At 42.1% G+C, this 1,153,433-nt stretch overlaps 1 protein-coding gene, 1 non-coding gene and 1 pseudogene across 2 annotated transcripts; 1 reads left to right on the forward strand and 2 right to left on the reverse strand.

Annotated features, from left to right (window-relative positions):
• The first annotated feature begins 263,786 nt into the window (after window positions 1-263,786).
• LOC126272875 (probable G-protein coupled receptor CG31760) lies at window positions 263,787-908,489 on the forward strand. The gene is made up of 11 exons (XM_049976099.1): window positions 263,787-263,962; window positions 478,839-478,962; window positions 573,247-573,390; window positions 640,160-640,360; window positions 739,100-739,168; window positions 779,692-779,801; window positions 788,498-788,712; window positions 826,622-826,760; window positions 838,762-838,867; window positions 872,758-872,934; window positions 904,564-908,489. Exons 1-11 carry the CDS (start codon window positions 263,910-263,912, stop codon window positions 905,122-905,124), a joined length of 1,899 nt encoding a protein of 632 aa, XP_049832056.1. The 5' UTR covers window positions 263,787-263,909; the 3' UTR covers window positions 905,125-908,489.
• LOC126274941 (U6 spliceosomal RNA) lies at window positions 366,509-366,615 on the reverse strand. Its single transcript, XR_007550485.1, has one exon. It is a non-coding gene; the product is annotated as a U6 spliceosomal RNA (small nuclear RNA).
• LOC126274376 (5S ribosomal RNA) lies at window positions 719,808-719,925 on the reverse strand (annotated as a pseudogene).
• Window positions 908,490-1,153,433: the final 244,944 nt, after the last annotated feature.

A 1,153,433-nucleotide genomic window follows, 5' to 3' on the forward strand; every position in this document is an offset into this window, starting at 1 on the left:
ACACTAGAGACACCCTCGAATTTTGAAGTTGCCTGTTACACTGACAAATGAAACTGCAGATACATTTGGCACTGGACCTATTCATGGAACGATAGACGGTCATATGGGCCTTTAATTTTTGAAACCATGTACGTTGTACTTGTTCTTCGATGACGGTTCTTATAACATTCTATAAACATACGAGGGGCATTCAATAACTAACGCAACACGTTTTGTCTCTCACAGCAGACTGCTTTTCTTCAGGGTTCAAATGTATCACATTATTTGCCACAAAACCTTATTTTCCAACATCATCTCCGTTGAATGCGGCGGCCTTACGCCACCTTACTGGGATGGCCTCTTTGCCCATGTGGACTCTAGTGGTCGCCGTCGGAGCCAACATATTGCTGCATCAATAACCTCCCAGTCATCACGTACTGCTTTCATTCGCTCAAACAGATGAAACTCTGAAGGTGCGAGGTCCAGGCTGCAGTCCACCGAACTATTCTGAGCTCTTCTCGGTTCTGCAGGCATGCGTGAGGCCTTGCGTTGTCACGGAGAAGTTCGTTGCACTGTTGGAGTCGTTTCTTCAGTTTCCTGAGCGTAGCCTAATACACTTCAGAGTTTATCGTTGCACCGTAAGGGAGGACATGAAACAGAATAACTCCTTCAGAGTTCCAGTAAACCGTCTCCACGACTTTACTGGCTGAGGATGCTGCTTTGCATTTCTTCGTGAGATAGGTGGTGTGGCACCACTCAACGGATTGCCGTTTTCTTTCCGGTTCGAAGTGATGAATCCACGTTACGTCGTCTGTGACGATCAGCTTGGTAACGCGCAAGCAATTCCACACAGATGGTTCTTCGTTGTTGTTTATGGTCTTCTGTTAGGTTACGAGGCGTCTAGAGGGTACACACATTTGAATACTCCAGTTGTTGGACGAGTGTGTCACCACTACTTACAGACACATCAAAGGTGTTTGATGGTGATCCATCGATCACCCTAGATGAGAGAGTCCGGACGTTCCAACATTGTAGGAGTCACAGCTGTGTGCGGGCAGCCGGCTCTGGAGACATCGGAATGGTTTGCGTGACCTTCGGCGATGAGGACAGACGCCTCGTCCAACGACTCACCGTGCGTTTGTTCACTGCCAAGTCTCTATAGATATTCTGTAGTGGCTGATGCATATCTGGCATGCTGTTCTTTTCCACTGAATGAATCTCAGTGACAGCTGTATGCCTGGAATGAACCTCCACTACAGATGCTTTTTTGAAGACTACATGTAACGCCGCTACCCTTCGGAACTTCATGAAGATATTGGGCCTGAAGGGGGAAAATCACACAGCAGCTTCCGCATTTTTTTAAATCTGAATTGGCCGAGATAAAAAATGTATTGCATTAGTTATGGAACCCCCCTCGTAAATACACTCCTGGAAGTGGAAAAAAGAACACATTGACACCGGTGTGTCAGACCCACCATACTTGCTCCGGACACTGCGAGAGGGCTGTACAAGCAATGATCACACGCACGGCACAGCAGACACACCAGGAACACTGGTAGCATGCCGCGACAACGTGGACGTGAACCGTATGTGCAGATGACGGACTTTGAGCGAGGGCGTATAGTGGGCATGCGGGAGGCCGGGTGGACGTACCGCCGAATTGCTCAACACGTGGGGCGTGAGGTCTCCACAGTACATCGATGTTGTCGCCAGTGGATGCACGCCAAGACCGTAGGATCCTACGCAGTGCCGTACCGCACCGCCACTTCCCAGAAATTTAGGGACACTGTTGCTCCTGGGGTATCGGCGAGGACCATTCGCAAACGTCTCCATGAAGCTGGGCTACGGTCCCGCACACCGTTAGGCCGTCTTCCGCTCACGATCCAACATCGTGCAGCCCGCCTCCAGTGGTGTCACGACAGGCGTGAATGGAGGGACGAATGGAGACGTTTCGTCTTCAGCGATGAGAGTCGCTTCTGCCTTGGTGCCAATGATGGTCGTATGCGTGTTTGGCGCCGTGCAGGTGAGCGCCACAATCAGGACTGCATACGACCGAGGCACACAGGGTCAACACCCGGCATCATGGTGTGGGGAGCGATCTCCTACACTGGCCGTACACCTCTGGTGATCGTCGAGGGGACACTGACTAGTGCACGGTACATGCAAACCGTCATCGAACCCATCGTTCTACCATTCCTTGACTGGCAAGGGAACTTGCTGTTCCAACAGGACAATGCACGTCCGCATGTATCCCGTGCCACCCAACGTGCTCTAGAAGGTGTAAGTCAATTACCCTGGCCAGCAAGATCTCCGGATCTGTGCCCCATTGAGCATGTTTGGGACTGGATGAAGCGTCGTCTCACGCGGTCTGCACGTCCAGCACGAACGCTGGTCCAACTGAGGCGCCAGGTGGAAATGGCATGGCAAGCCGTTCCACAGGACTACATCCAGCATCTCTACGATCGTCTCCATGGGAGAATAGCAACCTACATTGCTGCGAAAGGTGGATATACACTGTACTAGTGCCGACATTGTGCATGCTCTGTTGCCTGTGTCTATGTGCCTGTGGTTCTATCAGTGTGATCATGTGATGTATCTTACCCCAGGAATGTGTCAATAAAGTTTCCCCTTCCTGGGACAATGAATTCACGGTGTTCTCATTTCAATTTGCAGGAGTGTACAATGTCCTCGTCGATAAGGCAGGCATCACAGTCTGAATGGTGAATGAATTCTAACAAATGTTTCGTTTTACTGGTATTCATATGACCTACTCTTAGGTAAGAGTCACAATTTCTCTACTCGTCAGGGCCAAGCTGAGAAACCAAGTCTAGCGTGACGTTTTTGGATAGATCTGACAGAATTTATCTCTATAAATACTTTTGGCAAACGGCATCAATCCATTGGAAATACTCTTCTGCTGCTTGGTAGCACTATCCAAAGTAGAAAGAGGTTAAGCTCACTGTTTGTGTAATTATTGTGGAATATCGGACCTCATGTCACTGAAGTAAAGAAGTATTGTCTTCTTCGTAAGATCATTTCGTAAGCAAAAAATTATGTAATGTGAAAAATACTAGAAGAATATGATGTGTAATGAGAAGATGGTGATAATGATGTGATGAAGACGTTTCCTGCCCGTTAGGCAGATCCATTACTGCAGGTACAGCATTTCCACTCCTTCCGGTTTTCCACCACCTTTTACGTTCTTGTTTTAGATCCATTTATCTTAAAGCCGTAAGGAAGCTCTTATCTTCTTCACCCTTTGGTCCACTTTTGTTTCGGTCTTCAGCGTCGTGAGTGCTCAGACCGAGTCACTACACGGAGGTGTTGTTTGGTAAATGGTGGTTTCCAGGCTGCAATTAAATACGCTATACAGGGTTGTAGGGTGTAACTGGTGATATTGTAATCGTTGTTGATACTTAATATGTACCCACTTCAAGTGAATTTGCTTTTTTCTCTTCATCTAACTGTCTTCTCACAAACATGTAACATAGTTTACTACCTGATATTTCCTCCACGCTCGAAACTGCACCAGTAAGTGTACTTCGTCTTCCTGTACAGACTAAACGTATTGTGTATATTTGTCCACAGTTCAACGCCTGCCCTGCTGCGCAGAGTAACATAGATCCTAATGGCTTTCTCTCGGTTGATGTTTTCGGATATACTAACAAACCTAACAGCATACTAATCCTAAAAACTATAATTATTAGTCTCAGATGAAACAAATACTGATGCAGCGTTGTTGAATACACTGTCTCTAGTCACCAATAAACATATCTGCCCTTACACCCGTAACCTCCTCTACTAACAATGTGTAGTTTACAAAGATGTTTGCTTTTGGATAACAAGAGAAATGTTGTTCTTGATCACATAACAGCCAGAGAAACAAAGTTTCTTCTCATATTACCTGTCCAGCTGCACAGTCTCCTCCTGGGTGGCTGTTGGAGCTACGTCCGTAATGCAGAGCATTGCGGCGTGGGATAGTGCATCGGGGGACACAGCGGCGTTGTAAATGAGAGTTAAAATGGTTAGGCTAAGCTGTGACTTGAGGGTGCAGCTGGCGCCTGGCATGAACAAGTGCTAGCGATGTATTGCTGTCTGCTGGATTTTTACCCACGACTTAAGTATTCAGCATACAGAAGGACATCAGCGGAAATTCACGGGCACATGCCAAGCGGATGGAAACTGTTCTTTCGATGGCGACGCCGCTGTTACTGGTGGGGCGCTGCTCGTTAGCGTGGTTGGTGCCTCATTGTGGCGCCTTTAACGACCAGTGTGTCTACAGGCTATGTGCAATCAGTACAGTGTCCATAACATGCGATGCGCTTGTGATATCTGTAAACAGTCGCTGTGGGAGAAACGCCTGATCGTTGATGTTAGGCAAACCCGCAGGACGAAGTCGTTGTGCAGGATGCGTAGCTTCTAGGCGTACGGTCGATATGCAGCACAGCCTGTGAAGCAAAACCTGATATCTACTAAAGAGTAAAGTGTAACGAAAAAGTTACAGGTGAGTGCACCACGTTTGAAGATTTAGACGTCAGTACGCCAAAGCAACATTACGCCTCCACATACCAAAATGTATAGAACACCAAAGAGATCATGTTGGACAATGTTCCTTGGTACATTCTCATCTCTCACCACATGAGGATACGTGCAGAATTCTATAATATGAAGTCTTTGATCATTAGGTATTACGGAGCGGGGAAGCATAATGCTGCACGAACGCAATACTTACGTCCAATACTACCAAATCTTCGAAGACAGTGCATTCATAAGTCTATCTTACCGTGAAATTGCACTTCCCCTCATGTGTGTCTTTTCGGTGTGTTGTGGTGTGTGGAGCCAGCGTTTCTACATCTACATGATTACTCTGTAATTCACATTTAAGTGCTTGGCAGAGGGTTCATCGAACCACAAGCATACTATCTCTCTATCTCTCCACTCCCGGACAGCGTGCGGGAGAAACGAACACCTAGACCTTTCTTTTCGAGCTCTGATTTCTCCTATTTTATTTTGATGATCATTCCTACCTATATAGGTTGGGCTCAACAAATTAATGTCGCATTCGGAAGACATAGTTGGTGACTGAAATTTCGTAAATAGAGCTCACCGTGACATAAAACGTCTTTGCTTTAATGACTTCCATCCCAACTCGCGTATCACATCTGCCACACTCTCTCCTATTACGTCATAATACAAAACGAGCTGCCCTTTTTTCCACCCTTTCGATGTTCTCCGTCAATACCACCTGGTAAGGATCCCACAATGCGCAGCAATATTCTAACAGAGGACGAACCAGTGTAGTGTAAGCTATCTCTTTAGTGCACTTGTAGCATCTTGTAAGTGTCCTGCCAATGAAAGGCCCCCTTTGGCTCGCCTTCCCCACAGTATTATCTTATGTGGTCTTTCCAACTGAATTTGATCGTAATTTTAACCCCCAGGTACTTAGTTGAATTGACAGCCTCGATAATTGTACTATTCATCGAGTAATCGAATTGCAACGGATTTCTTTTGGTACTCATGTGGATCACCTCACACTTTTCGTTATTTAGCGTCAACTGCCACCTTCCACATCATACAGTAATCTTTTCTAAATCGCTTTGCAACTGATACTGGTCTTCGGGTGACTTTACTAGACGGTAAATTACAGCATCATCTGCGAACAACCTAAGAGAACTCCTCAGATTGTCACCCAGGTGATTTATATAAATCAGGAATAGCAGATTTCCCAGGACGCTTCCCTGGGAAACACCTGATATCACTTCAGTTTTACTCCTTATTTCATTCTTATGGATGATAATACGCTATCACATCGGGCGGTGCAGGTGGAGGAGCTTTTAGAATGAAAAGACACTCGTCGAATGGTCTGGCCTGCACGTTGCCCCGACTTAAATTCCACCGAGTATATGTGGGATGCATTGGCAACATATATAGCACCACGTCCGTTTGTACCAACGACTATCCAGGAGTTTTCAACAAAGCTGGTGGACGAATCGTACACCCTACAACAGGAACTCCTTACCGACCCTGTAGCCAGCATGTTAGCATGTCAGAGATCACGCAATGTCACCTGTCGTGGTCACACCGAATTAACAGTCAAGTCTTGCCGTAGTTAATGTCCAAGGGATCATTATGAATCATGATGACTTGAGTATAAATATTGTCTTCGAATAAAAGTGTCATTTATCTTGGTCTCATTGCGTATGTCTTTAAGTTTCCTCCTGCAGTGTTATGCAGAAATTCTGTCTGTTCATGTTCCAAGTTTCATTGAGCTTTGTCACTTGTCAGAGAAACATCACTCGAAAGTAACTTTCTTCTTTACGTTTTTCACGGCAGTGTTTAATGTCACGTTGTAACAAACATCTTAACCCCGATATACGTCGCAGCAGTCAAACAGCAGCCGAGCAAACGATCAACTCAAGCACAAAAAGTACTTTGGCAAGTACCATTGCCATATAAATAGATACATTGGAGGACATCGAACAACACGTAGGTGTGTTTTTACTATGTTCGCTGTGGAAAGGCAAACAAGATGAGTCATTGACAATTATTATGTGTCATATGTCAACCAATATAACCGTTCTATTCAAGCCAGTAAACCGCAGATGTTTACAGTTGACCTCTGGGATGACGGCCACCGCCATATCGTGGACGAGGCCTCTCTTCGACACTTCTTAGCCATTCTCCGTCACCATACGGAGGTACCAGCACTCACCTACCCGCATAACTGACGGAAACTAAGCGAGGCAACCATCTACGGGGTTGAGGGCGTCACGAAAGACAAAAGTCTATGGGGAATATCGTCATAGAAATTTCAGGAAATATCATTAGTGTCGTCTTTGATGGCCAGCCTTTCCATATGCTGGTTGACTTATGGGCTTCCTTTTCTGTAATGGCGAATGCTACCGTTGTCAGATAAAGAAGACTATGCTCCGTGACAGAAAAGAAATTGTACTGAAAATCACAAGTGGGATAGACGTCCTGATGACAGGAACATGTACTGCAAGAGTAACGTTCAGTGGTAGAACAGAGCCGCATGACTTTGTCGTTTCAATAAAAAGTTGTAACGTTATTCTCGGATGGCGTTTCCGGCAGGCATCACAAGCAAACTCAGGCTGTGGAAAATCAGAGTTGGAGCCTGCGAATCTGTACCACCAAGTACACATAACGAGTCTGCTCTTGGCGGTTGTTTTCCGTTGAAAACGATGGTATCCGGCCATCATCAACGAGACAAGATCCAGTCCTCAATCTAGATGCTCATTTAAACTATGACACTTTTGTAGATTGCAAAAAAGCCTTCTCAGAATCAGAAAATAAATTTGCGTGTCAGTGACGGCCTCAAGCAGTGTAGGTGTTAAGGTGAACTTCGGATCGTGAAATATCACGATTAGTCGGCAAACGCATCGCTGAAGATACGTGAGTAGTGACAGCCGAACCAGTCCTGGAAGTGAAGCAGAGCGTGACTGACGAAGGATCGTCCTATGCTTCCATAGCTTGCAGCAGTCATAAAGCACTATCAAATATTATCTTACTATCTGATAATAACCAGGTGATTATAACGATCAGGGTATGGTTTGCAAAAGTTAGTCGAGAAACCATATATGATAACAAAAACATGCAACTTTCTGTAGATGCAGTTCATCGTGGTGCATGCCTTGGAAGGGTCCGCCGGTACGTAATTTATTCTGTAACTGTTTGGCGGCACCTTTTCCTCAACAAACTGAAAACTTATGGTTCCGAAATGTAGTTACAGAAAATAAGATACGAACTAGGTAAACGTTAACTAGAGCAAACACACAAGTGTGTGACAAATTTGTGGTGCTGTTCAGTGTTTATGGGTAACTGCGGTACTGTTTAAATGTAGATAGTCCCAGTTACACAGAATCACAATCTAATTTGCGCATTATACTCAGAAGAACCTTGATGGGACTGACTCTGTACACTCAACCATAAAAGTTAGTAGGAGTAAGGGAGCGTATAATTTTAAAAGATGTAACGGAACGTCAGTTCCATTGTTTCGCCATCTCCATTCATAAATATTTGATTTAACTAGATTTGTTAGACAGGATAATGAAGGTGGCATTAAAAAATTTGAATATTTACTTTGTCCCGAAAATGTAACATTATGAAATAAACTCGCTCACACGTGTCATCAGTTTATATTTTGTGAGTACATTTTTTAGAGGATTCCAGATCCTTCTCTGCTATACCTTTATGAGCAAACGAATGCTTTAATATAACTACTTTGATATAATACTGATTAAAGTACATCCTTTTAATTGAATTGGAGTGCATGACTTCGTGTCGTCTGTCGTAGCACATTTACTTTGATGTGTAATGTGGACAAAAGTTTGCAACACGACATTCGCACCACAGATGTGATATGTCAGTGGAACAGAACATACGCCAACAGAACTTTCACCATACAACTGTCAAACGTAAATTAGATTGACTTATAGATTCATATAGGTATATGTAGTCCAGTATCAAATAAATCGATTAATTACTAGTGAAACCTGCACCAATCTCGTCCTCTCCGTAGAGCACTCAATGCTTTCCAAAAACTACTTTCCACATCAGTTCAGCGGGTAACCTGATCCCTTACCCCGTGTGTCTTTAAAGCAGTCATCTCCAAAATTTCATTCTCAAATAAGGATTAGTTCCTGCTATACTCCAGTATTGGAATCAAGGGAAACAACAGTTCCTCCACCTCCGCTAATTTTCTTGTCAAGTCCTTGTCTCGTCTCTCGTAAACTATCTTGTTTTTTTTGTGTCTATTACATAAGCTACAGTTTTTGCATTAAATGTATCGCTTATGCCATTACCGTTGCTCCTAAATACGTCAGTCATAAGATGGTGTACTCTGTGCTTGTTGGACTGTTCGGTCCATTCACCAAGTTCAGTAGCGATTCGATGTTTTCACTCAGGACAGAAACGTCATCATTGAATCTTATCATTGCCATTCAGCCAACTCTAATCTCAGTCAACTTTCTTTGGCGTCCTTCAACGCTCCTCTGAGACAGAGGTTGAGAAATCGCTAATATACCACGTTCGGTAAGACGACTTGTGACACAGTGTTTACACTACATAATATGTAAAGGGACCAATTATTGTGATAGTCCCCATGGAACATGCCAGTTTTAGTTAAGCTTCTTATAAACGGAAAAAGCTGCTTTACGCAATTAGGAGAGCGTGCAATAATAATAGATTTTCCCCAATCCGATTTATCCGTTTATCCTTTTCATTTAAAGCAGCTTTTCGACAGTCGCTTCACCTACATCGACAAATACAGGCACGCACTGCCAGTAAATGGGTAAAATAACTTCACGCTTATTAGCTAGTGACGGGAAGGAAACAGTAAAAGTTTATATTTCACCTTATGGACGGTAGGATATTGGGACGAACGCAGAGTTTAAGGATGAAGGAATAGATAAAATTTTATAGTTTAACCAGTGAAGTTTTATTTCTCTTAAGGACGTCTAAGGGCGTCAAAGATAGGTTGGATGGAATGGAAAATATTTTGTTAGATGAAAATGAAATTGAAGCGAGTGTAATCGAGGGTAGTTAAATGAAATAAGATGGCATTAGGAAAATTAGATTAAGAAAAGAGACGCTGAAAGCAGTAGGCAAGATTCTTTACTGCACCAGCAAAAGTAATGAATACGATTGAAGTAAAGAGAACTGTTGAGTGGTATTAACGGGAAAAGTTTGTTTGAAGATGAAACACATAGGGAGTTAGGGGTATACGAAAATATAATATGATAATTGCTATCTGTATATGTACCGCTTAAGTAATGATGATTGCTATCTGTATATGTATCACTTATGCGTGTTAGATGTTTTTCTCTTCGTCTAACACTCTTTACACATCACATAATTAATTACCTGATGTTTCCTACACGAGAAGACCACTCTCGTCAGTGTAGACTACCCGTTTTGCGTCCACATGTCTCACTTCAATGCCTGAAGTGCTACAAGATCGAAAATAGCACTAGTGACTTCTTTGTCGAGCGGTCTAAGGCGCTGCAGTCATGGACTCGTGCCGGAGGTTCGAGTTCTCCCTCGGGCATGGGTGTGTGTGTGTTTGTCCTTAGGATAACACACACACACATACACACACACACACACACACACACACACAGACACTTCTTTGTGCCACGTGTACTTGGAGGCGCAAACCATCCTAAAACATACTATCCACGATATGTACAATTATTAGTCTGCAAATGAAGTTGATACTCATCTAATGTGCCTTAGTACATTGTTATTAGGCACCAGTAGAGACATGTGCACTTATCCACCTGACACTCAGCATGTGATGTCCAATATAAATTTAAGTACTAGGATGCCTTAAGTGTAGCCTTTTGTGGAAGTGAAGTCAGCACGATTAGGAAGGCTGACTGGAAGAGAACAGAAGCTATTGAAATTTCTTTACACACAAGAGAGCTTAGGAGAATATGGATAGATATAATGAGGAATGGGTAAGTACTAAATCGAATTGGGAGAAAGGTCCTTCATCGCATAACTGACTAAAAGATGGGGTATGCTGGTAGGTCATACTCGTATGCTGAAGAATCAAGGGACTATTGCTTTGGAAATGAAGGTATGTTTTTTGTTTACAGATTGCAAAAAGTGACCAAATCTTTCATACTGGAAGCTGATTCACATAGATGTACGATCTGGAGATAGCAAGGGACTACCGCAGGGAGTTGCATCAAACTAGTCTTCGGCCTGATGAACACAATGATAATAACAACGTGGCGTTTTTACAGAAATGGTTAACGCTGCAGGAAATACAACACAGAAACGACTTGCAGTATTTCCTAAAGAATGTTCATGGAAGAAGACAACTGTACAGTTTTTAACCACGCTGCCATGCTGTAAAAGTTTTCTTAATGAAGGAGTTAAAATAATGCAGTACTAAAAGACTACACTGCTTAAAGAGAGAGATACTCATTACCATATCAACGCACAGACCACTGCAGAGCAAAAATTTCATTCTGTGTGCTCATTACCAGCCCCAAAGGAAACAAAACGAGATGTTAATCGTGCAAAGGAACAATCTGGCTCTAGTAGTGAATGTATATACATGGAAAAATTAGTCGTTCTCAGATCTTTAAGGAGAAAGGAATAATCATATATTTTGGAAAGATTTTGACTTAGTTCCAATAAAACCTGAACACAAAATCCTTGACTAACAAATCATAATGTCAGCGTGACTTAGTATGCTGGGGAATATAAACGTTAATGTACAGCGTCCACAATGTGTGACGTAGATAGTGAGACATTCAGAATAGAAAATGAAGACAGGCATCGATGTCCCAGATCGAAAATACTTTACTAGTAAGCTGCGGACGAAAATTTCAGCTCTGTAAATTAGGAAATCGATAAAGGAGTACAGCTTAACGGAAAATATGTGAACCACCTCGTGTTTATGATGACACTGCACTGGCTCCTATGCAATTACATTTCCTAAGTGAGTGGAAGAACGTAACGGAGATAATCTGAAAATGGACCTAAAATCACAAAATGGTTCAAATGGCTCTAAGCACTATGGGACATAACATCTGAGGTCACCAGTCCCCTAGTCTTAGAACTACTTAAACCAAACTAACCTAAGGACATCTCACACATCCACGCCCGAGGCAGGATTCGAACCTACGACCGTAGCAGCTGCGCGGTTCCGCACTGGAGTGCCTAGAACCGCTCGGCCACAACGGCTCGCAGACCTGAGTCATAAAACCAGTTGATGACTTTCTGAATTTGGGCCGGTTGTGAACAATAAGGTAGGACGTTACGATTATAGCTGTAGACCGAGATACGCCAGAGTACAAAACTAAGGTGTAAGTAACTCCTGCATGAAGTGCCACTACCAGGTAAATAGTACGATGCAAATTGGACCAGGCAAAAAAAAAAAAAGAACTGCTGCACAATATTACAGCAGGTAGCTGAAAGAAATATGCAATGACAATTTTATTCTAATACAGTAGTTACACAGATGTCGCAACGATTTATGATGGTCACTTGGATATTACAAAAGGTCTGACATGGTTCTTAATACAATGTGAGAACGTGCTCTCGTGTTAGTCAGTAGGTTGGCAAGGAGTTTTTGTGGTATGGCGTTCCATCCCTCCGCCGGCTGCTGTGGCCGAACTGGTCTAGGCGCTGCAGTCTGGAACAGAGCGACTGCTACGGTGGCATTCTCGAATCCTGCATCATGTATGGATGTGTGTGATGTCCTTAGGTTAGTTACGTTTAAGTGGTTCTAAGTTCTAGGGGACTGATGACCTCAGATGTTAAGTCCCATAGTGCTCAGAGCCATTTGAACCACGCATCCCTCCACCAGTGTGGTTGATAACTGCTGGATGGTAGTTGGAGCAGCATCATGTGCTGAAATACGTCCCCTAACGCATCCCACACGTGACAGACGGGCGTAAGTCGGAGGAACGGACAGGCCAGCCCACTGGCCGAATATCGCTCCAAAAGCTCCTCCGCCTGTCTTCTTCAATGTGGTTGTGCATTTTCATCTACAAAAATAAAATCAGGGGAAGATGTGCCCCAGGAAAGACGGACATAGACAAGGGGTACAATGTCACAATAACATTTACTGGTAAGTGTACCGAGTTCAAAGATTAGGAGATCAGTACGTACATGCAAACACACTAAAGGGACAATAGTCATACGATACCTCCTAATATTGTTTTGAACCTCTGTTTGCTAGGGGTAGTGCAGCAGCTCAACGTGACACGGATTCAACAAGTCGTTGGAAGTCCCTTGCAGAAATATTGAACCGTGTTGCTTCTATTGCTGTCCACAATTTTGAAAGTGTTGACTGTACAGGATGTTATGCACGAACTGATCTCTCCACTACATCCCATAATTGTTCGATGGGAATCATGTAGAGAGATCTGGACGGCAAACTCTTTATTCGAATTGTCCAGAATATTCTTTAAACAAATCACGAACAGTTGGGGCCTGGTCACATGTCATTGTTGTTTGGGAACATGAAGTCCATCACTTGCGGCAAACAGTTCTGCACAAGCCGAATATAACAGTTTCCGGTCAATAATTGGTTCAGTTGGAGCAGGGACCCACTTCACTCCACGTGCACGCAACCCACAGCATTGTGGAGCCACGATCATCTTGCACAACGCTTTGTTGACAACTTTGGCAGTGGGCTGGTGGAGGCTTGGAAACTTCTGATAAACAACTATGGGACCAAACTGATAACGTCATCGGTCCCTAGGCTTTCACACTACTTAATCTAACTTCATGTAAGTTAGGATAACACACACACCCATGCCCGAGCGAAGACTCAAACCTCCCAAGACCGCACGGCTACACCGCGCGGCCTCGGGGGTCTGTGCCATACTCGAACCCTACGAAGACCTCTTAGCAACTGAATTCGGTAGTCATTGAACAGAGCCTCGATTTTCCGGTCGTATTGTGTCCAACAGATGTCTTGCTGTTATTAGCTTAACGCGATGTCTTGCTGTTATTAGCAAACGCACTCGCTCCGGTCGCCTGATGCCACAGCTCATTAACGACAGATTTGGATGCACTCTCCTAACAGATACGTTCGCCTTATGTCCGACATTGATATCTGTGGCTATTTCAATCACAGTTTTTTCTCTATTAGCAATGGCAAGTCTAGGCAAACACTGCTGCTCTCGGTAGATGAAGGGAAGTCCGTCGGCCACTGCGTTGTTCGTCGTGAGGGGTAATTCCTGAAATTTTATATTCCCGGACACACCTGACACTGTGTGTCTCGAAATACTCAGTTCCCTAAAAATTCCACACTCAAAATCTGTTACTTTCCGTGGTGCAGCCATAGTAACGTGGATCATCTGAGTACAAATATTTCCACCAATGCACCGCCCTTTTATACATCGTGTACGCGATGTCATCTCTGATAGTATATGGGCCTAGTGTAATACCTCCACACACTACAACACATGGATCACCAAGACGATTATGTTCGACAATGTTCCTGAGTGAATTACAGGTTCCCACGCCTCGCCGTATGAGGGTATCACCAGAACAGCTACTATGACTGAATCTGGCATTATCCGAGAAGAGCACTCCACCCGACTCCTCGCTTGTTCAGTCTCTACGCCCTCTGCACCACCGTAAACGATACCGCAGATGTACGAGTGTCAACGGAACACATAGTACTGGTCGTCGAGCAAAGAACATCTGTTTGCAGTAGCTGTGCCGCTGTGGAGCGTGAGATGGCTTGCTTTGCTGTAAGTATTGCTCCAGCTACAGCCTTTGTTTGATGTGGGTTCCCTCTCCCCTCCCCCCCTCAACACCACACTTGCACAAAACAGTCCTGCCTCTGTTGCACAAGTTGGCGCTCATCCGCTACTGCTGTTGACCGTGGTCGCCAACATCCTCTCCTTCGGCACCAGTGCCAGTGGTCCGGTACGCTCCTCGCACATGTAAAACAATGTTGCGAGCAACACCAAACTCCAGGGCTACACTTGTCACACTTCGTCCTCCTTCCTCTTTACTGGTGACTCTTTTCTACATCTGCATCTACATCTACATACATACTCCGCAATCCACCATACGGTGCGTGGTGGAGGGTACCCCGTACCGCAACTAGCATCTTCTCTCCCTTTTCCACTCCCAAACAGAACGAGGGAAAAATGACTGCCTATATGCCTCTGTACGAGCCCTAATCTCTCTTATCTTATCTTTGTGGTCTTTCTGCAAAATATGAGTTTGCGGCAGTAAAACTGTACTGCAGTCAGCCAAAATGCTGGTTCTCTAAATTATCTCAGTAGCGATTCACGAAAAGAACGCCTGCTTTCCTCTAGGGACTCCCACCCGAGTTCCTCAAGCATTTCCGTAACACTCGCGTGATGATCAAACCTACCAGTAACAAATCTAGCAGCCCGCCTCTGAATTTCTTCTGTGTCCTCACTCAATCCGACCTGATAGTGATCCCAAACGCGCGAGCAGTAATCAAGAATAGGTCGTATTAGTGTTTTATAAGCTGTCTCCTTTACAGATGAACCACATCTTCCCAAAATTCTACCAATGAACCGAAGACGACCATCCGCCTTCCCCACAACTGCCATTACATGCTTGTCCCGCTTCATATCGCTCTGCAATGTTACGCCCAAATATTTAATCGACATGACTGTGTCAAGCGATACACTACTATTGAAGTATTCAAACCTTACGGGATTCTTTTCCCTATTCACCTGCATTAATTTACATTTATCTATATTTAGAGTTAGCTGACATTCCTTACACCAATCACAAATGCTGTCCAAGTCATCTTGTATCCTCCTATAGTCACTCAACGACGACACCTTCCCGTACACCAAAGCATCATCAGCAAATAGCCGCACATTGCTATCCACCCTATCCAAAAGATCATTAATGTAGATAGAAAACAACAGCGGACCTACCATACTTCCCTGGGGCACTCCAGATGATACCCTCACTTCCGATGAACACTCACCATCGAGGACAACGTACTGGGTTCTATTATTTAAGAAGTCTTCGAGCCACTCACATACTTGGGAACCAATCCCATATGCTCGTACCTTACTTAGGAGTCTGCAGTGGGGCACCGAGTCAAACGCTTTCCGGAAGTCAAGGAATATGGCATCCGGCTGATACCCGTCAATCATGGTTTGCAAGATATCATTTGAAAAAAGCGCGAGTGGCGTTTCGCAGGAGCGATGCTTTCTAAAGCAGTGCTGATGCACGGACAGCAACTTCTCTGTCTCAAGGAAATTCATTACATTCGAACTTAGAATACGTTCGAGAATCTTGCAACAAACCGATGTTATGGATATTGGTCTGTAATTTTTAGGATCCGTCCCTCTACCCTTCTTATATACTGGCGTCACCTGCGCTTTTTTCCAGTCGCTCGGAATTTTACGTTGGCCAAGAGATTCGCGATAAGTGCAAGTTAAGTAAGGAGCCATTGCAGTAGAGTACTCTCTGTAAAGGTGAACTGGAATCCCATCAGGACCTGGCGATTTATTTATTTTCAACCGATTCAGCTGATTCACAACCCCAGGGATGTCTATCACTATGTCCTCCATAAGGTAATCTGTACGAGACGTGTGAAGTCATCCAAACGCTGTCTCCGGGCCACGTTGAAACAGTGAACACCACCAATACAGTATACTGTAACTGCCCTCTTATTGGCAAGCACTGTCTCTTCCCGTTCCTCGTCGCTAGTGCTGATTGGCGTTACAGTCATGCTTGCATGGCTAACATCCTATGACGTCCAGGTTTCTGAGCACGACTGGGAGAAGTCTGGAAACATGCACCGGCTCTTTGATTCATTTCTACGGAGTAGTTAATATTGTCGCCGAAGAACCTCAGCAGGTCAGTCACCTTGGTGTAGTGGTTATGATACCAGAATGTTGCATGGAGGGTCGTGAGTTCACAGCTCACCTGAAATGTAAAATCTTAATTTCTATATGCGGTTCGAGTCCGTTACTAAAGTATCCACAAATGTCAAGAATCATTGTACTGGAATTTTCGCTCCACGCTCTTGTATGTCAATGTGCTGAATAAACCTTCGTTAAGTGAAGTTATTGTTCGTCATTCATCTAATTACACCTTCTTCTACGTGACAATATGTTATGTAGCTTTATCTATCTCGTCCTCAAATTTTGCAGAGCAGTATACTTGGATCACTGAAGTAAGCCATTACCCAACAGCAGCTGAGTGCGATGATGGTAGTGTTCGTGAGAGAAGATTTTTGGCTCTGCTTGCTCTCGGCTGCAAATAGTATGGATGACTGTGTGGAGTGCTTGAATTATCCAGTAACATATTTGTTACGTTACGGGATATGTGTGGAAGAGCTGGGCATGCAGAAGGAATATCTGGTTGGCGAGATTACTGGAGGCAGAGCACAAGTTGTAATTGGATAAGTACGGACAAGGAAACCGACTGTACGATTTCTTAAGATAGGAGGCCAGAAATTGTCTCAATTACGTGAAGAAGTTAACGGAAAACTAGTCGTCAAAATATGACATCAATTCCAACGTTTACGAATTAGAGTCCTGTATACACCTGTACTTGGATACCACCCATGTCATATTTCATTACTCATTGAAATGAGGAAAAGCATTGTTGAACCAATCTCGAGACACTATGTCGATCTTAATTTTAAGCTCTTCTAGACATAGAGTACTGACGCTTCTTCATTTCACAACCAAGACTTCAATTGTTGCAAAGGGCAGGCATGTCGCAATCTTGCCACCTTCTACAGAACTGGATATTAAAATTCAAGGGAAATGAGTGCGGACCCCTGTGTGGCGATAGAGACGCATGTTTCCACTGGTTTCCCTAATTCACTTATAGGAAATTCGGCGATGGTTTCTTTGAGCAGGAGGTAGCCAACTTCTCGATTTTTGCTCAGTTTTTGTATGTGCTCCATCTGTTGTAACGTCGTCGTAGCTAGACCTCAGCCTCTCTCATTCCTCACCGCAAAATAGCTAAGCAGTTCTCTGTTATAACCAGACGTTAACGTACCTAACGCCCTCTACAAACGGTATTTTGAAAACCTTTTGTGCCCAATGTATTAGTTAGTTTATGAAGTGCCTGAACGTTAGGCATTACTATCAGACATGTGACCTGTGGTTATAACAGCGGCATGTTCTTTATGAACCTGACGATTTGTAACAATTTAAACTGTTAGTAATGTCAATAAAGAGTTTTCTTAGCAGCTAATAATTGTCTAATACGATTTTTCGACTAATAAGCTGTTTTAGGTATTTGTTTATGTGTGTAAGGTGGGATCGCTACCGTTTCATGTCAAATCCTGTCGTTTATACAGTGAGGGCCTGGTTCGATGTATAATGATCAGGACATGTCTTATTACAATTTTTGGATATATTTACACTCACTTGGAATTATCAACGAAAGTAGTCCGCAACAAACATAATTTTCATACAGGTAGCTCGTTTGCTAAAGGCGGATATATTTCTTTGCAGTGAAGTTGTGCATCATATAATATATGAAAATATTAGTGGCGAATACATTTGTTGTTTACGAGGAACGACAGATATTAAAACAATAGAAATGTGACATAAATTCTCATATTAGGCTAGTGACCATTATAGTAAATATACGTGGATATCTACTTAATGTGGCTGGGTTGCATAAAAGGTCATACAGCAGATGAGGAATAACTTTATTGATAAAAAAGTATGCTTGACGCGTTTAGATATTATTTCCAACTTCTGAAATCCAGGTGCAACTATAGGACTAACACAAGATCATTGCCAGTTGTTTACGTAATCTGTTATGTTCATGTTACGTACATAAGTCGTAATAATCTTGTCCTTATCCTACATTTGCACTTGGACTCCTGAAGATGGAAAAAATTCTGAAACGCGTCATGCATACTAAATGACCAAAAAAGTCATTCATCACTTACAGTTTCACATTTTGTGCTTAACTTCAGATATTATAACGTTCCAGAATTGTGATTTCACTACGATCTAAGTCTGCCAGCAGCGTTTCTGCAACTCTGCCGCTAAAGAATGGCGGACTGTCTGTTCCTGCTGCACGGAGAAGAAATATATGCGCCAATTTCGTGACTGGGAGCAGGTTCTAGTACGAGGAACCTCATTTCTTGCATTTACATAAATGCTGTTCCCAAGCAGGATAATGTGAAGCCAGGTGCGTCGGTTCCCACGCCATAGGGCAATAACGAGCTAGGATTTCAGGAATGTTCCCCGCCAGCAAGGCAATATGCTGTGTGTTGTCCGCGTCGGACATTTGCATTTCTTCGATGCCTAATACTGGAAGCTGATACACTGGTATAAGCTTCTATAAATTTAAACTGCAAACCAACGTGACAGACTTTGCAAGAATTAGTGTTTATACAGCACAAGAAACGTTAGTATTCTTTCTACTAATGTTAAGAATTATTACATTTACCTTCAACGAACTCTTGAACACGCCTGTATTTACAGGGTGGTCCACTGATTGTGACCGGGCCAAATATCTGACGAAATAAGCGTCAAATGAAGAAACCTACAAAGAACGAAACTTGTCTAGCTTGAAGGGTCAAAACCAGATGACGCTATGGTTGGCCCTCTAGATGCCGCTGCCATAGGTCAAACAGATATCAACTGCGTTTTTTAAAAATAGGAACCCCCATTCTTTATTACATATTTATGTAGTACGTAAAGAAATGTGAATGTTTTAGTTTCTACCACATTTTTCGCTTTGGGATATATGGCGCTGTTATAGTCACAAACGTATAAGTACGTGGTATCACGTAACATTCCGCCAGTGTGGAGGGTATTTGCTTCTTGGTACATTACCCGTGTTAAAACTGACCGTTTACCAATTGCGGAAAAGGTCGATATCGTGTTGATGTATGGCTATTGTGATGAAAATGCCCACGGGCGTGTGCTATGTACGCTGCTTGGTATCCTGGACGACATCTTCCAAGTGTCCGGACTGTTCGCCGGATAGTTACGTTATTTAAGGAAACATGAAGTGTTCAGCCACACGTGATACGTCAACCACGACCTGCAACAAATGATGATGCCCAAGTAGGTGTTTTAGCTGCTGTTGCGGCTAATCCGCACATAAGTAGCAGACAAATTGCGCTAGAATCGGGAACCTCAAAAACGTCGGTGTTGAGAATGCTACATCAACATCGATTGCATCCGTATCACATTTCTGTGCACCAGGAATTGCGTGCATAGTCTGCCACTGGGCACAAGAGAAATCACTGGACGATGACAGATTTTTTGCACGCGTCCTGTTTAGAAGCGTCATTCACCAACAGCGGTAACGTAAACCGGAATAATAAGCACTATTGGGCAACGGAAAATCCACGATGGCTGCGACAAGTGGAACATCCGCGACCTTGACGGGTTAATGTATGGTGCGGCGCCGTGGCAGGAGGGATAATTGGCCTCCATTTTATCGGTGGCAATCTAAATGGTGCGACGTATGCTAATATCCTACGTAATGTCCTACAGATGTTACTACAAGATGTTTCACTGCATGACAGAATGGCGTTGTCCGGCACATAGCTTGCGTGTGGTTTAAGCGTTATTGAATAGCATATTTCATGACAGGTGGATTGGTCGTCGAAGCACCACACCATGGCCCGCGAGTTCACCGGATCTGACGTCCCTGGATTTCTTTCTGTGGGGAAAGTTGAAGCATATTTGCTATCGTGATCCACCGACGACACCTGACAACATGTATCAGAGCATTGTCAATGCATGTGCGAACATTACGGTAGGCGAACTACTCGCTGTTGTGAGGAATGTCGTTACAATCATTGCCAAATGCATTGAGGTTGACGGACATTATTTTGAAAATTTACTGCATTAATGTGGTATTTACAGGTAATCATTCTGTAACAGAATGCGTTCTCAGAAATGATAAGTTCATAATGCTACATGTATCACATTGGAACAACCGAAATAAAATGTTCAAACGTACCTACGTTCTATATTTTAATTTAAAAGTAACCTGTCTTTTTAGCTATTTTATCCTCCGCTGCTTTGGCTATTTCATCTCTTAAGGCAACCCATTCGTCTTCTACTATATTCCTTCAACTGTTCTAGACAATCGTTTCCAAATGTTCTCTCTGAAACTCCCATACTCTGGGCATTTATTCATACCCAATTCCCATATCCTTAATTTCCAACCTTTTTACAATCATTTGGGTTTTAGTCTACAGTTCATAGCCAATAAATTACGCCCAGCCTCCACATCTGCCCTGAATATGTCTCACGATTTGAAAAATGGTTCCTAAATCTTTGCCTTACCATATGTAACCAGACCTTCCATGTATACAGCCTTCTTTTATAATACTACCAACTATTAGCGATGACTGAATCATGTTCCGTGCCAAATTCTACCAGGCGGCTTCCTCTTTCATTCATTTCCCCCTGTCCATATTCACCCCTTATTTTTCTTCTCTTCCTTTTCCTATTGTCGAGTTACAGTCCCTCTTCACAATTAAATTTTCGACTCCTTCAGCTACCTGAGTAATTTTGCTTTCACCTGATCATAGATTTCTTCAATCTCTTTGTCATCTATAGAGGTGGTTGGCATATAAACATGTACCACCGTCGTGGGTGTTTGCATTGTGTCCATCTTGGCTACAGCAGTGCTTTCACTGATCTGTTCTTAGTATCTTACGCGAATTACTATTTAATAATTAATTATTGGAGATATTTCTGCACTAACCCTAATTGACTTTGTATACACACTCCTGGAAATTGAAATAAGAACACCGTGAATTCATTGTCCCAGGAAGGGGAAACTTTATTGACACATTCCTGGGGTCAGATACATCACATGACCACACTGACAGAACCACAGGCACATAGACACAGGCAACAGAGCATGCACAATGTCGGCACTAGTACAGTGTATATCCACCTTTCGCAGCAATGCAGGCTGCTATTCTCCCATGGAGACGATCGTAGAGATGCTGGATGTAGTCCTGTGGAACGGCTTGCCATGCCATTTCCACCTAGCGCCTCATTTGGACCAGCGTTCGTGCTGGACGTGCAGACCGCGTGAGACGACACTTCATCCAGTCCCAAACATGCTCAATGGGGCACAGATCCGGAGATCTTGCTGGCCAGGGTAGTTGACTTACACCTTCTAGAGCACGTTGGGTGGCACGGGATACATGCGGACGTGCATTGTCCTGTTAGAACAGCCAGTTCCCTTGCCGGTCTAGGAATGGTAGAACGATGGGTTCGATGACGGTTTGGATGTACCGTGCACTATTCAGTGTACCCTCGACGATCACCAGAGGTGTACGGACAGTGTAGGAGATCGCTCCCCACACCATGATGCCGGGTGTTGGCCCAGTGTGCCTCGGTCGTATGCAGTCCTGATTGTGGCGCTCACCTGCACGGCGCCAAAAACGCATACGACCATCATTGGCACCAAGGCAGAAGCGACTCTCATCGCTGAAGACGACACGTCTCCATTCGTCCCTCCATTCACGCCTGTCGCGACACCACTGGAGGCGGGCTGCACGGTGTTGGGGCGTGAGCTGAAGACGGCCTAACGGTGTGCGGGACCGTAGCCCAGCTTCATGGATACGGTTGCGAATACCCCAGGAGCAACAGTGTCCCTAATTTGCGGCGAAGTGGCGGTGAGGTCTCCTACGGCACTGCGTTGGATCCTACGGTCTTGGCGTACATCCGTGCGTCGCTGCGGTCCGGTCCCAGGTCGACGGGCACGTGCACGTGCACCACTGGCGACAACATCGATGTACTGTGGAGACCTCACGCCCCACGTGTTGAGCAATTCGGCGGTACGTCCACCCGGCCTCCCGCTTGCCCACTATACCACTCGCTCAAAGTCCGTCAACTACACATACGGTTCACATCCACGCTGTCGTGGCATGCTACCAGTGTTAAAGACTGCGATGGAGCTCCGTGTGCCACGGCAAACTGGCTGACAGTGACGGCGGCGGTGCACAAATGCTGCGCAGCTAGCGCCATTCGACGGCCAACATCGCGGTTCCTGGTGTGACCGCTGTGCCGTGCGTGTGGTCATTTCTTGTACAGCCCTCTCGCAGTGTCCGGAGCAAGTATGGTGGGTCTGACACACCGGTGTTAACGTGTTCTTTTTTCCATTTCCAGGAGTGGATAACTCTGTATTTCCCTGAGGAAGACTCCTGTTCCTCCTGCCACCGAACTTCACTAATTCCCACTGTATCTACTTCAACTTATCCATTCCAATTTTTAAATTATCGAACTTATCTTCCCACAATTACGGACCTACAACTCCCCTCTCCGATGTGCAGATCGCCAGTTTTATTTCTTCAGATGCCGACACCATCCTGAATAGTCCTAGCCCGATGATCCGATTGAGAGACTATTTTAACACCGAAATATTTCACCCAAGAGGACGCCTTATCAATTAATTATACAGCAGAGCGGCACACTGTCGGGAAAATTACGGTGTAGTTTCCCCGTGCTTTGAGCCGTTCGAAGTATCACCACAGCTAGGCCATTTTGGTTGATGTTACAATGGGAGATTTGTAAATTATTCAGACTGTTTCTCCTAGAACTACTGAAAAAGCTGCTGCCCGCCTTCAGGAACCACGCGTTTGTCTGGTCTGTCAACAGATACCCCTCTGTTGTGGTTGCGCCTGGCGGTTTGTATCGGTGAGGCGCGCAAGCCACCCCCACGGACCGCAATGTCCATGGTTCATATTATACAATAAATGTGTAACACATACTGCGAAAACCAGCTGTAAATTTTCACTTGACATTAGCACCTGTATCCAGTAATTTGATATGACCCATTTCTATAGTAATCCTCTACGACCTAGAGTGGAGAAATAAAACAAAATAAAATTTTTAAAAAGTTTAAAAAAACATGTTGCAACAAGGTGCGCAAAAGAGCGAATTCGCGACGCTGGTCGCTTTACCGCCTGTTCGGTTTGAGTGCCTGTGCGCTAAAAGACATATACACTCCTGGAAATGGAAAAAAGAACACATTGACACCGGTGTGTCAGACCCACCATACTTGCTCCGGACACTGCGAGAGGGCTGTACAAGCAATGATCACACGCACGGCACAGCGGACACACCAGGAACCGAGGTGTTGGCCGTCGAATGGCGCTAGCTACGCAGCATTTGTGCACCGCAACCGTCAGTGTCAGCCAGTTTGCCGTGGCATACGGAGCTCCATCGCAGTCTTTAACACTGGTAGCATGCCGCGACAGCGTGGACGGGAACCGTATGTGCAGTTGACGGACTTTGAGCGAGGGCGTATAGTGGGCATGCGGGAGGCCGGGTGGACGTACCACCGAATTGCTCAAAACGTGGCGCGTGAAGTCTCCACAGTACATCGATGTTGTCGCCAGTGGTCGGCGGAAGGTGCACGTGCCCTTCGACCTGGGACCGGACCGCAGCGACGCACGGATGCACGCCAAGACCGTAGGATCCTACCCAGTGCTGTAGGGGACCGCATCGCCACTTCCCAGTAAATTAGGGACACTGTTGCTCCTGGGGTATCGGCGAGGACCATTCACAACCGTCTCCATGAAGCTGGGCTACGGTCCCGCACACCGTTAGGCCGTCTTCCGCTCACGCCCCAACATCGTGCAGCCCGCCTCCAGTGGTGTCGCGACAGGCGTGAATGGAGGGACGAATGGAGACGTGTCGTCTTCAGCGATGAGAGTCGCTTCTGCCTTGGTGCCAATGATGGTCGTATGCGTGTTTGGCGCCGTGCAGGTGAGCACCACAATCAGGACTGCATACGACCGAGGCACATACGGCCAACACCCGGCATCATGGTGTGGGGAGCGATCTCCTACACTGGCCGTACACCTCTGGTGATCGTCGAGGGGACACTGAATAGTGCACGGTACATCCAAACCGTCATCGAACCCAACGTTCTACCATTCCTAGACCAGCAAGGGAACTTGCTGTTCCAACAGGACAATGCACGTCCGCACGTATCCCGTGCCACCCAACGTGCTCTAGAAGGTGTAAGGCAACTACCCTGGCCAGAAAGATCTCCGGATCTGTCCCCCATTGAGCATGTTTCGGACTGGATTAAGCGTCGTCTCACGCGGTCTGCACGTCCAGCACGAACGGTGGTCCAACTGAGGCGCCAGGTGGAAATGGCATGGCAAGCCGTTCCACAGGACTACATCCAGCATCTGTACGATCGTCTCCATGGGAGAATAGCAGCCTGCATTGCTGCGAAAAGTGGATATACACTGTACTAGTGCCGACATTGTGCATGCTCTGTTGCCTGTGTCTATGTGCCTGTGGTTCTGTCAGTGTGATCATGTGATGTATCTGACCCCAGGAATGTGTCAATAAAGTTTCCCCTTCCTGGGACAATGAATTCACGGTGTTCTTATTTCAAATTCCAGGAGTGTACATTACGGCGAAACATTGGCCTTCGTTTTCTCAGAAACGGTTGAATATCTGCGGATACGGCATTCATAGAAGTTACCGGGACCGCCGGTAGCGACACTTTCCATGTTCTCCTCTTAAGATTTAATGGAAGTTGCTGTTTCGTGTGATTTGTCACCAATATGACAGAAAAATAAAGGACTTGTCCCCTGTTTATGGGCAAAACCTGGAATTACTTACGCTCTGGATTAACTACTAGTTCCGACACCATCACTACAGCCTTCTCGCGTGGTTACCATCCTCTTGACAACGGCATCATCTGCGAACAGCCTTATGGTACTTTCGACATTATCCACAAGATCGTTTATACATACTGAACATAACATCGGCGTTATCACACTACGTTAGGGTATTCCTAATACGTCTCTATGGGAGCAGTTGTTCTCTTAATTTTATCTGTACCATCTCTGTAAGATAGATGATTGGAAGCTCCCAAGGTTTGTGATCCAAAAGATGAGTACTGACAACTAATAAGCAGGTATTCGCCATATGTACTGTAGCATTCACAGTACGACATTGCTGATACACTCTGCCTTAATTTAAACAGTAATGTCACCAAACAGACTGCCTTTATTTGTATACACTTCAGGTCTCCTGTAAGTTCGGTCCGATACGGATAGCACTTACAAATCAATACACCTGACCGGCTCATTCTGTATGTTTACTGGGATCCTGAAATCTGTATATAATGAAAATGTGTTGGTTTATTTGAGAAAACAACGATGGCTTTCCTTAAACTAGTTAGAATTGAGCATGAATTCATTTTGAAATGACTTCCTTTTCTGCCGTACATGTGAACCTGGACGGCCACTACAAAGATAATGTTTTTATGACAACCTACTGATTGAACACAAAGTTTGTTCTAGAAACATGTAGGAGTTACATGAGTCCAGGTAATTGAGAAATTACTTAGTTGTATTAGCCCAGTATTCCATCCAACAGCTCTTAGTTCATCTGTGCACCTGACGAGGACATCGTGGTCGTTTGCCGGATCACTGACATTGTAGGAGTGTCAGTGTTCCGGCAAGCGACCACGATGTCATCGTCAGGTGCACAGATGAACTAAGTGCTGTTGGGCAGCGTTCCAGCGGACACGCTGCTAATTTACTGTGCCTGTGGGCACGAACCTCGCATCGTGCACTGCACAAACTCCAGGGCACGAATCACAGACATGGAATTATCCATGGTTTAGAATGTCCATCACACCAACTATTGAGCTTCCGCATGACTGTTTCATCTTCTTTTTGTGCAAAGGATTTCTTCTTGTTCGTTTTCTTCTTCTTCTTTTTCACTTCGTGTCTTAGGCAAATTGTGTGTTATGGTACTCCATCTCCTGCATGGACTTTGTACATTTCTTCTTCCTGTGCATTTATAATTTAACCGGGAATTATTCTCTCCCGACACGATTTACATGTTCATTTAATTATGTCCTAGTTCCCATTATTTATGAGTTCAGGTTGCATATACCTAAATCTTCCCTTAGATCTGAATTTTTTTTCGTTCTTCCCTTGTACAATCTCCCACTCTTCTTAGAAACCTCATTCCTTGAGCCTGCATTCTACTTTCTCTGCAACTCCCATCTGAAGGTCATTTTCTGTTACCAGAAATAGGTTTTCTACATATAAAGTTACATTTAGTCCAGTGCAATGGTTTCCAAGGTTTCTTAGACAATCACCCTTAATGCAATTCGGCATTAACTGAAACCCCGCCCACCACTTCTCTCCCAGCTGTCTGTTGCTCCCTCCAAATCCCTCACCGCTCCCACATTGTCACCAATCATAGCACCTACTAAACCGTAGAATGAAAGACTTTTCTTGAAATACTTTTTGTTTTGAAGTGATGGAAGTTGATTGATATTTAGTTTGCGTGTTTGGGAGCGGGGCAGGGGAGGGGGGAGGGGCGTGTGAGACTGAATAATGAAGGAATTCGCGATGCATCGCTAGCGCTATTCGCAATTTCTTCTTAGACAAGAAAGCTAATTATCCACTGTAAGGATAGACTCTTGTTACAAAACATTCTTTCCCCTGCATTACCCCTCTCCATTGGAACACTTATTTCACCTGCACACTGTAACCCCATCTGAACCCAAGTAAGTTAAAATGAGTGCACTTCACTTACTCTTCGTAAATCACTTGATCATTGCACTCCTTACTTTTGAAAATGCAGGAAGACTTGAGGCTGTCGATGCTTTTTATCTAATCACAGCAGCAATAATAATCATAATAATAATACTGTGGTCGGCAGCATCGTAGCCCTTATGTAGTTTCTGCTGTGTTATTCTGTCAATTAATTCATTTCACTGCTTCGAAGCGAGTAATAAAGCAAGTTCCAGACTGCTACAAGCACTATTTACTACTTGGAGAAGATATTTTCTTGTGGTAATGCATTTGTAATGTATATGTCTAACTTTCATCGTCAGACATGTACACGACAGATCACAACATATGTGTGCCGTGGTGGGACTACACGAAGAACCCGTAACCTCCACCGTATTAATGCTACTAGCTGAAGAAAATTAGTTATTGATAACTTAAGTAATTAATATTAGTCTTACAAAAAATTCTGATGCTGGTAATGATCATATGAGAGTAACGTATTTTCATGGACACAGAATCGTATCGTTTAGCTTTTACACCTCTGAAAATTTCATTTTATCCCTCAGGGCGTAGGTTGGGAACCACTGTTCTAGTGTCAAGATCTATAAATACTCCATTTATATTCCACGTTTCCCATTTGCTGATAACTTTATTGAACTGTGTTGGAGAAACACAGCATCCTTGTCCTCCTCCATAGTTAGAGTTCACTGGTTGGCTTTTTGTTATGTTTCCCATATCTATAACAATTTCGGAGATTATGAATAGATTATTAATAGCATTTATGAGCTGAGATGCTTAGCCTCGTTCCGCCATGGTATTTCATAGATTTTCTCTGCACACATTATCGAATGTTTCCTCGAAATAGACAGAAACATGACGGTTTTCTTATTGAGCTCTCGTTTCATTTCTATATCTTGTTACAGTGCAAATAAGTTGTCAATAGTTTAGCGCCCTTTCCTAAAACTTGATTTTTCTTCAGATGATAGATTTTTCATGATATTCTAAGTATTGCATTCCGGATTTTGCCGTATAATTTGTGAGCTAAATCCAGGAGGCTTATTCCTTGATAGTTCCTGCATTTATTTTAATCGCCTTTGTAACGATAGGTATTACTTTGACTTACAGCCAGTCTTCAGTTCAGGTAACGTCTAAATTGAAGTATCACCATGCCACAACTTTTTATATTGACTTATTCATTCATTCGTTCCCATATTGTTAGCAAAGAAACAATCAGTTTATTGTGTGTTGAGTGATTACATTACTTTACAAGAGATGGTTGGCTGCCATATAGGTATAGTTTATATTGGAGGTAAAGCGTTGCGGTGATTCTGCGGGAGCTTTCCTATTTGTGTACTTCGTATATTCCTCGTCTCTTTATATTCGTTATACTTTCATTAGTGGGATTATTAATATACGTCATGAAAGGGTCCTGTTTTTCCTTAAAAGCTTTTTCCACCTCTTGCGTCTAAATCCTCACGCTTCTCTCTTTCCTGCATTTCCATTTATTGCCTAGAGTCTCAATAGCAACTTTTGATGCAGTTTTTTTTTATATTTCCCTATTTTTGTTCCACGTCTTCTACCGTTATAAATTTGGTAATGTTCGTGTCGTCTGCTTTTGGTAGAGACCTTTTATGCTGCCATATTCTAAAAGTTAAATTTTGAGAACTTGTTATTCTTTTTAATGCTTAACTGGCTTCTTCGGATTTCTCCATTTGGTATAGCTGTCAATTATTTACACCATGAGGAAGTGATCTGATCCAATATCCACTCCTCGATAATCTCTGGTACCTCTAACCTGCCCAGGAAAAACCTCACTTATAGTTATGTAATCTATACTAGGTCTACATCCTCTTGCTGACCAAGTAAATTTTTATATAGCTTTCTTACTAAGGAAACTTAGAAGAAAGATTAAGAAAAGGCAAACCTATGTTTCTAGCATTTGTAGACTTAGAGAAAGCTTTTGACAATGTTGACTGGAATACTCTTTTTCAAATTCTAAAGGTGGCAGGTGTAAAATACAGGGAGCGAAAGGCTATTTATAATTTGTACAGAAACCAGATGGCAGTAATAAGAGTTGAGGGGCATGAAAGGGAAGCAGTGGTTGGGAAAGGAGTGAGACAGGGTTGTAGCCTCTCCCCGATGTTATTCAATCTGTATATTGAGCAAGCAGTAAAGGAAACAAAAGAAAAATTTGGAGCAGGTATTAAAATTCATGGAGATGAAGTAAAAACTTTGAGGTTCGCCGATGACATTGTAATTCTGTCAGAGACGGCAAAGGACTTGGAAGAGCAGTTGAACGGAATGGACAGTGTCTTGAAAGGAGGATATAAGATGAACATTAACAAAAGCAAAACGAGGATAATGGAATGTAGTCAAATTAAATCGGGTGATGCTGAGGGAATTAGATTAGGAAATGAGACACTTAAAGTAGTAAAGGAGTTTTGCTATTTAGGAAGTAAAATAACTGATGATGGTCGAAGTAGAGAGGATATAAAATGTAGACTGGCAATGGCAAGGAAAGCGTTTCTGAAGAAGAGAAATTTGTTAACATCGAATATAGATTTATGTATCAGGAAGTCGTTTCTGAAAGTATTTGTTTGGAGTGTAGCCATGTATGGAAGTGAAACATGGACGATAACTAGTTTGGACAAGAAGAGAATAGAAGCTTTCGAAATGTGGTGCTACAGAAGAATACTGAAGATAAGGTGGATAGATCACGTAACTAATGAGGAGGTATTGAATAGGATTGGGGAGAAGAGAAGTTTGTGGCACAACTTGACTAGAAGAAGGGATCGGTTGGTAGGACATGTTTTGAGGCATCAAGGGATCACAAATGTAGCATTGGAGGGCAGCGTGGAGGGTAAAAATCGTAGAGGGAGACCGAGAGATGAGTACACTAAGCAGATTCAGAAGGATGTAGGTTGCAGTAGGTACTGGGAGATGAAGCAGCTTGCACAGGATAGAGTAGCATGGAGAGCTGCATCAAACCAGTCTCAGGACTGATGACAACAACAACAACTAAGGAAACTACTGGTAATATTTAAATGACTAAAGGTTTCAAAATCTTTGAGCATTTTCCCGTTATATTACACACGTCTTCTCCAAATGTGCCTATAGTTTTGGAGTGGATATGTTTCCATTTATACCATTGAGATCTCCCATAAGTAAAACCAGACTGTAATTTCATCTGTTTATGTTCTCTTGTAAGTGTTTGCAGATGGCCTTACACTAGTAAATTTTTACTTCATCTGGGGCATAAGTTGCTATTATTCTTACAATTTTCTTTGACCTTTATTTCCTACTATTATTATCCTTTCATTTACATATTTATACTCCAGTATTTTTATCTTTCAAATTCCTATCAATGTATATGCCAACACCTTTGCTTGTTCCTTGTTCCTGCTTTATTCCAAAGGATTTCTTAAATATGAAATTAGCAACGGTGCCTTCTTTATGAACAGGAAATTCCCCTGAGTACTGATGAACGGTTGTGAAGACACTGTACGCTGATAAACAATCATGTATACTGGACACTGATTAGTAATGTGCCTAACTAAGGATATGATTAACAGACTTCTGGAGACTTTGACCAGAGTAAGATAGTCGACACCTCTATATTCGTAGAATACAGAATTGTTCGTGATCATATTTCAGTATGTAACTCTTCAGCGTCGGAGAGTGTGTAGCAACAAAAAATTGTTTAGATTGAGACATAGGGCTAATAGGACGTTACATCCTACAGACCACATACTGCTTCCAGCCCTCACAACAGAATACAACTCACCACTACAAAAAATTATCATACAGGTAAATTTTATGTGAAGCCTTTTACACTGTGAATAATATGTACAGCAAAGGTATGAATAAGGACCGCGACTTGATTTTTTATCGTAAATAATGATACGTTTGTTCAATAATTTTCGACAAAGGACAACTATACCAGATGAAGAAAATTATTACTACTAATGTGCCTTCTCCAGTTACTGTACTTCAGTTTTATATATTTCCTGTTGTTGGTCCAACAGGTTTAGGAGGTAATTGCTTTCCTTTCATTATCGTTGAAAGAAGGTGTAATACAGCTCAGGCTGACAAGAACCCACCTTCTCGATGGACGTTTTCTAGTCTTGCGACGTTTCAGGTAACAAGAAGTTTCAAGATGAGGGAACGAAGTCCTCATAGAATCACGCACCAACGAAGCTGCCTCGGGCATGGATGTGTGTGATATCCTTAGGTTAGTTAGGTTTAAGTAGTTCTAAGTTCTAGGGGACTGATGACCTCAGATGTTAAGTCCCATAGTGCTCAGAGCCATTTCAACTATTTTTCCAAGCAAGCCGTACATCGCCGCTAACATGAATACGTTTGGTGGATAATCACTGTGGCTCGAATAAGGATGGTTTTTATTCCCTGCTTAAATCTTTGGACGTAGACTGATTTGTAACAGTAAAAAGTCAGTGGTGGTATATAATTTTTTTACAAAATTGTCACAGGGTGTTTTAAGGTGAACAATTTATGGTTTTGGGCAGTTCTCATTCGTTTGGACGTGCAGAGACACTGTACATCAGATGCATATCTGAATGGTGCAAAAATTGTCAGTTGACTCTCTATAACGAAATCTGTGACGTCATCCATATGACTCCTAAGAGGAATCCGTCAAACACAGGTTACACGATAAATCAGTCAAATCTAACGACCGTAAATTCAACTAAATACCGAGGAATTACAATTACGAACAACTTAAATTGGAAATAACACACAGAAAATGTTGTGGGGAAGGCAAAACAAAGATTCCGCTTTGTTGGCAGGACACTTAGAAAATGTAACGGATATGCTATAGAGACTGCGCACACTACTCTTGTCGGTCATCTTTCATAACACTGCTGCGCGGTGTGGTATACTTACGAGATAGGATTGACGGAGTATATCGAAAAAGTTCACAGAAGGGCAGCGTTTTTTTATTCTCAGAATATAGGTGAGAGGGTATCAGTGAAATGATACAGGATTTGGGATGGACATTATTCAAACAAAGGTGTTTTTCGTCGCGGCGGAACTTCTCACGAAAAACAGGTTTCTCCTTCGAATGCGAAAATATTTGTTGACGCCGGCCTACGTATGGAGAAACGCTCATCGTAATAAAATAAGAGAAATCAAACCCCCACGAAACGATATAGGTGCTCGTTCTTTCGTGATTTATTGTGAAGGTGGTTCGATAAACTTTCTGCCAGGTACTTAAATGTGATTTGCAGATTAGCCATGTAGATAGTGGGGGAATGTACAGTGCACGAAAACTTAAAAAACTTAATCTGGTCCTCTATAATAAAAGGCCCATGTTCTAAACTATGTGACAGTGACGATCGAACATCCACATCAGACAACCGTACCCTGCCGTCGTGAAAGAAAATATTTAGTGTAGAAATCCTTCACAGACCGCTGAAAAGTATTTTTCAAATGATCGTTTCACTTTGTAGACGAATGTGTGATGTATCTGTAATTCCTGACATTTAAAAACTGTTTACAAGACTTAAATTCAATCCCAAACATTTGCAATTCGCAGATACTGTTCTTACCGATTCATCTTCACATTTTCCACCTCTAGTAACCTCGTCGGCCACGAACGGTAAATTTTAATCTTGTTTCCTTCCTTTGGGCAGTACATCTGCCGTACTTTCTACCATTCCAATACATACATAAGAAATTTTGCGAGGTTTGAAAACCAGGAGAGAGGCAATGGGAAATTTGATGGTGTGAGAACGGTCCGTGAGTGGCACGTGGGTAGCTGAATTGTGAAAGACAGGCGTCTCCCTCCGAATCCCACTTGCATAAAATAGTCGTACTCAATCTGGAATTTTCATAGCAGCTCATACTGCTCTGCACAATTTTTGAATCGTTATGATAACACTACCATCGCTTTCTCTCTCTCATCTTTGTGACATTATTCCAGCAGTGAGGAAACTGAACAGAACTGAATGGTGACAGGAATATTTGACATCATGCACGTGGAGAACGATACAACGAACAGACGAATCCACTTCTAAAGTGGAGGTCAAACAACAAACACAAACACACACAAAAACACACACACAAAAAAACACAAACACACACACACACAAAATTACACACACACAAAAACTCACACGCACAAAAACACACACACACAAACACACATGCAACAACGTGGTATGAGAGATAATACTATAATAATTCTGAGAGAATATTTCACATAGTGGATAGTACTACAAATGACATTCAGTCAAGAAGACATGAAAATGTGTAAGTTAAATGTAAATGATATATTAAAAACAGATGCTTTATGCAAATATACAGTCTCCTTATCAAGCAGTGAAAAAATCGTTTTGGTCACCCAGGTAGGCACTCAAGTTGCACGCCTCGACAATGTACCGGATGGTCTAGTTTGAAGCTCCGCAAACATAGTCTGGGCTGCGGTGCTAGCCTCTTTTGTGTAGTGCAGGATATGTGCACCCACTTCGTGATTTGATCTGATGCGATATGTATTATTCCACTCATGCATCCTTGGCAATTCAAAGCCCTCGGCTCTCTGTAGAGGGTCAATAAAATGTCGCACGTAGGTGGACCACCCGTATTATGAACTTCACGCCTTTTGCTGTCAGAGATGAATTTGCTATCAGGAAGCTGTTGGGCCAGTCGCAGGGGCTGATTCCTGAACCGAAGTGGGTTTCTTGTCAGTTCTGGGATATCTTAGTTTAACAGAAGTTGTAGATATTTCTTTGTTTTGACTGTACTTTCAGCAGATCTTCTTGCCTTCTTAAAAGCATTCTCAGATAATTTGTGTGACTCTGGTAGTGAAGCACTGTCTCATTAGTACGGACTTGCAGTTTATAGTCTATTTCTCTGTTGTTTAAGCTGTGGCCGAGTGGTCCTAGTTGCTTCAATCAGGAAGCGCGCAGCTGCTACGGTCACAGGTTCGAACCCGCCTCGTACATATATGTGTGTGATGTCCTTTGTTTAGTCAGGTTGAAGCAGTTCTAAGTCCAGTGGAGTGATTGCCTCAGATGTTACGTCCCATAGTGCTTAGAGTCATTTGAACCATTTTTGTTGTTTAAATTGTAACTTCTGACTTCAGGTTCGGAAAGACTGGGTATGAGGCATCACACTGTGAAATATTTATATTTCCAAAAACAGACATAATGTGTGCAGGTATACCGCAACCACTTTTTGTACATTGTTACATATAATTCGTCTTGATTGAAAAAATGTTTATTCACATGGCTGGTTTCGGTTTCCCTAGAACCATCTTCAGATCTGAAATGACAATGACATTAATTTACTATTTCACAAAAGCGAGCCTATTTCATCCTACCCGATAAACATCAAATGTACCACAGAACGTACCCGCAATTTCGGTGACAGGAGTAACCAGTCCGCACTCAGCAATCTTCACGTACTGCATCACATTAAACTGGTTGGCAGAATGCACATTATTTATATTAGTTATAAAACTCTTACCGACAGGTTGCGTCTGGTAAATTTGTTACAATTTATATGCATATACGGTATTAAGTAGATTTTTCTAATTTGCTTTTATCTCTAAAAATACTTAGTTAAGATCTATAGTTGTCAATGTTAAAATCTGTACTTGCCAAAGAAATTAAAACACAAAATAAAATTATGGTTTTTGTACGATCGAAAACAAAGGGCGATTTCGGTATCCATGGCGCTGGTATAGACTTGTTTTCCTCCATGGTCTGCTTCTGTGGTTCCCACTATTTCGGTGTTGTGCCGCGAGCAGTTCAGTCGTCTGATGTCCATCGCCGAGGGTAAGAGGGCCATGCAGGAGGGCCCTGTCAACGACCCTAGGCACTGCACGCATCTTCCAGCTGTTTCACACTGTACCATCTCTCATCTTTCGACTTGGACTTCTATATGCAATAGTGACCATTTCAGTAAGTCGTCATAAATACTAAAATAGGCATAATGATTGACCTCGCTTTGCTCGTTGAGGATTAAATCCGGGTCTTTCTTTTTGTGGGAGTATATTTCAACTTCTTCTAAAATGTGAAGAAACCGCCTTTATCAGGTCTATCTAGGGTTTCTAAGTTTTGTTTAATGTTCGTGACTCAGTGCTTTTAGGCAGCCATATATGCCCCAAACGTTGTTTTGTTTTGAGAGTATACGTGTTTCCTGAATCAGAATTTAATGTGACGCAGAATGTGAAAGTTGCTGAGTGTGGACGGGTTACTTCTGTAACCGAAATTCCAGATACGTTCTGTGGTACATTTGATGTTGATCCGGTAGGACGAAATAGACTTGTATTTGTAAAATAGTAAATTAGTATCATTGTCATTTCATATCTGAAATGGTTCTAGAGGAACCAAAATCGGTCATGTGGATAAACATATTTACAATCAAGACGGATTGTAAGTAACAGGAAATATTTACATAGTGTGCTGAGATCATCAGAGTTTTACAAGCACCTTGGCAGTCCTTATACTGAACCGCAAGTGCTATATTTCAGGCATGTCAGGAATATAATGGCCGAAAATATCGGGGATAATGCTTTCCTCTGACGTAGACCATTATTACGATGTTACGATGGACTAGTTTCTAGAGCTTGTCTGAGTGCAGGTAATTGATTAATCTCAATGTGATTTGTAATGCTTCGCTCAAAATGTACATCCTCAGAAACTTCTTCCTCAAACCTAGGCCTATGTTTGTTACCAGTGAACTTCTTTAGGACAGGAATCCTCTTTTTACCTCTGCTAGCCTGCTTTTTTGACCGCCTTGCTTCGTGCACCGTGGATTGTTTTACTTCGTGACCAAAAATTCTATTGTTAAGTTTCTCGCTATTCTCATTTCTGCTACATTTCATAGTTGATAATCTGATTCTGCGATAGTTTTAGCATTGTCTGTCCTTCCTATTTCAGGATTTGTGCTGATGATTATTTTCCGAAAATTGGATGGGACGATGTTATCCGATTAGTTGTACACATCAGCATTATAGACGTTCGTTAGCCATAGCCTCAATGGTTTTATTTCAGATGAAATATTATGAATCCCTTCTGTCTTGTTTGATCTCGTGGCTTCCTGAGCTCCTTTAAATACTGAATTTACGACTATTACTGTTACTTCTGTGTCAACTTCAATTTCTTCTTCTGTCACGTCGTCGGACAAGTCCTCCTCCTCATAGAAACGGTCAGTGTACTCCGTCCACTGTCTATTTTCCCTTTAAAAGTAGAATACTCATTGCACTCTTAATTTTACCATTGTTGCGTTTATTTCAAGTACTATTCTTTCTACATTATCTCAAGGTGTCTTCTGTTTCAGGACAGCGATAAGTTTAGTAATTAAGATGGACGGAAAAAAATTGGCATGCTGTAACCTAGTGCTCTCCCCACAGTGAACAGTGAATCAAAATCCCTGACTGTATCCCATCAAAACCAGTTGCCTTGTCTGTCTTTACATCCTGGAGAGTTGTTTCTAGTTCCTTCAGTGTAAAATCCTGAGACAACTGTGTATCAGCAGGTGTTATTTGCCGAATATCACTAAGCTCGTTTTCTGTTTTTCGTGTTTGTTTTTTGTTTTGTGAGGCTTTGGAAGTGAAACAATTATGTTTGAGAGTTGATCTGGTGTCAGCGAGTAATCTATCGGAGTCTCGACGAAATTCTTCAATGATCTCTACAGCTGGCGACACGATTTCATGAAACCTAACTTCTTTACTTGGTGATCCATTACAACCTTCTTGTTTTATTCAGTTTTCTCATTAGTTTTTGAACTAGATCAGGATCAGTATCAATCATATACTATTCATCATGTTCTTCGCATTCACGGTTCTACCCTGGAATACTTTTCTTGTGGTTCCCCTTTGGTACACATTTCTTGTAGTCGAGATTAAAGCACCAACAAATTTGCCATAATTTTCAGGACAGACTAGCATCCATTCGACAGCTTTAAGTTCCTTTGAAAACTTTTCCCACATTTCCCTTTGAAAGTCCCAGCTTCGTCTATAATTCATTGAATAACTGGAGTCTGTCATCTTACTTCGTACATGACTTCTAGGCGTTGGCTGCTTGGAATGTCACCTCTAACTCTTGCAGATACATTTAGGTGTTGGTTTCGAGAATTTTTTAACGAGAAGCAAAGAGATGGTTTGCAATCTCTGTTCCATGCTGCAGACCTGAATATACTTTAATATTTTGCATAAAATTTTGGGTTAAGCCGTTTTCTTCAGCTCTTCCTGTAACTGAAGTACTACTCTGATCACTGATAAACTGAAGTGTCACTCTGATCACTGATACTACATTTTCAGGTTTTATCATGGCTGCGTCTGTATAGATAGGAGGGTGAGGAAGTGATGTCAGAATCTGAGACGGCCCATATATTTGTGGCGTGTACCTTAGCTACTCTAATTTATTAAACTTCAATGCTCATATTTTGAATGACATTTTCGTTTTGGATGCTTAATAGCCCACGTTTTCTATATTACTGCGGCAAAAGTGGCGTAGTTGTATATATGCTGGTATGTTGCACCAAGGATTTAGTATCCAGGTATCATGCCTCTTGATCGAAGATTATTTGCACTACACTATAATAAGAGCAATGTCTACATTATTTCATCTCAATATCTTGGAGAGAATCTTACCCTTCGATCTATCGGTTTCTTCTGTATTCAGCTGGCATATTCGGAGATTAGGTCCAATGAATGAAATTAGTATATACACAAATAAAGACTCAAACTGAAATTATTGAATCGTCTTTGTTATGCGTGACGTCCTTTAGAATTGGCAATGAGAATAATAATTATATATTTCATCTGGTCTTTGCGAATGAAAGATTTTTGGTAGACGTCCCGATTTCCGGATCGATGTAAAAAATTTTGCCGGCCATACGCTACTACTGCCTTACAGCGAACTAAATATAAATCCGTTTCTGACGGTACTTTATGTACTCATACGAACAACAGTAATGTGTACTGCAAAAAGCCGGTAAGTTCCGAATGACATTTACCGCAGTATTTCACGTAACATGTTTCAGAGATGGATGATCACTCTCTGCATTACATTTCAGTTTTCATCCGCAAAGTCTCCTACAAAATTCAGAAGAGACAGGTAATCTTCGTCTTCCAGTTGTTTCGCATTTGCCTTAATGAGAGGGTCAGTACCCGCTCTAAAACGAAAGCAGTTCATCAGAGGAGTGAAACAAGTGTTTTCTTCAGCCGCGCTTCTTATCATTCCTCTGAAAGATTGTGGTGAGAAACTGTCCACAGGAGGCTGTTCCCTCGTTTCACTCTGGATAAGACTCGATGTCCTCTAGACAGTTGAACGGTGTAAATTTTACGTTAGTTATAATTGACATGGATTTTACTACCTATTTCAAATTTTTCCTTTGTTTCCTTCACTGCTTGCTCAATATACAGATTGAATAATATCAGGGAGAGGCTACAACCCTGTCTCCCTCCCTTCCAAACCACTGCTTCCATTTCATGTCCCTCGACGCTTATAACTGCCATCTGGTTTCTGTAAATAAGAAGAAATGAAAACTTTGAGGTTCGGCGATGACATTGTAATTCTGTCAGAGACAGCAGGGGACTTAGAAGAGCAATTGAACGGAACGGACAGTGTCATGAAAGGAGGATGTAAGATAAACATCAACAAAAGCAAAACGACGGTAATGGAATGCAGTTGAATTCAGTCGGGTGATGCTGAGGGAATTAGATTAGGAAATGAGACACTTATAGTAGTAAAGGAGTTCTAATATTTGGGGAGCAAAATAACTGATGATGGTCGAAGTAGAGAGGATATAAAATGTAGACTGCCAATGGCAAGGAAAGCGTATCAGAAGAAGAGAAATTTGTTAACATCGACTACAGATTTAAGTGTCAGGAAGTCGTTTCTGAAAATATCTGTATGGAGTGTAGCCATGTATGGAAGTGAAACATGGATGATAACTAGTTTGGACAAGAAGAGAATAGAAGCTTTCGAAATGTGGTGTTACAGAAGAATGCTGAAGATTAGACGAGTAGATCATATAACTAATGAGGAGGTAGTGAATATGATTGGAGAGAAGAGGAGTTTGTGACACAACTTGACTAGAAGAAGGGATCGGTTGGAAGGAGATGTTCTGAGGCATCAAGGGATCACCAATTTAGTATTTGAGGGCAGTGTGGAGACTAAAAATTTTAGAGGGAGACCAAGAGATGAATACACTAAGCACATGCAGAAGGCTGTAGGTTGCAGTAGGTATTGAGAAGCTTGCACAGGATAGAGTAGCATGGAGAGCTGCATCAACCCAGTCTCAGGACTGAAGACCACAACAACAACATAATTTATATCCTCTTTTCTAGAGGAAATTCTTGGGACGATTTTCACCATCATCGTCATTAAATTCATCGGTCCCAGATAATTCGTTCTTTTTGGTTCGATTATATTTTATTTTTGTGTTTTTTTTACGTTCCCCAATTGTTTAGTTGCCTATCTATTTTCACTCAGATATGCTTTGATGTCAAAGATGGTAAAAACTGATGATCTGTTAGCGTAATATTAGTTTGCCGCCAAATTCTTTATTTGTATGGTCATTGGGTAAAATTTCAGTAAATTTGATAATAATCGCGAGGTTTTCATTTTTACACTCTCTAACGTATTAATACGGTTTTATTACTTGGATGTTAAGCACTACAGCAAAGCCGTACCATTTCTGTGGATCACATAATTTACAAATCAGACTCTGCAAGTGAATATGCAGCAAGCATCGATTTGTATCCGTGGTTTCTCCTACTTAAGCTGTAGAAAAAACAGGTGTAGGTCTCACATATAAAATTCAAGCATGCACTGAACAGAGGGAGAAGCGAGCAGTAAATATTTCTATAAGTTAGATTCCATTTTAGATTTGCCTAGACGGTATATATTTATTTTTTATCAAATAGGGTCACCAGTACCATAAGAAAGTTCGCTGACAAGCTCTAGTGTAAATGAATGTTCATTGACGGACGATCGTAAAAAAAATACAGAAAGGACTTTCAAAAGATTACTTCTGCTGTAGTAACGCGTAGCTGTCTCCATATATTAACAGGTGCCACATAATCCTACACTGATGAACCAAAACATTAATAGCACCTACTTACTACACTTCTGGAAATGGAAAAAAAGAACACATTGACACCGGTGTGTCAGACCCACCATACTTGTCCGGGCACTGCGAGAGGGCTGTAAAAGCAATGACCACACGCACGGCACAGCGGACACAACAGGAACCGCGGTGTTGGCCGTCGAATGGCGCTAGCTGCGCAGCATTTGTGCCCCGCCGCCGTCAGTGTCAGCCAGTTTGCCGTGGCATACGGAGCTCCATCGCAGTCTTTAACACTGGTAGCATGCCGCGATGTGAACCGTATGTGCAGTTGACGGACTTTGAGCGAGGGCGTATAGTGGGCATGCGGGAGGCCGGGTGGACGTACCGCCGAATTGCTCAACACGTGGGGCGTGAGGTCTCCACAGTACATCGATGTTGTCGCCAGTGGTCGGCGGAAGGTGCACGTACCCGTCGACCTGGGACCGGACCGCAGCGACGCACGGATGCACGCCAAGACCGTAGGATCTTACGCAGTGCCGTAGCGGACCGCACCGCCACTTCCCAGCAAATTAGGGATACTGTTGCTCCTGGGGTATCGGCGAGGACCATTCGCAACCGTCTCCATGAAGCTAGGCTACGGTCCCGCACACCGTTAGGCCGTCTTCCGCTCACGCCCCAACATCGTGCAGCCCGCCTCCAGTGGAGTCACGACAGGCGTGAATGGAGGGACGAATGGAGACGTGTCGTCTTCAGCGATGAGAGTCGCTTCTGCCTTGGTGCCAATGATGGTCGTATGCGTGTTTGGCGCCGTGCAGGTGAGCGCCACAAACAGGACTGCATACGACCGAGGCACACAGGGCCAACACCCGGCATCAAGGTGTGGGGAGTGATCTCCTACACTGGCCGTACACCTCTGGTGATCGTCGAGAGGACACTGCACAGTGCACGGTACATCCAAACCGTCATCGAACTAGTCGTTCTACCATTCCTAGACCGGCAAGGGAACTTGCTGTTCCAACAGGACAATGCACGTCCGCATGTATCCCGTGCCACCCAACGTGCTCTAGAAGGTGTAAGTCAACTACCCTGGCCAGCAAGATCTCCGCATCTGTCCCCCATTGAGCATGTTTCGGACTGGATGAAGCGTCGTCTCACGCGTTCTGCACGTCCAGCACGAACGCTGGTCCAACTGAGGCGCCAGGTGGAAATGGCATGGCAAGCCGTTCCACAGGACTACATCCAGCATCTGTACGATCGTCTCCATGGGAGAATAGCAGCCTGCATTGCTGCGAAAGGTGGATATACACTGTACTAGTGCCGACATTGTGCATGCTCTGTTGCCTGTGTCTATGTGCCTGTGATTCTGTCAGTGTGATCATGAGATGTATCTGACCCCAGGAATGTGTCAATAAAGTTTCCCCTTCCTGGGACAATGAATTCACGGTGTTCTTATTTCAATTTCCAGGAGTGTATTACATCGAGTCATTCCATTCTCTGCTCTGTGCTTGGTGGTGGTACACTACGTCCTACACTCTCCATCGTGGCGTTTGGGATCGTAGCGCAAAGTTATGGACGCGTAGTAGACTGAAACTCGTCGTGGTCTATGCAGTGAAAAATAAGAAAGTCTTACAACTGAATAGTATTTCAAGTCAATTCACAGACAGCATCCACATGTACCACGAAATGTAACTGCAGAATTAGAAGTATATCTATGTATGACAGACAGTACAAGAGATTTGACGCAATAAACATTTAGATGTGTCAAAAACTAATTTTTACTCAAAAGAGGGTACAAATCCCGAGTTTTTGGTCATCCAATCGTTAAGCATAAATTCTAACTTTTCCAAAAATATTATTCTCTCTTACATTCTTAAAGACGAGTATTTGATGCATTAACTCATTTTTAAAGTAATCAGACGTTTGAAGCTGTTCCTTTAAAGAATCGAAGGTTTACTGGTTTTAACTTAATTGAGAGAAACTCTATGTATTTATAATGGTTTACTGCATATTTATTCGTGACACACGTAATGCTACATGAAAGTACAAATATCGTCAAAGATTAATTATTACCAAAATACTCTCAACTGCCGTGGACCTCTTGTGTACATAGACAGCACTCTATTAAATCAGTTGGTGGACTGACTTATTGCGCAACCACGAGCCTCGTACTCCAAAACTCACATTGTCGGTCGGTGACAATGTCCAAATTTGCATTAGCCTTGCGGAAGCTTAAAGATAGCCAGTGTAGGGAAGGAGGAAAATAGTCCTTCTGAGACCCATGCAGGTATTTTTTCATTTTTTAATTATTAAGTATACCTTGTTCAAAAAAACTAGAGCATTTATTACTCGTAAAATTTTCATCGGTTTGAAGTTTTCCGTTATTACAGAAAATGGGAAAAATGATCAGTGATAGTTTAATAACAATGCCGGCAGAAACGAGCAACAAACTCGTGGCATAAAACTTGCTACTGCTTTGCTGAGACGATAACGTCGCTTTTTCGTGTGTCGTGGCTGAAGATACACGTGTACATGCAATGTGCAAGACTTGGTAGTTGCTCGCTGTCGTCGCCGGACATCCACTGTGTTGCAGAATGCTACCAACCCTAGAGTGGAAGTATATTTGAGAAGTACCGTTGCAGTAAAGTAAATGCTTCATTTGCTCTAAAGAGAATAAAGAGATGTCTGCCACTTCTATGAAACAATAAAAGAAGAAGGAAAGTATGGTAACAATAATAAATCAAAACCTGAACAACAATGTAAATAGGTAGCAGCTGATACTTTACCAGTGTCTGCATGATATGTCTTTATTTGCTTGTAGCATTCCCAAAAGTGCAAATTAATGAGGAAAAACCAGGTTTTGAACCTCGGTTTCCACCTGTGCCCTAATAGTGGTATGATCCCTGACTACACCATTATTAGAGAGCAGTGTTTCAAAAAAATACGGCCAGTAGGAGAATACTGCCGAATTTGTTGCGGTATACGACCAATTACCACTTTGCAAGGAATGCAGCGAAAAGTGGATGGACTACATTTCCTTTTATTTGCCATTTTAAGGTAATTTTTTTTTATTCTACGTGTCTTGAAACTGAGAGACTCAAACATTTTCAGTCATTTCTCGATTTTTTTATTACTGAAAATAATAGAAGTAAAACACCGGCAATGGTCAATTCAGAAACTGTTTATTTTCATGGGTTTTAACAGCCAGGTTAAATTGGCGCGAAAAGAAAACGATATACTGAGAACCGGTCATTTCAGCTATAACTGCCATCCCTATATTACTGTCGAGAGAGAAGATACACCTCATCGGCTTTGCATTAGCATATAGGGTGCACTTACGTCACTAGCACTGGTGCGAAGTTACTCTCCACCGCGATCTCTAGAGTGGTTCGGGTATTACAAATGCAGATGGAGAGAAATTTACGAGATTAAACGTCTAACCTCTCTCCTAGGTACACAGATGTGCGAATACTGTGAAACAAGCGTGCGGGAGAGCCTCTCATCTCTGTCCAGAGGCCGCTTCTGATCCCCTGGAAAGCCGACTGTACCGCAGTGCGCACGCTCCGCCGTTTGCCAGAGTGCCGGTGGTGGCTCTCTGCGAGGCGATTTCTGCGCCGCACACAGGCAACAGGGCCTCCAAGGCTGCGGCCCCTCCAGGCGCAGACGGCGCCCGCAAGCCCCTGGTTTCCAGCTGCGGTTGCGCCCGCTGTTCGCGCAGAACGCTTCAATGTCCTCTCCCTCCTCCCTGACTCCCTCCCTCCAGCACCTCTCCCTCCCACCTCCCTCCCACCCTGTCTGCTAGCGAGGCTGCAGCCACGGGCGCGGTAGGTTTTGCTTTTGCCCGGAATTGTTCGGAGCTACGCCAGGGGACCGTAAAGACTTGGCAGAGTACTTCTTCCCATCGCCTCGCAGTGCTCCCTGCAGTCACGTTGCGACTTCATAAGATAGTCAACAGCAATCGCCATTCGCTCTTAACGACTACCTTGGCCACGGAAACTCTTTTCTTCCTCCTTTGCTGGTCACACGACATAGATGGGGTGAAGGTAAGCGATACATTTAATTGTAGCTATTGTCTTAGCTCATTTCCTAAAAACGTTTCCTTTGCTTTTTTTTTTTATATCTTACAAACACGATACGTAGAAGTAACTAGATCCAAGGCGAAACCAATAAACTGTCAAGCTCTGTATTCGGCAAATGTTAAGATTGGACGGGAGAGATTGGGAACCGGTACGGGCGCTGATGCCTTCGATTTTGAGCCACATCATTATTAGGCTCTGTACATGTGATTCTTCAGTTTTGTTGGTCGAACAGTCCACGGGTATACTGCCGGTTCGTAGTGTCCAACGGGCAAAATATTTCGGCGATCAGACATGTCGCCATTGTCAGGCGCGCTGACGAACTGATCGCCGAAATATTGTGTCCGTTGGACACTGTGAACCGGCAGTATACACGTGGACTGTTCAAGCAAGCAGTGTACAGTTTGTACAAAAGAATTATAGATCCACAGAACTTCCGGTCAGAGCACCTTATATTTAGTCGTAGCAGAATAACAGAAAACTTTCGTAGCTCAACTCTTAGGACACACCTGAAACAAAAATAATATTCTCCAAAGAAATCTATTATGCGAGAGTCAGCTGACTCTCTTCGCACATAGCACGCAATGTGTCCTTATTGCCACGGATGGAAGAGACCAGGTTGATTCGGTGCTTCTATATATTCGAAAAGCTTTTGATTTTGCGAAGTTTCGAGGACTTCAAAGGACGTTCCTTTTTTATCTCCAGCTAGCTTTGAAACTGTATCACAATTACCTCCTAACAGTGTGTCACTCTAAATGGAAAGTTATATCTGACGTGCCCCATTGGATTGCAATTGAACCATCTCTGTGGATGTCACAAAATTGTGGCTTAGTAGACAGTGGCGCTCTGAGGTTGCAAGGAAGACTAGAACAATAGTCTCCCACCAACTTTGAAGTGCTTGGTGTCACTCTATTTGTTAATGTGATGGATTCCCCAGCCGGCCGCGGTGGTCTCGCGGTTCTAGGCGCGCAGTCCGGAACCGTTCGACTGCTACGGTCGCAGGTTCCAGTCCTGCCTCGGGCATGGATGTGTGTGATGTCCTTCAGAAAAGTACAGCAGTGCTTCAGGAATCCGGCTGCCAGCGAAGGAAGCGTGTTTCAGCCGATAATCTTGTCCAGCGAGTGGAACAGGCGAATCGAGAATATCGTCTGCGAAGGACACCTCGGAGATAGCGGAGAGGAATGTTGTCATCACGCAGTGTCCTTCTTCGTGAAAATCCTCGTCCGTGTACTGCAACTGCAACAAATGTAATGCTGCAGCGTTTCCTATGGGAACTGATTGATTCCCCTGCACACAGCACGGACTTGATTCCCTCAGAGGTCAGAATGTTGGTGAAGACAATGAGCTGTAGACGAGCGTAGGGAATTGATTGAATTTAAAATGTTCAGATGTGTGTGAAATCTTATGGGACATACCTGCTAATGTTATCAGTCCCTAAGGTTACACAATACTTAGCCAGCCGGAGTGACCGAGCGGTTCAAGGCACCACAGTCTGGAACCGCGCGACAGCCACGGCCGCAGGTTCGAATCCTGCCTCGGGCATGGATGTGTGTGACGTCCTTAGGTTAGTTAGGTTTATGTAGTTCTAAGTTCTAGGGGACTGATGACATCCGAAGTTAAGTCCCATAGTGCTCAGAGCCATTTTAACCACCAAACACACACACCCATGCCCGAGGGAGGACTCGAACCTCCACCGGGACCTGCCAATTGGGTGAATTCACATGTGGCTGCGCTGCCTTCTACACTATCCACTCTCATTAGAGTATCCACTTGTCGAAAGCCAGAATATACACCTTTGGCAACGTTTACCGCTGCAAAACACGCAAAAAGAGTGTCTATAAGATTCTGGAAGGAACCGACAGGGATGTGGAGCTGTGATGTGGTAGCTCTGCTGGGTTTCTCGGTTCAGGACCCAGTTCGATGGAGGTGATCTCGCCGGCCGGAGTGGCCGAGCGTTTCTAGGCGATACAGTCTGGTACCGCGCAACCGCTATGGTCGCAGGTTCGAATCCTGCCTCGGACATTGATGTGTGTCATGTCCTTAGGTTAGTTAGGTTTAAGTAGTTCTAGGAGACTGATGACCTCAGAAGTTAAGTCTCATAGTGCTCAGAGTCATTGGAACCATTTTGAGGTGATCTCACAAAATCACGATTGGCTTAAAATTTTGAGCTATTGGTGACCTGGAGAGTACAGTAAGCTCGTCCTAGTGATCTTTGAGCCCCGCACTATGACACTTTGCATTGTCCATCTGGCAGATTCCATTGTGCTGAAGAAAAACATACTTCATGGAGGAGTGGACGTGGTCCCCAAAGATATGGGGGTGTATGTTGAGCCGGCCGGGGTGGCCGAGCGCTTCTAGGCGCTACAGTCCGGAACCGCGCGACCGCTATGATCGCAGGTTCGAATCCTGCCTCGGGTATGGATGTGTGTGATGTCCATAGGTTAGTTAGGTTTAAGAACTAAGTTTTAGGGCACTGATGACCTCAGCAGTTACGTCCCACAGCGCTCAGAGCCATTTGAACCATTTTTTGTGTATGTTGGCCCAATGTGCTCTGCAAAAGATGAGATTACCAAGGGAGTGACAGAAAAAAATTCCCCAGACCATATCGATGCTTCGATTATTGCTGGTGTTTGCTTTGTACACACCAACGGCCATCTGCCCGATGGAGCATATAACGTGGTTCATCAGAAAAATGGTTCAAATGCCTCCGAGCACTATTGGACTTAATATCTGAGGTCATCAGTTCCATAGAACTGAGAACTACTTAAACCTAACTAATCTAAGGGCATCACACACATCCATGATCGAGGCAGGATTCGAACCAGCGACGGTAGCGGTCGCGCGTTTCCAGACCGAAGCGGTTAGAAAGACTCGGCCACAGGGTCCGGCAGTTCATTTGAAAAGGCCATCTATATCACTCCTTAGCCGTCCGCTTCCCGTACTGGAGTGTGAATTCCAGCCTTCGTCACCGATGAGCTGCAGCCAACTGTCAGCGCACGAATAAGACCCCTGCTGCTGAGGCAGGTTGCGTTTCATTGGCAGGACACTTAGAAGATGCAACAAGTCCACTAAAGAGACAGCTTACACTACACTCGTTCGTCCTCTGTTAGAATATTGCTGCGCGGTGTGGGATCCTTACCAGGTGGGATTGACGGAGGACATCGAAAGGGTGCAAAAAAGGGCAGCTCGTTTTGTATTATCACGTTATAGGGGAGAGAATGTGGCAGATATGATACACGATTTGGGATGGAAGTCATTACAGCATTGACGTTTTTCGTCGCGGCGAGACCTTTTTACGAAATTTCAGTCACCAACTTTCTCTTCCGAATGCGAAAATATTTCGTTGAGCCCAACCTACATAGGTAGGAATGATCATCAAAATAAAATAAGAGAAATCAGAGCTCGAACAGAAAGGTTTAGGTGTTCGTTTTTCCCGCTCGCTGTTCGGGAGTGGAATAGTAGAGAGATAGTATGATTGTGGATCGATGAACCCTCTGCCAAGCACTTAAATGTGAATTGCAGAGTAGTCATGTAGATGTTGATGAGGCCCATAAGCCACAGCTTCCGCCGAACCGACGTTTAGGAGGCGCGCTTGGTAACCATTTCGTCCATTTGGCTAGTCAGTTGCTCAACAGTTGCACGTCTATTCGTCCGTACACTGCTCCACACTCATCGTCCACCTCTATCTTCCATGACCCGAGGTGCACCACTGCTGCCTCAGCACAGATTTTGGATAGCAGAATTTTATTACGCATGGCATACACGGAGGCACGAGAACAGTTTACAAACTTAGCTCTCCCCGCAATGCTTCTGTCGTTACCCCTAAACCCAATGATAATGCCTTTCTTTCGGACGACAGATAGACCTCTCCGTTTTCACAATCGTCAACGTGTGCACTGTAGTCCTCGTCCCAACGACATGCTCTGACGTCTGGTGGTGTAACCAGCCCTCTGCGGGTGACCATTGCACCTTGCCGTCGAACATAGGCAGTGGTATCAGTAATGTGCCAGCACCGTATATAACAAGATAATATCAGGCTACAATTAATATCCAAGTCAGTGTGGCGACTACGTAGAGATGTCCACTACTGGCCATTCAAATTGCTACACCAAGAAGAAATGCAGATGATAAACCGGTATTCATTCGTCAAATATATTACACTAGAACTGACATGTAATTACATTTTCACGCAATTTGGGTACATAGATGCTGAGAAATCAGTACCCAGAACAACCACCTCTGGCCGTAATAACGGCCTTGAAAAGCCTGGGCATTAAGTCAAACGGGGGCTTAGATGGCGTGTACAGGTACAGCTGCATGTGCAGCTTCAACCCGATACCACAGTTTATCAAGAGTAGTGAATGGCGTATTGTGACGAGGCAGTTGCTCGGCCACCATTGACCACACGTTTCCAATTGGTGACAGATCTGGAGAATGTGCTGGTCAGGGCAGCAATCAAACATTTTCTGTCTCCAGAAAGACCTGTTCAGGACCTAAAACATGCGGTCGTGCGTTATCCACATGAAACGTTGGGTTTTGCAGGGATCGATTTAAGGGTAGAGCCACGGGTCGTAACACATCTGAAATGTAACGTCCACTGTTCAAAGTGCCGTCAATGCGAACAAGAGGTGACCGAGATGTGTAACCAACAGCACCCCATACCATCACGCCAGGTGATACGCCAGTATGGCGATGACGAATACATGTTTTCAATATGCGTTCACCGCAATGTCGCCAAACACGGATGCGACCATCGTGATGCTGTCAACAGAACCTGGATTCATTAGAAACAATGACGTTTTGCCATTGGTGCATCCAGGTTCGTCGTTGAGTACACCATGGCAGGCGCTCCTGTCTGTGATGCAGCGTCAAAGGTTACCGCAGCCATGGTCTCCGAGCTGATAGTCCGTGCTGCTGCAAACGTCGTCACTCTGTTCGTGCAGATGGTTGTTGTCTTTCAAACGTCCCCATCTGTTGACTCAGGTATCGAGATATGGCTGTACGATCTGTTACAGCCATGCGGATATGATGCCTGTCATGTCGACTGCTAGTGATACGAGGCCCTTGGGATCCAACACGGCGTTCCGTATTACCCTCCTGAACCCACCGATTCCATATCCTGCTAACAGACATTGGATCTCGACCAACGCGAGCAGCAATGTCGCGATACGATAAACCACAATCTCGATAGGCTACAATCCGACCTTTATCAAAGTCGGAAACGTGATGGTACTCGTTCCTCCTCCTTACACGAGGCATCACAACAACGTTTCACCAGTCAACGCCGATCAACTGCTGTTGTATGAGATGTTGTTGTTTCTTTTGGGAGGGGAGGGGGGAAGGATACCAGACAGCGAGGTCATCGGTCTCATCGGATTAGGGAAGGACGGGGAAGGAAGTCGGCCGTGCCCTTTGAAAGGAACCATCCATGGCATTTGCCTGAGCGATTTAGGGAAATCACGGGAAACCTATATGAGGATGGCCGGACTCGGGATTGAACCGTCGTGCTCCCGAATGCGAGTCCAACACCTCGATCGGTGTTGTATGAGAAATCGGTTGTAAACTTTCCTCATGTCAGCACGTTGTAGGAGTCGCCACCGACGCCAACCTTGTGTGAATGATCTGTAAAGCTAATCATTTGCATATTACAGCATCTTCTTTCTGTCGGTTACATTTCGCGTCTGTAGAACGTCATCTTCGTGGTGTAGCAATTTAAATGGCCAGTAGTGTAGTGGGAAAGTGTAGCTAAATGTCGCCTTTTCCTTCTTTTCTTTTACTGTGTGTTCCACTTCGAGACAGATTGGACCATGAAAGAAAAGAGTCCTCTTATAGTTAGGCAACTCATGCTTTCTGTGGACGGTACAGTCATCTACGACGAAATGTTATACGACAGTCAAAGGAGACCACGCTGTTGTGTGTTAATTGGTAACAAATACAGTCATTAACATAGGTCAGAAAAGACAATGTACAGAAGTCTGAAGTGGACGACCGACATCGGCTCAGTCGAAAACTGTAGACAATAATTCGTTGGTAGCAAACTGAGAAGGTGCCATTTCTCTACAAAAGAGATTGCATAGAAAACACTTGCATGTTCGATACTTGATTAATGCTCAAGTATGTTTGATTCATATCGACTTCATCTATCAAGGGACATCGAACTAGTATAATTAAGGGTGATAACAACAATCATTGGCTTGATTCATCAGTGAAAAGTCGTAGCTGGTGAATTCTCGAAGGAACACCGTATCAGTCTCAGGATAGACTGATTAAAAGATTGCAAGAAGTTTTTCAGACAGAAGCTACAAATGTTCTTCAGCTCTGTGAGTATTTTCTACGTAGAGATTGTGTAAATATAATTAGTCGCATACTGGTATACATAAAGTCATTTTGCTCACGCTCCATCCGTTAATAGGCCGACAAGACACTTTTATGTGAGATGTGATGTAAAATAGTCCTTTCTCTGCACAGTTATGGAGAGAGAGAGAGAGTGTGAGAGTGAGAGAGGAAATGCACACACGTGTTTATAATTCTGCCTGCTTGAAAATGGAGTAGCGCTCGTTGTAGCAAGCTTTTATGCAGAGCTACTAAGTTAATTAATTAATTTGCAGAACCTTCAGTGGCATGTGCGAGTAATCGGAATATGCGATAACTGTGGTAATGTAGCATCTCAGCCATCTGTTGGGTAATTTGCAGCAGGTGCTCACTGTAAACAGTATAAAACGGAATAAACATTTCGTTCTTTGCGAGCTAATGATGAGCGCTTGAACTGTTTTCATGCCACACGCAGCTGTGTATCCACCACAGAGTGACGATGGGGAAACACATCGATGCATTGATCGGACAGCGGGTTTTGTACGTACTTCACTACTGTGGGCTGAGTTGGCTTGATTTGATATAAGAGGCCAAACAGTTGGGTCAGCGGTCTCACTGGAGTAGGAAAGGATGGGGAAGGAGGTCGGCCGTACCATTACAAAGCAACAATCTCGGTATTTACCTGAAGCGATCTAACAAAAAAACCTAAATCATGATGGTCGGACGCGGGATTGATCCGTCGTCCTTCCAAAGGTGAGTCTAGTGTGCTAACCACTAAGCCACTTTGTTCGGTAGTGCGGGCTGCTTACCCAACACACGTAACGCACTCTTCACACGTATTTTAACCATTTACAACACTTTCAAGTTATTTAAAAACGACTGCGTTCCTCTTTTCCGAATTTACCATCGCTTATTCTGAACATATGAATAATTGTAATTACGGCTTATTATAGAGTCCCCAATAGCGTTTTTCTATCTCCATGCACAGGCCAATTTCAGGAACAAATGCAGGTATTTTGACATTGGTTCCACTAATAGACTAACTTACGTGGGAAGTCTGAGTATGTGGCTTATCACCAAGGTGTGAATTTGTAGCAAGTACGGGACTTCGACAACGGTATAGCTTATCACCCATTCACAGAAATTGCTACTACAGCCTGGAATTCCAGAGCTCTTCTAGTTGTAGATGATCAATGATTCTGTTAAGTTATGCACAGTTCCATCTAGATCCACGTACATTTTAAATAATCTACATTAATGTGTAAATTTTTAAATCTCTCTTAATAAAACGAGAGTTACGGCTTTTTGAGGAAGGGACCCACTTATTTCAAAGATGGTGCTAGGAAATAACATTTTAGAAGAGGTATCAAATTTTAAATATCTTGGTTGTGAAGTGTTTTTTTGTTTTCCTTTTTTTTTAATGGCAAGTACATTGAGAAAAATGATCGAAAATTTCAAACTTTATTTGGGACCATTCAGAGAACTGGAGAACTGTCAAAAGTAAAGTAAGGAAGGAAAGGGAATAAAATTTAATTTTAAGCACATTTATTTATGGCAACGAAACCTGGGCGCAGAATTTGAGATTTGCAAGGAGTGTTAAGGAATGATCGAGGATGGATAGGATACGAAACAAAGACACTAGAAAAGAATTACGTATAGAATCAATACATAAAAAAATATTGAATAATAGAACTGTACCGATTATCTGCAAACGTTGCGAAATACCTAGCGGTATAATTAAACGGACGGTGTTCAGATTCTGGTTGGGCGTGCTGTGTTCTTTGCAGGATGTTGAAATATAGTAGGTATGTTCATTAACCGGTGTTCTCGAAGAGTATGATGAAAAAATTAATAGTTATATTTAAGAGCTGTTTGCAGTTAGAGTGATGTGGATGCTAGTAAAGGGGTGAAACAGGTGATAACTGTGGTTCTGGGACTTTTATTAGGATATGATCAAAAGTTACAATATATGTTTCATATGGTCTCCCGACTCAGCCTTCGTAACACGAAACGGTTAAGAGGTGCTTGTATCATATCCGGAGTAATCATAGCGATATGACATGATATGCTATCCTTCAGACAACAAAGTGGCCGGATACAGTCATGATAGACAAGTTCTTGTAGATAAGTCAAGTGGATTTCGGCCGGGAGGCCTACAGATTATACGGTCGTGACCGAAGGGCAACCAAGGATTCGTTGCGGACAACTGTGAGAAATTAGCGGGCAAAAACGGCTACTCAATGAAGTATAGATGATGCAGAAGAGGAATTGCTACAACAGACAAGTGCTCTGGCCGTAAGTGTCCGAATGACGCTGGATTGGGTCGCTATTTGCACTATACTTATACGAAGAAGAATGTTGACGACCTAGCCATAAGTCAAGAATGGTCGAGATATTTCTGTTGCAAGTGATTCAGAATATTTCAGACATCCCCGCACACAAATGGAATCATTCTCCTCTTACGTTTACTCACTCACTGTATTATGAGTTCTGCGAGTACATCTTTCATGCCAGGTCTGCAACACAATGGCTTTTATGTAACCAGCCGAAACGGCCTCTGTTCAGGAAGCGAACAGATCCATTATTCATAAGGGTGAGCAGATGTAATCCCGTTGCCATTATATTGTCAATTTTTCAACAGCCACATTATTCATACCGATGAAATGCCAGGGAAATTTCTCCGGAATTTTAATGTGTAGTATTCAACTGTGAAGAGCTAAAATTTGGCGACTCACAAAGATTGATACGGGCCCGTCAGCGAATACTACATAAATAAAACTTGACACATTAAGGTCGAGAGGAAATGGGTTTTTTAGGGTTAGCATGCCACTCTTATTTAGAGATTTTACATGCATATACGTTACCATGTTTCAATATAACATTCACCGAAATGCACGATGAATGGTGGCGCCTGTCGTACTACAACTGTAAGTAAACTCTGTCTTAAAGTGCCCCGAATACGTTTTGCATTGCGCGCTTGATTTTGGATGAGTTCGAGCTCATTTTCAAGAGATCATGAAATGAAGGATTGAAGCTTACGAAAAGCACGAAATGAAGGATTAAAGCTTGCGAAAAGCATGAAATTTACTGAAAAAAAAAGAAACAATAATATGAAAGGGAATCTGTTACAAGATAGACGCCTGTGAAATCAAAATTTGCCGCTGGATATCATGAAATATGATGAGAGTTCCTGTCATGGTGCACAGCAAGTGTCATCTGCTCTCAGGCGTGCTAAATCGAAGCCTTATCTGGAGATACCGCAGGAGAATTCTTGCCTCCAAGAAGAGTGTTTTCGCGAGCTCGGTGCGATATTGTCGTACATTTATCTTGCAGGAGATAATTCTTTTCTAGAGAAAAATCATTTCACTTGTTGCTATTAGTACGAACCTAGCACCAAAGGACAAGATGCTGTAATTCACATGAAGGGTCAACGCGTTGATGACGTAACTGACATTCAAGGTCATGTGATCTGGGAGTTGAACAACATCGCAAATAAGTACTCTTATGCCAGTTTCACATGGTTGTGTGAACGATCTGTGCGATATCCTCAAGTGGGTCGAGTGGTGGGAGGGGGGGGGGGGGTGATATGTGAACACCTGAGGCATAAAACAAAATGGTTCAAATGGCTTTAACCACTATGGGACTTAACTTCTCAGGTCATTAGTCCCCTAGAACATAGAACTGCTTAAACCTAACTAACCTAAGGACATCCCACACATCCATGCCCGAGGCAGGATTCGAACCTGCAACCGTAGCGGTCGCGCGGTTCCACACTGTAGCGCCTAGAACCGCTCGGCCACTCCGGCCGGCTGAGGCATAAAAACTACAGTCCTATCGTTCCTCTATGAGTATTAATAATCATAATTCTCCAGAGGTTCCAGAGATGGCCATAATGGAGCAAAATTAGTAGGCATTTGTAGCAAGTGTGTGACGGTTAAATAACGAAATTCTGTACTAACTGTATTCGTTAGCTGTCTATGGCGCAGACGATTACGTCAGTGCTCGTAATTGTGAAACAGCACTGAGAAGCAAACTGTCTTTAGGAAATCTAAGCGAGCGAGGTGGTGCAGTGGTGAGACACTGGACTCGCATTCGGGAGGACGACGGTTCAATCCCAAATCCGGCCATCCTGATTTAGGTTTTCCGTGATTTCCCTAAATCGCTCCAGGCAAATGCCGGGATGGTTCCTTTCAAAGGGCACGGCCGTCTATCTTCCCCGTCCTTCCCTGATCCGATGAGACCGATGACCTCGCTGTCTGGTCTCCTTCCCCAAAACCAACCCAAGGAAATCTACTTTATTTTACGGGACATCAAATCTAGGTTTCCTAGTTGAAATGAAACAGCAGGCAACTGAAGACTTCGAGAAGGTACTTGATCTGGTAACAGTTAGTGCTACTCTCGAGACGCCCTGACAGATTAACACTGCATGCTGGTGTGGGACTTGAAGCCGCAGCATTGCCTCGAGGGCGCTATGATTTTACCGTCAGATCTACCTTAGATCTACCTTAGCAACAATGTGTACACTCCTCTGCAGGGATTTGTTCGGGAACAGAAATCTTGGTTATGGCTAAACCTTATCTTCGCTATCCCCTTTCTTCGAGAACTGCTGATCCAGCGATGTATACAGCACAACTTCTGTAAAGCTGGAAAGAAATAGGTACTGTCAGATTTGAAGCTTAAAAGTGTGTTGTGAATCGTATCCGCAGCATTACTACTCAAAGGGCAAATCCCAGGAGGTTCAAAAAACATCACACGCTCCGAAACATACGCAAATTTCACTCGGTTCATATCAGTTGTTTCTTTCTGTCAATAAAGAGGCTTAAAGCTATGTAGTATCTTCGTTTTTGCTTTTGTTGCCGGCCGCGGTGGTTTCGCGCTTCTAGGCGCTCAGTCCGGAACCGCGCGACTGCTACGGTCGCAGGTTCGAATCCTGCCTTGGGCATGGATGTGTGTGATGTCCTTAGGTTTGTTAGGTTTAAGTAGTTCTAAGTTCTAGAGGACTGATGACCATACATGTTAAGTCCCAAAGTGCTCTGAGCCATTTGAAGCATTTTTGCTTTTGTTGATGTAGAAGCGAGTTGTAGAGGTTAGATATCATTTTAAGCCGCTCATAAAAAATGACTACACCCAGAAAGCAGAGCTATTCCTCCGTTATTATGTTGGTCAGAGGAATAACGTAGTACGAGTCTAACAAGTCCCATTACGCCAGAGCTGCGGAAAGCGCCGATGAAAGAGCACAGTTTCTATACGTCCTCCCTGACTATATTCCCTTCTCCTCCCTGTGACCTTTCACTTGTGCTAACCACTGGAAGTCGCTCCCGGATCTCATAAAATGAGCAGCGATTTTTCCGGCAGCTGCACGAGGAGAGAGAGGAATGTCTTGAATTGGACTGTCCAAGTCCGTGACTCGCGAGCAGCTGCTCGTTACTGCCATGAATAGCACGCGAGTCTTTCGCTGAAAGTAACCAGTCACGCTGCTTTTACATTATTTTTAAGTGGGTGAATAACCTTGGCAAAAACTCGCGGAGTGGCGTTCGTTGTGGTGCTTGTGGAAAAGCCTTTCTTTTGCAGTTGACGATTGCAGGGAAAGGGAAGAAAACACAGACCAAAATTACAACTATACTTTACAGTTTGCTGATATCCGCCCCCGGTAGCTGAGTAGTCAGCACGACAGACTATCACTGTCAATCCTAAGGGCCCCCGATTCGGTTCCCGGCTGGGTCGGAGATTTTCTTCCCTCAGGGACTGGGTGTTGTGTTCTCCTAATCATCATCATCGCATCCCCATCGACGCACAAGTCGCCGAAGTGGCGTCAAATCGAAAGACTTGCACCCCGGTGAACGGTCTGCCTGACGGGAGGTCCTAGCAACACAACATTTTTTTTTTTTTGTTTACTGATACGGTTCTCCTGAAATATAATCACAGAATATGGTTTACACTACAGCGTTGACATTGTAAAGGAACACTACATGATAACGGACTCCTGTATACGTTTTCATGCTTTCCAGTCTCCAGCGATGCGCATCCATGTTATCTTTTACGTGGTACTCTTGCTCATGAATTCTAGAAAAGAAATTCCTTCATCCGTTCACATTGTATTTACGTAGCACTTACTTCTATAATATTCCAGTCCACATAAACTTACCTCTTCATCTGTACTCTGTTTGTCTGTAATTTTGTTTAACTTTGGTGTTTCTAGTAGTAGTCCCATATTCCGTCTCGTCATTTCTTGTTGAGTATCCTTCAGATTTTGTAAGGGTTAAGCACAAAAAAGTCCACGATTCACCGCTTAAACTCAAAACGTATTAAACAAACTAATGGTATACTTTCCTTTTGAGAAATAGCGCATGGTTAATGTTGAAAACCCGATTCCATTTACCATCAGCACTTTAATTTTGCTGATTTTTCTTACTGTCCAGCCGGCTGTCTTCGTCTACTGCTGTACTATTTGAAAATCATATGCGTAGTTCTTAATTTTCCACATATTGGTTACACATTATGTTAGTCTAATTGAAACTGCAGCCAAGTGAAATCGTGTCGCCAGGGAAACGAGTGACCTGTTTTATGATTTTAGAAACAAATCACAATCTGAGTCAGGCAGTTTATTGATGTATCTGACATCGGCCGAACTGAGGGCATTTTGCCATTTTAGTATCTAAAGTATGTCGATCAGCATAGCTCCTATCCAGATATCTGGCGATAGAGTTAATGCACGTATGACTATTTTATTCAGAATACTTTGCAGCAGAAGACGGGTAAGTTTGATTGAAACAGGATCACTCACTAACATTCGTGAATTAGGCTGTGATACGTTTAAAAAGTAATCAAAACTGACTTTCACGCCTGCTTTATAATTACTGTAGTAAGTTCTACTACTGATTGTAAGTTTTAAGTCGATCAACTCAGGAATCGTTGTGACACTAGGTATATCCTTGCAGCACTCATTTTCCGATGCTGCATTATATTGCTGTGGGATGGTGGCCAATAATTCTAACACACACACACACACACACACACACACACACACACACACACACACAGTGTGAGAATGGTTCGTTCATTGCCAAGAGAACAGAATGATAAAATGCTTTTGACGCTATTGCAGACATTCATTTACTCGTTAAGGAAACTTCTGTGCCTTTACTGTGATATAGAATGTATTAAACCTACCAGTAAAATAATAATTATCACTTGTGATACGACATAATGTTACAATACATTAATTTATTATATATATGTGAGACAGTGTTCTGTATGTGGGCGAAGCCTAGTTCGAGATCGTAGTTTTAAAGTCCTTCGATAAACATTAGCCAAGATCAGACTGTTCGAGGCTTATTGCTCATTTCCCATATGCCTTCAAATTCTACTATACTCTGGATTTTCTTTCTGTCCTAGTTTTGTCTCTTCATATGCCTTTGATATTTAGCACCTTCTTATTCACTGTCGACGTGAACACACGTCCTGTTACACCGTTCACCGGTGCTGTGTATACACGCTCCCTTCGGTTTCCGTACGCTATGGACGTCTGTATGCATCCTGATCCACTGAACTCTCACTGCTGCGGGCGAGCAAATACCGTATCTCGGAGCACAGAAACATTTCTACTAACATAGAACGTAAGTGCCTCATTGCGTGCTACCGTTTGCAAAAACCGTCGTTCAGGTATCTTAAATTCTTTATGAGATACGACAATCGTCTTGACCAAATCATTTGCGATCAGCAAGGACGTGAATGGGGGTGTGGTACTCACCGTTCATCGTATAGAATACCCAACAACTCGAGAACGAAATGAGATTACGGTCTGCTCTCATTTTTAAATAAAATTTAGATATCTTATCTACATTTCATTGACTGTAATATATGATCTAAAACCAATAATATGCAAAGTTTTCGCAGTGTGTTTCACTTCGGCAAACTCTTTAAAATTTCGTGCAATGTTGCATTTAAGTTGATGCTGCGCATTTAGTCTGACGTATAACAAAAAGAAATTAAGTTCTTTATCGAGTGAATATATCAGACTATAAGATATGCAAAAGTCCACTTTTTAAGTAATACTTTTCAGAACATCGGATGTTATGTATAGCAAATCGGCAAGATCGCCATCTTTCAGCTTTGGCACCAGCGTATATTAGCCGTACTGACATAACAAAAGCCACCCTCTGCACAGAATGCAGAAAGGGAGTTTGTAACAGCGTAAGGGTTAAATACCCACTAGGTGTTTTCCAACAACATATTCGCCCATCTTTCAATTAAACAGTATACTGCAAGTTTGAAACCGTCACTTGGCCAGCCTGAAATATAACGCGCGGAAATTAACAGAATAACTAATGGAAGGATGAAAAGAGCTGTATATGAGCCAGTGGACGAAGACGAACGTAGATTTGTAAAAAAAAAAAAGTAAAAGCACACTCAATGGAATTCGGAGATTATTAATAGAAAGGGCAAAGAAAAGTAGCTTTGTGTCGCATATGGAAATAGAGTGGGCTAAGGACAGTTAACGTCTACCATATCTGACCTTCAGAAACGAGCAGGACAAAATCCAGTGACCAACGAATAATCTAAATCTAAAAAATTGCAAGTGAGGGTAATATAAAAAAGTCAAGAGAGGAAGAAAAATGGAAGAGGAATAAATCCTAACGATAAAGTTTTAAACACTACTTGGCCATTCGAAACTAAGGCATTTTTGAGAGTTATATAGGATATGTCATAAACGAATGAAAGACGAAAGCAACAAAGGGTAGCGGGAAGAAGAATATACATTTGCTAAATGTCAAAATGGAAGAAAAAACAGAGAACAACAAGGTAATATTCTATTTTGGAAACCAAATTCCTAGACTTAGGAATGTCAGAGAAATTATTTCAAATCTTATACAGATTGAAGCATTCTTAAAGAAAAATTTATGAAGTTGACAAAGATTACGATAAGCAAAGCAGACAATCAACACTGTGGCGTGAAGTACAGAGACGGTGACTAAAGTTTATTGTACGATGAGAAGAGATGCAGGCTTTTATTAAAACCGGCAGTTATAAAAACGAAAACAGCTTACATCCTTCCTCTGTTATCACCTAACTCATCACATTCATTTGTCTTAGCTCCGCTGAATACATTCCACAGCTAACAGTCTTATTTATAAACCAATTGCGAAAATTGGTCTGAACTTTATGCCACTACCCAACTCCTTCTGAATGTAGAACTCATGTTCAGGAATATGTTTTGCCTACAATGATTTAGACGACGAAGCAAATGTTCTGAACCGTACACGATTTCGCTATGGTAAAAAAAGAGGATACATTTGATAGCTCATAAACAATAATGAAATGTAAGGTCAACCTAGAATCGCTGACGTAGGTGGCATCGTAACAAGACAATGAAATCGCATCGCTTCAAATTCCTGTCCGAAAAATATAGATAAGGTTTACCGTAATTATCCTGAATTGCTTAACGTGAAAGCCTCATTTCTTGCTTTGAAACGGATAGAGGTGTTCCGTCTGTGATGACCTTGTGTGATCCTCTCTTCCTTCATGCTCGAACTAACTTACCACGTGCGCTTGCTTTCCAAATTGGAACGGTAGTTTCTGTTTAGAGTGTGAAACGTTTCGAAAAACGCAACAAATAACGGTAAAATAAGTAATTAGTTTGAGCCTCTCCATTACACAATCCTGTAAACACGATATATCTAGAACTAATAGTTTTACCTGGCGTCTCAGAGGAATGATCACTATTTAGGGGTATTACAGGAACTCTCATTCGAAGCAAAAACGTCTAGTAAACATGAGCTCTAAAATGCATACTCTTTTGGTTTTCGTTGCTGTGAAGCACTTGCTTCTACTGGACAGGTACTTGTAACTCTTTAAGGCATGCGTTTTAGAGCCCATATTTATTGGATAATTTTTTCATGCTTTGCTCGATACTACCAACTTTCAAAATGTGTGTCATACAATCGCTGTTCATACATCATTTAATCTGATTGTCGATAAAGGAAGTCATATAAAATCGCAGTAAATCTTAGGTGAAAATCTGTATTTAAGATAATCACACACACACACACACACACACACACACACACACACACACACACACATATATATATATATATATATATATATATATATATATATATATATATATATGTGTGTGTGTGTGTTTGTAAATAACTAACAATTGCTGCTTTTGCTTATGAGTACATGATAGCCTAGGGGTGTCGTTTTTATTGTTTGTAACTAGGCAGAAATACTCCTCTAGTCTTACGGAACTACTATTCGCAATTAAATTTTGAAGTGTTATGCGCAGTCAACTTTCCGTTAGAGCTCTTAAATATCATCCCGCCTCTCCCAGTAATGTCAGCCGTCCATCATGTAAAATTTGTTTGCGAATGCGTAACATTGAGAGTCACAATGGCTCCTCACGAAAGGAAGTCCGATCAGGTTTTATTTCCTTAATACCATGTACTCGCAAGAGAGGTATTAATTTAATGTTCCTTTTAGCTTCTAAGATAAATTAATGTAGGCTTTCTTTCTACAAAATATTATTCACTGTGAACGTTTTTTGTGCTTTGTTCCGTGTGACACATACGTCAGAATATTTTTGTCGTGTCAACAGCAAGGTTTATTCAGGAGCTGAGTTACGCAAACACTCCCTGACAATTATACATTCGATTCGCTCCTGTCATATATCATATATAAAATAAATGTTTTCCTGCGAAAGGTCGCCTAAAGCGACAGTCGTCATGTCAAAATGTTTGACATTAACATTCCCCATTTCCATGTATGAAACGTGACAACCGTTTAAACAGGGTGGCTTTATACAGTTGAAAGACCAATACTGTACACGTTTCAGGTAAACGTTTATATTAAAATGCAAACTAATCTGTGTATTCAGATACTGTCATTAAAGAGCTAGCATCATCTCCATATGTCTAACTAAAAACTCGGCTCAAATTTCTGTTTCCCTTTTCCATCGGTTCTTGCTGGAAGGGTGCACTCAGCTTTTTGGAATTACAGAGGCCTACCTAGAAAGCGTTGAAAATAAAATAAAATATTAACGCGAGTTTTCGTACTGCAAAAAATTTAAGTCTCGCCAAATTTCGAGTCTCGCAGCACTTTTGCCACAAGACAGTGGAGATATATTCACGTGTATCTAATTACAATTGTTTCTGACCTGCCTCGCTAGAGTGACAATTAATTCTAAGCCACGCGTCATTCCCCTTCACTTTAACGTACACTGATCCTCGGAGGAAACACAAATCTATCATTATACTGTAATGGTTACGAGCCAGTTATCTTGGCTGAATGTCATCAAACCATTCACATCTAAATGCCGCAGGCTACATTGCAGTGTGTAATGGGAGGGATCTGCGGTATCTCTAATGGTGCTCAGGAAGAGCCAATGACAGTTGGCTCGGTGTCAGCTCGACTTCTTTGGTTTTCTCGTCATGGTCTTTTCACAAGACGTATGTATACAGGCGAAAGCCCTGCAGATTCCTCTTCACACGCATTCTCTCGAAATATTAACAGTGAACTTTATCCACTATGCGTAACACCTTTCTTGTATTGTCTGCCATTAATCATTAATGATTGTTGCTGTGATCCTAGCCCTTACCAAGAACACATCTGATGAAATTTTCTGATTTCCTTTGAATCTTTTCTATGAGTCCTACAGTGCAAGGATCCTAGTCCGGTGAGCGGCACTCATAAACTGATTCGATGACAGCTCTTTATGTGTGAATTGCTTTTTCTTACGGTCCTTCACATGGGTCTAAGTCTCTCATCTGCTTCCAGTAACGCAACTTTCTTTCCACTTGTGCTCGCTCCGAATGGTTACATCCTGAATTGTTACGATGTTACATCGTATTATCGACAAACAGTGCTTCTGTCACTTTTTTTATAGTCACATACACTGATGTTACAAAAATCATGAGATACCTTCTAATATCACTTCCGATCTCCATTTTAAAGGCATATTGCAATAACTCGACGTGGCGTCAACTCAACGAGTGCTTGTAAGACCCATGCAGAGATAGTGAGCCATGCTGCCTCTATAACCATCCATATTGGCGAGTGAAGAATTTTGTGCACGAACTGACGCTCAGAAACTGACTCTTCGATTACGTCCCATAAATGTTCGATGGAATTTACGTGGGCGACCTTGGTAGCCAAATGATTCGTTCAAGTAGTCCAGAGACCAGAATGTTCGTCAAACCAGTCCCGAACAATTGTGGCTCACTGATATAACATCATTGTTTGGGAACATCTACATCTACGTGATTACTCTGCTATTCACAACAAAGTGCCTGGCAGAGGGTTGCATGAACCACCTTCAAGCTGTCTCTCTGCCGTTCCACTCTCGAAGGTCACGCGGGAAAAACCAGCACTTACATTTTTCTGTGCGAGCCCTGATTTCTCTTATTTTATCCTGATGATCATTTCTCCCTATGCAGGTGGGTGGCAACAGAATGTTTTCGCAATCGGAGGGGAAAACTGGTGATTGAAATTTCATGAGAAGATCCCGTCGCAACGTAAAACCCTTTCTTTTAATGACTGCCACTCCGATTCACGTATAATGTCTGTGACACTATCTCCTTTATTTCGCGACAAAACAAAATGAGCTGCCCTTCTTTGTACTTTTTCGATATCATCCGTCAGTCCCACCTGATGCTGATCACACATAGCACGGCAATATTCCAGAATAGGGCGGACAAGCGTGGTGTAAGCACTCTCTTTAGTAGACCTGTTGCACCTTTTAAGTGTTCTGCCAACGAATCTCAGTCTTTAGATTGCTCTACCCGTAATATTATCTATGCGATCGTTCCAATTTAGGTTATTTGTAATTGTAATCCTTACGTATTTAGTTGAATTTATTGCCTTCAGATTTGTGTGGCTTACCGCGTAATTGAAATTTAGCTGATTTCTTTAAGTATTCATGTGAATAATTCCACACTTTTCTTTATTCAATGTCCATTGCCACTTTTCGCACCATACAGATATCTTATCTGAATCATTTTGCAAGTCGACTTGATCATCTAATACTTTACAAGACGGTACAGTACAGAATCATCTGCAAACAATCGAAGACGGCCACTAACATTGTGCCCACATCTCGTGGACGTGCGGTAGCGTTGTCGCTTCCCACGCCCGGGTTTCCGGGTTCGATTCCCGGCGGGGTCAGGGATTTTCTCTGCCTCGTGATGGCTGGGTGTTGTGTGATGTCCTTAGGTTAGTTAGGTTTAAGTAGTTCTAAGTTCTAGTGGACTGATGACCTAAGATGTTAAGTCCCATAGTGCTCAGAGCCATTTGAACCACTAACATTGTTTCCAATGTCGTTAATATAGATCAGAAACAACAGAGGGCCTATAACACTTCCTTGGGGAGCGTTAGATATTACTTTTGTTTTACTCGTCGGTGACTTTCCGTCTATTTCTACGAACTGTGACCTTTCTGACAGGAAATCACGAATCAAATCGCACAACTGAGGCTGTACTCCGTAGACACGCAGTTTGGTTAGAGGACGCTTGTGAAGAACGGTGTCGAAAGCCTACTGGAAATCTAAAAATATGGAATAAATTTGAAATCCCCTATCGATATCACTTATTACATCATGAGTATAAAGAACTAGTTGTGTTTCACAAGAACGATATTTTCTGAATTTGTGCTGACTATGGTTCTATAAATTGCTCTCTTCGCGGTACTTCTTAATGTTCGAACACAATATAAGTTCCGAAACCTTACTGCAAATCGGCGTTAGTAATATGGGCCAGTAATTACTCCTACTGCCCTTTTTGGGTATTGATGTGACTAGAGCAATTTTCCAGTCTTTAGGTACGTATCATTCTGTGAGCGAGTGATAGTATATAATTGCTAAAAATGGAGCTATTTTATCATCATACTCTGACAGGAACGTGTCTGGTATACAATCTGGACCGGAGGCCTTGCCTTTATTGATTTAAGGTGCTTTGTTACACCGAGGATATCTACTTGTATGTTTCTCATCTTGGCAGTAGTTCTTGATTGGAATTCAGGAGTATTTACTTCGTCTCCTTTGGTGAAGGAGCTTCGTAAAAACGTGTTTAATAACTCCCCCCATGAACCATGGACCTTGCCGTTGGTGGGGAGGCTTGCGTCCCTCAGCGATACAGATAGCCGTACCGTACGTACAACCACAACGGAGGGGTATCTGTTGAGAGGCCAGACAAACGTGTGGTTCCTGAACAGGGGCAGCAGCCATTTTAGTGGTTGCAAGGGCAACAGTCTGGATGATTGACTGATCTGGCCTTGTAACAATAACCAAAACGGCCTTGCTGTGCTGGTACTGCGAACGGCTGAAAGCAAGGGGAAACTACGGCCGTAATATCCCGAGGGCATGCAGCTTTACTGTATGATTAAATGATGATGGCGTCCTCTTGGGTAAGATATTCCGGAGGTAAAATAGTCCCCCATTCGGATCTCCGGGCAGGGACTACTCAAGAGGATGTCGTTATCAGCAGAAAGAAAACTGGCGTTCTACGGATCGGAGCGTGGAATGTCAGATCCCTTAATCGGGCAGGTAGGTTAGAATGGATAGGGTAAAGTTAGAAATAATGGGAATTAGTGAAGTTCGGTGGCAGGAGGAACAAGACTTCTGGTCAGGTGACTACCGGGATATAAAAACAAAATCAAATAGGGGTAATGCAGGAGTAGGTTTAATATTGAGTAGGAAATCAGGAATGCGGGTAAGCTACTACAAACAGCATAGTGAACGCATTATTGTGGCCAAGATAGACATGAAACCCACACCTACTGTAGTAGTACAAGTTTATATGCCAACTAGCTCTGCAGATGACGAAGAGATTGAAGAAATGTATAATGAAATAAAAGAAATTATTTAGATAGTGAAGGGTGACGAAAATTTAATAGTCATGGGTGACTGGAATTCTGCAGTAGGAAAAGGGAGAGAAGGAAAATTAGTAGGTGAATATGGATTGGGGCTAAGAAATGAAAGAGGAACCCGCCTGGTAGAATTTTGCACAGAGCACAACTTAATCAATGCTAACACATGGTTTAAGAATCATGAAAGAAGGTTGTATACATGGAAGACCCCTGGAGATACTAAAAGGTATCAAATAGATAATATAATGATAAGACAGAGATTTAGGAACCAGGTTTTAAATTGTAAGACATTTCGAGGGGCAGATGTGGACTCTGACCATAATATATTGGTTATGATCTGTAGATTAAAACTGAAGAAACTGCAAGAAGGAGGGAACTTAAGGAGATATGACCTGGATAAACTGAAAGAACCAGAGGCTGTACAGAGTTTCAGGGAGAGCGTAAGGGAACAATTGACAGGAATGGGGGAAACAAATCCAGTAGAAGAAGAATGGGTAGCTTTGAGGGATGAAGTAGTGAAGGCAGCAGATAATCAATTAGGTAAAAAGACGAGGGCTAGTAGAAAACCTTGGGTAACAGAAGAAATATTGAATTTAATTGATGAAAGGAGAAAATATAAAAATGCAGTAAATCAAGCACGCCAAAAGGAATACAAACTTCTCAAAAATGAGATCGACAGGAAGTGCAAAATGGCTAAGCAGAGAGTGCTAGAGGACAAATGTAAGGATGTAGAGGCTTATCTCACTAGGGGTGAGATAGATACTGCCTACAGGAAAATTCAAGGAACCTTTGGAGAGAAGAGAACCACTTGTATGAAAATCAACAGCTCAGATGGAAACCCAGTTCTAAGCAAAGAAGGGAAAGCAGAAAGGTGGAAGGAGTATATAGAGGGTCTATACAAGGGTGATGTACTTGAGGACAATATTATGGAAATGGAAGAGGATGTGGATGAAGATGAAATGGAAGACACGATACTGCGTGAAGAGTTTGACAGAGCACTGAAAGACCTGAGTCGAAACCGGCCCCCGGAGTAGACAACATTCCATTGGAACTACTGACGGCCTTGGGAGAGCCAGTCCTGACAAAGCTCTACCATCTGGTGAACAAGATATATGAAACAGGCGAAATACCCGCAGACTTCAAGAAGAATATAATAATTCCAATCCCAAAGAAAGCAGGTGTTGACAGATGTGAAAATTACCGAACAATCAGTTTAATAAGCCACAGCTGCAAAATACTAACACGAATTCTTTACAGACGAATGGAAAAACTAATAGAAGCCGACCTCGGCAAAGATCAGTTTGGATTCCGTCGAAATGTTGGAACACGTGAGGCAATACTGACCTTACGACTTATCTTAGAAGAAAGATTAAGGAAAGGCAAACCTACGTTTCTAGCATTCGTAGACTTAGAAAAAGCTTTTGACAATGTTGACTGGAATACTCTCTTTCAAATTCTAAAGGCGGCAGGGGTAAAATACAGGGAGCGAAAGGCTATTTACAATTTGAACAGAAATCAGATGGCAGTTATAAGAGTCGAGGGACATGAAAGGGAAGCAGTTGTTGGGAGGGGAGTAAGACAGGGTTGTAGCCTCTCCCTGATGTTATTCAATCTGTATATTGAGCAGGCAGTAAAGGAAACAAAAGAAAAATTCGGGGTAGGTATTAAAATCCATGGAGAAGAAATAAAAACTCTGAGGTTCGCCGATGACATCGTAATTCTGTCAGAGACGGCAAAGGACTTGGAAGAGCAGTTCAATGGAATGGATAGTGTATTGAAAGGAGGATATAAGATGAACATCAACAAAAGCAAAACGAGGATAATGGAATGTAGTCGAATTATGTCGGGGGCTGCTGAGGGAATTAGATTAGGATATGAGACACATAAAGTAGTAAAGGAGTTTTGCTATTTGGGGAGCTAAATAACTGATGATGGTCGAAGTAGAGAGGATATAAAAAGTAGGCTGGCAATAGGAAAGAAAGCGTTTCTGAAGAAGAGAAATTTGTTAACATCGAGTATAGATTTGTCAGGAAGTCATTTCTGAAAGTGTTTGTATGGAGTGTAGCCATGTATGGAAGTGAAACATGGACGATAAATAGTTTGGACCAGAAGAGAAATAATCTTTCGAAATGTGGTGCTACAGAAGAATGCTGAAGATTAGATGGGTAGATGACATAACTAATGAGGAAGTATTGAATAGGATTGAGGAGAAGAAAAGTTTGTGGCACAACTTGACCAGAAGAAGGGATCGGTTGGTAGGACATGTTCTGAGGCATCAAGGGATCACCAATTTAGTACTGGAGGGCAGTGTGCAGGTTAAAAATCGTAGACGGAGACCAAGAAATGAATACACTAAACATATTCAGAAGGATGTAGGTTGCAGTAGGTACTGGGAGATGAAGAAACTTGCACAGGATAGAGTAGCATGCAAAGCTGCATCAAACCAGCCTCAGGACTGAAGACCACAACAACAACTGTAGTGACACTCTCATAAGTGATTTCACCTTTGTTATCGCTCAGTCAAGGTACTGATAGCGTCTTGCCACTGGTGTGCTTTATGTATGACCAGAATCTCTTTGGGTTTTCTGATAGATTTCGAGACAGAACTTCATTTATTTCGTTGTGGTAATTATTAAAAGCCTCTCGATTGAAGTACACGCTATAATTCGAACTTGTGTAAAAGATTGCCAATCTTGGGGATTTCTGAAGTTCATGAATGGATGAAAATGATCTCCAACTAGCCGAACATAATCATTTCCAGCCCATTCATGTAACCACAGTAGGGAGCCAGAATGCCTTGTTGAGAACTTGGCTCCATGGCGTCGTAGAGTCTACGATGCACTCGAACGCTAACATCAGCTCTTGCCAACTGAACTCGGGACTCATCAGAGCACGCCACGGTTTTCCAGTCGTCCAGGGTCAAATCGCCCTGGAGAGTCTCTGCAGGCGATGTTTTGCTGTTATCAAAAGCATGCACGTAGGTCATCTGCTGCTACACCCCATTAATGTCATATTTCCTCGCACAGTTCTAACGGATCGTTCGTCGTAGGTGCCACGTTGATTTGTGCGGTTATTTCCCGCCATGTTGCTTGTGTGTTAGCTCTACTGAAACGCCACTGCTTTTGGTTGTTAAGTGAAGACCGTCGGCCACTGCTTTGTCCAAGGTGAGACGTAATGCCTGAAATGAGGTATTCTCCGCACACTCTTGACACTGTGGACCTCGGAATATTGAATTCCCCAAAGCTGAAAAAAAATGTCCCCTTTGTCAGGCTGTCCAGAGTCTTAATTTCCGTTGTGCGGCCACAGCCACATCAGGAACCTTTCCACACGAGTCGCCTCAGTACAGATCTTAGTTCCGCCAACGCACTGTCCTGTTATACCTTGTTGTACGCAATACCACCGCCATATGATAAGAGTACATTGCTATCCCCCGACTTTTATCACCTCAGAGTTAGCATTTCAAATACATTTGTGCTAATTAACACAACACTTCGAACGAGGACAGTAGCGGCTGGCAGTCACATATTCATATCTATCACTCAAACAACTTGTTTACTTGCACATATTTAACGGAAATTTTTTCTGCTGTATCATACTTCAGTTTCTATTACTTTTCACTAATAATTATGGCACATATTACACTACTGGGCGTTAAAATTTCTACACCACCAAGATGACGTGCTACAGACGCGAAATTTATCCGATAGGAAGAAGATGCTCTGATATGCAAATGATTAGCTTTTCAGAGCATTCACATAAGGTTGGCGCCGGTGGTGACACCTACAACGTGCCGGCATGAGGAAAGTTTCCAACCGATTTCTCATACACAAACAGCAGTTGACGGCGTTGCCTGGTGAAGCACTGATGTGATGCCACGTGTAAGGAGGAGAAATGCGTAAAATTACCTTTACCACTTTGATAAAGGTCGGATTGTAGCCTATCACGACTGCGGTTTATCGTATCGCGACATTACTGCTCGCGTTGGTCGAGATCGAGTGACTATTAGCAGGATATGGAATCGGTGGCTTCGGGAGGGTAATACGGAACGCCGTGCAGGATTCCAACGGCCTCGTATCACTAGCAGTCGAGATGACAAGCATCTTATCCGGATGACTGTAACGGATCGTGCAGCCACGTCTCGATCCCTGAGTCAACAGATGTGGACGTTTGTAAGACAACAACCATCTGCACGAACAGTTCGACGACATTCACAGCAGCATGGAGTATCAGCTCGGAGACCGTGGCTGCGGTTACCCTTGACGCTGCATCACAGACAGGAGCGCCTGAGATGGTGTACTCAACGACGAAGCTGGGTGCTCGAATGGAAAAAACGTAATCCTTTCGGATGAATCCAGGTTCTGTTTACAGCATCATGACGGTAGCATCTGTGTTTGGCGACACTGCGATGAACGCAGATTTGAAGCGCGTATTCGTTATCGCCATACTTGCGTATCACCCGGCGTAATGGTGTGGGGTGCCTTTGGTCATACGTCTCGGTCACCTCTTGTTCGCATTGACGGCACTTCGAAAGTGGACGTTACATTTCAAATGTGTTACGACCCGTGGCTCTACCTTGCATTCGACCCCTGGGAAACCCTACATTTCAGCAGAATAATGCACTACCGCATGTTGCATGTCCTGTGCGGGCCTTTCTGGATACAGAAAAAGTTCGACTGCTGCCCTGGCCAGCACATTCTCCATATCTGTCACCAATTGAAAACGTCTAGTTAATGGTGGCCGAGCAACTGGCTCGTCACAATGTACCAGTCACTACTCATGATGATCTGTCGTATCGTGTTGAAGCTGCATTGGCAGCTGTACCTCTACACGCCATCCAAGCTCTGTTTGACTCAATGCCCAGGCATTTCAAACCATTATTACGGCGAGAGGTAGTTGTTTTGGGTACTGATTTCTCAGGATATATGAACCCAAATTGCGTGAAAACGTAATCACATGTCAGCTCCAGTATAATATATTTGTCCAGTGAATACCCGTTTATCATCTGCATTTCTTCTTGGTGCAGCAATTGTAATGTCTAATAGCGTATATACACGACTACATTTCTGTACGACGTCGGGTTCTTGTATTAGAATGAATATGCACACATGGGTCTGGTTTCCCTTTCCACCTACAGGAGATGGACGAAAATATGGAAACACATCGAGAAGTACATGTTTTGATGCCCCCCCCACCCCGCCTCCTCCCTTAGTGTAGGTTGCGCCGTTGTAATTGACCACGAACGGAGCCTGTCATATGTCCTCAAACGTTTCAGGTGTCAATCGTGCTCATAAAAGCAGGACGATATGGTAATGGAAGTAAGTCATTTGGTCGGATGACTCGTGCGTCACCCTGTTTCCTATTCCTAGCCGAGTTTACGTGTGGCGTACGCCGTCCACACCCACGGTGCACGCTGCTTGCTGCCAAGCATGAATCATGGCAAGCTTTCGGTGATGATTTTCGAAGCCATATCATGTTATTCGAAATATCCCATTCTTGCTAACCCCCCCCCCCCCCTTCCCGGTGCCCTCCAAGGTCTCATGGCTGCAGAGTATTATGTTCCCGTTCCGGGTAATTAGGTCCTCCCCATGGAAGGAAGTCCGTTCCACAGTCGTGATGCATTGTCCCAAGACAAGTGGAGCCGTTTTCACACAGCTCGTATCGCCCAGGGCCAGTTTTGTTAGCACGAGGATCAATTGTCACCAACCCCATGCACATCAGTCACCTGATCTCAGTCATAATGAGGCTTTGTGGTGTAATTTGGAAACAAGTAAAGCATTTATTATGAAAAGGCGATTTATTCTTTTTTTTAACGAAGACACTTTCAATGTTTGGATACTCAGGTCTCACGAGTAATTTACATAAAAATAATGATTAACTAATAGATGTTAATGAAAAAATCGAATACTGTATGTATGAAACGTAAACAAGGAAACCTCTGTTTGAAAAACTACGGTCATTTTTCTAAAGAAATAAATGGTTTTGGTACGAAATGGAGACTCCCTTTTCTTAAGATTTTGTTCTGTTTTGACATTCGACGTACTATGAAGTATGTTGTCGATAGCACTGTAGTACAGACTTTTTAATGGAATAAATAGATTTTAATTGTTGAATATTGCAGTGTACCAGTTATCATCACCATGTTGTATTTGTTTAATAATTTAATATTTTTTGGTAAGCGTATCAGAAAACTATGCTCACATTGTTTGAAGACAAAGCAACCGATTGCTTATCGCATTGTGTCGTTTAGATACTCTGTTCTCCACAAGCAGAACCTGTAACTTTGTTTCTACGAAGTCCAATAGAGTATATATTGCCACCTTTACATGGAAGTTACAATGGTATTTCTACCCCTAACGATCCTTCAGCGATGAGTCTCAGTAGCCACAAGTCATGATACGTCGAGGGAATATAAGAGCGATGACTTAAAGTTTTAAAAGCAGTAATTGTTCAGTATTCTGAAGGGATTAATTATATAATGTTGTTTGTGTGTAGTTAACAGTCGCATCATGCCATCGCATTTGTAATTTGTCTCTCACAAGGCAAACACATATTCACGCACAGCATATTTTCTTATTAATTTAAATTTTTATCTGAAAGCATGGAAAGATACCTTGCAAAAGGAACTGTATTGCTACCTGCCTCGGTCATCATTACCTACACTTGATACTATATTGCAGGAAATTATATAAGCTTCCCTTGAAACTCCGTATTTATTCATTGGGAGACTACTGGATGCTAATAAGAATGACAAAGGTTTTCCCATACAACATTAGGTATGATAATATGTTGTCCCTTTTTGTGTTTAAAATTTTTTTCCACCTACTTTATATGCCAATGCTCTTCCTGAGTGATTGTCTGTTTATTACAGTTCACTGAATAGGGAGTCCACACGTTTTATAAAAATAATGTGTGTGTGTGTGTTTATGTGTGTGTGTGTTTGGGTGGTGTGTGTGTGTGTGTGTGTGTGATGGGAAGGAGGCCTTTATGTTCCACATCTCCTCCTAAACCACGGAACCGATTACAACCAAAGTTGGTACACATACCCATTACTGTTAGGCATCAATTTCTGTGATGATAAGAACCACCTATGTATCATAGTTCAGGAGAAGTGTCGTCATAAACAATGAGGTGAGTGAAAAACTGTCGCAACATGCATGACGCTTAAATGTATTACTTATGTGCTACTAACCGTAATAGCAATAACTTTCGCAGGTAGTACTTACATATTCCAATGAATATGCCCATAAAACTATATAATTTTTATGACACATAACTCGGGAGAGGTGTGATAGACACTAATATGACTGATAAATTGCCACATCATGACTGACGTTAAAAATTTATTACTCCTTTCCCACTAACTCTATTCGCAACATATCTGGCTGACTGTATTCACATATGCAGCTGTATGTACCTGCAGATATATATCTTACACTGACATATATATCTTACACTGACACTGACATATGTGAAAAAACGTCGCATCATCCATGACATTTTTATACATTTATTCATTACTACTAAGACACTCCTACAGTCGAGAGAACTAAAGGAAATAGGTGACATCTGGCAGCGCTTTTGATACCTTTTAACTACGAAGCGCAAACAGCTGCAGGCGAAATCTATAGTTGCCTATAGAGCCCTGTACGGGCATTACCGTAAATACGTTTGGGAATCCTAGCTGTAGACACACAGAGCAGCTGCGCCCAGCGCACACAAACCCTGTACGGTATCATGTTTATTAATTTGGATGCGGCACTCTTAAAGTTGCACGTCATGCGTATTTCTTTGTACGAGTGGTTCATAATTGCAAATGTGTTTCCACAAATACGTGAAAATGAAATTTTATCGATACTTCATTCCTTGTTTTAGTTTCATATACAAAATTGACAGAATTAATACTCTGAAAATAGCGGCTCATTTAGCTACTGTCTTAAATATTGTGCCATGCTTTATATTCTATTTCGCCTGCCGTTGGTATAGCGTGGAAAATTTCTATCTCTGGAGATCTGCTCTTGGCAGTGTATTGTATACTTTTGATCGACTTACTGGACTTCTTCAGCTTGGAGTTTTCCGTTTTTGGCCAAAATATCGTAATACGATAATATTTTAACTCTGAGTAACTGGTAACGTACGAAACACAAATTAGGCAGGTATAGGCGTATAAAACTGCGTGCGAATGTATAGACTTTTTTTTTACTATATATACCCAACCCTTCCAATTCTCGCAATTATATTTCCAAATAATGACCCATTCCAAAGCCATTTATGAATTCGAGTGAATTCGCCATCTTTGATGATCTCAAAACCTGTGTTTTTAATCCGTAGCTTTCCGTTAGTAGTATATTCCTCTTGCCTGTAACCTCCCTGCATTGGCGAACCTTGATCAACGTCGTCCTTTTACTGCTGGGCCTTTTCCACTGCAGTTACTGCAACACTTTCAGATATACTATTTTGATAGAAGCTGGCGATAGCTACAGTTCCGCACACACGAATTTTACTGCACTGATCACATTACTCTTTTGCTAACTCCGTATCGTGTATTTCGGCCAACTAATCATCTTCCTATAGCTACTGAGAGCATCAGAATCCTGATCAGTATACTGTTGGCATTGACAGACGTATCATGTCAATAAGTTTAAAGTGAGGATTCCGATCCTCCTAAACGCTATACCAAAATGGATGGCTGTCCGAACGAGTCATGTACTAGTAATAAAATTGTATTTCAGTCAGAACACAATAATTCAACACTGCTCATCTCGAGCTGTAAAACGCTAGTAAGATAATTCTCATTTATGTTTCCGTCTCAGTTGCACATTTTTAATTACATTACGTGTTTCGAACACTCAGAATAAAAGTAGGTGCGTCAACAACACTTCTTTCTTTCTCAGAATCAATTATCAACGTACTGTGGTTCTGTGCAGACAAGCCAGGTTGCTGATACAACTGCTTGGATCTGAAGATTATCCTGAGTAATGTAATGTAATTAAAAAATGGCAGCTGAGACGGAGAAATAAACGAGAATTATCTTAATTATTATTAAAGTTGCTGATTCTCGCTAGACGAATATGTCGGCTATATTGAAAACACTACTTCATCGATTTATATTGTCGGTTATCGAGAACGTTATACAGACAGAGCGTGGTTACGGAGTGCAAAGACACACTCTCTCAAAAAAGGCGGTTACCCAACTGTTGAGCTATGCCGGTTTCCCTAAAACATTTATTAAACTTTCGATATTACAGTACGAGTGTAAGTCTCTACAGACAGCAGTATGAATTTATTTTGGGGACGCGTTCACAAACAATGATCATATAGTCTCACCATTAGGAAGCAGGTGTGCCCCAAGATCGAATGCCGTAAATAAAATTTCCAATTTGACTTCGTGCTGCTGTGGATAAACGTTCGTGTTTAGAGGCTGAGGCACCTTGAACCAGATACTAAATTTCTTCATTATATTGACATGTTTCGGAACATACTCACGGTAGTTACTTCTTCCCCCCCCCTCCCCCCATTAACCATGGACCTTGTCGTTGGTGGGGAGGCTTGCGTGCCTCAACGGTACCGATAGCCGTACCATAGGTGCAACCACAACGGAGGGGTATCTGTTGAGAAGCCAGATAAACATGTGGTTCCTGAAGAGGGGCGGCAATCTTTTCAGTAGTTGGAGAGGCAACCGTCTGGATGATTGACTGATATGACCTTGTAACACTAACCAAAACGGCCTTGCTGTGCTGGTACTGCGAACGGCTTGAAGCAAGGAGAAACGACAGCCGTAATTTTTCCCGAGGGCATGCAGCTTTACTGTATGGTTAAATGATGATGGCGTCCTCTTGGGTAAAATATTCTGGAGGTAAAATAGTCCCCCATTCGTATCTCCGGGCGGGGACTACTCAAGAGGACGTTGTTATCAGGAAAAAGAAAACTGGCGTTCTACGGATCGGAGCGTGGAATGTCAGATCCCTTAATCGGGCAGGTAGGTTAGAAAATTGAAAACGGGAAATGGATAGGTTAAAGTTAGATATGGTGGGAATTGATGAAGTTGGGTGGCAGGAGGAACAAGACTTCTGTTCAGGTGAATGAATACAAGATTATAAATACAAAATCAAAAAGGGGTATTGCAGGAGTAGGTTTAATAATGAATAAAAAAATAAGAGTGCGGGTAAGCTACAACAAACAGCATAGTGAACGTATTATAGAGGCCAAGATAGACACGAAGCCCTCGCCTACTACAATAGCACAAGATTATATGCCAACTACCTCTGCAGATGACGAAGAAATTGATAAAATGTATGATGAGATAAAAGAAATTATTCAGGTAGTGAAGGGAGACGAAAATTTAATAGTCATAGGTAACTGGAATTCGAGAGTAGGAAAAGGGAGAGAAGGAAACATAGTAGGTGAATATGGATTCGGGGTAAGAAATGAAAGAGGAAGCCGTCTGGTAGAATTTTGCACAGAGCATAACTTAATCATAGCTACCACTATCAGATAGGTTATATAATGGTAAGACAGAGATTTAGGAACCAGGTTTTAAATTGTAAGACATTTCCAGGGGCAGATGTGGACTCTGACCACAATCTATTGGTTATGAACTGTAGATTAAAACTGAAGAAATTGCAAAAAGGTGGGAATTTAAGGAAATGAGACCTGGATAAACTGACTAAACCAGATGTTGTACAGAGTATCAGGAAGAGGATAAGGGAGCAATTGACAGGAATGGGGGAAAGAAATACAGTAGAAGAAGAATGGGTATCTTTGAGGGATGAAGTAGTGAAGGCAGCAGAGGATCAAGTAGGTAACAAGAAGAAGGTTAGTCGAAATCCTTGGGTAACAGAAGAAATATTGAATTTAATTGATGAAAGGAGAAAATATAAAAATGCAGCAAATGAAGAAGGCAAAAAGGAATGCAAACGTCTCAAAAATGAGATCGACAGGAAGTGCAAAATGGCTAGGCAGGGATGGCTAAATCACTAGGGATAAGATAGATACTGCCTACAGGAAAATTAAAGAGACCTTTGGAGAGAAGAGAACCATGTGTATGAATATCAAGAGCTCAGATGACAACCCAGTTCTAAGCAAAGAAGGGAAGGCAGATAGGTGGATGGAGTATATAGAAGGTTTATACAAGGGCGATGTACTTGAGGACAATATTGTGGAAATGGAAGAGGATGTAGATGAAGACGAAATGGGAGATACGATACTGCGTGAAGAGTTTGACAGAGCACTGAAAGACCTGAGTCGAAACAAGGCCCTGGGAGTAGACAACATTCCATTAGAACTACTGACGGCCTTGGGAGAGCCAGTCCTGATAAAACTGTACCATCTGGTGTGCAAGATTTACGTGACAGGCGAAATACCCTCAGATTTCAAGAAGAATATAATAATTCCAATCCCAAAGGAAGCAAGTGTTGACATATGCTAAAACCATTGAACTATCAGTTTAATAAGTCACGGATGGAAAATACTAACTCGAATTCTTCACAGACGAATGGGAAAACTAGTAGGAAACCGACCTCGGGGAAGGTCAGTTTGGATTCCCCAGAAATAAGGGAACAAGTGAGGCAATACTGAGCCTACGACTTATCTTGGAAGCTAGATTAAGGAAAGGCAAACCTACGGTTCAAGAATTTGTAGACATAGAGAAAGCTTTTGACTATGTTGATTGGAATATTCTCTTTCAAATTCTGAATGTGGTTGGCGTAAAATACATGGAGTGAAAGGCTGTTTACAATTTGTACAGAAACCAGATGGCAGTTATAAGGGTCGAGGGACACGAAAGGGAAGCAGTGGTTGGGAAGGGAGTGAGACAGGGTTGTAGCCCCTCCCCGATGTTATTCAATCTATATATTGAGCAAGCAGTAAAGGAAACAAAAGAAAAATTGGGAGTAGGTATTAAAATCCAGGGAGAGGAAATAAAACTGTGAGGCTCGCCAATGACACTGTAATCTTGGTCAGAGAGCAAAGGACTTGGAAGAGCAGTTGAACGGAATGGTCAATGTCTTGAAAGGAGGATATAAGATGAACATCAACAAAAGCAAAACGAGGATAATGGAATGAGGTCGAATTAAGTCGGGTGATGCTGAGGGAATTAGATTGGGAAATGAGACACTTAAAGTAGTAAAGGAGTTTTGCTATTTGGAGAGCAAAATAAGTGATGATGGTCGAAGTAGTGAGGCTGTAAAATGTAGACTGGCAATGGCAAGGAAAACGTTTCTGAAGAAGAGGAATTTGTTAACGTCGAGTATAGATTTAAGTTCAGGAAGTCGTTTCTGAAAGCATTTGTGTGGAGTGTAGCCCTGTATGGAAGTGAAACATGGACAATAAATAGCTTAGACAAGAAGAGAATAGAAGCTTTCGAAATGTGGTGCAACAGAAGAATGTTGAAGATCAGGTGGGTTCATCACATAACTATTGAGGAGGTATTGAATAGGATTCGGAAGAAGTTTGTAGCACAACTTGACTAGAAGAAGGGATCGGTTTGTAGGACATGTCATGAGGCATCAAGGGCAGCGTGGAGGGTAAGAATCGTAGAGGGAGACCATGAGATGAATACACTAAGCAGATTCAGAAGGATGTAGGTTGCAGTAGGTACTGGGAGATGGAGCTTGCACAGGATAGAGTTTCAATGAGAGTTGCATCAAACCAGTCTCAGGACTGAAGACCACAACAACAACAGTTACATCTTAATGTTTGCGAGGTTTTAAGGGGATAAGGAAAGAAAATGAACTCTGATTCGCCTGTATGGATTTACTGAAATCATTACTAGACTAAAATAAAGAACACAGAAAATTCCTTTTGGATGTGTCGTAAGCAAAGCACTCCGAGAAAACAAATATGGCTGTGGATGATTCGTAATTGAAGTAGCCCAAGTGGAACAAAAGATTGAAATTTCTCTGGCTGATTACATCTTTTCTAGTAGCACGAGATGGTCTAATAGTAAGAGAAGATTGAATTAGATTTACGAAGATGGCCGTGCATGGCTGATTCCCCTGAAATTTATGATTCTAGGGATTATGCAGAAATTGTGTCAACAGATGACAGAAAAAGTTACATGAGGCCACGGTTATTATGTCACTAGGTAATGAAATTTTCTGCCTTCATCGCTACTTGTTCAATTTTATTTATACCTGTAACCTTTGCGAATTGAGCCATGGTCAGTCACATTAACAGAACGCCGATACAAAACATCTTGAATGATTGTTCCATACAAATTTCCAATTCACCAAGCTGGTGTTCTGTCACCAACGACCTACTCGTTGACTGGTCGTTAAAACTTAAAGTTCTTCTTCTTCTATAGCAATATTTTTCTTATTTGGGTGATATGTGTGGGAAATAAGTGGTTGGAAACCTTTATGACTAACAGCATTCATTTAAATTATTATTCACTGGTTGGGCGAATGAACTGATAGCCAGGGCGTCACGTAGCACTGTTCTCGTGGTGTTCGATGGTGGTTTGTCAACACGGAGCGTTGTGTGCTCCTGCACACCACGTTTACTGTCGCTCCCGATGCACCAGTGGGCATAGCGCTGTCGACGCGAGCTTCTGTCTGCTACTGCGATTCATGATGGCCGGTTGACCTACAATCTCGATCAGCTCTCGCATTTTCCTGCTGAACGTATTTGATAATCTGTCTACTACGCGAGCATCAGTTATCAAAATGTTAATCTACTGACTTCCTGTGTTGTAAGAAAGGTACATAATAACAATATTATTGCAAGTGGGAGAAAAGGTGCTTGAAAATATCATCAGAACGTGCTCAGCTCTTATAAGGCCCAGACAACCGGCCGTGAAACTATTCAGAATTCCACAAATGTAAGACAGTCGAAAAAATGTATATAGTGTTTTGCCTACTGTGAAGTCACCGCCTGTTTCCGATATCAGCCACAGGTTATCAAAGGCAAAATATTGTGGTTCCACTATGCGTACAACTCGTAGTACACTCTTACTGATGTGTACAATGCTGCACTCGAAACTGCGTCATTGATTCAACGTGTGCGCAGTTTGTTGACATCTTTTATATATCTGAATTTATTGCTGCCTCGGTAGATCACCTTCCTTTGTTCTCGATGGAGACTTTCTGCACGAACGCCGTAAGTTCAGTCTGCAGTTGCCCCATCTCATCGTATCCTTTAATTTCCTGTTGGAACAGTCTTAGTATTACCCTTTTATAGTGGCAGTTGGCTCTGAGAGAAAGACGTAGTTTCGGAAGTACACCGTTGTCGAGCCCTTGTGTTACTGTTCCGATGTATCGTCTTGGTTATTGTGTACAGTATGTTTGCGTATTTTGGGGCATGATGACATATGTGCTCATAAGAAGCGAAGTGACACTGGCCAACTGGTCATCACTCCTGTTAGGGAGGCCACTCATTCCGGTGGAGTGGTGAGTATCTCGAAAACAAATGGTTCAAAAGGCACTGAGCACTATTTGACCTAACATCTGAGGTCATCAGTCCCCTAGAACATAAAACTACCTAAACCTAACTAACCTTAGGACATCAAACACATACGTGTGCGAGGCAGGATTCGAACCTGCGACTGTAGCGGTCGCGCGGTTCCAGACTGATGTCTCGAAATGACGACGCCATCAGTTATACGGTAAAACTTAATGAAAAGCATCAATGACCACGGAAACGACATATTTTCCTTTGAAATCTATTTTCCGATAGACGAATACGCAGTGGCGTCAACCTGTTCTTCAGATAACTAGTTTCTAAATCAGATGTTACATTACGACTTAAAAATTTTAGAAACATTAGATTTGGGGTTCACACGTTTAATTCTAACCTCTTTATGGAGAGGGCTCAACTGATCCTCATTGGCGGATTGTGATCCTGCAGTTAAGTGAGCCGCAGGATGTGATTAACTGCCCATGACCATGTTTGTGAGCAGAGTGTGGACATCGACAATGCGAGCCACGTTTTGTTATTATTGACGTCCAGACTTACAAATTATTATTCGCACATACCAGGGTCACCAATCGATAGCGCAGCTCCATACGATATGAGATGGAGTAACAGGTGTATAGAGCTAAATACAAAATACGACATAACAAGTTTTTCCGTTAGTTTGCAATGCATTACTAAGTCGTTATATTAGTAGTGTATCTCTGTCATACTATACGTTGCTCCCCAAGTGCGGTTCCCATTTTCAATTATTCATTTACTCGTTCCTACACGAGAATGCACAATTCCTTAGTCAATAACCCTCAATAAACCACTTCAACGGAGAGAAGTATTTCCTAGAAACAAGGAGCGTGGAAGATGCATAGTGAGTTTCTGACATCGGTAACCGCTGATGAGCTATTGCTCTGATGACATTTAGTGAATGTTCGGAACGGGTAAATTGAGGAATGGTGTTTTGCTGACTGCTGAAATACAGATACCTACTTGTAATTTGTACCATATGGTCAACTGATATTGAAATGAAGTTATAAAAACATTCGCTCAATGCTTACGAAACAATTGACCGGAAAAATACATTAATGTCAAATTTAAAATAATCAGTAATAAAGGAAAATGATAATTTGATAGAAGAGCTTGCAATAGTTCGAAATTCCGGACAGACCTGGGACAGAAACGAAACCCTCTAGTTCAGCAGGGCAGGGAGAATGATAAATTAAACAGGCTTCCTGGGTGTAGGCTAATAGTCAGACTGTGCTCACAATATTTGCCCCTCTCAGCTAGCACCCGTCTCGACAGCGAAATTAGTGTGACGGGAATTACACATGCAGATGTCCATGGTAAAGTAGCTGCGGTAAAATCTGTTTAAAGGGGATGTATGAGAAGCATCCTATGCAACTCTTCAGTGGTAGAAAGAAACCAACTGGGCTATCGACCAATGAAAAGACGTTTAGTGACGCGACTTTTCTATGCTGTTCTTTATTACATTCTTTTAAGAAAGAGTATGGTGGACATTACACACAGACGGTAAAAGATATCACCTTAATTCTCTCACAATCCAACGGAGGCATCCATTGCCCTTCATGCAAAGTATTCAAAACATTACTTTACTTTAAATTTTTGACTGACGTACATCAGTTGAGCTTACGCAACGCGCTTACCAAAGATGTTTGATGGTTCATGGATGAAAGTTAAGAATGGATTCTGCCGGAGGATAATGATACGAAGCACCGTAGCACTTTATACAACGACGGGAAGAAGGAGAAAGGTGTGCAATTACTGGATTGGCCCTGACAGTCACCTAACACCAATCTGATAGAACATGTATTGTCTTATATTAAAACAAAGTTGCAAGTAAGAAAGATCTTCACTCCCAAACAGGTATCAACACTAATTCGACGCATTTGGAGCTCTCTTCCACGTGAATACGCAGTAAACGTGGTCTCAAACGAGCCTCGGACATGACATGCAGTTACCGACGCTGCAAGTGACTACACGTATTATTAATTATAGTTGCGTTTCTCTTTTGTTAATATAAGTATGTATATGTTCTTATACGCTGTTCTTATACTCTGTAAAAAAAGCTATTATATTAAATAACTCAATGTTAGAAGGAAGATTTGACCTGTGCTTTCCTGTGGCTGAGTGCTTCTTAGAAGTAGTATACATGCTGTCGGACAACTGTCTCTACCTAGACTGCTCTAAACATTTTTTATATATATATATATATATATATAAAAATACTTTGGTGACCACCTATACACTGTAGAATAAGTATTCTTCTTAAAGAAACATCGTCTGATAGTGAACGTAAGAGCGTAGTGAAGTGCTACCAGCTACATTCAGTACAAGGTGACGTCTTACCTGGTATTTCAATGTACTTTTTTTACACACAAAGTGAAATAAACAATTTACTGACATTGGTCTGGTAACCACACAAATAAAATAAATTTTGTCTTCCAAAAATATAACTTTACTGTTTATTTAACCATGTTTTAAAACTGTTGACCGTGGACTGAAGGCACATTTGCAATCATCGTTAGAAAGAGCGATGAACAGTTGTAATTACAGTGGATGATATGGCTGAGAATGTACTTGCGATTCTACTACACACCATCTGGCGTAGCTGTGGTTTCGTCATAGACTACTACTTTAGTGTTCCCCAAAGGAATAAGTTGAGAGCAGTCAAATCGGGGGGCCTCGTAGACCATTTGACAACAGAATTTCGTCGTATCCAACGCCCAAGATATTTTTCATCCAGTATCTGCGTTCCAACACGGGACGCATCAGCTGGACAACCGTCGTGTTCCAGCCACATACTCTCTCGATTATCCAGTGCTACGTGTTCTAGAAGAACTTGCAAAATGTTCGTCAGAACATCATTATCGTGAGATGAAGTTAGGTCGCATAATGTAATTTCCTATGATGCCGCATCATACGTTTACTCTCCGCGGCCGTTGGTGTTGCACCTGACGAGGCCAGTGTGGATTTTCGGCAGGCCAACAGTGCGTGTTATGTAAATTTACATTAGCATGGTTAGTGAGCGTTCCTTCATCGATATATAGCACACGTTGGAATAAAGTACGGTACTCTCTAAGCTGATCAAGGGTAAACCCACAACATTCTGTACAACGTTCGATATCATGGTCGTTGAGTGCCTGATGTAGTCTCAGATGATATGGATAGGAATTCTGTCGATGCAGGATGCGAATGACACATGCCTGACTGATTCCACATTCCTTGGCACTATGTCTCGTACAACTGTGCGGATTCATTAGCGTCGTAGCCAGAACAGCTTCTTCGCGTTCTCTGTCAGTTGCAGTCTCCTTGAGTTTAACCAGCCTGTCCGCACCGGCATCTAAATGAATCGTGCAATTGCCTGGCGCATCAGACATAGGCGATATTGATGGACAGATCTATACCACTGCGCTACTCTTACGGCATGAAAGTAGTATATTCAACTTCCCTCGTTGGTGTACATGTCTGCACGCAACGAATGTTCAAGCAGAACTGAGCGGTCCGCAGTGGAGACAATTAACAGGCAGAAGTGTTGACATTCTGCCACAGCCCAGCATGAGAGCTCTGCTGGGCTGTGTTTGCATTGCGAATGCCGATTCCGACCGCAGTGTTCTCACACTCTACGACATTTCTCGATTTTCGAATTACAGGGTTCAACGTCAACATTAACGAACCTTGTACCACCGTAACTGTCTTATCAAGAGCTGTCGAATACAGTTATAAAAAGTATACGGTTCCATAGAAAAAAGTACTTGCATCAATATCTCCGTTGATATCAGCGCTAAATCATTAACCAAACAAAAATATAATGCCTCTCGACGCTCTAATACTTGCAGAAAACTGAGCTTCGATATGTGAGACCGTTCACGAAATCAAATAGGTGTTACGTCTTACATGACGCATCCTGTATATTTAAACAAGAAGAAGTCCAAATGTTAATTAGAGTATCGTGTAGAAATTTGAAATAAGTTGTTCAATCGCTTTTAGAGTTTTTCCTAATATTGTTTTCCCTTTATGTATTATGTAGCTGTATGTACTGTAAAATTAAAAATATATGTAGGGTGTGCCAGTAACAACGTTTATTAAAGTTTCGTGTAAAATTTTAATAAAGCGTTCAAGAAATTTTCGAAACTTCTTACAGCAACATTCTACGTTTACATTTTATACGTGCATTTATGTATCGTACAAAAATACAGCTTATGTCCATCTGATAGTTTATTAGAGGATCGTATAAGAATTTCAAATAAACTGGTCAACAACGTTTCGAAGATTTTGGCAACAACGTTAAACAGCGATCTGTTGTAAAAAATTAATTTATTTGTGCAAAAGTTGTGATTGGGGCAGTGGAATTAGCGTATGACTTCTTTCACTTATGTACCATCGGTCTGGGTCCTCGCAACCACCAAAGAGTACTGAAATATGAAACAAAAATCAGATAATGGTCCCATCTCCACACATAAATCGAAGAAACAGCACATTCTATAACATTGAACAACAAATTTTAAGTTAAAAATTGTAAATTGCATGATTTTGAGTTATTTAGGTTTATTTCAGTATAAAATGATGCGAAACCATCATCTTCATAAATATTTAGCTCTAGTTTTTTTAAGTAATCTACATTTTTGTGTAAATAACTCACTAACTAAATATGCGTTCACATTACAAGATTCAGCATAACAAATTTTAAGTGAATAATTTCTTGAAATATGTTATGTGTTATGCATTGATAAATTTCAGTGCCATTCTGGAAGTACAAACATAATATTGAGAAAAAATGAAGATAACACTACACAAATGAAAATACTTTCTAAGTCTACTTTTCACCAGCACTTTGTAAAGCATAAAAAGAAAATATATAAATTAAATGGTCACAAATGTATTTAAAGGATTACAAATCTTAAATGTCCATATGTGCAGTATATACAAATACATATTTTGTTCAGAGATAAATTCAGAAGATGACCGTTTTTTCTTGGCTTGGCGTTTATACATATACTCGGGAATACCCCTCACGACAGTCCACCAGTAATCTGCTAAAGTAGTAGGCCTCCACTTTCCGGCATACCTCTTCTCAATTCTGGCAATATATTGATGAAATCGCTCACCATTCACTTACTGCAACACAATGTTTGGGGAAGAAGTCAAGATGACTATGTAAGAAATGCATTTTCAATGACATGTTGCTACCAAGTTTTTCATAAGGTGGCAACATGGTATCTAATTTCCTTGTAATTATTGCTCGTTTGTTCCGTAAGCACTGTAAACAGACTGTCTTAATACATTCCCTTGCATGCTTCTCATCACCTTGTATGATTTTATGATTCCATCAGAAGTATCGTCCCCAAAAAGCTCTAGAATCTGTGGGCCTACGAAGATGCCCCCCTTTACTTTGCACCATTTAAGTAAGGGAATTTTTGCCTGAAGTACTTAAAAGCGTCACCATCTTCGTCCATTACGTTAACAAAGTTTTTCTTGAGACCCAACCTGATGTGCAAGGGCGGGAGCAGGATCTTCTTAGGGCCTACTAGAGGTTCACTCTTGATGTTGTTTATACCTGGTTGAAGAGATTTTCTGGTGGGCCATTCATATTTACTGTAATGAGATACACCAGCTCGGCTATCCCATTCACAGAGAAAGCAGCAATAATTAGTATACCGTTACTGCATACATAATAGTAGTACAGCCACTTTCAAGTCACAACAGATCTGCTACTGAGAGTCATTTTACCCGATGGCTTGTAGTAAGATTTTCATGTTTCAGTATGACTCTTTCATAAGCACACTACGCCCAACCGGAATAGAAGTAAGCTCGTTACCACTATGTCAATGCACTATATTTAAGCTCAACTTTGACGAATCAAAAAAGAGCCTCTGCTCATCAGGGTTGTAAATAATTCTGAGAGCCTTAATTATACCATTTATGTCTGCACATGCCACAAGACTATCTTGCATGTTAAAAAAAAGTAGTGTATTGTTGCTCTCTTCTACGGTATAATGAAATAGTCACACTGCTTTCCAGAAAATTGCGCTACTGGAATCTTGATGCTAAAATCTCGACCTTAGCTTTAGAGAGCTCCAAATCTCTAATGAGATCATTTAACTCATTTTGAGACAATTTTTGTGGATCATCAGTTGATGATATATTTGGAAGAAACTCTGGATCTTGTGATGTACATGGTTAAGGACATTCAGAATCCCCATCAGAGGTAATCTCGTACTCTGTCGGTACTTCACGTATTGGCACTCCTTCCCCATGTAGAACTGGACGTATGGCAGATGGAGTGTCAGGATAGATCACTGTTGGATTCTTGTACTTACATTCTCCCTTCTTGATATGAGGAACCACACAAAACTAGCAGTCACTGACATGGTTAGCTGACCCACCCCAGATAATGGGCACTGTAAAAGGGCATTGAACGTCCTTTCCCATGCATCCAGTTCCTGAGTTTCCTGGCACAAGTGTTGCTGATCACACTTGGAGCCCCGGGTTTATCCTGATCTCCTCTTTTGCACCCAAAGTAACAACTGTAAGGTTTTTTTATTCAATGGAGTTATTTGCTATTTTTGTGAAACAAATGTTCCTTCTCCTCACTCAGCAAAATGTGTCAGCACTGTTAACACAAACTTGTGTCATTTTTGTTGACTTCAATAGCAGTAACTGGTAGTTAATCTGGAAACAGAAGTGCAAACATTATATACATGTATTAATAAAGTCAATGAAGTAGAAGAGTAGGGAGACAAAAGATCACTAAAATTGCTATCAAAATGTCTATATGCAAAATATTGCACACAAGTAAGACCAAGGACAAGAATATAATTCCATTATAATGTTTGATTTTAAACTTAACATAAAAACCCATACATAATTATCTCACCGTAATAAAACAGTATAAAATAAAAACTGGAGCTAATCTTGAATTGCCTTTGTGATATTCGCAATGAGCACATTAGAACTGATAGGAACTGGCTATTTTCATTCGATTTATATTTTGTATTTATATTTATAAGTGTAATTGATTACAAAAAAGTAAGCACACTAACATGCTTCTTCACTCAGTTAAATAAATGAAACAATCTGACATGGTGAAACACACCCCGAAATTTTTATTGGTGGAATAATACGATGTAAAAAATGCACTGTCAAGATTTTAGCTGTTAAGATGCACTGCAACATTTTCCCTTTTCGTTGTTGAAGTTACTTAATCACATGAAGAACAGCCTATGCTAGCGGTTTGTTCAGCCTTTCCTTGTTAGCCATCGATCGGTCGTGAAGAGAGACCACAGCGCCGCAAAGTCCAAATGTCCGGAGTGACACAAGCTAATTTAAAGCATCTAAAGCATAGAAAAAAATCACGAATGACTTATTTGTACAAAAGTAGCAGATCATGTCGACAACTATACTGCCACATATTTAGTTCTTACAAAGGTGACCAGCAGTGGAAAATTAATCGACGCAGAGTTTGATGTTATATTGTAGACGACTTCTATCAACCGTAACTTTAACTTATAGGAAAGAAACTTCCTTAGATTACATTTTATAATATTTCTTACACATCATTTTATAAGAATTCTTGTACCAAAGTATATATGATAATTTTTGAATAATAACTGTTTTAGTAACAATGAGTGGCTTGTTTATTCTCCATACTCGTCACAGTAAACCGAAGTGTTCTTTGAATGGTGAAAACAAACTTTTTCCTTACACCAGACACACGTAACTGTCGAAATTACTAGTTTTATTTTGACAGATTTTCTATACTCTATGACTTCTTGAATCTGCTTAAAGAGGTCGGAAAAGACTTGAAATACGTCACGTTCATCACAATTACGATTCGGAGGGCCCAGTCTCATATATTCTAGCCCACTAAAGAGACAGCCTACACTACATTTGTCCGTCCTCTGCTAGAATATTGCTGCACGGTATGGGATCCTTACCAGACAGGGTTGGCGGAGGACATCGAAATAGTCCAAAGAAGGGCATCTCGTTTCTTGTTATCGCGCAATAGGGGAGACAGTGTCACTGAAATGATATCCGAGTTGGGGTAGCAGTAACTGAAGCGAAGGAGGTTTTCTTTGCGGCGAGATCTATTTACGAAATTTCAATCAGCAACTTTCTCTTCCGAATGCGTAAATATTTTGTTGACACCCACCTAGGTAGAGATGAATGATCATCATAATAAAATAAGAGAAATCAGAGCTCGATAGGAAAATTTTAGGTGTTACTTTTTCCCACGTGCCATTCAAGAGTGGAATGATTGAGAAGTAGTACGAAAATGGTTCGATGAACCCTCTGCCAGGCACTTAAGTTGAACTGCAGAGTAACCATGTAGATGTAGATGTAAATGTAGATACTCATCATTAACAGCTCATTGCCTCTCACAAGCAGCTGTACATGATTCATATCTCAAGAAAACTCCTTTAAAGAACTGTCGTTCTCGTTATTTATTTAAGTTTAGGAGTTTATTAATGGATGTTGTAGTACTTTGTGGCTAACCTGTACAATAAAATTTTTAGATTAGTTTTTTTTTTCATTGTTTGGCAGTCCTACTTTGACGTGTATTTATTACTTTGTGTTGGTCATTCTTCTTGCGATTTACTCAGTTCATGTTCAGATCTTACGAAGCAAAAACTTCAAAAGCCAAGCTTGTGCAAGACAGCTGTTGATGACCATGTTTTGGGATATGAAATTCCACTAAGGGTTCATTACACCCCCCTAATTGTCAAACAGACTATTGTGATAGCTACTGAGGCTACTACGAGATCAGACAACCAACATTTAGAAGAAGAAGAAGAGAAGATAGTCTTCAAAGGGATGATTTTGTTTCAGGTCACCGCCCGCCGACACTGTGCTTTCTTTCAGGATTCTAGTTTCGAACTGCCGAAGCAACCACCACGGAGTACAGACATAGCTCGTAGTTATTTATACGGTTTTGGTCTCATGGAAGCGTACCTGCGTGAATCGAATTTTTTATCTAATGGCGAGATTGTGGAATCGGTATAAGTTAGGACGTACGTGATTCCTCACAGATTCTTCCATGACAGACCTGAAAAGCCTATCAGGAAGTGGTAAGTGTTTAGAGCTTCAGGGCTATTATGTTGACAACTATTTTTCCTTGCACTGGCGTTTTCCTTTTTTACCATTAAATACTGCATTCACTTTTTGACTTTCGCCAATATGCGTTCTTCGTCTCTAAATGTAAAAATGTGACTGCTTATATGGTTCATGTAGAAAGAATTCAGCTGCTATCTTCCTCCACGTTTGTCTTACCCGTGCTTGTGTTCTGTCTCTGATGGCCCCGTCATAAATGGGATTGTTTCTGGAAAAGATACACACTATTCCTTAAACAATCCATATGAACCATATTGAAAAAATTAGACAATGCTTTCTCTCCCATATTGTTAGGGTGTCTTAATAATAATCACTTCCTCGTTTAATATTATTCCATCCAAAACTACCAAAACTAACCACCCAAATTGCACACAATCCTGAACTCTAACGTCCACCTTGTAGCAATTCAGTGCTTCTGCAAAAAAAAAAAAAAAAAAAAAAAAAAAAAAAAAAAAAAAAAAAATCTAGTAATGGGAAATGCTGGTGTGAAGTGATTTGATATGGGTGTCAGTCTGTTTCATTATGGTGGACTCATTCCACAACAGCAGTTCGTGACTGGAGAATAGTTTATTACTGTCAACATGTAGGTTCCCTCAAAGCGTTTCGTTAGATGTTTGCTGACAGAGAGCCTCGAATATACGCTGTCTGGTCAGAAGTTCTTGGAAACCTGTTATTCCACATTAATATGAAATGTATCCACACTTTACCAATATTACGACTTGGTCACTGCTGTGGTTACTTTCAATTAGTTTAACCTATGTGGGATTATGTGCCACGGTTTACACGTGTATTTTACATAACTACCTCTGTAGACGAAACTTCCTGGCAGATTAAAACTGTGTTCCGGAACGAGACTAGAATTCGGGACCTTCGCCTTTCGCGGGCAAGTGCTCTACCAAATGAGCTTCCGAAGCATGACTCACGTCCCTTCCACACAGCTTTACTTCTGAACCTCGTCTACTACCTTCTATTGACCTTAATTTTACTTTTTACATACTTTTACTCTGATAAGCCAAAACATTATGACCGCTGCACACCACGGTGTTCGATGCCACCGAGTGGTATTGCGGGCACGTGATGTGGCAACAAAAGTGTGTACAGCGGAGCAGACATGGGCGTGGAATCTCCCTAGCGAAGATACGGTCCGCAAATGGAGAAATCCAGTAGAATGACTGAATTTTACAAGGGGCAGATTATTATTACGCAGAGACTATGAACGAGTATCTCAAAAACGGCAAAGCTGGTCGAATGTTCACGTGGTACTGTCGTGAGAATCTACCCAGAAGGGAAGGATAATGAAAACGGCACTAGGCGAAATATTGTTTGACGTCCACCACTCTTCTCAGAACGTGGGGGCTGGAAGCGTGTCGACACTGTAAAGTAGGATAGTTAGAGAATCAACCCTTGAGGGTAACATCTTAGACCTCTTGGCTACAAATAGACCTGAACTTACCGAATTAGTTAACGTAAATGAAGGTATCAGTGTTCGGAATGCTGTGACACCAGCTACGACAACGAGTCCTACAAGGAACGTTAAGAAAGGTAGGAAGATATATATGCTCAACAAGGGTGACAGGATACAAATTTCAGAATGACTCAGTAGTCAACATCAAATATTCTGCGATGGGGACGAATATGTGGAGAACAAATGGTAAACATTCAAAGGATCGTTCAATATGCCCTAGACAGGTATGTTCCCAATACTGTTATAAGGGATAGGAAAAGATCAACCATGGTTTAATAACCGTGTTAGAAAAGCGCTACGTAAACAAAGAGCACTTCATCTCAGATTCAAGACAAGTGCAAACCTAACTGACAAACAGAAGCTGAAAGAACCAAAAATGAGCGTAAGGAGAGCAATGAGAGAAGCGTTAAATGAAGTTAAAAAAGATGTTTTCAATAGATCTGACTAAAAAACCGTAAGAGATTTTGGTCGTACGTAAAGTCAGTAAGTGGGTCAAACTTATCTATTCATTCTCTCAGCTAGACGCGGACACCGAAACGGAATATACAAGACAAAAGGCCGAAATACTCAATTCTGTCTTCCGAAGTTATTTCACAGCGAAAGGTCGTAACACAGTCCCTCCTTAAAATCCTGGTACGCACATCGAAATGGCAGACATTGAGTTACAAGATCGCGGAACTGAAAAGCAGCTACAATAGCTTAGTAGTGGAAAGGCTTCAAGAACAGTTGAGATATCTATAAGATTCTATAAAGACTACGCGAAAGAACTTACTCCCCTTCCAGTAGTAATTTATCTAGATCGCTTGGGCAACGAAAGGTACCTAACGACTGGGAAAAAGAACAGATCATTTCCGTTTTTAAGAAAGGGTTTAAGACCGTTCCGCACAACTATAGACCTATCGTTGATGTCAATCTGTGATAGAATTATGTAATATGTTTTATACTCAAGAATTATGACGTCGGAAAATGAACATGTTCTTTATATAAGTCAGTATGGATTCCGGAAACAGAGATCTTGCGTAACTAAGACGTTACAAGATGGACGTTTTGCCTCACGGAGAGATTTACTGTTAAAATTTTGGGTCAGCACTTTTCAGGAGGAGTCGGACAACATATTACATGCCCCCCACATACGTCTGGCGTATTGACCACGAGAAGAAAATTCGAGAAATTAGAGCCAATACTGAGGATTACCGACAATCATTCTTCCCACGCACTATTCACGAGTGGAACATAGCTGGAAGGGTCAGATAGTGGTACCGAAAGTACCCTTCATCACACACCATTAAGTGGCTTGCGGAGTATGATGTAGACGTAGATTTCGCTACAGCTTCGCGGGAGGCACAGCAGCATGGAGTTACTGGCAGCAAGAACAGCACAATTCACTTCTTCGTATACATAAATGATCTGATGGACAGAGTGAGCGTCGATCTGTGGCTGTTTGCTGATGATGCTGCAGTGTATGAGAAGGCGTCGACGTTGAGTTCCTATAGGAGGATAGGAGATGACTTAGGGATAATTTCTAGTTCATGTGATGAACGGTAGATTGCTCGACTGTAGGAAAATGTAAGTTAATGCAGATGTACAAGTAATACAATTTTTTAATGTCCGAATACAGCACTGGTGGTGCACTGCTTGAAAAACTCACATCGATTACATATTATGATGTAACGTGGCCAAGTGATATGAAATGAAACGACCACGTAAGGACGGAAGTAGAGAAGGCGGCTGGTCGACTTTTGTTTACTGGAAGGCTTTTAGGAGAGTGTGGTTCATATGAAAAACGGACAGCGAAAAGAACACATGAGACCTATTCTTAAACCCTGCTCGAGTTTTTTGACTTCCCATCAGGTCGAATTGATGGATGACAACAACGTAATTCACACGACAGTACGTAAATGACGACAAGCAGGGCCTAGTAGAGATGCGTGCATCTGTGTAAAGATCTATCTGCAAAGAATACAACCGCTACCACCATCATACATCAGCGAAAGATTTGGCATAGAATTCTAGAAAATTCTGGTCGTATGTAAAATCGTTAAGTGGGTCTAAGGCCTCCGTCCAGTCATTTGTTGATCAGTCTGGTGTCGCTCTTGAAGAAGGCAAACAGAAACCTAGGTTTAAAATTTGTGTTTAACCATATGCTACCTTTATATTTTAAACCCAAATTTCGACCTGTTTCAGTCAGACCATCTTCAGGGATTCAGTCCAAAGATACAAAAATTGAAGTGGTTTACAGGACATGATACAGAATATTTTCCAAGGAAGTCTAAAATATACAGTAATATCAGCAGGTTTAAAACTATTTAGACCACAAAATCACAACTTTCATAACTTAACTAAAGACAACCCTCTCGCATGTGGATCACTCCGTGAATTCCAAAGTAACACACAGGAGATTTAAAGCAAACATACTGATAACATATGTAAACAAAACAGTACTGAAGAGAACATAAGTGATATGAGTGATAAAATCGTACCAATTATTGAGGAATTGGTGACAGATTTTAAAAAGAATTTTTATGATGTGGTACAAAAATAACTCGATGACAAGTTTCTTGCTGGATACAGGGGACAGACTATATTTTTCAAATATCTTTCGTATAGTTTTACATGTAAATAGAGAAACGAAATTGCTGTCCGCAAATATAGGATAACAACTGTCTTACAATAAAAGGTAGAAATCACTATAAACCTCAAATGTTAAACTGTACTTTAATCACTGCATATACTGCATAAAATTTATACCTACAAAAATCAATTATATCGTTAACATTGTAAAAACAGTACCCATAACATAAAAATAAGTTAAAGTACAGTGTTCAAACATAGGTTTAAATGTCACCCAGGGTTAATATGCACCTAAGTCTAATTAATGAACCATTATTTTAAAATATCAACTACCTATCATGTGTAGGTAACCTTTAGTTAAAGTGCTCAATTAGGAGCCTACTAAATCAGTAATACTAATACCATAAAGAAGCGGGGGGGGGGGGGGGGGTGAGGGGGTGAGCAAATAAGCACAGTGTATCTGACAATGTGCCCAAATTTGGCATTAAAGAATGCTGGTAACAAATGTACACTCCTGGAAATGGAAAAAAGAACACATTTACACCGGTGTGTCAGACCCACCATACTTGCTCCGGACACTGCGAGAGGGCTGTACAAGCAATGATCACACGCACGGCACAGCGGACACACCAGGAACCGCGGTGTTAGCCGTCGAATGGCGCTAGCTGCGCAGCATTTGTGCACCGCCTCCGTCAGTGTCAGCCAGTTTGCCGTGGCATACGGAGCTCCATCGCAGTCTTTAACACTGGTAGCATGCCGCCGCGACAGTGTGGACGTGAACCGTATGTGCAGTTGACGGACTTTGAGCGAGGGCGTATAGTGGGCATGCGGGAGGCCGGGTGGACGTACCGCCGAATTGCTCAACACGTGGGGCGTGAGGTCTCCACAGTACATCGATGTGGTCGCCAGTGGTCGGCGGAAGGTGCACGTGCCCGTCGACCTGGGACCGGACCGCAGCGACGCACGGATGCACGCCAAGACGGTAGGATCCTACGCAGTGCCGTAAGGGACCGCACCGCCACTTCCCAGCACGTTATGCACACTGTTGCTCCTGGGGTATCGGCGAGGACCATTCGCAAGCGTCTCCATGAAGCTGGGCTACGGTCCCGCACACCGTTAGGCCGTCTTCCGCTCACGCCCCAACATCGTGCAGCCCGCCTCCAGTGGTGTCGCGACAGGCGCACGAATGGAGACGTGTCGTCTTCAGCGATGAGAGTCGCTTCCGCCTTGGTGCCAATGATGGTCGTATGCGGTTTTGGCGCCGTGCAGGTGAGCGCCACAATCAGGACTGCATACGACCGAGGCACACAGGACCAACATCCGGCATCATGGTGTAGGGAGCGATCTCCTACACTGGCAATACACCTCTGGTAATCGTCGAGGGGACACTGAATAGTGCACGGTACATCCAAACCGTCATCGAACCCATCGTTCTACCATTCCTAGACCGGCAAGGGAACTTGCTGTTTCAACAGGACAATGCACGTCCGCATGTATCCCGTGCCACCCAACATGCTCTAGAAGGTGTAAGTCAACTACCCTGGCCAGCAAGATCTCCGGATCTGTCCCCCATTGAGCATGTTTGGGACTGGATGAAGCGTCGTCTCACGCGGTCTGCACGTCCAGCACGAACGCTGGTCCAACTGAGGCACCAGGTGGAAATGGCATGGCAAGCCGTTCCACAGGACTACATCCAGCATCTCTACGATCGTCTCCATGGGAGAATAGCAGCCTGCATTGCTGCGAAAGGTGGATATACACTGTACTAGTGCCGACATTGTGCATGCTCTGTTGCCTGTGTCTATGTGCCTGTGGTTCTGTCAGTGTGATCATGTGATGTATCTGACCCCAGGAATGTGTCAATAAAGTTTCCACTTCCTGGGACAATGAATTCACGGTGTTCTTATTTCAATTTCCAGGAGTGTATATAAATGAGGTACTGATGAATAACTTTCTTTATCAAAGTCAAAATTCAGCGAAAAGGCTTTAGAGGCTCAGACAAAATGAATGCATTTCGAGAGGATAGTAGAAAATTTTTTTCGCCTAGTCCAGGTAGGTAATTGCTAAACAAAATAGTACTTGTGTGTGTGTAGGGAGCTAAAAACATTAAGCGGAATGTAGACCTAGGGCTACAGATGACTTATCTAACACATCACACGAAATGTAGACATCAGGCTAACAGGTGACATATCCAACATATATCACGTAATGCCCATGTTAAGGATTTGTTATACAACGACAAACAATGTTATGTACGATATCCAACTGCCAAATTAACATATTGTCTAGAATGAACACTTTTTCACGTGATGTTATGTGTATATGTTAGTGAAGTCAATACATGAAAGTTATGGAGATAATATAATTTTTCAGGAAAAACTTTAATTCAAAAATAAACGTATGATACATTGCTCATTAAAATGAGAGCTATATCATGAGAATAAGGACATACTTCACACAAAAGGCTACTTATTCATCAGAATTTCATGTCAAATGTAATAAAAGTTAAAAATAGAATTGTTAAGTGTTTAGCATACTAGATGTAAAATAACAGTGACGAAGTTACAAACACACTACAAAACATCATCTAAGCAAATGCAAGCTACTGTAGATTTAATGAAGCTTGGAATCGGAAGAGTTATGTTATAAACGTTCCAATAAGACAATGTTTCATTGACGGTACAAATTTATAGTAGCTTCCATTAGAATAGGTAATGGCGACAGGCACATTCCATACCTCTAGATTTCCGGAAAGTGGGTTTCAACGTGCCCCATTGCTGGCTGCTAAAGAAGGTAAGATCATATGGAAGAAGTTCATTGATATGTGATTGGCTCCAAGGCTTTTTAAGTAACAGGAATCAGTACGTTATGATCGACCGCGAGTGTTCATCAGAGAAAAGAGTATCGTAAGTACTGCCCCAGGCAAGTGTGATATGACTACTATTATTCACTATATACATAAATGAATTTGCGGACAGGGTGAGCAGCAATCTGAAGATGTTTACTGATTTTGCTATTGTGTTCGGTAAGATGGCGCAGTTGAACGACTGTGAGAGGATAGATGACTTAGATACAGTTTCTAGTTGGTACGAAGAACGGCAGTTAGTCCCAAATATAGGAAAATGTAAATTAACTCGGATAAGCAGGAATAACAAACTCATAACGTTTGGATATAGCATTAGAAGTGTCCTGGTCATTCAAGTATCTTGGGGGTAACGTTGCCAAGCGATATGAAATGGAACTAGCAGATGAGAACTGTGGCAGGTAAGGCGAATGGTCGTCTTCGATGTATAGAGAGACTTCTCGGAAAGTGTAATTCACGTGTAAAGAAGACAGCAAATAGGACGCTTGTGCGACCTATTGTTGGCTACTGCGCGAGCGTTTCAGTTCTGCACAAAATCAGATTAAAGGATGATACCAAAGCAGTTCAGAGGGGGCCTACCAGATTTCTTACCGGTAGGTACGAACAACACGCAAGTATTACGCACATGCTTCGGGAACTCAAATGGGATTCCCTGTAAGGAAAGCGACATATTTTTCGAGGAATAGTATTGAGAAACTCTGACCAAGCGTGACTTGGAGCTGACTGAGGGACGACCCTGATTCCTGCAACGTACACTGCGCTTTAGGACCACGAAGATGAGGTACGCAAAATTAAGGCTCATACCGAGACATGTAGACAGTCTCCTTCGTTCTATTTGCGAGTGAGACAGGAAAGGAAATGACCAGTAGTGGAACGGTGGACCTTCAGATTCATAAATATCGATGTAGCTGTAGATATAGAGACGAGTTGTTGGATTTGTTGCCGGTACGTTCGATCAACCCTCTAGTATTACGGAGATAGTTCGTGAATTCAAGTGGGAAGCAGTGGAGGGAAGATTGCGTTCTTTTCACGGGAGACAATTGAGGAAATTTAGAGAACAAATGTTTCAAACTGACTGTTGAAAGGTTCTACGACTACCAACCAAAATTTCATGTAGGGACCATGGTGACGAGAGAAATTTGGGCTCCTTCTGAGGCATATAGAAAGTCGATTTTCTCTCGTTTCATTTGCGAGTGCTACAAGAGAGGAAAAGGCTCGTAGTGGTACAAGGTACACTCCGCCGCGCACAGGAGACACGGAGAAGTAGATGTAGGTGAAAATATACGTGTGGCGCGGTGGGGCTCTACTTGCTACCCGCCAGCCAGCGCGCAGACCAGTCGGCCGTCTGCAGTGACGCCGTCGTACTTCCGGCGCGGCGCCTTCCTGGCTCCCTGGCCGCGCAAACGCTCTCCGATATCCGACGTGGGTGCCCCGTGACGTCAGAGGGCGCCGCGACAGCCAGGCGGTCGCTAGGGGAGGTACTAGTAGACAGCTGTATTGTAGTGGGAATTCGGATCGCCCCTTCGGGCATATCTGGGCGCTACTACAGATAAGAGCTAACACGAACACGGTTCCGATTTGTGGCATGTTGGTCAATAAACATGGAAATTCGAAGAGAATATATTATGATATTTTTGAATCTCGGCTCCAAGCCAGATATCGATATTAACATACAAATATCACTGAGTTGCAGCGCAGACCAAGCTAGCAGTCGCTCGCACGCCACCACTCTCAATCCACAAAGCGGTGCCCTCAACTATGGAGTAACTATTGGGAAAATGGAAAGTGCTCGTGATGTGCGGTTTCCACATAATGGACTGATAGTCAGGGGCTCGTACTACAGCCAATGAATGGATTGTCATAATACTTAGAAGATGTATCCGTTCTGTACAAACATACACTTTTTCAATAGAACAATACCTACGAACATTACCAGACAAAAAGTAACGTAAATTAGTAAACCGCGAATTTACTTTCAAATCATTTTCTTAAGAATTTACTTTATTTACTAGCGATTCATGAAGAACATTAACACATGTAATGACACTATGTGAGCGTGAAAGTAAATGCCAGGGAGTAACTGATGAAATAAAAATGAATTTTTTTTAACAAATAGGAATTTTATTTCTAAAAGCTATTTTTTAAAGAAACAGATTTAAAATGAGGACAAACAGCCTCTAAATACCAAGTTACAATTTATTCAGAGGCAGAAAGAAACAAATTTTTGAGTGTATGAGCTTTCGGGCTAAGAACCTTGCCGCTCCCTTTTGACACAGCCGTAGTCACGACTCCTCACAACATCTTCTGAAAGACTTCACAGGTGCAAATCTGCAACACACAAGATTACCTTAAAGTAAAAGTTCTAACAATTTACACAAGCACAAAAACTATGCACCCCGTAGGAGGGATGGAAACGGTACTAACAATAAAATGAAGATATTAACTTGCCAACGAAGCTGCAGCTTGATTTTAACCTCTAAGAAAGTCATACGGTGGAAGGGTGGCAGCTTTATATACTAAAATTACCATTTAAATACAGCCCATGAAATGCAGTCTTACATAAAATTATACAAGGTTGGCCAAACATGCTCTACAGTACACATATTCCGCCTCTCAAGATGATAGGCAAGATAAAAACGAATGTCAAGAATTCAGCCTTTACACTTCAAGCAATAAATTCGTTAACACACCGAATCCGACAAAGATGACAGAGGCAGCTATTAACCTACGGCAGATTGATAGAGAGATTACCGAACAACCCAAACCGCAGGTAGCTCTAACCCGCCCCTACTACACAAGCAAAAAAAAAACGGGCCACCCAATTCATAAATAACCACTTTCCCGCGAGTGGGCAAACGGTGGAACGACCCCATAACAAAGCGGCTGGTGACCTCACCAAGACAACAAGTATAATTTAACAAGTAAATGAAACAACATATCACCAATCACTTAATTTCTAATAAACTGCGATTTCTGGCGAAGACCTGGGGCAGCACCCCCATCGTTCTCCCGAACCGTCCGCTGCCAGCCGCTTCAACGGACGCAGGAAGGCGCGCCGATCTCCCGTCTCACGGCGTCGCAGCTCGCACCGGCCAGACCGATGTCGTAGGTTGATTCCTGTTGCTCTTATGTCGACCACGAAGCCACTATCACTAGCTATACGGCGCGGCCCACTGGGCTCACGTGGCGACCTCACACGTGCCAACGCTCAAGGCGAACAAGTCATCTTGTGTCTCAGTGCGCGACCGACCAACCGACCGATCCAACCGTCAATGACCCTTGCCTGAGCAACTCAAGCTCACTGGCGACCTAACGCGCAGACTGAGATGCAGGAACTAAGCCCCCGACCGGGAGACCATTCGTTGATTTCTCTCACTGCGCCACAAATTCGGACGAGAGACAGGCTAGCAAGTTGGGGACGAGAGACTGACCCCAGACTGACTCTATACTCACCCAGACAGACCAACTAGCGAGCTCATAGCGCCCCTTAAATGCACGTGAACAGGCAACCTTTTCCCTGTCACACCAGAGGGAGACCCCACAGCAGCAGTTGCCACAGCAGCAGTTGCCACAGCAGCGCCACCGCCAGAAACGTAGGGCGACTGCTTCACACTACGCGCTGTGGCGCGCTCTTAGAAACAACATTTTTTACTACGGCTCTATTAGTATGTCAGTGGTGCTTGTTGCAGGCTTCTAATGCGTGTCGCTTACGAGATATAGTATTCTGTAAAGTTCTCACACCGACTGTGGTAGCGTACACTAAAGAACAACACACTACATACGTGGATTTTGACCAATAAGGAGACAAACGACTATCACAGGTTGTGTTCAAAGTGACGACCGGCAGCGACAATACACGCTTACAACGTGGTATTGATCGACTGCTGCACACTTGCTAGCATTTCAGTGGAGATTTTGTATGTTGATACTTCTGACTGAAGGTTTTAGGGACTTCGGCCGTTCACTTATGTAAGCAAATGGAACACCTACCGCCATCGTAAGGACAGCTGTAGGTGTTCCATTTTATTAGATATCGGTGGAGATATCCGAGCAGGGTGTAGAAATATGTCGTTTCTTATCATCGGGTGTAGTTAGTATGTCCTAGTAGACGCGTCTTCCTGTTTTCCTCGCAGAAATAATTCTGCAGGAGTCAAATCTGGGGAACGGGCCAGCAAGCTGCCGGTGCTTGGCGTCCATTCGAGCGATTTGGAAACCATTCGTGAAGACATGTTGTAGTACTTCGAGCACAATGGGCTGGATAGGCAATAACGTGGTAGCACAGGTTTCTCCTAGTGTGCAGAGGAACGTCTTCTAACATCCGAAGAAGATGGTTAGGAGGCCACAATACTTGTACGCGTTCAGAGTTCTGTCTACAAAAAATAGGCCTATGAGCTGGTCGTTCACTATCCCATACCAAACGTTTCATCCCCATGGATACAGACATTCCACGTGACGAAGGTAACGGGGATTGTCAACAAACGAACAGTGCAATTTTCGTTAGTTTACCTAGCGATGATTAGTAAATGTCGCTTTGTCACTGAACGAGATACAAGATACATCTGGAATATCCTACCTTAGTGGACATGTAGGCACGTTAACACGATTGTCATGATCGATTCCATGCAGCTCATGATGGAGAGAGATATGATTCTGAAAGGACTTACGTCGATGGCGTATGCGTGGACACTTGCTTATCTCATGCGACTTTGTCGGGCGATAGCGCGGGAAGTAAGGTGCTGTGGGGCGGCAGGTGGAAAAATTTGCTATAAATAATAAATGTGGAATGTCTTGTAGAAAAGATGCATTTCCCAGCCGATGCACCATATCTGGGGCGGCGGGTGAAATTATTGTTATTAAAATGTGGAATGTCTTTCTAGGCACATGCACAATTTATGGGGCGGCAAATGGAATTACTTTTGTTTAATATATGGAATGTTCCTACGATTTATTTAATGCTGTTGTTGGCCGTTCTCAACACTGGCTCTCTAACTACAATATTGGCAACCAGAAAGTGATTAGAAAAACGTGAAGCCTGTAATTAGAATTCCTAGTGCCCACTTCATCTGAGAAACACACTTATAGCTACAGCTTATAGCTCTGAGAAATTAGGAGATTGTCTGGGATTCATAATCAAAAACGATTCACTCTAAAATGTTCACAATATTCTGAAAGTCACAGAGCAAAAAGAATCCACACAATCCAACTACCAGAGCAGTTCAAAGTCTAATGCACTAATGCAATTATAACTGTTCGAATTAAATGTTTAAGTGAATGCTCGCCACAATTTGATGATAATATTCATCAAACGCCACGCTAAATAATGGTTGAATGTCTGTCCCGTTGCGGCATGTGAAAATACGACATATGCAAACTGAAGTTAGGTCATTAAGGTCATCTCAGAATTAACACTTCAGTCGAAAACGATTTCATGGTTACGCGTATCCCGAGTAACTTATTACAGCATCCGAGGCTGTTTATAGCAATGATACCGACACGACACGACTCCCGGCACAGATGGTGCGCTAATCGGCGTCTGGAGAGAACTGGAGCCTTTTCTATTGGGCAGCGTTCTTATATATAAAGCCGCGGTGCAGACGGCTAAGGGAACGTGTGATTAAATCCGCTGTCTCGACTAGCCGCTGGGCTAGTAATGCACCACTTTAAGTTATTAAATAAATCATTGCTTCCTTTGCTGATGGCCGATGAAGCTCTCAATTTAAATGTGGAATCAGCATACAGGTAAGTAATCATAATAAAAGTCTGACGTGGCGAAGTCAAATATTTTGGGAGAGAGAATTAATTTAATTACACTATACGCAGTAGATGAGCTCTGAACTTCTCCTTTATAGATACGCTATCGCCATAGTTTTGAAGTTATTCTGTTGAAACTTCTCACATCTTTATTATTGTACCGAATCTCCCTTCTACTTAAAGTTAAACATCCTAGCCTTATTTATTCGCCTACTTAATCTATCTTGCTTCCTTAATTTTTAAGACAAAAACCAGAAAATCATGAATTTCAACAAAAATTTTAATTTGTGAGATCCAGAACACTGTTTCTACTAAATTGTTATGCAAAACGAATCTAAATATAAATTTCTAAGTTTCTAGCTCTTTTCTGTTGCGCCAATGATTTTTACAGAAAAAGTCAAAATTTCGAAAGTGGTTAAAGTTATTGAACGGATATTCAACACATACTGATTTAGTATTACTCCTGACATGCTACAAACGTTTCAGGTTATTTACCTGATTTTTAAATTATTGCGCAGTCCATCATGAACAATATTGTTTTGTGACATTGGCCTCAGTGGAGTCCAGTATAAGGAGATGGTATCCAGCAGTCTCACATTTTTTTCTCTGTGCGTGCATTTCGGACAGCCATTTACATAGTGGTTTGTCTAAAAGTAGCAAATTTATTTAGTGAGACTTAATGACATACTTCTTAACGAAGACTTGCGATTTAAGATGTGTCACACCTAAGCAAGCTAAAGATAGCTACTAAGAAGAAGATTGTTAATTAACATATGGTTAGTTAGCTTTGTGCGTACTATATAGCATCGAAAAACTACTATTGTGTTCTCTGTGACTTATTAACTGCGGAAGCTGTAGTTACTAAGAAGTTACTCCTTTTATGCTACTATTAATAAATTGTTCGCTTTTAATTGTGTACCTGGGAACCTGTTGTTTCTGTGTGAGGCAATAACTGGATGTATCAAGGTGGGCTTCAGCATCTTGAAATGATTTCCCTTCACTTGCTACCGCAAAATCACCGCCATAAAGAAAGCTCTTTGCGTTCACCACAAGTCGTTTGTCATTTGTATAGTCGTTAGTTAGTTCTTTTCATGTCCCATGTATCGTTTTGCGCAAAAGATTGCAATGATGTGGAACGAGACACTTTATTCTCTCATCATAAATTAATTTGTACTTACGCCATACGTCTGCATTCTGAACATTACTGAGTATCTGATTTTTCCCAAAGAAGGAAAAATATCTACAGATGTCGTGAGTTAGTTAGTCATAGACCCCACATTTTACACATTAGGTAACGGAAATTCTTCTACAGAACAGAAGGAGTTGTCAAGGGTAAACTTAGTTAATTTGTTTTCAGATTTTATTTGAATAACTTTGGTGAAATAACACTTTCTTGTGGTAAGCCATTTCTCTGACATCTCCATCCAGCACGCTGACAATGAAAGACCACTCAATCCCCTGCTTTGGAGCAAGTTAGATGGTACCATCGCCTTTCGTTACCCCGTAGGTCTCCTGCAACAATCCACGGTGACTATCATAATCAGCCGTCGGATCCACGAAAGCTACTCCCGTAAATGTCGGGGTTTCAGAGCATTTATGACTGGAATAATCACTTTCAAATTCTGAAGGTGGCAGGGGTAAAATACAGCGAGCGAAAAGCTATTTACAATTTGTACAGAAACCAAATAGCAGTTATAAGAGTCGAGGGACATGAAAGGGAAACAGTGATTGGGAAGGGAATGAGAAAGGGCTGTACCCTCTCCGCGACATAATTCAATCTGTATATTGACCAAGTAGTAAAGGAAACAAAAGAAATATTCGGAATCGATATTAAAATCCATAGCAAAGAAATAAAAACTTCTAGGATCGCCGATGGTATTGTAATTCTGTCAGAGACTGCAAAGGACTTGGAAGATTAGTTGAACGGCATGGGCAGTATATTGAAAGGAGGATATGAGATTAACATCAACAAAAGCAAAGCGAGGATAATGGAATGTAGTCGAATTAAATCGGGTGATGCTGAGGGATTTAGATTAAGAAATGAGACACTTAAAGTAGTAAAGGAGTTTTGCTAAAAACGTGGATAATGGAATGTAGTCGAATTAAATCGGGTGATGCTGATGGACTGAGATGAGGAAATGAGAAGCTTAAGGTAGTAGGGGAGTTTTAATATTTGGGGAGCAAAATAACTAATGATGGTAGAAGTAGATAGAATATAAAATGTAGACTGACAATGGGGAGGAAAGCGTTTCTGAAGAAGAGAAATTTGTTAATATCGTGTATAGATTTAAGTGTCAGGAAAGTCGTTTCTGAAAGTATTTGTATGTAGTGTTGCCATATATGGAAGTGAAACATGGACGATAAATAGTTTCGATAAGAAGAGAATAGAAGCTTTTCAAATGTGGTGCTACAGGAGAATGCTGAAGAATATATGGGTAGATCACATAACTAAGGAGGAGGTAATGAATAGAATTTGGGAGAAGAGGAGTTTGTGGCACAACTTGACTAGAAGACAGTTTCGGTTGGTAGGAAATAATCTGAGGCAACAAAGGATCACCAATTTAGTATTGGAGAGCAGCGTGGAGGCCAAAAATGGTAGAGGGAGACCAAGAGATGAATTCACTAAGCAGATTCAGAAGGACGTAGGCTGCAGTACGTACTTGGAGATGAAGAAGCTTTCACGGGATAGAGTAGCATGGAGAGCTGCATCAAACCAGTCTCGGGACTGAAGACCACAACAACAACAACATGAGATGTGGCTCACCAGGCGTTCTAACGACGACGTTGAGGACTACTAAATTAGAAGAAGCTGCCTCAGTGAAACTGGAGAGTGTCCAGAACAGGTAAGTTATAGTGTGTACCATAATTTGACGCGAATGGATTAGTGTGAAATTTAACGGTGACAACTCTGATTTCTGTGGTCTTGAAATCTCAGCCAATATCAGTATTTGCAAGTTTCTGACGAGCACGTGATAAAGAAACAATATTACACACAAAAGCTGTCGACTTGCTCATCTAGAAGGAACAGTCTGAAAGAATTACATGATTGTTCACGGTAGTCGTGGAACTGCGGTTACAGCTTTATGTTCATGGCGGTTCGATCCTCGTCAGTGAATCGTAGGAAGATGGCAAGTTAGAGATATCTCAACAGTCATAATTACCTCTCGCTGCCCAAACATCGGAGCTGGAACACAATCGGTCCGGTCGTTACTACAGGGAGCAACGGCACATCTGATACGGTACCACGGCGCTGTTAGTGCCGGGGCTGTCTGTGGCCTGCTGAAATGCCCGTGTTCTGCGTTAGCGGCAACCGTACCTGTGGATCGCTTGGCTACAGTCCAACCTAATTCGCACAACGTCCGCCGAGAGGTTCCGCCGTCCTCACAAAGGCCTCTATCTGCATGCACGTGGCACTGGCGTCCGGGCAGCAGGCGTTGTCGGATAACCGAGTCGACACGTTGTAATGCGGTGCGCCGACAACAAGGCAGAGTGAAATATAGCAGGCTGCTGGGCGGGGCCTGCGACAGGGGTTTCAACGAGCTGCCTGGCTGGCTTCGCCTTTCGCAGCTGTATCTACCTCTTCCACCGGTAGGTCATCCGGGTCTCAGGTCACAGCTCGTACTGGTTCCACAACACTGGTTCACTGCACGTCCAAAGCCCTCAGTTATCAGCAATCAGAAAGTGTTAAAACATTGCAAAACTGTGATGTACTAAAATCCGCATGCATGAGGCCTCACGAGTACCAAATCTCTCGCATGAACTAGATTTTCCGGTGCTCATACTTCGGCATCTATTTGTGATAAAAAGGCAGGGCAAAGTGTTTTGGATAGCCCTTGGACTAGAGACGATTTGCATACCCAAAGAAGGATCGGCGCTGTCGTTCAGTACGGGGTCTGCTCAAAAAAGTTTCGGAACAGTCCTACATCTACATCTACATATATACTCGGCAAGTGTTAAAAAATTGCAAAAAATTAATGTACTAAAATTAGTAGCCATGAGGCCGCATGTGTACCAAATGCCTCGAATGAAAACGTCATTTTCGTGTACTCATATTGAGGCGTAGCGCCATATGACGATCCTGCTTTGGAGGCGGTTAAGTGGGAGATGTGTCTCAGAGCTGGATAGTGACAGATGGTGACGCGAGAGTGGACGCGCACGTAGTTTATGTATCAGACGATAGAGGACAGCATTGGATAGGGGAGACTGTGATTTTAATTTAGATTGTGTCTACTAGAATGCACTAAAGTAACAGAATGTTATTCATAAACTGTTCTAGTATTATCATAAAGTGTTATTATGTCTTTTTCTCTATGTAAAATGTTATAAATGTGTTTTAGCAGTATGAATGATGCGTGAGTGTGGTTTAAGGTTAATATGAAGATAATTGTTTAACGACTTGTGTAGTAGGAGTTAATGTGGGAAAATTTGGAAGAAGTATGGATATGGACAAAGGGGATTTTTGTAGAATAGATTTGTAAAGTAAGTTTATGGTAAAGGGAAAGTTAATTCAGGTATAAATAACTATAGTAAATAGATTTATGCATAAGCAAACCTTCAGCATTTAAAAAATGACAACGGTAAAACTACAGTCGTTAAGTTTACTACTTTGCAATTGGCTATGGGTGAGAAGCGCGGACTGACGCGGGAGAATGTTGTTTTGCTATTGTCTGTTGAGTAAACTAACTAATGGCAAAGCAATATTCTTCGCTCGTCTTTGTTGTTAGAGAGGTCTTAGAGTATTCTAGAGAAGAGTCGAAGCCTAGCCATGCAAGAGATCAGACGTGTGCAGTAGTAGTTCCGATGGAAATGATAAGTTGCCGGATCTAGCAGTGATTCATACATCAAAAGTGTAGGAAAGTGACGGCATAATTATTCCGAAGAGTGTGTAGAAATTTCGGAATTTTTAAGTGAATTTTGTGACAAGACATATATTCCGCGTGGCGTACTGAGCACGTCTGTGGCTAAAAACTGTGACTGCATTTGGTACCGACAAAGTTAATATTTGGCAATGATTATCGATCTAAAACAATCAGTATTTTTGTACCTATTACGTTTTCTGGAATTGCAACAACATAAACTTGCTGACGTGAGTGAAAGGGATAATAAGTGACATGGGCTTGGCAGTGATACTTGTTCACCTAAGTTTCAGAATATATTAATTGAGGACAAAATTTCCAAACTTTCATTTCATATGAAAATATTCTCCCGTAACGTAGATTAGTGACAAATTGCAGCCTGGTTCACGTCGAAGTACAGTAGGTTTCACTCGGCTTTCCTACTGATGATCTGCTGAGACATTGTTCACAGGTAGGAACAGGTCCGCCGTAAAGGGATGGAAGGAACCGCGCCGCCGCAATATTTCAGCGAGTATTTGTGATAAAAAGGTAGGGTCAAGTGTTTAGTACAGCCCTTGGACAACGGACAATTTGTGTATCCAACAGAAGGATGGCCGCTGTCGTACAGTACGAGGTCTGTTAAAAAAATTTTCGGAACAGTCCTAGTCTGGGGCCAATGATGAATTGAAGAGAAATATGGTTGGCATCCCTGCATACTGTCTGAAGTTTCATTCCTGTATCTCTTTCAGTTATTGCTCAATGCTGTGTTGAGTAGAAGATTGTGTGTCACACTGTTTGAGAATTTCGAGGTGGCAGAGCTAGAGTAGCAATACATCTGACCCTCAAGAACACCTCTAGAGAGACACGCCAAATGATGCAGAATACCAGTGGTGACGAGTTCTTAGGCCGTACTGGTTGTTACGAATGGTTCACACTGTTGAAAAACGTCCGGACGGAAGTTAAAGATGACCATCGTTTAGGACGCCTTTTGACGTCTATCGAAGCCTGTCATGTGAGGAACGTCAACGAAAATCGAAGACTGACTGTCAGAGAGGTTGAAGAAGAATGTTATATTTCAGATGAATTATGTCTTGAAAACCTGACACAACGTCTTGCAATCCAACATGTTGCCTCCAAGTTCGTCCCATGGCTCATGCGTCAAGACCAGAAAGACCTTCTCTTCGCCATTTGTGAAGAGCTTTTGGATCACGAAAATGTGAACGAGATGTTCCTTAACAGAATTGTAACTGGTGATAAGAGGTGCGTCTACGGTTATGATGTTGAGACTAAAGTTCAGTTCTCACAAAGGGTCAGGAAAGATTCTCCTAGACCACGAAAGCCCTCATGTATGTTTTCAGGTGGGAATATCCAGTCGCTAAATAATTGTTGACATTCATGGTGAATCCTTCAGCTATCGTTTACTTAGCATAGTCTTGCTACTAGTTTCGGTTAATGAACATTATCAGGCTTCGCTGGCACAAACGGCATGAAAAGTTATACCATAATTTGAACAGAAGTAATTTGCTCTTTTAAGCCCACTATAGTATGTACAAAATCCCTGAAAACAGTAATTATGTACGATAATTTTCATGAAGAAGCAAGTCCACATCGACAGCTAATAATAGACTCTATTGTCAATGTGGATCCTACACAGTTATTATTTTGAGAAACTTTTTACATCCTATGATGGGCTTAAGAGAACAAATTACTTTTGTTCAAAGTATGGTATAACTTTCCGGCCAGTTATACCAGCTAAGCCTGATAGTGGTCATTGACTGAAACTAGTAGCGACTAGTGCAAAATATATATGACAGCTCAAGGTTTCAACATGAGTTTTAACTAAAAAAGCTCGTCTGATCAGATCCAATGTCAAAGCCATCCTGATAGATTTCTTCGACTTTGAAGGATTAGTTCATCATGAACTCGTGCTGCAATGAAAAACTGTTAATCGATGGTACTATACGGACATGTACGGCCCCGCGAGAAAATGTGAGAACGAAACGGCCTCAAATGTGGCGGAACGGTTCACGGTTCTTGCATCACGATAACAAACCTTCACAATCTTCCCCGTTACGGGTGCCTATTGCACAAAAGATCGAAATCACTGAGCTGCCGCATCTTCCGTACTCTCTAGACCTGGCCCCTGTGGACTTTCTTTATTTCCAGAATTGAAAACACCGTCTACGATCTGCAACGATACACGAGATAAAAGAAAATTCGCAGACGGTGGTTCGCGCGATTCAGCAACAGGCTTGCCAAGACTGCTTCTGGAAAAGTAAACGGCCTTGAAACCGGTGTACGACTTTTGGAGGTGGGTATTTCGTAGGAGATGATGCAGAATACGTATAATGTAGGCGCAGAAAAATTATGTGGACAAAGATCCCGAATTTTTGAACAGACCTCGTACAGGACCAAGTTATGAATACTACGGACTTCTTCCTTCGCAGGTAAATGCAGTAACTCGGTTGGTTCTTTTTGCATTTGATGTGATCTACGATGGGCTTGACGAGACTTACGGAAGCACCATTAGTTCATGGGAAAGGCCTCAAAAAACAGCGGTCACCTGTGGTAAAACCAAGCCAAGAATTCCAAGATTGCTATGTACAGCTGAATTTCTTACGGTATATTCCAAGATCCCGATTTAGAACTCCCTTGAAAATTTACTTCATATATATATCCTAAATTACGTAAATTACTCACGTAAAATCCGGCATAAAGCGAAACGTAGTTTATAAAGTGCCGTAGAACGGAGAAATATGCTCTGAAGTGTCTCTGGTGTCAGTGGGGAATCCCATGATGTAGTACTGAAATATATGCATTATATTTTTTAATTTTTTTTGCGCGTAAAATCTGGTCTGAGGTGTAAAATAGATAGTGGAAGGAAGTGTGGGAAATGTTGTGTTACAGAAAGAGAGAATAGCAGTGTGAAAGAAGAGATTGACTCAGTAACAGTGAAACATAGTTGACAGAGACAGAACATTGCTAGAAGAACAGTGAAAGAGACAATAGTCGGCGGGGGAGGGGGGGGGAGGAGGAATAAAAAGAAAGAGAAAGTGAAAGCGGATGAGTGCCAGTGAAAACGATAACTTCACAATGACAATGAGGAAGAGAGAGATGGCGACGATACAAAGAGACAGCAACAGTAGGAAGGAAGGAATGTGATAGTAGTAGAAAGAAAGAGAGGGAGAGCAATGGGGAGACAGTGACAGTGAGAGAAGAGTGTAGTAGTAAGACACTACGAAGATGGCTGTGGCTGTGATACAGGATACAACGACAGAACTTCGTAAAGAGATAATGGGTTCAATGAGTGAGTGATAAAGGGCAACTGGATGTGGAATAGGTATGAGAGACTTAAATCGATAAATTATTGGGTGTGAATTACTTACAGTTAGGAGAGTTTCTGGGAGTTTAAGGTGAGCTGCATGTTAAAAACTATATTGAATATGTTCGCATGTCAAAATTATGTGGAAAATTTTTTAAGGTGCTTAGGAAGGTAGAATGAGGCATCTCCTATCCCTTTTCAGTCAGATTCTTTTAAATAAACAGGAATGTATTCACATTTTTTGTCTTCCACTGTTAATACCTGTATTATATTTTGCTAGGCCGACATCAGACAAATTACGACTCAACAGACGGTCGTCACAAAATCAGTGATTCTCCCATCTTTCGGATAGCATAGGAATCCCGTGGCGCAAGAACTGGGCGTCTTTTATGTGGATCAATGAATCGATTCAATTTTGCACTTATTCATATGATAGGAAGTGCTGGTCAGCCAGACTGTATGCCACTGATCGAAAAAGGTGGTAGACCGAGAGAGAAACGTTTGGAGAATTAAGCGGGAGGGATAGGACGTCTCATTTCAATGTTTCCACGTATATTTTGACGGGTTTGCGACAGGAGGTCGAGTACTGACCTGCTGCAAATTACCTTTACCTGTCTATCGCTGTATTGTGGCCGTTTTTATTTCAGTGCTGGGCTCGAACGCATCATTGCTTTCGATAATTATGGCCTGTAACTGTCTTCGTCTGTTTCAGTAGCTACGAAAACGTGGTGTCTTATACTGCCATGTTGGTCTTCGACATCAAAATCATCGTTCTTAAGGCGTTGAGTACATTCTCCGCACATTCTTATGAGCCAAAGCAGCACATTTCTTCGTGATAAAGCAGAAAATTAAAACTCCCCACAATTGGCGATAAATGAGTACCTAAGTTGACGTACTTAATCGAGAATAACCTTATGATGCAATCACAATCACATTTTTATGGCTTTATGTTTAGAGATGCCTAAGCTTAATGTATTACACCTATGACCAACCACCTGAACTCCACTTGCCGTTACTGCCGTCTATTGCAAAGCGACGGAAGCAAAGTTGTAGACCTAATAGATGGACAAATACTGACATTTAAAATGGTATGTGACTACTCGGAAATAATGCATGTATACTAGGATTTCAAAATTGTAATCTTTCAATCTGAACTGGTTTCAAAAAAAGAAATATCGCATATTGGTTTACTGAATGTTTTTGAATCTAAAGGTCTGAGCATAAATCTATAAATGCAATCTTTCGCTGACTTAAACGCACTATAATACACAAGTTATTAAGATATCCGTTAACGTGTCTAAATGACATACAATGTTGTTGTTTTTGTTGTGGTCTTCAGTCCTGAGACTGGTTTGATGCAGCTCTCCATGCTACCCTATCTTGTGCAAGATTCTTTTATCTCTCAGTACCTACTGCAACCTACATCCTTCTGAATCTGCTTAGTGTATTCATCTCTTGGTCTCTCTCTATGATTTTTACCGTCCACGCCGCCCTCCAATGCTAAATTTGTGATCCCTTGATGCCTCAGAACATGTTCTACTAACCGTTCCCTTCTTCATGTCAAGTTGTGCCACAAACTCCTCTTCTCCCCTATTCTATTCAATACCTCCTCATTAGTTATGTGATCTACCCATCTAATCTTCAGCATTGTTCTGTAGCACCACATTTCAAAAGCTTCTAATCTCTTCCTGTCCAAACTATTTATCGTCCATGTTTCACTTCCATACATGGCTACACTCCATACAAACACTTTCAGAAACGACTTCCTGACACTGACTCGATGTTAACAAATTCCTCTTCTTCAGAAACTCTTTCCTTGCCATTGCCAGTCTACATTTTATATCTTCTCTGCTTCTACCATCATCAGTTATTTTGCTCCCCAAATAGCAAAACTGCTTTACTACTTTAAGTGTCTCATTTCCTAATCTAATTCAAGACATACCTACAAATCTGTAAACTGTCCAGTTTTTACAAAAATATATGTTACCTGCCTTAATAACTGTCTGAGTTCACCATTATTCGATATCTAAATGCTCCGCAACGTTTTTTTCTTTCGTTCAATTACTCACACGTGCTAGTAAAAATGATTGTGGTCAGTGCTGACAAATTTTTTTTAGGTCAAAGATCTTTTCTTAGCTCTGGCACACATTCATTTGTCAATGACTCCGGAATAGGATTGCTATACTTCCCGATTAACGGTAGTGTATCGATTATTCAGTCTTTCTGACGGTGACCCAAGAAGGCTGAGTCGTGGTGCTAAATGTTCCCACATACAAGTAAGAGAATGTAAGATTTATATTCTACTGGTCCCATGTACTGGTATGTGAATAATCTCCAAAAGACAAATATATAGGAGACGCACACCATATGATCACGCATTTCAAACTGAACTAAACTGTAACGGACTTGTAGCAAAATTAACATCAACGATCATAGGCAAGGTGCTATGAACCTCCGACAATTCTCGTAAGAGAGTGTCTGTAGCTGTAACATCGATAATGTATACATATCACAGGCGCATGTTTGTTCTTTGGAGTATTTTAGATTACATCGATTTGAGAACGATGTTAACAGTGAAGTGGCGTAACGAAAAACGTACTTAACAAGCGATATCACCAAAACGAAACCATGAAACCGCGTACAGTGAAGTGACACGTTTGGTGAAGGAAAGCGTTACAAAACATGCAATGTCAAATTAATAAAAATTAAATAATAAAACATCGAATTAAGCTCCTTGAAGGTTATGTGTCAAACAAAAGTGAAAATGAGAGTACTAGTGGCTTTTATCGTGTAAATCAAACGAGCATGTAAACAGTGGAGCCTCAATACGTAATACATATCATTAGAGATGTAATGTGGGTTGGGGTTGTTTTGTGGAAGGAGACCAAACAGCGAGGTCATTGGTCTCATCGGATTAGGAAAGGACGGGGAAGCAAGTCAGCCGTGCCATTTGAAAGGAACCATTCCGGCATTTGCCTGGCGCGATTTAGGGAAATCACGGAAAACCTATATCAGGATGGTCGGACGCGGGATTGAACCGTCGCTCTCCCGAATGCGAGTCCAGTGTTTAACCACTGCGCCACCTCGCTCGGTAGAAATATAATTAACCGCCAGTGGCTTACTGTACTTAAGTTTGACACATCGTTAACCATTGCGTTGCATATGCTTGCTCTCATAGTGTGTGAGTCCTCATTGTGTCATGCCAAAAGCGAAACGTAAGTGCTCTGTCAGTGGCGAATATACAGAAGCATGTCCTGATACAAAACGATGCACCACACATGGGGATCATTCTGCCTACCTTGTTCCAGTAAGTTTTCAAGTGAGCATCGTGTGAAATCTGATGTCAGTCATCATTCAAAAGCGCAAAACAAATACTCAAAATACGAGTCTAGTTCAAAACCCCCAACTTGTTCTGTAAAACTGGATACAGGAGAGCAAGCTGGTACCAATGAACTGTCAACAGCATATAAAACTATAAAATATCACAATTTTTGTAAGTCACTTCAATGCACGACTGAGTTCAGTTACATATCCCTATTCTGTGTTTGCTAAAAAGCAAAGAATCGCAAGGGTAAAAGCCACGGAATCAATCAAACCTATCTTGCTCCACAATCTGTCTCCGTTCCCACTTTGGATATAAATAGACACCGTTCTATGGACAAGAAAACGATGGGGGCGATTACAAATCAATATTTAATACAGTTGTTCAGTATTTTGATACAGGCGGGAGGGCCAAAACTAAAGTATTTATGATGGTTCTATACAAAAGGTAACATCGGATACTATTTCCTACTTATGCAGCGCTGGCAGACCTTAAAAGTAATTTCGACAGTTGCTATACCAACATCGGAGGTTTGAGCCGTAGTGGTGAAAACAACATATCTGGTCACTTAAAAATCAAACTTGCGAGGAAAGTGTAAGCAGTAGACTGTCCTGCACACATTTTACATTACGCTACTTCAGCTGATACACATATTTTATGTGTTGATATTTTAACTGTGACAGGACTACACAATCAGAAGCTCGAGATTTCTGACTTTTGTGAATTTGTGGATACCTGCAAAAGAGAACTTTTGTCACATCCTATAACTAGATGGGTGTCTTTAATGACTATAGCCACGAGTACCCTAAAATTGTGGAATTTCTTAAGTCTTTTTTGCCTGAAGGAACATCGCGATAAATAACATCTGGGTAGAATTTTTCTCTGCTGTTTTAAGTGAGGGTTACTTTTGACTTATTCACTATCAGCTGAGGTTGTTTAGTAAGCAAATAAGGGAAATTTAGTGTAGCAACGTACCTATTGTTGAAGGTCAGTATTGAGAATACTATAATTTCTTTACGAGAGAAAGGACAGTGATGTTATTTGGATGTGAAATGATTAGAAATTTAGAAAACGATGGTCAGTTCTCAGAATTGACCATCGAAAAATTTTACAGTAACGTAGAAATTTCTTATGAAACTGTCATTACTTGTTTTACAAAATGGTCTCGCCAAATGCCAGGTTTTGACGATTATGAGACAATGTCCTTCTTTAAATTAGTGGATGGGGAAACACAGAAAGTACATTGGATTATTTTAAAGGAAAAGAAGTAGGTATTTGTGGGTCAAGAATGTTTGATCTATACGGCTCACAACAAGGCGGGGAAAGGTATGCTAATATATGTTTTCAATTATAGTTCATAATTCGACAGTCGAATGGAGTGAGGATGTATCAACAACTGAGAGCATCGCACAGTGTATTTATAACTTTCGGATGAGCTGTGCCGAGTGGCCACGTAGCACTACCGAAATGGATGATGTGGCGTGTACAGTATTCGTGACTTGATTATGTGTTGTGCTATTACAGCAAAAGCACCAGTAAAACCAGTTACCCATTATCAACGTAACAAATCATTTGATCTCATCATTGCTTTTCCCGGCTAATAACGTCACTTTGCTAAGGAAATCTCCACCTGGGATTTTTGTAGCAATGTTGTCTGTAAAGTAGTGTAAATGGCACTAAATTGGAGATCGTTTATCAAATTTAATACCACTGTTATATTTTAGCACCTTTTTTTGCAAAATGAACGGTTTGTCACAGAATACTACACGCGCATCACACTGGCGTATTTTTCCGGTTAAAATATTTCATGAAAGTAGTGCGAAATAATTAGGCTTCATACATGAGCAGATAAGAATTTCATAACGTAACGTGCTATCTGCACTGTATTCAAAGATTCAATCTAAGTTGAATGCGTCTTTTCAAAGTAGGTACTGGGCCACCAATCAACAATAATTATAGTAATTACTTATAACCAACACCATTTGTGTCTGATAAAATATGTTTTCAGAACCGCAGCTGCAATACTTCACTAAGATGGCGGCTGATATGAGACAATCACTTATCAGTTGTTGCTTCAGATCCTATTTTACCACAAACCAGTAATATATATTAAATCATTTTGCTTTAGCCTCATTATAAATTAACATTTGGAAACGTCCTCAATGAAACTCGCTTATTACTTTTCTACCATTTACTAATAAACTGCACTGTAAATCACTAACGCTAATGCCTGCGCTCCTTAGTAGCTGAGAGGAAAAATTAACACTTATGTAGGATGTGAATTACAATGGACTAATCTCTGAAATAATTAAAAATCTTTTCACATCCAAAGTAAGTCTATTTTGCAAATATCAATTACCAACACATTACAGTTACTTACAGACCTCATTGTTACATAAATCGCGTCCAGTCAGTTCAATGGTAAGAAGGAGAAGCGCCCTTGATCTACAATTATCACGGATAACAAAGATGATTTGCATTGTCTATTTTCCATGACATTGTCTGAAACACTGACAAAGAAAATATAGTGTCGATGAAGTCCTTTTGATTGATAACACGATAATACTCGATCAAATTCCACACACAATTCTGCCGTGAAAATTATTCTGAGTGAATTATAGTTGTGGATATTACAAAGACCACCGTGTTTGACGTGGGGTTTTGGCACATCGCAAAACATCTGCAGCAGTAACTTGAGTAACAGCAGTTGGCACCATTGTGACACAACGAAATGCTACATGAAGGACAGCTTCGAACAAGGCACCTTATATCATGCCTTTCACTGATCACAAATCTCCGTAATTTGTGGTTTCAGTACTGTCAAGCTAGAATTCATTGGAGTGAAGAGCGTAGGTCTGTTGTGTTTCTTATGAAAACTGGTTGTGCCTCGTGCCAGTGACGACCATGTGTTGATTATAAGGAGGTCAGGTGAGAATCTGTAACCAACCTGTCTGCATGCTAGACACACTGGAGCTATGATAGCATTATTGTTCGGGGCGCGATTTCATGGAAGCAGGGGCACTCTTGTGGTTGCCTCACGCCACTCTCACTGGAAATTCGTACATCAGTCTGGCAATTCCCATGTTGTGCTGCCGTTGATGAACTCCATTCCAGACAGTGTCATAGAATAGGATAATGCTAACTGTTGCAACTCATCATAATCTAAAGACTGTCGAAATTTTGACTTCGTTTGTTCGACCACCAGATCTGTCTCTAATCAAGCACATGCAGAACATCTTCGGACTACAACTCCAGTTTCATCGACAAACAGCATTAACCGCCCTGTATTCACCGGCCAAGTCCTACTATGCCTTGATCTCCATTCCAAAAACTAACATTCGGCTTCTGTGCAGCACAACGCAAACTCATTTGCAATCCTGGATTCAGCATCCTGGCAGCTACACCGGCTATCAAAGTACCAGCACTTCACATCCGCCATGTCTTACCTCGCGCTTTCATTAACCTGTTGTCTTCCAATGTAAATCACTTAAAATACGTTGCGTAGATAAATGTACTCCCGAAAGATCATAACACTATATTAAATCAGAGTAGTAGGATCGGAGAACAGGGCCAAATGAGACGATGTCTAATCTAAAGTTTGCGGGTACTTGTAAAGAAACTGGTTCTCTACTTCTAAAAAAAAAAAAAAAAAAACTTTTACGTAATAAAACATGACCTATACAAGGAATCTGATTACCCCTGTTCTTATTGATGCACACGTAAATTGTTCTCACTGAGCGCTTTCGATTCGTCACTGAACAATTTACGTGTGCAACAATAAGAATGCAGCGGGAATGCATTTACAACTGTTGGGCGAATTTTAAGGAAACAAACACTCCAAACCGACGTTTCACGTACGTCACATGCAACGAAAATCTGTAACGCCACCATCTGTGTGTGGCGTGTTTATAATTACGTATTATTTATATTTTAGGACAATTAATCTGTAAAAATCACACCACATGTCATAAAGAAAGCGTGTGACCCGTCTGAGGATGAATCACAACGATTCGAAAACGGTAACGGTTCCCTTTCAATAAAGGAACTCAAAGTACATTTTTGGCTGGTTGCTGTCCTAACACCATGAAGCACTTCACCTTTTCCTGCTCCTACTCACTTCCTACATTCAGCCTCCCTTCAGTTTACAGGAGCAGATCCACGCGCCGCCTTCCAGGCGGGATACAAAAGAGAATAGGAAAAAATTCTAGTCCCACGTAAAGTCTCTAAGCGGGTCTAAAGCTTCCATCCAGTGACTCGTTAACGAGTCTGGTTTGTCCGTAGAAGATCGCAGAAGCAACGCCGATGTTTCAAATTCCACGTTTAAGAAATCTTTTACCCAGGAGAATCATAGAAACGCACTGTCGTTTGGCCATTGCACTGAGTCTCGTATGGATGACATAGTAACAATAATCCGTGGCAGAGAGAAACAACTGAAAAGGTTGAAACCAAAGAAGCTGCCAGGTCTGGATGAAATTCCAATTCGGGTTTAGAAAGAGTTCTCTACCTCATTCGCTCTTTATTTAGTTTACATTTCAAGTTACCCTGCAATCAGAGGCTGTTGCAAGGAGCGACCGTTATTTTAATTTGTAAATAATAGATTTCAGCTATCAGTCGTCATTTGGAATTTTTATTGGCAGATCTTGATTTCAGCTAGCAACTAGCCATTCTCAATGCACTATCCTGCTTTGGTCAATGCATGTAATGCCTGTTGGTCTGTTCAATGAACTGTGTACAAAGCCCGACCAACAGGCATTACATGCATTGACCAAAGAAGGATAGTGAATTGAGAGTGGCTAGTTGCTAGCTGAAATCGAGATCAGCCAATAAAAATTCCAAATGACGACTGATAGCTGAAATCTATTATTTACAAATCAAAATAGTTTACATTTATCGTGAATCTCTCGAAGAGTGCAAAGTGCCAATCCACTGGAAAAAAGCGCAGCTGACTCCTGTACATAAGAAGGGTAAAAGAACGGAGCCGCTAAATTACCGACCAATATTTTTAACATCGGTTTGCTGCAGAATTGTAGAGCATATTCGGAGTTCCGGCATAATAAATTTTCTATAGACAGAATATCTCATGTCCACCAATCATCAGTGCCTTAGAAATATCGTTCTTGCGAAACACAAATTGCTTTTTTCTTGCATGTAATATTGTGAAGTATGGATGAAGAGCAACAGGCAGATCCCATACTTCTAGGTCTCCGAAAAGCACTCGACAAGGTACCCCACTGTAGGCTTCTTACGAAGGTACCTCTACACGGAATAGGCTCTCTAAGCTTCTTAAGTAAAAAAAAAAAAAAAAAAAAAAAAAAAAAACAGTATGTTGTCCTCGACGGCGATTGTTCATCGGAGACATTAGGAGCGACCCAGGGAAGTGTGACCTGACAGTTGCTGTTATCTATATACATAAATGATCTGGCAGACTGGGTGGGTACCAATTTACGTTTGTTCGCTGACGATTCTGTGGAGTACAGGAAGATGTAGAAGATAAGTGACTGTAGGTTGATACAAGATGACCTAGACCTAATTTCTAGATGGTGTGATGAATGGCAGCTGGCTCTTAATGCAGACAAATGGAAGTTAATACAGATGGGTAGGATATCAAACCCTTAATGTTCAGATACAGCATTAGATACTGCTTGACACAGTCACGTATTTTAAATATCTGGGGATAACGCTGCGAAGAGATACGACGTAGAACGAGTATGTGAGGATTGTCGTAAGGAATGCGAATGATCAACTTTGCTTTATAGAAACGTGTTTCATCTGTAAAGGGGACCGCACATAGGACGTTCGTGCGACCTACTCTCGAGTATTGCTCAAGTGTTTGGGATCCATACCACTTAGGGCTGAAAGAAGACTTCGAAGCAAGTCAGAGGCGAGCTGCCACATTTGTTAGCGGTAAGTTCGATCAGCATGCAAGTGTTACAGATGTTCTTTGGGAGCTCAATTGGGAATCCCTGGATGGAAGAAGACATTCATTTCGACGAACACCACTGAGAAACTTCAGAGAACCGGTATTTGAAGTTGACAGCAGAACAATTCTAGTAGGTATCACGGAGACAAGATACGAGAAATTTGGGCTGACGCGGAGTTGTACATACGATTGTCTTTCCCTCGCTCTTTCTTCGAATGGAAAAAGAAAAGAAACGACTAGTTGCTGTGAAGGGTACCCTCCACCACACACCGTACGGTCGTTTGTGGAATATATATGTAGATGCAGTTGTAGACATAGACATACTAGCACAGGTAGGGGGTTACTTTCGTCTGAGACAAAGGGTCCTACAGGAAGGCGTCCAAGGAGGAAACGGGATGTGAGGATGACATCTGGAGTGGTGGTGCTGCTTTCCATGCCAGGGTATGAAGACGGGTGAACACAGAGTAGACATTGTTGTGGGAGTAAGTGGCATGAGTGTTTAGGTAGAAGACAAGGGACAGCAGGGGAAATTAACTGCAGAGTATATGACGACTGGAGTGCGCAGACGTTTCGAAGGACTTTGGTGATTAAACTTAAGATGCCGTCAGCTGTGGAAAACGATAGAGAGATAATAATATAAGGAACCCTGTTTGCTCAACAGTCTGAAGAAAGTATTTCTGTTGGAAGCATTTCGGCGACTTTCGTTTCACTAATGTTACTCAGTAATCCTAACCGGGGAAAGGGGCCTACAGTTTAATGTGCAATCCGAACCATGCGTTGCTCCTGGCGAATCTCTACATAACTGAGAATTGGAGATTACAGGCAGGCCGAAATATTCCGAGGTCCGGCTGGGATCCGATTCCGCTCTCTCAGTGTGCACGCTTCACAGCTAGTTCTTCAGGAGCGACGACTGAAAGGGAAGAGTAGTTTTTTGATTACAGCAACAACATAGGTTCCGTTTAGAACATGGTTCACACCCGTTATTTTCAGCTCTGTTAACCAGATTCTGCAAATCATTCTTGAGGAAACTGTTGAAATGGATAATGTTTATTTTATTCTCCTTTATTTCTTTGTTGTTTTTTTTTTGTTCCTTGAGGAACGTCAACGTACCCACTCGTGTGAAGATTGTCGTTTACATTAAACTGTTGTCATCAACTTCTAATAAATCCAAATAAAAGTTTAAAACAAAATGCAAAGTTATGTAACCTAGAGAAGAGTGAAGTTTCAGTAACAGCAAGTGACATAACGCACATCACGTACTCGTTATGGCTTTCGTACAGCGTAGACGTCTTCGTGTTATTATTATCAGGCTCGAACAGCCTTTCAAAGAAAAGATAACTTGACAAGCTTTGTGTTAATCGGGGTTAATCCCGAAGTAAGAACTAAACTATCTCTGATAATTACTAACCGTGTACAGACGATCCTCGCAGCAAGGATCGTCGAGTATTGGACGGAAACTAGCGGAACCCCTCGACCAGCTTCCGACGGAGGGAACTTTGCTAATTAACTGTAGTTGTCAGATGATCCTCAGGGCAGGGGTCTGATGACATAGCTTTCACAAGAATGCTGGCTTCGAATCTGTACATAGGGCAGTTCAAGAGTATCACTCACTAATTGAGACGATATAATCTCGATATCCACTACCATTGCATATCACGTCTTATGTGTTCATATATTTACCCTAAGCCATTCTCATCCCACCAACCTAAGACAGATTCAGACAAATTCTAGAATCTAGTCCAATCTCATCTTGTGCACTTTTTTGTAAGTGTAAGGTCGATCCTAGATTTTTTTAGATTTGTCACTCCTTGTTCCTCCAGTTTTCCATTCCATTTTGGTAGCTATCCCACCACTGAGCCAGAAAACGAAGAGCTGCTTTCAGTGGCGTCAATGACAGTATATAGTATCATGTCGAACCCTATATTGGTAACTCCGACAAAATAGTCACACTGATGTTCCTGGTATAAAGAGAGTGCCCAGTACCATACGTCTTCACACACAAGCTGGAGAACGAGTAGCGCCTTTCTTATCTTGACAAGAAGGGTAAATCAAATTTAAAGGGCGCCTTACCCTATCGATGAGCCGAGTGTGACAGGACTTTCCTTTTTACTGTTACGTCACCAGTGAAAGCTTATTGACAACAGTTTGAGGGTTTAGTTGTCCATTTTCGTCCAGTGGTCAGATATCGTCATTTGTGTATAGCAGTTCTAAACATTTTCACTGAATTCTTTAGTAGAAATGTAAACATGCTACTACTGTTTATCTCTGTACGTGCACGCATGTGTGTATGTGTGTGTGTGTGTGTGTGTGTGTGTGTGTGTGTGTGTGTGTGTGTGTGTGTGTGTATGTGTCTGCTTGTATGATGGAGAAACATAGATTGGAACCTTATATTTCGGTGTGTATGCAATGTTCGTATGGTTATGTTTTATTTGCATTTAAATTATTATTATATTATCACTTTTAACCAAACTGGTAAGAAATTTATCACGGACGGACCCGCCTGTCTCTTGCCAAAACCAAAACCCACATTAATATTATCACGTCATTCAAAAATATGGAAGTCTACAGGTTGTACCAATTCTACGATTGGAAGACCCGTGTGCGTCACACTGAAATTACCAATGCATAAAATACGGACGGAGTACGAATAAAGTGGAAAAAGTTTATTACGTAGCCTAATTTCGACCACGATAACACAATTTTTTGTGGGCAAGAACTCTAGACCACGATTTTATTCAACTACTATAGTTAAATACAAACGGGTGTTCTGTTTCATTCATAAAGTAATGCAAAATGATCACTGCTATCTCGTATGAAGCAGTGCGCCATTTGTAAGAATGAAATTGATATTTACACCCTAGGCAGCATGAATGACATCGAGATTAAACTAGAACAAACAGTAAGACTTTAAGGGTATAAAGAGAAGTGTAGCGACTCAGATAAGGAAACGTGCCCGTCCTACTACTGTATAGAGTTGGCACTTCATTTGTCCTGTGGGAGAAGTTGTGATCCCCTCCTGAATACAGTCTTATCGGGAAACAGCACAGACGTGGTGCCGTAGTCACATCAAAATGTCAGCATCAGCAATATGAGCGTACAAGATGCGCTCCTCCACTGTCTGGAAAACACCGTCAGCATCATCACATGTAATAATACGAGTCAAACGATTTTGTGAAAATGCATGTGTTCTATTTTCTGTTTGAGACTTATGATACAGGAACAGAGTTTTCGAGATCTGTAATTTTAAATGTCCCTTTTTTTCTTCCCTTCATAGTTGCGGTCGAACTAAAGAGTTTTCCAGTCATAGTCGGTTAGAGATTATATTATTAATGTGAAAATGAAATGCTGATTTCAATCTCTAAGATATGTTAGTATTTAATGCAAACTTGTAGCTCGCTTACTGTCTACACAGCAGCGTTATCTTTAATGGTGTCGGTTTATGTATAACATTCTTACATCCTTCCATGTCCATTTTAGTATCTCAGTTTACAACAGGTTAGGCTCTGTCTTGGGTTAGTATCTCGTTGAAGATGGACGTACCGCCAGACACCAGTTCAGCAGCAGTGCAAATGCGTATTGACATTATACAGCTACAGTCAATATTAATCTTCTCCTTCAGCATTTTCGATTGACTGATCGATCTCCATAGAGGTCTATTACAAACTAACCCCTTCATTTCTGCATACTTACTGAATTATTTATGATTTGTCTTAATAATACTAACGTAGGCTTTTAGGTATCATTCGTTGCACTGCTTCCTGTAGAATATTTACCGGGAATTGGCTGTGGCGTATTTTGTTATTTATTAGATTACATTGACTTCAGATTTCATTGTTGTAAGGAAATTTTCCCAGTAATTATTTGAAGGGCCTCCGTCCGTTTTGTCTGTAACAGGCGGCATCACCATACCCCAAACGTATATATATATATATATATATATATATATATATATATATATATATATATATATATATAGTTGACTTCGTCGTTGTTGAGTCTTCCCGTCCATTTTAACAGGCGTCACCAACACCATACCTCAAACGCTACAGGAAATTTTTCTTTAAGAATCTTCACATGACTTGTAGATTGGGGACTGCAACAGCACACTACAGCCGCAGGCGCACGGATGCCGGATACTGTTTCACGAGCTTGAGACTTTATCCCCCTCTATAGAATATTACAACAGGTGAGGATAACGGAGATACTACCTGCTCGTCCTCTGTCTACGCCACGTCAAAATCGAATGATTAAATCAATGAGATTAACGGTCGCTAGTCTTGTCATTTGGTGCATCGTTCTGAACATATAAAAGAAAATTAGCGGATCTCCTTCCTGGTCAAGCTGAAAGCCGCAGTTACGATTAATGAGATCTACTAATTACAGTTAAAGTAAATTCGGACGCCATCGCTGGCAGCCAGACGCGTAAAGTCGTCGGCACAAGGGAAGAGGCAGCTAACGCTGACGTGCACGCCAACATGATATCCCATGTCACGACAGACAGCGAAATCGGCACACGGTACGAGCTGGTTAACGAGATTTTGCACTCTCAGCAGCAGTTGTCGGCTTTATTTGGCTCGCGAACTAATCGGTTTGTCCCTTTTTTTTTACGAAAATGCAAGTGCCTAGAATTCCTTCTTCAGGTATTTCAAAACTCACACGTCTTTTCTCGACCACATACAATTTATTTTGTTCTGTCTATGCTATATGTATATTGAGTAAGCAGTAAAGGAAACAAAGATGAAATTCGGAGTAGGTATTAAAATCCACGGGAAGAAATAGAAACTTTGAGGTTCACCGATGACATTGTAATTCTTTCAGAGACAGCAAACGACTTGGAAGAGCAGTTGAACGGAATGAACAATGTCTTGAAACGAGGGTATAAGATGAACATCAACAAAAGCAAAAAAACAATAATGGAAAGTACTCGAATTAAGTCGGGTGATGCTGAGGGAATTAGATTAGGAAATGAGACACTTAAAGTAGTACAGGAGTTTTGCTATTTGGGGAGCAAAATAACTGATGATGATCGAAGTAGAGAGGATATGAAATGTAGACTGTCAATGGCAAGAAAAGCGTTTCTGAAGAAGAGAAATTTGTTAACATTGAGTGCCAGGAAGTCGTTTCAGAAAGTATTTCTCTGGAGTGTAGCCATGTATGGAAGTGAAACAGAACAATGCTGAAAATTAGATGGGTAGATCACATAACTATTGGGGAGCTATCGAATAGAATTGGAGAGGAGTTTGTGGCACAGCTTGACCAGAAGAAGCGATCGGTTGGTGCGACATGTTCTGAGATATCAAGGGATCACAAATTTAGTACTGGAGGGTAGCGTGGAACTTAAAAATTGTAGTGGGAGACCAAGAGATGAATACACTAAGCAGATTCAGAAGCATGTAGGCTGCAGTACGTACTGGGCGATGAAGAAGCTTGCACAGGATAGAGTAGCATAGAGAGCTGCATCAAACCAGTCTCAGGACTGAAGACCACAACGACATGCTATACGTAACAAGAATTTCAATATTCGTAAACGTATAATGACACAGAAATGGAAGATACGTGTCCACTCAATATGGGCACAGTCTTATAAAACTCGTTCCTGACAGAGAGCGCATTTATGTTTATGTAACACCGAATATTACAGAAATTATTTTTATTTATTAGAAAGGAAAGTCTGAAAGCGTTCTAAAAGACGCGAAGTTAAATAAAAAAAGTGGTATATTGTAGCATACGAACCCGCTACCGATCCACCTCGTTCCATAACGTGGTACCTCCACCGAGTACACTCGCTGGAAACCTGGTTCCAGTAAGCTCAGATACTATGTTACTGTTGTCTACAGTTTTTAATGACTCAAATGTTATTAACTGACCTGTAAATATAACAACTCCTAAGAAAAACGACCGTACCGAGCTGTTGAGCGTCTCTCCTGCAGAGTCTTCCACTGGAGATTACCACCTCCGTAACGCTTTCTCGAGTACTAAACGATCCTGTAACGAAGCGCGCTGCTCTCCGTTGGATCTTCTCTATCTCTTCTATCAACCCTATCTGGTACGGATCCCACACTGCTGAGCAGTATTCAAGCAGTGGGCGAACAAGCGTACTGTAACCTACTTCCTTTGTTTTCGGATTGCAATTCTTTACGATTCTTCCAATGAAACTCAGTCTGACATCTGCTTTACCGATGATCAACCTTATATGATCATTCCATTTTAAATCACTCCTAATGCGTACTCCCAGATAATTTATGGAATTAACTGCTTCCAGTTGCTGACCTGCTATTTTGTAGCTAAATGATAAGGGACCTATCTTTCTATGTATTCGCATCACATTACACTTGTCTACATTGAGATTCAGTTGCCATTCCGTGCACCATGCGTCAATTCGCTGCAGATCCTCCTGCATTTCAGTACAATTTTCCATTGTTGCAACCTCTCGATACACCACAGCATCATCTGCAAAAAGCCTCAGTGAACTTCCGATGTCATCCACCAGGTTATTTATGTATATTGTGAATAGCAATTGTCCTATGCCACTCCCCTGCGGCACAACTGAAATCACTCTTACTTCGGAAGAACGTGAAAATAGCTAAATATGAAAATTCTTAAACAACCTATATGACCTATCCCATCTTTTATTATAGCAAATCGTACCTATAAAGATTCGTTCTCAAGACATTCAGTGTGCTGGTGCTTATAAGCGGCATATAATCATAGAGAATAGCGCATAGCCTTAAACCCCGGAATGTGAGCTTCTTCTGACCACGATAGATACAGTATGGCGTATTGTTTCCTGCGTGTGACGTATAGAGTGTTTTGATTCCTGTTGGTCATACTCTATGTGGCACGTTGAAACATCGCAGAACTTATTTTGTGTTTCATTTGACGAAATGCTTCTTCAACGTGAACTAACCGGTTATGACATCACAAAACTCGTGAGCGACGCGTCAACGATAGCTAACTGCGGTCGTGTGCCGATGGCTTAACTTGTAGGTTTGGTGCCTAGTCAGAATGGGTTTCCTTCTGCCTCTCGCAAATACCACTTCATTGCGAACAGGTGAGAGGTGTGTCATACGTGTATCTGTCGACTGCAGATGATTGTAATGCGCGCATGTATAGTTTGACGTTATTTTGACTTTACATCATGATGACAAGAGAATTCAGAGGATGAAATCTGAAGCCGACAAGTAGTTCACTTTGTTAGAATAGCAAACAGGCGGCCGCCGAGAGTAATACATCCTTATGCGACCGATGGATCACCATCAGCAACGCCTCACGCTCTCACGTTACAAGGCATTTGCATTGAGACAGACTGGTGAACGAGAACATCACGTCACTACCTGTCCAAGCCTGGCTGGCCAAATACTGGCAGTGAAATTTTAATCCCTTCCAGCGACTGGAACAGACTTACTTCGGAGTCGAGTGACACCGTACAGGTCTACGTTAGTGACCATGGCTGCAGAGGTGGCAGCAGGATTTGGTGCCAAACGCGTTTCCATGAATATCTCGACAGCTGAATCCCAAAAGGGATCCCGTCGTGACCAATGTTTCTACTGCAGAATAGTTCATTCGCTGCTCTGCTGATTTACTCGGCTGCAAACGACGGGTATGCCAACCACGTTCCATGTACCTCGCATGTATTGTGCTTGTGGTTTGGCCATTGTGGCAAGCCATTGGTATTTGTAGACTCAGCAAATCCAGGTCATCCTTTATTGGAAAATTCATTCGCAGTTATGAATATGAATTACCTTCGGCTGTGTATTGGAATGAAGTCAATGAAAATATCGGCCAGACCCTAGAACCAGGATTTCCTGCTTATTAAACGTTTGCCTTAACCGATTCGGCTACCGGACCACGAATCACAGCCAGACTCAAACTTCCATATATCGTCGTCCACATGTTACAATTAGCACCTATAGGTTAGCTACACTACTGGCCATTAAAATTGCTACACCACGAAGATGACGTGCTGCACACGATAAATTTAACCGACAGGAACAAGATGCAGTGATATGCAAATGATTACTTTTCAGAGCGTTCACACAAGACTGACGCCGGTGGCGACACCTACATTGTGCTGACATGAGGAAAGTTTACAACCGATTTCTCATACACAAACAGCAGTTGACCGGTGTTGCCTGGTGTAACGTTGTTGTGATGCCTCGTGTAAGGAGGAGAAATGTGTACCATCACGTTTCCGACTTTGATAAAGGTCCGATTCTAGCCTATCGTCATTGCGGTTAATCATATCGCGATATTGTTGCTCACGTACATCGACATCCAATGACTGTTAGCAGAATATGGAATCAGTGGGTTCAGGAGGGTAATACGGAACGCCGTGCTGGATCCCAGCGCCATCGTATCAATAGCAGTCGAAATGACAAGAATCTCATCCGTATGGCTGTAACCGATCGTGCAACCACGTCTCGATCCCTGAGTCAACAGATGGGGACGTTTTCAAGACAACAACCATCTGCACGAACAGTTCGACGACGTTTTCAGCAGCATGGACTATCAGCAAGGAGACAATCGCTGGGCTACCCTTGACGCTGCATCAGAGACGGGAGTGCCTGCGATGGTGTACTGAACGACGAATCTGGGTGCACGAATTTCAAAACGTCATTTTTAAGATGAATCCATGTTCTGTTTACAGCATCATGACTGTCGCATCCTTGTTTAGCGACATCGCGGTGTACGCACTTTGGAAGCGGCTATTTGTCATCACCATACTTGCGTATCACCCGGCGTGAAAGTATTGGGTGTCATTGGTTACACGTCTCGGTCACCTCTTGTTCGCATTGACGGCACATTGAAGAATGGACGCTACATTTCAGATGTGCTACGACCAGTGGCTCTACCCTTCATTCGATCCCTGCGAAAGCCTACATTTCAGCAGGATAATGCATGACGGTATGTTGTAGGTCGTGTATTGGCCTTTCTGGATACAGAAAATGTTCGACTGCTACCCTGGGCAGCACATTCTCCAGATATCTCACCAACTTAAAACGTCTGGTCAATGGTGGCCCAGCAACTAGCTCGGCACAATACGCCAGTCACTACTCGTGATGAACTGTAGTATCGTGTTGAAGCTGCATGCTCTTTTTGACTCAATGCCCAGGCGTATCAAGGCCGCTATTACGGCCAGAGGTGGTTGTTCTGGATATTGATTTCAAATGGCTCTGAGCACTATGGGACTCAACTGCTGTGGTCATTAGTCCCCTAGAACTTAGAACTACTTAAACCTAACCAACCTATGGACATCACACACATCCATGCCCGAGGCAGGATTCGAACCTGCGACCGTAGAACCGCGAGACCACCACGGCCGGCTGGATATTGATTTCTCTGGATCTATGCACTCAGACTGCGTAAAAATGTAATCAAATTTCAGTTCTAGTATAATATATTTGTCCAATGAACACCCGTTTATCATCTGCATCTCTTCTTGGTGTAGCAATTTTATAGGCCACTAGAGAATTTTCCCTGTGACGGAAAGACCTATTTATTGACGTCGACGGTCTGCTAATGGTGAATAAATACAAAATAGCAATGCCTCTCTCACCAAGAAGAATGATTCTATTTTCCGTCAGACATACGTGCATGTTCGGAAGAAGGTTGCATCGTACTTCTTACTAACGAAGCTGCTCGCAGGAGCAGCGCTCTGGATTTGAGAATCATTTTTTTACAAATCTATTTCCGTAGCACCAAACTGAGGAGCAAATCTCCAAGGTTATGGAATGTGTCAGTGCATTAAATTACAACATAAAAGAAATAACAGATAAAATAAAATGTTAATGAACCAAAATGAAGACAAGCCATACGTTTATGTAAACGCAATCAACGTTGTAACACAGAAAGCACTTCAATTTTCTAAGAAACCATGAGGAAACTTATCGGCTTCGATTTTAACGTGTTTGTATTACCGCTAAGATCTTTAAATTCAATTGATAGCTTATTGAAAATGGATGCAGCAGTATACTACACATCTTTCGGCACAAGAGTCAAGGAAGTTCGATCCAAATGAACGTTGGGTTTCTGCCTAGTTTTAACTGAGTGAAAGCTGCCAGTTCCTGGGAATAAGCTGATATTCCTAACAAGAAATGACAGTGAGGAATATATATGTTGAGAAGCCAATGTCACAATACTCAGACTAATGAACCGCCCATTCCTGAGCCAAAAATATCATTTGAGATTGGGGAGAGTTACCCCAAAATAAAATGCCATACGTTGTAAGCGAATGAAAATAAGCAAAGTACCTACTTTATGTGTCAAACTATCACTTACTTCAGATACCGTTTAAATAGTAAAAATAGGATCCTGAAAGTAGGCTTTTCACGGTAGTTTATTATGTATTTGAACACCCATAAATTTTGAGCTGTTCACTAATCATACACTCATTCTGTGAAATTAAAACATCTTTTGTTGAACTGTGTGTTATAAACTGTAAAAGCTGAGTTTTACTATTATTTCGCGTTACCTCATTTTCTACAACCCACGAACTTATGACATGGACTGCACATGTAGAAACTACCAAGCTAGGGTCATCAGAATACAGAATCATTTTAGAATCACCTTTAATAGTAGAGGACATAACATATATATAGATAAGGAATAGGAGTAAACCCAGCACTGATCCCTGGGGCACCCCCACCCCTATTTTGACTGTGGTTCACTCAGACTGGTCATCATAGCCATTGTTAGCACTATGGATAATGACCTTTTGCTCTCTGTCGCTAAAGTAATAGGTGAACCAACTGTAAGCTACTCCAAATATTCCACAATTGTCCTACATTTGGAGGAATATTTCGTTGTCAAAACAATCAAATGCCTTAGTTAAATCAAAACGATGCCTAGCTTTCAAAACTTTTGTTTAATCCGTCCAGTACCTCACAGAGAGAAGAGAACATAGCATTTTCAGATGTCGAACCACTTCTAAAACCGAACTGTACGTTTCGTAGCAAACTATGTGAAATAAAATACCTATCCTAATATAAAAAGCCTTTCCAATAACTTTTAGTGAACACTGATGGCATAGAAATAGCTCTATACATTATCCCCTTCTCCCATTTTATACAGCGGCTTTACTACTGGGAACTTTAATCGTTCAGGAAACCGACCGTTCTTGAGGGAAATATTATAAATATGACTAATTACAGGGCTTTAACGTGAAACACTGTACATGAATATTCTGATAGGCCCTCCATCATAGCCGTGAGAGTTAGTCTTCAGTGATTTATTTACTGACTCAGTCTCCCCCTTTACAGTATACAGAGGAGTATTTCAGTTTCGGAAAGGGATTTTCCTGGAGAGTTAGATAACTCCCAGTAGAAACTAAGTTTTTATTTAATTCGCAACAATGCTCAGGAAGTGATTACTAAACAATGTACGTATATCTTCAAACTATGTCTTCAATTATTTTTGTTTTACACTAACCTACCAAATTTTCTGTGACAAAGAAAACTCAAACTTAACCTATTCATATATTACCCACAATATACAAGCCCAACGCAGTCAGACTGCTATACATTGACAACATGACTAGCAATAAGAATATCCCTAACAATAATACAAATCCAAAAAATATGAAATTAAAGAAATATGAAAGTACCTCCAACTCTGTTATTTGCCTAAACTCATTTCAGTCAACAATCCCTATAGTGGAAACAACAATTCATATTTTTGTAAGTCACTTACCTGACAGAAAATTTTCACTGTATGAACTACAGCAATTATAGCAAGTAGCACAAAAGCTAGCTAAATAAAAGGTTTCTAACTACTATAAACTCTAACTACTGGGAGGCAAATGGTTAGCAAAACAAAGTTTTTGTTGTAGGGCAAACAACGTATTTACAAAACTTTACTCGCCAACTGCTAACCGCTAACTGTAAGTCCGTTCAACCACCGAGTCTCTTACCGAGGGCGCAGGGTGCTGTCAGTGATATTAATACAGTCTATAGTGCTGCCAATATACAAACATACAAACAAGCGAGTCACAATCTGACCTGTCAGTAAAAGAAATATTTTTACTGCGAGCTGACTTCATATCGTCCACATTGTGCTGATGATCAGACAATTCCTTCGAGACTGACCATATGGTTTTAGCTGTATTATGTGAAGTAGCTATTCTATTTACGTGCTACATACTCTTTGCCTTCCTAATAACATTTTTAAGAACCTTGCACTTCGGTTTGAAATGGGCTACCGTTTGTTGTTGTTGTGGTCTTCAGTCCTGAGACTGGTTTGATGCAGCTCTCCATGCTACTCTATCATGTGCAACCTTCTTCATCCCCCAGTACCTACTGCAACCTACATCCTTCTGAATTTGCTTAGTGTATTCATCTCTTGGTCTCCCTCTACGATTTTTACCCTGCACGCTGCCCTCCCGCCTCCCCCCAATGCTAAATTTGTGATCCCTTGACGCCTCCTACCAATTCATCCCCTTTTCTTGTCAAGTTGTGCCACAAACTCCTCTTCTCCTCAATTCTATTCTACTGTAGCTTAATTATTACTACCCCCAACACTTGGATAAAATTCCCACTTTATTCCGGATGATATCCTTGTCCCACTAATCAGTCGTATAGGCTGCCTTTTACTGTTAACACCTTGTTTTGAACGGTCTTCTCTTTATCTTGTAGGCCATCGCATTCACTACTCGCTGTCAGATGTCTGCACGCAGAACTCCAGTCCCGGAGCTGACAGTGACGTCAGAAGGTCTGTCGCGGTCCCGGGCGGCGTGCCGTATCGTGCCATCTGCTATCAGCGCGGCACGGTCGGCGGTGCATGGCCGACCCACGTAATCACGGCGCTATCCCCTCGAGAACTCAGCCGCTACTCCCTGGGAGCCTCTAGCACAAGCCAAGGGAGCCTGCCCTAACTGCCTGGCTCCTCCAGACGACGCGTTTCCTCTCAAACTACTCCCGCAGTCTCGTAGCTCCATCAGTGTTCATACGCGAATAATGTGTGTGACATCTGTCCCATCACACACCAAGAACGAATTATGAGTAGCCTACAAAATGTAGGTCTTTTAGCTGAAAGGTATGACGGGAGTAATTTGTCGATCTATCGACTTGACCTTCAGTGTTACACATATTTCGTCATGGAGAACTGTAGGGAGTTACTAGATATTTTTGCTTTTTTGTTTTGATTCTCTTTAGGCAGAAAAAGAAAACAAGGTGAGCAATAGAATCGTAGCAAGGGACTATACTATTCTCTCCATAAGAAAATACTTCGCAGGTGACTTCCTGAATCTACTGCGGTATGGATGCAATTTTCCATCGTGAGTCCAAAGTACCTTTCCTGAGATAATAACATATGTGTGTTATATACACCAATGGCCATTAAAATTGCTGCACCAGGAAGATGGCGAGCTGCAGACGTGAAATCTAAGCGACTGGAAGAAGATGCTGTGATGCTGTGATACGCAAGGTTGGCGCTGGTGGTGACACCTACAACGTGCTGACATGAGGAAAGTTTCCAACCGATATCTCGTACACAAACAGCAGTTGACAGGCGTTGACTGGTGAAGCATTGTTGTGATGCCTCGTATAAGGAGGAGAAATGTGTACCATCACGTTTCCGACTTTGATAATAATTGGATTGTAGCATATCGCAATAGCGGTTTATCGTATCGCGACATTGCTGCTCGTGTTGTTCGAGATCCAATGACGGTTAGCAAAACATGGAATCGGTGGGTTCAGGAGGGAACTACCGAACGCCTTGCTGGAACCCAACAGTATCGTATCACTAGCAGTCGAGATAACAGGCATCTTATCCACATGGCTGTAACGGATCATGCAGCCACGTCTCAATCCCTGAGTCAACAGATGTTTATGTTTGCAAGACCACAACCATCTGCACGAACAGTTCTTCGACGTTTACAGCTGCATGGGCTATCAGCTCGGAGGTCATGGCTGCGGTTAACGTTGACGCTCCATCACAGACAGGAGCGCCAGCGATGGTGCACTCAATGACGAACCAGGGTGTACGAATGACAAAACGTCATTTTTTCGGTTGAATCCAGGTTATGTTTACAGCATCATGATAGTCGCATCCGTGTTTGGAGACATCGTGGTGAATGCACATTGGAAGCGAGTATTCGTCGTCGCCATACTGGCGTATCACCCGGCTTGATGGTGTGGGGTGCCATTGGTTACACGTCTCGGTCACCTCTTGTTCGCATGGGCGGCACTTTGAACAGTGGGCGTTACATTTCATATGTGTTAAGACCCGTGGCTCTACCCTTCATTTGATCGCTGAAAAACCCTATATTTCAGCATGATGATGTACGACTTTATGTTGCAGGTCCTGTAGGGCCTTTCTGATAACCGAAAATGTTCCACTGCTGTTCTGGCCAGCACATTCTCCACATCTATCACCAACGGAAACCGTCTGGTCAATGGTGGCCGAGCAACTGGTTTGTCACAATACGGCAGTCACTACTCTTGATGAACAGGGGTATCGTTGTTGAAGCTGCATGGGCAGCTGTACCTGTACACGCCATCCAAGCTCTGTTTCATTTAATGCCCAGGCGTATCAAGGCTGGGCAGTACGGCCAGAGGTGGTTGTCCTGCATACTGATTTCTTAGGTTCTATGCACCCAAACTGCGTGAAAATGTGATCACAGATAAGTTGTAGTATAATATATTTGTCCAATGAATACCCGTTTATCATCTGCATTTCTTCTTGGTGTAGCAATTTTAATGGCCAGTAGTGTATATTTCGCTGAAATTTATCAATGCATTGCTGAATTATGCTTACCTGCTACCCACCTTCCCTCACCACCCCCACTGAAGTCCCTTTACTTGGAACTGTTAGAGTCAGCACATAATTTGATGAAGTAATATGAATTATGCTTGGTGAAAAATTTATAAGCGGTCTGGTGTTTCTCAATACAGGTAACCCTCTTCTACCGCCATCACCATTCTGTGAAGTCAAATGTCATGTACATGATCATCAGTTAGTCCCTGAACACAGCTAAAGTGATTTGAGGTTACTTTTGCACGTGTGGTCATTCACAGCCCTAACCTACCTCTAAGAGAGGCTAAAAATGCATTTTTTTACACTAACAAACTTGGTTCAAATTAATTCATTATTTCCAGAACCATCCTGCAACACACACTCTAACAGAGAAGTCAAAGCACGGGAAGGAGTGTTGAAAAGGGGCAACACGCTCCAGTAGACTGTTGGTCGTGACGCGCTACTGTGGAGCTATGGCCATAAAACGACAGATAATCAACGACGAGTGCTGCAAACTGTGAACATTTAAACGAATTCGCCGCAGCTAATACCTGTTGTAATAATTGCACATTTATATTTCAGTTACCCTAAGCTGACTGGCAGCCACGAGCAGGGCGGTGAAACTTAATAGTTAGTTTTCATGTTGCGTTGGTCATTTTGCAGCCGCGCGGGATTAGCCGAGAGGTCTTAGGCACTGCAGTCATGGACTGTGCGGCTGATCCCGGTGGAGGCTCGAGTCATCCCTCGGGCATGGGTCTGTGTGCGTGTTTGTTCTTATGATAATTTAGGTTACGTGGTGTGTAAGCTTAAGGACTGATGACCTTAGGAGTTCTGTATGATTTCACACACATTTCAACATTTTTGGGTAATTTTGGTTGATAAATCGTAATGGTGTGCAACGAGACGATTTACATTCAAATCGCTAAACAAACATGGCTACATGCTCAATATTTATACCTTTTTCACTAAAAAAAAGGATACTGATGGAAGTTAGTAATACGTACCCATCACCCCTTACACATTACAATAGTGCAATATCTGCTACGGAACAGAAAGAGTTGTCAAGGAGAAACTTTTTCAGTTTGTTTCAAAATTTACTTTGCTGTCGGTCACACATTTTACATCACTGGGTAAGTGATGAAAAAATTTTGATGCAGCATCATGCAACTCATTTTGTACTAAACAAAACCCAAACGTGGCGTAATGAATGTCATCTTTCCTTCTAATATTCTAATAATGAACCTAAATTTTTCTTTTGAACTGCTATGGACTATTCACAACTACGTTTATGCGGAAATAATTATAATGTGAAGCAGTGGACAGACTGCACAACTCTTTAGACAGTTGTCTACAAGGCGTATGTGGGTGAGCAACACATATTATTCTTTCAGCACGGTTCTTAACTATGAAAACTTTCTTTATTAAAGATGAGTTACCCCCGAACATTATTCCAAATGACCTGATTGAAGGAGAATATGCAAAATAAATCAAACTACTGATTTGTGTCTCCCCAAGTTTGCAGTTACTCTAAGGGCAAATGTGGCTGAACCCAGTTATCTTAAGATTTCCAAAATGTCCTTTCCTCAATTAAATTTCTTATCATTATAGACACATACAATATCTGAAGGTTCTAACTCCTTTACTATTTCTTCACTATGTGTCCCGTTACCATTGGTGTAGAGCCCCTAGAAGGGCAGAACTGAATATATTGTTTCTTTTTCAAATTAAGAGTAAGACCATTCCCAAAAGACCAATCAGTGATAGTTTTAGGAAACTTTGGTTACCATTTGTTGTGTATGTATGTATTCCTGGACTGATTACAAAACTAGTGTCATCTAAAAAGAATGCTTGCTTTGTATTACACAGAAGACCGTTTACACATATGAGGCACAATAGCGAACTTAAGATTGAACCTGGAGCAACCCCATAGGTGATTTCTCCCAAGTCAGAATAACGTTCCCTGACTATACTAGCTGAATCACAAATTAAAACTTCCAGCATTTTGATGGATATATATGGCAGTATCCACTGTCTGGCTATACCATCAAACATATAAAACTTCAGTTTATCTAGGAAAATACTGTGATTCACACAGAGCAATCCCTGTCCGCCCCAGGTAGCTGAGTGGTCAGCGGGACAGAATGTCAATCCTAAGGGCCCGGATTCGATTCCAGGCTGGGTCGGAGATTTTCTCCGCTCAGGGACTGGGTGATGTGTTGTCCTAATCATCATCAATTCATCCTCCCTGACGCACAAGTCGCCGAAGTGGCGTCAAATCAAAAGACTTGCAGCCGGCGAACGGTCTACCAGACGGGAGGCCCTAGTCACATGACATTCGTTCATTCACAGAGCGATCCCTTATATAGGTCACAGAAAAAACTAGCCCGTGCTATTTTATGATTTAATGCTTTTTAAAATATGGAAAATGTGCGTGTTAATGGTATTTTCAGCAGAGAAACTCTTCTTAGAGCCAAAGTGGGATTTGCTGCGGGTGTTATTGTTGTTCAGGTGAGATACTATTCTAGAATACATCACATTCTCAAAAATTTTGAAAAGTGATGTCAGCTATGAAACAGATCAGCAGTCATTGACATTTCTCCTACCACATTCCTTAAATAGAAAGGTATTTGAAAATGGCATACTACTGTCTCTCTGGAAAAATGCTTTGAGTCAGCGATGCATTTAGTTAGGACTAGGGTTACTGTATGGGAATGAATCCTTAGAACTCTACTGCAAACACTGTCAAAACCAGATGAGCTGCTGTTCTTTAGAAATTGTATAATTTTCTTAACTTCACAAGTAGAAGTAGGTGATACATTCATAACATTACTTTTCTGTTAGGTTTTTTTAACATAGTGCTGTGATGTTTCTCTTCAAGTGCTTGTCTTTATACTTTGTATTTTGATACCTGTGACTCATCACTTATAGCCCTTCTATTAACTTTAGTAATGATGTTATCCTGTTGTGTGGATGGTTGTCTCGTCTCTCGTTTCACTACATTCCACATTGCCTGTAGTCTGTAGTCAGTATTGACGCTTCCTGACATTTTGTGCATGTTCTATGATTTTTAATAACTTTTTCAGTAATCTTAAGCAGGTTTTGCAATTTGCAACTACTACGGGATCTCTACTTGTCCTTCCCACGAGATACATTTCCCTTTTCGTTTCACTGTATATGGCAGTTTCTCTAGTGATCAATGGGTGTCTTTTTGTAATTAGCTTATGCGGAAAGCTAATTTCAAATAATGATTTGAATATATCATGGAATAGATTAAATTTTATGTTAGCATTGGTCCGTTATAAATTTCATCCCAAGGTATCTCTTGTAAATAGTTTTTCCTGGAATCATGAATAATATTGATTTCAGTTGAGGAGTATCTTTAACTGAGGGGTATCCATACTGTAAATCACTGTGTTACTTATCCTAACCAGCTTTAGATCAAGAACACAGAGAACATTTGTTTGTTTGCTTTTAGCTTCACAGAAAAAATGTTTTTAATTTGTTTTCTACCATCTTTTTTCAAACGTACTATAAAGTTAATCACCAAGATGAAATTGTAAGATCCAAGTAACGATTCTACATCATGTTTCCTACCAGAATCCTTTAGACTGTGACTGTCATATATCTCAAATTATTGGAATTGTCATATCATAACCAGCCCAGTTTTTCTAGTCATTATTATAAATGATCTTTCCTGAACGGCGAACAATTTCTGCAATAGAGAATGTATTGGTTTTAGCTGCTACGTTGGGAATTCTAAAGCGGATTAATGGCACACAGTTTCAGCTGTTCGCTGTTATTATACTCGTAATTTTGAAATAACCTTAATTCCGTTAGACGGCAGTATTTACCTTTCGAGAGGAATTTCAAATATCACACAGAAAGGATAACAGCGTCGCTGCTCGGCTAACACTGTATGATACTGGAGCGAAAGTGAGAGGGCGTTAACATTCCGCTGGTGCGAGAGAAATTATCTTTTGCTCAGATGTTTCTTGGGGCGGGGAACAGAGTCAGTGGTGTCGCAGAAAATTTGACGTCTACTGTATCTGTTGCGGAAGGGTTGGAATTATTTTTTCACGCAGTTTATTGCGACATTATAATGGTCACAATATTAATCGGTAACATTGTAACCTCGTTAGTCACTTTCCGTTTTCTCTACCCCAAGAAATTTCTCACTGCGTCGTGCTGTATCCATGCTCCAAGTTTGTGCCAGTTTAGCGCTTGTGACCGAAAAGAAAAAACGTGCCAACCGTGAATGTGAACCGTCAAGGCTGTTTCCTTTCGTGAGGCTAAAGTGTTTATAGAGTTACAGATTTCAAGACAACAAGAGGTTATATTTCTGAGAAGCAGTGTTTGAACAACACATACTGGTGACATGCTGTGACAGTGTTTTCTGAGTGGTATGAGAGCTATGGCAGACTGTTATGAAGAAAGCTTCCAATTTTATTGAAATATCTGTGAAGCTTTTTACTCAGTCCATATTTTTTTCACTTTAACTGGAATCATTAATTTCCAGCCCCAGATGAACTTCACCAGTGCTTGAAATTATGTAAAATCTGGATCAACTTAAAGTTCGTCTCTAGTTTCCAGTTCTGTTGCGTTTCACACATTTACGTTGGAAATAGCCAGTCTCATAATTTCACGTCTTAGGTATTACATCTTCACAAGCTTTGTGTACAAAAGAGGACAGTGCAAATGATGACAAACACGTTCACCGGCCTGGAAAAACTCATTTGGCAGATATTCCGAGGCAGAAAATGGTGGAGCAGGGAGTGAAGGGGCTAGACCAAGAAAGAAGTACTGCAACGTAACAACCTCGCTTATTTGTAAAGACAGTGAATATCTAGAAAATTCAAAAGTGCACCGATTTATGACCTTGAGGATTAACAATAAAAACAAGGAATAAATCATACGCCAAATCAATACCTATAGATTTGTAACAAAGGGTTTTTAAGCAAGCAAATGTAATCCCGAGGAGGCCTCTGTCACCAAGGCTCGTGGCGCAATCCACCTGGGCGACTTGACTATTTCACTCAGTAAACTGGATATTTGTTCTTCTGACGGAATTACAACCGTGTTTGGGTTGTAGCCTCACCACCGAATTTCCTCCATTGTGCCATCTCCAGTGCGGTTCTCCGCCATCCGCGGACTCTGAGAGATTTTATGTCTTTTTCCACATCAGCAATCCACCGTTTTCGTGGCCTTCCTCTCTGTCTTCTTGCGGTTGACCTCCATTAAAAAATCTTACCAGTTGTTCTTCCAGTTTTCATCCTGAAGGCATGTCCAAGCAATTGCTATTCTTCTACTTTTTCCTATTCGTGCTATGTCAGCTTCTTGTATGCGGCGCTCCAGCTCAGCATTCGTCATAGATGGCTCTGAGCACTATGGGACTTAACATCTATGGTCATCAGTCCCCTAGAACTTAGAACTACTTCAACCTAACTAACCTAAGGACATCACACAACACCCAGTCATCACGAGGCAGAGTAAATTCCTGACCACGCCGGGAACTGAACCCGGCAACCTGGGCGCGGGAAGCGAGAACGCTACCGCACGACAACGAGCTGCGGACATTCGTCATAGATCTCCAGTAACCATTATTATCCTGAACCGCCTCATAGATCTTGTGCATCACTCAACGTTCAAATATCTTGAGCTGCTGCTCATCAACACAATTTACCGTCCATCTTTCGCATCAGTAGGTTACAACTGGCCTTATGTTGCAGTTGCAGCTACTTGATAATCTAGAGGCCAACAATTTCTCAAACGTGTGAAAGCATGTATTACCACCTACGATGCAAATTTTTTTTTCAGTTGACATGGAGTTTGTGATTTTAATATTAGAGCCCAAATAGTCAAAGTTGTGCACATGTTAAAAACTGAAACATAAACTGGACTTACTCAGATCTCAATGGAACTCGCTAATAAAGATAGACATAAAATAAGATATGGAAACTAAAAGCTTTAGATTTCATAAAGCACGAGTAAACAACAAAATTTTTCAGACTTGTGAATAATTTTTTATGAAAACATGAGTGCATTAAGTATAAGATGTATAGCTTTTCTAGAAAGAAGAACAACAAAGGCATTAATGCCGATTTCACAACGCCGCTAATATAACAAATACCCATCCAGTGGCAGTGGTTTCCATTTTTTACAGTTGTATTGGGAACATTACTAGTGGTAGATTGCACTGCGGAAGACCATATAAAGCCTGCCTACTTTCGTTAAGCTCCATCTGGTACAAGGACTGCAGTCACTGAATGTGTGAAATTGAAATGCTAGAAGCGGGCGTTTGAAGTGCCTCCTCAAAAAATGAATCGTCCTCGATGGTCCACTGGCGAAGCAGTGGACGATGTCGACAACAGCTACTCGCTTCGGTGCAGCCGGCTTCGGTCCGTCACTAGCTCGACGCTTCTTCTCAAATGCAGTCCAGCGAGTAGTCTCCTCCAAAGGGCATGAACAGCCTGTCGCACCGCAGGCGCCGTCTCCAGTGATCAGTCACAACGCCAGACTCAAAAGTACGGGGACAGGGCGCCTCCACGGACAGTACACTAAGTCGGCACTCAGGACCAGTTATGCGCTGTAATGGTACGCCACAGCATACGTCGCTTGGCGGCGTTGTTGAAGATACGATGAGGGAAAACCTGTAATAGGAGCAGGCGCATCGCTCAAAGATGTCTAATATGACGTGATAATCTATTGAAAGTGCTCCAAGGACTTTAGTTGACGATGCTACCTGTTAATATTTTTTGGGGCTCCACACCCCAACCAGATGAAATTGTTGACCATGTTACTGTCTGCCTGTCTGTCCTACTTTCAACACCCCTTTTTCAAAGTAACGGCTAGAGCTGTCGAATTGCAATTTATGTCACACATTAAGGTCAAAGATCCCTTGGCGATGTGAAAAATTTAAGCTTCTAAGTGAATGTAATAAATAAACGTGGCAATTTTTTTTTGTGCTCACAGACTTACTTATCAAAACCAATGGGATATTTCCCAATGACCTAGAATGATTACATTTGGCGAGAATCAAGGTTTTACAGTATAAGTAAAGGATTCCTAAAAGTATTCATTTGTAATTGTATGACACACACACACACACACACACACACAAACACACACACACACACACACACACACACACACAGACAAACACACACACATCAAGTGTCTGGCGCACTTATTACATATGTTACTGTTGCTACAATGGTGGTGGTGGTTAGTGTTTAACGTCCCGTCGACAATGCTACAATGGTACGTTACCAAGTCTGAGTGAGTTTTAACGTAGTGTTATAGTTGGCGCACGAGGAATGAGTCACAGCATCTCCGATGTGGCGATGAAGTGTGTTTGGACTCAGCTACTTATTACATATGTTATTGTCGCAACAATGCCACGTTATCAAGATCTGAGTGAGTTTTAACGTAGTGTTATAGTTGGCGCACGAGGAATGAGACACAGCATCTCCGAGGTGGCGATGAAGTGTGTTTGGACTCAGCTACTTATTACATATGTTACTGTTGCTACAATGCCACGTTATCAAGATCTGAGTGAGTTTTAACGTAGTGTTATAGTTGGCGCACGAGGAATGAGTCACAGCATCTCCGAGGTGGCGATGAAGTGTGTTTGGACTCAGCTACTCACTCCAACTGCCATCTAGTGGCAGCTTCAAACTGGCCAGGTCAGACTGTCCATTATAGTCTGCTCCCTGTTGGAAGAGTTTGCAACGTACGTGCGGAAGTGGACCTCTCAAGTCCTTTGTGCGCGCAGGTAGGATTCCCCGCTGTAACGGCCGAGCAGGTAACTGCGAGACCCCGTAGCGGACGGGCGCGTATGTCTTCCAGCTAAGCCAGGAGCCGCAGTTGGCGCGCTGCCTATGCCAGTTGTAACGTTTAATGTAATACACACTTATATCATACAACTTGTTCCGTCTAGTTATTGTGAATGGAAATAAGGGGAGGACAGTAAGTCCTCTCGCACTATACATTCACACTCCAATGTGCCACCACGAGAAGAAGAGCCCGCGTGCACAAAGTGAATATCAGGAATCCGGTAAATCATCAAACCTCTGACATCGCTGCGGCCGCACAAACATCGTGCCAGAACGCGACCAACGACAATTGAAGAGAATCGTTCAACGTGAGCAATCCTTCCGCAAATCGCCGCAGATTTCAATGCTGGGGCGTCAGTGTCAGCGACAGTTTGCGAAACATTCAAAGGCACACCTTGATATGGGCTTTCAGAGCCGAAGGACCATTCGTTCATGACACAAAGCTTTGCTCGTTGCCTGCGTTCTTCAAAAGTGTCATTGCACTGTTGATGAGTGGAAACACGTTGCCTGGTCGGACGAGTCTCGTTTAAAATTCTATCGAGCGGATGGACGTGTACGCGTATGGGGATAACCTCACGAATCCATGGACCCTGGACGTGAACAGGATACTGTTCAAGGTGGTAGACGCTCTGTAACAGTGTGAGCCGTGTGCACTTTGAGTGATACGGGACCCCTGATACGTCTAGACACGACTCTGGCGGATGACGCGTACGAAAGCATCCTGTCTGACCAACTACATCCATTCATGTTCATTCTGCATTCCGACGGACGTGGGCCAATCTAGCAGGGTAATGCGACACCTGACCCGCCCAGAATTGCTACAGAGTGGCTTCCTGAACACTACTCTGAGTTTTAACGTTTCCACTGGCCACCAAACTGTCCGTAAATGAACCTTATTGAGCAAATATATGGGATGGCATGGCAATGTGCTCTTCAGAAGAGATTTGTACACCCTCGTTCTCTTTCGTATTTATAAACAACCTTGCAAGATTCATGGTGTCAATGGCCTCCAGCACTACTTCTGACATTAGTCGAGTTCATGCCACGTCGCGTTATGGCACTTACGCGTGCTCTCGGGGGGCCTACACGATATGAGCCTGGTGTACCAGTTCCTTTGGCTCTTCAGTGTATATTGCCGTTACAAACTTAGTTTGCATTCGTGTTGAGTCAGAAACCTCAGGAACTGCTGTACAGATTTAGATCTAGTTTTCAGTAATAGGCACAGTGATTCACGGGGTAGGTCTCTGTAAACAACATACAAATATTTCGTGTTGTTTGAGAGAGCTATTAAGAAGTGGATTCCGACGCCGCTGGGAAAACCATGCCTTCGACATCGGGTAGTAGTAAGTGTATGGGTGCCCGAATATCGATCTAAACTGGCTCTAGCATCACAGGTCCTTTACGAACTGCTCATTATAAACACAAAAATTTCCTGACAGTATCTGACTGAGACACATAGATCATCTGTAACGTTTCAGAGCTAAGTAATACTGCTAACTGATGAAGCGTTGCACTTCCATTGTTTGACATGGGGTTTCAATACCTCATAAAATGTACGTAAAAATATCTCACAAGACGAATAGACATCATCGTAACATTAGCCTTATGGCAGTCTATAACATTTTCTACTGTGTAGACTTCAATCAAATATTATGGGTAATAACAAAAGGGACGATGGCAGACGAAGTCAACGCATCAGCTATGGGCAATTAGTGTAGCATGTTAATATAACTCCAAAATCAAGGAAATAAATAAAGAAATTGCCATAGAGAATGAAAAATTAAGCAAAAAATTTCTCCTTAAAATTGTAACGTTCTCGATATTTTGGAATTCTCGGGACAGATACCTTGCTGGTACCGATATCAACAGCAGGCAAAAATCGTCGAGATTTTCGTTTCCCGGCATAGAGGGACCATTTATATACATAATTCAGCTGTGCAAAACCCTAGTAGTTCAAGTCCTAAGAGCACTTGCCAGTGTTTTTATTTTTAATTTATTTAACTTTCTTAGCTTTTACTTTATTTAACTTTCTTAGCTTTAGCTGCCATAGAGACTGTGTACATTACACTAATTAACAACGTGCACAGAAACATATAAGTATTCCTCAGATGCCCCATCCCCGAATGTAACTCTGGGATAACGCTGTTACACGATACAAAATTAACCATCCCCCTTCTATTATGTGTTCTGGAGAGTGCAGACCATAGAAGTATCGTGCTTCACTCAGAATAACCCTTTGATATACTTTCAGGCTGTGGTCGCAGTGGCACCAAGGCCGGGGATTCTACCGACGACGGATATCACCCGACGACGGCCGATTTTTTCAAATCCTTACGGCAGTACGTTCACGGTCATTATGAAGCTGATTTCATCACCCGAACGTACAGTTTTCGGAAGAAAATCGATAAAATTTAAGGCAGCTTGTTTTCTTTGGTTATTACGAAGTAAGACCGTAAATTCAACTAAATACCTAGGAGTTACAGTTACGAACAACTGAAATTGGATAGAACACATGGGAAATGTTGTGGGGAAGTCAAATCAGAGACAGGGTTTTATTGTCAGAACGCTTATATTATACAACAGATCTTCTACAGAGACTGCTTACACTACGTTTGTCTGTCCTCTTTTGGAGAACTGTTGCGTGGTGTGGGATCCTTACCAGATACGATTAACAGTGTACATCGAGAAAGTTCAAAGAAGGGCAGCACGTTATGTGTTATCGAGACATACAGGAGAGATTATTACGGACTGATACAGGATTTGGGGTGGACATCATTAAAACAGATACATTTATCATTGCGGCGAAATGTTTTCACGAAATTTCAATAATATCAAATCTCTCCTTTAAACACGAAAATATTTCGTTGACGTCATCCTGTATGCGAAGACTGTATGGCACTGTAAGTTTTAGACCACACCACGGAATTGGTGTAGAGAAGTCAAAAGCATGCCGCAGGAAAGTGGAGAGAGTGGATAAACTGTTCCTAGTGGCTAACTAAAAGGAAGAGGCGAAATAGTTACTGGAAAGAGGAAACGTGGGCATCATTGTATGCTTTTGATCGAGTGTAGTAATAGTTTAGTAATATATGAAACGTCATAAATACGCTTCGTGAAGAAAATATAACTGGCGACATGCACGTAATATGTATGAAATACATACAATAAATTTCACTAGCTGGCTGTGAATGACTGAAAGTGCTTATTAACCATAAACATTACTTGTAACTGTAGAGTATCTGTAACTTTAAGAATAGAATGTCTGTAGTCCATTGTTTGCATAGAGGTAACCAACTGTACCAAAAATAAACCACCGCCCGTAGGTTGTAGATGGTTTAGTATCTGCATTGACAAATGCTCAAATACTTGCAAATGTAAGTTGCTAACCACATAAACCTGAAATGCTCCACTATTTGGAACTGTGATACCTAATAACCTGTAACTGTACATGATAAGCTTTCTAAAAATCTGTGTAAAAAGTTAAAAAACTAACCACATGTAACAAAGATACCATTAGTAACAGGTGGACCAACTGTATCTATGAGCTGCTGTTTAAATGTTACTGTATACCTCCAGTTAACAGCAGCTAAAAGCAGCAGTGTATGGACAAGGTATAGTGTATAAAATACTGCTATAAATTTGCTGGTTACAAACTGCAAATCAGCGATCATACGAAAATAGCAACGTACTGCATATTAAAACTAGCGTACTAATCACGATCTGATGACTGCTACTTACTCAATGTAATTTCTGACATGCAGTTGGAGTACCGACTGTAGATACGGGCCAAATCGATCGTCATCTAGCTCATCCACAATTATCTTTTCCATTCTTCTCTATATTATTGTTGTAAGCAACATGGATGCATGAGCTGTTAAGCTGACTGTGCGCAAGTTGTCAGCTCTTGTCGTCTTCGGAATAGTATGGATGACGCTTTTCCGGAAGTCAGATGATATGTCACCAGACCCATACATTCTGCACACCAACGTGTCACTTCCCCCAACGATTTTAAAAATTATGGTGGAATATTGTCTACCCCTTCTGCCTCAACTGATATTAAGTCCTCCAAAGCACTTTTGAATTCTGATTCCAATAGTGGGTTCCCTATCTCTTCTAAATCGACTCCTGTTTCTTTTTCTATCACATCAGAAAAATCATCCCCTCATAGAGGCGTTAAATGTGTTCTTTTCACCTATTCGCTCTCTCCTCTCCATTTAACACTGCAATTTCCGTTGCATGTTACCGAAGGTTGTTTTGAGTCTGTCCGTCGGACAATCATTTCTTGTTCGATGTCTTCATATTTTTCCTGCAACTATTTCGTCTTATCTTTCCTGCTTTTCCTATATATTTCATTCCTCAAGAACTTGTGTTTCTGTATTTCTGAGTTTCCCGAAACATTTCTGTACTTCCTCTTTCATCGATCAATTGAAGCATTTCTTCTGTTACCCATGGTTTCTTCGCAGTTAACTTATTTTGCACCTACGTTTTCCTTCCCAACTTCTGTGATAGGCCTTTAGAGAGATGTCCATTCCTCTTCAGCTTTACAGCCTATTGAGCTATTCCTTATTTCTGTATCTATAGCCTTAGAGAACTTCAACCACATCTCGTCATTCCTTAGTACTTCCGTATCCCACCTCTTTGTGCATTGATTCTTCCTGACTAATGTCTCAAACTTCAGGCTACTCTTCATCATTACTATTTTTTGATCTGAGTCTGTGTTTGTTCCTGGGTACGCCTTAGAATCTAGTATCTGATATCGGTATCTCAGTCTGACCATGATATAATCTAACTGAAATCTTCCCATATCGCCCGGCCTTTCCCAAGTATACCTCATCCTCTTCTTATTCTTGAACAGGATATTCGCTATTAATAGCTGAAACTTGTTACAGAACTCAGTTAGTCTTTCTCCTCACTCATTCCTTGTCCCAAGCCTATATTCTCCTGTAATCTTTTTTTTTCTATTCATTACCCTGCAACTGCGTTCCAGTTTCCCATGACTATTACATTTTCATTTCCCTTTAAATACAGCATTACCCTTTCAATGTCCTCATACATGGTCTCTATATATTCATCTCCAGCTTGCGACGTCGGCATATATACCTGAACTATCGTTGTCGGTGTTGGTTTGCTGTCGATTCTGGTAAAAACAGCCCTTTCACAGGACTGTTCGCAGTGACTCACTCTGTACCCTACCTTCCTATTCATAACATATCCTACTCCTGTTATACCATTTTCTGCTGCTGTAGATATTACCCTATACTCGTCCGACAAGAAAACCTTGTCCTCTTTCCACCTCACGTCGCTGCCCCACACTGAACATTTGCATTTTCCTTTTCAGATGTTCTGGCTCGCCTACCACATTCCACGCCTCGACTGGTAGAATGTTGTCTTTCTGGTGATTGTTCAGTCTTTTTCTCAAGGTAACCTCCCCCTTGGCAGACCTCTCCGGAAGACACTAATGGGGGACTATTCCGGAATCTTTTGCCAAAGGTGAGATGATCGTGACACTTCTTCAATTACAGACCACTTGAACTGTGCATACCGGACTTTAATGCTGTGGTTTCCATTGTTTTCTGCATCCTCATGCAGTTGATCACTGTTGATTCTTCCGCCTTTAGCGGCAGTATCCCACCCGTACGACAAGGGAGTTTCCTGAACCTCTGGCAGCTTCTCCACCCTCTTTTACAAGGCTGTTGGCAGAATGAGGGTGATCTCTTATGCCGGAAGTCTTCAGCCGCCAATGCTGATTATTAATCAAAATTTAAGCAGCGGTGCGATTCGAACCCGGGACCAATGAAGTTTTGATTATAAATCATAGACGTTAACCGCCTCCCCCCCACCCCCGCCCCCTTTTTTAATTTTTGTCCGTTGCCTTAATCTCCTTTTTTGTTTTTTGTTTCTTTTTCCTTTCTTTTATTTTTTACGATATATATCTCCCACTTCAGGCGTTATCACCCATACTCCCCAGTCCATCAAGTGCCCATGTGCAAACTCTCAGTCTCTCTCTCACACCTGCTACATCGCAACGACACAGCCTAGACCACAGGTGCAATGCTTCTACCAGACGCGTTGGAAGGACTAGTTAGTGGAGGAGATTAAGAAGAAAAAGGACATGAAGACAATAGAAGACAAAACTGGAAAGGGAAACTACCCGAACTAGGAAAGTATGACAGCAAACGGGAGAGCATGGAGAGCCAACATCTGAAAACGTGTCTTTGAGCAGAATGGCAACGAGGATGACGATGACTGGATAGATCCTAAGCTAACCTAGCCTCCCTGATGCTGCCTAAAAACCTGACGCACTGATAACAAGCTGTCCGTTTATGTTATGGAGTCACCCCTGGAGACGGCGCCTGGCGTCCATTGTCAGACCAATGTGAACGCAGTCATAGTGTTCAAGCTAACATGAAGCGCGACTAATACTGGAAATATAACATTGTGTAAGAGAACGAAATTATCTTCACAGAATGGGGAGTCCCACGCACCAGCGAGGAGGCTGTCAGAGTTAATAGACGTAGCGACGGTGAGAGACGGCACTTGACGTCGCCCTGACGTCTCGTGGCCCAAGGGGTAGAGGCTGTGATCTCCCACTGAGTAGAACTCCACAGAGTAGCAACGTTCCGGCGGAGCAGCGAGCAGGCAATCCCGTCCCGCTTCTTGGCTCGTTTAATTATGGCGCTGTTTTGGGGACCAGCTGCGTCTAATTAGATCCCAGGTGGGTGCCGAGGTGGGGATTTACCTCGGCGCGTCTCTTCTTCCTCGGTTCCATGCTCACCCTCATACCGTTTCGTGATTTCAGGCTAACCCTGCTTGGCGAAGAACGCAGCAACTGAGAGTTTATGTCTAGTCTCCTTTGGTACTCCACCCACAATTATACAGCAATTATATTATATATAAGCTACGTGTTTCATCACAGATATGGTGAGTTCGAAGAGAAGTGCCTAATGTGTTGACATACCTTTCAAAACAGTATGAAAATATATTTATATCCTGCGTTTAACCTAAAAAGGATAACAAAAATGGTTCAACAGAGACATATTTAATTTTAGAGCAAAGCATAAGTATGCAAGGTAGCTCAGGAAAGGTTTTCGCTTCCCATATCTTTGGGAGAATTGCAAATAGGATACTTGCGTTTTCACCCAGATTACTTTTAAGAAACTCCTTGCTAATTAATTACAGATCAATATGAGCTACGTTTTTTCATCTCACATTTAATTAATTTCTTCCTCTGGCATCGTAGCTTTCAACGAGATCAGTTTAACCGCGTTTCACTCTCGGAAACCAAGTGAGTAGTCTCGGAGGAATTTTAATATATATAATATGGAATTAAAAACCTATGGATGTGGCCATCCTACCATCCAGAGGGAAATCTCGATTATCACACACTGTAGTTTTGCTGGAGATGCCATATCTGCTACAATAGTTTCACTGCTCTATTAAAATCGTCATAGTTGTTGTGGACAACTAACGGTGAACCAAGAAAATTTCGTTTTATAGAGAACTGAAATAAATGAGTGAGAAAGACAGTGAGACAAAAAAATGTGTTTTTGAAATCTTATGGACTGCTAAGGTCATCAGTCCCTAAGCTTACACACTACTTAAACTTAATTATCGTAAGGATAGACACATCCATGCCCGAGGGAGGACTCGAACATCCGCCGGGATCAGCAGCAAGAGTGAGACACAGAGAGAGAGGGGGCGGGAGACAGAGAGAGAGAGAGAGAGAGAGAGAATGGGATTGAGGGAGAGAGAGAGAGAGAGAGAGAGGGAGAGAGAGAGAGAATGATTACTTTACGTGAGGGAGATAACTTGTTTATAAAGGGTACAGAATTTTCTGTATCAAATATAGAGCGAAAGTATTACTTTGAGAGATAGAGATCAGATGTATGTATTTAAGGAGAGTAGTATTTTTAGTATGAAATACAGAGAGATCACTTGTTTATACTGATTGAAGAATTTCACGTGTCATATCCATAGAAACGTATGAGTTTTATGTGTGTCTGTGTGGCATTTTATGTATATAACAGATACCTTTGTTCTCTATAAAACACTATTAAACATAAAAAATGTGCACCATCAAAGAATTATCCGAATGGGACGGAAACCGGTGGATGTGATGTAAAAGTACAGATGAATAAATGATTATAATAATTTATTGATATACACTCCTGGAAATTGAAATAAGAACACCGTGAATTCATTGTCCCAGGAAGGGGAAACTTTATTGACACATTCCTGGGGTCAGATACATCACATGATCACACTGACAGAACCACAGGCACATAGACACAGGCAACAGAGCATGCACAATGTCGGCACTAGTACAGTGTATATCCACCTTTCGCAGCAATGCAGGCTGCTATTCTCCCATGGAGACGATCGTAGAGATGCTGGATGTAGTCCTGTGGAACGGCTTGCCATGACATTTGCACCTGGCGCCTCAGTTGGACCAGCGTTCGTGCTGGACGTGCAGACCGCGTGAGACGACGCTTCATCCAGTCGCAAACATGCTCAATGGGGGACAGATCCGGAGATCTTGCTGGCCAGGGTAGTTGACTTACACCTTCTAGAGCACGTTGGGTGGCACGGGATACATGCGGACGTGCATTGTCCTGTTGGAACAGCAAGTTCCCTTGCCGGTCTAGGAATGGTAGAACGATGGGTTCGATGACGGTTTGGATGTACCGTGCACTATTCAGTGTCCCCTCGACGATCACCAGAGGTGTACGGCTAGTGTAGGAGATCGCTCCCCACACCATGATGCCGGGTGTTGGCCCTGTGTGCCTCGGTCGTATGCAGTCCTGATTGTGGCGCTCACCTGAACGGTGCCAAACACGCATACGACCATCATTGGTACCAAGGCAGAAGCGACTCTCATCGCTGAAGACGACACGTCCCCATTCGTCCCTCCATTCACGCCTGTCGGGTCACCACTGGAGGCGGCCTGAACGATGTTGGGGCGTGAGCGGAAGACGGCCTAACGGTGTGCGGGAGCGTAGCCCAGCTTCATGGAGACGGTTGCGAATGGTCCTCGCCGATACCCCAGGAGCAACAGTGTCCCTAATTTGCTGGGAAGTGGCGGTGCGGTCCCCTACGGCACTGCGTAGGATCCTACGCTCTTGGCGTGCATCCGTGCGTCGCTGCGGTCCGGTCCCAGGTCGACGGGCACGTGCACCTTCCGCCGACCACTGGTGACAACATCGATGTACTGTGGAGACCTCACGCCCCACGTGTTGAGCAATTCGGCGGTACGTCCACCCGGCCTCCCGCATGCCCACTATACGCCCTCGCTCAAAGTCCGTCAACTGCACATACGGTTCACGTCCACGCTGTTGCGGCTTGCTACCAGCGTTAAAGACTGCGATGGAGCTCCGTATGCCACGGCAAACTGGCTGACACTGACGGCGGCGGTGCACAAATGCTGCGCAGCTAGCGCCATTCGATGGCCAACACCGCGGTTCCTGGTGTGTCCGCTGTGCCGTGCGTGTGCTCATTGTACAGCTCTCTCGCAGTGTCCGGAGAAAGTATGGTGCGTCTGACACACCGGTGTCAATGTGTTCTTTTTTCCATTTCCAGGAGTGTATTAAAAAAAAGAGCTTCACTAACAGAACAAGTCAGCAATGTGTTCGTCCACTTCTGGCCCTTATGCCACCTGTTATTCGGACTTTTATTCATTTTCAGTGTTGTTACATGTGTTATTGAGGGATATCGTGCCAAAATCTGTCCAATTGTCGCTTTGGATCATCTAAATCCCGAGCTGGTTGGGGGACCTGCCCATAATGATCCAAGCGTTTTCAATTGCGGAGAGATCCCGGGAATTCATTGGAAAAGGTACGGTTTCGATATCACGAAGAAAAACAGTAGAAACCCTCAACATGTGCAGGCAGCCATCATGTTGTTGACATGTAAGCCCTTGATGGTTTGCCTTGAAGGGCAGCACAAGGGGGCGTAGAAAATAATAGGTATACCGCTGTGCTATAGTGGTGCCATGGACTACAACCAAAAGAGTCTTGCTATGACAGCGGATACCATTTGTTCTCCTTGTCGAGCCCGATCATGGGCGACATTCAGATTGGTATCCCGCCGCTGTTCGGGCGGTTCCAGACATGTCTTCGTTACTCCTCGTGGTTGAATTCGAAGTGTAAGTCGTCGCAGACGACGATTCTACTCCAGTCAGTGAGAGTCCAGGCCACATTTGCTCGACAGCACTGCAAACCGGCATATCAGTGTAGATATATCAATGGTGGTCGGCGCAAGAGGCGCCGTGTGCTCAGCTCCCTTTGTGTGAGCCACCTATGAACTATTCTTGTGGTCGCTGAATCACCAGTTCCACGTAGGATCGACGATAATTCTCAGCCCGGGGATCTCTGTGTCTCTGAAGATAACTTGGTCTTCACTCTCTGTCCCTTCTCTTAGTCAACCGTTCCTTTTCGACGCTATGTTAGGCCTTGGTTCACCTATTCTTGCCACCGTCGTCGTGTAGTGGCATCATTCTCAATGGAGAGAAGTCTTCCGAAGTAAGAGTGATTTCAGGTGTGCCGCAGGGGAGTGTCATAGGACCGTTGCTATTCACAATATACATAAATAACCTGGTGGATGACATCGGAAGTTCACTGAGGCTTTTTGCAGATGATGCTGTGGTGTATCGAGAGGTTGCAACAATGGAAAATTGTACTGAAATGCAGGAGTATCTGCAGCGAATTGACGCATGGTGCACGGAATGGCAACTGAATCTCAATGTAGACAAGTGTAATGTGATGCGAATACATAGAAAGATAGGTCCCTTATCATTTAGCTACAAAATAGAAGGTCAGCAACTGGAAGCAATTAATTCCATAAATTATCTGGGAGTACGCATTAGGAGTGATTTAAAATGGAATGATAATATAAAGTTGATCGTCGGAAAAGCAGATGCCAGACTGAGATTCATTGGAAGAATCCAATGGAAATGCAATCCGACAACAAAGGAAGTAGGTTACAGTACGCTTGTTCGCCCACTGCTTGAATACTGCTCAACAGTGTGGGATCCGCACCAGATAGGGTTGATAGAAGAGATAGAGAAGATCCAACGGAGAGCAGCGCGCTTCGTTACAGGATCGTTTAGTAATCGCGAAAGCGTTACGGAGATGATAGATAAACTCCAGTGGAAGACTCAGCAGGAGAGACACTCAGTAGCTCGGTACGGGCATTTATTAAAATTTCGAGAACATACCTTCACCGAAGAGTCAAGCAGTATATTGCTCCCTCCTACGTATATCTCGCGAAGAGACCAGGAGGATAAAATTAGAGAGATTACAGCCCACACAGAAGCATACCGACAATCCTTCTTTCCACGTACAATACGAGACTGGAATAGAGGAGAGAACCGATAGAGGTACTCAGGGTACCCTCCGCCACACACGGTCAGGTGGCTTGCGGAGTATGGATGTAGATGTAGATGTAGATCGAATGGGTGAAACCTTCCTATTTAAAACTCAAGTGATTCGCCGGTTAATGTAACCGAATTCTTTGAGCCCAACTACGTCTTCTCTCAAATGCTGACATATGTGTATATTACTTTTTCTTCAGAGTACTACGCCATATGTTTGTGGCTTTCGCAGAAGTATTACAAAGCACTGACTTTAAACTGAGGGTTTTGCAATTTCTTCCAACATATCTGGCACCACATTTACTTATAATTTTCGTATTGCACTTAGACAGGTTAGAGAGAGAAGGGAGAAGGGAGCGTAGAGAACAATTGAGTTACCTGATGTTTAGTAAAATGTATTGTTTAACGGCGGGAAATGTCACAGTTACTAAAGTGTTATGCTGTGGTTGAATGAATTTCACCTTAAAACCGCAGATGGGACGAAATGTCGGGTTTAAGGCGCAGTCCATTCGACCACGACGTAATAACCCGGAACAATTTATTAACTGTGAGTTGCTTTTTTGTGATTGGTTGGAAATATGGGAAAAGATTGGGGCTGGGAGGGGGGGGGGGGGGAAAGGAAGGAGTGTGGCTTCCGGAAATAACGTAATTTGAAACCAATTTTAACCATCATTTTAATACTATATTCTGACTGGATAGAAAGTGCCAAAAGTGTACAACTAACACAGTTGAGCCTCGTGTCCCGCTTCGGTTCTTTTAATTGGTCTATGATCGGCTGGGGTAAAATACAGGGAGCGAAAGGATATTTACAATTTGTACAGAAATCAGATGACAGTTATAAGAGTCGAGGGACATGAAAGGGAAGCAGTGGTTGGGAAGCGAGTGAGAGAGGGTTGTAGTCTCTCCCCAATGTTATTCAATCTGTATATTGAGCAAGCAGTAAAGGCAACAAATGAAAAATTAGGAGTAGGTATTAAAATCTATGGAGAAGAAATAAAAACTCTAAGGTTCGCCGATGACATCGTAATTCTGTCAGAGACAGCAAAAGACTTTGAAGAGCAGTTAAATGGAATGGATAGTGTCTTGAAAGGAGGATATAAGATAAACATCAACAAAAGCAAAACGAGGATAATGGAATGTAGTCCTATTAAGTCGGGTGATGCTGAGGGAATTAGATTAGGAAATGAGACACTTAAATTAATTAAGAAATTTTGCTATTTGGGGAGCAAAATAACTGATGATGGTCGAAGTAGAGAGGATATAAAACGCAGACTGGCAATGGCAAGGAAAGCGTTTCTGAAGAAGAGAAATTTGTTAACATCGAATATAGATTTGTATGGAGTGTAGCCATGTATGGAAATGAAACATGGACGATAAATAGTTTGGACAAGAAGAGAATAGAAGCTTTCGAAATGTGGTGCTACAGAAGAATGCTGAAGATTAGATTGGTAGATCACATAACTAATGAGGAAGTACTGAATAGGATTGGGGAGAAGAGAAGTTTGTGGCACAACTTGACCAGAAGAAGGGATCGGTTGGTAGAACATGTTCTGAGGCATCAAGGGGTCACCAATTTAGTATTGGAGGGTAGCGTGGAGGATAAAAATCGTAGAGGGAGACCAAGAGATGACTACACTAAGGAGGTTCAGAAGGATGTACGTTGCAGTGGGTACTGGGAGATGAAGAGGCTTGTACAGGATAGAGTAGCTTGGAGAGCTGCATCAAACCAGTCTCTGGACTGAAGACCACATCAACAACATGATCGGCTGGAGATAAGGAGAGCGGGGAGGTGGAGGGAGAGGGAAGGGAGATGGTTTCAAATTTTCGCCTAACACAATTGAGCTGGATCCACCATTTTAAATTTTTGATTTCGCTCTTTCGTTTTAATACTGTGCTAAGATTGGCCAGAGGAGGTCGGGAGGATATAGAAGGAGGAAGGGCTGGGGGTATGAGTACATTGAGTGTTCAAGGCGGGGGTGAAGGTCAAGGACAAAGTTCATTGACTTTGATGCTATGGGGAAGTTGGTGCACTTGGCAGTTTTCAAGGCCATTCAGGTGCAATGTTGATAGGATAGTCATTTATAATGACGCGACTTCGTCTATTCAGAGACGTTTTAGATGATCTGTAGATACTTATTTTAAAGAACAATTGTAGGAAGTGAGTCTGCTTTAGGGCTTGCTGGTACAAAAATTCCTTATAACGAAAAATTTTAGTAACAGTGTTGGTAGGACCTGTACCGGTTGGTTCACGTTGTTTAAAAGTTGAGACTAACTTTTTTGGCGCATTAACCTTTATGGATTACCGTAACGATTTACGTGGCAGTCTTGGTTAGCAATAAGCCGAGCCCCAGCAAGGGTATGCATTTCATTGAACATTTGTCGGTAGAACCATCGACAGTTCGGTGTAACTTTGGCACCAGTGAGAAACACGGAAGTAATGTGGTAGTAGAAGACCGCTAACCAAGTGCCCGCCGCTTACAGCACCGTCCCGATGGCCTTCATCGGTGAGCGACCTGGACGTTATTCATTGGTAGCGAAGTTCACAGCGCCCGTAGGAATCATCGCGGCTCCGGCTCCGTCAGTATCGATAAGCTACGATACTACAATTTATGAACGTCCGTAATACGGTTACCTGTGAAATTTCAATCTAATGGAAATGGCAAATAAGAATATGTTTGCACCAGACCCAATTTTACCTTCCGAACAATGTATATATTCCAGAATGAGATTTACACTCTGCTGCGGAGTGTGCGCTGATGTGAAACTTCCAGGCAGGTTCAAACTGTGTGGTGGACCGAGACTCGGACTCGGGACCATTGCCAACTCTCTGGCAAGTGCTTTACCATCTGAGCTATCCAAGCACGACTCACAACCCACCTTCCAGCTTCAAGGTCCGGAGTTCGATTCAAGGTCCGGCACACAGTTTAAATCATCCAAGAAGTTTCAATGTATATATTCCTAACCAGTACCTCTTCTATGCATATACACTTACTCTTTCTTTCTAGTATGCTATGTGTCACAGATAAGAAATCAATTAAATAAATTACACAATTGCCCATAGATAAATTTTGTACATAACAATTATCTTCCGTCATCATTTGAGAAATACGAGTAGGTCCCAGAACACAGATCAGGTACGTAACTGATCAGATACGTAACTGATCAAGTACTTACATATCATCAAAGAATCATTTTTCTGGGCAGTCATCTAGTTGGTTGACTGCACATTGCTGCGAATTTGCATGTCATTCATAGGTGCTTGAAAATCGTATTCAGAGCAGCACCGGATAGGTTAGACTCACAATATCCTCCCTCGGTAGCCACCTAGAACGCTGTCAATTGGACTTCATGCTTATAAGCCTTTGTCTCTAAACATTCCCCAACGTAGTCCTCCTACCACTCAAACATATCTTCAGAGAACCCATTCTCTCTCTCATTGGCTTCCGTTGCTCAATAAGTAACGCATAAAGGATTTCCATTCGTTCATAAGCAAAGTTACATTTAAAGTGGTCTGCCGGTTAGTTTTAGCGACTGGTTGAAGGACAATGGTGAATGCTGCGCACATAGTCTGAAAAGTTCTCCACGTAGCTGCACATCAGTCTTGTAAGTATTCCCTGCCGCTCTGACGGAAATCGGAGCTAGGCAAAGCATGGATACATCCTCTTCCCCGTCCCAGCCGAATTTATTATCAAGCAGTAACCCAAAGAATACAGCATGTTGTATTTCTTAGGAGCTCTTTGCAACAAAAAACTAAACTTCTCCCGAACAGACCATAAAGACCCAAGGGTACTGACCGGATGCCGTGTCATCATCACCCCACAGGCGTCACTGGGTGTGAATATGGAGGGGCATGTGGTCAGTACACCGCTCTCCCAGCCGTATGTCAGTTTATGAGATCGGAGCCGCTACTTCTTGATCAAGTAGTTTCTCAGTTTGCCTCACAAGGGCTGAGTAGAAATGGTAGGTGCCGGCACCTGCACAGTATTTATTTCAGATAACATATAATGGAGTCCATGATTCGTTGAAACCTCTCCAAGCGTTTCATCCAACGATAAAACACACACACACACACACACACACACACACACACACACACACACACACACACACACACACACACGTACACACAAATACACAACTAAACATTAGTATGCATAGAAAACAGATTCAATGGACCCTAGTAACTAATTCTCATTCAACAGCGAAAGGCTAAGGAGCGCTACTCTTACGGACAGCTTGATGTTCTGGTGAGCTGGGCATAACTGTGTACAACAAAGTTGCAAGAGATAATATTCAGCAGCTGACGTCATACAATCTCTTGGGTAACACCAGAAATTTGGAGGAAGTTTTATGGCAGCCATGGGAACCCGGCGAGAATGCCGGGTGCGACTCGGCGCTCCAGAATCGAATTACGCGGTTTTCGCGCTGGCTGTAAACAAAAGAGAAAATTGCGGCACTTTTTGGAGCTGGTTAATTCAATTAAAATTTTTCCTTGAAACAACAGAGTTGAGAAGGGCCGAGGCGGAGAAAAAGGGGCAGTGGCTGCCATTGAGCCGTGTGGCGGGTAGGGGGTAGAAGACAGTGAGAACATTAGTGGTGGCATTTGTCCAAGCTGTCGCCCGCACGCGTCCAGCCATCTCTTCCGCTGCGGAATGAGTTTTAGAATCTGCGCTGGCTTTGTGGCCTTTCTTCTGCGCGCTTTGGCGTCTTGCGTATCGTTCATTCTCTAGATGCTTTCGAAGAAGTTTTAGCGTGAACTTCGTTAACTCACTAAATCTTTTTTTCCCACAATTTTGGTACATACTAGGAAGGAAAGAAATGTTTTCAGTTGCTAATTTAATATGTATGTATCCGTCAAGTGTACCAGAATACACATAAGTATCTCGTGCGTTCTTGCTGTGAACAGAGGTGTCAATCTCGTGCGTTTTTGCTCTGAACAGATGCGTCAACACTGACCCGTTCACTTCACAGTACCACAAAGAAGTTTATAATAAACCCGTTCAATTCATACAACATTCTAAATACAAACGTTATTTCCCATGAAATACTCTATTATTGTTCACAAAAACGGATTTATTACTGAAATAAATAAATCTGACTGTATTTAAAAGTTTCCCCGCTATAAATAATCGTTTAGCAAACTTGCAGAAGGTTGCTTGCTTTTTAAAAATTTGTGTTGACTGTGTATCCCAAGACCCTATCGGCCTAGGATGATGCGGTGGACGGAGCAAGGAGGTCTTAAAAAATAGACTAGCCATGGGAGACCGATTATTTCCGCCCAAGAGTAGTCTACTAGAATAAAAAATAAACCAATATTTTAAGGAAGAAGTATCTCAGGATTTACGTTTAGAGCACGGCATTGGACTGGACCTCGGAAAAACCGGAAGGGAGAGAATATAAGCATTGAGATGTGGTGCTACAGACGGATGTTGAGAATTAGGTAGGCTAGTAAAGTAAGAATTGCAAAGATCCTCGGGGGAATCGGCTCGAAAAGGAGTATATGGAAAAAACTTATAAGAAGGAGGGACAGGATAATAGGACATCAGGAATATGCTGGACGGAGCTATAGCTGGTAAAAAGTGTAGAGGAAGACAAAGATTAGAATACATCCAGCAAATAATTGAGAGCGTACGTTGCAAATGCTACTGTGAGATGAAAAGTTTAGCGTAGAAAATGAATTTGGGGCCGATCGCATCAAACCAGTCACAAAACTGATGACCCGGGGAAAAAAACCCTATACTATGCGATCAAAAGTATCTGGACACCCCCAAAAACATATGTGTTTCATATTAGGCGCATTGTGCTAACATCAGAGAGCAGAAGGGGGCCCTCCGCGGAACTCATGGTCTTCAGGTGATTGAGTGTCACTTGTGTCATACGTCTGTACATGAGATTTCCACACTCCTAAACATCCCTAGATTCACTGTTTCCCATGTGATAGTAAAGTGGAAACGTGAAGGGACACGTACAGCACAGAAGGTTACAGGCCGACCTTGTCTGTTGACTGACCGCCGACGGTTGAAGATGGTCTAAAGTGTAATAGGCAGACATCTATCCAGACCAACACACAGGAATTCCAAAGAGCATCAGGATCCATTGCAGGTACTATGACAGGCGAGAGGTGATAAAACATCGATCGAGCTGCTGCTCATGAGCCACACATCACGCCGGGAAGTGTCAAACGAGGCCTGGCTTGGTGTAAGGAGTGTAAACATTCGACGATTGAACAACGGAAAAGCGTTGTGTGGAGTGGCGAATCACGATACACACAGTGACGATTCGATGGCACATGCCTACATTGATGTTTTAAGCATCTTCTTGCTTCCCACTGTTGAAGAGGGACTCGGGGATGACTACTGCATATTTCAACACGAGCGAACACCTGTAACTAATACACGGCCTGTGGTGGAGTGGTTACACGTCAATAACATTTCAGCAATAAACTGACCTGCACAGAGTCCTGTCCTAAATCCTACAGAACAACTTTGAGATGTTCTGGAACACCGACTTCGTGCCACGCCACACCGACCGACATCGATACCTCTCCTCAGTGCAGCACTCCTGAAGAATGGGCTGCCATTCCCCAAGAAAACTTCCAGCACCTTACTGAACGCAAGCCTGGGAGAGTGGAAGCTGTCATCAAGGCTAAGGGTGGGTCAACATCAGATTGAATTCCAGCTTTACCTATGAAAGGCGCCACGAACATTTAAGTAATTTTCGGCCAGGTTTCCGGATACTGGTAATCATGTAGTATATTTATTCGACCGTCTCAAATGTCCCAGTTGCTAATAATAAACGATTTTCAAAAGTGGTCTTGCGTTTTTTTTTTTTAACAGCCTCCGGAAGCATTTCACCGAGCACAGAAAATACTGCGTCAGAACAGGTCTCGGAAGCTATTTAGAAGCCAGGTAGCCAATTTCCTTAACATCATCTACTTCGTTATCACAAATGACGATGATAATGTCTTGCTGTTTTAATTTCTACTACTTCTCATTACTTACGTTTTTCTTAGACACGCTGTTCATTCAACGTATCACGTTATTTTTCTTCGCTTTCACCGAGGAAAGCCCTTTCATTAACTAATTTTGTCATTGATATTCTTTCACCATGAATTTTAATCCCCTCTAGAACCTTTCTCTTATTTCTGTCATTGATCCTTCGATATTGGAATAGGGGCAAAAAGCTACATCCCTGTCTTACACCCTTTTTTATCGGAGCACTTTTTCCTGTTATACCGGTGTTATTTTTACTTCAAGGGTCTTGTGCTAATGTATATTACCCGTCTTCCCCTATAGTTTATCCCTATCCTCCTCAGAACTTTGAACGTTGTACCATCTTCCATTGTCGAACGTACTATTGAGGTCGACAAAGCCTATGAATGTGTCTTGAATTTTCTTCAGTTTTCCGTCTGTTATTAATCGCAACGTCAGAATTGCCTCTGCGGTACCTTTAGCTTTCCTAAAGCCAAACTAATCGGCAACCAACAGATCCTCAGTTTACCTTCTCAATTCTTTTGTGTGCTTTCCTGTCAGCAACTCGGATGAGTGAGCTGTGAGGCGAATGCCGCGATAATTGTCTCACTTGTCGGCTAGTTCTGTCTTCGGAATTGTGTGTTTGTTGTTTGTCACACTTCTTATGGTATATCGTCAGTACTACAAACTCTACGCAAAAACTAAAATATTCGTTTTGTTGTCACATCCCCCAATGATTCTAGATATTCCGATGGTATGTTATCAGTCCATTCTGCCTTCTTTGGTATTAAGTCTTCCAAAGAGCTTTTAAAATCTAATGCCTTATCACGTACCTCTTCCCTGTCGAATTCTGATTCCTCTTCTATCATGTCATGAGGCAAGTCTTCCCCTTCATACAAGACTTGAGCGTATTCTTTCCATTTATATGCTCTGATTTTCTCTCTCTTTCTTTCTCTCTCTCTCTCTCTCTCTCTCTTTCTCTCTCTCTCATTCCTTAGTTGTTTCGTATCCCTTTTATTTGCCCATATATTCTTCCGGATTAGCCTCATGAACTTTGGCCTAATCTTTATCATTACAAATTGTAATCAGAGTCTATGTCTCCTCCTAGGTCTGCATCAAAAATCCTTTATCTAAGTTCCGAATCTCTTTCTAACGATGATGTAATCTAAATGGAACCTTCCCGAATCTCCAGAGCCGCGTGGAGAGGCCGCGTGGTTTGCGGCGCTATGTAACGGATTGCGCCCCCCCCCCCCCCCCCCCCCTCTCCACCGTTGGAGGTTCGAGTTCTCGATCAGGCATGGGTGTGTGTGTTGTTCTTGGGATAAGTTAGTTTAAACAGTGCGTAAGTATAGGGACCGTAGACTTCAGCTGTTTGGTCTCTTAGGAATTCACACTCATTTGAACGTTTGAATCTCCCCGTCTTTCCAAGTATACCTCCTTCTTCGTGATTCGCTATTACCAGCAGAAAGATTATTGCAAGACTCAATTATCCTTTCTCCTCTCTCGTCCCTATTATGAAGAGCATTTTCTCCTGTAACGCATTTTTCAACTCCTTCCCGTACATCAGCATCCCTGTCTCCCATGACTGTATAATTCACGTACTGTGTTACCCTTGCAACATCCTCATACACTTGATCTGTTTCGGTATCTCTTGCTACGGTCGTCGGAATTTACATCTGAATTATTGTTGGTGTTGGTTAGATGTCGTTATTAATGAGAACGATCCTATCACTGAGCTGTTCACAGTAACTCAATGTCTGACTACCTACTCCCATCATCTGCTGCTTCTGATGTCACGCTCTACTTGTCTGATGACAAAATTCTTCGTTCCATTTCACTTCACTGACGCCCTCTGTATCTAGATTTAGACTTAGCTTTACCCTTTTCAGAATCTTTAGCTTCCTTATCTCGTTTCAACCTCTTTTCCTTTTTTTCTGTAATTTGTGCCTGTTGACTCAAACGGGAATTGCCACATCTACTGCTCTGTTTGTTTTCAAGTGTAGTACTTTCTCGGCCATTACTTTATTTTCATTATGACACCTTCACTTATGTGCACCAGTATTTCTTCCATTATTAGGATCATTGGTACCCCAAGTAATGTGTGAGTAAGAGAGATATAGAACTGTAACTCTATCAGGTTTCAAAGTGCGTTTCTGGGGGACATTTAACGGTTCAATTACAAAATCTATTATTTTTCATAACACGAATCAGCAAACTGTGTTAAAAACAGCCGATCGTTGTGGCCGAGCACATCTAGGCACTTTAGTCCATAACCGCACTGATGCTACGGTCGCAGGTTCGAATCCTGCCTCACCCATGGATATATGTGATGTGATTGGGTTGGTTAGGCTTAATTAGTTCTATGTCTATAGGACTGGTGACCTCAGATGTTAAGTCTGAAATTGCTCAGAGCCATTTGAACTATATGTTAAAAATAAACAAGCACTAGCATCTGTAACGAACACTGATGTATGGGAGAACTTTTCCATTTCTGGTCTAAACATTCATGGTGGTGTCTGTTTGTTCTATATCGTGTCTCCCTACCACTTTCGCGCAACGACGCTCTGAGCGTGTTTTTTAGAGAATTAACTAGTTTGAACCTGGGACCTGTTGCTGGTAAGGAGACGCCAGACCACACATGACATGTAGAATTCAGAAGAGTTCAGTGAGGTGAGACTAGCGATTATATAACCAAATACTAAATGATCTCAGCGTCAGCTCCACTACACTCCCTGTAAAAGAATGTTAATACTAACTAAATCTAGTGGAAGGGGTTTAAGGCTTTCCTATTTTTAGTTAGCTAGTAAAATAACGTTGAAAAAGCAGTTAAGTTTACCATTGGAAACTTTATTCTACTCACAAAACATTGTTTATAAATTGCACTATAGATAAAAGGAAGTGATTTAATACAGGATGGTAAAAACCAACTGCGTTCAACATAAATGTGAACGAATATTCCCTGAATAGGTTTCCAAGTTCTACAATGGATCGAAGGATGACCTATGCCATATCACATCTATAATATAGGTTTAATTTAAGTTTCACAAAAGAGAAAACTATCAAAATGGTCTACAGTGACCCTCAATTATCTTTAATTACTTAACTAACTTGTCGTAAATTACAGTGGCTTCTAAATAACTATATAAAAGAAAAATCATCGAGTTTCAGATGTGTTCTTCAAGTGGCTAATGTGAACACCATGAGTTTTAATTAACGATCGACACTAGTATTACGCAAAAAGGACGTGTAACAGATGAGACTTCTGCAGTTCTGAGTGAAGCTTTATGCGCTCAAAAAATGCGGCATCGCATGCGTTCATTACCTTGTCGGTGTTTAGGCAGCGACAGGGCGACGGCGGGCAGCACAGCTCCGCTCACCTCGCCATCTCGGAAGCAACTCTCCCCTAACTTCTCCTAACTTCTCCTTACTACAATTTACCGAAGTTGGTTAAAAAAAACTATCTGGCTGTTTTCATCTCGACCAGTCAGGGTCTCAATGTTAACCTTAAGCTCCGCCTACAAAAATTCTGTCTATCCAATGAGAAACGTTATATTTTTCATGTTGGGGCAATGTTTTTAAAGTCTGCAACGTAACAGAGACGCTAAAAAGTCTCACACTAAAACCTGCAGCTGGTGTGGTCCTTTTAGCGTTATCGTAAGATCTATATTGTTCTTCTGGAGGGCTCTATCTTTTAACATGGGCGGGGGGGGGGGGGGTGTTCTAATGTAAGAGACACACCAAAAGGCTCACGCTAAAACTTGCGGGTGGTTGTGGCCCTTTTTGTGTTATCGTAAGATCTATACTGGTTTTCTGGAGGGCTCTAGCTTTTAACATGGGCTGGGGGGTGGTCCTTGACATAACAGAGACGCGAAAAAGTCTCACGGTAAAACGTGCGGGTGGCAGTCTTAGAGGTAGGCTGGCAACGTGGGTGTCCTGTCCGCCCCATATCGTAGGGCCTTCTAGCTTAACACGGTTCTGCTCTCGGCTTCTGTTCTCGTTTCTCCCCTCGGAACTGCGTCGGTCTCATAGTGGGAAGGTACGACATGCATTTAGGCATTCATGTGTTAGTCTGTGGTATTCCATTTGCTCACTCGTTACTCGTATTACTTTGGTTAATTTAATGTCACGATTTATTTGGAGCTATGTGATATACTACTGGATTTGCTTATCATGTCTGGGTTTTCATGGAAGGTGTTGGATTTGCCTGACACCTTGCACTGGTGGTTATCATTGTTCTTAGGGTATACTTAACAACCCTTTTCTACCTTTTTTGTTGTTTTCAGTGGTTAGTAAAACTCGTAATTGCAAGCAAGCTATTAATGTTACTGAAAAAAAATTCAAAACACACTCTCAGATTGTTCAACACACTGACTGCTGTAACGTAGCTCTACATTTAGTTGTCAATCACCGTTAAGAAATCAAATTGTATACACAATTTAGTATTCACTCAAAAAAAAAGTTCAAATTTGTGTGAAATCTTATGGGACTTAACTGCTAAGGTCATTAGTCCCTAAACTTACACACTACTTAACCTAAATTATCCTAAGGACAAACAGACACACCCATGCCCAACGAAGGACTCGAACCTCCACCGGGACCAGCCGCATAGTCCATGACTGCAGCGCCTAAGACCGCTCAGCTTATCCCACACGCCAACAAATCACTTCTGATCACTTTACTCTGCTAATAAAAAAAAGGTTCAAATGGCTCTGAGCACTACGGGACTTAACTTCTGAGGTCATCATTCCCTAGAACTTAGAACTACTTAAACCTAACTAACCTAAGGACATCGCACACACCTATGCCCGAGGCAGGATTCGAACCTGCGACCGTAGCAGTCGAGCGGTTCCGGACTGAAACGCGTAGAACCGCTCGGCCACCGCGGCCGGCCTCGGCTAATCCAGAGCGGCCAGTATTCACTCAGAAACGCATTGGCAACACTGTAGGTTATGGCATGGCGGGCTACTCAGGAGTGGCAGGATGTTGTCAGCGGTCCACCGTGTTGTTGCGGACACACCCTATGATCTGTACCTTTGACTCTAATAACTGTGGTACCAGAGATGCACATTGTAATAATATTTTTCTCTCTTACTTCATTTTAGTAATTACTAAACATTTTACGGAGGTGTACATTAGATATAATTCAAAACACTGTTATAGTAATAAATATGATGGAATATGTTTAGAATTACTGATTAAACTCTCTGGAATAGCCATGTGCGTTAGCAGGTCACTTCTTGGACGAGGACTGGTGTGCTGGATAGGCCCGGTGTGGTTCATAGACGGTTTTCTACTAGGTGAATAAGGGGTTGGTACACACGTCACCCATCAGTTATGCGGTTCGAAACTAATTCGAAGGCAGAGGTTGGAGTGGTGGCAGGAGGGCTGGTGGAAGAAGATAATGTGGTCTGTCTTCTCCACTGACAATTCCAAATTGACAGTAAGGTGCTGACTCTGTGACGACCCTACATACAGCCAGGAAAGGAAAGAAAGGAGAAAAATGTCTGGTTAGATTTAATAGTGTGCCTGACGGCACTAGCCTTGCCAGGTTATCTCAGTCAGCGTGTCGCTACTAACATGGTCTGTTATTTTAATGTGATTAGTTTTACTGATGTGACTACCCTTCATTCCAGTGGCATTAGTTGTTTCATATGCACCTACAGACCGTTGCCAGCTTATGTCATATGGAGACAAATCTTACTGAATGAATTCCTAAAGTGAAGTTTGTCAGTCCTTCTGAAGAAGATGGGTTTAAATCTGTCTAAACTGTGTTGACGGTTATTTCAAAACCACCATTTATTACAAATGGTTGGCTTTTATTCTTGCTGTTCTACAATCGATGCTGTGGTGAAGCGATGTTCAGATTAGTAACTGAATCAGTGAATAAGTAAATATGTTAGGATGGCAAATGATAATCTCAAAGATTTACACGGTGCCATCTCTTACTTTACATAATGTATTTCTGTGTTGCCACCTTGTTATGTTACATTCAATTTCTGTTGTCACTGAGTTGCTGTTTTGTCTGCCTGTTACTGGCAGCAGCAGCGCCTGTCGATATAGGCCTCACATGTTGTCTCTGCTGCGCTGCTATTACTTACCGGTTGTCGTCTGTAGTGGAATCAGTTCGCACGTGCCAGGAGGGCAGGTCGGACCTGCCAGTCGTGGAGTTGGAACGCAGCACTAGTTCAGTTGGGTTGGAGCAGCAGTGAGACTTGGATGCCCATGGCTCGCCATACCGTTGCCACCACGCATCACTTGAGCCAGAAATGGTCTTCATGGATCGTCGGTCGGTCGTCCTACTGGACAACGTGAATGGGCTAGCCGATCGCTTGTGGGTCGGCGGTGTGCGTGTATCTATTCCTGGCAGTTCGGAACTGCCAGTCGTAGAGTTGGAATGTAGCACTAGTTCAGTCGGGTTGGAGCAGCAGTGAGGTCTGGATGTCCATGGCTCGCCAGAATGTTGCCGCCACACATCACTTGACCCGGGAATGGTCTTCATGGATCGGGGATCGGTCGTCCTACTGGACAACGTGAATTGGCTAGCCTATCGCTTGTGGGTCGGCTGTGTGTGTGCATCGGCTCCTGGCAATTTGGACCAGCCAGTCGTGGAGTTGGAATGGAGCACTATTTCAGTAGAGTTGGAGCAGCAGTGAGGCTTGGATGCCCATGGCTCGCCAGATCGTTGCCGCCATGCATCACTTTAGACGGGATTGGTCTTCATGGATCGTCGTTCAGTCGTCCTAGTGGACAACGTGAATTGGCTAGCCTAGCGCTTTTGGGTCGGATGTGTATGTGTATCGACTTCCGGCAGTTCGGACCTGCCAGTTGTGGTGTTGGAATGAAGTGCAAGTTCAGTTGGGTTGGAGCAACAGTGAGGTGTGGATGTCCATGGCTCGCCAGACCGTTGCTACCACGCATCATTTGAGCTGGGAATGGTCTTCATGGATCGTGGGTCTATCGTCGTACTGGAAAACATGAATTGGCTCGGCGATCGCTTATGTGTTGGCTGTGTGCGTCTATCGACTCCCAGCAGTTCGGATCTGCCAGTCGTGGAGTTGAAATGCAGCACTAATTCAGTCGAGTTGGAGCAGCAGTGAGGTCTGGATGTCCATGGCTCGCCAGAATGTTGCCGCCACTCATCACTTGAGCCGGGAATGGTCTTCATGGATCGTGGGTCGGTCGTCCTACTGGACAACGTGGACAATGTGATTTGGCTAGCCGATTGCTTATGGGTTGGCTGTGTGCGTGTATCGACTTTCGATTTGTCCTTGTGATTGCACAGCCACTGCTGAGGGTCGTTCAAGTCTTCATGCAAATGTTTGTCAAACTGTGTGTGTAGTTGGTGTCATTTCCACTGACCACTTGTTTTAAAGGTTGTCGGCGTACTGGCAGTGATTCGGTCGGTTGCAGTGGATCAGCAAGAAAGTCTCCGTGTGGCGCAGTCGGCCAGGCCTGCTGGCGGTCTCTACGCGGTGTCGGGGCGTGTGGGGGTTGTTCCGAGTGCTGGAAGGTTCGTGGCTCACCGTCCCAGGACATGAAGGTTGACTGGTGATTTTACTACCGAAGCCGTATCTGTTCACGTTGTCCCCTTGGCTGGTGGTTCGCTGTTGGCGGTATTCCTGAGAGCAAAAGCAAGAGTTCGAGTTGCTGAAGATTTAGCCGCTGTGTGGTGAAATTAACTATATTTGTCGGTTTGAAATTCAAGTGCACCAGCAGAATTTTCTGCCTTGTGGCTGTTGGTGTTCCCGTTACATGCCTTGGTCGTTGACCTAAATTCAGGTGTCCTTTCCTCACCTGATGTCGCTGTCCAACATGGTGTGTAGTTTTTGAAAGCTTAATGTATTTTTGGTTGTGGGCGGCTATGTATGTAAAGTTTTGTCTTTGGAATTCTCGTATACTAGTCGGTGGTTAGCAAGTCGTCTTGTCGGTGTGTCCCTGGTTGGTTGTGTTGGCGGCGGATCGAGTATAGTCGGGCTGAGTTCTGGTCTCACCTAAGTGAACGTTAAGATTTCAAGGGCAGACCAAGCGCCCTTGAAACTTTCTAGCACCGTTACCTATATTGCTTTCTTATTAGCGTTTGATTGTGTATTTTAATTGCTCATAGCCGATGTTTGGAATTTGTGTGCTTGTAATTGCGATTTTTAAAAACAAAGGCCTTCAGCCGTTTTAAAAGCAAGTGTTTCTAAATTGGGCCAGTCTTACGTTGTCTGAAGATACAGCTTGGGCATTCTGCCTGTTAAAAAATTATTATAATGTTTTTAAATGCATCGGTCTTCAGCCTCTTTAAGTCTTAAGGATCTTACTTATCAAGAATTACCTTTTGGAGGATAAAGCTGTGAGCTTTCTGCCTGCTGAAAATTTATTGTAGTGTATTGCTTCTAAAAGCATCTACCTGCAGCCGCTTTAAGTTTTAAGGATCCTACTTATGAAGTATTACACATTTGAGCATAAAGCTATGGGCTTTCTACCTGTAGAAAATTAGTGTCGTTGTACTGTTTTTAAAAGGCATTGGCCTTCAGCCGCTTTATTTTATAAGGTTCTTATTTATCAAGTATTTCATTCTTTCAAGATAAAGCTGTGGGCCTTCTGCCTTTTAAACGTTGTTGTAGTTATGTTATTTTAAATTAATGGGCCTTAAACCGCTTTTAAAAACCTAATCTATCTGACTAGTCAAGTCTTACATAGCTTCGCCTTAAATACTATTGAAGGTCATAGCCTAGAGCATTCTTTCTCAAAAAAAAAAAAATTATAGCAGTTGCATTTAATTCATGGGCCTTCAGCCGTTTTAGAGTTAAATACGTTTTCTGTCAATACTCAGCCTTAGAAGTTGCGCTGTAATGTTTGGACAATTAAATAAAGTGCTATGTTTGGAGTGTAACTGACAGCCGCTCATTCTGGCCCACTTCCACAATTCCTACTATTTGTCCGGTTCTACGGGTTTACCAGGGCGTATCACACCGGATGTTGCAACAATATTCATCGCTTATCAAGACTGCTACCGTTCAGTTACGAAAATTGTGATAGTCGCTAGATAATCAAGACTTAACATTATTGTATTCCATATACACCACTTCATTATCCCGATAGCACAGCGACAAAGTGTCAGCAGTGCTAGCAAGTCAGAATTATTGTTCTCTAAATTGCAGAGAGGCGCGTAAAATTGATTACAGTTATTTTCATTTGCAAAGTAAACGTCACTGAAGTAACATTCTAAGACAAATCCATGAAAGTACTAACAATACAATGTAAATTTTTAATTTAGACTAATATTCGGGGTTGCAGTGAGTAGATCTATGTCTACCAAAGCAGTCCATAATGAGAAGGACCACACATCATAAGAAAAACTCTGTAAAGTAACTTCTAAGGCAGTGGCAAACAAAACGTAGCCTACAGAGAAGTGCTAAGTGAAACACGCTCATCTTTTGGCAGGACAATGTGTGAAGTCTTCAGTGATTATCGTAACAGAATGTCAGCGAAAACTCTCTCAAAACGAAAATAAATTCGGGTCGTACGTGAAGACTGTTAGTAACACCAATCAACACGTGTCGTGTATGCGGAATGGTGCTCCATACGTGAATGTTTTGTAGTTGGCAGGAGAGCCAACACCGTGTTACTAGAGGAGGCCGAAAGGCACGCGATTTAGCTCACGCAAGCTGGCGTGAGGTCTGGAACAGGACAAGGAAATTAGAATTTAGAACAACGGACATAGCTGGTGGAATACTTAACTTTAATCCATTAATGATGAACGTCGCTCTTGACGGTACATAGTTCACAATATCAATAGTAACTGATAATGGCGCCTTGCTAGGTCGTAGCAAATGACGTAGCTGAAGACTATGCTAAACTATTTTCTCGGCAAATGAGAACGTAAGTAGGGAGTGAACCATCGCTATCAAAGTCGGCTGTACAACTGGGGCGAGTGCTAGGATGTCTCTCTAGACCTGACGTGTGGCGCCGCTCGGTCTGCAATCACTGATAGTGGCGACACGCGGGTCCGACGTATACTACCGGACCGCGGCCCATTTAAAAGCTACCACCTAGCAAATGTGGTGTCTGGCGGTGACACCACAGAATGGAACGTGGAAGAGTCCTTAAAAATCTGTACAGCTGGAGGTGTTCGCTGCCAGGCACTTCACTCTAGTTTGCGGAACATACATATGGATTTAGTGGACGTGCCCATTACTTGTGGATGTAGATCTCAATGCAGCTGATGTTTTCGTTCTAAACACTGAAAATGGAATTCCTCATAAGTGAGTGAATTCAAAGCGTGACAGCAAACTGACTTGAGACGCATCAACAGTAATCGGTAACGAAATAAGCGCCTCGTGGAACGCGACAGTTGAGGGACACTTGGCACCTTGTTAGAAGAGACACGTGGACGCCAGTGATTCTCGTAGGCGGCGCAGCTCGACGTAAGTAAATTACAACTCTCTGCTAACTGCGTTACGCTCACTTTACAACTTTAACATGTTTATCCTGAAGTCACGCCTCGCAGCATCCGCCCCAACATGTTAGCCGGAACTCTACCTCCGATATCGCAGGAACTGCATCACGTGGCGAAACAGAAGAAGTGTGGCGTTGAAGTAATTTATTTATTACTGCAACTGTTTATTTAATTGTAGTTCATTTTCAGTTATTCCGTAAGCCTTCGAAGTATGCTACCTAATTTAAAAGGACATACGAGTAAGATACAAAACACTACGCCTATCAAGAAGATGTGTTTGCGTTATTTGTATGTTTCTAGAAATTACGAAAAACAGTTGAATAAACCAGCAAATAAGTTACAAGGCTCCCCGACACGGAACTGGTTGTGAGTAGTGGACTACAAGTAGAAATTGTAGACACGACGCTGCAGTTAATTACCCGTCACGACTCATCACATTACAGTCGGAGATGGTAGGCGTACCAAGTTATATGCAGGACAACAGCACTACCCCGATGCCTGTGCCAAAGTAAGCGTTTTATAAGGAGGACTCTGTCTCATTCCCGTGAGACACTGACTTAGGTAATAGTGTAACTTCAGTTGTTCTGCGAAGTTGTTGGTAACTTCAGTTGTTCTGTGAAGTTGTTGTTCCCAGCACGTCAGAAGATAACTATTAACCAATCACTTCGAGAAAACCTAAGAGGTAACTGACTCAGACAATACAGTACCACAATTATTGGGTATCTTTGTCCATGCGTAAAATAATAGATACAAGAGGTGCAGTCTGCAACTATCTCTGTCAGTGATCCTATACATATGGTTCTGATAAGACTATGAATGGGTAGTGGCATAGTGCTCGTAGATAGGGGGACAGTGTCCATATATTTCATAATGGCAAATAGAACGAGTCAGAGACAGTACCTGTCTCTTGTGGCTAGAAACCAATGTTGTCGAAGCAATCAAAAGAGTTTGTTGTAACAAAGTGAAGGCAGAAATATTGAATTCGGTCTTCCGAAGTTGTTTCACCGCAGAAGATCGTAACACTGTACCTCCTTTCAATCGTCGTACGAACGTCGAAATAGCGGAGATTGAGATAACCGATCGCGGAATTGAAAAGCAGCTACAGTAGCGTAGTAGTGGAAAGGCATCAGCACCAAATGAGATATCTATAAGATTCTAGAAAGAGCTTGCGAAAGAGCCTTCCCTTCTTGCAGTAATTCATCTAGATCGCTTGAGCAACGAAAGGTAGCGAACGACTGGAAGAAGAGTAGATCATTTCCGTTTTTAAGAAATGCAGTACGACCGATTAACATAATTATAAACCCATCGCTGACGCCAATCTGTGGTAGAATTGTGGAACACGTTTTATGCTCAACAATTATGACGTTTTTGGAAAATGAACATCTCCTCTGTAAAACTTAACATGGATTCCACGCACAGAGATCCTGCGAAACTCAGCTCGCTCTGTTCCTCCATGAGATCCACAGTGCATTGGACAACGGTAATAACACCAGAAACCCAAACGACGAAATGAAGCACCTGTCCTTTCAGTAAATGCGCCGTCTTTACGCAGAAGCCAGGTGGTCCCAAAATTTATCATAATGGAAGCGAGCATGGAACATTATTAGTAACATAATTCGATCGTGGGTAACAGAAACATTTCATAGTATAGTTATCATAAGTACTTCGCAGTGATGATCACATGGAACTGGCGCACCATCATCTGTGGTGTGACTGATGTCTAAAAGTGAGCACTGCTCGTGATTGCACCCTAACTCAGATTCTCGGTTTAACCTTAGGTTATACTGCAACGGGCTGGGTTTACTGGATGTCAGGCCCTAAGAAGGAGAGTAGTTTTCGTCTGCTATGAGAAGCCGGCCGGAGTAGTCGTGCGGTTCTAGGCGCTACAGTCTGGAGCCGAGCGACCGCTACGGTCGCAGGTTCGACTCCTGCCTCGGGCCAGAATGTGTGTGGTGTCCTTAGGTTAGTTAGGTTTAATTAGTTTAAGTTCTAGGCGACTGGTGACCTCAGAAGTTTAGTCGCATAGTGCTCAGAGCCATTTGAACCTTTTTCTACGAGAAAGGGTCTAATAAAGCCCCGTGGGATTCATGCCAGCCTTGAGTAGCTTCCAGTTTTGACAATTATTTGGAATATTTTCGGCTCATCAACAAAAATACACTGGGACAATTAATGTCAGTCGAACGATAAATTTACACGACCGATTACACTTCATCTTGTACCACCTTGACGCAAAGATTCACTGTCCGAAAGACAACAGCAACTTATTTCAGCGGCGTGCTTAGTGCAGTTGATGTGTTCCGTTTGTTACTGTTTTGCTAGAGTACTGCATATCGTACGTTCGTAGTTCCATCCCCTGGGTCATTTTGTGTTATAGAAAACATGCCTCCGAACTTTTTTTTCTTATAACGTTGTATCACTCGGGAACAATGATGGAACTGATCTGTAGAGGAGGAGGAGGTGGAGGAGGAGATAAGTGTTTAACGTCCCGTCGACAACGAGGTCATTAGAGATGGAACAAGCTCGGATTAAAGAGGGATTGGAAAGGAAATCGGCAGTGCCCTTTCAAAGGAACCATCCCGGCATTTACCTGAAACGATTTCGGTGATCTGTAGATTAGGTGTGATGCATGGGCGTACAGATTCCCGAAGCCTGATACACGATGCACTCACCGGGCAACGATACTACTCCTTTCCTATGTGCCTATTCTCAAACTTAGACCTGAATCCAATTTTGCGGATGACAGTAAGCGACCGCGTAGAACAGTCCAGGCGCTGGAGCTTTTAGAAGGAGAGAATAACAGGCGAATTGACTGGCTTTCCCCTTCACCCGACTTAAACCCCATCGAACACGTGTGGTATGCAATGGGGAAAAGTATTACAGCATGCCCACAAGCAGAAGCGACCATACAGCAGTTGGCGACCACGCTGGTGAGGAACGTAGAGTCCAACCACAGAAACTCGTTACCAAGCTTGTGGCCAGCATGGAGGAACGTTGCAGAGCGTGCGTGGTGATCACATACCCTATTAAGAAGGCTTGTGGCCAGCATGGAGGAACGTTGCAGAGCGTGCGTGGTGATCACATACCCTATTAAGAACCATTTCCTGCTTTTCGTAATGGTGATCAGACCATCATAAACCATGGTGACTTCAGTGCACTTGTTGTCTTTCAACAAAAGTGTAATTTATGTTCGTGGTGACATCTCATGCGTACTTTTGTCCTAAAGTTTTGCGCATCAATGTATCTTTCGCTAATAACTCTAAAATACTAAGCCTAGGCCTCTTAATTTCAAGTACCGAGAGTCTGTGCTGTTCCACACATCTATGCCTCCGAACACATGCCTACTTCTCATATCACACCCTCACGATCATTACATGAACATTTACTCACGACAGTTTCGCGAAAACGTCTAATTTACTCCAATGACTCCATTTTAAATTCGTCAATCATCTCTGCAAAATTCTCCAGTAAGCTGTGCCGACTGTTACGATGGTAATTTCACATTTCTCAATTTGATGTATCTTCTCAAGCGCACTTGATACAAAATTCAGGTGCTGGATGTACACCACAGAATTCATTGCATTAGAACCTTGTACACGAACTCCTTTATAGATGCACCGCACATTTCCTGAAGGCCTCCCACAAATTCAAGTCGTTTTTGTTAATGATGTTTAAATGATCTCTTGATAGTTTTTCTTTCACTTTCGCTTGTGCCTTTGTCCCGTATTTTTTCGCAGTGTCGGCATTGCTACAATTGGATTTGGTATGGTTAATCTGAAGGGGTGATCGGATGCCCTTCCTGCCACAGCCCCTCACCCCTCTGGGACAGAATCAGTGTACCCCAGCTGTCTGCATCTAGAGTAAACGATGAGATAGTGCGAACGTGTATCAAATGTCTGAGTTGTGTAACTGAGGCGCGACGTGGGGACCAGCCCAGTATTCACTTCGTGGGATGTGGAAAACAACCAAAAAACCACGTCCAGGCTGGTCGGCACACCGGACCTCGTCGTTAATCCGCCAGGCGGATTCGATGCGGGGCTGGTGCGCCTACCCGAGTCCAAAAAGCAGCGCATTAGCGCTCTCGGCTAACGTGCGGGCAAAATAATATCTTGATAGTATTACCCATAAATTTTTAACCAATATGACGCGTCCAAAATGTTCACCAGTAATCTTATAACGAGATACGTATTACGTGGTATTTATCCATGTTTTAAAAGATCTTTTATTTTACAAAGTGGTAAATTTCACAAAGTTTCCTGTCATCACACTCGTCCAACCACAAACTTCGAGGTCGTCACCATCTTCGTCATGAGAGGACGTAATTGTTGAGAACCTTGCTGTTCCGACTGAATAAGTTAGCCGCCTAATTTGTGATTAATCCTGTTTGATAAAACGCTCATTTTACAGGTGAATTTACCTTAACTTGTGACGGGCCGGATGTTACTCCCGTTTATAAACAAGAATCACAAACCATTAATCCAATTAAGAGTGTTGATCTCTATTAACAAAATATTCACCAATCAGTAGGATGTGTAATGGAACTGCCTGCAGAAATGTCCAGGAATCTTTTACAGCAACCACAAGCAAGACTGTCTTGCTTTGATGATCAATGGGTCTATTATTAATAAGACAACTTCCTCAATAACCTTTTACATTCCCGTTTAAATTTTGATTTTTACGACTGAATAATCTAGCAGCCAAACTTTTGATTCAAATGTTTGTGAACTAATGGTTGAAGCTTATCAGTCTTGCATTATGGGAACTATCACAACGAAACTTTTTGCTGTGAATAATATGAAATTCACTAAATGATACTGAAAGACAGTCACTGCCTTCCTCTTACTGATCAATTTACGTCTCTCCCATCACAGGTAAAATACATCGAGACTTTGTCACACACTGTTTCTCGTTATACTTCCACGTAATTCACACTGAAGGCCGTCACCTGGTGTGTCTGAGGCGAACACTGACTATTCGGTTGATACTCACTTTTATTGAATTAAATGGTTTTCCTCACTACTTGGAAATAAGGCTACCGACTTGCTGACGGTGGAATCCGTGGTCGATGAGGTAGCACTCAGCCGCTGCTCCTGACGACTCAACTCACACAACACACACTACTCTCCACTCAATAACAGCAATGTAACCGACCCGTCGTAACTGATACATGATAATCGATCTTACCCCGTGTGACCCGGGTGGGTACATTATGTTTCTCACTGTATGAACGATACTGAATCTCTTGAAAACTACAAAAGAGAACAGTGTCGTTGACCTGATTCGTTGTTCTGGTTTTGTCTAGAAAGCGGGTAGTATTACGAGCGATGTGGCATTTCACAGTAGTAAGCTTAAGCTCTATGTCGCAGTTGTCCTCGATAACTGTTACAAGGAAAAAGAGTGTCCATATTTATAACTATACAATGTGTCACAGACTCACTTTGACAGTTCGTAATCAAAACCATATACATATGACTCTTGGATTAAGTGTATGTTTGAATGAATATTCGCACTTTTTCCTTAATATATTGATGCATCTTCCATATCGTGACACACAAACGCTCTTATATTTCAGTAGAGCCCTTTCAGCTACCAAAATACGATATTTTAAACTCATGATATCATCACACATCACTGATGTCACCTCACATTTTTATTAATATTTCACTTTGTTTTGTCAAAAAATACTGCAAAAAAAAACAAATCATTGAGCAAAATACTGTGGTCGATCAGCACGTGAGAGACTGTTTTACTACTGCGAACGTTGTGTTCACGTTCTCAAGGCGTGGCATACTGATTGAGACATCATGACAATGGAACGCCAGCGATGCAGGTCCGCAGTCTGGAGGGATCTGGAGGTAGCGATGGTCATAAATGGACGGAATACTGAATGGGCCGGCTGGTGTGGCAGTTCTAGGAGCTACAGTCTGGAACCGCGCGACCGCTACGGTCGCAGGTTGCAATCCTGCCTCGGGCATGGTTGTGTGTGATGTCCTTGGGTTAGCTGTAAGTTCTAGAAGACTGATGATTTCAGATGTTCAGTCCCATAGTGCTCAGAGCCATTTGAACCATTTTTTGAACGCAGAATGGCACTTGGTCGGTGTCTTGAGTGTGTGTGTGTGTGTGGAATTGATAATTTTTATTTTTAAATAATGTAAAATTCCCGCTGAGGATGCAAGAAAAGAAGCGATAACTACTACTGAGTGATAAGCAAAGTACTGCATTCCTGTTTTCAGTGCTGATGTTTAACGTGATAGACGAATATCATGCAATCGCTACTTGCTCTGTGTCTTAACAGTTGGTGAAGAGAGCGCAATTGATTAAGAATTATTGGTAAGTCTAGAATGAATATAGTTGTCAGCTTCTTATTCATCGCCTTCTCACAAATGACAGTGACGTGACAATATTGCCTGCGGCTCCTTCAACTAGGGCTCTCCGTCAACAAACAACTAACACATACAACATTACTCGCATGCACCATGACTCTCTGCACAGAGGGAACACTTTCAACCTGAAGACAAAAGATTCAATATTCAGAAATAACACTGCATGTCACGGATTCATTTATTAATTGACAGGAAGGTCAGAGCTGGTCGTAATGTTGATGTTTTACTGATAGCAGAATCGATTTTCGATCACATAGTGATCATCTTCTGTGCTGTACACATTAAACTCAGACACTGGTGTGAAGTTATCAATAACCAAAACTGAGAAGCGATCACAATCACAACCAGTGTCTGAGTTTAATATGTACAGCACCGAAGATGATCACAATCTGCTCGAAAAACGATTCTGCTATCAATAAAACATCAATATTACGACCAACGCTGCCCTTCATTTTAATTGAACATACATGGTGGTTGTGCACACAGCACTCCATGGAGTCGCCAATCATTTATTAATATTATTCAGTCAGAATTTGCAAGAATAATACAGTTACTCAACAAATGGTTAAATTGTAATTCTGTCTCATCATAGTGCCACACATAAAATTGATATCTAACCCTTCGTTGATCAACGGCATACTTTCATTACTGCTTCTAAACAGAAAGTTTTATAATACATACTTGATATCCATCAGTAACACAACTGATTTTTGTTCTTGGCTTTTAGCGAGGGAATATAATGAGCAGTTTAATTTCAGTACAGTTCTTCAGGTGTTTCCACGTATTTTCATTTTGTGTGGCTGTAAAAGATCAGATGAAGGGGAAAAAGACTTGTTAGAATTAAAATGTAGGCTGGCGCTTCCTGGCAACACTAGACAACCTTCTATATTCATAGGACTAGGAACGACGGGATATCACTGGCCTATCAGGATCTACGAACTGGGTGTGTACTACCAATCCCAGCAAGATGATAGAGTGAGAAAGAGATATTATAGAAAAGAATCAAAAACGTTAAATGTTGCTGGGCATTCCCCCTTTCATACTAAGCAGATGAGCGGATTTTAGGCAACGTGCAGGGCATGGTCCTACGGACTCTGCAGAATGCCTATAACATGCTGCCTCTCGGGAGAATAACCAATGAAAGGACACTTAACGTCACTGGGAAGCATATTCGAACATTTTGCCCCATAACGTGATGTATCACCGCTAGTAGTTTGACGCAAACGCTTCGAAACACAACGTGTAAATAGTTCTTACCGCCCAGCTTCCTAACCCACCAAAAAAATTCTTATTAGAGTTGAGCCGTGGTAAAATTTGCTGGTTTGAAGAGCGCGTCGCAACACATAGTGTAAAGCAACCGCCCTCCGTTTCTCGGGGTGGCGCCCCTGTGGCAATCGCAGCTTTGTTGTCTCCCTCTGCTGTGAAAGGGGAAAAGGTAGCCTGTCCATCTGCATTTAAGGCTTGCAATGAGCTTGCTAGGCGGCGAGTCCGGTCAGTTGGTTAGCCGGGTCAGTGTGGGGCAGTCAGTGTCTGTCTGTCGTCCGGAGTGGTAGTATGTGAGAGGCTGCCGGTCTGCTCGAGTTTGTTTAGGCAATGAGTCATTGGCGGTTGGATCGATCGGTTGGTCGCTCGCGCACTGAGGCACGAGATGACTTGTCCGCCTTGAGCGTCGGCGCATCTGAGGTCGCCAAAGAGTCCAGTGGGCCGCGCCGTATGGCGAGGGGTAGTGGCTTCGCGGCCGACACGAGAGCAACAGGAGTGAACCGACGACATCGGTCTCGACGGGGCGAGCTGCGACACCGTGAAACGGGAGATCGGCGCGCCTTCTTGCGTCCGTTGAAGCGGCTGGCAGCGGACGGTTCGGCAGAGCATTTGGGGGTGCGGCACCAGGTCTTCGCCAGACATCGTAGTTTATTAAAAGTTAAGTGATTCGTGATATGTTGTTTCATTTACTTGCTAAGTTCTACTTGTTTTCTTGGCCAGTCTCTCGTCCCCGGCCTCCTCGTCTATCTCCCGTCAGCATTCGTTAGGCAGTTAGTGTCTGTCTGTCTGTCGGTCTGCCGTACGTTAATAGCTGCCTCTGTCACATTTGTCGGATTCGGTGTTAACGATTTTATTGCTTATAGTGTAACGGCTGAATTCCTGAAATAAGTTTTTATCTTGCCCATCATTTTGAGAGGAGGTATATGTGTAATATAGAGAATGTTTATATACTTTATGTAAGACTGCATTTCATGGGTTTTTATTTAAATGGCCATTTTAGTATATAAAGTTGCCACCCTTCCACCGTAAGAGATTTTTTTTTAAAATCTAGTTGCACCTTCGGTGGCAAGTCAATTTATTTTAATGCTAGTGTTTTGTACCACTTCTATCACTACTACGGGGTGCATAGTTTATGTGCTTGTATGAGTTGTTAAAATATTTAGTTTAAAGTAATCTGGTGTGTTACAGATTTGCACCAGTGTCGTCTTTCAGCGGTTCTTATGAGCGGTCGTGACCACGGCCGTGTCAAAAGGCAGAAGCAAGGTTCTCAGTCCGAAAGCTCACACTGTCAAAATTTGTTCTTTCTGCCTCTGAATAAATTGTAACTTGGTATTTAGAGGGTGCTTTCTGATTATAATATTAAATCTGTTTAAAGAAAAAAGGGGCTTTTAGGAAGAAAATTTCTATATGTTGAAAGAAATTTAATTTGTTTTCATCAGCTACCCACTGGCATCTACTTCCACGTTCACATAGTGTGATTAAATGTGTTAATGTTCTTGATGAAACGCTAGTAAATAAAATAAATTCTTCAAGAAAAGGTTTTGAAAGTAAATTGACGTTTGAAGAGTAGAAAGAGTTCTTGTTGCAGTTGAGTGTGCATGCGTATGTGTTTTGGGCAACCCGGCCTTGCTGTGCGTCGCTTCGTGATGCCCGGGTCCCTGGCTGCCCCGCTTCGCACGGCTCCCGCGCCTTGGAGAGGCCGGTCGGCCTCGCTCTGCTTTCTGCTGACGGCGCGCTCCCTGCTATAGACCGACGCCGCCGCCACAGACCCTCCACACCAGAGCGCGCTCCCCCTCCCCCTCCCTGCATCATCCTCCCCCCCCCCCCTCCCAACTCCTGGCCGACGATCTGGCCGCCAGTGCTGCCATCTGGCACCATCCCACCTCCTCCTATGCCGGGGAGCGTACCGAAAAAGTCATGCTCACGCAACGGGCCATTTTGCATTGTACACTACTGGCCATTAAAATTGCCATTCCACGAAGACGCGAAATGTCACCGGCAGGAAAATGATGCTGTGATATGCAAATCATTAGCTTTTCAGAGTATTCACACAAGGTTGGCGCCGGTGGCGACACCTATAACGTGCCTACACGAGGAAAGTTTCCAACCGATTTCTCACACACAAACAGCAATTGACCTGCGTTGCCTGGTGAAACGTTGTTGTGATGCCTCGTGTCAGTAGGAAAAATGTGTAACATCACGTTCCCGACTTTTATAAAGGTCGAATTGTAGCCTATCGCGATTGCGGTTTATCGTATCGCGACACTGCTGCTCGCGTTGATCGAGATCCAATGACTGTTAGCAAATTATCGAATCGGTGGGTTCAGGAGGGTAATACGGAACGCCGTGTTGGATCCCAACGGCCTCGTATCACTAGCAGTCGAGATGACAGGCATCTTATCCGCATGGCTGTAACAGACGTGCATCCACGTCTCGATCCCTGAGTCAACAGATGGGGACGTTCGCAAGATAGCAACCATCTGCACGAACAGTTCCACGGCGTTTGCAAAGCAGCATGGACTATCAAATCGGACGCCATGGCTGCGGCTACCCGTGACGCTGCAACACAGACAGGAGCGCCTGCTATGGTGTACTCAACGACGAACCAGGGTGTATGAATGGCAAAACGTCATTTTATCGGATGAATCCAGGTTCTGTTTACAGCATCATGATGGTCGCATCCGTCTGTGGCGACAGCGCTGTGAACGCACATTCGAAGCGTGTATTCGTCATCGCCATACTGACGCATCACCCGGCATGATGTATGGATTGCCGGTGGTTACACGCCTCGGTCACCTCCTGTTCATATTGACGGCACTTTGAGCAGTGGACGTTACATTTCAGATGTGTTACGACCCGTAGCTCTACCCTTAATTCGATCTCTGCGAAACCCTACATTTCAGCAGGATAACGCACGGCCGCATGTTGTACGTCCTGTACGGGCCTTTCTGGACACAGAAAATGTTCGACTGCTGCCCTGACGATCGCGTTGTCCAGATCTGTCACCAATTGAAAACGCCTGGTCAATGGCTCTTCACAATACGCCAGTCACTACTCTTTATCTGTGGTGTCGTGTTGACGCTGTACCTGTACACGCCATCCAAGCTCTGTTTGACTCAATGCCCAGGCGTATCAAGGCCGTTATTACGGCCAGAGGTGGTTGTTTTGAGTACTGATTTCTCAGGATCTATGCACCCAAATTTCGTAAAAATGTAATCACACGTCATTTCTAGTATTATGTATTTGTCCACTGAATGCCCGTTTACCATCTGCATTTCTTCTTGGTGTAGCAATTTTAATGGTCAGTGGTGTATTACCTCTCGTTCCATACTGATTATCAGATTCAGAGTCTCATCGGTTGCAGAAAGCTTGAAGCTATTGATGTATCAGGTATAACAACAATCGAAAATCGATTTGGAGGACAAAAGGTATCCAATATCAGAGTCAACGTATGGCAGCGCTTTGCGTGACTTGCGACCTAAGGAGCCAGAATCGGTTGCTAAATTTCCCTCTGAACCTCTAAGGCCTTTGGAAGAAATGCCAACTAAACGACAAATCGAGCTAGTTATGTGGAGACAACGGGCCATGGGCACAACACAGAACTTAGGAAAAAAAATCACGCATATAGTTCCGATTATTTCAAGGACACATGAAAACGGTCCTAACGTTCAGTCTGCTTGGTACCTCATTCATCCAAATTATTGATCAGAATCATTTCTACAACACACAAAAGGAAAATGGAGGATCTTCTAGGCAACAATTTGTTTGGCTTGGGGAAACGGACACTAGAGAGGCAATTCTGGCACGGCTGATAATGGATGATGCCCTTACTATAAATCAAGTCCCAGTCAGGTGCCTTTTACACAGAGAAAACTTACAATAACCTTAATAACCTGAGGCGAAACAAGGCCCCTGGAGTAGACAACATTCCATTGGAACTACTGACGGCCTTGGGAGAGCAGTCCTGACAAAACTCTACCATCTGGTGATCAAGATGTATGAGACAGGGGAAATACCCTCAGACTTCAAGAAGAATATAATAATTCAAATCCCAAAGAAAGCAGGTTGTTGACAGGTGTGAAAATTACCGAACTAACAGTTTAATAAGTCACAGCTGCAAAATACTAACACGAGTTCTTTACAGACGAATGGAAAAACTAGTAGAAGCCGACCTCGGGGAAGATCAGTTTGGATTCCGTAGAAATGTTGGAACACGTGAGGCAATACTGACTCTACAACTTATCTTCGAAGCTAGATTAAGGAAGCGCAAACCTACGTTTCTAGCATTTGTAGACTTAGAGAAAGCTTTTGACAATGTTGACTGGAATACTCTCTTTCAAATTCTGAAGATGGCAGGGGTAAAATACAGGGAGCGAAAGGCTATTTACAATTTGTACATAAACCAGATGGCAGTTATAAGAGTCGGGGGACATGAAAGGGAAGCAGTGGTTTGGAAGGGAGTGAGACAGGGCTGTAGTCTATCCCCGCTGTTATTCAATCTGTATTTTGAGCAAGCAGTAAAGGAAACAAAAGAAAAGTTCGGAGTAGGTATTAAAGTCCATGGAGAAGAAATAAAAACTTTGAGGTTCGCCGATGACATCGTAATTCTGTGAGAGACAGCAAAGGACTTGGAAGAGCAGTTGAAACGAATGGATAGTGTCTTGAAAGGAGGATATAAGATGAACATCAACAAAAGCAAAACGAAGATAATGGAATGTAGTCGAATTAAGTCGGGTGCTGCTGAGGGAATTAGATTAGGAAGTGAGACACTTAAAGTGGTAAGGGAGTTTTGCTATTTGGGGAACAAAATAACTGATGATGGTCGAAGTAGAGAGGATATAAAATGTAGACTGGCAATGGCAAGGAAAGCGTTTGTGAAGAAGAGAAATCTGTTACATCGAGCATAGATTTAAGTGTCAGGAAGTCATTTCTGAAAGTATTTGTATGGAGTGTAGCCATGTATGGAAGTGAATCTTGGACGATAAATAGTTTGGACAAGAAGAGAATAGAAGCTTTCGAAATGTGATGCTACAGAAGAATGCTGAAGATTAGATAGGTAGATCACATAACTAATGAGGAAGTATTGAATCGGATTGGGGAGAAGAGAAGTTTGTGGCACAACTTGACTAGAAGAAGGGATCTGTTGGTAGGACATGTTCTGAGACATCAAGGGATCACCAATTTAGTATTGGAGGGCAGCGTGGAGGGTAAAAATCGTAGAGGGAGACCGAGAGATGACTACACTAAGCAGATTCAGAAGGATGTAGGTTGCAGTAAGTACTGGGAGATGAAGAAGCTTGCACAGGATAGAGTTGCATGGAGAGCTGCATAAACCAGTTTCAGAACTGAAGACCACAACAACAACAACAACAACCTTAAGAGGTGCGAGATATCCGAACCCTTCAGATAACAACTATGCGTTACAGGAAAATACGAGTAACATGCAAGCTGTACAACAAAAACTTAAAATGTGAATGGAAGAGGCACAAAAAAGGCAGTAAAATATTTTTTAACAGTTTGCCTGAGGGTACGAAACAAAATGGTTTGGGGAAAAGTTTACTGCCTTGAATGACGCTGGAAATCATGTTACAGGTAATGAGTCCGTGTAGGTTGCATAATACGCCAGACAAATGACCTCTGGTACCATTCTCTGTACGTCCACTTCCTTATCTTCCGTGTGGTGGACCCGGATTCGACAACTGGTACCGGCAGATAATTTTCCTTCCTGTGAAGACTGGATAGGGGTGCATTTTGCCTCATGATGACAACTGAGGAGCTACTTGACAGATTAATAACGGTTACATGCCACGAGAAACTGACAATAGTGGGGAATGCGTTGTAAATATTGCATCCAGTGATGCAATTGGAGGAGCATGGCGATCGGTCGGTGCTGATGGGCCAGCCAGAGCGTGCACACAGCGTTTACTGGCGAACCGAATTCTTAAATTCCTTAACTAGCTGCAGCTGTTCATAAAATAATTTAATTTTCCTAATAATCGATAATACATGTATTCTTAACTATTCCGGTTGCTTTCAGGTAGTTTTTTCACTTAATTGTTTTGTGGTGAAAGTAGAACTTTATAATTGGTCCATTACGCACTCTTCGTTTTGTTATGAAACTTCGGAAAATATCTTTGTTACAATTTTTCTTCAAATAAGTAACTTTGTGTTAATTACCTTGATTTCTCTAAAGTAACTGAATATTTTGGTTGCAAACTAGAGCCCACTCTGGCAAATTTGATAACCCATTTCTCAATTTCTCATTCTTAGTCTGGCTATGAAAATTCCAACAATTAATTATCCATTTCGGAAATAAGAGACAGTCTTGTTTTCACTCCACTCAAAAGTCTGACTGAAAAGGTCCATTCATTGAACAAGTGATGACGGTAAAACAGAATCATTCAGAAACGCGTTTGAAAATCACACCACCTAGATATCACTGATAAGAAGCGAAGGAGAAAAAAATAATAAAATAAAAAAAATAAAATGAAAAAATAAAAAAAGGGAAACCACTTACAGATTCGGTAGTCGTGAGACGGTGACTGCAAATTTACGAAATCTCTGAAGGAAACCAAGGTTCCGTCAACGATAGTATATACACTCCTGGAAATTGAAATAAGAACACCGTCAATTCATTGTCCCAGGAAGGGGAGACTTTATTGACACATTCCTGGGGTCAGATACATCACATGATCACACTGACAGAACCACACGCACATAGACACAGGCTACAGAGCATGCACAATGTCGGCGCTAGTACAGTGTATATCCACCTTTCGCAGCAATGCAGGCTGCTATTCTCCCATGGAGACGATCGTAGAGATGCTGGATGTAGTTCTGTGGAACGGCTTGCCATGCCATTTTCACCTGGCGCTTCAGTTGGACCAGCGTTCGTGCTGGACGTGCAGACCGCGTGAGACGACGCTGCATCCAGTCCCAAACATGCTCAATGGGGGACAGATCCGGAGATCTTCCTGGCCAGGGTAGTTGACTTACACCTTCTAGAGCACGTTGAGTGGCACTAGATACATGCGGACGTGCATTGTCGTGTTGGAACAGCAAGTTCCCTTGCCGGTCTAGGAATGGTAGAACAATGGGTTCGATGACGGTTTGGATGTACCTTGCACTATTCAGTGTCCCCTCGACGATCACCAGAGGTGTACGGCCAGTGTAGGAGATCGCTCCCCACACCATAATGCCGGGTGTTGGCCCTGTGTGCCTCGGTCGTATGCAGTCCTGATTGTGGCGCTCACCTGCACGGCGCCAAACACGCATACGACCATCATTGGCACCAAGGCAGAAGCGACTCTCATCGCTGAAGACGACACGTCTCCATTCGTCCCTCCATTCACGCCTGTCGCGACACCACTGGAGGCGGGCTGCACGATGTTGGGGCGTGAGCGGAAGACGGCCTAACGGTGTGCGGGACCGTAGCCCAGCTTCATGGAGACGGTTGCGAATGGTCCTCGCTGATACCTCAGGAGCAACAGTGTCCCTAATTTGCTGGGAAGTGGCGGTGCGGTCCCCTACGGCACTGCGTAGGATCCTACGGTCTTGGCGTGCATCCGTGCGTCGCTGCGGTCCGGTCCCAGGTCGACGGGCACGTGCACCTTCCGCCGACCACTGGCGACAACATCGATGTACTGTGGAGACCTCACGCCCCACTTGTTCAGCAATTCGGCGGTACGTCCACCCGGCCTCCTGTATGCCCACTATACGCCCTCGCTCAAAGTCCGTCAACTGCACATACGGTTCACGTCCACGCTGTCGCGGCATGCTACCAGTGTTAAAGACTGCGATGGAGCTCCGTATGCCACGGCAAACTGGCTGACACTGACGGCGGCGGTGCACAAATGCTGCGCAGCTAGCGCCATTCGACACCGCGGTTCCTGGTGTGTCCACTGTGCCGTGCGTGTGATCATTGCTTGTACAGCCCTCTCGCAGTGTCCGGAGCAAGTATGGTGAGTCTGACACACCGGTGTCAATGTGTTCTTTTTTCCATTTCCAAGAGTGTAGAAAACTGCTTAACTACATTTGTAAAGATTTTGTTACAAGACATAACAAACTTCATATCACCTGATTCCTCTGTCAAAGTGGTTTCGTATACCATATAGCAAGTTTTTTGTTCCTAACCCTAATTTGTCAGATATTTATTTGTATGTCAAGAACTATTTACGAAACGTCGCTATTACTTAGTTACGAGGTTTCCGTACATCTTCTGCTTCACACTGCGATTGTCTATTACGTCACTTTGAATACGTCGTGGAGAGAAATTGTTATAAAAATTGTGAGGAGCAATCTAAACATGTAACAATATATAGCCTACCGACTTTCAAAGTCGAAATCTCCAAATCGATAGCCAATTGGAATTTGAACGATATCCATTACAGACGTAGGTAGGATTAAAATATGGTAGGTATTTCCTTAACCTCTGTGCTGCCAAAAGTCAAACATGAGCTAATGCGTCACAATTGACAGTAACTGCTTCTCTTATTGATTCTTGGAAGAGTATGTTTGGATCAATTACAAAATAGCGCTGTACATGTATACGAAATGTATACTCATTATATGTTGCGAAAAGCTTCATTTGTAATGTTAAAAATTTTTTTATATATTCGGCAGTTACACAAAGCTCTCCAGCAGTGATCAGGAAGATGTCATTTCAATTTAAAAAATACAGCTTCTTCACAGTCGATGTTAACAATATTTTTATTTGTCAACAATAAAAACGAGGACACAAACTACTGATCCTTTAGATGCCACTACGTATAACTGTTGCAGTACTGACGTCTTCATCTTCTTTTAAGATAATATAATGGCTAACTTCGAGTTCTACGGATTTTGTATCATGCGTTGTTTGAAAATGAAGCCACTGAGTAGTATAGCAATGTGGAGGATTTTCTGCAGCTCCTGCAAATCAAACCATACTACCGATTTACGTTAATGATACTGCCTATTTCCCTTCCAGTGTGTTACGAATCCATACAGAAATGCATTACATGATGTCATTTGTGGAAGAATTTGTAGAACAGAGTTTAAAAAACATTTGCAGCCCGTCCTTACGTCCAGCAGAATCTCATTTCGAGGGCTGTTTATCGCAGAATCGTCTGGAAAAAGATACCAGAGGGTATCATTTCTTTCCCCCATCGAAAAAGAACCAATTTAATCAAGTTTTCTGTGCTTTCGCAGAGAATTACCAACTCCCCTGTCCGTATTTTTCCGGTACTGCGGGTCGTTCCGGAAAGAAGAGAAGAACAAAGGGAAATGCTCTCTCATTAATGGACTTTCGGCCGCCATGGGCCAAATTGCAGCCTTCGGCCGTGGGTAGTGAAACCAGACGCCGCGGAAACACCTGCTCCTGGCTGGCAGGCAACCCTGCGAGGCAGGGGAGCTCCGTCTAGCTATTGTCCCACCGGCTGTCCCATTCTTTATACTCGTAGAAAAAGCAATACGCTGCACTCCTTGCGTCTGGTAATGAACAGAACAAAAGACAAATGAGATGCAACACAAATGAGTTCATTTGTGATAAGTGTTTTGTGTATTTATCAACATTTATAACGACTTCATCGCTGTCTTGTACAAAGACTTAATATTTTAATTGGAAACATAAAATCTGTTCGTGTTCTACAATGTTTATTTACGTCGTAAACTGATTTTCGGCATGCGAGACCAATAAATGTGGAAACGTATTTCTTCTGTCATTTATTACATCAATTCCCTGGTTTGCTACCTGTTCATTTATTAAATCCTTTCCCTCGTTTGCTGCCTTGAAAAAAACACAAACCGTACACCAGACATTACAGTTATAGACATGAGAAGAAAGAAGGAAAAGTTACATTAATTACGTAACGAAATTAATTAGGGCAACTAAAGTGAATTAAAGGAAACGCTCAAAACGTTCCTCCTCAAAAATACTGTAACTTACTTGATGACGATAGTAACACTCGCATGCTGGTCTTGTAAGGTGAGAAACGTTAATTTAACGCTATAAGACATCTATATTCTTGTTCATCTCATTGAACGGATTATTGATTTTGGCATCTCCTTTTTTCCAGTATTCTATAATCTAACCGTGTTGCCTTCTTCTAGCTTTAGTAGACTTCTCTGTTGAGGATCTTAGTTCTACAACAGCTTATGTATTTTATAGGTGACCCTTTGATAGCACTTGCTTCTGGCTCCTTTCTTACGTACTCTAAGTTACCGATGAATACTTTTTTCAGACACTTTGACAGCTGCGAAACAATTGCATCCCTTCATACTTGATGTCTTTCCCGACGTTGATGTCATCTCTCAGCAGTATACTTGTTCTTGTTTCGGAACCAGAACCGTGCTACAGTGAAATAATACTGATCTCACTTTGATGTCTTGCCGACCAATTTCGCCTTACGTAAATGTTATGGAACACATCTGGGTCCTATCGTTAGTATAGTCTTGTATACACACCAGCGGCCTGTTGATCACGCGAATTGCATAAACTGTCCATTAACATCCAGTGCCAGAAACCTCCATAAACATACCAACAAACTCCCGGAACCCCTTTACGTAGGATCAGAGATGCATTTCGTCCCATAGATGGACAAGCAAGCTGTTAAACAGGTATTCGTTGTGTTTTGGCTCTTCAATCTATAAAGGTAAGGCTTCTTGCGATATCAGTAACGTGTTATCAAACTATATGCGAATTACTAGCCGGCCGCTGTGGCCGAGTGGTTCTAGGCGCTTCAGTCCGGAACCGCGCTGCTGCTAAGGTCGCAGGTTCAAATCCTGCCTCGGGCATGAATGTGTGTAATGTCTTTAGGTTAGTTAGGTTTAAGTAGTTCTAAGTCTAGGGGACTGATGATCTCAAATATTTAGTCCCATAGTGATTAGAGCCATTTGCACTATTTTTTTTTTAATTTACTCCTTCCTGGTTTCTATCTGGCTTGCTTGACATTTGTGACTTTCCTCCACTCTAGTGTTACGAGGCAATGGAAATCGTTTGTGTGTTGATGCTTGGCTCTGTTTGGCTGATTTTCTGGATACACATTCGCAATTTGTGTCAAAAGTGTATTACATTTCTAATTTAATTGTCTACCCCCCACATCACTAAGGTATGTGACTGGCTTGTTGTGGACACAATATGTGCTTTCTTTAATTTCATTCTATATATTTTCTGCCCTGATTCTTTTTATCCCATTGTTGCCAACCTGTTTTAAAGTGTTTCATATTTTATTAATGTACAGCTGCATCTATATCCACAACTTTACTCTGCAGTTCACACTTACGTGCCTTTCAGAGTATCCTTCGATTCACCTTCAGACCATTTCTTGGCCGTTGCACTTCCTAACAGAGTTCAAGACACTTTCTATTAAGTTTAACTGTAAACTACCTCGGTAATATATTATTTAGTGTCTTGTATTTTGTGATAATATGTTTGTCGAAGGTACGCCAGCGTTTAATTCATTGGTATTTTTGTCAGTTTCACATTTAGCGCTTAGTGCTAGCGGAATTAGCTTTATGTAGTGGCCTCCTGTAATTTGCTATACTCTTCAACGCTTTCAGTGCTTGCAAACTTATTTTATGCATGAGCTTTATAACTGACTAGAATAATGTTTGCTTGTGCGCATATGCTAGCGTTAAAGGACGAATTATCTATAATTAATGCATTATTTATCAGGCACCTCATTATATGCTTTGGTTGATCTGGTGACATTCACCAAACGATTCAATAATACTCCTGTGAAAAGAAATTGTGTATTTTGCTATGGCGGATGGCGAGCGGATTACGTGAAGCCGGCATTACTTTTCACTTACTATTAGACGACTAGTCGACTGTGTAGCAATTACCTTGTCATCTGTTTACTCACCGTTACTGCCCATTGGGGTCTGTTGACTCTGTAACGTTTATGGGTTATTTTCGCTATTTGTTATCCTGTGTGACCTCTGAAATAATCGCTTGGCTTGCATTGGTGTTTTATATGTCAATTGTAGATGATTTGACGCGACAGATTCTTTTTTAAAATTGTGTTTGGGTGTATCTAAGTGACGCTGTCTAGGGCTACTGTTGCGTTTAACAAAATGTTTTCTTCAGCCATTGAGCACTAAACCTCTCTATGTTTAAAATCATCCAAAACAGATGTTAATTTTGGGAAATAATAAAGCACGTTCATCAACTGCAAACTTTTTACATGGCTCTCGGTATTTAATTGTGTTACCACTGTATTTGATGTTAATGCTCTTAAGACACCTTCGCGTGTAATTCTGTGGAATTCAGTTTGATCGCCGTTAACACTAAGCTATCTTTTTGATAGAGATGTTCAATCCCTTACTGAAAACTGTATGCTAAATTGTTTTCCTTGAAATGGGTTCGCCATGATAGACACTTACCATTGGACTTAAGACGTTTGTGCAGTTGCTAAGAAAAAGTTTGGATTGTTCTTGTCCTGTAACTCCTTGATAAATACTTGTACCTGAGCCACATCAAAATTTTAATTTGTTTGGCATCGCCGTGGAAGACACCTTTCATTAGGCCTTAAGCCGCTTGTGCTGTTGTTAAGTAGCGGTATGGTCAATTCAGGGTCTTCAATATTTTGTCCACGAGCAGCGCCGTAGGGCGACTAACAATTTTGTAGTAACTGTTTAGTACTTGCATTACTTGATTATTTAATTTTGGTCGTCGAATTAGTTGCTCTTAATTTTAAACCCCGTGTGTCCATACCTAAAGTTAGAGTTTCAATATGCTGTAGCAAGAAAACCACTCCTCAGAATGAGGTCAAACTTGAACAGCAAATCATTGACACAGGGGGAAACACCACGGAAAGAAGAAAATAACTAGTTAGAAATCTGACCAGTAACTGACTCAGTAACCGTCTGAACATACGCATGAAGAGACGGGCAGCTCACGCTGTTCCTCTGTTTTCGTCTCAAACGCTCAACATGACTCTCTATACAAAGGACCGCACGTCGCTCGTAAAGCTCTTTTTCAAGAACGGTGAGTGTGCGACAGTAGCCCCGCAGGGGCTCCGGACACATAAGGCTGTAAAAAAAAGTCATTGCTCTGTTGTCTGCTAAGGGTCTGGAAAAAATTGTAACAACAATCGAAAAAAAGTTTCTTTTCAAGCTCAGTGTGCAGAGAGAGGAAAAAAAATGATTTGACGTCTGTCGAAAATGAGGCCACAGCTTTGAAAGAGGGTCCAACGGTGGTATGCAAACATTCTGTGCACGTGGCACTGCCCGGACCTTGGAGATTCCTGCGAGCACTGTGCATAAAATCCTACGAAACATCGTGCATTGCTAGCCATACAAAATCTCTCTTGTACAGGAGTTGCTTCTTAGTGACCTGCCAGTAAGACAGACGTAGGTCCTGGAATTTGTCACTAGCATGGAAGTGGTTAATGAATGACCAACGAACATTCTATGGGGATAGGATACCCACGTCCATACTTCCATATGCAGGGACATGATAATATTCATAATTGCAGAATATGGGAAAAGTAAGGCCCTCACGTGCATCATTTGGTACGTCTTCCTTCTGGAAAGGTGACTGCGTGGGGCTTGTTAACGGTATCGTTTATCGTAAGGCCGCATTTTTATTTATTTATTTATTTATTTATTTTTAAGAGATATGAGTCCTGTGGGTACTGTTATCTGTAATGTGACTAGTAACGATATTAGAGTCTATTGTGCACCGAAGTCATTCCAATCCTTCAACAGCGTAAGTGTGTGGGTACGATCTTTTGTGTACAAGTTGATCGTCCTCCGCACGTTGCAAAGCCAGTAAAGGAGTTTGCTGCTGAGGTATGTCGGAAATGCTAGAATTATCAGCCGTCATTTCCCTACAACCTGTCTGTCCATGTCATCTGATCTTATTCCGTTTGACTTCAGGTTGTGGGGCTGTCTGAAACATGTTGTGTTCAGCTCTATAATTAGCAACCTAACTGATCTGCAGGCAAGCATTAAGCAACGCATTCAGAACGATACCGCCAAGACACTCCGATCTCTAGTGGAACATACAATCTCTCGATTTAAAATTGTGGCAGAACATAGTGTACAGCATACTGAACATGTCTTGTGCCGGTCTCACGACAATTGAAAATCGACATCATTTTAATTTTGATGACCACTTGAGAATCGGTTTTTTCCATCCCATGCGGTATAACCTTGCCGTGGTGATCAGCTTACCTAACTAATAGAGCCAAAACTTTTGACTGCCGAACTTTTGCAGTGATGTACATTGAACAGTAGGAATGGTGTAATCTGCAACTCAGACTATAGCCGTCGTATTGCGATTCAACTTTGCTTTGTAGCCGACCCCATTTACGTTAAGACGCTTACAGCGTGATACACTGGTAAAATTTCCCTTAAATTCCTTTCTTCCATGATGTTTCCACCTGCATGAGTAATATGCAGTTAAAATTTGACGTCATTTTGAGCAGTGGTTTCTTTCCACGGCGTTTTGAAAGTGGAATTTCAAATACAGATACCATATATTATCTTACTCTCCCGTTTTCATGTGTGTACTTTCTCACTGTAAAAATTTTAATTTGGTGTGTCTAAAATTTTGTTCTCTTATACTTTATTCTGTGATACCAGTACCTCTCGCTCCCTGGCCACTTTCACTGCGCTTCCAGTCGGTGCATAGATATTGTTACATATAATCGCTGAAGACTAATGAATTCTTGTGTGAATAATTTTTTAGAATTGAAACACAATGGCAACGATTTAATATGAATCCAGAAGATGAGTAAATAAAGGATTATTGTTCTCGATTTATCTAGATCCCCGTAAGTAGCCATTTGCTGACAGCCTCTAAATCAGTCCTTATTGCCCATCGCACAGTGGAACCCTTCTACGTTGCATCACTTTCCGCAACCAGTGACCTCCTCGCATTGAGCCAAGCTTTGGCCTTGGCCTCTGGTGTTGCGGGACTGCGTAGCAAGGAGGGGAAAAACCGACCTTGTTAGACTGATACCTGTATTTTGGTTTTGCATGTGCGGTACTTTTCAGTATTTGTTTGGTTCGGTTATAACAGGTGTTTCCTTATCTTTTACTAATAAGCGAGTAAAAAAACCGAATTATTCTATTAGCCATAGCGGCGGTGCAAAAACCTTTCCTTTTTACGAGGGTGAGTTAAATGAAAATAAAATTTGTAATAACAAACCGAAATTTTGCACCCTTATCCTGTAAGTTTGTAAACGTGCTACAAACAGGGTGCAGAATGGCCTGTAGGTGGCAGCATAGTGCAGATGCACACATACCGTCGCAGTATCAGTATAAAGATGGCCGCCCAACTTGGGACTTGCACCAGGGAAGAACAGTGTTCTGTTATTCGGTTCTTGAATAGTGAAATTGTGAAACCCGTAGAAATTCATCGACGGTTGAAGGTTCAGTACGGTGATGCATGTTTGTCACAGCAGCAGGTCTACGAATGGAGTAGGAAGTTCGCAAATGGTATGATGTCAGTGGAAGATGCTTCTCGCCCAGGTCAGGCACAGCGAGTTGTAACTCGACAGAACATTGCAGCAGTTGAAGCCATAGTGAAGGAAAACCGCCGATTGACACTGAATGACATTGCAGTATGTTTACAGATTAGTCATGGGTCAGCACACCACATAGAGCATAATGTTCTCCAGTTTCACAAAGTGTCTGCAAGATGGGTGCCACAGCAGCTGACTCCTGAAATGAGAGAGCGATTTGTTGATGCTTGTGCAGACTTTCTTCGGCGCTTTGAACGAGAAGTTAATGGCATCATTGCAAGAATCGGTACTGGGGACGAAACCCGGGTTCACTTCCACCAACCGGGAACGAAGAGAGCGAGCAAGGAATGGCGCCATTCCTCATCACCAAAACCAAAGTAGTTTCGAACAGAACCATCAGCAGGGATGGCTATGCTGAATCTCTTTTGGGAGGAAAAAGGCGTCATTTTGGAGCACTACATGAATAGATTCACCACTGTCACCAGTGCATCCTACACAGATTTCCTAAAAAATCATCTGCGGCCTGCAATCAAATCAAAGCGACGTGGATTGCTGTCAGCAGGTGTCCTTTTGCAACATGACAATGCAAGGCCCCACACTGCCCGTACAACAGTTGCAACAATCACTGACCTTCACTTTGAGTGTCTTCCTCATCCACCATATACACCATACTCACCAGACCTTGCCCCAAGTGATTTCCACATGTTTGGACCACTCAAAGACGCAATGGGAGGGAAGAAATTCCGTTCTGATGAAGAGGTACGCCTCGTGGTGCATAATTGGTTGCGCGGACTACGAAAAGAATTTTTTCTAAAGTAATTTAGTAACCACTGTAGCACTTGGATTGAGCGTGGGGGGGTGGGGTGGGGATTATGTTGAGAGTTATACAGCTTTGTACCACTTCTGCACAATAAATAATATTTAATAATGTAATTAAGGTTTTCATTTGACTAACCCTCGTAAATTATTTTTAAGGAGTAAATATTATTCATAAAATCTGCATTGGTTTCAAATATTGGGTTTTAGTAAAAAATGGGAAAAGTTATTAGTGCTGTTTTAAAAACAATGCCAACAGAAACGAGCAACAAACACATGGCTATGAACTGGTACGCATTGCTCCGACAGTACTGTCCGTATTGCCGTGTGACATTACGTAAAGTACATGTCTCTCTGAAGTGTGCGAGACTGGCCACACCTACTGTATGCAGTAGTTTCTCGCTGTCGTCGCAGGACATCTGTTGTATTGCTAAATGACAGCAACCCTAGTCTTTAAGTATTTTTACGAAGTCACGTAGTGATGAAGTACAATCTACATCTACATCTCCATTTATACTCCGCAAGCCACCCAACGGTGTATGGCGGAGGGCACTTTACGTGCCACTGTCATTACCTCCCTTTCCTTTTCCAGTCGCGAATGGTTCGCGGGAAGAACGACTGCCGGAAAGCCTCCAACTGCCGGAAAGCCTCCGTGCGCGCCCGAATGTCTCTAATTTTACATTCGTGATCTCCTCGAGTGGTATAAGTAGGGGGGAAGCAATATATTCGATACCTCATCCAGAAACGCACCCTCTCGAAACATTGACAGCAAGCTACACCGCGATGCAGGGCTCCTCTCTTGCAGAGGCTGCCACTTGAGTTTGTTAAACATCTCCGTAACGCTATCACGCTTACCAGATAACCCTGTTACGAAACGCGCCGCTCTTCTTTGGATCTTCTCTATCTCCTCTGTCAACCCGACCTGGTACGGATCCCACAGTGATGAGCAACACTCGAGTATAGGTCGAACGAGTGTTTTGTAAGCCACCTCCTTTGTTGACGTACTTCATTTTCTAAGGATTCTCCCGATGAATCTCAACCTGGCACGCGCCTTACCAAGAATTAATTTTATATGATCATTCCACTTCAAATCGTTCCGCGCGTATACTGCCAGATATTTTACAGAAGTAACTGCTACCAGTGTTTGTTCCGCTATCATATAATCATACAGTAAAGGAGCTTTCATTCTATGTATTCGCAAGTTGCCACTCCCTGCAGCAAGTGCCTATCCGCTGCCGATCTTCTTGCATTTCGCACGGAGGCTTTCAGACAGTCGTTCTTCCCGCGAACCATACGCGACTGGAACAGAAAATGGAGGTAATGACAGTGGCACGTAAAGTGCCCTCCGCCACACACCGTTGGGTGGCTTGCAGAGTATAAATGTAGATGCAGATGTAGGAGACTGGGACTATCAGTGCTCTTTTCCAGTCATTTGGAGCCTTCCGTTGCTCTAGAGACTAGCGGTACACGGCTGTTAGAAGGGGGACAAGTTCTTTCGCGCACTCTGTGTAGAATCGATGCGTTCATTTGCTTTCAAAGAGTAAACATTTTTATATCATTTCTGTTAATAATGAAAGAGGAAGGAAATTTTGGCAAGACGAACAAATTAAAAAAAACAATCCGGAGTATACAGTAAAAATAGGAAGTAGCTAACCTACTGCCTGTTTTTACATAATATGCCTTTATTTGCTTGTAGCCATTTAACGAAAATCATTCTTCAGCCTCAGTTTTCTTTCTTTAGCACTGACTATTCTAAATGCCCAAATAGTATAATGATACCCGATTACAAGATGATACTTGAGAAACTTTAAAAGAAATTAATAATAATTGTAATGCTAATAATTTGGACTCGGAGAAGCACAATGGTGATTTTTCTTTTGTTGTAGTATTCAGCCACTTATCGCTTTTCGAGAAAAGCAGCGGGCGGTGGACGGGTTCATTTTTCTTTCAGTTGCTAATTTAATCTAACATTTCGATTGTACACGTCTTGAAACTGAGAGATTCAAAACTTTCCAGTATTGATAGAACTCTACTTTTATTACAGTAAGTAATAGGGATAAAAAAAACGAAGAAAGGTTATTTTAGTAACCGGTTATTTTGAGTGGTCGTATCAGTCGGGTTAAACTGGGGTAAAAACCCGTCTCCTTCAGTGAAAGCTGCCGCCCCTGGTCCGCAACGTCAGAGCACTGCGTCAGTCCACCAGCTGACGGCGTGCCACCACCCCGCTGTGGTCAGCCCGTGCAGACCGCCTGCCTTCTGCAGACTCTCCGACGTCCCGCACTCCCCGTCTCTTCGCCTGGCAGCCCGCCACAGCCTGTGTCGTCCAAGAACCGGAAACTCTGCCAGCTGCACCCTGCTGGCCGTCGCCTTTAGAAGATATTACTCTCTCTTCCCCTTGTGCCTACCGCTTTCTCAACTTGTCCACCTCCCACTCCCTCACTGCCCCTTTCCCTCCCTCCCTCTCTCCCTCTCTGTCTCTCGCTCTCTGTCGAAACACGAGGCACTTGCAAGCCTTGTCATCGTATTTCCTGAGAAGTGCAGCGCCACACACCGCTATCACTACTGCAGGACTCAGGCCAAGGTCTGGAAGTGACGGTCAAATTAGTTGCCTCTAAGTTACCATGTTTTCTGAGGGTGATATTGAAACATTGTTCACACATAACAGTGCTATAAAACGTTACTTAATCCATAAAAATTAAAAGAAATGAAGTTACTTGTGTGCGTACATTACTGGCCATTAAAATAGCTACACCACGAAGATGACGTTCTACAGACGAGAAATATAACCGACACGAAGAAGATGCTGGGATATGAAAATGATTAGCTTTTCAGAGCATTCACACAAGGTTGGCGCCTGGGCGATACCTACAACGTGCTGACATGAGGAAAGTTTCCAACCGATTTCTCATACACAAACAGCAGTTGACCGGCGTTGCTGGTGAAACGTTGTTTTGATGCCTCGTATAAGGAGGAGAAATGCGTATCGTCACGTTTCCGACTTTGATAATAATCGGATTGTAGCCTAGCGCGACTGCGCTTTATCTTATCGCGACATTGCTGCTTGCGTTTGTCGATATCCAGTGACCGTTAGCAGAATACGGAATCAGTGTGTTCAGGAGGGTAATACGGAACGCCGTGCTGGATCCCAACGGCCTCGTATCACTAGCAGTCGAGATGACAGGCATCTAATCCGCAAGGCGGTAACGGATCATGCAGCCACGTCTCGATCCCTGAGTCAACAGATGGCGACGTTTGCAAGACAGCAACCATCTGCACGGACAGTTCGACGACGTTTGCAGCAACATGGACTATCAGCTCGGATACGCTACGTCACAGACAGAAGCGTCTGCGATGGTGTACTCAACGACGAACCTATAGGTGCACGAAGGGGAAACGTCATTGTCTTCGGATGAATCCAGATTCTGTTTACAGCATCTTCGTGGTCGCATCCGTGTTCTTGCCGACATCGCGGTGAATGCACTTTGGAAGCGGGTATTTATCATCGCCATACTGGCGTTATCACCTGGCGTGATGGTATGGGGTGCCATTGGTTACACGTCTCGCTCACCTCTTGTTCGCACTGACGGCGCTTTGAACAGTGGACGTTACAGATATGTTACGACTCACTGCTCCACCCTTCCTCCGATCCCTGCGAAACCCTACATTTCAGCAGGTTAATGCACGACCATATCTTGCAGGTCCTGTACGGGCTTTTCTGGGTACAGAAATTTTCGACTGCTGCCCTGGCCAGCACATTCTCCACATCTCTCATCAATTTAAAACGTCTGGTCAATGGTGTCCGAGCAACTAACTCGTCTCAATACGGCAATTACTACTCGTGATTAACTGTGGTATCGTGTTGAAGCTGATTGGGCAGCTGTACCTGTATATGCCATCCACGCTCTGTTTGACTTAATGCCCAGGCGTATCAAGGCCGTTATTACGGCCAGAGGTGGTTATTCTGGATACTGATTTCTCAGGATCTATGCACCCAAATTGAGTGAAAATGTAATCACATGTCAGTTCTAGTACAATATATTTGTCCAATGAATACCCGTTTATCATCTGCATTTATTCATAGTGTAGCAATTGTAATGACCAGTAGCGTATCTATGTACGTAAATTTCACATCGTCTCCTAAACAACTGTATTTAATTTAAGTAAACTTCGTGCACTGTCTGGAAAGAATCACTGCAAGTGGTAAGAATTACCCACCTATCTAAGGTATGAGTGTAAGAGTGGAAAAGAATGTAGCCATCCTGTCTTTGAGAATAAGATACATAGAGATTTGCAACAAACTTTACACAATTTTAAAGATTTAAGGAACTTTTTCGCACCAACTTTTCCAACAAATCGATGAAAGGAAGAAGTTAATCTCTTACTACATTTTCGCCGTCCATGCAGTAAAACTGCCTTATGCAGCACAACGATTTTATTTATTACTTCTCACCTAGTAACTATATTCTTGACCATTTTGCAGACGGTGTTCATGTATACATTTCGGTATATATTTGTACAATAGATTGTTTACAAGATATGTAATGATAAACATAGAGCTGCCTGGAAATGAAACAGCTTGGGGAAATTCACTTATTCTAGAGGTGAAATATACGTACAGAACGCATGAAATATGTTAAATATGTGTGAAATATGAACGTGTGTATGTGGACAATGTCATGGGTAAAAATCCCATTATAAACCAATGGAACGATACACCAATTACATTTGATACACATTCTGGAATGAAATACTGTAGGGTTGAGAACCACCAGACTTAATGTAGAGAGAGAAGGGAGTGCGAGGAGATTGACATACAGTAAGGGGGATGGAGGAGATAGGTACAGGTAAGACGAGGAGGAGATGGATAGTGATGCCGAGTGGGAGTGGAGTGACAGAGGGGGAGGAGGAGTTGAAGAGAGAAAAGAAAGAGGATGATGTGGACGAAGAAAAGGGAAGGAAGATGTAGGACGAGAGATGAAGAGGGGGAGGCAGAAGCGGATAGAGAAAAGAAAGGAGATGAACAGAAAGAAGGGGAAAATGAAAGGGGGCGATGAACTGTAAGAGGGGATGGAGCAGATAGACATGGAAACGAAAGGGTAGGAGATGACCAGGGAGAAAGGGAGGAGGGGATGAAGGGAAAGAAGGGAAGGGGGAAATGGACAGAGAGTGGGGAGAAGAACTGAAGAGAAGAAGGGAGATCCCAGCGGGGTCAGGAATTTTCTCTGCCTCGTGATGACTGGGTGTTGTGTGATGTCCTTAGGTTACTTAGGTTTAAGTAGTTCTAAGTTCTAGGGGACTGATGACCAAATATGTTAAGTCCCATAGGGCTCAGAGCCATTTGCCAAGAGTAGGGGAGATGGAGGGTGACAAAGAGAGCGCGAGGAAGAGAGAGAATTAGAGGGCTGAAGAGCAGACTGACAAGCAGAGAGTGGTGGAAAGGACTGACAGAGAGTGGTTGAAGGAGATAGACAGAGGGAAAGACAGGCAAAAGTCGTCAGAGGATAGCGATTGATGGAAGTGTACAGAGAGAGTGAGAGGGATGGATATGGACTAATAGAAAACTGGAATGCATCATACTCGGACAATTCTGGGAACTCAGCTAATTGAATTGTAAGATTCGATGTCATAAATTTTATATTTGTATACTTTTTGATATATTTTCCACGTCCTCGTTTTCCATGTTTTAAATTTTTGGAGAGTTGTATCAGACATGAAACCATAACGTGTATAAAAGTAATTACTGTTGATAAATACTTTCAATAGACTTGTAAATGCTTATAAACTTGAACTTGTCCAACAGCTAACCTAGGATGTTAGTCTGGCAGTTTGATTCTTGCTCATACCTGATGTTCGCTATAAACTGGTGGAGTTGGCAATCCTCAGCCTTAAGTATTCATGTCTTGTCATATAAACACAGTACAAGTCTTCACCCACTTCCGTTTTCGTCTCATTCAATTGATGTTATGTTTTCAGTTGTCCTGTATATTTGTACACTAGCTTTAAGAACTTACCTTTACTCAAAGGTAAATGCTGCCTAAATTTTTAACATTGCCATAGATTATTGTTCCCTGCTCATCACTGAACGATAGCGAAAAATGAGGTTTCATGCCCATCTCTTGATTTTCCGTACAGATGTACTACACAATATACTTCTGGAAACTGCAGATTTCACATTCGTTTCTTGGAGGCCATTTAAAGAACTCAGAATGTTGTACAGCTTTTTTCGCGGTATTTTCATACCACATGTCCCTACTCTTTCACATCTGTCTATTTAACAAAATTCATTCATCATTCACGCGATCAGGCCCAGAGGACCGAGCGCCACCACAGTTAGAGCTCTCCATCCGTCTCTGTCTTCTGCTATTTCTCTCCAGTTTTCTGTGACTCCCAGCTGCTACAGGTCTTCTCTCACTCCATCGATCCACCTCTTTCTAGGTCTTCCCACTGGTCGGTCTGCTGCCTCACGGGATCCAGTCCATTGTGATTTTGGGCCATCTTGTTACCTCCATTCTAACAACATGTCCAGCCCATTGCAGTCTTTTTTGCTTCTCATCACTTCCAAGATGTTAGGCTCCTTGTACAGCTCTTCTAATTCAGTGTTATGGCTTCTTCTCCATTCTCCTGTAGTCTGATCTCTGATGTTCCAAATATTTTTCAAATGTTAGCAGTCGCTTAAGGTCTTGTTTTCGAGTGCTCCAGAGAACCATAAAGTACTGCTGGCATTATTAATGTCTTATACAACCGTAGCTTTAGTTGTTGAGAGACACTTCTACATTTTAATATAGGGTCTAGAGAGTGATAGTATCTGTTTCCCGCCTGCAGTCGTGCTTTTATCTCTGCTTCAGTTGATGTTACTTCTGTAAAAAATGATCCAAGGTATTTGAACTCTTTCACATGTTTATACCTGGTGTTGTTCACAATTAAATCTTGAGAGTTCTGGATCTTTCTTCCTATGGTCATATACTCTGTCTTTTTCAGAGCTAATTTGTAGACTGATCCTAGCTGCCAATAAGTCCAAGGTCGGGATATTTCTCTTCAGATCTTCTTGTGTGCATGCTAATAGGGCAATGTCGTCTACATAGGCCAGGTATGTAATGTGTTCATTACCAATTTGAATGCCCTTGATGTTTTCTTTGTTGAAATCCCGCATTACCTTCTCAAGTGCCAGGTTGAAGAGGACACGTGATAGCCCATCTCCTTGGCGTAATCCAGTTATAACTTGGTAGCTTTCTGTCATTTGATTGCCTACCTTAACCTTAAGTTTTGTCTCATTTAGGCATACCTCTATCAGTTTGACCAACTTCTTTGGTATACCAAACTCTGTTAAAGTTCTAATCAGGCTAGGTCTATGTATACTGTTGTAGGCCTTCTTCAACTCTACAAACAGGAGGTGTATCTCTCGTCCGTATTCGTACATTTTTTCACAGACCTGTTTTAGGACAAAAATCTAGTCTGTGATTGATCGCCCTGCCTGGAAACCTCCTTGGTTTTCTCCAATTATGTCTGTTGCTAGAGGTTTTATTCGTTCTAGTAGGCAGTTGGAGAAGATATTATAACAGGTGTTGACTAGCACTATGCCGCTGTAGTAGTCACATACGGATTTGTCTTTCTTTTTATATATGGGGCATATCACAGCTACCTTCCATTCCTCTGGTATTTCATGTTTTACCCAAATTTGCTCGATTAGCTTGTGGATTTGGAAACAGAGTATTTCGTCTCCAGCCTTGAGAAGTTCAGGAGGAATACCGTCCTCACCTGAACTTTTACCATGCTTAAGGTTTTTAATCTGGTTCCTTATCTCTTCAATGGTGCGTGGAGGATATTCTGGGTCTACTGTTACTGGTTCATCAAACTCAAGTAGTTCGGTTGGTTCATCAGAGTTTAGTAATTCTCTGAAGTATTCCATCCATCTTCTTCCAATTTTTTGATCTTCTGTTAACATTCTTCCATTGGCAACTTTTCTATAAAGTTCTTTATACCTATTTCCGTGAAAGTCTTGTTCAGCTTCCTTCATTATACTTTTTACATATTTTCTCTTTGCTTTCCTCAAAGTGACTTGGGTCTGCCGTCGTGTTTCTTCAAGCTTCGATTTTTCTTCTTCTTGCATATTGCTTTGTATCCACAGTAGTTTGGCCCGTTGTGTCTCCCTGATAGCTCCCTCACACTCTTTTTCCCCTAGTTCGCTTTGGGATTACTTCTTGGGCTGTTTCTTTAATGGTCTCTGCAATCGCCTTCCAGTTCTGATCTACCACAGTATCTCCTTCCCCTTCATTCAAAGCCTCAAAACGGTTTGTTAGTGCTATCTTGAATGTTCTTCTTATATTATCTTCAGTCAGACTCTCATGGTCATATCGAGTGACTCTTTGCATTCTTTTGTGCTTCCTGGCTCTACATATTGCTTTCATCCTTCCTCTGACAAGGAAGTGGTCTGGTCCACATTCCGCACCTCGTGCCGTTCTAACATTTTGCATCCACTTCTTTATTCTCTTTCTTCAATTACATGGTCAATTTGGTTCACTGTTTTCCCATCTGGAGACACCCAGGTTCCTTTATATATTCTCTTTCTGTCGAAATCAGTACTACTTATAAACAAGCCTTTTGCAGTCGCAAAGCTAACCAGCCTAGTGCCGTTACCACTGCTTACATCATGTAAACTGTGCTTTCCTATGGTCCCCATGAAGGCTGCTTCTTTCCCTATTTCCGCATTAACATCTCCAAGGATAATTTTGTAATGTTCACTTGTTACATTGACTAAAACCGTTTCTAATTCCTCGTAGAAAATATCTTTTTTGAATCATCGCTTTCTTCGGTTGGGGCATAACAATTTATATATGTGAGTTTGTGTTTTCCCGTGTCTATGGTAAGGAGTGAGATTCTGGGGTTGATTGATTTAAAATCTATGAGAGTGGTACAGAGTGATTTCTTCACTGCAAAACTAGTTCCTAGTGAGTGGTTTGTTTCTGAGGCTCCATGGAATATGACATAGTTTTCCATTTCTGTAGCTCCGGTTTCTCTCCACCTTATTTCTTGCAGGGTCAATAGATCAATTTGATACTTATCGCCTCCCTTACTACACATTTTGCTGCCCCAGGTTGGTATAGGCTTCTGACATTCCAGGTCCCTAGTTGTATTTCCTTCCGTAGTCCTTGTTCTTGCTTAGGTCGTTTTACAGAGATCAGTCCTATCCGAGGCTCTTCTGTGATGCTAGTACCGGTGATTATTTTTTCCTGGACGGGTTGGTAGCCCGTCGCCAACCCCCAACCTGGAGGACCAGGATTTTTCATTCGCGGTTTTCTCCCGTAGAAATATTGGCTTCTCCACGCCTATAGAGGTCTTTCTGCCCTTTGTACATATACCAGGGAATGACAGGAAAAGGAAATGGTGAGGACAGGTTTGGGATAGGAAAGGGGAGCGATAGATCGTTGTGGGACACACTTTGTCTGGCTCCTCCCCTTTGGCCTGTCCAGCATGGGTGACTCTGCTGGTAGCTACGCTACCGGCGGCATAGCCCTCCGGAACCGGAGCACGCAAACCTCCTCGCCCGCACGTACGGTGCTACGTTATTTAAGAAAATAACTATAAAAATTCAAGTTTTTATTCTATCTGTTTTATCCATTAAAACACGAAATTGGTAAGCCATACACAACCTGAACATACCGCTGCGGTAGTTTAACATTCCCATCGTCATTAATTGGTTTAGGCTTCGTCGCATCTTGCACAGTACACAATAGTGCAGTTGTACCTAAGGTTACAAAGAAATTATGTATTACTTAGTTTAAAAGAAAACAAAACTCGCCAAAGGTAAATTCGTGCACAGCAGAACTCCCTGGGCGGAAAACCATTTGCCATTCCGAGATACATCTTTGTTTTGATTAAAAATCGAGTGAGATGTTTTTTTTCTGTGTAGTTCACATTACAGTAGCGCGACAGGTGCTCTCACTAGTGCTATAGTTTAGAAACAGCTCTTTTCAATTTAATCTGCGTTTAGATACTTCCCGACATGAGCCTGCTCACTACAGGAAAATGTCACATACACATTTATATATATAAACACAGAAGCGCTGTAACAAGTAAGTCGATGTGCAGAGAATGGTAGGCTATTCGAATGTTTGTCTTCCTGAAAACATCTGAACGACGAACAGAAGCCGGTGCGTGGGTAGATTGTTCGAATCGATGAATTTCTTTCGCAAACCACTTACAGTACGCTGAAATTAACGCCACGTCAATGGTACCATTTTTGGGTGTAGCGTTCTGTTTTTACGTGCAAATACATCCAATAAACACGTTCTTCTGAGAGGGTTCTGAGGCGTGCCACTTCTATACCTCAAAACTGAACGACTCAGCTCAAAATTCACATGTAGATGTATAAATGAATAAAGTAAAAAATTATTTTTTTTCTAGAAATGATAAAAATTTGGTTCTTAATCTATTCATTTACCTATCGTAGTGCAATTTTTGTAACGAATAGTAAAAGTTTAAAATATGTAAATGGCGCGCTTTAGAAACTTTCCTAAGAGAAGCTGTTTTGAGCGTAAAAATATGTGCGCAAAATAAAACTCATAGAAAACTTGGTTTTTGCTCGTAAATTCCTTATGAAACTAAATTTTTGAAAGCGAGTTTTCCATTTCATCGTGAGAATGCATTTCTTATTCATTTGATCGTTTCGACGATGTAATCCTCGGCAAAGCTACTTTCACATGCTATATTTAGCTCCACTTCAAACCATCATATCTCTACAACGTTTAAAATCTGATTCCCTTCTTTTACATCTTTAACTCCTCCCACTATATATTCGCGTTCTTTTTTTTTTATGATAGGGGCACATTTTATTCTGACACATGCAGGTACACACGCTCACTCATTCTCTCTCCCTCACACACACACACACACACACACACACACACACACACACACACATATATATATATATATATATATATATATATATATATATATATATATATATATATATACGATTACGTAAACAAATAAATAAACATGGCTAGGAAAGCCCTTAGTTAAAAGAAAGGAATTACAATCGTCATTTCAGTGAGTTTCCTGCAACGAATTCTTTCGACTGAAATTTGAATATTTTTTCCCTTCACAAACTTTTACTTACAATCTATTGGAAGGCTTTTAGAAAGTAACTGAGACGGAAGTCGTGACAAACGACGTGTTATCTATGTTCAAATTTCTTTGCGTTATACAACTTAACTTAAAACAAAAATTAGTGTGCAGTTATTATATATTATTAACCAATAATCTCGTGGCAGATATGGCCGAGTCTCTATATACCCAAGCAAAAAATTGTATGCATTACTCCTCCAAAATCAATAAACTGATGACTTACCATGGATTAATATTTTCATGGTAAGTCACAGGTATTTATGTTTGTCATTAAATTATATGCTCTGAAGCAGACTGGGCCCAATATGGTTGTAAGATATCCGATTTACACAGCAGAGATTTGGTTTTGGCTGAATTTTATTCTTCAGGTTTAACTAATCCCAATAAAAACTATATACATTATGCGAAAAATGATCTTAATGCATCACATCAAGATAACAGACCTCCACTCGGTGTTTCGATGTCAGATAATAAATAGGTGGAATGATGATCGGTAGTTGCAAGTATAGCAAAGTGAAAACAGTTACGCGAGGAAGAGTGAAGACAAAAAATCCTCGTATTGGCCTGGGTGGTTTAAAACACCTGTATCAAGAACATTATGTGATAGTCTAATCTTCGTCACAACACGGAGTTCGTGAATACCCTTCTGGTATTCCCAGAAATATTATCATTCTGCCTCAGAATGTACACTCCCACAGTTTAAAAAAAGGTCACATACACACAGTATATTATGTTCTGTACATCAAATACAATAAAACCATAGATTAATGTAGCGCATGAATAGGCGTCAATAATTACACAGGAAAAGCTAAGAATTTTTATGGTATCTGATCCTTGTGTCTCTTCTTGTTAGCACAGCCTAACAACTATGAATAAAAAGCTAAATATTGTGTATTACAGCACCTGTTTGTGATGTGAATTCGTCAGGCAGCAATAAAGCCAAATACGCACCTCAGTCGTTGTAGAACAAGGAACCGGTAGTATCATACATTGTCCTCTTCATTCACTCAGCTTCCAAATCGCATCGAATACTGACACAAGACCTGACTACAGATATGAAAGCCTATGTCACACCAACCGCTCCTGGAAAATGGTCTTTACCAGTTCTGAAAATTCCCCCGCCACGACTATGGAAATATGTTATTATTTATTTTAACAGTATCACTAGCATATTGTCAGAAATGATAACTTTTACTTTCCATTATTGTATGATCATCTTGCGATCTATAAATAATAATAAAATATTTGAATAAATAACACAGATTGGAAATTACAGGTTTTAAAATTACATCAATAATTCCAGAGTGCTTAATATAAAGAAGAACTGTAAAGAAACTCAGTCGGAAGCTACATAACAAGTAGGTAACACTACAGTACTCTTAAATACGTTGTGTGGTATCCCACATTTTACTAATCTCCCAACATCCCTTCCTATCATCCATGACACATGGATCTGTATGACACACAGTCGAACTAGAAAAATGTTACATACTACTTAATGTTGATGCAAGTATCCTATAAGCTTCTTCTTGTCCTCTACGCGAATAGTTTTGCTGTCACAGGAGCAGAAGGGCTTTGGCAGCAAAGTCAGCGTGTGCGGTCATGGAAATGGCCAACAACTGTAATGGAAGTAACTGAGTGAAGTAAAGAAGTAGCAGAATCGTTAGGTTTCAGCTACTGGTAGCAACAGATGAAGGGTTTGGCGACATGCTGGTGAAATCCCCCAAGGTCGTGGATCACTCTTCGATTGCCTCGTAGGAAGCAGTCAGTAGCAGGAATGGGTCTGATGCCTAATCTGTGAGCAGTGTTTACTTATTTTATTTACCTATGAAAATTTTCGACTCTTAAAAGCTTGTCATCAAAAAGATATAATTTTATGAATTTTAAACGGTAAAAGTTTTAATCTTGTCTGTGTAAATAATTTAGTTTCTCAGAGTCGAAAAATAAGTGTGGAAGCATTAAAAATTATAAGAGATACCAGTATGTATGGCGTGGTATTGACAAAGGAGCAAGGCCTAAGGATGGAGTAAATACTTTGGTAAGGAACTAATTTAAAGAAAGAATAAAGAATTGGAAGGAGATTAACGAGAGTTTCTTGAAGTTGGTTACTGAAATGAAGTGATTATGTTAGCAATAAATGCTCTCGCTGACAGTACAACCGGCGTTAATAAATAGGAATATTTTAAATAATTCAGGGACATTACTAGGGCAACTTCTCCACGTGAGTAATGTTTCTTCTGGGGAGGGATCACAAAACAGAGTTGGGTCCCGTTCAAATAATAGTATGGTTGGGATATGATTACATGCAATGTCAAATTATGAATGGATTTTGACAGCATACATATATAACTATAAATGAATTCTACCAACTAGGAATTTATTGCCCGTTATAGCAACTGTTAAGGAGGATAGATGATCCATAGCTCAGGATCTGAGAGCTTTTCGAGATCCAGAATTTGATGACTCGAAGACTTCCGAAGTAATAATAATTGAAAAGCACCAGTTTGCTTTTGTTCTACAATATTACTTTTATTGCTAACCGGTTTTAGGCTTACAAGGTCAACTTCAGACATTTACTGAGTATTATCACCAAAGAAGTTAAATGTCAGCAGACAACAATGGAAGAGAAGTAACACATCTAGAGTGAAGTAGAAACATACAGTAAGGAAGAGAAAGTTGTCAATGTAAATACAGAATACATACGGAACATCTTTTTTAATTGGTTGTGTATCATTCTCCATGTTAAATACCTCTTGATGCAGCCTTCTCTAGTACTAATTTTATCTTCATTTATTAGTTTTGTTTATTAATAGAATCTGTTATTTAGGCGTGCCATTCCTATTTTGTACTAAAGGTTTTCCTGTCAACTCCATTGATATTTATGTACTGTTCAGTTTTTACTATTTCAATGCAAAGATGTTACTTACTGTATGTTAATACTTCACTCTTGATGTGTTACTTCTCTTCCATTGTTGTCTGCTAACATTTAACTTCTTTGGTGATAATAGTAAATGTCTGAAGGTAGCCTTGTAAGCTGAAAATCGGTTAGCAATAAAAGTAATATTGTAGAACCAAAGCAAACTGGTTCTTTTCATTTATTATTATAATGTTGTTCTACCAAGAACCGACGGAAGATTCTGTTAATATGACTTCTGAAGTGATGAAACCAAGACGTTGTCCTTGATAGTGAGTTTTCGAGGCAGACAATTATTCTACCAGAAGTGCCGCAGGAAGTGTGATAGGTTCGTTGTTATTCTCTGTACACCCCATACCTATAAATGACCTGAGCTACAGGGTGAGCAATAATCTGCGATTACATTTTCTCATAATTTATCTTTCAAGTTTTCTTGTTACCATAAGGATAGAGATCTTTTGATAGAGGTCTTTAGCAGGGAAGCGATATTTTATAGAACAATCTACGATTATGTATCGTTTTGGTACGAATTGCGAGCTAGAAACGGCACTCGACAAAAGACGCAACAATTCAACGTGTGTTACTGTAGTGGAGACTATACACGTAAATTCCTTTAGACTTTATGAAGATAGTGGAAACTTCATAAATGGAAGAGAAGATAAGTAGGAAAACTCTGTAGTGCCAGGACTGTTACCAGTAGTCCTATAGAAACTTTTGAGATCCCTGAAAAACTAAGGCCGAGTTAATTTTAATGGACCAAATAGTTTTTGCCGCTTTAGGTTTGTTGATAAAGTGGTACTGTGGAAATGCACACAAAGCATGAACAATAAACTTGGGGCACCAAATTTGAAGGCAGGCAGAAAAATCTTTTGTAATCCAACTAAAATAAAGTAGACGGAGGTTGAAGAACCAAGTGATGTTTACGCTTCAAGTAAATGAATACATCGATTAGACTGACTGCAAAAGAAACTAATACAGGAGTGTAATACTTCTGACAGTGTACATCCAGGGTGTACTGATAGTTTTGCCTTTTCACCATAATTGATGTAGCATCGTCCGTTTTAGCCAAGACCTACCTGAAAATGACGGTCATGACGGTAATTAATAGTAATTTGAACAAACGGAATTATTAAATCCTAATGATTGCACGGAAGTTGAGGGATGTCAAACATCACTTACTTGCTGTGGATTAAACTGCGCAGAAGATTCATATGCATTCCTCCGAATGTTCTGGTAGTGGATATTCTGATAATAAAGACAGGAATAAATTTAATGTTTCATCCCCAAAGAATCAACAGTGCATACACAACTTTGAATCTTTAATCTGGGATTGCTCTTTTACTCAGTATGTAGATAATAGTACTTGTTTTATATTTCACGTTAATACACATTCTCTTCCTGATAACGCACCAAATAATTGATCCAGGCACTTAAAAATGTTAACCATTCATGAGGGCCGTAAAAACAGTTTTGTCCTGAACGCAGTTTATTGACTTTATTACCCCTTATGCGCGTCGGCGTAGCGTAATTTTCAAAGGATCTACAGTGAAATCTACAGGGAAATGTGATGGCATCAGATAATAGCAAATATACCGTGACAAGCAAATTATAATTAACGCTTACCAGATATATGACACACATTATTTTATGGATCAAAAAATAGCAAAAATTAACCTATCCAGCATTATCTCGTCAGTGTAAATGTCGCGAGATTTAAGTGCAAACTGATTAGAGAGTACTCACGAAAGTCTTAAGGGAAGAAGCCCGCGAGGTGGCACTTAACGCAAGGCAGTTTTGTATAACATCCTGGCGTTATAATGAAATTTACTTTTTTTCATAATCGAACTATATTTACTAACCATGTTCAGATATCAAACTTGTGTAAGAAAAAAATTATAGTTTAAACCTAAAGCTTGTTCCAAACTAGATGGTGCTGGTTTATATATAATGATTTCTGTACTAGTGGTAGTAGAACTGTTAAAAATTCTGAAAAATTTCTGCTATGAAATGTATTTTTTTGTGAGAAACTCCTACCATTTCGTAAAAGAGACAAAGAATGTGTTATTACCGAGGAAACCATGTCTTGCTTCCTTTGATGATGTTCATTCTTATACAAGTATACCGTTTCAAGAATGCTTCTAATCATTAAACATGATTTGTTGAAATATTATCAATCAAGGTGAAATCACTGAACTAACAGAAGTTTTACAATTTTCCTAATAATTTTATTATTTTAAATTCAGTGTTAAATATATTTACCAACCGTATGGCCTAGCGACGGGTGATAGCATATCAGACACGCTGGCTGAAATTCTCGTGAATCACCTTCAAAACAATTTCATTAGGAAATATCCTGAAGCATGGGACATGGTGATCATCTAATACAGGTATGTCGATAACACCTTTCTGTTACTTAAGGGTAACTTCATCTACTTAATGATATGGCAAAAAAAAACTTGAGGTAATGTACACAGATACTCAGTTTACTTTAGACTGTGAGATGAAACGTTCTTCGTTTGTATCTAACTGTTCACTGTGGGACAGGGGTCTACATTGTGATATTTTAAGAATGGTGACATATACTGAAACGATCATGGGGCTCATTCATGTCATCCTAGAACTCACAAAGTTGCCTGTTTACTATCTATGTTACAGATATCAATAAAGTTGCCTTTAAATTCCAAAGATATAGATACCTAATCGAACATCCTCGAACTGCTCTGTTGATTCAGGGGAAATCGGCTCGTTATGTAATTATCAATATCAATGAAACTTTCCAACTTCTGTGTTACTGAGGTGGTTATTTTATTTTATTTTAATGGATATCGGTTTCAGCATTCCACTATGCCATCTTCAGGCCCCATATGCATATCTCGAAATGAATGATAATGTCTTATAGTGGCATGTATCTCTGTGCTTTCGAGTCTTCGAATGAAGCGCTAATGATACAGTTGATCTCAAGGCAGCTACAGATATATGGCACCATATGACATTATAGTGTATTTAGGGAGATGCATATTAGGCCTGAAGATGACATTGTGGAACGCCGAAACTGCTAGCCGTCAAAATAAAATAAAATACTGACAATTCTCGAACTTGTCGCTAGACCCAACAGGTACGAGGACAATGAGGTAAGATTCTATTACTGTAGATTACACATTAAAGTTACTCATTAGAGTAAAGATAATGAGAAAATAGTGGTTACCATGAAATATAATGGCGCCTTTGTCAACGGAACCGCGAACTGACTCAAAAAAAGAACTGAATGTATGAGAAGGGTTTCAAAGTTTTGATAAATTTGGCAATAGGTAGTCCCAATCAGTTCCAAACAGTGTGACAAATACACGTGCACAGGCGTTTATGTAACTGTGTGTAGCAATCGTGACCATTTTTACTTCGGACGAAGTGGTAAATGTTTCAGGAAACGATCTCGTGAACTTACATACGGCAGTGGCGAGGGTACACAAAAATCACACTTTTGCTGCAGCTTATGAAAATCTAAAAATTATATACTTTGTTGAACAGCTTAGAATTTATGATAATAAGAGCAAAATCCTTAAGGTACATTGAATGGCTAACTAGATTTTTTTTCGAATATCTCATTGTTAGGTCTTTTGATGTTATGTGTCTCGATAGCAAGCAGCAAATCACGATTCGCCAGTCAGGCTATTCTGTAACTAGCGGCACTGCCATTGTACCACAATTGGTAACACAACTGGGATTACCAGACACGGAGAATGAGACTTCAGAAGCGGTCAACGAGACAAATCGTCCTCGTGGCTGGCGATATGGTCGTTTGTACGCATTATCCAGAGGTCGGAGTGGACTTGTCCCCACCATGGTGTTTCAAATAACGTCCGTTCCCAGTGCCTTCATACTTTCCCTCCGTACCAGAACGCCGGGAAGCGGCTGGGCAAGAAGGTTACCAGTTATGGCCCCGTAGTTCTAGGTCTCAAAATGAGATGCTAGGTGCTGTCATACGGAACCGTTTGTTATTCTTGATTACAGCACGCCTAAGTGTATCCATGTGTTACTAGTAGCTCTCTGCTTTTGAAACATAGCTCTCCCGACGTGCTACAGACACCAGGTGAGACTCACGGTATAAGTTGGACCTGATTCCCTATCGTCCGCGCCAGATAATAACTTCAGAAATGGATATGCACGCCTGGGAATCGAATTTATATCCACACACCAAAAGATTGTAGAAAGCTGAAAGCTATTTTCCATAACCGTCTAGAACACCAAGAGAGAAGAGTGTGTACCCCTGCCAATAAAAAAGGTTGAGATGAGAAGTACTTGTTCAAGATGCCATCGAGAAACTACTCACGTACCCTTAATACGAATATCCAATAACCAAATTTTGTTGGATATTGTTTGGTGAATAAAATGTACAACACCTCGGAGGTGCTTCGTGGGCCCATCGCTCGGCCCGTGGTCCAGCTTCTCGTAAAATACGCTACGCAATTGAATTTGTAGCGAAGAGGAAGCAAGGTTGCTGCAGCACATTGCTATGCATGAGCGAGGCCCGCAGCGGTGCTACGAGAGATCGTGTATCGCGGATCTGGTGGGCGACAGCGATAGGCCTCCCTGAAGCGGTCCCTCCTGCGGAGGTGGGGCAACACGTCTCACGTGCGATGTACTGCGACGTCGCCCCTTTTTGTTTCAACTCCCTTCTCCAGGCGTTCCAATCAGGGGAGAAAGCTTTTCGCTCAAAGTACAGGCAAAAACATAGTTAGCGGAAGGAGGTGACGAGGAAATAGGTGGATAGGAAGTACACCTTGTTACAACAGTGTCACTCTTTGGAATAAGGAAAATAAAGGACAACATCTATCCATTACAGTGGTGGCTAGAAATCTCCCAGATGGTATGAGAAAATGTTAATATTACTCTAGAGAGGTGTAAGAATACCCACGGTAAGATCACAAACATTGAATCGCTTAGTAAAAGTAATTATACCCACATCACATTACGAACGGAGAGTGAGGCGTAGCGTCGTATACCGATCCTGCCTTGTAGGCGGTTAAGAAGGAGATGTGACTCAGAGCTGGAGAGTGACAGATGGTGACGCGAGACTGGACGCGCACGTAGTTTATGTATCAGCCGGTAGAGGACAGTATTGGATAGGGAAACTGTGATTTTAGTTTCCGTTGTGTCCACTAGAGTGCACTAAAGTAATAGAATGGTTTTCATAAACTGTTCTAGTATTTTCATAAAGTGTTAGTATGTCTTTTTGTGTATTTAAATGTTATGAATGTGTTTTAACAGTATGGATGACGCGTGAGTGTGGATTAAGGTTAATATGAAGATAATTGTTTAACGAGTTACGTAGTTGGATTCAGCGTGGCAATATTTCAGAGTAGTATGGATATGGATAAAGGGGATTTTTGTAGAACAGATTTGTAAAGTAAGTTTATGGTACAAGGAAAAGTACAAGATATAAATAACAATAGTAAATAACTTTATGAATAAGCAAAACATCAGCGTATTAGATAATAACGCCGGTAAAAAGTGTAGTCGTTAGGTTTACTATTTTGCCATTGGTTATTGATGAAAAGCGCGGACTGACGCATGAGAATGTTGTTATGCTATTGGCTGTTGAGTAAACTGACCAATGGTAAAGCAATATTCTTCGCGCGCCTTTCTCTGCTGCTAGAGAAGACATAAAGTATTATAGGGAAGAGTGGAAGCCTAGCCATGAAACGGATCGGACGTGTGTAGTAGTAGTTCCGATGGAAATGATAAGTTGCCGGATCTAGCTGTGTTTCATATATCAAAAGTGTGGTAAAGTGACGGCATAATTATTCCAATGGGCGTGTAGAAATTTCAGGAATTTAACTGAATTTTGTAACGAAAAAAGACATAAATTTCGCGTGGCGTATTGAGCAGGTCGATGGCTAAAACTGTGACTGCATTTGGTACTGACATACTTAATATTTGGCGAGCATTCTCAATCAGAAACAATCAGTATTTTTGTAGCTATTACGTTTTCGGAAAATGCAACACCATATACCTGCTAACGTTAGTGAAAGGGATTGTGAGTGACTGTGTTAAGACTAGCACGGGCTTGGCAGTGATACTTGTTCAACCAAGTTCCAAAATATATTCATTGAGGACAAAGTTTCCAACCTTTCATTTGAGTGAAAACTTTATCCCAAAACGTACATTAGTGACTTAAATTGAAGCCTGGTTCACGTCGAAGTACAGTAGCTTCCACTCGGCTTTCCTACTGATGATCTGTTAAGACATTGTTCACAGGTAGGTGCAGGTCCGTCGTAAAGGGGAGGAAAGAACAGCGCCGCCGCAAGAGGTGGCTGAAAGCAGAACCGAATAAGGAGAAAATTCTTGATTCAGATTGGAGTAAGTCGCCATGGTGGCGGCATACTTATTTGCGCAAAGTGCTCAGTAATATCCAGTGAGGTGACAAGAGAATCCAAAATACTCTTGTAATGTTAGGCACCAAATGTGGGTGAATCATGGCACGCGGATTTTCTACAGACCACCTACCTTAGGGGCGGTAGCGGCAGAGCGGTTGAGAGAAAACTCAACAGAATACCGAAAATGCATCCTTCACAGCACTATATGATGGGCGTTCAATAATTGATGCAACAATTTATTTTCTCGGCACGTTTCGATTGAAAAACATAGACTTTGTAGCGGGACATGGTCTAATGTTCCCTCTTCTACCCGTATAGTATCATCAAGTTATAATAGGTGGCGGGGCTGTACAGTGAGCTGACAAAAGTCATTCGGTAATTCCTAATGTAGTGCAGGAGCTGTAAGTGGTATGGATTCACCAAGTTGTTGGAAGAAGGCCCCTGCAGAAATATTGAGCTATGATACCTGTATAGCCATAATTGACGAAGTGTTTCCAGTGAAGGCTTTAGTGCACAAACTTACCTCTGAACCGTATTTCATAAATATTCGATAGGATTCATTCCTGGCAATGGGTGCCCAAATCATTCTCCCGAACTGTCCAGAATGTTCTTGAAACCAATTGCAAACGCTTCGGGTTCGATGATGGCTCATTTTCATCCATAAAAAATCCGTCTTTCTTTGCGAACGTGACGTCTGTATACGGCAGCAAATGGTCTCCAAGTACCAGAACATCCAGAGCATCCAGTCTATTCCATTATGGAGCTACCACTGGCTTGCTTGCTAACAACCTGAGTCCACGTGTTATTAAGTACTGCAGCCGGCCGGTGTGGCCGTGCCGTTCTAGGCGCTTCAGTGTGGAACAGCGTGACCACTACGGTCGCAGGTTCGAATCCTGCCTCGGACGTGGATGTGTGTGATGTCCTTAGGTTAGGTAGGTTTAAGTAGTTCAAAGTTCTGGGGGACTGATGACCTCAGATTTAAGTCCCATAGTGCTCAGAGCCATTTGATTTTGTTAAGTACTACGCCACACTCGAACCCTGCCATCAGCTCTTACCAACTGAAATCGCGACTCATCTGACAGAACCACGGTTCTCCAGTCGTCTAGGATCCAAGCGATTTGGTCACGAGCCCAGCAGAGGAGCTGCTGGTGATAAAGTGCTGATAACAAAACCAGTAACGGCAGTCGTGTGCTACCATAACCCATTAACATCAATGTTCGCCGCAATGTCTTCTAACGAATAAGTTCATAGTATGTCCCCCATTTCCGCGGTTATTTCGCACAGTGTTGCAAGCACAGAGTACAAAGATGTGGGACAAATACAGACAAAATTAAAGCAGCTGTTCAATTTGCCTTTGACACGTTGATGCCGAGCAAGGCTGTGAATGACGGTAAGGTCCCACCGTGTTACAAGGGCCGTGTACTTTACTACTAAAGCAAAGAGACCTTCATCAAGATTTAAACCACGTTTAACTGCCAAACACAAGCCGAAAGGAAACTACCAAACGATAGGAAAAAGAAGTGCATGTCAGTCCAGAAGTCAACAATGGTTGTTCAACTGATTCACATAATTATAGACTGATGTCAATCCGTTGTAGAGCTATGGCACATGTTCTGCACGCACGCATTGTGACTTATCTGCAGAATTGAAATCCACATTATAGAAATCAACGTAAATTTCTTAGAGATGTGGCGCTACACAGTTCGCGCTGATCTTCCATGACATCGAGAGTGCCGTAGAGGAAAGCGTTCAGCTTGAGGCTATGTTCCTTTTTCTCCGGAATGCATTTGCTGCAGTTCCATACTGTACATTAGTGAGCAAAGTAAGAACTTACCGAGCACTAGTTCTCATATGTGACTCTACTCAGGAGTTTCCAAGAGATGGAACTCTGTACGTTTCTCTTAAAGGGACGAAACCGACAGAGGTAAAGCTGATTTCTGCAGTAGACGAAGAGAGTGTTATAGTGCCATACCTGTTTACAATGCGTATAGTAATGAAAAATTGATTCCACTCCACTCAGGGCTCCTGGTACAGCAAGGGATTATGAATTTTCTCAAAGATATAACGGCCATTTGACTGTAGAATAAGTTTTAATCCACAATCTAGGATTCGGCCTAATCCTTTTTCAAGTTTTATAAAAATCGAGAATCATTGGACTAGAGTAGAACAGAAGTCATCGGGAAAATAGGTAGCTTTGGATACATAAACCGATATTGTCAGAAGTTAATGCGAGAACATTTGTGTAATAGGCTAACTTACTGTCAATTGGCATGGCTTATTCACGTGATATGGTTGTGGAATAAAGTAGATGACAAAATCACAGGTTTAAACTATGCTCCACTGAGTGTAAGCAGTCTCTGACAAACATAAGTGAAACGATCGTCAGAGACCTGAATGATGAATTTCTTGCGATAAGACAGTATTGGCTGCAAATTACTTTTACCTGTTTACTGGCAATAACGCGTTTCGCTGTTGTGGGTCATCTTCAGGTAAACGTAAGAAGTTACGTGGTGAGGCGACATCCGTCCTTTGGTACTAGAAGGTGGCAAGAGAGAAAAATTATAAGGAAACGTCGTCCTAACGTTATGAGGCAAATAAAAGCTTAATGGGCATAAAATGCAGCCAACCGCGTTCCGTCGTTCAGAGCACGGAACGTTACGTGCAGTGGAAGAAATGTAGCACAGAATACGTCAGACCTCGCAGCCGGCCGTACAAACATGATGTTATGGATAACACAGGAAGCTCCGTGGGGTTTTGCGGACGATGGTGTTGTTTACAGGAAGACTGGCGAAACGCAAGAAGACTTGAGAGAAATCGGTGACTGGTGCTAACACCGACATTTGACCCTCACTGTCAATACATGAAACATACTGCCCGTAAGCAGACTGTTACTGGGAGCAATACAAAGCGCAAAACACCGAGGAGTGACCGTCCGGAGTACATAAGTGAAATGACCACAAAGAAAAATGCAAAGCGGATGCAAGGCTGAAATTCATTCAAAGTTTCTTAAGGAAATGTAATCCGCCACGAAAAAAGTCGACTACAAAACACTTTTTGGACAGATTCTTGAGAATAGTTCATCAGTCAGAAACTCTAACTACGTAGACGACAGTAGAGATACATAAAATTCAAAGAACTACACATTTCGTCACAGCATAGTTTAGTCTCCGCGAGAATACTACACAAGTTCCCAGCAAACTCAAACGGCAGTCTTTATACCGAGGGGGTTGCTGTTGTACGTTGGAAAAATCGGGAAACATATTACTTTCATCCGTAAAAGTCTCCCAAAATGACCACGACCAAAAAATCAAAGAAATTGGAGCTGAAACAAAAGTTCGCAGGCAGTCGGCTTTCCCACGCAGTATTCGCTGTATGATGATACGGAGTGCACAAAGAAACACTGTGGAGCATGGTCGTATTGGAGCTCGACGTGTTATGGTGAGGGGAGGCATAATGTTATACAGGCGTACGGACCTCCAAATCTTTAAATACGGTACACACAATGTTACTGTAACACCATACTCTTTCCCGCGTTCTTCTTTTCAGCGTACATTCGCACCTGATTTCCTTTTTATTCATGACACTATGCGATCATATCGAACATGAGGACGAACTCTTGCAACTAGAGGATATTCAGCCAATGGTTTGGTCTTCTCCTTCATCCGACTAATATCACATGTCGGATGCGTTCGAGAGACGTATTGTAGCTCCTTTTTGCGGACCAACGAACATCTAGCAGATGTTAACGGTACTGGTGAGGGAATGGAACCCCTTACCACAGTTTATCCTTACATACTTGTGGCTAGCACGTGATCACTTAACATAGGACCACTGTCTACCATGCTGATCACATATCCTATTAAAATCCAGGTCTCGACTTTTGTGACGTCCACGGGATAGTCATTACGCGCTGTTACATTAGTATCATTATTGTCTCTTATGTATTAAAAGCTGATGTTACTCTGGACCACTGTATTTATTTGTCTTATACTGTTTTATACTTTTCGACTTCACGCAGTTCTCAATCGCTCTGCAAGAGAAATACGTGAAAGGTTGTCAGTAAAAATGCATCATCGTAATTACGTAAATAGTACTTGAATAAACGGATGAACCAAACAATCAGTGAAAAACGTCGATAAGACACATGGACTACACATCGTAAAAAATAATTATAGAACTCACCAAAATATCCACAAAACATTCTTAGGTAAAACTAAACTGAATATTCCACACATGGATGGAAAGTACTTGGTCTACATTATTTGATGATATCTAAGTGCAAACTGACTGACTGTTCATTAGGAAGGATTAGATAAAGAGCTTGCAGTACTATATGGCGTCAAAGAAAGTTTTATGTTTTGCAACAGAGTAATGTTGGTACAGATGATTGATACAATGTAGTTATAAATGCCACGCAACATCAGTTTGTATGTATTACATCATCCATTTTATTATACAACAAATACCTATCTTGTATAAGAAGAATTATCACCGCATGATTGCTTCAATGCATAGAAATGTAATCAAAATTAATAAATGTCAAAGTTTCAATAAAATAATATGTGGCAATAAATGTATAATTTAGTATCCACTAAAGCATACATAAAAACGTTAAAATCGGCATACTACTTCACCAAAAATAAAGCACTCCGTCTTCAGGCCACAAGTGGTCCATCGGGACCATCCGACCGCCGTGTCATCCTCAGCTGAGGATGCGGGTAAGAGGGGGTGTGGTCAGCACACCGCTCTCCCGGTCGTTATGATGGTTTTCTTTGACCGGAGCCGCTACTACTCGGTCGAGTAGCTCCTCAATTGGCATCACGAGGCTGAGTGCGCGCCGAAAAATGGCAACAGCGCAAGGCCGCTGCAGGGTCACCCATCCCACCGTAAGGTAAAAACAAAATTTACTTAATTATGAACATAATGACATGAAGTTTATTTGGTATGTATCAGTTTTGTAGAGATGAGCACAAGTGTAATACATCTAACGATAACAATGCACCACATTAATGTGTATTTAATATACAGCTTAAGATAAATAGTAAAATCAATACCTTTCAAATCTTGTGATCATGCAAAATATGCAATCTGAAAAGATTGTAAGGTATAGTACATGCCTGCGTAACATTAAAAATCTAGCAGCATTGTGCAGCAATATTCCACTTCTGATAGAACCAGCGATACACAGAAACTGAGGTAACAGTATGTAAAAGCAGGATGCAATATAAGAACAATGTGACATACAGAACTGCACGGTGGCAAATGCATATATCATATGTCGTCAATATCTCGTAATGAATAATCTAGGCGTTGGCTTACTCCAAACTAACCCTGAAAAAATATGTTGTTGTCGTGCATGATATTAACTGTCAGGTACAATGACAGAAACATGCTAGCTGCCTTATAACGAGTGAATGATAAAGAAAATTGTAGTCAAAACACCGTAATGACCCATAGGTCCTTTCAGCAATATTACATCATTAAGACGAATCATTGACGTGCAAGTTGCTCGCTGTCATCTGACAGAAGAAGTACGCAGTAGCAGTTATCTTCTATGCTTCAATGAGTACAGTGAGTCAGTATGCATTCAAATGTCACCAAACAATGTAGGCCAATACTTTGTATCCATATGTGGTAGATTCATTTTCGTTATACCTAAGAATGTGTTATAGATATTTTGATTAGTTCTGTATTTCTTTTTTATGATGTGCATTCCATGTATTTTAGCAATGCTTTTCACTGAGTGCTTGTTTGTTCTTTTCGTGCGAAGTACGTTTTATGTAATTGTACGAATAAACTGTCACGTATTTCTCTTGTAGACCTTTTCAGAATGGCATGAAGCCGAAATACGTATGGCAGTATAAAAGTAATAGATACAGTGGTTCAAAACAAATGTCAGTTTTTGATTGCACTTGAAAATTGCCGCAAAATCTAACAAAGCTTACATGCATTTTGCTGCTGATGTTTTCTTTGAATGAAATCGTAAATTCTGTCTCCTCATAGCATATTTCAATCTATTACCTTCTGCACTATACTGTAGCAGTTGTTTCTATGTATGCCCCAAGTTCCAACGTGCCGAGTAACTCAGCAGTGACTCTTCATACAAAAGGTAATTTCCTTTACCTACTTGAGATAAATTCTAATTGCTATTATTATTAGATTCTTATACGTCCTTCGGTCACCGTTCGCTGACTGACTCATTCATCTGGCTTATGGAGGTGGTATCCCCCTGAGAAAATGTAAGCATTTGTATGTTGTGAGGGAGACGCTGTTGTAGTTGCGATGGGAAAGCTGGAATTCCGTTGGGAGAGAAGATGGAGCATGTGTACTGGTCGGATAGGGATGTGCTTGTGTTGGTTTGTAAGCAGAGCAGGCTGCCTTGTTAACGTTTAAGAGATGTATAGGCTAAACGGAGAGGGAGCAGATTTTGATAAGATCTAAAGGATCGGCGACTACATAGGCTTTCCTAACTTTTATGATTCGTGATATTCGTGCAGGTTTGCCGTCTAATCTTAAACCAAGATTAGATTGTGTCTGATTGCCCAACTATGAGCTACTATCGGATGTTGCTAAGTCCACATTTCAGAGGGTACTTTAGAAGCCGTCTGCCTTGCTCTGACCCAATATATGCACGTGCTTTTTGTTTTTACGATTAGTTCCATGGGTCTATCGACAAAGCCACTACATAGTTCACATACAGATTATTGGAAAATTTAAATACAAAAAAGATGTTAAGCGGAAAACAAAACCCGATTTACAACAATACACAAACACATAATGTGTTACAGTACAATGTTTTAAATGGCTGCGGAGATCTACTTTACACGAATAAAATATGGCCACGAGGAAACGTATCAGTTCTGATATGAATATCTCTATTTCAGTACTCGAATTTTCTATTCTTCTGTAATTTTATTGAAATTTAAAATTCGAAGTTAGTGCAAAGCTTTCTGTACCAGATTTAAAGAAGCGTTAGTTAAGGGAAATTTCATTCTCAATGTGGCGTTCACTAGATGAGTGTGAGAGATGGTTAAAAGTTGCTCCACATTATTAATCACAGAAATGGCAAAGTTATAACTTACAGAAGTTTGAACAACATCCTGTGCGATGTCCGCAAAATGGCACCGTAGACAGTATTGCCTACTCTTCATATTAATGTCATTGAATAGAGTTGATGATATTTATTGTAACAGAGTGAGAGCATACAAAATAAAGAAGCTTTACAGTTTCATTGACGCAGGTGTAGAAGTTAAAATCTATATTAGAATTAGCAACAATTTGTTTCTTCACAAAATCCTGACTATAGTACTCCCAGGAGACCTTCCAAGTGTCTTCAGTACTATGAATTTAGAATATGCTTCACTGATTAAATGCTCAACTTGTGAGCACAACACGTCGCTTCCATACGACTTTCGTTTCGGGAAATGGGTACTCCTTGTTTTCTTAAAGATAAAAATCAATTTATTTTCTGTAGTACAGTATCTAATTTTATTCACCATACTATCTGCTGAGTAATTCAAAATGTTCAAATGTGTGTGAAATCTTATGGGACTTAACTGCTAAGGTCATCAGTCCCTAAGCTTACACACAACTTAACCTAAATTATCTTAAGGACAAAAACACACCCATGCTGGAGGGAGGACTCGAACCTCCACCGGGTCCAGCCGTAAAGGCCATTACTGCAGCGTCCTAGACCGCGCTGCTGAGTGATTCACATTTCACTGCAAATCGTTCTTCTGCGCATGAAAGATAAGTTACAATTACTTGCTAAGCTCTTTGCCAAATCAGTCATAATAGACTACGTAACAATACATTTGTGCTTGTGTGTCTCGCATAAGAAGCACTAAAAAATGGGAGAATTAAAAAAGCACGTTGTATCGCGAGAGCCGTCCGCGGTGTCCGAGCGGTACGAGGCGCTTCAGCCTGGAACCATCCGACTGCTACGGTCGTAGGTTCGAATCCTGCCTCGGGCTTGGATGTGTGTAATGTCCTTATTTAGGTCAAAAGTAGTTCTAAGTTGTAGGGGCTGATAACCTCAGATGTTAATTCCGATAGTGCTCAGAGCCATTTGAACCATTTTTTTGTATCGCGAGGCTACGTTCCCTTTATCAGTCATTATCCACAGCTATATTGTTTTCTTTTCAATATTGAGACACACATAGTTGTGTGACACTATGGAAATTCGTGAACTGTCCAGAATATTAATTCTGATGCAAACATGCATGTGGAACTTCGTCGTCACGCAAGGCTGTATAAAAGAGGTAGGGAAAAATATGGAAACCCCAAAACACAATATAATACCGTGTCAAACGTAATGTACGAAAACTGTTGACATTCCGAACAGTTTCCAGCGGTGTTGGGTAGAATAAGTACAGGTCCTGTGTTGTTTTCAATTGAATCTGATACCCTTCTTCCTGCAAAACAGTGGTAAGTTCAGGTAACAAGGAGAGGGAATAGATCATGCACCCTACTCTCCAAAGTAGACCACAGACTTTCAAAAATATTGTGATCTGGTGACTGAGTTGGTAGGGGAGATGCGACAACTTATCTCCATGCTCAAGAAACCTTTTCTGGACGACGCGAGCTGTGTAAACAGGGCACCTATAATCTTGATAGGAAGCTTCAACACTTAGGAAGAAAAATTGCATCATGACGTGGCCCTGATCAGTTGAAATGATCACGTAATCTTTGGCAGTAATGAAACCTTGCAGAGAAACTATGGGACTTATTAATACCACAAATGGCCGTCCAAATCATCATGGAATCCCCAGCATGTGTCCACTCTTGGGATATAAACTCGACGAGAAGTTGGCAACAATAAGAAACAAGACTCATTCGATCGAATGACATTCTTCTATTCCTCAACATTTCAGGTTTTATGGCTTCGGAACCACGTTTTCCTGTTACTGACATTTGAATAATTGATAATTGGTTTTGGGATTCCAGGTCTCTCCGTAGTTCTCTGCGTATAATTGTCCCTTTTTTGTGCTGATAGGGATTGAGAGTACGACATTCAGTTTTTCAGTGACTTTTACAGTTGTCTTCGTCTTATCTTTCGTTGCAGACCTCTTCAGTGAACGTCTGTCATAATCACACAACTCACACTCTAGTCCTTCTTGTGTCTTCGTTACGGTGCCTGTTGAAATACCAAACACGTGGCCTAACTTGGTTACGGAAGCACCCATCACAACTAACCGCAACAACTGACCCCCATTCGAAAGCACTGAGCTTCGACATAATCCCCTCATCCAAACAGAATCATGTTATGAACATGGAACTTAATGCTCAATGCGGTCCAGGGTTAAATACAACAGCGCAAATGCGGGCTTGTCTAGCATCTGCATTTATGTTCAAGCAAGGATTTCTCGTGACGTTTCCATGTTTTTGACCTCCCACTGTGTCTCAGAAATTCGTATTATGTGCGTAACTCTTAAAGTGCTTTGAAATAAGATGTCAGGCAGTTAGACGCTGCAGGGGCTCGGAGATACGACCGAGTAGTTTAGGTATTGATGAAAAATCCATTGCCACAGACCACTGCCAACAAAACCATAGGTTCTCATAAAAGTAAGAGTTTTAAATCTATTTTAATCAGAATCGGAGCAAAGAGTGCTCTTGTTCGGTTCACGGTAAATATTAGTAGCCAATTCAAGTGACTCACAAAAGTTCTTAGTCACTGTTAAGTACTTCGCTTCTTGTAGATTTTGCGTTAGGGCAGCGCTGGCAATTTATGCTAAATCCTATTAGGACTAAGCATAAAATGGGACTATATTCTGCTTGTAAACGTTGGTTTTCTGATGTTTTGGAAGCAAATTTATCAAACCGCAATCATTAAAAGCAAATAAGGAAATTATTACTATTCTGTTCATTATTTTCTCGCCACCCCATCGTTATATTCAGTTACTTTATACGCCAACTTCAACTGATTCCGTGCGTTGAATGTTCACTGTTGACTTTCGTCTGCTCATTCTACCTTATTTAAGTTACATTATTATCGATTTTCAAGGAGACTTTTAAATTTCAAGTATTATGTTTTTCACTTTGTTTTTTATACGTACTTGGCTATAGTAATACGGCACAGTAACATCAACAAAACGAAAGCGGTTCAGAAGATATGGTTCATTAAAACGTACCGATAACACGTATTCCGTCTACTCCGGTTTGAGAGTCTCGAGATTCCTCTTCGACTGCTCATTACAGTTTTGGTAATACGCAATTTCCTTGTGTACAAATACTTTTAAAATGGGAATTATTGTGCTGCTGACGCAGACGTTTGAAGAAATATATAAATTACTGTAGTCAGAAGCACATTTGTAAATTCTTCTGGACTTTATCAGATTAGTGGGGAATTCAAAAAGGATTCCCTTCCATTTATGAATTTCCTATTTATATGATAAAATCTAATAGACATTACTTACGTACTCTTCACTAAAACTAACATTGGTCGAATAACTGTATTATTATTCAGATGGTGGCAACCGTAGCAATTAGGAAATGATTCTACTCTTTATATTCTAATCAGATTTACAAATAGCTATGTCACTGAATTTCATTAACAAAAATATGCAATTCGGGTATCCCCCCCCCCACCTATAAGAAACTTAATTTTAAAAATTCTCGCAAATATAAAATTTTTTAGAATATGGTAGTAAATTCAATTTCAGTAGTGCAAGCAGACGGGTCTGTTTAAAGTAATTATTTCTCTGAAGCAATTTCCTGTCACAAGAAAAATATAGAACTTTTTGACAGGAAATTGTTGCAGAGGAATATTTGCTTTGAGCAATATTAGCTTACATAATCCGTATCCTGCCTTCGTAACAGCTTCAGTGCAATTACGTTCTGGATAAACAAAAGGAGCATGGATGTTACTATTGGCCCCTGGGTCTGTCACGACTGACACATACGGTTGACATCATTGTGGACAAATGAGTTAGCTTCCGCGATTGGCGGTGGACATCCGTTGCTATGTGATGTCACATTCCTGCCTTACTTTGTGCGCTAGAACCCGAGTCGTACCAGACTAATTACTGCGCGTTGCTGATTTTAGCTGGTCACATAGCGACTCTATTAAGGTTCCACTATTTGCACGTTGTGACTTTGTGTGGCTGTACTAACCTAAATTTCCCTTTGAGACACACCAGTACTTTTACGCTAAAGTTTCAATTAATGTCGTGTGACTAGGGCCTCCCGTCGGATAGACCGTTCGCTAGGTGCAAGTCTTCCGATTTGATGCGACTTGCTCTTCGATGGGGCGAAATGATGACGATTAGGACATTACAACACCCAGACCCTGAGCGGAGAAAACCTCCGACCCAGCCGGGAATCGAACCCGGGGCCTTAGGACTCACAGTCGGTCGCGCTGACCACTGAGCTACAGGCAGCGGACTACACTAAAGTCATATAAAAGCTTTTGCTTGCCTCTTCTCATTCATACATTGGTATGGTTGTATATTCACGCAAGTACAGCAGTTGAATAGCACAGTGTTCACTTACCATTTGTCTCACATAAACTGTATTCAGAGAGAGAGGCATTACGCATCATAAAATTTGACTTAATATTGTTTATCAACATTACTCCTTTTGTATATTGCATAAAGATGGTCTCATTTTCTCCGCAAAACCTTCCACCGGAAAATTATTTTCATATGTATGAATCAACGTGAAGTTCTAATACCTTTATCAGTTATCCCTTTCCTTTGCCGTCACAATTGTAATCGTATAAAGGTCAGTTACACTGACATAATATGGAAATACCGAGAGCAGTATTTCTTTCAAGATAGCGAGAAACCTCCAGAAATTTCTGTTTTTTTTTTTCAGCCTTCCCTGCTGGGCTCGGTAAAGGGAAGTTTTATAGGGAAGACTGGAATGTACATAATACGTGACCAGTGTGGTATATCTCTCATTTGGCAAGACAGTGCCCACCATGCAAGCACGCAGTATAGAAAATCAGTGCTGCTATCTCCTTTTGCAACAAACGAAGAATGCTCCTTGTAAACAGTGTATCTAGATCGCACATACACTTGGATGACTAGCCTATGCAGATGACAGTAGTATCGAAGACGCAAGGTATAAAAGCGCAGTGGGCTGGTGGTGCTGTTATTTGTAATCAGGAGGCTCACTTGAAATACTTTCCGACGTGATTACGGCCGCACGACGACAATTAATAGACTTTGAAAGCGGAATCGTAGTTGGAGCTCGACACTTGGGACACATGGGACGTAAGACGAACGAACCAGTTAGGACAGTGCTGTGAAATCTGGAGTTCATAGGCTATGGCAGCAGACGACCGACGTGGGTGTCTTTACTAACAGCCGTGCGGGATTAGCCGAGCGGTCTAGGGCGCTGCTGGTCCCGGCGGAGGTTCGAGGCCTCCCTCGGGCATGGGTGTGTGTGTTTGTCCTTAGGATAACTTATGTTAAGTAGTGTGTAAGCTTAGGGACTGATGACCTCAGCAGTTAAGTCCCATAAGATTACACACACACACACACACACACACATATACACACACACACACACACACACACACACATACAAACACACACTTTACTAACAGCTTGATGTCGCCTGCGCAGCCATTCCTGACATGGTAACCATATTGTTGGAACCCTAGACTGCTCGAAAACAGTAGCCTGGTCAGACGAGTACCCATTTAAGTTGGTAAGAGCTGATGGTAGGGATCGTGTGTGACGAATATCCTACGTTGCTATGAACCTAAGTTGTAAACAACGCACTGCGCGAGCTAGTAGTGGGCTCTGCTTACATGAAATGAACTGGATCCCCCGGCCCAATGTGGTACAATTAAACTGATCACTGACTGGAAAAAGTTGTGGTCTGCTAATTGGAGACCATCTGCAGTCATTCATGGACTCATGTTCCCAAGCAACGATGGAGTTGTCAAAGGGTCACAGTTGTCCACGATTTGTTTCACGAACGTTGTCGACAACTCGAGCGAATTATTTTCCAGTCAGATCGCCCGACATGAACCCCATCGAACATTTATGGAACGTACTCGAGAGGTAAGTTTGTGCACAAAATCCTGTGGAATGCACCGTGATACTCATCACACAACTTTAAATTCTGATTCAATAAACGTATTGGCCAGCCTTTAGTATCTGTTTCGTTAAGTAAAAAAATTCAAGTACTACAGCAATGATGGCTCATGCATGCTACTGTTGTTTATGCAAGAAGAACTATTTGTTGGCAGGAACAGAATAATTTACACTGGTCTGTAATGTTCTGCAATACAAGAAGGAGCTACTGGTTGACTATAGTCTATACCACAGTACTGCTCCAACATGGCACATAAGCTGCTTTTGTAGCTCAGTCGTATCTCAGCTTCCGTCATGCTGTCATTGGCATCTTCCTCGCATTAATATCACCACTGATCATGCCTGTTCTTAATTAGAAGCAGATTTTGACGGAATCTCAAATCGGTACTATGGACGACCAGGAACGTTGTCATTGTCCACAAGCCTTTGGCTCTTCCGGAAACAATCATCAATCTCAAACGATGACATCATAACGCGGCAAAATGTGTAGTTTACAAGGTTTTCATTGAGAAATTACAGAGCTCTTTCAACATTCTCACGATAAATATTGTTTGGAATTAATGTTGTGAAATTAAAAGAGAAACCTTACACATTAAGTATTTAACAATTTACCTTTTTCTCACAGTCATAAGAAATGAAGTGGACGTGTGTCGTCTAATGTGTACAACACTATACTCCAGCCCTGGAGGTTCACCGTTCAGTGCCGGATAAGGGTGTGGAGTTTTCCTTTTTCCAGTCTTTTCAGGACACGCAAGATCCACTTAACCTCCTATCAGTCTAGTACAAGGGATGTTTCCTGCGGTTAAAGGGCGGTCGGGATTACGGGCCCGCAAACCCCATCCCCCCTTCTATTGGCGCCGCGAAGAAAGGCTGCACTTTGCCTGCAGTCAGCTCCCGGTCACGGGCTGTGCATTACAGACCGAAAGGGACTACGTATCAGTCATGGATCGCTTATGCATTACAGTATCAAATTTAAAGTATATCAAGTAGAAAAAAACATGAAATGATAATTATATCGACACCCTAGCTGCAGACAAGCGTTGATATACATCATTGGAGACATTTTGTATATCAACACCTGTTAGCAGTTAGGGTATCGATTTAATTATCATTTCATTCTAGAGAAGCTGCACGGGTATCTGTTCGTTCGGGAACACATACTACCGTGATATATAGAAAAAAATATCGTATGCATCTAGGACTATATTATTACAAGATGTACGATCTGGAGAGTTAGTGGTAAAACTTTATTTTCAAGTTTACAGCACTGGATTTGTCACTTTTAATATCGATTCTCATTCCGATAGCTTGAGCAATAGTTGTTTGCGGACTTCCGGATCTAAGTTGCCATGGAGTGGTTTACAAAGGCGGTCAGCATTGTCATTGTGAAAACCCATTATGAAACAGGTAAGTGCTATGCAGACACTTTTCGTAGACATCGCGGGACCTTCCGAGATAATAATACTCCTACAGCATCAATAATTCCGCTGCTGATGAAGTAATTAGAGGAAACTGGATCCGTTGTAACCATAAAAACGCCTGAACGAAACCGCACGGTTTCTACGGAACAAAACATTGCCTTTCTGCAGGATAGAGTTGCTGTGAGCCCTCGAAAGTCGCTTCAACATCGTTTTCATCAATCAGGAATTTCGACATTCTCTTTCCAAAGAATTTTGAAAAGGAATCTTCGCATGTTCCCATACAAAATTCACTGGACAAAATTAAATATTTTAAAGTAACAGATCCTTTGAAACGAAGAAATTTCGTGGAGTGGATTCTCACAAAACAAAAAAATGACAACAATATAGCAAAAAATAGTCTTCAGCAACGAGGGTACATTAATCACCAACACTGTCTTATTTGGGGACAAGAAAACCATAGGGCGCTCCTAGGGAGCCACATGCCCTCACTTTGTTCCACAGCGGATTAGGGGCAGATGCTGTGATCAGCGTCTTCTGTTCCGAAGATTTCGACGATAACTCCATGTGTCTTCTTTTTGTTGGGTTATGTGAAACCCAAGTTCTACGAGAATAAACCGAAAACAGTTGTCCAACTTAAAAATAAAATAGAACATGTAATTAATGACAACAAGGGTCATGACGAATTTCATAAACAGAGTAACTGTCTGCCGGAACAACCTAATTATATCGAAATAATATAGTATACAAAGACCCCAATGCTGACATTAGACCATTCTTGTATAGACCACCAAATAACCCACAAGGCGAAACAACAATAACAACTATCAACACAATCATACACAACAAAATAAATGAAAATATAACTATGGAAGAGTTACCACTACTGGTTTATATAGGAGCACTCACTACACTAAATATACACACTAGGCAGAGATCAGAACGAACCAACACACAGAAGAAACCCACAAAACGACCATGGCAACACAGGCTACAGATCAGTATAGAAAAAGTGACAAAAGACATCAGACAGTTAACACAATTTATAAGAAATGAAATATCAGACAAAAAATGAAAAAGGTTAGGTAACATCTCACAACAAGAAGCGATAGCGCAATTAGATGTAAGAAGCAAAAATTACAAGCATTGGCCAAACGACTTAGAAGATGCAGAAAAAAGTGATAATAGAAGGAGACATTAGATAAGACACACATTAAAATAGAAAATACACCAAACATAACAGACATGGAACATTTCTGGAACAACACATGGTCAAACCCAGTACAACATAACAGTCATGCACGGTGGATACAAGCAGAAACAGACACATACAAGATGATACCACAAATGCCTGAAGTGATAATTTAGAACATGAAATCACCCGAGCCATTAATTCTACTCACAGTTGGAAAGTCCCTGGAAAAGATAAAATAGCAAATTTCTGGCTGAAGAAGTTCACAGCAACACATTCAAATTTAACTATATTATTTAACAGTTACGTTGCAGAGCTATACACATTCCCTGATACACTTACACATGGAATAACGTATCTGAAACCTAAAGATCAAGCAAAGACAGCAAACCAGCAAAATATCACCCCATAACATGCCTACCAACAATATACAAAACATTAACTACAGTCATTACACTAAAATTAATGACACATACAACACAGAACAAAATTGTGAATGAAGAACAGAAAGTCTGTTGCAGAGGAGCCCCAGGAGGTAAATAGCAACTGATAATAGATTGAAAGGTTACATGTTCTTGTTGTTGTCTTCAGTCCTGAGACTGGTTTGATGCAGCTCTCCATGCTACTTTACCCTGTGCAAGCTTCTTCGTCACCCAGTACTTACTGCAACCTACATCCTTCTGAATCTGCATAGTGTATTCATTTCTTGATTTCCCTCTTCGATTTTTACCCACCACACTGCCCACCAATGCTAAATTGGTGATTCCTTGATGCCTCAGAGCTTGTCCTACCAACCGGTCCCCTCTTCTAGTCAAGTTGTACCACAAACTGCCCTTCTCCCCAATTCTATTCAATACCTCCTCATTAGTTATGTGATCTACCCATCTAATCTTCAGCATTCTTCTGTAGCAACACATTTTAAAAGCTTCTATTCTCTTCTTGTCCAAACTATTTATCGTCCATGTTTCTTTTCCATACATGGCTACACTCCTTACAAATACTTTCAGAAAAGACTTCCTAACACTTAAATCTATACTCGATGTTAATAAATTTCTCTTCTTCAGAAACGCTTTCTTCGCCATTGCCAGTCTACATTTCATATCCTCTCTACTTCGACCATCATCAGTTATTTTGCACCCCAAATAGCAAACATCCTTCACTACTTTAAGTGTCTCATTTCCTAATCTAATTCCCTTAGCATAACCCGACTTAATTCGACTACATTCCATTATTCTCGTTTTGCTTTTGTTGATGTTCATCTTATATCTTCCTTTCAAGACACTGCCCATTCTGTTCATCTGCTCTTCCAAGTCCTTTGCTGTCTCTGACAGAATTACAATGTCATCGGCGAACCACATCATTTTTACTACTTCTCCATGGATTTTACTACCTACTCCGAATTTTTCTTTTGTTTCCTTTACTGATTACTCAATATACAGATTAAATAATATCGGGGAGAGCCTACAACCCTTTCTCACTCCCTTCCCAACGGCTGCTTCCCTCTCATGACCCTCGACTCTTATAAGTGCCATCTGGTAATTGTAACTAGCCTTTCGCTCCCTGTATTTTACCCCTGCCATCTTTAGAATTTAAAAGAGAGTATTCCAATCAACATTGTCAAAAGCTTTCTCTATGTCTACAAATGATAGAAACGTATGTTTGCCTTTCCTTAATGTAGTTTCTAAGATAAATCGTTGGGTCAGAATTGCCTCACATGTTCCAACATTTCTGCGGAATCCAAACTGATCTTTCCCGCGGTCGGTTTCTACCAGTTTTGCCATTCGTCTGTAAAGAATTGGCGTTAGTATTTTGCAGCTGTGACTTATTAAACTCATACTTCTGTACGTTTCACATCTGCCAACACCTGCTTTCTTTTGGATTGGAATTACTATATTCTTCTTGAAGTCTGAGGGTATTTCACCTCTGTCATACATCTTGGTCACCATATGGTAGAGTTTTGTCAGGACTGGCTCTCCCAAGGTCGTCAGTAGTCCCAATGGAATGTTGTCTACTCCTGGGGCCTTGTTTCGACTAAGGTCTTTCATTGCTCTGACAAACCCTTCACGCAGTATCGTATCTCCCATTTCATCTTCATCTACACCCTCTTCAATTTCCATAATATTGTCCTCAAGTACATCGCCCTTGTATAGACCCTCTATATACTGCTTCCTCCTTTCTGCTTTCCCTTCTTTGCTTAGAACCGGGTTTCCATCTGAGCTCTTGATATTCATACAAGTGGCCCTCTTTTCTCCAAAGGTCTCTTTCATTTTCCTGTAGGCACTATCTATATTACCCTTAGTGAGATAAGCCTCTACATCCTTACATTTGTCCTCTAGCCATCCCTGCTTAGCCATTTTGCACGTCCTGTCGATCTCATTCTTGAGACCTTTACACTCCTTTTTGCCTGCTTCATTTTTGCATTTTTGTATTTTCCCCTTTCATCAATTAAATTCAATATTTCTTCTGTTACCCGAGGATTTCTACTAGCCCTTGTATTTTTACCTACTTGATCCTCTGCCACCTTCACTACTTCATCCCTCAGACCTACCCATTCTTCTTCTACAGTATTTCTTATCCCCAATCCGGTCAATTGTTCCCTTTTGCTCTGCCTGAAACTCTGTGCAACCTCTGGTTTACTCAGTTTATCCATGTCCCATCTCCTTAAATTCCCACCTTTTTCATTTTCTTCAGTTGTAATCTACAGGTCATAACCAATAGATTGTGGTCAGAGTCTACATCTGCCTCTGGAAATGTCTTACAATTTAAAACCTGGTTCCTAAATCTCTGTCTTACCATTATATAATCTATCTGATACCTTCTAGTCTCTCCAGGATTCTTCCATGTATACAACTTTCTTTTATGATTCTTCAACCAAATGTTAGCTATGATCAAGTTATGCTCTGTGCAAAACACTACGAGACGGCTTCCCCTTTCATTTCTCTCCCCCAATCCATATTCACCCACTATGTTTCCTTCTCTCCCTTTTCCTACTCTCGAATTCCAGTCGCCAATGATTATTAAATTTTCGCCTCCCTTCACATATCAAGCTAAAACTATCAATCTAAAACTAAACAAAGGTCGCTACACTACGTATACATTGATTAGCAAAAAGCTTTTGATAGTGTACCCCACTCATGGGTACTACAAATATTGGAAATATACAGAGCAGATCCTAAATTGATACAGTTTATAAACATAGTAATGAAATATAGGTAAACCTAATTTAATATCCAAACAAATTCAAATAATATCAAATCACAGCCAATACAGATTAAGTGTGGAATATAGCAAGGAGACTCATTAAGTCCTTTCAGGTTCTGCCTTGCTCTGAACCCACTATCCAACATGCTAAATAGTACAAATTATGGATACAATATTACTGGAACATACCAACACAAAATCACGCATTGGCTATACGTGGATGGCTAATAGTACTGGCAGCAACAGATCAGCAACTCAACCAATTACTAAAGCTATAAATATCTAGGATACAGACAAAAATAGGAATACGTAATACAAATATTAAAGAAGAACTAAAAGAAAAATATAGAAAAAGACTAACAAAAATACTGAAAACAGAATTGGCAGCAAGAAACCAGACAAAAGCTATAAATACTTATGCTAAACCAATGTTGATCTACTTATTTGGAGTAGTGAAATGGAGTAACACAGAACTTGAAGCACTCAATAAACTTACACGATCAAAATGACACAAATATAGAATACATCACATACATTCAGCAACAGAAAGATTCATATTAAGCAGAAAGGAAGGGGATTTATCTACATAAAACACCTACATCACGGTTCAAATGGTTCAAATGGCTCTGAGCACTATGGGACTTAACATCTGAGGTCATTAGTCCCCTAGAACTTAGAAATTCCTAAACCTAACTAACCTAAGGGCATCACACACATCCATGCCCGAGGCAGGATTCGAACCTGCGACTGTAGTGGCCATGCAGTTCCAGACTGAAGCGCCTAGAACCTCTCGGTCACACCGTCGGCCCTACATTATGGACAGTTAGATTACTTAAGAAAATTCTTTATAGAACGAGCAGAAACTAGCAAAATACACAAAGCAATCACTCATATGATTACATTGGCTACACCACTGCGATTTAATAACCACTTCTACAACCCTTTAGATCGCATAACATCAACAGATACAAAGAAAGTAAATTGGAAAAAGAAAAACTACATGGCAAGCACCGGTATCATCTAAGTCAGCCACATATTGATCAAGACGCATCCAACACATGGCTAAGAAAAGGCAACAGTACAGTGAGACAGAAGGATTCATGATTGCAATACAGAATCAAACAATAAACACCAGATATTATAGCAAGCATATTATTAAATATCCCAATATCACAACAGATAAATACAAACTTTGCTAACAACAAATAGAAACAGTAGATCACACCACAAGCGAATGTACAATACTAGCAAATACAGACTACCCCAGAAGACACGACAATGTAGCAAAAATAATACATCAACAACGTGCCATACAACATAAACTAATAAAACAACACGTTCCCACATACAAGTATGCACCGCAAAATGTGCTGGAAAATGATGAATACAAATTATCCTTGAACAGAACCATTATAACAGGTAAAATAACACCACATAACAAACCTGACATCATACTCACCAATAAAAAGAAGAAATTAACACAATTAATCGAAATATCCATACCCAGTACAACAAATATACACAAGAAAATAGGAGAAAAAATTGAAAAATACATCCAACTGGCTGAGGAAGTCAAGGACATGTGGCATCAGGATAAAGTTGACATTGTACCCATTTCACTATCAAGTAGAGGAGTCACACCAAACAATATCCACAAGTACATCAACGCAATACAGCTACATCCAAACATATATATACAACTACTAAAATCTGTAATTATTGATATATGTTCAATTATCCGAAAGTTCCTAAATGCAATCTAACATATACCGCACAATTAAAGGGAAGTCACGCTTTATGAAGGTCCACGTCACTTTCCAATTTTAACCAGACATAACGTCTGAGAAAGGAAAGAAATAATAATAATAATAAAACAGTTTCTAATTTCGATGAATTTTTGGCTTTATTATTGCATTTCTAAAATTACGTGGTATATGAAATACCCTATACCACATATATAATGTTGTCGCAATGCTGAATCAAGAATGAGACATTATACCGCTGCCAAGTTTAGTAGCCAGGCTATGAGCGTATATATCCCAGTCTCAATTAACAGTACTTTAGCCATCCTTGACAGTTAAGCAGTCGTCTGTAGACACCGAGGTTTCAAAACCTTGAGTTGATAAACATGACTAGTGGAGAAAATACCTAGCTTTTCAAAGCAAAAGCTTTGTAAAGAGCCAGTACATGCACATCGCCAATGGAGCATTTTTGTGGGTTTTATGGAACATGGCACTACAAGCAGTTCCGAGGTCTACTAAGAAATTTTAAGGAAACTGAGAGATATTCAAATCAATTGACTGTTGAAAAAAAGTGTGGTATTTCCACAATGGCAGTGCGCTTCCCATCTTTACCCTAAAAGGCAGGAATCGTTACGTCATGTCATCAAGTTTTATTGGACATCATGAAAATCAACTGTACCCTTCCTCTCTTTACACTAAAAGGCATGGATCATTACGTCATGTCGTATTATTGGACATTCATGAACATAAACCCTATTTACAAAGACTTTACCCTGGTCCTCGAACTATTGCGCAATACATACGGTAGTTGCTAAATGAACGGAACGTTTATGAAAATCCTCCTCACTCCTTTCCTATCCTCGACCTTTGTTTAAATGATTTACAGGTTTCCACGCACATCAAACAGTGGCTCAGTTCCAACAGCTTTCAGTTTTGCGTGACATGCTATCCTTGGTTGGTTGCAAGCCTTTTCGGCAGAACTTTATGGGAAGGGAACAAGATTCCCTAGCCCCATATACGTGAAAATATGGGACAGTACTTGGAATGTCAGGACGACATTCATGAGCAGACGAGTCTTTCGACAGAGCAGAGAGGGACCATGTCCTGTCCCTCCTTGCCGTTCTCGTCCGCTCAGAAATATGCGGTGTCTAAGTAGTTCTGTGTGAGGGTTGGGTTGTTTGGGGGAGGAGACAGACAGCGATGTCATCGGTCTCATCGGATTAGGGAAGGACAAGGAAGGAACTCGGCAGTGCCCTTTGAAAGGAACCATCCCGACACAGTTATGTGTGAAGAATAGTAACAGGTACCTCCACAATCTCCTCAGTCACCATATAGTACTAAGGAAGAGCAGTGTTTAAAGACACTACTCTATCGAGCTAAATCAGCGTTTGAGACATCGAAAATCTCCCATACGATATATGCCACCTATGAAATGTACTTTTATAGAACGGCTACCATCACCGTCAAATTTTGGAAGCCATTATTAGTGACGAGTTCATGTATCAGACTACTGAAGAACAGACAGATTACTTTTATTTGTTGTCACTTGTGTACAAGTGTCAGAAAAAATTAATCGCATCATGAAGAGACAACATTAAATCTGTCTTCAGGAATTGAGGAAAGGTGCAGCAGTTTTTTAAGTCTGTGAAAGGTGATATCCGACTTACAACGCTCGTCATACGGAAGACACCTCGTAAATATACGTATTACTACGTCGGACAAACTTTGCGCTATGTAGAACAATAACAAAAGGAAAGTGTTTACGCTAGCATATGATACCATCAGAAATCAACCACAGTTACATACACTGTAGAAAATGGACTCCCTTTTCTATTCGTCGACACCTCTGTTATTACGAGAACCACCCATTTCTGGGTGGAATAGGACGTTAAAAGAATTTTTTGAAATTTAAGTCACTGAAAAGGTCACCAATCAAGGCGGCGACGTGACTGGTGTAGGAGGGTTTGTTATGTCGGTCACTGCCTTTTCAAAAGTTTTTCTGCGTATATAAAAGTTCCACAGAGGCTCTTCGTCTTTATTATATATGTGATAGTAGTATCTATATGAAAGAACCAACTTCATATGATTCATAAATATTGCTTTGTTGTGAAAAACTGTTGTGTTTAGTACAATCGATTTGAAGTCTTTTGCAGGTCATATAAACGCGCCACAAATATGTACATTCCGTCATCGTAGGAATGTGTGAAACATTTAAACAATACTTGCTTTGTAAAAATTGTCTTAATACCGCTCGTTTTTAAGTTTTTTTCACAAACTAATTATTTGGTTAGGATATGTAAAATATTTGTATACTGAGTTAAGAATTCTTAAATAAATCCACTAATTTCAAGATTCTCGAATTTCTCTTTACTAAAATCTTAAAAACTTTTCGCAGATTGTCTCCAGACGAGTGATAATGTTGCCTGAGACGGTCGAAGAAAAATTTTAATTCTACCTTTCATCATCAGAAGTCAGTCCTGTTCGCTCGGTTGATCGGAGGCAATCACGTAGGTATCAAACATCTGCAGTCTTTTTGCTGCGTGACTCGCCACTCGCAGTCACCGAGTAGGTGCGTGTTAGCTGACTCTGTCGGAGTTATCAACAAAAATACATACATTACTAACGTATTTCAAGCAACTTCATTCTTTGAAAAATCAAGATGAATCATGGTGGAAATAATCCAGTATTTCATGGGGAGTACAAAGAAAATTGCAGTAAAATTTTCTACAGACCAATCTCGAGTAACAGGTATGACGCTGTATTGGTTTCGAATCACTACTTCTTTTCAACAGGACATCGGTCGTGCGGTAGTGTTCTCGCTTCCCATGCCCGGGTTCCCGGAATCGATTCCCGGCGGGGTCAGTAATTTTCTCTGCCTCGTGATGGCCGGGTGTTGTGTGATGTCCTTAGGTTAGTTAGGTTCAAGTATTTCTAAGTTCTAGAGGACTGATGACCTAAGAAGTTAAGTTCCATAGTGCTCAGAGCCCTTTGAACCATTTGAGCCAACAGGACATCGGCTGGCCTCTGGTCTATGGATAGCTCATAATATGTCGAGCGTTGCCTTCCATGGCGGGGTACCCCTCCAGCAAATAGGTTAAAATTTTGCTCCACGTTGTTGTACGCCTAGCGTGCCAAGCATGATCCCAAAATATTATCTGGTCTGGAATTTCAACCCAACAGTTCCAGGAATTGTGGTCTAGTATCTTATTGTTTCTCACTAACTCAGTTTAGAGTAATAGCAATAAAGAGCAACAGGTAATACGCCAGTAGGCAATGTGTTTCTATCAACTTCATTCGCACGAAATCTAGTGTGCTACTATCCAAACGTAGTCAGCAAGTATCATATCCTATTCTGAGAAGGAACGAAAGCTGATAAAAGAGATTCTTCTTATGCGACACACACACACACACACACACACACACACACACACACACACACACACACACCAGGTGGCTTAATCTTACTCCGTCTCTGAGAGCGGGGAGAGTGATGTAAGTGTAACGTCATTCATTGTTGGAATGAATACAGGGTGTCCCAGGATGGACGGTCAATACTCATGGATGTACAGGAACGATCATTCGAACCAAAAAGTCAATAAACATGGTCGATAAAATGCGTATATTACGAGCTATGAGACGTTCGTTAGTCGTCAGTACTGTGAAACAAATCTCTTCTACTTTAAGCTCTTTGCCTTCGAAATTTTTTGGAGTAGGTAGTATGGATCAACCAAGGTAAAATCGTCAAATACCTACCTTAACAGCCGGCCGGTGTGGCCGAACGGTTCTCGGCGCTTAGGTCTGGAACCGCGCGACTGGTACGGTTGCAAGTTCGAACCCTGTCTCGGGCATGGACGTGTGTGATGTACTTACGTAAGTTCGGTTTAAATAGTTCTAAGTTCTAGGGGACAAATGACCTCCGATGTTAAGCCCCATAGTGCTCAGAGCCATTTGAACCTACCTTAAGGCTATGAGCAGTTCCTCGGTAGAAGAGACGTCTTAAAGTGTACAAGCGGTCGTACCTATTAAGGTATGCACTAGAGACTTCATTGCAAAAATTCTGTTAATGAGTATCGTCCAGAGTTTCGAATGCTAGAAAAAGAACGGTTTGAAATGTGACGTTAGAAAGTACCAGAACGGGTGATTCGATGGCGTCATGCCTCACAGGCAGTCACTAAATGCAGCCATCATTAGATCTTATTCATCTCCTTTTTCTCCTGCTGTGCCCCATTAAGACAAAGTACTCGGAACATACAATCATTCATAAACAGAAACAGACACGCTCAAAAAGTACTGCGCAAACTGGGAACACTTGCTGTACCCTTCCTCCCCTTCCCTGTGTCATATAACTGTGTCCTATTCTGCGCATTTGAGATTTCGAAAGAAAGAATTCAATTACAAAACAGTGAAATCTGAGAGACATTTTTGGTTAATATTTTTTCATGACCATGGATTATGGACAGCTGAAGAGTACGTTAGTTGATCAAATGGAAACGACGAAAGAGTTACTCACCAGCATGATTCCCTCTGCTGATTTTCAGCAGTGTATATCCGTTAAACACTGAGAGAGACAAAAACAGAATTCAAGAAATATATAAATAATTTTTGTAATACTATTGTTAAAGAGACACAGAATTCCTTAAAAATGTCTGATTACGTTTACGAGGTTAGCCTAAATTAGTTTCAAAAAACTGTTGTCACATACATTAGATAAGGAATGCAACTATGTTGAAGCATCCTAAAAGAAAGTTGAGAACGTAGAGACACAGTCGTGGTATTCGACCGTGAAATTTAACAGATGTGTCCTCTTTAATCGCATATTGTGTAACTGTTAATTGATTACAAAGAGGGTTTTATCTTATTAAGGTTACTTGTCATGAAACTCTCACTTACTGAGAGTTCTTCTTTCTCTTCAGGAGTTACATGCACGAGATCAGAAGTTACAAACTACGCATGATTTGCTTCCTGCTATAAAAGGAAATGAAAGATCATCCTACTGGGTATGATGACACGTGCAAACTCAAGGTAACAGGGTAACAATGTACACCATGTGGTAAAATCTGTCACTCGTTGCAACACTCTTTGTGACATGTTGGTCGGTGCGGAGGGGGGAAGAGTGGCTCGAAGCAGTGGGTATGTCACGGCTTTCCTCAGTCGGATCACTGCTGTGTCATTACGATGTTAACGCGCATCTATACAGCCCTTTGTTCCATTGTCCTATGAAAAAAAGAGTTCCTGCTGCATTGTGTAGCCCATGTTATGTACTTGTATCTGTGCACCACAGTCCAACAAAACGTCTTGTGTATCTCAACAAGGGGCCTGGAAGCTATGTTTCAATTAATGTGTCCTCCATTTCTGGTGACATTGACATGAAACTGAAATTTTATAAAGGGCTTGTCGTATATCTGGCCCACTTAAATTTTTAGGTGAAAGATAGTAGTTTACATGCGAGGTGAATGGATCAACCATTTTTTCAAGCTATCTACCTAACTTGATATTTTAGCCTGTTCTGTTGTACATTTTGTTTCCTAATGTCACTTTTAAATATAGTTGTGCTTATAATTGAACCTCAGTTTGTAACTTTTTGATAATGCTCTTATCGTCTGAGCTATCCAGCCACATTTAGCTGTTCGTACTTTTTCCTTAACAAAAGTGCGCTAATTTTTTAACTTCTTCTCAGCTGACATACCAGCTGATCACGTATCCTTGAGAGTTCACACAGACCCGACTGTTTCATCTTTCAGAATTCTGCCTTTTTATTTGTGGCTGCGTCACTGGCGTTTTTATATACCTGCAGTGTGTCACCGTACCGCTTTAGAAAAGTACGACGGTGAATGCTGTTTCATTTGCTGTTGTAGAATTACATATAACAATGAAAAAACGAAACCTGTGTCCAAGGAAAACACAGGAATAACAGCTCTCCACTGTTACTTGTTCTTTTATTTAGTCTCACCGCCAGAAATACGTGCAGGTGCAATATTGGTTTGATCAAGAGTCTAAAAAATTGAGTTGTCAGAGTTCATATCAGAGGAGCTCTTTGAATCACATGCCCGATGGTTTAAATATAGTATGGCCACACGACCTGCCTGGAATACGGCATGTACGTTTCGAATTCTAACATCTCACAATCCATTGTTGCATAACTGTAATGTCTCCTAAAAGTTATAACAAATAAATTTTACTATTACAGTAACTGTACAACATAGTAAAATTTCCGTTTTATCGTATCCTAGGTTAATTCTACTATCCTCCTGACACCACGTGAACTGTCGTTTGAATGGTCGTTTTGGATTTGCTAGTAATTACCACCGAATATCGATTATCGATGTAACTGGCGAATTTTACAGTATATATCATAAAATAATTGCTTATTTCCTTTAAAATCAAATGTTACTAACAAATCGTGGTACTAATATAACTGTAATAAACAGTGCTCTAGATTTATTTGGTCATCGAACGAAAGAGGAGAAAGGAAAGAGAAACGAGGAAAAAGGCAGCTATTCGCTGATGAAGAACATCCACTAAAATCTGAACTACTTGAGTGACGTCGCTTTATAGACTACTTGAACCAATTATTACAGTAAATTCACTGTTGCATTTGAACGTTTTGGGCATCAATGAGTCAAACGTCCCATATCAAAGTTAATGAATGGTTTAAGACAACCAGCAGTTTACTACACATATTTCTACATGAGCCCCTCACTGTCTGTTATGTTGTGTAAATCAAACGAACTTTCAGACTCTACCTTTAGATGTTAAAAACCAGCGCAGTAGGTTGTATGATGTGCACCTTCACTCCCGACGTCCATGACGAGCTCCATCTTTGCAACGACATCCAGAATCGCGGTACAGGTGGGCCCAACAACGTGCCGCATGGACCGCCAAGGATTAGCATCACATTCTCTTCACCGATGAATGTCCCATGTGCCTTTAACCAGACGATCGGCAGAGACGTGTTTGGAGGCCACTCGGTGAGGGTGAACTCCTTAGACACACTGTGCAGCGAGTGCAGCAAGGTGGAGGTTCCCTGCTGCTTTTGGGTGGCATTTGTGGGGCCGACGTACGCTGCTGATGGTCTTGGAACGCGCCGTAACGGCTGTACGATACGCGAATGCTATCCTGCGACCGATTGTGCAACCATATCGTCACCATATTGGCGAGGCATTCTTCTCATGGGCGACAATTCGTGCCACCATCGTCCACATCTTGTGAATGACTTCCTTCCGGATAACGAAATAGCTCGACTAGAGTGGCCAGCATGTTATTCAAACACATACCCTATCGACTATGCCTGCGATAGATTGAAAAGGACTGTTTATGGATGACGTGACCCACCAACCACTCTGAGGAATCTACGACGAATCGACGTTGAGGAGTTGGACAGTCTGGACCAGCAGTAACTTGGTCGATAGTACGCCACGACGGAAACAGGCTTGCATCAATGCAAGAGGACGTGCTACTGGGTATTAGGGGTACCGGTGTGAAGAGCAATCTGGACTACCACCACTGACGTTCTCGCTGTATGGTAGTACAACATGCAATGTGTGGTTTTCTTGAACAATAAAAAGGCCGGAAATGGTGTTTTGTTGATCTCCATTCCCATATTCTGTACAGGTTCCGGAACTCTCGGAACGGAGGTGATGAAAAACTTGTTTTGATGTGTATCATTTCCGTCTTTGCTTCTTCAGTGTACAGACAGAACAGCAGACGCGAAATACTGTATATCTGTGTTACACCGTTTTTATTCCAAGCCCTTCTTTCTTGGTCTTCCAGTCTTATTGTTCACCCTTATTTCTTGTACGTACTGGACATCATCCGCCTTTCCCTGTAGCTCGCATGTATTATTCTCAGAATTTTGAAAATCTTGCACCATTTCGCATTAATACTTTTTATAGATCAACAAATCCTATGAGCGTGTGTTGAGTGTTCTTAAGAGTTGCTTCCATTATCAAGCCTGCATCTATAATATTAGGCACTCTATGGGCAGCATCTTTGAGTGACCATCAAAGCGGCCGGATACCAGTTTCGCTACCAGACGTTTTTTAACGTGGCCGAGGCTTCCAATACATTGATGTACGAGGGTGGTTTGAAGAGTTCTCGGAACGGAATAGAAAAACTTTTTTTTGTTTTCCAATGTAGTCTCCTCGTAGATTAACGCCCTCGGTCCAGCGATGTTGCAGTGCCTTGATCCCATCTCGAAAATGACTTTCCTCCAGGCCTATAAAATAGTTGTCAACTCCTGCTATCAATTCTTCGTTTGAAGTGAATCTTCGTCCACCAAGAAAAATTTTCAATTTGGGAAGAGATGGAAGTCTGTCGGAGCCATATCAGGTGAATGAGGTCGCTGTAGCAACACTTTATATCTTAGTTCGTGTAATTTTGCCATGGCGACGGGACATATTTTTGATCCAGCGTCAAGAATTGCGGCACCAATCGTGCAGATAATTTTTTCATTCATAATTTTTCAGTTAAAATTTGATATATCCTTTCAGATAACATCTGGCATGCATGAAATATTTCACGCACATTCAATCGGCGATCGTCCATGACCATTTTGGGCACTTTTGCAAATATTTCTGAAGTAGTGACACATCTTGGCTTACCACTGCGCGAATCATCAACTAAGTTCTCCTGATCAAATCAGAATTCATTTGTTCACTTGGCAACAGTTGAATATGAAGGAGCGGACTCCCCCAATGTAGTCTGGAAATCAGCTTGAATGTCATTTGCTTTTATACCTTTCTTTACAAAGTCCTTAATCACTCCTCGAATCTCGATTTCTTTCCATCTTCGAAAATCACTACGTGGGAAAAACAACAGATCCACGTCATCGCCACAGCACTCCTCCAAGAGCACTGACGTCGCACGTTCTTACAGGCAGCAGCCCAATGAATATCACGTGAACAACCCGGTAAGCTAGAGCTGGCCTGTCTTGGTTATTACGAGAACTTTTCAAACCACCCTCGTACTTTCGTTCTGCCAACCGCCGAGGAGTGGACAGATATTTGGAGCACCCTCTTGCTTCTGTGATAGAAAACCGCCCCTAAGAGGTAGAAGAATCAGCAATGACGAACGACATGAGGATGCAGATGGTCATAAAAACCACTTTATTAGAGAGGCATATGTGTGTACAGAGGAGATGTGTGTTACTGGCGGGCCGCATGAAACAAGTTACAGGACTAATAATACAACACAACACTTCATCCTACCACTCTAGGAGCTTTTACCAAATATTTATGAATTGTCTAAAATACAGTTATAATCTTTTTAAAAGATGTCTTGCAGCCTTCAGCTGCTATTCTCTTTCGTTCCTGTACGATTGTACAATTTCGGTCTTAGGCCATTTTCAAGTATTTTACGGGCGATTTTTTAGTAGCAAATAATACAATGTACTTCGTTGCTCCTATGATATCATGTTATGCTCATACAATAATAGGTGCTCCTAAGACAACGTGAACATTTCCGATTTATTTTATGAGCGTAATATGACGTCATAGGAACAACGAAGTATATGATATAAAATACTAGAAAATGGCCTAAGGCCGAAATTATACAATCGTACAGGAAATAAAGCGATCGGCAGCTGAGGGCTTCAAGATTTCTTTCAAAAAATTCATCGCAACTGCAGACCCTATCGCAATGATAATTATACAGTTATAGCCTTTAGCAATATTCATGGAAATGCTCCAATGGCGATATCAAAGGAAATAAACCAACCTGAATTGGTATTGAAGCTTTGAACGATATACCATCATCAGTCTACATGTGAAGACGACCAGAAGACTATGCCGTAGTATCGTGGCAAGGTGTTACTAACATGTAGGATGTCTCCAATATTAGAAAGCTTTATGTATTACACATACCGATTGTTAATTTTTCGTAACTAATCTCTTGCTACTATCAAAACCTCGAACCACACAATGGACCTTATTTCTCCATTCCGAGAATCATTTGCTTCTAATGCGGGTGTTAGCACATTTATTGTTATAGTTATCATTCTTACGAATCGTTCGATGTTACTCTCTAACTTTTACCGTCTTGTACACTACTTATCATCACTGCGGAGCATCACGCCTTATGAAAATTCTAGACTTTGTCTACATGTAATGAAAATTGTCTCTGTCTACATATATAATTTTTTTGCCGCTAAATCTCCAAGCAACTCTTAATGAACTATTAATGGATGGTGCAGGAGATGTCCCACTAACCAGTGCCTTCCGCTGGTTGAGTCGTACATAATCTTCATTTTTCCGCTATGGTTCTTAGTGCACGTATATCTTATATGTCTATTTACAATGCTTACAGTTTCTGCCTATCCGGATTTATGATGGTCAACTTCCACTTCCATGCAGTGCAGTAAACCAAAAGTACTCTTCCAGAAACTTCTTGTTTCGATGTAAATGTGTGATAAGGATTGTGCTGTTTTACTAAATAATGCTTTCTCCGCCTGGACCAGACTACTTGTGATCCCTTCCTTAATTCGCATTTCCTTTGAGAAGGAGAGTACTTTCACTAATTCCAATAATGTGCAGTTCCCAATTTTTTATTACTCCACATAACCTTCACCGTATCTTCGTACCAGCTTCGCCACGTTAAAAGCCTTATGGTAAATATATGGTTCTTAAACAGCCGTCCTTCCATAAGACGAAACTATCTTGGTAAACAAAAAGAGGTGAAAATAAACATAAGGATTTCCAAGCGTGCTCAACGATACACCAAGTGAAAAGGTAGCTAACGATCTGACTAAACATCCTAAGAAATTATGGTCTTTAACTTAAAACGAGCGAGGTCATCAGTCCAGTCACTCAGATCTCAATGCTTTATTCCATTAATGGCATTTCACTGAATTTTCTGATGGTACATTTTACATTAGTCTCACGAACACCAAATAAAAGATACAGAGGCAAGTTCCTCCGGGCAGGAAATCAACTACACTCACTCAAGGGTGGAAAACCAACTGGATGAATTAGGATGCCTATCGAGTATGTCATATGAAATACACTGTAGCACTCTATTATACGTCACTGGAGGAAAGGAGGATCCCAACTGAGTAAAAAATACCAGGCCAGGCCATTCCGTTTTTAAGAATGGCTAGTACAAAAATTCAAATGATTCTGAGCACTATGGGACTTAACATCTGAGGTCATCAGATCCCTACAACTTAGAACAACTTAAACCTAACTAACATAAGGATATCACACACATCCATGCCCGAGGAAGGATTCGAACCTGCGACAGTAGCGGTCACGCGGTTCCACACAGAAGCTTCTAGAACTGCTCGGCCACAACGGCCGTCCAATGGGTAGTCGCACAGATGCATACATCTCTAGTCATGTAGTGCGACGCCATCCTGATGCAGAATTTTACCAATTTTTTTAATGTTAGAGAATCATTACCTTTCAGGAGATATTCACAGAAATCAGAAATGGGTCATCAAACAACTATCTCGTGAAACGCACCAAGCACCTTTCGTTCACGAAACCAAGAATGTGGTAGATACAAGTTCCCAGCTGGATCATGAGTTCTTACACTTCTCAGTGGTTTACCTATAGGGTCTCGAAGACGAGTAATGCACAGAAATTTTGCTTATCTAGTAGAAGAGCTGTGCGAATTGACCGAGCCAGGTGACGCAGTGGTTAGCACACTGGACTCGGGTTTGGGAGGACAACGGATCACACCCCCTTTCCAGCAATCCAGATATAGCTTCCAGTGATTTCCCTAAATTGCTACAGTCAAATGTCGGAATGATTACTTTGAGAGTAGCACGGCCAATTTCCTTCCCTATACCTGACAAAGTCCGAACTTGAGCTCCTCTTCGAACGATCTCGATGTTGACGGGACGTTGAACCCAATCTTCCTTCTTTTCTTTCATGCTACGGAACTAAATAGTTCCTGGAAAATGGAACCTATCGACGCAACAGTCACTTCAGATGCACCCCAACAGAGTGTTAGAGGATCATGACTGACAACAGATGGGAACATCAGTTGAAACATCCAAACCGACTAAAATGGATGACGTGCAGGAAATGGAACGTGGGATCTTTGCCTTTTTCGGCAAAGGGTTAACTGATTCAGTAACCAGAGCACGTTACCATTTTGGAAACAATACTCCAGTTTCCAGAATGAGATTTTCACTTTGCAGCGGAGTGTGCACTGATATGAAATACTCCAGTATGTCGCTAAACTATGTATCTGTAATAGTTTTTCTTCCAGGCGTCTTAGCCTCGCATGTAACTCAGAACGATTTCTGTTAAATTTGGAAGATAGAAGAGGATTTACTGTTAGATGTAAAGCTGCGAGGACAGGTCATGAGTCGTGCACGGGTAGCACAGTTAGTAGACCTCTGGTCCATGAACAGTAAGTGTCATAGGTTTGACTTCAGGTCTGACAGATAGGTTTAATCTTGCAGCAAGTTTCGTACCAGGCTACACTCCACCTTAGAGTGAGAATTTCATTGTGGAGACAGTCCACTAGGCTGTGGCTAAGCAGTGTCTCCGCAACACCATCTCTTCCATAAATGTAAGTTCCGCTCGTTACACAGACCAACTTCACTGAACTATGGAAGGTAGGAGATGAGGTACTGACGGAAGAAAATTTGTGAGGACGAGTCGTGAATCGAGCTTTGGTAACTAATTTAATGGAGCTGTTGCCTAAGATCCAGGGTTCGAGACCCAGTCTGGCACACAGTTTTATTCTGACAGGAATTTTCATATCAGCGTACACTGCAGATCACTTGATTACAGAGATTTGGAAGATATGTCCGAGATGGTATGTGAAACGGCTAATGTCTTCCAAACAGTGTTCTATAACTTTTTACTTCAAGACAGGAACAAAGCAATCCTGCAAAAACTTGTAATGCTATATTGCCCGGCCAAAGATATTTTACTTGTGACGAGACTTGTAAATTTACCTCCGAAACAGATACGAAACGTAAGATTTTCTCGTAACTCAATGAAAGTTTCCGCGTCCAGGAAACTTGCACTTTCAAACGTCAAGTTGTGAGGTATGTTGATCATGATACTCTACTGCACTGGCGTCGGTCGGGAAGAAGACTGAAAGCATAACCGAGAACCGAAGTTTTCACTTGATTAGGGAGTTCCTGAAAGTTATGACCAACAATCTACAGACATTTGTGGAAGAAGTAATCTTTAAGATTGTGAAAGATCGTAAGAAGTGGATTTGTAGGAAAGTTTCTGGGAATGTACACGTGTATCTGCAAACGAGACCACATGCAAGATCGTAGTGTGATATTGCTTCAGCGTTCGTAATCGTTTTCAATTATAGACAGCAAAGGATTTGGAAGAGCAGCTGAATGGAATGGACAGTGTCTTGAAATGAGGATATAAGATGAACATCAACAGAAGCAAAACGAGGATAATCGAATGTAGTCGAATTAAATCGGATGATGCTGCGGGAATTAGATTAGGAAATGAGAGGCTTAAAGTAGTAAATCAGTTTTGCTATTTGGGGAGCAAAGTAACTGATGATGTTCGAAGTAGAGAGGATGTAAAATGTAGACTGGCAATGGCAAGAAAAGCGTTTCTGAAGAAGAGAAATCTGTTAACATCGAATATAGATTTCAGTGTGAGGAAGACGTTTCAGAAAGTATTTGGATGGAGTGTAGCCATGTATGGAAGTGAAAAGTGGACGATAAATAGTTTGGACAATAAGAGAATATAAGCTTTCGAAATGTGATGCTACAGAAGAACGCTGAAGATTAGATGGATAGACCACGTAACTAATGAGGAGTTATTGAATAGAATTGGAGAGAAGAGAAATTTGTGGCACAACTTCACTAGAAGAGTGGATCGGTTGGCAGGGCATATTCTGAGGTATCAAGGGATCACCCATTTAGTATTGGAGGGCAACGTGGAGGGTAAAAATCGTAGAGGGAAACTAAGAGATGAATACACTAAACAGATTCAGAAGGATGTAGGTTGCAGTAGGTACTGGGAGATGAAGAAGCTTGCACAAGATAGAGTAACATGAGGAGCTGCATCAAACCAGTCTCTGGACTGAAGACTTCAACAACAGTCAATTAGCCATGGGCGGAGACACAGGGCTCAAGAATTCAGAGCCGCGCTCTTAGGATTTTCACAAATCGGAATAGCCCAACCAAAATAGGAACTGCGATGCTCATGGAAATAAAATGTGATTTTTCGGAACAAAAGCGACGCAGTCTCCTCGAACCCCTGTTGGGTAAATTTAATGGTATGGTGTCCGTTTAAGGCTATGTGGAAAATCTTCCGTCTTCACCGTATATATCTTTTGGAGGCCATCTTAATGAGTGGTTATGCGGTGTACAGTGGCATATGGACAGGCATTTTTCCCTTGCTCAATGCGCGAATACAATATAGTACACGAAATCGTTAATATTGGTGCGATGTAGCTTCAACCAGACACAGTACAATTTTTTACAGTTTTTTATAATCTAAAAAATGGCTCTGAACACTATGAGACTTAGAACTACTTAAACCTGACTAACCTAAAGACATCACACACATCCATGACCGAGGCAGCATTCGAATCTGCGACCGTAGCGATCGCGCAGGTCCAGACTGAAGCGCCTCGAATCGATCTGCCACTCCAGCCGGCTTTTATATTCTGAGGCCATTCAGAAATTGATTTTCCCTGTTTCTTAATAACTAAACATATTTAGCCGTAAATATAGCACATGACGTAATAGTCATATGACGATCGGACAAGTCTCTTAATATCGTCAGTAACGCTGCAGCTGTGGCCGAAACTGGCGGGTCTCATGGTTTCCCCCACTGAGTGCGACGTTCGCTATATAATAACGCTTCTTAAGGTAAAAATCATATCGCCGATAGTGATTCATTGCCAGCAGTGACAGGTATACTGGTTGAAGGTAATGAGCAAACAGATGGTACATAAACGAGAATCAACACTCAACGATTTTGAATCTCAGCAACCGCTTTGGGTGGATATATACACCCTTGCTGCATGAAACACTCACGAAGAATGCATTGTTCAAAGCAGTGTGTCCCAATTAAGTACCGAAAAACCTGACACTCGAGCACGAAATAAATTGCTTAAGTGCAGCACCGACATCTACACAACGGTGGTATCATGACAGTGACAAGTTCCTCAACTGGATGGTCAACAGCGTTGAGACGCGAACTGCTAATACACCCCGGAACCAAAGAGCAGTCAGTGCGTGGCGGCAGCAGGAAATCCTGGCGATAGGAAGTTAAAACTGAGTGTCGGTGCACAAGTGATGTGCACAGTCTTCGTTGACTCCCTTCAGCCGCTCCCACGCCTCACTCTGCCCCTCCCCTCTCACCCCCGCCACCACCCACAGCGATGAACCAGCGAACGGTGATCCTGTGAAACACTGTGGAAATTTCGACAGGCCATTCAAAGCAATACTTGTGGAATGCTCACTGTAGGTGACGTGCGGTCCCTTGATGTAGTTGCGTAGCGCGCTCTTTCACTATCCACCTTTCGGTCGCGCTCTTGCTTACGCGTTAGCTTTTTCTCTGGCACCCCAAAAAGCATTATCCCTCCCTTTCAGTATATTCGCAATGACGAAGAGCCAACGGCGACTATCCATCCCAAAGTGACAGACGTGTACGACACAGAAATAGAAATGTTAATACCACGTAATGACCGGTATCTCAGTTCTGCTGCTGATTATGAGGAAAAATAGCTGAAATGTTACCATGTTACGAATGAAGTTTTCCATGCAACTACGATTTCTTGCCTCATTTTCTTTTTTTTTTTTTTAAATTGCTGCTTGATGAACAGTCGAGAACTGACGCTTAACTAAAGTCACTAACAAAAGGGCCCAAAGCATAGGTGCAAAGCACGGACGGTGAGATGAATATGAAACTGCTGACACAGATTTTCACGAATGTTAATATACAGGGTATTCGGAAACAGTCTGATAAGTTTGTACGGGTTTGCAGGGTAGGTTTTGCTGAGCAATAATTGTTAGGGAAAAGAGTCGATATGATGAGCCGTTTCCGAGTTAGCCAATCAGACAGTTGCGCGCTGGTTCAAGCGGACCGCCACGTACAAGTAATTTCACCTGTTCTGATAGTGCAGATGATGTCACACGAGACTCATCAGCTTTTGTCTAATGTTCGATTCTAACGTCCCATGTCCAGTATTTGGATAGCTCTCTTGTTCAGTTTTAGATAAGCAGCACAAGAACGAGTTTGCTGACGCCCACTCTAAAGGATCATTTGAACCTACGCAACCAGTTGCCTGGTTGGCAATACTAGTTAACGTCAACAGATATCAGATACATACATACATGTTATAGTCTCAGAATTGACGAAGGTGTGCTCTAGGCCTGTATGGTTCTCAGCACATCGCATGTATTGTTTCATACGACCAATATTTCATACGACCGCACTGAATAAAAAAAAATGTGTGTTCTGCAATGTAGATGTTTCCAATACTTAACGTAGCTCCTTATCTAATAACGAAAGTAATTTTCAGACGAAATGTGCAACGGAACCTAGTAGGCTGATACAGATAATTTCATATTTTCATCAGTGGAACATATTTTTCAAGCTACAACTTTAGAGACATATTCAACGGGACATTTAACCCTAATCATTCTTCTTCTTTTCTCTTTTGGAGACATACTACTAATAAAATCGTATTTGTTACGAGATACGACAAAGGAACAAAGCAGTGGCATACAGAAACATACTGTTGTTCATCGGACAGAACGGTGTGTTGCGTATTTTTAACTGTTTTGGGCTCTTGCGTAGTTAATGTAAGGCTTCTGACGGATCAGTTAGAAATAATGCGTACTTGCTGTGCAGCTCAACTATTCGTAAAAATATACGAGTGTTGGAATTTTAATAGTGGTAACAATTTATTTACAGCTTGCACAAAATAGATACGTGTTTCAAAGTTTTACTGACCTTCAAAGTAGTCACTAGCATTCTGTATAACCCCGTTGTCAGCAATGTGGCAGTCGTAGTATACTCTTAGCTGTGCCAGTTGTGATGACAGTTCGAGTGGCGCAATCTATTGCCCGACGAATTCGTAGCAGTGCTGAAGCGAATGCCGTGAAGTGTGTCGTTCAGTATAGAAATGGAGCTGAACTCACCAGGGCTTAAGTTACGGGTATGGCATACCACTTAGCAAACCCATCATTCAAACAAATCAGTAACAGCTTGCACTGTACGTGCTTGAGCATTGTCCTGCAAAATGATGGTCAAGTCATGCAGAAAGTGTCATCACTTCTGTCTCTAAGCATGTCCTAGGTTGTGTTCAAAAAAGAACAGCATAGAGACAGAAGTGGTGACAGTTTCTACAGGACCTGAGCATCATTTTGTAGGACACTGCTCAAGCGTGTACAGTGCAAGCTGTTAATGATTTGTTTGACTGATGGGGCTGCTAAGTGCTATACCACCCACTGCACTCCCCTGACTTAAGCCCTCGTAAGTTCAACTCGATTTCTAAACTGAAGGAAACACTTCACTGCATTCGCTTGAGAAGTGCTACTAATATGTCGGGCAACAGACCGCGCCACTCGAACTGTCAACACAACTGTCAATGCTAAGATTATCTTACGACTTCCACATCGCTGGCAACGGGTTATACACAGTGCTGGTGGCTACTTTGAAGGTCAGTAAAACTTTGAAACGCATATCTATTTTGAGCGAGCTGTAAATAAATAGTTGCCACTATTAAAGTTTCAACCCTCGTATTATGGGTTTTCGTGTTTTGATCTGCATCATTATTTTCCGCGTAGCTTGATGCAGCCCGCAACGATCAACTCTCCTTTAGCGGAAATGAGTACTTACCCAACGGCCTCAATTAATTATTGTTTACATTCCAACGGCACTCATACAAGAGGAACTTTTAGCCATGTGGGTCCCTACAGTCCCATGGAAGTTACAGCCTGACGTCTTACGACACATCATACACTGAGGTGACAAAAGTCATGACACCTCTTAATATCGCGTTAGACCGCCTTTTTCCTCGCGTAGTGCAACAACCCGACGTGGCATGGGCCCAACAAGTCGTCGGAAGTCACCTACAGAAATACTGGAGGACGCTACGTCCATAGCTGTCCAAAATTCCGAAAATGTCACCAGTGCACGATTTTTTGTGCGAACAGGCCGCTCAGTAACATCTAGGTGGCCAAACCAGTTTCTCTAATTGTCCAGAAAGTTTATTAACCAGTCACTAACAACTGTGGCCGGGCTATATTGCACATTGTCATCCATAAAAATTTCGTCTTTCGCTGGCAAATGAAGTCCATGAATGTTTTCAAAGTACTTTGCAGCTGTTCCCGGCGGAGGTTCGAGTCCACCCTCGGGCACGGCTGTGTGTGTTTGTCCCTAGGATAATTTAGGTTAATTAATGTATAAGCTTAGGGACTGATGACATTGACAGTTAAGTCACCGACCATTTCACTCATTAATTGTGATACACCCTATGCATATATCATTTGCACATGCTCAGCTGATTTGATGATGATGATAATGATGTTATGTTCGTAGCGCTGAGAAGCACTATTATAAGCACTCATACTGGGTGTCAAGTGGTTCAAGTGGCTCTGAGCAATATGGGACTCAACTGCTGTGGTCATCAGTGCCCTAGAACTTAGAACTACTTAAACCTAACTAACCTAAGGACATCACACACATCCATGCCCGAGGCAGGATTCGCACCTGCGACCGTAGCAGTTGCACGGTTCCGGACTGCGCGCCTAGAACCGCGAGACCACCGCGGCCGGCGTACTGGGTGTCAGCTTGCTCGTTAGAAGGGGATGGGGTGGACGGTGACTGTCGCGTAATATCCACCAATCAGTGATAGAAACCGTCTTTTTGTGACAGTGGTACTTGCGTTTGAAACTGACGACGTGTGTACGCTTGGAACGTCGGCGAAGCTCGCCATCGGTGACAGTGTGGCCGCCGCATCCTATTCTTGGGACGAGGTGGCCTCGCGTTTCATGAATATGCATGCAGGCTCCCTGACCGGAGCCCCCGGCCTGCCCTGGGTGGCTCTGTAGGCCTCATTTGAGACTTCTGCTACACGGCACTGTGTAGGTATACTGCGAAAGCACATGCGAGCTCTACTCAAGGCCGAGTGACAGCGTATAGCGGAGGACGCAAAGGAGCAAGGGCAGACGTTCATTTCGAAATGAGTCGTGTACCGTTGAAGACCACCACTGTATCTATCGCACAGGGTGGCCTCTCCAAGAGAGCAAGTACTTTTCAATATTTCGTTCTAACTGTAGTTTTACGCGTTGATTAGTTGACGCTCTCCCCTTATGGTTCTGCCACTATCTTAATTTAGACAGCTGGACGAACACAGTGCTTGCATCGTATAAAAATGAATTTTAATAGATACTCATATTAATAAAGGCACAGTACAGTGATTGAACTATAAAGTAAAACATAAACTCCGTCCACAGGCCATGGTGAAGCCATCGGAGCCGACAGACCGCCACGTCATCCTCTGTCAGTGGTGTCATTGGTAAGGAGGGCTGTCAAGTCAACACAACGCTATCCAGGCCGTTACCATTTTTTGTGACGAGGAGCCACTGATACTCTGTCTCGCAACTGCTCATTTGGTAAAACGAGACTAATTGCAACATCTTCCAGGCTTCGCAACAAGTTTCCATTCCTAGCACTAACGGGACTTCAACCAGAGTCCTATTCATGGTAGTCAGTCGCACTGCACACTCCCCAACGGAGGCAGACATATGAATTATAAAGTACAACGTTTTAAACACATATTTCAATGAAAATTTATATAAGAGCTTAACTATAGACCTAAAGCGATTTAGTTCTACAGTGGATCTGAACAAACTTTTACTTTCACCCTGAGGTGCTGTAATAAATACGTTAGTTGCTGACTCAACGTCTGAGCAAGCAGAAGCAGTTAATGCTTATTATCTCATCTCCTTTTAGCATGGCCTACATGTAGTAGGAATGTGCCGTGAGAACTATCAGCGTTCAATTTAGATTCTACCCTTATATTATTTGATATCAATTATTTTTACATGTGCCCAGCCCACAGTTCAAATGGATCAAGTAGCTCTGAGCACAATGGGATATAACATCTGAGGTCATCAGTCCCTTTAGAACGTAGGTCTACTTAAACCTAACTAACCTAAGGACATCACACACATCCATTCCCGAGGCAGGATTTGAACCTGCGACCGTAGCGGTTGCGCGGTTCGAGACTGAAGCGCCTAGAACCGCTCGGCCAGCCCATAGTGAATGATAAGGGTATCACATAGGAACAATGTTCTTTGTGATATAAAGATATAAACGTGTCAATATTGACTGAGGTTGTAGCACGATTTCCATAGCTAGTCTTGCATGTTACCACTGCTCCACAGTTATATCGAACAATCTTGACATCTTGTGCAAGAGGTTCAGCGTAAAATGAACATGTTTCACTACAAAAAATCTTTAAGACATTAAGGTGACAGCTAAGACTCCTGAAATCGGTTGTCTTGAAATATTTTTTGCGATCTTGGCTTTTGAATAGCTTTTAACAGTAGGGAACCTATGACTATCTGATATTTAATGCTATCTAGTAAACTATGAACAGTGAGAACCAGAAGTCCACCGACTCAAGAGATGTTTCACGAGTAAAGTGTTACAAGGAACCTACGGTCTTCGGCTGCTCTTTGCGGTGTAGTAATGTAATTATGATTTATTCTCTACGTTAGCTCAAACACCCTTGATTTTGTGAAAATAACTGCACAACAGCAAAGAATTCGGTTATATGCAATTACTGAAACGTAAAACACAACATACAGGTTAGGTCCTGCAATATCCTCAGACAAATGCATCGATGCGGGGACAGCTCAGCGTAGCGCCGCTCGGACGCTCTTCGATTGCATTTGGTGAACCCATACAAGGAGTGAGCTCTTCCACAGTAAACCTGTAAGCGTACTGCTTTGTATCACTGATAATTCACATGTAACAACGCCGAGAACAAAACCCTAGACTGAACTGAGCAGTTTGCGAGGTGCTGGGGCGGAGAAGAGTTTGTACCTCTTTCATTTTGCATGGAACGAGACGTGCACTCGACCCCCTCCTTACCTAGCAGCTAATTAATTAAGAGCACAACTGTAACGGAAAGGAATGATGGTGGACCCTAGTTGGTAAAATAAGGAGTGCACACGCACAATAATTTAATAAAAATTGTAATCTACTCAAAAAAATGAACTTTATCATAATAAACAACAGGAAGCGGGATTCTGCGTATATCTACGAAATGATATGCGGATTAAATATTACAATGAGATTTATTACACATAAGGACATAAATGAACATGACAGTCGACACACACAGTAAGTTAAAGGACAGGGTATACAGAAATGTTATGAGAATAAGAGTTAGCTTGAGAACAAGGGGCTCCTACTCACTGTGAGGCAATAGATTGGCGATAATGATTGGAGGTCGTAATGAATCAAATATTAATCTCTCGACTATATAGCAGTATCGCAATTAGTAGTGAGAGCTCAAATGGGATCACATGGAGAAACGAGCAAAGTGGACTCGTAGCAAAGCGAGCGTGCGTGCTGCTGATCGATTCAGTATACAATTGATAAGGTCCTACAACGCTGGAGCCACGAAATACTGTACCAGTACTGAAACCTGCTGCACATCGTCGGTAGGCAGCCTCCTGATGATGTAGGCGCCGACTTTTGCCGTGCAGCAAATCTGTGTCAACCCCTGGCCGCGACGGCTGTCCAAAAATCAAAGTTCTTCCGAAAAACTAGCAAACAAGTCGCAAGATCGTCCGACCCTTCGTGGAAGATCAGATCACTAATCCCTGCCCACGCAAATCAAGAGTGAAGCCAACATTGCTCTACTCCCTACTCTCCTCGAAAAACCGCGACCAAAATTCCCCCACACTGTCTCAGAACACCATTCGCGCCAATAGCGACCGTTTCCTCCAATTTCAAGTAAGGCTTTATGATGTCAACTATTCTCAGTTTCAGTTGACCAGTCATGCCTCTGCTATTCAGCTGAGGGCACTGAAGTTGCCGTTTGAGCGGTTACGGAAACAACCTGCCTAGACCACCGGCCATACGGCGCCAGACAGTCGCATCCAGCAGGGCACAGTCCATAAGTGTTCTCAGAATGAAGAGGACAATGCAGTAAGTCGATGCCAGGAATCTTCGTTCCGGACACACACCGGAACGGTAAACACATAAACTGCGGTGACACTCAGACGTCTCGCAGGTCTTTTCGCCCCGCATACAATAGGCGAAACTCGATCGATGTCAGTCGTTCCGCCAGGCCTATTGCACGAACCCCTCAGAATTCAGGGAAGTGCAGCCCCCAACCAGAAACGCATTGTGCCGCATCCTCCAATGCTCATCTCACACAGGCCACCCAAGGAACTAACCCAACATGTTTAGGAAACAAGTGAAAAGTATTGTTTGATTTCTCAGTACAAATACTCTCATTCCCGTAACCTTATTCGGTCTGTTATTACAGTTCAATGACATAGAACATTAATAAAATTGATGAAAATGACAGGCGACATGCAAAAGAGGGCATGGAACCTCTCAAGTTGTGAATGCAATCCTGAAGGCAATTAAGTAATGAAGTCACTACTGATCTCAGCAGCAGATAATATGAGCGGGAGGAAACCAGACGCATAGCTCACGCCCTCGATATTTGCGCCGTTGAGCACTATTTGAATGCAATGGAGATACAGTGCTAAGTGGGCCAAGAAACCTAAAGAGCCATCGGATCTCGTAGGTCCCTTATTCCAGAATACTCACGTGGTATCCCCGAACAACCTTTGATAGTCTGTCGTAGAGTTCTGGATCACTATGTACAAGCGAAGTTCGAAACATACATGGAATTTCATAGTCATGCCATACCATTCGCCACGCTCCCACATCTACGAATCTCCTGCACTCATCCAACAGTACCTTGTTTCCCAGACTGTAATTCACGTATGTACCACATCCGGTAGAAAATACTGCTAAATAATGCTTATATATCGCCTATGCAAGTATTGACAGGAGTAAAAATTACCGAACTATCTGTTTAATAAGTGATGGCTGCAAAATACTATCACGAATTCTTTACAGATTAATGGAAAAACCGGTACAAGCCGACCAAGGGGAGTACCAGGTTGGATTCCTTAGAAATGATCGAGGTGCCGGGGTTGAGAAGAGTTTGTACCTCTTTAACTCAAATGTTGGAACACGTGAGGCAATTCTGAACCTACGACTTATCTTAGAACATAGGTTAAGGAAAGGCAAACCTACGTTTCACATATTTGTAGACCTAGAGAAAGCTTTTGACAATGTCGAATGCAATACTCTCTTCCAAATTCTGAATGCGACAGGGGTAAAATACAGAGAGCGAAAGGCTATTTACAATTTGTACAGAGACCAGATGGCAGTTATAAGAGTCGAGGGGCATAAAAGGGAAGCAGTGGTTGGGAAGGGAGTGAGACAGGATTGTAGCCTCTCCCAGATGTTATTCAATCTGTATATTGAGCAGCAGTAAAGGAAACTAAAGAAAAATTCTGAGTAGGTATTAAAGTCCATGGAGAAGAAATAAAAACGTTGAGGTTCCCCGACGACATTGTAATACAGCAAAAGACCTGGAAAAGTAGTTGAACGGAATGGACAGTGTCTTGAAAGCAGGATATAAGATGAACATCAGTAAAAGCAAAGCAAAGATAATTGAATGTAGCCGAATTATATCACTTGATCCGGAGGGAATTAGATTATAAAATGAGACGCTTAAAGTAGTACACGAAATTTTCTATTTGGAGAGGAAAATAATTAATAATGCACGAAGTAGAGAGCATGTAAAATGTAGACTGCGAAAGCAAGGGAAACGTTTCTGGAGAAGAGATATTTGCTAACATAGAGTACAGATGTGTCACGAAGTCTTTTCTGAAAGTATGGAGTGTAGTCACGTATGGAAGTGAAACATGGACGATAAAATACTGTAGACAAGAAGAGAACAGAAACTTTAGAAATGTTGTGCTACAGGAGAATACTGAAGATTAGATGGACAGATCACATAACTAATGAGGAGGTATTGAATAGAACTGGGGAGAAGCGGAACATGTGGCTCAAGGGAAACATGGACGATAAATAGTTTGGACAATAAATGAATAGAAGCTTTTGAAACGTGGTACTACAGAAGAATGCTGAAGATTAGATGGGTAGATCACGTAACTAATGAGAAAGTATTGAATAGGATTGGGGAGAAGAGAAGTTTGTGGCACAACGTAACCAAAAGAAGGGATCGATTGGTAGGACATGTTCTGAGGCATCAAGGGATCACCAATTTAGTGTTAGAGGGCAGCGTGGTTGGTAAACTTGGTAGAGGGAGACCTAGAGATGACTAGACTAAGCAGATTAAGTAGAGTGTAGGTTGCAGTAGGTACTTAGAGATGAAGAAACTCGCACAGGATGGATTAGCATGGAGAGTTGCATCAAACCGGTGTCGTGACTGAAGACCACAACAACAACATCACCTACTTATGTCTCCCATCTCCTCAAATATGGAGGCTAGTAGTGTCCTGCATCACATGGATCTGCGCACCGATTTTGCCTGAAATTGCTCCAGGCAATCCACAGCTAGATCTAGACTTTTCTGTAGATCACAGGCAACCAGTGGAAGAAAGAGAAAATTACTGATATTATACGCAAATTATTATATCATCAATATTTATTATATGAAAAACGTTAGTTTGTCTTGCTTCTATAGTATTAGTTTGGTGTATTAATCGTTTTTCGGCTTAAAAAGCGATTATCAGACATTTACTGACTACTGTCGCAATGAAAGTTACAATACTTGTATGTGACTCTGGAAGAGAGATTCCACATCGACATTGTAGAATTAATGTTCTTTGACAGTGTGAATGTAATGCAATGTAGAAAGTAATAAGTTGAACAATAAGTACATGCAAAGGGAATAAACAGGGAAAACTTAACTCAAACCTGGAAAAGTATGCCTTCACAACAGTTTATATCAATGAACAAAACATCCAAATAAATAAATTAGTATCTGAAAAGGCTGCATCAAGAGGTGTACAACATGGAGAGTGACACCCAAACCAATTAAAAAAAGAATTATCAACTGTATCTACACAATGTACTAAGAGCTTAGGGAATATTAATAAAACAAACGGAAATGAATAAACCTATGAAAATGAAGGAGTGTTAGAGAACATACCGTAATTGCCATCTTTCATTACTTCTCACACTGTCTATTCGTTTATATTACTCCATTTCCTGTATTGACTGAGTTCCTTTATTTCACTGAAACTAGCTACTTATTCATATTGTTAAGACATTCTTTTAAATGGTATTGGTATTACCTTCGATGTTTAATACATCTTGAAGTTGTCTCGCCAATGCCTGCCCTTACAGGGAGTATTTGAGCAAATTGTTATGTATCCACAGCTTCTGAATATAGTGTTAATGTTTTTCGTGATCGCTCCCCTTATATTTGTATATTGTTCAGATTTTACTTTTTAAAACGCAGCGATACCACCTAGATAACAGAACGCAGCACGTCATTCTCAATGGAGAGAAGTCTTCCGAAGTAAGAGTGATTTCAGGTGTGCCGCAGGGGAGTGTCATAGGACCGTTGCTATTCACAATATACATAAATGACCTGGTGGATGACATCGGAAGTTCACTCAGGCTTTTTGCAGATGATGCTGTGGTGTATCGAAAGGTTGCAACAATGGAAAATTGTACTGAAATGCAGGAGGATCTGCAGCGAATTGACTCATGGTGCACGGAATGGCAATTGAATCTCGATGTAGACAAGTGAAATGTGATGCGAATACATAGAAAGATAGGTCCCTTATCATTTAGCTAAAAAATAGCAGGTCAGCAACTGGAAGCAGTTAATTCCATAAATTATCTGGTAGTACGCATTAGGAGTGATTTAAAATGGAATGATCATATAAAGTTGATCGTCGGTAAAGCAGATGCCAGATTGAGATTCATTGGAAGAATCCTAAGGAAATGCAATCCGACAACAAAGGAAGTAGGTTACAGTACGCTTGTTCGCCCACTGCTTGAATACTGCTTAGCAGTGTGGGATCCGCACCAGATAGGGTTGATAGAAGAGATAGAGAAGATCGAACGGAGAGCAGCGCGCTTCGTTACAGGATCGTTTAGTATTCGCGAAAGCGTTACGGAGATGAAAGATAAACTCCAGGGGAAGACTCTGCAGGAGAGACGCTCAGTAGCTCGGTACGGGCTTTTGTTAAAGTTTCGAGAACATACCTTCACCGAAGAGTCAAGCAGTATATTGCTCCCTCCTACGTATATCTCGCGAAGAGACCATGAGGATAAAATCAGAGAGATTAGAGCCCACAGAGAAGCATACCGACAATCCTTCTTTCCACGTACAATACGAGACTGGAATAGAAGGGAGACCCGATAGAGGTACTCAGCGTACCCTCCGCCACACACCGTCAGGTGGCTTGCGGAGTATGGATGTAGATGTAGATGTAGATTGTCAAAGATGTAATTTTTCTACTGTGCGTCACTTCTTCAATCTACATGGATACTTATTCTCCATAGTTGTATACAAACATTGTAAGTTCTTTGGCGACAATAGTTAGTAACTGTCTGATGATGACCTCGCAAGCCGAAAACCCGTTAATACACTAAATTAATATCGTAGAACCAAACCAGACTAGCGCTTTTTCAACCAAAAACCGACGGAAGAGTCAGTTAACACCATATATATTTCGTTGGGCTGCATCGTCCAGACGAAGAAAGTTGGTCAGTTGGCTATAATATGCACGACACATTTCATTAGTGAGCGAACCGAACGTAAGTGCTAAGTCTGGACCATCCATACCTCCCGTCGGCTTGTCCGGTAGCACTACTTGGCCATTGTGTTCAAGTGAACGTGGGATACCTTTTCGCATCCACCACTTATTACCAACACGAGCCTGAAAGCTACCCTGTCCCACTGCTCATTCTGACAGTCATGTCTGCCTGCCTGTTCTTCCACAGGTTATCCATATAAACAAAAAACATTCGACGTGATTTATTGAATATATAACCTTCCTCAAACAGGAATACGAAGAGCAATCCCTCTCAACCAATTACATTTGTGTACGAGATGTTTCCCTATGTTTCTTGAAGTCACAATGAATGCACATTTAACGGCCGTGTATCAAACCCCTACTCATTTACGAGTTCGAGAGTGATGACGTCTTTTTATTTGATTAAATTATGTTCCTCTCAGATGTGTCATTTATTCCAACTTTCGTTTTATTCTGCAATCAATTACTGATTCTAAATCTTCGAACTTACGACAGCTGTAAATGTAAATTTAGTAATCAAGAGTCTGTACGGTAAAATTCTCTGCATAGGTAGAAGATGAAAGCATCTATCTATTCTGCGTGCACCAGTATCAGCAACGGGTGTTGTAACTACTGACATATATACTAATGCCATGAAAGTCAGATACTAACTTTAATTGGCAGAATTTTATATTATTCTACTACACAAAGTATTGTACATTAAAAAGTAGAGGAAATAACGAAAATAAAGAATGAGATTTCTCTAGTTTTATGATGGAAGTGTCTTCATTCCACTGACTTGGCTGGCTGGAGTGGCCGTGCGGTTCTAGGCGTTACAGTCTGGAACCGAGGGACCACTACGGTCGCAGGTTCGAATCCTGCCTCGGGCATAGATATGTGTAATGTCCTTAGGTTGGTTAGGTTTAATTAGTTCTATGGTCTAGGCGACTGATGACCGCAGAAGTTAAGTCGCATAGTGCTCAGAGCCATTTGAATTACTGATTTGTGCCCCGGCCTGGTGACTGACTACACAATCTTTTCCATTATATGCCCTGTAGTTCCTTAAGCGGTTTTGTGTTACGTTGTTACCATAATCGACAAACTCAAGTTAGCAGGACTAGGTAAAAATAACTTCATTAAATCTAATTGTTATTGGTGGTACTATCGTCGGTATTATTAATTGTGACACACAAATTTTTATAATGTTTCGCCTCAGTTTGGAAATTGACGATTTTCTGTTATTCACATCAAAGCTAGTTCTGACCTAAGTAGTGTCTTTCGTTCATTATGAATTGAAGTGAACTAAAGCATTTGTAAAAAAGTGACTAGATAGAATGCCATTTTTGAGTAATGCTTCGTTTACCAGTATTCGCATACCTGGCGTCAAGCTGATTGATAAATTTCCATTGCGGAAACAGCCCTGACAAATCACAGTTGCTGATCCTAGGAATCCATCTGGATTTCAAATTGTTAAAATCACTCTAAGCACTATGGGACGTTTGAGGTCATCAGTCCCCTAGACCAACAGCTACTTAAACCTAACTAACCTAAGGACATTACGCATACCCATGCCAGTGGCAGTATTCGAACCTGCGACAGGAGCAGCAGCGTGGATCCGGACTGAAGCGCCTAGAACCACTCGGCCTCGGCGGCCGGCCTTCTGGAATTCACTACCTGGCAAAATAATTTTATTTCTCTTTATAGGCCGGGTCAGGAGCTCATGTTTTTTATTACCATCGTTCGAAGGATACTAGTTGATAACAAAAATGTTCTACCATCTTACTTCTTTTTCAACGCAACCAAAATATGTCACCTGCTTCACTATTGTCCGTTGCTGTGTGCGCCGAGACCCTCGAGTACACTCTGCGCCGCCGTGTGTGTTTCAGGCTTCAACACGTACACGTTCAACGAGACGGCTCACACGCCGCGGGAGCCAGACGAGATCCTGAGCGTGACCTACGAGGACGGCAAGTGGAGCAAGCCGTACTATGACTGCGGCGGCGGCAACATCTGGATGCTCACCTACACCGTGCCCTTCTTCGGCTACAACGGGTCCTACTTCTTCAAGTAAGTCTCGCCGCGGCCACCTGGGACCACGTAGTAGTGTTCGTGTGCAAATGCCGTCACGATAGAATACTACTAGTGGTATTGCTCGAAGTGAACCTCATTGTTTTATAGCTAGAAAATGTATTCACTTCTCGATGCAGTTCCTTCTGAGACCAGTGCACTTCGTCCAGTTTCTCTGTTGGCGTGAAGGCGACGTTCTTGGAGTAAAATTCCGAAAAAAATGGCATTTGTAGATAGTTAGTTGCCATGATCGCTCAATGTGAGAGGAGGATGCGATAGGTGCAATTTGTAATAGGTCAGCTACGTCCCTGCAAAGACTGAATACATGTCTTGTATTTTTTGTCTTTGCAATCCACACCTCATGCCGGTCGTTATTTATCCCTCATGATTTTGGCCCTCTGGAACTGGCGTTGCTTTAGTAAGCCTTTAGATTTTAATCAATAAGAGGAATCCGTATTCAGCTCAGGCAACACATTTCAAACACATCTGGCAGACAAAACCGACTTCTCAGTCTTATTTTCTTGACCACAGACCTCGTAAACGCATCCTTTGTGGTTCTGTATCCATATCGTCAATACGTACAATATCCGTTCGCCATGCTGAAGCGTTTGCTGGCTGGATTTGTGGTCCAGTACATTTCGCTCTGGTTCCTTACTATCGATTTGTAACAGGCGGAATGAAGTCTTTCCATTTTAAAATCACTTCCTTCTCAGTTTTCTGCTGATATCCGCAGTCTGTCAGCACCTGAAATAATTCTCTTAGTATTATATGGGGACTTGCGGCTTTACTAAATAATTGAGTCATTGCGGAAGTTAACCTTCTTAATTTATTTAAAAAAAAACAGTCCTGAATATACGTGGATGTTCCAATATTAGTTGTTAACAACCTTCATTATAACTACCAAGTATAAAGTCGACTGTTATTTTCGTGTCTGGAATGGCTTCCAGAATTCTATCGCTCATCTAGGATAGTTATATACCTCCATGACTGTGTCGTCAATTCTTTTATAATTTAGTGCTTTCACTTTGAAACTTCATTAAAAACTTTTGTTAACGCATATAGCCCAGAGTTTATCCCAACGCAAGTTCAAAGCCTCTATGTACTGCAACCATGGACAAGGAATAGCGCCAGAAGTCGAACTAGCGGAAATCGAAACTGATAATTCTATCATGCCTAGAAAGGCAGTCAGTACATGCAACCACCATTAGACTACGTTTAATCCTTTCTACATCCACTATTCCCCATTAAGACGAAGTACCTGCAACATCATTCCTAAACGGAAACAGACACGCTCGATGAGTACTGAGAAACTAGAAACATTTGTTGCCAGTCGCCCCTCCCTCCCTGATTAATAGAACTGTTCCCTATTCTACGTATTGAAGACGCTGTCGAAATGTAACATGCATGACAAATCTCGGAGATCTCAAAGACGTTTTAAGCAGCATAACCTTCTTTTTATTTACTGTAGACTTTAATATAAAATCTGTATTCAATTTTTAATTTGTCACTAAGAAACTTCTTGGCAGATTGGAAGTGTACCGGAGCTGGACTCGAATTTGGGACCTTAACGTTCCGCGGACAAGCACACTCCTGACTGAGCTATCCACTCGTGACCCTCACCACCGCTTTACTTCCATCAGCAACTCCGCTACAACTCAGCTACCTTAAAAACGTCGGAGATGTTATCCCACAACTTGCTCTCCTGGGGGGGGGGGGGAGATATTGCGGACACAACTAGCGGTAGTAAGGCTATGACAGCGGGTCATGAGACATACTTGGACTGCTGAGTAGATAGACTTGTTTCCAAATGTTTCGAATCCCGATATAGCAAACAGTTTAATTCTGCCAGTTTCAAGTCAGCGCCCACTTCGCTGCAGAGTTATAATTCATTCTAGCAGTGTTCTCTTTACTTTCAACTTATAAACACAAATATTCGTAACATACTAATCCCCCCCCCTCCGCCCCTACTTCAGTTCACAACAGCGACATTTACGGTGTTAATTATAATAGTATCTTTTGCATCTGATTTGTGGATCTTCCATATGTGATAAGTGCTACGTCGTCTACGCTTCTCACGCTGAACAATATTCTCAAACCCCTGTTTGACCCCTTCCAACGCTGCAAATTGCTATTAAATACATCGCATGTAGTGCACGTCACCTCCCATATGATGACTCCCAGCCTACGAACTTTAGTACAGTTCTTGCAATAGATATCTAATGGTGCTGATTGCAGAGTCCTAGTGACAAGTTTCAGAAAAGTTTGGGAGTAAAGATAACCCTGTTTAATGAGGTATGCGTTTTAATTTTCTTATGACTATGCACTTTATAGACGGAAGAGTTTCAGTTACAAGTCATGGATAGTTACTTATTGGCACAGAAAATCAGCTACATAATCTATTAGACATTCGTATTCACATTCACTTTGGGTCATCATTCAATAATACTCCTCAAAGCTCTCTTATAACTAACTCTTCACATAAAAGATGCGAATTACACTGTTCCAATCGCCGGGAGTCAAACATGGTTCCTTCCAGCCCTCTTCTTCTACCCCTCCTTGGTCCCTCCCTCGCTTGCGGCTTTGCTTCGATTTGTCCTGCGACTCCAAGCCCTGCGTTCCACCTGCCAGTCTTCGTCAACAATTCGTGGTTCTTCTTGCCTCGTTTCGCGATGCAGATGTAGTCTACACCGACGGTTCTGTGGTCGATGGACGCACTGGGTTTGCTTTCATCCACGGCGACTACATTGAGCAGCGTCCCCTACCTTGTGGGAGCAGTGTTTTCACTGCGGAGCTGGTTGCTCTTTATCGTACACTCGCTCACCTTTCCACCTGCCCGAGGGAGTCATTTTCCATATGCAGTGACTCCCTGAGCGGATTGCAAGCAATCGACCAGTGTTTTTCTCGGGACCCTTTGGAGCGCGGTATTCAAGATGCTGTTTCTGCTCTCGCCGAGTGTGGTCGTTCAGTGACGTTTGTGTGGACCGCGGGCCACATCGGCATTCCAGGAAACGAACGTGTGGATCGGTTGGTCAAGCAGGCCACCACTTCGCCACCCCTGGAGCTTGGTCTCGTTGAAAGAGACGTCCGGTCAGCCCTACATCGTAAGGTCCGCGATGTCTGGAGCTCTGAATGGTCTGTCTTGAAACGCCAAATAAGCTCCGCATGGTCTAGTCGCCAAGGTCGTATGGAACTCATCCTTGAGGGTCAAGCGTAGTGACTAAGTTGTTCTCTGCCGTCTCCGAATTGGGCATACGCGGTTGACCCACAGCTATCTCCTTCGTCGAGAGAACCCGCTCAAGTGTCGCTGTGATACAGGGCTGACAGTGGTCCATGTTCTGATGGACTGCCCCCTTTTAGCCCCCTTGCGGCAGTCCTTTAACTTACCAGCTACACTTCCTTTAATTCTCGCTGACGGTGCCTCTATAGCTCACTCAGTTTTACGTTTTATCAGTGCATCTACGATTTATCACTCACTCTAGTGTGTCCGCTCTCGCATGATTTCTCTGGCTACCCCCTCTCCAGCGACTTTTAACTGTGACGTGGATAACCAAACGCTCTCCAGCTGCAAAGTTGAGTGGCTGACCTTTTACCTTATTCATCAACCACTGTAGTCTGTTTGGTCAACTATTTGCTCTGCTCCTTTTAAGTGTCCTCTATTTTGTGCCACTGCGGTGTTCATTTTAGCTCTGTACCCCTTGGTGTTCCCTTCCTCTTAGCGCAGAGGTAACGCTTTTACTTTACAGGCCTTTTATAAGTATGTCTGTTTTTAACTAGGGACTGATGACCTCGATGTTTAGCCCCCATCAAACCTCAAAAACCAACCAACCAACCAAACATGTTACTGTACATGTATTTAGTCACTTAAGTTGCGCATTCTGGCTCCAGACGAGCGAATCGGACCCGACCAGCTGTCATGACATCCTGCGATCGTTTAATGATGTTTGGTTTGTATGCTCTAGCTGTAGGGTCACTGGGTGCGGTGTGGAGTGTCTCACTATCGGCTCACCGCTCTCCCGGTCTTTAACAGGTGTCTTGATGTTGGAATCGATACTAGTTGGTCGAGTAACTCCTCAGTTGGCGGCACGAGACTTAGTGCACTCTTTGATACTTCGTTGTTTAATTAATTGAGACACCGCCGCGCGGGATTAGCCGAGCGGTCTTGGGCGCTGCAGTCATGGACTGTGCAGATGGTCCCGGCAGAAGTTCGAGTCCTCCCTCTGGCATGGGTGTGTGTGTTTGTCCTTAGGATAATTTAGGTTGTGTGTAGGCTTAGAGACTGATGACCTTAGCAGTTATGTCCCATAAGATTTCACACACATTTGAACATTTTATTGACACACCTGGAAGGATTTTAAGCGACCCGACTGGAACGATTACAAGAACTGATAAACTGATATATATCTTCAGCAGGAAAGAGTAATAGATTAAATTAGTTGAAGTGTTGAGGTTCTTATTACGTAAAACAGATACAGCTTCTTACCTACAGGTCGAACACCCATACTGTCTCGATTCAGATGCTATTTGTCTGCAAGTTGTACAACGTTAATACGGCGATGCCGTGGTGCCGATACGAACAACGTGTAAAAGCATTTCTTATTATTGTCACCATAAGCCAGTTGGTACGAGATACTGAGTCACGTATTTACACAGCTTCTGAGGACGTGTCAAGAAGTAAGGGAGCTAAATGTAAGGCAGGATAAATTAATGATACACCATTGCCAACTGTTACATAATTACGTGTATACAAAGTGGTCCTGTTTTTCTGACACGATTAAATAATTGCCCTTGAAAACAATGACCAAGGAATTCGATACATACCGAACTAAATAACAGTCGAAGTTAACTCATTTCATTGTATTGAAATGCATCATAAATGACTTGACAAACACTGAAAAGGGGTAATTAATGTTTTTACAAGCCTGTATTTGGAATCTGCAATATTATGCAGGTAAACGTATGTCAGGGTGAAACAATTAAATTGCTTGAGTCATACTGTATTTGTCAGAAGGTTGGTGTTAAAGATAGAAAACGTTACAGAAACGTATGAGCTTGCACCTAAGGCCGGAGCTGAATGAAGACAGAAATTACTGAATCTTGATGAAAATGTCTCTGCGGCCCCTACAGTTTACCCACGGTTGCGGCACGATTTCTCCATGTTGATCCGCAGATGGAGGCAGAGATGGTTGCAAATTCAGTTAGTGGTTTCGTAACAAAGATTTGTACCTGCGACCGAGCGAGGTGGAGCAGTGGCTAGCACAATGGACTCGCATTCGGCAGGACGACGGTTCCATCCCGCGTCCGGCCATCTTGATTTAGGTTTTCTGTGATTTCCCTTAATCGCTCCTGGCAAATGCAGGGATGGTTCCTTTGAAATGGCACGGCCGACTTCCTTCCCCCTCCTTCCCTTATTCAATGAGACCGATGAGCCCGCTATTTGGTCTCTTCCCCCAAACCCAACCCAAGTTATACCCGCCGCAAAGTTCACATCAGCTGGAAAAATGCGCTAATCCCCAGGTAATCAAGTCTGCTTCTTCTCGAAGAGATACCTCGCAGCATTTCGGCGCCTTCTCCTTCCTACAAGGAAGCAGTATGTCTCTTCTGTTACCACACCACCTTTATTGGCAGAGCGATAAATATTCCTAGTGCCAACCTGTGAAAAGTTGTCGTAATATCAATTAGTCTCCTCTCAAGTGAGTCAGTTAAAGAGTAACAAGACGTCCAACATTTGTAACTGAAAGCTAGTCCCGCTCTCTCCATGCCCCCCCCCCCCCTCTCTCTCTCTTTCTCTCTCTCTATCTCTCTCTCGGTCTTTGGCCAATGACGGTGTCCCACTGTAGCATAGCCACATATCTCTCTCCCACCTCTGGATTATTTATGCTGCCCAGTTGAGGTGGTTTCATCCTTTGTATTACGCACGTTGGATATGAATGTTGTTTTGTTTTGTGAAAAATATGCACTAAGGCGGAAAATTTAAAATGTTGTCTGAAGATATTCTGGGACATTCCCTCTCACTCACACTCAGTATTTCATACAGAACGCCGAAAGGCATATGCCTGAAGATGTCAGGTCTGCTACTTTGTTGCCGTTAGGTGCTACTGAGTGCAGAATGTACCTATATCCAGCATTAAGTTTACTGAGGGAGAGGTAATTCAACGTAAGTGTCATATACCATTCGTTACGTTTCACGTAGCGCAAAAACAATTGGATCATATTTTGGGATATAGAGAAGCCTCTGCGTCATTAAGAGGCCTCGTTATTTATAGTTTTTCCGGCTACATCAGAAAACAACTTTTCAGTTATGCTACATTCGAATGCAAAAAATGGCTCTGAGCACTATGGGACTTAACATCTGAGGTCGTCAGTCCCCTATAATTTAGAACTACTTAAACCTAAGGATATCGCACACATCCAAGCAAGCGCCAGGATTCGAACCTGGGACCGTAGAGGTCGAGCAGTTCCAGCCTGAAGCGTCTAGAACCGCTCGGCCACTGCGGTCGGCAATTCTGATGCAGGCTGTCTTACAATAGTTTTCCTTGTTGTGACAATTTTGATATATAGAACACTGGCGGTTTTCATTAGCGTTCATTGTTGTACAGGAAAAACTTTACTTAATTTCTCAAGTTCTTTATTAGTAACGTAAAATTTGATGTCCCATTCAGCATTCGTGTGGCAGTAGGTGGGCCACCGTACCAAGTGGAAGGGCAATATATCCACTTTCAGGCTCAGATATTTTTTTTATATTTAAGTAACGATACACTAGAAGAAAAGCACGGCAGCAGCGGAGTAGACACTCCCGGGGAAGGGGAGAACGTAACAATAAAGTAAATTTAGTGGACAAAATGGAAGGAAAAAATTAAACTGAGTTGAACCGAGTTGAACTACGACAGTGTTGACAATATAATAGGAACTGGAACCTCCTTTCCTATTTATTTTCTGCTCTTGATCATGTCAACAGCTTAGGCTGCGGCGATCGGACATGGGTAATGGAGGGTTTACAGGGAGAATACGAAAATACGATGGAAATTGGAACCTGTCTTCCTCTATATTTTTGCTCACGCTTCATGTCAACACCTTAGGTTGCGTCAAACGGATATGGGTAAGGATGGAAGGATCTGGGGGGAAGTAACCAAACAGCGAGGTCATTGGTCTCATCGGTTTATGGAAGGATGAGGAAGGAAATCAGCCGCGCCCTTTCAAAGGAACCTTCTCGTCATTTTCCTGAAACAATTTAGGGTTTTTCACGGAAAACCTAAATCAGGATGGTCGGACGCGGGATTGAACCGTCGTCCTCCTGAATATGGATAAGGGATGGTTTACAGGGAGAACACGCTTCGTTGAGAAAACTGAGTGTGTTCCCTAAACGAAAGTGTGTTTCTTTGCTCTACTAATACTGAAGCTCCTCAGGTTTAAGTCGCAATATGTGCTTTGGAAGGATAACGCCTAGTACCATTTTCGTTATTCGGGGTGTGGATAAATTCTGATGTCCGATACCTCCCGTTGGCAAAGATGCTGCAATGGACAATCTATGAATGGATCATACTCTTGAACAAACGAATGTAGCATGCCTCAATACATTTAACGTTACTGTTATTTACGCGAGAATTTCATTTAAACGGGTTGAATATGACTGAAATAAATAAGAACACGAGAGCAATTACGAGTGCATATATTATATTATATTTTCCACACCTACTACAAAACCGTCGAATAGTTGGAATCGGTAAGTAGAAGCAACCTATGTAGGAGGTCATTTCTAGTTACCGATTCCAACACTACTGTTTGTTGCGCAAAAAACTTATAACATATCAGAAAATGCTTAAAAAATTATCTTTTTGATCAACTACAGAATACGACCAAACTTTCAAAAAATGGAAATCTTTACACACATTACTGCACGCCCTCTTTTGTAGTTTCTCTTTTTCAAAATGTGATTCATCTACTTCAACTATAACCCCCCCCCCCCCCCCCCAGTTACCCGCTATACTTTATAAATTCCCCGAAGACTTCTCTACAAAACGAGAACCACTCTACTACAATGCCACACGAAACCCCTGCTTCGTGCACGACAGATTAACAAGAATATTCATAGCAAAAATAGTAGGTTAGCATGACAATTACTTCTAAATTGAGACTCGATCTTTCGAACCACGTCCCCCTGCGTATGGATCTCCATGTTATTTTTTTTGCTCCTCCACATGAGTGCGACGGAAGTTCGCGGGCACACAACCTTCGTCAAACCCATATAATTTGCACAGACACTGCACTTGAAAAATTCAAAAATGATGTCCAATGACTGCAAAACTTTTATGGTTGATTTACTGTGACTCATTTCCTGAAGCAGAATTTCCGCAGTAAAAACAACTGACTCATCCATAACAAACAGCGTCAGAAATCAAGATCTTATTAACAAAAAATGCCGAAAACAAATTAATAGATGAAAACAAAACTATCTACATCGAATTTTTAATATACGTGGGTAACGAGGAAACCCAGGGAAATCATTTTATGTTCATCGACAGCAATCTGCGGCACAAACAAAACATCACACATTACGTCATTGGTCAAAACCGACGGGTGGCATCGGACATTAGAATTGACCCCGGGGGTTTTACTCTAAATGTGAACGGAAGCTCCAATAGTTAATTTTGGAGATACGGTCCTAAAATAACATTCAGCCGAAGCGAATTTTCAAGATTGCTTCAAATCTGGCCATATGACTTTACAGTGTCGGCCATACTGCATTAATGCAAGTGACAAATACCCATCAAATCAAAATCGGCGATGAGATGGGCCGATTCTGTGAAGAGAGAGAGCTGGGCGGCGGTGCGTTCACCGACAAAAAAGGAATCGAGGACGAAAATGATGGCTCATCAGGTCAAAGTAGCACTAAGCGACCATCCACTAACCGGAGCGATAATTGTTATGCACCAGACATCGATGATATCCCATAAATTTGAAGCTTTGTTCCTTTTTTATATCATATATATTTATCAAACTAGAAACGCGTTACCCTTAAAACCATGGTAACCCTGGTTGTAGTTGCCCACGCTAAAATTTTCATCCAATTTTAATGATTTTGGTCTCGCTTGAAGCAAACTGAATTCTCTTCAGTTCATGTGAGACGATTTTTTTTATGTTGACATTCTCTACATTTTCCGACCAGAAACAGATGAGTCCCAAAAATACCATTTAACTTTTCTAGCAAATCCCTGGGACGAACTAAAATTACATCTGTAAGGGTCAGTATGATACGTTAATTTCAGGTTTGGGGTAAAGAGAGATAGGGCCCCTCCACGCCCGCACCAACGTGGTGACCAGACCAAAAGTTCTTCTGTCACCTCTGTCAACATGTTGGTTGTCTAATCAGTGGATCACAGGATGCTGGGCTATGATGTTATCCGTGCGTCTGGGTAAGATTACGCATTGAAATGGTCCAACAGGTGATAGATTGTGGAAGAAACGTCAATGAGGGTAGCGATTTGAAGAGCAGAGGGGAAAAAAGTGTCAAGGCTCGTTTCGAGGAAAAAACCTCTGCGTCAGTGGGATAGGTAGTAGGAGCAGTAGTGTTTGACTGGCTACGATATTTCATGTAAGGTTGGGTTTGTTAGTGTGCGTATCAAGTATCTATACCGTGGCAGGCGATGGCGATGTATCCCGGTCTGATGCAGCCGCTGCATTCCTGGAACAGTCAAGATCGTTATACAGGCTGTTACAAAAAGTTAGGGCCAAACTTTCAGAAAACGTTCCTCACACATAAAGAAAGAAAATATGTTATGTGGACATGTGTCCGGAAACGCTTACTTTCCATGTTAGACTTAGAGCTAATTTTATTACTTCTCTTCGAATCACATCGGTCATGGAATGGAAACACACAGCAACAGAACGTACCAGCGTGACTTCAAACATTTTGTTACAGTAAATGTTCAAAATGTCCTCCGTTAGCGAGGATACAAGCATCCATCCTCCGTCGCATGGAATCCCCGATGCTCTGATGCAGCCCTGGAGAATGGCGTATTGTATCACAGCTGCCCACAATACGAGCACGAAGAGTCTCTACATTTGGTACCGGGGTTGCCCCCGTAAATGAAAGTCAAGAGGGTTGAGGTCAGGAGAGCGTGGAGGCCGTGGAATAGGTCTGCCTCTACCAATCCATCGGTCACCGAATCTGTTGTTAAGAAGCGTACGATCACTCCTACTGAAATGTGCAGGAGCTCTGTCGTGCATGAACCGCATGTTGTGTCGTACTTGTAAACGCACATGTTCTAGCAGCACAGGTAGACTATCCCGTATGATATCATAATAACTTGCTCCATTGAGCGTAGGAGGAAGAACATGGGGCCAATCGAGACATCACCAACAATGCCTGCCCAAACGGTCACAGAAAATCTGTGTTGATGACGTGATTGCACAATTGCCTGAGGATTCTCGTCAGCCCGCACATGTTGATTGTGAAAATTTACAATTTGATCACGTTGGAATGAAGCCTCATCCGTAAAGAGAACATGTGCACTCAAATTAGGATTGACACACTGTTGGATTAACCATTCGCAGAAGTGTACCCGTGGAGGCCAATTAGCTGCTGATCGTGCCTGCACACGCTGTACATGGTACGGAAACAACTGATTCTCCCGTATCACTCTCCATACAGTGACGTGGTTAACGTTACCTTGTACAGCAGCAATTTCTCGGACGCTGACATTAGGTTTATCGTCAACTGCACGAAGAATTGTGATGTTGCTCACGCTGCTGAATACTACATTTTCGGGCAACAACATAGTTATTACGTGGCAGTTGCCATTAGAGCACAGTTAATAAAGTCATTTCATGTAATAATAAATAAACTAGCATCTCATTTTTTCGTGTTTCCAACGCTGGTCTCGTTGTGAAATCATGGCTCAATTGTCGAAAATGTAGGTGGTGATGATTCCAAGCTCGGATGCAAAGAGGCCTATGTTTTATTCTGGTATATTCAAAAGTTTTGTAGATGCGCTTCCCAAAACATTCTTGAAGATTAAACCTTTCAAAGTTAGCACAATGGTAACGTAAAAGAATAATCAGCACTTCGAATTTTAAGTTACACTTCTTTTTTTATTGCTTTTGTGGCAATATCACGTAACACACAAAACATCACTTCACAATACAAAACATACTTGAAAACATCTTCCTCACTGTTAAATTTCACATTTTATAAGCTGACTACAATATGCGTCTTCTAAGCCACGAAACATCACTTCACAATACAAAACATACTTGAAAACATCTTCCTCACTGTTGAAGTTCACATTTTATAAGCTGACTACAATATGTGTCTTTCCAACATGACGTCCAAGACTTGACTTTTTCAAGGTTAGACTCTCTAAAAACTATCTAACAATCGTTTACGCGCCCAAAAATCAGAGTTAGAAGTACGACAAAGATCATAGTGGCAAAAGAAAGGATACACCTAAGAATAATATCATTGCAATATAAACATATCGATGTACCAAAGTACCTCTACATTAATCAAATCAAACCTGAATGTTGTCTCTGAAATATGTTAACTACTTAACAGGAACACAGCAGAATATTGCTGGTATCGAGAGGTTGAGTTGAAGTGCCGCAATGGTTGCATAATTCTAGTACCATTACACTCGGAAAAATTCAGACTGCACAGTGAAGATAAAAATATTTTTGAATAAGAAGTTTAATATATGATTTATTCATTGCAGCAAGCCCTCATTGTCTACTATATTCAAGTACGGAGAAAAAAAAAATCCTGCATTTGAGCAATATTTTCATCTCTCGCCCTGTCGTTCCCGGCTAATTGTAACCACACAGTATTCAGCCACGGAATCCTTCTCGTCGGTTGAAGCTCAGCCGTCTGAATAAAGAGAGACGAGAGTCCAGGTCCGAGCATCAAGCAGTTTGTGAATTAACTGCGAGCGGTTCTGGAGATGAAGGTTACTGGTCTCTCGGTTGACAGCAGCTCCGGCCCGAAAGCGGAGAGCGAAAACCTCTGTAGCCTGCGGCTGGCAGCAGGTGTGCGCGGACGTGTGGTTCGCGCAGAAGGGCGGCCTTTGCCCCGCGCCCCGGACAGAGGGCGTGGACGGACAGCTGTCTGCAGTCGGCGTGTGTCAGAGCGATCACAGCGGCGCCAATCCGCTAATGGCGGACATGCCGTGTGCGGCTTTCAGCGTCGGAACCCGCGATGCGCGGGGCAACCCGCCGACCCAGCGGGTCGCAGCACGTGTCCGGCGGCCGCATCGCTCTGTCAGCAGCCAGTCGGGGCCTGAAAGGCCGCTCGGCTAGGTTGCACTTCACTGCAAAGAGCTCACCTCCCGCCTACACGTCCAGTGCCACCTCATTTTCGCACAGTACAGAGCGCACGATAACAAGCGTTTCATTTGGCATCAGGCAGTTGAGATTCAAACAACCTCACAACCTTTCTTTAATCAAATACTAGTGTTCCCTGAAGTTAAATGAAAGACCTACGGAATGAAAAACGGTACTGTTGTATATGGCTTCGCACACAATGGTTAAGGACAGGTGGAATGCAGAGCGGAGTGGCAGCTGTCGTCATAGGAATGCTGTACAACAGCACAAATGATAACCGAACAAGGAACAAGTTAACAATGAGAACATTTACTTGCTTTTGTACGAAGACTCATTACAGATAATGCAGCAAGAAATACGGTCAAACTTTCACAGTAACAAATACACTAGTGGCCATTAAAATTGCTACACCACGAAGATGAAGTGCTACAGACGCGAAATTTAACTGACAGGAAGAAGACGCTGTCATATGCAAATGATTAGCTTTTCAGAGCATTCACAGAAGGTTGGCGCCGGTGGCTACACTTACGACGTACTGACATGGGGAAAGTTTACAACAGATTTCCCATACACAAACAGCAGTTGACCGGCGTTGCCTGGTGAAAAATTGTTGTGATACCTCGTGTAAGTATGGAAGAAATGCGTACCATCACGTTTCTGACTTGGATTAAGGTCGGATTGTAGGTTATCGCGATTGCGGTTTATTGCTGCTCGCGTTGGTAGAGATCCAATGACTGTTACTACCATATGGAATCGATGGGTTCAGGAGGGTAACACGGAACGCCGTGTTGGATCCCAACGGCCTCGTATCACTAGCAGTCGGGATAACAGCCATCTTATCCGCATGGCTGTAATGGATCGTGCAGCCACGTCTCGAGCCCTGAGTCAACAGATGGTGACGTTTGCAAGACAACAACCATCTGCACGAACAGTTCGACGACGTTTGCAGCAACATGGACTATCAGCTCAGAGACCATGGCTGTGGTTGCCCCTGACGCTGCATCACAGACAAGAGCGCCTGCGATGGTGTACTCAACGACGAATCTGGGTGCACGAATGGCAAAACGTCATTTTTTTCGGATGAATCCAGGTTCTGTGTACAGCATCATAATGTTAGCATCAGTGTATGGCGACGTCGCGGTTAACGCACATTGGAAGCGTGTATTTGTCATCGCCACACTGGCACATCACCCGGCGTGACGGTATGGGATGCCATTGGTTACACGCCTCGGTCACCTCGTCTTCGCACTGACGGCACATGTTACAGGTCCTGTACGGGTCTTTCTGGATACAGATAATGTTCGACTGGTGCCCTGGCCAGCACATTCTCCACATCCCTCACCAATTGAAAAGTCTAGTCAATGATGGCCCAGCAGCTGGCTCGTCACAATACGCCAGTCACTACTCTTGATGAAGTGTGGTATCGTGCTGAAGCTGCATGGGAAGCTGTACCTGTACACGCCGTCCAAGCACTGTTTGACTTAAATCAACAGTAAGTCTAAGAGTTACATTCAGACTCTCAGTTTGCCGGTGGTCTTCTCCGCGTAGCATAGTCTTTTAACTAACACATAATTTTTCGGCTTTTGTAAACTAGGCTACAGGAGAATGCTGAAGATTAGGAGGGTTGATCACGTATATAATGAGGAGGTATTGAATAGGATTGGGGAGAAGAGAAGTTTGTGGCACAACTTGACTAGAAGAAGGGATCGGTTGGTAGGACATCTCCTGAGGCATCCAGGGATCACAAATTTAGCCTTGGAGGGCAGTGTGGAGGGTAAAAATCGTTGAGGGAGACGAATACACTAAGCAGATTCAGACGGATGTAGGTTGCAGTAGGTACTGGGAGATGAAGGAGCTTTCACAGGTTAGATTGGCATAGAGAGCTGCATCAAACCAGTCTCAGGACTGAAGACCACAACAACAACAACAAACCAGGCCAGGTCAGTTTTATGTCATCAGTTTCGCAGTTATATCTTGTAAAACATTATTTGTTATTAGCCATGAAAAACCTGCATTGGAGCACATATTTTAGAACTTTTGAGACTATTTTGGCAACTAAGTGTACCTGTGTAAATTAACATTATGACCTTTTTGCTTTCTCTACGCTGCAGACGTATTTTTGCAGAAAGTTTAGAATATTGTGACACGTGACGATCATCATTGATGCATAGTATAGCTGGAAGGGTTATTGTGGCATTTGACAAGCGGGAAAAAATAATTGAGGATTTTGCTGCGTCATAGACTAAGCACTCTTCATAGAACGAAGTGATATTGTTTTTTTACCAGTGCAGTACTTGTTTTTTACAGTGCAGCCATCTGCTGGTGACAGTAAGAAACTCATGCTACAACAAATGAACTGTGCACATTTTCCACACTGTAGCTATCTATTGGTGGCACTAAGAAATTTCTGGTAGAAAGATGGAAATAAGCTCCTTTTCTACATTGCAGCCGTCTGTTGGTGACAAGGGAACTGGGATGTAAGACAGCAATTAACTTTATTTCACCTCTTTCAAGATGGGTAGGGAAGTATTTAAGATGAAACTCACTCTCGACAACTGCATATTCCTAATTTGTTACTTTATTCTTGATGAAAGTGTTAGTTTTTAATCACTTACAGAGAAACATTCTATCTATTTGTTCCATCAATCCATGGGAAATTATATATAGCTCACAGTGAAATTTACCTATGTGACTGGGGAGCCTATGCTTGAAAAGGTTTTTGAAGCCAATAATGCAAATACAGTTGACAAAATTTTCGACATGTAGTGCAAATCAGATACTTTATCCTGATTGATATTTATGTCAGCATTATATGTTTTATGTAGTGGGAAATTTTTATCACACACAATTGGTTAATGGTTTGTGGTGCCGGGAGATGAGGCTGGATAGTACTCCTGTAATGATAAGAAATTCTGATGCTGATGTCAGCGAGATATGACACGAGCAATATGCGCAATATGACTGTGATACAACTGCCAACAAGAAAGTACTGATGCTGAGATCATTTGTCGTGGAAATCTTGACCAGATACCGCACTGGGTACCTACTAACATATATTTGCCAAACCCTTGTGTGCAGTGGAGCACATACGAGATGGTAAAAACACTATGTGAAAGAAGGAGAAGATCAAATGTGGACTGATAAGATGAAGAACGCTTTCAATTAGATATCTTCATTGGTGTCAGATAATGACAGGTAATTCAGTAAGAAACTCTTGTATGTTTACATCTTATGAAAGTGGACACCTAAACAAGAAGGAACTGGAACTATTTAAAAGTAGTGTTTTAAACTTATTATTCAAAGTTGACAGGTAAAGTATGAAAAGAAGAACCAAACAGAATCATTGAGGAATGACGTATACGGGAGACTCATATCACAAGATAGGATAGGAATAGTAAACTTGGTGTCGGAAGAAGCACTACTCATGAAACAACAGGTTTGGATGAATAAGTGTAGAATACGCGAACAGATTGTAGAGGATGCTGCACACAAGATGGAGAACATTATCAGACTTGTTGCGCAACAAATTCCGTAAATAAACATATACTTTAAACAGATGTAACATAGGAAACTCACTGCAATGAAAGAATCCACAGCGATTATAACAACACAGAATATGAACGCGTTACCCGAAGACAGGAATGAAACCCGTCTCACATTCTCATTCATCTTTTAAAGCTGCCGTTATATTACAGAGCTGAAAGCAGCTCATAACAGGAAACATACACTAAAATGAACGCGCAGTTGCCCATGTGACTTTCTAAATTAGTTTCAAACTCGCTAACAGAGAGACTGCGAGTAGAGAAACTCGTTTAAAATTTTTCGTCCGTGGAGACAACTGGCTGTGCGCCTGACCCCTCGGTCTGAAACCACGCTCAAACAGACTTGCGTAAACAATGAGGCCTACATACTATGGGTTTCTGAAAGCAGTTTGATCCAAGGTATCGCCTACAATCTCAAATGGTTAATGTTTTGATCGATTCGAAACTTGAATTGGTGTATACAATGCACCATACATATTGGATGACACTCATTCTTCGTAAACGTTTCACTAGCGTAGGAAGATTCCTTTGAAAGGGCAACGTAATTTTCATTGTTTGGTAAAATTTTATCTTTGATATCTACCGAGTGACTGAAGCAACTACATCCTTTTCAATGAAGCAATGTAGCCTCTTTTGATACATTTAGAACCTTATAAAAAGGGAGTTAATCGTTGACTTTTTGTCAAGGTTCCCAGTGAAGTTTTCGCAAAGGTAATAAGATAAATTTACAAATACATGTGGCTGGAAATGCTGCCAGACACTGTCCCTGTTTCTGTGAAAGTGCAAACATCTTACATGAAACATTTTCTGATCTGAATAGGAAATACAAAGAAGCGCATATTTAAGAATTTGTATGATGTTAGGTTAACGATATCCTCTTCATTCACTTTAATACATCACCTATTGTACAGAATATATCAAAGCTTATCGCTTTATCACATTTAATCAGTAGCGTTAGCTTTCTCGCTTCCCTCGCACGGGGTGACGTGTTCGATTTCCGGCAGGATCAGGGATTTCCCCTCCCAGGAGATGACTGGGTCTTGTTGTGTCGTCTTCAACATCATCATTCATTCCCATTACGGTCGGAGGAAGGCAATGGCAGGCCACCTCCTCTAGGACTTTACCTAGTCGGCGGTGCGAGTCTACCGCATCGTCCCCTACGCTCCTCAGAGTATAGGACCTCATTATCATCATCATCATAGTATCATTAGAACACATTTCTTTGAACAACACGTAACTGTTACTAAAATTCATTTGATGACGAAGCCACAGGCTTGTGTAACAATTAATATATAAAAGTGACTGAAGAAGAATTTACTAACCCAAATATATCAACAATGAAGAAACTCAAACTTACATACGTAACTGGGACGGGACCTCCCTGTCTGTACTTTTCAGATTAGTAACTTTTCTATTTGTCGCTTACGTCACCGTTGTATAAGCGTCGTCACTTAGCAAGACGCTTTTTTGTCATGTAAATATTAAATATAATCTCGCACAGGGATGAAATTCTAGTCAACGTATTCATTAGACTTGAAAATACTAGAGTTGCAGTTTGGTAGCCTTCGGTGAATATGTTTATGATGGAGCACCTGCCAATTCAAGAATGTATCTGGGATGTCCTGTGTTTGGTACCACAGTCCATATAACTGATCTTCCGGATAGTTTCTAAATCCGTGTGAAACCTCAGGCGATGGATTTGTAAACAGGTTTATAAATACGCTATTAAATGTGCCACCACGTTCTGATTCTTTGAGCTTGATGGACTGTTTGCCATCATATTTTAACACAAAGAAATGTAATACAGTGCACGTAAGCACACTGTCCAGTCACTTTATGTGACCACGTGTCAATAGCCTGAATAATCAAACACATTTTTCAGAACGGACCGCTGCGAGGCATCCACGAAGTGAATGAGTGATGTAGGGAAGGTAGCGACAACGATACGGATTAAAATTATATATATATATATATATATATATATATATATATATATATATATATATATATATATATATATATATATATATATATATATATATACAGACGCAGTGACATTCTCATGACATAGTCATAACCGGTTTCGGGCATAAAATGACCATCTTCAGATTCTAAAGACGGCATACACTGAACACAGGTTCATGAGGTCATGAGTCTGACAACGTATTAATCTGTCTTCAGTGTATCCCGCCTTTAGAGTCTGAAGTTGGTCATTTTATGGCCGATACCGCTTATGACTGTGTCATATGAACGTGACTGCGCCTATATATAAACAAAAGAATTTATACAAAATAAAGTCACTCACTCGATTGACAAAATTTGGTTTTCTTCCTAAAGGATATGGAGCCATGCCGAATGCATATCCGAGGCTAGCTGCGCCAGGTCAATTTTCTATCTGGCCTGCGCCGAGGTAGATGTCTTCTCGCGATATTGTAATCACAGTATTCAACTAGAATGCTGCAATAATTGATGTTGTTTCATTGCTTCAGATTGTAGAGTAGCAATAGGCCTGTTTCAGCTCTATGGAGATCCTCAGGCTATCTGCAGGTATATACGTTTTGTTAACAAAAGCCAAATTACAACTATTAACAATTATGTTCAATTGTGTGTTGGTGCTATATCCATATTTCATCGTCTCGTTGGTACTTCCATTGCAGTACAATTTTATTTGTTAATTATTTTATATAATTTGCTGTTGTTGGGAAACGTCAGCTTAGGTCTTTAATCGATGGTATACACTGTTCCAGTTTTGGCAGCTACGACTGACAACTAATCAAGAGATGCTGTAGCGTTACAATTTGTTTACTTATTCGTCTATGTATCGTAATGATTTATGGTGTGCCGTATAATTTTTGTTATGTTTTTGTAGTGTTTATATCAATGCTTTATATTGTTTTCATTATCCATCATCGAGCTGAACGATTTAAGTAATGTTATCAATATAATACGAATCCGAAACATAAAAATTATATAGACAACTTTATTGAAATCGTAAAGCTCGGTTCCGGATAGTCAAAACAAAATAAAACAAAGATATACACACTACGAAAACATAAGAAAAGTTGTGCTAGACGCCATAGATTATTAGCATTCACAAACAAATAAATAAATTCTAACCATACTGCATTGCCGGATTAGCTGTTAATCGTAGTTGGCTAAAAGTTGGCTAGCTGGTTCATTTGGGGCAGGGGTCCAAACTGGGAGGTCATCGATTCCACAGGGTTATGTAAGGACTGTGGAGGATATTCACCGTGCCCTTTCAAAGAACCCATCCCGGAAGTAGCCTGAAGCGATTTAGGGAAATCACAGATAACCTACATCAGGATGACCGGACGTGAGTTTCAACCGTTGTACTCGCGATTGCGAATCCATTGTGGTAGACACTGTGTCACCCCGCTCGGTGCTTGAGAAAACTACAACTGTATATACCATCGATAAAAGACCTAAGGTGTCATATTCCAGTAAGAGCACTCATAGGAGAGTAAATGATTAAGAAGTCAAATTAGGTTGCTACCGAAGTTATTTATACAGCAATAAGTTTATAAGGTAGCGTCAGCATTACGATGGAATAAGGATGTAAGTACCAACACAAAATCAAACATAATTGCAATTAGCTTTGCCGGCCGCTGTGGCCGAGCTGTTCTAGGCGCTTCAGTCTGGAACCGCTCGACCGCTACGGTCTCAGGTTCGACTACTATCTCGGGCATGGGTGTTTGTAATGTTCATAGGTTAGTTAGGTTTAAGTAGTTCTAAGTTCTAGGGGACTGATGACCTCAGATGTTAAGTCCCATAGTGCTCAGAGCCATGTGAACCATTTGTCGGTTGAGGAGTTTCTGCGCGAATATCCAAATCTGGTGGTCCTAAACATTCTAGTTTCGTCTTAACTCCAGGGAGTTTAATGTCTAGAAGAGTAGGGGAAACTCATCCCTGTGCTCTCGGAACGAGCTCTGTGACACGTGCATTGTCGTCCTGGTAGATGACGTCTTGCCGAGGAAAAAGAAATTGCTTGTATGGGTGTGCATGGCCCTCCAAGGATGGATACATACAAAGGTTCATCCCTTGTGCCACTTCTGTGCATTTATGACGTAAAATTCGCATAGGTTCGATTGCGTGTCAGGTTAACGTAAATCTAAACTTCAATATCCCCACTGATGTCCTTGACTTTGTGTGTGTGTGTTATCTGCAGATTTCCAAAAAATAAAATAGTGGAATGGGGTCAAAGTATGAACGTATAATGGAGTAGAAGTCGTCGTGACATATTTTTGTTCCATCAAAAAATTGGTTGCGAGTTTATAGCTTGTAACGAGTACTTTGAATAGAGTAATCACACACAGTTTGTTCAGGCATGTATTGTTAGTGTTTATTTACCTTATATGGCTCTTCATTCATCTTACCAACTTAATACAATTTTTCCTTCTTGTAGTTTTTCTTTAGCGGGGATTAATTTAGTTTTTTTTTTTGAAGAAATGGGTACTGCTTACTCTCAGTGGTTTTTCAAACACACCTACCTCATAGACACACTTCGAATATGGTCACGTCTTAAATAGTGGCATTTCCTTTCCAACAAATCAACCCAGAACAACAACTCAACGGCCATTAAGCCAAACACTCTACCATAAAGCTGTTGCTCTTATTGAAAATGGAAGCTCATTACGGTATGCATTCGAAGCTAGCAAGTTTTCAGATGCTGCCTCAAGAAAAGATCTTGAAACCGGAAAAGGTAGTGAGCATCGCGGCAACAAAAATAATTTATTAGAGGAAGAATAAGCAATCGAGGAGCACTGTATTTCCCTACACAAACGTTTTTTTTTTCGTTAATCTTGCAGCATTACGACATTTATTTTTGTGAATCACCGAAAAGTGAAGACTTCCTTACTGTTTTACACGTGTTTATTAGTAATCCATTTCATTTTATTCTGCTAGGGTGGACGTATACACAGCGTGCCCTTGCCCCAGGGCCACGTTCTCTTAACACACACCATGGCTTAAGATTACGCAAAATTATTTTTTGGAAAACTTATACCGCTGCTTAGTACTAACTGTATGACACTGATACTTTTACACTTTACAAAGATGTCAAAATAGGTGTTGCATGTATAGTCGATATAAAATTTCAGCCATTTTTAAAGTCAAATAAAAGAAGTTGTACTTTTACACCTATCCTATCCAGATAGCATTCTGTCCGACACTTCGTAGCAGTGTCTTCACTAATTTATTTACAACCGATCAATCATTGTCTCTGCACAGCACCAGTCAGAAAATAAAGTTTTTACTCAAAAATAGCAGCATTGCGCGTTGTAAGTAGTTCGTCTAGGGTCCAACGTCCAATTCTTTCTCAGTCACTTACCATAATTTCGCGAGCATGACTGCAAGGTCGAAAACGTTGGTTATGTAAGTCACATATTTATGTTCTTTGCCCCTTCACTACACACGAGTGCGAAATAAACTGCGTCCAAAATAAATTATGCACGCATGACCCTTTCGGAACAGTTTTACGCAAAAATGAACTACCTTTCTTCTGAATTACTTAACCGAAAATAGTGATGATATCGAAAAAATTATACTAGCTGGATACAAGCCACAATTAGCTTTAGTAATAAGCACAGCAAGTGTCATTGGTACTCTGGCAATGACACAGTGTCCCTGAGAAGCCAGCATGGTATTGGGAAGACTTTCCTCCCGGCTTGTTTGCTATACATTAGTGGTGTTTGAATGCCACTTCATCAAGTAATTGCCCCACCTGGGTAGAGCGAACGTCACAGCCACCCTCCCTGCTGGTGCGTATCGCAGCTTGTACAGTGCCTTCCCTGCTCTGCCTACAGGCCGTTTGCTCTCCATATATACACGCTAACTTGGCAGTAAGCAGAGGACGACAGCAGCAGTTTGATATACGCTGATTAAACGAATTATGCTCCATGAGAAATGCAGAACAGCGTGCATAGCAAACTGCAGGCTATGTATCTGCCTCACTGAATATGGATGGTAAACACAAAACTTGAGAAGGACAGTGACACATAACAAGCAACTGAGCCTAAACACACACACACTCACACACACACACACACACACACACACACACACAAACACACACATACGCCCATGTCCACGCCGACGTATTCCGGTAAGGAAATCCGGTATTTCGATTATTCGCGTTATGTGAAAACTCTAATATCTCTCCCGACGTCGTAATATTGGAAATCCTTTTGACAGTTACTTTAAATATTTGTCGGTCGTGCGGTTCTAGCGCTGCAGTCCCGAACCGCGGGACTGTTACGGTCGCAGGTTCGAATCCTGCCTCGGGCATGGATGTGTGTGATGTCCTTAGGTTAGTTATGTTTTAGTAGTTCTAAGTTCTAGGGGACTGATGACCTAAGATGTTAAGTTCCATAGTGCTCAGAGCCATTTGAACCATTTTTTAAATATTTGCCAACAAAGATGGTTTGTTAGTACGAGAGAGTTTTCACAGACCCCGATGAATTTCATAGATGGCTGTGGAGTGAAGAATTTGCAGCATTTAATAATCAACCGGCCATCCAGAACTATTTTGAACATCATATACTGGAATCACTGGACAGTTTTAGGTTTCGTGTGTGGCACCATGTACAGCAGTATGTAGCAGAAGGTCAATAGATGGAATGACTAGATCGATAACGCGGGTATTATGAACGTAGTGGTCTACGATACGATTAAGTCGCGAGTAAGACGTAGTTTCCCACTGGTGCGCCAACTTCATTGTGATAGGAGGCAATGAGGAAGTGGAAGAGAAGCATTTACATGCATGAAAAAGGATGAAGATTGCTGCTGTGTGCTCCTGCCTACTTTAAGTGCCTTACAAAGGAACCGGTTTGTTGAAGTATAAAGAGACTCACAAATTCCAACCTGCTATGGTAATATATATATATATATATATATGAACATGCGTATGCATATATACGACATCCATCCATGTCCGAAAGAACATAGTATTGTTCAATTTACAAGCATAGTCACTGGAATGACGTTGTTATAAAAGACGCTTGACATCGCCGGGAAGCGAAAGCGAGAATCTTGTCTGAGTTGTTCCCGAAGACGTTATGTATTGCCCCTGAATGTAGTGTGATGCAGAGACTTTGAAAAACACTATATAAATATATGAAATTACATAAGTATTTGTTTGTGTCTCTGAGTACGCGACTTATGGACACAACTACCTAATATCTGCAGGAAGATGCATTAAAATAAAAATATAGTAATACAACTTCTGTATAGTTAGTTGGCATGATGAGATGCGTATACCGTTACTGCATGAATCTCTGGTACAGCCAACTGACCGTCGTAGTATATTTACTTAACACACCAGTTGGAATTGTTTGTTCTGTCTCTTAATGTTTATGATTGTGTAACTACCAGTTTTTACTTTTATTGCACATTGTTTTTAATTATTGTATTATGAAATCTGACTCTTAAAGGAAACTTGTAAGTAGGCTGTTTAGGTTTTCTTGTTGGTAACGCTACGTAGCGCTCTGTATGAAAATGGCTAGCTGTGCTGTGTGCAGTCTGTGGCTAGTTTGCATTGTTGTCTGCCATTGTAGTGTTGGGCAGCTGGATGTTAACAGCGCGTAGCATTGCGCAGTTGGAGGTCAGCCGCCAGCAGTGGTGGATGTGGGGAGAGAGATGGCGGAGTTTTGAAATCTGTAAGAGTGCATGTCATGAACTGCTATATACATTGTGACTTTTGAACATTATTGAGTTTGAATCTTTTATTTAGCTGGCAGTAGTGGCGCTCGCTGTATTCCAGTGGTTCGAGTAACCAAGATTTTTCTGAGGTAAGTGATTTGTGAAACGTATAGGTTAATCTTAGTCAGGGCCATTCTTTTGTAGGGATTTTTGAAAGTCAGATTGCGTTGCGCTAAAAAATATTGTGTGTCAGATTAAGCACAGTCTTGCACAATTTTTCTAAGGGGACGTTTCATATGTCGAACTTTAGCCGAGGATACCTCACTGGAATCTCCCGATTTTTTTCTTGTAGTTTGTGTAATTAGTGTAGATTTTGGTTATTGCTTGCGCGTAATTATAGAGAGAATTTCCTTTGTAGTTGTAGTTTTTCATTATTGTACAGTAAAACAGTTGTGTCATGCATGTAGATTTGCACCAAGTCTTACGCAGCTGCGCTTCCAGTTAACTAGATATTATTTTCAGTGCTATGTTAATGTTTTCTCATATTTTTGCTCTTCAAATTGTGTTTTTCTGTGTTGTCGTATGAAATATTGTGACAAAATTGGCGTGTGAAAAACGTAATACTAGGCTCCAAAGTAAACTGAGAAATGATAGTGAAGGCGAAAGCTGTATGTTAGCGCCACCGAGTAATGAATTAACTAATGTTCAAAGTAGTAATTTGGTAATTGTACATAGGGAAAGGGAGCAGGCTCAAACAATGGTGTAAAAAGTGAAACAAATAGTGAACAGGCAAGCATTATCGATCGATCGGTCGGCAACAGCTCGCCTCAGGAATCCGAAATGACAGGACACAATCTTGCAAATACTGTACATACAGGTTTTGCGTCCTCACCGTTTTCTCAAATAAGTCAAGACACATTTTCTGCTTTTCAAAATACTAATATTGTCGGTTCAAATGCACTGCCGAATAGCACTGACGAACATGTTTCAGACACCAGTGCACTGTTATTACAGTTAATGCAACAAATGGGACAAATGCTACAAAAGATAGACACAACGCTTCAACAAAATCAGAAACAAATGGGACAAAGGCTTCAAAAGTTAGACACAATGGAACAACACCAGAGAAAAACACAGCAACAGTTAGATCCAATGGAACAAAAGCTTCAAAAGTTAGACTCAGTGGAACATACACTTGAACAAACACGTGGAGATTTAACTACTCAGTTACATAAAATCGAATCGAAATGTCAAAAGATCTGTAATGACGAAAAAACACAAATTTGTGAGCATTTTCAACTTATTTTTTTGCGGCATGAAAATGCATTGCAGAATCACGAATCAGCCATAAAAGAACTGCAAACTGTTGTTCATGAAAATTATGATACCTTGCAAGCTAAAATTGACACAGTTGCATCTACCGATTCGGTTACGCAACTTGCAAAAACTCAGGAAAACTTGAAGGACACAGTAGATACTCTGAAAATTGGTTCAGAAAGACACATGGAGGAAATCAGTTGATTGTCAGAGAAAGTAGTTGAACTTTCGGATCAGCTAAATAATTTACTTACGAAGGTAGATGATAATCTGAATGACACAAAACCGGTAGTCTTTAATGACACAGAAGAGTTAGAACAAATTAGGAAATTCAAATAAAATCAGAGTCAAATTAATACACAATACAAAAGAGAAATCCGGGAAGTACAGGATCAGTTGACGCAGGTAATACAAAAATTACATATTTCAGAGGACACTCGAGCTCCAACACTAGAAGAAGAACTTATAAATACGGAAAAGCCACAAAATAATAACACAGGGCATTTCGGTAATTATGAAAGAAGTTGGAAACGTGCACCGAATTTTGAGATGGAACCGCCGACACGACGTAACAATGACCGATATGCTACTCGCCGACATAATGATTTTGACTATAAGCTGTTCATTACTGCACGTAAATTCAAAACTTTTAAGAATTCTGGAACGACATTCATCCACAAGCGTGACTCCATCAATTCTCTCATTGTTTTCCACCTAACTGGTAATTAAGGCACAGATTAGAATTTATGTGTGGCTACTTAGAGAATGGACCAGCTGTAAGAATGCGATCGGTCATTCACGATTGTCACAGTGATGGAGAATTTAATCATGCCTTCCTCTCACCATATTGCTCTCAAGCTACACAAGACCGAGTAAAACATAGCGTAATTATGATGTAACATTTCGAACAATCTGAATTTTCCCGCCTTGTGAAATATTTTGAAGACATGTTACATAAGAATCAGTATCTTTCAAACCCATACAGCCCTTCAGAACTCATCCGCATTTGTTTAATCAAATTGCCTGAAGATTTACGACATATTATTTTGGCAGGACGTTGCAAAGAGGACATTGATGCTTTTCAGAGACTGTTACAAGAATTGGAAATTGACACTGACAATCGCGGAACGCGGAAAACAGGAACACAACAATTACAGGTCACATCCGTCACAATTCCGCGATGAAACAAATAATAATTGGACACGACAAGGCTATTCTCACAATACAAATCGTGACCAAAACAGACACCAGCCGTATGACAACCGTTGGCAGAGTAGTAATAATTACAGGGATAGATCACCTCTCCGCGGTAGTGACTATCACAGAGACAATCAGAGAAACAGACAATATGGGAACCAAAATAATTATTATCAAGGGAGACAGAATAACTTTAGACGCAATGGTCCTGCGCGCTGTTACGATTCAGGGAGAAATTCTCCACCACGTGACCGACAAGAAAGAAACTATGGAATCTACCGACATGACGACAGACGATATGATCGTAACGACAGACCTGAATTGCATCAGAACTGGCGGTATTCAAACAGAACAGGGCATTCTCGACAACGTGAATTTGTGGAAGTTAGGTCTCCTAATCCCAATATCGAAGCGCGCCAACAAAGAGATAGCAGACAATGACTCGCACCGCAGGCAGCCACCTACGCCGGCTGGCTCAGGGAAAAATAGCATACACGCTAACCTTGAGGAAAATTTTAGCATTCCTTACTGACGTATACATGATAATTGCTTTGAAGTTGAAACTCTGCGCACTATAAAGGGTAAAATATTGCACCACATTTCACATGTAAAACCTTTTATTGAAAGATAATCTGCTTTTTAACTTTGTCTTTGCCATAAACCATTTCACTTCACATTTCTAGTATGCTTTGTCACACTGAGAAACTGTTAACGTACGACAATGTGTTGAAGTTAACTAACCAGTCTAGAACCTAGGAAACATTATTAAACAGGAATTACGAATGCATTGTTTTAGTGAACAGACGACACAGTGTTGTTATTTGTACATTCTTGCTTGTTAGTGGCACGATTACGTAACGACTATAAGGCTAAGTTTGTGGTATAGCTACAATGAGACAGCCTTTTCTGTAGCACAACAATACGTTATAGTACAGTACTTACTTCATCACGGCAATAAGCGCAGTAACTACGATATCTATACGCAAAGCATTTCACTTTTGTTTATCATGAGGCAAGTATATTGACTTCTGTAGAACTTAGCTTTCGGAGGACGATAACTACGACACTTCCACAGAGATTATCTTACAACAAGACACACAGTTTAGCACTACGGTACACGTATTTGAGTGATCAGTTTTGTACTTAAAACATTTATTTTTAAAGATATTTGAAGTACAATGATACAAAGGTTTTCCATGATACATTTCATTTCATTGCTGTAATCTGTAATTACATTATTCCTCAGAGGGTACACGTGTACTTTGTGTACCATGTGTATGGCAAGCACAAGGAGCCCTAGCTAATATGGTATTTGCTTATACAACTTTACACATCATTACCATATTTCTCTAACACAGAATTACACAGCTATCTGATCATTTAACTGAGAGAGACAAATATTTATTTTACTTCGTCAGTGACAGATGTTTACATAATTACACCGTTGGATAACTTCACACTTACAAAATTATATTTTGTTTGTACTTTGTGAAATTTTCATATTTTTTCGGAACCATTATGATACTATGAGAGCTTTGAATGATGTATTTGGTATGGGATCATGATTTTTAAAGGACGTTTGAGGCAGATGACACTTTTGACATGAGCAGAGAATTTTTTTGGGGGTTTTGAAATTACAGAAGGAAACTACGACGACTTTGAGAGTGGACTGAGGTGTTATGATGTTATTATTACGATGACAATGTGTATTATGCTGTTGCGTTATGTTCATGATCAATAAGCTGATGCTATATGAGTTATTTGATTATGCTACGTATCTGTTATGATGAAATATTGAAGGAGTGTCGACGAATGAGGTAAGGAATAATGAGTAGTGGTTAGGGACTCTGGATTGTAAAAAAATGTTGTGGGAAATCAAGAATCTTACTTTAAGAATTATGAAATGTATGTAAATGCGTGAATGTATTTCTATGCCGGCGAAAATGTTTTCGACACTGTTATATCAATAGGATTTTGTTTCTACAGATGAATAACGCAAATTCTTGACCTGTGAAATTTTTTATATGAGACTGCCACTGTAGCGGTAACTGGTGTCTTAAATATTTCGGTAAGACATTTAAGTGACCACCTGCACGTAATGCGTCGTGGGTACCCAGCTGCGCGACAGCCACCTGACAAAAGAAAGCCATTAGCTGAAAAAAAAGAGGCCGTTATCCTCGCTATGGACATTCCTTTGTAGAAAGCATCGCAGAAACGACACGCTCATTACTTGGAAAGATACTTTCTTACATCTGCACACCTGATAATGACAAGCGTCTATCTACGAGAGTTGAGAGAATTTTTACTAACTTATGAAATGTCACATGACTATTGAATGATCTCTTTATGTTTTGCCTTTCATAGTTGCTTATTTCATTTGATATCTGGTTTCCAGCTGTGTTGCATCATTGGTTTTATATAATATAATTAAATGCATTTGCTAAAGTGAACACTTTCTTTCTACAGATCTATTAAATAATCATTTTATGATCCATGTTCTTCGAAAAAGGAGCACTTGGAAAGGAAAGAACAATAAGAAGGGATTAATAACAGTTACTGCATACTTAATTTTCTTGGTAATATCTTTTGTAGAATTAGTTTTGTGCTGAATCACTTTAATGACATAGATATTAATATGTGAATAGACATTTCCCTTTTGTGCATTGTTGTCTTTACTGTAATATTTTTTCTGCTTGAGCTTTGTCATGTTTAGATATAACTTATTGCATTTGCTGCTCCTGTTTGCCAGGCATAGTGTTACTGAATTTCACTTTGTATTACTCTTTTAAGCTAGTTTTAGTACTGATTTATTTTTCTTGTTGCTGTTCATTGCTTCATATTAGTTGTAATGTTGCATTTGCTTTCCTAAGTCCTATATTGCTGCCTCTTTTAGCCAATTTGCATTTTTTTTTCATTGCTGTTTGTGTTAATTGTTTTGTTCTGCTGCATTGCGTCGTCCCTTAGTTTAGCATCTGAGCTCAGTAGATTTAAGATCGCTTAAGAGGGGGTAGCCTATATAAAAGAATGAGTTGCTATGAATTGGAAGAAATGCACTGAGAAGCTATAAGAAAATGGTTTGGCCAAAAAAGAATTTTGAAAGAGGATATGAACAAAAAAGTAGGGTTTAGGGGCTACAGGTTCAGGTAGGATTTTCTTGGAAATAAATAATGAGTTAAGAAATATGTGAACATATAAATACAGAAAGCATGCTTGCATAGGATTTTTTTGGTGGAAATAAATGTTGAAATAAGATGAAAGATCTATGGAATGACGTTTTATGGTGGACTGCAGTACCAAATGTCACACTGAAAACAAACCCTATCCTGTCTTTTTGTATCATTCCGCTATGTGTTTGTGTACCCTTGTTTGTTTGTGTTCTTCCTGTCTTTATATGTTTATCTGATGGGAGTTACATTGTAGAGTTTTTCTGATAATATGTTATTTATTTTGTAAAGATGTTTAGACATTATTAATGCTATTCTGTTTTAATGCTTATGTGTGAAATTAATGTTTCGAAAGTTATTAACATTATTTTATATATTTACTTATATCATAATTCCTGTAACATTGATGTACATGTCTATTTCTGTTCTTTTGTAAAGTGTGTATTACAACAAATGTTATCTGTATTATTATGTTTTCATGATGTTCTGTATCTCTGTAATTGTATTCTCATGTTATAAAATTGTAATGGCGCCAGTTCATCAAATTAAGTACCTTGTAAGCATTCATTTCACTGCACGTATTTCTGTTGGTCATTGTATATGCACAATATGTGGAAAAAGAAAGAGGACTGTTAGTGTTTGCACGTGTGTTAATAATTCAGCAAGGGACTGGTTAACAGCATTACTGGTTCTAAGGACATTTAAAAAAAAAAAAAGTGGTCGTTCATGGACCTGCTATATTGTCCGCAAGACACTTTGATGGTGATTGCTTGTCTGCACAGTCGCAACAGATGGCTGCTGGCCATTTCTACAAGGACTACAGTGGGTCTGCATCTTTTATTGCCCACCAATACCATTATTTCTTCAAGGACTACAGTGGGTCTACACCTTTGTTGACTCACCAATACCATTATTTCTACAAGGACTGCAGTGGGTCTGCACCTCTGGGGCCTCCAATACCATAATCTCTAACAGGACTACAGTGGGCCTACTCTGTGACGACCTACCTACCAATATTTTTCAAAACTTCGACTGAATCTGTTGTGGGTTTGCTCTGTTGTGGACCATTACCTGTCTGCATGTGAAGAGTCAGTATTGTCTTTCCGTTAGAAGGACCACATTACTTCTTCAAGATTGTATGGAAATCCACTACTTCCGTGTGCATTTTCTTTTACTGCTCAGACTTTGAGAAAAACACTGCAATTTTACTGTGATGGACGATCAGGACTGTCTTTATGGACTGTGAGAAAATTTTAGCTTCTGACCAACATTGTATCAATAAGTATGTGCATTTGATTTCTTTGTAATGGTAATTATGAAACTTTTTTTCAAATGTGTATTGGCCACCGCCCAAAACAATTTGTAAAATTTTTGTGGGGAGCATGGGGGCTATGTAAGTAGGCTGTTTAGGTTTTCTTATTGGTAACGCACGTAGCGCTCTGTATGAAAATCACTAGCTGTGCTGTGTGCAGTCTGTGGCTGGTTTGCATTGTTGTCTGCCATTGTAGTGTTGGGCACCTGGATGTTAACAGCGCATAGCATTGCGCAGTTGGAGGTGAGCCGTCAGCAGTGGTGGATGTGGGGACAGAGATGGCGGAGTTTTGAAATCTGTAAGACGGCATGTCATGAACTTCTATATACATTATGACTTTTGAACACTATTAAGTTTGAATTTTTTATGTATCTGGCAGTAGTGGCGCTCGCTGTGTTGCAGTAGTTCGAGTAACCAACATTTTAGTGAGGTAAGTGATTTGTGAAACGTATAGGTTACTGTCAGTGAGGGCCATTCTTTTGTAGGGATTTTTGTAAGTCAGATTCCGCTAAAAAATATTGTGTGTCAGTTTAAGCACATTCGTGTATAATTGTTCAAAGGGGACGTTTCAAACTTAATGAAGCAAATTGTGACATGCAGGACTTATACGTGATCGTTCACCTTCGTAGTCTTTATATTACAAGTGTGTTGTAATCCATCTCCAGTGCTTGAAAAGCTGGTTTGCGGAAAATGCAAATTGTGTGGTTTGTTTTAAGTTAGAAACGGCCGTGAGCTCTGGCTGAATATGCCGTTCCTTGCGTTGTGACGTTATGTGGGAAGCTGATTAAACGAGACACAAACCGACAGTAATTCGTTTCGGACTATAAATTTGCCAATTTGTCGCCACCAACTATTAATATACACAGCCTGACAAAAAGAAAGCGACACACCTAAATGCGAGAACCCTAGAAGATATGATCGGATATTAAAGTAACTAAGTAACTTTGTACACGAACTCACCATTGGCAAGTATGTAAGTGATTAGGATTTCAACTGCCTCTGACAGGAAGATTGGTCACCAGTGTGCATTAGAGTGGTTTGTGCTTCGTTTCGTTATCATGGCATAGTGATAAAGTAAACAAGGGGCGTGAGCAGATTGAGGCGTAGAGTGATCACTAGCAAGCGAATGCAGATGCCGCGTACTCGTTTAAGACTGCGTCATCAGTACCTGGAAAGTTTAAAAAGCGCCTCATTGTTAGTCTCCTTTTGTGCAGCTGTTCGAATCGTGTAAAATCCAGGTTTATGGGGTATCTGAATCTGACATTCGTCCGATGATGGACTGCATGGAAATGTGAGCAGATATTCTTGTGAAACTTCAGGGTGACAATATTTCACCAACACAGGGTAGAATCGGCGTAATGTGGAAAACGTACGTGGTAACTCTCTCTCATCGGCGTCTGCAACAGTCTATGTAATACCGCACCCTTGGTCAGAGACTAACAGCAGCCATAGTAGGTAATTACGGCACCATGCGTAGGCTACCGTTAGCTCCACAGCACAAACGTTGTGTCGTGACCGGGATCCATGGACTGCTGATAATTAACTTCACACTGAAATCATAGATGTATCATGGCTCTGCACTACCCCAAATGACAATTTGAGGTTGAGTGGCGACCTGAGCTGATGTCCCATTTTGGAGAGGCGTGGCAGAGTTACCCCGGTATCACAGCATGAGGATTCATCAGATATAATTTCTGGTTTCAGCCGGTGTTTATTGCCGGAATAAAAAAAACGCATGGTACATCACGGTCATCCTTCACACCCATGTTTTGCCTCTCACGCTACGTAAACGTGGATCCATTTTTCAATAGGATAATTCCCGTGAACACCTGCGTCTATGAAATGCCTGATTGATGTTGAGGTACTTGCGTGGTAAGCAAGACCTTGAGCTCTTTCTCTGTAGAACATCTGTGAGACGAGCTCGGATGAAAACTCCGTCCTGGTACCCGTATCCTGGATATCGAGCACCAGCTACAAAGTTGCGGGACAGTATGCTTCAGGAGAGAACACAATGGCTATATGAAGCACTTCCAAACTTAATCTGTGCATGCATCCAGGTCGTAGCGGGTACAGCGTCACAGAGATAAGTGGGTTCATAAACCCAAGTTCACTCTAAACTTTTATTAACCTTGTAATCTGAAACTATATCATGTTCGCTCTCAACGGTGAAATTTAATTTCGTTTCCCATTCCCTTTTGCACGATTCACTTTTTTCACCAGGAAGTGTATAAAAGTAACACCGATTGCATCATTTTGATTAATGTATCAGAAATTTCGTCAAAACATTTGTTTCGTTTTGACAATATTTGCGTCTGACCTGTACACCCAATAATCTAACCCAAATGTTAATGATATCCATGTTTTTGGGCACTCTCCCACGTCATCCATCGTCCATCTGCTTACCTCTCTCACCCACAATGAGTTGGCACCGCTTCCCTCGTCTACATCTACCTGCGTCACGAACGTAACCACGTGAACAGCCTGCAGCGATCGACATGAGCAAAGCAAGTAAACTCTCCTCTTGCTGATGATCATCGGGAGAATGTAACACTTTTCTGGACTATATCTTTTCTTTACGTGACTTTTGTAATCAAATAGCTGCATCAAAACAGTACAGAATACGGGGCTAACTTATTTTTCTTTACACGTAAATAATTTTAACTATTGTGTCTCTGCATTCATAAAATTGTAACATGACATATGAGGTCCCCGAGGAAACTCCCACCTTACAATATACGTCAAGTCAAGTGGTCTGATGTTGTTCTACGTGGGATTAATGATCTACCACCAGGGGTTTTAAGCTTCATTCCAAAATAAAGAGCTACATCGAGTTAGGAGGTATTTGGTTAATTATGTATTGCGCTCTGAAGATTTGAATGAATTATTTAATCTCTGTTGTCCATAAAATGTCTACAGTGGCGAGTAATTGTTAGTTAGTAAATGTATTAGTCATTAAAAAATTTACATCAGTAACGGTTTCTAACAAAACTGAGATAATGAAAAGAAGCAGGGAAATGAAAAATGAGAGATGTATGTTGCAATGAAAAACTTTGTGAAGAACTATGCTTTCAGGTCAGGAGGAAGGAAGATAACTAGGAAAGCAAAAATCAAGGTAAAAATATCTTCAAAGACAGAAAATTGATAAAAATTTTATTATTCTATATCAGACGTAATGAGGAGTTGGTAAACGAATTCGCAACAAAATATTAAGGTAAAATATCATTATTTAACAGTTTCAATCTATGAGTGAGAATGGCGGACATGGACCAATAAATATCTGAGTAAAATGCAAGCGATTTCTATGGATAAGACGAGAAGGGGCAGGATAAGAAGCTAAACAATAGGAAACACGCTTCACCTCTTCTAAAAGTAACCTTGGAGATGAATTGGCTGGAATGGTTTCGTCGCCTTAAACAAAAGAGAAATGAGAGACTTCGAAGAAAAGCCCTGTAAGAGAATCTGGAATACTGTGAACAGGATGGTTCCTATTGCAAGAAACGCTGATAGACAGTGGCTGAAAAAGAGATTAGCAGAAGCCTTGTAGTCGATCTGCATAGATAGAAACATATCAGCTAGAAGAAAAATTGACCGGCACAGTATTAAGCAATGAAATACGTAGTGAGCAATGTAGCTGATTTAAAAATGCTGTACTGAGACAAAGAAGCAATCAGATTTCGGTTGAAAAGACAAATTTTGTACCTGCAAGTACGTGTTCAATACACTTATTAAAAGATACTATTTGTTATTTTATGAACTCACTGTAACAATTCACCAAATTTAAATTAAATTATTAACATCTTAAGTGTATCAGAAAGAACGTGAACTGAAAGAGAGTTTGAGGAAGCGGAGCTACGCCGAGGTCAAAGACATCACCTGTTTTACACGGCGGCGATCCCTCTTCAACTGAATGTGACTGAAATGTTCGGTCAGAGGGATGCGTGCTCTCTGTAATAATAAAACTGAGTCAAGGAACCAACGATCAATTTGAATGGATGTCTTGTGACGTCCGCCCAGACGAAACGCAACGAACAATATCGAACAAAAAAATTCCGGTACAGTACTCAATATGTTCGGTCAGAGAGCTGGCTCGGCTCTGTAATAAAAAACTGAGTGACAAGATCAACAATGGACTTCAACGGTTGTCATCTGGCGTCCGCTACGGCGAAACAGAACGAACCATAACGAATAAAAAAAAGTAGAAAATGTATATAGCGCTGCTACCTCTGGATAACGGGGTGCCGGTTTCAGTTCCCGGCAGGGTTGAGGATTTTGCTACCTGCGAACTGGATGTTTCTATTGTCCCCATCATTTTATCATCATTCGTGGAAGCGGCTAGATTGGACTGTGTAAAGTGTGGGCATTCACACAGGCGGTGATGGCCATGCAGTTGTGCACCCCACAAACGAAACATCATCATCAATGTGCTTTAATGTCTTCTGGGAAGCATCTTAGTTGTATATTTTCACGGCCACAATTCTATGGTGTAATTCTACTCTTGCCTTCAGAGGCGAGACAGTATGCAGTGTCGGCAACACCACAGGTAACAGAGTCACCGTCTCCAGCAGCCACGAGCTGTGCGCCTGTCTGTCAATGTTTGTTCCCAATTACTATTCAGCTGTGGCACTTGTACGTAGTTTCCTCACTTTCTAGTGCTCTTGGGAAATGCTACTTACGTTTGTGCATGTTGTCATGTGTTCCTAGTGAAGATTGTTTTCAGTTGTGTTCCTTAAGGTGCTGTCTTCTCTTTAGAAAAATGCTGGTGAAAGAAATTTTTTCCAGTTTGTTGGTAACCCAAAACCCATGTTTCATGTATACTTAGAAGATGATACAATATTCTCATTCCTTCCTTACTGAGTGACAGTACCACATTATTCATTTGTTGGAAACAGGTCTGAAGTGCTTTGAAGTGTAAATCAGAGGTATTGAAAGAAAACCACGTATTAAGATTCCAGTTACACGTCACAGGGATAAGCTGCTTGGGGTAGGCGACAGAGAAAGTATGCGCCACACAAAAGTGAAAGCAAGTATCAGTGGTGAAGAAACGGATGAGACTCATATTAGAAAATACTTTCAATACAAATACATTTTGCCACCATTCCATTTAAAAATCTAACTGAAAATGCAACATGCAACGTTTCAAAAATTCAAGAAATATTGTATGTAGTAGGTCGAGAAGAGATGAAGGCAATTAAGTAAGTAGATGATAAAGCAGTGTTGACAGAGTTAGATGAATAAGTAATTGTAATGAGTGAAGAAATCGTAAGATAGAGAAAAAGGAAGTTGAATTATGAGTAGTTTAGCAAGACCAAAAGTGATGAGAATCGGAAAGCATGAAGGTTCTGCCAAAGCATCATCGGAAAGAAAGGCGTTGGACATTTAAAGCGCTTTAAGTATTTAGTATATTTGGTGACAGAGAATAGAAGTTGTGGTGATAAACGCTTGGAATGTAGTAGTTTGACAGAAAATAAGGAATGAAGAAATGCTTGTAAGAGTTTGAGGAGAATGAAAGCCAGCAATATGATACGAACTGCTTACAATGGAAGCGTCAAGTTACTTTGGAATTCAATATGTAAATTCAACATTTATCGAATTAATACTTATAGTTACAACAGCTGATGACTTACGTACTGTGCGCGTGCATGTATTTATACGATGCTCTAAGCCATTCGCATGTATGTGCGCACATCCAGATAACACGCAACATCACTGAATAATGTTTTGACATACGGCTGCTACTGTCACGGTCCGACACAACTGATAATGTACACCCTAGGTCCATCGTTTTCATAACACCATAATGATATGGATAAATGGAGGGCTCTCCAAACCGTAAGTCGAGTGTTGCATTCCAGTTCATTATCATGATGGCGACATTAGCGCCAAGTGTGACTGTGTCTGCAGATGGAGAATGAGATGGATCACCCTTTGTTACCACCTGAGCATCGATGTACGGTATTTCACGACGTAGCTCATCCCACGCCGTCTGCTGAAACTGCAATTAAGCACCATGTCTGCCCATCTGGATTTCTATTACTACCTGACATTGCTTTGGCTACATTCACACGCTTTAATCCACCGACAGACTAATTACTTATTGTGGCAAAGAATAGTACACTTACGTGCAGCTTGATGAACAGTTTTGTGTCATGATCAGATATATCTGCTAGCCCTTACACGCACTGCTGGGGCTGAACGAGTGGTGACAGTGCGATCAATACATATGTTTGATGTTTAAGCATGACATCTAATACTGCATGAGGATGCATGCGCACTGCTGAGGAAATGGTGAAATAGGAGCACTGTGGAACCACCTTTGGAAATTGGCCGACCAGAGTAGCCGAGTGGTTCTAGGCGCTTCAGTCTGGAACCACGCGACCGCTACAGTCACAGGTTCGAATCCTGCGTCGGGCATGGATGTGTGTGATGTCCTTAGGTTAGTTAGGTTTAACTAGTTCTACGTTCTATGGGACTGATGACCTCAGATGTTAAGTCCAATAGTGCTCAGAGCCATTTGAACCATTTTTCTTTGGAAACTGGGAAGTGGAGTGGTGTTCAGTAGGCAAGAAGTTGCTATGATCACTAGTTGCTGATGAAGTCTGAGGCTTACTTAGTAGTACATGAGAGATGTAGTTTTAGGTGCAGAGAAATCAGGTTCAAAGTTGCTACAAGAAGCTGAGAAGAAACGAATAATGGGAGAAATATGGGAGTAGCGTACTTCAGACTGCGCATATCTTAAAGGTGTTCATGGGGACAATTGTAACAACCATCACAAGATGCCACAATCTCTGAGCACCATCTTGTTTGGTGTACATAGTTGAGAGCAGAGCATGTAGGCACAGGACATGCGTTTGCCTAAGGGACCGCAGTCTGCCAGCACCAACCTCGAGGTGTGGTTTATGCCAACTACCTGGGTGACATAGCTTTACAACTGTCACCATGAGACGTTGGCTGCATCACGAAGATGATATCTGGTTCTATATCCACTCCACTTGATTCCTACCAGCAAGGGGCTGCCTTTGGGCTCACTTCAGCTGCATTGTCTTGGAGGGCAGCTGTTCTTGTATGGAGTGATATTGCCGCAGATCTTCGTGTGCTTGGTAAGGCAAACTGATGCGCTACACTCCTGTTCACATGGGCAGAAACCGCCATTGGGGGCTGCCATCCTCTGCAAGAAACATGGAGATTTCCATGTCTGCAGTTGCACCCTGCCCTAGGTTGCGGAGTCGCAGTGGGGTGGTACATGTGCTGCCACATGTGTTCAGCATCAGTATGCGAGCCTAGCTGCCAGTGGGCGCTGACCGCTTTTTGCATCAGCACCACCAGTGTTGTGCTGTCAGCGCGTGCCAAATGATTGCTGCAATGATAGAATGGTACTATGAATGCTGTAGCTTGTTTTAAAATAAAATGAGTGACATAATGACAGCACCCTGAGGTCAACCCATCACCACAACCCTGCCAATGATCAGGATACTCATAATGCTCCAGAATGCATCTAAATGATGTCACTGGCAGTGTATGACGTCGTAACCGATCGGCATCGTGTGGCCCTCTGTGGATGATCGAGGAACTGCTCAAGAAGTCACTGGGAAAGCAATTACTTGTTTTTAAATCAAAAGTTTAATTCATACTTGCTTTCATAATGCCGAAAACCAGCGTATCACCAGGGACAGCGTCACCAGTTTCGCCGAATCCCAGGAAACCGATGGGAATATTTAAAGAACAGAAACCACATTAAGGAGTACAGAGGGAACCAACATTGATTGATGTGACTCGCATTAGACTGACTTCATCTCAGAACTGGATGGCAGACGCGATTGTCTTGAACGAATTTTAGAAATAGTGAACAGTACATTTTTGTGGGCTTCACTCCAAAAACGGGTTTGATAATATTCTCCAAGTTTGTCTATCCGATGAAACCTTCATCCATTTCAATATGTTTATTGTACTCGAGCTTTGGTTTCCATCTACAAGTTTTACACCCCCTAAACTCCTCTATAACCAATCTGAAAATACCATGACATGTCAGGATGTTTCCTATCAACCGATACCTAATTTATAATGGGGTTGTGAAGTAATTCCTCTATGATGGGAGTCAAAACCTGCTCATTAGCTATTTAATCTACCTGTATAATGTTCAACATTCGTTTGAAGCACCACATTACAAAATTTTCTATCCTGTTAATGTATGAACTGTTTATCACTCGTGTGTCATTTCTGTACTAAGATGTACTACAGATAAACACTTTCAGTAAAGACTTCATATGACTTGCACTTACGTTAGATATTAGTATTTCCCAGACAAAGATTTGTCGATAATGCTAGTCTGCACATTTTATACTATATAATTTGACTTAAAGAAAGCTCTCGACAATGTTGACTGGAATACTCTTTTTGAAATGTTGAAAGTAGCAGTGTTAAAATACAGGGACCTAAAGGCTATTTACGACAGAAACGAAATGGCACTTATGAGAGTCAAGGGGCATGAAAGGGAAGCAGCTGTTAAGAACGGAGTGAGACAGGGGTGCAGCCCATCCCCGACGTTATCTGTACATTGAACTAGCAGTAAAGTAAACCAAAGGAAAATTTGGTGTATGAATTAATGTTCAGCATCATCATCATCATCATTTAAGACTGATTATTTCTTTCAGCGTTCAATCTGGAGCATAGCCCCCTTACAAAATTCCTCCATGTTCCCCTATTCAGTGCTAACATTGGTGCCTCTTCAGATGTTAAACCTATTACTTCAAAATCATTCTTAACCGAATCCAGGTACCTTCTACTTGATCTGCCCTGACTCCTCCTACCCTCTACTGCTGAACCCATGACTCTCTTGGGTAACCTTGCTTCCCCATGCGTGTAACATGACCCCACCATCTAAGCCTGTTCACCCTGACTGCTACGTCTATAGAGTTCATTCCCAGTTTTTCTTTGATTTCCTCATTGTGGACACCCTCCTGCCATTATTCCCATCTACTAGTACCTGCAATCATCCTAGCTACTTTCATATCCGTAACCTCAACCTTGTTGATAAAGTAACCTGAATCCACCCAGCTTTCGCTCCAATACAACAAAGTTGGTCGAAAGATTGAACGGTGCACAGATAACTTAGTTTTGGTACTGACTTCCTTCTTACAGAAGAGAGTAGATCGTAGCTGAGCGCTCACTGCATTGGTTTTGCTACACCTTGCTTCCAGTTCTTTCACTATGTTGCCATCCTGTGAGAATATGCATCCAAAGTACTGGAAACCGTCCACCTGCTCTCACTTTGTTCCCTTCTATTTGGCACTCAATCCGTTTATATTTCTTTCCCACTGACATTACTTTCGTTTTGGAGATGCTAATATTCATACCATAGTCATTAGCTCTGAGATATTACTTTGCTAACTTTCAATCGAATCTGCCATCACAACTAAGTCAGCTGCATATGCCAGACTGCTTATTTTATGTCCACATATCTTAATCTCACCAAGCCAGTCTATTATTTTCAACATATGATCCATAAATAATATGAACAATAGTGGAGACTGGTAGCAGCCTTGTCTTACCCCTGAAACTACTCCGAACCATGAACTCAATTTACCGTCAACTCTAACTGCTGCCTGACTATTCATGTAAAGACCTTTAATTGCTTGCAAAAGTTTGCCTCCTATTCCATAAACTCGTAGAATAGACAATAACTTCCTCCAAGGAACCCGGTCATATGCCTTTTCTAGATCTATAAAGCATAGATACAATTCCCTGTTCCACTCATAACACTTCTCCATTATTGCCGTAAGCTAAAGGTCTGGTCCTGACAACCTCTAAGAGGCTTAAACCCACACTGATTTTCATCCAATTGGTCCTCAACTAATACTCGCACTTTCCTTTCAACAAACCTGAGAAGATTTTACCCACAACACCGACTAAAGAGATACCTCTGTAGTTGTTACAATATTTTCTGTTTCCATGTTTAAAGATTGGTGTGATTACTGCTTTTGTCCAGTCTGATGGAACCTTTCCCAACTCCCACGCCATTTCAGTTATCCCGTGTAGCCATTTAAGACCTGCCATTCCATTGTATTTGATGAGTTCTGACTTAATTTCATCCACCCCAGCTGCTTTATTGCACTGCAATCTATTGACCGTTTTCTCCTCTTCCTCAAATGTGATCCTATTTCCATCATCATTCCTATCCCATTCTACCTGGAAATCTGAAACATTACTGATAGTATTTTCACATACATTGAGCAACTCTTCAAAATATTCCCTCCATCTGCCCAAGGCATCCACAGGATTCACTAGCAGTTTTCCTGGCCTGTCCAAAATACTTGTCATTTCCTTCTTACGTCCCTTTCGAAGATTGCTAATTACACTCCAGAATGGTTTTCCAGCAGCTTGACCCATAGTCTCCAACCTGTTTCCAAAGTTTTCCCAAGATTTCTTCTTGGATGCTGCTATTATCTGTTTGGCTTTGTTTCTTTCTTCAACGTAACTTTCTCTGTCTACCTGAGCTCTAGTATGTAGCCATTTTTGATACGCCTTCTTTTTCCTTTTACAGGCTTCCTTGACTGTGTCTTTCCACCAAGCTGTTTGCTTCAGCCTACTTTTACACACTACTGTTCCAAGACATTCTTTAGCCACTTCTAGTACTGTGTCCCTGTACCTTGTCCATTTCTTTTGCAATGACTGTAATTGACTACATTCAACTAACTGGTACCTTTCTGAGATAGCTGTCATGATCTTGTGTCTGATTTCCTTATCCTGAAGTTTCTCCACTCTTATCCTCCTACATATGGACTTGACCTCCTGCGCTTTCGGTCTCACAATCCCAATTTCACTGCAGTTTATATAATGATCAGTGTAATCAAAGAATCCCCTGAATACACGTGTGTCCCTCACAGCCTTCCTGAATTCCTGATCTTTTATTATACAGTCAACGACAGATCTGGTTCCCCTGCCTTCCCAAGTATACCGGCGAATGCCCTTATGTTTAAAAAAGGAGTTTGTGATTACTAAGCCCATACTGGAACAGAAATCCAGGAGTTGTTTACCGTTCCTGTTGGCGTCCATATTCTGTCCAAACTTATCCATAACCATTTCATACCCTTCGGTTCGATTTCCAATCCTGGCATTAAAATCCCCCATGAGCAGAACACTGTCCTTGTCCATTACTCTAACTACATCACTGAGTGCCTCCTAAAAACTATCCATCTTATCTTGATCTGTCCCTTCACAATGCGAATATACTGACACAATCCAAATTTTCTTGCTAGACACTGTCAAATCTATCCACATCAGTCGTTCGTTTACATACCTCATTGCAACTACGCTGGGTTTCATTTCTTTCCTGATGTAAAGCCCTTCACCCAATTGTGCTATTCCTGCTTTGACTCCTGACAGATAGACCTTGTATTCTCCCACTTCCTCTTATTTCTGACCCCCTTAACCGAATGTCACTAACAGCTAAAACTTCCAGCCCCATCCTACTTGCAGCCTCTGCCAGCTCTACCTTCTTTCCTGAGTAGCCCCTATTGATATTAGTAGCTCCCCATCTCATTACCATTTGTTTGCCAAGTCGTATCTTAGGAGTCCCTGGTTTGTCAGTTAGAGGTGGGACTCCATCACCTCCAAAGGTCCGTGGCATTTTGCTTTGATTGTTGCCTGCCTCATATTTAAAGTACCAGGGAAGCAGGTTGCTAGCCCTACTTGCCCCGAGTCTCATTGGGTTTTACTCCTAACAGTTGAGGGACTAACTGGTGGATTTGGTAGTCCTTGCCGTATGAGCACAAAGGTGACCACGACTCAGAATATGTCCGAGATGCCCAGCCTTCTTCCAAAGTAACTGGTATCCCGACTGTCAGGACCACTTTCTTGGCCACTAATACATTGCCAATGGTTCATGGACTAGGACATGACTACAGGAACCCACACCATGAACCACGAATTAATGTTCAAGTAGAAGAAATAAAACCTTCGTAATTTTGTCAGCGACAGCAATGGGTGTCGAAGAGCAGTTAAACAGAATGGACAGTGTCTCGAAAGGGGAATATAAGATGAACGTCAACAAAAGCAAGACAAAATTGATGGAATGTAGTCGTACTAAATCAGGTGATGCTGAGGGAATTAGATTAGGAAGTGGGACACTTAAAGAAGTACATGTGTATTGCTCTGGAGCAGCAAAATAAATAACGATGGTAGCACTAGGATGTAACATTTAGACTGACAATGGCTCGAAAAATATTTTTGTAAAAGGTAAGACTGTTAACATCTTTTTCTTAATGTATTTGCCTGTAGTGTAGCCATGTATAGCAGTGAAACGTAGACAGTAAACGGTTAAGACAGGAAGAAGCTTCTGAAATGCAGTGCTACAGAAGAATGCTGAAGATTAGATGGTTACAACATATAACTAATGACGAGATACTGAATAGAACTGAAGATAGAACAAAATGTGACACAACCTGATTAGAGGAAGGGAACGGTTGATAGAACACTGACTGTGAAATTAAGAGATCACGAAGATAGTATTGCAGGGAAGTGCATGGGGTAAAAATCGTAGAGGGACACCAAGAGATGAATACAGTAACCAGATTCGGAAAGGTGTAGGTCTGCAGCAGTTATTTGGAGATGTAAGACGGGCTTGCTCAGGATAGAGTAGCATGGAGAGATCAATGAAAACAAACTTCGGACTGAAGACCACAACAACACAATTTGGATTACATCACTTACTTTTCTGTCCAAACTGCGTAATGCATCAGTTGTTTTTACTGCCTCATTTGCATCTTTCTCCTCGATAATCGCGCTATTTAATCTGACCGCTTAGCCATGTTTCACTTGTGTTTATATTAATCTGGTAAGATCTTAGGAAGGCATCATCGATTCTCTTCATCTGATCTTCCAAGTGCTTTACAATTTCATGAGGAATTCCAGTTACTTTTGGAAAACCTCATTGGCTTAATGTTTTCTTCCTGAATGTCATTTGCAAATTTCGTTTTGGTTTCCCTTGTATTACGCGCTGAACAGATTGGAATACACGAGGTATAGGGTAGAACTGCGTCATACTCCCTATTAGCTTCAAGTACAATCACGTTTATTTGGTACGTATAGATGCGACCAGTTTTGTGTACAAGTTCTGAAAAGCCTTTGGCTCACTGTCTTTTATCCCTGCTACCTCATAATTTTAAACGATATGTTCCAGTCAATCATATCATAATCTTTCTCCCAAACTAAAATTGTTATAAATATTGGTTTGCCTTTCTACAGCCTACCTACTTTGTCTTATTGTCAGTATTCGTCCATGTTTCTCTACATTACTCTTACTTCCAAAAATCGGTTTCTGTCAATCGTTAGTTCTTTCACTCTCTGTCAAATACTTTTTGTAACATTATACTATCCATCTTATACTATTGTACATAATCTTCTTTTCCCGTCACATTGCCATGAAGTAAGTTTACTTTGGACAGATCTTCGAAAATTCCCTTCCATCCTTTCATTTCTTTAATACATCTCTCCCGAGCTCTTGATATTTACAAACCTTCAAAGATTTAATTGATTTTCCAATAGTTTTCAAAATCTTTCCCATTGTCATGATTACTTCTAAAGCAGTGCATCTCTCCTCTGTCTCTCCTTTGCTATTTGGCACTTCATCTTAATTTCATTCTTAACACCTCTGTATTCCTATACAATGATGGACAAAAATCATTTGACAATAAATTTTACCACATCACCAGAGCTAACAATTACAGACATTTTACGAAGTGTTTCGTAAATAACTGTGATACTTGAAAGGTCCCCTTAGAAATATTTATGAATGACTGTGCTTATAAACCTGTTACATTATTTGATTTTCAAACAGCTCAGCAGAACTGAATGTACTCAGACATTTCGCTCTTTACGTATTCTGATCAACAGTAAACTGACACACAATATCTTTAGCGCAACGCAGTCTGACTTTCAAAAATCCCTACAAAGGAATGCCCCTGACTAACAATAAGCTATAACTTTCATGAATCACTTACCTCACAAAAATCTTCGGTACTCGAACTCGCAATACAGCGAGCGCCATTACTGCCAGCTAAATAAAAGATTCTAACCACTGAAGGCACTAACCACTGATAGACATAGGTAGCAAATGAAAGATTTTGATAGAGAACAAACAATGTATTTACCTTAATAGTGTTCAAAAGTCATTAATTATATATATATATATATATATATATATATATATATATATATATATATATATATATATATATATATATATATATATAATCAGTCGATGATGTCCAGTATTACAAATTTACTCTTTCTGGTGGAAACACATCCAGATCGTCCGCTCTTAAAATTCTGCTATCTCTTTCCACACATCCAACACTGCTGGCGGCTCACCTTCAACTGCGCAACGCTACGCGCTGTTTACATTCAACTGCCCAACACTACAATGGCGAATATCCCAACAATGCCAACCAGCCACAGACGGCACACAGCACAGCCAGTTATTTTCATACAGAGCGCTAGGTGACGTTACCAACGTAAAAACCTAAACAGCCTACTTACATACTTCATGACAAGTCTACAACTGTAACGTCCGATAATGTGGTAAAATATATTATTAGACAATGTTCTCTGTGGCATCATCCACAGATCATGTTGCCACTCCAAAGTCGGCAACACGAATCAATGTCACAGACATTAGCGAGGGCTCGCTCCTATCCACAATGGAATGTGAGAGGCCCTCGTGAATACCACGCCTCCCCTCTCAGCGTGGCAGCGATCTCACACCAAGGTCAGTACCGTGTCGAGCAAGAAGGAGCTCTGCTCCAGTACGAGATATCAGCTACAGCAGCCAAGATCATCGTCTAGGATCGACGCATAGTTAACGTTTCAGATGAGTTTGTAGGGGTTACTGTTGCGCACTGTACCTCAAGAGAAAAGACTGTTAAATAGTGATGTTTTGCTAGTGAATGGAAGTTGCAGATTATCTAGTGCTCCTGTGGCAAAGAAGGGTGTCAAAGATAAGTAAATCTTTTATTCGTTGACGTAAGGAAGTAAACCAATACTTCCAGTGTTCCAGTTTGACGTGCCACTTCACTGAGCAATGAGAGGGCCCACAGTTGTGGCCAGATGAAAGTAGGTTTACCTGGACAAAACACAGCAGTGTGTATGGCTACAACACTAGGAGAAAGGATGATCTTCACTACTCAAGGTTAAATCTAGCTTTGGCTCAGTAGGGGGTAAACTATGCTGTCACGAAAGTCGTTGATCACTTACCTAATAGCATCAAAAGTCTGCCAGATAGCCATATAGCATTTAAAAGGACATTAAATGAATTTCTTAATAGCAACTGCTTCTACTCATTAGATGAATTTTTGGATATAATAATTGGGTAATTTCCCCAACCCCCCTCCCCCCCAAAAAATTAAAAATATTAAGTATCATGTAATATTTTGTGTAATGTAATATCTTGTATAGACACCTTTTATTAACCTGACACGTTCCACATCATTACCAAGTGTCGTATTCATGATGTATGGAACAAGTACTAATCTAATCTAATCTAATCTACCTTATAGAGTTTTTAATTCTAAGTATCACGTGTTTGGTTTTAATGCGTGATAGGGCAAAGCCTTACTTATTCCACTGTTGTGTGACCTGACAAACTTTGTGACTATAAACATTGCATTTGATTTTGACGCGCTACATGATATAAGCTCTCTTTTTATTCGTTCGAATAAACATATTTGTTGTTTATTTCGTAGTTCAGTAGTGTAACATTTGGTACTTGTTTTAGAAAACCAACTGAAAATCTCAGCACCACCACAACTGTATAATTGTAGAGATTGTCAAATAAAACAATATTTTATCGAACCATATCATTCAGAAAATTGTTTTTCTGTGAGTACTACAGAAAAATACCTCAAGTTATCACATTTTTTTTAAACAGAAGGAACTACGTTCTGCCTATACACAGTTCTTTACGAGAGCTGCTTAGTGTCAGTAGCAAGCGAGAATAGTTCTACGCCCTTACCGTAAGAACTTCAGCAATTTACTGCAAAAGTATATTTTTAATTTCTTCCTCTGACCGCATGGACGTATATTTACACAAAATTATCCTGTTAAGCCTATCGAGTGGTTTTTCACTATCTTTAAACTTGTTCACTCTTACGTCACACACCTTTCTCATTAAATTCCTGCAAAATGGATCTAAATTTAGCGAATCCATAAATCAGAATGATAAACACGGTTCTACTTACTTCTGACAAATGAGCCCCTGCTATCAAGGAGAGTTAATGGTGCTGGCATGTGAAGCTGCTGCAAGGGTCTGTGAGATGGATGTTAAAGGAGCCCGACACATTTATCAACAACGCCTGCAGGTGATAGGCCGTTAGCGCGCCCCCTCACGCTGTATCGGAATTAAGTTTGAAGGTCTCTTTTCTAGGCTAGCCGCGGCGTCCCACTAACATTTTTCTGCAGACTTGACGCTGGCTCAGCCCGCTACGACCGATGTCTTCAGCCCCGCGCCTTTGTCCACTGTAGACGCGCATCCTCTTGTGTGTGCTTTTCGCTTCCACTGCCACCTCCACGCTAGAGCGCACTTTAACTTTGTTGCAACAAGCACGACCTTCGAACCGAGAGAGGTGACGCAGTGATCAGATATCGAACTCTTTCTACAGCATCCTGGTACAGTATTCGTTGAGGCCATGTCGCATTGCTCTCTTCACAGCTAAACGAGTTTCGCTTAGTATCTCTCAATCCACAGCACTATGCTTTGTTCTACACCCGCTATGCACTAATTTCATGCTTTGACAGATTAAAAAAATTAAGTTGAGCTGTGCAGTTACAGATGTCTTGCTCGGATTAGCATGTGGACGTTAACTTGACAGAAGATAATGCAAATAAGTGGTTGTACTTCTTCTTCGTCTCCTTGTGCCTTTGTTCTGCATCGGCGCTGGGTCATCATGTTCGAAGGGGTTTCTGGGAAACCCTGCCGATGATATTCCAAATGTTCTCAATTGGGGACAGATCTGGTGATTTTACTGGCACTTTTATGGTTTGGCTAACTAGAGGAACAGCAGTAATGTATCCCTCCTTCCCATTTGTAGCTATTGTCAACATTCATCTTTTATGTAGATTTGACAGAAGCGAAGATTACAATAAACTTTCTAGTTTACTTATCTTTCCACATAGTGCTGCCTACAGTTCACCTTGTCTAGGGGTCTGTTCGTTGAAGCTGAAATTCTCACATTTCAGGCCCTCATGGTTGGATTGATCTGAATAAATTTCAAGATTTTTGCCGCAGAATTGTGTTGTTGTTAGGTTTCTGTATTTTGTCACATATTAGTGTATCATACAATGTTGTTATTTTAAACATTAACAAAGCCGAAATGACATTGTTTGCACAAAATACAAGAATACGTCTTATCTCTTCAGAGACCGGCTTGCTTACTGTCTCGCTCAGTGGAAATAACAATATTTCAGAGGGTTTACAATTTTTCTTGACAAATGTATTTCTATTAGTTTCGATTATTATTTAATAAATGGATCCTGGAATAAATATGGTTAACAGTAATACGTTGCGTAATTATTAATAGAAATTTTAAGGGTGTCAAATAATTCGTAATTTCAAACGGTTCTAAAAAAAATAATTTTAACTGTACATTCAGAGCTGGTACTTACCGATTATAACATCCAAATGAAATAATTCCTTTTCATAAATTTTAGTTTGGAAGATAACAAACTGTATATTAAAGTATATGAAAGTTTTCAGAAAAGCAGCTAATACTGACCTGTCCGAAATTCAAAAAAATAATACTGGTATCGGCAACTGCTGTTGAGGAAAAGTAATGCTGGAGGAGGAACAAGCTCTAGCCATGTGCAGGCGGGCATTACCTTCCTGGAATGTACGCCCAGGATGGGTTGCCACGTAGGGCAACGAAACTATGCGTAGGATACCTTCGACTCTCAGGTCTCCTGTAAGGGGGCAGCGGATGGCAACCATACGAGTCTTGTTAAGAAAAAGTACCCTCAAACATGACTGTTGGTGTTCGGGACGTGTGACGGATGACAATCAGTTTGGTATCCCATAGCAGTTCGTGGCGTATCCAACACTTCTTTGGTGGTCATTGATGCTCATTTCGAAGTGGGACTGATCACTGAGAACAAACCTACTACAGTTAATGAAATTCCAAGCCCAAATGGTCATCCTGGGCTTATTTATCAGCAACATAATGCCCACCCACATAGGGTTTCGAGTGTCATCGAATCTCTCTCAAATTGATAATGTTTCCAGGATTATGGGGAGGGTCCTCCAACCAGCTCAGGATTTCGACGATCCACGATACCTCTCAGGTGAGGCTCTTTCTCTTGTATCAGTCATCCAATATTTCTGAAATAGTCATTATTGGTTTCTCTACACATGTACATCTTATCTATTGATTTCCGTCAATTAAGATAATTCGTTCATAGTGAGTTTTTTTTGTCTTAGATTCTACACTACTGGCTATTAAAATTGCTACACCACGAAGATGACGTGCTACAGACGCGAAATTTAACCGACAGGATGAAGTTGCTGTGATATGCAAATGATTAGCTTTACAGAGCATTCGCACAAGTCTGGCGCCGGTGGCGACACCTACAACGTAATGATAAGAGGAAAGTTTCCAACCGATTTCTTATACACAAACAGCAATTGACTAGTTTTGCCTGGTGAAACGTTGTTGTGATGCCTCGTGTACGGACTAGAAATGCGAACCATCACGTTTCCGACTTTGATAAAGGTCGGATTGTAGCCTATCGCGATTGCGGTTTATCGTATCGCGACATTGCTGCTAGCGTTGGTCGAGATCCAATGACTGTTAGCAGAATACGGAATCGGTGGGTCAGGAGGGTAATAAGGAATGCCGTGCAGGATCCCAACGGCCTCGTATCACTAGCAATCGAGATGACAGACAACTTATCCACATGGCTGTAACGGATCGTGCAGCCACGTCTCCATCCCTGAGTCAACAAGGCAACAACCATCTGCACGAACAGTTCGACGACGTTTGAAGCAGCATGGACTATCAGCTCCGAGACCGTGGCTGTGGTTACCCTTAACGCTGCAATGACAGATAGGAACGCCTGCGTTGATGTACTCAACGACAAACCTGGGTGCACGAATGGCAAAACGTCATTTTCCCCATGTACACAGGTTCCGTTTACAGCATCATGATGGTTGCATCCGTGTTTGGCGGCACCCCGGTGAACGCACATTGGAAGCGTGTATTCGTCATCGACATACTGGCGTATCTCCCGGCGTAATGGTAAGGGGTGCCATTTGTTACACGTCTCGGTCACCTCTTGTCCGCGTTGACGGCACTTTGAACAGTGGATGATACATTTCAGATGTGTTACGACCCGTGGTTCTACCCTTCATTCGATCCCTGCGAAACCCTACATTTCAGCAGGATAATCCACGACCGCATGTTGCAGGTCTTGTACAGGCCGTTCTGGATAGAGTAAATGTTCAACTGCTGCGCTGGCCAGCACATTCTCCAGATGATGCACCAATTGAAACTTTCTGATCAGATGTGGCTGAGCAACTGGCTCGTCACAATACGCCAGTCACTACTCTTGATGAACTGTGGTGTGTTGAAGCTGCTACATGGGAGCTGTACCTGTACACGAAATCCAAGCTCTGTTTGACTCAATGGCGTATCAAGGCCGTTATTACGGCCAGAGGTGGTTGTTCTGGGTACTGATTTCTCAGCATCTATGCACCCAAACTGCGTGAAAATGTAATCACATGTCAGTTCTAGTATAATATATTTGTCCAATGCCCAGCGGTTGTAGGCGCTTCAGTCTGGAACTGCGCGACCGCTACGGTCGCAGGCTCCAATCCTGCCTCGGGCATGGATGTGTGTGATGTCCTTAGGTTATTTAGGTTTAAGTAGTTCTAAGTTCTAGGGGACTGATGACCTCAGATGTTTAGTCTCATAGTGCTCAGAGCCATTTGACGCATTTTTTGCCCAATAAATACCCGTTTATCATCTGCATTTCTTCTTGGTGTTGCAAGTAGTGTACAAGTAAAACGTCCGATACTTGATGAAAAGAACGATGTTAAGAAATTTCTATGACGTGACTGTTATGCTACATAGGAATCATCTGTCTTCTTATGAGTATTCGCGTTATGGTCAAAAATCGGCCTTACATTGATGAGACCAGTGGATAATCGAAGAGCTTTAAACGCTTTTCGGAGGGCAAGAAAGACTACATTCACATTATTGTCTTTATCCACAGTTTGCGGTATCCTATGTGGCTGACACGCCTGTTGTATTTGGCGGTTCCCATATTTCCGTAATCTAAGCTGACATGTATGGAACATCTCGTTCTGTTCTATCTATCTCATTACGTTTCAGACGACGTAATATCCATCTTACTAAAATAGCCTAAAGGAAAGAAAAAACTGTTTAACAAGTCCTGTAAGGAGAAATTTATATATAAAATTCCAATAAGCAAATAAATAATTATACTATGATATTCTGGTAGGTTAACGATCAGTACCTCCGGAATCAAAACGCTTTGACGTCGGTGAAACACTGCCTGTGATCTCTGTTTACTTGTCAGGTGTCACCATCAATAACAGAGTGTAACTTCCGTATATATAAACTGGAGGCGCAACAAATATATATATATTTTTCCTATTTTTTTTTTATATCTGCTGGCTTTCGCACTGATTCGCGCTCTAACCTTTCTGGTGCCGCTTTGTGAAAATGGATTGGACCAGGCAACAGCTTGTCGCGCGCACGGGTGGAGATGTTACTCAGCTAATGGAAGCCGCCGTGGGGTTGTGAGAAATGATCAGCTCGGCCGGGAGGTCGGTTAAATGGCGGCGGCGGCGGCCGCAGCTGCTCCCTGTTCCGCGCTGCTCTGTTACACAGCCTTTGATGCGCGCCACGGGCCGACAAACGCGCTCATTGTTCCCAAGTTCCGCCCACAGTCCGATAATTTACAGCTTTGTGCGACGTACCAGCTGCCCGCCAGCTGGAGGGCTCCAACTAACGTCATGGCTCCCACTAATTCTCACTGACAGCTTCTCTCATTCTAGCGCACCACTAAAAATGGTTCCCAAAGTAAAAATAAATAGTGGCGTTTCATAAACAGAAATACAAACTTATATGCACCGACGCTATAAATTTATCGTAAGAGCCTTAAAAGAAATTCTTCAGATATATTTTGAATAAATGGACAGATATTAAGATTAAACAAATGCAGTTGATTCAGCCGTCTGTATCTTCGGGTTTTATTCAATCTGCAACCCCTTTAAACACCACGAGCGAGATCTCCATAATTTCTCACTCGCTCCCTGCGAACTAGAAACTCTACAGAAAAAAAAAAATAACAGGACCTTTTTGTAGGAAATTGAATGTGGCTAACATTTTTATTGTTTTACGTTTTCGCTGGAGGCCACACTTTCCAAGTTATTCAAGAAACGCATTTAGCATCACTTTTGTACATTTTTGTCGAATAATTCGAAAACAGTGGCTTCTAGCGAAAGCATACCCAGTGTTAAATTTAACTCCATTACATTTCCTGTAAAAACGTCCCCTTAACTGTTTCTGTAGGACTAATTGTTTGCATGTAGTGAGCGAGATAATATGAAAATATTGTAGACTGTATTTGCAGTGTCCGTAGTTCGTGGTCTTGCGGTCGCGTTCTCGCTTCCCGAACACGGGGTCTCGGGTTCGATTCCTGGCGTGGTCATCTCGAGATGACTGGGTGTTGTCCTCATCATTTCACCTTCATTCATGAATGCAACGAGTTTGGACTGAGCAAAGGGTTGGAATTTGTACGGGCGCTGATAACGGCACAACCGGCTGGTCTGGCAGAGCAGTTCTAGGCGCTACAGTCTGGAACCGCGCGACCGCTATGATCGCAGGTTCGAATCCTGCCTCAGGTATGGATGTGTGTAATGTCCTTAGGTTAGTTAGGTTTAATTAGTTCTAAGTTCTAGGCGACTGATGACCTCAGAAGTGAAGTCACATAGGGCTCAAAGCCATTTTTGATAAATGCACAGTTGAATTCACTGCAAACCAATCATCATAACCATGGTATTTGCAGGTGTTACAGGTTGCATTAAACTCATAGGCAAAGGCTGCTGAATAATTCTGTGTAATATGAAATCTGATTTCATCATCATTTCCCTTGGGCATTTTACGTGCTTCAAAGCAGCGTCGCCTGTATTACTACGTATTTCGCCCTGTTAGTTGCAGAGGGTGGCGTTATACCCTTCCTGTCAGCACCCCAAACCCCCCAGGAGCGAATGAGTGTAACCCAGCTGTCTGCATCTAGTGTAACCCATAAGATAGTTTAAACGTTGCCAAATGTCTGCGAGTTACGTAACTGAGGTGGAACGTGGAAACCAGCCCAGTATTCACCTAGTAGGATGTGGAAAACAGCCTAAAAACCACATCGAGGCTGGCCGGCCTACTGGCCCTCTACCTCGATCTGCTGGCGGACTGTATCCAGGGCCACCACGCCTACTAGACTCCAGGAAGCAGCACATTAGCGCTCTCGGCTACCCTGGCGGGTTAATACGATATCTGTCGTAGGTATTAATAAACTGTTCATGATGGGTCGAAATAGCTACAGGAAAAATTTGAAGACATCGAAAAAGATATGATTGTCGGAAGGACAGCCTCAGCATACAGGAAAGTCAAAACAAACTTTGGTGACATTAAAAGCAACGGTGGTAACATTAAGAGTGTAACGGGAATACCACTGTTAAATGCAGAGGACAGAGCAGATAGGTGGAAAGAATACATTGAAAGTATCTATGAGGGGAAAGATTTGTCTGAAGTGATAGAAGAAGAAACAGGAGTCGATTTAGAAGAGATAGGGGATCCAGTATTAGAATCGGAAATTAAAAGAGATTTGGAGGACCTTCGGTCAAATAAGGCAGAAGGGATAGATAACATTCCATCAGAATTTCTAAAATCATTAGGGGAAGTGGCAACAAAACGACTATTCACGTTGGTGTGTAGAATATATGAGTCTGGCGACATACCATCTGACTTTCGGAAAAGCATCATCCACACAATTCCGAAGATGGCAAGAGCTGACAAGTGCGATAATTATCGCACAATCAGCTTAACAGCTCATGCATCGAAGCTGCTTACAAGAACAATATACAGAATAATGGAAAATAAAATTGAGAATGCGCTAGGTGACGATCAGTTTGGCTTTATGAAAAGTAAAGGCACGAGAGAGGCAATTCTGACGTTACGGCTAATAATTGAAGAAAGGCTAAAGAAAAATCAAGACACGTTCATAGGATTTGTCGACCTGGAAAAAGCGTTCGACAATATAAAATCGTGCAAGCTGTTCAAGATTCGGAAAAAAGTATGGGTAAGCTATAGGGAGAGACGGGCCATATACAATATGTACAACAACCAAGAGGGAATAATAAGAGTGAACGATCAAGAACGAAGTGCTCGTATTAAGAAGGGAGTAAGACAAGGCTGTAGCCTTTCGCCCCAACTCTTCAATCTGTACATTGAGGAAGCAATGATGGAAATAAAAGAAAGGTTCAGGAGTGCAATTAAAATACAAGGTGAAAGGATATCAATGATTCGATTCGCTGATGACATTGCTATCCTGAGTGAAAGTGAAGAAGAATTAAATGATCTGCTGAACGGAATGAGCAGTCTAATGAGTACACAGTATGGTTTGAGAGTAAATCGGAGAAAGACGAGGGTAATGAGCAGTAGTAGAAATGAGAACAGCGTGGAACTTAACATCAGGATTGATGGTCACGAAGTCAATGAAGTTGAGGAATTTTGCTACCTAGGCAGTAAAATAACCAATGACGGACAGAGCAAGGAGGACACCAAAAGCAGACTCGCTATGGCAGCAAAAGGCATTTCTGGCCAAGAGAAGTCTACTAATATCAAATACCGGGCTTAATTTGAGGAAGAAATTTCTGAGGCTGTACTTCTGGAGTACAGCATTGTATGGTAGTGAAACATGGACTGTGGGAATACCGGAACAGAAGAGAATCGATGCATTTGAGATTGTTGCTATAGACGAATGTTGAAAATTAGGTGGACTGATAAGGTAAGGAATGAAGAGGTTCTACACAGAATCGGAGAGGAAAAGAATATTGATTGGAGAAGGGACAAGGTGATAGGACATGTGCTAAGACATAAGGGAATGACTTCCATGGTACTAGAGGGAGCTGTAGAGGGCAAAAACTGTAGAGGAAGACAGAGATTGGAATACGTCAAGCAAATAATTGAGGACGTAGGTTGCAAGTGCTACTCTGAGATGAAGAGCTTAGCACAGAAAAGGAATTTCGTGGCGGTCGCATCAAACCAGTCAGTAGACTGACGACCAAACAAAAAAAACAAAAAACAAAAAAAAAAACAAAAAAAAGATGGCTCATGATTAAATTTTTAATTTACACTCACAGAAATTGAATTATGTATATTTTGCAGTTGTTTATTATTCATTTCTTTATCTATTTATTTTTGTAGGTATAGAGGATGCAACTACCTTTCCCTTAGTTGCGCAGACGTCATAGCAGTACAGTAGGAAAATGATGTGTTGGGATTTCTCTTGCGGAAAGGACACAGCAATAAAAGAGGAGTCGTAAGGGAGAGGACACTGATTGTGGTAGGAGATTCCTTGCGGACAGGACAGCATGGTAGGGATGGTATATCGCTACAGCTTAATGTTTCACGCAAACACCTATCTCACAGAACTCCTAAGCTAAGCTACAGCTAGGGAGTCTGCAAACGATCGTATTAACAGCTTATGCCAGTAAATCCAATTAGTTTACAGTCCAATCGCTTATTATCATAAAACGCAATGGGTTACAGGATTACGCCGAGGTTGCAAATGGACGAGCAAATTTATTTCTCCTTTTACAATGTTAAAATTAGCCTCTTTTGACGAAACATGTAGGGGCTTGGACAATTTCACATGAAAAACAAGATAATGCAGTTGCAAATGCGACAGAATCTGGAATACTCTATTAGCAAACGTCTGAGGACAACTCAGGTCAACAGCTTATGAAAATCTCAATCTCTGCATTTAAATGCAGAAGCGATCTCTTCACTTACGTTTTTACAAATCCACGTTAATTCTCGTTTCTTCAGCTACTGGTGGCCTTAAAGTATTTACATTACCACATTCAAAAAAATCTGTAGCTACTGATAAGTCGTAGTAGATAAGGGAATCCTAGAAGTTGACTATATGACAAAATATTTAGAAATGTTTGTGGAGGCCCAGCAGTGATTACATTAGCTGATATAGAAGACTCTGTGGGTCAGAGGCTCATCTCTCCTCTTCATAAATTCAATATGGGTGCTAAATTTGGTATGCAGCAATGAATGACCTGAAGAGCATTAAATGTCCATTTACAACAAACCCCAGTTTTCATTGGAAACTATATGAATTTCACGCAGTACCGCACTTAATGTCAAACTATTGCAGTCAGTATGACCTTAGCGAAATGGTAAGCAATTTAATTTGGAGCTGATTTATGGAAGTGTAAAGATACGAGAGAATGAAATTTATTTAACAAATAAATTGTTTAAAATTATTTGAGAAACCTTTCTGAGCAGTTGGCGTGTGCACTCCTCTGTAATTACAAGATAGCTAAAGAGGCCACAGAATGTTTCGTTCTTAATGGGTAAAGCACACTGTTCTACAGCCGGTCGTTTGGAATAGAGTGTCGTGCTCGCCCAGTCCTGAGAACGAGAATATGTTTTCTGCCTATAGGTAAAGTTATTACATGAGAGATCCACATGTCTGCAGGCCTGTCATACATTCAGGTGCCTGCACCATCATACGACAACATGCCACTGCAGGACCCGAAAGAAAATACTGTATCTGAGTGATAAGGTTGAGATGGGCAACGACATTCCAGTATGATTTGTCTCGCGGCATGTAAAAACCAGAATATTTAACTCCATTCTTCTTGGTGTGAAAAGTAAAACTTCATGACTGCCTCACGTAATGGTAACAGCATTCTGGTAAGAGCATTTTAACTGTAAGTTTCGTACCGGTATACATTAAAAATTTCAGAGTTGGTGGAAAAGAAGGTGTTTTTATATTTTTTTGTAAATACTAGCCCAGTTTCGCTATTGTGAACGTGACTGTATTCAATACACAGACAGTTTGAATAAAAAGGCCTTCGGTCATATATTTTTCATTTTTTATTAAATTACACGATTCATTTACGGCCCTGTGACTCAGTCTTCAGTGCAAATTGTCTACTAAATAATTTACATTTTCTCTTAGTCAGGTGATTTGCAGCTTTCCTGTTGTTAGGAAGTTCGACGTTAGATTTCGTTCTTCGTGAATCGAGTGCGAAAATGTGTGAGAATCAGTGGGAAATAATTGCCAAAAAAAAAAGAAAGAAAAGAAGAAAGCAAAATAAAGATGAAGGACATTTTTAAACTTTTGAGGTCCACATGTGTTGGTTTGTTCATACTACTGTCGCACATATCATCACTCAAGGTGCACATTTGTTTACAAGCCCCTAAAACCATTTCACAGTTGCAGTTTAACGTGATCTGTTCAAACGAGCTGTTTATCATATAGTTTCTGATCTCCGAACTCTAAGAAGTTGATTTATGCAACGAATAAAAACATGTAATACCATAAAATTACTAAAATAACTATGGCTATTGAAATCTGTTTGTTAACTTTATAGATATTTAGGCTTTTTGATTTTTTTAAAAGTATATTTCCAATTGTTCTAACAGATTGTTGCTCACAAGTTTAGTTTATACCATATACTGTGCAATAAATAATATTTCAGAGTGGTTGGGTCTGAAAGCATTAATTGTTTTTGAAAACAGGTTTTGAAACTTCTGTCTGTTTTCCCTACATAGTAGGCAGGACAACAGTGACATGGTACCTTATATGTTCCACTGCTATTGATTTTTTGGTTATGTGTTTTTATGTTTGAACTAGTAAGGCTCCTAACTTATAATTAGTGGATAATGCCACTCTTACACAGCTCTTTTTTAAGGTTAGCTACTTTTTGTGATATGTGAATTTCTGTGTTCAAAATATCAATTGTTTTACCATGTGTCCTTTGCTTATGACAATACTTTTTATCGCTTTCAGTTATGTGCTAAGGCTGCATTCTTGTAAGTCATGTCAGTGTGCTCTGTGCAGTATGGATGGAAAGACATGATTTTATGTATGTATGTATGTATGTATTTGTGTACAGTGGAATGGCATGATGAGTTATCAATTATTTGTTTTCTTTGTATGTTGAACTTAAGTTTTAAGTCGCTAACCTATTAGCAAATGCACCAGCTGAAGAAACAATAATCATTAAAACGTAATAATACATGAAACCTTATCAGTTGCCATAATATCACAGGTTACCGACATGTTGCAGCTAATATTATCACATAATTACTTTACCTTTAATGGGAAAGTACACCAATACCGAGAGGCCATAGTATGTGAAATTTCTTTCAGATATATTTCTCGAACATCAGGAAAATAATTTCTCAATAAAACAGTCAGCTCAAAAGTAAAATAGTATATTACAAGTGATCTGTTTGTGATAGATTGTTACTACATGATTGCACAAAAGAGAAGATTCAGGAACTACAAAATCATGAAATTTACAGTAGAGCATGAAGAAAAGAAAGCACATATTTCCTGGATGTTAGAATTGCCAACCTTACTAGTAGACATAAGTTCAGCATACTCAGGAAAGACACATATACATATATAAGAAATGACAACTAATCGTGCCATCCCAAGGCACACAAACATATTGTCTTAAGCTCCTTGGGGCATAGAGCACACTCACTTGAGTTAGAAGAAAAAAGCCTTAGGACTGAGCTGGACACAGTAACATTTATTGCCATAGACAATGGGTACACAGCTAAAACAACGGATAATTTGGACACACAAGTACACAAAAATAAGGCATCAGAGTGCCACACTGAGAAAGAGGGAACAAGTATTAGCCAGCATCCAACGACAAGGCACCGTATCACAAAAGAAAACTGCAAACGTTTAAAACAATAACAAGTCAGGACAATAACTAGTCCAGAGCCTCCAGTCATATAACCAAATAGTCTAGAAACGAAACATGTGGTTATCAAGATACGAAGAAATTTAGTAATACCACACTACGATGACAATGGTAACCGAGTAAATCTGTTAGAACAGTTGAAAATATACCTCCACAAAATCAAAAACCCTCAGTCTATGTTAAATTAACAACTAGATTTCGCTAGCCAAACCTATTTTAGTAATTTTAAAGACTTATATTAAATTTACTCGTTGCGTATATGAACTTTTTAAAATTCATCTTTGATCACATCGGCTTATACTGCATCTAAGAAGTGTTATTAAATTGCTGTAAACAAAAGAGCGCCTTGTGTGACGTGAAGTGCTAGGACAGTGTGAGTAAAGTAAAGTATGCTAATCTCAAAAGGTTAAATACGTTCTTCTTTTTTCGTTCTGTACGACTTGTGAGACATTTTTCACTGTATCTCAGGCTCAATTCGATAAATACGAAACCTAACAGGAAAGTGCGTTTCACCTCACTCAAGAGCGAAAGAAATTTATGTATCAGACGATATGCACCAGAAGAGTGTCCTATTGGGTCCGAAATATATCGCTTCAGTTAATAAAACATGAAAACAGTTGTGACTGAAGGCGCTTTATTTCAAAAGAGAAGTTGCTCTCTCAGTGGCAAGTGCAAGCGTGCAAATGAAAGTAGAAAGAATGTGAGAATACAACAGGTGAAACACAGATAAGCACTGTAACGCTGAGAATATTTGTCATACAGTCATAAGAGTGCTGTGTAACACATTTTTCGTAGTGGAGTAACTCTATGTGAAGTGTTAATTTCGACAAGAAAAGGCACTTCTTACAAGAACCACTTTTAATAGCAATCGTATTTCACAGAATCGGTCAAGCTAATAAATTGAGGCAGTAATCACTTTTATAGAAAGAAGTGACACCAAATGAAATTTATCTTCAAAAGTCCATTAAAAGCAAATTGTCAGATTAGTTCTCACAATGTTTTATGCTTTGCTGCTCGATGAAGCAAATGCTCTGTATTTTTATCTATTAATGTATTGAATCACCAACCTGACTAATCTTCTCGAATATAATAGGAAACTTGTATGAAGTCGAGTTTCTTTCAAAAACAATTAGGGGCCCATTGAGGAGAATATGTGTAGGTTCTTCAGAAGCACAATTGCTATGCTTCTCGACTGGAGTATAGGAAAGTAAGTTAAATCTCTCTGTCTCCAACCTTGGCCTGCGATTTACTTGAACGACCTTCCTACACAAAATTCCTGACACACATAGGTGTAGGCAGACATAATTTGCAGCATGAAATAAACCTTCATGCAGCACTGCCTACTCTTTATGCAATTACATATGAGAAAGTCATACATCGGCATCATCTATGGAATGCATAGTTCCATCACATGATATACATTACGGGATAGAACAGGAAAATTAATTCCCCACGTGACAACATCAAAATTTCGAGAGTGACATTGATAGACAAGTGGGTTTTGACCTCAAATGGTAATCAAAAGAAAAACGTCCAACGCAAGATCTTTTCTTTATTAGTCAACTGTTCAGTAAGCTTACAAATAATTTGGTTTTCAAATGACCGAACACGGTATTATTTGATATACTGCAATTGAGAAAACTGTAAGCATCTTTCGCTTTCTATAAAGCAAATTACTTGGTTTCCGTTAGATTATCATTGCTGAATATGTGGTAATAGGAACACACACTAATGGGGAGTCTGTAACACAGTAAGTTACTACGAGATAACATTCGTTGCAGTAAGGCACACAGCCTTCTAGAACAGTGGCTACAGGATTAGTGTTTTTTGTTTTTCGCTCTAATCACAGCACAGCTGACGCTGCCTGCGGTGAGAACTGCATGGCATAACATTCAGTCTATATGATGATTCCTAATCTCTACGAATCATCCATATTAGTTATTATCCGAGTTTCTTCAAACCTGGTACGCAGCCTTTTGTTATTAATGGAATGATGCTGCCAAAATTTTGAGATTTTCATTTATTATGGTTCCAGAGATAAAGAGAATTACCTAAAAGTCCTAAAACCTACGCTTGTTTTCTTAAAACCGAGTTAGGACCACTAACAGATTGATTTTCATTATCATTTGATGCCATTACGAAATCAATTAATTAGAATTTTTTTTAAACTTTAGTCACTATCAGTCAAAATTTGTATTTGATTATATTTTGTTGTGTGAGTGCGTGAGAATGAGAGTGTACGTGGGACATACGTCAAAATATAGTCTTTCATTTTAGGAGAAACCTTGTACAAACCAACAGTGGGAAAGTTGTGTTGCAACCACCATTCAGGTAAAGTATGTCTATGTGAGCATGCTTATGTAAAAAAGCAGCCAGAGTGGAAGATAATGGTGGAATAAAATTATTTATCAATTTGAAGAAAATTTCGCACTTTGCTTCTTATGATTGAACACAATACAGGAAATTGAAATTTTGCTGACTTAACTTACTGTGAAATTAGTGATTGGATGAGGCACGATTTGCCACGATAGTGATCAGGAAGGAACATTCTGACTGGTCTTTTAGTTCAACAGCTAATCAGAATTAAGCTGTTTCATAGCGAATAGAAGAGTGGGCAGAGAGGAGAGTACCTCGGGGGAGTCACTTGCTAGCCGGCCTACAGAAAACACGATGTTAGATCGCTACTCAAAAATACTCTGTAAGATGAAGAAATAGTGAGCTAATTTCGGTTCGAACATATCGTCACTGAAGCTACTGGACTTACGAACATTTTAATGTAAGTTTGGTGTTTCTAAGTTAAATGTGTTGATAAATATGAGCGTGTGAGCTTTCTGGTCGTAGTAACAACTCCACACTGCGTGTTTCGTGCTCTGTACGGAATATTTTGGTGAGCACTTCTTAACGAAGAAGATAACTGAAACGACCGAATATGTAACTCGCGAATAGTTGTCGTTCTTAGACTGGTGTTGTTGTTGCGGTCTTCAGTCCTGAGACTGATCTGATGCAGCTCTCCATGGTAGTCTAACTTGAGCAAGATTCTTCATCTCCCAGTACCTGTTGCAGCCTACATCCCTCAGAATCTACTTAGTGTATTCATCACTTTGTCTCCTTCTACGATTTTTACCCTCCACGCTGCCCTCCAATACCAAACTGGTGATCCCTTGATGCCTGAGAACATGTCCTACTAACCGATCTCTTCTTCTAGTCAAGTTGTGCCACAAACTTCTCTTCTTCCCAATTCTATTCAATACTTCGTCATTAGTTATGTGATCTACCCATCTAATCTTCAGCATTCTTCTGTAGCACCACATTTCGAAAGCTTCTATTCTCTTCCTGTCTAAACTATTTATTGTCCATGTTTTACTTCCATACATGGCTACACACCACACAAATACTTTCAGAAACGACTTCCTGACATTTAAATCTATACTCGATGTTAACAAATTTCTCTTCTTCATAAACGCTTTCCTTGCCATTGCCAATCTACATATTATATCCTCTCCTACCATCATCAGTTAATTTGCTCCCCAAATAGCAAAACTCCTTTACTACTTTAAGTGTCTCATTTTCTAATCTAATTCCCTCAGCATCACCAGACTTAATTCGAATACATTCCATTATCCTCGTTTTGCTTTTGTTGATGTTCATCTTATACCCTCCTTTCACGACGTTCTCCATTCCGTTCAACTGCTCTTCCAAGTCCTTTGCTGTCTATGATAGAATTAGAATGTCATCAGAGAATCTCAAAGTTTCCTTCTCCATAAATTTTAATACCTACTCCGAACTTTTCTTTTGTTTCCTTTATTGCTTGCTCAATAAACAGATTGAATAACATCGGAGAGAGGCTACAGCCCTGTCTCACTCCCTTCCAAACCACTGTTCCCTTTCATAGCACTCGACTCGTATGACTGCCATACGCCTTCTGTACAAATTGTAAATAGCCTTTCGCTCCCTATATTTTACCCCTGCAACCTTCAGAATTCGAAAAAGAGTATTCCAATCAACATTGTCAAAAGTTTTCTCTAAGTCTACAAATGCTAGAAGCGTAAGTTTGCCTTTCCTCAGTCTTTCTTCTGAGATAAGTCGTAGGGTCAGTATTGCCTCACGTGTTCCAATATTTCTACGGAATCCAAACTGATCTACCCCGAGGTCGGCTTCTATCAGTTTTTCCATTCGTCTGTAAAGAATTCGCGTTAGTATTTTGCTGCTGTGACTTCGGTAATTTTCACATCTGTCAACACCTGCTTTCTTTGGGATTGGAATTATTATTTTCTTCTTGAGGTCTGAGGGTATTTCACCTGTCTCATACATCTTGCTCACCAGATGGTTGAGTTTTGTCAGGACTGGCTCTCCCAAGGTCGTCAGTAGTTCCAATAGAATGTTTTCTACTCCAGCGGCCTTGTTTCGACTAAGGTATTTCAGTGATCTGTCAAACTCTTCACGCAGTATCGTATCTCCGTTTTCAACTTCATCTACATCCTCTTCCATTTCCATAATATTGTCGTCAAGTACATCGCCCTTGTATAGACCCTCTATATACTCCTTCCACCTTTCTGCTTTCCCTTCTTTGCTTAGAACTGGGTTGCCATGTGAGCTCTTGATATTCATGCTAGTGGTTCCACTTTCTCCAAAGGTCTCTTTAATTTACCTGTAGGCAGTATCTATCTTACCCTTAGTGAGGTAAGCCTCTACATTCTTACATTTGTCCTCTAGCCATCCCTGCTTAGCCAGTTGGCACTTCCTGTCAATGTCATTTTTCTGGTCACCTAGCTGCACATGACAATCTGAGACTGGTAGAATATGAAAATTCGTCAGGTCGGACTTGATATAATTATGGCTAGTTTTCGAGTGAATATTTGTTATACAGACAGCGTGAACTTTCAATGATAATGTCTCACCATGATAGCCCATTCATGTGTTTCAATATAAATGAAAGAGTTATTTCGATTTTAAACGCTTTTCTGCAAGTAGACAGTAGACTAAATATCCTGATCGCCCAATATTTTGATAATGAACATTCTGGAACTGACTTTCAAGTAGAGTTACGTGGACTCTGTGTGGTAGGTATTAGGTAGTGGTTTCATCATTGCTCCTTTACACAGTCGAGCAGTATCTGTTACCTAAGAGTGAAGGGACATTGACAAGAATCAAATGGTTCAAATGGCTCTGAGCACTATGGGACTCAACATCTGTGGTCATAAGTCCTCTAGAACTTAGAACTACTTAAACCTAACTATCCTAAGGACATCACACACATCCATGCCCGAGGCAGGATTCGAACCTGCGACCGTAGCGGTCGCGCGGTTCCGGACTGAGCGCCTAGAACAGCTAGACCACCGCGGCCGGCAGACAAGAATCCTATCGATGTAGGTGGACTGATTAACAGTGTTAACAACAACACAAACGACCGAACCTACCCCGCCACAGGTCCTAGCCGTGACAGCTGACGTGTTCGGGAGAAGCTCCTGTTATCACTAAGCTAAGCAGAGGACTCGTGCGTGCCTTGCGGCCAAGCAAATCACAGTTGTCCAGGACATCTGGTCGTGCAGAAGGGAAAGTTCCAGTACGTGGAAGACCAGTCTTGACCGGCGGATGGTCGTACATACTCCAGTACAAACATGGAGGCAATATACATAACTTTTGATGATATCTTATTAAAAAACCAAGCTGGTCAAATTGAAATCCTTACTCTTAATGTCGAATTCATATAGGCGGTATTATTTATTACAGAAAAGCTTCGGAGGATAAACAACTGAATCTAATTAACGTGACAAATTTTGGCGGAAATGGCCTATCTGTGACTGATAGGTGAGGGAGTGCTACGTGCAGTCACTGAGTAATCTTGTTCTGTGCTCGGCTATGTTAACATTTTAGTACGAGTACTGCAAAATTTCTGTATTGGCCATCAAATACACTCCTGGAAATGGAAAAAAGAACACATTGACACCGGTGTGTCAGACCCACCATACTTGCTCCGGACACTGCGAGAGGGCTGTACAAGCAATTATCACACGCACGGCACAGCGGACACACCAGGAACCGCGATGTTGGCTGTCGAATGGCGCTAGCTGCGCAGCATTTGAGCACCGCCGCCGTCAGTGTCAGCCAGTTTGCCGTGGCATACGGAGCTCCATCGCAGTCTTTAACACTGGTAGCATGCCGCGACAGCGTGGACGTGAACCGTATGTGGAGTTGACGGACTCTGAGCGACGGCGTATAGTGGGCATGCGGGAGGCCGTGGGGACGTACCGCCGAATTGCTCAACACGTGGGGCGTGAGGTCTCCACAGTACATCGATGTTGTCGCCAGTGGTCGGCGGAAGGTGCACGTGCCCGTCGACCTGGGACTGGACCTCAGCGACGCACGGATGCACGCCAAGACCGTAGGATCCTACGCAGTGCCGTAGGGGACCACACCGCCACTTCCCAGCAAATTAGGGACACTGTTGCTCCTGGGGTATCGGCGAGGACCATTCGCAACCTTCTCCATGAAGCTGGGCTACGGTCCCGCACAGCGTTAGGCCGTCTTCCGCTCACGCCCCAACATCGTGCAGCCCGCCTCCAGTGGTGTCGCGACAGGCGTGAATGGAGGGACGAATGGAGACGTGTCCTCTTCAGCGATGAGAGTCGCTTCTGCCTTGGTGCCAATGATGGTGGTATGCGTGTTTGGCGCCGTGCAGATGAGCGCCACAATCAGGACTTCATACGACCGAGGCACACAGGGCCAACACCCGGCATCAGGGTGTGGGGAGCGATCTCCTACATTGGCCGTACACCTCTGGTGATCGTCGAGGGGACACTGAATAGTGCACGGTACATCCAAACCGTCATCCAACCCATCGTTCTACCATTCCTAGACCGGCAAGGGAACTTGTTGTTCCAACAGGACAATGCACGTCCGCATGTATCCCGTGCCGCCCAACGTGCTCTAGAAGGTGTAAGTCAACTACCCTGCCCAGCAAGATCTCCGGATCTGTCCCCCATTGGGCATGTTTGGGACTGGATGAAGCGTCGTCTCACGCGGTCTGCAGGTCCAGCACGAATACTGGTCCAACTGAGGCGCCAGGTGGAAATGGCATGGCAAGCCGTTCCACAGGACTACATCCAGCATCTCTACGATCTTCTCCATGGAAGAATAGCAGCCTGCATTGCTGCGAATGGTGGATATACACTGTACAAGTGCCGACATTGTGCATGCTCTGTTGCCTGTGTCTCTGTGCCTGTGGTTCTGTCAGTGTGATCATGTGGTGTATCTGACCCCAGGAATGTGTCAATAAAGTTTCCCCTTCCTGGGACAATGAATTCACAGTGTTCTTTTTTCAATTTCCAGGAGTGTAGTATAAAAATCTGAGTGAAGTACACACAAATTAACTTTTGCGTGGGATATCGTACTACCTCTTGAACTTCCACCATCTGTTATGCGCATATTTCAGCAAACAGTTTCAAAACGCAATTTTCACCTCTCATTCATTCAGTACCTGTCGAACAAATTATTCAACTCCGTTATCCGGAGTGGTATCCGGAAATCGTTATGAACCTCATGGAATGCGAATACACACACATAAAATATGCAAGAGCTCCTGTATGTGATCAAGAGTACCACTCGTGTGAATTAAGGGTATCTGAATGAACAGCCCAAAACATACGTTGCGCACCACTGATAACCCGATATAAAATTCGGTACCGAAGGAAAAAGAACATTCCATCTTCCCGCCATATTCGAGAAAGTAATATAAGGTGTCAGGGTGGCGACTAGATTACAAAGCAAAAGCGTCCCGTTCTGTATTATTCGAGATTTTCTCATTCGTTCGGAAACGTACGAAACTAGACATATCATTTTATTTTTCTATAGCTCTGGTCTTAATTTGCATTATATTACTGTTACATTGCCTCCCTCCAGCAAATCTCAATAGTGATTCTCGATACATTTTCTGTCCTTTTATTCAGGCGACAGTTAACACAGTTTCTATATTTGGAGCAATCCACAACGTAGTGCTGCCTTGTGATTAATATTTACTAGCGAACCTGGCTGTGATTCGCAGTTACCAAAAGTGTTTGGGAATCACACAGACGTCCTAATTTCCGTTTCCTTCGTCTATCGTTCCATCCTCTCTTCCCCCTTCTCTTTACCCAGTTAATGCTCTTTTCCCTCTCCCTGTCCATCTCCTCCTTGTCCATCAATCTCCTTCTCCACCTATATACCTGTATATCCATCTCTTCCTTCCACTCTGTCTGTCTCCTCTTCCTCCAATCAATAACATTTCATACTTCTTCCATCCTCCGTCCATCTCCTCTTCTACGTTCTCTCTGACCGTGAGCTTAGTTCAATGGGTAAATCATATGTATGGTAGGACACATATGCCTTGTTGCTGCATCTGTGACGACAGGAGAGTAAGAAAGTGAAAACACACATATTACTCTGTCTGATAATGTCCTTGTCCTTTTATCTATCTCCACCTACTCCTCCATCTGTGTCCATCTCCTCTTGCCCCCAATCAATCCCCAATTTCTCCCTCTCCCTCCTCCCCATCCATCATCTTTTCACCATTCTTTCTCACCTTTAGCTTTGTTTTTTGCTACTACCTACGAATTCTTGAGTGAGAAGTGAAATAGTGACACACCACCTTTCCTGCTGCATCTGTATGAGTAGAAGGGAAAGAATTTGAAGGCGCATATTTCCACAGCACAGAATAGTACATTTTCTTTTTTATAGCAAGTGGACAGTGTTGTTTATAACAATACACTGAAGAGCCAAAGAAACTGGTATACTTGCCTAATGTCATGTAGTGCCCCCGCGAGCACGCAGAATTGCCGTAGCACGACGTGGCACGCACTCGAATAATGTTTGTAGTAATGCTGCAGGGATCTGATACCATGAAACGTGCTGGGCTGCCAATAAACTCGCCGGAGTACAAGAGGATAGAGATCTCTTCTTGCAAGGAGTCCCAGATACACTACAGAATGTTCATGTTTAAACACACAAGAGTGTTCCTGGAGCCCCTCTGTAGCAATGATGGACGTGTAAGGTGTCGAACTGTCATGGGGACACTGCCCATGGACGTCGGAATGCACAATGGGCATGAATGGATGCAAGTGATCAGTTAGGATGCCGACGTACCTGTGATCAGTCAGAATCATATCTAGACTATCAGGTATCCCTTATCACTCCAACTGCACACACCCGGTACCATTACAGAGCCTCCACCATCTTGAACAGTCTCCTGCTGACATGCAGGGTCCATGGATTCATGAGGTTGTCTCCATACCTGTACACTTCCATCGCCTCGATACGGTATGACATGACTCTCGTCCTCTAGGGCAACATGTTTCCAGTCATCAACATTCCAATGTAGGTGTTGACGGGCCCAGGCGAGGCGTAAAGCTTTCTGCTTGCAGTGATCAAGGGTACACGAGTAGGCCTTCGGCTCCGAAAGCCCATATCGATGATGTTTCGTAGAACGCTTCACACGCTGACACTTGTTGATGGCCTAGGACTGAAATTTGCAGCAATTGCACTTCTGTCACTATGAACGGCTATCTTCATTCGTCATTAGTCGCGTTCTTGAGGGACCTTTTCCCAGCTGCAGTGATGTCGGAGATCAGATGTTTTACTGAATTCCTTATATTCACGGTACACTCGTGAAACATTCGTACGGGAAAATCCCCACTTCCTCATGCTAATAAATGGTACGGTTTGTAACATGGTGGGAACAATATTTTGCCATCTAGGCGCAATTAGTGGCATAACAATGAGGGAGTTGACACACTCTACGGCATTTTGCCCAGAGAAGGCAATAGGGGTACTGCCTGAATAAACCTAACATTTCTAAATAATATCAACCCGGATATCCTTCACCAGTTGGACCATCTAACGTCACAGAAGGTGCAGATTTCTGCAAAATAGATGTTGCAACACATCTGAAAGCACAGTGAGAAGCAGCGTAAACAGAATATGAACATAAGCATTTGCGATACCGGAACTGTAACCATTATGGTCTCCACCTGTGTAATTTACGCTTACTACAAACGAAGAACAGAACAACATCCAGAATTACGTATGCATCAGTTACTTGTTGCCAGATTTAGCATTATGACAGGCGGAACCACAAAGTAATAAAGTTGAATTGTAGAGCTAAGCATTATTAATTACGAGTGAAGAATTTATTATAAGTTGGTGTGATAAAATAACGGGATCCTGACATACGGAATTAGCTTCGATTTATAAGGACGTATACTGCATAAACGGTGTCTTAATAGTAAATACACACCACATCAGTTAGTAGAATCAAAATTTCCGGGACGAATTTTGTAAGGGACGGGGGACACTGAGTAGCAGATTAGTAGTTAAGTGAGGGATTAAAATTTATTGAAACTACGTGGAGTATGCCCTCCAAGTAGCAACGATGGCATAACCTATGTTAACACTCGTAAGAGCCACAGTATAAACAATCATTGAGCTCATTGCCTTACACCGTGCAAGAGAGAACATACAAGAACACCGCCGTTTTGGTCTCAGACGAGCTAATTGGACAGGCGTATCGCGTTGTCATCCTCAGTCCTTGGCGTTAGTTTGATGGGCTATGGATGGGCGCGAGGCCATCGTACCGCTCCTCAGAGGCATAACAAGGTAGAGTGTATTCCATTACAACACTACCACCAACGAAAGATCTCAGGCAGTACCAGGAATCAAACCAGGTCTTCCGCACGATATTTATCCACGTTGACTACTCACCTAGAGACCCGGATAACATACTTGACATAATAACGCTCCCGTTTCTTTATTTTCGATCATCCGTAGGTTAGTGTGAAAATTCAGATATTACTGAGAAGCGCTTATGAGTTTTGCGACGGGAATTATGGTGCGGAAGCTACTGCGTTGGAAGTGGTGACAATGCGCTATTCTCCACTTACGCGTCCGTCTGTTGACGACGATAAAAAGCTAGATACATGCATTTTCGCGCCTCCACCAGGTTGTACATCCAAAAAATGTGTTCGAATAATTCCTGCCAAAGCGGATCCGGTGAACAAACTATAAATTAATTACAAAACGTGACATCCTATTGCTATCCACCACTCAGAAATCGACTGCCGAAAGTGTTCGCTATAATTTGATGATGTTCGCTTTATAGGATGCCCAACTGCGCTGTCATCAGTGCCCGTACAAATACCCAATTTTTACACAATTCGGTCTAGTCACAGTCACGGATGATATTGATCATTATGAGAAGAGATGATTATGAGAAGAGGAGGACAACACAAACACCCAGTCCCCGGGCAGAGAAAGACACCAACCCGGCCGGGAATCGAAGCCGGGACCTCGTGATCCAGAGGCAGCAACGCTATGCACGTATACAGGGTGTTACAAAAAGGTACGGCCCAACATTCAAGAAACATTCCTCACACACAAATAAAGAAAAAATGTTATGTGGACATTTGTCCGGAAACGCTTAATTTCCATGTTGGAGCTCATTTTAGTTTCGTCAGTATGTACTGTACTTCCTCGATTCACCGCCAGTTGGCCCAATTGAAGGAAGGCAATGTTGACTTCGGTGCTTGTGTTGACATGCGACTCATTGCTCTACAGCATCTAGCACATCAGTACGTAGCATCAACAGGTTAGTGTTTATCACGAACGTGGTTTTGCAGTCAGTGCATTGTTTACAAATGCGGAGTTGGCAGATGCCCATTTGATGTATGGATTAGCACGGGGCAATAACCGTCGCGCGGTACATTTGTATCGAGACAGATTTCCAGAACGAAGGTGTCCCGACAGGAAGACGTTCGAAGCAAATGATCAGTGTCATAGGGAGCACGGATCATTCCAGCCTATGACTCACGACTGGGGAAGACCTAGAACGACGAGGACACCTGCAATGGACGAGGCAATTCTTCGTGCAGTTGACGATAACCCCAATGACAGCGTCAGAGAAGTTGCTGCTGTACAAGGTAACGTTGACCACGTCACTGTATGGAGAGTGCTTCGGGAGAACCAGTTGTTTCCGTACCATGTACAGCGTGTGCCGGCACTATCAGCAGCTGATTGGCCTCCACGGGTACACTTCTGCGAATGGTTCATCCAACAATGTGTCAATCCTCATTTCAGTGCATATGTTCTCTTTACGGATGAGGCTTCATTCCAACGTGATCAAAGTGTAAATTTTCACAATCAACATGTGAATTGTGCAATCACGTCAAAAACACAGATTTTCTGTGAACGTTTGGGCAGGCATTGTATGTGATGTCTTGATGGGGCCCCATGTTCTTCCACCTACTCTAAATGGAGCACGTCATCATGTCATGCTGCTAGAACAATTGCCTTTACAAGTACGACACAACATGTGGTTCATGCACAATGGAGCTCCTGCACATTTCAGTCGAAGTGTTCGAACAATTCCCAACAACAGTTTCCGTGACCGATGGATTGGTAGAGGCGGACTAATGCCATGCCCTCCACACTCTCCTGACCTCAACCCTCTTGACTTTCATTTATGGGGGCATTTGAAAGCTCCTGTCTACGCAACCCCGGTACCAAATGTAGAGACTCTTCGTGCTCGTATTGTGGACGGCTGTGATACAATACGCCATTCTCCGGGGCTGCATGAGCGCAGTAGAGATTCCATGCGATGGAGGGTGGATGTATGTATCCTCGCTAACGAAGGACATTTTGAACATTTCCTGTAACAAAGTGTTTGAAGTCAAGCTGGTACGTTATGTTGCTGTGTGTTTCCATTCCATGATTAATGTGATTTGAAGAGAAGTAAAAAAAATGAGCTCTAACATGGAAAGGAAATCGTTTCCGGACGCATGTCAACATAACATATTTTGTTTCTTTGTGTGTGAGGAATGTTTCCTGAAAGTTTGGCCGTACCTTTTTGTAACATCCTGTATAATTTAAAAATACATACGTGATCGAGTTTTCTTACATATAGTATTTTACTGACATAAAGCATCATCGACCAAATTGCTTTTAACGACATATTTATTTCAGTCAAATCACTAAAGGTGATTTTACTGATGAAACACTGTCAGCACCTCACGTTAAGAAGAAATGCGGTAATGGATCCCACAACCACTGATGAACCTATTGCACATGCGACTCTATCAGAAATATCCTTACTAAAAGTTCACTCCAAGCATTTTATGATGCAGCCTTCGACCAAAAAGTTGTTTAGCTTATCACAGTAATAATTTAAGTGTAATGTGTCAAATTTTATATTTTTTCTTGTTTAATTATCGACATTGATAAACGAGCTACCAGCGCAGTCGCCGAGCGTGGTAACCAAGCAGTCTAAAGCGCTTTGTCACGGTCCACGCGTCTCTCTCCGTCAGAGGTTCGAATCCTCCCTCCGGCATTGGTGTTGTCTTTAGTGCAAGTTTAAGTTAGATTAAGTAGTGTGTAAGCCTAGAGACCGATGACCTCAGCAATTTGGTCCTTTAAGATCGTACCACAAATTTCCAATTTCCAGCGCAGTCATTAAAAAATTTACGTTTTATAAGTCCAGTCGACGTTTCTTGCAACAAATACCGTGAAGTAATGTTGGAAGTGCCTCTGTAAGAAACATACTGTTCAGTTAACCTAGAAGATGCAAATACGAGGCTATTAACCTGTTAACAAGCTGTCGAGTATGGGTGACATATACTACCGTCCGAAACACAAACAACGATGTGTGAATGGTTGCTAGCGCTTGACTGAAGTGGGAAAGATGGACAGCTCTGTTTTGGAAAAAATCATCATCAGTGACGGGACTTGCTGCTATCAGTGTGAACCTAGCACAAAACAGCAAAGCGCAGAATGGCCCTCTGATGGGTCGCCAAGGGAGAAAGAGTTGCGAATGTAGTTACACCATAGCTCTAATGCTGTACGGATTTATTTTGCTTTTTGCTTTGGTTTAATGTTATAACATTGAGTATCTGTAAATGAGTTTGAATCGATAACATAAAATTATATACTCCTTTCTTTGTTAAATCTTTGTTGTCATGGTTTGATTCTAGGCAGTGTAGTATATCTGTCATTTAAATTCTTTGTCCCATTTGGAGGGAACTAAACTTACTATGTATAATTGTAATTTCTGTGTGATAATTTGCTGTAGAAATGTCAATATGGGCAAATGATCTGTTTTATTTAAAATGTTTGTTTGCTGTTATGTAAACTGCTGACCTTCAATTAGCGTTCTTAATTATCCTGTATGTAAAAGGTAGTGTGGTTCCCCTCGGGAACGGAACTTAGTAGCGCGCGCAAATGTGGTTGGCTTAGGTAGAAAAGGTGGTACAAAGAGTCAGTCGGGGACGAGCTACCAAACTGTGCACTGCCATGTAAAAGTTGTAAATTGTGCTGGTTCCGAGAGAGGCTTTTTCTGCCACTGTCCAATTCCTCGGATGGATGGATAAATAGCTGGAACGATTTTGGAATTCGTATCTATCATCGCCACCAAGAAGGGACAGAGTCCAGCAATTCTGCCTGCAAATCCACCTATCAACATGTAGTTGCCACCACATTGCGCAATCATTGTAACGGAATACCATAATGATGTACAGTGAAGGATCAGCTTATTGGGTCTGTTAGTGTGCTCATATATAAGGTAACTTATAATTGAATTCATGTACCTACCTTGATTTTTTTCCCTATCACAACACCTCTCAGGTTCCTCTCCATTTAAATTATGATTACCGAGTGTCCTAGTTTGTGGAGAATATGAAAGCCTCAGAACATTAAATAATGTTGTTTGATCTTTGGTAAGAAGGTAGTGTTCAGATTTACTGTGGATTTAGTGAAATTGTGGGGGGTAGTAAATGTAGTCTTGTGAAAGCCTCCCAGGGAAGTAAAAAGTCTAATTTAAAGTTTTGTCGAGTTTCTAAGTCACCTATTTCATCATTTACGTGAAGGTAGAAAACTGTGGTAATAAAGAAAATTTGCAGTTTCTTTTAAAGATTCAAATCTCTTAAAACTTAGGCTTATAAAGTGTTGCTTAGTTAATGATCATAGTGCTGCCTGTAGTATATTTTAAAAGTTGAGTCAGTTTCTTTAAAATTTGTCAACATTTTGTTTCACTGTAGTAAAAGTGGAAAACTGCAATAGTGGATAGTTATATATTCATGTTTGCTAAGTGTTTGTATCTCTTGTGTATTGGAAGTGCATATTAATACTATGATAGGATTCACAATTTGTCTATGGTGCTAATGCCAGGTAACAAGTAACGGGAAGACCACTATTTCAAAAAAATGGCTCTGAGCACTATGGGACTAAACTGCTGTGGTCATCAGTCCCCTAGAACTTAGAACTACTTAAACCTAACTAACCTAAGGACATCACACACATCCATGCCCGAGGCAGGATTCGAACCTGCGACCGTAGCAAAGACCACTATTTATGAAAACCTTAATTTATTTATTCAAAAGACAGTTAGAAGTAACTTGTTAGTGAATTTCAACTAACTTTCATTTTAAAAAGTAAAGTATTTAACTGAGAGAGACTTAACCTGTGACCAGCTCATAATTTTGCAGTACATTACATTTAAAATTTTATGTCAGCTAGGAAAATGCGTGAAAAGTAATACTGAACTTATGTCCAATTAATGATTCTGCAATGAATATTAATAACAATGTTATAAAGACCATTCAGTTTAGATAAACCCTGAACGTAATAGTGTGTTTCATTATCTGTTATATCTATACAGATAGTCTGTCCTGCTCCGTGAGCTTCCAATCTTAACCGAGAACATATGCAAGTGTCAAAGTTCATTGGACTCCCGTGTGGTAAAGAATAGGTTGCGTTTGTCGGTTAAAGCTGCTAGTAACTTTATTCTTGATCAAGAATGTTAATCATTCTCTTGCCTAATTAGGCTGGCGACCGTTTTCCTTATTCTTTAAACGGTGTAGCTAGGTAAAACATTATTTGTTACTGTTTGAATATTTATGTAATTCTGACTTTCACATCCGATAAGCCACCTCTGTTAGGTACAACATGGTCAACATTACAAAATTCCTCTCAGAGGGTAACACTGCTCTGATGCTTTATACCATAATTGCTTTAATAAAATACACTCCTGGAAATTGAAATAAGAACACCTTGAATTCATTGTCCCAGGAAGGGGAAACTTTATTGACACGTTCCTGGGGTCAGATACATCACATGATCACACTGACAGAACCACAGGCACATAGACACAGGCAACAGAGCATGCACAATGTCAGCTCTAGTAAAGTGTATATCCACCTTCAGCAGCAATGCAGGCTGCTATTCTCCCATGGAGACGATCGTAGAGATGCTGGATGTAGTCCTGTGGAACGGCTTGCCATGCCATTTCCACCTGGCGCCTCAGTTGGACCAGCGTTCGTGCTCGACGTGCAGACCGCGTGAGACGACGCTTCATCCAGTCCCAAACATGCTCAATGGGGGACAGATCCGGAGATCTTGCTGGCCAGGGTAGTTGACTTACACCTTCTAGAGCACGTTGGGTGGCACGGGATACACGCGGACGTGCATTGTCCTGTTGGAACAGCAAGTTCCCTTGCCGGTCTAGGAATGGTAGAACGATGGGTTCGATGACGGTTTGGATGTACCGTGCACTATTCAGTGTCCCCTCGACGATCACCAGTGGTGTACGGCCGGTGTAGGAGATCGCTCCCCACACCATGATGCCGGGTGTTGGCCCTGTGTGCCTCGGTCGTATGCAGTCCTGATTGTGGCGCTCACCTGCACGGCGCCAAACACGCATACGACCATCATTGGCACCAAGGCAGAAGCGACTCTCATCGCTGAAGACGACACGTCTCCATTCGTCCCTCCATTCACGCCTGTCGCGACACCACTGGAGGCGGGCTGCACGATGATGGGGCGTGAGCGGAAGACGGCCTAACGGTGTGCGGGACCGTAGCCCAGCTTCATGGAGACGGTTGCGAATGGTCCTCGCCGATACCCCAGGTGCAGCAGTGTCCCTAATTTGCTGGGAAGTGGCGGTGCGGTCCCCTACGGCACTGCGTAGGATCCTACGGTCTTGGCGTGCATCCGTGCGTCGCTGCGGTCCCGTCCCAGGTCGACGGGCACGTGCACCTTCCGCCGACCACTGGCGACAACATCGATGTACTGTGGGGACCTCACGCCCCACGTGTTGAGCAATTCAGCGGTACGTCCACTCGGCCTCCCGCATGCCCACTATACGCCCACGCTCAAAGTCCATCAACTGCACATACGGTTCACGTCCACGCTGTCGCGGCATGCTACCAGTGTTAAAGACTGCGATGGAGCTCCGTATGCCACGGCAAACTGGCTGACACTGACGGCGGCGGTGCACAAATGCTGCACAGCTAGCGCCATTCCACGCCCAACACCTCGGTTCCTGGAGTGTCCGCTGTGCCGTGCGTGTGATCATTGCTTGTACAGCCCTCTCGCAGTGTCCGGAGCAAGTATGGTGGGTCTGACACACCGGTGTCAATGTGTTCTTTTTTCCATTTCCAGGAGTGTAGTTTTATTTCACAAACTGCCTCCAGCTTTAAAGGTTATGGTAAAGCAGTAGCAGATGGTAATGTTATACTTCGCTTTTCCGTGACAGGACTTTGTTCTGTTGTGGCATATTACGTAATAAGCCAGACTTGGTATTTGATTGTACAAGCTATTTAAATGCTGTTGCAGTGTTGTAACGTGTTACGCGACCTGAACAAGAGAGACATTTCTGATACCTCATGTACTTGTTTGAAATATCTGTGCGTTGTACTCAATTAGGGGGAAGCTGTATATAACAGCCTTTAAACTTTTTGTCTGATTTATTATTCACTAGAAACCGGTGTTCCTCGATAATAAAAACTGTAGCATTTTAATTTTCATCTACCGGCCCGTCTGTTATATATCGGAACTAGGTAGCACTTCTGAAGAAAGAGACTTCACGTGAGCAAAATACGTCCGCAAGGATTTATGGAGCGATTATGCAGTGTTGTGATATCCAGTAACTCATGTGGTTGCAAACTAGCTCCGGCCGTAGTTGCCGAGCGGTTCTAGGCGCTACAGTCTGGAATCGCTTGGCCGCTACGTGCGCAGGTTCGACTACTGCCTCGGGCATGGATGTGTGTGATGTCCTTAGGTTAGTTAGGTTTAAGTAGTTCTAGGTTCTAGGGGACTGATGACCTCAGCCATTAAATCCCATAGTGCTCAGAGCCATTATGCAAAGAAGCACTAGATAGACGTGGCTCTTTATGCCAAGAGTAGAGGAGTGGCTGCTTATCCTCTGTTAATTTCCACTAAGTTTATTATGTGTGACATTTTATACGATTCTTATAGAGTGTTCATGAACGGCTCCTCATCCACTGTTCCTTTAACAAGTGCGTTCCCACCTCGGTCGTTCCATTATTGTCTCAGTTTCACCGTTTCTCATAACCGTTGGATCAGTCTTGGCAATTTGGTGTGCACCTAACGTCTCCTAGCTAGATATTTGGCCCGATGATATGTGGAAGCTTTACTACAGTTTGCAGAGTCAAGACTGTGCACAGTGTAACCAGAAACACGCCGTTTCACTAGGATTGCATTCTTGAAGATCTCAACATCATTAATAACCATTCTAGTTTGACTTCACTCTAGCAAGCACGTTCAAATGTATGTACATTCTAAAGGTGCACCAAAATAAAGTGATAAGCAATCACACGACGAGAATCAGAACTCACCAACCCAGCAGCGGCAGGTGCAGTACTATCATTTCGTACAAAGGCAATTGTAAACCAGCCTTTACCGTGACTGAACGTATAATTATTAATAATACTAAAATTCAAATTATATCCAACAAATGTACATGATCAGTCAAGAACAGAGGTAGAAGCAACTCGTTTCAGTTCATTTTTTGCGACATATGATGCAGTACCACTCATCGTTTCTATGTTTATAATTGTCTTGAAGACAGTGGCGCGATGACGTCTACGACACCCATAGTAAAGCCTTCGGCACACGGACCGTGTAGTCGAACGTTAACGTTGAGCGTGCCAAGTTCAACGTGCTGCTGAACGCTCAAGAACGATGCGACTCGTGCATACGGTACGTGGGACCAACGTGGTACACGCGATCGGAAAGCACTCCAGCGGCACTTGATGGATGTTTCTAGTTCGTAAAACACACTACTTACTCAACGGACGAGCGCAAAATTCGCACGTTACTTCTATTAAAACGCACATTTCCTCCATCGTCTACGAAAAGGAAAGTACCATGTCCAATCAATAAGGAGACAGACTTATAAAAGTTCCATTACAAACAGTCCGGTACAAATTTGGAATACTTATCCGCATAAGATAAACATTATTTCACCATTCCCACATTTTAGTAACACCCCAAGGTCAGTCTTACTTGATCACTGTTCCTATCCAGTAGCAGAATCTTTGCAACATGTGATTAACGGAGCGTAAAAGAAAAAGGAGCAAAATAACTTTATACAAGCAGCGTAAGCTGTCTAGATTAAGCCAATCGAACAAAGTAATCCCTAAACAAAAGGTAAACTTATATTTACAGAACATCAACTATTATAGTATATACTCATATTAAACTAATAATGAAGTATAACAACCTAATAACAACGCGAATGTTAGGAAAATAATTTAGGAGTGTCAAGACGGGAACCACCGCCCCATCAGGTCAGTAACGCTATTCATTAGTTTTTTCAATTTTTTTATTGTTCTCATTTTGTTCCATTTTGTTCATTGCATTTGGTCGGTGCAGATGTCCCAGGACACCCGTTCAAGTTCAGTAATGAGCCGTTGGTTCAGTTTTTTATTACAGAGGGCTGCTAACACCCTGACCGAACACGCTGGCAAACTAAACCAACACCACATCACTTGTCTCTAATCATACTGTGATATCGCTTTCAGAAAACCTTAATCGTAGATATGTTACCAATTGAAATTTTATTACAACAGTTTGTACGAAGAACAATGCATTTTAGGTGGATCTTCGGTGTGTCGCTGACTAACCTACTCACATAATACTCAAGTTGCAATAATTCTATTGCCACGAAAATGGTGTTTCTCATTATTTTATTGGAACGATTTACACAGTTAACAACGGGTTTTCCAGTGATTCTCAATTTGCTGGTGCTCAGAAACGGCGTATACCCATATTGGCTACAAATGAATGCCAACATGGCGCCTCACAACTCTGAACTGAAAGGAGTTGGCGTCCGTGTGGAGTTGGTGGCGTTGTGCCATCTCATTGGTCAACGCTCAGACGCACGCTCAGAATATCTGACATGCCAGATATTGCTCTGCACGTTCAGAAAAACTCCCAAATGTGCTATTCCACGTTATGGCGTCGGAAACTCGGCACGCTCAATGCTCAACGTTCGGATGTACAGTCAGTGTGCCGACGGCTTAAAGCATGGCTCAGTAGCTCTGTTCCATGAAGTTGCCTGGGCAGGAACGCTTTTCGATCCAGACTGGCAGTGAAACCGGTTTGGTCAGTATGGACTAACGTCGAAAGCATCAAATCTCATTTGGACTGGAAACAAAAACCAGTAGGCTGAAGTTACCCCTCATTTTTTATATACGTCATATAGATGATATAGTTTTGTCGACTAGGATGAGTTATATTGGCCCACCCTGGTGCTTAGAAAGCATTTCTCATTATATTCCGTTCATCACTGCTGCTGCCCTAGACACAACAGCAAGATGAATTTTCTTGCGTGTCACCACCATCCAGCAAATTAACAGCTTCTGAAACTTCCTGGCAGATCAAAACTGTGTGCCGGACTGAGACTCGAACTCGGGACCTTTGCCTTTCGCGGGCAAGTGCTCTACCAACTGAGTTACCCAAGCACGACTCTCAACCCGTCCTCACAGCTTTACTTCTGCCAGTACCTCGTCTCCTACCTTCCAAACTTTACAGAAGCTCTCCTGCGAACCTTGCAGAACTAGCACTCCTGAAAGAAAGGATATTGCGGAGACATGACTGAGCCACAGCCTGGGGGATGTTTCCAGAATGACATTTTCAGTCTGCAGCAGGGTGTGCGCTGATATGAACTTCACTTGGTAGAGAACTTGCCAGCGAAAGGCAATGGTCCCGAGTTCGAGCCTCGGTTCGACACACAGTTTTGATCCGCCAGGAAGTTTCATATCAGCGAAAACTCCGCTGCAGAGTGAAAAATCTCATTCTGGAACAGCTTCTGAAAGTCGTAGCTTCTCAAAGCCGCCGCTACGTGATACCCTTGTACTCTCCACACATGAGCTGTGACTGTGGCGCTCCTAGCGGCTGCTCGCTGCAGCTGGCGCACGTCAGCCGCGCATTGCATATTGGGGCGAGGCCCGCGTGGGAACGTGACATGGCCGTAATTGCAAATTAACCGCTGTGTGCGCACACGCGGTTTAAAACGGTCTGCGATAATTGCTGCGTGCACGCACGTGGTCTGGTCTGTGCGGGAACAGCTCCACCTGGCGTCCAAGCCAGCAGGCAACCTGGTGTGCTGCTTGCCTCCACTTCTAAATCATTCACAACTCACTTACGCTAGACTGTGTACAGTTACTTCCACTTCGACGCACGTAGATCGAAAGGGAACGAAGTAAGTTATTGTCAAAAAAAAACAGAAGGTGGATGAATTTAGGTCAGTGGCTGCTAGTATATGATACTAACAGCACACTGTGATGCGGTTGTCTGAAGGCTGAATGATCGCAACAACGTGTTAACTACATCGTCTACCGTAATTTTAGCAACCTGTCACGTTGACTGTTTAAGAACTGAGTTTAGCGAAACTAACCATGACTCGGACAGGATTTCTGTTTGATGTGACGAGTGACTGCTTGCTTGCAATGTGAATAAATGTACATTAGTAAAATCTTAAATACACATAGTTGGTGTTTCACAATAACATTTGTTTTATTTTTCTTGGTGATCTGTTTTCGGCTTTCTAGGCCAGCCTTAGACAACTTACGTCTACGCAGGCAGTCCACATTGTATCAACGAGAGTTTGTAGCAGTGCAAAGACTACTTTTAGAAAGATATGTGACCTTTTACAACTATATATCTATACAAAAGCACAAGCTTAATAAGGAGCACAAAAAAGCTAGGAACAACTAAACGTTATATTAATTTAAACTCAAAAATTAAAAGTATGAGAACGTACAGGCTACACTTGGTACACTGGTTACTACTAGCACAGAATACTATTTTATATTGACAAAATAAGTGGTTAATGAAATTAGCAGGCCAAAAATATGGAGGACTGAAAAGGAAGTAGTCAATGGAACGTGGGTATAGAACGTTCATACAGTTTGCAAGAACCATATTATGATGATGAAATTTTTAACAGGATGCTGTTATGTTAGTTTGGGTGAACACTAAAATTGTATTAGATCAATGAGGATTAAGCCTGCATTCTTTGATTAGTGTTTACTTATAGCCAGCATCTCGAGTAGTGTTAGTGTTCTGCGTATAGTTTCTCTGTGAAGTACATCACATTTAATATCATAAGAATGATGTTCTTTGAGAGCATATTCAGGGGTGGTGAAGTCTTCCTTTTATAGACACCAACTCCTTTCACACTCAGTCTAGTAGTTACAGGTTATAGCCCCACCTAATTCACCCATATATACTTTGCCGCAAAAATTGTGGAAAATACTATAAATTCCACTCTGTTGTAAAAGTGGGATATTTTCTTTATCGTCGAATAGAATGTGGACAACTGTTTTCTCAGTTAAAAAAATCTGACGTATGCTTCCCGGATTTTAGTTTTCTGCAGGTATCTAAGTATATGTGGAATCCTACCAACGTGTAGCATAGGGCTCCATTTGCCATAGTGTGATTTAGTCCCTTCTTAGGAGGATATAGAAGTGCTGTTACGTTCCGTCTCTTATTTCTACCATCTATTTTACGAGTTTTGGGAGAAGCGGACAATTATTGTACCTGACACAGGCGCAGTGTTTAAAGAGGAGCCGGAATATGGTGACCAGAAACTTTTTATATTACATGCAAAATGGTTCAAATGGTTCTGAGCACTATGGGACTTAACATCGGAGGTCATCAGTCCTCTAGAACTTAGAACTGGTTAAACCTAACTAACCTAAGGACGTAACACACATTCATAAACGAGGCAGGATTCGAACCTGCGACCATGGCAGTCACGCGGTTCCGGACTGAAGCGCCAAGAGCCGCTCAGCCACCGCGGCCTGCAGTTCCCTGGTTGATAGCATTCTTAACAACGGCGTCGGAAATTTCGTTGCCCCTGATGCCATGATGCCTCTTTACTCACGTCGTAGTGGTTTTCATGTAACGACCGCTGTATTTATTCACAACTTCTGTTATCTGATACACCAAGCGAATGGTAGTATTACTGACAAAATTATGCCGTATGAGCAGCACTCCTGATAGGAGTCTGTCAGAATGTTTGCTGTTTCTTTATCTAAGCCGTTAGTAATTTTACAGTGGCCACTGCTGTAAGTACAGCACATTCTGGAGGAACTCGGTTCCGTCCACTATGACGTGCCTATTATTCATAGTAATGTGCTGCCATATTGTGATATGAAGAGTATGATCCATCTGTATACAGATGGTACTCGTGTTCTCATAAAATTAAGAAGTCCTGTAAACGCTTAACATAGACAGATATATTAAAAGTCTAGGCATTGTTGTTTTCCTCGTTTCCAGTCTAAAGACTAGTTTTATTCAGATTTCCCCGATAGTCTGTCCTATGCAAGCCTCTTCAACTCTTGCTACGGACTTGATTAGTGCTGTTAGCTTTCATCTTCCTCCACAGTTTTTACCACCCAAAATTCCCCTTCCCCTGCCCGTATGGTCAGGTCTGTTTCAATAAATTGTACACAGAAGTACTTCAGGAGCGTGCTTTTGGGCTTTGTACCTCCACGTTCTATCTGTACGATAATTTACGAAAATTTTCCGTTAGCCAAAATGTAAATCCCGAAAGATAGGCGACCTTTTCGGTTGTTGTTGTTGTGGTCTTCAGTCCAGATACTGATTTGATGCAGCTCTCCATGCTACTCTATCCTGTGCAAGCTTCTTCATCTCCCAGTAACTACTGCAACCTACATCCTTCTGAATCTGCTTAGTGTATTCATCTCTTGGTCTCCCTCTACCATTTTTACCCTCCACGCTTCCCTCCAATACTAAATTGGTGATCCCTTGAAGCCTCAGAACATGTCCTACCAAGCGATCCCTTTACCTTTTCGGTAAAGGTTGTTAAAGAACTAGGAGAATCAGAATTTTCAGAGTAATTCTGAACACAGCTATAAATAACTGCGAGAACTAAATAAGAGATTTTTCGAACAGAGTCATACAGGCAGTCGTTTTTCCCTACTTCCTTTTACGATTACAACAGAAAGGAGAGTGATTAACTGTGGTGCGAAGTGCACTCGGGCGTGACTTCCAGTGTTACTATTATAGTAATTTGAGAACATGGGCAAAAGTACCAACTACGTAATGTGACCTGGGCTCCCATGAGACCGAGGCCAGTGTATCCGCGTTACAATAATTTGGTTGTTACTTATACGGTTGACCATGGTCTCTGCATACTGGCAGGTGAATCGTACCGGATAAGATATTAGATTAATGAAAATAATGCAACATAAATGTATACATGTTAATGACGGTTGAGCTTCGTGTCTGTTTTTTGTGTTTCTTGAAGAAACACACCATGCAGATGATGTTTACATAACTTTTTTTTCGTTATTGGAAAAAGCTGCTACGAGCTCTTGTTGTTGCTGCAGAGGGCACGTTGTCAAAGTCAATTAAAAAAAATCACTTCCATTCACTGGTTTCTTATTTCAAATTACTTAGTTTCGAATCATCTTCAGTAGGTATACTCTAGCTTCTAATATATGAATATCCTGTCTTGTGAGCGCTGAACATGAAATACAATCAAGTGAGAGAAAAGCTTCTTGCTTATGACGTTTACAGTGGAAGGGAGGAGTAGTTGCAGAGAATTTTATATTTAGAATTTGGAAGAACGTAAGTGCTTGGATTCGGAACGACCTACTCAGCTATTTGACTGGCATAGTACGAACAGAACATAATTACTTTGGAACAACAAAGAAGGAAGGGCTCTACTGTGCGAGTTAGTCCATGCGTCAATGGTATAGTGGGTGCCATATTACCAGGTTTCTGATGTCGGTATTCTTCTGCCCCAGCTGTTGGCTTCATTTCCTCTTTGACATACCTTAACGCCCTCGAAATTAATTAACTGCTGAATACTACGGTATTAGAGATGAAAGGACTACTACGTCTGTTTTTGACGTTGGGTGTCCACAATAAGACAGAACATGGTGTCAATGAAGTACACGGCAGAGAAGCGTGTGGGTGTCTTAAAAGACTCTGAAATGAACTTAACATAATCAAAGAGAGCGGAAGAGACCCTTATATAATCACGGTGACAGCTGTTAACAGGATACAAACTCAGGTGGTAGTGGTCTTTGCTTGTTTCTTATCGCCGTGAGGCAATACAATATTTTTCTTGCATGGTCATGCATTATTCTGTAACATTGAGACAGAATAATATCAACATTGCACTACTGAAATGACCGTACTGAGAGAAACCCTGAAATATATATGCTGTTTCTCCTTCAAATATTTCCTGAACTACTGTATTGTTTACGTACGTTAGCAGCTGCTAACAGGAATTAGTGTTCCAGCAGATCTGTAGAGTGTATACTAAGCTGGGTGTCTTGAGAGTTTTTCCAATGGCTACTTCAACATTATAAAAACCTAAAAATTATTTATGTAACCAGTTACAGTACAATACAGCAGTTCCATCGTTGAGGATTAATTTATTGTTACCAGACACATATCCCCAAGTACATGAAAATGGGGGATACAGTTCCGTAAACAAGACTGTGGCACGGTACGTTTTCTTCATAAATCTGCAGCAAAACGAGCTTGTTGACGTTATCTGAAGTTCTTGACACAGACATTACGTTATGTCTAATAGCCCTCTTTTCTCTTTAGAAAGTTGAAGTAAATCATGAGCCTTCAACAAAGCTAATGCGAAAGAGTTATTTTGCGGAACATCTGTTACTATCGCACTGTTGTTTTTGCTTGTTTCATGTCGTCCTGAGTCATTACAATATCGTTTTCATATATTATGCGTTACTCCCCAACAATTTACACAGGACCATATTAATATTGTATTTTCTTTATTTACAGAATGCACGTCTTTGTAAATAGAGTTCAATTGTGAGTTGATTGACGTTATACTCTCTGATATTTGTCCTGCACCTGTGAGATTATTTCGATTGTGATTCATAGTCACAGAACTCAAAGATATACACTGTCTCTGTAACTTAGTTTAGTTCTCATTAAACATGTCTGCTACACTGCCTTACCGGTAGCATGTGCTCTTTATTAATGTGTAATAATTGAGTTTTATCTAAATATTACTTCTTTGGCATTATTATATGCCCACATACTCTTTAAGAAATCGTAACTTTTTAATTTCTCAATAACAGAGATATTCACGCTTCCAACGAACGAGAACAGTATTTTCATTGAGGTCGTGGACATTCCCATTTAATGTTGCCGCAAGGGTGGCCATTTGCTTTGCGACCCGCGAAAGGCAAAGGTCCCGAATTCGAGTCTCGGTCGGGCACACAGTTTTAATCTCCCAGGAAGTGTGATATCAGAAACTCCGCTGCAGAGTGAAAATCTCATTCTAGAAGATGGTGTTTGTCATTACAAATATTTAAGTATGGCTTTTACGACCTTCGAAGGAAACCACAAAATTTTTTTGTTTAATTTGTTACCCATATAGCCACCTCAAAAGAGGAATGCCATTTCTGACGATAGGAATGTAATTAAAACACAACACTAAGTCCTCGAACGGAAAATCTCATACCCGGCCGGGTATCGAACTCCGGCCCCTCTGGTTAGAAATAGTGACGGAGCAGCTACCGAGAGGGATGTTGGAGCAGTTGGGGAGGCTGTAGTCGGGAATACCAAGGTGCAAAACTGTCTGGAGTCAGCCGGGGTTTTTCCGGTCGTTTTATAATAACATCCCCTCATATTTTATCCAGGCATACGACAGACTTTGTACATAGTACATACATATGTTCATAGTTTTTTGTGTTTAATTTTAAGTCGGGTTATAAACTGCAAGATTAAATTTTGCTGGTGAAAAAAAGGAGTATTGCAATTTGTAATCTTGCTTTTCACAAACATTTGGCGTTTTTTCGGAACATGTCACGATATCCAAGGCTACAGGTAGGCAGGAACCTATAATGCTGCTGCATCTACAAAACGGTCGGAAACTACACAGACGAATGTCCATGGAGACTAAAGCGCAGTGTTCTGAAGGCACTATAAAGTTTTATTGACCCGCTCTACGCATCCTGGGCTTTATTCTCTTTAAGAAGCAGGTACTGCACATAGCATTCATCCACGGATACACTTGCGGAAATGGCAACTACATCACGAAACATGCTCTGGGTATGCCCAAATTCGATAAAACGTCATGCAACGTAGCAATTTCTCATGAATTTGTTACACCCGAAAAAGGGAGACACCAAAAAAGAAGAATGCAGTGGCAGTGTGTAATTTGGTCATACACCAACTTGCATAATACAACGCCCGAAGTCTGTCCAGGAAGATTAAAAGGACTACGTGGAAATAGAATTCATTAGAGAAATACAGCATACCTAGTACGATGAAACATAAGGCAAATGAATGAAACTAATCTGGTGATAGATGGTAGGAGAGAAAGTGAAGAGCTGCAAAGAATTTTCGGGAGAAAAAGAAAGTGTCCACTTGAGTCGTCTTCCGTTTAATTTTTATAATTTTTAATGTTTCTATACATTTTAAAAATGTTTATATAATTACTATTTTAAGCTTGCAGCAATTAAATCAGAATAAATGTAATACAGTGACTGTGTCCAGCGTTACCGCTGAGCATACTATATCGGCACGACTCTCACTTCTACCGAGTCAAAGGAAGAGGCAGTCGTGGTCAGTTAGGACTGAAGTCGTAGAACGTGCCGAGCCTTTTACTTCTACACAGCATATAACAAAAATTCTGTGTTATATTTGCAAATGTAAGGTTTTGATGGTAGTATTATTATATACGACAGCTTGTATAGTTGTCAATAAGTTACACACGAAGACCATATACTCTCAGTCGACATTTAAGCTGCCAATATATATCTTGTCAACATTTCTCGCATATGAGACGGTTGCGGGATACTCAATATCCGGGCCAAAGTTGCACCTCACAGAATACGAGTATATGCCAAATCTGTTTTGCGAGGTTTAGGTATTTCTAATTCACCAGTTCTCAAACTATCAAGTGCTTATGAGGAATTGTCAGATCATAATGTGAACACTGAGTAACAACGGTTTTATAAAATACATAAAATACTATTAGAGCATCAAATACAAATTTGCAGCATTTAACGAGCTAATTATCCACCTAGCATAGAACTGATAAACCTTTAGGTTCATAATGGAACATTATTGAACTAGAATTTGAGCGCAAACTCTTCCCCTATGTATCCAAATTATAATATATAATTCATTACTGAGATCTGTTAACAGCCAACTTGTTCTACTCGTAAGTGAGGTTAATGCTTCTGGCTGCAAGCTGCTTTGTACAATGGCAACTGTTACACTGAAAGTGGGGACTTTAAGCAGGTAACATCCTTGGTACTATTCGAAGGGAGTACGCTAAGTGCCGCCACTGGATTTCAGCCTCTCCCTTCTCTCATGATCATCTAACAGGTTGATGACTCCACACTACACACACCGACTACAGTCCTCCACAAATATCAGGTATGCTTAAACACAAACTCTCACATAGCGAAGGAAATGTGGCACTGTGCGCGAGGGACAGTAAGACCTTCCCAATGAAGACGCTGTACCTGCCCTTCTATATCTGTGATACAAATATCAACAGTCAACGTCTATCTTCAGAAGTTCTGGGAACTGGGGTGATGAAAAACGTATATATAATACCACTTCAGGATGTGAATTTGCAGTAATAATGAACTAAAAATGTGAGAGAAATGGGGAAAGAGGGTATAGACAGGAGACAGGAGAAAATGGACATAGAAAACGAGAAGGAGGAGATAGAAGGGGACAGCAGAAAATGAAGAGAGAGGGGGGAGGAGAAGATGTAGAAGAGGGGGGCGGAAAGAGCAGGAGATAGTGGAAGAAAGGAGGAGGGGAAGATAGAGAGAGGTAGGATAGAGAATTAGATTAGGACGTTTACCCAGTTCCTAACTCACCACGTCCATTTCATCACGCATTCATTAAGCAGTCTAAGTACAACCGTCGTCTGTCCTGTTACTGCTATGGCGATGAAAAATCGCTGTATAATGAGGCACGTAAAATATAAATGAAGATAATTCTGTTCTCACGTCAGTTTGTTGGGCATTGGGAAATGAAATGATGCCTAAATTGACTAGCGTTCGTTGGAGCAATTGGTGAGCATTCGCAAAAGATACTGAAGTACAGATCTTCGTACTGTCCAGCTGGCAGATGCGGTCTCTGTAAACACTAAATCGTAATTCTGACCAATTAGTTTATCAGGGACGTAGAGTTTCTGGTCGGTCTATATCACACAGCTCACTTCTCACCTCATAAAAATGAACTTCCAATTTTCGGTGTTCACATTACTTTCGAACTTCTAAAGCGAGAGCGGCAGTGGCCAATGTGACTAACTGAGAGTGCCCATACTTTAATTGAGCGAAGATCAACTGCAATCAAAATAGATGTCACGTGAAGTTCACTTCATGCACTTTCGACAGTTGTAAGGTCCCTAGGTGTGCTATTGGCTGAAACCGACAATTGTAATGTTTTATCACTTACGGGACATTGGTGTACCATTAGCCTAGAATCTCTCTTTGGTACCAGGGATTACAATACAATAGGCTGTTTTGCTATGTTAAAAATATGATTTGGATTTTTTATTCTGATTAATTATAACATTCAAAGCAACTTTTATGATGAATATTTTAACAAAATATCTGTCATTTTTTTGTAATTAAAGCCTAAAAATCATTAAACATCAAGATTTGATCACGTGAGCGGAAACACTCTGTTATTGGCTGAAGTTCTTGTGGCATCACGGACTATTAGTAACATGTAGCTTTCGTGTTTTATAGGGAGTGTTACCCGACGTTTTTCTGCAAACAGATTAGCTGTTTAGTGATTAACAATGCAAATACGACTTTTAAGTAACAATAGAAAGGAGTCCTGTAATCGCTGGTAGTGGAAACCTTGCCAAACTAGATAAATTTATGATCTACCCATTTAGAATGCCGATTTTGTGCGATGACGGACATTCGTGTCTCTGCTCCCTGCAACATAATTAAACTCCCTGTAAACTAAGGAACAGCAGAACTTTCGAAAATGGGTCTGCATATTATAACAACATTGTCGACAATCAGTCGTGAACTATGACTCAAAGTACAATTAAATTATTCTTCGCAAATCTGTGTGCTTACTTTCTGTCTACAATGCATTTAGCTGTGATAACGCATTGAGCACTCGCTGTGTGCCGTAACGTAGAGCTCACCTCACTGTGGACAAAGAAGTCAGTCTGCAATCGTCAGGAGAGCAGCAAGGACGTCTTGTTTGTGTCCCGTCCACAGAGTCGCGAGCTTAGGTACTTTGTTTATTCCTCGACACAGCTAGTGCTCTCGTCCGTTAACTTTGCAGCATTATTGCTCATCTCTACAGAAAAGCTACCGTCAACGTTAGCTTCCTGCCTGAGCACAAAAGGTCGCAAGCGTTTGAAATCGAATGCTTCATCCATGATTACGTTCAAATAGCACCACAGCACATCGCCAGTATTGACCCGTCCGTCACAAGTAGCGTCGTCTACGTGAAGATGGTCGATGTCGAGTTATGCCAAGCTGTTGTGTGGAGATGTGACAAATCTCTCAATTCCCAACACTCCAGTGGTTATATTGGGGCAGTTACCATTGAGCACGAAGGACTAGGGTTAACAAAATTCCTTTCTCTTCTTACTTAAAAGTTGTAATTGGGTCTTCCATCATTAAATAGCAAAACTGTTTGCAGAAAATGTGTGTAAAAACCTCCCACCTTCGGATAACACTTCCTATAACACACTACGAGTCCTTGAATTCCCATTCAAATCACCTCAATTAAAAGAAAAGAAGAGTGCCATCCCATCTAGGCATAGGTGGATATTGAGCAATCACGATGTACGACGGACAGCCTCACACTTGTTCTGGTTATCGCCAAGAGGATTATGTACATTCAGCGTGTATTCAACGCTGGGTTACACAAATCCTGTTAGATGACATGGCGCCACTCCTTTCGGTAACGGCCATCCACCTCAACTATCCTGGAGTGACACAGTTCACCATCATGGCAAATGGAAGACCATTTGGAAGACATGGAACATTAAACTGCACGCTCGTAGCATTTCCAGGATTGATTAACACCATTGCTCAACCCTCCGCCACACACCGTCATGTGGCTTGCGGAGTATCGATGTAGATCCAGATGTAGATGTAGATTGCTGAGTCAACAGAGATTGGAGGAGGTCACCCGTCGGCTCCACAGGGAGATTCGGACGGAAGAACGGAACTCGACAATAGAGTTCTACCGACCTTCACTTTCTCACTGAGGGGAATGTGGTGTGGCAACCATACACTATGACTAAAATGGAAAGTCGCATCTGGAAACAGAGGTCGCCAAGGAAACATAGCAAGCTACTACGCACACCCTCAGACGATTGCTTCTGCAAACGTCTTCTCCACTTGACGACCAGACAGCCGACAAGACGAGTAAAGGATGATACAGAGTCTCTCTCGCCTGTTGCTTTCCCTAACTTCGACATAGCCGTTTTCGCTCTCTCTAGCGAATGAAGACCAGCGGCTGCCTGAGGAACACAGTCAGAAAGAACTGCGGATTGACCCTTGGTCACTCACATTGGAAGAGTCCTACTGCAGCCACTGTTAACTTACGGACCTTCGGCGGACGTCATAGAAGACGATTTTACGCTGGATGATAAAGGGATTTCTCCTCACACATCAGATGAGAGCGCGGCGCTACCTGCAGATCACGGACACCAGCATTTAAGGGGAATCTGACGGCGGCCCCCATTGTAGGAAACGGTCTATGGACCTATCCTTCAGCGACCATCAACGTTAACATATTCGAACACGTACGAAGTTGTTGCTGCCACAGGACAAGCTCAGTGCAGCAGATATTGACAATGCCTTTCTCTAAAAGGTCTTAGTTGACGATTTCTCGTGAATGTGTGTTCGTATGGCTCATGTTTCACACGCTTCGCTAACTAACAGCGGTGTCACAGTTCTCCTGAGAGAGTGCCTCGTGGCGGACAAAGTACGATATGTCCAAGATGCTAGAGGAACGGCCGTAACGGCGGTAGACGTCCAGTTTAGTACCGTGTACACCCCTTCTGGAACGAATCGCCAATGCGACCGATCGCTCTTCTTTCCCGGAAAGAGCAGCAACTTGTTATCATGGCTGGATAGTGGTTCAAATGGCTCTGAGCAGTATGGGACTTAACATCTGAGGTCATCAGTCCCTTACACTTAGAACTACTTAAACCTAAATAACCTAAGCACATCACACACATCCATGCACAAGGCAGGATTCGAACCTGCGACCGTAGCTGCCACGCGGTTCCAGACTGAAGCGCTTAGAACCGCTCGACCACAAAGGCCGGCTCAGGGCCGTCACTACTACTTAGTTTTAGGGGGCAATTTCAAGAGCACGGAAGCATCTAAAAATCAGCTGCTACTCCATTCACCAAGGCTCGAACTTGCAACACTTTTCAGCTATATCCAGGTGGTAGATACATGGGAACACGTCCAATGGAATCGACCGCTTTTCACTCATTTCATGAGTCACTCGTCTACTCACGTAGATAGAATTTACGTCTCCCGTTCACTATCGACAATAGTGACCGACACGGAGCTGTGGTCAGTAGCTTTTCTGATCAAGAATCTTGTATATGTGTTGACACGCTTCGTCGCGAATGGGTGTGGCGCAGCCAACACCCTTGGAAGTTAAACCTCGCTCTCCTCGCCTCTCCGGATTCTCGGCGCTCGATCGAAGTCACGTGGAGTTCCTGCGTCCGCCGCCTCCCAACGTATCCTACAACGGTCAGTTCGTGATGAAACTGCACCAAGCCAGCCCTACGAACAACCTGGATTACGTTCGGCCGTGAGACCGCTGCTTGGAGGCGACGCACCCTTGATTTTTATTTCACCGTCCTTTGCAAATGTACTTCCTTGCCACCCACACCGGAACGACATATGACAGTACAGTATGTTAAGCCACAGATCGTAGCACATGTGCGCCGAAGGCACGATCGTCCGTGCGCGAACACATGGCAGACTAGCAACGAACTGTCCACCAAGCACCACGTGATTCGATACCGTAAACAGAAGTTGGAAGGGAAACATAGGTACAAAGAAGGTAGCTGCGAAGAAACCATGGGTAACAGAAGAAATACTTCAGTTGATTGATGAAAGGAGGAAGTACAAACATGTTCCGCGAAAATCAGGAATACAGAGATACAAGTCGCTGAGGAATGAAATAAATAGGAAGTGCAGGGAAGCTAAGACGAAATGGCTGCATGAAAAATGTGAAGACATCGAAAAAGATATGATTGTCGGAAGGACAGACTCAGCATACAGGAAATTCAAAACCACCTTTGGTGACATTAAAAGCAACAGTGGTAACATTAAGAGCGCAACAGGAATTCCACTGTTAAATGCAGAGGAGAGATCAGATAGGTGGAAAGAATACATTGAAAACCTCAATGAGGGGGAAGATTTGTCTGATGTGATAGAAGAAGAAACAAGAGTCGATTTAGAAGAGATAGGGGATCCAGTATTAGAATCGGAATTTAAAAGAGCTTTGGAGCACTTAGGGTCAAATAATGCAGAAGGGATAGATAACATTCCATCAGAGTTTCTAAAATCATTAGGGGAAGTGGCAACAAAACGACTATTCACATTGGTGTGTAGAATATATGAGTCTGGCGACATATCATCTGACTTTCGGAAAAGCATCATCCTCAAAATTCCGAGGATGGCAAGAGCTGACAAGTGCAAGAATTATCGCACAATCAGCTTAACAGCTCGTGCATCGAAGCTGCTTACAAGAATAATATACAGAAGAATGGAAAAGAAAATTGAGAATGCACTAGGTGACGATCAGTTTGGCTTTAGGAAAAGTAAAGGCACGAGAGAGGCAATTCTGACGTTACGGCTAATAATGGAAGGAAGGCTAATGAAAAATCAAGACACGTTCATAGGGTTTGTCGACATGTAAAAAGCGTTCGACAATATAAAATGGTGCAAGCTGTTCAAGATTCTGAAAAAAGTTGGGGTAAGCTATAGGGAGAAAAGGGTCATATACAATATTTACAACAGCCAAGAGGGAAAAATAAGAGTGTACGATCAAAAACGAAGTGCTCGTATTAAGAAGGGAGTAAGACAAGGCTGTAGCCTTTCGCGCCTACTCTTCAATCTGTACATCGAGGAAGCAATGACGGAAATAAAAGAAAGGTTCAGGAGTGGAATTAAAATACAAGGTGAAAGGATATCAATGATTCGATTCGCTGATGACATTGCTATCCTGAGTGAAAGTGAAGGAGAATTAAATGATCTGCTGAACGGAATGAACAGTCTAATGAATACACAGTATGGTTTGAGAGTAAATCGGAGAAAGACGAAGGTAATGAGAAGTAGTAGAAATGAGAACAGCGAGAAACTTAACATCAGGATTGATGGTCACGAAGTCAATGAAGTTAAGGAATTCTGCTACCTAGCAGTAAAATAAGCAATGACGGACGGAGCAAGGAGGACATCAAAAGCAGACTCGCTATGGCAAAAAAGGCACTTCTGGCCAAGAGAAGTCTACTAATACTAAATACCGGCCTTAATTTCAGGAAGAAATTTCTGAGGCTCTACGTCTGGAGTACAGCATTGTATGGTAGTGAAACATGGACTCTGGGAATACCGGAACTGAAGAGAATCGAAGCATTTGAGATGTGGTGCTATAGACGAATGTTTAAAATTAGGTGGACTGATAAGGTGAGGAATGCGGAGGTTCTACGCAGAATCGGAGAGGAAAGGAATATGTGGAAAACACTGAGAAGGAGAAGTGACAGGATGATAGGATATCTGCTAAGACATGAGGGAATGACTTCCATTGTACTATAAGGAGCTGTAGAGGGCAAAAATTGTAGAGGAAGACAGAGATTGGAATACGTCAAGCAAATAAATGAGGACATAGGTTCCAAGTGCTACTCTGAGATGAAGAGGTTAGCTCATGAAAGGAATTCGTGGCGGCCCGCATCCAACCAGTAAGTAGACTGATGACCAAAAAAAACCTGTGAAGACGGGCACTGATACAGGCCATCACCACTGCGGACGGCTGTAGCCTCACCACATAACGCGGTACTGGTGCTACCTTATTCGACCATTACCCACGACTTTATTTTGCTCAACGTTGCGACCCGTCGACGGTGACAGGAGTCTCACGACTGGTTTACGGCATTGTTCCACAAGACTTACAAACTGAATTATTGAACCAAAATACGGAAGACGAAGTTATCGACATCACAGGTAAAGGAGATTTGAACACTACTCCTTGTGGAGTTTTATAGTGTTCAGTATTTGCTGGCCTCCAAGCTGACGGACATCTATCGGCAGCTTATGTCCCCCGTTGTGTCACTTTCCACAGACTTCGCTGAAAGAACGATTATATCGGTTCACAAAGTGATAGGTGGCACTGGAATGCATTATTACCGCCGGTATACAATCGTCAGCTGTGACAGGAAGATATTCATCAGACTACACTCCTGGAAATTGAAATAAGAACACCGTGAATTCAGTGTCCCAGGAAGGGGAAACTTTATTGACACATTCCTGGGGTCCGATACATCACATGATCACACTGACAGAACCACAGGCACATAGACAGAGGCAACAGAGCATGCACAATGTCGGCACTAGTACAGTGTATATCCACCTTTCACAGCAATGCAGGCTGCTATTCTCCCATGGAGACGATCGTAGAGATGCTGGATGTAGTCCTGTGGAACGGCTTGCCATGCCATATCCACCTGGCGCCTCAGTTGGACCAGTATTCGTGCTGGACGTGCAGACCGCGTGAGACGACGCTTCATCCAGTCCCAAACATGCTCAATGGGGGACAGATCCGGAGATCTTGCTGGCCAGGGTAGTTGACGTACACCTTCTGGAGCACGTTGGGTGGCACGGGATACATGCGGACGTGCATTGTCCTGTTGCAACAACAAGTTCCCTTGCCGGTCTAGGAATGGTAGAACGATGGGTTCGATGACGGTTTGGATGTACCGTGCACTATTCAGTGGCCCCTCGACGATCACCAGAGGTGTACGGCCAGTGTAGGAGATCGCTCCCCACACCATGATGTCGGGTGTTGGCCCTGTGTGCCTCGGTCGTATGCAGTCCTGATTGTGGCGCTCACCTGCAGGGCGCCAAACACGCATACCACCATCATTGGCACCAAGGCAGAAGCGACTCCCATCGCTGAAGACGACACGTCTCCATTCGTCCCTCCATTCACCCCTGTCGCGACACCACTGGAGGCGGGCTGCACGATGTTGGGGCGTGAGCGGAAGACGGCCTAACGGTGTGCGGGACCGTAGCCCAGCTTCATGGAGACGGTTGCGAATGGTCCTCGCCTATACCCCAGGAGCAATAGTGTCCCTAATTTGCTGGGAATGGCGGTGCGTTCCCCTACGGCACTGCGTAGGATCCTACGGTCTTGGCGTGCATCCGTGCGTCGCTGCGGTCCGGTCCCAGGTCGACGGGCACGTGCACCTTCCGCCGACCACTGGCGACAACATCGATGAACTGTGGAGACCTCACGCCCCACGTGTTGAGCAATTCGGCGGTACGTCCACCCGGCCTCCCGCATGCCCACTATACGCCCTCGCTCAAAGTCCGTCAACTGCACATACGGTTCACGTCCACGCTGTCGCGGCATGCTACCAGTGTTAAAGACTGCGATGGAGCTCCGTATGCCACGGCAAATTGGCTGACACTGACGGCGGCGCTGCTCAAATGCTGCGCAGCTAGCGCCATTCGACGGCCAACACCGCGGTTCCTGGTGTGTCCGCTGTGCCGTGCGTGTGATCATTGCTTGTACAGCCCTCTCGCAGTGTCCGGAGCAAGTATGGTGGGTCTGACACACCGGTGTCAATGTGTTCTTTTTTCCATTTCCAGGAGCGTATTAGAAAACCATATTCGACAAACCCTACCTCACATCATCTCACCAGATCTGGCTTCCTTATTGATATCAATAACACCCACAAAGCATTGTGTCTATACCGTGCCCTAGAGAGCATTCCGAGAGCGCAGGCACCAACAGATTTCTGTCAAGCTTTGGATCGAGTAGATCACTCGTACCTGATGACCGTTCTCCAACACATGCAGCACCTACAGCAGCTCATCGATGTTGTGATGCGCCCTCTGAAAGGGGCGACCTCGAATGTGCTCGTCAACGGGCGTCTCACGCAGTCCCACTTTCCGGATTGGTACGTCAAGGCTGCCGCTGTAGCTCTTTCTCTACGTTCTGGCACTGGATCCGCTCCTCTGTGGCCTTCGTCAGCGCCGCATCGGGATCCCCTTACGTGAAGTCACATTTCGCTCTACAGCTTAAGTACACAGCATGACCCTTATACTCCGCAGCCGCAACTATATAAACAGAGCAGTAGAATAAATTACCACAAACTGTGTGGCTTCGGGCAGCTGTCTTAGCGTCACCAAATCGGTCGCCATGAACATAGGTGATGGGTTTATCTCGACATGTGTCAACCCAATACAGCTTTGTGGTACTACCAAATGTCTGAGAGCAGTGTTTCACGACAACATACGGAATACTGCGGCCCTCAGTTATCGCCGCTTATTACAACAAATTCGAGTCCAGATTTCCAACCTTCGTCATCGGAATCTCGACATTCTCCAAGGGACACGCTTCCTCAATGTTTACCTAGCGTCACGCCTTCCACATATGGCGCGTGTACTTCCAATACCGTTACTGATGGCTCGACATGTATTAGCGGCATTCGGAGCCTGCGTCAGTACAGACATTCTCTTCGAAGTCATTTATGAACGGCTGACCCTTCCCCCAGACACTGGTGTTGGCCTAGTCCACGTCAACGATGGAGCTCGCACATCACGCTGTGACGCCACCGCTTGGTAAGTCTGACGGGTTTGTTGCTGGTGTCCTTAGCTCCACCCTTCCTTACGCCCCCACTGGCGACGTATCCCCACCTTCGGTCACTTTTACCCCGAACACAGTTACGTCAATATCGCAGTACCACCGACGAAGCAAGCAACGACCCGATAGATGTATCGCGTCCTCCAACAGAGGCGTGTATCAAACTTCGTGGAGGCCAAGAACCCATACATTAGCTGGAAGATCGTGTGGCGGACGATACACGTGGATACAATGGATACAAAAATCCAGTCAACATGGTACATCACCGTCAACGGTAAACAGATCACCCGGTCGTTACTCCACAAGATAAAAATGTCTCACTCACGTGTATGCTAGTACTTCGGGGTTCAAGACAGGAACGAGCACCGTCTCAGATGTTGCGCGGCAGAAGACGTATGGCGCTCGGTGCGGCAAATTTTGTTGTGCTTCTAGGGTGACCCGGAACATATCGCACCTAGGCTTCTACGTTTTTCGGGCGAACTGGTATTTTTCTCGCGCAGCAAAGGCAACGCTGTGGCGTGGATCCGTGGGACACCCTATGCAATATTTATTCCACTGTGGACCTAAAGATTCATTGAACTTTAGTAACTGCCTACGAGACCTTCAAATGAGGGTTGGACTGAACCGAAAACCAAGGCAATATTTTTCTAATAGGCGTGGAGGTTGCCGACGCGACCCTCAACGTAGCTGGATCATCAACAGGCAGAAGAAGATACCCATCGACTGAGCTTTGAAGAAACGTCCGATTATCGGTGGAATAACATTCAACATGACTAAAAATATACCTCGATTATGGCGACCTTGGAAGAGAACTCATTCTTCCATTGTTTTGAGGATCACAGCGATGTTACTCCCTCGTCATGGCGCGAGGGGACGTCGGGAGTACCTTCAGGCCACGGAGTGCCCGTTTCGAACAGTACCGAGCTCGTCCACCCACGTCCCGTGTCTCTGCAAACTTTCTCGGTGCTGCCGAGATAATCCCTTGGTCAGCAAGATCCCCGTATCTGACCCGATACAACACGCGTTTAACAGCGCACTCACGTGAACTCCATCTACTTGTCAGTATTCAGAGTACCAAGAACCAGTTACAACAGCTCTGAGACAGTTTCCTTCAGATGTATTACACACTTACCAATACAACCAGTCCTTATATCCGGCATCTAAGAAGGGGAATGTCACAAAAGTGGGCTCATATTCTCAGTTTCTCTGTAAACGTGACTCGATTTTGCAATCACTGAAACTGCATCACACACCCTCTCAAGGCGTGAAGTTCCGTTTCGTTTTCTACTCAATTTTGAGTGCTTCACTGATATTTGTCAGGCAGTGTAGTATCGGTAATTCAGGCACCACTGGAGTTAACGACCATGTCTTCATCACAGAAGATATTGTTTAAGGTGACTGGTTTTCCACAGTGCTGTACATGAATCTATAGACTGACTGTGAATCAGCATTTCTAAGCAGCTGTAATCGACACGCTGACTTTGGTGTGTAGTAGCCGCCCATGGACTAATGATGGTAATCAAGCGCAAAATGTTCCGTCGATACGACATCGCGCACGCACACAGCTCTGGACGCCCGCATTGACTGCACTCCTGCGGGCTCTGCGAGCAGCAGAATAAACCTCAGGCGTTATCTGGCTCTCTTCATTTTTTCCAACAGATCTTGCAAACAAAACAACAGAAGTTTGTTCCAATAATGAAGCATTTGCATCTACTATTTATTACGTAGCAGATTTCATTATAATCATCGTGGATAGCGATTTATGTAGATATGAGGCGCAATCACATACTTTAAGAATTCGTTACGAATTTTTGTACGATTTGTAATGCTTTCGGGCCACCGTAGGCTGATCATTTGACATTACAGAAACATTATGTTCTGGATCATGGGCAGCTAGACGTTAGGGTCGGTGCTGGCGATATTAATGGATACGTAACGTGCACGAAACAAAAGAATGTTTATTAGCATACCTACATTGCATTGCGTTATCGATGCTAAGGTGTAAAACAATGTAGGTTCCTGGAGTGACTCGTAAACTAGTTCTGGTGCGGTAGTTAGTATCAAATTCAGAAACGAGCTGCTTGCATATCTCACTCACATGAGTCACCATTTCGTAAGAAGTATTGTAAGTAGGCTGTTTAGGTTTTCTTATTGGTAACGCCACATAGCGCTCTGTATGAAAAATCACTGGCTGTGCTGTGCGCAGTCTGTGGCTAGTTTGCATTGTTGTCTGCCATTCTAGTGTTGGGCAGCGGCAGCTGGATGCTAACAGGGCGTAGGGTTGCGCAGTTGGAGGTGAGGCGCCAACAGTGGTGGACGTGGGGAGAGAGATGGAGGAGTTTTGAAATTTGTAAGACTGGATGTCATGAACTGCTATACATAGTATGACTATTAAGGTAAATACATTGTTTGTTCTGTATTAAAATCTTTCATTTGCTAACTATGCCTATCAGTAGTTAGTGCCTTCCATAGTTTGAATCTTTTATTTAGCTGGCAGTAGTGGCGCTCGCTGTATTGCAGTATCTTGGGTAACAAAGATTTTTGTGAGGTAAGTGATTTGTGAAACGTATAGGTTAATGTTAGGGCCATTCTTTCGTAGGGATTTTTGGAAGTCAGATTGCGTTGCGCAAAAAATATTGTGTGTCAGTTTAAGCATAGTCTTGTATAATTTTTCTAAGGGAACGTTTCAGTATTTCCGTATCACACATTATCAGGTAACTCTTTATTAAGTTATTTGACTTAAGAATTATTACATGTCATCTGCAATTTAATTTTATCACCTACGGGTGATTTATCTTGCCTAACAACAGGTTAATATAACCATATACCGTGGAACGAGAAAATTAGGTTCCAACCTGACTTGTAACTAGGTTGTCCTGCTTCCTGATGACACTATTCTTAACCTCTTTTATCAAGCACTCAGACCTTCGATATCACTCATGTTGTTGTGCTACTACTGTAGAATAGTGCTACCTCAGTTTGTCTCACGGTGTGTGTGGGAATAGCACCACTCATAATGTCCTTAAGCTGGGTATGTCGCATGCAAAGTCATACAACAGGTTATTGATCACAGAGTGACGTGTTTCGGAATTAGTTCCAACTTCAGAAATCTAACATAGAAATACAACAAACAAATTGGTATACAAGAAATAAACAACATTTTAAATATTAATAATTACTCAATATTAAGTAAAAATGAAAACGGTCCACTACTAATTACCCAGGTGCAAAGGTAGCGCACAAGGACAAGAGAGTAATGAGATGAGTTCTCAGAAACCAAGATAGGAAGATAAACTTGCCATTTAGTGGCAGCAGAGAAAATGTAGAGTAGCTGTGGCCAATGTACTATGTTAGTAAATTACATAGTACTACAGTGTCGGATAAACCGTCACTGAAGAGCAATTCGAGTTCCTGCGGCTAATAAGACGAGTATATAGTTGGTTTGTTATGTATTTTTACGAGCTTCCAACAGGAGCGATTTATATTTACAGATATCTGTTTATTTACTAGTTTATTTTTGTAATTTCTTGCGTGTTTGAGTGCTTATTAGGTACAAACTTTTATTTCAATAACAGTGTAGCGTTGAGTACCACCGTTGCTATCGCCCTTGTATCGAATCTCGTATCGTACAGGCCTTTGTTTGTTTTTGTTAGTACGCTCAGTCTCGGTTATACCGTCAGTGAGACAGCACCATAAGTTCCCGCCGCTGAAAAACGAGAACACCTTTCGTTTATTAGATATTTTTACGAACTTAAAACAGGAGCGTCTTCAGTATTGGATAGGGACTGTGATTGTTGTGTACAGATGCGAGCTGTTGACCCTTGGCTCACAGCCTCAGGCTGTGTTGGCTTTCGTCGCACAGCTTGCGGCTGCTGCCATGGGGCATCATTTTGCGGGATCAGACGTGGGGATGCGAGGGACGTCGAGCACGTCCCACGACTCACCCTATCGGTCCACTGCTGTGGCCGCACAGGGTACTGCCAGTACTGAGGTTAACCCCTCACTCGTGGTCGAGTGGGAGATCAATCCAAAGTGTGGCAAGCACAAATAGACTTTCCGAGAGGCAGATCGTAGGGCCTTCCCAGTTCGTTTGACGAACAGGTTTCCGGCGTTATCTGTGGCTGACGAAGTCTCTAAGTCGGATACCGTCGTCCACCCTGTTCTAGAGGAAGCTTCTCTGCCCGCAAGGTCTGGGCATTCAGGGAGGGTGGATTTGCTGGTAGTTGGGCGCTCCAGAGTAAGGCGCGTAATGAGGGCCCTTAGGAACATGGCTGCCAAGGATTGGCATCCATACTCCGCGAACCACCTGATGGTGTGTGGTGGAGGGTACCTTGAGTACCTCTATCGGTACTCCCTTCTATTCCTGTCTCTTATTGTTCGTGGAAAGAAAGACTGTCGGTATGCCTCTGTGTGGCTCTAATCTCTCTGATTTTATCCTCATGGTCTCTTCGCGAGAGCCGGCCGATGTGGCCGTGCGGTTCTGGCGCTGCAGTCCGTAACCGCCGGGCTGCTACGGTCGCAGGTTCGAATCCTGCCTCGGGCATGGGTGTGTGTGATGTCCTTAGGTTAGTTAGGTTTAAGTAGTTCTAAGTTCTAGGGGACTTATAACCTAAGATGTTGAGTCCCATAGTGCTCAGAGCCATATGAACCATTTTTCTTCGCGAGATATACGTAGGAGGGAGCCATATACTGCTTGACTCTTCGGTCAAGGTATGTTCTCGAAACTTTAACAAAAGCCCGTACCGCTACTGAGCGTCTCTCCTGCAGAGTCTTCCACTGGAGTTTATCTATCATCTCCGTAACGCTTTCGCGATTACTAAATGATCCTGTAACGAAGCGCACTGCTCTCCGTTGGATCTTCTCTGTCTCTTCTGTCAACCCTATCTGGTACACATCCCACACTGCTGAGCAGTATTCAAGCAGTAGGCGAACAAGCATACTGTAACCTACTTCCTTTGTTTTCGGATTGCATTTCCTTAGGATTCTTCCAATGAATCTCAATCTGGCATCTGCTTTACCGACGATCAACTTTATATGATCATTCCATTTTAAATCACTCCTAATGCGTACTCCCAGATAATTTATGGAATTAACTGCTTCCAGTTGCTGACCTCCTATTTTGTAGCTAAATGATAAGGGATCTATCTTTCTATGTATTCGCCGCACATTACACTTGTCTACATTGAGATTCAATTGCCACTCCCAGCACCAGGCGTCAATTCGCTGCAGATCTTCCTACATTTCAGTACAATTTTCCATTGTTACAACCTCTCGATACGCCACAGCATCATATGCAAAAAGCCTCAGTGGACTTTCGATGTCATCCACAAGGTCATTTATGTATACTGTGAAAAGCAATGGTCCTATGACACTCCCCTGCGGCACACCTGAAATCACTCTTACTTCGGAAGGCTCCTCTCCATTGAGAATGACATGCTGCGCTCTGTTATCTATTAACTCTTCAATCCAATCCCACAATTGATCTGATAGTCCATATGCTCTTACGTTGTTCATTAAACGACTGTGGGGAACTGTATCCAACGCCTTGCGGAAGTCAAGAAACACGGCATCTACCTGTGAACCCGTGTCTAAGGCCCTCTGAGCCTCGTGGACGAATAGCGCGAGCTGGGTTTCACACGACCGTCTTTTTCGAAACCCATGCTGATTCCTACAGAGTAGATTTCTAGTCTCCAGAAGAAACATTATACTCGAACATAATACGTGATCCAAAATTCTACAACTGATCGACGTTAGAGATATAGGTCTATAGTTTTGCACATCTGTTCGACGTCCCTTCTTGAAAACGGGGATGACCTGTGCTCTTTTCCAATATTTTGGAACGGAAATAAAAATGTGGAACGCTACAAGACTTTGCGTGTCATCCTTGCGCAGTGGCCATGCTAATCTTCTCTGTCTCGTTCCTACTTTCGTATGTGTACCGTAGAAGCGAGTACCCTCGGGACGTGGCAAGGTTACTTCCGGATGCCATGAAGAGTACAGGATGCAACCAACTGCAGGTGGTAGCTAATGTCGGTAACAATGACGTGTGTCGCTTTGGATTGGAGGAAATTCTCTCTGGTTTCTTCCAATCTTCTGTGACTGCCCTTTCTAGAGATGTCAATTTCGCTTCAACTGAACTGCTTAGTACGCTATTCCTTGCCGCAGTACCTGTAGTCTTAGAGAACTTCAAGCATATCTCTTCACACTTTATTACTTCCGTATTCCGCTTCTTTGAGCATATATTCTTCCTGAACAGTCGCAGCCTTTAGCCTACTCGTAAACACTACTAAACTGTTATGTGAACCTGTATCTGCTCCTGGGTATGCCTTATAAACCAGTATCTCATTCCAGAATCTCTGCCTGACAATGATGTAATCTACGTCAAATCTTATCGTATCTCCCCGCATTTTCCAAATGTACCTACTCCGCTTGTGATTTTTGAACAGATCATTCATTATTACTAGTTGAAATTTACTGTAGAATTCAATTAGTCTTTCTCCTCTTTCAGTCCTAGTACAAAGCCTTTATTCTCCCGAATTCCTTTCTGCTTCTCCTTTCCTTACAAACGAATTCTATTCCCTCATGGTATTAGATTTTCATCTCCCTTTATGTACTGAATTACCCGTTCAGTACCTTCCTATATTTACCCCATGTCTTCACCTTCGGCTTGCGACGTTGGCATTTATATCTGATGTACCGTTATCGGTATTAGTTTCCTGGTGATTCTGACGATAAACTGTTCACAGTAACATACTCTCTGTCCTACCATCCTATTCATAACGATCCCTACTCCCATTTTACCATTTTCTGCTGCTACTCATACAACTCTAAATTCATCTGACCAGTATTTCTGTCTTCTTTCCATATCACTTCATTGACCTCCACTCTATCTACATTGATCTCCTGCATTTACCTTTCCAGATTTTTAGCATTCCTAACATGTTTACAATTTTGACATTGCTCGCCACGACTCGTAGAATGTTACCATTTAGTTTATTACTCAATCTTTTTCTCATGGTCACCTCCCAATTGGCATTCCTCTCCCAGTATCCGAATGGATAATTAATCCCGAACTTTATTGCCAATGGAGAGACCATGAAGACATTTTTTCAATTACAGTCTGCATATCCTGTCGATACACATCATGATTCTTTATTGTAGCGGTTTTCATTGTCTTCTGCGTCCTCGTGACGTTGATCACTGCTGATTCTTCCAAAGTTGGTGGGAGCACATCCTCTACATGTTTAACTTGTGGTCACTCTTCCTCACTTTAAAAATAGAAAGCTAATTTCGGTCATGCTTGTGCTCTAAGTCGAGCACTCTACTCGGCGTACTTTCTGGTTCACACTGAACTATTCAGGTGGGCTGCAGTTCGCTTCATTCGTTCGCAATCAAGTGGAGTACTGGAGAATCATCAAGCAAAGTGCAAGGCGACACGGCTGTAATAATAGAATCTATGATGAAGTAAATGTAGTTCAATGTACGTATTGGGATAGTTGTCCACCTCTTTTGTACTTCAGTATATTTGTAAACAGAATTACACACTGTTTCGGGTAGAACAATATCGGCACAGAATGTGTTGCATTATTCATTATATGTTGTATTGTTATGTGGTTAAAACTCCAACGAGGAAAACGTATAATCGTGCGGTATCTGTTACTGGTTGCTCCATTTACTATAGACACGTTGTACATAGTAACCGACTTTATCTATTCATACAGGAATTTGAATTTCGCCTTTTAACCAAAGTTTACTCAATTCCTTCTTGGTTGGAACCGTACCTTGGGACTAACATCAAGCCTACAGCACGTGTTGTAACCGCAGAATAGGGCACTGACTATATGTTATACATTGGTATTTTTAAACATACTGTTAATGATGGATAATTTGAAAATGCTCTGAAGCTGGATGGACTTTTATGGATATTAACTTTGAACAATTGTCTTCCCTTCTTAACAGCTGTGAGTGGTAGTTCAAGTTCAATTTTAAAAAAACTGTGTCTCTTTAACCAGTTAGTTTCATTGTCAGTGAGTTCGAAATAATGAACCTTGACCTCTGCAGTCATAGACAGAGTGTATGAGAATGAATGTGGAAAGATGAGATGGATAGTAGAGAGGTTCATAACAAGCCCATGTCAGCCACCCTTAGCGAACTGCTCTTGGCGTCGTCGAACAGAGTCGCGCGCCGCCAAGATGGTAGGCACACAACGTGCCATCCGAGTCGTCACGGTAAAATGTATGCAGGGCAGCATTTTCAATATGTTTGTGGCTTCAAGGTAAACAAGAAGACTGATGAAGTTTTATATCCCTTATTTGAAAACTGTTACAAAAAGTGCTCGAAATGCTTGAATGCACGTCGTTTAACGATATTGGAGTGACTGTCACACTCTTTCAAACACTTCTAGTAAAGCTGAAATTTTGTCTGAGGCTGCCAAAATGCGAACAATCAGCTCTCCATCAATCTCAGTTGGTGTTTCATCGACAACAGATTTCAGGTGGCCCTAGAAGAAAAAATCAGGAGACTCGGTAATGAGACATCCTCCTCTTACATTAATTTTATTATAGAAATAACCGATACCATTTGTACTGTCGATTCTTGTATAGGTGAACATTAACTCAGCTGTTTAACTAAAAGGATTTCATTTGATTTTGTGTACGATGTACAATATTTCAGGCATTCATGTATCAAAAAATTTTATTAGTTAAAATCGATATGTACAGCTAAAACTACTCTTCTCTTATAAATATTTGAAATTACGAAATATCTGGCATACTTGAAATACATATTATTAATTGAACAATCTAATACTGATTATTAAATTCGTTTCTGGATTCATTTACAAAATCATGGTACATTTTAGCGAAGATTCTTCTTTTGTCAAGAAAGTTTGTAAACACTTTTCCTTTGTAAACTCTTTTGGAATATGGTTAGTACTGCAAAATGTTAGGAGTACTGGGCATGTTTCTGATGGAGACAGATATCTATATGATCGACACTAGCAATGTAATTTGGAACATTATTTGTAAATTATCAATACCGTGTCATACTTATTAATGTGACAAAGAATAACATTCAACAAATATACAGACAAATCTTCATCAGTTATTCAGTCTTTAGGAACCAACAACGTTAAATCAAAATTTCAGCCTCAAGAATGGACCCATAGTCGCAATAACTGGAGCCAACAACAACAACGAGGTGATGAAGATATGTAAAATATTTTACCTTTTTTCTATCTTACGCCTCTCGAAGCCTTCTAAACTTATGTACTGACAAAGAATTTTAAAAGTGATATGTGGGAGGGTAAGATTACAACGTGAAGTGGGGGGAATGTGCAGGCTATACTACCGGTTCGCCATGCCATATCCAGTTCTCACCAAAGGAGTCAACCGAATGAATTCGCACGGCACGTGCGAAGTGTCCACAATTGTGTTGGTACCATATTCGCTGTTCCACTTTGAGTTCCAACAACTCTAGCAAATGTTCTCGTAAAATGATTAAGTATCTCTTTGAGTTCAGTCGCCGCGGGAACATGTACGGACTGAGCAGATTATAGCCTACCAAACCGGCCCCAATGTTGACTGTGAAAGGATTTTGGGACCACGCACAAAGGCCCTAATATGGGTTGGATGCAAGTTCTGCAAAATTCTGGATTTAAATAAAATAAACCTATTTGTCAATCAATGATATGCAGTGATTTCGTTTATGTGAGAATTACATCCACAATGTATCCGATACTACGGGCGCAGTGCTCTAAATCAAGATAAACGAATGTATAATGCATCATTAAGATTCGCATGAGCGTTGAATTGGATGGTTGTATATATAGCAGTTTAGAAAAACTAATCAATTTCTACTTATCACTTCATTACACAATGGCAGCATGTAGTTTCGCTGATGTAAGTCCGCCTCTTAATATCAGAAAATTACATGGCTCTACCTTTCTGTAGCAGAGTACCTCTAACCATAAGAAATGCACACAGAAAGATACACATGGATTCCAAAGGCCTTACAACATCACCATCTGAAAAGAAATGTCACACACACACGTCCAACACTATGAATAGGGAGAGAATACATAATTAAATATTTGAAAGTACATAAATGGAAATGTACAAGACACACTGTTGAACATACATAGATTATTTGATAATGATATTGATAAATCAGTTTCCAATATATTTCTTTACGTACAACACGAATATGTAATAAAAAATGGGGGTTCTTATTTTAAAAAAAGCAGTTGATATCTGTTTGACCTACAGCAGCGCCATCTATTGGACTAATCATAGCGCCATCTGGGTTCCCCCTTCATACTACACAGGTTTCGTTCCTTGCAGTTTTTTCGTTTGACGCTTATTTCGTGAGATAATTGGCTCGGTCACGATCAATGGACCACCCGGTATATATATCACGTTCAAATGGTGATCTATATTCTCTGTCATTAATAAATTTTTTATAGAGTAGATGTGTTCCAATAATTTATCATAAAATTCATTGGAGGTTTTGAATTGATTGTAGCTACATGCATGGATTTGGTTACAAAGGGCAATTACTGCACTTTAATTTCTATGGTTAACAATAGAAGAGAGCAAATCATCTACTGATACTGACTTATTTACCCTCAGTGCTGTTGCTACAGGTTTCCTACACACAACAAATGAGGAAATGTAGAGGGTACATTACCACAAGCATTTACGTGTCCACAAGAATGGCATATTAAATTCATATTATCCTGGAATCAAATTTTCCACAGATGCGACCTCTGAACCATATGCTGTTCTGTTGGCTCAGATTTTTTCGTGATACCTTCAGTAAGTTTAATATTAGACACATCCTTTGCTGTATTTTTTGTTAGACAGATATTATCCACAAAATCAGTCCCTTTTATGAGGATCAGGAATGCGCATTTGGAGAACAACAGAGCCTGTGCTGTCTCGAGTCATCCATGCCATGCCAATGTTTCAAAGCTCCATCACAATGAAAGTACTTTGTTTCATCACTGTTACGTGTATAAAAGTACCCAGTCTCACTTATTACATCCCCTTGCCACTACGTAGCGATTGGCCCCTCGTCAAACGATGCTAATCTTCCTCCTGCGTGTTGCATTTGGGCTGTGCTGGTCCCGGCACGATTTCAGCGAAAGTGTATGATGTCGTCAAATCTGTAAATGAATATGGATATATTTCTCTTCTGCAAAGGAATGGAGAGAATAGGAAGAACACTTCAATGACGAATGTTTACCTCCTACACATCTTGCATGTTTACATTGAATATTCGATCCCTGTGAATGTGTGTTAGCAGTTGGTAAGATCTTGTAATGTATGTGGCAGTTGTAATGCGTTGATTAGATGACAGAAAGTCTGAACTGAAAGTCTATGCCTCTCAGGTCTTGTCTATGTGAAACTGCAATGTGTAAACTAATGTCAATGACTAGATGGCCCTAGCCACAGCATAATGCTATAGAACGACCAGTCCAGGATATAAGTGTATGTGCATACACACAGCAGAATTTGACTGCACACATTCCATAAGCTCGTTATTCTGGAAGCCTATCTGATGCCTGTGTCAAAACATGGGCCCAGAATGGACAGTGTACCAAAACGTTAGACGAGTCTTTCGAGGAATGACATGCATTCATCCTAAGTATAAACTGATTTCCTCGCCAAGCATCACCACCTCTGTATATAGCCTGAACTGAAGTATTACTGATTATATGAGACTATCTTGTTGTATTGATTCATTTCATAGACTACCCGCTTGTCTACACTATGGATTTAGTGTGAGCACCATCTCCTCCACACACTACACCTCCACTTGAAGCATTCATGTGAACTATTAACCGATAGCTACTTCAACATTAAAAGTAGGAGGACGCGAGTAAATCTGGTGCTTGAGTGTTCTGCACATGCTTATTTATAGATCTGGACAGTTCAGCCACCCCAGGAATCGTAATTCTCCACGATTATTGCCTGTTATTGACATGATACTGGCAGGAAATCAGTCCCAGAAATTTTCAGACCAAAGAGATTGTTTTAAGACTGAAGTGGGATGACAAATGACAAAAACAGACTTTTTGTTCGTGTGACGTAACTACAAATTAACATTTTTTAATTTCATTTACTTTATTTATGTTGGGAATCCTTGCTTGTCCAAATACCACAATTCCACGCTGATAAGTGAGTTCGACTGCAAAAATTACATAAATGGCCGTTTGTTTTGATTGCATTGACTTAGAAGCTTAACTATTTTACACCACCAAGGGACGATAAACCTTGGTATTTGAGGAATTTATACTTCATACATCTAACCGTCCCTGAAAAGGTGAGTTGCAATAGGTGGATAGAGAGGCAGATGGATAACACATGACACAAAAACTTTTTTTCGTGTGATGTAATTGGAAATTAAAAATTTTTGGTTTCTTTCCTTTATTTCTACTGTATAGTGTTGCTTCTTTCCAAATATCACTATTATAGGTCAACAGGAATTACTCTATGCAGATAAGTAAGTTTGTAACTGTTAAGGTATGTGCTATAAATGGCCGTATCTTGCGTCAATTTAAGGAATAACAAAATGTGACGGTAGCCAGAGTGCTTCAAGAGCTTTATGATTAACAGTGGTTAACGCTAAATTCAGCCAAGAGCAACTCCATTTTGTCTAGGTGTTGACATGAAAAACTAATCAATTGGGCTCTTTATTTAGGGATACCCTCCCAGTGAAGGACCGCTGAATGTGACTGTTGTGTGAGTTACGTCTCGTTGGAAAGAAAATTTTCTGAGCTCCGTTGACACCGATGCTGGAGCAATATTACTAACTGGTACACTTGGGGGTCCCAAGACAGAAAAACTTCTTTTCAGATGCCTATTGTTGACTTATGCATTTACCCCTTAACTGGCCATTAACCAAATAAAACACTGAGTGGCTTCCGCAGCTGCAAAAATATCGCCCCTTGGGTGCAAGGCAACGGCCCAGCATCATCAATGAACAGGCGATCCATGCCACGTCTGGGACAGGTGGACTGGAAAAGCCTCCAGTGACTGTTAGGATTGTGTTTGGCGATATCGTAAGGGTGGCACTTGCCTACCAACCACCGGATATCCCTGGGTGAGCATGGTTACGTAATACTTTCTTTGATCTTATAGACAGTTTGATAGGCTTACAGGTGTCCCGCCGCATATGAGCAGAGCTATTCCTTCTCCAGCTCGTAGCCCCTCTTCTGCTGTTACCCTGTACTTTATTGGTCCAAAGTCACAGTCTTGTCGCTCTAGCAGATCCGTGAATATGGGCAGTATTTCTGTTAACACTGAGGATACACCAAGGAGGTGGTCTGAAATTTCAGAATGGAGTCATTCCGATATTCTTCAGACATCCAACTAATGGTGTTGGGGAGTACATTTCTGAGACCACTAAGGTGCCTGACCAAAAATTAGAATACCAAGATTCGTACCGCCTAGTGTTTTCTGGACGCGCCAACTCCCTATTAAGAGCCCGGTTGTCCATTTCGAACACAATCTCCTCGTATTTCAAGCAGAATCTACATTTCTAGAGCGCGAAAAGCCGGCCGCTGTGACCGAGCGGCTCTAGCCGCTTCAGTCCGGAACCGCGCTGCTGCATCGTTCGCAAGTTCGAATCTTGTCTCGGGCATGGATGTGTATGCTGTCCATAGGTTAGTTAGGTTTAAGTAGTTTTAAGTCTAGGGGACCGATGAACTCAGGATTTAATTCCCATAGTGCTTAGAGCAGTTTGAACCATTTAGCGTGAAAAGCACTGCCTGAGCCTCCAACTCATAAAGCAAATACCTTGCCTCAGTTTGGACAGTGACCTCGATGCGTTACCCTCCTGGTGAAGGTCACTGTCCTACACCTGCTGCAGAACGGCAGCAACAAAGGAGTTCGAAGCCTCCGTTTGATCAATAAATAGCCACTCAATGACTGGAACTGCCAAGACAGAGACATTACTCAATGCCAATTTCAAGGCGTCGAAACCAACTTTTGGCTCTCGCACCATGTAAATATCTCGCTCTTCACGTGCAACTGTATTGAGGAAGTAGAATGTTGTACAAACGTGAGGATAAATTCCCAAGCAGTTGCTCACGCCGACAAAGCGAGCTCTGTGCCTCTTCGTCGTGGGCGTTCAGAAACTGTGGATTGTGCGAGTGCATGGGTAATCAGTCTTATTACCAGTGGCACGGTCTTGGTTACCTAAAAGGGAATTTCCTCCAGAGCTAGATTGTTTGACGGTAAATCTGGTCTCCCGTAAACGCGAGATGTCCTTCTGCAGGCATTCAAGGTGTTCAGAGGATAATCTACTATGGATTGCCAAGTCATCACGACAGTTGTACACATACTTGAACCTGACATCACGCGAAACAAAATACAGAAGCCTGGACAAAACCATGGGGCCTGTCGAGAACCTCAATGACACTCTATTAAAATCATACAAATATTAGTCAACCGAAAATGCCATCACCTCCTCCCAGTCTTCCTCAAGAAGGATCTGACAATATGCCTAATTTAAATCAGACTTGGTAAAACGCCGCGCCTCGCAAACCATCATAAATAACTTAACATCTGAGGTCATCAGTCCCCTAGACTTAGAACTACTTCAACTTAACTAACCTGAGGACATCACACACATCCAAGCCCGAAGCAGGATTCGAACCTGCGACTGTGGCATCAGCGCGGTTCCCGACTGGAGCCCCTAGAACCGCTAGGCCACAGCGGCATGACAAAAATAACTGAGCAAATTAGGCAGAGATACTGCTTGCACAGTAGGGATTTTATCTTTCAGAAGGTATTGAGTACGGCTATTGCCGAAAGGTGAATACGGTACTCTATGCTACTAGTCATTCGCAGCTTACTGGTTATGACATCAGGAAATTCCTGCAAAATACGAAGCGAAACGTGCGCCTCGCTGGCCGATAAGTGGGGACCTCTGTAGCCACACCACACACACCAGTTACGCGACAATGCTTGCGCAACCTAAATCGTTGCAGAAGAGAAAACTTAAAATGGTGATATTCCTAATCCAAGACTAAGCCTGCGTTCTGATTCAGGCGACCCAACATCAGATTAGTGTTTAAATATGTGATTACAATGAGATCAGAAGCCAAGAGAAATTGCCATTTCTACAATATACGATTAACAGACTAACTAAGGGTAATGGATGACTACTGAGAAGCCTCAAAACATGAGTATCGTAACGCAAGTCAGAATTTTTCCACACAGCACTGATCGCAATTTAATAAGGAAACACTACTGGCCAGATCCAGCTAGGCACAGGCCGACACACTGGTAAGAAAGGCCAGCTGTCGAGAAAGAGGCCATTGATGTAAGGAGCATGTGGGTTAGGCACAGCAAGAATGGTCCAGAGTGATGTTCTTCAGTGAATCCCAGTTCACTGTGTCATGTGCCCCTCAGTTGGTATGTAGAGAGAGAGAGAAGCACACGCTATATACCACAGAATGTTCATGAATGTCATCAGTATGGCCTATGTTATGATATGCGCAGGCACCATGCACAGTGGCCAAACAGTGATATATATATTGGTGCAAAGTACTGTTACACCACAGCGGTATTGCAGGGAAATTTTTCTGGAATAATTATCACCTTATAACATATCTGCCTAGGGCACGATAGGAGCCACGCCATATCATCTTCCAGCGTCAGTTGCTAACAGATCTCTTCTGCTCTGCGTGGCACTGACGAGAAAAATCTCTCGGTAAGCCACAACGATGGCAACTTACCTAAGCTAATGTTCCATGTCGGAGCACCTTCACCGGTCACCTCTCTCTAAACTGGCTGCGTGGCCGTTCGCCAAATGGAGAAACTCTTGTTTCGGTTGAAAAACGCTGATGGCCGGGTCTTTCGTTCCCGTACTGCTCCACTTGACCCACGGCACTCCGCTATTTCGCGTTCCGCACGAATAGCGTGCTCGCGGAATTGAGCAGCAACCACCCGACCCTTGAAGACGAATTGGCCTCGGACTCTTCTTTTAGTGTGCTTGTCCTACCCTGTCCTACCTCACAGAGACTGCCTCCTCGGACACCCGTCACACTAAAGGCACGGTTATACCTAAGTGCCTTGCGCCTAGTCGCCTTTCGGCTGTAGAGTAGAGGCACCCAGTGTGAACACAGGCGTGAATGAAAACACCCACACTCACGTTGTTCAAGAAGAGGCATGCCCCTACATGCTTTTCTCTGTTTGAGTGTAGGGGAAGCACAGTCGCACTACTGCAAGGCGCAAGGCGCACATGTTTAAATGCACCCTAAGGCAGCGCCTCCTAGAGACGGACTCCCAGTAGGGTTAAGTTGGTGATCGCCTGTTGAGAAATATATATACATGTGGTTTTAAGTGTTCTTGATAGATATGCTATAGTTACAGAGTTCTCTGTAAAAAATGTGAACGATTCTATAGATTTTCGGAAAGATAACTCATGACTGATTCCATGCAGGTAACTTTGGACGTTTTTCAGGTGCTGAATGATCAAGAACTGGTTATCTTTTTCGACAAAAGAGATCTTAAAACCAATGACGTATGTTATGATGTCAAAGTTTTGAAAAAAGTTTGTTTTCTTTTTATGTGTCAAATTTCTACGATCTTCCGGCATATTTATGTGGATGTCGCCGTTGCCGATACAAATCTTCTAATCTTAGTATGCAGTTTCTCAGCTCCAATGTCACAGGCTTTAATTTTACTAATACACTTTCACTTCACATACATTACGACATCTTGATGCTTTGTAAATTTACACAGTCACAAACAGGAAAATTAATTGGTGAAGATGGTTTGGCCGATGATAGTCTACTTACAGTTATGTCATACTATTAATGCCCACAAGTGTATAAATGATTTTCTGTACACGATCTGAAAACCAAGAGATTGTACTTACTATGACCGCAAGTAAATCGAAGGACAACGAAAGTAATGAGACGTAGCAGATATGAGAACAGTGAGAAACGTATTACGAAATGGATGAAGTTAAAGAATTCCGCTATCTACGCAGAAAAATAACGCATGACGAACGGAGCAAGGAGGACATAAAGAAATGACAGGGCATTCCTGGCGAAGAGAATTCTCCTAGTATCAAACCCGGGCCTCAGATTGTGGAAGAAATCTCTGAGAAAGTGCGTTTGGAGCACAGAATTGTATGACAGTGAGACATAGATTGTGAGGAAACCGGAAACAAGTGAACAGAAACATTTAAGACGTGATGCTACAGAGGAATGTTGAAAATTTGGTGTACTGATAAGGTAAGGAACGAGGAGGTTCTCCAGAGAATCGGCGAGGAAAAGCATATATGGAAAACACTGACAAGATGAAGGTATAAGATGGTAGGACAGCAAGTAATACATCACGGAATTACTTCCATAGTACTACAGAGATCCACGGAGAGTAAAAACTGTAGAGGAAACCAGAGACTAGAAAAAAACCAACAAATTAATGAATACGTACATTGCAAGTGTTACTCTGAGACGAAGAGGTTGGCACAAGAGAGTAATTCGCGATGGCCGACATCGACCCGTCAAAATGATCCCTCGAAAGTGAATCACATTCGGGGTTAACCACTCTACGTCGTAAACAAATTCCGTAATCATGACTTTCGTTGAGCTTGTTCTGGCCTCTTTCTGCTTGATATGCGGTCACTGGCCCTTCACAGCAACCAACTAATATGATAATTCCTGCGAATATAATCAGCTACGAAAAATGGAGGTAATGAACTCACCTACATCACGTAATCAATGAATTTACCATGCATAAGTAATACTTTTGCACAGTTGATAATTTTATGGAAATGTATTTGAAATACATGAAGGATGCACAGTTACATAATAAGAAGAACAGTGCAAGATTAAAAACTAACGGTTCCCAAAAAGGAGCAATCACAGGTGAACTAGTTCCGAAAGGTGAATGAGTTTGCCCTTCTCTAAAAACAGCTATTTAGCTATTCAGAACATCGATGATAATTTTTTCCTCGAAATTGTAGGGAACTCTTCACAATTTGTAATGATAATTCCAGATCTATATCAAATCTATCAACAACTACGAAAAAAGTGTGTTTCTCGAAAGTTGGGTGTCAGTTTCACACGTAGTGAATATGGGTCCCTCGTTATTGCAGTTATCTGATAAACTATTAATTATCTGCAGAAAAATATGTCATTAGGGTAGAACGATCGCTGAGCTGTTCAGAATTGTAATCATTCTCTTTTGTCGCTAATTTGGCAAAATTTTATAAACTTTTCTCCTGTACTCTTTCATTTTGTTCGTGAAATATTTCAGAAAAAATCCAATTTTGTACAGAGAACACTAGAGCTGCTACATATGTATAAAAAAATTTGTGAATATTTATGTAAATTTCCTGAAAGCTGGGGGCCAACTTTCTGTGGCTTGTACACTTTCGGGAGTAAAATCTGTGGACCCTAAGAGTGTGGCGCGAGCTATCGATCCTCGTGACACATCTCAACTAGTGTGTATACAACCAGCAGAAACAGCAGGAATCTTTATGATGATGCTCTGAATGCGTCGTTTTTTGTGAACCTTTATCCGGAAAAACAGGATTAATTCTCTGGAGAAACCAAGTGAAGATAGTTTTCTTCCCATCAGTCAAAATACGGGAACGCCGTGATACTGGCAAAGATGACCTCGGACTACGGAAATCCGCGGTGTATGAGAAATCCTGTCAGTGTGACAAGACACATGATGGGTGTATAGCCTAACTTAGGGTCAGTATAGTCCGCCTGTGTTGTCGACGTGGCTTTTTCTGTTCATTTGTAGTGATTGTTTCTTTTAGGGTTGCCTTGTCCTTATTTCGTTTTATTTTTATGGCAAGTTTAAGTGAACGAAGTGCATGTGTGGTATTTTGTTTTCTACAGGGTAAAAGTACTGCTGAAACTGTTTTTAATGTTGAAAACAGCTTACCTAGGTGACGTTATGGGAAAAAACTCAAGTGTGCGAATGGTTTGCTCGATACGTCACACGGTACAACCTGTCGAAAATCTTTGCCGAGAACAACAATGGAATACCGTATTGCAGTAGCCCAACAAGTCGGCTGTCATGGAACTCTTCCTATGGTAATCTGGCGAAACATGTTACACAAAAGCAAGGATTGCAATCAGGCATCTAATTTCTGTGACTATGTACTTAAATCACAAGCTGACAGTGAATGAGGGGGCCGATGAACAATCGCGATAGTGCATGAAGGCCTCGGAGTTTGCAGTTAAACTGATAAGAAGGAGAAGGAGATATCCCACAACGAAACGAGTTCGGGAGCAGGTAGACTAACTGCAGCGGCGCTGCCACCACGCTTACCTGGTCGCGAACCGAAGATGGAGCATCGCATCGGTGAGAGGAGTGGCAGCACTGATGGAGGGCGTTGATGGCGGACAGAGCGGCAAGAGATACAAGCGTTGCGCCGACTTCTGATCAGTCAGTTCATCAGTGCCCCTGATGATGGCACTGCGATCGCCTGCTGAAATGCTGTGCCCGTTGCACACAGACGTCCAGCCATTAACACGGAACTATTTCGTCATTGGGTACACCGGAAGAAGTTGATGGATCACGTGAAGCAAGCTGATGATGGAATTTAGAGAACGCTGAAATCGATCGTATTTCAGTTCAAGATAATTATGACGACATGTATTCATTTTGAAAAAAAACACTTTCCGGTTACGTTTACGTGAATGTAATGTATATTTTCCTGAATGATGTATTGTTTCTCGGTAAACATTGCGGCAAACCATACTTAGCCTTAAATAATGACGGTTTTGTGATTGGTAATGACTTTGTGTGAAATAAAGGTTATACTGTTTGGTTCAAAATGGCTCTGAGCACTATGGGACTTAACTTCTGAGGTCATAAGTCCCCTAGAACTTAGAACTACTTTAACCTAACTAATCTAAGGACGTCACACCCATCCATGCCCGAGGCAGGATTCGAACCTGTGGTCGCGCGGTTCCAGACTGTAGCGCCTAGAACCGCTCGGCCATATATTGTTTGGGCCGACGCAGTTATCATAAATGAATGCACGTTTCTGTGAAAAGTAGCGTGGCAATGTCAAAAAGAATGTAACTCTGATCTTACATGCAATATAATCATAATTATCAGTTGTATAGGCGGTCTCGTTTTACGCACAGCAATCAGTGACACTGTTGAGGATAACTACTGTTTCAACATTAATTCACGGACGACATGATTTTAGCCGCTAGTGCTCATAACAATTCACTTAAATTTAATCACGTTATTGGTACTACGAATTAGACTATTGCCAGGCTATTCATTCAGCCCAGGGCGTAAGCCTGCTTTCAGAGAACTGGAAAGTATACTGTGTTTCTTGGGACGAATGGGAGTGGGGTTGAATAGGAAGGCTTGCGGTCGTAAGTGTTGGCGATCAACACACTCGAAGTACACGAAGAGTGAATTTAGATTTCCTTCGTATACAAGATGCGTTTTTAGGACACTTGCTCTTAATAAAATTAGAAGAATGGTTTCGGTTGCACTGGGACCCTCTGCCAACTTAATATATTTGAAGGAAAACGTTGTACAAAAGGCTGTATATGTACCGTACCTTTATTCCCCATTTCGGAATAATTTCCTCCATTACGCTCGTTTCAAATATCCCAAAAACGCCTAAGAAATGTGGGACTGTCTTTCAAGTTTCTGATGATTCTTTCAGGATGTTCTTACGGTCTTTGGAGAAAGACAACAATAGCTGGACGGTTAAGCACCACTTCTCTATCATAATGCAGAGGAAATGACGGATAAAAACAAAGAGTTGCGTAAAAACTTCCGGCTTCATGTATGACATTTAAATTTATTATGTCTGTGCTGTTGACTGTATTCGCAAGAGATTTCGCAGGCGGAGTGTACATGAATCACGGACCTGGCCGTCGGTGGCGTGGCTTGCGTGTCTCACCGATATAGATAGCCGTTCTGCAGGAAGAACCAAACCGGAGAGGTATTTGTTGACAGGCCAGAGAAACGTTTGTTTCGTAAAAAGGGACAACAGTGTTTTCGTTAGTTGCAGGGGCAACAGCCTGGAAATTTGACTGATCTGGCCTTGTGACATAAACCACAACGGCTGCGCTGGTACGGCGAACGGCTGAAAGAAAGGGTAAACTATAGCCGTAATTTGTGTGCTCTATTCTATGGTTAAATGAGACCTGTTGGTTAAAATATTTAGCATGTAAAACAGTATCCCGTTCGGACATCAGGGCGGGAATCACTCAGGATGATTTAGTCATCAGGAGGAACAAATCTGGCATTCTACGGATTTGAACGTGGAGTGTTAGGTCAATCGGGCAGATATGTTAGAGAATTTAAAAAGAGGAAACGGAGTGCTGTAAATAAGATGTGGCGGGAGTTAATGTCGTTTGTCAGACGGAAGGACAGGACATTTGATCAATTGGATACAGGCTTATAAGTACCAAATGAAATGGAGTACTGCAGGAGTGGGTTTAATAATAATTCAGAAAATAGAAATGCAGGTAAGCAACTATAAACAGTATAGTGAACACATTATATTAACCATGACAGATGAAGAGCCTGCATCGACCATAGTCGTATGCCAACTACTTCCGTACCTGATTAAAAGTTTGCAGAGTTTTATGATGATGTGAAAGAAATTATTCTGGTGGTTAAGGGAGAAAAAAAATTAATTTTGATGGGGAATCGCAATTCGATAGTTGCAAAAGGAATAGAAGGAAAAACAGTGGGTGAGTGTGGACTGGGGAAAGGAATGAATGAGGGAGACGACTGGTAGACTTTTCCACAAGGCATAATTTAATTATCGTCAACACTTGGTTTAAGAATCACGATAGAAGGTTGTATACGTGAAAGAGACATGGAGATACCGGAAGGTTACGGATTGATTACTTAATTATAAGTGGTGGTTCAAGTAGCTCTGAGCACTTAACTTCTGAGGTCATCAGTCCCCTAGAACTATGAACTACTTAAACCTAACGCGTGGTTCCAGACTGTAGCGCCTAGAACCGCTCGGTCACCCAAACCGGCACTTAATGGTAAGACAGAGATTTGGCAGATGTGGATTCTCACCACAATTTATTGGTTATTAACTGCAGATTAAAACTGGAGACACTGGAAAAGATATTAAATGAAGGACATGGGGCTTGGATAAGTCGAAAGAACTGGAGACCGTTGAGAGTTTCAGAGGGAGCTTCAGGCAACGGTTGACTAGAAAAGGGGAAAAGGAATACAGTAGAAGACGAATGGGTAGCTTTAGGAGATGAAATAGTGAGGGCAGCAGCGTATCAAATAGCTAACAAGACGATAGCTAGTGGGAATCCTTGATTAACACAAGATACTGAATTTACCTGACGACAGGAGAAATTTAAAAAAAATACAGTAAATGAATCACGTAAAAGGTAACGTCTAAAGCGTGACATTGACAGGAAATGCAAAAATGCAAAGCAGAAATGCTACAGTAGAAATGCAAAGATTTAGAACCTTCTTTCATTAGGGGAAAGCTAGATACCGCTTACAGGAAAATTAGAGACTCTTTTGGGGTGAAGAGACACAGCTATGTGAATATCATGAGCACAGGTGGTGAAACAGTCCTAAGAAAAGAAGGGAAATCTGTAGGGTGGAACGAGAATATAGAGGGTCAGTAAAATCGAGAAGAACTTGATAGCAACATTCTAGAAAGGGAAGTGGACATAGATGAAGATGGGATGGGAGACATGATACCGCTAGAAGAATTCGACAAGGCTTTGAACGATCTAAGTCGAAAGAAGGCCCCGGGAGTAACGACATCCCGTCAGAATTAATGAGAGCCTTGGGAAAGCTAGCCATAACAAAACCCTTCCATCTGGTTTGCAAGATGTATGATACAGACGACATACTCTCAGACATCGATAATAATGTGGTAAATCCAATTCCAAAGAAAGCAGTTGCTGACAGGCGTGAAAATGAGCAAAGTACAAGTTTAATAAGTCATGGTTGCGAGGTACTAACACGAGTTCCTTATGGAAAATGGGAAAACTGGTAGAAGCAGACTTCGGGGAAGATCGGTCTGCATTCCGGAGAAATCTAGGAACACGAGAGGAAATACTGACCCTAATACTTACCTTATAAGGTAGGTTAAGGAAAGGGAACGTACATTTATATCATTTGTAGACTTAGAGAAAGCTTTTAACAGTGTTTGGTGGAATACCCTCGTTGAAATTCTAGAGGTAGCAGGGGTAAAATAAAGGAAGCGAAATTATTTTTCACAACTTGTACATGAACAAAACTGTAGTAATATGAGTCGAGGGACATGAAAGGGAAGCAGTGGTTGAGAAGGTAGTGAGATAGGTTCGTACCCTATCCCCGCTGTTATTGAATCTGTACATTGATCAAGCAGTAAAGAAACGTAAAGAAAGATTTGGAGTAAGAATTAAAGTACAGGGAAAAGAAGTAAAAACTTTGAGGTTTACCGAAGAGGCGGTAACACAATCACAGGCAGTAAACAACTTGGAAGAGTAGTTGAAGGGGACAGTGTTTTGAAAGGAGGATAGAAGATGAACACCAACAAGAACAAAAGGGGGATAACGAAATGTAGTCCAATTAAATCAGGTGATGCTAAAGGAATAAGATTAGGAAACGACACACATAAAGTAGTAGACGGGATTTAGATATTTACTGTTTAGGAAGCAAAATGAGTGATAATGGCCAGAGTAGAGAGTATATATAATGTAGACTGGCAGTGGCAAGAAAAGCATTTCTGAGAGAGACAAATCTGTTAACACCAAATAGAAGTTAAAAATCGTAGAGACAGACCAAGAGATGAAAACAGTAAACAAATTCAGAAAGATTATTCGCAGATGTAGGGGCTCACACGGGATGCAGTAGCATGGACAGTTCCATCAGACTACTCTTCGGACTAAAGTAGCATAAGAAAACATTGCGCATGTACATGCCATGACTACAAAACTACATCATAAACACTGAGATGCGTGAAAAAAATGCCGTATCCTGCAAGATGTTTTAATACACACATCAAAATAAGTTTTGCATCAACCCAGTTAGCAGAAATCCTGAAGACACACGTTGACTGTGGATATTATATCACAAACACAGGTCCTTTGACTCTTCAGAGATGTCACAACAACCACCCAAAGATCTAAACAACTATGCATGAGCAGCGCCTATTAGACGGAGAGGTCCGACAGCCCACCGGGAAGGAGGTACACGGTTCGTGTCGTCTGTAGTTCAACCATGCCTAGATGGTCGTTACCGCGATTCCACTCGTCCGCATTGTTACTTTGTGCCAAGAAGGGCTCTCAACAAGGGAAGTGTCCAGGCGCCTCGGAGTAAACCAAAGTGATGTTGTTCGGACGTGGAAGAGATACAGAGAGACAGGAACTGTCGACGGATGCCACGGTCAGGCAGCCCAAGTGCTACTATTGCAGTGGGCGACCGCTACGTATTGATTATGACTCGGAGGAACCCTGACAGGCGTGGCACAATGTTCAATATTGCTTTTTTTGCAGCCACAGGACGTCCTGCTAGAACAAAAACTGTCCGCAATAGGCTGCATGATACACAATTTCACTCTCAACGTCCAGGGCGAAGTCCATCTTCGCAACCAAGACACCCTGCAGCACGATACAGATGGCCCCAACAACATGCCGAAAGGACCTCTCAGGATTGGCATCCCATTCTCTTCACCGATGAATGTCACTTATGCCTTCAACCAGACAATCATCGGAGACGTGTTTGAATGCATCCCGGTCAGGCTGAACGCCTTAGAGACAGTGCCCAGTTAGTTCAGCAAGGTTCTTGCTGTCTTGGGGTGGCGTTATGTGGGGCCGACGTACGCCTTTGGTGGACATGGAAGGCGCCGTAACGGCTGTGCGTTACGTAAATTCCATCCTCCGACCAATAGTGCAAACCATATCGACAGCATATTGGCGAGGCATTCATATTCATGGACGACACTTCACGCGCCCCTCGTACACATCTGGGGAATGACTTCCTTCACAATAACGACATCACCGAGCGAGGTGGCGCAGTGGTTAGCACACTGGACTCGCATTCGGGAGGACGACGGTTCAATCCCGTCTCCGGCCATCCTGATTTAGGTTTTCCGTGATTTCACTAAATCGTTTCAGGCGAATGCCGGGATGGTTCCCTTGAAAGGGCACGGCCGATTTCCTTCCCCATCCTTCCCTAACCCGAGCTTGCGCTCCGTCTATAACGACCACGTTGTCGACGGGACGTTAAACACCACTAACCTAACCTAACTAACCACAATAACGACATCGCTCGACTAGAGATGCCAGCATGTTCTCAACTCACGAACCCTATCGACAATGCCTGGGATAGATTGAAAAGGGCTGTTTATGGACGACGGGACCCACCAGCCACTCTTAGGGACCTACGCCCAATTGTCGTTGAGAAGTGGGACAATATGGACGAACAGTGCCTTGATGAACTTGTGGAGCCGGCCGCGGTGGTCTCGCGGTTCTAGGCGCTCCGTCCGGAACCACGCGACTGCTACGGTCGCAGGTTCGAATCCTGCCTCGGGCTTGGATGTGTGTGATGTCCTTAAGTTAGTTAGGTTTAAGTAGTTCTAAGTTCTAGGGGACTGATGACCTAAGATGTTAAGTCCCATAGTGCTCCAAGCCATTTGAACAATTTTTTTAACTTGTGGATAGCATGCAACGACGAATACAGGCATGCATCAGTGCAAGAGGAAGTGCTACTGGGTATTAGAAGTACCGGTTTGTACAGAAATCTGGACTACCACGTTTGAAGGTCTTGCTATATGGTGGCAGAACATGCAATGTGTGATTTTCATAATCAATAAAAGGGTCGAATTGATGTTTATGTTGATCTGTATTCCTATCTTCTGCACAGGTTCCGGAACTCTTGGAACCGAGGCGATGCAAAACTTTTTGGATGTGTGTACATTTAATCTTTGCTGCTTAGGCACTCCTTCCACCGAACCAACTTAAGAAAATCCATGACACTTAGCAACGATTTGACAGCTTTCAGCTGGGCACTGCAGACGGCTGCAGAAGAAATCAGTTACCTTCTATACAGCTATGAAGAGACGTTGCCTCAGAAACGTTTTCAAAACCGAGTTGTATAGATGCGTAACAGCTTCGCTCACGGTACAAAAACTGACCATGATATTACATTATAGAGCTCAATATTTGTTTCCGTTTGTGATAGAAAATTGGAAAAATGAAAAGTTGGGTAATACCGGGTTCGTCAGCTAGTATGAATGAAAAGGATATCTCATTAAAGCTATACAGTGTAATATACAATTAACTTTAAAGTGAAATGTGAAACATAATAAACCGAAGTTACCAACTAATAAAACATAAGGAACGTACTGAACACTACATATTTTTGACATCAGTTCAGAAGCCGTACAAAGACACCGACTATAGTATACACTCCTGGAAATTGAAATAAGAACACCGTGAATTCATTGTCCCAGAAAGGGGAAACTTTATTGACACATTCCTGCGGTCAGATACATCACATGATCACACTGACAGAACCACAGGCACATAGACACAGGCAACAGAGCATGCACAATGTCGGCACTAGTACAGTGTATATCCACCTTTCGCAACAATGCAGGCTGCTATTCTCCCATGGAGACGATCGTAGAGATGCTGGATGTAGTCCTGTGGAACGGCTAGCCATGCCATTTCCACCTGGCGGCTCAATTGGACCAGCGTTCGTGCTGGACGTGCAGACAGCGTGAGACGACGTTTCATCCAGTCCCAAACATGCTCAATGTGGGACAGATCCGGAGATCTTGTTGGTCAGGGTAATTGACTTACACCTTCTAGAGCACGTTGGGTGGCACGGGATACATGCGGACGTGCATTGTCCTGTTGGAACAGCAAGTTCCCTTGCCGGTCTAGGAATGGTAGAACGATGGGTTAGATGACGGTTTGGATGTACCGTGCACTATTCAGTGTCCCCTCGACGATCACCAGAGGTGTACGGCCAGTGTAGGAGATCGCTCCCCACACCATGATGCCGGGTGTTGGCCCTGTGTGCCTCGGTCGTATGCAATCCTGATTGTGGCGCTCACCTGCACGGCGCTAAACACGCATACGACCATCATTGGCACCAAGGCAGAAGCAACTCTCATCGCTGAAGACGACACGTCTCCATTCGTCCCTCCATTCACGCCTGTCGCGACACCACTGGAGGCGGGCTGCACGATGTTGGGGCGTGAGCGGAAGACAGCCTAACGGTGTGCGGGACCGTAGCCCTGCTTCATGGAGACGGTTGCGAATGGTCCTCGCCGATACCCCAGGAGCAACAGTGTCCCTAATTTGCTGGGAATTGGCGGTGCGGTCCCCTACGGCACTGCGTAGGATCCTACGGTCTTGGCGTGCATCCGTGCGTCGCTGCGGTCCGGTCCCAGGTCGACGGGCACGTGCACCTTCCGTCGACCACTGGCGACAACATCGATGTACTGTGGAGACCTCACGCCCCACGTGTTGAGCAATTCGGCGGTACGTCCACCCGGCCTCCCGCATGCCCACTATACGCCCTCGCTCAAAGTCCGTCAACTGCACATACGGTTCACGTCCACGCTGTCGCGGCATGCTACCAGTGTTAAAGACTGCGATGGAGCTCCGTATGCCACGGCAAACTGGCTGACACTGACGGCGGCGGTGCACAAATGCTGCGCTGCTAGCGCCATTCGACGGCCAACACCGCGGTTCCTGGTGTGTCCGCTGTGCCGTGCGTGTGATCATTGCTTGTACAGCCCTCTCGCAGTGTCCGGAGCAAGAATGGTGGGTCTGACACACCGGTGTCAATGTGTTCTTTTTTCCATTTCCAGGAGTGTACATGTCTCGCGTATACCGGCTTCACCTGACGATACAAACCCATGAGCTAGTAGGCCACTCCGTTTCGAATATTATATCGCAACTAACGCTGCCTTTGATATAATATATCATGGAAACTATGGCAACGGGGACCTGGGTATCATTCAAAGCATAAAACTGCATCACTTCAGAGGGCCGCTCGTAAATTAATGAAAGAGTCGTCCACTTGTACGCCCCGGGCGCAAATAACCTGCGACGCAGATTAAAATTATGGCAGGCAAATTGGCCGTTGCATCGACCTCAAAGAGCAGCGCTTTGAAGAGAGTGACCGTAATTTCGACTTGTAAACTGGCGCGTTCTCTTTCTCATCGAATTTCAAAAGGGCGGGCCCTCTGCCGGCAGTTCGTGGTGTGTGTGTGTGGCTGGCAGTGTGTGCGGTAACCCGACACACACCACAAACACCACGTGGCCCGCGCGCCTGGTCGTTGCGGTCGGCAAACTGGACGTGCGTGCGGAAATGGAAGTCACGCCTCGCTGGAACGGCTGCTTGTTCACCTAGCCCTCATTCTGCGAGTTAAATGAAATTTCTCAATGACAGGTTTTAATTTAGGAACCGTTTAGAACGTCACCCTAGGCCGTGCAGGTAATACAGTTGCTTGGTGACAGGCTGTCCAACGAATTTTAATTTACTTTTAAGTACTGTTCTAATTACATTTAATTAAGTGCACTCGCGTGTATTAGAGCCAAGCATTCCATAATTATATAACTAGTGCAACAAAAAAACAGTTTTGTTGATTGGTGACTCCATGCCGTGTTCTGTGCACCGCGACCAAATAGTGGATTGAATTGGAAGGAAAATCAGCATTGGCCGTATTTTATTGTAAGCAAAATTCATTTTCGGTCACTTAGTGACCATCCTCAGTGCTGTAATATACAATTAAAATTGGTAGGCATTGCTAACAAGCTATAACCACAAGCTTGGAACGATCACACAAACCGATGTGATCGCTCTAAGCTTGTGGTTCTAGCTTGATACCAGTGCCCACCAATTTTAATTGTATATTACAGCACTGAGGATGGTCACTAAGTGACCGAATATCGATTTTGCTTTCGATAAAACAGCAAAATACGGCCAATGCTGATTTTTCTTCCAAAACAGTTTTCTCTTGTGATGAGCCGTGCTAAGGTAATACTACTGTTCCCTGTAATATACAGAAGGGTCCAAAAATGTGTATCCACTGTTTAAAAGTCCATAACTTGCAAACTAATTCAGGGAGTTGTCTCACTTTTTATGAAAGTGTAGCTTAAAGCCCAACTTAAAGACATCACTGTAGGTGTTCGAAATGGTCACCATTAACATCCACACACAAACAGTGCCGCCGAACTGCAGCACGAACTACTGACTGCACCGTGTTCAGTTGGATATTTGCACATGAATGTACGATGGATTCTCGAAGTTCATCCAGTGTGCATAGCTTTTGACGATAAAGTCCAGAGGAGTTAGGTCTGCGGAAGATGGTGGATACTGACAGCACCTCTACGGCCTACCCATCTTCCCGGTAGATTTTCCCCCCAGATACGCCCTAACACGAATTTGGTAGTGGCCTAGGGTACTATCTTGTTGAAAGTAAACTCTTCCGTCTCCATACAAGTCTCGGATGGCAGGTAAAATTTATGTCTCAAGCTTGTGAAGGTACACCTCACCGGTAACTGTGCCGTCAAAGAAGAATGGCCCAATCAAGCCCCGGTAAGGCAACCCACATCACACATTTACTCCTGGCAGATTCACCGCTTTGTCTACATGGACTTTCTGATTTTCAGCAGCCCAGTAGATGCAGTTGCGGCGATTTACTGTACCATTGAGTTTGAACTGTGCCTCATCACCACACAATCATCTCTGCAAACTCTTCATCGCAGCGCACCATGTTAGTAAACCACTCGCAGTACTCCATTCTCCGATCTGGGTCGTCCTCGTTCATTACGTGTAGCAATCGTGTGATGTAGCACTTCCAGTTTGCTGTCTTCAAAATTCGCCGAACACTTGAGCGACTCACTTCTGTTTGACGGGCACACTGTCTCACAGATTTCTGTGGTGAGCGAGTGAGTTCTTGCAACACACGACCGGAGTTAGCTGGACTTGTTACTGTTACAGGTCGCCCAGATCGTTGTTTCTGTACCACTTTAACACAGCCTTCGGCTTCAAATTTGTCTCGAATGCAACGAATCGTTAATCGTGTCGGTGGCTCTGTTTGATACTCATTTCGCCATTGCCGATGAACCTCATTAATGCTTTCGTACTTAAAATACCACTTCAAAACTGACTTCCTTTCATCGAATGTAAGCCTTGCGCCAGCCATGTTTACACGAGTAATTAGGAGCTAATAAGAACAAAACACTGACTATCTGGCGACTGTCATCTGACAAAACAAAACAAGGCAATACAACGCTTGTGTGGCGATTCCCGGAACTTCAAACTATTATACTGCCAAAGATGAGACAACTCCGTCAATTGGTTTGCCAGTTATGGACTTTTAAACAGTGGATACATTTTTTTGGACCCCTCTGTGTTTATGGGTCTGGCAACTGGTCGGTGGGGTAATGTGTGACTACTGCGACTATTTTCCCTGAAACTGTTTGTATACAGCTATGCATGTTGCAGTCTAAAACACTGGTGAAATGTTCACATTTAGGATACGATGATAATTTATTTGTTCTACTGCAATTCACGGAGGTAACGCAAATAAGTGCTACATATTCATACTGATGGGCGCGTAATTTTTGGCACAGAATTTAATAAATACGAAATCTATTGCGAGGAACTACATCACCATTAATCCCAATCTTGGCTTAAGAATACACTGATTTCTAGTTTATACTGAGTCACATGACATTATGAACTAAGTACAGCACCTGTCGGCAACGCCTCAGCAAACACGCTGAATGCTTGGAGTGAGCATCCAAACATAATCCAAGTCTGTTAACGATGCCCTACACCGTAGAAAACCCAAACTCTCAACGAACTCGGCCTCGAGTCAGACACTGTCGGCCCGAAAATTTCACTCGATAGATGTACTAAGTATTAATTATTACTTAGCTGAAATGCCTATGTTTTTATATTTCACGACGAAGATTCGCTCAAAGTGCAGCTAAATTATGTGGCTTTACCACCTCCCAAACTGTCACCGATTTCTCGATGCAGCAATTGTGATACTAAAGTGGCTCATTATGCCTCTACGAAACCCTATAGTTTCAAACTACACGAATAAGGAGTTTGTATCATAACTTTTTAATACGAACATAACATTTCATTTACATTCACCAAAACGAGCACTCTGATATTCTGATAAAAACTGCAGATGGTTAATTACTAATTGTTACTTACCATGATTGTTATATAATAACAGAAACTAGTTTTTAATCCACATCAGATAAGTATCAGCATAATATTCTGAAAACATTTTTCGTTACATTTCATTATCCAGAATATACCTACCTTACACTACTTGCCTGTAGTTAATGTATTCAGCATCATCAAATGTATGGAGTCAACAATTACCAGCAAAGCACACTATATTGGAATCCTGGCGTATACAGCTATGTCTGTTTGTATTTTTATTTGTTAATTACTGTATTTTATTAGCATTAATACATTCACGATTTTTTGAAACAATGTACTGGAGGTAACTCTACGTATTGTGATAGCCTCTACGAATTGTAATCGGTCGACACCTTACGGATCATTGTATTAATTTTTATTTTGAGGATTTTTTCGCTCTTTTTCGTACTTATGAATTTTAAACTCTGTATGGGACATAATATGGTAGCTCGAGTAGTAGAAGAGGAAACTGAATGGGTGGTTATTGGAAGAAGTGTGAGGAAGGGCTGCCATATCTGAATAGCAATTACAAGACTGATGCTGAAAAGGTAAGCAACGATGCTTTAGTAAAATTAAAAGGACTTATAGTGGGAATAGAGACAATACAAACAATCAAGATAGCTGGATATTTGACTGTGCTTGTAGAGACGGAGAGAGAGCTTCAGGTGGTAATGGAGAATATTGTAAGTGCGGGTAAAGAGTTTGAAACGAAATTTAGCGTTGTCAAGATCAAAGTGACGAGAATCGGAAACAAGATGACATCATCAATATATCAGTAGATGGAACGGTATTACAACAGGTTCAATCATTCCAGTATTTCGGAAGCAGAGTAACTTCAAGTGGAAGCTGTACAAGGGAAGGGTAATACAAAATCTCCATGGGAAAGAAAGCTTTCGTGAGAATCAAAGGCTTTCTGACCGCTAGAAGCATACCTATCACACGTAGAAAGTGGTTCGCCGAATGTTGTAAGTGGCGTGTGGTGTCTTGTGGTTGTGAAGCAAGGGCTGTTATGCAGAATGAACAAAAATATTTAGAAAGTTTTGAAATATGGTTATGGAGAAGAATGGAAAAAGTAAAATGGATCGAGAAAATGAGAAGGTGCTGAGCTGTGTAGGAGAGGAGAGGAAGTTAATGAGGATGATATAGACGAGGAAAACATCTTGCATTCGGCATATATTATGTAGGAATTGTCTACCACAGAAATTCATAGAGGGAAAAATAATAAAAACAGGAGGGAAAAGAAGAGGAAGGTTTGGAATCTTACAGGTGTGAAGAGAGGAAGAAGTTACAAGTAAACGAAGAAGGATGTTCGGAATAGAGAGATAAGGAGGAGGTCTAGTTAACACCTGTTTGAGGACAGATTTATTGAAAAAAGAAGAATATCGAAACGAGAATTGCCTCCTCATCAAATCTATTAACGTATTACACTAGCAGTTCTAGTTTCAAACTTACTTTTCCGACGTTTTTGTCCATATTGTAGCTTATGTGATACTCATGGGTTTATGCACGTACAATCAATAATGATATCTCTCATTACGCTATCATTAAACCATTGTTCTATTCTGGGAGTACATATGTTTCGGGGGAATACCTAATTTATCCTTCTCATTTACAGACGTTTACTACATTTTATCGTGATTAAAATATTCAATTTCTCTTTTGATGTTGCAGGACTAGCAAGTGGCTCAAAGTTATCCTCTAGCATAAGCATATTATTTCGTCGATCTCAGCTAAATGTGAGTGCAGGAGGAGCTTTATTCCCTAATCAGACTACACTAATGTAGTTCAGTCGTTGAAAACATTACCTGTACGAAACCTAGGTGACATTGGGACGTCTTTCCACGAATTTAGTTTTGATGCATCACGGCGTTATATTAGAAATATTTGCTCCATTGCAAAGACTCATTCCGTGCCGTAGTTCATATACAACAAGAAAAAATTTAAAGAACTTCGCCACACACTTTTACTTGCTGAATTACATGATACGTATCGAAGGTAAGCAATCCATGACCAAAATTCAACAAAGCATGAAATTACGTATCCAATTTGGTCCTCCTTATTACATGTTAGAGATGTACATAATGGATGTGTTTGTTTTAAAACAGAATTTGGTTACTCCACGAGGCGAAAGAGAATGTGCGAGGACGAGGACATAAGGTGCTATTGATTATGCTGTCTAGGCTCACTTAGTACTACAGTAGGCTGATGAGACGGTCTGCAAGTAACGGTAACTATCCTTAAGAACTGGAACATATCGGAGTGAATTCCCGACAGTGGGGGCTGCTTCAATACAGATGAGGACATATGAAAATGAAAATGAAGAACATCAGCGCGTATTTAAAATATACTGCCTAAAATTACTTCTCATAACGACAACTTCCATCTAGCGCGTGTTCTGTATTGACAGAAGGTATCAAAGTCCTAGAACATCTGCGACGCATTTTTAGCGCGGCCATGGGTTTTATCGGTGCGGTGGGCGTTTCAACCACAGGCAGCATTCTATTGTTGTCTGGATTTCTTGTCGATGACTACGGGTGCGGAGGCTCTATTATAGACGAGTAAATATTATATTATTTGGACGTTGGTTTCTGTAACTCATTCTCAGGCCACTAGTTACAAATTTATGGTGAGATTCAAGGTTGTATTGCGCAGCTTAGCATATTATTAATTGCAGTAAATTCGTACTTTAATATGCTTTCATTTATGAACCAATTTATCGTTCGTTGCAATTAATGCTATCAGTATACACATTGTAAGACCTGCAATCAACAGAACAGTTTGACATTCTCTGAAGGGCGTCATGGGTCAGAAGGAAGCTCAGGGCGTGAAAATTCCGTGAGAGCTGACCGCTTATCATATTATGTTCGGTGCAGTTGCTGTGCACGTTTATGTTTCAGTTAGTTTAGAATATGCTCACTATACGCGACTCACATAGAAGGTATGTTATCAACACATTCTTGCAATCAGATTATGAGCTTGTTACAAGTGCGTATGGTTATAAAATTCACCTTTCAGGCATGTTCGCTATTCATTCGTTGCTCAAAGAAGGCAGAAACCTCCCATAAATATGTTTGGAATACAGACACATTGCGTTATAAGTCATAAATAAAAATGGGTATTTTTTCAGGGAATGTGTCTCAAGGTATATTTACATGTGGTCAGATAAGAAATCAAAACACATACAGGGGGCGTCTTCCGAGCGTATTCCTTTCACGTATCTCCACTTCAGCATCTAAATTCTCTAATTCACACTGAAGTACATCACAGAGGGTAGTTGTCGTCGTATCATGTATTCATATATTTTGATTTCTTCCAGTTGTATTCACGGATAGAACGTTGGATGAATGACAGTATGCACAAATGTTTGTTGGCGCTCCTTTACAAGACCGTGCGTGCACGGTTTTCATGAGATAGCTACTTACATGCGGAAGAGTATTCGTGTAATACTCTGCCCTGAAAGAACGTTCTTAGAGATTCTTAAGCATGTTCTTGCAACTACTAACGCATCTATCTTAGGGTGTCCCACAATTACATTTTAATAATTCAAATACACTCCTTCACCATTTAAAAAAACTTTTACGTCTGCACCATCTTTCGTAGTGAAATCGCTGTTTCGCTAATGAATCGAAATCATCCGTTTGCTTTAACTACAACTCACTCTCTTTTGATCATTTGTCCCTTCGTATGGGCTGTATTGTTTCATTGATATCGCTAATTTATTTTATGTGGTCGTATGCACTTCCTTTCGCCACAGTCGTTCCTCTACCCTAATAGAAGGAAGTCATATGCGCCATTGCATTAAGTGAAAATAAAAGCGACAGACACGTATACAGATGGCGATAGTATCTCGTAAGCGAAAAGGGCAGTGCATTGTCAGAGCGGTCATTTCTGCTCAGAAGATTCATGTGAAAATTTTCCCGACGTTATTACGGCCGCACAACGGGTATTAACAGACTTTCAAAGCGGAGTGGTAGTTGTAACTAGACGCATGGGCATTCCATTCTGATATTGTTAGGGAATTCAGTATTCCAATATCCTCAGAGTCAAGTGTGCGCCGAGAATACAAAATAGCTAGCATTAGCTGTCAATAAGGACAACAAAGTGGCCGGTGGCCTTCAATTAACTACCGACAGCAGCAGGGTTTGCGTAGAATTGTCAATGCTAACGGACAAGCAACACGGCATGAAATAGCCTAAGAAATCAATGTGGGGCGTGCAACGAATGTATTGATTTGGATTTTAATGGGTCTTGGAAACAGACGACTGAGGAGACAGCCTTTGCTAACAGCACGACACCGCCAGCAGCGCCTCTCCTGGGCTCGTGACCATATCTGTTGGAACCTAGAACACTGAGAAGACGTGGTCTGGTCAGTTGGTAAAAACTGGGAGGCTTCGAGTGTTGCTCAGACCCCACCAAGTGATGGACCCAAGTTGTCAACAAAGCACTGTGCAATCTGGCAGGAGCTCCGTAATGGTGTTGGATGGACTGGGTCCTCTGGTGCATCTGAGCAAACTGGGACAATTTGCCGCCATTCATGGACTACTTGTTCCCGAACAACGATGGAATTACATGGAAGGCAGTGGATCCTGCTCAAGGCTACTGTTATTATCGATTGATTTTAAGAACATTCTGGCCGAGAGAATGATTTGGCCACACAGATCGGTGCACATGAATCTCACCGAGCATTTATGGGACCTAATCGAGAGGCCAATTCGTGTACAAAATGCTTCAGCCGAGCGGGGCGTCGCAGTGGTTAGCACACTGGACTAGAATTCGGGCGGTTAAAGATCCAAACCCGCTTCCGGCCAACCAGATTTACGTTTTCCATTATTTCCCTAGATCGCTTCAGGAAAAGGCTGGGACGGTTGCTTTGAAAGGGCAGTTCCGACTTCCTTCCCCACACTTCCCTAATCCTATGGGAGCGATGAAATTTGGTCCCCTCCCACAACCAACCAACCAACCAAAATCATTCACCGGCAACGCTTTCGCAATTATGGACAGCGTGGCTCAATATTTGTGCAGGGAACTTCCAATGGCTTGTTAAGTCCACGTTACGTCGAGGTATTGCGCTCGCAGGACAAAAGGAGGTCAGACACGATATTACAAGGTATACCATGACCTTTATTACTCATTGTACTATGCGAATAGTGTGAAGATTGTTGGTCGCCTTATATTCTGAACAGGGATTGGAGACCAGACCAGCGTTTGCCTAAACCTGGGTGAAAAACTGCCGGAGAATCAGACTGTTCTCTGTAAGTGCATCAGAAATATTCTAAAATGCGAATATGGACAACTATTAGCGATATAATGGAATGACGATAGTAAAAATTAGTGTCGAACAAGGATTTGAACCCAGATTTCCCGCTTATCGGGAGGGATCGCCTTATTATTTGGCTATCTGTGAACGCGTCACAGCCACTCCCACACGTCCATATATCGTCAACCATGCGTCCACAACCTGCACTGGTGCACTTGTTATGTATATTCAGGTACAGGTGAGACATTTTACATGAAAGTCGCCTGCCCGTTATCGGTGGACAAGACGACGTTCCGGTGCTTGTGTCATTCTGAACTACGGTACAAAGCAGCCACGGACAAGCAAGCAATACCGTTTCGATACATAAGTGGAGCGCCGCCCCGCCTGAGTAGCTAGCGCGTTGAAAATACAAAATGAACAGGAATCTCTACATACAACCGAGCCTTCTTAAGGAGCCGGTTTGTCAATCAAACGATCCTGTAAGCCGTCTCTGCGAAAGGTGAAATGAGACTCTATAGTATGGAGATCAATCCTCCATTGATATAAGGGTGGTCAGAAAATGTGTGAAATGCTTGTAGGGAAGTTACAGGGCTGGTCGTACTGAGGCATAAATGTTAAGAAAAAATTCGATACGTTGCGCCGTTTCCGAGTTATTTAGCATTGAAGTTAGACAATCAGATCGTCGCGCGCGTAATTTCAACTTTCAGCTAACGAGACAAAGTACTCGTTGGGCAACACCGCCCCTGGCAGGCCGCTTGAATACGAGCGCGCGACCCCCCAATTGGCTAAATTCTATGCTAAATAACTCGGAAACGGAGCTACGTGTCGAATTTCTTCCTTAACATTTATGTCTCAGTACAACCTGCCCTGTAACATCCCTACAAGCATTCCATACATTTTCTGACCATCCTGTATTTGGGAGTGTGTAATCTCGACAAGTTCTACCAGTGATAAACAGTGAGCGTTACAAGTGTTTCTGCCATCTCCGAATGCTGTATTCCAGGGAGTAAAGACTTGCTAATAAAACAGGCAGAAAATTCCCCACAGTGACTACATAATGGCCAGCAGCTTGAAAAATAGTAGCGTGGCTTGATAACTTATTATTCGGAATTGTGTTCTCTCTGCCCCTGTGCTAGTTAGGCAGGGCAAAAAATAACAAAGTTCTGCAAGTACCCTCCATCCCTTTCCGGAGGGAATGAAAGATGGGTAGAAAAAGGTACAAGAATGCAAGAAGGAACAATGAGAGTCGGGCCTCCAGGTGAACAATGAGGGGCTGGATGTGAACCACGCACTGCCGTCTCTGCACCCTTGCTGTACACTGTCGTAAGACTTGCTCTGTACAGTATTCTATATCAGTGTCGCAGTGGCCGCAGCAAAGACATGCTGTGTAAGGAATGTGATTGTGGTTATGTTCTTCAGTTTCATTACAGGTGTCTATCCAGGGTGGAGAGAAAAACAACAAATATGACCAGAGAAGATTAGGGGTCCTCATATCGAGTCAGCATTGTTACAGACTTGCGGGCAGCCAGCTCTGCCCTGCCTGGCTTTCTCAAGCATAGACCACATGACTGAATTCCCACGGAAGGTTGAAATTTATCGTTTGAAAAATTCGTAATCATTCAACTTGGAAGAGAGAAGACAAATATGTGCAGATGTGCGGAACCATTTGGAACTAGAGACGCATTCAGTTCACTGGTGCGATAACACTGGCTGTTTTTCAACAGATAATCATTTTTGAAAGGTTCACTACAGCCAAACGGAGGAAACATAGATCATTTCAGAAGGAAACTGTGCTGAAGTTTTTGCAAAAGCAAACATTCCACTCAAGAAGTTCCCAGTCAGCACGTTTTTTAACAGTCAATTTTAAAGAACTGAGGCTCGCTTTTTCTTCAATCATGTAGCAATACAACCTCTTAAATTTGTACGTCTACTCATTTATAATTACATACAAAACAATTGTTAATTTTTGACAGAAACAGACAAGAATCTTGCCATAAACAGGCGCAAATTTTGCCAGAAGTAGATGCTAAAATTTTCAGTTCCTAAAAGTGACCTGTTGACGAGATCTCAGATGTTTGTTAACTTGACCTAAATTGTTCAGGTTAATATTTGTCATGCTATGTAGTTTAGTTATTGGTTACCCTATTTATTTATTTAATCGTGTCTGAGCTACATCTGTAATTAATAATTCGCTATATATACTAGATTACAAATACAAGTAAATGATAGTTATACATTCATATATACAGTCATGATCTTCACATATTGTGAGTCGTCATTATTGTCTAAAGCAAGGCTCACCTCTCTCTCCAGTGTTCGGCACACTTCACTGCAGCGTCGTTGGCCAACCACAGGTCTTGAAAAGTGCATGGGGCCAGCAAAGATGGACAGGTCAGCATGGTTTGCTTTCCTCCACATTGGCAGGGCTCTTCTTCGGCGTATCCCCAGTTGATCAGGTTATCCTGTGATCTTCCCATTTGACATCTAAGTCTATTTAGGCTCTTCCAGACTCTCCATTCCAATTGTGATCCAGCAGGAAGTTTTTCTTTAATGTTCCAACTTTTGAGACTGCCTTTATCCAATTTCTGTTTCCACATTAATTCTCTAGTTGTAGACTGACTTTCGGTTAGTGGACGTTCAACTTTTATGAAGTCTTTCCTAGATTTAAGTCTTGCCTCCGCTGGCTGATGTGCGTACAGGGGATGTCTTCTATCTTCGCACTGCCTGCTTCGTTCGGCCATCGCCAATGTTTGCCGTCTGATCTGTGGGGGGGGGGGGGGGGGGGGGCAATTCCAGAACACATATAAAGGAGATCACGGTTTGTAGGCTTCAGGCATCCCGTGATTAATCGACATGAGTCATTACTACCCTATTACTAGGCTAACTATAAATGCTTTGGGATTCTAGAATCGATTACATCTTGCTCTTATTTGTGTCTGGCCGATTACTGCGATACCAGAGGACGCTTGGCCGTAAGATTGCGCTGGTGGCAGCAGCGGAAGTGGATACGCGGCCTCCCATGGCTAGCGATGTGGGAGTGACTTCCTGGGAGCAGTAGGCAGTGGAGACCTTCATTTACCGAGGAGGACGTGTCAGCGCTCTGTTTGGCCAAACATTACTGGAAGGTGGTGGCCTGGCCTGTGGAGTGTTTTCGGCGCTATAGCGCTTATTGAGAGTTTTCTGCTACCCGACCATTGAAGGTAGCAACGCCGCTTGGAGAACTGTGGCCTGCCCATATTGTGGATTATAGTGTGGTCGTTTGGTAACAGGCATTAGATTTTTCTTAAATTTCGGGTGAAAAACGTTATCCCGGTTTATTTTGTACCTGCCTGATACCTGTGTCTTTATCCTAGTCTGATGTTGTGAGCTAAAGGTTTCCGTTAGAATTTTTTTGCTACACGCGTGGTTGCTATTTGCGGCGAACGTACATTAAATTTCAACTTCTGCTAGCTACTGGCCCCGTTACTGAGCAACGTGGTTGGTATGCAGTGTGCACGTGAGATAATTCCGGTTACGTCATTTTGTAGATTACCTGACCTCTTCTTGTGTGTTACGTTCCCAATTACCTTTCACGTGGTTTATATTTTATTAAAACGGTGTTCAAGGTATAGGACATTAAGATTAACTATAATGTACTTACCTTACGTAATTCCTAGTGTTTTGTGTTTAATGAAAATAATATTTATTTAATGTTCATCAGCTGTCTGGTGCTTTTAGCATTTCATTATAATACGTTTTGGGGTTTTGCGCTTGCCCAGTTATCTTGATATTGGTAGTATACTGTTAAATGGTTTCCGTGATTGTCAAAGCATGGGTTTCAAATTTAACCAGAGTAGTGTTTAATTATGTACATCCTCTGTGTTGTAGGACAGAATAATCATTACTTAATTTGTTATTTATCAGTGACCTCGGAGTACGCCTCAGTCGATTCGGTGATATTCACCAAACAGATATCATTATCGTCTATGCTAAAGGTATCCATTTTGGTAGGGCAGATTGCCAGCTGATTACATCAAGTCTGCATTTCTTTTCAGTTGATATTAGATCAATTGGCAGCCTGTGTAGTTGATACTTCTTGAACTGGCAGCCTATGTGATAATTATTTCGTTTTCTTTGGTTTTTATATTACGCTGCTCGCCGGGAGTCGCCCATTCCGTCTGTGTATTTGATCGGCTACTGCCGTTGTTCCCTAATCTGTTACCCTTCACGTTAAGCAATTGCATCACAGTTTTAAAGTTATTTAAACTGTATGTGGCTTGATGCAAATGGTCTGCCTTAAATTAACCTCCGTTCCCTTTTAAGTAAATCCGGGCAACACCGCCTAGAGGCTACAGTAGTTTCAGCCTACTGTTTTGTTTTGCCATTGTGCTGTATAGGTCACTATATACGCATTCATGGACTTCTTAAGTGTCAACCAAATACCTGGAAAATACTATATCACTTTTACCAACTGTGAAACTTGCATGAGTGCCAGTCGTTTATTCAGTTATCCCCATAAATTTTCTTTTTAAAGTGCTATTCAAATTCCTTGTATTTGAAATTTTAGCACCTTAAAGTTTTGTTAGCTTTGCATCATGTGGCCTTAATCCATATGTGTAGTTCTTAGGTGTAACTATTGACTCCATCAATTGATGTCCTTGACCTGCTGTTGTCTGTTGTACTTCCACCGCAACTGCTTGGTACCATTAAATTATTTTTGGGTTGGCTTCCATAATCCACTATTATTGGGCCGTAAGCCATTTGTGAAATCGCTAAAAATAATTATTTGATATGTTCCTTGCGTTTAACTCTTTGTTAACCAATTGTACTGCTACTGCATATACTTTAAATTTTTAGGTTTTTGAAGTAGAAGACATTTTCCAGTGGTCCTTAAGTAGTATGTGCAGTAGCTAAAAATAACTGTGTGAATGACCTTTCACCTGAAACTCCTTAGAAGCCACCCTTAATGATGCTGCTTAATTCGTTAAGTAATTTTGGACTTCACTTTGGAGGACATTTATCATTGGTTCTTAAACCGTTTGTGTACTTGCTAAGTACTGTTAAGTGATGATCATTCTATAATTTTACTGTCATTTATTTTAAAGATTGTTTGTGATCTGAGAATATGAGCACTGTGAAAGGTTTGATTTTGTTAGTAAATAGTTGTTGTAGTGTACTTTATTTTCTGGGCTTAGTATACTTCCAGACTCCAATAACCTACTTATCGCTTCAAGATGGTTTCGTTAGACTCAGTTTTTCTCTAATACTTACATATTAAAGCTTACCTATTTAATCAGCTGTGCTGTTTGCACTGTATCTACATACAAGGCGGCAATTATTCAGCTATATGAAATAATATCATCATAGCTCCTGAACGATTTGCTTTAGGACGTCCAAACTCCACGGTTTGTCACCGGGCATGATTGGAATTTTATGGTTTGGTTTAGCCACAAAGCCCTCTTTCATCTGGATGGACACGTGAATGGACACAATTTTCGCATTTGGGCGACTGAGAATCGGCATTTCGCGATCTAGAGGCCTCTCCACCCTCAGCAGATTACTGCGTGGTGTGCACTAGCCAGTCACGGATCAATCGCTGCTATATTCCGTGATGGCACGGTGAATACCGAACGGTACGTGAAGGTTTTGGAAGATGATTTTATCGCTATTATCCAAAGTTTCACTAGGTGTGACATGGTCGCGAATTAAACAGTGACCGGAATATAGAAGAAATTTTCTTTATGTCTGTGCTCATATATATTTTTGTCATCGGACTACCGCTTTTAGTCTATAATTATCATCTTCAGACATGTTTTTATAGAACAGATATGAAGATGGTCATTATAGACGGAAACCGGTAGCCTCATGAAAAAAAAAAAAAAATGTGGCCGCAGACGTGAAATAAAGGAAATTTATTATCTAAACTGAGCCTGATTTCAACAACATGTGGTTCATACGAGACAGAGATCGACCCTACCGAAGAGAGAGACTCCTGGAGGAGCACTTTGGGAACCGCATTCTGGCTCTGGGGTACCCAGATGCCACTGGCATGAGCCTCGATTGACCACCATATTCTTTGGATCTGAAAGCATGTGACTCATTTTGTGTTGCTGTATTAAAGATAAGTTGTACAACAATAGAGGAAAGGCAGCTGGTCCTGATGGGATACCAGTTCGATTCTACACAGAGTACGCGAAGGAACTTGCCCCCCTTCTTGCAGCGGTGTACCGTAGGTCTCTAGAAGAGCGAAGCGTTCCAAAGGATTGGAAAAGGGCACAGGTCATCCCCGTTTTCAAGAAGGGACGTCGAACAGATGTGCACAACTATAGACCTATATCTCTAACGTCGATCAGTTGCAGAATTTTAGAACACGTATATGTTCGAGTATAATGTCTCTTCTGGAGACTAGAAATCTACTCTGTAGGAATCAGCATGGGTTTCGAAAAAGACGGTAGTGTGAAACCCAGCTCGCGCTATTAGTCCACGAGACTCAGAGGGCCTTAGACAAGGGTTCACATGTAGATGCCGTGTTTCTTGACTTCCGCAAGGCGTTCGATACAGTTCCCCACAGTCGTTTAATAAACAAAGTAAGAGCATACGGACTATCAGATCAATTGTGTGATTGGATTGAGGAGTTCCTAGATAACAGAACGCAGCATGTCATTCTCAATGCAGAGAAGTAAGAGTGATTTCAGGTGTGCCGCAGGGGAGTGTCATAGGACCGTTGCTATTCACAAATACAAAAAATTACCTTGTGGATGAAATAGAAAGTTCAATGAGGCTTCTTGCAGATGATTCTGTGGTGTATCGAGAGGTTGCAACAATGGAAAATTGTACTGAAATGCAGGAGGATCTGCAGCGAATTGACGCATGGTGCACGGAATGGCAATTGAATCTCAATGTAGACAAGTGTAATGAGATGCGAATACATAGAAAGATAGGTCCCTTATCAATTAGCTACAAAATAGCAGGTCAGCAACTGGAAGCAGTTAATTCCATATATTATCTGGTAGTACGCATTAGGAGATATATAAAATGGAATTATCATATAAAGTTGATCGTCGGTAAAGCAGATGCCAAACTGAGATTCATTGGAAGAATCCTAAGGTAATGCAATCCGACAACAAAGGAAGTAGGTTACAGTACGCTTGTTCGCCCACTGCTTGAATAGTGCTCAGCAGTGTGGGATCCGCACCAGATAGGGTTGATAGAAGAGATAGAGAAGATCAAACGGAGAGAAGCGCGCTTCGTTACAGGATCATTTAGTAATCGTGAAAGCGTTAAGTAGATGATAGATAAACTCCAGTGGAAGACTCTGCAGGACAGACGCTCAGTAGCTCTGTACGGGCTTTTGTTAAAGTTTGGTGAACATACCTTCACCGAAGAGTCAAGCAGTATATTGCTCCCTCCTACGTATATCTCGCGAAGAGACCATGAGGATAAAATCAGAGAGATTAGAGCCCACACAGAAGCATACCGACAATCCTTCTTTCCACATACAATACGAGACTGGAATAGAAGAGAAAACCGATAGAGGTACTCAGGGTACCCTCCGCCACACACCGTCAGGTGGCTTGCGGAGTATGGATGTAGATTTAGAATAGCCCCAAAACCGTTGCTGAGCTGAAAATAGCCATTCACTAGTTCATCGACTGCATCGATGTTCCGACACTTCCGCGAGTCATGTAGAATGTCGCTGTTCGTATGCGCCACGTCATTGCCAACGATGGCAGGTACATCGAATGTGTCATAACCTACATCCGAATATCTTTAGTGACGGCTAGGCCTACATATTTATTAAAGGGTGTGCACGCTGTAGTTCGTAATTAATTTACTTTTTTTCCATATTATTCAATAATTCTGTGCTGTAGATTACTCGACATGCTGTAGTGGAATAAGCAACTATTTTAAACCTGAAATCTAAAATTTGTGTGTTTATGTTTTCGAGTCTGTACGGAGACAAAGGTTCATCTTTTATAATAACATAAACTAACTGCATGCGAAGAGAGTGGTAAAAAAGGAAGACAGAATTAAACACAAGCCTCTTCTTCTAGATTTTTAATGCTGTAAATTGTACCTCCATCACCACCACAAACTTAACATCCTCGTAGAACATATCGCCAAGGCCCCCTCAGAATTTCCTGGCGCTTTCTATTATTCTCTTCAAGGACGTTGACTTTCGAACACTCGTCCCTGATGAAGTGCCTTTATTTTCGACTGTAGCTCTACGAAGGTGCGTATGTGAACTCTGCTTACTTGGAGAATTATGCTAGATACTACGTCCCCTACCCTGAGCCATTATTTGTCGACACAGTCTTTCAGTCACATTTAAGCTCCATGGTGTAAATATTCCACCGAAAAACTTCCGGTATACAGTGCGCCGACTCTGTTCGTCCACACTAATCTCAATGACTGAAAAAAGGTGGATGAAAGTGGCCCTAGCAGCGCCCCTAGGAGCATGCAAATCAGGTTTGCTATAAATATATGCAGCAACGGTCGAGAGCGTTAATTAACTTTGAAAGTAGAGGTGTGAGTAGATTATAAGAACGTCTTTAAGGGGACAAGGACGCCATTGTCAACACCTTACTGAGTTTGAGAGATGTCGTATAACACCGCTACGAGTAGTTGTGTGTTCCGTCAGCGATACTGCAGGAATGTAGCCACTTTATATGATTGCTGGCAGCGACGCTGACGAGAATGATCAGTCGCAGGGGACCGGTTCCTGGAGGTCCGCGGAGCGCTACCGTGGGGGATGACCACCGTTTTCGGCCTATGGATCTGGGACATCGTACCACATCGGCAGCAGTAATCCGAGCAGCAGTTGGCACTACAGTGACACAACGAAATCTTAGAAATCGCTAAATTCAGGAAGAGCTCTGAGCCGGACGCCCAGTAGCATGCATACCACCGACCCCAAAGCACCGCCAGTTGCGATTTCACTGGTGTCAAGCCGGAAGTCATTGAAGGAGACACACCAACGATTGTTGTGTGCTGGTTAGAGGGAGACAAGCTGAGGGTCTGCAAATAACCCCTCTGCGTGATAGACAAACTAGATCTCCAACTGGAGTTATGGTTTGGGGTGCGTTTCGTATGACATCAGGAGAACTTTCGAGGTTATCCTACGCACTGTGACTGCAAAATTGTACTCCATTCTGGTGACTCGACCTGTTGCGATGCCATTCATCAACAGCATTCCAGAGGGTGGTTTCCAATTGAATAAAACTTGCCTATATACCGCTGTTGTGACCCAACATGGTCTATAGAGTGTCGATATCTTGCGCTGGCCTGCTCGATCAGTAGATCTGACCCCAGACGAGCTCGTATGTGACATCATCGGACGACAACTTCAGCATCATCCACAAATGGCATTACCCGTCCCTTTATTGAACACCGAAGTGCACCCGACTGTTGTTGTGGTCTTGAGTCCAGAGACTGGTTTGATGCAGCTCTCCATGCTACTCTGTCCTGTGCAAGCTTCTTCATCTCCCAGTAACTAGTGCAACCTACATCCTTCTGAATCTGTGTATTGATGTCTTGCTCTCCCTCTACGATTTTTACCCTCCACGCTGCCCTCCAATACTAAATTGGTGATCCCTCGATGCCTCTGGACATGTCCTACCAACCGATCCCTTCTTCAAGTCAAGTTGTGCCACACATTTCTCTTCTCCGCAATTCTATTCAATACCTCCACATTAGTTATGTGATCCACCCACCTAATCTTCAGCATTCTTCTGTAGCACCGCATTTCAAAATCTTCTATTCTCTTTTTGTCCAAACTATTTATCGCCTATGTTTCTTTTCCATACATTGCTACACTCCGTACAAATACTTTGAGAAACGACTTCCTGACACTTAAATCTATACTCGATGTTAACAAATATCTCTTCTTCAGAAACGCTATCCTTGCCATTGCCAGTCTACATTTTATATCCCCTCTACTTCGACCACCATCAGTTATTTTCCTCCCAAAAGAGCAAAACGCCTTTACTAGTTTACGTGCCTCATTTCCTAATCTAATTCCCTCAGTGCACCCGGCATGGAACTCAAACTGACAACCGCTAACTGTACAACAAAATGCATGCACATTTGCATTGAAAAGTGTGGCGGCTATACCGGTTATTAATTCACATTTGGTGTGGCTTACTCACGCTTACATAGCATGTCATCTAGCAATGTTAATCACTTAAATATGGTACCTAGACTAATGAATTCCCGAATATTCATTTCACTAACATTACTTACTTTTTAGCACTGCAATTTTTTCTTTAAGTTTCATAGTTCTTGGCACCTTGAACAGTCACAATACCAACTACTTCCCTTCATATAGTCACAGAGTGACACATTGTTGTTTATTATTACAGTGACGCCAGTGGACTGTCGAACAATAACTGGTGTGAATACTTTGGTTCAGCAGAAGAGTTGAAACGACTCTTTCTTCTTTGAGAGCTATTCCTCCTCTGATGGCATTTCCATCTTACAGTGAAATGAATACCATTAGCTGCATACAGGCGTTGATATATTTCAAGGGGGGCAGTTGAAAATGTGAGCCCGACCATGACTCGAAGCTAGGATTTCATCTTTACATGACAGACGCTCTATCCATCTGAGCCACCGAGGACACAAGGGATAGTGCGACTGCCGGGACGTATCTCTGGTATGCCTCCAGTGAGGCCCACATTCGCAACTTATTGTCCCGCACTACATTCATAGTGCCCCTCTCCATCGTACTCATTACTCGCGGCTCTACCGCCGACTCCTGTAGGAGTTCGGGCACTGTTTCTGCATGCGCACAGAAGAAGATGGTCAAGTGGCCGGTGAGCCTTTGGTCCATTGATCAGGACCGTGCCAAATATCTCATGAAATAAGCGTCAAACGAAAAACCTACAAAGAACACAACTTGTCTAGCTTGAAGGGGGGAACCAGATAGTGCTATGGTTGGCCAGCTAGATGGCACTGCCATAGGTCCAACGGATATCAAAGGCGTTTTTTTTTTTCAATAGGAACCCCCATTTTTATTACATTTTCGTATAGTATGTAAAGAAATATGAATGTTTCAGTTGGACCACTTTTTTTTGCCTTGTGATAGATGGCTCACAATTTTAGACGAACAGTTGATAACAGGTAGTTTTTTTTTTAATTAAAACACAGAACATAGGTACGTTTGAACATTTTATATCGGTTGTTCCAATGTGATACATGTACCTTTGTGAACTTATCATTTCTGAGAACGCATGCTGTTACTGTGTGATTACCTGTAAATACCACATTAATGCAATAAATTCCCTAAATGATGTCCGTCAAACTCATTGCATTTGTCAATACGTTTAACGACTGTCCTCTCAACAGCAAGTAGTTCGCCTTCCGTAATGTTCGCATATGCATTGACAATGCTCTGACGCATGTTGTCAAGCGCTGTGGGTGGATCACGATGGCAAATATCCTTCAATTTTCTTCACAGAAAGAAATCCGTGGACCTCAGATCCAGTGTACGTGCGGGCCATCGTATGGTGCTTCGACGACCGATCCCCCTGTCGTGAAATATCCTATTCAATACCGCTTCAACAGCACGTGAGGTATGTGCCGCACATCCATCATGTTGGAAGTACATCGCCATTCTGTCATGCAGTGATATATCTTGTAGTAACATCGGTAGAACATTACGTAGGAAATCAGCATACATTGCACCATTTAGATTGCCATCGATAAAATGGGGGCCAATTATTCTTCCTCCCCATAATGCCGCACCATACATTAACGCGCCAAGGTCGCTGATGTTCCACTTGTCGCAGCCATCATGGATTTTCCGTTGCCCAATAGTGCATATTATGCCAGTCTGCGTTACCGCTGTTGGAAAATGACGTTTCGTCGCTAAAAAGAACGCGTGCAAAAAAATCTGTCATCGTCCCTTAATTTCTCTTGTGCCCAGTGGTAGAACTGTACACGACGTTCAAAGTCGTCGCCATGCAATTCCTGGTTCATAGAAATTTGGTACGGGTCCTATCGATATTGATGTAGCATTCTCAACACCGACGTTTTGGAGATTCCCGATTCTAGCGCAATTTGTCTGCTACTGATGTGCGGATTAGCCGCGACAGTAGCTAAAACACCTACTTGGGCATCATCATTGTTGCAGGTCGTTGTTGACGTTTCACATGTGGCTGAACACTTCCTGTTCCGTTAAATAACGTAACTATCCGGCCAACGGTCCGGACACTTGGATGATGTCGTCCAGGATACCGAGCAGCATACATAGCACACGGCCATTGGGCATTTTGATCACAACAGCCAGACATCAACACGATATCAACCTTTTACGCAGTTGGTAAACGATCCATTTTAACACGGGTAATGTATCACGAAGCAAGTACCGTCCGCACTGGCGAATTGTTATGTGATACTCCGTACTTGTACGTTTGTGACTATTACAGCGCCATCTATCAGAAAGCGAAAAAGTGGTCCAACTAAGACATTCGTATTTCTTTACGAACTACATGTATATGTTATAAAAATGGAGGTTTCTATTTTTTAAAAAACGCTATTGATATGGCAGAGCCATCTAGCGGCCAATCATAGCGGCATCTGGTATCCCCGTTTCCATCTAGACGAGTTTCGTTCCTTGTAGTTTTTTCGTTTGATGCTTATGTCGTGAGATATTTGGCTCGGTCACTATCAATGGACCACCCTGTATATATGAAGACGGTATCTGTTCTTTCGGTCATCTCCGAAAGAACAGATATCATCTTCATATATGTATGTAATTCTATCTTGGTCACTCCAGTTTAGAGCATAATGTGTTTTTGTTTCCGAGCTCATGTGAAATTGCACCCTAGCGAGTCGAGAGGCTCATTAGCTGCTCACGAATATGTTGCCTGAAAAGTATTTCTTCCTACAAAACAGTTAATAATCTCCTTATATCTGGCGTAACGCGTGGCTTCGCAGGTGTGGTCGGAACAGCTTATGGACTTGTTTCAACTGAGATGAGAGGGCACAGCGACGGGGATACATCGGAACAGCGAAGCCCCAATCACAAACCTCAACTGTGATCCCGCTGTGGAGAGAGTTAACAGCGTCAAGGTGACACGTAACGAAAAATGTATACATTTATTTTAAAAAATCTTAACAGCCAGATTTATTAATGCACAAATCTACAATTTTGTATGTGTAAAGCAAAAGAGCTGTGTTGTAACGGGAAAATATTATAAAATATGCAGCATTAACATTTTGGCATCTATTTTAATTTTTAATTTTTTAGTTGTCTCGTTTTATAAAAAGCCATAACTCAAATCTTCATCAGGCAGTTGTTGTGAAAATTTCATTGTAGTGTCCTGTGAATGTTATAAGACCACTGAACTACAGTTCTTAATTTATGGTACAAATAGTATCATTCACAGAGATTTTGATTTTCCCCAATCAATAATAAAGTTTTTCTTCTAAATACAACCGTCTAAAAATGAGAATGTAATTGCAGGACCTCGTATACTTTAGTTTCAAGGAGACAGCAACTCATTGCGAACAGTTCCTGAAAATTTCATAGCATTAGCGCAAATACCTTTTTACAAAAGGCTTCTTATAACGTAAAAAAAAATTGAAACAGAGTAACTGAGGTTCAAAGATTTTCTCCTCATACTTCTACATGTAATAAGCTTACCTCAATTTTAAAATCCTCCGTACTGATACTCCTCATCCTCCAGAATTCTCTTCTCTTCAACTTTGCCGGGCCTGTATTTGCGGGAAAGACACTGATCCATTAGCTTTCTTAACCGTGCTATTGTCGATGGAATAATATGTTTTTATTGTAAACACACCAATATCTATACCAACTCTCTTCATTACTTCGATTCTGCCATTATTTCCGTTATTGTAACATAAAACTTGATCATGGACCCCTATTATGAGTACTTAAAGTACACAGAATGTCCTTACTGTGCATCTAATCCAAACTGAATTATTAAGGCTTCCATATGCATTTTGTTTCTTTCCTTGACAACGCTTCTTCAATAAACCAGGGTTTGCAATAAACCTGAATATGGGCTTAATTGTATTCATAACAGGTTCTGGTAACGTGAATACGCCTCATTTCTGTAGATGCACTTACACCAACCTCATTTCGGACAAAGACTGCGCATTGGTGTTTGGTCAGCGGATAGTTCGTTAAAACAAATTTCCCACAAAATAAATTACGTCCTTCCCTGCCCTGTCCAAGGGATCTAAGAGCATGTGCTAACCTAAAACTGCTTTCAAAGCTTTTTTGGAGGAGAAAAATGAAAATTCATAGTCACATGAATTGCAATTTAATTTAAAGTCACAAGCTATTCTCACTCTTCTTTCTTCATGCAATCCGTATTTTTACAGCTAACAGATGAACACCAAAACTTTATAGCCTAACAGAGAAGCTCTAAATCAAGAAGTCTGAATCCAGTGAAATATCTATCAACATCATTCGCGCACCTGTACAATTCTCCTGTCCCAAGTTTCGACCCTGAAACTCAGAGTTTACGTTCTTCATTTCGGGTTGCTCCCTCTTTTTTGTTGGTAAACCGATTTCCTTTAAACCTCTATTCCCTAAACACAGTTTTTCCACCATCCATTGTAAATAAATCTTGACTTCTACATAAAGGTTTGCGAATTCAACCTTCCACCTACTGATATGTGTTAGTATTGTCAAAACGTAAGTAAACCACATGCAAGGAAGTTTTCCAGAAAAGGTATAGATTTCTGCCAAAGATATCAAAAGAAATTAGCCTTCACACTGACAAAAATTGCGCTGATGTAAGCAGTTACCCAAATATCGCAAAAGGTGGAAGTAGCTGCCAGGACAGAGTTAATCAGTTTAACAATTTAAAGGCATTTCTAAAACTGCTATCACGATAAAATTTACGCACAACGTAGATTAAACTGACTAGACCAGGACAATAATATTTTGGAAAAGTCAATTTTTTGGACCAAATTCCATTACATCCCCCGTCAAAGCAGGAAACGCTGCGTACATGTCTCCAGCGCTTTCTGGTTTACTGGCGCTGTAGTCCATAACATATTTAATATTTTTTTCATTTTTAAGTCATACTAGAACGACAGCGATCTCGTTAAGAGGTAACGCAAAAACAGGTACTCTTTATCTCAACCCATATAAATTTATTCTGAAAACCGTTTCCGGTCAAATGTTACCGTCTTCAGAGCATTTGGGGGTCCGAAAAGCACTAGTCAAGAACCAAATGGTGACTTCACTAAAGGTGCTACGTTATTGCTTGCCGACCACGGCGTATCAACACATTGTGGTTTCGGAAACTACATAATGCTTCGGAAAACTAACAGATTAGATTTTGCTCAAATAGCCTACATGTTACGATTGTAAACTGTTTTTAAAAAAAGTGCGGTACTCAAGAAAAATACAGAAGATCATGGGATAGTGTTATGCAACGATGTTGGGAATATCCCATTTAGAAGTATAGGCAGTATACTGAGATTTATAATCATTTATGCCAGTTTCGCTAATTCTCAATTAATTGGTTCATTACCGAGTGAGTGGTGTCATTCAACACAATATATTTAGAGTGACCAAAGTATTGCGTAAAACTTGGAATCTAATACGTACAATGGTTAAATCTTCAATCGAAAATCTGGGAATGTTAGAACTTCAGTATTAGTTATCGATTTACTTACTTGGTTTTAGTAAAGTAATAGTACGCCTCTGAAATGTGGGCATCAAGTCTTTCCAGTGAATCTCTTTACTAACTCAAAACGCTTTGGCCGTTACATGTAGCATTTTCAGTGAAGCATTACTTTTAATAAACATGACTTTAAACAAACGTAATTGTACCTTTTCAGTCGGATGATCTGAGGTTCTAAATGAAGGAATAAAATTCATTGGAATCTGGTCTAAATAATGGTTGGATAGATTCGTGTCTACATTACAGATACATGTCATAGCAAATCGGAATCAAACAGCAATTTAAGGAAAAAGGATTGTTAGCATTTGTGTAATGGGATCAGACGGAAGATTCCAGCTTGCTACGTCTCACTGTCTTCGATCCTGCAACCTATTTGAAGCAGCACTCCATGCGAGACTGCCCTGTGCAAGCTTCTTTATCTCGGGATAACTGTTGCAACCTACACCTACAATGTTCTCCACATACTTAATCCATTACTAAATTAACAATACCTTGATGCCTCCGGAGTTGTCATATAAACCGATCCCTTCATTTACTCACGTTTACCCATTAATTTTTTTGTTCGTAAATAGATTCAGTACCACGTCACTCAGTATTCAATTATCTATCAAATCTTCAGCATTCTCCTATCAGGTCACATTCCAAAGTAACATTAACTTTATATACGATACGAAAAAAATCTTATTGGGAAATGATTTTCTTGCTACTGCCAATCTGCATTTTACCTCTTCTTTCCTTCAGCCATCACCAGTTGCTTCGCTGTCCAAATTTCTAAACTCCTGTTACTGCGTCATTACTGTTCCCTCATAAACAAATTGAGTTACACCAGGGACATACAACCAAACTGTGTCACTCTCCCCTAAACTACTGCTTTGTAGTCACATCATTTGACTTATAACAGTAGTTTACGTACAAACTGTAAAGAACATTTTGTTCCATGCTTTTGGTCCTTACAATCTACCAAATGTCCCTGAGTGTAGTGTACTTAACATTGGCAAACGCTTTCTCCAAATCTAAAACTCCTGTTCTAGTTGGTATGCTTTCCTCAGCCTATGTTGAAAGGTAAGACGTAAGGTCAATATTGCTTTGCGTGTTTCTCTGTCTCCTGTAAAACTAAAATGAAGATCGTACAAGGTGTTAACTGCCTTTTTTTCATTGTTACGTAAATCATTGATGTCAGTGTTTCGTATGAAAACTTATTAAACTGATGCTTCGTAGCTTTCACGTCTGCCACCGCCTGCCTTATTTGGCTTCGGAATTATGAGCCTCACCCCAAATTCTTAGTGAGTCTTTATTGTTTCTTAAACACCATGTGATAATATTTTGCCATGGGTTGCTCTCCCAAGCATCTCAATAATTCTGCAAGGCTGACTTCTACTCCAGGGTCATTGTTTCAGCTTAGGTCTATCAGTGTTTTATCAAATTCTTCTCATTCTATAATATTTCCCTTACATAGACTACATATACTCCTTCCACAATTTGTGTTTTCTGCCAATCTCGTTTTTAGATATCTGTATCCGTTTCAGCTTGCACTATGTACTGCATAAAGTATTATCTCCTGTGGTCAGTTGAATATATCTTGCGTTATCCAAGGATTCTTACTGTCACTCTCTGTTGCCTTGACTTCTCCATCACATTAAGCTACACATTCGTCTACTGTTTTATTACTTTCCTCAGTTGTAGTCCAACGTTGCCTAAATGTCCCACTTAAATTTTCCACAACCTCTAACTATTTTAATTTATCTGGTCCCATCTTCATTCTCTATCTTTTTGCTACATCTTCAGTTTTAGTTTACAGTTTATAAACAATAAATTATTGTCAGAGTCGGCATCTGCTCCTTGAAATATATTACAGTTTAAAGTCAGATTGTGGTATCTCTTATTTAGCATAGTATAATGAGTCTGAAACCTTCTAGTGACCTGAAGTCTCGTCCACGTTTACAAGCTTCTTTCATGATTTTTTACATCGCATTTTAGCAGCGATTAAAGTATGATCTGTGCACAATCCACCCACACATCTTCTTCTTTACTCCATCCATGTTCTCCTAGTACTTTGCATCTTATTCCTTCTCCTAGTATCGAATTCGAGCAATTCGTTCACAATTGTTTCCCTTAACCATCTGAGTAATTTCCTTTCTCTCATCACACTTTGCTTCAAATCCTTCTTCATGTGCAGAGATATCTGAGATGAAACTACTGCTGCTGTAGTTCGTGTTTCCTTTGAGTCTATTTGGACTACGATGAATCGTTCACTATACTGTTCTTAGCTGCGTACACACTTTCGTAGTCCTGCTTCACCTGTTGCAGCTTGACTGGTTACAACTGCTTAATCCAGGACTAAAGAATTAAAGCTTCACTGAGGTAATGCTAACACACAAATATAATGAAACCAGTAGTCAGTGAATGCAATTTGTTACTGCCTTATCGCTACAGGGGCAGTTCACCGTCCTAAAAATGGTTCAAATGGCTCTGAGCACTATGGGACTTAACATCTGTGGTCATCAGTCCCCTAGAACGTAGAACTACTTAAACCTAAGGACATCACGCACATCCATGCTCGAGGCAGGATTAGAACCTATGACCGTAGCAGTCGCGCTGTTCCGGACTGAGCGCCTAGAACCGCTATACCAAAGCGGCCGGCTCACCGTCCTAAATTTGCATATGGCTCGTATACAAAATTGGAGGCTGTGCACCGTTGTATTAAGGCCTTATGGAAGCATCAGTTGTTCGTATTACCTGCTTAATGAACAATCAGTGAATATTTTGGAAAACCTCATAATTAAATGAATAGACTGTTTAGCAAGGAGATAAGGCAGGGATAACCCCACAGGAAAATGCTGTCGCTTAACCACAGGATTAATTTTCACTATCAACTTATTCAGATATGAAACAAGTAGGGTGACCTTATACAGGCTAATAATTATGCTCAGAATGCAATTAGACGTGAATTAAAGGAAAATAGCAGAGCAATTCGCAGGCATCAACGAATGTAAGCCAATGACGATGTGCAGTGCAGCCTAATCAGTCAAACTGAATTAAATTCGGTGAACCCTGACGTGGTTAGGGGTAAAGACGGCGGTATTAATGCGATTTATTAAATAAAGAAATTTCGTTATAAAAATCCTTTACTACCTAGATCCCAATTTATCTATTACAATTACAGTTCAATATCTATTTTCGGTTGTTATTTGAAACCATTTTCAGGTCGTCAGATCGTTCAGAATACGAAAATGGACTGAATAACCATTGGAAAACATTGTTAGTTGTATTCATGCGACAACATTGATAGTAATTACCAAAACAGTGACAGTACGTAGTTGAGAATATCACTGTGAGCAAGTTAGGATGTAGACGGTAATTTCGCAGGTTAACGGTGAAATAGGAAACTCTTCAGCTGCATGAATAGGAATTGGATCAACGTGGTTTAAGGTAGCAAACCGAATGTAGCTATCGAGCTTTAATTGTGAAAGGAAAATTGCGGTCTAGGCATTCAGAGTTCTTACCTTTAAAAATATTTATTTAATGAATTCTATTCCTGAAGTCCCATAAGTTTATTCAAGGATATATGCAATAACGAAATCACCTTGACAACCTCTGATGTCCACAGCAGCACTAACCGTTCGAAATATTGCTGTTACGCTGAAAGAAAATGCCTAAATAATTCTCCGAGCTACCACTTGAACATATGCGGTTCGCTAAACACTCAGACCTTACCAGCGACCTTATGCACCCAGACACCGATATGAAAAGATCTTGAACCGTGTTGTACTTACCTTTTTAATACTTTCATGTGAGCAACTACTATGGTCAAGTGAGAATCCCGCAGTTAGACCACCACTCTAATGAGTACACATTTTACAATCTTTACGTATATCAAATGTATCTAAAATACATGTTTAGGCATTTTGCCCACAGATAATAGTTTATTGCACGTGAAAAACTGTAGAATAATGAACTGTGATATATATTTTATACATCGCAGAAGAACAAGAGCAAAGCGAACTAACAACTTTAAGCAGCATTCTGGTGACATACTATGCTACTAAAACATCCGTCTTGTAAACACTCACTTGTTGAAATTCCTATTAAAGAGACATAAAAAAACTGGAGTAATGTGTAACATCATGACTATCGTTTGCCTCTAAATAATGCAACTCTTTTTGTCTTCGTTCCAATGGTTCAGTTGGCTCTGAGCACTATGAGACTTAACTGCTGAGATCAACAGTCCCCTATAACTTAGAACTACTTAAACCTAACTGATCTAAGGACATCACAGACATCCATGCCCGAGGCAGGATTCGAAACCGCGACAGAAGCGGTCGCGCGGTTCCAGACTGTAGTGCCTAGAACCGCTCGGCCACACCAGCCCGCTTTTGTCTTTATCCTGAGTATTAAGATAAAGTTGACCATTTCATAGCTTACTTTAAAAACTATTCATTGGAGTGTTGTACGCATTTGTAGTGTTTCCATAACTTTCCTTAATGTTCCTGTAAACAAATTGTTTGGTGTCTGTCAAGCTGGATGAGACCTCTCTAGTATCAGTGGATATACGACATTGCCGTGATGAAAGACGTCTCCTTTAGGGTGTCCTAAGGATCTAATACTGGAATCGCAATCTGGCTAGGTTTAAGAACAATTCTTCACAGATATGCATAGGTAACGCAACGGAAATACACGACATTGCCGTGATGAAAGACGTCTCCTTTAGGGTGTCCTAAGGATCTAATACTGGAATCGCAATCTGGCTAGGTTTAAGAATAATTCTTCACAGATATGCATAGGTAACGCAACGGAAATTCACTTGCATTCTGAAATGATCTAATATAAATTGTAAGGACGTTTGCTGGCCATAACGTTGTAGAAGAACGCAGTGATGACATGACAAGAAAACTGCTGCTCAGAAACTCTCGTGGGACACTTACGTTCCGTAATGTGATAATGAAGGCTTGTTCCTGAATATTGATTATCAGAAGAAATGATGCAAAGTGAAAAGATAGTTGAATTAACCTCATAAATAGTTACCTTAGATACTTCTGTAAACGCCAAGGCGCGTGGCCTTCAAGTTCCTCACATCTATCAAGTGACAGAACAGCACCTGATTTATCTGAATGTGTGAATAGTATCAATTTGAAATAATGATATAGCTTTTGAATTAAGTTAGATTATTATTCTGCTTCAATCAAACAAAATTCTTTGTAGGAAACCCAGAATAAAATTATATAGAGCACTTGCTGTTCTTAGAACACACGTACAGAGATCAGTTCCTTGACGAGCATTTCTAAATCTTGTAAGACACAAGCTGCTGTGGACATCAGAGATTGCCAATGTGATTTCGTTATTGCATATACAATTCATTAAGCAAATATTTTTAACGGTAAGAACTCTTAATGCCTAGACCGCTACTTTCCTTTCCGTATTAAAGTTCGATAACTACTTTCGGTTTGCTACCTGAAACCACATTGATCGAATTCGTATTCATGCAACTGAACAGTTTCCTATTTAACCGTTAACCTGCAAAATTACCATCTACATCTTAACTTGCTCACTGGGACATTCTCAACTACGTATTGTCATTCATTTGATAATTACTATTCATGTTCTCACATGACTACAACTAACGCAGAACAGAGAATCAGCGATCATAAAGCGGTTACTGCATCGACGATTTCAGCCGTAAATAGAAATGTTAAAAAAAGTAGGAAGATTTTATACTGTTTAGCAAAAGCGACAAAAAGCAAATTTCAGAGTACCTGACGGCTAAACTCCAAAGTTTTGTCTCAAGTACAGATAGTGTTGAGGATCAGTGGACAAAGTCAAAACCATCGTACAATATGCGTTAGATGAGTATGTGCCAAGCAAGATCGTAAAAGAGGGAAAAGAGCCACCGTGGTACAACAACCGAATTAGAAAACTGCTGCGAAAGGAAAGAGAACTTCACAGCACACATAAACATAGCCAAAGCCTTGCAGACAAACAAAAATTACGCGAAGCGAAATGTAGTGTGAGGAGGGCTATGCGAGAGGCGTTCAATGAGTTCGAAAGTAATGTTCGATGTGTTGACTTGGCACAAAATCGTAAGAAATTTTAGTCTTATGTCAAAGCGGTAGGTGGATCAAAACAAAATGTTCAAACACTCTGTCACCAAAATGGTACTGAAACAGAGGATGATCGACTGAAGACCGAAATACTAAATGCCATTTTCCAAAGCTGTTTCACAGGGGAAGACTGGACTGTAGTTCCTTCTCTAGATTGTCGCACAGGTGACAAAATGGTAGATATCGAAATAGACGACAGAGGGATAGACAGACAATTAAAATTGCTCAAAAGAGGAAAGGCCGCTGCACCATATGGGATACCATTTCGATTTTACGCAGAGTACGCGAAGGAACTTGCCCCCCTTCTTGCAGCGGTGTACCGTAGGTCTCTAGAAGAGCGTAGCGTTCCAAATGATTGTAAGAAGGCACAGGTCATCCCCGTTTTCAAGAAAGGCCATCGAACAGATGTGCAGAACTATAGACCTATATCTCTAACGTTGATCAGTTGTAGAATTTTGGAACACGTATTATGTTCGAGTATAATGACTTTTCTGGAGACTAGAAATCTACTCTGCAGGAATCAGCATGGCTTTCTAAAATGACGATCGTATGAAACCCAGCTCGAGCTATTTGGCCACGAGACTCAGTGGGCCATAATCATGGGTTCCCAGGTAGATGCCTTGTTACTTGACTTCCGCAAGGTGTTCGATACAGTTCCCTACAGTCTTTTAATGAACAAAGTAAGAGCATATGGACTATCAGACCAATTGTGTCGTGGGATTGAAGAGCTCCTAGATAACAGAACGCTGCATGTCATTCTCAATGGAGAGAAGTCTTCCGAAGTAAGAGTGATTTCAGGTGTGCCGCAGGGGAGTGCGGTAGGACCGTTGCTATTCACAATAAACATAAATGACCTGGTGGATGACATCGGAAGTTCACTGAGGCTTTTTGCAGATGATGCTGTGGTATATAGAGAGGTTGCAACAATGGAAAAATGTACTGAAATGCAGGAGAATCTGGAGCGAATTGACGCTTGTTGCACGGAATGAAAATTGAATACAATGTAGACAAGTGTAATGTACTGCGAATACATAGTAAGAAAGATCCCTTATCATTTAGCTACAATATAGCAGGTCAGCAACTGTAAGCAGTTAAGTCCATAAATCATCTGGGAGTACGCATTAGGAGTGATTTAAAATGGAATGGTCATATAAAGTTGATCGTCGGTAAAGCAGATCCAAGACTGAGATTCATTGGATGAATCCTAAGGAAATGCAATCCGACAACAAAGGAAGTAGGTTACAGTACGCTTGTTCGCCCACTGCTTGAATACTGCTCAGCAGTGTGGGATCCGCACCAGATAGGGTTGATAGAAGAGATAGAGAAGATCCAACGGAGAGCAGCGCGCTTCGTTACAGGATCATTTAGTAATCGCGAAAGCGTTACGGAGATGATAGATAAACTCCAGTGGAAGACTCTGCAGGAGAGACGCTCAATAGCTCAGTACGGGCTTTTGTTAAAGTCTCGAGAACATACCTTCACCGAAGAGTCAAGCAGTATATTGCTCCCTCCTACGTATATCTCGCGAAGAGACCATGAGGATAAAATCAGAGAGATTAGAGCCCACACAGAAGCATACCGACAATCCTTCTTTCCACGTGCAATACGAGACTGGAATAGAAGGGAGAACCGATAGAGGTACTCAGGGCACCCTCCGCCACACACCGTCAGGTGGCTTGCGAAGTGTGGATGTAGATGTATATGTAGATGTAGATGTAGAAGGGAGAACCGATAGAGGTACTCAAGGTACGCTCAGCGACACACAATCAGGTGGCTTGCGGAGTCTGTACGTAGATGTAGAATGAAATAGCAGATTGGTAAATCTGCTCATGAATTAAACAGAAAAGCTAAATCTGCCCGACATCTATCGTAACCATAACTCTCACGCTGCTAATCACTCGATAACATAGCCTAAGTAACTACCCTTCCAATATACCTCGACATGTCGTAAACTAAGGAAACACTCCGTCCTTGGTCCACTACTCTTCTCACTGTACATTAATGATATTTCTTCAGTGATTCACTCCTGCAATTACCATCTTTATGCCGACGACATCCAACTGTACATAAGTGCAAGCCCCAAAAACATTGCTGGCGCAGTAGCGAGTATGAACGCAGATCTTTGCTCTGTTTCTCGATGGGCACAGAACCTAGGTCTGAAACTAAACCCCAAGAAATCCCAGGTCATACTTATATCTCATCCAAAGTTAATCAGCCGGTACTTTCGCGAAACAGTCCCTAAAATACTCCTCAATGGTACCCAACTACCATACCAAAAAACAGTAAAAGGCCTTGGAATAATCTTGGATGAACACCTAAACTGGGAAGAACAAACAGCCACAGCTTGCCGGAAATCGCTCTCCTCCCTACATGCAATTCAAAAATTTAGAAAAATATTTCCAACCCATGTTAAACAAAAATTAGTCCAAACACTAGTCTTGCCTAATCTTTACTACTGCGATGTAGTTCAACACGGCACAAATAGTGAAAATTCAAGATGCCTCGAGCTAGTGATGAATGCTTGCGTTAGATACGTGTGCAATATTCGGTTGTATGATCATATCAGTCCTGCATACTCCCAGCTAGGTTGGATACGCCCACATAAGGCACGCGATCTCCACACGATGTGCTTACTTCATCGATTTCTTAGCCACTGGTGCCCCCAATACTTATCTTCTCACATTAAACACCTATCATCATTCCACAATCGCAACACCAGATCGGATACGTCTATCATCTTGGCTGTACCTTTTACATAACACAAAATCTTTCTCCGTGTCATTCTCCATCTCAGCCATACGACTATGGAACGCGCTCCCCTGTGATCTGCGTCTTATCCAGAACTACTCAACATTCAAGAGGGAACTTAAAACTTACATATTAGGGACGGTATAGCCACCATTCTTGTGCCCCTCCCATCTCTTACTTTCTCCTCTCCATCACAGCTTCGAATTTTACCGTTCTATTTCTCTTCCTCTAACCTATCTACCTCTTATATATCTCTTTCACCCCATTCTATCGTCTTATGTCTCTGCTCGATGAGAATAACTCACAAGCTGCAAGAACATAACGAGAAAATTCCCAACTAACAATGGGACTGACATTCAGAAAAGAAAAGTATGTTGACTTTCATACACATAATCATTATTATTATTATTATTACTACTACTACTATTATTATTATTACTATTATTATTATTATTATTGTTGTTGATTGTTATAATTATTTTTATTGTTATAATTATCATTGTACTACAGTTATAATATCGATTTTTTTCTTTAACATCAATACTGCATAATAGGCTATATGTCCTTAATGTTAAGTAGAAACTGTAACTCGTTCAATCTGAGTATGCCTGGTTAGGTGTAAGAGAGGGCCTGAAGGCCCTAATCTTGCCAGGTAAAATAAATGCATAAATAAATAAATAATAAATAAATAAATCACCTCGTGTTGCAGAACAGGGAGGTGCTGTGTACGAGGTGTCATCAAAAGTAACGGGATTTTTGTAATTTAGCGGGCTTGATAAACCCTATTCTCAAAACATTTTTGTCTTATTGGCGTATATGTTCCCGACGTACTGTATGTTTGCATTTTCCAGTCCTTTGAATGGATAGTTTATTGCTGAGCGTTGAAAAGTGTTTTTGAGTGCAAGGCGAATTTTTATTTTGGAAAAAGGTGAATCAAAGAATTAAATTTTGTTTGAAAAATTGGATAAAGTTTCTAAATATTGACTGTGGCTTTCGGTGAATCTGGTACTTGTAAGATTAGAACTTACTAGTGGTATAAACAATTCGAAGAGGATCGAAAAGACGTCAAAGTTGAAGACCGCCCTGGACGCCGTAGCACATTAACTGCTGATAATTAAGTGGAAAAAGTAAAAAAAAAAATGCGACCAGGGACAATGTCATTTAGACATCGCACAGGAATTGTTGAATGAAGTCGACAACGATCCAAAATTTCTAAAGAAGGCTATTACAGGTGACGAAACATGGTCACGAAACGAAGGCACAGTCGTAGCAATGGAAGGTGCCTAAAGAACCAAGACCGAGAAAAGTCATATAGTTCACAATCTGAATATTTGTTTCACCTCGTCTACCACAATTCACAGGTAGAAAAGTGATAATAACAGTAGTCATCCTTAAAATAAAAGAACATAAAAATCCTGACATCATACAGCTGAGGCATTCACACTCGTTCTCGTTAATAAAACCCTACGGTGGCACATATCGGAAACAGAGCGTCCTGCGAACACAGTCAAAGACAAAAGTAAACGACGCACCATAAAGATATTATGCAGTTATTCACACAGTAACGATGGAAAATAGAAAATAGTAAACTTTGGTGGCCGATGGATGAATGTGTTAGTCTGCAGTGAAATTGTACCGAGGAGCTGTCACGAATAGTATATAGGGGACATGTCGATATCAGGGCGTACCCTTTGCGAATTTTATTCCGTGTACTCAGTTGGACAGTACTTACACCTCGCAGACAGCGAGTAATATACACAGATGACAGCATTTGAGAGAGGACGTGTAGTTGCTCTGAAAGAAGCCCATTGCAGTAATAGTCGATTCGCTCGACGTTTGAATAGGAGCGATACCACTACTCGATTACGTTTGGCGGGGATGGGTGGAAGATGGCCGACCCAGTCGATTCGTACCTCTTGATCATCATTGAGCGAATGCACAAACAGTGCCCGAACTCTTACCGGAGTCGACAACGCGCCGCGAGTAATGAGTATAATGGGGTGGGGCACTACGAATGTAGTACGGGACAATACGTTGGCAAAGTGGGTTTCGCGGGAGGCGTGCCAGAGATAAATCCCTGCAGTCGCACTATTCTCTGTGTCCTCGGTGGCTCAGATGGATAGAGCGTCTGCCATGTAACCAGGAGATCCGGAGTTCGAGTCCCAGTCGGGGCACACGTTTTCATCTGTCCCCGTTGACGTATGCCAACGCCTGTAAGCAGCTAAGGGTGTTCATTTGATTGTAATTTCATTCTTGATCATTCTCGACACCGCAGTTGGAGAAAGAGGGCTCCTCTGTATTGCTTTCAGCCGGCGATATTGTGAAGGAACACCTGAAGCATTACTGTTGTTTTGATAATACAGTTTCACCAACAATGTCGTGCGCCTTTTGTCCAAGCTCATGTTGACACATCAAGGCGTGGGAGTCACGACGACTGATCATGGCACCTGGTGGTCGTAGTTGTAGCTGGACGGTTGCGCTCTGACGAATGGAAATCACGAACCCCATACTTTGGACATTACTGCTACCAAGTCTGGTATTCGTTCGTTAATTATATTCCATTTTATAACGTTTTAAATAGGGAATATTTAATTATAACCAGCCGGTACTTGCTTTTATCCTCCTAGTACGTGGTATGGCTAGTCTCGCCACACATCCGGCCTTCGGCGTTAGGTCGCAAAGGGCATGTGGTTGCCTAGCCCATATACGAGACGGTTATCCGAATCCCTCGCCGCCGCATGGAATCACCCTACAGAGAGCTGTAATCTTTCTCGGAGGGTCGATATTCCAGCGACCTGGTGAAGCTTCCACGACAGAAACTATGGCCTTCACTGCCTCACTCTACTTCACTCGCTGATACATTCTAAGACAAAAACAAAGCGGCAAACCACGGAGGAATAGTCAGAATGTGACAGAAATCGGTAGATGTGATAGATAAAGTAAAGACAGAAGCTTCACAAACTGAGCAAGTCAAGATCGCGTTGATGTAACCTGACTCTTATGCAACCACTTACTGCGCTTGACACTGATTGAAAGAGATGTCGCATGTCCCCTTGAGGAATGTCGTGCCAAATTCTGTCCGACTGGCGAGCTAAATCAACAAAATCCCGAGCTGGTTGGAGGAGCCTTGTTAAAACGCTGCAGAGATTCTCTTGCGGGCCAAGGTAGGGTTTCTTAAGCACGAACAAAAGCAACAGAAACTGTCGACGTGTGCGGGAGGGCATTATCTTGCTGACATGTAAGCTCTTATACTCAGTTGGACAGTACTTAAACCTCGGAGACAGCCGCATGAGCAATGTAAGCAGATGTCAGCATTTGAGCGAGGACGTGTAGGTGGGCTGAAATAAGCCCGTTGCAGTAGTAGCCGATTCGCTCGACATTGGAGTAGGAGCGACCCCACTACTCGATTATGTTTGGCGCGAATGGGTGAACCATGGCCGAAGATGAAATCGCTGTTGCTATGGCAGACAACGCTGCACGCAATTCCTCATCGTCAATTAATATACGTGCGGTGTCAAGACAGATGAACAACCCATGGTCCACGGTACGGAAGGTGGATCGAACCATTCTCAAATGGTATCCGTAAAAGACCCATATCGTACAGCAGATTGCACCACAGGAAGTACAACGACGTGTTGACTTCGTTCTCCACTTTCTCGCAAGGACTGAAGTTGATGAGGGCTGGCCCTTTAGCACCATATGGACAGACGAAGCTCATGTTTTTCTGACATGTGAGTGTGCCGATCTTCACTTCCAGTCACTGTGCATGAAGTTCCTCTGTGTGGTGAACGTGTCACCATATGGTGTGGCTTCACGGCTACATTCATCATTAGCCCATCCTTTGTTGTACAGGTTGGCGCTCAAGGACCAAAGACGTGCAGTGTGACTTGCCAGATTTACTGCGATATGCTTCACCAGCATATCATACCCACAATATAGGAGAGAGAAGCATTGAACTCAAAAGTTTTCATGCAAGATGGGTGCTCACCGTACATCGCTCCTGAAGTTCACCTGCTTCTACGGAACACTTTCTGGAAACGATCAAATTATCAGCCGATCACTTGCAAATGCTTGGCCGGCACGATCTCCTGATCTCACTCCCAGTGATTTCTCTCTGTTGGGCTTCCTGAAGGACAGGGTTTACCAGGGAAACATTCACATATGTGCTGATCTGAAGAACAGCTGTCAAGAGACGTAGCGAGCAAACCTGCTGGCATGCTTCATTTTGCTCTGAAGAAAGCAATCCTGCTCTTTCAAACTCTTCTGGACACCGGTGAGACCTATTTGTAGCAGTAATATCAGTGATATGTAATGGTATGATATACCGTAGCAGCACATAAAAAGTGTTTCAATGGAATTGATTCTGTAATATTTATCTTCTCCATGCCCTTGATATTAACAATACCAAGTTTGATCCTCGTACGGTAGTTTCTTCCCGTGTTATAACGTGTTAAACAGGAAATTTTTAATTATAACCACGAGGTATGTAACAAGGATAGTGTGAAACGAACACTGAGAGGCCGCACAACATCCATCCAAGGCATAAATCAGGAACAACATACAATAGCTAAACTACTGCAAGACAAGTCAGGAAGCCTCGTCGATGTTTCTCGGCACGTAGAAGCGTTCTGTGTACAGCTGTCAGCTCAGGTATCTTAATCGTTGCTTACTAAAGAGCTCACATGTACAACCGTAAGCTCACATGTTGCTATCGTTCCATTCTACACAGCTGACTGTCTATTATCTTACATAGCAATTATGGTTTGACGAATTTGCTGTTTCTTTGCGATTTCAAAATGTAATGCCTTGACGTTTCCATTCTTCCCTCCGTATTTTCGTCTTTCGTTTTCTGTTAGCTGTTTCCTAGACAATTTGTAAGTTAATGTATATGTTTTCAATGGTTTTCACACCACTGAATGCTGCTGTATTGTGATTAGACAGGTGCTTGTACTCTGTTACATATTTACGTGTCATGAGTTAAGACTGGTGCATAGTAAAGTAAATCTCCAAGGAAAAATAAGTTAAAGTAGTTTACATTCATGCAGAAACCGTTAAACAGCATCCATTTTTGAAGTTACTATTTAGAAATTCGAAAACTCTCACTGTAGTACTCTCAGCATGACTATAGCGCTACAATAGAAAATAGATTATGAGATTAATTTTATATGCGGACACCGTCATCCAATCTCTCGTAAAACTTTTATCTCAAGAATTGAGGTAAAGAGTGTTTTGCTTTTACAATTTAATGCAGTATTGCATGATAAAGGGTGGTGGAACTACTTTTCGGATACCAGAAACTGGGGGTACTCATTCCTTCGGTGAATTAACGCATGTCACGTACTGCAGTGAGAAGAAAACCTGAGCTCCCAAAGTGCGTGATCGTAAAAACATTCAAACAATTTCGTCAGTTCGTTGAAGACATCATGACGCGGCAAAGAGAGACAGACTAAAAAGAAAATTGCATTTCTCTTTCTTACTATGTTCCCTTAATTTCCATGCAGATTAAGGGCGCCGAGAGAGTTTTGGCGTGATCCCAAGTTACATATCAACTCCTCTGACAGTCGACGCATTGTTTTCATTATAACTCCATTTCAACAGAAGAGAAAAAGCTGCCGTATTAACGAGGTTACTAAAGTTTCATCCGTTCTGAAAACGTGAAAGCTGACGGTAGCTTTTTGTCTGAAGCATATAGTTTCTTTAGTTTTGTTCTGATATACCCTGAAATGAAAGTCTTTGTCAACGACGAGGAATTTTCCTGGAAATTCATTTGCGCAATACCGTTAATTTTTTTTGCTTGGGATATTAGTTAAATGGGTTTATTTAAAAAAACTATACGACGCTGACATTTAAAAAAACTAGGTCGATATACCTCCTCCTCTGTTACTATGGCTTATTAATTCTAGTATCGTAAGGTTTGACACGGAGGTAGAAAGTACAATTCCTATTGCCAAAGATATATGTTTTTGTCTCTGATCACTGTCTATGAAAAATTCTGTTTTATTATTCAGTTGCCGGCCGCGGTGGTCTAGCGGTTCTAGGCGCTCAGTCCGGAACCGCGCGACTGCTACGGTCGTAGTTTCGAATCCTGCCTCGGACATGGATGTGTGTGATGTCCTTAGGTTAGTTAGGTTTAAGTATTTCTTAGTTCTAGGGGACTGATGACCACAGATGTTAAGTCCCATAGTGCTCAGAGCCATTTGAACCATTTGAACCATTACTCAGTTATTACCAGAAAGAGCCACATAAAAACAAACTCTCTCACTCTGTTAAGGATTTCTTTGGGTCATTAATCTTTGAACTGATTTGCTACGTCCTTCCACGATTTCCTCTGTTAATCTTAAAGTACTAGTAACACACCCTGTTACCACAATCTTCATTGAATATATTCCAAACTCTTCTTTCCCTACTTTATTATCGTCTACGCTCCCTTCAAGCGTGTCTTTGATGTCTTAGCACTTGTCCTGACATCCTGTCCTTTCGTCTAGTCAGTGTTTTCCAAATACTTCTATGTTGTCCGATTTAATGGAGGACCTATTCTCTTATCACTACAATTCATTTTCTGCATCCTTCTCTAACAGCACATCGCAAGTCTAGTAATTCGGTTTCCTTCATTCCTAGTTTCCCCTAGTCCTAGATTCATTCAATATAATATCGACTCCAGAAGAATGTTTTCACACATTTCTTCTCAGATTGAAGTATCTATTTTAAAGTCGCAGACTTTTTGCGTAGATTACTTTCTTCGTCGGAGCTAGCCTACTGCTAACGACCTACCACCGATCGTTTGGTTTCAAGGCAGCAGATTTCTTCACCTCTTCTACTATGTGGTCTTCAATTTTGATATATTCATTGCTTAACTCATTGCTCTTACTCCTCACTACTATCCTAACATTTTTATTTATTCTTAGCCAATATTATGTGCTCAGTAAGCGACGATACGCAAAGTCTTTATACTGAGCAGTACTTCTCTAATCATCAGTCAGTATGAGCAGATCAGTTGCTACTTTATCTGAAGTTGTTCGTAATTATGGTAATTGTGCAGTGCACGACTCTAGCTACTTTATCTGAAGTTGCTCGTACCTTAGGTAATTGGGCAGTGCACGACTCTAGCTACTTTATCTGAAGTTGCTCGTACCTTAGGTAATTGGGCAGTGCACGACTCTAGATACTTTATCTGAAGTTGCTCGTACCTTAGGTAATTGGGCAGTGCACGACTCTAGCTACTTTATCTGAAGTTGCTCGTACCGTAGGTAATTGGGCAGTGCACGACTCTAGCTACTTTATCTGAAGTTGCTCGTACCTTACCTAGTTGGGCAGTGCACTACTCTAGCTACTATATCTGAAGTTGCTCGTACCTTAGGTAATTGGGCAGTGCACGACTCCAGCTACTTTATCTGAAGTTGCTCGTACCTTAGGTAATTGGGCAGTGCACGACTCTAGCTACTTTATCTGAAGTTGCTCGTACCTTAGGTAATTGGGCATTGCACGACTCTAGCTACTTTATCTAAAGTTGCTCGTACCTTAGGTAATTGGGCAGTGCACGACTCTAAAAATAATGTCTCAAGTTAGTCATTGAGTCGAGGCGCTCACGTGTGCTTTCGCGCCCAGCAGGCTACTCGCTGCAAGTAATACTCTGTAGATATGATCCGGCAGTCAAATATTCTGTGCATTGGCTAGAATTGCGAATTAATAAAATACACGGAATTATTAAATAGGACTTAAATGAATAATTTATTCTCTTCTAACATAAGTAACTGACTTAATGCAGAGATTTATGTTGAATAATATTTATTCTACGAAGTATTTCCAAATAAGTGGGACCGAGCGAGGTGTCGCAGTGGCTAGCACACTCGACTCGCATTCGGGAGGAAGACGGTTGAATCCCGCGTCCGGCCATCCTGATTTAGATTTTACGTGATTTCCCTAAAACGCTGCAGGCAGATCCCGGGATGGTTCCTTTGAAAGGACACGGCCGACTTCCTTCCCCATTCTTCCCTTATCCGATGAGACCGATGACCTCTCTGTCCTCCTTCCCCAAACAACCCAACGCAACGCCAAATAAATGAAAAGCGGCCCCACGATACCTAGTTACAATACAGATAGAAAGAAAACGTATCAAACGCAATGATGTTGCGTCGAGAGTCTCACAAGAACGGTAGCAAAATCCCCAAGCTAAATGGGCACACAAATGCGATATAATAAGTTCATTTCCCAACATGATAATCTACAAATTAACACCCTCTAAATAAGGAGTGAAAACTCATACTTTGTCTACCCTCAAATCTGTAATACAGTCGGAAAAGGTAGACTATCGTAGTGGTCGTTGAAGCACTAGAATCTGTCACCTACATGATCAAATAAACGCACTATGACATCATCTGGTCTGCCTTCTTCAACAACCAACGTTGTAGTAGTAGCTTTATTCCTCTGTAGTTCTCTTTTTACAAGGATATAGGACTTGTCAAAATATTTACAAGTTGAGACCAGTTTAAAATAAGGTAATTTGTATACACATATATTTACAGATGTCTAGTTAGAGGCAATCATTAAATTTTACTCCTGGTATACAATACTTTTTTTACAAATAACTTAAAAATAATGTAAAGCCACACTGTTCACTCATATCTCACTGTCAGTCTCTGCACACACTATACACACATTGTTTCATAACACTCCACTCACTACACACACACACACACACACACACACACACACACACACACACACACACTAGTGATCTCTGAACCATTTTCTGTACCGCAACTTCCCATTGCTATTCTGCAAAACTGAGTCAGCATCTCTCAATAATGAGTGAGATGTTGAGCTCAGAAAGAGGTGTTCGTATTGTGCTATGCATAGCTTGAGGGGACATTGCTTCAAGAAAGGAATAAACAGAGAGTGAAGGTGTTATGCAAAATGTTGGATGTTTTATAATCATTATTATTATTATTTATTTGTGTAAATTTTTTTATCAAATCCCTACTCTATATTATCTAAGTAATCCTTCAATGTATAAAATGCATTGCATAACAGCTACTTTTTTGCTGCCTTTTTAACAAAGTGTATTTTTTTCGATTTTTTTAATCTACACTTCTGGAAATTGAAATAAGAACACCGTGAATTCATTGTCCCAGGAAGGGGAAACTTTATTGACACATTCCTGGGGTCAGATACATCACATGATCACACTGATAGAACCACAGGCACACAGAAACAGGCAACAGAGCATGCACAATGTCGGCACTAGTACAGTGTATATCCTCCTTTCGCAGCAATGCAGGCTGCTATTCTCCTATGGAGACGATCGTAGAGATGCTGCATGTAGTCCTGTGGAACGGCTCGCCACGCCATTTCCACCTGGCGCCTCAGTTGGACCAGCGTTCGTGCTGGACGTGCAGACCGCGTGAGATGACGCTTCATCCAGTCCCAAACATGTTCAATGGGGGACAGATCCGGAGATCTTGCTGGCCAGGGTAGTTGACTTACACCTTCTAGAGCACGTTGGGTGACACGGGATACATGCGGACGTGCATTATCCTGTTGGAACAGCAAGTTCCCTTGCCGGTCTAGGAATGGTAGAACGATGGGTTCGATGACGGTTTGGATGTACCGTGCACTATTCAGTGTCCCCTCGACGATCACCAGAGGTGTACGGCCAGTGTAGGAGATCGCTCCCCACACCATGATGCCGGGTGTTGGCCCTGTGTGCCTCGGTCGCATGCAGTGCTTATTGTGGCGCTCACCCGCACGGCGCCAAAGACGCATACGACCATCATTGGCACCAAGGCAGAAGCGACTCTCATCGCTGAAGACGACACGTCTCCATTCGTCCCTCCATTCACGCCTGTCGCGACACCACTGGAGGCGGGCTGCACGATGTTGGGGCGTGAGCGGAAGACGGCGTAACGGTGTGCGGAACCGTAGCCCAGCTTCGTGGAGACGCTTACGAATGGTCCTCGCCGATACCCTAGGAGCAACAGTGTCCCTAATTTGCTGGGAAGTGGCGGTGCGTTCCCCTACTGCACTGCGTAGGATCCTACGGTCTTGGCGCGCATCCGTGCGTCGCTGCGGTCCGGTCCCAGGTCGACGGGCACGTGCACCTTCCGCCGACCACTGGCGACAACATCGATGTACTGTGGAGACCTCACGCCCCACGTGTTGAGCAATTCGGCGGTACGTCCACCCGGCCTCCCGTATCCCCACTATACGCCCTCGCTCAAAGTCCGTCAACTGCATATACGGTTCACGTAAACGCTGTCGCGGCATGCTACCAGACTGCGATGGAGCTCCGTATGCCACGGCAAACTGGCTGACACTGACGGCGCCGGTGCACAAATGCTGCGCAGCTAGCGCCATTCGACAGCCAACACCGCGGTTCCTGGTGTGTCCGCTGCGCCGTGCGTGTGATCATTGCTTGTGCAGCCCTCTCGCAGTGTCCGGAGCAAGTATGGTGGGTCTGACACACCGGTGTCAATGCGTTCTTTTTTCCATTTCCAGGAGTGTATTTTGGTAATTGGTTGTTAAGTTTTTTCATTGGTAGAAAATGCTGCTTCGAGTTTTATGTTTACTTTTTCTTGGTAAATGTACATTGAGTCTATATCTCGTATCATGGTCATGGACAGAGCTGTTTGTGCAGTAATTACCAATGTTATTTTTAATGTGTACAACTGATTGGTAAATGTATTTATGTGGACAAGTTAAAATCCTCAGTGTTTTGAACAGATCTTTATAATGAGCTGGACTAGTATATTTGGATATTATTCTTATGGCTCTTCTTAAAGATACTACAGTTAAGAATTGAGTGTTCATATGAATATTGGGTAACTAAAAGACACTGCATTTTACACAGTGATGATAGGATTCTAAGGACATAACTTGCTGATGACATTCTGTTTCAAGTACCTTTCCGCGTTCACACCACTTCAACTGACAATCAATCTTCATTCCTAGAAATATTGCATATGTTACACAGTCTATAGAGGTGCCATCTACATTTCATTTAATATTGTCACTTTTCCTCTTCAAACTGAAATTAATGACATAAGTTTTCTTTATGTTCAATGACACTTTATTGCTTATTGACCAATCATAAACTTCCTTGAGAGTCTCATTTGCTTTCTCGGCTGAAGAAACATGTAATCTGTTGGCTGAACACCCCTGAGTGGGGACTCCTGGTTGCAAGTACCATACAACCATGTAATTTTTCATTTCATTTCAGGATTTCATTAATTGAAAAACTATTTAAAATAATGTTCCCATACAACTTTCGCTAATTAAAGCACTTAGTCCGTCTTTCTCACGTGGTTCCCGTAATAGGATACGTCTTGAACAAAATGGTAGGGCAGAGAGTGATTTACTGTATACAGTTCAGTGACCAAATTTTTCTCATCAAAATCGACAATACCCCAAAGCCTACAGCAAAAGTTTAGGCATATGAACAGACATCATAGTCTGACAATGACATACAGAAAGTACATGAGAGATTGGAACAAAAAAATCGAATAACAGATCTAGTTAAAATGAAGGATCAGTGGACTAGGAACATACAGTCAAACATCAGGTAAATATCATCCACGATAATCAAGATGGCAAGGGCAGATAAGTACGTCAGTCGTACAATGTGTTCGAGAGCTCACGTATGCAAGGTTATGACAAGAAACGTATATGGAAATATCATGAAGAAAATTGAGGTACTATTAGAAAATCATCAGTCTCTCTCTATAAATGACAAAAAGAAAAGAGAGGCCGTCCGGGTGTTGTGGTTGATAGTGGATGCATGACTTAACAAAATGCAAGATACTTGAACTGTCAACCCAGAAGGAGGATTCGACAATTTATAACACTGCAAACGTTCTGAATGATGAAGTGAATATGTGTAAGACAAGTAGAAAGACGTATATTAACCATAAGCACAATAAGAAATAGGTTATGGTAATAACGGAAAACCAAGAATGAAGTAAAGTGAAAACAGAAGTACGTCAGATATACATTCTTCTGCCCTACTGTTCAATGAACACCTTGGAAAGCAATGTAGGAAACGGAAGAAAGATGTCAGTGATAAGTTTCGGTGATAGAATTGTTACCTCAGTGAAAGTGAGGTAGATTTGCAGGGCCCATTGAATGTAATGTGCAGTCAACTGGATTAATAGTAAACTGAAGAAAGATGTAGTAGGAACGAATAGAAGAAATGAAATTGGTGATCAACTTGATGTCAGAATTAAGGACCACAAAGTGAATGAATTTTTCTTCGCTCGATGCAAAATAATCCACTACTGATAAACCGAGGAGGTTATAGCAAGCAGCTTCAACAGATAGAAAGGCAATTCTTGGCCAACGGAAATCTGTGAGTATCAAATACTGAATTCAATTTGGAGGATAAATTTCTAAGAAGGTAAGTATGGAATGTAGTGTCGTATGGAAAGTATATATTGGCAGCTGGGATGACCTGAAGAGAAGAGATTCGAAACATTTGAAATGTGGTGCTGTATACCATAGAGATGAAAATTATGTGGACTAAAAAGAAAGGGGGAGATTCTTCACATAATCAGCGAGTAGAGTAACATTCAGAAAATACTAACAAGAACTAGGGAGAGGATCACTGGACGTGCAGAAAGTAGTATATCTAAGCTTAAGCTGATACATCATCAGTGGCATTATTACTGAGGTGCAAACGTTGACAGTGGTGGCAAATTCAGAAAACCAATATGGCCCATGGAGGGCTATTTAGAGATGCAAGAGGGTATCGTGGCAAATTCAAAACTGCCGTATAATGTGAAATTAAAATAAATCTAAAAATATGAAAAAACTTTCCAAAAACTCAAAAATCCAGGAAGGCGTAACTAGCCCAGTTCTGCTGTGTACCCTGTCCGTCTCCAGCATTCCAACTCCTCAGCTCTCTTCTAGTAACGTCCCAGTACTCTCCAGTCCAGTAAATAAAATAGCCATTGACAGTGGAGACCATGCTCTGAATTCAGCACACCATATATACACACTCACACACATACAGTTACAAAAAATTCTTTACATTACACACTGTATTGTTTTGTCAGTAAATTCCCGTTTGACATCTGTAAATTTCATTCTAAAGTGTGTAGCATTCACTACGGAATATGAGAAAAAGTGTAAAATATCCTTTCAATAAATAGTTAAAAATCAGCACTCACATATGAATGTAATTAACGAAATAGCGGTATCAAAGAGTGTTGTACCCTGATACACTTTTCTGACATTCGCCGCTGGCTAGCCCTGTAGTTTTACTGTTGGTAATCACTTTTGTAGGTTTGCAGTATTTTCCTCAAATTACGAAAATTGTAAAAATGTGTTCCCAAGTTCAAGATGGTCCTGTACCATGGAATAAGTGTGAATGTTCTACTGACATTCTAAAGTAGCGCAGCCAGGAAAGTTTTCTTAATATTGGCTTCAACGTGCACCTGTTACATTATTACTGTGCTATATTTCAAAAATCTGTGAGGAAAATCAAGTTACGCCAAACTATTCTCAACATTTGGAAACCAATTCAAATTTCCATTTTTAAGGCAGGTAAAACTATTAAACAAACTTCATTCGATTATGCAATGTGGGTTTTCAGGGCCAATATTATCTTCACTTCAAACTTCCATGCTAATAGGGCGTGGTCGATATATAAAATCTCAGGATAGAGTCTTATACATCGACCATGGTCTATCAGCCCGAAAGTCTGAAGTGAAGAAACTTTGTTCGTTTGAAATAGTATGCATTCCGTGGTAAAACACCTTCTCCTGTTTCAAGATAAAGATGTTGAATGATGGTTCAAGTATGGCTTTACCATTCACATCATCATCATCATCATCAGCCACTTCAATTTGGAAACCAATTCAAATTTCCATTTTTAAGGCAGGTAAAACTATTAAAGAAACTTCATTCGATTATGCAATGAGGGTTTTCAGGGCCAATATTATCTTCACTTCAAACTTCCATGCTAATAGGGTGTGTTCGATATATAAAATCTCAGCACCGAGTCTTATACATCGACCATGGTCTATCAGCCCGAAAGTCTGAAGTGAAGAAACTTTGTTCGTTTGAAATAGTATCCATTCCATGGTAAAACACCTGCTAGTTCATGGCATAAGCATTGTAAGCATTGTGTGTGTGTGTGTGTGTGTGTGTGTGTGTGTGTGTGTGTGGTGTGTGTGTGTGAGTGTGTCTAATAGTGATTCAAGTAAAACTCATCTCTGTCAACTGTGTAGGAAAGCAGCTATGAGCAAATGATTTTTTTTAATCCTTCAATCAAGTGACACACAAAATGATGAGACCTCTTCTAGTTTTACCAGCCTAAAAAATGGAAATTTGAATTGCTTTCCAAATTCTGAGAATAGTTTGGCGTAACTTGATTTTCCTCACTGATTTTTGAAGTATAGCACAGTAATAATGTAACAGGCGCACATTGAAGGACAATTCACGTATTATAGCTCTAAAATACGTAAATTACCATTAAATTCTACACTTGAATAATTAAAGCGAATTTCAAATTGGTTTCTAATATAACATTTACAAATAGAAATATTTACAAATGTTGCAGAAATCACAGCCTCATGTCTAAAAACAAAAACTGTAGGTATGACAAAGTGTTTATGGTGGTCCCTTGCGTTCCTTGATATGGCTCTGAAAACAGTCACTTGATTGAAGGATTTAAAAAAATGATTTGTTCATAGCTGCTTTCCTACACAGTTGACAGAGATGAGTTTTACTTGAATCACTATTAGACACACACATACACACACACACACACACACACACACACACACACACACACACACACACACGCACACATAATGCTTACAATGCTTATGCAAAGAACTAGCAGGTTTAGCTGTAGAAGAGAACTTTCAGAGTTAGATCTCTGCACCATACATGGAGCAGGCACCAAAGAGTTTCGAATTAATTATTTTTCAATTATACTTTTCTGTAGTCCTTTGAAGTGTCACAATGTAATTGAACCCTTAAATTTTTTGTGAGAAATATGTCATCAGTGCAACAAAGTGAAGTAAATATCTCTGTCACAATATTATTACACACACACACACACACACACACACACACACACACACACACAATGTAATCAAACCAAACACGTTAGTGAATATGATAGGATGGAGGGAAGAAGGCGTTTTCACGAGACGTTATTTTATCTCTCTGGAATACTGGAACCCCAAAATCCCATAACACACATTGAGAACTTCTGTTATGTTTACATTCATTCATCATAAAAATGATAGTGGGGCACCAAGACAGAGAAGAAAAATCAGTGTTTCAAAAGTAAAATAATGGCTACCAAAATAAACTAATTTAATATTTATGGAGTCCAAAACACATGCAGGTTGCTCATCGTATTACGCAAGTAAAATTACAAATTCAGGATCACCAACTAAAATCTATACTTCACCGCAAATAAAATCATATCATTTCTCAAAGTGTATAAGATTTGTGGGAAAAAACTCATGTGATACTACTAACTTAAACGAAACTAATTCAAGAGTTGCAACCAAAATTGATTTTCAAATTAAATATTCCAACATCTACACTGACTGTACAAACTTATTAAAATCCACACTGCTTGCTTATTGATGCTACTGAAATAAATTATTCTTTTTAATGAACACACCGCCATTTGACTGTATGTTGTTTATTTAATTATGACCCAGGTTTCGGCATTTCATGCCACTTTGAAGGACATCAAGCTCAAAATGGGCCATTAGTTCGAGGTTGATGATTTTACATCTGGCATTTTGCGGGGAGCGAAACTATTTCTTAACTTAAGGCCAATTTTGAGCTTCATGTCCTGCACTACATGCCAAAGACCTAAACTCAGTCAATTGAAAATACAAAATTGTTAAGACTTTCGTGGCCACTTGTTGACAAACTGCTTATTTGCTTCTGTCTCGGGTTCTTCGGCCGACGTTCGTGTGATGTTTGTCAATTGAAAATAGTATGAAAGGCCAATACCTACGTCGTAATAAAATAAGCAACAGTACAGTCCAATGGTGGCGTGGTCATTTGAAAATTATTGTATGACTGTTACTCAGAAACATTGAAAACATGTTGCAGTTTAGTCAACGACCATAGTTCGATCTTAGTGTCATGTATTAAGCTCATCTGAACATTTACTTCTACAGTGTTGCAATATACCCTTTGAGTAACTATTGCTGGTAACATGTACAGCTTAACGTATACTTATGGATGAGAGTTAGGAATGTAAACAATATTGTTATTACTTTTCAGGTAGTCTGATATAGAAGAAAATCAAACAGTATAGTGACCCTACGCTGTGGTATTATCATCATTTTGCAGATCTAAACTTTCTCTTTTTCTGTTGTTCCCCATTGGAAATAAATGGTTCAAATGCTTCAAATGGCTCTAAGCACAATGGGACATCACATACATCCATACCCAAGGAAGGATTCGAACTTGCGACCGTAGCAGCAGTGAGTTTTTGGCCTGAAGCACCTAGGACCGCTCGGCCACAGCGGCCGGCTCCACAGTGGAAACCTGGGGGAAGTATTATAATGTTGTCGCCTCTTTAAGACAAACAGTACAGAGAGAGATAAAATATACAGAGATGTGTAATTCAGAGATGACATCAGTTACTGCTGATAGTAACTACTGGGGTAACTATTCCTTTCATTACCTGTATATATGATACAATACTTTTGCATGGAAATTCACAGTGTTGTTAGATCAGAGAGATGATGTCAGCTGCTGGAGATACTGTATTCCTTTTACTCCATCTGTAACAAATTGTAGTGTTGTAACCTCTATGAAGGAAGAATTATTGAAGGAGAGGAAACATAACCGTTTATGAAGATGGTGATGAGCCAGATGTGGAAATATGGTATGTAACACACGTGTAGGTGAACTTTAAAGATGAGCCAGTATGGTATATTACGCAGATGAGGAAGTATATGTCCACCATAATCCTGCATACTATTGGGTAGGTCAATGACAGACAGTATGGGAGAAGAGTAATGGTCGGTTTACATGGTGGGAAGTAAAGGTCACTTTACAGCATGGTGAATAATGGCCAATTTACAGGGTGGAGATTTATGTTCAATTTACAGGGATGAGGCTGATAATTGCTTTACGGGGTAGAAAATGGTGGTCAGTTGGAAGGATGGATAATGATGGTATAACGACGTTTATATGCGATCTGAGGAAAGGAGACATTACGGATATATTTTAGTTGAAACAGTGTCCAATATTGAATTCAAGAAAATCCATGCTCTCATTTGTGCGTGGAAATGGTTGCGGATAAATAAAAAATAGTTATTTACGTCGTAAATTTTGATTCGCTAGAACTAAAACTCTCCCCATGGGGTGGGGTTTGAGAGAGAGGACTTAGAGTTTTATAAACGTTGACCCAAGTATTTTATATTTATACATAACCATTTTCCATCCAAAAATGACAACAGTGATTTTCTTGAATTACAGTGCCAACTACCAAGAATCAAAACAAATGTTTAAGGAAAAATTTACGTAGTTTATGTAGAATCTGATTCAGCGATAATAAATGGGGATTCCTATTTGAAATTTTAAAATTAGCCCACGACTTCAGCCTCCTGGAGGCGGGGCGGGAGCGCCCCACCTCCAGGGGGCTGAGGTTGCGACCTAATTTTAGCAACACCCTATGTCTCCGTCAAAAACTATCATCTTTGGATTCTACACATTTTTTTCGTGTGAAGATTATGTTTAGAATTACTCTGGTTTGTCAACTTAAAAACTACACCTTGTATTTTGGAAGTGGAGATACCGTTTCAACACTTGATAACCACCTCAGAACAATTAAAATGTGGGTGGAATATAATGGCTTTGTTACTTCGCCGTGCAACACCTTGCATGGTGGAGGGATCAGACTTTCAACGTTCACCTGTATAACTTAGTTCATGGTATAACTGTTGGTTCTGTCTGTCTGTGTGTCTGTGTATGTGTGTGTGTGTGTGTGTGTGTGTGTGTGCTTATGTGTGTCACCTTTTATAGGTATGGAAATACAGCACGTGATATGTTGCGTAAATAATGAAGAATGTTCTGAGACTCTAGAGCACAGCCAAGATGGTTACTACGGAGTTATATTGTGATTCGCTGTTTTATTTTACTGGACTATAGAATACTGAAATGTGATTGGAGGTGAGTGGAGAGGAAGGGAGGAGTGGGTCGCAGGGGAATACGAAGCACAACTTAGCTCATTCCTCCATGTAGTATTTCTTCCACTTTTTAAAATATTTTTACCTTTTTTGAAATATGTACTTTTTCCAGTTTCCTGCATTCGGGCTTTTCTTCCAGTAAAATCTTGGTTTTCAAATATCCCACTATCCGCCATCATGGTGGTTTTAATTTCATGTGACCATAAACTACTGGAGTATCGTAAATATGGCACTGACTAGAAGAATGAGATATGCACCAGTTTTGACAAGAGTATGCAATTGTTAGGATATCAAGGAATAATTCTCATGGTAATACAATACTGTAGTGTGTAAGTTTGTAAAATGTCAAACAAATAGTATTGGATGTTGAGTGCTCCTCTGAAAATAAGAGGTTCGCACAACAGAGGAATTCTTGGCAGGAAGCATCAAGCCATGCAATGACTGATCATCCAAGGAAGGAGAATAGAAAGGGGACTGCGGAAAGGATGTGGAAGGGAGGAATCGCTATGGCTGACGTAGGAATGAGTAAGTAAGGAAGAACGTCGATGATGTGGAATGCTGCAGTTATCCTTTAACGATTATTAGTGCCGGCCAGTTCTCATGGGTCTAAAGTTTTCATAGCGTCCATGCAGATAAGAAATTTGACATTCTTCATTTGATAGGTATCAGATATTTTGGTGTCATATTTTCTACCGACCAGCAGCAGAAATTTTGAAGGAATTGCGAAAAATTTTTATTACTCGTTGCTTTAGTGTAGCCCTAAATGATATATAGGATGTGTGTCCTGGAAGCCATCAATCGTTTTTTCCTCTCTTGTTTCGGAATATATTTAAATTTCGTTTTTAAAATGAATAGATAGAGTCCGTCCAAACGAGTACTGCTCATTGGATGTTTCATTTAATGGTTAATATCAACGGAAAGTGTCGGTTTGCTTCCTGTCACAAACAAAATGATTTTTTAAAGTCGAATTTAAGGGGCCATGTTACAAACTGCGCCCAAATTAGTTTACTGTATTATTCGCTTCGTTGATTTGCATTAAAAGCTGCAGTAAAATAACAACAATAACCATACTCCAGTAGCGACCGAGTAGCGCTGCTGCAAAGAGTTTGCAGGGAAGGGCGGCTAGTGGTTCGATGCTACAGTACTGGTTATTCCAGTTGGTTCACTCTCCCCGTTAACAGATACTGTGAGAGTTGGCAATACTCTCTTAGGATTTAAAGATTGGGTACAGCCCGCATACACAAGCTCTGGAATCTAAGATATTGTTGTCGCGCTTCGCAGTGTACGGATTAACTAGTGGCAGTTTTGAAGTCAGTGTGGAAGCCCGACTGCTGTGGCGCGCACGTATGTTGGGCGAGGGGTCGTCGCCGAGCTGCCGTACTGCCGTGTCCGCCAGCAGCGACACAGGATTTGGTATTGATTTGATATTTTTTATAATTTGCAGTGCGCTTGTTAATTTAAAGAAAAGGGTTTGTGTGTATGTGCGTAGGAGCAGACCGTAATTTTGATAATGATAATAGTTGTATTCTTAAGGGAAACCATTGTTAGGCGGATAGGTTAAGTATTGATTTTGGTCAATTATTTCTTTTGTAACTGTCAGGGAATTGTTTCACTACGTATTTAATTGAGAAGTATTTCAGACTGTCTCAAGAGTTTGATTAATTTGTAGTATTGTTTTAATGCCACTGGAGGCAGATTTACATACGAAGCCATTGTTGAAAGATCGACTAGCGTTTTGTCAATTGATAGAATCGCATTCAGAATATAGTTTTTGAAAAAAGGAATTACTTTTTTGGGTTATCATTTATCGAGTTTAGATCTGACCAAACCCTTTCTCTCGAATTACATGTATTTGTAGTATGGAGCAGCAGCCGCAGCAACAGCAGGAACCGCCATACAGACCATGCATTGCACTCAGCGTGAATAATTGTTTTTTTTTTCGTTTTTGTTAAATAATGGAATGCAACAGATCAAGCAGTGGCAGCAGAAAGACAAAGTAAGATATTTGTTGCGCATAGTACCAATAAAAATATTAAGTTTAGGAGCTCCCTGTAATAGTAAAGTTAACAAGAGTACAAGCACGAGATTTTCAGTAGAAAACACGAGATAAGAAGAGAGAGCTCGCGGCTTTCAACGGATAAAACGAATATCGCAGAAGAATAATTTTGGCCAGCCCTAATCTAACAGGATGTTAATATTCCACTTAACAAGTCATGTTGTTTGTAATGAGAAACAAATTGACACTTTCATCTGACGCTGGGCGTCCATGAGAGACGTGAGGAGACATGTTTGTTTGGACCGAGTCCAGATACACATTACAAAAACAAAATTGCAAATGTCTGCCGAAAGACGAGAAATATGCGCTTGACGACTCGTAGGAGAGGGTAAAGGAACACATGTCTATAGGGGTAGAGATTCACAAGGTGTACTTTTACCCCAGCAGAAAACTAAATGCGAACCTTAAATTCACAGCCAGCAAACTGACTTGTGTAGTCCTTTTTAGCTTCGTTGGGTAGGGGTTTCTTCAAATATATCTACTTCAAAAACACATTTCGAATATAATCATGTCTTCTATACAGATATTTTTTTCCAGAAACGTACTAGTTTTCGAGGCTGCCTAAAGGATGCGTCTTAAAACCAACGAAGGTGCTGAGCATCTCGGCGGATTCACAAAAACTATGAGTATTTCATTATACGAAGAACAACCAATAGAGCACCATTGAAATTCCCTCGATAAACGTTTATCTCTCACATCATAAGGGTGGTTGCTTTCTGAATTCATAGAGAAGTTAAGAGTTCCTAATCTATCTTTTTATGTACTTATTTGCAATGCTTTTGGGAGGTCAAAGTAAGCACTGCATGCTCTTGATACAGGCCTACGTACTCTTAATCCACAGCGTGGACTGTGTGTAAGCTAAATTACTTTTTGGCATTGCTTTTATTACTCCCTGATAAGAATTGGACTACAAAGGAAATTACATATTCTTAACAAGGAATCAAACGAGATGTCGCGTGACTATATGGTATTACCGCAAATCTTCGATACTTTTAGTTAAACAAAAAATGCGTACTTATACACCAACATACCCTAATTGTTATCCATAAATTTCCAACCATAGTTTTATTTATTTATGATAGATGCTTAACATAGTTTTTTTATGTGTGTTCAGACTTGGCAGCCATTGAGCCTCTAGAACTGTCAAGTGTTTTACAGTACTGCCTACATGGTACCAACCCAGGCACTAGTATTGTCACAAGCTAAATACGAGAATTCCTTGTTGCTATGAATGAATATATATATATATATATATATATATATATATATATATATATATATATATATATGTGTGTGTGTGTGTGTGTGTGTGTGTGTGTGTGTGTGTGTGTCTAACAATTCAATTCCATTTCTGAATTCAGTAAACCCTTATGACGTATTTTCTTAAAACATTTTAATAGATGTTTATTCTAAATAGGGTTGATTAACTAGCCCTTCATTGCGTCAGAATGGTGAAGAAACTATAAGTTTCGAATTTCGCTTAACTGTCTTCAGTATTCATTCTAGTGGGAGCAAACATGAAACTAAAGACTGAAGAATTGAACAACACATATAAGGATGTCTACCTGCCACAGCATTTACAATTCGGTTTTCTATTTTCGAGAGCCACAGAACTAGCAGAGGTGCGGTACCTAGCCTGTATCAGTGATTCAAATATACAGGTAGCCATACCGTAGGTGCACTCACAAAGGGGCAGGTGGAAGGTGTTTGTGAAGAGGCCAGACTAACCAGTGTTTCTTGCAGACCAGAACTCTTTCAATAGTTGCAAGCGTAAAAGTCTCGGTGACTGACTGATCTGGCCGTATAAGTCAATAAGGCCTTGCTGTTCTTCTATTGTAAATACCCAGAGCAAGGACTAACTACAGCTGTTAAGTTTTTCATGAGTACATGTAGGTTTCCTGCAGGACTTAATGATGATGGTGATCTCTTGACTAAAATATTTCGGATGTAAAATAGCCCCCCCTCCTGCCCCTTTCTATTCGCCAGACGGTGATTACTGAACAGGACGTTGGCATCAAGTAGTGTAGACCGTTATACCCTTTAATTGGGAGGGTAAATTAGATTATTTAAAAAGGAAAGTGGATACGTTGAAGTTAGATATAATGGGAAATAAGTGAAGTGTGTTGTCAGAATGAACATCGCTTCTGGTTAGATGAGTACAGTGTTATTCACACATTCTCAAATAACGGTGATGAAGGAGCGTGCCTGATTATTAAAATATAAATGTCGATAAGATATTATGTACACAGCAGTCAACACGTTATAGTGGCCGAGACAGGCATGCAGCCAACACCCGACACAGCACTGCAAGTGTATATGCTAACTTGCTCCGCAGATGACGAAGAGCTTGAAGTAATGTGTAACGAGGTAAAGGAAATTATTCAGATAGTTAACCAAGAGGAAAATTTGATTGTGATGGATGAGAGGAATAAGGTAGAAGTTAAAGGAAAGCCTGAAAAATGGGTAGGAGAATGTGGACTGGAAGAAAGTAAAGGAAGAGAAACCCGCCTGGCAGAGTTTTGCATGGAGAGTAATTTAATCATCGCTAATATTTGCTTTCAGAATCAAGAATGAAGGTTGTATACGAGGAAGAGATCTGTGGACACTAGATGTTTTTAGATTGATTATGTAATGGTGAGGCCGACAATTCGGATCCTCGTTTTCAGGGGTACAAGTAATCTCTGACCACAGCTTAGTTTCTACTAAGAGCAGTTTTACTGTGAAGAAACAGGAAAAAGAGAGAAAGTTAATAAAATTGAAAGTGGATAAATTCAAGCAACGTACTTCACTTGAGAGTTTCAGAGGGAGCCTTAGGTAACGATGGACGTAAGAAGATAAGGAATACGTTGGGGGACGAATATATAGCTCTGCCAGATGAAATAAAGAAGGCAGCAGTGGATCACAAATGTAAAACGACAAGGCGTAGAAGAAATCCCTGAATAACGCAGGAGCTATTGAATTTCAACGACTGTTGGAGAAAATATAGAAATGAAGCAAATAAAGTAAAGGGAATGCAAAAAATGAAATTGGTACAAAGTGCTAAATGCCAGAGCGGGAATGGATAGAAGACAAAAATATAAGGCTGTAGAATCACGTGTAAAGAGGGAAGGATAGATGCCAGCTACAGGAAAATTAAATAGAACCTTGGAGTAAATATAAGTAGCTGTATGAATATCAATTGTTCAGATGGCAAGCCAGTAGCCAGGAAGAAAGGGAAGGGTGAAAGGTAGAAGGAATACATAGAGGATCTATTGAAGAACAGCAAACCACATTTACAACGCTTATAGATTTAAGATACTTTTTGATTATCTTTACTGTACTATACCTTTTAAAATTTTGAAGTTAGCATGTACAAAATACAGAGCCAAAGTTAATTTAATACTTGTATAGCAACCACACATCAATTATAGCAGCTGAAGGACACGAAAGGGAAGTCATAGTTGAGAATGGAGTGACTCAGGTTTGTAACCGATCCCTATTGTTCTATAGCTACTTCAATTTGCATGCTGTGAGAGAAACCAAGGCTACAAAATTAATGTCCAGCAAGAGAAAAAATTTAATTCTTCCGCTGACATAGTAATTCTGTCATAGACGGCAAACGACTTTGACGAGCAGTTGAAGGTAATGGACCAGTGCCTTGCAGACGGATTGGAGGATGAGCAGCAACATAGGAAAAATAAACGTTATAGGATATAGACAAATTTAATCACGTGATGGTGAGTGGGTTTGATTAGGAGATCAGAAATCAAAAATGGCAGATGCGTTTAGTTTTCTGCGCATCAAGATGAGAGGTATCTCCCAAAGTTGAGAAGATATAAAATTCAGACTGACAATAACAACAAATTAATTTTTGATGAACCGAAATTTTTATAACATAGTGTAAAGATAAGAGGTAGAAAGACTGTTCTGTTTTTCTGTAAGTTTTTGTCTGGAGTGAGATTTTGTATGAAAGTGAGACATGGGCTATAAGCAGTTCAGACAAGAAAAGAATAAAAGCTTTTGAAATGTGCTCCTGTAGTAGAATGATTAAGATAGAAGGATAGCTCGAATAAAAATGAAGAAGTGCTGAATGGAACTGGAGAAGGAAGATATTTATGGCACAGCTTTAGTAATAGAAAGAATCTGTTGACAGGATGCTTCCTAAGGCATCAAGGAATTTTCAACTTTTTGGCGGACAGAAGCATCATCAGTAAAATTTGTGAAGTGACACAAAGTCTTGAATACACTAAACAGTGTCAAATGGTTGTAGGTTGCAGTAATGCAAAGAGGTAGAAGCGTAAAGAGCTGCATGAAACCACCTTCGGACTGAAGATATAAGATAATATTTAGACAGATTTCTTGGTGCACATCATATCCTCCTATGTTAATGTGTCAAAGTATTTATACAACGTTTCTTGTTCATTTCTGTCAAAAAGAACCGAAGTGTCTTTGTGTCAACTCAAGACTGAATCACAAACCACTCGAATTTTACTCAGACTTTTTCTCGTTCGCAGTAGCACCCAGGTCCTGTTACCGCAAAGAAAGGTACATTTCCCGTTGTATGAACCAGAAATAAAGCTCACTTTGATTTGAAAAATGTATTAATTAACGGATTTTCTAATCGACACTAAACGTTATCTACAGACTCCGCTGGTGTTGTTCCTGTAGGTTCCTCTCTCTCTCTCTCTCTCTCTCTCTCTCTGTCTGTCTCTCTCTCTCTCTCTCTCTCCCTTTTTTTCTTTACAAAACAGTGACTATTTGCTATCGAATGAGTGCCCATTTTCGTGCTCCATCTGACAGTTGCACCTTATACGTCTAACATCTGCAGCTCTCACCGGTGCAACGGCGAAAAAATGCAAATGAAATTGGCGTTGCTGTTATTTTTCATGGAAGGAGAATTGAATTATGACACCGTTGGCGTGCTTAATGAAAGTACCAACGGGCAATTTAACCACTTTATGCAAATGTGTTCTCCTGTTGCCTCGCGCAAGAGCACCTGAAGCTATAACACTGGAATTATGGAAGTGTTTCGAGAATTGTTCTCTTCTTTATTCAATTTTTGCTCCTCGCAGTCGTCGTAAGTTATGAAGGCCACATTAACTAATTTATTGACGACTCGTATTGATATTTGTACTACTGTAAGGAGAAAAAATTTACTTAAGATTATTTTTCATTTGTCGGAATTTTCTCACAGGACAATAAATCTGCGTGTTTCGCAAAAATGCACAGTTTTCATACTTACAGGTTATTAACTGCTGCTCAGTTTCCACAAATTTTATCTCTGAAGACTGCAACGTATTCTAAGATTATAGAATTCACGGTTATGTAAAGTAAATCGTGTCGAATATGCTGATTATTCGCTTTGCCCTCGTACAATTTTGTTTGTATTCTCGTTCGATAAATGTTCCTCTCAGCTAAGTATAATAATTTAGTGAATCAGGATTAACTTCAAAAATATGCCGCTTCTAAAATCTACGTCCTGTGAAATAAACAGTAAATTCTTTCGTAAGGGACATTTATTAAATCATTTACACAACTTCCATTTTCGGAAATAGGAAATGGTGGGGAATTCGAATACCTGCTAAATTTCTTTCAGATGCTCTGCTTTTTATGCACTTTCTCCACCATCCCCTAACCCCTCTCGAACACATTCAGCAAATTACTTTATTTTTCTGTCTGTTGTGCAACTTCTTATAAATTTCATTCTCCCCATGCGTGTAACCAACTCCCTTCTCATCTCTTCGCCACAATAGCTTATCCTCTCGTCTGGTAAAGATCTATCTATGACATAGTTTCTCTTACTATTTCTGAAATCTCTTCATTACAACTTTATTTCTAAGCTCCACTCTTGATAAAATTCTATGCATTTCATTTCATATGCTTTAATTTTCTTCTACCTTGCTTTTAGAAACAGTGTGTAAAGGAATTTTTTTCGCTTATCGGCATCCGCAGTACGTTCATAGAATTCCATTCCACAATAACTTCCTCTAACCATTTGACTGTTGTCTACCTTCATGAGAAGTGGATACATTCTGCCAGAATCATGCACTTGGTGTCAAGCAAGGAGCAGACTGTGGTATCCAGTCCTGCCAGATTGTTACCCATATGAGTAGTCCATAAGAAACTTCCGTTTCATTGTTCCCGGATTTTTAGTATGTTCCCTGATACTGCTACGTTCATGATACAAACTATAGACACTGAAAAACCTGTAACGTCCGACTTGTAAGCAAGATAGCGTCTCAGCTACGCCAGCGTCACCAGTCACGACGTGACAATTCCGGGGTTCAGGTGAAGTTGATGACACAATTCGATACGATGAGTCTTCTGTGTGATAATCTGCCGCCATAACGAATTGCCTATGCCCTTACTGCCAGCTTGGTACACAATATTTTCACGAATACTGAGCTAATAAATGTATATAACACTTTGTTTCACTAGTGACACACGAATTCAGAGGAACTGTGAAAACATGTACCTCCATTAAATTATTTTTCACTTGTTGGATTTTGATACAGGCCAATGACCGTAGGTTCATCGTAAAACTAAAGAAAATTTCTACCTAGACATTGTTTCAGTTTCGCCATACCTTGCCTACAGAAATTTCTGAGCTCAGCTCAGTTAAAAGTAAAACCGCTGACCTTGGCTCAAGACTGGTATTTGCGTTGAGCCTGACGAGAGAAAATTCTTTGTGTTCCATTTCATATTTTGCTAGTGATACATTTTGTTGTCTTAGTAGGAACATGGTACTTGCTATTAAAACTCTTTTATGCTTGACGAAATGACCATCATGTCCTCGTCGTCATTAACTAATAATTTGTGACTAAAAAACATCGATGGACGAACTCACATTCGAATCTAGCAATACAGTATGCTGCTGCTACCAAACAGAAAATATAATAGGGGATATATATTATCACAATAAAGCCACTAACATAACGCGAACTGGATCATATTTTTCACTAATGTTTGTACTTTGGTTCATACTATTAATGAAATTTCTTTTGCTGACACATTACCACTAGCAGTTTTTCATTACCTGTAGCAACGATATCGAACAATATCCTTCACAGCTAACGTCCGAGAAACAACAACGTTCTTGTAGTAGAAGCTTTTCATTATTATCAACATCGAACTAGAAAATAATACAAATATAATACCTCTATAGGTAGACATTTCTTTGTATTTTAATAATTTTTGGATTTAGTGTTATTGTTTGGCACTCACATAAACAGAGTTTCTTATTTGTTTCATTATATTTAGCTCTGAGAATAATAAATCAAATGGCTTCTTCCCCATTTGGAAAAAAACTTAAATTAATGTGGTAAGTTTTATAATATCTAAAATAGACAGCAGCACGTAGAAAGCGAATGTCATCATTCATAAGGAAAACAAAACTTACATTACATGGCTAGTTAGGGGCGACATTCTGAAAAGAGCAGCAAGGAACAAGACTCTCCCCTAACGTAAAATGTGATCTTGTAGGTTCTTCAGCATTAAACAGGGAGGACTAACAGAGTGGAAGGATGCATTCACGCAGGTACTACTCGTCTTAAATGAATAGAAGTAAAGTTTAAAAGCGACGACAGAACCCAGTTACCTCTTAAGCTTCTTCTGTGTAAAATACACTCCTGGAAATGGAAAAAAGAACACATTGACACCGGTGTGTCAGACCCACCATACTTGCTCCGGACACTGCGAGAGGGCTGTACAAGCAATGATCACACGCACGGCACAGCGGACACACCAGGAACCGCGGTGTTGGCCGTCGAATGGCGCTAGCTGCGCAGCATTTGTGCACCGCCGCCGTCAGTGTCAGCCACTTTGCCGTGGCATACGGAGCTCCATCGCAGTCTTTAACACTGGTAGCATGCCGCGACAGCGTGGACGTGAACCGTATGTGCAGTTGACGGACTTTGAGCGAGGGCGTATAGTGGGTATGCGGGAGGCCGGGTGGACGTACCGCCGAATTGCTCAACACGTGGGGAGTGAGGTCTCCACAGTACATCGATGTTGTCGCCAGTGGTCGGCAGAAGATGCACGTGCCCGTCGACCTGGGACCGGACCGCAGCGACGCACGGATGCACGCCAAGACTGTAGGGTACTACGCAGTGCCTTAGGGGACCGCACCGCCACTTCCCAGCAAATTGGGGACACTGTTGCTCCTGGGATATCAGCGAGGACCATTCGTAACCGTCTCCATGAAGCTGGGCTACGGTCCCGCACACCGTTAGGCCGTCTTCCACTCACGCCCCAACATCGTGCAGCCCGCCTCCAGTGGTGTCGCGACAGGCGTGAATGGAGGGACGAATGGAGACGTGTCGTCTTCAGCGATGAGAGTCGCTTCTGCCTTCGTGCCAATGATGGTCGTATGCGTGTTTGGCGCCATGCAGGTGAGCGCCACAATCAGGACTGCATACGACCGAGGCACACAGGGCCAACACCCAGCATCATGGTGTGGGGAGCGATCTCCTACACTGGCCGTACCCTCTGGTGATCGTCGAGGGGACACTGAATAGTGCACGGTTCATCCAAACCCTCATTGAACCCATCGTTCTACCATTCCTAGACCGGCAAGGGAACTTGCTGTTCCAACAGGACAATGCACGTCCGCATGTATCCCGTGCCACCCAACGTGCTCTAGAAGGTGTAAGTCAACTACCCTGGCCAGCAACATCTCCGGATCTGTCCCCCATTGAGCTTGTATGGGACTGGATGAAGCGTCGTCTGACGCGGTCTGCACGTCCAGCACGAACGCTGGTCCAACTGCGGCGCCAGGTGGAAATGGCATGGCAAGCCGTTCCACAGGACTACATCCAGCATCTCTACGATCGTCTCCATGGGAGAATAGCAGCCTGCATTGCTGCGAAAGGTGGATATACACTGTACTAGTGCCGACATTGTGCATGCTCTGTTGCTTGTGTCTATGTGCCTGTGGTTCTGTCAGTGTGATCATGTGATGTATCTGACCCCAGGAATGTGTCAATGAAGTTTCCCCTTCCTGGGACAACGAATTCACGGTGTTCTTATTTCAATTTCCAGGAGTGTATATTAGCTGAAGACGGTATGTTACAGTCGACACATTTCTGACGCAAAGATGACTTTCAGGGGCAGCCACAAACGAAGAAATAATTATAACGTATCTCTTCCACGATCGAGGTCGATAGTTATGTTAAAAGGTTTAGCCATGTGGAACCTCAGCAGCATAAGGACTCCTCATTGCCAGATTTCGTCGAGAATGGTGAGTGGAAATGAGGTAGTAAAGTCTGCCACCCCTAAATGGTGCCACAACGACCGGGTTTATATCCGGAAACCTCCGCAGCGTCTCGTGAAGCGAGGACATCAGACGCAGTTGATGGTGATGCGTCCTCCGGATGGAGGTCTTAAACTGGACGCCGCCATTATCGTGAGGAGCGTCGTTCACCGTCACCCTTCTGTTCTTTCCGTTGTCATTCTGAATGATGAAATACGCTCACTATGTTGTTACGTATTATATCGTAATTGATAATTCTTACTTAGCACTGATTTATCATGAGATATATACAGGGTGAGTCACCTAACGTTACCGCTGGATGTATTTCGTAAACCACATCATATACTGACGAACCGATTCCACAGACCGAACGTGAGGAGAGGAGCTAGTGTAATTGTTTAATACAAACCATACAAAAATACACGGAAGTATGTTTTTTAACACAAACCTACGTTTTTTTTAAAATAGAATCACGTTAGTTTTGCTAGCACATCTGAACATATAAACAAATACGTAATCAATGCCGTTTGTTGCATTGTAAAATGTTAATGACATCAGCAGATATTGTAACCTATAGTTGACGCTTGAAACTTCCGACGTTCAGTTGTGTGTTGTAAGAAATTCGGGCCACGGTCGGCGTGTAGGACGTATAAATTGACCAGCCCGTTCTCCTGATCTTACACCTCTGGACTTCTTTCTGTGGGGTACGTTAAAGGAGAATGTGTACCGTGATGCGCGTACAACCCCAGAGGATATGAAACAACTTATTGTGGCAGCCTGCGGCGACATTGAACCAGATGTACTGCGGCGTGTACGACATTCATTACGCTAGAGATTTTAATTGTGTGGAGTAAATGATGGCCATCACATTGAACATCAATGGGCGTGATGTGTCGGGACACACTCTATTCTACTCCGTAATTGAAAACGGGAACCACGTGTGTACGTGTACCTCATCCCTCATGGTAATGTACATGTGCGTCAGTGAAAAAGACCAATAAAAAGGTGTTAGCATGTGGACGTAATGCGCTCTTCCAGTCTCTTCTGTACCTAAGGTCTATCACCGTTTCCTTTGGATCCCTACGTAATTCGGAGATCTCCGATACACACGATCGAACAGCGGAGGAGTGGTACTCAAGCGTCAACTTTAGGTTACAATATCTGCGGATGTAATTAACTTTTTACAATGAATCAAACGCCACTGATTACGTATTTGTTTATATGTTCAGATGTGCTAACAAAACAAACGGGGTTACATTTGAAAAAACGTAGGTTTGTGTTAAAAAACATACTTCCATGCATTTGTTTATGGTTTGTATTAACCAATTACACTAGCCCCTTTCCTCACGTTCGGTCTGTGGAATCGATTCGTCAGTATTTGATGTGGTTTACGTAATATATACAGCGGTAACGTTAGGTGACTCACCCTGTATAAACAGTAGTTATAGACAGGTATTTTAACCATATATGGAACGTAAGGAACAGAGCTGACCTCTCACTCTGTCTCACTGCAATATACATACATAGTGGAAATTTTTACAAACACAAAGTTTTCTGAAAATTTGGTGAAACATAATCAGCATCTTCGGTCACAGTGGCCCAGCTTTCACTGCTGCACATGTGACAAAATGCAGACCATCTACAATAATGGAAACCATTCAAACAGACTTTGATGATACACGACATATTCACTCGGAGGTTTGCAGCGATCATGAAAGCTTATTTATTTCTTGTCTTGATTGCAGGCTACAGCACAGATAGCCTGCTTTTGTCAGTGATGTATCTCCTGATGCTATAACGCCAGTTTACATTAACGTTAACATTGCTGCAAAAATAATATAGCTAAACAGTGTCATGGTCTAGGAATTTCGAAAATAGCCTATGACAAGTTATATGTGCCTTTTTGTAGAGCTGCTACTAGTACAAAAATGGTTCAAACGGTTTTGAGCACTATGCTATCTGAGGTCAACGGTCGCCTAGAACTTAGAACTAATTAAACCTAACTAACCTAAGGACATCTCACACATCCATGTCCGAGGCAGGATTCGAACCTGCGACCGTAGCGGGCCCGCGGTTCCAGACTGAAGCGCCTAGAACTGCTACTAGTACAGATTTCCTACAGATGACGCTATTCAGAATGATTTTAACATTCATCATCAATATCATCTTCTTCCTCTTTTTCTTCTTCTTCTTCTTCTACTTTTCTTCTTCTGCGGACTTATGGTTCATTGTGAACCTTGGCCTCTTCAACCATTTTCCTTCAGTTATCACTACTCTCCGGGCGACCTTTGCGTGTCCTACAGCGAATTTTCGGGTGGTCCTAAATAACTCCATCTGGTTCTCTGTCAACCCCGTCCCTTTTGACCCCATGTATTTCCGTTAACCGGCATTTAGATATTTCTGTATCACTCATCTGTGAATTGTGAAATTCTTATTTTAGTATGGATGATTTTACTATTCTTACAATATTTAGGGTGAATATTAAAAAAACCGCTAACTTCATGGGCGCATTCCTGATTGGAAATGGAGGAAAATGGGTCCCATGAACATTTTGCCGGATAAGCATTGTATCCACTATAGATGGCGCTGAGGAATGACAGCTCCTCTGACTACACGCCGTGTGATCCTGGTGTGTTGCAGGCTGTGTGACTGAAGCAGCGTAGGCCTACTGTAAGCAGGAGAACTGTCCGGTATTCTTGCGGGACCAAACTGAGATGGTGTTTGTGTACGGCCATACAGACGTGTGATCACGAGTGCCTTCAGATAGATGAACATCCAGGGAGGCGTCCGACTGTACATACACCAAATTTGGAGCTTGTACAAGGTTTCCTCTCAATGTCCTGTAGAACCTGGTCCTCCAAATGTAGGATACGCTCAGTCCACTGCCTTCCTGCAGGATCGTCCGTCTCAAAGGATCCATTATCATACAGATGCCCAGAAATTGCTTGAAAAGTTGTGTGATGTGGCTGGTATCAGTGAGAGCTTGTCTGGAACCCATGTACAATAGGGAACTTTAGCTAGCAGACCTTTACTCTCCGCTAAACTCCACGTGCAAGCCAAAATGTTTTCATCGGGAAACGCTTCAGGACCACCATAGTCTGCATGGTTTCCCCAAAGAATAGTCAAGGTCAACCATGTACTGCCTCCAAAGACAGCTGATACACCACAGTGGACAGCATTCTTAATCCACGAAAGACATTTGGACCACCAGTAAGCTGCTTCTTATTGATATATCGTTCAAGGTCAATGTTAATTGCTTTCAATGACTTGTACATTGGAACACTGCACCGAAAAATGGCGGTGGTATGAAAATGGTGCCTCGCGACCATTAAATCTCCCTGGTCGTACACAAACCTCATCTCATCTTGTTCTCACCATGTATACTGGACCATTCTATGCTGTGTAACAACACCAACGCTGTACTATTGTACAAATAAGTAATTTTTTTGTCTTTATTTTTCGATAAACTTGTGTAATTAATGTTCTGCTTTCATATCCTTTTTTTTTTCATGCCATTGTGTTAAGGAAACTGTAAACAAATTTCCATGTGAAGATTAATGTTTATGTCAAATGTCAAGTAATATTGTGATAGAATTGAAATGTAACGAATTTTGAAACTGTTGTAAGATGTTTAAAATTGTCAATTTGCGTCTGGTCCATACGTAGCCAATATGTTAGGATATGTAGAATGCAAAACCTCTGGTGAATACCCGGTCTGTCAGGGAGCCGTAAAAGGTGGATGGCAGGTGAGCGCGGGAAAATGCGCACGGACATTGTACAGCACAACGGGCTCAGCAGTAGTAGTTGGAGTTTGGCATTGGTCTGAGCAACACCTTCTGGAGCAAGGAGGCTCTTCTGGAAGACGTAGTTTCACTGAGTCTCGGGTATGCTGTTCCAATGCCCTCACAGAAAGGCAAAATTCCGTTGGCACTAAATGGAAAAGTACTGCGACGCTAAGAAGAATTAAAAGTGCCGATACGTCAAGAGCCACAGCTGTGGTTGTATGTGTTCTCTGTGCCTCGCCATCTCGCCGCTCGCCAACCGCCGCATCGATAGAAGCAGGTTGAAACTCTTTGTACTGTATTCGAATGGACCATAGAGTGAACTGTTCAACGATAACCTAAATTTTACCAGAACTTCCCCTCATTTAATTATCCTCACAACTAACCTAGACAGGATCCTTTCCAAGTGTTGTGCAATCCGAGTGTCCCGAAACGAAAAATTAAATTTTGTGTTAATAATAATTACTTGCAGACCTAGTTATGTTAGAATGGTGTTTAAAGAACTGTTTTGTTAATGAAACAGTGAATGAATAACGGAGGTCTGACGAAGTTGAAAGATAACTGTAATATTGATATAGTAATGAAGTTTAATTATTTCGAGACAGATATAAAGGTATTTAAATGAGAAGTAAATGAGATAAAAAGAGTAGTAACTCACATACTGGAAATCTTGAACGCATGACAATTTCAGTAATAATTTTTTTTTTAATATAGCGATCATAACCGTTTCAGGGCCCCCCCCCTTTTTTCATTTGAATTCTGAAGTGTTCCACACTGGTTTGACCAGCAAAACTTAGTCAATATATAAGTCAAAATTTATCAGTTTTTTATGTTTATCAAAATTAACATTTTGTGTGTAGCTCGAAAGTGCTACTTCTAGGGTAACCTATGCCCCATTTCAATCCGATCAATAGACAGTACGAAGTTTTGTAGTATACATTATAGTGTAGTGTTATGCATTCATGGTTTTTCCATATCAGTACAGAACGTGAAACCACCAATTCAATAGATTTTCTGGTTCTAAAATTTTACTATGTTATGCAGTGTTACTACGTGTTGTTTTGCGTGAATATTCACCAACTTGTATAGGGAAGAAACTCAGTTAATGCCTAATTAGGCTGGCGACCGTATTATTATCAAATTGGTAGCATCTTCGGTGTTGCTTTTGGTACACACTGACATATAATTGCATTTTGAGCTTTCTTGACGTATCATTGTTATGACAGAGTGGGTGTAAGTCTGATCTGGCAACATTCAGGTACACGCGGTCTATATCTGTAAGAAAATCCTTTCTCATAAGGTGAAACCCGCTTAGTTACCATTGCACAGGCTTTAAAGAGTATTTTGTGCCCCACGCTCACGTTACAGCTGCTACAATCACAAAGCCTTCAACACACAAGAAACACACGGCATGTCGACAGAGGAACAGCCATTCATCATCTCCCTATTCAGTCGCAAAGATACATTTCTGGACACAGATTCACGAGACCTTTTTCACTCCATTGCCCCTCATAAATAGGGCCCTGAAGTTTGCAGTTTTCTTAATGTTTACCATGCATATATACAGTGTACTGCTTAGGACTGTACCTCCTTATTTACGTCCTTCTTTCAGAGACCGGGCCAACATTTCATCGAATTACCGGTACCTTTCTCTCAAATTCATCTAGCATTCTAGTATCTTTTTATGTTAATTATCAAGTTTGCGAAGATTTATTAGCACTGATTTTGTGACTGTTTTGAAAAGCATTGATTTAGTGATACTTGATTAGAACAACGGGCAAAACGGCTTTTTAATGTAAAGTAGGTTCTGTTGGCTGTTATCTCTTTTTATTTTCATGTGAGCTTTCATTAATGTTGGCGACTGACGATTTCCGATATTTAAAATACTCATTATTGCAATCACTCACTGTTATATTCTCCTGCATGACTTCCCTGTCCCCATATAATTTGATTTCTATTGGCTGGCATTCCCACTGTATTCCCAATGGCCTGCTTAATTGCAATGAATGTCTCTTCCTAGTTCTTGCAACTATATGTCATCGGTATCTGCCTTGATTTGTAAATGATCGTCTCCTGCTCAACAGTTTACGTCCTGCATAAGCTTTTCCTAGCCACAATTAAAAAAGAGACACGGCAGAGGACCTATTTACCTTACATCGTCTTTTATACTTTATACCTTGTGGATTTGAAGTCTGAAAGAGGGCGTTTTGTATGCTCATACTCGCTCGAGTCCACAGCGATCGGACATACCTTGCCTGGGTTCAAGTGTTTGAATTATAAACAATGGACTGGTTTGTCCGCAGCTCGTGGTCGTGCGGTAGCGTTCTCGCTTCCTGCGCCCGGGTTCCCCGGTTCGATTCCCGGCGGGGTCAGGGATTTTCTATGCCTTGTGATGACTGGGTGTTGTGTGATGTCCTTAGGTTAGTTAGGTTTAAGTAGGTCTAAGTTCTAGGGGACTGATGTTCATAGATGTCAAGTCCCATAGTGCCACAGAGCCATTTGAACCATTTTTTGGACTGGTTTCTGATCAAGTCTGCTCCGTCCATCTTGCGTAAAATTCCATGCCGCACTGAAATTTCTCCCCCAAGGCGTATTTGAGAGTGTAACGTGAAACATTATTCCCGCTGAATTAGAGACTAATGTTACGCTTCCATCCCTGCCGTCCAGGGCGGCCGAGGGGTTCTAGGCGCTTCAGTGTGGAACCGAGAGACCGCTACGGTCGCAGGTCCAAATCCTGCCTCGGGCATGGATGTGTGTGATGTCCTTAGGTTGGTTAGGTTTAAGTAGTTCTACGTTCTAGGGGACTGATGACCACGCATGTCAAGTCCCATAGTGCTCAGAGCCATTTGAATTGCTTTCATCTCTCAAGTCGATTATCGTCACTACTATCCATCAGGCTTAGACAGAAGTTAGCCTCACACGTAGACATGACCCACAGTGCACTGAATTTTTTGGTCTTCTGACCCCAGCTGACATTCGGTCTACGGCCTTAAATAAGTATCACAAAAACAGGATAAAACGTTAATGGAAAATTATAATTTTGTTCTAGCTTAACAGGAAAAGGTACGCCATCACATATATGTCGCGCAGTATTTAACATCTCATCTCCATGACACAGACATTTTCAGTGACAGGAAGGCCAACCACATAAAAATTAGAAATATTACCATTTTGTGCAAGGTCCGATGTTCGTCCTCTATGAGACGGAGACTCCGCGCATATCTCTAAAGTTGATGAGTGCTAACTCTACAGTTAACCTGTAATGCGAAAATACTTGTAAAACTGAAACTGGCGTATTGAAGTTCAGAGAAATTTTCATTTTCTGGACTCATAGAGTGCATTAAACAAGAAAACGTGGTCTACAGTAATTTAAGCGTACGTCTGTAGCTTCGTGCTCCGTCTTACAATGACGTTCCAGTTTGTGCACCCATAACAAAAACTGAATTGTCGGACACATATCGCCTTCCAGTACCCCTAATGCATAACCGAATGGCTCTAAACACAAGTTCTTTTGGAGTTTTGCTGTCGTTGGCAGTAACCTTTTCAGAAACACCTCTCTCCGGAAATATTTCCATGATTTTGTCGTACTGGCCAACTACAAGCTGTAGCACACTAAATAAACTGTTCCACCTACTCTCCGTTTCTTGCTTCAGCCTTATCTATATCGATTCACATCATAAGTTTTCTTCATGAAATTGGCAGTATGATGTGCAGCGTAAGTCGTGGAATAAACCACTTAACTTCAGTTATCAAACAATCGTCACTAAAAGCGCATTTAAGGATTGCGTTCGAAACATTTGTAATGCATGCAAAATGCTGAAAGGACGCAGTGCCTTCACATACCATCGCCTTGGTCAGTGACAAATGAAATTTTATTAAAATGCTTGAGATTTATTCCTTAATATAGTTTTTAAAAGTTCTCCAGATTCCTTTATTCTCAGAAATGATGATGGGGATGGTGCTTGGTTTGTAGAGCGCTCAAAGACGAGCCGGCCGAGGTGGCCGAGCGGTTCTAGGTGCTACAATCTGGAACCGCGCGACCGCTGCGGACGCAGGTTCGAATCCTGCCTCGGGCATGGTTATGGTTGTGTATGATGTCCTTTTGTTAGTTGCGTTTAAGCAGTGCTAGGTTCTAGGGGACTGATGGTCTCAGAAGTTAAGTCCCGTAGTGCTCAGAGCCATTTGAACCATTTTTGAGCTAAAGACGTGGTTATCAGCGCACGTACGTATCCTCATTCTGTCCGCTGTCCAATCTCGCCATTTTCCCGAATGGTGATGAAATGATGAGGACAATACGAACACCAAGTCAGCGGGCGGATAAAATCCCCGATCCGGCCGGAAACAGGAACCGGGTCTCCGTGGTCCAGACCCACGAAGAAATGAACTTTGTTAACAGTGTCATATTTCGCAGGGACTAGTCTTGATCAAGTTCACAGTAACAGATATGTAACTTTTTCTGTTATTTACCTATCCACATATCCGCTGTACATCCATAGGTTTCATGAGTATGGCCTGAATAATGTTGGGCTCATATTCGCCCGTATTTCATCGGCTTATCTTTCATTGTTTCGTTATACTGTCGTAGAATGACGCAAAATGCTTGAGGCGTCTACATGAGCCAGGTTTAGGCCGACGTTTAGAATCTCCTGCCACATAGCGCGAAATCCTAAATATAATACGTATTACAGTAAATGAAATGTAATCTCTGGCACATGTTCACCCTTTTTTAACTACCGTAGCTTTCAGTGAAACTAGAAATGCTTCAGAACATATACTTTGTCGTGTTCTGCAGACCTTGCCTTCGCACATGTGGTGGCGAATCCGTAAGGAGCGCACAGCACTTCCTACTGTAGATGCAGCGGACAGCCTCATCAGTCACTACTGAAGGTGCCTCCCGACCATTGTTACATCCATTGCTTCCTCTAGCGGACAGCCTCATCAGTTACTACTGAAGATGTCTCCCGACCATTGTTACATCCATTGTCTCCTTTACGTACACTTCACGTTTCAGGACCACAGCGTTCTAGCTCTACAGATGCAGGAAAAAGAATCTGTGGGTCGCGTAAGCCATTACTCTACCGAACATCGGTCCCCTCTAGTTGTAGCGAACGCTCCAAACGACTCGCGCTGCGTAGGAATGCTAGCATCAGACTTGTATGTACGTATGTATGTACGTGGCACTTTTGTTTGATCGAGCCAGTTCTTCTTAGGCTCAGTTAGCCAGGAATACTACCTGCCAAACAACGTGATTTTAATTTATTCTGCTTTCTTCACCTGTTACTTAGTCTCTGGACTTCTCAACACATCGTTTCAACTGCCATCCTAAATCCATAAATACAATACTAGATGTGCTAAGTCCAACATCGAAGCAGTACTTATATGTCATTGTAAATCTATATACATTTCCGTTACTTCTGCATGCCAACGGAGCATATTTCTTATCAACCACCCTGAACCGCCCCAAATCCTACATGAGAATAAACCTTTCCCTCTTATCATCAGTGTACCTTTGCTGCCAGCCATTTCCTGTTGTTTTCTTTGCATCCAACAGCAATCCAGTATTTACCTCGTTTAGTAGACACAATATGTGCTTTCCTCCTCACTATCCCTTTTCCTCTCTACATTTCTCTTCCATTCAGTACGTTTTATTCAAATTTACCGCTATTATTTATCTTTCTTCTATCGACTTATTATTTTTTTCTCCACGTCACGATATTCCGTAAATACCGAAATGCCTTACTGTTTCTATATCAATGCGCCTGTTTCACAGGGACGAAATGGTCTTAACACAATGTCAGCTTCGTAAATAGGACCTGATTTTCAGTCATAATATCGTTCATTAATATATTATTATAACATTTTGTATTATTATCGTAAAAGGCAGCAGCAGACTGAATTATTACGCCATCTGTAATATTTTATCACCATTTGTACACGTCCTTAAACTGTGTGATGTAACGACTGCAGGTATTATAATAGTGGGTATTTGTAGTTACGCCGGCCGCGGTGGTCTCGCGGTTCTAGGCGCGCAGTCCGGAACCGTGCGACTGCTACGGTCGCAGGTTCGAATCCTGCCTCGGGCATGGATGTGTGTGATGTCCTTAGGTTAGTTAGGTTTAAGTAGTTCTAAGTTCTAGGGGACTAATAACCACAGCAGTTGAGTCCCATAGTGCTCAGAGCCATTTGAACCATTTGTAGTTACCTTGTAGGCATTGTATCTATGTCAACAATTATCGATAACCCTCACATTTAATTATCATTAAGAAGAGTAGTAATTCTGTTATGTACAAGTCATGAAGTATGCGTATCGTAATGTTACTTTTGAAAATAACCTTTGTGGACACCTGATTAGCTACTGGAAACCTGAGTACCGACCTGTCTGTACTATCCTCGATCCATGCAAAATCCAGACGGTACTGGTTGGTTATTCCAGGCTCATCAGCCGAAGTTATTGGGAATCCTTACCATCTTTAAACGTAAACTGGACAAATACCAACTTCTCTCCTTCAACAAAGAGTCTAGGAGCAATAATAGATGAATACCTGAATTGCACTGAAAATGTAACTGTAATGCTGCCCTTGAAATCTCCTTTCCACAGAACTCGTCATATCAGAAAACATCCGTTTCGTTCACCGACAAATTCATTTTATATCTGCCACTATCGTTATTGCTATTATTGACACCATGTCTGTTATTACAATTACTATTATTATTATTGTCAATGTGAGTGGCAGCAGCTGTAGCGCAGGCTGTGCCAAACAAAAGCGCCCCGGTCATGCGGAGCAGTATTAATGAAGGAGGGAAAGACCTACAGTTACTTCCAACACGGTACAGCTATTGCCCACACAGTCGGTTGAAACTTGGAGCTCCTTTACGCCATCTTCACGTCTGACAGAGTTTACAGCACAAGTCAGCCTGGTAGCGGCCGTAGGTGACCTCCCAGGTCACCTGATCTGTCACTGTGCGATTTCTTCGTTTGTGGGAGCCCCTAAGTCTGAGATGGATCGCAACAACCCTCACAATCTTCAAGAACTTCAGCAGAACATTTCGTTCGAAAATGCAGCAATTCCAGAATCTAGCTTTAATATGTCTTCATCGGCTTTTTGACCAGAGCCCATAAATGCCAAAACATGAATGGCGGTCACTTTCAACATCTGCTATAGTCGGGTTAGCACTATAGTTGTTTCCCTCAGCTATGTTTCTTTGTACCCTGGGACTCAGTTCCCCTGACCACTTTTATTTGTCCCACCCTGTGGAAATACTGCATTAACTCTATTACCTCATAGACAGCATTACTTACAATGCTCGAATATACATGCAGATCTCTTTAACACTCTTTCTCATTTTTAAGCTGTTACTGCTTAGGTAACCGTATAGTGAAAAAGGTACTGTTTGTTTGAAACCCGGATTAGGTTAAATGAATAAATAATTAAATAGAAATGACTTATAAAGCGTACCCTGAGGCCTTAATATTGGTATTAAAAAATTATACTAAGTAAATTAAAATAAACAGTAGTAACCGACTTAAGAGTTTCCAGAATTTTCTACTGTTTTTGTTGTTGTGAGACGTGAGGTTGTGTATGATGCAGCTATTATAAGCAAAAAATGTCTGACGTATTACGTATGCGTAGGCTTCGCCGATTTCGGTCAGCGGGAGTATAGAGGTTTTTCTGACGTTTTATCAGCACGAGTAGTCTCCGCCACCAGCAATGGGGCCTGCATCTTTAACACTGCCAGGCACTCGAACTCACGAAACGTCCGAAAAAGTACTAAATGACCGTCGGCCGGGCACCCCTAGACGATAGCCTACAGGTAGCAAGTAATGACGGGACCGCGAAAGATCCAATCACTTAAGAACTAAAACGCGACCTTCGAATGCTAATATGAAAATCGTCGTGGAAACAGATGGTACTTTTTCCAGTGAGTGACTGAAATATTCACGCAGTACCCTTCTCCCTGGGGTAATAAGAGATTTCGGGTAGAGGAGTGTGTTGTATCTGGAGTTCAGTGTATCTAGAAACCTCAGTTTCTCCCGGCGTATACATTGTTCAAATAACTTAGGAGAGCGCAGCCCGCTGACTTCGTCGGCAGCAGCCGACGTTTCGACAGCAGCACACCCTGACATTTTCTAGGGAAAATTGCGGCAAGTAAGCTAACACATGATGTTTCCTGATCGGTGTTTCCATGTGGTGAATAATTTTAGAATCACATGGAGGAATGCACAGTAGAAACCGACTAAACAGTTTCCAGCATTTTCTACTATTTTTATTGCTGTAAGACATGAAGTTGTCTATAAGCAGCTATTGTTAATATTGCGAGTTCTATATATTTAAGTACTTATGTAATATTAGAGCTTTGTGGAGGATGTTGTTAATTCCTCAGTTACAGCATTTTGTGGCTAGGAAAATTCCTAATACTCTTAAAATTATTTACATACTTCGTCGGCTGTGTACCATCTGGTCCCTTGCAACGGGAAAAGGTCTTATTCAATTGAATACGTCTTACCTGCTGATGCACTGTGTTTCTCTGATGTCGTAACAATTTTCGCTGATCTGAAATTGGAAATTATTGTTACTGACCATTAGCTTCTATTTCAAGTTTTTCTTACTTGTAACTACTTTTTGATAATGCTTCCTCCTAATTTGACTTCGCTTACCAATTTTTCGTGCGTAGCACAGTAACAAGATAAAACAGATTTTAAATACAGAATTTAAACGATTTTCTCGACTGCAACAATTTTAAAAATATGTATAGAATATTTGTTCTGGATGCATGAAAATTTTGTACCTCGGAAGAGTGTACCACATTTCGAGAACCTATTTCTCCGGAATAATATTTGATGTTTCACAAAAGGACTGCAGCATACATAAATTAAATGTTATCATTTGAAATGGAATAAGAAAACTGTTGAAACTTCTGTTACAGCCCTGCCGATATGTGAAAGTTTGGAAATTGTAGCTAGTTACAACATTCGACCCTACCAAAGGTTCGGGTAAGGTAACATGCTCCTTACACATACTGCTTTATAACATGGTGAAATCAGCCACATTATTTTTCTGAAATGTGTATGTCTGGGACATCTCATTCACATCCCACTATTTCAATTACTGAAAAACTCGTTTCAAACCCAGCACGGGATGAGGTAATGAGACGCTGGCAAGAATGTGGAAAAGTCCGCGAAGGGGAGGCTGGTGGTTTGAGGGGTGAAGTGAGGTGGGGGGTGGGGGAGGGAGTGGGGATGGCGGTGGTATGTTATTCGGCGGTAAATTATTCAAACCGGTGACAGTCCTGAAAGTCCAGCACAAACTCAGTTCGCAAAACAAACTTTATCTCCACTGCGTTTCCATGGCGGCGGACACAAATTCCCCCCCCCCCCCTGGGGCAGACTTTGCACAAACAGTTTCCGTCCTCTGCAGTATTTATGCAGCTTCCTCGTTCACCGAATGTTCCCTAATGAAGGAGAAGATCCTCTAACAGCTGCGAAAATGTAAAAGGAACCCCAGGACGCTATGAGACAACAGGAAAGTAGAGGAGAGTGGTGTATGTTGGCACACTTCCCACACTTTAACCTTTACTCACTCCATAGTAGACGTTTCACCGATTTCCTTATTCCATTTTTAAACGATGGCACTCAATTTTAAGTGTTACAGTCATTATTTGAAATTAATATAGAAAATAAAAAAGTTTTCCTAATGCGAAAACATGTTACGAGGTACAACACGGTCATGTACCTAGGACTTAATACTGTGTCGAAATTTAAAAGCGTTGCAATCGAGAAAATCTTATCAATACTCTTTTCAGTCTCCCCTTTGTTACCTTATTACTCTACTTCACACCAATAATCATTAAGTGAAACCAGATTAAGGAGCAGTCTTATCAATTACCTTTACAAGTCAAGACGCTATCGCATTCTAAAACGAGTTCCCGTTTTGAAGGCAATTAAAATTATTAAATACATTAAATAAACTTATAAGGGCAGCTTAACAACTCCTTCCACTCATTTGATTCATATTGACCTTACGCATATGGGCATGGTTCTGACTTCAACGAATGTAAACAGGACGATGCATCTCCGAATCGTTCTCAAGAAAATAAAGCTGGAAGATTTACTTGTATTTATACATTTCGTATGATCGTTAGAACTCCGCAGTCAAGAGAGTAAGGGCTGCGTTTCATAAGCTCGATGTGTGTGGATCGTATCTGGATTTCGGTGCACTTTTATTTTATTTCATACACACGTAGTTCACGCCAATATATATGTTTGGCGCGCCGCGAAATTGTGCGATGACCGAGCACCATTTACCAAAGTAACAGAAATTTTGTTTTGCAATGACGAGATTGAAGAACCCATGCACATGCAAAGATTAGTCGTTTATCGCAAGTGCTGTATGTCACAATAAACGTTTCCATTACTTCTACTATCGGTACCATCCTGATTCGTACAGTGCTCGATAAATAACACATTATAATTATCACACATGCAGATCAGACAATGTAAGTGAAACTAATCGCTTAACAACCTCGTCTGCGGCCTCGTTGAGCACTGGCGACCACACTAAAAACAAAAGTACGTGTAAAATTTCCAACTCGAACATAGTTGGGAGTTGTGTCTTCTCGTTTCCCGTTTACATTTGTTGAAGTTGTATTCGTGATCCACACGCCCTGTCGATATGAATCAATTCGTTAAGGTGAAGTTCATACAGTCCCCTTCTTAGTACATTTGCAAGTATCGTTTTTCTCTATGGTGAGAAGACCGTCTTCTGTTTTGGAGTTACAAGATGTTGCACACCTGATATACTATGGCTTAACTTTCCACATGTTGTATAAATAGTTCGAAAAATACGTGGCATCTTACTTACCATAAAATTCTGTGCTTGAAGAATTACCAATATATTCCACGTATTATACAGATACTAGCATAAACATGTAAAACGATAAATGTATACAAATGCTAAATAAAACGTATTTTCACGTCTGACAACAACAGAGACTGCGTAAAAGGGATGAATCTGCCTTTGGTGGTCTCTAGTGCACTTTCCTTCATATGATTGTAAAACCAGTCATAGCACTGAATCCCGTACCAAAATCATAAAGTGTCCCTATTCACACTATACTCTAGGCACCAAACTGTCCTCTACTTGTGTAAAAGTAAGATTTCTCGCTCAGAGTCACATTTTGTTTTATTTAAACATGTTACAATTTTCGTAATATGGGCACCACCTGATTAATTACAGATCAACAAAGGTTATGGCACTTTAGTATTTGTGAAATGTGAACTTGAACCTCTTACACACACGAAAAGTAAATAAGCGAATTATCTTACTAAGAACAGGAAAGCACATGAGGCGTGGATATAAACATAACTAGTTAATAGGACGCGTGACTCTTAAGGAATGAGTAAGAAGTCTGACAGACATTTCTTAGGACCTTTAATTTACACCAGCCGCCCCGAGGGAAGGCCACTGACTAGCAAGTGTGGAGCATTGTCACAGCACACGTTCCTGGTTTTACACAGACAGAATTCTTCCGTGGTAGAGAAATCATGCAAATCGCAGTCTGCAACTGAAATGGCGCGACAATCGCAAACATACTCCAAAACTGCAAGCAAGCCTTTATGATTATTGTGGGCAAAACGTCTAAATTTCAGACAGATTCGTCGTGAACACAAAAGGCGGTATATGAAACAAATCCAGTGTCACGACGAACAGTAAAGAAGTGACTCTACCTGGCAGATTAATACTGTGTGTCGGACCGAGACTCGAACTCGGGAACTTGTCCTTTCACGGGCAAGTGCTCTACCATCTGAGCTTCCCAAACTCGTCTCACGCCCCGTCCTCACAGCTTTACTTCCGCAAGTACCTCGTCTCCTACCTTCGCAACTTCACAGAAACACTCCTGCGAACTTTGCAGAACTAGCACTCCTCGAAGAAGGAAGTAAAGCTGTGAGGACGGGTCATGAGCCGAGCTTGGGTAGTTCAGATGAAAGAGCACTTGCCTGCGAAAGGTAAAGGTCACGAGTTCGAGTCTCGGTCCGGCACACAGTTTTAATCTGCCAGGAAGTTTCATATCAGCTCACACTCCGGTGCAGAGTGAAAATCTCGTTCACTAAAGAAGTGATTCCAGTAATTTGAACAGTGCCATACACATTTGGGTGATTCTGTTCGGGAATCAAGGCCATGTCCAGGCGATCGTGAAATTAATTTTCAGCGACAGCAGAATGACGGCCGAGGACACGACAATCCTCATTCCTTCGTCAGAAATCATCTCCACTGTCGAAAATTGCGCTCACTCTGCGTACCGTGGACACTGCTGCCTAAACACAAGCCGAGCGAGATGGCGCAGTGGTTAGCACACTGGACTCGCATTCGGGAGGACGACGGTTCAATTCCGTCTCCGGCCATCCTGATTTAGGTTTCCCGTGATTTCTATAAGTCCTTTCAGGCAAATGCCGGGGTGGTTCCTTTGAAAGGGTACGGCAGATTTCCTTCCCCGTCCTTCCCTAACCCGATCTTGCGCTCCGCCTCTAATGACCTCGTTGTCGACGGAACGTTAAACACGAATCTCCTCCTCTCCCTAAACACAAAAGGCGGCATGTTGATAATAATAATGAAGGAAAGGCGTGAAACAATAAGCAAAGACATTGTTTTCCGGCGCGACAGTGCAACAAACTCTCACGACGTACGCAACGTAAGTTAAGCTGTAACGTTTCCGATGGGATGTCAGAAAGCATCTAACATACAGTTCGGATCTTGTAGCACGCTGTTTCCATCTTTTCGACAGACAAAAACATCGTGAGTTATTGAATGGCCTCCTGTGAAAGGGATGACTTCCTACCGTCGAAGAATTAAACAATTGGTAAACAACTGGAACATATATTGTGTTCGTGCATTATGAACTACCTCGAGCAGAACGGTCAATTGACACACAGACAACAAGTACATAGAAAATAACGTTCTTGTGAAACACGAGTAGCTCCTTACACACACGAACTGTTAAGTTATATTAAAAAGCGACTTGTAGTGATATTTCGTGTTTATTTAATATCGTCTCAGTTATGTGACTGAATTTGTAATTTCCTGTGAGAGAGGTCACACAGTTCGCAGTAACAGACGGAAAGTCATCGAATGAAATAGAAGTGATTTCCAGCGTTTCCCATTGTAGCGTTACAGCTCATCTGCGGTTCTTTATCTACACAAACGATTTAGGAGACGACCTGAACAGTCGTGTTAGTTTGTTTTTTTTAGATGATGCTGTTTTTACCGTCTAGTAAAGTCATCAGAAGATGAAAACTAATTGCAAAATGATTTAAAACGGTATCAGTATGGTGCAAACATAGGCAATTGACTTTAAATAATAAGTTTGAGTCATCCACATGAGTGCTAAAAGGAATTCCTTTAACTTCGGTTACACGATAAATTAGACAAATGTAAAGACCTAAATTCAGCCAACTGCCTAGGAATTACAATTACGCACAACTTAAATTGGAAAGAACACATAGTAAATGTTGTATGGAAGACAAATGAAAGACTGCGTTCTATTGGCACAGAACTTAGAAAATGTAACAGGGAGAATATCGGGCTGCGGGCGGCAACGCCTATATAAGACAATGAGTGTCTAGCGCAGTTATTACATCAGCTTCTGCTGCTACAATGGTAGGATATCTTCATTTATGTGAGTTTGAACGAGATGTTATAGTTGGCGCCAGAGAAATGGGACACAGCATCTCCAAAGTAACGATGAAGTGGGGACTTTCCCGTACGACTATTTCACGAGTGTGCCATGAGTATCAGGAATCCGTAAACATCAGATCTCCGACATTTCTGTGACGGAAAAAACATCCTCCAATAACGAATGAAGAAAATCGTTCGGCGCGACAGTAGTGCAGCCCTTCCGCTAAATGCTGCGAATTTCAGTGCTGGGCCATCGACAAGGCAGCGCGCGAACCGTTCAACGAAACATCATCGACATGGGCTTTCCCAGGCGAGAGTCCACTCTTACCCTTGAAGACTGCACTACAAAATGCTTTACGCCTCGCCTGATCACGCCATCAGCGACGTTGGACTCTTGATGAGTGAAAACATGTTTTCCTCATCGGATGAGTCTCGTTCCAAATGGTAAAAATGTGTCGAGCTAATGGACGTGTACGGGTATGGAGACAACCTCATGGATCCAAGGACACTGCATGTCAGCAGGAGACGGTTCAAGCTGGTGGATGTCCTATAATGGAGTGGGGAGTGTGCAGCTGGAATGATATGGTTCTCCTGACACGTCTATATCTGACGTACATAAGAATCCTGTCTGATCACCTGCGTCGATTCGTGTCCATTGTGGATTCAGACAGACTTGCTCAAATCCAGCAGGACAATCGGACACCCCGTACGTCCAAAATTACTACAGAGTGACTCCAGGAACATTCTTCTGAGTTTAAACACTTTCGATGGCCGGCATACTCGCCAGATACGGAAATTAATTAGCGTATTTGGGATGCCTTGCAATATGATGTTCAGAAGAGATCTCCACCCTTCGTGCTCTTACGGAACTATCGACAGTCCTGCAGGTTCATGGTGTTGATTCCATTCAGCACTACTTCAGACATTAGTCGAGTTCATGCCATGTCGTGTTGCGGCACTTCTGCGGGGGTCCTGCACGATATTAAGCCGGTGTACCAGTTTCTTTGGCTCTTCGGTGTAATAATTAATTACCGTGTGACTAGAGCTCACGTATCGGTTACCCATCGTCTTAATTCTGCAATCACCAACTGCAATTTAAACCTGTACTTAATGAATTCGCTTGCACCATGGGGGAGCAACCACATAAATAAATGCTAAATAAATAACATTCATCGATTAAGGGAAGTGGTATGGAGATGCGGTCTATGGGAAGCATCTTTAACCAGCCATAGATACGAAGTTCGAACGAAGCTGCTGCTTAAAGTTTTAAATAAATAACATGACCAATGGTGGCCGAAGACTTCCGGGGTCAGAAGTCAAAGAGGTTCAGGCGAGTTTTTTGCCCTAGAGGGTAGGGAACTACATCTAAAAATCGGAAGAATCGGCAGTGATCAAAAGCACGATGATACAGAGGGCAATGCAAACTACTGTATTAAAGGAGCATAATGTGTGGCCACAGGACATGGGGCAGATTACTGAGAGATAGTTATGATTAACTCTCCATTGGAGCTCATTCACTGAGCGTCACTTAAGGCTTCAAAATGTAGTATTGAGTCCCCGAAACTGGCTGCTATATAATAAATAATATCTAAAGGACGAGCGCAGGTGTTACGTTGTACTACATTGGTAAAAGATTTCGAATGAGGCCCCCATTCGGAAACGATATGCATGCAAACCGCAAGCGGAAGATGAAGAAAAAGAGAAAGTATGCGGGGGTAACTCAGTATATAAAACACGATGGAAGTATAATAATTATGGGAGATTGGAAAGTGGTTTGAAGGGAAGGAGTAGAAGGAAAGGGTACGAGAGAATATGATCTAGGCGGTACGAATGATAGATGAGTAAGCCTAGTTGAGATCTGTAATAAATTTCAGACGATAATGGCGGGTACATCGTTCACAAATCACAAGAAGAGATTTATGCTTGGAAAAGACATGGAGGCACGGGAAGAGTCCTGCAGAATTATAGAGCGATCAGACTAGTTCCAAATAGGTATATTGGGTTCTGAGACTTACCCATGTGGAAATACAGCCAGATCACAATTTTGTATTGATGAAAGAGCGAAAGTTTACGAGACTCATTTTCAAGAATCAGTGTGGAAGAAAGCTTAAGTAAGGAGGAACGATGAGATGCATTTGAAGTTCGCTAACGAAGTAAATATTGTGATAAGGAATATCACAAAAAGGCAGTTCATTCTAAGAGAAGGTGGATATCTCTAATAAACAGGGCAAACACAAATGTTGCGCAGACAAACATAGGTACAAGGAAGCTACTGCTATGAAACCTTTTGTAACAGAAGAAATGTCTAAGTTCCAGCATCTGATGGCCAACGTGTTTTTACTAGAAAGCTAACAAAATTGTTTCACCTGATAGGTTTAAACGTCTTCAATTTTTACATTGGTTTTTATTTCTACCTATTTTTTCGAGCTACCGTTACTTTTGTTTACCATTTTTTAACTTTTATTACCATAATTTAAGAGTGTCTCATGGTACCGGCAGCATCCTGATAAACTCTTTCTCGGATTCTGCAACTATCACGGTGTCTTCAGAAAATCTGATATGATGTATCCTTTCGCCTTTGGACTTTGGCCTCTTTCACGGTATGAGAAGATCAATTTTATATAGAGGCAGGGTACAATTATGTCCAGCTCCTTTTCTAAGCCTGTCCTCTTCTTATACCTTTATTGATGCTAATTTTTGTCCTTTGGTTCTGAAATATCAGATTAACCATTTCTTAGTTTTACAGTCATATGCGTTCATTCACTGTCACATCGGTTCTTGGTAGACTATGAATGAAACACGCACAACTGTATTGTAATATTCTACACTGTTTACTATTTGTTACACAAAACACTTATCGGCTGTTACCACATCAGCAGGTACAAACATAAGTATGTGGTGCTGTCAGATTTTGTTGGATCAAAGATTATAAACTAATGCGTATACGGAGTATCTCCAATCCTGTGGATTAAGTTGGAATTACGAATAATGCAAGAGGGATTATTTCAGTGTAAATACGATGTGAGAGTACCGAATTAAGATCAAGTACGTTACACATTAACTAATTAACTATAGCCATATTACAATAGCTGTACATAGAAGAAAGTCAGTGAACAATGAACTTCTGAGACATATTCCAAAGATGAGGCTGAACAAAACAGTCTTGTCCTTAACACGTCCTAAATTGCAAACGAATAGGATATAATAGTGATATTAATCAGGTTAGTGAAGCAGTTGTGATTATACAAATTAGAAATTTATAACACAATTAGGGAAATTATAGTAACAGAAATAAAGGAAATGGGACACGTAAGAGGAGTAATTTATAATATGAACCGGATGGGGTTATGAGCAGTATCTGCAATTAGAAGTGTCGAGTATGGAAACTGTGTCTGGTCTCTCAGTACTAAGCTTGGATGGAAAGACATATGTTTATAAATTTCCATTACTCCAAGATATTTCAACTTTGTCTTGTGGATGCGATGTAATACTTCATGTCTCACTTTGTAACTAAGGCCTCCTTGATGCAGGTTGTCAGCAAATGTAGTGTCCACTTTTCTAAGCTTCCAACTTGTGTAGTGTTCTTTGAAGCCGGTACATATTGCCCTACCAGTCTGATCTGTAGAGAATATGCCACAATTACAAATAATATTATATATATCACTCTTTTACAAAGCTGGAGTGTTGTCTTTACAATTGACCAGAAAGAGTCCAACAGTATTGTGCACACTAAATAATGTTTTTACGTTCCTGGGTTTACTCTTTCTGCCTACACCCAGTGAGACTTTTCCAAAGTATGGAACTATCGACCATGTATTGCATCTTGAGATGTAGGGTCAAGGGCAGGTGTTGCTTCTACTTTTTGTACAATATCGAGTCCACTAAGGTAGGAGAATAGCCGTTGTTTGAGGCTATTTGTTTGACTACATTCAAATCAATTTGGAAGTTCTTTATTCATGGGGATGGATATTAGGCGACGTATCATAAAGCGAAAAGCAACATGTTTATGTGTCACTGGATGTTGAGAATTGGCCAGTTTTACTATATCTGTGATGGGACAGTTCCTATAAATCTTGACTGTATGAATGGAGTCACTGATGCCTATGAATATATCTAAATAATTTATGCAGTTACCCAAAAGACGAAAATGTAATACTGGCTAGTTCTCAATATAAAGTGACCCTTAATCATGCTGCCTTTCAATCTGTGATACATCGCTTAATATCCGTACTCATAAGTGAGAGCAACTTTCAAATATAATTAAATGCAATCAAGTAGCATCAAACAATGGCTATCCTCCTACCTTAGTAGACTCCACAATTCGCAAGAAGCAGACACAATAGTTATACTCCCTTCTTTACCCTCTCCTTGACCTCCCACCTCAAGAATGCAATAAATGGCTCACTACTTCATACTTAGGAAAAATGTGACTGGATGTAGCCGGAAAGATTAAATCCAGGAACGTCAAAACATCGTTTCCTGTGCACAACACTCTTGAACACTTTTTGCCTAATGGTAAAGATAGCACTTCACCTGTGGAAAGCTTTGGAATATATAAACTTACTTATAGTTATGCAAATTCTATACAGGTCGTTCTGGTAGGGCAATATGTACCCGCCTGAAGTGTCACCACAGAAGCTGGAAACTTAGAAAAGATCATGCTACATTCGCTGACCACCTGCATAAAGAGGGCTTTAGATAGAAAGTGAAACATGAAGTATTATACCACACCCATAAAGGAAGGATGATGAACTACTTTGAAGTAGTCGATATTTAAGAAATACATGGCTATCAAACCAAGCTGAGTACTGAAAGACTAGACATGGTTCCGATACTCGCCATTTCCAACTGCAGATATTACTCATAATAGCATCGATACCATCTGGTAAATTACTGCTCTTACTCACACGGTCCTTTCCCTTTACTTCAGTTACTGTAATACCTAGTTTTGTCAAAAAAAAATAAAGTTTTACTATCACCGTTGCTTAATGTCATTGCCGTATCCTATCTGTAATTTAGGACCTTCTAAAACAAGAATATTTTCTTCAGTCTCATCTTCAGAATATTTTCGCAAAGTTCATTGTTCAGTTATTTTCTTCTATGTGGGACTGCTTTAGTTTGTCTACATGCCACATATTTTATCTTAGTTAAGTAATATTACATCGCACTTACACTGAAATAATCTGTCACGTTTTATTCTAGCTTCATCTACGGAAATGGAGATCCGGGCTACAAGCCTAGTTTAAAATCTCTGATGCCTCGTGTAAAGAGGAGAAATGCGTACCATCACGTTTCCGACTTTGATAAAGGTGGAATTGTAGCCCATCGCGATTGCGGTTCACCGTATTGCGACGTTGCTGCTCGCGTTGGTCGAGGTCCAATGACTGTTAGCCAAACATGGAATCGGTAGGTTCAGGAGGGTAATACGGAACACCGTGCTCGATCCCAACGGCTTCGTATCACTGGCAGTCGAGATGACAGGCATTTTATCCTCATTGCTGTAAAGGATCGTGCAGCCTCGTCTCGATCACGGAGTCAACTGATGGGGACGTTTGCAAGACAACAACCATGTGCACGAACAGTTCGACGACCTTTCCAGCAGCATGGACTATCAGCTCGGAGACCATGGCTGCGGTTACCCTTGACGCTGCATCACATACAGGAGCGCCTGCGATGGTGTACTCAACGACGAACCTTGGTGAACGAATGGCAAAACGTCATTTTTTCGGATGAATCCAGGTTCTGTTTACAGCATCAAGATGGTCAAATCCGTGTTTGGCGACATCGCGGTGAGTACACATTGGAAGCTTGTATTCGTCATCGCCATACTTGCGTATCACCCGGCGTGGTGGTATGGGGTGCCATCAGTTACACGTCTCGGTCACCTCTTGCTCACACTGACGGCACTTTGAACAGCGGACGTTACATTTCAGATGTTTTACGACCCGTGGCTCTACCCTTCATTCGATCCATCCGAAACCCTACATTTCAGCAGGATAATGCACGACTGCATGTTTCAGGTCCTGTACAGGCCTTTCTGGATACATAAAATGTTCGACTGCTGCCCTGGCCAGCACTTTCTCCAGATCTCTCACCAACTTGAAACGTCTGGTCAATGGCGGCCGAGAAACTGGCTCGGCACAATACGCCAGTCACTACTCTTGCTATGGTTTCGTGTTGAAGCTGCATGGACTGCTGTACCTGTACACGCCATCCTAGCTCTGTTTGACTCAATGCCCAGGCGTATCAAGGCCGTTATTAAGGCCAGAGATGGTTGTTCTGGGTAGTGATTTCTCATGATCTATGCACCCAAATTGCGTGGAAATGTAATCACATGTCAGTTCTAGTATAATACATCTGTCCAATATATACCCGTTTATCATCAGCATTTCTTCTTGGTGTAGCAATTTTAATGGCCAGTAGTGTACTTGTTTTTGTACCTGATGATGAAGTAATAGCCGATAAGCGGCTTGTGTGACAAATAATAAATATTGTAGAATATTACAGTGGTAGTGTGTTTTGCAGTCAGGCTCTAATCTTTTGTATTGCTAAAGAGTAGGTCACATAACTATGTAATCAAAATATACCTTAATACAAATAAAAAACAAAAGAAAACAAAAAACCGACGCAACCATGGGCCAGAAATCGTCAGATATAATGTGCCTATACAGACAAACGTGGCAATACTGACCTTACGACTTATCTTAGAAGAAAGAATAAGGAAAGGCAAACCTACGTTTCTAGCATTCGTAGACTTAGAGAAAGCTTTTGACAATGTTGACTGGATTACTCTCTTCCAAATTCTAAAGGTGGCAGGGGTAAAATACAGGGAGCGAAAGGCTATTTACAGTTTGTACAGAAACCAGATGGCAGTTATATGAGTCGAAGGACATGAAAGGGAAGCAGTTGTTGGGAAGGGAGTAAGACAGGGTTGTAGACTGTCCCCGATGTTATTCAATCTCTATATAGAGCAAGCAGTAAAGGAAACAAAAGAAAAATTCGTGGTAGGCATTAAAATCCATGGAGAAGAAATAAAAACTTTGAGGTTCGCCGATGACATCGTAATTCTGTCAGAGACAGCAAAGGACTTGCAAGAGCAGTTGAATGGAATGGATAGTGTCTTGAAAGGAGGATATAAGATGAACATCAATAAAATCAAACGAGGATAATGGAATGTAGTCGAATTACGTCGGGTGCTGCTGAGGGAATTAGATTAGGAAATGAGGCACTGAAAGTAGTGAAGGAGTTTTGCTACTTTGGGAGCAAAATAACTGATGATGGTCGAAGTAGAAAGGATATAAAATGTAGACTGGAAATGGCAAGGAAAGCGTTTCTGAAGAAGAGAAATTTGTTAACATCAAGTATAGATTTAAGTGTCAGGAAGTCATTTCTGAAAGTATTTGTATGGAGTGTAGCCATGTATGGAAGTGAAACATGGACGATAAATAGTTTGGACAAGAAGAGAATAGAAGCTTTCGAAATGTGGTGCTACAGAAGAATGCTGAAGATTAGATGGGTAGATCACATTATTAATGAGGAAGTATTGAATAGGATGGGGGAGAAGAGAAGTTTGTGGCACAACTTGACCAGAAGAAGGGATCGGTTGGTAGGACATGTTCTGAGGCATCAAGGGATCACCAATTTAGTATTGGAGGGCAGTGTGGAGGGTAAAAATCGTAGAGGAAGACCAAGAGATGAATACACTAAGCAGATTCAGAAGGATGTAGGTTGCATAAGGTACTAGGAGATAAAGAAGCTTGTACAGGATAGAGTAACATGGAGAGCTGCATCAAACCAGTCTCAGGACTGAAGGCCACAACAACAACAACAACATACAGACAAACAAATGATGACAGTTTCAGTAAAATTGAATGATTTATTCAAGAGAAGGAGTTTCACAAAATGAGCAAGTCATAACTCGTCGATTCAACTCTGGCCCTTACGCGAACAGTTTCTCTGCTTAGCACTGATTGAAGGAGTTGTTGGATTTCCTCGTAGAGGACATAGTGCCAAATTTTGTCTAGTCTGGGTGTCAGATCGCCAAAATGTCTGGTTGGTCGTAAGTCTTTATCTTTTTTCTTTTCTTTTTCTTCATTTTTTTGTCTTCGAGAGTAGATTCGCAGAAGACGCTAACATACTGATTTAAATACAATCGTAAGAATTTATTTTCCTCGGCGTCTATTCGGAACGTGTGCTATAAAATAACGGTTTAAACAATCCTGTAATGAACACAATATATTTGTACATCTGTCTGAGTAACATTGTATGATCCTTCCTCATCTCATTTATTCAGATGTCCCGCTTGGAACAACGTTACATCAGGAGCGTGGTATAGGCACAATGTCCAACAGATAGAGCACATATCTTTGATTTTCACTACAAAAAGACAGTAGTGTGTTAATCTCTCAATGTCGGGCCTCCTGCCATGTAGAAGTTTTTGGAGGACATCGTATTCACCTTCGACTGTAGAAATTATTTATTTATTTCACAGTTGCCGTTCCGACCTTAAGCTATTATTAGGTGGTACTGCAAACGCCAGAAAGAAATATACAATATTGAAGCGCAGCGTTTGTGTACAGAACTGAGTAGACATGTTATGTAGACAGCTGTACGTCACAAAAACGATGAAAGTATTCAATCACTCAAGTTTTGCTTAACAGCATGATAAACGTTAATATTCTCCAACATGCATACATGTCAACGTCAAGACAAAGCCTTTTCACAGTAGAAATACAGCAACATCAGACGAAAGCGAAACTCTGCATATAGTGAAAGAGGTAAACCACGCGAGCTTTTACAAGTGTTAGTATCCTTCGCATTAATTGCTACAAATCAATATTCTAACATATTGTTTACATATGAACTGAGACCGTTGCCGCGAAAATATATTCACATGTCAGACTGTCTGTGCACGTACCAGAGATAGCACATTCCAGAGATAACAACTGTAAGCCTGATATCATAGAAAGCTATAGGTTGAAAACAGGCACAAAAATATTTTGTGAGACATACACTTAAATGTGTTATTTTGTGAGAAATACACGGACAGTCTCACTTGTGAATTTGTTTTCGTGCCGGTCACAAGCAAGTGGTCTGTTGAACATTGATTAGTAGCGATTTACGTGAATGATGTTAATATTGGAGCTGGTCACCTAATTTACATTATTTCACGATATGCCGAAGCTTCGATCTTGTTTGGTGTCATTGTGTTTCTCCAGTGAAAAACCTTGTTAATGACGATGTTACAGGGTTTTAAAGTTTGGCATATAGTGAAACAAAATGTTTCTGTTTATACACTTTTAGCTTCATTTTTGTTTTTCTTTAGCTTTTGCAGTAGCGTTTGATAAAGCCTCAGAGACCGAAATTTGAATTGTGAAATGAGTAGCCAATCTCTACAGTTAAAGGTGAATACGATATCAGTCAATTAAATAAGTATATTGTACTTGGAAAGAATTTGTCTAATGCTTGCTATCATTTTCTCCAGAAACCTTGTACTTTTAGCTTAGTACATTTTTGCAACACTAGTATTTATAGGATTATATAATATTTTAAGATTCATTGTAGCTGCGTTTAAAGAGCAAATCTTCACAGAAGAACTCAAATATCCATTACGTACGGTCACACGTTGTAGACGAACGCTGCATCGAAAACAAACACCATCGTCTGCTGAATAAATCTATGCTCGCTGAACTTGTTTGTTTGCATACACCATTTTGCAAATAGAGAAAACTTTCTCGTACTGGTCAGAAACTTGTTCTTTTGGGAATCTCTGTTGAAAGCGAACTGAAAATGCGAATGTTGGACAACCTTTTCAACCGCGACGGGAGCCTGTGTTCTAGAGAGTTTATCGAAACCTTTCACCTCAAAAGGATTTCTGGTCAGAGTCGTTAAAGCCTGGCATTCTGCTACCTACACTCATTACCACATTTCACGAAATTCTCTTAGATTTTCTTTTATCATCGAAAATGATAAATGAAGATGGATAACAGCCCTGGATCACCCACCATACTCGCCGGGTCTGGCCCCAGCCGACGTTTTGTTTTTCGCCAGACTGAAGATGTCAGTGAAAGGACATCGTTATGAAGCAATTGAGAGCAGCCAAAAAGCTGTACTGCAGTACTAAAGCGAAATACAGTGACTGTTGTAAAACATAATACGAATTCAGCAATGTTTTCATTTTGGAGAAGATTATTTTGAACATAATCCATGACTTTTATTGCTCATAGCCCACGAAACTGGGACATTCTGTATAACACGGCCTGTACCACTGCTGCTACCCGGAAATTGTTTCATACTGTGCGACCGAGACCTGTAGCCTGCTGATGAGACACCGCGCTGTGTGTTGCAGGGGCACCAGCGGTATCGATATCGACCTGAGGCGAGTCGACATCGACCAGTGCCCCCTTCCGCCTGGCAGCACTCAGCTCAACATCTTCGCCGCGTCTGACAAGTGCAAGGAACGGACCACTCAGGTACGAAGCCATTCTCTTTACTATTGTTGTTTTACTGCTTTCCGGGTTTCCAAAAATGTCCGTGGTTTGAGAATATTATGGCTGTCGATTTTTTTTTTTAATTCCAGACCAAAAGGCATACTTTGAGAAAATTTTTTTGAGGCCTCTTCCAGCCTATCTTGGAACGAATGCTGACGTCGCTGCCAAGGCGGTTCCACCACGACTCCCCATTTAGTTAGTTGGCAACGCAGTGGGGCAAATTTGTTTGTTTATCTCATTTCCCTGTTGGGAATAACTCGTCTACACGTTTTTCATATTTCCAGGTTTTTGTCGCATTGTAGGAAAAACAGGCAATCAGCACACATAAGCAATTTTTCAAAACTAAATGTGAGAATAAGATTGATCTGAAGTGTGCTGCTAAAGATGCGACGTTTCCATATCACATTAATAAATTGCAATACATCAAACTGTATCTCTCAACTGATCAGATAGTTATACTATCAAAACGTTTCGAATTCTAGAACGAAAACCATGGCATTTATTGTTAACGTTATATTCCATTGTATATTTGAAATGTGTTACTGGGAAAACATTAATTATGTAACAGTAACGATTCATAGTCAAATAGAAATGAAAAGGAACTGGTTGTGATTCTTGTAAGATATTTAGACTGAGTATCAGAGGAAACTGTCCAAACTTTTACTCAGCATGGTTCAAATGGTTCTGAGCACTATGGGACTCAACTGCTGTGGTCATTAGTCCCCTAGAACTTAGAACTACTTAAACCTAACTAACCTAAGGACATCACACACATCCATGCCCGAGGCAGGATTCGAACCTGTGACCGTAGCAGTCGCACGGTTCCGGACTGCGCGCCTAGAACCGCGAGACCACCGCGGCCGGCTTACTCAGCATGTTTAGCTGCTTGTGAGAAGAACACAAACGTGAAGAAAAGTTGGTTTATTATACTTATGACGATACTAATGTGTAGGACAATAGGAATAAAAAAATATTCAGGAAAGTTCAATGTGATTTAGAGAGACCTATGTACTCATCGTGCAGCCCACATTGTACACTATTTAGTACAAATTCAAAACAGTTGCCTGATTCTTTACCCCTGATTGGCTGTTATTATTATAATCATTTATGAATGTTTTCATACACAGGGTGTAAATTTTAAGTTGACAAAAGTAAGCTTTACACGAAAAAATGTGTAGAATCCAAAGGTGATTATTTTAGAAGGAGACATCTGCTTGTGCTAAAATTAGCCCGCCACACCATCCCCTAGCGGTGGGGTGGGAAGCAACTTTAAAATTCCAAATGGGAACCAACATTTTCTGTTGCAGAATAAGATTCTACATTGAAAACTACGTACATTTTGTCTTAAACATTTGTTTTGATTCTTGGTAGTTGGCGCTGTAATTCAAGACAATAGATTTTCTCATTTTGAGTCTTTTACTTTGTTTAATCTTATAGTTAATTATTTCACTCGTTAGTCAGTAGGAGTTTTGGTTGGTTAGCTAGTCAGGTGATTTGTTTCATAATTAAAAGTTGTGTAGCCTCATGACCACGAAACAAACAAAACTTATCCGAATCTGCGGAAAAAATTAATATTTTGGTCAACATTTGGAAAATTCTAATTCCTCTCTCTCAAACCCCACCTTGTGGGGAGAGAGGGAGAGTTTTAGTTTTAGCGAATCAAAATTTACAAAGTAAATAAGTATTTTTATTTATTCGTAACCATTTTTCACGTAAAAAAGAGAACATGCATTCCTTGAATTACAGCGCCAACTGCCAAGAATCAAAATAACTCTTTAAGACAAATTGTACGTAGAATCTTATTCTGCAATAAAAAAATTGGTGTTCCCATTTGAAATTCAAAATTTTCCTCCCGACCCATCCCCAGGGTGCTGGGTAGTGGGCTAATTTTAGAGCCAGCAGATGTCCTCCTCGATAATAATCAGCTTTCGGTTCTATACGTTTTTTCGTGTGGAGATTATTTTTCGAGTTATTCTGGTTTGTTAACTTAAAATTTACACCCTGTATATGCAGTTACAATGACGAAACTTAATGAATTTCGTGAATTTGTGGAAACAGGTTGTAAAAATGCAGTACCTCACTGCAGTACAATGTTTCATATTTCGTTATCTTAAATACAAGTAATCGCTTCCATTCTGGATGGCCTAAAATCGTACTTTTAACTTGTCAGAAATGACATGAGTTATTATTCAGGGAGACATAGACGAGAACGAGCTATTGAAAATATCTAAAGGACGTGTATTTCACGCGCGAAATGGGGTTTCTTAAAAAATCAACGTTCGAATTGCTGTCGAGTATTATTGGACTTAGGACAAAAACAGCTATTAAAAAAAAGATTGAACGAGGAAATGCACGTCTGTTTAGTCAGATCACGATCACGCCACCGCACGTATCGACAACACACGTACGGCAGTTTGTAAAGGGCTTGCCCAGGTCTGCAGTGGATACAAAATTAACATGCTGTTGGGATCCGAATTAGTTCTCTGCTCACTCCAAGTCGTAGAGAGCATCGGCTTCGTAACTACTAGCGGGTGAGAGAGGTCCGTGATTAGTTAGGAGACTGAAGCAGACGCGTGAGCTGCCTTCACTGACTATTTATCAGTGCGGTGGCACAGGATGCAATGATAAAGGCCCTGACCAGAGACTGTTAGTATCTATATAGAATTATACAATGTTATGCCTGGGAAAGAATCCATGACTACTATCGGATTTTTTACTGTAGAGTAACTACAAGCCAATCAATAGGCCTAAACCCATATTTTTCCTGTTTTCTTCAGCGTTATGCTATGTGGAGAAATTTCATATTAAAAATCAATATAGTCTTTCCATTTTAGTTTCTATTAAAAATTGTCACGGTATCGGCGTCTTCGCTGTGAACTGCTCACTTGAAAACTACCTAAATGAAATTTTTTTTCTAGTGTCAATGAAATTTTAATAGGATACAGGCACACGTATTGTTAGTGTGAATCTCGGAATTTTCAATGAGCCACAAAACACTTCTTACGAATTTTCCAAAGTTACTTCTTCTGAGCGCAAGATAAACATGGAGGAGAAAGCGTGGATTCGGTTCCAATGTATCTTTTGTAGTTGTAGCGTACAGCGCGATATGGATATTATAAACAATGGTGCTTGAGACTGGCTCTGTGCGTGCTGCACCCCCCGATTTACAACGTGCATGTCTGTGCAAATGAATGCATCGTTGATACCGAGCCCCGGGCTATTGGAAAATATTTGCCTGTGACTGACAATGTAGCGCCTGATTCCTCCACAGCAGCTATTGTTATTTCCACGGTCCATCACCCATAAACCAGTCTTACGTGTCACTCGTTATAAAATTCTTATCACACTGTCCGATCAAATAGATTGTAGCTCCTTACAGTTACAAAAAATACCCTCACAACAATGCCACGCTTTCTATTTCATGGTTATCCTTGGCTGAGAAAAATTTACTTTAGGAAAACCGAACTGGATAACTTTATTACCAATGAGTGTGCCAATAGCATATTACAATTTCATTAACATTAGACGAGTAAATTTCTAGCTACATAGATTTGATGTGAACAGTTCGTAGCGAAGACGCCGAAAATCGAACAATCCTTACTACAATGTAAAAGAAAATGTGTATATTAACTTTAAAACCAAATTGGTGGATATAGTCACAGTGAAACAGGGAAAATATATTGTACCTCATTTTGCGGTAGACCTATTGGTTCACTAATAATCAAAGCTTAAGCTCGAGTCCCCATAATAAAAAGAAACCATTGTACATCCCATAATGTAGGATAGAGATTACTGAACCCAAGGAATCACGAACGAGGTGACAAGATGGCGGTTGTGAAAATTTCTTAACTCATCTCATTTTTGGTGTTCGGTTGAGATGCGATCAGTGGCGACTCGTGCAAAATTTCACCGATGTGCTATGATGTGGTGACTGCGACATAGCGCACTCTTTCGCACATCGACGGTGGTGTTGCAACATAACTGCTGCAAATCTGCACACGTAACTCCTGACTGCAGCTACTTAAGAGATCTGGGAAAAGCAGTGTAGAAGAAACTGAGATAACATAACTACAAGTCGGAGGCCGCTATAAGTACAAAGAGCTGAAAACAGAAATTTGAACAGCAAGCCGTTTCCGATTTATTCTTTAGAGTTCACAAGGCTAAGTTCAAAGGTAATTTAAAACGTGCATTATGATTTTTTTATTGCTATCAAGCAACATCATCAGCCGACATGTGTTCAAATAATTAAAGTTCCTGTTCACTGTCCTCATCACACTCAAACAGCCAGAACTTTTCCTATCCAATTCCGAAATCATTTACGAGGGTAAAACAGCCAATAAACAGCTACTTTTGCACTCGGCATTCAGTAGTTGTCTTTAAATAAAGTATTTTTTTGTGTTCGCCATAAATACTCAGTAAAAAAAAATTTACTTAGTACCGCCACGCATTTAGTTCAAAGTTTACTCACATGATTTCCTCCAGAACAAAATATCTCTCGACTCTTAAAATTTCACAAATAGTTAATGGTAAACACCAGCTAAATTTATCACTGTACCGAAACGCGGAAGTCACAACATCACTTCATTTTACACATAATGCATTCGGACACTTTCAGCATGACCGGCTCCTTCGAAAGCTAGTCCACCACTGCCTTCTTCTCTCTGTCCTTACAAGCACCTCTATCTCATGCGATAGGTGGCAAACCGTCTCACGTCTTATTGGCTCTACAGAACAGACTTTCAGGTTGGGGCCTTTCGCCAAAATCTAGCTAGAACCAACCACTGCTCTCAGCTCATTGACGTCATTAAAATAAGCAACTCAAAACTCTCTTGTTGAACAAATAAAATCAAATAAACTTTAAGCGGTACTTAGCATCTGGAATTTAACTATATAGTCGCGGATGTTCTGGCTGTCTCTTACATATTCAAACATGCTTGGACATCCGTCATCCACTAGTAGGGTAACCACTGGTGGATTCGCTCCCACGATACAAACCTGGAACACCTGCATGTTCCAATAGAGAATTACAAACTGAAGATTTAATATTGGCAAATATCCCACATGCACTCAAACAAGTACTCTCTTTCACACTCTCCCTAACACAAAACCTAAATATCTACTTGAAATCTCAAAGTTATTGCTACAGTAAAAAATACGAAAAGTTCTCTAAATTGAGAACTCTCCAAATTTGAATCTAAACACTGAAGTTGTTATCTTTTCATATATTCAGTTTGTGATATATATATATATATATATATATATATATATATATATATATATATATATATATATATATATATATATATATATATATATAATTTTTTACGTGTCTGACTTTTGGGGGGGGGGGGGTAACATCCAAATTACCTCAGTTATTTACTTCAGATTTTGACAGATTGTTGCTTTACATAATAGAAGATTATGTACCTAATATGAAGTTCCCCAATCTGTTTCTAGATCAGTCATTAATTTTTATAGTTCCAGAGAATGTAAGTACTCTATAAGCACCTCTCTGCAGCTTTCACACGCTGCAGTCACGCCACATGGTCATAACGCACGCCTGCGAGACACAGCTCGCCCCTTGCAGATCGTGTAAGATTCTGACTGCTTACACTGGAAACCGCATACATTCATACAAGAAAGCCTTAATAGACGCCTCATGACCTAAGGCGCCGTAATAATAGATATAGCAAAAATACTAAATATATGCAATTTATTTAATTTTAAAATGAATTGTTAAAAAACTCGAGGAATAAAATAAAATGAGTAAAGAAGTGTTAGTAGCAACAGGAATCAAACCCAGACCTAGAACTACCAAACAATGCTGCTATCCACTGGCCCAAAAAGCCCTTATTTCACAGATTCCTAGTAGATCCCTCTTAATCTAAGCTTGGAGAACACGCTACACCCAATTTCAATGAAATATATTCACCTAGTACTCTGAACAGGTAGCACTCGTAGTGCCCGAAGTGATGACAACTGCGTCCCTCCTCTGACGTCATTGTAGCGCGACTGGCCACCATTTCAACACTCAGCATCGGTTTCTAATTATCGAAGACACAGCGCTACGAAATGCGATTTCGTCTGCCTCATTTGCATACTAGTACGCATTCAAAGAGGCATGGCGTGATTTTAGTGCGACTTTAACTCGCATTCGAAGAGAAATGGCGTAATTGTAGTGTGATATTTACAGTGCGCTGTACATGATAACCGGTCGCCGTTGGTTGCAACACTATTTCACATGCTGACACAAAACAGTGTCGTCTCCTTGCGCGCGACATTACTACGGTTTGCTCAAAGTAATGAATTAGTGAAATTAACTTTCTGCAAAGCGGCAAGTGCCAAGAGCAGAGCTTGTTTACTTCAGTCTCTGCCCACTGTGGTCGTTGGTATCGACGCCACCTCACAGAAAAGGGAGTGGTGTGGCTATACTTCGTGTTTATATAACCTCAGAGTAACTGCACTGCCAATTGCAGAGACGAGCGCAGAAAAAAGAACTTACAACCTTTTTTGCTGATACAGGTTTTACATTCTGCATCAGTTTCAACCATATAAAAACGGTGTTCACTGTACCCTGTGCCTCCACGAGCAATTTTCACCGAGGGCATGCAGCTTTACTGTATGATTAAATGATGATGGCGTCCTCTTGAGTAAAATATTCCGGAGATAAAGTAGTCCCCCATTCGGATCTCCGGGCGGGGATTACTCAAGAGGACGTCGTTATCAGGAGTAAGAAAACTGGCCTTCTACGGATCGGAGCGTGGAACGTGGGATCCCTTAATCGGGCAGGTGGATTAGAAAATTTAAAAAGGGGAATGGATACGTTAAAGTTACATATAGTGGAATTAGTGAAGTTCGGTGGCTGGAGGATCAAGACTTTTGGTCAGGTGAATACAGCGTTATAAATACAAAATCAAATAGGGGTCATGCAGAAGTATGTTTAAGACTGAATAAAAAAGTAGGAGTGCGGGTAAGCTACTACAAACAGCATAGTAAACGTATTATTGTGGCCAAGATGGACACGAAGCCCACGCCTACTACAGGAGTACAGGTTTATATGCCAACTAGCTCTGCACATGATGAAGGAATTGATGAAATGTATCATGAGATAAAAGAAATTATTCAGGTGGTGAAGGGAGACGAAAATTTGTCATGGGTGACTGGAATTCGACAGTAGGAAAAGGAAGTGAAGGAAATGTAGTAGGTGAATATGGATTGGAAAGAGGAAAATAAAAGAGCAAGCCGCCTGGTAGAATTTTGCACAGAGCACAACTTAACCATAGCTATCATGTGGCTCAAGAATCATGAAAGAAGGTTGTATACATGGAAGAACCTAGAGATACTATAAGGTTTAGGATAGATTACATAATCGTAAGACAGAGATTTATGAAGCAGATTTTAAATTGTAAGACATTTCCAAGGGCAGATGTGGACTCTGACCACAATCTATAGGTTATGAACTGTAGATTAAAACTGAAGAAACTGCAAAAAGGTAGAAATTAAAGGAGATGGGACCTGGATAAACTGAGAGAATCAGAGGTTGTACTGAGTTTCAGGGAGAGCATAAGGGAACAATTGACAGGAATCGGGGAAAGAAATACAGCTGAAGAAGAATGGGTCGGTTTGAGGAATGAAATAGTTAAGACATCAGAGGATCAAGTAGGTAAAAAGACGAGGGCTAGTAGAAATCCTTGGGTAACAGGAGAGATACTGAATTTAACTGAGGAAAGGAGAAAATACAAATATGCAGTAAGTGAAGCAGGCTAAAAGGAATACAAACGTCTCAGAAATGAGATCGACAGGGAGTGCAAAATGGCTAAGCAGGGATGCCTAGAGGACAAATGTAAGGATGTGGAGGCTTATTTCACTAGGGGTAAGATAGATACTGCCTATAGGAAAATTAAAGGGACCTTCGGAGAAAAGAGAACCACTGACATGAATATCAAGAGCTCAGATGGAAACCTAATTCTAAGCAAAGAAGAGAAAGCAGAAAGGTGGAAGGAGTATATAGAAGGTGTATACAGGGCGACGTTCTTGAGGACAATATTATGGAAATGGTAGAACAAGTAGGTTAAGATTAAATGCGAGATATGATACTAAGTGAAGAGTTTGACAGAGCAGGGAAAAACCTAAGTCGAAACAAGGCCCCGGGACTAGACAACATTCCATTAGAACTACTAACAGCCGTCGGAGAGCCAGTCCTGACGAAACTCTACCATCTGGTGAGCAAGATGTATGGGACAGGCGAAATTCCCTCAGACTTCAAGAAGGAGATAATATTTCCAATCCCAAAGAAAGCGGGTGTTGACAGATGTGAAAATTACTAACCATCGGTTTAATAAATCACAGCTGCAAAATACTAAAGCGAATTCTTTACAGACGAATGGAAAAACTGGTACAAGCTGACTTCGGGGAAAATCAGTTTCGATTCCGTAGAAACACTGGAACACGTGAGGCAGTACTGACCCTACGACTTATCTTAGAAGAAAGATTAAGGAAAGGAAAACCTACGTTTCTAGCATTTGTAGACTTAGAGAAAGTTTTTGACGCTGTTGACTGGAATACTCTCTTTCAAATTCTACAGGTGGCAGGGGTAAAATACAGGGAGCGAAAGGCTATTTACAATTTGTACAGAAGCAGATGGCAGTTATAAGAGTCGAGGGACGTTAAAGGGAAGCAGTGGTGGGGAAGGGAGTGAGACAGGGTTGTAGTCTCTCCCCGATGTTATTCAGTCTGTATATTGAGCGAGCAGTAAAGGAAACAAAAGAAGAGTTCGGAGTAGGTATTAAAATCCATGGAGAAGAAATAAAAACATTGAGGTTCGCCGAAGACATTGTAATTCTGTCACAAACAGCAAAGAATTTGGAAGAACAATTGAACGGAGTGGACAGTGTCTTGAAAGGAGGATATAAGATGAACATCAACAAAAGGAAAAAGAGGATAATGGAATGTAGTTTAGTTAACCTGGGTGATGCTGAGAGAATTAGATTAGGAAATGAGACACTTATAGTAGTAAAGGAGTTCTGCAATTTGAGGTGGAAAATAACTTATGATGGTCGGGGTAGAGAGGATATAAAATGTAGACTGGCAATGGCAAGGAAAGCGTTTCTGAAGAAGAGAAATTTGTTAACATCGAGTATAGATTTAAGTGTCAGGAAGTCGTTTCTGAAAGTATTTGTTTGGAGTGTAGCCATGTATGGAAGTGAAACATGGACGATAAATAGTTTAGACAAGAAGAGAATAGAAGGTTTCGAATTGTGGTGCTACAGAAGAATGCGCAAAATTAGATTAGTAAATCACATAACTACTGAGGAGGTATTGAATAGAATTGGGGAGAAGAGGAATTTGTGGCACAACTTGACTAGAAGAAGGGATCGGTTGGTAGGACGTGTTCTGAGGCATCAAGGGATCACCAATTCAGTACTGGAGGGCAGCGTGGGGGATAAAAATCGTAGAGGGAGGCCAAGAGATGAATACACTAAGCAGATTCAGAAGGATGTAACCTGCAGCGAGATGAAGAAACGTGCAGAGGATAAGGTAGAATGGAGAGCTGCATCAAACCAGTCTCAGCACTGAAGACCACAACAACCACAACATCAGTTTCAACCATATAAAAACGGTCTTCACTCTACCCTGTGCCTCCACGAGTAATAAGATGGTGGCATACCTGACACCAAAGCGATTTATTTTAAAGGAGGGCTGCCTGCATCCTACATAGGATCACTCTCATTAAGATGGATCCGAGGCGTGACAAGACCAGTAATCAAGAGCGCGTCCTGTCTTCCAGATCCAGAATAACTACCACTAGCTCGATCTGACCGAGGAAAGCTTGCTAGTCACGTGGGAAATGCCACACCAACAGTACTGACACAGACCCGTCAGCACTGGTGTTTCGTCTTGTGGGCCCTCGCCTTTGCTGCCCATGCCTCTGAAGGAGAATCAGACATATCGATGATACTATATACAGGCATGTATGCCCAATGGAACATTATATCGTGACTCGGAATAACACAGGCACTCCAATATCGTATTTATGGCCGACAACGGGAAAAAACTTCCAAGTAAAAAGTCTTGTCTTTGTACGAATATACGTAGTGGATGCACTTGTATAGGTTGTAGATACATGGTTGACGGCATATGGAGGTTTGTAGTTGGCCCTGAGTCGCCCTCGCATAGCCTAATTACTGAGCCGACCGCTCGCAATAAGCGGGAAATGCGGGATCGAGTTTTCGTGGTCGTCATTCCATTCTTCAGCTGATGGTTGTCCCCTAATCGCAATTATGAATACATTCAATGTATTTCAAAACGTCTCTAGTCGCCGCAGTCAGTGTTCCTTTGGACACGCATGTATCAACGAAGGAACATTGTATATTAATTCTGAATAGCACAGGCACTACGTTATCGAATTCGCATATGATTGGCTCGAGAGAACAGTCCTTTGGATTTATGGAATTATATGGATTCACTATTAATTATTAGATGTTTCTTCCTTCACAAGTATGCGTGACTAGTCTGGGGAGAGACGTTGTCTTACACATTGCAGAACGTTTTACTTCCAAACTTCTTGGAGTTCACTTTCCAAAATGTGTCAGGAGACGTGAAAATTACCCCAACATGCATCTCGCGGAAAGATTTCAACGCTAAAATGCTAACAAAAGGAGGTGAACAAACGATCTCTCTTTGAACCGATGTGCAGCTAGGTATGGATTAGTAAGGTACTGGGACACAAAACTGTGTAATATTCAACAGCTGTTTATTAACGAAACAATTAAATCTGTACATCTAGAAACTACACAATTTAATAGTGGGAGCACTGGTATCAAGTGAATAAGGCAGTTAAAGCCAAGACTCACCACAGCAGTAAACAAATTGCTGGAAATGCACGAAATTAAGGTGAAGAAAAATGAAAGTAAAGTAAAATTTAAAATAATAATAAAATAATAATATTTTACTTTGAACTGAAAGACGTTGCAGGCGACGAGTTGGCAAGCGTCAATTTGCTGAAGTTAAGACCTTGTGGGTTTCCAGAATGAGATTTTCACTCTGCAGCGGAGTTTGCGCTGATATAAAACTTCCTGGCAGATTAAAACTGTATGCCCGAACGAGTCTCGAAATCGGGACCTTTGACTTTCGCGGGCGAGTGCTCTACCATCTGAGCTACCGAAGCATGACTCACGGCCGGTACTTACAGCTTTACTTCTGCCAGTACCTAGTCTCCTACCTTCCAAACTTTACAGAAGCTCTCCTGCGAACCTTGCAGAACTAGCACTCCTGAAAGAAAGGATATTGCGGAGACATGGCTTAGCCACAGCCTGTGGGATGTTTCCAGAATGAGATTTTCGCTCTGCAGCGGAGTGTGCGCTGATATGAAACTTCTGCTAGTTCTGCAAGGTTCGCAGGAGAGCTTCTGTAAAGTTTGGAAGGTAGGAGACGAGTTACTGGCAGAAGTAAAGCTGTGAGTACCGGGGTAGGTCGTGCTTCGGTAGCTCAGATGGTAGAGTACTTGCTCGCGAAAGGCAAAGGTCCCGAGTTCGAGTCTCGGACGGGAACACAATCTTAATCCCCCTGGAAGTTTCCTTGTGGGTTGTTACGCAGCGTCATATTTCTTCTAAACGATCGAGGTTTCACCCTTCCGCTGCTATCTTCTTCAGCTTCGTCTGATGTCCACTGGTGTTTGAGCTTCAGTGACAACAGTCACGAAAACCTGCAGACTTACGTAAGTGTGTAGTCGACGGGGATCCGGTGTGATCTGTTAAGTCTGTAGGAGAATTAAAAACGATCATTCAGTCAACTAAGTCTGGCAGCCAATCTATGACATACGCTCCTGGAAATTGAAATAAGAACACCGTGAATTCATTGTCCCAGGAAGGGGAAACTTTATTGACACATTACTGGGGTCAGATACATGATCATACTGACAGAACCACAGGCACATAGGCACAGGCAACAGAGCATGCACAATGTCGGCACTAGTACAGTGTATATCCACCTTTCGCAGCTATGCAGGCTGCTATTCTCCCATGGAGACGATCGTAGAGATGCTGGATGTAGTCCTGTGGAACGGCTTGCCATGCCATATCCACCTGGCGCCTCAGTTGGACCAGCGTTCGTGCTGGACGTGCAGACCGCGTGAGACGACGCTTCATCCAGTTCCAAACATGCTCAATGGGGGACAGATCCGGAGATCTTGCTGGCCAGGGTAGTTGACTTACACCTTCTAGAGCACGTTGGGTGGCACGGGATACATGCGGACGTGGATTGTCCTGTTGGAACAGCAAGTTCCCTTGCCGGTCTAGGAATGGTAGAACGATGGGTTCGATGACGGTTTGGATGTACCGTGCACTATTCAGTGTCCCCTCGACGATCACCAGAGGTGTACGACCAGTGTAGGAGATCGCTCCCCACACCATGATGCCGGGTGTTGGCCCTGTGTGCCTCGGTCGTATGCAGTCCTGATTGTAGCGCTCACCTGCGCGGCGCCAAACACGCATACGACCATCATTGGCACCAAGGCAGAAGCGACTCTCATCGCTGATGACGACACGTCTCCATTCGTCCCTCCATTCACGCCTGTCACGACACAACTGGAGGCGGGCTGCACGATGTTGGGGCGTGAGCGGAAGACGGCCTAACGGTGTGCGGGACCGTAGCCCAGCTTCATGGAGACGGTTGCGAATGGTCCTCGCCGTTACCCCAGGAGCAACAGTGTCCCTAATTTGCTGGGAAGTGGCGGTGCGGTCCCCTACGGCACTGCGTAGGATCCTACGGTCTTGGCGTGCATCCGTGCGTCGCTGCGGTCCGGTCCCAGGTCGACGGGCACGTGCACCTTCCGCCGACCACTGTCGACAACATCGATGTACTGTGGAGACCTCACGCCCCACGTGTTGAGCAATTCGGCGGTACGTCCAACCGGCCTCTCGCATGCCCACTATACGCCCTCGCTCAAAGTCCGTCAACTGCACATACGTTTCACGTCCACGCTGTCGCGGCATGCTACCAGTGTTAAAGACTGCGGTGGAGCTCCGTATGCCACGGCAAACTGGCTGACACTGACGGCGGCGGTGCACAAATGCTGCGCAGCTAGCGCCATTCGACTGCCAACACCGCGGTTCCTGGTGTGTCCGCTGTGCCGTGCGTGTGATCATTGCTTGTACAGCCCTCTCGCAGTGTCCGGAGCAAGTATGGTGGGTCTGACATGGTGTCAATGTGTTCTTTTTTCCATTTCCAGGAGTGTATAAAGGATGATAATTTAGAGGTACACTATGTGATTATAATTATCCGGACACCCCCCTAAAACTGACGTTTTTTATATTACGTGAGTTTTGCAGCCACGTACTCCATATGAGCGACTTGAGTAGTCATTAGACATAGAGAGAGACCAGAACGGGGCGCTCCGCAGAACTCATGGATTTTGAACGTGGTGACTTGTGTAACACGGCTGTGCGCGTCATTTCCACTCTCCTAAAGCTACATAGGACCACTGTTTCTGATGTGATAGTGACGTGGAAACGTGATGGGACGCATACAGAACAAAAGCGTACGGGCCTCCCTTGTCTGTTGACTGACAGAGACTGCCGACAGTTGAAGAGAGTCATATTGTGTGATAGGCAGACATCTATCCAGACCATCTCACAGAAATTATAAACTGCATCAGGATCCACTGCAAGCACTATGATAGTTAGGCGGTAGGTGAGATAACTTCGATTTCATGGTCGAGAGGCTGCTCATAAGCCACACATGACGCCGGTAAATGCCAAATGACACCTCGCTTGGTGTAAGTAGCGTAAACATTGGACTATTGAACAGTGGAAAAACGTTGTGTGGAGTGACGAATCAGGGTACATAATGTGGCGATCCGATGGCACAGTGTGGGTATGGCGAATGACTCGTGAACGTCAGCTGCCAGAGTGTGTAGCGACAACAGTAATATTCGGAGCGACTGGTATTACGTTTTTCATGGAGGGGCATGCACGCTTTATTGCTTTGAGTGGCACTATCACAGCGCAGGCGTACATCGATGTTTTAAGAATCTTCTGGCTTCTCACTGTCGAAGAGCAATTCGGAGATGGCGAATGCATCTTTTAACACGATCGAGCACCTGTTCATAATGCACGGCGTGTGGGAGAGTGGATACACGACTTCGGTATAATAGACTGGTCTGCACAGAGACTTCACCTGAATTTTATGGAGCACCTTTGGGATATTTCAGAACGCCGACTTCGTGCCAGGCCTCACCGACCGACATCGATACCTCTCCTGAGTGCAGCACTCCGTGAAGAATAGGCTTTTATTCCCGATGAATTCTTCCAGCACGTGATTGAACGTATGCCTGCAGAGTGGAAGCTGTCATCAAGGCTAATCGTGGGCCAATACCATATTGCATTCCTGCATTACCGATGGAGGGCGCCACGAACTTGTAAGCCACTTTCAGCCAGGTGCCCGTGTACTATTGATCATATAGAATATGCATCAAAGTCTTTGAAGATGTAGGGGAGAAAACAAAACTGTGAAAAGGCAGGAGAAATCTGTGGTGGAAAGGAGGAGAAATTAGTGGAGGTGAAAGAAGAGTCCTATAATTTATGATTTAGCCATGGGCTTGATGGATGCTGTAGAACAGACAGAATCTTCTAGAGGAATAGAAACGAGTATCTTCACTCAACGCAGAATGTCGGAGGAATGAGCTCAAATATCAGCTAGGCCAAAAAGGAACCAGACGGCAGTGAGTAACACATCAGTTAAGGTCAGCATTACTGCACATTACAAATATGTGTGACCATATAGTCCACAAAATGTGCCCACAACAGTCTCGACGAGGCTGGCATTTTCTGATGTTAGCGTAGCTGCGTTAAACTCCAACCGAGATCACAGCGCCAGCTGCACTCCCTAGGCCAGGTCGTCACCTCCCAACTGCAGTCCGCTCTACAGAGTGCTCACCAATCCTACGGAAAACTTTATCTGCCTATCTCCACGTCGCTGACAGGATGTCACTTTCAACTTGTTAGCCGATCAATCCTTTATACCCCCATCCACTGGTACTCCAGCGCCCTCTTGTACGCAGGTCTCTCTTTTTTTTATTTCTGGTAAGCTCCTATGGGACCAAGCTGCTAAGGTCTTCCTTCCCTAGGGTTACAGCCTACTTAATCTTACTTAACCTAACCTGAATTAAGGACAACACATGCCCCAGGGAGGACTCGAACACCGACGGGGGGAACAGCGTTGCAAGCCGGGAGGCATGTTTCCTCCGGTAACCTAGTAATGGCACGGAGACGTACACAAAGCAGATATAATCGCTTACTGAGCGCCATGGATGTCTCGGGACCATGGCAGCCTCTTCTTACTCACCATCCACGAATGACGCAGGTAGGGATGACCAGGGAGTGGAGGGGGGGGGGGGCGATATGGGGGTTAGGGGATAACCTTCTTCCGTATCTTTTACACTCCGTCATAGTCAGTATGGTACCTTGTAGAGTACGTATGTAAATGTGGAGTGCTATAATTTTAGCGCTCTTCTTAGAGGCTTCTTCCTCTACGTCCTGCCTCCATTGATACCACACCCCTCTCTCACTTCCGTCATTTTGCCGCGAAAAAACTGACGCCATCACGCTGCCCTGTGAAGGGCTCTCCACCGACCCCAGCAGAAGGTCACGTACAAGTGAACGAATGCCTTCTGCCGGCCGGCATTGTTCTGCTCTAATAACGCGAATATCGTTGCGCGATTTTTCCCGGAACGCGACTAGTCTGAACACGGAGCACTGCGAGATTTTTCTGGCTTGTTTGCAGCCGGCGGGCGGGGTATTTATGAAATATTTAATAAAGGCCACGGTCCTAATCCTCGCTGCATCCGCAGCCTCAGCCGCTTTAACGAAGCCGCACGCAGTTCATTTCCCAGCGGGCCGCCCTAATAGGCAGAAAGAGAAAGCCGCCATGTCGATAGGGCCCGGCCGGCCTTATTAGCGACGTCGCTTCCGCCAGCCCCTAGTAGTTAACATGCTGTGTACTTAGTGTAAGAACAAAAGGAAAAGGCAGTACTGCCACACGAAAAAACCACACCCGATAGTTCGCTTCTCCTGTGGACATAAAAAATTATAACATTACTAAAGACTATATTTTCGTCGCAGTTCGTAGTAAAGCACTCGTTTCGTTGCATAGCAATGATAGAAAATATTCTGAATCGAAACTCATTCTTTAAGCATTTTCGGTAAAGAATGGTATCGAAATGTTGGCAATAAACGATTATTCTCTTAATATTAGACGAATCGAAGCGTTTTATTGAATGGAGTAATAGCAAGTAGCCGAAATGAGAATATCGAGAAACTTAACAACAAAACTGGCGATCACAGACTAGACAAAGTTAAGGGATTCTTCTACATCGTCCAACAAGCCTACTACAACAAAGGTCAAAAATTAATAACGATTGTAGTGTTGCTCACGCTGGTCTCGTTGTTAACTCATGGCTCAATCGTCCAAAATCTAGGTAGTGATGATTCCAAGCTCGGATGCTAGGAGGCCTAAGTATTATTCTGCGATATTCAAAAATTTTATAGATGCGCTTCACAAACCATTCTTGAAGATTAAACCTTTTGCAAGTTACGACAATGGTGATGTAATATAGTAATCAGCACTCCGAATTTAAGTTACACTTCCTTCCTATTATTTTTGTTGCCCAAAATTCTGAGTTACAAGTACGTCAAAGATCATAGTGACAAAAGAAAGAATACACATAAGAATAATATCATTGCAATATAAACATATCGATGTATCAAAGTACCTCTATATTAATGAAATCAAATCTGAATATTGTGACAGAAATGTGTTAACAATTTTACAGAAACACAGTAGAATATTGCTGGTATCGAGAGGTTGAGGTGACGTGTCGTAATAGTTACGTAATTCAAGCACCATTACAATCGGAAACAAATAATCATGTCGGACGATGCAAGGAGAGCATAAAACGCACACTACCACAGATAAATTCGGCGTTTTGAAAATTAGTTGGACTGACAAAATAAGGAATGAAGAGGTTCTGCGTTAAATCGGTAAGGAAAGGAATATATGCAGAGCACTTAAAAGGAGAAGGAACTGCATGATGGGACACATAATAAGGGCTTATCCTCCATGGTACTAGAGAGAGATGTAGACGCTAAAGACTGTAGGGAAAGAAAGAGATGGAAACGTAGGGTGGAAGAGTTACTCCGACATGAAGAGATTAGCGCAGGAGAGGAATTTGTGGTGGACCGCATCGAAACAGTCAGAAAACCAATGACTCAATATAAATAAATAAATACACAAATAAAGAAAATAGTAAATATATAAAGTACTTGGATAGGCGATTGGGAAAGTATATAAAAGCTCTGCTAGTGTATTTTTGAATTATTTGTATGAACTTTAGCCTCGTGTTTATGTGAAACGAGAACTGTAGGCAATACAGAAAAGAAATGGAATATGCTGAGCACTAAAACGGCAGCGCGGATTACTAGAGAGGAAGGAATGAATTAAACAGGACGGAAAATAAATTTATGGTAGAACTCGACTGAGGGATGGGGTCAATTGATGGAAGGCATCAAATAATAGTCAATTTGATAAAGGGAATGTTAAGTCTGATAGTGTTCTAGAGTGACGCCAGGACTTGACGACTGAAAACATGTTCGAGTAGATGTAGGTGGCAGATATTATTACGATGAAGACGCTTGCACAGGACAGTCTTGCATGGAGAGGTCGATGAAATTTGTCTTAGGGTTACTACAACAACATGTTAGCCAACAAAAGAGCTTCTAAGTCTTATCAGTCGTGAAGTTAATCATCATACTCCAATACATAAATAAACTGACGGAAAAATATCACAACACCAAAAAGCAATTAATCTAGGGTAATGAAATCTCTTGAGTGAATTTGTCTAGGTAACATATGTAAGTGATTTACACTACTAGATCACAGGTTAATGTAAGCACGAGACAAGGCATGTGTCAATGTGAAAATGTGATACGATAATAATAACCAGTGAAACCACCAGAATGTTGAATGAAAGCATTCAAATGTGCATGAACTGTACTGTACTGATGCCGGCTGTCAGTGTGTGGGTTGGAGCTCCGTGACTGATGAACGTGGTGGGTCAAAGACAGTGTGTGGGTGAGCGTTATCCTGTTGGAAAACTGTCCTTTGAATGCTATTCATGACTGGCTGCACAGCGGGTCGAATCACCAGATCAACGTACAAATTTGCAGTCAAGTTGCGACGAATAATAACGGCAGTGCTCCTGATGTACGAGGGGCGTTTTTTAAGTAAGTACCATTTTGAAATTAAAAAAAGACGTTCAAAGATATCTCAATAATTTTAATTTTACATGGAAGCCTCTACCTTAATCTACGCATTGACGCCATTAAAGTCTGATTCTTCCGTGTTTACGTTGTGTACTGAGTATTTAAGGTGCCTCTGATAATCATGAGACCCGTCGACTATGAAGTACGGGCTGTTACAAGATTCCTTAGTGCCATAGGCCTAAAAGCGATCGATATTCATAGTGAGATCTGTGCAGTTTACGGAGAAAACATTATGAGTGACGGAGTGGTAAGGAAGTGAGTGAGAGCATTTAAAGATGGCCGTTCAAATGTGCATGATGAACAACACAGTGGGCGTCCTTCGGTCGTTAACGAGAGTTTGGTGCAGGAAGTGGACAATAAGGTGAGAAGAAACAGATGATTTACGATTTCCTCCTTGCGGGATGACTTTCCTAATGTTTCTCGTAGTCTTTTTGTATGGCATTGTAACCGAGCACTTTAATTACCGACAATTGTGCGCACGTTGGGTACCGAAAATGTTGACGGATGTGCACAAAACCAAACGTTTAGATGGTGCATCGACTTTCCTTGAGCGGTACCACAACGACTGTGATAATTTCCTAAGCCAAATTGTTACGGGCGATGGAACATGGGTGGCCTACTTCACACAAGAATCAAAGCAACATTACATGGAAGTTGAGCAACGGCATCGTTTTGCTGCAAGACAATGCCCGTCCGCATGTGGCGAACCAGACTAAAGATCTCATCACATCTTTTCGATGGGAAACTCTAGATCATCCTCCGTACAGCCCCGATCTTGCGCCCAGTAACTACCATCTGTTTCTGCAATTGAAGAAACGCATAGGCGGTCAGCGTCTTCAAGACGATGACGAAGTCAAACCAATGGTGATGCAGTGGTTAACAAGTCAGGCGGCAGACGTCTATCGGGAGGGTATTCAAAAACTAGTACAACGTAATGACAAGTGCCTCAATATTGACGGAAATTGTGTAGAAAAGTAGATTAAGGTACAGCCTTTCATGTAAAAATAAAATTCTTGCGATATCTTAGCATGTGTTTTTTTAATCTGACTTCTGAAATTTTTCCGGCGTGTTTCTTCTTCTAATAATATCCGGGTATCCAGCCGGATCCCGTCCACATTCTGCCACGATATTTCGGCCCAGAGACGTCCGGCCATCATCAGTTGCGTACACAGCTACTGAAGAGCCCAGGTGCAGTCGCGCTATTTATGCCGAATCTCGCGCATGCGAAATGTACTGGCATCCTACAGGGCATGCGTCAGGTGTTGACATGCGCAGCGTAGCCGAGTCGTACGTGCTGCCCTCGGTGGTGAAAATAAAGATCATCTAGCCAATCACAGCGGAATCGACAGCGTCATTCGAGACTCATAGACTAGATGATCTTTCATTTTGACCTCCGAGGGCAGCACGTACAACTCGGCTATGCTGCGCATGTCAACACCTGACGCATGCGCTGTTGGATGCCAGTTCATTTCGCATGCGCGAGATTCGGCATAAATACCGTGACTGCACCTGGGCTCTTGAGTAGTTGTGTGCTCACCTGATGATGGCCGGACGTCTCTGGGCCGAAATATCGTGGCAGAATGTCGACGGGATCCGGCTGCATACCCGGAAACTCTTTGAAGAAAAAGAAAGTTTTTTTTTAATTTCAAAACGGTACTTACTTAGAAATCGCACCCCAGATCATAACTCCAGGTGCCGGTCAAGTGTATCTAGCTCGCAGACAGGTTGGTTTCAGGCCCTCGGCTGACTGCCCTGTAACCACATCACTGGCACCGAGGCAGAAACAGAATTCATCAGAAAATACAACTGACCAACACCTGCCCTCCAGTGAACTCTGGCTTGACGCCACTGAAAACGTAAAGGGTGGTGGTTTGAGGTCAGTGGAATGCAAGCTACAGGGCGTCTGGCTCGTAGCTGTCCTTGAAGTAAGGCATGTGTAATAGTTCGTTGCGTCACTGTGGTACCAACTGATGTGTATGGGTTGTCTGGGTAGAACAGATGACCGTATTAGGTTCAAGTCCTACGATGTGCACGGAGGAGATGCGACAGTGCAAACAAATTACTGAAATAGAAAAATACACTTTACTACATTGCAGTACTTAACTAATGTTGTACGGCAAAGCACTGGAAGTGCTTGCGGACAGATACAACTAAGTAGTAGCCTGTTAAGGCGAATGTTGCTGAATACAGTGTCGACAATGCTATCGACGCACTGTCGACCACTGTAGGAAACACTTGTATGAAAGCGAACGATATAGTCGACTCCCCATGTAGACTAAGTCTCGCAGTCCGATCTTCAGTATGAACTGTAGCTTCGAACTGCAACCCAGGAAATCCGTACTAGGAGTGTCGTACGCCAACCGTGAAAGCTATCAGTCCCTTGCTGCCTGTGGCTGCCGCTTATCACAATGCGGAAGTCCATCTCCTTGATGACGGCACCGATATTGCTGACGCCGCCGCTCTTGTGACGGCCAGCGAACATGAAAGCGCTGCCCTGGGCCAAAGTCGGAAACTGTCTCAGTGTGCCAGCTCCGGTTGCGTCCATTGGCGAGGACACAACACTACCTGCTGCTCGGATTGCTGCTGCAGACGTAATACGATACGCCAGAGCCGTGGTCTTCCCTCTAGGTAGAGCCACTTGGCCATCCGGAGCTCGGCCTTCTTGCGACTGTACATTCTTGTTTCGCCACTGCTGCCAGCAACCATCTACACTGGCTACATTCCTGCCAAGAGTTTCTGCACAATCTCACAAGGACCGTCCACACTTATGTAGCTCTGTTTCACGAGCTCGTTGATAAATGGTAACTGACGCTCACAACATTCAGAGCGTATTAAGCAAATGTGACTTACATCCTCGCAGTGGCGCTACTACCGAATCTTTTATGCGAGAGGTGCGAAATTCTGAAAAGCATCACCTTCCAGATGTAGAAACACGGCTACCAACTTTCGCTGACGTCGCACAACTCCTCCTTGGTGTAGCGATGCTTTTTGTTCACGGTAAACGATAACAGACAAACAGTTGCCGGATAAAGAGTTAGTGAAATCCTTGACTGCGGTTTTGGTATATCTAAATATATCTTCATCAGAAGCAAAAATACATCTGAACAGGAAGACACCTTCATTGGCCAAAAACTTAGCAACATAAATGAGAGCCGGCAGCGGTGGTCTCGCGGTTCTAGGCGCGCAGTCCGGAACCGTGCGACTGCTACGGTCGCAGGTTCGAATCCTGCCTCGGGCATCGATGTGTCTGATGTCCTTAGGTTAGTTAGGTTTAACTAGTTCTAAGTTCTAGGGGACTAATGACCACAGCAGTTGAGTCCCATAGTGCTCAGAGCCATTTGAACCATTTTTTGAACATAAATGAGATAGAAGAAGAAAAATTTTTCTTCCTTTATTGGATTTCGATTCCCCGGCCTGGCACCAGCTTAATATGATGCTCTTCAGCCTATAGAATTTTTAAAATATAAGAAGATAAGAAACAATAAACAATAAAAGCAGGCGATAAAACGGTGACGTAAATTGTAAAACGTCGGAAAATCGTGGGAAGTTAATACATAAAACAAACGGTGGGCGATGATATTAAAATGAACGGGAGGCAGACAGGGAAAATAGTAGACAGACAACGAAAGAAAACACGGTGACAGTCTGGTTTCTGTTCGAGCAGGAGCTAAAGACTGCACTCTTGAGCGCCCATAACACCATATCCATCCATCCACGGTTTCTGTTCGCCAGAGATATGAAAATCACACCCAGCGACAGTATGATGTTCGTTCGCAACACTTCTACATCTACATCCACCTGACGGTGTGTGGCGGAGGGTACCCTGAGTACCTCTATCGGTTCTCCCTTCTATTCCAGGCTCGTATTATACGTGGAAAGAAGGATTGTCGGTATGCTTCTGTGTGGGCTCTAATTTCTCTGATTTTATTGTCATGGTCTCTTCGCGAGTTATACGTAGGAGGGAACAATATAGTGCTTGACTCTTCGGTGAAGGTATGTTTTTGAAACATTAACAAAAGCCCGTACCGAGCTACTGAGCGTCTCTCGCGCATAGTCTTTCACTGGAGTTTATCTATCATCTCCGTAACGCTTTCGCAATTACTAAATGATCCTGTAACGAAGCGCGCTGCTCTCCGTTGGATCTTCTCTATCTCTTCTATCAACCCTACCTGGTGCGGATCCCACACTGCTGAGCAGTATTCAAGCACTGGGCGAACAAGCGTACTGTAACCTACTTCTTTTGTTGTCGGATTGCATTTCCTTAGGATTCTTCCAATGAATCTCAGTCTGGCATCTGCTTTACCGACGATCAACTTTATATGATCATTCCATTTTAAATCACTCCTAATGCGTACTCCCAGATAATTTATGGAATTAACTGCTTCCAGTTGCTGACCTGCTATTTTGTAGCTAAATGATAAGGGACCTATCTTTCTATGTATTCGCATCACATTACACTTGTCTACATTGAGATTCAATTGCCATTCCGTGCACCATGCGTCAGTTCGCTGCAGATCCTCCTGCATTTCAGTACAACACTTCGGAAAAGACGAACGACACTTTACAATCACTGGAAACACTGCACTAAAAAGTCTGCACGAAGAATACACACCACTGGCAAGGGCAGAAGGGGAGGAGGGGAGCTGGACAGTTGAGGAGGAAGAAAAAGGGCGGAACAGACGAAGGGAGAGGACTCAGCGGGTGCGAGTAGGGCATACGCGAGAGGAAATGGGGAAAGGCGGAGGAAGGAAACGCAAAAGGACACGGGGAACGGAAGGGAGGCAGAGAGAGGGCAGGTGGAAAAAAAAACAGGATGCAAAGGAGCGGGGAGGGGGACAGACGCTTATAGCTTCAAGTAACCAAGAAAATTACCGAAGTATTACAGGCACAAAAGCTTTTAGTCACTTACTAAAATCACATCCTGCAGTGCAGACGCATAAAACAATAGTGCCAAAGGCGGCACCAGTAGTTAAAATTAAATTACCATCTCCATCTGTACAGCATACTTATGAAGATATGGTCGATGCGAACAGCATATTATCAGTACTTACCTTGTGAATTAGCGTGAAGAGGGTGTGTAAGCACTAGGGCAGATAGTTTCACAGAGAGAGGGCTCTTGTGGTATACGCGAGACACTCCCCCACATTAAAACATGGTATACATACTCATGCGAGTCAAAATTTTAAAGGTTGTGCTAATTCAATCCCTCTGTTGTAATAAATAAAACATATCAGAACCATTTAAAACACCTGCATACAGTAGAAAATATGAACACGAATTTGCCTGTGTCAAGCTATTAAAGCGTGCGCTAAGGAACATATCCAACGAGAGAGGGCAATAGTGTTATGTACGAGAATCTCGCGCAAAATTAAAGGGTAGCGAAAACAAACAATGTTGTAGAAAATCGAAACCATTTCTCATCGTAAATACAATACATAACAGAATCATTTAAGCCACACATACACATCGAAAACAGCGAACAACAATCATCAAAAATACGTAAAATCCCAAGAAGACAGGAAAGGCCCATCACACCAGCATCAACAGACAAGAAAATTAGCTTCAGCCAAACTGTATTACGTTAGAGCAACTTTGAAACCATTCACAAAATTTTTGTTACTAAGCTACACCTGTTCGTTAATCATAAATCCATCTTTTTGTGATAGATGTTTAAAAATCTCTAATTCCTCGAACAGGTCCAGTTTGCAACCCTTACTCTCTTCGTGTAGCAATTCTACGCCGTCCAGTTTACATAGTGTATGTTGTAACAGCAGTAGATGTTCAGTAAACGTGGAACTGCACACGTTTTCCCCATTTTTACCTAGCATGCGTTCTTTGTCTCTTACTTTAATGGGTCTACCTGTCTGTCCAACGTAATAGTTGGGGAAGTCGTTACAAGTAAATTTGGAAACTCTGGATTTAATGCCAAGTTCTTCCCGTGCCCCAATAGTATGAATCACTCTCTATTTTAAGCTATTGTTTGCGGAAAAGGCAACTCTGCAACCGTATCCCTTCAGTTGAAGTCTACTTATTTTGTATGATACGTTCCCCAAAAATGTAGTAGGAGTAAAGTTATTACCCTCATTATCGCCCTGTTATCTCCTAAGGTTGAACATTTTACAGCTGTTTCTTGCTAACAATTTGGTCTATTAACATAGAGTCGTATCCATTGTTAATAGCTATGGATTTTAATAAAAATATTTCTATTTCTACACAGTCCTGTTCTAAAGGTGTGTTCACGGCACAATAAACTACAGAATGAGATAACGCTATTTTGTGAGATTGTGGATGACAAGAATCTGCTGGGATAATATTATAAGGAAGAGTATTTTTACGAAAAATGTCGAAGCTAATTGTTCTGTCAAATAACTTAAGCTTCAAGTCAATACAATTGAGTTCTCTCTAATCGTGTTGCATGTCTTTTGTGAAATTAGGTTTTTCACGAAAACTGTTAAAAACATGATACATTAGCTGCATATCTTGGTCACTCTCTTGAAATATTAATAGTATGTCATCAACGTAACTACCATAGAAAGAAATCATATTACCCAGTGCAGGTTTATTTTTGAAAAAAATTCGTTCTAAATTATTCACAAAGATGTGAGCTAAAATACCAGCTAAGTGGCAACCCATTATTTTCAATAATTTATAGAGTGATATATACAGGGACATTAGTGTATAAAGTTACAACAATCGAACGAAACCAACCGGGAGGAGGTAGTGCAATCTACCTCAGGGTAAATGGATTAAGTACGCAGCTACTGAGAATGTCTACTCACAAAGTTAATGTGTATAGCAAAAGGATGGGGCACAACAGTGTTGGGCGTAGACCTTCTGACTGCCTGTTATTTCCTGTCTTCTGAATGTTCCGCGGTATTCCACAATTTTGTAGTCAGTTTGTAAGTGATTAGGCATTCTTTTCTTATTTCTGGTTACTGAAGATATGTTACTCACTACCAGAGGACCAGAAGCAGGGAACTCTCTTCTCATCACAGTATTACTATACTTGCTTATAAGAACTCCACACAACCAGAGAATAGTTACGTACATTGACTAATTGCTTAAAAAACTATAACGTAGCGATCAGAATGTTAACGTATCTTTCAATCGTCAGTTGGTCGCCTTACAGATTACGCTGAATCCACGGATTTTTCGTTCTTTGACTTCATTTTTAGGCACATGAAACGGAAGTTAGGACATAACAAAACTTTTCAAATTGGGAGGCTTGCATAGTAACCAGAAGCGAGTGACTTGTCTTCATATTGTAGCTAGATTTAGAATGAAACATAAGACTTTAAAGAAGCATTTTGATACCTAACATCCTAAATGCAAAGACTGGTAAAAACTATTTTGTAAATAAGGAAATTAAAAGGAAGAAAGTGGGCGATAGCTTACCATCTCCCTGAAATACTGACAGCCGTTCCTGTGCCATTTTGTAACTTTTGTAACAGAAAGTGAATAGTGATAGACAGTTCTCCATCCACAATGATAGTTCAAAAATGCGCTAGATTGTAGTCTGCCTTATGGTTTCCTTTTCTATGCAGTCATTTAAATTTCGTTCACTGAAACGCAATAAACGGAGATGAAATTAATGAACATGCATGTCCTGAATCTACCACCCTCTAAGTGTGTTGTGAAAAACTGTGTTGTCTTCAGTCTTCGGAGACTCTTGGCTTGTGTTTCAGAACTGATCACACCCCGGTGCAGTGTGTTCCAGTTCTATGTTAAATTAAGCAATAAGTATTGAGAAACTGGCAGGTGAGTGTCAAAAGCGGTAGCCCAGACTGATAGGTTTGTGCGAATAGTTCATTTTATTCTGTTAGAGTAACCTCCCCCTAGTATTAATGTGGCGAAGAGCGACATTAAATTTGGGAAATGTGGAAGCTTGTCTAACTCATTGTAAGAAGTGATCGATCAACGAAATAATCTGTAACTGAAAACCAGCTGATTTTATGTAAGTGTCTTTTGGCCAGTTTTGCACAAGTCTAACTATACTCGAAACAGATTCAAAGTTCTTCGAGAACTATCGCAAACATGTCAAGTTTGGCATAGCAGCTCAGTGAATTCTACTACAAGCCCTGACTGCGGCCTGTATATTCTAGGTACGTCGTCACCGACAATTGGAAAAGTAAATGTTTTCCAATTCGCAGCTTGGCGAAATTTTCTAAGCATTACAGCAGCGCATGCGCCAGCTTGGTCGGCTCAAATAAATAATTACATTAAGTTACTTATTGTCAATAGAACTTGACATAGAATGCTAATTTGGAGAGCGACTATATGATATATATGATACTTTTATTTAATTGGTTTGATCGCAAAATTTCTCTGCAAGTATTACTGGTTTCGCTAATACAATAGTCACCTTCAGAAACCGGCCGCTAGGGTCGAGCGGCTCTAGGCGCTGCTGCTACGGTCGCCGGTTCGAATGCTACCTGGGGCATGGATGTGAGTGATATCCTTAGGTTTGTTAGGTTTTTAGTAGTTTTAAGTCTAGGGGACTGATGATCTCAGATTTTAAATCCTATAGTGCTTAGAGCCGTTTGAATCACCTTCAGAATATCTCATTGTGCAGCACTGCATTAAGTTTTAACCATGTAACTATAATATGGGAGAAAATATATAACGTGAATCTCAACTCACATTTTTGGTGTATGTTTCTTTCTGGTTGCAGAGCAGCAGAATGAGAGATTCTGAAGAGGGCTGTTGTATAGTCGAAATAATAGTTTTCTTCAAAAACGTTTCAGTAAAGACAACAAAATAATCAGTTATGTATACTGTATACTCTCATTAAACTGTGACCCTTCAGTGGTATCCTTTGATTTGACTCAGGCTTTACTATATTAATTATTTTGTGCACGATTATTTTTTTTTATAATTATAGGAATGTATTGTTCTGAACAACTACTTGATCTCATTCAGATTATCATTTTGTGTTTGATTGTTGTTTTACATCCTACATTACTCAGCTGGCGCGTACATGGTTTTTATGAGTATCGTATTCGCGAGTTAAAAAAATTATGTTATTTCCGACCTTTTGGTACTGCTCACATGACGGAAATCAGACGTGAGTGTCTACATTACGCATTTAGATACCCAACGTTCAAATAGCAACCGAAGATATCAGCGTTCCTTAAAGCTCGTTGAGGCGCGTTAATGCAGCGTTTACGCAAAAAGTCAACAGACGCAGACAAACGCGTGTTGCTGCGCAGTCAGAATGAGAGGTAGCGCCCTCGTGGTGTTCGGTTGACCGCGTGTTTGCGTTGAGGTCAGATGTTTATATTATTTTTCTTTGTTGGATGTTGCGAAAAAGTAATCCAAGGCGCAAACACTGACATCGAGCTACTATCTGCCGAAGCAGAAAAAAAATCTGTATTTTGGAATACTGTGTCGTAACTACACAAAAATAATGCATTGAGGCGGTGAACTTGGTATGGCGTAACTTTTTTTTAAAGAGAATATTCTGATAATTGAATGAAATGTTTTGTTAAAAATTCTCTATTCTGTTTGTTAAAAGCATCGACTAATTTTTCTCGGGGCACTTTCGCCAGAAATATACGTATTCCAACATAAAGACATGCGTCTTACGATGGCTTTAAAAAAAATATTTCTTCAATATTACACGATAAGCCAATTAAACGCAATAATTAATTATTTTTTGTGTGAGCCTTGATGCTCCAGGATAGCTGCCTATGTGGAATGGCAGCGTACACATTTATAGAAACTACTCTTAATAAAACCGTACTTCTGGCCTAAAATGAAATGGAAAATATTACAACACGCCGTTTCGTATTTATTGAAATTATTCTTTTCAATACCTTTTGCACTATATGATTATTAAAAGAGTTTTTCTCATTTTATCATTAACGGCGCCGACACAACAATGACCTTACACAAAATGGCCAGGGCAACATTTAATTATTACAGTAACTAAATCATGGCTAGGGAAGGTACTTGCTACTAACAAGAAACACATTCTACAATAATTACTTGCATATATACACTCCTGGGAATGGAAAAAAGAACACACTGACACCGGTGTGTCAGACCCACCATACTTGCTCCGGACACTGCGAGAGGGCTGTACAAGCAATGATCACACGCACGGCACAGCAGACACACCAGGAACCGCGGTGTTGGCCGTCGAATGGCGCTAGCTGCGCAGCATTTGTGCACCGCCTCCGTCAGTGACAGCCAGATTGCCGTGGCATACGGAGCTCCATCGCAGTCTTTAACACTGGTAGAATGCCGCGACAGCGTGGACGTGAACCGTTTGTGCAGTTGACGGACTTTGAGCGAGGGCGTATAGTGGGCATGCGGAAGGCCGGGAGGACGTACAGCCGAATTGCTCAACACGTGGGGCGTGAGGTCTCCACAGTACATCGATGTTGTCGCCAGTGGTCGGCGGAAGGTGCACGTGCCCGTCGACCTGGGACCGGACCACAGCGACGCACGGATGCACGCCAAGGCCGTAGGATCCTACGCAGTGCCGTAGGGGACCGCACCGCCACTTCCCAGCAAATTAGGGACACTGCTGCTCCTGGGGTATCGGCGAGGACCATTTGCAACCGTCTCCATGCAGCTGGGCTACGGTCCCGCACACCGTTAGGCCGTCTTCCGCTCACGCCCCAACATCGTGCAGCCCGCCTCCAGTGGTGTCGCGACAGGCGTGAATGGAGGGACGAATGGAGACGTGTCGTCTTCAGCGATGAGAGTCGCTTCGCCTTGGTGCCAATGATGGTCGCATGCGTGTTTGGCGCCGTGCAGGTGAGCGCCACAATCAGGACTGCCTACGACCGAGGCACACAGGGCCAACACCCGGCATCATGGTGTGGGGAGCGATCTCCTACACTGGCCGTACACCTCTGGTGATCGTCGAGGGGACACTGAATAGTGCACGGTACATCCAAACCGTCATCGAACCCATCGTTCTACCATTCCTAGACCGGCAAGGGAACTTGCTGATCCAATAGGACAATGCTCGTCCGCATGTATCCCGTGCCACCCAACGTGCTCTAGAAGGTCTAAGTCAACTACCCTGGCCAGGAAGATCTCCGGATCTGTCCCCAATTGAGCATGTTTGGGACTGGATGAAGCGTCTTCTCACGCGGTCTGCACGTCCCGCACGAACGCTGGTCCAACTGAGGCGCCAGGTGGAAATGGCATGGCTAGCCGTTCCACAGGACTACATCCAGCATCTCTACGATCGTCTCCATGGGAGAATAGCAGCCTGCATTGCTGCGAAAGGTGGATATACACTGTACTAGTGCCGACATTGTGCATGCTCTGTTGCCTGTGTCTATGTGCCTGTGGTTCTGTCAGTGTGATCATGTGATGTATCTGACCCCAGGAATGTGTCAATAAAGTTTCCCCTTCTTGGGACTCTGAATTCACGGTGTTCTTGTTTAAAATTCCAGGAGTGTATTTAACACAAATTATAATAATGCTATAGATAATTGCATTATTTACAGAACGTGATCTATATGCCGCCGTCAGCTAGAAAATCAGAACCAAGAACACAAGAATAAAAACAAGTTCTTCCTTTTTATACCACGAGACAGAGATCACAATTATTACGACTCTAAGAACTCAAATAGCGCTTCTTTAATGTCGAATATCGGTAAGTTAATTTTATAATTCTTTTCATTATTAAGCTATTCTGTATTGGGAAGAATTGTTTCTGATCTTCTGTGAGGGAAATAAGTAAGAAAAGACGAAATCAGTAAATACGAAAAAAATGTTTTATTAACACTCTGACCTACCTTCATATCATACAATCTGTATATTCAAGTCTTTCTACATTAACAGTACAGTTGGGCCGGCCGTGGTGGCCTAGCAGTTCCAGGCGCTTCAGTCCGGAACCGCGCGACTGCTAGAGTCGCAGGTTCGAATCCTGCCTCGAACATGGATGTGTGTGCTGTCCTTAGATTAGTTAGTTCTAGGAGACAGACGACCTCAGATGTTAAGTCCCATAGTGCTCAGAGCCATTTCAACAGTACATTTAATAGGTTTAGCTAGAGTGTTTTCTGCTAATAAAATGGGTCGTGAATTTATATCTCTGGCTTGTGTTAGTGTTTAAATTCATCTTTCATTTGAAAGCAAGTGATTGTCTTTAAACTGTTTACGCCTCAATTCGCGGTGGCGTCTAATGGGCCATGTAGTGTCGTCTCCTTATTACACGCTATACCAAAAGTGAGCTCGACATACCTACGTGCTGAAGCTAGCCGACAGTGAAATATATATTTTTATAAGGCGGTAGCATTCCGCCGTAGGTTCTCGTTAAATTTTCGATCTGCCCAAATGCTTCATCACCTACACCTACATTCGGAAGTACCATCTCGTGATTTTCTGATAAAGGCATTTGTTTTGGTTCGTCAATTGATCTTCCGAATAATTTTTCATATAGGACGGAATCCTTGATAATTCCTGAGTCGCTGTCTTCTCCGTAAGCGCTAAGTTTTATCCAGGTAAGACGATAGAATAATGTAGTGCCAACCACACTGGAGAACAAAATGTTTTTAAGTCGAGTATTGTAAATTTTATATTCTGACATGTGCACCATCTAGGGTTCCGAAGCAATGAGGAAACACAGCGTTCTGTTCAAATTATTGAGATATTTTAGACCATTTTTTGTTATCTCGAATTCGCATCCACATGTCTTTTAAAATTTTAGGAAGCATTATTTCACTGGAGGGTGAACAGCGGATTAAAATTCAGTAAAAGTGTGCTGATAGCAAATGATGTTAATTTTGGTTGGTATCACAGTTTAGACCATCTTTGGACCGTACGCGTCATGAAAGCGGCTGGTAGCGGTGGACGCAGCAAGGTCCTTAGAAACAAGTACGTCAGCTGCACCATTGGACATCAGTGTTCTTAATGATTTTGGTCTGTCCTCCGCTACTCACTTCATCTTAGGGGCCAGATAAATAGTTGGCTGGTAGGTATTTATTTACTGTAAGATTCTGTAACTGTGTGGTGCATGTGCTAGGGACACCACATATTAGACATTCTTGTGAAATATTCTTGAATAATATTTTAGATCGCGCGGTTCAGTATGAAACGTTCATAAAGGGGATGGCAAAGTCAGAGCGTTAAAAGGAGGAATTTAGCCACACTGAAATTCTCAGGGGACGTAAAGGGGAATCGCATGAAAAATACAGAGATGGTTGCGTCGAGACGCTAGGGCGTAAGTAAAGGTAGAGAGTAGATCAATTGTACCCTGACACAATTCTATTGTCTCTGTAATATGCTTTGCTCCAAAACGATACGAAACTGAATAGAGAGATCAGGAAGAGTGCAGACGGGTGAAGAGCAAAAGCCTGCTCTCTGACACGCTCACACTCTATCGAGGATGCAAAGGAACAACATCCCGGTTTAATTAGGTGTGAGAATCGCTCGAAATGAATTTTGCTTCTCGTTTCTTTGGCCAGGTGATTCACAGTTCTGCATCCTATTTCTCCAGAGTCACAGCATAATAAACGACAAATAAAACACTCACTGGGAGCTCTGAGGCTGATGAAATTTACTTCTTGGTGGCCTGTGTGAAATTAGCCCAGCTGGTGCGCGAAATCGGTAATTCAGTTAGCGGTTCCGCTGGCATTAGTTACGGGCTCTGGGGATTATCCTGCAACACGGCCCTGATAACTCGGCAAGCCGAGGCAAACCAAACGCCTCCGATGTCCCTTACCACCCACCCCCTTAGCCAAACGTCATCCACTGTGCACCGTTTCACTCTCACTGCCTCACTCTCACTCACTCATTTACTCCACCTTTCCCTTCTCAGTCATCATCATCTCTCTCACTCTCTCTCTCTCACTCTCTCCCTCCCCCTCATGCACACACTAAACGTTCGCATCTCTCTCTCTCTCTCTTTCGCTCATACAAACGTTCGCAAGCACCGTCCCTCTCCCCCCCCCCCCCCCCCCCCCCCGAGACTGCTGAAAATTATATTCAGGAACGTTTATTTGGCCTTTCGTTCTAGCGCCTTTAAAAGTTTAGTGACATTATAACAGTCTCCCCATAGGTTCCATGACTTGTACCCGCTATTCTTCGTTGGTATCCACATATGTAAAATATACAGAAAAACTACCTGTATTGTATTGAATAATATTTTTGCTATATTTCCTGAGTCGAGGGGCAGGAGAGGGAAGCATCTGTTGGGAAGGGAGTGAGACAGGGTTGTAGCCTATCCCCGATGTTATCTAATCTGTATATTGAGCAAGCAGTAGTGGAAAAAAAAAGAAAAATTCGGAGTAGGTATTAAAATCCATGGAGAAGAAATAAAAACGTAGAGGTTCGCAGATGACATCGTAATACTGTCAGAGACAGCAAAGGACTTGGAAGAGCAGTTGAACGGAATGGACAGTGTCTTGAAAGGAGGATATAAGATGAACATCAATATAAGCAAGACGAGGATAATGGAATGTAGTCGAATTAAGTCAGGTGATGCTGAGCGATTTAGATTAGGAAATGAGACACTTAAAGTAGTAAAGGAATTTTGCTATTTGGAGAAGTAGAGAGGATATAAAATGTAGACAGGCAGTGGCAAGGAAAGCGTTTCTGAAGAAGAGAAATTTGATAACATCGAGTATAGATTCAAGTGTCAGGAAGTCGTTTCTAAAAGTATTTGTATGGAGTGTAGCCATTTATGGAAGTTGGACAAGAAGAGAATAGAAGCCTTCGAAATGTGGTGCTACAGAAGAATGCTTAAGATTAGATGGGTAGATCACATAACTAATGAGGAAGTGTTGAGGATTGGGGAGAAGAGATGTTTATGGCACAACTTGACAAGAAGGAGGGACCGGTTGGTAGGACATGTTCTCAGGCATCGAGGGATCACAAATTTAGCATTGGAGGCGAGCGTGGAGGGTAAAAATCGTAGAGGAAGACCAAGAGATGAATACACTAAGCAGATTCAGAAGGATGTAGGTTGCAATAAGTACTGGGAGATGTAGAAGATAGCACCGGATAGAGTGGCATGGAGAGTTGCATCAAACCAGTCTCAGTACTGAAGACAGCATCAACAACATCTTTACTGAAGTTTCCGAACATGAAAGTATTTGAGAGTATCTTTGTATCCAGATGACTATGTCATCTGGAATATGAATGTTAACCTAGAAGGGAGAATCTGTATTTGTCGAAGTGAGTCCACATCAAAACTGTAACACCAAGTAATTAAACGAAAAATCTCCACACAAAAGTAATTTGGAAAAGTGTTTTTAGGAACCGGACGCTCTTTTCTCTAACAGAGTCACTTTTTAATAGCCATATTTATTTTTCCTGTTCAAAGTAATTAACATGAGATGTAGGTCTACTACGCTGAGTGGTTACGTGCTGGCATTCCATGCAGCGGGCCCGCGTTTGATTCCCGGCCGGCTTGGAAATTTTCTTCTGTCGTGGACTGGGTGTTGTGTTGTCCTCATTATCAGTTCATCGTCGTCACCGACTTGCGATTCGCCCAAAGTGACGTCGACTGAAGTAAGACTTGCACTCGGCGGTCGAACTTCCCCGGATGAGACCTCCTAGCCAGCAACGCCATAAGATCTTTTTTGTTTTTGTTTTTTTCTTCAGCATGAGATGAGGTTCGTTTGTGAATCTGCTAATTCGAATCTTTGGAGCACTTTGGAAGGCAGTTTGTGGTTCTGCGGCTAAATTACCTGAGCTGTTCGGTATTATTATCAATAAAGCGTTGGTCTCGCCCATTCATATTATTTACAGTTCGTGGTGTTGCAGGAAGCCATGAATACAGATGCTGAGTCATCATATCAGTGTTGATTTTGGTGAATTATTAAGGAAAAAGCAGGTACCTTTAAGCAGTTAGTAATTGTAAAACTTCTCATTCTTATTAGAAGTTTCCCAAAAAGCAACCATTTGCTTTCCTAATCCAGAGGTGCACTGCATTCCCGTCCTACGTTTGTATCTCAAACAATTCCTTTGTTGTGCGTCTTTATATTTGTTTCGGAGCTATGATTGTTCCATTAAATTTCGGGCGTGCAGCAGCATATATCACACTTTGTGAAATTTACGTAAAATTCACTCGCTTACATTCCAGAAATTTTATGGAACAATTCCTTTGTTGCTTTCAACAAAGTGTGATCTTAATCCAAAAATATGTACCACTCCTGACAATCTACAAACAAGTAAATACCTAGTACGCCTATGAGTGACAAAATCTGTCAGCTGCAATTACAGAAATACGGAAAACTTTCTATCAACTGGCCGTAGTACAGTAAAAAAAATTGATAATGTGCACACGTCCAAATGCTGTCCATTTATGGCGTAAATCGAAATCCATCTGAGCATTTACAGAAACGGCGATTATCGGTCACTTGCAACCCACACCACAATGAACAAGGTCCAATAGTTATACATCCTAATTTAGATCTATGTCAAGTCGTAAATCTGATGCTCACAATCAGTTTTACAACAGACAACGTATTTAAAAAATGTCCATAATTTTACACGAGATAGTACTGGTCTAAACAAGAAAGGCGACCTACAAACAGTGACCCAAGTAGCAATAATTGTTTGCGTCCGAGTATACTGTTATAAACAACTATTTCGTAGCTTTCGAAAGTGCCATCGCCCGTGAGAATAAAGGACATTAGCCTCCCAGATGTCAAAGAGCGTCAAAGCACCGCTTACGGTACCGGAGGAGGCAAGCCTCCACCCGACTGAATCCGCCGCACAGATTAATGACGAGTGTTGGTAAGCCGGCCAGCTTGAACTGAGTTTTTAGGTGGTTTATCAGATCCGATAAGATAAATAACTTGCGGGAACTCACTTCCCGCCTCCGATACATGACATACAGAAACATTTCGAGAATGTTCATGCAGCTGTAGATGAGATTTACTATGAAGCATAAAGATGGGCTACATAAATTTCGGAACGGAAGAATGGTGGTACCAACAGCAGTTACTAAAATTGCAGCAACCGACATACATTGATTTAAATCCACGGGTAAAATTGAAAATTTGTGCTGGACCGCGATTCGAACAAAGGTCTCCTGCTTACTCCGCAAATGCGCCTACTGCTACGTCATCCCCACATGGTGATCATCGCAACCCCATATACTACCGCAGTAAGCGTTCCTTCACACACAAATTCTCAACTCATCCACACTCTAATAATGTAGTGTCCTTTTCCCATTATCATCATAACTCGCGGCACTCGCCGGATCGCGAACGAGTTCGTGTTTGGTGCGCATCTGCATGGAAGTGATGACTGGCCGTCCTTGTGTTAGTTATATATATGATGCCTTATTCTGAGGATACTGGTCAAGGGGCGCTGCCCTAGTAGTTTGTGAATGAGTTGAGAATTTAATTTGACAGGAGGCGTGGTAGGATAATCAATGTAGGTGCGATGACACCGTGCCTACTAATTAGGAAACCTCGGTTCGAATCATGGCCCAGCGCCAATTTAAAACTCTCCTCATTAAGATAAATCAATGTCTTTAATCCATTTCAGTCTTGGTTCATGCTGGCTGTACGATAAAAACGGTGTCTCTTTTCTCGGACATGTCCGAAAGAACAGACATCACCTAAATAATTAATGGAAGTTGGCCAATGACCCTATCATTGCAGATCAACAACAAGATGGAACTCTTATGGGAACCAGAGAAATTCTGTGAGTAATAAATACATTAGAAATGTAGCACTGCGTTAATAGTGTTTGTATAAGTTGAGAATTTTGATCTGAGGTCAGGTCTGCCGGATAATCACTGCACTTGCGACGACCACTGTGTCTGGATGGTGTAGTGGCCGGCGCATCTACCTAGTAAGCACGAGACCCAGATTAGAATGCCGATCCAGCACAAGTTTTCAACTTTCGCTGTTTATTTATACCAATGCCCACTTGCAGAAAATGTCTGTAATTCTTTTATATCTTGATTCAAAGTAGCTGCATGATCAAAAATGTTGTGTGTTGTTTTGGATATGTCTGAAAGAAAGGACATCATAGATCTAATTTTGAATATAGTTGGTAATAATCAAAGATCATAAACTGAAAAGGGCAGAATACAATTGACTGATGAGAGCGGAAAAAATCAGAGTAGCTGGTGGTAACCTTTCGCTCGTTTATTAGGCAATGTGTGACCGTGATAAGACGATTAAATAATTCAATGTCAGTATTGACCTTGTAGAAAAAAGACTCTTCCAAATAATATTTGACTTCGTAGAAAAACTTTACCTGATGTCAGGTTCTGACACCGATCTCGCGATATGCAATTAAAGATACTACAATGGCGGCTTATCAATGGCATCATCGTATTATCAAATCCGACATGATTCACACTTTCCAACATTAAATTCTGAAATAAATTAGAAAAACAAATTAGAACAAGGAAATGTTAAAATTAATAAATAAGAGTTACACGCATCTCATAATATTTACAATCACCATAAAATATATAAAAATAAGAATGAAACCACTTTCTGCCTAGTTTGCAGCCAGTAGGAGCGCCAAGAGAGGGGAGACAGTAACATATACTGACGCTCTAGTATTGGTTTTCAAGCAAAATACAGCTGGAAAGCTATCTCACAATAACTTCAAAGGGCACCACTCATTTCACAACAAACGTAACTACATTTTGGCTCCACGTGCGTTGTTGATGACCGCGAGAATTGCTATCGACTTTGGTCAGAGTTCGATACAGGTCTCTCACAAGACTTCATGCACGTTTATTGGAGATTTATAAAAAAAATAGTCATTCTTGGAATGATTTGTTATGATTGTATTTACAATTAAAGATAACATAATGATCTGTCGACTGTTAATGCCTTCATATAAGAGCGCCTTCTCAGGAGTGAGCTCTTATCGTCAGTAATTTACAAATCAAGCATGAAACACGCTTGTTTTATAATTTTGAGTGTGATGTTTCAAAATAACGGGACGCTGAAAATTTATAACCAACATGTCAGCATTATCATGACATTTCAGATAATTACGAATCAACGATATAAGCCTTCAAGAGACGCATTCGGGAGGACGACGGTTCAATCCCGCGTCCCGCCATCCTGATTTAAGTTTTCCGTGATCTCCCTAAATCGCTCCAGGCAAATGCCCGGATGGTGACCTCGCTGTCTGGTCTCCTTCCCCAAAAAAACAACCAACAACAACCTTCCAGAGATACATACTATGATCATCAGGACAGGGGACAAATACGACTACCGTAAGTGCTAGTGTAAAGGATACAGTCGTGGTTCCTGGAGTCGAAAGTCGTAGGTTCGCTTCTCGCCACATATAGAGTTTTGTATTTTTTATTTTAGCGTTAACGTTCTGAGACTTTCTTATTAATGTATTACAGTTATGTTCTGCCGCATTAGATGTTATTTACGTTTCCGTCCGATTAGAGAACGAAAGACGAAATAAATATTCAGCGAATCCCGAGGGTGCGGTTAGGCTGGAACCTAAGAGGACAGCTGAAACTGCAGCGACCTAAAGGAGCTGCAATAAAATTAATATTATTCTTTTCCCAAAATATTTAATTATTTATTTCCGAATATGTGGCGATTTCTGAGTGAGTCGTTAGGTATGAATCTAGGAGGACAGTTTACATTGATGCCAAGGAAACGAGGAGCGATCATGCTGTTCCATTTCACAAAGTCGATAGCAGATTGTTTGGTCTTCGATATTGCGCATGAAGTCGAAATGGCATGATGTTTGCAAGAAGTGCTGTGAAATGAGCGTTACTTAACTTAAACCACCTAAATTTTGGATAACGTCATCTCTGGGTACAGAAAGCTGTCAGTTTTTCCCTGAATGTTTTATCATAGCAAGTTAAATACAAATTAGAAAGTATCATGGCCGAGCGGTTCTAGGCGCTACAGCCTCTAACAGCGCGACCGATACTGTTGCAGGTTCGAATCCTGCCTCGGTCATCGATGTGTGTGATGCCCTTAGGTTAGTTAGGTTCAAGTAGTCCTTAAGTTCCAGGGGACTGATGACATCAGAAGTTAAGTCCTATAGTGCTCAGGACCATTTGAACCATTTTGTGAAAGTATTAAGGGACACAACGAACAAAAATTTGATAGTACCCAGTAGGCAGTTGCCTCGCATCAGAGGCCTTTTGAGGCTATAACTTTTTTCTTTATGCGCGACAAAATCTATATCATTCAAGAGCTTCAGGCAACTTAGAAACATAATGGGTCACATAACATTCCAACATCTTAACACTGTCAGCAATACTTGTGAAATTACATATACGTCTCCTTCTCCTATCTTGACCACTTCATATGTCCAAAAATGACTATTTGTCAAATACTGCATTAAATGATGCAGATCAAGTTTCTTCAACGAGGAATTGCGCAACTGAAGGTTCAGAAATCCACCATTGTTATACACTGTAGTTGGAGATTCTTTTTACAAGTGGACGAAATATTATTTACGTAGTAGCTACCAAATCATAGAGTTTATTTTACATCATTATATGGTCACAAGCCGAAAGCAATTTTTCTGAAACAAATTTATGCCAAGAGTAACTTCGATCGTATTACTAATCATCTTTGATTATGATTAAAGATTAATCATTTCGTTTCTTTACATGTACCGTTTGTTTAATTTCCTCAACCGGTAACTGGCAGTTTGCTTAATCTGAATGTGTAACATGCTACACAAGTTTCCCATAGTGCTGCAATTTGCACGGAATGATTGTTGTCGATCAAATGCCTGGTTGATGCGGCTCTCCACGCTAGGCTACACACTACCTCTCACTTCATCTCAGTGTTACAGCTGCACAGTACATCCATTTGAGCCTACTTACTGTTTTCAAGCCTTGGTCTCCCTCTACAATTTTTCTCCCATACCTTCTTTAGCTAGAAAATTCACTAATACTAAGTGTTTCAAGATCAAAGTACTCCTTACTTTTGTCAGGTTGTCCCAAAAGGCACCAATATCCACCATTCCGTACCATTCAGTACCAGTTCATTAGTTATTTGATCTAATCTTTGGTGCCTCTAATAGAATTACAATTTCACTGAGCAACCTTAATATTATTTATTTTTCCTCCTGAAATTTGATTCCGTTTCCAAATTTATCCCATTAATTTTCTTTACCACTTCCTCCACGTACACAATGATTAACATTTGAGTGGTCCGCAATACTAACTCCCTGTTCTAAATCTGTCTTCTGTTCATAAGCCCGACTGTTATAACGGCCTACAGGTAACGTAAAGGGAGTATTTTTGCATTGAAGAATATATGTAAAACTCATTAAGAGCGTTCTCCAGCGCACTGACAAACTTTCCCATTTTTGTTTACCCCGAAGGTAGATACGCAGTATTGTACTTCACAGTGTTTCGCAGGAAATTAAATTCTTTACTGTCCATATTGGTCCCTTGTTCTCTTTGGTGTGGACTCTACGGTTTGATTTTGCTGTGTGATGTAAATAGTCTCATTGTAAGGCTGCAGGAGCGTTAGAAGATCACAGATTGGAAACAAATTGCGACCAATATATCTGGGACAGTGCCACTTTGGTGGCACAGACAGGGGTGTGACTGGCTGGCGACCATTGATCGCGCACCCCCAGGAGAGATAGGGATGCGTGGCCCGCATCTTACGCCGTCAAGGGTGGTTACTGCGGTGCGTTTGGCGATAAGCTTTCCGAACAACGTGGAATTTATGAAACGCTGATGAGGCAAACTTAAACTAGAAGTAGGCCACTGTGGTCGTTGTTAGTAGGCGGGTGGCTCGGAGAAGGTGCGAGATCGATATTGAGGATGAATGCACGACACCAGTTATCCTATCACCTTCTCTCACTGTGTGTTTCGGTTTGAATGTACGGAATATGTGCTAGGGAAATACGTGGTTATGTGCTTCGTAATGACTGGGTGTTGCGTGCTGTCCTTAGGTTAGTCAGGTTTAAGTACACCACTGGAATTGGAAAAATGAACACATTGACACCGGTGTGTCAGACCCACCATACTTGCTCCTGACACTGCGAGAGGGCTGTACAAGCAATGATAACAACCACGGCACAGCGGACACACCAGGAACCGCCGTGTTGGCCGTCGAATGGCGCTAGCTGCTCAGCATTTGTGCACCGCCGCCGTCAGTGTCAGCCAGTTTGCCGTGGCATACGGAGCTCCATCGCTGTCTTTAACACTGGTAGCATGCCGCGACTGCGTGGACGTGAACCGTATGTGCAGTTGACGTACTTTGAGCGAGGGCGTATAGTGGGCATGCGGGAGGCCGGGTGGACGTACCGCCGAATTGCTCAACACGTGGGGCGTGAGTTCTCCACAGTACATCGATGTTTTCGCCAGTGGTCGGCGGAAGGTGCACGTGCCCGTCGACCTGGGACCGGACCGCAGCGACGCACGGATGCACGCCAAGACCGTAGGATCCTACGCAGTGCCGTAGGGGACCGCACCGCCACTTCCCAGCAAATTAGGGACACTGTTGCTCCTGGGGTATCGGCGAGGACCATTCTCAACCGTCTCCATGAAGCTGGGGTACGGTCCCGCACACCGTTAGGCCGTCTTCCGCTCACGCCCCAACATCGTGCAGCCCGCCTCCAGTGGTGTCGTGACAGGCGTGAATGGAGGGACGAATGGAGACGTGTCGTCTTCAGCGATGAGAGTCGCTTCTGCCTTGGTGCCAATGATGGTCGTATGCGTGTTTGGCGCCGTGCAGGTGAGTGCCACAATCAGGACTGCATACGACCGAGGCACACAGGGCCAACACCCGGCATCATGGTGTGGGGAGCGATCTCCTACACTGGCCGTACACCTCTGGTGATCGTCGAGGGGACACTGAATAGTGCACGGTACATCCAAACCGTCATCGAACCCATCGTTCTACCATTCCTAGACCGGCAAAGGAACTTGCTGTTCCAACAGGACAATGCACGTCCGCATGTATCCCGTGCCACCCAACGTGCTCTAGAAGGTGTAAGTCAACTACCCTGGCTAGCAAGATCTCCGGATCTGTCCCCCATTGAGCATGTTTGGGACTGGATGAAGCGTCGTCTCACGCGGTCTGCACGTCCAGCACGAACGCTGGTCTAACTGAGGCGCCAGGTGGATATGGCATGGCAAGCCGTTCCACAGGACTACATCCAGCATTTCTACGATCGTCTCCATGGGACAATAGCAGCCTGCATTGCTGCGAAAGGTGGATATACAGTGTACTAGTGCCGACATTGTGCATGCTCTGTTGCCTGTGTCTATGTGCCTGTGGTTCTGTCAGTGTGATCATGTGATGTATCTGACCGCATGAATGTGTCAATAAAGTTTCCCCTTCCTGGGACAATGAATTCACGGTGTTCTTATTTCAATTTCCAGGAGTGTAGTTCTAAGTTCTAGGGGACTGATGACCATAGATGTTAAGTCCCATAGTGCTCAGAGCCATTTGACCCATTTGAAATATGTGGTATGTTCTTTGTCGAGCAGTCAAATAAAGGTAAACAAAGCAAGTCAAAGAGAAAGTAGTTGTCATTATATGTGAAACTGCCTCGCAAAGTACAGCTCCGAAACATGTCTACCTCTGTACTGTGTAGTGTTGGAGTGCACTTCTCGTAGCCAATCATCCACCCTTCCGTCACCCTCTTCCTCCCCCACCACCTTCTCAGTTCCACTTCAATATGATGAGTGGGAATAAAAACTATAAATTCCAGCATAAGATCGAATTTCTCAGGCACTTTCGCGATATGTACTTGTCAGGAAGTAATATGTTTCTCTGTTCTTCTCGAAATGTGCGACCTCGGAAATTTGATAGCAATTTTCGTCGCGAATAAGAGAGCTTCTCTTGTAGCGTCAAGAACTAAGATTAGGCGAGCATCTTGGTAACTGTGTCGAGCTGCCACAATGAACTAAAGAGGAAATGAGAATAATCTGCTTCCATGTGCTACCTCCTCTGCTAATCATATCTGACAAATGTTACAAAATGACGATAAGTATTCAAAATTCGGACTAACGAGTGTTTTAAAAACCCCTTCTTACGTGCATGAAACACAATTCATTACGATTCGTCCTATAAATCTGACTACGACATCTCCATTCCATAGAGTAACTTTTGTTTCCTCGTTGCACTTACGTTGCTGTCATTAGATACGCCAAAATGTTTCACGTTAGTCACAGTCTTCTTTAAGCTATAGCAGTGATATTATAATTCGTCGATTTTCATCAAGTAAGTTAAATTTATTTTCGTAATTGGTGAACTAAGAAATCTCAAATATTCGTTGACCTCTTGCATGTCGTTCTGCTTTTAGTAATAATTATATGACTGTATAAAGATCCAATACAAAAGAACATCTTCATTAAAACATTTATAAAAGAATCGAAACGTTTAATTAAGGAATACACATTCAAATGTTTTGTTATATCCAAGCCAACTTTCCAAAACTCTTCCGTTACCCCTTTTAGTGAGTTGAATTTGTAAGGTGAATCGACACAATAGTTAGTTAAATGAATCAATGAAATATAGAAAGAGGAAGGAACAGCAGGATAAATATAATGTGACAGTGAATATCCAATGGAAAACCGGGGTTTGCGAGGCCACTGTTTTGAGCTACAAAAATATTCTGTGTGCTTCTGTAAATCCGTCTATCCATATAATCTGCAAATACAAGGGCAATGATTATGAGTTGATTCAGGTCGCTTTGTACTTCGCACTGTACCACATATTACGGTTACTTCCATTTCCAATAGCTGCATAGATCGCGGAAAAATGACAATTTAAATGCCCTTGAGCGCAATATAATTACTCTTAATTGCCTTCGACTCATTATTGGTGTGATAGCAGTCCGCTCTATCTTCTTCAAACTGTGTAAGTACGGTTTCCCGGGAAATCTCTCCCCTACCCTGAAGCTTCATCCAACGCAGGTCTTCTATAGTTCAGCAATACTCTCCCATGAATGAAAGAAATCTGCGAGCATTCGTGCTACCCTTCTTTGCTTGAGATCAGTTTTTCCTGTAAGTCCTATTTGGTATTGGTCCCACACCCTTCAGTAATATTTTAGAATGGGTCGGACGAGAGTTTGTAAGCGTGCTACCAGCAATCTGCTTTGCCTACGATTGAGCCTACCTAAATATTCCATTTTTCATACAATCACAAATTATTACGAGTACAACACAATCGGAAAAAGAAGCTCCCTGGTAGTTGCAGCTGCTTCAAGTGTCCACCTCAACCAATCACCACATAAATCGGTTTTCTGTACATCTCTGTGGCAACGCCTCACTGTTGCCGTAGCTCTATGCACATCTATTTCTTTTCGTTTGCATCCGACTACACTGCCAATTTTCAGAGATCTCTCTCGTTGACTGTAATATATTTATTTGTATAATTTAACTGTTTCCACTTGCGATACATTGATATTGGAGTTATAGCCACTACTTTTTTGCACATTTGAATGTATAGTCTTACGTTTCTGAAAAACTGAAGAAAGTTGCAGAATTTAACGCCACTTTTATACCGTGTCAACATTTGTCTTAGCACTTTTGCAGACTTTTTTATTACAGATAACAGTATTATCTGTAAAAATCCTGATGTTACTATTAATTTTTTCTCTCGAGTTATTAATATATAAGATGTGTAGCAATGATTCCAACACACTTCCCTGGGGCATGCACTTCATCCTTCCAAAACTATCCGTCCAACTGAAAATGCAGTCTTTCCTTCCAAAACATTCTTACTTAAGTATTTAACCTCCATTTGCAATGCACATGTTCACACTTTCATTGATGTACGTTGATGTGTTACTGAGTCAAATGTTTTTCCAAATCAATAAAAACTTTGTTCATGGTTCTCATGATGTCTCATAAGCAAAGAACTTGTTGGGTTTCTCAAAGCCGATTTTTTAGGAATCCTTGCTGATTGTTGCGTCAGCATATCGAGAAGTTTGACTTAGTTAATCTTGCTTCGTGGTTTCAACAATATCAGTTTCTCTTCATTTGTATCCTAAAAATGTTTTGCGTTTTAAATCGCTTTCATTCTAGAAAATGCCATAGAGTGCACATAGTTCAGTAGATTGTGTGTGTAATTTTGATCATTTTGTTTGCGGCCGAAAGAATAAAGGGAACTTTCAGACAAATATTTAATAAGGCTGTTTTGTAGATCTGATTGTTGCTAGCATCATATTTAAAGTACATAGATAGTCAGGCAGCAGTTAGAGTTGACGATAAATTGAGTTCATGGTTCAGAGTAGTTTCAGGGGTAAGACACGGCTGTCTCCACTGTTGTTCATATTATTTGTGGGTCATATGTTGAAAACAATAGACCGGCAGAGATATGTGAACACAAAATAAGCAGTCTTACATATGCGGATGATTCAGTTGTGATGGCAGATTCGATTGAAAGTTTGCAAAGTAATTTTTCAGAGCTAGAGCAGAAATGAAAGGACTATGGTATGAAGATTAGCATCTCCAAAACCAATGTAAAGTCAGTGGGAAAGAGATATAAACGGATTGAGTGCCAAATAGCAGGAACAAAGTTAGAACAGGTGGATGGTTTAAAGTACTTAGGATGCATATTCTCACAGTATGGCAACATAGTGAAAGAACTGGAAGCGAAGTGTTGCAAAGTTAATGCAGTGAGCGCTCAGCTACGATCTACTGTCTTCTGCGAGAAGGAAGTCAGAACCAAGACTAAGTTATCTGTGCACATTTCAACAATTCGACCAACTTTGTTGTATGGGAGCGAAAGCTGGGTGGATTCAGGTTACCTTATCAATAAGGTTGAGCTTACGGATATGAAAGTAGATAGGATGATTGCAGGTACTAGTAGATGGGAACAATGGCAGGAGGGTGTCCACAACGAGGAAATCAAAGAAAAACTGGGAATGAACTCTGTAGATGTAGCAGTCAGGGCGAACAGGCTTAGATGGTGCGGTCATGTTACACGCATTAGAGAAGCAAGGTTACCCAAGAGACTCATGGTTTCAGCAGTAGAGGGTAGGAGGAGTCGGGGTAGACCAAGGAGAACGTACCTGGATTCGGTTAAGAATGATTTTGAAGTAATAGGCTTAACATCAGAAGAGGTACCGATGTTAGCACTGAATAGGGGATCATGGAGGAATTTTATAAGCGGGACTATGCTCCAGACAATGCTTAAAGGCATAATCAGTTTTAAATTATGATGATGATGATGATGATGATGATGATGAGTTTTGTAGATAATTCCTTTTAACTTCAATTATTCAATGATACGCCGTCTGTGGGTCCAGAAATAGGAAAATGTTTTACTGTTTGAGTGGAAAACTGTGCCTTTACATCGCGCTCGTATAGTTCTCTGGGTTGGAGATGTGATATCGAGCTACTGGGACATGAAAGTGAGACAGATTTGGTTCCAATATGTGGACTGATTTAACGAATCTCGGTCTTTCAAACCGTCTTTCAGGCGTTTTACCTAACCCGTTTAGGTCAGTGCTGGTCTACTCGAAATCTCTGCGTGAGCAAACATATTATAAAATATTTACAATGTCAATAATGTAATAACATACACAATACAGTTTAAACGTACTGCAGAACGATGGTGCATCGTACCTCCCTCCTGAAGTTAACTCCACGCCATCAGCCTATGAAATTAATATAAATTACTGGTAAATCATGAAAACGATAACACAGACCTAAGATTAAGGGCAAGATTTGGCAACAGAAGAAAGAGAATAAACATACTCGTTATCATGAGGATCAGATGTTTAATTTCTTTACCTAGCTTGATATTTAATTTCTCCATTCAGAAGACTGCTCTGATTCCGTTCTCCATAACAATCTGTCCAATGCAATGTTCTTCGTCTCTGCATAACAAAACTACTGCAACCTACATCCATATGAACCTGGTACCACTAATGAAGACTCTTTCTCCATACGTTTACGCCCCACACTATCCTTCATTACGAAAGTGACAATGTCTTGGTAGTACATGAAGTATCATATTAAGGGATTTCTTCTTTTAGTGGAATAGTGTCTGATACTCAATTTCTCCTTCATTCGATTCAGTACCTCATCATTACTAATCCAATTTAGTCACCTCGTCTTCATCATTCTAGTGAAACAATACATTCCTAAAGCTTCTATTTTCATCATGTCAGGACTGTTACTAGTCTACATTTCAGATCTGCACATACTATCCTTGAGACCAGTACCCCAGTAAATACTTGCTAACACCTAAATTTCGAATCGATGTAACAAATTCCTCTATTTCAGAAACACTTAACTTGCTGTTGCCAATCTTCGTGTTATATCATCTGCTGTCTGATATCGCCACTGATTTTACTACCCACTATTATTATGTCTCATTTTCCAGTCTTATTTCGCCACCTAACGTAATTCTACCACATTCGAATATCTTTCTTTACTTTCCTAAATAATGATCCTATACGTGCTTTTCAAAACATTAACCATCCCATTCTGTTGTTTCCCGAGTCTGTCACACGTAGAGTGAAATCGGCAAACTTTAATTTGAAATTTAATTCCCTTTCTAAATTTCTATTTTGTTATTCATTATCTCTTTTCCCTGTTAATTTAACGCATATTTAGATCTATTAAGAAAGTTATTGATCGTTTATCTTTTAGTTCTCCGAAACAAAATTTCCCCCTACCCAAACCTTACGACACCCGGAACTGAATTATCGAAAACAAATTCGGGCTACTCTTACCACAGATTCAAGAATGCAGACGACAGATTTGTTTCGTTCCGTACACTGCTTGCTCTACCGCACGCAACTGTGCCGTGGCATGTCAGAAGAGAGCAAATCACGAAGACGCGTTCTATATAGGCGGAGACAGCCGCTGCTGAGCTGTCAGCTGCAGTATGACAGTCGACATTGGGAATTCCTCTCTCGAAATTGCATTTTTCAGTCTACATCTGTGCCGAAGCTACTGCACCCTTAGCAGAAGATAAAAAAGGTTTCGACTTCTCGTTAATGACAAGCTAAAAGTTTGATATCTAATCACGATGCGCGTATGTTGGAAACAAAAATAAAACACTTAACATGTCGGCCCCTAATGGCATTGTTAAGAAGACACCACTTAATCCAGTGTTTCAGTATTAATATGTTGTAATGGTGAAGTATGAGATTACAGGTCAATAAAATACTCGTTGTTTCAAAAAGAATATATGTATTAGGAAGTATTATTTTGTCCAAACAATCGATCACAGCGCTTCGGCTCGGCTATTGGAGAAACGAATACTTAGTCTAGCCGCTAGATATCAATTGTCTTCTGTTTGGCTTGGTAACCGTCAAATGTTTAAAATGGCTGCGCCGGCCATGGTGGCCGAGCGGTTCTAGGCGCTTCAGTCCGGAACTGCGCTGCTGCTACGGTCGCAGGTTCGAATCCTGCCTCGGGCATGGATGTGTGTGATGTCCTTAAGTTAGTTAGGTTTAAGTAGTTCTAAGTCTAGGGGACTGATGGCCTCAGATGTTAATTCCCATAGTGCTCAGAACCGTTTGAAAATGGCTACCTCGCAGTAGAAATCATTTTTTGCTCTCTAGTTTGTGAAGTGAAATTCTGTGATTACAGAGCAAAGGCGTTTCAGATTCAGGTAACAAATTGATTCTCCGAATGGGTGGAACATTCGCAGATGGTATCGACAGTTTCTAGATACAGGATGTGTGTGTGAAGGAAAGTGTCCTGGCCGTCCTCGTGTTCCTGAGGAAAATGTTGCACGAATTCAAACTGCTTTCCAACATAGTCCTTAAAAATCAACTCGTCGTGCCAGTCGCGAGTTACAGCTGCCTACAACAGTAATTTGGCATGTTTTTAGACGTCGGTTGGTTATGAAGCCGTGCAAGCTACAGCTCCGTCCTGATGACAAACAAAACCGTGTGGCATTTTGTAACGAGATTATTGATGCTATTGACGATGATAAAACTTTCGCACAACGCATCGTGTTCAGTGATAAAGCGAATTTCCATGTGAGTGGTCAGGTAAATAAACACAATGTTCGAATTTGGTGCCTACAGAACCGACATGCAACCATGGAACATCTACGAGATTGGCCCAAAGACAATATATGTTGTGCGGTATCCCGATCATCTGTTTAAAGCCCATTTTTCTTTCATGAAAACACGGTTAACGGTCAGCAGTATCGCGCTATGTCACAAAAATGGTTGTTTCCGAAGCTGCACAAAGACGACTTCATTTTTCAAGGCGGATAACCCCCTCACTGGAGTCGACAAGTAGCGAATATCTGAATAATAAACTCTACGGAACCGTTGGGTTGGCCGTCAAGGAGCTGGCGACCTCAGAGGTCTCAGTTGGGCTCCACGGTCACCAGACTTGACATCCTCTGACATTACTGTGGGGTTTCCTTAAAGACAACATTTATGTACCACCACTCCCACAGAACCTGGAAGAGTTGAAGAACCGGATCCATACTGCCATAACACCAGTGATGAAGGACATGCTTGCCCGAGTATGGGTGAAATTTGAGTGTCGATGTGATATTGTTCGTGTCGCTGATGGAGGACGTATTCAACATCTATAATCTGAACTTGAGACGTTTCATATTCCTATATCTTACATTATAATAAATATATGAATTCAAAATACGTATATTCTTTCTGAAACACACTGTATACCTACTTTTGTGTCACATTAGTTACGGAGATGGACCCACTGAATTTGTTCAGGCAATTTAGCATTAATAACAACTCCAGAAGACGCTATCCCAAAACGTCTTTTTAGCTTATAAGTACTTCATGTGAATATCCTACGGAAATATCGTCTGAGAATACCAAAATAATTGTCTTATCTGCTAAATACCCCATGTGGAACAGAAGTCTCTAAACAAGAAAATCTTAGATTGAAAGGAAGAGTTTCAATACACTTGTCCTAAACTACATGTCCCGTAAGTAGACATTTAAGGGAGAATGTGTACCTTATACACCTCTTCTAAAATAAGAAAGGAAAATACTGAAACTAGAACATAAAAGCAACCGCTAGCATCAGTCCATACCAAACCTTGGCAAGGCCTTTTCTTCTTTTTTTGATAGTAAGGCTTGTGCTTCACATAATAGAGCTGAGGACGTGAGACGAAAATCATCCACTGAGCAACAGGGTCAAAATAAGGAGGAAAAAAATGAACAATCAAACTTTGACTACTTATATATGTACCCAGACAAGTGGGTACTATATGTCATAAACTAACTCCTTACCTTGTGGTGTGAAGACGTAAGCCTCTGTATGACTGATCACACTACTCTTAATATATTAGGCAGCGGAAAAGTACACCTATTACTTCTACCTTGTTCAGGTCGAAATTGGGAGATCACAACAAATTTCCATAATATGTCACAGTCTAATAGAATACTGTGATTTAATACAACTACAAAAGCAGTTAGGATTAAGACTGTTATAAATAACATCCTGATACGCAGAAGTGACCACATAAGTTGTTTATGTAAAATGAAAGCTCTCCAGCCCAATTTCGACATATGCTGGTATTGACCATTTGGGTTCTTAATGTTGCATAAGCAGTGGTCCTATCACCAATAAATAAAAGTGCCTTACTTCTTATTCACTTATTAAATGAATTTCTTCCAAGTGGCAGTTTCGAACATGCAGAAAACAGTGATGAAACATGTCCTGACACTGACTTACAATTATTAAAATCGTTTGTGCTATGACTGTGCAGAGCCTAACAGTAATCTTAATATACACAATTTCAACACAGTTTCAATAACGCTGACTGGAAAAATATGCAGTAACAAATAAACAGTAACATTACACAAAAACACATACATTAATACTTATACGTAAACTTGGACTGAGAGACATCATGAAGCAATAACTACCTTTGAACAGTGAGTTTTTCAGCACAGCCTTTCATATCTTTGTCGTTAACACTATCGAAAAAGGAGCCTAAGCAATGTACCTGCACTGTCAGTTACAAATTAACGACATTTTTCTTTTTAAAATTTACTGGAAAATGAAAAATCACCATACGTGTGCAGTGCATATATGACTCTCAGTTGAACAGGATTTTTAAAAAAATTTTGAATATTTTGAGAGGTGACAGTAGCGATAAAAACAATAAGAAAATCCAATTATAATGGGTCTAGAAATGCATAATTTCTGATGTATGTATACCCGTCAATAGTGGCTGAAGACATTTAGTTGAAATTATGTAGGCGTCCTTGACACATAGGGTAAGCATCCAAGAATCAAAGACTGTATGGGCACAGTAGTTGCCTTGGTGATCCATCAACAGGGCTCGCTAGTATACGTATCTCTCTTTATCGATGCACTCTAGTGTACCCATCACTCAGACCATTGGCTAGTCTACAGGCGGTACTTTTATTTTCTCTTCCACATGTCATCAATGGAAGCGTGCCTTGTCACAAGTATTATGGCGGATATTATTTTCTGCAATCAGTTAACAATTGGAAGACGTAGTTTGCGAACCTATGCCCTCTACGCTGAAAAATATCCACGTCGCAGAATACCATTCGACAACCAGTTCGGCCGACTTTTTCAGCATCTTAAGGACACCGGTTCACATGGTGAACGATGGATGGCCTCGGTCAGTCTGCACACCTCAGATCCAGAAGCATGTTCTGCATTTACTGGGCCGGCAGGGGTGCCCGAATAGTTCTAGGCGCTCCAATCTGGCACCGCCACCACTACTGTCACACGTTCGAATCTTCCCTCGGGCATGGATGTGTGTGATGTCCTTAGGTTAGTTAGGTTTACGTAGTTCTAAGTTCTAGGGTACTGATGACCTCAGAAGTTAAGTCCCATAGTGCTCAGAGCCATATATTTACTGGACGAAGGACCTGGAATCAGTGTGCTGCAATTGGCAGAAGCAGAACGCATGAGTCATCTAATTGTATGCGCGATACTACATGAAAAAGTTTTGTATCCGTAACATCTCAAGCCCATGCAGGCACTAAGCCCAGAAGATCACTTTTCCAAGAGTGTGCAGCACGTCCACTGTTTTCGTCAAAGATTACATTTACTGACAAGGCGGGCTTGACAAGAGATGGCAGTATTAACTTTCATAACCAGCATGTGTGGGCTAATAAAAACCCTATGGAGTTGCAGAAAGAGGGCATCAACATCGATTCTTCATCAACGTCTGGGCAGTCGTTTTGCCTTACATCCTCCCACAAATAATAAATAGGGTTCATTCCCATCCGTTTTTTGCATACCTGTTTGATGTGCCATGTCAGCAAAGAGTACATGTATGGTTTATGTACGACGTAGCACCTGCATATTTCCTGTGCAATGTGTGGACGTAGGACGCTGACATTGCAGGATTACTGCTTTGGTCGCAGAGGACCAATAACTATGCTTCCCCGTTCCCCAGACTTCAACACCCTAGTATCTTGGTTATGGCGACGCTTGAAGGTGTTCGACGTTGCCATCCCAGTCAGAGATATACAGACACTAAACGACTTACAATAACAACCGGTTGTATTTCAAAGAGAGTGTGATTCCATTCGCGAGATGGAGCGTTGCGTTGCCATGGACGGAAGTCATATTGAGTGTCATTAGTGCATGTCACGTTCAACCTCTAATGTCAAGAAGTTCACATGTCACCGAAATTATGCGTATCTTGACTCATATTTATTGAGCTTCTTTTTCTCTTTGTGATGGGAACCACCACTTCTGAAAACAGTACACACTTTTTCAACTCCATGTACACAAAGATGTAGATGTCTAGTAAATTGAATTTCATTGCAATATGGTAGTAACAATAACATTATCGATCTTACATTCATTGTTGAGTAGAGACCTACTTTATGTTTGGTCTTCAACTCTTCGCATCTACACCGCACTTGCATATTCTCCAACATCTACATATCTTACATTGGACAGTTTTTTCGTTATTTTTTATCATATAGAACCAAGCACAACAGTTCTTTGTTGAATTTGTGATCCTGTCGCTTCGGTACATCTGGCGTGTATGTCGTTTCATCTCATTGCAGTGATAAATACATAATCTCTTCACTCTTCTGCATTATCTATTTGTTTATGTCTTTCCTGAACGTCCAGTTCCTATTGCAAGGAAAAAAAAGTGTCTTCTAAAGGAAAGCTTCTTGTTCGTGAATAATTGATACAAAGGACCACATAACTTGTGGCAGAAGTTTTGCATAAGTCTTTAAGTTCCCGCTAAATATGTACGGTGCATAGGTAACTCATTGTTGAAGCATCCCATTGTCATGGAGATTAGTTGCGATCAGGTTTCGTTTGCCGTTGTTCGCAAAGTAGCAAGTTCCTCCCGTACACCGCACCTTGTTATTGGATGCAGGGCACAGCAACTTGTGACCACAACACGGCGCTGATAAGCTCTGCTGTCCCACGGAGCACAGGAGAGGCGTAACAAAACAACGGAGCTTCCCGCAATCCGCAAGATTTGAAAAGCGCTTCATCACCGCAGTCTCACGTTACTTGCTGAGTCGTGCGTGACGGTGTAGATGTTGCAGCATGCAGCACGTGTATATGTGTGTGTGTCCGTGTGTGTGTGTGTGTGTGTGTGTGTGTGTGTGTGTGTGTGTGTGTTTGTGTAGTATGGAGTTCGAGATAATAATGAGATTACGTTATGTTACAACACACACTCACACACATGCTCACACACACAAACACACACACACACACACACACACACACATATATATATATATATATATATATATATATATATATATATATATAGTGTTACAACAAGGTACGCCAAACGTTCAGGAAAAATTACTCACACACCAATAAAGAAAAGATGTTAGGTGTACATGTGTCCGGAAACGCTTAATTTCCATGTTACAGCTCAGTTTAGTTTCTTCCACCTACGCTCAATGGAGCACATTATCATGATTTCATACGGGATACTCTACCTGTACTGCTAGAACATGTGCCTTTACAAGTACGATAAAACATGTGGTTCATGCACGATGGAGCTCCAGCACCTTCCGTCGAAGTGTTTGTACGCGTCTCAACAACAGATTCGGTGACCGATGGATTGGTGGAGGCGGACCAATTCCATGACCTCCACGCTCTCCTAACCTTAACCCTCTTGACTTTCATTAATGGGGGCATTTGAAAGCTCTTGCCTACGCAACCCCGGTACCAAATGTAGAGACTCGTCGCGCTCGTATTGTGGACGGCTGTGATACAATACGTCATTCTCCAAGGCTGCATCAGCGCATCAGGGATTCCATACGACGGAGTGTGGATGCATGTATCCTCGCTAACGTAGGACATTTTGAACATTTCTTGTAACAAAGTGTTTGAAGTCACACTGGTACTTTCTGTTGCTGTATGTTTCCATTCCATGATTAATGTAATTTGAAGAGAAGTAATAAAATGAGCTCTATCATGGAAAGTAAGCGTTTCCGGGCAGATGTCCACATAACATATTTTCTTTCTTTGTGTGTGAGGAATGATTCCAGAAAGTTCGGCCTATTTGTAACACCCTGTCTATATATATGTCCAGTTCTTTATCCTATTAAAAACATTCATGATTGAGGAAGAAGAGTACAGGTATCAGTATGAGGTAAAGGACCCTCATACGGAAACGACTGAGTCGGAAGTTGTAAGCGAAAATCATTTTCATACCTCAGTGGAATACTTATACCGGTAGTGCTGTTGCTAAGACTGGTGGTGGTAGTACCGACCAAAACGGAAACCAAGTGCCTAACAAACATGGGCTTTAGAATGCATACCTTAAGAGCCGTGAACAATTGTTCAGCAGAAGAGGTATGTTTTACAGTAGCTAAAATAAAGAAGTGCTCATAGCTCTTAAGGTATATGTCTTAGAGCTAATCTGTACTGCAGAGTTTTTCCTTGTTTCCGTTCATGCCACCGCCTCTGAAAGTTTCCCACCCTACAATCTTTGCAAAAACAGTACCAGTACATGTATTCCACTGTTAGCGGCATCAGAACGATTTTCTCATATAACTTTTCGACTCTGTCGTATCTGGACCTGGATCCCTCACCTCACATCAATAGATTTTACCTTCTCCATCGCTGAAAGTCCGTAACAACACCATAAAATCTTCTTGCATATTGTAAACTTCACCTCATCCCTTCTATTTCTGCTCATTTCCTCCTCGCCTCTCTATCTGTTCATGTACTCTTCCACACTCTGTCCATTTCTTTCTCCCCCTCCCGGTGTCCATCACTTCCTAACCTCTCTGTGCATCTCCTCCTCTACTCACTCGTCCATCTCCTCCTTCTCCTCTTTCTGTCTGACACCTTAACCCCTCTTTTCATCAACCTCCTCTTACAACCTCTACATTTTCTACCCCTCCTTCATATCCATCTCTTCCTCCCATTAATAGCAGTCCATTTTCTCCTTTGCCCTTTCTCCCTCTCTTTTTTCATCTTTTCCTTCTTCATCATTGTCTATAGCCTCCTCTCCCCTCTCCTATCTATCTCCTGTTCCACTTATCAGACCGAGCAAGGTTGTGGCGTCGTTAGCACATTGGACTCGCATATTGGAGGAGGATGGTTCAGAACTATATTCGACCATCCTGATTTAAGTTTTCTGCGATTTCCCTGAATCGCTTAAGGCACATACTAGGATGATTCTATATCTACATCTACAACTACATCTACGTGATTACTCTGCTACTCACAATAAAGTGCCTGGCAGAGCGTTCAATGAACCACCTTCATGCTGTCTCTCTACCGATCCACTCTCGAACGGAACACGGGAAAAACGAGCACTTAAATTTTTCCGTGTGAGGCCTGATTTCTCTTATTTTATCGTGATGATTATTTTTCCCTATGTAGGTGGGTGCCAACAGAATGTTTTCGCAACCGGAGGAGAAAACTGGTGATTGAAATTTCATGAGAAGATTCGGTCGCAACGAGAAAGGCCTTTGTTTCAATGATAGCCACTCCAATTCTCGTATCATGTCTGTGAGACTATCTTCCCTATTTCGCGATAATACAAAACGAGCTGCCCTTCTTTGTACTTTTTCAATATCCTCCGTCAGTCCTACCTGATGCGGATCACACACCGCACATCCAGAATGGGGCGGACAAGCGTGGTGTCAGCAGTCTCTTTGCTAGACCTGCTGCACCTTCTAAGTGTTCCACCAATGAATCGCAGCCTTTGGTTTGCTCTACCCACAACATTATCTATGTGATTTTTTCAATTTAGGTTATTTGCAATTGTAATCCCTAAGTATTTAGTTGAATTTACTGCCCTCAGATTTGTGTAACTTATCGCGTAATCGAAATTTAGCTGAACTCTTTTAGTACTCATGTGAATAACTTCACACTTTTCTTTATTCAGGGTCAAATGCCACTTTTCGCACCATACTGATATCGTATCTAAGACATTTTGCAAGTCGTTTAGATCATCTGATGACTTTAATAGACGGCGAAGCGATACTCCGTTGGCACGCAGGTTGATTAGAAGACGCTTGTGAGGAACGGTGTCGAAAAACTTCTGGAAATCTAAAAATATGGACTTAATTTGAAATCCCCAATCGATAGCACTTATTACTTCATGAGTATAAAGAGCTAGTTGTGTTTCACAACAACGATATTTTCTGAATCCGTGCTGACTATATGTCAAAATATCGTTTTCTTCGAGGTACTTCATCATGTTTGAATACAGTATATGTTGTAAAACCCTACTTCTAATCGACGTTAGTGATGTAGGCCTATAATTCAGTGGATTACTCCTAATTCCCTTGTTCAGTATTGTTGTGACTTGAGCAATTTTCCAGTCTTTAGGTACGTATCTTTCTGTGTGCAAGTGGTTGTACGTAATTGCTAATTATGGAGCTACTTCATCAGCATACTCTGAGAGGTACCTGACCGGTATACAGTCTGGACCGGAGGCCTTGCCTTTATTAAATGATTTAAGCTGCTTTGTTACACCGATGATATCTACTGCTATGTTTCTCATTTAGGCAGTTGTTCTTGATTGAAATTCAGGAATATTTACTACGTTTTCTTTAGTGAAGGAGTTTCGGAAAACCGTGTTTAATAACTCTGCTTTAGTGGCACTGTCAACAGTGACTTCACCGTTTTTATCGCGCAGTAATGGTATTGATTGTGTCTTGCCACTGGTGTGCTTTTTGTACGACCAGAACGTCTTTGGGTTTTCTGCCAGATTTCGAGAGAGAATTTCGTTTTGGAGATTACTACAAGCATCTCACATTGAAGTACGCGCCATAACTTCTGTAAAACTTTCAAAGTCTTGGGGGTTTTGCGTTCTTTTAAATTTGGCATGATTTTTTTCTATGCTTCTGCAAAAGCGTTCTGACCCGTTTTCTGTACCATGGGGGATCAGTACCATCACTTATTAATATATATATATATATATATATATATATATATATATATATATATATATATATATATATATATATCAATTGCTGTTGATACTGTTGTTGTTGTTGTTGTCTTCAGTCCTGAGACTGGTTTGATGCAGGTCTCCATGCTACTCTATCTTGTGCAAGCTTCTTCATCTCCCAGTACTTACTGCAACCTATATCCTTCTGAATCTGCGTAATGTATTCATGTCTTGGTCTCCCTCAAAGATTTTTACCCTCAACGCTGCCCTCCAATGCTAAATTTGTGATCCCTTGATGCCTCAGAACATGTCCTACCAACCGGAACTGTCTTCTTGTCAAGTTGTGCTACAAACTCCTCTTCACCCCAATTCTATTCAATACCTCCTCATTAGTTAAGTGATCTACCCATCTAATCTTCAGCATTCTTCTGTAGCACCACATTTCGAAAGCTTCTATTCTCTTCTTGTCCAAACTATTTATCGTCCATGATTCACTTCCATACATGGCTACACTCCATACAAATACTTTCAGAAAAGACTTCCTGACACTTAAATCTATACTCGATGTTAACAAACTTCTCTTTTTCAGAAACGCTTTTCTTGACATTGCCAGTCTACATTTTATATCCTCTCTACTCCGACCATCATCCATTATTTTTCTCCCCAAATAGCAAAACTCCTTTACTACTTTAAGTATCTCACTTCCTAATCTAATTCCCTCAGCATCACCCGACTTAATTCGACTACATTCCATTATCCTCGTTTTGCTTTTGTTGATGGTCATCTTATATCCTCCTTTCAAGACACTACCCATTCCGTTCAACTGCTCTTACAAGTCCTTTGCTGTCTCTGACCGAATTACGATGTCATCGGTGAACCACCACGTTTTTATTTCTTCTCCGTGAACTTTAATAGCTACTCCGAATTTTTCTTTTGTTGCCTTTACTGCTTGCTCAATATACAAATTGAATAACATCGGGGACAGGCTACAACCCTGTCTCACTCCCTTCCCAACCACTGCTTCCCTTTCATGTCCCTCGACTCTTATAACTGCCATCTGGTTTCTGTACAAATTGCAAATAGCCTTTCGCTCCCTGTATTTTACCCCTTCCACCTTTAGAATTTGAAAGTGAGTAATCCAGTCAAGATTGTCAAAAGCTTTCTCTACGTCTACATATGCTAAGAGTGTAGTTTTGCCTTTTCTTAATATATTTTGTTAGATAAGTCGTAGAGTTAGTATTGCCTCACGTGTTCCAACATCTCTTCGGAATCCAAACTGATCTTCCCCGAGATCGGCTTCTATTAGTTTTTCCATTCGTTTGTAAAGAATTTGCGTTAGTATTTTGCAGCTGTGACTTATTAAACTGATAGTTCGGTAATTTTCACATCTATCAACACCTGCTTTCTTTGGGATTGGAATTATTATATTCTTCTTGAAGTCTAACGGTATTTTACCTGTCTCATACATCTTGCTCACCAGATGGTAGAGTTTTGTCAGGACTGGCTCTCCCAAGGTCATCAGTAGTTCCAACGGAATGTTGTCTACTCCCGGGGCCTTGTTTCGACTCATGTCTTTCAGTGCTCTGTCGAACTCATCACGCAGTATCGTATCTCCCATTTTATCTTCATCTACATCCTCTTCCTTTTCCATAATATTGTCCTCAAGTACATCGCCCTTTCATAGACCCTCTATATACTCCTTCCACCTTTCTGCTTTCCCTTCTTTGCTTAGAACTGGGATTCCATCTCAGCTCTTGATGTTCATGCAAGTGGTTCTCTTATCTCCAAAGGTCTCTTTAATTTTCCTGTAGGCAGTATCTATCTTACCCCTAGTGAGATAAGCCTCTACATCCATACATTTGTCTTCTAGCCATTCCTGCTTAGCCATTTTGCACTTCCCGTCGAACTCATTTTTGAGACGTTTGTATTGCCTTTTCGTGCTTCATTTACTGCGTTTTTATGTTTTCTCCTTTCATCAATTAAATTCAATATTTCTTCTGTTAGCCAAGGATTTCTACTAGCCCTTGTCTTTTTACCTACTTGATCTTCTGCTGCCTTCACTACTTCATCCCTCAGAGCAACCCATTATTCTTCTACTGTATTTCTTTCCCGCATTCCAGTCAATTGTTCTCTTAAGCTCTCCCTGAAACTCTATACAACCTCTGGTTCTTTCAGTTTATCCAGGTCCCATCTCCTTAAACTCCCACCTTTTTGCAGATCATTCAGTTGATACTATCTCTTTGAAAACATTCCCCAACATATCTACACTTACATGATCAGATCGGAAGGAGTGAACACTGTCTCTTAAAAAGGAGTTAAGAACATTTTTCCAGCTTCTTTAAAATAAATATACTTTGCGTTTCTTTTTGATGGTTGTAGTTGTTAAGTTATTCAGCCTAGCAGCAACTACCTTGTGGTCGCTAATCCTTGTATTCGTCAGAACTCTCACTATTTGTCCAGGATTATCGGTTGCTAAAAGGTCAAGTATTCTTTCGCAATCATTTACCCTTCGAGTGGGCTCATGAACTAACTGTTGAAAATAATTTTCTGAGAAAGCACTGAGAACAATTTCGGATGATGTTTTATGCCTGCCGCCGGATTTAAACGTATAATATTTCCAACATATCGAGGGTAGATTGAAGTCACAACCGACTATAATTGTAACAGCGGAGTACTTATTTGAAATGAGACTCACGTTTTCTTTGAAGTGCTCAGCAACTATGTCTTCTGAGTCTGGGAGTCGGTAAAACCATCACATTAATAGTTTAGACCTATTGTCAGGTATATCCTCTACCCATAACATTTCACATGAACTATTTACTTCAACGTCGCTACAAGGCAAAATACCTCGGACAGCAATAAATACTCCACCACCAACTGTATTTAATGTATCGTTTCTGAACGCTGTTAGACCGTCTGAAAAAATTTCGGCTTAACTTATTTCCGGCTTTAGCCAGCTCTCTGTACCTACAATTAATTTATCTTCAGTGTTTTTTACAGGGCTTGGAGCTCTGGTTCTTTCCCAACACAGCTACGACAATTTACAACTACAATACCAATAGTTTCTACAACTACCTTGCCGTGTTTTATCTGCCCACTTTTAGACGGACGTCCCATCTGTGGTTCCCTGAGACCCTCTAACTTAAGAAAGAAAAACAAACAAAAACCGCCCATCCCTTCCATAGAGCCTCCGCTACTCGTGTAGCCGCCTCCTGTGTGTAGTTGACTCCTGACCTATTAAGAGGAACCCGGAAACCCATGAACCTATGGTGCAAGTCATGGAATCTGCAGCTTTCACGGTCACAGAACCGCCTGAACCTCTGATGCACACCCTCCACTCGGTTCTGCACCAAAGGACCACTGTTTTATCGACGATGCTGAAGATGGTGAGCTCCGCCTTAATCTCGGAAGCAAGACTGGCACTCTTTACCATCTCCGCTAGCCGCCCGAAACCAGACAGAATCTGCTCCGATCCAAAGCGACACATGTCATTGGTACCGACATGAGCCACCACCTGCAGTTGGCTGCACCATGTACTCTTCATGGCATCCGGAAGCACCGTTTCCACATCCAGAATGACTCGCCCCGGAGTGCGCACTGGCTCCCTTCCCCTCCTTGGCAGCCATATTCCTAAGGGGCCTCATTAGGCTCCTAACGTTGGAGCTCCCAACTACGAGCAAACCCACCCTCTCTGAATGCTCAGAGGCATCGTCAGCCACAGATAACGTCTGAAACCTGTTCGTCAAACGAACCGGGGAGGCCATACAATCGGCCCCTCGGAAACTTTTTCGCTGTCTGCCAAACTTCGGAATGATCTCCCACTCAACCACGGGTGAGAGGGCTCAACCGCAGTACAGGCAGTACCCAGGGAGATCACAGCAGTGGACTGATCGGAGGACACGTCCCTCGCATCGCTGCGTCCGATCCTCCACAGTGACGCCCCCTGGCAGCAGCCTCAAGCTGTGTGACTGAAGCCAACGCAACCTAAAGCTGTGAGCGAAGGGTCGCCAGCTTTGCTCGCATCTGTACACAACAATCACACTCCCTATCCGTTACTGCACTCCTCCTGTTTGAAGCTCGTAAAAATATGTAACAAGCGAACAGTGTACTCACCTTAGTAGTAGCAGGAACTAGCGATGCCCTGTCTCTGACGGTCTAAGTGATTCCTTCGAAATGACACCGCCTCGTTACTTCTCCATCCGTCTTTAATCCAAGTTTGTGCACAGTCTCCAATGACCACATTGTCCACAGGACATGAAACATTAACTTCTTCCTAGTCCTCTCACTATTCATCCACTTGAACCCATGTGTAGTCCTTAAACATATTAAAATACTGCCCACACAACATACTTGTCCCTCAGGGCATCCTAGATGTCAAGTGTTATGAAGTCATATCACCCACACCTATGACAGATACGTGGTTCTGTGGTTCTTAACCCCAAGTATTTATTTCCAGGTAGTAAGTAACAAGAGTACCCAAGTTTGGTTGAAGCCGATCCAGTGGTTTAGGAAGAGATATGTAACAAATATACATCCATATACTACATTATATATATATATATATATATATATATATATATATATATATATATATATATATATATATATACTCCTGGAAATTGAAATAAGAACACCGTGAATTCATTGTCCCAGGAAGGGGAAACTTTATTGACACATTCCTGGGGTCAGATACATCACATGATCACACTGACAGAACCACAGGCACATAGACACAGGCAACAGAGCATGCACAATGTCGCCACTAGTACAGTGTATATCCACCTTTCGCAGCAATGCAGGCTGCTATTATCCCATGGAGACGATCGTAGAGATGCTGGATGTAGTCCTGTGGAACGGCTTGCCATGCCATTTCCACCTGGCGCCTAAGTTGGACCAGCGTTCGTGCTGGACGTGCAGACCGCGTGAGACGACGCTTCATCCAGTCCCAAACATGCTTAATGGGGGACAGATCCGGAGATCTTGCTGGCCAGGGTAGTTGACTTACACCTTCTATAGCACGTTGGGTGGCACGGGATACATGCGGACGTGCATTGTCCTGTTGGAACAGCAAGTTCCCTTGCCGGTCTAGGAATGGTAGAACGATGGGTTCGATGACGGTTTGGATGTACCGTGCACTATTCAGTGTCCCCTCGACGATCACCAGAGGTGTACGGCCAGTGTAGGAGATCGCTCCCCACACCATGATGTCGGGTGTTGGCCCTGTGTGCCTCGGTCGTATGCAGTCCTGATTGTGGCGCTCACCTGCACGGCGCTAAACACGCATACGACCATCATTGGCACCAAGGCAAAAGCGACTCTCATCTCTGAAGCCGACACGTCTCCATTCGTCCCTCCATTCACGCCTGTCGCGACACCACTGGAGGCGGGCTGCACGATGTTGGGGCGTGAGCGGAAGACGGCCTAACGGTGTGCGGGACCGTAGCCCAGCTTCATGGAGACGGTTGAGAATGGTCCTCGCCGATACCCCAGGAGCAACAGTGTCCCTAATTTGCTGGGAAGTGGCTGTGCGGTCGCCTACGGCACTGCGTAGGATCCTACGGTCTTGGCGTGCATCCGTGCGTCGCTGCGGTCCGGTCCCAGGTCGACGGGCACGTGCACCTTCCGCCGAACACTGGCGACAACATTGATGTACTGTGGAGACTTCACGCCCCACGTGTTGAGCAATTCGGCGGTACGTCCATCCAGCCTCCCGCATGCCCACTATACGCCCTCGCTCAAAGTCCGTCAACTGCACATACAGTTCACGTCCACGCTGTCGCGGCATGCTACCAGTGTTAAAGACTGCGATGGAGCTCCGTATACCACGGCAAACTGGCTGACACTGACGGCGGCGGTGCACAAATGCTGCGCAGCTAGCGCCATTCGACGGCCAACACCGCGGTTCCTGGTGTGTCCGCTGTGCCGTGCGTGTGATCATTGCTTTGACAGCCCTCTCGCAGTGTCCGGAGCAAGTATGGTGGGTCTGACACACCGGTGTCAATGTGTTCTTTTTTCCATTTCCAGGAGTATATATATATATATATATATATATATGTGTGTGTGTGTGTGTGTGTGTGTGTGTGTGTGTGTGTGTGGTTCAGACATTCGTAGCTAAAGCTTGCAGATATTACAATGAAGCCAACAACCAATATACTCTGCAAACATATAGAGAGTGAGCACAAATAATGCCTGAGTACATCAGTTATGGAAGAGATCTGTAAATACACCGCAAACCATTCCCTGCATGAAGGTGTCCACATTATCACACATTTAGTGCTATCTACAAACCAGTAGGGAATATCGTCACATTGTTGGTACGCAGGCCCAACGTGTCAGACCTCAGATGTAGTGTACGCTTGTGAATGGGTCCAATGCAAGTATAAGTGTCATTGTCCCTGAGTTCAGTGGTCTTCATAACTTAGTACGAAAAGTGCTAGTGGAAGAGACGCGTCCTCCTTTTCGTCCTACCAGAAAACAGACAATGGGACTGGATGATTATTTACCTCAGATTGAGTTCGTATGCTGGCTTCTGTAACAGGCTAACAAAGAGCCATAATTTAAATTGTTCTCTTGACAAATAAAGGCAGCTCTAATTGTCCTAACTCGTGCCTGTGCATAACAGTTATTTGAGATCATCAGAGATAATTTGCAGCAACTACACAGGCCACTATCTTGCGCGACTACTTGTTTCGGACATACATATTGCCTTCTTGAGTCAGGTGGCCAATGTAATAACTGTTATTATAAGAACACCTGCTGATGTTATTGGAAGAAGTGGCACTATTTTTCACAGGTAGGATATGACTTTAACAATATATTCCTCCAGCGTATTTTTTAAAACCAGTACACGTAGCACTAAGCTTTAGTTTCGACAGTTAGTGGACCAGCCTGTGAGGACCTGTATGTTGGCCAGTAAAATCCGTCGACTGCAGTCCACCCCATTACACTTCTTTCTCAGGGTAATATGGAAGCCGACGCATATTCTGCCGTCTGGACTTAGATGGGGTATTATTTTATGGAATTCATGTACCAGCCACATATTATGCACAGAACCTGAGACGCCAGCACTGCGTTGAAGTCCATGGAACTCAGTTAAGCATTTATTGTAACACTGGTTCGAACAACAGAAAGCAGAAGCACATTTAACATGGTTTTGTTCTCAACAACTCGGTGTGACCTCTTTGATCGGCCATTCTGATGCAATAAGCATGTTCGATGACTAGTTGGTAAAGGATACATATTTGTTGTGGTGAAAAGATACCATATTACACCTCCCAAATGCCATGCAGCGTATGTATGCATAGATGCAAAGATAGCAGGGGATTAGAGTAATCCTATGAAACTAATGAAGAAATATGTTGTAAAACAGAAACAAAATGAAATCCAACTTTATTGTCATCCAGCTGCTAGTAAATGTCAGAAACGATTCAACGGAAACTCAGTGAGAATCGATGAACCGACCTGGAGTTGTCAACAGAGGACTGCCAAGTATTTACAGACAGACAAAGAAACACGATATGGCTTGCTTGTATGAGAAAATTAGAATAATAATTCACTATTCAAAACAAACCTTTGCAGCTTTTGTAAGTTGCGGCGAGAGGTGGGGAGTCGATAAATAACACGTTGCATTAAAAGAGCTGGATCCTTCTTCGTGTAACAAGTTTCCGAACTATTTCACCAGCTCCTGTAAAAAGTGGCATTTGTTTAAGGCACTGAAGATTTGTATCACGTAGTTTAGCAACTAGTGTGCAAAAGTGTAGCTGGTGTTCGTGATGCGAGACGCCCTTGGCAAAGGGATATAAGCCGGGAAAGCTGTAACGTACCGCAGGCCATGTTCAAATATGGGTAAACTGCCACACTTTGGCTTTCACCAGCGACGAGTTGAATTTTCTCTTCTAGGTAGTTAGTGCAGGTGGGTGAGGATATAATTAACTGTTCCAGGTCTGTCTGTGGAAAACTGTAGCAGTGGTCGATATTCCAAAGCCTGGCACTTGTATTTGTTTAAGCCGATGTTCTGCTATTCCTGAGCCATAGATATTTGCAAATAGGCATCGGCAAGTTGATCTCAGAAAAATACTGTTCTCCTACCAACTCTATGAGGTGATCTTCTGGACATGGTACATGAAAGGTTTCTAAACATGCTTAGTGTTTCTTGAACTAAAATCTCGGCTTATCCAGAGGAAGTCTTTGGGTTTCTGGTCTACTGCTAGGGGCTTAGCCCAAGCGTTTGTTTTAACTGACTCACTCACCACAGCCCCGTGCAGTCAATAGAATTCCTGCCGTACGTAAGGATACTGAAATGGGCTGTGATTGATAAAAACGGGCCACAGCGTCTGGTCGCAAAGGGATATAAGCCGGGAAAGCTGTAACGTACCGCAGGCCATGTTCAAATATAGGTAAACTGCCACACTTTGGCTTTCACCAGCGACGAGTTGAATTTTCTCTTTCATAGACCTAAAAAATGAGAAGGTATCAATATCGAAAATGTTTCCGGCTCAGTGACTTGAGAAGAATTAGCGTTATCACCTATATAACCTTCTCGAAGATAGGAGCGATTGTAAATCAACCCTGGAGCGCAACTGAATTGTTATTATACGGTGCGAACGTTAAGGAAGTTGGAGCCAATTCTGGGGTACCTAAACGAGCATACGTTTGGAAGTGTGCCAAAGCAATAGCTACTCCTTAGTACTAATGGAGCAGGAAGTCTTTGTTCACAGTTGTGAGGTGTATAAATAGGCTGGTATTGAGAGAACAGGCTGGGGAAACTATTGCCTGAAGTTCGCTCACCGTCCATTAATACAGCAGTGAATGGAATCTGCTCTCACTGACGATTAATGGCAGAATATTCGGATGTATTCATCTTTTCCCACAACATATGAAATCTGCCCAGCGATCGGAACACTGCATACTCGTTTGCTGTTAAGCAGTGTATGTATGCCTCTCTACATAGCGACGGGGTATGATGGGCTATTTGCAGGCAATTGGCACATCTCGTATTACTGGAGAACGACGCTACGGTCATGGATTTAGTTTATGAGTGTTTACCGTTCTGAGGCGTAATGTGGGTTTTGGACTAACGCTACTTGCGGCTGGCCACGACTCCCTCATTTGTCACCTGCATGAATTTTAAATAGTGCATGCTTCTCAAACATACGGGGGGCCGTTTAGTAAGTAACCCAATTTTTTTTATATGGTGAGTTTCAGATGAGAAAATGCAGCATTTGTTGTGGAACATGTGGAGCATTACCGTATCTTAGCTATATGTTTACGAAATTATGATTGGTGGTTGCTCCGTAAGTAGCTTTCTAAACGTCATCTGTTCGGTGGTGAGTACCAAGCAGGAAGCTTACCCTGACTTTCTTCTGACGGGGAACCAGAACATTGCATATCTTCATAGGACCTTGCTGAATCTCTACGGTGGTCTGGTAGTAAACAACACCACGGTGAGTCGTTGGGCGAGGCATGTGCAATTATCGCAACAACCTCACGAAAACCTGTACGTTCTCGTGCGTTCCGGCTGGCCGCACACGGCTTTGAAACTGAAGAAACGACTTTATCGTTTTCATTGCCACAAAAATTCTAACGAGCTTGTACTTCTCCGCGACAACGTAAGCCCCCGCCCAAGTCAACGAACTCGAGAGGAGCTCACAAAACTGCATAGGACTCTTCTTCCTCATCCAGCCTACAGCCCACATGTTGCACCTTCCGCCTTCTATCCGCCTGGGCCAATGAAGCATGTACTCTGCGGGAAGCTATACGTGCCTAATGGGGAGGTTGTTGATGCAGCAAGACGTTGACTTCGACGTCGACTAGAAGAGTGGTACCATGCGGGCATAAAGGCCCTCCCAGTAATGCGGTATAGGACCTTTTGTAGCCAAAAGAGTGCGGAATAATTGGTGGATTGGGATATTGAATAAAACCAACCTGCTTTCAGAAATAAATGCGGCATTGCTTACTAAACGCACCTCGTATCTTACATTGATGTGTTGCCTATTTTGATGGCTGATGTGCGTACTTCGGGACAGGAAGAAAACTGGCCCACTATATCTCTGAGAGGAGCTGTGGTGGGAGAGTCAGTTAAACTAAACACTTAGGCCACGCCCCTTGCAGCAGTCAAGCAACCCAAAGGCTTATGTAGTTTACTGCTGCACAAAATTCGTATCAACGAATTGATACTTGTAGGTCAGTCACCCAGTAGATATACGACTGATTGCGTTATCTATGAAATTCGATGAATTATGTGATCGTGCTTGGATGTGCCCATGACCACATCGTGAATGAAGGTTGCTAATGTTTTGGTGTATCAAAGCGGACCACGGACTGTTCAATAGGACCACTAGCAGGCAACAAGACTTATGGGAAGTAGTTGTTGAACGATTTTATTCGCCAGTCACCGGAGACTTGTCAAACTACTTTTCAATAAGTAACTCCTTCAAACTCCCCAGAAACACTTACAGCTAATAACTGATGACATTCATAACCAGTTTGCTGAGGACACTGCAAAGAGAGCTGCATACCCTTTTACATCTGGAATCTACTGCTTCGTGGAACATCTTTGCTCCGAGCGGAATAACAGCAAAATTGCACAGTAGTTGGCTGGGATCGTGTAATGTGGCCCGACGAGTCGCAATTTCACCTCGTGTTAAATAGTAATAGGCCTGGAGAGCACTGACGATACAATGGCGTGTTCATCCCATAGTGCGTGGAGGATGTAGTTCAAGCTAGAACTGATTACATGTTTCAGTGGTGTTTTTCATTCGTCGACTTGGACCCACTCACTCATGTTACCGTGAACAAAAATCAGGCTGTTTACTGCAACAGTGTCTGTGACCAAGTGCTGCCCTGTCTTCTGTATTTTAGATATGTACGAGGGGCTGTCAGTAAGTAATGAAAAACATCTTTTTTTCTTGAAGCTTTATTTTTGCATCAGTAACCTTCCCATAATTCATGTAAAGCTTCCCACGGAGTTCATCCTTCATTGGTACAAGTCGAAATAGAGATTCGGGCTATCATAGTCGTGCTTCATTATGACCCTTCGATCCCTAGGGAATGAGATGTCCGCACGATCCAACACTGCAGGAGTCACATCTGTATGCAGCCGGCCGACACGCGGTATATCGAAGAGATTTTCACGACCTTGTTGTGTCGATGATACACACTTCTCCAAACGACCCACCGTGCTTTTGTTCACTACCACGCCTCCGTAGACATTCCGCAACCGCCTATGAGCACCTGCAATGTTTTGGTTTTCCACCAAAAGAAACTAAGTTATAGCTCTGTGGTTCGATCGTACCTCCGCTTCACACCTCTTTTGAAGGCTAAGTATAGCACCACCATTTATAATAATTGTTATGACTGAAGCGGGAATATTACATGATGCACCACAAAAAACTTCCCACTTTTCAACCGAAACTGACTTGCCTTACTTATTGAACGACCCTTACCGTGCAACTGTGTCCAGAGTTGCACGCATAAGGTGCTGGTTTGACGAACACTGAGGCAGGACGATTGGGAACAGCGAGTGAAACCTAATAGTCAGCATTCCCGAGATTTGTAGCTCTTTCCATCAGTGTCTTCAACTTGACTTGGCATACGTGAAGAAACTTGTGGCGTCTCTGAAACCAATGTCAACCCCATAGACGATGTTAGTCGGTGTCACCATCATATCACGTAAGATAACAAATTGTGTGTCCGGTGTGCTTATCTACGAAGCCTATTTAACTAAGACAAAGAAAGGATGCTAGAATTACTACATTGTGACAGTCTAACAGAGTATTTGGTCTAGAACTTTGCTACCGCTGTTTAGCAACAGATAGCTGTAGCGGTAAGTGCCTGTGCAGTATGTGGGTCAGAAGTATCATACATTAAGCGTCAGAATTTATAAAATGGCGCCACCGAAATACTAACCGAATTTTGAGTGCATCATGAAGTTATTTTCGACTGAATATGGCGAATTATGAAGCCCAGTCCTCCTCATTTGCAGGAAGCTTAAATTTTCTGCTTTAACATGAAGAAATCTGCGAAAGAGGCTCTTAAAATACTGGGTAAAGCCTACTATGAGGTATCTTTTAATGAGAGCACGGCCAGAGAGTGGTTTCAACGCTTCAGTAACGGTGGTTTCGACTTCAAAGACCGCCAAGGCAGTCGAAGAAGGCAGGTTTTCGAAGCTGCTGGAACCGATGGTAACAATTACAGGAAGCGATTCTCACAACTAATGCGTTTTAACCGTGAAGTGGAAGACAAATGGCCACAATATATCGACAGACCCGAAATTGTGACTTTGTTGCATCACGATGCTCGACCGCATGTCACAAAACTCGTCAAAACATAGGATGAAGTGGGAAGTACTACCCCAACCCACCGCATTCTCCAGACTTTGCTCCGCTGACTGCCAACTTTATCGATTGATGTCACGCGGCCTGGCTGGCCAGAACTTCCTGTCATATGAGGAAGTGCAACATTGTATCGAATCATGGATCCCGCTCAAAGATGCCCATATCTTCCAACACGGAATACCAATGGGGGAAAGTAGTGGCCAACGATGGCTAATACGTTGAATTGTAAAATTTTCGTAAATTTTCCACAAAAAAGCGTCGAATTAAAAACAATACCGTTAAATTTTCGTATCAGTGGTGCTATATGGATAAGAGCCAATTTTCAAAAAACGCACAAATTGACGGAAATTACCTTGATTTTAGAACAATTTATTGATGTGATCTCCTGGGAGTAGGAGTACTATTGCAGACTTGACTCAATCTGTTTGCGTTGGTGAATTCACTTCAGCAGTTCAGTGCCTTACCCATTATGTCATTATACACGAAATTCTATTAGAGGGATCAATTAAAAAGTCCAACTGGGATGAAGGAATGAAGCTTAAATATTAAATGCTCTGAATTCCTTTTTGCACCATGTTCACAAGCATCAATCTAACAAGTTACGTAAAGGATGTAGCTCGCAGTATTTTCGTATCTAAAAGTCATTTAAAGACGATTAAAACGAAATGTTTGAAATTACTTATGCAAAAAAAAAAAAGAAAAAAAACCTAAACCACAACGTGTGTACGTGCAAAGTCGATTTCTCTAGAATAGATGGCTACATGTACAATGGATCCAATTATTTTCCGCACCTAAATACTCCAATGATGCTTGTCAAGCGTCAGAACGAAGACAGGTAGACACCAGTAAGACCGTATTTGCTCTCAGCGTGTTTCTTGCTCCGAAAAGTCATTGTCTTGTTGGCGTGCAATGAATTTTGCTTCTGGATTAGTGTAATATGACTAGCATGCCACATTTGCAAAGCACGTGTGGGAACTACTACCGGTACTATTTTAACTTGTTCCTTTAAGTACACTAAAATATAAAATCAAAACACCTTCAGCTATCTATATTTGAAAAGTAATTTATTTATGCGACCAAATTCGACATTTCACAACTCCATCTTCAGACCCCCTGTCTGACGTGTAGAGGGAATCCAGCCTGATGTACAATCGAAATAGGAGACAGTATTCAGTAACCGGTACCCATGGACTTCATTGATCGTCAGAAGACAGAGTTAATAGGCAAAGGCTGGGTTGGTCACCACATTACGCCTCGGTGAATACGAACCACATACAGGTAAAATAACACATACAATAAAGTATGCACGACTCACAGACGGATGGCACGTACGGCTTTCCGCCTCATGTTACCTTGGCGATTCTTCCGTCGTGAAGAGCGCCGACGACAAAGATAAATTATGAAATAAGATTTGCTAAGCCCTTAAAAAGCCGATTCGTCACTAGATTGCATAGGCGCTAGGAGAAGAAAGTCGTGTGCACTACCTGTTATCTGACGCTGGACAGATTTTGACCACCTTTATTATCACTTTCTCCCTGAAAATGGGTGCACTGATTGAATATCACGAAGAACATATCAGGACTCTCGTTGTGCAGTCTGTTGCGAGAGTAATCAAATTTGAAGTGTCAGGTGCCCCTCTGGGAATTTAATTACACTAACAGTCTAGCTCATTTCAACATTCTGCAACACCGTGATCCTTATCAGTAAGTAAATTTTAGACAAATACACAGGTTATAAGATACGTACACACTTTGGCATAAAACATGAAAGAGGCCAACCACTGCAAAGACGAAATCCACTATGATCGCGACGTGTGACAAGTAACATGAGTGTCCTGATGATTCATTAAGTCCATCTGTGTAAAGGTAATGTGGCAACGCTATAAGTTGCGGCAATCTCTGGAGGAAGTCTTCTCTTCTGTTCCAGCAGTTCTGTGACGTGGATGGCCGCAGGTAGCGTATAGACCACGTGTCATCTCAGTGCAGCGTCTGGCAGTCGAGACCGCTGGTTGTCGAAAATTTTTTAGGGCCTTGATCGAATGCTGATTTGATGAGCATGATGGTTCCGCAGGTGCCACGTATTTCACTCTCTCACACACGGGTGATAACAGTTCCGTCCAATATCATTTTGGAGACATTTCTTGGTATGCTCTCTGCCAGAGCTCTGGAGGACCCATTTGCTGGCACCCCTCAACGGCTGTGGCGGCACCTCTCCACTCCCTCGTTCTTCTTCGAAAGATCCAGCCACCGTTTATTGCTTCGGAGAATATAAAATGCCTCAGAGTCGTTTAGTGCTGTTCCGCAAAACATGTCTGTGACTTGCATTTCACTGGCGGTAGTAATAGAGGGAGACGACCCGTTTTAATATGCGGAGTATTTTATCATACTAATACACAGGACACGGGTGTGGCTCAAACGTAATTTTATAGTTAAAGATCGAATGAAAAGACGTCACTATATTGCTTAATATTATTCTTTGCGGTTTATCACTCGTTTCCTTCCCTTATAAAGATGCTACTTTTTTAAAGGTTTTGTATGTTTGTAGTCAATAACAGTCGTGTAATATGTTTTACTGTCGTTGTTCGATTCCTTACAATAAATGAGTGCGATAAATTCTGTGAATACTTTGCATTACATGCTCTATAGTAACGCAGCCACACTGTACATTTTGAGGACTGTGAATGAATTCCTGGAGCATTTCATGTAGTCCGAAAGCGATACTGAAGCTATTCGATAGATTTAAATCAACAAACTTGTGATTTTTGAAGCTATCCATGGTGAAATGGATTTACTAACGTCGATGTTACTACAGTGGGTAACTACATGTTATTATAGGGATTTATCAGAGAGGAACTATATTAATCAGTATTTTCACTACATAGCTATCCCTCTGACGCGAGAATCCTACGTGATAAACAAAACTCAAATTCGTTTCCCTGACGGTTTATTCGAATCCCTTCAGAGACCCTCTGTAACGAAGCGTATAGGTGTCCACAAAGAGGATAATTATGTCCATTAATGCTGCTTACAGTGTGCAGCTAGGGACAAGTCTAAATGTGGAAAGGTTTCCTGAGGATTTCTTAAAAATTATTTTTATAGCAAATTTGCAACACCATTACATACAACATAGAACATAAGAACATTGCGTGCAATCGCTTTCATTCCACTTAGAAATGACATGTCACACCGGCATTGCATTGTAGGACATGGGTGTAACCACTGAGCTAAAGAGAAACTGATACCATTCGTTGTCTATCATTATAACATTAGCCGCTCAGAGTGATAACGCAACTATAATAATAAAAGCAGTTGTTACTTACGTGAAGAACACAATTCATGGAGACCTGTCATATATAAGGGGATTATATAATTTGAGTTATGGAAGTGGAAAACGAATGTGAAGTAAACTTAGCACGGGAATTCTGGACTACATTCAAAGGAAATGCAATGTCACGAAGTTGCCAAATATTTGCAACGATGTTACTTACGTTGCTAGCGGCTGCTCTGCAGCTAAATGCTGGTCAGCACATCTTAGAGAGGGTTTCAGAAGGAAGTCGGGAGAGAAAAAATGGCTCTGAGCACTATGGGACTCAACTGCTGTGGTCATTAGTCCCCTAGAACTTAGAACTACTTAAACCTAACTAACCTAAGGACATCACACACATCCATGCCCGAAGCAGGATTCGAACCTGCGACCGTAGCAGTCGCACGGTTCCGGACTGCGTGCCTAGAACCGCGAGACCACCGCGGCCGGCGGCGGGAGAGCATTTGGTTTTTATGCACCATTATCACGATTACCCTTTCCCCAAAATATACAACATATAACACTTTGGCTGTCTGTAATGAAATCTTACTTCAGTGGAATAAAAAGTAATTGCAAATCGACCTTGCTTCACACGTCAATAGTAAGATATCGAACAATTTGCACCTTGAAATCGAATGTATCTACACACATCTTGGGTTAAACACTGGACTCGCATTCGGGAGGACGATGATTCAATCCCGCGTCCAGCCATTCTGACTTAGGTTTTCCGTGATTTCCCTAAATCGCTCCAGGCAAATGCCGGGATGGTTCCTTTCAAAGGGCACTGCCGACTTCCTTCCCCGTCGTCCCCTAATCCGATGATACCGATGACCTAGCTGTCTGGTCTCCTTCCCCAAACAACCAACCAACCAACACGCATCTTGTGCTACATACAAACAGAAATTCACAGTTATTAACAGAATTCAGAAATATGTTGGTGGCGATGGAAGCAAGGAAGACACAGTCAACTAATTATTCGATGCCACGCAGTAGTCAATTTATATTAGGGCCTCGCAAGAGAAGAAACTGAAAATTATGCTCATAAACATAGAAGGTAAACTGAATATGTGCAAAACGTGTAGTTCTATGCCTCAATACGTTTTTCACCATGAGATCCATTTATTTAATTTACACTGCCTAGCCTCCTAAAGAATTTCGTTATGTTCCCCTCTTGTTTGCCCCCTAAACGATGGAGAGAGTCTATATCTATTTCACCGTATGTTACTGATGGTCTCTTTAAATTTTTCCAGTGACAATTTATTTGTGTTTTTGCTTGAATGGATTTTGCCAGAAGACTTACGAACTGTATTAGAAATCGAATGTCCCAATTGTAACACGCTGGAACAAAATTATCAAACTTAGTTTGGCATTTACCGATGTAAGACTACTCTATAACCAGAAGCTGAGCCCGCAGTTTGTGTTTGATACGTAGATGATATCAGTCATTATTTAGACCGCAGAGTCATAATAAAGGACAGAGTTGGGCAATTGATTAGTAATTTTACTTAGTAAATGTAAACTTTGTAATATAAGGGTTTGTTTAATCCACAATAAATATACAAGCAGGTACAACGTTTATCATTTAGTAGGATTAGTTGCCTTCATCATTCATTTACGTTTACATAGTAATTTATAGTATTAAGAGATCCTAATATCTGCTTCGGGGATTAGCCAGACAGAGCCAAATCTTCATTTTAGCGTGTATTATTCTCCGTTACGCACATTCATTTTACACCCGCCTGGAGTAGCATCATGGATATGGCTTACTCTGCCAGGACCCTCTTAGACTCTTCTGATAGAAGTCATAAAGTGGTTTGAAACATCGGAAATTTTCCAAAAAATTTCCCATTTAATTTTTAGGTGTTGTTGATAGTTATCACCAGCTTACATGTATATTTTTCAGTGGTAAAGTCATGCGATAACGTTAAAAATAATATCTGTGTATTTACTGTATTTCTTTTCAGAGGAGTTGCGCTTCAGCCCACTTGTTGCAATTAATTGATTTATATTATGTAATGTGTCAGTGAATTTTGTTGTATTGTAACGACAATGCTCATTCACGACATTGCCATTAGTTTAGCTTCTTTGTTGTAGATATTTATCTTACGTGCCGTTACATAATAAATGTGGCTATTGTAAATTGAGTGTATTTTAAGAGAGAATTGTAATCAGGTATCAGTCCCCGTTAAATAAGGCGAAAACGCCCTTAGTAGCTCAACAGAGCACTAGTTGTAACAATATAGGGAGAGAGTGTGGCAGATATGATACACGAGTTGGGATGGAAGTCATTACATCATAGACGTTTTTCGTCGCGGCGAGACCTTTTTACGAAATTTCAGTCACCAACTTTCTCTTCCGAATGCGAAAATATTTTGTTGAGCCCAACCTACATAGGTAGGAATGATCATCAAAATAAAATAACAGAAATCAGAGCTCGAACAGAAAGGTTTAGGTGTTCGTTTTTCCCGCTCGCTGTTCGGGAGTGGAATAGTAGAGAGATAGTATGATTGTGGTTCGATGAAACCCTCTGCCAAGCACTTAAATGTGAATTGCAGAGTAGTCATGCAGATGTAGATGTAGAAAACACGGTCGTGGTCACCAATTTGTAGATCTCTGTAGCACGTAGCATATACACATCTTGAGTAATATACTGCGACTCGAATTTCTCTGTCGTCACAGTGTTAAATCACCAGAAAGTGTTGCAGAATTCTGCCTGCATGACTGGTTTCCATAGTCTGTTTTCCTTATGGGATTTTCCTGTAGGTGTGAACACAAAACAATGTTCATATTCTGCGTGGTGAAACATCAAAAGTTCCTTTCTTCCAGACCCCCCCCCCTCCTCCCACCCCTCGGTCATGCCCATCGGCAGAGCTGTTTTGATTGAAGGATAAAAATAAAACTAATATCAATAATAAATGAAGTATATCGTGTTATAGTCGAATGTCGACGATGGAAAAAGAATGAAAAACAGGCTGATCACTCAACTGCTGGAAAGCAAAGGTTTTCTTCGGGTTTTGCTAGTGACTTCCAATCTGGCTACTTTCAGGGAGAGAGAGATAAAAAAGGAAAGAAAAGACTAAAGCGGTGCCCCTCACTAGTTTAAGGAGATCTGAGCCAGCAGCTACTCTGACATGTATCACGAGACGAGCACGGTGCCAAAGAGATAATATTGTGGTGCCGCAAATAGCTCTCTGCCATTACTCTGGAGGTGGTTAAAGCAGGCGGTTCACAACACGAAACGCTAAGCCAGCCGGAAGTTAAGAATGGAATAACTTACCTAGGGTCGAAAAATGACATTACTCATCTCGATGTCATCTAAAGATGCGATTTCATCAACATGAAAAGAGAATATTACGGAACATCAGCAGGATTGCCCAACTTCTGTCTAGAAACTGAATAATCATGAAGAGCCAAAAATCATCTGTGGTACAAGTCTCATATGCACCAGCAACATGAAGAAATTTCGTAGAACTTCCTTTATAAACATCGTCCTACAAGGCCTTGAAGGCCCAACCATACCTACCAGCCGCCATGTCATCTTAAGCCTGTAGGAGTCACCGGATGGGGATTTTGAGATGCATACGGTCAGCACACCATTCTCCTGGCCGTTGTCCGTTTTCGTCACCGGTGCCGCTTCCTCTCAGTCAAGTAACTCCTCAATTGGCCTCATAATGGCTGAGCGCATCCTGCTTGCCAAGAGCACTCGGCAAACCCGGATGGTGAGGCGTCCAAGTGCTAACCAAGCCCGACAGTGCAGTCGTCTGACGGGAACCTGTATTGCTACTGCAGCTGTACCGTTGGCGAGTAACTTCTATTACAGCCTCTACATCCAGCCATCAAAGGAGCAGCGCTAATTTATTTTCTAATTCTTTATGTTTTATGATTTTTCTTTAATTCTTAAGGCCTCTGTCCTTCCCTCGAAGCTTGCTTATGTTGCTTTCGTCGGCGCTGGTACATTCACCATCGTTTTCACGAATTTTGGCTATCAGGCGCCAATATAAGGAACACTTCAAACAGACACCAATGTAAAAAGCAAATAGCACGCTGGTCCTGATGTGCTTGTAGTGAAACCATCTATATCTACTTCTACATACACACTCCGCAATCCACCATACGGTGTGTGGCGGTGGGTACCTCGTACCACAACTAGCACCTTCTCTCCCTGTTCAAATGGCTCTGAGCACTATGGGACTTAACATCTATGGTCATAATTCCCCTAGAACTTAGAACTATTTAAACCTAACTAACCTAAGGACAACACACAACACCCAGCCGTCATGAGGCAGAGAAAATCCCTGACCCCGACGGGAATCGAACTCGGGAACCCGGGCGCAGGAAGCGGGATCTCTCCCTGTTCCACTCCCAAACAGAACGAGGGAAAAATGACTGCCTATATGCCTCTGTACGAGGCCTAATCTCTCTTATCGTAGCTTTGTGGTCTTTCCGTGAAATGTATGTTGGCGGCAGTAAAATTTTACTGCAGTCAGCCTCAAATGCTGGTCCTCTAAATATCCTCAGTAGCGATTCACGAAAAGAACGCCTCCTTTCCTCTAGACACTCCCACCCGAGCTCCTGAAGCATTTCCGTAACACTCGCGTCATGGTCAAACCTACCAGTAACAAATCTAGCAGCCCGCCTCTGAATTGCTTCTATGTCCTCCCTCAGTCCGACCTGATAAGGATCCCAAACGGTCGAGCAGTACTCAAGAATAGGTCGTATTAGTGTTTTATAAGCGGTCTCCTTTACAGATGACATATATCTTCCCAAAATTCTACCAATGTACCGAAGACGACTATCCGCCTTCTCCACAACTGCCATTACATGGTTGCCCCACTTCATATCGCTCTGCAACGTTACGCCCGAATATTTAATCTACGTGACTGTGTCAAGCGCTACACTACTAAATGAGTATTCAAACATTACGGGATTCTTTTTCCTATTCATCTGCATCAATTTACATTTGTCTTTATTTAGAGTTAGCCGGCATGCTTTACACTAATCACAAATCCTGTCCAAGTCATGTTGTATCCTCCTACTGCCACTCAACGACTACACTTTCCCGTACACCACAGCATCATCAGCAAACAGTCACACATTGCTATCCACCCAATTCAAAAGATCATTTATGTAGATAGAAAACAACAGCGGACCTACCACACTTGCCTGGGGCACTCCAGATGGTACCCTCACCTCTGTTGAACACTCACCATCGAGGACAATGTACTGGGTTCTATTACTTAAGAGGTCTTCGAGTCACTCACATACTTGGGAACCAATCCCATATGCTCGTACCTTAGTTAGGAGTCTGCAGTGGGGCACCGAGTCAGACGCTTTCTGGAAGTCAAGGAATATGGCATCCGTCTGATACCATTCATCTATGGTTCGCAAGATATCATGTGAAAAAAAGAGCGAGTTTCGTTTCGCAGGAGCGATGCTTTCTAAAGCCGTGGTGATGCATGGACAGCAACTTCTCTGTCTCAAGGAAATTCACCATATTCGAACTGAGAATATGTTCGAGAACCCTGCAAAAATCCAATGTTAAAGAAAGAGTATATTTTAACAAAGCTAGAAATGAGTGTAAAATAACGTTTGCTCTGGAAATACTGCACACTGTTAACCTCAAGCGGATGTATTTACGTTGATCTTGTGTCATATGCAACTAGAGTATGACTAATACCACAAAATGTGCAGATAATAAGGGTAATAGCCTATTGTCGACATGGGGCATGGTTTAGAGCAGTCACGCTGTCAAGAACGTGAGTGACTCAGGAGCGAGACTGGACGGCAGGCCCAGGAAAAAGTAGCTGTCACAACTAACACCTTACTTCCAAGTTATACATTGATTCTTCGGCGTGGAAGTGAGGCGATCCCCCCTACAGCATAGCAAGCGGCCCGTAGTTGGTCAGCTGGCTGGTAGCATCCGTCCAGCTTAATGGACAACATGCTTGTGTCCAGGCTTGCTGACGATTGGACTTGGTGCTGCACTCTGGGTTATGTTGTGTTGCGTGAGCCGCAACTTGGACGTCATTGGCGTGTGCTGGAATCTTGAAGAGACAGCTCCCCCTCCCTGAACGACCATACCCAGGCCAAAGTCAGTGAAATCTGGCAGGTCAACTGTTCTGTCGGAAGGCGGTAGCTGTACCCAGAGTGAGAATCACTGCTTTCTGGCAAGAGTCTGTACTGTTGGAGTGGATAGGCAGGCTTGTTGCACTGTGGAACAAAGTACAATGTATGGGCTTAGTTCTAGAAGCAGGTAGTCTGGACAGGAATTGAACATGCAGCGGCGGCTGGTGTTTCCATGTCAATGATAAACAGTCAACAACAAAGTCAACATTTATTTGTGCCAAATAGCAGCACGCTTCTTGTGTTCCCTGATGCCTTCGTGTATTCCTTCAACTTGCTTATCAGCTTTTGGAGCACACGCATCCGCGATCGAATCCCTCACTGTCTCCACTGTCCCATTCAGTTCTCTTATGTCACCAGCATCCACTGCTCCAAAGACAGTCTTCAAAATAGCTCTCCCAGTGTCTAGCCAACCTCTCTTCCGCCGCTTAGCGAACGTGACACCCCTTCCATTCCTTGCGACATCTGTCATTACAACTGCTCATATGCTTTATGAAGTTACTTGTACAGCCCCGAAACCTTCCCAAGTACTCCCTGTTCTTTGCTACCCATCAAAGACCAGAAAACATCTCCTCCAGCCTCCATATTTCATTCCAGAGTTCCCGTGCACCAAACACTAAACACAGTTTCCATTGATGACCAGCAATCACCACACCCTCTTGTCTGATAAGCAAAAGTTCACGCTCCAGATGGTTCTGTAGCACCTCCCTCCGTCCCAAGTGAAGAAATACACAACGCATTTAGATGGTTCTGTTGTCTTTGCCGTGTTCTAGCATAGTGAAACTTCAGACTTCACCAAATGGTGTTGAGTTCATTCCATTCTCCCATCTCTAAATTCAGCATACAGCTTCAGTACTGTTCCATGTAACATTATAAATGCCTTGAATTAGTTGCCTAGTAATTTTAAACAAATTTTAAATAGACATGTTAACATATACTATTACAACAGAAACTCAGAATACGTAATGTTTGGTTTTCATCCTGAGTGCTATAAACAATGTCACAGCTCACATCGCACTACGATTGTGGTTCATCATTGTTTTTGTTTCCGTCACAGCTGTAGCTGCATACAGCTAGGCCATGGCCCTTCTCACTCCTTAAGAGCTCCATGCTTGCTCACATCGTCTGTTACTGCTGACCCAGTTCGGTGATGACTCACGCCATCAGCCGGCGTCACCTGCTATTCTCATTAAACCTTACCTACGGATGCTTACAAGTGTCGAATCACAGATACATCGAGATAATATTTCAGAGTCTTGCTTCAATCATAATGTGCAGAGACACATTTGTCAAATCGTTGCTTCATTCCGCAGTACGGGATATCACTCCTACAACATTTCAGTGTCGTTGCTGCTGCAAATTATTTAGTGAAAAGTATCCATGCAATGACTGTCTGTTTTCTAATGACTTTATTTTACGAGCATTATGTGACTTGGTAATGTGTAGGGGCTAATTATCTTACTATTACCTAGACCTTTACTCTTCCTTCTTTTTATACTTAAAAACAGTGTGTTTTTTTTTTACCCTCTACACCTCATATTATGCGCAGTTCTACTTAAAACGTACTTCGTACGTTTATGTCTTTTTGTGAGATTTCCATGTAAGTGTTGCATCTAATGTCAATAATATGTATACTTCACTAGCACTTCATAAAGTAGTCGGCGGAAACCACTTCAACCATGAATGCTACTTAGCGGTCGACTTATACGTCGCCTTTGCCGGCCGGGGTGGCCAAGTGGTTCTAGGCGCCACAGTCTGGAACCGCACAACCGCTACGGTCGTAGGTTCCAATCCTGCCTCGGGCATGGATGTGTGTGATATCCTTAGGTTAGTTAGGTTTAAGTAGTTGTAAGTTCCAGGGAAGTGATGACCTCAGAAGTTAAGTCCCATTCTGCTCAGTGCCATTTTTTTATACGTCTCCTTTTTCCTTCCCTCCCTCACTCTTCATAAATGTTTGGCCGACTTTCTCATCGCCTAGGAACCATACTTCTCCTTTCTCTCTCTCTCTCTCTCTCTCTATAAGTAGCTGGCCGATTTTTCTGTTGCTAAATCTATAAATCTATAGCTCTCCTTTTACCTTTATTCTCTATAAGTGAATAAGGGGCTGACTTTTGTGTCGCCTAATAAGCATAACTCTCCATTTATCATAAACCTCGTTGGCAGGACTATTCCTACCCTATCAATCTATCAATTAATTACAGCGAAAACTACCTCGTCGTTTCAGTTCATACTAAAGAGTAACAATATGTCCGTTTTGACACAAACTGTGCATCGTCTCAAGAAATCATTATTTTTTCCATTATTTGTGCCACCAGAATTCCTTCTGTTGTACATTGTCGTATTCACATACACTATTTAGCGTTTACCTCATCTTTTACTGCTTTTAGCTTATTTATTTTCCGTGATTTCATATGTATTCTATATAGCTGCACTCTTCTTGCTTACCTATTATTAAAATATTGCCAGACTTAATGGTTTATGTATCGTTGTTGTAAATATTTTTAAAATGTTGCTCTATATGCTTTATAATATCTGTTTGTTACGTGTATTAATGCGGAAATTGTCTATCCACATTTATTACGTTAAATGTCTGTTTTTCACCAGTGCTATGCATATGTTTATTGTGCTAGGATACTGTGCTTGCGTCATGACTTGTTTCTGTGTCGTCACATTTAGTATAAGAAAATATCCTCATCTTTAACTTGATAGTGAATGGTGTTACAGAAGACAGATATAGTTCTGAATGAAAGAAGGGGAAGAACTAATAGCAGGAAAAGAAAATGAAGTACGCAGACAGTTGACTCGGGCACCCGGTAATCGTCAGTTACCTAGCAATGCAAAGAACTTTATTGCCCACAGAGGTTAGTATTCATAATATCTTTTCATATCACTGATTGACAAGCTTTCATCTAATAATGGTTCTGGCGATATTTCCGTGACAGAACGAGGCAATTCATTCACAACTTTCTCAGGTTCAACCACGGAATCTACCACTGTCTGATGTTTCTTAGATCTGAACCGATAACTTTGTCTCCCATAGGTAAATGCGGTATACAATTTACCATTTTTTGCCATCGGCCTCTGACAGGAGCTGGCTGTCAAGTTTATGTTTATTGATATCTTGACGCCACTGAACTTCGGTATGGGAACATGTAGTACCTAATTCCTTCCCATTTGTCGTGTAATGACTTTCCCATCAAAGAAACCTTCCGTCCACAAATACTTCACCTCTCGCTTTGTTTCGCTTGCTGCAGGACCAGTCTTGATTCAAGAATGTTTGAACAAACTTCTTATCTGTTTTACATATGTTACTGTCCCTTGTTCCCAATGATTTTGCTTCTGCGTGTGATCTACTGGCCACGAATTTGATTTTTTGCTTTCCAGTAATGTTTCCATTAATGATACCCTGAACCTCTCTAATGGAAGCTACCGCGTGTATTGTTCCCTTACTAAAGAAATGGTGGAAGTTACACACATTAGCATAATGAGCCACGTCACGTACATGAACCCGACCTACCTTCCTTCCTCGTTCACAACAAATTTCTGCTTCTTGTTTAACTTCATTTCATATTCCTGCATCGCAGGCAGTACTTTTTGCTCTATTTCTCTCAGTTTACCCTGAATCTCAAATATGTAGAATTACATGAGAATTCTACATGTGAGATATTACGATTAAGTATTTCATGGCCGTTTTTCATACTTTGTGTATTATTTGTGATAAATTTTCTTTGCTCTTGCCTTACGTTACTAATGCCATTAACTGCTATTTCTATTAACACTTTTGGACCCTTGAAATCCTGATTTAACTTTTTGGCATCATGGTAAGTTATTATGTTTCATTTATGTCTTACAAATTCTATTTTATTACCCATTCTTGTGTTTCATAATCTCTTTCTTTACAACATCTCTCACTTTTAGCTTCAAGATTGATACTGTTGTTTTCAGATATTCCTTCATTGAATTTTTAAACACCTTATCCATTTACTCTATTTTATTATTTAATTCTTCCTTATTTTCTTCTAGTGCCTTACTTAATTCATCCCCGTTTTCATTTTGTGCTTTAGTTACTGCTTTTAGTTCTTGCAAAATTTATTTCAGCATAGACCTCAGGCCCTGATCATCATCCTGAGATATTAAAGTGTCGGTTGATGCTGCACGACGACGTATGTAACTGAACTATTGGCTCATTAGTAATGCCAACATCAGAGAAATTTCCTTGACATCGTCATTCCAATGAATCATTCCATTTTGACTAGATACGACAAATCCTCGGGTTTCATTATCATTGTTTGCCGTTAAATCAACATTTCTGCTTCCCTCACTATTATTTAACTCTGCACTTCCAGTGGAATCACAGAATATTCTTTTCCGGATTCATCACCAAATTTGGATTTACTCTTTCACTTTGGTTATTTGTGACTAAATCTGACATATCGTTAAACCCCTAACCGACTTCACTACCATTTATTTGTATTTAACCCACCCGATCGTTGCTATTACTATGGGATTGAACTCCTCTACTCCTGAGAGCGTGTCTTACTTCCTTTCCCCAGATACTTTACTAATACTGATGTCCCAATTACAAATCTTAGACTGCTATACGCAAGCGCAGCACTGACCCTATTATTCTTCCTCGACATCCTGCCGCTGATTCCCTTATCTATGGGCTGCACAGTTGGCTGCACTTCAAACGAGTCTTGCAGTGCTGGCTACACCTGCCGCTGCTTGCCGCCGTCTCAGCTGTTGTCTATGGCTGCGTCATTCTGCTCTGCACGTTGCGCCGCCTGCTAGCGTGAAGAATCTTCAAGTGATGAATTTTAATGTAATCCTATAGACCGCGCACACAGCGTTAACTTTTATTCTCGTACCAGTTCTGATTTACAACGATTTCATTGTAACTAAAATATGATTTTCTGCCATCAGTTGTTATTGTTCAACTGAAATTCAAAAACAGCTCAAACACAATTCAAACCGTACTCAACCCAGTAAGTACGCAGTTGTCTGGCCATTTACAGTTCACACGTATCACAGTCCTTACACGGTTAGTTACAGCTCACAGTTCTCTCTAATAAAATCTAGCCTCATAGTCTCAAAGCACTTCGAGTTGAACGATTATCCCCACCAGGGATGCCATGTACGGCAACTTGACAGAGAGAGAGAGAGAGATACATGCACGTGATAAACCCCTTTCCTCGAAAACTTCTCTCCTTCATACCTCCTCTGTGTTAGTACATATGACGTGTCACTAATCACATTTGTACTGATATTTCAGTACGAGCAAGATGCCTATTTGCTTCCACCGTCCTGAGTGGACTGCACAAGCTCTAATAAATTTTCACCAACCTGCAGCCTCTTACAGTTATTGTCCCTGCGTAGAAAACAGCACGTTATTTTGAGCTTGTAACAAGCTCGTAGCGAGGAACTGGTATTATATTAATAATTACATTTCCAATTAGTTTATTTATGTGGGATGCTACTCGATTTTTATTGGCAAAGCACGGCGAGCTGCACAACTACATTCCACTCAACAGTTACAAATAATTTCCTTTCTTTAACAAAATAATGAACTGCGTATTTCCGTAATTACTGTCACACTGTTGTCAACCATATGTCCAAATAATCAGAAATTGCTAATAAACTCTTTACTGACACCGACTGTGGCGGAAAACATGTCTTTCAAATGGTTCAAATGATTCTGAGCACTATGGGACTTAGCTACTGAGCTAATCAGTCCCATAGAACTTAGAACTACTTAAAACTAACTAACCTAAGAACATCATACACATCCATGCCCGAGGCAGGATTCGAACCTGCGACCGTAGCAGTAGCGCGGTTACAGACTGTAGCGTCTAAAATCGCTCGGCCACTCCGGCCGGCAAAGGTGTCTGTCCTCGGACACTATCGAGCCAGCTCTCACATTTACAAGCTAGACATTCAGAATTCATTGTTATCTGATACCGTGGTCGACAAAGTGTCCGTCCCCCGAGACTGCCGAATCCTCCAAGACAGCTGAACCATCTCTGATCTTACAGTCGAACCACTTCGCCCACCTTTCAAGCGGTCCGAAGATCGCCGAAGTGCTTCGTCTGCCTTTTCGTTTAGCATGCTTTAATATTCCGCTGGTTATTAATATTTGAGAAATAATGGAATGATAGCACGCAATTGAGACATTCTTTAATCTGAAATGCAAGTAAATACGCTGTTATGTTCTTCTAATATTTATAAAATACGGTTGTCATTTTAGCGAGCAACTTCCGAACGCAGCTGCCAATGGCGGAGGAGGATCACAATTTAGGCGGTCTTTCTCACGATACCGATACTAAACAAACCATCTGTCACCGATGCCTCACACGACATTACATCTTTCCACTGCTGCCTTCTCATCTGCTCTAAGAAGAGCTTCTTGTTTCTGAATACGATGCCTGTAGAACCGGAAATATTACAATAGGCAGTCGCTTTAGTAGATTTTTTGCCTCTCCCAAGTATTCTGCCAATGAAACGCCGTATCATGTTTGCCTTCCCTATAACATTATCTATGTGATCGTTCACTTTAAGTTGCTCGTAATTGTAATTTCTAAATATTTCGTTAAACTGGTAACCTTTAAATTTATGTGACCAGTCGTACAACAGAAATTCAACGGATTTCATTTCGAACTCATGTGAATGACCTTACACTTTTCCTTATTCGTAGACAACTGCCACTTTTCGCACCATACAGATATTATGCCTAAATCATTTTGCTATTGTTTTGATCTTCTGAGGTGTTTACGAGACGGAAACCGACAGCATCATCCACAAACTAAGAGGCCTGCTCAAATTGTCTCCTAAATCGATCATTGAGATTAAGAATAGGAGACGGCCCATAAGTCTTCCCTAGGGAATGGAGGATATCACTTCTGTTTTACTCGGTGACTTTCCGACAGCTACCACAATATATGAAATCGCGAATCTAGTCGCACAACTGAAAAGATACTCCGCATACATCAATTGATTTAGAAATCTCTTGTGATGATCGGTGGCAAGAGCCTTCAGGAAATCTGCAAACATGGAATCAATCTTAGATCCCTTGTCGATAGCATTACTTTGTGTGAACAAAGAATGAATACCGAGCTGCACTCGTAATTGTAAGAATATCATATTACGTTCAATGGAATTCCCTTTGCGGTAAATTTTAATTTCCGCTCTCCTCTACTGAATGTAAATCGGTATTATTGTTACCTGCATCGTTAATTTTGTAAAGAGTTACGCCGTTGGCAGTAATAACTTCATGCACACAAGCAGAAACCTATTTATTGCTGTAGAGAACCAAGTTGTTTTATTTGCAACTTGCTCCGTAAAGTATTTCTAAAATACAGAATGATCTATTCTTATGAAAGGCCTGATGGCGGCACATCCAAGAATAAAAAAACTGTGGGTAGTAACCACACAAGCCTGGAAATATATTATTTGGTTCCTGCCCGTTACAATATTTAAAAGAGGTATTTGCGTCGGTCGTCACACGATGTTTCATCATCTCAAACATGTATATATACTCCCTTCAAAGTACACTAGTTGTACGATATAGGGGCTGCAATTATTTATATGCTTTTCAAGGTACTCATTTTACCTATAAAGACTTACGACTTTGGTACCTTTTGGAAAGGTTTCAATTTTCTGTCAACATAAATTCGGATAACAGAGATGAAACTCATTTCGTGGGATTGTATGTTGGGAGTCAGTTTTTGGGCAGTCGAATAACATGATGAATCCCAAGACCGCATGCTCTCTTTCACATCACGATGCCTGCCACAACGTCACTCCATCCGCTCGGTAGTTTAAACACACCGGGTGACATTTTAGGCTAATCACCACGTCAGATGCCGAGAGTGTCAGAGCCAAGAAACCGCCGACTTGTTTCGGTATATCACTCAAGTAATACGTCAAATTTTTAGTAATCCGCAAGTGGGAATCATAACACTGTGAAACTTTGCTCATTAACAGCAAGCTATTCAGATCGTTTCGCTCTTATTTTGACAAACGTCGAAACCGATCGTTTATCGAAGTTAATACTAATCGCAAGCTGGATAAAACAAGTAAATCATGTAGAGAGGTGTGTAAAGAATATCATAAAAGTGGCTATATCACACGGATAGGTGAAAATGTTCGTCGCTGATTTACAGTTAAACTCATAATTAACGATTTCGGACAATATAAATAGTTTAGACAAGAAGAGAATAGAATCTTTCGAAATGGGGTGCTACAGAAGAATGCTGAAGATTAGATGGGTAGATCACATAACTAATGAGGAGGTATTGAATAGAACTGGGGAGAAGAGGAGCTTGTGGCACAACTTGACTAGAAGAAGGGATCAAGTTGGTAGGACGTGTTCTGAGACATCGAGGGATCACCAATTTAGTATTGCAGGGCAGGGCGGAGGGTAAAAATCGTAGAGGGAGACCAAGAGATGAATACACTAAGCAGATTCAGAAGGATTGAGGCTGCAGTAGGTACTTGTAGATGATGAAGCTTGCACAGGATAAAGTAGCATGGAGATCTCCATCAAACCAATCTCAGGACTGAAGAACACAAAAACAACATACGGTAACTTGATCATCAGTTGCCATGCACTGGGGATTTCTCAGCGTCATAAAAATGGAAAAAAAATGTTGCTAGGAGACTGAGCATGAGAAGATCGATGACAAGGAACCCCCCCCCCCCCCCCCGGCAGATGTGGCCTCTATTGTCTTTGTCTAGAGCTAATTTAGCTTTGAATACTCTACGTACCCCAGCCTCCCTCGTGTTGTGTAACGGTTCGTAGTGAGGCGTCGCAGCTAGGGCGCGATCGCCAGTTAGTTTATTAAAGTTTTCTTCTATGAATTTATGTGGGCTCCAGTCTAAGCAGTCAGAATCTTATACGATCTGCAACGGGCGAGCTGTGTCCTGCAGACGTGCGTCATGACCATATGGCGTGCCTGCGGCGTGTTAAAGTAGCGGGGAGGCGCTTACAGAGTAGTTACTTTCTCTCCAACTATAAAAATTAATAAGTGATCAAGAAATAGCCTGAGTAACTTCATGTTAGGTACATAGCCTTCTGTTGTGTAAAGGAACAATCCGTCGAAACCTGAACTCAATAAAAATGTAATTATCCGACACTTATATGTATATATACTGTTTGAAAAGGCATGATAACCCCTTCAGTGTAGTAATAACTTTAAGAATTTGAAGTAGATAATTATGTTTTGTGTTAGGGAGAGTGTGAAAGAGAGTACTTGTGTGAGTGTATGTGGGACATTCGCCAAATATTAAATTTTCAGTTTGTAATTCTCTATAGGAACTTGCAAGTGTTCCAACTTTGTATCATGGGGACGAATTCACCAGTGACTCCCCTACTAGTGGATGACGGATGTCCAAGCATGTTTGAATATGTAAGAGACAACCAGAACGTTTGTGACTATATAGTTAAATTCCAGGCGTAAAATATAGCTTAAGGTTTATTTCATTTTATTTGTTTAACAAGTGAGTTTTCAGTTGCTTACTTTAATGACGTCAATGAGCTGAGAGCAGTGGTTAGTTCTTGCTAGATTTTGGCGCGAGCCGCTCCATGACAATCAGTTCTGATTGGCCGTAATTCTGAGCAGCCAATTAGAAGTGAGACGGTTTTGCCACCTAACGCTTGAGATAGAGGTGCTTGTAGAGGCAGAGAGAAGTACGAGCCGATCATGCTGAAAGTGTCCGAAGGAATTATGTGCAAAATGAAGTAATATTGTGACTTCCACGTTTCGGTACAGTGATAAAAGTAACTGGTGTTTACCATTAACTATCGGTGAAATATTAAGAGGCGAGAGATATTTTATTCTAGAGAAAATCTCGTGTGAACTTTGAACTAAAAGCGTGGCGGTACTAAGTAAATTTTTTGTAGTGAATATTTATAGCGTGCAAAAACTTTACTTAAAGACAGCCACTGAATGCCGAGTGCAAAGTAAATATTAGTTTATAGACTGTGGTGCTCTCGTAAATGATTTCGGAATTGGATAGGAAAAGTTCTGGCTGTTTGAGTGTGACTAGGATTGTGAACAGGATTTTTAATTATTTGAATACATCTCGGCTGATGATCCTGCTTCATAGCAATAAAAAAATCCTAATTCAAGTTTAAAAGGACCTTTTAACTTAGAAATTTGAACAGCAACCCATTTCCGACTTATTCTTTAGAGTTCACGAGACTATTTTCTGCCTTTTGTACTTGTAGCGGCCTCCAACGAGTAGTTATGAAATCTGAGTTTCTTCATCATTGCTTTTCTGAGATCTCTTAATAGTGGCAGCCAGGATTTACGTGTGCCGATCTGAAGCAGTATCGAGGCAGGTGGACAATTTATGTTGCAGGACAGCCTTCGATGTGCGGAAGAGCGCGTTACGTCCCAGTACTTGCCGGGACACTGATTTTATGTTTTCATCCCATCTACATGGCTACTATGCATGTCATACTTAAGCGGCTGGCGGAAGGCTCGTCGAACCACCTCACACTAATTCTCTATTATTCTACTCTTGAACAGCGCGCAGATAAAACGAACACCTATTTCCTTCCCTACGATCTCTGGTTTTCCCATTTTTTATTATTATCACCGTTTCTCCTTGCATACGTCGGCGTGTACAAAACATTTTAGTAATTTTAGCATTCACAGGAGGAAGCCAGTGATTGAAATTTCGTGAGAAGGTTCCGCCGTAACGAGAAACGCCATTGTTTAAATGATTTACACCACAAATACTGTGTCATGTCCGTGACACTCTCTCCCCTATTTCCCGATAATACAAAACGCACTGACATTCTTTGAATATTCTCGACTTACTCGGTTACTCGTGTCTGCTAAGGATCTGACAGCATTCAGCAGTACTCCAAACGAGGACGGACAAGCGCAGTGTAGAGAGTCTCTGTAGTAGATCTGTTGCGTAATCTAAGTGTTCCCCCAATAAAATACAGTCTTTGGTTCGCGTTCCCCACATTCTCTATGTATTCACTCCAATTCAAGTGGTCCGTAAATGTAATTCCTAGGTATTTGGTTGAATTTACGGACGTTAAATTTGATTGATGTATCGTGAAACGAAGTTTAACGGATTTCATTTCGTACTCATATGGATGACCTTAAATTTTTCATTGTTTAGGATTATTTTCCAATAGTCAGACCATAAGGATAACTTATATAAATCGTTGGTTTTGATCTTCTGATGACTTCACCAGAAACATAATGACAGCATCGTCTGCAAACTATCTGAAAGGGCTGCTCAGATTGTCTCCAAAATCGTTTGTATAGATAGAGGGCCTTTCACTAAGATACGTGCAGTAGACCCACAACCACATTCACAAGAGGAGAATGCAGCGTCGGAGATGGGGTTTGAGTACGGAATGAATTGTTATGTATTTTAAGATGCCAACTGTCTCATCCCGGTAAGCTGTGCTTCAGGATATATCGTTCTCTGAAAGAAGGTGAGATGAATTTAAAATGGCATCAAGTCCCTTAATGAACAGATGGTCAAATAGTGTGGCATTAGGCTCATCGTTTTGGGACCTTGAGTTCGATAAAACGCATGTAGCGCATTTCATTTTTAATTTCCTTGTCCTCGGAATTTTCTAACGTATGTTACTGCAGACAGAGGAGAAGTCAGATGATTTTTTGTTAAATTGTGCTTTGCGGGTACAAATGCTAGTCTCTACGCATATTCAGAACGACTTCTAGCCTTTACTTTACTATCCTGCATCCTCTCTTTTCACTCGTAGAAATATATAGAGATCTATTTTGCTGGTGCGATATTCTCTGCGGACTTAACATGCTCTCGATGGCTCGATGTGTCCCTTTTACGGAATGCAAACGTTGCCGCCGCCGTCGCCTCTTCACGCCTCGTGTCACGGTAGTAACTCGACACTTTTCGTTCTTTTGTTGTATAGACATAAATAGAAGGGTTATAAACTACAGTCGCATTAAGTTAGGCGACGCTGAGAGAATTAAGTTAGGAAATGTGACGCAGAAAGTAGTACAAGAATTCCTCTATATAGCCAACAAAATACCTGACGGCAGCAGAAGTAAAACGGCTGTAAAATGTAGACTGGAAATAACATGAATAGCTTTCCTGAGAAGATTAACATCCCAATCTCGAATATAAATTGGACAGTTAGGAAATCGTTTCTGAAAGTAGTTTTCAGCCTTCTTGCTGTTAACAATGCTGTAGGTTGTCATCGCTATGTATAAACATTACCTATAGCTGGACTTCACCTACCACCTAAGTCACAGAAATTGGCATGATAGGCACTGGGATGTTATTTAGTTTTCTATTGATTTTTACCATTTTATCCCCTTTCCTACTTGTGGCCACACCTCGTGCCTAAAATTAGGAGAGCACATTGTGTCATGGTACACTGGAAATCCGAATCCGACCGTGTGAGTAGGATTCCACCTACTAAAACTTTGGAAAGGTGCAGGAATTGTTTGGCAACTCTGGGAAGTAAAAGTGATTGGTTAGTATGGGACTAAGTAATGCCGCTACATCCGATTATAATCTGTATGAAATATTCTGAATAATCACACTAAAGATACAACATTGAATTTATTAATTAAATTTTGTTGAGTATAAAAACGCCGTTTCATGAATAAGCTAACCCTGCTCTCCAGTTTCACGTTGCGCTATCTGCTGAACTACGATTGTGGAAATGGTGGAGTGTTTACCGCAGCAATGCCTCGTCAATTTACTTGTAATGTTTTCACTTTCTAGACTGTTTGCTGCTTTCCAAATAAGATCAAGTTTTACTGATAAAACTACATCTTATGAATTCCTTTCGCTGCTCCAGTAATTGAGCTGCTAGCTGTCACAGTAATTGATGAATTTTAACACTCCATGTCGTAAATGTCCTGGCAACCATGCAGAATTCGTATAGTCGACTGCTCTGCAACTAACAAGTTGCGTCACCAATGAAGCAAGAGAATTTCTATGATCTTGCACAGTTTTACACTGTCGAATGCTTTTTCCAGCTCTAGTACTCCTTATCAAAGTATCCACATCTATAATGAACATCAAACGCATCTCGTCCTTCGGCAGTACTTCAGTATCCCACATTCTTCAACAATGATTCTCGTGGTCGATTTGCATAGGCCTCAGTTTAGTCCTCTTCATAACTAAATTTTGATCTGAGTCTATATCAGCGCTTGGGTGCATCTTCATTCCAGTATTTGATTTCGGAATCTCTGCGTGAACATGATGTAATCTAATTGGAATATTCCGGTGTCTCCGGGCATTTTCCAACTATACATGTGAGTCTTGAACAGTGTATTTGCTATTACCAACTGAAATATGTTGCATAACCCAATTACTCTTTCTCTCCTTCCGTTCCTACTACCAGGACTATATTGTCTCGTATTTCTGCTAGTCCTTCCCCTACAACCGCATTATGTCGCCCATGATTATTATATTATTTTCTGCCTTTACATACCGAATTACCCGTTCAACATCATCAAATATTTTCTCTATCTCTTCATCCTCCGTTTGCCTTATCGACATGTGTACCTGTTGTCGGCAATGGTACGAATCTGCTGAGAACTAACCTATCATCGAATTGTTCGTAGTAACTCACTCCTCAAGCCGATGTGGCCGAGCGGTTCTAGGCGCTTCAGTCTGGAACCGCGCGACCACTACGGTCGCAGGTTCGAATCCTGCCTAGGGCATGGATGTGTGTGGTGTCCTTAGGTTAGTTAGGTTTAACTAGTTCTAAGTTCTAGGGGACTAATGACCTCAGAAGTTGAGTCCCATAGAGCTCAGAGCCATTTGAACCATTTTTTTAACTCACTCCCCTCCCTATCTTCCTATCCATAATGCATCCTACCTCTTTTATACTACATTCTACTGCTGTTGATGACAGCCCACATTCTTCTGATCAGAAGTCCTTACATTCTTTCGATTTCTCTTCACTGCCACCTGTGTATCTAGATTGAGCTTTGTATTTTCCGTTACAGATTTTCCAGCGACTCTAGCATGTTTGAACTTCTGATACTCCACGCTCCGACTCGTAGAATGTTACTCTTTCGTCGGTTATTGTATGCTTTTGTATTAGACACCTATACCGTGTGCTGTTCCCTCCTGGAGGTCCGAATGAGAAACTAACCAAGAATCTTACGCCAAAGGAGAGATCATTATGACACTTTTTCAGTTACAGGCGATATGTCATACGGATACACATTAACTGTCACTGCCTTCTGCAGTCTCATTCCGTTGATGGTTGCTGATTCTTACACATTTTTGGGGCAATATCTCGCCACAAGGGCAAGAGAGGTCCTGAATCCCTGTCCGTCCCTCGTCTCTCTTTGACAAAGATGGACGTGTTAGGGGGCATATGTTGGCGACTTTAATTCGGACCTGAAGTAGTGGCTAAGCTCAAACCGAAGACCCAGGACATTTTCGTTAATAGTCAAAGATGCTAGTGCTAGACCAGACGCTATGACACATTGTTGATTAAATTTCAGTATATATTCATAAATACAATAAGATAAAAAAATCTGCATGTAAGCCTGAGGTTTTTAGTGGTAGTTGTGGATATTGTTGTTACCAGCATGAGGAGCGATCGAAAAGTCTACAAATAGCGTGCCCAAAATATCATTACTAAGTTATGAGGAAGGATTTTTGTCTGTCAATTCCTTCGATACGATGACACTGCATTTGATCATTCATACCATTTCTGCCATTTTGACACTATAATTGCAAGTAACAGCAGATGAACTAGAAGCAAGAAAGGAGAACAGCTCTACGAAAAGCGTCATTGATGGCAATGAAAATGAATGTTAGAAGGTAGCAAAATCACTTTCTTGGTGTTTTCTTCTTACTGGATAAGAAATCTGGATACTGCAGGACAACGGAAAATCCTGCTGAAGGAAACAGAAATGCAAACATGGCGGCAGATGACTAGAAATGGAAACAAATTTTAAGTACGTACTAGACACACAAGTAAATAAAGACACAGGTTGCGTGAGTATAGAGATACTTGGCTATTTGATAATCGTGGAAAGACAGCAAAGATTACGAATTACCAGATGCTGCTCTTAACTGATATTTATTTTTTACTAAATATTCATAATCCTAGCTGGAATACAAATTCGATCATCCCAAATGTCTGCATTTAATATATTCATTTTTTGGGGTCACTTATGATGCTGCAGGAAGCGTGAATTTTGGATCAGTGCTTGATTTCTCATGTTCCGTGAACAAGGTTATTATTGGAAGCGAGTAGAAAGCTTCCTCGAAAACTATTTACCTTCTGAAATCAATTACGTCTACATAATCCCAGAATTCGTACAGTGTTATGTTTAAAATTGCCCCCGAACCAAAAAACTTGCATGGAAGTACAAACACCATTAACTAAAGGCATACAAGTCAGCACTTTGTTGATGGAAATCTTATGCTTTAATGGTGGGGAAAGTGGATAAGCAAGACAATCTTGATCGAAATCTTATGCTTAAATCGTGGGGGAACTGGATAAGCAAGACAACGTAGGCGAACACTTGGGATGAACAACGATATTTTTGGGAATCTGCATAGTTTAAAAAATATTCAGAACGGAAGATTTCTCACGTCTAAGGACCTTATAATCACATACATACCGGCAACACAATTTTTCTCAAAATTATTTAGATTCTTTGGGACTACAGATTTTTCACTTGACCATGAGAAATACTTTTTTACTAGGTCCATGCATGGAAGCATTTAATATCTCTTGAGAGTGAGATACTATAGGTAATTCTTTCGTTATTCTCTGGGAGGTCTATTGATACGTACAATTACTGACAGTAATAAAATTTTGAATTTCTTCGTCTGATGTGTGTTTCCCAAGTTTGATATTAAATTCGTCGCTGATTTCATTACTGTTGCTATTTCGTCTTTCTTTGAGCTACTCTCCTCCCACATTTCGTGCTTAATTTCCATCTGTAAATGCTTTAGTGCTTCCCCACTTTCGCAATATGTGGAATGTTTCGAAGGTGTGCTTCTTTTCAGTGCGTTCCGCTGCCGGGTCTCGGGTTCCGGCGCGGCAGCTACAAGTGCGTTTGCCGCAAGGGTTTCTACTTCCCGGACGTGCATGCCCGTCACCGGTACTTCAACGGCTCCATCATCGAGGAAGAGTACGAGAAGCTGATGATGGTGAGTGCCCACCATATGGTAATACGTACAGAAGATAAGGGTGCTTTTCTGGAATTCCTCATTTCTTAACAGCCAAGTCCACAAGTTACCTAACGTCCAGTATAGTCGAAATTGAAGGGCTGAAACAATGTATCAAATGAAAGAACAACCAGTACTACCGATATTACCACAATAAAATTTACTAGCTGACAGCGCACTAACAGTTTGAGAAAATCAACATGGTAGCAAAATGGGAATTAGTAACGTCATCTTAATGCGTTAACGTATTCATTTATTTATCTGCTTTTAGGTTTTTGTCTGTTATCTATATAAAAGAACCGTTGTACATGGATTGGCGTGAATAAAGCACATATTATTTTTACATATTTCAAATGTTTTAGGAATAACTAAGCATTATGCTACGAGGCGTGTTTTTAAAGTAAGTTCCGAAAGTCGTGCTAAGATATCAGAATAATTTTATTTTTACATGAAAGCCTGTACCTTCATCGACTTTTCCGGATAATTTCCGTCGATATTGAGGCACTTGTCGTAACGTTGTACCAGTTTTTGAATACTCTCCTCAGTGTGGTCTGCCGCCTAACTTGTTAATCACTGCATTACCATTGTTTGGACTTCGTCGTCGTCCTGAAGACGCTGACTGCCCAGGTGTTTCTTAAAGTGCAGGAACAGATGGTCGTCACTGGTCGCAAGAGCGGGTATGTACTGAGGATGATCTAGAGTTTCCCATCTAAAAGATGTGATGAGATGTTTGATCTGATTGACGGCATGCGGACGGGTATTGTCCTGCAGTAAAACGATGCCCTTGCTCAATTTCCATGGACTGTTGCTTTGATCCTGGTGTGACGTAGGCCACCCATGTTTCATCACCCGTAACAATTTGGGTTAAGAAATCATCACCGTCGTTGTGGTACCGCTCAAGGAAAGTCAATGCACTGTCTAAACATTTGGTTTTGTGCACATCCGTCAACATTTTTGGTACTCACCGTGCGCACAATTTTCGGTAATGCAAGTGCTCGGTCATAACGCCATACAAAACACTACTAGAAACATTAGGTAAGTCATCCCGCCAGGAGGAAATCGTAAAGCGTCTGTTTTCTCTCGTCTTATTGTCCACTTCCTGCAGCAAACTTTCATTAACGACCGAAGGGCGCCCACTCCGTTGTTCATGACGCACATTTGTGAAGTTATCTTTAAATGCTCTCAACCACTTTGTTACCATTTCATCACTCATAATGTTTTCGCCGTAAACTGCAAAGATCTCACGATGAATATCGATCGCTTTTAGGTCTTTAGCACTAAGAAATCTTATAACAGCCCGTACTTCACAGTCGGCGGGACTCACGATTATCGGAAGCATCTTCAACACTCAGTACACAACGTAAACGAGCAAGAATCAGACTGTAATGGCGTCAGTGCGTAGATTAAGGTACAGGCTTCCATGTAAAAATAAAATTATTGAGATTTCTTAGTACGTATTTTTTAAATTTCAAAACGGTACTTACTTAAAAAACACGGCTCGTAGTTAAGGAGGAAGGGGTTAATATACTTACAATAACTATATTAAAAATAATAATAACACTAATGATAATAATAACTAAAAAGCTCTACAAACTACCATTTGGCCACCTAACCCACAGATACCTGTTTATCGGGAATCCAGAAGGCATACACTACTGGTCTATTACACTATGTGCCATTAATAAGTTACAAATATTTTAATTTATAATTCTGGACTACACTACTTCAGCATTGTACTACACAGCGCTATACTACACAACATCGCACTATACTGTTGTTGTTTGTATTAAAACCTAGCTGGATCTCTCATTTACTATCTCCTGGCGCGGCGAGCTCCAGCTCAGGATTTTCAGGGGTTGTGTCATCCAAAGCGTGGAAAGTAAGAGATGGCTGTCATGGTCTCGGGAAGCCCTTCCTGGTCCTCCCTGAGGCTCGTCTCCTCACTGCTTCCAGAAGATTATTATTGGTGGTTGTTCTGCCATGCCACGTGTCGTTGTCATGACGTATGGCCTCTTCTTGGTTGTCTCTCAGCCAAGCAGGCTCGCAGTTTATAAGTTGATATTTTAGCTGTGACCGAGTTCGGCTTGTGTCACAGTCCCTCTCTCCTTATTATGCTAGAAACCGTTGCATCTCCAAATGCGTTCCTATTCTGATCTGCAACATCTTGTCTAAAGGCACTTTCACAGACGATGAGATCCACGATCCCGATTTCTCCACATTCACAAGTGTCTGATTTTTCTTCTTTAGCAGACAAAAATGATCTAGAATTCTCATATCGTACCTACTGTACAATAAAAATAAATAAAATAATATATAAAATCTAAATAAAAGAAAAGTATAAAATAAAAATTAAATATCGTTACTAAGACAATGTTTTCGCTGGGTGTCAGATTCTTGACAACATGGAAATCATTATAAATGATTATACCTAAAATTGGTGAATTCCATGCTCATTTACTTCCTTACTCATCTCATACTGTGGTGAATAAGTTAAAAGACAATAGGAAGGTAGGATGTTTTTGTACATTCTATGTTATTTTTTCTAAAGGGAAAAATGACATAAATCGCTGATTTCTGAATTTTTTTTTATTAGTGTCATTTTCTCTTAGAATAAAGTTAGCTATAATCTACACAGATGTCCTACTCTGGACGGTTTACAGGAATAAATTGTGAGGATATGATGTGAGGCTGAGTCCATGACGACTGTGCTCTCTTTATTCAGCCACATTCACTTAACTGGCTGTTAACTGTTGTGTCAGCTACTCACTATATGATCTTGTGTTAGAGATAGAGTTTGTTACTAAATGCTTCACAAACTACAGAACATGCTTGTCCCCCTTCCTCTGGTTTTCTGCCCCAATCTTGTTTCTGCTGAATGCATATTGTGTCGAGAGCCTGACCAAATTGCGACATACCAGCTTAATTTCTGTTTCCGTCTCTGTCTCTGGCATGACTTGTTTCTGCCAGTGGTAATGTTACTGAGGTTTAATAAAAATTTCTTATTTCCTACATTTTGCTATTCTGCGCTGTAACAATACAAAATATGTTACGAAATACGATTCATAAATATTTAACCACAACTTCAGATTGAAAATAGACATGGGTGTAGCTAGAAGCTGCTTTGTTATAACGAAATTTACGTTATTAAGAAATTTAAACAGTATTTTCTTTCCTTATGTCACGCAAAATTTCAGCCAACACTGAGACTGGTGGGATTTCAAATAACAGCAATTGTTATTAAGAAAAATCACAAGAGAAATGCTAAATACTCACTTGTGCAACAAGAACAGACATTGCAGCATGGATACAGAAAAAGTAAACATTAATTTAACATTATTTACTCACGAATAAGTACTTTTATGTATGAACTGTACCTGTGTTTCTCAGTCGGTGGCTGACATGGGATAAGGAGGCGGTTCCTCGCTTTTCCATATTCTGGATCATATAAAAATTATACTTACCAGCTTTCTCAACAATTTCACATATGTTTTATCTCTGAATGCATACAGTTGCAAAATGTTTTGATCATAATTGCAAATGCTGCTCTTAATTTCTTTTGAATTAATTGCTTAGAATCATTGTAGTTTCTTCTTTCTTCATGATATTACAGCTGTATCAGTTTTTCAAGTCTTTAATTTCTTTGTTACTTTTCATTCTTTACGCATTATTCCTCTAACATTCCATTTTGCTGTTTTCAGAGTTTCCCCAGCGCTCTCATTCTTTCCTTCTTCCCCAGTTTGGTCGTCAGCAAAAGACCACTCCGTTTTCTACTTGATTTTTGTGAGTAATGCTATAATTTTCTCTTTACAAGATACCGATATGTAGACACGGTAGGTAGGTGATGGGGCTGCCAAGTTTAGGTGACCCAGCACATACGTTTTTCTTTTGGCGTTGTCTCCCTTAGATTTGTTTTGTGCGATGTGCCACTTTCCCGCTGCCAGATTTTCATCCAAGTTGTCTCTTCTGGAGCGGTCTGCTTCCATATGGCCAAGAGTACCTACCTCCCACCGCACCCCCCCTACCCCACCCCCGTCCATGGGTTGTGGACATTATTATGTCTGGCTGCGGTGGCCCTTGCAGGACTTAAGCTCCCAACAGCACAGCTCAGAACTCTCTGAGCATACAAGCATCCTTGCCACGGCAGCACGCTAGTCTTTGAAGGGTTCAATACACACCAATGTGATGCTTTACATAGAAGCAATATCTTAGTTTCGCACTTTTGTTTAAAAACACAAGAAATTGACCAGTCTGACATTACAGCCAATGTATTAGCCTCTTATAATTTCTCCGTTTCACGAGTTGTGCTTTTTCACTTATTATCAAGCGTTATCACATTTCTGCGTAGACGTTAACAGTGCTATACAAATGACAATGAAAGTTTTGATATTACCGCCACGTTCTACTAAAGCTTCGTATTCTCAAGACCTTTTTAAACGTAGCTGCAGTGGATAGAGATAATATGCGTAAGTAGATCTTAAAAATTAATTTTCAGTAGATTTCCCGGTTACGCAGATATTAGTTGCTCTCCTGACTAGCATACACTAAGGAAAATCAAACCGTTCGTATTTGAGTGATCTAAGGGCGAATTCACCTAAATCACAATGTGTGACAAACCATAAAATACCATAATAAGACATCTAAAGTTGCTTGCGTTAACATATGGACTACTTGAAGAACTATCAAGTTCTATGTGACAAATTAATAGTTTTAGAAGACAATTGAAGAAATCGGCAAGTAGAAACTATATATCGTTCGGCGAGAGCTGCTCGAGTGACCACCAAGATGATGTTTCTATAATCTACGGACTGAACCGAAACTTTTTCCCAAAGAAAGACACGACACCTACAAGTTTCTGTTAAGAAATTTGACATGTTGTTGTTGTTGTTGTTGTGGTCTTAAGTCCTGAGACTGGTTTGATGCAGCTCTCCATGCTACTCTAACCTGTGCAAGCTTCTTAATCACCCAGTACCTACTGCAACCTACATCCTTTTGAATCTGCTTAGTGTAGTCATCTCTTGGTCTCCCTCTACGATTTTTACCCTCCACGCCGCCCTCCAGTACCAAATTGGTGATCCCTTGATGCCTCAGAACATGTCCTACAAACCGATCCCTTCTTCTGGTCAAGTTGTGCCACAAACATCTCTTCTCCCCAATCCTCAACATTTCCTCATTATTTATGTGATCTATCCATCTAATCTTCAGCATTCTTCTGTAGCACCACATTTCGAAAGCTTCTATTCTCTTGTTGTCCAAACTATCTATCGTCCATGATTCACTTCCATACATGGTTACACACCATACAAATACTTTCAGAAATGACTTCCTGACACTTAAATCTATACTCGATGTTAACAAATTTCTCTTCTTCAGAAGCACTTTCCTTCCCATTGCCAGTCTACATTTTATATACTCTCTACTTCGACCATCATCAGTTATTTTGCTCCCCAAATAGCAAAACTCCTTTACTACTTTAAGTGTCTCACTTCCTAATCTAATTCCCTCAGCATCACTCGACTTAATTCGACTACATTCCATTATCCTCGTTTTGCTTTTGTTGATGATCTTCTTATATCCTCCTTTCAGGACATTATCCATTCCGTTCAACGCCTCTTCCAAGCCTTTGCTGTCTCTGACAGAATTACAATGTCATCGGCGAACCTCGAGGTTTTCATTTCTTCTCCAGGGACTTTAATACCTACTCCGAAGTTTTCTTTTGTTTCCTTCACTGCTTGCTCAATATACAGATTGAATAACATCGGGGAGAGACTACAGCCCTGTCTCACTCCCTTCCCAACCACTGCTTCCCTTTCATGTCCCTCGACTCTTATAACTGCCAACTGGTTTCTGTACAAATTGTAAATAGCCTTTCGCTCCCTGTATTTTACCCCTGGCACCTTTAGAATTTGAAAGAGAGTATTCCAGTCAACATTGTCAAAAGCTTTCTCTAAGTCTACAAATGCTAGAAACGTATGTTTGCCGTTCCTTAATCTAGCTTCTAAGATAAGTCGTAGGGTCAGTATTGCCCCACGTGTTCCAACATTTCTACGGAATCCAAACTGATCTTCCCCGAGGTCGGATTCTACTAGTTTTTCCATTCGTCTGTAAAGAATTCGGGTTAGTATTTTGCAGCTGACACTGATTAAACTGATAGTTCGGTAATTTTCACATCTGTCAACACCTGCTTTCTTTGGGATTGGAATTATTATATTCTTCTTGAAGTCTGAGGGTATTTCACCTGTCTCACACATCTTGCTCACAAGATGGTAGAGTGGTTTTGTCAAGACTGGCTCTCCCAAGGCCGTCAGTAGTTCCAATGGAATGTTGTCTACTCCGGGGGCCTTGTTTCGGATTCTACACTATCCATTCCGTTCAACTGCTCTTCCAAGTCCTTTGCTGTCTGTGACAGAATTACAATGTCATCGGCGAACCTCAAAGTTTTTATTTATTCTCCATGGACTTTAATACCTACTCCAAATTTTTCTTTTGTTTCCTTCATTGCTTGTTCAATATACAGATTGAATAACATTTGACATACCGTACAGTTAACTCCAACAACCCAATCATGCAAGAGTATCTAAAGAAAACTCTTCTGTAGCACTGGATGTTGAAGCGATCAAGTGGAAGACGAATACAGAAACGAATGCCATAACTACACTAGTGGACATTAACATTGCTACACGAAGAAGAAATACACATGATAAACGGGTATTCATTGGACAAATATATTATACTATAACAGACATTTGATTACATTTTCACGCAATTTGGGTGCATTGATCCTAAGAAATCAGTACCCAGAACAACCACCTCTGGTCGTATTAACGGCATTGATACGCCTGGGCATTTGGTCAGAACTTTGATGGTGTGTACAGGTACAGCTTCCATGCAGCTTCAATACAATACCACAGTTCATCAAGAGTAGTGACTGGCCTACTGCGACGAGCCGGTCGCTCGGCCACCATTGACGAGACGTTTTCAGTTGGTGAGAGATCTGGAGAATGTGAAGGCCAGGGCAGCAGTCGAACATTTTCTGTATCCAGAAAGGCCCATACAGGACCTGCAACATACAGTCGTGCGTTATCCTGCTGAAATGTAGGGTTTTACAGCGATCGAATGTCGGGTCGTAACACATCTGAAATATAACGTCCACTGTTCAAAGTGACGTCGATGCGAACAAGAAGTAACCGAGACGTGTAGCCAATAGCACCCCATACCATCACGCCGGGTGATACGCCAGTATGGTGATGATGAATACACGCTTGGAATGTGTGTTCACCGCGATGTCGTCAAACACGGATGCGACCATCATGATGCTGTAAACAGAACCTGGATTCATCCGAAATAATGACGTATTGTCATTCGAGCACCCAGGTTCGTAGTTGAGTACACCATCACAGAGCGCTCCTGTCTGTGATGCAGCGTCAAGGGTAACCGCAGCCATGGTCTCCTAGATGACAGTCCATGCTGCTGCAAACATCGTCGAACTGTTCGTGCAGATGGTTGTTGTCTTACAAACGTCCCAATCTGTAGACTCAGGGATCAAGACGTGGTTGCATGATCCATTACAGCCATGCGGATAAGATGCCTGTCATCTCGACTGCTAGTGATACCAGGCAGTTGGGATCCAGCACGGCGTTCCTTATTACCCTCCTGAAGCCACCGATTCCATATTCTGCTAACAGTCATTGGATCTTGACCAACGCGAGCAGCAATGTCGCGATACGATAAACCGCAATCCCGATAGGCTAGAATCCGACCTTCATCAAAGTCGGTAACGTGATGGTATGCATTTCTCCTCCTTGTACGAGGCATTACAACAACGTTTCACCAGGCAACCCCGGTAAACTACTGTTTGTGTATGAGAAACCGGTTGGATACTTTCCTCATGTCAGCACGTTGTAGGTTTCACCACCGGTGCCAACCTTGTGTGAATACTCTGAAAAGCTAATCATTTCCATATCACAGCGTCTTCTTCCTGTCGGTTAAAATTCGCGTCTGTAGCACGTCATCTTCGTGGTGTAGCAATTTTAATGGCCAGTAGTGTACGTGCACATGTCTCTTCACCACGTTTAAGTGCGTAATGGCCGTACCTCGTGGTCCTGAGGTTACTGTCGCTGCCTGTAGACAGCGTAGCCATGAGTAGCATTCCTGGTCGGCTAAGGCTTATTCTTCGCTCCAAGAATCAGTGTTTAAGTTGTCCTAATCGTTTCATCAAATCTCAAAGTTGCGCAAGACGCTGAAGTGGTGACAAATAGAAAGACTAGCAGCAGATGGCTGAACAACCCCATACTAGGTCTCAGATCGATAATCCCATGTGAGTAACGAAACAGTTTTCAAGGTTATCATTAGATTAAATGATTTTAGACATTTGGCTTCCAAGAAGGTTTTGTACCTCAATAAGGTTTAGACAACAAGTGAAATATAATTTTAGGTTTGTAAGAGGAGTTTTAGTTTCAAAACTATCGTATAAGGCCTATGAAGAAGAAATTTATTTTATTTTGTGTTTGTACGAAAGCAAATACATAGGCATTGATGTTATTAAGGACCGAAAGTGGATTCTTATGTAGAAAACTGTAAGACAGTAACATTATTGGTACTGCATTATCGACAAATGCTTGGGATGCTGTGTTGAATTCCAGTCTCATTCCACTCTGACATTATGTTTTTAGTTATTACAAGCCATCATAACTGCGCATACTATGTGTAGAGTAAAAACGTAATCACATTATCAAGGTATCTTGTATTACTAATTAAATTTTGATGTAACTGGCTTTGTTAGTTTGAGTTAAATTGGGCTTAGAGGAATTCAGTGAGCAGATTTTACGGCCATTACTGACGCCAATAAGGGTGAGCAATAACCTCGAGCATAAAAAAATCAAAATGCAATCTGAAGGACAGTGGTGTATGTTGTTTATAGAGTACCTTTGGAAAAATTATGAAGACAGGCCCTGTCTGCTCGAGTTTTTTTTCTGGGTTTGGGTAGCAGGTGTTTGAAGGTCGTTGCGTTACGCTTCCTACATTCATAACAACTACATGGTAGATCCATTACGCCTCTGAACCCACCGAGACCATATTCTGCTAACAGTCATTGGACCTCGACCAACACGAGCAACAATGTCGAGATACGCTAAACCGCAATCGCGAGAGGCTACATATTCGAACTTTATCAAAGTCGGAAACGTGATGGTACGCATTTCTCCTCCTTAACAACATAGTTACAATTTACTGGGAATGTGTTCCCTTCTACAGTTCTGAAGTCGAAAGATTCTTGTATATGACGCTGCACGAGGAGAGTCAACGAGAGTAGGTATTTTGTGGATAGCGCCAGAAAGAGAAGTTTCTTTACAGCATGTTGAGTGTGCTAAATTTCTAGGTTTACAGTAAATTCGAAGTGCACCCCTTCCCCCGATAACCGATCAGCTATGACGATCCAATGTAAATTAATAATTGTGCAACCGGTCGGCAACCGGTCGGCACGGCAGGAAGGGTTACTCGGTCGTCAAAGTCACGATCAGACAGGTCCGGGCTGGGCAAGGGTCAGCCAGGCCTCGGTGGGTGATAACCTGCTGTGTGCAGGAAGGCGCTCATAAAACGTCCTTTCGTTCCAAAATGCGCTTTATTCATTCATAGTAACCTGCTTTGGCGACCTGCAGCAGGACGTTAGCCTCGACGGAATGCCGTGTCATTCGCCCGCACAGCGTCATCTAGGTTGCTGCAGCGATGGAGGCGCCCACTCTACTTCAGGCGTCGTGTCGGCACTTTGGCCACGGCTCGGCCGGTATTGTCTGCGCTGCCTCTGCGGTTGACATTGCCGGGCAACTGGTTACCGGCCAGACGCTGTGGCTGAGCGGTTCCAGGCGCTTCAGTCTGGAACCGCGCGACCGCTACGGTCGCAGGTTCGAATCCTGCCTCGGGCATGGATGTGTGTGATGTCCTTAGGTTAGTTAGGTTTAAGTAGTTCTAAGTTCTAGGGGACTGATGACCTCAGATGTTAAGTCCCATAGTGCTCAGAACCATTTGAACCATTTTTTTCTAACACAATGGTTTTAACTTATAAAGACACGCTCTTTTAGGAGAGCCGACAAATTTCAGTGGCAAAAAGACCAGCAAATTGTCCGACTGGCTAAGGGACATGTAATACAGAAAGGGCACGATACAATAGGGATCCAAGCCAAGAGAAAATATACGCAAACCCTAAAAGATTTAGGCCCACGGGAATCAGGAAAGAAACAACCTTATCCTAAAAGGTAGTCACCGTGCCGCAGAGCTGCCTCACACAAGGTAAAGGCAGTGGCGAATCACAAACGTTGTCTAGTAACATCATGCTGCCGGCGCTCTCACACTTGTTAGGTCGCACCATTTGCATGCGCAGACTACATAAATAGTAACTGACTCATCAGGTAGCGGCAGGTCAATCGAAAAATGTGCCATGTGTGACAACAAGCTCCCTAGTAATACCAAAAGATCATTTAGTAGGATAACACACTTTCACCAAATAGCTGGCTAGGCAAGAACAAACAATAAGTATATTAATATAACCACCGTACAAACACAGTTTAAACAGGTCTTAAACAACCATCTGAACTTCCGGGTTCAAATGTTGGTTCTATTAATAATGTAAGGACAGACACCAGTAAAACACGGTCCGCAGACCTGATCAGGCTCCAAGAACCAGGTAAGGAATCTTACTTTACAACACCCAAGTCTGCCAACACAGAACGTTTTACAGCTCTCTGTCAGTGCACACTGTATAATAAGAGATCTGGCCACGTCCGAATCTAAAACTTTACTACAGAAAATCATTAATATGAGTGTTCATGACAGCACCAGAAGCACCTGCGGCCGCTGCCATATTCCCCTCGCTTACACAGACGGCGACATTATTACGGTGTTAGGTATCTGAAGGTGGCAGGGGTAGAAAATACAGGGAGCAAAAGGCTATTTACGATTTGTACAGAAACCATATGGCACTTATAAGAAGCACTGGTTGGGAAGCGAGCTAGACAGGATTGTAGCCTCTTGCCGATGTTATTCAATCAGTATATTGAGCAAGCAGCAAAGGAAACAAAAGAAACATCCGGAGTAGGTATTAAAATCCATGGAGAAATAATGGCGGTTCGCCGATGACATAGGTAATTCTGTAAGCGACAGCAAAGGACTTGGAAGAGCTGTTGAACGGAATGGACAGTGTCTTGAAAGGAGGATATAAGATTAAGATCAACAATAGCAAAACGAGGATAATGGAATGTAGTCGACTTGCCTCGGGTGATGCTGAGGGAATTAGATTAGGAAATGAGACACTTAAAGTAGTAAAGGAGTTTTGCTATTTGATGGTGGTCGAAGTAGAGAGGATATAAAATGTAGACTGGCAATGTCCAGGAAAGCGTTTCTGAAGAAGAGAAATTTGTTAATATCGAGTACAGATTTAAGTGTCAGGAAGTTTTTTCTGAAAGTATTTGTATGGAGTGTAGCCATGTATGGAAGTGAAACATGCACAATAAATACTTTGGACAAGAAGAGAATAGAAGCTTTCGAAATGTGGTGCTACAGAAGAATGCTGAAGATTAGGAGGTTGATCACATAACTAATGAGGAGGTATTGAATAGAATTGGGGAGAAGAGAAATTTGTGGCACAACTTGACTAGAAGAAGGGATCGGTGTGTAGGACATATTCTGAGGCATCAAGGGATCACCAGTTTTGTATTAGGGGGCAGGGAGACCAAGAGATGAATACACTAAGCAGATTCAGAAGGATGTAAGTTGAATTAATTACTCAGAGATGAAGAAACTTGCACAGGATAGAGTAGCATGGAGAGCTGCATCAAACCAGTCGCAGGACTGAAGATCACGACAACAACAACAGGCATCATTTGACATTATTAACACCATGCAATAAAAAACTATCACCAAAATCGTCACACCCGCGGATTGCAACTAAGATACTTTTAAGAAAAGCAATATAGAGCGCTGAGCGAACACAAAGGTGAACAGGCTCAGTCTGTGTAAGCAATACAGGTCACACTAGGGTGGCTTCAAACATTCCAGGAAGCTCAGATTCATAGCTCAGGGAACAATCAGAAATGGCAGGGCAGTAACAACCGAGAGACCTATAACGCCACCAAATTAGATCACACAAAACGGCCTGACAACAGGTAAGGGTGCCCTTTCAGAGCAACGGGACCAGCTAATGATAAAGTTGTTTCCATTGCAACGGCTGCCTCAGAGCGAATCCGTTAGGACCCCGAACGCTGGCGCGTGACAAACAAGTTTCCTTTAACCTAATTCCTGTCTCCACGCCCATGTGTGACTGACCGATCGCTTACTTGCCCACCTCGCAAACATTTCAAATGGTTAAAATGGCTCTGAGCACTATGGGACTTAACATCTGAGGTCATCAGTCCCCTAGAACGTAGAACTACGTAAAACCTAACTAACCTAAGGACATCACACACATCCATGCCTGAGGCAAGATTCGAACCTGCGATCGTAGCAGTAGCGTGGTTCCGGACTGAAGCGCCTAGAACCGCTTGGCACAGCGGTCGGCAAACATTTCAAACCGGAGGACGTGGTGCAAGAGCGCCGCCAGCGACCAGAGGTAAAAGGACCTGAATCGATAACAGCCGACACGTCTCACTTATACACAAAGCAAGTGAAATTAAAAATGCGAAATTAAATTAAACTGAAAGTACAATGAGAACGATTAAGATAAACACACTCACACACACTTATCTCCAGCAAATTTAAAGCCCTTTATTGCAGCCTACTCCTCTAACCTCATTATGGTAAGCTGCAACAGACAAATCGCTGCTACATGCTGGAGCAAGGACAGTACACTGCAAAATTGTCTACAAATAAGGAACACTGTGCCGGACTCCTTACTGTTGCCGTTATGTTGTTGATGGCTGTGGCGTAAAGGGTACTACCTAAAACACGTCCCAGGAGATCATCATTCTTCTGCTCAAAAGTAGTGACCAACATGTTACCAATGCGTTACCGAAAAAAGTACTTTAATAAAAAGGACCAAATGAGGATGGGGACATGCCCACGAAACCTCCATAGGTGGATTTGCCGTAGGATGATGTGTATCCATATAGTTTCATACTCATTACTGACGGCAAAAAGTATGCCAACACAATCCCGCTTACACAGAGGAGCCTGCTGTGTAACTGCCTCTAGCACGACAAAAGTTGTCAGTGGTGGATCAGCATGTCCTGAAACAAGACAGAGATCGCTTAAGGAGCTGCTTCGCCTCTAACATCCAGAGAATTGCTCCAAGAGCTTTCCTACATGGTTCGTTACGGTGACACTCCGCTAAGTACTGGCAGCTGTACGCCGTTTCATGGTTTGTGGAGAGGTATCGAAATGGGCTCCCTACGTGAGTCAGGGTACTGACCTGTCTGCCATATCGAATTAAAACATTGTAAGAATCTCTACACCTACGGTCTAGGAACTGAAGCCTGGCTTTAACAGCTGAACAGAGTGGACGTAACGTGTGCATCCGGTTGCAGCTCACCTTGTTTACTTCCACCAATCGTCATTAACGCGAAGCCATCGTGTTATAAGCGAAACAGTACAAGAAATACACTGTGAAATTCGCGTTTCGAGACGACTTTTCTAGGCCAAAAGTAGTCGAAGTCCAGAGCTTTTTAAAAGAAGGAAGCCGACTTCGGCATTCACTTTTCCGTCGTAAATAATACGGCCTATGGGAAACTTAATAAAAACGCTGCATGTGACGAGGTTCTTAGAATGATGAAGCAAGGACTCCGCTTCTGCCACATGGGCGAAAATTCTGGCAACGATGAGGTTCACCGAGCTGGACTGAGAGTGCTAACTACAGGCATATTCAAAGAATCCTTCGATTTCTCTGAGCAGACGTCGAAGCGAACGACGCTCTGGCTCTGCAGTGTGGTACAAGAAGCCGAGGCAGAAGCGTGGACACAATTTAACGTATCCAGACCTCAACGGAGTCTGCCAAGTATACACTGAACTCCGACGACACGTACCATCAAATTTCCAGATAGGAGGCTGCCGAGACGTAAGTATTTTTGAGGCCCACCATAAACGTCTTCTGAATATCGCATGGAAGGACACCTACGTCGCGAGCACCTCCAACGTCGGATCGTTAACTTACACCGCAGAACGTGGTTCCTCCGTCAAAGTTCCCAGTACTAACGTGGCAGCGCTCACGGCGTCTCCGACTCTCCAGACACAGGAGACCGACATTGCTGTACTGGAGCAATCCGACGCAGACCAACGTTTGATCGATCAGTAAGCCTGGCCAGTGGCACAGATCTGGCATCGTATGATGGCACTGATACCACCGAACACTACAAGTACGGCCGACAGCGGGATGGGAACCTATTCACTTGTTATACATACTAAAGCCTTTGTGCTGTCGAGGGGTGACTAAGTGCCACTGTCCGACACAGAGGGCCACACACGGTAGAAACTTTCATCGAAGGGCAGCAAGAATGTGTCGGAACTCTGCAGCTCCCACTCGCCGGAGGAAGAAGAACTGGTCCTGTAGGGTGCTAGCTGTGAAGATGACTCCATTGATACCCACTCCATCCCAGTAGAATGGACAACAGGACGGCCAATGTCAGTCTGCCAGTCCTCTGAGGCTAATATTGATCAACAGGAACATTCCAGTGCAGCCTGCGAAGCTGCTCGTTCCATTCCTGTCAACCATTACGAGCTTCAGGAAGCTCAACAGTATTCCGCGCCCACGTCGCATGCTGATGTACCCAAACCTGGGGCCAGCTGAGGTGACACCAAACCGTCCATCCCTAACAACACAGAGAGGGACGCAGTCAACGGTGCGTGACCTCACTCACGTGGTCCTAAAATGGCTCTGAGCACTATGAGACTTAACTTCTGAGGTCATCAGTCCCCTAGAACGTAGAACTACTTAAACCTAACTAACCTAAGGACACGATACACAACCATGCCCGAGGTAGGATTCGAACCGACGACCGTAGCGGTCGCGCTGTTGCAGACTGTAGCACCTAGAACCGCTCGGCCACCCCGGCCGACATGCGAGGGCCCTTTCTTCACACCATCACCTGTGGATAACCCTGCACAGCCATCGCACCGACAGGCTTACAGCCTGGCCACGATGCATATCAATATAGCTTTCCTGACAAGATCCAACGCCTGAGAGAAACAATATGAGCCAAACAAGTCAATTTCGAATTCCTGTCAGAGTTAATGCACAACTGAACTTTTAAGGTTACGCAACATACGTGGCACCTGGTGGTCATGTAGACAGCAGTTTGGTGATTGTAGTGAACGATGCCCTCTTGGTCACCGACGTCATGTATCTTCCCTATCTTCGAGAGTTGTCATGGAACTCGTTATCAGATTAATTAATGACTATGCACTATCGGGCACCACCAGACTTTGTGACTGGATCAGGTTCTAGTCCGCCGACGTCGCCTAGAACGATACGGTTCCAGTGCCTTCGACGGCGCTTTTAATTGCGTCCTTCATCCCAGCCACGAAATCACACTCTACAGTCATTTTCCAGAACAGGGTGGGTATGGTGATGCACGATCACCACTTGGGTGACACATGGGAAAAGGAACAAACGACACCTCTGAATACATGCATCTTAACAGTTATTTAGAGACCCGACTGGATCTTACGCACATGTCACGGAGTGATGGTCGCTGAGCGATATCCTCTGGCCCTGGGTCACTGTACCTATATCCGCACGGTGCATGACTGTTGGAAGATGAACATAACTTACCTGCGGGACCCATCATGTCGTGTGCAAGTCTTTGCAGTGCGGACCAAGTCATAATGAAACACTCCCGATACCCCTAGACTTTGGCGTGGTAGACCTTTGTGTCAAAATTGCATCCTGCAAGTCACTTACGCAGCTTGGCAAAGACACAGCAGCACGGTACTGACAGAATAGGTAGTTTTACTTTGCGGTGCCCTTGGAACTGGACGCTCTACCCAATCGCTGGGTAGAAAACGACAACGACACTGAATCTATAATCGGATAATACCATTGACAAAGCGACGGTTATAAGGGGTCGAACTCCTCTAGCAACGATGTGACCGATTGCGAACCGATTATCCACCATGCACCACATATTGGTAGATATGCACCTATATCGCCGATCGTTTATCACACGCCTTACAATACTAGACTCTTGGTCCTGTACAGTTGAAGCAACCATAGTGAAAACCACGGATAGGGATTCTCACACTAAACTGGAAAGAACCATTGACGCCGAAGTCACCGGAGAAGCCTTACAGCGGGTGATGCACAACAACAGTGACAGAGGTGGAGGTGGAGGTGGAGGAGACGTCGTAGGAAACAGTGCATTGAGTAAGCCTCCACGGCATGATGGATTACCAGTCAAAATTTACAGGGACTTCCGTGGTTTATATCCCCAGACACTGTACCACCTAGTTTTGTCGAAGGATTTCTGATACCGGTACACAAGTCAGAGGGAGGGCAATCGGTCAGTGACTATTGGTCACTTGCAATGCTGAACGCAATTTCTTCCCCAGGCTTTTGGCTTTTGTCAGTCCACATTAAGACAATGTTGCCAAAGATCCTCGCCCAGACGTCACAGGGGGAAGATGCCAACATACCAAAAGCCATCGGCTGATGCTGGCACGTAATAGCGAATTCCTTCACGCGGCGCCTAATAGTGGCTATCGTCTAGATTGTTACGGCCCTTCTATACTGTGCACCATAACTTCATCCTACATTTGATGTACCGTATGGCATTTCCCCAAGCCTCATTGACAAACTTCGGCGCCTTTGGCAGCAGACAACTCTCAGGTCCAGCACAGCTGACGGACGGTGGTCCCAATAGCAATTAACTTAAAGACTTAGAGAAGGCTTTTGGCAATGTGGACTGGAATACTCTCTTTCAAATTCTAAAGGTGGCAGGGGTAAAATACAGGGAGCGAAAGGCTATTTACAGTTTGTACAGAAACTAGATGGCAGTTGTAAGAGTCGAGGGGCATGAAAGGACGGCAGCGGTTGGGATGGGAGTGAGACAGGGTTGTAGCCTGTCCCCGATGTTATTCAATCTATATATTCAGCAAGCAGAAACAATAGAAAAATTCGGAGTAGGTATTAAAGTCCATGGAGAAGAAATAAAAACGTTGAGGTTCGCCGATGACATCGTAATTCTCTCAGAGGCAGCAAAGGACATGGAAGAGCCGTTGAACGGAATGGACAGTGTCTTGAAAGGAGGATACAAGATGAACACCAACAAAAGCAAAACGAAGATAATGGAATGTAGTCGAATTAAGTCGGGTGATGCTAAGGAAATTAGATTAGGAAATGAGACACTTAAAGTAGTAAGGGAGTTTTGCTATTTGGGAAGCAAAATAACTGATGATGGTCGAAGTAGGGAGGATATTAAATGTAGACTGGCAATGTCAAGGCAAGCGTTTCTGAAGAAGAGAAATTTGTTAACATGAAGTATAGATTTAAGTGTCAGGAAGTCGTTTCTGAAAGTATTTGTATGGAGTGTAGCCATGTATGGAATTGAAACATGGACGATAAATAGTTTGAACTAGAAGAGAATAGAAGCTTTCGAAATGTGGTGCTAGAGAAAAATGCTGAAGATTAGATGGGTAGATCACATAACTAATGAGGAGGTATTGAATGGAATTGGGGAGAAGAGGAGTTGGTGGCACAAGTCGACTACAAGAAGGGTCCGGTTGGTAGGATTCATCAAGGGGTAACAAATTTAGTATTTGAGGGCAGCGTGGATTGTAAAAATCGTAAGAGGAGGCCAAGAGATGAATACACGAAGCAGATTCAGAAGGATGGAGGTTGCAGTAAGTACTGGGAGATGAAGAGGCTTGCACAGGATAGAGTAACATGGAGACCTGCATCAAACCAGTCTCAGGGCTGAAGACAACAATAACAACAATACGAGAAGGTTCCCACCTATCTTTGTCCAACAGCACTGTGGTCATTTCTTTTGAGTCTCAACTGCAGGTTATATTGTATCACACTGTGGGACACTACCTTCCTCGATACGGTATATGCCACGATCTAATTCATATCACCAATCAACTCTGCAGCATTCTAAACTGTATCTTGCGATATGGACAGGCCGGGGTCAATCATCCGAACGTCAGTAAGTTGACGGCATTTGATTTCAGACAGAGTCTCGGGCCGGATGCTATCATCCTGCTTCCACCAGTTACTGATCTACTTGGGCATCACATTTACGAATAATGTGCGCTGAATGGGCCTGGCGAACTATCGACTGTTACTACACTTATACACGTGATGGTGCACGAGAACCTGCTCCAGCACTTGAACCAGCTGCAACGTACGATATACGTGACCCTCTACGTGGTGTCAAACTCACTCACGTAGCACAGGTCCTACCCTGCTGGCGATGAAAGGTCGCAGCCTTCATGTGCCCTTCAGCTATTACCTATCCATAAGACACGTATTTAAGTTATGTTAGAACACTTATACTCCCCCTGGGCAATGGAGGGCAGGGACTGCTTCATGTCTGGGCATGGGCAGCTGCCCTCAGTGTGAGCAATATGCCGAAACGATGGATCAGTCTACATGAGTTCCTCAAGGGCAGTCTATTAGAGGTTTTGATGCCAGTATCTCACGTCCCGACGGTATCAGTGGCATCCACCGTGACACAGTCCGGTCCCGGTATCTGAGTGGTCGCCGGCACGGTAGCTCAGCGTGTTCGGTCAGAAGGCTGCGTGCTCTCTGTAATAAAACACTGTGTCAAGGAACCAACGATCAATTTGAACGGGTGTCTTGTGACGTCCGCGCAGGCCAAAGGCAACGAACTATATCGAACAAAATGAGAAAAAAAGAAGTCAACGCCATAGAATGTCAATCCGAAGGGCCAGGGTTCAATTCCCCACTGGGTCGGAGATTTTTGTCCTAATCATCATCATCATTCTGTCTCTATCGACGTGCAAGTCGCCGAAGTGGCTTCAAATCGAAAGACTTGCAACCGGCGAACGGTCTACCCAACGGGAGGTCCTAATCGCACGATCGTGAAACAGCTCTCCCATGTATCGACGTTCATTCTCGGATACAGCTACGTGGTCCTTGCTCTCACGCAACGAGCTCGCTGAAGACGACAAATTGTTACACCACCCTTCTGCTGGCTGGTCCACGTAATGCTGTAGTAAGCAAGTACTCAGCTGGCCATTGGCCACGTATGTGGAAAACGATACACCGCCACTCTCTGTCAACCACCGGCCGCGTGATGTGGCATCAAGTTGGCAACAAAAGATATGCGACGAGACACCGGCTACATGCTGTCGGATTAACGGCCTACCCCCTTTGCCCTTCCTGCAACCTCCTGGACAACAACGAACATTAAATCACACACTGATCATCATTCTGTGTATGGCGACTGACACAGAAGATATTAGCTTCGTACTTCTGCGTCACACCACACTTGATTGAATCTTGGACCGTCGTCTGTCCAGACGACTATCACGTTACCCCTCTCAAAACACCATGCGATTACATAATTCAAGAGAATTGCAATGGTCTTCAGCGAAGGAGAGAAACTGGAGTTTGATTACTGCTGCAAAACGCCCACAGCGGCCTCGAACGCACCCGACGTACCTTAAGCTCTTCGCAAGTTAACTACGAAGTTTTTCCGTTGACCAGCCCTCTTCATGGGGAGTGCCAAGCTCTCCCAGCATCACCGTTTGCTCGATGATAGATCGGTACCTAAAGACTGGAATGTTGTACAGGTCACACCAATACTCAAGAAAGGTAGTATGAGTATTCCGCTAAATTACAGACCCATATGTAGCAGGATTTTAGAACATATACTGTCTTCGAACATTATGAATTACCTCGAAGAAAACTGTCTATTGTCACACAGTCAGCATGGGTTTAGAAAACATCGTTCCTGTGAAACACAACTAGCTCTTTATTCGCATGAGGTGTTGAGTGCTATTGACAAGGGATTTCTGATGGGTTCCGTATTTTTGGAGTTATGGAAGGCTTTTGACACGGTACCACACAAGCGGCTCGTATTGAAACTGCGGGCTTATGGAATATCGTCTCAGTTATGTGACTGGGTTTGCAATTTCCTATCACAGAGGTCACAGTTCGTAGTAACTGACGGAAAGTCATCGAGTAAAACAGAAGTGATTTCTGGCGTTCCCCAAGGTAGTGTTATAGGCCCTTCGCTGTTCCTTATCTACATAAACGACTTGGGAGAAAATTTGAGCAGCCGTCTTTGGTTGTTTGCAGATGACACTATCGTTTATGGACTAATAAAGTCAATATAAAATCCGAACAAACTGAAAAACGATTTAGAAAAAATATCTGAATGGTGTAAAAAGTTGCAGTTCACCCTGAATTTCGAAAAGTGTGAGGTCATCGACATCAGTCCTAAAAGGGATTCGTTAAATTTCGGTTACACGATAAATCAGTCTAATTTAAAAGCCGTACATTCAACTAAATACCTAGGTATTACAATTACGAGCAACTTAAATTGGAAGGAACACATAGAAAATTTTGTGGGGAAGACTAACAAAAGACAGCGTTGTATTGGCAGGACACTTAGAAAATGTAACAGACCTACTAAGGAGACTGCCTACACTACGCTTGTTCGTCCTCTTTTACAATACTGCCGCGTAGTGTGGGATCCATACCAGATAGGACAGACGGAGTACATCGAAAAAGTTCAAAGAAAGCCAACACATTTTGTATAATCGTGAAATATGGGAGAGGGTGTCACAGAAATGATACAAGATTTGGACTGGAAATCATTAAAAGAAAGGCGTTTATCCTTGCGACGGGATCTTCTCATGAAATTCCAATTACCAACTTTCTCCTCCGAATGCGAAAATATTTTTTGTCACCTACCTACATAGGGAGGAACGATCATCAAGATAAAATAAGGGAAATCAAAGCTCGTACGGAAAAATATAGCTGTTCATTCTTTCCGCGTGCTACGAGATTGGAATAATAGAGAATTGTGAAGATGGTTCTATGAACCCTCTCCCAGGCACTTAAATGTTATTTGCAGAGTGTCTATGTAGATGTTGATGTAGATAATGACAGAAAGTCCTAAATCCTAAGCACTAACTTAGAAAAGTGGTTGGCTGATTCATTAACAGCTGCATTCGTTGGGACATTAGCAAAGTAAGATGAGTCTCTTGTAAATATTTTTAGACGCCGTTGTTGGAGAGATAGCAGTGGACAAGAAACATCCAGTTGCAACATTTCTTCAATAAAGATGCCTCTAGCTGAAGGCGCACAAGCAGTTTACAATTTTTTGTGTTTTCTTATGAATAACATTTTTAGTTACGTTATGTTTCGTAGGGCTTATATATGTACACATTTACTAACTGTAATCACGTAAAATATGAGATGTACCACTCTAGATCCTTTCGCCTTGAGAAAATTTTTGGGACTAAACAGGGGCAACGTCTAAAGAGCAGCAGCTTAATTACGGTAAAAGTGGCAGTGCAAAGTACAGGCAGCTTTCATTTTTGTTTCAGTTTAAGTAAAACTGAACTTAACTGTACATGCAGATAGCTAAGGGAAAAATAGTTAGCGTTTATCACTGGTTATGAGAACGTCATCGGTTCAGTGTTCATACGATGCCACTGCTTAAATTTTGAATAAAAGTCGTTAGCAGTGGCAGCTGAAGCCTTCCGGCATACGACGTCACCCTCGTTCTACCAACGGCTTTGTCGAAAAGGGTGGAGAGGACGACAGGGGGCGGGGGTGTTAAAATGCCCCTGAAAGGTAGTGGAGACAGAAATTATCAACGTCAAGAGTATGCAGTAGACAATGGGAAACACGGCGTCAAAGACACATAATGTATATCCGCAGGACATTTGACATGTGATGATCTCTACATTGGCAAAAGATTCCGGACTATTCCCCCCTTCGGATCTCCGGGAATGTAGGAGACCTAGAGGAAAGTATTGAATAACAACCAAAAGGATAACGTTTTACGTGCCGGGGCGTATAATGTGAAAAGATTGCACGTGGTGTGGCCTAGCGAATCTGAAAAGGAAATTGCTAAAGCTCAGTCGAGAAATAGTGAGCGTCAGTGAAACGAAATGGGAAGAAGACGGGGAATTTTAGTCAGAAGAGTATGGGGTAATAGAAAGAGAAGGAGAAATTGTTGTAACCGGTGTAGGATTCGTTATGAATAGGTAAGGAGAGCAGACAGTAAGTTACTCTGAACAGTTCAGTGATAGAGCTGTTCTCATCAAAGCCGAAAGCAAACGAACACCGACAACAAAATTTCATGTACACATGTCAACATCGCAAGCAGAGGATGAAGAGATAGAGAAAATATGTGACGACACTAAACTGGTAATTCCTTATGTAAAGGAAGATAAAAAGCTGACTCCCTTGGGGCAGGAGTAGAAGAAAGGATTACGAGAGAATATGTGCTTGGTACTAGTAATGAGAGTGGTTATACGAGTTCTGCAACAAAAATCGGTTAGAAATTGCAAATATTCCGTTCAAGAATCACAAAAGAAAGAAGTATACCAGCAAAAGAGTGGGAAATACGGGAACCTACCAGTTAAGTTACATCTTTTTCTGGCAAAGATTCCTGCATGAGATATTGGATTGTAAAGCATACCTAGAGGCAGATATAGACTCAAATCACCTTATAGTAATGATGAAGTTCAAGAGACTCATCAGAAAAATCAAAGCGCAATGGTGTGAGATACGGAAGTGCTAAAGAATGAAGAGATAAGTGTACAGTTCTCTGACTCTATGGATACTGCAATAAGGAATAGCTCAGCAAGCAGTTCAGTTGAAGAGGAATGTACATCTAAAAAGAAAAAAAGCAATCACAGAATTTGAAAAGAAAAATGCATGTACGAGAAAGGGAAATTACGAAGAAGGCATGGAAATACTTCAGTTCATTGACGGAGAAGGCAGCACAAAAAGACGCAGGGAAAATCAGGAATACAGAATTCAAGTCATTCACGATGAAAATAAATGAGAAGTGCTGGGAAACTGAGGCTAAATGGCTGCATGAAAAATGTGAACAATCAAAAAAAAATTATTGTCGCTAGGACTGACTGAGCACATAGAAAAGGGAAACCTCCTACGGTAAGAATAAAAGCAAGGCGATAAAATTAAGAATGCAATGGATATTCCATTGTTAGATGTAGAAGAGAGTTCAGATAGGTGAGAAGAGTTTACTGAAGTCTTCTCATTACGGAGAGAACTCGTCTGATGGCGTGGTAGAAGAAAAAACGGGACTCTACAGGGTTGAGACAGGCAATCCAGTATTAGAATCACAATGTAAAAGAGCTTTCAACAACCTAAGATAAAATAAAACCGTAAGAATAGTTAAAACTCCTGTGGAATTTCAGAGATCGTTGGTGGAAGTGGAAAAAAAACGACTATTCACGTTAGTATGTAAAATGTTTAAGATTGGTGACATACCACCAGACTTTCGGCAGAATTATTCCACACAATCCCGATGGTAGCATCAGCTGACAAGTGCGAGGATTATCGTACAATCGGCTCCACAGTTCATGCACTGAATCTGCTGACAAGGAAACGCAACTTAAAGATGTGTTAGATTACAGTCAGTTGGGCTTCAGGCAAGGGTAAAGTTACCAGAGAGGCACTTCTTAGGTTGCGATGATAACAGAATCAAGACTGAAGAAATAAGAAGGCACCTTCGAAGGATTTTTCTGCCATGGAAGAAATGTTCGACTATATAAAATGATGCATGATGTTTAAGAGGTGGGTAATATGAAATATGTTCAGGAACGACGGGGGAAGAATAAGACTGTTAGAGCATGGACGACAGCGATGTAGCCTTTCAATGTTACTTTCCATCTATACATCGAAGAAGCACTGAAGGAAATAAATGAAAATTACACTAATGGGATTAAAATTCATGGTGAAGAGATATTTACGTTAAGTTTCAAATGGCTCTGAGCACTATGGGACTTAACTGCTGAGGTCATCAGCCCCTAGAACTTAGAACTACTTAAACCTAAGGACATCACACACATCTTCGCCCGAGGCAGGATTCGAACCTGCGATCGTAGCGGTCGCGCGGTTCCAGACTGCAGAGCCTAGAACCGCTCGGCTACCTTGGCCGGCAATAGCTTACCTGAGTTATGTCTGCACTCCGTCATCAGGCAACAAGTGGCCCATCGGGACCATCCGACCGCCGTGTCATCCTCAGGTGAGGATGCGGATAGGAGGGGCGTGTCGTTAAGTTTCGCTGATGACACTGCTACCTTCAGAGAATGGATCTGTTGAATGGAATGAACACTCTAATGTGTACAAAATGTGGTCTGACAGTAAATCAAAGAAAGACGGAAGTAATGAGAAGCAGCAGAGATTTGAATATGAGGAACTGAACATCCATATTGATGATCACTGAGAAGTTCATTCTGGTACCTAGTCTGCAAACTAACCCATGACGGACGAATCCAGGTGGACATGAAAATAATACTAGTTCTAGAAAAAAAGGGCATCCCTCGCCGAGACAATTCTACTAGACCAAACATAGTCCTTCACTTGAGGAAGAAATTCCACTTAATATTCGTCTAAAACTCAGAACTGTATGGTAATGTAAGATCGAATTTGGGAAAAGTGAATCAGAAGAATATCGAAGTATTTGAAATGTAGTGCTACAGAACAATATTGAAAAAGAGGTGGGCTGATAAGATAAAGAATGAGGAAGTTCTCTGCAGAACCGGAAACGAAAATAGTAGATGGAAAACTCTAAAAAGAAGAAGGTCTAGATAGGAAAACAACCAATCTGATAAGCGCCACTTTAAATAACACAGTGTCAAAGGTCAAGTTCAGAGGTGAACTATCAGAACCATTTGAAATCTGTACATGGGCGACACAAGGTGACCTGATCTCTTCATTGCCTTTCAACTGCGTCCTGGAAAAGATAGAGAGCGGAAAACAACCGTACCGCCAGGTTATGGGATTCAAATTGGACACAAAAGAAATTGGCTCAGTTGGAACAGTTTGGCTTTTGCTGATGATCTGGCACTCATTGCAAACAATATTGACCAAGCTAAGGTTCAAGTGTCCAGTCTACTGTGAATAGCTGCTTAGACTGGCCTAAAAATAGCATTTAACAAAACTGAATTCATGACAAACATCAAACACGCTCCTCCTCATATTGAAATACAAAAAGAGAAAGTCAAGCAGTCGAAGGAATTTAAATATCTTGGAGAAATAATTACGCCTGACGGTTAAGAAAATGCAGCTGTAGGAAACAGGTGATCTAAACCAGAAGGTGCTTCCCATCTGTGCAGAGACTTTTGCAAAAGCAAAAGCTTGTCTTTAAATCTAAAACTTTGTCATTATAACACCGTAATTAGACTGTCAGCCTTGTATGCATCAGAATGTTTAAACATGACGAAGAAAGGAGCACTACTAAAACTGGAAATAAAAGACCGGAAAATTTTTAGGAAAGTCCTTGGCCCTATCAAAGAAAACGGAGAATTCCGCCGAAGACACAACTATGAATCGTACGAAAATACAGAAGACAATGTTACCAGCATGAGGAAGCGGAGAATGATGTTTTCTGGTCATCTGGAAAGAATGAACCATCAAAGACTTACTCATCACTTACATTCATCAATTTTAAAGACAAAATCGTATTTAAAATGGGCAAGCCAAGTTGAAAAGGATTTACAGAAAGCTAAAATTTCATTTGATGACATTCAGGGTCGAGAAGTTTTCACAGAAAATGTCAAAATTATTAAAAACCTTATTTCGCTTACTACGTCAGTTTCACGTCCTGCCTGCAAGTGGTCGATACAGAGACAAAGAGCGCAGTCAGCCAAAATGAAAATCTGCTGTCAAAAGAGGAAAACACAATCAGGGAAGAGATAAAAATCTTCGTGTTCCATAGCAGGCTCAAACGATAGATAAAAAACAAGAATAAGGCGGAACATGATAGGACATCTGTTAAGACATCGAGAAATAACTTCCAACGATCCTGGAAGGAACAGTAGGGTGTGAAAACTGTAGAGTGAGACAGAACTTGGAATATATTTAGAAAATAATTGAGAACGCAGGTTGCAAGTGCTTCTTTTATATGCAAAGACGGCACAGGAGAGGAATTTATGGCTGGGAGCATAAAAGAAGGACTTCTTGTGACGCCGGTTTCAAGTTCCCCAGCACTCTACGTTTGGTCGTGACCGAGCACAGAATCGCAAGCCTCAGACAGCGCTGAATGCAGCTCCCACATGGAGAGTGTCTAGTTGTAGGACACCAAAGTGTTGGGCCTAAATTCCAGCTCATTCCTTTCTATGGTGGCACTTTGATAACGGAACTCTGGGTCATTATGAAACTTCCTGGCAGATTAAAACTGTGTGCCGGGCCGAGACTCGAACTCGGGACATTGGCCTTTCACGGGGAACTATTCTACCATCTGAGCAACCCAAGCACGACTCACGCCCCGTCCTCACAGCTTTACTTCCACCAGAACCTCGTCTCCTACCTTCCAAACTTTACAGAAGCTCTCCTGCGAACCTCGCAGGATTGGCACTCCTGCAAGAACGGATATGGCGGTGACATGGCTTAGCCACAATGTGGGGGATGTTTCCAGAATGAGATTTTTACTCTGCAGCCTTTCGCTGTCAAGTGCTCTACTATCTGAGCTACACAAGCACTTTACAGAAGCCTTACAGACGTTCTCCTGCGAACCTTGCAGGATTAGCACTCCCGAGAGAAAGGATATTGCGGAGACATGGCTTAGCCACAGCCTGGGGGCTGTTTCCAGTTTGGAAGGTGGGAGACGAGGTACTGGCAGAATTAAAGCTGTGAAGACGGGACGTGAGTCATGCTTAGGCAGTTCAGATGGTTGAGCACTTGACCGCGAAAGGCAAAGCTCTCGAGTTGGAGTCTCCATCCGGCACACTGTTTTAATCCGCCAGAAAGTTTCATATCGGCGCACACTCCGCTGCAGAGTAAAAATCTCGTTATGGAAACATCCCCCAGGCTGTAGCTAAGCCATGTCTCATCACATGAGTGTATTTATGAGCACTCCTCCTTATGCCTTCTCGTACTTTCGTACAACAAGTGGAGGGGTTTACAGTGTTCAGGAATGCCTACCACGACCTCTCCCTGCTCTTCTTCATTATGCGTCGATCCTTTGGTCTCACTATTCGAACGACCGCTAGAGTGTCCGCCGTCAGGCGGCACTGAAACTGTCGCAGAGCGACACGCCTGAAACAGGTAACTCAGAGGCACTTATCAGCACCCAAAAGTGTAGGTTGTGTCATAAGATGTTGCGTGGATGAGTCAGCTGCATGGTGGATCATCTTTGTGATGTGGTCCATTCCTGACACTGTCTGGCTGCACTGCGAACGGTTAATTCTGTTGATCATCCATCTCAGTGGCGTCTTTTCAGGCAATGTTTCATCACATAGGTGAATCCTGAGCGGGAAGTGGTAACCAGAATGAAGGTCACAGTTCTCACTGTGCCTAGTAGCGGAGGGCTGCAGAGCAGAACGAGATAGCGACAGCGGAGGATGACCCAGTAACACCATTGAAATGTGTAGGAGTCTCTTTGCTTAGCATGCAAGCGAGATATCAAAAGGCTCTCTAAAACTCGACCCTCCCCCCCACGGTGAGCAGTGTGGGATCTCCATGATATACGAAGGTTATTCGGAAAGCAAAGAACGATTGGTCGCGAAATGGAAACCACAGTGGAAAGCTGATGAAGCTTTGCACAGGTGTGTTGGAAAGTGTCTCTAGTATGCCTGACGATCGCATTACGTCGTTCTTCTTCGTTCTGAGCGCACAGGAAGCTCATGAAGATACTTAGACCAACAGTGTCTCCCGCCAAGTACGAGTACCTGGTGAGAAATTTCGCCTGAAGCTACGCAGCCTACTTTCAATAACTGTCGTGCGTTTTCTTCTTTAAGACAATTCTCAGCCGAATTCTGAAGGGGCAATGGAGATGCTCCTGCATCGTTTTCAATTGGAAATGTTTCATTACCCACAATAAAGCCCGTAATTGTCTCCCTCTGAGTTCCTTCTCTACTCACTTGAACCGCTGCCTATGAAGACAACATTTCGGCACAGACAACGAACTGTAGGCCAGCGTAGAAAATTTGCGGAAAGCACTGGCTGCTGCCTTCTATAAAATGGGTATTGGAAAGTTGGTACAATGCTGCGACACACGTTTAAGTCGGATCGGCGACTATGGAAATAAGTAGCTGGACGCTGTAGGTAACTGTTAAAAATACACAAGTTTTGATCTTCATTGTTGTTTCCATTTCGCTGCCTATCGTTCCTTACTTTCCGAATAGCCCTCGTATTATTGGCATTGCAAGGCCGGTGGAGGTGTTCTAAACGATCCCTGACAGCTTCAGTAGCTGTCACTCTCTGTGGTGGTCGATACAGAGAGTACATTGATCCACACGAACCTTAACGGCAACAGCTAGAAGGTCAGTAATCAGGTACGGAGCCGAGGAGTGGCTGTGTTATCGACAATCACCACTACCTACCCATTCGGTTGTGCGGCGTCTACATGGAGCACCACAACGCCTCCTGAGGGTGAAAGTACCCCTTTCGAGAAGCACTTGCATAATTGTGGCGGAAAGAATATGCGATGAAATCCGACGTTGTGAACAACGATGTCGATGAAGAAGACGGGCAACTTTTCCATTGCCATGAGCTTGGAAATAGTGGAAGGATGTCTGGATGTATTCCGCAAAGGTGTACTCAACTCTATTGGTTTAACACCGACAGACACATGAATGAGGTTTGAATCAGTTCAGATAAATAGAATAGACGTCACATGATATGAACCGATCCGTCCGTAGCATCCCCCACCATGACTACCCCGCTGTATACCTCCTTAGGAAACATGTCTTCAAATAGCTGTGTGTTATGGAATGTGAATTACTGCTATTAGTATATAATATGACGGCTACCCTGTGACGAAATCTATATATATAAAGCAGATATTTCGAAAGTGCGAAGATGAGATACATTGAAGTAGATATCCTCCGAGTAACGAAGCAGCTTAATTCACTTAACAAACGCAAAGGCCTCCGGCCCAGACTGTATACCATTCAGGTTCGTCTCAGAGTATACTGTTAAAATAGCTCCATATTTAGCATTTATATACAACCACACGCTTACAGAAAGATCCGTACGGAAAGACTACAAAATAGCTCAAGTCACATCAATACCTAAAAAGGAAAGTAGGAGCAATCCGTCGAATTAGAGGCCCATATCACTAACTTCGATTTAGAGGAAGGTTTTGGAACATATACTGTATTCGAACATTATGAAGTACTTCGTAGAAAACGATTTATTGGCACGTAGTCAGCACGTTTTCAGAAAATTTCGTTCTTGTGAAACAGAACTAGCTCTTTATACTCATGAAGTAATAAGTGTTATCGACAGGGGATGCCAAATTGATTCCATATTATTACATTTCCAGAAGGCTTTCGACACCATTCCTCACAAGCGTCGTCTAGCCAAACTGCGTGCCTACGCAGTACCGCCTCAGCTGTGCGACTGGATTCGTGATTTCAGGTCAGAAACGTCGCAGTTCGTAGTAATAGACGGAAAGTCATCGAGTAAAACATAAGTAATATCCTGCGTTCCCCAAGGAAGTCTTATAGGCCCTCTATTGTTCCTCATCTATATTAACGACATAGGAGACAATCTGAGTAGCCGTCTTGGATTGTTTGCAGACGATGTTGTCATTTTCCGTCTTGTTAAGTCATCAGATGATCAAAACGACTTGCTAAATGATTTATATAAGATATTATGTATGGTGCTATAAGTTTAAATTGACCCTGAATAAGGAAAAGTGTGAAGTTATTCACATGAGTACTAAATGAAAACAGCTAAATTTCGACTATGCGATAAGTCACACATATATGAAGGCTGTGATCTCAACTAAATACATATGGATTAGAATTACAAATAACCTAAATTGGAACGATCAAATAGGTAATACTGTGGCTAGAGCAAACCACACTGCTATTAATTGGCAGAACACTTAGAAGGTGCAACAGGAAAACTATGCCACGCTTGTCCGACATAATCTAGAGTACTGCTGTGCGGTGTGGCATCCGCATCAGTTGGGACTGACGGATGACATTGAAAAAGTACAAAGAAGGGAGGCTAGTTTTGTATTACGTCGAAATAGGGGAGTTAGTCTCACAGACATAATACGTGAATTGGAGTGGAAATCATTAAAACAAAGGCGTTTTTCGTTGCGATGTGACCTCATGAAATTTCAATCACCAGTTTTCTCCACAGATTGCGAAAACATTCTGTTAGCACCCACCTACATAGGGAGAAATGATCATCAGGCTAAAATAAGAGAAATCAGGGCGTGCCGTTCGAGAGTGGAACGGTACAGAGACAGCTTGAAGGTGGTTGATTGAACTCTCCGCCAGGCACTTTATTGTAAATAGTAGAGTAAACACGTAGATGTAGATGTAGATCTATCAGGTCATTGTTACTTTTGTCAGCAGGAGAGCTTACTTGCCGACAGTTCAAAAGGATCACAATGGGCGTACCTGGAGAAAAACCTACGAGTAGCGGATTTAGACGTATTACACTAGTGTTTCGAACATCATGGTATTACAGATTTCAGTCGGGTACCTTCTTTGCGAAATATATTATTCTGAGGTTCTATCTCGTTTTACGCCAGCTATATTAGTTTCATCCTACTAACACGGAAATAGAAAGAAATTCAGTTGCATTCGGATCAGTGAAGCATTAGTTAAAGGTCAAGTCCTACGTGTTTATTTTTCAAGTAAATGTTAAGGTAATTGTCAGTTATGGTGGAAGCTTATTGCGAAAAAGACTTACACCAACTACCATAAATTGAGAAGAAACAATTCCTAGTGTAAACGAAATTTCTTATGATTAAGATATCGGATGAAATAGTTGTCTTTACAACAAATAGAAATCATTATCTTACGTATTTTGTTTCCTCTGAATGAACATTAAGCATGAAGAACTGAAATCCGCCTAAAACCAAGTGATAAAATGGCCTATTGGATAGGCCATTAAAAAGTTAACACAGATCAAACATGAAAACAGGATGGTGTACTGAACTGTGAAAAAGAAACAATATAGAAACAGCGAACGGTCCAAGCACAGGATGTGTCACGTCGAGCGAATTTGTATGGCCATGGCCTCGTAGTTGTGTGGTCGCGAAGTTGGACTGTAAAGCCGGAGACCCGTGTTCAGATCCAACCACGTGCACACATGCAACTCCCTTTTTTTAAAAAAGATTATGAACTGTCCGTCTGGACATTCACATGTCTGTTCATCCTTTGTAGTCTTGTCAATTGTCATACTGTACACTGATTACAGAATATGAGTCATGTGGTAAGAATATATTACGCCGCAAGCAAATGTGATAAATAGTGAAACCAGGAGCGAAGCCGCATAGACCTCTCACAGAAACGAAAACAACTATGTTACTACAAACTTCAAAAACGGAATTCAGGAGTCATAGCATACCGTACTTGTGTCGAACAAATAGGATGTACCTATGTATGGAGTTTCCTTCGTTAAGCCTCGCTGCTGCATCAGACGTTACACCACGACACAGACTTAAATCTCAATGCACTGAAGAGACACGTCAATGACCTGACGGACAGTTTATAATTTTGTGAAAACTAAAAGGATGGTGCACAAATGAGATTTGAACACGGATCTCCAATTCGTAGTTCAATACGACGCCGTGGTTGTTCAGACGCGCTGGATGTTGCAAAAAAAAAAAAAAAGGTTCAAATGGCTATGAGCACTATGGGACGTAACATTTATGGTCATCAGTCCCCTAGAACTCAGAACTACTTAAACCTAAGTAACCTAAGGACACCACACAACACCCAGTCATCACGAGGCAGAAAAAATCCCCGACCACGCCGGGAATCGAACCCGTGAACCCGTGCGTGGAAAGCGAGATCGATACCGCACGACCACGAGTTGCGGACTGGATGTTGCACATCTTGTGCATGGAACGTGCGCTGTTTCTATTTTGCTCCGTTTTTCGCTGTTCAGTACAACTTCTTCCTGTTTTTATGCTTGATCCACTGGGCCATTTCACCGCTAAATCTGAGGGCGATGCAATGGGGACTTTTCCTTATGACAATACTCTTCCCTGCTGGCCGTTAAGAAGGCTATGACGTACTCGATGTGAAGACGTCAAAGCTCCTGAACAACCTACACAATAGTATATAGAACGAAATTCTGTAAGATGAGGTAGGCTTGAAAGACCAAAATCATAAAGGAATTCGTGATAAAATTTTCGTTTGGTACTTTCTGATACTGTCAATACAAATTTACTTTGCTTCAGTCTGTGTGCGTAGCTTTCGCTCTTGGTAAGCCGATTCTGTCAGTTCCTCATATCCTCCGCAAATGGAACCATAAGGAGCCTAAAGAAAAAGATGTTCTGAAACTGACAGAACGTAGTAGACTCATTACAAAAGACTTACCACTAGAATGTTCATCGAGTAGCTTTAACATCAAGAACAGCTGTTGACGGTCTACAGCTGAAGCAGATCTATGTTATTCTGCTTTTCCAACGTGTCTGTGCAACAAAACAATTGGCATCTGCATCTACATCTACATACACACTTCGTAAGCCACCGTACGGTACGTGGTGGAGGGTACCCTGTCATTTAATTCCCTGTTCCACTAGAAAATGGATCGAGGGAAATAACCCTGTATATAAGCGTCTATATAGGTCCTTATTTCATTTATTTTCGTGTTTCCTACGCGAAATGTACATGGTGGCGCACGGAATGTGTTATTAATTGTTTCTTTCACAATTTACGACGCGCATTAGATATCGCGCTGGGATCTCTACAGCAGTACCAGCAGAGCTTGGAAAAACAAATGAGTTACGAAATGACGTGTAATTGACGATACTGCCGCTAGGAGACTAGTAAGCAGCAATGGCTGACAGTAGAAGACTGACGACACAGCGACCATCTGCAATTGTGTTACTTTACGAAAAGCCCTGTTTTGACTCAGAGGACTTTCCGACAACAGTTTAACACACGATGCGTCCCTTGCAAGAAGACAATCCACAGGTTGTACGATAAATTTGTACAGGAAGGAACAGTATTGGAAGCGAAGCGACCTCGGCCTAAACCTCTTTGTTCGCCGGAGAATATTGAAGCGGTACGAGTTGCTGTAAGAGAAGTCCCGGGAAATCGTGTAGAAAGGTAGCACTGCAACTGAGAATATCCAGACGCTCCGTTCAACGCATTCTTAAAAGTGACCTCCATATGTACCCATACAAGGTGACCTGTGCACAGAATCTCACTGATGAACATAAGCAGCAGAGACTATTGTTTGTTAGTGGGCGGAGGATAGTGAAGAATCCCTCAAAAACGTTTCGTTTTCAGACGAGGCGCATTTTCATTTAGACGGTGTAGTTAACAAACAAAATGTACGCTTTTGGGCCACTGAAAACCCACAAGTGCTTCATGAACGACAACATTATGGTCCGAGGATTACAGTGTGGGCAGCAATTTCAAGTCACGAACTTATTGGACCCTTTTTCTTTGAAGAAACTGTGAACAGCGAGCGTTATTTGAGCATGCTTCGCAATAGCTTCATTCCACAGCTTCTTGCTACTGCCTTGCCCTTCAACACGCAGTGGGTCATGCAAGATGGCGCAAGGCCACATACTGCAAAAACACTGTGTTGGAGTTTTTACACGAGCATTTCGACATCCGAATCATTTCACTCAGGTTTCCACGTCGCTTCAATGACGGACAAAATTGGCCCCCCAATAGTGCAGACCTCAATCCATGTGACATTTTTCTTTGCGGGTACCTAAAGGAAAAAATTTTCCTAATACGTCCACGTGATTTAATGGAGCTCAGAAGGTCTTATTCTTCAAGCTTGCAGTGAAATTACGGAAGACATGTGCCGTAGGGTAATCACTAACTTCAGTGTTCGTTTGAAAGAGGTTAGGAAACGAAAAGGGGACATATTGAGCATGTGTTGAGTTAGAACAAATCTCCATGGACGGCTCTTCATTGTAGTATATGTTCCTTTCAGATTGTATTGACAATAAAGTTTATATTCAAAAACAAAATGGTAACACATTTCATGCACCACCCTGTATCTTACCGCCAATGCTTCAAATTCCTTTCACTAAATTTTCTCAGTAGCGTACCTCTAAAAAGCGTCTCCTTCACTCCAGGCACTACCGTTTGAGTTCTCGAAGCATCTCTGCAATATCTGCGTGCATTTCGAACCTACCGATAGCAAGTCTAGCAGCCTGCCTGTGCACTACTTCGATGTCTGACTTTATTCCGACCTGGGGAGGATTCCAAACGCTCGAGCACTATTGAAGAATACGTAGCACCAGTGTCCTATATGTGGTTTCTTTTACAGATGAAGCACACATTGCTAAAACTCTCTTAAGAAACCGAAGTCGTCCAATCGCTTTCCCTACCTCAATCTCACATTCTCGTTCCATTTTGCAGCGTTGCGTCCAGATATTTAAACAAGGAGATTGTGTTAAGCACAGCGCTAGTAACTCCCTCACATCCACTTAGATTTTTCTACGTTTAGAGCCGGAGCTCGTGCTTTTGTTAACAGTCTGCAGTGGGCTACCGTGCCAAGTGCTTTTAGGGAATCTAGAAAGCTGGACTCTGCTTGTGGCCCTTCATCCATAGTTCACAGTGTATCGTGCGAGAAAAGGGCAAACCGTGTTTCGTACGATCTAAGATTTCTAAAACTATGCTGATTCGTGGATTGAAACTTCCCACCCTCAAGGCAATTTGTTATATTCGAATTCAGAAAATGTCTGAGAATTCTGCAGCAAACCGATGTTAGTGAAATAGGTCTGTAATTTAGCAGATTCGTCCTTTATCCTTCTACGACAGATATTTAGGAAATTACCGTTACAGACTTCTAGGACTTGTAAAGGGGATTGATTACATAATATTCATAACGGGAACGCAAGTCCGGCAACATACTGTTTCCGTTTTACAAGGTTTTCAACTCAGATGTTTAAGTCACTCACTTCTGCTTGAGGTATCTACGAGGGTCACTCCAAAAGAAATGCACACTATATTTGTAAAAATTCAGTTCTCATTCTGAATATGTGGAAGTTTTACAGTGTGTAGATACATCCTCCCTGATTGTTTTAAAACTTACTTCAACCTGTTCCCGTGAGTGGCGCCGTCACAGCATGTCTTCAAGATGGCTACTACATTTGACATTTGTCAGAAGCAACGTGCTGTCATAGAATTCCTGTGCTGTGAAAACGAGACAGTGGGAAACATCCACAAGAGGGTGAAAAAGGAGTATGGAGATGCTACTGTCGGTCTCAGTACAGTTATTTAGTAGGCAAGCAGGTTGCGTGATGAAAGCGGGCACGGCAATACTGAGGATTGTCCTCGCAGTGCCAGGCCTCGTACTGCACACACTCCACACAATGTGCGGAGACTTTACGAATTGGTGACTGCTGGCAGACGCATCCCAGTGAACGAATTGTCAAGTTACGTTGGGATGGAGGAAGGAAGTGTTTGCAGAAAACTGAAAGTGTTGGCGTTAAAAAAGGTTTGTGCCAGGTGGATTCCCAGGATGCTGACAGTGGCTCGTAAAGAAACAAGAAAAACGCTATGCAGCGAACTTTTGGAACAGTACGAGAATGATGGAGACGAATTTCTTGGAAGAATTGTGACAGGTGATGAAACTTGGCTCCATCATTTTTCACCAGAGACGAAGGGGCAATCAATGGAGTGGCATCATGCAAATTCTCCCAAGAAAAAAAAAATGGAAAACCACACCTTCCTCGGGAAAAGTTATGGCTACGGTGTCTCTCGATTCCGAAGGGCTCTTGCTTGTGGACATCATGCCAAGTTGAACCACCATATATTCAGATGGATATGTGACGGCACTGAAGAAGCATCAATCTCGACTGAGTCGTGTTCGACCATATCGGCAAAAGCAGGATGTTTTGCTGTTGCACGACAATGCACGGCCACATGTCATTCAAACAGCCATGGAAGCGATCACAAAACTCAGATGGACAACACTGAAATACCCGGCCTTACAGTCCTGACCTGGCTCCATGTGACTATCATCTCTCTGGGAAACTTAAAGTCTCTGCCAAACAGTTGTTCCAACAGATTGGCCCAGAATTTTACCGTGCGGGTGTAGAGAAGCTGGTTCGAAGATGGCGTAAGGCAGTTGAGAGGGATGGAAATTATGTGGAGAAATGAAAATATTGTTCCTAAAGGATGTATCTACACACTGTATAACTTTCAAACATGTAGAATAAAAGATGGATTTTAAAAAAATAGTGTGCATTTCTTTTGGAGTTACCCTCGTAATTAGGCGTGAGGCAGTTCAGTTATTAGGTTACATTTCGAGACGAAACATATCGCAACATCCATTTACGTTTTCATCACATTTATGTTAACACTTAAATAATACGTGTTCATATTATTCCGAAACCAAAAAGCACCTAACATACTGTACGTAAAGAACAGTACTGGTGCATTGTAGCAGCGGCTCCATGTGACGATCACCAACGTTGTTATAGATATTGAATCTACGAATCATGTTCTGGTAGACACTCAGCATGTTAGACGTCTCTCAATTTCCCAGTACAGGAACCAGAAATCGTGCACGGAGATCATCCTCTGTCTCTACAAAAGTCTCGTGTATATGACGTTAAAATGACATCACGTGACCGACTGACGTAGTACACGTCATCCTTTGTACCCTACTGCATACCAGGACAAGTTACTCCGAGGCATTTCTCTTTCCCTAAACAGACGTGGATGCGCTATACATCTGAACTGCAACCATCGTAGAACTAAGATTTCTATCCAAAATATTATGTACTCCCTCTCCTCTACAAGTACTAGAAATTTGTGGAGGGAATTTCCGAACACCCTGTATACAGGAGTAAGTTGCACTTTTCTGCAGTCGCTTAACACTTTGCGCTGGCTGAGAGATTCGCAATAAATGCAAACGAAGTAAAGAGCCCGTGCCGTAAAACTTCTATCCTTAACGAAGATAAAGTTGAGACTCATATATCTTCAGGAAAATTCCAGCAGATCAGTTTGCCTAATATGCGCAGATTTTTAAAAGTTCATAAAATCCCAGAGCTTGTTAAAGTGTGAGAGCAAGATAACGCCTCGTTATAACCTGCCCAGCTCGCGAAGTACCGTTTCAAGTGCAGTTACGTCGATCATAGTACGATTGCCCTGAATTAATTGTCTAGCATACACCCGATCTGTGCCCGAACAGGTGCAAACGACCGTATTCCGTGACAATAGGTCCTTTAGCGGGGCTTACTGTTATATACTGCTGATATTCCGTGACGCTGTGCCACGGTCTTCTGCTGTTTCAACTACAGGGCTTTATTAAAGAGTGTTTTCATGTAGATACCAAATCATAAATGCAGGTAACTTTCTATCGAAATCATCGAGAACATTTCCGTGTTACCTGCTCGTTTGTAGAGTTTCTGCCGTGGTATAACTACTCTGAACTTTACCCTGAAGGCAAACACGGTTTTACGTCGCAACACGGTATTTAACGTCCACACAGTATGCAGGGTCAGTAGAGATTTACAGCAGATTACTCTCTTAATACGTTAACAGAGCAAAGGCTTTGGTTCAATACAGCCTGTGTGGTAACGCGGTACGGAGTCTAAGAGAATTTTACGTAGCTTTTAGAATTATGTCCTTACCTGGGAATGAGAGAATCAAACCGTTTGATATAGAAAAATGTGCAGAAAACAATTATAGCTTCGTAGCATTCAACACACATTACACAATTGCTCGCATAATACGACAAAAGTTTTCAGAATTCATAGCTCTCACTTTCCGTCTGTCACTGTTCAAATAATCTTACTAAAACTATTGAAACACAACCTGGTAGTCCGTTATTGCTTTATGGGAACACTACCGTAGAGAATCTAGTGTACTGCTAACGTATAGCAATTGATTATAACTGGCGATCTTACGTTTGCGTAGAAACTGAGAATAGTGACTTTAAAGGCATTTGTTGACACATTGTTTCTCATCTACACTCCTTTAGATATAAAAGAGATCCATTTGTAGTTTAGATACCTATTCAGATTAGTTTTTACTATTAATATCTTGCTATAGTTCACACATATTTTTTGTGCCGTAAACAGGATTATATACGTCTGAGGAAAATGTCAACGGTAGCTTTTGTTGCAATACCGAAAAATGAGTATAAAACAATTTTTTGTACTTCACGGATTAATGCCGAGATATATCATGTTAACAAAGAAATTTACTGTTACAGATCGTAATTGCTAGCTTTGTACCGGAGCTCGGTTTAGTGAGTGACGCATCAGAGATGTTGTTCAGTCTGAAAGTACACCAGAAGGAATACTACACAATCAAAAGATGACCGTAAATTCGGGAATATAAAAGAAGCTTACTGGCGTAAATAAATTTATCATGTGACTTATTGTTCAGTATTACACATCAGGTTTGTTTTTCCTTGTAAGCCAACGCGGTACATACGATCGGAAATGTCCGTCAGTGTTTCCCTGCTCAACTGCTGTAATTATCATCGATCAAGCACTACAGCAGAAAAACATATTGACGTTCTGAACTCACCTTTAGCATCACTATGGAAGGTTTGTATGGTAGTACACCAGAAGGAATACTATACAATCAAAAGATGACCGTAAATTCGGGAATATAAAAGATGCTTACTGGCGTGAATAAATTTATAATATGACTTATTGTTCAGTATTACACATTAGGTTTTTATTCCCTTGTAAGCCAACGCGGTACATACGATCGGAAATGTCCGTCGGTGCTTCCCTGCTCAACTGCTGTAATTATCATCGATCATGCACTACAGCAAGAAAACATATTGAGGTTATGAACTCACCTTTAGCATCACTATGGAAGGTTTGTATGGCCCACAAGCCGAGTGGTTCTCAGAGTACACTAACAGGTTCTGGAGTTTCCAACTCCCCTGTCATCTGTCACATCCAGATCTGGTCGAACTCGTCCCCACCTTGATCTTCGACGATTATTAAGCTCCGCTTATTTGTACACAGAAAAATTACAAGTGGCCGCGAAAGCCTTAACAATTTTGTAAAATAATATCTGTTACTTAAGCAGGTGTTTAGAACTTATTTTTGTCAACTGGGCAGTAAGCATGAAATCATATCATTATACGAATTTATGACGTACAAAGTGTTACACCTAAGCAACCTGAGACACAAGCAAAGGACATCGCAGAAGGGACGGTTAGGACCGTTATGGTGATAAATCTCCAATGATCTAACATTACACATGTTACATGCCATTGTCGAACTTAGGAACAATACTGAAAAATACTGTTACAATGTGGCCGTTCTTCATTATCAATTAATTTTTACTGCAACCTGAGGAAGCACGTCAGTGACATAGTGTACAGGGTGATTAACAATTCCTTATGAAAGATTCTTAGCGTTTTAGTAAGGACCTAGTAGACGGAGGTATGATAAGGAACTCACTTCCGGAACTTTATGTTTGGCATATAAAATAATTTATAAAGTCGGATCAGTTTCAAATTTTTTCACTTCACAGTACTGACGCATTTGAGAAGAGGACGCTTTTATAGCTATACATGTCATTTTCGTCCGACTACAACACCGATTGACAGATACTTTCACGTTCGCTGCTGAGAGGGATAGCTGTGGTGGTTCACGATCACGGCGCACTCTCGACTTTGATGAGGATGTCCTTCACCACGCTGAAGAGGACCCGAAGACGGGTACTGGAAACAATGACAATGCCTTCGGCTCCTCGACAGCACACAGTTTTGAGGTCATTCTCCACGTTGAGCGCATACAGTGAAGCAGGAGCTATTAACGTAGCCCGATACTCAACTTAATTTCACATCCGAACATTCTCGGACGATGAATCTCAAAAATCTCCACTACATACCCACGAAGCCTTGAATAGGAATTGTGAAACAAACTGTACAAAGAATGGCTAAGACAGTACTGTGGAGATAGTAGCAGCCAATAACTGAGGAGCCTAGAATTCGGTTTCAAAGTCCACATTGCCTCAGAATCGAAGAAATTTTGGTAGTCAGGCACGCAGTAAACGGAAGACGAAGTTAATTAGTCAACGTATCTGCAGGCAAAATGCCAAGTCAGTAAATAGATTTGATACACACACTAGATAAAGGTATTACGCACAAAAAATGGAGAATTTTTAAGTCTGCTTTTGTGCGCGAAAGTAACAGTGGAGCCTTTACAAATAATTCAATAATTCAGCAATGAATTCAATCGTTTCTAAGTTAAAAGCCGGACCCACTACTTTCGGAGTAACAACAGGATTAACTTCTTTCGAATTTCAAGTATTACAAACCCACATTTGGTGATCAGTTGAAGGGTATCTGTAGGTGAAATATCTGGTTGGGTATTGGTAATCGTGATCAAGCTGTTCATAAAAAAGAGGTATCTATTGCATGGAAGGTGGGAAGACGACATCCGGATATACAGCAAAGAAAAACCTTTGATGTTTAGATGAACTTAGTTGCCCAGTCTGCACATATGTGATAGTTCAATAAATATTAAATAAATAACTTCACCATACTTGTCTGTTGCACAACGAATAGCAGTAGGACGTAAAATGGAAGTTTGCAAGGGAATAGGTAAGAATGTGCTGTGGTAAAATTATCACGTTTATTCAAGAACAGCTGAACAAACTACACTACTGGCCATTACAATTGCTACACGAAGAACAAATGCAGATGATAAACGGGTATTCATTGGACAAATATATTATACTACGAGGGTCGGTCAAAAAGTAATGCCTTCAATTTTTTTCTACTTAAAAAAATTAAGTTAAGTGAAAAATTTGAATTTGGCGCCATTCCTCAAACCTTCATCTGCAATCCACTGCAGTAGTAACTTTCTCTGTCAACAGGTGGCAGCACAGCAGAAGTTTGTAAGATGGCCGACATCGATGTTCGTTTGAGACAGCGTTGTGTGATTGAATTCTTGAATGCAGAAGGTGAAACGCCCATACGCATTCATGAAAGACTGAAGAAGGTGTATGGTGTTGTGACAGTGGATGTCAGCATTGTTAGACGATGGGTTCGTCGTTGTAAGGAAGCTGAAGGGCAAACACCGTTGACTGACGAAAAGCGGAGCGGCAGGCCGGTGAGTGCAGTGACTCCACACAACATTCAGCAAGTTGATGACATCATTCGTGGTGACCGTCGGGTGACTGCAGATGAAGTGTGTCGCATTATTTCTCTTAGTAAAGGCAGTGTGATCACGATTATTAAACAATTGGGGTACTCAAAAGTTTGTGCACGGTGGGTTCCAAGAATGTTAACTGATCAGAATAAAGAGGCAAGGAAAACAATAGCCTCCCAACACTTGCAGCGCTTCCGTTTGGAGGGAGATGAGTTTCTGAAAAAAATTGTGACCGGGGACGAAACATGGGTGCATTTTTTTGAACCCGAATCAAGGAGGCAGTCAATGGAGTGGCGTCACACAAGCTCGCCGAGGAAGAAAAAATTCAAAACTGTGCGATCGGCAGGGAAAGTTATGGCAACAGTTTTCTGGGATACAGAGGGTGTGATTCTGGTTGATTTTTTGGAGCAGGGATGCACAATAAATTCTGTTCAATACGTCACAAGCCTCAAAAAACTTAAAGCACGTCTTCAGCGAGTTCGCCCAACAAAATCAATGGCAGATGTTCTTCTTTTGCATGACAATGCAAGACCACACACCAGTCGTCACACCTCTGACGAGATTGTCAAAATTGGATGGGAAGTTTTGCCTCATCCCCCATACAGCCCTGACCTGGCACCATCAGACTTCCATCTGTTCGGACCACTAAAAGAAGCTCATCGTGGGATTCATTTTGAAGATGAGGAGGCCGTCAAAACATCCGTGCGTCAATGGCTTAGGAAGCAGAGCTGTGATTTTTACCGTGCTGGGATACATGCCCTTGTTCAAAGATGGACCAAAACTTTAGAGATGGGCGGAGATTACATTGAAAAATGACAAAATGATCCTCAATGTTGTGGTTTTCAACCTATGTAATTGCATTTAAATTTCCTGACAATTAAACGTAGAAAAAAAAATAGGAGGCATTACTTTTTGACTGACCCTCGTAGAACTGACATGTGATTACATTTTCACCGAATTTTGGTGCATAGATCCTGAGAAATCACTACCCAGAACAACCACCTCTGGCCATAATAACGGCCTTGATACGCCTGGGCATTGAGTCAGAGCTTGGATGGCGTGTACAGGTACAGCGGCCCATGCAGCTTGAACACGATACCACAGTTCATAAAGAGAAGTGACTGGCGTGTTGTGAGGAGCCAGTTGCTCGACCACCACTGACCAGACGTTTTCAATTGGTGAGAGATCTGGAGAATGTGCTGGCCAGGGCAGCAGCCGAACATTTTCTGTATTCAAAAAGGACCGTACAGGACCTGCAACATGCGCTCGTGCATTATGGTGCTGAAATGTAGGGTTTCGCAAGGATCGAATGAACGGTAGAGCCACGGGTCGTAACACATCTGAAATGTAACGTGCCGTCAATGTGAGCTAGAGGTGACCTAGACGTGTAACCAATGGCACCCCGTACCATCACAAAGGGTGATACGCCAGCATGGCGATGACGAATACACGCTTCCAAAGTGCGTTCACCGCGATGTCGCCAAACGCGGATCCGACCATCATGATGCTGTAAACAAAACCTGGATTCATTCGAAATGATGACGTTTTGCCATTCGTGCTCCAAGTTTCGTCGTTGAGTACACCATCGCAGGCGCTCCTGTGTCAGATGCAACGTCAAGGGTAACCGCAGCCATGGTCTCCGAGCTGAGAGTCCATGCTGCTGCAAACGTCGTCGAACTGTTCGTACAGATGTTTGTTGTATTGCAAACGTCCCCATCTGTTGACTCAGCGATCGAGACGTGGGTGCACGATCCGTTACAGCCATGCGGGTAAGATGCCTGTCATCTCGACCGCTAGTGATACGACAACGTTGGGATCCAGCACGGCGTTCCGTATTACCCTCCTGTGCCCACCGTTTCCATATTCTGCTAATAGTCATAGCTCTCGGACAACGCGAGCAACATTGTCGCGATACGATAAACCGCAATCGCGATAGGCTACAGTCCGACCTTCATCATAGTCGGAAACGTGATGGTACGCATTTCTTGTCCTTAAACGAGGCATCACAACAACGATTGACCAGGCAACGGCGGTAAACTGCTGTTTGTGTATGAGAAATCGGATGGAAACTATCCTCATGTTAGCACGTTGTATGTGTCGCCACCGGCGCCAATCTTGTGTGAATCCTCTGAAAAGCTAATCATTTGTATATCACAGAATCTGCTTCCTGGCGGTTAAATTTTGCGTCCGTAGTACGTCATCTTAGAGGTGTAGCAATTTTAATGGCCAGTATCGTTATAAGCTAAATAACTAATAATTAGGGCATGGTTGCTGTTCTATATTATGCTCGTAGCTGAGATACAAATTTACATTTATAACTGTGTCTTGGGGAACAAAGCACGATATATCATTAATTGTTACTTATAGAAGGACCAGAGGAATCTTTCAATGGCGACATTCATAAACATATAGAAATATAATAGAGATTCAAGAGAAATATAAGAATGAAGAAAAACTTCACATGTTTGGCAAACCGCCGTTATCTTGACATTAGTGCACGAAGCCAGTGAACAAGAATTCATCAATAAGAATAAACTCTTAATAGTTGCCCTCGAGAAGAATTTGTGAAACTAATTTATAAGTTTTGTCTCCAGAATCACTAAGACATGTAAGATTTCTTACAATCTGGGAACGCGTGGTGGTCTCAAACAAGAAATCTGCATAAAGTGAAAGGTAAAATTCAGAATAGCTGATGTAGTTTTACAGGATATATTACTGTAAGTCTTGATCTGCGAAGTGTGGGTTTCAGAGCCGTATTTAACACGTGCTGAGAAAATAAACATACTTGGAAATCTATTCATTTATAATATACTCGTAAGATCACCAACGAACTAAATCGGACTGAAATGAGGAGATACATCACGAGTCCTCGTTTTTGATTACACATAGAGTAGGAGAATGGCTTGCAAGCGTTGCCAAGTTAAACTGGTTATATTGTTCTGAAATCAACCAGAAACATTCCATATACCGCTCAACGAGCAATGAGAGATTAAAGAAAGACGTTAATTTTGACTGGAGCTTAAATCTGCAAAAATAAGATAATGAACTAACTATGAATACGTATACTCACACCTACTCGTTGTCGCCCATCTCAAGTGGAGCCGGCCGCGGTGGTCTCGCGGTTCTAGGCGCGCAGTCCGGAACCGTGCGACTGCTACGGTCGCAGGTTCGAATCCTGCCTCGGGCATGGATGTGTGTGATGTCCTTAGGTTAGTTAGGTTTAAGTAGTTCTAAGTTCTAGGGGACTAATAACCACAGCAGTTGAGTCCCATAGTGCTCAGAGCCATTTGAACCATTTGAACCCATCTCAAGTCTACCGGAACACTTTTTGAACCCAGGCTTCCGTTACTCCGGAAGTGCCAGAGGTCCCTTATGTGCGGTGCCAACCTGTACAAGACCTTCGTCCAAGACGAACAGATACCTATTTTCTACGTCGTATGTAATTTATGGGGTTGGCTCTTCTGCCCCAGTGGCAAACCACTTTTCCTCCGGCAGATCTGGATACTGAAATTAATCCTATACGCAGTCATTCATGCTTTTCATTCATCAGGTGAACGGTGGAAAGTATGTATATACTGACATATTGCGCATAGATCTGTTGAATATGCGTATGGGTCTCCACTAATTACCAAAAAGCTTAGTAGAATGTGAGGCGAAATAAAGGTCGTATAAGTTGTGGGCATTATAGGCACACGCAGCTGCTCAGTCTTTAATTATGTAGTTTACAGTATGCGCCAGGAAATGAGGTGCCAGAGTTGAGTATATAAAGTTAAATGTGGAACAAACTGATGAAGAGAGATAATGTAGACACCCCGAAGTCTGAACATTATGACCGTGTACTTAATAGCCGGTATATAAACCTTTGGCGCGGATAAGACCGGCAACGCGTCGTGCCATGGAACAATGAAGTCGTGGTAGATCGCTGGAGTGAGTTGACACCACGCCTGCACCCAACTCCCGTAATTTCCGGGGAGGGAGGCGAAGAGATCTGATGCCACGCTCAATCACATATGGTGCAGATGTCGCGTTTGAGGGGCTATCGCATCAATTGGAACGCGCCACTGTATTTCACGAACCCCCTGGCCTTTTGACATGGCGCGCTATGCAGCTGAAAAATACGACTGCCGTACTGATACGTCATCGTCATGTGTACGTGGATGTATGCGGTCTTCAACCAGTATATGATACGTCTTGGCCATCATTCTGCCTTTTTCGTGCTCCACTGGAAGCATGGATGCCCATGTGATTGCTCCCAGAGCATATAGTAGCCACCGGCAGTTATTCTCAGATCTACAGTACAGATGTCAAGGAGCGGTTTCCTTGGTAGACGCCGGCCGCTGTGGCAGTTCTAGGCGCTTCAGTCTGGAACCGCGTGACCGCTACGGTCGTAGGTTCGAATCCTGCCTCGGGCATGGATGTGTATGATGTCCTTAGGTTAGTTAGGTTTAAGTAGTTGTAAGTTCTAGGGGAGTAATGACCATAAATGTTAAGTCCCATAGTGCTCAGAGCCATTTGAACCATTTTTGAACCCTGGAAGATGACGCATTCGCGCCCTCCCATCGGCATGATGAAGTGTGTATCTGCGTTCATGAGTCCACCCAATGCTCTGCCAGTGCTCAAACGTCCAATGTTGAAGGTCAGGTGACCATATCAGCCGTAGTTGCCAATGTTGTGGTGTTAGCACTGTCACATTTATGGGTGGTTGGCCGAAAAGCTCCATCGCTAGGGAGGCTATGTGTTCAGACGCATTTGTAATCAGCCCAAAGTCTGATGCTACTCTCGCCACAGTTTGCCACCTGTCCTGTTTCACCAGACCGCCTAGTCTACGACGTCCGACATCTGTAATGAGGGATGGCCGCCCAAACCAACGACGTCTGGACGCGGTGTCACCTAGTTTTCTACTCGTGTTGAAGACCCTCACCACAGCAGTCCTCGAACACCGACAGGTCGAGCAGTTTCCGAGATGCTCGTGCTGAGCCTCCGGACTATGCCATCCCTCAAACTCAGATATTTCAAACGCGTTCCAAGCTATAGTAACTTAGTCGTGAAAGTTGTGCAAGATCGCCTACAGACCGAGCGAAATAATTCGATGCTAAGACATTTGGTACGCAGCTTGGAGACACCAGGTTAAAACCCTGTAGGGCTACTCAGTTTCATGGGTACCTTCGGTACGCTAAATTAGTTATCGCAAATGCGCGATGCTTCGTTTCAAAATCTTTACTGTCAACTTTAAGGTATATTTATTATCCGATTCCTCTGTAGGAACGAAAATAGTCGTAGAAAGAACATTCAGTTTACATATCATTAAAAATAGAACGTTTGATCAGTTAATGAAGGTTGGCTGAACCACCCAGATTCAAAAATAAGAATTATGTTTCAGTCCACACGTTACATCACGATCGTAATACTCTCTTCAGGATAGGTGCCAAAGAACCTTCAAATCATTTTAAATTATCCGTAAGTTTTTTTGGTAACTTTGGTTTTATATGGCTAAATGTTGGTGGTGACTTACTAGTTCATTAAATTGATGACAGGTTTCGGTTTTGCAGCCTTCGTCATTTTCTGCGAGTACTCAACACGCGCTTACGTGTCTACATCTGCATGTATACTCCGCAAGCCACCCAACGGCGTGTGGCGGAGGGCACTTTACGTCCCACTGTCATTACCCCCCTTTCCTGTTCCAGTCATTTATGGTTCGCGGGAAGAACGACTGCCGGAAAGCCTCCGTGCGCGCTCGAATCTCTCACAATTTTACATTCGTGATCTCCTCGGGAGGTATAAGTAGGGGGAAGCAATATATTCGATACCTCATCCAAAAACGCACCCTCTCGAAACCTGCACAACAAGCTACACCGCGATGTAGAGCGCCTCTCTTGCAGAGTCTGCCACTTGAGTTTGCTAAATATCTCCGTAACGCTATCACGGTTACCAAATAACCCTGTGACGAAACGCGCCCCTCTTCTTTGAATCTTCTCTATCTCCTCTGTCAACCCGACCTGGTACGGATCCCACACTGATGAGCAATACTCAAGTATACGTCGAACGAGTGTTTTGTAAGCCACCTCCTTTGTTGATGGACTACATTTTCCATGGACTCTCTCAATGAATCTCAACCCGGCACCGGCCATACCAAAAATTAATTTTACATGATCATTCCAGTTCAAATAGTTCCGCACGCATACGCTGAGATTTTTACAGAAGTAACAGCTACCAGTATTTGTTCTGCTATCATATAACCATACAATAAAGGATGCTTCTTTCTATATATTCGCAATACATTACATTTGCCTATATTAAGGGTCAGTTGCCACTCCCTGCACCAAGTGACTATCCGCTGCAGATCTTCCTGCATTTCCCTGCAATTTTCTAATGCTGCAACTTCTCTGTATACTACAGCATGAACCGCGGAAAGCCGCATGGAACTTCCGACAATACCTACTAGGTCATTTATATATATATTGTGAAAAGCAATGGTCCCGTAACTTTCCCCTGTAGCACGCCAGAGGTTACTTTAACATCTGTAGACGTCTCTCCATTGAGAACAACATGCTGTGTTCTGTTTCCTAAAAATTTTTTAATCCAGCCACATGGCTTGTCTGATATTCCGCAGGGTCTCACTTTGTTTATCAGGCGACAGTGCGGAACTGTATCGGACGCCTTCCGGAAGTCAAGGGAAATGGCATCTACCTAATATTTTCTGGGTCTCATGAACAAATAAAGCATGCTGGGTCTCACACGAACGCTATTTCCGGAGTCCATGCAGCGTAGATTTTGGGATTCCAGAAACGACATGATACTCGAGCAAAAACATGTTCTAAAATTCTACAAGAGATCGATGTCAGAGATATAGGCCTATAGTTTTGCGCATCTGCTCTACGACCCTTCTTGAAGACTGGGCTTACCTGTGCTCTTTTCCAATAATTTGGAACCTTCCTTTCCTCTAGAGACTTGCGGTACACGGCTGTTAGAAGGGGGCCAAGTTCTTTCGCGTACCCTGTGTAGAATAGAATTGGTATCCCGTCAGGTCCAGTGGACTTTCCCCTGTTGAGTGATTTCAGTTGCTTTTCTACTCCTTGGACACTTATTTCGATGTCAGGATTGAGAGAAGAAGCGTTACACTGCTGTACACGCTTGATCTGAGGATGTTTGTACAGCTGGAACCCTTGGTGAACTTTAACGGCTAAATGTGAACAAGACACAGATTTCAATAATTTTATCGGTCAGGTAGATCTCTGATCTCCTCCTAAGATCCAAGCTGCGTCATTACACGAACTTGGGCGTTGCTATACAGTAAGTTACATTATCTCCTTAATTTATGGAAAAAGCGTTGTAGTCAGAGGCGATGGCGAGACTATGGCCGAAATAGCAGGCTAGCAGCTTAAGCGGGTGGGCGTCGGCTCAACACAAAGAAATGGCGCATAAGAAGCCGAGTGTTATCGCAGGCGACACGAGCAGCTTTAAAGGCTAACTGCCGCGTTACTGAGGATCTTGCACAGATATGCAAATGCACTGGGAGAGGGAGGGGAGCGTCTCTGCCTCCCGCCAACTGTGGTGCTGGTGGAACAGCGGACTGAAAACAAGGCCCGGTAAAAAAACACCTGCCGCACAAGACGTGTGCAATCGTTCACTCCTGGCAACTTCTTTCGTAAGAAGGCGATGATGAAACCATAATTTGTTTTGGGATTTGGCTAACGGCGGCTTAAGGTATAAAAATGAAAGCCCTCCACTTCTAAGAAACATCATGGAATTTTAGTTGGTTTGTGTTAATGCATGAGGTGTACCACTGAATGATTACTCTGTATCAGAAACTTTCTTACACGTTTTCTGATTTCGACTCTCTATGTTCAAAGTGAGCAAATATCACTGCACGACATATGCCATTTCATGAACTTGTTGCTATGCATTCTTGGATTCTAAACATGAGGCCTTCAGATATGCCTCAGAGTCAGTCTAATTATTAGCTGATTAGCAATAGGCCCATTTATTACTCAAATTGTGTGGACAGCCGGTCGGTGTGGTCGTGCGGTTCTAGGCGCGTCAGTGTGGAACCACGCGACCGCTACGGTGACAGGTTCGAATCCTGCCTCGGGCATGGATGTGTTTAATGTCCTTAGCTTAGTTAGGTTTAAGTAGTTCTAAGTTTTAGGGGACTAATGACCTCAGATTTTAAGTCACATAGTACTCAGGGCCATTTTTTTAGTGTGTGGACACCTCAGTGGCAAAATTAACCATCGGAACCGATGCATGTAAAACACAGAGGCTTTAAACTTTGGCACGAAACAACTCTATTAAATCACACCAATCTCGTCAACTTCTCGTATTCACTAACATTACGGTGGCCGTACTTGGCTTCTTCTGGTTGATATACTTGGGACTACAGCATGACATGTTTATCTATGCCACAAAATTAATTTCTTTAATGTGTGTGTTAAACTAATCTTACTATTTTGAAGCCCAAACAGGAACCACGGTGATCGAAAATACAAAAAAGAAAGATAAAACACTGAACAGTGAGAATGTTAACCTTCAAAAATGCCTACGTATTGTATTTTATACTTAAGAAAATGACATTTATCGTTATCAAGTACATATGAAAGTATTTGTGTTTGTATCCTGATCTACATTAGGCCCCATTTCAAAGAAAGAATGACCGCGTAACGACACTCCCGTTTCCTGCAGGTAGGGTATACTTATTTCTACATCGCTTGAGTTCACTACGTACTACGTACATTAACAGAAGCCTTTTATAACACGTAAGAAAAGCTTTACGATCGTAATATTTTCGGTGAACAGAGATTTACAACTAATGAAGAAGAGCTATATAAATTGAATGATGTTGACGAAAAATTGTTGTATGAAAAATGTATGTGAAAAGCTCATGTAATTATCTGTCACAGTGCTAAACATCAGGAATGAAAAAACCATTGACGGAAGAACTTTGGTTTATTTTGGCTTGCACATGGCATGTCATACATCAAGATATCTCAACATTATTAACTTTGTTGCTTGTAGGTACCCACCGTTATGAATGTTATAAATGACAACATTGATCCACATTGGGAATGTTTGGGGTAAATTTCTACGTAAAATTTAAGCGATTTAGCCGTTTCTTGAGAACAATATGACAGACGCTGGGTCGCAACCTAATAAAAGAAATGTAAATGTCATACCATCGTTATTGATGTAAGAGAGTGAAAAGTGAACATTTCCACAACTAGAAAAAGAAGAAAATTCAAAACAGAAATGAAAATGTCTCCCTCCGGAGTACTCCCATTCTTAGATATTCGTAATGTTTCTCATTGGATACGTTTCCCGTATGTCTGATGAATAGGAATTCTAATCCGACCGGGAAACTGAAGTAGACTAATGAGACTGCTCTCGAACCGATTTTCGGATCAAATCCTCTCGTTTATAGGGTTCTCGGGCGAAGTATTCCATGACAAAATTATTTTTCAGTAGTTCACTAGTGTGACATTTCGTGTTTTTTTTTTTTCACAATCGACGTATGACATCTTTCTTCGCCTTCATCCTGGTTAATGACGACTTCCTTATTTTCCGTTCAGTTACAGGGCAACCTATTACGTTCGCTGTAGCCTCAATAGCGTGACTCAGATAAGGGCCTCGTCAAATGTGGATCTGGATGATTTGCCATCGTAGTTAGCATACGCCAGATGACTGATGTTCAGATCAACGAACTCTATTCTTCTGCATTTTTATTAACTTTTCTATGATTATCCTTTCTATTACAAGACGACAGTGGCAATAAACTGTCTCCTTTGAACGTCCCGCGATTTCACCTACCTCTCCGTGATTTTGCGTCTGTATTTTACTTAATATTTTTTACAGCAGAGGAAGAAGAGCCAAAGATATTACAAATTCGTTGAGAAAATTCTGCAGCCTTTATCAGTGTACATATTTCCACGTTTTCTAAGAGAGCAGTCGACGTGAGTAGATGAACTGTGAACTGATACTTGCAGCACTCTCTGTGATACTCACCAATGAGTTTTTCTGCCTATCTGGCAGTGACTTCCTACTAGTGAAGTGTCGCAACACAGAAACTTTTGTGAAATTATAAAGCCGTTTCGTCACACGTATAAGATTATCCCTACATAATGTTGCTGATAAGAACTGTCTTTTATTTCTGGCAATATGTCGTGCATCGACTAGGGTGATTAAAAAGACAGAGAAACAGTGAAATTTCTATTTTTACCGATAATGTGACTGATATTTTTTAATGTATTTAGATTTAACCTACCACATTTCTGGCAACAGTCTGAAGGACAACATACGAGTTTCTCTACATTAACTAGTACACAAGTTATACTGTTACTGCATAAGAAACTGGTGCGAAATAGAGTAACATTGGCAGACGATCGGGATAGGCAGTGGAGTGGCACTAACAGATACTGTTCAGTCACATGACGTGTATGAAAAATTTTCTGTTGATGAATCGACTTTCTGCGTTATGCTGACCAAAACGTGAAATACCGTTCTTGATGCTCTTTAAGTGACAATGTGGTTTAGTCACAAATGTAAAATACACTCCTGGAAATGGAAAAAAGAACACATAGACACCGGTGTGTCAGACCCACCATACTTGCTCCGGACACTGCGAGAGGGCTGTAAAAGCAATGATCACACGCACTGCACAGCGGACACACCAGGAACCGCGGTGTTGGCCGTCGAATGGCGCTAGCTGCGCAGCATTTGTGCACCGCCGCCGTCAGTGTCAGCCAGTTTGCCGTGGCATACGGAGCTCCATCGCAGTCTTTAACACTGGTAGCATGCCGCGTCAGCGTGGACGTGAACCGTATGTGCAGTTGACGGACTTTGAGAGAGGGCGTATAGTGGGCATGCGGGAGGCCGGGTGGACGTACCGCCGAATTTCTCAACACGTGGAGCGTGAGGTCTCCACAGTACATCGATGTTGTCGCCAGTGGTCGGCGGAAGGTGCACGTGCTCGTCGACCTGGGACCGGACCGCAGCGACGCACGGATGCACGCCAAGACCGTAGGATCCTACACAGTGCCGTAGGGGACCGCACCGCCTCTTCCCAGCAAATTAGGGACACTGTTGCTCCTGGGGTATCGGCGAGGACCATTCGCAACCGTCTCCATGAAGCTGGGCTACGGTCCCGCACACCGTTAGGCCGTCTTCCGCACACGCCCCAACATCGTGCAGCCCGCCTCCAGTGGTGTCGCGACAGGCGTGAATGGAGGGACGAATGGAGACGTGTCGTCTTCACCGATGAGAGTCGCTTCTGCCTTGGTGCCAATGATGGTCGTATGCGTGTTTGGCGCCGTGCAGGTGAGCGCCACAATCAGGACTGCATACGACCGAGGCACACAGGGCCAACACCCGGCACTATGGTGTGGGGAGCGATCTCCTACACTGGCCGTACACCTCTGGTGATGGTCGAGGGGACACTGAATAGTGCATCGGACCCATCGTTCTACCATTCCTAGACCGGCAAGGGAACTTGCTGACCTAACAGGACAATGCACGTTCGCATGTATCCCGTGCCACCCAACGTGCTCTAGAAGGTGTAAGTCAACTACCCAGGCCAGTAAGATCTCTGGATCTGTCCCCCATTGAGCATGTTTGGGACTGGATGAAGCGTCGTCTCACGCGTACTGCACGTCCAGCACGAACGCTGGTCCAACTGAGGCGCCAGGTGGAAATGGCATGGCATGCCGTTCCACAGGACTACATCCAGCATCTCTATGATCGTCTCCATGGGAGAATAACAGCCTGCATTGCTGCGAAAGGTGGATATACACTGTACTAGTGCCGACATTGTGCATGCTCTGTTGCCTGTGTCTATGTGCCTGTGGTTCTGTCAGTGTGATCATGTGATGTATCTGATCCCAGGAATGTGTCAATAAAGTTTCCCTTCCTGGGACAATGAATTCACGGTGTTCTTATTTCAATTTCCAGGAGTGTATTTCATGCAACCCGAAACGTTTCTTATTATATATCCCACTATTTATAGTCAAATATGACAAAATTCCGTCCGATCCATACTGAAATACTGCAGAAGTGAAAGAATCTGTATTAGATCCCACTGGAAAAGGGATATCGAGCACGAATAAAGCACAGCATCCCGCATAGTAATAAGCTCGTATGAATGGCTAGAAACTCAAAATCTGGCGCTTAAACAATGACACCAATTACCTCACGAGGCGCCAAATACAAGTGCCAAACAACTGGTTCCTGGAGTATAATATATAATTCTCAGTCGCCTACCTACCGCTCCTTAGAAATAGTAAAGAAACATTAATAATACCATGAAGACTCAGTTGCAAAGAATCTTTGCCATCACATTGTAACTGGGAATAAACACAGAAGGAGATTAATTTGTATTACAATGGAATTCATCCTCTATGGACGCTTCACACTCATTTACAGGTTACAGATGTAAATGTGTAGTTGTAACCGAAATCGGTACTTCAGACAGTGGGTATCTTCGGGAAATGAATTTTGGATCCTGCAGGAAAGGAACAATTATATTTTTATTTGGCTACAAGCAATTATTAACCTATTAGCCAATTAAAAGCCCAGGCTTTGCCTTGTTTTTTCCGAAATACGTGGATTGATTGATTTTATGTATAATTACTAAAACATTAAGCTTTATTAGCAACATTCTGCCCAGCTGGAAGTACTAACATTAAGATAGGAATACATCAGTGAACACAAAATGAAATGACAGGATCAACAGAAACAATAATTTTCAAAAAAAAACAGAATAGGTAAGCGATGGGACGACACAATAACGGTAGTAACTAACACTGATGGAATTGCTGTGTTCTGCCGTTAAACAGTTTTAAACATCAAAATATACACACATTTTTAAGCCTAATAACATATTTCCAAATAGCGCCTTTTAACCCACAAAGATATCGCATTGGTATGTAAAAACCGGAAAGTTCTTCATTCATAACACAGTTTATCAAGAATAACAGAATTTGGAGCGATCACTGGTAATTCCGCTTTCAGGAGGAAAATACACTGCGAAATCACCGGTCTGTTTCTTTCTATTTTGTGCGAAAAAATATTTGCTTACTGTCGTCTTTTGTAAAGCTAATGTAGACGCTGTATGAGGTATGACTTTTTCCAGTGCGATGATAGTGAGTTGGAAAATGTTCATGGTTGTACTCCATGTGACCTGTAAATGATACCAGCCATCTACTTCGACGAACGCCTCGAAACCCAGGTCTACGTGGATTAAGAGGTTGAGAATGAGCCTTTGACATCCAATGACCAGCTTATAGGCATTCAGATTCCCCTGTCACCTTCGATACACGTTACGCGTGACCATACGACACAGATGAGATGCTAACATTTAAGGTCAGTTACGGAAAGGTGATTTGTTCAGAATAAATACCACTGAAATGAAATTTAATGGGTGAAATTTTGACCTAATTATAGCTCAGATTATGTTTGTTTGTCTTATTACACTCTTGTCTTATGGTATTAGTGACATAAAGTGAAGGAACTGTAAATAAAATGAGGAAAGATTTGAATGAAACTTGGTTGGAACATGGAACGAGAGTAAGCACAGGAATAACAAAGAACATGGTGATCAGCTCAGGAAGGAGTCTACCTTCTATTTAATTAGGACAAGCTATTGTTAGCCAACTAACGCGTTCAAATATCTAGAAAGTACAATGCTGAAGACCTGAGACTTCATCAGGAAGTTAAAACTCGCATTCATATAACGAAGAAGGCATTAAGTAGAAAGATGAGATTATTAAGTGGCTGAGGAAAAGACTTTGCAAGCGTTTGGAGTACTATATGTGGGCGAAATATGGACAGTGAGACAAAAGAATGAAAAAAGGCTAGAAGCATTTGAGGTGTGGATATGAAGGAGATTGGACAGGATAAACTGGGTTGAAAGAGTGAGTAACGAATGAGTGTTGGAAATGGTTGATGCTAGAATTACACTGTTAGAAGTTATAAGAGAAAGGAAGAACTGGAAGGACATTTGTTATGATAGGAGTCCTAGCTAAGAGAAACTTGGGAAAGACTAGCTTGTGGGAGGGGAACGAGAGAAAAGCGAAGATGATAGAAGACATAAACGGAAGCGGAAATTTCACAGACCTGAAGAGGATGGCAAAAGGCAAGAGAAAAATGGACATTACAAGTTGAGAACCAGCCTCTTGGCAGAACACTAATGATGATGGTTATTATACTAAATTCAAGACCTAAGATCCCTGAAGCGAAGTTTTAAGGCTTCAGTGATAACTACAGCCTACGAAGAAAAAAGCTGTCACGTTTTGTAAAGCACGGAAGGCTCCATGAAACTTCAAATTCTAACAGTAAGAACGAGTATCGAGCAGTAAGCATTGCGTTTTAGCACAGTGCCTAAAGGAATTAGAAAGTAGGATTCGTCGTTTGGGGAGGGACGCTCACTTCAGCTTCCCCTTCGGTGCTCAAAGGTACGTGCAGTAGAGATGCGCCATGGAGCTACATAGTTCTCAGTTGGCATGTGAGGTATACAGCCGTTGCAGATTACTTAGTGTACCGGCACGTCATCTGTATAGCTTCCACCTATCTTCTGAGAATGGAGGCAAGCATTAAATGCCAACGTCTGCAGCACAGTAATGGTCCTCGACTAACCTAGGGGACACCATGAAAGCATCCTCTAGAAACAATGAGATAAGTACATCTACCTTCATGCTCCAAACTACGTATACTTGTCTGTACTTTGGGAGTAGTTTGATGTACCTAGATTGCTTATCAGATTCTCGCTTAAAAAATACTTAAAAAAATAGCAAATGTAATTCAGATTACAAGGTATGACACAAACATTTGACATTAGAAGACCCACAAATAGACAGAACTATTATGTCAGATTACAGAATTTTAAAATCTACAAACATAATCCCTGTTAGAAATTAGGAATTACTTTTTATGTGTCGGATTGCGACTATGTTCCGCTTTGAAAATGGTCATGAGAGGAAAAGTCTTTTGGGATTATTCTGCTCTCAGAGTAAGTGGATGTCTATAAGCGCTACAACTGTACCTAATTATGACTCTCTCCCCATCTGTCTCTCTCTCTCTCTCTCTCTCTCTCTCTCTCTCTCTCTCTCTGTCTGTCTCTCTCTCTCTCTATCTGTGTTTCTCTGTCTCTACCCATCTGTTTAATATGTGTTCTAATTTTAAAAACAGTTGTGTTAGGCTTAATGAACTATTATACAAGACGGTATCTTGGCCATACTGATATCTGATACAGTAACCACGTCTCCCTAAGATAACTATTACTCTTAAATATGTATTCCGACATCTTTTTCACACGGAAAGCCATAAATCCTGTTCTAATAATGAATAGTAATTCATGTTTAGCGGACCAACCTCTCTCTCTACCGCCAGCTGTAAAACTCATAGCACACTAACAGTTTTTGCGTTCAGATCTATATTTCACTTATTGCCTATATTTGTTGGAATCGTACTGGTAATGGAGCCTTATGAACTGTGTTCACCTCACTGTAGAATGTTTATTGAAGTGATATCCAACTCTAAATAATTTTTCCGTCAACATTTCATAGGAAGAATGTGAGTTACAATTTCCTCCGAGTCAATATTATTATTTTCATTATAGCTATTATTATAATTATTATTATTGCCAATTCCCCCCCCCCCCTATGAACCATGGACCTCGACGTTGGTGGGGAGGCTTGCGTGCCTCAGCGATACAGATGGCCGTACCGTAGGTGCAACCACAACGGAGGGGTATCTGTTGAGAGGCCAGACAGACGTGTGGATCCTGAAGAGGAGCATTAGCCTTTTCAGTAGTTGCAAGGGCAACAGTCTGGATGATTGACTGATCTGGCCTTGTAACAATAACCAAAACGACATTGCTGTGCTGGTACAGAGAACGGCTGAAAGCAAGGGGAAACTACAGCCGTAATTTTTCCCGAGGACATGCAGCTTTACTGTATGATTAAATGATGATGGCGTCCTCCTGGGTAAAATATTCCGGAGATAAAGTAATCCCCCATTCCGATCTACGGGCGGGGACTACTCAGGAGGATGCCGGTATCAGGAGAAAGAAAACTGGCGTTCTACGGATCGGAGCGTAAAATGTCCTATCCCTTAATCGGTCAGGTAGGTCAGAAAACTTAAAAAGGGAAATGGATAGGTTAAAGTTAGATATAGTGGGAATTAGTGAAGTTCGGTGGCAGGAGGAACAAGACTTCTGTTCAGGTGACTACAGAGTTATAAACACAAAATCAAATAGGGGTAATGCAGGAGTAGGTTTAATAAAGAATAGGAAAATAATAATGGGGGTAGGCTACTACAAACAGCATAGTGAACGCATTATTGTGGCCAAGATAGATACGAAGCCCACACCAACTACAGTAGTACAAGTTTATATGCCAACTAGTTCTGCAGATGACGAAGAGGTTGAAGAAATGTATGACGAAATAAAAGAAATTATTCAGATAGTGAAGGGAGACGAAAATTTATTAGTCATGGGAGACTGGAATAGTAGGTGAATATGGATTGGGGCTAAGAAATGAAAGAGGAAGCCCCTAGTAGAATTTTGCACAGAGCACAACTTCATCATAGCTAACACTTGGTTTAAGAATCATAAAAGAAGGTTGTGTATGTGGAAGAATCCTGTAGATACTAATAGGTATCAGATAGATTATATAATGGTAAGACCGAGATTTAGGAACCAGGTTTTAAATTGTAAGACATTTCCTGGGGCAGATGTAGACTCTTACCACAATCTATTGGTTATGACCTGTAGATTAAAACTGAAGAAACTGCAAAAATGTGGGAATTTAAGGAGATATGACCTGGACAAACTGAAAGAACCAGAGGTTGTACAGAGTTTCAGGGAGAGCATAAGGGAACAATTGACAGGTATGGGGGAAAGAAATACAGTATACGAAGAATGGGTAGCTTTGAGGGATGAAGTAGTGAAGGCAGCAGAGGAGCAAGTAGGTAAAAATACGAGGGCTGCTAGAAATCCTTGGGTAACAGAAGAAATATTGAATTTAATTAATGAAAGGAGAAAATATAAAAATGCAGTAAATGAAGCAGGCAAAAAGGAATACAAACGTCTAAAAAATGAGATGGACAGGAAGTGCAAAACTGCTAAGCAGGGATGGCTAGAGGACAAATGTAAGGATGTAGAGGCATATCTCACTAGGGGTAAGATAGGTACTGAATACTGGAAAATTAAAGAGAACTTTGGAGATAAGAGAACCACTTGTATGAATATCAAGAGCTCAGATGGAAACCCAGTTCTAAGCAAAGAAAAGGAAAGCAGAAAGGTGGAAGGAGTATATAGAGGGTCCATACAAGGGCGATGTACTTGGAAGAGGATGTAGATGAAGATGAAATGGGAGATACGATACTGCGTGAAGAGTTTTACAGAGCACTGAAAGACCTGAATCGAAACAAGGCCCCCGGAGTAGACAACATTCCATTGGAACTGCTGACTGCCTTGGGAGAGGCAGTCCTGTCCAATCTCTACCATCTGGTGAGCAAGATGTATGAAACAGATTAAATACCCTCAGACTTCAAGAAGAAAATAATAATTCCAATCCCAAAGAAAGCAGGTGCTGACAGATGTGAAAATTACCGAACAATCAGTTTAATAAGCCACAGCTGCAAAATACTAACACGAATTCTTTGCAGACGAATGGAGAAACAAGTAGAAGCCAACCTCGGGGAAGATCAGTTTGGATTCCGTAGAAATACTGGAACACGTGAGGCAATACTGACTTATCTTAGAAGAAAGATTAAGGGAGGGCAAACATAGGTATCTAGCATTTGTAGACTTCGAGAAAGCTTTTGACAATGTTGACTGGAATACCCTCTTTCAAATTCTAATGGTGGCAGGGGTAAAATACAGGGAGCGAAGGGTTGTTTTCAATTTGTACAGAAGCCAGATGGCAGTTATAAGAGTCGAGGGACATGAAAGGGAAGCAGTAGTTGGGAGGGGAGGATTGTAGCCTCTCCCCAATGTTATTCAATCTGTATATTGAGCAAGCAGTCAATGAAACAAAAGAAAAATTCGGAGTAGGTATTAAAATCAATGGAGAAGAAATAAAAACTTTGAGGTTCGCCGATGACAATGTAATTCTATCAGAGGCAGCAAAGGACTTGGAAGAGCAGTTGAATGGAATGGACAGTGTCTTGAAAGGAGGATATAAGATGAACATCAGCAAAAGCAAAACAAGGATAATGGAATGTAGTCAAATTAAGTAAGGTGATGCTGAGAGAATTAGATTAGGAAATGAGACACTTAAGGTAGTGAAGGAGTTTTGCTATTTGGGAAGCAAAATAACTGATGATGGTCGAAGTAGAGAGGATATAAAATGTAGACTGGCAATGGCAAGGAAAGCGTTTCTGAAGAAGAGAAATTTGTTAAAATCGAGTATAGATTTAAGTGTCAGGAAGTCATTTCTGAAAGTATTTGTATGGGGTGTAGCCATGTATGGAAATGAAACATGGACGATAAATAGTTTGGACAAGAAGAGGACAGACGCTTTAGAGATGTGGTGCTACACAAGAATGCTGAAGATTAGATGGGTAGATCACATAAGTAATGAGGAAGTGTTGAATAGGATTGGGGAGAAGAGAAGTTTGTGGTACAACCTACCAGTAGATGGGATCGGTTGGTAGGACATGTCCTGAGGCATCAAGGGATCACCAATTTAATATTGGAGTGTAGTGTGGAGGGTATAAATCGTAGAGGGAGACCAAGAGATGAATACACTAAGCAGATTCAGAAGGATGTAGGTTTCAGTAGGTACTCGGAGATGAAGAAGCTTGCACAGGATAGAGTAGCATGGAGAGCTGCATCAAACCAGTCTCAGGACTGAAGACAACAACAACAACAACATTGCCAATTATCTTCACAAGCTGTGGAAGATTTTTGCTACTGGTTTCATAGTTCCTTTTGAACTAGATCCCCTATGATACTTCTGCAGCCAGTTCCTCAGGCGCAGAATTTTCGTCTTTTCTCTGATGCTGTCAAAGAAATGTCGTCTAGGTCCCCTTCTTTGAGAATGTTCTTATCACCCAAATTTGTGTCGAATCCAACTAAGTTTCCTAACAGTATTTTGGATGCGATTTCTGACTCACCACGTAAATCATACATGTCTGTGTCAATTATATTTCAATTCACGAACGACGTCGGTTCGTATACGTCAAGGTATGGAGGGGGTTTTCTTTGTTGCCTGTTCCAAGTGACAGTTGAGTTACGCTTTTGAAAATTGTATCTGTGTTCATCACCGATGACAGCCTGCAACAAATGGAGTAAAATGTCACTAAATAGCTCGACCACATCCCGTTTCATGCTCTGACTGCCTGCAAAATTCTCAGGAGAACACTCACAGCGCTACTATGCGTCCACTGGCTGTCGGAGAGCGCATGACTGATTTGTTTAGTAACCAAGTCTCATAACCGTGTTGTGAAACGCAATAAGTGATTTATATGTCTGTAATTGAATTTTATATCTGATTTTCATTGTGTCCAGCAACATAAAATTACAGCAGTTGGTTTATGTGTCACACTATTTATACCCTCTTTGACTCCTTTGTCGTATTTCTCATGGTTGCAGAATAAGTGAAGTGATTTTCGATTTTATAATTCTCAAAAAGTTTTGTAAAGAATACGCTGCTCAACTTTCTTCGTCGGACGACAGAGTATTTTGATTAATCACTATTAACGTCCACTAATGTTGCATTTAAGCAACTTTGCAATACTGCGATGAGTGAATTAACGTGTTTCTAACTTTCTAGTACCATTTCTAACGTTACGTTGTATTTGTCTGCCACTGTGTTACCGACGATATGATATAAAACCAGCTTGACGAACGATATTGAAATGATATTTCCTCGCTTCAGGAGTAACCAATATTATTTGTGAGAGACTGTCTTGTATCTTGCCTCTATAATTGAAATTTTCAGTTCATAATTTTACAAGTTATATTACGTTCTCAGTATTATTATTTCAAATTGTTTGAGTGTCGCCCATCGGTAGTTTCTCTTAATAACACAGAATGCTTTCTCGAGCGCTATGAAAAAGATTCAGTATCCTGGATCCATGTTATGAAAGACATAAAAAGGCAGAGAACCGTGCCCAGAGAATAGGAAGCGGCCCATGTCACACCAATATTCATGAAAAGCACTCTGAGTAACCCTCTAAAGTACAAGATCGTATCATTAACTTCCATAAACAGTAGTATTTTTGACCATATATTGTGTACGGACATTATGAATTACCTCAAAGAGAATGATCTATTGCTACACAGTCAATACGGATTCAGAAAACGTCGTTCTTATGAAACATAATTAGCTCTTTACTCACACAAAGTGTTGAATGTTATTGACGAGGGGTTTGAAACTGGTTCCGTATTTTTAGACTCTCAGAACGCGTTCGACAAAGTTCCTCAAAAGCAGCTTGCAATTAAATTGCATGCTTGTGGAATATTATCTCAGTTATTGGACTGGAGTCGCAATTTCCTGTCAGAGGGGTCACAATTTATAGTAACTGACGGAAAGTCATCGAGTAAAACAGAAGTGACTTCTGGCGTTTCCCAGGATCGTGTTACAGACACTCTTCTGTTTCTCATCTATATAAATTATTTAGGAGACAATTTGAGCAGCAGTCTAAGGCTCTTGGCAAATGACGCTATGGTTTACCGCCTAGTAAATTTATCAGAGGATCAAAACAAATTGCAAAACGACTTAGAAAGGGTATCTGCGTAGTGCGAAAATTGGTAGATGACCTTAAATGATGAAATGTGGCAAGCCATCCACATGAGTACCAAAACGAATCCGTTGAACTATAGTTACACGAGTACTAAATCATATCTAAACGCTGTAAATTCAACTAAATACCTTGTAATTACGATTACGAACAACTTACATTCTACAGAATTCACAGAAAATTTTGCGAGGAAGGAGGACAAAAGACTGGGTTTTACTGACAGAATAAATAGAATATGCAACAGGCCAACTAAAGAGACTGCCCACTCTACGGTTACCGTCTTCTTTTGGAGTACTGTGCTCCCTGTGGGATCCTTAATAGATAGGAGTAACGGAGGAGGTCGAGAAAGTTTAAATAACTGCAGCACGTTTTGTATTATCGAGAAACAGGAAGAGAGTGTCACGGAAATTATAAACGATTTAGAGAGGACTTTATTGAACTTTCAAAAGCAAACATACTTTGTTGACGCCGACCAATATAGGGAGAAACGATCACCGTGATAAAATAAGGGAACAAAGGACCCGCACGGTAAGATATGGGTGTTTGTTCTTTCGCGCTCTGTTCGAGAGTGAAATAATAAAGAATTGTTGTGAAAGTGGTTCGATAAACCCTCTACCAGTAAGTTAACTGTAATTTGCAGAGCATCCATGTAGATGTAAATGTTGATGTAGATACACTCCTTGCACGTGATTTACGACCAGGCCTATCTTTACACCTCCTGTTACGCGAATATCTCTCTTTTCACTTCCGATTTTGGCCTTCAGAATCGTCGGTAGGAGTCCCAAAATCTCGTATACTTTCAATTTGTCAGGCAGATTCGGTAACAATCTGAGAGGTCAAACGTAACGGGAAGACTTTTCCCTTATGAAGATGCTCCATGTATGAGGCCTCATGAATGCACCGTATGGCGAGAGTGTATTCATCCCAGCCGACTAAACCATTACACCCTATTGTAATGAACTCGGTGGCACGTCTCGAGGGTATCACGGATTCCGAATGAGGATTAATCTGGCTGAAGTCAAGGATCAACTGTCGGTGACAAGTGGTAATCCGATGCCTTTATGCACCGTTTGAGTCGGGACCTGTAGTGGTAGAGCGCTTGAGGGGGAACTTCGGAATACCGTTAGTAATTTTCATTAACACAGCGTTGTAGTAAGGGGTGACTTCGATTTGACAGGTATAATTATGAAGAGCCATGCTATCAAAGCGGGTGACAGAGACAGAGATTCGTGTGATGTTATTCTGAATGTCTTGTCCGGAAATTACTTTAACCATATAATCAGTGAACCAAGTTTGTAAGGTAACATCTTAGACAAATTAGGAGAAAACAGACTTGAACATATAGAATCAGTTAACATAGAGGAAGGTCTCAGTTATCATAAGGCTATGATAGCTACTATCACTAGGGATTTTACGAGAAATGTTAGGAAAAGTAAAAAAAGATTTTTGGTTAGCAAGAATGACGGAATACAATGTACACATAATTTAAATATTTAGAATGAAATGCGCACTGCTGAGAACGAAGATGTGAAACACAAGTGGAAAAATTCCAAAAGCGTGGTTCAATATGGTGTAGACAAGTATGTTCCGAGCAAGATCTTTTAAAATGGGAAAGACCCAGCGTGAGCTGTTTTAGAAAACCGCTAAGTCAAAAAAGAGTTTCATCATCAGTCCAAGGGAACTTAAAACCTAGCTGACAAACGAAAGCTGAACGAAGTGAAAATGAGCGCAAGCAGAGCAATGGCGAAGGTTCAAGTTGTCTGAAACTAAATTTTCGTCAGCTGATCCGGAAAAAAACAAGATGTTTTTGTCTTGTGTAAAATAAGTAAAATGTCAGAGATTTTCCACCATACTGGCACCGAAACGCAAGATAACAGAGAGAAAGCCGAAATACGGTATTCGGTCATTCGAAATCATTTCACCGCGGAAGATCGTAATGTGATCCATCGTCTTAATCATCGATCGAAAGCCGAAATGACAGATAATGGGTAACTGAACACCGAATAGCAAATCACCTACAGTCGCTTAATAGTGAAAAGACATCAGGACGAGATGAGCTGCCTGTAAAACTCTACAAAGGTACTGTGCAGAATTTGCTGCCCTTCTATCAGCAATTTGCCTTAGATCCCTGGAGCAACATAGAGTACATAGCAAGTGTAAAAATGCGCAGGTCATTCCCGTTCCCAAGAAGAGTCGTAGGTCAGGTTGATATCAAATTATGGAACATATTTTCTGGTGAAGAAGGAGGATCTTCTTGGAGAATGAAAATCTTCTTCATATAATCTACATGGGTTCCTCAGAGATCTAGCTAAACTCAGCTCCCTCTGTTCTCCCATAAGATCCGTTGCGCAGTAGACAACGGTGCTCGAGGTGATGCCATGTACCTTCAGGAAGTTATTTGACTCCGTATCACACTGCCTTAAGTGAAAAGAAAAGATACGAGGTTACCCAAATTCGGACCATATTTGCGACATGTTCACCACAGCAGAGGCTATGTTACCACTAAAGTACACCGTAGCACAGGACGACGACGAATGTCTCACGAACGGACGGCGGACCGCTCTGCAAAGCTGTACGCGCTGAGAGTCCTCTGTGTATTATATTGCTCCCGGTTTCTAAGCGGCGCGCCAGGAACCCTTTATCTTCAAAGGACTGCTAAGAGACAAGTGCACTAAATAGATTTGAGCGCCCGAGAAGAGACTTGTGTCCTAGTGGCTACCCATGTCTCTGTGCTTTTTTTTTCTGGTCATCAGTCTACTGATTGGTTTCATGCGGCCCGCCACGAATTCCTTTCCTGTGCTAACCTCTTCATCTCAGAGTAGCACTAGCAACCTACGTCCTCAATTATTTGCTTGACGTATTCCAATCTCTGTCTTCCTCTACAGTTTTTGCCCTCTACAGCTCCCTCTAGTACCATGGAAGTCATGTCTTAGCAGATGTCCTATCATCCTGTCCCTTCTCCTTATCAATGTTTGCGACATATTCCTTTCCTCTCCGATTCTGCGTAGAACCTCCTCATTCTTTACCTTATCAGTCCACCTAATTTTCAACATTCGTCTATAGCACCACATCTCAAATGCTTCGATTCTCTTCTGTTCTGGTTTTCCCATAGTCCATGTTTCACTACCATACAATGCTGTACTCTAGACGTACATCTTCAGAAATTTCTTCCTCAAATTAATGCCGGCATTTGATATTAGTAGACTTCTCTTGGCCAGAAATGCCTTTTTTCCCATAGCAAATCTGCTTTTGATGTCCTCCTTGCTCCGTCCGTCATTGGTTATTTTACTGCCTAGGTAGCAGAATTCCTTAACTTCATTGACTTCGTGACCATCAATCCTGATGTTAAGTTTCTCGTTGTTCTCATTTCTACTACTCATTACATTCGTCTTTCTCCGGTTTACTCTCAAACCATACGGTGTACTCATTAGACTGTTCATTCCGTTCAGCAGATCGTTTAATTCTTCTTCACTTTCACTCAGGATAGCAATGTCATCAGCGAATCTATCATTGATATCCTTTCACCTTGTATTTTAATTCCACTCCTGAACCTTTCTTTTATTTCCATCATTGCTTCCTCGATGTACAGATTGAAGAGTAGGGGCGAAAGGCTACAGCCTTGTCTTACACCCATCTTAATACGAGCACTTCGTTCTTGATCGTCCACTCTTCGATGCATGAGCTGTTAAGCTGATTGTGCGATAATCCTCGTACTTGTCAGCTCTTGCCGTCTTCGAAATTGTGTGGATGATGCTTTTCCGAAAGTCAGATGGTATGTCGCCAGACTCATATATTCTACACACCAACGTGAATAGTCGTTTTGTTGCCACTTCCCCTAATGATTTTAGAAATTCTGATGGAATGTTATCTATCCCTTCTGCCTTATTTGACCGTAAGTCCTCCAAAGCACTTTTAAATTCCGATTCTAATACTGGATTCCCAATCTCTTCTAAATCGACTCCTGTTTCTTCTTCTATCACATGAGACAAATCTTTCCCCTCATAGAGGCTTTCAATGTATTCTTTCCACCCATCTGCTCTCTCCTCTGCATTTAACAGTGGAATTCCCGTTGCACTCTTAATGTTACCACCGTTGCTTTTAATGTCATCAAAGGTCGTTTTGACTTTCCTGTATGCTGAGTCTGTCCTTCCGACAATCATATCTTTTTCGATGTCTTCACATTTTTACTGCAGCCATTTCGTCTTAGCTTCCCTGCACTTCCTATTTATTTCATTCCTCAGTGACTTGTATATCTGTATTCCTGATTTTCCCGGAACGTGTTTGTACTTCCTCCTTTCTTCAATCAACTGAAGTATTTCTTCTGTTACCCATGGTTTCTTCGCAGCTACCTTCTTTGTACCTATGTTTTCCTTCCCAACTTCTGTGATGGCCCTGTTTAGAGATGTCCATTCCTCTTCAACTGTGCTGCCTACTGCGCTATTCCTTATTGCTGTGTCTATAGCGTTAGAGAACTTCAAACGTATCTCGTCATTCCTTGGAACTCCCGTATCCCACTTCTTTGCGTATTGATTCTTCCTGACTGATGTCTTGAACTTCAGCCTACTCTTCATCACTACTATATTGTGATCTGAGTCTATATCTGCTCCTGAGTACGCCTTACAATCCAGTATCTGATTTCGGAATCTCTGTCGGATCATGATGTAATCTAATTGGAATATTCCCGTATCTCCCGGCCTTTTCCAAGTATACCTCCTCCTCTCTGTGCTACTGAGTGAGAAAACTTTTCTATACTGCTGAAGCTTCTGTTTTATTCCGCAGCAGGTGTTACTATCTAGTTCTGTGCTGGACACAGTGACCACCGCCCGTGTGCTGGTTGTCTCCCGCAGGGCCGGCAGAACCTGTACAGCGCCGAGGGCAGCTTTGAGTGCCTGGCGTGCGCCGAGGGCTGCGACGCGTGTGTGGACGACAGGCCGTGCGTCGTGTCGCTCAACTGGGTGATGCGTACTGCCATCTTGGTGCTCTCGTGCGTCGTCATCTGCTGCCTGCCCGTCGTCGTGCTCTTCACGTGGAAGTACGGCAACGTCAAGGTCAGTCGCTCCACCGCGTGCCTCTTCATTACTAGGCGAAACGGATACATTACACCTTTGGGCCACTACCAGACTCGAATTTTCGAGATTCTCAACACTAAGACCTGTCTTATTTCTGACCTCGAATGTCTCTGAGGAAGGTGGAGTAGAAGGTCTTTGTTACGCTGCCTGAGAAAAAAGTTAAGCTTCCATTAGAAGAGTGATGAACGATATGAAGCTTCAGAGGGTACTTGAGGTTATTTTGTAAGGTGTCGGACAAATCCAACACCTTCCATGAAAACCCTGACATTATAAGCAAATCCAACAGTATGTCATATAGCTCGGAATAAATCGCGACATTAAATTAACCAAAGTAATACGAGTAACGAGTGAGCAAATGGAATACCACAGACTAATACAAGAATACCTAAATGCATGTCGTACCTTCCCACCGTGAGGCAGACGCATTTCCGAGGGGAGAAACGAGAACAGAAGCCGAGAGCAGAACCATGTTAAGCTGGAAGGCCCTACAATAAGAGACGGACTGGACACCCACGTCGGTAGTCTACCTCTAAGACTACCACCCGCACGTTTTAGCGTGAGACTTCTTTGCGTCTCTGTTACGTCAAGGACCACCCCCCAGCCAATGTTGAAAGCTAGAGCCCTCCAGAAAAACAGTATAGATCTTACGATAACACAAAAAGGGCCACTACCACCCGCAAGTTTTAGCGTGAGACTTTTTCACGTCTCAGGTATGTCAAGGACCACCCCACACCCCATGTTAAAAGATAGAGCACTCCAGGAGAACAATATAGCTCTTACGATAACGCTAAAAGGACCACACCAGCTGCAGGTTTTAGCGTGAGACTTTTTATCGTCTCTGTTACGTAGCAAACTTTAAAAACATTGCCCCACCACGAAAAGTATATCGTTTCTCATTGGATAGACAGAAGTTTTGTACTCGGAGCTTAAGGTTAACATCGAGACCCTGATTGGTCAGATGAAAACAGAGCCAGATAGTTTTTCTAAACCAACTTCGGTAAATTGTACTAAGGAGAAGTTAGGAGAGAGTTGCTTCCGAGATGGCGAAGTGAGCTGAGCTGTGCTGCGCCGGCTGCTGCCCTGACGCTGCCTAAACACCGACAAGGTAATGAACGCACGCGATGCTGCATTTTTGAGTGCATAAGACTTCACTCAGAACTGCAGAAGTCTCATCTGTTACTCCCCCCTTTTTGCGTAATACTAGTGTCGATCGTTAATTAAAACTCATGGTGTTCACATTTGCCACTTGAAGTAAAAATCTGAAACGCGATGATTTCTCTGTTATAACTATTGAGAAGCCACATCAGCCACTGTAATTTACAACAAGTTAGATAAGTAATTAAAGATAATTGAGGGTGACTGTAGACCATTTTTATAGTTTTCTCTTTTGTGAAACTTAATTTAAACCTAGATTATAGATGTGATATGGCATAGGTCATCCTTCGATCCATTGTAGAACTTGGAAACCCACTCAGGGAATATTCGTTCACATTTTTGTTGAGCGCAGTTGGTGCTTACCATCCTGTATTGAAACATTTCCTTTTATCAATAGTGCAATTTAGAAACGATGTTGTGTGATTAGAATAAATTTCCAATGCTAAACTTAACTGCTTTTTCGACGTTATTGTACCAGCGAACTAAAAATAGGAAAGCCTTGAACCCCTTCCACTAAATTTAGTTATTATTAAGATTCTTTTACAGGGAGTGCAGTGGAGCTCACGCTGAGATAATTATTTGGTTATATCATCGCTAGTCTCACTGAACTCTTCTGAATTCTACAAGTCATGTGTGGTCTTACCAGCAACAGGTCCCAGGTTCAAACTAATTAATTCCCTAAAAACACGCTCAGAGCGTCGTTGCGCGAAAGTGGTAGGGAGTCACGATATAGAACAAACAGACACCACCATGAATGTTTAGAAAATGACAAAAAAAGTTAAGCTTCCATTAGGAGAGTGATAAACGATATGAAGCTTCAGAGGGTACGAGAGGTTATTTGCGTGATCACAATCTCGCGTTAAATTTAGAAATACCAGTATCTTGGCAGTGTGAGCCCACTTATCAGTATGATATCACACTCCCGCTGTTGTCGAACCATATACTGATCTCTATATCCTAAACCCCTTGTAGCTTCTCTGAGGCAAGCTGGCCAGCAGTTGTTGTAACTTGTACTTTAGATGATTTACACTGGCACTGGGATGGAATTGACGTCGAAGTTGGCCCTAGGCACATTCCATCAGGGTCGGATTTAGGATTTTTCTGTCTACGGGAGTACCTCATAATCTCTCTGTCCCTACCTCACGCATGGTTCATAGAACTGCGGGTTGTATGGGACGAGCATTGTCATGTTGAAATATGGCATCACGATAGAGTTGTATGAGAGGTAAAACGTAAGGACACAGGATGTCGGTGACACCGTTGTGATGTCAGTTTCATCAACGACTACCGGCAATGACGTGAAGTCATACCCGATGACTCTCCACTCGATGATGACAGTAGTAACACCACTGTCCATCTCCAAAATATTGCAAGAATGGAATCTCTCCTCATAGTCGCCAACTATGGTCGTCCAGTGTTGTGCGGAACAGCTATTCTTCGCTGAACACAGTGCGATGCCGTTTATCAGCAGTCCATTCTATGTGCTCACACTACCACTCAGAACGCAGCCGATTGCGTTTTTACGTTAACTGCAGCCTACGCAAGGTCGATGATTCTCTAGTCCGGCTGCTAATAATCTCTACCACTGTTGCGGGATGTTGCAGATTGTTGCATAGTGTACATATCTTTTACTCTGATGGGAGGCACAGATGCGCAAGTGGTTACATTGTGATACGTACACAATGAGGCGATCCTCCATTCTGGTGGTCATGCATGTTCAACAGGAAACTCGATGATGAGTATCCCTGTACTCATGCTGTGATGCAGTGAAACGTCGTATTACTGTTTTAACCAAGAGTCCCATAAATCTGCATATTGCATCCTTTGACCAGCCTATCAAATAGAGATCTGTAATGATGCTCTTTTGTATCTCTGTGATGTGTTGAAAACGCTGTCCCTTACAAATACGTGCCATCCTCTTGCCATTCGCAGTGATTACTCAATATCAGCCTTATCTACCTTACCAGGCCTGGTAACAAAAATGAACGTGGACAACTCTAAGGAACTCTGATGGACTTCCAACCTTCCATCTCCAATCATTTACGTACCAGACTATGATATGTACGTTTACAAAGTCACACTGATTTCCCACAGTATGTCAATTTTTCACTATATTAAGCTGTACATGCACCTACGATGAAGCTGGTGTTTTAACGTAGTTGGAGCTCTCGTATTTGGAAAGTGAAAACGAAATAAAAACGGAAATGTTTAAAATTAATAATCAATATCAAAATAGGAAGATGCGAAAGAGTTTGGATTCATACTGTCCAGATAGAAATTGGTCAGGACAAGCATTGAACCTTTCGCTACTGGTTGTCTTTTTAGCAGGGAAGCGTGTAATGTTACGACCAGCCAGTCTTCAGAAATTCCGCTACGTTTGTGAAAACGTTATAAATTGCTACCACCATTTAACTAACGTTGTAGAAAGTGCGCACGTCTTCGCAGAAATATGGCTTCGAACCGAGCACACAAGACTCTACATACAGCCTTCACTGATCCTAAAGCGTCTGATTCTTCTCCTATTACGGGCGTCATTCGACCTTGTCGTCATAGTCGCAGTAGGTGGATTAAGGACGGACGGGGATGTCACAGTTCAGCTTGAATTCGAGTCTGTCACAGACTCAATCACGTCGACATGTAAATCTTCATCTACATGAATACTCTGTAGATCACGTATAACCAAATGGCAGATAGTTCCTCGAACCATCCTAAGTCTGATTCTTGAGTTTATCCCGGCGTATTTGATAATCAAAATATCCACGGGTGTACTGCCGGTCTATAGTGTCCAACGGACAAAATATTTCGGCGATCAAACATGTCGCCATCATCAGGTGAACTGACGGACTGAGCTCCTGTGAACGTGCCGGAACGGAGATCCGTACGCTATGGCTGCTCAGAGGGAACGTCGCGTCGAGGATCGATGCCGTGAATACCAGAGGCACACTCGACTGATGTATCCGAGCAAGTCGGCGGTCGCTGAACATTGTTTTTCGGAAAATCACGCTATGGAGTATGACCGCACGAGGATTCTGGTACAGACGTCGAGATACTGGGACAGCGTTGTTAGAGAGGCCATCGAAATTCGCACCAATGACGACCTCATAAACCGTGACTGTGGCTATAATCTTAGCAAGGCATGGGAACCAGCGATTGGGTTAATCAAGAGTAAATCGAGCAAACGTATAGTTGTGACGACCACGGCAGACAGAGCCATCACACCGACGTCATCTCAGACGCCGTCGCAATCTGTTCCACCGCGCGACCGTGGAGCGGGGGGCGGACGGCGGAGGGAGCGCGCCGCGGGCGGAGGGTATTTAAATCGGCCACCGCCGCGACCGAACCCAGCCATAGCGTACGGATCTCCGTCCCGGCACGTTTACAGGAGCTCAGTCCATCAGTTCACCTGATGATGGTGACTTGTTTGATCGCCGAAATATTGTGCCCGTTGGACACTATAGACCGGCAGTACACCCGTGGATATTTTGATCATCCTAAGACTATTTCTCTACCATCCCCCTCTCTAACAGAGCGTGGCTAAAACGAACACTTCAATCATTCTGTACGAGCTCCGATTTCTCTTATTTTAGTACGATGATATTTTCTCGGTAGTATGTTGGTGACAATGAAACACAGTATTTTCAAATTCAGAGGAGAAAGCTGGTGAGCGAAATTTTCCTCATTTGGAGGTAATACAGTATCAGCTGGCCGACTCTGAACTTTTCCGAAGTACTCCGTCGATCCCATCTGGCAACGATCTCGTAATCCACAGCAGTACTATAGCAGAGGTCGGACAAGCGTACTCTAAGCAGTCTGTTTAGCACTCACGTTGAATTTTTGCAGTGTTCTGTCAATAACATCTACATCTACACTCCGCAATCAACCTGACGGTGTGTGGTGGAGGGTACCTTGAGTACCTCTATCTGTTCTCCCCTCTATTCCAGTCTCGTATTGTTCGTGGAAAGAAGGATTGTCGGTATGCTTCTGTGTAGGCTCTAATCTCTCTGATTTTATCCTCATGGTCTCTTCGCGAGATATACGTAGAAGGGAGCAATATACTGCTTGACTCTTCGGTGAAGGTATGTTCTCGAAACTTTAACAAAAGCCCGTACCGAGCTACTGAGCGTCTCTCCTGCTGAGTCTTCCACTGGAGTTTATCTATCATCTCCGTAACGCTTTCGCGATTACTAAATGATTCTGTAACGAAGCGCGCTGCTCTCCTTTGGATGTTCTCTATCTGTTCTATCAACCCTATCTGGTACGGATCCCACACCATTGAGCAGTATTCAAGCAGTGTGTGAACAAGCGTACAGGCAGTCTTTGGTTTATCTTTCCCCCCCCCCCCCCCCCCCCCAACATTACCATGTGATCGTTGCATTTCAACTTCCTCGTAAATTTAATTGCTGGGTATTTAGTTGAAATGGCATCCTTCAGATTTGTGTGAGTTATCGCGAAATCTGGATTTAATGGATTCCTTTTGGTACTCGTGTGGATCATCTCACAATTTTCAATGTTTGGGGTAAATTTCCACTTTTCACACCACACAGAGATCTGATGACTTTACAAGACGGTAAATGACAGCTCCTTCAGCAAACAGTCAAGAGGGTTGCTGAGATTTCCCCCTAAATCGTTAATATATTTAAGAACCGCAGAGGGCCTATCATACTTCCTTGAGGAACGCCAGATACCATTTCTGTTTCACTAGACGACGTTCCGTCTGTGATCTTTTTGTGAGGAAACAGCACAACTGACACGATACTCCATAAGCACAAAACTTGATTATAAGCCGCTTGTGATGCACGGTATCAAAAGCCTTTTGGAAATCTGGAAATATGGGATCAGTTTCAGATCTCTTGAATTAGAACTATTTTGTTCGTGTGGATAAAGAGCTAGTTATGTTTCACATGAACGATATTTTCTGATTCCTTGCTGAATGTGTACCAACAGATCATTTTCCTCGAGGTATGAGATAATAAATGCGAGTATTTTCATAAAGGCCACTAACATCTTGACAAAGGAACTTGCACTTAGGATATGGTAAAAAAGACACTTGAGTATGTCACAAAAATGCCTGGACAGTAGAAATTACCACTGAGCGGGTGGCCAACACTCGGTTAGTCAAGGGAAGTAAGCAATAAGGAAGGCAATGGCTTACCTTCCTGCCAACATAGAGGTCATTAGGGAAAGAGCACGACCTCAGGTTGTTTCAAAAATGGGCAAAGAAATTGACCGGACCTTCCAAGGAAACCATCCCGGAGATTGCTTGAATGATTTAGGGAGGTCACGAAACCTAAATCTGAATGGTCGGACGCCGATTGGAACCATCGTCCTCCAGTACGGAGTCCAGTGTGCTATCAACTGCGCCGCCTCGCTTGGCCACCAATCAAAGGAGACCATACACCTAAGTAAACATAGGCCACAAAATAAAGAAATGAAATAGGGTATTGAGCCGAGAGAGATACTGATGGTGGTGTATGATGGTACACCGTGATAGATTAACTACGAAAGCCAACGTATACTGCTTGGCGGACATTGCTTTGGACCATTCGCAAACGAAACAAGGGATAAAGGGCATCTAATATACTTCTATGCGTAGTTCACTTATTTTGTCCTTAGGCTCGTTACGCGAAGCGATAGTCGAAGGCAGCTGAAATTCTCTGCAGTCACTCGCAATTGCTAGTACCCTACACTTGTCCGTTAGCGTTCTGCGAAAACATCTCCTTCTTTCCGAAGGAATCCAAGCTCACAACGGACTCCCATCCTAGTCGAACCACAGGGCTACAAATCTTGCACAGAATTTCTGAACTTTTCGGGTCTCTTCCTTTACAATGACCTTGTTGGAGTTCCTCACCACTGCGTAGTGGTGTAATGCTTTATAGAGATTCTATACTTTTCCAAAACTCTTGTAAAATACAGTGCTTCCCAATTCACCTTCCCTAAAACTGAATTTGTGTACCCGTTGAATTTCATCTGGTTTCGCTACATTATGATTACGTGTGTTATTGACGTGATATAGTCACGCGAATTTTCGATTAGGTATTTTATTGACGTGATATAGTCAAGCACCACCATTAATACTATATTCAAACATTACAGGAATGTTACTTGAACGTCCCATGTATTAAGCTTATTGAAGTGCTGCCAGCTATTCAGACTGAAGAAAATGTAGTTTTCCTGAACAAGGTTGCACAGAAAGAAGCAGCGAACGCAGAGAGTGAAAGTGTAAAATTGTGACCAATAATAGGTCAACCAAGTCGAAATCCATGAAGAGAGCACATATACGGCTATCGCTCACACCTCTTCGTGATGTCGTCTGAACCTTGTACCGTCCATCCAACTCGACACGCGAGGACATAGGGTGCCGTCCTAGTCTGTACCTCAATCTTGGAGTCGCAATTCCGTCATAGAGGCAGTGTTCAATCACAAAGTAATGAAACAGGACACACCAACGTACGAGATACAAGACGTTGAATCCCTCTGAGGTATCAAAAAATTAAACTCACACAGCTTCCCCCCGCGGTAAGGTACCGATGTAACCGATTTCATGACGTAACTGTTGTAATACGTCATGCTTTAACTGACTTCCTGTGCGTCGATCAACTGAACTGATTTGTGCTGACTTTAACCAGACTACTTTTGGAGATCGTGATGTATCATTCTGTGGGTGACTGGAAGCACTTAGACGTTTGACACATGCGAGGTTAAACTACATTGCTTTTGAGGTTCTAACAACTTGGTTTTAGGGCTTCCAGCATGCTGGAGTAGCTGTGGGTCAGCAACTTCTGTTAATCTGTACAACGGAAATCCAGTCCAGATTTCCAAATCTTACTTTTGTTAATTGACTCGATGACTAGTTTCGGGCAGAGACCCATTTTCAAATCCCCGCAACGTAGTCAAAAATGGTAATTTCGAAGATGGGAAAATCAAATTAAAAATGTGCAACGAACAAATTTCGATGCTGCTAAGGTGCCATTGCACAACGACGTAGACACAGTGACGAAAACGTATTCGGAGGAGACGGAAATAATGTTAATATTTGACTACTCTAGTATCAACGTCTTGTCTCGTAATAGTAGTATAAAGCTTAAATGAATAGAAAAGTAGAAAATATACACCCATGTATAATGGATTCATGAGTGTTTACCTTTACTTGACCCAACAATCGTGACATTGTATTATTTTTACTGATAAGGAAAGATCTTGCTGCAGTGTCAGGCTGTGTCGTGGAAGCGGAACAATCTGTCAGGCCACTGAAATATTTGCTGGGTACCGCAATTTTACTACAAAACGCAAATGAGCTCTATCCAGAACGCATCAAAGTGCATGAAATGTATCTAGTATTATGAAACAACAGTAACAAAAGAAAAATATAGTCAGTGGCTAAAATTCGGACAACGAAATAATCTTGTAAGATATCCAGATGCAATGCGTTCTGCAACTGACTTCAACGTGATATCTGCACCAAGGCATTACAAATTTCGATAAGTTAGCTAAAGCACGTCAACACGGAAGGGCACTCCCTGTCGCAGGTCGATCATCCACTGGCCTCCCTGGCCGTCTGGTATCGGGGTATGTGCTGTCTTGTTCTTGCTGTGTTTATGGAAGTTTCTCTCCATGTGACTGGCTTTCCCCCGAGTTAGTGTAGTCTTCAACGTCCAACAGCAACAGCGGCGAATGTAGCAACTGCAGGGATGCTCGCACAAGTATCGACTGGTCTGACTACAATATGGATGTTTACCGTGAGTCTGGCTGTCAGTTCACTGAACCATTGCGAAAGTTAAATGAAAACTTTAATCTTGTACGTAATTGTAAAAAGTAACCCACTATTGTATCTGCATGCATCAAGGACATATACCATAGTAAAATTGGAGGTTATTTAGAAATTATATGCATAAATATTTATCCCCAATTCCTATCTTCATCTATCGGAATTATAACCTCGTGAAATCTGATGAATGTTTTCGAAAATGGATCGCTTCTACACTCTGTATTCGAAAGTTATGATCGACAAAACACACCCACACAAGCACCCACCCACCCGCCCACCACACACTCACATACACACACACACACACACACACACAAACAAACATATGGTTAAGTGTGACATCCTCACTTTAAAGACAACAGCAAATTAGAATATGACAATATGTAAGAACCACTATAGTTAACGTCGCAAGTACAAATACTTGCTATCATAGACCGTTCTTGTTTTTACACTGACATTTATACAAGACTCTCCACGATGTATCGTCAAAATTCTGAGATATGGCAGGAATGATCAAAGTAGTAAAGATGTCCAGTCAGCAAGGACTCTGAAGTAGGTACATTAACAACTACGAGTACTTCTTCATCTTCGATACTGCCCTTCAAAGCTCTTGTACTCCAAACACTTTCCTTTCCATATTTTGGAAGGAAGTGGTACGGACCAAAATAGGAAAAATGTGTCTAAAATCCATACCTGAAGAGCTATGAGCACTTGTTCGATAGAGGAGATATGTTTCACAGGATCAAAGATGAAGAGGTGTTCGTGGCTCTCAAGGCGTAAATTTTGTAGCCCTTGTTTACTTGACTCTGCTGCTCCGAATGATTGTTCCTCTTATAACCCTGAATACTTACCGTTTTTCCCAGGACATAAAGTCTTTAGAGACATTTAGATAGTTACTGTAAATGTTCGTTTCGTTTCCATGTCTGCTTCATTAGCAATACGATCACTGTGTTTGAGTGCTGCATCGAGGACTCGATTTGACTTCCCAGTGTTGTTGTTGTAGTCTTCAGTCCTGAGACTGGTTTGATGCAGCTCTCCATGCTACTCTATCCTGTGAAAGCATCTTCATCTCCCAGTACCTACTGCAACCTACATCCTTCAGAATCTGTTTAGAGTATTCATCTCTTGGTCTCCCTCTACGATTTTTACCTTCCACGCTGCCCTCCAAGCTAAATTGGTGATCCCTTGATGCCTCAGAACATGTCCTACCAACCGATCCCTTGTTCTCGTCAAGTTGTGCCACAAACTACTCTTCTCCCCAATCCTATTCAATACTTCTTCATTAGTTACGTGATCTACCCATCTAATCTCCAGCATTCTTCTGCAACACCACATTTCGAAAGCTTCTATTCTATTCTTGTCAAACTATTTATCGTCCATGTTTCACTTTCATACATGGCTACACTATGAACAAATACTTTCTATATTCGATGTTAACAAATTTCTCTTCTTCAGAAACAATTTCCTTGCCATTGCCAGTCTACATTTTATATCCTGTCTACTTCGACCATCATCAGTTATTTTACTTCCTAAATAGCAAAACTCCTTTACTACTTTAATATGTCATTTTCTAATCTAATTCCCTCAGCATCACCCGATTTAATTTCACTACATTCCAGTATCCTCGTTTTGCTTTTGTTGATGTTCATCTTATATTCTCCTTTCAAGACACTGTCCATTTCGTTCAACTGCTCTTCCAAGTCCTTTGCCGTCTCTGACAGAATTACAATGTCATCGGTGAACCTCAAAGTTTTTATTTTTTCTCCATGGATTTTAACACCTATTCCGAATTTGAACATCGGGGAGGGGCTACAATCCTGTCTTACTCCCTTCCCAACAACTGTTTCCCTATCATGTCCCTCGACTCCTACAAATGCCATCTGATTTCTGTACAAATTGTAAATAGCCTTTCGCTCCCTGTACTTTACCCCTGCCTTCTTCAGAATTTGAAAGAGAGTATTCCTGTCAACACTGTCAAAAGCTTTTTCCAAGTCTACAAATGCTAGAAACGTAGGTTTGCCTTTTCTTAATCTTTCTTCTAAAATAAGTCGTAAGGTCCGTATTGCCTCACGTGTTCCAACATTTCTACGGAATCCAAACTGATCCTCCCCGAGGTCCGCATCTACCAGTTTTTCCATTCATCTCTAAAGAATTCGCGTTAATATTTTGCAGCTGTGACTTATTAAAGTGATAGTTCGGTAATTTCCACATCTGTCAGCACCTGCTTTCTTTGGGATTGGAATTATTATATTCTTCTTGAAGTCTGAGGGTATTTCGCCTGTCTCGTACAGCTTGCTCACCATCTGGTAGAGTAAAGGTATGACTGGCTCTCCCAAGGCCGTCAGTAGTTCTAATGGAATGTTGTCAACTCCGGCGGCCCCGTTGCGACTCAGGTCTTTCAGTATTCTGTCAAACTCTTCACGCAGTATCTTATCTCCCATTTCGTCTTCATCTACATCGTCTTCCATTTCCATAATATTGTCCTCAAGTACATCGCCCTAGTATAAACCTTCTATATACTCCCTCCACCTTTCTGCCTTCCCTTCTTTGCTTAGAACTGGGTTGCCATCTGAGCTCTTGATATTCATACACGTGGTTCTCTTCTCTCCAAAGGTCTCTTTAATTTTCCTGTAGGCAGTATCTATCTTACCCCTAGTGAGATAAGCTTCGACATCTTTACATTTGTCCTCTAGCCATCCCTGCTTAGCCATTTTGCACTTCCTGTCGATCTCATTTTTGAGACGTTTGTATTCCTTTTTGCCTGCTACATTTACTGCATTTTTATATTTTCCCCTTTCATCAATTAAATTCAATATTTCTTCTGTTACCCTAGGATTTGTAGCAGCCCTCGTCTTTTTACCTACTTTATCCTCTGCTGCCTTCACTACTTCGTCCCTCAGAGCTACCAATTCATCTTCTACTGTGTTTTTCCCCCATTCCTGTCAATTGTTCGCTTATGCTCTCCTTGAAACTCTGTACAACCTCTGGTTCTTTCAGCTTATCCAGATCCCATCTCCTTAAATTCCCACCTTTTTGCAGTTTCTTCAGTTTTAATCTACAGGTCATAACCAAGAGATTGTGGTCAGAGTCCACATCTGCCCCTGGAAATGTCTTACAATTGAAAACTTGGTTCCTAAATCTGTGTCTTACCATTATATAATCTATTTGATACCTTTTAGTATCTCCAGGATTCTTCCATGTATAGAACCTTCTTTTATGATTCTCTAACCAAGTGTGTAAAATTCTACCAGACGGCTTCCTCTTTCATTTCTTAGCCCCAATCCATAATCACCTATTATGTTTCCTTCTCTCCCTTTTCCTACTGATGAATTCCAGTCACCCATGACTATTAAATTTTCGTCTCCCTTCTCTAACTGAATAATTTCCTTTATCTCATCATACATTTCTTCAATTTCTTCGTCATCTGCAGAGCTAGTTGGCATACAAACTTGTACTACTGTAGTAGGCATGGGCTTTCTGTCTATCTTGGCCACAATAATATTTTCACTATGCTGTTTGTAGTAGCTTACCAGCATTCCTATTTTTTTATTCATTATTAAACCTACTCCCACTTTACCACTATTTGATTTTGTATATATAACCCTGTATTCACCTGACCAAAAGTCTTGTTCCTCCTGCCACTGAACTTCACTAATTCCCACTTTATCTAACTTTAACCTATCCCTTTTTAAATTTTCTAACCTACCTGCCCGATTAAGTGATCTGACATTCCATGCTCCTAATCGTAGAACGCCAGTTTTCTTTCTCGTGATAACGACATCCTCCTGAGTAGTCCCCGCTCGGAGATCCGAATGGGGGACTATTTTATCCCCGGAATATTTTACCCAATAGGACGCCATCATCATTTAATCATACAGTAAAGCTGCATGTCCTCGGGAAAAATTACGGCTATAGTTTCCCCTTGCTTTCAGCCGTTCGCAGTACCAGCACAGCAAGGCCGTTTTGGTTAATGTTGCAAGGCCAGATCAGTCTATCATCCAGACTGTTGCCCCTGCAACTATTGAAAAGGCTGCTGCCCCTCTTCAGGAACCACATGTTTGTCTGGCCTCTCAACAGATACCCCTCCGTTGTGGTTGCACCTACGGTACGGCTATCTGTATCGCTGAGGCACGCAAGCCTCCCCACCAACGGCAAGGTCCATGGTTCATCGGGGGAGGTTTTCCCAGTACTGTACGAAAATCTTTCTTGATAGGGGACGGGAACGAGTGGCATTCATTGTTAGTCTCGGACTACCAACTGAGGAGCTATTTGAGTGAGACGTCTCCTAAAGGTCTGCGAAAGTAACAACGTCCGAGACAACCATGTATTAACTTTGAACCCAACTTTCTTCTGACTGGTTTGATGCACCCCGCCACGAATTCCTCTCCTCTGCTAACCTCTTCTTCTCAGAGTAGCACTTGTAACCTACGTCCTCAAGTATTTGCTGGATGTATTCCAATCTCTGTCTTCCTCTACAGTTTTGGCCCACATGTAACATGGAACTAATTCTATCATATCTTAACACATGTTCTATCATCCTATGCCTTCTCCTTATCAGTGTTTTTCACATATTTGTTTTCTCTCCGATTCTCCGTAGAAACTCCTTATTCCTTATCTTATCAGTTCACCTAATTTTCAACATTCGTCTTTAGCACCATATCTCAAATGCTTCGATTCTCTTCTGTTCCGGTTTTCCCACAGTCCATGTTTCACTACCATACAATGCTGTACTCCAGATGTACATTCTCAGGAATTTCTTCGTCAAATTAAGGCGTATTTTTGATACTAGTAGTTTTTTCTTGACCTGGAATGCCTCTTTTGCTGGTACAAGTCTCCTTTTTATGTTCTCCTTGCTCCACCCATCATAGGTTGTTTTGCTGGGTAACAGAATTCCTTGGCGTCATCTTGTTCTTGATAACAAATTATGATGTTAAGTTTCTCGCTGTCCTTATTTCTGATATTTCTCGTGACTTCCGTCTTTCTTCGATTTATTCTCATGGAATATTCAGTAACCAGTAGACTGTTTATTCCATTCGATACAACTTTTAATTAGTTTTGACTTACGCTCTGGGTAGCATGTAATCAGTGCGACTTGTCATGACATGAAAGATAGGGTTTCCTCGACGGATATATTGTACAGGAGGGGCGAATAAAACATAGATTCAACGGTAAGCTTGAAAGACTATCATGGCATTTCAGAATTACGCATGTAGCACGAAAGGACGCATTACTAGCCAAATAACAAGTTAAGCTGGCAAGAAATGAGGAGTGTAAGACAAAAAAGGCACTTAAAACTCTACAAAAGCAAGGAAAACGAATAGTTCGAGAAATGCAGTAAAAACTGAGTGAGACTGCGAAGTGAACTGAGCAGATAGAAATCAAACAAACCTAAATCTCTGAAGTTAAATTTCAGCGCATACGAATCGCCACGCAACAAAACGAGTTAGCTAAGGACGTTCGGCAGGCACGTGAGGGGGTCGCGCAATTTCAAACACAATCTCGTCCGGTAGAGCGCTGTCGAGAGCGTCACAGAAGTTAATAAAATGTTTTGCGATTCTCCAAATCGCTAGGACACAATCACTCCACATAGGTGAATGCAGCAGGAATTTGCTGCACCTGCAGATGAACGCGTAATAGGAAATGCTCCGTCGGTGGCAGGCAGCATGTCAAAGACCAAGCCCAAAATGAATTGTACACGTCCACGGAGGTCACAAACGTAATTACCAGAATCTGACAACACGAGGGTATACCAAAACAGTGCACGAGGATCATTGGGACACGGATAGATCGATTTACGCGCTGCAGACGAGAGGGAAAATTCGTACGGCGGATACGTCCAACCTTTCGACCACAAACTTTTCCTAACCATCCAGAATTTTCACTTCTACAGGGAGGGAAACAACACATTTCATCGAAATTCCGGAATGGCACAGTACGATCACGTGCTATCAGAGTCTTGGCCACTGTAGTACAAGCTCCAGCTAATCTGTGGTTTCTTAGAAGGGTCGATTGCAGAACACATGCATGTAGTTGCGGAGAGTTGACGCTCCTACCGAGAATTTAAGGACCCATTCCTTAGCACATACTGGTCGCAAGACACGCAGGAGGGAATTAAACAGGAGACCATGTTAGGAAACGACTTAGAAGCGTAGGATTCCGCAGTCCTGTCAAATTCTTCGAAACCCTGGTCAAGAACAACCGATCGTAGGATCAACCGAACAGCCACAAGGAAATTACGCGTAAGGCACTGCTAAATTAAATTACCTTTACGTTACCAGCAACTGCTCACCGGTAGATGCAGTGATTCAATCGAAGCTTTCAAGAGGGCGATGTGCGATCTCGAGTACGTGAATGAAATTCACAACTCGCGGGAAAGAAGTAGAATTAATGACCGTAACTGTCCAGATTTGACAGAGAGGAATGACGATGGTCGAATGGAGGGAAAACATTGATCGAATCGAAACGAAAATTCAAATTTCAATTGGAATAACCAGCCGTCATACGAAAATAAAAGACGAGGAAATTATAATCACCGACAAAGCGGAACCTGGAGAAAGCAAGAGAACTCGAGCCAGGATCAACAGGATTGCAGGGACAAATAGCAATGCAATAGCAGGACATACAAAGGACAATATCAGTGGAATATCCAACGTGGCAAATATGGGTAATTGAGGCCACCTAATCCATCGCAGGGGTCACGCAGTGAAAACTCAAACAGGAATTGACACACAACAGCTGCTGCCTCAGCCCAAAACAATGTCGCAGGAATTATCGGAACGAGCGATATTAACTTGTTAGAGTAATAAGATAGACGAGAACTGCGACGGGAAGAGAAGGTGCAGTATGTAAATAGTCTCTAGGGATGGACTATTTAACGTAGTGTTGATATTGTGTTGCTTAGCGTAATTTTACATTTGTTCTAATTCGTGGATATTTTGTTTGTTTGTCACTTCCAATAGTTTACAACATAAATCCTTGTTTAACTTTGTCAAATGAGTTGCGTATTTCTGACATCTTCACGCCAATATTTACTGTAATGTGTCAGATTGATTTAAATTTCCGTAGCCAATTATATCTCATCACCAACTGGCACATTATGTAGCATTCCAAATCAGGCACGTTGCAATACTGAGTAAACAAACAACTGGCCACTGTTATTTTTTTTTGGATCTCACAACTGTCCGATTTCCGCAGTTGAGCACCGTACTCTGTCATAGCATTCTTGTAGAAGAGCCTTCACAGTTATCGCCCTGGTCGATGATATTGTTTCTGTTTACTTTCTGTGGTTTTTTTTACACTGCCCAGGGGACGGCTTAGTTTTTCGTCGTGTCTAGACGGTAAATGCTTATCATGTCCTCCTTCCTCCGTTCGTCGTTGGTTATTTTACTGCCTAGGTAACAGAATTCCTTAACTTCATCTACTTCGCGACGACGAATCCTGATATTAAGTTTCTCACTGTTCTCATTTCTGCTACTTCTCATTACCTTCGTCTCTATTCAATTTACTCTCAATCTATACTGTGTATTCATAAGACTGTTCATACCATTTAGCAGATCATGTAATTCTTCTTCACTTTCACTCAGGAGAGCACTGTCATCAGCGAATCGTGTCATCGATATATTTTCACCTTGAGTTTTAATTCCACTCCTGAACCTTTCTTTTATTTCCATCATTGCTTCCTCCATATACAGATTGAACAGTAGGGCGATAGGCTACATCCTTGTCTTACACCATTTTAGTACGAGCATTTCCTTCTTGGTCGTCCTCTCTTATTATTCGCTCTTGGCAGTTGTAAATATTCCATATGACCAGTCTCTCCGTATAGCTTATCCATACTTTTTTCATAATTTCGAACATCTTGCACGATTTTAAACTGTGGAACGCTTTTTCCAGGTCGACAAATCCTATGAACGTGACTTGATTTATCTTTACTCTTGCTTCCATTAGTAACCGCTACGTCAGAATTGCCTCTTTCGTGCCTTTACTTTTCCTAGAGTCAAACTGATCATCATACAGTGCATCTTCAATTGTCTTTTCCATTTTTCTATATATTATTGCTGTAAGCAACTTCGACGCATCAGCTGTTAAGCTGACTGTGCGATAATTCTCGCAATTGTCAGCTCTAGCCGTCTTCGGAATTGAATAGGTGTTTTGTTGCCACTTCCCCCAATGAATTTAGAAATTCTGATGGAATTTAATCTATCCCTTCTGCCTTATTTGAGCTTAGGTCCTCCAAATCTCTTTTAAATTCTGATTCTTATTATGGATCCCCTATCTCTTCTAGATCGACTCCTTGATTTTAATGTCACCGAAGTTTGTTTTGACTCTCCTGTATGCTGAGTCTGGCCTTCCGACAATCCTTTCTTTCTTCGTCTTTTCACACTTTTCCCGTTCCCATTTCGTCTTAGCTTTCCTGCACTTCCTATATGTTTCATTCCCCAGTGACTTATACTTCTATATTCCTGAGTTTCCCGTAACGTTAATGTATTTCCTCCTTTCAACAATCAACTGAAGTATTTCTTCTGTTACCCATGGTTTCCTCGCAGTTACCTTCTTTGTACCTATGTTTTCCTCCACATATACTGTGAAGGCTCTTTTTAGAGATTTCCTTTCGTCTTCAACTATAGTGCCAACTGAGCTATTCCTTATAGCTGTATCCATAGCCTTGAAGAGCTTCAAGCCTATCTCGTCAATACTTATGAAACATCCCCTTAGAAAAATTATTGAATAACTGTGCTGATAAACCTCTTTCGTTATTTGATTTTCAGACAGCTGAGCAGAACTGAACGTACTCAGACATTTCGCTCTTTACTTATTCTGATCAACACCAAACTGTCACACAAAGTTTTTAACGCAACGCAACCGTACTTTCAAAACTCCCTACAATAGAATGGCCCTGACTAACAATTACCTGTACCTTTCATAAATCACTTACCTCACTTACAGCGAGCGCCACTACTGCCAGCTAAATAAGTGTTCAAACGTATATATATATATATATATATATATATATATATATATATATATATATATATATATATATATATATATCAGTTCAGGACATCCAGTCTTACAAATTTACTCTCACTACGCGCTGTTCACATCCAACTGCCAAACACTACAATAGCAAATTCCAACAATGCAAACCAGCCAAAAACTGCACACATCATAGTCAGTGATTATCATACAGAGCGCCACGTGACGTTACCAACATAAAAACCTAAACAGCCTACTTACACTTAGTACTTCGGTATCCCACTTCCTTCCGTATTGATTCTACATGTCTAATGACTTAAACTTGAGCCTACTCTTCATAACTACTATATTGTGATCTGAGTCTATATTTGCTTCTGGGTACGCCTTACAATCCAGAATCTGATTTCAGAATCGCTGTCTGATCGTGATCTAATATAACTGAAATCTTCCCGTATCACCTGGCCTTTTTGAAAGTATATCTCCTCTTCTTGTGATTCTTAAACAAGGTATTCGTTATTACCAGCTTAATTAGTCTTTCTCCTCTTTTATTCCTTGTCACAATTCCATATTCTTCTGTAACAATTCCTTCTACTCCCTCCCCTACGCCGGCCGGCGTGACCGAGCGGTTCTAGGCGCTTCAGTCTGGAACAGCGCACCCACTACGGTCGCAGATTCGAATTCTGCCCCGGGTATAGATGTGTATGATGTCCTTAGGATAGTTCGGTTTAAGTAGTCCTAAATTCAAGGGGTCTGATGACATCAGACGTTAAGTCTCATAGCGCTCAGAGCCATTTGAAATATTTGAACCTTCCCCTACAACTGCATCCAGTCCCCGTGACTATTAGTTTGTCATCTCCCTTTACATACTGCATTACCCTTTCAATATCCCCACACACTCTATCTATCTATTCATCTTCAGATTGCGAAGTCGGCATGTTTACCTGAACTATCGTTGTCGGTGTTGGTTTGCTGCCGATTCTGATAAGTACGACCCTGTCTTTGAACTGTTCATAGAAACACACTCCCTGCCCCACCTTCCTATTCATAACGAATCCTAATGCTGTTATACCATTTTTTCTGCTGTTGATATTACCCTGTACTCATCACACCAGATATTCAAGTCTTCTTTCCACTTCACTGACCCCTACTATATCTAGATTGAGCCTTTGCATTTTCCTATTCAGATTTTCTAGTTTCCCTACAACGTCCAAGCCTCTGACATTCCACGTCTCCACTCGTAGAACGTTATCCTTTCGTTGATTATTCAATGTTTTTCTCATGGTAACCTGCTCCTTGTCAGTCAGGAGCCCCCTCCTCCTCCCCCCCCCCCCCCCCCGTAGATCCGCAAGGGGGACTATTTCGGAATTTGGTAATGAGATTTCGTGAACCTAGAGGAAGAACATAAGGTACTTTTGTAAATGAAAGGTGTAGCACAAAACACTTCATTTTAAGGGGAGCTGGAACGATGAAAATGATAAAATTAATGTTTTATGTATTTTTCATTATAAAATTAATTGGAATTTTCTGGATAAAACCAATACAGTTTCACCCTTCTAAGTGAATTGTAAGTGTGTTTTTTATCGCTGCAAATTTGACGCGCCGCGTAACCGGTTGTAGCGTCTTGCTGTGCACCTCTAACGGCGCCTCTCGCTGGCTGTGACCAGAGTATCTTTGCGGAATTAGACACTGTTTTGTTTTCCAACGTTGTATGGCTTTATCTCTGTGACAAGTGACTGTTCGTATCGGTAAACATAAACGCTATTAAATGTGTGTTGACTTGTACAGTTTGCGTTGTGTTGCTTAGCTGTTCTGTTTTGCGTATTTGACGAATTTTGCTCGTACCTGTTTTACGTATTTGGTTTGTGGATATCAGTATGCCCTGTTTCAGCCATCGAGTGTTTAAGAAAACTCAAAATGAGTGAAAGAAGAAATATTTTCTTGTTTCGAAGGGAGTTGCTGCTCAGACTGCTTCACCGACTAATCCCAATAATGCGATAGAACTTCTTCCAGCTAGAAACTTTGTGACCGCAAAGAAAAATTTGAAAACTATGAAAGTGACAGTAATGATGTGAATGAAATAATTAACATTTCCTTGCTCTCTAATTTTTTGAAACGTAACGTATGAGGCCAATCTTCCAAAGAAAGAGGACTGGAATTGATAATAACTTTACACATTGGTTTGTCTTGTAAAATGTTATTTAAGTGTAACAAACGTGCTGCAAAAGTTTCGTTTTCAAATTCTAACAGTATCCCTCGTAGTGGTAATAGCGGAGAGAAGGTGTATGACATTAATGTTAGGCTAGCGTATGGCTTGCGTTGCATTGGCAAGGGCAGTGCTGCAGGGAAAATGTTATGTGGAATTTGGAACTTGCCAAAACCACCAATCTAAGTTTGGATTTTATGGTGATCTGGTGGGGATCTTCTGCTGAAGATATTGCTCAAGCAACAATGAAGAAAGCACTTGAAGAAGCTGTGACAGATAATAGGTAATGTAGAGATTTGACTGTTGCTTTAGATGGCTCATGGCAACGTAGAGGCCATAAATCTCTAAATGGAGTCGTGACAGCTAACAGTGGAGACAGTTGCAAGGTAATTGATGTTGCTATTCTCTCAAAACATTGTAAATGTGAAGGGCATACCGAGGACGAACATAGTGAAATTTGTAAAGCAAATTCTCACGGAAAGAGTGGAGCGATTGAAGTAGAGGGAGTAAAAGCAATTTTTTCCAGATCACTGGAGTGGTATAATGCACGATACACTAAATATCTAGGAAATGGTGATTCTAACGGATATAAATCTGTAGAGAAACTCTAATCTTGTGGCAATGAAATTCACATTAAAAAACAGGAGAGCATTGGACATGTGCAGAAGCGCACGGGGGCTCGCTTGCGCAAACTAAGGCAGACGTTAGGATCCCAGAAGCTTAGTGACGGTAAGACGTTTGGAGGAAAAGGAAGATTAACAGATGAAGGAATTGATAGATTGCAGAGGTATTATGGGTGTTCAATTAGGTAAAATACAACAAGCATTGAGCTTATGAGGACAGCAGTATGGGCATAATTTTTTACATTGCATCAACAAATGAGCACCTACAACATGCACTGTGGCCCACAGGTGATGGCGCATGGTGTAAGTACCAATCAGGAAAGGAATACGCCCACTAAAACAGTTTTCCAAATGATGTAATGGATGTAATTAAGCCCATATTCAGAGATTTATCACATCCATGTTTACTGGAAGAGTGTTTATATGGGAATACAAAAAATCCAAATTAAAGTGTAAATAATTTAATTTGGATTAGGATTTCCTAAAGAGTGTTTATACAGATAAAAACATTGCATTTCGGAGTGTATGATGCAGTGGTAACATTCAACGAAGGAAGCATTATCAAATGCGGTGTGCTGAAACGTGTAGGTTTCCAACCAGGACACAACACCATTTCCACAATATGCCTAATTGATGAAGAATGACTAAGAGGTGAAGAAAGAAGAGACAAAAGCCTACATAATGCAGCAAAAGAGAAGAAAAGACCTGTTAAAGGGAAACTAACACTGAAAAAAGAAGAGGGTGCTGATAATCTGTCATATGGGGCACGAATGTATTGAAAAACTTTGGAAGCCATTTCGTGTAACTTTAAAAATTTCATATTTGAGGAACATTTTCTCAAAAACTACTAACATTATATCAATGAAATTTATATACAATATTGTTTTCTTCTTTTCCTTCATTTTTATAACAAATTGTAAAAAAAATGTTGTCTAATTCAGGAGTTATACAAGAAAAAATGCAAAAGCTTTGAGAAAAAATAAACTTCTGTTTAAAAATATTGTAAAACCAAAACCAAACAATATATCTTAACATAACATTATAACTATGTAGAGTAATATTCACTGAACATGTAGTCCAAATTTCAGAGCATTATGTTTAATGGTTTTACAGAAATTGTTCCTTCTACCTGCCAAAATTAACGTGGAGGAGATGGATCTTTCGGGCTCCCCATAATAATGTAAAATATCATTCTTTGAAAGAACTGTTTGCCCTACGACTTTTGAACTTCATAATATTTGTGGAAATGCTTTTATTGGTTGATGTATGCTACGTGATACGATTCAAAGTGATGAATACATCGCTTATACAATCTTCAATGTGTTTACGCCACACGTGCACACTTTTCTTTGTGTATGTACACGTTGCATAAAGTATAGCTACTACTTGCGCTATCCAGTATTTGCGAATGAGAGCACTTAGTGACTTACAACAACATCTTGACGTAATTTCAAACCTATACGAAACTACTTCTCACGCAAAATATGTGCAAAGGAAAAAAGTTTGCCACATACCACATTTTCGCTGTTCATGCAGTAAAACTGTAGCGTCAGGCACGACGCCATGCCGTTTAAATTTATCACTTCTTTGCTACTAAATGCATTTGCAACAGATTTAGCAGACGGTATCTACACATGCCGCAGAGAGGTACCTACAAAATTATATTGCTCTACGACACAGTAAGCGGGTGGGGGGGGGGGGGGAGGAGGAGATGAACAGAGAAAGGGAAGAGAGGGAGATGGTGAGGGGAAGAGAAAATGGACATACAAAGGGAATAGGAAGGTGGACATAGAGAGGGAACAGCAGAGATATACAAAAAGAGTAGAGAGTAGCAGATGAACACAAAGAGAAGCAGAACGACATGGGCAGCATGTGGGGATTGCAGGACAGGAAAAGAGAGAAGGGGAAGAAGGAGATGGAAGACGGCTAGAAATAGAGTGAAGGAGGCGATGGACTGAAGAATGGATAAATACATACTTGGTAAAAGCCGGGTACTCGGCTAGTGTTGCAGTAAAACCGAATGAAATGTGCTCTCTGTTGTTGTTGTTGTGGTTGCTGTGGTCGTCAGTTCAAAGACTGCTTTTATGCTGCCCTCCATGCTGCTCTATTCCGTGCAATTCTCTCCATATCCGAGTACTGCAATCCATATCCTTCTGAATCTACCATCTGTATTCATCTCTTGGTTAGCTCCACGACTTTTAGCCCCCCACACATTCCTCCAATTCTAAACTAGTGATTCCTTGATGTTTCAGTATATGGCCTATCAACCAATTCCTCCTAGACAGGTTGTGCCACAAATTTCTTTTCATTCCAACGATTTTTTAATTGGCTCCTCATTAGTTACGTGATTTGCCCATCTAATCTTCAGCATTCTTCAGTAGCAAAACATACTGAGAGCTTGTATTCTCTTCTTCTCTTAACTGTTTGTAGGTCTTGTTTCACTTCATAAATGGCTACACTCCATCAAATACTTTGGGGAAATACTTCCTAACACTTAAATCTGAATACAATGTTAACAAATTTCTCTTCTTCAAAAATGCTTATCTTGCCATTGCCACTCTACAAACAGTATATCGTCCCTACTTTGCCCATTATTAGTTATATTGCTACCCACACAGCAAAATCCATCTACTGCTTCAATATCTCGTGTGCTAGACTAATACCCTCAGGACAACTTGCTTTAATTCGACTATATTCCACAGTATTCACATAATATCAGAATACTACAAATATAGTAGCAAGAAAATATTATCACACTTTGGAAGCAGAAGACCCATAACAGTTGTATATCAAAAACTTAGTTGATCTCTTATTTGCCTACGTAATCCATTATCAAGTGTAGCTATTTCCGATGGACGTCTGGGCATAAAAATTATGTGTAACCAAAACCTTTAATTAATGTAGCATTTCAACTTCCAGAAAACTCAATAACAGATCGTATAAATACTAAAACAAACATTTATAAATGAACATTACGACATACAAAAATACATGTTCATGGTCTTATGACAGATGACGAATTTTTAATCAATTTCGTATGCCCCTGATTTTACTGTTCTGTTGTATATATATTGGTATGTTAAGGTGTTGTTACTGTTCATTTTAAATGTATCATAAAACGATTCTCATTACAACCTAGCCGGCCGCGTTGGTCTAGCGGTTCTAGGCGCTCAGTCCGGATCCGCGCGACTGCTACGGTTGCAGGTTCGAATCCTTGGATATGTGTGATGTCCTTAGGTTAGCTAGGTTTAGGTAGTTCTAAGTTGTAGGGGACTGATGACCACAGATGTTAAATCCCATAGTGCTCAGAGCCATTTGTTAAAACCTATTTACAGAAATACTACCTAAAATAGTTATCATTTGGAATGAAGGTCTGGCACAGATACAGCGAGTAGTGTACATACTTTTCTCAGTGAAGATTAGGACTTAGAGCTACTGGCATTCTCCATAGGAAACAGATCACACGGAGAACACACATAAGGTGTGTGTCATCGGTGATTATGCACATTTTCTTTTCTGTGAAATCAGATTATTAACAGCCGTTTAATGTATGCATCCAGCTCTGTCGTCGTTACGCAACTCATTAATGCTGCGATATAGCATGAACATTATCCCTTTTACACCTATACAGATATCTTCCAATGAGCTTTCTTCCATCCACCATCCCCTCAGCTGCTGAACATAACAAATACACTGTATTTCTCTCACTCCTATTCTTCATTTTCTCTATTGAACAATTCTTCATGTTGACTTCTTGCCTAATTGATTGTTTCGTTACCTGAATTTTCGCTCCGTTCTTCAACAGTCTCTGTTAATGTCCCGTTTCAAATACTTCTCATTCTGTCATTCCGTCTTTCCTGTTGTCGACGTCTTCTACCCTTACAAACTACAGACTGTAATTCAGTCATTTGTTGAAAATTTTTATCATCTGAAGATTAAAATTTTTGTCAGTAGCTATTTATTTTTAAAAGAAGTACTGCTGCCTTTGGAATCCATGGCAGTACGTCTTCCTTTCGTGTTACTTCTTTAGCTACTCCATTTCCGAAATAGCAAAATTTTCCACCTTCTCAACTCTCTAGTCCGAGTTTAACAATCACCAAGTCAGCATTCTCACGTATTAGGTACACTGTGTAATTAGCGTTTCTTATATTTATGTGTATATTATAGGCGTCAGCTAATACTCGTTCCAATATTTAAGCTCACAACTCGACATCTAACCACTTTGGCAGTCACTGTGTTGCACCACAGCTTCTTTCACTTGTAGGTTGCAGCCACGTGGCCGGATTAGCAGAAAAAGACACCACTGCCAGGTGGTGGAAGCCTTAAATGTGGGGATGTGTTCAAATATTTGTGATAACACCATTGATAGAAAAGATCTGTAAACATAATTAGAACTGCACTTCCTATTCGTTGATTTCAAACAAGCCTTTGACAGCATAAATAGGCGACAACTATAAAGAGTGATGAGAGAAGTTCGTGCAGGCTAATCAATCTAACCAAAATTACAGTCACAGAGACAAGAGGTGAAGTAAAACTACGTAACAAAACAGTTGGAAGCTTTGTCTACAACAGAGCTGTGCACATTGTAATAAATACGTTGAATAAAAGTGGCACCATATTCATGATAAATAGCCATACATGTGAATATACCGATGATATTACAATAGTAGCAACATATGTCAGCACAATTATAGAAACATACACTATGTGATCAAAACTATCCGGACACCTAGCTGAAAATGACTTACCAGTCCGTGTCGCCCTCCATCAGTAATACTGAAATTCAATATGGTGTTAGCCCCCTCTTAGCCTTGATGACAAATTCCACTCTCGCAGACGTACGTTGATCAGATGGTGGAAGGTTTCTTGCGGAATAGCAGACCATTCTTCAAGGAGTGCTCCACTAAGGAGAGATATTGATATCGGTTGGTGAGACCTGGCACGATGTAGGCGTTCCGAAACATCGCAAAGGAGTTCTATGGGATCTAGGTCCGGATTCGGTGAAGGCCAGTCCTTTACAGGAATGTTATTGTCGTGTAACCACTCCGCCACAGGCGGTGTATTATGATCATGTGCTCGATCGTGTCGAAAGATGAAATTGCTATCCTAGAATTGCTCTTCAACAGTGAGAAGCAAGAAGGTGCTTAAAACATCAATGTAGGTCTGTACTGTGATAATGCCACGCAAAACAACAAGGGGTGCAAGCCCCTTCCATGAAAAACACGACCGCACTGTAACACCACCACCTCCGAATATTACTGTTGGTACTATAGACTATAGCAGATGACGTTCACCGGGCATTCGGCATACACACACCCTCCCATTGGATCGCCACATTGAGTACCGTGATTCATCACTCCATACAACGTTTTTCCACTGTTCAATCGTCCAATGTTTATCCCAAGCGAGGCATCGTTCGGCATTTACTGGCGTGATGTGTGGCTTATGAACAGCCTCTCAACCATGAAATCCAAGTTTTTTCACCTAATTGCTAATTGTCATAGTACTTTCAGTAGAACTAGATGCAATTTGGAATTCCTGTGTGACGGTCTGGATAGATGTCTGCCTATTACACACTACGACCCTCTACAATTGACGGCGATCTCTGTCAGTCAATAGACGAGATCAGCCTGTAAGCTTTTGTGCTCTAGGTGTCCCTTCACGTTTCCACTTGACTATCAGATAAGAAATAGTCGACCTACGGATTTTCAGGAGTGTGAAAATCTCGTGTACAGACGTATGACACAGGTAACACCCAATCATCTGAGCACGTTCGAAGACCGTGAGTTCTGCGGAGTGCCCCATTCTGCTCTCTCGTGTAGTCTAACGACTACTGAAGTCGCTAATAAGGAGTACCTTGCAGTAGATGACAGCACAATGCACCCAATATGAAAAACCTTTATTTTTCGGGGTGTCTAGATACTTCTGATCAAATTGTGTACCTGGCAGTGATAATACAAGCAATAAAAATCAGCCTCATAGCAAATGAAAATGAAACAAACCTCCATATGTCCAAATATAGATTTGAAATGTTTCAAGGGAGCGTTGTCTTGTAGTTACTTGAGGTCCTTGATATGAAATGATAACAGCGTTGCAAAGACTACAAGGGAAATGATACAAGCAGGGAGTAGAGTTTACTTGAGTATGGTGCATGTCGTGGGTATTTCACTTCCACTCCAAAAACATACCTTCAGAAAAGATTTCTCAAGATTTAACTTCGAGTTAGATGTTAACAATTTTCTTTTTCAGGGACCCTCTCCTTACTGTTGACAGTCAACTTTTATATGCTATCTGCTTCAGCCATTATCATCGTCATCAAGCATTTTACTGCTCAAATAACAGAGCTCAGTTAGTACTTCTACTGCCTTATTTCCTGATATAAATTTTTCTGCTCTGTCCAAAAGTGAAGTGGTCATTCGCTGATCTACTTACAGTTTTCCCTGCCACTCTTTGATTATATCTGTTTCATTTTAGATGTACTATACGTTGTACTGGGTCATAGTCCAAAAAACGTCACTACTTTGTGCTCTTGCATCCTTCGATATTGTGATATAAACCAGAGTGTATACGTGTTTGTGTGTATGTGTGTGTGTGTGTTTGTCTGTGTGTGTGTGTGTTTGTGTGTGAGTGTGTCTTGGATCTCCTCCCAAACTCCTGAAATAGTTTCATCCAAATTTGGCATACATAGAGCAGGCAGTAACAGTTTTAGCACTGCAGGATTTATAACCTCTTAACACCAATAGGAGCGGTGATGTGAGCAAAATCGTTTGATTTCCAGGACCTGGTGCATAGGCCGCCTTATATGACTGTACATTCTGGTTCCATGCTATTGGCTAACTGTTCTGCCTGCTTTACTGGGCAGCTTCCACGTCATAGGCAACGAATGGTTTTCCGACCTCAACGTGTAGACTGCCCTGAATGGCAAGCATGCTGTGGTGGAGAAGTATCAGTTTGCCTTATCGTCCTGCCGTGCATGGCATGCCCATAATTGACGTGTAAGAGAGGTTTTCTAGTCCACGACATATCGGCTGCCTGCCATGACTGGCCTGTTGTCTTATTGCTGTATCAGCCTGAATGTAGGAACGGACATTGACAGTGGAAGGCTAGAGGTTCAGGATAGTTCGAAGAATAAGAAGGGTATGGACAGAGACAGGGGACGAGGAGTGTACAGAGAGAGATGGAGCAAAGGTTCACAGAGAAGGGTGAGAAGAAATAGAAAGAGAGTGTGAAAGAGGAGGTACATAACCTCAGAGAGGGGTAAAGGAGACAGAGAGAGAGAGAGAGAGAGAGAGATAGAGAGAGAGTTGTGGAGCGGATGGACAGAGAGAGGGGAAGGAAGAAAAGGACAGAGACAGAGGTGGAGGAGACGGTCACAGAAGGCAGACAGAGGGGTGAGGATGGGTTGGGCAGAGAGATGAGGAGGCAAAGTGGAGGAGATGAAGAGGCAGAGTGGGGAGAGCTAGTAGACAGATGTGGAAGGAAGAGATAGACAGTGGGAGAGATGCAAACAGAGTGGAGGAAGAGGTATGATCAATATTGTGTTAAACGTGTAAGCAGGCGAGGCTGCGTGGATATAATTCATGGTCTAGGCAAAGAACTATGCTGGGAGGTGGAACCTACGTAGCTGCACAGCAATTCTTCATACACTTCTCCGTTTTCTTGGCTCAGTGAAATGGAAACGCAGTATATCTGTATAACGTGGAATGTTTGTGCAAACCTAAATCGTACAGCAACTGACTGCTATTAAAGTCCTGATCTTAGCAAATCCTCCCCAGCATGCTCAGCCTAGAGGTCTTCTCTGTGTGTGTGTGTGTGTGTGTGTGTGTGTGTGCGTGTGTGCCACTGAAGAGCAATCGTCGTAAAGGCATTGGTGGTCCACATGCAGCAATGTACCACTGACTGGACTCGTATATTAGACTGTGGAAAATACACAGTCCTCCTGCAACGAATCAATTTCTTATCAATGAAAACATACGAAAGTAAGACTTGTTGAACAGACTATCCGACGTGACAACATCAGTTCTCCGACATTGTGGTCCTTGAAGGTCATGCTGTCTGACGGAGAATAAGAAGACTAAATAAATAATGTAATATACTTATTTTATAATCGAATACGTAGCATCAGTCTTCATAAAAATTGTTGTGCTCTGAATATATTCTATATTCCCAAATGGATTCAATATTATTAGTGTGCGACACGATTTTACACTTAGGTAGCGGTTTGAAGCGCTCTGTTTATTCTTGAAATTAAGAGATTTCCGTTGGCTCTCAACAAAGAATAACGTATATTTACACAATGTAAACAAAAATCTGTAAACCTAAGAGTTTCTCGCTTGTAAGGACATAGGACTGACTGACAACAACGATAAATCCTGTATAACTGTACAATATATAAAACAGGTATCAACAACTTTCATCTTCTGTTTCACATAAAATGACGGCATCAAGTGATACTTTTCCGTGAGAGGCGTTTATATTTATTACTGTAGACACTTAAGTAACGGCACACGTACCGTCACGTGTTGTAAATGTTATCTCCAAATCGAAGAAAACTGTGTGCACGGTCGTCAGCTGAAAAATCACGAATATTTAGAGCTTAGTTTCCTTGAGTGACCCTATCCACTCATGATACTGTACGTGAAAATGTGCAGTAACCATCTCTCTAGAAACCTTTATTTACAGCGCGGTAAATGTTAACTTCTGGACAAGTCACTCGCTTATACACCGAACGTCGTTAATGATTTCTGCATGTGTACTTGTAAATGAAATTTGATTTTTCGAGACTTGTCATGCGTAAAAACTGTACCTGTTACGAAGATAGTACGAACCCTGTAGCGGAAACTGTAAGTAATGCAGTTGCTGGACGAAACTTAGTTTAGAATCTAGAAACACGCAGAATTATAAAAACTATCTTACGTGGATTTGCTGGGTAAATAAGAACGCATAGTTTCTAATGATGTTATTTTGCCAATTCTGCTTGAAGGCAATAACGTGGAAAAAATTTCAATCAATGTAAATAGAATTATCTAAATTCCCAAATTTTAGCAGTATTTATATATGTCAGATGCATCAGTATAACGGGTCTCTCTCGAGCTCATTGCTTCATTCAGTGGGCGCAAGTGCCGATGGAAAGCGCCAGTTTGTTTTGCATTACAAACAAAATGACTTTTGAAGTGGAATTTCACGTACCCCTTCAATATAGCGGTCCGAAGTCAGTCTAGCGCGTTATTTGTTTTTTCGATATGCGTTAACGGGAACAGCAAAGCCCGAGGAATTGTCAGTCCTTCAGCAGATGCTGATCAGCCCTTCTGCATGGCGGTAGCAGTCAACGTGGCCCGGGACCGTACGGTTGCTGATTCTGTAATGGTTATACTACGTGTTTTTACTGTCCCTGTTACTGTATATTGACAAAACGAATTTACCTTTAGCCTAATTTGGGATCGCTGCTTCGGACTGGCATATAAAATTCCACTTTACAAATCATTTTGTTTCCAGCAGGAAACAAACCGACACACTGGGCTTCGTATGAAAGTCGTGATGGGGAATATTTGCTTGGGATGACTCAAGCTACACGTTGCAAAAACGGAAGTACAAATACTTGCCGAAACACCAGAGAAAATGCGCCTGACGGCTGTTAGGAAAGATACCCTTATAAGCAGGTATCGTTTCTGCTGATAAATTCTTTGTATGTTAAAGCACAAGAAGCTATTAATGTTACAGTTAAACCATTTTCGTTTTTAAAATGTTGATGAAGATATACTGTTGCCTGTCTGCACCGCGTTATTTGAAGCTGTGTCGTCTGGAATAACAGCGCTAATAGCGTTGCTGACATTGTTCTAGATGTGACACACATCTTCAGTCTTTCTCTCATTAGTAGTACTTATCTTACTACTTGGAGCCTTGGGTTAATTCGACCAGTAGCCCAGATTGGTAACCCTGCGTCATCAGGTTACTATAGGACCGTCCGTATACGACCTACAATATGTAATGCCTTGGGGTATACTGTTCATGACCAATTACAGTAAACATCGATTAGGTGGCCGATTTCCGGAAATAGCGTTGCACAGCAACTGCATTAAACAAAGTGGCTGACGATAGAAAAAATTCACTGACAGGCCTGAAGCAACAATTTGAACTCAGTCTCGGTACGGCTGTTGATGCTGGTGACTCATTGTAAATATGAGACCGTTGCGGTACTGATGTTCAACATATACCTTAAACGATACCAGTTCCTTAAACACTGATATCAGAGACATAGATGTTGTAGGAAGACGTCAGGAGGCATAACTTGTTTTCAGGATTCCTGCAGTGTACATTGCTTATTCCCTTAGTTTGCCAATGAATATGAGTGACATATCATGTGTGCTACATTCTTATAAATACCTCAGATGTCGTTGAGTTGTATCTAATTGCCAACACGAAGAATTTTGTCACTGTAATTTACAGGTATGAGGGGTTACTTTGTCCAGTATCATGATGGGCACAAAATCTGGGTGATAAAACTTTACTTTAAGACATCTTAAAGACACAGAAAGTTGATTAATCAACATTTTCTTGAAACAATTCACTTTGACTGTGTCAACATCACTGTATTCTAGAGAAGACTAACACTTTAGGTGTTGTCACTAGTATAGCCTCCCTCTCGACATATAGCAGTAGTCTTTCTTCTGTCCATCAGGGAACCACTAAGAAGCGATAGGTCTCCATGATCTCTCAGTTCACCCGGGAGCACACCATTAGCCAAACAGTAATTTCGCCACATTTTCAACGCTATCTACGCTTTCCCGAACACTATCCGTTTCTGTTGGTTTTCCTCCACACCGATTATTAACGATACCCTACTAATTATTGCACTAACAATCTTCTTCTTCAAATATCAATTCTTCTGCATTGCTGTCACATATTTCCGCTATTGATCAGTACTCTCATCGTTCCAAAGAATACCTGACGGAAAGTGTCGAGTACAATGATACTTCTGAAATACCGTACATTCACAAGTATAATTATTATTATTACTATTATAATGTAACTATTATCTTATTACTGTGTGTTGCTATTGTCCAACAACTATTGTGATGTTGAATTATTAATTATATGTGGTTAGTTTTAAGAGTGAGATTGAATTAATGTTTACAATGTGAAATGCACCAATCTCTGTATATAAGAAGAAATATACTGAAAGATTCCTCCACTCATCACAGCCTACCCTAAATCGCTAAGGGCAGAACCTTGAAATTAGGAAATTCCACCCTTAAAGAGTTGAAATAGGGACGAAAATTATTTCTGAAGTAGGACACCATTGAGGCTATTTTGAAGCTAGAACTATTAACACTGGGATTTGATTCTCCATCAGGAAGAAAGCAATATGTGTTTTAGCATTTACGGAAAATTAACCCCTCTTGTTGTTGTGGTCTTCAGTCCTGAGACTGGTTTGACGCAGCTCTTCATGCCACTCTATCCAGTGCAAGCCTCTTCATCTCCCAGTACCTACTGCAACCTACATCCTTCTGAATCTGCTTACTGTATTCATCTCTTGGCCACCCTCTATGATTTTTACCCTCCACTCTGCCCTCCAATACTAAATTGGTGATCCCTTGATGTCTCAGAACATGTCCTACCAACCGATTCCTGCTTCTCGTCAAGTTGTGCCACAAACTTCTCTTCTCCCCAATCCTACTCAATACCTCCACATTAGTTATGTGATCTACCCATCTAATCTTCAGCATTCTTCTGTAGCACCACATTTCGAAAGCTGCTATTCTCTTCTTGTCCAAACCATTTATCGTCCATGTTTCACTTCCATACATGGCTACACTCCATACAAATACTTAACAGAAACGACTTCCTGACCCTTAAATCTATACTCGATGTTAACAAATTTCTCTTCTTCAGAAACGCTTTCCTTGCCACTGCCAGTCTACATTTTATATCCTCTCTACTTCGACCATCATCAGTTATTTTGCTCCCCAAATAGCAAAACTCCTTTACTACTTTAAGTGTCTTATTTCCTAATCTAATACCCTCAGCATCACCCGACTTAATTCGACTACATTCCATTATCCTCGTTTGCTTTTGTTGATGTTCATCTTATATCCTCCTTTCAAGACGCTATCCATTCCATTCAACTACTCTTCCAAGTCCTTTGCTGTCTCTAACAGAATTAGAATGTCATTGGCAAACCTCAAAGTTTTTATTTTTTCTCCATGGATTTTAATACCTACTCCGAATTTTAACATCGGGGAGGGGCTACAACCCTGTCTTACTCCCTTCCCAACAACTGTTTCCCTTTCATGTCCCTCGACTCCTATAACTGCCATCTGGTTTCTGTACAAATTGTAAATAGCGTTTCGCTCCCTGTATTTTACCCCTGCCACCTTCAGAATTTGAAAGAGAGTATTCCAGTCAACATTGTCAAAAGCTTTCTCTAAGTCTAGAAATTCTAGAAACGTAGGTTTGCCTTTCCTTAATCTTTCTTCTAAGAAAAGTCGTAAGGTCAGTATTGCCTCACGTGGTACCGAATTTCTACGGAATCCAAACTGATCTTCCCCGAGGTCGGCTTCTATTAGCTTTTCTATTCGTCTGTAAACAATTGGTGTTGGTATTTTGCAGCTGTGGCTTATTAAACTGATTGTTTGGTAATTTTCACATCTGTCAACACCGGTGCTGAAACATTGAATGAACTTTTCTTCAAAATAAGTAATTATTAAAAAGCTACTAAAACATTTTTAAAGCTACATCTTTCAAAAGTGGTGTTTGTCTCCTCAGGTAGAAATAAAGATACAAGTCTTTCAATGTTTTTGTAAATTTAATACATAAGGAGTTGAAGCAGAGGATGAATTGTCTTATGAAAATACTTCAATAGGCTAAATCTATAAAAGAATTGTATTTGGGTTCCCAGCTGGAAATAATACATATTTCAGTGTTTTAGGATATTTAACACATAAGGCGTGAAATATGAGATGAGAAGTTTTAATAAAATACTTTGTTTTGAAACAGAATCGCATTTTGGTCACAAATACATTCGGGAAGGGCCTTGCATATATGGCCTTAATTACTGTGAAATATGCGCAGTTCCAATTTGTGAACTAAAGCGAAAAATCTATTTATCAATAACCACAAGAAACGAGCTTTGTTAGAATTACTTAGAAAAAGAAATGGATCTTTTACACACTGATTTTTCAGTATGCTCAATGTATGTCCATAAAAATATTTTTGCTGTAATTATTACTCAATCTAATGATTACTGGCAGAAAGAGTGATACCAAGTTTAAATGCGTTTCCATGTACAGGAATATCCCTTTGACATGAGAGAATTCGCTACCGAGTGTAATACTAGCGTTAATAGCTATAGAAACATTTATCTGATTTGTCTCTTTCTTTCTTTAACTCGCTATTTGTAATTAAATTAAATCAGTTGGAACACTTTAATTATGCAAAGAATGGAAGCCATGTTAAGGTTCACTTTCATAGTGTACATATTTACATATGAGTAATGGGCGTAGCAATATACAAGTATTGTCGAAGGAAAAAAAAAACTGTGCAGAGTATACAGTCTACGCAAATGGACAAGTGGACACTAGGCTTGGAAGAAAATACTTGTAAAGATTATTTAGAACTTTGACATCGTAAAATTTACATTACTATGAGTAATAACATTCTGCTACCAGAAATACACGTTAAGAGTGTCAAGACAGTGGAAGAGAATCTTAGCTGACAGGCACTGCAATTGTGATGCCACGACTCTCACGAGAGTCTGCTAACGGAACTTCTAGATTTGCCCAAAAGGAGGGAGGCCTACTTATCCGCCCCATATAAAAGTTCCTTTTTTTCAAACAAAATTAGACTAATACGTTCATAGGAGCGTACAAGAGGTCGCTCTCCCTATTTCTTTCGTGAGTTAAATTTGATAAAATTTTAGTATATTGATAAAACAACCTTTGGGACGTACTTCACCATGATACACAATGTGAGGATGCGGATGTGGATGTAGAGGGTTATGTCGATCAGTATCTAACTTGTAATACAACGTAAATATAGTTAGCAATAAAGGAAATTCTACAATGCAATATTAGAACAGTTGTTAACTTTGTAAACACTTTCGATCGTTCTTACTCTCTCTTCCCAGCGATCACAGACCCTGAATACCACGCGCGACATCAACGATCTGCTTCCACCGCCTTCTGTCTCTCACAGCCTCTCTCCACCCTGCGGAAATTCCTAATGCTGGGACGTCCTCTGTGTCACCTTTCCACCTTGCAAGAGATCAGCCCAATGGTCTTGTGACCTGGAGAGTTACTTCAAATGCTTTCTTGATTATTCTGTTATTTTCCATTCAAGCCCATTGTAGTCGCCTACTTTTTAATTTCTGGGTGATAGTGGGTTGCTTAAAAAACTGATAAATTTAATTGTTCTTTCGAATTCTGCATACGCCATTCTCCAACACAGGTCCACAGATTTTTCTCATTACTTTCCTTTCAAAAACATTCAGTTTTCTCTTTCATTCTTTGTAGGCGTCCAGCTTTCTGAACCGTAGAGAACTATGGGGACAGTTAAGTGTGTTGTATATCTTCATCTTTGTTGTGGTTGAGAAAGCTTTACTTTTGAGTGGGTTGATTAGTAAATACAGACATCTAGACCCGGAGGCTATTCTTTCATTTACATCCAATGTTATGATATTTTTACTGTTGAAACGTGATCCAAGGTATTTAAATTGGAGACCTTTTCTGAATTCAGAATGTTGGTCTATTTCAAAGTAAGGCTTTGGTTTATGACTCGACCTATCTCCATATATTCGGTTTTCTATTGGTTAATCAAAAGCCCGATTGTGCCGGCACTCTGCTTCAGCGATGTCTTTCAGTTATTCTCCACTTTCACTCAGCAACACTATATCATCTTTCGATCGTTACATGAAGTATATCAACAATCACACATTATGTAATTAATTATATCTTTTCTTCTTCAGACAGATAACGAGACTGCGAAGGAATACTGTGATGCTCAGTTAGCGGATTTTATGTTTACTCTTATTGTTCAAATCTTGTGACATTTTGTTACATATAGTGAATGTTGACCCGTATATGATGTAAAACAACACAATAACAAACTTTAAATACCAATACTGGGGTACAGTATGTTGAAAATGGAAAGGAAGGGTGAAATGTGGACAAAAAATAGTTTCATGAAGCACCTTTTACTAAATTTTCACAAATATTTGGCACTGGAGGATAGGCTAGTATAGTCTTCTTCTAGTTCCTCTACATTCCACCTGAACTTTATATTGAATTTTAGCGGGCTCATTATCTGAAAATTGTTAGAGCCTCAAAATCTCTTTAAAATTTGTCTTGTGAGTCATACAAAAATGAAAAATAATTAGTTTCAAAGTAGATAAACTGATAAATATATTTTATTTCCATGTGCTAGAATTCATATCATAATTGTATTGTAGCATTCATCAGTATGTTCTGCCAACTGTTTGAGCTGTACGAAAACAAAATTCTCTAGAAATTATGCAGCTGATTTCTGTTCGTATTTTCATTCCCTAACTAAAAGGGGGATATGAACAAATGAGGTGAGTAAATGACCAACACGTGGTCTAGTTACGAAAAAAAGTACAATTGCTTCAAAGTACTCAGCGTAATTAAGGAAAACGTAATCAACGGAATAAGGCAAACAAAAAGCACTAAACGGATAGACGGAGTGTCAAAGTGACCAGAGCGAGATCAGTGTTTCCAAAAAGCTTGAGAATTAAAAAAAAACGAAAAGAACGGTTAAACATTTTGTGAAATGATTTGTCAAAAAGTAAGAAATAACATAAGTTAAACAAGCATTTGGTGTGACTTTGGATCATGTGTGAAATCTTGTACAGCAAATTAGGTGCCGACCGAGAATGTGAGTTTCAGAGTTTAGTTTGGAATTATGATTCCACTTCATAAAGCAATAGTATCTCAATGCCACACAACATCTGATTGGATGGTGTAACTAATCCATCAGAAAAATACACTCTACAACTCTGTAAAATTCTACGTTATATCCTCAAGTGGCACCTCATTTAGTTATTATTTTCAGATGATTCATGTTACAAAAATTTGAATGTTGTTTAAATTTGTATTTCATTTAAAGAACCTCTTACAATTTCTCTTCATCTTTGGCCCTGTAAATACACAGGAAATCGCCATCACTGGTGCGATATATTCGTCTGCTCTGGCATGACAAGCCGCAGCGAAGGGATAAAGGCTACAGGGAGGATCCTCAAGAAGTCTTTAGTTTACTGTTGCTTACTCCTAAGGTCGAGAAGGTTACAACTTTGAAAAAGGAAGGTGGGCAATCACCGATATCTTGAGAAACATGAATACATCTTGTGATGTCAGACAGATGTCAAAAAGAAATGTCAGCAGGGCAGAAAAGTAGAGGGTAAAATAAGAGAAGCATCAATCGCCGTTTTACCCCGCTGTAAATGATGTTACAGATTGACGTTTTTAATAAATGTGTGATTGTAGAGAGTGACATTTTGAACGTTTACAAGCAGGTATATATGGTAAGGAATGTGAGACAGTTCTCTACGTGCTGTGAATGATGTTTCCTTGTTCAGTTCGTATTGTAAACTTGTAATTTGTTCAAGAGGCCGCTTCATATATCATATTAATTTAGAGAACTTTATTGAAAGTTACAGTAAACGAAAAATTAATTGCTGTGTGTTTTCACCTTTGAGGAGTTACATTAATTTAAAGCTTTAAACAGAAGTTTGTGCCAGGTAGAATCATATTTAATCCTCTTGTCAGTTTGACTCCATGGTTTCATCTTCAGGTACCGAATATTGACGAGACACACTAATGAGAAGCATAGGAAATCGATAACGGTGTGAAGTGGATTTTGTACCTCCTTGACATTACTCTAAAAATACGTCTTTGAGACATTCTCGGATAGGTAATAGAACTGCGCTGGGGAATAAGCATGTTATTAGAACATGTTAGGTTGAAATTTAACACGTCCTCCAGAAGTTCAGGCAAGACGTTCTCTAGAAAGAGGATTTGGGATATCTAGTTTTGTGTCGTCTCGTTGTAACTATAGGCTTGTACCATGGGAAGCAAAGTGAGGATGTTTGACTGCTGGTACTCTTTTTCTATAACACAACTACATGTATGTATTAATAGGGCTCTTTATTAATCATAACAGATAGTTACTTATCTCAAGATAGTCGATGAAGTACAAGTCTTTGTGAAATAGTCCACATTAGCCTCACTACTGGTGAAGTGCCCATCTGCTATGTACACTACTCTGATCGCTATGTGCTGTCTGAGAATGAGACTGATTTGGCTTGCAACTGTCTGAGACTGCAAGTGACTGGGCTATAACATGATTCGAATAGTTGGCTCACTGGATGGCTGACTGGAACAGTGACAGACTGAGATTTCCGGTCTGCAGCGGCGATATAAATTCTGGCGGTCGAGAGGGCGTTGGCGGCACGTTTCTTGCGGGTTTCTGATTGACCTCTTTCCGGATACGCTTGCTTGCTTTCGCCTGCTGGCGATCTTCACACAACCCTTTTGCCATCTGGTGTACTGGTGACGTCTTGCACCAGAACACCTGTTGGCTACTATTAGTAAAGTAAATTCCATGTCCATTGGTATAAAAGCCCACATTTTAAGTAGTAATAAGAGATAATACACATGTAAATAGATAATGACATCTGGGATTATAAACTGGCAGCTCATAATAAGTATATACAAGGTTACGCTTGGGCAAGTGGTTACATATGGATGTGAAGTGTGGACATGAATCATGACTGATGAAGAACGAATGTGATTATTTGAATGAATAATGTTGTTGTTGTTGTTGTGGTCTTCAGTCCTGATACTGGTTTGATGCAGCTCTCCATGCTACTCTATCCTGTGCAAGCTTCTTCATCTCCCAATACGTACTGCAGCCTACATCCTTCTGAATCTGTTTAGTGTATTCGTCTCTTGGTCTCCCTCTACGATTTTTACCCTCCACGCAGCGTTCAAATTCTAAATTTGTGATCCCTTGATGCCTCAGAACATGTCCTACCAACCGATTCCTTCTTCTGATCAAGTTGTGCCACAAACTGCTGTTCTCCCCAATTCCATTCAATACCTCCTCATTAGTTATCTGGTCTACCCATCTAATCTTCAGCATTATTCTGTAGCACCAAATTTCGAAAGCTTCTATTCTCTTCTTGTCCAAACTATTTATCGTCCATGTTTCACTTCCATACATGGCTACACTCCATACAAATACTTTCAGAAATGACTTGATGTCTCAGAACATGTCCTACCAACCGATTCCTTCTTCTGATCAAGTTGTGCCACAAACTGCTGTTCTCCCCAATTCCATTCAATACTTCCTCATTAGTTATGTGATCTACTCATCTAATCTTCAGCGATATTCTGTAGCACCACATTTCGAAAGCTTCTATTCTCTTCTTGTCCAAACTATTTATCGTCCATGTTTCACTTCCATACATGGCTACACTCCATACAAATACTTTCAGAAATGACTTTCTGACACTTAAATCTATACTCGATGTTAACAAATTTCTCTTCTTCAGAAACGCTATCCTTGCGATTGCCTGTCTACAAAGATTTTACCCGCAGAGCAAGGATCAGTTATGAGCGGGATCATCTCATACAAGAACTCATATTGTAGGACTAACTAAGAAGTAAAAGAATAGCCTGGCTGGGACATGTTCTAAGTATGGAGGACGCAAGAAGTACAAAGGAAGTCTTCCAGTTGAAACCGACAGAAGAAGACTGAAAGGAAGGCCACGCAAGAGATGACTGGGCGACGTGCAAGGAAACACCAGAGTACCATTTGCACTCCATTAGGCTGACACAAGGCGGCTCCGTGCACACCTGGGCGGCCCGCGCGTCAATATGGATTGCGCGGTCTCTGTGCAATCAATGACGCCGCTGACGAACATGACGGGTATACATTAAAACTAAAAGTGCGCTTTCATTGATATACACTTCCTAAACATTAGTGTACCGAACTTTTCAATGTACGATATTTTTATAACACTGATCGTGGTGGAGAGCTGTGTTTCGCGTGCATGTTTCGCAGTATTACACAGTTTCACACCTGTCACCTGTCTTTTTTTATCTGAAAACAATCGTTATGCTTGTTTACAGGAAGCTCTTTGATAATGTGTGGCGGTTCATTCAGTCGTTTCTCGGTGTGCGGGACCGTAGCCCAGCTTCATGGAGACGGTTGCGAATGGTCCTCGCCGATACCCCAGGAGCAACAGTGTCCCTAATTTGCTGGGAAGTGGCGGTGCGGTCCCCTACGGCACTGCGTAGGATCCCACGGTCTTGGCGTGCATCCGTGCGTCGCTGCGGTCCGGTCCCAGGTCGACGGGCACGTGCACCTTCCGCCGACCACTGGCGACAACATCAGTGTACTGTGGAGACCTCACGCCCCACGTGTTGAGCAATTCGGTGGTACGTCCACCCGGCCTCCCGCATGCCCACAATACGCCCTCGCTCTAAGTCCGTCAACTGCACATACGGTTCACGCCCACGCTGTCGCGGCATGCTACCAGTGTTAAAGACTGCGATGGAGCTCCGTATGCCACGCAAACTGGCTGACACTGACGGCTGCGGTGCACAAATGCTGCGCAGCTAGCGCCACTCGACGGCCAACACCGCGGTTCCTGGTGTGTCCACTGTGCCGTGCGTGTGATCATTGCTTGTACAGCCCTCTCGCAGTGTCCGGAGCAAGTATGGTGGGTCTGACACACCGGTGTCAATGTGTTCTATTTTCCATTTCCAGGAGTGTATTATATTTTTAATACCATATACAGTAGTACACCATGGGAGCGTTTCATTTCTGCCTTGGTAATGTTTCTCCATCACTTCACGTAATTCTGATAAAGCGTACCTTTTCGTTTGTTCTGCGGCTTGTTTTAATCGGTTATATGTAAAAATTAACTGCAAGAAAGCATCTGGCGATGAAGGAACAAAATCAGTTTCAATGATAGAACGCCGTTTTGATTCGTCAAAAGCAGAATCTATAAAGCCAAAGTCATTTTCGCTCTACATTCGCCACAAATGTTTTGCTGAATCATTAGAAAAATGCACATTTTTACTGTTTTCACCGTCATATTCAGCACAATTGTTTAGAAGTGAACCACTTTCATCATCAAAATCATTCTGAATATCGTTATCACTTAGAGATTCCTCTTAAAGCTCTAAAATCTATTCCACAGAAAGACATGAACGTGAGCGAATACCTATTGTGCGCGAGCTAACTGGAACGTAATAGTTCCAGCATTCCTTTCAACACAACTACACCAGTTTGACATCGAGTTAAAATAGGTTCTCCTAGGTGTCAGCACCAAGCATCATTGGTGCCTAGTTCTGTTAGAATCGAGAACTGAGCTTGTGAGAGCCGCAAACAATCGTGTCGAATGAGGTTCCACATCGGAGCGGAAAACAAAATTCTCCGTGTCGAGCGTCATTCGAGGTTCGAATGGAAAGGGCTAGTAGTCAGAGCGTGGAGAAGCAAAATAAACGTGAGAGCAGGATGGAAGGAAACTGTTAAGAAGGCAAAGTCCTGCACAGTACAAGAAGAAGACTGCTGTCTTCCCGAAAGGGTAGCGTATGGACGTTTAACGCCTATAACGTTACTAGCCTGCCCATCGCCTCACATGTTTTGTGTCTTTAGTGTCCAGTCGAGGAATGCTGTGGGTGTTAAATTTTTTCAATAAAATAAATCTACTCTAACGAAGCTGACTTTCGATTCATATTTATTTATTCTCACTGTCCACACAGATACTATTAACTTGTACCAGAATAGGTCACTAAGGTACGTGGACATTGAGGAGTTTAATGACCGATTTTACAGGACCCAACTAACGCAGTTCGACTGTATGATAATCATTCGTCGAATACTCAACAGAAACAGGGAGACTGCATACGTTCGACTATGCTATGTAGTAGCTTGGCGCGGACTGATTGTGCCACTGTCCACTATGTTCAGTTATAAACATAGAAAAGAAAGTTTCTTCACAACGTTAAGAAAAGCTATTTAATTTTCATTTGCGACATAAAAAACAGGAAAAATTGTGAATATGTGTACTCCTTTGCGAAGTATGTGGCTTACTTTCTTCATCGTCCGCCCCCAGTAGCTAAGTGGTCAGCGTGACAGACTGTCAATCCTAAGGGCCCGGGTTCGATTCCTGGCTGGGTCGGAGACTTTCTCCGCTCAGGGACTGGGTGTTGTGTTGTCCTAATTATCATCATTTCATCCCCATCGCCGCGCAGGTCGCCGAAGTGGCGTCAACTCGAAAGACCTGCACCAGGCGAACGGTCTACCCGACGGGAGGCGATAGCCACACGGCATTTCATTTTTTCACTTTCTACATCGGCGTTACATTCTTCAAATGACATAAATAGCAGGTTGTACATTAAAGGGGCGGAATTTCGGACGTACATTTTGATTCATGGTAACTGACAAAGCCCACCACAAATTCTCTGGTGTAGCAACTTTTTACACTGAAATAGTTCACTAAATAACGAGTTATTCTAGTAAAATTCTCGAAACAAATAATAAGCTACAAGACAATAACAGCATTGGATTTTGAAAAGTATAAATTTTTAAGATTCGAACATTGAAAATTTCTTTATATAATGGAAACAGTAAATAGGAATATATTTTGAATTATTTTAACAAAACGTATGAGATAAAAGAGAGGGCTTTTACAGAAGTTACAAACGGTATCCCAGAAACGTTGCGACAAACGTTAAGGATTTGCAGAGAGTGTCTTGATAGAGTTGGAATAATAGACGCCGGCACCGGCCTCTAGGCCACACATTTGGCAGATTGCATGAGTTCCTGCCGTCTCGCCATGTTGTTTGTTGTTCAGTGATCGCGACTGACTGCCACGATAGCCAGTGGAGTATGAGGAGCTAGCTGTTGCTTAGACAGACCTTGTCTCCTACGAATATGACACCCTCCTGCGTTCGTGGATGATAGATTTGGACATAGGTTTCCATCTGTAGTTTATTTTTCCCCTGTATACTTAAAAACTTTTGAGGTTTTAGAGGATTACAGGTGAACCATAACTGGCGATGAAAACCTGCCGAGGTAAAACAGCATCGCATTTGTAGGAGACAAAGCTTCTCGATGTAGCAGCTCGCTGCATCTTCTCGACTGGCGATCTCGGCAACCAGTTGTGAACACTGAACAACGAACAACATTGCAAGATGTTTCCCCTATGGACCATCAACGTAGAAAGTCAGACTTGTTGCCAAAAGGATGGTCCAGTGGCTGGCGCCCACAACTTCGATGCTCAGTACCGTCCGTGGATGAAGTACCTGGACTTGGGTTCCTATACCGGACTTGCTCCTCAAACTCCCTTTACGACCCCACAACGTTTGTGTTAATCGTAAATAAACATTTATTGGTGGGAATATTTAATTTGATGTACCTACATGAATTGCAAACTTTAAGTATCTGTTTAGAGAACATACTTCTGCACGAAGTGTTTACCATAGAATTAGACACATGTAAGTAATAGAATAAATAATAATGATTCTAACTAAAGAAATGAAATCATTCTTTATATGTTGTACGGATATGAATATGTAAGAGAAAGAAAATGAAAAGATAAATACTTTCTATGTTACAAGTGAGTTTATAGTATATTGAGATGTTAAATTTTCTTACGTTTCTAACCCAAACGTAACTAATAAAGGAATTAAGTGTGTAAGTAACTTGTTTGTATGTTGAAAGCGCTATAGATTGTGTTAATATCGCTGACAGCACTCTGCACCCTAGGCAAGAGATTCCGTGGTTGGTCGGACTAGCAGTTAGCGCGCGGATAGAGAAGTGTATCGGCATGTTTTTTTTTCCCCTTAGTGAAGACTCTGTGTTGGTGCGACATGCATCGTAAAGTGAGATGCAGGTAAACATAGGATGGCGTGCGTTTGATTGGTAATGTTTGGGCAGTGGAATTGTTGACAGCTATATAATTTTTGGAACTAGATGTCACGTGAATAAGGTAAAAACATCTAAATACATTGCTTCCTATTCAACAAAATCTCTTCCTTCGCTAGCCATATGCCACCTAGTAGTTTCAGTCTATAGTTACAATATTTTTATTTAGCTGACTGTAGTGGCTGCTTGCTGTAATTGCTATAGTTCGTGTTATGACGAATTTTTGTGAGGTAAGTGACTTATAAAAGAAATGACATTCGTGATTGAAATGAGTTTAGGCAATTAACAGAGTTGGAGTTATTTTCATACATTTTTAATTTCATATTTTTTGGATTTTTATTATTGTCAGGATTTCTTGCAATTCAGGCCCATTCTTTTGTTTTAATTACTGGCAGTCATGTTGTCACTACATAGCAGTCAGATTGCGTTGGGCTTGTATATTGTGGGCAGTAAAGGAATAGGTTAAATTTGAGCCGTTTTTGTCAGGGAAAAGTCTGTGAAGGTTTCAAGGATATCGTCAATTGTAAAGCATAATGCATCAGTAAACATTACGAATTCCAATGCTTTAGAACCGGACAAAGTAGGTGGAAGAAGAACCATGGGCATTTGTTTATGATATAGGCTGCACCACTTGATCAGGGAATAGATGCAGGATATAGGTGTTCCCATGCAGAACCCGCGAAACATTCATGTGACTGACATGCTGCGTGTTGGCAGATACACTACAGTTTGAGGGCTCAATACCCTGTCTTGCACCAGGAATATCTGTAACAGGACACGGTCCCAATTTTCCTAACCTGATGATCAATATAGCCCGCTGAGGTTACGTGTTTGGTTGTCAACCTGTGCAGTTTCGCCACAGACGACCGATTACCTTAACAAATTTATAGCTTAACGGTACATTCAGCGTATGTGCTCTAATAGACAACCTTTAGTTAGTGAACACCACAGGAAATTCACATCTAACATAACCAGACTCACATAGGAACTGAAACTTTATATATCTTTGACTGATCAGCTGAAACTGTGGTGTCACCGTCAGACTACACACTTGCTAGGTGGTAGCCTTTAAATCGGCCGCGGTCCGTTAGTATACGTCGGACCCGCGTGTCGCCACTATCAGTGATTGCAGACCGAGCGCCACCACACGGCAGGTCTAGTCTAGAGAGACTCCCTAGCACTCGCCCCAGTTGTACAACCGACTTTCTAGCGATAGTTCACTGCCTACATACGCTCTCATTTGCAGAGACGACAGTTTAGCATACCTTCAGCTACGTCATTTGCTACGACGTAGCAAGGCGCCATATTCAGTTACTATAAGCTGAACAGATAATATTGTGAATCATGTACGGTCAAGAGCGACGTGCATCATTAATGGTTCAAATGGCTCTGAGCACTATGGACTCAACTGCTGTGGTCATTAGTCCCCGAGAATTTAGAACTTCTTAAACCTAACTAACCTAAGGACATCACACACATCCATGCCCGAGACAGGATTCGAACCTGCGACCGTAGCAGTCGCACGGTTGTGGACTGCGCGCCTAGAACCACGAGACTACCGCGGCCGGCCTCATCATTAATGGATTAAAGTTAAACTAATTACGTCCCCTTTCTGAAATCTAATTTCTTATCATGTTCCAGGCCTCAGTCAGTATAGTCCTTCCCTCTTCACGCCAGCCTGCGTGAGCTAAAACACATGCATTTCGGTCTCCACTACTAACCCGGAGTTGGCTCTTCTGCCAACACAACAGAAACGTTTATTTACAGCTAATTTAATTATCACTATGATCATCTGCGTAACAGGTAATAGCAGGACAATTCTGACATGCGAATCAAATGTACAAAGAACTCCTTTGCAGTATGGTTCCAGCTATCTGGATGACGTTCCACACAGCTGACGTAAGTTCATGTTGTGATTCACCGGTGCCGTATGCGTCTACGAAGTTACATTGTCATCTAACTTTGTCTTCCGCATGATTCAGCTTTTTTTTTTCTGATTGCATGTACACACTGTTGTGCAAAACCTAAGAACGAAGGCAAATATTGTATGATGTGTCACTGCCAAGTAACATAGCTCGTGAAATTTGGATCGTACATAGACATAAATGCTGTATTACAAACCTCAGACGGCGTTCACTGCATTATATCCCCACTCTGGCCACAGAGTAGGTAAGGTGTTCTTGGGGTATTGACTTCCGCTCCACCACCAGTGTGGCTGACAACTGGTGGATGGCCGTTTGTAGCTGTAGACGTGCTGAAATGTGTCTCCCAAAATCGTCCCACAGATGCTGAATGAGTTTTAAGCCAGGGGCTCAGGCAGACCTGTCAGTTCACAGAATATCGTCTTGTTCCAAGTGCTCCACCACCCGCCCTGTTCGATGCAGAAACCCACTGTCATTCATACAACTGAACTGTACACATACGCGGAAAAACATGTAACCCTCAAATGTAAAGGCTTAGAGATAAGCGTTGCCATCTATTGCTGGATATGAGAACTATCAAAATTGACAGGGATCACATTAGGATATTAATGGGCGAGACCAAAATGTCAATTTTTATTGTTCAGTGCCCAGCAACAGATAGCAAAATTTTTATCTCGAAACTTTTATATTTGAGGGTTAACCTCTATTTTCCGCTCATGTCTTCAATTCAGGGTCTCATTGCAGCCCATAGAATACGCACGCGGGGAGGGAGAACATAACGATGATCGGTGACTGTAACGTGTTGAAAGGTGTGCAGTCAGTATACCCATGCAACGTTGCGCCCCTCACACAATACCATCCCTACCGCCTAATTGGTTATGTTCGACACTGCTAGAGGTATTCTAAGACAGCAAGAAATGGTAATACATGAAGCACCCAGGAACACTGCCTTACGGTCTGTGGTTCGTGGTCCAGATGTGACAGTGTGAGAGTCTCAGTGTTACATAGACACAGTGATATCCACATCTTTGAACACGATTCACTTACCGGTCATCGTACTGTTACCCTGTACTACTTGCCGGCCGTGGTGGCCGAGCGGTTCAAGGCGCTTCAGTCCGGAAACGCGTGACCGCTACGGTCAGAGGTTCGATTCCTGCCTCGGGCATGGATGTGTGTGATGTCCTTACATTAGTTATGTTTAAGTGGTTCTAAGTTCTAGGGGACTGATGACCTCAGCAGTTAAGTCCCATAGTGCTCAGAGCCATTTTTGAACTTGCCCTTGCTGTCTTTTCAGGGGTGTCATCTGCCCTGACAGCATTTGTATGGATGACAAAGTATTACCACGTCGAACCTGAAGGTGAGGAGTTATTGAAAATCGACAAATTGACTAACCTGTAGATTCCTTCGACCTAAATCCCATCGATCATGGGTGGGATGCGTAGGAAAGATTTATTGCAGAACATTTATTTGCACTACCGGTCTTCCAGCAGTTACCAAACGAGCTGGTTGAAGAGTGGAATGCCCTACCACTAGAACTTCTTGTCAACATTGTGCCACAATGGAAGCTTGTTGCTGAGCATGCACTGCCATACGTGGTTATCACACGCGCTATTAAGAACAAATTGTAATGTCCATGATACCACCTTGAATCACGACGTCTTCATCGTTTTTTTTTTTTGCCTTTGAATAAAAGTACCGTTTCTGTTCGTCTCATTGTGTATTCCTTTCAGTTACCTTCTGAGCTATACTGTCGTACTTCTACTTGTGGACCACCTTTGATGGAGCTGGTTTACTTGGAAGTGATACATCATCAGGAAGTTACTGATGTCTTTAATTTCCTTAAGTTTTGCACACAAAAATACACTATGTGATCGAAAGTATCCGGACAACTCCAAAAACATAAATTTTTCATAATAGGTGCACTGTGCTGCCATCTACTGCCAGGTACTCTCTATCAGCGACCTCAGTAATCATTAGACATCGTGCGAGAGCAGAAAGGAGCGCTCCTCGGAACTCACAGACTTTCAACGTGGTCGGGTTATTGGGTGTCCTTCTGTTATACGTCTGTACACGAGATTTCCACACTCTTAAACATCCCTAGGTCCTCTGTTTCCGATGTGATGGTGAGAGTGAAAACGTGAAGGGACATGTGCAGCACAAAAGCGTACAGGCTGATCTCGTCTGTTGACTAACACAGACCACCGACAGTTGAAGAAGGTCGTAATGTGTAATAGGCAAACATCTATCCAGACCATCAAACAGGAATTCCAGACTGCATCAGGATCCACTGCAAGTACTATTACAGTTACGCAGGATGTGAGAAAACTTGGATTTCATGGCCGAGAACATCACTCCGGTATATGCCAAACGACTCCTCGCTTGGTGTAAGGAGCGTAAACATTCGACGATTGACCAGTGCAAAAATGTTGTGTGGAGTGACGAATCACGATACACATTGTGGCAATCCGTTGACAGGGTGTGAGTATGGCCGGTGAACGTCATCTGCCAGCGTGTGTAGTGGCAACAGTAAAATTCGGAGACGGTGGTGTTGTAGTGTGGTCGTGTTTTTCATGGTGGGGGCTTGCACCCCTTGTTGTTTTGCGTGGTACTATCACAGCACAGTCATAAATTGACATTTTAAGTGCGTACGTGCTTCCCACTGTTGAAGAGTAATTCGGGGATGGCGACTGCGTCTTTCAATAAGATGGACCAACTGCTCATAAAGCACTACCTGTGGCAGAGTGGTTACATGACAATAACATCCCTGTAGTGGAGTGGCCTGCACAGAGTCCTGACCTGAATCCTACAGAATACCTTTGTAATGGTTTGGAACACGGACTTCGTGCCTGTCTTCACCGACTGACATAGATACCTCTCCTCAGTGCAGCACTCCATGGAGGATGGGCTTCCATTCCCCAAGAAACCTTCCTGCATCTGATTGAACGTACGCCTGTGGGAGTGGAAGCTGTCATCAAGGCTATGGTTGGGCCAACACCATATTCCAGCATTACCGATGGAGAGCGCCACGAACTTGTATGTCTTTTTTCAGCCAGTGGTCTGGATACTTATGGTCACATAGTGCACATACTGAAAGTGAAAGATATGAAACTACAGCATACTGCACCATACTTCAAAAACTTTCACTTCTCTGTGGTAACCGAAAACCTAGTGCACAGAAGACTGGGGAGGCCAAGTCGTTGGGATTCCGAAACCTATCCAATGGTCCTTAAGTACCAGAATCAGAAGATCACTCACTCTGCTGTGAAAATGTGCTAGAGCTGCTTTGTTCATGAACCAAGTCATTCATCTTGGCTGAGACAGCATTTTTATGATTCTCGATAGTGAGGTCCAATTAATATTTGTGGTAGATAGTTTTCACCCACTTAAACTGTAGTCAAGAACACCTTCTGATACATTAATTGAAGAGTGGTGCACACGCCCTCTTCCTGCTGTCACTTTGACGCTCTTGCCTGTTCATATGTTGCCATTTCACATTTTCTCCTTTCAACAAGTGTATCCGAGGTAAGCTGTTTGCAAGTATTTTTACTGAACCTTGCATGTTGCCTGTTTTTTCATTTGCTATTTATAGTAGTGTTTCAGCGATAAAGTAAATAACCATACTTTTAACGCTAAGCATGTTTCATTGAGTTCACTCTCTGCTATCAGGATAGGGAGAACAAAGGATAAGTGCCAGGTAATCGGGAGGTATCGATACAAAAATACAACAGTGCTAGCTTTATACTACAACAAAACGAACATATATTCTGGTTCTGTCCCTTAGTGTTCAGTCTGCAGGTTGGTTTGCAGCAGTACCCCAGTTCACCCTTCTGTTTGCGTTGATATTGTTATACCTGGCACACCCTACATGTGCTGTATGTACTGGTATGATATTATTGGTCGTCTCCAGCTATTTATCCCCTCGATAACTTCTTCTGCTATTGCTCCAAAGCATTAATTGTGTCTTAAAATATCTGATACGTATTTATCTGCACCATGGATGATCATTCAGAAGGGTTGGTTACCCGCATTCTTCCTATCATCTCTCCGCTGGTAGCTCTGCGTCTGTGGTTGATCTTTATCTTCTTTATTTAGCACCAACTGTCCAGGGCTCTTTCTCTGTATCCTATTGCTCAAGGTTCATACCCATTATCGCCAAACTCCAAATAAAACACTTTCAGATAAAATACTTACCAATAAAATACTAAAATACTTATATCCAGTATGATTTTTTTTTCTCAACACAAACTCAGTTTTGACCAACTGCAGCCCAAACATAATTTCTATCCTCTCCCTGGCCTTCTTTCTGATGGCTCTTTTTACAAGGTAAATTCCTGCATAACTTCTAACACTCTCCTTCCATTTCTTACTCTTAGATGTTCATACTCTTCTTCGTACTGCATACAGTCACTTTAACTTTTCTACTGTTAACTGCAATAACATACTTGATACAGATGGTCCTATCCATTACGCTGAACACCCTGTCTAACTCTTCTTGCCGGCCGGTGTGGCCAAGCGGTTCTAGGCACTCCAGTCTGGAACCGCGCTACCGCTACGGTCGGAGGTTCTAATCCTGCCTCGGGCATGGATGTGTGTGATGTCCTTAGGTTAGTTATGTTTAAGTAATTCTAAGTTCTAGGGGACTGATGACTCAGATGTTAAGTCCGGTAGTGCTCAGAGCCATTTTGCTCAAATTGCTCTGAGGACTATGGGACTTAACATCTATGGTCAACAGTCCCCTAGAACTTAGAACTACTTAAACCTAACTAACCTAAGGACAGCACACAACACCCAGTCATAACGGGGCAGAGAAAATCCCTGACCCCGCCGAGAATCGAACCCGGGAACCCGGGCCATTTGAACCATAACTCTTCTTTCGTCTCCGTGATCGCAGCAATGACATTTGGATACCACAACTTCTGTATCTTCTATCCCTGAATTTCGACAGGCAATTCAGTTGTTTCAGGGACTTGGTTTATAGCTTTTAGATGTGTTGACTATAACACTAGACAGACACCATCTCTGTCTCATGTCCTTTCTGTTATTTGATTCTTGTTCATTACGAAAAATACCTGATCAAACCTACTTCTTCTTGTAAAGCTGAATCACAGACATGTCTTTGTATTTTAAACCTCCTGGCTTCCACACCCTAAATGTCTCTTGTCACAAAACATATAAAATTCTTTTTCCAGGTCTACAAAGGCAACACAAGTAGGTTTATAGTTCTATAGTTGCTTTTCGAAAAGAAGCCTTAGTTCCACAGGAACGTGTCCTATTCACAGTACCCTGCTAAGTCAAAACAAGAGATATGTCATTTACTTGTGTGTGAAATTGTGTTGTTGCTTTCTTTACCTTTGTCAACATTGTATGGTGATATTTTATCCATACGCTATACCTTCAGAAGTGTTTATTTTACATTACCTTCTGGATTACTTCAAGCTGTCGCTTCTGTCGCCAGCGCTTTCCACCAGCGCAACCATCTCCTGTCGGTGTAACGGAAGAGCGAGCGTTTCCGCGTCCCTTCATTAGTAAGGCGAGGCGCTGCCACGCCACGTGTGCTGACATCGACCGCACGCGCCGTAATTTGCAACGGGACACGCAAGACGTGATCGCCAGGGCCGCTGCAACCACAATTAGCCGCGCTTGCTGGCCCGTCTAATCCCGGAGCGGGCCGTGACGGCTCCCGCCCCCAACCGACACCGAACCCCCACATCTTGCTAAGCGAGACCGCAGTGGCGCGGGTTACTTCATCGTTTGTGTGCGTGAGTGTGTGTGCGTGCGCCTGATTGCAGAGCGATACGGGTGCATTTGCCCGCATTAGTCTCACTGGGGAAACCACTAGGGCCGCCAAAACGGACAGAGTTCGGTCCCCACCGGCTACAAACAATGTTTGTGCTGGCGGGAGGCTGTGACAGTGACGCTGCAGCCTCTGGAGCCTGCTGAAGTTCTTCTCCTAATGTATTCGAGATAACACAAGTGTCACAGCGGACTGACGTCGACACGTATACGAAGAGCGTTTCTGTGTGAGCGCAGTGTGTTGTGCGTAGTGTGGGAAGAGGGGGATAAGACGTGGCAAACCCTATTACACTACTGGCCATTAATATTTCTAGACCAAGAAGAAATGCAGATGATAAGCAAATATATTATACTATAATTGACATGTGATTACATTTACAAGCGATTTGGGTGCATAGATCCTGAAAAATCAGTACCCAGAACAATCACATCTTGCCGTAATACAGGCCTTGATAGGCCTTGGCACTGAGTCAAACAGAGCTTGGATGGCGTGTACAGGTACCACAGTTCATCAAGAGGGGTGACTGGCGTATTCTGACGAGACAGTTGCTCGGCCCCCATTGACCAGACGTTTTCAGTTGGTGAGAGATCTGGAGAAAGTGCTGGCCAGGGCAGCAGTCGAGCATTTTCTGTATCCAGAAAGGCCCGTACAGGACCTGCAACATGCCGTCATGCATTATCCTGCTGAAATGTAGGGTTTCGCAGGGATCGGATGGATGGCAGAGCCACGGGTCTTAACACATCTGAAATGTAACGTCCACTGACTGAAATGTAACGTCCACTGCTCAAAGTGCCGTCAATGCGAACAAGAGGTGACTGAGACGTTTAATCAATGGCACCCCATACCATCACGCCAGGTGATACGCCAGTGTGGCGATGGCGAATACACGCTTACAATGTGCGTTCACCACGATGTCACTAAACACGGATGCGATCATCATGATCCTGTAAACAGAACCTGAATTCATCCGAAAAAATGACATTTTGCCATTCGTGCAACCAGGTTCGTCGTTGAGTACACCGTCGCAGGCGCTCCTGTCTGTGATGCAGCGTCAAGGGTAACCGAAGCCATGGTCTCCGAGCCGATAATCCATGCTACTGCAAACGTCGTCGAACTGTTCGTGCAGATGGTTGTTGTCTTGCAAACGTCCCTATCTGTTGACTCAGGGATCGAGAGTGGCTGCACGATCCGTTACAGCCATGCGGATAAGATGCCTGTCATCTCGACTGTTAGTGATACGAGGCCGTTGGGAACCATATTCTGTAAACAGTCATTCGATCTCGACCACCCGAACAGCAATGTTGCGATACGATAAACCGCAATCACGATAGGCTACAATCCAACCTTGATCAAAGTCGGAAACGTGATGGTACGCATTTCTCCTCCTTACACGAGACATCACTACAACGTTTCACCGGGCAACGCTGGTCAATTGCTGTTTGTGTATGAGAAATCTGTTGGAATCCTTCCTCATGTCAGCACATTGTAGGTGTCGCCACCGGCGCCAACCTTGTGTGAATGTTCTGAAAAGCTAATTATTTGCATATCACAGCATCTTCTTCCTGTCTGTTCGATTTCGCGTCTGTAGCACGTCATCGTCGTGGAGTAGCAATTTTAATGGCCAGTAGTGTAGTTTTATGTTAATCAACCGCCGTATACGTTCTGAGAGACTGCGACAACCGGTTATGGGCACACGTGGTACTAATGAGTATACGGTAGATGTTCTTACTTACCCTCTCTGGCGTCTGATCTTTGTATGATACATCTATCGATATGGCACCATAGGATTCGAGGCCGGTCTGTGAAGATATCTTTACTTCATTTGAGAAGTATGATGAGGGCTATATGGAACTTTTTCACTGTTTCGTCTTCTGTATCCCATGTCTAGTAGACAGCATATACACAAGGCTACATTAGTCGCCTACCATTGATTCCGCGAGAGTTGTCTATCGCATGTGGAAAAAAGAGAAGCGTGTGAATTTTATTTTCATTCAGTGCTGTGAACCGTCTCAATATTTTGAAACTTCTATCCGTCACACGCCTAGTAATAATATTATTTTAAATGTACACGACAGAACTTGCCCCTCTTCTAACAGCGGTGTATCGCAGATCTCTACAGTAACGGAAGTTTCCAAATGATTGGAAAAGAGCAAAGGCAGTTCCAGTTTTCAAGAAGGGTCGTCGAGAAGATGTGCAAAACTATAGGCCTGTATCTCTGACATTGATGTGTTGTAGAATTTTAGAACATGTTTTCTGCTACAGTATCATGTCATTTCTGGAAACCCAGAATCTGCTCTGTGGGAATGAACATGGATTCCAGAAACATTGATCGTGTGAAACCAAACTCGCTTTATTTGTTCATGAGACCCAAAAAATATTAGGGTACAGGTTCCCAGGTAGATGCCATTTTCCTTGGCTTCCGGAAGCTGTTCGATACAGTTCCGCACAGTCACCTGATAAACAAAGTAAGAGCCTACGGAATATCAGACCAGCTGTGTGGTTGGATTGAAGAGTTTTTAGCAAACACAACACAACATGTTGTTCTCAATGGAGAGACGTCTACAGACCTTAAAGTAACCTATGTCGTGCCACAGGGGAGTGTTATGGGACAATTGCTTTTCACAATATGTATAAATAACCTAGTAGATAGTGTTGGAAGTTCCAGGCGGCTTTTCGCGGATGATGCTGTAGTATACAGAGAAGTTGCAGGATTAGAAAATTGTAGACAAATGCAGGAAGATACGCAGTGTATAGGCACTTGGTGCAGCGAGTGGCAACTGACCCTTAACTAAGACAAACGAAATGTATTGCGAATACATAGAAAGAAGGATTCTTTATTGTATGATTATATGATAGCGGAACAAACACTGGTAGCAGTTACTTCTGTAACATATCTGGGAGTATGCGTACGGAACGACTTGAAGTGGAATGATCATATAAAATTAATTGTAGGTAAGGCGGGTGCCAGGTTCAGATTCATTGGGAGAGTCCTTAAAAATTTTAGTCCATCAACAAAGAGATGGCTAACAATACACTCGTTCGACCTATACTTGAGTATTGCTCATCAGTGTGGAATCCGTACCAGGATGGATTGACAGAGGAGACAGAGAAAATCCAAAGAAGAGCTGCGCGTTTCATCACAGGGTTATTTGGTAACCGTGATAGCGCTACGGAGATGTTTAGCATACTCAAGTGGCTGACTCTGCAAGAGAGGCGCTCTGCATCGCGGTGTAGCTTGCTGTGCAGGTTTCGAGAGGGTGTATTTCTGAATGAGGTGTCGAATATATTGCTTCCCCCTACTTATAACTCCCGGGGAAAACACGAATGTAAAATGAAAGCGATTCGAGCGCGCTCGGAGCCTTTCCGGCAGTCGTTCTTCCCGCGAACCATACGCGACTGGAACAGGAAAGGGAGGTAAAGACAGTGGGAAGTAAAGTGCCCTCCGCCACACACCGTTGGGTGGCTTGCGGAGTATAAATGTAGATGTAAAATAAGACACTGAATTTCAAACATCTGTTTATCAAATTCTCTTTTCCGCGCAGCTGGGTTTCCAAGTAGAACCATCTACATTCACCTAATTCCCGTACATTCTGAGGTTGGGACGATGAGCTCTAGCACAATGTTCAATACCCTTCGCAATGTGTTAGAACGGGTTCAAATCTCGCGAGTTAGCGAAGCCAGCACATCTATTGGCACTCGCCATTGTTTTCCTCGAGCCACCATGTCACACACTTGGCCTTGTGACAGGGTACATTATCTTGCTGAAATATGCCACTGCCATCTTGAAACATGATCGTCATGAAGGGGTGCACGAGGGCCCAAGCCTGTATACGATACCCCTTGACAGTGACGGTACCCTGCACGAGCTCCAATGGCTTGTGGATGCCCACATGCACGTTCCTGTTAGCATAATGGAAACACCACCAGCTTTCCTCCGTCCCTCAGCAAAGGTCTCAAGTTGCTGTTCTCCTGGAAGACGACAGCTAGGCGCACTCCCATCGCCTGGATTCATCAGACCATTCAACGATCTGCCACTGCGCCAACGTCCAGTGCCGATGATCCCATTCCCGTCTCAATCTTGCTTGCCGAAGTCGTGGTGATAACTTTGGTACATGTATTGGTTGTCGGGGGAAGACGCTCATACGACTATTGGAAGTACTGTTTGTTCAGACACATTTATCCTCAGCCGAGTATAATGTCTGAGTTTAGTTCCGCCACAGATCGCCACCTGTCCTGTTTTGCTAGTCTACCCAGCCTGCGACCGAGTCTGGACGTGGCCTCACTTTGATTTCGCTACGTGTTGGAGACACACTCATCACAGCGCTTCTTGAACACTCGGCAAGTCGTGCAGTTTCCAAAACGCTCAGCGGCATCACAACCTACCCTCGATCAGACTCACAATTTTGTGTGGTGATAGAGGAGCCCTAACACCTCAAATGGTTAAAATTTTAGGACGCACTACTCGGAAAATCCCGAGAAAAATCTATCCAAAGTTTCTTAGGTGTCATATGAGTATTAAATGTTAATCAACGGCCGAGCCGCCGTATGGACTACATGGTTAGCGTTCGGACCTTTATGCCAGAGGTCTCGGGTTCGATACCTTCTCCCGCAATTTTTTTTTCTTCTGTTGCTTGCAAAATTGCAGTGCATTGCTACAGGAGAATCGTGAAATTAATTCCCAGGAAGATTGTATAAAAATTCATTCTGTAATTCACCATCAATTATCGTCACCTATATTCCGGGACATGATTCAATATTCCTGGTTGGCCTCAAAATTATCAGAAACTCAAAACATTTTCGTAAATGTTAATGGGGCCATGTTTTTGTACAGGTTTATTGCAAACGCTCTGTGATTGTAAAATATCCGCTTTCATATGTTGCGAAAGATGTCGCAAAAACTATTGCTTTGTTTGTTTTACGATAATTACCACTGCGCTTCTAGTTCATAATTATTATACGTAAAATGCTGAATGTTTCCCAATCTACTTTGCTATTCCGTGCCCAATTTTTCTCCTCATATACATTACAATGAAAAATAGAAAACCCACCGCCATGAATTGTGTTGTTGGACAAAAATAAAATAATTTTTATTCAATAATGTAACTAATTTGTTAAAGATAATGTAGGTTTGGGAAACTTTCTGAATAATTGGTGGAATAACAAAAGAAAATGAAACAGAAGATAAAAAAGTGCCGGAAGAGGAATCGAACTCGTGACCTATGGCGTAAGAGTTTGAATCCTAAACATCTAGGCCAGACGGCGCCTAGGCAACGCACAAACATTTTATACTCATACGGCACGTAAGAAACTTTTGATCGATTTTGCCCGGTATGTTCCGGGTAGTGCGTCCTAATATTTTAACCACGTGAGGTGTTAGGGATCCTCCTTCACCACACAAAAATTCGGACAAATCCCCGACCCCACCGTCATGCCGTCTCCTTGTCAGATAGATCACGTGTTTTTCCCAATTCTCAACACGGACACGCTCTCAGACACTACATGCATCGTGCGTCTGTCTCACTAACAGTCATTCCTCCCCAGTTGACTCTACTCTGTCCTGGACTGGTTTATATCGATAGTGGGTAGGTCATTACAATGTTGTGGCTGATCAGTGTACCTGTTCATCCCGAGCACTGTTGTTTTCTTCAAACATATGCTGGCCTGTTCATCTATATTATATTTTTGACTTTTACCTTCAGCAAATCACCAACTCGTCTCATTTGTCCCAACATTTTTATGTCTCACGTATCTGTTATAAACTTATAATGTTTAAAAATATCTGAGAAAAGTTTCGTTCTCCTTTTTCGGTTTGTTGTTATACGATTTCTTCGCTCACTGGGCTCTTTCAAAAGACATGTTCTCTATGCCAGCTGGTGCCCCTTAGCCGTCTCCAAAGTCACACTTAACATCTACCCTATACGTTCTCTATTTGTCTTGGACATCGTCCAACTAAGAATAAACTCCAGATGAATTTCTTGACGCATTACATCGTACTGTATGTACTAAGCTACTTATTCACCAATGGTTGTCTTTAAATGAAATGATATTTTAATGTTGGAATTCCTTACGTAATTTCCATCCCACATTTCGGTTTATAATTAAGGTGCCTATCTAACGAAATTATTCTACTTCTTACCATTTCATTTCTTTCCATTTTGATGTCTAGGGCCCTCTTCATTTTTATATATCTATTGTTATAAATTCCTGACTTTTAATCCCATGTTCACACTTTGTCAAACATGCAAGGTCCCAAATTGGGCCGTAAAAGAAATAGAATCTGGGGACTTGTGTGACGAGAGTGAGGGATATTAAACACCAGTGAAGACTACAGGTTTTGATAAATTAGTTTCATTTGTGTCAAAGGTCACAAATCATTTGGTGCTTACATTACTTGTCCCGGTCAAAGGTGACCATCTTCCGAATTCGGTGATAATTTGCTTCAGTCTATAGAGCCTGAAAATGGTCGTTGCTCACCGAAACTGATAGTCTAAGGACTAAACGCTATGTGGTCATTCACAGAAATAATAGAAATTTATTCTACACCATGGATCATTGTTTAAATCCAATACCATGTCGTAGCTTGTGAAACGAGGTTCATGTGTCTCCGTCTAGGCAATTACGATTGAGAGAAGCAACGTTAGTGACGAACCAATATAACAATGTCAGCGGTGTAGAAGACATTAGGCCTAATTTTCTAATTTTGGAACGAGCATAGTAAGTATGTGAACAGTGCAGAGAACACAAAATGCATACTTATATGGTCGGTACTAACTGCATGGCGGTAAAATTGTGATGTGAAAGTGCAACGGGGTATCACCACGTTACTTCCTTAGAACAGAAACTCATTAATTTAATGAAACCTTGTAAACTAGTTACGTGCTCACTTCGTAAATAACTAACAAGCATCACATTTATATTTCGAGTAATATCACAATTATATTTAAAGTCAACTTGGAAACATATTGTCAGTTATATTGCTAGAAAGATTGTCTGTCGTACACACGGCTGTCTCGATACGGAATATAGATACAGTTCCACACAGTCGTTTAATGAACTATATGGGCTATCAGACCAATTGTGTGATTGGATTGGGGAGTTCCTAGATAACAGAACGCAGCATGTCATTCTCAATGGAGAAAAGTCTTCCGAAGTAAGAGTGATTTCATGTGTGCCGCAGGGGAGTGTCATAGGACCGTTGCTATTCACAACATACATAAATGACCTGGTGGATGACATCGGAAGTTCACTGAGGCTTTTTGCAGATGATGCTGTGGTATATCGAGAGGTTGTAACAATGGAAAATTGTACTGAAATGCAGGAGGCTCTGCAGCGAATTGACGCATGGTGCAGGGAATGGCAATTGAATCTCAATGTACACAAGTGTAATGTGCTGCCAATACATAGAAAGATAGATCCCTTATCATTTAGCTACAAAATAGCAGGTCAGCAACTGGAAGCAGTTAATTCCATTAATTATCTGGGAGCACGCATTAAGAGTGATTTAAAATGGAATGATAATATAAAGTTGATCGTTGGTAAAGCAGATGCCACACTGAGATTCATTGGAAGAGTCTTAAGGAAATGCAATCAGAAAACAAAGGAAGTAGGTTACAGTACGCTTGTTCGCCTACTGCTTGAGTACTGCTCGGCAGTGTGGGATACGTACCAGATAGGGTTAATAGAAGAGATAGAGAAGATCCAACGGAGAGCAGCGTGCTTCGTTACAGGATCATTTAGTAATCTCGAAAGCGTTACGGAGATGATAGATAGACTCCAGTGGGAAACTCTGCAGCAGAGACGTTCAGTAGCTCGGTACGGACTTTTGTTAAAGTTTCGAGAACATACTTTCACCGAAGAGGCAAGCAGTATATTGCTCCCTCCTACGTATACCTCGCGAAAAGACCACGAGGATAAAATCAGAGAGATTAGAGCCCACACAGAGGCATACCGACAATCTTTCTTTCCACGAAGAATACGAGACTGGAATAGAAGGGAGAACCGATAGAGGTACTCAGGGTACCCTCCCACACACACCGTCAGGTGGCTTACGGAGTATGGATGTAGAATAAAGAAGTTAATTGTTGCCTGTGATTAAAGGAGGTCTGAGAAAACTACGTCATTTAGGTACAGCGTGTCTGCAGTCTTATAGTGGATTCATTGTACGTACAATAATGTAATTGGTCTGAACTTGCATGAGTAACACAATATAGGTGGTACGTAAATCAGAAGAAATTACTTCTTCCCCAAAATTTAAAAGTGCTAGCGTGATTTACCGGATCATGTAATTTACTTGCATTTTGTCTGTGTAATCAGTTTCTGGTCTGTTCCTCTCATGAATATTAATGAGGCAGTTAACGTTTTCTGTGTTTATAATGGCATATTAAAAAACAATTAAAATATAGACTTCTAATAGGTATGATGAGTCAGTTTAATGAAACAGCCGCCTAAAAAGCGTATTGTGTTACAGTGAACTACATCTGCTCTAGTCATACAGTAAATAATAGTATTGTTTGGAATATGTGTATGTATGATTCATTGGTAGTGAATGCGTTTAACATACCTAGTATCGTATAGACTAAGAAGTCACAAACAAATGAAGGTGTTGAAAGAGTTAATTTGTGTGCTGCCGAAATTTAGTAAATTAATGTAGTTGTAATCAGAAGATATTTCACTCTCTAGGCTACAGTCGATTATATACTTTGTATATGTAATGGATCTATTGTGTGTTGAAGTCACTACATGGTTCGAATTACATCACAGCTTGAAAACCATGCGTGGTTGTGACTAACCTGCATATGCTCACGTACGTGTCTCTACCAGATACTTTTGTGAAACGTTTCGCTGCAGCAATTAATGTGCCTTCTACAACTGCACTCCTTCATTGTTTCATCCGAATATCGATATTTGCAACAATTTTCAAGTTAATTGTTAAGACGCACATGTTGGTTACTCTGCAAGTTTCTTGCCCCTTGATGGGCTGCAGTTTAGTGAATAATGTCTTATATTATCTAGAACTGAAAACGAGATACATTACCAAAAATTTTGAATGCACTTCGATCAACGGGTACAAGTTCTTTTTTTCCGGAGAACAGCTTTCAGGCTGTGTTGATGCAGCCCATCGTGTTTTCCTCTCTTCATTTAACCTAGTCTCCGTATATCCTCCTTGCTTTGTCCCTCTTGAGCCATTTTCTTTCCAAGGCAGATCACACCCCCTCACGTCCTCTGCTGCATGTGCCATAAGAGATATTAGGTAACGACGTCATCAGTTTAGATAAGATGGAGTTATGTGTCGCACACGAGAGCAATGGTTACATTTAATTGGAAGATGTAATTTGATTAATACTGACAGTAGAAATGAAGGAGGCTTGTTGACTGCGACTGCTTCCACACACGTGAACGACAGCTTCGATCAGAACCACAATAGAAGTCACCGGTTATGACTGACGCTGAACATCCAACAAAAAATGAATACAAGCAGAATTGAGGTTTAAAATCTTGTCGATGTTGAGGTTGAGACGGATCACAGGCTGTTGTTTGGGAAGTGGCGGGGTCCTTCCAAAGGAACGGCCCACCCTTTGTATTAAGCGACATTTAAAAACTGGGAACATTTTAATCAAAATAGAACAATGATTTGAAGCTTCGTTCTCTGGAATTTGACTCCAGTGTCTAACCACTACACTTCGTGTGTGAGCAACCATATTTTGTTGTCAATAATCCAACCGACGTATGGTTGCGAGATATGGACACTGAACTCATTCACAAAACGGAAAACTAGGACTGCACAGAGAGCCATGGAAAGATCAGTACTGGGCTATACGAGAAAGGATGGGAAACGGTCAGAAGACATCTGGTCTGTGACGAAGGTTATGGATATCTTAGAGACAGTAGTCTCCTATAAATGATAGCGGGTCGGCTACGTCGCGAGAAGAAAAGACAGCAGATGGACGAAGGTAGTACTGGTGTCCGAGAGAGCATCGGAGGCCTAGAGCCAGACCACCGGACAAATGCGACAAAAATATCGAGTAGATCGCTGGTAGCACCTGGCACTGCCCAGGAACTTCCCACTAGACTGCTGAAAGCCTACCTGAATCCTCGACTCGAAGAGGCCACATCATTTAATGGTTGAATTGGTTGATGAGGATGATAACGAATCCAACAGAATCTGAGCGTAGCTAGGTACTATAAAAGAACCAAAATTTCATTACGAGAGGTCAATTGTATTGATAAATATATCCTCGATATCAATATTTCTGGCGTTGGTTAACAGCTGCCACTAATCTTCACTACCGAATACTTGGGAGGTATATTTCACTGTCTAGCATCCAGCAATAGTATTATTACTGTGGTTATAAATACATGTAAAGGAAAACTATGACCAGCAGCGACCTCAGATGAATAAGAATGAAGTGTTGTTTAAATTCACAATAAAGCAACAGGACTGAAACAATAACTTTTTTTTCACTGTTCTGTAAAGTTTGAGTTGAGCCTAGAGTGATGAGGATTCATTAATGTAGTGATTTTCTCTCATTTCTAACATCACTCTTGGTTTTTTTTTTAGTTCCTCACTGTGGCTTTCTTATTAAGTTTGTTTCATTGGAGAGATTCTCCTAACCATTTACATTCGTCAGCCCTTGCGACCTTGTGTGATTCTTCAAGTTTTCCCGATGTACAAAATATTGTATTGGGATTGCAGATCTATCATGTTGACTTCTTGCTACAGTATTTCGTGTGGCAACCGTCCAGCCACCTTCAGGTGAGTGTCCGCCATTCACCGAAGATGGCTGCACGGTTGCCAGCAGAAATTCAGAGGCAAGAAGTCAACATGATCCTCCTACAATGTCGAAACTTCATACAGTATCTTGCGATCTTCCTCATATTTTCTCAGCAAATACCTTTCCTATTGTGTGTGAGTTCAAGGACGTATTTCTTATTTTTTAAAGAAACTGTAGTTTGGTTCTATAGGCAATTTTAAGATTAACTGCCGTAATCATCTAGGTGTAAACATTTTCTTTGACATTTACTGTCATAATGTCAGTAAATGTGATGACTTTCAGCTCACATCTTCCACATCATTTTCTAAAATGGAGCGTCTTGATATCATTCTCTTGCAACTTCTTCTCCAATCTCATATGTTCTTATCAAATTCTCTATTAATAGAAATAGGGAAAACGAACAAACTGTTTTAAATTTCTTGGGACTTGGTATTTTGTTCACGAGCGCAGATATCGGTATTGGGTCTACTGGCAACTCATTCAAGTGCTTGCATGTGCTGTGTCTGTTCCCAATTAATTTTTTGGAGTAAAGATAGTAGATTTATAAAATCATATCTCCATTGACTGCTGGTAGAGGTGAAAGTTTTGTCCAGCTTTTATGCAGTTCTAATCCAGTGGATTATTTCCTGGCTGACAACTTCTGCAGGGGAACACCTGATTTTACCTTAACCTTATTGCATATAAAGAAGTTACGTATTCTGCCTGTTCCGTTTTGTCCCCAAGGGGTAATGAAGAATGTTGCAAGAAATTGTAGTAAAGAGGTGCCTTTATAGTTACTTGCATCGGTCCGATCTCTTGTTCTGTATAATTTTTCCGTTTTTCTAGCATTCGTTGGTAATTCCCTGTCCTCTTAACTGACAATTTCCAGCCTAGTTTCCACATCTCATCCAATATTCCATCTTACCAGGAAGACACGTCGTTTTTCAGTTACTTACGTATTATTCTGTCTGATGCAAACCTTAGAAATGAGTATTGACCTCATCGTGAAGTGAAGTATACTTATACTGCTGTTTCATCAAAAGTGCTTCTCCAAGTATAAAGATAGTATCATCCTGTTGGCTCTGAAGTTGAGAAATAGTTTTCTCATGGAGTTTTTGAAGTAAAGTTTCCACGGTTTTAGCATATCAACTATAACATGATCATTTTGTAAAATTACCTCCTGAAATTCTTTCCGAATCAATCGTCTATTCCTGTAACTTACCTTGTATTACATCTGAATCTCCCTCTTGAAGTTTCCATGAGTGGGTCTTCCCTTCATATTTACTCTTCAATACCGCATCTGTTTGTTTTTCTGTCTCTACTCGAAATTTCGAAATGTATCTGTTCATTATTATCTAGTCATCATCAGCTTTCGAATGATTCCTGCACAAAAAGTCAATGTCTCTCTACCATTATCTAAAAATGGTAAAAATTACTGATGTTAAACTTTTCTTTTCTGGTGTATCAGAAGCTAAATTTTTTAAATTAATCAGTTTACATATAGCCGATCAGGTTATTTTCTCATTTATGTTTATTTTCTTACTTTTCTACAAGCAGAAATACTTAAATATTGCAAGCACAAAAAATTTATACCTTTTTCTGTGACGTTATTGTTAATCCGTATAAGTTTCTTTCCGACCTCTTCATCAGATATTAGTTTAGGCATTATTGCTGAGTTCACCCCTATTTCATATTTTTGTTTATTAATTTCCTTGCGATCTGTTTCATGTTTATCTGCAGTAAAAGCAGAAAGTAAAATTTCATGAGGAAACTGAGGATGTCTCAGACACATTCTATACACATGCATTCATTCTCCATGTTTCCTGTTAAAGAATCTGATTAAGTCTTTTAAAGATAATGAGACAATTTTTATTGATTGAAATCACCGTGTGTGACTCCCTACCCTCATAAAGTCTTGTTCCATTTGTGAATGTCTCTCTACCCTGATGAAGTCTAAGAGAACTTGTTTGTTGTTTAACTCCGAGGAACAGACTTGAAATCTCCTGTTACAATCCTGAGGTTTACACTGTGCCTATGAAGAAAGAGCTGGTGTAAATCTACATTCGCCTGATACATTCCACATAATAAGGTTGATCATAAACATGTTCAACACGTACATAAGTCAAATAACTGAAGCGAAGGGAGATGACTCCTATTTCACGGAGGCATATTAGTCGGGCTGCCACGCTGGAGAACTAAGACGACTCAGAAGGGAGATATTCCACCTCTGCGTCTCTAGAATTACTACAGTCAAGTAGTGAATTGGTGAGCTAAGACAGTGGATTGAAGACGGAGCTTCTAAGGCTGGCTGCATCCATCATTATAGTTACTGTGTAGTGACTGAATTTTACGGTAAAACCGTCTTAATAAATGGAGCTACAGAATATAAACTCTCATTATACAAAATCATGATAACTTTCTGGTTTGTACGGAAACACCAACGATGTAATTCTGAAAGCAACTGAAAAGTTATGGACCATAAGATTGATCTATTTTCTGTGGCTCTCGAACGATTGGTTACAAGAACCTGAAACCAGGTACACTACCTGACAAGAAAGTGGAGTACTCAGAAAACATGGACAGATGACAATGTAACATTGTACACGGTGCACTTCATCGGCGGATATTTAAATGATCAGAGTTTCAGTTCACTGTGACAGGTAGAAAGGCCACCAAAGTTCATTTGTATAAGGGGCGTGAACAGCTCCCAAGTGGTAACTGTGAAAGACTCGGGCATGCTTCATAGTCATGAGAGACATTGCTATCAACACATTAGTCAATTTTAAAGGGCAACCATTTGACCATCTTGTCGTATCAAGGAAGACCGGACAGTATAAAAATAATTGTAACACACTGAGAAAAGCTGTAAGGAAATTAAGAAATATGTATATTAGAGAAGAAATGAACAACTCTGGCAGTAAAATCAAATCAATATGGTATGTTGTTATAAGGGAGACAGTAAAATTAACCACTGGGGTAGGTATTATTACTATTAAAGAGAGTGAGACCAAGCTAAGCAACAGTACACAAGTAGCTAATGTATTTAACAAAGGTTTCTTAAGTGTAGGAGAAACAAATGGTAAGAATAATTCAAAAGAAAATTCCAGGCTGTACATGGAAGAGTCAGTTTCGAAAAAGTTTGCTCAGATTAAGTTTCGCCTAACATTCTCTTGTGAAATAAGTAAAATTATGAAATCTTTAAAAAATTAATGTTGTGTTGGAGTAAATGACATCTCTAGTAAGATATTAAAACAATATGGAGTAATTACAGCTGATGCTCTGAGTCACATCTGTAAAACATCACTAACTCAAGATATTTTCCCAGACAGGTTAAAATATACCATTGTAATACCTCACTACAAAAAGAGGGACATCACAGATGTCAATAAGTGTCGGCCAGTATCCTTGCTTACAGCATTTACAAAGATATTTGAGGGAAATAATGTACTTGAGAGTGGTTAGCCATCTCAACAGTAATGGGATACTTATTAAATCACAGTACAGATTTCGAAAATGCTGTTCCACTGATATGGCAAAATACAATTTCACGGCCCACTAAACAGAGTCGTTAAATGGTAAAATGTCACCCACAGGAATTTTCTGTGACTTGTCCAAAGCATTTGATTGTCTAAACCATGACATTATGTTACAGAAAATTCAATTCTATGGTATAGATGCAATAGCATAAGAGTGGTCTAAGTCATATCTACTGAACAGGAAACAAAAAGTTTCTTTATATGAGTCAGGTGATTCAAATAAGTTTGCCACTTCATCTAATTCGGGTGAAATTACGTTAGGTATCACACAGTGTTCAGTTAGGCGCCCCTTCTCTTCCTGATACATGTGAATGGCCGTCCTTCTTACATGAAACAAGAAACTGAACTGACACTACTGATGATACAAGCGTTATTATTAATCCAGTAAAAGTAAGTATAATTGAAAATGATAGAAATATGGTCTTTGGAAAAGTCATTAATGGGTTCCCTGCAAATGAGTTTGCTCTAAATTTAGAAAAAAACACACAACATCCAATTTTCTGCTGCAAAAAGTACAATTCCTTCAATAGATATAGCACATCAACATAAGTCAGTAGACAGGGTAGAGAATACAAGATTTTTGGGTATTCATATAGATGAAAATCTTAATTGGAAAATTCATATTTTGGATCTTGTAAAGCACTAGGTTCGGCAACTTTTTGAATCAGAGTAATTGCCAATTTTGAGGACATAGAAATTGGTAACCTAAAATACTTTGCATACATTCACTCTCTGATGTCATATGGAATAAAATTTTGGGGTATCTCAACACTTAGACAAAAAGTATTCACTGCTCAAAAGAAAGTTGTTAGATTAATGTTGCACATCTTGTAGGCATCTTTTTAAAAGATTGGGAATTCTTATTACAGCCTCACACTACATTTACTAACTAATGCAATTTGTTCTCAGCCCCATGAACCAGTTTGATATTTATGCTTATAACATCAGAAAAATAAAGACTTACATTATCTTTTACTCAACCTATCTTTGACATAGAAACGGGTAAAACATGGTGCTATAAATATTTTGGACAAATTATCAGATGAAATAAAATGTCTGATAGACAGCAGTAATAGCTTAAAAAATAAATTAAAGTCATATCTTTTTCACAACTCCTTATATACCATATATGAATTCTTGAATAGGAGTAAATAAGTCTTTTAATATAGTATATCCATGTTGTGCCATTTAAGGGAAAAGGGTAAACAATAGAAATATTAATCTTTAACACACACACACACTCATATATATATATATATATATATATATATATATATATATATATATATATATATATATATATATTGTATCATATGTGCATTTCTTTGGCACTTGACACATTCCACATCATAACAGCATTCTGCAGTGTGCGATTGATCAATGGAACACGCGACCAACTAACTATCCAGATTAGTGGGGCATTCAGAACTGACAGTGGTGTGATGTGGAACTACGTTAGAACGTGAGAGAAGAGATACTTGCCAAGTTTCGGGTATGCTAGGTCTGACCACCTGAAGGGAGGAGAGCCGTATAATGTATCAAAGAAATCGTAACCCTTTCACATTTCAGCCTCCCATGCAAGCACATTTAATGCTTTCTTTAATTCATTTTTTGTCATCCTGTAGCAGCATCGGTCGGCGACTAACTGCAGCCGCACTAGGGATTTACCGTCCCATGTGTTTGTTGTCGTTGCCGCTAACTTCACAACACCAACGTTTGCATTTGTATGAAACAGGCAGTTGGGAAAGAAAATGAAGGAATTGGTGGGAATTCGTGACGTCCAGCCGCACAGAGTACTGTGATAATGCTGTTACTAGTCCATGAAACTCTACTCGCACATTATTGATTCCCGTAGGAGTTCGGATGATATTACTGCACCTGCTCTGAATCAAACGCCAAGGACACGTCGCCCTCTTACAGGAATGTATTATTTGAGTGGTGTCTGTTCTGGCGCACGCAGATGACAGCGATTCACTGAAATACACTCCTGGAAATTGAAATAAGAACACCGTGAATTCATTGTCCCAGGAAGGGGAAACTTTATTGACACATTCCTGGGGTCAGATACATCACATGATCACACTGACAGAACCACAGGCACATACACAGGCAACACAGCATGCACAATGTCGGCACTAGTACAGTGTATATCCACCTTTCGCAGCAATGAAGGCTGCTACTCTCCCATGGAGACGATCGTAGAGATGCTGGATGTAGTCCTGTGGAACGGCTTGCCATGCCATTTCCACCTGGCGCCTCAGTTGGACCAGCGTTCGTGCTGGACGTGCAGACCGCGTGAGACGACGCTTCATCCAGTCCCAAACATGCTCAATGGGGGACAGATCCGGAGATCTTGCTGGCCAGGGTAGTTGACTTACACCTTCTAGAGCACGTTGGGTGGCACGGGATACATGCGGACGTGCATTGTCCTGTTGGAACAGCAAGTTCCCTTGCCGGTCTAGGGATGGTAGAACGATGCGTTCGATGACGGTTTGGATGTACCGTACACTATTCAGTGTCCCCTCGACGATCACCAGAGGTGTACGGCCAGTGTAGGAGATCGCTCCCCACACCATGATGGCGAGTGTTGGCCCTGTGTGCCTCGGTCGTATGCAGTCCTGATTGTGGCGCTCACCTGCACGGCGCCAAACACGCATACGACCATCATTGGCACCAAGGCAGAAGCGACTCTCATCGCTGAAGACGACACGTCTCCATTCGTCCCTCCATTCACGCCTGTCGCGACACCACTGGAGGCGGGCTGCACGATGTTGGGGCGTGAGCGGAAGACGGCCTAAAGGTGTGCGGGACCGTAGCCGAGCTTCATGGCGACGGTTGCGAATGGTCCTCGCCGTTACCCCAGGAGCAACAGTGTCCCTAATTTGCTGGGAAGTGGCGGTGCGGTCCCCTACGGCACTGCGTAGGATCCTACGGTCTTGGCGTGCATCCGTGCGTCGCTGCGGTCCGGTCCCAGGTCGACGGGCACGTGCACCTTCCTCCGACCACTGGCGACAACATCGATGTACTGTGGAGACCTCACGCCCCACGTGTTGAGCAATTTGGCGGTACGTCCACCCGGCCTCCCGCATGCCCACTATACGCCCTCGCTCAAAGTCCGTCAACTGCACATACGGTTCACGTCCACGCTGTCGCGGCATGCTACCAGTGTTAAAGACTGCGATGGAGCTCCGTATGCCACGGCAAACTGGCTGACACTGACGGCGGCGGTGCACAAATGCTGCGCAGCTAGCGCCATTCGACGGCCAACATCGCGGTTGCTGGTGTGTCCGCTGTGCCGTGCGTGTGATCATTGCTTGTACAGCCCTCTCGCAGTGTCCGGAGCAAGTACGGTGGGTCTGACACACCGGTGTCAATGTGTTATTTTTTCCATTTCGAGGAGTGTAGTATCACATATCTCCTCAACTTTGAAACTGCATTTCCTTCCCTCTTCCTGGTCTGTGTGCTTCACTTTTTCTGTCGGGCAGTGTATATTGAAACTAAACCTCTGACGATGGCCTAAACACATAATGTTTGAGAATTATGAATAGTGTGCCTACTAATGTAAATTAAAATAAAGTTGGAGAAAGGGAACGTAGATGTAGGAGAGGCACCAAGTTGAAATTTATTTGCACAAGGGACCTGTATTAAGATTATAGCCACTTCGTGAATAACACACTGCGGGAAACACACCTCTTTATAACTTAACACAGTTAACGTGTTGCCTAGTGCAATAGCCTGAATCCATAATGTTTCCGGCAGTCGACCAGTCCACAGATGCATTTACCGAACTACATGCACTCATAAATATCTGCCTCATTCGAGGATATACTAAACATTCAGGAAAATACTATGCCGCTTGTTTGAAAATTTGAGCTGGAAATTAACTTAATTCGTGAAACTAACATTTGTTGCTATCCCGAAATCTACTTTGTAATAAAAGCTGAACAGTTACATCACAAAACATAATGTCAGTCATCGTACGAAATTTCAACAATTCTCATCATCAAAAAGTTCAAACAGTTGCAAATAATTTAAATTTCGTAACCGTTTGCCTTCTCCTAAATCTAACACATTACTGAGGCCAACCCACAACAAATTTGAGAATTGTTCCGGCAAGCATTGGTTGCTGAATTCTGGTCATGTGATTCGAAACCGGTGCATGACCATCAGTAGGGAAGTAACTGGTAATTTATGGCATAAGATATTCTGTCTTGAAGATGCTGTTATCATTCCTTGTCATATCACTTTTTTATTAACTGTGAAGATTACAAAATAAAATTTTGCTGAGTACCGTTAAGAGTCTTAAGCAGATCATATTCACATCAAATTAACCTTTCTCATTCGACAGCACGACTTTGCAACGAACATTTCGTATGATACAGCATGACCGCGGCATAATTAACGCATAGAAGTTCCACTGTCTAAGAGAATGTGACGGTTCAAACATACTTCGCTGTATGAGCGGAACTGACAATCAGGAAATACTGTGTTGTAGACAGAGAATAAATACCTTGGGTTTTGTGTTAATTCGGAAAGTTTTTCAAACCTGTGCTAATTTTGCAAATTCTGTTTCTCATAACGGTGGACACGGAGTGCTACAATCAAAATAACCAAAACAGAATCCTCTCATAAAATAGTGCTAAGAAGTTAATATGGGGTACAAAGTTCATTTTACGACGCGTGACAGGGCAGGGAGATGCGACAAAATCCCCACCAGTGGACGCGCGAAACAAGGATTATGGCCACATGGACAGACGTGTCATGGCTAAATTTGCTAGACGTCGGAGATTGTGGGTGAGTATGTCCGATCTACGAGTCACTATGGCAACTTCCAAATTCTTTCGTCTGAATTTGTCAATTATATTTTCAGCATTAATTTGTACACTAACTCCTTTCTTGCGTATTTTGTGAAATTACGTAACAATGACAGATACGGATGATTCTTTCATTGCAACATACGTTTATTTATGGAGATGAGTTTTATTCTTTCTTCTTCAGCTGCCCTGATTTTTCTAAATCTGTAACTTTTTGATCTAGCAAAAATTTCCACGCTGATTACACATTATTTTCTCTGTAATTTCAGTTTTTTCTACATCTAATTCAGATCAAATGTCATGGGGATACATAGTACTAGGGACCTTCTCTTTCATTGTGTTATACTATTTGTGTTACGCTACGAACTACCTCTACGCACCTTGACAATTTTGCACATAAGAAAAAAGTGCTCACCTTCTACGACACATTTCGAATCATAGATACAATTTTTTTTTTGATTTTTTGATTTTTAAATTGAAAATAACTTTGAAATTTTGTTTCTATTTCCATCTTTTTATACACCTTCCATTTAATGATCTTACCCCATATTCCCATACAACTTAATAATTTCATACAAATGTCTACAAGTTATTTCACGTTAATGGCAGAAATACCATAAAATTAGCATTAGATTTAGGAACGCCAAAAGCAAGAACATTTCTCTAATAATTTCATGAGAACAGTGTTTACATTAACATTTTCATTTCATTGATAATGTATAAACTTCATTCGTCTTCAATTCAGTTACACTACTTAACTATAAATACTCTACGAAAAAAAATTTGCGCACCGTGGACAGACAAACAAATCAGTATAATTTCTGAATATTTGAACGATTTGTTCAAGAAAAATAGTTTCACAAATTGAGCAAGTCAATAATGCATTGGTGAGCCTCTGGCCTTATGCAAGCAATTACTCGGCTTGTCATTGATTAACGGAGTTCTAGACTGTCCTGTTGAGGAATAGAGTGCCAAATTCTGCCCAACTGAAGTGTTTGATTGTCATAATACAGAGGTGCTTGCCGGGCCGTATCCATAACGCTCGAAACGTTCTCAATTGTGCAGAGGTTTGGCGATCTTGCCGTCCAAGATAGGGTTTCGCAAGCACGAAGATAAGCAGTAGAATGTCTCGCCGTGTGTGGGCGAGGATTATCTTGTTGTAATGTAAGTCCAGGATGGCTTGTCATGAAGGGCAATAAAACGGCATGTGGATTATCGTCGTCATATTGCGTGCTTTAAAGGTGCCGCGGATGACAACCGAAGGGGTCCTGATATGAAAAGAAGTGACACCCGAGCGCGTAACTCCTGGTTGTCAGGCCGTACGGCGAACGAGATTCAGGCTGGTACTCCGCCACTGTCTGGGGCGACTCCTGACAGGTCTTTGGGCTGGTCTCTCACTGACAGACGTAGATATGTCATCAGTGATAAGTTCTGCCTCAAAGCGAGCCCCGATGACAGACGAAGACATATCTGGAGATTACCCAGACAGCGTTGGGATGCTTACAGGATTGTCGCCAGCCACATAGCTCCAATCGCGAGGACTAATGGGAAGGGTTGCCGTTTCTTTTCATTGCACTAGCCATTTGGTTGTCATCCACGGTACCCTTACAGCACAGTTATTTGTCGACGACATTCTACGCTCCATTTTGATGCTTTTGATGCCCTTCAGGGAATGCCATCCTGGGCTTACATTTCAGTAAAATAGTAGCCTTCCGTTCCCCGTGAGTGTTTCTACTACTTTTCTCCTTGGATGTCAAAGCGTACCTGGGCCAGCGCGGTGGCCATATCTCTCCCCATTTGAGAACGTTTGGTGCAGGACCCTACAACCAACTCAGGCAGTTTGGCGATCTAACGCGCCAGCTGTACGTCATTTGTCACGATATCCCTCATGAGGACATACAACAACACTGTCAATAAATGCCAAGACGAATAACTGCTTGCATAAGTGCCAGCGAAGGACAAACTCGTTATTCACTTACTCAATTTGTGGTTCAGTTTCTCGTGAATAAATCATCCACTTTTTCAGAATTTTTCAACATTTGTTTTTGCGTACGTGTACGTTACATCCACCGATTTCCGTCCCATTCCGATAATATCTTCGTAATAGCTGTTTTTTCCCCCGCAGGAATGTATTTTTGTATGGGAAACTTTGGCGTGAGGTGAAAATTTGCTTGTCATACGCTTCCATGGCCTTTCGTTAGCGTCCCTAAGGACATAGACTTTATTATTTTCTCATCTGGAGCAACATTTCTTTATTTTTTAATTTTTTTGTTCATAATCTGAAGGTTTTCACACGCACTACGCTATATTTAAGTGACACGGAATCGCAATATGGAGAATCACTATTGATTTTAGCAATACAACAGAGTTCCATAGTTCCTTGTTTCAGATATTTTCGCTGCACGATGTGGTCAGTATTACTCTCGAATCAATAGAGCACCTAGTAGTGAAGTGCTCTGGTCAACGACGAGACAGCATATCAAACTGCCTCTGTCGTTATTACGCATAAACGGGCCACTTCCATGTGTGCTGCCCACGTTGACATATCGCGTGCTAATGGCGACTAATGTACGAGACCCACTGTCTCGCCTTAAAGACAACCGTTTGGTCGCGGAATGAAATGCATAAGAGGTAATTAGTGCAAAATACTGTAGGTGTGAGTGCTTGAGTTGTCCTAGATTTGTTAAAATATTCATTGCAACATTTTGAAATATATATAAGGGAAATAGAGTGAGTGACATGATTCAAAATATAGGTACTCTATTTCACTCAGATTTAGGATTTCTGTTTAGAAGCTTCCCTGTAACGTCTATATTGTAACTTTAAACAATGCTCACGAACAGCATATGACCAATAAATCAGGCGATTTTGAAGCGTTGGAACAGCGTTTGCAATACTATGTGAATAACGTTTTGACAAGTTTGGTGACGTTATCTCGACTGGAAGAGCAAGACACTATTTTATAGAACAGTTATACATACTATTAGGGCAGTTGCCGTGGCTCCCACTTACAAGTTTCAGCGCAAATATGTCTCTAACAACAGCAACAGATATTGAAAAACTAATTTTGCGGGTACGAATGTAAAACAGGCTATATATGAAACAGAATACTATGAGCTATTCTAAAACGTAATCAAATATAATTTTCTACACAAACTTAAGTTTCTTGTTATGAACTTCCTGCTCTATATCTTAGGCAATCAATAACGTGAAGCCGGCCGGTGTGGCCGTGCGGTTCTAAGCACTTCGGTCTGGAACCGCGTGACCGCTACGGTCGCAGGTTCGAATCCTGCCTCGGGCATGGATGTGTGTGTTGTCCTAAGGTTAGTTAGGTTTAAGTAGTTCTAGGGGACTGATGACCACAGATGTTAAGTCCCATAGCGCTCAGAGCCATTTGAACCAGCCAATAACGTGAAAAATTCACAAAAAATTATAGCGTCGGTTTGCATAGAAATATATCTGTTACATTACGGGAAATTTCAAAGAGAAGTTCGCACTTGAAATAAACGAAACGCGCTGTTACTGCACATTCCGAGACGCATGCGTAAGCTCCACGTTATCTGTAATCGCTATGTGATTGACGTCATAATCTCACTTTCATTGTTATCACGAGAACCGATAGTAATAACAGGAAACCCAGTTATTACTATCGGTTCTTGTGATATCACAAGAAACGATAGTAATAACAGGGTTTCCTGCCACAAACATTGACATGTATATGACAATTAGCCTCTGTGTGTGTTATTTATTTTCGTACTCACAAAGGAACAGTACCGGTCAGTGTAGTAGACCAACAATTCACAAATCAATAAACAGGACTGGGCAGTCCTGTTCTGATATATCTACCGCGGTTGCTGGATCTCTTCCACTATAGCCGGCCGCTGTGGCCAAGCACTTATAGGCGCTTCAGTCTGGAACCGTGAGACCACAACGGTCGCAGATTCGAATCCAGCCTCGGTCATGGATGTATGTGATGTCCTTAGGTTAGTTAGATTTAGTAGTTCTAAATACTAGTCCCCTAAATACTAGGGGACTGATGACCTCACATGTTAAGTCCCATAGTGCTCAGAGCTATCTGAAACATCTTTCTCAATAACTTTTTCGTCTCGGGAGATGTTACAGACGTGGTGTATCAGAAGTTAAAAAAAAGCAATTAACAACATTAAAACCCTCATTACCGCTGCATTAGCTACAATAACACCAGATGTGAGTCGATCAGTCTTGGAGCGTACACAGTTGTGTTGCTATGTAGATAGCGACTACTCCGAACATACATTGTAGCTTTCCTGCATACCAGCGAACCTTTTTTGTGTGTTTCTAAAAAGACGTATGTTAGTTTTGTAGGTAATATTCTAAATTTATGTAATCGTTTCACCACCATCAGAAATTCAATTGTAACGATGTCCTTAAAAATGCTCACTGACATGCCCTGTACGTGCCATGTACAATTACGTAATTGATGCACAACTACCTAAAGACAGCATTTACCGCTCTGTTAGATCCTTGGTCAGCCACTAATTACGTTTAATTACCATTATGTCCATTCCGATACAGTAATAAAGATCAACAAAACAAGAACGAGCAAACCCGTTCCTCATATTCCATTTAGTGTGACTCGATATTTATATTGTTTCCATTCCACATATTGAAAGTTTAAATAGCAATAGGTAAAGCGATTGCTACATCATAGTACAACAATCATATCACGGTTACGGGCAACGTAGGGTTCACGCTTTCATCTCGGGTTTCCCAATAGTGGCACGTTTCTTTTATTTGAATCGTCAACTTCACCTGTCTTCAACCTATCTTCTATGAGAAGTCGTAGGGTCACAGTTACCTCTCGTGTTCATACATTTCTCCGGAATCCAAAATGATCGTCCAGGAGACCGACTTCTACCAATTTTTCCATCATCTGTAAGGAATTCCTATTAGTATTCTGCAACCGTCATTTGGTAATTTTCGTACCTGTGAACACCTGGTTTCTTTGGATTTGGAATTACTATATTATTCTGGAAGTCAGAGGTTATTTCGCATGTTTCATGCATCTTTCTCTCTGCAAAGAAGAGTTTTGTCAAGGCTGGCTCTCCAAACCCTAAGTTCAAACGGCATGTGTTTTACTCCTGTGGCTTCGTTTCGAGTTGGGTCTCCTGCGCTCTGTCAAATTCTTCACGCAGTACCGTATCTCCCATCTCATCTTCACCTTCGTCCTCTTCCATTAGCATAGCATTGCCCTCAAGTACATCTCTACACACTCCTTCCACCTTTCTGCTTTCCCTTAATTCTTAGGACTGGTTTTCTGTCTGAGCTGTTTATATTCATTCAGGTGGTTCTGTTTTATCTAAAGGTCTTTTTAATTTTTCTGTAGGCGCCATCTAACTTACCCCTACTGATATACGCTTCTATATCCTTACATTTTCCTTTCGCCATTCCTGCTTAGCCATTTTGCAATTCCTGTTCATTTCATTTTTTGACGTTTGTATCCCCTTTCTCCTGCTTCATTCATTGCATTTTTATATTTTCTCCTTTAATCAGTTAAATTTAATAGCTCTTGGGTTACCCACAAATCTCTACTGACGCTCGCCTTTATACCTGCTTGATCCTCTGCTGCCTTCACTATTTCCACTCTCAAAGCTACCTATTCTCCTTCTACTGTATTTATTTCCCCTGTTCTTGTCAATCGTGTCCCAATGTTCCCTCTGAAACTCTCTACAAACTCTGGTTCTTCCAATTTACACTGGTACCATCTACTTAAATTCCTACCCTTCAGTAGTTTCTTCAGTTTTAATCTACAGTTCATAACCAATAGATCAGCCAGAAAAAATTACTCAAAATTTAAAACCTAATTCCGAAATCTCTGCCTTTCCATTATGTAATCAATCTATGATCTTACTGTGTCTCCAAGTCTTTTCCACGTACACAGCCTTCTTTCATGATTCTTAAACCAAATGTTAGCCATAATTAAATTATGCTGTGCAAAATTCTACTTGCCAGCTTCCTCTTACACTCGTCTCCCACTCTCCATATTCACCTGCTACTTTTTCTTCTCTTACTTTTCCTGCTATCTAATTTCAGTAAGTGCGAATTCCAGTGCGTTCACTATGCTGCCAATAGAAGCTTACAGCGTTCCTATTTTCTGTTCATTACTACAGCTTGTCCTTCATTACCCCTATTTGTTATTATACTTATAATCCTGCATTCACCTGACTAGGAATCCCGTTCCTTCTGCCACTGACATTCACTAGTTCCCACTATATCTAACTTTAACCTATCTATTCCCAATTTTAAATTTTGTAACCTACCTGGCCCATTAAGGGATCTGACATTCCACGCTCCGATCCGTAGAATGCCAGTTTCGTTCCCCCTGATAACATCATCCTCCTGAGTACTCCCTTCCCGGAGACCCGAATGGGGGACTATTTCACTTCCGGAATACTCAAGAGGATGCCATCATAACTTAACCATACACTAGAGCTGCATGCTCTCGGGAAAAAATTACAGCAGTAATATCCCCTTGCTATATGTCGTTTGCAGTACCAGCTCAGTAATGTCGTTTCGGTCGATGTAACAAGGCCATCATAACAGTGAATTTTCAAGACTGTTGCCCTGTAACTACTGAAAAGGTGGTTGCTCCTCTTCAGGAATCATATATTTGTCTGGCCTCTCAACAAATACTCCTCAATTTTAGTTGTACCTACGGCACGGCTATCTGTGTCGCTGAGACACGCAAGCCTCAACACTTTTATAACCACATGGTGTAGGACCCCTTACTTCAGTATATAAGTTATACCTTAGACTAACAAATAGCATACTTAAGACAATTTCGTAAATATGCGTTGATGAACTATGTAGTATATTACAAAGGATATCAGCTCCAGATAAAATATTTATTTCACAATAAAAGATTTTGGGGAAAAAATTAGAAACACCATTTGAGAAATTTGTAGAATCTTTTGTTAATCAATTTTACACATTCAGACAGTCCTTGTTGCTGCAAGGTAAAAAAACTCACTTACTACTTCTCCCTAAATGCACGAATCGTCTATGGAAAGAGAACGATTGTGAAATCTGAGAAGCTATGAATAAAATAGTGGGTGTCTGGGGCAAACATTTGGTCCGCTCCTGGTAATGGAGATAAGTTTGCGAAAGGGGTTAGAATTCTAGAGATAGACTAAGGCGCAAATGTAGTAAGCTTCTCTAAATGCTTGATGTCGTAATTCAGGATTGAAGAGATTTACGCAGGTTGGATTGATGTAGATAGTTGAATCATATCACTCACGGAACTAAAGACTACAATAGCAGCAACTTAATATGTGACTAATGGTGACGAATTCGTTCTAAGCAAACGAAAAGATTCAAGATATACACGTATCCTGAAGATGGAGAACGGGCTGTTTTATAATCTTTTTACCTCGTGTTATTTTGAGAGATTTCCTTGATAGTTACCTTATTTCACACCGACACCACTCGGCCTACTCACACAGAATTGACAGACATTTTTATATTGAATTTTCTTGTGTATCTTCACTGTTTTAATAAATGTTTGTTGGTTCCCGTTTTTCCGCAAGTGTAACCGTAACCACTTCCTATTCTCCTCCGATACTTAGGCCTAAAAACACCCATCCTTCTTCTGAGCGATGGAATAGGGAAGAGAGCCAACGCACAACCAGTCATAGAAAGCAACGGGTTCACTTGACGGAATCGTATGCATTGCCTGCGTTACTTGTACAATGTATATTATTCTTAAAAATATCTGCTTGTATCATTATCTATAACGCTATAGATTGAGACACTGTTTCAGCACTTATGGATGTACCACTGATATAGTTTTTTACCGAAAGAATAAACCTGATGTAAACATTACACCATGTACTCATCCGTGTTTGCTGGAAACTCATTCGATTTCGCTTCACGTGCTGCAGTTGCAGTTAAGACGAAAAGGAGAAGAGCAGAGAAACTACATAGCTTCGAATGTCATTTAATTTTTAATCTGAGTAAAATAATACTCGGTAAAATTTCCGCAATACCACACCATGTCTTAGGGAAACAAAAGAGAAGCAGAACATGCTCTCGTTTTTAGCTAACACAGTTGTGTAATTATAAACAATAGTTATGAATATTACTAACGTAAACATAGGGTAATTCTTCTGCACGAGCTATGTGTGACTTAAATGGGCAATGCAAGTTTCGAAGCCATTAGAGGTATTATTTACAGTCAGTCGCCTGGTAACCTCTGATCTTCTTCCATATCCGACTCCGAGCAATACATCTCCGCACTGGATCCATCAGTTGCTACGCTCATAACGAGGCGAATTCAGGAAGCCAGGCGCCACATTTCCATTCGTATTTTATAACGGGCCGTTCGGTATCCCACCAGCATTATGCAAGGTGGGATTAGCACGTGTGACAATGCTTTCTACATTAATTACAGTACATCTGTCAGCTTAAATATTTTGTAATTCCTCTAGGAAAACCCTTAACCTGGCTCCAGATGAATTCTGTTGTGTTCAGATTGCGATGGTGGCAACTGCAAAAATGCATCATTTGTATGGTGTTCTTGATGCCGCCAAAATTTACGTTTTCCATGTTTCTACAACGCTTAACGCTCTGGCACCTGAAGGACATGATCTGTGGTATAAAACAATGAACATAGTTCAAATTAGGAGTACTTCATTTATTATTTTTTATGAAAATTAAATTTGTTATCTTTTCTTGTTGTAAACTATCTTATAAAAAACCCTCCGTCGTCAGGCCACGAGTGGCCCACCGGGACCATCCGAACGCCATGTCATCCTCCGATGGGTATGTGGGTAGGAGGGGCGTAGGGTCAGCACACTGCTCACCCGGTCGTTATGATTGTATTCTTGACCGAAGCAGCTACTATTCGATCGAGCAGCTACTCGATTGGCATCACGAGTGTGAGTGCACCCCGAAAAATGGCAACAGCGCATGGAGGCCTGGATGGTCCCCCATCCAAGTGCCAACCACGCCCGACAGCGCTTAACTTCGGTGATCTCACGGGAACCGGTATATCCACTGCGGCAAGGCCGTTGCCCTAAACAATCTTACAGAATCAGGAGTTTGTATTTGTAATGAAAGCTGAAGTTTTGTTCACCATTTGTAATTAGAAACAAGAATATCAGCATTTTTTATAAAAAGGGAAAGTGAAATGTATTAATCACCATTAATTTTATGAATTTTATATTCAGAAGATGTAGGTATTCCAAACTGAAAAGCCAAATCATTAAAACAAAGCCAAATTTCAGCCAGCGGCCCACGGTCTAGTCCCAAACGCTTCAACGCTGCCGATTGGGCTATCTATTCCATTTACAATGAAACCTTGAATTTACACTCCTGGAAATGGAAAAGAGAACACATTGACACCGGTGTGTCAGACCCACCATACTTGCTCCGGACTCTGCGAGAGGGCTGTACAAGCAATGATCACACGCACGGCACAGCGGGCATACCAGCAACCGCGGTGTTGGCCGTCGAATGGCGCTAGCTGCGCAGCATTTGTGCACCGCCGCCGTCAGTGTCAGCCAGTTTGCCGTGGCATACGGAGCTCTATCGCAGTCTTTAACACTGGTAGCATGCCGCGACAGCGTGGACGTGAACCATATGTGCAGTTGACGGACTTTGAGCGAGGGCGTATAGTGGGCATGCGGGAGGCCGGGTGGACGTACCGCCGAATTGCTCAACACGTGGGGCGTAAGGTCTCCACAGTACATCGATGTTGTCGCCAGTGGTCGGCGGAGGGTGCACGTGCCCGTCGACCTGGGACCGGACCGCAGCGACGCACGGATCCGCGCGAAGACCGTAGGATCCTACGCAGTGCTGTAGGGGACCGCACCGCCACTTCCCAGCAAATTAGGGCACTGTTGCTCCTGGGGTATCGGCGAGGACCATTCGCAACCGTCTCCATGAAGCTTGGCTACGGTCCCGCACACCGTTACGCCGTCATCCGCTCTCGCCCCAACATCGTGCAGCCCGCCTCCAATGGTGTCGCGACAGGCGTGAATGGAGGGACGAAAGGAGACGTGTCGTCTTCAGCGATGAGAGTCGCTTCTGCCTTGGTGCCAATGATGGTCGTATGCGTGTTTGGCGCCGTGCAGGTGAGCGCTACAATCAGGACTACATACGACCGAGGCACACAGGGCCAACACCCGGCATCATGTTGTGGGGAGCGATCTCCTACACTGGCTGTACACCTCTGGTGATCGTCGAGGGGACACTGAATAGTGCGCGGTACATCCAAACCGTCATCGAACCCATCGTTCTACCATTCCTAGACCGGCAAGGGAACTTGCTGTTCCAACAGGACAATGCACGTCCGCATGTATCCCGTGCCACCCAACGTGCTCTAGAAGGTGTAAGTCAAGTACCCTGGCCAGCAAGATCTCCGGATCTGTCCCCCATTGAGCATGTTTGGGACTGGATGAAGCGTCGTATCACGCGGTCTGCACGTCCAGCACGAACGCTGGTCCAACTGAGGCGCCAGGTGGAAATGGCATGGCAAGCCGTTCCACAGGACTACATCCAGCATCTCTGCGATCGTCTCCATGGGAGAATAGCAGCCTGCATTGCTGCGAAAGGTGGATATACACTGTACTAGTGCCGACATTGTGCATGCTCTGTTGCCTGTGTCTATGTGCCTGTGGTTCTGTCAGTGTGATCATGTGATGTATCTGACCCCAGGAATGTGTCAATAAAGTTTCCCCTTCCTGGGACAATGAATTCACGGTGTTCTTATTTCAATTTTCAGGAGTGTATATTGACTTCAGATGATCCTCTGAGTTTATACAGTGGGATAGAGTTATGAGGTTGGGCTATAAATTTATCATGTACATACATTCTTCGGCTCAAATTCTTTCATAAACAGGTTGGGCAGAAGAATACAACGACCTATCCATGGTAGCTGGTGCAACTTTTAAATTAATTTGTTTATTAAATAACGACAACTTTGAGGTGAGTTTATGCTGTAATATCAGTGTAACCTTTTTGTAAAAATGTCAGTCACAAAGGGATACTACACCAAAACTGAGGAGTATGTACCAACTGCAAGCTTAAGATGTTTCTGTCTACTGTCAAATTCAGCTGGAGATATTCTGTGGGAATGGACGCTACATGGGCCTGTAGCTGTCCAACAGATCAGCATCGGATGAAAGTTGCATTGGAACGGACTGCTCAATATGGACTACAAGAACTCGAAACTTTCGGCATTTACGTTTCCTTCAAAGGGTTAAGTCATCGCAGAAGCCGTAGAAATCTGCCTGACGACTGACGACAATCTTACTTCAGTTAGGATAGGGTATGGAATCCGGTTCTTCCAGGCCTGAACACTCGCAACGTACAGTTCATTTTCCTAATGCGGACGCTGAGAAATCATCACCAATATTGCCTGTTTTAGCGGTCACACAGAGAGTGCATTAATATGTTCACCGACAGGAATTTCTTCAGGTACTACTTTCTGTGGGCGCCCATGCGATGAGGCGGTCCGTGATCTTGAAAGTCGGGCAGTAGGATTCCACCGTTGCTCTGAAGATGGCCACACTTTACGCAACCAAAATATCAAGAGACAGCCGGCCGCGGTGGTCTCGCGGTTAAGGCGCCCAGTCCGGAACCGTACGACAGCTACGGTCGCAGGTTCGAATCCTGCCTCGGGCATGGATGTGTGTGATGTCCTTAGGTTAGTTAGGTTTAAGTAGTTCTAAGTTCTAGGGGACTTATGACCATAGATGTTAAGTCCCATTATGCTCAGAGACATTTGAACCATTTTATCAAGGGACAAGTGTTGGCTACGGTTGCTTTCCTGGAAGTTCATGGATCCGATTTGGCGTATTTAATGGCGACTTTTAAACTAATATAGAAATCTGTTTATTCATTCTGTTTATTAGATAACGTCTTTTATGAACGACTACAATTAATTAGTACACTCATAAATTATTCTGATGACAGTTATTATCTCTTAGCGTTAGGCTACACATAAAACTGGACGGTATAGTTTCAGTCTCGCATTAGGGTACTTTCACTGCTAAGGAAACAGTTGAGTGCGCACGTTGCTGTTGCGTTTGTTATCAGCAGAAGACCAATGACAACACCGTTTGTGTTGCCACTGCGGTCTATGTGACACACTAATATTACGTTGGCAATGTAATTAAATTTTTTCGTATGAAAATTATTTTCTAGGAAAGCGCTACAATTTGAACGGCCAACACACGTTCCAAAAAGCAATCAAAGCCTGTTAACATCAACACGAGGTGGGTCAGGAAATTACAGGTTTGTTAGCTCAAAGCTATGTGACAGCATTTTAATATTCTACCCAGCAATGTTTTATTTAATTTTCCCCCGTTATAACATATCTCATTACTGTTTAAATTCCGTGGAATTCTGCAACGCATGTTTGTGACAGCGGCATCGGCGGTCGTGGGCACCACTCGACATTATCTCTTCAGCAGAGGTTGTCTGCTTTCGAAGGTGACGCTGGAATTTCGTAGATGAAAGCATTATTTGACACGATGTATGTTGGTTGGGTGACACATCGTGAACTGTAAATATATACACTACTGGCCATTAATATTGCTACACCACGAAGATGACGATCTACAGACGCGAAATTTAACCGGAACGAAGACGATGCTGTGATATGCAAATCATTAGCTTTTCAGGGCATTCACACAAGGTTGGCGACGGTGGCGACACCTGACATGAGAAAAGTTTCCAACCGGTAACTCATACACAAGCAGCAGTTGACGGGCGTTTCCTGGTGAAAATTTGTTGTGGTGCCTCGTGTAAGGAGGAGGAATGCGTACCATCTCGTTTCTGACTTTGATCAATGTCGTTTTGTAGCCTAACGCGATTGCGGATTATCGTATCGCGACATTGCTGCTCGCTTTGGTCGAGATCCAATGACTGTTAGCACTATATGGAATGGGTGGGTTCAGGAGGGTAATACGGAACGCCGTGCTGGATACCAACGGCCTCTTATCACTAGCAGTCGATATGTCAGGCATGTTACCCGAATGGCTGTAACGTATCGTGCAGCCACGTCTCGATCCCTTAGTCAACACATCGGGAAGTTTGCAAGACAACAACCATCTACACGAACAGTTGGACGACGTTTGCAGCAGCTTGGACTATAATATCGGAGACATTGGCTACACTTACCCTTGACGCTGCATCACAGACAGGAGCGCCTGCGATGGTGTACTCAACGACGAACCTGGGTGCACGAATGGCAAAACGTCATTATTTCGGATGAACCCAGTTTCTGTTTACAGCATCATGATGGTCGCATCCGTGTTCGGCGACATCGCGGTGAACGCACATTGGAAGCATGTATTCCCTATCGCAACACTGGCGTATCACCCGGCGTGATGGTATGGGGTGCCATTGGTTACACGTTTCGCTCACCTCTTGTTCGCATTGACGGCACTTTGAACAGTGGACGTTACATTTCAGATGAATTACGACCCGTGGCTCTACTCTTCATTCGATCCCTGCGAAACCCTACATTTCAGCAGTATAATGCACGACCGCATTTTGCAGTCCCTGTACGGGCCTTTCTGGATACAGAAAATGTTCAACTGCTGCTCTGGCCAGATCATTCACCAGAAATCTCACCAATTGAAAACGTCTGGTCAATGGTGACCAAGCAACTGGCTTGTCACAATACACAAGTCACTACTCTTGATGAGGCCAGAGGTGGTTGTTCTGGGTATTGTTTTCTCAGGATCTATGCACCCAAATCGTGTGAAAATGTTATTACACATCAGTTCTAGTATTATATATTTGTCGAAGCAATACCCGTTTACCTTCTGTATTTCTTCTTGGTGTAGCAATGACTAGTAGTGTAGTATCCCTCTCAATGTAATTTATACATGCGCCGAGTGTTCAGAAGCTATTTCTTGTAATTGACAGAGGAAATCGCCGACATCAAAACAAATATGTTTAACTATGGTACATATGGTCCCTGACGGCTATTTCTGGTACCAGGGACGATTTACACAGAAAGAACTCTAGCATACTTATTACAGGAGTAGCATTCAAAGGAACTGCCGCAATGATCGGCCGTCGGCCTGCACGATAGCAGCCCATCATCGGCCCACTGGCTGTCGTGTCCATTCGAAAGTTCCTTGCATGTCCGCAATGATACCAGCATCGACGGCAAGTCTACCGATGACGTTTCTTTGGTTTCCAAAACCTTTCCATGTACAAGCTGTTGCATATGCTCCGAGGGAAAGAAATCCAGACACGTGAGGGCACCTGACTTATGTGGCCAGGTTACACGGCCACCTCAACATCGATTCCCTATGGGGGTTCTCAGATGATTCGTCACAGGAGTGCTGAAATGGACTGGCGGCCCATCGTGCTGGAAGTATAGCCTGTGTCTAACATTCACAGGTAACTTCTCCAGCAGTCCTGGTAGCACGTGTACCACAAAAATGCGACATCTCCGTTCGTTGAGGCGCAGTGAAAGAATGTATGGAGCAAACAACCTCTCCGCGAGAATTCCGGTCCACACATTATCTCCGAATCGCAGTTGATGAGCATGATGATGAGTACCTTATTGACTCACATGTGCCCAAACATGTGAACTGCGGATACTGAAACGGCGGTTAAGAGTAATCAAAGCCACATCGGTGTGTTGGACCTTGGCCGGAAATAGGGGTCCAGAGCAGTCTGTCTAACTGATTTGGTTGGGGAAAATCTTCACATGCTAATACTACTACGCACTGAAGATAAAAAGGATGAAGCTGATGGTCACCTAACATGTTCCACATCAGTCTCTGTCTGACGCCAAGGATTTCCTCAGTACGTGGTGTACTTGCTGATGGTGTGTCTTTAACAAGTCGCGGGAAGTCGTGTTCTACTTCGGGAGTTCACACTGTTCGATTCCGTCCTGTACCATGCATACTTGCGCGGAAAGTGCCCGTTTCAAGCAGCAAGCGACGCGGATGTCATAATGTTTGGTGCTGTGGAGATTCCCTCATGGCAACTCTTCCATTTCCATTCCCAGATCTGTATACAAGATGTGTCTCAGGCATTTCAGAGTAAGCGAACTGTCCTCTCTTCCTTGTTGTTGCCACAAGGCGGTGATAACTGCGACTGAATTGGTGCGTTTACAATGAAGTCGTCCCTGGTGTCACAAGGCAGTCATGATCGCATACGAGTCGGTATGTTTCCAAGCAGACTCAAAACCAACCAGCCGCACACAGAGCAGTTCTGAACCTTTAGTACACAAACAAGTCAGTGACATCGACACTACATATCTCGTCAACACCATAAACAAAATGTTCCCTAGCAGTACAGGTTGCATCAGAGACCATATGTTTGCAGTCGAAATATATTTACTTCGATATTATCCACATCCTGTATTGATGTGAACCAATAGTTCCGTCATAAAGTGAATAAATCATTAATATCTCATACAACAATTTAGTAATTCAGTGGAATGTTGTTAATTAATATGTAATGAATTTTTTGAAATAAGAGAACAGGTTACCTTATCAACAAGGCTGAGGTTACGGATATGAAAGTAGCTAGTAGTAGATGGGAACAATGGCAGGAGGGTATCCAAAATGAGGAAATCAAAGAAAAACTGGGAATGAACTCTATAGATGTAGCAGTCAGGCGAACAGGCTTAGATGGTGGGGTCATGTTACACGCATGGGAGAAGCAAGGTTATCCAAGAGACTCATGGGTTCAGCAGTAGAGGGTAGGAGGAAACGGGACAGACCGAGGAAAAGGTACCTGGATTCGGTTAAGAATGATTCTGAAGTAATAGGCTTAACATCGGAAGAGGCACCAATGTTAGCACTGAATAGGGGACCATGGAGGAATTTTATAAGGGGGACTATGCTCTAGACTGAACGCTGAAAGGCATAATCATTCTTACATGATGATGATGATAATGATGAAGAGAACAAGCTCAGTACAAACGATTTCTCAAATATGGTCAAGGGGATGAAAACGTTTCTGCACAGATGAAAGCATTGAAATTGAAAGATCGTAAGAAAACGTTGAAATACCTGGAAAATGTCACCTTTTGCTGTAGTGAATCGCTATGAGAAATCAAGATTACAGTAAAGAAAGAAAAAAAAATCCTGTTCCAGGGGACCATAGAAGCAATACCTGGAACACATCCTGCCACTTAAATATTTAGCGGCAGTACATACAGCCGACATGACACGGATAGAGCACATAGTGTTAAAGAATGTCAGCTACTAAGGTAATTTCAAGAGCCTTGGGAAAGATTAGACTGGAGAGGAATCGCATACATGACGCAAGCACGGAAAAGTTTTAAAGAATTTCTCTAGTGTTTGGATTCCTTACCAATACGGTATGACAACAAACACTAACCGACTTCAGAGGCGCCTTGCTAGGACAATAGAACTGCCATATAGGTAACATGAACTGTAGCACAGATGTTCGAGTAACATAAACGGGAATATTTCGAAGAAAGTCGGCCTAGTTCTAGTGTAACACTGGTACGTTAATTTACAGAACATTTATCTTAGAATGCCTGTGCTAGAATTCCTAAATTTGGTATAAGTCTCATAACACGAGGCAGACTGGGACCTGTACACAATCTGATATCCTCGCTTCATTCTTGAACGGAATAAGACAGAAAATCACAAATACTGGTATGAAGTTTCTTCGGCTGCACACTGAACAGTGACCAGCGGAGTATATATGTAGATACTGATGTAGCAGAACCATTTAGAAAAATGTGTAGAAAAAGTGAGTCTTCGACACAAAGTTGGGCACGATTCGCCGTGTGTAAAGTTTTAAGATGCACTCTATGCTCAGTCCTCGGTTCGCCGTTTGTTGCCAAAAACATTAATCTTTAAGTTGCAGAATCATCACCTGAAGCTTTAATCTGGCTATCGAAGTGTAATGTTGGTGGTTTAATCGGCTATAACCGATGGCAAATGAACTCTGGAAGACAGAACAGTTCTACAAATTTCTCTTTAGGCTTCTCTTTCCTGGATACGCGTTACTTATTCCTTCCGTCAAAGAAAATAAGAATTTTCAAAACTTCTGTGATGAAGTGCGATATGACGCCATTATTTGGCATATCATTGTACTCTGCATCTGCGAAATGAAGCAATTTGTCGTTCCGCTTGTAAATGAGCACATGATCAGAAAAACTATACTTTATGGTGAACTTTTTACATAAGGTTCAGAATTGTTGACTTACTTTCCAAGATGTAAATACTTTAGTGTAATTATGCACGCTGTTCACGAAAATACCCAGTTTACCTTTTACAAGGCTAGATAAAAGTGTCCTTTCCCTTTTAAGTCTAGTAGTAGTAGTAGTAGTAGTAGTTGTTGTTGTTGTTGTTGTTGTTGTTGTTGTTGTCGTGGTCTTCAGTCCAATGACTGGTTTGATGCAAGCTTCTTCATCGCCCAGTACCTACTGCTACCTTCATCCTTCTGAATCTGCTATGTGTATTCATCTCTTGGTCTCCCTCTACGATTTTTACCCTTCCAATACTAAATTAATTGATCCATTGATGCCTCAGAACAAGTTCTACCAACCGATCCCTTCTTCTAGTCAAGTTGTGCCACAAATTTCTCTTCTCCCTAATTATATTCAATACCTCCACATTAGTTATGTGCTCTACCAATCTAATCATCAGCATTCTTCTGTACCACCACATTTCGAAAGCTTCTATTCTCTTCTTGTCTAAACTATTCATCGGCAATGTTTCATTTCCATACATGGCTACACTTCACACAAATACTTTCAGAAACGACTTCCTGACATTTAAATCAATACTTAATGGTGACAAATATCTCTTCTTCAGAAACGCTTTCCTTGCCAATGCGAGTCTACATTATGTATCCTCTCTACTTCGACCATAATCAGTTATTTTGGTGCCCAATTAACAAAACTCTTCTACTACTTTTAGTGTCTCATTTCCTAATCTAATTCCCTCAGTGTCACCCGATTTAATTCGAGTACATTCCTTTATATTCGTGTTGCTTTTGTTGATAATCGTCTTATATCCTACTTTCAACACACTGTCCATTTCTTTCAGCTGTTCCTCCAGCTCCTTTGCTGTCTCTGACACATTCACAATGTCACAGGGGAACCTCAAAGTTTTTATTTCTTCTCCACTGATTTTAATCCCTACGCTGGATTTTTCTCTTGTTTCTCTTACAGCTTGCGCAATATACAGACTGAATAACATGGGGGATAAACTACAACCCTGTCTCGCTCCATTCCCACCCACTGCTTTCCTTTCATGCCACTCAACTCTTACAACTGCCATTTGGTTTCTGTACAAATTGTAAAGAGCCTTTCGCTCTCTGTATTTTACCCCTGCCACCTTCAGAATTTGAAAAAGAGTATTCCGATCAACATTCTCAAAAGCTTTCTCTAAGTCTCCAAATTCTATAAACGTATGTTTGCCTTTCCTTAATCTTTCTTCTAAGATAAGTCGTAGGGTCAGTATAGCCTCACGTGTTCCAGTATTTCTACGGAATACAAACTGATCTTCCCCGAGGTCGGCTTCTACCAGTTTTTCCATTCGTCTGTAAAGAATTCGTGTTAGTATTTTGCAGCCGTGACTTCCTAAAATGGTAGTTCGGTAATTTTCACGTCTCTTAAAATCTGCTTTCTTTGGGATTGGAATTATTAAATTTTTCTTGAAGTCTGAGGGTATTTCGCCTGTCTCGTACATCTTGCTCACCTGATGGTAGAGTTTTTTCCAAAGACTTTCAGTAGTTCTAATCGAATGGTGTTTACTCCTGGGCCTTGTTTTAACTTAGGTCTCTCAGTGCTCTTTCAAACTCTTCACGCAGTATGATATCTCCCATTTCATCTTCGTCTACATGCTCTTCCATTTCCATAATATGCTCCTCAAGTATATCGCCCTTGTATAGACACTCTATATACTCCTTCCACCTTTCTGCATTCCCTTCTTTGCTTAGAACTGGCTGTCTCTCTGAGCTCTTTATAATCATAAAAGTGGTTCTCTTTTATCCAAAGGTCTCTTTAATCTTCCTGTAGGCAGTATCTATCTTACCTATAGTGATATGTGCCTCTACATCGATACGTTTGTCCTCTGAACATTCCTGCTTAGCCAATTTGCCCTTACTGCCGATGTCATTTTTTAGACTTTGGTATTCCCTTTCGCCTGCTGAATTTACTGCATTTTTATATTTTCTCCTTTCATCAATTACATATAATACCTCTTGTTTTACCCACGGATCTCTACTGGCGCTCGCCTTTTTACCTATTTGATCCTCTGCTGCCTTCGCTATTTTATCTCTCAAAACTACCAATTTTTCATCTACTGTATTTCTTGCCCCCATTCTTGTCAATCTTTCTCTAATGCTCTCCCTGAGACTCTATACAACCTCTGGTATGTCAGTTTACCCAGGTCCTATCTCCTTAAATTCCCACCTTTTTGCCGCTTCTTCAGTTTTAATCTATCGTTCGTAACGAATAGATTGTGGTCAGAGTCCACTTCTGGCCCTGGAAATGTCTTACAATTTGGAACCTGGTTCCTAAATCTCTATCTTACCATTATGTAATCTATCTGAAACTTTCCAGTATCTCCAGGCCTCTTTCACGTATACAGCCTTCTTTGATGATTCTTCAACCAAGTGGTAGATACGTTAGGTATTGTTGACGAATGAAATGTACTTGGCTCTGAGCACTATGGGATTCAACTGCTGTGGTCATCAGTCTCCTAGAACTTAGAACTACTTAAACCTAACTAACCTAAGGACATCACACACATCCATGCCCGAGGCAGAATTCGAACCTGCGACCGTAGCAGTCGCTCGGTTCCGGACTGCGCGCCTAGAACCGCGAGACCACCGCGGCTGGCCTGAAATGTACTTATCAAGAACAACTTTGTTATTGCCAATAGAATGCGATCAAATTTTTCTTGAAGTTTTGAAGTTATTCGCATGTCTCGCGTTATATAAGATGAAAAAGAAACCTACTTCGAGATAATTCACCACTTTACTTTTAATTGTTACATGTCACATTGGTAATGTTTGCATCTATTCTGCCTCACGTACTTTCGAAATCCTGTTCATACTGGAGACCAGAACAGCTAACTCATTCTTGACTTTTACCCATACTTTTCTTGTAGGAAAGAAGTTTCACCTGTTCACTTCATGCCTCTTTAGTAGTCTTCAAATGAGATGCATATTTTAATAATGACCTTTTTAGTTATATATGTTTTGTTTTGAGCTATTTGGATTCTTATATTTAATCTCATTAATAGTACTTCTAGATTAAATAGTTATTTACATTAGCATAAGTGTGTGATGTATTTGAGCTCACTATGTTTCTCTTTCATATTTACCTCAAATGTCCACTGGCTCTCTCGGTACCAATTACGCATGCATATTTCATGGTATAAAAATTATCCTCTAAACAACATCACTGCACTACTGTTACTGTACTTTACTTGAGTTCTTGAGGAATCACGAGGGGTTGTGGACCGTAGACAGAGATTATGGAGTAGGGCTGTCAGAGTGGGCACAAGATTTCTGCTACTAGACTAATTCTTGCTATAGTCGTTTTGTGTGTGTGTGTGTGTGTGTGTGTGTGTGTGTGTTGTGTGTGTGTGTGTGTGTGTGTGTGTGTGTGTGTGTGTGTGTGTGTGCCTATTTTGTATGTATGTATGTCAGGGTGACTGTGGGTGATATTATTTAGTTACTTCGTTGATGGCTTAATCTAACAGATGAACTGCTTGCAATCCCCACATCACTTAGAGGGAGTCCTTGTCGTGCAGTCTTCTGCAAACGCTGAGTCCTACGGCTCCTTCCCTCACATACTGGAGTAAGCTGGCACATCACCTTGCACAAGTCACACTGTTCCCATTAAGTCTTGGGAGGGTTGGGATGATCTCTGACGCCAAGTTCAGTCTCATTCTAGATGTGTTCCATCGGTTCAGATCTGGAGGGCCAGCCCATCGAATTGAACTCGCCGCTGTGTTCCTTGAATCACTCAACCACGCTCCTGGTCTTCTGACATGGGGCATTATTGTGTAGAAAAATGTCACTGTTGTCAGGGAACATGATCGCCATGAGGGCTGTGCGTGGCCTGAAACCAGTCTACGATACTCCTTGGCCGTCATGGCTTCCAGCTCTTTCGGAAACGTCCTGTATGTTTATCAAGGGAATATAAACCATTCTTCCTACATACAATACTGCCCATTAAAATTTCTACACCACGAAGATGACGTCCTACAGACGCGAAATGTAACCGACAGGAAGAAGGTGCTGTGATATGCCAATGATTAGCTTTTCAGAGCATTCACACAAGGTTGGCACCGGTAGTGACACCTACAACGTGCTGACATGAGGAAAGTTCCAACCGATTTCTCATACACAAACAGTAGTTGACCGGCGTTGCCTGGTGAAACGTTGTGGTAACGCCTCGTGCAAGGTGGAGAAATGCATACCATCTCGTTTCCGACTTTGATGAAGGTCGGATTCTAGCCTATCGCGATTGTGGTTTATCGTATCGCGACATTGCTGCTCGCGTTGGTGGAGATCGAATGACTGTTAGCAGAATACGGAATCGGTGGGTTCAGGAGGGTAATACGGAACGCCGTGCTGGATCCCAATGGGCTCGTATCACTAGCAGTCAAGATGACAGACATCTAATCCGCATGGCTGTAAGGATCGTGCACCCACGTGTCGATCCCTCAGTCAAGAGATGGGGACGTTTGCAAGACAACACCCATCTGCACGAACAGTTGGACGAGGTGTGCAGCAGCATGGACTATCAGCTCTGCCACCATAGCTGTGGCTACCCTTGAAGCTGCATCACAGACAGGAGTGCCTGCGATGGTATACTCAACGACGAACCTGGATGCACGAATAGCAAAATGTCATTATTTCGGATGAATCCAGATTCTTTTTACAGCATCACGATGGTCGCATCCGTGTTTGGCGACATTGCGGTGAACGTACGTTGGAAGCGTGTATTCGTCATCGCCATACTGGCGTATCATCCAGCGTGAGGTGCCATTGGTTACACGTCTCGGTCACCTGTTGTTCGCATTGACGGTACTTGAACAGTGGATGTTACATTTCAGATGTGTTACGACCCGTGGCTCTACCCTTCATTCGATCCCTGCGAAGCCCTACATTTCTGCAGGATAATGCACGACCGCATGTTGCAGGTCCTACACAGGCCTTTCTGGATACAGAAAATGTTCGACTGCCTCCCTGGCCAGGACCTTCTCCAGATCTATCACCAACTGAAAACGTCTGGTAAATTGTGGCCGAGCACCTGGCTCGTTACAATACGCCCGTCACTAATCCTGATAAACTGTGGTATCGTGTTGAAGCTGCATGGGCAGCTGTACCTGTACAGGCCATTCAGGCTCTGTTTGACTCAATGTCCAGGCGTATCAAGGCCGTTACTACGGCCAGGGGTGGTTGTTCTGGGTACTGATTTCTCAGGATCTATGCACCCAAATCGTGTGAAAATGTTACCACATATCACTTCTAGTATAATATATTTGTTCAATGAATACCCGTTTATCATCTGCATTTCTACTTGGTGTGGGAATTTTAATGACCACTAGTGTAATATTGGCAAGTTCAGGTAATTATAGCAGATGTGGATAGATGTTATGAGCCTTGTTTCTATATCAGACGTCAAAAACTCAATAATATGGACATATGGAGACTGTATTGGCCGAGGTAGATGCGACAGGTCTTCCCCGTGCTCAGAAAACCATTTATTGAGGATTTGAGCCGTGTGAACAGGATCCCTGTCATCATGTAAACGTCACGATAGCGGAAGGACTTGTAAAATGCAATGGGCCTGATCAACTTATCAGATAACAAAATCCTTGGCAGTAGTGTGACCTTGCAGATTAGCCATGCTTCCTGTAAAATACCACGATGTGGCTGACCCGATGCCACGCTTCACTCTAGGATGTATACTCGGCTAGAAGTTGGAAATAGTGTGAAACAAAGGGTAGTGCGACGAAATTGTTCTCTTTCATTTCTACATAATGCAGGTTTTTATGGATTCAGCACCGAGTTTTCGTGTTATAGATATTGTCATCGCTGGTGAGAGGATTTGGGGCCCAGAAATTGGATGCTAAAGGAGCTCCCTTGGTGTTGTTTTGGTACTGACAGGATTCTCCAGTGCCATATTCAGTTTTACAGTGACTTTTACAGCTGTCTATCCTTATTTTTCCTCACAATCTTCTTCAATGACCGTCCATCACAATTATTCAACACTCGCACTCTTCCGTATTGTGACTTTTTGTCTGAATTTTTTCGTTGTTCCTTGTGTGCAGTATAAAACGTCTATACAGTGCATCTTGAAGCATTAAACAATTCGGATCTCTTGATAACCATACTAGCAACAAAAACGTGCCTACGCTGGAAATCGTGTAACGCCGACATAATGCACGTGCAACTACAAACTACACGGAACACTGTTCTGACGACAGCTAAGACATTGCACAGGTACCGCTAGTGGTCAAATAGAGCAGTGCGATCTACACGCTTGGCTAGCAAATTTTATTGCAGGTCATGCATTCCTCGTGGCATTTTCTGTTTTGGCCCAACCACTGTCGGTATTAATACGAGTAAGACAGTTATCAGCTTTTGCCATACATACAAAGTATTCCACTTCTCTACATCCAGTCCTTCTGTATTTGTTACATAACCATGAGCAGCGCTGCCTGTATTATTATTCATATTGAGCAGACCCTCTAGCTCACTTCCGTGTTCTTAAGACGAGTGCCTGCCAGAGCGCCCGCCGAGCTATCGCTTTAATTTATTTTTTTTTCTTCCTTCGAGTCCTCAGTCTTGTGACTAGAACGATGCAGCCCGCCACGAATTCCTCTCCTGTACCAACCTCTTTATCTCAGAGTAGCACTTGCAACCACGTCCTCAATTATTTGCTGGATGTATTCCAATCTCTGTCTTCGTCCACAGTTTTCTCCCTCTACGGCTATATCTGTTACCGTGTAAGTCTTTCCCTGGAGTCCTGAGCCCTTCTCCTTGTCAGTGTTTTCCGCTTATCCCTTCCCTCTCCGAGTCTGCGCAGAACCTCATCATTCCTTACCATATCAGTCAACCTGATTTTCAACATTCGTCTCTAGCAGCAGATCTCAATTGCTTCGACTACCTTCTGCTTCGGTTTTTCCACAGTCCATGTTCCACTTCCACACAAAGCTGTGCTTCAAACATAGATTCTTAGAAATTTCCTCTTCAAACTAAGGTCTATTTTGATACTAGCAGACGTCTCCTGTCCACGAATGCCTTTTTTCCCAGTGCTAGGCTGATTTAGATGCCCTTGCTCTATTCGTCATTGGTTATTTTGCTGCATAGGTAGCAGAATTCCTTAAGTTCAACTTCTTCGTGATCATTAGTCTTGATGTTAAGTGTCTCGCTGTTCTCATTTCTGCCACTTCTCATTACGTTCACCTTTCTTCGATTGACTCGCAATCCATATTCCGTACTCATTAGACAGTTCATTCGATTCAGCAGATATGTAATCGTTCTTCACTTTTACTCAGGATAGCAATGTTATCAACGAATCATATCATTCATATCCTTCTACATTGAAATCTAATTACATTCCTCCATGTTTCTTTTATTTCCATCCATCATTGCGTCTTCGATGTACAGATTGAACATTAGAGGCTGAAGACTACTACACTTTTTAATCTTAGCACTTTGTTCTTCCTTCTTTGCTTTTGTACATATTGTATATTATCCGCCTCTCCCTATAGCCTACCCCTATTATTCTCAGAATTTAGATCTTGCACCACTTTACATTGTCGTCTATCAGATCCTCAATTTTCTATTCTGTTCTTCTGTATATAATTCTTGTCAGTACCTTGGAGGTATCAGCTGTTAATCTGATTGTGCGAGTATTCTCGCACCTGTTAGCTCTTCCACTCTTCGGAACTGTGGGGATGACATTTTTTCTAAACTCATATTATATGTCACCAGACTCATACGTACAGAAACGAGAATAGGCCCCGACGATTGTTTTGACTTTCCGGCATGCTGAGTCAGTCCATCCAATAATCATTTCACTATCGAAATCTTCATATTTTTCGTGCAGACATTTCGTCTTAGCTTCCCTGCACTTCCTGTTTATGTCATTCCTCAGGGACTAGTACGTCTGCATTCCTGAATTGCATTTTTGTACTTCCTTCTTTCATCTATTAACTGAATTATGTCTTCTGTTTCTTTTTTTTAATATATAGACGTCCATTCCTCTTCGACTGTACTATCAACTGAGCAATCCCTTATTGTGTCTATAGCCTTAGAGAGCATAATTCGTTATATCTTAGTACTTTCATATCCCACTCCTTTGCGTGTTGATCCTTAGTGAATCGTCTCTTAAACTTCAGCCTACTCTTCATCACTACTACATTGTGATCTGAGTCTATACTTGCTCCTGGGTACTCATTACAATCCAGCATCTGATTTTGGTATCTCTATCTGACCATCACGTGATCTAACTGAAATCTTCCTTTTTTCACCCGGCCTTTTCCAAATACATCTACTCGTCTTGTGATTCTTGAACTACCGGAAATATATTACTCGAGTCAATTAGTCTTTCTCCTCTCTCATTAGTTGTCCCTAGCCCATATTCTCCTGCAACTTTCACCTACAACTGTATTCCAGTCCCCGATAACTGTAGATTTTCATCTCCATTTACGTACTGTATTACCCTTCAGTATCCTCGTGTACTTCCTCTATCTCTTCATCTTCAGCTTGCGACGTTAGCATGTGTATCTTAACATTCCTTTTTCAGGTCTACTAGCTTCCTTACCAAATTCAAGCTTCTGACATTCGACGCTCCGACTCGTACGTAGAACATCATCCTTTCATTGGTTATTCAGCCTTTCTTCCATGGTCCCGTCTCGTTTGTCAGTCCCCTGTGGGAGATCCCAGTGGGGGATTATTGAATAATCTTTTGCATTGAGAGATCATCAATCAGTTACAAGCCACATGTGCTGTGGATACATGTTATGTTTCCTTAATGCAGTGGTTTCCAATGCTCTCTGTATTCTCATGCTTTGATCATTGCTGATTCTTCCGCCTTTAGGGGCAGTTTCCGTCACCAAGACGAAGAGAGTGCCCTGAATCTCTCTCTACTACTCCGCCCTTTTGGGAAGGCCGTTGTCAGAATCATGATGACTTCTTCGGACCTGGAACCTACATTACTAGTCAAAGAAGCTACTCCTAGAGCACAGGGAAATATGTATCCATACAAGTAATAAAACAGGATGTACGTTGGTATGTATGTATGTATCTATGTATGTTCCACATTTCCTGGTAAACCACTGGAATGATATAGCATTTACTGTCTGGAAAGAATCACTGTTGTGGTAAGAACCACCCACCAACCAAACGGTGGGGGTGGAAACGAAGTATAGCCCAGGACACAAGAATTCTCGTATTTTTGTGGTCATGTATTTGTTAATGAGAGCCCTTACAGTTTTGCAACGTACTTTACACATGAAGCCTTACGAAGTATTTCCTCTCCTACGATCACCAAAAAATGATGAAAGAAGTTAAATTGGTTGCTTACTAATATTCGCTGTTCGCGCAGAACAACTGCCTCTTGAAGGACGACGTTTTAAATTATTACTTCATTATTACTACTTGCATTCGTGACTTATTTTACAGACGACATTCTCGTTTACTGCAGAGCGTACCAGAAAAATTACATCTTTTCACGACACTTAGTTCAGGAGATATGACGTCATGCACATCGCATGTGTGAAAAAGTTTTAATTTATTCCTTCGTTACTACTAACTCTACTCTCCATTTTTTCTCCGTCGATATCCACTTTTGCCACTGAATATATCTACAAAAATATATCACCGAACAACACATACTTCATGAGATATGACGTCAAATAGTGAGGAGCGTAAAAAAACTACCTCATCATCAATGACATTTGAATTTGTTACTTGTTTTATATTAATCTATTCACAACAATTCGCAGATCGTAAGCACATACACCACGGAATGTGCCTGCAAAATAATATCATTGTACAGCACATACTACTGCCTGAAAATGAAATTGCATGGCAAAGTTCGCCAGACATAAAGGTAAATATTTGTACAAGTACGTGTGAAATATGTTAAATATATGAAATATATTTGACACATGCGCATGCGAGTAAATCCACAAGGCAAAAACTCATCTTAAGCCCCTGGGTTGATTTTTATCAAATTTGGTACACATATTAATATCACTTTGGATGAAATACTGCAATGGTTAAAACGGCCACCTTCCTATTGCAATGAGTGTGATAACATGGAGAGAGACGGGACGACGAGGAGATGGTCACACAGTACGGGAGAAAGAGGATATAGGTACAGATAGGAGGAGGACTATATGAACATAGATAGGGGACTGGCAAATGGACAAAGAGAGATTAGAGGAGGAGTTGGGAGAGCAAAGAAAAAGGAGCAGATGGACAGAGACAGAGGGAGGCAGAGTTAGAGAGGTGGGGTATGAGAAGATGAACTAAGAGGGAGGAGGAAAGGGCCAGAGAAAGGGCAGACAAGGTATTGGGTAGAGAGACAGGGGTGAGGAGTAGACGGATGCAGACAGGAAAGGGGAATGAATGCACAGTAAAAGTGGGGAGGAGAAAATGCACAGAGAGGAGGAGAGGAGGAGGTGGACAGATAGAGGTAAGCAGGAGACTGAGAAAGAGAGGAGAAGGGGGAGATGCAATTAGAAGGGGAGAATGACAGATGGGAAAAGAGAAGATGGACACAGGCGGCAGGAGGAGGAGATGGGCAGAGAGTGGGAGATGGAGTGATGGATGTGGAGAGAAGTTGGAGGAAGGATTACATGGACTACTACAAGATTGGAGTAAATAGATACCCAGATTGGTCTGTGATAAAAAACCAAATGGGTGAGACCACATTATTATGTGCATACTAAGTGAAAATAAATACAGCAGTTTATTGCTGTACGTGCGATCTGTGGTAACTATACATGACTGTGGTTGGTGCCCATCTTATAACACTATAAAAGGGTTCCTTTGAGAACCGGGCGTTTTTTAATTTATAAGTATGTGACCTTGAGGTTCAAACTACAAGAATGTCAGAGCTTACACATTCTGTACCAATTAAATGTGATGTATTGTTATCAATACTAGCTAATAAATAGCTACGATTGGATGGACTTTCCTTGATTCTGAGTGACTGTGGTACATGGTATCTGTTTATTTGCCTACAGGTGGTGCGGGCGGCCAGTCCAGTTCTGCTTCGAGTCATCGCGTTGGGCGCGTTCTTCATCTACTGCACGGTGAGTTAAAACTGGAGACACTAACTGAACATATCAGCAACTATTATTCAGACTGCACACTCTACCATGTAGTACTGAAATAACGATAGTGTTTTTGTCCCTATGTAATAAGGATCTTTTACTTTATCAAAAACGTACTTTTATAATTGCGTAGGTGGAATGCGAATGAGGAGAGGCATACATCGGCCAGACTGGTAGGCCAATAGCAACGCGCATTTGGGAGCACGAGCGTTATATTCGTCTAGGGCAACACAATAAACTCCTAGTGGCAGAAGATCACCATGACTGCGGAATAGAAATAAAATTCAGTGAAGCCTTTGTGTTGACCAAGCACCCAATTATGACGAAACACAAAATCACAGAGGCCATCGAAATACTTAAACACCCTAACAACATGAACAGAGAGTATGGACTCAGGCTTGCCCCATCTTCGCTGACAGCAATCAGAGCCCAATAGACCGCTCTATCAACATGAGGTGCAAGCACTACTGGCGAGTAACTGCCGCCGTGCGGCCGACGTCTAGCAGTTGCTAAACAGCAGCAATCTTGAAACTTCCTGGCATATTAAAACTGTGTGCCGGACCGAGACTCTAACTCGGGACCTTTACATTTCCCGGACAAGTACTCTACCAACTGAGCTACCCAAACACGACTCACGCCCTGTTCTCACAACTTTACTTCTGCCAGTACCTCGCCTCCTACTTTCCAAACTGCAGGGTTCGCAGAAGAGTTCCTGTAAAGTTTGGAGAGACTCGCATCCGTCCGCATCTCAAGAAACCTAATACCGCAGGGACACGTCCGTCGGGCGACCCTCTGCGGATGTGCAAAGGGACTGTCGATACGGTGAAACTTTGTCATTTTAACATCATGTGGAGATGACAGCTACTCGACCCTAGGCATACAGAATAGGGACAGTGAATGTAAATACCATTAGATCGCCCGTGAAACAGCAGTTGTTTACGGACATGATGTACGCGTCGAATGTGGATATACTGATGGTGCAGGAAATCTACATTCCTGACTTCCAAGAAGTCCATGGCTACATCTCCTACACCTCGCCGCGCTTGAACAACGACAGTGGAACGGCGATATTGGTCCGGGACGGGATTCCGGTTCGCGACATGGCTTATCTACCTTCGGCACGAGGACTGGCGATAACTGTTAATGGAATTCGCATTCTCATTGTTTATGCCCCTTCCGGCACAGACAACAGACGGGCGGGTGCGAGATATTATTCGGAAGAGATTGTGCCCATATTTACCGGCAGATTCGATCATTTCATTATAGGTGGTGACTTCAATTGTGTTTTAGCCCAAAAAGACCAGACTCAACATTACAATACCTTTCGTGAATTGCATGTGCTATGCCGGGATCTGGAGTTAAGCGACACCTGGGACATGAATCATAGGAACTATGAGGGATATACTTTTTATACCAGTCACTCGGCGAGCAGACTCGATCGAAAATATGTTTCGGTTGGCATACAGGATAAGGTTGTCGACGCGGAACGATGGCCTGCGGCATTTACTGATCATCTGGCTTACATTTGTACCATAGCACTCCCTAGGCAAAGTGTGTGGAGAAGCCGCGGGACATGGAAGCTCAATTAGTCACTTTTGCGGACCCCGAATGTCGTCAGAGAGTCGAGGAGGTATGGTCCACATGTCAACGCCGTCTACCAACATATACCTCCGTGCTTCAATGGTGGCTCGAGTGTACTAAGCCGGCAATAAGAAGAGCTCTCATACAGTATGGTCGGGATAAGACGCGATGGCAAAGAGACACTCTTGATTATTGTTACACCATGCTTCGTGAGCTGTCCTTCCAGGTGCCGTCTCCATAACATAATGCGGAAGTTCATCGTGTCAAGGCACAAAACCTATCGATCACGCGACGACGACTGGGTGGCATCCTAATATGGGCAAGATGTCTCGACACCATCACTGGGGAACGTAACTCGATGCACCATGTGTTACGGGAACATAAACGTTACCGCCGGGCATTGGTAACAGTGCTCCACGGTTTAGATGGCCGTCAACTGACAACACAACAGGATATTGCAAATGATTTTGTAGAGCATTTCCGCCACCTCTATGTCGGTACACCGACGGACCTTCTCGTGGGGGAAGAGATACTGCAACATCTGCAAACGACACTGACAGAGACGGATAAGGCAGCACTTATGGAGCCACTCACAGAAGACGATATAAAGGTGGCACTCACAAAAGGAGCGGCCCATAAATCACCAGACTCCGATGATACAGTTGCGGAACAGTTCAGAGAAAGTTTGAGTCTCGTAACAAATAAATACCCAACTCATACGGTTATAGTTGGTGGGGACTTCAACCTACCCTCGGTATGTTGGCAAAAATACTTGTTCAAAACCGGTGGTAGGCAATCTTCAGAGATTGTCCTAAATGCATTCTCCGAAAATTATTTCGAGCAGTTAGTCCACGAACCCACGCGAATTGTAAATGGTTGCGAAAACACACTTGACCTCTTGGCCACAAACAATCCAGAGCTGATAGAGAGCATCATGACTGATACAGGGATTAGTGATCACAAGGTCATTGTAGCTAGGCTCAATACCATTTCTTCCAAATCCATCAGAAACAAACGCAAGATAATTTTATTTAAAAAAGCGGATAAAGTGCCACTAGAAGCCTTCCTAAAAGAAAATTTCCATTCCTTCCGAACTGACTATGCGAATGTAGACGACATGTGGCTCAAATTCAAAGATATAGTAGCAACAGCAATTGAGATATTCATACCTCATAAATTGGTAAGAGATGGAACGGATCCCCCGTGGTACACAAAAAAGGTCCGAACGCTGTTGCAGAGGCAACGGAAAAAGCATGCGAAGTTCGGAAGAACGCGAAATCCCGAAGATGGGCTAAAATTTACAGACGCGCGAAATTTGGCACGTACTTCGATGCGAGATGCCTTTAATAGGTTCCACAACGAAACATTGTCTCGAAATTTGGTAGAAAATCCGAAGAAATTCTGGTCGTATGTAAAGTACACAAGCGGCAAGACGCAGTCAATACCTTCGCTGCGCAGTGCCGATGGTACTGTTATCGACGACTGTGCCGCTAAAGCAGAGTTATTGAACGCAGTTTTCCGAAATTCCTTCACCAGGGAAGACGAATGAAATATTACAGAATTTGAAACACGAACATCTGCCACCATGAGTTTCTTAGAAGTAGATACCTTAGGGGTTGCGAAGGAACTCAAATCGCTTGATACGGGCAAGTCTTCAGGTCCAGATTGTATACCGATTAGGTTCCTTTCAGATTACGCTGATACTATAGCTCCCTACTTAGCACTCATATACAACCGCTCGCTCACCGATAGATCTGTACCTACAGATTGGAAAATTGCGCAGGTCGCACCAGTGTTCAAGAAGGGTAGTAGGAGTAATCCATTTAACTACAGACCTATATCATTGACGTCGGTTTGCAGTAGGATTTTGGAGCATATACTGTATTCAAACATTGTGAATCACCTCGAAGGGAACGATCTATTGACACGTAATCAGCATGGCTTCAGAAAACATCGCTCTTGTGCAACACAGCTAGCTCTTTATTCGCACGAAGTAATGGCCGCTATCGACAGGGGATCTCAAGTTGATTCCGGAAAGCTTTTGACACCGTTCCTCACAAGCGACTTCTAATCAAGCTGCGGAGCTATGGGGTATCGTCTCAGTTGTGCGACTGGATGCGTGATTTCCTGTCAGGAACGTCGCAGTTCGTAGTAATAGACGGCAAATCATCGAGTAAAACTGAAGTGATATCAGGTGTTCCCCAGGGAAGCGTCCTGGGACCTCTACTGTTCCTGATCTATATAAATGACCTGGGTGATAATCTGAGCAGTTCTCTTAGACTGTTTGCAGATGATGCTGTAATTTACCGTCTAGTAAGGTCATCCGAAGACCAGTATCAGCTGCAAAGCGATTTAGAAAAGATTGCTGCATGGTGTGTCAGGTGGCAGTTGACGCTAAATAACGAAAAGTGTGAGATGATCCACATGAGTTCCAAAAGAAATCCGTTGGAATTCGATTACTCGATAAATAGTACAATTCTCAAGGCTGTCAATTCAACTAGGTACTTGGGTGTTAAAATTACGAACAACTTCAGTTGGAAGGACCACATAGATAATATTGTCGGGAAGGCCAGCCAAAGGTTGCGTTTCATTGGCAGGACACTTAGAAGATGCAACAAGTCCACTAAAGAGACAGCTTACACTACACTCGTTCGTCCTCTGTTAGAATATTGCTGCGCGGTGTGGGATCCTTACCAGGTGGGATTGACGGAGGACATCGAAAGGGTGCAAAAAAGGGCAGCTCGATTTGTATTATCGCGTTATAGGGGAGAGAGTGTGGCAGATATGATACACGAGTTGGGATGGAAGTCATTACAGCATAGACGTTTTTCGTCGCGGCGAGACCTTTTTACGAAATTTCAGTCACCAACTTTCTCTTCCGAATGCGAAAATATTTTGTTGAGCCCAACCTACATAGGTAGGAATGATCATCAAAATAAAATAAGAGAAATCAGAGCTCGAACAGAAAGGTTTAGGTGTTCGTTTTTCCCGCTCGCTGTTCGGGAGTGGAATAGTAGAGAAATAGTATGATTGTGGTTCGATGAACCCTCTGCCAAGCACTTAAATGTGAATTGCAGAGTAGTCATGTAGATGTAGGGCCAGATGGGATTACGCTAGAGTTTTATCGAGAATTCATGGACATGATGATGCCACAGTTGGTGTCGATGTACAATGAGGCGATGCGTCCGGATAGGCGTCTACCGTCGGATTTTGTGACGGGCTTTCTTCTTCCCATCCCGAAGATGTCGGCCTCTCACTATGCTAAACACCGATTATAAAATCTATGCACGACTACTAGCGTCTCGTCTCAAGCTGGCGATATCCAGGACAATATCCCCTGATCAGGCTTGCGTAGGGGTGCGAAGCCACATCTCCTCGGCATTAAGTGCATACCGTGATGTTATCGCCCTTTCGGAAACGTGTAAAATGCGAGCAGCGATGATATCTGTGGACTTCGATCGTGCGTACGACAGGATAAATCATGACTTCTTGGCGTCAGTCATGAGCCGAATGGCGATTCTACCAGCTTTCATCTCCATCGTTATGAGGCTAATACGAGGGGCCACATCGAAGGTGATTGTAAACGGCCGGGAAGCGGGCTCGATTCCTATTAACAGCTCAGTCCGTCAAGGGTGCCCACTCTCCATGATACTGTTTGCGATAGGGCTTGAGCCGTTGATGTGTGTTATGAAGCGCTCACTTACTGGGATAGCGCTTAACTCTATCGTTTGTCGCGCATATGCGGACGACATGATCCTCCTAGTCAGATCAGGACATGAAGTGCGTCAGGCTGTTGAACATCTAGACTCTAACGGGACGGCAGCAGGCAGTGTCGTTAACATGACGAAATCCAAAACTATGCACATTGGACTGGGTCTGGAAGACGTGCCGGGACCGTTTCAGACGGTGGAATCGCTGGGATGTCTGGGGATTACATTTACCCGTTCACTACGGCGGTCAGCGGTGGCGAGTTCTCGGCGGCTTCTGCAGAATGTTCGTCTGACGATACGCAACAACTCACTGAGAGCCTTTGACATGATCCTACGTGTGGCATACACCAACGTTCACATAGCGTCACAACTGCCCCATTTAGCGCAGATCCTACTAATACCGAAGGGTATTGCAGACCGCCTCATGGCTGCCTTTGGTTACTATGTTAGTACTGGGATGTTATTTAAGATCAAGTATGATACGTTAACGCTACAGTTCCGGAACGGTGGTCGAAACCTCACAAACCTGAGAAACAAAGCTCTGGCGCTTTACATTCGAGCGATGATACGAAATTGGCAACAAAGAAAGCATACCATAACGTCAGCTCTGATAGAAGTACTTGTTCCGCCTCTGTACGAATCCCCTATTGCGGTGGGCTATATTTCGTCTTCTCTTGCTCACATTGCCTCATTTCTTGTTGATTACAGTTATGTTCGTCTGAATGTACCTTCGACGAGAATACCCACGACTCGGGAGATCTAAAGATGCTTGATGGATCACCATGGCGCAATATAATGGGATTCAAATACCCGTCGAGAACGTGGAACCACATTTGGTGTGCAGTGCATACTCCATTAGTGTCAACAGCAGCGAGATCGATGTGGTATATTCTTATAAACCGTAAACCTGTCACCAAGAGTCGATTACATACAATTCATATGGTCGATTCTCCTCTTTGCACAAACTGTGAACTGTTAGCAACGGAAGAACATGGTTTAGTGTGTGGCACAGCGAGGGACGTCTGGATGCTGACGCGTCGTATACTGGCCTTCCTACGGCGCACTAACTACACAGGAATCACATCCGATGTACTTTTTCTACCGGACAAGACCTTTTTTCCCAAACAAAAGACGTATGCGGTCAATTGGATCGCTGGACATGCGACGAAATATTTGTATTCGTACGATATTAAGTCCGTGATGGATTATTGGATGTATTTACAAGAACAACACGAGCTCATACGGAGTCATACGAAATACAGGACATACTTTTCGAATTTTTTAGGAAGTGTTTTTCACAATCCGCCCGATAGCTGAGGTGTCCGCCCGTGACTAGGATTGTCATATACTTTATTCCTGTTACAAGGAAGAAAATAAGAGGGCGGCCTTTCTGTTGGTTTTATGTTTTCCAAATTGGTTTTGCTGTCTCGATACTTTTCTTATCCCTAGGACAGCACAATTGTACAAATAAAGATTGTTTGTTTACCCTGCTTTCCTGTTCCCAAGGGAAAAAAAAAAAGTGGTCGCGTTGTTGGACCATAAAGCGGAAGAACCGCGTATTAAAAAAAAATAAAACAACAACAAAAAAAACAAAAATATTGTTGGTAGAGTACTTGCCCGCGAAAGGCAAAGGTCCCGCGTTCGAGTCTCGTTCCAGCACACAGTTTTAATCTGCCAGGAAGTTTCATATCAGGACACACTCCGCTGCATAGTGAAAATCTCATTCTGGAAGCAGCAAACTTCTCATTCGACGATGGCCACCAATCATGGTATATAACACAAGAGCCGATGGACAACAGAGGTCACGTTCTCCCTCCATCGCAATAACCTATTAAAATAAAGTTCCCTCTCCTTCATCTGTAAGTGACCAATCAAACTATCTATCTTTCAAAATTATGACGTAATAGCACGTGCAGTGAACATTAACAACAAAATATTAAGGACACTGCATAGCTGGAACGCACCATTAGACCCAGAAGATGGCTGCTGCAATCGTGGCCGAAACGTTGGTTTTTCTATTGCAGTAGTATTTTACATTATGACGGGGTACCAAACCCAGAAAACTTTTATATCGAAAACGTACTTGTTAAAATACTTGCTTGTGTGACGCTCCTGAATTTCAGTAGAAGAATGGCAGAGCAAGTAAAGATTTGGAACTATTTTCAAATCTTCACATATAAATCGGGTCTAGAATCGAAACAGGTCATGGTTAGATATTTCCTACAGTCGCTCCAAAAGCTGTGTTCATTTGTGTATTCCCTAGTTAACTGTTTACTCAAGATGCCGAGATAACACAAATTGCCATTAACACAATTTTATAAATCCCTCTGTGGAGGCATCTAAGAGTGAAACGAACAATATAAAGTAGGTTAAGAGCTTACCAGTTTTATATACAGATGTGTAGGGCCAGCTGAGTATTAATTCCATTACCGCAGCTAATAACACAGTGCCGATTTAGGAAAAACATTGGCAAATTCACAGCACTCGTTTACTAGCAGAATGCGTTTAAAGATTTGGAATGGAATGAAATTTGTTTTAGTGTTAGGCAACGTGGTATCGTCTACAACAGGGGTAGCCGAGCTTCGTCACCTACCACCTCCTCTTGTACCTCGGTAGCAAAATTTTGTAGCCAGCCACAGGTTTAACAGTAATGGTGATTTAAGAGGTGCATCCAGAAAGTAAGTTCCGATGATCGATAAAGAAAACAAAAACATCACTATGTTAGAAGCATTTCCTAATATAATTACATAGCTTCACTGGATACATCCCAAGGTAGTCCCCACCATTTCTGAGACATTTATCGTAGTAGTACTCCATCAATTGCACTCCCATGTAATAGGAGACTGCCACCATCGTCCGGAGCTACCAAGACACTTACGTCTGCACATAAGCATCGTTTCCATGCCAGAAAACGCTTTATGTGACTAAATCGATGAAAATGTCTTGTTAGGGGTTGTAAGATGGATGCCTGAAGATCTCCTTTCGAAAATTATTCAACATATTTCGTGTGGGGTTGGCTGTATGGAAGTCTTGATTCGTCATACGCAAGCGTAGGGCCTCTTGTCAGTAAAATCCGCGTCACATATTCTGGATTACCAGTGCGGATTTGCGGTCTCCCATCGCAGTAAAAATTCGTACAAGACTACACAACGTCAGTGCCAAAAGACAGTGCTGGTTCATCCTTCAGTGAACTGCCTGCATCGTCATCTGACCATACTGTCGCTCATAATGGGTCCATACACGTGGCATTATTGGCGATGGATTTGTGCCGGAGATGGCTTTTGAGCGTGCAAAAATCTAACTACACGAACATCGTAGTTGGCGGTAGACAATATCAGAGCAGCCACTTTATCCAAGCGCTGTGCGGTTACCACTGCCGCCACATAACTGAAACCCCGCTGAATTTCTCCCACATACCTTCCCTCCACCCGTGCCCGGAGGGATTCCTATCTTAACTACTCGTGCTGTGTCTGGACGCTAGCGTAACTTACTTTCTGTATGTAAAGTAGGGAAGTAACTACACTTTAAATATTATAAGCCATGGTTACAACAAACTAAAGCATACAATAATAATTATTTACCAAATAAGTAGTGAATATTATTTACTAGTCTAAAGAAAGTGTTTTTGTTCCTTTTCCGCCTATCGGCCACTAGAGTGGGTTGGGGATCAAGCTAATTACCACTGTTCTACAGGAAGAGCACAGTAATTCATGTGCTTTATAAAAAGGACGCATTACTAATAAGTACTGTTGAATCGATACAACATGCCGAAATAGAAAATAATGTATGACACAGTTTCTCACTATCGTAAGATATATATACTTCTGGAAATTGAAATAAGAACACCGTGAAGGGGAAACTTTATTGACACATTCCTGGGGTCAGATACATCACATGATCACACTGACAGAACCACAGGCACATAGACACAGGCAACAGAGCCATGCACAATGTCGGCACTAGTACAGTGTATATCCATCTTTCGCAGCAATGCAGGCTGCTATTCTCCCATGGAGACGATCGTAGAGATGCTGGATGTAGTCCTGTGGAACGGCTTGCCATGCCATTTCCACCTGGCGCCTCAGTTGGACCAGTGTTCGTGCTGGATGTGCAGACCGCGTGAGACGACGCTTCATCCAGTCCCAAACATGCTCAATGGGGGACAGATTCGGAGATCTTGCTGGCCAGGGTAGTTGACTTACACCTTCTAGAGCACGTTGGGTGGCACGGGATACATGCGGACGTGCATTGTCCTGTTGGAACAGCAAGTTCCGTTGCCGGTCTAGGAATGGTAGAACGATGGGTTCGATGACGGTTTGGATGTACCGTGCACTATTCAGTGTCCCCTCGACGATCACCAGAGGTGTACGACCAGTGTAGGAGATCGCTCCCCACACCATGATGCCGGGTGTTGGCCCTGTGTGCCTCGGTCGTATGCAGTCCTGATTGTGGCGCTTACCTGCACGGCGCCAAACACGCATACGACCATCATTGGCACCAAGGCAGAAGCGACTCTCATCGCTGAAGACGACACGTCTCCATTCGTCCCTCCATTCACGCCTGTCGCGACACCACTGGAGGCGGTCTGCACGATGTTGGGGCGTGAGCGGAAGACGGCCTAACGGTGTGCGGGAGCATAGCCCAGCTTCATGGAGACGGTTGCGAATGGTCCTCGCCGATACCCCAGGAGCAACAGTGTCCCTAATTTGCTGGGAAGTGGCGGTGCGGTCCCCTACGGCACTGCGTAGGATCCTACGGTCTTGGCGTGCATCCGTGCGTCGCTGCGGTCCGGTCCCAGGTCGACGGGCACGTGCACCTTCCGCCGACCACTGGCGACAACATCGATGTACTGTGGAAACCTCACGCCCCAGGTGTTGAGTAACTCGGCGGTACGTCCACCCGGCCTCCCGCATGCCCACTATACGCCCTCGCTCAAAGTCCGTCAACTGCACGTACGGTTCACGTCCACGCTGTCGCGGCATGCTACCAGTGTTAAAGACTGCGATGGAGCTCCGTATGCCACGGCAAACTGGCTGACACTGACGGCGGCGGTGCACAAATGCTGCGCAGCTAGCGCCATTCGACGGCCAACTCCGCGGTTCCTGGTGTGTCCGTTGTGCCGTGCATGTGATCATTGCTTGTACAGCCCTCTCGCAGTGTCCAGAGCAAGTATGGTGGGTCTGACACACCGGTGTCAATGTGTTCTTTTTTCCATTTCCAGGAGTGTACATTTATATACAGGGTGTTACAAAAAGGTACCGCCAAACGTTCAGGAAACATTCCTCACACTCAAATAAAGGGAAGATGTAAGGTGGACATGTTAGAGCTCACTTTAGTTTCGTCAGTATGTACTGTACTTCCTCGATTCACGTCCAGAGGGCTACGGGAGAACCAGTTGTTTCCGTATCATGTACAGCGTGTGCAGGCACTAACAGCAGCTGATTGGCCTCCACGGGTACACTTCTGCGAATGGTTCATCCAACAATGAGTCAATTCTCATTTCAGTACAAATGTTCTCTTTACGGATGAGGCTTCATTCCAACGTGAGCAAATTGTAAATTTTCACAATCAACATGTGTGGGCTGACGAGAATCCGCACGTAATTGTGCAATCACGTCATCAACACATATTTTCTGTGAACGGTTGGGCAGGCATTGTAGGTGATGTCTTGATTAGGGCCGATGTTCTTCCACCTACGCTCAATGGCGCACGTTACCATGATTTCATACGGGATACTCTACCTGTGCTGCTAGAACATGAGGCTTTACAAGTAAGACACAACCTGTGGTTCATGCACGATGGAGCCCCTGCACATTGCAGTCAATGTGTTCGTACGCTTCTCAACAACAGATTCGGTGGGCCATAAATTGGTAGAGGCGGACCAATTCCATGGCCTCCACGCTCTCCTGACCTCAACCCTCTTGACTTTCATTTATGGGGGCATTTGAAAGCTCTTGTCTACGGAACCCCGGTACCAAATGTAGAGACTGTTCGTGCTCGTATTGTGGACGGCTGTGATACAATACGCCATTCTCCAGGGCTGCATCAGCGCATCAGGTATTCCATGCGACGGAGGGTGGATGCATGTATCCTCGCCAACGGAGGACATTTTGAACATTTCCTGTCACAAAGTGTTTGAAGTCACGCTGGTACGTTCTGTTGCTGTGTGTATCCATTCCATGATTAATGTGATTTGAAGAGAATAAAATGAGCGCTAACATGGAAAGTAAGCATTTCCGGACACATGTCCACAAAACGTATTTTCTTTCTGTATGTGTGAGGAATGTTTCCTGAAAGTTTGGCCGTACCTTTTTGTAACACCCTGTATATTTTCAAGAGAAATGGAGCAAATGTAGAAGTTTATATTTGTTTGAGTTGTTCGTAATGAACAAAAAGAAAAGTCGTATTTAACACTTAGCTGAGAAAGTTCTAGGGTTTGTCGGAGCCGCCTAATCGGAGTGGGTTTGCTTCCTCCACCAACAATTTCTTTCTTTGCGATATGTGAGGTTTGTGTCTCAAGCGTATGTGTTAGCCGCAATGGATGTATGTAAACTGTGGTGCCATATCTGTGTCGTGTGATGGTGCCGGCACATCACCTACCTGTTTTGACTAGCGCCAGCGTGGCCGTTGAGTCCTCACCTAATAGATGAATCTTCATCAACAATTTAACAAGATTCACTCCCTCAGAGAGACTTGGATTTTTATCCGGGCCATTGGCGAAAAGTATTGTGTTCTAGAGCTTTATGCCACTAATTGGCTGATCCTTGGAGGCCAAATATATGCTGCGATTATTTTTTCCAGCAATACAGTCTAACAGCTTACCACCATGTCGAGAGCTACTGTAGAAGTGCGTATCAGCGACTTTGGCTAAATTTTTTTTCATCTGAGAGCTTTTTAAAATATTTTTCCTTCTTGAACTGGCATTCTCCACCAAAAATAATATTAACTTAAATCATTATTTCTCTAAAACAAAAAAGTGCTGAAATTTACGGTTTTCTTCTTTCTAATTTAATGTCACGTTATTCTTTATGTTGGTAAACGATCTTGATGGGTACGTTGAGGAGAAAAGTAATGTAATGCGGGTTTCTTCCTTGTGCTTAATTTCGCTCCTAAGGGATAATTCAGATATAAGTAAAATAAATAACTAGATTAATAACGAAAGTTTAGATATTTTTATTAGGTGTGTTGATAATACTCTGACAACACTTTGTATACAGCTTCTTTCGCAAAAGGTATTTCAGAAACCAACTTTATTACACATAGATGTAGACAGCTTGAAAGCTTCTTTGATTTATCTTGTAACAAAATTTTTAATTTTTAGAAATTATTAATGGTGGAGCGGTGTATTTCAAAATTTCGAAATATTATAAAATTCGCTTATTCAGTTTTCAGTTATGTTAATTACGTATCAATTTTAATACGAGAAACATTTTTATAAATCACATTTCAGAAGATATTCCCTCCACAGTCAGTGTGCCAAGATATCTTTTGAGGTGCATTTTCCTACTTAAAAGCGAAGTTGGGCACAAGCAAAAAAATTGTTGTTGCTTTATTTTGGCTCCTCTACACACCGCCAAATTTCATCAAGATCTTTATTTGACACTTGGGAATGTTTGCTTATTAGTCACACATCTTAACAGTATTACAACACCTCAAAAATAAATTTGAAAGATTTAACTAAGCTTTGTATCTTTCAAGACAATGTTTCTCTTGCACTGAGAGTGTGAAACAAAGGAAGCGGTGAAATGTTTTCAGCCTATAGCTATTATATGCTAATTGATCAAAATGAAACTTAAGTAATGGAGCTTGCAGGAGGCGTGAAAGCTGCATAACAAAATGTTACGCTTCGGTAACAGGTACATGAAGAGGAAGACGAATTTTGCTGTGTGATAAGTAGAACAGATAAATATGCAAGAAAGACCCCAGCGGAAAAGACTGAAAAAGGCAAAAAGAACAGCAAACATACACTACGGGAATCCAAATGCAACACTTTAGTGGTCAGTGGCAGCAAACTACTATATAATAAGATCATACTGCGGAGTTTTAGTGTCACTGATTCATCGGCTATCAGCTGGCGCTTACGAGACCTGTTTATACACCCTTTCTTTTGATTCTTCAGGTAGTAACTGTTCTGAGTTTAGAAGTGAATAGTGATGGCAGCGTTCATTCTAGTGTGTAACCATGTATCGGCGCCGAACACTGAACACCTTCATCCTCTTCCACGGTGTCGCCCTGAGAGCCTGCTGGAAGCTTGACGGAGATGTCGACGAACTACTGTACATGTTGGGCACAATTCATCGGTGGTGTGTTGCTGTTTCAACAGCAGTCTCTGGAACATTCCCCCTCTTGTAGAACAGGTTCTGAAGGTTCGCGTAGAACATACGTGCGTCAAAATCAAAGCATTACGCGTGCCATAGTGGCCGATGTATCGTCATCCAGAGACGAATTCCGTGTGTATGCTTCATCTACTGTGTGGTTAGGGACCACTGGGACCACCAGTTTGCAGCGGGATTAAAATGAAGCGTGACTCTGGCCGGACTATCATCGACACCACGATACCTCCAAGAATGGCTATTTTTGTGTCGTGAAAGATTTGACTGCAGAGTAGAATGTAATTTCGATGTTATTTATTATATAGATGCCAGTTACGGTGATTCAGTGCTACATCTTGAGGGCCTACCTGACGGTGAATGTGTTAATTCCAGTCATATAGAGGTTTCCATCAGTGGCCAATATCTATGACTAGTTCCCTTAGTCTGTAACACTCATGGCGTACGATGTTGTGTCTCCAACCATCAACTACCAATTGACTAGAAATACATTCGAAACAGAACATCATAAGATGTGAGTATAATGTTGCTCAATTGTGTTCAGTGATGAGATTAGGTTCTGTCTGTATGTGAGTGATGGCGTTGACACGATGACCTGATTATTCCAGAGTGCTTTCACCCCTGACACTCAGGCCTCATCCAAGTCTTTACGATGTGCGAGCGGGGGGGGGGGGGGGGGGGGCGGGATCAGTTACAACTTTTGGTCACATTTGGTGTTTTTTCAAGGTAAAATAAGTGCCTGATACCGTGCAAAAGCCGCTATCCCCGTGCTACTGTCAATTCTTCGACAGCAAGGAGACGTGCTTCTTCACCAGGACAATGCACGCGCACAAACGGCTGCTGCTACGCAATGTGTTCTTCGTGGTGAACAGAAACTGTCCTGGCCGGCAAGGTCCCCGTATCTGTCTCCAAATAAAGATGTACGGGGATGAGGAAGCGGGAACATACTCGTTCTCGAGGACTGCAAGATAGATTGTCGAATTACCACATAGGCGCTAGATGGTTGGGACTATCTGTCACAGGAAGGATGCCTTTCGGCACTTTTATAGTCGTTTACATCAGAGTCTACACGTCTGCGTTACAATTTGAGTGGGGTACACCGTGCACTGATGAGACTGTTTTCGTACCTTCACAGTGATATATGTGTTTTACTTGGTCTTAATTTGCTTTCATAGACACTATTTATTTTGAGTCATCAACTTTGTGACTGGTTCGATGCGAAACGCTACGAACTAATCTCCTGTGACAACCTTTTTGTCTTAGAGCAGCACTTGCAAGCTACCATCTCAATTATCATGTTGGATGTATTCCCATCTGTATCTTCTAATAATAAAATTATAAACAGCCGAGAAGTTGCAACGGATGAAAAAATTATTTACCTAGGTTTCGACAAATATAAATTAGTCTTTTTCAGAAGGTAACATAAGGACAATGAAGATCATAGCTTACATTAGAAAATTATGAAACTTATAAGCCAAGAATAAATTTTAATACGAAAATGAGCGAATATAAACAATTCTACTTTTGCTGAACACCTCCTGATAGCCAGCCACACGCCGAAACAGTTAGAATACACTGTTATCCTACACAGAGAAGGCAAAGGGAGTAGATTAGATATGTGGGAAGAGTTTACAAATTTTCAAACATCTTGAGCTCAAGGACATACTGAACGACCAGTTGAACCTTGCTTGTAGACATATTTTCAAAGGCTTGAAACCTGTACTGTTTACGGTATAACGTTAATGCTGGTAACCTTAGTTGTTTATTTCCTCAGGAAGCTATGATGCACCTTCAGTGCTTTAAGCCAACTACCCCTTATGTAATGGTGGTTTTGTCACGATGTATGTTTGCCACTACATAGGCCCTTATGTGGTTCTTCCTGGCTCTAAAAAAATATTCTTTCTCATGTGAATGTGTATTAACAGGATCGTGAACCTGTGTTCGTAAGTCTTTCTTGACAAGAGCCCTTATTGTCAATTTTAAAGTTCTGACATGTGTACCGTTTGTGAGCTTCACTAATATAGTAATGTATATTTTTTATATTTTGTCTTTATATGACACTGGGCGTAAGTTTCTCGGCCTAAGCTCTACCTTCCTTTTTTATGTACAACTACATTATTTGCGCTAATGCTCCCATACTGTTATAACGGGAGTGTTAATTCACTTCCTTTTTTTATTGTTACTCTACTTAAGGACGTTATTAATACAAATAACTTACATGTTGCCTTTGTACGCCAATTGGCACGTGTTTTTCGGCACGAGCGCCAGCAGCTCTGTTTTCAGACGAACTACGCTCTCCGACTACACTCAGTCGATTGTGAGCTCTGCAAGATCCATGAGCTATTTTATTTTGACACATGGATCTATGACGACAATTGTAAAAACGGCGATGGTACATTAGTCCATACTAATGCCAAATTGTAAGTACCAGTCGTCGTTATCATACTCCTGTAATGGAAGAGTTCTCTAATTTGTCTTAAAATTTATTCTTGGCTTATAAGTTTCATACTTTTCTAACGTAAGCTATGATGTTCATTGTCCTTAGGTTGCCTTCTGAAGAAGACAAATTTATGTTTGTCGAAACCTAGGTAAAGAATTTTTTTTATCCATTGCAACAATGAGGAAATCAAAGAAAAACTGGGAATGAACTCTATAGATGTAGCAGTCAGGATGAACAGGCTTAGATGGTGGGGTCATATTACACGCATGGGAGAAGCAAGGTTACCCAAGAGACTCATGGGTTCAGCAGTAGAGGTTAGGAGGAGTCGGGGCAGACCAAGGAGAAGTTACCTGGATTCGGTTAAGAATGATTTTGAAGTAATAGGCTTAACATTAGAAGAGGCACCAATGTTAGCACTGAATAGGGGATCATGGAGGAATTTTATAAGGGGGCTATGCTCCAGACTGAACGCTGAAAGGCATAATCAGTCTTAAATGATGATGATGATGATGATGATGATGAACTGGTCGGCTGTTTATAATTTTGTTGCGTGAAACCGTTGCAGGTTTGCAGCTATGTTTAAAATATTTCTATCTTCATTTACATTTTGTACCCTAAACAACTCTGTCTAATACCATGAGAGTTACTCCTGATGTCTTAACACATGTTCCATCATCACAACCCTTCTCTTGCTCCATTGACGAATTTCCTGTTGTCACAACTGTCAGTAAAATGATTTTATCCCTTTAGGGTATTGCATTTTCTCTTTTCGGCAGTTTAGTTACGAAAGTCTAAAATTTCAGTACGAATGAAACTCTTCGACAGCTGGGGAATAGACATATAACAAGTAAAGGCATTCGAAACTTAATGTTCGAAGAGTCTATTAGAATGCAGTTGAGTTGCATTAGTCGAGTAATGATTCAGACAAATGTCTAATGAAAAACATAATGATTAGAAACATTAAAACAACTAGACATGTTTCACGACATCAGTGGTTGCTGGAAATCGTAACTGAAAGTATAGTGGAAGGAAAGCCTAGCATAGTCAAAATTGGGTGTACGTGCTTAAAGTATGTTTTTGATGAAGCAGGAGGTAGCAAGTAGGCTGAAATAAAGAAGATAGTTGACAAGAGAAGATGGTGGAGAGTCGCATCAAACCAGCCTTAGGCTTAATGACCGAAATAATAGTTAATAACAGGAAAGACACTGATCGAGCCTTCAATCCACTCATTATTATAGACTTACACAGAACGTACTTCAGTTGATGAAATCGTTCAATGTTACTTTGTTGTAACTACGCAGTTACACGTAACTGACATGGGGCACAGTGGCTCTGGTGTGTCTGAATGGCGTAGCTGCCAACTCCGCTCGGCACTGTAGATTCAATCTCATGACGAGGTAGACAGGAGTCTGTTGAACTTCAGCAACTTGATGGATGCGGTCACGAAGACTGTTATTACACCAAAGTGCAGAAGATACGGGTGCTCGCTCTCGTCTGGTGTGAGCACCTTGTCGTCGATCTGCGTCGACTTCGTCCCGGTGTAGAGGAGGTGGTCACGCTCGAAGGCTAACATGCGTTTCCGGAAGCCAGCACGCTGCCCAAGCGCTTTGACACACACAAGCTAGTGTGTATGCAGCGACGGTGAAGCAGAGGTGACACGTTTAGCATTACCGGCGGCGGCCTGGAGAGGGCACATCACGTCCACTGGATGTTCTATGCAGCCCCCGGGCGTCGAACGTCGGCGCCTGTCTGCCTCCCGCTGTCCGACCCAATACACAGGTCCGCTGAGCTCTATCCCCGAACCCCGCAATGCCTCTTTGCTTAGCTCTTAACTGGCTCTTCGCTGCTGATAGACTACCGAGCCCGCGTGTTGCTAGTGTTTGGACATTTGTGGTAAGATCTTATAAGGCCAAACTGCTGAGGTCATTGGTTCCTAAGTTTACACACAACCTAACTTAAACTAACGCTAAGGACAACAAACCCACCCATGCTCGAGGGAGGACTCGAACACTCAAACCTCCGACGGGGGGAGCCGCGCGAACCGTGGCAGGACGTGTAAGACCACGCGGCTACACCGAGCGGGTTGGTAGTGTACCCGGTCCGAAATGGTTTGTTTACCGGCGGTGGTGGCACGTGCAACCAATGGACGAAATTCTGTGTTGACGCCTCGTTATCGGATTCTCGCCACAAGTTCGTGGAACGCCGGAGGTGGAGGTCGGGTTTGTAGTGAATTATGTGCCTCCCGGGAGATAACTGGATGAGCGCGTCTCGAAGTCCGCCTGCGTCGCATTATTCTGTCCGCTCCGCGACACTGCAAATGTCCAAAAACGGAACTCACGCCATTGCATCTATGGTGGAAACTCATGATGATTTTATTACTCCTCGAAAAATATAAATGAAGTTCTCGATCAGGCTGAACACTATCTAACGATCAAGTGAAAATAATTTAATAAATTGTATTAGTGCACCAGTACTTAGGAGGATCCTGGCTCAAAACCTGCGTGGCTATACTCCCTTGGACTGTTACACTAGGCAAATATAAGGATGATTCAAATGGCTCTGAGCACTATGGGACTTAACTTCTGAGGTCATCAGTTCCCTATAACTTAGAACTACTTAAACCTAACCAACCTAAGGACATCACACACACATGCAAGAGGCAGGATTCGAACCTGCAACCGTAGCGGTCGCGTGGTTCCAGACTGAAGCGCATGAAACCGCTCGGCCACCAAAGGCCAGCTACAAGGATGAATTTAACAATTGGACATGATTGGGACATTAAAATATACTTTGGTAACTGAATGAATAAGGAAGAACAGGGTTACAAATAGTCAGAAAAAGCAGCTTTTCTACGCGGAAATGAATACTGACCACGGAAAAAAAAACAGCTCGCAGTTTTACTAAGTTATAACATTACACAGAATTAGATCACAATAGCAGAAAACGAAGCTTGTTTATCCACGAACCAAGTTCATAATGAATTCCAATGTATCACTGTACAGCTTAATTTCTCGCTACCATCTATAATCCTTCAGAACACAATCTTGTGAATTTTACGAATTTCCTGGAAGTCTGAGTGTTCGAAGATATTCAAGGCTCGCTGGTGGAAGCGCCGAGCTTAGCTGCCCTCAGCATTGCAGCTCGTCGCAGGCATCTGAGAACTTTGTAGTTTTTGACTTAAGCAAATGGTGGAAATGATCGGTTTCCACGTATTACCCTGCTGGTAGCCATTTTCACGGCTCATCAGACTTTCCCCAGCGTACTTCTAAGGAATACTTAATAATGCAGTCCAAAAAAGAAGTGCTGTGGCCAAAATTATTGTTTTATAATATTTCATTGAATGCCCGGTGAAGCCTCTATGTCAGACGACTGCTTCGTTGTAAAACGCTAGTGCATTATTGATGTCAGATGCATCATTCTTCCATGGTGCGTGTGGCAACGTATTTTATTAATTCCAGGCTTCCACATTAACAAAATTGTGTTCTCCACTGTTCCCAGCAGATCGCAATCTTAGAAAGCGGGTGGAAAACCCTTTCAATAGTATATTACAGAGGTTTCTTGTTGTTTTAACGGAAAGATTGTCAAACAATCGAAGAGAAGGTAGAGATTTTGCTGGCATTTTTTCCTCTTCATCCACTTTCTGATTCTTAATTTGACTGCTAGTGCCCTGATGATCTGTAGTGTAAAATGTTCATTTCTTCTGAACACAGTCTTCAAGAGAGCGAGCTCTTTCGGCAAACTATCATTGTCAGAGATTGTGTGAGCTCTGTGTATAAGTGTTTTAAGAACACTCATAATTAGGGAAGGGTGATGTGAATGGCTTATTGGTCATGCTTGCAACTGCCCCAATTTCACAACTCTTTGCCAACACGCTTAATCTCATCTTTCAAAGACAAGGTTCTCTTTAGTTTCAGTGGCACCTACTACCTTACGTTTGCTTTTGTTTTCTGTGCTCTGTTTTCTCCCCGCATTCCTTCCTTTCGCGCTGTTGGTATTATTTTTGGAAACTTACGCTACACCAAATAAGAAAAGGGAGATACGAGAAACTATGTGATGGAGCAGATCATTTACCTGGAGGGAGTGGCATTCCGTCGAGGCCTCGGGATTCGACCCCTGTTCACCTTGTATCTCAACTAACCTAAAGCTGGCAGTGACCAGTATTGCTAGCTTTTTGTAAAATGTATTTCCTGTTTACACGGATATTCAGATAGTTCTGTTCAGCATTTCCTAATTAACTATAATTTCCTACATTTATACCATGTAATGCCCATATTTATGATCAGTATTCAGTGCAAAAGAAGCAAAGTGGTTGAGTTTAGGATTAGTGACAGGCGCCCGGTTGAAACATCGCCGATTGAAGTAGCCAACGAGCGGCTGCAATCCCGATATGGCATCTCAACCCTTTTTTAAATCAATGTATTGTGTACCTCTTCGGAAGGCGTTAGAAATTCTGTCACAAATATCCTTTGCCGTTTAAAATTCAGAATTGCACTATATTAGCAGCTACTAGAAATTTTAGTAAACTAATTCTTGTGTTAGAACAAAATATTCTTCTTGTATTAATACCGTGTCTACCTGAATGTTGGGCGGATTTGTTCTTTGTGTTCTTGCTATTTCTTTTAGTCCATATCCAATTCTTTATGTTTTCTCAATACACAAACGTGTATTACAGGTGTCTGTAGCTAAACTACACCATAAAAATTCGGTACTGAATACTGTGCGTAAAATTTATTTCATTCAACTTTTTATTGTTCTTTGATATTTTTGTATTAAACGGTTTTCGCGTCTTAGGTGCAGTAGTTAAGACGTACATGGTTCCAAATGTTCCCGTAAAGATTTGAAAATTTTTTGTGCATTATTTTTAGTCTTGGACGTTTTCTTGGCTGTCCGTAACTTAGATTTGTCATAATTATCTGTTCAAAACTTATTTTACTTCTACGTAAATTGACACGTTCACCGTTGCTTTACAGTGGTTTATTGTAAAGCGACTGGGGTTTAATATTGCTGGCACAGAGAGATACTGGCTGCACAAGTCCTCTTTTATTGGGGGCCTAAATTGATTTATGCTGTCAACGAACGGTGGGCAGTAGTTGTACAAGCGTAGCACAGCGGACAGCGACACGAGACCTACTTAACAGTAGACATGTTAGGCTTGTTAGGCTGTCAGATCTGAGTGCGACTGTCGAGTAGTCTGGAAAGAACATACCGATTTATTGCCTTCAACACGTCGGGATATGTGCCTACAGAACAGCGTTTGCTTTATGTGTCACTCTTCACCATTCCTTTGATGCAATATGCTGTGGAATGTCTTCGTTTGCTAGTTGAAACGTATGGAGAAAGTTGTCTGTCGTAAACAATTTTATAGGTTGGTTTCGACGATTCAAATACAACGCAGCGCGTTTCGTCACAGGGTTATTTGGTAACCGTGATAGCGTTACGGAGATGTTTAGCAAACTCAAGTGGCAGACTCTGCAAGAGAGGCGCTCTGCATCGCGGTGTAGCTTGCTCGCCAGGTTTCGAGAGGGTACGTTTCAGGATGAGGTATCGAATATGCTGTTTCCCCCTACTTATACCTCGCGTGCAGATCACGAATGTAAAATTAGAGAGATTCGAGGGCGCACGGAGGCTTTCAGACAGTCGTCCTTCCCGCGAACCATACCCGACTGGAACAGAAAAGGGAGGTAATGACAGTGGCACGTAAAGTGCCCTCCGCCAGACACCGTTGGGTGGCTTGCGGCGTATGAATGTAGATGTACATTTTGATTTGAGCGCAAAAGCGTCCTCGTCTGTGTGGTATAACATGAGGTACTGAAACCTGATAAAACGGTGAATGCTGCACGCTACTAAGTACAGTTCCTCAATATAAAGTGCGAATAGATGGCAAACTCCCTCAATAAGCCCACAGAAGTAACAAAGTCACTCTGCTTCTTGTGTATTGCAAACGACATGTTGCAAACTTCGTGCATCAAACATTGATGGACTACGATGGAATGTCTCACCTGTCCCGCCATACTCAGCGAACGTTGCCCCCTCCGGTTACCATTTGTTTCGGTCAGCTTGCCTTTCTCAGCCCTCCAGGCTAGCCGTGCGGTCTAACACACTGCTTCCCCCAGCGGGAAGGCGTGCCGGTTCCCGGCACGTATCCAACTGGTGGATTAGTGTCGAGGTCCGGTGTGCCGGCCAGCCTGTGGATGGTTTGTAAGGCGGTTTTCCACCTGCCTCTGCGAATGCGGGCTGGTTCCCGTTATTCCGCCTTAGTTACAATGCGTCGGCGATTGCTGCGGAAACACTGTCTCCACGTACGCATAAACCGTAGTTACTCTACCACGCAAACATTGGGATTACACTCGTCTGGAATCAGACGTTACCGGGGAGGTCTACTGGGGGTCCGAACAGCACAATACCCCTCGGTTCGGTGTGGGGTCAGGGGATGCTGTAGCCTACTGTGGGGTTGTGAACCACTGAGGACTACGGCGGGGACGAAGCCTCTCCGTCCTTTCTAGGTCCCCAGTTCAATATATACGTGCATACATTCATGGTTTTCTCGGCTAACGCTTCACTCTTTTTAACGATTTCGAAAACTAGCTCCATGAGTGGATCACCTCAAAAGGATCTGAATTTTTGTATCGCGGAATTCATATGTTCTCCGAGTATTTAAAAAGGTTCTACCTGCCGGAAGACATTGCTTCACTAATTTATCGTATACTATTCTTTTAAAGTGTACAGATCTTTTGTGCCTAACAAATACGAGAATTAATCACATTACTGAATAATTTACTTGTTTAGAGAAAGAGCGAGATAAGTTAATATAACAAACCAAATGCAGGTGCAACCATTTAAACCGAATCAATGCGTTATTAAGATACCAGAGAACAAGAGACCACGAGTAGTGTTTCAGTGTAATTGTTCAGGAAGGAGAAATTGAAGTAGACGGTGTTCGCGGATCCATCAGCAGGTGGTGGTGGTGGTGGTGGTGGTGGTGGTGATGGTGATGACGATGATGATGACGACGGAAGTAATGACTACGACCAAGCTGAAAATGACGACTGTATGCACTAAGGGTTATTGCCATATATTCAGTGGGACATAATGTGCCACTTACGTGCATTAAATTTTTTGGAGTAAAACGAGCAGAACATTGGTGTCCTCTTCAGTTTGTTAATGTCGCTAACATACTACAACCTCGTGATATTTTGCCGAGTTAGGAGATACTACACGTCAAATTAGCGTATGACTGATTAATAACGTAATGATTACAGTTACAAAAATCTTCTTCCTAAAACTGTGTACGCTGAGTTGCAAGAATCTGGCACGTCTTATCCCATCTACTTTACAACAAGGCTGTATGACGGATTACATGTATAGCATATTTACACCCACGGCTTGGAGAGATCTTAGGCTTTTCATTTAAACGATGTTATATTCTTTATATGCCGGAAAACCACTGTAGCTACTGCGGACGTGAAGGAGCTCTTCAAATGAAATTACGAACCTCTCTATAGTGACAAAACTTATTCTAATTAGTTGTAATTTTTTCGTTGTTAATTTTACTTGCCTCTCTTCTGAAGCAATAGCACATCCGAAATAGTCTCAAAGATACTCCGAGATATCATTTTGTTCTGTGCATGTTTTCGGTTCTTGGATTTGCTGGGTGAGTCATGCTACAGAGAACAGAGTATCATTCACTTCCGGCTGTGTACTCCAATAATTGCTCTGTGTCTGATTGCCTCCTACTGCTGCTGTTTTATTTCACGAATAATATGAAACGTTTTACATCGTGGTCCACTTCACTTAACAACCTGAGTTGAACGGTCATCGGCTGTTTCATATTGTGTTCTCCAAATGGAGAAACCGTGCTTTTCGAATTCGTGGAGTTTTCCATGTTTAACGAGCGGCTGGGAGACCAGAATTATTTTGCAGTACAGTCAGACGGACAACGTATCTTATACTGCAGTTCCCCTTTCATGGTGGGGAGGGAAGCAGAAAAAGGGACAGATGGGGACACCGACGAAATAGGTTCATGCCAGATTTTAGTACAATATAAATAGTATGAAGCTCCTATCTGTACAGATAACATTGATCTTGCACCTCTCGAAGAATGAAGTTATAAGGAAATCTACATTTTCCGCTGCTTACAGGCGTTGATAAATATCAACGGGGACAGTTGAAAAATGTGTGCCCCAACAGGGTCTCCAACCCGGGACCTCCTGCTTACATGGCAGACGTTCTATCCAACAGCCACCTTTTTGTTTTAATTTTTTTAAGAAATGTGTTCAATTTAGTGTTTCTAATGTTCTACAGTACTACATAATTTTCAACTGACATTTAAAAGTACTAAAACAAGATCATTGGCCGGTAAGTTGGAAGTGTGGGTCTCACGGCGAACGTACCTGAGGTAAGACCGTGCAGTCGCACCATAATCTGCGTCCTTGGCAGCTGAGTCGGATCTCATGAAACCATGAGATCCCGGGTTAGAGCCCCAGTGGGGGGCAAACATTTGTCAACTGTCCCCGTTGATAGTTACCAATGCCTGTAAGCAGCGAAATGTCTACATTTCATTATAACTTCAATATAAATAGTGTCGTCACCATCAGCTTTATTTTGGAGCAGTAATGTGACTTCAGATGCGAACAATAAAATCACTTGCCCTGCCGCCTACTTTTCATAGTAATATGTAAACAACCGCCCGAAAGTTTATGAGTCACCTTTTTCTTGGTCGTCTAACGTTAAATCATTTTACCAAGAGATTGAAATATTTTATTTCAGATCCAGTGGGGTAAGGAAATACACTTGTTACTGCTGAACATATGCGTGTACCATTGGGTAACTTTCGTTTCTTTTGCAAAACCCCGTATGTGTAAGGGAATTAAACTTCACGAGAATTAATCATGTAATAGGTACACCCTTTAGTCTTACTGCTAACGTTAATGTAGGTAACGGATCTAGTAATGCTGTATATCTGTTTGGCGTTAGCATTGATCTGATGCTGAGGAGCTGACATATTATTTGTCATTCTGAAAGTTAAAATGTAAAAGAAACTGAAGATTTAAGTGCACTCTGTGGTTTATAACAAAAAGCATTGGAATCATGAAACATTTTAGATGATTACGAAACTGTTAAAGTGACTACCATATGCTTTACGATGAGAATAGCAAATCTAAGACTGGTAAAGTTTCACGATGGGGTGGAGTTGAATGATAACTTAACATCTGACTTGTGAAATCTTTCGCAACATGACTAAGTAACGATTACCATGGCTGTTTGTCTGAATCAAGAACCAAAGAATCTGTAGACCTGTGGATGCACTGACAAACATGGTACAGTGAAACCTGTCATCTAGCTTGTCCTAATATGAAAGGGCTGAAGCTATGCTCACCATAATCTTTGGTGTAATATGAGCAGAGTGAGGACGTAGTGTCTCCGTGCCACATAAAGTTCGATGTTACAACAGTCTACAGTGCACAGGAACATTGAGCTCTATTCGGATCCTCCAGTTGAGAGTAAAGCTCGCGGACTTCTCGTCTGTTCGGCTCCAAGATCCGTGACGAAGTATTACGTCTCAATTCTATAAGTACTGCCTGCTCCATTCTTCCTGCCAGCAAAGTTCTACCACCGGTCCCTCTGAAGTTGCTACAGCCTGCTGACGGTGTAATTGTTCCTTCAACAAAATATCCTTCCAAGAAAAGGTTAAACGTCAATAAGCCAACGTATTTAGTTTCCTCCTGCTTTTCTATAAAAAAAAGAAAGAAAAAACTTTCCGCTAAATTTATCCTCCGGAGATCACATCTGTAACACCAATCAGTGCTCTCTGTCAACAACCAGATAGCCTCGCATTACAGGTCCAGAGAAATTCTAAAAAACTATTCACAAGGCCGTTTACTGACTTTGCTGCAACTTCTGAACCTTTATGCCAGACGTCTTTCAATATGTTATTTCGGCTAGCTGGAGAACGGTTATCTGCTGAAGTATTCACCTTACTTTATTATATTCCGCGATCCTTGTGCTTACATCCCAATAACAGAGTTATGTCGACTGGAAGAAATGGTTTTACCTTGGCCGTTTACAGCACATACACTACACAGCACAGTAGCATGCCCACCTCTACACCACTCCCTCGAGCTGTTCTCCTCCCCTATCATAATTTATGGAGTTTACGAATACAGTTGGAAGTACACAATACTAGAAGCAAAAAAGTCTCAGGAAACATATGGTCGAAAATGCATACCTTAAGAGCTACGAGCAACTTTTCATCTTCGATCCTGTGAAGCAAATCTCTTCTACAGCAAACTCTTTGCTTTCCATGTTTTGAGAGATGTTAATGTGGACCAAAACAAGAAAAGAATACCAGTAAACATGTGCTCTAAATGTATACCTATGAGCACTAGCTCATCTTCGGTACTTGTAAACACAATTCTTCTAATGAACAACTGCTCACAACTTTTAAGGTATTCATTTTGAAGCAGATGTTTACTAGACATTTTTTCTTGTTTTTGTCCATACTACTACTTCCAAAAATGTGGGAAGCAAAGAGCTTCCAATAGAAGAGATCTGTTTCACAACTTGAAAGATGCAATTCCGACCCTATGTTTACTGAGACATTTTGCCTTCTAGTATCGTGTACTTTTAACTGTATGTGTTCACACAATTAATTTTGATACACCATGTAATTGTACAAAAGGCTGCATGTCCTCAGCTCCTCAGGGATAGTTCTGCTGAGACTCACTACAAGTCACCTTCCTCATATTTACAGCTCCCTTCATTTCGAAAGCTCGTCCACAAAAACCAAGTGCTACACCCAGTATCACGTTACATTACAGAAAATTAAAAGGACATGAAATAAACACATCGCTGTACTCTCATTAATCCCATTAAATTCACTCCATTTCACTGGAGTCACCTTATTAATATCACATTATTAATAACAAATTAATGAAATGTCTGTAATGAGCCGCACCAGGTGAGGTCAACAAGTTACATGACGACCACTGTCACTGGATGAGTGGAGGGTAAAACAAAAGGTATCGTAGCCAGCCACAACATGAAAATAAAGGTACTAACACAGAAGAAAACACATTCATCCGCATGGAAACCATCTTTACAGATGGCCATAAAGCTGAAGGCTACTTGATCATAAAAAATTGTCCGGGGTGCATATCAAATGCTCAGTTGGTCGAACCATTCAGTACTTCAAAAAGGCTAGAATTCGAATTACATTAGAAACCGTATAGAGGTCTGCTCTTCGCAACATGTGGTTCCATGATTAGTATCAAACTGAAGTGATAAATCATAACTTGACTGAACCTCAGCCCACGCACATAATGTGGCATGTTGATTTCTATGCTGTATCAGCGTTTATGACTGAAGTTTACAGTTTACTCTAATTGTTGCTAAGACAAAAATTTATTATTTTTGTTTTAGAATATCTACCAAAATAAACATGTAAACTCATGGAAGATATGCTAATCAAGTATTTAAGAATGATAACCAAGATACAGTTTGTAATGTATAATACACAAGCAGTGTGATAAAGAACATGATTGGAAATATATAAAACAGACATTTCAACTAGCATACCACTGATAAAATGATCTCTTATAACTACTCACGTTTTAATGTGTGACCTATATGGACCACGACGCGATAAATGTAGCAACATCAAACTCGAAAGTTAATGAAACGTCTAAATTTAATAGGTGGCCTATAAAAACATCGTTTGTATGTAAATTAATTTGCTACGGTACCGACCGTAAAATATGACTGAAAATAGGCATACCAAGTTACTACTTGGAAACAATTCGAACTATCCCAAGGATGAACTAGTGTTTTCTACTGTGATATTAAGTGCACATATTAGAACACAAATTATTAACTCTGCCCTCATTGATATTTTTTGTATGTCCATAATCTGTTTTAAACTCACATTGGCATGTAACTCAGGAACATTATTCGAACTGTTGGGTGTACAACATACATTGCGTTATTACACAACAAAATATACAAAGTCCATGCATCAATTAAAAATCAAAATATCCGTGTTAACGTATCGTTCTGTTCAAAGAAAATAAAAAACAGCCGGCCGGAGTGGCCAAGCGGTTCTAGGCGCTACAGTCCGGAACCGCGCGACCGCTACGGTCGCAGGTTCGAATCCTGCCTCGGGCATGGATGTGTGTGATGTCCTTAGGTTACTTAGGTTTACGTAGTTCTAAGTTCTAGGGGACTGATGACAACAGCAGTTAAGTCCCATAGTGCTCAGAGCCATTTGAACCTTACAAAAAAAAAAAAAAAAAAAAAAAAAAAAAAAAAAAAAAAAAAAAAAAAAAACAGTAGATGTGAACCTGGTCGGCGACTGTAGATACAACATTGTCACGCGAGAACGGTGGGGTATTCACATTGTCACACGATAAAGTGTACCATCACATAATCACGAAAGGATTTGGAGACAGATGTGAATCGTTTTTGAATGCATGCATGCAGTCATACATCGAAAACTGCGTGTGGCGCGACAGGCAGGTTCATCTTGGGCTGGATACAGCACACAGATCACTTCCAACTTCGGACATACGTGTTTCCGAAAAAAAGTGTCAGTGAGGCGGTCAACAGAGGGATATGACTGCAGCCACTTGTCTCCTTGCTATCGTTTCGAAGGTAACACTTGCTTTTTTATAGCTCCTCCCAAACATCGACGAGTTAATAATGTGTGTTGGTCATTCTGTGTTTGTCAAATCGACTGTATAATGCTAGTGAGGTGGTAGTGGTACCATCGAGGACCGAACATGTTTGTGTTGTGGAGTAGTGTTAACAGGTTGGTCCTCGCTACCCATGGGATTGGACTGCATATGTTAAGCAATGCAGTTTTCTACATATGATACCAGGTAGGTGTTGTCCCGAGTATGGTAAACTAACAGTGGCCAGACGGCATGGTATTGCCTCGTGGAACAGACAGGCTTTGCTATAAATCTCTCACAAGAAGGGTGAGTATAAGATTTCATCAATTATCATACTAGTCTCTCTGTATATGAAGCGCAGTAGGAATAAATGTCCATTTGTCAACAGACAAAAAGTTTGTGAGCACCGACGTAAAGAACAAGATGTTCCATACAGTTGCCATCAGACGACCTGCCACACTTCTACTAGTTGTGATGACGCCCATTGTAAAAGCCTTGGACCCTGTTTCCACACTTGCTGCCCGAGTCTCCATTTCAACCCTTCTCATCGTTTGTGATTCTATACAATACGCAAAACCATTTCCACAACAATAATTTACCAACACAACAATTATATCACAAAAATTTTAAAAAGTTCGTTCATGTTTTCCTTACTTATTTACGAGATGCATTCAAGTTCTAAGGCCTTCGATTTTTTTTCTAATTAACTACTCACCCGAAACCGATGAAGCTGGCTTTACTTCTCGACGTAATCACCCTGCAGACGTACACATTTTTCACAACGCTGGCGCCATGATTCCATGGCAGCGGCGAAGGCTTCTTTAGGAGTCTGTTTTGACGACTGGAAAATCGCTGAGGTAATAGCAGCACGGCTGGTGAATGTGCGGCCACGGAGAGTGTCTTACTGTGTTGAAAAAGCCAAATGTCACTAGGAGCCAGCTCAGGTGAGTAGGGAGCATGAGAAATCATTTCAAAGTTGTTATCACGAAGAAACTGTTGCGTAACGTTAGCTCGATGTGCTGGTGCGTTGTCTTGGTGAAACAGCACATGCGCAGTCCTTCCCGGACGTTTTTGTTGCAGTGCAGGAAGGAATTTGTTCTTCAAAACATTTTCGTAGGATGCACCTGTTACCGTAGTGCCCTTTGGAACGCAATGGGTAAGGATTACGCCCTCGATGTCCCAGAACATTTTTTCAGCACTGGCCGTTACCCGAAATTTTTTTGGTGGCGGTGAATCTGTGTGCACCCATTGAGCTGACTGGCGCAATGGCATCCACGTCTCATCCATTGTCACAACCGACAAAAAGAAAGTCCCATTCATGCTGCCGTTGCGCGTCAACATTGCTTCGCAACATGCCACACGGGCAGCCATGTGGTCGTCTCTCAGCATTCGTGACACTAGCCTGGATGACACTTTTCGCATTTTCAGGTCGTTATGCAGGATTTTGTGCACAGAACCGAGAGAAATGCCAACTCTGGAGGCGATCTTTTCAACAGTCATTTGGCGATCCCCCAAAACAATTCTCTCCACTTTCTCGATCATGTCGTCAGACCGACTTTTGCGAGCCCGTGGTTGTTTCGGTTAGTTGTCACACGATGTTCTGCCTTCATTAAACTGTCGCACCCACGAACGCACTTTCGACACATCCATAACTCCATCACCACATGTCTCCTTCAACTGAAGATGAATATCAATTGGTTTCACACCACGCAAATTCAGAAAACGAAAGATTGCACGTTGTTCAAGTAAGGAAAACGTCGCCATTTTAAATATTTAAACCGTTCTCGTTCTCGTCGCTGGCGGTAAAATTCCATCTGCAGTAGGGTGCTGCCATCTCTGGGACGTATTGACAATGAATGCGGCCTCATTTTAAAATAATGCGCATGTTTCTATCTCTTTCCAGTCCAGCGAAAAAAAATCGGAGGCCTTAGAACTTGAATGCACCTCGTACAAGTAATGCTGTTGTCCTATGCTAGTAATGCAACGTAGACGTTACAGAACATAAACTGAATCTCCCTTGTATAATGTTAAATTTTCTTTAAATTTACAAACAATTATATAAGGAGACAGTCTCAACTGCCACGTTAATTTTATTCCAAATAATGCATTTCGCCTGATTACGGCTTACTCAGATTCGTCAAAGTGTATCAAAGCAATGCGTATCACCAGATGGTGGGATGGTTAGTCAGAAAGAATTGTCGAACAAGACATACCATGTTCAGGTATTTTTAGACGCATAGAATAGTCCCATGTTAAAATACCAATACCACGGAAAGGGATTTTAAGTGAATTAAAATTCACTTAAAGTCTTATATCGCGGAGAATATACAACATATGAAACATAGGCTTTGTCAAAGACAAAACCGTATAAAGACGAAAAGCACCTTGTGGAATTGGCATGTTCATTCACACATGTAGCATTCCATTGCCCAATGGCCATTGCAAAAGGTGAATTTCTTCCGTATTTGGTTTAACTTTTGACGAAGCTTCCGTACACTGAAGTGGCAAAGTCATGGGATAGCGATGTGCCTATATACAGATAGTGGTAGTAATGCGTACACGAGGCATGAAAGGGTAATTGAATGGGAGAGCTGTCATTTGTATTCAGGTGTCTCACGTGAAAAAGTTTCCCACGTGATTATGAACGCACACGGGAATTAACAGACTTTGAACGCCACATGGTACTTGAGGCATTCCATGCCGCAAAACGTTAGGTAATTGAGTATTCCAATCGACATTGTCGAAATGTGTCAAGAATACTAAATTTCGGGCATTAACACTCACCACGGGCAACGCAGTCATCGACGGCCTTCACTTAAGGACGGAAAGAAGCACTGTTTGCGTAGAGTTGTCAGTGCTAACAGACAAGCAACGCTGCTTGAAATAACCGCAGAAATCAAAGCGGGGCGTACGACAAACGTATAAGTTGAGACAGTGATGCAAAATGTGGCGCTAATGGGCTGAGACTTTGCTAACAGCACGACATCGCCTGCAGCGGCTGTCCTGGGCTCGTGACCTTGTCGGTTGGACCGCAGAAGAGTGGAAAACCGTCGCTTGGTCGAATGAGCTGGTTGTGTTGTTGTTGTTGTCTTGAGTCCTGAGATTGGTTTGATGCAGCTCTCCATGCTACTCTACCTTGTGCAAGCTTCTTCATCTCCCAGTACCTACTGCCACCTACATCCTTCTGAATCTGCTTAGTGTAGACATCTCTTGGTCTCCATCTACGATTTTTACCCTCCACGCTGCCCTCCAATACTAAATTGGTGATCCCTTGATGCCTCAGAACATGTCCTACCAAACGATCCCTTCTTCTGGTCAAATTGTGCCACAAACTTCTCTTCTCCCCAATCCTGTTCAGTACTTCCTCATTAGTAAACTGATCTACCCATCTAATCTTCAGCATTCTTCTGTAGCACTACATTTCTTGTCCAAAATATTTATCGTCCATGTTTCACTTCCATACATAGCTACACTCCATACAAATACTTTCAGAAATGACTTCCTGACACATCTATACTCGATGTTAGCAAATTTCTCTCCTTCAGAAACGCTTTCCTTGCCATTGCCTGTCTACATTTTACATCCTCTCTACTTCGACCATAATCAGTTATTTTGCTCCCCAAATAGAAAATCTCCTTTACTACTTTAAGTGTCTCATTTCCTAATCTAATTCCCTCAACATCATCCGACTTAATTCGACTACATTCCATCATCCTCGTTTTGCTTTTGTTGATGTTCATCTTATATCCATTCCGTTCAACTGCTCTTCCAAGTCCTTTGCTGTCTCTGACAGAATTACGAGGTCATCGGCGACCCTCAACATTTTGATTTCTTCTCCATGGATTTTAATACCTACTACGAATTTTTCTTTTGTTTCCTTTACTACTCGCTCAATATACAGATTGAATAACATAGGGGAGAAATTACAACCCTGTCTCACTCCCTTCCCAACCACTGCTTCCCTTTCCTGTCCCTCGACTCTTATGACTGGTATCTGGTTTCTGTACAAATTGTAAATAGCCTTTCGCTCCCTGTATTTTACCCCTGCTACCTTCAGAATTTGAAAGAGAGTATTCCAATCAACATTGTTAAAAGCTTTCTCTAAGTCTACAAATGCTAGAAACGTAGGTTTGCCTTTCCTTATACTAGCTTCTAAGATAAGTCGTAGGGTCAATATTGCCTCAGGTGTTCCAAGATTTCTACGGAATCCAAACTGATCTTCCCCGAGGTCGGCTTCTACTAGTTTTTCCATTCGTCTGTAAAGAATTCGCGTTAGTATTTTGCAGCTGTGACTTATTAAACTGATAGTTCGGTAATTTTCACATCGGTCAACACCTGCGTTGTTTGGGATTGGAATTATTATATTCTTCTTGAAGTCTGAGGGTATTTCGCCTGTCTCATACATCTTTCTCACTAGATGGTATAGTTTTGTCAGGATTGCCTCTCCTAAGGCCGTCAGTAGTTCCAATGGATTGTTGTCTACTCCGGGGGCCTTGTTTCGACTCAGGTCTTTCAGTGCTCTGTCAAATTCTTCACGCAGTATCGTATCTCCCATTTCATTTTCATCCCTCTTCCATTTCCATAATATTGTCCTCAAGTACATCGGCCTTGTATAGACCCTCTATATACTCCTTCCACCTTTCTGCTTTCCATTCTATGCTTAAAACTGGGTTTCCAACTGAGCCGTTGATGTTCATACAAGTGGTTCTCTTATCTCCAAAGGTCTCTTTAATTTTCCTGTAGGCAGTATCTACCTTACCCCTAGTGAGATAAGCCTCTACATCCTTACATTTGTCCTCTAGCCATCCCTGCTTAGCCATTTTAAACTACCTGTCGTTCCCATTTTTGAGACGTCTGTATTCCTTTTTGCCTGATTCATTTACTGTATTTTTAAATTTTCTCCTTTTATCAATTAAATTCAATATTTCTTTCGTTACCCAAGGATTTCTACTAGCCCTCGTCTTTTTACCTACTTGATCCTCTGCTGCTTTCACTACTTCATCCCTCAAAGCTACCCATTCTTCTTCCACCGTATTTCTTTCCCCCATTTCTGTCAATTGCTCCTTTGTGCAATCCCTGAAACTCTGTACAACCTCTGGTTCTTTTAGTTTATCCAGGTCCCATCTCCTTAAATTCCCACCTTTTTCAGTTTCTTTAGTTTTAATCTACAGGTCATAACCAATAGATTGTGGTCAGAGTCCACATCTGCCCCTGGAAATGTCTTACAAATTAAAACCTGGTTCCTAAATCTCTGTCTTATATAATCTATCTGAAACCTGTTAGTATTTCCAGGCTTCTTCCATGTAAACAGCCTTCTTTTATGATTCTTGAACCAAGTGTTAGCTATGATTAAGTTGTGCTCTGTGCAAAAATCTACCAGGCGGCTTTCTCTTTAATTTCTTAGCCCCACTCCATATTCACCTACTACGTTTCCTTCTCTCCCTTTTCCTACTACCGAATTCCAGTCACCCATGACTATTAAATTTTCGTCACCCTTCACTATCTGAATAATTTCTTTTATTTGATCATACAATTTCTTCGTCATCTGCTGAGCTACTTGGCATATAAACTTGTACTACTGTAGTAGGTGTGGGCTTCGTATCTATTTTGGCCACAATAATGTGTTCACTATGCTGTTTGTAGTAGCTTACCCGCATTCCTGTTTTCCTATTCATTAGCAAACCTACTCCTGCATTACCCCTATTTGAATTTGTGTTTATAACCCTGTAGTCACCTGACCAGAAGTCTTGTTCCTCCTGCCACCGAACCTCACTAATTCCCACTATATCTAACTTTAACCTATCCATCTCCCTTTTTAAATTTTCTAACCTACCTGCCCGATTAGGGGATCTGACATTCCACGCTCCGATTCGTATAACGCCAGTTTTCTTTCTCCTGATAACTACATCCTCTTGAGTACTCCCCGCCCGGAGATCCGAATGGGAGACTATTTTACCTCCGGAATATTTTACCCAAGAGGACGCCATCATCATATAACCATACACTAAAGCTAAATGCCCTCGGGAAAAATTACGGCCGTAGTTCCCCCTTGCTTTCAGCTGTTCGCAGTACCTGTACAGCAAGGCCGTTCTGGTTATTTTTACAAGGACAGATCAGTCAATCATCCAGACTGTTGCCCCTGCAACTACTGAAAAGGCTGCTGCCCCTCTTCAGGAACCAGACGTTTGTCTGGCCTCTCAACAGATACTCCTCCGTTGTGGTTGCACCTACGGTACGGCTATCTGTATCGCTGAGGCATTCAAGCCTCCCCACCAGCGACAAGGTCCATGGTTCATGGGGGGGAGCTGGTTGTAGGGTGTTCGAATGTGACGCAGACCCCACGAAGCCACCGACCCAAGTTGTCAGCAAGGCACTCTGCAAGCTGATGATGGCTGCATAAAGGTGTGGGCTGTGTTTACGTGGAATGCGGTTGACCTCAGTTCCAATTGAACCAATCACTTTCTGGAAATGGTTATGTCCGGATGCTTGGAGACCATTTGCATCTATTCAATGACCTCATGTTCCTAAACAACGATGGAATTTTTATTTATGGCAATGCACGATATCAAAGGGCCACAGTTGATCGTGACTGGTTGGAAGCTCTTTCTGGACAATTCGAGGAATGATATTTTTTTTATTCACCGAAAACAGTAACAAAAATGGCTACAATGAAATAACATAAATAAGGTGACATAATTGCAGTCATAAATTACAGCATTCAAAAAATGAGTCTTCAGCAGTAGCATATTTTAGCACCTTCACTGTCACCTTCAACTGGTGGCAGTCCAGCGGCACATTTTCGTCTTCTGCAGCTGGTTCCTCACCATCATTTCCCAGACCCAAATTAACCATTCACTAAATCGTTGATGTGTGTTCCTTCCAGGATAAATTACGTGGACAGGATAGCAGTCCCGAACAGTGACATAGCAAAATATTTCTCTGCCTTGTTATTTTTGTCAGTTCCAGCCTTCGAAACTCATCTATAGGGACATCAAGATCTTCCTTTATATCAGACACCAGATGTTTCTCGCCATATTATTGTATCTGCTGTACTGCTGATTTATTTCTCATGTGTGACTTGCAGGTGAGGTTAGGGTCGGGAACGTGACCCAATCCATTCCATTTCTACTAGGAATCCAGTTCCTAACCTATACCCATTCGGTTGAAGAAAATTTGGAGCATGTTACCTATTTCTTATTGTGATTCTGATATTTGAGTATTTTCTTCAATTCATTTTCCATATACATCTTGTATTCAATATGTTCATCGCTCCCAATATTGTTAAAAACATAACTTTTATATTTGGCCATCAACCAAATCACTGCGTTATTTTTTGCCTGATGGTAGTAACATTCCTCTGGTCTGAAGAAAATGTTAGTCGGTTCATTGTTTGCTGAAGTTCTTGGTATTCGAGTAATTTTCTCCCTGATCTACCTCCAGTTGATAATCCGATCTCCACAAGTGTAACGATGAGGCACACTATCAACGAGGTTGCATTTGCTGCAGAGGTTTCTGTCACTTAAACCAATGGCAAAGAGACGCTCTTAGTGCTGATAATGTTATTGACTACCTTGTACCACGCTGTTCTCAAGTCAGACGAAAGAACATCACAACTCATGTTTTCCCAGACCACATTCCATGCTATTCCAGCATATTTGGTTTCTGTGTTTCCGTCTTTCAGCTAAAATCGCCTTTGCTGTAACGTTTTTGGTGTTTCAAATCTTTTTTCTGAGATAACTTAGTTCAAGATAATACTCCCTAATGTGTTTCAGCTTCAAACCTATTTTTTCTACATTTATCGGCGGCTCTACACTTTCTGGCCTGACAATATGGTATAGTTTTGCTGTAATGCACCCTGGATCATTACACATTATGCTCCATGTTCTTTTGACATACAATGCCATCGCTTTAGACTTGATGTCGGCTAGACCCATTCCTCCATTGCTTGGATCCAAAACTGCTGTCTTCACCGGCACTCGAAACAATTCTCCTTGGCCATCCTGATCGCCCTTGGGACATGTATAATTGAGATGTCAATTCGTGTAAAAAGTCCTGCACTGGCACGGCGGCTAAGGAGGTAGCATGGCTCAGTATTTCTGCATGGGACTTCCACGAACTTGTTGGGTCGGCGCCATGTCGATTTACTGCACTACGCAGGTTCAAAGGCGGTTCGATACAATGTTTCGGGATATTCCATGACTTCTATCACCTCTGTATATAGTTTGCTGGATTTCTCCACCATAAAGACGGCATGGTATGAGTGATAGACTCGTAATTCAACTCGATTTGTAGCCAAAAAATATTTGGAGATCATAAGATGACAGTGTCTGCTGTCGAAAATGGTTGCCAGTAATAAATATTACTTGATGCGATCTTGCTACAAAGAGTTTTTCAAGTTACATATAGATCGCTCGATCCATTTTCTTAACATGAGAAATTCAAATACCTTTTCTGTAAACCAGTATGTGTCACATTTTTGTTTTTGAATGTCTCATTTACATATTGCCTGATAAGTCATCACACTCCTTGGTAATTCATGCGCTGAGGATGAATAATTGTATAATGGTAACACGGTACAGTGGAATAATAACCATAGCAAAACCAATAAACCTCGATCCTATAAAAAAAAACTTCACTATTTAAATCAGGTTCAAGCCTTATTACAATAGATATGAGTTATGCCTAAATATTTGACGTTAAGTATGCAAGAAGGATACAACATAGAAAAGGACTGAAATAATATTTCAAGGTAATAGGAAGTCGCTAAATATTCTCCTTACTAAATACATAAGTACAGTATGGGTAATCTGCTCTGCGTTTTAAGCAAAAGTTAGTTTTTCAAACATCTCCATGTTTGTGATGTTATATCTCCTGAACCCTTTCTCGTACCATAACAAAATCTTGCAGCAACATTCAGTAATATTTGTTGATACTATATGTAGACTGTGTTACGAAAAGAGTTAATAGTAATGAAGCAATAAAGTAAAACGTCATGCCCGTTGCTGCAGTTTTACTAGACGGACAGTTTATGCTTTTTAATACTATCCTGTGCAGTATCAAAGGTTTTAAGTCATTATCAGGAATACTGGCATTTCAGCATATGCCAACTACTGTCCCTTAACTCTTCCCCTTTTTAACAATCTGAATTTTATCGTTTTCTATTTTATCGCTTATTATTGTTGTAATGCCTTTTATACGCTATACGCTCTTTACAGCCTTCAACTTTTGTATACCCCTTAATTTTATGCTGTTCAATTAATTATTGAAAACTAGTGTCTGCCGACATCAGCGACACCTGGTGAACTTACGTCACAAACTTCTTGTGGCTACTAATGACAACATGACTCGTGGGTCTGATGTTATTTACATAAATTTGGCGACGCTGGTGCTGATTGTGCATTTAACATTTGACGATGACACAATGGCTGCCTCCCATTAGGACTTTCTTTTTATAATACAGGTATACCTCTTCATCCTTAAACTGCACAAATGCATATATTTGTCCGCGACGCGACTTTTCATTATGGACTATTTATTGTTTTTAATCTGTAGACAATCGGTGAGTGTATTTATTTCTTTTCCCACTTTTTGCTGCAGATCTGATGATGGTCATTTTAGACCGACACCGGTAATCTGTTAACAAAACGTTTGTGACCTTAGGCGTAAATTAAAGGAAACTTAGTGAAAAAATAGCTTGCTACGAACTTCTTTCCTTTCATCATTTTGTGGAGGGAGTCAGAGGCCTAATGCTTCCAACAGGTTTTATACTATGCGTAAAGTTTCTTGGAAGTCGCTAAGTGTTCCCATTTTCTAATACTAGATGAAAATATTCTGGGCAATTTGCTCGTTGTGGGTTATGCGCTTCGGAACATGTACACAGTTTCTTATTGTAGTACTTGCATTGCTGTGTTGAACATTTGCCACAGGACTATACCTCTTAATGTGCACTTTATGACAGCATATCATTTTTTTAATTCGACCAGTAATAACATGAAACACTCGGAATCAAATTTATTATTTAAAACTTCCGGGCTAAGAGGTCATGGCCGAACAGTAGTAATTTTTCCCAGGTGGCAACGAAACGTCAGGGGTAAGAGTTACTACTGTTAGACAACGGCTTCTTAGTCCGGAAGTTTCAATTAACTAGACGCCGGCCGTAAAAGCCTACACGATACAACTAGATTTATGTTACACGTGCAAGCTGTTAGATAGGCAACCTTTACCTGGATCTCTGCATAGGTTAGACATTTTGTCATATACACTCCTGGAAATTGAAATAAGAACACCGTGAATTCATTGTCCCAGGAAGGGGAAACTTTATTGACACATTCCTGGGGTCAGATACATCACATGATCACACTGACAGAACCACAGGTACATAGACACAGGCAACACAACATGCACAATGTCGGCAGTAGTACAGTGTATATCCACATTTCGCAGCAATGCAGGGCTCCTATTCTCCCATGGAGACGATCGTAGAGATGCTGGATGTAGTCCTGTGGAACGGCTTGCCATGCCATTTCCACCTGGCGCCTCAGTTGGACCACCGTTCGTGCTGGACGTGCAGACCGCGTGAGACGACGCATCATCCAGTCCTAAACATGCTCAATGGGGGACAGATCCGGAGATCTTGCTGGCCAGGGTAGTTGACTTACACCTTCTAGAGCACGTTGGGTGGCACGGGATACATGCGGACGTGCATTGTACTGTTGGAACAGCAAGTTCCCTTGCCGGTCTAGGAATGGTAGAACGATGGGTTCGATGACAGTTTGGATGTACCGTGCACTATTCAGTGTCCCCTCGACGATCACCAGAGGTGTACGGCCAGAGTAGGAGATCGCTCCCCACACCATGATGCCGGGTGTTGGCCCTGTGTGCCTCGGTCGTATGCAGTCCTGATTGTGGCGCTCACCTTCACGGCGCCAAACACGCATACGACCATCATTAGCACCAAGGCAGAAGCGACTCTCATCGCTGAAGACGACACGTCTCCATTCGTCCCTCCATTCACGCCTGTCGCGACACCACTGGAGGCGGGCTGCACGATGTTGGGGCGTGAGCGGAAGACGGCCTAACGGTGTGAGGGACCGTAGCCCAGCTTCATGGAGACGGTTGCGAATGGTCCTCGCCGATACCCCAGGAGCAACAGTGTCCCTAATTTGCTGGGATGTGGCGGTGCGGTCCCCTATGGCACTGCGTAGGATCCTACGGTCTTGGCGTGCAACCGTGCGTCGCTGCGGTCCGGTCCCAGGTCGACGGGCACATGCACCTTCCGCCGACCACTGGCGACAACATCGATGTACTGTGGAGACCTCACGCCCCACGTGTTGAGCAATTCGGCGGTACGTCCACCCGGCCTCCCGCATGCCCACTATACGCCCTCGCTCAAAGTCCGTCAACTGCACATACGGTTCACGTCCACGCTGTCGCGGCATGCTAAAGACTGCGATGGAGCTCCGTATGCCACGGCAAACTGGCTGACACTGACGGCGGCGGTGCACAAATGCTGCGCAGCCAGCGTCATTTGACGGCCAACACCGCGGTTCCTGGTGTGTCCGCTGTGCCGTGCGTGTGATCATTGCTTTTACAGCCCTCTCGCAGTGTCCGGAGCAAGTATGGTGCGTCTGACACACCGGTGTCAATGTGTTCTTTTTTTCCATTTCCAGGAGTGTAGGTGCTTAGTGACAAGTGTGACTGATTTTAGCTGAAAGGTAAGTTTTGCTAAAGATCCGTTTTTTCTGCACGCTAATTGCTGTCTCCGTTATGCCCCCAGACGATAGTGATGTACCCGACGCCCAACGTGGTGACGTGCACGCTGAGGGTGTGGCTGCGCGAGATCGGTTTCTCGCTCACGTACGGCGCCCTCATGCTCAAGACGTGGAGGTGAGTTCACATTCTCCTTATCCCTTAATTCTGTTTCATTTGTATTAGTACATATCAAACGTAAGTGGTGGAGCTACGGTAATTTCTGAAACGACTAACAAATCCTCCTACACAGAATCGCAGTGGCTCAAGGATGCAACAATTTGATAAAAAATCGAAAACATATTGCCGCGTTGGCCGCTGTGCGCCTGTTAGGCTGCATGGTGCAACCCGTTGCTGCCGGCCCGCCAGCAGGTACGCGCGCTCTTAAAACAACTACAGTGCGCGTACGATATTCTGTTCCGCTGTGAGCTATATCTGCAACAGCATTGAAGCACCATGCCTCGTCGACGTGTCTATCGTCAACGTCGCCATCGCATGTCAGTCTACAAACACATAATAAGCCTGAAGAATAAACTGGGTACAAATGGAACTGCACAAAGTGTGATAATGAATGGGACAATATTTTTTAGTGGATGTCGGGTTAATTTTAGTCTTGATGTTGGCACTGGGAGTACTGGAAGTGGATAGTTTTCTCTCGCTATCGTTCGATGTGAGGATGGCTCTCTACCTAGATTGGAGTCATTTGCCGACCGAGATGTTATCGCTTACAATATTTTGTGGATATTCATAGTTTGTTTGGAAAATATAAAATAAAAAAAATATGTCGTTTAGAAACACGTCTCCATCCACAGATGACTAGAACAGTCTGAATTGCAAAATTAATTATAGCAATCTTCTAGCATACTTTTTCTAATGTTCTTCTAACTATAATATTACGTCCCAAAATATTAAAATAAAACAGTTACTCCTCTAGTAAACCGAACTAAAATTTGTAAGTTATTACGAAACACTATATGCGTTTTCTTACGGAGTGGGTTGTATAGTTAACTGTAAACTGATTTTGTAAAACTTCAGTTTAAATAACAATTGTCTCTCTTCTTCTAGCTGGAATTAATTTAGGGGTCAGTAAATCAATGTCGCCTCAAGTAGGGGTTTGAGAGAATATGTTATTTAAATTTCTACTTTACATTTTTGTGCAGAGCATTACAGTAAGGATTGAACGTGTATTTAAATTAAACTTTGTGGATGGGAGAACAATAATCGGAAAAATCTACACGGAGTTCTATTTATCAACTCCATAGCTCCGTCTCTAATTTATTCTTTCCTTTCCCATAAAGGTACTTGACGGACTGGCCCCTTCAGAGTTTTAGCAGTATTTTAAGGCCATTACCCGGGTGTAAATTATCAATTAACTAAGCTGTATGGCGCAGTTCCATAATAAAGCAAAACATCGAGAATTGACGCTTGGGTATTTGCAGATCTCTGGTGGTCTGAATCACAGGCTAGTTTAGGAACGAAGCCAGCTGCAGCTGGATGCGTAACGGTAAGTCTTGCAGTTTGAAAGCGGTTGGTGCGCGTCTCCTAGTTGCAAATGTTTTGTTTATTATTATTGGAATTCGATGCATGTTATCAAACGAAAAGTTACGTAACTTATAACAACAACGACGTATTTTAATTTCGAATTAGGCGGGGCGTTTAATAAGTTGTGCAACACTTCTTTTTCTAATTTCGATTGAAAAATGCAGAATTTATCGTGGGCATTGTAGAGTACTCCCTCTTCAGCCCCCATAGTCTCCAGAAGTCCCGAAAGGGGGCGGCGCTATACGTGGCCTTTAAAATAGCGTCTTCAACAGAGGGGCGCTGCTGGGGAAGAGGTGTCGTTGAGTTTGTCTTTAGCGGAAAACCAGAGCGTCGCATGCAGTAACAGGCGCTTGTAGAATGTCAACCGAGACAGGGCAGGGAACAAAACCACTGTGAACAGTTGAGTGAGGCGTCTGTCATCATCGCAACAAAGTAGCGCAGACTAGTGCAAACCTGTCCTATCTCCCGCTTACCGGCCAGTCGTTCACAGCTGTGAGTCATGGAATGTTGATACTTGCGAATGCTCTCATTCGAGGTATTTAGCTGGTCACTATAAAACACCTCGCTGTTTAACTGGACGTCACTGTTGGTCGTGAGAACACACTCGTAGACCAGGTGTGGAACTCGAAGGTGTGTTCTCGATGGGCTCCTCGCCGCGTAACGAAAAGACCAAGAAGATTAATGATGGCCCATCTGTGGTGAGTTACTTGCTCGTTAAGAGGCTGCTCGTGACAATTATTTTGTCGAACATCGTCGCAGGCCCTTAAAGATGGCACCACGCCCCTTATCCTCATTAGGAAATGTTAGAAGCCGCACATTCAGTTGGTAAAGTCATGGCAACGGCCCTCTTGTTCTCTGAAGCGGTTATTCAGTTTGATTTCCTTCCTCATGGCGCTACTACCAACTCGGAAGTGTGCTGCGCTACCTGCGGGAAGTTAAAGAAACGACTTCAGCGTCTTCGTTGCCACAATAACGCAAACGAATTTCTACTTCTCCTTAGCAACACAAAGCTTCAAGCACTTTCGGAACCCGAGAGTAGCTCACAAAACTTCATTGGACTGTACATATAACACGTCAGCCTTAGTTGCAACTGCGGCTGACGTGTTATATGTTCAATTATCACAGTTGCTGGCAGGGCTGCACGATGTTAAAAATTCTGATTGGACTGTTCTTCCTCAACCACCCTACAGCGCGGTTCTAGCACCTTCAGACTTCCATATGTTTCACCCAATGAAAGATGCATTCAGAAAGATATAGTACATAAATGATGGGAATAATATTGACGCAGCAGAACCTTATCTTCCACGTCGACAAGTAGAGTGGTGTCATGCGGGTATACAGACCCTCCAACTAACAAGGCATAAGGCCGTTGCATTCAATGGAGATAATGTTGATAAAAAGGCTTTTAGAGATCACAGTGGTGAAATTATATGGTTTATTGGACTCGTGAATCAAAACTCACCTACTACTAATGACACGAAGAAAATACAAAGTACGCAATCGAAAAATAGAAAAAAAATGTATACTTAAACAACATTGTTCAGTATTTGGAAGGGAAAGAAGTTTTTAATTTTCCGTTATGCTTCCCATTGTTAACATATTTTAATTTATTGGGAATAATTGTATTTTCACTGCATTAGTAATTACAATTGAACATTTCATTCTTATTTAAAATCATGTTTCAGCATTTGTTAATTAATATTTTCATCGGATATCAAAAGTGAAATTGAAATAAAAGTAGAAAAATATTGCTGTAGAACCGCTCAGACCAGCGGCAATTCACCTGCACCACTTTTATGCTATGCACTAAGATATCGGCAGTAGTATTTTAGATACTCGAAATGTTTTATAGATAGCAAAGCTCTAAAAATCTCCAAATCATCTAACGTGATTCACTTTCTTGAGGGGAAGGGGCATAATTGCATTGTACTGCTTTAGGAAATGGAATTCCATCCACTGAGCCTCAAGTCCTCTAAACGTGAAGAAAATGGTAGAAAGTTCTCGTTTTCAGACAATATAGATTAACAAGTATAGTGTGTGTGTGTGTGTGTGTGTGTGTGTGTGTGTGTGTTTCTGTGTGTGTATGCTTAATGCTACCTGTACACTCTCCGAAGGCAATGCGTAAAGAATTCCCCTGTTTGTTCATAATTGACCAAGAAGACCGCAGTAAGTCTGCTTGATGGTACTTCAGCCAAATTATTTACACTTTACTCCGTTTTCTAATTTTTCATATTTCCCTTAATAACTGGCGCTACCGCGATTCCTCTACACCTCTGAACGTTGAAGTGAAACGTGTTAATATTAACACTTTTCACTAGCAGGTCTTCCTTGCCATGTGCTTAACACGACAGAGCTTACGAGGAGTTCCACTTCAACCGCCTATTGCTCTTTTCCGTCTTCTGCGTCTTTTGTCTTGCCTGGACCTCCCGACCATATTCCTGCATGCACATCCAACGCAGCTCGTACGCTTGTTATATAACATTATAAACTGTGAATATAGTACCCTGCAGTGTTCAGACAGGTTCTGTACACTTTTGCGTTCTTAGTGCTACAGATTCCATTGCCAAGTGAATAAAGGCCTCACCTTCAATAGCTGACTCCTATTTGATCAGTTTGTTCACCCATGAATTTGCGTTCTTTATAAATTTATTAACTGACATGTACTCTATTTCAAGATAGTTAAATACAATACTGATGCACTTTCTAGAGATCGCTAGTAATCGAAATCACAAGCGCGGTACCAATCAACACCCGAATCATACGTGGGTTAGAAAATCGCAGCAATCACTACTCAGCAGACCAACAAAATAAATTTTCAATTGACACCTCTGTATGGCCTAAGGAACTCAGATACAAAAGTTTTCATTCTGCTGTGTGTAATATAAAAACCGAATGACTGATTTATTATATGAAACACATCGGTAAACCTAACTATTAGCATACACTAAAACATCAGTTAATGGTTATAGTGACAAATAATATTAATTTTATAAGCGTTTCTCGTTAACGGTGGCAGTAATCTTACAATAATCTCCAACAACAGACATTCAGTGTATAGCTGTTATAAAGCTTGTTTCATGAACCAACAATAAACTGCTATGTGTCATCTTAGATGTATCTTATGTCACATACCATTACATTTAAGTTGGAAGTGAGGAAATAGTGGCTGTCTTGCTTAAGTTTTCATACACGGAGAACAACTTCCAAAATAAAATCCAACTTCACACCCTCTGAGACATGCAAAACGTCGTTGGTACTACAAGATATAACATTTGTGCTCCATGATAACATCGCTGTACTTTGGACATTTGTCACATAACTGACTAAGGGAATAATTTTTAACAAGTCTGACAACTTTGTGGCGTTGATTATTCAGAGAGAACACTATGTATTACTCGCATTTCGAGTTCACGGCGTAAGATTTAGATACATTCTGGCAGCAGTACATTATTTTCCAGACAGCGCTCATTTGCAAGGAACACTGCCAATAACAGCTGGTGTTATAAGTATGAGATAACCGTTTACCAAGTAATAGAATCGTCACCAGGACTCTCTATGTTTAGTGTTTGGGCTCATCTTATTAGAAACATACTTATAGTGAATTCTATCATTTAAATTGCTGCCATCTCACATAACATAATTTCTGTTAATTTAGTATTGCATTTATTATTTAACATTATTCTGTTAGGACCTCCAGATCCTCTGTTTGGTCAGATCAGAATTTGACTCAATAATATTTTAAAATTTATAAGTCAGTTTATATGTGTAATAATGATATTATAAATAAAATAGCAGTAATACGAATATCAGTAACAGCTGGACTAGAAAGCGATCTCCATACGTGGAGCATGTTTCCAAAAGGTACCAAATCGAATAGGGCAAGCTGAACAGAGTAGAAAAACTCCCTGTAGGAACAATAGTCCTCGTATGCAAATCGTAGTTGTGATACAACTTTTAGAGAAATTTAGGGTATTCCTCATTATTATTGTACAGTCAGTGGTAATTTAATTTTGGATTTGGTACTTATCGGCGTGAAAATAATTTTAAAAGTGTACAAATTATACTTGAAAAACAAATATCATTTAATACTCATATAATTTGTGACATTTATCACAAATTACTTTAGATGACAAGTTTACCAATCAAAAATTTAAAACATAATTTATCTTTGTTTAGAGCATAAATGATCATATATTTATTCTCTACTTGAACTTCTAGAATGGGATACACTTCAGTTTACGCACAACAATTTTTTGTGAGTTGCTACGGAATAGTATTTTAAGAATGATTATGCATATAGAAATCAAATTTTCGTAGTTTTACTGATATTCGGTTCCAAACATCAATCACCAGTCCTCATTATGTAATCGTACATCATTAAATTCTACCATGCCTTTGTAAAAAGAGATTTGATTACTTTCAGATTTCATGGTAGGTACACCAGGTCATTTACGTTTTCCTGTTTTACCCAACTACTATCAGTTAAAACGTTTACTAGATACAAAATGCAATCATTCCCTACCTTACATTCTACATTTGCAAACTCGTCTCGTTACATATGTAGCATGCAGACCAACTGGTCCTGATAAATTGTGAACAGTGAGAGTTTAGCCTCACTAATTTTGAAGGCTTTTGCTTTGGAACTGGTATTTGACCGAATTCTGGCCAACTAACCGAGAAAAAAATCATAACTCAGGGCATAAAGTGTTTCTACTGTATCAAAAACGTTGTCATATTTTTATGGGAGCATTACATTTACATCTTTGGAATTTATAGGTTGCGAAAAGACCTATCTAGAGACATGTATGAATGACCATGTACAGGAAAAACCACTCAATCCGTAATCCGTGTCGTGATGAAAATGAAATAGAATAATTTTTGTTCATACCCAATTCCCACACAACAATGACATAACATTTGTAAAACTGGCTTGAAAAATCGCACAAGCATGAACTAGTACTCTCTGGAGCCCTATCACCTTCACTCCTAAGCCATCTATGAAGATACATCGCGTTTGGTGAAATGCCACACAGCTAGATCAGTGCAAGAAGATTTGGTACTACTTGCAATGAAAGTTCAACACGTGTCGGTACGTTTGGTGTAAAATACTAGACCTAACAATCTTTTTTAAGGTATTTAGTATTTTTTGCTAGAAAATAGTTACTTGAGACGTGCAACAAGCTATTTGGTAGAGACTGCTAAAATTATTTGAAGTTTTTGGATCTGGTAGCTTTTGGAAGCCAACGCTATGTATATACTTGAGCATTTGAAATAATACTACCGACTAGTATGTGATAACAACTGCAATACAAAACTAAGACTAATAGCATGATACTAATAACAATAACAGCAATAATACACTCCTGGAATTTGAAATAAGAACACCGTGAATTCATTGTCCCAGGAAGGGGAAACTTTATTGACACATTCCTGGGGTCAGATACATCACATGATCACACTGACAGAACCACAGGCACATAGACACAGGCAACAGAGCATGCACAATGTCGGCACTATTACAGTGTATATCCACATTTCGCAGCAATGCAGGCTGCTATTCTCCCATGGAGACGATCGTAGAGATGCTGGATGTAGTCCTGTTGAACGGCTTGCCATGTCATTTCCCCCTGGCGCCTCCGTTGGACCAGCGTTCGTGCTGGACGTGCAGACCGCGTGAGACGACGCTTCATCCAGTCCCAAACATGCTCAATGGGGGAGAGATCCGGAGATCTTGCTGGCCAGGGTAGTTGACTTACACCTTATAGAGCACGTTGGGTGGCACGGGATACATGCGGACGTGCATTGTCCTGTTGGAACAGCAAGTTCCCTTGCCGGTCTAGGAATGGTAGAACGAAGGGTTCGATGACGGTTTGGATGTACCGTGCACTATTCAGTGTCCCCTCGACGATCACCAGAGGTGTACGGCCAGTGTAGGAGATCGCTCCCCACACCATGATGCCGGGTGTTGGCCCTTTGTGCCTCGGTCGTATGCAGTCCTGATTGTGGCGCTCACCTGCACGGTGCCAAATACACATACGACCATCATTGACACCAAGGCAGAAGCGACTCTCATCGCTGAAGACGACACGTCTCCATTCGTCCCTTCATTCACGCCTGTCGCGACACCACTGGAGGCGGGCTGCACGATGTTGGGGCGTGAGCGGAAGACGGCGTAACGGTGTGCGGGACCGTAGTCCAGCTTCATGGAGACGGTTGCGAATGGTCCTCGCCGATACTCCAGGAGCAACAGTGTCCCTAATTTGCTGGGAAGTGGCGGTGCGGTCCCCTACGGCACTGCGTAGGATCCTACGGTCTTGGCGTGCATCCGTGCGTCGCTGCGGTCCGGTCCCAGGTCGACGGGCACGTGCACCTTCCGCCGACCACTGGCGACAACATCGGTGTACTGTGGAGACCTCACGCCCCACGTGTTGAGCATTTCGGCGGTACTTCCACCCGGCCTCCCGCATACCCACTATACGCCCTCGCTCAAAGTCCGTCAACTGCACATACGGTTCACGTCCACGCTGTCGCGGCGTGATACCAGTGTTAAAGACTGCGATGGAGCTCCGTATGCCACGGCAAACTGGCTGACACTGACGGCGGCGGTGCACAAATGCTGCGCAGCTAGCGCCATTCGACGGCCAACACCGCGGTTCCTGGTGTGTCCGCTGTGCCGTGCGTGTGATCATTGCTTGTACAGCCCTCTCGCAGTGTCCGGAGCAAGTGTGGTGGGTCTGACACACCGGTGTCAATGTGTTCTTTTTTCCTTTTCCGGGAGTGTAGTAGCAGCAGAAATGTAAACGCAGTAAAGTGTAAGGTTACAGGATAGGAATATAACGGACGAAGTTATGAGAAACGGGAACTTATTCACTCTGCCTGATTTATGGGCTTAGGAAATTGTGAATGTCTAGTTGGAAAGGAGGTTCCGTAATTGTGCCGCCGTAAAGGCTGAGTGCAACAATAAGAACAGGTTTATTGTTGTTCTACGACATTTGTTATCAGGTGCCTTTAGAAGAAAGAGGTGTGACTGATTTCCCTGATACTGTGAGAGAGGCAAAGCAACATGGTTCCGCTTTTAGTTATTCTTTCCCTTTTACATAATCAACGGCGTAGATTTCAAGTTCTCCACTCAGTGCTAGATCGGAGAATTGTTCGAGTGAGAGCTTTACATGTAGAGAATACATTCAGAGATGCAAAACAAGGTATGAGGTATAGAATAGAATACAGAAATGAAAGCGTGGAACTGGAAACTATGTGCAGCTCATCTGTCTGCCCTACGCACACTTTTTCAGGATATCTGTGATATTTCGGGTGCGGTCGGCGAAAGCGATCAAGATCACCGACTTCGACCTGCTGAAGCGGCTCGGCGTGATCGTGGCCGTGTTCAGCGTCTTCCTGGTGATCAGGACGCTGGTGGCGCCGCCGCACGTGATCGTGGGCCGCACCGCCGACGACCTGAAGGCCTACCTGTGCCGCAGCGACTGGTGGGACCACTCCTTCACCACCAGTGAGTACTGAGTACGGGGGCAGCGGCTGCCGCCGCTCGCTTTCTGCCTCTTTGTCGTACCCCACACATCAGATTAAGAGGCCTGAGCAATTATGCTGTAAAAACTGTAACGCCAAGTTGCCAAGTACTCCTGTTCTTAACGGGTTCCGTTTCCTGATATCCGAACAGTATAATGTTTCCCACAATACAGAAGTCTCTCATCTAGCACCGCATATTGATTAAGTTCAGTCTCATTATCTTTCTCAGAGAATGGAAGTCAACGATATCGGAATTGATTGTCGACATGAGTTGGTTACAGTAGTGAGAACTTCATACGATTTTTCACCTCTGCTTATGTTCATATTATTTATGGCCGAAAGAATAAAGGGAACAAACAAATATTTAATAAGACAGTTTGCTAGATCTGATTGTTGCCAGCATAATATTTAAAGTACATAGATAGTCAGGCAGCAGTTAGAGTTGACGGTAAATGGACTTCATGGTTCAGAGTAGTTTCAGGGGTAAGACAAGGCTGCAACCAGTCTCCACTGTTGTTCATATTATTTATGGGTCATATGTTGAAAACAATAGTCTGGCTGAGATACGTGAACACAAAATAAGTAGTCTTGCGTATGCGGATGACTTAGTTGTGATGGCAGTTTCGATTGAAAGATTGCAAAGTAATATGTCAGAGCTACACCAGAAATGTAACGACTATGGTAAGAAGATTAGCATCTCCAAAACGAAAGTAATGTTAGTGGGAAACAAATATAAACGGATTGAGTGCCAAATAGGAGGAACATATTTAGAACAGGTGGATGGTTTCAAGTACTTAGGTTCCATATTCTCACAGGATGGCAGCATAGTGAAGCAACTGGAAGTGGGGTGTAGCAAAGCTAAAGCAGTGAGCGCTCAGCTAGGATCTACTCTCTTCTGCAAGAACGAAATTAGTACTAAGACTAAGTTATCTGTGCACCGTTCAATCTGTCGACTAATCTTGTTGTATGGAAGCGAAAGCTGGGTGGATTCAGGTTGCCTTATCAATAAGGTTGAGGTTACGGATTTGAAAGTAGCTAGGATGATTGCAGGTACTAGTACATGGGAACAATGACAGGGGGTGTCCACAATGAGGAAAAAAAAGGAAAACTGGGAATGAACTCTATAGATGTAGCAGTCAGGGCGAACAGGCTTAGATGGTGGGGTCATGTTACACGCATGGGAGAAGCAAGGTTACCCAAGAGACTCATGGGTTCAGCAGTAGATGGCACGAGGAGTCGGGGTAGACCAAGGAGAAGGTACCTGGATTCGGTTAAGAATATTTTTGAAGTAATAGGCTTAACATCAGAAGAAGCACCAATGTCAGCACTGAATAGGGGATCATGGAGGAATTTTATAAGGGGGACTATGCTCCAGACTGAACGCTGAAAGGCATAATCAGTCTTAAATGATGATGATGATGATGATGATGTTTATGTATTATAATCTATGGAGGATACCAAGCAGTTTTTCCATTCTTAGATATACTAATGATTCACAGGGTCGGAGTAATACGAGATATCACGCACAGAAGAACGAGGGCAGTGATCCTCATTGTGCTTGTGTCAATAGCTGAGTTTTCTTCCAGAATCCTCCAAAAACCACTACTAGCAGACATTCTAAGAAAGAAGACACGTATTTTCCGGAAATGTAACTAGACAATTTGAAGAGAGTGTGTTCAGGGCAGAATCTAAAATTATCTTTGAACTCCTTAAGTATCATTACCTAAGGTTTCAGGAAGTTATGCAGCAAATGGAGAGGAGAATACAGAATCCTAAAAGTGAGGCTGGTAGAAAGTACAAACTGGCTAAGACGAAACGGCTATAGAACAGATACAAGGCTATAGAAACGTGCTTAACTACGAGAAACGTACATACCATTTGTAGGGAAGTTAGGGATTTTTGGAGCAAAGAAAATCAGCCGTATGAATAACGAAATGTCAGGGGAAAAGACAAAGTGGAAAGTTGAAAGGAATGTTTAGTGCGTCTGTATAAGGGAAATAAAATGGAAGACAATATTATAGAACGAGAGGAGGAAGTAGGTGAGACGTACAAAAAACTAAATTTGCAAGAAGAATTTGACAGTGCACTGCAAGCCTTAAATACAAACATGTCCCTCGAAGTAGACGACACTCTTTTACAGTTATTGAGATTCTGCGGAGGGCAAGACATGAAAAAATTTCTGTTGTGCAAGATATATGAGCAACGGAAAATATCCTCACACTTCAAAATAATAACAATTCCAGTTCCAGTGTAAACCGACAACGGTGGCAATCAGTCTCGGTTCCGGAGAAATTCAGGTTACACTTGAGGCAATACTGACTATTATTTTATAAGGTGGTTTGAGAAAAACAAACCTATTTTAATAGCATTTATTGACTGGATTATACGGCTTGAGATTCTGAGGTCAGCATGAAACTAAACTTTATTCGCAACTTGTACACAAATTAGAGTGCAAGCATAAGTGTCGATGGACCTAAATTGGAAGCACATGTTGAGAACAGAGTCAGTGAAGATTATTTGCCTATCTCTGCTCTGATGTTATTCAGTCGGTGCGTTGGGTAAGACGCGACGGAAAACACAGAGAAATTAGGAAGGGTCAATAAAATTCTGGGAGAAGATACAGTAACGGTACAGTTTGTGATGACTTTGTGAATCCGTCAGAGAGAACAAAAGACTCGCAAGAGCAATTGAATGGAATGGGAAGCGTCTTGAAAAGAGATTATTAAATGAACAATAACCAAAGTGAAACAATGGCAATGGAATGTAGTCGAATTTAATGATGCTACTGTTTAGGAATCAGATTAGGAAATGAAAAACTAAAAGTAGTTGATGTGTATAGCTATTTGGACACCAAAGTAACTGGTGATGGCCAATGCAAAGAGATTTCAATGTTTGTTAAAGCCTCTTACATATTTAAATGTTAGGGAATATTTGCTGAAGATACTTTTATGGTGTTCAGGCTCGTTCGAGAATGACATGTGGACAATAACCATTTCCGATAAGAAGAGAATATATCTTTTCAAATTTGATGCTATAGAAGGATGCTTAAAATCAAATTCTTAGTTTGTATACGTAATGTGGAAGTACTGAATCGAAATGTGAAGAAATAAAGAGATTTACGGCACAAGTGAACTAGAAGAAGATGTTGGTTTATAGGTCACATTCTGACGCATCACGGTATAGTCAGGTTGGTAAAGGAACGACATGTGTGTATGTGTGTGGGTGGTGGGGGAATACAAATTGTAGAGGGTGCCCTAGGCATGAATACAATTAATGGATGTAGACTGCAAAAATTACTCAGAAGTTAAAAGGCTTGCACAGCACAGACAAACAACAACTCCCTTATTACCTTTCATTGTACTGAAAACAGCAACAACGTCAACAACAACAATACATAGAATGGTGTAATCAGCAGCTGTTGTTACACTCGGTGCAATGAGAAATCTGCGTTACCATAAGGTACTACAACATAAATGCTTCTGTACCAGTCATTTTATACTGAAGTGGTGAGAATAACTCGTGAATGTATGGCTAGCTTGAGAAGGATAAACTAGTATCACAAATTAGAAGTTCAGATATTGATTTGTAATTTTTATATATTCTTTCATAAAGAAGAAATATTCGCAACCTCAATGTTGGCAACAGTTTAAATATATTTAATGTATACTTTTGAAACAAGTTATTTATATACAGATCAATAAGATGATACATTATTCTTAATGGACAATGATATACTGAATGCATATTCTGCATATTTCTAATAAAACATCTAAATAAAGTCAAGCATAAAAACACATACAGAATCTGAATAACTTTAAAGATAGTAATTTCTACAATACAATAGTAGCAATATCCTTTAATTGAACATATTAAAGTCTCGTTCCTTTTGAATCACTTACGCCACTCTCTTGTCGACTCTATATAATCACTTAACTTGGTTGTCAACTTGAAACAGATACACACTTAAAATGGCGGTACGAGAGTAATGGACAACCTTTTCCATTAACACATTTAACTCATCTTTAGAAAACCCATTTCACTACACATTTATTTAGGTAACATACATTACATCATATTGTCCTTAATACATGAACAATGCAACCTCTGAGGGATTAATGATAATTACCTCTAAAGGAACCAGTATCGTGGCCAAAAGTTTTTAACACTACAAGACGAAATTATTTCAGGAGGAAATTGTTGTGGTTTCAAATGTTTTTAAAGAACTAAAGTGTTACTGAATACTCATTCACTTACTTATGTTGTAATATCAACTACCATAATAACAATGAAATAGATACAGAACTTTTGGCAGATTTTGTTATTTTCTGTGAAGAGGTGTACTGTATCAAGGCAACTGAGTATTAGACATCTGCGAAAAATGTTAATATTCATGGAAATAGCAGTATCAAACAGAACGTTACTGAATGTTGGTCCTGTTTCATTGTACTCACCCAGCCTCATGGTAACAGTGTTATCAAGTAGGTAGAGTGTATTGCAGATCCTCCTTCCCTATGCAAAGTCTAGTATACATCGTTGTTCTACGTTAATATTTGCCCTGTTCCGGCGAACATCGACACACAACAGAAACATCGTCTAGCTTTTTCTGCCGTTTTCTGATATACGAGTTGCTTTTGTGGAGCACCTTTAGTTTAAGAGGTGAGTAAAATGAATATTCCTTTCATGACGAAATTGAAATTTTTTTAAGGTGAATCCAGAAGAAATGTGACTAATGTTACGACCATTGATGTTAACAGATCTCTGGCGAGAATACGGCTACGAGCTTTATTTAACCGTAGTGTTAAAGTGTTTACCACCAACTAAAGCATACAACCGAAGAAGGGTCTATGTAAGCCAAGTGAAACGGGCGAAATTAATGTGTATTTAATTGAAAATGTCTGTTCCATCAGACATACAAGTCGGAAGTACAGGCATTGTAAATTAAATAAATACTACATACCGCGACGGACATGACAGAGACACTAACAACGATGTTTCATCATTTGCAGACTCATATATTTGTCGCCGAAATCGCATAATTCTATTACATTACATCTATCGTTTTCCATGGATCTCTTGGAGAGGATTCTCTGCGATGTGGAAATAGTCAAAGCATTTCTTTTTTTACTTAAATACATTGATATGGTTCAATTCCAATGCAGACAGAGTAATGAGCTACTTTGCGCAAAAAGGGACACGGAAATGACAGTGGACATCAGTGGGTACAAGTACTGAAAAATGGTACTTAGAATAGCAAATTTCTTAAAGAGGTCTCTGCATAATGATCTAGAACTGACACCAGATATAATATTAATGAGTCGTTTCTGAATTTTGAAAATGTTCTCTTTGTTGGAGGAGTTTCCCCAGGACATTATTCCATAAAATAAATAAAAAAATAATGTTCGAGCGTAACGGATTGTGGACAGTGTGGAATATGCAACTTTGGATCGGTCCTGGGAAGAAACACGAATAGCCAAAGCGGTTAAGGTGAACACTTACAAGAAGTTGGAAATCTGGGTTCGAGTATCGGTGGGGCACAAACTTTTGTGCCTCACAAATACTAGTATTTTCGTGCATGTTACATCTGAAGTCAAAGAATGCGCCTTCAGTAAATAATTTCGTAATATTTGTTACAGTCGTATTTATGCAACGGTCCTGGAAGTGTTCGTGGGTATCTGAAGTCGTTAAAGCAAAAACTCGGAATAAGAAGGAAATCCGGGTTAGAGTCTCAGTCTAGCACAAATTTTCATGTCTCACAAATAGGGAGCTGAGGTCACAGTATTCGCCTTCAGCGAATAACTAAGGAAAATATAATTCAAAATGGCACTAAGAACTATGGGACTTGGAAAACGTAATTACAGAGCTGGCTGCTGTTGCTATGAAGCCTACGAATTGTCACAAATATTTATAAAGCTTATTTTCAGCTTCCGTGGTTAACAGAAATAACGAGTGGCAACTATGAAAGTTCTTATTACTTTGTGGACATGTTTGGATGGAAAATCGTGTGTAAATTTTTAATGGATCAGTTACCATTACTGACTGAAAATCGCAAAGATTAATTAAGAATTATGTGTTAGCATCATGATGGTTGCTAAACACATCATCCACTAAGAACTACCGGGTCTAGGTCGTTATCATAGTGATAGCTGCAACAGAAGAGACGTTCAACAAACTGGCCGACGAGATCATCGTATCGTCCACATTAGAGAAGATTTTAATGTAAGACTTTGAAAAAATTAGAGATATGCAATTGAATGAACTACTGCAAATGTTATGGAACTGAGAGTCATGTCTATAGACAAATATTCGTTATGACGTGTCAGAAGAAACTGGATCAGATTACTTCTGATTTAAAAAGTCTACGAAGGACAGGTAAGAAAAGTATGCAACGCAAAGGCGAGGACAGGGACGGTGAGTGGGTATGCCTTGTCCCTCTTTTTGGAAATGGCCATAATAGCTGGTGACGCGGGCACTGGACGTCGACAGATCAAATGATGTATTTAAGAAGAAGATAATTGGTATTTGAGTTACTGTACTCCCGTTACAGGCAACTAACAATGCTACTGAGTGCATTAGAAGAGACTGAGAATATAATTCATGTGTGGTATAGAGCAGTTGAACGGACGTACAGTGTCTTGAAAGGAGGATATACACTACTGGCCATTAACATTGCTACACCAAGAAGAAATGCAGATGATAAACGGGTATTTATTGGACAAATATGTTATACTAGAACTGACATGTGATTACATTTTCACGCAATTTGGGTGCATAGATCCTGAGAAATCTGTACCCAGAATAACAACCTCTGGCCGTAATAACGGCCTTGCTACGCCTGGACATTGAGTGAAACAGAGCTTGGATGGCGTGTACATGTACAGTGGCCCATGCAGCTTCAACACAATACCACAGTTCATCAAGAGTAGTAACTGGCGTATTGTGACGAGTCAGTTGCTCGGCCACCATTGACCAGACGTTTTCAGTTGGTGAGAGATATGGAGAATGTGCTGGCCAGGCAGCAGTCGAAAATTTTCTGTATCCACAAATGCCCGTACAGGACCTGCAACGTGAGGTCGTGCATTATCCTGCTGAAATGTAGGTTTTCGCAGGGTTCCAATGAAGGGTAGAGCCACAGGTCGTAAGACATCTTAAATGTAACGTCCGCTGTTCAAAGTGCCATCAATGCGAACAAGAGGTGACGGACACGTGTAAACAATGACACCTAATACCATCACGCCGCATGATACGCCAGAACGGCGATGACGAATACACGCTTTCTGTTTGCGTTCACCACGATTTCGCCGAACATGGATGCGACCATCATGATGCTGTAAACAGAACCTGAATTCATCCGAAAAATGACGTTTTGCCATTCGTGCACCTAGGTTCGTAGTTGAGTACACCATCACAGAGCCCTCCTGTCGGCGATGCAGCGTCAAGGGTAACCGCAGCCATCGTCTCCGAGCTGATAGTCCATGCTGCTGCAAACGTCGTCGAACTGTTCGTGCAGATGGTTGTTGTCTTGCAAACGTCCCCATCTGTTGACTCAGGGATCGAGACGAGGCTGCACGATCCGTTACAGCCATGCGGATAAATGCCTGTCTTCTCGACTGCTAGTGATACGAAGCCGTTGGGATCCAGCAAGGCTTCCGTATTAGCTTCCGGAACCCACCGATTCCATATTCGGCTAACAGTCATTGGATATCGAGCAACGCGAGCAGCAATGTCGCGATACGATAAACCGCAATCGCTAAAGGCTACAATCCGACCTTTATCCAAGTCGGAAACGTGATGGTACTCATTTCCCCTCCTTACACGAGGCATCTCAGCAACGTTTCACCTGGCAACGCCGGTCAGCTGCTGTTTGTGTATGAGAAATCGATTGGAAACTTTCCTCATGTCAGCACTTTGTAGGTGTCGCCACTGGCACCAACCTTGTGTAAATGCTCTGAAAAGCAAATCATTTGCATATCACAGCATCTTCTTCCTGTCGGTTACATTTTGTTTGTGTAGCATGTCATCTTCGTGGTGTAGCAATTTTAATGGCCAGTAGTGTAAGATGAACATCAATAAAAGCAAAACGAGGATAATGGAATGCAGTCGTATTACGTCGGGTGATGTTGAGGGAATTAGATTAGGAAAGGCACACTTAAAGTAGTAAAGTAGTAAAGGAGCAAAATAACTAATGATGGTCGAAGTAGAGAGGATACAAAATGTAGACCTGCAATGGCAAGGAAAGTGTTTCTGAAGAAGAGAAATTTGTTAACATCGAGTATAGATTTAAGTGTCAGGTTGTTGTTCCTGAAAGTATTTGTATGGAGTGTAGCCATGTATTGAAGATTGGAGAGCAGCGAGGAGGGTAAAAATCGTAGAGGGAGACCAAGAGATGAATACACTAAGCAGATTCAGAAGGGTGTAGGTCGCAGTTGGTACTGGGAGATGAAGAAGCTTGCACAGGATAGAGTAGCACGTAGAGCTGCACTAAACCATTCTCAGGACTGAAGACCACAACAATAACTACATATAGTAAAAATATACAGCAATATACAAAAAGAGTGCCATACGTGAACAATGCCTCTCTGTTAAGTCCTAGGCAGATTGAGATGCTAGGCACCCAACCGCAGCGAGAATGCTCTTTCCAAATCGATCAGGCTTCTTGCTCTACCAGGGGAGGAGGAATGGTGCCATAGCAGTGGCTGGAGGGTGGGTCGCCGCCCCATAGGGAGGACATTAGGGGTCCCAGAGGGACACTGCGACACCGCCTCGGGCAAATGTTGGCCGCTGGGTAGCGGGGTGCACTGCAGCCGTGACCCTCCAAGGCACACGGCATTCCTGTATGTGTGGGGAGCAGTTAGTATCTTCTTACGTCTTTCATACACAAGCGGAAAACTCTCTAATGATCAGGAGCTACGACATAGTCGTGATTTGAACAATGATCCGAATATATAATATATTTCCTTCACTTTATGGCTACGGTCACAAATTTTAATCTTCAAACTACCGGTTTCGGTCTATAATGACCATCTTCCGACATGTTTTAGAAAAAACATGTCCTATGGCTCCAGTACATTACATGTTTTTATAAAACAGATCTGAAAGAGGTCATTATAGACCGATACCGCCAGTTTGATGACAAAAATTTTTTACTATAGACGTAAAATAAACGAAAACATTTCTCTAAACAAATTTAAATGAGCGTATACATCGTTCGCCGGAGGCACGATCCGGGGACGTTCGGCTGCCAAGTGCAAGTCTTATGTCAGGCGATGCCATATTGGGCGACTTCATTAGGATGCCGGCCGCGGTTGTCTAGCGGTTCAGGCGCTCAGTCCGGAACCGCGAGACTCCTACAGTCGCAGGTTCGAATCCTGCCTCGGGCATGGATGTTTGTGATGTCCTTAGGGTAGTTAGGTTTAAGTAGTTATAAGTTATAGGGGACTGATGACCTCAGATGTTAAGTCCCATAGTGCTCAGAGCCATTTGAACCATTTTTTGATGAGGATCAAAGGATGATGACGGCAACTCAACACCCAGTACCGAAACGGCGAAAATATCCTACCCGGCCGGGAATAGAACCCGGGCCCGCTTGCATGGGAAGCGAGCACGTTACCATCTTTTTTTTATATAATGTTTATTGTACAAACTAAAAGTACATATATATACACTATGCAAGAGGTCTTCAAGGTACCATTTAAACATATACATATGACTGTTAGTTAAACAAAAAATATTAGATAAACATTAAATACAACAAAATATAACACATTCTTTCTTCCTCCTTTAGTTTATTTGTTTTTTATTTAAATTTCATTTTGTTCGTGGTATCTGTTCGGGGCGTACGTCGTAAGGCAACCGTTTTAAGTTCGTTAGTGATCGATTAACTCAGTTTATTTTATTACAAAGGGCACATAACCCTCTGAGCGAACCCGCTGAGTTACCGTGCCGGCTGAACTAAGTAGGCGGGCTTTGTCTCTCAAGATCTCTCGACGAAACTAGTACAACTTTACTAGCAAAAATGATAACACCGTAGGCTGGTGCATGGTATCGTCCATAGTTGATTTTGGAACCTCACCATTTGATACAGAAATCGAAACAAGCAACAAGTTGAAAGACCCTGACAGATTAAAATTTTAGCTGGATAGGGACTCGAACCTAAGTTCTTGTTGTGAAGTAAAAATTAATTCTGTGATCAATTACTTAGGCCGTCACTAATCTATGTTGCCTCCATAATATGCTTTGTTCCAGAAGTGCTGTCCCGACAAGATATGCAGGAGAACTTCTGTGACGTTCTGAAGGTAGGAGTTGCGGTGAAAAGTGTAGCCGGCATTTTAGTTCTGCAAGTTCGTTCAGGGCACTGGCCACACTCTGTAACAAAAAGTTACACGAAGTTCTCATGGATGGAATGTGCAATTGTCATGGTGCATCCGTGCAGAAATAGTGTCGAATGGCGACAAAGGAATAGATAGAAACGAATGGAAACAATCCGCAGAGCAAATTACCCACGAAATGTATATGCTCAGGCTTGAGTTCCAGCCTGGCGCCCACTTCTAACGTTCAAGCTAGTTTCGAATCAGCGCCCTCTTCTGCAGAGAGAAAAATCATTCTGCGCCCACCAGGCACTTGTAAGCAAGAATAGTCACGTATAAGGGAAGTTGCTGAACAATGTTAGGTTGGTCCTTGAAGTGTTGGATATTAACAATAACACTAAACTTATCTCTGTGCCGTTGAATTCAAAGGTTAGGGTCAAACTAGAAAACGGCTATACAAAGGCTACAAGACTAGCAGTAAGTTTATGTAAACAGACCTCATACATTGAAAAGAGTGTAGCAACGTTGTTTACCAATCAGAAAGGTTCCACTATTCATCATTCCATTAAAAACGATTGGCAGTATCTTTCTCGGATGAAAGAAACAACGAATATAATGGTAGGTGGTATCATGAATGTCATCGGTAGTCGAGAGACCCATTCGATGGCCACTGACCGAAGCTGCCTCAGAGCGCAATGTCTTTTGAACAGTTTGACCTCGGTAGCAACTCAGTGGCGAGAATTGGATACTTAATTATGTCGCATTGCACTCACATGTAAGTCAATCCACAAATTAGACACTGAAGATTTATTTGTCGTATTTCAGATAGAGTGCTTCATTGTAATAATTCTCTATGTACCGTACAACGACGTAATGGGACTAAGAGAAGAGTATGGTGTAGGTAGCGGTACAACAATTCTTTCAACCACTTTCGGTGTATGCGAACAATTCGTTAACTAGCACCTGATACATGACAGCCTCTATCAGGTTTTCATCTGGTATTCTCTCTGTCTGCCTGTTCGGAACGTATCGTATTAACGACGATCTGTCAAGATACTTGCCAATGTCAGGCTGGCAGTCACGACTGCTCTCTAAAATGAAAGACGAATCGACATGTGCACGTTCATAATGACAGTTTTCGTCAGTACTTCTGCTGTTTTTCTATACTGTCGTGATTAGGCTGATTTGGCACATCAGCAACGTTCAGTGACTTGAACTGCACCGTTTGTGATAACTGAAAATCATAAATTTTCATAGAAGACACGGAAACAGTAACTAAGCTGTAATTATTATTAACGGTTTATTTTTCTTCCTACACAAATACTGTTTCAAATATTATGGATGGCAACGGCCTTGCCGCTGCTGTTACACCGGTTCCCGTGAGATCACCGAAGTTAAGCGCTGTCGGGCGTGTTCGGCACCTCGAAGGGTGACGACCCAGGCCGCCAAGCGCTGCTGCCATTTTTCTGGGTGCACTCATCCTTGTGATGTCAATTGGGGAGATACTCGACCGAATAGTAGCGGCTTCGATCAAGGATACCATCATAACGACCGGGAGGATGACACGGCGGTCGGATGGTCCCGGCGAATTGTTCGCATACACCGAAAGTGGTTCAGAGAATTGTTGTACCGCTACCTACACCATACTCTTCTCTTAGTCCCGTTACGTCGTTGTACGGTACATAGAGAATTATTACAATGAAGCACTCTATCTGAAATACGACAAATAAATCTTCAGTGTCTAATTTCTGGATTGACTTTCATGTGAATGCAATGCGACATAATTAAGTATCCAATTCTCGCCAGTGAGTTGCTACCGAGGTCAAACTGTTCAAAAGGCACTGCGCTCTGAGGCAGCTTCGGTCAGTGGCCATCGAATGGGTCTCTCGACTACCGATGACATTCATGATACCACCTACCATTAAATTCGTTGTTTCTTTCATCCGAGAAAGATACTGCAAATCGTTTTTAATGGAATGATGAATAGTGGAACCTTTCTGAGTGCAAATACTGTGGATATCCGCAGTGAATAGTTCCGTTATCAATTTGGTGGTCTACCTTTCTTACTCGGAGGATTGCTACTGAAGAAAGATTTTCGATCTCTCGTGTTAGCAAGGAAAAGTGAAATTGTGGATGGCCTATACTTCATATTTCTAATAACAAATATCTCTTACGTTCATGTGATGCAGGTTTTAAGGGTCTGTTCTAAACTAGACCATTAACATCTTTCTGAAAAAAAAAACAGTTACTCGCACTCATTTGATAGACAGCTCATGGTACTCACGCACGGCAACTGAAGAGACAGGCTACCGCTTATCAGAAAGATGTTACACGACTATCTACATTTTAAGTGCCAAGATGCACACGATCGCACAGAACTCATAAGTGTGTCTCGCTCGGAAAATGTTTTATCAGTAAAACAATGCGCTTTTAGTTCCGTTTTACAGAAAAAACTTCATATCGCTTTGTTTTGTCAGTAAAACAATGCGCTTTTAGTTCCGTTTTACAGAAAAAACTTCATATCGCTTTGTCTCAAGTAAGAATAACTGAATCGTTAAAATATCTTGAACATACGCCAATGATTGATCAGACAGCAGGACCAACAATCTCAGTTTGTTCACTGAGGATACTTCCGTCTACAGCAAAGTATCGTCGCTGGATGTTGGAAGGAGTCTACATCTACACTACTGGCCATTAGAATTGCTACATCAAGAACATGTGCTACAGACGCGAAATTTACCAGACAGCTACAAGATGCTTTTATATGCAAATGATAAGCTTTCTAGGGCATTTACACAAGGCTAGCGCCGGTGGCGACGCCTACAACGTGCTGACATGTCGAAAGTTTCCAACCGATTTCTCATACACAAACAACAGTTGACCGGCGTTGCCTGGTGAAACGTTCTTGTGATGTGTCGTGTAAGGAGGCGAAATGCGTACCATCACGTTTCCGATTTTGATAAAGATAGGATTGTAGGCTACCGCGATTGCGGTTTATCGCATCGCGAAATTGCTGCTCGTGTTGGTCCTGTTGCTCGTATTAGCAGAATATGGAATCGGTGGGTTCTGGAGGATAATACGGAACGCCGTGCTGGATCCCAGCGGCCTTGTATCACTAGCAGTAGAGATGACAGGCATCTTGTGCCCTTGGCTGTAACGGATCGTGCTGCCACGTCTCGATCCCTGAGTCAACAGATGGGGACGTTTGCAAGACAACAACCAACTGCACGAACAGTTCGACGACGTTTGCAGCAGCATGGACTTTCAGCTCGGAGACCATGGCTGCTGTCACCCTTGACGCTACATCACAGATAGAATCGCCTGCGATGGTGTACTCAACGACGAACCTGGGTGCACGAATGGCAAAACGTCATTGTTTCGGGTGAATCCAGGTTCTGTTTACAGCATCATCATGGTCGCCTCCGTGTTTGGCGACATCGCGGTGAATGCACATTGGAAGCATGTACTCGTCATCTCCATACAGGCGTATCACCAGGCATGATGGTATTGGCTCCCATTGGTTACACGTCTCAGTCACCTCTTGTTCGCATTGACAGCACTTTGAACAGTGGAAGTTACATTTCAGATGTGTTACGACCCCAGGCTCTAGCCTTCTTTCGATCCCGGCGAAACCCTACGTTTCAGCAGTATAATGCACGACCGCAAGTTGCAGATCCTGTACGGGCCTTTCTGGATACAGAAAATGTTCGACCGTTACCCTGGCCAGCACATTTTTCAGATCTCTCACCAATTGAAAACGTCTGGTCAATGGTGGTCGAGGAACTGGCTCGTCAGAATACGCCAGTCACTACTCATGATGAACTGTGGTATCGTGTTGAACCCTGCATGGGCAGCTGTACCTGTACACTCCATGCAAGCTGTGTTTGACTCAATGCCCAGGCGTATCAACGCCGGTATTACGGCTAGAGATGTTTGTTCTGGTAGCTGATTTCTCAGGATCTATGCACCCAAATTGCGTGAAAATGTAATAATATGACAGTTCTAGTATAATATATTTGTCCAATGAATACCCGTTTATCATCTGAATTTTTTTTTTTTTTTTTTTTTTTTTTTTTTTTTTTTTTTTTTTTTTTTGGTGTCGCAGTTTTAAGGGCCAGTACTGTATTTTAGTGAATTGGTTTATAATATCTATTTCAAAGGCCCAGTAAAATCTTTACAAGTTTACTCCCAGACCAACTTCCCCGGCGACTACGAGAAATAAGTTGCCTGTCTTTCAGGACCGACGCGGTTCTGTCCTTCTAAAGCTGCTGTCAAGAGACGACATGAAAAGTCTTCTGAAACTGCTAGCGAATCCATGACATTGGTTTTAGCCAATAGCGTGCGCGGGATACCGATGACGTGTGTGGTCACAGGAGTGTTCTGCGTGCCATACACAGTTGATGGTCTCTCACTTGTAATCCAGACTTCGAGCGCAACAGACGTCTTCTTGGAAGGCTGATCCACTGGATCTGCTTTTCACCACCGGCCACCAACGTCTGGCAACATGAACCGCGTCTCCTTCAGTTGTCCTTTTCAGTTAATTGTTCGACCTCAGAGACTGGCCTAAACCTGTTGACGTCCGACCCTAGGAGTGCCCCTTGTATACCATACATTGAAATACATCCTCTTTATTTTATCTGAGTTCCTGTTTTGTCATTTAACGGCAGCCCTGGATGTCTATCCTCAAATCCTGACGGCTCGAATTCCTGCACACTACCGCCACGAGGCATATGCAAGAACCGCCTCCCTCCTTTACCAAACCCTGTATACACTTACATAATACTGCACATTACGGGTTTGATCCTCCTGCTCTTCCACATTAACTTCCATTTTTTCAAATTTGGTGGTTAGCTGCCATTCATCATACCAACTGCAAATATTGTCTAAATTGCCTTCTATCTCTCTACAGTCACTCAACTTCGACACCTTAGGCGTACGGCATCATTAGAAAACAACCGCAGATTGCTCCTCACCCTGTCTGCCAAATCGTTTATGTATATACAGAACAGCACCTGTCGTATCACAAACGAATACAGGAAGAATGAGACGAGATCTACACTAGGTGAGAAGAGGACCGATTCTATGTGAATGGGGTACATGAAAGATAGTGTTTGTGACAGAAATAACCAGGTACTGCAGGATAGCAGTAATAGTGGTGAGCGTCTGTTGTTCGTGACTAAGAGGCGACGTGAAATGGAATGAATATGTGGAATCCACAGTAAGAAAGCTGAATGGAAAACTTTGATGTGTTGGAACTGTTCTGAAAAAATGCAGTACATATCTTAAGAAGAGCACAAATAATGTTTTAGCATGACCTGTTCAACAATTCCGCTCTACTGTTGGAAGACGTTATCAAGTAAATATGACAGCAGGCATTAAAAAAAACTACAGATATTTTGCTAAACTCGTTGCTAAGGGAAATAGAAAGGAAACGTTGTTCACGTGGTATCCTTTTGGGTAAAGTTAGAGAACTAACATATGAAAAGACCGTGCTACAATTCAGCTGCTTCGAGTGACACGCGAATAAACAATGAATTATTAAGGCTAATGTGTTTACGTACGGATAGAGTACGGAATTACGAAGGGCCGCATATTATTAAGTTCTTGTCCGAATCTATTCACATGCGGAATTACGGAAAAACGCAGTACGTGTAAGGACCACAGTGTCTCTTTTTCGTGCGGTCCTTTATGCAAGATATACACGAAAAATCTAGCGCTGATTGCCCACTGATTAATCTAGGAGGAATTCTTGTTCACAACGTGATGTGCAAGTACACCCTCTTCTTCTGTTATTCCATGCATGAAAGGGCTAGGAGAAATAGGAAAATATATTCTTAGTATTTAAAACACTCCGTGATTCGCCGTACATTGGACTGCGGAGTATGTATTTAGATGTTGAAGGGTAGAAAAACAATATTCACCATCAGCTTTGAATCGCCCTGACCCCTACATCGCACAAACAGACTTCTCCTCCTTTTGTGTTGGAGGTGGAGCGACTTCGTTTGTTAGCCGAGTCTGCTGAGGTATACTTCTCCTCTTACTGTCCAAATAAGGGTCATTGGAAGTTCTACAGCCGGTCTGCAGGACGAGTGATGTCGAAATTTATCCTGCTGTGCAATTTCTAAAGGAGACCCGATGTTCGCTGAACTACGGATTCGCAGTAAATATGCACTACAAAAAGGATGTTCAAAGAAATACCTAGTTTTAATTGCTAGCTTATTTACATCTGTTTCAGTTTGTGCGTTGCAAAGGTCACATCTCCATTTAGATGTATACGCTTTTAAAATATGTGTTTAATGAAGGTTGGAATATTTGTAAACATTTGTAAACGGCTTTTCATGTTTAATACCCACAATTACATGAGGTCTGTATGGAACTGTGCTGTTGCACACACTTTAATTCGAGGTTAGTTTTCAGTGCAATATTCACTGAAAGTTTTCTGATCATGGTTTTTCTCCTGGGTGCAGTCGATCTTGTATGAAATAATCAAGCGGTCGCAGCATGAGGAATTTCATATTCGTTTTGTTTGCTGTATAGATACACACGGATATACACTGAAATTAAATTTTTATCTTTTACACGGCATTTCCCTCATATTAAAACAGACGTATTACGGTATATTGATAATTTTTACTTATGGACCGTTTGACAGCAACTGAATAAAACACAATTTTAGTGCCATGGGCGTTTCGCCTTTATTTTCTGCAACGAATCATCAGTGGTCTGGAATATGTACATATGTTAGCTATTTAATTTACATTTACATTTTTTGTCACTGCGCCTATAGGTTATAAATAGTTCTGGTGGTTGGTATTTCCTATTAAGTAGTAATGTTTTAACTGTACTTACAGCTTGCTTGGACGATTTCTTACATATTGCGCTCCTGTGGCATTTTTAGTGTTGTTCTTCTTGCCGGCCGGAGTGGCCGTGCGGTTCTGGGCGCTACAGCCTGGAGCCAAGCTACCGCTACGGTCACAGGTCGAATCCTGCGTCGGGCATGGACGTGTGTGATATACTTAGGTTAGTTAGGATTAATTAGTTCTAAGTCTTAGGCGAGTGATGACCTCAGAAGTTAAGTCGCATAGTGCTCAGAGCCATTTGAACCATGTTTTTGTTCTTCTTCTTATGAATGCCAATTTGCGGTTTTTTCCCCACATTCCACAGCACTATGAACTGAACGCTTGTTTCAATTCAATGTTTTGGTTTCTGTGGCCGACTGTCAAATGTTTTTGCCAAAGATTGAATGTTATTGCCAAACTTTCGGTCAGACGATCCATAAGTAAAAATTATCAATATACTGTAATATTACACGCAACTGAGGAAGACAGGACTAAAAAAGCTGAAGATGTTAAAACAGACGTGTTTGGAAAAGTTACTTTTGTCTGTTTCACAGTTATGCTAATAAGAAACTCAAGTTCTACAAGCACTCTGGTGCGTTGACTGTAGAATTGACACAACACTGGTATCTGATGACCTCCTTCCCAAGTCGGGCAAACGGGAAATTCATAACGTCATGTAATATTCTGAAGTGAATTCTAAATGTAATTTTCTTAGATTAGCAAGAGCGGTCATAAAATTCGCCTCAGTTTAACGCTAAAGCAGTTTGCAGTTACTCCTCAACTCGCGTGCAAATTATATGTATATCGATGACACCAACATATTTTCAAAACACAGTACATTACGGTATATGTTTACCCGTCACGAGCAACAATCACGTATCCTTTCAAGGTGTGAGAGGTGTGATAAAGAAAAAAGGGGGAAGAATAGCGGAAGATAAACAAGGGATGCTTTCGCAGGAGCACATCGTTTGCTGTAAAATGAGGCATCTGTCGATAAAGATGGGTTATAAGTCATTCTAAGAGAGGGGTTGGTAAAGTGCTTCTCATAAGACTGCGTTCTGCCGAGAGAAAGCGTTTCGCTGTAAGAGATGACAAAATGTTCCATTTCCCATGCAAGCGTCTGTACGCTGAAACGACATCATTCACAGAATCCCTGGAATACGTAAACTGACACGAATATTCACCAGCGTCAAGAAGCTCGATGTTACAAATAGTGGCGTTACATCATGTTTCTAGGATAATGTTTCCTTGGTGGGTCCAAGAACAAGGAAAACTACTATACAGAACATACTATAATCACCCCAATCGGGAGAATAGTCCATCCCTTTGTCGAATCTCTTAATTTTTCCTCATTACGATATCTGGTACACATACTTCACCGTTAAAAATCAATATCTGATTGCTGTGTAAGATACTGTTTAAGCGTTGTTCTTTTGTAACATCTGTAAGGAAATTGTCGTTGACTGAAATGTATGACTGTGACATGAGTAAATTAGTCAATACGACAAAGTAATTATGCCCAAAAACAGGACAGCTTCTACTACGTATCTTGTTACTTTAGCCGGCCGGGGTGACCGAGCGGTTCTGGGAGCTACAGTCTGGAATCGCGCGACCGCTACGGTGGCAGGTTCCAATCCTGCCTCGGGTATGGTTGTGTGTGTGTTGTCCTTAGGTTAGTTAGGTTTAATTAGTTCTAAGTTCAAGGGGACTGATGAAAAGTTAAGTCCCATACTGCTCAGAGCGATTTTTTATTTATTTTAATTTTGGTACTCTTGTGCAACATAAATGATCTTCCTCATGAATAGGCAAAATGTTTTCTGTGCGTGAGAATGACCGTTCTTGGCAGAAACCAATAACAAAATGCGTTAATTCTTCTGAGCAACCATAGTATACAACATTAATTTTTAGAAACATTTTCAGCATAAAACATAGTCTGTGGTATAATGGAGTAAAATTGCTATTATTTTTTTATAAATGTTAGCTGCTTCTTTTTGGACCAGTCACATAGCAAACACAAAATTTACTTCTAACTATGTTTTCTTCGTGTTTCCCGCTTTAAGACAATAATTTATATTTCGCTGACTCATAAGGTGTATAGTCAGTTTTACTGATGAAATTTCATTTGTTATAACTTGGTATTTCGAAATTCATAATTCCACATTCTCTAAAAATTTCTGCACTAGTGTCAATCAGTGGAACATTGTGTTCTGCTTTATAATACCTAAATTCCTGATTATAGACAGGTGTTTAATTCTACTAAATATTTAGTATTATGAAGACTATTTGCTAAAACATGTCGTTGGTCATTCAAAAATGTAGAATGAATAATGCTTAAACTACATTCAAAATTATTACGATCGAAATGACTAATATTTAAGAAAATGTGTGGATTATTGAGACCTTCAGATTTGTGCTTTAATCGAATTTCTTTGGTAACGAAAGTTATGGTAGCTTAAACGATGAAACAAGTATAAATAAATAATGCCTCGTCACAGCTGTTTCATTGTGTTAAGTTTCGGACAATCATACACCTTGTATCATCTGATAGAATAATTAAAATACGACTCTGACACAGCAATGTACTCTTGTTTCAAGGGGAGACCGTGTCATCGCTTTTACTTTTACTAGCTGAGTTAGATGTGATCAAGCAGGTGAAAATTAACATTATTATGTTTTGGACCAGTATACTGATAGACGTTAATATCTGTTACGCGCCATTAAGTACCCTTTTCGTGTCTGGAGACACACTACAATAACAAAAACATCGTATTGCTCGTCTCACCGGAGAGGCAGTTTAGGTAATTTAAACCTCTGTCATCACTTGTAGTTGTGCTCGCTGACTTAGATGTGATGGAGGGTGGTGAAAATTAATACCACTGTATTTTGAACCAGTGGACTGATAACATGTGCGTATTTGTTAAGCTCCAGTAAGTAGTTATGTTCTGTCCAGAGAACCAGAACATTAAAGAACATTGTATTCTGATGAGTAGAACCAAAATCACAGTCATTATTATTTTATTATCCTTGATTTTACTACTAATTGATACTTACGATGCTGAGAAGTTGATGGATTTCGACAACTATGAAATACCACTTACGTTTGAAGCTGTATCTTGAAATTGAGCACATTATTCACTCCCAGATTCACTTTATTATAGGGTTCAACTATTTGGCAATAAGTATTTGCACTTATCTTAATGAAATTCAAAAGCTTACCGCCGAAAATTTTTTTGTAAGTTACCGTTGATGTCTAGTTCGGAATATTCGGGAAATACGGTATATGGTCATAAAAATGCTGTTAATCACGTAAAATAGGAAAAAATACTTCATGTACACAAAATGCAGTTATAAGATTGCTCTTAATCTAAACTCTTAAACGAATTACCTATCAGTAACTGAAAAAATTTAATTCGAAAAGGGATTACTTAAGTTAAACCTCAAATTAAAGTTCCAAAACAATTATTTGTTTATATGATACAGGAAATTCATTTTATATTCACCTTTTTGCATAAGACATAAATCTAATTTTCGCTCCTGCACAGTCAAGAGGGGCTTTATGGAATACAAAGTATTTCATATTGCGTGACATCCCATCTTTGACTTCACAACGTAACAACAGAATCACCAGTACCCATTGTAAAAAGTTTAGCAACAAATGACGACCCACTATTGTCCTACTTAACAGACTGCCTACTTTTAACCGTTAGTCTATATTTCGTTGACTAAAACAGATTTTCAAAACTTTCGTCCGAAAATTTTGTCGAAATGCGAAAACAGTTTCCCTGTGGCCTAACTCACATGACGTCCGGAAACAAACTAGTTTCGCTAAGGAGCATCACGGGAACATTTTGAAGTATACCATAATTCTCCTGCTTGGGAGCATCTCTCAACTGATAAGAAATCATGGTCTATTCTACAATACAGTAAGTTCGTATACTTTTCATTGCATTCAGTGAAGAATCAGAGCGGATGCTTGATGAAATAACTGCAGTCTGGTATTGCACCTCTTTATAAATCAATCTCAAATTACAGACAGACTTTCAATAACTTCCTCTTTTGTGTTACAATTTCTTTTGCCTTGTATCTTGTGAAAGATAAAATTTTTAAGATTATAATTCATAACATTATCCAGGAAATCATACGTATGGGACAGTGTTGTATTGTTGGGCTACCGCTCTTAGCCAGATCTGTAATAGAATTTTAATATATTTCCTTATTCAAGTGTTAATGGCGTTATTGACCTTTTATCTGATGCAGTCTTCTCCTGAAGTTTCAAGAATTACAGTGGAAAATTAAAGTTTTTCCAAATGTAGAAACATGAATTAGATACAAAATGGTCTAGTATCTATGGACGAATGTTCTGTTGAAATTTAAAAATCGACAAAACCTTGTCTGCACGGAATTTAATAATCTGTATGTTGCACAACAGTACTCAGTAAATGAAATCAAGTTATTCTGAAGTGTATGAAAAGCCAGTTACAGGTTAAACAGGTTAATTACATTTTCAAAGTGATTCTTTTGTGAAGTAAAACAATTTCCATTCTCAAGACAAGTAAAATTGTTGAGACATTAGATAACTTGAGCTAATCTGCAAATATCGCACGTTCCGTGGGACCAGACGTTCATGTGTTTCAAGATACAAGGTAGTGCACGAACAAAGAAGTATGTCTTTACCATCCAAAAACTAATTTGAAAAGTATATCCACTCTTAGTTACCATTCAATTCGTAACAAAATACTTAGCAGTCTATTACAAATAACCTTAATATATCATGCAGCACCTACGTGTGTGTAACTACAAACAGATGTTGCACAAAATAGAACCCTACGTCTACAAACAACAAAATCTTTAAAAAATAGCGGGAACTCGTTATGGCACTCTGTAACGCTTATTTCTTCATGTGATTCTAAATTCAGTCGCCAGAATGAACTACCGACCTAACAGAATCACTTGTTCTTATGTACACTATCTTCTAGGTCTCCTCTACTATTATAACCATCGCACTCTTTATTTCTAAAAAAAAATGTAGGTAAAAACAGACGGTATTGAAAATTGTTTATGAAAACTTCTTTACCGAACTGCGAAATTTATTGAAACGATAACCTGTGCAGGAATTGAACTGTGGCCATGGTAACATTAATAGGCAGACATTATGAGCTTTGGAACTCGCCCAATCGTAAATATTATATTTTGCAAGTAATTAATTTAGTGAATACATACGTTTCCAGAAAGAAAGTACTCCGCTGTTAGCTGAGGATCTTTCTCTTTTTTCGAATGTCACTGCTTGATTTAAATAGCAATGAAACGAGTCGCCCTGCAACTAAAATCCATCACACGCTAAGTGAAACATGAAATACGCGGACGGGGAACGCATGTGCCTGGTAAAATGTGATTGATGCCCGGAAAGCAATTTGCTGCGCAGCCGGTTACACGTCACCGCTGTCGATAACAACCGAGATTAGAAAACCGCTAACGCAATTAATGGCACGACCCTGACCTTGCTTGCGAATGTGTGCTGCAAAAATTAGTCTGGAGGTGCGACCTTGGAATTCCGTTTGACAACCGTGAAACCCGTAAAATTTGCCCCACGACTCCTTTATTTGTACGAGCAATCTAGCTGATTTAAAACGAAGTTTATTTGCCAAACTATTATATAAGGTTCGTCTTTGAGACTACATCACAAAACATTAACATACTATTAGTGGTTTTGGCGCCATAACGCCAATTTAATATCCATAATCAAACACGAATTTAACGTGTCATTGCGTACGTAAGCGTTACATATGTTTCGCTGATGTCATAAGGCTGTGCCAGTACAGAAGATAGTTGTACCTGGAGGATAGTGTGCCTAGAATCACATAATGTTTCCTGGTCGGTTTTTCAATCTAGTGTTCGATTTCTGAATGACATCCAGGAGTGCGCTCGAGGTTACCATAAGCAGTTTGCGGCATTTTCAAATGTTATTGTGAGACGCGAGAGAGCGTGGTTATAAGCGAAACTCTCAAAAGTGTTCCCATGCACAAGACTCACCCGTACCTTTATTAAAGCTAGTTACGTATCTATACCAGAAATATCCAGAACGACGGTAAACGCTGCATTCTGTTGCCCGCCCTTGTCTGTAGCCACCGAAATCACATACACACACTCGTATGTAATGCAGGATAGACAACGACTGAAATGAAATGTCGTGTGACGAGGGCCTCCCGTCGGGTAGGCCGTTCGCCTGGTGCAGGTCTTTCGATTTGACGCCACTTCGGCCACCTGCGCGTCGATGGGGATGAAATGATGATGATTAGGACAACACAACACCCAGTCCTTGAGCGGAGAAAATCTCCGACCCAGCCGGGAATCGAACCCGGGCCATTTGGATTGATAGTTTGTCACGCTGACCACTCAGCTACCGGGGGCCGACGACACCGACTGGAAGTGCACCACAGAAATTAAAACAAGGATAGCATTTGCAAAAGATGTGTTTTATAAGGTTTTATAACAAAAGGTGAATATTCTGCAGCGATCTGGACAGAGAACTCAGGAAGATACTCATAAAATGTCTTGTATGGAGTGTTCTTCTATATGGCGCTGAAATATGGACTACGAGGAAGAAAGACAGAGAAAGGCTGGAGGCTTTTGAGATCTGGGCATGGCGGAGGATAGGAAGAATAAGTTGGATGGACAGAGTAAAAAATGAAATGGTATTGAGAAGAGTGGGAGAGAAAAGACAGTTACTAGATGAAATAAAGAGAAGAAAAAGATATTGGATTGGACCTATACTTAGTAACAATGACGGACTGATAGAAACAGTTTTTGATGGTTATGAAGAAGGGGACAGGAAGCGAGGAAGGAAGAGATTCCAAGTACTGGATGACATGATGGACGGGACAACATACAGCAACTTTAAGAAGGAAGCAGTGGATCACAGAAGATGGAGAGGCAAAAGACCTGCTGATACAGCAGATAACTGATGATGATGTAATGCTAAGCCGCGCGGGGTAGCTGTGCAGTCTGGGCGCCTTGCCACGGCTGGCGCGGCTGCCCCCTGTCGGAGGTTCGAGTCTTCCCTCGGGCATGGGCGTGTGTGTTGTCGTTAGCGTAAGTTAGTTTGAGTTAGATTAAGTAGTGTGTAAGCCTAGGGACCAATGACCTTTGAATTTTGGTCCCACAGGAAACTACCACAAATATCCAAAAAATTTCTAATGCTAAATTTACCACGAGGTGTCACGAGAGTCAGAACAACAATACAAGAAAGGAGGCGGAGTGTACTATGTTGTTATTAGAGGTACCGCAGCAAGATAATGGGTCTTCAGTGAGCTCTAAAGTGAACGACTGTTTGGATGTTACCGAATAAAGACACCAGGACATTTCCCTTCAGAACCTGCCAAAATTGAATATTGGTGACGTGAGTGTGAAGTGGAAACGCAAAGGAACTACCACAGGTAAATGAACAGATTTCATGTACTGATGGGTATGGACCGTCGAGCATTTCGGAGGGTGGTTGTAAAAAATGGCATGTAATCAGTGGAAGGAAGCAATCATGAGTTCCACTATGTACACGGAATTCCAGCTAGCACATTATGCGTAGGGGGTTAAATAGAATGGGTTAAATGGTTGGGCTATCCTTCATAAGCCACATATTTCTGTAGTCAATGATAAGGGGGGATAGGAAGTCCAACAGGCCGACTTGTAGCAGCAGAAGCACCACAGGACATTTTAATTCCACTGTCTATACTTTCACAAACCAATTCAGAAGTCTTTGTCAGGATGATCAGGAAGGATTCAGGATTCACACTCATAGCAGCGGAAGTTGAAAAACATAACAAAGCATTTTTTACTTTAGGAATTTCATCTTTTTTTTCACTTACTGATGGCTGCACTTGTTGCAATAGGTATACTTTTCATCATAAGTGAGAGATATTCTTCAATTAATTTTGCACACCGTCCAATGCTTACAGGTGTATGAAACTTTAGAATTTTCCAAATCTATTGAAACAGTGGTAAAAATAGAGATAATTTATTATAAAATTTGATTTTTTTCTAAACATAAAGTTTAATATGTAACAGCTAATTCTTTTTTTCATAAAATAAAGAAATTCTAGAGTTTCGTACACCTGGAAGTATGGTTTGTTTGCTGTGCAAAATTCATCGAAGAATATCTCTTACTCATAAAGAAAAGTGTACGTATAGCTACAAATGGAGCCAATAGCAGGTAAAAAAATGATGAAATCTCACGTGTAAAACATTTGGTCTTGTTTTTGATCTTCCAGTGTTACGAATGCGAATTGCGAATTCTTGATTGTCATGCTCACAAAGTTTTATGAATGTATTTGTAAAAAGTAGATATGGGAAATTAAAATGTCCTCTGGTGTGTCTCCTGCCCCAATTCAGCCCGTTTGACGTCCTACCCCCCTTAAGCGAAGGTTCAGATAGAGTGAATAACAACCCCTCTGCTCACCGGATGATTCGAAAATGGTGATTTGGATTAATGAATCAGTTATACCCTCTGGCAATCCGACGGAAGCTTTCGGTTTGGCGAATGCGTGGCTAACTTTACATGCTGTCACGTGTCATGCTAACAGTGAAGTGCAGAGAAGGTGCAGTGAGCAGTACACGCTGCTTTTCGTGGTTAGGATGTGGTCACCTTACAGCGCTCAGGAAAACGCTAAATTCAGAGGAATAAGAACAGATCTTACACCATTGTTTACTACCTGTAGTAGAGGAACAGTTCGGAGACGATGATTATTTTTATCAGCCTGACAATGGGCGCTGTCGTAAAGCGGCACAGTGGGACAACGGTTTGCCGGCAGTAACATCCCTGAATTCAAGTAACTTGTCTAGAATATCGACCAAAAACCCTTCCCATACTTCTGGCATGAGTTATAAAGTCGACTTAGCACCAGAACCCAGTGTCCGGCATCGAACCATCTCTGGTTTTCGCTTGTAAGCAAGAGTGGGTTGCCATTCCTCCTCAGATATTCGGACACACCATTGAAAGCGACTTTAGTAGATTTCATGGGGTCTTACGCGCGCTGGATGTACACAACGCCAAATTAACGTCCACAAACAGGTGTTCAGACACTTTTCATCAGACAGCGAAATAAAACTGAGTTTGATTCAATATTATCGTAGCTTCCGAAACACTAGTCTATTGTGACATGATAATTCTGTGGTTGTGATTCAATTTATGGTTCTATAACTCTGGACCGAAATGATACAGGTAGAAAGGTTAGGCTATATATCTTAAGTATATTTTTAAAAGTTGGATAGTTGCGATAGTTCACTATAACTTCGAAGGTGAGTTTTCGTTGAGCTGAGCGGTGTGTTAAATACAACAAATAAAAAACAACCTATTTTATAATATTTTAGAATTTCTGGGCTTACAGTCTATATTCCACAAACCAGCTGCTTTCTGATTTCAGCCGGAGAGGTGAGGGAGAGAGGCGTTACTAGCATTAGGTTGATAGTTTGGTTGCTTCACATCGTCATTACGCAAGGTGTGCGTTGTTAGGAAATCAACTTGCCCGATTCACACTTGGTACTTGCTGATGATAGTTTCACTGCCCCCTTCACTCTTCGCCCCCTTGATACTACTCAGTAGTGCTCGGTTCCGTCCATTATTTGTTCTTCCAACACTGTTGGCTGTAGGTTAACAGTGATGAACCGCTGTATGGATAGATTGGTTCAAATGGCTCTGAGCACTATGTGACTTGACATCATAGGTCATCAATCCCCTAGAACTTAGAACTACTTAAACCTACCTAAGCTAACTACATCACACACATCCATGCCCGAGGCAGGATTCGAACCTGCGACCGTTGCAGTCCCGTGGTTCCGGACTGTACTGCCTAGAACCATCTTTAAGATCTGCCCAGTTAATTTAGATATACGCAAATTTAGGTGAATAATGTGATTCTCTAAGTCAACAGACAGATATCCGAAAGTGGGGGATTTGCACAGTAAGTTTATAGCAAATTTTCTGACCAGTCCAGCGCCCAAGTTTAGTCCAAAAAATGTTTATTACACTTATTACAAGAAAGAGATAAACAATAAATAAATACATTCATTTAACTGGTTATTCTGGATATCAGAGATACTGGTCTGTCTGCCACATAGGCCAAATGCACTAAACCTCGATCTGAAGCTTACGTTCACGCCACGAAATCATGACAGTAATCGTCACTGCAAACTTGGTGACTGATAACGAAAATCATGTTCTCTGATCGGAGACTGGCAACAGTATCACGTGTGGGACAGCCTCACCTATATCGCTGTGCCGTATCAAGTACGCACCGCGAAATCTCAAATGCTGTGATGAACAGTGTATGTGGCTCAGCTGGGATCAGGAGAGCGCGTCGCGACAGCTGCAACTGCGGCCTCTGCTGATCAGCTTGGCTTCGCTGCTCTCCACCTCAACTGAAGTCCGTAGTCGAGTCTCCGACCCCTCAACACCCAGTGCGGGTACGAACGTCTGAGTTCTGGCGCCTGTGGTTGGCGACTGAATTTCGTGAAAATGTGCCTCCTTCTTCTCTGGACCGCGCTTCACTTCCCGGCAAGTAGTGTCTTTTGCCAACAGAGAAATTGCAGAAGAACTGAGGTGCAATAGCGCGGTTTCCCTGCAGATCAGAGTCACCTAAATAATGCATCGTCTTCCGCCATCACTCAAACCATAGGGCCATCTCCTACTAACAATTAAGATTTGCCATCGCTATGTGCCTGTGACGTCACAGTCAAACACTCCAATCTCGCGCCTTCACGCCCAAGCCACTAGTCTCGCTCCCGAGGGCTTTCAAAATGAGGAAAATGGTAAAGGGCTACTTCGTTATTTTGTGACCTAGTCTCTTCGAAAATAAGTGATGGCAATCTTCAAATCTGCTTGCAAAAATGCATAAACAGCCCTGGCCTAATTACCGTTGTACATGCGCCCTGGGCTTCCCCCACAAACCCAGAGATTCTAAACAATTACAATGCCTGGGAGCTTTGGAAGCCAGAATTCGCCTATCGATCCTCCGGTCTCCCCGCACAGAGATGCGCTCGGCAAATTTTCCTGTTTTCCCAGACTCAACTCCATTGCCGTGTGTCTTGTCACGATGACAAAAACATTCAAAATGACTTAATTTTCTGAGAGGAAAAAATATTTACATGGGGCACAATACTGCAATTGATTTTGATATGCCGGCCGGGGTCGCTACGGTCTGGAACCGAGCGACCGCTACGGTCCCGGGTTCGAATCATGCCTCGACCTTTGATGTGTGTGATGTCCTTAGGTTAGTTAGGTTTAAGTAGTTCTATGTTCTAGGGGCAGATGACCTTAGAAGTTAAGTCCCATAGTGCTCAGAGCCATTTGAACCATTTGAACTGTGGTACATGCTCATTAGGAAAGTGTTCATAGCAATCCACGTCCTCTCCCTTCTCTAAATTGTGGAATCGATGGCAAAGTAAAAATGAAACAGGCAGGCAAATTTGCTTCCCTCGTTTCATGTTCTCAGAACACAATGGCGTTATTCTGCAGCTCTTCTACCGGATTCAGTGACTCTTTACACGAGGTGCACGTTGGTCAACCAGCAAAAGTAGCCTTCCTGTGGTGTATCGCAGTGAATTATGTAGCAGAGGGTAACATTCATCCTAGTATATTTTGAAGTTGTGGTACCTGTGGTTTAGTGGTAGCATCTTCGACTAGTAGTCAAATGTCCTGGGTCCCAGGTTCGAAATTTGCCACTTTTTTAAATTTAAATAAGAATCGTCAGCAATGGCGGCTGAAGAGTGGATCTGCCAATGGCCTTGTCAAAAAGTGTGGAGGAGCAGGCAGAGGTTTATTACACACTTTCGCCCTTGAAATAGGTATCTGCCCTTAAAAGGCGGAAGAATCATAAATGATAACAGGTGTAACCTCCCCCTCACTTATCGACCTTAATGACAGTGAAAAATTAAACCTCGCGTACCTAGTGGAAATTTGGGAAAAGTAATCGTCACCGAAGTTAATCTGTTGGTAAAGACTGAGGAAAGGGTTACATCTAAACGAAAGGAAAAATGCAAATGAAATTGGTGGATATTAATTTTGAAAGGGGGTAAAGTTAATAAAGAAAGTAAATGTGCGGTCGTTACGTTAACAATTAATTGGCGTTAATTAGATATTTGAGATTTGGTGGAAATTACGGTCGCCAGTCCTATGGACAACTACTATAATATCTGAAAGCGAAACATTAATGCAGACAGATTTAGCACTAAAAGCGTGGCAACTGAAGGTTGACACGTGTTATGTGAAAACTGATTGTTTGTCAGAAGTAATACATTTCGCTACACTCTGACTTAATCTAGCAAAAGAATTAATAAAACGGGAAAATTGAAAGTTAATTTAGTGATTGAAATTAATAGTGAACTTTGTTTCTGAAGCACTACGAAATTCAATAAAATAAAGTTAGTCTTGGGCTACCTGAACAATGATTTCAAAAGCTAGATGAATCTACGCAGTTTAGAAGAGATTTAACTTTGAACTTGAATTAAATGATTCTGAACAAATAACAATAGTAAAATTTAGTCCGTACTAAGCTGAGTTGCAGGCACAGGTAAGCCAAAATATGGTAACAAAACTCGCACTGTTAATTTGTCATTGTGTAATCTAAATATTGTAGCGAGCTATGAATACCTAAACTGAACTTTGAAATTAAAGCAGTTAAATTGAATGATATTACATTAATGCTGGCGTTTGAATTTCAACGACACTCGGGTTCATTTCGGAAAAGGAAGGGACCCTGCTTGGTAGTGAAAATAGGACAATGAGCAACAAAAGTTCATGCTACGTTGCTGTAATTTAGAGAAAAAAATTTAATACTTTGAAAAGCTGAGGTCTGCCATACAGTTCTAAAACTTTACGTGCTTCCAGTCTTCCTTGTTGGTTGATTGAAGGTTTGAAGCCGTCGGTCGAGGAGGTGGCGAGAATCACTTACAGTCGGCCGTCGCTGATGCAGAAGCTGGATGTTGGCGCGCCTTCTTCTCGACACGGTCACCAGGCGAAACGGGCTCTTGATGTGCGCCAGCTAATTCTGCCTGTCCGCAACACCGTGTCAGACACTATCATAGCAAGTCGAGCGCAATTACATGCTGCCAAACCCCGAAAGCGCGGCAACTCGCGGGAGCGTCACACCACACACCTGCTCCACCGCCCTACTCCAGCCAGACTCTGCTCTGCCCGTGCTCCACGCGGCAGAGTTAACACTGCCAAAGATCCTAAACACTTTGGTTCTCCACACGACCTGTCGGTGTAATCGTTCGATAGTATAGTTTATCGTAGGCAAGACCCAGTGTAAAAATACAAATAGTATTTACAAAAGAAACCAATTATATAAAAGCACAGAAATTTCATATCTTCAGGTATCAAAATAAGGAAAATTTTTTTAGTAAAATAGATGGAAATAGGAGGATATGCATTTCCAGCGTTACACAGGGAAGATGATACAGAATTCAACAGAAACCGCTGTATTAAAGATACATAACATGTACCCACAGGACATGTGGCCACTAAGTGAAAAAAGACTCCAGGCTTGTCCCCCATTCAGATCTTCGGAAAGGGACTGCCAAGTGGGAGGTGACCATGAGAAATAGGCCTAATAATGAACGAAAGTGCGGAGTTCTACGAATACAGGCGTGCAACCTCATAAGTTGGAACACGCTAGGAAAGTTATGAAATCTGAAAAGGGGAATGCTAACTCTCAGTCTAGATACAATAGTGATCAGTGAAATGAAATGGAAAAGAGACAGGAATTTCTGGCCAGAGGTCTACAGAGTAATATCAACATCATCAGAAAATGGTATAACAGAAGTGAGATTAATTATGCATAGGAAGGTATGGCAGAAAGTGAATTACTGCGAGCAATCATAGGGTTCATTCCATCAAAATCATCTGTATACGGACACCGTTAACAATAGTTCAGGTATGCATGCTGACGTCGCAAGCAGAAGTTCAAGTGGTAGAGATACTACATGCCGATATTGAACATATAAGTCAGTCCATAAGAGCACAGGAAACTTCAATAGTGATGGGGGACTGGAATGCGAATACTCTGTTCAAGAGTCACAAAAGGAGGAACTACAAGTGGAAAGGACCGAAGAACAGGGAAACTTGTGTCTGGCGTTTCCTTGCAAAAGTATTTTCAAAAATAGCTGTTTTGAAATGTCTTTTGACGATATATTTGTAAAGATGTAGTTTTAAAGATGTATTTCAACAACGAAATTAGTCCGGTGCAAGGGTGATACCTCTATATATACACCCATAAATGCTGCGACTCAAATGTAAATTTGTATTCCTTGTAGCAATTTAAACGCATTTCCTAACCAAAGGCATTTATGTACCATAGTTCCACAATAGTGTAATAACTGAATTACAATGGTTTCTAGTGAGGTAAATTCAAATTGATGTGGATATAGGATGTCAAAAACATAATTCCTAGCCCTTACTTTTTTTAACGAAATTACGGCAGTAAATGTGAAGTCAAAATATCCATTACCAGGGGTGGTGTTTCTTAGGAAGGGCCTGGCTTTATCAGCCACTAGCTCCGCAGCATGGAGCTGCTGTCTGTTTTTGAGGATGGCTGTTGTGCTTCACTCGTCCGTGGTATAACAGCAATGAAGTGCGATTTGTGTTCTATGAAACAAGGGACAAATGTCTATCGAAATCCACAGGGAACTGCAGCCCACGAATGAGGAACAGTGTCTTGCTTTGATAAGACGCATGAGGTGGTGGTGTGCGCTCTCAAAAGGCCATGAAGTCTTGAATGAAGACGACATTTCTGCCGTGCATGAAGTGGCGGAAACGCCTCGGTGTGTGCACGTTATCCGGGAGCTTGGTGTTTCGTATGAAGCTGTTGGCGACATCATTCATAGAGTCTTTCGGTACCAGAAAGTGTTATGTCGGTGTATGCCTAAGCAGCTGGATGCAGTGACGAGAGGTCAGCGAATGATTGGTTCACAAAATAATTTTCGACGCTCTACGGAGGAGAGTGGTAGTTTCCTGGACCGCACTTTTACTGGCGATGAAAGTGGGATACTGCGATTCCCACAGGACCGGAACAGCACAGGATGGTGTGGACACTTCCGGCTTCACCTTTGACCAAAGTAACTGTTCTGTTCAGTGTTGAGCCGCGCGGGATTAGCCGTGAGGCTGGTCCCGGCGGAGGTTCGAGTCCTCCCTCGGGCATGGGTCTGTGTATTTCTCCTTAGGATAATGTAGGTTAAGTAGTGTGTAAGCTTAGGGACTGATGACCTTAGCAGTTAAATCCCGCAAGATTTCACACACATTTGAATTTTTTTTTTTTTGTTCAGTGTTGAGAAAGTGATGTTAAGTCTTTATTGATCGCAGTGGTTGGATAAAATAAATTATGGATTTCGTGCCATTAGTTGAATCCACCAAAGCCGACAGTTGTTGCTCCTCGCTGTCGCGTCTGCGGCTGGCCATCAGGAAGAAGCGCCATGGAATTTTCGATGTGATTAACTTGGCTATCCTTCACGAAAATTCGGAACCACATGCGTAAATCAGATACTGAGTTGTAAGGCGTACACAGGAGCAGATATTGCTGAGATCATAATGTAGTAGTGATGGAAAGTAGGCTGAAGCTTAAGGGATTAGTTAGGGAGACCATACCCAAAGAAGATGAACGGTAGTACTAAAGATTGACGAGATGCGCTTGAAGTTCTCTAAGGCTATAGATACAGCAATAAGGAAAAGCTCAGTAGGCAGTACAGTTGAACATGAATGACAATCTCTAAAAAGGGCAGTCTTGGAAGTTGGAAGGGAAAACATAATGACATAGAAGACAACTGCAAAGAAACAATATGTAACAGAAGAAACACTTCAGTTGATCGTTGAAAGAAGGAAGTGCATGAATGTTGAGGGAAATTTAGGAATACAGAAATACATGTCGCAGAGGAACGTAAAGAATACGAAGTTCAAGGAAGCTAAGACGAAATAGCTACATGGAAAATGAGGACAAATAGAAAAAGAAATGACTGACGGAAGTACTGACTCAGAATATAGAAAAGTGAAAACAATCCTCCGCGAAACTAAAAGCAAGGGCGGTAACATTAAGACTGAAACGGCAGTTCCCCTGTTAAACGCAGAGGAGAGAGCTGATAAGCGGGATCATTAAATTGATGCTCTCTACGAGGAGGAAGATTAGTCTGATGTGACTGAATAAGAAACAGTTCTGGATATAAAAGACAAAGGGAATCCACTATCAGAATCGGAATTCCCAAGAGCTTTGGACTTAAGATCGAATAAGGCAGAAGAGATAGGTAACATTCCGTGAGCGTTTCTGAAACCGTTGGGGAAGTCACAACAAGACTTCTATTCACGTTGGCGTGAACAGTCTGGCGAAATACCATCGGACTTTCGGAAAAATGGCGTCCACACAATTACGACGACTACAAGAGCTGACAAGTGCGAGAATTATCGAACAATCAGCTTAACAGCTCATGCGTCCAAGTTGCTGAAAAGAATAATAAACAGAAAAAGAAGAATAAGCAGAATGGAAAAGAACATTGAGGACGAACCAGTTTGGCTTTAGGAAAGTTAAAGACACCAGAGGCAAATCTGACTTTGCGGGTGATAATGGAAGCGAGGCTGCAGAAAAACCAAGACACGTTCATAGAATTTGTAAACCTGGAAGAAACGTTCGACAGTGTAAAATGGTGCATGATGTTCGAAATTCTGAGAAAAATAGGGGTGAGCTATAGGTAGAGACGGGTAATGTACAATTTGTACAAGAGCCAAGAAGTAATGACAAGGACGGACGACGAAGAACAAAATGCTCGTATTCAAAAGGGTGGAAAATAGGGATGTAGTCTTTCACCGTATTGTTCAATATGTACATCGAAGAATGATGGAAATAAAAGAAAGATTTAGGAGTGAAATGGAAATTCAGGGTGAAAGGATGTCAGTGAAACGATTCGCTGATGATATAGTTATCGCTAGTGAAAGTGAAGAAGAATTACATGATCTGCTGAATGGAATGAACAGTCTAATTAGTACAGAATATGGACTGAGACTAAACGAAGAAAGACGATAGTAATGAGAAGTAGCAGAAATGAAATCAGCGAGAAACGTAACGTCAAGATTGATGATTCATGATGTAGGTCAAGTTAAGGTATCTACTACCCAGACAGTAAAATAGCCAAAGACGGACAGAGCAGGGAGCACATCAAAAGTAGACTAGCACTGGCAAAAAGTCATTCCTCGCCGAGAGAATTTTAATTTGTGGTAAGGACTATTGGAGCAAACTGCTGAGATCCTCGGGCCTTAGGCTTATGCACTACTTAATCGAAGATAAACTAACTTACACTAAGGACAACACACACACCCATGCCCGTTGGAGGACTATAACCTCCGACGGGGGTCGCTAAGAGAAATCTGCTAGCATCAAACACAGGCCTTAATTTGAAGAAGAAATTTGTGAGAATGTATGTTCGGAGCGCAGAATTGTGATATATAGGAACATGGACTGTGTAACAATCGGAACGGAAAAGAATTGAAGCATTCGATATGTAGTGCTACAGACCAATGTTGAAAGTAAGGTGGACTGGTAAGGTATGAAATTAGGAGGTTCTGCACAGAATCTGAGAGGAAAGGAATACGTGGAAAACACTGACAAAGAGAAGGGACAGGGTGATATGACATCTGTAAGACATCAGGGAATCTCTTCCATGGTACTAGAGTAAGTTGAAGAGGTAAAAACGTTAAGGTAAGACAGAGACTGGAATACATGCAGCAAAGAACTAAGTACAAAGGTTGCAATATGAAGAGGCAGTCGCCGCGGATCGCATCAAACCAGACACAAGTCTTGTGACTCAAAGAAGAAAAAAAAGTGAATATCAGGACCGCCTTTACCCTGGAGTCCCTTCACTGGGAGAATATGGATACCCGCCATACACTCCATACCTGGCCCCAAGTAATTTCCAAGTTCTTGGTGCGCTGATAAAGTTACTGGCAGGACAGCGGTTCGCGATAATGGAGCCAAAATAAGCCAGCAGGACGAATTCTACTACAGGTGCATGTCAGATTAAATGCTGCTACGTGACGTAGGTCTTAACTGGTGTGAGAACTGTGTGGTAATATAGAGTAAGGTACACAGGATACTATGTATACTTGTGATTACCTGAATGTACCTTATTTCGACTAATAAAAAATAAAATAACGGTAAAGGCTCCCAAAGTCAACATCGTATTCAGGACCTTTCCTCGCTCAATATAGATACTACGTTATGGTTTGGATGCATATGACCATAGACATGACAAACAAATAATCAGGTTAGAATCTTCCCAGAATGAGATTTTCACTCTGCAGCGGAGTGTGCGCTGATATGAAAATTCCTGGCAGATTAAAACTGTGTGCCCGACTGAGACTCGAACTCGGGACCTTTGCCTTTCGCGGGCAAGTGGTAGAGCACTTGCCCGCGAAAGGCAGAGGTCCCAAGTTCGAGTCTCGGTCGGGGTAGAGCACTTGCCCGCGAAAGGCAAAGGTCCCGAGTTTGAGTCTCGGTCGGGCACACTGTTTTAATTTTCCAGGAAGTTTCATATCAACGCACACTCCGTTGCAGAGTGAAAATCTCATTCTGGAAACATCCCCCAGGCTGTGGCTAAGCCATGTGTCCGCAATATCCTTTCTTTCTGGAGTGCTAGTTCTGCAAGTTTCGCAGGAGAGCTTCTGTAAAGTTTGGAAGGTAGGAGACGGATACTGGCAGAAGTAAAGCTGTGAGTACCGGGCGCGAGTCGTGCTTCGGTAGCTCAGATGGTAGAGCACTTGCCCGCGAATGGCAAAGGTCCCGAGTTCGAGTCTCGGTCGGGCACACAGTTTTAATCTGCCAGGAAGTGTAAGGTTAAAATCTGACATCAGCAATGTAAGCAGCTAACTATCTTCAACGTAAGTTATCAGACTATGAATTGAGTGCGCTCCTTTCCTTCGATATATGTGTCAACATTGTAACACTTTGTTCATTCCACAGTGTAAGTTCCACAGTTTCTGACGATGCTGTAGTAAATTGAGCAGAACCAGTCAATAAATGTTGGGTGCTACTTTTGGCAGTCCCGAAAAACTTAAAATTTACCTTTTTTTATATTTGTACCTGTTTCTGTCTGTCTGAAAATGTATACTCTATTTCTTGAGTGTGTTTTAATATGTACTAGAAGTCTGTTTCTTAGCTTTGATTTTAAGTTTTTATGTGGCTTTTGGTGATGAGTTTACTGCCTTGTATACTTATTTAACACCTCCTACCTAACAATCTCTATTATTAACTAATACGCTTCCCCTTTATCCAAGTGATATTAACATATTATTATAAATAACATAACACAGTACTAATTGCTGCACAGAAACATTGCATGCATACCCCACATCCTGATGTAATACAAACATAGCTGCCACTCCAAGGAAAAAAATCTTTCCTCAAGAACGTATGAATATTGTGAATATGTTTCACTCCAGACAGCTGACGATCTTCTAAATGTGTAAAACGCCATGTGTGTGGTAAAATCAAACTGCTTTTTTGTGGTTGAAAAGGATGAATTTGTAATACGATAGTATGCTCAGAGAAACTGCTTGTCTACGTGGGATGTAAAGTACACAGAAAACACAGCGTCAGTATCGAATTGCTCTCTTTAGTCCAAGAACAACCTCTCCGATCCCTCCAATCGGTTTATGCTGGAATACCGGACATAGCCAGATGGTGCACACTACAGGGTAGCTTTGCATCTAGTAGCCAGCTTTTTTATTACGATGTGTTCCCACAGTTAGCGTGCACAGACAATGGTAATGAGCTGCAGTTAATTTTCAGTCTCAGCGAGAGGAGAGCTACGTATTTAACTTACACTTGTGGTCGACGCAATTAAAATATTTTAGCGGGTTGGTCACATATTAAATGAGAGAGAGCTTTTTGTCTCGACTGGTGAACTTTTTTTTTTCTTTGTCCTTCTTCAATTAATGTGGCTATCTACGAGACGAAGCACAACAGCTCACTTTGCCTGAACATCAGCTGCACAAAGTTCAGCCCTGTATAGAACTGAATCTTGAACTGTGGGGAAACTGGAGAATACTAGAAATGAAGAGTTTGTAATGTGGTGTTACAGAAGAATGTTCACATTTATGGTATGAAATGTAAGGTAAGCAACAGGAATGTTGACCAAAGTATCTAGAAGAATTGGAATGTATGAAGCGACTAAAAGTGTCAGATTGAGAGGAACTGAGTTAAGACATTGAGCAATAATTTCAGTAGTACCAGATAGATCCGAAGATGGCCAATGTTGTAGTATAAGACAGAGTTAGCTATTTAAACACCAACTAACTGGAGACATTGAGAGTAAGGCCTAGTCAGAAACAATGATATTACAAGAGGAGAGGAAAAGGTGGCAGCTTGCTTCAAACCAGTGAGAAGACTAGTAGCGTAAGAAAAAAACAATAACATAGATCAACGTATGGCACTGTGGTTGAAAATTCCTATTTCTGGTGTGCCGTAGGGGTTTTACTGTGTGACAAGTCGTCACATTCATCGTATGCATTCAGTGTGAAATTTGACAGCAACGCATTGTTTATCTATAATTCCGAATTTTGTCTCTGAGGGCCATGCACCCCTTCATTATTAGTCGTAAACACTAAATCTTATAAGAACCCGCCTTAGCGGGAGACCATGCTTGTGCTCACCTAGTTATTATTACTTACGAAACGAGTCCGAGCATACGAAATGCAAAAAGTATTTATGAAACTTTTACGTTGCAGTGGAGGTGATGTTCCTGGTGTGGGGCATTCGGCTGTGCATCGTGGTGCGGAAAGCGCCCTCAGAGTTCAACGAGAGCCGCTTCATCTCCATGGCCATATACAACGAGTTCCTTCTCTCCGTCTTCCTCAACGTATCCATGTGAGTACAGTGGGTTTAACAGGTGTTTTCGTGCTGCCGCTTCGGTTCGCAACGCCACAATTGGTTCTCAATGGAATTTTGTTTATTACGCTACACTGAACACATTTACATTCTACAAAGAACAATGACATTGGTTGGTTTGTGGGGGTTAAAGGGACCAGACTACTTAGGTCATCGGTCCCTTAGAATGACATTAAGATATAGCAATATATACACTGCCCCAAAGAAGTAGGGAACATTAATCCTGGCAGGATAACAATCAAATCATACCTTTATCTTTCACAAATTAAGTACACAAAAATTTCTTTACATACTACACTACTGGTCATTAAAATCGCTAAACCAAGAAGAAATGCAGATGATAAACGGGTATTCATTGGACAAATAAAATATACTAGAACTGACATGTGATGAAATTTTCACGCAGTTTGGGTGCATAGATCCTGAGAAATTAGTACCCAGAACAACCACCTCTGGCCATAATAACGGCCTTGATACGCCTGGGCATTGAGTCAAACACAGCTTGGATGGCGTTTACAGGTACAGCTGCCCATGCAGCTTCAACACGATACCACAGATCATCAAGAGTTCTGACTCTTGTGGCGAGCCAGTTGCTCGGCCACCATTGACCAGACGATTTCAATTGGTGAGAGATCTTGAGAATGTGCTGTCCAGAGCAGCAGTCGAACATTTTCTCTATCCAGGAAGGCCCGTATAGGACCTGCAACATGCGGCCGTGCGTTATGCTGCTCAAGTGTAGGGTTTCACAGGGATAGAATGAAGGGTAGAGCCACGGGTCGTAACACATCTGAAAAGTGGCGTCCACTGTTCAAAGTGCCATCAATGATAACAAGAGGTGACCGAGACGTTTAATCAATGGCACCCCGTACCATCACACCGGGTGATAGGCTAATATGGCGATGACGAATACACGCTTCCAATGTGCGTTCACCGTGATGTCGCCAAACACGGATGCGACCATCATGATGCTGTAAACAGAACCTGGATTCGTCCATAAAAATGACATTTTGCCTTTATTGCACCCAGGTTCGTCGTTGAGTACACCATCGCAGGCGCTCCTGTCTGTGAAGCAGTGTGAAGGGTAACAGCAGCCATCGTCTCCGAGCTGATAGTCCATGCTGCTGCAAACGTCGTCGAACTTTTCGTGTAGGTAGTTGTTGTCTTGTAAACGTCCCCATCCGTTGACTCAAGGATCGAGACGTGGCTTCGCGATCCGTTACAGCCGTGCGGATGACATGCCTGTCATTTCGACTGCTAGTGATACGAGGCCGTTGTGATCCAGCACGACGTTCCGTATTACCCTCCTGAACCCACCGATTCCATATTCCGCTAACAGTCATTGGATCTAGACCAACGCTAGGAGCAAGTTCCGATACGATAAACCGCAATCACGATAGGCTACAATCCGACCTTTATCAAAGTCGGAAACGTAATGGTACGCATTTCGCCTCCTTACACGGGACATCACAACAACGTTTCAACAGGCAACGCCAATGAACTGCTGCTTGTGTGTGATAAATGGGTCGGAAACTTATGTCAACAAGTTGTAGGTGTAGCCTCCGGCGCCAACCTTGTGTGAATGCTCTGAAAAGCTAATCATTTGCATATCAAAGCATCTACTTCCTGTCGGTTAATTTCGCGTCTGTTGCACATCATCTTTGTGGTGTAGCAATTCTAATGGCCAGTAGTGTAGTTTATTTACAAAAAAAAAGAGCTGCAACGTCCGACAGGTCTCGAAAACAATCACTCATCCAGTCATTAAGGATGCTGTTCATTAGACTCTGAGAGCTTCAATAAAGTGTGTGCCCTCCGCGAGCGTATATCACCGCCTGACACACATGTGACATGCTCCATGTAAGTCTACGCAGGTCTTCCGTTGCTAACTGTTCCCATTCTTCAAAACAGCGCTTGAGAGTTCTTACAGAGTCCGTGGTGAAACAGAACACGTCTGTGAAGCATGTCCCACAAAGGCTCGACAGGTTTTATGTTGGGACTCTCCGCTGGCCATTCCTTTACTTCAGTAACAAGCCTTCGCGGGACATTTATTGTTACGGCCACCACATGGGCTCCGGCATTATCGTACATGAGAGGGAATTCAGGACCACCATCGTATGCAGCGGCAGCCATATGGCCGAAAAGGATTTGTTCGACGTACTGCATGGCGGTAAGACTACGACGAGATCCGTACTAATGACAACACTTCCCCTACCTCTACCATCACACAACTTAGGCGGAATCTGTCGATTTCCTGGATAACATCTGGCAGGTGTCACCCTCCACAACATCCTCACACACGAACATGGCCATCACCTTCCGTCATAGGAAATCCGAATAAAGTTCCGCCAATGAAGAAGTTGCCAGTTGAAGTGCGAATGAATGACTGAAGGTTACAGGTTATCGTGTCAAACAGGTTACTCGAACAATACGTTCGGGTCGTAAGGTCTTTTCTCACAATCTGTTTCCTACAGTCTGATAGAACACAGCGGTTCCAATGGCTCTTCTGCGATGATCTTGCTCTGCTCTGGCGCACGACGCTGTAATGGCAGATATCGGTCTTCACTTTTGGTAGCAATTCTTCGGTGATCGTGTCCAACTTGCATTGTGTACCGCCCTGCCTCCTTGTAGCATGGCCACAGCCTATGAATAACAGATGGACAGAAACTGGAATCGTTAGCAACACAACAGAGAGTCCATCTTTCTTCGATATGACATTTTGTCCTTGCAACTTGCACTGCATTAAGATGTAGAACTGCACGTGGTTGGCTGAACACAACGTCCCCGAATGAAAACTTCCCAGACGGGGAGTTGATCATGTCTGAGAAATCCGCACAAATTCACAAGGTGCCATTTTGCTTCTCTATCAGAACGATAGGCGCCGCCCACTGAGTATGTGAGACTGCAAGTGCTGATGTTGTCTTGGAAGGCAAAGGGACGAATACGTGTGTAGATAAACTTGGAGACTGCAAATGGGTCTCAGAGCCTTTGACGCCAGAGCCAGGTGGTGAAAACACTGAACCAAAGCGGGTAAACAAATAGTCCAGATGAGCTGACACGCCAAAGGGAATGAACGTTAGGCGTGGAATCGCGGACCTCGAGGCCCACCGTGTCGAATAGATCTGTTGTTGTTGTGGTCTTCAGTAATGAGACTGGTATGATGCAGCTCTCCATGCTACTCTATCCTGTACAAGTTTCTTCATATCCCAATACCTACTGCAAGCTACATCCTTCTGATTCTGCTTGGTGTATTCATCTCTTGGTCTCCCTCTACGATTTTTACCCTCCAGTACTAAATTGGTGAGCCATTGATCCCTCAGAACATGTCCTAACATCCGATCCCTTCCTCTATTCAAGTTGTGACACAAACTCCTCTTCTTCCCAATTCTATTCAATACCTCCTCATTAGTTATGCGATCCGCCCATCTAATCTTCAGCATTCTTCTGTAGCACTACATTTCGAAAGCTTTTTTTCTCTTCTTGTCTAAACTATTTAACGTCCATGTTTCACTTCCATACATGGCTACACTCCATACAGATACCTTCAGAAACGATTTCCTGATACTTCAATCAATACTCGATATTAACAAATTTCTCTTCTTCAGAAACGCTTTCCTTGCCATTGCCAGTCTACATTTTATAACCTCTCTACTTCGACCATGATTAGTTAATTTGCTGCCCAAATAGCAAAACTCCTTTACTACTGTAAGTGTCTCATTTCCTAATCTAATTCCCTCAGTATCACCAGACTGAATTCGATAACATTCCCTTACCCTGGTTTTGCTTTTGTTGATGTTCATCTTATATCCTCCTTTCAAGACACTGTCCATTCCGTTCAACTGCTCTTCCAAGTACTTTGTTGTCTCTGACAGAATTACAATGTCATCGGTGAACCTCGAAGTTTTTATTTCTTCTCCATGGATTTTAATACCTACTCTGAAATTTTCTTTTGTTTAGTTTATTGCTTGCTCAATATACAGATTGACTAGCATCGGGGAGAGGCTACAACCCTGTCTCACTCCCTTCCCAACCAATGCTTCCCTTTCATGTCCCTCGACTCTTCTAACTGCCACCTGAGTTCTGTACAAATTGTAAATAGCCTTACGCTCCCTGTATTTTATCACTGCCACCTTCAGAATTTGAAAGAGAGTATTCCAGTCAACATTGTCAAAACCTGTCAGTAAGTCTACAAATGCTAGAAACGTAGGTTTGCCTTTATTTAATCTTTCTTCGAAGATAAGTCGTAGGGCCAGTATTGCCTCAAGCGTTCTAGCATTTCTATGGAATCCAAACTGATCTTCCCCGAGGTCGGCTTCTATCAGTTTTTCCATTCGTCTGTAAATAATTCGCGTTAGTATTTTGCAGCTGTGACTTATTAAGCATAATTCGGTAATTTTTACATCTGTCAGCACCTGCTTTCATTGGGATTGGGATTATTATACTCATCTTGAAGTCTGAGGGAATTTAGCCTGCGTCGTACATCTTGCTCACCACACTGTAGAGTTTTGTCAGGACTGGCTCTCCCAATGCTGTCAGTAGTTCTAATGGAATGTTGTCTACTCCCAGAGCCTAGTTTCGACGTAGGTCTTTCAGAGCTCTGTCAAACTCTTCAAGCATTATCATATCTCCCATTTCATCTTCATCTACCTCCTCTTCCACTTCCATAAGATTGTCCTGGATATTTGTGTTTTCTCTTTTCATCAATTAAATTCAGTATCTCTTCTGTTACCCAAGGATTTCTACTAGCACTCGTCTTTTTACCTACTTGCTCCTCTGCTGCATTCACTATTTCATTCCTCAAAGCTACACATTCTTCTTCTAAGTATTTCTTTCCCCCAATCCTGACAATTGTTCCCTTATGCACTCCCTGAAGCTCTCCACAACCTCTGGTTCTTTCAGTTTATCATGGTCCTATCTCTTTAAATTCCCACATTTTTGCAATTTCTTCAGTTTTAACCTACAGTTCATAACCAATAGATTGTCGTCAGAGTCCACATCTGCCCCCGGGAAATGTCTTACAATTTAAAACCTGGTTCCTAAATCTCTGTCTTACCATTATATAATCTAGCTGAAACCTTCTAGTATCCATCCCCAGTAAATTTACAACCCTATTCTAGTCCACCACTACCGTGGAACCCTCGATGGAATGGGCGCCATACTAGACAGTAGCACTGAACTGGTCTGAAAATTGGATGATGCCATTACTGTACGGCAGGATCTGGAAATCGATATACTGGACAGTTGGGGCTTCTGGCTGCTGGTAGTTGTACCAGCAATGATTCAGGCCAAGAAACGTGTGTCAGTGTGCAAGAGTAGAGGCCCACCAGCAGTGGAGACTGTCATGGTAAAAATATTTGCAGTCGAATGAAAATCATTGTATGTAAGCAACGTCTGGAAAAGTCTCGTTTCCAGATCTTTTTATCATACAGTGGATCGACATTCAGGTAGTCCACTGATATGTTATTGGACTGACAGACTTCCACTTTGTAACCGGATTTACCACACGCCTTACATTTCGCCCGTCGATGGCCGCAATTGTGAGAGGAGTGGCACGTAAAACACTGGCTACAGGATGGCAATTTCTGGGGTCACCACTTGGGTCACATGGATGCCTGGTCGTTGCGAGCCATTTTCCAATCTGCCCAAGCATGTGATTGGGAATGACGGTTGGGTCTAGCAGCAAAAACCTGACACTGGTCGTGCAGTGCTGTCCCTGAACGCACCGACTGCTCAAAAGCCCTGATGAGCGGCAAATATGAATCCAGAGAGGAGTCCTTCAATTTCAACAAGTCTCAACAGAATGGTTCATCCGGCCAGGACACGATCATCATGTCCCTCACTAACGTGGCCGCATGAGACCTTTGACAGGACATACTCTGACACATGAAACGACAGTCCTGCAAGAGGCTCTGCAATTGGGCAGTCCATTTCCTGTTAGATTATCCAGCGAGTTTATGGCCGCTGAAGAATTTATAGCAGAGCCTGGTTATGAGCACTTGGGAATCGAACTAAACACACAAACTGGATCTGACATGGTCATGAGGAAGAGTGTGAGGTTCAGACTCCAGGTTTTGTTGTTGTACCAGCACATACATCGCAGGTCCGGAGTAAGCTAACAAGAATGCGTGCTGCTCCTCATTACTGGAGACTCCGTGGACCAATAAGTGTTGCCCAGTGTGCACGATTTAGTTACACAACGGTTTGAGTTTGTGGTCGAATGATGGGAACGACGGAGCCAATGCGCAGAAGAAGAAACCATGGTACTATGCAGGAGAGGTGATTGGAAACCTCCAGCATCATCGCAGACAATGTGGCCAACTTCTCTGTCAAGGCTTGAAAACTGTTCTTCATGTGTTACATGGTGAGCAGAACATGTGAAGTTATATTCACGGTTTCAGCCATTGGAAAAGCACAGCAAGCACAGGCTCCTAGCCAGTGGTATCGGCTCGCCAATAATAAACTTCGTCGAAACTAAAGGGTCCGCCATATCCGAAAGAAAGTCTCTAACCTTGACCAAATATGGTTTATTGGGAAAAGTACAATCCTCGTCTGCTCCACCTAACCAAAGGCAATTAACACTGTAAAATGACTGACAGGCTGAAGGTCATTGCTGAACAGGTCAATGTCATATATTTGGTCGAGTTTTCCACAAGAGAATGCTTACAAAGTTCTACTGCAGCACATGGAATCCAAGTTCCACAAGCGTTTACCATTAGTACGTGCACAGTGATATAGTTCCTTGGAAAAGCAGAACACAGTCAGTGTTTTATAGAAGTTTGTGAACCAGGGTGTGACATCCAACCACGGAGCCTTGATCATTCGTAGAGTTACTGGTGCCAGGTGATGTTGTCGAGAAGGCAGTGGCGTTATAGTACCACGGTTGTCCGTCTGCAGGTGTCGCTCAACGTGAACTCACTCCGCGTGGCTGCGCATGTGCCTTATACTGTTGTGTGGTAGGATGTCGCAGGAACTGCTTTAGGTCACGTGGGTTGTGGAGGCAAACGGGTTCTCCCTCAGTCCGCGACCCTTGGTGGTGCTGCTAGGTTCGCCTAATGGAAATGCTGCAAAACTGTTTTCTACCGCAGAGCGATTGCGTGGCATGCAGGCAACCCACGATGTTGCGTCAGAAGTATTTCTGGTTGTGCAGCCGAAACGCCACAACATGTCAGAATGAAAAGTGTTACACCGTGAACACCTCAGCCGAACATTACTTCAGTATTTTTCTGCCTAATGGGTAGACTGATTCGGATCACACCCCAATGTAAGATTCTTTTGAGTAATTTCAATACATAAAAATGTCATTTCAACAGACGAAGAATGGCGTGAGTACACATTCGCTACTGGGTGTGTCTAATGTTACAGGAGCCTTTCAGGGGGCTTTCATAATGCTGGTAGCTCGGGCGTATTTCATTTATAACTAGCTGCCATTTTGCGGACTTTGACAAAGGTACAATCATTCGCATGAGAAACATAGGGGTATCATACCGATATATAGGACAGACAGTTGGCTGTACTGAAATGGCAGCAGTATGAGTGAAACGAGATGTCTGTCATGAAGAATAGGAACAGATCTTTCCAAAGGAAATATACCACGGGAAGGATTGTTCGACTGGATCTGACGTACTCGTTGATGACAACAACTGAAATTTGAGCAGGACTTGGATGAAGATTGTCACTACAGCCTATTGGTAAAAGATTGCTGAAACTGGATTGAGACGCCAAGCTCCATGTGTCGTATACCGCTGAAACCGTACTACGGACAACTGCCGGCCACAGTGGCCGTGCGGTTACTAGGCGCTACAGTCTGGAGCCGAGCGACCGCTACGGTCTCAGGTTCGAATCTTGCCTCGGGCATGGACGTGTGTGATGTCCTTAGGTTAGTTAGGTTTAATTAGTCCTAAGTTCTAGGCGACTTATGATCCCAGAAGTTAAGTCGCGTAGTCCTCAGAGCCATTTGAAGTATTTGAACGGACAACCGACACAAACGTGGCGTAGACTTAGAGTCGACTGGGTCAATGAATGGCTCTCTGTGGGCGTTCATTAATGGGTCTCACTTCTGTGCGTGGTACTCAGATAGAAGCCAGACTGTCAGTAACTAAAGGAATTGTGAAGTGGGGAATACTGGACATGACAAAAGAGTTGATTCTGTAATTGGTGAGGCGAGGCACGCTGAATATTTCCCCCGGGAAAAACAGTAAGCACAGGCATCTAGGTCCTAATATACACTCCTGGAAATGGGAAAAAGAACACATTGACACCGGTGTGTCAGACCCACCATACTTGCTCCGGACACTGCGAGAGGGCTGTACAAGCAATGATCACACGCACGGCACAGCGGACACACCAGGAACCGCGGTGTTGGCCGTCGAATGGCGCTACCTGCGCAGCATTTGTGCACCGCCGCCGTCAGTGTCAGCCAGTTTGCCGTGGCATACGGAGCTCCATCGCAGTCTTTAGCATGCCGCGACAGCGTGGACGTGAACCGTATGTGCAGTTGACGGTCTTTGAGCGAGGGCGTATAGTGGGCATGCGGGAGGCCGGGTGGACGTACCGCCGAATTGCTCAACACGTGGGGCGTGAGGTCTCCACAGTACATCGATGTTGTCCCCAGTGGTCGGCGGAAGTTGCACGTGCCCGTCGACCTGGGACCGGACCGCAGCGACGCACGGATGCACGCCAAGACCGTAGGATCCTACGCAGTGCCATAGGGGACCGCACCGCCACTTCCCAGCAAATTAGGGACACTGTTGCTCCTGGGGTATCGGCGAGGACCATTCGCAACCGTCTCCATGAAGCTGGGCTACGGTCTCGCACACCGTTACGCCGTCTTCCGCTCAAGCCCCAACATCGTGCAGCCCGCCTCCAGTGGTGTCGCGACAGGCGTGAATGGAGGGACGAATGGAGACGTGTCGTCTTCAGCGATGAGAGTCGCTACTGCCTTGGTGCCAATTATGGTCGTATGCGTGTTTGGCGCCGTGCAGGTGAGCGCCACAATCAGGACTGCATACGACCGAGGCACACAGGGCCAACACCCGGCATCATGGTGTGGGGAGCGATCTCCTACACTGGCCGTACACCTCTGGTGATCGTCGAGGGGACACTGAATAGTGCACGGTACATCCAAACCGTCATCGAACCCATCATTCTACCATTCCTAGACTGGCAAGGGAACTTGCTGTTCCAACAGGACAATGCTCGTCCGCATGTATCCCGTGCCACCCAACGTGCTCTAGAAGGTGTAAGTCAACTACCATGGCCAGCAAGATCTCCGGATCTGTCCCCATTGAGCATGTTTCGGACTGGATGAAGTGTCGTCTCACGCGGTCTGCACGTCCAGCACGAACGCTAGTGCAACTGAGGCGCCAGGTGGAAATGGCATGCCAAGCCGTTCCACAGGACTACATCCAGCATCTCTACGATCGTCTCCATGGGAGAATAGCAGCCTGCATTGCTGCGAAAGGTGGGTGTACACTGTACTAGTGCCGACATTGTGCGTGCTCTGTTGACTGTGTCTATGTTCCTGTGGTTCTGTCAGTGTGATCATGAGGTTAATAATTCACATATTAATATTACTTGAAATGCAGTAGTTCTTTTCTTTGAATGCTCAATTATCGTGATTAGTATCTCAGACAGATAGCCACACAGGACTGACCTTCACAAGTTTGGATAATCAGCAGATTCTGTCAAAACGGTCTTAAAATTGGAACTTCCGGTATTATAATTTGCAGCTGCTTGAACAGGGAGACCTAGGAGAATATAACGCTACTCAGCAAATATACATTTTCTGTTGTTTTCGTGTCTCCTACTTATGTGTCACATGACTAGTATCGTCTATATACAAAACTGCTTATTGTTCTTTTGTGGAAAATTATGATTTATCAATAGATGGTATCTACTCGGTTTGTAGAATGTTAAGTCTCCTATTAACCATGCCTATGACATTGTCAACTCGTATACTAAACAATAAACAGTTACAGATTTCATTGAATTTGGACAATTCATAACCAGCTATTGTTCTTAATTGACATTTAATCTGAGTCCTTCGACTGCGCTTGTTCTCGGTGGTGCAAACTCATCTGGAGGAGCTAAGATATTTACGAAAGTCACTTACTTCCTGTTTCGTTTCACTTAGCATATCTCCTATGTGTGTATAAAATTGCCTTCAACGCCAACTAAAAAACCACCGCAAATCTAATAGAACACTCTAAAAAAGTGTGTGAATCAAGCATTCATACGGCTTGCTATTCGGAATAGTATTTTATAATAATACGTATGAAGCTGCTAACAACCGAATCCAAATACGTTAACTAACAGTAAGAGCTCCTCAAGAGTGAAGTTCTACTGTTCGATAACAGAAAAAGAAAATATTTCCAGAGACTGTAATATTTTAAGACGTTATTAATTTTAATCGGCGTTGTGAATTCCGGCGTGACCTAAGAAAAGTTGAAAACGTACCACAGAAGCAGAGGGGTAAGCAGTGTGGCCATTGCAGGGTTAGTGGATGCGAGAGGGGGAATGTCTTTTTGGTCTTCCAGTGCTGGCAACTCACGGACGTTCACGGTTTGTTCCGGTCAGCTGCTACGATATATTAAAGTTAATTCAATAACACAGTCTCATTGTAACATAATTTTATTGATCACTGCGTTTTCTGCGAACAATGTTCCAAGAAATTCTTATTGCTATAACATAAAAATTTTGACACAGTAGTTAAATGGGTTCGTGACTGAGCATAACAGAGATGTTACCTGCAAATATGGTACTTATTTGTAACAATATTCAATACAATTACCGGAAGAAACATGGCATTCAAAAGATGCTGTATGCATTTGTGGTCGTGTCATATTTTGCATAATGAATTTTAATGCAGGTACTATTACTGTTACTAATTAATTGATCATCCGCTGACGTAGAGAACTTAACAACAGTTCGTAAGGCAATTACACTGTCACAACGTTGGGGTCGCTGAGGGTGACAGCTACCCTGAAACGCAGAACAGACGTCCGCAAGAGTTACGCATGGAGTCGGCGGCTCTTAACGATGTCTTGGCGACCGGCGGCAATCTCAAAAATGGTTCAAATGGCTCTGAGCACTATGGGACTCAACTGCTGTGGTCATCAATCCCCTAGAACTTAGAACTACTTAAACCTAACTAACCAAAGGACATCACATACATCCATGCCCGAGGCAGGATTCGAACCTGCGGCCGTAGCAGTCGCACGGTTCCGGACTGCGCGCCTAGAACCGCGAGACCACAGCGGGGCAGCAATCTATCGTGCCCTCATTATAGCTTGTCCATTGGTGTTTCCTAACATACTAATTAAGTAGGTTACTAATTAATGTTGGGGTACATACCTATGTGGCCTGATGTGTCACCTCACAATGTCAGTATTGGCTCTTGAGCAAAAACGTTTGACGACCATTACAATAAAATATGTAGCACCAATGTTAATTTCTTGCTTTTAGTTATTGTTGATTAATATTGTGTTTAATACGTATTTTAAGGTACTGGTTTCATGGTACATATTTAATCTGAGTCCAGGGTTCGTCTTGTGAGATTATAACGTACGCAGTGCCGCTGAATAAAACCTAAACATTTGGATCGTATTTCTCTCTCTCTCTCTCTCTCTCTCTCTCTCTCTCTCTTTCTCTCTACATTATTCTTTTTTTTTTTTAGAAGCTATGATTTGTATACCTTCGATTTTAAATTTTGTGACATTTATGCAGCTAGGTACAAGGTGCCAAGTGACGCTTCACTCTGGACAAGTTGTGTTTTAAAATGCACGTTGCTGTTGTCGCAACGCTACTAACATAGTTTACACTCGATACAGAAATAGTATGTACAGAGACGACACTTATTACGGGAGCGGAGTAAATAAAATACCAGTTCTATTGTGAATCTCTCTGTGTGTTGCAGTTTCCTCCTGTAGTCGCCGTGTTACTTGCCATATGGAGCCAGCACTTGTATGTTTCTCTGTGTGTTTTTCAGGTTGTTCCTGCAATCGCCCGCCAACCCGGACCTGTTGTACATCATCTTCTTCTGTCACACGCAGCTAACGGTCACACTGCTGCTCGGACTCATCTTCGGCAGCAAGGTAGGTACAGCGTACTGCATCTGTACAACTTCCACTTTCTATCAAGCAGATTACCGAAGTTCTGGCTTAACAAACCGATATGTTCCCTTGTTGGGAATGATGCCGTCTAGAAAGTTATTTTTTTTTCATTTTAACAGTTCTTAACATTCCACCAGGGCGCGGGGGGCAAAATTGCAAAAACCATACTACGGCACTTCAGAGACTGAATAAAACTAATTACAAATGGATACTCTTACACTGACAACAATGATAATGATGATGTGGAGATCGATAGAGATGTTGGTGATAGGTGTGATTTTGAATCCTCCGTGGATGAGGCTGATGTCTTCTCTAGGTAACATTTCATGGGTAAGGCATTTGGCAACCGCTGGGACTGGAGAGAAAGTAATATGAAAAGGGTATGTGGTTCAGGATTCGAGGTGTTCGTCACAGGAATGGGTAGGATTGCAGTTATGAAAGGAAAGAGTGGACTAGAAGCTTTGTTCGGAATGGAAGTGATAAGTTAGTGGACTTCATGATTTATTGCATATCCTGGGAACGAAAGGCAGTAAAGTTTACCTCCATGAATGGACACGGTGTGCGTAGAGATGTACAAGAGGTCGCGGATGATTAGTAGGCGTTACAGCAGGATATGGCTCCCAGATCACTTAATAATATGTCACTTTAATAGATGCATTGCAAAGCGACGATGTAACTCAATGAAGTCAGTGCCTGACTGATTTCATCAAGTTATATCGTCGCTATGCATGAAATAGCTGTACAGGGTGTAATTACAGATATTTCTATTCGTGATTGACGACAGTGTACTGAATAGCATTACTTCCGCATTTATGCTATTGGCAGCCTGATAACTAAAGCTATAACAAGTCGTATGTCCTTAGGCTGGGTAGCACATACGAGTATATGTGGTCAGAGCTAGACACTAATGCTGATTTTCCCATGGGCACCATGTCTGGTTAAAGTGTAGACGTGTGGGAGCTATATAGACTGAACGCCTAGTCCACTGTGCTGCAGTTATGACGATGCAGAAAACATCCGTTCGTAAAGTTTATGATGCTGGAAAAAACTGAGCAATGAAATGTGTACATATTAATGTACAAAGTAAAAATGTCTGCAGTTATAGCCGTTACAGTCTGTATATCCATAAGCCCGAATGGATATCAGTCAGTGTCACCAGTGACTACCTTATGGCTATCTACCTATAAAGCCGCATGCACGCTCTGTGAACGGCTCTGAAGTGCATGGGATGAGTACGTAGCATCGTACTTGTCCATCTTCCCCTTCTAATGGCCAATGGATGCGCCCTGATATTAATGAAATCTTGTCTTCGAAGTTGCGACGTAGGGGGCTTAAGTAGGTTCCTTCACTTCATACTGGTTCTTGATACATTGTAAATAGGCTTTCAAGTGCTAACAGACGGTTATCTTCAAGCACCTTCCAAATGACGTTCTTCAGCTTTGCCATGAATAACCGCCTTGAGTCGAATCGACTTCGGCTCTTCTCTGACCACATTTCGCATCCCTTGTCAGTACGGTTTGATATGGGTCTCATACACGTATGCAGTATGCTTAAGTGGCACGCAAAATTGATTCGTAGGCTGTCTCATTCGTAGACCGATCGCATATTCCTAGTATTCTCACTACGACGTAAAATTTGCCATCAGTTATGCTTGCGATGGAGAGCCAGTGATCATTCAAATTAAATATCGATAAACATTGTTACACCAAGACATTTACATGAGTTGACTGGCTGCGAATGTGACTCGGTATGTTATACATATTGCAGGCCGTTGTGACCGAGCGTTCGAGGCGCTTCAGTCCGGTACCAGGCGGCTGCTGCAGTGGCAGGTTCGAATCCTGCCTCGGGCTTGGCTGTGTGTGATGTCCTTAGGTTAGTTAGGTTTAAGTAGCTCTAAGTCTAGGGGACTAACGACCTCAGATGTTAAGTCCCATAGTGCTTAGAGCCATTTGTGTCATATTACAGGGCTTTTCAGTTCAGTGGAGTTCAACGATTTCGTAATTCTGTGTGTCTAATGAAAAGCCAAAGTTCGCACCACTTTTAAATCGTACCTGCATTTGTCTAGATATAGGTGCAGGTTTTTTTACGGATAGTAGCCGTAGTTAGTCACAGATACCTGCACCACTTGTAAGAGATTTGAATCACTACTAATATGGTCAACCAGGTCATTAATATAAAACATAAAAAGCAACGCTCCAAGTACACCAGACTGGCGCACGTTCGGAGTTATTTCGCATTCTGTCGGTAACTCCCAATCCAAGATGATAATCCATGTTTTCCCTACAAAGAAATTCTTAATCCAGTCACAAATTTCGTCTGATATCCCCTAATTACATTAATAAGGCTTCTTGTGATAATAACTTTTTCTAACTCAAGAAACACTGCATCCAACTAATTGCCTTCATTCATGATTTCCTCGATGATATGTGAGCTAAGTTAATTTTGGTCACGCATTTTATCATAAAGATCATCCTTCAGTTCGAGATACCTTATTATGTTTGGCTGAAGTACGAGTTCTATGGCCCTGCAACAGTTAGACCTCAATGAAAAAATTTGTGGAACCCCTTTAGTACTTTTATTGTAGACCGGAGTACATTTTCTCTCTTCCAACAACTGGACACAGATTTTTCTTCGAGGGTTCTACGGTATATTCCGGTTAAATTTGGAGTTATCTCAGCTGACACTACCAATGTCCTACTGTCCTCTTCCAACAACTGGACACAGATTTTTCTTCGAGGGTTCTACGGTATATTCCGGTTAAATTTGGAGTTATCTCAGCTGACACTAGCAATGTCCTACTGTTCTCAACCCCATGGCGTAAGTCCAGAAAGAACAGCGTAATTAGTTAAGGAACCTTCGTATTCTCTGGTTCAGGAATTATGCCTGGCTAAGAAACAGACGGCAACATTGCATTTTGGGACAATGCTGTTCATAGCGGACTTTGTTTATATTTTGTGAGAGCAGCTGGTCCGCTCAGCGAAGTCCGTCAGTCGTTGGGACATCCACAGTATGATCCTGAAGCCTAAATGACAGGCATACATTGTTCCAACGTGCTCCCCGACCTACTAATTACAGCACCACAATATTTCGTTACTGGCTGCCGAAATAGCCCCTTCAGCATTTTCTTTAAGGGCTTCAGGTAACTGCACTAAGGTCATGCTATGACTATCCCTATCCGCTGCTCATATTTCTCTAATGAATGCCATTATTTGCCACAAGTACATACTGCCGAAGACTAAGAGCCATCTAACCATTGGTGATTGCCTCACCATGACACGGGACACAGCATACTTCCTTACAGGTATGAATTTCAGTTAGCTTTACAACCTCAAGCTGAAAGACAGGTGTGTAGAGCCTAGAGCTTTCTCCGACCCTGCGGCTCTTGTGGAGAACCACTTCAGCCGGCCGCGGTGGTCTCGCGGTTAAGGCGCTCAGTCCGCAACCGCGCGACTGCTACTGTCGCAGGTTCGAATCCTGCCTCGGGCATGGATGTGTGTAATGTCCTTAGGTTAGTTAGGTTTAAGTAATTCTAAGTTCTAGGGGACTGATGACCAAAGATGTTAAGTCCCATAGTGCTCAGAGCCATTTGAACCATTTTTTGCAGAACCACTTCACTTGCCACTTTAGTTTACTTTATTGAGTAGTGATTTGACACGTAATTATTAGTATCAATTAGAGGGGATAGTATTTGATCTACTTACGTTACCTCTGGTACAGGCCATTGAGTAGATCGCCCATCACACTCACTCGCAACACCTTCAAGACGCTTGACCCCAGACAGGGGGATTTCCAGTTGTTCGCTAACAGCAGCTAACTTAATCCCCGCTCGAGGAAATCAATAGTAATCATCAAATATAATAACGAGACGGGAGTCTCAAAGGACACATTTAATTATAAGATCTGAAATCAATAGTATTGTGGCTGAACCGGGGCTGGTGCAACATTTATCTGAACACAAAACAAATATATTGAAATTAAAATAGCTGATTCTGTTTTAATTACATGCTGTGTTACGCTACAAATATTGGAATGTCCCTTCAAAATCTGAAGCTACAACACGAGACAGGTAGTTTCTGTAGCTATGAGGGAAACTGGAGTTTCTCTTGAAGCAGCATCTGTCTTAAAAAATAGTAAAAGTAAAACAAGAAATTGAGTACAGCATTATTAATTTTGAAAATAAAAGTGCTGTTGTGAGTTGTCGAGGTGATGCTCTTTGGCAGACTGGCATACGAACGTCAAAAACAGCGCGAATGTCAGACTAATATGGACAATATACAGGCTTGATGAAATGGGAAACATCACATAGCAGTTATAATGTTCGCATACGCAGTGTTACAGCTCAGGAGTCGTCGTCGTAACAGCTAAATGTACATCAGAATCTTAAAATATCTAACACTGACTTTGAAGAAACATGACAATGAGGGGGAAAAGTGAAAACATTGCACTAATCACATATTTATGAAAACTGCAGTAGCGGGAGAGTATTTTCTGTAAAAGGTATTGTTGGCAGAGTTTCCTTAAGAAACAACCGTAGCTCATTACTTGCTACGAATTACATTACCCACAACACTCGTCAAGATTCCGAAAACTCTGTGAGATATACATATTTTCTAGAGAATACACATTGCAATTTAGGAAGAGTGATTGTCCGAATGAGTAATTACTGCCAAATTGTCTAAGAAGGACAAATGTAACTTACAATTAATACAGTACGAATTTTGTGCGGCAGTCGTAAAGTGATGATACAGAGAGTTCATAATGATACACAAAAGCCTGTACGTGATCAGTGGAAGACAACTGGAAAACGACACGCACTGGAAAAATTTGAATCTTGGATCTCGGTTATAACGTACCTAGCACATGTGGTCTCACGCAATAAATAAATAATCCAGAAGTAGGCTTATATGTTTAAGTAGACGTTCTAAAACCATGACATTTTTACGTAGCCGAAATTGTGACACTTTCTACACTAGCATGCCAGAGATGAACACTGTATACTCAGTTTATCCGAAATGAAATAGAGAAAACTCCAACAAATCGCATCTTAGTTTTGGAGCCGCTCTAATACTGAATGTGCCATCACCAAATCCATCACCAAAAACGGCAGTCCTTCGTCCCACAATAGCCTCGTCCACTTTAACCTCCTGTGGCCGACTCAAGGGTTTCAAGGAGGCCCGATCTGCAAACCACAGTCATTATTGTCAGTGGTATTAGTTACGTGGCTTTCTCTACTTTGGTATCCGAGAATCCGTTCGCCCTCGTGACCATACAAATGTAGTCTTGCATAATTTATTGCCCTTATCCAAAGAATTTATACATAACTTTGGTACAGGCACACCTCATGTTCGAGAACTCGTTGTTGTATACTGCACACGGGTTGCGCCACGTAGCACTATCTCCTGTCTCTTGGTATTTTGTAAACGCCTGAAAATCTCAGACTTATTTTTCACGGGTGCGTTGGTTGGAGGCCTGAAGACTGACTTGATATTTGACTCGTCAGAGGCCAGCTATTCGCCCTTGATACTGACCCAAAGTTCAGTAAAAAGAAAGCTTTCGTCGGTGGTGTATTCGTCGAGGATAATTATTGGAAATATTTGCGACATTGGTTGTTTCTCGTTTCAACATTCACAAATGTGTCCATATGAGGTTCAGTCCTCGTATAGAGATTATGACGTTGGAGACGTCTTCCGCTAGATACAACTAACCCTTTAGAATAATGCGCTTTGTGACTCGGTGTTAGTGACAGGGCATCGAGATACCGGGCGGTACGAGAGGGTTTCCTCTATAAGCTATGGCCCGGACATACTTTTTGATGTAGGTAGATGACGGCGCAGGGGAAGGGCAAAGTACCGTATGCTTCATATCTTTCGTGAACTTGATGAGTTCACTGACGCTGTTGTGGCACTGCCAGTTTATCACGTCTGTGTGGCGTGCCAATGACTGGGTCGTCGGCATACCGGGAAAAACAAATCCGATTAGCGGGAACAGTGTGTAGGGCTATAACATCAAAGTTCTCCATGAAAATTTTAGCTGTGGTTTGATTTATAGAGCTCCCCATTGCAATATCGTCCGTCTGGTAAAAATATTTGCCGCCACACATAAAATGAAACTACTATGTGCTGTGCCGAATAGGTACACTACCGAGCTATGAGAGAACTAAACGATGAAATCTATCAATACTATGTCGGATACATAGGTACATTGAACCACATCGAAGGTGAACATAATATTTCCTACTCCAAGACGCAGAAGCTTTATGCGACTAAAGAAATCGACCAAATTTTTTATGTGCCGTGACCAGTGGCTCATATGTGGAGTACGTACACTGACATAAACTGATGATTTTAACGGGTTTGCAGCCGGGTTCCATCGTCCTGACGACAACACGATATTTTGGCGGACCATCTGGCCGCCATCTTCAGGTGAGATTGAGTGCCCAATCACGCCGGAACTGACGAGACCTAATTTTTTTTTCTTTCTTGATTTTCAGTTCCCCCCGAAGGGGGGCGGGCTGGCAGCAGCTTAGTACGCTGCTCTACAGCCTACAGACTTTTTTCTAAGAAAAGGAAGAAGAAAGAAACAAGGAAAAACAGGCGATAAAATGATGACTTAAAGTGTAAAACGGCGTAAAAATGCGGAAAGTTAAAACAGAGAGCAAAAGGGGTTTGGCAATGTCGATAATATACACAGGAATCAGACAAGTAACATAGTAGACACACAATTAAAAAACAAGGCGACAGTCTGGTTTCTGTTCGCAAGAGATAAAAAATCACACCCAGCGACAGTATGTTGGCTGTTCGCTACACGTCCCTAAAGACACACCACGGAACACTCACTGGAATGCACACACTGTAAAACACTGCACGAAAATGGTGATACAAATATGACACCCCCGAGCCAAAGGCAGATGGGGGGGGGGGGGGGTGGGAAAACAAGGAGGGGGGAGAGGTTTAAACGAAAGGGGGGAACGAAGGAGGGAGAGGACTCATAAAGTTGGAGAGGGGCAGGGCAGACGCGAGGGGGAATAAGAAGAGGCAGAGGAGGGAAATGCAAAAGGAGGGAGAGAAGAGGGCAGCGAGAAGGGAGGTGGGGAAAAAAGAGGAAGGAAGGGGGGGGGAGAAGGAGCCCAGGAAAAGGACAGAGGAAAGGAGGGGGAGTGAGGATCAGAGTTGATAGGAGGGATAAATGGAGAAAGAGAGGGCATCATCTGGGAGGAGGAGTTGATGAGAGTCACCTTGGGAAAAGAGATGTAGGGTGTAGAGATGGAGGGTGGGGGATACAACAGTGAAGACGTGGTAGGTGGCAGGGATGGGAGAGGAGAGGAGCAACCACGGGGTGAGGGGGTTCAATGCGGCGGGAGGTGTAGAGGATGCGGATATGTTCGAGGAATAGGAGCAGATGGGGGAAAGGGATTAGATCATAGAGGATCCGCTTGAGGGACAGGAGGCGTATACGGAAGGCGAGGCAGAGTGCATGACGTTCAAGGATCTGGAAGGACTTATACAATTTGGGGGGGGGGGGAGGGGCAGATATCCATGCAGGACTGGCATAGCAGAGGATGGGACGGATTAAGGATTTGAAGGTGTGGAGGATGGTAGAGGGGTGCATCCCCCATGTCCGGCCACAGAGGAGTTTGAGGAGTCAGAGGCGGTGGTGGGCTTTGGGTTGGATGGAGCAGAGATCAGGGATCCAGGTGAGGTGACGGTCAATGGTGAGGCCAAGGTAGGTGAGGGTGGGGGTGAGGCGGACAGGATGGGCGCAAACAGTAAGGGAGAAATCCAGGAGCCGGAAGGAGCAAGTGGTACTAACTACGATGATTGCCTGGGTCTTGGAAGGATTGATTTTCTGGAGCCACTGGTTACATCATGCAGCAAAAAGGTCAAGGTGATTCAGGAGACGACGTTGGGACCGTTGGAGGGTAGGAACGAGGGCGAGGAATGCAGTGTCATCAGCATACTGCAAGAGGTGTACCGGAGGAGGGGGGGGGGGGGCTGGGTCATATCTGCCATGTACACGAGGTAGAGGAAAGGGGAGAGGACAGAGCCCTGGGGCACACCTGCAGAGGGGTAGAAGGTTTAGGAATTGGCATTATGGATGGTAACATAGGAGGGGCGGTGGGAGAGGAAGGGCGCTATCAGCCTGTCCGATGTAGGCCTTGCTGCAGTGACAATGAATCTTGTATAACCCAGGATTCCTGAGTCTTAAATCATCTTTAACCGATCCAAGAAGGAATCTAGATTTGGCCAAAGGCATAAGGACGCTTTTAATATCATATTTTCTGAGGATTCTTGAAATTTTCGAAGATATACTTCCCACGAAGGGTAAAAAAGCAACAGATTTGGAAGTGTCCACCGTTGGTTCTCGTGGGGACCAAATTGAAAAGGATGAGTAATTTGGTGAGGAGAATACCCATTATGCCTGAAAACAACCTTGAGGTGATCCAACTCCTGTTTCCAGTTTTCGGAATCCGAAACAGCATAAGCCCTCTTGACCAATGTGCGTCAAACTCTCAAGTGTTGATGTTGTGAATGACAACTTGTGGCATGCAGGTAGCGGTCTGTATGCGTAGGTTTTCGGTACACACTGTGACCCAAAGTCCCATTTTATTTCTTATATACTAAGACATCCAAAAAAGATAATTTGCCATCATTTTCAATTTCCATCGTAAATTTGATTCCTTGATGAAGGCAGTCAAAATGATCTAAAAGTCGAAGAAGACATCCCATTACACGTGGCCAAACGACGAAAATATCACCCACGTATCTCAAAAAACATGTTGGTTTAAGAGAAGATGTCCTAAGTGGCATATGCTCAAAATCTTCCATCAGGGGATTGGCTACAATAGGGGAAAGAGGACTCTCAATACCCATACCGTCAATCGGTTCTAAAATTGCTTCATGAAATAAAAAAATACGTCGATGTTAATACATGGCGGCACAGCTCACTAGTTTTGTCATCCAAGAGCTGACCAGTTATCAATAAAGACTCCTCCAAAGGTACCTGAGTGAAAGGTGAAAACAACATCAAAGCTCACTTGAAGGTTAGATGTTCCAGGGAGGAGAGACGTCAGGCGTTGAATAAAATCGGACGAGCTGGATCTGTGGTGGTCACACTTCCCAATGTGTGGGCTCAGAACAGAAGCAAGATATTTAGCCAAATTATAAGTAGGGGCTCCCAGATTAGTAACGATCGGACGAAGAGGTGCCACAGGTTTATGTACCATGGGTAGACCACACAATCTGGGTGGTACTGGCGCCCCTGGATGAAGTACCACCCAGGCGATATTATTAATAGAGATAAAGTTTTTCCTTTAAGCAAGACGTGGAATCCTATTTTATCACAGATAAAACAACAACGGTCTGGTTTCCGACCGGCTGCATTTTAATTTTGCGGTTCATCACTCTCGACTGTTTTCAGCGCTGGTGCCGTTGCAATTCTTCGCCTTACAGAGGGCAGCTCTTCCGTTGCTCGCGCACGTGCAAAGGCCAGTACCTAAGGTATAAAGGAGCCACCGAATCTGAGGTGTCGAAAGTTCCGGCGGATTGTGCACTCAATCTCACCTGAAAATGGCGGCCAGATAGTCCGCCGAAATATCGTGTTGTCGTCAGGACGATGGAACCCGGCAGCAAACCCGTGAAATTCATCAGTATTTGATACGTCGGGAAAATCTACGTTATCAGACTGGCATAAAGTTTTTCTCGTCTTTACGGCGACGATATAGTAGTGTTAGCAATAGGTCTATGGGGGAATAGGCTTATTGATTGTTTTTGGCATCCCATAAGCCATGAATATTCTATGTGCCTGAGGGAAGACATTCTTGATAAATAGCTGTTTCAGTTACGAACGTTTGGGGAGGTACGATGTCTTCCTCATTTATCTTGAAACAATCTACGATAATTTATCTCTTCTAGCAACCACTGGTTCTCAGTCTCTGCCAGTGTAAGAGGTGGTGGTTTCGAATTTGAAAGGCTACTGCGAATTTCATCAGCAGTGTCAATGAGTGTTTTGCGAAATGCTTGTTTCAGACAGTCTATTATTTCGGAGAAATGGGAACCCCGTTGCGAAGGCACGAAGTTAAATCCCATCTTAAACGCCTTCCGCGATGACATTTGTTGGCGTAACGTGGCCACAGGAATCCAGTCCCAGCCCAAAGCTGTAAATGACTCCGTCGGTTCCACATGTCCCACCAACGCCCTGCGGCCGTTTGCTTGTATCTACTTTCTAGAGCGATGCGTCATCACCTGTAGTATACAGCGGTTCGCAAGGCTGGAGACGGTACTCGTCGCAGCACTGCCTACGTGGTGGCTCATCGTAGCGTGGAAAACTCAAGAGCCGTCCCTGACGGCGAAATCTTGCCACTGAACCATCTAAAAAGTCTTCCGCAAGAAAGCCTGGCAACAAACGAATACCACAAGCAATCACTGAAGCTACCCGTCAGATGGATACTGTCGTGAAGAAGAATAGTGAGCACGTGTATTTTCCATCGGTTACTTAGAATACGTTTTATGTTGTATGCACTTCTGTAACGACTAGAAGAGCTTTAAAGCTGCTAACACCGTAAATGTAAATATGGAAGACGCTTCTCATAAGTGTGATGATAACTCCTCATATTTCTTCCTTTTTCCTCTCCCTATTTCCGATCGCGCAAGTCTTAGTACAATGTAATGTAATCATTGTACTCTGGACGTACTGTTTCAATCAATTCTACCTCATCTCTTGTTAATACACTCCTGGAAATTGAAATAAGAACACCGTGAATTCATTGTCCCAGGAAGGGGAAACTTTAATGACACATTCCTGGGGTCAGATACATCACATGATCACACTGACAGAACCACAGGCACATAGACATAGGCAACACAGCATGCACAATGTCGGCACTAGTACAGTGTATATCCACCTTTCGCAGCAATGCAGGCTGCTATTCTCCCATGGAGACGATCGTAGAGATGCTGGACGTAGTCCTGTGGAACGGCTTGCCATGCCATTTCCACCTGGCGCCTCAGTTGGACCAGCGTTCGTGCTGGATGTGCAGACCGCGTGAGACGACGCTTCATCTAGTCCCAAACATGCTCAATGGGGGACAGATCCGGAGATTTTGCTGGCCAGGTTAGTTGACTTACACCTTCCAGAGCACGTTGGGTGGCACGGGATACATGCGGACGTGCATTGTCCTGTTGGAACAGCAAGTTCCCTTGCCGGTCTAGGAATGGTAGAACGATGGGTTCGATGACTGTTTGGATGTACCGTGCACTATTCAGTGTCCCCTCGACGATCACCAGAGGTGTACGGCCAGTGTAGGAGATCGCTCCCCACACCATGATGCCGGGTGTTGGCCCTGTGTGCCTCGGTCGTATGCAGTCCTGATTGTGGCGCTCACCTGCACGGCGCCAAACACGCATACGACCATCACTGGCACCAAGTCAGAAGCGACTCTCATCACTGAAGACGACACGTCTCCATTCGTCCCTCCATTCACGCCTGTCGCGACACCACTGGAGGCGGGTTGCACGATGTTGGGGCGTGAGCGGAAGACGGCCTAACGGTGTGCGGGACCGTAGCCCAGCTTCATGGAGACCGTTGGGAATGGTCCTCGCCGATACCCCAGGAGCAACAGTGTCCCTAATTTGCTGGGAAGTGGCGGTGCGGTCCCCTACGGCACTGCGTAGGATCCTACGGTCTTGGCGTGCATCCGTGCGTCGCTGCGGTCCGGTCTCAGGTCGACGGGCACGTGCACCTTCCGCCGACCACTGGTGACAAATGATGTACTGTGGAGACCTCACGCCCCAAGTGTTGAGCAATTCGGCGGTACGTCCACCCGGCCTCCCGCATGCCCACTATACGCCCTCGCTCAAAGTCCGTCAACTGCACATACGGTTCACGTCCACGCTGTCGTGGCATGCTACCAGTGTTAAAGACTGCGATGGACCTCCGTATGCCACGGCAAACTGGCTGACACTGACGGCGGTGGTGCACAAATGCTGCGCAGCTAGCGTCATTCGACGGCCAAAACCGCGGTTCCTGGTGTGTCCGCGGTGCCGTGCGTGTGATCATTGCTTGTACAGCCCTCTCGCAGTGTCCGGAGCAAGTATGGTGGGTCTGACACACCGGTGTCAATGTGTTCTTTTTTCCATTTCCAGGAGTGTATGTGACACCAACAGATATCACTTAATGGGAAAGACTTCTTCACCCCATCCAATATTGTCTTAATACTAATCTGTCATGCATAATCTATCCCGTTTGATCGTGCGTAAGAGAATTTTATATTTTCTTCCACTGTTTTACCGAACACATCGTTTTATGTTCAACGAGTGGCTATATTCATAACTGCTACAATCGAATATGTTCGTCTTTTCTTGGTTACTCTTAATCCCTAAGCTGTGTTAACTATGTCGTTCATTCCTTTATAGTGGTATGCTAACTTTTTCTACATATTAATACAACCTTATTTCTGGCTGCTGTCCCATTTGTTCTTCTATTCCCCTTCTAAAGCTTTCTTTTACCTTCCCGATTATCTCTACAGAAAACAAGCAAATTACATAATGATGTAAATATTTATGTACACGTGAGTACTACGAATGGTTTGACACTATCCCCTAATGGCTTCCTATCAGGGGATAGATAATCTTCCCATCTCCATGTAGACACTAAGACGTTTTACCCTTATAATTTTGCGAGTTTCCCTTATCCCTTGCCGGACGATGTGGCCGAGCGGTTCTAGGCGCTTCAGTCTGGAACCGCGTGACCGCTACGTTCGCAGGTTGGAATCCAGCCTCTGGTATGGATGTGTGTGATGTCCTTAGGTTAGTTAGATTTAAGTAGTTCTACGTTCTAGGGAACTCATGACCTCAGATGTTAAGGTCCATAGTGCTCAGAACCATTCGAACTTAATGCCTTCCTTGACAAGAACTTTTCTTTTTTGACTTTCCTTTGTGAGTTCTGTCCATATTTTATTTCTGTCTCAGTACTCTTGATTATTGAATCAGTCGCAAGTCACGTGCCTCACTTTTGATCGAACACTTCCAGTATTTTGAGAAAAAGCATTCCCGTAATATGCACCGCCTTTCCACTGACGTCTCCCGCTTGTATTCCGCGAAAATGTTTGTGATGGTTTGTAACGCTACACCGTTATGCCACGTGGAATACCTTGGAAATTATCGGCAACGCTATTAAGTGCACCAGTACAAGCGCCACGCGATACAGAATAAAAACGGGGACACAGCCGTTAATTGCAATTATCTAAATGTAATCATCAGATGCTGATAGGGCAACGCAAAGGACCATTGCCGACGCCATTAGCAATGCGAGCTCTATGTATTTCTTCTGATCTCAAACGACATGCAAGCTCAGATTTGCGGTACATGATAATAATGTGGTGCTGCTGCAACCAAACTCAAGCAAATGTTGCGAGACTGCCAAGTGAGCAAGCCGACATAACCCAAGCGCATAACATAAAGAACACAGGATATACTTTCTAGTATGATCTCAAACCAGGTGCAAATTTAAATGTGTCAAGCACATTACTGGTGTTCGTGAACAGGTTACATTAGTTGCCATCAAATTCAAACAAGAATGAGAGACTGTGTATATTGCTCAAAAATTGCCAGAGCCTTCGAAAGCACAGCATATTAAAAAATGAACTGAGTGTGTGTTCTGCTAGTGCTCACTGCAGATGCTCACATGAATACAGAGCTCGTCTTTAACGACGTCATCTATGCTACTGTGCCAGCCGTTGTAGCCGAGCTGTTCTAGGTGCTTAAGTCTGGAACAGCGAGACCACTACAGTCGCAGGTTCGAACCCTGCCTCGGGCATGGATTTGTGTGATATCGTAACGTTAGTTAGGTTTAAGCAGTTCTACGTTCTAGGGGACTGATGACCTCAGCTGTTAAGTCCCATAGTGCTCAGAGCCATTTGAACCATTTTTGACGGTACTGTGTGCGTTCGCTCGCATCTCGTGGTCGTGCGGTAGCGTTCTCGATTCCCGGGTTCCTGGGTTCGATTCCCAGCGGGGTCAGGGATTTTCGCTGCCTCGTGATGGCTGGGTGTTGTGTGATGTCCTTAGGTTGGTTAGGTTTAAGTAGTTCTACGTTCTAGGGGACTGATGACCGTAGCTGTTAAGTCCCATAGTACTCAGAGCCATTTTTTTAATGTGTACGTTCCTGTCTTCTTTATTTCTACATCTCACTGCACGCTAGACTAGGACCATGGAATGAGTATTTATCATGTTAATACTGATTTTTATCTGGAAACCAAACTTCATGTTGGACTGGAGCTGTATGACGGCAGATACAAATAAAGTAATAGATACTTAAATAGTCAATAGGAACTCAACCTTCTGCAGAATACTGTTTTATAGTTTTGTCATTACTGTAAAATGTTTCAGCACTTTATGTGGCACAGACTCTGGAATGTTTTGTTTCTTATTCACTAAGAAAGTAATCCAGAAATACCCCTGAACATAGCACATGAAGTCATGAAACATGTTTGCGTAACAACAAAACTATAAAACGCTGTGTTGCAAAACCCGGATTTCCTTTCCAGTCTTTCTTAGAAGCGTGGGAAGTACGAAGAACAAAAATATCTAAGAGGTGATTACATAGAATTAAATTTTTTGCAAAATGAATAAATCAGAACCCTTCTCAGTATGCAGTTTCAGAAGGGACTATTATTTCTCTTTATTAGAAGCAAATATAAAACCATAACAGGAACCGGCTACATTTTACAATTTGATTATCAGTGCCACACTAGTCACGTTAAATGCACAGTAGGACCTGTATTCGTAGGGTAGGTAGGTCATAACGGTGTCATTGACTAGAACTCGAAGACAGACAATGGTGAGCTGTAGTTTTAAATTTGTTAGTCGAAGTTGGCGCCAAGATCAAAGCGGAAAATGCAGTACATTAATACCGCTGGTTCTACGTCGAATGTCGATTCAGTTCGTAGGTGATACAAAATTTAAATTATTTTACCCGGCCCTGTGTGCTACGACAGAATGATTTTTCTTGTTGAGACTGATTCAAGAACTGCTTACGCCAAGAAGGTATCTCCGTTTCTCTTCGGCTAACACTTTTAAAACCTCGTGACTGATTAAGACGAACTGTCGCAAACTACAATCGCAAATGACAGCCTAAATAGCAACCCTCAGCTTCCAAATTCAAGAGAAGTGACTACTTGACTGAAGAACTGTTTTGGAGCGACTGGGTGAAACAGAGAGGCTAAGCATTAATGTATATGTTTCACTGCCATCATTGTCATTAATTTAATATTATCGCAAGTAGTGTGCATCGGTTAATTCCAATGAGATCATTCAACACAGCGTTCTAAGCAGTAGGTGAGTGGTCAGTGTGGTTGACTATCATGTGGAGGAACTAGGTTCGATTCCCTGTAATAACAGGGGTTCTTCCTTGCTGGGAGAACAGGTACGGGATGCGCTCAGCCTCATGAGCTCAACTGAGGATCTACTCGACCGTCTGGTAAAAGTCCCAAGGTCAAGTAACTCTACATCGGCATTGAGAGCGGTGAGCCCGCCGTTGGCAAAGGATGACACATCGGGCAGATGAGCCCGACGGTCTAGTCTAGGGACGGATTGCGCAACTTCACCTTTATCTCTGTTCATATGGGTAATGTGCCCCCTACCGTCACCTGGAGTACAAAATAGGTCTAGTTTGAAAGGCCTAACCCCTTGAAATTGGCCCCCGATTATCAGTGTGCCTGTCCCACTGAATTTAAGCACATCGGTGCTTCGTTTAGCTAGAAACACATCTAGAACACTCTGCAGTCATTGTCAGGCCACCAAAGGGCTCACTTTGTTAGACGAGGGGCTGTATAGGCTCTTAGAGTTGTCTGTGCGAGACTGAATCACTAACTTCACACCAGGCAAAACTCAATAGCTGTTTACAGTTTGTACAAATTACCTAGTAGATAACATCGGAAGTGAGATGCTGTTCACGGACGATGCTGTTTTCCAAAACAAGGCTGCAACTTTAGGAGACTGTATCCCAAGGAAAGACGATCTGCAGAGCACCGACAATTCGTGCGCTGACTGGCAGCTGATCCTAACAGTAAACAAATGTAACGTGACGCACATAAATATTCTAAGAGATCTACTGGAAAAGAGCTTTTGGTGATTAATCACTGTAAGTAGTAAATAGAGTAAAATATTTGGCAGTAAACATCTGAAGCAAGACTAAGTGTAACAGCTTAAGACAATGGCTGTAGGAGAAACAGATGGCAGTGTAACATTCTTTTGAAGAGTCTGAAGGAAACGTAGTTCATCCACTAAGGAATCACATAACAAAACAATCGTTCCACTTGTTTCTGAATATTGGCCGTCATTCTGGGGTCTTTTCTAGATTTAATTAACAAAGACAAGAACAAGCTTCAACGAGGAATGGCGCTTTTTGTCACATTTTCATGTAGTATGCAAAAGGGGATTCGGAGATGATCAAAAGTGAGAGTCGCTTCGTCAGAGGCATCGCTCATTACGAAGTTTGATATAAAATTTTCACTCTCGCACGTTACAAGAAGTGCTGGAAAATATATTGCTTCCACAAAAAATCCCTTCAGCAAAACGAGAAAATCATAAAAATTAGAGCTTATAACAACGTTTCCCCAAAGCTGTTATTGCCATATCCCATTCACGAGTGAAACAGGTGAAACAGGTGAAGCAGACAACGACCTGCCACATTCCATTAACGAGTGAAACAGGTGAAGCAGACAACGACCTTGTTACCATAATTGTGCTCCGCCACACACTATAAGATGAACAGCAAAATATGGATGCAAGTGATGATACAGGACTGAAACGACCGTGAGGTATCTGTAACTCAACATTATTTCTTTTAAGAGCCCAATTTCGCTAAAGACTGTGTGTATTATCTAAACCTGTTCCGAGTGTAATACCGCTGGATCTACAACCACACAGTATTACATGAAAACTCACGTATTAAAACTAGTTCCGGGTGGAATACGCCTCTATCTAGACCGCATAGTATTAAACGTCAGACTGGTCTGTTGCAATGCCAAAAGCTTATTTCAGAGTCATTCTTCGCTGAAATAAATCTATCATTAGACTGATGATATTTTAGCTTTAGTGTTGGGGTTACGCTTACATATAAAATAATTTCAGAAGTATACCAGCTTTGGCAGCACAACTACTTTAGTTCCTTCAGACATCCCGCCCTACAAAGATCTGGTAGTCGTAAGTTCCTGTGGGATCGAACTGCTGAGGTTATCGGTTCCTCACTGCAAAGATAGCCTTCGGATGTAGCTACACTTTAACACGTCACTGGAAACGTGACACAAGAAAATGAAAGAAACCTATTAATAATGCACAGTACTGATTGAAGCGTTTCTTCATTTGCAAATTGTAAGTATGGAATCAATGAATAAAGTACGGAGTCACCGACTTTCAAAGAAACATGGTATACATGTCACTTGCTACCTGAAAATCACTGGGATTAAGGCGCTCAAGAGTTGGAATGGGAGAGGTTTAGAAATGGGCTGACATGCAAGTAAGTAACTAGTGACTGAGTGTAATCAGCTACTTCAATTTCATTGCGGATTATCCAAATGAGAGCAACGAAATAGAAACCCATTGTTTCACACATAAGATGCACATGCACTTGCACATGTAAAATGGTACGACGTATCGTATTTCTCATTTCATTGACCTTTTAATCACTAGAACGTAAGATGCCTAATTCGCGACTTTCGTCTTCACTACTATCCTACGTGGGTGAGATATTTCCTGTTAATGGTACAATTGATATGCAAACGTTTATCTGTTACACTGATTACATTACGTTCATTCAAATAATTGTCAATCAATTATTCGCGAACTCTTTCCAGATAGTAGACAATAGCTCCTAACTCCTATAAATTTTAGGTTCATCATCAACCATAAAACCCTCTCACCAGCCCCTTACACCTCCTCCCCCCTCCTCACCAAGCTAAAAATAACAAGTATCCTCTTCTGAAAACTTATATTAGAAATTAGAATGAGGAAACATTTTTTAAAAGATACTGTTCCGAACTTCAGAGTTTCGAAACATAATTTCTTTACATGAAACCAAGATGTAATATAAAAAAGATTTTGGCTTATGACCCCGCAGCACTGTCACTTTGGTTCACAATTCTGCTCGACGAACATAACCATGAAAGACTGCCTTTTGCGGAGGAAGTCAGCAGAGATGGCATAAATTAAGACACGGACATTTCGTGAAAGCACACTATACAGACGCTCGTGTTCAAATATCCCTTACTCATTTATTTCTCATTGACACACATTACACGAGACGTCACCATGCCACTATATCGCTGAGGTTGCTGGCAGTCATGAACAAATGGTAATACGTTCCAATTACAACTTCGGAACGAAGCTCAACTGATCTCGTTATACCACAGCCGTTATACAGGAGATCTCTGTGGTTGCTGGCACTCGTGAATAAAAGACAGTCGACACTAAAGTTACTAATAAGTGCCAAATGCGACTTAGGAATGGAATTTTGCGTAGTGGCTAGCGCAGTGGAGAGTGCAGGTGACTGCCATTCGGTGGGGCTGACGGTTCAACCCCGCGTCCAGCCAGCCTGCTTTAGGTTTCTCGTTTTTTCCCATAATCGCTGAAGGTAAATTGCCGAGGTGGTTATTTCGAAAGGACAAGGCCGATTTCCTTCCGTATCCCTTTCCATTCTGCGCTTATGTTCCGTTTCTAATGACCACGTTATTGACGAGACGTTGAACACTAATCTTCTCGCCCTCAGATTAACTTGAATATACTGTACACCCACACTGACACTCACTTTCCTTCTCTTTAAATTGGGCTTCATATTCCTTATTGGGATGTATGAAAAAGTGAAGCCGACTTCAAAACATATACCTTAATATGAACATAAAGCAAGACAGGAGAAAATATCTAGTCACAGTAAGAAGCAAATGGAAGTCAAGGAGATACATATATAAAATCGTGAAACCAAGAAGGAATTGTGCGGCATGGATGAAGTTGCTAGTATTTCTACATATGAAGGATGTCTATTCACGTTTCGCGCCAGTCGCATAAGAGTGCCACTAGTGACGTCACGATGAGGATGCATATGAGGTTTGTTTTAAATACAAGCTCCAACTGCCGTTAGCATTTGTTGCGTCTGAGACTGGACGTGGTGAGTTGATATTGGTTCAAAAAATGGTTCAAATGGCTCTGAGCACTATACGACTGAACTTCTGAGGTCATCAGTCCCCTTCAACTTCAAACTACTTAAACCTAACTAACCTGAGGACTTCACACACATCCATGCCCGAGGCAGGATTCGAACCTGCGATTGTAGCAGCCGCGCGGTTCCGGACTAAAGCTCCTTTAACCGCTCGACCACAGCAGCCGGCTTGATATTGTTCAAGAATGCCTTTAAGGCCACAAAGACGCCGTTATCAACAGGTCACGAGGTAGTGTAATTGAGCAAAGATAAGCTGAGTGTTCCTTCTCCGATTCTGTTGGAAGATTTGGCGGCTATGTAGCCACTGTACACGATTACTGGCAGCCATGAATGTTGGGTCTCTAGAAGTCTTACTACTGAAGGTAACATGGCACTACCAAGAGGGAAGACCATCCAGTTAGGCGTATGGCTCTAGCACGTCATAAGGCACCTGCAGCAGCAATTTGAGTAGCAATTGGTACCACCACAGCGTCACAACGAACTATTAAAAAGCTGTTATTTCATGGAACGCTCCGAGACAGACATCCTGTAGTGTGCATTCCACTGATCACAGACCACCGTCATTAGCGGCTTAAGTGTTGTCAAGCGAGAGCTTGTTGGTGGGCAGCGGGGAGCTCTGTTCTGTTTCTGAAGAAAGCTGGTTCTTCTTTGTGCTAGTCGTGGCCGTGTGTTGCCCAGGTGGAGAAGAGTTGAGGGCCTGCAGATAATCTGTCTTCATGCTAGTAAAACACTAGACCTACACCTGCAGTTCTCGTAAGGAGTACGATTTCGTATAAAAGCGGGAGACCTCATGCACTCTGACTGCAAATATGTCCGCCAGTCCGGTGGTTCATCTGTTTCGCTACCATCGATGAACACCATCCCAGGAAGTGTTTTCCAACAGGATAACAGTCGCCCACATATCGCTGTTGTAACTCAACATGCGCTGCAGAGTGCCGACGTGTTGCTATGGCCTGTTCGAATAGCAGATCTGCCTTCAGTCGAGCAGATATTGGGCATCATCGAACGACCACTCCAGCGTCCTTCACAAATAGCATTAACCGCCCCTGTATTGACAACCAATTGCAACGGACATGGAACTCCATCCCACAAACTGACATCCAGCACCGGTGCAATCAATCCGTGCACGTATTCACGTTTGCTTTCAACTTTTTGGCGGTTTCTCTGGTTACCGTGTACCAGCTTCTCACTTTTGCAATGACTTATCTCGTGCATACATTAACCTGTGATCTTGCGGCATTGATAACTTAGACGTGTTTCATAGACAAATCCACTGAAATTTAGGGAATGCATTTGTCTACATATATTTTCATTTGGCCGCGCGGGATTAGGCAGCGGTCTGAGGCGCTGCAGTCATGGGCTTTGCGGCTGGTCACGGTAGAGGTTCGAGTCCTCCCTCGGGCATGGGGGTGTGTGTTTGTCCTTAGGATAATTTAGGTTAAGTAGTGTGTAAGCTTAGGGACTGATGACCTTAGCAGTTAAGTCTCATAAGATTTCACACACATTTGAACATTTTGAACATATTTTCATTTGTTATTATCAGTACCTGATTTAGGTGGCAGGACGAAAATAAGGCCATGCTAACACTACCAAACAACCATTTGTACATAAAAAATTCAAGAAATTAACGAAACTCACAGTTGTAATGAACTTTGTTTTATATGATGATCTCACCATTTGACTGTATTAATTTTTATTCCACAAAATATAAATTTGTTTATATAGGTGACAGACGGCAGGAAGCTTTGGACGGATATATAACCAAATTGAAACAAAAAGTTTCTGTTGACAAATCAATAGAAATGTTTCACAGAATTAAATACTTTATGTCATGGTGATGACAGGGTATTTAGCTCATAGGTAACCAGCGAGCCCTATTCTCCGGTAGTTGGTATTAATATCGTTTATGCATACGTGTTCATCATCTAATCCCTGTAATTATTTTTAAGTCTAAGAAAACTCTAGTATATTAGGAAAACTAAGACTGACAAATGTAATGTCGTCTTTTTGTTCCTCCAATTTATTGTATTATACACTCCTGGAAATGGAAAAAAGAGCACATTGACACCGGTGTGTCAGACCCACCATACTTGCTCCGGACACTGCGAGAGGGCTGTACAAGCAATGATCACACGCACGGCACAGCGGACACACCTGGAACCGCGGTGTTGGCCGTCGAATGGCGCTAGCTGCGCAGCATTTGTGCACCGCCGCCGTCAGTGTCAGCCAGTTTGCCGTGGCATACGGAGCTCCATCGCAGTCTTTAACACTGGTAGCATGCCGCGACAGCGTGGACGTGAACCGTATGTGCAGTAGACGGACTTTGAGCGAGGGCGTATAGTGGGCATGCGGGAGGCTGGGTGGACGTACCGCCAAATTGCTCAACACTTGGGGCGTGAGGTCTCCACAATACATCGATGTTGTCGCCAGTGGTCGGCGGAAGGTGCACGTGCCCGTCGACCTGGGACCGGACGGCAGCGACGCACGGATGCACGCCAAGACCGTAGGATCCTACGCAGTGCCGTAGGGGACCGCACCGCCACTTCCCAGCAAATTAGGGACACTGTTGCTCCTGGGGTATCGGCGAGGAACATTCGCAACCGTCTCCATGAAGCTGGGCTATGTTCCCGCACACCTTTAGGCCGTCTTCCGCTCACGCCCCAACATCGTGCAGCCCGCCTCCAGTGGTGTCGCGAGCGGCGTGAATAGAGGGACGAATGGAGACGTCTCGTCTTCAGCGATGAGAGTCGCTACTGCCTTGGTGCCAATGATGGTCATATGCGTGTTTGGCGCCGTGCAGGTGAGCGCCACAATCAGGACTGCATACGACCGAGGCACACAGGGCCAACACTCGCCATCACGGTGTGGGGAGCGATCTCCTACACTGGCCGTACACCTCTGGTGATCGTCGAGGGGACACTGAATAGTGCACGGTACATCCAAACCGTCATCGAACCCATCGTTCTACCATTCCTAGACCGGCAGGGGAACTTGCTGTTCCAACAGGACAATGCACGTCCGCATGTATCCCGTGCCACCCAACGTGCTCTAGAAGGTGTAAGTCAACTACCCTGGCCAGCAAGATCTCCGGATCTGTCCCCCATTGAGCATGTTTGGGACTGGATGAAGCGTCGTCTCAGGCGGTCTGCACGTCCAGCACGAACGCTGGTCCAACTGTGGCGCCAGGAGGAAATGACATGGCAAGCCGTTCCACAGGAGTACATCCAGCATCTCTACGATCGTCTCCATGGGAGAATAGCAGCCTGCATTGCTGCGAAAGGTGATATACACTGTACTAGTGCCGACATTGTGCATGCTCTGTTGCCTGTGTCTATGTGCCTGTGGTTCTGTCAGTGTGATCATGTGATGTATCTGACCCCAGTAATGTGTCAATAAAGTTTCCCCTTCCTGGGACAATGAATACATGGTGTTCTTATTTCAATTTCCAGGAGTGTATTTAGCATGTTAGTGAAAACTGTCATACAGTCAAACAAAAAAAATGCCTTTATGTAATGGAGTGGTCAACAGTTTCACTCGCTGGCCCCTTATCACACTGCTATAGCAGTAGAAAACCGAGCAGGTGTGTTGGTTTTCTGTGGACCAATATCGCCACTGTGTACCTTAGATTATGGCAGCACATACAGGGGTGTGTCAAAAATATGAAAAGCCCAAAAACCAATCCTCCTTTAACATGTCTAAAACGGTGCAGACAGCACTTTAGAACCGAAAACAGCTTTCAGTTGTGTTGGAATGGATTGGAAAGCAGCGACAAGTCCAGGTAACGATGATGGAGGTGGACAGCGATCACGTACTCTCCAAAGCAGACTCAAAGACTCCATAATATGTAGGTGTCGTGACAATGGTGGCCAGCGAAAGTGCGACGATCCATCCTCGTGCTCACAAGACCAGTCCTGGAGAAAGAGTGCTGTTTCAAGTAACGCCCAGTCATGATCGAACACGGGATCACAACTGGGGAACAAATATCGTACCGTGGACAAAAATGGACATGTAACCTTTGGCAGTAACTCGAACTCAGACTGACCATGGTCACATGGAATTCTGCGATATGGCTGCCAAATCATCATCGAACAGCTGTCCTGCTCCATTCTTGGGACCATCCGGGGCCAGAAGTTGGAAACATTCTGAAAAAGACACATTTGAACAAATTACTTTCTTCCATTGTCCACATTTCAGGTTCTATGGTTTCGGCACCACATTATATTACGGGAATTTGCAATAATGATGAGCGGTTTTGGGAATTACCTGCTTACGAAACTCCCTTATGGTAAATTTAGTGTTACAGGGTCCGCGTGTGTGACGTTCAAATGTGAAATGACTTTTACAGCTGTGGTCATTTTATTTTTCTCCATACTCCTCTTCAATGACCGTTCAATTACCGTCTGTCACAATCACTCAACACACACTTTTGTCCGCTTTGTGACTAAGCCGATAAATTTTTCGGCTTTCCATGTATGCGGATAAATCTTAGATATGATGCCTCTCCGAGCACCAAACACATCGGCTCCCGTGGCTACCAAAGTGTCCACCATAGGAGCACCAACCATTTGCCCACGTTCTAATTCACTGAGATCCGATGTAATTCACTCACGACTACACAGAAAACCGTTCTGACCACGAATGACACTTGCAAGACACTTGCAAGTTAGTGAGAAGATTGCATTGTTGGCCTTTCGTAGTCAAATTCAACGTCACAACCTGCTAGCTCGTCTAGCCTCTAAATTTATGTTCAAGCACGCGTTTTTCGCTGTCTTTCCATATTTTTGTCCCAACCCTGCACCGCAAATGGGTCACTCACTGTAGGAGGGGATGGAGTGGAGCTGTCTGAAAGCACTGCAGATTTCATTGGGAACGGCAGCGCTGACGTTTCGCGATGACACATTGATACTGGTACCGACAGCACAGCTTACAGCAGATGATTTAGAGATGTCGACGCAGATAACAGCACATTCGTTAAACTCCTCGGTCATTCAATAAGCAACGACGTTTATGTAACTTTCACTACAGCCATAGATGACAGACTGACGACTAACATCTTCCAAGTCAGGAGACACACATCTGTAGATTATAACGCACTGTCACCTTGCCAGGGCTTGCGATTAATTGTAACGTTAAAAACCTGTAATAGCTGTAGTATCGAAGAATCGCCACTGGATAGTAGTCAGATGAAACAGAGTAATCACGCACAATGGATGATACAGTGATTTAGATTAAATTATATTAGTATGGTACTTAGAACAGAGTAGGGTTCGAGAGACACTTCAGTTAGCTTCTCCACTTTCGTTCGAAGATGCTTCCTTGAGTCAGTCGGTCACAGGAATGATAATCAGTATACAATGCAGTGGCGAATGGCTCGAAGTGTTCTACCGAGATGCTCTTACTTTGAATTGCACTAGTCGTGGAACCTTATAGATTCTATGGTAACTTCTTCTTCTTTCAGTACTTTTCTTTTTCTTCCTAATCAAATAATAATAAGTTAAATTCTTCGAGTTTCTCAATCGAACGCTACTTTCATACTTTTTATTTACCTGTAGTATCACAAGAAGGAGACTACGACACAGCAAAATGTCTTTTGTACAACTTGTAGAAAAATACAAATAAACTGGTCCATTTAGTTGGACTGCTGACGAATAGTCTGTAAAGATAAATTTGAATGCAATTCCGGATAAAGTGACGATCCAATAAGCGGATTAGTCTTGAGACGGATGTAACCTGTCCGTTGCCAGCTGACGAATAATGTACAGATACGTGTGGTAACCACATAAGGGTGCGCCACGATATGAATCTATCATGCAAGGACGATGACGGAGAAGGTATATTTAAACCTAGGACGGACAGTCATCGTTGAAACATTTTTGAAATGCTCCTGGAACGTAGATTGATGTCGTTGAAGTTGTATGAGTCTGTTAGTGGCCTGGCTGACAAAGATAATACTAACGTCATAAATTCAGGCACTGCAGTTAATAAATCACTGTCTGGAAAACTCTACGAACATTCAGTTAAATCTTGATAAGATTTAGAAGCCGTGGCAGCGCGGGATTAGCCGAGCGGTCTTAGGCGCTGCAGTCATGGAATTTGCGGCTGATCCCGGCGGAGTTTCTAGTCCTCCCTCTGGCATGGGTGTGTGTGTTGGTCCTTAGGATAATTTAGGTTAAGTAGTGTGGAAGCTTATTGACTGATGACCTTAGCAGTTAAGTCCCATAAGATTTCACACATTTTTGAACATTTTTTTAAAAGCCGTGAAATGTAAACAGCTGGAATTAAAGGTTCAGAAAGATGAAGTATTGCACTTCACATAAAGCAAAACACGTGGTATCTTATAACTACAATATGTGTGAATCAGTACGTATACTACCCGCCTTATATGCGTTACCAAGGTTTAACCAGTGACGGAGATATGATAAGGAACCAGCACATAGTTGGCAATAAGACAGGAGGTAGAGTTATTGATAGCATTATTGATAGCACACATGGAAAATGCTGTTAGTCAATAAGGGATATTGCTTACAAAACACTTTAACGAACCATCTTAAAGTGTTTCTCAGGTGTGCGAAACCAATACCAAATAGCAATAACCAGAATGGTCACAGGTTTGCTTGAATCATAGGGATATATCACGAAATGCTGAAAACCGCGGACTAGCAAGTGCTTGAAAACGCACGAAATATCCGGCGAAAGCCCACCTATAAAGCCAGCATTGGGAAATGTAGAGAGAAATTACCGCGCAGTCAATATTAGACCTGTTACGAGGTGAACTTAGAAATATAAGCACGCATCCTTCCAGTGCACCATCGGACGCTTGTAAACTCTAAATTGAGTGACCGCTACAGTCGCAGGCTCGAATCCTGTCTCGGGCATGGATGTGTAGTTAGGTTTAATTAGTTCTAAGTTCTAGGCGACTGATGACCTCAGAAGTTAAGTCGCATAGTGCTCCGAGCCATTTGAACGATTTTTTTGTAAACTCTAAGACATAGTAAAATGAGAATTATTCCCTGTCCAGAGCATAGATGTAGGTGAAAACAGCATATTTTTGCAGTATTTTAAACCACGCTTCCTGTATGCAGGGTAATGAGAAAGAGCCTGAAGAGGTTGTAACGATATTATGGTGGATATTGTGCTGAGGAATAACTGTTAAGAAGAAACTGGACACGTACCACCGTTTCCGGGTGTCGCAATCGAAAATTCATGCGTTTACAAGCGCTAAAATGCGGTACGCACAGACATCTGTGGATCTGGGAATTACCACGTCTTCAGATGCTCACTACTAGTTACAATGTACGTTTTTGGAATGTGGCAAATATTAACTAGATGAGCAAGATTTGCGTTTCCTCGGTATAAGGAAATCAAATGAAGAATGGGTTTGGCTACAACGTCTCTGACAGGCTGCTGGGATTCGCAAGCGTGACTACCCGATTCGCTACCTTCAGTGCTAAATAAGGAGGAAACTATGCGACGGTTCGAATCTTTTTCGTAGCAACTACTTCTTAGCAGAACCTTCCATGCAACACTCTTACAAGCTTCTCAAACTGTTTCTCACCACCCAATATAGTGTAGTATCACCCAGCCAACCGTGTATTCTATACTGGCACAAATCAAAAGTTTCCGATAATTAGATCTTGTCCTGTCAGTTTTAGAATAGGTCAAAAAATTATCACGAAGTGTGTCGACTTGAGGCATAAAAGATATACCAGTGAAAGCATTTCGCAGGCAATGAATTTAGTTTAACAATAGCTACTGATACAGACGGTTAAGCATAGTAGGTAGAATTAATAGCTTATCTTGAAAATTCATGAAATATAGACAGCAAATGTACCAGTGTCGTTCAATGAATACAGTTTGCAGAAAGTATCGCCAAATCAACCGATGTCGACAAAAGTCAAAAGAACAATGGATAGCTTCCACGTGTAACACTATACATAGATCACTAAAACGTACTGATACAGTATTTACTTGCCACGAAACTCTTGATGAAAAAGTAATCCTCTGTTTCACCTAGTTCACACGGTTTAACTTTGGATACATACAAAAAAATGGTTCAAATGGCTCTGAGCACTATGGGACTTAACATCTATGATCATCAGTCCCCTAGAACTTAGAACTACTTAAACATAACTAACCTAAGGACACCACATAACACCCAGCCATCACGAGGAAGAGAAAATCCCTGACCCCTCCGGGAATCGAACCCGGGAACCCGGGCGTGGGAAGCGAGAACGCTACCGCACGACCACGAGATGCTACTTAGAACGAGTGAACGTCCGTGCATTATGAATTAAGTAGCTCATCGCGGTCACTGAACCAACATACATAAATGAGACAAGTGTATTTGTCTTGCTATGGTCTTTTGAAATCCGTCTCAAGTGAGTGACGTGAACGATAACATTTCCCCTACTGAATTTCTCTTGAAAATTAACATTAGCTTCAAAGAAATGATACCTCGAGAGAAAACAACACTTCTCTATTCCAGCACACAGTCTTTCACTCAGGATCAATCACCCTTCTTTTTGGATTTTTAACGGCAAACATCGCTCGTTTTAATAGGTAGACAGTATAAATTCTCGATTAGTGTTAACAGAAGTATAGAGTGAAGTTTCCTTCCCAGAAAGAAAGCCTGTTGCTAAGTATTGGAGATATCAGAGCTGTACTGAGTTATCGACCAAAAGTTTCAGTTAATGTCGCGGTTTACAGCTATTGTACAACTGACAAATCTCCTATTCACGACGATGTTACAATCATACCACATCAGCATCTGGTCCCATTGACGACGTTAATAGTAATTATATGAGCTCATGCTATTGCAATCTTCTTGTGTGGCTTAAGATCATATTCAATAATCCACAAAAACAGCCCTCAACTCACACATTTTGCATCAGTGTATATTCATCGTATTAACACGTCTGCAAGCGATTTTTTTGTGACATCACAGCGAAAGTGACCCCAAAGTTTTCAATTCTGTATTATGTTGAAACAGTCTGTCAACCATGTGTAATAAACGCTCTGTGTATGTATAACCTTTATAACTTTCCCTCTCATACAACAGATGTAATTACAAAAGTTTTCTCGTAAAGAACGAAATTTTAAAGTTATGATGTCGTTATATTTTTTGCGGAACAAAAAAGCAGAGTTTACACGTCTTAAAATGGATAACTGGTCTTTGCCTTTTTTACGAATACGTCAACCGTAATCATAATCATCATTACTTCCTGGTGAGAATTAGAGAGCCTTGTTCAACACCTATGTGACATTAACCAGAGATTACACGCCCATATACCGGAGCTCTAATGCCATACTTGCTCTCAGTATTACGTGCGTAAATTCAATCTTAACGCAGTTCATTGATATGTTCAGTAGGGACGCCTGTACCGAGCGAGCACCAGTAACTGTTACACACCTCTTCCCACCATCAACTAATTTAAGCCAGGAATAATCAGGTTGCATTAGCACGCAAATGGAATGCTGTAAAGCACAGCAGGACACGACATGCCACACTTCACGCCTGCGTAGTGTACGGACCACGTGTGGGCCAAGACCCACCGGCTTTGCTCGGTCCTTCTCCAAAGTACCCGGAAGACTGCGACATTTCATTGACTAACGCTGTGTGGCATTTTTCGGCCGGCACAACTGTCTTCAATTTGGCCGAATCGTGATGTCAGCGCTGTTTAATTTCCGCTATTTGTTTCGGGCATGAGGGACCATCACAGGTCCAGTGACTGTTCGCCCAAAATCAGGCAGTCTAGCGATCTATCATCACACGCTTTTTGAAATGAATGGGAGCTACACAAGAGAGGGATGAGAATTCTCAGTAAATATTATGCACATCTGCTACGAAATGATGTTGCATTAATATGCTGGAAGAATTTAAAAATTTAGTTTACAATGAAAGAACGAAAAGTAACAACAATCGACAAATGAAATTCTATAGAGCAGGACGCGCTTTGTGCTAAATTTACAGATATGGGGCACTTGAAGAAATTGGTAGCAGGAATTGAAGGATTTCAGAAGTGTTATGCATTATTGCACAAGCGACTGCAACAGTTTTAAATGGAAATGAAGGAACGGTATGGACACTTTACATGTTACTAGAAAGTGCTTTCGTGAAGTCAAAGGGACTGGCTGGAACTATTTTTAGATTTAAAACACGTCGTTATCGAATTATTGAAGGATTAAATTTTGCAGGAACGAAAATAATAATATCCCAAATGGAATGCAGATCTAGCATTTTCATTGGACTTGACTGCGCACTGCAGTAAGGCACTGCACGTTGAGAAACAACTCTATCTGATGTGAAAGGAATGCAATTAAAGAGACAACAGCGTTGAAGGAGGGACTCGTTCTTATAATCACAGTTCATTTTCGTTAAGTCAATGCAGTTAAAGATAGTGGGAAATTAGGAGAATTCATAGTGCCCTTGAAAGTATCATAAGGATAGTTTCCTAACAGTTTCGAGGACAATTTGGAGCTGTTTTCGAGACCGTTTGTCATATCAGTTGAAATCATATTTGTGCATATGCAGATATAATTGACTGATTGGAAAGGTAATTTCCGTTTTAAAGACAGATCCCTTTAACGTTAAAACTGTTCAGGAATAACCACATCTCCATAATGAGATTGCCAAAATGCTTCGATATTTCGACTAAAATATGTGTTTGGAAGATGAAACCTAATAAGTCACGAATACGTGGCAACCTGAGTGCGAAAGTCAGTCTTATTGGCTGCATCTGTTGGTACACCGACAGTTTATACCAGATGAAAATTATATTGTGTCTTCAGGGACAAAAGTGATTAAATGACACTGAAAGTTTGTTTCTTTTGTGATCTATGTTATAAAAACTGTGAAATATATTACCATGTCGAGTGCAGTGAGACCCATTGCCATTCACATGCGATGTGTTAGCAGTTTCCCCCTACTCGCGATCAGACAAGCGTGTTGTGGTGGTAGGCTGAGCTCTATGGCACCCGTGCCTTGGCACGGTTCGCAAGCCGGATTCTTACCCTACACTAATGCTATGAGCCATCAGTCTTCTGACTAGTTTGATGCGGCCCGATACGAATTTCTCACCTGTGCTAACATCTTCTTAATAGTCTGCTGGATGTATTCAAATCTCTGACTTCCTCTACATTTTTGCCCTCTACAGCTCCCTTTAGTACCATGAAAGTCAGTCCCTGATGTCTTACAACATGTCGTATCCCTCCTCCTTTTACGTGTTTCCCACATATTCCATTATCTTCGATTCTGCGCAGAACCTCCTCATGCCTAACCTTATCAGTCCACCTAATTTTCAACATTCGCCTGTTGCATCACATCTCGATTGCCTCGATTCTCTCCTGTCCCAGTTTTCCAATAGTCCATGTTTCACTACCATACAATGCTGTGAACCAAACGTATAGTTTCAGAAGTTTCTTCCTGACCTAAAGACCTATAGTAGTAGACTTCTCTTAGCCAGGAATGCCCTATATGAGAGTGCTAACTGCTTTGGATGTCCTCCTTTCTTGGTCCGTCATTGGTTATTTTTCTACATGGATGGCAGGGTTCCTTACGTTCATCTGCTTCGTGACCATCAATCCTGAAGTTAAGTTTCTCGACGTTCTCATTTCTCCTACTTCTCATTACTTTCGTCTTTCTTTGATGTATTGTGACCCCATATTCTGTACTCATTAGACTGTCCATTCCATACAGCTGATCATGTAATTCTTCTTCACTTTCACTCAGGATAGCAATGTCGTCAGCAAATCGTATAGTTGACACCCTTTTACAATTGAATTTTTATTCCACTCCTAAAACTTTTTTTTTAATCATCGCCTCTTCGATGTACAGACTGAACAGTTGGGCCGGAAGACTACATGCCTGTCTTACACACTTTTTATTCCCAGCTTTTGTTCGCCTTCTCTTATTATTCTCTCTTGGCTCTTGTACATATTGTATATTACCTGTCTTCTCTTATAGCTTGCGACTATTCTCCTCAGAATTTCGAACATCTTGCGCCATTTAACATTTTCGAACGCTTTTTCCAGGTCGACAAACCCTGTGAACCTGTCTTGATTTTTCTTTTGTCTTGCTTGCTTCATCAGCCGCAATGTTAGAATTTCTCTCAGCTGCCTTCACCTTTCGTGAACCCAAAACGATCGTCATTTAACACATCATTTATTTTCTTTCCATTCTTGTGCATATTATTCATGTCAGAAACTTGTATGCCTGAGCTGTTAAGCTCATTGTGCCATAATTCTCGCATTTGTCAGCTGTCGCGTTCTTCGGAGTAGTGTGAATGATTTTTTTCCGACAGTCAGACGGTATATTGCCAGACTCACATATTCTACACACCAACGTGAATAGTCGTTATGTTGCCACTTCCCTCAATGATTTTAGAGATTCTGCTGATATGTTATCGGTCTCTTGTGTGTTATTTCATCTACGTAAACCAAAACTTTTAAATTCTGATTCTAATACTGGATCCCATATTCCTTCTAAATCGATTCCTGTTTCTCCTTCTGTAACACCTGACAAATCTTCCCCTCATAGAGGCCTTCAATGTACCGTTTCCACCTATCCGCTCTCTCCTCTGAATTTAACAGTGGAATTCCGGACTCGTTCTCAACGTTACCACTCTTGCTTTTAATTTCACTCAACGTTGTTTTGACTTCCCTGTATGCTGAGAATCTCCTTGCGACTATCATTTCTTTTTCGACTTCTTCACATTTTTCATGCAACCATTTCGTCTTAGCTTCCCTGCACCTCTTATTTATATCATTTTTCAGCGACTTGTATTTCAGTATTCCTGAATTTCCCTGAACATTTTTGTACTTTCTTCTTTCATCGATCAGCTGAAGTATTTCTTCCATTACCCATGGTTTCTATGCGGGTAGATTCATTGTACCTATGTTTCTCTTCCCAGCTTTTGTGATCGCCCTTTTTAGAGATGCCCATTCCTCTTGAACTGTACTACATACTGGACTATTTTTTATAGTTGTATCTACAGCCTTAGACAGCTCGTACTTCCGTATCCCACTTCTTTGCGTATTGATTCTTCATAAACAATCTCTTAAACTTCTGCCTACTCTTCATCACTACTACATCGTTATCTGAGTCTATATCTACTCATCAATACGCCTTACAATCTGGAATCTGATATCAGAATTATGTCTGACCATGATGTAATGTAACTGAAATCTTCCTGTGTCACCCGGCCTTTCCCGTGTATACCTCCTCGTCTTCTGATTGTTTGACAGAGTATTCGCTATCACTAGTTGAAATTTATTGCACAACTCAGTTAGTCATTTTCCTGTCCCATTCTTGTCCCAAGCCCACATTGTGCTGTAACCTTTTGTTCTACTCATTCTCCTACAACGGCATTCCAATACCTCATGACTATTATATTTTCATCTCACTTTGCGTATTGTTCTACTCTTTCTATATCGTCATATACCTTCTCTCGCTCTCTTCATCTTCAGCTTGTGGCATCGGCATGAATAACTGAACTATCGTTGTCTGTGTTGATTTGCTGTCGATTCTGATAAGAATAACCCTGTCACTGTAATGTTCGCAGTAACACACTCTTTATCCTACCCTGCTATTCACAACGAATTCTACTCCCGTTTTAACACTTTATGTTGCTGTTAATATTAGCCTACACTCACCTGACCAGAAATCCTTGCCATCCTTCCACTTCACTTCACTGACCCTTACTATATCTAGATCCAGCCTGTGCATTTCCCTATTCAGATTTTCTAGCTTCCCTACCATATTCACGCTTCTGACATTCCACTCTCCTACTCGAAGAACGTTATCCTTTCGTTGATCATTGAATCTTTTTTTCATGGTCACCTCCCCTCGGCGATTCCCTCCCAGAGATTTGAATGGGTGATTATTCAGGAATCTTTTACCAATGGAGAAATCATGAAACTTTTTCTATCACAGGCCACATGTTCTGTGGATGCTTGTTATGTGTCTGCAATTCTGTGGTTTCCATTGCCTTCCGCATCCTCATGCCTTCGATCATTGCTGATTCTTCTGCTTTTAGGGTCAGTTTTCCACCCCAGTGCAAGAGAGTGCCCAAAACCTCTGTCTGCTCCTCCACCCTCTTGCCGGAAGTGTTCGGTTCCCATTGCTGATTCTTAATCAAAATTTAAGCGGTGGAGAGTTTGGAGCCCGGGACGGACTGCGTCTTCATTATTCATCAGGGACGCTACTCCTAGACCACGGATTCCCGCCAATGTAACTTAAAAAGTAAAATAAAATTCTTCCCAACAGGCCTCAGAAGAGGCAGCGGTACTGAGCGACCCCCCATGTCATCCTCTGCCGATGGTCACTGGATGCGGATATTGGAGGGGTGTGTGGTCAGCAGACCGCTCATCGGTCGTTGTCAGTTGTGACTGGGTCTGTGAGTTTTCAATCACGTAGCTCTCCAGCTGATCTCCCAAGGGTTGAATGCTACCTGTCTTGCCAACAGCACATGGCAGACTTCGATGATCGTACATCCAAGTGCTAGAGGAGACCGACAGCTCTTGGCGTTGGCGATGGGACGGAAACCGGTACTACCATCGCTACAAGCCGTTAGCTATGGAGTAATAAGTGGACGATCAAACTTTTTGTCCTGGCTCCTGTGCACTTGTATATTCAGAGTCTCATGGTAACATACGCACACTTGCAGGCGTACCTGGTGCTGAAGGGCCACGGGAAGCTGGAGCAGGAGGGCAGCAGCGCGGCGCCGCGCCCGCAGGCGGCCAAGTTCCTGTCCAAGGCGCGCTCCGCCAACTCGCAGTGCCTGCCGTCGACCAACTCCTCCGCCGCGGAGCTCACCGGCCGCCTCTCCGACGTCGACGTCCAGGTGGGCCCCGAACACCTGCCGCGGCCGCTTACAGCATTAGGCACCGCCAGACGAGCCACTGGCCCTTCTGGCAAATATACACATCTAGACTCACATTGCCCTTCCGTACTCTTAACACTAGAGCGCCTAAGCCTCTTTTCCTAACTCGGATGCCTAAGGGCGGGAGGGGGGGGGGGGGTTAGGGAGAGGGATCCAGCGAGCTCACAGGTAATAAATAAGTTTACTCACGAAAAATTACAACTTTCAAAATGGTTTATGTATTTTAACTAAGGCTTCGGTTTAATAATGTTGTTAATTGTTATAAATATTGGACTGAGTGAATAAAAAATTTACATGCTACAAAACAAATGTGTTCATATACAATAGACTACTCTGGGTCCTCAACTTCAAGGCAAGAGACACACTTCACAATTTTTTCTGAATGTGTGTTTTACACACATGTTTATGACACTGTCCACAATACCATTTTGGTTTACTTAGATAGTTGTACTTCTGCTTCTTTGTTTTAGCTTTTCTCACACAAATATGGCACCGACCTTTCCCTGCAGAAGGCTGACGTGATTTTGTTGTCACTTCTTTGATTTCATTTTCCAGAATAGTCTCCAATGATTGAACAATTTGCTTAGATAACCCTCTTGCATTGGTACTTCTTTCTTCTGTCTGCAATTTGACTAGTTCCATCCCAGCTTGCAGAAGATAAAGTTTCCATTTGTTTTCTTTCTTCTCAGTCCATCTTGGATGTTGCTGGATAAATATGGTAGTTGCACTGATAGCACAAATGTCGATAACAGAGTAAAATACAGATGGATGCCATGCCTTTGTTCCACTCTGGCAGGTGTACATACGCGCCATTTGATCAATGGTATCAATTCCACCTTTAGTGGAATTATAATATGCATTTATCTCGGTTTTATTCTTCTCTCCTCCAATAGTGCCTTTATTTTGCTTCATTGTCGACAAATTCAGTAAGTTTTTACTTGGTTTCGTTTTTGCTGTGTAGGACACCAAAGTTACTGGAGGCCTACGTGTTGGGAACTGCACTAACTCACTGCAAGTTTACAAGATAAACAACAGCTGACTCACATCAACAATCACTTCCTCTGAAAGCAAACCCATTGTTGTGAATGTCAGGAATACCAACCAACAAGAAACTAACTTGCATTGTTGTAGAGATGAGAAATACGAAATCCTGCTAAGGGAAAGTTTCTATAGCATGGAAGCCTAAGAGAGGGGGTGGGGGGTGGTTTGTTGGACCCATTATAAGCTTATTTATTTTTTCTGTCAAAGCAGGAATTTTCTATAAAATGTACTGACACTAATGTAACATAAAATAGCCAACAAACAATAACTCAAAGGGAATATGTAGTATGAAAGTTACTTGGGCAAAAAGAGGGGACACAAAAAAATTCAACGAACCCCCCCGCCCTCCTTAGGCGTCCTAGGGTTAAGCCAATAGGTTTTCCTTACAGTTCATCCTAACCCCAATTCACTTCAACGTTCCTTCCTACACCATCCAATTGCTTCACTTCCCAATATAACCAACGACCTCGAAGAAAATGGCCACATGAAACGGAAACAACTATATTATGAATTAAGTCCCAAAAGCTGCTTCTATTTTGAGATGTTTATGTAATCACGGCATTCCTGTCTCAGCACTATTGCCATCATCAGGCGATCTGAAAGTATTGGTTTTATTACATACTATTTTCTAGTGCAGATGGTAGCCTACTTGTCATATATGAGATTGACAACCATACACTTATGGAATTCTTACCTTACCTGTAACATCGCTGGTTAGTCACTCAAGCGTTTTTCTTACGTCTTTTAAGGTTATTTCATGACATTGCTTTCATAGACTATATTTGTTGGAAGATGTAGCCTGAATTTTATTTTCGAGCTGAGAGCGCTAGCCCACTGCTTCCAGGACTCGGGTAGGCGCGCCGGCCCCAGATCGAATGCGCCCGGCGGATTAACGATGGGCCGGCCAGCCTGGATGTGGCTTTTAGGCGGTTTTCCACATCCTGCTAGGTGAATACCGCTTCAGTCACACGGCTCGCAGACATCTGAACACTTTCGCACTATTCTATGGATTACACTCAACGCAGACAGTTGAAGTACACTAAATCCGTCCAAGGGCTACGGCGTGGCGGCAGGAAGGGCATACGGCCACCTCTTAAACATTAACATGCCATATCCGATTAATGATGGCTGATCCTGCGTATCCACGGGACAAGGCTCAAGTGATAGAATAGCCTGAATTTTATTTGTTGTGCGTCCCAAATTTTTTTGTTTGTCGTTTAACCAATGATGTTATAAGTTTACATCAGAGCATTTACTTATTGACTTCCCTTTGTTACCGTGTTGTTTATTTTTATGTGTGAATGTGTCTTTGGTTGGGCTTAGCATATGTCTACGGTTGTTTACCGCTTTGATGGTCGATGATTTGAAAAGTGTTTTCTATATAGTGTTTGTGTTATTGATCCAATTGCTCGTTGAGTATCTGTTGTGGATATTTGTGTGCATGTGTGTAGATTTCGACCTCTTCCAGAATATTGAGTAAGCGAGCTTTAGGTGTTATATGGTAAATTTGGATCGCTTTTTCTACATTCTCTGTGGTATGTTGTTCTATCTGTAGGTGTTGAAAGAAGGTTGATGGGTTGCCTTCATTGTTTCTAGTCTGTTCTCTGTATCTGATATTAAAGTTACAAACCTGTCTGACATATATAGAACTTATCATAACCTTTACAATGAAATTTGCATATACCTGGATACGAGTACATTGGTAATTTAACTTTTCCTGATCTAATTTTTAATATTTCTTTAGTGTGCTATATGAGGTGTACGTTTGTTTTCTTTAACATTGTGTTTAGTGTGTTTGAAATGTTGCCTATATATGTTGTCAATATATATGTGAATTTGTGTTTGGTTTGTGTATCTCGTTGAAGTGTTATTTCATTATGTACTTTCTATTTTAATAGTGTGGTATTTTTGTTATATATCTGTTGAGCCAATTTCGGGTTATAACCATTCTGTAGTGCCACATATTTTAAATTTTTTTTCTTTATGTATTGCTTCTTGTTCTTAAATGAGGTTTATTATCATGTTGACCATGGCATGAAAGTAGGCATATTTATGTGCTTTTGGGTGGCACAAAGTAGCATGTATAATGTTATCTGTTGTGGTAGTTTTCGGTATAAATGGAATATGTGTATATTTTCAACATTTTTTATAGTAAAGTCTAGAATGTTCATCGCTTTGTTGTTTCTAGTTCCATTGTAAATCTCATTTTTGGATGTACTGCATTTAGTGCATTGTGTATTAGCTGGATGTCTGTGGTATTTCCATCAAGTAGCATTAGGGTGTCATCAATATATCTATAGTAACATACAATTTTTTAAATAATGGGATAGTGTTGTTGAGAAGTTTTTCTTCTAATGAATTTAAGAATATATCTGCTATACTTCCTGCAATGCTGCATCCCATAGCAACTTCCTCAGGTTGTGTGAAGAATTTTTCACTAAAAAAGAAGTAATTTTGATGTAGTATCAATTTGAATAATTCTATAAATAATTTAGAGCCCATTACTGATGTTTTCCTATATTGTAATAAATTATTTTCAGTTATGGTTATTGTTTCGTTGACTGGCATGTTAGTGCAGAGGTTTGTTATATCAAAGGATACAAATTTTCGATTTGTCGGCATTTATGTCTTGTAGTTTTTTTGCAATGAGTTTCTTGTCCTATAATTAGTCTTGTATGTATAATATTTTTTAGTATGTTGTTTAGTTTTTGACGAACGAGATGTGTTGGGTTCTCTATGATGTTCACCACTGGGTGGATAGAAACTAATGGTTATGTATTTTGGGTCGTCTATGTAGCGTTGGTGGTCTGGGGTTCATTACTACACATGATTTACTTTCATAATCTGTTTCGGATAGTGTTACATTTTTTTAACAATTATCCTTGTTTGGGCCATGTATTTATTTGTTGGGTCTCTATTCATTTCTGTTATATTGTTTGCAATGAGGAAGTTATTTGGTTTTTGTATATAGCCATCTTCTTTGGGTGTTATTATGCTACTTCCCTTGTCCACCTTTACTGATTTTTTAATCTCTAGTGTGTCGTTGATTTAGCATAGGGTTAAATGGTCTTTATTGTCGTCTTTATATTGTCCGTTATATTCCTACAGCAGAAACATTCTGTTTGCACCCATCTACATATGGAGAAATGATCATCATAATAAAATAAGGGAAATCAGGGCTCGCCCAGATAAATTTAAGCACTCGTTTTTTTCCCTTCGAGAGTCGAATGGTAGAGAGACTACCTGAAGCTGATTCATTGAACCGTCTGTGAGGTACTTAATTGTGAATAGCAGAGTAATCACATAGGTGTAGATGCAGATGTAATCGAAGAAATTTTCTCGTCTTACTAAATTGTCGTCTCCCATCCCATTTGAAGGCTTCAGCTCACCTTGTTGCTGCGTGACCTACTCATCTTATTATTCCTAAATTCAAACATTCCCTTGTTTCTGCCATTAAACAGAGTGTTAGTGGTGTAAATGCAGATACTGAGATAATTGCCGAGTTAATATGTACAGACGTTATTGTACTATTTGTTTTTTTGTTTGCATCTAACAGTCTCCCCAAAGAAAATCACACAAATTAATTTTTCTGCATTATCGTTCTCCACCACTAAGTGGGGTATGCTTGTCAATATAGACTTACCGTTTTGCATCCACTCGTCCACACTTCAGAACCTGACCTGCTGCTCAAGGCAGAATGAGCATTAGTGGCTTGTTCTTGCCACATGTACAAGGATTACTAGGAAAATAAGATAACCGGAAAGCCCAGAAACGAACACCGGCAAAATAGGTACACCAAGCTGCAGTGAAGGCAAACCTCCTACGTGTAGAGCACCCACAACGAAGACTTCTGGTCTTCCAGGTTGAGGGTAACTCATGTAGAATGATGACCGGTCAGGATACTCAATGCAAACATGAAAATATATACTGGAGCAAATATTGGCAAACCTACAACGATTTCTATTCTAACTCTTTGATAATCAAAAGCCTATACAGCCCTAAAAGTTCACAGATACTGTTAAACTAACAGGAAACATAGAGGATGGAATTGGGAGCGCTCCAATGAACAAGATGGAATTGAACGGGCTTACTCAAAATAGGAAGTGGACAAATACAGAGACTGTTGGTAACTTCTCGAATGTTGGGTTCTGCATTCATAAATTAACTTATTAATTTTGCAATGACAAATATTCTCACGCTAAGCAGCAAAAAATTTCAAGGCAAACGTGTCATTTCCGGACATGCATATCGCCAGACGGACAAGTACTGAATCAGAGAGACCATGTAGGTATCCAAAATAGATTCCAAAACAGCATTAAAAATGTTAGACACTAACCGTGTGTTAATTACATCCAAAACAAAATGGAACTCAAAAGGGAACTAAATGGAAATAGAAAGAAAAATACAACATACGAGATCTGGTGGAAGGAAGTACAAAATAAAACGTCATCGAAGCAATTAAAAGTACCTAACAAAAGCTTAACTGGCCAATAGGGAGCAACCAAACGTCGAAAGCAAGGACGGTAAGAAGTAACTACCTTGGTTACAGGAAAATGAAAACGACATAGCAAAATTTGGTTTAGCAAAAGGTTCTAAGAATTTGTGCTGGAGAGAAGAAATTCGAGGAAAAGTTGAATTCAAGAAAGGAACAGTACGACACTGAAAGAGAGAGATAAAATCCGGCAGCAAACACAACACATCCTAAGACAACAGAAAAAGGAATTCTACAACAAATTGATAAGAGAAAATGAAGATGATGTCAAGCGTCATGGAACAAGTCAGATAAAAGAGAAAATATAAAAAAAACAGTATGTAAATTTTCTAAAACAGACAGTTTATAAAGGATCAAAAGGGGGAAATACTAACAAACAAGAGTGACATACAAAAAAGATGGGGACGTACTTCTCACTGCTACTCAAAACCACTGACCCAGAGTCTTAGCGTAAATGTAAAAAGTCTGATTCAGTGTACAAGTCACTACTAAATGAAATACAGCAAGTAATAAAGATATTAAATAATAATAAGTTTGTGGCGAAGACCAGATATACGCTGAGTTGTTAGATACTGAACGACCGCAGCTAATATTCGAAGTACAGTCATTAACAGAAACAATTTGGAAGACATACGCCATACCTACAGACTAGAAGACCGCAACTGTATCCCTAGTATTTAACAAAAATTATCGTCAAGTGTGCGGTAAATACACAGGAATTACTTTACTGAATGTCACCATAAAATCCTACGCATGTGCATATTAAAAAGACAAAGCCTTCTAAATAACGAACTAATCAGTTACTACCATCGCTGTTTCCGCTGAAACCTATACACATTAGGTCATTTATTCAGAGTAAGACCAATAACTGAGAAGGTGTGTGAATTCAGTCAACATATTATTTCTAGTTTTCTAAAAGACCAATGATGGTATATGCCGACAGACACTACAAAATATACAAATCAAAATTTTTTTTGCATGGCCTCGGTTCCGAGAGGTACCTGTACAGAAAATTGGGATAGAGATCAATATAAACATAATTGCGCCCTTTTTAATGCTCATGAAAATCACACCTTGAATCTTGTACCACCAAACATGGAGACCTTCATAGGTGGTGGTCGAGATTGCTGTACACAACGTTAACTCTAATACCAAGTAGCACGTCTTCTGGTACTGATGAATGCCTGTATTCGTCGTTCCATACTATCCACACGTTCAACAAGGCACTGTTGGTGCAGATTGTCCCACTCCTCAACGGCGACTCGGCATAGATCTCTCAGGGAGGTTGGTGGGTCTCGTCGACCATAAACAGCCCTTTTGAATCCATCCAAGGCATGTTTGATAGGTTTCATGTCTGGAGAACATGCTGGCCACTCTAGTCGAGCGATGTCGTTATCCCGAAGGAAGTCATTCACAAGATGTGCACGATGGCGGCACGAATTGTCATCCATGAAGACGAATGCTTCGCCAATATACTGCCGATATGGTTGCACTACCGGTCGGAGGATTGCATTCACGTATGCTACAGACATTATGGCGTCTTCCATAACCGCCAGCGATGTACGTCGGCCCCACATAATGTCACCCCGAAACATCAGGGTACCTCCACCTTGCTGCACTCGCTGGACAGTGTGCCTAAGGCGTTCAGCCTGTCCGGGCTGCCTCCAAATACGTCTCGGACGATTGTCTGGTTGAAGCCATATCTGACACTAGTCGGTGAAGAGAACGTAATGACAATCCTGAGCAGTCCATTCGACATGTTGTTTGTCCCATCGGTACCACGCTGCACGGTGTCGTGGTTGCAAAGATGGACCTCACCATGGACATCGGGAGTGAAGCTGCGTTTCATACAGCCTGTTATGCACAGTCTGAGTCTGTGTCTGCACGAAAAGCATTATTCAACAACGTGGCGTTGCTGTCAGGGTTACTTCGAGCCATAATCCGTAGGTAGCGGTCATACACTGCAGTAGCAGCCCTGGGTGGCCTGAACGAGGCATTTAATCGATAGTTTCTGTCTCTCTGTATCTCCTCCACGTCCGAAGAACATCGCTTTGGTTCCCTTTGAGACGCCTGGACACTTTCTTTGTTGAGAGCCCTTCCTCGCACAAAGTAACGACGCGGATGCCATCGAACCGTGGTCTTGACCGTCCAGACATGTTTTAACTACAGACAACACGAGCCGTGTACTTCCTTCCTGGTAGAATGACTGGAACCGACCGGGTGTCGGACCTCCTTCGTCTAATAGGCGCTGCTCATGGATGGTTGTTTACATCTTTGGGTGGGTTTAGTAACATTTCTGAACAGTTAAAGAGACTGTGTCTGTGATACAATATCCTCAGTCAACGTCTATCTTCAGAACTTCTAGGAACTGAGGTGATGAAAAACTATGTTTGATATGTGTATAAAGAAGTAATTTGAAGTATCATCAAAGCTAATCAGTTTAATTAAATTGTGCATATAAGACACTTTGTCGTGGTACGACACCTGTGTGGTTCTCAGGACAGAGACAAGGGGAATCCATTTCACCTATTTTATTAAACCTCGGCTTAGAAGAATTGGATTAGTAAAACTAATCCACAAGGGATCCTAATCGAGGTGGTGAACATTACCAGAAATGCCTACGGAGATGTAGCTTTAGTATGTAGCCTCAAAAGAGAATTAATCAGAAAGACACACTATAATTATAAAATATATTATAAAAAAGGATTACACGTTATCGAAAAAAGTCATAAGTAAGAAAATTCAAATATACACACCTTTCATGTACATCTACGTCTACAAGCACACTCTACAAATTACACTTGGGTGCCTGGCAGACGGTTCCTCGAACCATCTTCACAGTGGTTTTCTATTACTCCACTCTCGTACTGTGCTCGAAACAAACGAACACCTATATCTTTCCGTACGATCTCTGATTTCCCGTATTTTGTTACGACGATGGTTTCTCCCTATGTATCCTGCTCCATACACATTTCGAATCATTTGTCGTCATTATACTACCACAACACCATCAAACTAAGTGCTAAGGGAATGCACAAAAAAGTGCCTGTTTCAGTGAATCACCAACACAATTCGATCTGTATCTTACAAAAAAAAAAAAAAAAAAAAAAGAAAAAAAAAGAAACAACTACATCAATTTCAGTTTATAAAACTTGGGATTTACAACACAGTGTTACTACTTCACAGCCACTTTTGTATGATTTACAATCTACCGAATAATGCGCAGGTTTATTGGTTGTTATCTACCTCGCAACCAAACCCCCAGATGCAGCGATGAGGTGGTATAGTATTAAAACAAAAATTTGGGACAGTATATGGTTAAAACCCCTGTATACCAGGATTAGTCACCCCTAGTCTCATTGCTGTGTGGAGCAACTGTAAACGACAACCCTTACAATGATGGTTCAAATGGCTTTTAGCCCTATGGGACTTAACATCTGTGGTCATCAGTCGCCTTGAACTTAGAACTACTTAAACCTAACTAACCTAAGGACATCACACACATCCATGCCCGAGGCAGAGTTCGAACTTGCGGGCGCATCGGTCGCGCGGTTCTAGACTGTAGCGCCTAGAACCGCTTGGCCACATCGGCCGGTAACAACCTTTACATCGCAATTTGTGAGCAAATTAAAGAAGTCTGTTACTTATAATCTGAGGATGGTTGGCACTAATGTTACCCAGAGACTAGGGCCAGTTAGCCTCTGTCCACTACGATTATCACCTTTTTTTCATATCGGTTAATTTGTTTCTTTATTCGTTACTTCAATGTGCTTCATGTGTACAGCGAGTCTGTATCCGTACGTTTGTATTTTATCTGGGGCAGTTGCATGTATTCACAACTACTATTATTTACCCAGAAGAAAGCGAACAGAACAGTAAGTGGCCAGTGTTCACACAGACATGGCATTTTTCCTTTAGTTAACGAATTTAGGTGGTATAAATTAGATTTTACAGCTTAAAAGCATACTTAATCAGTCATAAGAAGTAATTGTCTTCCTGGAGTTGCCCTAAGCAATGTATTTACTGAATAAAATTTCACGTATTACAAACCATTTGTTGGTTACAGTAGTTTAGAGGCAGAGTGTCGAAAATCGATTTTAGTTTCGCCAAATGTGGATTTTAATGGCACACCGTCTGATTCCAAATGCAGTGTGCACTTAAGATATTCGTCCGCAGCTCGTGGTCGCGACGTAGCGTTCTCGCTTCCCATGCCCGGGTTCCCGGGTTCGATTTCCGGCGGGGTCAGGGATTTTCTCTGCCTCGTGATGACTGGGTGTTGTGTGATGTCCTTAGGTTAGTTAGGTTTAAATAGTTCTAAGTTCTAGGGAACTGATGACCATAGCTGTTTAAGTCCCATAGTACTCAGAGCCATTTGAACCAAACTTACGATATTAATGACAAATATGTGTACTGCCCTGTACGCATACGGTTCCAGATTGTGGAACAAATCGGCTCTGCCACATGGAGATGAGGGATATCTGCGCGTTGTGTAAAATATACACGCAGTGTCTGCTCCGGATCCTCTAGGATACTCTTTGTGGCTGGGAATATGTGCTATTGCCTTTACGTGAGGGGGGTGCCAGAGCGGAAGGATGCGTGTCCTGTTGGACCGCGCATTTCTTGGCAAGTCGTTCAAAAAGCGTGCCGCGGACCGACTGCAGGCCAGTATGGCAGTGTGGGGGCTGGGGGTGGAGCGAAGGAGGGTGGGAGGGAGGGGAGGGTGACAGTGACACCGGGAATCAGTGGCGTCAGCCGCATCGCCTAGCAGCCCGCCGCCACTCGGCGTCTCCCTTTCTTGCGGCCCGAGTGGCCGCTAGCAGATTTCCCGCGGGGGATGGACGGGCATGCAAAGGAGCGGGCTGTGTGCCTGGGTGTGGGGTGAGGGCGTGGCCGCCCCTAGCCGCGGGCGGCGCTTGTTATCGGCGGCTCTGCGGAAGCAGCAGAGGCTCATGAAGGGCCGCCTCGTCCCAGCCTCTTCCTGAGCCTCCCTCGGTGTCTCTACCCCCCCCCCCCCCCCCACCCATCTATCTCTCTCTCTCTGTCTGCTGCACTTAAATGCCTGCTCTGCTCCGACAAGGGGCCATCTCTGCACGTCGGCGGCCCAATTCCGTGAGGCCCAGTAGCCAGTGAGCGATCCTCTTATCTAACTCTACGTAGCCAATTAGTTGCATACTTCATCTGTGGTGATTTTCCACTTCCTTTACTTAGATGCTAATACATGGTGTTTATAAATGAATATCGGAGTCTTAACACTTTATAATATTTATTACATTAAACTTCAAGTTATAAATCATATGTCAAATGAAAGAGCAACTCAAACAGCTGTGATTGGCACAAGCGCGCATGCGCTGCGCGCTGTTTCCGCTGCAGTCCGCTAGACAGCGGTAGTAGCGAAGATGACGACTAGTGAACTGAAAGCGTTTTGTGTTTTGCAGTTTGCGAACACCGAATCTGTAGCTACTGTGCTATCTTCGTTCCGGCTGAAGTTCGGTTGTGATGTGAGAAGACACCGGCTGCCTTTGTAAAGGGAAGAGCACAGGACGACCAGGAGTTAGTGAAGAGACTGTTGAGCGACTGAGAGAGTCGTTCCCTTGTAGCCCAAAGAAATCAGTCGAGAAATTTACTTATCGACTGTTTGAAAAGTTTTAAGAAAATGCGTAAAACTTCGTCCTTAGCGTTTACAGTGAAGAGACTGTTGAGCGACTGAGAGAGTCGTTCCCTTGTAGCCCAAAGAAATCAGTCGAGAAATTTACTTATCGATTGTTTGAAAAGTTTTAAGAAAATGCGTAAAACTTCGTCCTTAGCGTTTACAGTTTTCACACGCTCTAAATCCGGCAGACCATGGATGACATGAAAACTTCGAAAGCGAAATGTTGCTTCATGTCGATGAGATTTTCTGGATCATATTGTCTTCAGTGATGAATCGACCTTTCACCTTAGTGGATATGTTAACACTCACAATGTGTGCATCTGGGGCTTAGAAAATGCTCACGAGGTGGTACGAATGCAACAAGATTCCTCTAACGTGACTATTTTTGTTCCTTATCCCGGCGGAAGGTTCATGGGCCAATCTTTTTTGGTGAATGTACTGAAATGGCAGTTCTTATCTTGATAAACTAGTGCTATGCCTCTTTCCTCAGTAGGAAGCAATTGAGCATAGGCCGCAAGGGGCCCAATGACAGGGCTTGCTTTGCATGGCCTCCAAATTCACCTGACGTAACGCCATTCGATTTTTTTTCTTCGTGGCTTCATCAAGGATCGTGTGTACGTGCCTCCGATACCAGCAGTTCTTGGTAAAACTGTCTGAGTTGCTCTTTCATTTAACATATCATTTGTAACTGTAAGTTTAATATAATAAATATTGGAAAGCGTTAAAGCATCGATATTCATTTATTAACACCCTGTATAACACTCTCTTCTATTGTAGTCTGCTATTAGTAGACACTGGTTAACAAACAAGCAAAGCATCTGGGTGCTATGTCTTAAACATACACACCATAGCGCAATTGTCTGTAACAGGTAGAAAGGCCACCAGAGTGGTTTAGTGTTTTTCGTGAGTATCTAGATTATTCGCTACAATCCTGTTATTAATATACAAATAGATCATTTTAAGCATTTGCCTTTCGTAATTGGTCTATTTTTACAGGTATTAAAGCTGCAACATTTTAAGTCTTTGTTAGTGTAACAGTACATGGACTGACAGAAGTCCTAGTATCGCATCGGATCTCCTTTTGGGTTGGGTTGTCTTGGGGAAGAGACCAAACAGCGATGTCAACGGTCTCATCGGATTAGGGAAGGACGGGGAGAGAAGTCGACTGTGCCCTTTTAAAGGAACCATCCCGGCATTTTACTACAGTGATTTAGGGAAATCACGGAAAACCTAAATCAGAATGGTCGGACGTGGGATTCAACCGTCGTCCTCCCGAAAGCGAGTCCAGCGTGCTAACCACTGCGCGGAACTCCTTTTGTCGGGCACTGTGGAGCAAGTCGACGTGGCACGGACTCAACAAGTTGTTGGAGGTCCTTTGCATAAATGTTGAGCCATGCTGCATCTGCAGCCAACCACAACTGCGAACGTGTTGAAAGTGTCGCCGCTGCAGGATTTTGTGCATGAACTGACCTCTCGATTATTCAGGATTCATGTCGGGGAAATTGGGTGACCTAATCATTCATTCGAACTGTCCAGAAGGTTCTACACAACAATCGTGACCAGTTGCGGCCCAGTGACCTGGCGCATTGCCATCCAGAAAACTTCTATCGTAATGGTCTCCAAGTAGTGGGACATAACCATTTCCTGCCAATGATTGGTACAGTTAGACCAGAGGACCCGTCCCACTGCATCTAGAAACAGCTCAAGTCATTATGGAACGACGTAAGATTGCACAGTACCTTGCTGACAACTTCGGTCCGTGAGTTCGTGGCGTTTGAGCAACGCTCGAGACTTACCATTAGTGGTTACTTACTGAAATTGGGACCCAGCTGACGTGGTCACAATGTCGTGTTGTTATCAGAGCGGTTGTCTGTTGCCAAAGCCCATTAATGTCATATTTCGCTGCATTGTCGTAACGGATATATCCTGAGAAATCTGTACCCAGAACAAACACCTCTGGCCGTAATAAAGGCCTTCAAACGCCTGGGTATTGAGTCGAAAAGTGCTTGGATGGCGTGTACAGGTATAGATGCCAATGGAGCTTCAACACGATACCACAGTTCATCAAGAGTAGTGACTGGCGTATTGTGACGAGCCAGTGGCTCGGCCACCATTGACCACACGTTTTCAGTTGGTGAGAGATCAGGAGAATGTGCTGGCCAGGGCAGCAGCCGAACATTTTCTGTATCCAGAAAGGCCCGTACACGACGTGCAACATGCGGTCGTGCATTATCCTGCTGAAATGTAGGGTTTCACAAGGATCGAATGAAGGGTAGAGCCATGCGTCGTTACACATATTAAATATAACGTTCACTGTTCAAAGTGTCGTCAGTGCCATCAAGAGGGGACCGAGACGTGTAATCAATGGCACCCCATACCATCACGCCGGGTGATACGCCAGTACTGAGATGACAAATACACGCTTCAAATGTCTGTTTACCACGATGTCACCAAACACGGATGCGACCATAATGATGCTGTAAACAGAACCTGGATTCATCAGAATAAATGACGTTTTGCCATTCGTGGACCTAGGTTCATTGCTGAGTACAGCATCGCAGGCGCTCCTGTCTGTGATCCAGTGTCAAGGGTGACCTCAGCCATAGTCTCCGAGCTGATAGTCCATGCTGCTGCAAACGTCGTCGAACTGTTCGTGCAGATGGTTCTTGTCTTGCAAACGCACCCATCTGTTGACACAGTTATCGAGATGTGGCTGCACGATCCGTTACAGTTATGGGGATAAGATGCCTGTCATCTCGACTGCTAGTGATACGAGTCCGTTGGGATCCAGCAAGGCGTTCCGTACTACCCTCCTGAACCCACTGATTCCATTTTCTGCTAATAGTCATTGGATCTCGACCAACGCGAGCAGCAATGTCGGGATACGATAAACCGCAATCGAGATAGGTTACAATGCGACCTTTATCAAAGTCGGAAACGTGATAGTACGCGTTTCTGCTCCTTACACGAGGCGTCACAACAACTTTTCACCAGGCATGCCGATCAACTGCTGTTTGTGTATGAGAAATCGTTAGGAAACGTTCGTCATATGAACCTTGTGTGAATGTTCTGAAAAGCTAATCATTTGCATATCACAGCATCTTCTTCCTGACGATTAAATTTCGCGTCTGTAGCATGTCGTCTTCGTGGTGTAGCAATTTTAATGGCCAATAGTGTACTTCTTTCTCGGGCGTCCTCAATGCTGGTTAATGGATTTGCTTCTTCCTGGGTCACTAGAAGAGCGTCTTCCCACTTCATTCGTGGACGACCTTTTACACACCTACCAGTTGGCCGATAAACTAATACATTGTTAGGGAGAGTAACCTGTGCTTGGCGAGCTTGTCTTGCTTACTATAATCTTGTTCTTGCAATCACTCAAAGTCATGTTCCGTAAGCAGCCGATATAGCTTATAAGTGTGCCTTCTTTCCTGTATTCCAGTTTCTATATTGTACTACGAGCCAGTATTTTTTGTTATAATCTGCCTCTCAAGTACATTGTCTGCGTATTTGCTCATGCCTCACAACCAAACATCATCACCAGTAGCAGAAGTGACGTGTACAGCCGTATCTTGTTTTCCTGAGGTACAATTCGTGACATCTGTAGGTGATCTAAGCTGTAGTACACCCTGTTCGCAGGCATTATCCTTTGTCATGTTAACATCTGCAGCTTATTTTTATTCGAAAGTATTGATCCCAGGTACACGAATGGTTTTGACTTTTCCAATCTGTGATCGGCTGTACTAATACAAAATAAAAATTAGCCTACCAAACAAGACATTCTAAAGAATGAATATGTTAAAAAATAACTACACATGATGGGATATGCTACATAGAAATTAGGACAGGAACATTTACTTGGAGCAACAGAAGGCCCCACGCGTTCAAGGACGTAATGGTAGGTAATGTGGGCCTAAATAAAATGTAATAAAAATAGAGAGCATAGTCTACGCGAATAGGAATGGATAGAACAATAAGAATAAGAATTAAACACTTTTTTCGGCAAAAGGTCCGATAACTAAATATTTTTAAAATTAACATCATAAAGACGAAATAATTCTGACTTTTACTAATCAGCTGATGAAGCAGTTTATCACAATTCGTGCATGTATGTTCAAGAATTTCCAGTTCCTTAACATGATAGGCTTCCTGTCTTTGTAAATTGACGCTTCGTTGATGTTTTTATTTTGACCTGTGCATGATAGGAACATACCCTCAGCTGTTGATATTTTCCATTCTTCGTTCATCTTCATCATCATTTCAGACTGAGTATGCCTTTCAGCGTTCAGTCTGGAGCATAGCCCCCTTAAAAAATTCCTCCATGAGCCCCTATTCAGTGCTAACATTCGTGCCCTTTCTGATGTTAAACCTATTACTTCAAAATCTTTCTTAACCGAATCAAGGTACCTTCTCCTTGGTCTGCCCCGACTCCTCATACCCTCTACTGCTGAACCCATGAATCTCTTGGGTAACCTTGCTTCTCCCATGCGTGTAACATTACCCCACCATATAAGACTGTTCGCCCTGACTGCTACATCTATAGAGTTCAATCCTAGTTTTTCTTTGATTTCCTCATTGTGGACACCCTCCTGCCATTGTTCCCATCTACTACTACCTGCAACCATTCTAGCTACTTTCATATCCGTAACCTCAACCTTGTTGATAATGTAACCTGAATCCACTCAGCTTTCGCTCCCATACAACAAAGTTGGTCGAACAGTGCACAGATAACTTAGTCTTGGTACTGACTTCCTTCTTGCAGAAGAGTTCACTACACTCAGCTGGCGGCTACACGGGTAGCGGAGGCTGTGTGGCGTGGACTGGGCGGTTTTTTAGGTTAGAAGGCCTCGGGAAAGTGCGGGATGGGCTGCAATGTCAAAGGGTGCTTGGCAATTACAGGACGTGCTTGGATCAAGGAACAGTCGGAATTATAGTTGTAAACTGTTGTAGTTGCGCTGGAAAAGTCCCTGAGCTTCAAGCGCTAATAGAAAGCACAGAAGCGGATATCGTTATAGGTACAGAAAGCTGGCTAAAGCCTGAAATAAGTTCTGCAGAAATTTTTACGAAGTCTCAGACGGTGTTCAGGAAAGATAGATTAGGCAGAATTGGTGGTGGAGTGTTGGTGTCTGTCAGTAGTGGTTTATCTTGTAGTGAAGTCGAAGTAGATACTCTGTGCGAATTGGTGTGGGTGGAGGTTATACTTAACAGCCGAATTAAGTTAATAATTGGCTCCTTCTACCGACCCCCAGACTCCGATGATACAGTTGCGGAACAGTTCAGAGAAAGTTTGAGTCTCGTAACAAATAAATACCCCACTCATACGGTTATAGTTGGTGGGGACTTCAACCTACCCTCGGTATGTTGGCAAAAATACTTGTTCAAAACCGGTGGTAGGCACAAAACGTCTTCCGAGATTGTCCTAAATGCATTCTCCGAAAATTATTTAGAGCAGTTAGTCCACGAACCCACGCGAATTGTAAATGGTTGCGAAAACACACTTGACCTCTTGGCCACAAACAATCCAGAGCTGATAGAGAGCATCATGACTGATACAGGGATTAGTGATCACAAGGTCATTGTAGCTAGGCTCAATACCATTTCTTCCAAATCCATCAGAAACAAACGCAAAATAATTTTATTTAAAAAAGCGGATAAAGTACCACTAGAAGCCTTCCTAAAAGACAATTTCCATTCCTTCCGAACTGACTATGCGAATGTAGACGAGATGTGGCTCAAATTCAAAGATATAGTAGCAACAGCAATTGAGATATTCATACCTCATAAATTGGTAAGAGATGGAACGGATCCCCCGTGGTACACAAAAAAGGTCCGAACGCTGTTGCAGAGGCAACGGAAAAAGCATGCGAAGTTCAGAAGAACGCGAAATCCTGAAGATGGGCTAAAATTTACAGACGCGCGAAATTTGGCACGTACTTCGATGCGAGGTGCCTTTAATAGGTTCCACAACGAAACATTGTCTTGAAATTTGGTAGAAAATCCGAAGAAATTCTGGTCGTATGTAAAGTACACAAGCGGCAAGACGCAGTCAATACCTTCGCTGCGCAGTGCCGATGGTACTGTTATCGACGACTGCGCCGCTAAAGCGGAGTTATTGAACGCAGTTTTCCGAAATTCCTTCACCAGGGAAGACGAATGGAATATTCCAGAATTTGAAACACGAACATCTGCTAGCATGAGTTTCTTAGAAGTAGATACCTTAGGGGTTGCGAAGCAACTCAAATCGCTTGATATGGGCAAGTCTTCAGGTCCAGATTGTATACCGATTAGGTTCCTTTCAGATTACGCTGATACTATAGCTCCCTACTTAGCACTCATATACAACCGCTCGCTCACCGATAGATCTGTACCTACAGATTGGAAAATTGCGCAGGTCGCACCAGTGTTCAAGAAGGGTAGTAGGAGTAATCCATTTAACTACAGACCTATATCATTGACGTCGGTTTGCAGTAGGGTTTTGGAGCATATACTGTATTCAAACATTATGAATCACCTCGAAGGGAACGATCTATTGACACGTAATCAGCATGGCTTCAGAAAACATCGCTCTTGTGCAACGCAGCTAGCTCTTTATTCGCACGAAGTAATGGCCGCTATCGACAGGGGATCTCAAGTTGATTCCGTATTTCTAGATTTCCGGAAAGCTTTTGACACCGTTCCTCACAAGCGACTTCTAATCAAGCTGCGGAGCTATGGGGTATCGTCTCAGTTGTGCGACTGGATTCGTGATTTCCTGTCAGGAAGGTCGCAGTTCGTAGTAATAGACGGCAAATCATCGAGTAAAACTGAAGTGATATCAGGTGTTCCCCAGGGAAGCGTCCTGGGACCTCTACTGTTCCTGATCTATATAAATGATCTGGGTGACAATCTGAGCAGTTCTCTTAGGTTGTTCGCAGATGATGCTGTAATTTACCGTCTAGTAAGGTCATCCGAAGACCAGTATCAGCTGCAAAGCGATTTAGAAAAGATTGCTGTATGGTGTGTCAGGTGGCAGTTGACGCTAAATAACGAAAAGTGTGAGATGATCCACATGAGTTCCAAAAGAAATCCGTTGGAATTCGATTACTCGATAAATAGTACAATTCTCAAGGCTGTCAATTCAACTAAGTACCTGGGTGTTAAAATTACAAACAACTTCAGTTGGAAGGACCACATAGATAATATTGTCGGGAAGGCGAGCCAAAGGTTGCGTTTCATTGGCAGGACACTTAGAAGATGCAACAAGTCCACTAAAGAGACAGCTTACACTACACTCGTTCGTCCTCTGTTAGAATATTGCTGCGCGGTGTGGGATCCTTACCAGGTGGGATTGACGGAGGACATCGAGAGGGTGCAAAGAAGGGCAGCTCGTTTTGTATTATCGCGTTATAGGGGAGAGAGTGTGGCAGATATGATACACGAGTTGGGATGGAAGTCATTACAGCATAGACGTTTTTCGTCGCGGCGAGACCTTTTTACGAAATTTCAGTCACCAACTTTCTCTTCCGAATGCGAAAATATTTTGTTGAGCCCAACCTACATAGGTAGGAATGATCATCAAAATAAAATAAGAGAAATCAGAGCTCGAACAGAAAGGTTTAGGTGTTCGTTTTTCCCGCTCGCTGTTCGGGAGTGGAATAGTAGAGAGATAGTATGATTGTGGTTCGATGAACCCTCTGCCAAGCACTTAAATGTGAATTGCAGAGTAGTCATGTAGATGTAGATGTAGATGTAGATGTAGCTGAGCGCTCACTGCAATAGCTTTGCTACACCTCGCTTCCAGTTCTTTAACTATGTTGCCATCCTGTGAGAATATGCATCCTAAGTACTTCAAACTGTTCACCTGTTCTAACTCTGTTCCTCCTATTTGACACTAAATCCGTTTATATTTCTTTCCCACTGACATTACTTTCGTTTTGGAGATGCTAATCTTCACACCATAGTCCTTACATTTCTGATCTGAAATATTAGTTTGCAAACTTTCAATCGAATCTGCCTTCACAACTAGGCATATGCAAGACAGCTTATTTTGTGTTCACATATCTTGATATCACCCAGCCAGTCTATTGTTTTCAACATATGATCCATAAATAATATGAACAACAGTGGAGACATGTTGCAGCCTTGTCTTACCCCTGAAACTACTCTGAACCATGAACTCAATTTACCGTCAACTCTAACTGCTTCCTGACTATCGATGTAAAGACCTTTAATTGCTTGCAAAAGTTTGCTTACTATTCTATAATCTCGTAGAACAGACAATAACTTCCTCCTAGGAACCCGGTCATAAGCCTTTTCTAGATCTATAAAGCATAGATACAATTCCTTGTTCCACTCATAACACTTCTCCATTATTTACTGTAAGCTAACGATCTGGTCCTGACAACCTCTAATAGGTCTAACCACACTGATTTTCATCCAATTGGTCCTCAACTAATACTCGCACTTTCCTTTCAACAATACCTGAGAAGATTTTATCCACAACGCTGATTAAAGATATACCTCTGTAGTTGTTACAAACTTTTCTGTTTCCATGTTTAAAGATTGGTGTGATTACTGCTTTTGTCCAGTCTGATCGAACCTGTTCCGACTCCCAGGCCATTTCAATTATCCTGTGTAGCCATTTAAGACCTACGATTCCACTGTATTTGATGAGTTCCGACTTAATTTCATCCACCCCAGCTCCTTTAGTGCACTGAAATCTATTGACCATTTTCTCCACTTCCTCAAATGTGATCCTGTTTCCATCATCATTCCTATCCCATTCTACCTCGAAATCTGAAACATTGCTGATCCTATTTTCACCTACATTGAGCAACTCTTCAAAATATTCTCTCCATCTGTCCCAGTCATCCACAGGATTCACCAGCAGTTTTCCTGACCTGTCCAAAATACTTGTCATTTCCTTCTCACCTCCCTTTCGAAGACTGCTAATTACACTCCAGAATGGTTTTCCACCTGCTGCACCCATAGTCTCCAACCTGTTTGCAAAGTCTTCCCAAGATTTCCTCTTGGATGCTGCAATTATCTGTTTGGCTTTGTTTCTTTCTTCAACATGACTTTCTCTGTCTACCTGAGTTCTAGTATGTAGCCATTTTTAATACGCCTTCTTTTTCCTTTTTTTTTCAGGCTACCTTGACTGTGTCATTCCACCAAGCTGTTTGCTTCGTCCTACTTTTACACACTACTGTTCCAAGACATTCTTTAGCCACTTCTAGTACTTTGTCCCTGTACCTTGTCCATTCCTTTTCCAATGACTGTAATTGACTACATTCAACTAACTGGTACTTCTTTGTCACAGAAAATCTGATGGTCCCCGAAAAAGGCGAAATATGTCATTGAACTATAATTTTCGTGAAAGAGACTATTTTACTTCTAAACTGGTCTAAATATAGGTCTCCATTTGCCCGGCGGATCTAATCATACATTGTCCTGATTTGGGGGGCTTTCCTACGTGACAGTGACCCTATGCTGGACTGCATAGCAACGTGAGGGCAGCTGAACTTGTCATCCAAGTTCCTGTCGACGACGTCGACCTCACGGAAGGATCACCATATTATGCACAAAGCACACAGCAGACCCTTCAGATATGCGCCTGAGAACGTTGAATATTGTATTGGGCTCACTGCATTACTCTTATTCTGTTCAATCCAGCGCCGTCAATCGAAGACTAGTAGCAGACGGAGTAGGGACACCTAAATCGAAACGGCTGGTCTTGGAGTGATGCCGTGACCGAGACATTGACTGCTGACGATTGGCGTCTCACTGCGTCTAGCTTTAAATCGTGAATCAGCGCTACCACGGATGGCCATAGTGGGCGAGTAAGGCGGCGACCCTGGGAGAGGTTGCAGTTTTCCAATGTTTTAAAGAGGCACAGTGTTACTTCTGGGTTCACGATATGCAACGCCAAAGGGCATGACTTCAGGTAACGATTGTTAGTGATAGTGGGAACTCTGACGGCACCCTAGGTTACCTACTGTACGACACTAGCGTTGTGCCGTTATTCAAGAGTACAATGCTCGTTCACACATGGTACGTGTCTCTATGTGTGTGGTGTTGAGGGACTCCAGCAGCCAGCAAGATCACCAGACCTGTGAGGATAGACCATCTACGAGAACAGCTAGGGTGTTGAAGAGTCACTGTGTCACTATCCCAGATATTCGAGGACCAGTCACTACAGTTGTGGGCCAGCTTGCTTCAGGGCAAGTTACAATGTCTGTGTGACACACACCGAACAGAGTACGTACCCAAGCCAGAGAGGGTGTAACGTCATACTGATAAGTGGTCTGATACTGCCGAGTTCTTAATCTGACTACATTTCGTAATCACTGCCAAAACATTATGACCACTACTCACGGCGACGCTGGATGTCGCCTGGTGGCCTTGCAGGCACGTGACGCGATACCAGAAGTACCACTATGTGATCAAAAGTATCCGGACAGCAGGCTGAAAATGACATACAAGTTCGAGGCGCCCTCCATCCGTAGTGCTGGAATTCAGTATGGTGTTGGCCCACCCTTATCCTTGATAACAGCTTCCACTCTCGCAGGCTTACGTTCTGTCAGGTTCTGGAAGATTTTATGGGGACTGGCAGCCCATTATTCACCAAGTGCTGCACAGAGGAGAGGTATCGATGTCGGTCGACGAGGCCTGGCTCGAAGTCGGCGTTCCAAAATATCCGAAAAGTGTTCTATAGGATTCCGGTCAGGACTCTGTGTAGGCCAGTCCATTACAGCAATATTACTGTCGTGTAACCACTCCACCACAGGCCGTGCATTCTGAGCACGTGCTCGAGCATGTTGAAATATGCAGTCGCCATCAGCGAATTGCTCTGCAACAGGGGAAGCTAGAAGGTGCTTAAAATATCAGTGTAGGCCTGTACTGTGATAGTGCCAAGCAAAACAACAAGAGGAGCGAACCCCTGCAAGAAAAACTCACCATAACACTAACATCTCCGAATTTTAATGTTGACACTACACGCGCTGGCAGATGATGTTCACCGGGCATTCGCCATGCCCACACCCTGCCATCGGATCGCCACATTGTGTTCCGTGATTCGGCACTCCACACAACGTTTTTCCACTGTTCGTTCGTCCAGTGTTTACGCTCGTTCCACCAAGCGAGGTTCTCTGGCTCTGAGCACTATGGGACGTAACATCTGCGGTCATCAGTCCCATAGAACTTAGAACTCTTAAACCTAACTAACCTAAGGACATCACCCACATTCATGCCCGAGGCAGGATTCGAACCTGCGACCGTAGCAGTCGCGCGGTCCCGGACTGAGCGCCTAGAACCGCTAGACCACCGCGGCCGGCCCAAGCGAGGCGTCGTTTGGCATTTACAGCCCTGACGTGTGGCTTATGAGCAACCGCTCGGCCGTGATATCCAAGTTTTCTCACCTCCCACCTGTCATAGTACTTAAAGCGGATCCTGATGCGGTTAAAACTCCTGAGTGATAGTCTGGAAAAATGTATACCTATTGCGCATTACGACCCTCTTCCACTTTTAGCTGTCTCTGTCAGTCGACAGAAGACGCCGGCCTGAACGCTCTTGTGCTGTTCGTGTCCCTTCACGTTTCCACTTCACTATCAGATCGCAAACAGTGGACCTATGGATGTTTAGGAATGTGGAAATATGGCGTTCAGACCTATGACACAAGTGACACCCAATCTCATGACCACGTTCGAAGACTGTCATTTCCGAAGAGCGCACCATTCTACTCTCTCAGGATATCTAATGGCTTCTGAGGTCAGTACCTGGCAGTAAGTGGCAGCACGATGCACCTAATATGAAAAACGTATAGTTTTGGGACTGTCCGATTACTTTTGATCACACACTGTTTGTAAGCACAGCAGACACGGAGAAGGTATCACGCTAGCGCGATAAAGGCTGAGTAAGGGTCAATTCATTGAGATAAGAGACTGTGACAAAGGGTAGATTCTTATTACGCCGAGACAGTGAATGAGTATTTCGGAAACGGCGACTCTGGAAGCAGGTTGGTGGTGTAACCTCTGCGTGACACAGTACTCGTTCAAGCCTGTACTATGGTAAGTGAGCGGGGTTCACCTTACGATAAAGGATTTTCGCATAGATAGTGACCGCGTCTACCTGAATGGTGGCCAATCAGACTTACACCCACTCTGTAATAACAAAGATCCGTCAAGCAATTACACGTCAGGATGGATAAAAAGCAACACTTAAGATACTACCAATTTGATAATAATATGGTCACCAGCCTAATTAGGCATTAACTGAGTTTCTTCCCTGTACAAGTTGGTAGATATTCATGCAAAACAGCAAGTAGTAACACTGCATAATATAGAAGAATTTTAGAACCAGAAAATCTATTGAACTTATTGTTTCATGTTCTGATATGGAAAAACCATGAATACATAACACTACACTATAATGTATACTACAAAACTTTATACTCTCTATCAATCTGATTAAAATTGGGCATAGGTTACCCGAGAGATATCACTTTCGTGCCACACAAAAAATGTAAATTTTGATAAAGATGAAACACTGATAAATTGTTACTTATATAAAGACTTTAACTTTTGCTCAATTTAGAACACTTCAGAATTCAAATGAATAAAAGGAGGGGGGGGGGCTGAAACTGTTATGATCATTGTATTAATAAATGATTACTGAATTTATTATGCGTTGAAGATTTCCAGTATATAAGTTACTACTCTTTTCATCTTATATCCTGCTCATTTAAATACCTTTATATCTGTCTCGAAATACACTCCTGGAAATGGAAAAATGAACACATTGACACCGGTCTGTCAGACGCACCATACTTGCTCCGGACACTGCGAGAGGGCTGTACAAGCAATGATCACACGCACGGCACAGCGGACACACCAGGAACCGCGGTGTTGGCCGTCGAATGGCGCTAGCTGCGCAGCATTTGTGCACCGCCGCCGTCAGTGTCAGCCTGTTTGCCGTGGCATACGGAGCTCCATCGCAGTCTTTAACACTGGTAGTATGCCGCGACAGCGTGGACGTGAACCGTATGTGCAGTTGACGGACTTTGAGCGAGGGCGTATAGTGCGCATGCGGGAGGCCGTGTGGACGTACCGCCGAATTGCTCAACACGTGGGGCGTGAGGTCTCCACAGTACATCGATGTTGTCGCCAGTGGTCGGCGGAAGGTGCACGTGCCCGTCGACCTGGGACAGGACCGCAGCGACGCACGGATGCACGCCAAGACCGTAGGATCCTACGCAGTGCCGTAGGGGACCGCACCGCCACTTCCCAGCAAATTAGGGACACTGTTTCTCCTGGGGTATCGGCGAGGACCATTCGCAACCGTCTCCATGTAGCTGGGCTACGGTCCCGCACACCGTTAGGCCGTCTTCCGCTCACGCCCCAACATCGTGCAGCCCGCCTCCAGTGGCGTCGCGACAGGCGTGAATGGAGGGACGAATGGAGACGTGTCGTCTTCAGCGATGAGAGTCGCTTCTGCCTTGGTGCCAGTGATGGTCGTATGCGTGTTTGGCGCCGTGCAGGTGAGCGCCACAATCAGGACTGCATACGACCGAGGCACACAGGGCCAACACCCGGCATCATGGTGTGGGGAGCGATCTCCTACACTGGCCGTACACCTCTGGTGATCATCGAGGGGACACTGAATAGTGCACGGTACATCCAAACCGTCATCGAACCCATGGTTCTACCATTCCTAAACCGGCAAGGTAACCTGCTGTTCCAACAGGACAATGCACGTCCGCATGTATCCCGTGCCACCCAACGTGCTCTAGAAAGTGTAAGTCAACTACCCTGGCCAGCAAGATCTCCGGGTCTGTCCCCCATTGAGCATGTTTGGAACTGGATGAAGCGTCGTCTCACGCGGTCTGCACGTCCAGCGCGAATGCTGGTCCAACTAAGGCGCCAGGTGGAAATGGCATGGCAAGCCGTTCCACAGGACTACATCCAGCAACTCTACGATCGTCTCCATGGGAGAGTAGCAGCCTGCATTGCTGCGAAAGGTGGATATACATTGTACTAGTGCCGACATTGTGCATGCTCTGTTGCCTGTGTCTATGTGCTTGTGGTTCTGTCAGTGTGATCATGTGATGTATCTGACCCCAGGAATGTGTCAATAAAGTTTCCCCTTCCTGGGACCATGAATTCACGGTGTTCTTATTTCAATTTCCAGGAGTGTAATTAAACTTCATTACTATATCAATATTAAACTTATCTTTCAACTTCGTTAGACCTTCGTTATCCATTTACTGGTTCATTAACAAAATATTATTTTTAAACACCATTATAACGTCGCTAGGTCTGCAAATAATTATTATTAACACAAAATTGAATTATTCATTTCGGGACACTCGGATTGCACCATATTTGGAAAGGTCCCTGTCTTGGTTAGTTGTGAGGATAATTAAATGATGGTAAAATTCTGGTAAAATTTAGGTTATTATTGTACAGTTCACTCTCTGATCCATACGAATATAGTACTAAAAGTTTCAACCTACTAGTATCGATGCGGCGGTTGGCGGGCGGCGAGATGACGCGGCACAGAGCACACATACAACCACAGCTATGGCTCTCGATGTATCGGCACTTTATTTCTTCTTAGCATCGCAATACTTTTCCATTTAGTGCCTATGGAATTTTGCCATGCTGTGTGGGCGTTGGAACGGCATACCCGAGGCTCAGTGAAACTACGTCTTCCAGGAGAGCCTCCTCGCTCCAGAAGGTGTTGCTCAGACCAGTGCCAGACTCCAGCTACTGCTGCTGCTGAGCCCGTTGTGCCGTGCAGTGCCCGTGTGCGTTTTCCCGCGCTCGCCTGCCATCCACCTTTTACCGCACCCTGACAGACCGGGTATTCACCCGAGGTTTTGCATTCTACATATCCTAACACATTGCCTACGCACGGACCAGACGAACAGTTACAATTTTAAACATCTTACAACAGTTCCAAAATGTGTTACCTTTCAATTCTATCACAATATTACTTGGCATTTGACAGAAACATTAATATTCACATTGAAACTTGTTTACAGTTTTCTTAACACAATGACATTAAACAAAAAAGAAATGAAATCAGAACATCAATTTCACAAGTTCATCGAAAAATTTGAACAAAATATATTATTTATATGTACAATAGTACAGCGAAGTTGTTGTTACAGTGGGAGCAGTAAAAGGCTGTGGGACATATTCTTCTACGTTTGCATGACACCTGTGGTAGAAATCGAAGTCACGCTAACATTTGCCAACCACCTGCATTCCTTCATGCTTGATGCCTTACCCGATGGCGACGTCACCTTTCAGCAGTATACCCGTCCGTGTCACGCAGTGAGAACCGTGCTACTGTGGTTTGAAGACCAGTATAATGAAAGCATGTGTGTGTCGCGGAGACCAGATTCGTCTGATATAAATCCTACAGAACCCATCTGGGGCGCTGTTGCCATCACCACGTCCGCAAATGAGCGTCCTGTTAGTCACACTGTGACCTGACACGTAGCTACTGAAACCTACTAACAAACTGTCGGATACCTGATACGCAGAATCAGTGATGTATTTCGTTCCAATGTGGGGCTAACAAAGTATTAAGCAGGTAGTCATAATGTTTTGGCTCATCAGTGTATATCACATACCCTCTCAACCCCAGAAATTTCATTTCGTGTCCTCCTTCCGTTCTGTGTGTTTCATCTCGTTTTTGTTACGCAGTGAATAGTCGACACATGATATTATCCACAATACACTGGACGTGGAGTTTATCCTTCTCTCTTGGTCACCTAGTATACGTGTAAAAATTTTAATTCCTTTCGATCTCGTATTTCCCTAATTTCCGGTATTATTCCATATTTTCATTGTTTCTTCAAACTATCTCACACCTTTTCTCTTACTGCATCCAACAGAATGGCGGTAGAATTCCGCGTCCTATCATCCATATTCAGATTATACGTCATTTCCTTACAATCAGCTAACCGCCTTGGTTATTAGTAAACATTTCCCGTTCTACCCAAATTCTCATCTTTTCACACTTTTAGTAGCGTCCACTGTCCATTCACCTACTTGCTCGCAGCGAGTCCCGTATTTCCCCATTAGGCTCAGACCGTGTACTGTATCTGCACTGAAATTATCAAGCCAGTCATCTCTGCAGATGTAATGTCGGATATGTCCGATAGAAAACACACCAGTCATACGTACAAAAGGGCTATCTCCTTGTTTTATGACGGTGATTGGCTTGAAAGTTCCTCTTGGACGTGGTAAGATTTTTGTGAAAAGTTTGAACGACACCAAAAAACAATAGTTAATTTTTCTGGTCTATTCAAGAGCCCTTGAATGAAGTTAGACAAATGAAAACTTTCTTCCATATTTGGTTTGAGATCCAACAGTAAAACTTAAGTTATAGACCACTATGAGTAAAAACCAGACCAATTAAAATTTGTTACTGAAGATGACTCATTGGAACAAGTGTCCTATTTTAATTATTTATAGTGCAATATAAACGTAATTGAATACAATGGTATACAGAATAAGATAAATGTATTTCAGTGCAAATTGGGTTTTAGCAATAAAAAAGAGGAGAAAAGACACAAGATTAAAGTTTCACCAAGTAGCAGTTGTGGTTATCTTGACAGTGAGTCTTTGATTGAAATAAATGTTAGAGTTTGCAGAGAGAAATTTCTAAGCTCTTTCAAAGTTTTCTCACGCTGGAATCTTATAAGAACTGAGAAAATACCAGAAGAAGACAACAACATGGAAGAATATAGCAAAAAATTGAGACCACATCTTAAAAGTATACAAGATGAGAGTTTTTCAGTTATTTTAAACAAGTGCAAGGTATCAGGACAAAGAGATAATGGAAAGCCGAGGACCGTCATAAAATATGTAGTCGGAACTGATATGTGGTTCCTATGACAGTTTGAAGGTCTCCAAAGTTCCTTTTAGTTACCCTGGTGACCGGATTTTTATCTGGACGGGTTCACGTGTATGCGGTTAACGTAGAGCTTTAACAAGCCGGCGCAATGTACTTCATTTGAGAGTATTGTCTAACCTGATGATGCCTAACCACAACGAGACATGTTATTTTTAAATAAAAATAGCTGTGCGTCCCCGACAGTTACGTTTTTAATATGTTACTAAACCTTGTAATGAAAAAAAGAAGAGGATGAGGTTTTAGCTCATGTGAGACTTTCGTGTATTAAACATCTGATTGATATTGCTATATAAGCTGTATCATATGCAGAATACCTTGTTCCGGTGGACTGAGTGCCTTACAAAGTGTGCAAATTTCAGGTGTTGTAGTTGTTGTTGTGGTCTTCAGCCCTGAGGCTGGTTTGATGCAGCTCTCCATGCTACTCTACCCCGTGCAAGCTTCTTCATCTCCCACTACGTACTGGAGCCTACATCCTTCTGAATCTGCTTAGTGTATTCATCTCTTAGTGTCCCTCTACAATTTTTACCCCACACGCTGCACTATAATACTAAATTGGTGATCCCTTCATGCCTCAGAACATGTCGTACCAACCGATCCTTTCTTCTAGTCAAGTTTTGTCACAATCTCCTCTTCTCCCCAATCCTATTCAATACATCCTCATTAGTTGTGTGATCTTCCCATCTAATCTTATGCATCCTTTTGCAGCTCCAGATTTCGAAAGCTTCTATTCTCTTCTTATCCAAACTATTTATCGTCCATGTTTCACTTCCATACATGACTACACTCCGTACAAATACTTTCAGAAAAGACTTCCTGACACTTAAATCTATATTTGATGTTAAGAAATATCTCTTCTTTAGAAACGCTTTCCTTGCCATTGCCAGTCTACATTTTATATCCTATGTACTTCGACCATTATCAGTTATTCTGCTCCCCACATATCAAAACTCCTTTACTATTTTAAGTGTCTCATTTCCTAATCCAATTCCCTCGGCACCACCCGACATAAATCGACTTCATTTCATTATCGTCATTTCGCATTAGTTGATGTACATCTTATACCCTCCTTTCAAGACACTGTACATTCCGTTCAACTGCTCTTCCAAATCCTTTGCTGTCTCTGACAGAATTACAATGTCATTGGCGAACCTTAAAGTTTGTATTCCTTCTCCATGGATTTTAATACCTACTCCGAATTTTTCTTTACTGCTTGCTCAATATACAGACTGAATAACATCGGGGAGAGGCTACAACCCTGCCTCACTCCCTTTCCAACCACTACTTCCCTTTCATGTCCCTCGACTATTATAACTGCCATCTGGTTTCTGTACAAATTGTAAATAGCCTTACGCTCCCTGTATTTTACCCCTGCCACCTTCAGATTTGGAAAGAGAGTATTCCAGCCAACATTGTCAAAAGCTTTCTATAAGTCTACAAATGCCTGAAACATAGGTTTTCCCTTTCTTAATCTTTCTTCTAAGACAAGTCGTAGGGTCAGTTTTGCCTCACGTGTTCCCATATTTCTAAGGAATCCAAACATTTTCCCCGAGGTCGGCTTCTACCAGTTTTTCCATTCGCATGTAAAGAATTCTCATTAGTATTTTTCAGCCGTGACTTATTAAACTGATGGTTCGATAATTTTAACATCTTTCAACAAATGTTTTCTTTGGGATTGGAATTATTATATTTTTCTTGAAGTCTGAGGGTATTTCGCCTGCTCACCAGATGATAGAGTTTTCTCAGGACTGGCTTTCCCAAGGCTGTCAGTAGTTCTAATGGAATGTTGTCTACTCCCGGGGCCTTGTTTCGACTTTGTTCTTGCAGTGCTCTGTCAAACACTTCACGCAGTATCATTATCTCCCATTTCACCTTCATCTACCTTCTCTTCCATTTCCATAATACAGTCCTCAAGAACATCGCCCTTGTATAGACCCTCTTCATACGCCTTCCACCTCTGTGCATTCCATTCTTTGCTTAGAACTGGGTTTCCATCTGAGCTCTTGATATTCATACATGTGGTTCTATTTTCTCCAAAAGTCTCTTTAATTTTCCTGTAGGCAGTATGTATCCTACACCTAGTGAGCTAAGGATCTACATCCTTACATTTGTCCTCTAGCCATCCCTGCTTAGCAATTTTGCACTTCCTGTCGATCTCATTTTTGAGACGTTTGTATTTCTTTTTGCCTGCTTCATTTACTGCATTTTTATATTTTCTCCTTTTATCAATTAAATTCAATAATTCTTCTGTCAACCTAGGATTTCTACTAGCCCTTGACTTTTTACCTGCTTGATCCTCTGCTGCCTTCACTACTTCATTCCTCAAAGCTACCCATTCTTCTTCTACTGTATTTCTGTCCCCCCTTCTTGTCAATTGCTCCCTTACGCTCTCCCAGAAACTCTGTACAACCTCTGGTTCTTTCAGTTTATCCAGGTCCCAGCTCCTTAATTCACCACCTTTTTGCAGTTTCTTCAGTTTAAATCTACAGTTCATAACCAATAGATTGTGGTCAGAGTCCACATCTGCCCCTGGAAATGTCTTAGAACTTAAAACCTGGTTCCTATATCTCTGTCTTACCATTATATAATCTGTCTGATACCTTTTAGTATCTCCAGGGTTCTTCCACGTATACAACCTTCTTTCATGATTCTTAAACCAAGTGTTAGCTATGATTAAGTTGTGCTCTGTGCAAAATTCTACTAGGCGGCTTCCTCTTTCATTTCTTAGCCCCAATCCATATTCACCTACTATGTTTCCTTCTCTCCCTTTTCCTACACTCGAATTCCAGTCACCCATTCCCTTAAATTTTCGTCTCCCTTCACTATCTGAATAATTTCTTTTATTTCATCGTACATTTCTTCAATTTCTTCATCATCTGCAGAGCTAGTTGGCATATAAACTTGTACTACTGTAGTAGGTGTGGGCTTCGTAGCTATCTTGGCCACAATAATGCGTTCACTATGCTGTTTGTAGTAGCTTACCCGCATTCCTATTTTCCTATTCATTATTAAACCTACTCCTGCATTACCCCTATTTGATTTTGTGTTTATAACCCTGTAGTCACCTGACCAGAAGTCTTGTTCCTCCTGCCACCGAACTTCACTAATTCCCACTATATCTAACTTTAACCTATCCATTTCCCTTTTTAAATTTTCTAACGTACCTGCCCGATCAAGGGATCTGACATTCCACGCTCCGATCCGTAGAACGCCAGTTTTCTCTTTCCTGATAACGACATCCTCTTGAGTAGTCCCCGCCCAGAGATACGAATGGGGGAGTATTTTAACCCCGGAATATTTTACCCAAGAGGACGCCATCAACATATAACCATACACTAAAGCAGCATGCCCTCGGGAAAGATTACGGCCGTAGGTTCCCCTTGCTTTCAGCCGTTCGCAGTACCAGCACAGCAAGGTCGTTTTCAGGTGTATGGCCTCGAATCGCACCTGCTAGTTTGTGTGTTGATAGTCTTTAATGACAGCTAAGTTGGGATGCCTGTGTCCACAGGAGGAGTTCCAGCGTGTGTACGCGCAGCTGGAACTGCTCAAGGAGAAGAACATGCGGCTGGGCAACCGCCACCTGGCGGCGCGCATCTCCGCCATGCAAGAGGCGGCTCGGTCGCCGGGCCTGCCCGAGGAGGCCGCCACCGCCGCCTCGCCGCCCCCGCAGCTCAACAGCGCGCTGGCCGCCGTCGCCGAACGCCTCGTCGGAACGTCGGTGCCGGCGGCCGCCGCGGCGTCTCCTCTCCCGACCGCCGCCTCCGCCAACACCTCTTCCTCGGAGGCGGCTGCGGCCTCTGCCCCCGAGCTGGAGCTCTCGACGCCCCTGGAGCCGCTGTCTTCGTCAGCCGCGGCCGCCGCAGTCGCCGCCGCCGCCGTTGGGGCGCCGTCTTCCACGGTGGTGCACCGACGCGGCTCCAGAAGGGCCGCCGCGGACGCCGATGGCGCGGCGTCCACCAGTCCGGACCAGCGACGCAACCGCAACCTCAAGTCCGGTCACGCCAGGACGCACGCCATCGTCATCAACCTCGACGACAAGAACCGTTTTACCGAGGAAGTGACGGTGTGACGCTGTCACCGCCTCCAGCCCGCGGCCGGTGCTGTTACAACCCCACGCGCGAGCAGCGTGTCAGCTCCACCCCGCGTATTCCTTGCCGCTGCAAGGAAGCTGTCGCTCCTCCCCCGTTTCCTTTGACCTTACTCTGAGAACCACCGTCCACGCGAAAATTCCGAACTAATAATTTGGTTCCGAGCACAGTGCTTGAGCTCTCCATGAATCGTTGGATCCGGTTTGTGGGTGCTGTCTGGCCTAAACGATATCAGTGCAGTGTCTAAGTAATTGTAATACTTCCTACGAATCTGTAAATACTTATCAGGCTGTCGTCGTACCTGCATAATATTGTAGTATTGTATCAGATTCACAGACTGTAATGGAGGAATATATCTACGGACACTAACAGAGTAAATGGTTCACGAGAATGCAACTACAGAAGAGAACAACTCCTCATCCAAGCCCATTTGGATGAATGTTCTTATCAGTACATTATAGCTATACGAGCTGACCCTCCTCTTATCGCACAAGCTCCACAATGGCGTTTTTTCCACAGGATGATAACCATTATAGGAGCCGAACTGGCCAAAGATGAATGATCTGTCATTCACAACAAAACATGAATTGCTATAACGGTGATGATACTTAAACCTTATCTGTTCTCCAAATGTTTCCTCGTCCATGACGGATATGACGTCACTCTACCAACTGGAATTTTCTTCAAGTCAGTATTTCAGTTCTACCCCACCCATAGTACCTGTGTTCCCTTCCCGCCCTTACTGAGGCTATATCGCTTGTCAAAGCGAACTGAAGACCTGTTCGGGGTGGATTCACAGTAGCATTTTTGCCTGAGACACAGAGAGACGCCAACATCGTTTTAGATCCCACAGTGCAGTATCAAAGTAAAATTGTTAATTGTAATACTTCCTGCGAATCTGTAAATATTTACCAGGCTGTCGCCGTACCTGCATAATATTGGAGTATTGTATCAGAACCACCGATTGTAACGGAGGACTATATCTACGGACACTGATAGAGCCTCTACTTCTACATAAGTGGTTCATGCAAATGCAGTTACGGAAGGAATCTGAAGAGAACAACTCCTCATCCAAGCCCATCTCTATGAACGTTCTTATCAGTACATTATAGCTACACGAGCTGACCCTCCTCTTATCGCACAAGCTCCACAACGTCGTTTCTTCCACAGGATGATAAATTATTATAGGAGCCCTGACTGGCCAATAATGAATGAGGTGTCGTTCACAATAAAACATGAATTGCTATAACGGTGATAGTACTTAAAACTTATCTGTTCTCCAAATGTGTCCTCGTCCATGACAGATACGACGTCACTCCACCAATTGGAATTCTCTTCAAGTTGGTATCTTTATTTCTACCCCACCCATACTACCTGTGTTCCCTTCCCGCACTTAATTAGGCTATATCGCTTAAAACTTATCTGTTCTCCAAATGTGTCCTCGTACATGACGCACACGACGTCACTCCACCAACTGGAATTCTCTTCAAGTCGGTATCTTTATTTCTACCCCACCCATACTACATGTGTTCCTTTCCCGCACTTGATTAGGCTATATCGCTTGTCAAAGCGAACTGAAGACCTGTTCGGGGTGGATTCACCATAACATTTTTGTCTGAGACACAGAGAGACGTCAACATCGTCTTAGGTACAGAGAATGGTCATGCCACGCGCCTCAGATCCAGCCCCCTTAAGGCAGTAAACGACCATTTACAATAATAACGCAAAGTTATCATACTAATGATACTTCTCCCGCAGTAGCCGTAGAGACAATTTCACACGGAGATGTCGGTTCGTCATCTTCTGTTTGAGTCGAATCCAGGCCAACAAACTTTGTTGTTACAGTCTTCAACCTGAAGGTTAATTTGACGCAGCTCTCCATTTTATCCTTCACGAGTCTTAACTCTGCAGTTTTTACGCCTCACACTTTCCTGTAACAGATATAAAAAAATACTTATTTTCCTCATCTACCTAAGTGTGTCTTGTCCAGGAGACTTCAAACATTTTCTTACGTGACACACTGTGTTTTTCTGCTACTGATTTTATTCGGTTCCCACAGCGAATAGCTCAACATATATTTTTTGCGTTTTTCTCTATCAGTTTGAAAAGCTTTGGTGTGGATGTATCGATGACAGTCTTAGGGAAACAAATACACACTGCTGCCAAATGTTGCTTGTGAAATAAACGTGATACAGCCGTTACTCTTTAACTGATTCTACATCATCAGCATCATCGGATCCAACTTATAATTTATGTAATTATATTCTAGATTACAATTATTTTTGAATAAGCCTATGGAAGTAGGCACTTAGGGGAACGCAGAGTGTAATTTGCATCACCAGAAATGACTGTAATTAAAAATAACCTCAAATAAGTTCTTGTTGTACTTGTCTGAGTAACCATCCATTTTTTGTGTTGTATATCAACACTGAATACAGAATGAAACTCATGCAGAGCAGTGTATAAAGTTTTACCGGTTCTTTTGTTGGACGATATTGCACGCAGTCATGTGTCCACGTGTATTTGGAGTGTAACGCCTCTATACGTTACATTTTAATAGACTTCTGGCATCTTATAATCTCATACTTCACTTATCCCTGTATCTCTAATTAAACATTCGTGTTTAGTTCCAAGCTGCTGTCGTTCTCATATAATCACTTCTCATCTGGCATCATTTAACACCAAGTCGCTATGACACAAGAATTTCACTCGGTGCAGCCTTGAAGCCCACTTATGTTTTTGCAAAGGAAATTTTTTCCTTGTCCAGTTCGATTCATGTCAGAAATTGTTGCCTTTAACACGCTTGTAAATGTATTCATAGGAATGTTTGAGTTGTGCAATCTTCTTCGTTTTTGTTGTGACAGTACTTGAATCCCAGTCGATCCGGCACTGTTGTCCCGTGTGCTGTCAACTCACTTAACGGGAATATTACGCCAGCACGCTCCGTCGCTTGCACCGTCAGTATCCTCTTCGTCAGTACACTTAACAACGTTAACAGGAAGGTATTGTGGCTGTCAGCCTAGACATAGAACGCAACCAATTGGTTGCTTACACTGTGAATTTATTGTCACGAATATCTTGACTACTTAACTGCTGTCCTCCCTCTTACCTATCTTATGCCAATCTTTTGTCTCCACGTAACTTCCACAGAGCACAGAGTTGCTAATTTTTTTAATAGTCTGTTATCGGTCTACTTCTACTGTTTTATACTTCTACTGCTCCTTCCAATCGCCAAATTCTTTCAACGCCATACCTGATGTAGCCTCTCTTTTTTTCAGGGTTTTTCACATACGTCACTTTCACAATAGTACAAAGTTCACTTCCTTGAAATGCTGTGCACCAGGTGTATCGAATAGTGCCACAGATTAGCAACAATTTACGGGGATTTATTAACAGAAACATTACTCACACTAAACTATAGCAAGAAGACTGTGTGTGTCAATAAAGCGTTGGTCAATTGGACTGACCTGTTTATAACTATGGTCAAATCCTGAATTTAGTTAGCTACGGTTACTTGTAGAATGTCCAGTTTAGCTCTTCTTGAGGATGACTTTGGATGAATGATGATACTGTGTTGAGGTACTGCTGATAAGGTCTTGATACTGACTTTAGTGGAGCCGGGTGTTAACTTGTACCGTGTTTGGTGGATGGATGTCGACATGGGAACTATTTGTGTGACGTCAGGCAGAGGCTTAAAATGGGGGGGGGGGGGGGGGGAGCAGAGGTGTAGATCTTGCCTTTTGTGCCTTCTGTTGGAGGCTAGCCTTAACTCAGCTACAACTGAGTACTAGGCAACCCCGTACCCTTCTAATTAAGACAGTGTTCGATATCTTCTGGAAGGGACAGCACATTCCCATACTAACATCTAATGTAAGTGGAACTCTGTTATTAAAGGAAGCTTTCTTCTTTTGTGTTAATATTCTGCTGTCTCTTTACTGCTTCCGCCAAAGTATGTACTCTTGCTTTCTACACTGCAGAATTTATTGACTTCACCCACTACCGCATCGCATGAAATTCTCATGGTATGAAGCCGTTATTTTTTATTCCTACCTTTCTTCATCAAGTTCGCGTTCGCTTCGTTTATCCTAAATGCATAATCTTTGCTAAATATTCTGTCCATGTTCTCCAAGTGATCTAAGTCTTCCTTACTTTTGACCACAAGGTGCACTTACGAAATATTGTCATGTTTTACTTTACACTGCATATGCGACTGTATCTAGTCACGTGTGGGAGCTGCCAATGACGGTCGGGTCTGACGTTCGCTTCGTCGAGTGATGCCTGTAGGGACAACCTGCCCAGCAGTAGTTACGCAGTCCTACGCCTTGCCACAGCGCCGCTGCTGCCACATTATGCAACAGTGACGTCACACGTCCCAGCGGGCAACGCGGTGTGCCGCAGAGCACAGAGTACAGAGTGAGGGCAGCACCGCCCCTCTACGCCGGGGGCGGCGTCCACTGCTGGGGGCGCAGCCTGAGCCCCTGCGCCCCCAGGCCATAAGCGCTGCCCCCGCGTCTCTCGCCAGCGTGCATTGCCCTGTCCCACGTACCTCCCCCCCCCCCCCCCCAAAAAAAAACATCATGGCCGCCGAGGTTTTTCTACTGTGTAACATGTGATATCTGTGATAATACTTTCGTTTATTTCCTTATTTAATGACTTAACTTATGTAGGTCTACCGTAGCTGAGTACAGATTTGACAGGATTTATGATGCTATCGACTACTATGTCTGAGGTTTATCTTGTAAGTTTAATACGAAAATAAAAACGTAATGTTTTTAACGCTACTGTTTCATTATGATGGAAATACTGATATAATATAAACGTTTTGTAAATTATTCTGTAAAATTTACTATCCCCCATTCAAGGCAATATGCTGTCAGTCATGTATATATCTGTAAATAAAATTGGAAATTCTATGACGTTAGATTTGTCGTGTATTTGTTAATCTTTTACCAAGCAATTTAAAATTTTTGGCTTCCTTTTGCTCCAATCATATTAATTTCCCGTGATATCGTCCCTACGAAATTTTCAGTGCATTAAAAACTTTATAACATTGTTCGAGTGAAACTGTTGCCGCTTAATAAGGAGATGTCAATGGTACTGTGTAACATTGGTTATCAAAGTTGACTCATCTTTGTTGTGTTATTGACAAGCAAGAGGAGTAACCACTCAAGCAAAACAGTTATAAGCGGACCATTCGATAACAGTATACAGATTTATTCTTGCTGAAAAATTTTTTTCTTAGATGCAGACACATTATCCGGTGAATAAACCGGCTCCTCTATGAGTCTTCTCACGCTAACGGCAGCAAATTAGAGTGCAATGCAGAAAGTATTCCTATAAAATCGACACATTTTGCTGCGACTGACAACTCAACGACAAAGCAGTTGAATGTAGCTGGCATCACGGAGAAGAACGTAAGAATACTCATCACTCTTTTGTTTCACCATTCAGGGATTAGTTGTTCCCAATTGTCAAACAACAAAATGTCTAAAGGTATCTCTCCAGATTGGGGTAATGTGGAAAGAGCTCGGAAAACTAGTTGACAGTCCGACGCCAGAAGAGTCCTAAGAACACAGTTTAGACACGAGAGAAGACAGTTAACAAAACGCTCATTCGACCAATTCTCCAGTTTTGTCAAACAATATGGGACTATAATATGCTAGGATTATGTAAGAGCTTAGCTACAAGCCAGTTTGAACGGGAGACTGCTTGTTAATTTCTGTTTTATTCTTTATCAAGTTGCGTTCGACTATGCTAGCGAAAGCTATTAGATCGTATGGCGAGTCAGTATATATTTATAGAATGCAAATTAGAAAACATACAAATAAAAATTGAAGGAATTTACATAATACGGACCAATCTGAGAGAATAAACAGGTAAGTAACGCACTACAGATTAAAGTTGTCAGTTACTGGACGACCACCTCCATAGAACAGACGAAGTGTCTCCAAAGGACAGCTTTCATCACTGGATAGTTGAGTTTCTGCTACGTCACCTAAACCAGCAGCCACAGTTTTGAACGAAAAGGGATTTCCCTACTAAACGGGCAACGTAAGAATTGATAGGCCGTAGCGACGTCATGTTATTATTCTACCCAGTATCAGATCGTGGAAAGACATGGACTGCGGCCGTATTTGCACGGAAACACTGATTTAAGTGGGTGCTGAGGGGAGAGGTGGTAGAAGTCGCAACGCAAAGTAAAGGTTTGGTAACCAACATAAAGAAAAATACTAAGAAATTAAGGTAGAACAACTTACTCTTAATCGAGAGCTGCCGCCGGCCGGTGTGGCCAGATGCTTCTAGGCGCTTCAGTCAGGAACCGCGCGACTGCTGCGGTCGCAGGTACGAATCCTGCCTCCGGCTTGGATGTGTGTGATATTCTTAGGTTAGTTAGGTTCGAGTAGTCCTAGGTTCTAGGAGACTGATGGCCTCAGATGTTAAATCCCAAAGTGCTCAGAGCCATTTGGGCTATTGGAACCATTTTTCCCATTGTTCTGTTGGGATGCATCGGTGTGTGACAGACTGCACATACAGCTGCATGTTCTCTGTATGTGTTACAGCACTGTCTACTTGCGATCGTTAACACCAAACGTTTCGGTCATCAGAGGAACTCCATCCTGTTTCAATACATTCCACTAGACGAACGAAGATTTATGCGATATACTCCATTCCTCTGCTGCATCTTGTGCATAAAATAGAGTCTTCAGTTTCATAACTACGGTGATTCAAAGTTAGCGACAGGTGTTTGTGTGTGGTACTACAACCCCCACGTACACAAATGTTACAGCCTAGTACTTGGACCACTGTGGTGGCCAAGTTTCTAAAGAAGTGGACGCTGTCCCTTTGGACAAAGATCCCATAGTAAGGATAGAACTCATTTATAAAGGTTTTGTTCTAAGGGATGCCGGTGTCATGCTCTACTTTGTGTGTAGCTGTTGTCGACTTCGATAATGATGACCGCCCAGCAACTTGCTCGCCAGCGTGCATTGCACTGAAGGCACTGCGGTGTGGGGATGTGGCTACTTTAGTTAGAAGGTTTCCTGTATCGCAAGTAGCCAGCTTTCGAAGAAGCAATCTGGAGCGAACAGGGCAGTGTGGTGCTGCTACATTTTCCTTTTGTGTGAGCTAAGGCCGTCACATCAAGGAAGGCCACATGCCGTGAGCGACCACGGAGGGTAGCGGAGTACCGGGTGTGATCAGTGGACGCAGAGGGGTGGCATCAGAGCTGCAGAAAAACTAGGAGACCGTCGGCGGAATAACTGGCTACCTAAAAAAGCTATCTGGAGCGTTCTTCAGAATTTTGTTGTTGTTCCAGAGGGGTAAAGTCTTTCTGAGAAATACGTTTCACAGATTGCAGGAAACAGTTACGTTGACACTAAATAAATGTGTTCTCCATAGCAGAATGCTGGGGGCGAGGGTAGAAGGTGTCTACTGGTGGTGGTAGCCAAACACAGCCGCGCTCTTACGCTGCGGTGAAGTGTGGGGGCTCTGTCGCTATATCTGGATGAACAGGTGATATTTGAGGCGGCTGTCCTTTCATCTCCTGTTGCGTAGTTATTATGTAGGCTTAAGAGCGAAGTCTAAAGGCGGCCAGATGGTACAAGGCTGAGTGCGCCGAGCGACCACGAGGAAATACCTGTTGGCTGCAGAAAAACTACGAGGTGGTCGGTGGAGCAGCTGGCCATTTTAAAAATCCTGTATCCCCCTCATAGATGGATAGAGGCACGGAGGGGGTAGGTAGAGTGGCGTGAGGAAGAGGGCCCCGAGTTTCGGCAGTTTGTGGACATCTATCGAACGCATGTTGAACTACTGCCTCCTTTGCAGCCTTTTAGGATGACGATTTTCCTCAGTACATGTGTTAAATTATGACTAGTTCATTACGAGTGCTTGTTTTTTCACGAGAACTTCGAAGTGTAATTGCAACTGTGATGCATTTTCCCCTTCAGTTGTGGTAGTGTGTATCGGTTTTGGTACCATTGGCTGAAGGGTTGTTTTTGAGCATGCATCTGTAGCGAATTCTGACGTTAAACAACGATAGATATTGTCCCCATATGTATGCTTAGAGGTAATACACTTTTTAAATTCCTCTCCGTCCTACACCAGCATATCGTCAGTTGAACGTATTTGCTACCAAAAAGACTAAAGATAGTACCTTAAACCACTGCCATTTTCCCGCCAGCTTGTAGGTGAAGCATAGGGCTTGAGTATATCTGTCAATAGTTTCGAGTGGTATTGTTTTTTTCAGTTTTATGGTATCGTTAAGTTTTGAATTGTATTGCCATTTTAGGCCTTCCTTGTGTAGCGCCACGCATATATACGACGTTTGGAACTTAAATAGTGGCAACTATTTATTCTCAACCGATACCTGTTACTGTCCTTCGAAGCAGTCACCAGCGTTGTGTAGAACCCGTTGCCAGCGATGTGGAAGGCGTAGCATACCGTTAGCAAGGCCTGTTCTATTAATGGTTCCAATGGAGAAGTCTATAGTTATGGTGATTCTCGTGTACGACTGTGATGGTGTTATCCTAACGCATTACGTTCCTCCACGGAATACCGTCAATGCACAGTATTACTGTTCGTTTTTGGAGCATCACCTGCGACCAGCTTTGCGAAAGAAGCGACGACACTTTCTGCGCAACTCGCCCACCATTTTGCACGACAATTCGCGGTTTCATACAGCGCAAGCTGTGGCTTCTCGGTTCGGTCGATAGGACTCGGAAGTACTGTACCATCCAAAATTCTTATGACTTATGTCCTAGACACTTTGATTTGATTCCGAAGATGAAGGAACCACTTCGTGGCATTCGCTTCAGAACTGTTACAGAGATTCGACAGGCAGTAGACCGCTCCATTCGCACCATCAAAAAAGCAGGCACTGCTAACGGTATGCTACGCCTTCCACATTACTGGCAACGGTTTCTACAGAACGCTGGTGACTATTTAGAAGAACAGTAACAGGTGCAAGTTTGTAACTCTTTTGTATGGGTTGTGAACACATAGTTTCCACTGTTTGAGTTCCAGACCTTGTAGTTGTGTTTTAGGCCCGACCTTTATGATGAATTACATAGTTAGGACTTACATTTTTTTCACTTTTCCGACAAAAATAAATAACGTACACTAACGTAGACTTCCTCTACTTTATCTGGACAGTTTCCATGTATTGGGGGTGCTCCTGGGCCTTCCTTCCAGCAGAATCAGGGTTACAGTTCCAAGCGCCGCTGGTGGTATAATTGTGTTAGGTGGGGTGCACTTTGGCTCTCCGTCTAGAATGACCGGGGTTCGAGTGCCGGAAAGGGGGCACAAATTTTAATTTTCAGCCGATTCCTAGACGGGGAGTGGGGTGGGATGTCAGCACGGCCCTGGGACAAAGAAATTCCCACAAAAATTCGAGATTCCTTCCGATATTCGAAATTTCCTCCCGAATTCGAAATTCCCGGCAGTAGGGTTGGTAGGGGGAAGGAGAAGGCTGGGGGAGGAATGGCCTAGGGGCCACGCGCAGGCTGACTAAAATACATGACGTCATCTGGGGGTTAGGGTGTGCGTGGTCGTGGAGGGGTGGGCGTTGTCGGAAGTGGGTGGGGGTAATTAGTTGTTCAATTTCATTAATTTTCATATCGATTTGATATCTAGGATGGGTAACGTAATTTTTTTGTAGGCCATTTCATTTGTCGAATGACTACATTTCCTCAGTATCCTGCTAAAGAATCGAATCCTGCATTTAATAGGCATTAACAATTTAAGATCAACATTTCATCCAGTATCATCCTATGACTTTGGGCCACTTGGTGTACTTCCTTCAGCATACCCTAATTTTAATTTGGCTACGCTCCTCTACAATCGCTTTGCTCTAGCTGACTGATGTGTAATTGTACACAGTATGTAGGGGAGTAATAATCCCAAAGTTATGCATTTTAATTCTTGCTTATGGAGAGTGAAAGAAGAAAATGACTGTTATTGCATACGCCATGAGGTTATTCAAGCACGCCGCCAAATGTTTCACATTGTGAGTCCGACTCCCTTTCCCCGTTTCTTCCCCAACTGGCCCTTCACAGGTAGCAGGAACTGAACCAGTTTTGTCTGGAACACATTACACTAAGAACTAAACCGGTAGTAGCGTGTAAGAATTTATCATTTATTAATAAACATATTAACCATATTACGTTTCCAGGCTAGAATGATATTACGACCATAGATCATCACATTGTATCAAATTACTACGCAGGAATTCCTTACATAGCACGAGTTCAAGAAATAGTCTAAGACCTTCACATAGTCCGATGCTTACAAAATAATCACCTGGAGGCCCTCAAATTAAACTCAAAATCATGATAGCCCTCTCATATACATGTTTCCGTCGGTATTCACACTGAGCGCTACCGAGGTATAAACATCAAATTCCGTGACATCACTATAAGCTACAAAGAATGAAAGGGAGCCAAACTTAATATTAACTATTATTGGTGATGGACATGGAAATTGCTTCGCATTGCAAAGAAACGTGACATTTATTGTCGACAGTTCCTATAACGTATACACTCAAAGAAGACAGGAAGCAGCAGTAAGGGAGAACTCTAACATGACACACAACACAACACAAACATCACCAACACACACCAGTGTCAACACGGCAGTATACAACAAGGCCACTTGAGGCCATGTCAGTCTTACAACGACGAAGCGAAGTACCTCTCGAGCTGCGTGACTCAGTACTGTACTACAATGACTGGCTACTACGTTGCCTGAACACTGTCAACCTACACTCTAGGTCCACGCCAAAATGCTGCAGCATCATGCAGCAGTAAAGACGAAGAAACACAAATAACATCTCGCAGAAGACACTCTTGCTGTAGTGCAACAAACTAAACGTCATATCACTCTCACGATAACTTGCATGATGGCTATTTGTTCATAAATTAAGTATCCATCGGAAGGTGTCGAGCGGATCATGAACCTGCATGCCCTACTTCATACCCAGCAGCGAGAAAATGGCAGGCAGGCACCCTGCGCTCGTTGCCAGTAACTGTGCACATCCATCTTTCCATTGTACTCCTTACACGGCAGAGAAAAATGGCGGTACACAGTCTGAATTCTAATGCTCTCCACACAGCAGTCTCCTAGCTGCTCTGATATCGACGGTAAGGCATTCGTGGAACGACTCAATAATATCAAGCACTTCTGGCATTTCGATAGGGACCCAACTTCAAAATCAAAGGAAAGGAATTGGATGAAAGGAGTCTAGTCAGACTATCATACAGCAGTGCCAACAGCAGATACTTAACACCAGCTGAAAAGCGCATAAATCCTACCATGACTGTACTTCTACAAAAATGCCATGATTTTCATTGCTAATGAAGGGGGCCAATATTAGTGAAGCCTCTGTTCAAATAATCAAGAAGTGGTGCATATTTTCTAGCAAAACTAAAGTATGGTGTGGTGACGTAGCTACATCTCTAGCTCTTAGGATAATTCAAGAACAATTAGGCGCAGATAACTGCTGAACGTAGGACAGCACTTTCAGATAAATAAATCCTCTTGAGTCTATTACTTTCCATAGAATTATAGCTGTACACAACTTGTAGCTAAAAAATGTGGTGTTGTACATGAAGAAAATTTAAATCTATCAGTCCACAAGAATACATTCCCTTTATTTCGTAAATGGTAATGTGGGATAAATTTGTTGTTCACTAGCAAAATGGATCAAATGGCTCCAAGCGCTATGGGACTTAACATCTGAAGTCATCAGTGCCCTAGATTCAAAAGTACTTAAACTAAACTAACTAACCTAAGGACACCACACACATCCATGCCTGAGGCATGATTCGAACTTGCGACGGTAGCAGCAGCACGGTTTCGGACTGCAGTACCTAGAACCGCTCGGCCACAGCGTACGGTTTGTTCGCTAGTAAATCCATAAAAAAGCTCTCTGAAGAACCTGCCGCAATGTCGAGTGTTTAGTATATTCGTTAGCAGAACGCTGAAATATACTGAGAATTCGATGCGTTTGAGATTCAATAAGACCATATGCACTAACATACTGCAGTGAAAACTAGAAATCATAGAGCAGTAAAACACTGAAAATCGAAAATGCAGGAGAACTCTTGTAGGACGTTCCAAATGAGATACCTTCTACAAGAATAAACAAAAAGACCCAACACTTCTTTTAACTTTGAATTATTAGTGACAAGAATTGTTTCAGCAGACAATCTCTCGTTATTTTTCAATGTTTTAGTTCCTTAGCTTAGTAATTTAAGAAGGTTTTCTATTAGTCTATGTAATGCTCACATATACAAGATTGCCAAAATAAATGTAGTGTGCACAGTATTTTTGGTATTTCGCGGCATCTAAATCTCAATAACAAATAAATCAAAACAAAGCTTCATTGGTGGGTACTTCGATACTAACAATAAAAACTTACAAAGCTGTAACATAACTTAAAAATCATTTGGCTCTTTATCTACCACTGATTCTCAAATTAATTTTCGCTGGATGGCGAAAATCCAGTAGCTAAGATTTAATTGTGTATACTGATCATATTATCGTACAAACTTAATTTATATTTCCATACTTTTTCTGCTGATAGCACGTGTTTAAATACCGGTGTAGTTTGTAATGCGCGTGAGATGTAATTTGGAGAATTTTTAATCAGAATATTCTCATAGTAGTTTACAGTATGAAGAGATTTTATATTATATGTTTGTATGGAGTATTTATCACTGCTAAAACTGCATCACGCTGGAGGCCATGCTTCCTCTGTAGATTCCTTGTGATCTGGCCACACTGCACCTCTCACCCATATACAACAGACAACCGAATATTCATTCCTTGCGTCGCCGCCGCAACAGAATAGTTTACTTCCCAGTCAATCACGCGTGATACACTATTGAATTACGTTACGGCGTGAGGTCAAGCGCCAGCGAGCCAGCAGAGAGGGCTGTGAGAAGTGTTCAGGCAATTGCACGCTCATCGACCTCTCTCCAGGACGACAACGTGACAGCAGCAGCCCCTATGGAGAGAGGACATAAGCGCCTCGCCCGACTGGTCGCGGCCAGTTCTACAGCAGCTTAAAGACTAGCAACCTGGACAGAATCACCAACTCTAATCACTTGATTACACTGTCTATGTAACACGAACTTAGATGTTCTTATACTGAAGTGATTTCTTAGTTTGTCTGTCGCCCTTTGCTGGCGACACATCTGTGGAACACCAAGATAAGTTTTTTTGTTCAGTTTGTAATCAATCGTATTAATACGATTTGTTTGAATGTTGTCTACCGATCCGGGAAAGCATATTCCCAAGACACCTTGTATTTTAGGACTAGGCTGGGTTTAACAAATTAAAATGATTCTCCTGGCTATAAACGAGACATACGGGCACTGACCCATAACTAGACTTTAGTCAGCCATTGCGAATCACGCAAATCTTTCGTAGTTTATCTGCATGTATCTCCGTTATGCGGAAAATGTGCTGCTTTTCTAGGTTTTTAGATATCAGACCAAACAAACTTATACTTGCCACAACTCTCATTAAACTAGGTAATTCCTGACAACACTTGACAACTGCCGTTCATAGTACTGAACTATCAAACTCGGGCTACATGGCAATGGCACATGATCCTTCAAAGTCATTTCCCTAAGCTTAGAGTATGTTGCGTGGTCATCTTGCATTATTTCGACTTAGACAATCGACATTTAAGAAAGTTTCAGAAGTGAGGTCAAAGGTTATGATGAAACTGTCGGAAAGACTAGGTTCCGACTGCACGTGATTCACTGTCATACACAATGCGGTATTCTAAGCGTATATTCTCAGAAACTTCTTCCTAAAATTAAAGTCTTTTCCTAGAATGCCCTGTTTTCGTGTGCTAATCTGCTTTTTATGTCATCCTGGCTTCATCTGCAAAGATTATCTTGCTTGTAAGGTAGTAGAATGACTTAATTTATTTTACTTCCTTATCACCACTTTTGATGTTAAGTTCCTCGATATTCTCATTTCTGCCATTTCTCATTACTTTCTTCACTTTCAATTCGCACATTTAACTTGTACTTTAACCGTCTTGTTACCTTGTAGAGACTCGTCTTCTATACCGATCTTTATAAAGCTGAATGGGGTCTTCTGGACAGCTTGGGTGCATCGGATTTAAGATTGTACAGAAAGAACACTATCCCGAGACGAGAAATGGATTCCACTGACCGTAAGTTACTGAAACGGCATTTATTCCTTGCTAGTAAGGTACGGATAGATCTGTGGAATAAAACAGACAACCTATCGTTTACATCTACGGAAGCTGTGATGGACTCGACTACTAGCACACATAAGAAGATGTTCGGAAAATTACAAAATAATGTAGCAGCTACAAGCAATGCGGAGATGTCTGATACTGTTGTTAACAAGCCGAGGAGAGTGTTATCTCAAGACGAGATTTCCGTTCTAGGAAATGGAGAAAACTACGCTATATTACCTAACAGAATAGCAGTTCAAGATATTATTGCGCATATAGAAGCAGGTATACGAAATCTCCTAAAGGAAACTGCTAAAGCAATTCGAATCGAAACCACCGGAGGTCTTACGCCTCAGCAAGCCTTTGGAAAGTAATGGAACAAACGGCGAGAGGAAGGCTCTCAGAGAATTAAATGCAGATAAAAAGATAGTGGTTCTCCCTGCTGGTACAGGGAATGCAGCTGTTGTTATGAATACGGAGGATTATCGAAGCAAAATTTTTAACCTTTTAACGTCAGGATAGTACAAAAGAACTTTCGAAGGACCCTACAGCCAGCGTGCTGAGGAATACAAGTAGTCTGATTAAGTCATCTACCACTACTCAATAAGAAGAATAAAGATCTTTGTTGAAGAGTGAATCTAGGTGTCCCAGACTGTATGGTGTACCCAAACTTCATAAAATAGATTTTCCTTTGAGACCCATAGTTGGTGCCCTCAACTCGCCACGTATGAAATAGCGAGGTATCTAGCAACTCGTTTACAAACCTATATTGGAAAACTGACTCATATATAAAAGACTCGTTTCATTTTATTGAGAAACTTAAAGGACTAATTCTAGATCCTGAATATATTCTTGTAAGTTTTGACATAGTGTCCTTATCCACTATTATTGCAGTCAAGGAAGTTATGAATCTCAAAGCGGATATTTTTCGAGAAGATTTGACTACACTGCCTTACATCGAGTCAGTTCCAGTGAGACGATGAATTTTATCAGCAACTTGACGGTGTAGCAATGGGTAACCCATTACGTCCCGCGATCGTTAATTTCTATATGGAGTGTCGCGAGCAGTCTGCTCTGGACATAGCAAATAAGAAACCATCTCGCTAGTATAGATTTGTAGATGACACATTTGTAGATCAACCCCAAGATAGAAAGACTTTGAACGAATTCTTTGATCTTTTAAATGAAATTAATCCAAAATTCCTGTTGATAATAGAATATCTTTCTTAAATATTTTAGTTATGAGACGATGGAAGTGTGGAACATAAAGTTTCTCGGAAAGTAACACATATCGACGGAATTTTGCATTAAAATTCCAGTCATCATACACAAGAAAAGAGAGGTTCATTAAAAGTCTTTTCGATAGAGCCAAGCGAATATGCACATCGGAACACCTGGATGCTGAAACAAAACCTTTGAAGCAAGCCTTCGACAAAAATGGTTAATCAGGGGAAGAGGTAAAGGGAATTTAGCGACCAAGGAACAGGAGACCGAAGGCCAAGGATGAAGCACAACGACGGAAAATACAGTTTCTCTCCCTTATATTAGAAAAGTAACCGATTAGATCGATAAGATTTTACAGAATCATGGCATCAGACCAGTCTTTATACCAACAAAGAAAATAAGTCATGTACTCCGATCTGTGAAGGATAAACGACTTCCTGTGTCGACATGAGGTGTATACAATAACGCGTGGTAAAGTTCATATTGGAAATACCAAGAGGAGCCTAAATACTTGGCTAAAAGAGCACAAAAGTCTTTGCCGACTAGGAAAAAATATGGAAATCAACGGCTCTTTAGTCAGGAAACCACGAAGTGAAGTTTTCTGAAACATAAATTTTATCTACAACGTCAGATTATTATGCACGACTATGTAGAGAAGCCACTGAAATTTATAAGCATAAGGATAATTTTAATAGGAAAGAGGAGTCAATGAAACTTAGTGACATATGGACAGTAGCTCTGCAGAATAGCTGGACAATATTATCTTTGACAAGACGACAATCGATAGTTAAGTTTTATCTTTGACAAGGATTCTCCCTGCTCACCGAGTGTTATTTCCAATGGTTCATCTGGCGTTAAGCACTATGGGACTACTTAAACCTAACTTACCTCAGTACATTAAACACATCCATGCCCGAGGCAGCATTCAAACCTGCGACCGTAGGAGCATCGCGGTTCCGAGCTGAAACTTGTTACTTCGACCAGGCCCCTTTCCTACAGTATATATGTCACACTCGGCCGTCCGGCCAGTCAGTTGGCATGACTCAGCCGAGGAGCGAATCTGAAGATGTCCAGCGCAGTCCTGGAAAAAACGTCAGGAACGTATGAGCTTCTGGGACCCCGACTTCACATCCCGAAAGGTTTACCAGCAGCTATGTAATCCGGTCATGAAAGCTTTCATTCTATGATAAGGGTGAAAGTAATTAGAAGTATCAGAAATTTCAGAAATCAGAATTGTTGGTCATGAAGTAGACGTATTTAAGGAAGTCTGCTACGTAGGCAGCAAGATACCCAGTGACAGAAGGAGCATGGAGAACTTCAAAAGGAGTCTAGCCGTGACAGAAAGGGCATTCCTGGTCAAGAAAAGTCTACTAGAAACAAATATCGATCTTAATTTGAGGAACAAATTTCTGAGAAGGTATGTGTGAAACACAGCATTGACTGGTAGTGAAACATGGCGTGTAGGAAAATCTGAACGTAAGAAAATCGAAGCATTTGAGACGTGGTACTATAGACGAATGTTAAAAATTAGGTGGAATGATAGTATAAGGAATATGAAGGTTCAGCGCAGAATTAGAGATTAGATTAGATTAGATTAGATCAATACTTGTTCCATAGATCATGAATACGACACTTCGTAATGATGTGGAACGTGTCAGGTTAATAAAAGATGTCTGTAAAAGAAATTATATTACACAAAATATTGCATGACACTAATGATTAGGTTTTTTTTTAACTTAGTTTATATCTAAAAATTCAGCCAATGAATAGAAGGAGTTGTCATCTAGAAATTCTTTTAATTTATTTTTAAATGTTAGTTGGCTATCTGTCAGGCTTTTGATGCTGTTTGGTAGGTGCCCAAAGACTTTTGTGGCAGCATAATTTACCCCTTTCTGTGCCAAAGTCAGATTTAACCCTGCATAGTGAAGATCATCCTTTCTCCTGGTGTTATAGGTATGCACACTGCTATTACTTTTGAATTGGGTTGGATTATTATCAACAAATTTCATAAGGGAATATATATACTGTGAGGTTACTGTGAGGATCCCTAGATCCTTAAATAGATGTCTGCAGGATGACCGTGGGTGGGCTCCAGCAATTATTCTGATTACACGTTTTTGTGCAATGAATACTTCTCTACTCAACGATGAATTACTCCAGAATATGATGCCATATGAAAGCAGTGAATGAAAGTAGGCATAGTAAGCTAATTTGCTGAGATTCTTATCACCAAAATTTGCAATAACCCTAATAGCATACGTAGCAGAACTCAGACGTTTCAGCAGACCATCAATGTATTGCTTCCAGTTTAACCTCTCATCAATGGACACACCTAAAAATTTTGAAAATTCTACCTTAGCTACAGACTTCTGTTCAAATTCTATATTTATTACTGGAGTTGTGCCATTTACTGTACGGAACTGTATATACTGTGTTTTATCAAAATTTAAAGAGAGTCCGTTTGCTGAGAACCACTTAATAATTTTGTGAATAACATCATTTACAATTACATCACTTAGTTCTTTGTTTTTGGATGTTATTACTATACTTGTATCATCAGCAAAAAGAACTAACTTTGCATCTTCATCAATGTGGAATGGTAAGTCATAAATGTATATCAAGAACAGTAAAGGACCTAAGACCGAACCCTGTGGGACCCCGTGCTTGATAGCACCCCAGTTTGAGGAATCAGCTGTTGTTTTAACATCGGGAAAACACTGACAAGAAGAAGGAACAGGATGATAGCAGACTTATTAAGACACCAGAGCATAACTTCCATCTTATTAGAGGGAGCTGCAAAGGGTAAAAACCGTACAGGAAGACGGAAGCTGGAATACATGTACCAAACAATTGAGTACGTACTTTAAAAGTGCTACTCATTTAAACTTTTATAACGTCTGAAATGGCTAAAGCTGATGGAAGGAGTTTGGACGCCTTGTTGCAAAACTCTTTTCCGATAGAGCAATATAACACTCAGGAGCGTTTGGTTTGTTGGATGTACACAAGCAGCAAGCGTTTTGATACGACGGGCTGCGCCCACCTAAGCCGCCCACTGTTGCTCCTGGGATGGCGGGACAGCGCCATTATCGAAGTGGTGGATGGGAGGAAATTGCTGTGTGTCGGCTGCCGTTACTGTCGCGCGCAACGCTGTCGCTACCTCCGGTGTCGATACTCTCAGCCTCACTGAGGTTTCGCTTACAATAACGTGAGCACAGGGTAGTGTATCCGCTGCGAGATGGCGCGCTGGAAACACGCCCTAGAAGTGCATTATGCTGGCGAAGCGGCACGTCTGTGCCGCCAAACGCATTAGTGGACCCGTATCAAAGGTAGGAAACTCGTGTGCGTAACTGCTTTCGGCAGCCGTCTGTCTCATTCCAGTACATACGTGGCTCATTGCTTCGCCGTGTACCTGCTGTCTGATGCAGTCGAAGCTTAGTGTGTAACGATACGGCTTCCCAACTGTCATCATTCCTTTATTTACGATTCGCACTTTTAAAGCCCATTAGGTGCGGACGTCTGTAGCAAGAGCTCTACACTTCCTGGAACTGTGCAGTTTTTACATGTTTGAAACGGTGTGCACCGATCGTACAAACACTATCTAGCGGGACTTTGAATTTCGCCGCGCTTCACTCGTTCCCTCAGATATAAATTACACCCTCGCAGCTGTATGAGCGCTCGACGGCAGAGAAAATATTTATGAGAAAATGAAGGTACAAAAACAGTAACTCTTTTTGTTTTCTACCCGCTCTTGTCTCCTGAGAGCGGAAGCTTAACCTCACTTATTCGCTGGTCTTGGTATGATTCAGACGTAAAAGCTTATTCGCTTGTCTAGGTATGAGTCAGACGTAAAAACATATTGGTTACTATTAGTCTGATTAAGACGTAAAAACTTATTGATGTGCAGACATATTGTATTGTGGAAGCTTGTATGAATTTTGGAGGATGGAAGCAGCCGTAAAATACATTGAATTCAATATTAAGATGGTTTCAATTTGTAGATATTAGTAATTCCTGGACGATGAAATTTACTACTAGATTTTGGAGCAGCTACGACTTTTCATGCGGAAATGAAGCAGGAGATTGCTGGAGAACAAGACCTGGATGCCGCACAAGAGAAGACGTATTAACTTGGTAAACAATGAAATTTTATCTACGCCATTTCCCCCAGTTAATCACATTTTGTTATTCTCTGTTCTCTTTGAAATAGTTTTTATAGTAGAAATTGGTTTCACTTTTGCACAGAAACGTCACAAGGACCACCCGAACAATAGCTTTTCCGAAACACGAAGTCCAATAGCTTTTCTGTAATACGAAGTCCGATTTGCATTTCATTCTTTCCCTTTTTCACGGTCATTAACGATTTTAAAACACCCTTTTTATTCACCATTTCTTCCCACATTTTCAAACTTTTCTTTGCTTTTCATCCCTTTTTCTTAACCATTACAACTACCAAGTTTGATTTTAATCCTGGTGTACAAGCGATGTTAGCACAGCAGCTATGGCGTCAGTTTGAAGTGAAAACTGCAGTCGACCAATTAGTTATGGGCATGCCGTCTTAAATAGTGAACGTGGGACCATAGTGTGTCAATGCTGGTGTATCACAGATCTGAATGGAGCAACATCTCAAAATAAAGTGTTTAGAACACTATCTATAACGTTTTGAAGAGGAGCCAAGTGTGTGTACACTTTGTCCGATACATCTAGCCTCCCGAAAAGAAAAAAAAAGATTCTAGGACAACTGTCGTGACCTGAATGAAACTCAAAACCCGTACAATTATTTTTCGGAAAACTCACCACAGCTGACGAGACTTGGTGTCATGAATACTAACCCACTACAAATCGACAGAGGGCCGAATTGGACACCACAGGGCAAAGTTTTGAAGACGTGACTGACATTGGAGTGGTAGCAGTCTGATGCGGTTGTCCTCCACAAGGGGAGGACTGAATTAAGGCAGGGGAGTCGTTGTCAGGGCAATGACCTATAATTATAGCAACATCATTGCTGCGCGCGATAGCCACGTGGTCTGGGGCACCTTGTGGCGGTCCGCGCGGCTACATCCGTCGGAGGTTCGAGTCCTCCCTCGGGCTTGTTTCGGTGTGTGTAGTCCTTAGCGTAAGTTAATTTAAGTTAGATTAAGTCGTGTGTAAGCTTAGGGACGGATGGCTTCAGCAATTAGGTCCCATAAGATCTTACCACAAATTTCCAATTTCCAACGTCATTACTAGACTAGAGACTTATTGAAGAACAAAACTACAACAAACTTCCTGGCAGATTGAAACTGTGTGCCGAACCGAGACTCGAACTCGGAACCTTTGTCTTTCGCGGCAAGTGCTCCACCAACTCAGCAGAAGTAAATCTGTGAGTAGGGGACGTGAGTCGTGTTTGGGTACCTTAATTGGGAGAGCACTTGACCGCGAAAGGCAAAGGTCCCGAGTTCGAGTCTCGGTCCAGCACACAGCTTTAATCTGCCAGGAAGTTTCGTATCAGCGCACACTCAGCTGCCCAGTGAAAATCTCATTCTGAAAGCTACAACACTGATAGCAACGCAATGCTTTAGTAACACCTCCTGGGCATGTCCTGAAGACAGCGAGTGTGAAGGTGCTTCTGGAAGCAGGCAGTCAGCAGCCTGCTGTGGTACATAAGGTGGCAGGAACACTGACCTATAAAGTGTGAGACAGGCATTCTACATCTACATTTATACTCCGCAAGCCACCCAACGGTGTGTGGCGGAGATCACTTTACGTGCTACTGTCATTACCTCCCTTTCCTGTTCCAGTCGCGTATGGTTCGCGGGAAGAATGACTGTCTGAAAGCCTCCGTGCGCGCTCTAATCTCTCTAATTTTACTTTCGTGAACTCCTCGGGAGGTATAAGTAGGGGGAAGCAATATATTCGATACCTCATCAAGAAACGCACCCTCTCGAAACCTGGCGAGCAAGCTACACTGCGATGCAGAGCGCTTCTCTTGCGGAGTCTGCCACTTGAGTTTGCTAAACATCTCCGAAACGATATCACGGTTACCAAATAACCCTGTGACGAAACGCGCCGCTCTTCTTTCGTTTTTCTCTATCTCCTCCGTCAACCCGATCTGGTACGGATCCCACACTGATGAGCAATACTCAAGTATAGGTCGAACGAGTGTTTTGTAAGCCACCTCGTTTGTTGATGGACTACATTTTCTAAGGGCTCTCCCAATGATTCTCAACCTGGTACCCGCCTTACCAACGATTAATTTTATATCATCATTCCACTTCAAATCGTTCCGCACGCTTACTTCCAGATATTTCACAGAAGTAACTGCTACCAGTGTTTGTTCCGCTATCATATATTCATATATTGTGTATTGCCTGGGCACAGGTCTACAACCGAAGGTGTAGTGCGCCGGAAGGCATGGTATTCCGCAGAGTTTATTACAGAGGAAGACTGCCATCCACGCCATCGTAAACGTACGACGGCAGTTGGACAGCCCAGGTGTGGGTGACTGTTACTGAACCGCCATGTGCTCGAACGTGCCCCGGAGGGGGGGACCGTCTGCTTGATCGTGCTATGTGTAGGACAGTCGACTTAGAGGCAGGACAAGTCCACCCACTGCAAAGGCTGGCTGCTTGTAGCACCACGTCACGATATAGCTCGCAGAGATTTCCTTGCATACACGACGGCTAAAAGACTGCCATCACATTGATTAAACTTGACAGGACAAAAAAAATAATGACTCACCTTGAAGGAATTCTCCGAAAGGGACGGAAATCTGTCTCTGTGAAGATGGTGTACTGACAAACAAATTGTTAGAATTTCAGAGAATTTGGATAATTTGCTCAAGGGAAAGAGATTCACAAATTGACCACGTCTATACTGCGTAAGTCGACTTCTGCCCCTTATGCAAGCAGTTAATCGGCTTGGCGATGACTGACAAAATTGTTGCATGTTCTCGTGAGGGGTACCGTGATCAACCGTGTCCAGTTGGTGGTCAGGTCGTCAAAATGTTGAGACGATTGGTCGGCTCTGTCCTTAATGCTCCATAGTTCTTTATGTGGCAGATATCCGGGTACCATTCTGGCCAAGGCAGCGTTTGCAAGGACGGAGAGAAGCAGCAAAAATTCTCGCCATGTGCTGACTGACTTTATCTTGCTCAAATATGAGTCCAGAATGTCTTGCCACGAAGGGCAACAAATCGAAGAGTAGAATGACGTCGACGTAATGTCGTGGACGTAAAACTGTGCTGTAAGGTTGCTGCGAATAACAAGCAAAGGATTGCTGCTATGAAAAGAAATGGTACCCAATAGAAACGCGGTTGTGACGCAATATGGAGGACGAAAGCTACGTTAGTATCCCACAGCTGTCCATGGCGTTTCTCGATAATTCTTCTGCCTGAAATCCCATTGTCTGCAGTATACTTGTCTTTAATTGACATTGTTGTTTCCAACTGACTGCTGATGACCAGCAAAGACGTGTCTGGAGACCCCATGGACATCAGTGGGACACCGAACGCTCAGTCGCCCGCTATACAGTCCGACAACCACGAATGATGGTTCCGGTGTGACCTCTTCGTAGATGGACTCGTTTGGTTGTATTCCGCAGCACCCTTACAGCACAGCCACACGTCAACGATATTCTACGTCCCGTTTTGTTGCCTCCAGGGCAAACCGTAACTGTGCTTTCATTACGGCAAGATAATGACTGCTCACACACGGCCAGTGTTCCTGTTCGTTGTTTTCATGCTTACCAAAAATGTCGCTTTATTTCCCCAAAACTGAGAAAGTTACAAGCATTATAGGCAGGGCCATAACACGCCTGTTGGACAGAATCAGGCACGATATTTCTCAGGAAGACATCCCACTACTCTATCAGTCTATGTGAAGCTGAGTTACTGCTTATTAGGGACAGTGATGGACCTATGCGCTAATGGCTCAGCTCGTTAAGCTCTGTCGCGTAATCCCCACAGCGCTTTTGACTGTGTATGCAGTTTATATGCCATGATATTTTAATTAACTGTATACTGCTCATTGTTGCGAGCACAATAGATAAAAATGCGGTTCTCACTATTAGTTTCTGCACTTGGAAATATTTTAACTTTGTATACCTTAATCTATCACGTGGGGATTCGCACAACACTAAAAGATTTCCTGCTGTGCACGTATGATGTTCAATTTGCAAACTGTTTTAGATAACCCTGATCTGGCTTGTTAGAAAAGGAACACGGTATCATTACTGTAACTAATTACGAAATTAAACATGTACTTCACTACTTTAATTTCTGAAATGCACTGAAAATTACGTGAACTGTATGTGCAGTAGACGGACTTTGAGCGAGGGCGTATAATGGGCATGCGGGAGGCCGGGTGGACGTACCGCCGAATTGCTCAACACGTGGGGCGTGAGGTCTCCACAGTACATCGATGTTGTCGCCAGTGGGCGGCGGAAGGAGCACGTGCCCGTCGACCTGGGACCGGACCGCAGCGACGCACGGATGCACGCCAAGACCGTAGGACGCTACGCAGTGCCGTAGGGGACCGCACCGCCACTTCCCAGCAAATTAGGGACACTGTTGCTCCTGGGGTATCGGCGAGAACCATTGGCAACCGTCTCCATGAAGCTGGGCTACGGTCCCGCACACCGTTAGGCCGTCTTCCGCTCACGCCCCAACATCGTGCGGCCCGCCTCCAGTGGTGTCGCGACAGGCGTGAATGGAGGGACGAATGGAGACGTGTCGTCTTAGTGATGAGAGTCGCTTCTGCCTTGGTGCCAATGATGGTCGTATGCGTGTTTGGCGCCGTGCAGGTGAGCGTCACAATCAGGACAGCATACGACCGAGGCACACAGGGCCAACACCCGGCATCATTGTGTGGGGAGTGACCTCCTACACTGGCCGTACACCTCTAGTGATCGTCGAGGGGACACTGAATAGTGCACGGTACATCCAAACCGTCATCGAACCCATCGTTCTACCATTCCTAGACCGGCAAGGGAACTTGCTGTTCCAACAGGACAATGCACGTCCGCATGTATCCCGTGCCACCCAACGTGCTCTAGAAGGTGTAAGTCAACTAACCTGGCCAGCAAGATCTCCGGATCTGTCCCCCATTGAGCATGTTTGGGACTGGATGAAGCGTCGTCTCACGCGGTCTGCACGTTCAGCACGAACGCTGGTCCAACTGAGGCGCCAGGTGGAAATGGCATGGCATGCCGTTCCACAGGACTACATCCAACATCTCTATGATCGTCTCCATGGGAGAAAGCAGCTTGCATTGCTGCGAAAGGTGGATATACACTGTACTAGTGCCGACATTGTGCATGCTCTGTTTCCTGTGTCTGTGTGCCTGTGGTTCAGTCAGTGTGATCGTGTGATGTATCTGACCCCAGGAATGTGTCAATAAAGTTTCCCCTTCCTGGGACAATGAATTCACGGTGTTCTTATATCATTTTGCAGGAGTGTATAAATATATCTTCACCAGAAGCTAATTAGCTAGAGTTACATCCTGCAATGGAGATTAATAAAACAATTTTGCCAAAGGCGTCGTCAGTAGATAAAACATCATCTCCATCTATACAACGCGATTATGGGCAGAGGGTCGATGCGAACACAGCTTAGCACCAGTACTTCACCTATGAACTATCTTTATCCTGAAACTGTTTTGGCTGTCATCATTTACCGTGAAGAACTTCAACAGTTGCTGTTTCAGCCATGTTTAAAATCTTGAAACATTTTATTGCTCTGATTTACGTCACTGTTAATGTAATAGCAGTAGCCCATGTCCACCTGAAAATGACATAATAAAACCCACCTATCACCTCTGAGATCTCCAGGAAACTGAAAGAAATAATTTTAATGTATCTTTACCTGTCCGCTTAGTTGCGGCAAAACTGCTTTCATTCAATTTAATTGGAATTTGCCGTGGCACCATCTCCCGTGACCTCTGCACAGCTCTGCGTCATGAACAATTCTAAATATGCTGAAAACGGATAAAAATAAGGACTGAAATACTGGTCAAGGTAGCAATAAATTATTTTTCAAGTGTGTTTAACAATTTCTACATTCAAAAATCAACATACATTTAAAGTACAGACCTTTTTCATTCATCAGCCTCCAATGCCGTCATTATCGAACAAGGAACAAAAGAAACCTAACCAAGCATTCAATCGAGCGTTACAGGCTCTTACAACATAGACGGGTACAAGAAGACAGAGAGAGTAATGTTTTAAGCTCCAATATTTATAGACAGTTTAATATCCCTCATGGTTATTTTTTCTAATTACTATTTAGTGCTTTGATTTCCACACTCGCCGAGCACATACGTTATTTGCAAAATATAGACACATAATTATTGTGCAAACATAGAAATCGAAAAAGATAACTTTTTTCAGAGTCTACATAATCGACAACCGTTCCGTTCCTACGGAAATGAAATAATAACAATAAGTATACAGATAAATGTATTTTTTTCACATACATTGTTACGATTTTGAGAATGTCTTACCAGGAGACGTCATAGCTCTTTCACTTGGAATATCATCCAGTATATCTGTAATAATTGTAATCATTTGTTTGACTACACATGTAGTACGTCCCCGGTAGCTGAGTGTTCACCGCGACATACCGTCACTCCAAAGAGCCCGGATTCGATTCCAGGCTGGGTCGGAATTTTCTCCGCTCACAGGCTGCGTGTTGTGTTGTCCTAATCATCATCATTTCATCCTCATCAACGCGCAAGTCGCCGAAGTGGCGTCAAATCGAAAGACTTCCTCCAGGCGAACGGTCTACCCGACCTGAGGCCCTCGTCCCACGACATTTCATTTTCACTGCACATGTACAACATTTCTAGGTAGATTTCTGTTCTATGCGGGTAATTCCTTCGTGATGAGTAATTTTCTTCTTATTTTCTGTCTTAGAACGACTGTACATACTTGTTTTGTCGATGTAGTGCTTTCAACCACATAGGCCGTAACTAGTGCTTGGTTTTGATGTAAAGTAGCTGGATTGCTGATTCTACAGTCGTCCTACCTTTCTGCTATGTTGTTGTTGCGCTCCTGGCCACTTGCTGGCCTGCAGTGTGGAAATCGGCCGGCGGCCTTAAAACATCTTCCGTTTAACTGTTGGGTCTGCTCCGAGCTCACCCACTTCGTCAGCCTTCTGTGATATCCGTGGCAGTATCCCATTCCGCTCAGTAGCGTCTAAAAGTAGTAGATGCATAACAAAGCCAATGTGATGAGCGAGCTGGACATCAGCCCAAAGAAGGAGCCTTCTCACAATTTATTATGATTCTGTGAAAGCTCTGCGCGTTTTACACATCTGGGGTAGAATATGTAGAGCACCTGAAGCATTAAAATGATAGTCTTACACTTTCTCCAGATTTGATTAACCGGTAACCGGTTTCGAAATTTTCTATACTGATGGGATGCAATAAATGTATTTCTTAATTAATCGATTAGAAATGATTGGTGACAGTCTGCTACTGTAAAAACAAAAGACTTGTCTATAAAACAACTGTTACTGATGCCAATCACGATTTTCTTTTATTTTTATATTGTATGACATTTTTCGCGAAATGTACATATTTTTCAGGTGAGTTTTTCGTGGTGTCATTAATGCTTGACATTTTCGATGTGTGAGTTGCTGCACTGTTCTACAGGTTTTACTGTAATGACTAAACATGCTGAATATTTTAATTAAAGATTGATGTTCACAAACATAAGGGACGATCAACAAGTTTCCATTTCAGGGCTTTACTGTAGCGTATACGCAACGTAGCACGACTCCGATGCGGGTATATAAACACCAACATGTAGAAAAGGGATCAATGTGACATTCGTTTCTTTCCGATAGGCAAGTGGTAAATGAGGAAACGAGAACTGCGGCGTCTTTATTACCAAATGCGTCCAAGCAGACAAACATGTTGTTTGACTTTCTTAGCTGCTTAAGAACCAACAGCAGGAGATATCCATTAGACAGTGAAGAATATGTATGGAGCAGCATGTCGCTCGAAAAACACAGTTGTCGAATGGTGCATCAAGTTCCGTGCTGCTAATTTGTGATAACACACGTCCCCGTATTGCGAATGGCATAATGCATAAATTACACCGTCTTATGTCTGAGTACCTTGAGCACCCACCATGTAGTCCAGATTTCCCATACCACTTATAACACTACGGTCTGCTACTGCTGTATTGTAACCTTAAAGCTGGAGGCACGTTGTGAAATAAAACAATCTTATTAAAGCAATTATGTTGTAAAGCAACAGAGCAGTGTTACCCTCTGAGAGGAATTCTGCTCTGTTGACCGTGTTGCACCTAACCGAGGTGGCTTATCGGAAGTGAAAGTCAGAATTACGGAAATATTTGAGCAGTAACAAACAAAATTTTGCCTATCTGCACTGTTTAACGGGTAAAGAAAACGGTTGCCAGCCTAACTAGGAAAGAGAACGATTCACATTCTCATTCAAGAAAATAGTTATTAGTAACTTTAATGGATAAACACAACCTTTACTTTGTCACACGCGAGTGCAGTGAACTCTTGACACATATGTATGTTTCAAGATTAAAGCTAACAACTGCAGCAGCACAAACTATTTGCAAAATTATAACAGATACCGAAACACACTATTACTTTCAGGGCTTACACAAATTTAATGGTCTTTATAACTTTATTATTACTATTCACTGCAGAATCATTAATTGGATATAGGTTAAAACTCTCTCAGTTAAATACTTTACTATTTAAAATTAAAGTTAATTGGAATCCACTAACAGGAAGTTTCTCACTATCTTTTAAATAAAGAAATAATGTTTTTTATAATTAATGGTCTTCCCATTACTTGTTACCGAGCATTAACACAATAGACAAACTGTGGACCCTGGTATACTATTCATATGCACTTCTAATACACAAGAGAGACAAACACTTAGCAAACATGAGTATATAACGTTTCATATTGCAGTTTTCCACTCTTACTACATTGAGAGACAAAATTGACATATATGTAAGATACTGACTCACCTTCTGTGATTTACAACAGGCAGTAATGAGATCATTTACGAACAAAAACTTTATAAGCCTCAGTCTTAAGAACTTTTAATTTGAAGTTGGCAACAATACATTAATAAGCAGTTTTACTAGGAAAATTGTTTTCGACAAGCTTCATTAACTGTAATTCACTCTCTTGCCACATTAACTTTTACTTTCATTTAACTATGATGAAGAGGCACCAATTAGCAAAGCACTGGGCTTTAACGTTCTTTCAGTAAGGACACACGGAAATCACTTCAGTTCAAACGGAGGGGAACCTGAGAGGTTTTATGATAAGGAGAAAATCAAGGTAGGTACATAAATGCAGTTGTAAATTACCTTATATTTGAGCACACTAACACATCCATTTAGCTGATCCTTCACTGTACATTGCAATAGTGCTACATTACAGTGACTGCGCAATGTGGTGGCGATTGCATGTTGGTAGGTGGAATTGCAGGTAGAATTGCTGGACTCAGTCATTTCTTGGTGGCGATGATAGATACAAATTCCAGAATAGTTCCAGCTATTTATCCATCTATCCGAGGCATTGGAAAGTGGCTGAAAATTCCTCTCTCGGGACCAGCACAGTATGCAACATTTACATGGCAGTGCACAGTTTGGTAGCTCGTCCCCGACTGGTGGCTCGCCCCCGACTGACTCTCAGTTCCACCTTTTCTACCTACGCCAACCACAATTTGCGCGCGCTACACAGTTCCGTTCCCGAGGGGAACCACTACACATTTTACATACAAACTAACTAAGAACCCTAAGTGAGGATCAGCAGTTTACATAACAGCAACCAAATGCATTCAATAAAACAGAATATTTGCACATATTGACATTTCTACAAAAAATTATTCACACAGAAATTACGATTATATACAGTAAGATTTGTTCCCTCCAAATTGGGACCAAGAATTTAAATGACAGATATACTACACTGCATAGAATCATATCATGACATCGAAGTTCTTACAAGGAAATGAGTATACAATTCTGTGTTATCTATTCAATCAAAAACATTTACAGAAGCTTAACTATGTAATATTAAATGAAACAAAAACCAAAATAAATCATTGGAGTATTAGAGCTATGGTGTTACACACTGTCACAATTTTGGTACTTTAAACAAACTCCTTGATGGATCGCTGCTCCCTGTCGGACAAGCACACTGTTGCAGAAGCAACGAAAATAGCATTACAAATTCAGAAGAAAGCAAAATCCCGAAGACTGGCAAGATTCACGGAAGCTCGAAATTTAGTGCGGACGTCAGTGTGAGATGCTTTTAATAGTTCCCACAATGAAACATTGTCTCAAAATATGGTAGAAAGCCCGAAGAGATTCAGGTCGTATGTAAAATACACCAGTGGCCAGAAACGGTCAATACCGTCACTGCGCTATAGCGGCGGAAATGTTACCGAGGATGGAGCCACTAAAGCGGAGTTGCTAAATACAGTTTTCCGTATTTCCGGCACGAAAGAAGGCGAAGTAAATATTCCACAATTGGAAACCAGAACAGCTGTTAGTATAAGTGACATAAAAGTAGATAATTTAGGTGTTTCGAAACAACTCAAATAACTTAAGAAAGCCCCAGATGGTATATAAATCAGGTTCCTTTCAGATCATGCAGACACAATAGCTCCTTTTTTAGCAAGCATATACAAAAGCTCAAGTGACAAAAGAGCTGTTCCTAAAGACTAGAAACTAGCGCAGGTCACACCAGAACTCCAGAAAGAAAGTAGGAGTTGTTGTTGTTGTGGTCTTCAGTCCTGAGACTGGTTTAATGCAGCTCTCCATGTTGTTCTATCCTGTGCAAGGTTATTCATCTCCCAGTACATACTGCTACCAACATCCTTCTGAATCTGCTTAGTGTATTCATCTCTTGGTCTCCCTCTATGATATTTAACCTCTACGCTGCCTTCCAATACTAAATTGGTGATACCTTGATGCCTCAGAACATGACCTAACAACCGATCCCTTCTTCTGATCAATTTGGCCGCAAACTTCACTTCTCCCCAATCCTATTCAATACTTCCTGATTACATATGTGGTCTACCCATCTAATCTTCAGCATTCTTCTTTAGCACCACAATTCGAAAGCTTCTATTCTCTTCTTGTCCAAACTATTCATCGTCCATGTTTCACATCCTTACATGGCTACACTCCATACAAACACTTTCAAAAACGACTTCCTGACACTTAACTCTATGCTCGAAGTTAACAAATTTCTCTTCTTCAGAAACGATTTCCTTGCCATTGCCAGTCTACATTTTATATCTTCTCTACTTCTACCATCATCAGTTACTTTGTTTCCCAAATAGCAAAACTCCTTTACCACTTTGAGTGCCTCATTTCCTAATCTAATTCCCCCAGCATCACCCGACTTGATTCGACTACATTCCATTATCCTCGTTTTGCTTTTGTTGATGTTCATCTAATATACTCCTTTCAAGACGCTATTCATTGTATTCAACTGCTCTTCCAAGTCCTTTGCTGTCTGTGACAGCATTACAATGTCATCGGCGAACATCAAAGTTTTTATTTCTTCTCCATGGATTCTAATACCTACTCCGAATTTTTCTTTTGTTTCCTTCACTGCTTGCTTAATACACAGATTGAATAACATCGGGGACAGGCTATAACCCTGTCTTACTCCATTCCCTACCACTGCTTCCATTTAATGCCATTCGACTATTATAATTGCCATCTGGTTTCTGTTCAAATTATAAATAGCCTTTCGCTCCCTGTATTTTACCCCTGCCACCTTCAGAATTTGAAGGAGAATATTCCAGTCAACTTTGTCAAAAGCTTTCTCTAAGTCTACAAATGCTAGAAAGGTAGGTTTGCCATTCCTTAATCTAGCTTCTAAGATAAGACGTAAGGTGAGTATTGCCTCACGAGTTCCAGTATTTCTACGGAATTCAAACTGATGTTCCCCGAGGTCGGCTTCTACTTGTTTTTCCACTCGCCTGTAAAGAATTCGTGTTAGTATATTGCAGCTGTGGCTTATTAAAGTGATTGTTCTGTAATTTTCACATCTGTCAACACCTGCTTTCTTTGGGATTGGAATTATTATATTCTTCTTGAAGTCTGAGGGTATTTCGCCTGTCTCATACATCTTGCTCACCACACGGTAGAGGTTTGTCAGGAGTGGCTCCCCCAAGGCCGTCAGTAGCCCCTATGAAATGTTGTCTACTCCAGGGGCCTTGTTTCGACTCAGGTCTTTCAGTGCTCTGTCAAACTCTTCACGCAGAATCGTATCTCCCATTTCATCTTCATCTACATCCTCTTCCATTTCCATAATATTGTCCTCAAGCACATTGCCCTTGTATAGACCCTCTATATACTCCTTCCACCTTTCTGCTTTCCCTTCTTTGCTTAGAACTGGATTTACATCTGAGCTCTTGATGTTCATACAAGTGGTTCTTTTCTCTCCATAGGTCTCTTTAATTTTCCTGTAGGCAGTGTCTATCTTACCCCTAAAGAGGTAAGCCTCTACATCTTTACATTTGTCCTGTAGCCACTCCTGCTTAGCCATTTTGTTCTTCCTGTCGATCTCAATTTTGAGACGTTTGTATTCCTTTTTGCCTGCTTCATTTACTGCATTTTTATATAATTCAATATTTCTTCTGTTACCCAAGGATTTCTACTAGCCCTCGTCTTTTTACCTCGTCTTTTACTTGAACCTCTGCTGCCTTCACTACTTCATCCCTCAAAGCTACCCATTCTTTTTCTACTGTATTTCTTTCCCCCATTCCGGTCAATTGTTCCCTTATGCTCTCCCTGAAACCCTGTACAATCTGTGGTTCTTTCAGTTTATCCAGGTCCCAGCTCCTTAAGTTCCGACCTTTTTGCAGTTTCTTCAGTTTTACCTGTAATCTACAGGTCATAACCAATAGATCTGCCCCTGGAAATGTTTTACAGTTTAAAACGTGGTTCCTAAATCACTGTCTTACCATTACGTAATCTATCTGATACCTTTTAAGTATCTCCAGGGTTCTTCCATGTATACAACCTTCATTCATGATTCTTAAACCAAGTGATGGCTATGATTAAGTTGTGATCTGTGCAAAATTCTACCAGGCGGCATCCTCTTTCATTTCTTAGCCCCAATCCATATTCACCTACTACGTTTCCTTCACTCCCTTTTCTTACTACCGAATTCCAGTCACCCGACTATTCGTCACCCTTCACTATCGGAATAATTTCTTTTATTTGACCATACATTTTTTCAATTTCTTCGTCATCTGCAGAGCTACTAGGCATACAAACTTTTAGTAGGTGTGGGCTTCGTGTGTATCGTGGCCACAATAATGCGGTCACTATACTGTTTGTAGTAGGTTACCCGCATTCCTATTTCCCAATTGATTATTAAACCTAGTCCTGCATTACCCGTAATTGATTTTGTGTTTATAACCCTGTAGTCACCTGACCAGAAGGCTTGTTCCTCCCACCATATCTAACTTTAACCTATCCATTTCCCTTTTTAATTTTTCTAACCTACCTGCTCGATTAAGTGATCTGACATTCCACGCCTCGATCCGTAGAACGTCAGTTTTCTTTCTCCTGATAACGAGAAATAGAAGAAATAGGAGTAACCCATTGAATTAGAGACCCATATTACTGACCTCGATTTGCTGTAGGATTTTGGAGCACATACTGTACTCGAACATTATGAATCACCTAGAAAAATTTTTATTGATACATAACCAACACGAATACACAAAAATATCGTTCTTGTGCAACATAGCAAGTTCTTTATTCCCATGAAATAATGAGTGCTGTCAATAAAGGATCTCCGATCGATTCTATATTCCTTGATTTCCTGAAGGCTTCTGATATCGTTCCTCACAAGCCACTATTATCAAATCGAATGCTTATGGAGTATCATCTCAATTGTGTTTTCCTCTCAGAGGGGTCACAGCTCGTAGTGATAGACGGTAAATCCTCGAGTAGAACAGAAGTGATATCGTGCGTTCTGCAAGGTAGTGTCATACGCCCTCTGCTGTTCCTGATTTACACAGATGATCTATGTGATAATCTGAGCAGTCCCCTTAGGTTGTTTGCATTTGACGCCATAATTTACCGTCTAGTAAACTCATCAGACGATCAATTCCAATTACAAATTTTTCTAGAGAGAATTTCTTTATGGTGCGAAAAGTGGTAATTGGCACTAAACAAAGAAAAGTGCGAGGTCATCCACATGATAATCATAATAGAGTAAGAGAAATCAGAGCTCGAACGGAAAGATTTATTTTTCCCATGCGCCATTCGAGAGTTGAATGGTAGAGAAGTAGTATGAAAATGGTTCAATGTACCCTCTGCCAGGCACTTATGTGTGAATTGCAGAGTACACAGGTAGATGTAGAGGTAGATGTAGGCAGATACGGACTTCTTCACACAGCAGGATATGGTGTTTAACAATTTGGGTATCTTCAAACTAGTGTCGGTGGGATTACAAACTCAACACTCACGGTAGCCGGCCGCGGTGGCCGTGCGGTTCTGGCGCTGCAGTCCGAAACCGCGGGGCTGCTACGGTCGCAGGTTCCAATCCTGCCTCGGGCATGGGTGTGTGTGATGCCCTTAGGTTAGTTAGGTTTAAGTAGTTCTAAGTTCTAGGTGACTTATGACCTAAGATGTTGAGTCCCATAGTGCTCAGAGCCATTCGAACCATTTTTTTGAATACTCACGGTGATTTTGCGCGATTGGAATACTGATTCTGGATTTTATAGCCTTCAAATTGGACATTTTTCATGGTCGCTTATAGTTAATGTCATCTTTGTAACAACTTTTAATTTATGTTTTGCTTGTAGTCCACATATGCAGAAACACACACATTAAACGTAATTAACCCAAATTACAGTGGACGGTACTTATTGAAGACAAAAATTTACCATGAATAAGAGTATGTAACTGAACCTGCCAATTCCACATGCGGCAGATTCGCTTTTGTATCTTAAAGTTCAAATCGTGTGTAATCGAACTCTTTTTAACATTACGCACCAGGGAAAGGGAAGCTTTTAAAGTACGAATGTGACAATACTTAGCTGTAGGACTCGCTAATGTTGTTAAATTTGGGAGTAACAATGTGAAGAATAATTTCTGTATCGTTCTGTAAAGTTGGCAGCGATATGGAACGAGAATTCGTTTAGCGATAGGGTTTACGGTACCCGCAAATGTACCGCTACCAGCTGGACTGCCTTACAAAAAAGAAGAACCTGCGTACCTTCGGCCGCGATGGCTATATGTCGCTTCGCAGAGAAATACAGCTTTTAGTTCGCTCAGTAGAGCATTTCATTAAAACTGCACAATATTTCTCTGCTATTATCAAAATTAACAACAATTTCTAACACAAATTTTGTATGTGCTACCTAACAGGTTACTATTATTAACAAGGCGCATAATTTTGTTTCAAACTTCTCTCCAAAGCGTGGTGTGGAGAATGGGGTTCGATTTTCAGGTTATTACGCACATAACACTTTATATGCCCTACCTGGATTTGGTTGTATCCACACTCCTGTAGAAAGTAGCTATGTAGCCTTACATTACGATGGATTCACTGAATTAAAATTATTACTACGAACGTTGTTGTCGTCGCCAGCTCTGAAGGAGCAATTGCAGTTCTTTATTTCATCATCTACCAACTGCCTGGAGAAACAAAACAAAAAGTAAAAATGTTTCTCCTGTTAGTTGGCAGTCGAATGTTGGCGACACAACATCGAATTTACAGGTACATTGCAAAAAACAGTTCATAGATTTTGGAAAGTGATGAATCGTGTATACAATTACAATTAACACCTCAGCGTCATTTAAGCCCTTAATATGGTGCACATAAGCACCCAAACTGGTAGCCGTATAATTAATAACATAGTAAAGAGGACTGTACGTGTTCCATTTTATTACGTACAGGAATGTAGTCAGGTCCATGCCAATGCAAAGGTACCTATTTCTATGTATCACTATTTTCTTTGCGTAAAGGAAAGACATCCGAAACAAGAAGTCACACATTGCTAAGCTACACACAAATGACATAATACACCAAACAATGTGGTTGAAAATGGGAATCGTATCCTTTAGGAAGAGCAAAAGTTATTTTGTAATCCAACAGATAATTTCTACAATAGAAGACTTTTAGCAGCCATTTCTAGTGAATAAAACAGATGTATGAGAGCGAAGCAAAGCAGTGAAAGCTATACAGGGTGAAACTTCCTGGAAGATTAAAAGTGTGTGCCGGACCGAGTCTCGAACTCGGGACCTTAGCCTTTCGTGGGCAAGTGCTCTACCAATTTTTTTTTTTCGGGGCAGTTCGCAAACACTAAATGAAATGCATCCTCTGCAAAAACAAAAACAAAAGGAAATCATTGTACAACATATCACAAAATGTAAAGGAACAGGGATACAGGGATGTTGTTTTTATTTATTATATTTATTTATTTTCCACAATCACCCTGTTAAAAGGAACATGTAGATCATGTAGATCATTTCATGGTATAGTATGTGCATTACATATGGAGTGTTGAGAGAAGCGTGAGGTTCATTATCAGCTGTCAAATGTGCACACCGACTGCACCCGGCACATCCCAACTGCGTGGGGAGTCGAGGAAGACTGCCTGAAGATAGTTGGCAAAGGTTTTCCGATAGTGTGACCATCTATGAACCTCATAGTGGGCTTGCTGTAAGAAATACCAAAAGTCGAGTCGCGACTTGGCAGCATCCCCATAGAGGTACGCGATCGTCCAACCTTTGACCCAGATGATCGACTGTGATTTAGTCGCCGGAAAGTAGTCACTCTCCGGATCTGTAAGAAGGAAGCAGGTGTAATATGTTGCGGGGTCACACGGAGGTAGCAAGCCACCATCTGTCGTCCTAGGAGCCATACGTCCTCCACCGCGATATTAGTTAAGCGGTGATGGTCGTCATCCACTTGGCGACATTTCGGGCACAGTGGAGTGTCCACTAGTCCAATTGCATGGAGTCGTTGGTTGGTGTTGAACTTGCCACAGGTGACAGAGAACCACAGTGCCCGAACGAAGGTAGGAAAGAATTTTTGGTGCTCATGTCTCCAAATCTTTGGCCAATGCAACGTGGGGTGTTTCAGTTCAATGACATTACGACTTATCCGTCGTAGCAGCCAAACATAAAAATCCTTCGCGCATGGTGGTCTCGTGCGCGGAAGCTCGTCTCTGATATAACTAAGTTCCACGATAAATGTTGATACATGCGCAAAATGTGGCGTAATGTTGCTCACCGCCACCGGAGGTGTGAGGGACGCTGGAACTAGGAGATCCAGTAGGCGGGATGTAAGGGAATCACGCCCGCTACGCCATTGCATGTACATCGTGGCTAGAAGGAGCGCCGTCGCTCGGCAGCGAACATTCGTAAGTCCGAGTCCCCCCTTGTCCGTAGGGAGCGTGAGCGTTGCGTATCGCACCTTGAGGGGCGGCCCAATCATCACAAAATAGCCTAGTGCTGATTGAAGTCGATGCCCGAGCGTGAGTGGTAGGGGCAGGATCTGCGAAATATGCACCATTCGAGAAACCACATAAGTGTTCAGATATTCGACTCGCTGCAAAGGATCAAGGCGTCGTAGGAGATGTTGGCGGACCATGGTACGTGTTGTCTGTAAAATACGTCGGTAGGTAACTGCCGCAGTATGTTTCACAGATGAGGAAAAGTCTATGCCGAGATAGCGGAATCGTTGCACGTAAGGAAACGGACTGATTTCTTCCGGCGTAAGGCCCTTTCCAACCGGCATTGCTGCCGATTTGTTCATGTTCACTGCACTACCCGCCGTCACACTGTGGTCCAACAACAGTTCAAGAACCGTCTTAACCTCTTCCTCAGAACGAACGAGCAGCAGGAGGTCGTCCGCATAAGCACGACATTAGAAGGTGTAGCCCCTCAGTTCTACCCCAGAAAGAGAATTTGTTAGCCTCCCAATTAATGGTTCCAACGCTATCGCGAACAGCAGCATCGAAAGAGGGCAGCCCTGGCGAATGGAACGTCGAATTTGAATGGGCCCTGCTATACGCCCATTAACGTGTACCAAGGATTGTGCACTCCCATAAATCCTTCTAATGAGACCAGTAAAACAGTCTGGAAATCCCATTTGTTCCAGTACAGCGTACAGATAGTTGTGGCTCACCTTATCAAAATCACTGTCAAAATCAACCGCCACCATCGCCGCTTTAAGCCGGCACTCCTCCGCCAGCGCTATTACATCACGGCATTCGCCAGTAGCTGTTTGCACATTCACCGATCCACCCGGTGTCGTCTGTTCTGGGGAGAGAACACTACGAATTAACATACGACATCGGGACGCTAGCATCCGTGCAAAGATCTTATAGTCTGCATTAAGCAGGGTGATGGGGCGATAATGTGTGACCGTAATTCCTGGCTTAGATTTATGTACTGGCACCAAGAGGCCTTCCATAAAAGCCGGTGGAATAGGCGCATCGGAATTTAACAACTCGTTGTACATTTCCGTCCAACGCGGTGCCATTTCGTTGCGAAATTCTCGATAAAATTCAGCAGGAAGTCCATCAATGCCTGGGGAGCGATTCAACGCACCCTTTGCGATCGCATCATGTACTTCCTCACAGCTAATAGTTTCCAGTAAGGTTCCAGCGTCTTCCACCGTTAGTGTACGGGAGACGTATGTGGCTATACGTTTGAGGTCATCAACACGGGCTGCTTCCTCCCGATAGATGTGTTGGTAATGGTCGACGAATGCAGAGACAATGTCCGCTTGACGCGTCACTCTTCGGTCTTCGCGGGTAATTAACTCCCGTACCAAAACGCGTCGTCGGTGCTTTCGTTCATTCACGACGTGGTGCATGGAAGGAATCTCGTGTCGTATCGTATCGTGACATCTGGCGCGCACCATGGTTCCCTGAAGATGTTTCCGAGCTAAAGCCACTAGTTTAGCTTTTATCCTTTTGCGTTCGATCCAGACGTCCGGTCCCGGCAGACCATCGTCCAGGTCGCGCAGCGCTGCAAAATAAAAGTCGGTCGTACGGCGGCGCCATTCTGCCATCTCCCTGCTATATGAGATGAACGTACGGCGAAGCGCCGGTTTAGCACAAGTCAGCCACCAATCAAGCTTCGTCGCATACCTTCCAACCCTTCGCTCGCACATCGTCCATGTCTCAAGGATCCGTTTACGACATTCGGGATCATGTAGATGTTGAATGTTTAATTTCCACGGGGCCTTGCTGTTCCACACCTCTCTACGGGGAAGAAGCACCGTACAGATGTAAGCGCTGTGATCGGAAAATGCCAATGGCCAGCGTTCCGCGTCCTGGACATCATTTGCATGAGCCCGTGAGATTTAAATGCGATCTAATCTGCTCGCCGAATTACTTGTCACATAGGTGTATCCCGGTGCATCTCCATGTCGTAATTCCCACGTGTCACTAAGTACAAGGTCGCTGACAACGATTCGCAACTCCTGGCTGATGTTTGCTTGCGGCCATTGGTCTTTCTGGCTGAGAACACAGTTGAAATCTCCACCAATTATTACACATTCATAACGTCCATGGAAAAGTGGTGCAATATCTTCTGCATAAAATCGCGCCCTTTCCCGCCGCCGATTGTTTCCCGACGGTGCATAAAGATTGATGATGCGTGTCCCAAACGTCGTGAAAGCCATTCCCCTGGCCGACGGAAGGTAACACACGTTTTCCACGGGGAAGCCATATCGCACGTAAACTGTCACCCCACTCCCATCGTGATCTCCATGTGACGAATAGGATTGGTAGCCTGCGATGTGTGGGAGTGCAGCTATGTGGACTTCCTGCAGCAAAGCAATATCCGCATCAGATGCCCAAATCGTTTCCTTCAGTAGGTGTATTTTGGTTGGTGAACGCACGTCATTTATATTTAATGTCGCAATACGGTTCGCATGGCGTTGAATCCCACTCTGTCGAGGCGCAACAATATCTCCCTGCATCGGCGCTGGGGGCTGAGTTAGAAGACGTTCTCTCGCCCCTCTCTCTTCACCTTCAGCAATTACTAGGCCGTCTTTGTGGGTGCCGGCTGCCTCTGTATGACGTCCGGCGCCTCCTCAATATCGTCATACCACATCTTTGCAGGCAGTGATATATTCGTGTCCATAGCCACAGCATCTGCGTCTGGAGAGCCAACTGGTTGTGGTTCCTATTCAGCATCACCACGTCCCGCTACCGTCAATGTGACAGACCGCTGCGGGTCTGATCGAACAGTTTCCATTGCCTCATCCTGCTTCGTAGAGGCTGTTGTGTCGTCTTGCTCCACAGGCGCATCGTCGTCGGGGCGAGGGGAGTTATCCCTAGGAGATGTCGTGCGACGACGCCGTTTCCTCCTTTTCGGGGAACGTTGTTTGCGTGATCTTCCTTCCGTGTCCTCAGTTTGTAGGGAATCACGGCTGCCCGACAGAAAAGCATCCGTAGGAACTGGAAGTGTTTCGAGTCCCATCGTTGTAGTTGGCGGGAGTTCGGTCGAAACTGATGTTGTCGTCACAGAGTGCGTTCCAGACGGAACAGCATCCGTAGTGGCTGGAACTGCTTCGTGTACTATCGCTGTGCTTGGCAGGAGTTCGGTATCAACTGATGTTGTCGCCGTAGATTGTATGCTCGATGGAGCAGCATCCTCTGTCATCCCGACGTCTGCTACAAGGTTTCGGAGAGTGCCATCGGGAACTTCCACCGGGGCTGTGTCCTTTCGGTCATCAGCGGACGCAGTGAGGGCTTTGGCATAGGTGATCGGTAGTACTGTCGTCGCCGGCGACGGCTCCCGCACACCTGAAGGCAGTCGCGTAATCCGCCGTTGCATACAGTTCGACCTGAGGTGTCCCTCCTGGCCACAGCCAGAACATGTACGTGGTTGCCCATCGTAAATCACCACCGCCCTACAACCACCAATTGTCAGATAGGACGGTACATGCTTCTGAAGATCAATAGTGATCTGTCTCACTCCGTTAAGCATGGGGTACGTGGCGAATTGTGTCCAGCGTTCTGCTGTGTGACCATGTACCGTGCCGTATGGCTTAAAAGCCTCAATAACTTCGTCAGCCGGGAGCTCAAATGGCAGCTCAAAAACATGTATTGTCCGTACACCCAGACCAGCATGTTCTACAGTTACCGTGCCGACATTCCCGTCACTATGGCAAAATCGGAGACCTGCTTTTGTCGCCTGTAGAATTCTCTCACACGCCGCGTCATTTACCATCTTAACATACACCGTGGGACTAACGATGGACAGGTGAAATCCGACAATATCGTTTGGCGGTATCTTGACGTCCTCTCGTATGAATCGTTCCACTGCTAAAGCCTTTGGTCTTTCGTAGTCTTTGCAGAAATTGAATCGTAATGTAGTTTTTCTGTACTTGTTCGCCATGATCGTTGTTATTAGCCCGCGCGCAGACTAAGTCCACAAGTAAACAAACACTCGAACACGCCGCACAGGCGGAAGTATCGGACCTCCGCTCCGCACGGCCGCTAGCGCCGAACTTAACCAATTGAGCTACCCAAGCATAGCTCACGCCATGTCCTCAAAGCTTTAGTTCTGCCAGTACCTCGTCTCCTACCTTCCAAACTTTACAGAAGCTCTGTTGCGAACCTTGCAGAACTACCACTCCTGAAAGAAAGGATACTGCGGAGACATGGCTTAGCCACTGCCTGGGGGATGTTTCCAAAATGAGATTTTCAGTCTGCAGCGGAGTGTGCGCTGATATGAAACTTCCTGCCAGATTAAAACTCTGTGCCGGACCGAGACTCGAACTCGGGACCTTTGCCTTTCGCCGGCAAGTGCCAGTGTTAAGTACACTGCACTGTCTGCACTGAACCAAGGGAACAACTGACCTATCTACATCTACATAGATACTTCACAAAGCGCCCAAGCCGCGGTACGGTGAGTGCCGGTGGGCACCCGGTACCACAGTACGTCATTTCCTTTCCCGTTCCAATCCAAATAGAACGAGGGGGAAACAACTGTCTGTACCCCTCCGAAAGAGCCCTAATTTTTCGTATCTTATCTTCTTGATCCTTACGCTCGATGTATGTTGGCGGGAGTGGAATCCGTCCTCAGTCAGCACCCAATAGCAATTCCCTAAACTTTCTCAATATTGTCCTTTGAAAATAACATCGCCTTTCCTCCTTGGATTTCCAGTCGAGTTCCCGAAGCTTCTCCGTAACACTTACATGTTGTTCGAACCTATCGTTAACAATATAGCAGCATGCCTCTGAATTGCTTCGATATCCTCCTTCAGTTCGACCTGGAACTGATCCCAAACACTGAGCACCGCTCAGGAATATGTGGCACTAGTGTCCTACATGCTGTCTCCTTCATAGATGGCTAACACTTTCTAGAATCATCCCATTATCACAAAGTCCACGAATCGCTTTTTCCTACAACAATCTTCACATGTCCCTTCTGTTGTTCTATTTCATATCGCTTTGGACACCAGATAGTTAAGCAACGGGTCAATCACTACTTTACTAATGCTGTATCTGAACATTACATGTTTGTTTCTCCTACCCATCCGCATAAACTTACATTTCCCCACATTTACAGCTAACTACTAATCACCACACAACTAGAGATTTTTGTAAGTCATGTTGTTTTTTCCTACAGTCACCTAACTTCGACACATTATCACACACCATAATCCCAGATAGCTGCCAACTCCGTCAGCCAAATGATTTATATATAGAGATCAACAGCGATGTTATCATAATTCAGTGGGGCTCTCCTGATGACACCCTTGTCTCTGATGAACACTGGACGTCGAGGACAACATACTGAACTTTTATTACTTAAGAAATCATCTAGCCACTCATATATCTAACTTTCGGATTTGAGTGGAGAGGAGACTCTTTAGCTGTAGGTGTAGGGAACATGCAGCAGTCGTCAACAGTTAGAAGGCCTAGGACTGTCGCAAAGTCTAACAGAGAGAAGAAGGTTCTTCTGCTTGGTAGTTCGCAAGGTGAAGGTATTGGCCAGCAGTTGCAGGAAATGTTGGCGAGTGAGTACTTTGTCACCAACATTTTGAAGCCTAGTGCAGGGTTCGTTCAGGTGACTGACAACATAGGGGAGCTATGTAGGAATTTTACCAACGAGAATCACGTAGTGATATTAGGCGGAGCTGAGAATAGTCTTGATAGGGACCGGGAATATGATGTAGGTGGTGACCTGGTAAACATAGCTACTCAAACTTGTGGCACTAATGTGAATTTCGTGCAACTGTTTTAGCGTCATGATCGTCCTCACTTTAATGCGGCTGTTAGGCGTGTTAACATGGGTTGGAGAAGGCACAGATGGCAGAGGGCATGGGTCACATTGTTGTAACGCAAGTTCAGTCGATCAGTAGATCGTGTTTCATTAGGCATGGCGTGTACTTCAGTAGGTACGGAAGGGGGGGGGGGGGGGCTGGCAAGGCTTATAGGTGACAGAGTAGTGGTAGGTGGTGGGATCACTCAAGGAAAAATTCCTGTAATAGTTGGTGTTAGAGCGGCACCTTCAGGGGATGTCATGTTTCCAAGTAGAGAAGGAATTAACATAGTTCATCAAAATAAAAGAGGTATTAGAAATAAATTTACTGAACTGCTTATAGATGTTGACTCTGAAATTATTGGTATATCGAAGCACCACCTAAATAATATGACAATTCAGGGGCTTCCTATACAAGGATACAGATTAGGTGGCTGCTTTTCAAGGATTTCCTTGTGTTGTGGGGGAGTGGCCAAGTATGCAGAAAATAGCATTCTAGAGACATCACAGCACTGCACTGAATAGATATTTACATGTTATGCAGGGGCAGTTGAATTCAGTGAAACTAAACTACAAATTACTATAGTTTATAGGTTTCGTAACTCTACCTTCATGGCATTTCTGCTCAAGCTAGAGGGGGTTCTTGATTCACGTTATAGGAAGCATCAGAAATCAGTTATGTGTGGTGACTTCTAAATTAATTTTGTAAATGACTATGCAAGGAAAAGGATGTCGGTAGAACTCCTAAATTCATATGGTCTGATGCATACTGTTTGTTTTTCAAACTAGGGTGCAGGGGAACAGTAGCACAATCGTATACACTATTTCTATTCTTTCTTTATAACAAGATTGGCATTCTATTTGTAAAAGGGTGAATGGCTTTTCAGACCATGATCCACAAATTTTAACACTACAATGCTTTTGTACTCAAACAAATGTCACATATAATTACAAACTACGTAGGAAAGTTATACCAACAGCAGTAGAGAGTTTTTTAAACCTCGTCAAGGAACAATAGAGCCAGGGTGTTCATAGTGCGGATAACATAGATGACAAAATATAGCGCTTTCCTTAACAAGTTTCTCATGCTCTTCGAGAGGTGCTTCCTGTTACAACGTCCTAAACGTGGTACTAGCGTTTAGAGGCTTCCTGGGTGGCTGCCTACTGTTATAAGATTTTCATGTAGAACAAAGTGGGAATTACCTCAAAATGTTAGAAGTAGTCACAATCAAGCAACAGTAGCCCATTACAAACAGTACTGTGAGGTGCTTACAAATGTTATTTGGGAGGCAAAGAGTATGTCGTACGCAAATGGAATAGCTAATTCATAGAACAAAGTTCATTTGGTCAATTGAGAAGGAAGTGTCTAGTTAGTAGCACAAGGTGGACGACATAAAGTGAGTTCGTAATAAATATATATCTGTTACTGATACATCTGATATATTTTAGTATTTAACAATCATTTTCTGAGCATTTCTGGTAACTCTTGTAAATGCCTTTCCAATATTGATGTCTGAAATGCTCCTCTGTGATACAGACAAGAGGGAGTTAGAATCAATAATTAACTCACTGTAGACCAAGGCCTCTCATGGATATGATGGAGTCCTTAGCAGAATATTTAAGTACTCTGCAGCATATGTTAGCCCCATACTTAGCCATGTTTCTAATTTTTCCTTTAGGAATGGTCAGTTTCCTGAACTATTGAAGTACTCAGTAGTAAAGCTGCTTTTTAAGAAGGGAGAAAGGGACAATGTAAACAGTTCTAGACATCTTTTTTTGCCGTGAGTATTTGCTAAAGTTATTGAAAAGACTGTGTATGTAAGGATAGTTGATCATTTTATATGTCACATCATTCTCTATCAGATGTACAGTTCGGTTTTAGAAATCGTTTGACAACTGAAACTGTTATATGCTCTTTTCTCTGTGATGTACTGGATGGGTAAACAAAAGGTTTCGAATGCTAGGCATATTATTTTTTTATTTTACTCAAGCTTTTGATTGTGTTCATCACAAAATATTGCTCCAAAAGTTGGACCATTACAGAATACGGGAAGTATCTCACAGTTTGGCACCAGACAGCGAAAGGTCATCATTCACAGTGGTTAGAATGTCTGTGTTATGCGATCTGAGTGGGGTACGGTCTAATGGGGGGTGCCCCAGGTATCACTCCTGTTCCTTATTTATATAGACAATGTGCCCTCTAAAATATTTCTGTTTGCTGATGACACAAGCTTGTTAGTAAAGGATACTGTGTGAAAAACTGACTTGGTTTCAAATAGTGCAGTTAACGACATATGTTTATGGCTTGTAGAAAATAACCTAACGCTAAATCACAGTAAGACACAATTTTTTCAGATTATAACACACAATTCAACAAAAACTGACGTTTTAATTTCACAGAATGGGTATATGGTTAGTAAAACTAAACAGTTCAAATTCCTAGGTATTCAGATAGATAGTAAACTGTTTTGGATAGCCCACATTCACGATATTGTTCAAAGTCTTATTGCTGCCACTTTTACTATTCGAAAGGTATCTGAAGTGACTGATAGCTCGACACGAAAATTAGTTTACTTTACTTATTTTCATTCGCTTAACTCATATGGTGTTCCATTTTCGGGCAACTCTTCCCACTCTAAAAGGACATTTTTGGCTCAGAAACGGGTGGTTCGGGCAATAAATGGCGTAAGTTCGCGAACCTCTTATCGATGCTTGTTCACAAGTCTGGGTATTTTGACACTGGACACTCTATATATATATATATATATATATATATATATATATATATATATATATATATATATATTCCTTACTGTAATTTCTTGTTAATTATATCAGTTTATTATCAAGAATAAACAGCTTACACTCTGTTAATACTCGGCGGAAATAAGCCCTTTATTTTGATCGGACTTCCTTAGCTCTTATGCAGAAAGGTGTGAAGTGTTTTCAATAAGCTACCAAAAGAAATTAAAAGTCTTAGTAGTAATATACGGGCTTTTAAATCGAAACTTAACTGTTTCCTCATGGGTACTCCTTCTATGCCGTTGAGGAGATCCTTGAGATATTAAGATGATTCTTGTATTGTTGATTGCGTTTACTTCAACTTATTGACTTTTTTCGGATTCATAAACATTTTGTTTTTATCGGATATAAATTTTAATTTGTAATTTCATTTACTGACACGTTCTACGATCTTGGAGATTTGTTCCTGACTTTGGTCCTACGGAACATGACGTGTAAGTAAACAAAGAGTTCAGTGTATTTTTTGCACACTCTCGTACCTTAGTTAACAGCCTTTGACTAGTAAGCCAGCATGATTACCAGATATAGTACATGCCCCATCAATTGTCAACCCTACCTACTTTTACCAATCTGCCTCATTTTCTTTCATAAATTTGTCAGTAAGTTTGAAAATCTCTTAGTCAGCGAAAACTGGCAAAATAACAGTTGTTGTTGAATTCTGTCATCACCTTACAACGACCAAAAACTAATGAATGAGCCTGGTCATCAACATCTGTACTCTCACCAAGCTGCAGAGAAAATATTCCCTTTTTTCAAAGCAGTAATGATAGGTTTGTTAATATTTTACGACACATCATCAATTTTTCTCTTCACTGCTGTATTTGCTAACAGAATTTCGTTTATTTTTTAAGTCAGTTTTTCATGAAACAAAAAATTACCTTTCACTTTTGATACGGGTATAGTAAGTAACTCTACCGTGGCGTGAGCTAACCCTTTCTTCGTCGTCACCATAGACAGCTCGCAGGAAATACTGGTACTTAGCACGCACTGTTCTGAAGCCATTGCCATGCAGGACTTACCGTCTACTAAAATCATCAGACGATCAATTCCAATTAGAAAATGATCTACAGAGAATTTCTGTATGTTGCGGAAAGTGGCAATTGGCACAAAAACAAAGAAAAGGGGGAGGTAATCCACATGCGTACTACGAGAAATCCGATAAATTTTGGCTATACGATAAATCGCACAAATATAATGGCTGTCAATTCGACCAAATACCTAGGAATTACAATTACGAGCAACTTAAATTGGAAAGACCACACAGATAATATTGTGGGGAAGGCGAAACAGAGACTAGGCTTTGTTGGCAAAACACTTAGAAGACGCGACAACCCCACTAAAGAGGCAGCCTACATTACGCTTGTCCTGCTGGAATCTTTCTGTGCGGTATGGGATCCTTACCAGGTAGGATTGGCGGACATAGAAAAAAGTGCAAAGAATGGCACCTCGTTTCGTGTTTTCGCTTAATAGGGGCGAGAGTGTCGCTGATATGGTACGCGTGTTGGGGAGGCAATAACTGAAGCAAAAGCGGTTTTCTTTGCGGCGAGATGTATTTACTGTATTTCAATCACCGACTTTCACTTCCGAATGCGAAAATATTTTGTTGATAGCCACCTACGAAGGGAGAAATGATCATCATAGCAAAATAAGAGAAATCAGAGCTCCAACGGAAAGATTTTGGGGTTCCTTTTTCCAACGCGCCATTCGAGAGTGGAATGGTAAAGAAGTTGTATGAAAATGGTTCCATGAAACCTCTGCGAGGCACTTAAATGGGAACTACAGAGAAACAACGTAGATGTAGATGTAGACAGAAAGTTTTACTTTCTAGATCTGAAACCCATCGACAATATTCAGAACGTCTAGTTTATAGATGTATTTAAACCTTTAATATTTTCATACATTCATTGAAAAGCGTTTCCAAAGAAATCACACACTGAGGCATAGGCTGTTCCTCGTCACCAGAATACACAAACCCGACTTCTAAAACTTAAAGATTGTATTTACGTAAATATGTTTAATTTTCTGTGCTAATTTCGTGCTACTTGATCTCGACATTGATTAACTAACAAACCCACTACTTACAGAATTGGATGTGTAAGTTCCTCCATCACTTGACTGTTTCATATTACGTCCAGACATCATCCGAAACCAAGCACCAACACTGAGGTTAACAAATAGTATCTAACAGCAAACCCAGCCCTACAGTTCAAAGCCCAATCACTGACTACAGTTAGATTTACACGCGTAAATAACACATCAGTGCCACGACCTCTGACTCCACCGACGTAGTGGTAAGTATTAAGCAGTAATTACGTGGCAGTACTCGCACTCGTTACTGGGTGACCGGGAAAGCGCAGACTGTGCTCTCAGAGATGCCGGAGACGCAAGAGAAACAAAAGCCGTGGCGCTTACGTCACAGTACGTGACAAGTGCCAGCAGCCGTCTCGGGCTGGAACAGAGCAGCTATTTCCGACGAATTGGATAATTCTTGACTGCGCATTTAAATGCATTCAAGCTCTCGATAGCACACGACCAAGTTAAGGCTTTTATGGGTACCAATTCACATACATATTGATTTCCCATGGGCCCTGCACGGAGCAGAGCGTTCGCGAAGTATGGCGGAGAAGACGAATTGTGTGACGTCATAATGTTCCTTATTTCTCGTGGGCACGTCGTCGTCATACCTACGCATCCCTCATTCTCTTCGATTTCATACTGACATATTCTCTCTATTATGAGTTTCCTTGTATCGTCGCAAAAACTCTGTGTTACAGGTAGATGCATTTTGACACACTGCTAAACTAAGCTAAATTCTATTTGTACGACAATTGTCAGACATTTTTTCCTAACTCCTGTGCTAGCTATTGATGCGTCGGAAATAGACGTGTTAAAGAAATAAACAAATGAAATAATATTTACAAATCACTACAACCTCATCAATACAGTTACTTACCATCATGTCTCTGCAGTTTCCAAAAGTAATTAAAACCACTTCTGCACACAAAATACAGTGGGCCTAATGCTTCTTCTGTTGCTGATTGGCATAAAACAGTCGAAAATTGTGAGCAATATGCAGAGTTGAGAGCTATTACATTCTATATGTAATATACTGAATGGACCTTGCGATGTATTCTGAAATTTTATGTGTGAAAATTACAGGCAAGATTCAGTAACAGATATATCTTTTCTCTCTTTCAGTATTTGAACGATTTAATATTATTCATGTCGAAGTGCCACACTCTCAGTACATGCTCCACAAACCTGCAGAAAGTGTATTCTGTTGTGTGTGTTCTGCCTCACGGCTGGTTTTGTCATGGGGGAAGCCTTGTCAGAGAGCTTCACTGCATGAGCCTGTAGGCAAGTGATTCCAGTGGTAGTTTCCCGTTGCCTTCCACTGGTGTTGATGAAATGGTAATGAGGACAACACCACATCTAGCCCCTGAGCGGAGAAAATCTACGACCCAGCCGAGATTCGAAGCTGGGCCCTTGGGATGACAGACCACCGTGCTGACCGCTCAGCTATCGTGGTGGAGAGTATTCTATTAGCAGCCAAAAATGATGAAGACTCAGTGAATACTAATTCAGCACTATCTGCACGGGCACTGAGCGAGGGGGGGGGTCGTGGCTAATGCCTTCAATACGCATTCGAGAGACTTGAGTTCAGTTCCCGGTCCTGCCAACTAAATATTATTTCTTTGCGGTGACGCAGATCTCACCATGTCAATGCCACGATGGTACTTTGCAAAGGTTTCCGTCCTCTCCAATAGTAAGAAATCTTAGCAAACCTCCGCCTCTAATGATCTAATCCGTGGACGGTTCGTGAAACACCAATCTTCCTCCATTCCTTCTTGTAGTGTCTGGATAGTTTATGACTAAATTCAAGCGAGTTGTTCTTGCGAACAACTCTGTTACAAAACTGCCAGCTCGACAAATTACGATCTGATTGAGGCGTGTTGCGTGTTTACACCATCAGCAGCCCAGCTATGTCTGCCCGCCAGCCCTATAGCACAGTCTGTAGGGCTGTAGACTCCCATCCGCCTGGTGGCACACGATATTGGTAATTTTCAACATTTAAAAAAATAATGGCATTCCGCCATTATCACCTTCTTTTGATGTATTCTTTCTGCGGATAAGAAAAGACTAATTTTGTCATGACAGAAAGGACATTTCATTTGTTACTAGTGTAGCAATGTGACACGACATTTCTACTCTTATTGCAATCTGCACTTGCTGAGCTTGCATGTTAACGAATGAAATCCCTGAAGCTCATGATAATTTTTAACTTGTCTTGCCTTGACTCTCCAGCGGCGTTCATGGCCCAGTGCCACACTGCCTCAGGCCACAGGTGGTCCGTAGCCCGTAGGTTGGCTACCGCTGCTCTAGCCCATTTATTGACATGGGGCTCTTCACAGTTGTTACTGCCGGCGACATTCCCACAATGCCGTGCTGTTATTGCTGCCGTTCTGATTATAGAACATACCAGCAGTTCACGGACTTCAGCTCAATAGCCATTATGTTTCGTACGTTCAACCCCGTACATTTTGCAAAATAAATCAACACACTCTGCCAATTGACAAACAGCCTACCGATATTTTACATTGTGAGTGCTTACAGGTCCATATCTTTACCTGGTGGGAGAAAGTGGAACCCCTATATTTTTTTTTCTGCGTACTCCGCTAGCGCTCTGGTTACTGAATAGACATATTGATGTTTCAGCACCCTGTGATGTATACAGCCTGCAGTGCAGCACTCGGAACACCGGCAGTTTAATTATAACCAATCGTCAGAAGAAAAAAATCACTTAAAAATGGGAATCAAACTGTGAAATGCGTCTTGCAGGAAATAAACGACAGTAGATCGTGTCTTGCAGAAGTAAAACTTCTCTTATAAACAAATAGACAATGAAATGTAGTTGCTTAACGGAAGCAATGGCAAATTAACAATAACAGTAGCTATCAAGTGAGCTCCATTGTCCGTTTGATATTTGATCAATGCTTCAAAGTCATGCGTCCTAGCCTGAACAGCAGATATTCAATACGAATCTGGGATTTGGCAACACATTGCTGTGGAAGCTAACAAAAATACTACTGCCACTCATTGTTCTTTACGAACATTAATCTATTAAATATTTTAGAGAGTACCCTTTTCCTTCACAAACTACGAAATATCTTAGATTTAATAATAAATCAACAAATTAATGCAGATATATTAGCCGTATAAAGATGAGCAAGGCGTCACGCCGATTAAGACGTAGCAACCACATTCACGAGACGTGTGATTTGAATCTTCCCCGGCTACAAATTTCAGCTGTATGTAAACTACTTTAGGCAGACTTCTTCTACAACTTTCTCACTTTATTGAACAAATGTTATGACTGTATGAATAGCGGGGAGATAAAATCCAGCTCTCCTTTGATCATAAGAGTCCGCTGTGAATCGACTCATGTATCGTATGTAAAACTGTGTAAAAGATTTCGAGATCATGGCAGTCGCCACACAATGAGAGCAATACATCTCCTTTCAGTTCTGATACACATCCGAGATATTAAAAGTTTGGCAGTTTGGCGGAGCGGTTCTAGACGCTACAGTCTGGAACCGCGCGACAGCTACGGTCGCAGCTTCGAATCCTGCCTTAGGCATGGATGTGTGTGATGTTTTTGGTCAGTTAGGTTTAAGTAGTTCTAAGTTCTACTAGACTCCGGACCTTAGAAGTTAAGTCCCATAGTGCTCAGTGCCATTTCAACCATTTTGGAACCAGCGTTAGATTGGTGCCATTATGTAGCAGTTTTTAGAATTTTCATCTTCATTTCAGCGTAAATGTTGCAAACCATGTGACGAAAAACTTCCTTTTCGTTCTTATATTAGGCCTACCGCTGCGATTCTTTCTTTAAGTAACCTTGCCGCAATATATACGAATACGGGATAGCTTTGTGGTTCATGTAGTCCGATATTAGGCTTTCTTACTCGTTACTTCGTCGCTGGAGATTTTAATTCCTTAAGGGAGTATCCATCTGCCTGCAACCAACTCCTCTAACACCATATTCGAAAGCTGCGAATAGTTCCATTTGACTTACTCACAGTGTCTATAACGAATTCATTTTGCAGTTTAGTTCTGATTGCTATACGAACGTTATGCTATGAATTTGTTTAACATCATCAAGATGTCTAAAATCATTTTGTGCTGACGTGTAAATCATCATTCATAATGCTCAGTTACCGTTATTGCCATTTTGATGTTGCGGCGTCACGGTTTACGATCCTAGCCTCGTACTACCCTAGAAAATGCCCACCTTAGTGACTTCTTTTGAAACTGTTTTCTTAAAGCAACGGAAAAAGTTCCTCAGCTGAAATACAAAAAGTAGAAAATTAGTTACACTACGCTCGTCAACAGTGTGCTTAGATGTATTTAAAAACAGAAAACTGTTGAAACGAGTGAATTGTTATAGATATGTCTATAACTACTGAATGAAGAAATGACCAAGTATAAAGCATCTGTTCTGTATTAACACTTCTCGCACACACGTTTTGCCAAATCTATCGTAGCTTACAGTTCCAGAAATGAAAGACCGAACATGACCACAGTTTTTACTAATCTTTCTCATTCAAAGCACTCTCCTTCGATGTAGTAGCCTGTTTAGAGTTTGAACTCACACCTGTTCTGAAGTAAAAAAAAAAAAAAAAAAAAAAAAAAAAAAAAAAAAAAAAAACCGCTTTGAATCAGCCACAGGACAAATCGTAAAATCAAACTATGTTTTATATCTCTGAATGCTCTCGCGCATGCTATTTAGATCCTAAGTCTTTGAAAGTTCACAGTTACGATGACACAGCACGCCACGATGAATTTATACCCTCGGAAAGAAAGTTTCGACTAAAACGCTCGAAATTCTAGCAGACGTCTGCTAGTAGTTATAAACTATTTCTTGTGAGAGACATTCTTTAGAGAATCAATATTGCTCCCTGTTAACAAAAGTACTTAGGGCTCCGGGTGAAGTTACATCTAGCCGCAAGAAATGAGCAAGGTCTGCTCTTGACTCTGTAACGAAATTCCCTCGCAGTGCTGAACGGCACGCAAGATTTCGCCCCTCATTGACACAATAACACAGTAGCTAATCAGCTTCTTATTTTCATGCCCAGGGTGATTGTAATTAAAGTAAAACCTTCAAAACTCTGTAGAAGTAACGTCACTGGGCAGAATATGGAATATTATCGCGGAAGGAGGAAAACGTATGGTAGAAGGAAAAAATTGTGTTAAAATTGATCAATAGATGGCGCTGTGTGGGTCGAAAAACGTAAACGGAAACATCTGTCATGCGGACGACTCATTGAAGTTGGTATAAACACGCTGGGTACACGGCTTTTCCTCCTTTGACATCTGCAACGTCGCCGTGACTGTCTCAATGCAAAATCGCGCTCTGCTTATAAAGCTGTATTACAATTATGATGACTGTGCACACGTCGCTCTGCAGTATTTCCGGACAATGAAGGGTTTGAAATAAGACTTTAGTCTGGTGACTGCCATGGGTCTGGAGACAATGATTCGGATATTCGAAAAGACGGGTTCTTTTTGTGTGCAACCTGGTAGAGGGCGTAAACGAATTGATTCGACGTCAGTAGAAGCAGTGGCCACAACAATCCAGGAGGAGACGAGTGGTGGTGTGCAAACGTGTAGTGCACGGAGATTTGCCCGAGCATTGGACATACCCGTGAGCAATGTGTGCAAAATCCTACGAAACATCCTTCCTTGCAATCCGTTCCAAATTACACATGTGCACGAGTTGCTTCCTGTTGACCTGCCAGTAAGCAAGACCTTTGCTTTAGAATTTCTTGCCGGCATGGAAGTGGACAATGGTTGGCCATGGAAGATTTTGTGGACAGTGAAGCCCACTTCCATCTGATGGGATACGTCAGTATACAGAATTGTCGAATATGGACAAGGGAAAATCCACACGCAAATCAACCAGTACTTCTTCATCTTGAAATGGTCACTGTGTGGTGCGGGTTTACCGCATCATTTATCGTGGGGCCATATTTTTTCGAAGAGACAGGTGCTTCCGGTCCTTTTGCCTGGTAACCGCTGTGAGTGTTTTTGCAGTCACGTCATTCCAGCTCTCCAACAGCGTGGACGTGTGGATGGGATCAGTTTTACGCAAGATGGTGCAGCTCCGCATATTGCAGATCCAGTTAAGCAGCTACTGAAGCGCCACTTTGGAAATTCTATAATTATCAGCCACCATTTCCCTACAGCATGGCCACCCGGATCACTTGATCTTAATCCGTGTGACTTCTGACTGTGGTGCTACCTGAAAGATGTTGTGTTCAGCGTTCCTACTGCAACATTCGCTGCATTGCAGGCAGGCACGCATTTCGCAATACATTCTGAACGTGACCCTGGAAACACTTCGATCATATGTGGAACATGCTGTTTCTCGAGTTCGACTTGTTGCAGAAAACGGTGGACAGCATATTGAACATTTTTTGTACCAGGCACACGGAAATTAATAATGCGATTTGATTCTGATTGATGCTTTATATGCGGTTTTGGCCTGAGGACAGTTCAAAACCGATGCTATTGACGCTTTTAATGCGGTGTTTGGCCTCAGGAATGTTAAAAACCTTTTTATCCCATCCGATGTGATCTTGCCGTGGTGGATGGGCTTACGAACGATTACGCCGCTGCCTACAGTATGCAAGCATACATTCTTTGGGGTTCCAGCGGCGGGTATGAGTGAGTTCTAACATTCAATCACTGATCCTTTTTTGTGTGTTTGGCAGCTGAATAAGGATTACAGACTTTCACAAAGGCCAGGGATCGACATCTCTTGAATCGACAGTGCATTGAAGAGGGACCGATTTATACATCTTTTGTATCTTTATATATTTCTCCTCCAAAATATAGTATTAGTAAACGACGCTGCAGATACAACAACAAAGTTGTGTATTATTCTTACTATTTGGTATTATTTGTAGAGTAAATTAACATCTGAATTCTGTGTTTATCAACAGCTTGAGTCGCTCATTCCCGTACCCATTATAGACCAACACAGCGTGCAAAAATAGACATAACATTTCAGAGAGATATGCCCTACTTTTATCCGTAGAACTTCTGAAGCGGTAGTCTATAGATAATCCACCCGACAGAGTGTGAAAGAAACCCTAAATAAAATCACGAGAAGCAGCGCTTAAAATTTCGAGATTTTTTTAATGGGATTTATTCGACAGGAATAAGGTAAGTAAAAGGTAAGTAAAACCAAGCAGTCCATTATGGGAGCAACGAGAGAGGTGTGACTACAGTACGGCGATTGCTAGGACAAAGAATGTGTCAGAAATACTGAAGGTACTGTTTCTGTAAAGAAGTCAAACACAAACCTATCTACGCTGGACTGATTTCTTTAATGCACTTACAGTTTTTCAGCCGCCTTTTCGATAGGAGGACGAAATGTTATATTTGCAAAACTAAGCGCTATTAGTGTATCTGCTAAACTGCCTATGATAAGGATAATCTTTCAGTCAATTATATTATAACACCCACAGTAATCTGTTTTCCTGGGCATAAAAGGTCAAATCAGAGACGAGGTCCTTTCCACTAAGCTGCATATCTGACGAGAGATGGAACTGAACGCATGTGTGACTCTTCATGACATGTGTGGTGCCTTCTTGATTAGACTGTATTACTGCGGTTTTCTTGAGACTGGTGTCTGGTATTTCAAAGTGGAGCCTAGAACAGCAGCTTTTGGCTCTGCCATCATACTTAATACACGTTCCATTAGCAGCTGTTGCAAGAAGGCCTACATCTGGGTATGTAATATCCAGTCAACTGTAGATGGTACAGGGATGCCTTGTACGCCTGCGCAACTAGTAAATGGAGACCTGAAAGAAACGCAGATATTATTTCCGCAATGTTAACACTGTAATAGTTATATGAGATGAGTATAGGAGAAATTAAACATTTAAAATAAATAGTCCCAATTGGGATATTTAATGCTTCTTTATTATTCCACCAAAATGAAATTATTTCAGTTATCATTCCCATTTTCAACTCTACTTGGTATAACTAGTCCACACTTAAACACATAACTACCAGATGATGTGGGTGAAAACCAAAAGAAAACACACAACATTTATTTATCACTCACTGTTGACCTAACAGATACAAATCATGACCAAAGTACACAGTGTAATCAGTTATTAATAAACAAGGCCAAAGTCGATTATACCACATATACGTTGATTGAAGTAAAGATGTAGATACTCTAAGAAGTGAACACAGCTAACGTGATGAGCGGAGTCAGTTCCTATATTTACATGTAAGACCAAATGTCGCTGTTATAGGATAACATGAAAAGAAGCCAGACGTATATCTACTCGACATGTAAAAGTTATGGTATTAATAAGATTTTGCTGAATCGTTGCACACGAATATATTTCTGTAAATGTTGTAAAATGGAAAATATGTTGTTCTTGTTGTGGTCTTAAGTCCTGAGACTGGTTTGATGCTTGTGGTCTTCAGTCCTGAGACTGGTTTGATGCACGTCTCCCTGCTACTCTACCCTGTGCAAGCTTCTTCATCTCCCAGTACCTGCTGCAACCTACATCCTTCTGAATCTCCTTATTGTATTCATCTTTTGGTCTCCATCTACAATTTTTACTCTCCACGCTGCCCTCCACTACTAAATTGGTGATCCCTTGATGCCTCAAAAGATGACCTACCGACCGATCCCTTCTTCTGATCAAGTTGGCCGCAAACTTCTCTTCTCCCCAATCCTGTTCAATACTTCCTCATTAGTTATGAGGTCTACCCATCTAATCTTCAGCATTCTTCTGTAGCACCATACTTCGAAAGTTTCTTGTCCAAACTATTCATCGTCGATGTTTCGCTTCCATACATGGCTACACGCAATACAAGTGCTTTCAGAAATGACTTCCTGACCCTTAAATCTATACTCGATGTTAACAAATTTCTCTTCTTCAGAAACGCTTTCCTTGCCATTGCCACTCTACTTTACTACTTTAAGTGTCTCATTTCCTAATCTAATTCCCTCAGCATCACCCGACTTAATTCGACCACATTCCATTATCCTCGTTTTGCTTTAGTTGATGTTCATCTTATATCCTCCTTTCAAGACACTGTCCATTCCATTCAACTGCTCTTCCAAGTCATTTGCTATCTCTGACAGAATTACAATGTCATTGGCGAACCTCAAAGTTTTTATTTCTTCTCCGTGGATTTTAATACCTACTCCGAATTTTTCTTTTGTTTCCTTTACTGCTTGTTCAACAAACAGATTGAATAACATCGGGGAGAGGCTACAATCCTGTCTCTCTTCCTTCACAACCGCTGCTTCCCTTTCGTGCCTCTCGACTCTTATAACTGTCGCTCCCTGTATTTTACCCCTGCCACCTTCAGAATTTGAAAGAGTGTATTCCAATCAACACTGTCAAAAGCTTTCTCTAAGTCTACAAATGCTAGAAACGTAGGTTTGCCTTTCCTTAATCTTTCTTCTAAGATAAGGCGTAAAGTCAGTATTGCCTCACGTGTTCCAGTATTTCTACGAAATCCAAACTGATCTTCCCTTAGGTCGGCTTCTACTAGTTTTTCCATTCATCTGTAAAGAATTCGTGTTAGTATTTTGCAGCTGTGGCATACTAAACTGACTGTTCGGTAATTTTCACATCTGTCAACACCTGCTTTCTTTGGGATTGGAATTATTATATTCTTCTTGAAGTCTGAGGGTATTTCGCCTGTTTCATACATCTTGCTCACCAGATGGTAGAGTTTTGTCAGGACTAGTTCTCCCTAGGTCGTCAGTAGTTCCAATGGAATGTTGTCTACTCGGGGGGCCTTGTTTCGACTCAGATCTTTCAGTGCTCTGTCAAACTCTTCAAGCAGTATTGTATGTCCTATTTCATCTACATCTACATCCTCTTCCATTTTCATAATATTGTCCTCAAGTACATCGCCCTTGTATAGACCCGCTATATACTCCTTCTCCCTTTCTGCTTTCCCTTCATTGCATAGAACTGGGTTTCCATCCGTGCTCTTGATGTTCATACAAGTGGTTCTCTTTTCTCCAAAGGTCTCTTTAATTTTCCTGTTGGCAGTATCTATCTTACCTCTTGTGAGATGGAAAACATAGAGCTATAAAAGCAAATCCACAGTGTTAAGTATCAGCTTGAATGAATGTTAATTTTGCTCCTTGCATGAGATTTTACGTCATATCGGGTAGAAGGATATGTCACAACACATACTTTGGTAATAGTTAGCAGATTTGCCTATCAAAAATTACGCTATGTAATGCAAAAATGTATGACAATCAATTAGGTGGTATTAACACACAGAACCGCAAGCCTGTACATCAGTGAGCTGAAGGTGAGAAAAGCTGCTGGAAGAGACGCTTTAGTTTCGGACTGGCTCGGGTTGTGCACCCGAGGCACACATACGATGAAAGGCTTAAAGAGATGGTCGGCGAGAAGGGGAGGGGGGGGGGGACGAACGCACTATGCGATACATCGAAGGTAGCAGGTAACGGCCCAGCACTGCCTTGATTGGAGAAATTCTTTAGAATATTGCATTGGGGAATTTACAGATGGATACAAACAAGCCTGGGACCGAGTTAAAAGACAGTCGCATTTACTGATCACATGAAATGTCCATGGTGCTCTTGTGATGTGCGCATGTAATTGTCAGGCGTCAGGAGCGGGCACAAAAGCTCTGATTGACTGAAACAAACACAGAAGGAGCTGAAGTGGCCAGACTACCGAGCAGTTTAAAGGTACATCACTTGCTGTTGGCGGGCATAATTTCCATGAGATGAAAGGAATGCCCCCATTGGCCAGAAAAGGCCGTGATAGGTAGCACGAAAGGACACAGGTTGGGGGACAGTTTTTGCTGTGAATGAATACAGAAAACTTTGTGGACTATTCTCTGAACCAGCATCAAGTGTACTACAGGGTGCATTACTCTCTGCACGACGCGAAAAGAGGAATTTTGTGTGAACATAGCGTTAACTTTGGCTGACATTCATCTAGAAGTTAGCTGAACTGTCGTTGAGCCATGATAGCGAAGAAACGAAGCAGACACGTAGTTAATTCTTCTTGTGAGAACTGAGAGGGCGCTGAAGTATACATTCTCCTCCATCTATGCACGTGTATATCACTATCTCTTCCAGACTAGATATGAGTGCTTGTTTTCTCACCTAACAAGAAACATAAGGTACTCTGACCTATTAAAATGAATAAAGATTTTGAATAGGTTTTTATAGGATTTCCAGAGGGTGAGAGCAGCTATGCAGCTGACAACACGTCGCAGCTAAAGGTAAATGTCTCTGGCAGAGGTGTAAAATTACTGGAGTACCATCTTGCATCTACTGTGAACACAAACAACCAAGAGTAATCTTTTGCATATCTAGTCACAAAAACTAGCTATCCTCCGTAAACTTGATTGTCATCCTAAACAGTACCGAACTTAGAACCGCAATTGGATGATTTGACATCATACTGGCCAAATCAGACCGTGCTTTCCCTGTCTAGATGTAAGAAAATTCTTGTAGAGAACTTTATATTTAAAGTTGATATTGTTGTGTTCAGTGTTATTTCTGCTAATCCCTATGTAATACGTCATCTTGACAATTGTCATCAAATTGTCAAAAAGAAATGTCTCTGAGCACTATAGGAATTAACAGCTGAGGTCATCAATCCGCTAGAACTTAGAACTGCTTAAGCCTAAATAACCTAAGGACATTACACACATCCATGCCCGAGGCAGAATTCAAACCAGCGACTGCAGTGGTCGCGCGGTTCAAGACTGAAGCACCTAGAACCACTCGGCCACACCGGCCGGCGAAGTTGTCATGTCACAGTCTATGTAAACCAGTGTGCTTCATTGACAACAATACAGAAATTAAACCCATTTTGTACAGCTGAACACGATGTCCTCTGTCAGCGTCTGACACCAGTAATTTATTCTAGTGACGCTAATGCACTCACACGGTTTTTTTGCTGATGTCTGACGAATTTGAAAAGTAGTAGAGTGTCAGATAATGGTGACCCTACAAGGATGGCAGCTGGTCAATCCTGTTATTAATTAGCCAAGTTAGAAGGAGTAATTAAAAATTGGTATTAAAAAAAACTTTTTTTGAGAAAACGTTACAAGGTTACTCAATGTATATGTCTGCATAGCGGTCAGCTCACTGTAAATATGTTATGAGAGAGTAGAATATTTTGTAGTAACGCTTATTGTGTGTTTCAGTAAAAGTAGCGTGACCTTTCTGACATGCGCGAAGCTATTCACGGTGTTGGTGAGTTGGTTTGAGTACCCACAAACTGTTAATGGCGTTGATAATGATGTTTCAATGTCCCAAAAGACTATGATACTTTTGAGACGTGTCAGGTCGTATAACTTCATGTTAACGTGAGCTCAGGCACGCGTAAATCGTGAAAGACAGACGGTAATTACACGGTCTGAGATGACGGACTGACGTAGATCATCGTACAGGGCAAACTTGATACGATAGAACATGAAGTACAATAAAACGTATCGAATGCGCGTAACATAACCGAACTAAGTGACAATGCAGAAGGAATGGATGCAGTTTCGCAATCGGTATTTAGGTTGAGACCATACAAAACAGGTCAGATGACGGATCTAGTGATTCAGAAGCAGAATCAGAAGAAATGCAAATATTGTAATTGTGAATGAAACGTGCGAGTTTCCTACGGAACAAATGTCTATAAGTGCGTAATGAATATGCACAAAAGTAGGTGAAATATGACATGAAAGATACGAACGGTACCATGTACACAAAATGATGACAGATGATGATGGTGAAGCGTCTGATAGTGTGTTCCCAATGTTGAAGTAACGCACTATTGTTGTCAAGCAAACAAGGGAGTCATTGAACGCAGGGTTAGAAGATTTAATACAAATGAAGCGTTAGTGGTTACAAATGGTGCTTTAAATGCTCTCAAAATTGAAACCAATGCTAGATTCGAAAAAGTTCACAAAGAATAGCAAAATATGCAAACGGAAATTAATGAACAATTTATGAAATCCGTAAAGAGGCGAGAGACTAGCGCGAAATAATTCAGTCGCTTATGGCCAATGAGCAAAAGATGCGTACTGACATTGACCAGGTGCAGAATGCAGTGCCTAATGCTAACCAAAGAGTTGATAACACACCTCTACAAAAAAAAAATAAAAAATAAAAAAATTAAAAATAAAAATAAATTAAAAAAATTCTTGTTGCCAGGGCTATTTGAACGTATACTAGGTATATTTGGTATGTTAAATCTGAAAACAGATTTCGCAAATTGGCTCTAGTTTCTTAGATACAGGCTATCTCTGAAGTGTAGCGATATATCGTTAAATTATTAGTCAATCGGTTTTGAATTCCATAATTCTGTATGTCTATACATCTTATATTTTGTAATTCCGTATGTACAAAAGTAGTTTCTTATATGTTACACGTTACAGCTGGCCGGTGTGGCCGTGCGGTTCTAGGCGCTTCAGTCTGGAACCGCGTGACCGCAACGGTCGCAGGTTCGACTCTTGCCTCGGGCATGGATGTCTCTGATGTCCTTAGGTTAGTTAGGTTTAAGTAAGTCTACGTCTAGGGGACTGATGACCTCAGATGTTAAGTCCCATAGTGCTCAGAGCGATTTGAAACATTTTTTGAAATTAACCAGTTGGTAACACTGGTGCATTGAAGGTCAGGGTCCGTCACCTCCTTGTTTGTGCTCAGAGCGGCCGTCGAGAGAGGATCGAGCGTGTGAGATGCCGCGTTTTGTGTAACAGCTATTAAAAGTCTTTCTTAGTGGAGAATTTATCGTTCATAGTATCAAGAAAAATGTATGTCACAATCAGTTATTACATTATTGTTAGTTAAATGTAAGTTATAGATCACATTGCACTATATATTGCCTTATTAGTTCCATCTTATCATATTTATATAAAAAAACTTCTCAATATAATTTTTGTCTTACTATATTCTTTTCATAGATAATCATGAGTTTTTTGCCTAGAGGTTGTTTCAACTCTCCTGATATACTCTGCTAATATTTTTGGAGAATACACTGTGTAAGAACAACTAAAGGGTCTCACTGATTTTGCGAAACAGGCCTATCTTTCGTATTTTGGGATTAAACCAGGAGACCAAGAAAAATATTGAGCTCCTCACAAAGTTTGCAAAAGCTATGTCAAGTCTTTACGTCTGTGGAGTGATGGTACACTGAGGGGCTTAATCTTAGGAGTACCAGTGGTGTGGCGAGAGCCAAAAAAGACACCACAATTATTGTAATTTTTGATTTGTCAGTATAAAAGGTTTCAATCGCTACGAGAAGCATAACTGGGAATATCCACATTTGGAATCAGCAAAGCGACATGTGCCACATAGCAATAACGTTCCTGTACCAGTGTTCATCACTCTGCCAAAACTACTTCCGTCGGATGATGATGATTTGCAGGACTTGAACACTAACAGAAGTGAATCTGATACGAAGGAAGTTCCATAAAACATCAGCTCTTCAGTCAGGAACAGCTTAACGATCAAATAAGAGACCTTGGCCTTTCTAAACAGTCTTCTGAACTCTTTGCATCTACACCAAACGAGAAGAATTGTCTACAACCAGAATGTAAAATAACAACTTACCAGACACGACAAGAAGATCTACTTCCATATTTCAGTAAGGATGATGCACTTCTTTACTTCAGTGACATCCCTAGTTTAATACTGAAAGTGGGACTACCAAAATATCAGCCGCAAGATTGGAGGCTTTTTATCAATTGCTCAACCAGAAGCCCAAAATGTGTAGTGCTGCATAATGGTAACTGCTGTGCATCCATTCCAGTTGGCCACTTGATGAAACATCATGTGGAATACGAAAACATCCATATGGTTCTCACGATTTCTGTGTTAATTTGTACATGATTAACTTTTTGCTTGGACAACAAAGTGGATACACAATATTACCTTGCTTTATTTGCATGTGGGACTGCAGAACAAATCATAATCACTGGGAAAATGTTTCATGGCCATTAAGAGATAGCTTTACTGTAGGAGCAGCTAATATCTTAAAAGAACTATTAGTGAAGAGAGATAAAACCATTCTTCCACCACTTCATGTCAAGCAATTTGTGAAATCATTGGACAAAAACTGCGTGTGTTTCAAATGTATATACATATCACTCCCTGGACTGAGTAATGATAAACTAATGCTGATATATTTGATGGTCCCAAATTTGGAAGCATATACATGATTAGGAATTCATTACAGGGTGAACTGCATTGAAGCATTGAAGTTGTTTTGTCTCTGTTTTCAAGAATTTCTTGGGTAACCCCAAAGCACATAATTATGAGGAACTGGTGCAAAACATTCTCAGAAAGTACAGAAATTTGGGAGCTAATATGAGCATTAAGACTCACTACTCCATAGCCATCTTCATAGATATACGGACAACCTTGCTGCCTACAGCGAGGAACAAAGTGAAAGTTTCGATCAAGATTTTTAGGTGATGGAAGAACGATATCAAGGTAGATGGGAGAAGCACATGATAGCAGACTACTGCTGGAATCTTCAGTGTGAGTGTACTTACCGAACGTACCCGAATGACGCGACAGCAGAGTAGTTTACTGCGCCACAGGTACCTAATTCTCAATTTACGAGCTACAGTACAACACCCCAGACAACACAGGTCAATGTAAAGCGAATACAAAGACAAAAAACTGATCCAGTAACGAGAAATGTGAACGCAACTTTCAGTCCGATTGACGAGATCTATACGGTGCAGATAATAGCACACAATTGCGTAGATGCGATGCTAGATGGGACCCAAATATCTCGTCTCAGGCTACAAATGTGGTAATATGAATAAAGGAAAATATCAACGTAAAATGTGGAGAAAACACAAACAGCATATGGTTCAATAGAGTAATTTGGCAATGATCGTTTTTTGACTGTTAGAAAATTCCAACATTACAAAGAAAACTCCGTCACCTCCAAAGGTCCGAGCCATTTTGCTCTGATTGTTGCCAGCATCATATTTAAAGTACCAGGGAAGCAAGTTCCATCAGACTGGACAAAAGCAGTAATCACACCAATCTTTAAACATGGAAACAGGAATGATTGTAACAACTACAGAGGTATCTCTTTAATCACCGTTGTGGGTAAAATCTTCTCAGGTTACGGCAAAAAATGGAGAAGTGTTATGAGTGGAACAGGGAATTGTATCTATGCTTTAGAGATCTAGAAGAGGCATATGACCGGGTTCCTAGGAGGAAGTTATTGTCTGTTCTACGAGATTATGGAATAGGATGCAAACTTTTGCAAGCAATTAAAGGTCTTTACATGGATAGGCAGCAGTTATAGTTGACGATAAATTGAGTTCATGGTTCAGAGTAGTTTCAGGGGTAAGACAAGGCTGCAACTTGTCTCCACTGTTGTTCATATTATTTATGGATCATATGTTGAAAACAATAGACTGGCTGGGTGAGATCAAGATATGCGAACACAAAATAAGCAGTCTTGCATATACGGATGACTTAGTTGTGATGGCCGATTCGATTGAAAGTTTGCAAATATGTCAGAGATAGATCAGGAATGTAAGGACTATGGTATGAAGATTAGCATCTCCAAAACGAAAGTAATGTCAGTGGGAATAAATATAAACGCAGTGAGTGCCAAATAAGAGGAACAAAGTTAGAACAGGTGGACGGTTTCAAATACTTAGGATGCATATTCTCACAGGATGGCAACATAGTGAAAGAACTGGAAGCGAGATGTAGCAAAGCTAATGCAGTGAGCGCTCAGCTACGATCTACTCTCTTCTGCAAGAAGGAAGTCAGTACCAAGACTAAGTTATCTGTGCACCGTTCAATCTTTAGACCAACTTTGTTGTATGGGAGCGAAAGCTGGGTGGATTCAGGTTACCTTATCAATAAGGTTGAGTTTACGGATATGAAAGTAGCTAGGATGATTGCAGGTACTAGTAAATGGGAACAATGGCAGGAGGGTGTCCACAATGAAGAAATCAAGGAAATACTGGGAATGAACTCTATAGATGTAGCAGCCAGGATGAACAGGCTTAGATGGTGGGGTCATGTTACACGCATGGGAGAAGCCAGGTTACCCAAAAGACTCATGGGTTCAGCAGAGGAGGGTAGGAGGAGTTGGGGCAGACCAAGGAGAAGGTACCTGGATTCGGTTAAGAATGATTTTGAAGTAATAGGTTTAACATCAGTAGAGGCCCCAATGTTAGCACTGAATAGGGGATCATGGAGGAATTTTATAAGGGGGCTATGCTCCAGACTGAACGCTGAAACGCATAATTAGTCTTAAATGATGATGATGATACAAAGAAAATGGGAACTACTTACATCCCCACACGTTTAAGCGTCAATTCTAAATCGGTTTACCAGAACATTGGTCACTTAGACATAAACTTGATTTTATTTGTGGTCATATGGAAGGCGCATTAGCGGAAACGATGTAAAGAATCGCTGCAAACTGTCAGTCGTATGAACAATTCAAGTCCGCGTTCTTGGAGCGATACTGGTCTGCTGAAACCCAAGGTAGGATAAAGTATGAATTGTTACAGAATACGTCTATTGAAAATTCAGGACAAAAGAAAGCACTTAGATTTTTTGAAGAAATGATGAAAAGTAATCAGTGTTTAGACAATCCATACAGTGATGTGGAATTGATACGTATGTGCACAATGAAATTACCCGTGCATTATCAGCCATCGTTGTTGACAGAGCTGGAGATAATAGACAGACATTTAAAGGGATATTATGAGAACCTGAATGCATCTTCAGTGGCAATGACGCGAAGAAACAACGTGCAGAGAGAGACAGTAATGGTAGGGGGCATAATAGACACCGAGTGGCCTTTAACAATGCAATTTCCCTTTCGGACAGAACACATCCTCTGCTGCCTTTATAATAGGTTTAGTAACTGTACTGGGTAAATAGCTCCAAATGCGTCTCACCTGTTATGTCAATGACATATTAGTAGATGAAACATCATGGAAACTTCATAATGAGGTGCTCAATAAATTTCTAATGACGTTAAAAGAATATGGAGTAACAGTGAACATAGTGAAGTCCAGTTTTGGGAAGATAAAGGTAGAGATATCATGACTGAAAAGGGAACTGAACCAAACCCCAGGAAACTGTAAGCAGTACAAGGTATTGACACCCCATAAAACAAAAAGACATTGCGTGGCTTCTTGGGGCTCATTTTCTTCTAAAAATAGCTCATTTGGATACATACCCTTGCTACCCAGGTTTACGCAGGTGTAGGATGGCCAAGGAGGAGTTCCAGCAACTAAAGAAAAAAGAAGTTTTTTGTGGACGAAAGGAAGCCGAGAAATTATGTGTATAAAGAATTGTGTAAGAAATAAATACTTATCTGTGATTTGTTCTGTCAAGTGTTGGTCAAAGTGTCTTATATCCCAATTCCTGGTCCAGAGAAGAACGAAATACAAGTGAGAAGATAGCAAGATGCCACAAGAAAAGAAAATCCTATACAGAAGATGAGGAAGAAGTAAGACCTGGACCAGAAGAAATCGAGGAACCATTCAAAATCCCTTCCTATACAAGAACATTAATACATCTACCTACCGAGAAATAATCCATTTTAACTTTCTTGCTATACAAATGTCCAATATATACCTTATGGAAAATTGCAACGCTTTCAAATGTCACACAGAGAGATGAGAGACGATTATTCGTACAGAAAATAGGAGATGAATTTACCAATGATGGAGTGGCATAAAGATTCGAGGATTTACGAAGAATGTAAGTTTTTATGCTGTTAATAATAGATCTCCAATCTAATTTCGCCATGGGTATATGCAGAATGGAACGAATGCAACCAACCATTCACAATACACTCAAACCTTCTGCGATCTTTCTCTCTGACGACTATCATTCCATGCACAGAGGAGACACAATGAGGTGAATGAAGATGAGGATGATGACTTGAATGAAACACTTTGAAGATATATGGGAAAAGACTGTCTGTGACAGAATGACATGTATCTGGTTAAACTTAAAAAATTTACATCAACAAATAGTTTCTTATTATTTAAAAGTATTTAATTTTTTAAGAATTTTGTGTAAGAAAAATACTTGTTGACAATACTATTAAGGTTTTTTTCAATCTTGACAGCTAAATGATATTTTCTTGTAGTTCATATTTTGACAACATAACTATGTAAAGCAAACCATGTGCTGACTTTTTCTTCAGAGGGTTAAGATTCTAGTGTGTAATGTGTTTGTTAATGTATAGGTTACGTACAAAAAGGGTTTTGCAATTTGCTGACAATGATTTGATGATTACAGGATAATTAGTAATATTAGTAATCTTAGGAATTCTATATTCTTGTAAAAATCAAGAAATATTGTATTTCTTGTGTAAAGTTATGATGCATAACATCAAGATTTTTCAGGATATAAATATCTTTGTGAATGAAAAAGTTAAATGGAATTGTGATTGCAGAGTTATGGGAATCATGTTTATAAAAATAAGGTAATATGAGAAATTATTATAAGGAATGAAACTTTTGTGGTCTACAATTGCCATAGAAGTTAATAATAAACTTAGAAATTGAGGTCGAGAATATGATACAAATATTGAAAAAGGAAAGGGTATTCTTAAGATTTCCTCAACTTCAATATATCTCTGACATCATTTAACATAGGTCTTGAGGCCAAATAAAAATCTGCCTAAAACTGAAAAATTCTAAGTGATAGAAATTTATAGTGAACGCAAAATAATGTTGTGTGTAAATTGCAAGATGATATCTAATTCGTTTGAAATAAAAATTAAATTATAGACAACCATAGAATAGAAAGAAAAGCCTTCATATTATTTAAATAATGTTATTGAGTCAGAAAACTAGTAGAACCATGTTAAATTCTGGGAAAACGTTAGTTTTGTGCTCAAATCTGTTGTATATAGTATATCAATTGCGGCGAAAAACAAAGAGAGACTGAAAGAACACCTGTTTTGACTATGCCATATTGCAATAGGGAGTTGGTGAATATAAACAGATAACAGTTGCTACATTCAGCAGCTGAGAGCAATTTTGCTCTGGCTTCAATTAACTTCTCAACCCTTGATTGACCCATCTCAAAATTGGACATGGAAGGTGGTGGGTATGTAACGAAATTAGAATTATATATCCATACCTTCAACTGCTGATGGGCATTAATATGTATCAACAGGGACAGGTCAAGATATATGACCAAACCGGGACCCAAACGCGTGATCTCCAGTGTACATGGCAGACGCTCTATCCATCTGAGCCACTGAGGGCAAAGGGGATACTGCGACTGCAGGGAATATCTCTTGCACGTCTCCCGTGAGACCCACATTCTCACCTTATATGTCCACACACTACAGTCGTAGTGATCCTACCCAACACACTCATTACTCATGGAAGACGTTCTTACCAAGTCCCGTAAGAGTTCGGGTAATGTGTGTGCATCCGCACAGAAGAAGAAGATCATGGCCAGTATTGCCAGAACTATGTAGTTATAAGCATATGGTGTCTGTTTTTTTTTTGGACATGTCTGAAAGAACAGACATCATGTCAATATAAGTGGATATGTAAGGTGGCAGCTAGTATGAATCTTAATTTCGCACCTTACATAACATTTTAAACATCGTAACAGTTAGCGGGATATGTCACATGACATACTTTGGTGATAGTGAGCAGATTTGCCTATCAAAATGTTTAGTATGTAATGCAATAACGTATGACACTCTGTTCGATACTATGAACACCCCGAACCCGAATCGTACATGTAAACGAGCAAATCGCGAAAAAACCTGCTGGAAGAGACACTTTAGTATGAGACAGGATCAGGTTGTGCAGTCGCGGCCAGCATGCAACAAAAGGCTTTTAACCGGGGGTCGGTGACACATTGCAAGGCAGACAACGAATGTACCTGGTGATACATCGAAGGTAGCAGGTAACTTCAAAGCACTGCCTGCGACAGAGAAATTCTTTAAGAAAATTGCGTTGGCCAATATCCAGATGGACACAAACTGGCCTGAGACACAGTTAAAAAAGAGTCGCATTTACTGATCACATTCAGGCGTCAGGAGCGTGCACAAAAGGTGTGATTGGCTAAAATAAACTCAGAGGGAGTAGAAGGGGCGAGGTTATGAAGCAGTTTGAAAGTACGCCCTTTGGAATTGGCGGAGATAGTTTCCATTAGATGAAAGAAACGCTCCCATTGGTCTAAAAAGGTCATGATGCGAAGCACGATAAGACACAAGTGGCAGGACAGTTTTTGCTTTGAAAGACAGAATAACGAAAGCTTTTGTGACTCTCCTCTGAACCAGCATCAAATGTACAACAGGGTGCATCGCACTCTTCACGACGCCAAAAGAGGAATTTTGTGTGAACACTGCTTTCACTTTGGCTGACATTCAGCTAGAAATTAGCTGCAGAATTGTTGAGCTACGATAGCGGAGACACGAAACAGCCACATAGTAATTGTTCTTGCGAGAACTGGGAAGGCGTTGAAGTATACACACTGCTACATATATGAGCGTGTATAACGACAACTTCTCCAGACCAGAGATGAGTGCATGTTTTCTCGCTTAACGAGAAACATAGGGCACTTTCACCTAGGAAAATCGGTAAAGCTTTTGAATACCTTTTTTATAGGATTTTCAGAGGGCGAGAGCAGCCTTGTAGCTGACAATACGTCACAGCTAAAGGTAAATGCCTCTCCCAGAGGCGTAAAATTATTTGATCATGTCAATGGATCCATTGCGAACACGAGCATCCTAGAGTAATGTCACAAAAACTAACTATCCTCAGTGGACTTGATTGTCATCCTAAATAGTACCGAACGTAGAAGCTGAAACGGATCATTTAACGTAATATTGGCAAAATCAGAGGGTGCTTCACTGTCTATATTTAAGAAAAAACTAGGACAGTATCTTCTATTTAAATCTGATGTGTTCAGTGTTATTTCTGCTAATCAGGACATAATACGTAATCTGGACCATTGTCCTGAAATTGTCATGTCACTATGCGTGTAAACCAACGTGCTTGAATGACAACAATACAGGAAATAAACCAATTTTGTACAGAACACCGATGTCCTTTGTCGTAGAAAAAAGGTCAACTTCTGCTCCCCCAGTGATGTATTCTAGTGACACCAAAGCACTCACAGGGTGATGACTGATGAATGTGAAAAGCGGTGGAATGTCAGAACACATAATCGTGAATATGAATATTGAGTAGCTCACTGCTCATGCAGTTTGCCTGTTCACCACTTACGGCAAGTGTTGCAATTAATTCAATACTCTGAAGCCAATTCCGTCCTTTTTTTGACGATAGTTGACAGGAAGTGACACTCTGGCTGTTGTGTACAACAGACGTGGTTTCCTATGTTAATGATGAGTTTTGTGTATTGTTGTACATCAAATCCTTCTGTGACAGACGATTGTTTTACCCGATATGTATTGTCATGCTCATTTTCTTGCTCTTATTTTGTTACCGTTTCATGTTGTGAATTAGTGACTGACGATGGATTTCACCTGTGATGCGTCATTTTGACTAACCACGCGCAGTGGCAGTCTATGTTCCAACATCGGGTCATTTACCCGTTTTCCTGCATTTTTCCACAATACTCTAATGGCGCCACCTCTCTGAACGCAAATTAAGACCCCTATCAACGTTATCCTCAAGGTCATTCACATATATTGAAAACCATCACAATGTAGTCACTTTTTTGCGCGTCCGAAGTTTATTTCGCTTGCAAGTACGTCTTTCCACTGAAAACAATTTATCGGATTCCTACCAGCAGGCTAAATCCAAGAACACCCTTAAAGCGCGCTCATTATAAGCGAGCAATGTACATGCATATCCACAAGTTAAAAGATCATTGTGACTCACGAAACAACATGTATAGTGGAAACATTGTGACTTGTGACTCGTGACTTAGTGATACTAGAAACATATCATTGCGCGTAAGTGGCTGAATAGAGTGCCATTATGGAGTGTAACGATCTCGTGTGGCAACACTGAATCCGCAGCAGCTAGAAATATGAGAATGAAGCTATGGAGCAGAGCTTGCATTAATGCCTTCTATTGCTGGAGAAGCCCCTTGTAGATCAGTAATGGTCTATAGTCGTCGAGTTGGAGCTATATTCTGTTGCTGTAGCACTTACAAGTAATGTTTAAGCGAATTCTAGTCTAGGCAATTCTAAATGCATGGCTTCGTTACGATGCAAGATCTTGTCCACTAAGCCACCCCTTTGTGATCAAGTACTGTTGTCATTCATCAGGTGGAACCTAAGTTCATATGGAACACTAATAAATCGAGTACGTACCTTTTCGGAAAGTCAGTCTTTGGATGACAGCTTTACTCTTCGAAACACGGAGTTGTGTACGTACTGCTAGAATGCCAAGCGAAACGGGAAAATCAATTCCTTTACAGGATAACTGAAGCTTGACAGTGTGTCTGGGAAATGTGCCAGGAGTAGGCGTTAGGAATCAGTCTCCAGATTTATCTCTCTCTACTCAAAAGCTTATGTGACACCAGCGTATTTCTCCTGTGTTTACTCACACACACGGCGAAGCACATCGTGTATCGAGGTAAGGCGAAAGTGTCTGATGACTCACGGGGCGCACAAAGTAGCCTGATGAACTTAACGACACACAGACTGCCGCGATGTGTATGATCCTCAGGTCTCTGTAAGGTCTCCACCAAGGGCAGATGCTGGTAAAGAAGCTTAATGTCTCATATCAGAGTACACTCAGCTGCAGAGTGAAAATCCCATTTTGGAAACATCCCCCAGGCATCAGAAAACTCATGTCTCCGCAATGTCGTTTCTTCGTGGTGCTAATTCTGCAAGGTTCGCTGAAGAGCTTCTGTGAAATTTGGAAGGTAGGAGACGAGGTACTGGCAGAAGTAAAGCTGTGCGCAGAGAGCGTGAGTGGTGCTAGGTTAGCTGAGATGGTAGACCACTTCCCCGCAAATGGAAAAGCCCCCGAATTCAAGTCTCGGTCGGGCTCACAGTTTTGTTTTGCCAGGAAGTTTAATATCAGCGCACACTCCACTTCAGAGTGAAAATCTCATTCTTGTATGTTAAGAACAATCCTGGAGCTTGGTTGTATCAGGAGTAGTCATAAAATTTTATCACCTCGAGAAGAAAATGTAATAGTGGCAATGAAGTTTGGTGATGCTATCAGGCCATCTCTGCATATTCTCCCTTCAGTTCGTCACATTTTCCCTAGAGATAGATCAATTGGTCATGTTGGGTGTTACTACCTATTCAGCGCAAACATCCACAGGAGGAGAAAAGCTGGAAAAGCTGTTACTATTATAGTTCCCTAAAATGTGTGTCAATTTGCACGCTAGTAATATAAAATTTTTTCCTGCTTCACAGGGTTGCACTAAGACAGAAATTTGTAGACACAGTAAGAAATAACGGATAACATTTATTTCTAGTTGCGAGACAATACGGTTTTTAACATTGTAACAGTTTGTTGCGTGGCACATGACGTCCAATATCTTAAAGCATGAAATCTAAAAGAATTGGCCGCCTTTTGGCAATGATATTGTCACTGTGACTGAAAGTAATTATGCAGACGCTTCTCTCACTGTTTTAGTTCTCTGTAAAAAGCGACTTATAAGACAGAACTGTTGTCTTTTCCACGGAACCCAAGAACTGCCCTCCGTAGCGTTATTGTCGGAATTGTCTGAGTTGCCTGCAGTCACTCAACTGAATTTTCTGACTGCAGGATCGTCGTGTTTTCGACCGGCTGATGGAAACATTTCCGTCGCTGCCGCTAATAGATGGAAGTAACGCAGTCCCAGGAAGACAAGGCTCGTTGGGTCGGTAGCAATACTATCATAGACCAGAATGACTAACTGGTGCAAGTATAATGTGGTGTGTATTTGTGAGTGGCACCTGGAGGCCGCTGCTCTTAACTTACAGACGCCGGGACAGTGATTCAGGGTGTATAAGACCAGGGACCACCGGGAAATCCGCCGGCCGCGTTGGTCTCGCGGTTCTAGGCGCGCAGGTTCGAATCCTGCCTCGGGCATGGATGTGTGTGATGTCCTTAGATTAGTTAGGTTTAAGTAGTTCTAAGTTCTAGGGGACTGATGACCACAGCAGTTGAGTCACATAGTGCTCAGAGCCATTTGAACCGGGAAATCCGGGTAAAACCCGGCAATTTTGTCATCCGGGAGATAACCGGGAAAAAACCGGTAATTTTTCGGAATTGCGGGAATTTTTGATTGTTTTAGCTTTCAGTTAAATTTTTGTAATTTTGACTGGTAAGGATTGATTCCCTAGCAAAGAATGTTACTATATCCTGCTACTGAATAATGATATTGCACCAATAAGATACAAGCGAGAGAACAAAAATAAAACTTTATTGGCAAAGAAGATGCGCAATTTACAACAACAAAACACCGTGCACGCACAAGAGTCTACAAACAACAAAACTATGTTCAAAAGTGGTTCAAATGGCTCTGAGCACTGTGGGACTTAACATCGATGGTCATCAGTCCCCTAGAACTACTTAAACCTAACTAACCTAAGGACATCACACAACACCCAGCCATCACGAGGCAGAGAAAATCCCTAACCCCGCCGGGAATCGAACCCGGGAACCCGGGCGTGGGAAACGAGAACGCTACCGCACGACCACGAGTTGCGGGCTCAAAACTTTGTCAAAGTCCGTAGGGCGAAGACTATGTTATTCTTCGTAACAATAAACTGCTAGCTATGAGCATGACGTCACAACTGTTGACCTTAGGTTCGTTTGACCAGTCGCCAGCGTATGCGCAGTACCTTCTCCGCTTCCCGCTGCTTGAATTGTGGCTGTCAGCTGTATAGGCATTAGCAGCATGCAGCCAGATACTAACGAAAATAATTTTTCTTGCTCCCACTAGCTGCGAGATTCGCTCATGCGCAGAGTTGCCTGACTTGTAGTGTGGAGGGGATTAGTCTCCACGTGACCCGTGCTTACGTTAAGTGAGTTCGCTGCTTCTCTTCGTTTACAGCTCCCACGTCAAATGAAAACAAAACGGATTTCTATCAAGTGAATTAAAATACATTCACATAATTATGAGGGGCAAAAATATATTTTTAGTTTCAGTTTTCTGATTTTATTTTATTTCCAAGTTATTAGCAGTCAACCATTAATCGCCTTGCAGAACATTGAAGTCATTTTTGCAAGTTTGCTAAAGAAATTTGGTTTTATTATTCTTTCACCTGAGGCAATCATTTTATTTGAAACGAAGTGTTTCATTCCATAGTATTACAGTACTGCTACTCCAAGAAAATTTACATCCCAAAAACCACACTGAAAACCTAATATCAGATGGGACCAACTTCATTGTGAAGCTGGGAAACACAATGTGCACATCAAGCCGAATTATGCATTTTAGCATGGTTTATACACTTCCGATGCTCTTGTGAGTATCCTCTGACGCCCTGTTTCTTTTATGGTGTAATGTAAGCTCTCTTAGTGATTTATACACATTCACATGTGGGCTTCATACACCACTGCAGGTGCTCATGCGCCATAATGCCTTTTTTTTTCTGGCGCTCTCTGGCAACTGGTAAATCTAACCTATTTCTAACCGTCTCTAGATAGAATATCGAACCGTGGTTCGAAAAGCGTTACTTTCACAGAAAATTTCTTTTTACGCAAAATGAATTATGTTACGTGTGAGAAAGTGGGATGGATTTCTTAAATCACAGAGCGTTTAAAACTGAACACTTTGAGGACCAGCCACTTACATGCATTTCGAGACCAGAAATGTATGTCATAATTTTAAATGTATTGGCACATTTGTGTGATTTATATTAAAGTATAACACACGCAAAAAAGATCAATATTACATGTGAAAGCTTAGCTTTTCTTGTTGCTATCCTATGTACATTAATATAAACCGTTAACTTTTCCTCTTTGTGTGTTCGCGCTACGTAACGAGTGATCTTGCTTTTGGCTGACTATAACACGTGTCTAACGATCTGAATATCTGCTGTCATCGGCTGACGATATCACGTGGCATGAGATACTGTAGGATTGGCTTACGAAATGACATCGCAACCTCGGTTTCAACGCTCCGGAAACTAACGCGCTGTGTTTGGTGCAATTCGAATTTATACTTTCGTAATACGGAATATGCAGCGTATGTTGCTGCAAATTAAAGGTCTTTCCAAAACTTCTCTCTCCCGTCTTTTGTCTCCGGGAAGTTCTACGCGAGTGTATAAATCGTTAACCATTCAAAGAATTGATAAGTATTACAGGTCCGAGGGAAAATCTACGGAAAACCTACTGTCACTTAGCACAGAAAAATTGTATTTTCGCGCTGGCAAAAGCATATGTTTAAAAAGGGGTATCCGGGAAAAATCCGGTAATAATCAGGGAATTTTTTTCCTTGTCCCCGTATACACGCTGTGATTGAGCCTGAGTACTGACGGCCTTTCACGGTATTTATTCTACATCTCTTGAGCTTGTTACACAATTCATGCGTTCTGTCTCCGTGTTGACAGGCTCCCTTGAAGTCATCGTGAACTTTTGGTAATGTGCTCCTACGACGTATAACTCTTTAAGAGAATAATTTCATATGCTCACTCTATGGCAGTAAAAAATAAATGAAACACTCATTATCACCCTGATCGATGACGATTGATTCCCCACTTGTCTCCGTGGTGGTGAATCAACGTGCTTCCAATCCGCGATGATTAGGTGGCTTAGAAATTCTCTAGAGAGGTCTGAAACAGCTGCAACGTCTTCACTACCTCCTCAGTTTGCCGAGCTTTTCGAATAAGTGTGAACGCTTCAGAACCTAACAAGGAACGAATTTTAGACATGTTGAAAATGTCGAGCAAGGTGTTGAAAACTTATCGATGATATTTTAAGTTTTTACATTTGGTTGGTTTTGGGGCCGTGGACCGAACAGCGAGGTCACCGGTCGAGCGGGATGAGGGAAGAATGGGGAAGGAAGTCGGCCGTGTCCTTTGACGGAAACCATCACGGCATTTGGCCTGAAGCGATTTAGGGAAATCATGGAAAACGTAAATTAGGACGACCGGAAGCGGATTTGAACCGTCGTCCGGATTGCGAGTCCAGTGTGCTAACCACTTCGTAGTTTTTACAGTATCTCCTTTATTGTGGTAGGCTGGTCACCGAGCACCAGGTTGTTGACTTATCTCGGAATTCCCGGTTCTTCACAAAGTCTGTTACATCGTATTTCATCATTCAGACTTGTTTCGCCACTGTGGAAGGGTCTGCTCCACCTAGCCACTGTGTAATCTGGTTGTTCATGTTTGCCGCTTATTTCTGACACTTCATCATGGATGGCTGCAGCATTGTCTCCCTTTAACTTAGAAAACTAAATACTACACACTGCTGCACTTTATCAAAGCACTACATCTGCTACAAAGATGCGAAGTGCCGTTACTGTCTATGTTGAATATCTGGCTTAGCCTTTTCCAATTGTGTCCTGTTTGTGATTAGCAAATACTCATGCGACACATACTATCCTCTACATGTACTTCCTGTGCTGTCCATTAACGATGCCACTCGCATACTCTGTGAAGAACGCACGAGGCAACTATTAAGATTCCGAAGTCTTTATGCAACAACAATTTGGTTTGTTGTGAACTTCTGTTGTGGCCGCGATGCTTTCCATATAATCTGTAACAATGATCTCAATTACACTGTACAAGTTTCTAAAATAACAGATTTCTTACTGTAACGAATATCAGATTCAGACAGCGCTTACCTTTTCATGGGCTCTTGTACATGGGGTGGTCGGTAAGTTTCTAGGTCGAGAAAGTTTACGTAATGTCTGGCACAAACAACAACACCTACTATTATGGTGATCATATGTGGGTATGCAAGTCAAATATCGCGGCTCCAGCTTCGTTAGTTTTGCCGCTAGGATGCGTTGTATAGCGTAGTGTAAGCAAAAGGCGAATATCGAGAGAATCAAGAACAGTGCTGTGATTGAATATATTCATTTGAAGGGAATGACCGAAAGGAAATTGTGGAAGACATCGGATTAAACTTAAGGACAGTGCTCCGTCTAAGTAACAGTGAAAAACTGGGTGTCCGATTTCAAACGTGGACGAACGAGTGTAGAAGATGCGCTACGGAGCGAAAAACCTGTCACCATTGCGACTGATAAAACGGTGACTAAAATTCACGGTACGATTTTGCAGAATCGTTGAACAAATTGTAGCTCTATGAAACCACATTTGGAATCTCGCATGGGCGAGCTCATGACACGGTTGTGGATATTTTGCGCATGTGGAAAGTTCCATTTCGGCTGGTTCCGAACTACTTGAACGCAGATCTAAGACGGGAGCACGTGCAGTGTTATGAAGAAATCGTCCGCCAATTTGAAGCAGTTGAAGACGGCTTTCTTGCAAGATACGTGACTATGGACGAAATGTCGGGTCATCACTTTGATACTGGGACGAAACAGCAGTCACAACGATGGAAACATCCTTCATCCCCAACCATAAAAAAATTTCATGTGCGAAAACCAGCCGGTAAGGTGACGGCATGAGTCATCTGGGATGCAGAAGGGATAATTATGGTGGATTACATGTAGAAGTGCGTAACTATCAATGCATCATACTATTCCACCCTCCTGCGACGTTTGGGAGAAGAGATAAAGAAAAAAAAGAAAGACGCAGAAAATTGGCGCACGGAGTTCTTTTGCGTCAGGACAACACACCGGCTTACAAAGACCTCACAACACTGGAAGCTCTGCGTGAGTGCTGGCTCGAATTGTTACGTCATCCACCATATTCTCCAGATTTGGCTCCATCACACATTTTTATTTCCCCAAACTAAGAAAAAACCTCAAAGGATGACGATCTGACAATGATTATGCAGTAATTCATGCTGTAAACGTTTGGTTGGACTGAAAATCGAAGACCAAATTTTTTTTAATGGTTTGCAGAAGTTACCACAGTATGCCCGCCGGTACTGTATTGGTATTATACTGAAAAGTAAAGTGGTAGTATGAAATTTCTGTCATTCCTTATTTCTTAGGGTAAAGACATTCCGATCCTTCTCGTACAAACCTGTGTATTCCATGTGGTGACGTACTTTGTATAAGAAGATAATAATGAGTTGAATTTTATACTGACTTCTGGTACAAGGCTATACAAGATAACCGCGATATCTGCTGTATCCTACAATAAAGTAGTATTAAAAATGACTGCTTGCTGCTATGAAGGCTTTTTACCTTCAATTCCCAGTGCATTGTAGGCATCCTACAAAAAAGTAGTATTAAAAATGATTGGTTACTGTTATGAAACCCCCCCTCCCCCACCCCCCCCCCCCCCCCCCCCATGAACCATGGACCTTGCCGTTGGTGAGGAGGCTTGCGTGCCTCAGCGATACAGATGGCCGTACCGTAGGTGCAACCACAACGGAGGGGTATCTGTTGAGAGGCCAGACAAACGTGTGGTTCCTGAAGAGGGGCAGCAGCCTTTTCAGTAGTTGCAGGGGCAACAGTCTGGATGATTTACTGATCTGGCCTTGCAACATTGATCAAAACGGCCTCACTGTGCTGGTACTGCGAACGGCTGAAAGCAAGGGGAAACTACAGCCGTAATTTTTCCCGAGGACATGCAGCTTTACTGTATGATTAAATGATGTTGGCATCCTCTTAGGTAAAATATTCCGGAGGTAAAATAGTCCCCCATTCGGATCTCCGGGCGGGGACTACTCAGGAGGACGTCGTTATCAGGAGAAAGAAAACTGGCGTTCTACGGTTCGGAGCGTGGAATGTCAGATCCCTTAATCGGGCAGGTAGGTTAGAAAATTTAAAAAGGGAAATGGATAGGTTAAAGTTAGATATAGTGGGAATTAGTGAAGTTCGGTGGCAGGAGGAACAAGACTTCTAGTCAGGTGACTACAGGGTTATAAACACAAAATAAAATAGGGGTAATGCAGGAGTAGCTTTAATAATGAATAGGAAAATAGGAATGCGGGTAAGCTACTACAAACAGCATAGTGAACGCATTATTGTGGCCAAGATAGATACGAAGCCCACACCTACTACAGTAGTACAAGTTTATGTGCCAACTATCTCTGCAGATGACGAAGAAATTGAAGAAATGTACGATGAAATAAAAGAAATTATTCAGATAGTGAAGGGAGACGAAAATTTAATAGTAATGGGTGACTGGAATTCGTGTCTAGGAAAAGGGAGAGAAGGAAACATAGTAGGTGAATATGGATTGGGGCTAAGAAATGAAAGAGGAAGCCGCCTAGTAGAATTTTGCACAGAGCACAACTTAATCATAGCTAACACTTCGTTTAAGAATCATGAAAGAAGGTTGTGTACGTCGAAGAACCCTGGAGATACTATAAGGTATCAGATAGATTATATAATGGTAAGACAGAGATTTAGGAACCAGGTTTTAAATTGTAAGACATTTCCACTGGCAGATGTGGACTCTGACCACAATCTATTGGTTATGACCTGTAGATTAAAACTGAAGAAACTGCAAAAATGTGGGAAATTAAGGACATGGGACCTGGATAAACTGAAAGAACCAGAGGTTGTACAGAATTTCAAGGAGAGCATAAGGGAACAATTGACAGGAATAGGGGAAAGAAATACAGTAGAAGAAGAATGGATAGCTCTGAGGGATGAAGTAGTGAAGGCAGCAGAGGATAAAGTAGGTAAAAAAACGAGGGCTGCTAGAAATCCTTGGATGACAGAAGAAATATTGAATTTAATTGATGAAAGGAGAAAATATAAAAATGCAGTAAATGAAGCAAGCAAAAAGGAATACAAACGTCTCAAAAATGAGATCGACAGGAAGTGCAAAATGGCTAAACAGGGATGGCTAGAGGACAAATGTAAGGATGTAGAAACTTATCTCACTAGGGGTAAGATAGATACTGCCTACAGGAAAATTAAAGAAACCTTTGGAGAGAAGAGAACCACGTGTATGAATATCAAGAGCTTAGATGGCAACCCAGTTCTAAGCAAAGAAGGGAAGGCAGGAAGGTGGAAGGAGTATATAGAACGTTTATACAAGGGCGATGTACTTGAGGACAATATAATGGAAATGGAAGAGGATGTAGATGAAGACGAAATGGGAGATACGATACTGCGTGAAGAGTTTGACAGAGCACTGAAAGACCTGATTCGAAACAAGGCCCCCGGAGTAGACAACGTTCCATTAGAACTACTGACAGCCTTGGGAGAGCCAGTCATGACAAAATTCTACCATCTGGTGAGCAAGATGTATGAGACAGGCGAAATATCCTCAGACTTCAAGAAGAATATAATAATTCCAATCCAAAGAAAGCAGGTGCTGACAGATGTGAAAATTACCGAACTATCAGTTTAATAAGTCACAGCTGCAAAATACTTACGCGAAATCTTTACAGACGGATGGAAAAACTGGTAGATGCGGACCTCGGGGAGGATCAGTTTGGATTCCGTCGAAATGTTGGTACACGTGAGGCAATACTGACCTTACGACTTATCTTAGAAGAAAGATTAAGAAAAGGCAAACCTACGTTTCTAGCATTTGTAGACTTAGAGAAAGCTTTTGACAATGTTGACTGGAATACTCTTTTTCAAATTCTAAAGGTGGCAGGGGTAAAATACAGGGAGCGAAAGGCTATTTACAATTTGTACAGAAACCAGATGGCAGTTATTAGAGTCGAAGGGCATGAAAGGGAAGCAGTGGTTGGGAAAGGAGTGAGACAGGGTTGTAGCCTCTCCCCGATGTTATTCAATCTGTATATTGAGCAAGCAGTAACGGAAATAAAAGAAAAATTTGGAGTAGGTATTAAAATTCATGGCGATGAAGTAAAAACTTTGAGGTTCGCCGATGACATTGTAATTCTGTCAGAGACGGCAAAGGACTTGGAAGAGCAGTTAAACGGAATGGACAGTGTCTTGAAAGGAGGATATAAGATGAACATCAACAAAAGCAAAACGAGGATAATGGAATGTAGTCAAATTAAATCGGGTGATGCTGAGGGAATTAGATTAGGAAATGAGACACTTCTAGTAGTAAAGGAGTTTTGCTATTTAGGAAGTAAAATAACTGATGATGGTCGAAGTAGAGAGGATATAAAATGTAGACTGGCAAGGGCAAGGAAAGCGTTTCTGAAGAAGAGAAATTTGTTAACATCGAATATAGATTTATGTATCAGGAAGTGGTTTCTGAAAGTATTTGTTTGGAGTGTAGCCATGTATGGAAGTGAAACATAGACGATAACTAGTTTGGACTAGAAGAGTATAGAAGCTTTCGAAATGTGGTGCTACAGAAGAATACTGAAGATAAGGTGGATAGATCACGTAACTAATGAGGAGGTATTGAATAGGATTGGGGAGAATAGAAGTTTGTGGCACAACTTGACTAGAAGAAGGGATCGGTTGGTAGGACATGTTTTGAGGCATCAAGGGATCACAAATTTAGCATTGGAGGGCAGCGTGGAGGGTAAAAATCGTAGAGGGAGACCGAGAGATGAGTACACTAAGCAGATTCAGAAGGATGTACGTTGCAGTAGGTACTGGTAGATGAAGCAGCTTGCACAGGATAGAGTAGCATGGAGAGCTGCATCAAACCAGTCTCAGGACTGAAGACAACAACAACAACAACAACAACAACTGTTATGATTGCTTTCTACCTTCAATTATAAGTGCATTGTAATAGATATCGTATATCGCGTATCTTAGGAATAAAAGTGCAAGCAGTAACAATTTTTATACAAGTAGAAATGGTATTGTGTGTTAGTCTCGCGTCAGTAGAACGCTGCCAAGCAAACGTTTTCTGTTGTGATTTTTTCTTTTATTTGAGGGAAGAGAAAACATCAGAATTCCTTGGTGCACTGTGTATGATGTTTGTAGGATAGTTGAGTAAGTGGACGCTATTGTGAAGCTACAAAACAAACCGAGATTCTTTCCAACAGACCGTTGCTTCAGCCTCTGTAACCTTCCTTCCAGCGAAAAAGGAGAAAAAAATTTTTGGAACATACATTCCTTTGTGAAGCCGCATAATTACTGACACACAATTTCGAAAGAAAAAATGTTTAAAAGCCGTTGAATACGATGCCGGGACTCCCTTTTCGTCCGCAGTATGTTCTCAAAAGCCGTACCGTACTCGTGATAATATTGTGCCTACACTGGGGTTTTGCTTACTGTCAGATTTTCCCCGACCCTCAAAAGTGCCAGATAATAGAAAGTACGCGAATCCGTGCCCACTCATCCCAGGCGCTGTAACCTTGTCAGTGTGCCAGATGAAAAGTCCAGAGACTGTGTCTCGCCGAACAGACAAAAGACGAAAAAGAGACCACTGAGACTCGACGCGAACAGAAAGAGAAATCAGTGTTCCTCTGGCAGTCGCGTCCTCACGCTGAGCGCCATTTCGTACTCGGCGCGCAAGAAAATACTGACACACACGCCACGCACACACACACACACACACACACACACACATACACACACACACACACAAGCGTGTTCACACATGGCAGACGTACATGCGAGACAGTGGGCGGTATTCCAGGGAGTTTCTACAGCACCCGTCCTTTTCGCTCCAGTTAGGGAACTCTGTGTATCTGTGTTTCGGCATTTAAGGAGCGGTGGAAACAACTGAAAAGCGGACGAACACGAAGAAAAAAGGGGACGAGAGGCAGCTACCGGTCCCTGCAGCTCGTCTAACGAGCGATGCTTGCAGCATCCAGGCAGGAAGCTTCCGCACCTTCTCTTGGGCTCGCTCCATAACATCACCGCGAAGGATTCCCTCCTTCATGGTGGAAATGATTTTGTGAGGCAGGTTCAGTGAAAACGTTTTAATAAATCAGCTCTCACTCGACAGCAGCAGAAGCATTTGACTAAAACAGCCAACTATGGTTCCAACAGATTTAAACCCATTTTCTTCAGAAGGACAATAAACTGGCTTACAGTGCGACAGTATAAATTACAGTCAAAACATCATGGACCAAAATTATATGTAATGCAGAAACTGGTACCTGCAACAAGAGTAGGCATTCCGGCGGCGCGGTTCTTTCCATCCCTTTACGACGAACCTGCACCTACCTGTGAACATTGTCTCAGCAGATCATCAGTAGGGAAGTCGAGTGAAACCTACTGTACTTCGACGTGAACCAGGCTGCAATTGAAGTCACTAATCTACGTGTCAGGAGACAGTTTTCATATGAAATGAAAGGTTGGAAATTTTGTCCTCAATTAATACATTCTGTAACTTACGTCAACAAGTATCACTGCCAAGCCGGTGCTAGTCTTAACACAGTCACTCACAATCCCTTTCACTCACGTTAGCAGGTTTATGGTGTTGCATTTCCCGAAAACGTAATAGCTACAAAAATACTGATTGCTTTTGATTGATAATGCTCGCCCAATATTAAGTCAGTCGGTACCAAATGCAGTCACAGTTTTTAGCCACCGACCTGCTCGATACATCACGCGGAATATATGTCTTTTCTCGTCACAAAATTCACTTAAAAATTTTGAAATTTCTACACACGCATAGGCATAATTATGCCGTCACTTTCCAACACGTTTGATGTATGAAACACTGCTAGATCCGGTAACTTATCGTTTCCATCGGAACTACTGCTACACACGACCCATCTGTTTGATGGCTAGGCTTTGACCCTTCTCTAGAATACTCTCAGTCTTCTCTAGCAGCAGAGAAAGGCGCGCAAAGAATATTGCTTTAGCGTTGCTCAGATCACTCAACAGCCTATAGCGAAACTACATTCTCCCGCGTCAGTCCGTGCTTTCCATCAATAACCAATCGCAGAAAAGTAACCTAATGGCTGCACTTTTTACCGACGTAATTATCTAATATGCTGAAGTTTTGTTTATGCATAAAGCTATTTACTATTGTTATTTATAGCTGAATTAACTTTCCCTTTACCATAAACTTACTTTACAAATCGATTCTACAAAAATCCCCTTTGTTCATATCCATACTTCTTCGAAATGTTCCCACACTAAATCCTACTACATAGCTCGTTAAACAATTATCTTCATATTAACCTTAAACCACACTCTCGCATCATTCATACTGCTAAAACACATTTACAACATTTTACATTTATAAAAAGACATATAACGCTTTATGAAAATACGAGAACAGTTTGTGAAAATATTCAGTTACTAATGGGCACAATCGAAATCGAGTCACAGTATCCCTATCCCATATTGCCCTCTATCGGCTGATACATAAACTACGTGCGCGTCCAGTCTCGCGCCACCATCTGTCACAAATCCAGCTCTGAGACACATCTCCCACTTAGCCGTCTCCAAGGCAGGATCGGTATACGGCGCTACGCGTCAGCATGTCACAAATACTCATATATATACTAACAAAGAAAACGTAGCACAAACTTCACATTAGCAGTTAGTAAAGCGATATGACATCCCCACAGTAAATGTGTCGGTAGCAACCTGTACATCCGTTTGTAAATGTTAATGCCCCTAAAATTAAGGGTTGGTCACACCAGTAAAATCAATCACAAAAAATGAAGGACTATTTAAAGATCTATTTTCCGACTAAGGGATAGTGGAGAGCGTGGATACAAGGAAAACGAATAGTCAGGCAAATGCCCCGATAACCAGGTACGCTTGGTGGCAGAAACTGCCAATAACGGTAAACATACTGAAATTACTAACAGACACATACAAATACACCATACGAATAAACATGTATAGAATGAACGTTGATAAAGTTAATAAAATATAATATACTGTCATACATTCACATCTTTATAGGACCATCAGTACAATATTGTACGAAAGTAACGATGTCCGTGCATAAAAACGTTATTACAAGCATAATGACAGTAAACACATTAATATGACCTCCACGTATATCATCGTACGGAAAGCAGTAATATCAGTGCAATAATAATACTGATAATAAAGAGCAACAAGTCATAGCTCCCTATACAGTGACAAGTGTATCAATACCGAGTACAACATAAATCCAATAGCGAAACTGTAACCACAAAAATTATATAATACATTTTTGAGGAAACGAACCACTCGCAAAGGCTACCAGCAGACGTATGAAGACTTTTTGCGAGCGACATGGTTTTGAAACCATCGAAAAATTGGTTAAAGGCGAGCTGCAACTGATCATTTAGTACATTCCTATCTCTGTGCTTTGAATGTTTATAGATCTGTAACTCATCCCAAACGTCCATCCTACACCCTTTGACCTCTCTAAGAAATATAACTGTGGCTTAGAAAGTTTTAGGAGTGTGATTGGCAATCAGTAGACGTTCAGCAATTGTAGAGTCCTGTGTTTGCCCTATCTTTCTTATCAGATGCTCTTTATGTCTTGTTCTCACAGCTCTGTCTGCTTCACCAGTGTAATAGGATGGACATTTGCTACAGGTTAATTTCAATTCATATTTATCTACTTATATTTCTCAATGGTCTCGATCATCTAAGAGAATTGCTCCATACAGTTTTCGGAAAGAAAGTGTACGTATGTGGGTTTTGGAGGTAAATGTTCTGTGTATATTTCTTTATTTTTATAGTTTCTGCCAAGAGAAAAAACAATTTCTTCTCCATTTTACTTAGACATGTTTGAAGTGACAGCATCATTAATAATTAGTGGTTTCTTTGTGACTCAGTTTAGTATTGAGTAATACAATCAAAGACAAGTGAACGACTTTCAATCACGAATTTCCGTCCACGAAGCCACGAAAAAATGTAACATATTCATAAATGTGAACGATGGTTACAAGCCCAGTGCCTCATGTCACAAGTGAGGAGGAAGAAGCAGGGCGAAAAGTAATACCTCTTAAACACACCTGGATCCATCTGTCTCCAGAAGGTAACACCCTGTGACAGCCCTGCCTAGAATTAAAGGTGAAACCTGGTTAACAGTCTCAAAGGCGGAAGAGGTATTTTTCCTCTCCACGCTAGAGATACCAGAAGAACCAAATGGAGGGAACCATGAAAAATAATCATTTATCACTAACAATCCGATCTTATCTTCGAATTTATTTCCTACCATGTACAATGCCCAATTTCAATTGCAGAATGGAAAGTCCGGTAAATGTAAGCGCTACCGCTGGTTGTAACTCGAAACAGGAGGATTCTACCAACGCTTTATGGAGTGAATGGGGACCTATGGTGCCAGGGAGTCCCAATGTCTGCAATAAAGATGATTTAGAGCATCCTTGAAAGTCTTACAAACTCAATTTCAAAAGGAAATTCTTCGCAGGATCCTTGAATGTAAACCCATTACTAAAAATTAGTAAAAGAGAACAACTTGAAAATCTCTTAGATAAACATGATTTACAAATTTTAGCAGTAAGAGAAACAAGATTTAGGGACGAAAATGTTATGGAAAATAGAAAACCACAGGATTTTTAAGGATAAAATAGCAATATACATTATGAAAGGCATACCCATACTTGGTTCGCCTCTTATGTTCATAAAAATTTAGCAGATAACGTTAAAGTTCAGAAAGACTCTCTCTTTCAACTACTTGGGTAATTAACGTCAGATCGTGTGGTTATTTCTCAAAGCAATATCAAAGAAATTATGAATGTAAAGGTATTAAGAAATAGGGAATTTGACTCTGATCATTACCTGACTAAAACTATACTGAAATTTCCCCCTAATAAAAACCCAAATAGTTTGCAAAAACTGATGAAATATAATACAGACAGGTTCAACATCACAAGAGATAGATTAAAACGCATTCAATAAAAAATTGAAATAACTAAATCAGGGGAACAGGAAGAATTATCCAACGAAAAATGTATTTGGATCAACGAAGACGAAGAAAGAAGTCTGGTGAAATGAAGCCTGTGAAAAAGCATTTGCAGAAAGAATAAAACAGGGGACCAAATGGTAATGTTCTGGGAAGACTGAACACCTTGAAGAATGGAAAATGCAAAGGAAGGAAACAACAACAATAATAAAGTGTGCTAAGCGATTTTTGAGAAGTCACAACTTCTTTATACACGAAATAGCTTTGTTAAAAAAAACTACCAGAATTTTATCATTTTTTTTATATCCATGTAAAGGGCTATCGAACTACAGTTATTTGTTTCAGAGATGAAAATTGTAAAATAGACATAAGGAAAACAAAGAACTGTGAAATACAGAGAAAGTACTTTGAACTATTCTTGAAATGTGAAGAGCCGAACTTTAAGCTAGAATTTCCAGATCTTCATAAAAACACAAAATCAGTTCCACCACCAACAGCTGAAGAATTTAAAATGGCAATATATGCCCTGAAAAACCACAAAGTCTGTGGAGAAGACTGTACTGCAGCTGAACTTATAAAACGGTCTCAACAAAAATTTATAACTAACTTTCAGATCATATATTAAGAGATATGGGACAATGAAAAGATTCCAGAGGACTGGAAAGTGTCTCTTAGTCATCCTCTGCACAAGAAAGTGATAAGCACGATGTAGATAACTAAAGAGGTATATATCTGTTGCCAGCGGTTTATAATATATTTTATAATATATTTTCAGCATCATTACTAAACACGGCAAAGCATCATTTGATAATCAGTTCAGAGAAAATCATAGTGGATTTAGAAATTGTAGATCTTCCTTAGAACAGATTTTCAACTTTAAGTCCGTAATCTGTCACAGAGATAAAAACTCTGAATACATAGTTGCAACATATATTGATTTTGAAAAGACATTTAATTTCGTTTATAGGGAAACAAAAGTTAAAGTGAATCGAGAATTTGGAATTAAAACTAAACTGGCAAAGATTACGTGTGAAACTCTCACAGTAATCAAATCGAAAGTGAAGTCTGGGATGAAATATGTGAGGCATTCAAAATAAAATAAGTTGGAAGTCATGGTCATGGGCTACTTCCATTCCACTTCAATTGCATCCTAGAGAAAATAGTGAGAGAATGGAAACAGAAATCACCTATGAGACTGGGAACTAGGAACAAAGGTATTGGAATTTGCTGTCTAGCATCTGCGAATGATTTCGTTATTCTTTCTGGAAAGCTAAAAAATGCAGAAATACAAATCAGTATCTCACAAGAAATAGCCGACAAAGCAGGTTCAAGAATATCTGTAGAAACAACTAAATCATGAGAAATATAAAAAATGCTCCGGAAATCCCAGTAACATATACCAGATAGACAAAGAGGGTAACAAATTTAAATATTTGATAGAAATGATTCAAGTAAATGGCTTAGGAAAGCCCACTGTGAAAGAGAGTGTACGTAAAATGGTAAGAGCAAATACCATAACAAGGGACATTTACAACAAAAGGTTTCTGAGTAAAAATTAGAAAATACAGCACTTTAACACAATAGTAAAACCCAATGTCCCTATGCAAGTGAATGTTTAGTACTGAATTACAAACTACACAAACCTGAAGTCCTACAAAGAAGAGTTATTCTAGAAGCACTCGGTCCTCTAAGAAATGAAAAGGATTGGAAATTACGCAGTAATGAACAAGTATATTGCAACATTGAAAATGTAACTGAAATGCTACGGAAGAGGCAACTGTTATTTTTGTGGAGATTTACACAGTATGAAAGGCAACAGATTAACCCAACAGATTTTTAAATATCTTTGGAACAAGGAGTCAACAAGAGTCTGGATTCAAGGAGTTTCGAAAGATTTGGAAAAAAATAACATACGTGAAACGATGCAACAGGAGAAGCGATTTTCAAACAGAAAGTGTTAAAAAAGAGCGATTGCGAGGCATGAGGGAGGAGAATGGAATGTGAAAATGATGTGAAGAGAGAAAAAGGATACCTCGTGAGAAGAAGAAGACATAAATAATTGGCGCATGGCCCTTAGATCACCCAAACGGAAAAAGAAGAAGAAAGAAGACGGGTGGAAGAGCAGAGTTTAACGTTCCGTCGGCAACACAGTCAGTAGAGAGTCGGAGCACAGACTCAGACGAAGGAAGGGTGGATAAGGAAATCGACCGCCTTTTTCAAAGTTACGATTCCGGTTTGCGGTGGGAACAAACATAGGGTGACCCTTCACTTCCACTGACATCAGTATCAGCTCTTCCTTATCATTCCAGGAATCCTAAAATGCTGATGCAGTTGAGCGTGTCATACTCCACTGACGTCAAAGAACGAAGTGCAACGCGGTGGCCTGGCTACTGCAACACACTGCCTACGCTATTTCTGAGTCGCAACAGAGTGACGCCGTGCAGTACAAGGCCTACCTGTGGGAATGTTATCAATGATTGCACTGATGACCGAAGTACAGCGAACATTTTGACAACAGTTTATCAGTATCGTTATTGTATTGTTATCAGAGGATGTTTCAGTTACAATGAATACCTTCATTAGAAGTCTCTATTTTGTTTCCCATTTTTCATTAGAGTTTTAGATTTTCTTTTACTTTATTACATGGTACACTTATTTCAATTTTTCTTTAAATTTCACAACTCATACAGATTTTTTTAGAGCTGTTACAAAAAGCTCTCTGTGAATAACTTGTCACATATTTCAATTGTTTTTGTTTTCATTCTGTTTTCTTTAAAGGATTTCGATTCTGTATAATATTGACCTGCTCTTCATCCTATATTTCTGTTCATATCTTGTTGTAATGATGTTACGTTATAATGATGTTATGTTTATATAAAAAAAAGCGCGTCCTTCGGGCGCTTAATTTTTGGAAGTCGGGATTGGGTTCACGCTAACCTGACGAACATAAGAAAAGCCAGGGAGGGGAGAGGAAGAATAATAATAATAAGAAGAAGAAGCCTACCGCCCTCCGAGCTGGCATTTGGGAGCCAATTGCGAGGAAGTATAATTTTTATGAGCATTCTTATATACAACCCCGCTGTAATGCATGCCTAGCGCCGAGGTGACGTTAGCGATTTCGAGGGATTTAGACTCAACTTCATTCCGTACATGTTGCTTGAACTTAACCGGGGTCATGACATCAGCATCTAGCACCTGGCCATTAGCACCACGCAGCACACGCACTTCCGTTCTAATACATAAAAAGTGACGTGCAAGTTAAAAGGTCTTCCCCCACTTTGTAGCACTATCCTCTTCATTCTAGCTTAGTGCAAGGGTATTTATTATAAAAACTTATTAATTTGTTACTTATCAAAAATATTTGAACCATTTGACGACGTCTCACACTCACCAGTGTTACGAAAGGACAACGCCCATAACTAAGAGAGAAGCACAGTAAGGTACTTCCACAGTATGAAATATTGACGTCACAGCACAGACTGCTAGAAATGTTAGTTGATTGGCGCCAAAATTTGGAAACCGGGATGTTGCCATATCATAAAAAGCAGAAAACAGGCTGTAAACGGTTACCCCACAATTACGACTGAAGAACGTAGTTCGAGAAATATACTATCCATTCTAGCTCAGTGTTCGGGTTTTGTTATAACATCAAATTAATTTTATTTAACTCACAAAATGAAAACAATGTGACGACGTCGTATATAAATTGTTGTTAACTTCACGTGAACCTTCATATGGAATTTAGTACTCGAAGTACCCGTAGTGTTTATCAGACTTGCGTTGTTGCTCCACAATGGAGGCCTCCATGCTGTTATGAGAATAAGACGAAGATCCTTTGTAACTATAAAATAATGGATAGGAAACGAGCTCTACGTTCCATTGCATGCGAAAGCTTTTATTCTCTTCTTGTCCAAACTATTTATCATCCATGTTTCACATGTTGCACGATCGTAAGTAGTTTAACTGCTTAGGAATTTTTATAGCGTTGTTGTAATCGTGGTCTTCAGTCCTAAGACTGGTTTGATGCAGCTCTCCATGCTACCCTATCCAGTGCAAGCTTCTTCAGCTCCCAGTACTTACTGCAAACTACTTCCTTGTGAATCTGCTTAGTTTATTCATCTCTTGGTCTCCCTCTACAATTTTTACCCTCCACGTTCCCTCAAATGCTAACTTTGAGTTCCCTTGATTCCTTAGAACACGTCCTAACAACCGGTCCCTTCTGCTTGTCAGGTTGTGCAACGAACTCCTCTTGTCACAAATTCTATTCAATACATCTTCAATAGTTATGTGATCTACCCATCTAATCTTCAGCATTCTTCTGTAGCACCATATTTCGAAAGCTTCTATTCTCTTCTTGTCCAAACTATTTATCGTCGATGTTTCACTTCCATACATGGCTACACTCCGTACAAATACTTTCAGAAACGACTTCCTGCCCCTTAAATATATACACTATGTTAGCAAATTTCTCTTCTTTAGAAACATTTTCCTTGCCATTGCCATTCTAGGTTTTGTATCCTCTCTACTTCGACCATCTTCAGTTATTTTGCTCCCCAAATAACAAAACTCCTTTACTACATAAAGTGTCTCATTTCCTAATCTAATTCCCTCAGGATCACCCGACTTAATTCGACTACATTCCATTATCGTCGTTTTGTTTTTGTTGATGTTCATCTTATATCCTCCTTTCAAGACACTGTCCATTCCGTTCAACTCCTCTTCCAAGTTCTTTGCTGTCTCTGACAGAATTACAATGTCATCGGCGAACCTCGACGTTTTTATTTCTTCTCCAGGGACTTTAATACCTACTCAGAATTTTTCTTTTGTTTCCCTTACTGCTTGCTCAATATACAGATTGAATAACATCGGGGACAGGCTCTAAGCCTGTCTCACTCCCTTCCCAACTGCTGCTTGCCTTTCATGCACCTCGACTCTTATAACTGCCATCTGGTTTCTTTACAAATTGTAAATAGCCATTCGCTCCCTGTATTTTACCCCTGCCATCTTTAGAATTTGTAAGAGAATATTCCAGTCAACATTGTCAAAAGCTTTCTCTAAGTCTAGAAATGCTAGAAATATAGGTTTGCCTTTCCTTAATCTATTTTCTAAGATAAGTCGTAGGGTAAGTATTGCCTCACGTGCTCCAACATTTCCGCGGAATCCAAACTGATCTTCGCCGAGGTCGGCTTCTACCAGTTTATCCACTCGTCTGTAAAGAATTCGCGTTAGTATTTTGCAGCTGTGACTTATTAAACTGATAGTTCGGGAATTTTCACATCTGTCAACACCTGTCAAATCATACAAAATAGAAAACTGGCTGTAAACGGTTACGCCTGCAGAACGTTCTTCGAGAAATATTCTATCCATTCTAGCTCAGTGTTCGGGTATTTGTTATAACAACAAATTAATTTTATTCTACTCACAAAATTTAAGCAATGTGACGACATCACACATAAATTGGTGTAACTCCACGTCAATATTCATGTGTAATTTAGTACTCATAGTGCCCGATGTATTTATCAAACTTGCGTTGTTGCTCCACATTCGCGGCCTCCATGCTGTTATGAGAATAAGACGAAGATCCTTTGACACTATAAAATAATGGATAAGAAACGAGCTCTACGTTGCATTGTGGTACATGCACGATCTTAAATAGTTTAACTGCTTAGGAATTTTTGACAGGGAAGAGAATAAGAAAGACAATTATTTATGTACACAATTACATTATCCACACAGAAAACAACTCTTAGCTTATTTGTTCTTAGTGCGACTACAGTGTGTGAGGACGGTATGACGTGGAAGCAGCTGTATCGAATGTCGTCTGAGTTTTTCACAAATCATGCGGGCACACATGACCGTAAGTCCAGTTACGTGCCACCAGACCTTTTCTTGCTGTTAGTATGTACTAAGAATTAGCACAAAAAATGATTCAAATGGCTCTGAGCCCTATGGGACTTAACATCTGAGTTCACCAGTCCCCTAGAACTTAGAACTACTTAAACCTAACCAACCTAAGGACATCAAACACATCCATGCCCGAGGCAGGATTCGAACCTGCGACCGTAGCGGTCGTGCCAGTCCAGACTGAAGCGCCTAGATCCGCCTGGCCACTCCGGCCGGCTGATTGAGCACACGTCAGTCGAAATCCAAATAAAGAGTGCAGTGGAATCTTACAGCTAAGAACAGAACGAAACGTTTGTGAGATCCTATCCAAGACGCCCCAAGTGTATTATACACAAATACAATAACCATAGTTTACTCCACTTTATCCTGCAAAAAACATTTTCATTTGGTGTCAATTAATTAACACCCTGAATCAAAGCTGCAGTTTTGCTGTAACGCGACAGATTCCTACCATCGTAGATCTGTAGAATACAAAAGGAGGCATCCCTCAGACATTAGGGATAAAGACGACGTTAACCAACTAACTGTTTGGTTTGTGGCAATTACTAGAGAACCTGGACATACCGACATTGGCAACACAAAGTACAGCGACTCCATAGCGGTGAGTAATGAGATATGATTGCACATAGTACAAAACCGTTTGATGATGAAATTATAATAGTGAAAATCTGTGTTCAAGCAGACTGTTGGTAATACTACAGAGGGACTCCTGCGAACCTTGCAGAACTAGCACTCCTGGAAGAAAGGATATGGCGGAGACATGGCTTAGCCACAGCCTGGGGGGATGTTTCAGAATGAGATTTTCACTCTGTAGCGGAGTGCCCGCTGATATGAAACATCCTGGCTCGAACTCGGGAGAGCTTCTGTAATGTTTGGAAGGTTGGAGACGAGGTACTGGCGGAAGTAAAGCTGTGAGGACGGGGCGTGAGTCATGCTTTGGTAGCTCAGTTGGTAGAGCGAAAGGCAAAGATCCAGAGTTCGAGTCTCGGTCCGACACACAGTATTAATCTGACAGGAAGTTTCAAGTTTCCGGCTTGTTGTTTATCAAGTTTCCATTCACTTTGATAGTGGTGCCGTCATCCTGTACTCTTGGTTGCCCTGTCTCCCTTGTAATTATATTACAAGGAATGGTACTTCAGCATTGCACTATGTATGACGTCATGACATTTTCTGAGCTTTGCTGGTGAATTAAATAATAACTTAGTCTCTATCAGGAATAATATAACTCCTGGCAAATGCCTTTCCAAGAGTGATGTTTGAAATACTCCTCTGTGCCACAGACATGGAGGACATTGAGTCAGTAATTAAATCTCTGAAGACTAAGGACTCTCATGGAAATGATGCAATGTTGCACATTTTATCCATGTACTTAGCCGTATTAATAATTTTTGCCTTAGAAATGGTCAGTTTGGTGACCGATTTAAGTACTATGTAATAACGCCACTACACAAAAATGGAGAAAGGGATATGTAGACAAATTTAGACCTATATCTATGCCATCATTGTTTGCTTAAGTTATTGAAAAGGCTGTGTATGTAAGGACAATTTATCACTTTAAACCACATAATTTGCTATCAAATGAACAGATTCTGTTTAGAAGTCGTTTACAACTGTTAATGCTATATTCTCTTTTCTCTGTGAGTTCCTGGATGGGTTAAACAAAAGGTTTAGGACGCTAGACATAATTCTTGATGTAACTAAGGCGTTTGATTGTGTTGATCACAAAATATTGCTCCAGACATTGGACCATTACGGAATAAGGTGAGTAGCTCACAATTGGTGCTCCTCTTACTTTAACAACAGACAGCAAAAGCCATTACTCACAGTGTTGAAACTGACTGTGATGTGAAGTCTGAATAGGGTACGGTCAAACTGGGATCAATGTTGGGGCCACTCCTGTTCCTTACTTATATAAATGATATGCTTTCTGGTACTACAGACATCTCTAAAATACTTCTGTTTGCTGATGACACCAGCTTGGTAGTGAAGGATGGTGTGCACAACATTGGCTCGGTTCCAAATAGTACAGACCATGACATATGTTCATGGCTTGTGGAAACTGGACTCACATTAAATCACAGTAGGACTCAGTTTTATAATTAATGAAACTGAACAGTTCAAAATAGTCTTCAAAAATTCTGCCATTTTTACTATTCAAATGGTATCTGAAGTAAGTGATCATTCGACACAAAAATTACCCAACTTTGCTTATTTTCATTCTCTTATGTTGTATGGTATTACATTTTGGAACAACTCTTCCCATTCCAAAATGATATTTTTTTACTCTGAAACGTGTGGTTTGGGTAATAAGTGACGTAAGTTCGCGAACATCTTCTCGACCGGGTATTTTGACGTTGGCCTCCGAATATATACATTCTTTACTGTCATTTCTTGTTAACAATATCAGCTTATTCCCGAGAATAAGCAGCTTTCATTCAGTTAATGCTATGCATAATTCCAACCTGCATTTGGATCGGACATCCTTAACTTCTTGCAGAAAGTTGTGCAGTATACGGTTGCATCCATTTCCAGTAAGCTACCACAAGAATTCAAACGTCTTGCCAGTAATCCACGTTTACAAATCGTAACTGAAGACTTTTCTCATGGGTCACGCCTTCCATTCTCTTGAGGAGTTCATGAAAAAATTAACTGATTCTTATGTTACGTTGTTGATTACGTTTGCTTATGTTTGTGGCTTAACATATTTTGGGTACACAAAGAATTTAATTTTATCTGTTATTACTTTTATGGTGTAGTTTCATGTACTTAAACGTTCCATTACCCTGGAGATTTGCTCCTGAATTTGGGTCCTATGGAATTTGACGTGTAAATGAATAAATACAAAATTAATCGAAGTAAACAACACATCACCTAACAGCCATGCAGCACATTCATACAAAGCAGTGAGGATCAGTAATTTGAATGTGATGTAGTGCACTAAAAAAAATAGAGATGGTACGTGAAAATGTATATGTAGAGGAAGATCCTAATGCCAAATTCCATTTATTCCATAGTAAATTTGTGTGAATATTTGAAACTTGCTTCCCTTACATGGATTCCAGGAGATCCATTAAAAAATAAGTAAGAATGAATAACTAAAGGGATTAAAGGGTAATAAAAAAGGTTGAGGTATATTTATAAAAATGTCAGAGCAAGTAAAGTTACAACATTGCTTCCATACTAGACAAAACAATTTATTACTTTAAGGAAAGTCATTAAATGTCCAGAAGTATGTATGTCATGAAATAAATAATACAGCTAACGCGATTCAAACTAAAGGCAATACTTCAAACAAGAGACAGGACAGTCAGCCAGTGTACAAGATAACATAACTAGTAATTTGCATCTTGCATGAACTTTTAACAGTCACTATCTAAAAGTAGTAGCATAACTAGGAGGCAGTGGTTCAGTTGAAGATGCGGGGGAATATAATAGAAATGATGTTCTACAAAACGTCAAGCACCTCGAAGTAAAACCAGCATCTTTCATTAAAATTAATAGAATTACAAAGCTTATAAAGAGAAGCTTATCTGGTGTTGATGGAATTTTAAATATAACGTTGAAAATTTGTTCCAGCTTAGTAAATAACGTCCTTAGCGATATACACCACACGTCACTGGTACAGGGAATATAAAATTTTTAAACTTCTTCAAAGGAGTGCTGACAAGCCAAACTTAAACAATTATTCTTCAACTTCTGTACAGGTATTTCCCCAAAATATTCCAAAAAGTAAGTACTCAGAAGTTGTTTCCAAGTTGGGTGGAAATTATTTCCACCAAAGTAGGACACAATTTAATTAGCATATCACAATTTGTATTCCCAAAGGGTTGCTCCACTGAGAACGCTATACATCACTCATAAAACAGTACTAAGTCTTAAATGATATCTCCAGTTGGTATCTTCTGTGATCTTTCCAAGGCTTTGAGTAAGTGCATCATGTTACTTTCTTAGGAAAATTAAGTTTCACTGAGTAGTTGTATTTTTCCGCAGCTGGACTGAATGATAGTTAAGAAACAGAATGCAAAACGTTGTACTGAACAATTCCAGTAATGTCAGAAGGGTAAAAAATTTCAATGAGTGGGGAGGTCGGAGATATACCAAGGGGGGTCGCACAGTGTTCAATTTTGGGTCCATACTTTTCCCTTGTATGTGGAATAATCTCCTTCTTACCATTCAAGAAGCAAGACCAGTAATTTTTGCTGACAGTGCTAGTGGTACAATATGTACCATTAAATAGAAAGCTACAGAAGTGACTGTAAGTAATATAATGCAAGCAGTTATTATGTAGTTCTCACAAAATCGACTCTTCCTAAATTAAAAAAAAAACACGTTATAATCACCTCTCTGCAACAAACTACAGTCGTACCACCTACTGATGTAACACATGGACAGGAGCCAGTATATCGGTAAAACTTTTGGGTATACATACTGTTGAAAACTTGAAATGAAAGAAGCACATTACGGAGCTTCTCGAACAATCTAGTTCAGCTACTTTTGCTCTTCCAATAGTTGCTGGAAACAAACGAATCAGCCTGCAGACACATTCTGCATATTTCCACCCAATATATGAAATAATTTTCTATGCTAAATCATCACAAGAAGAAAGCACTGATTGCCCAAATGCGATGAGAAATAATAAAAAGTGTTGTTCACTTATGGACGACATTTAGATATTTGTTCAAGGAGCTAGATGTTTTATCTGAACCATCGCAAGATAAAGGACAATGATATCCACACTTACAACAATAGAGAGGAAAGTAACGTTTATTACCCATTATCAAAGCTGTTTGTGACTCAGAAAGAAGCACAGTATGCAGCAAGAAAACTCTTTCATCGGTTGCCCAATAACATTGTCTGACAGGTATAAAAATAAGTTTCAAGTCTAATTGAAAATCATTTCTCCTCGAGAACTCCTTCCATTCCATTGACGTTCTTCTAGTTAAAATTTGGTAGCTAGTAAGACAGAGAAACTCTCAGTAGCCACTAATATTCAGTATTCTTATGCTTGTAACTAAAATCTCGAACCTCAGTTAGTACTAAGAGATGCATAAAATCAGTTAATGTATTTCGCATTTAATGATGTTTTTATCGAAGTAAATGGGCAAATTAATACGCTACAGTACCGTAGTTTAACGCTACGAGCTCTCGTGTATTCTGCTAATGAAATTTCATGTTAGCAGTTTAGGCTAATTACGTTCGGTGCCAGCAATTCTGCTAACGAGCAGCGATGACAGGCTTGTTTGCGTTTGATGTTCTCGACTTTGGCTACCGTGGGTTATTGTGCTGTCGAAAAAGCAAAAATGATCACCTGCACTTAGTTTTTCATTTCATAATATAGCATTGTTAGCATAATCTCACATTATTCTGACATTACACTGCAATTGTTTTGCTTTTGTTTGTGCTCATCTTACATCCTCTTTTGATAACACCGTCCACAGCAATCAACTCATCATCCAAAAGTCATTTTTCCTATAGTGTCGTCGGCAGAATTACTAGTCTCTATTTCTCCCTGAACTGTTTTTGTTTCCAAATTTCTTCTTGGTTTATTTTAATACTGGCTCATTGTACACGTTGAATGACATCATTAACATGCTCCAACACTGTCTCACTGTTTTCTCGATTACTGCTTCCTTTTCATATTCTTGTAACACCACTGCTTTACGCCATTAATATATTTCTTGCTGTATTATTATTATTATTATTATTATTATTATTATTATGTGTCTACAAAATTTATTATTTTTTACTATTTTTAATAATGATGAACATTTTTCATTTGTGACTTATGTATGAAAAACCAGTGGTTCAGTTACTGATTCACTCATAAGGATCGAATGTTTGAAATGTATGATTTGGGAAAGAAAAGATGGTGCGAATTTCCTGTCGGTAATGGAGGTGGTTCACTCGATAGGGACTCCACTAAGTAGGCCACCGTTTTCCTGTTGTCTAGAGTCCAACTGATATGGCCACGAGAGGCGATGCAGGCGATGTCGTGCTACTAGCAAAGGCATTCGCGTAGGTCGTCTGCTGCCATAGTGCATTATCGCCGAATTTCGCACCATTGTCCTAATGGGTACGTTTGTTGTTCACCCCACACTAATTTCTGAGGTTATTTCACGCAGCCACGCAGCACTAACAAATTTACGCAAACGCTGTTACCCTCGGTCGTTAAGTGAAAGTTGTCGGACACTGTGTGGTCCGTGGTGAAAGGTACTGCTTGATACTTAGTATTATCGGCACATTCTTCATATTGTAGATCGCGGAATATTGATTATCCTAACGATTTCCGGAATGAAATGTGCCATGCTACCAGCAACAACAACCATTCTGGGTTAAAAGTCTGTTAATTACCGTCATGGAGCCACTATCATATCGGATATCTTTTCACATGAATCAATTGAGTGTAAATGACAGCTCCGCCAAACAACTACCCTTTTATACCTTATGTACGCGATGTTAACGCCACCTGTATACGTCCGTATAGCTGTCCCATGACTTTTGTGAACTCTGTTTATATACGGCGGGTTAACTGCCAAGTGATATAAATCACAGAAACTGAAAACTGGGCTGACAATACTTATCGCTACTAGAAAGGCAAATCATTCTCTGACAACTTAGCTAAAACTGAACGAAACTACTGAGCGCCTTGGCAGTCGAGTGGTGTATGTCCAAATGCTCATGGCAGGCTAGTCTGCTACGACTGCCTGATTACAATTATGTTTATGGTTTTATGACATGCAAGATTCTGAGTTTCTGACAAAGACCTTCAGGAGTGTGTCTCGAGGAGGAGAAAAACAGATGGAACAGAAAGCAATTCAATGAAAATGTGTCGTATCAAGCACGGTAAAGGACGTGTATGGAAATAATTGTTGTAGCAATTGTTGTAGATGGAAGTCAAAAAGAAATGTACAGCAGATCAAGGCTGTCAAATATTTCCACCGATGCTGAGGACCTTGACGGCAGAAGAGTGTATACAGCAACGCACCCAGTTGCTGAGAAATTCGCCGACGGCCGTCAGATGCAACGTTGAATTGTTAAAGAGTGGTGCTAGCGCTGTTCGTTTGTTCAAATTTAATGGTTCCTGAAAATTTAATATGGTCTCGACTGCAGTTTGAGTTAGGTCAGGCAATCGGTGAGTTGTCTGAGCGCGATTGTCCGTTGCAACTGAGCACAGTCTGGTTGACGTCATGAGTTTGGGTTAGCCGGTGTGGGAGCTTGACCACTTGATTACCAGTGAATACGATTGCTTAATCGGGTTATTTTAACTGATTAATAAAGAAATTAATAGGAGTTCCGATAGAGATTTGGAGATACGATTCATCTCATGTTCAGTGTTGAACTCGATTCGAGCTCTCAAGGGACCCAATAGGTAGATGATTAAGTAAGGAGTAATCAGATTACTGGACGCTTACAGATCTGCTGCGATTCTATTGTTTGTGTTTGAGGATTAATTTGAATCTGCGCAAGTTCCGGTTTTGTTCCCGTCTGAAGCAGTAGTCCTGTGCTGGAAACTCTCACGGAGAACTGGTCGCTGGTTGAGTGTCGTGCATTGCAGGTTGAAGTGCTTTGAGTTCGTGGGTACTTCTCAGGTGCTGAATATTGTGTTATCAGGCGCTAAGCAAATTTTACCGGAACTGGAAATTTGTTAACAGGCCCTGAATGGGTCAGAATCTACTAACTTTACTACTAGATCTCATTACGCGCCGTCACGGACCATAAATGAACTGCGTTTAGTACTATTATTATCATCTTGGAAGCCGAAGCGAATCCGAGTCCCAACAAATACTTTAACATGTGGTGCAGTATAGTGGCCAACGCTTGTGGCAGTGGCTACTTTATTACACACACACACACACACACACACACACACAAACAAACACACACGCAAGTCTAAGACGATCAGATAGTACCTCCCAGATTTACGGAATAGCACAATCTTTGCTATTGACAGATGGCATGGTACGATGGAACGCGGATATTGAAGCCCGAAATCCCATAAAAAGGGTATAATTAATGAAACAATCTAATTTATTCAACGTAGTTCGTTAGAGAGACTCATGTTGATGGTAAATTATTATGTTTTAACGCGAAAAGGTATTGAATTATCTTGGTAAGTTGAGCCAGAAATATTAGTGGTTCCAATTGCTCTGAGCACTATGGGACTTAACTTCTGAGACATCAGTCCCCTAGAACTTAGAACTACTTAAGCCTAACTAACCTAGGGACATCAATCACACACATCCATGCCCGAGGCAGGATTCGAACCTGCGACCGTAGCGGTCGCGCGACTCCAGACTGTAGTGTCTAGAACTGCTCGGCCACTCCGGCCGGCTATAATGGCTCTGAGCACTATCGGACTCAACTGCTGTGGTCATCAGTCCCCCAGAACTTAGAACTACTTAAACCTAACTAACCTAAGTACATCACACACACATCCATGCCCGAGGCAGGATTCGAACCTGCGACCGTAGCAGTCGCACGGTTCCGGACTGCGCGCCTAGAACCGCGAGACCACCGCGGCCGGCCAGAAATATTAGTGCTGATTTGTTGCTGTAGGAAGGATACAATTAATTGTTACTATTTTTAGTAACTTATTGAAAAAGTTAATCAAAGTTGATAGAAACAGATACTTAGCTTAGTAATCTGTTCTTCGTTTTATAGCTGCAATTTAGATGCCAATGAAGTTATTCGTATCACGTGCGTTGAGTCAGAGGTTAGATCGCTGGGCCAGATCCTAGCCTAGTATTGCACCACCTTAGAGGCATATGTAATCAGAAATAATGTCCTGTCACTACAGGGTAGGATCGAGCGATCATAAATACTGCCTGCTGCAGCAACGGAGTGTCTGGTCATCATCCGCCCCAGCTATGAGAGGCCCTCCACGACGGTCATCGACCCGACGTGTGTCATCGAGCCTGCTACTAGTCAGACGCCAACTCCGCTGTGGGCCTGTGTGCTATTCGTAGTCCTCAATGCTGCCAGGAGATGAACTGGTGCCTTCCAGTCAGAGGCGCTTACTTGAGACACTAGGGTTCCCAACTCTACTTGCATTGCTACCGAGTTGGCACCTGTCTCTGCGCACACACTCTGCTACTGCAGACTTCCGTCCACAAGGCACTGTCGCTGCATCATGGCTCAGAGTGCCGGTTTCCGGGCTATGGCATCTCTTCTCCTCGCTGCTGCCTAGCTTGATCAAAGCTGTGACGGCTGTACCTATCCGGCACCAGAAGTTGCGCCACGGCGGACAGCACGAGGACACATTGTCCATCCCCGCTGACTCGGGCTGCTATTGACGTCACCGCATACCACTTCATTTCGCTGCTAGCGATGCTGTTGCCTCGTCTATCCCACGACGTAAGTACTGACCGCAGAAATTCGATGGCCTCAACTGACGTATTGATTGAGGTAAATAAATACGTAACCACCCACTGTGGCAGAGCGGTTCTAGATGCTTCAATCCGCAACCGCGCTGCTGCTACGGTCGCAGATTCGGTTCCTGCCTCGGGCATGCAGGTGTGTGATGTCCTTAAGTTAGTAAGGTTGAAGTAGTTCTAAGTCTAGGTAACTGATGGCCTCCGATGTTAAGCCCGTAGTGATCGACCATCTGATTCGAAGAACCTAGTGTCCCGCCAACCATCCTGTATCAATATTGTAGCCTATACTGATGTTATTAACACTCCCACTTCGGTGATTTTCGGGTGATTTCTAGCTTACTTCGGGAAATACCGTCTACTGGCACATCGCTGTTTTTATGTGTTAGAGACTGATAATTTTGATCCAGTTTTTAGATATTTTGCAGCACTATGCCTGTACAAAAACAAACAGAACAGAGTGTTGTGCATAAAAGTGAGTTGTGGAAAAGAAGTGTGGCTTGGCTATTTGCTTCTTTTTGTTAGAGATATCTTCCGGTAATGCTGACCTGAATATTCTCTTCCAGATTCTGAAGGTAGCACGTATAAAATAAAGATTATGTACCACTTACATAGACAGCAGACCACAGTTCTGTGTCGAATCAAATGAAACGGAAACTGCAGTTGGGAAGGCAGTGAGACAGGTTTGTAACCTACCCTGATGTTATTCAGTCTGTCCAGCTAACAAATAGGAAAGAAAAGAAAAAAAAAAGAAATCAACATATATCCAGGAAAAGGAATTAAACTAGAGGAAAATTCTGTGACATGTGGCGAATGAGTTGGAGTGATACATGAGCGAAATGAATAGCTGATTTGATGGAACTACATTTTTCCGGATACGTATGAGTCTCAGCTTTATCATTGATAAGAACAGAAGTTAAAGTAATGAATTAAAATTTGTTCCAAGGCTGGGACTTAAATCCGAGTCATCCGCTTGCCAAACACATCAGCCTGGTAAGCAGAAGACACAAGTTCAAATACCAGTGCTGCAGCAAACCTTCATTTATTACTTCAACTTCTGTCCTTTCGAAGATAAATATCAGACACATAAATCTCCTGGAAAATGTAATTCCCTCAAACCAATACATCACCTACGCCTGCGGTAGAATTAGGATTTCCCCCATTACGTAAAAAGCTGATATACTGCTTTTTTTTTTTGGTCATCAGTGTACTGTCTGGTTTGATGCGGCCCGCCACGAATTCCTTTCCTGCTAACCTCTTCATCTCAGAGTAGCACTTGCAACCTACGTCCTCAATTATTTGCTTGACGTGTTCCAATCTCTGTCTTCCTCTACAGTTTTTGCCCTCTACCACTCCCTCTAGTACCATGGAAGTCATTCCCTCATGTCTTAGCAGATGTCCTATCATCCTGTCCCTTCTTATCAGTGTTTTCCTCATATTGCTTTCCTCTCCGATTCTGCGTAGGACCTCCTCATTCCTTACCTTATCAGTTCACCTAATTTTCAACCTTCATCTACAGCACCACATCTCAAATGCTTCTATTCTCTTCTGTTCCGGTTTTCCCACAGTCCATGTTTCACTACCATACAATGCTGTACTCCAGACGTACATCCTCAGAAATTTCTTCCTCAAATTAAGGCCGGTATTTGATATTATTAGACTTCTCTTGGCCAGAAATGCCTTTTTTGCCATAGCGAGTCTGCTTTTGATGTCTTCCTGGCTCCGTCCGTCATTGGTTATTTTACTGCCTAGGTAGCAGAACTCCTTAACTTCATTGACTTCGTGACCATCAATCCTGATGTTAAGTTTCTCTCTGTTCTCATTTCTACTACTTCTCATTACCTTCGCCTTTCTCCGATTTACTCTCAAACCATACTGTGTACTCATTAGACTGCTCATTCCGTTCAGCAGATCAATTCATTCTTCTTCACTTTCACTCAAGATAGCAGTGTCATCAGCGAATCGTATCATTGATATCCTTTCACCTTGTATTTTAATTCCACTCCTGAACCTTTCTTTTATTTCCACCTTTGCTTCCTCGATGTACAGATTGAAGAGTAGGGACGAAAGGCAACAGCCTTGTCTTACTCCCTTCTTAATATGAGCACTTCGTTCTTGATGGTCCACTCCTATTATTCCCTCTTGGTTGTTCTACATATTGTATATGATCCGTCTCTCCCTATAGCTTACCCCTACTTATTTTCAGAATCTCGAACAGCTTGCACCATGTTATATTGTCGAACGCTTTTTCCAGGTCGATAAATCCTATGAACGTGTCTTGATTTTTCTTTAGCCTTGCTTCCATTATTAGCGGTAACGTCAGAATTGCCTCTCTCGTGCCTTTACTTTTCCTAAAACCAAACTGATCATCACCTAGCGCATTCTCAATTTTCTTTTCCATTCTTCTGTATATTATTCTTGTAAGCAGCTTCGATGCATGAACTGTTAAGCTGATCGTGCGCTAATTCTCGCACTTGTCAGTTCTTGCCGTCTTCGGAATTGTGTGGATGATGCTTTTCCGAAAGTCAGATGGTATGTCGCCAGACTCATATATTCTACACACCAAAGTGAATAGTCGTTATGTTGCCACTTCCCCTAATGACATTTATGATGGGAAAAATGGGCTGAAGGCGGGAACTGAAGTTGGTGTTAGGGAGGGCGTTGGACTGAAGTCGTCTGTGCAGCCGCGGTAACCACAATGTCACCGAGGTGTGATGTTAGCACATCTGAATAGTAATCAGGAGACCTGGGTTCAAGTAATAGCCTTGTCAGAAATTCCAGTTCATTACCTCATCTTCTATCCTTAAGGAATGGATAGTGTCTTGTGCCCGCATCTCGTGGTCGTGTGGTAGCGTTCTCGCTTCCCACGCCCGGGTTCCCGGGTTCGATTCCCGGAGTGGTCAGGGATTTTCTCTGTCTCGTGATGGCTGGGTGTTGTGTGGTATCCTTAGGTTAGTTAGGTTTAAGTAGTTCTAAGATCTAGGGGACTGGTGACCATAGATGTTAAGTCCCATAGTGCTCAGAGCCATTTGAACCATTTGATAGTGTCTTGAAAGGAGAGGGGTTGAATATTAACCAACGTAAAACAACAACGATTTAATGTAATGGAATTAATTCAGGCGACACAGAAAAAAATTTATTAGAAAATGTGAAAATGAAAGTAGTGCCGTAGTTTTTCTATTGGGGCAGCAAAATAAGTGACGAAACGCGAAGCTGAGAAGACATAAAAGGCAGACTGGCAATAGCAAGAACAACTTTTATAAACAAAAGATAAATTTGTTAATGCCAAATGTAGAGTCCGAGTATTAAAAAACCTTTTCCATATGTTTGTATGGATAATGCTTACACAAAGTGAAACGTGGGCGACAAACAGTTCAGGCAAGATGAAAATAGGTTTATAAATGTGGTGCGGGTAATTGGGTGGTTCTAATTATTAATAAAAGGTACTAAATCGAATAAGAGAGAAACTAAATTTACGTCGGAGTATTACTAAACTGAGTGATAAATTGATACTTAATTCTGTGTTTATTCGTCTATACATCGTTTACTAAACGATTATCAGACATTTTATCTTAATCGAAAACTAAATAATTTAAAAAGAACGATCTAATTCATGTATAAAGCAGTATTATTTCATTTAGGTCTAGATTAATGCTGAAATGTTGAGTGTTTTTGTGCATATAAAAGAGTTTCCATGCAATTTAAAAAAATAACTCTATATTATTCGATTGTATCACATTACTGCTTATTTCTCACCCTACACAGTAAAACAAAGTACATTACACTACGCTACTCCGGACTGCACACACACACACACACACACACACACACAAACGCGGCATCAAGCCCTTGGTGATAATTCCGTAATTCTTTTGAATTCTTCCTTTAGTCTACATGGTCCGCCGTAAGGTCACTAATGAAAGAGATATTGAGCTCAAGATGGGACAGATTCTAAGCTACCGAGAAATCTTCAGTTTGGAAAAGAAAGAATGGAAAGAAACGTGTTTGTATGTGTTTGTTGCAAGGGAGGGGGCGGGGGGGGGGGGGGGGCAGGAAATTAGGAAATGTAGAGGAAGATCAAGATTTGACAACAGCAGAAAGGTTGAATCAGATGTAGGTTGCAGTAGTTAATACAGGGAAGAAGAAGGCCACATACAAAAAACTAACCTCAAAAGTAACACCAAATCAATCATCGGAAGCCTCAACCACAACGTTGGCAAATATTTTGCCAAAAAATATTCAGGAGGGTTTTCTCCGAATTTCCATTTTGATGGTGGTAATGTAGACGCAGCTCAAGGTTCGTTCATGTTCCTTATCCTTTACAGGCCAGCTTTTACACTCTGCGTTGCGTGCGCCCACTAAAACTGTGCGGCGTAATGAGGGAAACGCAAACTCATTCGTTAACCCCAATTGCCTTCGTTATTTGCATAAAGCCTTCGGCGAACGGCATAAGAATTACACAAAGCTGTGCGTGCTGTTAGCGAAAGAAATTACAACGTGTGTTCTACGGGTCTTTGTTCATTTCGTAATCCAAAGACTGCGTGACAATACACTGTTCATTACTAGTTCTGAGCGTGTAAATTAATATCATAGCGAAATTGGCAATGCATTGCCACTATTAGGGTCAAATAACATATTTTTAGGAAACGCGCCATGGCAATGATTTCACATACGCATAGCATACAAGCATACAACACGTGCAAAATAAAAATAAAAAATAAGATGAATCACTTATTTACAGCAAAGGCGGTTCAATTGGCTCTGAGTACTATGGGACTTAACACCTATGGTCATCAGTCCCCTAGAACTTAGAATTACTTAAACCTAACTAACCTAAGGACATCACACAACACCCATTCATCACGAGGCAGAGAAATAGCAAAGGTGATACGTGTATTCTGGATTCAAATTATTGCCATTAAAATTAATTGTACTATTCTGAGGACGATTGTAGAGGTCTCGGCTATTGTTGAAAGAGGCAGTCTGCTGGATTCGGTTTGCTGTGGCCGGCAGCAATGGCCGAACCTGTCGTTATTTCCAGTGTTTCAAGAGACGAAGAAATCGGTGTGGACGGGATCTGGTGATTAAGTGAGGCTGAAGATAATGACATCTCTCATACATGTCAGCAGCTGCAGCACAGTTGTGCCAGAATGGGGTCGTGCGTTGTTGCACACGAGACACGTTAAAACATTTGCCGTCTACTTTGAGCGTATGTTTTCGTAACCATTAGGAATGTGATTGCAAATGTTAATGTGGGTGTCCGCACCCAGTTTCTGTCCTTTGGTGTGTGTTATTAATGGATGATACCCTCTGCTTTGCTGCAGTCGCCAGTATCGAAGGATCAGTGGCTGCTGGTTTTAATGCAGCGTACACTACTGGCCATTAAAATTACTACACCAAAAAGAAATGCAGACGACAAATGGGTATTCATTGGACAAATATATTATACTATAGCTTATTTGTGATTACATTTTCACGCAATTTGGGTGCATAGATTCTGAGAAATCAGTATCCAGAACAACCACCTCTGACCGTAATAACGGCCTTGATACGCCTGGGCATTGAGTCAGAACGAGCTTGGATGGCGTGTACAGGTACAGCTGCCCATGCAGCTTCAAGACGATACCACAGTTCATCAAGAGTACTGACTGGCGTATTGTGACGAGCCAGTTGCTCGGACGCCATTGACCTGACGTTTTCAGTTAGTGAGAGATCGGGAGTATGTGTTTCGCTGGGATCGAATGAATGGTAGAGCCACGGGTCGTAACACATCTGATATGTAACGCCCACTGTTCTAAGTGCAGTGAATGCCAACAAGAGGTGACCGAGACGTGTAACCTATGACACCCCATACCATCACGCACGGTGATACGCCAGTATGGCAATGAATACACCCTTACATTGTGCGTTCACCGCGATGTCGCCAAACACGGATGCGACCATCATGATGCTGTACACAGAACCTGGATTCACCCGAAAAAAATGACGTTTTGCCATTCGTGCACCCAGGTTCGTCGTTTAGTGCACCATCGCAGGCGCTCCTGACTGTGACGCAGCGTCAAGGGTAACCGCAGCCATGGTCTCCGAGGTGATAGTCCATGCTGCTGCAAACGTCGTCGAACTGTTAGTGCAAATGGTTGTTGTCTTGCATAAGTCCCCATCTGTTGACTAAGGGATCGAGACGTGGCAGCACGATCCGTTACAGCCACGCGGATAAGATGCCTGTCATCGCCACTTCTAGTGATAGGAGGCCGTTGGGATCCAGCACAGCGTTCCTTATTGCTCTCCTGAACTCACCGCTTCCATATTCTGCTAACAGTTATTGGATCTCGACCAAAGCGAGCAGCAATGTCGCGAAACTATAAACCGCAGTCTCGTTAGCCTACAATCCGACCCTTATCAAAGTCGGAAACGTGATGGTACGCGTTTCTCCTCCTTACACGAGGCATCAGAACAACGTTTCACCAGGCAACTCAGGTCAACTGCTGTTTGTGTACGAGAAATCGGTTAGAAACTTTCATCATGTCAGCAAGTTGTAGGTGTCACCACCGGCGCCATCCTTGTGTGAAGGCTCTGAAAAGGTAATCATTTGCATATCACAGCATCTTCTTCCTGTCGGTTAACTTTCGCGTCTGTAGCACGTCATCTTCGTGGTGTAGCAGGTTTAATGGCCAGTAGCGTATTAATGTTCTATCACTGTAGGCGCCACTAGGAAAAGTAACGGACACCTCTGTTACATGTCAGCGGCTATGTCAGCAGGGGCCTGGTTCCACTTGCCTGTTAAAGGCCGGCAGAGCAGGCCGCTCCACGTATCCCAGAGCGACTACGCTTGAGGACGACTTATCGCGGTAACTTGACTTCTCTCTGAGTCTCCGACGAATGGGTGATTTTCTTCAATGTGTATTACGTATGTGGACTCTTGTTAATCACTGAACAAGTATCACTGACTGGTACTGCAATGTTGACTATGAAAGACAATATGGTGAAAGTGTGAATTTCTCAAATGAAGTGTTTAATTGTTAAAATATAAAACTTTAAGCATTAAAGCCTTTACCCTGCAGTACGTACAGGGTGTTTCAAAAATGACCGGTATATTTGAAACGGCAATAAAAACTAAACGAGCAGCAATATGCTTGGGACAACAATACATTTTCAGGCGGACAAACTTTCGAAATCACAGTGGTTACAATTTTCAACAACAGATGGCGCTGCAAGTGATGTGAAAGATATAGAAGGCAACGCAGTCTGTGGGTGCGCCATTCTGTACGTCGTCTTCCTGCTGTAAGCGAGTGCTGTTCACAACGTGCAAGTGTGCTGTGGACAACATGGTGTATTCCTTAGAACAGAGGATTTTACTGGTGTAGGAATTTCACCGCCTAGAACACAGTGTTGGTGCAACAAGACGAAGTTTTCAACGGAGGTTTAATGTAACCAAAGGACCGAAAAGCGATACAATAAAGGATCTGTTTGAAAAATTTCAACGGACTGGGAACGTGACGGATGAACGTGCCGGAAAGGTAGGGCGACCGCATACGACAACCACCGAGGGCAACGCGCAGATAGTGCAGCAGGTGATCCAACAGCGGCCTCTGGTTCCCGTTCGCCGTGTTGCAGCTGCGGCCCAAATGACGCCAACGTCCACGTATCGTCTCATGCGCCAGAATTTACACCTCTATCCATACAAAACTCAAACGCGGCAACCCCTCAGCGCCGCTACCATTGGTGCACAAGAGACATTCGCTAACGATATAGTGCACTGGATTGATGACGGCGATATGCATGTGGGCACCATTTTGTTTACTGACGAAGCTTATTTTTACCTGGACGGCTTCGTCAATAAACAGAATTGGGGCATATGGGGAACCAAAAAGCCCCATGTTGCAGTCCCATCGTCCCTGCATCCTCAAAAAGTACTGGTCTGAGCCGCCATTTCTTCCAAAAGAATCATTGGCCCATTTTTCAGATCCGAAACGATTACTGCATCACGCTATCTGGACATTATTCGTGAATTTGTGGCGGTACAAACTGCCTTAGACGACACTGCGAACACCTAGTGGTTTATGCAAGATGGTACCTGGCCACATCGCACGGCCGACGTCTTTAATTTCCTGAATGAATATTTCGATGATCGTGTGATTGCTTTGGGCTATCCGAAACATACAGGAGGTGGCGTGGATTGGCCTCCCTATTCGCCAGACATGAACTCCTGTGACTTCTTTCTGTGGGGACACTTGAAAGACCAGGTGTACCGCCAGAGTCCAGAAACAACTGAACAGCTGAAGCAGTACATCTCATCTGCATGTGAAGCCATTCCGGCAGACACGTTGTCAAAGGTTTCGGGTAATTTCATTCAGAGACTACGCCATATTATTGCTACGCATGGTGGATATGTGGAAAATATCGTACTATATTCTCAGACCGCAGCGCCATCTGTTGTTGACAATTATAACTACTGTAATTTCGAAAGTTTGCCTGCCTGAAAATGTACTGTTGTCCCAAGCATATTGCAACAAACGGTGTATTTCTATCGCTGCTCGTTTAGTTTTTATTGCCGTTTCAAATATACCGGTCATTTTTAAAACACCCTGTAGATGTGCAACTTGTCGCACGTAAATAATCTTTTTGTATTTAGGTGATCCTTTATGCGGCGCTCGGTATTTTTCCTCTCCTATTCCAGGAAGTGCTTCAGACATCATAACTAGCTTGCCCACTAAGATATGTTTTACGATATGTGCAGGAAACATAACATCAGTATCTACCATGACCATAAAGTCACCAAATCCCCCACGCTTAAATATATCTGTAAAAGAGCGATCACAGATCATGCTAACCCGAATTTTTCCCGGCACTTTCTAAAGGTTTGTAGCTTCCTGTAGAGATCGGACCAGACTACAGCTTCAGGTTCCGCGCTTGCTCGAAGGGTACAGCTTTCGTGACAGTGCTCACCAAATAAGTCGATCATAACCTAGGTAACCCGAAATTCCATTTTTATTAGACAAACTAGTCTCTATCTGATGGTACCTCGCGTCGCATTGTCAAAGTTTACTCCACACTTCAAGTGTGGTAATCGGTAAGAAAGACTCTGCATGCTACCCAGTGAGGTTTAATTTCTCTTATCTGGCCATTTCGTGAAGGTGTGCAGACGAAAATTTAGAATGGAAGATTTTTTGTAGGAGCGTTTCAACAGCTGTAATTATGACGTGCCAGATACACGTAGTTCAGTAATTTTTACTTGTTATCAATACTTTGTCTATGGCATGAGTTTTCATGTCTCATACATCGCTTTGCTATACAAAAAACACAGGGTAATTGTATTACGTACGAACCTTTTTTAAGCCTTCTAGTCTTAATACTAGATTACCCCTAAATTACAATTGGAGAGAATAAAAAATTGTTGACTTGACACTGAAGACTTCGTCATACAACCGTTTTCTCTCGATGTTATGTGTTCTTGGGTCTTGATATGTTTGGGCCTCATTGAAAGATTTTTATACGTATTTCTATGTTACAATGTTGATGTGCAGGAAGAGAACAGAGCCAATGTTTTTCTCTGTTTCTCTTCTCTTAATTTTTCTTACAGCTGCGTTGATTAGTAAAAGTATATCATACGACAAATTAGTCATTTTGAAATTATGTGCTGCTTAAATCAATTTGTTTCACATAGAATTAACTTTAGTCCATGTAGATACTTTTCTATGAGATTATTATTCCTCGATTCATGTTCCCACTTTTGAACAGAATACTTATGGTTTCTCAGCTCATGCTCTCACGATGTTGTTTGTGTCTTTTTGGATTTGTTTTGACTTTTGTTGTTTATTTTCAAGCAAATACCACGTACACGAGGGCATGTGTCTGTCGCACCAGTCTGATAGAATGTGTGGTTATTTTTACAAGCGAACATACAATCATGGTTTCCCTTACTTTTGTTTCATTGTTTTACAACGGACTTGTAGGTATCGAGACTATGTAATAATATTTGTTCAAGGTTTTTGCTGAATTCGATTTCTTATTGATATTATTTATATAATATTGACGTAGTCTGTAGTTTTCCAATTAACCACGATTTACGATTAAGAAGATCCCACTTTGTATCATTAAAGAATGTCAGTTAAACTCTGTACTGTTGACATACTTTATCAATCGTCTTTGGTACCTGCTTTGTCTGCATGCTGGCCATATGACTATCAATTATCACTTACTATCTAACGCGTAATTCTATGTTAAAACATTTATGGCCTTCCAAAAGATGTGCCATTACGAAGAGTTTAAAGTTAAAATGTTATTTTTCATGTCCATAATCATAATGATACATGAGTAGCTTTAGAAGTTTTTCGATTTATTGCTTCGTGTTCAGCCATTAACCAAACAATGTATCTTCATAATTTCCTGTAGTTGGTTTCTTTGTTTGGGTTGCAGCAGATAGAGAAAACACGGTATACTAACGAAACGGTTAGTATCACAAAAGAGCTATTAAAGGGGTATATGAAATTATTTGTCCTGATTGACGTGTGTTTTGTATTGGTCTGTACTTTAAAGATGTTGGACCTAGGCAGCCTGAATTTGAACGCAGCCTGGGGGCTGCAGAACTGTTACTCCACAAACTCCACAAGTTCTGAGCACATACTGAACCAGTCATAGCACCACGTGCTCCAGTTAACAAACAAAAGCCAAAAACTAATCTGCTGGAAACGTCAAAATTCAATAAATGTCTGCTCCGCACTCATGATTTGGTATTAAATGACCAAACACAGCTCAACAAACACACTCTCTCGCTTCTAAACTTCACCTCAGTCCCAGTATTTTACAAAAATTTTTCACTATGTGTGTTCCATACAGCTCGTCAATTTTTACTCCTTTCACTTATGTAATTGTGATTGTCTGCGCACTGCATACACTGAAGCGCCAAAGAAACTGGTACGTACAGGGATTCGCATTCAAATACCGAGATATGTAAACAGAGAGAATACGACGCTGCTGTCGGCAACACCTATGTAAGCCTGCCTGGCGCTATTGGTAGATCGATAACTGCTGCTACATCTACATCTAAATCTACATCTACATCTACATCTACATGACTACTCTGCAATTCACATTTAAGTGCTTGGCAGAGGGTTCATCGAACCACAATCATACTATCTCTCTACTATTCCACTCCCGAACAGCGAGCGGGAAAAACGAACACCTAAACCTTTCTGTTCGAGCTCTGATTTCTCTTATTTTATTTTGATGATCATTCCTACCTATGTAGGTTGGGCTCAACAAAATATTTTCGCATTCGGAAGAGAAAGTTGGTGACTGAAATTTCGTAAAAAGGTCTCGCCGCGACGAAAAACGTCTATGCTGTAATGACTTTCATCCCAACTCGTGTATCATATCTGCCACACTCTCTCCCCTATAACGCGATAATACAAAACGAGCTGCCCTTTTTGCACCCTTTCGATGTCCTCCGTTAATCCCACCTGGTAAGGATCCCACACCGCGCAGCAATATTCTAACAGAGGACGAACGAGTGTAGTGTAAGCTGTCTCTTTAGTGGACTTGTTGCATCTTCTAAGTGTCCTGCCAATGAAACGCAACCTTTGGCTCGCCTTCCCGACAATATTATCTATGTGGTCCTTCCAACTGAAGTTGTTCGTAATTTTAACACCCAGGTACTTAGTTGAATTGACAGCCTTGAGAACTGTACTATTTATCAAGTAATCGAATTCCAACGGATTTCTTTTGGAACTCATGTGGATCATCTCACACTTTTCGTTATGTAGCGTCAACTGCCACCTGACACACCATACAGCAATCTTTTCTAAATCGCTTTGCAGCTGATACTGGTCTTCGGATGACCTTACTAGACGGTAAATTACAGCATCATCTGCGAACAGTCTAAGAGAACTGCTCAGATTGTCACCCAGGTCATTTATATAGATCAGGAACAGTAGAGGTCCCACGACGCTTCCCTGGGGAACACCTGATATCACTTCAGTTTTACTCGATGATTTGCCGTCTATTACTACGAACTGCGACCTTCCTGACAGGAAATCACGAATCCAGTCGCACAACTGAGACGATACCCCATAGCTCCGCAGCTTGATTAGAAGTCGCTTGTGAAGAACGGTGTCAAAAGCTTTCCGGAAATCTAGAAATACGGAATCAACTTGAGATCCCCTGTCGATAGAGGCCATTACTTCGTGCGAATAAAGAGCTAGCTGCGTTGCACAAGAGCGATGTTTTCTGAAGCCATGCTAATTACGTGTCAATAGATCGTTCCCTTCGAGGTGTTTCATAATGTTTGAATACAGTATATGCTCCAAAACCCTACTGCAAACCGACGTCAATGATATAGGTCTGTAGTTAAATGGATTACTCCTACTACCCTTCTTGAACACTGGTGCGACCTGCGCAATTTTCCAATCTGTAGGTACAGATCTATCGGTGAACGAGCGGTTGTATATGAGTACTAAGTAGGGAGCTATAGTATCAGCGTAATCTGAAAGGAACCTAATCGGTATACAATCTGGACCTGAAGACTTGCCCGTGTCAAGCGATTTGAGTTGCTTCGCAACCCCTAAGGTATCTACTTCTAAGAAACTCATGCTAGCAGATGTTCGTGTATCAAATTCTGGAATATTCCATTGTGCAAGGTTATCAAGATTTATGTGAGTTTGAACGAGATCCTGCAAGAACGGGACCAACGAAGACTGAAGAGACTCGTCCAACGTGATGGAAGTACAACCCCTTCGAAAATTACTGTATATTTCAATATTGGGCCATCTAGAAGTGTCAACGTGCGAACCATTCAACGAAACATCATCGATACGGGCTTTCGGAGACGAAGACCCACTCGTGCACCCATCATGACTGAACGACACAAAGCTTCACGTCTCCCTGGGTTCGTCAACACCGACATTGGACTGTTGATTACTGATAACATGTAGCCTGCTCGGACGAGTCTCCTTTCAAATTGTGTCAAGCGAATGGACATGTGCGGTTATGGAGACAATCTCATGAATCCATGGACCCTGCAGGTCAGCAGGGGACTGTTCAAGCTGGTGGCGTCTCTGTAATGGTGGAGGCGTGAGCAGTTGGAGTGATATACGACCCCTCCTACGTCTAGATACGACTATGACATATGACAAGTACGTAAGCATCCTGTCTAATAACCTGCATCCAGTAATGACTATTCTGCATTCCGACGTGCTTGGGTAAATCCAACAGGACAATGCGACACACCACGCGTCCAGAATTAGTACAGAGAGGATCCTGCAGCACTTCCGCTGGCCACCAAACTCCCCAGGCATGAACATTATGGATCAAATCTGGGATTCTTTGCAACGTTCTGTTCAGAAGAGATAATCACTCCCTCGTTTTCTTGGGGTTTTGTGGACAGCCCTGCAAGAATCGTGGTGTCAGTTCCTTCCAGCACTACCTCATGTTATGTCCAGGCATCCTGCAGACTCGTTTCGCTAGGCAAAATGTCAGGCAACTGGTATTGATGAGTTTTATTATAACAGACAATTGCAATACTTGACTTCAACAGATGTGTCGCAAGCAAAGGGTGACATACAGGGTGGTCCATTGATCGTTACCGGGACAAATAGCTCACGAAATAAGCGTAAAATGGAAATACTACAAGGAACGAAACTTGTCTAGCTTGAAGGGGGAAACCAGATGGCGCTATAGTTGGCTCGCTAGATGGCGCTGCCATAGGTCAAACGGATATCAACAGCCTGTTTTTAAATAGGAACCCCCATTTTGTATTACATATTCGTGTAGTACGTAAATAAATATGAATGTTTTAGTTGGACCACTTTTTTCGCTTTGTGATAGATGGCGTTTCTTAAGAAGAGAAATTTGTGAACATCGAGTATATATTTAAGTGTCAGGAAGTCGTTTCTGAAAGTATTTGTATGGAGTGTAGCCATGTATGGAAGTGATACATGGACGATAAATAGTTTGCGAATAGAAGCTTTCGAAATGTGGTGCTACAGAAGACTGTTACATGGGTAGATCACATAACTAATGATTCAAATGGCTCTGAGCACTATGGGACTTAACATTTATGGTCATCAGTCCCCTAGCACTTAGAACTACTTAAACCTAACTAACCTATGGACATCACACAACACCCAGCCATCACGAGGCAGAGGAAATCCCTGACCACGCCGGGAATTGAACGCGGGAACCCGGGCGTGGGAAGCGAGAACGCTACCGCACCACCACGAGATGCGGGCTCACATAACTAATGAGCAGGTATTGAATAGAATTGGGGAGAAGAGGAGTTTGTGGCACAACTTGACTAGAAGAAGGGACCTGTTGGTAGGTAATGTTCTGAGGCATCAAGGGATCACATATTTAGCGTTGGAGGGCAGCGTGGAGGGTAAAAATCATAGAAGGAGGCCAAGAGATGAACACACTAAGCAGATTCAGAAGTATGTAGCTTGCAGTAGGTACTGGATAGGGTAGCGTGGAGAGCTGCATCAAACCAGTCTCAGGACTGAAGACCACAACAACAACAACCACACTATCAATGGACCACCCCGTATAAAATAATCAGTCATCTTCGGAATAGACAAACACATGTGTCTGTGCTACATAGTTTCCTAGCGACGTGGCTAATGTTTACGCTGCTGCCGCAGTGCCTCCCACAAGTCGGGCGCGGCGCTTATGTCCTCTTCACCCAGGTCCGTTGCTATCGTGTTGTCGTCCTGGAAGGAAGGCCGGTCAGTGTGCGACTGGCTGACCCCTTCTCACAGCCTTCCCTTCCTTACCGTTCCTGACTGGCGTCCCTGCGCTGAGTTGGCGGCTCAACGCTTCAGCCATTATACGAATCCATGCCACGTGTTCACGGGAGCCGTACATGATATTGGGCAGTTGTACCCGTTTTCTTTGGCTCTTCAGTGTATATTCATATTTTACAATATGTACATCCACCTTGGAGTAAGGTAAAATTGGCATATCCTTGATATTAATTACCTGCTACAACTGTCTATTTTACCTTTTACTCCGTTTCTGCATCACCTACCGCAAGTGATACCTACTCAAACTATTCTTCAATAATGTCGCTTTGTATTTATTTTATTTTACCTTATTTGTTAATTTAATTTAAATTGTTTTAGGTTTCCAGAATGTTTCATCGTATGTAGAGCTTTTCGAATGTTGAATTGTTAAAGTTGTCCTCCTCTCTCTCAGACAAATACACACACAAACGCACACACACACACACACACACACACACACACAGTTCTTTCAACATTTTGTGTAAATATTATTCTGAATTGTTTCATTTACATTATTTAGTGATTTACTTTTAAAATTATCAATTACACTGCCACTGCACTACTGTCACAGATGACATCTGTGTTTCCTACTCATTCTTGACGTCTCGCATCTTATTCAATATTTCTCACCAGCGTTGTAACCTCTTTTCAATTGGCACATGTTCGATGTGGACAATCTATCAGTCATTGCCGTACGTTTGAATGTCTATTTTGTCGGTTGTTTTTCTTTTTGTACACCGCACCCTGTATCTGGCCTTTCTACAATAGTTACAGCGTGTGTTTCAGTAGGAAGCACTGTCTCTTTTGTATTTTACGACACAGTATGGATAACATCGTAATTTATAATTTCTAAACTTTTTTTCTGACTGTTTCAGATTATACCCTCTGTGTTTCCGAGAGCCGCCCTGTTGTTTGCTTTGCGGTGCCTGCTTTTGCACGTACTGAATACGTCACCATCGTCGGACATAATTGCTTCAGGAGATACGTGTGTTTGATCCTACGCCCAGATCAATTGCAAACAGTCTTGAAAGTCGAGTTTGTTAGAGTAAGCAGGCACATGATAGTCATGTTGTGAATTAGTAAGACTACAAAAAAAAATTTTACCTTCGTCATTTTGAAACTGAAATTTATATTCTCAAGTCAAGTCCTCCAACAGGGTAATCAACTGTTTATAGCTTTGCTTCCTGAAACAACGAAAAGATCGATGTATGGCAGCAGCAGCAACACAAACTTTTGAGCCAAACATTTTGCAAGTCATTCTTTAATATCAGAATAACAGACAATGTTCTAACGTAAGTGACAATTTCTGAATAAGATGAAATACAGTAGGGCCTGAATAAGCTGATAAAGTTATTTATATTCCACATCAGCTGATATCTGGTGCCTGAGTTAATGCTGCTCCTGTAACTGGACATAAGTGTTTCAGGACCCCTCTTTTCGATCGAACGCTGGGAAGGGTGGAGGTGGCATCCTTAATATGCAGCGGTATTTATGGTTGTTGCTAGCCGTCCTTGCTTTCTTCAACTCGGGCCAAGCGCGCCATCAAGACCTCATATGATACAGGCAGTCACCGTAGTCAGTCCAGCTCTGGTTGCAGAATTGGTTCCGGTTGTCTGAAAAATATGGTCAGAAGAATTGAAAAAATTGACAAAAATCTTCTTGGAAAGGAAACGCATTAGCATTCCTAGAACATGACCATCACAAAATAAAGCCACGGAGTATAGCCACAAAAAAGTACAGAATCAGGCACTGAAAAGAATATTAAAGAAACTGTCCTGCTGAGTAATAAGTAGTTTTTCTCTTTTTCTGCATTATAGTTTCGTTTTACTTGTCGTCCAATGAGGAGAATGCTATGCATTTTCACTGCATCTTTCTCAATAATATCCAGTATTTCTCCTATCCAAATTGTGTGCTGTGAAATTTTTTAGATATTAAAATTGTTTCAACCTCAAAATATGTATGGTGATAGTTATCAAGTTTAATTTCGTCATCAGAATGTTGTGAATGTTGTACGTAAATGCTACTCTTAAATCAGCCCAAACATATGGAGCAGCAGAAAATTGTTTCTCTGCTATAGATCCTTAAAAGTATCCATTGCACGCTTGCTACCTAAAACTTGCTTCACATGGTGACAGTATTACAGAAATGTGGCAACCCAATGAGAAATATTAAATAACATTTGTTAGGAGTATGTTACAAAATGGTACTTGGCTACAATATCCAGTATGGCACTTGTTGCTTTAAACCTAATATAATGGTACCCAATTTCCTTTGCTATCTCTTTGTAGTCAATATATTTTCACCATAACTGAATGTTATGTTGCAGAACTCTATTACAGGTCTAGGATCGCGTACACAGCGACTGATAAGTCGGAAGGTAGTCTTCAGAGAAAAGCTGACTGCGGGCACTAATCTGTACTAATTGTGTGAATATCTACGTTGCATCATGGTTTGCTGTCTCTACAAGGAAGGATTTTCAGGTCCCCCTGGACAAGTCGGGAGCGATGCAGTCTACGGCAGACAGAGCTCCCTATGGCGGCTCATCAAACTATCAGCAACCGTGTACGACGCACTGGAGGATGTTGTTCGTAAAAATGAAGAGATCACTTCGTGTGTGTCATCTCGTGGCTTCTGACACAAGTGAGAGAGGCCATGAGAGTGGTTGTGCTTGGTATTTGTTGTGTACCTCTTGCTTAGTACACAGGAGGTAGCAAGTTTGTAGTAGTGTATTACACGTTGGATTATTCATCTACATCTACATCTACATCCATACTCGGCAAGCCACCTTTCGGTGTGTGGCGGAGGGTACTTTGAGTACCTCTATCGGTTCTCCCGTCTATTCCAGTATCGTATTGTTCGTGGAAAGAAAAATTGTCGATATACCTCTGTGTGGGCTATAATCTATCTGATTTTATCCTCATTGTCTCTTCGCGAGATATACATAGGAGGGAGCAACATTCTACTTGACTCTTCGGTGAAGGTATGTTCTCGAAACTTCAACAAAAGCCCATACTGAGCTACTGAGCGTGTCTCTTGCAGAGTCTCCCACTGGAGTTTATCTATCACCTCCGTAAGGCTTTCGTGATTAATAAATGATCCTGTAACGAAGCGCTCTGCTCTCCGTTGGGTCTTCTCCAGCTCTTCTATCAACCCTTTCAGGTATGGATCCCACACCGGTGAGCAGTATTCAAGCAGTGGATGAACAAGTGTACTGTAACCTAGTTCCTTTGTTTTCGGACTGCATTCCCTTAGGAGTCTTCCAATGAATCTCAGTCTGGCAACTGCCTTAACGACGATTAATTATATATGGTCATTCCATTTTAAATCACTCCTAATGCCTACTCCTAGATAATTTATGGAATTAACTGCCTCCAGTTGCTGACGAGCTACATTGTAGATGAATGATAAAAGATCTTCCTTTCTATGTATTTGCAGCACATTACACTTGTCTACATTGAGAGTCAATTGTCATTCCCTGTACCTTGCGTCAATTCGTTGAAGATCCTCCTGCATTTTAGTACAATTTTCCATTGTTACAACCTCTCGATATACTACAGCATCATCCGCAAAAAGCCTGAGTGAACTTCCGATATTATCCACATGGCCATTTATATATACTGTGAACAGCAACGGTCCTACGACACTCCCCTGCAGCACACCTTAAATCACTTCGGAAGACTTCTCTCCATTCAGAATGACATGCTGCGTTCTGTTATCTAGGAACAATTGTATTGATAATTAAACATATTTCTTAGAAAACTAGGAGAGGATGAAAGTAGCAGCCAACCATTTGCATATAATTGTTTATTGCTGCCGCTCACCAACATTTCAACACTTTTAAAATTGTCTCCCTACATATGTTTAATGTGTATGTCTTTTTACACAATTATAAGAAGAGGCGGGCTATAGGGTGATGTAGCAACACTTGATAGTAGGAAACCTGGTAACGAAGAGAAATGAATAGGGAACAAGAATACAACAAAAGGAAGATTTGATTAACTTGTATTTCTCCAAGCATACAGAGACTCAAACAAATGTTGCAACAAGAAATGGAGTCCAACTAGCGATGTCACAAGGAAGAAGCACGAACGAAAGTGTTGTAGTGTAGTGCCTCTAAGCGTAAATGGGCTGCAATGCTCCCAACGGCAGACGCATAGGGCGCTCGTTGTACAAGGCCAGTGGAGACGTTGATTAGCCCCGTTGGGTCCTCCTGATCCTGCGAGACCGCTATCAGCGTCAAACGGAAAGTGCAGTTCCTTTTCTAAATGTGATACGCCAGTAGGCTGGATTTGATATATGATACCACATAAAGAACCATAAAAATTACTTTAATAAATCCAAAACTATTATAAACGGGATGTAGTAACAACTGTAGCAAAAAGATCGTGTGGGAAGAGTACTCAATCCTTACATCACATGCTGATTAGGCACATTGAATAAAGCCAAATAGCTGTTTACACATTCAACAAAGAACTTAAGAACACAAAAAATCACAGGCAATGACTTCGGATAGCAGCACTACAGTGTTATACACTGAAGAGCCAAAGAAACTGGTACACCTACTTAATATCGTGTAGAGTCCCCACGAGCATACGTAAGTGCCGCAACACAAGGCGGCAGGGATTCGAAGTAGGTCTGGAGGGAACGGACATTATTAATCCTGCAGGACTGTCCTTAAATCCGTAAGAGAAACAGGGGCTGGAGATCTCTTCTAAACAGCACATAAGGAATCCTAGATACACTCAATAATATTCATGTTTGGGGAGTTTGGTGGCAAGCAGAAGTGTTCCTGGAGTCACTCTGTAGAAATTCTGGACGTGTGCTGAGTCGCATTGCTCCGCTGGATTTTCCCAAGTCCGTCGGAATGCACAACGGACATGAATGGATGCAAGTGATCAGACAGGATGCTTACGTACGTATCACCTGTCAGAGTAGAATCGGAACGTATCAGGTGTCTCATAGCATTACAACTACATACGCCCCACACGATTACAGAGCCTAAACCTGCTTTAACAGTTCCCTAATGTCATGCAAGGTCCGTTTATTCATGAGGTTGCCTCCATACCCGTACACGTCCATCTGGCTCGTTAGAATTTGAAAGGAGACTCGTCCGACCAGACAACATGTTTTCAGTCATCAACAATTCCATGTCGGTGTTGACGAACGCAGCGAGACGAAAGACTTTGTATCGTGCAGTCATGATTGGTACACGAGTGGGTCTTCGACTCCGAAAGCGCATATCGATGATGTTTCGTTCAATGGTTCGCACGCTGACACTTATAGACGGTGCATAATTGAAATCATCAGTAATTTGCGGAAGGGTTACACTACCGTCACTTTGATCGAGTCTCTTCAGTCGTCGTTGGTCCCGTTTTTGTAGGATCTTTTTCCGGCAGCCGCGATGTCGGTGATTTGATGGTTCACCGGATTCCTGATATTCATGGTACATTCGTGAAATGGTAGTACGGGAAAACCCCCATTTCGTCGCTACCTTGGAAATGCTTTGTCCCATCCCTCGTGCGCCTACTGTAACATCATGTTCAACCTCACTTAAATCTGGACAGCATGCTATTGTAGCTGTGGTAACCGATCTACCAACTGCGCCAGACACTTGTTGTCTTATGTAGACGTTGCCGACCGCATTGCCGTATTCTTCCTGTTAACATCCCATATTTGATAACGCTTGCCTATACTAGTGTCTTGGTGCCTTAGTGAACGTGTGCAGATGAAGTGCCTACTGCAGTGACCCACTAACTTACGACTGTTGACGTAAACGTTGACTAATACAATCGAGCAGAGTGACGCCATGCACACTGCAGCAATGTGTATGCGACAAAAAGCCAAAATTCTGCCTCTGAAATATATAAACTGCAGCGCTAATGTAAGCTAGCTGCAGGGGACGCTAAATGCGTGCGCATAAGAAATGTGCATAGACTGATTTGAGTATATATATTATATAAACAGAATAAAAAGAAAGAAAATTCGTATCTTGCATAAGGCTACTGTCAACTGAAAATCAAATAAACTGAAAAAAATTCAGAAGTGCGTATGGAAACAAAAAGTGGAAACATTATTGTGACAGCATTCGCGTAATGCTGCAATGAGGAGGGACATGCTACAAATTATTAAACGTAATTGCTAAAAATTTGAAGCGTTTCGTATTAAAGAAGTTTACAAAGAGTAGTTTATACAGATGGTCATACCAACTACATTTTGCCGCGTATCTGGTAAGTAGAGCCATGAAAAGTAGTAAATACGCTAAACAAAGAGGTAGAAGATGGTATCTTGAACTAAACGTACTTAACAACTGAATGCTGAAATGGAGTAACTTATGTTTAGCCTGAGACCAATTTACAAACAGATCTTGTAATAGAGCGACTTTGCAACGACATTTTGCAGTGCTTGTAGTAAACGGTACTACTAAAAGTAGTAAATACTGTAAGGAAGGGGAAGTGGGTGCCATAGACTGAAATTAGTAGGAAGGTAATTTCAAAAATGGGGCTACTTCTGCTTAGAATTGGAGAAATTTTCAAATACCAAAAGAAGCAGAAGATCGAAACGACTCTTCTACTATGAAACATCAGTCTATGAACACAGAATCACAAGCCACAACTTATGATTATGATTCTATGTTTAGTATTAGAAATGTTTACGAACAGTTGCGTACAGCAGAGCATCACTGTGAAGACACTTTCCGCTCATGTAGCACATAGTCCTATTAAAAGCCCTCAGCACTGTAATGAACGAAGTACCAGGAAATAGAGTTTTTTGTTAGAAGCTAATTGCTCAAATGGAGAAACCTTACCGTAGCAATAAGGAAGCATACAAACTGCACATGAAGCAGAACAGCCAACAAATTCCGAAGTCAGTTTAGGATAAAAATATTATCAGAATGTAGTAAAGAAGGCTAAGAATAACGCAACGTATATTTTAAAATTGTGATGCGGATGTAACTTTATTACTTATTGTAACGTAAAAGTGATTTGAGGAAAAGGACCTAATCGGTGAAGCTAACGGATGTCACATGGTTAAGGTAAAATCTAATAAATACATTGTTTGCTCTGCAACAAAATCTATCTTTCGTTAACCATATTCCTATTAGTAGTTACAGCCTATAGTAATTAGAATCTTTTTATTTAGCTGGCTGTATTTGCTGCTTGCTGTCTTTGCTATAATGAAGACTTTCTGTGAGGTAAGGGACTCATAAAAAAGTGTAGGTTATTGTTAGGATTTCTTCTAATTCAGGGCCATTCTTTAGTGTTAATTATTTGCAGTCACATTGCGTTGCGTTTGTATATTGCGCGTCATAAATAAATAGGATAACTTTGAGCACTCAGCTGTTTCACAACATTCAGTAAGAATTCAGCAGTGTAAGTAAGAACGTACAAGTTTCAAAATAAGCGAAAGCCCTGTATGGTACCGATAACATTTAATAGCAGTGTGTACTACATGCACTGGGATACGACCTTGCAGTATTGCTGTGCTATAAGCTGCTGCTTCTAAATCTTTTTAGTGCTAAACGTACAACCATAGTCGTAAGTCATGCTACTTATCAGGTATTCTTTGCGATTTTTCTGTTCTGCTACTTCTTGCATTTGTGAACTGCCCTAAAGCGAAGCAGATGTGGCTCCATGTTTCCAATTAGCTTTCACCGAATTTCAGTTTATGGTTGCCGCCCCACTTTCTTACAACATTTATTCTTTTTAGTAGTACTGTTTACTACAAGCACAGGAAAATGTCGTTGCACTGTTGCCCTGTTATAAGCTACTGTAGGTAAACTCATATAATGCTAAGCATAAATTTCCCCATTTTTCTTTCTAAGAAATTTTAGTTCATGGTGGCATTTTCTTCGCTGTATTTATTAATTTTAATGTCGCTCGTTACCACATACGCTGCGAAATATTATTGCAGTGTTCCTCTGGATAAGCTACTGCTTATAGATCTTTTTAACGCTAAACAGAAGTTTTTTCTTTTTAGAAATTACATTTAACAAATTTATTACGTCTCTCCACATTACAGCATATACCACTTTTAACAATACTTTTCTACACTCACGGTGAAATGCCGTTGGTGTCTTAAGCTCTTACAAGCATGATTTCATATTTCATTCTACCCGCACATTTAAATTTGTTTCACTTTACATCATTGTAGATTACTAGTGGCCTTATAGAAGACACAACTTTTCTTTCTTTTTGTGTTCTAATTACTTATCCTGCGTAAAGAAGTCTAAATGCATTTCTTATGCGCATATACTTAGCGTCCTCTGCTGCTGGCGTACGTTAGCGCTAGAGCCTGTACATTTGGGCAGTTGACTTTTCCTGTTTGTCGCATACACACTGTTACTATCCTGTTGACATCATTGTGCTATATTGTATAAGTCAACTTTTAAGTCAAGAGTCTTATGTTAATGGGCCACTGCACATGGCATTTGATCTTCTGGCCTGTAATACAGTTCTGCAAATTTTAAGTCGAGGCCTGTGATTATTTGGTTCTTAAGATGGATGTTGTACATGACAAGAGCCAATTGGCGTTATTCGTTGTACTTAATCAGCATCTGATGTAGCAGATAAGTACCCTTATCATATGTTCTTTCAGCTATAGTTGTTATTTTTTCCCTTTAACAGTGGTAGTACCGTGTGGGTCATATTTTACCCACGGTGGTTTTTAGAGAGCCCTACCCCCACCCTAATCATTGAAGGACGAAATCCTCCCGTGACTTTTCATCCTATATGGGGTTGTACAACTCACCAAAATTTCATCCCCCAATCCCACCTAGAAGTATGAAAAGTTTACTTGTTATACTAGTAGTATCATTTTTGACCCATACACATTTTAATACAATTTCATACCGATAACACAATTTTTCAGGTGCTAAATAGTTTCTGGGTGTGCCTCGTCATTATTCACGAGATGCTGGAGCATATTACAACACCTTGTGCCGCAAACAATGGAAAATACGAAGAATTCGGAGGTCAGGCCATACTTTACATTAGAGCGGCTTTCTGTTTTATATGGACTGGCGACATGCAGACCCATGGAGTGACTCTGGGAAACACAAGAGTAATCTATTATATAGTGGGAAAGCTGCCACTCTCCAACCCCCCCCCCCCCCCCGGGCCTCTCTTACACTGTTGTCTTGGGTACTGCTAATAGTTGCATGGCAGCAGATGTCAGGCGCGTCGCCCTCATGGAAAATTACAACTAACAACAGATAAGCTGAAACAGAAGTGAACAAGTTTATCTGCACTCTTCGGAGATCACTCAAAGACCCTGCGACGAGAAGTGGAAATGACGCATTCTATGCGACATAATAGCAAATCAGGCGACAATCTTCTCACAGCATCCCATGGGAAAAAGAAAAAAAATACCCTTATTCTTATTAACATGCATGCTAGATGTCAGATGACTGAGAATACTGAGAGGAACCTTGCAGAATAGGTGAAGTTTTATGATGAAACTAGGGGTGGAGTAAATGGTTTGAAACTACGGTCTCGGAGCTAGCATCCACCGCTGGCCTGTGCATGTCTTTTATAATATCTTTGACCTTGCCATGATCAACACTCACACAACTTTTAGATTACTTGCCTCTAAGATTTATCACCGAGACCTTATCCTCAGAGTAGCAGATAAGCTTGCTGCCCTCTACAAACTGCTTAGAGGAGTCAATCTCCCCTTACAGCTACTCGATCCTGGCGCTGGATAATATGGAAATAGGTGTTACCAAATTCAAGTTTCCTGCAAACAACGAAGGGGAATAAAACATGAATCATATGCTTCAAGTGCAACAAATATGTGTGTAAAAGCTGCCAATCTTTTTGAATGTCTGCACTGTGACATCCTCCCAGTATAGGCAGCGCTGTCAAGTCTGTGTTTCTATATATTTGTAAATAAAATAGACTGAAATTTTCTGTTCTTCTCTTTTAATTCCTCAGTTACAATAAGCAAGGAAACACGTAAAGCATTTTAGTCACCTGCTGTGTCTTACAATCTTTCACAAATATTCAGTACTTAATTTGTCTGTATAAGTAAAAAAAAAAAAACAGCTATTAATGCTCACATAAACAATATGTTCTGATTGTGTTTCAACTTTTTTATATAGAGAAAAACATTGTAATATTATTTTACTCACTTGTTTTAATGATGACTGACGAAAGATTGTGGAGCTTCTTTTGTAAAATTCTAAAAAAAAGTTTTCATGAAAATTAATATTTGAAAGTGCACTATTCATTTTATAGACCAGTTATCCTTTAATTACGCTTTAGCGTCTTCCTGAACATACTGTCGAAATGGCGGCACTCATAATATCACCAAAATATGAATAAAAAGGTGGTTTCGTCCTGAGGATCATGAATGACCCATATTGTACTACTAGGGGCATAGAGAAGTCGGGTGCTTCTAGTGTTAAAATAAGTTTGTAACCACTAATACGAGGGTTTGACCTTTAATAGTGGTAACTATTTGTTTACAGCTCGTGCAAAATAGATACGTATTTCAAAGCTTTACTGACCTTCAAAGTAGTTACCAGCATTGTGTGTAACCCGTTGCCAGCATTGTGGAAGTCGTAGGATACTCTCAGCAGTGCCAGTTTTGTTGACAGTTCGAGCGGAGCGGTCTATTCCCCGAAGAATTTGTAGTAGTCCTGAAGCGAATGCCGTAAAGTGTTACCTTCAGTTTAGAAATCGAGTTGAACTCATGACGTCTAAGTCAGAGGAGTGCAGTATGTGGTATAGCACTTAGCATCCCCATCAGTCAAACATATCTGTAACAGCGTCACTGTAGGTGCTGGAGCATTGTCCTGCAAAATGATGGTCAGGACCTGCAGGAAGTGTCATCACTTCTGTCTCTAAGCTGTTCATTTTTGGATCACAACCAGGACCAGCTTAGAGACCGGACCACTACAAATTCCTCGGCCAATAGACCGCGCCGTTCGAACTGTCAGCACAACTGGTACTGCTAACGACTTCCACATCGCTGGCAACGTGTTATACACAATGCTGGTGACTACTTAGAATGTCAGTAAAACTTTGAATGACGTATCTATTTTGTACGAGCTGTATATAAATAGTTGCCACTATTAAAGGTCAAACCCTTGTAAAATATTTATGGTTCATTACACCTCCTGCAAAATACAATTTTAAGATTGTCTAAACGTGGACAAGTGTACCAGTAAACTATTGCTTGCGACTGGTTGGCTGATTTTTTTCAGACTATTCAATTTTACTGTCACACAGTTGCTGAAGTAGCAGCGAAGTTCAAGTCTTTTAAGCATAGTTAGTCATTGGTCGATCATAATGAACAATTCACGACAGCAAGATTCCTAACTTCTAAAATGGTTATAACCAGTTTTTAGTGTGTGCAAAGGCGACGTGCGCTTAGTAATGGAACAAATGTATCGGAACAGTAGATCCGACCTTTAGAGACAATAAAAAAGCTGAGGAAGACAAGTTTGGACAACTGATTAGGTGCGCTTAAATTTTTTGGCTATACTGAATATAAAATGTCGCTTATTATTAAAAGCTGTTTGAATGTTTTGAGTTGAAAGCGTGCTACTCGGTCTATTAATGTACTTAACTAGGAATTGGTATCTAAGGGAAAAGGCTTTGCTTTAAGTGTATCATTATATGACAATTAAAATACTTATAATTTGAAATAACGCAATTGGAACTCATATTGGTCGGATATACGTTTCGTTTGAAGTCTGTTACAGGAACCGGTATACAATAGAGTGCTTGAAAAATATTAAGTAGGTACCAATCTAGCCTAAAAATTAAACGGAAGACTTAATCTAAAAAATGGAACGGAGCCTTATAGGACTATGCAATCATACAAGGTTAAGCTCCCTCTAGTACCATGGAAGTCATTCCCTCATGTCTTAGCAGATGTCCTATCATCCTGTCCCTTCTCCTTATCAGTGTTTTCCATATATTCTTTTCCTCTCCGATTCTGCGTAGAACCTCCTCATTCCTTACCTTATCAGGCCACCTAATTTTCAACATTCGTCTATAGCACCACATCTCAAATGCTTCGATTCTCTTCTCTTCCGGTATTCCCACAGTCCATGTTTCACTACCATACAATGCTGTACTCCAGACGTACATCCTCAGAAATTTCTTCCTCAAATTAAGGCCGGTATTTGATATTAGTAGACTTCTCTTAGGCAGAAATGCCTTTTTTGCCATAGCGAGTCTGCTTTTGATGTCCTCCTTGCTCCGTCCGTCATTGGTTATTTTACTGCCTAGGTAGCAGAACTCCTTAACTTCATTGACTTCGTGACCATCCATCCTGATGTTAAGTTTCTCGCTGTTCTCATTTCTACTACTTCTCATTACCTTCGTCTTTCTCCGATTTACTCTCAAACCATGCTGTGTACTAATTAGACTGTTCATTCCGTTCAGCAGATCATTCAATTCTTCTTCACTTTCACTCAGGATAGCAATGTCATCAGCGAATCGTGTCATTGATATCCTTTCACCTTGTATTTTAATTCCACTCCTGAACCTTTCTTTTATTTCCATCATTGCTTCCTCGAAGTACAGCTTGAAGGGTAGGGGCGAAAGGCTACAGCCTTGTTTTACTCCCTTCTTAATACGAGCACTTCGTTCTTGATCGTCCACTCTTATTATTCCCTCTTGGTTGTTGTACATATTGTATATGACCCGTCTCTCCCTATAGCTTACCCCTACTTTTTTCAGAATCTTGAACAGCTTACACCATTTTATATTGTCAAATGCTTTTTCCAGGTCGACAAACCCTATGAACGTGTCTTGATTTTTCTTTAGCCTTGCTTCCATTATTAACCGTAACGTCAGAATTACCTCTCTCGTGCCTTTACTTTTCCTAAAGCCAAACTGATCGTCACCTAGCGTATTCTCAATTTTCTTTTCCATTCTTCTGTATATTATTCTTGTAAGCAGCTTCAATGCATGAGCTGTTAAGCTGACTGTGCCATAATTCTCGCACTTGTCAGCTCTTGCCGTTTTCGGAATTGTGTGGATGATGCTTTTCCGAAAGTCAGATGGTATGTCGCCAGACTCATATATTCTACACACCAACGTGAATAGTCGTTTGGTTGCCACTTCCCCTAGTGATTTTAGAAATTCTGATGGAATGTTATCTATCCCTTCTGCCTTATTTGACCGTAAGTCCTCCAAAGCTCTTTTAAATTCCGATTCTAATACTGGATACACAATCTCTTCTAAATCGACTCCTGTTTCTTCTTCTATCACATCAGACAAATCTTCACCCTCATAGAGGCTTTCAATGTATTCTATCCACCTATCTGCTCTCTCCTCTGCATTTAACAGGGGAATTCCCGTTGCCCTCTTATTGTTACCACCGTTGTTTTTAATGTCACCAAAGGTTGTTTTGACTTTCCTGTATGCTGAGTCTGTCCTTCCAACAATCATACCTTTTTTGATGTCTTCACGTTTTTCCTGCAGCCATTTCGTCTTAGCTTCCCTGCACTTCCTATTTATTTCATTCCTCAGTGACATGTATTTCTGTATTCCTGATTTTCCCGAAACATGTTTGTACTTCCTCCTTTCATCAATCAACTGAAATATCCCTTCTTCGCAGCTACCTTCTTTGTACCTATGTTTTCCTTCCCAAATTCTGTGATGGCCCTTTTTAGAGACGTCCTTTCCTCTTCAACCGTGTAGCCTACTGCGCTATTCCTTATTGCTGTATCTATAGCGTTAGAGAACTTCAAACGTATCTCGTCATTCCTTAGAACATCCGTATCCCACTTCTTAGCGTATTGATTCATCCTGACTAATGTCTTGAACTTCAGCCTACTCTTCATCACTACTATATTGTGATCTGAGTCTATATCTGCTCCTGGGTACGCCTTACAATCCAGTATCTGATTTCGGAATCTCTGTCTGACCATGATGTAATGTAATTGAAATCTTCCCGTATCTCCCAGCCTTTTCAAAGTATATCTCCTCCTCTTGTGATTCTTGAACAGGGTATTCACTATTACTAGCTGAAACTTGTTACAGAACTCAATTAGTCTTTCTCCTCTTTCATTCCTTGTCCCAAGCCCATATTCTCCTATAACCTTTTCTTCTACTCCATCCCCTACAACTGCATTCCAGTCGCCCATGACTATTAGATTTTCGTCCCCCTTTACATATTGCATTATCCTTTCAATATCCTCATACACTTTCTCTATCTGTTCATCTTCAGCTTGCGACGTCGGCATGTATACCTGAACTATCGTTGTCGGTGTTGGTCTGCTGTCGATTCTGATTAGAACAACCCGGTCACTGAACTGTTCACAGTAACACTCCCTCTGCCCTACCTTCCTATTCATAACGGATCCTCCACCTGTTATACCATTTTCTGCTGCTGTTGATATTACCCGATACTCATCTGACCAGAAATCCTTGTCTTCCTTCCACTTCACTTCACTGACCCGTTCTATATCTAGATTGAGCCTTTGCATTTCCCGTTTCAGATTTTCTAGTTTCCCTACGACGTTCAAGCTTCTGACATTCCACGCCCCGACTCGTAGAAAATTATCCTTTCGTTGATTATTCAATCTTTTTCTCGTGGTAACCTCCTCCTTGGCAGTCCCCTCCCTGAGTAAAAATCCGTAAACCATAGATTCTTGGATATACATTAATTTTAACGTACAAATTACCGACTGAATTCTATAAATGCTGTTGAAAATACCATAGCTTCTGAAATTCAGATTGTACCTACGTATAAATTATGAAAAACCATTATTGTGGCTCTCACTGTCGATTGTGAAAAATACTCATCAAGCACAGAATACCATAATCTGAAACTTCAGTTACAATAAAGACATGATGGGGAGCTCATGAATCAATTTTGTACTAATTTCCTATCATGTTCGAAAACTTAATGTGCTAGTGTGGATTGTTGAAATAAATTTGGAGCAGTCATTCTTGAGTTATACGTGATCATTAACAACATTAATGAGTACCATTGTATGGTTTCGTCTGTGCGCGCAACAGAGAATTTTCGTAGCGTGCCTCGGTAATTTGCTTTTCACACCATTTGAAGAGAAACAAAATACCTTAACAGTGACGCGGGAAACGAGTTTCAGTTCGTGACGTGGGGTCGGTGCTGTGTTTTTGTTTAGAGTATGGAACGAAACGTCCGTGAGTCAGAGAAGATATTGTCCTCTACACACCGTTAAGAGAATAAAAAACAAATCCCTAGCGCCAAGTGCAGCTGGAACATTTTGTCCAACCTGTTTCTTTTGCACTGACCCGTGGTAGATACAAACTTTTCAAATAAGCTTGTCTCCTCTTTTTTTTTTTTTTTACGACGCCGTTTGTCCACCCCATATCTCCTATCGATTCTGTGTGTACGTTGTGTGACAGTGTGCCTGCTAGATACAATCTCGACTCTGAGATAATTAAAAGGCCACGCTGCCAATGGATAACCTTCAGCTGGAATAGTGTAGGTTTTCGCTGGTGCTGTAAACTGTTAAATTCCACTGAGCTGGGCTAAAAATGTTTCGTCATTTATAACAATTTAATAAACAATATTATTTGAAATCCAGCATGCCACCAAATTCATACAGGTTCTGCAGTTTATGGGAGTGGTACACTACAACATATTTTAAGTACAGGAAGTACATTTTTGCCGTTACAAATCTTTAGCTACTCCGAATGGTGGAAATAAGTGTTACTGTGGACGCACTCCTGAAACTATAAGAGACAAAAGCAATGCATCACTCCAAGACGGTCAAAAATACTTCAACGTTAGATGATGAATATTAGGCTAGCGAAAGACATATATTTAACCGGTCCAATTTCGTGGTTAGACGAGAACAAGTGGCTGATTGTCACAGGTACGATAGTGATAAAAATCGACAGGAGCTCGCCATAATCGTTCTGTACACCGCACAACAAATAAAGCTCTTCATGGTCTTCACCGATTTTCTTCCACCATTTCGAAGCGGCATTCCCACCTCATAAGACCATTTTCCGAATGACCACCACCCAAGAAATATACTCTTTTTTAGCTCCATGTCCTGTTGGTCATATTCACGATAAATGTTATATTGTGGCTTGGTGAACTGACCAATAGATTGCAGAGACTTTTGAAAAACAGATATAAACAGAAGGTTATCAGAATTTGAACAGAAGAAAACATAATGAATAACGGAAGCTTACCTATTGTGTGCATATGGTATTACAGGAACAACACTTAATTAACTTACAGCTCGTTTAGGGCTATTACAGTGGTCACAGTAGTCCCATACTCAGGAAATGAGCGTAGCTAGAGGAACAGATGTAGAAATCCTGCATCGCCGTTCTAAGCGAGGTTATAGCTGAAGGGTTTTTCGATGTCTCCTTGCAATGTATTATGAAGTTACAAGTGAGTATCTCTATGCGGTAGATGACTGTGATCAGTGCTTGTGCAGTATGATGCTGCGTTTCTGAAGTTGAGGATGAATAGAAGGGAGAGGTTAGAGCCCAGTGTCCACACATAGCGTATCCTTCTCGAGTTGCACTAAGAGGGCAGCCGAGCTTAATGTCTCCATATGACGGACGGATCACCATCACGAGTGCCACATACTTTCACTTCATGAGACACGGCGGAGAGATTTGGAATATAACAGAAGGCAACGGCGCAGAGACTGGTGTTCAGCAGCTTTTTGCCAACCTCTCTTCTCCCTTGCTGGCCAAACACTAGAAGTGAAACTTTTCCAACAGAAGAGTTCCAAACACCTTACCTCCGAGTCGAGCGACGCTGTAGAGGCGGTATAAAGAGCCAGAAATATAGCATACAAAGCTGACACTTCTGGGCGAAACAACGGTTGTTTAGCGCCGCTGAGTAGAACTGAATGTGCATGAGAGATATGTGTAAATTACTTGCAGCGGCTTGAAGTATTCGCCACAGTTCGTCGAAAGTAGAGAGTGGTGACTGGTGGAATGTCATACTCTCCGCTACTCAAGGCCATAAGTAATGGATAGAAAGTCTGGGAAACGTTCTGGACGTAGCCACAGTCGAACATCCTTTGTACCATGGTACACTCATGCTCATAATTTAAGGATAATGCTGACACAAGGTGAAACAACGCTCTGGTTGGTGGTTTGAGAGTTTAAATCACCTCGGGTGTGACCATGCGGTGCATTTCACCTGCGGTCGTCGCATGGTGGCGCTGGCATCATTCCACATACGCAGAGGTATGTTGGTGCAAATCAGAGTACGGTGCAGCAAGTAAGTGTGGAGACGTGTGCTAATCGTGTCTACCTGTTGAAAATGGCTCAAAGAACACATACTGATGACGTTATGAGAGGTAGAATACTATGGAAACTGGAGGTTGATCAGACACAGCAGGTCGTAGCACCGGCCCTCCGTGTGCACAAACTGTGATCTCAAGATTATGGCTACGATTGCAGCAGACAGGTAACGTGTCCAGGCGCTACAGTACAGGACGTTCACAGTGCACAACACCACAAGAAGACCGATATCTCACCATCATTGCCCACAGAAGGCCACGAACTACTGCAGGTAGCCTTGCGTGGGACCTTACCGCAGCCACTGGAACAGCTGCCTGCAGACACACAGTTTACAGACCTCTGAACAGACATGGTTTATTCGGCCGGAGACTTGCAAGGTTCATTCCACTGAGTCCTGGTCGCTGGACAGCCCGTAAAGCTTGGTGTCAAGAACACAGTACATGGTCAGTGGAACAGTGGTCCCAGGTTATGTTCACGGACGAGTCCAGGTATAGTCAGAACAGTGATTCTCGCCGGGTTTTCATCTGCCGTGAACCAGGAACCAGATAACAACCCTTTAATGTCCTTGAATTGCACCTGTATGGAGGTCGTGGTTTGATGGTGTGGGGTGAGACTATGATTGGAGCACGTACACCCCTGCATGTCTTTGAGAGAGGCACTGTAACAGGTCAGGTGTATCGGGAACTCATTTTGAACCAGTATGTCCGCCTTTTCGGGGTTGCAGCGAGTCCCACTTTCCTCCTGGTGAATGATAACTCACGGCCCCACCGAGTTTCCATCGTGGAGGAGTAGCTTGAAGCAGAAGATGTCAGGCGAACGGAGTTCTCCAGACTTAAGCCCCCTCAAGCACGTGTCGGATGCTCTCGGTCGACGTACTGCTGCACGTTTTCAAACCCTTAGGACACTTCAGGAGCTCCGACAGGCACTGGTGCAAGAGTGGTAGGCTATACCCCAGCAGCTGCTCGACCACCTGATCCAGAGTATGGCAACCCGTTTTGAGGACTGTGTACGTGTGCATGGTGATCATATCCCCCCACATTGATGTCGGGGTACATGCTCAGGAAGCAGTGGCGTTTTGTAGCACATGTGTTTTGGGACGGTTTTCTCAACTTGTCCCAATGTGCCTGTGCTATTAGAGCCAGTTTTGTGTAGTGCTGCGTTGTGTGTAATGTAAAGGCTGCTTATAATTTATTACGTGGGCGTTCAGTAGGTAATGCAACACAGTCCTTTCTTGGGCCAGTATTGGTTTAAAAATGTGAAATTTGTTGTGGAGCGTAAGGAATATTCCCGATTGAGCCCCTATAGTTTAATGAAGTTCCAATAGGAGACGGGGCTACACGTAGCTTTGAAATTCGCTTCTGTAACCAAGGTGCGATCCAAGCAAAGGGCTCTCATAGACGTTCTTTTGACAGAAAACCAGAGCATCGCAGATATTCTAAGGCTCTTGCAGAATCTCTACCGACTTGGCAATGAACGAAAGAATGAAGAGGTGTCGGGCGATGTGTCTCTCATCATTGCCACAAGGGTGGCTCAAAACTGTCCGATCTCACGCGTGCCGGCTGGCAGGATACAGCTGTGACTCCTGCAATGTTGGAACGTGCGCACAATGTAATTAGAGGTGGTCGACGGATTACAGTAAAACACCTAGTTGCTCAATTGGATGTCCCTGTTGGTAGTACTGACACAATCGACTGGACGTCCCTGTTGGTAGTACTGACACAATCGTCCACCTGTTTGGGTACTCAAATGTTGCTCCCTTTGTGTTCCTCGCCACCTAACAGAAGTGTGTGCGTGTTTTGTGATCTTATGGGCGCCTAACGGCGAGGTTATTAAAACACACGAATGTGGATAATAACTAAAATTGTCGTACACGCATGTAATCGAAATGACCACACCATCTCTTTATCTGTCTAACACAAGAATATAATTCGCTGCATAGGACGGTCTGTGCGGAATTGTTTATCACTTACGAGGCTCTAGTGATAATTTTTGGCGTACATCGCAACAAGACGTGAAACATCTATTCATCACTTCGAACCGGAAACAAAATGGCCCACCATGGTAGCCACACCACCTCTCCAGGGAAGAAAAAATTCAAGGCTATCAGTCTTCTGACACTCTGAAGGCGTTACTCTGTCTGATGTCCTCCCTTATGGTGCAACGATCAACTCTGGAGTGCGTTGTGAAACACCCAGGAAACTGATGAAACAACGTCAGCATATTCGTCGCCACATAAATGCCAACGAGCTTCTCCTTCTCCATGACAAGACAATGCGTCACACAAGTTTGCTCAACAAAGAGGAACTCACAAAACTTCGTTGGGCTGTCCTTCATTCACCCGACAGCCCTGTTCTCACACATTCCGACTTCCATCTGTATGGCCCAATGAAGGATGCACTCCCTCAAAAATCCGTACGTGGATGATGGGAAGGTTGTTGATGCAGCAAGACGTCGAATCCGACGGCGGCCAGTGGAGTGGTACGATGCGGACATACGCACCTTCCTAGTAAAGTGGCAGCACGCTGTCGCACTGAACAGAGATAAAGCTGAAAAATAGGCTTTTGTAGCTAAACGAGTGGTGAATAATGTGGCGTATTGGAATCCTGAATATGACCAACCTACTTTCAGCAAAGATGGATGTGTAGCTTTACATACTGAACACACCTCTTACCAGCTATGCGAAACAGAGGTTTGTACTCAGTAGCACTCTATACCATAAAGTCAGGTTCTGATCTTGTGCGACGATGAGAAACCCCCTAACATCGGAGTACGACAAGGCTGCTGTACCTCGCCAACTTTGTTTAACATTTACATGTACGAAATAGTGCATATATGGAAAACAGAACTTCGTGAAGGTATATACAGGGTGTTTCAAAAATGACCGGTATATTTGAAACGGCAATAAAAACTAAACGAGCAGCGATAGAAATGCACCGTTTGTTGCAATATGCTTGGGACAACAGTACATTTTCAGGCGGACAAACTTTCGAAATTACAGTAGTTACAATTTTCAACAACAGATGGCGCTGCAAGTGATGTGAAAGATCTAGAGGACAACGCAATCTGTGGGTGCGCCATTCTGTACGTCGTCTTTCTGCTGTAAGCGTGTGCTGTTCACAACGTGCAAGTGTGCTGTGGACAACATAGTTTATTCCTTAGAACAGAGGATTTTTCTGGTGTTGGAATTCCACCGCCTACAACACAGTGTTGTTGCAAGAAGATGAAGTTTTCAACGGAGGTTTAATGTAACCAAAGGACCGAAAAGCGATACAATAAAGGATCTGTTTGAAAAATTTCAACGGACTGGGAACGTGACGGTTGAACGTGCTGGAAAGGTAGGGCGGCCGCGTACAGCAACCACAGAGGGCAATGCGCAGCTAGTGCAGCAGGTGATCCAACAGCGGCCTCGGGTTTCCGTTCGCCGTGTTGCAGCTGCGGTCCAAATGACGCCAACGTCCATGTATCGTCTCATGCGCCAGAGTTTATACCTCTATCCATACAAAATTCAAACGCGGCAACCCCTCAGTGCCGCTACCATTGCTGCACGAGAGACATTCGCTAACGATAAAGTGCACAGGATTGATGACGGCGATATGCATGTGGGCAGCATTTGGTTTACTGATGAAGCTTATTTTTACCTGGACGGCTTCGCCAATAAACAGAACTGGCGCATATGGGGAACCGAAAAGCCCCTTGTTGCAGTCCCATTGTCCCTGCATCCTCAAAAAGTACTGGTCTGGGCCGCCATTTCTTCCAAAGGAATCATTGGCCCATTTTCTCAGATCCGAAACGATTACTGCATCACGCTATCTGGACATTCTTCGTGAATTTGTGGCGGTACAAACTGCCTTAGACGACACTGCGAACACCTCGTGGTTTATGCAAGATGGTGCCCGGCCACATCGCACGGCCGACGTCTTTAATTTCCTGAATAAATATTTCGATGATCGTGTGATTGCTTTGGGCTATCCGAAACATACAGGAGGCGGCGTGGATTGGCCTCTCTATTCGTGACTTCTTTCTGTGGGGACACTTGAAAGACCAGGTGTACCGCCAGAGTCCAGAAACAACTGAACAGCTGAAGCAGTACATCTCATCTGCATGTGAAGCCATTCCGCCAGACACGTTGTCAAAGGTTTCGGGTAATTTCATTCAGAGACTACGCCATATTATTGCTACGCATGGTGGATATGTGGAAAATATCATACTATAGAGTTTCTCAGACCGCAGCGCCATCTTTTGTTGACAATTGTAACCACTGTAATTTCGAAAGTTTGTCTGCCTGAAAATGTACTGTTGTCCCAAGCTCGTTTAGTTTTTAGTGCCGTTTGAAATATACCGGTCATTTTTGAAACACCCTGTACCTAAATACTAGGACTCTTTTACTCACTTTAGGCTGACGATGCTGTGATCGTATCAAATAAAGAAGAGGACCTCCAGAACGGATTCCTTACTGAAACAATTAAGTGCGAAATCCGACATGGGGATTTCAACCGGAAAACTATGACAATGGCCTTCATGGGGAAAGAACATATTAGAACGAAAATAGTGGTAGGTCTAAGGACTTTAGATTAAGTAAACTACTTCAGTTAACTATGATGTGAAGTGACATACGGCTACAGCAAACATGCATAAATCAGGAAATTTAGCCACTTACGTGGCGTTACATTAACATCAAAATTGGGAAAGATGCTCAAGTTCAGTTCTAGAAAACGGTTGCAATCAACACACTGCTCTATGAAAGCGAGAACTGGGTGGTTGATAAAAAGTAAGAGTCGTTTCAGAAACAAGAAATGGAACTCCAGGGACGAGTTAAAATTTGCACAATAGCAGACGGGATAAGGACTCAAGATGTTAGAGAACAACTCAAAATTTCACTCTAAATTATAAAACTGTAGCGTATAGGAGAAAATGTAAAGAACACCTAGAAAGAATGGGGAGTGAAAGACTCCCTTTACGGGCTAGAAAATATAAACGCCAAGGAATAAGAAACAGAGGAAGACCCCGGAAACGATGGATACCGTAAAAGGTAATTTCGCTTCGAAGAGAATAAGAAATGAGCTTTGATGAAATGTCAGTTTATCACGGAGTGATTGATTAATGGTGTACTATCGACTGTGCAGTCGAGTTACCGCATAAAATTTGGCACTGTTTTCCTACTACCGATCCCGATGCCTTCCCGAGTTTTCCTGTTATGTGCACTCGCTGGGCCCCAGCCACACTGTTGGTCTCTCACCGTTATTACTCGCTGATTACGAGTTACACTACCGACGCCCGGTAAGCTCTTTGTGCTCTTTTCTTTTCTTGAGCCTGCACTGACATTACGTGAAATTCATATTGTCTTGGCATTTGCCTACTTTTTGACAGGCTTCTAAATTAAGCCGTCCTAGAAACGTGGCGTTTTTACGTATTCGAAGCAGTGCTCAGTGACAGCTGTTGGTCTCTGATGTTTCTTAAACCTCTCTTCGACTGTTGTAATAGACCACACAATGTAAGACATATCACATTCGCATGTACGGTACGTACCCAGGGCTCTTGGAGACTTACATGTCTTTAACATTGCAAAGAATACTTTTTATCTTTCTTGACGGTAATGATATTCACTGGATGCTTCCGTAGAAATCTTCTAATCCTGCCAGGTATTGAGACAGCATAAGGTAGCTTAGTGACACTTGACTACCGATTCTTCACGTCAGCCGTAACCTCTTTCTTAAGCGTTGTTGTTTTTGAGTGCAAGAGTTGCTCAGTTTCACAGTCTGAGTACCAATTTCTTCTAAACAGCATCCGCAGCTGTTTGAATTCTTCAGCTTGGTTCTCCTTGTCTGAAACTGTTCGAACCTAATGGACTAGAGTATCTCCCACCAAATTTCTCTGTGATGGATGGTGTTGGTTCGAGACGTGGATATAAAGGTCAGTGCATAGGTTTGCTGTATATACCGTGACCCGCGGATATATCTGGTCTTCTCTAAAATAGCGCGTGGAGGAAGGGTAGGTGGTACCCTTTTTCAGTACCCATCTGAATTTTTATATTACAATGTGTAAATTTTAAATGTTGCACGAACTATTTTCATTTTTTTTTTGTTCCATGTGGTCGGATGACAAACATGTTATCCACGTATCAATAGATAAACATTGACATATTCATCTCGTGACACATTTTCCTTTGAAATTGGCGGGTTGTAGAGATTTGCTTCAATGTGCTGGTTGTACAGGTTCGCCTCGACAGACGATAACTGATAACTAACCGCCACGTTTTATTTTTTGCTCTTAACACTAGCTGTTGAAAATGAAATAAGTAGAGTCAGATGGTGCCTTACAACTTCAGTAAAAGGATCAATGGACTTCTTTCCGATTAATTCTAAGTATTAAAAATGTGAGACTGACTTAAAGAGGGAGAGTACATTGAAGTCGAGCATAACATCCGTACTCCGAAACCTCATTTGACTAACGTGCTGTACGAAGTGAATGACGTTGTAAATCTGTTGTTCGCAAATTCTCACATACTCCCTGAGAAATCGTTTCAGCAGCGCACTCGACACAACATGTGGTTTGGTCCGATTTGCCTCCAGTGAAGAGCAGGAAGAGGAGGAGGAGTAGATTGGTGTTTAACGTCCTCTTGACAAAGAGGTCATTAGAGACGGAGCAGAAGCTCGAAGTAGAGAGGACAAAAAAGGAAATCGGCCTTGGTCTTTCAAGGGAACCATTGTGGCATTTGCCTTAAGCGGTATAGGAAAATCGGGGTGAACCTAATGCTGGATGGCCGGACGCGGGCTTAAATAGCCGACCTTCCGAATCCGAGTACAGTGTGTCCGCGTTTTTCCTCGGTTTCGGACGAAGCGTTGCACTCCTGGGTACAGTCACATTCGGAAGACCACCGCGAAGGCACTCGTCTCACCGTGGAATAAATGTATTAATAATAGGTACATTACTTTTGAAATAATAAACAGCTTTCTTCCATCTCTCTCTTTTATGTTTTACTGCCCTTAGAGGTGAACCACTATTAGTAATTATGGGTCTTTGAGGGATGCCATCGCTGAATGCTGGGGAAGGCCATATAGTTGTGCTGGCACAGCTGCTGGTGTTCTAGAATCGTTAATGATATTAAGAGGGAAGCATGACTCATTGATAAGAGTCATTACCTTCCTCTCCATTTTAAGCTTTGGATCCAATCTATGTGAGCGTAAGCAGCTTCATTTTTAAAAAAATATTGAAAATTTTCTTACTACAATCGACACGTGAAACTAGCGCTGTAACGTTGCACTTATTGATTGGCAAATTTACAGTTTCCTTGCTCTCCGGAAGATTTCTCTGTGTTTATATATCTTTCTCGAAGATGTTGGATTTTAGCATTTGCACCTTGATGAGTCTCCGCAGGTACTGGGGAGAACCACGTCACTGTTTCTGGTGGCCACGAAGCCCCAACATACTCTATGCTACCGGTAGCATTTTGGAAACAGGCTTGAAATTTAGACAGTAACGAAAGATCTTCTCTGTACCTAGTCTACATATTTGTGAATGATATCAGTTACTGTATGGCTCTCGGCGTTGTGTCTTAGGTTTTCGCTCAAGCAGTCAAAATCGGATTTTTGGAGTGAAGACGTTTAAAACTGTATTAACTCTAATTTTTCTCTTATCGTATTGTCAATCCGTTATCCAGATCGTACAGAGAGCGTACCTTATACATAAAGAAATAGATGAAGAAGCTGTTCTGAAGTAGCATGCAGCATTCGTCGGGTGTTACGAAATCTATTTCGTACTGTTGCCTGGCTTGCACGGCTCATAAACGTATGGGCACGATTCCTCAGCTTGCTTGGTTTCTGGTGTATTTTAGAATATTGTGGCACAATATTTAGTCTATCGAACCAGTAGTCTTCGTCAGCCACCGTGAATTCTTCTATTATGTGTACACTCTGCCAGGACTCCAACTAGACCGTAAAAGTATAATTGATCTCTTGTCGCCTTGTCGTTGATGCTGTCTTGACTTCTGATGCCCTCTGCACACTTTTAGGTTCATTGGTCTTTTCAGAAAACGCTTGGATATTCTGTGCAGCTGAATACTTTCCCATCGTTTCTCAGCTATGGTCGATGTAATGGCCGGCGAGATATTAATAAATTAAGTGCTGCTTGGGAAGCCTTACTCCTACCAAAATCTCCGCTCCTGTTTATTACGCTTTCCGAAATCTAAATTCGATAGACTCCTTAGGTACACTATAGCTGAAACTTGGCGTACGTACCACGATGCTAATGTCGCCATATTTTACTTCATGATTGTGTATGACGCAGTGCTCGCTAACAACTGCAGAGGGCGTTCAAAAAGTTTATCACAGTCGTCTCTAATTTCTACACTCCTGGAAATGGAAAAAAAGAACACATTGACACCGGTGTGTCAGACCCACCATACTTGATCCGGACACTGCGAGTGGGCTGTACAAGCAATGATCACAGGCACGGCACAGCGGACACACCAGGAACCGCGGTGTTGGCCGTCGAATGGCGCTAGCTGCGCAGCATTTGTGCACCGCCGCCGTCAGTGTCAGCCAGTTTGCCGTGGCATACGGAGCTCCATCGCAGTCTTTAACACTGGCAGCATGCCGCGACAGCGTGGACGTGAACCGTATGTGCAGTTGACGGACTTTGAGCGAGGGCGTATAGTGGGCATGCGGGAGGCCAGGTGGACGTACCGCCGAATTGCTCAACACGTGGGGCGTGAGGTCTCCACAGTACATCGATGATGTCGCCAGTGGTCGGCGGAAGGTGCACGTGCCCGTCGACCTGGGACCGGACCGCAGCGACGCACAGATGCACGCCAAGAGCGTAGGATCCTACGCAGTGCCGTAGGGGACCGCACCGCCTCTTCCCAGCAAATTAGGGACACTGTTGCTCCTGGGGTATCAGCGAGGACTATTCGCAACCGTCTCCATGAAGCTGGGCTACGGTCCCGCACACCGTTAGGCCGTCTTCCGCTCACGCCCCAACATCGTGCAGCATGCCTCCAGTGGTGTCGCGAAAGGCGTGAATGGAGGGACGAATGGAGACGTGTCGTCTTCAGCGATGAGAGTCGCTTCTGCCTTGGTGCGAATGATGGTCGTATGCGTGTTTGGCGCCGTGCAGGTGAGCGCCACAATCAGGACTGCATACGACCGAGGCACACAGGGCCAACACCCGACATCATGGTGTGGGGAGCGATCTCCTACACTGGCCGTACACCTCTGGTGATCGTCGAGGGGACACTGAAGAGTGCACGGTACATCCAAACCGTCATCGAACCCATCGTTCTACCATTCCTAGACCGGCAAGGGAACTTGCTGTTCCAACAGGACAATGCACGTCCGCATGTATCCCGTGCCACCCAACGTGCTCTAGAAGGTGTAAGTCAACTACCCTGGCCAGCACGATCTCCGGATCTGTCCCCCATTGAGCATGTTTGGGACTGGATGAAGCGTCGTCTCACGCGGTCTGCACGTCCAGCACGAACGCTGGTCCAACTGAGGAGACAGGTGGAAATGGCATGGCAAGCCGTTCCACAGGACTACATCCAGCATCTCTACGATCGTCTCCCTGGGAGAATAGCAGCCTGTATTGCTGCGAAAGGTGGATATACACTGTACTAGTGCCGACATTGTGCATGCTCTGTTGCCTGTGTCTATGTGCCTATGGTTCTGTCAGTGTGATCATGTGATGTATCTGACCCCAGGAATGTGTCAATAAAGTTTCCCCTTACTGGGACATTGAATTCACGGTGTTCTTATTTCAATTTCCAGGAGTGTATATTTTTTGCAGGAAGGGGATGAAATTTTTTGTGAACATAGATGGAACATGCATCTATAAGTTGTTTTATAAAAGTATTTTCTTTTATTTACAGATGAGCCACAATGGACTGTGAAGTAGACGTCTGTTTGCGACAACTGTCGATGATGGAGTTTCTCTTCACGACCGGCAATGACTCTGCCACATCGATTCACAGTAAGTTGCTCCCTGTTTTTGGGAAGGACACAGTGGATCGCAGCAGTGTCCAGTGGTGGTTGGAGAGGTGTAAAGAAGGTGATGTCTCTCTACTGGGCAATCCACGATGCGGGAGACCATCGACGACAGTGAGTGATGTGAATAAGGAGGCCATTGATCAAATCATCCAAAATGACAGATGCGTGACGACACGACAACTTGCTGAAATAACTCGTTTGTCATTGGGTAGTGTGGTATCACTGGTAAAGTCGGTAGGGTACAGGAAAATCTGAGCACGTTGGGTGCATATGTTATTGACAAGAGAAATGAAAACGATGAGGATGAATGTGTCCGAGGGTTTCGCGAAGACCTTTACTGGCGAATGGAAACAGTGTTTTGACGGCGTCATTACGCCGAATGAAACATGGTTGTCGTTGTCCGAACCTGAGAGCAAAACATAATCCATGGAGTGGCGTCATCCGGGTTAACCTCGGAAGAAGAAACCAAGACTTTCACGAACAGCAGGCCGAAAGGTGATGGGCTCCTTCTTCTGGGATCACTGTTGTGTCAGTTTTATTGACTCCACAGCTAACCGGGGCCGTTATTGTTTGTTACTGGACAAGCTATGACGTGCAATCAAGACCCACAGACCACAGCTTCACGGTCAGATCATCAGAGTACACCATAAAGGGCTTCATCTTCAGGCCACAAGTGGCCCATCGGGACCATCCGACCGCCGTGTCATCCGCAGGTGAGGATGCGGTTAGGAGGAGCGCGTGGTCAGCACACCGCTCACCTGGTCGTATAATGGTTTTCTTTGACCGGAGCCGCTACTATTCGGTCGAGTAGCTCCTCAATTGGCATCACGAGTCTGAGTGCACCCTGAAAACTGGCAACAGCGCATGGCGGCTGGATGGTCACCCATCCAAATTCTAGCCACGACACTGTTTAACTTCGGGGATTTCACGGGAACCAGTATATCCACTGCTGCTAGGCCGTTGTCTACACTACGCCATGACATTGCCAAAACCCATACAGCACTTATGAAGCAGGAAAAAATCAGCAATATTTGATGGAAAATTATTCCTCATCCTCCCACAGTCCTGGCTTGGCTCCAGATGGATTGCCTCTTTGGTCACCTGAAGGCCCACCTACGCGGTAAAACATTTGATAGTGAGAAAGACCCTGTTTCGTGTGTCAAGTGATGTTGAAAAAGTCAATCCCCAGAAATTTACCAAAGTGCATTTACATAATGGAAAGACCGTTGTGCCACATGCGTCACAACTGATGGAGGCTACACTTAATAGGCTCAATGTATAGCTAAATGTTCCGAGTATGTCGACAAAAAATTCATTGTAAACCAGCAAAAAGTAAAAAAAAAAAATTATAGGCGACTGTGCAAAAAATTTTAACGCCCTTTTTAATTTTCAGGGATTGTTTTTCCCAGGCAGGTCTCAGTTCGAGTTCTGTAATGGTCTGCCACACGTAAGACATGCCTCATTCTCATGTAACTTGGTAACCACTCGGCTTTCATAGAGGTAGACTGCCTTTAACTGTACAAAGGGTACTTTCGCCTTGTTGACAGGAGCAAAATACACTCCTGGAAAATGAAATAAGAACACCGTGAATTCATTGTCCCACGAAGGGGAAACTTTACTGACATATTCCTGGGGTCAGATACATCACATGATCACACTGACAGAACCACAGGCACATAGACACAGGCAACAGAGCATGCACAATGTCGGCACTAGTACAGTGTATATCCACCTTTCGCAGCAATACAGGCTGCTATTCTCCCAGGGAGACGATCGTAGAGATGCTGGATGTAGTCCTGTGGAAGGGCTTGCCATGCCATTTCCACCTGTCTCCTCAGTTGGACCAGCGTTCGTGTTGAACGTGCAGACCACGTGAGACGACGCTTCATCCAGTCCCAAACATGCTCAATGGGGGACAGATCCGGAGATCTTGCTGGCCAGGGTAGTTGACTTACACCTTCTAGAGCACGTTGGGTGGCACGGGATACATGCGGACGTGCATTGTCCTGTTGGAACAGCAAGTTCCCTTGCCGCTCTAGGAATGGTAGAACGATGGGTTCGATGACGGTTTGGATGTACTGTGCACTATTCAGTGTCCCCTCGACGATCACCAGAGATGTACGGCCAGTGTAGGAGATCGCTCCCCACACAAAGATGCCGGGTGTTGGCCCTGTGTGCCTCGGTCGTATGCAGTCCTGATTGTGGCGCTCACCTGCACGGCGCCAAACACGCATACGACCATCATTGGCACCAAGGCAGAAGAGACTCTCATCGCTGAAGACGACACGTCTCCATTCGTCCCTCCATACACGCCTGTCGTGACACCACTGGAGGCGGACTGCACGATGTTGGGGCGTGAGCGGAAGACGGCCTAACGGTGTGCGGGACCGTAGCCCAGCTTCATGGAGACGGTTGCGAATGGTCCTCGCCGATACCCCAGGAGAAACAATGTCCCTAATTTGCTGGGAAGTGGTGGTGCGGTCCCCTACGGCACTGTGTAGGATCCTACGGTCTTGGCGTGCATCTGTGCGTCGCTGCGGTCCGATCCCAGGTCAAGGGCACGTGCACCTTCCGCCGACCACTGGCGACAACATCGATGTACTGTGGAGACCTCACGCCCCACGTGTTGAGCAATTCGGCGGTACGTCCACCTGGCCTCCCGCATGCCCACTATACGCCCTCGCTCAAAGTCCGTCAACTGCACATACGGTTCACGTCCACGCTGTCGCGGCATGCTAACAGTGTTAAAGACTACGATGGAGCTCCGGATGCCACGGCAAACTGGCTGACACTGACGGCGGCGGTGCACAAATGCTGCGCAGCTAGCGCCATTCGACGGCCAACACCGCGGTTCCTGGTGTGTCCGCTGTGCCGTGCGTGTGATCATTGCTTGTACAGCCCGCTCGCAGTGTCCGGATCAAGTATGGTGGGTCTGACACACCGGTGTCAATGTGTTCTGTTTTCCATTTCCAGGAGTGTACATATTCTGCTGTGTCTCAGTTTGATTCTATGGATCTTCGAGGAAACTGGATCAGCATCAAATAGATAAGCAAGGCTTTGTTTCCCTTCCTCAGTCTCAAGCTCTTGCTTAGGCATTCTTGATGTTGATGACACTATTAATAAATATAGACTTCTAACAGAAATCGCTAGCTAAGGCAGAATATTCAAATTTTCTAGGTGTATGCTTTGATGAGGGGTTGAACTGGAAACAACACAGTGAAGATCTGCTGAAATGCTTGACTTCAGCTACTTATGCTATTAGAGTCACTGCAAATTTTTTCGATATACATTTCAGTAAATTACCTCACTGCGCCTATTTTCATTCTCTGCTTTCGTATGGCATTATATTCTGGGGTAACTCATCATTGAGTAAGAGAGTGTTTATTGCACAAAAGTGTGTAATCGGCATAATTACTGGAGCTCATGCAAGATCATCCTGCAGACTCTTATTTAAAGAGCTAGAGATCTGTAGCTTCACAATAGATATATTCACTTATGAAATTTGTTATTAACAATCCGAACGAGTTCAAAAGTAATAGCAGTGTACAGGGCTGCAACACTAGGAAAAAGGATGATCTTTATTAACTCTAGCTCAAAATGGGGTAAATTATGCTGCCATACTTACCTAATAGCATCAAAAGTCTGACAGATAGCCATATAGCATTTAAAAGGAAATTATAAGAATTTCTTAATGGTAACTCCTTCTACTCATTAGATGAATTTTTGGATCTAGCAGTGGGTAATTTCCCCAACCCCCCCCCCCCCCCCCCCAAAAAAAAAAAAATTAAAAATGTTACGAATCATGTAATATTTTGTGTAATGTAATATCTTGTATAGACGCCTTTTATTAACCTGACACGTTTCACATCATTACGAAGTGTCGTATTCATTGTCTATGAAACAAGTATTAATCTAATCTAATCCAATTTACTGTAATAACAAAGCCCGCTCAATCCGACTATATGAGTACCCATTTCTGTGTGGCCTGGACACTTAAAATACCATATTTAAGGCCTTCAGAAAATGTCTGCAGCTATTTGGAACAGTGCATGAAACGTAGTAGCATTCATCTCCACAAGGTAGTGCTATGGGAAACCGAGGGACGTGACGCAGTGGGTAGGACACTGAACTCGCATTGGGGACGCCGACGGTTAATACCCGCCTGCGACCATCCCGATTTAGGGTTTCCGCAGCTTCCCTAAATCGCTTAATGCAAATGCAGCGTACTTTGAAAGGGCACGGCCTTCCCCATCCTTCCCTACTGCGAGCTTGTGCTCCGTCTCTAATGACCTTGTTGTCGACAGACGTTTAACACTAATATCGTTCTCCTCAGTACTACGGAAATAAAAATGGTAATGAGTGTACGGCATGTAGAATGAAATTTTCACTCTACAGCGGAGTGTGCGCTGATATGGAACTTCCTGGCAGATTAAAACCGTGTGCCGGACCGAGACTCGAACTCGGGACCTTTGCCTTTGGCGGGCAAGAGCTGTACCAACTTTTTCTTTTTTAGCATTTCGTTCGTTGTTAATCGTTGTGTTTGTTCGTTGCGGACGTCACGTGACATCTGTTAAAGTTCGTTTGTTGATCCTTCCATTCAGTTTTTTATTACAGAGGTCAACCAGCTCTCTGACCGAACACCCTGAGCTACCGTGCCGGTGAAACGACTGAGCTACCCAAACACAACTCACGCCGCGTCCTCACAGCTTTAATTCCGTCAGTACCTCGTCTCCTACCTTCCAAACTTTAGAGAACCTCTCCTTTAATTGCGCCAATACCTCGACTCCTACCTTCCAAACTTTACAGAAGCTCTCCTGGTTTGCAGGAGAGCTCCTGTAAAGTTTGGATGGTAGGAGACGAGGTACTGGTGGAATTAAAGCTGTGAGGACGGGGCGTGAGTCGTGCTTGGGTAGCTCAGTCGGTAGATCGCTTGCCCGCGAAAGGCGAAGGTCTCAAGTAAGAGTCTCGGTCCGGCACACAGTTTTAACCTGCCAGGAAGTTTCAGCGTATGGCATAGTTGGCCTGGAGGCCCCAACTGGTAAAGTTCTGCGCCAAGCGCAAGCCTTATTTCAGTCGACGTCACATTGGGTGACTTGCGCCCCAGTGACGAGGACAACATAACAGAAAGTCCCCGAGCGGAGAAAATCTCCAGCCACGCAGGGAATCGAACCCGGGCCCGCTTGTGAGCTCGTTACCAACCAGCTAAGCAGGCGTACTGTATTAGGTTAAATAATCAACACTGAATGTCTTCAGCTGTTGCTGAATACCTGAAGAAACAAAAGTACTCTCTTCCTCAGCGAGCTGGGCCATAATCAATACTAATGGTGGTGATAACCGGGTGCCAAATCTTACGACGGTCACGAGTTCAAAGTGCGAGAAGGCTGCAGGCAGGGGTGCGGACATTGGTTCGCTAATCCGCCGCCTGCAGGACACTATTAGGCGTGTTTACCAGGTGTCCGAGGGCTGCCGTACGCCGTATCGGATTCCGATACTCTCGTCTGGCCACTGCTCCGCGCGGACAGAGGCCGGTGGACGCAAGACTGTGCCCCTCCTATCTCCCTTCCCTCCCCCCCCCCCTCCCCTCCCCATCATCCACGCTGTTCCAGCTGTGGACACTCTGCGCGCGCGATGCGCCCAAGCTCTGTGGACAGAGGCGGCCAGTCCATCAGGCCAGCCCATCAGCGGCGCAATAGCTTTTGGAACAGTTGCTATAACAACCACTCCTGAAGCGGTCGGCTCTGTTACGGTCGATCTGAAGTCCGCACCACAGGGCTTATGAGGTTTGTCCCGTGTTCTCTCAGATTCTGCAGCTGTGTCTCTAATGCAGCAAAGGGACACAATTTAACAAACCAGTAAAACGTATCAGAGGCGCTTAATGGAATCCAACCGACAGCCTTTAGTTTCAGTAAGGTGTTGGTTGCAAGTTGCTCTTAACTGAAGATTATATTTATTAATAGAGTGAAATTTCTCTCATTCAATTGACCGGACATCACATTAAGTTGTGGTGTTTCCAGAAGGAATTTTGATCCTGCAGCGGGGTGCACGCTGTCCTGAAACTTCCTGGCATATGTATTCTGTATGCTGGACTGTGTCTCCAATCAACCACTTTCGGGAGTAAGTGCTGTATCGATTGAGCTACACAGGCATGTGAGGGGCTCGAAGACTTAAGTCATAGAACCCAGTACGTTGTCCTCGATGGTGAGTGTTCATCCGAGGTGAGGGGGTCATATGGAGTGCAACAGGGAAGTGTGGTAGGTCCGCAGTTGTTTTCTATCTACATAAATGATCTTTTGGATGGGGTGGATAGCAATGTGCGGCTGTTTGCTGATGATGCTGTGTTGTACAGGAAAGTGTCGTCGTTATGAAGTGGGACAATCATGTAATAGCAGTTGTGGGGAAGGCGGATAGTCGTCTTCGGTTCATTGGTAGAATTTTGGGAAGATGTGGTTCGTCGGTAAAGGAGACCGCTTATAAAACACTAATACGACCTATTCTTGAGTACTGCTCGAGCGTTTGGGATCCCTATCAGTTTGGGTTGAGGGAGGACATAGAAGCAATTCAGATGCGGGCTGTTAGATTTGTTGCTGGTAGGGTTGATCGTCACGCGAGTGTTACGGAAATGCTTCAGGATCTCAGGTGGGAGTCTCTAGAGGAAAGGAGGGGTTCTTTTCGTGAAGCGCTACTGAGGAAATTTAGAGAACCAGCATTCGAGGCTGACTGCAGTAAAATTTTATTGCGACCAACTTACATTTCGCGGAAAGACCACCAAGATAAGATAAGAGAAAAAAATGGCTGTGAGCACTATGGGACTTAACTTCTGAGCTCATCAGTACCCTAGAACTTAGAACTACTTAAACCTAACTAACATAAGGACATCACACACATCCATGCCCGAGGCAGCATTCGAACCTGCGACCGTAGCCGTTGCGCGGTTCCCAACTGTAGCGCCTAGAACCGTTCAGCCACGCCGGCCGGCTAAGATAAGAGAGATTATGGCTCGTACAGAGGCATATAGGCTGTCATTTTTCCCTCGTTTTGTTTGGGAGTGGAACAGGGAGAGATGATTCTAATTGTGGTACGAGGTACACTTCGCCACACACGGAATGGTGGATTGCGGAGTAGGTATATAGATGTAGATGTAGATGTAGATGTAGATGAATAACGACCCAACTTCACAGTCTTACTTCAACAAGTACGTCTCGTGCGTGATGTTTGCAAGGTAGTCATTCACCGGTACAATACTGCCCACCAAAGGCAAAGGCACGAGCTTGAGTCCTCTTCCGGAGACAGCTTGTCCCGCTAGGAGTACCGGATAAGTTTTGTGCCCCCACTTCAATGGGGTCCCCCCCCCCCCCCCCCTATGGAGCCGTTCCGCTCATCGGCAGTAAGTTTAAAGCTGATGTATCAGCACCGTTTACTTATACTCGATCCTTACCCTTTAAGTTACTGTAGTGAATATTGCTAACAAAAAATAAAATCTCGGCTTTCGCATGGGTTAATCCTTGTCACCATTGATAGCTAACTAATATGTCGGCAACTTTGACGAGATGCCATTCGAGTTGGCGGAAAAGTAAGCAAAAGTCGTGTGGTGGTATGTTGGTGGAAGTGTCTCTCAGATGAGAAAAAGTTGTAACGATTTTTCTAACACCTTCATTCGATCCATTACAATAAAAAATCTGGCTCCTGCCGCTGTGTCCGAGCGATTCTAGGCGCTTCAGTCCGGAACCGCGCTCCTGCTGCGGTCGCAGTTTCGAATCCTGCCTCGGGCATGGATGTGTGTGATGTCCATAGTTTAGTTAGGTTTAGGTAGTTCTAAGTCTACGGGACTGATGACCTCCGATGTTAAGTGCTTAGTTCCGCGAAAATCGAAGCAGATACATGTAATGACCACACAAATTGAGATGGTTTTCAAAGTAGGGCGGTAGCAGCCACGCCGCACCACATGTAATGAACTGGACTAAAGGCAGACTTTTCTAATTAACGGCACAGGATTTAGCAACATAAGAGCAACTGATAATCAGTTCAGGTATGTTGGCAAATACTAAAGTTAAATGAACATGCACGTACTGGCTCCAAGATTATTTTGAATCGTATACACTGTAAGAAAATTAAAACCTACACTTTGACTTTAAAAAATTTATTATAAATATAGTTCGACAGCTGCAAGATCATAAATAAGTCAAAAAACACAATGCAGAATTCCCTCTGAAACTATTTCAAACACAAGCGTAGCAACAGACACGCAAAATTTTTTAGGTTACAGTTGAAAAGCCAAAATTCGGTTCTATTTGATTTCTGTTACATTCCAACACTTATTGTTGCACTGTTAGAAACGATTTTACGATAGTCAGGTTTAAAAAAAGAAGTAGGTTTAGACAAGCTTCTGAAATGTGAATCGTATAAGACGACGCTAAAGGCTGAAGCAGTCAAAGATAGGACTAAAGTCTATTGTTAGAGTCTCTTTCTGCAGTGCACATTCTACGTAAAGATACCATAGGGGAATTCAACAACAGAGTAATAAATAAGGACTATAATAGTATGGAAGACGTACATGGGTATACGGAAGGACAAAAATGGCATGTGGGAATGCCACAACTTATGAGTGATAGTGAAGATGACTCCCAAATACAGGCAGTTAGGAAATAACTATGCTCCTCCAATTATTGAAGATTGTATTAAAATTTGCTTTATATGAATTCTACAGTTACATTTTTCATGTGTACAGTCAACCGACACTAATTCGGAATAGTCAAGATGAGTGAAAGTCCGAATTCTTGAAAATCCGAATTGTAGGAACTATTTTATAACATACACTCCTGGAAATTGAAATAGGAGCACCGTGAATTCATTGACCCAGGAAGGGGAAACTTTATTGACACATTCCTGGGGTCAGATACATCACATGATCACACTGACAGAACCACAGGCACATAGACACAGGCAACAGAGCATCACAATGTCGGCACTAGTACAGTGTATATCCACCTTTCGCAGCAATGCAGGCTGCTACTCTCCCAGGGAGACGATCGTAGAGATGCTGGATGTAGTCCTGTGGAACGGCTTGCCATGCCATTTCCACCTGGCGCCTCAGTTGGACCAGCGTTCGTGCTGGACGTGCAGACCGCGTGAGATGATGCTTCATCCAGTCCCAAACATGCTCAATGGGGGACAGATCCGGAGATCTTGCTGGCCAGGGTAGTTGACTTACACCTTCTAGAGCACGTTGGGTGGCACGGGATACATGCGGACGTGCATTGTCCTGTTGGAACAGCAAGTTCCCTTGCTGGTCTAGGAATGGTAGAACGATGGGTTCGATGACGCTTTGGATGTACCGTGCACTATTCAGTGTTCCCTCGACGATCACCAGAGGTGTACGGCCAGTGTAGGAGATCGCTCCCCACACCATGATGCCGGGTGTTGGCCCTGTGTGCCTCGGTCGTATGCCGTCCTGATTGTGGCGCTCACCTGCACGGCGCCAAACACGCATACGACCATCATTGGCACCAAGGCAGAAGCGACTCTCATCGCTGAAGACGACACGTCTCCATTCGTCCCTCCATTCACGCCTGTCGCGACACCACTGGAGGTGGGCTGCACGATGTTGGGGCGTGAGCGGAAGACGGCCTAACGGTGTGCGGGACCGTAGCCCAGCTTCATGGAGACGGTTGTGAATGGTCCTCACCGATACCCCAGGAGCAACAGTGTCCCTAATTTGCTGGGAAGTGGCGGTGCGGTCCCCTACGGCACTGCGTAATATCCTACGGTCTTGGCGTGCATCCGTGCGTCTCTGCGGTCCGGTCCCAGGTCAAGGGCACGTGCACCTTCCGCCGACCACTGGCGACAACATCGATGTACTTTGGAAACCTCGCGCCCCACGTGTTGAGCAATTCGGCGGTACGTCCACCCGGCCTCCCGCGTGCCCACTATACGCCCTCGCTCAAAGTCCGTCAACTGCACATACGGTTCAGGTCCACGCTGTCTCGGCATGCTACCAGTGTTAAAGACTGCGATGGAGCTCCGTATGCCACGGCAAACTGGCTGACACTGACGGCGGCGGTGCACAAATGCTGCGCAGCTAGCGCCATTCGACGGCCAACACCGCGGTTCCTGGTGTGTCCGCTGTGCCGTGCGTGTGATCATTGCTTGTACAGCCCTCTCGCAGTGTCCGAAGCAAGTATGGTGGGTCTGACACACCGGTGTGAATGTGTTCTTTTTTCCATTTCCAGGAGTGTATTTATCTAAAGAAATAATTAGGATTACAATGTACGTACAACGTCACTCCAAAAACTTCTAAACTCGTTTAACTAAAAATAGAGGCAATCTACCATGGTGGTTTTAATGTTCACGTTTTCTACGTCTCACAAACCTAGGTGGAAGCATAAGCCGCCGAAGACACTACTATCCAGGGCTTAACAACCTATGGCGAGTTAATATACGCCCAGAAACGGCAAGCATCTGCAAGTCAGCAACATTGACGGCATATGCCAGCTGCTATTAAGGCCGACTAAGATTCCACAGCAAGGAATTCGGCAATGCACGGACCGCAGCTCGTGGTCGTGTGGTAGCGTTCTCGCTTCCCGCGCCCGGGTTCGGTTCCCGGCGGGGTCAGGGATTTTCTCTGCCTTGTGATGACTGGGTGTTGTGTGATGTCCTTAGGTTAGTTAGGTTTAAGTAGTTCTAAGTTCTAGGGGACTGATGACCATAGCTGTTAAGTCCCATGTGTTCACAGCCATTTGAACTAATGTACAAATAAACCGCCAGCACTAACCTCCACTCTGAATCCGACAAATGACATATCCGACATTAACCCTCGGACGCCCAAGCCTTTTTTTTTCTAACCTAGGGGGGTACGGGGAGCCCACAGGTATTAAATAAATTTACTGACGAAAAATTACAAATTTAAAAATGGTTTATCTATTTTAACTAAGGCATTGGTTTATAAATGTTGTTAATTGTTATAAATAACGGATTGAGTGAATAAAAAATTTACATATTACAATATAAAATACAGATGTGTTCATATACAATAGACTACTTGAGTCCTCAACTTCAAGGCAAGAGGCACACTTCCCAATTTTTTATGAATGTGTGTTACACACATGATGGGACACTGTCTACAATACTTTATTGGTTTACTTAGATTGTTGTAATTCTGCTTCTTTGTTTTAGCTTTTCTTACACAAACATGGCACCGAACTTTCCCTGCAGGAGGCTGGCGTGCTTCTGTTGTCATTTCCTTGATTTTCTTTTGTGGGATAGTCTCCATGGAAAACGCTCTTGCATTGGCACTTCTTTCTTCTACCTGCAATTTCACTAGTTCCATCGCAGCATGCAGAAGATAAAGTTTCCATTTGTTGCGTTTCTTTTAATTCCGTCTTGGATGTTGCTGGATGAATATGGTGATTACATTGATAGCACAAATGTCGATGAGAGAGTAAAATACAGGTACTCTTTGTTCCCCTCTTGTAGGTGAACATACGTACAATTTGATCAATGGTATCAATTCCACCTTTAGTGAAATTATAATATGCATTTATCTCGGTTTTATTCTTCTCTCCTGCAACAGTGCCTTTATCTTGGTGCATCAGTAAGTTCTTATTTGGTTTCGTTTTTGCTGTGTGGGACACCAAAGTTACTGGAGGCCTACGTCTTGGGAACTGCACTAACTCCCTGCAAGTTTGCAAGACAAATAACAGCTGAATGACATCATCAATCACTTCCTCTGAAAGTAAACCGATTGTTGTGAATATCAAGAACAGCAACAAACTAGAAGCTAACTTGCATTGTTGTGGAGATGAGAAATACGAAATCCTACGAAGGAAAATTTTCTATAAATGGAAGCCTAACGGCGGAGGGGGGGGGGGGGAGTTTGTTGGACGCATAAAAAGTTTATTTATTTTTTTCTTTCAAAGCAAGAAATTTCTATAAAATAGCCAACGAACCATAACTCAAAGGGAATACGCAGTATAAATGTTACTTGGGCAAAAGAAGGGACATAAAAATATTGTGGGTTCAACGAACCCGCCCTCCCTTTAGGCGTCCTAGGGATAAACGAAAAAAAATGGCTCTGAGCACTATGGGACTTACTTCTAACGTCATCAGTCCCCTAGAACATAGAACTACTTAAACCTAACTAAGCTAAGGACATCACAAACATCCATGCCCGAGGCAGTATTCGAACCTGCGACCGTAGCGGTGACGCGGTTCCAGACTGAAGCGCCTAGAACCGCTCGGCCACCTGGCCGGTGAACCCTAACAAATATGCAGAGATGGCCGTAGACCATTTGTGTTGGCCATTATGTCGGTGTGGGCGTGGAGGGGCTCCACCCTATTCTTTACATAGTACAACGCACAGAACATTCACAGAATCATGTGAAACCACCGGGCAAATCCTTCTTTAGGATTTGATTGTCCTCGCGTAGTATTGGCTTGAACGTTGATTACGTCGTCAGAGCTTTCATCCTTCTTATAAATTCCTTCACTTCGTCGTTTTCGTGTAGTTTCGTATTGATAATATCAAAGCTCGTCGGCCGCGATGAATTTTTTTCCGGAGATGAATTGTCCGCATTTTGCATTGCATTCAAATCGCGGCTGTCACCCACACGTCACCTTTTTTTGCTCGGGAGCCGTCATTTTTGGGACAAACACTGAACACACTTTTATCGTCTACTAAACTTCCTAAAGGAGCCTTGAACACTTAGAGATGTTTTGCTGCGTTGTGATTAGTGGGACAACAGTGTTACCACACTACGGCCGCACGTCCACTACGTAACAGCGCTTGCAAACAACTTACTGTTCGAACACACATTTGTTGACTACTGTTGTTACTTCAAGCTGCCACCGTTGTTACTGTTTCCTTATGTCATTTGTAGGCAGGGAAAAAAGCAGTCTTGGAACTTTTTCGACGGAGGCTGCAGTGGAGGGGTTAAATGAAAACTAGATCAACTGTCAAGTTGTACGAGATAGTTTCCAGAATGATATTTTCACTCTGCAGCGGAGTGTGCGCTGATATGAAACTTCCTGCCAGATTAAAACTGTGTGTCGGATCGAGACTCGAGCTCGGGACCTTTGCCTTTCGCGGGCAAGTGCTGTACCTAAATTGATACATAGTTTTAATCTGCCAGGAAGTTTTATATGAGGTAATTTAAAATATGTTTAATTTAAAAGCGACTTCTGTAACTTTTTTTGAGTCATCATTCTTCTGACTGGTTTCATGCAGCCCAGCAAAAATTCCTCTACTGTGCAATCTCTTCATCTCAGAATAGAACTTGCAACCTACCTCCTCAATTACTTGCTCGATGTATAAAATCTCTGTCTTCCTCTACAGTTTTCGCCCTATAAAGATACCTCTAGTACCATGGCAGTTACACATTTATGTCTTAAAAGATGTCCTGCCTTATTGTCAGTGTTTCCCATATATCATAACCTTACCGGCTCTGTTCTCTACCTTATCAGTCCAGCTAATTGCCAACATTCTGATGAAGCATCCCGTCTCAGATGCTTCTATTCCCTTCTGTTCCGATGTTCCCACGGTCCGCATCCAACGGTCATGGGAACCTGAACTCCAGACGTACACGCTTTGTAATTTCCAACTCAAATTAAGGCCTATGTTTGAAACTCTTAGATTTGTCTTGAATAAGAATGCCGTACTTGCCACTGCTAGTTTTCTCTGCTCTGTCCGTCGAGGTTTATTTCGCAGCCTAGGTGGTAGAATTCCTTAAATGCATCTACTTTGTGATTATAAATCCTGATGATAAGTTTCAGGCGGTTTCGCGGTTGTGACTTCTGCTACTTCTCATTATTTTCGTCTTTTCCCTTTTTACTCCCAATCAATATTCTGTACTAATTAGACTCTTCATTCCATTCAACACAACCAGTAGTTATTGTTCACTTTCACTGAGAGTAGCTATGTTATCAGAAAGTCCTATGATTGATATTCTTTCACCTTCAAATTTAATCCTGCTCTTGAAACTTATTTCCATCATTGCGTCTTCGATGTATAGACTGAAGAGTAGGGGCGAAAATCTACATCCGTGTCGTACACCCGTTTTAATTCCCGCCCTTCATCCTTGGCCTTACATTTTTATTGTTTCATCTTCGTAACTGTACATATTGCACAATACCCCTTTTTCCCTATAACTCACAGATATTTTCCTAAGAATGTCGAATATCTTACTCCATTTGCCACTGTCAGATACTTTTGTCAGGGCGACAGATTCTATGAATGAGTCTTGATCTTTCTTAAGTCTTGCTTCAGTTGTCAACCGAAACGACAGAACGTCCTCTCTGTTGCATAATCTAAAGCCGAACTGGTCGTCGTTTGGCGCATCCTCAACTTTCTTCTCCATTCTTTTCTTCTGTACGATATATCATTGTTGTCAGCAACATCGATGTGTGAGGTGTTAAGCTAACTGAGCGATAATTATGGGATTTGTCAGGTCCTGCAGTGTACCGAACTGTGTGGAAAGCGTTTCCCCGAAATTCGAAAAGTCAGTTGCTTCGCACGATGATTCTAAAAATTCTGATGGAATATTATCAACACCTTCTGCTTCATTTGATCTTCAACCATCCAAAGTTATTTTAAATTTTGATTCTAATACTGGATCCCCTGCCTCTTCCATATCCATTACTGGTTTTACTAATATTACACCATCATGCAAGTCCTCTCTTTCGCAGAGGTCTCCAGTGTACTCTTTCCACCTATTCACTCTCTCCTTTGCATTTAACAGCGGAATTCTCTTTGGAATCTTAATATTACCACCTTTGTTTTCAGTTTCACCGCATTTTGCTTGACTGTGCTATATGCTGTGTCAGCCGTTCCGATGATCATTTCCTCTTTGATTTCTTCACATGTTTTATGCAGCAATTTTGCCTTATCTTCTGTGAACTTCCTATTATTTCTGAACTCCTGAATATCCTTGAACAATATTTAATTTCCCTCTCTCATCAATCAACTGAAGTATTTCCTCTAATACCCATTGTTTCTTCGCGGTTACCTTCTTTGCACCTAAGTTTTTCCTTCCAACTTTTCTCACAGCACTTCTTAGAGATGTCCATTCCTCTTCAACTGAACTGCTGACTGAGCTTTTCTTCGTCGCAGTATCTACTGCTTTACAGAACATCAAGCGCATTTTTCATTCCTTAGTAACTCCGTCTACCACTCCCTTGGCCATGGCTCTTCCCGAATCTTGACTACGTCTCTTAAAATACAGCCAATTCTTCATCACTATTAATTTGTGGCCTCCCCCCATGAATCAAGGACCTTGCCGTTGGTGGGGAGGCTTGCTGGCCTCAGCGATACATATAGCCGTACCGTAGGTGCAACCACAACTGACGGGTATCTGTTGAGAGGCCAGGCAAATGTGTGGTTCCTGAAGAGGGGCAGCAGCCTTTTCAGTAGATGCAGGGGCAACAGTCTGGATGATTGACTGTTATGGCCTTGTAACACTAACCAAAACGGCCTTGCTGTGCTGGTACTGCGAACGGCTGAAAGCAAGGGGAAACTACGGCCGTAATCTTTCCCGAGGGCATGCAGCTTTACTGTATGATTAAATGATGATGGTGTCCTCTTGGGTAAAATATTCCGGAGGTAAAATAGTCCACCATTCGGATCTCCGGGCGGGGACTACTCAAGAGGATGTCGTTATCAAGAGAAAGAAAACTGGCGTTCGACGGATCGGAGCGTGGAATGTCAGATCCCTTAATCGGGCAGGTAGGTTAGAAAATTTAAAAAGGGAAATGGATAGGTTAAAGTTAGATATAGTGGGAATTAGTGAAGTTCGGTGGCAGGAGGAACAAGACTTCTGGTCGGGTGACTATAGAGTTATAAACACAAAATAAAATAGGGGTAATGCAGAAGTAGCTTTAATAATGAATAGGAAAATAGGAATGCGGGTAAGCTACTACAAACAGCATAGTGAACGCATTATTTTGGCCAAGATAGATACGAAGCCCACACCTACTACAATCGTACAAGTTTATATGCCAACTAGCTCAGCAGATGACGAAGGAATTGAAGAAATGTATGATCAAATCAAAGAAATTATTCAGATAGTGAAGGGAGATGAAAATTTAATAGTCATGGGTGACTGGAATTCGGTAGTAGGGAAAGGGAAAGAAGAAAACGTAGTAGGTGAATATGGACTGGGGCAAAGAAATGAAAGAGGAAGCCGCCTGGTAGAATTTTGCACAGAGCACAACTTAATCATAGGTAATACTTGGTTCAAGAATCATAAAAGAAGGCTGTATACATGGAACAACCCTTGAGATACTAAAAGGTATCTGATAGATTATATAATGGTAAGACAGAGATTTAGGAACCAGGTTTTAAATTGTAAGACATTTCCAGGGCAGATGTGGACTCTGGCCACAATCTGTTGGTTATAACCTGTAGATTAAAACTGAAGAAACTGCAAAAAGGTGTGAATTTAAGGAGATGGGACCTGGATAAACTGAAAGAACCAGAGGTTGTACAGGGTTTCAGGGAGAGCATAAGGGAGCAATTGACAGGAATGGGGGAAAGAAATACAGTTGAAGAAGAATGGGTAGCTTTGAGGGATAAAGTAGTGAAGGCAGCAGAGGATCAAATAGGTAAAAAGACGAGGGCTAGTAGAAATCCTTGGGTGACAGAAGAAATATTGAATTTAATTGATGAAAGGAGAAAATATAAAAATGCAGTAAATGAAGCAGACATAAAGGAATACAGACGTCAGAAAAATGAGATCGACAGAAAGTGCAAAATGGCTAAGCAGGGATGGCTAGAGAACAAATGTAGGGATGTAGAGGCTTATCTCACTAGGCGTAAGACAGATACTGCCTACAGGAAAATTAAAGAGACCTGTGGAGATAGGAGAACCACTTGCATGAACATCAAGAGCTCGGATGGAAACCCAGTTCTAAGCAAAGAAGGTAAAGCATAACGTTGGAAGGAGTATACAAGGGCGATATACTTGAGGACAATATTATGGAATTGGAAGGGGATGTAGATGAAGATGAAATGGGAGATACGATACTGCGTGTAGAGTCTGACAGAGCACTGAAAGACCTGAGTCGAAACAAGGCCCCCGGAGTAGACAACATTCCATTGGAACTACTGACGGCCTCCGGAGAGCCAGTCCTTACAAAACTCTATCATCTGGTGAGCAAGAAGTATGAGACAAGCGAAATACCCTCAGACGTCAAGAAGAATATAATAATTCCAATCCCAAAGAAAGCAGGTGTTGACAGATGTGAAAATTACCGAACTATCAGTTTAATAAGTCACAGCTGCAAAATACTAACACGAATTCTTTATAGACGAATGGAAAAACTAGTAGAAGCTGACCTCGGGGAAGATCAGTTTGGCTTCCGTAGAAATGTTGGAACAAGTGAGGCAATACTGACCCTACGACTTATCTTAGAAGAAAGATTAAGGAAAGGCAAACCTACGTTTCTAGCATTTGTAGACTTAGAGAAAGCTTTTGACAAAATTGACTGGAATACTCTCTTCCAAATTCGGAAGGTGGCAGGGGTAAAATACAGGGAGCGAAAGGCTATGTACAATTTGTACAGAAACCAGATGGCAGTTATAAGAGTCGAGGGGCATGAAAGGGAAGCAGTGGTTGGGAAGGGAGTGAGACAGGGTTGTAGCCTCTCCCCGATGTTATTCAATCTGTGTATTGAGCAAGGAGTAAAGGAAACAAAAGAAAAATTTGGTGTAGGTATTCAAATCCATGCAGAAGAAATAAAAACTTTGATGTTCGCCGATGACATTGTAATTCTGTCAGAGACAGCAAAGGACTTGGAAGAGCAGTTGAACAGAATGGACAGTGTCTTGAAAGCAGGGTATGAGATGAACATCAACAAAAGCAAAACGAGGATAATGGAATGTAGTCGAATTAAGTCAGGTGATGTTGAGGGTATTAGATTAGGAAATGAGACACCTAAAGTAGTAAAGGAGTTTTGCTATTTGGGGAGCAAAATAACTGATGATGGTCGAAGTAGAGAGGATATAAAATGTACACTGGCAATGGCAAGGAAAGCGTTTCTGAAAAAGAGAAATTTGTTAACATCGAGTATAGATTTAAGTGACAGGAAGTCATTTCTGAAAGTATTTGTATGGAGTGTAGCCATGTATGGAAGTGAAACATGGACGATAAATAGTTTGGACAAGAAGAGAATAGAAGCTTTCGAAATGTGGTGCTACAGAAGAATGCTGAAGATTAAATGGATAGATCACATAACTAATGAGGAAGTATTGAATAGGATTGGGGAGAAGAGAAGTTTTTGGCACAACTTGACCAGAAGAAGGGATCGGTTGGTTGGACATGTTCTGAGGCATCAAGGGATCACCAATTTAGTATTGGAGGGCAGCGTGGAGGGTAAAAATCGTAGAGGAAGGCCAAGAGATGAATACAGTAAGCAGATTCAGAAGGACGTAGGTTGCAGTAGGTACTGGGAGATGAAGAAGCTTGCACAGGATAGTGTAGCATGGAGAGCTGCATCAAACCAGTCTCAGGGTCTCAGGACTGAAAACCACAACAACAACAACATTAATTTGTGGTCTGAAGGAAGGACAATGTATCGTCAAAGGCGCCCTCAACTAAATATAACATTTCTTGATTTGCTAGGAAAAACACAGTTATATCTCTAGTTTGGTAATAAAGGAAATTTCGTAAACGGTTCACCAATCATTGTAAATAAAACCATCTGAAGTAAGATTAAAACCCACCACAAAGAGGAATAAGCGGTTGTAGTATAGCATCAGGCTCCAAGAGATTATAAAGTAAAAGTTAAGAAATATATTTTGAAAATTGCTCATCACCAAATTAGACCTTAAAAGACAAGGATCATTGTCACTATTAAAGACCTACTTCTACTTGGGGTGTCAACTATCACAGGTCTCAAGTTTTACTGAGATACAAGACTGAACCGGCATGAAACGCTAGTGTGGGAAACGTTACCTTCAAAGTTTATTCGTGTTATTCTTTTCTTCTTTTTCTGTCCATCACATTTATAAAAAGATTCACATTTTTAAATCACAAATACTCTACATCTAAGTAATGAACATGATTCATACGATGGTAGTTGCATCCTTATAATATTAATCTTCTCAGATGAGGGCAATTAATCCACGTAGATTTCATCTAAATTTGACAGCATGTCTTCACTGAGCCTATTACATAATAATATCTATTCTACTTTATAATCTAATAGACTCAGTAAACAGTTATTGTCAAGTTTAGATTATCTCTGTTTGGATTAATTATGCCAGCTGACAAAGCCAGTTTTGTAATTATACAACTACATTCGTATGAAACACGTTTTTCATTATTTCTTTTTTTATTATTGAATACCTAATGTCTGTGGTTTAAATAAAGGTCATCTGCCTTGTTATGAGTTTGAAGAGGAGTTAAAGAAGAAACAATGAAACAAACTTTAATGTTAACTTTTTCCACACTAGCGACTGTTTGCGGTTAAAACTTGTAGCTTTCTAAAGCTTGTGAGCCATAATGTTAGTTGAAGCTCCGAGTACGTATAGGTTGGTACTACCAACAATGGCCTTGTTTGCAAGTTCTCTGTTTGTGGTTAGCGAGTTTTAATAAATATTTCTTATCTTTCCATTTCTACACTTTTGTATGTTGATGTTTTAATACAGACGCATGTCACTCTATGTCCCTTTAATCTTAATTGACGATACCTGATGATTCCAGGAGCCGAAATGGAGTAATAAAGACAGTTAGTAAACGACTAAGACGGTTTTATTTGTAAAATTATACGTCCAGTACTATTTGCAGAGACAATAACATTCATCAGTTTGAATACAGAGTTTTAAATCAACGGGCGCGCAATTTGACTGAAGGCGTGCATTCAGTAGCACAGTTACGCATAAGCCGGTGCACCCCAGAGGCAACACAAGTCGATAGAGAGCGCTGAATCTGACATAGGGCGATCCTGCAGCTAATACATGTAACTGTGTACATGCGTAACTGCGACACTTTGTGCCATAATCCCAACAACTCACACCAACGATCTGTGGTCGTAAGAGTCACCTGTGGATGACTAAATAGTTATCACACTAAATTTGCACGCAAGATTTCATTATCATCCACCTGTCATCCCGAAGTCTTCGGGAATAACGATGAGAAAGCTTTTTACATAAGCTATGGCCCTAAAACCACAATATCCGTACTAAAATACACCGTTTTTATATGATCATGCATTTCAAATATGAAACACGCTAGAGCCAGTAGGTAGGTTAATCTGGCCAACAGATAAACAAGCCTGAAAATTACTCACGGTATCCCTCAATAGTAAAAAGCAAATGCCAGGGTGATTCCTTTGTAGAAGCTTTGGTCAAAATACTTTTAAATCAATTCAAAATCCGTAATACTGTTTCATCTCTAGAGGCCTCACTGTCAACAGGGCGTTGTTGGGCTTGGTGACATAATGGTAAAGCGAGTGCCTGACAACCTACAGGTCAAGTGATGGAATTCTTGACGTACAACCGAAATTTTCAAACTGTCTTTCATCTAGCCTTTATCTCTGAAGGACGTGAGATGTCGCCAGGAACGATTTGTGGTTCGGATTTCTAGTTAAACTGTAGGCCCGTTTCATATGTTGCATAACTGGGATGGAAGAAAGAAACGGGAGACGCTGAACAGGCATCTAACTGAAAGACTTCCACTAGGCTATTAGGGTACATGTCAGTGTTACTGTCTTTAACGGTAATTATGTTCCTTCAGTTGTTACATTTCTGTAGACAACTCATATCATATTATAGTAAGCTTATATTATATATGTAAGAAACAGGAAAGTCCTTAACTATTGCTAAATTATCTGGCTGGCTAGATGAGCTTGCTATAAAATGAGCTGAGCTATCCATAGAATGGTAATATGGGTGTAAATGCAGATATTATTCTACACTGAAGCAACCAAAGAAACTAATATAGGCATGCGTATTCAAATACAGAAAGATGTAAACACGTAGAATACGGAGGTGCTGTTTACAACGCCAATACAAGAAAACAAGTTTCTGACGCAGTTGTTAGATCGGTTATTGTTGCTACAATGACAGGTTACCGAGATTTGAGTTTCAGGGTGGTGTTATAGTCGGTGCATGCGTGATGGTGCTCAGCATCTCCGACGTAGCGATGAAGTGGTGATTTGCCCTTACGACCATTCGATGAATGTATGGTGAATATCGGGAATCCGGTAAAACATCACGGTCAGAAAAACACCCCGCAAGAACGGGACCAACGGCGACTGAAGAGTATCATTCGACGTGGCAGAAGTGCAACCCTACCACAAATTGCTGCAGATTTCAATGTTGGGCTACTAACAAATGACAACGTGCGAACCATTCTAAGAAGCATCATCGAAGGACCACTCCTGTACCCTTGATGACTGTACAACACAAAACCTTACGCCCCGCCTGGGCCCGTCAACACCGACATCGCATTGTTGATGACTGGAAACATGTTGCCTGGTCGGACGAGTCTTGTTTGAGACTGTATGGAGCAGATGGACGTGTACGGGTATGAAGGAAACCTCATGAATTCATTGACCCTGCATGTCAGCAGGGGACTGTTCAAGCTGGTGGAGGCTTTGTAATGCTGTGGGGCTTGAGCAGTTAGAGTGATATGGGACCCGTGATACGTCTAGATACGACTCTGATAGGTGACTCGTACGTAAGCATTCTGTCCGATCAGCTGCATCCATTTATATTCATTGTGCATCCGACGGACTTGGACAATTCCAACAAGACAATGCGACACCCCACACGTCACGTCCAGAATTGCTACAAAGTGGCTCCAGGAACACTCTTCGGGCTTCAAACTTTTCCGCTGCCCACCAAACTCCCCAGAGACGAGCATTATTGAGCAGATATGGGATGCCTCGCAAAGTGCTTTTCAGAAGAGATCTGGACTCCCTCGTACTCTTACGGATTTATGGACAACTCTACAGGATTCACGGTGTCACTTTCCTCCATCACTACTTCAGACATTAGTCGAGTCCATGCAACGTCGTATTGTGACACGCCTGCGTGCTCGGGGACCCCTACACGATGTTCTCTGCGTCGAACAGTCTTTTCAAAAACCCGTCACGAACTTTAAATTCTGATGTCTTCTGCACAGTTGCACTGCACCGCTGACCACCAAGTGGACTATGCGTACCTGAAGAGAGTAACCGTTTTGCATGAACGCGTCGAAACTATCACCTGACCTGCCAGCCAGGGGTACATAAGCATTCCTGGCTCACTGTGCAACTTCTACTTGGAGGTACTAACTAGCTTAAAAACATACGACTTGTCATGACTACAATTATTACTCCGCGAATGACGTAGTTACTAATTTCATGTTGTTCAGTGGATCACAAATACATATGTCTGCATTTGTACCCACAACACGTCTTAATTGAGTAGCACTCTGATATTCCCTGCTTATTTCTGTGCCTAACTGACGGCCTATAAATGCCAAGGTCAGTCCAAACATCTTTTCTGTTATGTACCGGTTCATTCGCCTTGTTCCGCCGCCGCTTCTACTTCAAGGGAATTCGGGACACTATGTTAAAATTAGCATCCCGAAGGCACGCTTCTGACGGAACAGGCTACATATTGCATATTACGTCAACATGTGTAAGGCTCTCATCATGAATGGTCAGTGGAGCAATGCCGAAAACAATGCTGCATTCCTTCCCCGCCAGACACCAAAACAATGTCACCAAGATGTTACTCATGTGTAGCCTTCGAACTTGCAGGAAGATCTATAGCCAGGGACCATAACCTGCGGCCACTCTTCTGCTGGACCGCTATAGCATCCTCTGGACAGCCGTTGTCATTATAAGTCACCACTTGCACGCTGAGAATCGTGACGCCACCCTTGCCACACCACATCACCCCCCCCCCCCCCCCCCCCCCCCCGATGGTCGGCATGCCATCTCCAGCACGACTTCAGGCGCCTTGGATGCAACTTCCGGTGCGTGAATATCACCGAGTCACCATACAGCCGCTCCGTTCACGTAACGCGCTGCAACATAACATCACTTCGTCATGGGCTGCGGGGTCGCACCTATCGACGACCACATGGAGGAAGGACGCCGTGAGTCGATGACGGGTCGTGCTACGTGACGAGAGCATACGTTTGTAACAGATGATGGAGGAGTGAGGAGTTTACATGGGGCGCTGTCAGTCTTGTTGCTGTCACTATCACATCCCATAGACTCCAGTAGTCCTTGTCAACCCCCTGATTCCACAATGCTCAGACGGTATAGCCGTCGTCGTCTTAACCACAGCCCTTCTACTCTTCCGTGACAGTCGGCCAGCGTGGGGCACACGCGACCGCCCATCTTGCTGCATCGCTACAACCTCTCTCATTGATTCCGCATAAGTATAAGTGAAAATTGTCTTGTCACGTAGTGTTTTGCACTCTATGAGAAGCTGTAAGTCCCTATAAATAGCGGGGTAGGTCACCTGAAGTACAGAGGGAAAGAAGTGCGTTCGACCTCGATGCAAAAATACCATCTGGTTGAAGACAGTTGTACTTACTTATACTAAGGCACCCATGTCGAAGATATCGGTTGCACCTGTACTAATTTCATCATTATCTTTACCCTAAAGGGGTACATTCTCCACTGAACTTTTACCTTGCGCTGTGTCCCTAGAATGTCCAACATCCGCTATAACTGTGTAAACCTTTTAAGTATGAATCTTCGCCTCTCTCATCTATATCTTTTGTTTTAATTAATGGAGAAATAGCATAATAATTCTAACAGCCTATGTCATATTTACGAGTTCATGTTGAAAACTAATGTGCTCGAATTTTTTATGTGAAACCTCTTCACGCGTTTTCAATAAAACATACGTTATTAACATTCTATACCTTTGTCCTTCATGTCTAGGTATTTGCAGCCCTCTGTTGCTGGAGGGTTCCGAACTGTAGCGCTTAACATGGCGGTGTTTAATGTAAATACGAAACTGCGTGGTGTAATCGAGTTTCCAAATCAAAGAGTTCACTAATACATGCGACACCCTCTCCTTCGGCATTCCAATGCCAGACCTTACGCAGGCGCTGCGACATCTGCAACAGTCCGACTCCTTGGGTTCACTGTCATCGATCATCCTCCACACCATGCCGCCTTGGTCCTATCCGATTTTAATTTGTTCCCAAAACTTAAACAACAGCTTCGAAGACTTCACTTTGATAGTGATGAAGCAGTAGTAGCAGAGGTGACGGTGTGGATCCGGCAACAAAGTCTAATTTTCTACAAGGACGGTGTCAATCAACTGGTCTCTCCTCGGAGGAAATGTGATCGTCGCCAGGTTAATGCGTAGAAGAATAAATATGTAGACATGTAGATTAATGCAGTAGAATGTTAATGAAACTTGTTTTATTTTAAAAGTCTTAACTATTTACACATAAAAAAATTTGAGGCTTTGCTTCTCAACACGACCTCGTGAAGGCTGTTGATCTGCCCATATTCTTTCAAAATACTTTTGTTGCTTACATTATAGCCTTGCAGGAAGTGCCACTGAGCTGTGTCGGCTCGTATCGATAGCGGTCTGATCTCGGGGAGGCGCTATTGCGCAGCGTCTTCCCCGGTTTGAAATGTTTGTGAGGCAGCTCAAATGGCTCTGAGCATTACGGGACTTAACATTTGAGGTCATCAGTCCCCGAGAACTTAGAACTACTTAAACCTAACTAAGCTAAGGACATCACACACATCCATGCCCGAGGCAGGATTCGAACCTGCGACGGTAGCAGCAGCGCCGTTCCGGACTGAAGCGCCTAGAACCGCAAGGCCACTCCGGCCGGCTTGGGAGGCGGAAGAAGGTGGAACAGACAGTCGCCGGGGACGAGGAGGAAGGAAGTCGTTTGGTGGTCAGTGTCGTCAGTGGGCAACACGAACGATTTTAATTATGATTGGCTGCTTCCGATGCGGTGAAACGGGACCTCTTTGCCATCGTCGAGCCGTGTTGTGTGATTTAGTTTTGTCGAGAGAGCGGGCTCTGTCGTTACCGCCCTGACCTACGTGATTTCTCCCGAGATGTGAATTTGTGCATTATGGGAAGCTTATGTCCGCCTTTAGTCGGGTCTATATCGCTTGAAGAAACAGTTTGAGCCTGCCCACCTGAGTGTCCTGCATTGCTTCCCTGAAAAGCAACTCACTTGTCATCCAAGGGTGTGACGATTGTGCTGAAAGTTTTTTGCTGTTTGGTATTAAGATGCCTCCTGTAGAGGAGTTATTTTCCCCATGGCAATACTTCTCTCTTAATAGCGTTCCCCCTTGCCAAATTATGCCTGAAATTATTACTGTTACCGTTTGCGCAAGCCGTGGGAATGTGAAGGCGGGGCCGACCGGAGTGGCTACCGAAGCACGACTCACTCCTGGTCCTCACAGCTTTACTTCTGCCAGTATCTCGTCTCCTATCTTCCAAACTTTACAGAAGCTCTCCTGCGAAGGCAAAGGTCCCGAGTTCGAGTCTCGGTCGGGCACACAGTTTTAATCTGCCAGGAAGTTTCATATCAGCTCACACTCCGCTGCAGAGTGAAAATCTCATTCTGGAAACATCCCCCAGGCTGTGGCTAAGCCATGTCTCCGCAGTATCCTTTCTTTCAGGAGTGCTAGTTCTGCAAGGTTCGCAGGAGAGCTTCTGTAAAGTTTGGAAGGTAGGATACGAGATACTGGGGGATGTAAAGCTGTGAGGACCGGGAGTGAGTCGTGCGTCGGTAGCTCAGATGGTAGAGCACTTGCCCGCGAAAGGCTAAGGTCGGGCACACAGTTTTCATCTGTCAGGAAGTTTCATATCAGCGAACACTCCGCTGCAGAGTGAAAAATCTCATCCGGATGAGCCAAATGCTTATAGTTGATATCACCCAGAGGATTCGGAAACACGCTGCACAGTACGTTTCTATTTACCATAGAGGTGCTAGAAGGGAACTACGTGTGTCAGATAATTGATGATATTAACTTCTTTGGTCCAACTGACCGTTTATCTCTCAATTGTATGGACTGAGCCTTTGTTTCGATCTTATGAAAGTAACATACTCGACGTTGTTGTTTTACGCATTTACAACTTGGCCAAAATAGTGTTGCACATCTAACCGTGATTACGAGTCCGTTTACTTAAGTAGAATGGGAGTATATAGAATTTCTCACCAAGATTAACAGCACTCCTTCACTCTTAAGACCTACTTACATTTTACATTTCACCTAAAACTTCTAACCAAAATAAAGTCTCTAATGAAAAACAGAGGAGAGTAACTCCGGAATTTCACGCTAAATTTTCTGCAACCTTTGCAAGTCGTGCGCTCACTACTACATTGAGGCCACCAAGTGGCTATCTCCAAACAGACACACACGTCGCATAGTATACGCGCGGTTCACCAGCGACGGAAATTAAATTTTCTGCGGGCCTAGATAATGAGCCCAGCGGGACTACACTCCACTGTCCGAGTCGCCACACTCGTCAGAGGAGGGGCAGAGGCCCTCAGAACTGACGCAGCTCTCCCATCCTGACACAACAAGATACGACACAGTGGTCCACGCAAAAAGGCCCACGGCTTACGAGTTTCATTACAGTAACTTCGCTGTTGTGTGGCAGCGCGAAAATTGCACTCGTGCTTTTGTGTTGATCTCCTTGAATGTATTTGCGTTTAATCACACTTCGCGCAGCCCTAACGCTAAATTAAACACTGCACTGAAAGAAGGGGTGTGGCAGAAAACGGCAGATACTTTTTCCGTGCCTTACTTCTTTGACTTATCAAATAAGTACAGTCCACAGCGGGTAAACAGAGCACTGCAATAAACTGTGATGGCTAGAGTGGGTGTAATATTCCATTGGTGTTACGATCATGTGACCATTTTAACAGGCCTGGTACAGTGTAAATCGGCGTACCCTGCATCAGTAGATACGTCGACATGGTGTAGCAGCACACTTTGAAGCAATGCCACCAACAACGGCACGCTAACCGAGGAACAGGGGAAGATGGTTTCCACTTCACTTCAACTATTGCCCCCTCCCCCCCCCCCCTCTCCCCACCGGTCACTGCCCAGTCCATCTTAGGGCCATTGCTTTTTCTTGTGTACATTAATGATCTCTCATCAGTTACACTGCCAGAAGCAGTTTCGATTGCAGATGACACAAGTATTGCAATAAATAGTATGTCGAGTGTATTTATAGAAAGATCTGCTAATGATATTTCCAAGGACATTAATAAATGATATAAAGCCAACTCACTGGCATTAAACTTCGAGGTTTCCACCAAGCATATGCATAAAGTATGAAAAAAAGGAGAATGAAGAGGTTGACAGTCTTAAATTCCTGGGATTACAACTTGATGATAAATTCAGTTGGGAGGAGCACACCACAGAACTGCAGAAACGCCTTAACAAATCTGTATTTGCAATTCGAGTGTTAGCAGACGCAGGTGACGTAAAAATGAAAAAGCTGGCACACTTCGCCTACTTTTATTCCATAATGTCATATGGTGTAATATTTTGGAGTAGCTCTTCAAGTCAAACAAAAGTTTTCAGAGTCAGAAATCGTATTATTTCTGGAGTAAATTCACTGACATCCTGTACAAACCTCTTCAAAGTGAAACGTCCCCTTATAAAAATTAATGAATTACTGTGCTGATAAACCTCTTACATTATTTGCTTTTCAAACAGCTGAGCAAAACTGAACGTACTCAGACATTACTCCCTTTACTTATTCCTATCAACACTAGACTGACACACAATTTTTTTACCACAGCGCAATCTGAGTTTGATAAATCGCTACAAAAGAATGGCCCTGACTAACGATAACGTATACCTTTCATGAACCACTTACGTCACAAAAATCTTCGTTACTCGAACTACTGCAATACAGCGAGCACCACTACTGCCAGCTAAATAAAAGTTTCAAACTACGGAAGGCACTAACTACTGATACGCATAGTTAGCAAATAAAGGTGTTTCAAATGGCTCTGAGCACAATGGGACTTAACATCTGAGGTTATCAGTCCCCTAGAACTTAGAACTACTTAAGCCTAACTAACCTATGGACATCACACACATCCATGCCCGAGGCAGGATACGAACCTGCAACCGTAGCGGTCTCACGGCTCCAGACTGTAGTGCCTAGAAACACTCGGCCACCCCGGCCGGCCATAGGCTAGGGGTGATGCGGTTCTGTAACATATCTGTATACCGCAACGTTAGTCACAAACTAACGGATTAACGATAAGCGAAGTTAACTTTGTGACTAACGTTGCGGTACACAGATATGTTACAGAACCGCATCACCCCTAGCCTATGGGAAAAATATCTGCTGGAATGTACGACGTTAATGCAGGATGGCAGCAGGCCGTATTATTCTTTTCGGACCCCTTGATAAGTATGGAAGAGTAATTACGCATTTCAATCACATCGCTATTACGGGCAGCATGGGGTTCACGCCGGAGCCTCAGGACGTGCGCTAGCAGCGCATGTCGGGCGTTTCAAGCGTCAACTTCGCGTCTTAATATCTCGGGATGTAATGGGAATATTGTGATACAATCAACGCCATTGTGTATGTGCTTTGACATGCTATGGATTCCTGCAGGACGAAATTTAGGAGGCCCATTTAAAAAAAATTTGTTTATGTTAAAAAGGATATATGCTTTCGTTTAGAATGTTTCCAAATATGTACATTCATGGGCCCCAACCCTACATTGATACCGGTGAAAGTCCTTTTCCAATAGTTGTTATAGTTCCAGAGATATGTTGGGTATATACACTCCTGGAAATTGAAATAAGAACACCGTGAATTCATTGTCCCAGGAAGGGGAAACTATATTGACACATTCCTGGGGTCAGATACATCACATGATCACACTGACAGTACCACAGGCGCAGCAATGCAGGCTGCTATTCTCCCATGGAGACGATCGTAGAGATGCTGGATGTAGTCCTGTGGAACGGCTTGCCATGCCATTTCCACCTGGCGCCTCAGTTGGACCAGCGTTCGTGCTGGACGTGCAGACAGCGTGAGACGACGCTTCATCCAGTCCCAAACATGCTCAATGGGGGACAGATCCGGAAATCTTGCTGGCCAGGGTAGTTGACTTACACCTTCTAGAGCACGTTAGGTGACACGGGATACATGCAGACGTGCATTGTCCTGTTGGAACAGCAAGTTCCCTTGCCGGTCTAGGAATGGTAGAACGATGGGTTCGATGACGGTTTGGATGTACCTTGCACTATTCAGTGTCCCCTCGACGATCACCAGAGGTGTACGGCCAGTGTAGGAGATCGCTCCCCACACCACGATGCTGGGTGTTGGCCCTGTGTGCCTCGGTCGTATGCAGTCCTGATTGTGGCGCTCACCTGCACGGCGCCAAACACGCATACGACCATCATTGGCACCAAGGCAGAAGCGACTCTCATCGCTGAAGACGACACGTCTCCATTCGTCCCTCCATTCACGCCTGTCGCGACACCACTGGAGGCTGGCTGCACGATGTTGGGGCGTGACCGGAAAACGGCCTAACGGTGTGCGGGACCGTGGCCCAGGTTCATGGAGACGGTGGCGAATGGTCCTCGCCGATACCCCAGGAGCAACAGTGTCCCTAATTTGCTGGGAAGAGGCGGTGCGGTCCCCTACGGCACTGCGTAGGATCCTACGTTCTTGGCGTGCATCCGTGCGTCGCTGCAGTCCGGTCCTAGGTCGACGGGCACGTGCACCTTCCGCCGACCACTGGCGACAACATCGATGTACTGTGGAGACCTTACGCCCCACGTGTTGAGCAATTCGGCGGTACCTCCACCTGGCCTCCCGCATGCCCACTGTACGCCCTCGCTCAAAGTCCGTCAACTGCACATACGGTTCACGTCCACGCTGTCGCGGCATGCTACCAGTGTTAAAGACTGCGATGGAGCTCCGTATGCCACGGCAAACTGGCTGATGCTGACGGCGGCGGTGCACAAATGCTGCGCAGCTAGCGCCATTCGACGGCCAACACCGCGGTTCCTGGTGTGTCCGCTGTGCCGTGCGTGTGATCATTGCTTGTACAGCCCTCTCGCATTGTCCGGAACAAGTATGGTGGGTCTGTGTGTCAATGTGTTCTTTTTTCCATTTCCAGAAGTGTATGTATATATGTACAGGGTGAGTCACCTAACGTTACCGCTGGATATATTTCGTAAACCACATTAAATACTGACGAATCATTTCCACAGAACGAACGTTTGGGCTAGTGTAATTGGTTAATACAAACCATAAATTAAAAAAATTCACCGACGTATGTTTTTTAACACGAACCTACGTTTTTTTAATGGAACCCTGTTAGTTTTGTTAGTACATCTGAACATATAGACAAATACGTAATCAGTGTCGTTTGTTGCACTCTAAAATGTTAATTACATCCGGAGATATTGTAGCCTAAAGTTGACGCTTGAGTACCTCTCCTCCACCGGTCGATCGTGTGTGTCCGAGAGCAGCGAATTACGTAGGAATACAAAGCGAAAGGTGACGGACCTTAGGTACAGAAGAGACTGGAACAGCACATTACGTCCACCTGCTAACACCTTTTTATTGGTCTTTTTCACTGACGCACATGTACATTACCATGAGGGGTGAGGTAAACGTACACACGTGGCTTCAGTTTTCAATTACGAAGTGGAATAGAGTGTATCCCACTGGAAACGCGTCGACGTATGTGGTATCAGCATGATGGTGCACCTGCACATTCCGGAATTAACACTAGGCTGATCCTTGATAGGAAGTTCGATGGGCGTATCATAGGTCGTGGAGGACGCATTAATTGGCCAGCCCGTACTCCTGATCTTACACCTCTGGATTTCTTTCTGTGGGGCAAGTTAAAGGAGAATGTGTACCGTGATATGCCTACAACCCCAGAGGATATGAAACAACGTATTGTGGCAGCCTGCGGCGACCTTACACCAGATGTACTGTGGCGTGTGCGACATTCATTACGCCAGAGCTTGCAATTGTCTGCAGCAAATCATGGCCACCACATTGAACATGTATTGGCCTGACATGTCGGGACACACTCTATTTCACTTCGTAATTGAAAACGGAAATCACGTGTGTACGTGTATCTCACCCCTCGTGGTAATGTAAATGTGCGTCAGTGAAGAAGACCAATAAAAAGGTGTTAGCACGTGGACATAATGTGCTGTTCCAGTCCCTTCTGTACCTAAGGTCCATCAGCGATCCCTTTGGATCCCTACGTAATTCGGTGCTCTCCGATATACACGATCGAACAGCGGAGGTGTGGTACTCAAGCGTCAACTTTAGGCTACAATATCTCCGGATGTAATTAACATTTTACAATGCAAAAAACGGCACTGATTACGTATTTGTTTACATGTTCAGATGTGCTAACAAAACTAGCGAGGTTCCATTTTTAAAAAAAACGTAGGTTTGTGTTAGAAAACATACTTCCGCGCATTTTTTTGTGGTTTGTATTAACCAATTAGACTAGCCCCTCTCTTCACGTTCGGTCTGTGGAATCGATTCGTCAGTATTTGGTGTGGTTTACGAAATACATCCAGCGGTAATGTTAGGTGACTCACCCTATATATATATATATATATATATATATATATATATATATATATATATATATATATATATATATATATATATATATATATCAGTTCATGACATCCAGTCTTAAAAATTTACTGTCTCTGAAGGACACACGTCCAGATCATCCTCTCTCAAAACTCCGCCATCTCTGTCCCCACATCTACCACTGCTGGCGGGTCACCTCCAACTGCCCAACACTACAGCGGCAAATTCTAACAATGCAAACTAGCTACAGACTGCACACAGCACAGCCAGCGATTTTCATACAGAGCGCTACGTGGCGTTACTAACATAATAACCTAAAAAGCCTACTTACAAAAAAACTGGGTATACTAACTACTGCCTCTCAGTGTATTTACTCCTTAATGAAATTTGTCCTAAATAATATATCTCTTTTTCCAACAAACAGCTCAGTTCATACATACAATACCAGGAACAAAAATGATCTGCACAAGGACTTACAAGCACTTACTTTAGTTCAAAAAGGGGTCCACTACTCAGGAACACTCATCTTCAATAATTTTCCAGCAAAAATAAAAAAAAATTAGTTACAAATAAAGATCAGTTTAAAAGGAGCCTGAAAGACTTACTAGTGGCCTACTCCTTCTACTCCATTGACGAATTTTTGAATAGAAACAAATGCGATATTAGTATTGTTATTTCAGGTTCTTTTTTAAAAAAACTGACTTGTTCCACATCCAACGAGGACCTCCTCAGCACGGATCTATGGAACGAAAAACTAATCTAATCTAATCTAATCTGACCTCTTCGGTTATCGAATCTTAGTCCTGCTGCGCCAGGCAGACAGATGTATCATCTTGAAGAAAACGAAATAATGTAATGTATGTGACGATGTCACAAGTGTATTCACAGCCACTCATCATTTACAGCTAAATTATGAAGAGCTTCTTCCTGCGCCGGTTAAGATGATGGGTGCTCTATTAACTACCAGCACTTCAGCGGAATTTCCTGTGGCCATCATTGTGGGACTTCGTAATGCCCTGCGGTCGAGTCACGCAATATCCGGAAGGGTGAGAAGTGATTAGATGTGTAAGTCACCCGACATCAAAGCCACTGGGAACGTAACACAAACCATTTCAATTGTCAAGGTTATGTTCCACAAAACCAATGACACGAACAGAGGAGTAAATTATTCTGAGCAAAACACATGTTACTGCTCCCACATTTGCTTCTGCCATACGGATACAAAGTGTGGGATACAACAGTCCATGCGCTCTCACACATTTGGTTGGAGACCGGCTGCTGTATCGACGTCAAGTACGCATGCTGCCGTTAACACAGTAACACAGATAGCCGAGTTTGGAATGATGTAGTGACCTACACTGTGAGCGTGGATTTCGGAAAAGTGTGACATCAGTTTCATTCATGAGTTAAGGGTGTACACGACTTCAGTGTAACCTAGTATGTGAGTATGGTGCCACTGAGAGGAGAAGGTAGTTGCTGGCAATGTATGGTAGAGACCTACCGGGGCTATCCCTTGAATGGGGAGTTGTCAGATTAGACATCAGGTGATTACAGTACGTAAGGTAAGAGCCATCAGGGGAACACAACGAGGTTTGTCATGGATATTCCTGTGTGATGGTGTTCGACACTGTCTGGGTAACACTCTATTGAAGCGGTCTTCGTTATTTCTGTCCAACAAACACACTATTGACTTACTGTCTATGAAAAAATTCTATAATTATACTAAATATCATTTAAGACTGTACGAACATCTACATCCGTTACCTTGTACACGACAGATATTTGTAGATGAAGTGTTAAGTAACCCACTACACATTTATTTCAGGTACGTTTATTACCACGCAATCGGGTATACATAAACAGTCCGTCCAAATGTTTCGAGACTGATTTTATTCTTGGCATACCAGAGAAGTCAGTACGGTAACTTTGGTGGCAGCTTCAACTAACGATTGGAAACAATGCGCATGCATTCGCCAATCAGTTGCGGCCAGGCAGTATTAAAAAATGGACGTGGGGCCCTTATGTGTCAACGTTATCAAGTTACAAATCCAATGAAAAAACATCTCTACGTCAAGTGTTTGTGTCATTCTCCAGAATGTTTTCAAGACGACAAAAGTGTACGCACAGTTTTTCACTTTCACCTTGACTCCCGAAAATGATAATGAAGCATTGATGCATACTGTGGCTTGACTGAAGTACAAGACGCGAACAATTATTTTCTAGGAATAATCATAATGGGGAATGAGACTTAATGTTATGAATACGAACGTACTAAAAAAATGACTTGAAGGCTTGAAGCTTTGTCGACATAACCGACATTCAAGCCGGTGTGAAGACTTTTCTGATAGTTCCAGACGATAGGTATGTGAACAATATGTGCATAGCATTAACAAAAAAAGGGGGGGGGGCTCTATAGAGCAACGGGAGCATACCATATTACTTTAATATTTATTTCATTTAATATCAGTTTTCATTACTTTTTTACTACCTTAGCAGCCGCTGCTTCGCTCTTGTAGGCTATACGGCCTGAAGAGATATTTTTATTTTTATTTAATCGAATTTTTATGTTGTAAATAAATTGAAACATCTCATCTTTTCAGGCTAACTAAGGCCGTTAAGCATGAACGTTTCCCCATATATTTATGATGAAAAAGCCATACTGCTGCCTGAAGTCAAAATGTTTTGTTAATATTCCCTTTTGCGTTCTTGTGGAGATAATTCCATAGCAACTTTCATTCTCTAAACTGTATTGCTTTATATTTAACGGGTAAGTGAAAAACCAGTTTTCGCAATTGTAACTTTAAAATTATTTAATGAAGCTAAATAACTGCTCAAAAATTTCCATCCACTATTGTACTCCCTTAGATGTTGCAATTCCAGAAACACTAAAATGCGTATTGTTTTATTTCTACCCGAGAAGTCAAATACCAGTCCTTATAGTTGTATCGTTAAAAACCTGTATTAATTTTTAGCTGATACAACTACTTATTATTTCCTGAGTGAGAAACTAAGTAGCAGTTTTCGTAGTTCTAGCTTCAAAACTACCTAAATAGTGAAAATTTCAAAATGCTTTTCATCCATTATTTCATCCTTCAGGAGCGGTATTTCAGACAATTCCTTCTTTAAAAAAAGCCTACAGTATAAGGTAAACTAGCGGTTTGAATTGGGCAGTGTTGAGTCAACGAATACATCTGACTCTGTTTCACCCGCTTACGGGCTGAATTTCTACAAACGCCGAAACACTTAGTTTTTCATCCCCAACCGAGGAGCCGAACACAAGTTTTCAAAGATTTAGCTTGAAAAATACATTCGCAGTGAAATATTTTCATGAAACGTTGCATCCCCTATTTCAGCTCCTTGTTGTTGTTGTGGACTTCAGTCATTAGACTAGTTTGATGCAGCTCTCCATTCTACTCTATCCTGTGCAAGCTACTTCATCTCCCAGTAAGTACTGCAGTCTACATCCTTCTGAATCTGCTTAGTGTATTCATCTCTTGGTCTCCATGATTATTATCCTCCACGCTGCCCTTCAATACTAAATATGTGATATCTTGATGTCTCAGAACATGTCCTACCTACCGATCCCTTCTTCTAGTCACGTTCTGCCGCAAAACTCCTCTTCTCCCCAATTCTATGCAATACCTCCTCATTAGTTATGTGATCTACCCATCTAATCTTCAGCATTTTTCTGTAGCACCACATTTCGAAAGCTTCTATTTTCTTCTTGTACAAACTACTTATCGTCCACGTTTCACTTCCATTCATGGCTACACTCTTTACAGATATTTTCAGATACGTCTTCCTGACACTTAAATCTATACTCGATGTTAACAAACTTCTCTTCTTCAGAAACGCTTTCCTTGCCATTGCCAGTCTACATTTTATATCCCCTCTACTTCAAGCCTCATCAGTTATTTTGCTTCCCAAATAGCGAAACTCCTTTACTTCTTTAAGTGTCTCATTTCCTAATCTAAGTCCCTCAGCATCACCCGAATTAACTCTGCTACATTCCATTATCCTCGCTTTGCTTTTGCCGATGTTCGTCTTATATGCTCCTTTCAAGATACTATCCATTCCGTTCCACCTGAGCCTCTGCTGCCTTCATCACCTCATCCCTCAAAGCCACCCACTCTTCTTCCACCGCATTTATTCCCCCCATTCTTGTCAATATTTCCCTTATGCTCACCCTGAAACTCTCTACAACCTCTGGTTTAGTCAGTTTATCCAGGTCGCATCTCCTTAAATTCCCACCGTTTTGCATTTTCTTCAGTTTTAATCCACAGTTCATAACCATTACATTGTGGTCAGAGTCCACATCCGCCCCTGGAAATGTCTTACTATTTAAAACCTGGTTCCTAAATCTGTGTCTTACAATGATATAATTTGTCTGAAACCTGTCAGTATCTCCAGGCTTCTTCCATGTAGAAACTTTTTTTATGAATCTTGAACCAAGTGTCAGCTATGATTAAGTTATGCTCGGTGCAAAATTCTACCAGGTGGCTTCCCCTTTCATTTCTTACCCCCAATTCATATTCACCTACTACGCTTCCTTCTCTTCCTTTTCCTACTATTGAATTCCAGTAGCCCATGACTATTAAATTTTCGTCTGCCTTCACTAGCTCAATAATTTCTTTAATTTCATCATACATTTCATAAATTTCTTCGTTATCTGATGAGCAAGTTGGCATATAAACTTGTACTGCTGTAGAAGGCGTGGGCTTCGTGTCTATCTTGGCCCCAATAAGGCATTTACAATGCTGTTTGTAGTAGCTTAATCGCACTCTTATTTTTTTATTCATTATTAAACCTACTCCTGCATTACCCCTATTTGATTTTGTATTTATAACCCTGTATTCACCTGACCAAAAGTCTTGTTCCTCCTGCCACCGAACTTTTCCGATTCTCACTATATCTAACTTAAACCTAACCATTTCCCTTTTAAATTTTCTAACCTTCTCCTTTTCACCTCCTTACGGGATTAATATGCAAAGACTGTGGCATACGTATGTTTTATTTCTAGCAAGGGAGCCAAATGCTAATTTTCATGGATTTAGTTTTAAAAAGGCTTGCTCAATGAAATATCTCGGTGAAAACTTTCGTCTATCATTTTATCCTCATAGGGGTAGAATTTCCTAAAACTGTGAAACATCTACGTCTTTATCAGTAACTGAAAAGCCATATTTAAATTTTCATACATTTAGCATCAAAAATTCTTTCATAGTTTAATATCTTTGTAAGAAATCTCATCTCCTATTTCACTTCCGCAGGGGTTTCATTTCCAAAAAACGCTGAAACATGTACCTATTTATTTGTAACCGAGAAGTCAAATACCAATGTACATAGATGTAGCTTTACAAATAATGTAGTAGTCCTTTAATGATGACATATATTTTTAAAAAAATATTTCATTCAGTATTTCATGGCCATAGGGTTACATTACCAAAATTGCTGAAACACGTACTTCTTTACTTATGACCGTGAAGCACAATACCAGTTTTCATATGTCCAGCTTCAAAATTGCCTTAACAGCGACATATATATAACGACACCTGCAGTATAAGGCCCACACCTGGTCCAAATTTCGGGCTTCTATCCTCAGCTGTTTAGGCTGGGGGATGATGAGTCAGTCAGTCAGTTAGTCAGTGAAGACGTTCCTTTTATATGGAGATTGATCCAGTCTCTATATTTTTTGGACTGGCGGGAATCTGCGCTTTCTGTCATCGCGTAGATACGGCAGATTTTTTTTTATATGTGCACTGTAAGCTTGCTAGAGCTAAGGCTAAAGCAAATTTGGAAGCTGGTTACTCATTCTTTGCTATTTGACAATAAGTGTCTGCTTTAAAGTGTTGTAGAATGGTGATCGCAGAAGAAAATGGTTTACGAAAATTTAATGTATATCGGAGGGAAAACTTCGAATGGACCTCACTTCCTGGTGGCAGTTCACATTATTTACAATTCTAATTTCTGTTGCGGTACCTGTACTTTACTCTTGTCTCTGAGACGTTATCCATTTATTTTAGCATTCAGTTATCAATAATACTAAAAGAAATTTAGCATCGGATTTGGATAAAAACTAAGTAGATATGCGTACCTGACCAAATAAACACTACTGAAATATCTTCTTGGTTGCAAATAGCAATGGAAAACTATAGACCTATGGGACACCGACCGAACTATCTCCAAGAAGCACAAGATGACCCAAGGAACCTTCCACTGGTGTAAGTTAATTTTAATGCACAGTCACAGCTGATAGAATGCCTGTGCGATACATTCTCATTCCAATCAGCAACTACCAAGTGGCACTTTCGTGGTGCTGTATTAAGCAGCTATTTCAATACTTCAGTTCTGGTATGTCACATAATTCTGTCAGTAGCATTAATACACTGGTGCACAAATATCACATTAGGACGAGAGTGCAGTGCTGCGAGAAAGATACAGCATATGCAGAAAAATGATATTACACATATTCTGAGAATCGAACCTGTGTATAGACAGTATTGCATTTGGAACAGTTTTAAATAAGAGAAGATTTCAAGAAATTTGAAATCGAAATGCTTGTTAATGTTGTAGACAGACACAACATACCGGGGTACGGCTCAGGATTCTTTGCGCGGATTACAAAAAAACGGCTACGCTTCAGTTTCCAACCTAGGAAACTGTGAGATGGAAATTCGGATCAGATGCAAGGAATAACACACGAAACACTCCAGCATGAAAGATAGAGAATCTATTTACCTTTAATCAACACCCATTATCTAAAAGGGGAAGGACTGCGCAGAATTCTTGCGCAAATGTCTAACTAGTTTTGAAATAAGGAAATGGTACATAGGAAAATATGATCAATAGTACCTTCCATTGCTCCTCAGGAATATGATAATCTGTACTTCCTCAACTTAACAGTTATGAGAAGACACAAACCATTAGTATAACATGACGTTATACAGAATTAAACGCTTATATATTGTATAACATCATATTAATGTGGTTTCAGCACGCAATACAGGGTGGCCAACAATTGATCGTGACTGGGCCAAATATCTCACGAAATAAGCGTCAAACGAAAAAACTACAAAGAACGAAACTTGTCTAGCTTGAGGAGGGAAACCAAATGGCGCTATGGCTGACCCGCTAGATGGCTCTGCAATACGTCAAAGGGATATCTACTGCGTTTCTTTAAATAGGAACCCCCATTATTTATCACGTATTAGGATAGTACGTAAAGAAATATGAATGTTTTTGTTGGAACACTTCTTCCACTTTGTGATAGATGACGCTGTAATAGTCACAAACATATGGCTCACAATTTTAGACGAACTGTTGGTAACAAGTAGGTATTTTTAAATAAAATACAAAACGTAGCTACATTTGAACATTTTAATTCGGTTGTCCAATGTGATACATGTACCTTTGTGAACTTATCATTTCTGAGAACGCATGCTGTTACAGCGTGATTACCTGTAAATACGACATTGATGCAATAAATGCTGAAAATGTTGTCCGTCAACCTCAATGCATTTAGCAATACGTGTAACTACATTTCTCTCAACAGCGAGTAGTTCGCGTTCCTTACTGTTCGCACATGCATTGAAAATGCGCTGACGCATGTTGTCAGGCGTTGTCGGTGGATCAAGATATCAAATGTCCTTCAACTTCTACACAGAAAGAAATCCGGGGACGTCAGATTGGGTGAACGTGCGAGCCATGGTATGGTGCTTCGACGACCAATCCACCTGTAATGAAATATACTATTCAGTACCGCTACAACCGCACGCGAGCTATGTACCGGACATCCATCATATTGGAAGTACACCTCCATTCTCTCATGCAGTGAAACGTCTTGTTGTTGCATCGGTAGAACATTACGTAGGAAATCAACATATATTGCACCATTTAGATTGCCATCGGTAAAATGGAGGCCAATCATCCTTTCTCCCATAATACCGTACCATACATTAACCCGCCAAGGTCGCTGATGTTCCACTTCTCGCATCCATCGTGGATTTTCCGTTGCCCAATACTGCATATTATGCCGGTTTACGTTACCGTTGTTGGTGAATGACGCTTCGTCGCTAAATAGAACGGGTTCCAAAAATATGTCATCGTCCCGTAATTTCTATTGTGCCCAGTGGCAAAACTGTACACGACGTTCAGAGTCGTCGGCATGCAATTCCTGGTGCGTAGAAATATGGTACGGGTGCATCGCTGTTGATGTAGCATTCTCAACACCAACGTTTTTGAGATTCCCGATTCTTGCGCAATTTGTCTGGTAGTGGTAGGCGTATTAATCGGGACAGCAGTTAAAACACCTACTTGGCCATCATCATTTGTTGCAGGAGGTGGTTGACGTTTCACATGTGGCTGAACGCTCCATGTTTCCTTAAATAACGTAACAATCCGACGAAAGGTCCGGACACTTGGATGATGTCGTCCAGGATACCGAGCAGCATACATAGCACACGCCCATCCGCTATTTTGATCACAACAGCCATACATCCACACGATATCGACCTTTTCCGCAATTGGTAAACGGTCCATTTTGACACGGGTAATGTATCACGAAGCAAATAACGTCCGCACTGTTCGAATGTTACGTGATACCACGTTCCTACACGTTTGTGACTATTACAGCGCCATCTATCATAATAGGAAAAAAATTAGCCGAACTAAAACATTCATATTTCTTTACATACTACACGATTATGTAATAAAAATGGGGGTTCCTATGTAAAAAAAAAAGTTGTTGATATCCGTTTGACATATGGCAGCGCCATCTACGGGCCAACCATAGTGCCATCTGGTTTACCTCTTCAAGCTTGATGAGTTTCGTTCTTTGAAGTTTTTTCGTTTGTTGCTTATATCGTGAGATATTTGGCGCGGTCACTATCAGTGGACCACCGTGTATATACAAAATTAATACCACGTATCTAACAGCCGGTACGTCCACCCTTGGCAGGAATAAGATGGGCGACGCGTCGTGGCCTGGAAGCAACGCTGCCTTGGTAGGTCGCTGGAGCGAATTGACACCACACCTGCACACACAAGTCACCAAATTTCCGTAAATTCCGCCGTGGGGGCGATGAGTTCGGACGCCATCTTCAGTCACATCCAAGATGTGTTCGACCGGATTCAGATCTGACGAGTTGGAGGGGGGGAGGGGTGGTGTGAGGGAGGGAGAAGGTCAGCACATCAGTGGGAACTCGCCACTACATCTACATCTACATTTATACTCCGAAAGCCATCCAACGCTGTGTGGCGGAGGTAACTTTACTTGACACTGTCAGTACCTCCCTTTCCTGTTCCAGTCGCGTATGGTTCGCGGGTAGAACGACTGCTGGAAAGCCTGGAACACTCCATCACACTAATGGCCTTGTGACCTGACACATCATCTTGTTGATAAATGCCACATCCTTCAGGAAACATGATCGGCGTGAAGGGGTGTACATGGTCTGCAACCAGTGTACGATACCCCTTGACATCTTGGTGCCTTTTACGGGCTCTACTTAACCCACGGATGCCCACGTGAATGTTCCCCAGCGCACGAGGAGCAGCCGTCAGCTTGTCTCCGTCCCGCAGCATAGGTGTCAAGGAGCTGTTGCCCAGGAAGACTATTGATTCGCGCCCTCCTATCTGCTTTCTGAAGAAGGTATCGGAATTTACCACGCCATTCAACGCTCTGTCCCTGCGCCAACGTCCAGGGCCGGTGGTCACGTGCACATTTCATCCGTAGTTACCGATGTCGTGATGTTAACATTTGCACATGCTTGGATCTTCGGCTGCGTAGGCCCATCTTTAGGAGTGTTTGGTGCTCCGTGTGTTCTGACACACTTGTACTATGTTCAGCATTAAATACCGATGCTACTTCAGCTATAGTTCACCACTTACGACGTCCGACATCTGTTACGAGGGGCGGTCGCCCGATCCGACGACATCTGGACATGGTTCCACATGCCACGTGTTGAAGGGGCTCACCACAGGACTCCACGAACACCCAATGAGTAATGCAGTTACCTAAATGCTCACGACCATCCTCCGGGCCATTACAGTCTGCCATCGGTAAAACTCAGATAGGTCGTTCGGCTTCCCCATTCTAAACACGGACAGCATGCTCGCTGATACAGCATGCACCGTGCGTGTGTCTGAGCAGCAGTCATTCAATGCTGGATGAAGCTGTTATCTCCTGGACGTCTTTAAACCGATGGTAGCTTGCTGATCAGTGCATGATGGTATTTGGGTAAATTGCCCAGCGGGCTCTAAAATTGTCATTAGGGACAGACAGGATGGAGAAAACACAGCGAATGTGACACCCAGAAATAGATTCGGTAGTTGTTGTATTGAGGGGACACACAGGAAAGAAAGGTTGAATGAAAGTTAGCCGGCCAGTGTGGCCGAGCGGTTCTGGGCGCTACAGTTTGGAACCGCGCGACCGCTACGGTCGCAGGTTCGAATCCTGCTTCGGGCATGGATGTGTGTGATGTCCTTAGGTTAGTTATGTTTAAGCAGTTATAAGTTCTAGGGGACTGATGACCCTAGCAGTTAAATCCCATAGTGCTCAGAGCCATTTGAACCATTTTTTGAATGAAAGTTATTGTTTGAGTGATGGGAAGAGATACTTCATGCTAGCAGATGATTTAGTGAAGACAGTGTGGGGATACACTGCTGACAAGATGGATCTCTTAGTTTCTGTGTTTTAAACAGCCGTACAGCAGAAAGCTTCAAATATGGCTGGATAATTTAGTGTAAAAGTTACATAATTTTGCAAAGTATTTTATGATCTAACGTTACGAATGAAATGATAGGTGTAGAAAATAAACCTTGTTCTTTATTCAGTGAAGTATTAGGAAGCTACAAGCTTCTTTTATTTGAAACTCTAGACTACTGTGTCGTCTAGTGTAATCAAGCATATCGGCTCCACCGAGCTACATTCAATTTTAGCTGCAACAAGCTCTGCAGATAAACTGTATGACTTATAATTTACAGAACGACACTATTCTGCATCGCTTCGCATCTGCCACTAAGTAGCTATTTGTGGGCAACAGGCATTATATCAAATCCGAACATCAGGTACAGTTCCCCACCCAGGGTTTCAAGTCACAAATGAATGTATATAACAGACAGTGTTCAACTATACATATACCAACGTCTATTCAAAATCTCGTAGTATCAAAATGGGAATTTGGGGGGGGGGGAGGTATTTATGTCCGCCACAAAAAACTGCAAAAATGGCGTTAATTGCTGTTAACTTTTATGAACACATGCTTTTTGAACAGGTACTGTTATGTATAAGTAGTAACCAGAATCTGAAACATCCCTTAGGACTGCCTTAACAATAACAACATAATTTTTGTAACGTGCACAACGTGGGAAAGGGTACCATGCGGTCAAAACTTCTCATTTCGTTAATTGTATTTGAATTTTATATATAATATACTATTTAAAGATATGCGGATCTGTAAGAAGCGTCATGAACCTGAAAATATGAATATGACATACGTTTCGAGAAATCATATTAATTTTTGAGTTACGTTTCACTAAAAAGTTCAAACCAGTTACGGAATCTAGCATAAGAAATCATTTAAAAGAATAAATACTTTTGCAAAATTTTAAAACAGGAAGCACATGACTAAATTAAAATAATTTTAAAAGGTGGGCACAAAGCAGTCCTCCCCTCCCCTCCAACCCCCCCTCCCCCCCCTCCCTGACCACCTCTGGTATTACGAGGGTTCAGGTTGCAACCTACTTTGATGGTGTGATGGAGTAACAACAATACTGCAAACGGAGAAAGTCTTTCACTTAGCATCTCGGCTATTCCTGTGCGTTCCTTGAGTCAATCGTTTTGTCATGTGTTGTGTTAGAGGCTCTGCTGTGCAGATCATAGAGTAGAAATATTTCTGCAGTGAGCATTCAGTTACGTAGAATCGATCTTGCATTGTCATCATACATTGCCATCCTGGTGACGCAATCTCGGGACGGCCTAGCTTTGTTCATAATGCGTCCTACGAATTTTCAGTATTACTCTATTGCTAGTACAGATAGATTTCCTTCGTAAGTGTTGTACATTTCGTGTAGGTGTTTGAAAGTGATATTACGAGTCAGTATCCATGATACAAAAAGTCGGAGTATAGTATCGAAATAGAGGAACTAACAAAGACAAAGTTTATTAACGCCCAAAGCAAACTTCTAGCATTTTATGTTATTTATCAATTTTGTTTCATAAAGTGCTGGTCAGTGAAACATTTCAAAACACTTATTTACGAAGAAGATATCTATAAAGGAATAAATAATGCCTGTTTGCCTCATCCTTTAAGTTGTTTTTATTTTTATTTTTTTTTGTTTGCTTAATTAACAACTTCGTAAACACTGTATTTTTCTCTTTCGATAAATTAAAACTTATCCCTTCAAATGTCAAGTAATGGAAATTGCTACGTCAGTATATGTTAGTATTCATCTGCATTTTGTGTGCCACCTCTGTTCTATTATTGTAAAACTTAAATAATTTTTCGCTTACATATATGTCACCTCGCTTGAATAAGAACATTCAATGGAAAATATATCAAAGCCGTCGTCGAATAATTGCAATTTGCCACGAAAACAAAGCATAATAATGAAGATTATGAAGAAGCCTAACCTCAAACAGCTCTTCTATACCAATAGTGAGCGCGACGAAACCAGCTTCCCACACGATGTTAGCAGACGATATACCGTCAATTGTTTCTCCCCCCATAAATGTTGACAGGCCGTGACGAAGTCGCGATAGTCTGATGACGACCTATGTGAATGCTGCTGTTTGAAACCCTTTGTGGTATATTTTGGAGTGACGTGAGGCCGATGTGAGTTGACCTTGACCAAAGAGCTTTGGCCTGAGATTCAGCTTAACGTTGGTAACATTCGCAGATTACAATGCTCATTCCAGAGATACTCTTTCCCAAAAATTAGCTGTCAAAACGAGGGCGTAAATAAGAGCATATACTCTTCGAGAGAGACTGGAAGAGGGGAAACGCCGAATGATGCATTTCATATTCTTTCCAAATTCAGTTATTTGGTTCTGGAAATAGTATATTTCTGGGACTTTTCTTCTAGTCTGAGCCAGAACAAAGCCCTGTATGAACGGGAATCATTTCGTATTAATATTACATTATTTGGCTTTCTGGTTTTTCTTACTTCTAATAATAGGAAACGTGGTTAGCGGGGAGGGATGGTTAAATATTGTATTTTGCTTTCTGTCAGGTTTACGAATGCATATGCATTGTTAGACTTTTGGCTCTGAGACTTTTGGAGGTGTCCCTGTGTGTTGTTCACTTCTGTGCGATAAACAGAAAATTTATCTTTAAACCTTTCTAAATTCTGTCTTTTCGCTTAAGGTTTTGTTCCGTTGTATTAGACAGTGGCTGTACAGCTCAATTTCTCACAGAATAATCATTTTTGTAACCTCTGAATGATTTTTAGATCAGTCTGTATGTCTACTGTGGAATATTTTTTTCTTCGATTAGCACAATTAACTGATTGTATGTCACATTTACTGTAGTGCTGGTATCTTTTCGCTCCTACCTTTGTGCGTAATCCCGATTCTCAGAAGGAGAAATTTTTCATCTCTTACAGCAACTCCTTTTCCAGTCGATACAGACTTTTCCAGTGAAAGATAAATTTTAATGTAGGTCTGTTAAATTGATACTGTTCATGTGAAAGTATGTCGCTGTCGCTTTCGCTTAATAATACACGCATATCGTAGCGACTGATCCTTCCGTGCTGTCATTTAACAATAACGATACTTGGGGCTATCTTGTCCTTGTTTACTTTGTCCTCGTGAGTTCCATTAATACACGATTGCTAATTTGCAATTTAAAGCTGAAATTACGTATTCGACATGTTCCGGACACGTATTGTCATCACTTGGCCCATTCCCACGCGAGCAATTTTACCACTGTGCAGCGGTCTAGTCTCGTGGTAACCGCAGCTTACGTCACGATTAAATCCTCGTGTATTACTAACGCTCTGTGACAGTAAGTGTTCTTGTGTGATCCTTATCTTGTAATTCAGTTGGTTTGCTAATCAACGAAAACGATTGTTTTGCAATAACTTAGCACACCAAAAAAGAATCTATCATTACCAAAATGATTTACTTGTAACATATTAAGAAGTATTGCTCAAAATAGTATAGTCAAGTAACTATAATACGTACTACACTTCTCATTCTTTTGGGCAAGTTAGATCACAGAAAATAAGGAAGCGATTTCAAATTAACAAACGAAGCAGGGATGAATGATCGTTATTCAAGTATTGTACATTATACGTATGTACCACGTTGTTGTAATTAAAGTAAAGCTGCCCACAGAGTTCCAGTGTTGACTGTAGCTATCGTATGACAGTGACACTTGGTAGATAGTGTAATGCGTTAAGGAGAAACCGATTTACGGTGGAAACAAACTAGATCCATTTTTTACCACCAGGGGGCAAATCTGGCGCTGTCAATGTAAGAGAGAAGGATAGATATATTCACCAGGAACGGAAAAAGAAAAGGTGAAGCAAGTGAGAGTGCCATTATATTAATTTTGTTATAAATGGCCGCTCACACAGTTCGTTCAATATGAGCGTTGGACACGTCGACGAGATGCTGCATCCTCAAAACGATGGTGTTGTATTTTTTTCTTTGATATTCCGAGAGTAAATCTCACATAGATTCAGTAAATATCACATAGATTGAGATCAGGTGACCCTGCAGGCCGGTCATGTGGAAGAAACCCCAGGAGATAGCACGTTCGTAGGAGGATGATTTACGTTAAACTTTTACTGAGTGAGTGACATAAGAAGTGCCCCGTCTTTCAGGAAAACACTGGTTTCCACACACTTGTGGTGTTCCAAGCAAGGGCAGCATGCTTTGCAAGAAGGCCTTGATGATATGTAGACGTCATGGTACACATTCACACTTTTGTAGTTCCATTCTCTCCTGAGTTAGTTAGCGGTAAAGATTCAGTTGTCAACATCGAAATGAAATTACTTTACTAATACAGTTAGCGCGCCTCAGCCCGATTCTTGTGTGAATTTATAAAAGCAGAACTTGACATCTAGCAAACAGTTAAACCTCATAGAGCCAGTTGTAGCAAGTTACTGGTCTTCTCCACTGCTTGCGGATAAGATAAAAAAAGTTAACGTACCCTCAAATAATGTGGTAATTTTAAGATACTGAATTTCTAGATTGCTCCATACTCATTAGTAGTACAACACCGAGGACGATACGTTTCCTTCTGTTATCGATGGTAAGTGTTCCGCAAATGTAGATCTTTCAGATGCATGTCTCCAATCGCCAAGATTCTTAAAAGTTCTAAATATTTCTCTTGGTCATCAGAAAAACAGGGGTTGGACCGAAATATGGAAAAACCAAGAGAAATGCTTGCATCAACGTAGATGCATACTCAAACTAAGCATGCAGGTTGCACTGCTGTACCTGACCACGAACTGCTCCTGTGCAGTGTCCCAAATACGTTGCTAGCGTCAGTCGAGGTCAGAACAGAATTCTGCGTAGCTGCGCGTTCATTACGTCGGATCTCAGTGTACTCGAACATCGTCCAGTTGTTGGCCCTTCTGGGGTCGATGATTCCTTAACCAACGTAATCGAAAAGTTTTGTGAATCACGAGCTACCTACCGAAGATTTACACAGGATGTAAAGAAAGTAGTTCAACATCATCCGCAAAGTCAAACCGGATACGAAAATGTGTGTTGAGTGATTATCACAGATGGTCACTGAAGGGCATTGTGACGAAAAATGAGACAACAGCTGCAAAAGTTACTACAGAACTGAATATCGCAATAGCGAACCACGTCAACAACAAAAGAACAGAAAGGGAGTTCCATGACCCAGGAAAGTTCCTGGAAAACTGGAGTTCCAAATCATTCATCAGTGATTCAAATGCTCTTTATAGAAAATCGAAGGACCGAAGCCATAAAAATCTGATCTATGGGGAAATGAAAGAATGCTATTTCGTTGGATCAGTCTTATTTCACACGTTTCCAGCTTCTGTTCGAGTTTATGACCTGACTGTGAATTACTACTGAGTTCGGTAATGATTTCAGCAGCCATACCGTGAAATTCCATGGGCCCCATGGGCGCTCTACAATGCCGCATAACCGCCAAGGACTATAGGAACATTTTGGCAGATAAGATCCATCTCGTCGTATAGTGTTTGTTTTCTCATTCAGAAATCATATTTGAATGTTGGTCGGTTGTGAGAAGATTGTGTTACACCTCACATAAGAAATAGAAATGTCTACACAAGCATATGTTGGAATTAAACAGCAACTGAATTGTGGCGTATCAAGTCCGCAGCTTATCGTTGTACAATATTGCTGCCTGCATTGGTTTGAATACCGTAACTGTCATGTCAAAAAATGGAAATGAGAATACAGGATTGTGGGCCGGGATTCCCCCATTTGGGGAAGTTCGGCCGCAGAGGGCAAGTACTTCTTGCATTCGACGCCACATTGGGCGACTTGAACGTCGGAGATAGGGATGAAATGATGATGACAGCACAACACCCAGTTCCTGAACGGAGAAAATCTCCTGCCCCAGCCGGGAATCGAACCTGGGCTCCTTGGCGTGATATTCCGCTGCAATGGCCATTCAGTTAACGGGGGCAGACACTGTCATATCAATATGGAATTTATGGATTCAGGAGGGACGTATTCAGTGCAATGAAGGATGGCAACAGCTGAACACCACTGTCGCCGATGGGGATATAATGTTTGTTTGGCCACACAGACTGAGTCAGAAAATTGGCCAGGCTTTACAACGACATCTGGAGCACCGGCGTTACAGTATGGTGGCCAATACGATGCTTCCCTTGATGGAATCCAAGCACAGTTCGTCTCAATGTTCAACCGCATTAGAGCCAGTGCTGTTGAGGCAGACAGAGGTGGCAGCTCTGAGTTCTTAATTTCATACGCTCCACACTCCATTCACCTACAACCTTAATCATGTATTCTTTCTACTACACTGTCTAAGCACAATCTCGCTCTCGCTCTCTCTCTCTCTGTTTCTTTCTGTGTGTGTGTGTGTGTGTGTGTGCGTGTGTGTGTGTGTGTGGGGTGTGTGTGTGTGTGTGTGTGTGTGTGTGTGTGTGTGTGTGTGTGTGTGTGAGAGAGAGAGAGAGAGAAAGAGAGAGAGGGAGGGAGGGCCCCTTTTGACACACTTCGCATAGTCCCGGACTCATGAGCATGCGGTTGAATTATCGCCCTGGCCACCATAGTCTTCGGCTCTCAGTGTTACTGAGTCATTTACTTAAAAAATTATAGTGTGATATCGCTATTCACCTCCCTCATCGTTAACTGAACGTGCCACTATTTCGCGGAAAGAATGGTGAAAGAATCCCTTGAAAACCATAGAGGACCGGTATTACCCATACTGAGACGACTGGAATGTTTTGAATGCCAAAGCGTTTCCTACAACGTATTAATCATGTTAACGTGTTGCCTTTATAGGTGTATCCATATTTTTGTCCAATACTATATGCACGTCCACTTCTCGGTTTAAGCAGCGTTCTGATCCCTTTTTTTGTCAAATAAGAAGCCGAAAGGTCTCTGGTGGAAGCTACAGCATGTCATTCAGTTAAAGAACTCCGACTAATCGTGCGGTTGCTAGCTTCAGAATCTTGATGAAATCTGACATCACAAAGATTCTTCCTAAGAGCGCAAAAACGCAAAAGATTATTTGCCGCGTCGGCCCTGGAATTAGTGAGGCTGTGTCCCAGAATGAGCCAATTTGGGGGAGGAAGAATGTAACCCCGAACACTGTTTGTGAAAATGCTGACACAGATGTAGGGATACCAAGGTGGAAATTGTCACTGTAGTATCTGTCTAGACTCGGACAACAACGGCACGGACTGTAAGTTCCATGGTGCCAGCAATCATATAGCCGAAGAAGGATGGACTAGTACTCCATCACATGAGTCTTCGGTGCTACCGCTATTGGTGCTAGCTTTTTTTAAAGGAGAAGCTCCTGTGGACATTGCTACGGTCGCAGTTTCGAGTCCTTCCTCGGGCATGGATGTGTGTGATGTCCTTAGGTTAGATAGGTTTAAGTAGTTCTAAGTTCTAGGGGTCTGATGACCTCAGATGTTAAGTCCCATAGTGCTCAGAGCCATTTGAACCTTGCTGACATCATCACTATAAATCTGAAGGGATTTAGCAGACACACACTCGTCATGTGGCCTAGAATCGCTTTGAATCTCCTTCGAAGATCTCGCAGTGTGAGAGGTACAATTAATTTTGACTTGTGTACATCAAGTGATGAAGCCAGTGTTCCATGGAATATCAGTTTATATCAGACTCTTGTCATTCTAGACTGCCAGGAAAGCCTCGATATCACTCAGCACTCTCACCTGATACAGAAAGTACGTGCATACGGACTACCGTGAGATATAATGATTCGATTAAACACTTCACTGTGGAGAGAACCAAAATGCCGGGGTAACGTATTAGGTACACGGGTGATAGCGTCTGAAGCCCAACGAACTACTTCATACACGACGCAATTATGTAGTGGGAGCTGACTTCATCAGAAACTTTTTATGATCTAAACAGAGTTCAAAATGGTTCAATTGACTCTGAGCACTATGAGACTTAACATCTGTGGTCATAAGTCCCCTAGAACTTAGAACTACTTAAACCTAACTAACCTAACATCACACACATCCATGCCCGAGGCAGGACTCGAACCTGCGACCATAGCGGTCGCGCTTCCAGGCTGACTAGAGAGTCTCACATTACGCCACGGAATCAGTGGCAGTCTTGAGATATCTTGAAGTATCATTTTGGAGAATCTTAACGGTGGTCAGCCATGTCAACATAGCTCCAGGAATAGCTGATGCCAAATTCAGATTTATTACTATGATATGAACTAAGGGTGAGTCATGAGCAGAGGTGTCTCTTGCAACAAAAGATGTCTCTTCCCAAATATTCGTTCGAACAATCTGTGAAGTGTTCGAGGCTAATATCATTTTGGATTAACAGGAAAGACTCAAAAGCTTCAAAGAAGATCCGCATAGTTGTTCACTGATAAGTCAGCTTGATGTACACTGTAAATACTCAGCGTGGGAGGCATTACAAAAAAGACGAGGTGACAGCTGTACTCACTAAATACCAGAGCCCACGTTCAAACATTCATAAGGAATAGAAAACATACGCCGTGTGTTTAAAGAAACGAAAATATTGGATCAAAACTATCCGAACCCTGTTAATGGGGTATGACCACCCTTCGCCTTGATGTAGGCTTCAACTCTGATGGGGACACCTTCAGTGAGACGTCGGAATATCTGTGGAAGAATAATTGCCTATATGTTCTTCCATAAGAGACTAATTGTTGGTAAGGAGGGTACCAGGTTGAGATTCATTAGGAGAGTCCTTAGAAAATATAGTCCACCAACAAAGGAGGTGGCTTACAAAACGCTAGTTCGACATATACTTGAATATTGCTCATGAGTGTGGGATCCGTACCAGCTCGGGTTGACGGAGGAGATAGAGAGGAACTAAAGAAGAGCGGCGCGTTTCGTCACAGGGTTACTTGGTAACCGTGATAGCGTTACGGAGATGTTTAGCAAATTCAACTGACAGACTCTGCAAGAGAGGCGGTCTGCATCGCGGTGTAGCTTGCTCGCCAGGTTTCGAGTCGCAAGGCTTCGAGAGGGTGCGTTTCTGGATGAGGTATCGAATATATTGGTTCCCCCTATTTATACCTCCCGAGGAGATCACGAATGTAAAATTAGAGAGATTCGTGCGCGCACGGAGGCATTCAGACAACCGTTCTTCCCGCGAACTATACGCGACTGGAACAGAAAAGGGAGGTAATGACAGTGGCACGTAAAGTGCCCTCCGCCACACACCATTGGGTGGCTTGCGGAGTATAAATGTAGATGTAGATGTAGAACCGGAAAAGGTAGTGGTGTTAGACTATGGGGTCTGGATGGAAGCCGACATTCTGAATCATCCCAAAGGGGTTCCACTGGAAAACCCTCTGAGCAGGCTAGTCTATTTTAGAAATGGTTTTGTTCCTTTACGACGGTGCATTGTCATGCTGGTACATGCATCGTTTTCGCACTATTTCTGTAATACACAATGCAATGAAATGAAATGCGTTAACATCCAACAGCGTTAAGCATTTTCTTAAGTGTAATAATGGCGCCACATTTGTTGTTGTGGTCTTCAGTCCAGAGACTGATTTGATGCAGCTCTCCACGCTGCTCTATCCTGCGCAAGCTTTTTCATCTCCGAGTATCCACTGCAACCTACATCCTTCTCAGTCAGCTTACTGTATTCATCTCTTGGTCTCCCTCTACAGCGCGACCAATACGGTCGCAGGTTTGAATCCTGCCTCGGGCATGAATATGTCTGATGTCCTTAGGTTAGTTAGGTTTAAGTAGTTCTAACTTCTAGGGGACTGATGACCTCAGACGTTAAGTCCCATAGTGCTCAGAGCCATTTTTCTCCCTGTACAATCTGTACCCTCCATGCTTCCCTGCAAAATAAAATTGTGATCCACTGATGCCTCGGAACTTGTCCTACCAACAGATCCTTTGTTCTAGTCTAGTTGTGCCACAAGTTCCTCTTCTCCCCGATTCTGTTCAGTACCTCCTCATTAATTCCGTGATCTACCTATCTAATCTTTAGCATCCTTATGTAGTACCACGTTTCGAAAGTTTCTAATCTCGTATTGTGTAAACTATTTATCATCCAAGTTTCACTTCCAAATATGGCTACACACCAGAGAAATACTTTCAGAAAAGACTACCTCACACTTAAATCTATACTCGATGTTAACAAATTTCTATTCTTTCCTTGGAATAGCAAGTCCACATATTATAACCTCTCTACTTTGACCATCATCCTTTATGTTACTCCCCAAATAACAAGACTCATTTTGTACTTTTAGTGTCTCATTTCCTAATCTAATTCCCTCGGCATCTCCAGATTTAATTCGGCTTCATTCCATTATTATCGTTTTGCTTTTGTTGCTGTTCATCTTATATTTTCCTTTCAAGACACTGTCGATTCCGTTCAACTGCTCTTCCAGGTACTTTGCTGTTTTTAACAGAATTACAATGTCGTCGACAAACCTCAAAGTTTTAATTCCGTCTTCATGGATTTTAATTCCTACCGTAAATTTTTCTTTTGTTTCCTTTACTTCTTGCTCAATATAGAGATAGAATAACCTTGGGAATAGGCTACAAACGTGTCACTCCCTTCTCAAACACTGCTTCCATTCCATGCTCCTCGACTCTTACAATTGTAGTCTGGTTTCTGTACAAATTGTAAATAGCCTTACGCTCCCTGTATTTTACTCCTGCCACCTTCAGAATTTGAAAGAGAATATTCCAGTCAACATTGTCAAAAGCTTTCTCTAAGTCTACAAATGCTAGAAACGTAGGTTTGCCTTTCCTTAATCTATCTTCTAAGATAAGTCGTAAGGTTAGTATTGCCTCACGTGTTCCAACATTTCTACGGAATCGAGACTGATCTTCCCAGAGGTCTGCTACTACCAGTTTTTCCATTCGTCTGTAAGGAACTCGACTTAGTGTTTTGCAGCCACGGCATACTAAACTCGTAGTTCGGTAACTTTCAAACATGTCAATACCTCCTTTTTTACGATTGGAATTACTATATTCTTCTTGAAGACTGAGGGCATTTCATCTGTCTCATACATCTTGCTCACCAGGTGGTAGAGTTTCGATGTGGCTGGCTCTCCCAAAGGGTATCAGCAGTTTTAACGGAATGTCGTCTACTCCCGAGGCCTTGTTTCGACTTAAGTCTTTCAGTGCTCTGTCAAAATCTTCACGCAGTATCATGTATTACGTTTCACCTTCATCTTAGTCCTCTTCCATTTCCTCCATTTTGCCCTCAACTACATCTCTCTTGTATAGACCCTCTCTATGCTCCTTCCATCCTTCTGCTTTCCTTTCTTCGCTTAGAACTGGTTTTTCATCTGAGCTGTTGACATTCATTCTCTTTTCTCCAAAGGTTTCATTAATTATCCTTTCTGCAGTATCTACACTATGTCATCCAAAGTATCCAGATACTCCCAAAAGCCTACGTTCTTCGTATTATATGCATTATGTTGCCACCTACTGCCGGGTACTCCTGTTCAGCGACCTTGGTAGACATTAGACATAGTGAGAGAAGAAAATGGGGCACTCCGCGCAACTCAAGGTCATCGAACGTCATTAGATGATAGGGTGTCACTTACGTCATAACTCTGTACTCGAGATTTCCACACTCCTAAACACCCCTAAGTCCACTGACTCCGGTTTCTAGTTAAGTGGAAACGTGAAGGGATACGTACAGAACAAAAGAGTAAAGGCCGATCTCGTCTGTTGACTGAGAGAGCCCGCCGACGGTTGAGAAGTGTCGTAATGTGTAATAGGCAGACATCTATCCACACCATCACACAGGAATTCCAAACTGCTTCAGGATACACTGCAAATATTGTGGCAGTTAGGCGGCAAGTGAGAAGACCATGATTTCATGACCGAGCGGCTCCTTATAAGCCACACATCACGCCAGTAAACGCCAAACGACGCCTGAGTGTAAGGAGCGTAAACTTTGGACGATTGAGATGTGGATAAACGTTGGACGCAGTGACGAATCACGGTACACAATGTAGCGATCCGATGGCATTGTGTGGGTATGGCGAATGCCCGGTGAACGTTATCTGGCAGCGTGCGTAGTGCCAACAGCAAAATTCGAAGGCGGTGGAGTTATGATGTGGTCATGCTTTTCATGGGGATGGTTTGCACCACTTGTTTTGCGTGCTACAATCACAGCACAGGCTTACATTGATGTTTGAATCACCTTCGCGCATCCCACTGTTGAAGAGGGCCTCGCGGGATAGCCGAGCGGTCTCAGACGCTGCAGTCATGGACTGTGCTGCTGGTCTCGGCGGAGATTCGAGTCCTCCCTCGGGCATGGGTGTCTGTGTTTGTCCTTAGGATAATTTAGGTCAAGTAGGGGACTGATGACCTTGGCAGTTTAAGTCACATTTTTGTTGAAGAGGAATTCGCGGATGGCGATTGCATCTTTCAACAAGATCGAGCACCTGTTCATAAAGCACGGCCTGTGGCGGAGTAGATACACGACAATAACATCCCTGTAATGGGCTGGCCTGCACAGAGCTCTAAACATTCATGGTGGTGTCTGTTTCTTCTATATCGTGTCTCCCTACCACTTTCGCGCAACGACGCTCTGAGCGTGTTTTTTAGGAAATTAACTAGTTTGAACCTGGGACCTGTTGCTGGTAAGGAGACGCCAGACCACACATGACATGTAGAATTCAGAAGAGTTCAGTGAGACTAGCGATGATATAACCAAATGCTAAATGATCTCAGCGTCAGCTCCACTGCACTCCCTGTAATACTAACTAAATTTAGTGGAAAGGGTTCAAAGCTTTCCTATTTTTAGTTAGCTGGTAAAATAACGTCGAAAAAACAGTTAAGTTTGCCACTGGAAGTTTTATTCTACTCACAAAACATCGTTTATAAATTGCACTATTGATAAAAGGAAATGTTTTAATACAGGATGGTAAAAACCAACTGCGTTGAACAAAAATGTGAACGAATATTCCCTGAATGGGTTTTCCAAGTTCTACAATGGATCGAAGGATGACCTATGCCATATCACATCTATAATCTAATTTCTATTTAAGTTTCACAAAAGAGATGACTATAAAAATGGTCTACAGTGACCCTCAATTATCTTTAATTACTTATCTAACTTATCGCAAAATAGAGTGGCTGATGTGGCTTCTCAATAATTATATAACAGAGAAATCATCGCGTTTCAGATTTTTAGTTCAAGTGGCAAATGTGAACACCATGAGATTAAATTTACGATCGACACTAGTATTACGCAAAAAACGAGGTGTAACAGATGAGACCACTACAGTTCTGAGTGAAGTCTTATGCGCTCAAAAATGCGGCATCGCGTGCGTTCATTACCTTGTCGGTGTTTAGGCAGTGTCAGGGCGACAGTGGCCGGCGCACCAGCCATCCAGCTCGCCGTCTCGGAACTAACTCTTTCTAACTTCTCCTTACTACTATTTACCGAAGTTGGTTTAAAAAAAACTATCAGGCTATGATTTCATCTGACCAATCAGGGTCTCAATGTTAACCTTAAGCTCCGCCTACAAAAATTCTGTCTATCCAATGAGAAACGTTATACTTTTCGTGGTGGGACAATGTTTTTAAAGTTTGCAACGTAACAGAGACGCAAAAAGTCTCACGCTAAAACGTACGGGTGGTGTGGTCCTTTTAGCGTTATCGTAAGATATATACTGTTCTTCTGGAGGGCTCCATCTTTTAAAATGGGCTGGGGGGTGGTCCTTGATGTACCTGAGACGCGAAAAAGTCTCACGTCAGAACGTGCAGGTGGTAGTGGCCCTTTTTGTGTTATCGTAAGATCTATACCGTTTTCCTGGAGGGCTCTAGCTTTTAGGCTTTTAACATGGGCTGGGGGTTGGTCCTTGACGTAACAGAGACGCGAAAAAGCCTCACGCTAAAACGTGCGGGTTGTGTAGTCATACAGGTAGGCTGGCGGCGTGGGTGTCCAGCCCCTCCCTTATCGTAGGGCCTTCTAGCTTAACACGGTTCTGCTCTCGGCTTCTGTTCTCGTTTCTCCCCTCGGAACTGCGTCTGCCTCACGGTGGGAAGGTACGACATGCATTTAGGCATTCTTGTGTTAGTCTGTGGTATTCCATTTGCTCACTCGTTACTCGTATTACTTTGGTTAATTTAATGTCACGATTTATTCGGAGCTATGTGACATACTACTGGATTTGCTTATTATGTCAGGGTTTTCATGGAAGGTGTTGGATTTACCTGACACCTTACAGAGCCCTGACCTGAATGTCATGGAACACTATTGGAATGTTTCGGAACGCGGACTTCGTGCCAGGCTTCACCGACCGACATTGATAGCTCTCCTCAGTGCAGCACTCCGTGAACAACGGCCTGCAATTCCCCAAGAAACCTTCCAGCACCTGACTGAACGGATGCCTGCCTGAGTGGAAGCTATCATCAAGACTAAGGGTGGGCCAACATCATAATGAATTCCAGCATGAAGGCAACAAGAACCTGTAAGTCACTTTCAGCCAGGTGTCCAGATACTTTTGACCACATGGTGTATCTTATCATTACTGGTATATGCTTCTACATAATTACATTTGTCCTGTGGCCATTCCCGTTTAGCCATTTTACAATTCCCGAAAATCTCATTTACTAGAAGTTTGTATTTCGTTTTGCATGCTTAATTTATTGCATTTTTATATTCTCTCCTTTCATCAATTAAATTCAATATCTCTTGTGTTACCCAAGGATTTCTATGAGCCCTCGCCTTTTATCTGTTAGATCCTCTCTGCCTTCACTCTTTCGTCTTTCAAAGCTACCCATTCTTCTTTTTCCATATTTCTGTCCACTGTTCTTGTCAGTCGTTCCCGGATGCTCTCTCTGAATCTCTCTACAACCTCTGGTCCTTTCAATTTATCCAGATCTCATCTCCTTAAATTCAAACCTTACTGTAATTTATTCAGTTTTAATCTACAGTTCATAACCAATAGATTGCGATCAGATTTCACATCTGCCCCTGGAAATGTCTCGCAATTGAAAACCTGTACCTAAATTTCTGTCTTACCATTATATAATCTGTCTGACACCTTACAGTATCTGCAGGATTCTTCCATGTGTACAACCTTCTTTCATGATTTTTAAAGACAGTGTTAGCTATGATTAAATTGTGATCCATGAAAAATTCTACCAGGCGACTTCCTCTATCATTCGTTATCAACAGTCTATATTCACCTACTACCTTTCCTTCTCTTCCTTTTCCTATAATGGAGTTCCTGTCCCCCATCATTATTAAATTGTCGTTTCGCTTAACTATCTGAATAATTCCTTTTATCACATCACAAAATTTCTTCAATACCTTCATCATCTGCGGAGCTAGTTGACATATAAACTTGTGCAACTGTGATTAGGGTGGGCTTAATTTTTTATTCATTATTAAACCTACTCCTGCATTTGATTTTGTATTTATAACCCTGTATTCACCTGACCGGAAGTCTTGTTCCTCCTGCCACCGAACGTCACTAATTCCCACTATATCTAACAATAACCTATTAATTTATAATTTTAAATTGTATAACCAACCTGATCAATTAAGCAATCTGACATTCCACGTCACGCTCTGTAGAACGCTAGTTTTGTTTTACCTCATAACGACGTCCTCCTGAGTAGTTCCCTCCCGGGAATCGGAATGGGGGACTATTTTACCTTCGGAATATTTTACCCAAGAAGACACCATCATCATTTAATCAAGAACTAAAGCTGCATCCTCCAGGGAAGAATTAAGGCTGTAGCTCCCTCTTGCTTTCAGCCGTTCGCAGTTCCAGCACAGTAAAGCCGTTAGAAGGCCGATCAGTCAATCATTCAGATGGTTGCTCCTGCCACTACTGAACAGGCTTGGGAGACAACTCGTTGTGGCGGCACTTACAGTACGGCTATCTTTATCGCTAAGGCATGCAAGCCTCCCCACCAACGACAAGGTTCATGGTTCATGGTTCAGGGACCACATACCCACTACGAAAAACGCCCCCACACGGTGACATCTCCATCACCGTACTTTATTCTTGGAACTACACATGACGGCTGGTAAATGTCTCCAGGATCTTTCAAACTCAAACCCCCGCATGTGACTTCCACAGGGAGTGCCGTGGTTCAGCACTCCACGTGACTCGTTTCCTGTCATCCGTCATCGACTGCCCAATAGTGCCGCTCTTTACAACAGCTCAAGCGTCTCTCAGACTAGAGAAATGTGTGCCTGCTCCAACATTGTAATCCATTCTTTTGCGCACAATCATTTTGGTAGCAGGACTGCTGGTAGCCCTTTGGACTCACAGGTGATCCTTTCTTCTGAGCTCATGGGACTTTTCACAGCCATCTTCTGCCTTGCCGGAAGGTGTCTATCCGTCAGTACATGATATCTGCCTGGGATTTTATTTGGATGTAGCTCTTCGCCAGCGTTTCCACTACACAGTCACGTCACCAACCCCTGATTTGGGCAGCTTTAAAAGTGTTGAAATGTCACTGATGGATCTGTTACTCAGATAACATCCAGTGACTAGTCAACATTTGAGGATACTGATCCCTTCTGACCTACCCATTTTGATGTTACTGCTTCTTTGCTAACAACACAATAGTACCTTGCTTCTTCTTATACTGTCCGATTCGCCTCTCGCAACATCTAGATATCTGTTGCATAACAGAACACTATGTGGATGTGTCAGAATAGTTTTGATCAGGTCCCATACTACTCACATCAATTTCTGAAATAAATAAAAAAAATCCATTTCATAAAGCAGACTACCAAGGATGTTTCTTCCTGCCTCCGTTATGGCTTTATGGTGACGAACATGATGCACTGTGATACGCCCTGCTAAAACCGCAGTACCGCACTGGTATTTTAAATTGTGGAAATGGGCCAAAATAAGCGGCTGTCAGTTACACTCGAACATACAACTTTATTTATTTGACCAAACATTACTAAAGCCAAGAGGATTTTTAAAAGAAACACAGCATTAATTTACCGGCTCAATGCGCCATACAGTCTCATGCCACTTTAATTTAAAATCGGGTGAAGGACAATAACTTAGGACTCAAACCAAAATCAGATTTTTAAAAGCAAAAGGCTTTATTTCAATATAGTTCTTCAATTAGGCTGAAGGCCCTAACAACCTTACACCCAAAGAAAAAAACAACTTTAATTTCAAAGTCGGCTGAAGACTAATCACTTAACACTCAAACCAAAATAATTTTTTGAAAGGCCAAGGCCTTACCTTAAAACAGTTCTATAAGTTAGGATGAAGGCCCTAACAATCTTACATCCTAAGAGAAAAACAACTTTAATTTCAAAGTCGGCAGAAGACCAATCACTTAATACTCAAACCAAAATAAATTTTTGAATGGCCAAGGCCTTACCACAAAACAGTTCTATAAGTTAGGATGAAGGCCTAAACAATCTTACTCCTTAAAGGCAAAACAACTTTAATTTAAAAATTTACTAGAAACCATGCAAATACAAACAACAGTAACAAATAAGAAAAGGCAGTACACCCAAAGGCGCTCAGAAGTTTCCGAGGGTCAACCTGGAATTCAAATACACTCCTGGAAATGGAAAAAAGGACACATTGACACTGGTGTGTCAGACCCACCATACTTGCTCCGGACACTGCGAGAGGGCTGTACAAGCAATGATCACACGCACGGCACAGCGGACACACCAGGAAACGCGGTGTTGGCCGTCGAATGGCGCTAGCTGCGCAGCATTTGTGCACCGCCGCCGTCAGTGTCTGCCAGTTTGCCGTGGCATACGGAGCTCCATCGCAGTCTTTAACACTGGTAGCATGCCGCGACAGCGTGGACGTGAACCGTATGTGCAGTTGACGGACTTTGAGCGAGGGCGTATAGTGGGCATGCGGGAGGCCGGGTGGACGTACCGCCGAATTGCTCAACACGTGGGGCGTGAGGTCTCCACAGTACATCGATGTTGTCGCCCGTGGTCGGCGGAAGGTGCACGTGCCCGTCGACCTGGGACTGGACCGCAGCGACGCACTGATGCACGCCAAGACCGTAGGATCCTACGCAGTGCCGTAGGGGACCGCACCGCCACTTCCCAGCAAATTAGGGACACTGTTGCTCCTGGGGTATCGGCGAGGACCATTCGCAACCGTCTCCATGAAGCTGGGCTACGGTCCCGCACACCGTTAGGCCGTCTTCCGCTCACGCCCCAACATCGTGCAGCCCGCCTCCAATGGTGTCGCGACAGGCATGAATGGAGGGACGAATGGAGAAGTGTCGTGTTCAGCGATGAGAGTCGCTTCTGACTTGGTGCCAACGATGGTCGTATGCGTGTTTGGCGCCGTGCAGGTGAGCGCCACAATCAGGACTGCATACGACCGAGGCACACAGGGCCAACACCCGGCATCATGGTGTGGGGAGCGATCTCCTACACTGGCCGTACACGTCTGGTGATCGTCGAGGGGACACTGAATAGTGCACGGTACATCCAAACCGTCATCGAGCCCATCTTTCTACCATTCCTAGACCGGCAAGGGAACTTGCTGTTCCAACAGGACAATGCACGTCCGCATGTATCCCATGCCACCCAACTTGCTCTAGAAGGTGTAAGTCAACTACCTTGGCCAGCAAGATCTCCGGATCTGTCCCCCATTGAGCATGTTTGGGACTGGATGAAGCGTCGTCTCACGCGGTCTGCACATCCAGCACGAACGCTGGTCCAACTGAGGCGCCAGGTGGAAATGACATGGCAAGCCGCTCTACAGGACTACATCCAGCATCTCTACGATCGTCTCCATGGGTGAATAGCAGCCTGCATTGCTGCGAAAGGTGGATATACACTGTACTAGTGCCGACATTGTGCATGCTCTGTTGCCTGTGTCTATGTGATCATGTGTCTATGTGATCATGTGATGTATCTGACCGCAGGAATGTGTCAATAAAGTTTCCCCTTCCTGGGACAATGCATTCACGGTGTTCTAATTTCAATTTCTAGGAGTGTATTAATGCTCGCTTAGGTGAGACAGCAGTCGGCCCAACCATTCTCGATCCGACGACAACCCAACCGACAGACAGTCAACGGACCTACCAACGAGATAACTTCCGCTCCATCCGACGAGCACACAACAAGTAGCTCAATGGAACAAAGTAGAAGATATGGCGTCCACAATGAATTTTAAATTGAGCTGTCAAACTACACACCGTGTTGGACAGCGACAACCCGAAGAGGAAAATACACTGCCTGAACTTACGTCAATGGCCAAGGCAGGTAACCGGAACGTTAACGGTCATAAGGCAGAAGATTCCGCTGATGCATTTCCATAACTTGCTTATAGATTAACTCGAAAGTCAACTTTCGTGTCCAGGATCGGTGAGCCACGGACCTCGTAGCAATGGGAACAGCGCCACACACTCTGTCAGCGCGTGGACGCCGCCAGCGGCCTCGGCCCAACCCTTGCGCCGTGGAGACTTCCTCGCTGCTCCACGCCAACCTACCAACTGCCCAGGCCTGGAAACGGTGTAAGGACCAAATCTACGTCGCACGATGAGACGACCAGAACGATCAACCAACGGTCGTCACGCTCCACTCTCCCTCCGTCCGACAGTTCATGTGTGTCGCCATCAATCGGCGAGCACTGGCTGTCAGCGCCTCATCGGCGCTCCTTCCCCGACTTCACTGCTGCTGCGTCACGAATGCACTGCTGGTCCCGAACTGACCGCTAGACACGCGACGACCCGGAAATACTATCGATCGCTCTAGAGATGGTACGACAGTGCACTTATCGATACGTGCTGCTGCTGCTGTTCACGGGAAAGTAAGACAGGAAGTATTGACGCGAGTAAATGGAAGAAGAAAACGAGGCGGCAGTACCGTAATAGAATAAGACAAACAATAAATGGGATAAACGCGAGCAGTGCACGGCTCACACTGCTGACGTAAGGTATGAACGAAACCATTCCAAAGCACTTGGCAAAAATTATATTGTTAAGTTTGGCAAGTAAAATATCAAAGACGACAGCGCAAACCTTTGCTGAAGTCTGGGAAGAACACGATAGTTACGTCTTGTGGATCAGTGCCTTTATTAGGAGAGATGCGATGTGATATTTACGGTACGGGATTGATATTCGTCTAGACTGTTGTTCATATTTAGTTACATTCTTAGCTGACTGTGGACTATATATTCTAATGCCTTGAAGAGTGCCAGAAGAATGCAAATAGGTCACCAATTGGAGGGTACTTTACTTTTTGGGTGTTTAGGTAGTGTCTTAATCAATACCTATTTCCAGGCCTCAGGGGAAACGTAGTTTCAGAGTGGCAGTAGTGGGTGAATAAGGAGCTTCATTATTTGGACTGTGATGCCATTGTGTCCAGTACGAACTGATCTGATACGCGCGATGGCTTTTCTGACGGTGTTGCAAGTAAAAGGCTTCAGATGGACTTTCTCATGGCTCCTGTTGTTTATCCCCTTGAAATAATCAATGAGCGTCTGTTTTGCATATGGTTCAGTGTGACTGCACGTAATGCGAAGTACGGTTCAGAACTTCGGCTGAGACAGCAGCGAATCCCCGATGATGGAGATATCACCTTGCCTGTGCCGTGCATTACACCTGTGCTGCAGAGCCTTGCCCATCTTGCCATATATCAACATCGTTGTTGCGTTAGTCCAAATGACCACACATCGTGTTCACCAAATACTGGTGGTTACTGCAATATGCTAAGGCACCTGCTCTCAGATTTTACCCTTAAAATGGTAGCAACGTTAATAACTTCAGAATGATTCAAAAATGGTTCTAACCACTATGGGACTTAACATCTGAGGTCATCACTCCCCTAGATTTAGAAATACTAAAACCTAACTAACGTAAGGACATCACACACATCCATGCCAGAGGCAGGATTCTAGCCAGCGACCGTAGCAGCATAGCGGTTCCGGACTGAAGCGCCTAGAGTCGTTCGGCCACAGCGGCCAGCAACTTTGGAATGAGCAATCAAAACTCAAATCTCATCACCGTATTTCTTCCCCGTCATGTTTGTGGGACCCCGAAAAGAGTACAATGTGGAAATGAGCTCTGAAATATTAAATATTCTAATTAATTATTTGCAATGATCATGACGTCCTCTTCCTCTATGCACGTATGCCTGTACGCACAGTGCATGTTTAATTGAGTCCGAAAGTCGTTATCCGTTGCACAGCAGATTTAAATCTATTTTATTTATTTATTTATTTCATTTGTTTATTCCATCTGCATTATTTAAATTCCATCGACTGGCATACAAAGGTATTAACATGAAGCGCATGAGCGAGACGTAGCTACAGGACTGAATGAATATCAAAAATAAAGAACTGGTTTACACAGAAAAAAATCGAGCTCACAATACACAAGGTTTGTGCTTCTGGAATGTGTACGGTGCTCGCCATTTTGTCAACGCACGTCAGTCCTTGAGATCATTCCCACAGGTGCGCAAGAGAATATCAAAGCTGTGATAGGAACTATGGACATACTATACAAAGCAGGAACTCGAGTAATTTTTACTAGTTTCACACCAGAGTACGCTGAATCGTCATCAACAAAGCCGCTTTGCCAATCAGAAAAATATCTCTCTCTTCTGTTCCGAACCGCTGGCTAGAGCAGATGCTAAATGGCTTAGTCCGTCCGTCTATGAAACTTCCTTCATCTTTCCAGACGATTCTGAGGTTACTGGAGTTCTTTTCTCTCGCCATCATGACAATTCGCGCCTTGCAATCTCTCCCCTCCCTCCATGACCAAATAAACCGATACTGTTTCTTTTTATAAACCTCAGCACCGTGTATTAACCTTTTCAGACCCTCTGCCTAACACTGTGTACATTAAATTTTGCTGTGTCTCAGCTACAAAAGAAACAATTTTACCCAGTGAAAACATGAGGTACATATTTGTGAATATTTAACCTTTTCATCATGCGCAGTTGCTAAGCGCTGTTGGATGTCACTATAAAAATACCGGCAAGTCAATGAAGCTGTCTGCAGTAGCTCGTGACCACCACAATGTACGGATGTTGCTGGTTAGCCGTATTACACTATATGAATACTGTCTTTGCTACTTTGCAAGGTAATTACTAAAGAATCATTTTACTATTTATTATAATAGAGAATACTTCGTAATTTAATACTTTAGTCCATAAAATGAAACCAAGTATACAAATCATGTTTCGAAGAGTGGTACATATGTTTGTATTAACGTGGTATCTAAAACCATTAAGAAATCGCCTAACTCTTTAAAGGGCAGGTAAACACTACTAAAATTTACCCTAGTGGGGCAAGAAAAATTATTTCCATTATCACATTTCTTTTACTTGTAACACATTTGTTTTATTGTCTTGACATGTTTTATACATTTAGTTTGTAATCATTCACTTAAACAACAACAAAATATTAAAATTAGATGTGGTCACTACAGATAACCACCACTCCATTACAGTATACAAATTCGATATTTGGTGGTTGAACTTCGAACTAACTAGTTTTTAATTTTCTTGGTATATCTTGAAACAGTTCTTGCCTGCTCTCAGACCCAGAGGTACTTTGCACACTGAACACATCCACACTGTTCGCACTGGATTTTTCCTTGAACTGCAAACTGCGCATCTCCTAGATGATGAGTGAATAGGTTGTTGTCAACTGCTTTCGTGGCGAATACTTTCGTCTACGTATGGTTTGTGTGATTTGATCTGAGTCTCTATACTAATTTGGGACACACAAGCAAAATTAGCTGCCATTGAAACTATTTTTGGAGCCAACAAGGTTTTGTACACCTCTCGACGGAAGTCTTCATTGGAGAACTGCTCCATTTCGATTTCTTTGTTCATAATGAAAGAGTTTGTCACACTGCAGTCTAAAAAGTGAAGAAACAATCTAATCCACCATTTCTTGCTTTTTCTGTCAACAGTATAGTCTGACTTTAATCGATCAAAATTACCCACTTAGTTCATACTGGAATTGTAGTCTTTCCATACAATTGGACAAGTGATATTGGTTATTGTTCCATCTTTCATTTTTCGAGTTAATGTGGACATATCTGATGGTGAATGACATGTTGAAATCAAGTTGACTCCTCTGTTATCTTTCCAGCTATAGATTATTATGCCATTATTGCTTACTTTGTAATCTATTTCCCCTCTTTATAGTTCCTTTTCCTCCTTGAGTTTTCGTATGTTTTTCCTTCAGGGATTTATTGTTCCATAAGCGTACATACCATTGGATTTTTGAACAGATCATATGATGTAAAATAATTGTCCAATATATTTTTAAGATTCTTTCCATTAAGACCACTGGTTATATTTAGAACCACACGACTGCACACAAGACCACAACTTGCACAGCTAATGGTGAATGTGGGGTCATTTCCATCACTGCCATCACTGTCAACACTGCTGTTACTAGAAGATATTTCTTCAAATAAAATTCGGTAACGTTCGTCCTCAGTTATTCCTTTTCGGCTATACATATTCGATGGAGACGAAGAAAATATACTGGGTGGAGCAGAAGGGCGGTGGTTAGCAGCGCTAACCACGCAGAAATTAATCTGTAAAACATGGAAAATTCTATTTCAATTTAAAGTTACATTACACGTAGGCTTATATGTATTCAACATATAAATATAAGCAGTTACTTACCAAAAATAGTCCTATAAAGAAGAGCCACAGAGAATACTGCACGCCGCTTCAAAGAACAGTGCTAACAATGAAGATGTATCAACTATTGTTCTGAATACGCGGCAAAAATTCGAGCTGAAGACCTGCACTGCCATCTAGCGGCATTTTAGGCAACAATTAGGTGGTTGGCAGAGATACTACTGGCCCCTGAGCGGTAAAGGGAGAAAATATTATGTGGCTAGCCACAGTGACCACCGACCATTGAAACAGTCTACGTATGTGGTTAGTTACAGTTATGCCTGACCTTCAAAGAGCTAAGAGTATTACGGCATAAACAAATCTTTTCCTTCCCGCAGAAGAAAAGTCAGGTCTGAGAGAGTTAATGATAAGCCCACACCGCTTTCCAGTACTGATTAAACCTACGAGGGGCTGTACAAACATGCGTTAGTCTCCGTTATGCGGGGCTGTCCGGCCGCGAGCTGTGACGCAACGGACGAGTGATCAGCACTCCGAAGTGTACACATTCCGCTTTATCGTGCCCATGCTTACCTGTTCGCCAGGCAAGGAAATGACACACTGTATCAACAGGACAGGCTGCTTTACTCCCATCCCGGCCGAACTATGGCAAACCCATGCAAGCAACCGGAGTGTTGTTTGCCTGCCAGTCTTCCCGCTGTCCTCCTCTACGTAGCAGTTTATTCCGTACTCGTTCGTGCAGTGTTATGTGAAGGCTGTGAAAGTTGATGAATATACCCGATTATCACAAGACGATGGTTAAAGAAATAGTCACTAATTTTGCGTCATTGTACGCCAGGATTTTATTTATCCGTTTTTTCATTTTCGGTTTATTCTGGACTAATTTATTTATTTCTACATGAACCTTTTTATGTGCAACTTCACCATCTTTCGGCTAGTAATGGCTCTTCTCAAATGGAACTGTCATCAGGTAACCTCTAATACACTACTGGATATTAAAATTGCTACATTACGAAGAAGACGTGCTACAGACACGACATTTAACCGACAGGAAGAAGATACTTTGATATGCAAATGATTAGCTTTTCAGAGCATTCACACAAGGTTGGCGTCGGTGGCGACACCTACAACGTGCTGACATAAGGAAAGTTTCCAACCGATTTCTCATACAGAAACAGCAGTTGACCGGCATTGCCTGATGAAACGTTGTTGTGAAGCCACGTGTAAGGAGGAGAAATGCGTACCATCACGTTTCCGACTTTGATAAAGGTCGGGTTGTAGCCTATCGCGATTGCGGTTTATCGTATCGAGACATTGCTGCTCGCGTTGGTCGAAATCGAATGACTGTTAGCAGAATATGGAATAGGTGGGCTCAGGAGGCTTCGTATCACTAGCTGTCGAGATGAAAGGCATCTTATCAACATGGCTGTAACGGATCGTGCAGCCACGTCTCGATCCCTGTCTCAACAGATGGGGACGTTTGAAAAATAACAACCATCTTTACAAACAGTTCGACGACATTTGTAGCTGCATGGACTATCAGCTCGGAAACCACGGCTGCGGTTACCCTTGACGCTGCATCATAGACAGGAGCGCCTGCGATGGTGTATTGAACGACGAACCTGGGTGCACGAATGTCAAAACGTCATTTTTTTCTGATGAATCCAGGTTCCGTTTACAGCATCGTGATGGTCGCATCCATGTTTGGCGACGTCGCAGTGAACGCACATTGGAAGCGTGTATTCGTCATTGTCATACTGGCGTATCACCCGGCGTGATGGTATGGGGTACCACTGGTTACACGTCTCGGTCACCTCTTGTTCGCATTGACAGCATTTTGAACGCTGGACGTTACATTTCAGATGTGTTACGACCTGTGGCTCTACCCTTCATTCGATCCCTGCAAAACCCTAAATTTCAGCAGGATAATGCACGATCGCATGTTGCAGGTCCTGCACATGCCTTTTTGGATACAGAAAATATTCGACTGATGCCCTGGCCAGCAATATCCCCAGATCTCTCACCATTTGAAAACGTCAGGTCAATGGTGGCCGAGCAACTAGCTAGTCACAGTACGTGAGTCACTATTCTTGATGAACTGTGGTATCTACACCTACATCCATACATCGTAAGACATCTGACGGTGTGTGGCGGAGGGTACCTTGAGTACCTCTATCGGTTCTCCATTCTATTCCAGTCTCGTATTGTTGGTGGAAAGAAGTATTGTCGTTATGTTTCTGTGTGGTCTCTAATCTCTCTGATTTTATTCTCGTGGTCTCTTCGCGAGATATACGTTCGAGGGAGCAATATACTGCTTGAATCTTCGGTGAAGGTATGTTCTCGAAACTTTAACAAAAGCCCGTGCCGAGCTACTGAGCGTCCCTACTGCAGAGTCTTCCACTGGAGTTTATCTATCATCTCCGTAACGCTTTCGCGATTGCTAAATGACTCTGTAACGAAGCGCGCTGCTCTCCGTTGGATCTCCTCTATCTCTTCTATCAAACCTATCTGGTACGGATCCCACACTGCTGAACAGTATTCAAGCAGTGGGCGAACAAGCGTACTGTAAACTACTTTCTTTGTTTTCGGATTGCATTTCCTTAGAATACTTTCAATGAATCTCAGTCTGGCATCTGCCCTGCCGACGATCAACTTTATATGATCATTCCATTTTTAATCACTCCTAATGCGTAATCCCAGATAATTTATGGACTTAACTGCTTCCAATTGCTGACCTGCTATTTTGAAGCTAAATGATAAGGGATTTGTCTTTCTATATATTCGCAGCACATTACACTTGTCTACATTGAGATTCAGTAGCCATTAATTGCACTATGCGTCAATTCGCTGCAGATCCTCCTGCATTTCAGTACAATTTTCCATTGTTACAACCTCTCGATACACCACAGCATCATCTGCAAAAACTCTTAGTGAACTTCCGATGTCATCCACAACGTAATTTATGTATATTGTGAATAGCAACGGTCTTATGACACGCCCCTGCGGCACACCTGAAATCACTCTTACTTCGGAAGACTTCTCTCCATTGAGAATGATATGCTGCGTTCTGTTATCTAGGAACTCTTCAATCCAATCACACAATTGGTCTGATAGTCAATATGCTCTTACTTCGTTCATTAAACGACTGTGCGGAACTGTATCGAACGCCTTGCGGAAGTCAAGAAACACGGCATCTACCTGTGAACTCGTGTCTAAGGCCCTTCGAGTCTCGTGGACGAATAGCTCGGGCTGGGTTTCACACGACCGTCTTTTTCGAAACCCATGCTGATTCCTACAGAGTAGATTTCAAGTCTCCAGAAAAGTCTTTATACTCGAACATAATACGTGTTCCAAAATTCTACAACTGATCGATGTTAGAGATATAGGTCTATAGTTCTGCACATCTGTTCGACGTCCCTTCTTGAAAACGGGGATGACCTGTGCCCTTTTCCAATCCTTTGGAACGCTTCGCTCTTCTAGAGACCTACGGTACACCGCTGCAAGAAGGGGGGCAAGTTCCTTCGCATACTCTGTGTAAAATCGAACTGGTAGCCCATCAGGTCCAGAGGCCTTTACTCTTTTGAGCTATTTTAATTGTTTCTCTATCCCTCTGTCATCTATTTCGATATCTACCATTTTGTCATCTGTACGACAATCTAGAGAAGGAACTACAGTGCAGTCTTCCTCTGTGAAACAGCTTTGGAAATATACATTTAGTATTTCGGCCTTTAGTCTGCCATCCTCTGTTTCAGTACCATTTTGGTCACAGAATGTCTGGACATTTTGTTTCGATCCACCTACCGCTTTGACATATGAGCAAAATTTCTTACGATTTTGTACCAAGTATCGTGTTGTAGCTGCATGGGCAGCTGTACCTGTGCACGCCATCCAAGCTCTATTTGACTCAATGCCCAGGCGTATCTAGGCTGTTATTACGGCCAGAGGTGGTTGTTCTGGGTACTGATTTCTCAGGATCTATGCACCGTAATTGAATGAAAATGTAACCACATGTCAGTTCTAGTACAATATATTTGTCCACTGCGTACCCGTTTATCATCTGCATTTCTTCTTGGTGTAGCAATTTTAATGGGAAGTAGTGTACATGTTTTCCGTAGTTATCCTAAACATATTTGAAAGTCGAGATCCTTCGCACCAACTATCCTGAAGATAACCTCCACTAAAGTAAGGTTTTCGTACACTAGTTTCTTTAACCTTAGTGTCTTCCAGACAACTACGACCATAGTTACATAGATTTTAATTACTTTTTCCAGGATGTGCATCGCGTCTTCAAATAATCCATTCAAAGTGGCCAAACTAGTTCATTCAAAATTTCCCAAATGCCTTTTAGCGAACACCGAGTTCTTTTTACATATTTTGTTAATCTACAGGGAACATGCCTGAAAGAAGAAGCTTTCTTCTCGTACTAAGCTTTCTGCATATAGCTTTGATTACCACCAGAATGTTCTCTTTAATATCCAATAAGTCATTTTTTTAAATATTTAAATCAATGTTTGCTTCAGTGTTGTAAAGCCTACATACTGCTAGATGGCCTGTCTGCGGCATACCTTTCCAAACACTTGGCAACCACTCAGTCTTAGTCCTTTTTGAAAATATTTATGAGGTGAGGACAGTGCTTAAAAACTTTACAAACACGTCGTAACATAGTCAAGGCTCCCGAAAGATCGTTTAGTAACTTCTTACGCAATTTGCGTTGCGAGACTCCTACCGATTTATATGAAGCTGCCTGATAAATACACGGTAGCCTTTCCCGTGCTTGACGTCGTCTCTATTGCGTGAATAGTATACAATATACAGTTCTTAATTTATCCTCAATCTCCCTTAAGTTTGGTTTGTTCGTTTTGCTGCAATGAAACTACCTATACAAACGTATACAATTCTGATCACATCGAATTGATGGCGCAGCTTGTTGTGAGGAGCAGCAGGCAGAACGCGTTACGTGACGCTTGTCAGGCAAGTGTAAACACAGGTTGTCCTCCTTCGACAACACTAATACACTACACATACACCATGGCATCAAAACTATCCCGACAACCCCAAAAAAGGTGCATTTTGAAGCCACCTACTGCCAGGTACTCCATATCAGTGACCTCAGTAGTCATTAGACATCGTGAGAGAGCGGAATGGAGAGCTCCACGGAACTCACTGGGTGTCACTTGTGTCATACGTATGTGTGATCTCTATACTCCTAAACAACCCTAGGTCCACTGTTTCCGATGTGATAGTTAAGTGGAAACGTGAATGCACATGTACTGCACCAAAGCGTACAGCAGACCTCGTCTGTTGACTGACAGAGACCGCGGACTGTTTAAGAGAGCCGTAATATGTAACAGTCAGTCATATATCTAGACCATCACACAGGAATTCCAAACTGCATCAGGATCCACTGCAAGTACTATGACGGGAGGTTACAAAACTTGGATTTCATTGAGAAGCGGTTGGCCGAGGTGTTCTAGGCGCTTCAGTCTGGCATCGCACGACTGCTACAGTCACAGTTTCGAATCCTGCCTCGGGCATCGATGTGTGTGATGTCCTTACGTTAGATAGGTTTCAGTAGTTCTAAATTCTAGGGGACTGATGACCTCAGGTGTTAAGTCCCATAGTGCTCAAAACCATTTGAACCACAAATTCCGCAGGTAAATGCTAAACGACGCCTTACTTGGTGTAAGGAGCGTAAACATTGGACGATTGAACAGTGGAATAACATTGTGTGCAGTGATAAATCACGGAACACAATCTGGCGATCCGATGGCAGGGTGTAGGTACGGCGAATGCCGCAGGGTGTGAGTGTGGCGTATGACGGCGAACGTCATCTGCCAGCGAGTGTAGTCCCAACAATAAAGCCGGCCGGTGTGGCCGAGCGTTTCTAGGCACTTCAGTCTGGAACCGCGCGACCACTACGGTCGCAGATTCGCATCCTGCATCGAACATGGATGTATGTGATGTCCTTAGGCTAGTTAGGTTTAAGTAGTTGTAAGTTCCATGGGACTGATGACCTCCGATGTTAAGGCCGATGGTGATCAGAGACATTTGAACCATTTGGAGCCAACAATAAATTCGGAGGCGGTGATGTTATAGTGTGGTCGTGCTTTTCTTGGAGGGGGCTTGCACCCCTTGTTGTTTTACGTGGCACTATCACAGCACAGGCCTTCATTGATGTTTTAAGCACCTTCTTGTTTCCCATTGTTGAAGAGCAATTCGAGGATGGCTACTGCATCTTTCAACACAATCGAGCACCTGTTCATAATACATTGCCTGTGGCGAAGTGGTTACATGACAATAGCATCCCTCTAATGGACTGGCCTGCACAGAGTCCTCACATGAATCGTACAGTATACCTTTAGGATGTTTTGGAACGCCGACTTAGTGCCACGCCTCGCCGACTAACATCGATACCTCTCCCCATTGAAGCACTTCGTGAAGAATGGTCTGCCATTCGCCAAGAAACCTCCCAGCACCTGAATTAAAGTATGCCAGCGAGAGTGCAACCTGTCATCTAGGCTAAGGGTGGGACAACACCACACTGAATTCCAGCATTACCGATAAAGGGCACCACGAATTTCTAACTCATTTTCAGCAAGGTATCGGGATACTTTTGACCACATAGTGTACCCGTATACTCTCGTGTCTCCGGTGTGAAAGGTTGAGCTGTTTATGGATGATTTGGAGATACGTTCAGGCATGCTGGAAAGAGAATTTGTACACCTCCAACTAGAGCAGCCGGCATTGCCGCCACCGTTACTTCTACTGCGCGGGCCCAAACGAGCACGCCCTTCACCCCTGTTGCCTTCGCACAAGGTCACGTCTCGGGTACGATGACCCAACGTCACCCCGACGCCGGGCGTCGCCGTCGTGTCGCTGCCCGATCTTGCCGCGCCGTTCGTCGATCAATGAATGTAAGTCTTGGGCTTCGCTTTTAGGGGAATGACGCCGCCGGAGTCCGATGCAGCCTGATAATTCCCTGAGAGCTGTCGCCGAAGACTTTCCTTTGTTTCGATATATGCAGTTTAAAGCGATGCCTACGACCAGGTCACATGGACGGATGGAGATGGATCTTAACAAGTTAGCAAGGCTTCAGGTTGGTGAACGAAGATCTGCAAAGCCGCCTTAAAGAGGCTGCTTTGCTCCCTTCCCCATTTCTGTGGTTCCCACAGATTGTTCAGTCCCGACCTCTAATTGTTGTTGCAGTGGGTTCGCTGGTTCCCACCTTCCTGGACAAACCAGAAGAAAACGTCGACATTGTCATGCAAAATATAACAGATGTAGAGAAAAATTCTACCTGGAGTGATGAAGTGTTGGTAGAAATCGCCAACTTTAAGTGGCACGCACTTATGTAAATTACGTGGGTGGCTAAAAAGAACCATGTCATTTGACGTCCTTTAAAATGCGATAGTGGGTGTAAATTGAGATAAGCTTTTGCTGGTATAGTGACCAAAATTCCACTCTGCGCCAAAATTTCGGAGAGGATTCAGGGCACTTTGTTGACAGAATCAAAGATGTGTCATGTAGTTACATGTATTAGGCGAACGTAACGAAAAGAATAACGTTCTACTCAGCGAAGCTGAAACTCGGTGTATAGTTCTGTTTGTTAGCGGGATTGACCGACACGAAGCTGTTGAGGTAAAATGTGCTTAGCTGAGAATACTAAAGAAGGCCGTAAGACTCGTATTTTTGCGCTTGAGTGTCGGCAATTCGTCCAGTATTCCACGAGGGTTAACCCCGCTAGGCACAGCTCGTTGTAAACGTCCAGGTCACAAAGCTCCTGCCGGCTGGTGTGGCCGAGCGGTTCTAGGCACTTCAGTCCGGAACCGCGCGACCGCTACGTCGCAGGTTCGAATCCTGCCTGGGGCATGGATGTATGTGATGTCCTTTGGTTAAATAGGTTTAAGTAGTTCTAAGTTCTAGGGGACTGATGCCCTCAGATGTTAAGTCCCATAGTGCTCAGAGCTATTTGAACCATATTTTTAACAAAGCTCCTGAGTGTTTTTATCCGACATTCCCCTGTTGTAGAAAGATCTTAAACATGAGGGAAAACTGTCGGTCTTTACAGCATCGCTTTGCTAACAAATCGGTTACGGATATTCACAAGGATACGGAGAACATAGACGGGTATGGTTCTGCTACTACCCTTCTCTCACTTTCGCCAAGCGATTCTAGTAAGAAGGGCAGGACCCGCCGAGGTGGGAGACGTAGCCTTGGAAGGCAAAATCATAGACAGATAGTCCTCTTTTATCATTGGTACAGGCGCACAAGTAAATATTTTTTCCGTTAAAAGTACATGCTATCGGCAATTAAAACCGTTGCGTTCTAGAGTGAGTCGACTGGGAAGAAAATTTAATTTACCCAAAACGATCACAAAACGTGGAGCTGGAAATAGGTGCAAGGAAGTATCAGTTCAAATTCGAAGTGGTGTCGAAGCATAGCCATGATTTTGATGCCATTTTAGGCAACGATTTCCTGCGTCTTTTTCAAGGCATAGTTAACTTCCGAATACCAGGAATCCACACTCCGGAAATGTCAACCATTTTGGACGTGTTCCCGCTATAAGGACAAAGAGGAGACCTGAACGAATGCCTTGTTTTAACAACCCACTAAACCACGTACCATGGCGGTGAAATTGAATAAATCCGAGAAAATATCGAGCGGTACGAGGAACATCGTTTCGATAGAACTGAAGGACGACTTTTTTTTTAAAAAAGAGGAGCTGTTTTCTTACAGGGCCCATTAACAAGAAATGAAGACGCATGTGAAGTGCAGTTTATCCTGAATAAATACGGCAGAAGACGGTACATTTCCGCTAGACGTTAAGATCACCATTGCTACAACACTCCCCAAAGTTCAAGAAGTAAATACTAACGAGATTATAGCACACCAAGAAAATGAACAGCTTGAAAGAACAGTTTACATAAGCCTTATCGCAGTTACGTCACCCGTAAAAGTGGAAATTGAAAAGAAACTTTAACTACTGTGTAAGCCAAACCGTTATGTATTGTATCCACGTCTAACCAAATTTGTTCTGAACGAATTTCCAGCTTTGTTTGAGGGAAAGAAAAAACTTCCAGAACCGTTCGGCGCAGAAGCCAATGTGTACTAAGCCTGCTATTCTGCAACCGATGAGTTCACGATGCTATATTTATGTTCCGGCCCTCCGTGCAGTTTTATCGTACGTTTTAGGAAAGAGTAGAGTTGGTATTTTCTGTGTGAATCTATTGTTTAGCTATGTTGACGATCCTATTGTGTTTTCGCCCTAGTCACGTCTAGCGGGGAGGCGTCAGTTACTCGTAACTGTAAGCGCTTTAAAAAAATTGTTAATAGTAACAGCATTGTTGTAATAATTATTAACACTATCGCCATCGTATTATTATTATGTTATTGTTTACGATTATCTAAGTAACAGTATTATTATTATAATTACTATTATTAGTTCAGTAAGTTGATATGAGATGTGTAGTAATTGGAATAAAATGATAAAAACGATTAATTTTACTGGACTCATGTTATATTTACAACACCTGTTCAAAAACCAACGTTCTTCACTTGGTTATCCAAGATTAATATATAAAATTTCCTATTCTAGAGCAAGCTACGTATAGATGATCGTGGGATAAGAATGAGACTTTGAGGTTGATGCCGCAATATTGTAAAGTGCGTCGTTGCGCTTTGTTAATTGTAAATCTGTAAGATAATTTGATTGGGAATTGCAGTTTGTTAAATCGAAATGAAAATTCAGTAGAGATCAGTGGTGTTCTAGGGATAAATAGTGTGTTTCCTTGGCACTTTGCAGTCATTTGTTCGGCTTCGTAGATGTTATTGGATAGCAGTTTGGCGATGATCCTTGTTCCATTACATAGTTAAGTGAGTTGAGATTTCTGAGTAATATGATCGGAGATCTACTTTTAAGTCTAAGGCAGAGTGTTGGCAGTCATAGTACTTGCAAACAGATTAGAAATTCTGGAGGGAAGTTCACACTTCAAGGTTTGCCATCGTGTCGATCGATTTGTATATGCTCTCTTAACGGGGAATTTTCTTTTGAACATTAAAACTGATATCGTCGACAGTGATAAAACTTAAAATCCGCCACGATGTTTAGTTACTGTTGATGTTTCTTTCCACTTGATACATGAGAATCTCGTCGTTTCTGCATTGTTGTTCTCTATCTTTGATTATTTGAAATACCGTTATGTCACTGTCTTTGTTCGTATACTTACAGACATAATTCATACATTTCGCTGAATTGCAGTGTTAGTGCTTGGAATATTTTGGAAACTAGTGTGTAATATGGTGTAGCTCACTGATTTATCTATTTCCAGTTAGTCGCTGCCTTGTATTCTTATTTTTTCTGCAAAGGCGCCGTTTTTCTATGAAAGTCTTCTGTAATTGGGATAGCCATCAACGCCAGTTTTTGCGTCGCCCTAGTACGGTTTATTACTTTTTTTGTACGTTTTCCATTACTCGTAGCTGGCGAATTAAACGGCCCGCATGGTCAGTGGTTCATGTTTTTCACTACTTTGTCGCAGAGTTCCGGATCTTCTCGTGGAGTGAGATATTCTGCTTGGATGATTTTGTCGATATCCGTGGAAATAATTCTGTCCTGTAGCTATATGAGACTGTTTGTGTGAATGAGACCTCGTTTTTGTCATTCTATCATCTGACGGTTCTAAATATGTGGTATTTTGTTATGATTTCAATCAGTCTTATTTGTTTTTGTTGGAAAACTTGGACTACTGGGTGGTTATTTAACACGTTATAACACGCAATCTAATTGCCTTACGAGTACCAAACTTGCAGAGAATGGAGTGCATAATTTCCATGCGTCACAGCGCCACCCATTCTGTTCCATCTATGGCAACCACGTGCCATGATCAGTCATCGCGGTTCGTAATCTCACACACCTGTTCAGTTGCAGTGCACTTGTTGACATGGCAACATGAGCTTGGACAAAAGAAGCAGGGCTTATTGGTGAAGGTCGATTATGAAAAGAAAACTAATGCTGGAGCACCAATTCGAGAATATCGCCGGTTTACGGAAGGGTGCTCTTTCTCCACCGGCTGTGCGGAGTATGATGGAGTAGTTCGAATCAGCTGGAGAACTGGGCGTCGATCCGCGAATGGCAGACGACAAGTTCCACCACAGACGGTCGATGAAATCGTTCTTGCTGCTCCAGAAAACGCTGCGCGCTATTCCTGATCATCGGGCAGTGCGCTTGCTGTGTCACGACAGTTAAACATCTAATGGTGCCCAGTACTGAAGGTGCTCCGAACCAATCTCAAATGGTATTCGCATGAGATCCATGTCATACAGCACGTTGCACCACGGGACACACAACGATTTCTTGAATTCGCTCTCCAATTTCCCGTGAGAACTGAAGATGACTGAAGCTATCCCTGGACCATCCTACGGACAGACGAAGCTCATTCTTCTATGAGAGGTGTGGTGAACACACATACAGGATGTTTCAAAAATGACCGGTATATTTGAAACGGCAATACAAACTAAACGAGCAGCGATAGAAATACACCGTTTGTTGTAATATGCTTGGGACAACAGTACGTTTTCAGGCAGACAAACTTTCGAAATTACAGTAGTTACAATTGTCAACAACAGATGGCGCTGCCGTCTGGGAAACTCTATAGTACGATATTTTCCACATATCCACCATGCGTAGCAATAATATGGCGTAGTCTCTGAATGAAATTACCCGAAACCTTTGACAACGTGTCTGGCGGAATGGCTTCACATGCAGATGAGATGTACTGCTTCAGCTGTTCAATTGTTTCGGGATTCTGGCGGTACACCTGGTCTTTCACGTGTCCCGACAGAAAGAAGTCACAGGGGTTCATGTCTGGCGAATAGGGAGGCCAATCCACGCCACCTCCTGTATGTTTCGGATAGCCCAAAGCGATCACACGATCATCGAAATATTCATTCAGGAAATTAAAGACGTCGGCCGTGCGATCTGGCCGGGCACCATCTTGCATAAACCACGAGTTGTTCGCAGTGTCGTCTAAGGCAGTTTGTACCGCCATAAATTCACGAAGAATGTCCAGATAGCGTGATGCAGTAATCGTTTCGGATCTGAAAAATGGGCCAATGATTCCTTTGGAAGAAATGTGCGGCCCAGACCAGTACTTTTTGAGGATGCAGGGACGATGGGACTGCAACATGGGGCTTTTCGGTTCCCCATATGCGCCAGTTCTGTTTATTGACGAAGCCGTCCAGGTAAAAATAAGCTTCGTCAGTAAACCGAATGCTGCCCTCATGCATATCGCCGTCATCAATCCTGTGCACTTTATCGTGCAGCAATGGTAGCGGCGCTGAGGGGTTGCCGCGTTTGAATTTTGTATGAATAGAGGTGTAAACTTTGGCGCATGAGACGATACCTGGACGTTGGCGTCATTTGGACCGCAGCTGCAACACGGCGACGGAAACCCGAGGCCGCTGTTGGATCACCTGCTGCACTAGCTGCGCGTTGCCCTCTGTGGTTGCCGTACACGCTCGCCCTACCTTTGCAGCACGTTCATCCGTCACGTTCCCAATCCGTTGAAACTTTTCAAACGGATCCTTTATTGTATCGCTTTTCGGTCCTTTGGTTACATTAAACCTCCGTTGAAAACTTCGTCTGGTTGCAACAACACTGTGTTCTACGCGGTGGAATTCTAACTCCAGAAAAATCCTCTGCTCTAAGGAATAAACCATGTTGTCCACAGCACACTTGCACGTTGTGAACAGCACACGCTTACAGCAGAAAGTCGACGTACAGAATGGCGCACCCACAGACTGCGTTGTCTTCTATATCTTTCACATCACTTACAGCGTCATGTGTTGTTGAAAATTGTAACTACTTTAATTTCGAAAGTTAGTTCGCCTGAAAATGTACTGTCGTCCAAAGCATATTGCAACAAACGGTGTATTTCTATCGCTGCTCGTTTAGTTTTTATTGCCGTTTCAAATATACCGGTCATTTTTGAAACACCCTGTAGTTAGTAGTGTGAGGGTGTTCATCTCCAGTCAGTGTGCATGAAGTTCCTGTTTATGGGGAACGTGTCACCGTATGTATGGTATGGCTTCACGGCTACTGTCATAGTTGACTCATTCTGTTTCGAACAGGCTGGCGCTCAAGGACCAAAGATGTGTAGTGTGACTGGCCAGCGTTACGTCAATATGCTTCGCCAGCATGTAATACCCGCCCTACAGGGAAGACATACTTTGATATCAACGGTTCTCATGAAAGTGGGGTCCCCGCTGCACATCGCTATTGAAGTTCACTTGCTTCTCCAAAATACATTTGGAAACGAGCGCATTATCAGCCGATCGTTTCCAGTTGCTTGGTCAACACAATTACCAGTTCTCACTTCATGTGATTTCTAGTTGTGGGGCTACCTGAAGAACAGGGTTTACCTGAGGAACATTCACACCTGTGCTGATCTGAATCGCACCATATCAAGAGCGGTTGCCAGCATACCTACGGGCATGCTTCGTTCTGCTGTGCAGAATGCAATCCTGCGCTATATTCTTCTTCTGCACAACGATTGGCGCCGCATCGAGTTACATTGGTAGCGGTAATAGTACTGCTATGTACTAGTATGATGGTACCGTAGCAACACATTGAAGATGTTTCACTTGAATTGAGTGTGCATTATTTCTTTTCCTCATGTCCTTGACATTAATGCTACCAAGTTTGGTACTCCCACGGTAACTAGTTCCGTGTTATTACGTGTTAAATAGGAGAATTTTAATTAAAATCACCTGGTATCATTTCGTGTCGATGAATGACCGCTTTTGCGTATCTTAGTTGTTCTTCGATTTGTTGCCACGACGCGTTTCATGTGAATGTAATGAGACGTCGGGTCGACCATATATTCTTATGTAGGTCATGGTATCTTGAGTATACTTCCTTTGCATGATGAGGATAAGATTATCATTGATCCAGTGTCATCACTGTTCGCGTCATTTATGATCGCCTCTCGAAGATGGATGTATTCTTCCATGCATAGTTTCTCCTGAATCAGTCTCACTTAAAGCATCCGTTCCGCTTCTCGTTTTGGTATACATGTCAACCAGGAATTGTTGGAATAAAGGGCGAGTGTCGAAAATATGATTGCATGTTTCATTGTCCCTGATCAATAAAGACCGGATTATATGCATCATAAAAAAACTTTAAAATTTGCTTGGAAATATGTATGAAAAAGCTTTAAAATGCATGAAAAGTGTCGAAATATGCAAGAGCAAATAATTAAAACCCTTGGTAGTTACTTCGTGCATTATATCTCAAAATGGAAACTGTGCATACCAATTAGGAGGTGCGCCGGCCACCCGAGGAACCGGTACATTTAGAACGCTGATATCATTTTCTGAATACTTTCTGGTAGAACTTAGGAAGGGAGCCTTTCCGAGGTTACTTTACAAAAATTTGCAAAATGGGGAGGCATACCGTGTTTCAAGAATTGCTCCTTCTCTATTATTGTTGACGGTAACAAGCAGATGATGCGAGTGAGCTACAGCGACAAAATTTGTATGTACAGGTCCTACTTCGAGATATATCTAATGCAGATCGGCACGCTCAAAATCTCCGTAACATTTTATTTAAAAAACAATATGCAATCATGAAATTTTTGCGTAACATTAACTTTGAACTAACACTATTGGATTGAAGCATCATTTACAATTTATTTTACATTTTTCTGCTATTGTAAACACAAACGACCAAGTACTGTTCCAAATTTTCGGTAGTAACATTGTGTCTTCGATCACTCAAAATATTTTTGTAAGCAGGAAAGGACCGTTCTACGCCAACTGAGGTAACTGGACAGTATTTGAATTAGGGTATTATGTTGGCACTTATTGTTGCAGGTAACAGTTCACCTGTCCCATTAATGAAACTGTCAATCAGGCACTATGGTTCAAAGCTTCGGTTATTGTTTAAAATGTTTTCAAACTTGTCTTTAAATTTTTTTTGAGAATACTTCCAGAATAGAAGACTTCACTAGAATAATTTTATTCATTAACGGAATAGATTTGTTCAATGCCAAACCTTAAGTTTCTAGCTTTATAATACTTGCAAGTATGTGAGAAAATTTTTTTTTACTACTGGAATCATTAACTTCCATGTACTGCCAACTACCAAAGCCTCTGCACTATCTAAGTCGTCTATTACCCCTCTAATGGCCTCGATATGTTCATTATAAAACAACAGAGCTTTGACCCACAAAAACCAACGAGTTACCACTAGTTCGGGATGTAAAAGCACGTTCGGTAGTTTTACTCTGTATTTCCTAATGCAAGCGGGAGCCTTTACAAACACTTTCTTTGTGGGTGAAATCAGTTTATTTTCATTCACAGACGAGGAACGTACTTCTTCAGCAAGGCGATGTACTACATGAGCAAAGCACATTACATGAATGAAATTGGGATAAATTATTGGGAGGGATTTTCTAGGTTTGATCATATAGGGAGAGCATCTGAAATAAAAATAGACACCCTTTCATCAGCAAAATATTGAGAAAATATTTTTCTAACACCCTCATTTACAAATCTGGCGATCATAGAATGACTTACGTTTTCATATTCTTTGCAGGCCCCTAAATAGGAAGAAGAAGACTCTTTTTTTAAAGCACCAGCAATTAAATTTGCAATGTAATTGCCCCAAGTGTCTATAGTTTCGTCAGCTGAAATCCAGGTAATGCTGCCCTTGAGATCACTGCGTATTTCTTCCAGAATTTCACACAACATCCTTTACAAGCAAGCTACTGTCATCAGCAAACATAAACATGTTAGAATTACCCATAATACTAGAGGGCATATCATTTATATTAATAAGGAACAGGATTGGCGCCAAGACTGATCCCTGGACCAGCCCCAGCTGTATATCGTCGACCTTGTGCAACGGACAAGACATTTCCTTCACAACTGCCGATATGATTTTAATTTTATCCTGTGAATTACCTATTCTATTTGCGTACCACATGTTCTTTGCCTTTCTGATAACATTTTTATACACCTTACAGTACTGTTTGTAATGGTCTACTGTAGCTTCATTGTGACTAGTTGTAACATTTTGATATAATTCACGCTTTGTTCTCCATGAAATCCGTATCCCACTAGTCAGTCACCCACGTTGCCTTTTACTGCTTGTACCCCGTTTAGAACGTTCTAATGGAAAGCGGCACTATAAGCATCCTGCCACTCTTGTTCCTTGACAACGTTTAAAAAACTCTCTATTGCTGTTGGGTTAAGTTTCCTACATAGATTGTAATTATAAGTGATATTTGTTTGAGTGCAAAAGCCTTTTAGTGTTAAAAATTGTGTATAATTCACCCTTTTAGTAACAGGATGCCCGTTTAGTAGTGAAGAATGAATAAAAATGTTGTCTATGGCCGTGCTACTGTTCCCCTGAACTCTAGTTTCAAAAAACACACTCTGTATCAGATCATATGAATTTAGGAGATCTACCAATATCCTTTATCTTGCACCATAATACAAAAAAATTGACATTGAAGCCACCACATATAACTAATTTCTGGTACTTCCTGTAAAGTGAATCAAGAACCCTCTGTAGCTTAAGCAGGAATGCTCTGCAGTCAGAGTTAGGGAACCTATAAACAACAACGATTAGAAGTCTGTTTCATTAAATTCAACTACCCCTGCACAACATTCAAATATCTGTTCATTGCAGTGCCGTGATACGTCTATGTACTTTAATGAATTACAGTTTTTTTTACGTACATGCCCACTTCCCTCATCCTGCAAGGAACTCCTTGAAAGACAGCCAGCTAATCTGTACCCTCGTAAAGGAAGCCTCTGAATTGTCAAATTTCTTAAGTGGTTTTCCGATACAGCAGTAATTTCAGAGTCAACTTCTGTAAACAGTTTACTAACTTTATTACCTCTTATATTTTGACGAAATATGCTAACTCCTTCTCTACTTTGAAACGTGACTTCCCCTGACGGTGGTAGTTTCAGCGACTTCCTTTAAGCAGGTATACATATCAGCCGACTTCAATCTAAAAACTTGGTAGCTCTAACACCAACTGCTACAGGAATTTTTCCTTGAGTGATCCGACAACCACCCACTACACTGTCACCTATAAGCTTTGCCAGCCGCCCCTTCCCATATCTAGTGCTGTGCAGGCCATGCCTAGTGAAACTCGATCTACTGTTAGACTCAACTAGCACCACTTAAATGTGACCCATGCCCTCTGCCATCTGTGCCTTCTCCAGTCCCAGGTTGACGCGCCCAACAGCCACGTTAATATGAGGCCTATAATGACGCTAAAACAGTTGCATGAAATGGCATCAGTGCCACTAGTTGGAGTAGCTATCTTTACCAGGTCACCACTTGCATCATATTATCTGTCCCTATCAAAACTGTTCTCTGCTCCACCCACTGTCACCACCTGATCCTCCTTCGTAAAATGCCTACATAGCTCCCCTATGCTGTCAGTCACTTGTGTAGATCTCAGAATTACACTGGTATATTCGCGATACAGTAGTGGTTTTCCTGTATTAAATAAGACCATGTCATATCTTCTTATTCCATTGCTTCAATGGCAACTATAGTTAGCCAGTGCTGGAATTTCGCGCTTATGAAGTACTTGCGACACTGGCAAGCACACTGTATTTAGGGAAGAAAAGGTTTCTAATCCCCGTTTTGTCATCAAACTGTATGTAACCACTGTTTTCGTAAATCCATTAATGTGATGGCCAGGATGCTTGTTTGAGAAACACATAGCTCTCTGCCTTTCTTATTTATTTCCAATCATAGTTTAACCTTCAGCTTTTGTAATGTGGTTGCTACTGAACGGCAAGTCTTAATATGCTTTTCCGAATAGTGGTGAAGTAACACATGTTGCCAGACTGCAATAATGTAGACATAGGGGAAGGTAATGCTTCGAGCTGTTTGCAGTCATTTTTATGATAGAGTTGTGCCTTCCATGAAGCTGAAGTTTGGTTGGAATACCAAAGGACACGATTGTATTTGAAGCTGTTTGCTGTAAACTTCTGAACTTTCAACTATCTTAGACAGTCAGCCAGTGGGCTCTATAGTTTAGCGAGGGGTACAAACTCTGGTTTTAATTGGCATTTTCGTATTAATAAACGTTTCCAGAATAAGGGAGGACATAAGCGATGGATAATAATCTTGCAAAAGCCGGTGATCAAACGTGGACCGATGGGTACATAGACTTGCACTTTACCACTATGATTCAATGCCACAGTGATAGTGAAATATGAGAATATCTTTGGATGTCTGTTGACATTAGTACTTGTTGAAATAAACGAACCAGAGAGACTGGAAACTAGTGCCAATTTGTAGCCCAATCCACTTTATAAGCGTCCAGTGAACGTCCAAACTTTACGATGCACTCTGCCGAACGGATCGTCATCGACAGTCTCCCAAATCGAATTTTCCAATGAGTAAATTCTTGCATATCTATGATGTCAAGGTAAGCGTTACTTACTACTCCCATACTAATTTTTATTTATCACACCTTGTAACACGGTGACCTGACGTCAGGTTCCCATTACCAGGACGTATATTCATTTGAGAAAATGTGAAGGTGTTACTGATGTTACAAATTAATCTGCAGACGTGACGGTAATAATTACATTTTACTATTACGAGTTTTCATATATTTTAAGGCTAAATAAGTAACGAATATGTAGGTAATTGTGCAACGCCCCAAATTCACACCCATTACTTTGAATCTGGCGAAAACAATCAAATATAAAACACCTTCGAATACATCCCGTGACAGTCGACTAGATAAGAGAAAATCTGACAGTAGCATGTTATCCTTACGTGTGCTGTCTTGAGTGTGGGAGGACAAATTTTTCTGTGCGTGAAGGGCGGTATTGTTGGAGACTGGAAGCCGAGACGATCTTATAACCTAACAGAGGAGGAAGAAAAACGTCACACTAACTTGTTACCACAACTGGAGAATATCCTTGGTGCTAAACTGTAACACATATGTGCTACCACCAACATTTCTGAAAGTACAATGGCTTTTTGTTAGCACACTTAGCCACTTCACTTCTGTCAATTTGGAAACTAAATTGTAATTTCTCCTATTCCTGTTACTGTATTCATTATATACTCCCCCTGAATTCGTTAGCTCCTATAGCAGTGTCCATGTGACATATGCCCATTTCTCTGCTTTTCCTTGGATATTCATTTCTTGTGATTGCGCATACTATCCTGGTCGTTTACGTTACATTATTATTAGCCCCCTTGTAGAAACTGAGAGAGGCACCTGTTACTTTCTCATAAGTTTGCTTTGAAAACTAGCATAGATCCCTTCTCCTGTATCTCTCACGTGTCATTATCCTTTCTTGGTTTAAATTTATTCTTCCTTTCCACAAAATTTCTATTCTCCTCTTGCTTTCTATCTTTCCACTACCTATCTCGATTACTCCACCCATGTCTCTCATACCTCTGTTTACTTCTGTTACATCCACTAGAATAGTTACTATCGTAATTTCCCGTTTCTTGACTCTTGCTATGTCTCCGTTCAACATGTATTCGTCTGTAACATATTGTCAATAGAACTGGTAAACTCTTCCATATAATAAATTGGATTTTGAATGAGTTCCCACGTACAGATATCGGTAGCCTTCTTCGTAGAGTGAAGAATTCAGTCATCCTACGCAGTAGCCTATCTAAATGAATCTGCTTACTCAGCTCATTAAAAATAAATTCCTTCCCAATTCCCTTTCCACTTCTGTATCCAGTTCCATTTTAAAAGAATCATTTTTTAATCGCATACACTTTTGGGTACTCACAATTCCTGCATAAAAACATTGTTACAGTCTGCTAAATATGTGTTTAGTCCAGCTTTGAGCTCCTATTGTAATTGCAGTTTAACATATTCGATTTTAGCAGTTTCACTCTTACTAGCTAAAAAGTATCTTTCTAAGCATCCAAGAAGTTTGCTAATGGTGTACATCCTCTCAAATAAAACATTTATTTTTAAATACCTCCCCCTTAGGATACACAAACGTCATATTACAGTGCCCAGCTACATAATTAACTATCTCTTTCATTTACTTTTAAGATTTTCATATTATTATTATTTATTCCTGTGTTCAATACGTAAACGTTTACTTCAGTAGATCCGAAATCCGCGTCTGTTTCCCTTTCATACAGATTTCAGTTCTGTTCTTATGCCGGAATCTGCTTCACAAGATCACTTTGCGTAGCTTCCGCTCTAGTAAGTAACCCTCCTCCTATCTCATTACCCCTCTGATTAAGTCCTTCTACCAAACTGGCATTTATTTCTATTTCGTTTCCAGTTCCTGTGACACAGTTTTTTTCCGCCAACAGTTTATTCTAAACTTTTAAACTGGTTCTCCTACTCTGATTAAATTTTCCCAACATTAGTCTCAGTTTCCAGTATTATACTTTAAAAATTACTCCCAGACCTGGAATCACTATTTTTCAATGCACACCGTCAAGCTTTAATTCCTTTGCATATAATTAGCTTTCGTACCATTTAAAAGTAATTAGAATTGATACCCTGCCACCCTTGACCACTTCTGTTAATACTTTTCCTTTCTGACTTTTAGGTCTTCTTGCATCGCTAACTGACCCCTCCCTTGGTGATCTATTATTTTCGTCGACCATGGCTGGCCATCGGAAACACAAGCATCATAATTAAATCTGCTCTGGTGGCTTACCTCAAAATCTTCTTGCTCTTCGGTACTTAAAGACGTGTTGTGGACGGAGACACCAGGAGTTATCATCTGCGGTGAGGTGGAATTGGGGGAAACGCTGTGGTTGTAGCGACGACATGGAGACGCTGAAGCATAGAAGCACAGGCAACAGAGATGGTGCAGCGTTGAGGCTGCTGTGAGGAGACACTGCGGCGCGACCATTAGTGGTGTGGATGAAGCAGCAGTGTAACAGGTGCATCGAAGAGAAGCTGCGGAATAGACAGGATTTGGCACGGACAGGGACAACGACTGTGGCACAGGTAAGGTGCAGCAAGGGGCTGGCGGCTACAGAGATGCTGCGGCATGCTGGAGGCATAGCACGGAAGGTAGCACAGCATGGAGGCTGGTGAGAAAGGGACCCTGTGGTTTGATGACAGTGATCAACATAGGCTGTGCCCGATAGTATTGGTGTAGAGAGCCTGCAGGGGAATGATGCACCGCAAGATCAGCGTGCTGCGCATGTGTAAGCGTGGATATCCACAACGGCTGCAGCGCGGTCAGGCAGCCATGCCACGACCGCGGCGACCCAGCGACGAGAACTGCGATACTGGCAGGCAGTGTGTGATCTGCAGCATCCTCGCACGTCTGCAGGGTGGACAGACAGAGGCACAAAAGCGGTACTCCTGCAATGAAAACTGTGAGTCTGAAAATCAGAGGTGTGGCCAGCACAGGCATGTGACAGACACAGATAATCGCCGACATGGCAGACTGATGAAGAAACTGCTGCACTGGCAGGCAGAAGTGGTCTTAGCAGCATCGCCCAAGTACTTCAAAGTGCTGAGTTGGTGGCAAAAAGGTAGCGTGAGTACACAGAGATACTGGCTAGTAATGCAACGACTGCGGAACAGGATGGGTGGGGGGCATGAAAATGGCGTATATCCATGTGATAACGTTTATACTGTGGCCTATTGCTACCCCAAATCTGCACCTGCATACAACAACAGCACTGTTACTACAACTCGTACTACTGCTATTGCACTGACTAAAGCTCAGAACGCCCCATTAACTGTCTGCAGGTCTAAACAGTTTGTTCAGATACACAGTCCCCAAATAAACCTTGGAAAGGAATGCTCATTACAGTCTATTCCTGGATGAGTCAACCCAATTACAACTTGACATACTACAACTGATCAATCCTGGAGGAAACAACTGCAATATGCGTGGGTGGTTTGTGATGACAAAATTCTCAAGTTAAACTAATCACCATATGAACTAATTTTTTACTTTCCGACTAGCGGATCCGTAGGCAACCAACAATATACTAATGTAACGACTCGACTACTAACTGTGGTTATGCACTGCAGCATTGTGTTCTAACTAAATCATCTAAATTATAAAATCACAGACAAAGATACAACAAATTAATAAGTGGCAGACCAAAAATACTAAATAAGATAACATTAAAACAGTCCGTTATGACAAGAATTTATCATGACAGCAGTATAACAGTCAATCTCGATTTGTTTCTGTTCATTAAAACAAGTTATATTGAATAGTCATCGAAATGTGGCCTCACATACTCTAATATTATTCACAATGAAACATACGTAATAATACAAATAGCACCGCATTCAAGCAAGCAGAATATACACACGCAACGTTTAACATGTGCCGTACATCGTGCAATACACCAGACGTTTAAAATGCACAAATTCAACTTTATATATATATATATATATATATATATATATATATATATATATATATATATATATATAACAACTTTCTGTATCGAAAGAGCACTGACTCACAATGAAGACATATTATCAAGCTGTATACTGATGCACTGGAATGACTATCTCCACGAGTCTATACTACTAAATGAATATCATTTATTTCATCATACACACATGAGGAATAACGTTTTCAGCAAGGCATTTTGAAAGATGCAGGGCATTAAACTAGTGACATCGAGGAATTGACGTTTGGAGAGCTACTATACGAAGTTCCCAAAGCAGCATAATTTTCAAATAAACTCCACTTGCCATTGAACTGTACGGACTGAACACAGTCTTTCATAAACATATCATAGTTGGAGAGGCAATTCTGGATGTATCGAAGATACTCCATTACAAATTTCGTTACCGGTATATTTTGAACGATTTCCTACCAATCTGTGTAAAACTGTGCTAAATATAATCTAACAGCTACGTATAGCATATCAGAACACCTACTGTCTATGAGGAAATTAGGAGTGGAGTTCACAAACGGTTCCACACTTCGGGTATCCCAGCAAATAACAAATACAATATTCAAGCTGGTGTATAAAAATATGGTTTGCCTGGTGAAGGACTAACTAAATTGGGAACCTATTGCAGAATTTGTTACTTAACATGCAAAAATGTACGCCCTTGGGAGCGACTGTGGGCGGGTACTGCACACAGCTAAAGATGTCAAAAACAATATCGGCAAATATCTTAACCACTGGTAATTGTAAGCAATGTATCCTAGATTCAGAAGTAATAACAACCGAACCTTTTTTTTCTTCCAATTAGAATCAGCGTTTAGTTTCGACTATTAAACAAAAGTTATCACTAGGATGAGATTTTCACTCAGCATGCGGAGAGTGCGCTGATATGATACCTCCTGGGAGATTAAAACTGTGTGTCGGACCGAGACTCGAAATCGGGACCTTTGTCTATCGCGGGCAAGTGCTCTACAAACTGAGCTACCCAAGCACGACTCACTCCCCGTCCTCACAGCTTTACTTCTGCCAGTATCTCGTCTCCTACCATCCAAACTTTACAGAAGCTCTCCTGAGAACCTTGCAGAACTAGCACTCCTGAAAGAAAGGATATTGCGGAGACAAGGCTTAGCCACAGCCTGGAGGATGTTTCCAGAATGAGATTTTCACTCTGCAGCGGAGTGTGCGCTGATATAAACTAGCACTCCTGAAAGAAATGATATTGTGGAGACATGGCTTAGCCACAGCCTGGGGGATGTTTCACTCTACTGCGGAGTGTGCGCTGATATGAATTTTGCTAGTTCTGCAAGGTTCGCAAGAGAGCTTCTGTAAAGTTTGGGAGATAGGAGACGAGATACTGGCAGAAGTAAAGCTGTGAGGACGGGCCAAGAGTCGTGCTTGGGTAGCTCAGTTGGTAGAGCACTTGTCTCCGAAAGGCAAACGTCACGAGTCCAATTCTCGGTCCGGCACATAGTTTTAATCTGCCAAGAAGTTTCAATATTAAACTCTCTTTATGAAAAATTGTGATCGATTTCATTGTACAAAGTGTAAATACCTCTGCAAAGTAAAAAATATAAACTGCAAAAATATAAATAATGTAAGCTGCAAATTGTAACAACAAGGGAATATCAAGTTCTTCTGATTGTAAAACGTAATTAGCGTCAATAATGTACGTAATGCCTACTGGTGAGAATACTATCATTTTCGGATAGAAAAATAGTACTGTGTGCCATTGCAATTTTACTTTATTCTAAACATCGGCAAAATGTGTCTACTTTTCAACAGAAGTTTAAGGGTCGATTGTAAATGCATTGTAAATATAATATATCGCATGTAAATTATCCACTTTTTCCAAGAAAATTTGGTCATCCACTTTCAACCTTCTTATAGTAAAAAAATTTATCAAAAACTTGTGTTAAATGATATTTATAATAAATATTACATCTGTTATATTTTGTGTGTCAGGTTCTATATCTCATCCTTACTACTCCATCTGTAATTTGTTCGAATCACGCGCAACGCACACACACACACACACACACACACACACACACACACTATAACGATATGTTTATGTAATGTGTATACATAAACATACGTTATAAGCGTCCCCGTTCGTAGTCGCTAATTATAACAATATGTTTCTTTTGTGCTGCAACATATAGCTATAATCAGCGGTGGAAATATATTTGCAAATGCCGACCGTGTGCGGCTGCCTCTTGTTGGATCGTCTGATCAGTCGGAAGTTGCATTGCAGAGGAGAGTAAATGCCTATTCAAAATATAATTACTTTTGGATAGCTCAACATGAATTTCCTAAGGGACCGTAGTTTATCATGCATTTTCCAGTAGAATGTGGCGCGGAGAAAATATTTCGCCGCATACAACTACCATCCGATTTCGACGAAAGAATTCGTGACTGTGAACTGTCATTTGGCAGAAACATAAAGAAAATTAAGTAACCTCATGAAGGAGTGAGACATAGATTCTACAATAAATAAATAGTCCATACACCAATTCCATTTAAATCTGTATTTATGGCAATTAATAGAAGAACTTACACTGCAATGAAAAATTTAACATGGATGCCGATTTGACTGGCACTTCTCTTCTGGTAATGACAATAATTCCTTTGACGTTTTCACATACAAGTCGCACAATAAATTTACTGCTATGCAGTATTGCACTTTTAGTATTGCACTTTACTTTACACTGAAATAATATTATTTTTAACGATAATAATACGGCGGCAAGACATGCGCGTCCGACACAAGTTACAAGAGACAAGAGAAGAATGAGTATCTGTTCATCGAGAATATCTCGTACATTAAAAAAAAAGTGTAAAAGTGTTCTTCTTCTGTCCGTTTTTCGCGCCGCGGTTTTCAAAGTCAATAACTCACTGCATCTCTGACAGCGCTTCGACAATAAACATGTTACGTCACAGGTCGTTCACCTTTTACATTCTCCCAACATAATTTGCTAACTGTAGCTGTTGCCGAGCGACTGCTCGATTAGTGAATGATTTAAAATGATAAGGCAATCACATAATGTTACATTGCCTTCCATGGGAATCTTGGAAATCAAGGAGATTACCAAGATTCACATGTCGCCGTTAACATTATGGGATTGAGTACTTTACAGATTTACATTGATTAAACACAGTATTCCTGTCATTTGATTATTAGGATTACACAAATATGGTGATCTCTCATTCATAGACAAAGACAGTTCGTAAGGTAAAGATAAAAAAAAGTTTAAAAACTAAGACAGTATATCTACAAAGTTTACAATGGAGATTATACATTATACTCATTACAGTCTTTTTTTACAGAGTTCATAACGACCGTGTTTGTGGCCTCAAGTCATTGTCCAGAGCTCATAGGCTCTTTGTTCCTGAAAGAAAACACATAGGATTCATCTTTCAATACACACACAATTCTCACACATGGAATTTCTCACACGTGTCCATTTATATACACATATAATTCCCACACATGGAATTTCTCACACGTGTCCATTTTTATACATATATAATTCTCACACATGGGATTTCTCACACGTGTCCATTTTCCTTTGCTCACTAGTTGTCATGTTTTTTACGCTTTCACTGTTTGTGTATTTGACAGGCAAGTTAAAATTTGATTCTTCTCCATGTGAAGGTTATCCCTTGAGAAGTGGGATAGCTACTTTGCGTTCTCCGAGTAGAAAACTTTTCATCAGCTCTGGCGGGCGAGTCTCACTCGCACGTTACGTACACACGTTACATGTAACAAAAAAATATAAATAACCATTAGTCTAAGAACTAAGCTTAAATCTCATTTTAGGACTTGGGATTCATAGGAATTTGACTTTGTCACTATTCGCGTGTGGTTTGGCTGTTCGCCTTTCATTCACGCGATATAACATTAGCATAGTATGTTATATGTTGTGAACTCATATAAGAGTCTTTTATTTTTGGAGGGGCTTTCATGGAAAGCCCGTTTCGTCGAACTGCAGCGGGAGTGTTGTGCTAGTACATCACTATAAAGTTAACGCGTTTGTTGCGTCGGTAGACGTTGGCACTGGCTGATTGTTAGAGCTCAATCGCAACTCGAGGCGCTCACTAGCCTCCTCGCGGTATTTCAGGTTCTCTGTGCACGGTTCAGTGAACACGTTGCGTCGATAGTGTTGTGGTATTTTGTGGTTTGCTGAGCTGGTGCGGAGGGACGAGGATTACCAGGGACAGAGACTCCATTGAAACCATCCCTGCCTCCACATTTTCCAGGCGATTTTGAAGATTGAAGGTAGGCTAGCGCTCGCAATTTGCAAAGCAGCTAACACACTTGGTTTCCGATGCACTGCACGTAATCACATCACCGTTTTCGGTTACACAACCGGCCTGTCATTGTCCGTCGGCCTATCTGCACGTTTAACACTTTTTATCTTCATCGTGAATGAAATTATCACTTACTTATAACAACGATGCATTGCTTCGTCTCTGTGGCAGACTTCAACAGCATTTAAGCCTTCACTTATACACTAGTATGTACACAATTTTTTTACAGTTTATAATCAAATAGTTTGTCTCACTTTGAAACTTGCTAGTTGAAAGCTTTGATTATCATGTTCATTTCAATTTCTGTTACTTTGTTGGTAACTATCTATAACATTTCGCTTTACATTGTTCATCATATTTCTGTAAGACTAATTATGCTTTAGTTCATAGTCACACTACATTAGTTTCTCCGATCTGTTAGCAATTATTATTATTGTAATTTTAGTTCATTTGAATCGTTCTTTCTATTCATTAGATTTATTAAAGTTATCACTGTCATTTCAACTAAAATTCTCTTTTTACTAGATGTATGGATCAATAAGTCACATTTGATCGCCCTCTCACATGAGAACAGAACACCATTCAAGAAAATATTCAAATTTCTTATCGCGATCTCGGTTTGCGTCTCGGATTGAGTTTAAAAGGAAAAATAAAGACATTTCAAAACTAGCTTTTCCCTATTTCGTTCACGCGTTTCCTTTTGAAAATCGTATGCCAAACCAGCCTTCCATGTCAACCGCATTTCTCAATCCGTGAAGTTAAGTCTACGGGACGGGTTTAGGAGGGTTAGGATATTTACACAAATTCAGAAGAAAGGCATAGGTATAATAGTCCTTGTCACTTACGCTCTTATACTTGGTATTTATTTCACTTATGCCTTTGAATGTATCTGACCTGCGTATTGCAATTACAATTAGTGCTACTTTGTTTATCTAGCTGAAGGATAGCGCTTTCGTGGTCATGTTGGTACTTACAAGTAACTCACGTGCTTCGTAAACATTACGTTATTTTAATGCAGAGACGAACCTGTTCCAGATTTCTATGTACATTAGAACTTAATCTAGACAGCTGACTTAGAAATTAGTTACTGGTTTTCCTTTTTAGTGGGATCAGGAACCAATAATTGTCAAGCGACCCTTGTCCTTGACGAAAACAAATTTCATTCTCGATCATTGCTCCTTGAACTTAGAAAAAAAATTTCTTACATACTATGTTTTATTTTCGCTTCTTTAGCATTTCATATCGCAGAAGCCGGCTTGTTAGGCAAATCCTTCGCTTTATATTTCATTTTTCTCTTAAATATTACCTCCTTAAAACTAAATCTTAAAAAGTAGAGTTCTTGTAGTGGATCACTTTCTTTGTTAAATAAGATTTTTTTTATTATTTATCAGCTTGCCTGTACTTAAATTATGGCTCAAGGTAACATATTTTAAATTCTCTGCTGTATAGCAAGACAGACTCACTGTTGTGTAATTTATTCTAAGCATTTTTTTTACGAAGTCAGATCAGTTGTCACTTTGTCACTAGCGCCTAACCTTCTCTTGCCATTATAAAGCTTTTCTTTTGACTTATTCTGTAGCATGATAATTTTTTAAGATCAGTTATGAAGTAACCCTTTAATTTTTCCATTTGCGGGATCAGAAATCAGATAACAACCTGTGTGCGGTGTACGAAGGATCTCGTAAGGTCCCTCAAAAAGACTTTGCCATTTTCGATTTTTGCGTAAGAGCAACGATGGTTTAAAGTGTGTTTTTAGCAAGACCTTTTCGCCTTCTTTATAAATTAACACCTTATCTCAGTACAAGTACGTCATGGTTAGTCTCTCAGTCGAACCGGTCGCCCCCAATCTGTCTCACAGCATCACTTAGGAAGCTTTCAGATGCTGAACTTAGTTTTCCTGCTTGTGTGGTTTTGATTGGCCTTCATCATTAGAAAGTTCGACCAATCTGACATTATGAGAAAACTGAGGAACAAAATTAGTTATGCACAAACCTCTTGCCAAAATGTTGCTGCGTTTGTTCTGGTGTCCAATATATGTTACTGTCTTTCGCGTTTGCGAAAAATACAGGGGGATTGTAATGCCTTCGCGGGGTCTGATGATTTTTATTACTATTATTATTTCCGGAATTGTTACTGTGAAATCCACCTTCACACTGTGGTTTGCGTTAAACTGTGTGTTTCTGTACATTCCCTGCGCTTGATTTTTACCAGGCGCGGAGTTGTATTCGTATGAGTGGGCGTTATCAGCTGTTTGTTGCTCCTCGTAATTCGAGTGTTGGCTGCGCAAGTACGGTGCATTCCATTGCGATCCGCTCTGCTGTTGCCAACCTTTTTGACTGAAACCATTTCCAAACTTCTGCTTGTACGGTTGATTGCCGTACTGGTTACCACCAGTCGTGTTATACTCCGGATTGAATCGGTTGTGTTGATTATGTCTATTCCTTTTGTGCGGATACCCATTGCTTTTATTTCCGTTTTGCCAATCGTTACTATTTTTGTAACCGTTCCCTGGCTTTTCATAGCCGTTACTCTCGTAATGTTGTGGCCAAGAATTGTGCGAAGTAATTTGCGGTTTGTTAGCTCTCATGTCCTCATAGGTCAGGTCTAGAGAATCTAATATCGACAGAAAGGTATCTGGATCATCATCTGGTATGGCTATCAGCTTTTCAAGAATCGAAATTGGTAATGTAGACTTGAGAATCATAATTACATCTTTACTATTGATAGGGTTATCCCAATACCTGATTTTGCCAAGATATTTCTCGAAGTACTTCCACAGGCTACTATTCCTGGGGTCAAATTGTTCTGCATTATAGACTTCTTTACGAAGGCGCTTCTGAACACCTTCGCTCCAAAATTTTCTGAGGAAACAGTTCTCAAATTCCTCATACGTTTGACACTTATCAACCATTCCGGTTCCCCATGTTGCCGATTCGCCACCTATATATCCGGTAACAAATTGGATACGCTGTCTATCAGACCACGAATTTGGAAAAATGCTAGAGAATCCATGAAAAAAAAACAATTGGGTGGATATTTCGTTTTTCCGGGTTAAAGGTTTGAAAAACTCGATGTTTATCATGCTTTCTTCCTTCATCATTTTTACTACTGAATCAGATTCTTGGTTTCGGTGACTAACTGGAATATGTGGTGGTGAAGTGTGTTCATTAGATACAACAGGTACTCGGAATTTCCGAAATAATTCATCTTCTTCCTCTGAGGCTAACGACTTAGGATAATTCGGTCTCAGTATTCGGGAACTACTACTCACTTGTGCCTTCAGGTTATTTAGCTGTTGCGTTACCTCTTGCTTCCAATTTGGTAATTCTTGCTGTAGGGTACGCCTAATGCTACCGAGTTCAGACATTACGGTATCTCCGGAGCTTACAGGAGCTGACAAGATACCAAGAGTGGTTGCTTTCACAGTCTCTACTAGGTCTTTGTTAATTTTATCTTCGACAAATTTGTCCTTTCCAGCAATCCAGTTCTCATACTTTTCTCTAAATTCTCTCTCATGACTATCTAGCCTCTCCTTTACTTTCGTTTCAGTTTCCAGAGTCAAGTTTCAAATTCCCCCGGTTAGTTCTTCTACCTGCGTAACTACTGTGTCTAATCTGTGATTAACCGTGGTTACGGTGGAGTCAAGATTCTTGGTTGCGTTTCGGATGTCAGCTGTCTCGCTTTGCATGATAGCTAAAGTGTCATTTAGTTCGAAAATTATTCCACTTCGCATTTGAGAAACAGCATCCTTAACTTGCTTCGCTACTTCTTTGGCTACGTTTTCTCTAACAGTTTTTATTTCTTCGCTTACTGTAGAAAGTTTATCTTCAATTACTGTAGAAAGTTTATCTTCAAGCGAGGCTAACATTTGCCTATTTTCGTCTTTGGCGATTTCCGTTCTGCATCATTTGACTTATTGGACTCAGTAGCTGTTTGAATACATCGTCTGTCACTACCCCTGAATTGCTTTCACCTGTCTCCCTTGTAACCGGTATATGGCTACGAGTACTAGTGGCAGAAATTATGCTGGCATTGCCTAGTTCAGTACAGGTAAGATTATGGCGTGAGGCATTAAAGTCCGTAAAATTTCCCACTCCACTTTCTACAATTGTTTCGATTGGTGTCTCAGCCCTACTGATTATCATGCGGGATCGTCAGCGACGCGACACTTCACTCGTTTCGTTCTGTTCATTTGAATCTAGTGATAACATTTTATCGTCCGCCATAGCTCACTTATTTACAAACAGTAAGTCAATGAAGTTCGTTTGAGCTACGTCCGTCAGCTGTTGACAGATATCTAATTTACAGGTTGCGAGTCGGTTGTCACTGCTGCGTCACAAGATCGGAATGTCGGGAGTTGCACGTCACGAGAACAAGAGACTATTCTGGACCGAAAAGAAAGTATGGCTGCACAATGGACAAAATAAATGAAAACTAAGGCTGGTCACGTCCGTGAACACTCAGCGGACATTTAAAAACAAATTATATGCAATACACAACAATGGAATTTAAGCAATACTTAAAGAAATTACCAATCTACTAAATGCAATCAACTGAATTCAAAGCAAATTTTTACTGCAACTACTAAAGATCGTCACAAATTGTTTAATGTCGGATGAAATTAAGAAAGCTTGGCTACGCCTAACGAAATTTAAGTTGCGTTATTGATGACTGCCTTGGGCGTTGCAACTAGATTTTCGCACAATTTCGGTTCCAAAAAAAATCTCTCTTCCGTAATTTACTCTGAATATCTCGTTTCTTCCGCTCAATGGAAATTTTATTGGATGGTGTTTGATGCCATGCAACAAATAAAAAGCACAAGATTAGCTACAATTCTTTGTGAATATTCCCACAATGCGTATCTAATATAAATTGTTATTCCTTTGCGTTTTTTTTTTTTTTTATTCGTGTCCCTGTTCGTACGCCAATTATAACGATATGTTTACGTAATGTGTATACATAAACATACGTTATAAACGTCCCCGTTCGTAGTCGCTAATTATAACAATATGTTTCTTTTGTGTTGCAACATATAGCTATAATCAGTGGTGGAAATATATTTGCAAACGCCGACCATGTGCGGCTGCCTCTTGTTGGATCGTCTGATCAGTCGGAAGTTGCATTGCAGAGGAGAGTAAATGCCTATTCAAAATATAATTACGTTTGGATAGCTCAACATGAATAGCCTAAGGGACCGTAGTTTATCATGCATTTACCACTAGAATGTGGCGCGGAGAAAATATTTCGCCTCATACAACTTCCGTCTAATTTCGACGAAAGAATTCGTGACTGTGAACTGTCTATTTGGCAGTAACATAATGAAAATTAAATAACTTCATGAAGGAGTGAGACATATATTCTACACTAAATAAATAGTCTATACACCAATTCCATTTAAATATGAATTTATGGCAATTAATAGAAGAACTTACACTGCAATGAAAAATTTAACATGGATACCGTTTTGACTGGCACTTCTCTTCTGGTAATGACAATAATTCCTTTGACGTTTTCACATACACGTCGCATAATAAATTTACTGATATGCAGTATTGCACTTTTTGCACTTTACTTTAGACTAAAATAATATTATTTTTAACGATAATAATACGGCGGCAAGACATGCGCGTCCGACACAAGTTACAAGAGACAAGAGAAGAATGAGTATCTGTTCATCGAGAATATCTCGTACATAAAAAAAAAACGGTGTAACAATGTTCTTCTTCTGTCCGTTTTTTGCGCCGCGATTTTCAAAGTCAATAACTCACTGCATCTCTGACAGCGCTTCGACTATAAAGAAGTTACCTCACAGGTCGTTCACCTTTTACATTCTCGCAACATTATTTGCTAACTGTAGCTGTTGCCGAGCGACTGCTCGATTAGTGAATGATTTAAAATGATAAGGCAATCACATGATGTTACAACACACACACACACACACACAAATGACACACACATATAGTATTTGTCTTAACAGTGTCTCAGCTGGACACATTCTTATCAGCATAGCTGAGGCGGTTTTCTCTGTCGCATAGCAAGAAGAGTGCGCTACACTGAAATGTGTGTACTGTCCAGGTGTCTAAGTAACAGACGAAATAGTTGGAGAGGCTGTTGTATTTATACTTTTCTTTTGAACAGGGCACAAAGATGTGACATTTTTTATATATATTATGAGAGATGGAGGTAGAAGTGTGTTCAAGAATTACAGTAGATGATGAATGAGTAGAGAGATATCTTCATGAGAGAGAAGAAATAATAAAGGTTTTTGTAAGAGACCACATGTGTTTAAGGATTACAGTATATTTGATGTATGAAATACAGAGAGAGCGAGAGAGAGAGAGAAATGGTTAATTTTTGCAGAAAAATATTACAAGTATGTGGAATGTGACAAACTAACTGCGTGTGTACTCCATTTTACATGTATAATGAATGTTTTCGACCTTGGAATGCTTTTAATATTACGACAGAGATTTGTATGTGTAGGTAAATACTGTACTGTGACACGACTTGAAACACAATTTTAAATTAACCCGCAAAAGGTATGAATGTGCACGTAAATAAAGTAATATGTTACAGTTTTTAAGCTAGAAGCAATTTTATTTCGAAAATAATATCTCTGAGCTGTTTCCCTGCTTATCTGGTGCTACTTTAGCACTTCATTTTAATACTACACTGTGACTGGTAGGAGATACGAGGACCCATGTCTACACATCGTTTTAATACTATGCTGCAAATGATTCGAAAGATGAGGGGTGAGGAGTGTAAACCACATTTGGGCTATTTCTACCATCCTGATTAGTTCTCATGCTGCGTTATGACTGGCTGGAGATAAGGGGATGAAGACAGGAGAAAGAGGGGCGGAAGATTTTTAATTTTCCATTAACACAAATTGGTTATTTCTGTTATGTCGCTCTTTTTTCATTGATCTTCCTTTTTAGAAATATGATTCACGTGAGACAGGGCAAATGATTGAAGGGGGTCGAGGGCAGGGCGTGGCTTTTCACTGACAACATGATGACACTCATAAGAGTGATGAATGACTGGTAAATGACTCTGCCACTGTCTTTGCCCCTGTGTCTAGGCAACGTTAATCCAAAGGTCAAACTGGATAAGGCAGATCGTAAATACGCTGTTATTACGACCCGGTCTCGTACTGACCAATTTGTCGTCATGCGTGAGTTGCATACATCCACACCGGAAGAAGAATCGATCTGGAACGGGGAGCGTGTACACTCTGGCATAAGAAGACAATGCCAATAAGCTTTGCTAAAATCATAGCTTACTCTCTGACGAAGATGAAAACACCTATCGTTCCCTAACAATTTACTATTATTATCTTTCAGTGAAGTAATAACTTAAATGAAACTACAAAGATTATTAAAGATGGTTTTACGAAATGTGTATCAAATTCGAAAAAAAATCCACCCTAAGACAAAAACGATGCACTATGTAAGATTTATCCGTTTAGGACACTAATAGGCAGATGAAAGTACCATGTCCGCTATAATTATCCGGGCTGTTATGCCGTGGTCGGTTGATGAATTTTGTCTCAATTCCCAACGTTTCGTCTCCGACTGCGGGAGACATCTTCAAGGGGGTCCGTAGGTCGATAGAAGGTCCAACACACACACTGGCTCGCTACTGTAGGTGTGTTGGATCTTCTATCGACCTACTGTCTCCCTTCAAGATGTCTCCCGCAGTCGGAGACGAAACGTTGGGAAATGAGGCAAAATTCATCAGCCCACCACGGCATAACAGCCCGGATAATTATAAAGGACATGATGTTTCCGGCCATGAAAGTCTACATTTTAGTATCAGATGAAAGTACACATACAGACAAATTATTACAGTTTCAAACGAATTGGATGATTCATCCGAGAAAAAGAGCTTTACAGTTTGAGCAAGTTAATAACGCGTTGGTCCTCACCTAGGCGTTTTGGATGCAGTTATTCGGCTTAGCATTCATTGACAGCGTTGTTGGACGTCCTCCTCAGGGTTTAGTGCCAAATTTTGTCCAATTATCTTGTTAAAACGACAAAGTTGCTAACTGGTTCTCTGGCTCTTCCCGTAGTTCTCCATACGTAAATTCTGAACCTTACGCCCATGATGGCTTTCCGTGGAGGGCCGCAAAACGAGGCGTAAAATGTCGTCGACGTACCGGCGTGCTGTATAGGGGCCGCAGATGAGAAGCAAAGGAGTCCTACTAAGAAACGGCACCCCATACCATTGTTCCTGGACTTTGGGCCAAATGGCGGGCGACAGACAAATTACTGACTTTCAGCTGTTCAGTTAGTCTGCAGACACGTCTTCGGCCTGCAATCTCGTTGACTGGAGCAGTACTGCCTTCACTGAAGAGTACCACTTCGATATGAGCCACTATGACCAGCGAAGATTTGTCTGGAGACGCCAGGAAAGCAACTAGATACCATTGTGATGATCTTTGATGCCGTTCATTTTCAAAGCATGACGTCTCTGATTGTCATCCGTCGCACCTTTACAGCACGGCGTATTCTAATCCCCGATTTGTTGCCTTAGTGGTAAACAATCCTCGGCTTATATTTCAACTAGACAATGGCCGCCAGCAAACTGCGAGTGTTTCTGCTGCACAAGAGAAAATTTGTTGAGACGTAAGTGTAGAGAAAATTGCGCAAAATGAAATGGACCGAAAGAGTGACGAATGGAAAAGCACTTCTAAGACTATGAGAGAATAAAAATGATGAAATATTGCTTGGTATTCACAGTAGGAAGAAATTGCATGTATAGTTTGGTCATCGAGGGAAAGATTATAGGGAACAGGAGGATGATATTGAAAATCACATAGACACCTGGAGGTTGAGGAAGAACTACAGGACTTAGATTTACCTTCGACGATTTAGCCTTTGTAAAAACGACTTTTTGCATCCGCTCGAAGGCCTTTATCCAATTCCAAAACTGTTGTTGTATTGTGTAACATTGTACGTTGTCCAGAGCGTGGCACTTCTACATTGTACCCCATGCTCCCAGGGAGCCAAAGAGCAAGGCACCGTTCTGTGTACCACTACCTATGCTAGATGATTAAAATAATCCGGAAACCCTTACATATTGAGGAACTGAGCCCTAAGTAATGAGGAACTCACTGGAAACGAGTGGGTTGTAGTGATGCATCACTCTATAACCTGCTGCAATCCGATTGAAGAGTTTGGTTCTGAAGAATGCACGAGAGGCGGAACCACAAACACAGGGTGATTCTAAAGTAACTATACATTTTCCACTTAAACAAATTTTATTAACCAATATCTAATGGCACTGTAAATTATGTTACAATACGACATAATTTCAGTACATTTCAATGTCACCACCGTGCATGTCTAGGCACAACCCGCCAGCGCTCCACTGTAGACCGACAAACCTGTCCAAGCCTATCTAGTGTAATCTGAGCAGCTGCGGCTCGAATCCGCTGTGTTAAGTGTTCAGTGCTGCTGATCGTCACCTGACGTACCTTAGACTCGATAAAGCCCCATGAGCGAGCTGCCCACATCCGTGGAGAGGCACGACCATTCCATCTGCTGGGAAATGCTTGATTCAGATAATCCCGAACAACGAGGGCAAAATGAGGTGGTGCACCATCCTGTTAAAAAACAACGGTATCCATAATCCCATCAGATGTCAACTGGGGCTCCAAAAACTGTTCCAAAATATCTAGGTATGTGGTTCCAGTAACGGTTTGTTCTGCGAAGAAAAAGGGACTGTACACTGTTGACCTCGTTATCCCTCACCACACATTCACTTTTACTGTGTCCCACTGCCACTCCTAAAGCACACTTGGATGTTCGTTTGCCCAGATACTGCAGCTGTGCCTGTTCACATGTCCACAGGTATGAAATATAGCTTCATCACTGAACAAGTCATTTTGCATTAAAATTATCCTTTTTGCACAGCTTGTAGCAGGTCATGACACATTGCTTGTCTGGCTGCGTAGTCTTCCTCTTCAAGCTTGTGTACGACCTGGATATGGTATGCAAGTTTGTGGAGCTGGTAATGAATAACTCTCCATTCTGTGGTTTGAGGAGTACCAAGTTCCCTACTAAGTCTTCTGGTAGATACGGAAGAGCTACGTGTGATCGTGTCCTGAATACGTTGCACAGTGTCTCGCGTTATGACCGGCCTCCCTGGCCGTTCTTCATCTGAAGCAATACCAGTACGCTGGAATTTATTGACTAGGGTCTTAATAGCAAGCCCGGTGGGGCCTGTTTTCCGGAATCGACGCCAAAGTCTGTACGCACTTCATCATACGCCATTCCTCGAAGACTAGCAGAAAGAACAGCGATTTGTTCTTCTTTGGTTAGCATTCTGTCGAAGAATAACAGAAATGTATAGTGACTTCAGAATCACGCTATGTAAAAGAAGGGGGGGGGGGGAGTATTATGTTGTTACAAGAGGAGCAGTAACAGCAGATTGAGTCAATCGGGAGAGCTCAAAAAATGGTTCTGCGGACTATGGGACTTAACATCTTAGGCCATCAATCCCCTACTACTTAGAACTACTTAAACCTAATTAACCTAAAGACTTCACACGCATCCATGCCCGAGGCAGGATTCGAACCGGCGACCGTAGCAGTCCCGCGGTTCCGGACTGCAGCGCCTAGAACCGCACGGCCACCGAGGCAGACGCGAGAGCTCAGTGATTAGTCATTGGATGTCATCTGGGTAACAAATCGATCAGCGCCATTTCAACCCATCTAAAGCAACCAAAGTCGACCGTTGATTATGCTAATATAGGAATATAAACAACTAAACCAAAATCAAGCAGACCTTATTTACTATCTCACAGGAACCGTCTAGCACTGAGTAGGGTGGTTGTAAGACACCGCATTAAATCTGCGGAAGGCAGCGGTTGTGAGCACCACGATGCTGCCAGCAGTGTAACTAGCCCAGTGTCTGTGCGTAGACAATTAAGGATAATGGAGCACAATGGTCCAGTAACTTGTCAAAGGTACAGGTTCTTGTAGCCTGTTCTAAGCGACGCTTGAGTTGGCGTAAAGAGTAACGCCAATGGACAGTAGTTGTCTGGAAACGCTATAACCTGATGCAATCCGATGGAGGCGTTTGGTTTTGGCGAATGCATGAAGAACGTCATCTGCCATCGTGTGTAGTGCAGAGGAAGTGGTTTACGGTGCACGGATTGTTTTTGAGGTTAGGGTTGGTCCCCTTATCGCACACAAGAAAACAGTGGATGCAAGGGGATATGTACACATCTTGCAGCATTATGTCCTTACTGTGAACAGTATAGGATGAATGTGGAGAAGATGATTGTGTAAGCTTGATAATGCACACTGTCATGAAGCAGCATACGTGCGGCAATAATTCGCGGACAACAAGTTTCCTGAAATGTTCTAGCCTGAATCCAGTGCACACTTTTGATATGATTTAGGACGTTCACTTCTTTCGAGATCCCAGCGTCCATCATCAATACCTTCTATCGGTTTTTGAGGAAGCGTGGGTTGCTATTCCTCCTTAGACATTCGAACACTTCCTTGAAAGCGTCCCCACCAGAGTTCACGTTGTAAAGGCGGAGGGTTGACACACCGTACATTATTCACTAACAGCTGTCAGACGCATTTAATCAGTTATTGCACATCTTTCCGGAGCTCTTGGGAAAAATAAGCGATGAAGAATTTAACAAGAACTTTGATTATGAAGTCCTTGCTGAGAAGGAGTGGATTTCCTTTCATCATCAAAATCGTAAAAAGCCAGTGTAAAATGCTTTCCATGATCCTATATCAGCATGAACTTAGCAGTATAGGCCTGTGAATATGTGCACGTGTGCGACGATTCTTCTTGAACGCAGCAAAAAGTGCTAGACCTGCTTCCATTTGTTTCACATCATTTGTTGCTGCATCGGCCTATTGAAAACTGCAGAACACAGACGGAAAGTCAATTACGTTTAAGTACGTAGCCATAACGACGAGTGCCCTGCAGAAAAAGTTTCAATGAAGAAAGGAATAAGGTAGCAAAAATCGTAACGGTTTGTCGCATAATCCGATTTCAAAAAATATTGCAGCCTTTCCGTCCTCTGTAGTAATTTATTTGTCGGCCTATTTCCGAAAAAAATTGCCTTCACAGCAATAATAATGGATTTTGCATTTGCTCCCATGCGAAATGGGAACTCGTTAACTTTTCGTTTCAGTTGCCGAATATCTGTAATAGCATTCAAAAGCTTTGAGGAATCTCATCAGCGCCGCACCTTCATTGTATTTCAAACAGAATAAATTATGGTCCACTGCAAATATTGTACTGTTCGTGACAAACAGTGATGACAGAGATTTATAACTGGTGACGGGGACCTTTAGATTTCG

Source organism: Schistocerca gregaria, chromosome 5 (assembly GCF_023897955.1).
Source record: "Schistocerca gregaria isolate iqSchGreg1 chromosome 5, iqSchGreg1.2, whole genome shotgun sequence".
Lineage (NCBI taxonomy): Eukaryota > Metazoa > Arthropoda > Insecta > Orthoptera > Acrididae > Schistocerca > Schistocerca gregaria.

What these genes read in the sequence shown, in the direction of transcription:
- LOC126272875 (XM_049976099.1), top strand. Translation starts at nt 263,910, where the DNA reads ATGCTCACCTACACCGTGCCCTTCTTCGGCTACAACGGGTCCTACTTC. An exon ending in CTCATGCTCAAGACGTGGAG is followed by an intron (nt 779,802 to 788,497) that starts GTGAGTTCACAT and finishes ACACTTTTTCAG; the next exon opens with GATATCTGTGATATTTCGGG. An exon ending in GGACCACTCCTTCACCACCA is followed by an intron (nt 788,713 to 826,621) that starts GTGAGTACTGAG and finishes TTTACGTTGCAG; the next exon opens with TGGAGGTGATGTTCCTGGTG.